Source organism: Ursus americanus, chromosome 3, assembly GCF_024610735.1.
Source record: "Ursus americanus isolate L20-20 chromosome 3, mUrsAme1.1.p, whole genome shotgun sequence".
NCBI lineage: Eukaryota > Metazoa > Chordata > Mammalia > Carnivora > Ursidae > Ursus > Ursus americanus.
Genome location: NC_142129.1, coordinates 61,908,970 through 62,917,482, shown reverse-complemented (window position 1 = coordinate 62,917,482; position 1,008,513 = coordinate 61,908,970). Strand labels below are relative to the sequence as shown.

The 1,008,513-nt window shown below is 34.8% G+C and overlaps 1 long non-coding RNA gene and 1 pseudogene across 18 annotated transcripts; one reads left to right on the top strand and one right to left on the bottom strand.

The window, feature by feature from the left end:
- Positions 1–289,915: 289,915 nt before the first annotated feature.
- On the bottom strand, positions 289,916–974,984 carry LOC123789238 (uncharacterized). 18 transcript variants are annotated; one of them, XR_015723984.1, is made up of 10 exons: positions 974,895–974,984; positions 895,146–895,252; positions 682,741–682,833; positions 636,665–636,801; positions 568,361–568,432; positions 417,560–417,701; positions 330,647–330,777; positions 308,389–308,496; positions 291,111–291,186; positions 289,916–290,054 (listed from the first exon to the last, which is right to left on the bottom strand). It is a non-coding gene; the product is annotated as an uncharacterized LOC123789238 (long non-coding RNA). The 18 variants fall into 18 exon arrangements; XR_015723985.1 differs by lacking the exons at positions 289,916–290,054; positions 291,111–291,186 and adding an exon at positions 310,586–312,048 and having other exon boundaries at positions 303,759–308,496; XR_015723986.1 differs by lacking the exons at positions 289,916–290,054; positions 291,111–291,186 and adding an exon at positions 303,759–306,262.
- On the top strand, positions 856,680–859,389 carry LOC148110405 (Y-box-binding protein 1 pseudogene; annotated as a pseudogene).
- Positions 974,985–1,008,513: the final 33,529 nt, after the last annotated feature.

Here is a 1,008,513-nt window from a genome sequence, read left to right as displayed (position 1 = left end):
TCACTAGTGCTAGTCTATAATCACTTTGCCGAGCTAAAAGTTTAGTGTGATATTATTAAATTAATTATCAGTTTGTAGAGAATTTACATGCATGCAATATTAAGTTTTCTGAATGATAGGCATGTCATTTGCCTCAATTTATATAGGCTTCTAAAGTTTTTTAAATGATACTTTATATTTTCTACATAGAAGTTCTATATACTTTTTTTTTAGACTTATTCATGGACAGTGATATTTCTAATGTGATTTTTAAATGAAAGTTTTATTTTTTTAATTACTATCTTCTTGTTTCTAGTATATAAGAATGCATTTATTTGTGCTCATTGAGCTTATATCCAACAACCCTACTGAAATTATACATTACTTTTAATACCTTATGTGTGGATATTTTTGGTATTTTCCCATAGATAAGGATAGTATTTGAAACTAATATACGTATTATTTTTCATCCCAGTCTTTTTTGTTTTTAACCTTTTACATTTTCCTTGCTTTACTACATATGCTAGGTCATATAATAGGTCATATAATACCAGTGTTTAATAGAAATGGTGATATCAGCCATCCTTGTCTCACTTCTGTTAAAATTAAAATAAGCCATCAATTGTTTTAATTACAGTTATTCATATTCAATTTTAAACCCTTGTTTCTTACATATAGTATTCTGTTTTTTGCTGAAATTCTCAATATTAACTTTTTTCTTCAAATATTTTTAAAAGTTAGCTAATGGCAATAGTTTGAGCTTCTGTGTATCCCTTTCAATGGTCTGTTGTATCTCTTTAATTTTGCCATGTTTTTCTCTTTCTTTGTTTGCCTAGTTATTTCTTAATTATGGTCTAGATGTTTTTTGGAAGTAATTTGATAATTAGGATGATATTACCGTTCTTGAGAATCAAGTTTTGTGTGTGATTCTGGAAGGGAATTAAGGCAGTAGCAGTCTGATATCACCTTAACCTAATTTGAGGGAATGAGATGATTTGAAGTTGAGCTGCAGTTGACTGTTTGCTTTCTGTTTACCCTGTTCTTACCATACAGTCTTTTAAGGCTCTGTTCCAAAGTGAGCATTTGAGCAGAACCACTTTCCCTTACTAAGCTTTGGATTCCAGTCTCAGTTATACTAGTCCCATAAGATGGTTGAAAGTGTTGTTCAAACCAATAGTCTTCAAAAGATCTGGCTGATTCCAAGACTGGAACTAACACAGAATGAGCCTGCAATATTTTTTTGTGCAGAAAAGTAAGAAAATGCTCAAAACATGATGGGGACATGTAAAATAAATAAAGACACCACAAAGAGGCTCCCACTGGCCAAATATTGGGCAAGCTGAGCACCAAAGTAATGAAATACAAAAATGAATTATAAACCATTGCAAATATAGGGATTCATGAATTTATATCAACAATAAATACATGTAAATAACCATTAGTGTATAAGGTTAACAGGCATAAAATTGGGCCGTTGCTTATAGTGGAATGCCATGTGGTACTAGCCAAATGCAGACAGGGTACTCAAGTTGGAAAATCAGTACTTTTCATGTATCAGATAAAGATTGGATTAGGCAAGGATCTTCTATAGATTTTAAGTTTAGGAGGAAAATTTGATAAGGAACAGGATATTTGTCTGGCCTTAAAAATGTCAGGTTGCTTATTAGTTGCAAGGGAATATAATCATTATACAGTCGAGGAATCATACAACACTTAGAGTGAGCAAAATTGGTGTTACCAGCGAAGGGCACATGAATGGGACATCATCATTTCCAGATGTGATACCCTGTGAAGGACACTAAGAAACTTATATTGTATTTTGACTGAGAATGTAATGAGGAAATATCAGGGGAAAAAATGAGGATAGTACTATTTTAAAAGGGAGAAGGGTTACTATACTATTCAGAGATGTTAATATCATAATAGATCAAGGACTGAAAATGTTCCATATGAAAGGATGCTATAGAGACTTGGCAAATAAATGAAATAGCTGATGTTAGATGAGATACCATATTGGAGAGGGCGATGTTATAAGTGATATTTGGTAAAGGGATAAAATTGATCAAAATGTTGTGTTGTTAAATGTACTGAAATTATTAACCATACTATGGTTATCTAGAAGAGTATCCATATTCTTAGATATGTTCAAGTATTTAGGGATAAAGAACCATAATATATTGACCTATATGCAAATGTTTCAAAAAAATAAAGATCAGCAGGTATGTAATACAAATAGTATAAATGATTAACAGTAACGGAATTGGTATAAAGTGTATAGGAGTATGCATTGAATATTTTTATTCTGAAGACTTTTATCTCAGTTTGAAATTATATCTATATAAAAATTTTTAAAAGATTAAAAAGTTCAACCTCTCAGATACCTTATCCATATCCACCATATCACTATAAACCCTATAAATATCTCTAGGGAATAAGCTGGAAGACTCCTTCACTTCTCTTACCTGAGCATCTGTCCACTGGATTTTGGCTAGCAATGTATACCCCTTTCCCTTCCTTTTTTTTTTTTTTTTTCCAGTTCTCAAATGCTTTCAGAGATTCAAGAGAGTTGGTCCAAATTAATCATTACTGGATTGGAAGTCAATTTCGTCCTTTATTTATATGAATTTTTAATGAAAAAAATTCAAGTACAAAGAAAAATTTTGTATACATAATAAATTCCTCTGTACCCACAACTCAGGCTTTCAACTCTTTACAATGTGACATATTTTCCTTCTTTCTTAATTACTTTAAAAAAATACCACAGATTATTTTTCTCGTATTTCCATTTTATCCTTCCTAGCTATAGCAACTATCCTTATTTTGGTGATTATCATTTTCGAGCATGCATACATGTTGAAAGTATAGAAACGTATCTATAAGCAAGAGACAGCATTGTTTGCATGATTTTAAATTTTATAAAAATGGTATAAAACTGTAACTTGATGAAATTCCTTTTTGTAATTCAAGTGTAATTGATATATAGAATATTATATTAGTTTCAGATGTATAACATGGTGATTCCACAATTATATACATTATGGAATGCTCACCATGATAAGCATAGTTACCATCTGTCACCATACAAAGTTATTGCAATATTGTTGACTATATTCTCTATGCTGTACTTTCCATCCCCATGAGTTATCTATTTTATAACTGGAGGTTTGTACCTCTTAAATCCCCATTACCTGTTTTTCCCATCCTGCCCCCCCTCCAGTCCCCTTTGTCAACCACCAATTTGGTCTCTGTGTTTGAGTCTATTTCTATTCGGTTTATTTATTCATTTTTTTTTTTCTTACATTCCACATATAAGTGAAATCATATGATATTTGTCTTTTTTGTCTGACTTGTATCACTTAGCGTAGTGCCTTCTAGGTCTATCTGTGTTGTCACCAGTGGCATAGTTTCATTCTTTTTTATGGCAGAGTAATATTCCATTGTAAGTATGTCACTTCTTCTATATCCAGTCGTCTGTCAGTGGACATTTAGGTTGCTTCCATATGTTGACTATTATGAAATTTCTTTTTTTACGAACATTATATATTAATTTTTAACATGCTGATGCCTCTACTTTACTTTTATTTATTATACAACTATGCCACAAATAATTTACCCATTTTCTTGTTTATGAGAATGTCAGATGCTTCCTTATTGTAGATGTGTTAAAATGAAGATGCTTCTATTGTGACTGTGCATATGGGCAAAGGTTTCTTTAGGAAGAGTATAAGATATTTACTGAGGAGTAGGATTCATGGGGTATAAGGAATATACACATTCATATTAATGAGGTCTTTCCAAATTGCTCTTTAAATTCCTTGCACTTTAAGAGTAATTCTTCCTTGTGCATGTATGAGATTTACTGTTGCTCTACAGCACGCCAAAACTTGGTACTATCGGACTTTTAACTTTCCCCATCTGATAGCTATTAAATGGTATCTCACGATTGTTTAATTTACATTTTCCTAATAACTAGGTAAGTTTAATGTGTACTTTGCATTTAAGTTCTGTGATTTGTTTTAACTTTGGCCATTGTTCTATTTGTTTTTCTTCTATTGATTAGTAAGAATCCTTAATATATTATGGATCTTACTCTGTAGTTATATACGTTATAACTATAGTCTTCTGATCTGTTGCATGTATTTTTGGCTTATAGCACTATTTTTAAATCAGAAACTTAAAATTTTACTAAAGCCAAATTGAAACTTTACTTGATAAGATGTGCCTTTTGTGTCTTGCTAAGAAACTTAGAGCATAAACTTTACTATGTGTTCCTCTCAATACTGTAATGTTTTGATTTTCATATTGAAACTTTTACTTTATTTAGGATGTTTTGTATGGTGTATGCTTTAATACTTTTTTCCTACATGGATGAACAATTGTATCCAAACCATATATTGCAGTCAAAATTTGCCCCAGTGATTTGTTATACTACAGTGTTTTGTTTTGAATTTCAGTTTCTCATAGATGGTTGCATTTCTGGACATTTTGCAATTTCCATTAGCATATTAATTGAATATAAATACCATATTAGCTTAATTAAAAACCTTCTGTAATATGTCTATCTCACTATCTTAAAGAAAATGGTCTATTTCTCACTTATGCTACATGTGTACAGTGCTCATTACAATCACCCACGGACCCAGGCTGATAAGCAGTCATCGCACAGTGTTACATTGTCATTGTATCTTTCAGGAATCAATTGTCTTTCAAAGAATTTTAAATACTTAACATTAAAACGATATTAATAGATATAAATGCATATTTTTTGCTATGAAACATTCCTCTGTGTCTTTCCTTTCTTCAGAGGCTTTTATCTCAAACCATTTTACTTCAGCCTAAAACTTTTATTAGTGTATCTTGCAGTGCACTCTGTTGGAGAAAAATAACCCTCAGTGTTTGGCTATCTGCAATTTTTTGTTTTATACTCATGAAATAAATTTTGAGAAATGGTAAAGTATAACCATCCACTGATTCTTCTTCCTCAAAATTGTCCTGGCTATTTGTGAGTTTTTCATATGACATACTTAGGTTCGACAAGTTGTTTGAAGAACTTCTTTCATGTTTAAATCTGGATGGAAATTTCATTGAAATTTTTATTAATTTAGTAAAAATTAACACTGTTATACATTGAGTCATCTAGAAGGCGGGCTAGAAATCTATTCTCCATTTAAAAGCTAATATTTTAAAATTCCCATTAAAATCATTCACTAAATACTACATTGTTATTAAAATACCACATTATTAAAAAAAAAACAATGGGATAAACTAAATCCTTTCTGTTAGAGTTAATTAGTAACAGTATTAATAATATATAAATAATTTAATGTTTTCAAAACTTGGATTTATATTTATGTATTCTTAAATGTCATCTTAGAGGGAATTGCTCTCAAGTTGTACCAGTGATCAGAATGGCCTTGAATTAAATGAAGTCTTCGGTCTTCTAAAGTGCTATATGTTATGAAATTTGATCTATGGCAATAATAATTATTCTAGAGATAGCATAAGGAAAAAAAAAAATCTCTTGACAGTTTGAGACAAGTAACCATTAAGTCATTAGTCTATGAAAACTCAAGTGCTGTAGAGTGGAACTATAAAAACTAGAAAATTTAGGCAGTTTTCTTACGTTGACTATCTGAAGGCAAGTGCGTGCATTCGTGTACTTACAGTTATACTGCTACTAAAGTTACAATAATAATTATATACAAATTTCTTAAATATGCAGTACTCAAGTTTGCATCTCACTTAACTTTTCTCCCATTGAATTTATTTTGAATCCTGTATTTACCCATCTGAATGGTTAAAAAGAAAATCATAGGCCCCAAATGGCATCACTTGGGCCAAATCCCCAAATTGTGGCTTAATACTAATGTAAATACAATTTCAGCCTCCCCCAGAAAAGTAGTCTTAACCCATCAGTCAAGAATTTTCTGATTAGCACCAATGAGTCAGCTCTGTGGAGCCCTCTCTGTCCCCACAGGAAGATGAGGTGATCTACATAAGACACCCTGCTCTTTCCCTCTAAGGGAAAGTAACCTTGCCTGAAACAATCCTTTTCTCTTGCTAATAATTTTCATGCCCTATCCTCCTTTCTATTAAAACCCTACACTTTGTACAAGTCTTTGGAGCTCCCCTCTACTTACTACATGAGATGCTGCAGGATTCATTTAATAAAGCCAATTAGATCTTCAAATGTAGTTAGTTGAATTTTGTTTAAGGGATATATTCTCTTGATGACTAATCTATAGGCTTCGATATTATTGCTGTACCCCAAACATTTGGGATGGAGATTTTTTTTTTCGCTCCCTACCTTTGATAAATATCTTACTTTCTACTTAACTTCTCTAATAACTAGATTTATTTTTTTGTAGTGGTATATTCACCGATTAAAGTTTTCTGTTTCCCTTCTGTCATTTCTTTCTCAGGTTGCTCTTGCTCAAGACATTGAATTTTACGTTGGCCTTAACAGCAGCTCATTTAAAAAATGGTGCATAATCTTTATACACACACACACACACACACACACACACACACACACACATACACACACATATGTTCTATTTCCTGAAGTCTTCACAGATCTGTTTAACATTACTATTTTAAATACACCAAATTCCCTTTTATATGTTTAGAACTCCTTTTATGTATTTGTATTGTCAGGGAGCAAGAATTCCTATCCCTTTCAAGGTCCTTCTGATGAGGTTGTGGGATATAGGTGAGGTTGGGTGGGGTAGAGTCTGGAGCCGAAGACCAAGAAAGAATTCTTGAGATGTCTTTGGTGCAAAAATGGTGGTTTATTAAAGCACGGGGACACAACCCGTGGGCAGAAAGAGCTGCTGCACCGGGGTTGTGAGGGGTGGCTGATTATATACTTTGGGGTTTGGGGAGCTAAGGAAAAAGGGAGGTTGAGAAAATACTTTCATATGTTAAAGAAGACTCACAGGATACCGGAGGCTTCGCCATTGTTAACCAAGTTCAGGTTGTTTATCCCTCTAGCACGGCATTAACATGAAGATAGTTGGGAACTTCCCGGAGGAACATTACACTCTGCCCACTTCAAGTACCTGTCTATGGGCTGCAGGTTACAAAGACATTCAATTGTATTATTATTGGGTCAGTTACTAACCTGGAAGCTAGGTTATGGATAGAGATGCTTTGTTCTTGTAGACTGCTAAAACATTTGTAACCTGAGATTGACTCAAGTCTTGCAGAATTGTGGTCTCTTATAGGTTAACTATTTCTTTTTTCTTTAGGGCAGCCAGGAGTGCCTGAGGAATGTCACATACATCCCTTGGCTGGGGGGGGAGGGGTCGGTTTCTGCTTTGTCCTCAGCTTGCCTTCTGTTCCCTCATCACTTCTAGCCAGACTAAGAATCAAATTGACCTGAGACTGATTAATAGGAGAAAATCAAATTTAATAGCATACATATGGGGAATCCACACAGACATGAAAATTCCAAAGACAGTCAAGCAAAATGGAGGTATATGTGTCATCCTGAGCTTAAAAAAAAAAAAAAAAAGCATTAAAAACTGTGGTTCTTGAGTGAAGGAAGTATACAAGGTGAGCCTCCCATTCCCTGCAGCTTCTTTGGGGGAGCAATTGCAGTCTATGGTGGAGAGAGATGGAGCACAAACAAAGCTTCATGATGATGAGGAGGCAGGGTTCAGAGTTGGAGGCCGCCGAAATGACTAGAATTTGTGGTACAGGAATTGAAGAAGATGGAGCTCTGTACAGAGGGTTCAACAGTTGATGTCAGCATACTTGCAGGTTCTTAACTGAGGGCTGGGCAACAGTCTGTGAGGTAAAATAAAGAGCAGGTGATTGAAGACTGAGCATTGAAAGGCAGTGGTTGTTTGTGTGACCAAGAGATCTTGGAGTTTTGGCCTAATCATAGTACATAGACTTTGCAACAACCTTAGACATTTAGCAGAGACCCCAGAAAGACCATGTCTTAGAGATAAGGCACAGTTCCTAAATCATATATAAGACTGAGATTTAAACCAACATAGCCTAACCCTATGAGAAAATAAAGTCAGACAGGATCAAGAAGAGTCTTTAATACTTTAGCTGCTCATAAGAACAAAAGTCAAGATTCATAAAATGAAGCCCAAATAATCCAGACCCAAAATAATATATCATTGTGAAGTCCAGCATACAATAAAAACTTTATAGTCAAGATTAGAAGCAAGATTATAAATTTTAAAGACTGGCAGTTAATAAAGACAGATGCCAAGATGTCCCAGATGTTGGAATTAATAAACAAGATCTTAAAATAGCTATACAAACATATTCATGGATTCAACATAAAGTTGGTAAGATGAATATGTAAATGGAAATCTTAGCAGAAAAGATAAAGTCTATTAAAAAAGATACAAATAGGAATCTTAGAATTAAAAAGTTAAATATTCAAAATAAAAAGATCATTGAGTATAGTTATGGCAGATTGGACATTACAGAAATAAAGTTACATTAAATTCAATAAAATTATTCAACCAAAAAAAAATGAAGATTGGAGAAAAATTTATCAGTTTCAGTGACGTGAGGGATAATGTTAAGTAATGTTAAGTAGTCTAATACACCTACTAGTGGAGTCATGAAAAGAAGAAAGAGAATGGGACAGAAAAACGTTGTTTGAATAAATAATGGGTAAATATTTCCCACATTTTTGTGAAAAAGATCAGTGTGTTAACCAAAATCCAAGTTCTGATGCCTGTTACTGGAAAAGTCCATATAGAAGAGATGAATTTTGATTGGAAAGGAACATGAGCTTTATTCAGGAAGCCAGCCACCTGGGGAGAATGTCACCTCTTTTCCAAAGGCCAACTCCAGGATTTCTGCCTAGCCCAGGGGGTTTTAAAGGCGTTTAGGGCAGTTAGTCACTAAAGGACGCACAGTGGTCCTAACATTTCTTGATTATGTGCAGACTCGATGGTGCCAACTACAGACATTATTTCAGTGCTCACAGGTTGTATGTACGAGAGGGTCTGGTTCCTTAGGGCCCTGGGGGTTGCATAAGAGGGTCTGGTTTCAGTTACATGACCTGCAGAAATGCTCTCTTCCTTCTAGGAAAGAATGCATGATATACAAAGATAGGTTAGTTGATTAATCACGTGAACTAAGGGTGCTTGCTAAAGCTTAAAGACTACAAGGTTGGCCAGAGGAGCCGAGGCAGCTTCACATGTACAGATTCAACTGGCAGTCTCTCAACGAGATAAGAAAAACAAAACAAAACAAAACACACACACACAACGCTGAAAAGCGAAAACAAAGCAAAACAAAACAAAACTTAAAAATAGCCAGAGAGAAATGATGCATTATCTACAGGGAAATACCTAACAATGTTGAGTGGCTAATACCTCATCAGAAACAATGGATTCAGGGAATGATTGAATAACATCTTTAAAATGAAAGAATGAAAAAGAAAACCTAGTCATCTAATTTTTATACCAAATTTTTAAGATTTCTTCAGAAATGAAGGTGAACTAAAAAAAAAAAAAATGAGATGAGAGCTGAGAGAATTTCTATCAGACCAGCAGTAAAAGAAATGTTACAGTTCTTTAGCATGAAGAAAATTAATACCAAGAAGAAAACTGAATTTATATAAATGAATGAAGAGCATTGGAAATGGTAAATATGTAGGTAAATATGAGAGGCTATATTGTATTTCCTGTCTTAATTTCTTTAATAAGGAACTGACAAAAAAAAATCCTTCTGTTGTTTATAACACTTAGAGAAATAAAATAATTGACAACAATAACAAACAATGAGAGGTTTAATGAAATTATGCTGTTATAAATTGCTTACCATTTACCTAAAATATTAGAATATAAATTATATATAGACTGTGACATTGTAAGAATCCATATTGTAATCTCTAAAACAAGTACTCAAAGAGCATAAAAAATTAAACTTAAAAAGGCAACAGAGAAATGAAATAGAATATGAAAAAAAATATTTGATTAACCTGAAGGAAAATAAAAACAGAACAGAAGGTATAAAAATAAATAAAAATAGATATGGAAGTCAAACAGCAAGATAATAAAAATTTCCAATTAAAAGGGAGAATTATCACATTGGTGGGGAGGGTCATGAATATGCTATCAATTAGAGACATACTTTGGATAGAAATACAGAGGCAGATTGAATGTAAAAGTTGGAAGAAGGTATTCTGATAGAAATATATAAATAAGAAATATAATAGAGCTATGAAAATTAAGGAATAGGTCTCAGGACAAGAAATATTATAAGAGATAGGGTGGAAAATTTCATAATGACAGAGTCAAGTCATGAGGAAGAAATAAAAATCATACATGTGCAGACAACTCATAGTGGAACAAAATACATGAAGGAAAAACTGGCAGAACTAAGGGAAGATTAGACAAAGCCAGTATTATAGTGGGAGATTTTCACACCCATCTCTCAGATGTAACTCTGGATGCAAGTTGGTACCCCATCATGTAATTAACACAGATCTGCTTCATCTTTACATTCTGCAGTTCAGACAACAACCTGTCAGCTATTTCTATTGAAACAGACGTTCCATTAGCCTTTAAAGCAGATGGCTCTCTTCCTATATCTACTCTTTCACTACTGCAAAGCCTCACTGAGGCTTTAGCTCTGGCCCAGTGAGCAGAATCATCTCTATTTGCTTGGCGCTCTGAGAATCAAATGCTGCTACATGGACTGAATATTGTGGAGATTTGAGATATCGAACATTTATATCCTTTTTCTCGAGTACTGAAAGAATACCCTAGGATGAGTTTGTGTGTGCATGTCTTGAAAGGATCTATAAAAGGCCACTGATACTATAGATTTTGGCAGGAAAAATTTTAACCTGGTCTCAAAGTTTTCCCCACTCAAACCCAATAGTGTTCAGAATTTTGTTTCATCAGCAGAGGTGAAAATTACAATCTCATAAGGAAAGTAAATCTTTGTATTAGGTAGAACACAGAAAATGTAAAAACAATTGGTAATACCTTCCCTGACAGATACAGAACCAGTCATGAAGACTGTGGAACACTGCTAAAGTATTTATTTGACATTTATTAAACAGAGTTTAATGGTAGTGACATTTTAATCTAATTCATCAATTTAATAGTATTCATGAAAATGCTCCATTTATTTAGACGCTCTATGTATCTTTCCTATTCTCACTAATCATTTTTGTTTATTTGCTATTGAAGTAGGTTGTCTTGAAAATAGAGTATTAGAATCAGACGAATATAGCTTCATAAGGCATTATCATTAAAAACCTATCTAGATTAAGAAGTAGTAATTATAATTTTACAAGATTATTTTTTCATTTGTCTCAATGACGGTAAATCATTAGACCTGAGAAACCATCCATATGGATCTATAGATAAATGCCAGAGGTCATCTTTGGAAACATAATCATATATTATTATGAGGCTCCAATTTATAATGGGTTTTCTTCAAAAAATCTTTAGTAGTAATCTTTTTTAATGAACATGATAAATCTGATAGTCGTCAAGGGAGTTTCAGCTTCAAATTTCTTTAACAAATCAATAGAACCCCCTAGGATAAAATAATAAGTAGACAAATGATGTTGTTCTGCCCCTTTAGGGTAAATATTTTGTACCTAAGATATTTCTAGAGCTGATCTTCTAAATTCAAATATCCAGATTTATAAGGAATCAATCAGTAAGGTTCTGGCACTTTGAAGATTTGAGCTTGTATGGATTTTGATTTCTGCTGTGTTTTTACTGGCAGGGGGTAGAGTGGTTGAAGTCCTTTGTTCCCTTTGCCTGCAAGGACTTCTAGAATAGCCATAAAGAGAGCAGATGACTGAAACACCTGGGTGGCTCAGTCGGTTAAGCACCTGCCTTTGGCTCAGGTCATAATCTTGGGGTCCTGGGATTGAACCTTGCCTCGAGCCCTGCGTCAGGCTCCCTGTTCGGCGGGGAGTCCTGCTTTTCCCTCTTCCTCTGCCCTTCCCCCCCCCCTTGGTGCTTTCTCTCTTGTTCTTTCTCTCTTTCTCAAATAAAAAAATAAATAAAATCTTGATCCTCATCATTCCTGATTTTCTGGTTTATTTTACAGAAGTACTTCTTATTTTCAGGTTCTTGGGAGGTTCTTGTTCATCGTTTCCTTATGTTTTCCACTCCAGACTTACTAATGTGTTTTCCTAATACCAGCTGCCTCAGAATCTCTGAGAAAGAACCCTTGAAATTAGCGTATTAATACATTCCTCTGGAGAAAGATTGTTAAACTTGAGAATTTCTGTTCTAAAGGAACTGCCTTTCCCTTAAAGTCTATTTTAACGTAATACTGTGTAATAGTGAGAAGTTCATTTTAAGAGCACATGAAAATATAATCTTGATGGACTTCACTTGAAATAAGGACTTATTTCTGGAAGTTTTTCTTTTCTCTAGTTTTGTCATCTAGTAACCAGACTGTTTATGGTGGTAGTTCTGTCATCAGGTATAGCAGGATCCCCTGGTGAGGTTAAATCTGTATGTAATTACTCCATGTGATACTAATAAGCAACCAGGATTGCGAATCACTTCCATAGGGGATCCCAAGTTTTCTTAGTTCATGACACCTGCAGTAACTTTTTCCTAGAACCCCTAATAAACAAAACAAAACAGAACAAAACACCTGAGTTCTGTCTGTTAGTTCCAGACATCTTAATACATTTTTATGTCTTAACAACTTCGCAATGGCTTTAAAAATTAATATACATAAATTGAAAGCAGAAAATATTGCTATTACTTTCTTAAATAACCAAAATTATTTACTGATGGAATGTATGCATCTGTGGGCAATGCACAACTCCTTAGAACTTGGACTCAGGTTGAAAACTTCCATCCACATGAATTTTCTCACTGTACTTGTCATTTAAGAAAGGTACTGGTAAAATCTGAACTTTGAAAAGAGATGGTGCCATTACAAGGTTATCGTATGATCATGAGCTGGTAGTTTCTATTTCTCTTGAAAACTTTAGGTATCTCAGAGAGCCCCTGTGGCACCCTTGCACACAATTTGGGAACCACAGACTTAATAGAACAAATTTTATATGAATGGGCAAAAGAATGAAAAAAAAATCTCAAAGCAAAGGGATAAAGAGCAAAAAGAACTTGATAGCTAGCTTTGCTCATTAAATTTGGATTTTCTCAATTTTTCAATGTTAATGATGAAAGTGATGATAATAAAAATAACTGACATTTGATATGAACTATGTACTAATCACTACATTTTAGACATTATCCCAATTAATTTTTAGTAACAAATCTAAGCTTTTAGGTATAGAAAGTGGAGGCTTAGAGCTTTAGCTACTTTCCCAGATAGTAAATGGCACAGCTGGGTAAAGAAGGTATTTTGGTTGAATATAGAATCTATAAATTCTTCCCAATAGGAATCTACCTTAATCATGAAGAATAGAATTGATAGAGTCCATGGTCTCAGTGCAAGCAGGCAGATCAAAAGGTAGAGCAGTGAGAAAATAAAGAATTCCTGGTATAGATACAGGTGTTGTAGAACTGTGTGAGAACAATTGTAAAATCCCAGTAGTTTGGAGGCATGGAACCCAGGTGTGTGTCTGTGCTTGTGTGTACACACGTGTGTGTGTGTGTGTGTGTGTGTGTGTGTATGCAAATACACACGTATGTTTATAATTCTCAGATATTATTTGGCCAGGGTTATGTTCAGTTGCAAGTGAGAATTATAAGAGGGGGAAAATCAATGTAAAATTAAATATTAGAGAGGAAAGGATAGATAAAATCGATAAAAGGGAAGAGAAGGGAGAGGACAGAATAATGACAGCAGTTCCTGCAATCTTGTACCTTCCTGAACCTATCTATCAGCATTGCCTTTTACTTGCAATTTAAAACTTTTTAAAGTTTGTGTTTTTAAGATGTAAATCTGTATTTCTCTTAAGATAGCCTCAGTGGTCAAGCATACTGTTAAATTTAAACACAAAGACTTTGGACTAAGGACTTTTTTCTTTAAAATATTCCTTTCTTCTTGGGGGCTATATTTAATTCATCCATGTTAGGTCGGGTTCCAGAGGTGACTGGGACAAAAAAGGGCAAAGCTCTTGAGTTACCTATGTACTGCTGAAAGATTGTAATGACAAGTGCTAATTTGTATTTATGAAGAAATGCCAAAAAATTAAAAAGGCGCTTAATGTCAGAAATATCAGTATACTTTAATTCAATAATCCTTCTCCAGAGCCTTTGTTTTAAAACTTTTCTGTCACCAGGCTAAAAGTAATAAGAAGAAATTATATGTTGTTAGTTCTCCCCTTCATTTCTTCCTTATCTCTTCTCCCCTCCCCCTTCCTCAACTAGACCTCATATTAGTCATTAGGCTTTTGAGACCTACATTGTTAGGCTGCACCTGTAAAGGAAACTGACCCATTTCTAAGAAGCATGAGATTTATCTTGGGACACTTCTCTGTATTCACTATGATGCTTCATCCTGTTCTTATGCTTGACTGGGTAGTCTTTTGCACATCTAAACCTTTGATTTGATGACCGTAATCCCTGGCACATGAGAATCATTTAATACGTATGTTTTGGATGAATTAATAAAATCCATCCCATGTAGATTTAAACTGTTGTCTAAATAGTTTCCTTAATGTATCTTAATTTACAACTCTCTAACTGAGCCTCTTTGGGTTGGATTTGCTCTACTCAGAGAGAATTATCCAATGGCTATTGAAAGACTAAGTTCATCTAACCTTTAATATATCAGTGTCCATGATCTTCATGCTTCTATTAACTACCTCCAGTGACAAGCACCAAACTACTTAGTCCACTCTGAACTCCTTGCAATTGACTACTTTCTCTGCTTAGTTTTCTTAGTCTAGGAGCCTTTGCTCACTTCTGTTCTTCTTCCCCTCTTAGCTTCGTGTGAACACCTGTTGAATCCCTCTGCCTTCTGGAAGGTCAGTGCAGACATACTCTTGGTGTGGTGGAAAAATAATTGTTCTTCTACCCTTCTAGGTTCTTGACTGAGACCTCCTTGTAATAAAAGATTAACAGGAAAAAAAAAAAAAGTTTAATGACATGTGTACCTCCTGTATACATGGGAGAGACCCAAGAAAATTGCATAACTCCCTGAAATGGCCCCAAAATTACTTTATATAATATTCTCAGCTAACAACAAAAAAAGATGTTGGGTGGGGAGTTGTGGGGGAAGCCAGTTATGGAAGATTACCAGGCAAGGCACAGTAAGCAAGGGAGTTTGCTATGTACATTTAAATCCTTGCCTTCTCCTTTGAGGAGAGTTTCTAGAGTTTTAGTCATCCTCCTCTTCCTGGTACAGAAAGGGAGACACCCTTATAAATGGAGATTTTTCTTATAAATAATATAAATGTCTCTTATAAAAGGGTAACATTTATTTGGTTTTCAGAGCTTCTCTTGTGCCTGCTGGCTTTTTAAAAAATAACCAGTTCAGAATAATCCTTATGCCAAAGAGGCCATATTTTGGGGTAGGCATATTTTGCTCTCTGTTATTCTCTCTCTTAGCCTCCACTGATTTATGTGGTTTTAATCATGTCCTCCTTTTTCTATCAGGAGGCTTTTGCTTTGATATTTCACATGACATTTGGTTTGACTTTTGCTATAGATGTATTTTTGCATGAGAGTTAAAATGTTTGTTGAATAAGTGAGTGAATGTTCTATTGCTCACTCTTAAGCAGAATATAATTCATCATGTAATGCTCAACTGTTTTGCTTAATAGTGTGTAGATAAATACCTACGTTAAGTTGTTACTCTTAGAGGTAACTCTCTGTGGTCTAACTGGAGAAAAATTATGGGAGCGTGTCTGACACAGTGCTAGATTCTACTTTTCTCTCAAGGACCAATGAAAGATAAGGTTTTTTGAAGGGTAATGTTATCCACTGCTTTTTTGTTTTGTTCTTGTTATCCTCTGTTTTTTGTTTTCATCTATATATATATGAAGATATATATTTTTTATATATAAATATAAATATATTTTCATATAAAAATAGAATATATATATATGAAAAGCAAAACAAAAAATCAGTGGAGATATATATATATATATTTTCAATGTAGATGAACTCTCGAATTCCTTTTTTTCTCTTTCCTAGTCTCCTTTTCTTCTTCAACCTAATCCCTGTTCCTAGAAACATGTACATTGTTCAAATGCTGTTTCTTATGTCAGAAGATGTTTGTGAAATCAGCAAGCTAACTGGGCTTCTTGAATATACAGTCTTTTTTTTTTTTTTAATGTAGTTCTAGAGATAACAGTTCATAAATAAGAGAAAGTTGGAAGAGGAAGTTCAATATATTGCTCTCTGAGGCCCACATGGTAAAATGTGTTTTAATGTAGATTGAAGTCAATTGTATCACTTGACTTGTCTTTCCACAAATTCCTTTTGTGTATGATAATGCCACTCTTTGGTAGTGGAGGCATAGAGGGGACCTGAATAGGTAATGATGGTAATTTGCCTCATGCAGGAACAGGGCAAAAGTGCCCTTCTTTATTTACCACATTAGAGGAGGAAAGTGATGTCGAGTTTTCTTTAGAAATGCATGGTAAAAAAGGAAAATTGATCTTTGTCTATGTTTGTCCTCTTTTGTTGATGTGGCAACAATATTGAATGGTTTCTGGCAACTACTAATCGATTGCTATCTTCCTCCTGACAATCCTTTCTGTCATTATTTGATACTCTTTTATCTTTTCTCAGTATATGCTATATTAGTACTATTCACTCAAACATTTATTGACTGCTTACTTGTAGGCCACACTGCACTAGGTGTTACGGGGAGTAAATATACATACAGAAGGAAAAAATATAGTTTCTATTTTAAAGAAATTCATCTTCCAACACTTATGTTGTTGTATATCCAACAACATGACTGTTCAAAGCCCTTTATTAAGTTCCTATGAGGAATGAAATTAATTTACATATTGTCATCTAAATAGAAATACACATAACATCTCTATTTAAAAGTCTACTATAAACTTATCTTCCATAATTTCCCTACTTTTTGACAATTTTTTCCTGATTTCTTTAAAATATAACATTGAAATTCAACATTCTTTAAAATACTGTAATGTTGTTACCACATCAATTCCATTATCATTAATCCATCTTAAAATAATGTGTTGCATTACAATAAATCTCTTATTCTCTATTGGAAAATATCATCAGCTTTACTAAGCATGGCATTTATAATTGTGATAGAGATAAAGTAATTATATATTTTCACTCCTCATACTTCCAGAACCTAAGGTTTTGAGGTTTTCCTGTTCTCCTCTGGTACTTAAGGAGCAGTTAGGGAATCTGATTGAACCTCTGACAAAATCCATCTAACAAAGAACTGAACCAGGAGGAAAAGGGCAGGGCAAAAAGCTCGGGTTGGTCAGATTTTGAGAATTTACTAAATAAGAATATTACAAATAGAGAAAGGAGGTAGTTGAAATCAGCTCTTGTACAGACTTTGAGGAGATATATGCGTTAAGAGGAATTTTGGGCTATGTGTGGAATGTATGCAGGATATTGACCCTGTTCCTTCTCTTTCCACCCCTACCACAGCACTTCTTCAAAGGCATCAACAAATAAATACATATTTATTTTTGATACATTTCAGATGAAAATTTGCACGATTATAACGTAGAACAAAGTATTAGGGTTATTTGGATGTCAAAGAAAAAAAACGGGAAAGCATTTCCTCATATAATTTAAGTAAATGTCTGTAGCTTTTGTTACTTGTAATGAAGAGATGTTCTTTTTAACTTCTTTAAAAATTTTAAAGAAAACTTCTGTCAACTCTCATGAAAATACTTTTATTTTAGATGACTATCAAAGATTCCTATATCTTACCTCTAAAGATTCCAATGGAGTAGTTGGCACAAGACATAAGCTGCTATTTTCTTAAAGCTCCTCCAGGTGATTTTAATGAGCACCTGGTAACTGGAACCACTGCTGAATACTCTGCTAGCATTCAAGTCAGGGAGAATTGCCCACAGAGGTGATGAGGTGACATGGAGTGGCTGCACTGGATTGAAATGACAGTGGAAGAAGTTTGCCCATTTTTAGTAATCGTACACTCTAACAAATATTGAAACTAATATTTGAGTGAATTTTCATTTATGCTTTAATTCATTACACTGTACACATGCTTTTTAAGAATTTTAGGGCACCTGGGTAGCACAGTTGGTTAAGCATCCAACTCTCAGTTTCTGTTCAGGTCGTGATCTCAGAGTCATGAGATCAAGCTCCATGCAGAGTTCAGCACTCAGCGTGGAATCTGCTTGAGATTTTCTCTTCCTCCCCTTCTGCCCCTCCCACTTGTGGTCTCTTTCTCTCTGTCTAAAATAAATAAATAAATCTTAAAAAAAGAAGAAAATTTAAATAGTTTCTATCTTTATTAACATTTTAAAAATCCCTTTTTTCCTCCTCCAGAATTATATGGCTATTAACCTATGTCCTTCTCGGGTGTTTCCCATATAGAATCAGTCTGTAGCTGTGTGTGAGAGTTAGGAGACGGAGACAGGGTGAAGGAATTATCATTACATTTGATATTAGCAATATGCTATCTTTATAAAATGAACTTATATGCTTTCCAAATATATGTTTGCTAGAATGTTTTAAAGAACATAAATTTTATTTGTTTTGTTTTTTTCTTCCTGGAAGTTACTTTTTTTTGAGATTTTTTATATTTATTTGAGAGAGAGAGAGAACATGGAGCTAGGGGGAGGAGCAGAAGGAAAAGCAGACTTCCCGCTGAGCAGAAAGCCTGATATGGGACTCAGTTCCGGGACTCCGGGATCATGACCTGAGCCCAAGACAGACACTTAACGGACTGAGCCACCCAGGCACCCCTCTTCTTGAAAGTTTGAAAGAATTCTCTAGTAAGTCAACTGGATGGGCCTTGTGCTATAATCATTTTTTCAAATTTTGATTCTCATGATATTCAAATATTCTTTTTCATTAATCATTTTTAATGAACTATATCTTACAATTACCCATTTCACATGTATCTTCAAATTCCTGATGTTTATAATATTTCTATTACATCTTTATTTCTAATATACATTCCTTTGCATTTTTAATGTTATGCAGTCTTATGTTTATTTTCTTCTAACTTATGAATTTTTAAGTAGGACAGTGACCTTTTCATGTTCATGTGATGTGATTATTATAGTCCTTGTCAAATTTGATTTAAATCAAATTATCCTCCGATTCTCTTTGCCTGCTATTGTAATTTCATTGCCTTTTGTTTTCTCTGTTTGATACCTTGAGATGTAATTTCTATTCAGTTGATAGTTTTATTGGCCAACCAGAGCACCATCTTAAAATTTTGATATTTCTTCAATAATCTGAAAATATCACAGTTTTATAGCATGTCTTCAGCCTCTATCAGTGTTACTTAGACTCAACTAGCTCATGTGGACTTGGTCGCCTTAGGTATAAAAGTTCCAAGTGAGACCATATGAGAGTATGTTAGAAAATATGAGTGTTGAGGGGAGCTTGGTTGGGTCCGTCAGTTAGGTGACTGATTCTTGATTTCAGCTTGGGTCATGATCTAGGGATGGTGAAATCAAGCCCTCCATCAGGCTCTACACTTAGCAGGGAGTCTGCTTAAGGATTCTCTCTACCTCTGCCCCTCCTGCTCACACTCTCAAAAGAAAGAAAGAAAGAAAGAAAGAAAGAAAGAAAGAAAGAAAGAAAGAAAGAAAGAAAGAAAGAGAGAGAGAGAGAGAGAAAGGAAGGAAGAAAGAAAGAAAAGAAAGAAAGAAAAGAAAAAGAAATTTTGTGTGTATATGTGTCTGTGTATAAAACATAAGAGAATTTTTAAATGTCACTAGCTGTGTCTGTCTGCCTTTTTAAGATTGATCCATCAGTTAAGTGTGCCATCATTCCTTTATCCAGAAGAGCCATTATAATATATATTTGATAACATTTTCTGTTACTTCCTATTTAATTAAAGTCTTTTGAATTGAAATTTACTTATAAAATATAAATATAATTTCCTGGATAACTTCTACAACTCTTTTTTGCTCTCATTGTTTCTGTCTCTCCCTCTCCCTCTCTCTTTACCTTTTTGGTATTTAAGCTTCCTTCCAGAATTCTCACGAGAAGAAGAGATTCTTTTGAATTAATCACTGAAGCTCCATAGTGTACATAGAATGTATGAAAGGAGGAGCAAGTGTGAAGACAAGGTCTACAGAATCCCTTTTTGACATCATTAAATGGTCAACTGTATTGATATTTTCTAGAACGTTGGAAATTGGTTCCATTTAAGCTGCACATAAAGTTAGAGTTGTCGAGTGTTCATATAGTGTTCAGTATTACTATCAGAGATTTTAGCAGTAATTTACCAAGTCACAGTTTTCATCAGTATAGCAAAGGCATTAGATATTGTGAGGGCCCAGCCATGAATGTGGCTCGTTCTTTGTCAGATTCATCTGAGAGCCAAAATATGATTCTGCAGTCACATTGCTAGTTTTCAAAAAAGAAAAAAAAAAATGCATATAGATATACACTTCGATTGGCAATGATAGACTATATTTCCAAGTTACCAAAGTTATTTACAGTTGACACACTGACATAGTGTGTCTGACATAAATGCAGATTAAATAGAAGCGTTAACAGCGTTCAATTTCACAAAGCCACTTTTTCTTGATCCTTAGCCAGTTAGTAGTCATATAAAACTGACTTTGTTCAAAAATAACAGATTTGAATAGGGCTAAGATGATGAGGGTTAAACTTGGATAATTGCACAACTGCATTAAGTGCATTAAGACCATCAGGTCTGAATGCTTGCCATTATTTGGGGGGATTCTGAATTGTCTTTTGATTCATCACTTTTCAAATGCAAAATGATTGTAGGATTCCAAACTTTTGACCTCTACAAAATGTCAAAAGAGAGGAAAATGCTTTCTATAATGCTAATGGGTGGTTTCTCTACAAATTACATAGTGATTTGTTTCTTACCATAGTTCCAACCACTTTCCAACTAGATTTTCTTAAAAATAAAGCAAAAACAAACACCTCTTTTTTCAGTTGGATTATTTTGATAGCTGTGGGTGGATAAGATTTATTTTACCTAAGGGAACCCTTTATCATGGTTTACCTGGCAAAGGTCTGGTTTATGCCAGTTTCCTTGCATGATTATTAATAATGCCCCTTTCACACTCAAAAGCATACCAGTTTGGATGATAGATTATATGATTACTCTATTACCAATTCTCTCAGTCAAGGTTCTCCAGAGAAACAGAGCCAGTGGGCTATATAAATAGATAGGCATAGAAATTGAGATTTATTTCAAAGAAATGGCTCAAGCTATTATGGGCACTGGCAAGTTTGAAATCTATAGATAAATAGTCTGGAAACTCTGGGATAGAAGCTGAAGCTGCACTCTTAAGGAAGAATTTCTTCTTTCTCAGGGAAACCTCAGCTTTGCTCTACACTGATTAGATGAGGCCCACCAGCATTATCAAGGACAATTTCCTTTACTTGAAGTCAACAAACTGTAGATCTTAACCACATCTACAAAGTACCTTCACAGTGTTAAGTAACAAAATTCAACCATGTAATTTGAAGATTTAATTGGATTTATTAAATGATTCATGAATCACGCTGAAGCTCATCTGCAAGTAGAAAGACTCTTAGAATTCTGAGTTCTACAAAATGGAAGGTTTTTATAGATGGCAGATGGGTGCAAGAAAGTTACTAGCAAAAGAAAGGGATTGTTCCACAGGAGGCTGTTTGCTAGGGGAAAATGCAAGGGGTTTTGTTATACAGATTATCTCACCTTTCTTTTGGGGATAGAGAGGACCCATATGACACTCTTTGGCATTGATGGAAAGAAACATTTCCTGACTGACCAGTTAAAGGCACATTTGTAATGGAAGGTTGAAACTGCAAGTAGATTGGGTATTAAGCCCTGGCTTGGGAACTCAGTCTTAGTGACACCATTTGGGCATGTGGTTTTGTTTTGTTTTGTTTTGTTGTTTTTAACAACAGGAACACCTATAATAATGTTTGATTGAATATGTGGGTACTATTGCCTTGCCAAATTGACACATAAAGTTAACCATCACACAAACCATCAATCTGGCCTAGGAAAATTTGTTTCTGTTTGCTAACAGTCAACTATCGGAGAGATAAATTAGGAAGATAATGTCATTTACAATAACATCATAAGAATAAAATACATAGGAATAAATTTACCAAGGGGTGAAAGATCTGTACACTGTTGCTCATGTGGAACAGTGGTGCACAAATTAAATTGGTTATGGAAGAAGAAAACCTTGGTTCTTTTGTGCCATGTATTCCTTACATTATCGTTGGAAAACTTGTATCATCTTTTAGAGTAACTCACACCTCCCTTAGGGAAACACCTTGGCCCTCTCTACTTGTAGTCTTTATAAGTTAACTCTTGATGAGGTGGCCTGACACTAGAGAAGGTTGGCAGATTTTTGATGCAGTGCACTGATGATAAACAGTCTCCCCACTAGTGCAAATCTTTCAATAGGCTGTACATAGCCTGTTTTGTTGTTTGTCTGTTGTTGTTTTTATTAGCGTTATAATCCAAACTGGGATGCCTGCCAGAAAAACTGTTCACAAAATGTGTCCGACTTCGATGCTGGTGGACTAGCTGTTTTCCTTGGTCTATCTGTACTCATGTATCATAATTCCATTTGAGATGTGAATTGAAAGAAGACATAGGTGTGAAACTACTTAAGAAGTCAGATGTAAAGTCAGTGTAAATTCCTTATCTCCTGGCTTCCTTGCACTCTGGGGTCACATGAAAGAATGCTTGAGATGGCAAACATCAAGTCTTACTCATGCTTGCCCATTTCCAAAGACAGGAAATATAGTTGTTGAAAGAAGTCAACACTCTCCAGAAAAAATGGTGCTACTCCTCTGGATAAGGTCAATGTTGAACTGCTGTCTCATGTGTATACTGTTCTCTTAAAAAATGGTATACATGGAAGAAGTCTGGCAGTTTCTGAAACCAACATGTTAAGAGAGCAGTGATGAGACCACATAAAAAAGAGAAGGCTACGGAGCCATAGATTTTTGGTTCTTCTCATCCTGGTTACCAAAAGTTCTAGTGAAGAAGCTTTCAAAGATGACTTTATCCCAGCCACCATCTGATTAAAACTGAATGTTAACCACCCCCACCCCCCGCCAAAAAAACCAACCAGTTGCCTTGGCTGAGCCAGGTAACCTCAGATTTGTGAGCAAAAACATGATGTTATCATTTTTAGCCACTGTTTTGGGATGATTTGGTATATAGCAATAGATAAGCAGAACCATAAGACAAATAAAAACTGACAAAGACTAAACTAAGGTACTGACCCTTCAGATGAATCCAAGGGGACACATTCAAGTTATTAAGAAGGAAGATCCATCCATGGACAAGAAATGATCCTGCTGTCTTAGAGTCAACTAGTCTCATTCAAATGTTTTATGGATGGCAACTTACTTAAAAATTCAAATTACATAACTAACTTCCTCGTTTGAGTTCTAAGCTTATTAAGAAACTTAGCAAATAATTTCAAGTAACTGAACTTATTATTATATTTCTCCTTGGAGGTTAACACATTGAAATTCTGGTTTTATATATCAGTTTAAATATGATAATGTAATAAAACACTGCATAAAAAAATCGGGCCTATCTATGTGGTCAACGCCAGATGTTTTGAAGTTCTAATACTTTATTGGGGAAAAATATAAAGAGTATTTTGCTGTTTTTATGATAATTATTATTAAATGGGAACCACAATTAGGAATGGAGGATTTTTTTTTTTCAGTAACCACAGTGGCAAACCCTGGAGTCAGAAACCTAGCACACATCAAATCCTAACGGCAAGGAACAGAGTTGTAAAGTAATAGCAAGAAAATGGTGGAGTTGGCTATTCACAGGGTAGGGTTAAAGACAACCAAAATAGGTGCAAAGGGAATGAAAGAATTAACATTAAGAGAGCTACTTGTAATCTAAACTAATTATAAGTTTTGGGGAGTGTGACAGACTTTTTTTTTTTTTCTTTGATAAAGGATTGGAAACTATGGGAATGTGTGCCTGGCCTCTCCCTGTCTTTCACTTACCTTTACATCCCAAGGCTTCATGCCCTATTTTCACAATTTATTAACCTCCAGAAACTGGCTGATTAAATCAAATTGTGTTAGTTTACCAAAAAGAGTGATCAGTTAAACATATTTTTTGTTTCTGTCCTCTTTGAAAACATTTTAGTTGGTTCATGAAGACAACACGTAAAGCATCTTTTGACCATTACATAGGAACCAATATCTACGTATTTAAACAGTAGAATTTGAACAGGATCTAATAAGTTAACACTAATAAATCAGCTTTCTTATCCACCTATTTCCTTTCTCTTCTAAAGTGGCCCTTTCTTTCCCATGGTTCAACCAAAAAGTGTCTAAAGGAAATCTTATGACTTAGTTCAAAGCCTACTCTTATTGTGAGTGTGAAATAAAATTTGAGATTATCAGATTTAGACAATCCACAGTCACCATTAACATTATGAGATTTGCCCACTTCCAAATCCAGTACTTTTCCTTGAGTTGTCATTACTTTTTCTGTGCCCAACCATCCTGGCTTTGGATAGCCTTCTGTTTTATTGACACAGCAATGAAAAATTGAGTCATTCTTCCCCTGAGGGATGTTTTTCAAATATAAATAAATAAATTCCAGATAACACACTGCTTTTCCTGACAGACATTATATGTGTTTGAATTGTATGGAAAGCATAGAAATAGACATTACTACCTTAGTCAGACAATGCATTTTATTTCTATAATGAGGTACCCTGTGTTTTCTGTACTTGTGCTATAGTTCTTGCTGGGTGATGTCTAATTTATATTTATTTTCAGTTGTCTCTGACATAGTGACTCTTATAAATCTTAATTTCTTTGGTCATTTTTTGCTCATAAAAAAATTAGAAGGGGGAAATTAAGGGTTTTCTCTGTCAGAATATAAACTCAATAACTGATTCACATACACATCCAAGAATCTCAACAAGTGTTCCAGATATCTCAGAATCCCAGACAAGATGAAGTGTATAAGTACTTGATCAGAAGAGCAAATGCTGTGTTGCACTTTGAATTTACAAGAGAAAGCAAAATGGGTTGTCACTTCTTTGAAACACAGTATTTTGAAATTCCTTGAAAATCTTTCTACAGTATAATCTAAAACAGTGTCATATCTAACATTTTTTTCTTTGGAGTTCAGTTTGCCTTAAAATTACAATTGTTTTTTTTTTTTTTTTTTGATGAAAGAACCTATTTGACAACCTAGGTTAAAAAAAGAAAGAAAGAAAGAAAGAAAGAAAGAAAGAAAGAAAGAAAGAAAGGGAAAGAAAGGAAGGAAGGAAGGAAGGAAGGAAGGAAGGAAGGAAGGAAGGAAGGAAGGAAGAAAGAAAGACTAGAAAACAGAAATGAGGGTGACAAAGAGAAGCAGGAAAAACAAAGTGACTAATGTAGAATTTAGGATTTGAAGAATTAGCTCAAGACCCTCAAGTGCTAATTAAGCCAGATAATATTTATAATTCAAACCACAGTTGCAAGCTTAAGTCTTCATACTCTCCACTTGCGTCAGCAAGCATTCCCAGCAAGATAAAAGGAATAGGCTAAGAGTGTAACTTAACAAGTGTAAGATATGTTTGGATGTGTTTCCTGCTGAAAAGATTCTTCTCTGGGAAATAGAGTTACAGAATTTAAGAAGACATAGAAAGGCTAAGAAAGGAAACAAAAGGTGTTGGTCAATATAATCTACATTCCACACAAATACCTTCTAATTAGGTATTGGGGTATCACCTCTTTAATTCTCAATTCTGGGATTCTGTTTCTCACTTGAACAACTTCTTTACCATCACATTTAATTTCCTAACTCACCCTACATTGTTTCTTTGTTTTTTGCTGTTAAATTATTTAGCTCATTTATCCCTAGATTATTCTTCCTAAAGTCTGCTTTAGCCCTGTGTGGTCTTCTGTTGCAAAAGCTGCAATGGCTCTACATTGCCTATAAAATAAAGTCTCCTCAGCCAGCCATCTTCCTTCATTTGAACCCCTACTTCACAGGCTTAACCTACAACATAAGCTCTACTTTCTATTTCAGTAGTCTGCAAAACATCACCTGGGAACTTTTAAGGAATGGAAATTCTGAGAACTCATTTCAGAGCTACTGAGTCAGAAGCTCTGGTGATGGGGCCTCACAATCAGTGTTTAATAAGTCATTCAGGTGATGATGATATGGACTGCAGTACACTAAAGTATGAGAACCACTGCTGTTCTCACTCCCGAATGTGTGTCATGTGCTCCAACTAAAGTAATTTCTTCATCCTCGTTAATCTGTCATTTCCATGTTATCACCAGTTGTAACATTTCCTAAATTTTATTGATTTTTCATATCTCCATAACACCTGCATCATAATTTTCCTTTTTTAAAGATCTGTGCATATTTCGTGCAAATTTATATTAAATTTATTTAAAACTGAGACTACATCAGTAGTAATATTAAAATCAGTAGTTGTGACTATTAATAAAAGTTGATTGTAAAAATAAATAGGATAGCCAGGACTTATGGTTGTGGGGGTAAGGCTGAGAAAAGGAAGTTAAAGGAGTTATCAAAGGGTAAAATGGACACTTGTTTTGAAAGAACCATTCTGTTTCTTTCTTTCTTTTTTTTTTTTTTAAAGATTTTATTTATTTATTTGACAGAGATAGAGACAGCCAGCGAGAGAGGGAACACAGGCAGGGGGAGTGGGAGAGGAAGAAGCAGGCTCATAGCGGAGGAGCCCGATGTGGGGCTCGATCCCGTAACGCCGGGATCACGCCCTGAGCCGAAGGCAGACGCTTAACCGCTGTGCCACCCAGGCACCCCAGAACCCTTCTGTTTCTTGACAGTGGTGGTAGATACATAAATCTACACCTGTGATAACATTGCATAAAACTAAATACATATGTACACATAAGTACAAGTAAAACTGGGGAAAATATCTCAGTAGGGTAGGTGGATTGAATCAATGTCAGAGTCCTGGTTATGAGATTGTATTATAATTTTTCAAGATGTTACCATTGGGGGAAACTAAGTAAAGGAAACACAGAATTTCTGTATTGTTGACATTAAAATAACAGGCTATTTCAGAAACAATACTTCTTTATCAATAACACCAATGTTATGTGAAAACACAAGGGTCAGATAATAATCGAACTTTCAATCTGCAGACATTGAAAAAGCTCAGATGAGAAAGGATCTCTGGGTAGCCAAAAGCAGATTATGTAGATGATTCCCACACATGCATATATATGCACATAACTCATCAGTATTTTTGTGGCGAGCAGAGAAAAATGATCAAATCTGATTAAGGGTGGAAGGTATACTTGATAATGAACATGAGTTTGCTAATTATCTTTCTCCTCCCTTGAGTACGGAGAACAGACACCAAGTGAGCCAATATCTTGTGTCATATGGCTATAGGCTAATAGAAAGGAAAGAAAATAAAGTTGTGTGTATTGTATTTTCTTCACTCTAAATAGCAGGAAGACATTCCTTTGACTATTTAAAATCTGATGGGAAAACAATCATTGATGTCTGGCCTCTGGAAGGTCTGTGGAGTGTGGAGGGTGAGACAACTATGCAAAGCAAAGAATCTCTGCGTGTTTCCTGCACTTGGCTGCCTGTGGGAACTCTCTGGTGTGAACCCCCACAAATGCTGCCAGGGAAGAAAGCACCATAGATTTTTCTAATTAAAAGAGCCCCTTGTTTTAGGAAGCATATCAATGAAGCCCTTGGTTTAAATTCTGTTTGAACAGCTACCTTGTAATTTGGAATGCTCATCAGGAACTATGTGTCATTAAGCAGCACAATGTGACTTTGTAAAGGATCCATTTTAGAAATTACATTCCATTCTCTACTTGTCTTTTCCGGGAGAAGAACCCAATACTTTACTCCTTGGATTCTGCTCTTGTGTTTATTATTAGGTGAGAGTATCAATTTCCTTTCTTGTTTTATGTTTTTAAGGAGACTTAGAAATATATTTTAAAAATTCCTAGATCTATTAATTAAAATTTTAATTTTGTACTTCAAGCTAACATTTGCTAATTGTTGGAGAGAGAACTGGTTTAACTAGAATCAGGAACTTAGAGAGATGCTGTTTAATTCCTTATAATTTTTAGTCTAAGTAAAGTATGATAAATGTGATATACTTACATGGTTAGCTTTGACACACACCCTCATATACACATAATCGGGTCCATATCTATGCACGTTTTCTCATCCTCAAAATCAGAGATTTCGTTTGTCTGTGTTTCTCTTTCTTTAGCTAGCAAATAATAATATCTTCCCATGAGGTCCTTTCCTAAGTGAACCCACAAAATTGACAGAACCACAGTTTCAGCCACAGTCATTTCCTACTCTTTTATTGACCTAGACAACCAACTCTATTTCTAATTATTTATCTCCATCCCTACTCCAATATAGTCATGTGCTGAAAATTAGAATTTAGAATGTATCTTCAGTATTGAGTATATATTGTATTTTAACACTTTGCTGAGACAATAAGAATTAAATTATATGGATATGGAAAAGTATAGTTTTTGCCCCCAAAATAGGCTTCAATCTTAGAAGCAGGTCAAACTACCCTATTATAGCAATAGATGGTAGTAGGGAGATGAAGCGGTGAGACACTCACGCCTCCTCTTTCCCTTGGCTATATTTTCAATACAGCACCTTAATATCACATAGGAACTAGCTCCTCTTTTGCTCAACTTATTAAATTCTTTATACCCACAAATACAAAAAATGTTTAAATACTCCAGAAATACTAGGTTTATAAACATTGATTCTAATTCTGTAGGAAAAAAAAAAATTTCACCTAAAACCTGAATCCCAAGAAATTATTTAAAGGCTTCCTATTAATTAAGTATATTTAAAAATTATATATATTTTTCTGATTCTATTTCAAATAGCTATAAGTAATTTCTTCATTCAGAAGAAAACTTCTTTGAAAATACCCAAATTTATCTTTGGCGTTTCCAGAACAATAAAGTAATATATCATCTGCAGATAAAATAGGCAGAGCCGGGGGGAAGAGTATGTCACTTGTTATATACTTTGAATATTTTGATAAAGTTAATAACTAATTACTATCCCCTGACCTATATATGAAAAGCCTTAAACATAAACGAATTGAGTAGAAATGAGTATGTATCTTGATTACCTCAGCAACACATGCTATAAGAATATAATTAGGATTTTATTTTATATTTTACTCTAGTTATTTCCCATTCTTTCTCATCCTTACGTTTTCAGGTTAAATGAACTTATTATATATTTATATTATATATTATGTATTTATATATATTTATAGTTTCTATACTAACAATTCTTATAGAGGCATTATGGGCTTATCTCTGTTTGGGGCAGGGGGATAAGGAGATGCTCCAATGTATATATGACTTGCTTGAATAATAATATAGTCAGTATAATTACTACATTTAAAAATAAACATCAGGAAATGAGCCTTAAAAGTGGTAAAAGTGGTAAAACTGAAATAAAATTTAAAATATTATAAATGAACAAATAATCCAGTTAAGAAATGGGCAGAAAACATGAACAGACATTTTTCCAAAGAAGACATCCAGATGGCTAACAGATGCATGAAAAGATCTCATCATTCATCATCAGGGAAATGCAAATCAAAACTACAATGAGAAACCACCTCACACCATCAGAATGGCAAAATTAACAACACAGGAAACAACAGATGTTGGTATGGATGCAGAGAAAGGGGAACCCTCTTACACTGTTGGTGGGAATGCAAACTGGTACAGCCACTCTGGTAAACAGTATGCAGATTCCTCAAAAAGTTAAAAATAGAACTACCCTATGACCCAGCAATTGCACTACTGGATATTTACCCAAAGGATATAAAAATACTGATTCCTAGGGACACATGCACCCCAATGTTTATTGCAGCATTATCTGCAATAGCCAAATTATGGAAAGATCCCAAATATCCATTGGTGGATGAATAGATAGGGAAGGTGTTGTATATATGCAAATCAAAAAGAATGAACTTTTGCTATTTGCAATGATGTGGATGGACCTAGAGTGTATTATGCTAAGCAGAATAAGTCAGAGAAAGACAAATACCATATGATTTCACTCATATGTGGAATTTAAGAAGCAAAACAGATGAACATAGAAGAAAAAAAGGAGGGAGGCAAACCATAAGACACTCTTAACTATAGAGACCAAACGGAGGGTTGCTGGAGGGGAGATGGGCAGGGGAGGAGCTAAATGGGTGATGGGCATTAAGGAGGGCATGTGTTGTGATGAGCACTGGGTGTTATATGTAGGTGATGAATCACTAATTTCTACTCCTGAAACCAATATTACACTATATGTTAACTGACTAGAATTTAAATAAAAATTTAAAAATATGTACATTATAAATGACATGGTCTAAAGGAGTCGGTGTGGGGAGCAAGAATTCCTGTCCCCTCAAAGGTCCTTCTGGCTGGGCTAAGAATCAAATTGACATGAGACAGATTAACAGGAGAAAATCAAATCTAATAATGTATGTACAGGGAATCCACACAGACATGGAAATTCCAAAGACAGTTAGGCAAAGTGAGGTATATATGTCATTCTGAGCTAAGGAGACGAGGGTAGGGGTCTGGGACTTCAGAGGAAAGGAATGTACTTCAGAGGGTGATAAGAAGAACTGTTATTTAGTAGTTAGATGCTTGCCCTGTCATCCAGATGGGTCACTCAGATAAAATTTATCTCTGCTAATAACCCTTATTTTGGGAAAGAACCCCCAATTTATATTCTCCTATATAGTTAACAGAGGGTCAAAAGTTTCTCTTGAGCCCGCAGGGTCTCCATTGCCTTCAAATCAAAAAAACCTGCATGCCAAAGTGCCATATTTTGGTGGTGGGGGGGACTGTCCCAAACTCCTTTATCGGTCAAAAGCAAATCTGTAACACTGATATATATATATGACAGTTGTATGTATTCATATGTATCACACCAAAGGTATATATTATATAAACAATATATGTAATATATACTAAAATATATAATGTACTTGAGCAAAATGATGATAAATGAGAAGAAAGAATGTAAGATCCAGGTTAATAATGGGTCTGATCCAGAAAATCACTGAAAAGAAATCCTAGGATAATGGCTAGGCAGTACTATTCAGTGGTAACCAACTGAGATGGAAAAGGGAAAAAGAAAGTTCTAATATGAAGTTTTCTAAGACAACAATTCAAGATACTATTTTGTATGACTTAAGAGTTAGGAAAGAGTGGAATACAATTAGGCATATATATCAAGCAAGAAAAGAAAGGATACTAGAAGTTACCCCCACCACTTCCTCACTGCCCCTTACTCCAATAAAAGAAAGCCATGATCCAAACATGAAGCAAATGATTCAAATTGAAATGGTAAGACAAGCAAGAAGTGGGCATTTACTCCTCCTTCAGTCTCAGGGACGCTTGAGATAAAATACCCATTACTTTAAACAGGGGGAGTAGTGCCCTCAGTGGAGTGCCAAGTCTCAGAACAGGTCGTCAAAATGAACATTCAAAAAAATGAGTGAGAACGTTTTTGCTGACAAGAGGTGATCAGTTCACAAATGCACACCAGAAGCATGGGAGTGCAAGAGGTGTTAAGACTGTAAGATTACAGTGTGAAAATTAGGTAGAGGAAGGGTGATTTGGGAGACTTTAGCTTCTTGTGTTGCATGAGGCAAGGAGGTAAGGCATGATGGGGTGAATCCTAGTCATTTCTCAGGCTGGTTGTGGTGCTGATGCTGTGAATGTTGAGCGGAAATGATGGAGTAGACTTGCTAGAGTAGGTGCAGTTCATAGTCTTCCCATATGGTCTTCCTGATAATGATGTTGGTATTAAGGTTTCTCCTGCTCTCCTTCCATTTTTTTTCCTGTCATTCTCCTCCCCTTCCTCTACTCTCTCCTCCTCCCCTTCATTTCCATCCTCCTCCTCCCTCTCTTTTCCTCCCCCTCCTCCCCTTTCTTCTCCTCCTCCTTTTTCTTCATCTTCCTCCTCCTCTCCTTTCTTATTCTTACATCTGTAGTGTGATTTAAGTGGGAGACTTTGGGGCACAACTTCCTAGGCCGGGTTTTTATGCCAGCGGAAAACCTTCTGTCTCAGGCAAGTTGTTTCAGTGAATATTTTTGCTACAAACTAGAATTCTTCTCACCAGCTGCCAGAAAGTTTTCTGGTCCTACAAAACTCTTGATGGCCCTGCTTTACTATTGTTTGACTGGCATATGTACCCTGGCTCTGAATGTTTTTTGTTTCTACGTATTCATTCTCACACTTGACACGTTTCTTTTGTTTTCAGTTTGACATTAGCTTTGTAGTAGGCAGAATAATTGCTCACTGAAGAGATTCACATCCTAATCCCCAGAACCTGTGACTGTGTTACTTTACATGGTATACTGGGTTGAATAGTATTCCGCAAATTTCATGTGCACCTGGAACCTTAGAATCTGAGGAAGAGGGTCTTTGCAGATGTAGTTAACTAACATGAGGTCCTACTAGATCTGTGAGTGCCTTAATCCAATGTCTGGTGTCCTTTTAAAAGAGAAAACAGAGACACAGATGCATATAGACAAAGATAGTCATGTGAACATCGATATTAGAGTGAGTGAGAAGACTGTAAACCCAGGCACACCAAGGATTGCTGGTGACCACCAGGTTGTAGGCAAGAGGCATAGAACAGATGTGCTTTTACAGGTACTCCCTTTCTCCAGAAAAAACAGACTCTGCCAGTACCTTGATTTTAGACTTCTGTCCTCCAGAACTGTGGGAGAATAAATGCTTTTGTTTTTTGCCACCTACTTTGTGGTAATTTGTCATGACAGCCCTCAGTAAATAATAAACGTCATTTAAAGAGACTTTGCAGATGTGATTGATTTAGGGATCTTGAAATGGTGAGATTATCCTAGATATTTGGGTGGGCCAATGTAATCATAAGAGTCTTTATCAGGGAAAAGGAAAGCAAGAGAGTCAAAGAAGATGTGATGATGGGAGCAGAGGTCTGAGCAATATGGCCACGAGGCTGGGAATGCAGGCAGCCTCTCAAAACTGGAAAAGGCAAGAAGCAAATTTTTCTCAGGAGTTTCTAGAAGGAATGCAGCTCAGCAGATACCATGATTTTGGCCTAGTAAGACACATTTTGGACTTTGTAAAATAATACATTTGTATTGGTTTGAGCCACTAAGTTTGTGGTAATTTGTAATTTGTTACAGCAACAAAAGGGAATGAAAACAGACTTCTAGATTCTGCTTTCTTGGCTCCATCCCCTCTATCACCACCTGAGACCCATTTAACTACTATTATGCAGGAATTACTAAGTTAAACAATTAGCAATTTGTGCATGTTACGTGCATATGACATGATAATTGCAACTCTGAACTTTACACACAGGGTGGCAGAGATGCTAGAAACATATGTTTTCTCCCAGGGTAATATCAGACAGAGGATCAGATGTGAAAATCAGATGGAGCGATCTTTCTTTCCCTGTCCCTTTGTAAAACTAATTCTTTTTTAAAATAAATATGACTCCATTTTATTTTTTTTATTTTTTATTTTATTATTTTTTAAATTATTGAAGTATAGCTGACATATAGTGTTATATTAGTTTTAGGTGTACAGTGACTATGTAGTGATTCAACAATTCTATATATCACTCAGTGCTCACCACAGTAAGTGTGGTCACCATATCATGGTATTACAATATTATTGACTATATTCCCTATGTTGTACTTTTCATCTCCTTGACTTATTTATTTTATAACTGGAATTTGTACCTCTTAATCTCCTTCACCTATTTTGCCCATCCCTGACCTTCCTCCCCACTGGGCAACCACCAGTTTGTTCTCAGTATTTAAGAATTTGTTTGTGGGGCACCTGGGGAGCTCATTCAGTTGTCTGCCTTCAGCTCAGGTCATGATCTCGGGGTTCTGGGATCGAGCCCTGGGTCAGGCTCCCTACTGAGCGAGTCATCTACTTCTCCCTCTCCCTCTGCCCTTCCCACCCAGCTCATGCTCCCCCCGTCCCTCAACAAAATAAATAATATCTTTAAAAAAGAAACCAAACAAAAAATCGTTCATTCATTTGTTCATTCATTTTGTTTTTTTACATATATATGTGAAATTGTATAGTATTAGTGTTTCTGTGTGTAACTTATTTTACTTAGCATAATACCCTTTAGGTCGCTCCATGTTGTCACAAATGGCAAGCACTCATTCTCTCTTATGACTGAGTAATATTTTGTTGAGTCTGCGTATTCCATTTTCTTTAGCCATTCATCAATCAATGGATACTTAAGCTGCTTCCATATCTTGGCTGTTGTAAATAATGCTGCAATAAACATAGGGGCGCATTTATCTTTTTGAAGTACCAATCCTTTCTTAACCCTTCATCTAAACACAAATTAATTAATTAATTAGAATATCTGCTATATATAAGGTGTGCTGGGTATTATTGGGAAAACAAAGACAATTAAATATGGAAGAACAAGGAGTCCTAGTATACTATGGGAAGAGGTGGTAGTTTGCAGAGAGGTGAAACTGCAAGTATAAAGTGGTGCGATGTGTATGTAGAGAAAGTCACATGAGTGCTGAGAAGCACAGGGAAAGTCCATTTGACCTAAATACAGTGGTGAATGTTTAAGAGTTCTTACAGGAATATCTGGCGCTTGTTCTGAAATGATAGACATTAGCTAAGAATAAAGTTAAGGAAGTAGCGATACATCAAGAGTATTGTTAGAAAAAAGCATGGCACAGTAGGCAAACTATAAGCAGTTTAGTGTAACTGAAGGTTTGGAACCCCAAGGTACAAGGTAAAAAGAACTTGGACACATAGGAAATAGGACATGAAGGCTTTTTCATGTCATGTTATGAGTTTCTGAAGAAAATGAGAAATTGATTGATTTAAAACAGAAAAACAAAATTAGATTTATGTTTCAGGAATATAATTCAGTTGCATTCTAACCTATATCGCTTGGGTCAGTCCAGTTCTGGCTATCTCAGCACCTTCTTCTCGTGGTATTTTATTACCCCAGTCTCTAGCTTATGTGGTTCATTATTAAGCTTCTGGATTGCATCAGGCTCATGACTGCTTTAAGGTTAATCCCATATTGTTTCCCCTTCTTATGACATTCTCACCTCACCTCACCCCTAACACTTTTACCTGAGTGAGTCCTACTCATCACCCATATTAAGTGATCCAAAATCTGAGATTGTCCAGGTTCATGTGTTCATTCAACTGAAGTAATGGTGTGGGTCAGACACCATGCAGAACTTTGGGATACGGTCCAGTAGTAATAGGTAAGGGCATTAAATGAGTAAACACAAATCATTGTGTATCAGCTATTCAGGGTAAGTAGTCTGAATAAAAAGAACAGGATGTTAGGTATGACCACTCTGAGGAAGCGATAATGTGAACTGATCCCGAAAGCATGAAAGGAAGCTGCCGCCCCCATGAAGGCTCCATGAAAGCAGGTCCAGATGGTTTCTTTCTTAACTCTGTCAGAGCAAAAACTGCACCTGAGAAAATTAAGCCGGCAAGGAATAGTTCCCAGGACCTTGAGAAAGACATTCCTAGGTGGTAAAACTCAAAAGATGCTTTTCAAAAGATTTCCATCTGTAAAGGTCAGAATTTTCTAAAATAAATGCTCTGAGGAAAGGGAGGTCAGGGGCCTGGGTCCATAGGCCCCCCGGATTCTGTCAGGCCTCAGTGAATGCGAAGTCAGGGGCCCAGAGGCAGGGTGAAGCCCGTCTAAGTTTGGTCAAGCTGAAGGAAACATTAAGGCCACCTTGGTCAACTCTTGTTACGTACTTAATGTGGTAGAGCCGTGGATCTGTGTGCACACAGGTATCCCCTATGAGGCTAAAAGCTCCTTGAGGGCAGAGAGTATGTATAACTTATTCATCATTGTGGACCCGGTACCCACCAAAATACTGGGCACTCTGTATACATTTAGTTTACATTTATCATGTTGAATGAAGAAATAAAAGTATAAGCTGGGAAGCAAGACAGGATTAGAAAAGGCTGATTAAAAACAATCTTGCATTATTCTTATGGAAAGAAATACAGTGATAGTGGAGTGAACATGTATGTAGTAAAGATGATCCATTTAAGAGATATTTGGGTACAGGACCTAGTGTTTGATTTCAAACTTGTGGTGAGAAAGTTGCAGTCAAGGAGAAGCTGGCTCTGACATACTTGTCTGAGGAACTGGCTGATTGGCAGTGGTAAAAAGACTGGGGGAAAAGTGGAAGAGAAAAGCTGGTTGGCCCTGCTACAGAGATGCAAACTAGTTTAATTCAAGTAAGCAAACTTCAGAGTAGGAACCACCCAGGTTTGTAGTTCTCAGGAAATGGAAGAGTTGTCTGGTTTTATCTCATTACCCTGCCCTTTTGTTTGCCTGTACTTCATGAAATTGCTAGTAGTTTACTTTTAAAATATTTGAGTCATTTTACAACGAAGTGTAAAGTTGTAGAGTTTTTTTTTAATCTTTTAATGAATTCTAAAAGGTTCCTTTTTTTTTTGTTCATAGGTGAGCTCACCCTATTTGCATTTATTTAAAATAAACTTACTATATTTTGCACTAATATATTTCTCTTATTTTAAGTTTTCATTTTTTAAAATACTCTTGCTATTTTTTGTTTCATTTTTCTATATGACATGTGGCATTCTTATGCTTTTCTTTTTCTTTCCTTAAATGTCTCACTAGTTCAAAAAATAGTATAATTCGGGGCGCCTGGGTGGCTCAGTCGTTAAACGTCTGCCTTCGGCTCAGGGCATGATCCCAGCGTTATGGGATCGAGCCCCACATCAGGCTCCTCCACTAGGAGCCTGCTTCTTCCTCTCCTACTACCCCTGCTTGTGTTCCCTCTCTCTCTGGCTGTCTGTCTCTCTGTCAAATAAATAAATAAAAATCTTAAAAAAAAATAGTATAATTCTACTTTTACTTATTGTGCTGTACACAATTTTAAATAAAATGCCTACATCTCTGTTTCTTAACATCAAATGTGAGGAAGAAGCAATATGACATGTTAAGGGTTCAAACTCTGTCTTTGTTTTGGGGTTCAAATCCCATCTATTTACTTCTTGGCTACTGAACTTAAGGTAGATCATTAACTCTGTGACTTAGTTCTCTCCTTTGCAAAATCAGATACTAATAGTACTAAATACTTCTTAAGTATTTATTTTAAGCATGCAAAACTGTACCTGAATTTTGTGTGTGGATATACCACCATTATAGCACAAGATGATTTTTACCTTCTTTCTCAAACAATTTATCTTTTGTATATATCATCTAGGAGATAATATTTTCACTGTATTCTTTGTTAACTGAAAACTCACTAATCACTGCATACTAAAAATATTATGTTTACTTTCACAATAATACTGAAAGATAGGTATCATTGTCCTCAATTTATAAATAGGAAAACTGAGACACACTGGTTAAGTTGGTTGCAGACAATTGCACAACTAATAAACAAAGGACTGCATATTAAAATCCAGATCTACCCAGCACCACTTTTGATCTTTCCTTACTTTCACCTTTATATTTACCTAGAAAATGACTGATAACTAGTAGATCTTATAAGGCTTGGATCATGTCTGCATGAACATATTGTGAACCCGTTGAAGGTAGATTACTTTACAAACTCTTCTCCAAGTATGCACTCCCTAGCCCAGTACAGTGCTAATCCTATAGGAGATGATAATTAAATCCTCAACAAATAAAGTTTCAAAATATTTATTTATGACCACTATTAATTTTAAAGGTTAATGGTGTTTTTACTCCCTGAAAAGAAGGTCCTTATGCATATCTTCTAATGCTATGCAGACTTTTTAATTTGCTACATATTTTGAACTTGAAACTCAATATTTTTCTCAAATGGTTTCTAAAAAGGTCAAATTTGGCATCTGGTACAAGGTTATTTTGGAGGTAATTAAGTGAGGTTATGAACTGTGCATACAGGGTAATCATTTTGCCAAAATATCAGTGTTCCCTAGAACTTCATTCCAGACTTTGCAAATATTCTTTTATTTCTGACTATTCAATTTTTTTCTAGCTTAGACCTATCTAATGTTTCCAAGGGCAAAACAGTGTGACTACATATAAGTAATATGCAGATTAATGACTTCTCTTTCCTACTACTGAAATCTCTTTGTGAAATGGGATTCAAGGATTATTTTCATTTATAAAGTAAACTAAACCCAGGTTATTTGCAACAACAACCATGACAATAACACAAATCTCATTGAACGTAATATGAAATCTTAAAATCTCATTTTATTAATTGAAAACCAAAATCACTTGAAGAAGAGATTTAAGGATTAATTTTTAAATCAGTTTTTAATCTGCTTTTTCATTTTTCATTATTGTACAATGAAAATTTATAATAAATAACACAGTTCTTAACCTTTAATAATTTTTCTTACTTCAATATACTTAATCCTAAGAAATCAAAGGTACTATATACCAGAGAAACAGACTGGAGCACAGAAATTCACTGCCAACCAGTTTTTAAACTGTACATGATACAACAAAACTTTTAAAACATATCAAGTTCAGGACAATGTTATTTACACAAGTAATTGTGCAATGATGCATTATAGTAGACACTGCACTAGATATGGAATGAGAAGATTTTAGTTTGAAACTACACTTAGGGTAGGCGGTTTGTGCATGTGTAAGATGTATGACTCAAACTACTAGATGATATTGACACTTCATAATCTCTAATTCCTATTATATTACATAGAATATAAATACTTTTATTCCAAAGTTCCTAATTTATCCCTCTCTGGCTAGTACTGCTAGTATTTAACTATGTAGTAAGTGGATAGTAATCAATTAATGTAAAGTAATCCGCTGTCATGAACTTGAGATGTCTAAATTACCTTAGAACCTGGTAACTTGAAGATACCACATTGGTAAAACCAACTACTTGCAGTTCTAAACTCAGTGTCCATGTTACCAAAATGGTAGCATAAAAAAAGATAAACCTGTTTCCCAAAGCTTTTCAACCATCTCCTGTTAAGATTATCTGTCAATCCATGAGAACCAGACCACAGACAAAAACCAAATGAAGGTTTTACTTTCACAATCAAGGCTATTGTTTCAAATGGCCTCATGGTGCCATCATTAACTTGAGAAGAAAATGAGTAGAGCACAGAGCTCAGAAAGTAAAGGGATATAGTGTTCAAATTTGAAAATAGTGTTCAAATTTAAAAATATTTCTGAAATATTTGATGTTAGTATTTGCATGAGGGTCTGTGTATGTGGGTGGAGGCAGGGAAGAGAAAGAGCTTATTTCCAAAGAGTTTTTGAAGAAATCCAAGTTTGGCCTTAAAAAGCTAATTTTATACGTAAAGCTGCACCTTGGCCTAAAATTTGTTCTCTATGATTTGGTCTAAGAGAAATATGTAGGTCCACGAAACATTAACTCTTAAGAGCCAACTTCTGCTATATGCACTGCAGATAAGTGATATGGAAAAAACTTCCAGAAGTAAAACCAAGGGTTACAGATGAAAATGGATAAGGCAGTTCTATTACTCCCAAAGGGCTGAACCGGGGACTGTCAGATTAACTCACCAATTACCTCATTTCATTTTCAGAAAAGGGCCTTCCCAGTCACCATGCAATAGGATTTCATCATTATTGTCCATTAGTCATTCCTGTGTTAGCCATTTTTCCTTTTTTTGAATGTGATTTTTTTTTAATAAGAGCACAGACTCTTTTTACATATATATATATATTTTACTTATTTATTTGTGTGTGTGTGAGAGAGCTCGAGAGCTCAATGTGTTCTGTTTGGCGTAAAAGTACACATTTGAATATTTAGATAATCTAAGGATAGACTATAGCAGAGACAACTAATCATGCCCCAATATTTTCTCCTATTCTTGTTCATAATTCAAGAGAACCCTTGATTTTTAGCTAGACACATGGTTGTCAAGAATAAAGATGACTTTTCCAGTATTCTCTGCATAGGAGTCTACATCTACAGATGACCTCAGAGACAAGGGTTTACATACCAGCTCTGAACTGGTAAGATAATTTTCAGTCTTGTTTAACTTGATCTCTGTTTTGATCTGTACTTGCTTTTTGTTTGTTTGAGGTTTTTTTTGAAGATTTTATTTTATTTATATGAGAAAGAGTGAGTGAGAGAGAGAGAGAGCATGAGCAGGGGGAAAGGGCAGAGGGAGAGGGAGAAGCAGACTCCCCACTGAGCAGGGAGCCCCATGTGGGACTCGATCCTCAGACTGTGGGATCATGACCTAAGCTGAAGGCAGACACTTAACCAACTGAGCCACCCAGGTGCTCTATACTAGTTGATCTATATCCAATCAAATGCTCTAGGTAAAGGGAGAGTGAGTTGAGTGAAAGAAATGTTGTATGAAATGTTGTATGAAGAGAAAATGGCAATTGTGAAATCTTAGAAGTTAAAAAAATATATTAAGTGTATATATATTTATATATTATAGTGCATTTGAGAACTTTGGAGTGTCATAACTGTATCAAGAAAATGAAAACAGATCTAGTATGTTTGAATTAGAGAATACAAGGTGTTTTGGCGGGTGGGGGCAAAGTGAGTCATAATTGCTTTAGGTGAGAACTAGTTGGGTATTAGATCTTATTCTTAGAGCCAAGAAAACAGATGCTTAATTACAGAAGTAGATACAGTCCCTGGGAACCTCAGCAAGTTTGTCTTTTGCTTTCTTCTCTGAAACACCTTTCCAAGTATTTCCATGGTTACCTAAGATGTTTGCTGTTATAGTTTCTACTCCTTTAACACAAATGTCACTTCGTTATTGGGAAGAGTGAATCCACACACTTAGCTTTCTGAGGTCTTTGCTTGCGTTATCTTCTTTATCTTTCTAGATTCCTAGATTCACTCTTGACTTTTCAATTTCCTAGTCTCAATGAACTTAGCATTCATGCACATGGCTCACATATACTCAGCTTGAAAAATTAATTAATTAATTAATTTAATTTTTTTTCTTTCTGATGAGCACAGAGGTAGGTTTCTGATAACTATGCCAATACTTGAAACATTATATTGTGTATTCTTGTCTAGGTTTCTGCTTCTGTAAGATCCTAAAGGCAGAGAAAGAATTTAATTCTTCGCTGATTCAACTGCCTAGAAAAATGCCAAGGATACAGTCATAGCAATCATGTATTTTGGTTTTGTAGGCCAATTTATATTCCCAAAATGATCTCATTATTCCCATAAAACTTCAGACTATTGCAGAAATGCAAACATTTGCTCATCCAGTAATACATCTCCCAAATTGACTCTGATATATGTATTGACTCATAATATTAATTTTCAGAAAACATACCTCAGTTTTGGTTGAGTAAATATAATTGCCATGCACATAGTATGCACAACAGAGACATTTCTAAGTGATACTGAATGAATGGAAAATCGGCTGTCAAAGTACTTCCTTGACTCTGATTTCCCTTAAGTTATCCTTCTCTAAGCTTTAATTAATATACAGTTCTTGAAATTGTACTTTATACATTGTTGCTTCAACTGCCCCACTGTTTGTTTATTCTTTGAGTTGTTGTAATTCTGTGTCTACCCTTACTATTCTACTGAAACCATTCTCCTGTAGGTCAAACACTATCATCAAACACTATCATCATTAAATACATTTAAATATTTATCGTATTGTGGAAATTTTTTCTTTTGATTTTTGTGATGTTGCATCTTCAGAGATCTTTCCCATTTTTCTGACATATTCTTTTCCTCTTCTTTTACTAATATTCCTTTTCCTCCCTGTACCTCTATTCCAACTGTTCAACACTGAAGGTGTTATTTTCAAACACTATCATCATTAAATACATTTAAATATTTATCGTATTGTGGAAATTTTTTCTTTTGATTTTTGTGATGTCAAACACTATCATCATTAAATACATTTAAATATTTATCGTATTGTGGAAATTTTTTCTTTTGATTTTTGTGATGTTGCATCTTCAGAGATCTTTCCCATTTTTCTGACATATTCTTTTCCTCTTCTTTTATAATATTCCTTTTCCTCCCTGTACCTCTATTCCAACTGTTCAACACTGAAGGTGTTATTTTCTTTTTACTTATATCTCTACTTTAGTTTGTGTCTCTCAAGGAATTTGTCCATTCCATCTAAGTTGTCAAATTTATTGGCAAAAAGGTGTGCATGATATTTTTTATTATCTTTTTACTATATGGAGGATTATATAATGATGTTTTCTCTCATTTCTGATGTTGATAATATTTATTTTCTATCTTTTTAAAATTTTTTACTGGCTAAAAGTCTGGTTAGAAGTTCCCTCAACTAATGAGAACGTGTGGGCGGTTAAATACCACTGCTTCCCCATTCTCAGTGAGATAATACTCATGTTCTAAATAGTCACTCAGCTTCCTTCACAAAATGGAGCCCCATTGCTCAGTCCTCCTAGTGCACATTTTATTGGCCTTTCAGTCTTCTCTGTTTTACTTTTTCTACTACCTCACTGGTGCTTGTTTCATGCTTGGCTTCTAAGGTACTCAAAATAAGAGAAAGTTCAAAACCAATATCAATTCAGGTATTAAGTATTACTTAGTAAAAATGAAAAAAAAAATCATCCTCCAAAAATACCCAAAACCATGTTACTTATACAATCCTTACCATATTATGTACAGAAAGATCTAAGGATGACAGAGTCATTTTCCCTAAGAATGATCCCTTTGTACTATTTAAAAAAAACAATTATTAGGCCATAATAATAGTCTTACAGATTTGGATTCTGTTAAGCATTAAAGTGTGAGAGCTAGCGATCTTACTTAAAAAAATACTTCATAACTCTAGTGAGATTATCTCTGGGTCATATATTTCCTTTTCTTTTCATCTTTTAAGATATATTTATTTTAGAGAGAGAGAGCTGGAAGTAGAGGCAGAGGGAGAGAGAGAGAATCTCCAGCAGACTTGTGCTGAGCAAGGAGGTAGATGCAGGGCTTGATCCCACGATGCTGAGATCATGAGCTATACCGAGATCATGACCTGAGCCAAAGTCAAGAGCTGGACACACAACCAACTGAGCTACTGAGGTGCCCCATCTAGGTCATATATTTTCTTCTCTTTCTTTCTTTCTTTCTTTCTTTCTTTCTTTCTTTCTTTCTTTCTTTTTTTTTTTTAGATTTTGTTCATTTATTTGACAGAGAGAGATAGACAGTGAGAGAAGGAACAGAAGCAGGGAGAGTGGGAGAGGAAGAAGCAAGCTCCCAGCAGGGCAGAGAGCCCGATGTGGGGCTCGATCCCAGGACCCTGGGATCACGCCCTGAGCCAAAGGCAGATGCTTAATGACTGAGCCACCCAGGCACCCCTAGGTCATATATTTTCTATGGAAGTTTGATATATGGAATTTAATTAGTATGTAATTTATACTGTTTTAAACCTTGGTTCTTTCATTTTACTTTTGAGGACACTATGTTCTTTCATTTTACTTTTGAGGACACCAGAGAACTTTTGTAACTTCTACATACTTAGTTGTAACCCATCCATAAATATCATAGAACATTGGAAATAACAACTGGGAATGGGATTCATAAATTCTTATTTACAAGTCAAATTATTCCTATATTATCATACAGCATTTCTCTTATAGCGATCGAGATAGTTCAATATTTTATATCACCCAGAGAACAGATCTATGTGTAGTTTACTCTGAGACTGGGAGAATTTACACATAAGTTATATGTATACAGCATGGTGGTAGAAGTTAGGAATATGTATGTAAGTTCGAAAGAATAACCCCATGGGGTTATTGGTTAGTAGACATGGTGAATTGATTCATCTAAGTATCTGCTTCTTCAGCTTTATTTTTTTTCTTCTGCTCAAGGAAATGTCAGAAATTTCAGAATTTAAAGCACATTATGATTAAATGGATGAGATTAGGGAAGGGTGAATCAAATTATTGGGCAGCAAGGTGAGAAACGTTCATTTGTATAAAACAATTCCAAATATCAAGACAGTTGTTGAAGAAACTAGGTTGTGGAGGTTGTGGCTCTTTGGGGAAACAGACATAAAACTTATTTTAAAAATAACCAATTAGATATCTTCATTTTTATTTTTACCATAGTGTGTAATGCTAACTCCCTAAGGATATTGGTCTCTACCAACTTCTGATTTTTTATTAAGATATTGGGGGTGGAGACTTCAATAAATTGTAAATTTACAGGTGACTATAGCTTACCTAAAAATAATTAAATTAATATTTATTTAAATGTTTGCTTGTAAGTTGTGGAAATTTATATTTTGCTTCATTCTATATTTATTTAATTTTCTTTTTGGAGGGACAATGTTGGCTTTAAACTTAGCTCCAAAATAATTTGATAACTTATAAGAATTATTTATGTGTTTTGCAGTGATATGTTCTCAGTCTCCAATGATAAATCTCAAGAAGAAAAAAAAAGTACACAGTTATACAACAGAGTAAGCTGTTCCCATTTACTGTAGCCTGCTTTATTTACAGCAGAAACTCAACTTTTCTTCCCTCAGAATACATTCAAAACCAAACAAAGCAGCTTAAAAGAACAAATTCATCTCCATAAACTGTGGTTTATAAGCAGGTCACAATCATCTATTCAGATGTTGTATTCTTTAAATAAGCGAGGAGGGTAAGAATATAACCATATGAATTCGCTACTGTTGCAGATTACAATTCCTGACCAAATGCATGAAGCAAGGGATAAACAGCTGATTTCTGCTACTTACAGAACATTTAATGGGATCATTCAATTCTGAATTTCTAAGGAAGAATGTATCCAATTGGCATTTGCTTATGTTTTGGAGACATTTCAAAGTGTGTAAGATTTTAAATATTCAAAATAAGCATGGGTTTTAAGTATACATATACACACATGTATATACATATATAAATAATACACATTTTTTTAGCCCTTCCACTAAAACCAAATTGAAACATTGACAATCAAATAGTAATGAACACACCAAATTCCTGAGTTATCATCTCTAAATGCAATTCTCCATTAAAATGTTTCAGGGCTCCTTGGAGGAAAAGTACCATATTGCAATGCAATAGTAGTAAAATAAATTCTGAGATGAAAAATGTGCAGAATGAATCTGGGACATTTAGTTGTCACCAGAAAGAAAGAAAGCTATCAAAGACTAATAGCACTGTGCCAAAAGAACACAAAGCCAATGTGAACAAGAGACTCTCATGGACCAATGATGGGATAATTTGATCATCAAAAAGAATAATGAATACAATTGATTTTCAAACCATTTATATATAAAATCAACATGTTTGATTATTCTAAATATTAAAAAATGGAAAAGCAGAAAACTTCTATTTGATTACCATTGTTAAGGAACTAGATCTCCAAGTCTTCTCTCTGGAAATCATCAATTAAAAGGAAAATTTAATTGGGGTGCCTGGGTGACTTGGTCAGTCAAGCAACTAACTCTTGATTTCGGCTGAGGTCATAATCTCAGGGTATGAGATACAGCTCTGCATGGGGCTCTGCCCTGTGCATGGAGCCTCCTTAAGATTCCCTCTCTCCCTCTCCCTCTGCACCCACCCCCACCCCCACCTAAATAAAAGGGGGGGAAATTTAATCTTTTATTTTTCTACTTCTCTATGAACTCCATTTCAGTGTAGCCAAATAGTGCCAGTGGACAGGAATAGGTATGTAATTTGAGGAATTGAATCAAAAATGAAAATTTAGGATTCCTTGTTCAAAAAGTAAGATTTCAAGCTGGCAACTTCAGAGAATTAAACCAAGCATGGGATCCTTCAGAACACGGGGTTCTGTGTGACTTTAGGCTGTATATCCATAAAGCCAGCTCTGCTAGTTGATTAAAAAATAAATAAATAAAAGATCAAAGTAGAAGAGAAAAAATTCTTCTAATCAGTAGAAAAATGACAGAATTAGATCAGTTGCCATTAACAATAAAATAATAGATTCAGACACTAGTAATAAGTTCAATATGCACACAAAAAAAGATGAAAAGTTTATGGGGAAGCCTAACAGAGAGAGCAGACTGTCATGAACTGTTGTAGCTGATTAACATTAGTATCTCCAAAGTAGGACACCCAAGCATCTTGTGCCTCCTGATATAATACAATACCAGGGACAGAGCATGAATATGAGCAGCTGACCTGATAATATCTTCAAGGAGTGAAAGGACTAGTAAAAGAGAGCACTGGATTTTTGGCATGTTAGTATGCCAGCTCTGTATTTTATCTTCCAAGAGAATGAGAACATTGTGATTTAGGGATTCACTATAACAAAATTAGAACTCAACATTGAAGTTGACCTTAATAAATATTTGTTCTCCCAGCTATTAATATATTTATCAAAAATTTATTGAACATCTACTATATACTCCCTGTGGTGGACTCTGTATCTGCAAAGATGAAAAGAAAAGAAATGGATGGGGAGAACCATTTTGGCAATAAAGTGTAAAGTTCTTCACAAAGAATTAAAAAAAGTAGACTATAATTATCAGTACTGTATTATATACCAGAAATTTAAGAGGGTAGGTCTTAAGTGTTTTCACAACACACACATACACACACACACACACACACACGCACACACACACACAAAGAAAAAGAAAAGACACATTAACTATGTGAGGTGATGGCGATGTTAATGAGGTGGTTGATCTGTTAATTAGCTTGATTGTGTCGATTATTTCACAATTTACATATATATATCAAAATATCATGTTATACACCTTAAATACATAAAATTTCATATACAATTATACTTCAGTAAAGCTGGGGGAAAAGCAATGCGTTTTATAATAAAAACCTCCCAATGTTTTCACCTCTTTTTTTTTAATGTTTTTTTATTATATTATGTTAGTCACCATACAGTACATCCCTGGTTTTTGATGTAAAGTTCGATGATTCATTAGTTGTGTATAACACCCAGTGTACCATGCAATACGTGCCCTCCCCACCACCCATCACCAGCCTATCCCATTCCCCCACCCCCCTCCCCTCTGAAGCCCTCAGTTTGTTTCTCATAGTCCATAGTCTCTCATGCTTCATTCCCCCTTCTGATTAGCCCCCTTTTCTTTATCCCTTTCTTCTCCTACCGATCTTCCTAGTTCTTTTCACCTCTTTTTAAGAATTTATAAGCCCAAGGGGTGAAGAATGGGTAGATTTTCCACAGTTGATTAATTTAAAGGGAAGGGTTATTTCCATGCCTCCTTCTCTCATGCCCAATCTAATCCTTCATCCTTCATGGTAGCCTTTCAGGGGTATGAGTAAGATTAAATGCTTTCCAATTGCTGATGACACCCACTGAAAATACATCATGTAAACCTGTTTCTGTTCTGTTTTCCTTTCCCACTTCCTTTTTTTTTTTTTTTCTTTCTTAGTCATTCCTTCTCACTTTAATTTCTGGTAACTTAATTGCCTTGGTGGTATTTGTTACTAAAAAAGCCATTTATTTTAAAAGTGAAGAATTACTGGGGCAGTGTAAGGTAGTAGTTTAGCCCTCAGAGTCTGGAGTATGACTGCTGCTTTTCAGTCTGTAATGTTAGAAAAGTCACTGAACCTCTCTATGCTTCAGTCTTCGGATATTGTCAATATTATCTAATCTATAAATTGTCCTGAGAAATAAGTAAAATGATGTTTATAAAAATCCTTGAATAGGGGCGCCTGGGTGGCACAGGGGTTAAGCGTCTGCCTTCGGCTCAGGGCGTGATCCCAGCGTTATGGGATCGAGCCCCACATCAGGCTCCTCCGCTATTAGCCTGCTTCTTCCTCTCCCACTCCCCCTGCTTGTGTTCCCTCTTTCACTGGCTGTCTCTATCTCTGTCAAATAAATAAATAAAATCTTTAAAAAAAAAAAAAAGGAGAAACAACCCTTTAAAAAAATCCTTGCATAGTTTTTGGCATATAATATGCATTTAATAAGTGCTAGCTGTTGCTGTTATTGTTATTAAGTGAGGAAAATTAGATTCAGAATATAAGGAATACTTAGGAAGCTTGAGCTGTTATCACTGTTGCTTTAAAAAGTCCTGAGGTAGGAAGGAAAAAAAAGTCACGTACATTCTAACTGCGTGTCTCAGATGCTTGAAAAGGTACAATACTATTTTGGTGATTTACAACATTCCTTTCACTAAATGATGTCCGGTACTAACATGATTCCATGTCTAGCCCTGCATATGAGGATAATATATACTGACATCCCCGACCTGTAAAGAGTGCTTCCTGTCCCCTGTCCGCAGACTTTTCTTCTTGTGGCAGGATCCTGAGTAGAGGCTGTATGTCAAATATTTGACACAATTGGTACCCTGAAATTTACCCTTTATGCCTTTTCTGCATTATCCTTTGTCTTATTATTTGTTAAGTATACAGCTTGAATGTTTTGAAAGAAAGCACAGTATTATCTAGATATTTTATAAATATATATGAGATGAATGCAAAATCGGAACGTGTTGGTGGTGGTTGAGAGGGCACATCTCCTATATCCAAACAGCGTTGTTAACTGGCCTGGAACTATCTATAAACCTTACACACACACACAAAACACGTGCAACATGTGTGTTTTAAGTAGGGCATTGTATTTTGGATTACAATCTACATGTAATTTCCAAAGCATAACTCCAATTGAATTCTCCTAAGAACATTTAGTAAATAGTATTTCTCATGTTCAAAATGGCAAATATTTGACATGGATAATACATACACATAATTTTTTAGCCTCAGAAGCCGTTTGGATTGGTTTTACATAGGCTCCTCTGGCATCTTCCGTTTGCTTTATTATCATTTTTTTACTTTTTTGGTTCTTAAAAAGGTGTTAAAGGCCTAGGAGTCAGCAAAACAAATCCATCCATTTGTCTCTAGTGCACATCAGCACATCAGTATAGTTCCTTGATGTTTGAATGAAGACATTCTATTAGATACAGAAATTTGAAGGACAAATTCTTCCTGCTTTCTTTCATTGGGATCATCAAGAAGTGCAGAGTACAAATGTACCTGTAATATTTTTGAACTCAGAAAAAAAATTATCAGAAGACTCTAGTTAGTAATAAAGTAGTATCTTGCTCATTAACTTCTATATATTTATGATTGAGCTTTTCTTTCCCCTAGAAATCTCTGAATCAAGTGGCTCTTCCCTAAGTGTTTAGATCAAACTTAGGTTCCTTTTCACGGGTCAAAGAAAATTGGAGATTGAAATATCACTATTATTTTTTTAAGACTACAAATTATTTTTCTTCACACTTTATCTTTTTGTGTAAATGGTATCATTATTCCAAAATTGTTGTACATAAGACATATCATTCAGCTACAGGAGAAAAATCTCAATTTGAAAAGACTAGTTCTCTCTACAACTGGCACGAATTTATTTGAGGTGGTTCAGTTTTCTCAGTTTTACCAATGCTTAAATATTTCTGGAAGTTTTTCTAAAGCATTTTTCACAAATGGTTAATTAAGGCACACGGTGAAGCCCAAGATGATATCGTTCATGTTAGCATATGCTTTATCTGTGTCTGTGAAAATAGTTTTTCAAGGGATCTATTTAAACTATAGCTAGGCCAAATCCATGTACGAACTGAATTCCAAACTGTATGTGTAAGTCAGATGTAAGGAATTTGATAACTTTCCACAGAAATAATGGTATATAACATTATTAAGTCCCCAGGTCACCTTTAGTAAGGACATGAGTGAGATATGAGTCAGTTAAAAGAGCAAGGGAGAGACTTTTATTTCTAGCAGTGTGGTCAATTAGATAGTCTGGAAAAATCCTTCTGCTATAAAATACAAGATGCCAGAGAAACCAGGAATCATTCTTATAAACATTCAGCTGAATCCAAAAGAATGTAAGGGGTATTCCCAGGAGCACACTCTGTCCCCCTGCAGAGAAAAGAATAAAAACCCAAATAGTATGGGTTGCCTGGGTGGCTCAGTGGGTTAAGTGACCAATTCTTGATACCGGTTCAGGTCATGATCTCAGGGTTGTGAGATCATTTGGGTTCTGTGCTGGTTGTGGAGGCTGCTTAAGATTCTCCCTCTCCCCCTCCCTGTACCCCTCCCACCTCCTACCCCCCCAAAAAACCCCAATGGTAAGCAAACTCAAAATACAAAACTGTCTTAGGACACTTAATGACATTTAAGAGCTCATATTAATAAGATGTGACTACCTTGCCTAGATGACAGAGGCAGCAGACCTTTGCTGAACAGGACCCTGAAAACTCCTGAATGGGCAGTTATGAGTGTCAAAGCTGAGAAGCCAGCCTGGACAAGATGGCAGGAAGACTTGGAGGTAGAAAAGCAATTCAGTGGAGAGAGGTAGTCCTGTCAACAAATGGTGCTGGAACATTTGGTCATCATATGCAAAAAAAGTGAATATTGATCTATGTCTTATATACAAAAATTAACTCAAAATTAGACATAAATTTAAAAACCTAAAACTAGTAAATTTCTAGAATAAAACATAGGAAAAAAATCTTTGTGACCTTGAATTAAAGATTTTGTAGGTACAACACCAAAAGCACCATTCGCAGAGTAAAAAGTAGATAAATTTTACTTCCTCAAATTTAAAATTATTTTACTATACAATAAATTTATTTTACACATAAAGACCTTTCTAAACCCAATGATCTGAATGATGCTATTACCATATAGTATAAAAAGTTTTTAAATTTTAGTGCTTATCATTTTTAGCATCTTTTGAAGGACTGATGATTATGTATATACAGTAATGACCAAAATCTTTCATAGTTCTTGAAGGAGTCAAAAATTTATAGACCCTATTTAGTTAGTTAGTTAGTTTGGGGGAGTTTTTAAATTTTTTAATTTAATTTTTCCTCAACTTTCTTGAGGTATGTAAGATTGACAGATAAAAATGTATATATTTAAGGTGTACAACTTGATGATATATGCATACATTGTGAAATGATTACAACTAAACTTATCAACATATCTGTCACTACACATAGTTATTGTGTGTATGTGTGTGTGTGTAGTTAGAACACTTAAGATTTACTCTCACCGAATTCTAGGTGTATATTACATTATTATTAATGAGAATTGCCATGCTGTATATTAGATCTCCAGAATTTATTCATCCTCTAACTGAAAGTTTATATCCTTTGACCAACATCTCCCTGTTTCCAAGACCCTCCAGCCCCTGCTAACTACCATTCTACTCTTTGTTTCTATGAGTTGACTATTTTTAGATTCCACAAATAAGTGAGATCATTCCATTTTTATCTTTCTTTGTCTGGCTTATTTCACATAGCATAATGTCTTCCAGATTGATACATGCTGTTACAAATGACAGAATTTCCTTCTTTTTTAAGGCTGAGTAAAAGTCCATTGTATAAGTATATATACAACATTTTTAATCCATTTGTCTTTTGAAGGACATTTATGTTGTTTTAATATCTTGACTATTGCATATCATGCTACAGTGAACATAGGAGTGCAGGTATCTAACTCTTCAAGATATTGACTTCATTTCCTTTGATATATATACGGAAGTGGGATTGTAGAATCATATGGTAGTACTATTTTTAAGTTTTTTGAGGAGCCTCCTATGTTTTCCATGATGACTGTACCAATTTGCATTCCAACCAACAGTGAAAAAAGGTTCTCTTTTTTCCCACATCCTCACCAGCATTCGTTATCTCTTGTCTTTTTGATAATAGACATCCTAGCAGGTGTGAGATGATATCTCATTGTGGTTTTAATTTTCATTTCCCTGATGATTAGTGACATTGAGCACCTTTTCATATACCCATTGGCCACTTTTGCGTCTTCTTTGGAATAAGTCTATTCAGGTCCTTTGGCTGTATTTAAACTGAGTTTTTGTTTTGTTTTGTTTTGATTTAGCTACTGAGTTATATGAGTTTCTTCTGTATTTTGGATATTAATCCCATCTTGTATATATGATTTGCAAATATTTTCTCCCATTCTGTAGATTTCTTTTCATTTTGTTGATTGTCTCCTCTGTTGTGCAGTTTGATGTAGTCCCACTTATTTTTTGTTTGTTTTGTTTTGTGAAGGTTTTTTGTTTGGTTAGGTTTTTTTGTTTGTTTGTTTTTGTTTTTGTTTTTTCACTTTTTGTTGTTGCTGTTGTTGCTTTTGTTGCCTGTGCTTTTGGTTTTGTATCCAAAAAAGTCATTGCCAAGACTGATGTCGAGAACATTTTCCCTTACATTTTCTTTTTGACCTTTTTAGGTTTCAAGTTTTGTGGTTAAGTCAAATCCATTTTCACTTGATTTTTGTGTTTGGTATAAAACAAGAGTCCAATGTTATTCTTTTGTATGTGAATATCCAGCTTTTCTAACACCATTTGTTGAAGAGACTATCCTTTTGTCATTGCGTATTCTTGGCACCTCTGTTGAAAATTAGTTGACCATATATGTGTGGATTTATTTTTAGGCTCTTTCTGTTTTATTGGTCTGTGTGTATGTTTTTATGCCAATACCATAATGTTCTAGTTACTATAGCTTTGTAATAGTTTTGTTGAACTTGTGCAAATAAATATATTGCCGTAAAAATAAGAATACTAACTGGGATATTCTGGAGGGATAAGATAGAGACAAAAATAATACCTTCATCTTTGTTCACAAAGGTATACTTTATCAAATTGCTGATAGCTTAAGCGAAAAGAGAAAACACATTTTTTCATTAAATCTGGAAAAAATAAAACAGTAAAGAACCAACAGTGTCTCAAACAAAAGTCATAGAAATTATATTCCTCTCTATCCGTTATTTACTCCCAAAAGATCTTGATCTTCTGTTAGTTTTATGAATCTAGTTTTACCCTTAGAGTCCTGTACACCCGGTTCAGTAGTATGACCTGAAAGTTATCAGAAACCTGTACATGTTAAAGTCCTTTCCATGAATCTTGTTGACGATGAAACACTTGCAGGAATACTTTTGCAGAAGCATCAGCATAAAGTAATAACTGTCTGTTAATGTCAAGCATTGCAAATTTTACTTTTTTGTGTGTGATGGATAATCTTGCTTTTTCTTTGGTTAATATTCTCAAGCTTTTTTCTGGGGCACAGTTAAGTTACTTTGAGACAGTTTGATCTTAATACTTGGAATAGACCAAGGAATTGAAATAAAGAGGGTAGAAGATAGTTTATCCAGATGGCACAAGCCTTAAAAGAGAAATCTATCTGCAAACAAAGGTAGAAGAATAATTGTATAGATGGTACTTGAGTATTACTGAGAAATTGGTTCCATCTCTCAAACCTGAGTGCATAGATCCTGGGGGATTGGAGTAGAATTTATTGGGAAATCATGTAATATAAGCATTGGGGGTGGCCAAATTTTATTCAAAGCAGGGAGTAGAGGAAAAATTTGAGGAGGAGATTGACATTTTTGAAAGGTTCAACTATGAATATAATGTGAATCAGTCAGATATACTAACATAAGAAATATGAAAAACTAGAACTAAAAGGAAATAGAAAAATCAAATTACATTCTCTTTAGCTGATTTTTCTTTTTCCAATATTTTAGAAATATTAAAATAAAAATTTGCCTACCTTTATATTCCTATTCTAGCAATATTATTATATAGTTTCATGTATTTTATAAAATCATCTTTTAATATTTTTAGAACTTAAACATGCTTGTTACGTATTTTTTAATTTTCTTTTTACCATACGTTATACTAGCAATGATATACATGTCATATAAATATACTAATATTTAATTATTCTTTTTGTAAACAAAATCAAGTATTATACATAATATGTATACTTTTGAATTCTTGGATATTCCCAATAATTTTGGCGTAAAGTACTTTAGCCAAGAAGGAAAATCTTAAACCCAAAATGTTAGATTTGGTGTAATACATTTGTATCAGCCAAACCCAAGGAAATGCATATATTTTAAATTTGGGGAGTAGAGGTAAAGAAACAACAAAAGAATGTGGGAAAAAAAAAGGATCCATTTGAACTATTTAAAAGATAAAAGGACTATTAAGAATAATTCTGTTTTAAGAGACCAGATTAACAATTACATTTGTCAAAATTGCTATTAACACAGATCTTTTTAACTTTATTTCTCAATAAAGAATTTCCCAAGAGAATGTGCTACAGGGCCCCCAGTAGCAACTTTGCCCAGAAGTGTTCTAATTAACTGTACCAGAGGGTCTGCTGTGCTGTCTAGTTAATGCTTTCTATCTGGTTCTTTGCTGGCCATCATGTATCATTGTTCAGCGAGTGACAGCAGTCAGGTTATTAAAGGTGTAGATATTAAATTAACAACAGTAGTAAACATTGTAGCTGTACTTCACATCTCAGCAGAACCAATGAAGTGGATGACACTGAATCCATGCTGATATGCTGCAATGACAGATGGGCATCATTTAACACAATACATCAGTGGGCAACCCACGTACCACAGCTGTCCTCCACTAAATGAATTAGATCAGGGTAATTAATCTAAGGCAGAAAGTATTACTAAAGTGGATCCTAAGCAGAATTAGAGAAGAATGAAATCTCCTGCTTAAAAATGGAAAAGGATTTATGCACTAACAGTTTTAGTGCTGACAAGAAGGTTTCCAGAAGTTATTTTACTTCTTAAAAAAAAAATTATAAAATTCTTCATTTTTGTTTAGAAGCAAACTCACCATTTGGGGCTAAAATGGGCTATGCCCATTCCTTTATTCCTGTACTTGAAATAGAAATTCAACATGGTATATATGTATATGTTCTTTAAAACAAATCTTATTATCTTTTATCGCATATGTTTGCTTCAGGTATAAGAATGTGAGGACCAGTTGTTACACTGGTAATGATTCTTATGTTAAATTTTCATTTTATTTTAAAAAATATTTATTTATTTTTGAGAGAGAGAGAGCGGTGCACATGCTTGGGGGATTGGGAGGGGAAAAGGAGAGGGAGAGAGAGACATAAGCAGATTCCACGCTGAGTGTGGAGCCCTTCAGAGCTCGATCTCACAACCCTGAGATCACCACCTGAGCTGAAATCAAGAATTGGTCTCTTAACTGACTGGGTCATCCAGATGCTCCAAATTTTCATTAGGAAGATTTTATAGAGAGAGATGGATGGATAGATAGATAACTTTTCTTTTTCTTTCTGATTTCAATTTTCTGCCAAACCAAAGATTATTTAGGTTTATAAAGGTAGTCTTGCGTGAAACAAGGTATACGTTCTTAACAGTTTGGAGGAATTTCTTAAATATCTTATTTTAAGAATCTACTTAAGGTATATTAAAATATATTTAATACTTCAGTATTATTAACACTTCTACTCATTTACAATAATTTACATTTAAGACACAAATACTTACAATTTAATATAAAAAGTTTCTTTTTAAAATGGCTAAAGTCTTTTTATGATCTTAAAGTGTCAATTTGTGATGTGTATCTTTTAAAAAGAAAATGTTCTGATGTTATCTTTAAAAACTGCTAATAGATCAAATCCATGATTTTGACAAAAGTCAGAAACTATATTTAAAATCATCATATAAGCCAATACATTCTCTTTCATGTTTAGCATTAAATCAATGTGTGTCTAATTGTACTTATCTTTTTTTAAACTGAAAGATCCAGTGCTGAGAAATTATTTTCTAATTCATGAATATCTTACGGAGTTAATTTCGAATGTTTCTCTGATATCTTCCTATAAAACATATTTACAATTGTGTCCATTGATCAAGCAGCATGTCCTCTGCTCAGTTGTGACAGTTCTCCTCCAGTTTTTGCTTTCTTTCTATTCTCCTTTCCGGTGGTTCCTTTCTTCTACCTCTCATGTGAAGATGGAAGAACCTGCTGCTAATTACTGCAGTTAAAATTTTTAACACAGCAGGAGATACCCAAACACCAATCCTTCTTTTTTAAAGAATTTGCTAGCTTCTTGTTAAGTTAGCAACTCTTAGTTGGAGGTCTGCAACAATCACGTCAAAGTATTGTGTGTTTATTGTAGAAACATGGCAAGCTGCAGCTGGAAGAAGCTACCACATGCGCAGTATCTGATTTTTAAACTTCATTATCTTGATCATCCATGATTGGAGTAAATTGTGGACTAACTGCTGATCACAGTCAAGTATTAAAATTGAAAATATGTTTGAAGGGCAGAAAAATATAAACACACCTCAATATGCAAGAATATTTAGTCTCTCTCCCTAAATTCTCAGAAATTTTAAAGTGCACTTGTACATTGATTTACATAATTATCATAATGAATCTCATCTATATTTTTACTGAAAATAAAAATGATTAAATACAAAAGGAAAGAGACTATAATATTTAATTTAATTCCATTGAATGAGAACTGTGTTAAGTTTAACCTGCAGCGCCATCTCTATCTTGACCAAAAGAACAATTTGTGTTATTTTAGAATATTAATAAGGATAAATTTAGTGGGTTTGACTTTTTTTTCTGATGTGGACAGCTGTCTACAATATTGTGAGCTGAATGGCCATTGAGCAGGAACAATTCAAAACCAATTTTCGTTGTTGCCTACCTGGAGATATTTTGCATTATGTTCAGAAGCTCTTTGTCCATAACATCCTCTTGTATCTCCATATAGTTTAAACTCTATATTCTGATATATGAGCAATAATAAAATACTGCTATAAACTAATTTTATTGCTATAACCTGTGATATGACAATTTAGAGTGACAGCAATAGCATACTGTCCTTTGCATGCAAAGCTGACATTACTGAGTCACCAATATTATGATGTGTATTTTCAGTCATATTCATATCCTGACTTTTCTATTTTGAGCTTTTATACTTTTTTATCTTGAGGATATTATTTTAACTATCTGAACTTGAGTTTTCTTATCTCTAAAATGGGAAGAATGACCTTGCATTGTTTTGAGGCCCAGATGAGAGAAAGAAGTATTTTCATATTTAATACTTTAGCTGTTTATAGCACAGCAGTCTCACAAATGTTTTGCACTGCTTAATGTACAAGGACTGGTACAACATTATTTATGAAATTGTCTTGGCATGGAAAAATACATGCATGATTTATAAGAAAAGAATTTCTTTTTTTTTTTTTTTAAGATTTTATTTGTTTATTTGACAGAGATAGAGACAGCCAGCGAGAGAGGGAACACAAACAGGGGGAGTGGGAGAGGAAGAAGCAGGCTCATAGCGGAGGAGCCTGATGTGGGGGGATCACGCCGGGATCACGCCCTGAGCCGAAGGCAGACGCTTAACCGCTGTGCCACCCAGGCACCCCTATAAGAAAAGAATTTCTTATACAAAGCTGTTTTACTTGGTGTTCAACACTGTAGCCTTCTTAAAAGATGCTCTCACCCACTGAACCTACCAAACCTCCACCTACACAAAACAAAACCAAAACCAAATCTACTTGGAAGTGATTATTACCTATGACGGTACCATTTCAAGAACCAGTGGATATGGATTTCAGATTCCAATAATGCAGACAAACTCTTTCTTTATGGATAATAGCCATTGAAAAGGTGCTTAAGCATAAAGGTTGATGAATGGAAGCACATTATGATATGATTTTCTATAGAATAGAGTTAATGTTTCGACTTCAAGTTACTGAAGTATAAAAAAGCCAAAGCAAGGGTAAAGTTAGCAAGTAGGAAAAGCTTCTGAATTTCTCTGTCCCTGCATCATCAATGATTCATTTCCCCATTCCACAGACCCATACTCCAGACAAACAAACAAACAAACAAACAAACAAACAAAAGAAAACAGCACTAGGGAACCTTAACCACTACATAATGTGGAAGGAGGCACCCTCTGGGGCAGTTGCTATTGCCTGGATTAGAGGACTAGATATCTAGGATGGTGTCATCATTAACTGAGATAAAGAATGCAAAAAAAAAAAAAAAAAAAAACCTGATTTGGAAGGATACAGAGAAGGAGTCTACTTTTAATAATGTAAATAAAATACAGAACATTTAGATAGAATTATTAGATATTTGTGAATGAAGTTATAGGATATTAACATACCAGTGGAAGCTTTTATGTGTTAGGAATAGAATAAATCACTCAAAGAACCTGCAGAACATAGAACAATAAGGACCAGATACAGTATTAGATTAATAAAGGTAAAAATAATTCTGCGTGTGTGTGTGTGTGTGTGTGTGTGTGTGTGCACAATTAAGATTGGAGTCACGAAGAAGAGGGATAAGTGGTCTCCTGTGGAAGTAGGTAGAACAGTAGCATTGATAAAGATCAAATAACATATAAGTTAGAGAAGAAAATGTCAGAGTTTCTGAGAGAATTAAAAGACAATTGAGCTAAGATTCTGAGGCATTGTTACTGAGATTAGAGGCTAAAAAAGGGAAAGACTGAGATGAGGAGGTTAAACAATTGCCCTGGGCACACACCAAACACTCCTAGGGGAAAGGAGAGAGTGAGCTGAAGTACAGCATAAAATGAACTTAATTTATTGATGGAGGTAAGACAATGACCTACATATTGTCCAATCATTTTGGTTTTTTTTTATTTTTTTGTCCAATCATTTTAACGGGGAAATGGAAACTATAGAAAAAAAAAAAGAGTTATCTATCAAAACTAAGATACGTGCCACTCCTTTGATAATGTTACTCACTTTAGTCCTGAGTTAAAAGATCTAATTACTTAATTTGTTGGTTTATGATTTGCCTGAAAGATTTTTTAAGGTAAATTTCTTTTCTGATTATGCAGTTCATTATTGTCTAAATCTTCCAAAATATCTTTAAGCACTATAATCATCTTTAATAACTATGAAAGTAATAACATCCTTGTAATTTTGATAAAAGTTAAAAAGATAACAAGTCATTTTTTTTAGCATAATGTATATGAAGATTAAAAGCACAGTACTTGGGCTTTGCTACATATGCAGTCATTTTTGCTTATATGCTCATTTGGTCTTGCTGAGAAAAGGGAATAAGATTATGAAAGGCAGATGTTTGGCAAAGGCAGATATAGTGACTGGTGCCCAGCATCTCCTCCTTCTGCACACATCACATCTCTGTGATCTACTTCTTCTGAATCAGCAACAATTCTCAGGTGATTATTGGAGAAAAAAAAAGAGTGAGCTATTGGTATTGAAATCAGTGGCCTGTGGGTCTCACTCTGGCCCTTAGTATATTCTTTATCTTTCTGTATGATGAATTAGATTCATAAGGCCTTATCTTTCCTTTATCCAAATCTTTATAACCATCTTTATTTATTTATGTTTCACAGTCAAATGTTATTCCCTGATATTGTGCACAGTGTTCCTAGTAAGAAGCAAGGACTTAGGAATGCTTGTTGAGTTGAAGTCAAATCCCGAATACATATCCTGAAAAAAGTACTCACAGTATGTCTAGGTCTCTAGAAATGATTTTGTCACTTGAAGAATAAAAGTATAATTTTGGGATACACTACTTGAATAGTGTGTTTTACAGTCATTTATTTATCTGCTCATTAGCGCTTCAGCTAAGAGGTAGGTCAGTGATAAGTTAAAACAATTTTCTCTTTTCCAACTTTCTCTTTTTAAGAATTTGTGAAAAAGACAAAAGAAAAATCATGTGAGGCTCATGACTAAGATGAGGTGGACTCTCATGTTTCTCTAGATGTCTTTTAAATCCTCGTTAGAACTATTCTCTAATATCAGTTAACAATGGAAAGTCCTATAGATTACAAAGTAAAACATAATCTTATATGGATGAACATGCATGCATGCACACATACATGTGTATATATACATGTGCATGCTTATTCATATATGCATATTATGTGTTCGTGTCTATGTATTTATCATAGGATCCAGAAAAATATTTGTAGTAGATATTTTCTCAATTAAGGAAGATGGTTGATTCAGTGATTCAACTTGCTCTATTTTTCAGAATGGGATTCTTAAGCAAACATATGTAGTACATCAAGGGAAGTGCTACAGTGGATGTTTTATCTCAGAACATTTCCTGGCTTTGCTAGCCTTGCCAGTCCAGAATTAGGTAGGCTTAGAAGGTATGATCATAACAACAAAACTTATGGAGATTTGCAATTTTGCACTTGTTAATAGATTTCATCCAAGCTAGTTTTTAACATCTGGGACATTTCAATCACCATCGCTCACTGATTCCAGTGAGTGTGCTTTAAATTCTAGTTAAACTCGTGGATATTAATTAGTGTATGTCTGTTATGTAGTATTGTGTAGTATGCATGCTTAGATACCAAAACGGCCTGTATTTACATTTCAGCTTCACTATTTGCCAGCTCTGCAACCTTAAAATGTAGTTTTATCACATTTGGCTCTAAATGTCCTCATCGTCAAAAAAGTTTGATTTATGTCATTACTTTCATAAGGAATAAATATGATTACATATGTAATGTCACTTGCATAAGGCCTAGCACATAGTGGGTGCTCTATAAATGTTAGTTCTTTTCTGCTTTTGTTCTTTACCTAAGTGGCAATAAAGGTGAAAATAATCTTAAATCCTTAAAGACACAGTTCCAAATAGAAATTGAGCTTTGAATGTAATTGGTGATAATAATGTGATCTTTAGTTATCAGAAATGTGGTACATGTAAGTTTTAAATAAATTTACGGGCAATTCCAATTTCATATATACCTTTGTGAAATATATATATGTGATCTATATGTATGTGTATATGTATGTGTATATGTAAGAATTTTAACTATTATGTGAAAGGTTGCTCCCATTAAGCCATCCTGCTGACTTCTGACCTATCTTATTTTGATTAGTTTGATTAGACCCCCTCAGAATAGATATGAACTGATTGCTTTATGTTTGGCTGAATGACTTAGGTAAAGCTCATTAAATCTTTTTCAGTAGAAGGGAATTATGTCTTCATCCAGACATAGTGGCAGAGAATTCATCTTCTATTTCTGTTGCTGTTTTATCTAGAAAAAAATAAAAACAAAAGCAAACACAAAAGAAGGGTTTTATATCTGTTGTATGACATATTCTTTTTTATATTTATTTTAATGGAAAATTTAGTTCTGATAGCTTTATTATTGAGTGCTTGTTAATGAGGATTAAACAAGAATATATTAGATACTTTCTTCATGCTTGGTAATCTGCTAGGTCCTTGACTTTCTCTTTCAGTGTATAATTATTTTCTTTCTAATTCCCATATTGTTAACAAATTTTACTACCTTAACATAATTTAGGTTGAACACTACAGAATATATTCTATGCACAAAGATTTTTATTATCTGAAAGAGAACATTGATAGGAAATTAGTGCAGCTGGTGAATCACACACACACAAAGATCTATCATGTAAGTATTTGATTCTTTTCTTCTAAGGTAACCTAAAGGCGCTATATTTTTACAGAGATTAACTTGTTTGAGAACAGAAGCTATTAATCTCTCCCATAACAGGCTGCTGAATCATTCTCATTCATTCTGTCAATGTCATTTTACAACTGAATTTCGGACATTTTTTGCAAGAATAAGATATATAAGTATTTGAAAATGCTAATATTCTCAGCTGAGTATTCCTAATTATGTCTTCAGTTTATATTTCCTTTAGGCTTTTATGTTGCAATAATCCCCTCTTCAGTTTCTTTCTCTTCCATTATACCATACTTGGCTGGTGCTAGGACGGTGGAATTCTTTGGCTGATAAGTCTTTACTTACCCTGAATAATTGGATGCTTCAATAGAATATGTTAAAGAAATTAGTTGTCAAGGGGCACCTGGGTGGCTCAGTTGCTTAAGTGTCTGCCTTCAGGTCAGATCATGATCCCAGAGTCCTGGGATTTAGCCCGGCATTTGGCTCCCTGCTCAGCAGGGAGTCTGCTTCTCCCTCTCCCTCTCCCTCCAACCCTCCCCCCAATCATATTCTCGCTCTCTCTCTCAATTAATAAATAAATAAATAAAAACTTTTAAAAAAGAAATTAGTGATCAAAAGGGTGGACAAAACAATATCTCTTTAATCACTGTGTTAAACTAAGAACAGTTACTTGGACAGATAAAACTTTTCTCTAAAACCCCAATTCAAATCTTACTTTTAAATGAGAAACTAATATCGGTTATTTTACTAACCCATGGCTAAAATAGATACTTCCTTCCAAATATGTTTCATAATGGCTCCCCAAATTATTCTTCTTTTTATCCTATTGGCTGCACGGAAAACACTATATTGCAAGATTTTTTTTTTTTATGAACAAAGTCATCTGTCCATTTATGGTGTTAAATTAACAATAATTCCAAAAGTTGAGGAGTAATTAATCACAATGAAATAAAATCTATTCACTTTACATGGGCTTTTACTCAATTGTAAGTTTCTGTGATGCCTTTCCTTTTTTTTATAAGGCATTTTATTTTAGAATAGCTTTAGATTTATAGAAAAGTTGTGAATATGGAGGATTCTAATATACTTCTCATCCAGCTTCATTTATATTAATATTTTATATAAGTATGATATATTTATCACAAATAATGAACGAATTTGATCCACTATTATAAACTGAAGTCCATACTTTATTCATATGTCTTTAATTTTTACCTAACATCCTTTTTATGTGCCCAGATCCCATTCAGGATACCACATCACATTTAGTCATTACATCTCCTTAGGCTGCCCTAGGCCATGATGGTTTCTTAGACTTCCTTTGTTTTGATAACCTTGACAGTTTTGAGAACTGATCAGGTATTTTGTAGAACATGCTTCAACTCGGATTTTTCTAATGCTTTTCTCATGAATAAACAGGGATTATTGCTTTTTGAGAGACAACTCATAGAGTCAAAGTGCCATTCTCATCATATCATATCAAGGGTATATCATCTCAACATTATTTGTCTCTATTGATGTTTATCACCTGACTGAGATAGGTTTTGTCAGGTTTCTCCACTTGTAAAATGATTCTTTCTCCCCTTTCATACTGTACTCTTCGGAAAGAAAGAGCTATGTCCAGTAAACACTTAAGAGGTGGGGAGTTACATTCCACCTCTCACAGAGTGGAATATCTACATGAATTATTTGGAATTTTTTTTTTTTCTGTATGAGGATGTGTCTAGTTTTCCCCAATTTGTTTATTTTAATCACTCGCTTTTATCAATGTCCACTCACAGATATTTATTTTATAGTTTGTGTTATAAACTGATACTTATTTATCTTTTGTTCCAAATTATTCCAGCTTTAACTATTGCAAACTCATTTAGTTGACTCCCTTGTCCCTTTGTCATGCCCTTATCTTTGTGTTTATCTTGAGCAGCTCTTTACTTTCTGATACTACATGATACTCTAGACTCATTTATTTCCTGCCCCAGTCCTAGAATCAGCTGTTTCTTCAAGCAGATCTGGTTTCTACTATTAGAGATTAGTGTTGTAAATCAAGATCTAGGCATTAGATATTTCATTGCGAGTCAAGTGTCATTGTTTTCAGGCCCTCTAAACTGACAGAGAAAGGAAATATATCTGTGTATTCTAACTAGTGTGTATATGGATGTCTACAAATATTTATATTATAGATAGATGATAGATAGAATTGCATTATATTATATATTTATTTTAAGCTAAACATGAATTCATACCATCTCCAAATATAGTCCATCACCAATTAGATCATTCTTTCTCTCTTTACCTATTTGTAACTTTACCAACAATGAAAAACCATGAAAAACCTTTACATTTCCACCATTCATCATCCATTCACTCCTTGATCTAATCTAGTATACAAGTATTTTTTTTTTAGAATTGTTAACCATAACTCTTTTGGAAATTACTTAATTATTTATGGATCAAGTTTCTGCAAGGAAAATATGTCTGTTCATTGTTATATTTTCAGTATGTAATCTATTGCCTGAAACATTGAGAAGAGTTAATATATATTTGTGAATAAATAAAGATAAGATATTATTTTGACTTATAACAGAATCATAGCTGCAGAAATGTGAAATTGGGAAATTTAGAACTATTATGGAGTAAATCAGAAGGTTTTAGCTATATTGGATTTAGGAGTAATAAAATAAATAACATAAAGACAATTTTTAAGAGAAATTTTTTGACATTAGAAGGATGATGTCCTTGAGAAATTCCCTTATGATTTTATAGAACAATTTATAGTTAATACCATCTATAGCCATGCAATTACTTTTTATAACTGATAAACATGGCATTATAATATTTTAGTTTAAATTTATATAGTTAGCAAGGGAGCTAGAAATTTTGCCTGCTCTACTAGTAATATTTTTCTCTACCACAATTTATTTCATTTGATATATGAAGTGGGCAGATAAAGTACAGTATTATCATTATATGGATGAAAATATCAGGAGGCAGTGAGATGAGCTTACTTCTGTAGTTGAATGGCATTGCAAATTCGTAACTCGGAAAAAATGCAAATAAAATTTGAAAAAGAAATATAGTGATTTCACCAGACATCTACTGGGTAAACTTAATAGTCCTATGTCTCTATTTTATCACTTTTACTAAGTAAAAGATGTAATATAGTGGATTTTAGAATAAATACTTTGTTGTTACTAATTTTTTGTCCCATTAATTTTCTTATGTTTATATACTTACCATATTTTGTTTCTATGTAATTATGACTCCACTGAACTTAAAAGGAAAAGTAAAAATAGAATAAATAAAAGATGCTTCAGGACACCTGGGTGGCTCAGTCGGTTAAGCCTCTGCCTTTGGCTCAGGTCATTATCCCAGAGTCCTGGGATCCAGTCCTGCATTGGGCTCCTTGCTCGGCGGGGAGCCTGCTTCTCCCTCTGTCTGCCACTCCCCCTGCTTGTGCTCTCTCTCTCTCTGACAAGTAAATAAATAAAATCTAAAATAATAATGATAATAATTAAAGATGCTTCATCAGTTTCAATGGATGTCATCCATAAATGTGTTTGCATTAGTGGAAACATCTATATTGATCAGGCATGACTACTGGAAATGTTTTGATAAGAAAACTTACTTAGTTACATATCTTGAGATTTTTCTCCCCAGATATTTGCAAATGGAAATGTGGGCATTATCTATGTAAAGAGCACTATTATTCTCATCATTTTTAAATAACACTAAATTACCTTTGAACATTGATTTCTTCAAATAGATTACTTTTTTGTTGAAGGATCTAGAAATAACAGATGTATACTTTAGTGGGTATATGCATACTGAAGTATATGCCTAAAACCATTTGTCTACAAATAATTGAATTGGTCCTTTAAAACCATAGTATCTCAACACCAACTAAATGTTTACTTAGTGCTTACTATATATAACAATATATATAACTATATATAGTCTTACTACATCGTCTTAAGTATATAGTCTTACAGACTTAGTGCTTACTATATAAACTATATATAGTCTTACTATATAAAGATCTTTTCCTAAAAGAGGAAAGGGAGAAACTAAGGAAACATTTACCAAGTACTGTATCAGTAAAGTGAGTAGTTGATGCTTATTATATTCTTCTTTTTCCTAATTCTTACAAACTATTATTTTAATAGTCACTGTGCATTGGACTCAAAGGAACAAAAGGTTTGAAATTAGACCCTGATTCCAAATCAACCTCCACCATTTGCTAGCTCTTTGATCCTGAACAAGCTATTGCGTATCTCTGAGCTTATTTCCTCATTCATTCATTAAACAAACAAACAAACAAACAAACAAACAAACACCCTGTATGGGGCTTATGGGGTTTTTAGAAATTTTAAGGAACTTATACAATATAGCTAAAAGGATTTTTTTGACACATTGTCCCATCAATGTATCAAGGCTTATTGCAATATTCTTTGAAAACTTTGTATTTTCATTTATCTTTTTATCATACATGTTCTAAAACAGAATAATTACCACATATGAACCTACCCTAACCTAAGAATGAAAAAAAATCATTCATCTGTGTGCTTCTCTTTCAAACCATGTTATGTCTGTGACTCTTATATTTTATCCTGAGATGTGGCAATCATAATCTTGAAATTTGTTTTTCATTCCCTTACTTTTCCTTATTGCTCTCTCCGCAGTTCTTAGATCCTTTTTTTTTTTTTAAGATTTTATTTATTTATTTGTCACAGAGAGGGAGCATGAGCAGGGGGGAGGGGCAGAAGAAGAGGGAGAAGCAGGCTCCTCGGCAGAGCAGGGACCCCAACAGGACACGGGCTCGATCCCAGGGTCCTAGGATCATGACCTGAGCCAAAAGCAGACACTTAAATGACTGAGCCATCCAGGTGTCCCTCTTTTGTTCCTTTTTTATTAAGTATTTTTTAAAAATCAGTTTGGGAAACTTTTACTCATCTATTTGTGAACACAGTGAGTGATAGTTTTCTTGCCTACACCTAGTTTACATGTGTCCATAAAAGGCATCTTTATTTCTGCAGTGTTTTTGATTTCTAACATGTCCTTGCAATTCTTTCCTTCTTTTTGTCTGCCTTTTCTTCTTTTTTTTAACCTCACTTTTTCCCCATATCCCAGCCTCTAATAACCACCATTCTACTCTCTATTACTAGGAGTTCACCTTGATTCTTATAATTTCTGTCTTTCTACTTAAGTTATCCATTTGTTCTCATATGTTGTCTGCTTTCTTTCATTATGGCCCTTAACATATTAATTATAGTTGTTTTATACCTGTATGATAATTCCAACATCTCTGTCTTATTTAAGTTTGGTTATGATGCTTGATTTTTCTCTCCAAACTGGTTTTTGTTTTGTTTTACTTTTTCATATACCTCGTAATTTTTTGTCAAAAACCAGACTTGCATTGCATAGTGGGAAGTCAGGTACATCGGCCTCTACTGTGAGCATTTCTGTTACTCTGGCTAGTAGTTGTGCTTTTAAAAACGTTTGCTGTTACTATAGGTGCCAGAAGGCTCATATTTTTCTAATATCCTTGGTTTTGTCTCCTGTGACTTTGGCCTTCCCTAAGTGTTCCTCCTTAGAGGAACGTTTTACATGCCTTTTGCAACTCTAAGTTGTATTAATTATTATTATACTGGCCTTCTGGTGGTGTGATAAGGAAATAAGGTATATACGGTGGTGGTGGTGGTGGTGGTGGTGGTGGTGGTGGTGGTGGTGGTGGTGGCGGTGGTGGTGGCAGGGACACATTCTACAATCTCCCAATTAAATCTCAGTGTTCTAGTGCACATGTGTCTGGCCTGTGACCTTCATAAGTATATATTCTTATATAGTTCTCCAACTTTGGTGAAACAGGAGGACTATGGGAGGCTGGAGAGAGAGTAATGACCTTATCTATTCCTCTGCGACAAGGCTTTGATAAGGTTTTTCTGCTGAAGTATGTCTTTGTTAAAAAGAACACTTTGGGCATATTTCAAAGTGATTCCTTTCTCTCTTCTGCCAGAGACACTATGGAATCTTTCTGGAGATTGCAGAGATAAAATCTGCTTTTGAGGGGTGCCTGGGTGGCTCAGTCGTTAAGCGTCTGCCTTCGGCTTAGGGCATGATCCCGGCGTTCTGGGATCCAGCCCCACATCAGCCTCCTCTGCTGGAAGCCTGCTTCTTCCTCTCCCACTCCCCCTGCTGTGTTCCCTCTCTCGCTAGCTGTCTCTCTCTCTGCCAAATAAATAAATACAATCTTAAAAAAAAAATCTGCTTTTGGAAGCTTCAAGTCATGTGTAAGATGATTCAGCTAAAAAATTTATCTTTTTTCTGAAAATCAAAGGAAATATTGAAACATTGAAACTTGGGTTAATTCTCTGAAATTCAAAAGCTGTATACAGAAATTTTGCAATGCTAATAATTAAAGTGGATTAAAAGGGAAATGTACTAATGAACTAATATTATCTATTGGGGAACCAGCTTATGTAAGGTAAGTCTGCATTCATCACTATTTTTCTGTATTCTTCTATTCTTTTTTCTTCCTTGAAGATCATGCTTTTATCAAACCTAGAACATCACATTTCCTTTCAAATAAGACCTTCTTATAAACTTCTTTTATATTGAAGGTGAAAACAAGGCTTACAATATCTGTCATCTTAATTTGGTTGGATTTGGGGGATGTTATGTAAACTATAAACTTGGTGCCAGGATATCAATAAATCTCAAACCAATTTGAGAACACTTTCAAAAGAAATGAATAAGCATACTGACTCCCAGTTTTCTAGGAACCCACAGAGATGGTACCCCAGCAGAAAAGCAATTGTTCAAAATAAAGCAGTACTTATGGGGAAATGTATAGCTTTAATTGCTTTTATTAGAAAAGCAATAACCCAAGCTTCTGCCTGAGGGAGAGAATATTATGAATGACTCTATGTCAACAAATTAGATAAGTGAAACGTACAGTCCATAAAGATACAAATTGACCCAAGATGAAATAGAAATCTGGGTATACCAACAACAGTTAAAGCCATTGAGTAGTTATTAAAATCTTCCCATAAAGGAAAGCCCAAGCTTAAATAACACTGTTAAGCATTTAAAAGCAGTGATAAAGGGAAAAAATTATAATAATATCACAACATTAAAAAAATCTATTTAGTACAGACACACATACATTTCCACACACCAATATATAGCCTCAATTTCTTTGAAATATAAACTAAAGAAAAAAACATTTTGCTTACCAAATTAGAAAATTTCATAAATCATATATAATGAGACTTCTGTGTTGTAAAGTAAAATGTAGACCCTACTCACTGCAAAATTGATAGATCCCTAGTAAAACAATACTTATTGCATTTCTGATTCTCAGAAAATAAGAAAAATATCTGAAATGTCTTTTTATATCCTCCAAGCCAGAAAAATGGGAATAAAATGTAATGTACATCTCCAGTTACATGAAAAAGGTTAACATTGGCATAAGTGACAAAAGAAAATAACTAAGAAAAAGAAAAAAGTAAACTTACAAAACTCTCATAAGTTTCCATTTATTTAAAAAATTTAAATATATACTTCTGAATAACTCATGGGTCAAAGAAATTGTAATGGAAATAAACAATTTATTGGACTTGAATAAAATCCAAATATTGTACATAAAACTTATGAAAATGCAATTAAAGCAAATATTTATAGTTGAATGGTTATATTATAAAATAATATTTGATGTTAATTTATGAGCTGTGTCCCAGTTATGATGTTATTAAAAAATAAAACAGAGAACAAAGCCAAAGATAGATATAAAGGAGTAATGGAGATACAAACAGAACTTAGTAAAAAAGGAAACAAAATAATATAGAGAAACACACAAAAGACACAAATCTTTGTTTAGTTGAAGAAGAAAATAAGAAGGCATGAATACATTAGGAATTTGAAAGAAACTATAAATCCAAGTTCAGTTTACACTAAATATAATGTGAGAATTTTATGTGAATAAACTAAAAACATTACACAAAACAGATAAAACATGAGACTAGGTTTCAAGCTTTCTGTTTGACTCCTGAATGTATATTTTTCATCACAACATTCCAATTGGGCCCTGTCATTTGGTGTATTTTCTCTCAGACCTTATCTCTATATCCATCCATCACCTGGGAAATAGTACACAATAATAGTACACAAAAATCTCAACCGTCTGTGTTCAATGTAGAGAGGCATGTACATGCCTATAATTATATATAATGTAGACCTGGATAAGTGCCATGTGAATTACACCTTAGTATTTCAGAGAAGAGAACATGTACCTTTGAGTTTAGGATGGGGATGGGATGAAGTGAGAATTAGAAAAGAGTGAATTAAAAAGTTAGCATTTGGCTTTGGAAAAAAAAAAATCTATGAAAAAGCCCAACCAAATTGATAGAATGAGCAAGAGCAAGAAGATAGGAAATCTCATGTTGAAGTGAATTTTTTAGCATTTGACTCTTTTGTTAGACTGGTTATGTGGATGTAGATTTGGTAATACTGAAAGAAAACAGAATATTCTCAGAGTCTTGGATAATGCAGTCACAACCATATAGAAAACATTTATTGTTTCTAATACCTTATTAGGTATTAGGAGACAATTCTTCATGAATCTCACCTTTCTAAGCATCTTGGCATTATCAACCCATCTGCTCCAGAATTATCTTTTCAAGAATTGTTTAATGAGGCATCCTTGGAAAGATAGAGATAGATACCCTGGATCAAATTTATTTACGTTCAGTGATAGTAAACGGAAGATATTCAGGCTAATAAAGATGAATATGTCTCTTTGCCTTTTCTGAAGATATTTGATTGCATTCTAAGAGAATAAAGATAATTCTCTCTCAAGGGGAGGAAAGACAGGTTTGCCAGCACCTCTTATATGATGTCAGACCTTCCTAATCTCAGGGTTCCTTTTTCATGCACACCCACAGCAGATACAGATGATACCTGAGCCTTATCACATCACTCTATGGCTCTATGGAAATTAGGGATCAGAGAAATGACACCAATGGTTACTCTTGCTTTCAGTAATAAAACTGTCTGAATCCATTTGTACTCATTGTCTCCTTGCCAGCTGAATCTGTGGAAGTGTGACAAGCCAACCTAGCACTTGCCACCATGCTGCTGCATAGGAATGACTTGCCTGGTTGACATTAGTTTGATTTTTCCAAACTCTGGAATAGTTGGGAAATAACTTAATTGATATGGAGCTGCGAAAGAAATACAGATATGCACTTAACATATATAATTTGCCAACATTGTTTATGCCATCTTTATTAACAATTAATGTTCGGTTCCATTTTAGTTCTTCCTAAAAATTAGGTGTGTCAGCATTTATCAGCTCTCAGCTCCTATCTTATTAAAGGTACAGGTACCTTGATATCATTAAAATCACATGAGAGAGTCATGGTACACATGAAGCTTATGACATCATTCTATGGCTTAACTTTATTTACCTACAGGGCATCAGCTTTAAAATTACAAAGCAAAATTTTACAAAGATATGGAAGAATCAGTGGATCATTTGGCTCTGGGATCATGACCCGATCCAAAGACAGATGTTTAACGAGCTGAGCTACCCAGGCACTCCTGGATTTAAATTTTTAAGATAAGAATTTTTCTCAAAAATGTATCCAAAATTAATAATCTATACATTACCATACACCTTAGAAAAAAGTTTAAAAGTCTATAAGATGTGTATATGGTAAATATAGTCCTCTTGTTTGATTAAATGATTATAGGTCCACATATTTTTGTAAAATTCAAAAACTTTTCCTTCAGGTCTGATTTCTTAAAGGTTTTCAAAATTTTCGCTCTGCTTGTTGGGTATAGGGCAGGGAGAAGAAGTAAATCTTTAGAAGAGTACACCTGCAAAAGTGTTGTAAATCAAAATATTTTTTCTTCGATAAAATTATAATTTCAACATTATATAATCACTATACCTAAAAAGGGAAAAATGGCAGTCTAGCTAATAAACAAGACAAAGCACCATCCTAATATCTGCTTGTGTGAAATCTGGGATTGTGGATGGTCTAATTTAACAGAAGTATTCATTTTAAATGACAATTATAAATTTTCAGTGGAGCTTACTACTAATCAGAATCATAAAACCAAATCCCTCTCCCTGGCCAAACATACACATTAGCACAGAGGGACACATCTTTAGACTACTACTACTGCAGTATTTTCCTCAATAGACACTAATGGTGAAAAACAAAATATATGAATGTATCCTGAGCAGATGTTATGGGTTTAATATTGTGGTGGAGTAGTAACCTAATGTAGTGGACATTTAAAATAAAAGTTTCCTGCTTTTAAAGTAGTTATTAGATAGTTGATCCAATCCCTATGAATCAATAGTTTATAATGCAATAAAGAATGGAGATGGAAAGTCTTGGATATAGGCCCAGTTTTGTTATTCTCAATTTTTGTTGTCATGATTGAGTCACTATCTTATGATTTATTATTGATTGAATTGTACAGACTCTTTCATATGGTAGTTTAAAAACTCATTCATGTGTTTATTCCTTCAACAAATTTGTTTAATGGCTAGTCAATAGGAGACTGTTCTGGCTGCTGAGATTAGAGCAGTATAGAAAATGGCAAAGTCTCTGCTTTCTTAGAACACTCATTATAGTAGGTTGAAACAGAAAATATGGAGATGAACAAATACTTATATGTCAGATGATGACAAATGCTCTGAAGAAAAATAGCTAAGTAAATGGATGGGATAGTAAAGCCAATGTTAACAGGCTCAAACTCACTGTTTTTTTTCTGTGTCTTGAATATACAACTGCCAACTGTTATAAATTCAATGTTATTGATGGTGAAACACTATCACATATTCATTCATCAATGCATTCTGTGGATATTTAGTAAAAACCTAGTGTGTGTAAGGTATTATAGCAGTCATTATTTTTACCTGAGTGATATCAATTACTCTATATTGAATAAATTTTGAAATAATGATTCTCTGACTTACAACAAGATATGTGGATTATATATATAGTTCTGTATTTTAATGAATCATGTATTTAGTTAGTCATGTCACTATGTCATAAGTAGAAAAAAATTGCCTGTGAAATGTATTAAGTATGATGCATAGCAGATAATAAATCTCTTTCATATGTCTGTGCATACTTAAATAGAAGTTTTCTTTTTATGAGTTGGTATATAGTATCAGTGAGAAATTCTAAATGATGATCATAATACATTTGCATCCAGGAAAATCTTTATATGCTTTTGAATTGACTGTGTGTAACTTTGCCTTTATATCAGTACCACATGCTATTCATCACCAACCAGTACATAACTTCATCAAGAGTAAGATCAAAAGTTAAGTTATACTTCCTTGATACTTCCTATACTTCCTTTGGTAGGAGCACATTTTCCTTCACAAATGTAGATTTGGCCTGTATCCAAGACTTTCAAGATACATATTTAGAATGCCCCAAATTGGTCTCTCTTAATGTCACATGGCCTCCAAAGTCACATTCTCTTGTTATTAAAGATTATAAGTTTTAAGTGTAGATAATATTAGCATTTATTTACATGGACTTTTGCTCTTCAGACCATGTGATAAGTGAATGTGTAATATAGATGTACAATTGTTTTTGTGCTTCACCCAAAACTCCCTGTCAACAAGCCCTTCCTTTGGCATTGCTAGAGAAGCTAGTATACTAGAGCTTTCCAAGAGTTTATTATCCTGGATAGGAAATAATTTGACAATCTGGTATGGGGACAAATCTAGAACTCTGCTTGCACTCAATAAGTGCTCAAAAAATTTGTTGAATCAGTGGAGAACTGTGTGCTAATTACATTTGATGACATGACTCAGAAGCTTTAGCCATTATTTGTAATATTGTTTCTATAGATAAATTAGTTTCTTACTACTGACTTATCAATTTTGAGTCCAATATGATGACATACTAAAGTCAACCTTTCAGTAAGTGATAGATAAAATTATGTCACAACATGAAAATCCCACATAAATTGCAGACATATCAACATTAATGAGAAGGAGAAAAAGGAAGCTACCATCAATGGGTATTTGTACCTGTGGCTTGGCTTACCTGACTGGAGCATTCAGTAGTTGCAGAATGCAAATAGCTGTCTCATGTATTTTACACATCATGGACATATTTGGGGTTGGGGTCTAGATTCATGAACACAAAATGAAATTCAGAGGTCTTAGAGATCTGTCTCCTGCCTACGTGCATCTTATTTTCTACTTATATTTCTATAGTACCAAATTTGTATATTTACCTGATCAAGCCTTACCATATCATGATCCTGTGTTATACTCTTCAGACTCTATGATAAGCATGGTCAGACATGTTTTTCTCCTCAGGCCTAGAGCTTATTGGTCTTCTTATATGATTGACATATATAAAACTACAATTTTTTAAAAAGTCAAATTTATATGGCTCAATATAATATTAGAAACATAATTAGTCAAATTATTATAAGATGTACACATTTTGTATAATTTATACATTTTTATAGATTATGTGTATATATGCTAACATTACTATCATCATCACCTCCAGAGCCTTATGCAGTCTCTGCAGCATACTAAGTACTCATTAAATGTTTGTAGTCAAATTAAAAGTGGTGAGATAAGTCTGAATGCTGAAGCACTTATGACTTTTTCCTAAATTTGGAAACTAAAAGGAGTTTTGAACTTCAATTCTGGAGTAATTGGTGATACTAGTATTAAATATCTCCTTGTATTTTTCCAGGTAGGACAGCAAAGCATGAAATGAAGCATCAATAGTTGCTTTTCTAGATCTACAAGCATTGTAATTTGTTGCCTGTTGAAGGATTGTTATGAGCAGCTATAACTCTCATCCAAAAATGCCAGTCTAGAATCTGGATTTAAAAAATTGTTCATTTGTATCATGGAGTCCCTATATCCACTTATATTTTGGCTAGTTGGGGCTTTATATCTGGGGCCGATGTCCTGGGCAGTGCAGGTAATGTTTTTTGATTGTGGTAGATACTGGTTGATAGAAAAGTCTAGAAAACACAAAGTAAAATACATTATATAACAATTTACAGAAAAAATATTCTCTAGTGACCTTTCCCTCCTCTCTGTCCACCTTCTACTAGATAGGTCATAACTGGGTGGCTGTTTTATTTTCTTTTTCTTTTTTTTTAAAGATTTTATTTATTTATTTAACAGAGATAAAGACAGCCAGCGAGAGAGGGAACACAAGCAGGGGGAGTGGGAGAGGAAGAGGCAGGCTCCTAGCGGAGAAGCCTGATGTGGGGCTCGATCCCATAACACCAGGATCACGCCCTGAGCCGAAGGCAGACGCTTAATGACTGAGCCACCCAGGCTCCCCTTTATTTTATTTTTCATGATAAGTATTTGTCGACATCATATATGCCCAACGGAAAATCACATTCCTTTCAGATTAAGACAAAAGTATTGGAAAAATCTACAAAATCTTAAAATTCCTAAGAGAAATTTTAGCTTACGAACATACAAATTCTTTTGATTATAAATGGGCATTTGCAGAAAAAGCTTCTGGTATTTCTTTCTCAATATGGCTTATCCTTATCTTTTGAGAGAAAAATATAGTAAATACCTCTTGGTCTGTGCAATCAATGGTCATTGACAAACCTGGCATTAAAAGCATTAGGCAGTATGAAAGAAGAAAACAAAATAATAATAATAAAAAAAGAATTTGTGTTTGCATCACCAGATGCTTTTATTATAAGAAAAGGCAGTGTTGTTGATAAAGAATCTACCAAAAAAATAATCAGCTGCTTTTCACTTTACATGAGCTATAATTTTTAAAAAAATAACTCAAATTACTAGGTACTTAATTTCTCATTCATTCATTTTTTTAAAACATTTTTATTAGGGTCTTTTTCCACCTATGGTGAATTAACAGAGATGAGATATACCCTTTTACTTGTCACTATAAAAAACTGAAAACAATGTATGAAAAAATAGCTTTCAATATACTTAACATTATGCATCTCTTCTAATTTGACACTTACATTCCACATTTGAAACACCCAAATCAGAAGGGTCGCTACAATAATACATTTGGAAGACACAAATAATTTCTGAATGGTAACTAGCAGTTGGTAGCAGCCTACATTAAGATTTAGCACTAAGGAACAGGAGTTAAACAATTCCAAAGAGCTGAAAATAAGAATTAGTTTTTACCATTAGCCAGCTTCAGAATCATCACTGTTTTTTGCCAGCTCATCCTTAGTAGAGCTTTTTTTTTTTCTTTTTAAAGATTTTATTTATTTATTTATTTATTTATTTATTTATTTATTTATTTATGTATTTATTTGAGAGAGATACAGAGAGAGCATGAGGGGGGTGGGGCTCAGGGTCAGGGGGAAGGGGCAGAGGGAGATGGACTAGAAGACTCCCTGCTGAGCGCAGACCCAGCCCTGGGGTTCAATTCCAGGACCCTGAGACCATGACCTGAGCCAAGTCAGGTGCTTAACCAACTAAGCCACCCAAGTGTGTAAGATCTTTTGTTAACACAAGTATTGGGATTTCTCATGAGAGTTTCTGTTGGTGACTCTGAGTTCAACAGCCTTTCACTACAAAAGTGCTACTCTGAGGGAATGAAAGGTATAAGTAAGTAAATAAATAAATAAATAGTGATTTAGACTTTAGAGAGGAAAGCTGTTTTATTTTATTTTTTAAAGATTTTATCTATTTATTTGACAGAGAGAGAGGATAAGAGAGCAAGCACAAGTCGGGGGAGTGGCAGAAGGAAAAGTAGACTCCCTGCTGAGCAGGGAGCTGATGTGGGGCTGGATCCCAGGACACCCAGATCATGACCTAAGCTGAAGGCAGACCCTTAACTGACTGAGCCACCCAGGCGCCCAGGGAAGCTATTTTAAAACACATGAGGTCATAATTGGTTAATTGATGCTGGTCACTTAATTCAAGCAGCTATGAATTCAGAGTTTTTTAAACATCCTTCTCAGAGAAACTCATCTTGCATTCACAAGGGACAGTGACTGTGAACTAAAAGAAAGCTACAGTGTTCTTTCTCCTCTGGCGTAGTCTTAGCATTTAGGAAAGCTGCTTAAAGAATCACGAATCAAAGGAAAGATGACTTGGGAGCTTATTTGGTAGAGAGGAATGGTTTAGTAGAAGCTTAGAATGGAATACAGTGGCCTTGTGTTAAGCCCTATAGCAGAGGCATCACTAATTATTTATATCCTGCTGTTAAGCGTAAAACAGGCTTGACTGCCCTTACAACAGCTGCAATCTCACCACGTGTGCAGCACCATGAACTTTATGTGTGAGCTCTCCTGAAGAGCTTTCAGGGGCACGGGGCAACATAAGCAGGTAGAATCATTGTCAGAAGAGCCTTCTGAAGAGTCCTGGTGCATCGGCAGCAATTAATGCAGGTGGTATTTTAGACAAGGGAGCTAATGAGCTTTAATATGCATGCAGGTGAGGGAGTGCTGAATCAGTAGAGCCATTAATGAACCTATGACAGCCTAATTAGCTACAATTTAAAATCTATGGAATCTAATCAGAGGAGCTGAACACTGCTGCAAATCTGTGTATGAATGAGTCTTTCTAAATACTCCAATCTGTTGCTTAGTCACTGATTGATAGTAATTGCTTTTTTTCCTCTATTGTGTATAGGAAAATGCCCAATTTTGCTCTGATAGGGGAGGACACAACATTGAAGTTAAATGCCTAAGATGTTTAGCTGCTTAAGTTTAATCAGTGGATGTTTAAAAAAAAATCAAAGTAAAATTAATTTTCAGCTCTGAATATAGATGATTAAAAATATACCATCAACTTCTTATATATTGGGTTGGTGAAGATTTCATAGTTGTTAATCAACAGCAAATAGTATATCTGAAAAGCAAGCAAAGACAGTACACCATGCAAATGTGTAAAATGCATTTATTAATCCATAATTTGTTTTAAAAGAACTTATTTATGTTAGTGATCAGAGATAACAGGACAAAATAGTTTTATTGAATGCTTGAGATGAGAAATAGTTTTCTGAGGTTAACACAATCTATTAAAATTTTAAAGTGGCTGAACTAAGTGTTCTTTCAGAAATTGAGAATAATTTTATGAAGGTGTGAGGTGATACTATTTTGTAGTGTCCATTTGGTAATAACTGACGTATAAAAGGTACAAGCAGTTTTTCTACTTTGACATTTCACCTTTATATAGCACAATTCATCTGAGAACCTTAAAGAACTTTGTAGGCTCTGATTTATTGAGTCTTGTAACACCACTGGAAGACAGGTCACTGCGGCTGTCCTCCTTTACAGTCAGCTCAACTGAGCTCCATTTGCTGAAGGTCACAAGTAAGTCAATGGAAGAACTATAAAAAAGAGACCCAAGAAAGCCCAGAGTGCTACTCCCTTACTTTTTCCAATTGATAAATGGTGAACCTCACAATTCTGACATTTAGATAAAAATCTATGTATCTAATTTTTGAATATCAACTTAGAAAAGAAACCTTGAAATGTAGACTTTTAATTGTGAGTTATTTTTAAATGTCAATATTTGGTACATCTATATGATATTATCAGTTAACAACTAAATGAAGAGAATTGCCACATTCCTCACTGGTGTCAGTAGAAGTGATCTCCAAGTGTTGTTTCTGTTAGATTAACCACCAGGTACTAAGGCTGAAACCTAAAGAAGATAAAAATGGAAAGTAGTTAGGGACATCTAGAGTAAAAGAAAGAAAAAAGAGAGAAGAAGGGGAAGGGAGGGAGAGAGAGAGAACACACACCACACACACATAAACACATCCACCAAAGAACTTTAGATGAGACAGCTTACTAAATAGATGCTGTGGACACAGAAAAGATGTATATAATGCATTAAATTTGATTTTAGTGGAATCTCTATATAAAAAAAGAGAAGCAGAGAAATATGAAAGGGCACCAACAACTCAAATGACATGTTAAAACAGTTTTGGGTTATGTAGTACCACTTCTGCAAATCCTTATTGCTAGTTTAAAAAATGTACTGCAAGGGCAATTTCATGAAATCTGGTGTTTCAGTGAAATTCACTTGATTTCTGGTCCAGTAGTTTTTTTTTTCCAGTTTGACAATATTATGACAATATCACATTTTCTCTTGTGTCAAACATTATGCATTGAATTAGTGAACAAAATAATCTCTAAAGTAAATATTTTTTAAACCCCTGCTGATGTGACAGTGTTTACAAAAGTGCCCATTTTCCTTGAAACAGCCAAAAAACAGTGCTGTCAAAACTTAAGAATGGTAACAAATAAAACTTTATTTTACCAGACATGATACATCTTATTCCTAAATACACCAAATTTAATCATTGTTTTCCTTAATTTAATTAGCAAGTGATCATGGCACCTGGGTGGCTCAGTTGCTTAAGCATAAGACTGTTGGTTTCAGCTCAGGTCATGGTCTCAGGGTCCTGAGATCAGCCTTGACTGGGGGCTTTGTGCTCAGCGGGGAGTCTGCTTGAGATGTTCTTTCTCCTCCCTCTGCCCCTCCCCTTCTTGCATGCTCTCTCTCTCTAAAATAAATAAATAAATCTTTAAAAAATAGTCTTTACATCCTATTTTATTTTCATATGCTGTGATGCAGTATCGGTTAATTAGAAAATGGTCTATTATGTTTTGGGATTGATTGTTCTTTTTATTACTTTTATGCATATAATGTGAAAGTCATTTTTCTTCACTAGCTCTTTTAATAACTTATTTAATGAAGTATTATCTGTATTATTAATTATTAATTAATTAATATTATTAATTTCTTTTTTTTTCCTAAAATTGTACTGAGTGCTAGGAATGGTAAGTCTTAAATAAAAAAGATGCCATTTTTGCTTCGAGGAGATTATACTATTTGTTGACAATAAGAGAGTACTTGAATCAGATTTTTTTTTTATATTTATAATTTTGTAAATGTCACCTTTGAATCACTGGCATACTCTTAAATTTTCAGGCCTAAATAATATTTGAGGTTGTAACGATTTTACATTCAGGAATGAATTAGTATAGTACTTTGATGTAGATCATTCTATGTATTAAAAATGTTTCATTCAGTAGTCCACTTATCCTGGACTTTATTTAATTTTAGAAACCATTATGATTTAAATAAGAGTAGTGAGTAGGATTAGTATATTCATAAATCAATTAGTTATAGTAAGTTTTTTTGTTTTTTGTGGTTTTTTTTTTTTGTTGTTTTTTTTTTGGAAATAGATTTACCCACTTGATCTGCTAGGTTCAGATATGTCTGAAAGTAGAAATTTGATTATATTAGAATATTCAAAACCTCTCATGTTTTATTGAAAACAAAAATTTTATTCTCATTCTGAATATTTGAGGTATCAATATGAGTTACTATGTTTTATCAATATAAGCCATTTAAAAATTTTTGAAAGTGGATACTATGTCTAGTGTAGCTCCATTCATTCCACTAATCAATGAATAAAAAAATTTAATATATGAGTTTATACAATCCATATGTTTTATTTTCTTATTATACTCCAGATACTATACTACATAATGAGTGTATCAGGGTCAACAAAACAAATATGATGAATCTTCTCAAAGAAGTATAAATGTTTAACTATTCATAATTTGTATTTAGGTGTCAGACATGGCCCTCTCAGAAAAAAATAAATAATTGAATTTATCTTATAAAGGGTTTGCCAGAAGGAACATTCTATGCAAAGGGAATTACATATGTGAATAATGTGAAGGTGGAGAATTCTATACAGGACTAAGAAACTAAAAGAACTAGCATGGGGCGCCTGGGTGGCTCAGTTGTTAAGCGTCTGCCTTCGGCTCAGGGCGTGATCCCAGAGTTCTGGGATCGAGCCCCGCATCAGGCTCCTCTACTGGGAGCCTGCTTCTTCCTCACCCACTCCCCCTGCTTGTGTTCCCTCTCTTGCTGGCTGTCTCTCGGTCAAATAAATAAATAAATCTTTTAAAAAAATGGCAAAACAGAAGAGAGGAATATAATATATGATTGATGAGTGTGACAGATGATGTATCATGCAGCAACTTCTTGGCCAACTTGAGGCCAATTTCTGCTAAGTGGGAAGAATCATTTGGAATGAATTTAAAGATGGGATTTATATAATTTTGTTTATATTAAAATTTTTGTTTGGGGAAAAAAAAGCAGACTAAAGTTAGTAGAAGGAAGAAAATGATAAAGATTAGAGCAGAAATACATGAAATAGACACCAAAAACACAATAGAAGACCTCAGTGAAACTAAGAGCTGGTTCTTTGAGAAGATAAACCAAATAGACCTTTAGCTAGATTTATCAAGAAAAAAGAGAGCTCAGATAAAAAAAAAAAAAAAAAAAAAACCAGGAAGAGCAAACATTAACAACTGGTACCACACAAATACAAAGGATCATAACAGACTACTCTGAACAATTATATGCCAACAAATTGCACAACCTAGACGAAATGAATAAATTCCTAGAAGCATACAGCCTATACCAAGACTACATTATGAAGACATACAAAATCAAAATAGACCAGTAATTAGTAAAAAGATTGAATTAGTAATTGAAAACCTCCCTACAGAAAAAAGTCCAGGAGTGGATAATGTCACTGGGGAATTCTACCAAACAATTAAAGAAGAATTATTATCAGTCCTCCTCAAACTCTTTCAAAAAATAGAAGAGGAGGGAACACTTCCAAACTCATTTAATAAGGCCAACATTACATTGACACCAAAGCCAAGAAAGAACGTTTCAAGAAAAGAAAATTGCAGGCTGGTATCCCTGATGAATATAGCTGCAAAAATGGTCAATGAAATATTAGCAAACCAAATTCAGTAGCACATTAAAAAGATTATACACCATGATCTAATGGAATTTATTCCAGGGATGCAAGGACAATTCATCACGCACAAATCAATCTGTGTGATATACCACATAAACAAAATAAAGGATAAAAATTATATATTTCAATAGATCCAGAGAAAGCACTTGACAAAATTCAACATAACTTCATGATAAAAAGTTCTCAAAAACTGGGTATAGAGGAAATATACCTCAACATAATAAAGGTCATATATTACAAGGCTACAATTAATATCATATGCAATGTTAAAATGCTGAAAGGTTTTCTTCTAAGATCAGGAACAAGACAAGAAGGATACTATTGCCACTTTTATTCAACATAGTACTGGAAGTCCTAGCCAGAGCAATTAGTAAAGAAAATGAAATAAAAATCATCTTAATCAGAAAGGAAGATGTAAAATGTCTCTCTATGTAGGTGACATGATAAAATAGAGAGAAAAACCTTAAAGATTCCAACAAAAAACTGTTAGAACTTGCAAGTGAATTCAGTAACATTGCAGGATACACAAAATCAATATACAAAATCAGTGTGTTTCTGTGTGCACTAGCAGCAAACTATCAGAAAGAGAAATTAAGAAAACAACCCAGTTATAATTGCATCAACAGGAATAAAATACCTAGGAAGAAATTTAATCAAGGAGATAATAGACATGTACACTGAAAACTATAAGACATCGATGAAAGAAATTAAAGAATACACAAATAAATGGAAAGATACTCCTTATCATGGATTGGAAAATTAATATTGTTAAAAGACCCATATTATCCAAAGTGATCTGGAGATTCAATGTAATGCCTATCAAAATTCCAATGGCATTTTTCACAGAAATAGAAGAAACAATCCTAAAATTGGTATGCCCTTGAAAGGCCACAGCCATCTTGAGAAAGAAGAACAAAGCTAGAGGTTTTACAATTCCTGGTTTCAAACTGTATTTTAAAGCTGTAATAATCAAAACAGTATGGTAGTGGCATAAAAGCAGGCACATAGATCGATGGAAGAGAATAGAAAGCCCCGAAATAAACTTGGGCATATATGGTCAATTAACTTATGAAAAAATAACTGAGAATATACAATGGGGAAAGGATAGTCTCTTCAGTAAATTGTTCTGGGAAAACATGACAGCCACATGCAAAACAATGAAACTGGACCCATATATCACACCATACAAAAAAAAAAAATCAACTCAAAATGGATTAAAGACTTGAACATAAGGCCTGAAATCATAAAACTCCTAGAAGAAAACATAAGCTCTTTGACACCAGTCTTGGCAATGATTTTTTGGATTTGACACCAGAAACAATGATAACAAAAATAAACAAGCGGGACTACATCAAACTAAAAAGCTTTTGCACTGCCAGGGAAATCATTGATAAAATGAAAAGGTAAGATATGAGAAAGAAAGAAGAAAGAAAGAAAGAAAGAAAGAAAGAAAGAAAGAAAGAAAGAAAGAAAGAAAGAAAGAAAGAAAGAAAGAAAGAAAGAGAGAGAGAAAGAAAGAGAAAGAAAGAAAGAAAGAAAGAAAGAAAGAAAGAAAGAGAAAGAAAGAAAGAAAGAAAGAAAGAAAGAAAGAAAGAAAGGGAAGGAAGGAAGAAAGAAAAGAAAGAAAGAGAAAGAAAGAAAGGAAAGAAAGAAAGAAAGAAAGAAAGAAAGAAAGAAAGAAAGAAAGAAAGAAAGAAATAGGAGGAAAGAAAGAAAGAAAGAAAGAAAGAAAGAAAGAAAGAAAGAAAGAAAGAAAGAGGAAGAAAGATGAAAGAAAGAAAGAAAGAAAAAGAAAGAAAGAAAGAAAGAAAGAGAGAGAGAGAGAAAGAAACAACCCTAAAACAACAATGCAGGATATTTTTAAAGCCTTAATTTTATAAAAGCCTTAAATCAAAGCATCTTTCCATACATAACTTAAAAAAAAAAGTCTTCTCATGGTGTCTACCTTTAGCTATTTCTATCTATAAAGTGGAGTTATTTGACCCAAATTCAAAGCTAAACTCAGGAGATGAGACAACTTCACTAAGGTCAAATGGACATTCACTGACTGTGTCAGAGGATCTAACTCTTGGCCCAAGTCCTTCTGTCACTACATGTTGCCTTTATCTTCTCTAGTTTCTTAAGAGAAGATAGTGATCAAAATGAGACAAGGACACAAATGTTCTCACAAACAAGGGTACCTTGGTTCATTGGTAGAGGTCTATAGGTTTTGTTTTGGTTTTGTTTTGTTTTGTTTTTAGTTGGCACACAACATTTTAATCTGACAATATCAGAATTGGCTTGTAAATCAGACTTATAAAAAGAAATTACTAAATTGAAATATGTCATTTTACCAGGATTACTGAGGTCAGAAGCCATTGGATATCACTAAAAATTTTATTAAAAGTGTCTAACTTTTCAAAGACTCAGTGCCTTCATCTAACAAAAAAACCCCCAAACCAGCGAGACTGCCGCTGCATGGACTTTCATTCCTTTTTTTAATTTTTGCTTCGCTTGGATGTGAAGATATCCTGTGTGACTGAGCCATCTCATATTGAAGAGTCAGCACTGCTGTTGCCGTTGAAAGAGCTATATTGAGAACTTTATTATGCTCATCTGAAAAGCAAAATCAGTGATTATGAACAACTTACAGGACAGCTGAAAGTAGTTAAATCATTTACTTATAATACGCCCAAGATCTTAAAATGCTACAATATATAAAATACATTCAGTCACTGCAGCACTTTTACACTCAGATGAACCCTCTTGAATCTATGGGAGCTTTTCATTTAATCCATTTCTCCTTATTCTATTGTAAGACAAAAGGATTCACAAGTAGACAGTTTCCTACTTTTTGCTTTGAATTAGAGGTTTAAATTTATATACTGTTTTCAGTCCGGAAAAAACAAGCACATTTTAACAAGAGATCCTCTTATGAGATACTGTTTATTTTGAATCTTAAAAGCCCAACTTTACTCTGTAGATCTTGGGCAATGTGTTCAAGTCCCGGATGGGTCACTTAAAAGTTGTATGACTAAGAAATTTACTTACCCTGAACTGACTCAGTTTTCACGTCTGAAGAAAGGGGCATAATAGTCAAATATAACTTTTACCTACTTACCATTATTATACTGCAGGTCAAAGGTGAGATCAGAGAAGAAGCAATTTGTATAATGGTTAAAGTCTCCAGAACCAAAGACTTTAATTTGAATACTGGATTTGCCACCGATTGTTGTGTATTTGGGGGCAAGATTTTCTAATTTCCTTTAAGCCACAATTTCTTTTACTATATAAAGGAATAAACATTTACCTCACAAAGCTATACAGATATTTATGATAGCATAGATTTAAAGCTACAAGCCTGCCTAGATTTCTGTGTTCCATGTTTCTCTCACCTACTTTAACCCTTGCAAATCAACCTAGTAAATGAGCACTGTGATTTAATTATTGCCTTGACCTTCACTGCATACTTCAAGAGATGTCTGTCACCAATCACCCCAAGACTTTTGTCTTGAACTCATACCCAGTCTCCATTTAATAGATCCAAAGAGTTATTCCCTGTGTCATATTTCTGTTTATGAGAGATACCACCAGAATCTCTAGCCTCTGAGATCAATTATCTTCATCATCTTTAAGACCCATGGGGCTCTGAACATCTACTAATTAGATCCAATTTTCAGGTCCTTTATGTCCTTGTCAACATTTCCAATGTGCTGTCTCAAATGCACCATCTGTCATTAAGGCTGTGATGTGATGATAGTGGTCCTCCTTTTCCATAATGTGATTTCAAATTATTTCTTGTTCTTCCTCCTCCAGAAACCCCTCTCCCCCAAATTCTTCTTCCTCCTTCTCCAGAAACCCCTACTCCCATAATCTTCACAGCACCGAATTGATTGCATTTTCATTAACTATTACCCCACTGATACCACTTATCCCCCTATACTTCCAAGATCTCTCACAATGAACACTTCCTTGCAGTCAGCCTCAATCCCTTTGCCCTGCTTTCCCAGTCTTACGGTCCCTGGATTCATCTACTTGATGTCCACACCTATGCAGCTACAGATAGACAAAAACTTACAAGAGTGGTGACTGGTCTAATTTTAAAATAATTGCCATCATCTCAAATAGGCATCCAAAATACCCATTAAATTTCTTTGTGTTTGGACTTTCACCCCCAAAACAATCATTTCAGACCTTCTAGGTCATTAAATCTCTATCCACCTCGCTCACACACTCCACTCACACATGCAAATACACTTGAGCACACACACACTTTCAGCCAATGAATTGGTTATCATTTTTCCCCCAAAACAAAGGCATTACTACATAAACTCCCTCACCTTTCCATTTTCAAATCTATCAAACATTCAATATCCTATTCACATTCTTTCCCTTCCTTTCAATTGTGTTGGATAAAATATTCCTATTCCTGTAAAAACCATTCACCTTTTCAAGGTCTTTTTTCATTTTTATGTTTAACCTTCAATAGCATTATAGATGGACAGCCTCAATTTTATCCCCGGATCTGGCTAATGCTTTGTGAGTAGCTCACCTTGAATTGGGTGGCTTTGCCCCTGATAAGTCCTGTCACAGCCTAATGCATCTATGCACACCTAATAGAAGTCTCTTCTTGGCTGTCCAGTAGGCAGGGGTGGCTTCATCTAGGTACACAGTCATGCAGAGCATTGTGCTTAGGAAAATCCCATACTTGACTTAATGCTCTGCTGTCACCATTTTGAAATTCTTATAATGTATGAACAAGAATTCCACAGTTTCATTTTACACTGGACTCTATAAGAGCCAATCCTACTAATAAATACTACAAATTTAATGTGGCCCAAATGGAAGATTTTATTTTCATTTGCCAAACCAATTTCTGCTTTATTTATCTTATTTCTATAACTGCCAACAATATCAATTTGGCTGCTCAAGTGAAAAATCTAGAAGTCACATTGGATGCTTTCCTCTTCTCAGCATCCAGTGTGTCAAAAAGTTCTGTCTGTTCTGCATTCACATTTTATACTATTGTTCTATATGTTATATCCAATTTCTCCATCACTACAACCAATAGAGAGAAATGGGTGTATTGTATATTGTAATAGCCTTTTAACCTGCCTGCCTTTTTCACTCTTATATTCCTATACTCCACTCACCACAAAGCAGCCAGAAACATTCATATGAAGTGTAAATCAGACAGTATCGCTCTCCTGCTTAAAATTCTGCTGTGTTTTCCCATTGTATTTTAAATAAAATTACTTTTCATTAACCTGCATGATTTGTCATTACCTCCCTTTCTGCCCCTGTTAACTTCTATTCTTATCTTCTTTCACAGTGCACCAGCGACAAAGGCCATCTCTCTATTTTGGAAATATAGCAAACTTGTTTTTGGCTTTAGAGTAGCTTTATTTGCTGGTTTGTTGGTGTGAAATGGTCTGCCTATGATATATGTGTGTCTATGTCTATCTTGCCCTTCATATCTCACATCAAATGATACTCACTTAAAGAAATCTTTGCTGACAACACAGCCTAAATTAGTATCTGTTCCATCACTCACTCAGTATCTCAGGATATGTTTGTTCCTTTTAAAAATATTATTTACTACATTCCAATTTATCTTGCTCATGTATGCACTTATTTATGTTATTCTCTCTAAGAGAATGTAAGCTACATGAGAGCAGAGACTATCTAAATATCTGGAATGAAATATTTGTTAAATAAATTGGAATTATGGTGCTTAGAACATGCATATCATATATTAAATGTTCGATAAATGTCATGTGCCATATTTTATTAAGTGTAGAAGAGTTTCTTAACTCAAAAATATTATAAAAATATTACAGTTGACTTCTTATGTGTAAAATCATAACAGTGCTAAGGGTTCTAAAGTGTTTCTTAATAAGTGTTTCTTAATCTTTAGATTAAGCCCCTATACTAATTTTTACAAAGGAACACATTTTGCTGTTTTTCAATATAAGACCTCATTTGTTTAATAAGGTAAACAAATTTTTAAAATATTAAAATAACATCCAAAACTTTAACATGAAGAAGCACTTTTCGAATGATAGAGTAAGGACTTCCAAAAATCTGCTACTCCATATGAACAAGATCACTGGCAAAATATGTCAAAATCAACTTTTTTAGAATTCTAGGAATTAACCCAAGGCTACAAATGTCCAAAAAGTGCTTATTCAAGGAACATAGTTCAATCTTGAACAGTGAGCTTTGTAAAGGTGTTTTAACTTGCCCTGTTCCCATAACCCCCTTTCCAAAAACATGTGTCCTTGAATTCTGGCAGCTACATAATAGTAGTTGTGGAAAACAGTAACCTAACAGCCAGTGGAGAGTGCAAAATGTGATTAGAACTTCTCCAAAAATGTAAAACCCAGAAATCTTTTAATATTTGACCTCCTTGGAGCTTTATTTGACATGATTTGGAGCTGTTTGTGAGAACAGATGATCCATAAGATGATTGTCAAAAAAACAAACAAAAAAAAAGTGAATATCATTTATGTGTGCAGCTGCCTAAGGCAGCAATACCAAGTTAGGACAAATGAGAGATTGACCACAGAACTTAAAAGGAAAATAGGTGTAATGAGATGTACATAAGAGACACTTTGAAAAAGGTATGGCATATTTCTGGGAATGTAGAGGCTACTGCCATATGTGGGGATATGCATATGGCCAGGAAAGGCCTGAGGAGGCCTAAAGAGTCAGCAATGGCTGATGTAGAGGCACTACAAAAGCAGAAATTGCTAAGCAGAATTACAAACTGCTGGTACACTGAAGTCCTGTGCAAAAGCTAAGACACTTACTTGTTCAAGAAATTTAAGAAAATTTGTGACAAATCACTAACAGACCACTAAGCTAACCAAGCCAAGATTTCAGTTACCATGTTTCAGAAAGAATATAGGCTTTATAGAATTAGATCAGAAGAGTCCTTAAACAAACTGTAAAAATGATAAACCTAAGAGGTGAGATCTGATTTCTAGAGTTGCCACATTATATCATTTAAAATGTTCAGTTTATGACCAAAAAAAAAAAAAAAGAGAGAGAGAGAGAGACACCCAAAGAAACAGGAAATTTGGTGTAATTCCTACACAGGAGAAAAAAGCAGTTGAAAGTCTTGCCCCTGAGGAAGTCCAGTCATTCAACTGACTTAAACAAAGACTTTAAAACAATTGTTGTAAATATATTCAAAGAACTAAAGGAGATCATCTTTAAGTAATTAGAGGAAAGTATGAGAATGATATCTCAAAAAATAATGAATATGAACAAAAAGATTGAAATGATAAAGAGGAATTCTGGATTTGAAAATCACAGTATATAAAAATAATCACTCTAGGAGCTGAACAACAGATTTAAACTGACAGAGAATCAGCAAATTTAGATAAGTCCATTGATATTATACAATCTGAAAAACAGAAAAAAAAAAGAATAAATAAACAGGAACAGAGCTACAGACTTATAGGACACTATTAAGCATTCAGGCAAATTATCTCTTACACAATGAGATTACCAGATGGAGAGGATAGAAACAAAGGGGCAGAAAGACTATATAAAGAAATAATGTCTGAAAACTTCCCAAATTTTATGAAAAATATTAATCTACACATACAAGAAGTTCAGTGAATTCCAAGCAGGATAAACTCAAAGTGGTTCACATCCAGATACATCAAAAGTCAAAAGTCAAAGACAAAGGCAAATGTACAAGTGGCAAGAGATTATCTGCTTTCAAGGGAACTTTAATAAGATTAACAGCTAACCTTTTATTAAAAACCATGGGACCCAGAAGGCAGTGGGATGACATTTAAAGTGCTGAATCCACCCTCTGCCCAACGCCCCCCCCCCCATGAACTTTTTGCTACACTGTCCTCATCTCCTCTTAACACCTCCTGTTCTCCTGCCTGCTGGTGCTGTGCTGCTGCCCCTGCCTCCTTGGCCTGTTCCCTATTCCAAACTTCCTGACACTGTGCCGCTTCATGGTCTGTTGCAGCAGTAGCCCTGCTCCTCCCACCCCCATCTTGTCTTCTGGCTACCCAATTGTGTACCCAGATGTGGGCATGGACTAGCAGCCCAAAACAAAACAAAACATAACATATCAAAAAAACAAAACAAAACAAAAAACAAAAACTTGCTGAAACAAAAATTGTCAACAAAGATGCCTATAACTAGGAAAACTCTTTCAAAAAAGAAGAAATACATCTCTAGATAAACAAAAAGTCAGAAAAATTATATCTAGCAGACCTTCCCCATGAGACTACTAAAGGATGTTCTTCAGTCTGAAATGAGAATGCTAGACAATAACTTGAATAAAAAAACAAAGAGACTGGAAAAGATAATTATGTAGGTAAATATAAAGACAGTACAGATCTGATTTTGGTTGTAGATCTTTTCTTTTACAATCTAATTTAAACAGAATTACATAAAATAATAATAATAATAATAATAATAATAATAATAATAATAATACACTAATGGGCTTATAGTATATAATGACATAATTTGTATGACCATTATAGCACAAAGAACATGGGAAGGAATGGAGTTATATTGGAAGGAAAGTTTCTATATACTATTGAAAATAATTTGATATTAATCAGAAATAATGTTTCAAGTTAAGGGGTTAATTGAAATCTTTAGGAGAAACACTAAGAAACAATAAGGAAATTAAATGTCACACTAGGACAAAATCTATTTAATAAAAATAAAGGCAGTAATGAAACAAATGAGGAAGAAAAGGTACCTAAGCTATAAAGAACTAGAAAAATGGCAGATGTAAATTCAAATTTATCGCTCATTACATTAAATGTAAATGATCTAAACACTCCAGTCAAAAGGCAGAAGTTGGCAAAATGAATGAAAACCAATGGTCTAACTGTATAGTATCTAAAATGGACATATGTTAGATTCAAAGATACAAATAGTTTGAAAGATGCAAAAAATACATATACCATGCAAATAGTAACCTAAAGAGAGAAGGAATTGTAGTACTAATATCAGATGAAATACACTTTAAGGCAAAAATTATTATTAGAGGCAAAGAAATAATTTAGAGGGATAAAAGAGTCAGTCCATCAGAAAGGCATACAAGAAAAAGGAAAAAAAAAAAAAACAAATGAAATAAACCCATGCAGGCTGGAAAGGAAGAAGCAAAACTATTTCTGTTCACAGGTGGCATGATATTATACATAGAAAATCCTAAGGAATGCACCAACAAACTCTGATAACTAATAAGTGAGTTTAAGTTTGCAGAGTGCAAGCTCTGTATACAAAAATCACATGTACCTCTATTCATTAGCAATTGCAGCGTGAAAAAGAATTAAGAAAATTCCATGCAATAGCAAGAGAAAGAATAAAATCTTTAGGAATAAACTTAAACAAAAGAACTTTAAGATCTGTACACTGAAACTGCAAAATATTGTTGAATGGAGTTAAAGAAGACAAATACATGGAAAAATATCTCATGTTCATAATATTTTTCCAAATTGATATACTAATTCTGTCTAGTCCCTATCAAAATACTAGTTGCCTTTTTGTTTTCAAATTTGATAAGCTGATTTTAATTAAAATGGAAATTCAAGGAGACCAAAATAGTCAAAAGAATATTGAAAAATAACAAACTTGGAGCAGTGACATATGCCAACTTCAAAATTTACTAAAGCTATAGTAATCAAGGCAATGTGATGCTGAAATAAAGGCAAAATTTAGGCTAATGGAATAGAATTGAGAGACCACAAATTAACACTCATAATTATGGTAAATTGATTTTCAACAAAGGTGCCAAGACCTTTCTTTCAATAAGGAAAAAATAGTATTTTTAACAAATGATGTCAGGAAAATTGGATATCTATGACAAAGAATGAAGGTTGGGACCTCATTTCACAGCACATACAAAAGTCGTTTAAAAATGAATCATAGAACAGGTCACCTGAGTGGCTTAGTCAGTTAAGCATCTGACACTTGATTTTGGCTCATGGGCTCAGATCATGATCTCAGGGTTGTGAGATTGAGCCCTGCATCTCCCTCTGCACTGTGCATGAAGCCTGCTTGAGATTCTTTCTCTCCCTTTCCCTCTGCCCCTCTCCTGCTCTCTCTCTCTCCCTCTTTCTCTCCCTCTCTCTCTTTCTCTCTAAAAAAATAAAAAAATAAAATAAAATGGATCGTATATCTAAATGTAAGAGTTATAACTATAAAATTCTTAGAAGAAAACATAGGAATAAATCTTTGTTGCATTTGGTTTGACAATGGTATTTTAGAGATGACATTAAATATACAACCAACCAAAGGATTAAACAATAGATAAGCTGGAGTTTATTAAAATGGGAAACTTTTAGGGGCACCAGGGTGGTTCAGTTGTTTAAGCATCCAACTCTTGATTTCAGCTCAGGTCATGATCTCAGGGTGGTGAGACTGAACCTGGAGTTGGGCTCCATGGTAGGCACAGAGTCTGCCTGGGATTCTCTCCCCTCTCTCTCTTCCCCTCCCCCCTCAAAAAAAAAAAAGAAAAACTTTTTTTTATGATTTTATTTATTAATTAGAGACAGAGTGAGCACAAGCAGGGGGAGCAGCAGGCGGAGAGAGAGAGGGAGAGGGAGAGGGAAAAGCAGCCTCCCTAATGAGCAAGGAGCCTGATGCAGGGACTCAATCCCAGGGCCCTGGGATCGTGAACCAAGTGGATCACAGCCACTTAACCAACTGAGCCACCCAGGCTCCCAAAAAAGAAAAACTTTTACACTTCAAAGAATGCCTTTACGAAAATGAGAAGTCAGTCCACAAAATGTGAGAAAATATTTGCACATCATATATATGATACAGGATTTACACTCAGAATATATGAATAACATTAATAACTCCAATTTTAAAAGTCAAATAACCCAATTAAAACATGAGCAAAGGATTTGAATATTTTCCTAAAGATGGGATAAAAATGACCAATAAGCACACAAAAATTTGCTCAATATCATTATTCATTGGAGAAATGCAAATCAAAACTAAAATAATTTAAACTGTGAGTTCATACCCTCTATGTTAGCTCACATAAAAAAGAATATTCAGTATTGTCAAGAATGTAGAATAATTCAAATCCTCATACATTGGTGTTGGGATTGTTGAATAGTGTAGCCACTTGAAACTCTGCAATTCTCAATAAATTAAACATAGAGTTACCATATAACCTAGCAATTCTACTCCTAGCTATATACCCAAAAGATTTAAAAACAAAAGTTTGAAAAAAACTTGCACATGCATTTTCATAGCAGCACTATTCACAATTGCCAAAAGGTGGAAACAACACAAATATCCATTAGCTGATGCACAAATAAACAAAATGTCTATGTTCATACAATGGAAACATGATGTTAAGCGAGGGAAAGTAGTCATACATCATATGATTTCATTTATATGAAATGTGTAGAATAGGGAAGTTCAGAGAGACAAAGTGGATTTGTAGCTTCCAGGACCTGGAGGAGATGGAATGATTCATAATGGGTTTGGGATCATAATGAGTTTGGGATTTCTTTTTGGAATGATGATGTTAAATAGTTGTGATAGTTGCACAACTATGGGAATGTACTAAAAACCATTGACCTGGCGCTCTAGTTCATTGCTCTTGAAACTGGATCACAACTTCTGAAAGTTTGGTGAACCAAATTTTGAATCACTTCTGAGTATATAATTATCTAAGGAAGATCATGCAAAATAATTATATCTGCTTTCATTTACAAAATATGCTCTAAAAATTTAGTTAACTCATTCTTGATCATTTAGATACCATGTATTTAAAATCTGAATCAAAAGAAATCATTTTACTATCTAATGTATTTAAATATTGCTAGGTTCAGTATGAGTTACTGAATAATGGATTTTAGGCAGCGATGCGCTGGAGCCAGACCATATAGGCTTGCAAGAACCATTGCATTTTTAGTTAGTAAAATATATTGTAGTGTTTGAATAGCTTTTAGATTTAAACCTCCTAACCTTGAGCAGATCTCCAAATTTGCCTTTCAGCCAAGAAAGTCTTCTAAAATAGGGCAGGACTGCAAGGGCATTATCAACTGCAAATTCAATCTTGATGTAGTTCAGCTATTCTATTCTTCACTCGTCATCTCGCCATGGGAAATGATTGCCAAAGTTGATTCCTGGCACTTTTCTTACTCCTTGAAAACTCCCAAACCATTCTTGATTAAAATATATGACAGTGTTCCATTTATTCTTTCAGATTTTAGTGAAAAAAAATTACTAGTAGCAGTCAGTACATAAGAAATACAGGTATTAAAAAGAGACATTAAATGTTTTGAATGATTTTGTTTGCCCCAATTTTACAATTGTTGCTATAATAACCCCAAATATAAAGTATGCATCTGTTGTGAAAAGATAGAATGATTTAAATAATCTGTCACTTATCTGCCAAATTCTCATAGCAATTCAATTTTACCTCTTCTAGTTATCACAAAATACCTTATATAAAAAGCTATCTTGCTATTTAAAATCTTTTTAAAAAATTTGCTTGATAATATATATTCCACATTACTGCCGTCACTGTCTTCTTTTCACTTTACATGGTATTATCATTTGATAATCTTTTAAAATTGGAATAATAATTATGGTAGCATTTATGTCAAACCATGTATTATCTATCAGCAAAAAGGGAAGATGATGCAGGATATGAAGTATTATCTACCAAGAGCATGGGACCTGGTATTGGAATGCTCTGCTGTCCATAACCTACTGTCTGTGTAGACCTACTTTTCCTCATTTTTGGAAAGGGGAAAGATAAGATGATACATCTGAAAGTGTTTGGAATAGTCAGATGTGCTATCAAATGTGATGCACGTACTAAACAATAAAGCACTTTGCAACTGCCAGTTGTTACCACCACTATTTATATTGTTGCAGAAAAGAAAATAAAGCAGAAAAAGCAAAAATATCCTGGATCTTTATAATGACCTGTCAACATAATTACTATCCTCAGTGACCCATTCTTCCCCAAATTTTGATCTTTGTTGCTAAAGGACTCTATGTCTTGATTCCAACCTACACTTTACAATAAATGGGCAAGATTTTAGTCATTTCTATTTATGTCATTGCTTTTGAAATAATATATGCACCAAGTGGTTTTTACGAGGAATAATTTTCATTAATGTTACCAGACTGTTTTTCTATGTAAAATATCTTTCCATTTTCATAATCTATATTCTTTGCAATTTAGAAGAACAAACATCTTATCTAAAACTTTTTAACATTTATTTTTGGTTGAACTAGAGGTATTTGTTTAATTTTATATATAGAATATCACTGACCAAGTCACATAGTATCTTGATAGGAAATAAACAATTCTGAAAACTGGGTGCACACATAAGGTACATTCATCACCTCCCCTTTTTTTTCCCCATCAACTTTACTTTCTCACAGGCAGACAAAAAAGAAAATATTTCTACCAATCTGGATTTATATTATACTTGTTATTTTCTCTGTTTCCATACAGAAAATAAGAAAAATCTTTTATAGGAATTTTTTAAAGTATTCAACTTCTTTATATTCAGTTGAAATATATATTCGGTCTTTATAATCAGCTCGACATAATGGCCAGGAGGCACAATTCAAATTTTACTTAACATACCTACTTTTCTCTGCATATGTTATTCTCAGTCTGGTTAATGCTTCAAGACAGTATTTAATTTTTGATATTTTATCGAGTGGTCTTTTACATTTTCTTTTCCACTTTTCTGCCTTATGTGAGAGTATATTAAAAAGTTAGAACCTATTATCTGTCTAAAACACATTTATATTGTCAAGCTTTGAAATTATGCATTCTCAACATACATGAGAATCCACTGGTGCATATGTAACATAAACTACTCTAAATTGATGTGAAAATCAGACTCTAACAAAAGGTCATGAGGCTGATCACTTTTTTTAAAGACACATACTACAAGGTTCATCTGTGTTAAATCCTTTAGGCAAGGACTTTGTTGCTGTTTTTGAATGACACTTGCCCAGTCAGAAATGAAATCAGTACCAGCAAGATCAGAATAAAGCAACAGGAGATCATTGACCTAGAACTTGGCTCATATTCCAAAAGCTGCAAGGCCTGGGGTTGTTCATGAGAAGGAGTTGGTCACCATGTGGTGCTATTGTAGCACAGCAGGCATGCAAAATGAACAATAACATTATGCTTGCAGAAAGCATTGGTAGAAATATGAAATCTTTTTTTTTAACATATCCGTAATAGCAAAGGAAATAAAACAAGCCAATGGAAATGTCAATAATAAACCAAGTTACTCTTCCAATGTTAATGTTCCTAAATTCCTTATGATTTAGCTCAACATCTCTTAAAAATTCAAATAAATTTTAAAAAACCCCAAATTTTGTACATGCTCTCTCCATCTTCCTTTCTTTTCCTTTACACACACACAGGTACATAGATATGCACACATGCAGACACACCTACACAGTCAATTAGTTGCTAAGATTTTGCCAGACAGACCCAGTACAGTCCCAAGAGCTCTAAAGATGAATACAGCTATTTCAATGGAAATGAGAGTACATAAGTAGTAAATTGGGGATGCAAGTAAAATAAATTAAGAATTACTCTAATACAAGATTGAACACAATGTCCTTTTGTAGTCAGGTAGAGTTGTTCTTGACAATTTAGATACTGCTTTTTGAGAACCTGTAATCTACTTGCTGCCCCAAATGAATTTATAGTCTAATCTAGTATTAATCAAACAATTTTTACATTACTAAAAGAGGACTTGAGTTGTTGGACTAAAATTGTTTAGTAGCAAATGGCAATTTGTTGACTATAATTTTAATCCCTTGTCAAATTATCACAAATAGCCAATTTTAAAGGCTTTCAAAGTTTTCTTGTAGTTTCCTGAAGCCAATATTTTGTACATACGATAACAGAAATGATACATTGCTGAATTTTTGCCATTTTTTTGGTAAAGAAAACAAATACTTTTGTGTCCTTGGCCTCTCTTTTGTGACTTGAGGGGAAAATGTCTAGGAATAATACGAAAAAATCAGATACATAAAATATTGTATGTTCAGGCTCATTTGAACATCCTGACCATATTTCCTTCTTTCAGTACACCCAGTTTCCTTTGATAATAATTCTTGCTTACTTGTGCAAAACAGGAAATCATTTTGTATAGCACCAGTTTACATATTTCATAAAGGCAGGTGCGTATCATTAGAGTATAGCATCTGATTGCACTCAGGATAAAGCCACCACACAATTGTAGTACAAAGCTAGGGTATAGAGAAAATTTCCCCATTTTATTACCTAAAATGAACATATGAAAAGGAGTCAGGTAACCCTTCACAGTCATTTCTGTGTCTCAGAGTCCATGATGAAGGACACAGAGTATCTATGAGAACTTCTAAATTAAATTGTTTTAAAGGAAAAAGATATTCAGGAAATAGCTGCAAGGTGAAAAATAATGCCCCTGTGATGGAGTACATGACTTTTATTATTTTATTTTATTCGGAGATTGAAGATGGTTTCCCTTCAAATGAAACCAAGTCATCCAGACTGAATTAATGACAAAAAACAAAATAAGGCATGGATGTGAAATGTAAGAGTAGACTTAGCAGCTCTGTCAAAATGGCCTTTCTCTTGTTTCTATAATTGATTTAATAGTTTCCAGAGGAAAAAAAGAGAAAAGAAAATAAAAGGTTTTCCTCATCACTTCCGGACTCTGAAATATGACTATCTCTTTCAGTAACATGGCTTTGGCACCATATGTATGCACATATCCAGGTGTTTTGAGCTGAGTTAGAAATGCTGACAGAAATAGAATATAAAAATGTAATATACCCTACATTACATTATATAGGATTATCATTTATTTGAACTTTGTAAAAACCTCCAGAAGGAAGGGAACCCATTTTCCATGTATAAATAAAACTTAGTAAAGTAGATCTTTCCCCACCATATGATAAATTGACTCAACATTTTTTTTTAAGCCAGATATTGGAAAAACAGATGAGTGAGTCAATGACCAATCAAAAATGAGGCTGACAGTCCATAGCAGTGATGCAACACTTCCCTAAACTGATAGGAAAACATATCAAATCTTCCTAAGGTTTTCCATGTGTCTGTGTGTGCATTTCAACAATGGGAATACCTCAACCACTGAAAGGAAGACACTAAAAAGTATTGAATATAAAGAAATCTGAATAATTTCTCAAGGATTCCTAGAGTCATCATATGTAGGATGTTCACTGTGTACATGTAGGTCACTCTGGACTTTTTCAGTAAACAACTTGTACACCTACAGCGGTGCTGAATCATTGAAGATGGGAGAACAAATGAGAGGCAAAAAGCTAAGTGCTGTTTTCTTTTCCCGATTTAATGCTTACAGTATTTGACATACATTGTATTTCCAGAAATCTTTCTAACAGTTGACTCTATGCAAAATCCGGGCTGATATGCTGTAATGATTCCCAGTGTTAAAGGATCCATGGGCTTTGAGAAAGATTTTTTTTCCCCCAAACTCTTGTTCCCCATTTATAAACTCACTGATTTTGGACATATTACTTAAACTGTGTGTCTTATCATCTTAAATGAGCCAATAAAACTTAACTGCCTTACAAGGATTCTCAGAGAATCACTTCAGATGTTATGCAGATTACTTAAGAAACCAAAGTTTTCGATGTGTTAATTCCAGTGAAATCCCACATTGAAATCCTTAAATTCTGGATTGATGGACAATATTAAATAAAGCTAAAGTTTGCTTATTATGCTTATCTTTCACTGAGACAGGAATCTATGGAAAATATTCCTGACCCAAGGTTAGAATTCATCCATACATGCAATCCTGTTGTATTTAATCAGACTTTTTAAAAAGTTTTCAGCCAATTATGCAAACAACTTGTAACACAAACTGATAAAGGCTTAGATATTTCCAATTCAATGTAATTCATCTCTGCTTAAACCATCAGATAGTTGCTAGTTATTTTACTGATTCAAATTATTCTCTGTACTTTATAGATAATGTGAATAGATAAAAACTCATACTAACTTTCGTACCTTTTATATTAAAACATGTGACTAGTGTTTTTAATGAGAATTTCAAAACTCAAATGCACTTTTCAAACTATCATGGAGATAAGAAAGACCCTCAAAATTGCATTTATGATTTCGAGTGTATGATTTATTGCTATTTTACATATATTTTGTGTTTACATATATATTTGTAATATTTACAAAACCACTTAACATAAAGCCATTGCTTCCCTAAAACCAGGAGAGTATAAACTGTTTTGAAAGCTGACAGCTTGTGATGATAATTGTGCAAGCTCCAGTTGTAGAAGGTTTATAGTAAAATAAACAAAAGGCTATTGGTGTCTGTTTATGCTGGATTTTATGTTTCTATCTGGAACACTAAACTCTCACTTGAAGATACACAAAATGAAACAACAGTTCCAAAAAAGGCCCATAGCAAGACTTTTAAGATGTTATATAATTTTGGAGGAATAGAATTTTCTCACCAGTATATCTATGCTGTTGCAAAATAAAGGTACATTGTAAATTTTTAAATGTAACACTGTCAGATGCTTTATTTGAGTGGAAAGAAGATGCATGTTGCATAATATTAGGCAACCTTTGCCATAATATGGAAGTGACACGGAAGATATATATGCCTATGTATATATATATGTTTGTTTTTTTTTTTTTTTTTGTTTGTTTGTTTGTTTTTGCATTTGCCTCAATTCTTTATCTCCTCTTTGATAGGGGAATTTGGAGAATGTAGAAATTGTTTTCTCTTCTTCTGATGGTTTCTTTTAGTACTTTAAACAACACTCTTAAATCTATTTCATGATTTGTTAGCTTTGGAAAAGCTGTTGTAACTACTGACTGTTGCCAAAATGATGGGGAAGTTAGTACTCTTAACATGCCTTTATGTGTAACCTGTCTACCTTCACAGCCAGGCAGGGCACAGTATATAAAATAACCTCAGCAACAGACACAGTAGCCCTGTTCTCCATGTCCAGAATTTTTTTTTCTGGGCCTTTTTATTTTTATTGCAGTCAATCATGTTTATATTAATATTTTACATATCATAGGCTTTATGTCATTTTTAACGACTGAGCCACCCAGGCTCCCCATTATGTCATTTTTTAAAATTACATTGTTTTGTCCCCAGAACTACTACAGCTATTTAGCCCCACTACTATATCTTTGTGGATTCAGTGCTCGATGGCATTTCTTTTATAGTATAACTTCTGTATTCCTGAGCTTCTTATTTTGATAAATGTCATAGTTGGTTGGATTCCAGCCACAAATAGCAGAATTTGCTTCTGTTCTCACTATTGGTTGTTAAATTGTTGTCTGTGGACATTGTATAACATTTAAAAAATATATGTATACATGAAAGACAGTTTAGCTGGATATCATGTTTTGGGGGGGCTAAATATCCTCCCATAAGTCATTTTAATCACCTTCTAATATTGAATGCAGTTGGCATATTTTGCTATTTAAATTCCATTTCTTGTTCTTTTTAATGTATTTATTTATTCTTTAATAGTGTAGCTGTATTATTAAGTTCCTTTCATAGCTCTGAGATATATCTCTCATTCACTTATATTTTTACCGTACTTCTTTTTTTATTTTCTTTACTCACTTTTTCTTTCATAGATTTATTTTATTTTATTTTGTTTTATTTTATTTTATTTTATAATGGTATATATTTCTTGAAAAAAGTGTGCTTATTTTTCTTGTGGAAGAGATTTCCAGAGTACAGCGTTCATCTACTTTTTTTATTTTATTGTTTTCTTTAGGGGAGAGAGGATCCTATAAATATAGGTTATATTGAAAAATGTGGCTATAGTTCTTAAAGCTATATTTTATGAACTTTATACTTGCAGCTGATGTCTTCTTTTTCTTTATAAGCATCTTAAGACCCTTTCACTTTTTAGAAGAAGAGCACCAATAGACAAATTGACTTTAGAATTTAAGGCTAGTTGACAGACTGGATTTATGGAGTGAAAATGAGAAAAGCTGAAGGTAACTCTATGTTTATGGAGTCACCTCTGGAAGAAGGCCAACTTTGGTTTTTTGAAGACCATATCATTTCCTCACTCATTTTGTCTGTCTCACAGGGGTGGTGAATATTCATGGAGAGAATGACTCTTGTGGTTAGTGTCATGACTGGGGCAGAATGATAAGAGCAGAAATGGAATCCAAGTCTAAACTAGACCCTTGTTAAGTGTGGTTCCCAGGGAGTGAAGATAAATAGTCAGTCTGAGAAAGGTTTTTACGCTAGAAAGCTGGTGTTTTTACACTTATCTAATTGAAAAATGAAACAAAGGGAACGTCAACATCGTATGTAATGTTTTATTTTTATTCTATTTATTTTACAAAATAATATATACTTTGTAATATTCTAAAACTTGTTTCTCATTATCTGTCATGTCACTTTCTCTTTGGGGGAAATGCTTATGGATTATACTCATTACCTTTAATATCTTCAGTAGCATGTGATAGCATGTATATAGCATAAATCATTCAACTATTGCCCTATTGATTTATGTTTAGGTATTTATAATTTTTTTGCATTCCAAGCACTATTTAAGTTGTCTTTTTATTTATACTTTTATGCTTAATATACCAACAACTTGACTATCCTATGTATGGACAATATTTTTCCTAGTGTTTGATTTTTTGCCTAAGTGAATTTTGCCATACAAAATTTTTATTTTAGGTGGTGAATTTTTTCAGCATTCTCTTTTATGGCATCTGAGTTTCCATACTTGCTTTAGGCAATGGCTGATGCTTGTGAAATTCCAAAAATATTTTCCTATATTTTATATTTTTTTCCTTATTTTATCATATATCTGTTATTATATGTATCTATTCTTAAATCTCTATTGGATATCTAATAAATATCTTAAAGATATATATTATTAATGTTTATATACATATGTATACAATTTCTTCCATCTGCAACTTATTTTTATGGCATTTTACATGATATTATATGTTTTCTTCTTCATTTATATTTAATTATGCCAGCACCATTTAAAACAAGCCATCCTTTGGTTTAAATTGCATATCTACCATATTCATATTAACATATTAATTCCTCATGTTAACTTTGATGAATTTCTCTACTCTATTTTATTCTACTGAGTAGTTTTTATACCAGTGTGTCAATGCCATAAAGTTTGATCACTGTAACACTGTGATGAGTTGTAATATTTGGTAGGGCAGTCCTTTTTAATCGTTTTCCTATTTTTAAGAGCAGCATAATATTCTATTATGTATTTTATAATAGCCCTATTTGATGGACATTTAGGTTGTTTCCCATTTTTCTTTCTTATTGTGAATTCCTCCATTGCTCCTTTTAAATTCCTGATATTTTAAATTTTCCTCTGGTCTTATTTCCTCAGTGTTAGAGATTTATCAGGCCTCTCTTACTGAACAGGTCTACTGGAAACAGAATCTTGTAGTTTTCTTTCTGCTCAGAATGTGTTTATCTAACCTTCATTTCTGATGGATATTTTCACTAGTTATAAAATTCTAGGTTGACAGTTATTTTCTTTCAGCACTTGAAAAATGTGCAATATTCTTCTAACCTCCATAATTCCTGACAAGAAATCCACTATCGTTCCATTTTTCATCCTTCTGTAGCTAGCCCAATGCTTCTCTGAATGCTTTACTTTTTTTCTTTACCTTTAGTTTTCAGAAATATGATGAGGTGTCTTGGCATGTATTTTTCTTGACTTATCCTGTTTGGGACTTGCTGAGCTTCCTGAATCAGTGGGTTTATGTTTTTTATCAATTAGAAGTTTCCAGCCATTATTTCTCAAAAAATTTTTTGGCTCCATATTCTTTCTCTTCTCCTATAACAATTCCCATGACATATATATGTTATATCTATATTATTGTCCCACATGTTCCTGGAGCTCAGTTCAGTTTCTCTCAATTTATTTTCTCTTTGTTGTCCAACTTAGATAATTCTATTACTTTGTTTTTGAGTTAATTGGTTGTTTCCTCTGTTATCTGAATTTTGCTATTGAGTCTATCAAATGTAACTTTTATTGTGGTTGTTTTATGTTTAGTTCTTAAAATGTCCACTTGTTTCTTCTTTATATATGTCTGTGTATGTGTGCGTGTTCCTATACATATATTAAACACACACACACGCACACACATACTATCAGTTAGATTCATGAATAGACCTCTTAGGTATATGGCTGGGGGTTCGTACACAGATTTAATAGATTTCGTTCTCCAGCTTCTTATTTCCTATTATCCCCCCCTCAAACCTATGGTTGGGAAGGGAAGTGCTTTTGTGTGCATTTATATTCCTAATGCAAACAAAAAGTCATCAACATGGCTCCATCCCCAATTTCTGTTCCACCCAGGTGGGGAGGCAGAGCAGCACCACCTCTTCTTGAGTTAGAAAAGGCAGTGATGGTTTAATATTTTATTAAAACTAGACCTGAGGAAAATCTTTCAAAAAGATAGGATTTATTAAATGTGAGTGTTAAGATATATTCATCAACAAATATTTATTAAGCATCTACCATTGGGTAGGAAATGTTGTAGGCATTGGGAATATTGTATTAGGCAAAACAGAAAAGTACCAGTCTCAGTGAATCATACACACTAATTGAGGAGTCAAAAAATAAACACACCAATGTCTCACATTTAATTGGTGCTAAGTATATATATTTTTAAAAAAGACAGACTCAAGAAGATTAGGAGTTCCAGGTTGGGGGAGTGTTCATTTTTATAGGGTGGCCAGTGAATACCTCCTTAATGTTAATATTTTAGTAGAAGATTAAAGGAAGTAGGAGAATAAGCAGAGAAAGAGAAAGCATGTTCTAGAAAGTGGTAGAACAAATACAAAAGTCTAGAAATGGAAGAAAACTTGATATATCTAAGGACTCTAGGAAACCAAAGTGACTGAAATGTAGTGAGCAAGGGAACATAGAAGATCATAGAAGGTGAAGTCAGAGAGGTAGGAGGGAACAGTTTATCTGGGGATGGGTAGCTCATATTGTCTTTGGGTTTTTCACTGGGTAAGTGGGAAAATACTGTGTTGTTTTAAGCAAAAGAGTTATACTACCTAGCTTAAGTTGTAAAGGAAACATTATTTTTGTGCTGATGGGATACTCTGTAGAGTATAAAAGTATCTTGAGTTTTACGTAGGGGTTGGAGGTAGAAGTGGTGGGAAATGATCACATTTTGGATATACTTTTGATATAGAACCAATAAAATATGTTAACGGAATGGGAAATAAAAATAGAAGTTAAGGATAACAAGTTAATCTGCATAAACAAGAGGAAGAATGGAGTTGGTATTTACTGAGACAGAGTAGACCATAGGAGCTGATTTGTTGACAGAGGTCAGGGGATGATTTTAGAAGTAGTTAACTGGATATACAAGAATTGAATTAAGGGGAAAAGGTAAAGCTGAAAATTTAGGGTTATCAGTATAATAAGGCTATTTAAAGCCATGAGATTGGATGCATTTACTTTAGGAAGTATTAGGTTAAGAAAATGCCAACTCTCAGTATTGATTTTCAGAGCACCCAAATGTTCAGAACTTGGAAAAATAGAGAACAACCGGTAAAGGAATCTTAGAAGAGGTAGCCTATAAAACAGGGAAAGAATCCAGGAAAGGTAAGGTGGTGTCCTATAAGTCAAGTTGAATAAGGTATTTTAGGAAGGAGGAAGTGATCAACCATATCAAATGTGCTATAGGCCAAGTCAGAAGAGGTCTAATTGTTGAACATTTTACCTGGCAGAATAGAAGGCACTGTTTACCTTGACCATTATCTATTTCAGTGGTAGAGATGAAAACCTATAGAGTAGAATCAAGAAAAGCAAGAATGTATTTTGCTTGGGCCAAGATGATGGTAGGGATAGAGTATTTGGATATCCCCAATCCTTCTGAAAGGAACTGGAAGAGCAGAACCTAACAATCAAATATAATTTCAAGGAAGACACCTTCAAAAAGTAGGGGCACCAGGTAGAGGACCACTGAAATACTTCATGTTACTAGGTTTTTGTGGTTGGAATCTGAATAGTAGCAAGGGAGGTAATGAATAATGTTTTGATCCTTTATATGTTTTTAAGGAGAACCAACTAACAGAATTTTCTGAAGGATTGGATGTAGGGTTTAAGAGAAAGAGAGAAGCCTAAGATGATCCTGAGTTTTTTGAACAAAGCATCTGGAATGATGCAGTTGCCTTAATTGAAGTGACAGTGCTTTTTTTTTTCCTTTTTTTTTTTTTTAATTTTCAATTTTTTTCCCAAAAGCAAGTCAAGTCATGGTGCAGCTGCTTAAAATTTTCAATAGTTTTCTCAATTCATTCAGAGTAAACTCTGAAGTTCTCATTACAGTATAATCATAATATTATACTAACTAACCTCTTCAGTTATACTAAAATTCTTACCTGGAAATTAATTCTATGTAACCATGTGATATTATTTTTAATTATCATAGATTAACTTCCTCTATTTCCGTGTCTTTTTCTACATAAAAGAATTGTAAATTGCCAAAAATTAATGCTACCTTTCCCAAGACTTATCAATAGTCCATGTATGTACATAAAAGATGTCTACATAAATCTTTTTTAGCAAATAAAGGAAATAATATAACTAACTCTTGCTTCTATATATCTGGCATCATATAATATGGAAATAGTTTTTAAGTTCTATGAGTTCTAGAAAGGTGGTGATGTCTCTCTAGACATCTAATTATAGCTAAGAGACCAGATAGATTCTCAGTATACTGGCCAATACATCATTTTTTTCTGACTACAAAATTAGTTTCATGTTTTAGATTTTACTTGACGTACAAAGTAGATGATAAACTAAAATGATGATGGAATAATAACAACAGCAGCAATAATAATGCACTTCCAGGGTTATGAGTCACTTGCTTATAGCATGAACAGCAGCACTATAGAAGGTCTCAATGCAAAATGGGATGAACTGAAAGAGATTTCAGAAATATTTTCATAAGGAATCTAAACCATTTGCACTTTATGGGACAAAAGCTAATAGGAGATTGCTGATATAGAAAAAAGCAAATTCTTGATTCACCATTCATTCAAAATCACTTACAGATTTATATTTTCATGAAAGATTTGGAAACAAAGGGAAGATAGGACAGTTTCAGCTGGAATAACAAAGGCTCAAAAATCTTACATAGAATTGTCCGATGTTTTAAGCGTAAAGTCTTGAGGAATTCAGCTAAGAGTTGTAAAAAGCAGGTGTTTGTTCTAAAACTAGACTACCAGAACAATGAAAATTTCTAAGATAAAAATTAATGAAAGGAAAACATATAAATGTGTCACAAAAAGATAATTATTATCTCAGATTTAAGCCAGATGCACTCCTGTGAATTGCATATTAATATTCACAGGTAGAAGGTTCTGTTTAGACAGAAAGTTTCCATTTGATGGGTTACATATGCAGTAGGTAGAGAAGCTGGTTTGTGAATGATGATAATTGGACCATAACAGATTCAAGAGTTTTAGATATGGAGGTTTATTTGGATGTTGTTAATTCAATCTGGCTGTAGAACTTGCTTTCTATTTTCAACCACTAATGACCAATCACAGTTTTGTGGCTTTTGCAAATTATATTTCTGTAGAAGTCATTTTCCCTAGTAAAGTTCTTGCTTTTTAAATGTTACGACATGAATAACATATATGTATGTTTTTTATGGCCTTGTAGTATCATCTGGTTAAAGGATAATATGTTATCCAAATTTTATGATGAAAGGTAAATAAACTATTAATTATTTAGAATTAGATAAATTCTTTAGGAAACTAAATTCCATTCAATTAAATAGCTCTTTAAATTTCTTAATATCTGGCCTGAGAAAATGTTGAATAACAGTAGCTCTAGATCAAGGTAACTGATCAGTGATCCTAGGCAAATTAACCCATCAAAAATGAACAAGCTCCCAAATACTGACCAACCAGATGAACATGACTCAATCAACATCAAAATCAATGAGGTGAAAACAGTCTGCCTTCAGTGAAAATCAATGGTGGTGAAAATGGACTTCCTTGAACTTGACTTTTACAGATTTGGAGCCTGCCTTGAATAACAGAAATGTATTTCAGTCATAACAGACTCCTGCTTCTTTCTAGTCCCTATAATCTGCTAGAATATAGCAATAATTCTATGTTGTAGCACCTGGAATCTTTCACTTTAAAACTGAACTAAAGCTAGTAATTTCAAATATAAGGAAGAAGAATCACCTATCAGCTTTGGAGAATAATATTATCTAAACAGGCACATCTTTGGAGAGTCCTTAAATAAATAGTTTACTTATCATTTAAACTACCCAGTCACTTACACCCTTTTATGTAGCTCTGGGAAAATGCAGCAAAATATGTTTTTGCAAGGTAGTTCAAAAAAAGGTTGTTAGATGACAAATCCATGTGGTACTGTTCTCTACCTTATCTTTGTGCCAAAACAAAATAACTTTGTCTGGTTTAACTTGTAACAGTACTGATTTTTAATACTTATTTTTATTTTATTTTATTTTTTAAGTTTTATTTAAATTCCAGCTAGTTAGCATACAGTGTAATATTATCAGATATACAATAAAATGACGCAACACTTCCATACATAATCCGGTGCCATCACTGTAAGTGCCCTCCTTAATCCCCATCACCTATTTAACCCAACCCCCAACCTGCCTCCCCTCTGGTAACCATCACTTTGTTCTCTATAGTTAAGAGTCGGTTTCTTGGCTTGCCTCTCTCTCTTTTTTTCCCCTTTGCTTTCCTGATTTTAAATCTGGACCCTTGAAGAAGGATGGAAAGGGGGTAGAGGCTCTGTATCCAGTATTCAGTTCTCAGCCTGATCTGTCAGCAACTCCTGTACCACTCACTCAACTTTATCCTTGTCTCCCCTAAAGTTGAATAGCACAGTTTCTAAATTCCTAGTCCAAACACCATGTCATTTACATACCATGAGAACTATACTTCTTTGCAAAGGTACATACTTCCATATAAGATTTCTAGTTGTCCCTAATATGCAGTCTTGAATAATATTAGGGTCAAAATATAGTACCCCCAAATAATGTACCTCTTTTCTGAAGTTCTTTGAAAATGTGGCTTATAATTTATATTTCCCTAAAGTAGGGGTCAGAAATCTTTTTTCAGTATGGGAATAGTAAATATTTTAGGCTTTGCTCTATATGACCTCTGGGGAACTACTCAATTTTGCCATAGAGGCTTGAAGATAGCCACAGACAATACATAAAAGAATGAGCATTGCTATGTCCTAATAAAATTTTAAATTTTATGTATTTTTTATGTATCACAGATTGTTATTCATATTTAACTTTTTCAACTATGTGAAACTGTATAATTAATTAGTTGTGGGCTATACAAAAATAGGTGGCAGGCCAGATTTGGCCAGTAAGCCATAGTTTACCAAGTCCAGCTATACAGTAAACATATGAGATATTTCTTTATATTGATAGGCATACACATCCTTAAGTCCTTGTTATAAATGAGTGAAAAATCCTAACCCCTTAATTTTTAATGCTGCAATCAAATTCCCCTAGTAAAAAGTTTAGAACTTTATATGACATATTATTATTCCATAATTAGCTACCATTGCTGGTTTACATTTTCTTCAGTGGAAACACTGATTATGTTTTACCATATATTAATCACAATACATATTGAGTATCTAGGATAAGCAAAATAAATAGTTATTATCTTCAAAGATTTCCTATAATAAACTTTGATATTTCACAATAGATTTATTTCAGATAGATTTTCTGATCCACTCATTGTAATGTAACATTAATTAAACACACTGTAAGCCAGCACAAATCCATTGTCATAAAGGTTATCAATCTCTTTTTTGGTGTGTGGCTTTGTGGTCCATTGAATTTTAAACAAACCCTTCTTCTAATTAAATATATACCTATCAATGACTAGTGTATCTTTATGTTCATTTATCACAAATATCACAAATTTTACAAACCTCATTTTTTTTAACTAGTAAATCATAATTATTATCTCTTGTGCTTAATTTAAAATACTATTTTTTGGGGAAACAGTACCCTAAAACAAAAGCCTCAGTTGCAATCTATCCTTTTCACATATAGTTAGTGATTCATTCATTCAACAAATATTTTCTTGGTTCCTACATAGCTAGGCACTAGTCGAAGAACTTAATACAGATTAATGAAAATGGCTCTTTGCTCTTGGATTGGTTACCACTTTCACTCTAGCAGCTAAGGAGAGGTGAATGAATACTCACAGGTACAATTCCAAGGGAAATTTATGAGAGGACACTTCTGTGTATAGTGGTATGATAGGGAAAGAGTCCACTGTGATGATTTTTGCTTGTGATGACTTACAAGCATTTTTGGAGCTTTCCTAGAGGGAGCGGGTTTTCACCTGGGAAATGAAGAGTTCCTATGTTGATAAGAAATGTTAGGGCCCAGGATAAATATTTCTTAAGAACAATAAATCACAGGGGTGCCTGGGTGGCTCAGTCATAACCTTAAGCATCTGACTCTTGATTTATGCTCAGGTCATGATCTCAGGGTCATGAGATGGAGCTTGGCCTCTGGCTACATGCTGGGCATGGAGCCTGCTTAAGATTCTTTCTCTCTCCTGTCCCTCTGCACCTCCCCCATCTCTCTCTCTTTCTCTCTCTCTCTCTCTCTCTGAAAAAAAAGTAGAAGAACAATAAATCATTAACTAGACTAGAATTAGAGGTTAATGGTTACGTGTAGCTGGAGGGCTGCAAAGGTAAGATGGAACCAAATTCTTGCTTTTAGCTGAATGTAAAAGGAAAGTGAACTCACATTGGTGTAAATCGCTACAAGGATTTATTTCCTTAAAAACCTGGGAAAATTTTTCAGATAACCTATGGTCCAATCAGTCCTATTTCTTGTGATTTTCTGAATCTGCTTTCCTTAATGTGTTATTAAATCACTGTGCTCCTGGGACAATATTTAAAGGGCTTTTCAAGTGATTTTCTCTGAAGAGAAAGAAACATTATTTTCTGTAATTCCCCAGTAAAATTCCCCTGTTTCACCACCTCAAACCGGACTAGATAACTATCTCTGGGAATCCCCGCAGCGTGGGACCCTGTACAGTGATTGACTTAGGCTTGGGCTTTCTGAGCCAACCACTGGCAAGGACACCATTGGAGGTGTCCTGCATCCTCCTAAGAAAAGGGACTGTGTCGTAGGTAACTGGGTGCTTATCTGTCGCCAAGTTGGAGTACATCCAGTGATGAATAAATGGGTCTTGAGGGGTCAGCAGATGGTAGCCATACTAAAGTGTCTGGATTTTGTCTTGTGAAGAACAACTGAGTGATGTCAAAGGATATCAAGCAGAGAAGGGATTGAGTGTACATAATTGGGTTTGTTTTTTTTTTTTTTTTGGTTTTGTTTTGTTTGTGTGTGTGTGTGTGTGTGTGTGTATTTTATCTTACCTCCTTTCTTCATTGGCAGTAAGAAAATATATTTTGTATAATCTGATTTCAGTTTTTTCTCTTTTTTAAACAGTTCACCAATTTAAAGTGTACAATTCAATTATTTTTAGTATATTTACAGATACATCCAGTAATTACTGTAGTCAATTTTAGAATATTTTCATCAGCTCAAAAGGACACCCCTTACACTTTAGCTGTCTTGATTTCCTAATTCTTGACATCTCATATGAATAGGATTATATATATATAGTATGTGATCTTTTGTGATTGGCTTCTTTCACCTAGCATAATATTTTCAAGATTCATCTAAATTATAGCATGTATCAGTACTTCATTTCTTTTTTTTTTTTTTTAAGATTTTATTTATTTATTTGAAGGAGAGAGTGCATGCTTGAGGAGGGGTAGGGGCAGAGGGAGAGAGAAAAGCAGACTCCCCACTGAGCAGGGAGCCGGCTGAGGCTTGATCCCCGGGCCCTGGGATCATGACCTGCGCCGAAAGTAGACGCTTAACTGACTGAGCCATCCAGGTGCCCCTTCATTTCTTTTTTTGACTTAGTATTTCATTGTATGGATATACCTCATTTTGTGTGTATATTTGATCTTTGGTGGGCATTTGAGTTGTTTGTACTTTTGGGCAATTGTGAGTAGTGCTGCTATAAACATTCATGCACAAGTTTTATTAAAATTGCCCACCTGTTTTTGGTTCTCTTAGGTATATACCTGGGAGTGCAATTGCTAGAACATAGTACTTCTATGTTTACTTTTTTTTTTTTTTTTAAAGTAGCCTCCACACTGGTGGAACCCAATGCAGGGCTTGAACTCATGACCCCAAGATCAAGACCAGAGCTGAGATCAAAAGTCAGATGTTTAACCAACTGAGCCACTTGGGTGCCCCTATGTTTACTAATTTGAGGAACTGCCCAACTGTTTTCCAAAGTGATTGTATCATTTTACATTCCTACAGGCAGTTTGTGTGAGAGTTCTGAATTCTCCACGTCTTCTCTCAAATTTGTTATCATCTGACTGTTTGATTCTAGCCATCCTGCTGGGTATGAAGTGGTATCTCACTGTGGTTTTGATTTTCATTTTCCTGAAAGCTAATGAAGTTGAGCATCTTTTCATGTACTTGTTGTATATCTTCCTTGGAGAAGTGTTTATTCAGATATTTTGTTCATTTTAAAATTGGATTATGTGTCCTTTTAATATTGAGTTCTAAGAACTCTTCCTGTAGTCCAGATATAAGTCCTTGATAATCAGAAAATACAATTTATAATATTTTCCCCCATCTTCTCACTTTCTTGATGGTCTATTCTTAAAGCACAAATGTTTTTAATTTTAATGAAGCCTAAATTATCTATGTTTTTTTCTTTTGTTGCTCATGCTTTTTAAGTCATATTACATGTTCGTACTTCATAAAGATAAAGTCCGTGTCCATTTATACCATGTTCTATCTTTTATCCATTATACTTGTTATTGAACTTTAGCCAATACTGAATTATTAAACTCAGTGTATATAACAGGAATACAGAACGTTTTTGAAAAAAGAAACTTATGCATCTGTGAATAGACACTACTTTACAACTATATTAGTGAGCTTACCCTACAAAAAAATGAAAAATAAGTTAAGCAGGTGTTAGTATTCTAATAGGGAATATTATAGGCAAAAGAATTATTAGTATCTGATTAAGATACCCATCTGCAAATATTACATACACAGATGCCACACCTAGTTTAAGGCAATTAAATATATAATAAGTGTTAATTCACAACCTGTTCACCCTGTCACTCTTGCTTACATAACTTGCCTTTATATTTTAAAATTTCCCTATGAGAAAAGTAATAGAGAACAGGCAGAAATCTGGGCAAGAAAATATCGTAATATTGAAATTGAGTTTTTTGTTTTTTATCTGAATTCAAAGAATTTAATATTGTTACACTTTTGGTGGGTAAATTATTAGATACCATCACTGAGGAAAAGATCATAGTAGCTTGCATGTAGTGGAGATTTAACAAATATTTGTCTTAGAATGATTTTTCAAAATAGCTATGTGGATGGTTCCCGGGGATCTAGGTAGATGAAGTTGACAACCTGACTGACTATAGCAATTCTTCCGTATCATGGACTAATGGTTGTAGACATGAGGCAGTCTGTTGAGATAACTATTAATCCAAGCAAGGCTAATAATTTAAAAGCTGTATAAATTTTAAATTTTCAATCAATATAAATCAAAGCCAGTTAAATCATCAACACAATGCCAAAAGTTGTTTAATATTTATACAACTAGCACAACATTTATTCAAAATTCTAGAATGATACAATGTTAGAATACAATGAAGTTTGCTATGATCACCCTGCAGATACAACATAGACTTCCAGAATAAATATTGCTCTGATGTCAAGGTTGCTGACACCATACATACAAGATAGCATAAAAACATTTATTATTTATATAATTGACATCTCTAGGGAATCAGGGCAGTCCTCAATCAGATCCAAAATGGCTTGAGAAAGCAGGGAAAGTGGCACCAATGCAGAAAGCATCCAGGCTTTCTTGTCAGTTTGCCCCGATGTAGGGCAGAAGATGAAGAGGGAAGAGCGTGGCTTAAAAGTTGTTAGCTGTCAAACGTCAAAAGATAGAATCAACCTTATTATGGAGTTCCAGTTAAAGAGGAGCGTGCAGAAGTTAGGAATGTGCAGGTATGGAATCTAGCTTCCTTATTTCTGTTCCCTGCTCTGCCACGGCTAGATGTTGGACCTTAGGAGAGTTACATCATATTTTTTATCTCAGGATCTTCATCTGTATAATTTTTTTTTTTTTTAGAGAGAGAATGAGAGAGAGAGAGAGAGAGCAGGAGGGGGGAGGGTCAGAGGGAGAAGCATCTGTATAATTTTTATAATGAAGTATCTACCTACTAGATTTTTATGAGGAGTAAATGAGTTAATACTTGTAATTTGCTTGGAAAAATGCCTGAGTCATAGTAAATGTGTAACAAATATTACTTTTTTCTGAAGCCCAGAGGGTTACATTACTTGTCCAGAGAATACAGTGGCAGAGCGAGGCTGAAAACCCTATGTACAGAATTCCAGTCCTTGCTATTTTCACTATGTGAACACCAGCTTCCATTGCCCATTATCAGTCTCAAACTCACTCTCATCACAGTAAAAATATCTCATGTATCTGTGAATATAAATATTTGTACGTGGGCTACCTCATTCGCTTCTGTGGTTTTAATTAACACTTGCTGAAGAAATCCAGATTTGTATCTCTACCTCAGATCTCTCTGCTAAACTCCTAAATGGTATATAAAATTGCTTACTGTAATCATCACCATGATATTGTTTACTCCACAGGCTTCAATCTTAACAGATCCCAAACTGAATATTTTATCTTTACCCCCAGCCATTGCCTCTAAATCTGTATTTCTAACTTATCATCCAAGTCAGAAATCTGGGAATTCTCCTAGGGAGCTCTCACTTTCTGTCAATAGTTGTATTTTATGTTTAGATTATTTCCTCACAAACTTTGGCTTCATTTTTAAAATTATATTCGAACTCAGCTCTCAAACCCCAGTCTGCCTTCTTTTTAAAAGCCTGATCAAAATGATAATAGCTATCATTTATTAAGATTAATTATGTAGCCTTGTTAAGGTAAGTTTTTAAAAATACTTTACCTTATGTAAGCCTCCTAATAACTCCATGAGGTGGGTATTACAAATATCTGCATATGAAATAAAACGGACCCAACATGACTGTTCTGTCATGTGACCAAAGTGACAGAGAAGGCAGATTTTAGAACTTGGATTTGAAACCAGCTCCAACTAATTTTTAAACCAGTCCATATATAATTCTGCCTCTCCTCAGATGTTCTCCCACTTCTCTTCAAAATTTCATATTTCCTATGGAAACAAATAGAAACATCTTCATACAATTTATATTTAAGGTGTAAAGTTGTGGCCTTTGTCTGAACTTTAGGGTAATTTTAGGCTTCAGTTATGCTGATCTCTTTCCTATCTCCATTTCTTGGTCTTTGTTTTCTCTATTTCCAATCTGCTGGCTGCCTGCAGGACCAGCTACATAATTTGTGCAGCTCAGTTAAAATATGAAAATGCAGAGTCCCTTGTTCAAACAACAAGAAGAAAGTGCTGTTAATGGTACTAAAATATAAAGCTTTTTTCTTTCTTCCGTGGTCTTTCTCTAGACTAGTGTTTTATTATGTTATCATTTATTTAGCTTCATATATATAGCAAATGATATATAATAATATTATTTGTAAATAATAATATATGAATGTTATATGTAAGTAATATGTATAATATCCAAATTATATAAATTTGTGGAGATAAATATGGAGATAAAGGTGGGTGTTTCTTTCTATAAACCTGGAGATGAGTGATTTTAAAACAGCTTACTCATTCTGCCTAAAATCCTGCTCTACCTTGAATGACACTTATTTCCCACGTATAGTTTTACATTTACAGCCTAAGTATAAATATATAATCTTTTAACAGATTGGATATATTTTTCATCTAAAGTATTTCTTTTAGCAGGAAATCCTGTTTCAAAGTAAAAGAAAAATATCACCATATTGTGGGAACACATTTTAAAATACTGTGTCATACAAATATTTTCAAAACACACCAGGCTGTTAATTTAAAATTAGACCTGGCCTGAAAAACTGTAAGAAAACACAGCTCTCATCATTCAGCTCGGTGCAAGTCTGGCCATGAGATGGGTTGTAGTTAGGCCAACTACCTTGCCACCCCAGCCAAACCCTCACCACCTTCCACCTTTGACATGGGACAGGTCCCTCTGCTCAAATGAAACTCATGTCTAGGTTCTTCTAAAACAAGTTAAAACTCATCAAAAATGAGGTGAACACTCCTTTAACTGGGTTGATCAGTAATTGAAATAATTTTCTCAAGAACTTGCTACCAAGTTACTACAGGAATAGACAGCAAATAGTTATTTGTTGACTTTCCTCTGACTTGGATAATAACTAGCTGTGACCTGGACAAAGTTGGAGATTGATTTACTTCTTTATAAGACAGGGAAATAAATACTTAAGACGGAGGGGGAAGAAAGATAAAAATATATATAGTCCCGGGGTGCCTGGGTGGCTCAGTCGGTTCAGTGTCCAAGTAGTGGTTTTGACTCAGGTCATGATCTTAGGGTCATGAGATCGAGCCCCCTGGCAGACTTCCCATTCAACAGGGAGTCGGCTTGAGATTCCTTCCCCCCTTCCTCTGGTCCTTCCCTTGCTTGAGCGTGCACTTGCTTGTGCTCTCTCTCTCTCAAATCAATCAGTAAATAAAATCTTTAAAAAAATATACATTCCTGGGGCGACTGGGTGGTGCAGTCGTTAAGCATCTGCCTTCGGCTCGGCGTGATTCTGGCGTTCTGGGATCGAGCCCCACATCAGGATCCTCCACTAGGAGCCTGCTTCTTCCTCTCCCACTCCCCCTGCCTGTGTTCCCTCTCTCACTGGCTGTCTCTGTCAAATAAATAAATAAAATCTTAAAAAAAAATACATTCCTATTAACATATCGATATATAGAAGTGTTATTGGTGTTTTTCTACTAATAAAATAAAGCAGGGCCATTCAAGTAGCTGAAAAGAATGAGAACAGATTTGGGTCTGGCAAGTTTAGATAGACTCCAAGCGAGTGAAACAAGTGACATAAGCAGAGCTGTAAGTCACGGATCTTGACACTCCTGGTATCTTTCCAGTGTTCCTTTGATGATACACTGGTGGAAGACCCTTCCTATGGCAGCATCTTCCCTTAGGTATTCAGATACCAGCAGTGACTTTACCACATTGTCAGGTGTCCTCACCAGTGTAACCTAACATTGCTGAATGGCTGCACATGCAGAACTGCAGTGAAATCTTGTTAAATCAATCCATTCAGATTTGGCAAGAGAAGCAATTCCCATTGTATCTTAATACGAGCTGAGAGTTCCATCAAGCTGCATTTATTTATTTATTTTTATAAAGATTTTATTTATTTATTTGACAAAGAGACAGCCAGCGAGAGAGGGAACACAAGCAGGGAGAGTAGGAGAGGAAGAAGCAGGCTCCCAGAGGAGGAGCCTGATGCGGGGCTCGATCCCAGAACGCCAGGATCACAACCTGAGCTGAAGATAGATACTTAACGACTGAGCCACCCAGGCGCCCCTATTAAGCTGCATTTAAGCATTATAGTATTTTTATGTTGTCCTGTAACTAATTAACACTTAAGATGAAAGACTATGACTCATTTAAAATTTTTGAATAAAATTTGACTATTCCTCAAGGTATGATCAAATTCTGTTCAATGTAGTTTTAGTGTTAAATTTATTCTTTCTAATTTATTATAGTATGAATATAGGAAATTATCAAAGACAATGTTGCATTAAGATAGATGTTTTCTTGTATCTTTCTGCATTAAAAAGTATGTATATGGTGTATACAAGAACAATTAGTGATATTCTGAACATTAAACTTGTCCAACTTAGTTGAAACATAATACTAAATATTAAGACTGTCCAAGTAAATTGAAACATAATGTTAACATATGTGGAAAAAAATAACTTGGTACAATAATGATACATATTATTAGAATGAAATGCCAAATCCTTCTGTGATTACTATTCAAAGCCTTTGGAAAATTATAGATCTCAAAGGTATTTTTAGTGCATTTCAGTAGAAATATATCTTCACACCCACACATCATTTTTCTTATATCTAAATGTTTCTTAAAATTATATGGTGCAAAAAAATTATAATGGTAAAATCTCAGGTTCATGTTTTAATAGAAGTAAAACCACAATATAAACCATATTTGAGAAAAAATGTTAATTTTGTATAAAATGCTGAAAATTTGAGTCAGTGCTCAAGAAAGTTTGTGGATTTAAAATATTTATATATGTGTCATGCATGTATTCAAATCAGATTTAAACTCATTTGAAAATTAATATTCACCAAACTACCATAAGGGTTTTTTTCCAACAAAACAGATTAATAGCCTTGATTAGAATAATTATCTGATAAAGTAGTATAGAATGATTTTAATATACTGTATAAAAATTTGCATCTCAAAGAATATAATATGGTATTGCAGAATTTTGCATGATATTTATCTTTTATTATGGGCTTTTCAACTGGTGAACAAGGGGAAGCTTCTTTAAAAAAAAAAAAAGATTTCTTAAGATAACATACATGGAAACTACTTTTTGTCCATAACACATTTAAGCCACCTGCTTTGCACCATGGTTTTCTTCTTTTAGGAATGAAACCATTTGCTTTAAATTATTCTGAGGGCAAATGCTCTTTTCATGAAAACCAGCTGTGCTGAGTAAATGCAAATATGTGTCATATCACAATTTACTGAAGGGACAGAGCCAACAGCAAAACCTTTTGCTGTACTAATTAATTGTGAATCAAAGCTTCATCAGAGACTATTGTCTGTTACTATGTGAAAATCTTCTAGGTACAAGGAATAGTTTAACAACGTGTCAATTATATGAATCTAGAGATATGTGAGAGTTAATAGAGTACCAATAAACTACAACCAACTTAAAAAATGGTCATTTTTAATAACTGAAAATACTTCAAATCAAGAGCTTGCATAAGGGTGAATTATAAATTAGTTGTACATCAGTCCTTTTGGCCTGAGTGCTGACATCATTAGGACTACATATCCATATAAATGGTTGGTAAACACACTTCCTTGTATTCAGCAAGTCATTTCAGCAAAAAATTGGGTTCCAGGAAATTTATTATAAGCAGATTTTACAAATGAATAAGACATTTCTTTCAATGGCCAGTTCACATTCTTTGAGAACATACAATATCAAGGTTGCCACATTGCAAATGGTTATCATTTCTGTAATCATAACATACACTCTTATGTGACTGGAGTCCTCTGAGGCTGTGCAGTACACACTTTGTGTAGCCGTATCTGGTGGCTTTTTGCAACAGGAACAAATAACTGCTTAGGGAGGGCACCCAGAGAATGCGGGAGTAGGAAATAGAGGATCTACCTTTTTCTGGGAAAAGTCAGAGAAAGCTTTACAAAGGAGGTTATCTTTTTGCTATTCTTGAACTTAAGAGTTTTTTCTAGAGTAAGATGGGAAAGGCATTTGAGGCAGAAAGTACATTACATGCAAAGACAACGGAGCTGGATGTATTATATGCTTAAGGCATGGTCTAGTAGAGAAGAGTAGGGATAGATATTGGGCTAAGATAGGCAGGGGTTAATTTTGAGGGACTTTTGTAGAATATAACTGGAGAATGAGGTCATCATTTTTGCAGCCTAGACAAAAAAATCAGTCTGGCCGCCGTGGTAAAATGGAATGAAGACACTAGATACAGTGAAATAAATCCGAAGGTTTGTCATAGTTGAAGCAAGAAATGATAAGGGCAGGAACCTTGTCTGTCTTTTTCATCATTATATTCCCAGTAACAAGAATAGTACTTGGGACATAAAGTTGAACTAACGAGCAGACAGAAAGAAAGATCCAAGACGTATTTAGCAAATAAAGCTGATAGGACTTGAAATTCCGAAGGATTGGAGCAGAACATTTCATACCACATTTTATATCAAGCAATATTAAGTGTAACTGAGATGTTACCCAGAGTCCAATCAATCATGTTTTTTGGTCAAATTACAGTGGCCTGAACACCCAAACTGTTCACTGCTCAGACATGTTCATTTTACACAAAAACATTTACAACGTATGTCTGAAGTAACCATAAAGGGCACTCTAATAGTATGCTCTGCCGTGCTTGAGCGAGCTTGTTCTGCCTCACACGCTCTGTTTGCGGGCATTTCTTCCAAACTATGTTCAACTACTTCACGTTGGTGATTTCAAATCACCCATGGTGAGAGTGTTTACACCCTAAGAATTGGCAAATGTTACAAACCAGTTATATAAAGTCAGTTATAAAAGTATTAATCAGCACACCACTGACAACGTGAAATCTGTGCTTCTCTTTTCCTGTCCCTCCTGTGCTTTTTTCTCCCCCAGCTATTTTCACAAACTGAATCACCTCAGCACTCACTCATCCAAAGTCTGCCTATTGTTCCCAAGCTATCTCCTTAGAGTTCTCGCAACGGCACTGAAATCTTGGTCAAGAAGATCCATCTTTCCTTGATTCTTACTCCTCACATTCCCAAGTTCTGCTTGTTTCAGGATCTTCTAAAATATTTTATGTTAAGAATTTCATGAGTCTTTATCCCCCAAACCACAAAGACTTACACCATATCCTGGTCGCCTAGATGTGGGCAGGCACCACTGAAGTCCCTGTTGTCCTTTTTTCTCAGACTCTAACCCAACATTAACACTGGGCATCACCACCACCTTCCACAAGAACAACAACAACGCATATCCCACAAACACACACACAAAATCTAAGCATAGTTTCTGAATACAGCTGATAGAGTAGGAGAGCAGTAGCGCCACTTCATGCAGCTAAATGCTTTGTTATGTTGTTACTGTGAGACTGTGGGAAGAACGAGAAGCACGATTAGATTAAAGAGAGCCACAATGTGGACTCATACATACCTAGTATTTAATATGGCATCATATACTGCATAGCTTAAAAACAATCCCTTCAACACTATTAATGCACAGTTAAGCTTTTTTTCTGTGCCTAGTAATGTAAACCCTACTTTTCTCAGGTGACTGAAATACAAAGTAAAATTAAAAACAGCAATAACACAAACTTTGCAAAATTAAGCCTTGGTTTAGGATAGGTGGTATGCTTGGAGGAAGAGCAAAAACTTGGAATGAGAGTATGTCAGATTTATTTCTGAGTGCCTTTCAGTGTCTTAAGACCTCCTCTTTGCTTAACTTTGAAAAGGTGAGAAGACTTTCCCCTACTTTTCTTACACAGATTGTGTGACGTTAATGCATAAATGCTTGTTAGAAAATTCCATGAACTTTAACTACTAACATATGTTATTATGGAATTATTCATTGTTAAAGTTAAGTCAAGGAAAACACATATTATTGTAGGGACTGAAATGTATATAGCTATAGCACATCACCTTAGACTTCCTAATATAGTTGACTTTTTGTTTTTCCAATTATACCATCCCCTAATACCCTCATTTTCCATCAAATGAAAAAAAAGTACCTTTCTGATAAAAATGAATATCATGTCAGCATGTACATGATATCCAAGATTTACTAATTATCTGGTTGATTTGATAATGCAGAGAGCCGTCGAAAGACCCCGATGTGTGTAAAATTTATATTAATTGCTTTAGTAATACAAATGGCTAGAAATGCAAAATTCCTAAAACACATAGACATTTTAAAATGTGTAAAATTATAACACAGATTTGTAATGAACCCCAGAGTCGAATAACTCTAATTTATTAGTTTTGTGATCTTGGAGAAGTTCTCAAATACGGAGCAGATTTCTGTTCTTAAAGTACAGATAGTATTATCCTCCTCAAGTATTTCTTGGATAAATGAAAGGAAATTAAAAAAAAATTATCATGGTGTTTCACACCTATCAGTTGCTGCTTATATTTAACAAACTTTTGCCACAGACTCATCTACAACAGCAAATCTATGTGCACATTTTGCAAATGCTCATAATTTATGTTCTGTTAGAACAGGTATCCAATGTGAATTTCTGAATTACCAAATAAGGATCATTAGCAACTTAATGTTTTTTTGCTTGTTTTTTTTTTTTTTTACTATTGTAGCTCAACAGAAGAAATATTATCATTTTATGAATGTGTGAGACACTGAATGAATATAAAGTTTAATTTGGGCATATTCGTAAAAACTTTATTACTTTTTTGTTGGTTGAATAATCTTATTCTAATTAGATTTATGCTGTTACTATCTGAACATCAGTATTGAATGTTTGCACATTTTACTTGGGAAATAAAACTATATCTGGGAAAGAGACATAAAAATATCTTCAGATCATGCCCCAAATATTTGTATTTATATACAGTTTTTACTAATGTGTCTTTTTTCTGAGATAAAATCCAATTCCTGAATTGAGATTTTTTCAAACTAAAATATATGAAGATTTGTACTACTTGATAATTAATATAAGTAGTATATTTCATTGTTGGAATCTATACTTTTTTCTAAGAACCATACACTATTTATTAAATTTTGGAATGATATAGTTTAACAGAGCAATACATGTAGCTTTCTTTTGTATAATGGTTGGTAGCAGACCCAGATTATGAAAATCAAAGGTTAAAGTCAGAAACTAGGGGCGCCTGGGTGGCACAGCGGTTAAAGCGTCTGCCTTCAGCTCAGGGCGTGATCCCGGTGTTGTGGGATCGAGCCCCACATCAGGCTCTTCTGCTATGAGCCTCCTTCTTTCTCTCCCACTCCCCCTGCTTGTGTTCCCTCTCTCGCTGGCTGTCTCTATCTCTGTCAAATAAATAAATAAAATCTTAAAAAAAAAAAAGTCAGAAACTAATATGTTAGTTTGTAATTGTATTGTTGGATTATGTGAATTGTGTAATTCACTCAGTGTATTAATATTTTGTAGACTCATCTCTATTGCTTTTAAAATGACTGATGGCTACAAAGTTTATCTTACCCAAAATTTAAAACACAAAAAATTAAAAGAAAAAATAGAAAGCACTTTTAATTTTGCCACAAAGAGACAAAATATTTATATTTGATGCATTACTTTCTAATGCTTTTTCCATTGCATTTTTAAAAGATAGCTAAGATAATATAGTGTACTCATATTTTAAAATAAACTTTTGTTGTATTATCTTTTATATAAACTATGATTTATTATTAGAAAATGAAATCATCCATGTTACTATCACCTATGTCAAGAAAAAGACTATCTCCAGTACTAGAAATTACTCGTCTATTCCCACCTAGTCACTGGTTTCTCCTTCTCAGCAAAGTTAATCACTGTCCCAACATCTAAAACTATACATTAGTTCTGGCGGTTTTGAGCTTTATAAAAATGAAACCATATATTATATTTCCTTGTCTCTGCTTTTTTTGATAAACATTATTTTTAAGAGCTTCATCCAATTTGATATGAGGGACAGTTCACTAATTTTCACTGCACTCTTGAATATACCTCAATCTATTTTTATACATTCTTGTTTTGATGAACAATTGGGATGTTTTACAACTTTTGACCATTAACAATAATACTGAATGAATATTTTGCAGTATCTTTTGAGACATATGAATATTTCTGTAAGTACAGTTCTAGAGTGGAATGTTTGGGTGACAGAAAATGCATTAATTCACTTCAGTAGATAACTGGAAGTTTTAGGATGTCTGAATGAACTTACGTTCCCACCAGCCACAGTATATGAAAATCCTAGTCAATCCAAATCTTTGTCAATCTTCTTTATTTTAGACATTTCATTCTAGTAACATCTGATTGTATTTTTTATGATTATTTCTCTAATGACCAATGAGAATGAGCATCTGTGTGTGTGTGTGTGTGTGTGTGTGTGTGTGTGTGTGTACATATTTTGACCAATTGTTTAACCTATTTTTGAATGGTCTATTCAAGTCCCTTGCTCATTTTCTATTGGCCATTTCTGTTTTGGTTATCTATCTATATCTATATATCTATATATATCTATATCTATATATCTATCTATCATCTATCTATCTATCTATCTATCTATATATTTTATTCCAAATTTTTATTTAAATTCCAGTTAGCATACAGTGTAATATTAGTTTCAGGTGTAGAATTTGGTGATTCATCACTTACACACAACACCCAGTGCTCATCACAACAAGTACCCTCCTTAATACCCATCATCAATATATATTTTTGTTATATATTATTTTTATGTATTAAAACTATCTTTTCTGACTCATTTCAGAATTTCCTGTACTTAGCATAGTCCAATTTATCAACTGCTTCCCTTATGGTTAGTGCTTTTTGGAGTCAGCTATCTCATAGTTATGGAGCTAGTTCCTCCATAGTCAAGGAGATATTTCCTATTCCAGAACTTTTATTATTCAACTTTTCACTTTTTGACCAACAATTCCCCTGGAACAGTTATTCAAAATAGTGTAAAGAAGAGATCAGGTTTTACTTCTTCTCTGTGTATCCAATCAATTAATCCAAGACCAATTAGAGAAGAAACTATTCTTTTACAAGTGCCTTAAGTACCCATCATCAATGTCTCTCTCTCTCTTTCTCTCTCTCTCTCTCTCTCATCTATCAGTCATCTATCTACTTAACTATCTAATATCTGTCTGTCTGCCTGTCTATCAGTTTTGGGACCCTCTATTCCATTCCACTGCGCTCTCTTTATCTGTCTTTTTTTCCCCTACACTATTTGTACTAGTGTCACACTGACATAATTACTACTGAATTTACTCTTTTTCTTTCCTGTGATATAAAATTTTATATATACATTCCTTCTTTAAGGTTGCACACTTTTATTTTTCCATGTTAATTTTTAATTTTTTTAAATTTCCATGAAAAAACTTGCTGGTATGTAATTGAATCTGTAAATTGATATAGGAAAAAAATGATATATTTATAATACTGAGTCTTCACAGACACCAAGAGAGCATATCACGTCTTTATTAAGGTCTTTTTTAATTTTTTTAAAGCAAATTCTACAACAATCTGTGTAAAGGTCTTACACTTTTCATTAGATTTATTCCTAGCTTTTTTTTTAATGATTCAAATTTTTATTTAAATTCTAGTTAGTTAACATATAGTGTAATATTAGTTTCAGGAGTAGAATTTAGTGATTCATCACTTACATATAGCATCCAGTGCTCATCACAAGTGCTCTCTTTTATACTCAACACACATCTAGCCCATCCCTCATACCCCCACCACCTCCCCTCCAGTAACATTCAGTTTGTTTTCTAAAGTTAAGAGTATCTTTTATGGTTTGCCTCTCTCTCTCTTATTCCTGGCTTTTTAAATGGTTATTATACTTATTATTATTCTGTTTTAAAACCTATTTTTAGAAAATCATTTACTAATGATCTGTGCCTAATAAATAAAGATTTTTATATATTGATCTAATATGTAGCAAACTTTCTATAGTCAACTATTAATTATAATAGTTTGCCCATAGACCTTTTGAATTTTCTACATAGACTCTCAAGTTATTTGTTTATTATGGCAGTTATATCCTTTCATTTCCTATCAGTGAACAGTGTACTCTGACTATCAGATTGCACTGTGGATATTCTCCTGTAAAATACAATATGTAAAGGATGGTAGCAGACATTCTTTTTTATTTTTATTACCTAGGGAAAAGCTTTCAGATTTTACCTTCAAATATGAACTTTGCTTAAGTTTTTTTTTTAACATGCTTTATCAGGATAAGAAGTTCCTTGTATCTCCAATTTGGTCATGTTTTTTATGATATATTGTAGTTTGTCAAATGCTTTTCTAAATCTATTTAGATAGTTAAATGTTTTCTTTTTTATTGTGTTAATGTGACTGATTTATAAATTTACACCAACCACATCTTCCTAAAAAAGCAAAATTGTCAAAACTGACATAAGGAGTTTTAAAAATAATGATAGCATTCAGATAGTAATAGTCAGAGTTAAGTATTAGTACTTAGTTATCCCAACAGTATTAAATATTTGTAGTATGAATGAAATTAACAAATATCTGTATAGTCCAAAGCATGAATTACAAGTATCTGACAAAACGTAGTTCAGAATGAAAAATATATTGTAAGGATGACTCTCCTCTTCACTTTGCTGCATCAGAGGTAATCCTAATAGGCTATAACACTCCAGGTTTGGGAATTGAGAGATGTTAAATAAATTTGAGATAATTAAATGTAAGTATCTGTAGAAATGAATGATTAATTAGATGCTAAGGATACATGGAAATGAGAAATATGGGATATTTCCTGGGCTTCTACTTTCAACAGCTCTGAGGAAAGTAAAAACATAGTTGGGTAGGAGGCAAAAAGGAAAGAAAGATAATGAGTTCAATTTGGACATTTGAAATTAAGGGGATCTGAGATATTAAAGAAGTTATCTTTTGGTATCAAACATACAGATACTTTTTCATTGTTCTATATTTCCCACTACTCAGAAATCTGCAATGAGCATATATTAATTTTTCAACCAGAAAAAAATTTAAATCAGCATCAATTGATTGTGCAATTTCTATGGAATTGTAACTCATTTCTTATCACTAAAATAATAATTTTGTCAGGATAATTATTGACATAGACAAGTAAATAACACATAAAAATAATTCTAAGTAAGGGAGAAAATTCTGCCTCCATTACTTACTAGCCACATTGTCTTGGAAAACTCCACAAACTTCTCCAAGCATTCTCATCTTTAATATCAGAGAGAATAATGATTATACTACCTATTTCTGAGAGTGATTGTGAAGGCCAGATCTGATGCACCCATAATGATAAGTAACTGTTATTGCCTAATTAGTAGTTAATCAGAACAATTACAGAGAAAATATATAAAATAAAAAGTAAGTTTCTATTTTCCTAAGAAGTACTAAAAGTTGTAAGGATAATTGCTTAAATGTCCTTTGAATCCTGTCATTTCCTTGTCTTAGTTGCATCAAAGCAGCTGATACTCTGTTTTTTTCTCTTTTCTCTAACTATTTTCTTTCCAAATCCATCTAATCTTAACAGTAATTAAACGGTGGGAATGCTCAGTTTCCATTGTATAAAAAAAAAAGTATATCCCAACTGTGAGCTTTTATATATACTCTCAGGGTGTCCCATGAGGTATTTTTTAGCTCCAGGGTTTAAAACACTAGGGGCGGGAGTTCAGTTAGCGTTATGTACTATCCTTCTAATTGTCACATTGAAATAAAATATTTATGTTTCCTGAGCTACAGAGGCATATACTCTTATAAAATATGTCCAAGGAATGTGTGTTCTATTTAAGTAAATATTATAAATAATGGAAAATTATTTTATTTCAAACGTGCATTAATAATTTTCATAGAATTAGAATACTAATTAGAATACTAAATTAGAATACTAAAACATTTAGCCCCATAACTACACTGAATACATTGTAATTTCCTTACCTCCTCAGAGGATACCTGTACACCTTGGGGTTATCAAAATAATTATTTTGCTGTAATTGAAAGAAAATGCTAAGGTTTGAACTTTTTATAGAATATCATATAACCTAGTTTTACCCTATTTTGTGATTTGGGGAATATATTTTCATCTTAATTTTGGAATCCTAAAAAAAGTAAACAGTAGTACTGAGTTTGGGGAAAAGCGTGATGTAGTGTTTGAGATGTTAGGCTTTGGAGTTATAGTGTCTGGGCTTCAGTTCTCACTTCTCTGTGTACCCAACTTTATGGCAAAGATACTTAATGTTTTGCCTCAATATTTTTATTTTAAAACATTAACTAGTCCAAGATATGTGCTTAGCACATTTCATGGCATGGAACTGAAGTTAATGTTTATTGAACAGATAAATATGGTATATCCTAACTTCTGGGTCTCCGCTTAATCTTATCTAAAGTGGAAGAAAATATTATAATAAGAAAACAGTTTTTCTTAGGTATTTTTAGATATAAATGAAAATGATTTTATTAAATTTTCAAAATTTATAAATTTTATAAGAATGGCACTATATACTAAAACATTTTATATGCATTTTACTCTTTAAAAGATTCTTAACATAAAGTGGGTTTAGACTGAAGTAGTTATGTGCATGTTATTTAAGATTACAATAGTGAGAGGATGTTGGGAGTCAAATTAGCTATAAAGTTGAAAAAGATCTTCAACACCTATAGTAATATTGAAATTCAGAAGTGGAAAAATCAAAGCTCTGTTCATGCGTCCCATAGAACCATAACACATATTAATAGAACCCATGTCAATACTAATATTTAAGTTTACATTACATTTATTGACTGAACCTAATGCCAATGTCATAGTGTTGTTATTTTGAGTTGTAAATGTTTCAGAAGTGGTTCAGGCCTGGAAATAATTGTAAGAAGATAATACTGCATGAAGGTAAAAATTTATACCGCATTGTGAAATCTCAGCTACAATAAACCAGTTAAGACCCATTATTTAAGATCATTCCTTATACAAGGAAATGTGAAAAAGAGCAACAACTTAATACATTATCATATATAGGGGAAGGTATAAATTAGAAAATAATGAAGTTCAACACTGCCCATTTTCCTGTTGTTATTTTGTGACATTTAATTTTCACAGCAGTTTTGGGTTTTATTCTACAGCATAAGGTGACATTAGAAATTACGAAGTATGATGTGAATTAAACTTGTGTATTCTTGATACTAAATGTTGTTTCATATGCTTTTGTAGTAGAATTAAAGAATCAAAAATTCTGTGGAGCCACTAATAGTAGTATTTCTCCTTACATATATGCACATATATTTATTTTTTATTCTTAGTTACTAGATTATTTGGCCAATGAAAGCTAAAAATAGTTCCAGTTACCATTTATCTGATGCCTTCTATGTGCCAAGTGCTTTACGTACACTTTTCTTCACACATCATCACAAGTAGGTGTTATTAGACATAGCTACAGATGAAGAAACAGGCTAAGTGATAGTCAGCATTTGACCAGGTCACATAGCTTCTAAATGCCAGTGTCTGTGTTATTTCCGGGTAGCATATTCTTTCTCTAAGTAGATACATCAATTTGAGATGGTGTCATGAAATTTATGACACATTCAAATTAGGTAATTTAAAGACAGTTTAATGAAAGGGTTATTTACAAATATATGGATGGGGTGAGGAAAATGATAAGGACTGGGGGCATACTCTCAGGCTCATAACACAAGAGAAAGCTGTGTGGTAAGAGCCATCAGGCAGGAGTTGTGGCCATTAAAAGATGAATGTTATAAACCTATGGTCACCTGCTGGGGAGGCAGCTGAGAAAACAAATACCCCGAATTCCCTCTTATACTGGCCTCAGTACCTCCTTCTGGTGCCTCATATTTGCCAAACTGGAGTACAAGGCAGCCCTTGGAAAGTGTATCTAAAGGGACAAATGACAGCTATTCAGTATAGAGAGACAAATGACAGGCATTTCAGTTTGTAGGCTATATATAATTCCCATAGAATGAGAATTTTTAGTGAGAAGGGACTCTATTCTTATATCATAAGCAAATTATCAATCGTGCCTATTTTGTTTCCTCAGATTATGAATAAAAGGGCTAATCACATCAGAATGTCATATAAAGTACTGGGTTAACCAGTTAATAAATACAAATTACAGTGGATTAATATGACTGGAAAGAAGAAAGGCCACAGACAGCAACAGATTTCAAATCACACTCAGGAAATCAAGAAATGTGCCTTCTGCTTCTCTCCACTAGCTGCCTTCTCTATTCATTTCTCACTTCATTCAAAAACTGTAAATCCCAGAATACATTATTATGTTGGGATGAAGTAGTAAAGTTACAGGACCTTGCATTCTGAATATGTTTTTATTTCAGAAAAGTTTATAAAATTGGTTAGATAGGAAATGCGCCAGTATGTGCATTCTTTCACATACTATGTTGCATAGCGAAGGCCCTCACATTTAATCTGACTTTTGAGAGTTATTAAAGAATGTAACATCTTAGAGAGTGATCTTATCACACTCTTGTAGCTGCAAACAATATGACTATGTATGTATGAGAAGCTAACAGATTGTAAATATATACTGAGGAATTACCCAAAGGCTCTAGCGGCACCAGTGTTTGCTGGGAAAAGGCGAATGCAAAATATATCTTTTCGTTGTTGTTGTTTAAAACCGAGGAAATCTTACTGTCTTTTGAAAAGATTCTGTAAAAAACAGAATACATGACTTTTTGTGGTGTCTTGGATACTAAGAAAAACGGGTTTGAAATATTTTTGTCATGAAAGGGTAAAAACTTAGAAAAATATAATTATCTTAAAAGTGCAAATGGCTGTACCTTCTATAACCTGGCAAAAAACACCCCAGGAGGACATGCATAATAAATGGATGACTGAAATCAAAAGGAGAAAATTAAAGTAGTAGTAAAATTTAATAGAAAGATTCAGACGTACATTAGAGGCAGTAAAAAGAAGGCATATCATGGGATGAGGAAGATAAACATAGGTTTCCATGTAATAGATGAAAAAAGAAAGAAAATTTTAAAATTGAAAAAAGAAACATAACACTAAGCCAGGAAAGAGAAATTCATGTTAAAAATTATAGGTGTGCCTATGAAAGATATCAGATAATATGAAAAAAAAAAACAAACTTCAAGATGTTTTGAAGAAAATATTATTAAATTTAAGAAAAGGGCTTAAGATAATAGCCCTAGGCAGAATAATAGCTTCAGTGAATAAAAATTATTTAAATAGATGCAGATTTAGTTAGAACCTTTAAAGTGTATGCTGAAAATACAATGTGTAAATATCCAGAAAGAAAATATTTATGTTATCTAAAAAATAAATATGGTCATCCAGTTCTCCGATATTGTAATGAAAAGTAAGAAGACGGAGTCTGTTTCTAAGGGACACAGATTTTGACTACAGAACTCTAAACTCAGATAAGTTTTCACAAATAAAGATACCATAATGAACAATGGTATTTGTAAAAAATCAAGAAAACTAATACCATATTTGTAAAATATATTTGTATATCATAAGAAATAATAATACAGAAACAGAACTTAAACGTCATACTATTTTTTAAGTTTTTATTTAAATTTCAGTTAGTTAACATACAGTGTGATATTGGTTTTGGGTGTACATATAGTGATTCAACACTTCTGTACAACACCTGGTGCTCATTACAAGTGCACACCTATTTCACCCATCCCCCCCACCTCCCTTTTGGTAACCATCAGTTTGTTATCTATAGTTAAGAGTCTGTTTCTTGGTTTGCCTCTCCCTCTCTCTTTTTCTTTTCCTTTTGTTCATTTGTTTTGTTTCTTAATTTATGTTTAAATTGATGATACTTGTAAAAATGAAGATTAAAACTAAATTATAAGGGAATATGATACAGCCATTAAAAATGTTGATGCACAGTGGATTGACACAAAATATCATGGAGGACAAATGATGCCCTCAGAAATGTATGCTTTATATGATCCCATCATCTTCATTATTTTAACTAAAGCAATGACAAAACTATTGGTGTCGAAGGGGGATTGAAAGAGTGGGTGAGTGTGTGTTTTTAAAATACACGGACTAATAAAAAAATAGCCAAACAAAAATAGGAATCAAGATTGACAATAAATAATGGGGGAAAAGTGTTTATTGAGGTAAATGAGGCAATTTTTAATTGATGAAAATTAAAATCTATAACAAAGTAGAAACAGTGATCGATGTCCATTTATCTATATTATAACCTCAAAATATGAATTGAAATTTTATAAGGATAAATTCATAAAAATGTGCTTTTTCGATACTTAGATACACTGCTATGAGCTTAATCTATGAGTTTATATAGAAATTCATAATTAGTGAATAAATAATTTCAAAGTAGATGGGCATAATATATCTGACAAGTAAATCCAGCAGAGGAGAAGTGTGGCTGGTCCCCACAGCCTCGATTCCCCTCCTGCATAGGAGACTGCTCAGTCGTAATTATTTTCCTTAATTAAATAATTTTAATTCTAGGTATATATACAAAAGCAATCACTAAAAATGTAGAAAATTTACTCAGCATTGTCTCTTCTAGCATTATTCACGTGGCAGAAATTGGAAGCAGTAAAAAAGTTTAACATTAATGAAATGAATTATGGTGTACACATACAATATGATAATATTCATTAAAATTATTACATAGAAACAAAAATGTTTAATGGCCTGATACCATTAAAAATAATATAAAGTGGAAAATTAGGATGTAACAGCATAATCTCAGTTACATAAAGACAAATTTACAGTTATTTTAGAAAATCCAGAACTGGAAAGACATTATACTGGCATGTTAATAATGATACTCTCTAGATGTTGTGATTTTAACTTCGTACTTTCTTAAGATATTTCCTAATTTTCTATAACATATGGATCTTTCTTTTTTAATGAAAAGGAAAATTTAATGCAATGAGTTAATCTTTTTTATTTGAAAAAAAGAAGTCTATATACCCATATACATTTTTTATAGTTATTTTGCTCCTTTTGAACATAACATATTCCTGAAAATCACTCATATAGAAAATATCAAATATCTACTTTACTGGGGAGGAGTCATATATTATTATATATACATATATATTTATTTGTTATTATTCACATATTATATATATAGATATATAATATATATAGTTATTATTCCCAAATCTCATTCTTAGTTTGATACCTTTTCTCCATCATGTTTTAAATGAAATTCTTAGGATGTGTTTGACCAATCACTTCTGTTTGTTTTAAGAGCAATTAATACTTAGGCATGTTTTTTGTTTGTTTATTTTTGAGATTAGGATCAGTTCTTTTGTGGTCTTCAATCCTCATAGTAACTATTAGTTTCACAGTTATGATTCAATGAAATTTTATGAATAAATGATTTAGTAAATTTAATATGTTGATGTATCAGCATTATCCATTATTTAGTAACTGTTATAAATATTAAACAAAGCAAAACCTTAGATATAATTGTTAAATGGAATAGGATTATGTGTGTGGTGGTGGCACAAAGTGTATAAATGTACCTTTTTGTTGTCTGTTTCCCTGAGTGGGTCTGAATCAGAAAATAAATTGATTAGCTATTACTTTCAATTTCTAAACATAAAATGCCACACATATTTATAAACTTTAGTGAAGGATTTCAGATTGTGTGACTGTTCTCCTAAATTACCTTTACAATTTCTTCCTGTTTCCTCTATAACTAACAATATGTGTTGCAGTATGGCGTGTTTTACAATTGGCAATTCTATTTGAATCTTACTTTTCCTAACTAAAGCTATACCAAAAAAATCATATAAAATATTACATAATATTCAAGACACTTTGATTGTATAGCCTCTTCAGATTCCATATGCATACACAGTTTCTATTACCGCTAATGACAGCTTTGCATGTGTTTTGAGGAGAACTGGCATCCAGTAATTTTCTGAAAATACACATATTGGTAAGTTCTTTTCCTTTCTTTTTTGGTCCTTTGTTGGTTGTTGAGCAAACAAATTCCTGGGGAATTACAATCTGCAGCTTTCCAAAGGGATTCTCTCAGTGCTTTCAAAATCTAATTATATGACACACGATAGGCCTAAAATCACCTCCTCTGGTAATGTAACCCGTTAAAAAACAGTTGGTTTAGTAGCTTTTTTTTTTTTTTTTTTTTACTGTGTAATGATGAGCAATAGTGTCTCATTATCTGTTTCAAATTTGGGATCTCATTAAAGACATCGGCAGCTCTCTTACTGAACACTTCTTAAGAATTACTTTTAATATCTCTCTCTTTTTTCTTTTTTAACCAATACTGTGAAAATTTTTATAAGGAAAGAAAAGGAAGTTTTTGAGTGTGGCAGCCAGTGAAATAAAAACAAAACTTATATGAAAATTTTTATCCAGTTCTCAGCATTGACTGCTCATCAGAGTCATGTGATAAGCTTAAATAAAATATTATTCATGTACCGGATCAATTAAATCCATGTCTGATTCAGTTTTGCTTGGGCAAAAATCTCAGTTTATGAGCTCTCAGTGATCTAGCTCCCAAAATTTGAGTGAGAACTCTCAGAGGGGATAAAATCATGAAAATTCCCTAAGTGATAGTTTAATAACCTTGTATATGCCTGTTGCATTCTTGCAATTCATGGATTACGCATGGGACTGAAAACAAGTTACCAATTCTTGTTTTTCTGCATTAACTAGGATTAGAGCTAGTAGCCATATATATAGCTAACAAAAGAAAAACACATTTTATCCCTGTTGAAACACAGGTGGATTCCATCAGGCCAGAGACTAGAATCGAATTGGGTCGAACTGAATTGAATCAAATGGAATAGACTAGCGAAGAGGCTTCTTCCTTCTCTTCCACTATAAAATCTAGAATAGAAAAATCTGAAAAACTGTTTATTAAAAAACCTTGTGTTTCTCCTTCTTTCTAAGTCTTTAATTGCTGTTTTATTTTTTTTCTAAAGGAGCTTGGCAATTTGCAGTTTACCCTTTTCATTCACATGGCAAGAATTTCATCATCATCAATTTCATTTCATTTACTTATTTATTTCCTTTTTTTTTTTTTTTTAAGTAAGCTCTATGCTCAATGTGGGGCTTGAACTCACCACTGTGAGATTAACAGTCGCATGATCTACTGACAGAGCCAGTCAGGTGCCCCCTTCAATTTCATTTTAAAGCTGAAATTGCATATATTAGAATCAGTTAAAATTTCATTATGATTGGCAAAATGTTTCCTTTCTCTTCCTACTATATTTTCAGTTGACATGTCAAGCATAAAACTCAAATTTTCCTGCTTTTAAGAACACATAAGGATTAGAAATGTTAGTGTTGATGGAAGTTGTCAGTCTGTGCTCATAAAGTGCTTTACTGACCTTTAATTTTGATAAGAATAAAGTTTGTTGTCATGATCATGAAGATTAAGAGGTTTGTGCTGTTGGAAATGGAAGTTTTATATTGATCTATAACATTTGGCTTTCTCACACTGTTAAATTTAACACTTTTTTTTATTTAGAACTTGCTCAATCTGTATTCCTATAATCAAAGATGATTGATCCTTTTTTCTAAGACTTACAATCTGTATCAAAATTGACTGGACTTAAATGCCTTAATTTAAGATTAAGGCTTAATTTCTTGGTAAAAATATTAAGCCGAATATTAAAAGATTTCAAGAGCCCAACAATAAAGCCAAGAGCATCTTAAAATGATTACTGTTATTAGTAATTCATCCTGGCAAAGTTGAGGACTTTGAGGAGGTGTGCACATTAAACAGCCCCACGTGGAGGAACCATCATCCATGGTCTTGGGAAGTTTGCTTTCTCTTTATAATCTTTTCCACCCTGGCCATGACCCATACTACAATGCCAAATAGTGTTCCCTCTCCAACCCACTCTCATTTGATACCTCGACTGAGAACGTTTGCTTCATTCTCTCCTTTCTAGGAATTAGGATGATTCCTAATTCCACTTCTTCTGTGTGACCTCTGCTTCCAACCCCACATCAACATCCATTTCTGAGCTTAGCATTAATCTTGGTTGGTTAACATTTCTCTTTCATTTGAAAGCTAAGGAAAGCTTCTATTCTTCAATTTTCATTAATTTACACAAACATTAGAAAACTGTATATAGGGGTGCCTGGGTGGCTCAGTCGGTTAAGGGTCCAACTTTTGGTTTCAACTCAGGTCATGCTTTCATGGGTCATGGGATCGAGCCCCACATGGAGCCCCATGTGAGAGTCCGCACTCAGCGGGGAATCTGCTTGAAGATTCTCTCCCTCTGCCCCATGCCCACCTCAAATGAATAAATAAATCTTAAAAAAATTGTACTATAATATTGTGCATCAGCAACTAACATTTATATCTATACTGTTATGGTTAGGATGAAACCTGCATAGCATTTTCAACTCTCTTGTACTATATTTAATACTAGTACTTATCGCATGGCTTAAGTATACTTAGTGTAGAGCTAAATACCATTAGTAGATTAAAATAGCCCCCATTTTTCCTCCAGAAGCCCCAAAACAAAGACACTATATATGATACATGTATATGAAATCATCTTTAGTTTTACCTATCAAGATCTGGGGTAAAAGTAAGTGAACAAGCAAATCAGACATACAGAAGTATTACAGACTTATCCTATGAGTTGATATTTGGAAATTACTTTAACAAATATCTGAAACACAGTAACAACAATAAAGACAAGCAAATTATTTTCTGGAATAAATAAAAGTGAAGAAACAGTTAAGAATGAAAACAGATACCTCAGCACTGTAGGAAAAGGGGAGCTAAGGGATAGTTCATGATGCAGTGCTTCAAGTCTATTTGTGGACTTCCAGAAAATAAATGAGAATGCATACAAAACCCTTACTGCTCCCTTGTAAACACTACTGTTTTGAATGAAGGTATTATTGTTATATAAACTTATGTAACTCCTTGGAATTTATTTTCATAACTGCTACTAATACTATTTACACTGATAATTACCCATACTTTATAAAGAGAGTGCTATCATCATATGTTTTCACCTTTTAATTTGATTGTGGTAATCATATAAAATTAGGGAATAAATCTACTAATGATAACAGGTGTGCTTGTTAGCATGCTTCATAGGTATTTTGATTAGTTTATATCCAAAGTATGCAAACATTTTTGATTACCTGTATACAGTACAACATTATAGCAAAACTCCAAGATGAAGTCATAAAGAATTTCTGAATTGCAATCTGCAAAATATCCTTCAGGTTAAAGCAATACCTTTAAAAAGGGGGGGGGGGGATAAGATCTGCACTGTCATATAGAGTTTATATTAGAAGACTGATTACCTATTTACAGAACCTGTCAATGAGCTCAGTCAGCTGCCATAGAGGAAAGTCGGGAATTCTAGTTTTATCTGGTTTCATAATAGAAGTATTCACAATGCTCCATATGTTTAACTTCAAATTGAATGGTGAATTCAGTAGTATTTTCACTCACAGAATTATGTAATACCATTAATCCTTGTTGACAGTCAAAATTCTACAATGATCAGCTTTTCGCTGTTATATGAATAAATACTACAGGATTTTAAATACTCTATTCTTGAACTTATTTCTATTTTACTTAAATAATATACTTCAGATGTTAATGTTTCTAAGCAATTTTCACTCTTTAGAAATATTTGTTTTTATGGCTTATGTGGTTATGAAATAGTCTCTAGGGAGAAGTGACAGGCTCACTGTTATTATAAAGCTCTGCATTTATTGCCATATTAAGCAATAATAGCTTTGCTTATTCTAAAACATCAATCCATTTAACTCAGAAGCAAATTTATTGTGAAAAGTTACTTTTTATTTTCTCTTCTCTCTCAAAAGTAACATGTTAGTTCAGAGAAGGATATAAGAATATACCACAAATGCTAAAATTTGCTATGCTAAAATTTGCTATACTAAACTTGACCACTTGATCATAAAAGAGGAATTTCTAATCCTGCAAATAACTACCCTTGACAGAACTTTTACTTTGCATTTAGGGAATGCATGAAGCTTTAAATCTTTATGGAAACCATGTGAGATTGATTGTTATGAGACCAAATTTTAGATTTCATTTAATGATTTGAAAATTGAGGTACAGGGGCACCTGGGTGGCTCAGTGGGTTAAGTGTCTGCCTTCCACTCAGGTCATGATCCCAGGGTCCTGGGATTGAGCCCCATGTTATGCTCCCTGCTCAATGGGGAGCCTGCTTCTCCTTCTCCTTCTGACCCTCTTCCCCTGTGCATGTTCTCGCTTGCTGTGCGCTCTCTCAAATGAAATGAATGAATGAATGAATGAATGAATGAATACATCTTTAAAGAAAAAAAAAGAAAATTGAGGTACAAGGAGATTGCCCACTGAAAAAACATTAATGTAGAGAAAAATAGTGTTTTGAATCCTGGTTATCTCATTACTCACTTTAGGACACACAAAACTTCTCTCCCATGTGAACTTTCATATAACCTTTTTATGTGTGAAAGAGGTATAAATCCACTTATCTCATATATGCAAGGATTAGTACATATGCAAGGCTAAAATGTCTGGGATGATCAGTGAGCCGAAGTCATCATTAGTATTATTATCTTTCCCAGTAGAATTTCCATGGTAATTGAGTTATGAGGCCCCAAGAATGTCATAGCTCTCATGGTGAAATTTGGGGATTTAGTCAGCTAGTGTAAAGGGATGTGTTCACTGTTAGTCCTGCTGTCTTCCCAAAATCATGCCACATAGGAAGTCATTTCTCCTCCTTTTTGTAAGCATATCAAAGTTGCTCCTAAATCATAAGTGTTAGTCCTTTGCCAAACAGCCATGGTGTCATGCATCCATAAATAAGGTTTAACTGAAAATGTATGTTCTTATCACTGAAATATTTTGTCCCCTGATAAGATCATTTATCAAAAAATGGATATGTGTTTCCCAGTATCAACACAAATTTGAATCATGCTAATGTAATCCTGCTAAGAAATCTTCTCTCAAAAGAGACTATTTTAAAATAATCAAGCAAATAAAATTTGCCTGCATCTGCTGGTCATATGTAGCAAAGCCCTCAACTATTTGAAAAACCAACTGGGATTTGGGCTTTACAGCTGGGAGACCTTTCTACTTCTTGCTCTTACTTAGCATTTCACCCTTTTCCCTTTCAGCTTCCCCAGGCTCACCATACCCTATAACCCAGGATAGTTCCCCAGAAATCCTAGGTCCTGCTGTCCATGTCACCTACCTGCTGACTGGTTTGTGAAAGATCCTGTAGTAGAAACAATCTCCAGACCCATTCCAATCTCTCATCCTCAGAGAAGCTCAATCAGGCTTTAATAAGGGAACGCTCCTCAAAGGTTAGGTGTTTTCCTGGTAACATTATATGACAGTTTTGTGTCTAGGAGTCATAATCATTGCTCCAAATTAGGTTTTTTTCTTTTCTTGAAAGGTTTATTTTTTTTTTCTTGAAAGGTGTAAATGAATAATAAAAGATAAGGGAGGTCTATTTTAGGAAAGATCTCCACATATATGACCTTGTGTAATTTTGTTGGTTTTTTAGGGAGATGAGTAGTAGGAAATAAAATTTCAAAACCGCTTGTGTAATGGAGTTTTGAATAGGGAAATATATAGCCCTTTCCAAGATTGCACACTTAACAGAAGTTGTTGTCTGGAGATTACCTCATATGATTCTATCCCTTCTTCCCTTTGTTCATAGCTCTTTCCCATACCTACTGACCCTCTTGTAATTCCCATGCCAAGTAGAATCCATAATCCCAGAAAATGGAATTTATCACTAATGGCTTCTCACTAGGGTGGGATGGAGTTCTCAATTACTCTGCTAGAGCAATTGGTTGAAGAAACATGAGAACGGTTCTCTTATCTTGGACAGGAGTGCTGAAAAGTTTTGTCAGAATCACTGCTTGTGGAGCCTCAGTTTTGCAATCTTTTAGTGCAGTGCTACATTTCTTTCATTGGTTCATTCATTCTTTTATTCATTCATTCTTCCTATAAAAATTATAGTGTATACAATGATGTCTTAGGGATATGTGTCATCAAAGAGTTTATATTCTAGTGAGCGGATGACAGTGTGACATGAATGGCACATATATACAATATGCCATAGTAATGCTAGCGATAATGTACTATGTTCAGTTTAGGAAATTTATAATAGAAACATGTGGGTTGGCTCTTAAAATTAAATTCTATCGATAGCATTTTCTATAAGAAAAGATGGGTCCAATTTTAAACAACAAACTAGAAGGTTAACTTAAAAAAATAGTTTGTATATTGGAAATTGCAAGTCCTGGTTTCTGCCGGACGATTATTCTTTTCAGTTGCATTAAGTAAATTAAATTAAGAACTTATGCAAATATATTTTCATTATAGTATTTAATGTTTTAATTATTCAAACTTTTGTCCCTCTATTAGTTCATAAAAACACTACATAGGTATGCTGAGACAGAAAAAAAAATGAGAACAATGAGAGTATTATGGTCTGATATTTATCCACATGAGAGAAAGAAGTAAAACAAATGAAGTAAGATTTTCAATTTCACTTTTAACTTATATAGCAGGAGTAACTTTTTAAAAAAATTTAAAGAAATGCAAATCCTGGTTGTTGAAAGTCACTTAAAAATGAAGATGGAATTTGAAGATGTCAAATTTGTTACTTACACTGTTTCCTTTTCATGTTAACATCTGTCTCTATTATGACACCTACACATGGTTTTCAAAGCCATTTTCACTATACCAATCACTATATATATTCATTAACATATATAGTGTAGTTTAAAAATTCACTAAATTTTCATAAATATTAAAACATCATGCAAATAAGGGTGTTTGGTTCATCTGAAATTATTATTTCCATTTTAAGAGGAAAGTCATATTGGGTATACATAAATGCATATACTGCATACGTGTGTTTACATGAATGCATATTAATGTATGAATACACACACATCCCATTATAGTTTTCAATACTTTTATTACTTGTCTGTCATTGGACCTTACTGACATTTCAGCATATGTGAAAAAATAATAATTTGAACACTAAAAGTGAAGTGTAGTAAAGTGAGGTGAAAAACTAGAAAACTAGTTCCCCAGAGTAGCAGTTATACAAATCAGGCTATTTTTACTATTCCTCCAAAGAAACTTGTTTAAGTAAGATATTGAATAAGTTATTTGAGACACTGTAAACAGCTTATCTACTCTTCCAATATGCAATTTTTGTTGTGGTTATGGATCTGAAATGGTTAATGTCAGTTTGAACAACTTCTGCAATGTATCTTTTATAAAAACACAAACACTTTCTTTAGCTTACTCAGTTATGACAGCATTTTCTAAAAGTACTGTAAACATTTTGGGAGAAAAGTACAGATGATTCTTGGATACAAATTGGCATTAGGTTCATTTTTGTTGTCATGCATCTCATCTTTATAAGAAAATATATAATGTATATATAATGATTATTGATAATATATAGAATTATTAATATATGAATTATATATGATATATAATTTATAACACAGAATTATATTATAAGATTTATAATGCTATATGGAAATTATGATTATATATTAAATAAGTATTAATATATTCTATATACTATATAGTATATAATACTAATAATATATATTATATACTCAATATTTTTATGAGTATTATATATTATATACTCATAATGTTTAAATATTAATACATAGTGTTTACTTATATGTAAACATATATAATTATATAATAACTTTAATGTTAGGAGTTATAATGTAATATTATATATAACGATATATTTTATGATATATCCCACAATTTAACATAATACAAAAGAAATATGCATTTTATTATGAAAACAGCCATATTTATTTTGATAGGTGTAGTTCCATACATATTTTTAATGATAAATATTGGGATCAGATTAATGAAAAAAAATTCAGATGCTTGCCATTTAGTCTGCTGACAAAGTCATTTCAGTCCCTCTTTGGCTCAACAGTCTTCCCAGAAGGATTTTGCCATTACTTCCATTTACACGGGCATGCTTTTCAAGTTGGGCACTGGATGCTTGCATGTTAATATATTCACAGGCTGAAGTTATTATGTGAAAACTACACTTAACTGAATCATGGGAAGACACTCTTCAGTGTTTTATATTAATAAATTAAAGTTGCATGTAAATGAATAACCTAATGTAACACTGGATCTCATTAATCTTGTTAAGGCCAGCTGGCCCACTAAACTACCAGAGTCCTTAGCACATGTGCAGTATGATATTTTGTGGTCTTAAAACAATAACTGTCTTCTTTACCCACACATTTTACCTTAGAAGATTCCTTTTATTGGGGTGCCTGGGTGGCTTAGTCGGTTAAGCGTCTGACTCTTGATTTTGGCTCAGGTCATAATCTCAGGGTCGTGGGATTAGGCCCCATGTTGGACTCTGCACTCAGCTCTGAGTCTGCTTGTCTCTCTCCCTGTGCACCTCACACCACCCACTTCTCTCTCTCTCAAATAAGTAAATAAATAAAATCCTTTCAAAATGTATTCCTTTTATGGTTCCTGGTTACAAAACTAATTTCATCCACTTATATCACTTCTTAACCTTCTAGTTTCATGCTGTTCCTAAATTTGGTCAAGTCATTAACATCTTCTGCCAAGTTATAGAGGGTGTGTGTGTGTGTTTGTGTGTGTGTGTATTAGGAAGAGACCAGGGATGCAGCACTTAGTAGTTGAAAATGACACATTAATTAATTTAATAATAATTTAATACTTATTAAATATTAAATAATTAATAAGAAGACATGATAGCATTTTGAGTGACTCTGATGTGCCAAATCCTATACTAAGTTCTTAAGATGTATTTGTAAATTCTTACAAGGACCCCTCTGATTAATGTTATTGAAAGCTTCTTTTTATAAATGAGGAAACTGAGGCATAGGAAGGTGAGTTACTTTGGCTAAGATCATATATTTAGGTGATGGTACAGTGAGAATTCAACTCTCAGTAGCTGGGTTCCAAAGTTGGTACTTGATTTATGCTACATTGACATGACCATTTCTAATACTTCTAATTACACCATTTTTTTTTTCTCAGATAGGGAGAGTCCATGTGCGCATGATTTGGGAGGGAAAAGAGGGAGAAGGAGAGAGGGAATCTTAAGCAGGCTTCATGCCCAGCACAGAGCCCCATGTGAGGCTCAACCTCATGACCCTGAGATCATGACCCAGCCAAAATCAAGAGTCTGGCACTTAACTGCATGAGCCACCCAAATGCCCCTACACCATTCTTTATAGCACATTTCTACTTCTCCTCTGAAAGAATACTATGAGAAATTTGTCAGAGCATATGCTGAAATATAGAAAAATATATGTAATGGCCAAATATGTCTTTTAGACAGCAGCTGGCATATGGTATAAATTTAGAATGTGAAAAAAATAGTGAATGGATGAATAAATGAATGAGTGAATCCAAAGCATGGTGATTCAGTACATAACTCTGAAATCAGAGTATTTGGTTTAGAGGTTAACCTGACATGTTTTATTTTTCAAGTACTTATTATGGCTGCTTTTCCTTCTGTCCTATTCTAAAACTATGCTTTTATTATCCTGGCTATAAAATACTCACTGACCTTGATCTCTATCATTTAAATCTGTAGTTCCCTCGATGTTTTCCTTAAAACTGGAGCATTTATCTATTCCCAGGTTTCCAGCAACTATCCCATTCCCTATAATTCTTTAAATATCATGAAGAACACTTTAATAATCTTAACTTGAGTTTTCTCAGTACTCTGGGAAATAACTCATTTTGGCCAGAGACAAACTTATTTAGAGCAGTTACCTGGCCTCTTACTATCTCCTCACTTATCACAGACTTCAATTCCCTCTTTCGAAGGTTAGATCTGCACTTTCAGCCTGATGCTCATTCCCCTTGACAGAAAAGACAGAGGCAAAATAGGAGTTCAGTAATTCTCCTTTCTATTATCTGCTAACCTTACAGCATGAGCTCTGAATAGCAGACTTGAACTTTCCATTATCTTTTTCTTTTTTGTTTGTGTTCCAGATATCACTTTTAAAAAGTCTTTTATCATGTCACAAATTCATTCACCAATGTGTAGTAAATATTAGGCACTGAATGTTACAGGGCAGGGAGTCCTCATGCCTAACTGTGGTGTCACAGAGCATTATCTGCAGTAAATACAGCACAAGTTGAAAAGTTCAATTAAAAAGGCTTGAATGAAATTTGGAGCCATATATAGGAAGCAATCACTGACTCTGCTAGGGAAATTAGAAAGGTTTTAAAGGGAAGGTGACTTTTGAATCAGATTCAGAGTTTTTCCATGTTTTCCTTTCCTTATATATGCTTTGACCTTTGAGACATTATTCTCTTTTTGCTTCGATTTTTATATTCACAGTTGGCTATGATGTGTAATCATAATCTCTCTTTGTACAATGTTTCTTTTGACCTCATTAGGACTTATTCTCCATATATTTCAAGGACTCGGGTCTATTTCTCTTCCTTTTCAGTTTAGATGCATGATTCACCAGACCTATAATTCACTGTTAACAATACTGTCAGTGTTCTTGTCCTTTTGTCAATTTGCTAAAACCTACTAGCAAAACCTGCACTCTGGAGGAATGTAAAACTTGCACCTCCTAAAATTCACCATTGGACAGATTGGTGACAATAAATTCATGCACAGCAACTGTATTAATTTGTTAAGGCTGCCTTACAAAGCACCACAAACTGGGTGGCTTAAATAATAGAAGTTCATTGTCTCACAGTCTTAGAATCTAGAAATCCTAAATCAGGTGTTGCCACGATTAGTTCCTTCACAGAGCTGTGGAGTAAAGATCAGTTCCAGGCCTTTCTGCTTGACTTGTAGTTGGCCATCTTTTCCTGGTGTCTCTTCACACCATATTCCATAGATAGATAGATAGATAGATAGATAGATAGATAGATAGATAGATGATAGATCTGTCTCTTTGTCCAGAGTTTTCTTTTTACAAGGTCAGCAGTCATAAGAGGCTAGAGCCCACCCTCATGATTTTATTTTACGTGGTTTCCTTTGTGAAGACCCAATCTCCAAATAAGGTCACATTCTGAGGAATTGAGGGTGACTACCATATACCTTTTTTTGGGGGGGGGGAGCACACAATTCAATACATAACACTAACTTTAATATTTTCCCTATTGACTATGTTTATCTGTATTTAGATTGTCTCCCCCCATCAAATGTATTTCAAATATTTTTATGCTTCCCTAAATGCAAGGCCCAAAGTCATTTTAGCAGATTATCTTTACTCATGCTTCAAAAAAAAAAAAAAATACCAAAAAAAAAAAAAAATCAAGAAAAAGAAATGAGAAGAAAAGGAACAAATGGGCACACCTATGTATATCTATCATCAACCTCTTTCTCCTATATTTTTATAATAAAAATAAAGAATGTGTTTCTTCACTCTACAAATAACCTGTTCATCTAAACCCTAAATGGTATTTCTTTCTACTTTTTAAAAACTCAGTGCTATTGATGAAGTTCCCTCTTTTTTATTTTCAACTTCTTCTTTCTACTGGCCTTTCCCTATTAGCAGGTTAAACATGCTCTGATATCTCTCTCATTAAAAGAAACAACTGATTAGTTAACTAGTTGTCTTTGGTCACTTATAAAATTTCATTATCTCTCATTTGTTACCCAGACAATTCCAATCTGGATTGCATACTCTCCACTGTTCACAACTTCCTAAAATTTTTAGTAACTATTGTGTAACCAAAATCATGCTCTCAATTTATTTACTCTTTGAACGTTATATGACGTAGTTTACCACCCTGTCCTTATAACACTGTCACTTGTTTTCTTTCTTATCAGACAAGGCTATGGTTTTCTTCCAAATTTATGTTCACTTCTATTTCTAAATTCTTTTTCCTAACCAACCATAAATGTTGGATTTTTTTTTTTTCAGTGTTCCTTCTTTGGTCTTTTGGCTTCTTACTTTAGACCCTTTTCTCTTTCAAGACTTTCTTCCTGCAACACCTCTCCCCCTCTTCTCCGTCATCATACCACTCCTAATTCTTACTCATCTTTCATATTTTAGTTCAAATATAATTTCCACAGGGTTACCTTGCCTAATATCACATTATAATTTCTGAGGATGTTCTAAAAATATTGTTAAACCTTGACATCCTCTTCTTATTGGGCCATTTTTTCCCTTTGTAAGTTTGAATTAAATATTGTCTTGACTATCAATGATAAGTAGCTTTGGGAAAGTATCTTAATTCACCAATGCCCAAGATTCCCTTCTCTGATTTTCACAAGCTCCAGGATGACATAGTTACATTCTGAATTGTTTTCATTTCCACCTAATCAAGATATTTTTTCTTGTAATTAATAATTACTCAACAAAGTATCTTGGTTTAATGCATTCTATGCCTTCTGAGAAGTTAAATGACCTATTGCTAAATATCTTAGATTCACTTTTAAAATGTTTCTAATCTTTCATCAATTAGAAGACAACCTCTATAAAATTCACTTTATAGTGATTTTAAAAACACTTCGTTAACTTTCAATGTAGTGGCATCAGGAAACACTGAAACATGTATTAGAATGCCCCACACTTTATAATTTTTAAAAAGTCAGATAAAGGAAGTGCAGATAAGTTAATATGTTATGAAGCTGACAAAGGAGTACAGAAGCAAGCAAGTGAAAGATTTAAAACAGCTTTGGTTTGGAACTACAGTCCCTAGGTGGTCTAATTCGAGCAGAACATTGCCACAAGGCACAGGACCCCAGCGTTGTTAGAAACCACTCAAGTCATCTGCCATTTTGTCAGATGGAGGAGCTTCCCCACCTCGTAGATGAAGCTCATCACTGCCTTGACAACGTTGGGTTCCACATCATTAGTTTCCATTTGATTCTATAGCAACAAAATAAGAGAAAATTAATTATAGTAGATGCTGGAAACCAAATAGTGGAATTAAAATCCCAGCATTCTCATTTAATGGCCAAGAAACAAATTACACTATTACAGCAGAACAGCTTTTTTAACCTCCTGTGCTGGTTTCTGCATTTTGCTCAAAAGTGGAGCTTATACTCTTGAAATAAACAACTTTATTAAAAATGAATTTTGGAACATTGCCGTGGAGAGTTCAGTCAGTGATTCTTTCCAATATGTGAACTCTTATGAAGAAACCACAACTACAATTCTCAGAAAAACTACTTACCTCCCCCTGTTTGCTTAGTAAACAGAGCAACCTTTTTCCTTCAAAATCATCTCTTAGATGAAGTCAAGCTGGTGGGACAGACTGGCAAACACTGGCACCATCAAATGATTATACATTTCATTCCAATTCCACTCTGAGGCTGATTAAAACAAGGAAGTGTAAACAGATCCAATTTTAAATGGAGCTGATCCAAATTGCTGGCTCAGACTAAGGTCAAAATCAGAAAGGGCTTAAAAGGGAAAGACTGTAGGTACATCTCGTGGCCAAAGAAGTTCTTCCAGCAGACAAGAGTCCTCCTTCTTTCACCATAACTATGAAATTGCAAAAGGACAAAGCTTTCAAGAAAGTACTTTATATAAATGACTTCTTGTTTTTATTCCCTACACTTCATTCTCTAATAACACTCTACATTGAGAAATTGCATTATAAGCTTTAGTAGCCATGTGAACACAAGGGTACGCTAAATGGCAAATAATGTACTCAAGAATGCTTTCAAGCCTGCCACGTTCCTTTGAAGTTTTATGTTAAATAGAAAATGTAACACTTCCCAAATGACTGAAATCAGCAATATTTTTGTTATTATCTATTGTGTGTGTATAAATACACATAAATATATATGAGGAATATAGACAGGCAGATAGGAAGATGTGGCTTTTAGATGCTATAAAATTACTATATGGTAGCCTGGAAAACATATATTTAATTTCTACATACTCTCTTTTATTTTGTCATTTCCTGTCATCTTTATACTTCTACTTTTCTTTCTCTTTTTTTTTTTTTTCATGTTTCTGCTATACCACCTACCTTCCAGGTGTTTATCTATATAGTTTCATTATTTTGGGAGTTAACTAATCTACTGCTCTGTGACTTCGTGAAGCGTTATTTTTGTTGAAGATCAATTGTCAAGTATTTCCTTTTCTTACCTTCAGCCACATAATAAAATATATATTTACTTTCTTCATTTGGTATTGTGCAGACAAGGAAAAATCACCACTAATACTTCATGCATTATTCTATTAATTACTTAGTTTCTTCATGAATGATGCTAAGACAGACATTTTTACTGAGACACACATGATCTGACTTCACTCACAGAAATAGGTTTCAAAGATAAGCATTTTAAAGGTAGTTACAAATGTGATAACATTGGAATGATTATAGTCTGGAACAAAAGGTTCAAAAAATATGTGAATTAGAGATATCATGGTAGGTTACCAACAAGAAAAAAAAAAAGTAGAGAACATACGGTTTAAGGGAAATGGGTTTGGCCGTGTATGAAAATAGGGATCAAATTAAAAAAAAAAAAAGAAAATAGGGATCAAATGTTCAAACTATTATGTAACAGTTATTGTATTCATAATGTCATAATTATTAAACAATTTAATCATCACAGTTATCCTGCAAAGTAGGTTTAACTATTTCCATCTTGAAGTCAGAGAAATTGAGTAACCTGTCAAATGTCAGTTGTTAGTCATTCTTATATTACTGTATCATCACTAGACAGCGATATTGTTGGCTAATTATTTTATAGGAGAACTCTCTCAATGTTTTCCTTTTTGGAATCTTTTTGGACTCATTTCCTCCCCAAGATATAAGCAAATGTTGGTGAGCTATGGCTAAAAAAAATTTACATTGTAGAGATTCACATTCACATTTGGTCCAAGGCCCTTGATGTTTTTTACTGATCCTCCAGTTCTAAGCAAGAAAGTGATTTAGGCAGAAAAATAGACTGGAGTACTTGGAAAGGCTTAAATATCAAATATACTTCTTAGAACACTGTGGCTTATGACTAGATACATGATTATTTAGTGAAACCATAAAACTTATAATATGATGTTTAAATGCATTTTCTCTTTCCAGTTTTCTGATATTTAAGAATTGCCATATGCTGACTTTATTTTAGAATATCAGTTTTTGTGGAGTCTTCATTAATCTAAGCCTCCTTAGTTGTATACTTACATACTCCTCATACTGACTCTCCAATTATTGTTGTCATAGGTCCTTTTGACGAGAATTTTCTTTCTTTTTTTTTTTTTTTAAGATTTTATTTGTTAGAGAGACAGGGGGAGAGAGAGAGCACAAACAGGGAGAGTGGCAGGCAGAGGGAGAAGCAGACTCCCCGCTTAGCAAGGAGACCGATGTGGGACTTTATCCCAGGACCCTGGGATAATGACCTGAGCCAAAGGCAGACATTTAACTGACTGAGCCACCGAGGCATCCTAATACAAGAATTTTCTAATGAAACATTCTGTTTGGACACAATGTAACTAATTTTGAGCATGGGATATTGTGGTTAGTCTTTGAAGGATACACACACACCACCACCACCATCACCAAGGTAAGAGCAAAATGACATGCTGTATAACCACAAAATTCTTACTTTTATGAAGGCTTTAGACAAGGCAAGGGACTATCCTGAAATAAACACTAACATCCTCATATACCTTTCTATTTTGATTAAAAATACCTTCAGTAAATGCTTAACTTTCCTATATTAACTATATACACTTAACATATTCAAATGAAAGTTTTATATTAAATTCCCTGAGCAAGTTATTTTAGTGCAAGGTACTGACAAATTTTTATATGTGACCTATGGGTTCAACCCATTATTTTCTAGCCATGTTTTGTATCTTGCAACACTTTTACTTGGATGCAATTAATTGAATGTTGTCATTCCTCCTACCCACTGTAAGTTTCAGTGCGGAATGGTAAATGACACTAAAATTGCTAAGTGTTTAAAAAAGTTCCCTGGTAGTTAATAATGCTCCCAGGAAGATGGACTGGTATTTAGGAGGATGGAATTGCTTCATGGCAGAAGGTAAAAAAATGAAGAGCTGACTGTAGTGGTGTGTTTCAGTAGAGTTTGTAATTATACTTTTGCTCTCAAAGATGATTGAGAGAGATTAGGAGCAAAGGAGTGGCATGTTAAATACATAAAGGAACTCTTTACCAAGAACAAGTGAAGAGAGAAGCTTGAACATAGAAAAAGTGTCGGTGTCTCTTTGCTTCATGCTTCACCTTACTCCTTAAGAGATAATGGGAGATCCAGCAACAGAACTTTCCAGGCTGAAAATGGGACCATAGAATCAGGGCTGGAGCCTCAGAAGAATGAGAAGCAGCTTAAGTTTTTGACCCTAGAAGTCAGTAGAAGGAATAGTGGCAGCTGCACTTCAGATAAAACAATGATCTCTTGTAGATAGAATATTACCTCTCCGTAGTCAAAGGCCAGGAAGACTAATAGGACCATTTTTCTTACCACTGGGGCTAAATAATCTTTCAGTGTAGTTTGGTAAGAAATCCTTGGTCACATGGAAATGGAGATCACAGCTACAACTCACGGTTAGGACTGTCTACATAATTTGTGAGATTCGATGCAAAATGAAAATGCAGCCTCTTGCTCAAAAAGCAGGGAAAAAGTGCTATTAAAAATACTAAAATAAAATGGTTTTTTTGTGAGCTTCCTTTCTACTTGTTACAGTGTTTTTATTTGATAACTAATATTCTAAGTAAAGAAAACATTATTTTAAATTATTAAGATAAATTTTATTGTTCATCTTTGTATTATGCCATGCTAGTTTTAAATGCAAATATAAGAGCATTTAACTTGCGTGTGTAATCACTGAAATTACACAATTTGTATTCCATAGCTCAAATATGCATAAGTATTTTGTCTTAATTGAACAGTGGAGACACTCTGCAAAGCTAACTTAACCGTTTTCATTTCACTTCTTGAAATGCACACATTTTACAAAACTCTGTACCTTTAGCTTACTGAGAAAAGAAATGGACCTAAGGGTTCCTCTATTTTTCTCTTTCCCCCTTTATCATTTTGAGCTTAAGTGGTTAGATAATATGGGTAAGTAAAGTAAGTAAGAAAGGATAGAGTTTCTTGGACATTCGTGTTGCTTAGAGTGCTGTTGCCCTGTCTGCCTTCAAAGCAAGTTCTGGTTCTAATGGAAGGCATGTCCTGTCAGGTTTCAGTCCTGCAGCTTATGCATTCATAGACATGACACACACTGTATTTGCTTTAAGTCTCACTGAACTTGCATGCATTGTGCTCCACTGGAATTCTGTGCTTATGGAACATCATAAATGCTGCTTGTGAATGGGTCAGCAATGAGTGGTGGGAGGAACACTTACAGTGCATATCTCCCCTGCTCCTGCTCCACTGTCCCATTGGACTTCACTTGCAAAATTCAAGTTCAATGATAAAACAATTAAGAATTTTGAGATGGTAACAGCAAAGCATTAAAACAGACATGGGGCCTTTTTGACCATAGAGCACTGTGCAATTGCAGAGGCTGCAGGTCCATGGCTCTGCTTGTGGCTGTTTCTTCCATTCACCTTAGTGTGATCTGGTATGAACATCCATCTTTAACTTCGTAAGAAAATGCCAAAATATTCTCCAGACTACCTGTACTATTTTTCATTCTTCCTGGCATTGTGCAGGCATTCTGCTTACTCTGGAACGTTGCTTACACACGTATTGTATTGTAAGGGTTGTTTTGTGTTTTTTTTTCACTTGATAATAGATGTGTAATAGTAGTTAATTGTGGTTTTAATTTGCATTTCCTGAAGACTACTGATATTCTTTTCATTGTGCTTATTTTTCATGTGTCTATCCTCTTTTGTAAAGTGTCTTTTGTCATCTATCATCTATCTATATCATTTGTACCCTTACTATTGATGTTGAGAGTTCTTTATATAAAATCTCACAATAGCCAACCCCACAAACATTTGAACAAGCCAAAAGGCTAAAGATATACCTTTTTATTCTTTAAATAAATTGTATCTAAAATTGTCAACTCGGTTTTTGTCTGCTTAAATCAATGGATTCTGAACCTTATTAAATTCTTGAAGGCATTGCTATGTGGACATTTGAAATATTGTAACAAATAAGAAATTCCTGTTCCCCACAAAGCTCTTAATCCATGAAGGGAGCTGAAATACTGTCCTTCTTTAGTTATACAAAGTATTGACTTAGGGAAAACTTTTTAGCTTATCAATTAAATTTTTGAATTTAAGTAATTGAGGGTATATGTTTTGATCCACAAATTGTGGCTGCAGTTAATATTGTACATTCTTCTGTCTAGAAGATGTAAATATATGATATGTGTTTATTACACATAAAATAATTTTTCCATGTTAAAAATTTTTCAAAAATATAAGTCTAATGGTAACATAATATTCTCTTGGTGTTTATATATTATATTTATGTAAATAGTCCTATTAAATGGACACTTAGATCATTTCCAGTTTTATTTTGTTTGCTATTATAAATAATAATATAATGAACATGTAAATAAATTTACTGCATATCTCTTAATTTGTTCTCCATATAGACTCTCAGAAGTGGAATTATCTTGACAAACAGGCAGTTGATCTAAATAATCTATCACTATGGTATAAAATAGACTATTTCAACAATTTTGTCCTATGTATCATAAGTCCTTTATTCTTTCAGATATCAAGAGTAATTAATCTTTATGATGAAACTGGGGCTAATGGTGAAACAATATATTTCCAATTCATTACCACCTGCCAGAAACAGATACTTTGAGCTTCTTTACAAATAGTACATTCACGTGTGTATTACTTATTCTTTAAATTAGTTAAATCAGTACCTATCAATATCTACTTTAGAGGCAGTATGGAGACTAGTTAATAGGATCTGGAGACAACCTGAAATAGTTTGAATCTCTGCTTTTTCAAATAAAAAGGCAACACAATAAGGTATCATTCTAATGCTAGAGGACAAATACCATTTCTAGTACTTTTTTCTTTTGAGTTTCTGAGATTGCAATTAGGTATTGTTTTGGGGTCATCTTAGATAATCCAATAAATGTACAAATGACACTCTACAACACAATCTGCATAGATTTGTTTCTTGATATAAGCTCATAGCTTTGCATCCTCTTCCTTCCCTAGATTCCTCTTCCCCCACCCAAGCTGTGATTCTTGAATATCAGGACCTGCAATTGATGTTTGTGCTTGTGTTAATGTCTGTGTTGAGTGATGTTTGTGTCTGATCAGAGCCCAAAATTGTTCTTATTCTTTCCTCTTATTGATGGTTTCCTTGCACTTACATTATACCAGATAAATGGTATCCATGTATGGTAATTACTTAGACCCAGAAATGCTCCACTTACTAGTAACTAAATCTGAAAGCTGAGATCAGTGTTCAGAGTTTCACTATGCTGCTTGACTAAAATATTTGAGCCTTTAGTGTCTCAAAAACTGGTTGTAAATCTTGCCAAGAGTGGATTACACTATTTCAGTTCTTAACTGTATTAGTTCTTTTTGGAACATAGAAGTGCAAAGGCAAGCACAATTTTTTAATTAAAAAGTCTACTGGACATTTTCAAACCTTCAAAAAGTTTCATGTCAGCTTCTGTTCTATAAATGTACAAGTCTATTTTTTTTCCCTGTTGGTGGCAGCTGTTCCTTCACCTGTAATTCAGCACATAATTTCAGAAGCACCTAGGAAAAATCATGGTATGTTTAAGCAGGTGCCTATATGAGTATATTCTCGGATGGATATTATGGAGATGGTTTTTTATTTTTATTAATTTTAATTTTTTTGGTTTGTCATAAGTTTATCCTATACGCCATTATGGATAAACATATAACTGGCATAGGCATATGAATACCACCACCGCTCTTTTCCATACTACATCTTAAACATAAGCAGTAGTATGCCACTACATCTAATAGGGGAAAGGGAATAAAAATGAATGTAGTCAGTGTGTTATCATATAAGAAAATTCCTTTTTATCCAATAGCAGGCTCCAATTTTCAACTTAAGTCTTGGTTTTAGATTGATTTTTCATCTTGTTTGAAAACAGAGCGTCGCTAAAACTATGTTCAGCATTCTCACTAGTGTGGTTGACTTGTGAAAATCTCTTCACTATTTTTTTAATGATAAATATTTTTTTGTCACATAGTGAACATCAGTATATCACCAAATAAGCAGAAAAAAATGGAACATTGACAAAACCCCAAAGGTCTTTCATGAAACAACGTGATTATTGTACACGTCCACCTTCCCCAAAATATAGTCACTATCTTGATTTAGGATAATCAATTTCTTGCTCTCCACTATTAGATTTACCATATAAACATAAATCCTTAAATATTACAAGTTAATTTTGTCTTTTTGAAATAATTTTATATAACAAAATTATACAGCATGTGCTCTTTTATGTACGTTTTGTTCACTCATCATTACATCTGTAAGAATTATCTGTGTTGTTGTCTGTAGATGCATTTCTTCCATTTTCATCAATCTTTGGTATTTTATTAATTGAATAGACTACAATTTAGTTATCCATTCTCCTCTTTTCCACTATTCTTGAAGCCACAGTTTACTGTATTTGGGTGTGTACTAGAGAGCTAACAGATAATAGCATTCAAAATAATGTCACTTCTCTAAGTCTGGCCATAGTTAGCATGCTTACCTGCCCTGTCTCTTTATTTTCAGAAATATATTATTCCCCTATGCCAGACTAGCATTAGTCTCCCGATGCATTGGTTTATTAGGAATAGCCTATGGAATTTGATTTTAAACACCACATTTTCAGATGGTTTGAAGCAGTAAAATTCAGGTAGGATCAAGAAACCTACCAATTTTAGAAACATACAAGGTGATTCCTACATTAATAGATATTAAAGTTTGGGAGACAACACATGATAAAAGAACTTTTAATTTAGAATTTCTTACAGTGGTTAAATATAAACCAATGAAGCAACTGATTCTCAAAGCAGTAGATTACTCTTGTCCTTTTATTCCTATTAATGTCTGATAGTTTTACCCCATTTTAGAATAATCACCACCCTATCACCCCTCCACCCCTCCTCTCAACAGTATCCAATAGTGTCTAGGACATATCTCCTTTATATGGCATATTAAGTCACTTGATATTAGACTTCTGCCTCTCTAACAGAAACCCATCTTTCCCCAACAGCATCACTTCTCTTTCATTTATCTCAAGTAAAGACTATTTTTTTCAAATGCTTTCTCTGATTCATGAGTTTAGAAGATTAAAAAAGGGTCAGCATTTTTGTCTGTCTCTTTCCACTGCTAATCTCAGGCCATTGATCATCTACTGTCATTCATAATCCTAAATATTTTAATCATGTCTTTGGAAGAGTTGTTGTATGTCATTGATTGGAAAGCATGTTAAGGTCAGTTAATATACCCATTGCTGTTAGGACACACCTTCTACGGATTTTCTAATAACAACCCTGTAATTGTACTTTATCAAATATGCACTTACACAAACATGTTAAGTTCTGTGGCTGGTTACTTATCACTGTGGTCAGTTGATTATAGAAAGACCAGATTTGTCTGGCATGGTTTACTTTTCACAAAGCCAAGCTGCTTTTCTACTCAGTACTTTGTGTTGGTAACAATAAAAGTATAAATTGATTGTTTAGGATGTGTTCTAATTACTTTGGAGGTATCAAAATTAAGACTACTGGTTTTTAAATACTGTTAAGAAGAAGACAATAAGCCCAGAATGGAGTCACTTATCCTAAGTCCTATGTCCCCAAACTGAGACTTCATTTAATTACAGTTTTGGCTCTCCCAGAAATGTAGACTTGAACCATTCAATCAGGAATTGCCTGATGAAGCCCTAGTTAAGTAATCTGCCTGATAGATCTCTGCCCAACACCCAAAGGAAAATAATCTTGTAATAACCTGATTTTTTGCCTAGTCTAACTTTCTTGTTCCCTCTCCCTTCTGTCTATGAAAGTCTTTCATTTTGTATGGCTCCTCAGAGCCCCTTTCTATCCACTAGATGGGATGCTGCCCAATTGGAATCAATTTTTGCTCAAAGTTTTATAATTTTAAATACGTGTCAGTTTATCTTTTAATATTACCCAAGTCAGCTTTTTCTCCCCTTTAAAAATATGAGCAGAAATAATGTCTTTCTCTGCTTTTTCAAGTACTTTTCCCCCTATAGTCTCTCTGTATTTCAAATAGAGCTGATAGTTCAATACAGTTATCTAGGCATTTAACAAATCCTTAGGATGAAGGCTATTTGCTCATTTATCTAAATGAACTTGTTTTCTTTAGCCAAGAATCCCTTCCCTCCTCTTCTTCATTTGGATTCTGCCTCTCCTATTATTGGCAATGTTCTCTTTGGACACATGATCACAATTGAATTTATTTATATATACACTTATTTATACAGGCGTTAGTCTAAAATATTAAATTACTTTTGGTGGAGTGAGACAGAAAGGAAGGAACTGGAGGGGGAGAAGTAGGTCTTAAGAGGAGCAGTAATAGGGGAGAGAGAAGTAAGGAAGGTAACACCTGGACTCACTCTGTAGTTAATAAACTATTTTCTCAGTAATCCTGAGTGACCTATAGAGGAGAGAATTATTGTTTTCATAATGTACAGCTGGCATTAACTATTCTAAATCAATGTGAGCTCTTCTAGGATGAACTTTATATGCACTGAGATACATGAGATTAAGGGGGAACAGCGAGTGGCTAAATCTGCTCTATGCCTGGCACTTCACTGTCAGGCATGTAGTCCTCACAGCAACAGTAATTGTAGCATTATTATTCCCATCTCATGGAAAGAAAACTAAGGTCCAGAAATCCTTGGGTTTGAAACTAGATGTGTGCAGTCTCCTTGGATTCATTTCACCAAACTGTCTCACTTACTACCTAACTTTGTCCTTACTTTTGTGTATATTTACTCATTGAAGTACAATCTATATATAAAGAACACAAATCTAATGTGTTCGGTTTGAGAAATTGTGACCTTTTACACATCTGAGTAACCACCATCCTAGAAAAAACTACGTACCATTTCTACAATGGAAAGTCCCTGGGGCTCTTTTCCAGTCAATGCCCCACCTTCAGGAAACAACCACATTTGCATTTCCGTTGTCATGGTGTAGTTTTGTCTGTTCTTGTGTATATATAAAGAAACAGTATGTGTTTCTTTTCTGTCTTGCTCTTTTTGCTCAACTTGATGTTCATGAACTTCATTAATATTTTGTGTATTATTCCTAGTTTCTATCTTTCACTGATGAACTGTAACTCATTGTATGATGAATATGACATTCTCCTATTGATGGGCATTTGTTTTGTTTCCAACTTGTAGGTAAATACAAAGGATGTGGAATTGCTGGGCCACATTGTAGGTCTATGTTTAGCGTTATACTAAGCTATCAAACAGCTTTCCAAAATGATTGTACCATCTTGCATTTCTACTCACAAATGATAACAAGTCCAGTTGTTCCACATCTTCACCAAAACTTGATAGTGTCAGTTTGTCCCATTATTTTGTTAATTCTGGTGAATGAAATGTTCTCTCAATCTCATTTTAATTTTGAGGACTAAAGATGCTGATAAAATTGTTGTGTGATCATTTGCCTTTTCCCCCACTTTGTTTTGAAGTGTCTGTACAAATGTCATGCCATTATTAAATGTTTATATTGTCTTTTATTATTGATTTGTAGGAGTTACTTAAATGTTCTGAATGTGAATCCTTTGTCAGAAATATGTCTAGAGATAATTTTATGCTATATAATATATTATATATACCAGATATGTAATTAGATGTATTATATATCAGATATATAATTTTCTAAATGGTATCTTTGATGAACAGAAATGTTTAATTTTGATAGAATACAAATTATTGTTAGGTTTTAATTTTATTGTTAGTGATTTTTATCTTTTGTTAAGAAACACTTGACTAGGGGCGCCTGGGTGGCTCAGTCGTTGGGCATCTGCCTTCAGCTCAGGGCGTGATCCCGGCGTTATGGGATCGAGCCCCACATCAGGCTCCTCTGCTGGGAGTCTGCTTCTTCCTCTCCCGCTCCCTCTGCTTGTGTTCCCTCTCTCGCTGGCTGTCTCTATCTCTGTCAAATAAATAAATAAAATCTTAAAAAAAAAAAAAAAAAGAAACACTTGAATACCCTACAATCATGAAATTCTTTTCTATGTTTATATTCACGTTTTTATAAATTTAGCTTTTACATTTTAGTACTCTGATTTATGATGAGCTAATTATGTTAAGAGTCTCTTTGTTCCATTTGGATATTCTGTTTTTAAACACTTTTTTTTTTAAAGATTTTTTATATCTTTATTTGACAGAAAGAGACAGCCAGCAAGAGAGGGAACACAAGCAGGGGGAGTGGGAGAGGAAGAAGCAGGCTCCCAGTGGAGGAGCCTGATGTGGGGCTCGATTCCAGAACGCCAGGATCACACCCTGAGCCAAAGGCAGACGCTTAATGACTGAGCCACCCAGGCGCCCCTGTTTTTAAACACTTTTTATTAAAAAGTCTTTACTCATAAAGTTGTCTTGGTACATAGATCAAACATATTAATTCATACATGGGCTGGTCTATTGTGGGATGATATTTAATTGGGTTGATGCTTGTCCATCCTTATGACAGTGTTAATCTCTTTTTATCACTATAACGATATACTAAGTTTTGAAATTAGGTAAATCCTACCTTGGCATTTTTCAAGAGTGTTTTGACTATTCTAGATATTACGCATCTCCATATAAATTTTAATCAGCTTGAAGTTGGTCATTTTTCAGACACACAAACAAAAGCCTGATGGTGTTTTGTTTGGATTTTATCTAATCAGAAATAAAATCTTAAAGATTTTGAGTACATGCATGTACTCAGTATATCTTTCTATTTACATCTTTTTAAAAACATTTATTTATTATTTTATTCAGATATCACTGACATATCACATGTTAATTTCAGTTATACAACATAATTGTTTGATATTCATGCACATTGCAAAGTGATCACCATAGTAAGACTAGTTGACATATGTCACTATATATAGTTACAAATTTTTTCTTGTGATAAGAACTTTTAATATCTATTCTCTTAGCATCTTACAAAATACATTTTCAATATATTTTTAATGTACTATTAGTCTTTAATACAGTAACTGCAACAAAATATTCTATAAATATAATTTTCCTGCTTTTTCAAATATACTCATGATATGTTTTTTAACAGTTATGATAATAGAATATGTATGTATGTGTGTACATAGTGATATATATGTATATATATATTCCAACATCCTAGAAGTTGAGTTTGTCAGTGTAAAAACTAAAATTGAAGCAAAGTTTTCTGGTAATAATTTTATCATAATTTCATAATTCTAATATTTATTTCTAAGATTTATTAAATATAGGGGTGCCTGGGTGGCTCAGTCAGTTAAGTGTCTGCCTTTGACTCAGGTCATGATCCCAGAGTCCTGGGATCCAGTCCTGCATTGGGCTCTCCGCTCAGCAGGGGGTCTGCTTCTCCCTCTGCCCCTCTCCCTACTCATGCTTGTGCTCGCTCTCTCTCTCACTCTCTGAAATAAATAATATCTTTTAATTTTTTTTTAAAAAGGATTTATTAAATATATAATTTAGGGGCACCTGCATGACTCAGTCAATTAAGTGTCTGCCTCTTGCTTTTAGGTCAGGTTGAGATCTCAGGGTCATGAGATTTGGCCCCCCATTGGACTCTGCACTCAGTAGGGAGTCTGCTTGAGATTCTCCCACTCCCTCTTCTTCTGCACCTCCCTTCACTCTTTCTCTCAAATAAATAAATAAAATCTTTAAAATAAATAAATAGGGGGCGCCTGGGTGGCACAGTCCTTAAGCATCTGCCTTCGGCTCAGGGCGTGATCCCAGCATTCTGGGATCAAGCCCCACATCAGGCTCCTCCGCTAGGAGCCTGCTTCTTCCTCTCCCACTCCCCCTGCTTGTGTTCCCTCTCTCGCTGGCTGTCTCTGTCAAACAAATAAATAAAATCTTTAAAAAAAAAATAGATAGATAAATAAATAAATAATATGTATATAATATAATAGTCTATATATTTATAGTGAGGAAGTTAGAAAAGGGAATCATGATAGGCTATAAAGTACATAAGAGATTTTAGACATTTTATAAAAGCATACCATAAATATTTTCTGTAACTTTTATGCCAAATAACCTTTATATATGTAGAGCATGCCCATTGGTTTTAATAGAATCATGCTCGCATTTTAAAAAATAAAATAAAAATCTGCTGCATTCATTTTTATAACCTATTTTTGCTTCAAGATATAAAATAGTAATCATTCAAAAGCAATAAAAGGCTTTCAAATTAAAGTAATATTAAATGATGTGCAGTGTTTATTTCACCTTCTATCAGATGTGAATAATTATTTTTTAGCCTTAAATATGGGCACAGGAAGAGTTCTTTAAATAAATTAAATCCAAACTAGCACTTGGATCATCACCCTCAAAGCTTTTGAAACTCTAATAATTAGTTGTCTGCTGCTGCCTAATTTCATAATTCCAAAGGCAATGGCACTGATAACAGTTTCACAATTTTCACAACTTAAATTAATTAATTACTGCAATGTGATTGACAGAATGAAGAAAGACTATTGTCTATACTGGTTTTTGTTGCCAGGCAAAAAGCCAGAGATCCTGGGCCTAAACAGAAGGAGAGGAAGTAAAAACAAATGAGGTAAAATGATTTTAATTAGGTTGTGGACGTATTCTGCTTCTGATAAATTCTGTCCAAAAAAACAAAACAAAACAAAACCACCAAAAAACAAAACAAAATAAAACCCACAAAAAATAAACTTTAACTGGAGAAGGTTCAAGCAGAGTGGGGAACCCATAGTGATTCTCAGGGATTTCAGGAAACTATTTAGGATGTCATATCTCTCTCTGTCCCTTATAAGTTCATGTCTATGTTGATATAATATTTATGAATGTGATATAATATTTAGACCTTTTGGTAAAGCATGCTTCTTGAAGCAGATTTGGGAAGTAAGAGGTGGTAGAAGTGAGAAAGTCAGGGAGAAAAAAATTCCCATTTAAAACTTTATTTTTTGAGTAGTAGTGAGATATTTTATTTAAATTAATCATGAAAAATAGAGTAGATTATTATTGTTGAAATTTTTGAAAGGCTATATGTTTAGTGTAGTCTTGGTGCCTTGTGGGTAAGATGCTCCGTAAGGGACTTTAGTGATTCTCAGAATATCTCATTCCTGTGCAACAAAGTAAATCTTAACTAAGGAAACGCACATTCTCTTTCTGATTTTGCCTCCAGCTCACATGAATCCCTGGGTCCGGAAGGACACAGCCTTTCCTCCCTGCATGTGTACGAAGAGAGAGAACAAGCTTTCTGGTGTTTCTTCTTAGAAGAGGACCAATGTTATCATGAGGGCCCCACCTTCATGACCTCATCTATACCTGCTTATCTCCCTAAGGTCCCATTTCCAAATACCATCATCACATTATAGTTTAGGGCTTCCACTTATGAATTTTGAGGAACACAATTCAGCACATAACGTGATGGCTCTATTTCATGAGCGTGCATTTACTTCAGGATTGAATCATCAGTAGTATATATTGAAAATGTTAGATTTCCTGAAATTACTTAGAGATGTCCCTGCATAGCCAATAAATAATACTATAATGCAGCAGTGCAAAGAGAACACCCTTTTTCAGTTCTAGCAAAAGTCAACATAGGAAAGCTGTTCTGTGAGTAACTCCTATGAGTTCTCACCACAAAAAGGTTTTTTTTTTTTCTTCTTTTTCTTTCTATGTATTGTATCTATGACAAAGATGGATGTTAGCTGAACCTGTTGTGGTACTCTTTTTACAATATATCTAAATCAAATCATTATGCAGTACCTCTAAACTTACACAGCGATGTATGCCAGTTATTTCTCAATAAAACTGGAAAAGAATGGGAAAAAACTCAAATTAATATTTTAGTATTTTAGTGGATATTCTGTCTCTGCTTTAGTGGGTATACACGAGTTTACACCATTCTTAAATGGCTTCTTGATAGCATCCACAAAATTTCTCTGGTTCTTAATATCTACTAATTTAGACATACCTAAATTAGGGTTTTCATGTCAGCATATTTCATCACAGTAAGTTAGCAGAGTTATCCTGAGCCTCTCCAGATACTTCTATCAGAGAGTTTAAAAAATAAATAAATAAAGATGGAGCAGAGGAAGAAGTTGAACTACATAGCAGGTACAACAGTGACCTCAGCCAATTCCTTGAGGAGCTTTGTATCTGGAATGTTCTTTCAGAGTTTTCACAAATTGAGTAAGGGATCCCACTCTAGGCTAGGACCATTGGGCTCCCATACTGTATGCAGGGTTCCCTTAGGCAGGAAATGTAATTTCAAGCAAACCATGCCTTTTCAGTGGAGGCGGGTTCCTGAAGAGTGATTCAGCTGTGAGTTTTCAGCAACCAATGTTTGCAGTAGTTGGAAAATGAATAACTATGCTTGGTGGGCATGGTCTGTTGAACCTCAGATTCGCTTTCAGAGTACCAGCTAAATTCCCCTGGAATGCTGCATTACTGAACACTTTTTTAAAAGTTCCAGCAAGACCAGCTTTTCCTTGGACAGAAAGTGATTTTTCCTTGGATTGGAACCTATTTTAATAGAAAGAAATGATTTTAAACTGACTTCTCTTGCTAAAAAGACAAAATTTTACTATGAAAAAGAGCTCTGTATTTCGAACGAGAAATACAGTTCTATCACTTGTTTTTTGACAAGGGTTTTGATCTACGTCTGTAATGATTATTATTTGCTAATACTAAAGAAGTGTAAGGAAATACATTGTAAAAAATCCAGGCCTAATAAAATAAATAAGATTAAAAAATATAAGATAGTTGAATAAGAAGTCAGTCAATAAGCAAGCAAATGAAATGCAAATACAAATTTCTCCAATACAACAAAAATAATCCTAAACACAAATGGATGGAAAAAGATCTATTAACAATAGCAGCAAAAGACAATCCAATATCTAGGGAAAGCTAACAAGAAATGTGCAAAACCTATATGAGGCTAAGTATAAAACTTTATCAAAGGACATAGAAGAAAACCTAAATATATGTGGAGAGGCATATATATATAATCTTGGATGTAGTGTATTATAAAGATGCCAGTACTTTGTAAAACTATATAAATAAACTGAAGTTTCTGTCTCTTTTATTGCATTGCAAGAAAATATTCAGACTTTAATCAAATAAGAAGGTTAATTTGGGATCATCTTATAGAAAATGCAGGCATGTGTGCATGTGTGCATGAAGGGAGTTAAAGGTTTCCTTCTGAAGTGAATTGTTTTGGTAAATGAATAGAGAAAATAAATACATAGTGATTTCAGATATGAACCCTGAAGAAAACATTGTCAAGTCAGAAAATTATGAATTTTAGATCTGATCTCTAATTAGACTGTTTCTTACATTAGCAATTCCATGTGGTCAACTCCAGCATGAGTACTTGCTAGGAATTATGCATTTTTATAATCCAGGTTAATAACTTTTGGAGCAATGCCAGTACTGACCAACAGTTAGTTTATACATTCTCTACAACCTAATGATAACCTTATCAGGAATTTCAGAATAATCAACAGGATGGTTTGCTGAATAACATTGTCTCTTTTTAGGTTGCCATGCAATGAGCTAACTGGGATTGTGACTTTCTCTTCTTCCCAATAGAAAGGGCTTCCCATAGTCCCTTTTTCTGGATCAGCCCTTGCATCTTATTTGTATACAATTCTCCCATTTTTTTGACATGCAATTTCGGACAATTTGTAGCCCAAGTGCACCAGGCTACTTTTATGGGAATTATAGAATGAGAGAAGAAGAAGGGAGTAGGGTCCTATTCCTGCAACACAGACCCACAACACATGTAGCTGCATCCAAGAGCAGGCGCCCCTTTACAGGATGGCAGATTCATGTCTTGTTCTTACGGCCATCTGCTTGCTAACTTTTTCCCAATAATGCTTCACTTTTCTATGATATCACTTCTAGAATGGCAAAACCCTGAGTCCTTACAGAGTCTATTGTTCTGAGCAGTAAAAAGAGTTTGATTCCTTCCTGAGAGTCATGACAGATCTTATTTCTAGAACATGAAAAAGTCCACTCTTTGGAAGTAGGAAAACAAATAAAAGGGTAATTAATTTCTCTTCTCTCTTCTAGATATGGACAGGCCAATTAATTCATGCTCTACTGTGGGAAGATAAGTTGGATTGCTTTCTGAATGACCCATGTGGTTTTTTCCTGACTTCTAGCACCAGTCATTTTTCCCCTGTCCCTGCTGGTGGGAGGACCTATAAGATCTCAGCATTCTCCTAATGTCTCCAGATGCTATCCCTACTGTTGCCCAGCTACATGTGTGTTCATGGCGCCCCTAAGCAGGTAACATCGCAAGAGAGGCCAGTGAAAGTAGAGAGCAGAGGGCAGGGTTCTTTGCTGGAGCACAGAATAACAGTGTTTCCAGCTGCATGAAGCTTCAGGTACCTCTCCTGAAGCATAAGAGGCTTCATGCTCTTTCTTGCTGACCTTCTGCTTGAAAGTTTCACCTAATAAGTTGATTTTATCTTATACACACATCATTGTTGTGTCTTCCTTCATGACTACATAGGATTTTATTATTCTAAACTTTATTTTTAAGAATATATTAGTTTACCATTGCAGTGTAAAAAATTACAACAATGGCTTAAAACAGGACAGATTTACATGTTATGGCACTTTTTTCTCACGTCAGAAATTTGGGCATAGCTTAGTTATAGTTTAGCTGGGTCTGCTCAGGGTCTCATAAGCCTGAAATTAAAATGCTGAACTGTATTATTATCTGGAGGTTTGTGTTAGGAAGAATCAGTTTCCAAAACCATTCAGGTTGTTGGCAGAATTCATCGTGGCTGATTCCTTGCTGAATGTCAGCTGGGTTCCACTCAGTTTTTGGAGGATGACATAATTCCTTACCACCAGGACCTTTTACAATGTGGTAGATTATTTCTTCAAAGCCAGTAATGGAGTGTCTTTCAATCCAGTCTGTTGAGTTGGAGTCTTATACCCCATGATGTAATCATGGAAATGATAGCCCATGACCTTTGCCATATTATTTGGGATAAAAGCAAGTCACAGCTTTCTCCCTCACTTAAATGGAGGGTGTTATACAAAGTCATAAGTCATCAGGGATCAATTTACGATGTGTCTGTCACAGAGATTAAGTATGAACAAATAGCAATACATTTTTGAAAACAAGAAAAACAATGAGGGGTATGTTGTCCTATTTTACATCAAAATATGCCATAGGATTTTTCTTTCCAGATGGCAAAGGCTGCTTTTATTTTTTTCCCAGTTTTTTGTTTATTTGTTTCATGCTTTTATTTAAATTCTAGTTACTTCATATATAGGGTAATATTGGTTTCAAGAGTAGAATTTAGTGATTCATCACTTATAACACCCAGTGCTCATCCCATCTAGTGCCCTTCTTAATACCCATCACCTATTTAGCCCATCCCCTGCCCACCTCCCTCTATCAACCTTCACTTTGTTCTCTGTGGTTAAGAGTCTCTTACGGTTTGCTTCCATTCCTTTTTTTTTCCCTTCCCCTATGTTCATCTGTTTATTTTCTTAAATTCCACATATGAGTGAAGTCATGTGGTATTTGTCTTTCTCTGACTGACTTAGGATAATACACTCCAACCATGTCGCATTTTTCACAGAGCTAGAATAGCTGATCCTAAAATTTGTACAGAACCACAAAAGACCCATAATAGCCAAAGTAATCTTTAAAAAGGAAAACAAAGCTGGAGGCATCACAATTCTGGACTTCAAGCTATATTGCAAAGCTATAGTCATCAAGACAGTATGGTACTGGTACAAAAATAAACCTATAGATCAATGAAACAGAACAGAAAACCCAAAAATAGACCCACAACTATATGGTCAACTAATCTTCAACAAAGCAGAAAAGAATATCCAATGGAAAAAAGTCTCTTCAACAGAAGCTGTTGGGAAAACTGGATGACAACATGCAGAAGAATGAAACTGGACCACATTCTTACACCATACACAAAAATAAATTCAAAATGGATGAAAGTCCTAAATGTGAGATAGGAAACCATCAAAATCCTAGAGGAGAGCACAGGCAGTAACCTCTTTGACATGGACTGTAACAGCTTCTTACTAGATAGGTCTCCTGAGGCAAGGGAAACAAAAGCAAAAATAAACTGTTAGGATTTCATCAAGATAAAAACCTTCTGCACAGTGAAAGAAACAATCAATAAAACTAAAAGACAACTTTTGGAATGGGAGAAGTTATTTGCAAATGACACGTCTGATAAGGGGTTAGTATCCAAAATCTATAAAGAAGTTATCAAAATCAACACCCCCAAAATAAATAATCCAGTTAAGAACTAGAATATATGAACAGAATTTTTTTCCCCCAAGAAGACATACAAATGGGTAACAGACACATGAAAACATGCTCAGCATCACTCATCATCAGGGAAATAGAAATCAAAATGACAGTGAGATACCACCTCACACCTGTCAGAATGGCTAAAATTAACAACACAGGAAACAACATATGTTGGCAAGGATGTGGAACCCTCTTACATTGTTGGTGGGAATGCAAATTGGTGCGGCCACTCTGGAAAACAGTATGGAAGTTCTTCAAAAAGTTAAAAATAAAACTACCCTAAGATCTAACAATTTCACTACTGGGTATTTACCTAAAGGATACAAAAATACTGATTTGAAGGGGCACATGCACTCTGATGTTTATAGCAACATTATCGACAATAGCTGAATTATGGAGAGAGCCCAAATGTCCATCGGTTGATGAATGGCTAGGGAAGATGTGGTATATATAATGGAATATTACCCAGCCATCAAAAATAATGTAATCTTGCCATTTCCCGTAGGATTTGATCGATTAACTTACTGTGGTCAAGCAGTAGAAGCAGGAAAAAAAGAGGAATGATGGAACAGAATTGACAGTCTAAGCAGATTTACATTCATCTTGATATATGGACTATTGAAAAAAATAACTATTCACTAATGATGTTGGGATAATAGGATACCACAATGGGGAAAGCAATAAGTTAAAGCTTATCTTTAGTAAGTAAAAAGACTTACTGTTTATAATAAAATTAATATGCTGATTCAAGTTAAAAGAGAGATTAATTTGAAAAGAAATATTTGGAATCAAATATGCACTAGCAGCTTATAAACTTATTACTTGTATGAATATTTCCATGTGGACCTGTGATTCATTTTTCCCTCTTGGTTTTTCAGTGTGAGAATCCACATCTACTCCCTTCAGAGGATTTTACACATAAGAATATATTTCATATTTCATTATGTTATTTTATAAAGAGTTTCTTGTTAATCTGGACATTTATTTTTAGACCACTTTATTTCTATCCTTCTTATATCATGTCTTAAGCCTAGTTACTTCTTTTCTATTTTATGACACTGGATTACATGAATTAAAGATTGTTTTTCTATAATGTTTTAAATGTTCATGATAGCTGTTTGAGTACAAAGCACTAGAAAAAAATGTTTTATGGAATACTTTTGATACATTGTAGAGTTGGCCCTAGAAGGGATTGGTCAATCAATTGATAATCTCCTGAACCTTTATTTTCTGCTCTTATTGCTAATTCCTTTTGAATGCAATTTATTCTCACATAATTATTAAACTATAATTAAACTATAATTTGCACTTATTAGTCCCACTACTCACTATATTACAGTCAATCTGAGCACCTACTGCCCTCTCTCATGTATGCATTCACACCAACTCTCTCACACACACGTCACTTGCACAGAAAATCACACACATGTAAGTATATTTACACACACATAATCAAAGACTCTCACTTTTTTTAATGTAGTTGAAAGGGAACAAAGATATGCAAAAACTCTGAGGTAAAGTATATTCTTTGTAACTAAAAGCCAAGCTGTAAATGACTGCTAGTAGCAGAAGAAATCAAGTTTTTTAAAAGGCACATAAGCAATGAGGTTACTACCTTTTACAAAATACATTGGCTTCATCTCTGAGAATCCAATTATCTGTTTGTCTTTTAAACTTCTCAAACTGAAAATAAAGAAAAACAAAGCCACCAAGGGTAAAACCTTGCTTATCATTCATGGACTATACAAATTAGACACAAAAGATCATTTAAAAAATATCAACGCTCTCAAAAGCATTCCATCAGAAAAAAATATTTAGAAATCAGCAGTGAATTAAATCAATGGTCCCGTCAAACTGATGAAGGAATTGTATGCTCTGTTTTCATGACAAACACATCATTAGTGTACATACATTTGAACTGATTATTTCATTCAGCACAAGGGACTTTAGGGTTAGAGTTATATAAAAACTCAAATCACACTTGATGTTTCCCAAATATCATGCTTTGTGTGGCCTAATCAAGATTTCATCAAATGTTTTATTAAGCTGTGTCACAGGAACCCAGCTGAAGCCAGATGATCCCTTATTATTAAGCAGAAGTAAATTGCATTCATTTTTGGTCTGAATCTCAATGAAATGGTTCCTAAAATACTTGGGAAATATACAGAGGTCACTTGTAATACCACCAAAATGCTATAGTGCATTCATGTAGCCGGAAAGCTAGAAGAAATGATGAAATGTAGAAATGGGAGTTTAGTGAAAGAAATCAGATATTATGCATATACAAATATCTGCATATCATGAGCATGAGAATTATCAGGGAAAGATGGATGAACTCTTACTTTTATTACAGTTTTATATTTATCCCATTTCTGGTGCAAGCACAAAAATCAAGGAAATAGCCAATTATTGTTAAAAAGCAAGTGAATGATTTTTTAAGGTAAATTCAATTATTGTTTATGTGAAACATCTTGAAAAATAAAAATACCTTCTTTTTTTTCTTGAGAGAGAGCGAGCATGTGCATAAGCAGGGGGGCAGGAGCAGAGGGAGAGGGACAGAGAATCTCAGGCAGGCTTCATGGCCAGCCCAGAGCCCAATGTGTGGGGCTCAATCTCATAACCCTGAGATCATGACCTGAGCCAAAATCAAGAGTCCAATGCTTGGGGCACCTGGGTGGCTCAGATGGTTAAGCGTCTCCCTTTGGCTCAGGTCATGATCCCAGGGTCCTGGGATGGAGCCCCACATCGGGCTCCCTGCTGAATGGGGAGCCTGCTTCTCCCTCTCCCTCTGCTCCTCCCCCTGCTTGTGCTCTCTCTCTCTCTGTCAAATAAATAAATAAAATCTTAAAAAAAAAAAAAAAGAGTCCAACACTTAACCGATAGAGCCACCCAGGTGCCCTTAAAAATGCCTTCTAATATCAAAATATATACTAATGATGTCAAAAAGATAATATTTTAACAAAATCATTCTAAGCTCTAGAGAACATTCAAAATTGAAGTTCTATGCAAATTCCTGTAATTCAGGATCATGTGTAGCCATATAACCCAGTCTGTCTCGGACAGTTGCATTTTATGCCTGGTGTTATGCTGTTATTATTAATTATGTTCCCGTTCACTCTCTAAGTGCTCTTATTTAGCTTATAATAAATTGTGTGGCCATTTTTTTCTCAATTCTAATTAATATAGATAAGCTACAGCAGTGTTCTTTCTACAGACCGTGAGAGCAATAGGTCCTCATTGTCTTGTTTCAAGATTATTATGCCTCCTCCCATCTCTCCCTCATAGCCCAGAGCCAACACAAATACCTTGATATTTCCAGAACATTATGCTAGTTCCTTATATGGATGGAATTACGCTAATTATACCTGATGAGCAAAAGTCCTATATACTTGTATAGAAAGCAGACATACCACTCGGTGATAAATAAGCACCCTGCCAAGGGTCTTGTACATTGGAGAAATTTCTGGAAGTTCAATAGTTCAGGCCATGTTGCAATATTGCCTCTGAAATGAAACACAAGTTTCTGTACTTTGTTTCTCTCATCATGAAACAAATTTGCTAGGTGGACTTCTTTGGATTTTGGAGACAACACTTGTCACATTTGGATGTGAATTGCTGATCAATTTACTGAGTAACATGAAAGTCTTTTTGAGAGGGTCTCAGAGGAAGAAAGGGCTCTCCCAAAGATCTTTATACTGTGATTTTTTTATACTGTGATATAAGCAACCCTGTCAGTTAACCATAGTGACACAGTATCCCAAATGTTGCTTACAGTGTCTGTAGCAGTCAGCATGCTTTATAACACCTCTGGCAAATCTTAATTAGAGAAACACTTGGAAACCTCTAGGGTTTTAGAGTAACATGGTGTCCTCTTCTGCTAACAATTACTCTTCAGTTGAGAAGCAGTTTCAAGCTTACTAATTGATAGAAAATAAAGGTCTGTGAAACACTAAGTATATGATCTGATCTCACTGCCATGAACAGGATGATATTTAAATGAAATCACCAAATAAACTCTGTCAGGAGAATTCTATCACTAAATGGGAATGGTATCTATAAAACTAGCCAAAAACAGATTTAGAAAACAAAAGTAAATCACATCTGGGTGGCTTAAGCTATTATTGTACACACTACTTTTGCTTTGCTACCTTTCTTTCAACTCATACCAATGAATTGTGATGAGGAAAAAAAAAAGCAAGCATCCTTTGTCTATGGTTCTTTATGATATTCTAACATGAATAGGGAAAAGCTGTGGCAGGACAGCTTCCATAAGGAGTGTCTCTAAAAGATGGTAATAAAAGAAATCTTGGTGGATAGAAATGTGAACAGCATATCTTACAGAGAATAGCTAATGAGTTGGATAAGAAGCTTGGAAAAACCAAGATTGAAAGATTATTGAGAAAGAGATCTGGGTAAGACAAATGGGAAGAATATAAGTGTATCCCAAACATGCTCAAAAATCGGATGGATTTAGACGACCCATTGTGTGAATGTTAGGCTTTTACCATTGCCACCCCAGTGCTCAATGATGGGCTCAAGTGATCCAAGTGCCATGACTGCAGGGACAGAGGTTATACATGAGCTCAAAAGTTTGGAATTCCTCTCTTCAAGACTTGTCTTTATATATCTATTGCTAAGTGCTTAACCTACTTTAGTAGAGGCCAACATTGAACCCTCACATGACACCATTCTCTAGGAAGATTAATCAAGCTGATGACAAATCAATACTCTGGATGCTTTCTACCATGGAGGGAGCAGTTGTGTTTTGTTTTTGTGTCTCTCATGGGAATAGAGACATAATACAAATATGGATTTGCCTTTCTTGTCTATAACACTATGTCAAAAATACCATCTGCAGACTTTTAGAATGCCTGAGATAACACTATGATATTCGGCAGAATATTACTTCTGACCAAGAAACTAATTTTACAGCAAAATAACCATGACAATAGACTCACTCCCATAGAATTGATTGGTCATATTGAATATTCCAGATGTCAGAATCAATAGGCTTTACAGAATCGTATACTGAAAGCTTTTGTGACTCCTGGGAGCTAACACTTTGTGAAGTTGAGGTACTGGTCTACAAAAGATAATATATACTTTGAACCAGTTACCAATATGTGGTATAATTTTCCCAAGAGCTAGATTTTATATCTAAGAACTAAAGGAATAGAAGTTGCAAATGTTCTCTCACTAATACATATAATAGCTAACTTAGAAAATGTCTTCTTCCCATTTCTCTGTCACTGGGTTCAATGGTCCTAGCTCCTGAGGGAGAAAGACTTCATTCAAGGAACAAAGCCATAATTTTACTAAATCAAAAGGTGAGATGTCCTACTGGCCTATTAGATTTTCCTATAACTGTGAACCAACAGGCATAGAAAAGGGTTTAATCTACTGTCTGTGGTGATGGATCCTGATTATTGAGGAAATTGGCTTGATGTAAAATAATGGAACAAGGGGAACTATGTCCAGGGTACATCTTAGTATTCACTAGTTCAATAATAAGCACCAATAGAAAAAATTTGTAATATGATAAACGCAGAATTGTTAAGGACTCACATCCTTAAAGAATGAAAGTTTGGGTCAGCTCATGAGATACAGAACTTCAATCAAATGAAATTTTGATAGAGGGTCAAGACATTAAATGGAGATGGAAAAAAAAATACCCTAGCTTAGCTACAAAGGTGTGAGTAGAGCTGCTGTGCATATTTTGTGTTATACAATTTTGTCTTCTTGCCATCTTGTATAAAGAATGCTAGAGTACAATTAGAATTTCAGTTGGGAATGTTACCGAATTGATATCACCCTTCCTGAAAGGTGGCTGACCTTCTCTGTGTGTGGCCTCTATGTCCTCTGTATTAGAATTTGAGAACTCTGAACAAAGGACAAGAATGCAGACTGAGAGGCAAAAAAAGCAAACTCTGCTGGGCACTCTTATTTTACTGGCAACCTCCATCATTTCTCCCAGTCTTCACTGCTTTGCTCTGAGTCTGTAGAGGCTAACGTCTTTATATTGTATCAGCCAGGTTCTCCTGATGGTTTGTGGCTGTATTTGGCTAAAGGGGAGGTATCAACAGGACAGTAAAAGTTGAGAGAAAAATAATGTTTTGAGGTATTTTTTTTTTCTGCTCCTGATATCCTGCATTAACCCCAGCTATGTGGGGTTAACCACTCACTCCTGATATTTGACCCTCTTCTATATGGTTCCAGTTCTACATTTTGCTAGCTTTATCCCCTCAACCTGCTTTTTAAGCTTTATGGGTTACAAGAGTTTTACCATGCCTCATTTATTTCCTTAACCTTGACCACACTTTTATAAACAGTCCCCTTTTAAAAGTTTCTTCATCTTAACTATTTTGAATGAATTCTGTTTTCTACCCTCACTGACTCTGATCCAGATGAATTCTCAATTTATTTTACACAGGGACCCATAACTATTTTCTTTTAATTCCCATCAAACTTAGCATAATGCTCAACCGTCTGCAAAACACTGCATTAATGTGAAATGAATGAATGAATGAATGAATGAATGAGTGAGTGAGTGAGCAAATTAATTTATTAGAGTTGTCTAATGTAACTGGGAGACCTCATCTTAATACCAGGAACATGCATATAGGGGTATGCAGCTCCAAAAGATTATTAATCCTCCTCATAAGAGTATTCGTCTGGACAAAAGGGAAAACCAGATTATTGGTACATTAGCAATCACAAATCCCTAAGCGACTTCTACTGATGATAGCCAAAGTAAAAGCCTGAATTATTGTGCACAATAATGGTCTGAGAAACATGAGACAGAAAATGATCAGGATATTTTAAATACCTTCTATAATATTACTATCTCTTTAAATATGTGAGGATTATGATATATGTATGAAGGTCATTTTACTGGTTAAAATTTAAATTGAATTGCCCAATATAACACTCCTGGCATGTTGTAGGACCAAGACTAACATGTAGGTCTTTCATCAATTATTCTGTGCCATTCCTTGAAAAAACATTTATACTATTTGACATATATAGTTACCCATTCATTTCATGCTACGTTGATTAGTTGTATCAAAACAATTGCTATACCTAAGGTTTATAGATAAGTGGAAAATGTATACAGATTTTTCATATATATATGATAGGAGTACAGAAGAGATAAATTGAATCTAAACTGTGAATGCATCAGACAGTAATGGTGAAAACACCAGTCAAGCCAGACCCATATCTCTGAATTATTGTCTATCCTACAGTTTTATTCTTTGGGACTCTGAAAGTCATGGTATATGCAATTGTTTAATTATGAGCATCTCAAGGTGAAGTAATATTACTCCCTTTTATAATAGTGTAGAATAAAGGTTGTAGACGTTTTATGATGAGATACTTTAGCAAATAGTCTGATAGCCATTCTGGTAAAGAATATGCTGTGCTTTCAACCAGAAGGAATCAGTTGAGTCCAGTACTTTTAAAATAGTGGGAAAACTTGGGGTTTCTGACTTATTTGATAATAAAATAAGCCATAATTAGTCATGTCTCATCACTGTCACTGGTCTATCAACTGGTTTTATTGAAATGTTATAGTTGTATAAGATAATTGCATAATGACATCATTATATGACATAGTTGCATCAGTGATTTTAAATTTTAATAATTATTCACAAACAAGATTAAAGAAACTTCAAGAATCAAAAAACTTCTGTAGTGTCTAAAGTGTAACAACATATTTCATTGTGATTAAGTTTCTTTTCAATTTTTTTTTATTCTTTCTGTTCTGATACCATTAAAGTCATAGGAATTGTTTGTCTCCTGCGATTGTCTGAGATACTGTCAAGCATAATGCTTTGCCTGTGATGTTTTCAATATTTAGCCCATTATATTCAGCTGGGTATATATATAATTCATTCTATTTTTATAGCAGTTATACATTCCTTCATGTAATGAGCTTCATCAAAAAATGGAATAAAACTGTAGTATCAGATTAATTACTAGCACCACCCCACTGGAATGGTCTCATGCAAAGGATTTGTGCCCCCCCCCCAAAAAAAAAAACCCAACATGAGGTAGATTGTGTGTTCTGAATTATATCTAGAGCTGCACTCTTTTGTTCATTAAAAAACATCTTTACAATCCCAGTGTTCTTCTTTTCCCTATATTTAAAATTTTGACTTAAAATGGAAAATATTAGATGTCATATAACAATCAAAGGCAGATACACTTCAGTTTTAATAGAAGCATTGCTCAGTATATTACTTTAACATCTCAGATGAAAATGAAGAGTTTCTATATTAATGGTTCATGTATATTTTCATGAATCAGTCAGTCAATAGGAGGAAAATGCTAACCAAATTGTTGTAACAAATTACAGAATTACTGAAAATTTTTTGTTATGGCAGTCATTTTTTAAACTGTTCTATAAACATCCATATATCTATTCTATTTGTTTTAAATAAAGCTTCACAACTCCATGGTTTTGTCCCTTCCTCAAAAGGATCTTTAAATTTCTAATGATTTCCAGAATTTGATAAATTAGGTCACTGATGACACTATCTACAGAAGAACAGCTTACTTTTTTGGTTCTTTTGAGGGTCACCTTCTTGTGTATCATGACCTTTCTTGTGAGTCATTCATGTATTCAACAGGATGTATCTAGTCATCAAAATGGTGGCCCATCATTGTTTAAGAGTAAGTGCAGTTTCTGTGACTACCTTGTATCTTCATCATGTAACACTGAGATAAATGTTCTTATTTCTTAGAGTAGTATTATTTACAAAGAATAAGTCACTATTTAGGCAGATTTTAGAATTTTGTCATATTTCTTATACTAAGTTTTTATTCATTAAAAATAAAACAGAAAAGGGGTGCCTGGGTGGCTCAGTTAAGCATCGAACTCTTGGTTTTGGCTGAGGTAATGATCTCAGGGTCGTGAGATCAAGCCCCACATCTGGCTTCATGCTGAGAACAGAGTCTGCTGGAGATACTACCTCCTCCTCTCCCTCTGCCCCTCCCCCCCACTCTCTCTCTCTAAAATAAATAAATCTTTTAAAAAGAGATACTACAGCAAATACTTGAAAATATATTTTAGGTGTGATTTGATTATCGGTTTCTTTCTCTCAAAAATGTGTGTTTCTGAGTAGAGTTTTCTGAATCCATTATATAAGTCTTATTAGATCAAATCCAAAATCTTTAGTCTACTGTTTTAGTCCCTTACTCCTTCTTATCTATTCAACATTATTTCTCACATTTTTCCAAGATAGGTCCATTTCTCCAATTAGGTGATTCTTCTCAAAAAAAAAAAAAATGTTTTCTAGTCTTAATGAATTTTATCCTTATTCTTTTCTCTTACTTAAAATGACTTGGAATCTTACCTCCAACATTGAAAATTTCACTAGTGAATCTTCCTTGTAGAATTACCTTTCCAATGAAGCTTCCTGCAGCGTAAGTCCTTAAAGTGTCACCAAAAAAAAAAAAAAAAGACTTATCAGATCACTGACTTACATCTGACTTCTGTCCAGGCATCGCAACTTTTTCATGCTGACTGAAGTAGCAGCTGCTTTTAGGACTTCCAAATGCATGTATTCAGATTCATAACACTGCAACTGATTGCCTGCCCCTCTGGAACAGGAAGAGGGCTGTGGTATTTATCCACCAACTAGTGTTGGGTGGAGCCCAGGTACATTAACACCCTGGCACTTCTCACCTTCCTCAGCTTGAGCATACTTCTCCAGTAAGGCAGAGCCTTCAGACAAAGAACTGCAGGTCCTTGGGATAGGACACCATCAAGTAGGTAGGCAAACTTGACATGAGGTGGCTCTTCAGATGGGCCTACTCTGAGGCATATTTTAGGTAGTCTTCCAAAGTCCCCAGAGGAATCGAGTCAAATTCCTCAAAAATGGCTTTTGGAATTAGATAAACCAGAGTTTCAGTTTTGGGTCTAATACTTGTGAGGTGAATTCTGATTGTCATTTATATTAATAGAAATACTTGTCATATTATAGGGATGTTGTTGGGATACAGTGCAGGTATAAACCTTGATTTTTATCTGATTCATGATTTGGCCACTAAGGCAACTACTGTATCTTCAGTCTGGTACCTAAGACTGTTCTTCCTCTCCTCCCTCTGATTTCTCTGGACAGGGAACTAGTGAGCTGAAACTTTACTTCTAGTGCTTTAAGCTGAAATGTGATTGTGGTCTTACAGGAGGAATATGTGCCACAAATTGGATCTCAAGCAATCACCTGTGGTAGGGCATGAGAGTCCAGCTCTCTTCTTAGCCGAACTGCTGCAAAAGTGACCTTCAGTAAGCTAGTCAGCCTTTTTATTCATTAGCTTCTCTCTGGTCAAAGTAAGGAGCTAAGAATATATGACTACCAATCGTGCATGACCACAATAAAGAGAAATGGAAAAATTAGAACCCTAAGAAATGGAGATTACTGCAGAAATATTCTGTGTATGTAGAAATTTTAATTGTCTTCAATGTTTTCTTTGTGATTGAACTTGAATGGGTGATGCTCAGGTATTTTGTCAGTTTTGGTTTGTTGCTTATTTTAGTCTCATGCAAGACTGTTTCACAAAATAGATTAGATTTGATGATATCTTTCCACTTAAAAGAAGCAGATAGTTACATGGCTGGTTTCACCTAATGGAGAGATTTATTGTCATGCTGAAGTGAAAATGTGATAAATGTATTTCCTAATTCAACCTTTTCTCAATCTGCATATTTCATATTTCAATCAAATCCAAAGACTACCAAGCAATGATTTTATGCACTTGAATTATATCAACAATGGTAGAAATATAAATATTAAGATCAAGCTATAAGTAAAACGACTTATTAATTCTGGGAACCAAGTACTTGACTTTTGCAGTATTACATTGAAATTTAAAAAATATATAAGAAACTGCCAGTTTTTTCAGAGATGAAATCTAATGTGTATCATCTCTAAACAAGAAAGGAAAATTAGCATAAATTTAGAAAGTAAGGAAGGAAATTACATAGGTTCAGATATCATTGAATTATTGTATTCTTTACCATTTTGTATTTTTCTTCCTTAACTTCACCTACTATTCACTGAATCAATGATTAGCATTGCCCAAAACCCAGGTTATTGATTCTTTCTGAAAAGTTTATTCTTCTGATGGGGGTCTGGAAAAAAGTAAGGTAATATCAATTGTAAAAAAGGAAGATTGAAGTTAGTACACCTGCTGTAGAAACAAGAGGAAGAGTATATGTACAAAATTATTAATTAAAATGTATTTAAAATGAGTAAATACTATAGTATACTGTTATATAAAGAGAAATGAAACTAGGAGACTAGGAAGTTGGGTAATTGCCTGGGTCCTGTTGATACCTAGTTTCCTGGTTTCACTTCCTTATCCTAAAAATAGGTTTGAAATTAAATTATCTGGAAGGTTCCTTTAAACACTAAGATTCTGTGATTCTTCTATATCGTTATTCATTTGCTGTGGCAAGTTCATGAATAGACTCATGTTAATTTAGCTGTGAGAAGAGACTATCAATCTGTCTAGATTAATGGAGAAGCTAGAATCAGTGAAAGAATTCTCCTTTTGTAGGCCTGTCAAGTCCTGACTATTTAAATCTTACATATAAGATTTTTCTCACAGGAAAAGTATATATTCACAAAGACATTATCTCCTGGGATTTTACTATTTACTGCTCACTGTTTCAAATTCTTTAAAAAAATTATAAAAAAGCCTTCATCCTGAGAAACTCATGACCAAAGGGGATCACTTTGAATCATATCTGACAATTTGTAGCTACAGTTCTGAGATCTGTTCCATCCAGTCAACTGCTTATTAACACTACCTCTAGTAGATCTACTTAAGTGTTTATTTTTAGGAAAGAAATCTAGACTATGCCATATGTAAAATTTATTGTTAATATAAATATTTGAAGAGTTTCAAATGATAACAAGTACTTTATTTTATTCAACTTGCTTGTTAATACATTAATAAATTTATCAAGTAATTGTGAAATTCTCAATTTCTATACTTCAACTCTGTAAACACTGAAATAAATGAAATTTTATTTGGTAACACCCTGAAAATTAAACTTTTAAGTCTCTTAACAATTAAGGTTCAAAAATAATCCATATAAGATTAACAAATGCTTAGCATTTTATAATGCTCCACATAAAATCAACAATTACGACATCTTGTGATTTTCATTTTCAAAAAAGCAATGAGACCAACTAAATTTTGTATGAGTATATTTAAAAATGACAACACTTTTTTCACAGATTATGAGAAAAAATAAGCCAAAAGATATTAGGTAAAGCACAGTGTACTTTTAAAAGTTGCCACAACACTGAGCATTACATTATATTTTCAAAACCTAAATTGTAAAAAGGACAAAGCAAAATAAAAATCAGCGAGTTGGAAAAAAGTATGTAACAAAGCATCCAGCATCAATTCTGTGTACCCCTCCACCTCTTATTTCATTAATTTCACTATAAACACTGAGGAGCCCTGAGATGTATAAACAATGAAAAATGCTGATTTGGTAGTCACTGATGAGTTTCAGCCACTTTATAAGCAAGTTCTTAGTTTATTATTTATTTATCCTTTGTACAGCTGGGCATTTAGGTTTACTAGCACACAAACATAACCAACCAAAATGACGACGACAACAATAAAACCCAAGAAACTAAGGTCTCCCTAATGTGGCTTTAAAAATTTGTGCAAACTAGTGTGTGTGTGTGTGTGTGTGTGTGTGTGTGTGTAAAGGTGTAGAAACCCACAAATTATACACTAAAAGATAAAATGATACAATTTTGCATATTATGTCAAGACTAACAAAACATAAATTAGTAAATAACTCTTAAAGGACAGGCCTACTAAGGATTTTACAACTTAAAGATGATTTTATTTAGATAACAGTTCCTTTTATATATAAGGGGTCCCTATACATATGTCTTACTCTAAACTTCAGCAATAAAAGATATTTTTTTCACAATATGTGTGATTGAAAGATTATATAGTCTGATAAGTTATTTACATGTTCCTTGATGAAAGCATACATTGATTACAAGGAAACAGACAATATAATGTCAAGCAAAGAAGGGGAAAAAAAAGAAAGAAGTGGGAAGACTTACCTTTCTTCTCAAATCTAGGCAGCACTGGAGAACAGAGCAAAAGGAAATGGATACCTTTCACTTAGGTTCATGGATTAAATGATGCTTCTTTAAACCGTAATTTGACATTTGTTTATAACTAAGAAAAACAACAAAGAAAAAAGCCCTAAAAGCATTCCTCAATTCTCAGTAGCCTTAAGGAGTCAACAAAAACAAATAAATGAAAAATAGAAAAGCTTTGGCAAGAGTTGGTATTACGGTTTTGACTATACACAAGCTCTGAATTATGTTAAATAATTTTCTTAACTAGCATCATGGCTTAGTTTATATTTACTATCAAATAAAGCAATTCCATCAGCATTGCTTAAATCTATTTATGCGCAGTGCATTTAGAAAACATCACTGTTTGCCGTACTATGACTCTCCAACTACAATTGTCAGACTGTTGCTACAATATTCATCTGACTAGCAGGGAAGACATTTATAATAAAAATAGTGGTAACTTACGGTTACTGAATGCTTAGTTGAATACACAGCACCATGAAATTTTCGTTCATTGTTGGAGAGGATGCATAATAACCAGAACACCTGGGGCTTTAGTTCAGTGCTGGTGGAAATATAAAATGGTACAAACCGGTCTGAAAAAACAGTTCAGCAGTTTCTTAAAAGGTTAAACATATACTTATTGCATGGCCTAGCAATTCAATTTTTGGTTTTTACCTAGAGAAAGGAAAACTTAAATCCATAGAATTACTTGAACATGAATTTTCATAGTAGTTTTATTTGTAATATCCCCACACTTGAAAAAACTCAAATAGCCATCAAGAGGTGAATAAACACGGGGGAACAGGGCTGAACAGTAAAGACTGGAGTCCTGCTATATATAAGCAACAAAATGGATGCATAAGCAACGTGTTGATTCTGAAAATCATCATGATGAGCAAAAGTTGCCAGGCACAAAAGAATATAGATTCTATGATTCCATTAATTTCAAATCCTAGATTAGGAAAACTAATCAATAGTGACAGAAAGCAGATCCATGGTTGTCTGGGGCCAGTAATCTTGGAAAGATTTACTACAAAGGGCAGTGGTGAACTCTTTGAGATTGATGACTGTGTTTTATATCTTCCTTTGGTCAGACTGCACAGGTGTATACATTTGCTGAAGCCCAGGGAAAACTCTCCACTCAAAATAAGTTTTTATTTTTTTGTAAAACATACCTCAATAAAGTTAGTATTTAAAATTGACTTATTTTAATGGGATTTCTTTTCTAAAAGAAGTATGACTATTTAATGCGTGTAATCATTTAAAACTAGTGGTTTTGAAATTTGTAGGTCACATTAAATACAGTCACATATTATTGTCTCCACACATGAAAAAATTGTAGAAGATATAACCATAAACAATATATTCCTCACCACTTTAATGTTCCAAGAATACTGACACATTTATAAAGTAAACATGAAGAATATCTTAAAATCTATGGCAGGATATTTTCTTTAGTTAGAATTAATATAGAAATTATTATTGAAAACAGGAGAAAATCCACAAAATTACATAAAATTGTGTCCTCAGAAAACTTACTTGGTCAGTTAACAATCTTTACTATCACCACTTAATTCTGTAATCATAAGGCCACACATGTTCTTCCACTTATGACATTTTGATACAGAAATGTCAAGAAAAAAAGTGCATATCAGGATCAGTACAAAACTTTTCTTGAGTGATGTATTCTTAAACCAGACTACCTGTATCCCAACATTAAAATCTCTACATTACATGAGTTCACATTTCAGAACTACTAACCATAGTCACATAAAAAGAATATTAACATTACTCAACTAGTATAGAAAAGAACAGCACATAAATACCGTTCAAAACCTCAGATAACTAGACTACCATATCTACCACATTTTGATATCCCTGAAATTAGGATGTGTTTTGTAACTGATGTCATCTTATAGTCACTAATAGTCTATGTGGCAGTAAGGATGAGGAAGCAAAAGAAGGTGAACATACAACATAGTAGAAGATGACTAAGTTAGTTAATTAATGAATATATAGATAGATATGTATATGATCACTTATATACATATATATTGAATATAATTTAAGATAGATTTTAAAGTGTAAAAGAAATATAAGGGAGAGGTCTAACAGACACATGAAAAGATGTTCAACATTACTGATCATCAGGAAAATACAAATCAAAACCACAATTTGATACCACCTCACACCAGTCAGAATCACTAAAATTAACAACAAGTCAGGAAATGACAGATGTTGGCAAGGATGTGGAGAAAGAGGAATCCTCTCACACTGTTGGTGGGGATGCAAACTGGTATAGCCACTCTGAAAAACAGTATGGAGGCTCCTCAAAAAGACAAAAATAGAACCAACTGATGGTCCAGTAATTGCACCACTACTAGGTATTTACCCAAAGAATACAAAAATACTGATTCAAAGGGATACATGCACCCTGATGTTTATAGCAGCATTATCTACAATAGCCAAATTATGGAAATGTGCATAGACTGATGAATGGATAAGGAAGATGTGAGATATATATCTATATCTATATAATGGAATATTATTCATCCCTAAAAAAGAATGAAATCTTGCCATTTACAGTGACATGGATGGAGCTGGAGAGTATTATACTAAATGAAATAAGTCAGAGAAAGATAAATACTATATGATTTCACTCATATGTGGAATTTAAGAATTAAAACAAATGAGTGAAGGGAAAAAATAGAGAGAGGCAAACCAAGAAACAGACTCGTAACTATAGAGAACAAATTGATGGTTATCAGAGGGGAGGTTGGTGGGGGACTGTGGGACTAGGTAATGGAAATTAAGGAGCGCACTTGTGATGAGCACCAGGTGTTTTATGAAAGTGTGGAATCACTATATTGTATACCTGAGACATACTATACTGTAGGTTAACTAACTGGAATTTAAATAAAAACTTAAATATAAGGGATAAATGCATAATGTTAAAAGTTCAATTTATTCAAGAAATTATAATGATTCTAAAATGGGTACATTGAAAATATCTCAAAATATATAAATCAAAATTATCATAATTACAAAAAGAAGCCGAGAAATCAACAACCACCATGGAAGGAGTTAGACAAAACTTCTTCTACAATTACCTTTTAAAGTAAAGAGAACATCAATAAAGATATAGGAGATGAGGAAGGGCCCTGTATCATAAATAAAGGGTCTATCTAACAAGAAGACCTTAACAATTGTAAATATTTATGTCCCTAACATGGGAGCAGCCAATCCTATAAACCAATTAATAACTAAATTAAAGAAACATATTGATAATAATACAATAATAGTAGGGAACTTTAACACTCCCTCACTGCAGCAGACAGATCATCTAAGCAGAAGATCAACAAGGAGACAAGGGCTTTGAAAGACACACTGGACCAGATGGACTTCACAGATATATTCAGAGCATTCCATCCTAAAGCAACAGAATACACATTCTTCTCGAGTACATACAGAACATTCTCCAGAATAGATCGCATATGGGATCATAAAATAGATCTCAACTGCTACCAAAAGATTGGGGTTATTCTTTGCATATTTTCCAACCACAGTTCTTTGAAACTGGAACTCAATAACAAGAGGAAATTTGGAAAGAATTCAAATACATGGGGGCTAAAGAGCATCCTACTAAAAGGATTTTAGAAGAATTAAAGAAGAATTAAAACAATTCATGGAAACAAATGAAAATGAAAATAAAACTGTTCAAAACCTTTGGGATGCAGCAAAGGTGGTCCTAAGAGGGAAGTATATAGCACTACAAGCCTTTCTCAAGAAACAAGAAGGGTCTCGAATATACAACCTAACCTTATACCTAAAGGAGCTGGAGAAAGAACAGCAAATAAATCCTAAATCCAGCAGGAGAAGAGATTTAATAAAGATTAGAGCAGAAATCAATAAGGTATAAACCAAAAGAACAGTAGAACAGATCAAGAAAACTAGGAGCTGGTTCTTGAAAGAATTAATAAGATTGATAACCCCCTGGCCAGACTTATCAAAAAGAAAAGAGAAAGAAGAGAGATCACAACCAACACCAAAGAAATATAAGAACATATTATGAGCAACTATATGCCAACAAATTAGGAAATCTGGACTAAATGGATGCATTCCTAGAGATGAATAAACTACCAAACTGAAACAGGAAAAAATAGAAAACCTGAACAGACACATACCCAGCAAGGAAATTGAAGCAGTAATCAAAAATCTCCCAACAAAAAAGAGCCCAGGGCCAGATAGCTTCCCAGGGGAATTCTATGAAACATTTAAGGAAGAATTAATACCTAATCTGAAGCTGATTAAAAAAATAGAAATGGAAGGAAAACTTCCAAACTCTTTCTATGAGGCCAGCAGTACCTTAATCCCAAAATTGGGAAAAGACCCCACCAAAAAGAAGAATTAAAGACCAATATCCCTGATGGACATGGATGCAAAAATTCTCACCAATTTACTAGCCAATAGGATACAACAGTACATTAAAATGATTATTCACCATGACCAAGTGGGATTTATTCCTGGGCTGCAAGGATGGTTCAACATCCACAAATCAATCAACGTGAGGCACTACATTAAGAAAAGAAAGGACAAGAACCATATGATCCTCTCAATAGATGTAGAAAAAGCATTTGACAAAGTACAGCATCCTTTCTTGATTAAAACTCTTCCCAGTGTAGGGATAGAGGGAACATACCTCAATGTCATAAAAGCCATATATGAAAAGCCCAGTGAGTATCATTCTCAATGGGGAAAAACTGAGAGCTTTTCATATGTGGTTTTCTAATAACACAAGAGAACAAGATAAAATACATTTCTAAATGTGTGATGTTACCAAATGTGTTATGTTAGATATTAAAAAATGCTACCTGCACAAATTCAATGTGATGCTACCAAATGTGTTATGTTAGATATTAAAAAAATACTACCCGCACAAATTCAAAGCATGTGAAAGAGACACAATGATAAACTGTTATTCTTATATCTCAGTAGTCTGCTTTCTCCATGGGTCAATTTAGACCTACCTAATAATTACTTTTCTATGATTTTTATTAGTCTAGAAATGTCTATAGAGTATTTTAATTAACCTCATGAGTTTTAATGAATATATTAAAATGTCTCTAACTTCATTATATTTTAATTAATAAAAGCACCCATGTACATCATCAGGTCATAGAACAGTATGACTAAAATTGCTTCTGGCTAGTGCCATCTCCAATAGGTAGTACTTAACTGACTTGCCTTGAGCATCCAAATATGGCATTTCAGCATGAAATCAATATCAAAAATTGAATTCTCTGAGAATTGCCTGAACTTTCTACATTATTCTTTTCTCATTTACACATGGAACAAACCAGAATGAAAATATGTATGTTTTCTTGTTATCATTGACCAAAGGTTCTTATTTCATATAATTCCCTTAATGTCATTCCTTGATGAAAGGACTTCTCTTCATTGCGTTCTCAACTTTACCCAAGTCATCTATAACCCACCCAGATATGTACACAATATTTTATGACTGTGAGATTGTAATGTGAAATGTAGTATGTAACAGAATATTCAACAACAAAAGTGATGTTGGGGGGAGATAATATATTTGCACAATGAAATGTAAATCATTATTTCCAAAGGAACTAAAGATTAAAAGAGAATAATGATTAGCAGTTATTTCCTTATAGAAATAAAACAAAAAGAGCACATATATTTGGCTAATATTGACACTCCTACTCCATTTATTATCTGCTCTAAGAAATGGTCACATACTCTAATTAACTGGAAGCCTTTGCTCTTTCCCATATTCTGGGAAGAAATATTCATCAGCTTAAAGACATGAACAGGATGGTTCTGAGTTATAAAGAAGTAAATGTTCTACTAACATATCAATGGCTTTCATTTTTTAAATGTGAATTATACCCAGAAGCAAATGCATCTATTACAGATGGGGGCCAAAATCAGTGTTCAGAGAAAGGTACTTACAGTTTATTTCAAAGATCATGAATTATAACAAAAATATAAATGAAAAGAAAAAGAACTTACGATAAAACCATTGTAGCATTACAGGGAATTGTAAGAACAGAGCAAGTTTTTCAAAAAGACCTTATATTTAATGCACGACAGTCATATATACTTTATAAAATACCTTTTTATTTCTTTTATAAAATTTACTCTACCTCTGGGTCAGAAGCTCTATTTTTCATCCCTGAAATAATTCTATTCCAGCTGAATGTACATTTAAAATTGAAGCTTTAAAACACAGTATATGTTAGCCTGTTACTACTGTTTTCTTTAGAGGAAAGGACTTGGTTTTTGTAAAGTTAAGGTAAAATCTTTGTTTTCTAATATTCTTAAATGACTTTTGAAAGGACTTGCACAATAGGTACAGAGAAATGGCAAATAAAATAAAATAATATGATTGTATTAAAATGATAAACCATGTCATTTTCCAGATAGTTTATAAATGGTAACATATTTCAAAAGGTTATTTATTATTTTCACCTACATTATTTAAATATTTTATTGAAGTTGGAGAGGAAGGTAATTATTTAATTAACAAAATATTTGTGTTTTATTTTACTCTTGATATAATTTGGTGCGTAGAAAACTCTAGAACTGAGATTTTAATGTGATTTTGTCAAAGAGTAACCTTCTTAGGTAGGGGCTACATGAAGAGTGTAGAATTTAGCTCATCAGCTTCCTGTTCCTTCCTCCAGCCCCACCCTAGGTCAGGTAGCAAATTCTACATTGCGTTTAGATGATCAGATCTTTCCTGTCAGAGCTTCATGATCTGATCCGTCACATCTCCTAATCACACATTTTCCCATTGCTTATGGGGCTTCCATCCTGCTATTAACAACAATGATACTACATTTTTTTATCATGATGACATTGAAAGATACTTTGAACAAGTCCCAAAAACCTCGATCCTAGAATCTTTGTAAAGGAGACTTCCTAGTACTGTGGAGTTTTGGCCTCAGACCTCCCTTGTAGAACCCATAACCCCGGGAAGCATGGTTAAACACATGCAAGTCACAAGAGATCTTTGTTGCTCTGGCCAGAGACCTAGCCTAATAATAATCAGAAATGCTTTCTTGATTTCTTATTCTTTTGTCCATAGTTCGGTCACTGATGACCTGAATCTGAGAATACAAGTGGTCAAAGCAGTCTACCTCAGGCCTATTACAGCATACCAGGAAGGAGATACTCCCAGACCAGGCTATCTACCTTAGGAGCACACAGCTATGTGGAAGGAAGTAATCCAAAGATGCAAACATCAACATGGATTCATGCCTAAATATTATTTTTTTAAAAATCGTTATAGAACTGGGATGCCTGGGTGGCTCCATCAGTTAAGCATCTGCCTTGGGTCAGGTCATGATCCCAGAGTCCTGTATCAAGGTCCTTGATCAGAAGGAGCCTCCTTCTCCCTTTGTCTGCAGCTCCCCGTGTTCCTGTGTGCTCTCTCTGATAGATGATAGATAGATAGATAGATAGATAGATAGATAGATAGATAGATAGATAGATAAACAAATCTTTTTCAAAAATAAATAAAAATCATTATAAAATAAAATAATTAAAATACTCTTGTCCTAGAGTTTTCATAGCATCTCTAAAACTGCATTCCAAGGATCACTCTCTGAGAGATTAAATTATAGGAAAAGCCTTGAGCATCCCCCAAATTTTCATGTCTAATTAAAAATCAAAATGGTCCCTCTTATGTTGATGCTCATGCCAATAATATTAATTTAAAAAATCCTAATGATATCATTTACATGATTTTGAGATATGCTAGGCACTTTACTAATCCTAAAAATACCATTATAGAAAGATGTATTTATTTATTTATTTATTTATTTATTTATTTATTTATTTATATAATATTTTTAATTTCTAGCCATTAGTTCAAGAAGATAGTTTGCCCAAGTTCCAGTCACAAATTAAGGTGGAGCCAGAATTTGAACCAATGTCTGTGTAACTATAAAATTTGTGCTTTTCCTACTGTGTTAAATGAAACAATAGGTGTTAGGATATAATTGTCTGCTCTTCCAAAGATATATGTGGTTCTAACCTCCACCTTTGGAGGGAATATGTATTTCTACAGCAGTGTACAGTTAAAATGAAAAGATATCAAGGCTCTTTTGAAACCAACAACATTTGTGGGGCCTACATATCTTCCCATGCTTATTAATCACCAATGTTATTAGTGAATCAAATATTCTGTCTATGTAGATTGCTCTCCTGCCTGAATACCTATATTTTTGGTGGTTAGCGAGCCTTGTATTAAATTTGAGCTTTCCCAAAATTCTTTCCAAATTGAATTATCAATTTAGGAAACTAATTGTGATGCAGACTGTGTGGTGTTTATACACTAAGTTTCTTTAAAGTTGTACTTTAATATTTTTTTCAACAAATATTGATTGAATACCTACTAATTATTAGTCATACAATTTCTAGTGATTATCATGGAATATGTTAGAAAGGTTTGCTGTCCTCATCATTAGTAGTCAACAGTTCTGAAAGGGTTTCATGTTGGATAGCCATAAGACTTATATATGACTTTTGATGACTGTACATTCAAGTTTAATTAACACAATCATTTGACTCAGCTAAATCTATGCTCCACAACAGAGACTTCTTCCAACCATGGCATTAACTTCTCTGAAGTTGCATTTTTTGCACCTTCTAAAATGAGAATATAGTGAGGGGTGATGTCAAAGGCTGTTCAAAAAGTTGAGGATGTTGGAATTTTCAAATAGCTCAGGAAAATAATACTGACCTTGTGCCGTGAATTCTCACAGGGAAAAACAAAACAAAACATTCCTTGGATTGAATGGTTTATTTCTACTTTTGGATATGTATTCATTTCAAACTCTGAATACAAATTTTTTTAAAATTATGTAATATACTGTCTTACCATTCAAGTGTGGTCTCCACTACAAAGCATTTCAAAGCATTTCACCATATTTAATTCACAGCATTTCAATCTATCTTACTAAATAAAATATTTGGACCAACATGTTATTAGCCAACCCAGAGTCTGCTTGGACTTTTCTGTATCTTTTTTTTTTTTAAGTTTTTATTTAAATTCCAGTTAGTTAACATACAGTATAGTATTAGTTTTAGGTGTATAATATAGTGATTCAGCACTTCCATACATCACCTGGTGCTCATCACAAGTGCCCTCCTTAATACCCACCAGCTATTTCACCCATCCTCCTACCCACCTTCTCTCCAGTAACCCTCACTTTGTTCTCTATAGTTTAGAGTCTGTGTCTTGGTTTGCCACTCTCTCTTTTTTTTTTTCCCCTTCGCTTATTTGTTTTGTTTCTTAAATTCCACATATGAGTGAAATCATATGGTTTTTGTCTTTCTCTGACTGACTTATTTTGCTTTAGCATAATACTCTTTAGCTCCATCCTTTTTTATTCTACTTGGAGGCTACATTTAAAATATATATATAAGCTTCCTGAAAAACTGTCTTAGTTCTCAGAAAGATCCTGGGATCAGGATAAATATACCTCCAAATGATAATATTTTTAGTACAGTCTAAGAAATATCTTTTTAAAAGAAAAAATTTGAAAACTGTATCAGATCTCTAAAATTTAAGAGCAAATCTGTTTTCCAGCCTTTATGTCAGTCATGCTAAGAATGTCCTTTGTTGAATTACAGATTGAAATAGAGAATTAGTGGGCATTCTATATGGCCAGTGTAAAGTCTGGGAAAGCTAAAATTGAAGAGTTAAGAAGTAAGAAAAACCTTTTCCTTGATAGATTCTTATCTCTTTGTACATTATTTTTGCCACCCTGCGATAAATGTTGCCTATCTCACACTTCGTGTTCATACCATATCCAATTTTACAGACGTTTTACTAAGCACACAGAAAAATATGGTTCTTTCTCTCAAAGATGGTATGGCCAGGTGGCCTGGAAAGCAGAGGCAAAGGAGGAAGCAATTATATAATCACTATGATAAAGGAAGACCCAGAGTCTTACTGGGACTCCGAATCCCCAAATGGGTATGTCAAGGAAGATGACAAGAGCTGAATCATGAATTATTTGACATTAGAAAGATGAAGAAGGAATGAAGCTAAGAATCATGGCTAGAGAAGGGTTCTATTTGCGAATGCATAGGAGTTTTGGCAACTGTGTGTAAATTATTATTTGAAACACAGATAATGAGCTAGCATAAGAATGAAGAGGATATTTTATGACTTGCTAAAAATGATTTTATTCCAAATATTATGCAGGAATAATTGATGAACTTTTATGCAGGAGGAGAATAAGCATTCACATGTTTCCAGACATGCCTGTATGAATTTCTGTTCTTCATATCCTCTCAGATCCAGTTATTAGCACATAATAAGTAAGGTGTTATGTGTCCCTTTATCCATCGCTATCTGTGTTATCTGAAGTGCCTTAAAGCTTACAAGGCTGATTTGCTAATGGTGTAGATAATTAGATCATGATAAATATTCAGAGATGTTTTAGAGCAGCTGGATGGCTCCACCACAAACGAGCTCACTGGAGGGTGAAGTAGGTCACCTGTTTTCTCACCCATGTGGGCAGTCCTACTTTTACATTTACATGAAAGATATAGGAGTGGTACTGAATAGAGCCCTAATGTCAATTCATAATATTGGATCATAAACATTAAGGCCCATTCAGTATTTTGATTACCATGGAGCCAAGTGAAAAGGAACAGGAGAAATAAAAAGCAGAGGTAATTGAGTTGAAAATGCTTACCTCTTGTACTCATTGCATTGGAAAGATTTCTAGATTAGACCAGAGGTGAATAATATAGCTTCTTATGATTATTAAATATACATAATTTAAACCAGAGGAAAGCTTTCCAAATAAGGTAGCATCAAGGTTGAAAAATGATTTCTTCCTATCCTTCTGAATTCTTTGCTGAGACCCCTATCATAAAAGATAGGTGTACAAGAGAAAAACAGCAGTTTGCCAACTTGTATTGTATACCTCATGTATATATGGGAGGTGCCCACAGGAAAATGACTAACTCCCTGATATGACTTGGAATTCAGGATTAAATACCATCTTAACTGGGTTGGGGAAGGGGAAATGTCAGCTTCTTAGGAGACAGTAAATGACTTTCAGGAAAGACTTATGGGCCCTTAGCAGAACAGATGAAGGGGTATGATAGTTTGTGGCAAAGTTTGTCTAAGTGGGTGTCAACTACTAGTTTCCTCTCCTGTGATGAGAGTCAATCTTCCCTGGTTGATGACATTTCTGAGGAAGGGATTATGGACAATTAAGTCCTTTAATAGGATTTGTCTTTAGGCAGATGAGGGGTGTTCAGAGAAAGCTTCTGCCTACATTTGCTGTTTTTTAAGTATTTACAGCTCAAAATAATATACCAAAGCAGCACATTTTGGGGTGGCATATCCTGATCTTTTCCAGTAGTATTTTGGGATAGCATATTCTGCTACCCTTCTATAGTTTACACTACTGGTCGCAAACCACGAAGGGACAAAGTGTTTTCAATATAGCGTCTATCTGTACTGTGGTTATGAAGAAGAATAATTTTACATCTGTTAAATTTTAAAGTATTTTTTGATGTTGAATAGAAAAAACAGGAGAAAATATAATAAAGTATACAGAAATTAAAATGTTTTATAGCTACTATCAAGTTTAAATATAACATGGAAATACATCTAAGCTACTGGAAGAAAATACGATTTTTTAATTTCAATTTGTATATAAAAAAGACCATTGGAAAACAGCCACACAAAACATTGAAAATGGAAATAGTGAATAGGTTCCCTACTAGCAGAATTATAAAAGAAAACATTCAACTCACAACAGCAGTCATTGACTCTTCAAAAACAATGACTTACTTGGACACCAGTGTGAGCTAACATGAAGGATTTTTTTTTTAAAGAGATGATACATACATAAATAACCTCTGATGGGAAGAAAACATGAATGTGAGTATGTGAGTGTGTGTGTGTGTGTGTATGTGTGCTCACAATTTGGCAATATGTAGAGTGATTTTGTTTAGGGAAGAATATATTCACTTGAAATATGTCTAGTGTAATGAGCTAAATTTTTAAATTTTTATTTAATTTTAATTACAATGTATAAACTGAAACAGTGTGTTATGGGCAGAATTGTGCCTCCCCCCAAGTCATATACTGAAATTCTAATCCCCAGAACCTCAGAATGTAACTTATAAGAAGATAAGATTTAGAGGTTTTTAAAGAGGAAATGAAGTTAAAATGAGATCATATGGATGGACCTAATCCAATATGACTGGTGTTCTTATAGAGTGGAGATTGGAACACAGACACACACAGAGGGAAGATCTTGTGAAAACATAGGAGAAGACAGCCATGTAAAAGCTAAGGAGAAACCTTGGACAAAAACCAACCCTGTTGACATCTTGATCTTGGGCATCTAGGCTCCAGATTTGTGAGAAAACAGATTTCTGTGGTGCTTAGTTCACCCAGTCTGATACTTTTTTATGGCAATTTAGCAGACTAATACACAGTGTAGAATGTATTTCTGTTAAATGCAACTTGATCATTTTATAGGACTGCATTTCACTTTAACAATTGAAATTTTAACATCCAAATTAGAATGTGCTTTATGTTTGAAATACACACTGGACTTCAAAGACTTCCTTAGCACAAAAGAATATAAAATATATATACTTGTTGTACTGATTATATGTAAAAATCACAATATTTCTATATGTTATATATTTTAGGTTATATATATCAAAATATATATATTTTAGGTTAAATATGTTATATTTAAGTTCACTTTTTTCTTTTTTAATGACTTTTTACCTTTTTAATGTGGCTACTGGAAAATTTAAAATCACTTTTATTGCTTATATTGTATTTCTATTCCAAAGCTGTGTTCTAGGTATTCCTTTTCACTATAATGTAAGGAAAAAGAAATATAAGCTAAAGAGTAAGGATGAGCTCAAATGACAAATTTTTAGGTTCACCACTAATTTGTTTTTTTTTAATGAAACAAGAACTTTTAATCTGTTCTCATGACAAATATTGTTCACATATTCTGAATTATTAATTAATTGGCTGACAACTTGCCATTTATTTATTTATTTACTTATTTATTTTTATTATGTTCAGTTAGCCACTGTATAGCACATCATTAGTTTTTGATGCAGTGTTCAGTGATTCATTAGTTATGTAAAACACCCAGTGCGCATCACAACACATGCCCTCCTTAATACCCATCACCCAGTTACCCCATCCCCCTACTCCTCTCCCCTCTGAAACCCTCAGTTTGTTTCCTGGGGTCCATAGTCTCTCATGGTTCGTCTCCCTCTCTGATTTCTCCCCCTTCAGATTTCCCTCCCTTCTGCTATGAGCCTCCGTGCTATTGCTTGTGTTCCACATATGAGTGAAATCATAAGTGTCTTTCTCTGTTTGACTTACTTCACTTAGCATAATCCCCTCCAGTTCCATTCATGTTGATGCAAATGGTGGGTATTCATCCTTTCTGAGGGCTAAATAATATTCCATTGTATATATGTACCACATCTTCTTTATCCATTCATCTGTTGAAGGGCATCTTGACTCCTTCTACAGTTTGGCTATTGTGGACATTGCTACTATGAACATTGGGGTGCATGTGCCCCTTCTTCTCACAACATCTGTATCTTTGGGGTAAATATCTAGTAGTGCAATTGCTGGGTTGTGGGGTAGCTCTCTATTTTTAACATCTTGAGGAACCTCCATACTGTTTTCCAGAGTGGCTGTACCAGCTAATTTGAAGTGTTTTTGTCATACATAGATGTCAGATAAATATCTCATTTTCTGTATAATTTTTCCCTGATCCCGACTAATGGCCACTACTTGTATTTTTCTAGCATCTTTTTCTGATGTACATGGTAAAGAGATTTGAATCATTTCTAATTTTTTAACCAAATAATTAAGTTTGAAATATTTTCTATTTTAAGCCTATTATTGGTTGCCAAATCCAAAATAATAAATTAATACATAAACAGAATTTTACATGTCTATTTGCCAAAAAGCAAATAGTAGTCTTATTTTAATTATTTAAAACATCAAATATCTCCATGAAATCATTCCCTTCTGATTGCATCCTTCAACAATGGACCAAAATAGAGTGAAACTAAAGTTTTCTACTAACATGAAGGATGGAAACAACTATGATTAAAGAAAAAAGTCCCTTGTTTTTAAACCAGGAAAAGTTAACCGTTTAAAAATAAAAGACCTAAGAACAAAGTTTAAAAGATAATATTTTAAAACAGCATATTGCTCGTTGTATGCCATTTTCAAGCTCTTAATAAAAAGCAAACATTTGAAATTCTCAAAATGTTTTATACATAGGTTATTTTTTAACAAAGGTAATGTCTTGTTAAAATAAGAGAAACTTTTAAGTATTAGTTCTTTCTGCAGGGAAATCTAGTAAAATATTATTAACATTAACTTTTATCCAGTCATGTTAGAGAATAGACCTAGGTAAAGTATCCAAAGCAATTATGCCTTGTAATCCCTATGACCTTCTACTCTATTAATTAAAAAGGTTGCCTTCACTCTTTTTGATAAACCTCACACATTGTCTATTTTGGGCCCATTGAACATTTTACATGGATAAATCAGGTGTAATGAGTTCCAGTTCACAGATGCAGCCTTAGGGTCTTTTGGCACATTTCCTGAAAAGATCACTAGACATTACCCAGGTAATGATGCAATAATTCATTAGTCGATCTTTCTTTTGGAAGCTCAGGAACTGTATCTATCTATCTAAATACTGAAAGTTTCCAAGTATTTACTTCATGCTTTAGAACATTTAATAATACAAAATATATTTGATGTCTAGTTGCATTACTATGAAATATATAAGGGGAGAAGCTGGCGTGGAAAGCCAATTTGTTAAACTCATTTGTCCAGAAATAAAAAGACCTATCTACCTATTGTTATAGACTCAGTGGTAGTAATGGGGCTCCAAGAACAAAATAATGACAAAAAACATAGGCTATTTGGCAAGTAATACATTTACAACTTTGAGACTTAAGGGGGAATATTTTCATTACAGGAGTCTTTGAGGTAGCAGTGTTTGTCATTACTAATCTAGCTGAACCATCTAGATCTGGCTGTGAATAGCATTGGATTCATATTCATATTCTATTTAACTTTTTACAAATGTGGTTTTTTTAAGAATGATAATTTTTAATCACAATATTTTCTATGAATGCAAATGCTTTAAAACACAGTTATCATCCTTCCTCTGTACTTTTATTGCCAAACAGGAATAGTAGTTTAGGAATAGGGGTGAATAAAGTTAATAAAATAAATAAACTATCACCAATAATATTTGTTGGTTGAGATGCAGAATTTGATGAAATTTATAGATTAAGGGTAATACTATCTCAGCTTTAAGGACACACATATATCAGAGAAAATTAACTTTATGCCCCAAATGAGAGACAAAGAAGGTGTGTGTGTGTGTGTATATATATATGTGTGTGTGTGTATATGTATATATATGTATATATCACATATATGTATGAAAATTCATCCAGAAGATATAACAATTGTAAATATATATGCACCAAATATCAGAGCACACACATTTATTATACAAATACTAAGAGATCTGAAAGAAGAACTAGACAACAATAATATATAATAGAGGACTTCACCCTACTTTCAACAATGGAGAGATCATCCAGACAGAAAATTAACAAAGAATCATTAAACTTGTACCATACTATAGACCAAATAGATCTAACAGACATATAGAATATTTCATCCAGCAGCAGTGGAATATACATTTTCTCAAACACGTATGAAATATTCTCTAAGAGAGGTTGTATCATAGGCCACAAAGCAAGTCTTAGTAAATTTAAGAAGATTGAAATTATACCAGGTGTGTTTTCCAACGACAGTGGTATGAAATTAAGAAAGGAAAAATAGCTCAATATCCCTGATTAATATAAATGCAATATTCTCAACAAATAATATTTATTTGATAAATAGCATCTCTAAATATTCTCAACAAAATATTAACAAACTGAATTCAACAACTTATTAAAGGGACCAGAGACATCATCGAACAGGATTTATCTCTGGGATACAAGGATAGTTCAATATATGCAAATCAACAAATGTGGTACATCACATTAATAGAATGAAAGATAAAAATCATAAGAAAAGAACAGATGCGGAAAAAGTTTTTGGCAAAATGTAACATCTATTCATGATAAAAACCCTTAACAAACTGGGTATAGAAGGAACATACCTCAACGTAATAAAGGCCATATATAAGTCCACAGCTAACATCATACTCAATAGTGATAGGTTAAAAATTTGTTGTCTAAGATCAGGAACAAGACAAGAGTACCCAACCTTCCCACTTCTATTCAACATAGTATTGGGAGTTCTGGCCAGATCAATCAGACTATATATATATAGTGCAATAATTCATTAGTCGATCTTTCTTTTGGAAGCTCAGGAACTGTATCTGTCTTAATACTGAAAGTTTCCGAGTATTTACCTCATATATATATATATAAGATAAAATAAAAATTAAACTCTCTCTCTCTATATATATATATGTGAGTGTGTGTGTGTGTGTGTGTGTGTGTGTGTGTGTGTATAATAAAATAAGACAAAACCAGAGAGGGAGGCAAACCATAAGAGACTCTTAACTATAGGAAACGAACTGAGAGTTGCTGGAGGGGAGGTGGATGGGGGGATCGTGTAATTGGGTGATGGGCATTAAGGAGGGCACGCAATGTAATGAGCACTGGATATTATATCCAACAGATGAATCACTAAATTCTACCCCTGAAACTAATAGTACACTATATGTTAACTAAATTGAATTTAAATTAAAAAAATTAAAAAGAAAAAAGAATGTCAACAAAATCCAAGATATAATTGTTGGCAAAGATGTGGAAAAAACAGAACCCCTGTGCACTGTTGGTGGGAATGTAAATTGGTATAGCAGCTATGAAATGCAGCATGCACATTCATCAAACAATTAAAAATTAAACTTCTGGTTTAATGTGCTATTAATTTTTTTATTAATAGGCGATGAAGAACTTTGTAAGCCCTACTGATTTGAGGTGATGATGATATATGTCACGATGATATATGTCAATTATGAATTGAGTCTTATCCTAAAAGAAACGAGGGAAATGTTAGCTCACTTTTGGTATTTATCCAATTGAAATAACAATGAGATCTCAAAGATATCTGTGCTCCTGTGTTTATTGTAGTATTATTCACCGTAGCCAAAATATGAAAACAACCTACGTGTCTGTCAACATAGGAATGAATAAGGATGTGGTATGTGGGTGTGTGTAATATTTTTATTATTTTATTATTGTAGTATTCAACCATGAGAAAGAAAAGAAAAAAAGAGGGAAATCTTGCCTTTTCAGACAATATTGATGTCATGTTCGAATAAGTCAAAGACAAATAACGTATGATGTCACGTATATATATATATGGAACCTAAAAAACCTGAACTTGTAGAAGCAGAGAGTAGAATGGTGGTTACCCTGGGCTAGGAGGTAGGGCAAATGGGGAGATGTTGATCAACGAGTACAAACTTCCAGTTAGAAGCTGAGTAAGTTCTGGGGACCTATTATACAACATTGGGAATATATAATAATGTTCTATATACTGTTGAAAGTTGCTAAGAGAGTAGATTTCAAATGTTTTCACCACAAAAAAAGGAATGGAATTATGTGATTTGATGGAGGTGTTAGCTAATGCTATGGTAGTAATCATATTGCAACATATGTGTACCAAATCTACACTTTGTACATCTTAAACTTACACGATGATGTATGTCAATTATGTCTCAATACATCTGAGGGGAGAACAAAAATAAAGAACAGAGTTTTGTGGCATTTGCTTCTTATTTTCATTTTTAACATGTTTTTTGTGAAAGACAAAGGCAAATTATATATCCTTTACTTTCCTTTTCACAATGGAAATATTCTCAAAGTTAGGAAAAACTCATTTTACTGGTAAATTGAATTATAATTTAAATGCATTAAAAGTGCTCACTAAAGGAAGCACACCGTAAATATAATGAAACTCACCATCTATTCTGAACATTTGAATTTCATATACTCGGGTTTCTCAAAGCAGAACACATCTGTATTTCTATTAATCATTCATTAAGTATAAAATGGTTCCCATCCTGGTGAAAACAGGAATACCTAGGGGGTAATTGTTTGAAGTTTCAGGCTTTCCTGACTTAACTTCTGTGCTTCTGGGTCCTCTAGGAAAAGAAGTCATAATTATTGAAATGGGGACACATTTTGTCAACTTACCATTCTTTAAGGAATTGATAAATTGTAATACTTAGGGCTTTTAGGTATTAAAAGAGAAAAGATATTAATGGATATTGTGTCAGAAGCGAGTAAAGATTTCTTTAATCTGATTCCTAAATATGGAAGGTGAAATGGAGGATCCTTCAAGGTCAGAAATATACTCATTGGTTAAAGTGTTGTGGGTTAATAGCCAGTAGTGGCCAGGGCAAATCGTCATTACAGTGAGACATGTGGTGGAGCGATATGAGAGCACTTTATCTAGGTGCAGTGGGGATAGGCGAAGGTTGGCAGGAATTATTTTCTTTGTGGGGCAAGTGCTTGGAAATTTTATGGGTGTCAGTTCTGAGCTGTAATTTCAAGAAGGCCTGTTTGTAACTGGAGAGAACAAAGAGAACATAGGAATTGTTTCCTATGCTGAGCCTTCCTCTCCTGTTTTTCTTTCTGTATTTCTATTATCATAGCATATGACACAAAGCATAGCAGTGGACACAGTCAATTCACACACTGCACAGTTCTCTATGTGGCAGTATTGATCATTAGGAACCTATTTCAACAATGCATTCTTTACTTTGCTCTGGCTCCCCTCTCCATCCTCCACCCCCCTCCATTTTACTCATTCCTCAAACTCTACCAGAGGTCATGGTTGATATATGAAGGGGTGCTGTCTGGAGGTGGCACCTGCTCTGTATAAAGCACCCTGGTTCAGTTCTAAGGCATGAGTTTGCCCCCAACCACGTATCACCAAATACTCCATGAGCTGCTCACATTTATATCTTCTTTAGAATTTTTTGAGCCTGGAGTTCCTCTGGAAAGTTCCAACACTTGAATCTCATGGGTTTCTGTCATCCACGTAGCTAAGAGGTGAAACCCTGGCTAGTCGGTCTTTCTCCTTCCGATACACAATTCCTTCTACGCTACAAGCAGAGAAGCTCCCTCAACATGCAGGTACTTTGCCATTTCCAGTCTTTCAGGACTGCACATTTCTTTGGCCTTTTTTTCACATTTCTTTAATCATTTCAGTGGGATTTGGGAAGAGTAGAATAAATATGTGAGCTCAAATCTCCCTCGTTGCTTTTAGGATAAGACCGAAATCATAAGGAGGGCTTACAAAGATCTTTGTCGCCTGACTCATCCCATTTACTCCTATGCCATGCTCTCACACTGCTGCCTTCAGTCCCTCAAACATGCCAGGCTTTTCAACTCTCTAGGTCTTTCAACCTGCAACTCTCCCTGCCAACAACCACATTAATCATGTTCATCACTGAATACCTAAAACCTAGGACAATGCCTAGTAAGAGTGAAAAACTCAATGAGTATCTGTTGAATGAATCATCTTTGCATAATATAATTTGAAAAACTTTGCATAGTAGATAAAAAACCCATCTCAGTATAGCTTCCTCAGTATAATATTCTACTAGCATCTATGTAGCCTACATTCTCAAGTGGTATTTACTCTTGTTAATCAAAATGTAATGTGAACTACAGTACAAAATATTTTATGGGTATGATTTTAAGTGAATGGAATGGATTTGGGAAACGGTCCATGAAAATCAGTTATATTACCGATTATCCCAGAAACAAGTTCATTTTGGGATCTCTTGATGGGATACTAATGACTTACCACAATTATGTATTGTACATTTTATACAATATATTCATCAATATGACAGTCCTATAGTATAGCTTTAAGGCATACATTCCTTCCAACATCTATTTATTTGGGCTTAATGATATACTAATTCACTCAATGGTGTAAGCTTCCCTTTCTCACCTCAACTAGGCTCTACATATTGACTGGTTGTTTTTCTGTATGCTTTGGTGTAGCTCCCAATCCAGTTGTCCTCCTCCGCAATCCTAGGAAGGAATGCGTTAGCTGTACACATGTTTTAATGATGATCAGCTCTAAAAGTTGGTGAGTTGAACTCTTGAGAATTTATGATATTAATCTTTGGATGGAAAATATCCAGTTATAACTGAGATGTATATTTCATACATGCATTATTTTTTCATTAGTTGCATTGGAGCAAGAGAAGAGGTTGTAAAAGTACAAGTGGTTTAGATTTTGAAGAGCTTTTTCCATATGTTGAGGAACATGCACTTTATCGTGTAATAAGTGAATATTTTTTAGGGACTGAGTCAAAACTTTTGTTATTTGTACAGCCTTCTTTTATAAAGGATAAACCTTACAGAAATATGGTCCAAAACTTTTTTATTAGCTATATAATTTAGCACACACACAGTGCTTGATTCAGTCCTATTTACACTTAAAGGTCTTTAACTCTATTAAATCATATAATCTTCACAATGACCCTTTGAGTTAGGTGTTATTTTTAATCTCCATTTCAATAACGAGAAAATAGAGACACAGATACTGGTTGGTGCCGTAGTTGGATCTAAACCCATGCATTCTGGATCCAGAGTCTATATTCTTTGTTACCATGCTATAATGCCTCAGTTGTTTTGTTGATAATGCTTTAAATACAGAAAGAATTTTTCAGTAAACCACCAGAGGCAACAATATATTATATTATTTGGATCTTGTATTTGATTCATTTGTGCACAGTCGTTAACTCTCAAATGACTACAAAATAATGTACATTTCTTTTACATAGGTGACCAGACTCCCAGTCCTGGCTCTTCACTACCTCTTTAATTTCACCTCTCAACTTGCTTCTGTTTGCATCTCTCCTCCAGTCAAATCTAACGTGGCATGTTATCCCTTTCCTTACCTTCAGCCTCTGCTATGGCCTGCCCCAAAGCATAGCTTTTTAAATTTTATTCATAAACACTTCTATAAAGTATTTATTGACCTTCAAGATTGAGTTGGTGCCTTTCTCTTTTGTGCTCCATGTATAGAGTATTATCGTCATGCCTATTACATTTTATTGAACTCATCTTTTTTCATGCATCTGTCTCTATCAATTTTACTGTGAACAAATGAGGGTTGGAACTCTGTCTTATTACATTTTGTATTTCTAGCACTGTTCCTAACAAATTGGTAGGCAATAGATTCTAGGCTAATGCATGAACAAATGAATAAATGTATGTGAGGTGTATATGTCTAGGGCACTATCACTGGGATATAATAGAATTCCCCAATGTGCAAATACAAAACATGGATTATTAATGGTACCTGTCCTAGTTTGGCTAAAAAGGGTTGACATCAGTGATGTTATTTATGCTAGCAGAGCTCAAGCAGTTCTATAGTTCTTTATTGTTAGAAAGTTTCTTTCAACAGGGGAGAATAACTGTAGAGACAATAATTGTTACTTGTTTGTAGCATCATGAGCTCACAGAACATGGACAGTCCCTTCCATTACTGCTTCGGTAATCACCCTTCCTCCCTACTGGAAACTGACACTACCAAGAGAAAGGCAGAAGCTGGTTTTATAACCTATGTTCATTCTCATTCTTTTATAATCCAAGGCAAGAGCAGAATAGTAAAGGAATGTTCCTTAGAATCCGGAAACTTACTTGTCTCTGCTAAAGGAGTGCATTAGTCTTGCTCCAGCTAAATTCAATTAGAACCCCTGTGTGAAGTTCTAACTATCATAGAATTTTCTTTCCACCAAATTGACTTCTGGTAGATTGTTTCTTCTAACAATGTGAAAATAAGTACATTGTATTTTACTCAGTAAACTTAGGTAGTTTTTAATAAAAACAATGGATATTCAACAGATTCTAATGTAAAATTTCTGAATAACAAATTTCTTATTTGGAAGTTTTATGAAATATTAGCCTAATGGATGTAATGTAAAATTTAGGGTTCTCATATTTCTTGATCAAAACAGAACATAAAACTGAGGACTTAGACTTCACAGTAATATAAAAATCCCAAAGCTGTTTTCATATAAATACAAGCATTTAAGTAAAGTGCATTGGAAAAATGCCAACTTAGTTAATTACATTCTGCCTTCCTAAATTCTGGTGATTGTTAAAAGTAAAGTACTTTAGAAAAGCTCATTTTTATTAAATAGTGATTCATGAGATTTTGAACTAAAATTAAATCAGCAATAATAACTTCCAACTGCCATAAATTCTATATCCATATCAAAATAATTGGTTATTACTTTCCTTTTGTTAATGAAATACCTGTTACTTTTCCATATGAAAATTTAGGAGTACATGTTCCATCTTGTCATGACAGAATATTAATGAATATGAGTAATGTAGTGACTATAATGACAGCTTCAATAACATCAGAATATTTTTTAAAAATCCCTTGCCCAATTAACAAAAGTTTGACTCTAACTCACTTATTTTGCCTCATCTTCAACTATTGTTTTTCTTTCAATTTATCATCAAACGTTTGAAAAAACAATTTATGATTACTCGTTCCCCTCCTTTTATTCTACAACTGACAACTATCTGGCCTCAGCTTCTGACAGTCGTCGGAAAAACTGACATTAACATCATCAGTTCCCACATGACTGCTAACTACAGTAGCCTCATATTGGATTTTATTTTGCTTAGTTTATATGTAATAATTCCTTTCTTTTTTATAATTATAGATGGTAATTTTAATTATATATGGTAATTCTTCCTTGCTTGTATGGCATTACTAGTTCCTGTCATTTTAGCCAGAACAGGAGAAGTCATGTTTCAGTGGCAAATGAACTCTGAAATTTCGATGGGTTAACACAATCAGATGTATTTTTGCTTGTGCCAATTTTAATGTGTGTTGTATGGAGAGTTTTCTCATCTTGGCTCTACACCATCTGGAACATTTGTTCTCCCAGGTGACAAGGGAGGAGAAGGAAGGAGGAGACATAGTGGCTCTTGACATCCTCATGTCACTATTGCTCAGAGTGTATTGGCCAGAATTATTCATATGGCCCAATGTAACAATAAGGAATTGTGTGGTGACGTATTTGGAGGCACCAACTGTCTCTGCCACATCCTGCATGCCAACCATTCCTTTTCCATCTCTTGATCCTTCCTTCACACCAGGAATACATTTCCAGTCATCTTCTTTAAGAGTGAAAGTACTGGAGTGACCCAATTTCTTTGTCAGTCTTCCCATCTTTCCCATCTTACTCTGTTGAATCCCAATTATTTATTCCTGACCTCTGCCATTTTTCTAAGGCTTTGACATATTCCCATGGTTTACCAGTGTTCAAATATGAAAATGCCACACACAACTCAACAAATTCAAAATGTTTAAGACTGAAATTATCTTCTCCCATCCCAGAGTTTCTCCTCCCTTTGTGCACTTCCAGTCCTCCAGGTAAACATTTGTGGTCATAGTAAACTCTCCTCTTTGTCTCCCACTCTGCACAACTCTGGCCAATTATAGCTTCTAAATTACATGTAAACTTGTTATTCCTACTCTCATTGTCATAGCTTAGGTCACCATTTCCCACCAAGGCTACTGAAAAAACCTTTTTAGCTGCTGTTCTTTTTCCTTGTCTTCCCACTCTCCTTGAGTTATTCTGATTCCTGTCTGTCATACTTATATTAATTTTCTTAAATGTTTTTAGGGTAAACAATGAGGTTTAAAGGTAGAAATGGCTTATACTTCAAAGGGCTTTTTGCCTGTGCTAAGGAAAGTGCATTTTATCCTGTCAGACTGAATATTTTTAAGAACATAAACATTAGCAAATTTTGTTTTTGATAGGATTACATTGACAGAAATAAAAAAAGCTATCTTAAGAGGAGAGAAAATCAGAGAAGAGAGAAAAGCTAGGAAACTATTTCAAAATACCACAAGCTATAGGGAGGCTGTTATTATTTTTCAATAAACATGTAGTTTAAAGTTCTGGTTTAATGACAGTGTTCCACAAGTTGAAGACCATCATTACAAGATAATTCTTCATTATCTGTATTCATATGGTAAAAAATATACATTTCAGAACATAATGACTTTTAAAATAAAAACTCAACAGCACTTAACCTATATAGCAGGAGGTAATACTATCCTTTCAACTTGGCATTATGGTGAAGTTTCTCTTGAAATAAGGATATTTACTAGAATTCTTCTTTATAAAAATGACCTTTCTCTTTCTTCCAACAAAACTACTCAAGTCAGCTGACCTTGGCCATTCTTGTAATATCCACTTTGCGAAGAAAACAGTAACTAATCATGAAGTCACAAAATAAATTATTAGAAGTTATTTCTACTTCCAATTTTAAGAGATTCAAAGCCTTACTCTTTTTTTTCCTCACTATGCATACTTTGATTATTTGTCCATTATCTTCTCTTTCTGAAATCAATTTTTTAAGTTTTAAAATCCTTGTCTTTTAATGAAATTGATATATAGATTTAGATTTAGACTTATTCAGTCATTGTTTTTATAGTAGGTAAATACAGGAATATACTAAATGGGGTCTAAATTCTTCTGGACATTGTAGGGTCTAAAAAACACTGTATTCTCCTCAAGAGAATGATAAAGATTGAAATATATCTTCATAACAAAACTTAAAAATTACTAAGGCTGATATAATCACAACTTTCATTGAAACATCTGTCAGTTTACAGGGTCTGAAATGAAAAACAACATTTATAGAGCTTATTTAATGGCAAATGTCAACACAGTTGAAAGAGCTATGTTAGGAGGTTGGTTAAAGATAAAATGTTAGAGATAATACCTGTTATAAGACATTTTCATATGTATATCCTATTTTCTGCCACCAAAGCCCATCCTAAGTGTGAGACTCTCCAGATAGGACTGGAGAATTTCTTAATATGCTGTTTTATATGTTTTATATTATATATATATGTATATGTTGCATACATACGTAAATGTTATATATGTGTGTGTTTTGTTTTGTTTTTTAGAACAACTTAATTTAGAAATAATATATAATAAGTTGTACTTATTTAAAATATGCAGTTTGATAATTTATAACTCTGGACATGTGTATACACACATGAAACCACTGTCACCATCAAGATAGTAATCATAAACATCCCTCCAGAAGTTTCCTTGTCCTCTTTTGCAGTCCCTAAATTCCACACCTCCCTGCTTCCCCCACCCATCCCCAGAAAGTCACTGATCTTCTTTCTGTCGCTAGGAATGTTTGAATTTTTGAGAATTTTAAGGATAAATGGAATTTAAAGTATGTACTCTTGTCTAGTTTCTTTCCCTCAGCAAATTATGAGACACATCTGTGTTGATGCAGGTATCAACAGATCTTTACATTTTATTGCTGACCAGCATTCTATTGTAAGGACACACCACAATTTCTTCATCCATTCATCTGTTAATGGACATTTACCTTGTTTCTAGGTTTGGCTAGTATAAATAAAGCTGCTACGACTCATTTGTGTTTGTAGAAGACTTCATGTGGACATTTGCTTTTATTTCTTTTGGGTTAAAAACCTAGGAGTAAATTGGCTGGATCATTTGGTTAGATGTATAACTTTTTAAGAAGCTGCCAAACCGGTGCAAAGTGGTTGCATCATTTTTCACTCCCACCAACAGCATAGAAGACTGCGGCTTTCTCCACATCCTTGCCAACTTGATATGGCCAGGTTTGTGTGTGTGTGTGTGTGTGTGTGTGTGTGTGTGTGTGTGTGTGTGTGTTTCAACATTTCAATAGGCTTCTAGTGTTTTCTCACTTTTGTTTTAATTCTATTTCCCTTGCAACTAATAATGTTGAGCATCTTTTTTATGTTTATTTGTCATCTATCTTCTTTGCTAAAATATTTCTTCAAATACTTTGCCATGTTATTATTGGACCATCGCTTTATTATTAGTTTTTAAGGTTTTTTTGTATATTCTGAAGACAAGTCCTTTGTGCTTTGCAAATATTATTTCCAGTTTTCTATTTATCTGTTCATTTTCTTAACCACTAATGTCTTTAGAAGAAGTTTTACAATTTGAAGATCAGTTTATCATTTTTGTTTCAATTACGGATCATTCTTTGGTGCTCTCTGTAAGAATTTCCCAATTAACCCAGAGTCGTAACTAGAAATGCTAAAAGTAGTATTATAGTTTTAGCATTTATATTTATGTCTATGATCAATTTAGGATCATTTCTGCATGTGGCTTAAGGTGTGGGTCAAATAATTTTTTAAAAAACTTATAAATATCCAATTATTCTAGTACCGTGTGTTGAGAAAGCCTTCTTTTTCCCACTGAAATGTCTCTGAACATTTGCAGAAATTTGCAAAATTAAATCATTTGAACACACATTCCTGGATCTACCTCTGGACTAATTTTTGTGTTCTTTTGATCTATTTATCCATCTTGACATTAATACCACACTCTCTGTAAACTGTGGCTTTAAAAATAAGTTTTAGGGCATCTGGGTGGCTCAGTTGGCTAAGCATCTGGCTCTTGATTTCAGCTCAGGTCATATGTCAGGGTTGTGAGATTGAGCCCCACACCAGGCTCTGCACTGGGCATGGACCCCGCTTGAGATTTTCTCTCTCCCTCTCCCCCTGCTCCTCCTCCCACCCCCTTCCTGCATACATGCACATACACTCTCTTTCTAAAAAAAAAAAAAAAAAAAAAAAAATTAAGTCTGAAAGTAAATAGTGTTATTCCTTCAATTTTATTTTTCTTCTAAGTTATTTTGGCTTTTCTAAGACCTTTGATTTTCTATATGAAATTTGAAGTCAGCTTTATACTTTGAACGGAAAGTACTCTAGGGATATTGATTTGTATTGCTCTGCATCTACAGATCAAATTGTGTGAGACTTGGAATTATAAATGTTGAATCTCCCTACCCAGGTACTTGATCTAGCTCCCGAATTATATAGGTTCTTAAAAGTTTATCAGAGCAGTTTTACTGTTTTTGACTGCATATAGGTTTTGAACATCTTTTGTCAGTTTATCCCTATGTATTTCAAACATATTATGTGATACTGTAAAAGACTGGTATTTTTATTTTAATTTATAATCATTTGTTGCTAGTACGTAGAATTCCAATTAATTTTTGTATGGTCCTGACAACCTGCTAAACTTATCTATTCATTTAAGTGGCTTAAAAAAAATTCTCCATAGGTTTTCTACACAGAAAGTGTTATATTTGAATAAAGACAATTTTACTTCTTTTCTAATCTTTCTTCTCTATTGTTTTTTCTGATTTGTATTTCATCGAGTTCCAAAATGATCTTTTTTTTTCTTTCTGCAACTTTGTGCAATTTACCTTTTACTTTTCATTTCTGAAGATGGAAACTGAGGTTATTATTTTGAGAACTTTCTTCTTTTCTAATGGAATACAATAATGTTATAAAGTTGCCCATATGCATTATGTAGTTAGCATCAAATATGATATGTTTTCATTTTTGTATAATTCAAAACTTTCTAATTTTAATTTTGGTTTCTTTGTTGACCTATAGTTTTTTGAAAATATGTTATGTAATTCCCAAATATTTGGGGATTTTCCAGACAATATTCAGTCATTGATTTCTAATTTAACTCATTTGCAATCAGAAAAAACAGACTCTTATAGATTTGAATTCCCATAAATTTATTACATTTAGTTTTATAGACCGGAATCTCATGTATTGTGTTAAATGTTTCATTGCACTTGCAGAGAATGTGTAGTGTGCTGATTATGGGGTAGAGTGATTTATAAAAGTCAAATGGGTCAAGTTGGTGGATAGTTTTGTTGAAGTCTTACATGCTTTTTTTTTTTTTTTTTTGATTGCTCAATCAACATTTTAGAGAAGGAGATTACAATTTTTTGAATCGTGAATTTGTCTATTTGTCCTTTCCATTCTCTCAATTTTTGATACATTTATTTTGAAACTAATATTACCTGCATTAATGGTAAAGATCATTATGTCATCTTGATGAATTAACTTTCTTAACATTAGTAAATAACCTTCTTTATTACTGCTAATATTCTTTGTTCCCAAATTTACTTTGATATTAATACAACCATTCCAACTTTCTCTTGGCTTTTGTTAAAATAATACATCTTTTCCTGATAGTAATATAATCATTACAATGTTCTTTTGGTTTGTGTTAACATATCTTTTTCCATTTTCTTACTTTTAATCATTTTTTACAATTTAAAGTGTGTTTATTATATGCAGCAGGTATTTGGGTCTTTTTTATCTGATCTGGCAATCTCTAACTTTTAATTATTGTGTTTAAAATATTTACATTTAATGGGAATATTGCTGGAGTTTGGTTTAAGTCTGTCATCTTGTTATTTGTTTCTTATTCATTTTATCTTTTCTTAGTTCCCCTTTTCCTCTTTTTCTGTCTTCTTTTGTATTGGTTACTTTTATGATTGTATTAATGAGTCTTTGTTGACTGAGTTAAAACTTGTTGTTTTGTTATTTTAGGGGCTACTTTAGGATGCATGTTATACATCTTTAAATCATCACACTCTTCCTTCAAGTCATAATAAATCACTTCACATTTAGTATAGGAATCTTAAATAGTATACTTAAATTTCTACTCTCCCAGATGTTATTCTATTGTTGTTAATATTTCAGTCACATATATTATAATCCATATTGCATTATTATTACTTTTTGTTTAAACAGTCAAATATTTTTAACATGATTTAAATAATGGATATTTATTAAATAATATATACCAATATAGTTACTATTTCCAGCATTCATATGCATTTGTGCTGGTCTGTATTTACATCCAATATCATTTTACTCCTATCAGAAGGGCTTTCTTAGCATTTCTTAGAGTGGTGTGTACCCGTTTCTGATTAAGTACTCCAGCTTTTATGCACCTGAAAAAAAATATGCTTATTCAGCCCTTGTATTTTAAAAATATTTTTGCTGAGTATAGAAGCCTAGATTGCCAGGCTCCCCCACTCCTAGTTCTAGTACTTTACAGATGTTGTGTCATTGTCTTTTAATTTTCAATTTTCATTGTTTATGATAGGAAATGTACTGTTATTTTTGTCTTTGTTTCATTATACATAACACCTCTTCTTTCCCTGGCTACTTCACCGATTTTTTCTTTGTGCCTTGCCTTGAGTTTGTGATTGCGTGGTACCTTTATGTGGTTTTCTTCACATTCCTGTACTTGTTGAGCTTCTTGGTTCTGTGGGTTTAGAGTTTTATAGTTTTCATCAAATTTGGTAAAAAATTCATTCATTATTTCTTGAAATATTTTCTCTTCTCTCTTTTATCCTCTAAAATTACATGCATATTAAGCAGTTTGAATTGATTCACCATCCAATGATGCTGTTTTCATATTTTATTCTTCTTCTTTGACTTTCTGTTTTATTTTGGATAGTTTTTGTTGCCATGCTTTCATATTAAATAATCTTTCTCCTCTTTGTCTAATCTTCTCTTAATCTCATCCAGTATATATTTTTCAGTTATTGTACATTCCATCTCTAAAAGTTTGATTTTTTAAAATATCTCCATATCTCTACTTTGCTATTTAAACATATACATAGATGGATGCAGACATTGTATATTTAACCTTACATTTGCTGGATATTTTGAATTCTTATAAATAATCTTGACCTTTTTTGGTTATAGCTAGGGTATTGTCTTTTTCTGAAAGTAGGAACATAACAGTGCTTAGTCTCTGGTTCTTTTTTCCCCTGTTACTGAGGCAATACTTTGAATACTTGGGAATATTCTTCCAAATACCAATACTCTTCTGAATACTCTCTTAATACCTAATGTCTGTTAATTATGAGGTTTTCCAGTGTGGTTGGTAGAGGTACCCACTAATCATAGCTCTTTATGAGACCTTGGCATTGCTGCCTGTAACCCATTTGGGTGGTTCTTTACCCAGCATTAGGTCATTTTTTCAGATATATGAACTGATTGGTACTCACCTAAATACTCAAACGGGTATTCATCTTCACATATCAGCAGTTTACAGTGCAACTAATTTCCTCTAATGTTCTGTTCTGTAAACTCTTTTTTTTTTTAAAGATTTTATTTATTCATTTGACAGAGAGAGAGATAGCCAGGGAGAGAGGGAACACAAGAAGGGGGAGTGGGAGAGGAAGAAGCAGGCTTCCAGCGGAGGAGCCTAATGTGGGGCTCGATCCCAGAATGCTGGGATCATGCCCTGAGCCAAAGGCAGACGCCTAACGACTGAGCCACCCAGGCGCCCCTGTTCTGTAAACTCTTAATCTCTCTGGACTTTCAATTCTATTTTTTCAACTCAGAGATTCCACCAGGCTTTGTCTATGCTCCCTTTCTCCACATTGCCCTGGATACTCTACTCTCTCTACAAGCTGGGACACATGCAGGATTCATATCATTTACTCCCCCATTCTCAGTGATCATTATTCTTCACTGCCTGGTATCCTGTATCTTGAAAACCATCATCTCATATATTTTTTCCATTTTTTGTTTGTTTATTTATTTGTTTTTGTTTCACATGGAAAGGTAAATCTAGTTTTCTGTTACCCCGTTTTGGACGGAAAAGGTAATCCTTTATAAGGGTTTTAGTAGCCATTAGATAATCGCAATATTAGGTAACAATTTTGTGCACTTTCCAAATGCTGTTTCAAACACTTAGCTAAAATGCATGTGCCCAGGATGAAAGACCTAACTGTGAGACAGGAATCCATCAAACTTCTAGAGGAGAACACAGGCAGCAATATCTGTGACCTTGGCCACAGCAATTGCTTTCTAGACATGTCTCCAAAGGCAAGGGAAACAAAGGCAAAAATGAACTATTGGGACTTCATCAAGATAAAAAGCTTTTGCACAGCAAAGGAAACAGTCAACAAAACCAAAAGACAACTGACAGTGAGAGAAGATATTTGCAAATGTCTTATCAGATAAAGGGCTAGTATCCAAAATCTATAAAGACCTATCAAACTCAACCCAAAGAACACATAAATCAATCAAGAAATGGGCAGAAGACATGAAGAGACACTTCTCCAAAGAAGACATCCAAATGGCCAGCAGGCACATGAAAATGTGCCCCACATCACTCGGCATCAGGGAAATGCAAATCAAAAACCACAATGAGATACCACCTCACACCAGTCAGAATAGCTAAATTAACAAGTCAGGAAATGACAGATGTTGGCGAGGATGCAGAGAAAAGGGAACCCTCTTACACTGTTGGTGCAAATGCAAGCTGGTGCTGCCACTCTGGAAAGCAGTTTGGAGGTTCCTCAAAAAGTTGAAAATAGAGCTACCCTGTGACCCAGCAATTGCACTAATAGGTATTGAGCCCAAAGATACAAATGTAGTGATCTGAAAGGGCACCTGCACGCTAATGTTTATAGCAGCCATGTCCACAGTAGCCAAACTATGGATTATTGACAGATGAATGGATAAAGAAGAGGTGGTATATATACACAATGGAATACTACTCTGCCATCAAAAAAATGAAATCTTGCCATTTGCAATGACATGGATGGAACTAGAGTGTATTATGTTAAGTGAAAGAAGTCAATCAGAGAAAGACAATTATCATATGATCTTACTCTTATGTGGAATTTAAGAAACAAAACAGAAGATCATAGGGGAAGGGAGAGGAAAATAAAACAAGATGAAATCAGAGAGGGAGATAAACCATAAGAGACTTTTAATCATAGGAGACAAAACTGAGGGTTGCTGGAGGGGAGGGAGGTGGAGGGATGGGGTTACTGGGTGATGGACATTAAGGAGGACACGTGATGTAATGAGCATTGAGTATTATGTAATACTGGTGAATCACTGAACTCTACCTCTGAAACTAATAATACACTATATGTAAATAATTGAATTTAAATTTTAAAAATGAATTAATTAATTAATTAAAAAATGAAAAATAAAAAAATAAAATGCATATGTCCAAGTCACTGGTAAAATCTTAATTTCAATGAAAATCCTGCATCTTTACTTCCTAATTTATTCTGCTCAATTAAAAAGAAACAAAAACAACCAAATAAAGAAATCCACTCTGATTAATGCATGTACTCAGGGCATTCTACACTAAGATAAATATGTTATGCTAAATACAATATATAGTTTACTATAAACAAACAGAAAAAACAGATTTTTTTTGTATTCATTTTTTTCTTAACTAGAACATAACCAGATTTTGTTTTATGTAAAATTCTCCGTAGCAGGCCTTTTTAGAATTAAGTCATAGGTATATTCTCTTTTCTCTTGATAATCACTGAAAAATCTAATTAGATGATTGGGGTATTTTGTTGGAACTTTCCCTCTTTACTTTGTATAGGTTTGATAGACCACAAGGAAAACAAAGCCAAACTGTTAATCTTTCTGGCAAACAGGGCTCTGAGAAAATTGTTGGAGTTAAAACCTTGGTTATACTCTACCTCAGTTAACTCTCTTAACAAGGGGAGTGACTTCCAAATTCCAACAGCTCACAGCTCTCTTATCTTCTTGCTCACTAACGCAGAAAGAAAGCTCTTCTTGGATAGTTACTTACCGACTCATTCCTGCATCTTAGGCAAACATCATCCAGAATTGTTGTTTCCCTTTCTTTCTCATAATGAACTTAAAGGGTATTAAAGTGCAGGTCCATATAATGGCAGTCTTAAAGTTATTGTGATAGCTCTAAAAGGGAAACATCAATTTTATTAAAAAAAAAAAAAACAGGTCAGAAGTCCTTTTAATTTAAAAAATAAGTGATAGTGAAGTTTTCCTATCCTTGAATCATTCTCATTTCTTTTACATTTTCTAATATTTTTTCTTCTTTCCTTTTTCTTTTGCATAGAACCTCTCTAAGATTTATCATTCTAAGCTATTTCATATCACATCTCTTGCAGGTTTTTTGAACCTTATTAACAGTATATCGTCACATATAATTGTTAGGTAAATTTCTGTTCCACCTAATCTGATTTTAAACATTTGCATATCATACTATGTTGGTAGAGTTGAGTCACAGGTTTGATGGTTAAAGCTGAGGTTGATCATACCTCTTGGTTTTCCAATGATAAGATAATCTTAGTTAATGTCTGTTGTCCCAATGTAAATTGCACTGCTTTCAACTCTCAAAAGTGTCTCGACTTGAATGATATATTATACGTCAATCTACTTTCATCTAGTAGTAGATGAATACTGAATCTAAATACTGAATCCAAGTAATGCAGAAACAATGAAGATTAGAACAAAGCAGGAAACCCAAAATTCAGCAACTATCAAAACTTGGAGAGGACACAGAAAAGCACAAAAAACCTAGATTTGTAGCCAAATAAGATCTTGTCTTTCCCAAAATCTAGTATCCTTCTTTTCATTGTCCTCATCATCATCCTTCCCCTAACTTTTTGGGGAATAATCTTCCTTTCCTTTTTCATATTTTAAAAATCAATTTTAAAAATGTTTGAATATATTCTAGTTCTAAGGAGGATAAAAGTATTCTTCTTAACACTTATTCACTCTGTAAATTAAAATTTATAACACCACAAATTGTCTCTCAATGATATTCCGATTTAATCTTTTAAATTATCTTAACACTTAGTCCAAGTAAAAGATTTATGCAGAAATCTATGATAGAAAATGTTTGAAAAAGGAAAAAAAAAAGCAAAGGTAATATTGATTGCTAACATGCTGGCTTAATGGTAATATAGGCTCTTTAGTTTACCTCATTGAACACATGTAATTCCAATGAAGTTAAATGGGATCTTAATTACATAGATTAGAAATTCCAGAATTCCTACTGGAGAGGCTTCTGAATATTAAATATATAATTAAATGTATGATATTAAACTGTAATACACTTATTTGGCATCTTATGAGTCATAAGCAAATAAAATATGGTAACAGATATAAAAACAAATTTGTTTTAGAAAGATAAGTTTTATTTCTGTTTACCTGGAGTTGTTTCTGGCAATCTTAAAGAAAATGTAGTTGCAAATTGTTCACAACAGTACCATTTTTGGGAGTTGAAAGAAATGAATGATTTAAAAACAAATCCCTTATATTTTATATTGGTTTGCACCTGTTTAAAAGTGATATTCCGCCTAATGCTTTGGAAAAACAAGTTAGTAGGAATGTAATTTAAATAAATGAATACAAAATGTAAGTGTTTAATTTAAAAAAAGACGAAATTGCAGCTTTTGGTTTTTCTTTTCTCTTCTCTTCGTGCCTATACCTGCAAAGACCCCTGTGGTTTAAATAACCAGTGTGTGTACACTAATAAAAATCCCATTAAATTAAATGGCCAGTAGGCATGTAGAATGTCCTGTTGCAATTTCAGAAGACAGTTACCAGACACCCTGCTATGAGCATTTTACTTTATCAGGGTTAAGAAAAACATTTATAAAATCTATTTATTTCTATTTTAAAAGTTTAAAGGATCCTGGAAATGGTGGTTTTATATTTTTTTTTTCTCTTCATAAAATGAAATGGTTGGGTGAATTCCACGTCAGGCACTATGTAGAATACCCTATAGCAAATGTATATAATCAACACAATCGGCCTGTAATTTTCATTCCTTCAACTATTATTTCTTTCTTTCCATTAGTGAGCAATAAAAGTGGCAATTCAGTGTATATTGTATTATAGGAAAGTGTTTACAGTACATACTGTACCTGTGTTCTGACAGAAATAATTTCAGAAATATAAAACTATTTTTTCTTGGAAATGTTCTCTGCGTTACTTTAACTCTCTTACTTTTTAAATATGCACAGTTCACATTTTGTAAAGGTAGCGCTTCCAATAATAGTCTAAACATGGGTAATGATTAATTAATAGAAGTAAGTTTAGAGCCCTGTACGGGGGAGGAGAATGGGAGTTGTACGGCATTGGAAAACCAACTGGAGAAAAGGAAGATAATGAGAAACAGGCAGAAATTGTCTAGTGGAAAAAGGGAAACCACAGAAAGAAAAACAAGTCACCCATAAAATGAGAGAATCAAATTCCCTTTCTGATTAGAACAAAAAAAAGAACAAGAAAAAAGTTTTTAAAAAAGTCAGAATTTTGCCGATTTCTTAACTGGATTCTTTGTTGTTTGGGTGTTGAGTTTGATAAGGTCTTTATAGATTTTGGATACTAACCCTTTATCAGATATGTATGTCATTTACAAATATCTTCTCCCATTCCAAATGTTGCCTTTTAGTTTTGTTGATTGTTTCCTTGCCTGTGTAGAAGCCTTTTATCTTGATGAAGTCCCAATAGTTCATTTTTGCTTTTGTTTCCTTTGCTTCGGGAGACATACCTAGCAAGAAATTGCTGTGGCCAAGGTCACAGAGCTTGCTACCTGTGTTCTCTTCTAGGATTTTGATGGTTTTCTGTCTCGCTTAGGTCTTTCATCCATTTTGAATTTATTTTTGAGTATGGTATAAGAAAGTGGTCCGGTTCCATTCTTCCGTATGTTGCTGTCCAGTTTTCCCAATACCATTTGTTGAAGAGACTGTCTTTGTTCCACTGGATATCCTTTCCTGCTTTGTTGAAGATTAGTTGACCATAGAGTTGTGGATCCATTTATGGGTTTTCTCTTCTGTCCCCTTTATCTATGTGTCTGTTCTTATGCCAGTACCATACTGTCTTGATCACTACAGCTTTATAATGTAACTTGAAGTCCAGAATTGTGATGCTTCCAGCTCTGCTTTTCTTTTAGGTTCGTCAAAAAGTTAAAAATAGAACTACCCTACAATCCAACAATTATACTACTAGGTATTTACCCAGAAGATACAAAAATACTGATCTGAAGGGATACCTGCACCCCAATGTTTATTGCAGCATTATCAACAATAGCCAAATTGTGGAAAGAGCCCAAGTGTCCATTGACTGATGAATGGATAAAGAAGTTGTGATATATCACACACACACACACACACACACACACACACACACACACACACGATGGACTATTACTCAGCCATAGAAAAGAGTAGAATCTTGGTATTTGCAACAACGTGGTTGGAGCTAGAGTGTATTATGCTAAGCACAGTAAGTCAGAGAAAGACAGACACCATATGATTTCATTCATATGTGGAATTTAAGAGATGAAACAGATGAACATAGTGAGGGAGAAAGAGAGGCAAACCATTAAACAGACGTAACTATAGAGAGCAAACAGAGTTGCTGGATGGGTGGTGGGTGGGGAGATGGTTTAAATGGGTGATGGGGATTAAGGAGGGCACATGTGATGAGCACTGGGTGTTACGTGTAAGTGATGAATCACTAAATTCTACCGCTGAAACCGATATTATACTATATGTTAACAAACTGGAATTTAAATAAAAACTTGAAACCAAAAAAAAAAAAAAGAAAAGAAAAGAAAAAAAGAAAGAAAAAAAATTTTTTAAAGTAAGAATTTTGCATCATTTAGGATGAACAGGCAGCAAATACGCTTTGGCCTCTATGTTCTCAGAAGACAAGAAGCAAAGTATTATGCAGATTAAGCAATCTGGAGAGTATAAGTCAGATGTTAGAATGGTAGTTCAGCTGCATTGAATAGACGAGGTAATCCTCCTGACTCTAAAACCCATGCAGGTTATATATTGGGGGCAGCACTAGATGGGAAATAGTTATTATTTAATAAAGGACAATATAGTCAGCTCAGACACCAGTCTTAGTCCAACTGAGAGGCTCTGGAGACTGGAGAGAAGCCATTGCCCTTAAAAGACTCAAATGCCAGCTTGAGGAATGGAAAATATTTTACACTTACAGGCAAAGATGATGGATTTACGGACTAAGATAATTCAATAGTTCTTAATATTCACATTAACTCTTCACAGGATAATTAATATGTGATATAATGTTTTAAAATCAAATTTCTTAAAGAAATACTATGTGCAAAGATAATTGATTTTATTTCTAGTATTTTCACCAATACTAGTAAAGAAGCAAGGTATTTCAACCAAGTAGGAATCAATGAAATATTATCTCAGGGAATTTATGTGGAAACTACGTAAATAAGGTTTTATAGGTAGACATAAAATAAGGCTTTATTGAGTGAGTCATCTGGGTTATGAACCAATTAGTGGTCAAGAAAACTGAAATATGGAAGACATGTCATTAGCGTTTGGATTTTGATTTTAAAGGTAGTTTTCAGTCCTAGTGAGGTAAAGATTTGAAGGGGCACTTAAAAATCCCAAACGCCGTCTAGATGTACTTCTTCCCCCAACCACCCTCACCCCGCCCAGGAAAGGGTATTTTATTGAAATATTTTTGGCATATGACATTATGTAAATTTTAGGCGTACAACATGTTGATTTGATACATTTATGTACTGTAATATGGCCTATAGCAATAATTAGTGCCTGTATCGTGTCGCATGATTGTCATTTCTTTTTAGTGGCTGGAATAATTAAGATCTAGTCTCTTTGCATGTTTGACGATTATAGTATAGTATTGTTGTCTATATTCACTACTGCACATTAGATCTTTAAGACTTATTTAGTACTAGCTGCAAATGTGTACCCTTAAACAACATCTATACTATCCACCTACCCCGATTCCCTGGTAAACAACATTTTACTCTCTTTTTTTTACCAGTTTGGCTTTTTTTAGATTCCACATACAAATGATATCATGCAGTGCTTTTCTTTCTCTGACTTATCTCACTTAGCAATTATGCCTTCAAGGTAACTCCATGTTGCAAATGGCAGGATGTTCTTCTTTCTCATGGCTGAATAATATCCCATATCTTCTTTATCCATTCATCCCCTGATGGGACTTAGGTTGTTCATAGGTTGGCTATTATGAATAATGCTGCAGTGAACATGGGGTGCAAATATCTGTTTGAGATACTGATTTCATTTCCTTTGGATGTATACCCAGAAGTAGGATAATAGGAAGGTAATTCTATTTTTAACTTCTTGAGTAACTCTTATACTGTTTTTCACAATGGCTGTAACAATTTCCATTCCCACCAGCAGTATACAAGGGTTCCCTTTCCACCACATCCTCATCACCACATGCTATCCTTTGTCTTTTTCCTAATAACCATTTCTAACAGGTGAGAGGCAATAGCAATTTTGAAATTATTAAAAATTTGTTGAGTTTCTAATATGTACCAACTCATATTAGGACTAGATGCCAGTTATAAAGTAAACAAAACAGACATGTTTTCTCAGAATATGAACAGTCTGAGGATATTGAGAGAATAAGTCCTTAAAATAAATAGTAGGTGATTGGCAGTACAGGGCACATTTTATTCTAAGTACAGCTGCAATGGGTTATGTAATTGGGAATGGATTTTTTTTTTTTCATTAAAAAGAAAAAAAGAAAATCTGAAATCCTATGTGTGCTAGTGAGAACACTGATCTACTAAGTCAAAGTCAGAAAACCCTAAAACCTACTTGTGGATTTTCAGGTATATTCCAGTTTCATAAGCTGTGTGCAAGACCCAAATCTAGTAAATATACTACCACTAATTTATGGTATGACTTTGGGCAATATGTGCCTCTGTTTCATTATTTTGAAAATGAGATTTAAAATTCCTGAAAATAACTTTGTAACTTGTTAGGAGAAAATTAAACTTCATTGTTGTGTGGATAAATCCAGTGGGGAATAAGCACACGAGGCATGCAGAAATTGACTAGTGAGTTTGCACTAGGATAGAGGGGATGACACTGTCAGGTACAAATGGATATCCCTATGCGATGGAGCCCTGCCTCTCCAGTCCTACCTAATGCTGGCTGAACAGCAGTCCATTGTTCTTTCAAAGATTGGATTTACCTTGGAAACCTCAACTACACCTCCTCTTTACTCTGCCAGAATTACAGTTTCCTCATTTGGTTCACCCCCACAAAATACCTTTTTGAATGTCTGACCCTTGCCTGCTTCTTTGCCATAGATTCCTGATTAACTTCGTCCTAAAGGCTCAGAAGTCAAGATGGAACCATTCCCCTGATACAGCACTTCATGTAGTCCTCATGTAGCTAGAAAAATATTACTACTAAATTATCACCATCTCTTCTTAGACTGTAAATGTGAAGAGGAAGAAACTGTATAAATGCATATGGCATGTGCAGTTAGTGAAATACACTGAATCAAATATCATGACCATACATCTCTTTAGATGAATGAGAACATGTTGTGTGAAAAGATGTCATTACTGTCATAATAGTAATAGTTACCCATATCCTATGGATTCATGAAATTCACAAGGCATACATATTTTTTATACTTTGAAGCCCTAACAGTTATGATACATTAGGGAACATGTCACACATCAACTTTGTTAAGAGAATCTAGAATTGTGGTGAGAGGGGTGGGTATGGATCCTATAGAACAGTGAGTCCAGAAATCTGAGGTGTTGTAATTAGTTTTCCTGTCCATGAGCTGACAGTGGGGACTTGCATGGGTCACTTAAATTCTTTGGGCTGCCATTTCCGTAATAGAAACACATGATGATGTTGAGTTTGATTATAACCAAAATCTCTGCATTTCTGCAGTTGTTACCATACCTGTGCTATTGTGTTAATCTTTTCTTGGCTTTCACGGATTTTGTGTATCAAAGCCAGATTGAGAGCTAGCAAGGGAAATTTCTGTTTGTACTGTGATTCAAAGCATGTCAGGAACTGCCAAGGAAGCTAATTTGCTCTCTAGAGACCTATTAATAAATCAAATGGATGCTTCTCACTGATGAGGCATATAAATTAATTAAGGATGATTGACCCTGTTTTAGGTAGATGGGATAGATGAGCTGTTTTAAGCTGAGACTCATGCCAGAAGATACAGAGCCAGTTTCATACTTGGACAATAGTGAAAGTCCCTCTACCAACCTTTTAATTTAACTTTTAGTAGAGTTAGGTTTTAATATTTAATTTTTAATACAGTAAATAATAAATGCTTATATAGAAGACTGATCAATAAGTATTTTGTTTTTTCATTTAATTATAGATATTTATATAATTCCTGAAATATATCTTGTAAAGAGCTGGTTTGGGGACTCAGTATTTTTAAATTAAGTTTGCAATTTTTGTTTATTAAAAATAGCTCATAAAAGACAGGTTAACTTGCTAACGTTTCTCCTACAGTCATGCGGTGCAGAATTGCATTGGTTATCTGTGTGCTGTAACTGAATGCACTGTTACCATCTGCTGGGTGCAGTCCAAATCACAGGTGTAAGATCTGTCCAGGGAAAAAAATAAAAGCCATTTGCACATCTTCTTTTAATGTTATGTATCCTTTAAGACCAGAAGAATATAGATATACACACGGCTTGGGGTTTTTGAGGTTATTCTAAAGTATCGCACCACAAGTATTTTAATTTATGTCCTAAAAATACTACAAATATTGCATTATACACCCTTGCTACTCATAGTATGATTTTGGATCTGCAGCATTATTTGGAAGCTTGTTAGAAACACAAATCTCAAGAGTATTGAATCCTAATCTGTATTTTAATAAGATCTTTAGGTAATTTGTATGCTCATCAAATCTGAAAAGAAGTGATAAACACCATAATTATATTTGCTTTTAAAATACATGTAATGTTTTAATTACTAAACTTCCAATCAAATAACACTCTAAGAAGATACCCCATCTTTAGCCTGTGAAATTTGAATTCTTCCCCTACTGCGTCAGTTCCTCAGTCCCTGTCACACACACAGTGAGATCCCATGAGGTGCAGTTGGAAAATCATAGCTAAAAGATGTGGTAGCGGGACTTTGGTAGGTCAGCTTAGGTTCTTCCTTTAACAGGGCTAAACTCATCTCCTTCCTCCTCCCCATCAAACTTGCTCACTCTATTCCAGACTCACGAACCTCCTTGCTTTAGAGTTCCTGCTTTAGAGCCTTTGTGCCTGTGTTCCTCTGCCCACATGTTCTTCCTTCAAGATACACATAGCAAACTCCCTCCCTCATTTCCAGCAGTTCTCTTCTGGAATATGATTTAATCATGGAGACATGCTGCATCCTGCATCTCAGTGCCCCACCTCACTCAGCTCAAAGTTCCTGTGGACCAAGAAGTGAAATTTGCTCATCTTTGATCTTTACCCATGCTTTCCATAGAGTGGATCTCAGTAACTGTCTGTCCCTGGCCGTAGTGAGAAGAATAATCACCATGATGATGAGAGTCAGCAACTGGAGATATGAGATGACAATTGAGGTAATCTGAGTTGTAGAGCCTGGAAAAGAGAATGATTTCAGATGGTGACTTGTAAATGGTGAAGCTCCTGCCAGTACATGATCTAGTGTGGAAAGATCATTCAGTCAATTCTGAGCTGAGGACCAGGAGCACATTAAATTCCTTTCATTATATGCCCCACCATATGATTATTTTTCATGAAAAAAAGTAAAGTTTTAGGGCTGGTAGCATAAAATCCATCTTTACAGATATGAAAGATCATCTTTCACAGAGTAGTACTTCCCCATAGCAGCTGAAAATAAAGACATGCTGGAAAAGAAAGGGATGCATATTTAGGTAATACTAGGAATTTTGTGGCCTGTATTATTTATGCCACAGCACATTAAAATATCTAGTTATGCCTCTGAGACTGATGCAGATATGTGCTTCATCTGTCAAGAATGTCTCAGCAAAAGCAAGCAAAGAAAGGACCATGAACCTGGAAGACAAATTCTACTCCTGATGAGAAATTTTAGAAAATAGAATAAGTATCAGTATATTAAAGTTACAAATAGGCATATCTCATTCATTGAAAAAGGAAAGTTTTAATAATTACAGCTCATCAACAGTTGAATAAACTTCCCTAGAGGAAACTAATTAAAAAAAAAAAAAAGGAAACCAATTGCTTAGAGTTGACTTTAAAACGCAACTAACTGGAATTAAAATAAAAACTTTAAAAAAAAGTTTGATATGTGTTTTTCAGCATGGCATCTAAGACACTTGTTAAATTTGAAAATTTAGAGTCTATGCTTACATTTAAGGGGCTCAGATAAATCTTGCTTAATTTTGTGCTTCTTGGTGAATTTTTAATAATTAAGATGATCAAAACCTGGACTTTGGATTAAGTGGAATTGTAATTGTACATGGGTATGTTTTATCACCCTACCTCATGCCCAAAAGTGTTCAATAATTTCTGTTGATTGAATAGTTTATAATCATGTAGAAATAATATAGTAAGACATATAATGAAATCATTTAATGTGCTCTTGATCCTGAGCTCAAATATAACTGAATGACCTGATTCAATTATAACCATGTATACATTTCCACGCTAGGTTACGTGCTTGCATGAGCTTCACCATTTGCAAGTCACTTCCAAGAATAGGCGCTGGGGCTTTGTATTTCACTTCTTCTTTTCTCAAGGATTCCAGTCTCTCTTAGGAGTCTGAAAGTGTCCTGAGCCATTGTAAAGAGTAGTGTCCCAAATGGACATTTTTCATAGACCTGCATATGTGGATGGGTGTTGTATTTCCTCTGTGATTTCTATTGGCATGATGCTATTCTAATCTTAAGGCTTATAGCAGGGTTTTACCAGAGAAGAAAACTTAATATGTTAATATAGTCTCTCATTACAGCTCACCTTTGCAGCTCTCTTGGACGGCAATTACCTTAGGTAAATGGTTCAGCTCATAGAAGTCTCCCTATAACTGATGATACTATTCCCCTGCCTTTCCTTGCCTGTCTTTCAAGGCCTTAAAACTTCCTTTATAGTAAATATCCACCCAGTCTTTCACTGTGTCTGGTCCACCAGAGAAAAAGATAGTAATTTCATGCCCCAAGTTCTTCCCTGCTTGATTCTTTTGTGTTTTTGTTTGTTCCTTTTCTTAACAAATAAGTTAAAGTCTACTGCTATCCAAATTATAATTCATGACTAGATTGCAAAAGTCTATTTTGGAAGTTAAGTTAAAAATAATGCAATTAAACTAAATTTTACTTTTTAAATGTTATATTCACATTAGAACAATCCCAATTCCACAAATTCTGTGGGCCACTTCTGAAAGAGAAAAAGGATCAAATATAAAGAATCATAACAAAGAAAATCTCAAGGACAAATGTCTTAATATAACTACAAATCTTAATATAACAGTATCAAAAGCATGAGCAATTCGTTTATATGATTGTATTCTTAGGATCTAGCAGAGTGCATGGCTTATAGTAGAGGCTGTATAATTATATATTGCAAAAATAAACTATTTAGATAAGTATGGCAGTTTAGCAGTGGTTAGAAGAAAGCATAGTATAAACCCAAAAAATTAAATATAAAAATATTAATACTCTTTTTAAAGAACATAAGCACCTCGGAAATGTTTACTCAAAAATTTTGAATGATGATGGATCATGAAAAAAATAAATCTAGCTGACACTGTATAAAAATTACAACTTAAAAAAATTAGTTGATAGAGAAATATTTCGAAGTATATTCAGAAATCATGGCACCATAGCCAGGAAAAAAAGAGGTGTCAAATATCTTTACTTCTTAATCATTTATTCTAACATAAGTAGAATAAAAATATGCAATATGGGAAAACAAAAGTATACCACTGATTTAGATTATAAATATATATTCAAATTTACATTATGTTAACTATGTTCCCATGGTGAGTCTGCATATAGTCTCAAATATTCTCCAGGTTTGGCCTACCAGTACTGGGCTAAAGTTATAGAGAAAGAGAGAGGGAAAAAGGGAGAGATCCTAGACTATGTACCATATATCACACAAACATTTGATTTTTCACTAGATGGTGAGGAGCTAAATGTATTACTTGTGTACTTGTTTATTGCTGAAAGCATTTTAGTATACTTGCTATTTGGAGTGTGGCTTGGCAAATGAAGCCACAAGTGTTATCAAAACCCATCAAAATATTAGAATAGTAAACATTTTTGATCAACCCAGAAAAAAAGACTAAATTTCTTTCTTTTTTTTCCTCTATAGAAAAGCTATTTTAAAAATTGTTGTAATATGCAAGGATAACAAAAAAGAATGCAAGCAAAAGTATAAGAAAACATGTTATAGGGGTATGCCAGAATATTAGTTAATAAAAATATTATTATAATTTTCTGTTTTGCTGGCATTTGTATTTTAAAATGTATAATTTAGGGTCAACTGGGCAGCACAGTTAGTTAAGCTCCTAACTCTTGGTTTCAGCTTAGGTCATGATCTCATGGTGATGGGATCAAGCCCCGCCTGGGGGGATTCTCTCTCCTTCTCCCTCTGCCTACCCTGCTTGCGTTCTCTCTCTCTCTCTTTCTCTCTAAAATGAATAAATAAATATTGAATAAAAATAACATAAGATAAAATGTATAATTTATGCTAATTTCTTTCCATGTCCTAATCAAATATTCAAGTTTATACCTCATTTTCTATTTATAATTTTGTATCATTTCCTTTAAGGAAAATTCTCCAAATTGTTTAAGTTTCAGGCTTCACAAAACGTGGATCCATTTCTCTATACTAAATGGATGCTGACAAGAATAGTCTTTTAAGGGATAAGTGATAAGCTCAGGAAAAAATACTTTCACAGAGGCTGTATACAATAAATACTACTATACAAATACAACTCATCTTTCTATCGGAGGCAAAAAGATATCTATCTATCTGTCTGTCTTTCTGTCTATCTATCTATCTATCTATCTCCTTAGAACAATTCAATCAATTTTTTTATCCTTCTTTGGTTCCTATTTTCCTACATATTCTTCCCTTCTAATTCAAGGGTCTAGTGGAACTCTTACTTTCACCACAACACAGCCATTGTAGAGGATGAATTCACCCTAATATGGACATATCACAGATCCGTTCTAGGGAAGTGGCAGAGAAAAGAAGCAGCAAGGACTATTTTATAACACAAATTTGTCTGGTCATATAATTTCTCTAAGAAAGAAACAGATAATGACTCTTAGCAGTTGTGCATGCCCATCTAGGTAAAAAAGTAAGTCAATTAAAGCTATTACCAGAGACAATGCCATCCACCTTTTCTTCAACCTCATTCCAGCTGGCACTTCGTCAGTCTCTCATTTCCACTGTATCAGCACCCGGTCTTGTTAAAGTGATACTGTCAGAAATTATTTTATTTATATTATTTTACTAAGCAGAAGGAATTCTACAAAGCCTCACAGGCAGTCATGTACTAATAAACTGCCTAGTCTTGATTGTTAGCATTTAACAATTTTCCATGGTGTGAATATTTTCCCCGTGGCCAATTTCAGGCTACCAATGATGTCACTAAAACAAAGTTGGAAGAGATGTGAGCTGCGGGTTCTCATAAGCCAATAGGAACTGGCTCCAACACAACATTATAGATAAACTTTGAATAAACCAGGTAGCTGGTGAGCTCTTTCACAATATCCTTTACATTACTTTGCTTTTTAAGATAATTACATACACACAGTCTGTAAGAGCATGTTTTACATAGATTTCTATCTTCATTGGCTACTAGTCAACAGTTTGTTCACACTTCTCTAGTGAGTTGAATAGAAAGCTTTACATTATCAATTAAAAATTAATAAGCATAGTTTCTTTTTTAAAAAAATTATTTAAGAGAGTGAGAGAGAGGCAGGGAGAGTGCACTTGGAGCGGGGAGGAGCAGAGGGAGAGAGAGAGTCTCAAGCCGACTCCCCACTGAGCGCATAGCCTGACATGGGGCTCGATCTCAGGACCCTGAGATCATGACCTGAGCCAAAATTGAGTCAGATGAATAAGCATAGTTTCTAATACACTAGATTATACACCCTGCCTGACACTCTGTTCTTTATATATATGGGTGAACAGGCATAGCCTTTCAATTGCTTTTTTGTTGAATACTATGTCCCTATATTTCCTTTTACTCCTTTTTTCTTATATGGAGCCAAATGATCTATGTTTGGTATAATAAGAATTGCAAATGTCCTTCAGAGGAAAAGTCATTTTTATTTAGTAAATAGAAAGCATGAATAATGAACAATACAGAAAATTGTAAAATAATTAGGAAGTGGTTCAGAGGTGCTCATTTACAACTGAGGAAATTAAAAATGCAAATGCATTATAATCATAAAGGTAGTTAACAGACAAATGAGTAAAAAAAAGAGCCTTCCTTCTAATTCATCATTGTTTAAACGACACCTGCAAGTTCTAACTGAAAAAGACAAGACAGAGAAATGCAGATGGTCACATTTTGTATTATATCCATCACATTTTTTATACTCTAATTAGAGGGGGGATTCATCCTCCGTAAGAAGATACTGCTTATTTGAATATTTGAATAAAAGCCAGTTGATATGGAATTCAAAATACTGGCTGTGTTTTTTGTCTCTGTGATAGGAGAGATGCAATATTTATTTTCTTTGACCCAAGGAAACTGCTGGCAGTCTGCCCCCAAAAATCTATATTTGGACTGTGAAAATTAAATGAATTTAAATTTTCTCTTTGTTCCAAGGCTGAGTTTATTGGTACTGAGTTATAGTATGATTTCACAAGATGTTAATCTACAAGCCAAGTGTTTGCAGTATTAGATTATTTTGTCTAAAATTGAACGTTACTTAAATAGATTTTTGTGAGATTTATTTTTTAATTGTTCTCTTAAACCCATGATTATTTCAGTATAATCATCCTGTGCATAAGATCTGGTTTAATTTTTATTTTCAATAAATACACAATATCCCGTTTATGGTTACTGGACTCATAAACATGCAGGAATATATATATGTGTGTGTGTGTGTGTGTATATATATATATATATATGTGTGTGTGTGTGTGTGTGTGTGTGTGTGTGTATATATAGTTGTTTGTTTTCATTTTTAAAGTTTGAATATGCAAAGAACAATATGAATATCATAACAGAGCGTTATAGGAAACGTCCATATGTAAAAGAGTAGCAGAAGATGTGCACATGTATTTAAAGAATATTAAGATTTGAAAGAGTGCATATCTATGCAATTAGAGATGAACAAGGACAATTATATTTGTTTAACCACAATAACCCAGCCATTTTTAAAACTTTTCCTTTTCCCCACTCCAGTCGCCTTTTAGAACCAAACAGAAGGTAGGGAAAAATTATTCAATGACTTCATATAGTCTGATAAATATAATTATACATATTTTTTTTTCTCCTCCTCTCTTCACATGTGTTCTTGATTTGATCTCTTCCATTTCTCCTTCCAGGCCACAGGAATTAGATATCTGATCAATTATGCTTAACACATCAAACACGGTGACTCCGTGCAGATTGCTTTCTACCAGAGGGCCTAGTTCAGTTCCTGACACACTTAATAAATTGCTACTCAATTGAATTTTAGTGCCACCCACATAAGAGCCAGTTTACTGGTATGCCTTTAGACTCCTGCGTGGTTATTTGGGATATCATAATAAAGTAGTCGAACTTCCACTCCCCTGAGCTAATTATATAGATGAAGGAATGATTGTGGCCAACTAATAAAAAGTATTTAATATCATTCTTATCATAGGCTCAAACGTGGTATTGTCATTACGTCTTCTTAAAATGATCATTACACTTCTTCGCCTAGCCTTAACAGGGCATCTATAATTAAGATGGATGTATATTAACTAAATAAAAAAAATAATTGGACAGGATCATTAGCAACAAAAACTATTCATTTGGAAGGTGTGTCTTCAGCTTGCTAGCTAACCAAGAGACAGATTGAAGACATTATATTATTTCAATAAGGATTTAATATCCTGAAATTCCTTGCTTGTCTGATAAAGTCTGCTCTAAGGTATGCACAGCGAAACCTATCAAACGTAAACTACTTTTTAATAAACTTGAAATATCACTCAGTGTGTATGGTGGCATGTAATAGGGATGTGGCTCAGATGCTAAGTGTGAGGTAACACCTTAAGAGCTGCATTTAGTTACGTGGGAAGGGCTCCTCAAGTTATCCCATTCATCCCTTCAGTGAGAACTGATGCTTTTTTTTGTTTGTTTTGTAATTGCAAGGTATCTTTCAATGATTTTTTTAGGGCAGTTAAGCCCTAAAAAGTGGAGCTCACCTCTCAAAGCTCTCTCCAGCTTCTCCCCACACTGAACCCCTGACTTTCCACTCTCCCTTGCAAGGGCAGCTATTTGCCTTCCTATACACTACATCAAAACTGCCTTGTCTCTCTGCAAGGATTCCTTCACTTCTTGAAATCCATTCAGTTTTCTTTTATCCATGTAGAATTTCAAATTAAATTGAAATATATATCTGTATATGTGTATTCCATATGCTATATTTCGTATAATATATTCACGAATAAAAGTTTATTAAAAACTGACAAGAAATGAGGCTTAAAACTTTAATATAAAAATAATCATGGACAAAATTGAAAAGGGAGGTAAAATATTAACTGTGATATAAAGCGATAGACCCGATCATATGGAACATTCCTACCAAACCTTCAAGTAATAAATGATTTATAAGTAGCTTAAATTGTACCAAACTCTAATAAGCGCTCTAATTTTAACATCTCCAACAAAGCATAGGCATACTTTTGTTTCTAGAAAGAAAAAAATATACTATCACCAGTATCACCACACCCACCAGAAAATTGTTGTATCAGGTAAAAAACAAGTAGCATCTGTACGATCTACTTTAGAACACAGTGATTATCATAACCATAGAGCTGGTGATCTTCAGAAGTGGAAGGAGTTTTATATGTGGTAACATGTTGCATCAATTTGAAATTAGGAAGAATATGCTTAACTAAACTATTAATCATTTCCTAGTTTTAATGAATGGGACATCAGATACCAGAATCAGTTTGTTCACTTCAGAAAACAGCTATAACCAAGATTAGTAAGCCTGTAAAATGAAACAAGGTAGAGGTCAAATTATATCTGATGTTTAATACATGTTATACTTCATCTTCCACAACACTGACCATTTAGCTTTAACTTGTCACCAAATTGCCTATAGAATACTTGTCAGATTCCTTTTCCTTGTGTATCTTCAGAGTCTTTCCCAGTGTCTCATTGCGTATTTCACATAAATACACCTGCCCGATACGCATCCATTTTTAGGAGTATTTTGTCTATCTTAGCTGTTTATTGGTGTTTATTGCCAGACATTCTAAAGTTCCAATAACTTCTTAAATTTAAACATTATACAGTTCTAGTCCTTTTTAATGTAATGAAAGCATTTTCGGCTTCTTTAAGGCCCTCTTATTTTCCCATCGCCTATGCAGTCAGTACAGAGTACAAGATTGATCAATCTGAAATGCCTGTTCTATTGAACTAATTCACTAATTGATCATTTCAAGTCCTCCTTACACTCTAGCTGTTATAAAATCAAAAACAAAAAGCAAAAAATAGAATTCTAAAGTGAAAAGAAATAAGCTTTTTAAGAGATTATGGAATTGTTATAAGCAACACAACCATAAATTAAAATTTAAAATTTATATGAAAAAATTCCTAGAAAAATATAACTTAAAAATTCAAGAAGAAATAGTAGAACCTGTATAGTCCTGTAAACTTTTTAAAAAGTTCTATCAGTCATTAAAATATATATATTTCCGCAAACACTCAAACCAACATGATTTCTTCAATGAATTCTCAATTTGAAGGAACAAATAATTCCAATTTATGTAAACAATTTCAGATAAGAGAAAAAATAAGAGCATGCTTTTCATCTTTCTTTGCCTCGATTTCAAACTCTGAAAAGAACATATAAAGTTATTCTCACACAGAACATGGAGAGCAACCCACTCCCCTTCACTAAAAAATAAGGCAAAATGAATCACTTAACATACCAAAAAGATTACAAAGATAATGCATCATGACCAATAAGACTGAATGATTACTAGAAAATCCATTTCTTCACAATCACAAAATAAAGGACAAAAACTACATGAGCGTCTAAATAGATGTAGGAAATATCTCTGATAATGTGCAACATGTATTCATGATTTAAACAAATGTAAACTCTTAGAAAAATAGTAAAAATTTGTTAAAACCAGATTAAAAGGGGGAAAATAGATAGTGATGGTTAATGGTGAAACACAAAACTTTTTCTTTGAGAGTGGAAATACAGAAGCAATGGCTATTCTCACCATTTCTATTCAGCATTAGTACCAAAAAAAATTCTAGCCAGCACAGTAAGGCAAGAAAACCAATATTAAAAAAAAAAAAAATTAGATTCAGAAAAGAGAAAACACAAGTATCACCGTTCAAGGAAAACATCATTATTTGCATAAAAATTAAGAGACTATACAAATGATTTAGAAGAATTTGTCTGTCAGAGGGACACCTGGGTGGCTCAGCCCTTAGAAGTCTGCCTTCAGCTCAGGTCATGATCCCAGCGTCTTGTGATCCAGCCCATCGGGCTTCCTGCTTGGTGGGAAAGCCTGCTTCTTCCTCTCACACTCCCCTTGTTGTGTTCCCTCTCTCACTGTCTCTTTCTGTCAAATAAATAAAATCTTAAAAAAAAAAAAAAGAATTTGTCTGTCAGAAACTAATATTTGACAGAACAGTGGACACTTTGTCACCCTGCAACAAATAATTACAACATGAAATTTTTTTAAAAAGTTACTATGGCTTTCTTGGACATTTGGTATTTGGTGAAGATGACATTGCAAATGAGCGGGGGAAAAGATGGAATTTTCCAAAAATGTTTCTGAAACAATTAGCTATTTGTTTGAAAATAAAAAAGAACATAAGAAGAAAGGAGCAAAGAAAGAGGGAAAAGGAAAGGGAAAAAAATGAAAACCATAAAACCCAATACAGTTGGTTCCGAATATCACACAAAAAACAAAAATCAATGTCAAGTGATTAAAAACCAAATTGTGAAAGGCAAATTCTAAAACTTTTTTTTTTTTGTAGCAGACAGGATCATTCTCCCAACCATTTTCTTCAGATCTTATCATGTTGGTGGATTTCTGCCAACTTCCAACTGCCTGTTGGAAGGTCCTTTTCCAAAAGTGCATGAGTCAGTACCTCTTGCGCACTTGTGACAGGCTGGATGTGCTGGAAAATTGACAGCCCCCAGGATCTGCCTGTACCCAATTATTCTCAGGAGTTGGAACATAAATACCCAGGCTTCCTCTCTCCTTGGGTAGAATAATTCAGGAGTGTGTGTTTTGAACCATACCCTGTGAAGATTAAGCTCTTGTCCCACCATGGAACCTGGCTTAATAGCATGCATATTATTGGCTGCTTTCTCTTTTCTGTATCACTTCTCCACTGTCCTGCTGATATACTCTGCATCTCCCAAATAAGCTGCTTGCACTCCAGTCCATGCTTTGTGATCTTTTGGGGGAATCTGAAGTAAGAAAGTTGGTGTTAAAAGAGTTCCTAGGAAATAGATACTCAGGATGAGATTCTGGAATTGGATAATTCCCCAGCAGGTGGCAACAAAGATCTGATTGCTGTAGCATCATTAGGACTAAGACTTTTACCACATGTGGTAAATTGGAAAGGGATACAAGTAGAAGGGCATGAACTGGCTTATGTAGTCTCTCTCGCCTTTTAGAGATATGATGGCAATGATAGTTACAAGGCTATGAAGTTGGATAGTTGTAACATGCCCTCCTTGTGCTCAGGAAAGAAAATGGCATACTTAAATCAGTTGATCTCCAATCAGAGCATGGTGTGAAACCCAGTGCTCCTCAATAACTGTGCCTAAAGGATCCTGGTCTTCTGCAACTGGATGTCAGGAGTTGACTGTGAGACAGCAAGTTTTCTGTGCCATGGTCAGGGCCCTGGCAGGGAGGGATGCTGACACCTAGATATAGACACCTGAGTAGGTACACTAGACAGTTATATCCAGAGTCCCCCGGACCCTTTGGATGTTCAATTTTGACTTTGTGTCTCTCTGACAGAAGGTAATAGCCTCCCTTACCTGAAAAACATTCACAGATTACCTCAGGCACATACCTGCCAAATGATACTTGAACTCCTTAAGATTTGCTTCCATCTAATCTCCTTATTGGCTTTTAAACAAATAATAGTTTCAATCTGGCCAACCTGGACAAGTACTGTACTTGTTTTAGAAAGAGAGGAATTAATTATCAAAAGATCTGTTGGCTCTGTTTAATATGTATCAGCACATTAGTAAACAAGCTTGGAACAGATTTGAGGCTGGTGGGGAGGGAGTTTGCAAAACATATGACATGGTGAAATTTTATTGATGTATATAAGAACACTCTCGGTTTCTTAACATTTAATATCCTTGTGAGATCACCTGCAGTCATCCTTAATATGATCCTGGGGTGTCTCGACGAAGCTGGAAAATACAATGGCCCATAGTAAAAGAGATGCTCTTGCTATTGAGAAGACTCAACAAGCTTAGAGATATGGAGGTACTTAAGTAGATTACATAAGACTAACTACTGACTACGTGCCGTGGGAAGACCCAAAGGATGTTCACTTCATTGTAGAGAATGTACTAGAGAAAGTACTGCCAGTATCATGGAGAATCTCCTTAGTGAATGTTCATTATAAGCCAAAATTGTTGTGAAAGGAAGCTGCTATTGAATCTGAGCCCCTTAGAGTTATTTGGGACACTGGAATTCTGAATACAAAAGACCTGGTGGCAGCATCGAGCTCCGAGGCAAAGTTGCCCTCATTACCACAGTAGACAGCAAAACTGGAATTGAAACTGAACACTATAGCTTGCAAGTATCTGTGGCAATGGCTAGTATACATAGCCATATCATGGGCAAGAGAAATGGGCAGTCAGTGAGGGTATTGCTTGAATTTTGTAATCAAAAGAATATCGGCGCCATGTGAGTTGAAGCCTAATGCCACCAACTTAAAATGGAAATTTTAATCCTTTCATCAGTTCCAGAACTGAGCTTAAGCATTCTTATCCATCGCAGAGGAAATTGGGAGTCCCTTGAAGCCAAATGACATAGTGAATGATCTCATTAAGTCACAGTATCTATATATAGGAGAAATTCCCTAATCGTTCTCCCCAAAGGTTGTATGATCATGTAGCAGAGTAACTGTACAGTAAGGAAGGTAAAAATTAAAATTTCTCAAGGGCTTTGGATAGACGGTCTGAGCAGACACCAGAGAATCTTAAGGGCTTTCCTGTCCTCTTAGAATGCAGGCATGTGGAAGTCGTGTGATAGAGAATTAGAGAGTCAGGTCTATTTCCCCATGGGTCCAGTGTGTTCACATGTTCCTTTACCTGGTCTTCTGAGTGAATAAGAACCTTCATATACATTTTCTGACCTTCAGATAGGAGCCATAATGGAAGAAAAGGCCAAGTGAAAGTTTTGAAACCCAAGTAACACACTACACCATGACCAAATAGTAGATTAGTAGCAACACTTTATCATGAGTGAAATGACAGAGTTAATGCTACCTTCAAACTTAGAAGATGCGGCAACAGTGGTCCTTAGCGTATCTACTTTTAATTCACCAGTCCAGTCCCAGCAAAACCAGATAGATTATAGAGGAAGACAGTGGGCGTTCATGAAGTTAACAAAATTTTAGCCCCAACTGTAGCTGCTGTGCCAGATTTTTCTCTTTACTTGAGTAAATCCAATACAGCCTCTACTTTGGTATGGGACTATTGATTTGGTTAATGTACTTTTTTTCAATCCCTATCAGGAAGGGAGATCAGAAGAAATTCTCATTTAATTAATGCAATCAACATTATACATTAATAATCTTACCTCATGGCTAAGTTAATTTTCTTAGTCTCTCTTGCAGTATAATCACAGGGAACTTGATTGTCTGGACATCCTCAAGAAGATCAAATATCATGTTACTTTTACCCTAGTAAGAGGGAATTCCACCTTTCTGCTTGTTCTAGTGAGACACATGGATGTCATATAGTGGAAGATAAACCCTATAAAGATTTAGTGGCTTCCCATAATGGGGAAATTTTAGAGGTTCAGTGGTCTAGGGTATTCTAGAATAAGCTCTCAAAGAAAAATAGCAAGCTAATTGCACCTTGCACCTCCTACTACCAAGAAGGAGACACAACACTTACTAGGTCTCTTGGATTTTAGAGACACTCTGTAATACACTTGCAGCTAATTTTTCTAGTGACCCAGAAGTTTTCCAGTTTTGAGGGAATCTCGGTGCAAGAGAGAGTTTGCCGCAGGTTCACATTGTTATGCAGTTAGCCCTACCCCTTGAGCCATATAACCCGGTGGATCTTATTTGCTAAAGATATCCATTCATTGTTGATAAAGATAATCTGTAATTCTGGCAAGACATAATGCCAAAATCACAGTGAGGATCCTTGGGGTCCTGGAACATGGCCATGCTGTCTTTTGAAGAAAACCATTCACAGCACAAAAAGAAGCTCCTGGCAATGCTACTGGGCACTGGGTAGAGACCGAGACTAACCATGGAGTATTAAGTGATTATAAGAGTGGAGGTGCTTATCAAATATTAGTTATTGTCAGATCTACCTAGTTATAAGGTTGGTTGAGAGTAGCAGTCCAGTTCACAATAGAATGACACACTTGAGATTGGGTCTGAGCAGGTCCAGTTTACCTGAACAGATGGCCCAGATCCTTATGTTACCTACCTTTATTTTATTTTGTTTTATTTTATTTTATTTTATTATTAGTTTTTAAGATTTTATTTACTTATTTGAGAGAGAGAGCGAGAGAGCATGAGGGAAGGGTGTGGGGGGAAAAGTACAAGCAGACACTCCACTGAGCAGGGACCCCTCCACGGAGCTCAGTCCCAGGACCCTGGGATCATGACCCCAGCCGAATGAAGGCAGATGCTTAACTGACTGAGCCACCCAGGCACCTTGTACCTATATATATTTTTTAAAGATTTTCTCTATTTTATCTTTAAAGGTTTATTTATTTGAGAGAGAGAGAGAGTGCATGCGGATGTGAGCAGGGGGAGGGGCAGAAGGAGAGGAAGAGAGAAAATCCCCAAGCAAACACCCGCTAAGCATGGAGCCAACACAGGGCTGATCCCAGGACCCTGAGCTGAAATCAAGAGTTGGGTGCTCAATCAACTGAGTCACCCAGGCACCCCAAGGTTTATTTATGTTAGAGAGAAAGAGAGAGAGAGTGCGCACAAGTGGGGGGAGGGGCAGAGGGAGAGAGAATCTCAAGCAGACGCCATGCTGAGCACAGAGCAGCCCGGGGCTTGATCACAGGAACCTGAGATCACAACCTGAGCCAAAATCAAGAGTCTGATGCTCAACTAACTGAGCTACCCAGGAGCCCCTCATGTTATCTACCTTTAATGCACTATTGCCTCTCACTCAGCTCATGCCCTATGGCCTGGTTGGAGAATCTCCACGGTCAGCTGATGGAGAAGGAACCATATTAGACATGGTTCCTGGATGGACAACTATATGTTGGTGTGAGGCAAAAATGGACTACAGATGTCTTGTCCCCCCAAGTCAAGGGTGATGATGAAAGACAGTGGTGAAGAGAAATTCTCAGTGTTCAAGCAGTACTCCTGGTTATTGACTTCCCTTGTAAGGGATTATGGCCTCAGGTGTGGGGGTGTACATTGAGTTCTGGGAAGCAGAATATGGCCTGGCTGCTTTTTCAGCCTAAAATCCACAAGATTGAAAGATTAAGTATAATGAGTTCTAAGGAGAAGGCATATAAATAGATCTATGGGAGTGAGCAAAACATGTGAGAATCTTTCTCAAAGTCTACTGGATATCCCCCATCATGACAGGTGAGACATTTATATTTGGTTTCTGATCCAGTAATTGTGAGTTAATTTCTCTCCTTGGCCACCTCAGTGCTTCCACAAGGAGTCCATGAACAGAGTAGTCATAGGAACAGTAATGGAGGTATGCCTGGGCCCTACAGCTTAACACTAAGTCTGATTCAACCATACCACCACTGATCTACCCATAAGAGAAGAACACTTAGATCTCAATATGATACCATAGTTGATAAAACAAACTATTATAGGGGAGTAGATAAATGACATAGGATCACTTCCATACTGAAGGAGTCAGCATTTTATTCTGTTTGTTTTATATATATCCTGTAGATAGGTTTGCACAGGGTTCTGCACAATGTCACCTCAAAACAAGGACTTGCTTTATGGGAAAATAAGTGAAACAAACAAAAATGCATGAATGTTTCTGTAGATCCAGTGTAATCATTGCACACACACACACACACACACACAGATTAAATAGCTCTGGTTTTATTGTAGATTTTGTGAAAGAACACCTGGAGGAATAATAATGCTCCAGGCAAACAAACAAAACAAAGTACGTAAGACCAAGTATCCAGAAGCTGTGGCTGAAGTCATAAATAAAATAAAGACCTGCATTGCCTCTTCAAGTAAACTTTGTCAGTGCTGTGCCTGGTATATTTGACACTTAGAACAGATCATATTTTAAAATCCCAATCTCTAAATGAAAAAAATTGTTTTCAGTAAAAATAACAGCATTATGCAAATTATAATATGGCCAGGAAAGAAATGTAGCCAGTGAAAGTTTGTCTTTTAATGAATTTTTGTGTATATATGCATGTATTCGTTCCTGTAAAAACATTAAAACATAATAATAACACAAAGTAAAGTAAGTATTTACCCTATGGAAAGGGAAAATATATGAACTAATACATTTTAATTACATTCATGTATTTTTAAAAACATCTACTAATTTATTAGTCATAATGATAAATAAGAACACTGTAGTTTTTGAGCCTCCTGTAAATTTGTCAATGATTTTATGAAAATGTATCTTCTTAGCATGCGGTGTTAAATAGATTATATATATATATACTCATTATATATATATATACTCATTATATATATTCATTATATATATATATATATATATATACACACACATACATATATATATGCCAACACATGTATACACATATATGTATATACAGATCTGTAAATTTATCTTCACTCATAGTTAATCCAGGACTTTGTTATGAATTTTATTCACAAATATTGTCTTTCACACAAGGAAACAGCTATGCAAATAGTTAAAAAAAAGTCTCAAAGATGAAAATGAGTTTGGCAGATCCAAATATTCAGATTAACAACAACAGAGCAACAACAAAAAGCCAGAAATTGCAATATTGTTTAAGTCTAACAGCTTTCAAATGTCTCTGCAGACAAAAAGTTGATAAAAATAAAAATTCCAAGTCGGCACATAGAATGCCAAAATTGTAAAAGCTCATGTTTGCAATCACTGCTATATCACTGAAATTTTGAATCTACTGTTTAAACTCAGTACCACAGGAGTAAGAGATAAAAAATTGTACCCAAAGAGAGCTTGAGTAATTTCTAAATGCTATGAGATTTTCTCAAAATGAATGCATGTAGCTGAGCCCGTGTGACAGGGATGACTGTATAATTGGGAGTACTCCATATTAAACTTCTATGTAAATTATAATGTTTATTAAAACATAAATAATGGGGCACTTGAGTGTTTCGGTTGGTTAAGCGTCAGGCTCTTGATTTCAGGTCAGGTCATGATATCAGGGTCTTGAGATCAAGCACCATGTTGGGCTCTGTGCTCAGAAGGGAGTCTGCTTCTTTCTCTCTCTCTTTTTCCCTCTTCCTCTGCCCCTCCCCCTGCTCACACACTCACTCTATATAAAATAAATAAACAAATCTTTTTTAAAAAGATAAATAATAAAAATATGCCAATCTAAAGCTTTCATATATATTATTAAAATCCAAAAATAATGACAGCAATTGTTCAGGATGTAGATTGAGTAAAAGGAAGTATTTTATCAACTACATTACTTAAAATTGCCAGTGTATGATGATGATAATGAAAAGCAGACGGGCTGTAATTAGCTTTAGTGTTTGACCTTCTTTATAGAAAGCCTATCCCTTGACCATGGCTACCAGTCCACACCTGATTTTATAAACCACTATTGGGGTAAGGTTCATAATAATGGGGAGGGATGGAGGGAATGGCGGACCTCCAAGAGTTCCTTCAAAGCATCCAATTAAAGAATTAATTATTTTTAAACACCTGCCAAACCCAAGGATGAAACTTCCAACTATGGGTAAGAGTTGTTAAGTAGGAACATTCTTGCTTCTTGTCCTCTCTTCCTCCTCTTACCCCCTTCAGTCCTGAATGTGCAGCTTAGTGAGAGGCAGAGAGGAGAGGGTAAATAAAAGTGAAAAATGGGTAAATAGAGATCAAGCCACAAGCACCCCTTCCACAGCAGAAGGCTGACCTGTAGTTCAGCACAGCTTAGGGAGTGCAGGGAGTAGTGTGTGGGGCAGTGGGATGGGAGGAGTTTAAAGTTGAATTGTGTCCTCTAAAATTCATAAATTGACATCCTAACCCTAGGACCTCACAATATGACTTCATAAGGAAATAGGAAACCTTTCCAGATGTAGTTAGTGAAGTTAAGAAGAGATCATACCGGAGTAAGGTGGGCCTCTCTCATTCAGTGTGACTGTTGCTCTTATAAAATGGAGGAATCTGGACATTGACACACAGAGGAAGAACACCATGTGGAGATGAAGGCAGAAATTGAGGTGATGCTTCTACAAGCCCCCAAAATGTCAAAATTGCCAACGAGAAGCTAGGGGAGACACATGAAAAAGAATCTTCCTCAGAACTCTCAGAAGGAACCAGCTCTGCGAACACCTTGGGCTGATGTCTAGCCTCCAGAACTGTGAGGAAACAGACCTCTGTTTAAGCAACCCAGCTCATGATACTTTGCTACAGCCACCCTCAGAACCTAATGCGGGCGGTTTTGTGTCGGATGAAGTTTTGACTATTAATATGGGAATAGACAACAACTTTCTGAAATGGTTTTGGTTATTAGACGTGATCTTGAGAATTATTACCAAATGGTGACAAAGAAAAGCAATAGGATTTGTTTTAAAGTTTATTTCAGAATATAGAGAATTAAACCTTAGGATGCTGGGAATGGCCGGCAATTCCTGAACCGGCGGATGAAAGATTACTGCAAACTTTGCCGTGAAAGAGAGAAGGGCAAGGGGGTCAACACTCAGAGGCAAAGACCCTTTGCTCTTCTTTGCTCTCGCTTTTATTGGTCCTTCAGGATGATCACAGATCCTTATCACTGTTTCTCAAGCACATGATGTTGACAAGGGGTTTTGCTGAAAACTGGGAGGACCTGTTTATGGGAAAGATACGATATGCTAATTTGGGCGTGTTCTATAAGGGGACAATGCCTACGTCTCTTAGATCACAGGGTGACTGTTTGGGCTAGGAAAGCTTCGGGAAGGCAACTCCCTGTGGCATTCCAATGGCAGACTGGTCATGTAGGCCTCAGCATTCCAAAGGCCTACGCCCTTCTCCAAAACTTCCCTGCCCTTAGTGGCCTCTGTGTTACATTTTCACAAGCCAGGTTTTATGTCTGATTTCATGCTCCACATTAACCCCAAATTAGGCATGGAATATAAAGAAATAATGAGAGTAAAATAGAAGTTTTAAAATTGTACTCCATAAGTCCTACTTTTTCAATAAACTCATTACGTGTAAATTTGAAATAAATAACACTACTACCACATTTGTGAAGATTTAATAACTTAATGCAGTTAAAGCTTTTAGGACCGAAACTGATACTTGGTTAGCACTCAGTATATGTCACTATCATTATCAGTAGTAGTTACAAGTACTAGCCAAAAAAATGTATGCTATTAAATTATAGTAAATTATAATAAATACATTCTAGTGAACACCAGTCAACGGTTTAAAAGAATGACAAATCCGTATGAACTAAGAAAGATTGAAGCCTAAGGTAAATTGATGAATAAAATTAGAAAATTATAGAGCATATGTGCAAATCAATTATGTATATACAGTACATACAAAGCATTTTTTTTTTTTTTTTTAGATTTTATTTATTTACGTGACAGAGAGACAGCCAGCGAGAGAGGGAACACAGCAGGGGGAGTGGGAGAGGAAGAAGCAGGCTCCTAGCGGAGGAGCCTGATGTGGGGCTCGATCCCATAATGCCGGGATCACGCCCTGAGCCGAAGGCAGACGCTTTAACGACTGCGCTACCCAGGCGCCCCCATACAAAGCATTTAAAGTACTATTTTTCCTTTGCATTAAACTATCAAAGAGGGGGCGCCTGGGTGGCACAGCGGTTAAGCGTCTGCCTTCGGCTCAGGGCGTGGTCCCGGCATTATGGGATCGAGCCCCACATCAGGCTCCTCCACTATGAGCCTGCTTCTTCCTCTCCCACTCCCCCTGCTTGTGTTCCCTCTCTCGCTGGCTGTCTCTATCTCTGTCAAATAAATAAATAAAATCTTTAAAAAAAAATAAAAATAAACTATCAAAGAGGAATGCCACATCATCTATAAAGTTTTATTTTTCATAAGAAGAATATATTCAGAAAACTTTGTGAGTTTAAAGTGATCACATAAATGTTAAAAATGTATCTCCCTCTGAAGAGGGAAGCTAGGAGAGGATGGGACCGCATATTGTTGCATTTCATTTGTCTTTCTGTAGTATTTGCTTGTTTTTTTAATAGCTATGAACATGTACCTGTTTGATACAATTCTTTTAAATATAAATTGAAACAAATTACTAAGGCAGATCTTAAAAAAAGATTGAAGTTAAATATGTAAAATGACACTTCATGAAAAATAAAGCAAAGTAAGAAGTCAGTCAGAATAAACAGTTTACTAATGGTAAAATAACTGAAAGTAAGCATTGTTTTAGTTTAAAATCAAAATTAAACCTTATTATAATTACTAAATTAGCACTTATTTTTTGTAGCTGGAAGGCTATTATAGTAAGTATTTAAAAATGAAAAACCAGTGATAGGGTAAGAGTCAGTGGAATTAATGTACTAATTTTCATATTTATATTGAGATGATAATAGATTATGTTAACATTTGAAACATAGTTTTTCATGATTGATATTTAATTTTAGAGGGATACTTTAGGATATACTATTCTTATTTAAAACCTTAAGCTTTAGCAATCTTTTATTTTGTCTCATATTTATTTCTTTGATTAAATTTAACTATAATTGCACTTAATTTTAATTATTAAAAAGAGAAAGATTAAGAATCCATTTTCTTAAATAAATTTTTCTCTACATTCATTTAACTTTCAATGTATATATATTCATATAGAGATATCTGGAACAATATCTACCAATTGCAAAAGATGGTTATTTCCCAATATACGATATTAGGTGATTTGTTCTTTTCATTTTCATATTTTTATAATATGTGAATCATTCTTTTTGGAACACATGTTTTTCTTTTTCTTTCTTTAAAATTTATTATGATATGTAAGTCACCATACAGTACATCATTAGTTTTTGATGTAGTGTTCCATGATTCATTGTTTGCATATAACACCCAGTGCTCCATGCAATAGTGCCCTCCTTAATACCCATCACCGATCTAGCCCAACCCCCCACCCCCTCCCCTCTATGTTTTTCTAAAAAAAAAAAAAAAAAAAAAAACTTTTAAAAAACATTATAAAACATTATCTTTTATAAATTTCTATCTACCAAAGATATTTAAAGATATTTTAGTTGACATGATAAAAAATATGATCTCATAGAAATAGTCAATACTTCCTTTAAAAAATACTATTGAATTATGTCCCTAAAATTGAAAACAAAAGTTTTTACTGGCCACTATTACTTAACATTGATGTGAAAGTTCTGGCAAATTTAATACTACATGTCAAAGAAATAAAAAGTATAGTTTTTAGAAACAGATAAGTGAGTTGTTTACAAACTATAATTTTATGCCTAGTAAAATCATCCAAATTAGCTTAAAAATGGTTGAATAAGAAAAGTAATTTAATAAAATGATAATACATACAAATGTAGGGCAATGTATCTTGGAATCACACAGATTTTTGGAAAGTCTCACTTGAATAAGGTCTGATTTTTCTGTCCAAGGCATTTGCAATTTAGGGAATGGCATAGAGTTCTTGGCCAAAGAGTAAAACTGAAAACTGACTGAATCTCTCACAGTTTTCAGGGTTCAGAATTTAGAGAACCAGAAGCTTCTCAGTCAATGCAAGCTACATACTGGGAGAAGGTATTTGCAATACCTATATTTCACAAATATCTCATATTCCATAATGAGTAAGGAGTCCCTAAAAACATAAGAAAAAACTTGGAATAGACAAAATATCCAACTTCTTAAAAAAAGATTTACTTATTTATTATTTGAAAGAGAGAAAGAGTGAGGTGAAGGGCAGAGGGGGAGAGAGAGAATCTCCAGCAGACTCCCCACTGAGCATGGAGCCTGACATGGGGCTCAATCTCATGACCCTGAGATCATGGCCTGAGCCAAAATCAAGAGTCGGACACTTAACTGACTGAGACACCCAGGCGCCCCAAAATATCCACCTTATAAAGATAGGTAAAAGACTTTATCAGACTATTCACAAAGAAGATATCCAAATGGCTATTGAATATATGAAAGGGTGCTCAACATGATTTATTATCAGGGAAAAGCAAATTGAAATGGTAATACCACCAGTGTACCACACCAATATGGCAGTCAGACAATAACTCACACAAGCTAGTTAGGAAGACAAGCAATTGGATGTCTCGTATACCGCTGGAGGGATTGTAAACTCTTGGGGCAGCACCTTAGAAAACTGTTTAACAATGTCTATTACAACTAAACATTTGCCTGCCTTATGAATTAGCTTCTCCACTTTGGGGCATTTAAAAACAGAAAGAAGGCTTCTGACTACCAAAAGCCTTGTAGAAACAATGTTTATGACAACTTTATACCTAATACCCTTAAACTAGAAACAATTCAAATGTCTTAACGATAGACTGATAAACTAGTGTATGCTAACACAAAGGAATATTACACAGCAATAAAAGATGAATAATAAACTATATGAGTTGCCTTAAATAATATGGGTGAATTTCAAAATCAAATGTCAAGCGAAAGAAGCCAGAAACAAATATTACATACTGATTTTTCCATTTATAAGTTCAAAATCAGAACCAACTGATACATGGTCTTAGAAGTTAGAAAGTTGTTATCCTTTGGTGGGTTATTAATTAAATCAGGTACACAGTTTTTCAGGAGCTTAAACTATATATATTTTGATCTGAGAGGTGCTCACGGGAGTGTATGCCTATAGGAAGTTATTGAACTATCTGCGTAAATTTGCTTACCTGATTGTATGCAAGTTAGACTTCAGTTTAAAAACAATCACATTCTTTGACCTTATGATCATCCTCTTAAGAAATTGGTCTTACAGGGGCGCCTGGGTGGCTCAGTCATTAAGCGTTTGCCTTCGGCTCAGGTCATGATCCCAGGTCATGATTCCAAGAGCCCAGCATCAGGCTCCCTGATCAGTGGGGAGTCTGCTTCTCCCTCTTTCTCTCCCCCTCCTCTCTAGCTCTCTCTCTCTCTCTCTCTCTGTCAAATAAATAAATAAAATCTTAAAAAAAAAAGAACAGAAAAGAAATCGTCTTACAGAAATAGCACAAACTCAAGATACTGATCATCTGAACTAGTAAAACCTTAAAATCCCTAAGTGCAACAATGTGTAAACTATTAAATAAATATGACATATACAAAACAAAATATTTTTCAGCCATTAAAATGTCTATAAATATAGCAAAATATAAATAAAGCTATCACTAGTTGGAAGTGGGAGGTAAGGTAGGGTTATATGAGATTGCGAAATTCTATCTCTGTGTCTGTATGTCTCTCTCTATATATATATGTATGTATTTTCCATACTTTTATAAACTTTATTATGATTTTAATAATTCAAAAATGTTGTAAAAGGAAAAAAAATAGCTAAGTTAACTTGAAGAGATTAAAATTATGTGACAGTCAAAAAGGAGTAAGACAGGGAAAAGAAAGAAGAGGACGTTCATGCAGTTGTGTGTATAGCCTTTTATACTGAACTGGATTCTCCCAGATAATTAGAGATTATTTTGGAAGTTTAGACCCACTTATGAGTTGCTTTCTGAACTTTGGTTTACATAAACAATATTCCATCAACTTTCAAGGAGTAAGTAGGAATTGGGTTTAAAGTTATTATGAGAGTCAAAAAGGAAGAGATATCCTTCTTTACATAAGTAGTTTAATTTATCATGAATAAAAAGGAGGCCACTGAAAGATGGTGGGTATATTTCTGAAGCACTTGATTTTGTTTAAAGTGTCCAACTTAACAGTCAAGGGAAAGCATTACCAATTGATTTATCCTTCTCCCTCCTTCCTTCCCTCCCTTCTCCTCTTCCTCCTCCTCCCTCATCTCTTCCATCTCAGAAAGAGAGAGAGCTGATACTAAAAAATACATATAATTTACATAAGCCTGGAAAGATACTACAAGATGGTAAGTGTAATTCAAGACTCAAGAGAGTAAAATGAACAATATTGCTCGTGTACATAATTTCTCCTTTTCCCTTAATGCTCTCTCTGATGACGGTACTCTATTACCTCCTATCTCCTTTCTTTTCTTTTTCCTAGACCCACCTCCACTTCTCTTTCTAGGCTACCACCTTACGAATATTCTTCATTCTCTTATTCTGCTTACACTACCCAGTCAGGTCTCGCAGAAGAGTTGTACTATAGGTGAGGTTATCCCTTTCTATATTCTTTACAAGGATACATAGAATGCCAAACTGATACTGTGTCACTGGCCGTTTCTACCCCAAATCTAATGGTTCACGAAGATATAGAAGGTGTTCTTTTAAGGAAAACCAGTAATTTAGTATATACATATGCAGCTTCAACACGATGACTATGTAAGTGTATTCCCTTTTAAAGAATTTTTGAGTCAGAAAGGCATGAAAGAATCAGAAGAACCCTAGGGCTATAAATATAATTTAGTAAATGGTTTAATGGGAAAGAAACTTCAATGAATTCCCCAAAGTGTCTACTAATTCCAAGTAATAGGTTATGCATAGAAAAACACAACTCAACTAATAAAAGAGATATATCTGGCATGTCAGAAAAGGAACATTTTCAGATCCCCATCTTTACTTATTTAACCACTACTTTAATTCAAAATGTCAATCAAACTCCCCCACTACCCTCTTCCTTTTTTTCTTGGATCATACGTGTACTTTGGTGTTGACACGATTACCAGGAATCAGAGTTTTAAAATTTGAATCAGGATTCCCATTATTTGCTTACTATGGATTATATGATGTGGCAAGGTTATGAAGTCAAGTCTGCATAGCAGTCTTCCTCATTAAGACTTCAACCCGGAGAAGTGAGAGTTTTGTTGCAAAGCAGCTGACAACTCCACCCAGAGCAGCATCGACTGCAGAAAACACCAACTGTGCAGGCTGCTGAATGAAGTGTAATGGTGGTAATGATGTGCTCAGCTCTTTGTAAGCTCATGAGGATTAGCATTTAATAAATGTAAAGTCCATCAGGTGATAAACCAAGGAACCTTTGCAAAGCTAGAGATTGCCTCTTTGATCTGCAAACAGAAAATCCAAATTGAGAATATGAGCAATCCAGATCCTTCTGGTAAATTGCTTCTCAGATAAAAGAGCTGTGAGTGGACTTGAGAGAAAATCAAGGGCCCACATGGCAAAGAAAGTGTTCTCTCCTTGAATATATGTGTACATTTCTGTGATGGAAAATTAGATACACACTAAAAAGAGAAGGAATTCATTCTTTTACCCTCAGAAATGTATTCAGAGCTGTCTTCAAGTCATGTAAACTATCTTACCATTATTATATTACATGATGCTGTCTATGTGACTAAAACAAGCCCCTATTTTGAGATTCACCTTTCTTCTTTGGTCATTGTCCCATCCTGTCTTGCCTCTTTTCCCTGCCTTCCTAAATCTGCTTTCTCTTCAATTGAAACCACCTTTTCTTGAATGTCTCTGTACTAACTTGCATCAGAAAGATATAAAAACATGATAAAAGCCTTAGTGCTAAAATTATTTAATAATCATACCTCAATGCACTCCCCAAAGTGTCTAAAAGTTCCAAACAATAGGTATGCATAAAAAGACTGCTAATTAAAACAAAAAATGTCAGCCTTTGGGAATCAAAGGTTTCTGCACTGTGTCTCTGGTTTATTATCTAACTGTGATGAATTCTGATTCAATACCTGGGCCTCACACATAATTCCTTGTGTTCACATCCCCACACTGGAAACCTTAAGCCTTAAACCTTCGTGACTGAGACTCTAATTCACACATACTAGGCTCATTCTAGGAACTGAGTTCCATGTCCTGGTCTACTTCATGAATCCCCTCTTTCCTTATCTCTAATTACCACTTGTTCATTGTTGCTTTATACTTCTTTTATGTATGTTTTGCTAAGCATTCACAATAATTACTTTATTCTTCTTTTACTTACGTTTTGCCTGCCTAATGTAATATTTTCCTCTAGGAACCTACTTAAGTCCTCTAGGTAGAGTTAGTTCTAGGTTCTAGCACGTCCTTCTCACTCAGCCTTGATTTCCAGCTTGCTCAAGATGTAATTGCTTTTAATTCCCGTGAGCACTTTTTTTTTCCTTCAGAGAAAATCACTATGATGAGTTTCTATGTTTTCTGAAATTATGTGAAAGAAATATGAAAGCGTAATTTTTATTCTTTCTAATTAATAAAGACCAATCTTGAAGAGATAACTAAAATCACTCACTGGTTTAGAGCATGTTTTCAACTGTCTACCTTCAATTTGTTGATTTCTCTCACACAACAGAATAAAAATCAGTTTTAATACATCACAAATGTACCCATTTGGTAAGTCTCTGTTCCTAAATCTGCAATATGTGATGCATTGGCAAACAGCTACTTATTTTAGGTTATAAAGGCTTCTGACATTTAGAACTTCATGGAAAAAAGATTACAGTAAAATAAAGCTTCCTGTGTTTTTCAATAGTTAATCACAGAGGAAGACATTCATCAGGGAACAATGTTCAAAATGTTCCAGGGGTCTAAGGGCTTCTATCTGAGGCTTCATCCTCTAGTTTCTCTATAGGAAAACAGGCTGGTAGACTCTCTCTCTCTCTTAAACAAACAATATGTGGTTGAAGTGGTGGAAAAAATAATCCCCAAATCTCAAAAATCTCCACACAGAAGTTCCTTCCTTCAGAATGACCTCAATTTGCTTGCATGTAATGCTTCTTTCTAATGATGAGAGTGATATTACCCTTATTGTGACTGATTAGCAATTAAATTATTTCACTCTTCACTGAATAAATACAGTGACTCCAAAGAACTTTAAGTAAATGTATTAGCGATGAATTATTAATTGGACCTCATAAATACTAACTTAATGATGTGTAATTGCTTAATTTAGAACATTGACCTAATTGATAACATGAAACTCTTTACATTTTAAAAAACTTCTACTAATTCCATTCAGTTACCTTTTACTTAATAAGAAAGGTGTCATGGAACTTATACCTAATTCGATTCCACAAATCAAATCTAGACCACATGTGATAAATGCCTTTTAAATCATGTAATGATGATTATAGTATTAATAGTATCATTTACCATAGCATCTTTTGGCAGATGCTATGGTAAATGAAGACCATATTGAATTTTCTGTTTTAATCCTCACAGAAAGTATATGAAGCTACTTTTGATATGTCCACTTTACAGATGCAAGAACGAGGTCTGGGGAAGTTCAGCTGTACAAAATCACTTGGCTAGCAGGTGGCTATATGAGTTTTTGAACCACTGTGTCTTACCATAATACTTCTTATTAAAAATGTTTCCTCTCTACTGCTTATATGATTTTATAGTTTCATTTAATTAAATGTATACTGCTGATTCACCTGAAGTTTATTTTTAAGGAGTGATAAAACATTAATCTTTGTTCTCAAATGGCAAGCAGACCATCTCATCACTATTGAAAAGCCCCTATTTTTTCCCACTGTTCTGAAATGTCAAGTTTATTTTCTCATATATTTCCTTTGTTTGCTTCTATCTACTTCTGGACTCTCTATTGTGGTCCATTTATTTTTCTGCTTATCTGCATTTATATCATGCTATATCGTTTACTAGAAATTCTGGAGATTAATACTATATTCAAATACGTAGTAAGACTAGTTCACTATTTTTTTTTTAAAGATTTTATTTTATTTATTCGACAGAGATAGAGACAGCCAGCGAGAGAGGGAACACAAGCAGGGGGAGGGGAGAGGAGGAAGCAGGCTTATAGCGGAAGAGCCTGATGTGGGGCTCGATCCCATAACACCGGGATCACGCCCTGAGCCCAAGGCAGACGCTCAACCGCTGTGCCACCCAGGCGCCCCTAGTTCACTCTTTTAAATCTTTTTATTTTAAAATCATCCTCAGTATCCTCTGCAAGTGATTGGATTGAATATCACTGAAGAAGAAATAACATACTTATTTTATTGAGGATTTTTCAGTTTGTGTGTGTGTGTGTGTGTGCGCGTGTGTGCGTGTACACAAATGTATTTCTTTACCATGTTTTAGGAGTGTATTTTTGAGTCCGGATGTATTTGGATAGAGTCATATGGCTTCTTCTGGAAATTCACTTGTGTGTAGAAGTGATATACAGTTTGAAACTCTTAACTCATAATGTAAGACTCTTTGGAACTCTTATTTTCTCTACCACAATCATTAGGAAGGTGTGAGATAGTGGTTGCTCCAGTGATCTGAATTGGAGTGAGGAGTTGTGTAGCAGACCACCAGATGAATGATGATGAACACATCATGTGAGACATACATCTTATTTAAGCTGCTGAGAATTTATCTGGATTTTTCTTTACAACAGAATTTTTGCAATTTTATTAATATTTGTTCTATTTAAAATTTTCTTTTTAAATCATGTTCAACGCTCATTAATTCTGGGTTCTCTTTTATCCTAATCCATTGAAGTCATGAGGCATTTATTTTGTCTGATAGAGATAATGAAACAGCAGCTCTCCTTTGATAATATCCACATTAATATTTTCATTTGTAATATTTATTTCAAATATGCTTTTATGTACAATCATGTCTTCTGTCATATTTATTTCTTCTTTTCTATTTTTCATTATATGTATTTATTCATCTAGATGAGTTTTTAAAGAATTTTTATTTTTTTTTACTAAGAATGGATTTTCTCATTTGTTTTATTTATCCATGTGGTGATGACCATATTATTTTTCTTTTCAGAAACATACAATGAATACAATAAATTTTATTAATGATTTCTTAATATTGAATCATTTGGGGGTTTTTAGTTATTCAAAGGGTATTATTCTTTTAATGAAAATCCATATGCTGCTTGTTGTTCTCTTAATTTTAATTTTTTTCATTAATATTTAGGATTATATTTGTAGTCTTTTCCTTATGTATATTTTGGTATCAGTGTTATACATCTTCTTAGGAACACTAAGTAGCAGATCCATAGGTTTATAAACTAGCTTCCATTTACAGCTTGAGATGAAAGGGGCAGAGTCATTACTAGAGAAAGATGATAACTCACTTTTCATTTTGTGTATTTATCACCAGAGTACCATGGGGGGGACAAAGAGAAAATGATACTTCAGCTGACAATAGTTATTCTTTCAACTTTGGCTCAGAACACTATAGAATATCAAAGAATTTCATCCTCTTACTCAATTTAATTATTAGATTTGGAGTGCACTGTGTAGCAAATGCACATTTTTGATAATCATTAAAATAACCAAATAGTGCTCTATTCTTTTCAACCCCAAAATTGCTGTTTGCTGTATATTGCCATAACATTTGCAAAAGGCCTTGTCACTTTCCAATTTCAAAGACAAAACAGAACTCTAATCAACAAAAGGTGAAGAGTCTAAGCCAGACAACAAAACAAAAGAATGAACAAGACATAGACCCCAGGAGGATTATTGGAAAAAATGTTTGTTTTCTTTTAAAAAAAAAGTCCTTTGATGAGAAGAAATATCGGATAGACATATTGGAGAAACAAAACAAAAAGCTGTTAAGTTTACGCATGTTAATGTTAATATTTAATTTTAGAAACAGCTTTTAATTATGCACTAAAAGGAGAATTTTAGGCTCGCATAGCTCTACATATTCAAAAACATGACTGCCTTGAAGTATAAGAAACTGACTTTTTTAAAGCTTTAATATCCTTTAACGGCAAACTTGTTATTGAGTGAGATTGCTAATGCTCACCCAGCGTCCTGCCCACAGACATAATTTTGCTGGGTGGTTTGCCTCTGAGGTGGATCGCCACAACTTTGTTACTACCAAAAGAAACAAACTTCTAGAGATGGCTCTATCTGAGAAAGCAGAAGGAGATTCAAATGGTGTCAAATAGAGTAGCACAGGGAAATATTTTAGAGTAGCACAGTCTTCCTTGAAAGATTATTGAAACTGGAGGACAGGTGATGGCCCTAGATATTTGTTGAATGTATTCACATAGACTGTCAATTACCTCATATCATTTGTAACAGATGTAAAATTATACTAATATTTTATTATCTATTAATTTTAAAGCGTCTGTTTATCCATATGGAAGTAAAGATGCAACCTATAAAACTTGCTACAGTTTTGTTTCTGTTTTTTAAACTGTAAGAAAAAAGTTGTTACTCATACGTAGTTTAAATGGTTAGAAAAATCCACATGCTAGCTCCACACCATATGGGAGGACAGTGAAACAGTTTATTAACAATCCCAAGGTATAGAAATTTGAACACAAACCTATAGATATAGTCTACCTCCAAAAAAAAAAAAAAAAAAAAAAAGGAATGTTTGCAATGGTTTTCAGGTCAGAAGATATTAATATCCAGGGGTCTCTACGATCAAAAAAATTTTAAAGTTATTTTTCTGATTATAAAATTAATATTTATTACAAAACATGCAAAGGCAAAAATATAAAACAAGGAAATCAAATGTTTCTAAAGAGAAATCTGTGCATGATATTAAGTTTACATCATTATTTTATGTGTGTGTTATATATGCTAATGGGCATTTACAGACATTTTATGAAGACTGTACATTGAAAATAGATATCCATCCCAAATAGCATTTTTATGGTTTCATAGAATTTCATCAATGAATACCATAATAGCCCCTTCTGTTGAGTATTTCAGTTACTCCTCGTTTTTCATTAACACTTTCTACCAGGTCTCATTGAAAATATTTGATTAATTCATTAGAACAAATTTCTAGAATTGAAATGATTTGTGATGTTCTGTATACTTAGCCAAATTTTACTACAGGAAATTTATACTTGTTTATAATGCTATTAGATATAAAAATAGGGTACATTTACATATATATTCACCATGTTTAAATATTATATTTTTAAGGGGTGCCTGGGTGACTCAGTCAGTTAAGTGTCCAAATCTTGGTTTCAGCTCAGGCCATGATCGCAGGGTCCTGGGATCAAGCCCTGCTTAGGCCTCCATGCTCAGCACAGAGTCTACCTGAGATTCTCTCCCTGCCCCCTCTCTTTATTCTCCCACCCCACTCATGCTCTCTCTCAAAGAAATAAATAAATTCTTTTTTAAAAATTACGTTTTTAATAATCATTTTATAAGGAGAAAAAGTCTCATTTTTGTCTTATTTTTTTATACTAGAGAGAATAGTATGTATTTTTAAGCTAAAAAATCATAACTAGGTATCATAGTTTTAAGTTATGATTTTTCTTAACTATTGGTTTTCCACAAGGTTTTTATTTTTTTAACAAAGTTTTTAAATAAGTCATGTTTTATTATAATCCAGAAACTTTACCCTTATTGTAATTCTTGCTGTCACTTTAATTCACCCTAGAACTATGCAAATCAAATCTGAAAATAACCGCTATTTTAAATTACCACAAAACATTCTCACAACTTTTTTAAGGTAGACATTCTATCCTATTACTTCCCATTCTGCAGTAAGAATATGTTACTTAAATTCCTAAAAACTACAGTCTTTCACTACCATTTAGATTCATATGTCAGGGAAAAAAAGGAGAAATAGACAGAAAATATTGATGTATTTCTATGAAATTTGGAAAAGTATAATTAATATACTGAGTAAATATTGCTCCTGGTTGAAATCTTGAGGACTTATACCAATTTGGGGTTTCTCAAATGTGTAAGATATTCTCTATTTTAGAAGAATCTTTGAGTATTTTTGTAACAATGGCAAATCTTTATAGTTAGACATTGATTTATTACATGCAGGCACTTTCTGATTAATCTACCACATCATTTTAATCATTCTCTTCATTAAAATTATTTCCCTATTATGATTTAAGTCTTTCACCAAAAGATAATGACAGGAAAGGGAATATGAGACTTCCTTCTAATATTCAGAGAGGAAGCTCAGACAAACTATCTGTGAGTGTCAAGAGGTTTAGGGTATGGATCCTTCTGCCTCTGAGGGGGCTTACTGAATATGAACAGAAATATCAGGCCAAAAAGATACTATAAAGATACAGGGTGTCAATGTCCAAGAGAAAACTGCTTACTTAATGCTTCAGCAAGGCTATCCTAATGAGTTAGGGAAGATAGATGGCAATCATTCTACATGAAAACCTGGAGATGGGGAAGTGCGAACACATAGTTGGTTCATCTACTGAAGCATTTTTACTGAGGCGCATCATGAAAACCCACTGATCACTCCTGTAGGACATACACATGCCCCATGGTTTGCTTCATTAGTTCTTTATGACTAGACCTTGACTACCAAGCTAAATAATATTCCCGGAAGGTAAAGTGCTCCTGTCTGTTTCTATACTTCGTAAAGAAGCTGGAAGGTTGGTCCTATTAGTGGCAGAAAAAAGTATAACTGATATCTATGCTCTCAATATCTTAAAAGCATCTTAATAATGTTTGTCATTCAAGAATAAATCTTAATTATACATAATGAGGAAAATCCATAGGGCAACTTTTTCAGACTTCGCTAAGGCTACACAAAGCACAAAAAGGCTTCGGGTTTTTAAGGAGGCTTGTTTCCAAAAACAGTTCACATCTACATGACATGAAAGGTGCTCGTGGAGACTGGGCAGACCCCAGACCCGGAACCTAAGTAACTACAATTTATATACACTTTTAGCTTGACTCACATGTCATTTCCTATGATGTGTGTGTGTGTTTGAAATAAACGTGCATTCCCTTTTTATTATGTATTGATTATAATGTATATTACAGCAGGCTTTTTAAATTACACTACATGTATTACTGAAGACTTGAGTATCTTAAATTTTTACTTTATATTTATTCTGTCAACATTGCAAATATATCAGTCTCCCACAATTACTGTGGATTGTATATTTTTCTCTGACTGTCTGAAATATGTATATATGAAATATATACATACATGTGTATATGATACGCAGTTTCATGACTATTACATTGTCTTAAAGAGTTTTATTTTATTTTATCAATATACTTTTATTCTTTTGTTTTGGTTATAGTTTATATTTTTGCTCAAATTCTACTTTTTTTAATTCAGCTATATTTCCATATATGTGTGTATTGATCTATCTCATCAACTTTTGCATATCATTTAAAACCAAAGTCATGACATGATAGTCTTCTGCTCAGAAACTTCTGATTTTTTCCCATTCCACTCAGAGTGAAATCCAAAGTTCTTACTTTAACAGTGATTGCATTCCCACAAACACACCTGTCTAGGTCCATAATTTTAATACTTTCCCTTAGATCTCTCACACCAGCCATACTGACCTCCTTACTACTTCTTATATAGACCAAACACACACCTACAGAGCTCTTGTATTTCCTCTCCCTCTTGCCTGGAATGTGTTTTTCTGTTAATAAACACATGACTTATCCCTTACTTCCTTTTGTCTACTATTCAAATGTCACATTATAAAAGAGGTCTTCTATGATAGGCAGAAGAATTGCCCCCAGAGATGTCCGTATTTTAATCTTCAGAAAATGTGAGTATGTTAAATTTTATGGCCAAAAAGAAGTGAGGTTGCTAGTCAGCTAACCTTAAAAGAGGGAGATTATCCTGGATTGTCAGCATGAACGCGGTGTAATCACAGGGTCCCTTAAAGTGGAAGAAAGGCAGAAGAGAAGTTCAGAGGGATGCAGTGTAAGAACCCACCCGTTGTTGCTGACTTTGAATGGAGGAAGAGAGCCACAGGCCAAAGAATGAGGGCAGCCTGCAGAAGCTGGAAAATTCAACAGAACAGATCACTCTCTAGAATCTCCAGAAAAGGCACGTGTGAGTGGCTGAGTCCGTTAAGTGGCTGCCTTCTGCTCAGATCATAATCCCAGAGTCCTAGATCGAGTTCTGTATCAGACCCCTTGCTCAGCAGGGAGCCTACTTCTCCCTCTGCCCGCTGTTCCCCCTGCTTGTGCACGCTCATTCTCTCGTGCTCTCTCTCTGACAAATAAATAAATAAAATCTTTTTAAAAAAATAGAATATCCAGAAAAGAACTGAGAACACCTTGATTTTTGCCCAGTGAGGACCCATGTCTGACTTCTACCTGCAGAACTATAGGATAATACATTAGTGCTACTTCAAGCCACCAAGTGTAGTAATTTGTTACAGCAGCCATAAAAAACTACTATTCTTTCCAAAACTAGCTTATGGAAAATGACACACCTGAACCAACTTTATTTTACGCTTCCTTACTCTGTGTTATCTCACTTCATAGCATTTATTACCCCTAATATATAATATAGTAGGATATAATATAATGTAATATATATACTCATGTATGTGTATATATATATAATTGTTAATACTAATATATTATTGCACTTTTCTCCAAGACTTTTTTTCCAGTTTTTATCTGGGACATTTGTACTCACTGTCTAACACCTAGACTGAAATTTTCTCCTCTGCAAACTAATAGAGTACCTGTGACTTTTCAAGATTTTTCTGTAAGAATATGTCATCAAATGTATCTGAATTTGACTATAAACTCTTTGTGGAGAAAGACTGCATTTAGTTCAGCTTATAATCACATTGACTAAAGACATTCCTTTAAAATATTTACCCTGTGTCAACTAACTGACAGGTATGGAGATAGATAGGTATACAAGGAAACAAATATATAAAAGTGATACATGCTATGAATAAATTAAAAGAAGATGAAAATAGAGAATGTCTGACAGTGGTGGTGATGGGTAGGGCAGGCAGGTCTGAGGCTGCATGGTCAGGAAAGTCTTCTCTCAGGAACAGCCCCTTGAACTGAGATCTGAATGACTCGAACTGGCTAGTTCTGAGGAGATCTGAAAGAAAAGCATCTGGAAAAGAGAAACAGGTGGTTCAAAGGCTTGGGAAGAAGCTTGGAATGTTGGAATAACATTAAAGGACAGTATGGAAGTATCCTAACAGATAATTTGGGGAGTGGTATAGAGTGGAGTTAAAGAGGGAGGCAGGGATCTCATTAGCAAGTGGAATATGGGTTTGGAATACATCATAAGTTAATTGTGGAGCCACCATGACCTGCTGAGTTTGAATTGAAATTAAAAATTTTTTAAATTAAAATATTACTGCTGCTATAAGGTATTTGAGTAGTTCCCGGACAGGAGTGGAAGCAGAGAGAGCAGTTAGGGAACGATGTAGTAGTCCAAGCTGGAGAGGAAGCTGGTAAAAGGGAATGATGAGAAGATATAGATCACTTGAGTATTTGTGAGAAGGGACTTAACCAAAAGGCTAATGAAGCCTGAGCGCCACTTACAAGCGCCTTCTGAGGCCATTAACTTATTCTATACCAGAAGTTTTATAATGTTTTCTTAATAAAAATTGATCCCAAATTGTATAAACCTTAGGCCCCACAAAATCTGGATTCTGATTGTGTCTGGAACATAGTAAACAGGAAAAAAAAAAAGCTACCTAAATATGTTAACATAAAATGTAAGCCTTAGGGACATTCTTATTATATGTAAATACACATAGACATATAAATACATAGGCATATATGTATGTATGTATGTATGTGTACTGATAGGTATGTTGGCTTTGGAATCAGTGTGTGTATAATCAGGGTGTGTGTGTAAGTGTGTGTGTATACTGGGAAACTGAACTGTTGCTTTCTATGATTCATAGGACTTCGTTTTTCATCAGATTTCTACATGTTTCAAAGTAGGATACTTATTACTTATATACACATAAAATATAATATGTAGAATAATATATAATATATATATAATATATATATAAATATATATAAAAAATCCTATAAATCATAGAAAGTAGCCTTTCAAAGATGCCCCAGACATTTGGCTTTCAAATCAGTAGAGCAAATTCCATTGCCTCTAGATTCTACACTGCAAAAAATCTTCACTTAAAAAAAAAAAAAAAAGCAAAACATAATTTTCTTAAGTATTTCTTATTCTACTCTTTTGCCAAAGATTTTTTGGAAAGATCCTGAAGCTGCCCAGAATTGAGTAACAATTTCAACCAAGGAGTAATTTTATATTTTATCCAAAGGCACTGACTACCACTTAGGAGAGCATTTCTATCTATAGCCAGATCCATCTGGATGATGATGTCCATTAGTTAAGAAGCAGATAATGCACATGTTTTCCAACATATAATCACCTAAACTCTAAATAGCCAATCATGCTATTTTAAGTGTCTTAATGTGCTTTTTTAGCATATGTGGAAATCTTTAAAAATATTTTTTAAAGGTTTTATTTATTTATTTTTAGATAGAGAGAGAGAGTACATGAGCGTGGGAAAGGCAGAGGGAAAGGGAGAGAGAGAATGTCCAGCAGACCCAATGCTAAACATGGAGTGCAAGGAGAGGCTAGATCTCACGACCCTGAGATCATGACCTGAGCCGAAACCGAGAGACGGACGCTCAACTGAGTCACCCAGGCACACTAGAAGTCCAGTTTTTAGATAACAGATTGAATGGGTCTTAGACATAAGTTCACTGTGCACCCTCTGTACTTTGTGGAGGAAGCTTATATAAGGAGAAAAGTAGAGTAAATGGTTGACAACCAAAGACTCATTGTGGTATGATTCTTTCTTTATTTTCTGTATTCTTTATTTTATTTTTTATGAAAAAATAGCACATACTTATATAAAATATCATAAAAATGACAGTTGTCTCATTCTGCTTTTCTAAGTCCTAGAGATAATCACTGAAAATATTTTGGTATGTATATTTCTAGATCACACATCCATGCAGGAACACTCACTTGTACACATATATACACACAGTGATACATGAACATATATATTTTACGAAGATTAAATAAGACAATAAAATTGGCTACAATTATTCCACTTGCAATACAGCATGAATATAATCCCATATTAGTACATAAAACCTTTTCTCTCTTTTTTCTGATAGGTATACGGTATTCCATACTACTACTAATATACATTTAAATTCTCTCTTTCCCCCTCTCTCTCCCTCTTTCTCTTTCTCTCCTGTTATTAATTTGTTACCATGAAAATCTTTGTGCATATACTTAAGAAATTTCTGGAATATTTCTTTATGTTAGATTCCTTAGAAGAATTGCTAGGACAAAAGCTATTCACATTTTATATTTTGATGATTATTGAATATGATACACTAATTCATTTATCCTCCAAAAATGCTTGACAATGTCCTTTCTTCCAGACTACTGCCAACATATTAAGACCACATTTCTTTTTTTTATAAAAATGTTTGTTTTCCCTGAAGTTACTAACTGCTTCTTTTATTAGTATTTGGGTTTTTTTCTCTATGTATTTCTATTTCAAAGTTTTTTTTTTTTATAATATAATCTCCCAAATATAAATCTCTCTGGCTGGCCAACAAATCAAAGTCTGTCAGTTCCTTTGATTATTTATTTGTGTTTTCTTTTTACCACACCTTTAGGAGCCCTGTTCTTTTGACCTCTTTAGAACTTTTAGATCTCTAGCTCCTAATCGTGGCTATCATTCTGGGACTCCCTGTCAGTATTGTCCTGGGAATTTGTTTCACCTCTTTCTGAAGTTTGAGCTCCTGTTTTAGGATCGTATGTAACTTCAGGATTACTATCTTATTTTAAGAGCAAGTATCTTACAGTAGATTTTTGAAAAGGCGTTTATGGAAAATCAGTTGTTTGCATTTGCATGCCTGAACTCTTTATTTTAACCTTACATTAGAGTCACCATTTGGTTGGATTTAGAATTCTAGACTGAATTTTTTTTTTTGATAAATAGTGTTTGATTTAGAATTCTTGACTGAAATATTTTTGTTGATAAGTAGTGTGTTTTCTTTGGAATCTACACTGAATTTTGAACTTTTATGGGAGTCTCACTCTTTCCTTTAAATAAACTTTTAAGATTGTCTCTTAATTTATGGTATTTTAGTTTCACAATAACGTAGTGGTATGGGTCTTTTCTTCACACATTATAGTAGAGAATTCATGGTTCTACAAACCCTTGTTTTTTCCCAAAAATTTTCTTATGTTACTTCTTTAATAATTCACTTCCCTCAAGTTTTTCTGTTTCTTTTTGTGAGCTCTACAAATCTGATGACACATTTGTCAGAATGTTTCTCTACTTTTATTCTCCTTTCTCTCCATTTCTTTTTCCTGTGGAATTTCCTCAAATTTAAACTGAAAACTATTCACTTTTAAGTTAGAATTTTATACCTTTGATTTCTAGACCTTCTAGACCATTTTCTTGACTTACATTGCTTTAATATTCTCTTTTTCTCCTCAATAGTATTTTATTTTGTTATATAATGCAACATCTTCTCTTATCTATCATATTATATATAGGACTTTTCCATTAGGTTTCTTTCGCTTTTGAGTTTTCTTTTTCCTCTGCTTTCCTTCATTACTTGTGTTTCTATCTAAAGGATTTTATCAAATATCTGATGATCCTTAGCTGTCTATTTATATTTAATAGCAGCACATTGAAAATGTTACTAGAAGTCTTGGTGTTTGTACCAAGCTAGTGTGTACAGATCTTGTTGACTGGTATTTTTGTTGCCCCCTTTATAGTCAGTTTCCCAGAAGATGGATCCAAATTCTTGTGCCTCATGAGATTAAGTTTAGCTCTCAACATGTTTGGACTCAGGGATACTCCCTTGTTTGAAGAAGGGTCTCTTCTCTCCCTTAGCTGTTTCTGATTTTACTGAGTACAAAGGCTCCAGGATAAAACTTCTTGAATAAAAGCCTCCTGCTTTGAAATTTAGGGAAGAGCAGAGACCTGGTTACTTGGGGCAGATGAAAAAGATCTTGAGGTCTAACTGCTCCATAGACATCCAACATGCCCTCAGTTTTAGCCCTACCACCATATACCTTTGCCTTCAAAAGGACCCCAGTGCTTCAAATTTCTGAGCCTGTATTGCAGAAACAAGACTGTTTTTAACTATTCTCCCAAGACCCCAACACAGCTCCCTTTCACACTCACACATATTCTGTGAAGCAGCAAAACTTCGGCTTTCACTTTCTGTGTTCCACAAAATCACTCTTGTCAACAGTTCCCACCTCTTCATCTTTGAGGTTCTATATGTGCTTTATTTCATTGTTGTCATCTTAGAATCTTGGGAGGGTTCAGAGAAAAACACAAGTGTGTGATCTTCAAGGTTTAAAATTAAGCCTGTAAGTTCGATTTTTAAAAATTCAGTAGTAATTTACATGTTTCTATTTATTCAGGATTCCTATCATATTCCTCAGTTGTGTTGTCTTTGTATTAGTCCTACACATTTTTGTTAAGTAGTATTCTGGATTTTAAAAAATATATTGGCAATTCAAAAGACAAATTTTTAAAACATAGTATCTCATTTGACAATTTCATTTCCACAAATATGTCCTTAGAGAATAATTTAAAACTCAAATTCAGAATTATGCAAAAAAATCATAAAAACAACACAATTTTGTTTTATAACAGTCTATACAATTTAAATATCAAAGAAGAATATTTACTAAAGTAGGTTACATGCGTCAGGGACATTAAAATGATTACAAAAGGCTTTCAATGTCTTGGACACATGTCTCAGAAATAGTTCAAATTGATAAATGTACATGGAAGATTAGAGGAATCATGATAAAATCTTGAGCATTATTGTCTTTAGGTATAAAAATAGTGGTTGTTTTCTTCATTTTGCCTGTTTATCTTTTTCCAAACTATCCACAGTATGAAAACAGTGTTTTTGGCTTTTTAATAATAAAAAAAAAATTCGTACCCTACATCTGACATAGTGAAGGAAATGAGAAGATTTTTTGTTTTGTTTTGTTTTTTAAAGATTTTATTTATTTAAGAGAGAGAGAGCGAGAGAGTGTGTGAGCACCAGTGGGAAGGAAAGGGAGAGGGAGAGGGAGAAGCAGACTCCCCACTGAGCAGGGAGCCTGATGTGGGGCTCGATAACAGGGTCCTGAGATCATGACCTGAGCTGAAGGCAGATGCTTAACCAACTAAGCCACCCAGGCGCCCCTTGAGAAGAGGTGTTTTTGTTTGTTTTTGTTTTTGTTTTCAGATTTTTAACACTTAAAGCATTAAAAATATATATTAACAAAGGAAAAGTTTCTAAAATGAGACATTTCTTATTTTCTGAAACTGATCTAAGGTCTTCATTATGAAAATTGAAGTGTGCATTAATATACAAAGTATATAGGGAATTTATAGTTTATATTTATGCTTATATTTCTTTATATATATAATTAAACAGAAGACAGTGATTTTATAAATGTAGAACTAAATTTCAAAACAGTCATATGTATTCTGCCAGATGAAGGTCCCTTATAGATACTAAAATTCAGGTTTCTCTCTGTTAAAGGACACTGGAATAGAAAAAGTCATCTCCAGAGAGGTTTCCAAAAGTGGGATCAAAGCTTCATAATACATATTGATAATGTTTGGTCCAACTGGTGGTTTGAAATGTAAAACTAAGAATTATAAAAATGTTTTTAACTCTTATCTATCATATTTTGGGTTGTAATTATAAATATAAGCTAATTTTTAGAATTAAAAAGAACTAATATATTAATTTGGGGGGATGATTTTTCTAACAAAATTAAATAATAGCACTATATTTAGAATTAGTCTGAAAATAAGGAGGATTATTTTTGCAATAATTTTCAGGTACTTCCTTCATCAAAATTCCGAAAAGCTCTTCATTTTTTGAAATGAATATCATTCTCATTTGAAAGATCTCTTTCCTTCTTATATTTTACATTTCTCTTCTTTAGTCATTAACCATGTTAACTCTGCTAGAATCTTCATATGTTGATTACTTTGCGTTGATTGTATTAGTTCTCCAAAATCACTTTATTAGATTTCATGAAATCTTGCAATCTTTGCATGGTTAACAAATTCCTTACCTTTTTTGCTTAGGATTTGCGTGAATAGGTTTTTACAATATCTGAAAACCATGAAGATATGGCATGACAGAGATAAAGCACAGTGCTTAGACTAAATGGAATATTTTAATAAATAATCAGTTCTTCAGTGAATACGTTCAGGTGATGATCACAGTGGCTGCCCTATTAACTATTAGCACTAGAATTAATGGCCTACTTACTTGCAAATTTATTTGTACCGATTCTGAATTGCTATAAACTTTGTTTTTGTTTAATGTTTATTGTAGTTCATTGGTCTCCAGAGTTAAAAATTAAGTCTTTATGGTGTGTCAGTTCTTGCTGGTGTCAGTGAATCTGACTAGAGTAAACCTCCAACCCACTCTTCCCTACCCTGGCTCTGACACCCCACCTCCCACTACAAACACATTCTCTCAGCTTTACAATTTCTTACAATGACATCTAAAATAGCAGCAGGTTTGCTCTACACAGAGACATGATGGGCTATCTTGTAAGTCGTATGGCTTTTAGGATGTAGATCTGATAGGGTTTGTGACTTCCCTTTGCTTAAAATTAGTAGAGAATATTATTTCAGTGAAAAGTTACATATTATACACTCACACATATACCCGCTTATACTCCAAAGGTAAATATTGACCTTTGTTTTATTAATTGCAAGGCATTTTAGAGCCTGCAGCATATCTCAAATCTACTTGACTTCAAATTTCTTTTTTAATAATGTCTTGATGGACATTTCTGTTCAAAAGATATTTACAAAACCTAGCTTGCATATTCTTTTTTCTCACTTATTTCTGAATCTCATTTCATTCTCAACATTTAGGAGCAACATGCAGCTCAGGCTCATAGAATTGAAGATTTTAGCCTTGTCACAAGATTCTATCTACCAAAACTTTACTTAAAGCCCAGTTCAGCTACACTGTCAACTCTTGGTTGACATTTTCATTTTCTTTTCTTTTTTTTCCATCAGAGGTAATGAGCCACATTCTCCTTTGGTTTTCCTAGAGACCAGTGGTTCTCTATAAGGAATGGGAGATGGGGGTTGCTTTTGCTCCCCAGGCGACATTTAATAATGTCTGGATACATTTTTAGTTGTCACAATTTGGGGGGAAATGTTGCTACTGTCATCTAGTGGGCCAAAGGCAGAGATATTGTTAAACATTCTACACTTTAAAGGACAGCTCTCAAAACTATTATTAGTAGATCCCGGGTTGAGACAAACTGCTAAAGATGTTTGTGCTTCCCAGAATCCTCTGAGGTGATATTGTGGTGAAACTCTGGAAATGCCCAGTTTAAATGAAAAGCAGAAGATATGTTAATATGGATTTTTTACCTTACAGGTAAAATAAACATTGACTAGGAAAAGGCAACTTGCTCAAACCCCCAAAGTGCAAGTCTAATTATAAACTCTTAAATGGTCTAAAATAAACACTAACCGAACTTGATAGGTAAATTAATGCCGTCGGCCAATCTCACGCAACGTTCATACTTTGACACTTTTCTTAACATTTTCCCTCCATTCTAATACTTAGATTGAAAGTGGATATCTAATTCTTATTCCACTCATTACTTAACAGGAACACCGAGGTCACTGCAAATAAAGCAGTATGAGTTAATGAGAACAGCTTTAGCCAAAGAGGAGGTATTTCTCCAAGTACATGAAGTGCTTCACATATATTAAGAAACCCCAGCTGAATCGATTTAATAATGTTGGGATTTGCACAATTATTACAGATCCTTCATTATTCACCCAGTCTGCACATACCACAGCACAAATGAACATCTCAGTCTGGTGGTATTAACATTGCCATTTTCTCACCCATTCCCAGACCATCTGCTCCATGCTGATCATTCACTGCTTTAACATTTAACAGTTACCCAACTGCAACTTAGCAGATTTGTGTACTTTTGAAAACAGCTGGTTTAATAACTGCTTCAGAGCTTTTGGATAAAGAAATTATTTTGTAGTGCTTTATAATAGTCTTTTTTTATCGGTGCCTCTGAGGAAAGTGTATTACACTTGCTCCATTTATGCATCTGCAATCGCTCGTAATATTTCTTGTCACATTTGGAAACATATTTTCAGTATTTATAGCACAATAATGTAGAAGTCTTTATTACCTTCCTTGTTTTTGCTGTTTGTTTTTTTTTTTTTTTAATGTCTCTGAGGACTGGAGTGAAACCTTTCGCATGGAATAATTTAGAGTGCACAAAGGTGTAAATTTGAGTTGTTTCAGAGTTTCCATCCACTTGCTGTGTCATGAATTTGTTTCTACTTCAGTGATGTTTCTCTTTTTCTTCTTTGTTAAGGAATATGCAAGAAACAAAATAACTACTTGTTTCAGTACTCCAGGACTCCACGTAGACATGTTTCCCCTAGGGAATTTGTTCGGTAACTTTGTGAATTGGCTGCTCTCTTAATTGCCTACGGGGTGCTTCTGCGTGCTGACACTCTTCTGATTTCTTGATCTGTGCCGAGGTTACATATGCTAGTTTAGCTTGTGAAATTTTATTGAGGTGTACATTTTTCATACTCTTTCATATGCCCATTGCAATAAAGTGCCAAAAATTAAGGACGCAAACAGAAGAATTGTACTGGATTTTCCTCATGTGTATAAGCTAAATCCTAAACTCTTCATCACGCCCCTGGGAAGGCCTTTGGTCCTGACCTCACTATGACATCAGTCTAATATTCCACCATTCCTTACTTTATACATTGTATACAGCAACACAGAGCCTTTTGCAGTTTCTGATACAATGTGCTAATTCGCTGTCTGTAGGTTTGCCACTGATTCCATTCACTGGTAGTGATAAGGGAGGAGAGCGCCTTTCTCTTTGATGTATCCTCCTGACTCTTGTAAACCTACTTCTGTGTCAAAAATAAGTAAATAAAAACAGTAATATTTGACAATTGACCTGCTAGATCTCATCAACTTTTTTAAAAAATCGTATGTCCTTTTGAGGCTTTATTTGGTCCCTTTTTCCTGGCCCAAGGGATTTTATACAAATGTGTCTTTTTAAAAAATATATAGCATTTTTGTCTTATTTACTTATTTATTTTACTGGCGTTTCCTAATTTACCTCCCACTGTATTCGATAGCTCAGAACTTTTGTTACATGATATTTTTCTCATCAGCTGGAAGCTAAATCAAAACCTGCCTTTTAGATACATTAAAATACCAGACTTATGCTTTCAATCAAAGTGAAATAAGGGCAACTGGATTTCACTTTTCATGTGAAACAAACACCCAGTAAACAGATGAAATGTAAAACGATAGTATTCAAGGCACCAGACATCAAAGAAAGAATAGGAATCCCTGAGAGACAGAAAATGAAGGACCAAGGTGGCTAAAATTTCTAAGACAAAGTAAGCAGATGGCCGGTAGAAGAGAGCTACGTGGAGAGAGAATCCCAGAGATCTGCAGAGTCCAAATGTAACATTCAGCATAGTAGTGATCAAAGCATGCATGGAAGAAAACTGTCTGAAGCTGTGGAAATAATCATCTGACAGGATAATAAGAAAGAGCTCTCGGCCACTTACATAGGAACTGGAATAATACTTGTTTCAACCAGCCAGACTAGAATATGTCAAAACCCAGAGAATTGGCTAGAGTACTGAAAAGGAACTGCTTCAGTAGTGACAAGTAATTAGACCTACATTAAATGATGCTCTGGTCTTGCCTAACAAATCAACTTACTTTTTTTTTTTAACAAATAAATTTAGTGCATCCCAGAACAAAAGGTAATATACACATAGGTAAAAGAAAGTATACTATAAACTATACTAAAATATATTATAAATATATAACTATATATATATATAATTTTATATATGTGTATATACATGAAATATGTAAGTATCCAGCTTCAACAAGGTTCAATTTATAATGCTTGGTATCCATTGAAGAGTAGCCCGAAGAAACAGGAAAATATAACATAATGAGGAGAAGAAACAATCAGTTGAAACCTACCTAGAACTGACACAGATGTTAGAATTAGCAGAAAAGGACATTAGATAGTTATTATAACTATATGCCCTATTGTCAAAGAGGTATCATGTAAAGACAGGGATGATTGAAAAAAACGATACAGATTGAGATTCCAGAATTGAAAACTAAAACACCTGAGCTGAAAAGCACATTGGGTGGGATTATTTGCAGATTAGATAGTACAAAAGAAAATGATAGTGAAATTGACAACCTAGTAATACAAACTCTCCAAAATGAAACATATAAAATATCAAAATAAAACAGCAGCAACAACAACAACAAAACTAAATGGGTAACCTAGTATGTGTCCAAACGGGAGCCTGAAAGAGTATCATTGCTTTTCTCAAAGGTTGTGTAAGTGTGAAAACTTCTCTGGTTCTCTTAGACAAAAATACTATCCTACAATTATAGGTTTATAATTAGAATATACTATAGATTTATAAAATCAGTTATTTTGACAATCAGGTTAAAACATCTCCCCCCAAAAAATGTATGTTAGTAAATAATTTGCTCGGAAAGTAGAAATTCATATTTCTTGAACATGATAGTGTTTTAAAAAATCAGTTGTTTTTGTTTATGTCCTTTGTTCATTTTTCTTTGTCATGTGTAGGCCACCTTTAAAACACGGTAATTGTTATGCACACAGAAACATTAGTATTCAGTATAGTTCAGTGGAATTCAATCAGTTAAATAGACAAAACCTTGAATTTATGTGCCTACGAGTGACGATTCATGGTGGTTTTTAAAGACTTCTTCTCTCACACAGCCATCAATCAAAGTGACAGCGTTCTTTAGATTAACTTTGGATTCCCCAGCACAAATTAATTAATCTGTCCACTACTTCCTATCTCAGTGTTTCAATCAGCCAACAAATAAAGCCAATCAAGATTTCAATTCTTTGCTGATTAGCCAATAAACTGTGACAGTGGACTTGTGGCAGGACTTCTGGGACTCTCATAGAAGATTATTTATAGATGTAGCAATGCTGTGATCAGTTTCTAAACCACAAATAAGAAGAACATTGTGTTTTCTTCCCAGTTACTTTCATCAAGGCAAAGAACCTTTTCAGGTAGAAATAAAACTGTTAAACAACCAGTTGCAAGGATACTCTCCTTGAGGTTATATTAATGACATTTTGGTGATACTGTTGCTTTACTAGCATCAAATTGTGTAAATGCCATGGAATTTTAGAATTTAAAGAATTGCTTTTGTTCAAATGAAAGGATGCATGCTAGAGCTGTCACTATTTCTCATTGTCAAGAATCCTTATGGACAAGAATCCTAAGTACTCTTTATACCAAAAGAGAATTACTTCCTGCCTTTCATATGTATATGAGGGAATACACTTTATAGTATGTCCTACAATTAATCTAGTACATGTTCTGTCTCCTGAAAATCATTCTGATCGTAGAATAAAATCAACTAGGGGAAAGTGTATAACCTAGAGTTAATCCAGCCTTTGCTGGTGTTAAAAAGAAACAAGTCCAGATTAGAGGCACTTTTGCTAAACTCCATCAAGGTTTAATACCTAACTAATTGCAGTTTCAGCCTCACCCAGGAGGGAATTTTAAGCCACTCAGTCTGCAGTTTCCTGATCAGCACTAGCTATGAAAAGATCCCCTTGCCTTCCCCTAGGGAAAGATAATCTTGCCTAAACTAATCAATTATTTTAACTTCTTTGCCCCACCCCTTCTAACTATGGAATCCTTCCATTTTGTATAGCTCTTGAGAGCTCCTTCCTACTTGTTCCATGGGATACTGCCCAATTCATGATTAGTTGAATAAAGTCAACTAGATTAAATTTACTGGGTTGAATTTTGTTTTTTAACAGCAGTAACAAGTTGTTTGAGCTTGAGGATCAGTAAATTTGTACAAAAGCTTTGGTTTTCTCTTGTGTGAAATTAAGGATGTAGACTAAAGAGCCCCCCAAAATAATTTGCTAGCTCAGCAAAACCACACAAGTATCTTTTTTTTCTTATAAAGACTAGATCGAGACAATTTTTCCTCTCTTTGTTTTTACCACTATTCATTTTTTGAAGTTTGTCCAAATATCAGTGACCTCATGAACTTGACACTGAGAAGTAAGCAAATGTAAGATGAGGTTGGCGACCTTTTGGTTCTCCATTAGACTTTGCATTCCATTTCTTCACCTCTTTCCAGAGGAGAGAGAGGGAAAGGAAATAAAAGAAATCAATCCTGTTCCTCAAAGTATATGGGTGCCATCTATTCCTCCTGACAGTCTATGACCTTTACCTTCTAATCTTCTAGCCATTCCACTTCATTTCTTAAAAAATTTTAGCTCCTGTGTAACAATCTCTATTTTAATGCCTATTCCTATCATCCTGAAAGGTGACTCATCAGTTCCCTGACTTCTTCATTCCTTAGTGTATTTATTTCTAGTGGAATTCTTGCCCACACCTTAGTCAGCCATTTCCAATTTTATACCAGAAAGTAAATCACTTCTGAAATCTCTATTTTGAATGTTTTACCCTTTACACCAACCATCTCCTATCTTTATATGACTTATTTCACTGCATATACAATGAAAATTCTTTGAACTTCACAAAAATATTCATTATACTCTATTGTTCATCATTTTAGTCACCTTGAAAATTTCCTTGCCTCTCTCACCTCTCATTTAGGTTGCAGAATCTAACCTGTGTTCAGAGTTTTTATGTATTTCACTTAACACTGCCTGAAAAAACACCTCTTCTCTACTCTTAAGCTTGCTTTCCCACTTTCTATGATGACTCTTCTCCATCATAATCTGTTGAGAAAAAGAAGCCAGAAATCTGGAACTCCATTATCTATCCACTAACAAATCCATGTTTTCACTTGCAAAACTACCCAACTTCTCTTTCTCCCATAGTAATGAAAGAAAAATTCCTGCTCCTACCAGATTCCATTCTCTTCATTTCAGTCCTGGGCCTAATTATCTCTCTTATCTTAATGGATTTTATATTTTTGATGATTTACCTTATTTTCTGCATCTTTATTAATTTCTTCACTACTGAATTAGCACCATTGATACCCACAGATTTTTTATTATCTCTTATCTCATAAAATAAAAATAAAGAAAGTCTCAAGTTGAAAATACTCTTCATTCAACTAATAAACCAGTTTAACTCCTATACAGTTTCTTCGTTCCCTTTCATACCATGCTATTTCCAATTTTCCTCAGTTCTCATATATTCCTCAGCATATGAGAATTCTAGACTCTTTTAAAAATTCTTACATACCACTCTTTTTTAAATCACTCTTAAATCATCAGATACTTCCATTTTGCCAGATCCCAATGACACTTTTCTGTTTCCATCCTACTCAGCATCTAAGTAGCTCTAAGGCTTTCATATCCAACTTTTAATTTGTAGCCGTCATGGAAATATGCCACTCAGATCTCTGTTGAAGAAAGAAATTGCCATTTGGCTGCAACGAATGAAATTAGCTGACGGTCTTCAGCTTCAGTGCTTCAGCTTTCAAGCTGAGACAACGTGTTCCCAGGCAACCCCAGACAATGACTCTGTGTGGCAAGAGTACCAGAGTCTAGCCATTGATACCAAATGCAGATCTCCTCAAATAGCCGATTCATTATTCTCTGTCATAGGACTAGTTTTCTCTCCTTTGCAACACAGAGAAGATGACATAATCATTTTATTTATGTCATCATATTATGATGACATAATTTTGTAAAATATAGCATTATATATATTTTTTTTAATTTTTTTTTTAAACCTGCTTCCCAACTAGACAACAGGTACTATAGAAAGTGGGGCTTTGTTATAAGGTCCCAAGGAATCCCCAATTCCTAACAGCATTCATAATATATTCCAAACAAATGTTTATTATATTGATAGATGAATGAAAAAGCTCATAAATGCTTCAGTGTTTTATACATTTCTCTTTCAAAAATTATTCTTTAATTTCTCCAAAATTCTAATATGTGCTGCAGATATGACAAAATCATCTAAACCGAGATGTAAATTACAATCATCCTGACAATACCGTCTTTGGTTTGTTTTGTATTCACCTGGTTCTATTTGAAGATATTTTATTTATCTTAAAAATCTACTTCTGTTTTATTTTATTTAATAAGCATGATAGAATTTAATGCAAGTATAAAAATCAGTCATGCAGTCAACTTAGTCTACTAACTTTGAATGGTTTGCTCTCATCAAATACATACACACAAGCTGTACGAACTCAGAAAACCTGATTTTGAAAATATGACAATTGAGAAAATGGTGGGGAGCAAGAAGAAACAGGTCTGTGTATATGTGTATGTCTGAGTAGCAGTACTTCCTCTAGTTGGTCCTGTTACCAATATTATGTCCTTATGTCACTCCTCCAGTTTTTGCTATGCTGACTAGCTGCACAGAAAAGAAAAATAAATAAATAAATAAATAAATAAATAAATAAATAAATAAACAAACAAACAAACAACCCTAGGTGTAAATAAAGAGAAATGACAGCATAGAGAGCCTAAATTTCTAATTTAGTATGATAAAAGAAAAATCAAATACTGTTTTAAAGATGTTGTTATCCTCAAAATGACAGCAAAAACTATTTAATGTTAAATCCGACTACCAGATACAATGGAAAAGCCTAATGGCAAATTGTAGACACTCCAGAAAATAAATCTATGGCATCAGTGATATGTAACTGAGAACGTATGCTTTTGTTTTAAAATGTAATTTCTAAGGATTTTTTATATTATGTTGTTGACTTCCCAAACAAAATTTAAACTTCGGATTATTTTTACTTTCACAATTACAGACTCAAAAGCATACAGCCCATTATTAAAATGTTCCCTTCGTTATAATAGTTTTTTTCTTTTTTTTTAGGTTTTTTTTTGTTTTATTTTATTTTTTTTTTAGTTTTTTCAATAATATGAGTTTAGATACATTGGAATTTTTTAGGCATTGAAAAGTAGATTGATGATGAAACATATAGTATCTAATATAACCTGAGTTAAAAAATTACGTGAAGTATATCACAATTTAAGTAAGCTTTCATATGATTTATTTAAGTTCAGTGTTTTAATCCTAATCTCTTAACTACCATGCCTGTTAATCAGCAATGATATTTACATAGCACAGATAAGGAGGAAAGGCATTCTATACAAAATAAGTTTTTTACATGGAAATCCATTTTTTTTTTTTGATGAACATTTTTTTGATCTTTTATCCAGCTTTATTTTTTGTTTTGTTTTGTAGGGCTTTTTTGTATGTATGTGTGGTTTTGTTTTTTGAGTCATTTTTTGTTTTTGTTTGTTTTTTGTCTATCATGTTAAAAACATAAAAGATTGGTTCTTCCCTTTTAAAAGCTCCTTAGAAAAATAAAATAAACAAAATAAAAGTTCCTTAGAAATATCTTAAAGGGAAACAAAGAGAGAATTCATACATGTATTTCCTGGAAATTTTAATTGAACTTCAGGAACTCTGAAAGCATAGGCTGTTGACAATTTTCCCATGAAACCATTTATGATACTCAAATCTGTTTGAAAATTACCTTGCACCAGTCATTCAACTTTGTGTGATCTTATGATTATAAATGAGTAAACCCCACAAGATTTGGTTCAGTTTGATTAAGCATCCCAGGAAGAGCAGCAGTTTAATGTGAAGAGTAATTAACTGGCAGATAAGGCTAATGGATGTCCTCAAACCCCTAAAGAGCTGTGGGTTTTTTTTCCGGGGGGGGGGGGGGGGAGAAGGCATTCTAGTCCGTCTAAAGTAACCAAAAGCCAACACATACACATCAATACATAGGATACCAAACTTATGATAGCCTATTGGAAAAATTATTGGCTCTGACATAAGTAATCCAAAGTTTAATTTTATCCCATTTTTTTTAAAAAAAAGATAGACCTAATTTACATGTGTTAAGTTCTTACGAAATAAACCTCAGTATCCACAAGCATGTATTAGACACTTGTAGTACTGGGTCAGGAGTTAGACCTAGCATAATCCAGAGTCCAAGTGAAAAGCACGTTAAAACAAGGAAGTAAAGATCTGAGACCTCAAGCTTACAAATTACAGCACAATGAAGTGTTTGCTTATAATTATCCAAACACATATTGACAAAAATAATACAGATCCCAAGTTCACCAGTTTTTTTGAAGGAACTTTATTGTCAGTGAAACTCCAGTCCTAACCCACAGAAGCTTGTCTTGGTGCCCTGCACCTGCTAAAGGTATAATCCACACTGCAGTTCTGATATGGCAGTGGAGGATAATGGGCAAAGAAATAGCGTTCGAGAGTGCAAAGCTAGGGCATAAGCAAGTAACTTACGTTTACTCTTGGTCAGGAAACAGGGACAACTAAATATTTCCTATCTACCCCTCATATAGAAGGGAGTTTTAATGAACTATTGTTCCTTGTCCATCAATGTGAAATGAGTGATTTTGAACCACAGGTGTTTTCATTCAGCTTTTAGATTATAAGACCATGAGAAGACACCTATGATCCCAATCTGGAAGGTTTCACAAGTCCAGAACAAGGTCTAGTAGTAACTTAAAAAGAGAATTTGGGGTTGTAAGAGGTTAAGTGTAGTCTGTTATAGAAAAGAGAATGTATATGAATTAGGTCAGGCAAAGGGCAAACTGTAGCTGACTTACGATTTTATACCCCAAATCAACTTTCTTCCATTTGCTTTGAAACAGAGCCCCAAGTTTTGCTTGGGCACGTATCCTAGCCTGTATTTCCCAACCTCCTTTGCAGCTTGGTGTGACCTTGAGACTAAGTTCTGGCCAAGGATTTGTAAGCAGAAATATTATGTGGAACTTCCAGGAAGGCTGATTAAAATTGCTTGCCCCGCTGTTTAAGGGCCCTTTTGCTCTTCTTCCTGTCTCCTTCCTTTTGCCTGAAAGAACGGAACATGACGGGTGTACTAGTTATATTAGTCTGTGGTGTGACCTTGTGTGGAAGTCAGCCTAGCAGAGAGAAGAGTCAAATGACTTCATGAAGGTTTTGTATTATCCCAGGACTGCCTGTATTTTGTTGCGGTTGTCATTGTTTCCCCCCCACCCTTTGGTGGTGGTGATGGTTTTGTTTTGTTTTTATTTTAATGTGAGAGAATAAATTCTAATATGTTAATCCAATTTGTTATTATTATTATATGCACCTGAACCTAATCTCAAATGATATAATGTCCATATATTTTTATAAATGCTTAGAATTCTTTTCTTGATGGGGTCTACAGCACAGGTAGAACTGGGAACATTACCAGAATGTTCACCTGATTTTTCAGAGGACCATTACCTACAGTAGGAAATGATTGCAAGCCTTGAGAACATTTCTTTAAAAAGATTGCACATAAGTATACACAAGAAAGAGCTATAATTTCTTCAACATTTCCTGAATATCTAAATTATACAGAAATTAAATGAACTATTTAGATATATACCTAATTCAGATTTAAGAAATTAATAACTATTATCAGGTACCCTTATTTTTATGCTATAATCTTGAAATTTTCTGATTTTAAAGTAAAGTCATTCTTGATTTTTTTAAAAAGTCAATCTCAAATATTTTATATATGCTATATCAAACTATTTGCCTTATTATTTTCTCAAGCTTATTGTTACAATGAACTTAAAATGTACATAACCAGTGTTCACTGTTTTTTTTAACTGCCTATTTCTTACTAAACTGCTATAAATCTTGATATACTGCAGTTAGGTGTGGTTTCCCAAGCTTTAGAGGAGAGTAGTGGAGATACAGAACACAAATGGTTGGGTAAGAAATTTGTAAGGGGTGCCTGGCTGGCTCATTCAGAAGAGCGTGCAACTCTTGATCTTGGGATCATGAGTTCGAGCCCCATAGTGAGTGTAGAGAGTACTAAAAAATTAATAAATAAAATTTAAAAAAAGAAAAAGAAAAAAATTTCCTTCTTTCTATCATAAAGACTATAAAGAATTCTGAAATATTGTACTGTGAGGTGAGAATAACATCTTTTTTGAATCTTAAGGAAATAACTCCAGAGTTTGATTAGAATCTCCACATCTTTGGTTCTGTAGTTCAGATGGTGATTATCGGGCATCTGGGTGGAAATTGTTGGTATATCTGCTGGTATGGCTACATTTTATTATTTTATTAGTAAAATACATCATTTATTCAAATTTTCAAAATTTTTGTTCATATATTTTATAGGAAACCTGTGAGGAATGACTTAAATCTTAAATTATGGTTTAGACTGTTAATAAGGACATCTTGGTTTAAAAGATCAAGCCCTATTTTAAAAAAAACAGTTTTGTTTTGTTTTTTTATTGAGTGCAGTTGACACACAGTGTTCCATTAGTTTCAGGTATACAAAGTAGTGATGCAATGGCTCTAGACATTATTCAAGCCCTATTGAAGTTGTCTAACACACAGTCAAATGTCTTCCTAAGAGCTAATCAGATATTCTCAGATATCAAATAAAAGCTGTTTAACTATAAATAGTGAAATTGATGGAGAACTTGTTTTTCAGAAACCTTCCCATTTAATTTTATACATAATTGAATATTTGAACACCAAAAAATAAAGTCTAGTTCTGGGTAAGAGATAGTGTTGGCAGCAAGCCAATGTTCCTGCTAAGAACAACTAAAAATCTATATCTATATCTATATCTATATCTATACAGTTACAAAAATTATAAATTCAAAGGCATCGGAAAGCTGACAATCTTAATGACTTTGTGCCAAGCAATTGTTTTAAGTAGGATAAAAAGGGAACTGATTATAAAAAGAAACATTGAGAAATTATACTACATCAAATTTAAGTTTTTCTGAAAATCTACAGAATAATAATAATAAACATATATAATAAAAGTTACATCCTGAGAATGTAAAATACTGTGAAAGCTCCATTACAAGAACAAAAACTTCATAAAAAAATGTATCAGTGATTTAAAAGATATGTCAGCAGACAATATATACAGATAGCAAACACATGAAAAGATACTCAACATTATTATTAGAGAAAGGTCAAAACCACCAATAAGATACTACTGCATATCTACCAGCATCTCTAAAATTAATCAGGTATGTAATGCAACATGTTGTTGAAGATTTGGAGCAACCAGAACTTTCATATGTTTCATGGGAACACACATGGCACAATCACTTTGGAAAATATTTTGGCAGATTTTCGTGGAATTAATATTGACCTAGTGATTCCACTCTTGATGTCACCCAAGAGCAATGAAAAAAACAAAATTGACCAAAGTAAAAGTAGAAAACATTAAACCAAGTATTAGTAAAGCAAATCCAGTGGTGTATAAAAGGACAAATCATCTCCAGATATTTCACAACAATTGTCAATGGTAAAACAATAGAACTTTGGAAGAAAACATAGGAGAACATCTTCATGGCTTTGGAGTGGAAAAATATTTTTAACACAATACAAAAGGACTAACTATAAGGAAAACTTTAAAAAATTGATTATTTTAAGGTATGACACCTTTAATAGTGAAAAGGGAGAACTGTGGCTGTGTGTTTTGCGGGGAGGGTATTCTCAATACTTAATCTTACTAAGGACTCTTATTCGTAATAACTCCTACAAATAGCCTATAAATCATAAGAAAGATAGACAACCTAACAATAATTTGGGAGAAGTAACAAACATTATACACAAAAATAAATGAATATACAAAAGATCAGTGAACATAAGAAAAGATTTTATTTTTATTAGTTGTCAGGGAAATACAAATGAAACCACAATGTAGGGATGCCTGGGTGGTCTCATTTGGTTAAGCAGCTGCCTTCGGCTTAGGTCGGGATCCCAGGGTCCTGGGATCAAGTCCTGAATCAGGCTCCTTGCTCAGTGGGGAGCCTGCTTCTCCCTCTGCCTGCTGCTCCCCCTTCTTGTACTTTCTCTCTCGCACGCTGACAAATAAACAAATAAAATATTAAAAAGAAAAGAAAAGAAACCACAGTGTAATCCCACTGATTATTTACTAGAATGGCTGAAATAAAAAAGCAGAAAAATTATCAAGTTGGCAGGGACATAGCAGTAGAACCCTCATATATTGTTGACAGCAGAGTTGGTAGGTATGTATGTAATATTTGCACACATGTGGAAGTCTATATCTGTATTTTATATATGCATACACAAGAGAAAAGCACATATCTATCAAACAAAAGAAATATATAAAAATGTTCATAATAACATTATTTGAAATAATCCAATCTGGAAACTATGTACATTCCCCCAAAACAGTAGAATGGATAAATTGCTGCATGTTCAAAAATGGGATAGGAGACTACAGCAATGAGAATGAACACATCACAACTATATGCTACAATCTGGGTAAATCTCATAAATGCAATGTTGGGTGAAAGGACCCAAACACAAAACAATGCATAATGTAAAGTTCAATATTCATAAAGTTTGCAGACAGACAATGCTATTCTGTGGTTTTAAAAGTGATGGTAGATATTTGGGGACTTACCTGGAGAGGAGCATGAGGGAGGTTTCTGAGATTCTCCTATGGTTCTCTTTTTGATCTGGGTATTAGGTGTGTTGTACTTTGTGAAAACTTATCAAGTTACGTACTTCTAGTATGTGCATTTTCCTATCTTCATACTATACTTCAATAATGTTTTAATGGAAAAACTACCGTAATTATTTGAAAAAATTAAATATGTAAAAATCTCTGAGGCCATAATAGAAGAGATAGAGAGAGAGAAAGCCACCTATAATCAAACAAAATTTTTTTTCACCGTATGGAAAGTAGCTATGATACCATGATTTTACAGAAAAGAAACCCCTGTCAGTTAAGAGAAGTGAAAGGTGATACTATATTTCACAGCAACCATACAGCTTTACTTGATGTGGGAAAGCTCTGCAATAAATGAGAAGGGAAAGAAACTTGATAAAACATCATCATTTTATGGCTACTGGATGAAAAGTTGATGGAAATACATTTTTCTCAGAATACGAAAATATCACACTACCCAGTATTTCTAGTTTTAAGGGAGAAAAAATGTACTTTGACAAGGGATAGATGAAGTGAACTTCACCCTCACTTGGTGGTTTACTTCAGCAGCCCTGGGAATTTGGGAACTATTCAATAGAATGTGTGTTAGATTATATTAATGAATAATTACTTTGATGTCATAATTGTTAATTTTCTTAGATGTAATGGGATATTACTTTTAAGTACTAAAAGGTGCTTATTTATTTAGAAAGCATAAAATATTTCATAGTGAAGCTTCATAATGTCAATAATTTACATAAGCATTTTAGCAAAAGTAGGAGATACAAATATGGAAAAAATGTGAACAATTATCTAATCAAGTTAATGTGGATGTACATTATATAATTTCTCCATATTCATGTGGGATACTCTAATATTTATGTAGAATATGTTTTTGAGAGATTTAAACAAATTTAACCATCATTATATTATAGTAAATTATAGATTTCTATACCCTTTTAATGTCTTGGAGCTTTAATAGAATTTGCCTTGTTTTTTTGTGGTGATATGTGCATACTAAGATTGTTTTCAACATTTCATTACTTATATTTTGCATGTACAACTCTGAGGTAATTTTGGTATTAGACGGCATTATTGATTATAATTCAGATACACTGTCTATAGTAAAAAAAAGCCTCATGACCATGAATAATGTGATTTTTTAAATTTGTGATTGTAGTTTTATCACATGTATGTATGCTTGATATTTCACAAAGCAATTGAACTTGTGGGAACTGACACTTTTTTCCAGTTAGGCTTCTTGTTTGCTTCCATAGCTGTGTGACAGGGCAATTCTATCATCAGTGAGTGACCTGAATAATTTATTGATCAAATCAATAAATCATGAGTTGGCATAGATAAATGTAAATGTTTCCCAATGGCAGATTACTTTAAGGGTTTTATTTTTGTTTTAATATATTGGTGGGGGAGTGAATTTGCCTATCACTCTTTTCACTTATTATTAACAAGACTGACAGGTAACACCTTAATCCATACTATCATTATGCCAAAATGAATTTTACAAGGTAACACTACATTTTATTTTATGCTGAACATTAAGAGAATGATTATGTGCTTTAATATTGCTGTTAATGATAGATTCTGATGAAACATTTCTTCTTCCTCTTTTGATCTCTGGTGATCCATTGTCTGTGACTTCTCAAGAGTCTCTAATGTCTTTAATTCAAGAAGTTTAACACCATGACTCTCTGGATGAATGAAGAAGGTAGTATGCTTCTGAGGTAGTCTGAAATAAAAGCTCAGAGAGAAAAGAAAGCTACTTATGGTTGTTTGCTAAGGTTGGAAATTTTCCCAGACTGTTGGTTTCTTATTCTAGCATTAAAATCTAGCTAAATTCATCGTCTTAGTCATAGCTTGGATTTATTTCTAAATTTGGTGTCTGGGAGAAATACTGTGCAAAATGTATTTTGTGTTTTGCATCATTTACTGCATATTTAGTGTGAGAAGATAAAGTATTTTCCTTGAGATATGTGTGTGTATGTTTGTGCTTTCATCTTCTATTACTCATTATCTTTCACTGTTTTAGAAGAAAACTAACTAAAAGAAAAAAAAATTGATCTGCTACATTAACTTACATTGATTCAGTGGTAGCTACAGCCAAGGCTTTTAAAGTGAATAGGTAATTATCCCATTGTGAGTCTTTCCAAAACAAATGCGTGCACACACAGACTAGGCTGATTGGCCCACAGTGCTGATGTTCTGGTTTTCAGAGATCTTAGAAATGCTGACTTCTCTGATTCTGTGCTCAATATAGAAGATTTGGGAGTGTTAAACACTTTTTTTTTTTTAGAAAAAATTATCAGTTGGTTTTCTATTCTGTATCATCCAATCCCTTTTGTACTAAGGGGGTTTTAGTAATATAAAGAAAAACTAGTGGCTGACTGCAGAGGCAAAGCACAGGGTAGGATAAGACTAGGTAGCATCTATTAAATACCTACCCTGTAAGCAGTGTGATAACATTGTTTAGGGACGTTATCAGTCGAACAACACTGTGAGGTGAAATATCCCTATGTAGTCAATGAGGTGATAGAGACCAAAGCACTTAAGAAACTTGACCTTATATTATACAGCCAAGACACTCAAGCCACACCATTTTGACTCCAACCCTGCTGTGTCCGTAAATAGCAACTATTAGCAAGTAGTTAAATAATTTAAACATTACAATCAAAAGGCCATATGTTAGCTTTTATTTCAGATCATCAATTTTTGAATTTTTTGGCAGTGAATTTATATCCCATGTAAACAAGAAGAAATACACACTGCTTGCCTAGAGGTAGACTGTACTGAAGTACAGTGGAACAGAAGTAAACAAGTAATTATAACGGGACTCCTGCCATAGTAGAAGTAATTTGAATGACTAGAAAGAGAAGGATGTAAATTAATGTGTCTAGAGAGTCAGGAAATTATGCAAAGAGTCAATGATCTCTAAATAAAATGCTAATGATAAAAAAGAATCTGCTAGTTAGAAGAGATACTTAAACGGGTTCCAGACACTTATAAACCAGAGCACAGAGCATGAAATCACTTGACACAGGCATTGAACAACTAGAAATTTGCTTTTGCTGTCCCCCAATCGACGGGGCCACATGATAAGAGATTTTATTGAAATGGCTGGCAGTGTTCTGATAATGGACTTATACCCAGTGTTAAGGAGACTGGACACCACCCTGTAGCTTATAAGAACTACTGAAAAATGTCAGCATTGTACTGATATATGAAGATTTTCATTTAAGAAATCTTACTTTAGCAATGATATAGATGAACGGAAGAGATATCACTAATGGCAGTGAGATCAATAGGGAGATTATAAAAGGTCAAGTCGTTTCTAATTTGCTTTACGTGTCAACTTCATTCCTTGGTTGCCTTCTCTATAGGTATTGAACAGTGTCAGCAAACAACCTTTATTTTCAGAACAATTCTCCTCCTTCTTGTTCCTGTGATCCTTTCCAAAGGAATTTCTAAAATCTATATTTTATTTAAAAAAAAAAAATTGGAGGGCACGTGGGTGGCTCAGTTGGGTAAGCATCTCCCTTTGGCTCAGGTCATGATCCCAGGGTCCTAGGATGGAGCCCTGTGTCTGGCTCCCTGCTCAGCGGGGAGCCTGCCTCTCCCTCTGCCCTTCCCCCTTCTTGTAGTCTCTCTATCTCTGTCAAAGAAATAAATAAATAAAATCTTTAAAAAACATAAAAAATAAAAATTTTGTTTGTGCCCTCTATTGTTTGCTTTCAACATGTAAATTCTTCCACTGTGTCAGGCAGAAGCTAGGTGATTGGGATGCGTCATTTACTCAGTACTCACCTTAGTATTGTGTGAGGTATTATGCAAGCATATCAAGTTGTTGTTTAGAATCATATAGTTAGTGAGTGGTATATCTTGGAGGATTACCTTGTTTTAATAATTCTGTTTTATGAGCAACTTGTCTTTTTCAAAATGCTAAAATTAGACTTAAAATCTTCATTCTTTTACTTATTCAGTGAACATATTTTTATTGAGTGCCTATTATGTACCAAGTAGCATGATAAGGTCTGGTATTTAGTGGTAAGAGATTCATAAAATGGTCACTCTGTGAAAGAACAATGATTATGCAACACCTACACTGATTCATGTGTGACATAAGCCAAATGCAAATTCTGTGATTGCTGTAGCAGTTGTCATCACAGATATAGATGTGTTCATAGAGGTGGGAGAATAAAGTGCAGTGGACATTTTCATTTTTAGGAGTGAGAGTGTGCATTATACCCGTAGAATGAAATTCCCTGGGTTATTTATGAAAAATATGTCAATTTGTAGTCATTGTAACTTTCCCCCAAGGCACTTTTAGCAATATGTGACACTCAGGAGCTGAGCGTGTTAGTAAAATTGGGGGCAGGGCTCAAATATACATTACTGAACTCTCTGAGAATAGTAAATTGCAGAGAGCCAGTTGCTGGTTTTGTTTCTGATTACATGCTTATGTCAGTTACAGACAATAGCATGTAAAAAGAAGAGGAGGCAAAAACTATAGGAAAGGCAACTATAGGAAAGGCACAAACCTACTAGAAATCTTACAAGACCATGGCTTTACATGGGAAGAGAAAATATCATAGAGGAGTTAACTTCAAGAGTCAGCAGTAATTAAGTACCATTTTGATCAAGGTGTTCTTAAATTAAAACCTCAATGATGGTACCACATCTAGGCTTAAATAGAATTATTTCCCGGGGAGGGGTGGTGGGTTGGGGGCGGGAGGAAGCCTGACTTAATACAAACTATCTTCAAATGGTGATTTCAACTAAAACTCTCCATTGGAGAAGCTATAAAATAGGCTAAAGATGTATGGGTGTATAAAAATTAGTTGGTATGAAATCTTGGAGAGTTTTTGGTTGAGGGTGTAAATGTGGCTACTCTTAGTTTCTGCTCTATATGAGTGATATAGGTGGATTGGGTATCAATGATTTTGAAATGAATCAGACGTATATTCAACTGCAAGAAATGTTTAGTGTATTTTCTAGCGTATTATTTAGTATAATACATTTTAATAACATTTAAAATATCTGGAATAGTGATTGCCATAATTAAGAGATAAGAGAGAATTTTATGCAAACTTTCAGTTTTTTAAATCTGACCTGATGAAACCAAAGCTATTTTCTCTTTCTTTCTTTCTTTCTCTTTTGCTTTCTTCTTTCTTTCTTTCTTTCTTTCTTTCTTTCTTTCTTTCTTTCTTTCTTTCTTTCTTCTTTCTTTTTCTTCTTCTTCTTCTTCTTCTTCTTCTTCTTCTTCTTCTTCTTCTTTTTCTTCTCTTTTAGAAAGTGAGCACACAAGGGGGAGGAGCAGAGGGGGAGGGAAGAGAGAGGGGGAAAAATCTTGAGCAGACTCTAGGCTGAGCACAGAGCTCCACGTGGGGCTCAATCTCACCATGACCCTGAGATCATGACCTGAGCTGAAACCAAGAGTCAGATGATTAACCCACTCAGGCACCCCAACCAAAACTATATTCTAAAGATCTTTTTTTTTTTATTTATTAAAAAGTACGCTTGGTGTTGGGTGTATATACAAACTTAATGAGCTGAACTATAAAAACTAGTATGCACATTCAAAATATAATTACCAATAAAAAAGTTATCCTGCAAATTTATGTACTTGAGCCCTTATAATATTTGTAGTCTATTCTGAAAACACATTATGACAGGGATTCACCTTACTCAGAACTAATTTTCTGGAATATTCTAAAAATTCAAATATTTACATGTAAATATTTTATTTGTTGTATAATCATCTTGCATATCTTTGCCATTTCTTAGCTAAGGATGATTTTTTTATATAGTAAATATTAGAACATGAAGAAACATATGATATAATTCAATCTATGCAAATATTTTTCATTTATTTGTTCTTTAAAGTGACTGGTTTCAATGTTTGATTTCCTTATCAGGAACACTTAAAAGTGAGTCAATGAGCTCCTCCTAATTCTAAAGAATAATATCTATTTTACAGTATTCCTATACCACCATGCTTCTGCATATCATATAAGAAGGGACTCCAACATAGAAATCACAGTGCAGGGATGCATGTGTGAATTCTAAAACTTACTAGGAGAGGAACTTGAGCTTTACTTTATTCACTTAAATACTCCTTGGAAACAATAGCACCTACCCTCCAAACTTAGAGTAAAACAGTATGTAAAATTTGTATATCATAGTTCTTTACGTAGATCTAAAAGGAGTTATGGTAAGGAGTGTTAGTTCCCAAATAGTTCATTTGTTCTCCACATTTACCAACATTTTGCAGTAAAAACGCTTAGCTCTAATCAGTTAGCTTTGGGTAGAAGTGGTATGTGTCATTCAGAGGCAGGAGTGTGAAAAGACAATATTTCACCATTTAGCTATCTATCTACCTTTCATAGCTCCTGATGAAATTTTGTTTTGAGTATGAGATGTGAGAGAAAAGGGATGGTTGCAAGGTACCACCTTGAGCAATTAGAAGAATGGATTTGCTAACAATTAAGATGAGAAAGGCTATGCATAGGACAGATTTAGAGGCAGTTTTGGAGATTTAGTTTGAGACGGCAATTAGATATCCAAGTAGAGATATCATGTATTGTCCATTGGATTTATCAGTATAGTTGTGCAGATAATTCTGGACTGGAGGTATAAACATGAGAGCTGGCATATGGTTGGTATCCAAATCAATGAGATTGCGATTACTAAGGAGTGGAATGTGGATATAGAAGATGAATAGGATGGAGTATTGGGTCTCTCCAACATTACAAGGTAGATAAAATAGGAAGAATTAGCAAGGACCCTGAGAAAAACAACCAGACAGTTAAAAGAAACCCAAGAAGTATGTGATGTACTAGAAGTCAAGCAAAGAAAGTAAATCAAGAGAAAGGAAGTTATCGACTATGTCAAATGATGTTGACTGATAGCTCAGTAAAAACTAAAGTAAGAAAATCAACCATTGAGTAAGGCAGATAAAGTTTCCGTTATCTATTGTGGTGCACTAACCATCTTAAAATTCAGTGCTTAAAACATAAATTTAGTAATTTTTTTGCTGGTTTTATGTGTTGAGTTGTCTGCTGTGTGATTCCCATTTGGAGTCTCTCAGGCATTTGCAATGAGGTATAAGTAAGCTTTAGTCATCTGAAAGCCCTACTGGTCTCAGCATCCCTGATGGATCAGTCACATGGCTAGCCGTTGATGCTTACTGTCAGCTAGATGGTCAGGGTGGGCTGTGTGAAGGCAGACAAGTGACCTCCCAAAGATGTTCATGTTCTAATCCCTATAACCTGTGAATAGGCTATGTTATATGGTAAAGGAAAATCAAGGTAGCAGATGAAATTACGGTTGCTAATCACTGACCTTAAGAAAGGGAAACTTTCCTGAATTATCCCACTGACACCAGTGTAATAACAAGGGTCCTTAAACGTAGAAGAGGAAGGCAGAAGACACACGCACACTTCATGGGAAGTGATTTGAAAAAGACAACTATCATTACTGGCTTTGAAAGTTGACAAATGGGATCACCAGTTAAGGAAGGCAAGTGACCTCTAGAAACTGGAAGAAACAAGAAAGTCGATTCTACCTTAAAGTCTCCAGAAAAAAAATGTAGCCCTGCCAACATTAGATTTTTGCTCAGTGAGGTACATTTTGAAATTCTGATCCAGAGATCTGAAAGACAACAATATTTGTTGTCATTTTAAGATACTAAGTTTGTGATAATTTGTTGCATAACAGGAAGCTAATACAGACGGTCACCTATTTGTCACCATCCCATTGGGCATAGGTGCCACTGACCATTGAGGCTGGTTCCAAGAGGCAGCACCCTGAGAAAAGGTGATCCAAGAGATCCAAGCAGAAGACACAAGGCTTATTTAAATATAGTCTCAGAAGTCTCAAAATGTCACTTCGGCGGAGTGCTGTTGATCAAATAATTCACTGAGGTGAGCCCAGGTTCATGGTGAGCTGAGGTAGACTACATCTGTTAATGCATGCCTGTATGGGAACGAAGGACCTGATGGCAGACGTTCTGAGGAGTATCTATCATGAAAAAGGCGAGCAATACTGGTATAGCCGCAGACTGAAAGCCTGATGGGAGTGATTTAAGGGAGAATTGGAGAAAATAAATGGGACATGAAAAGCTTAGTTAATTACTTTGAGAAAGCTTACGCAAAGAACAAAAAATAATTTGGCAACGGGAAGACAAATGGCAACAAAGAAAAAATGGACAAGAGAAAGAATATGTTTGTATGCTAATTATTAAGAAATCAATAATGATTTCTTTTAAAAAATGATAAAAAAATTTCTCAAATTTTATTTTTTTCATTTATATGTATATGCATGTCAAAATATTACAATATTATTATTGCCAGTATAAACCGTATAGAAAGAAGTGCTCAAATGTATTCTGAAGGAATCCAATCTTAGTTTTGGTTCCAAGGAAGCAGATTCTGAGGCAAAAGTTTCTGTGTTAATATTTATTGAGGTACATGCTGTGGACTGATTTGTGTCAGTCCAAATTTCATATGCTGAAGCCCTAATCCCCAGTGTGACTGTACTGGAGATGGGGTCTTTAAGGAGGTGATTAAGTTAAATGAGATCATAAGGGTGGAGCCCTGATCTGATGAACTGGTACCTTTATCAGAAGAGGAAGGGGCATCGCAACTCTTTCCACCACATGAGGACACAACATAACGCAGCGGTCTACAAGCCAGGGAGGGCGCTCTCACCAGAACTGGGCCATACTGGCCTTTGATCTCTGACTTCCAGCCTCCAGAAATGTTAGAAAATAAATTTGTTGTTTAAGTGACCCAGTTATGGTATTTTGCTCTGGCAGCCTGAGCTGATTAATATAGTATGCAAATTCAGGGAGGCAGGAGCAAAGAAAAGGGAAAATGAGTTAGGAAAGAGAGAAGATAGGATGGACGGTACATTTCTAAGCCGGCCACTGATTATTTTAAGCATAGCTGATTGCCTACTATATCTTTGAACATTAAATAAGTAAAAGATTTTACAAAGTCTCACAGGTACACAGTAAAATAGAAAATCCAGAATTTACCAGAATTCACTTAATCTGGAGAACTAAGACAAATGACTAAATACATTTTCTTTGTTATGTGTATAATGCCCCTAGTCTCTCTAATTCTTCAAATATGTGAAGAAGGACCTTAAGACTGAACTTCTTCCCATGCATCAACTCCCTAATGGAAATAGATTAATACATCTTTAATGTATTGCATTTTTCAGAATAACAAGAGGATTCGCAGTTACATTTACAAGCCACCTCACACCTCACTTTGGCCTCTGCATGTGTATTTCTGGTTTGATTTTAAGATACTCCTTGAATAATGGTCTTCCCATAAATTTGAGCAGGTAAACAAAGTTAACCAGTTCCTCAGCAATTACATAAGTAACTTATATGTACATATTTTTGTCTTTATTTAATCTCAAAATTTAATAAACATAAAGCATTCAACTCTTCTATTGAACACTCTGGCTGCTCGTGTAATATCATTACTTATAATGTTAAACATACTTGTAGCTGTCCTCTTTGCACCTCTAGGGGAAAAAAAATAAGAATGGATTATTCAAATGATTTAAATCCCTTTGAGACATGGGCCTTACGGCAATACTATAAATTTTGTTTTCCCTCCAAGGTTACTTGCAATGTTGGCCTTGATTTAAAACCCAGGATTCTGAGGGAAATGGCAATGATATTGAGCTCTGACAAATTGAATTGGTCTCAAGGTATTAGAGGATGACTAATAAATCTGCAACCTGATCCAGAAAATATTCTATACAAGCTACTTTTTCTTCTTGAAACACATGTGACACCTTTAAGTGTTAATACCACTAGCTGCTTGGTTTACTTTAATTGTGTGTTTGGGAGTGATTTCATTCTTGTTATGACCAACACGCACCTGTCTAGGACAATTGCTTTGGATCAAGATACAAAGGAGTACTATTTTGTTTTGTTTTCCACGCAGTGTAGCATTTTATTTTTAATGTCACCTTTTTCTAAGAATTGGCAAGGTAATGTTTACTACTGTATTTTGTGCAGTTTGTCATGCCATGAAAGGGAATACCATGTTTTCATGAGACTGTTCCAGGAATATGACTTACAATTGCCGTTTTACTGCTCTACATCAAAACACATAAACACTTTTACTGATATCAGAACGAACATGTCTAAAACATAATGTGAATTTTTAGACGTTTCATGAAGAGATTCAAAGAATTATACAGTTTGAATGTAACCCTCTTAATAACCCTATTTTCGACAAGGCTTTTTACTGGTCTGTTTTTAAACTATTATTATTTACCAGGATATTTGCATGAAATATTTTCTTCTTATACACATTCTAAAGCCATCTCAGAAACGTTATCATTTTTTTTTGTTATGTTCAGTTAGCCAGCATATAGTGCATCGTTAGTTTTTGATGTAGTGTTCAACGAATAATTAGTTGCGTATAACACCCAGGGCTCATCACCACACGTACCTGGTAGCTCACTGTGATTGTATAGTGGTTAGTACTCTGCGTTGTATAACGTCATCATTTTTATTAATTTATTGCCATGTTTGTAGATATGGGAGATACATGCGACTTAATGCATCAAATCTGAAAAAGGCTTCCTGATCCAACCCAAATGTCTTCACTCTCACAAAGGTTCCCCTATTGCTTCATCCCAAAGAATCTTTCCTTTACAGGCTCCAGCCTTTAACTGTACAATTGCAGTTTTATTACATATGTAGAGTCCTAATTCCATTTTGCACCATATTAATACTTATAAAAAGAGGAAGGAAGTTCCATACATCATATCTAGTATCCCTTTACTTTGTATCCTATCTGGGGAAGCTTTGTTTGGCCACACTAACTTCTACTTTTTGTTTACTTTCTCAAAACCATGTAGCGCTTGATATTAGTATCATACCTTACATGTCCCATATTATTAATATTGTACATTTATTTTCCAGGTGTGCATATTTTATTTATGTACTTCTTTTGAAAGTCAAATGAGGGTAGGTACTAAGACTTACATGTTGAATAGAAAGAACATGTGGCTCAATGACTATTGAGATAACTGTTAAAGGGATTATATTTGCTATTACATAAACTTTGAGTAAAAATTGTGTTGTGGTATGAATTATAAGTATGTTATTCCTTCAAAACATTTATCTTCTACTAAAATATTTAAAAATTAAGCTACTGAATTCATAAAATAAATTAGTCTCTCAAATGGTAAAAATCTATGTCATGAATAATGATGACAAAATATGAAAAAATAGCCCACAACTGAATCAAAGATTATAAAGAAAATGTTTTCAAACTTACAAGAAAAAATTGACAAAAAAATAGTTGAAATATCTAACATGAGGTGATTGGTTAAATTGGGTGTTTTATGTGTGCATGTGATGGGATACTCTGAAATTACAACAGACCGAGAACATGCGATGAAATTGGAGAATTTTGTTCAAGTCCCATTAAACTAGAAAAATAAATTGAAAAAAACAAAAGTAAGAAATAGAGTGATAACAATCCTCTTTTGCCTGAACCTGAGAAGTGTTCCAGGATAGAGAATTTCCAGTGCTAACCTCGGTTAAAGTCCGAGGCAAACTAGAATGGGTTCATCATCTTATAAGAGATCTGTTTTAAATCTAAGTGTTTGTGTATGTGATTTACTATATGCATAGGTATACACACACACACAGTATATTTATATAACCAAATATGTCCTTAAACATACATATGTTACATACACATACTGAAAAAGACAAAGAAACAATGGATGTCTAGAAAAAAGTATGTCAGAACAAATGTGACTTTTGAACAACATGGGGGTTAGGGGTGCTCATCACCATGTAGTTGAAAATTTGCATGTAATTTTGAATCCTCCAAAATTTAACTACAAATAACATACTGTTAATCAGCAGCTTTACTGATAACAAAAACAGTCAATTAACACATTTTGTGTGTTTGTGTTATATACTATATTCTTAAAATAAGCTAGAGAAAAGAAAATACTATTAAGAAAATCATAAGAGAAAATACATTTATAGTACCCTTATGGCATTTATAAAAAAAAAAAATATCCACATCTAAGTGGACCTGCACAGGTCAAGCATGTGTTGTTCAAGGATCAACTGTATGTGTGCATGTGTATACCTGTATATATATGTACACACATAGGTAAAATCTCCATTGAAAGGTGGATATATATGTCAGCTTTTCTGTGTAACAGGCAACCTCAAACTCTCAGAGGCTTATTGTAATAAGAAACATTTATTTCAGGCTCAAAAAGGGCCAGCTGGAACTTGGCGAGATCTGTCCTGGGTCAGATCCAGACTTCTGTGCAAGTCTGTTTATCGTATCTCTCATTCTGGAACCCTAGCTGAAGTAGCAGGGTTGGCCATGGCAGCCATCAGGAGTACGAGAGAGTAAGCTTCTGAAAAGTTTTGCTCTCAACTGGCATTTCTATCCACAGTCAACATGTTAAATCCATGGCCAAGCCCAAACTCCATGAGGCAGGTGTTATGCTCTGCCCTAAGGAGGAGCACAGTGAATATTGGCTGAGAAGTAATCCAATATGCCAATATGGGATTTTGAATAATGTTTATTTTTTTAATTATATTTTCGCCAGTTTTTTAAACTAAAGAGATATTAGTTTAATACCCAGAAAAAATATATAACTTAAAACAAAACAAACAAAACTGAAGTCCTATTAACAATATCTCACTTTTAAGCAAATGACAGCAAACAAAAGAGATGACTCTTTATGTTAAGTTTAAGGTGTGGGAAACCAACAATAAAAATTAAATGGTATTAGAAACACCATCTGAATTTGGGAAGAAGCTATAATACTTTGTGCAGAGATGGGCATATGTGTGTCCCAAGTATGTGGCTGTGTGTTAGTTTTAAGTTCCCTAGTTAAGGTAAAAGAGGACAGCCTGGGAAAATTTTCATTCACAGAAGAGAGGAAAAGTCATAGGAAAATGCTCTGTTCTCCAGGTACTTGACAGAGACTAGAAAGCAATCATTATTATTTTTTTTATTTGCGAATTCTCTGGTGAAAGTATTCAGACTAATTCTTATGATTTAAACCTCTTTAGTAGCAGCAAGTATCACTGGTTTAAAATTCATTTCTGCTTTCAAAAGATGAGTTATCCTCACCTTTCCCAAGCAACTCAGCCACTATGAAGAATATATTGGCGGGGGGGGGGGGGGAATCAGTCATTAAAAAAAATTCTTATAGCACCCAAAGTGCCACTTCTACCCACCCACTCATTTGTAATTGTTAGGCAAACAATAATAAAGAATTTGGCCCCTGACAGAGCATTTTAGCAATTAAACTTCTGATGTGTCAGGCTGCCAGCTGTGGAAATGGGCTTCTTGGCTTCTATTTTTTAGTTACTTATAACAATTTGTTTAATTACTGAACCATAAAAGAGACAAAACTAATTAAGAGATTGGGATGCTAGGGTAGTAGTGCAGGTGCACATTAGTCGTGGCCACCACCTGTGGCAAAGCTTTCCAGCTCACTTTAGCAAAAGCACTTGGGATTTGCGTAGAGCAACAGTGAGTCTGAATAGGCCGCCTGTATGCAAGCTAGAAACCCGGCTGCTTCCACCTCCCAAAGCCTCATCTGTCTTGTTGTGTGAGGTAATGCATGGAATACACAGTCAATTTGGGAAACCCCAAAGAAGTTGCCCCTTGGGAAGTTACCTTCCCAAGTATATGGAAAGGTGAGTGAAAAGGATGGATATAACATACAGTGGGTCTACTTTGCCATATTTTTACCTAAAAAACAAAAACATTTAAGTTTATGTTCTGGTGTATGCATATATTCATTCATCATAGTAAAGTACCAGGCTATGGGTCACATAATAATTCCATCCTGGAAATGCAATTCAAAAAAGAAACTTTTTAAAACAACAAAATCAAGATCTACATGCAACATTTCGCCATGTAAATTTACATGCGTTGGTTCACCTGATTCTAACTGAACCACTGTGAGGTAGGTAGGTCAAAGCAGGTATTTAGTATTTAACTTATTTCATCAATGAGGACACAAAAGCTGTTTTTAAAGGAGAAAAAAAATTAACATGTTGCAGTAAATAGGAAGTTTTCCTGGGTGGGACTTGATTACTTGTCTTTGGTTTGTGGTGTAATGGAAATACAACGGTTTAATGATAAGAGCCCAGGCTTTTTGAGTTTGAAGCTCAACTCAGTACTCACCAGGTCTGGCACATGCGTGAAATTACCTAACCTTTATGCTACTCAGATTCCTTGTAAGCCCTTCAAGGGTTTAAGATTATGAAATGAAACTAAAGGTCTAGCATACAGTGCAGTATCTGGCATCTAAGAGAATGGCTGGAATTGTTAATTTCCTTTATTTTCAGTAAGTTATTTCTTCATTCACTTCTTCATTTATCTGTATCATGACTAGTTCTTAGAAATACAGGATTTATATATTGATTAGGGCTATGTCAAACGTGAAAAGTGAATTTGTTTCTTTCATATTGCCAGACACCAGTTTCCCCTTAATACATCTTTTCCCTGTCCAAAGTCTACTGTATTGTCCTGACATACTAGTGAATATAATGTTGTAATGCAAAGCTGGTATGTGTGTGTGTATACATATATATTTATGTATATATATAAATATATATACACACATATATATTTAAACTATATAAAATTATATATATAACTTTTGTAACATATATACATAGATATATAATTTTATATAGTTTAAATAGTGGTAATCAATCATTTATACTTGTACTAACCACTCAGTTTCAAATAAAAGATCCTCAATGTTTCAAAGGCCCTTTTGAGTATCTGCATTTTTAGGTCTCTAGCTCCCGAGGTAACTGTTATCCTAAATAGTCACCGACCATTTTTTTGCTGTTTTTAAATAACTTTACCATGTCTGCCTTTATCTTTTAAGTATATCTTGTTATATTTTACCTGTTTAAAAAAGTTAAAAATAGGAGTATGCATACTCTTTTGTGATTTACATTTTCTCTTGATTTATTTTTGATATCCAAATATAGCAATGCATGTAGCAATACTTCATTATTTTCATTGTTATGTTTTATATCATATAAGCATACCCAAATATATGTTGATCATATATTAAGTATATAATCTCTTAAGATTGTTATTACCTCTCATGAAGGGGTTTAATGTTACTTAAGGATAAATTGTGATAGGTTAAAGATGTATACTAGAAACCCTAAAGCAACTACCAAAAAATTAGAGGGACAGCAAATAAAGCAACAAATGAAATAAAATAGTATCATTAAAAACTCAATAATAAAATTCAATAAAGCCTGGAAAAGAAAAAAAAAGTTTTCTTTTTTATCTGATAAAAAAATTAATAGAAAGATGATGAACTTTATATATAACCATATAAATAAATAAAGTACATATGGTCTAAAGAACTTAATTAAAAGGCAGAGATTGTCAAATTGTATAAAAAGCAAGAGTCACTGTATGCTGCCTATAAGAAATATACTTTAAATAAAAAGACAGAAAATGTTAAAACATAAAAAAAAATAGAAAAAGTTTTACCATGCTAACATAAACCTAATGAAAGCTGGAATGGCTGTGTTAACATCAGAAACTTTTAGAGCACAGAATATTTCCAAGGATAAAAAAGTCATTTCATGATACTATATTAGCCAAATTATTGAGAAGTCCTAACAATCATAAAAGATTATTCACAAAATAACAAATCCTCAAAATAAAAGAAATAAAAACTGATAAAATGGCAAAGATGAATAAACAAAAGCACAATTATAATTTAGCATCCCTCTCTTAATGACCAATAGAACAAGTGCAGAAAATCACCCACAATATAAGACATGTACAATATATCATCAGACAAACTGACCTCCTGAACATGTGTATATCACTCTACTTAATGATAGCAGAATATACATATTATTCCAGCACATGTGGAATATTTAAGAAATAAGCCATACATAATCTGAGTCATAAAAGGAGTCTCAAATAATTCAACAGGGCTCATATCATACAAAATATGATTTTTGAACACAGTGGAATTAAATTAGATAATGACAGAAAGACCTCTACAAAATATCCAAATATTTGGAAACTGAATAAACCACTTCAAGGAATGCCTGCATGGCTCAGTTGGTTAAGCATCGCCTTTGGCTCAGGTCATGATTCCAGGTTCCCCATCAGGCTCCCTGCTCAGCGGGGAGCCTGCTTCTCCCTCTGCTTGCCACTCCTCCCAGCAAGTGCTCTCTCTCTCCCTCTCTCTCTCTCTGACAAATAAATAAATAAGATGTTAAAATAAATAAATAAATAAATAAACAAATAAACAAACCACTTCTAAGTAACTACTAGGTAAAAGAAGAAATTAAATGGTAATTAAGATATCATTTGTTTTTAATGAAATTAAAAATACGACATGTAAATATATGTGCAATTCTGTGAAAGAAGTAATTAGAGATGAAATTAAAACAAAATGCTTATATTAAAAATGAAAAGTTTCAAATCACTGACTTCCATTTCCATCTTTAAAAACTGTAAATAGAAGGGCAAATTAAACACAAAGAAAGAAGAATGAAATAAACAAAAAATATCAGTATGGAAATCAACGAAATTAAAAAAAACAGAAAAACAGAGAAAATCAATAAATTCAAGAGTTAGTTTTATAATGGATCTATCTAATTGTTAAACTTTAGCAAGAGTGATAAGAAACAATAGTAGAAAAGACCCAAAATATCTGTAACAACTATGGGAAAGGTAACTGATTATAGGTTTTAAAGGTACAATAATATTATGATCTACTTTATGCAACAATCTGGCAATTTCAATGAAATGAAGAAATTGCTTGAAAGATAAAAACTGGCAGATTTTGCTCAAGAGGAATTAAAATATTAAATAATCAATATTTATTTTAAAAGTTGAATTTGTATTTTAAACCTTTCACAAAATACAAAAACAAGACACAAAACAAAGCAAAAAGGCAGTTCAAGGTCAAATGGTTTCATAGGTAAAGTCTTCCAAACGTTTAAAAAAATAATACCAAGGCATACAAAGGGAAAAACCAGTCCAGAATTCATTCTTTGAGGTCAGTAAAGTTCTGCTATCAAAGACATCTCAAGTAAAGAAATGTAAAGAACAACATCCCTCATGAATTTCAGGGCAAAAATTCTAAATAAAAGTTTACCAAATAGGGGCACTTAGGTGGCTCAGTGGGTTAAGTGTCTGCCTTTTGGCTCAGGTGATGATCCCATGGTCCTGGGATTGAGCCCCACATTGGGCTCCCTGCTCTGCAGGGAGCCTGCTTTTGCCTCTGCCCGCTGCTCCCCTTGCTTGTGCATGCTCTCTCTCTCTGACAAATAAATAAATAAAAGTCTTAAAAAAAAAAAAAAAAGCTTACCAAATTGAATTCTACAATATGTAAATATAGTAATACTTCATTTCTGTGTGGAGTTCATTTTAGGAATTCAAGATTCTCTTAACATTTGAAAATGAATTTGTGAAATTGACTATATAACAAACTAAAAGAAAAGCCATATGATCATCTCATTTGACATAGGAAGAATTCATGCAGCAGCATTCAGTATCCAGTTCTGATCTAAAAAAGAACAAAACAAAACACCTCTTAGCAAATAGGAGAGTTTGTTTTCTTTATTATGTATAACAATTTCTTACTATTTGATATCATGTGGGAACAGTAGATACTGAGATAATTTATATTTATGCCTGGAAATGAGCCTGCTTCTTCTTTTGTCAGAATGTTAGTTTGAAGCATTGAGACATCTGGTGAGGAGTTGAGCTGAGTTTGGGTTTTATTGTTACTTTTGTTACCTTCAGTGCACAAAAGTATTCAAATTGTTCAGATGACTCCTGTGCTTAAAGTGGGAGCTAAGCTACCAGAGGGTTTTTCCTCAATGTTTCTGCTCCAGCCTCAGCTTTCAGCCGTCCTAGCACAACTGCAACACGGAGGGGCTCTCCCTAGAAAGTAGGACCCTTGCTCCTTCCCCAGGAAGGACTTGTGCTGACTGCTTGCTAGACTGTTGGACAGGTGACAGAAGTTGTCTCTGGTCCAGGATCAGTCTTAGTGAGGCCCCATATGCCTGGGCTTCATACATGGGGCTTTCTCAGGATTCCTATGCCTCCTCCTCATGAAAGCACATCTCTACATACTAGCCGTAGTGCATCTTGTGTGGGAGAGATTTGTCTTTATGGTGCTGAGGACTCTGAAGCTATTGATATGGGAAGGACACCGAGGAAAACTCTTTGCTGACATTTCCGCAGAGAAAGTTTGTTTCCCTTCCCACAGGAAAATGGGTATCTATCTGTGCCCTGAGAGTGATAGAACTTGCCATTCTTCCCCACACATCTTATGGCTTTTATTTAGTGTAAGAGAAGGAGCCAAGCAGGAGAGATGGCGCTTCCTGGCTTTTGGATAGTGGTGGACTTCCTCTATGCCTGTGCCACCCGTGCAAGGCTTTCTCCTGTCTCCTAGACATTCGCAAGCTTTCTTATGAGAATTCAGTGGAGGTCCATGGAAAATAGCCTCCACAGGAGTGAAAATTCCTTTGGGTCTGAGGCACCCCAAATTTGTTATATGTTGAGCTAGCCCACATCTGTCCTTCAACAATGTGATAACATTCTAATTTCCTCTTACCTGCTGGAGCTACATATTCTTTCCATGTATTCCTTCTTCCACTTGGACTTCTCTGTTCTGGGATTTAACCTCTGCTCTTCGATGGAATAAAAAAAAATTATGAATTTGTAGTTTATACAGTTTATTCTCCTGTTGTTCGAGTGGAAGTGATGCTCTTTTCCAGCTTTATATAAACTAGGTGAAAGTGGAATCCCATCATTTTATTTGTTTCTTTAAATATATCAACAAATGTACTCTTAATTTAGTATATGTTAATTCTACGGGTCTCTTTCTACAGGTAGTTTCTTTTATTTTCCCCCAGATCATTTTTATTTATGGTAGTTTTATTTCTTAAGGCTCTATTTTTTTAATTGTAAGTTAATTTGAAACAGATTCTGTGGGACTATTTAAATGTGTTTTTGCATTTTAATTACATTTTTTCTAAGATAATTTGAATTGCTTCTAACAGGTATCTTTTAAATTAATAAAGTATTGATTAAAGGAATATTAATTAACTGTTTTTCTTATTGGCAAATCACAACCTAAAAATCAGCCAGGATTAATATCTAAACTGTGACTTGTGGGGCACCTGGGTAGCATAGTTGGTTGAGTGCCAGCCTCCTGATTTTGGCTCGGGTCATGATCTCAGGGTTGTTGGATTGAGCCCCGCATAGGGCTCTGCGCCGGGTCGGCTTGGGATTCTCTCTCTCCCTCTCCTTCTGCCCCAACCCATGCTCGCTTGCTTACTCTCTCTCTCTCTCTCAAAAAAAAAAACCCAAATAAATCTTTAAAAATTTTAAAAAATAAACTGCAACTTGGATTTTTTTCTTGACATGAAAAAAAAAAAAAAAACCACCCATCCAAACCTAAACCAAACTTTCATCTTGTGTTTTAGCTACACCTTCAAATGTCAAACTTGAGGATGTTGGGGAAAAGATCAGAGGAATGCTGTGATTAGTGAGTGAGTCCCCTCCTTAGGCAAGGTATAAAAATATTATATAAACGTAACTTATTCCATAATAAAAATGATTGACAGTTAAGCTAAATATCTAGACCTTAAGACAAGACATTTAAGAAACTCTCTGATGAAATTAGTGAATATAACCAAGGAAGAAAACATTAAATGGCATCATCAGGTTACCTTTGCGTGATTTACTTTAGTGTGGTGGTAGACATCTGCTGTAAGTTGCCTATTATTCCTTGGAGCTTTTTTTTTTTTTTTCTTTTCCCCCAAATTCTCAGTTTATAATTAATGAAGAACACTTTCTACTCCTTATTCAGTCATGCATTCATTGGCTACAATTGGGCTTGTCTACTTTTTAATGCATACATATATACAGATGCATTTTCGTTCTCAGCTGCTTTGATTCTTGCCATTTTATATAGATGCTAGACTATTCCAGTAATTATTTTAAACCGAAAAGAGAAAAAGAACCTGCTACTTCTTGTTAATGATGTTCTTAGTAAACTGAAAAATGAACTAGTAGTAGGAGTGTTTATATGGCTATTTCACACCTCTTTTACTGTAATGCTTGGTTTGTTCTTAGATGAATACTACCATTTGGAATCATTTCAAAACATAATTAAGAACTTTGATGATGGTTGATCTAGTGTTCTAAACTATTCCTGAATGTCTCGTTTCCTGAGTTAGAATACAGTAATGGAAGAATAGAGCACATGTATATTGAAAAACAGCAGTTGAAAATAAGCACAAAACAAAGAAAAATAACTAATCTTTAATTAATGAAAATAAGTTGAATTCACATACCAAAAATTGTGTATTAATACGACCCAGAAATATAATTACATTGACTAGCCTACAACCTTAATGTTATGAAATTTTTGAGTGAGCAGTGTGGTGGACAGATTCTGTATCTAGCGATATGGCAGGGAATTTAACGGCATGATTAGACAAACAAACTGATTAATGGGATCCAATGGAGGAGGTTTTATTTTTAAAAAATTTTCTCAGATTAAAAACAGTTCCAAAAGGCAGAAGCAAGAAAAGCAAGCTAAGGTTTTGGTATTTAGGGATAGTGTGGTGCCATCTGCTTAAAGTAATATACTCTACCTAATTCAGATATATTCCCTGTACATACCGTATTTTTAATATGACCAAAAGCATTAAACCACAAACACTAAACTAATGACAATGTTTGGGGCAGCATAGGTACTTTCTTTTACCTGGATGTAACCCGAAAATCATTTGTCAGACCACATTTCTTGATTTGGGGTTTGGGAAGTACAGTTATCATAACCATATAAATTACATGCATTTTCTCTGTTTAAATAAGACAATAAAAATCACTTAACACCAAAATAATTCTGAATATAGTTTGAGCATCATTTTAATTGTACTAAAAAGTCTTTTGAGGTCACAGCATCCTTCTGAGGAAAACAGCTATTATAATATAGATGCACAATAGGGCTGGCCAGTGGATAGAAAATTCTAATTGATAGAATAGCAAGTAAACAAGGTGAAACTTTTTTTAAGTGTTTTTAACCATTATCTGATACATTTAATGGTTGGAGGGTTAAACGGTGCACATCAAATCTAATTCATGTTTATTCAGGAAATAGAAAATTGTTTCTTCAGCACAAACCAGTACAATTCTCAGTTTTAGAATAAAGAAGAAGCAACTTATGGAAATTATTCCAGTGGATCCAGTGTATTTATGGAACTTAGTGGAGTGTGAACAAAAAGTAATTTTGTCTGCTCTCACATTTATTCTCTCTGAACACGTTCTGTGGGCTTGTTCTTTCCTACTCCTGGATAAAATCTTGGGTAGATCCCATAGCTTTCTTTATAACTTACAGGTATTAACAAGTGCTCTCACTTTTCAGGTATTAAAAAGTCCAGTCTCATCTAAGATCTACTTCTTCTTGTCATTCAAAATTTCTCTACGCTCTTCACCCCTCTTTACTCCCAACCCCACCATGTCTGCAGTCGGATTCCACCTCAGGCCTGAAGATTGCAGTGGGAGCTGGGAGGTGGAGATCAGTTTGCTCCCTTTTTCCAGCTACGCACATCCTTCACCTGTAGCCATTGCAGTTCCTTCAGGACTGAGTCTAAGGAGAAGGACAAGGGAGGGTTAACTTTGAAAGTCAAACCGTACATGGGTGAGGAGACCGTGAAGCAGTGTCAGTAACTTCCTCGACAGAATGTCCGGTTACTGGCTTTTTCACTCCCAAGGTGCTCCTCCCTCCTATGCTGCCCCCAACCCCTCTTCTTTCCTTCGTTTTTAGAAATCACCTATACTGTATCAGGATAGCCCATCTGCAGGTTCCTAGTTTCAGATGAAGCCTTGTCCAAGTATGGTTTATCACCACCCTGTCAGTTCCTTGCTAGTGGGGATCCACCTTCATTTAAAATCACTTTGTTCAGATGCACCACTATCCTTTAATACACTATTTTCCAAATTAGAAAGAGACACAAGTTATCCAAACGGACAGTGCTCTGCTGGGGTAACAGTTACAGGCTGGATTTCAACCCCAACTTGAACCTCTGTGGAGGTCACCAACTGTAGCACCAGAAACCATGGCCATGATTCTACCTTTCCAAGGTGTTTAGAATGATCTGTACTAATATGTACTGTAAGGCGTCAGCTTTATATCTACTGATTTTAGGATAGACTACTGGCTCCACAGTTTTATAGCGCATTCCTTAATGTATATACAAAGGGGTGTTGCTCATGTATTTTAGTATTTTAGCTAAATACTAAAATTACAAAAAGTGTTTTACTGCTCTTGGTATCTTGACATTTGAAAGGCATGATATATTATTTTCCAGCCAATCAAAGAGAAATTTATGGAATGCCAACTCTAAGCATCATCCAAAACTAGGCACTAGAGGAATATCGCGTTAGAAGTTTGACCAAGGTTACACAGCAGAGAGGGAAAGCTTCAAAATAGTTCACTGAAATATACATTGTGTGCTGAAATCACAAAAAGAAAAAAATATTTGTAATCTTTATCAGAAACCCTAAATTTAATATGCCTGCATGAGAAAATCATCTTTATAATCAAAGGCAAGGTGTATTTTCCTGTTCTCCTAATCATTTTATATCATTTTTAATGTGCAGAGTTCCAACTAAATGTGCATTAAGTAGCACACTTTAATTAAGTACTTCAATATGCATTCACAAAAGCATGTGCTTGAAGATGCTAGCACATATGAAAGCTCATTCAGTAGAAACTAACTTTATTTTTAGAATAAAGTACTAATTGAATTCTGTGATGTAGCCAGTAACATGATTATCAGAGTGTGTGGTATTTGCAAATAAAGTGCTTTATTATCTATAACATTGCGAGAGATCACCTCAAAGACTTAAATCTTCTTCCATCAAAGTGCTTTCTTTATAATGGCTAATGGAGAATAGATATGCTCTAAAGCTTTTGATATAAATATCTTGAATGACATTCTCCCTTCTAGCTTTCTCTTTGTACCTAGGTTGTAAGTTACTGCTGAATTACAGTTGATCAGACCATGCTTGAAGTCACGTTTGGTTTTTTTTATCAGGTGAGAATTGGGAGTGATTGGATAAAAGCCTCTACTAGTTCCTGTTTGCCATAGTTGAAGAAGTAAACCATAAATTGGATCAGATGAAAAAACTATTGTTTATGGAGGCAGGGAATGAGGAGGTAAATTTATGACATGCGCACATATGTTACATTCGATTGCAAAACATTTATATAGGTTCAATATTATCAGGCACTTGCTTTGTTGAACTATTTTTTTATTGTTGTTCTCTGAAGTAACAGAAACAAGAAACTCAAATTCAACTCAGATTATGTTAAACTAAACAGAAACTTCAAAGGATGTTATTCTCAATCTCTCTCAATCTCCATCACTGGATTTTCTCATTCTCTTTGCTGGCTTTATCTGTCCTCCCTATTGGGGTAAGAAGGACACTGAGGACTCTAAAGATTATCTGCTCCTTGGACTTATTGATCCAAGAGAAAACATGATTCTCTTTCACCCAATATCCAGATTAAACCAAGGTTCTTGGAAAGTTTCATGTCCACATCTTTAGCTAGAGAATCAGCATCCCCACAGACACATGGAATTAGATGGTGGTTCTTTTGCCTATGAATGGAGGTTTTCTTATCAGAAAAAACAGAAAATAGAGTTGAGCAAACACTAAAAGAAAACAATCAGCAATAGCAAAACAAAAACAAAAAACAAAGGTATACTCTACAAAATCATTTCCCTTCACATACTTCTGAAAGGGGTAAAAGAAAAAAAAATTACCTACACTCCCCAAAAAACATATAAGTCAAAGGGTAGAGAAATAAAGGGAAAAGACAACATGTGGTTGTACCTACAATTTTTCATAGACTTGTCATCCTACAAATGGTTTTGAAAATAAGCCCTTAAAGCCACAGAGTTAGAAAGAGATATATATGTCTGAGATTCTGAAGAGAGACAGAAATGACTAAAAGAGGTTGTAGTACCAATTTCACCACAAAAATTCTCGTAGAATATCAGGAGACTAATCCAAATGCAATGGTAAGGGGATTAAGTCTTCTATTCAAAATCACATATTTGTATTTGTTTTGAAATCTAATATCAAACAATATTGTGCAGTCTAGTTTTGTCTCCCTGAAAATGGTTGCTGTATGTACAATTGCATTTCTTTTAAGACAAACATTGAAAGATGACAATATTAGAAGTTTACCCATCAGTCAGATTATGTGAAATAATAGAAAATGCCAGAAAGTGTCATAGAGAACACTCATATTTACTAATTTTCACGTTCCATATATCAGAGCACATTTAGAAGTACTTACTTAGGATTGGAAATCCCAAACTCTGAACTTTTTTGACAAAAACAAGGCTTCTTACTTATTTCTCACATTTCATGATTTTTTTTGTGTGATGAAAGGGCAAAGTTGGAGAATTTCAAATAGAAATTAACCTAATTGCAAAATAGATATGAAACTTGCAAAGCTTGGAATAATTTTCCCTACAGGGAAACAACTTTCTAGCATCCACTCATAAATCAAGAACTGCAGTGTTAACTACATTAAATTCATTTTATAGTCTAGTTTTCAAGAAATTGTGTGCTTGGAATGTATTTGGTAATAATATATCTTCTAACCTGAAATGACATTTAAAGACAAAATTTTTAATATTAAATCTGAGACTACTTCCAACTTTTGCAGAGCTTCCTTAGTATAAAAACCCAATATATTTTGATTGAATTTGTTTTATAGTCAGCTTATCTTTCCTTCTTTTTATTAACAAATGTTGCCAATTTTCAAATATTCCATACTTATTATATCTAACAAAACCATAACACATGAGCTGTCACATCAAATCTTATTCTATGTATACAAAAATAGACTGTGAATTACTTTTTTCTGTGCTATATAGTTAAAAGATCAGTTAGTCTTGCTTTTCCATATCAGAATAATCTTTGAAATACAATTCCAATAAGCCATTGCTACCAACTTCTTCAGTCTTAAAATTCCTTTCTATAAGAATAACCAGTCTCTTCCCTCTTCCTTTTGATTAAATGCACAGCTATAACTCCTTTAACCAGTTTTACTTTTTGAAGATTAATATAGACTCATCCAGTTGACAAATGTAAATATTTATTTGGAATGCAAATTTAATAACGAAATAATCTCTCATAATCATTGCCATCAAGTTACTTTCATTGAATGATCTGTGGAGTGGACTAAAGTTGTTCTTGCCTTTCTTGTTTTCTTTGATGATGACGATGTTTCTTTTTTAAAATGTGCCTTTCATGTGCAGATTCTTGAATCTTACAACTGTATCTTCTTAATGTGAGGACCATTATATCTATTACAAGGTCTGAATTATAGAGGGAGTTCAATACTTGCTCAAGAGAACTTATTAACAATTTTGAGAAGTACTTCATTTAGGTAGCAACCATGTACATACCCTAGATTTGTATCACCAGACTTTTGTTTTATCTTACTTTAACAGATTGCATTTAGAAGCTAATTCCCATTATTATTTTTCATGTCTTAAGTGATTTCTTAAAGTGTAAATATATGAAAACTACACATTTCCAGAAATAGGAGTTTCCTTGTACTGGAATGCAGAAATTTGTTTTCTGGTGTTGTTGAAAATATTTAGATGTTTGTTTCTAACTTCTTAAGAGAAATTGCATCAAAAATCAACTGTAAATCAAATTTAATAACCCGTGTATCACCTCTTAATAAAGTATACTACCATGAAACACACAATGATTGAATAAATATATATTTAAAATTTAAAAATATTGGATAATAATCTCACAGAGCAGATAGTGGGGTTATGAGAAAATTCCCTGAGGAGCACGTGGGTGGCTCAGTTGGTTAAGCGTCAGACTCTTGATTTCAGCTCAGGTCATGATCTCAGGGTCTTGAGATTGAGCCCCATGTAGGACTCCATGCTGGGTGTGGGACCTGCTTAAGATTCTCTCTTTCCATCTCCCTTTCCACATCCCGCCCCAAAAAAGATTCCCTGAGATCCAGTAGTGAATGATCTTACTCACATGGTGGGGTAAGTGGGTAGGATAAGGACGCACATTACTATCTCTTAAGGAGACTGAGCAGCAATTCTACTGAGGTAGAATTAAATCAAGCTGCCAGAATAGTGCTTTGGTTGCTTCTCAGTCTTCTCAGGGTAGAAGGAGGAAGACCTATTATCATGACAGTAGTCAACAAGCCCTACATTCCCATTGAAAGGCAGTATGGCTGTGCCGACTGAGTCAAGTGCTGTTTAATAACCAAGTAAATGGTATCAGCAACAAAGACCTCTATAATATAGAAAATTGGGTGAATCAAAAACATTGGAAATTCATTTGCTTGAAGCCAGTAATGTGATGCTGGAATCCAAAGTAAATTTACAAAAGTAAATTTACAAAAGTAAATTTAAAGCCTTGCTTACTAGTACAACTGATCTCTCTTTTCACACATATGCTTGCCTTTGTTTTGTTTTTGGTTGTTTGTTTATTTTCAGATCCCACATTAAATATAAACTCTATAAAAAATAAAAACATAAAAATATTGGATAAATGTGTTAATCCTTGAAAAATAGGGAAGGATTCAGATTTATTCCTGTGCTGTAGCTCCTTTTTATATATTATCTCATAGATTACAGTACATAAAAATACAAGCTTCTGTTTTACAGTTTAGATGTACCTTACACTTACCTTGCTTCCACTTACTTGAAATCTGGATTTGAATTGTCATCTTTCCAATTGTAAAAAAAAAAAATATATATATATATATATATATATATTTTTTTTTTTTTTTTTTACCACATAATACTGTTTCCATTTCACTATCACCTGAACTGAGGTTGGGGTGAGGAGACTCAAAATTTATTGTGTTAAGATAATGTAAATGTTGATTTATTAGAAATGCAAAAGTAATAATAGGTAATAAAAGTTACAATAATTATTTTTGAACAAATTAGAAAATTGTTGCTAAGGGGATCATAACTCTTTCCCCTACTTTTTCCTTCACTTACATAGATGTTTTAAATGAGAATACTCACACAGAATTTGTAAGGCATTTGAAATGGAAAAAAAAAAGAAAGGCCGGCTAATATTTACTTCTTTTAAGCAAGTTGCTGAATTATTTTTTGTTACAGTTCCTATAAATAGTGTACCACACATATTTTCATGTGGAGAATGATTTTTTAGAACAAAAATTCCTCCTCTATAGAACAAAGTTATTTTTAGTTATAATCATACAATGAAATGAAACATAATGGGCAGAAAAGAAACACAATGAAACTTCTTATATTTTACCTTATAATCATGTCAATAAAAATAAAATAAATATTACTGTACAAAAAAGGAAAATGAATAGATTAATAATTTTAATAACATAATTCTATTTTTCCCCTCAAAAGGAAAATTATACTTAAATTTTGGTCTGCCTCATTATGAGTAGTAACATTCATCATATAACATTTCTGCCAAATTTTGTCAAGGACTTTGTCAAATTGGAAACCTTTTGCATATTGCTTTCAATAATCATTTTAACCAGATTTGTCAACTGTCTTAATTCATACTTAATTGGGAATATTTTTATAAACTTGAATTTCAAAAATTGTTTTTGTGATGCAACAGATATACAAATAGTTACAAAAGCCTGAAATATAAGGATAATTTTGAAAAATAATTTCTCAACAAATTCCAGGAAATTTAACGCAAACATTTCAAATGGTCTAGATAATGATGGATTTGAAGCAATTCAAGTTCTAGTTCCACACAACCACTAGGCTATCATTGTTTATTCCAAATCTAATGTCTAAATGTAAGAATATGGAGTATGACAGAGGCCTGAAAACAGAAAATCTGCCCCCCCAAAAGGATCAAGCATTTTTGAAACATTATCAACTTCCCCTGAGTGTGATAGTTGACATATCACTAGGATTTCTTCAAATTAACTTCCTCATAGGATGTCATGTTTCCTCAATATATGTAATAAAATATGCGAAAGCTTAAAATATGAAGCTTAAAAATATACTATTAAAATTCAACTATAACTCAGCAGCCATTTAGAGGCTATAAAAACAAAAGAATGTTTCAAGGAGGAATACTGTACCTCTGATTGTTTAGAATCATGTAAATAGTAAAAAGCAAATTGACATTTAGTTAGTTTTATTGTTTTTCAGATCTCAAGAGACCACTTCCCATAGCACAGTAATGTGTTTCAGACACATTACTGGATCTTAGGGAATTCATAGTGTGATGGAGTTTGATGTCACTCTAACACTCAAGAAGGAAGAAAAATTAGAATTCAGTAAGAACTTCAAGGAGTATGATTAAGGAAACTCAAACAAATGTTTTTAACTTTTGTATTAGAGACTAAGAATTTACAAAATATGTAAGAAAGGTTTAAATACATGAAAATACTTTTTGGTATAAAAATCAATTACACATAGTAGTACAACTTTTTTTTACCACTTCCTTTCACAATTTCAAGCCGATTTAGATGGCTAATGATAAAAATTGAATTCACTTTTAAAACTTAAGTTTACTCTGAATGACTGCCATTTCCCCCTCAATAGATGCCATTAGCTGCCATTATTTATCTAAAACTAAGATCCAAGACTACTCATGTAGTTGGAATTCCTTGACACAATGCAATCTGGACCATTTAAAGTTGGTTTTGAAAATGTAAGCAAAGTGAAACATCCTTTGAGTGCAAAGGTTGCTAAATTAATTCCAAATACTTTCTATAAGTCAGATAGATTAGAGGAACCTTGTCCCTGAGAAGCAGCTGATACAGACTTAGTTTATTTCATTCTGAGTCAGGGAACATGCCCTTTATAGGCACTATTATCAATGAATTTGAAATGACTCCAAAGTTCAAATATCAGTGAAGCATCACATCGTATGTTCAAATCAGATGACCGTTTGGCTAGGCAAATGCCATTTATATTTCAGAAGACATCCATGTTATAATCAAAAATGAATTAGCAGACATGGAAACTTCAAGCACCATTTGTCATCTGGAACTCATGTGCATTAATATGCCTCATATCTGTGACTCTGAGAAAAGCTAAGTCAACTCCAAAATTACCATAACATTCAAAACTAAATAGTAATGCATTTTAAAGTGAATGTATTGGAAATTGAATGCCAACTGAAAATAAATGATGATACCATTTAAAATTACATTACAAAAGGCTTTTTCCTTGTCCTTTACCCTATTGTCATCCTCAGTTAGCATAGCTGTCGCATTTCCACTACTCATATCCTATAACAAAAATGGTTTAGAATATAAAATGCAACAAAACACACACCTAATTCTACTTAAGTGAACACTTGATAAATAAACTTGGCATCTTAAGAAGGAAAAATTCAATGTTATTCTATTAGTTGACTTGAAACTTCTACACAGGACTCCTTTGGTAACCTATCTGGGTTTTATTTTTTATCATTATTACTTCCAATGTACATATGTATCATAAGAGATGTAGTACTGCATAATAGAAAGGACATAGACTCTAATCATAATTTCAAACTAAACTGAGATTCTGTTTGAGCTAACAGCACCGATCTGATTCTGAAAAAGATGTTAAGCCTCTCTCAATGTTTGTTTCATTATCCTAAGATATGGATAACCCTAATTAAGTTCATAATGTTATTATGAAGATTAAATTAGATATATAAAATCTAAGCATAGATTACATGGAAATGTGACAGCTATGCTAACTGAAGATGACAATAGGGTAAAGGACAAGGAAAAATCTAAGTATATTTGCACTTCAATAAAAAGAGGCAGAAGAAAACTAGCCCTTAATGTTTTAAAATGTTTAATATACCAAGAGGGAAAATACATTTTATGGTAAAAATGAAGTTATGAAGTATTTATTTTTTATCCTTTTTAATAAGCCTGAAAAAAATGAACACATAAAACTGAATTATGTTTTGTCTAAAAGAAATACAAATCAAACAAAAGACAGCTTTGATGTGTTTTGCCAATAGATTATTCTCTCTTTGTATATAGATGTGCGTATATGTACTATTACACAGAAAACAGTACAAGAATATATGATTCATTCTAATTATGCTAGGAGGAAAACTGTAAAAATAAAAACATAAAATCCTGAACATCAAATACCATTAGCTAAAACTAATTTACAGAATTCCACAATTTTTTATGAACTAAAGGATAATACTGAAACTTCCAAAGACAGTAACCCTTTTCCCATCTCAAAACATTTTATTATCGCTCTTTGGTCGTGGTGCGGTATTATAGTTACTTAATATGTATACATATAAAATTATATATGCTATTAATAGAATATACAATTATTTCTATTTAATACATATATTTACATCTATTATAATTAACACATTTAATGTATTTAATGCATACCTATGGAAATGCATATAATGTAGTTGCATTATGGGTTCCTTGAGGGCAATAATCATATCGTGCTTCATTTTATTTCCCCTCTAAAGTAAGCATACTTCCTGAAATAGTGCACATACTCAACCTCTGTTTATTGCATGGTGTGAAATTTTCCAAATTAATTAATTCTAGGCTATAAGAGATGAGTCTTAAATCGCTACCATTTAGAGAACACTTTCTCTGTGTCAGGCACTGTACTAGGTATTTTTACATATATGATTTTCCATTCTCAAGCAACCTGTCATCAGAGCATCAATATGCCCTGTTTATGTAACAATAGCTACAATTATATTTTTAAGATTGTGTTAGGATTTTATATATCTAATTTAATCCTCACAATGACATTATGAACTTAATTAGGGTTATCCATATTTTAGGATAATGAAACAAGCATTCAGAGAGGTTTAACATCTTTCTGAGGATCAGATCGGTGCTGTTAGCTCAAACAGAATCCCAGCTAAGCAAACAGAATCCCAGTTTAGTTTGAAATTATGATTATAGTCTGTGTTCCTTCTATTATACAGTGCTACATCTCTCATGATTATGTGGCTAGTACACAATGCAGAGTAAGGTGCCGTTTGTACCCAGAATGAGATTTACACTGATTTACATATATGCATGTGCATGTGCGTGTGTGGGCAGTGAATGAGATTAACCACTTCTTAAAGTAAAGTAAGAGATTATCAGTAAATGCATGACTGAGGAACTGGCGATACGCAAGTCCAGTCAAAATGTGTAGGTTGTAGTTTCAGTGTACAGGTACCTAAAATGGAAGACTTAAAAAAAAAAAAAAACTGTATAGTATACCACATTTCGAGAAAGGCAAAAACCAAACCAAAACACAAGTGATATGCCCAAAATATAAAAATTGAAAGTCTCAAGTTATAAAAATATGTATAAAGGAAAAGTAACCCTGACTGGTTATCTTAAATATCTGGTTATAGTGTAAGCCAGTTTCAAAAGTACAGTTTCAAAAGTCTAAACTCTGCCACTACTTGGTGAACTTGGCTGGTTATTGAACATGTAGGAGACTCGAATTCCTCATCTCTAAAATGCAGAGAATAATACACACCTTACATGGCTGTTCTGAAAATTAAATGTGATTGTTCAAAACACTAAAGCTTTATGTTGTTTTGAAAGAGAAGAATAATGGAAAGGAATTTCTCTTCAACTTCCCACTGGAAAGAAAAATATCAATCTGCAAAAAATGAAAGTTTTTGACTCTCAGAACTTTTGACATCATTACCGTGAAATCATTGCGTGACTGTATAAAAATAGCAAAATTTTCACCAAGATAGAAAAAAAATAATTTTCTCAAATTAGCAGTAGTGGAGTTTATTTATTTTTTTAATCTAAATGAGTTTCTCTGTTCTATGTGGGGGTATGATTATGGAGATGTTAGCGAGCATTTGGTGGTAGTCATTTTACAATATATAAGTGTATCAAATCAACAGGTTATGCATTTCAACTTATGCAATGTTATATGTTAATACTTCTCAATAAAGCTGGAAAAATGTTTTTAAAAAAATTACTAGAGTTTTAATGAGGTAGGTGCAAACTTTCCAGAATTTCTATTGATTACTATCAGTGTAGGTTGTTCAAAATATAGCATTTGTGAATATAATGGCATTATAAATTTGGAAAGGACTAATTTCAAAGGTTGTATTACATTGATAAAAATGAAAATTTAATGAATGGGTTTTCGTTAAGTTCACATTATCATTTGACAAAAATGTAGCTGATAATGTCACATATTTTCATGAATTCTAGCAACTTGAACAAAGTAATTTTTAAACAGTTGTATCTATTGCAAACATTGCAAACATTAATCATTCATTTATTAATTTAGTCAATATTTGTGACCTGTATATTATATTTTTATGTATACATGCACATATATACACACACAAATACTTATAGCTACTTATAACCATAATGCATTTCAAATCCCATAATAGCCTGTATTCATATCATACTTGTATAACCTCCAACTAGTTTTTTAAAGATTTTTAACTCAAACATTACTACAGACAATTTGATTTTTCAGTTTGTTACATGGATCCATATCTCAGATGATAAGGATGTTTGGAGTCTTTTAAAAGTTTTGAATAAAGGAACAGATACTGTCCAAGTATGATGTCATGTCGTTGCACTTGTATTTTAAGGAGTAAAATTATGTGTGTACGAACACAGCAAAAAAATTTGAGATGAGTTCATTTTTTTTCAATCAATGATGCCACTCACATATAGCAACAGTATTTGTTTCAGGTCGCTTTTTTTTTTTTTTTTACACAATTAGTGACGTTATTATTTATGATCAGACATTTTACACTTCAGAGTGCATGACATGTCTGAGAGTAATAGGGTTCCCGCTTTGAGGGGATTCTAATTCATCATCCCTTAATTGCCTGCTTGGAGCAAAGTCAAACCAATTCCCTTCTTGCCTGACCAAAGTAGCATTCCTTTTGGCCTTGAACACCTGACTCTCACTTCTCTTTATAACAAAACTCATGTCAGTTTGAAAGCACCGACCAAAAAAGATGGTGAGGGTATAAAATATGTTGAAAGGATTCATATTCGAGTCTTTGTTACTACCCTGTTTTCAGGCATATGAAATAAGACTTCATAGTATCCTCAGACATCTTAAAGTATTGCCTACAGTACTCAGATTAGAATTGATTTGGGCCTAGAATCACATTAACTAATGAAATGTAGAATTAGAACTTAGAAAAAGAATTTTAAAAAAAGATTTTATTTATTCATTTGACAGAGAGAGAGAGAGCACAAGGAGGGGGAGCAGCAGAGGGAGAGGGAGAAGCAGACTCCCCGCTGAGCAGGGAGCTCGATACAGGGCTCGATCCAAGGACCCTGGGATCATGACCTGACCCAAAGACAGGTGGTTGACTGAGCCATCCACAGGCACCCCTAAAAAGATTTTTTCTATGATGAAATTTCATAAGTTCCCACTCTGTCATCATTGTCGGTATTGATCCAATATCTTTAATTTTTATGCCTCAAAAGAAGATACAACTTTTTTATTTGTTTGCTTTTTGCTTATGGGGTGACTAAAAGGGTGTTTTGGTAGTTTTGAAACAGTTCAGTTTTTACCAAAAACCTTAAATTGAAGAGAGCTTGAGGAATAAAATATTTTTTTCTAGACAAGTATAAAAGAAGTTCAACTAATTGTTTCCACATCCATCTTCAGCAAAGTTGATGTTCTTGTAACATTTTCCTTCTGTTCTCTCTGCTCAGTTTCTTTCCCCTTCCTGACTATATTCCTGCTGAGGAAGCAAGGATCTTCATCAAATCTCCAAGGTTCACAGATGCCCCCAAACTTATAATATGTCAGTTAGGTCAGTATTTCTAAGGTTAGAAGGACCTCTCCCCTCAGTGCTCCAAATATGCTTTGGCAAAACATCTCTAGTTTTTAAATTCTATATCTCAAGACTCTTTTCTCCACTTTTTGCCTCATTGGAAGGCGTAAATTAAGCTTACTCTGATTATACTATTTTGGATACCACATCTGGATTATTACATTACACAAGGAATAAGCCATGCACAAAGATAATTCATTTATTAATGATTGATAAACTATTATATATTTCTAATGTTGTTTTATACAGGATGGCCACCTGATGTCCCTGAAATCATATGACACAGATAATCACTTGACATGTCTGTATAGACCTGCTTACTTACTCTGAGTTTCAGTCCCCAAGATTTGGCATATTGTTTCTCCAATATTAAATGGCAATATAACAACGAATGTGGACAAGTGAGCATTTAAAAAGCCAGGGAGCCTGTACCAAAATGCCAGATTGACTGCTCATGGGGTCTTGCTGCATTCACTGACCCTCTTCACTAGAACAAGGATGGTTCATTAAAACAGAGGTCAGCAAACCAAACAACAGCCTCTGGGCCAAAAATGAGTTGGGACCTATTTTTGTATAACCCATGAGAAGAATAATTTCTGTACTTAGAAAGGGGAATAAAAGAGAAAAAAAGATACATAGATTTTTGGTGGCTAGAAAGACTAAAATATTTACTTTCTGGCTTTTTTTTTTTTTTTCAGAAGAAGTTTGCCTACTTTTGTCTTAAAAAAAAAAAATGACAGTTTCCCAAACTGAATACAATGGAAGGAATACCATCATCATACCAGAACACATTAGCTCTTTAACGACACAGAAGACATTAAGCAGGAAAAATCTTCCTTCTTTTGTTACAAAAACCAACAAGAACTAACCTAATATTACAAACAAACAAACAAACATGCACAAAAACTACTGACAGAAGCATATTATCTTTTTTGATACTTAATTATAAAATACATTGATTAGAATGTCTTCCTGATACTCATGGATTAAAAAAACCACTGGGGCTGAACATTCTTTATGTTCACCAGAGCTTACTTCATGCCAAATGAATATGGATGAATCGTATGTTTATTACCCCTAAATAAATCAATGCATGTTTTAAATATGCTTGCAAAGTTTGCCTAATGATAAATCTTTTGCTAGTAGGAACAATTCTATTGATATACCGTGTGAATTTATATTTTAATATACAGATAGGTTATCCGTAGTAAGAGAATGTCAGGATAATTTTGGTAGTAGCCTTGTGAAACAGGTGCAAATTGCAAATTTCAGTTAATCAGTAAGATTGACAGTCATGTTTAAATAAAATAAACTTCAGAGATTAATTAGAATACTGCATTGATACAGTAGTCCAGTAGTTCCTAACTATTAAAAAAGTGGTATCCATTTAAATATAAAATAATGTTTCCAACTCATGACTAATAGAACATATATCATGTTGTTATTTTGGAGTTGTTCATGACCTACCGACTCTTGGAAGGGTGATGCAGAAAACACATCTGTAACAGATGGTTAGTGGTACTGGTCCACAGACAAGACCCAAGACCATTGGATCTCATTATTTGGGCCTTTTTAGCAGCATCCTCTGTCACATGCCTATTGGTATAAACCTCAATAATTGAGTGCCAGTGGTGTTCCAGGAAAGTCCGCATTGCTTCACATACCACAATCTTAGTTCATCATCAGAACAACTCTATAATCTAAGTATTCATGAAAGAGGTTATGTAGATCAGGAGTCGACATATCTTGTTTCTGTAAAAGTTCAGATTTTCTACTTGTGGACCATACTACCTTTATCACAACTACTCAGGTCAATTGCGTGTAAGCTAATGGTTATTGCTGAGTTACAATGAAACTTTATTTACAAAGACAAGCAGCAGGCTGGATTTGGCCTCAAGGCTGTACCATGCCAAATCCGGATATGGATCATAGAGCTGGGTCTGACTAATTCCAAACTTTATAACTGTAGATACAGAGAAACCATTTAAGTTGGATACTCTTATTTTCTTAGTTATCAAATGAAAGTAAATTACCTCTGTAAAATCCCCCACATACACATGTAATTTTTAATTCATGAAATTACATTCACTCCGTTTGTTCCTCACTTCAGCAGAATGCATTAGTACCATCCATTTGGGAATCTGAGAGAAAAGAAAAGATATAAAGATTCTGAGCATCAGTTGGAACAAAAGAATAATGAACTTTTAAAAAAAATGTCTTCCTTTATGGGAAAAGAGGTACCGTTATGTTCATTGTTGACAGAGAAAGGGAATTGGCCAAAGAGATTTGTAGAAATAAAAGATGGCTTAACAGGAAGTGCTGTGTGAAGGGAAAGTCAATCCAGTAATACTGTTGACAAAGGTTAACCACAAAAGAAACCTCACATCTGTGTTCAATATGAGGGCAATTAGAAGGGAAACCACAATACGTCTCTTACCCTAAGGATATGATCAGATTTAATTGACAAGATGTGCTTTAAATAGGAAACTTCTACTCATAAGAACTTTTTTGTAGTAACAGGTCTTATTACATGACTAATAGTCTCAGCAGGCAGCAAGGACCCCCATGCAAAACTTAGCCTACACTCTGAAGTGAATATTGAATGCTGCAAGTCATATGCTCTGTCTTTCTTGCCTTCCTCACAAACGGTAGCTCCTAAAGAAAGCAAGGATAAAATTAAAGACCTTGTCACTCTTTTCATCTTTTTTTTTTTTTTTGAAAGAGAGAAGACATATCTTAAAGACACACTGTGACTGGTCAACTTACTTATTTTGCTTTCCCCAGCAGATATTCACAACTCATATTAAAAATGCATTTGGGGCGCCTCGGTGGCTCAGTCAGTTAAGCGGCAGACTCTTAAGATTTTGGCTCAGTTGTGATCTCAGGCTCCTGGGATCAGGGAGCCCCACCTTGGGCTCCACACTCAGTGGGGAGTCTGTTTTATCCCTCTGCTCTAACCCCTGTCCACATGCTCTCTCTCTCTTTCTCTCTCTCTCTCTTTCTCTCTCTCTCTCTCTTTCTCTCAAATAAATAAAATCTTTTTTAAAAATGCATTTGATAATATAAAATTAGGTGGTAAATGATCTTAGTCTTTATTCTAATTCAATTCTTTATGTCAGTTTTATTTAGCATTGTTTTCTCTGAAACTACATCCCACTTATATTCGTATTTCTTTGTGTGTTTATGGGAAGCATTGTACCGAGGTGATTAAAAACTCTATTGATACCAAATCTATAATTTCCTAGTTGTGCAATCTTGAATAAACAATAATTCCTTTTACGAAAAATGGGAATAGTTGGGCTACTTGCTTTAGAGAGAGAATGGTGGCGACTACTGAATTAAATAGATAATTACTAAAGAAGTTCATATCGTGTCTCTATCACCTCATGCTTGGTGACAGCAATTGTTGTCTAACTGATTTTGATGTCACTCTTGCTTCTCATTCAGTCTACTATCTGAGCAGCAACAAAACTAATCTTTTACATGTAGATCAAAGTATGACATTCCTCTGCTCAACACAAAAGCTCAAGTGACTTGAGATCATATTTAAAATAAAATCCAAGAAATTTTATTCATGACCCTACTACTTCTCCAAATGTTTGCCACTGAACCCCTTGCTCATTCTGCTAAAGCCACAGTAGTTTTCTTGTTCTGCTTGAAGTACAACAAGCTTTTGTCCACGCTATGACATTTGTTCTTCCCTTACTCATTCATCTGATCATCTCTACTCCTTCCAAGTCTCTGCTCAAATGTCACTTATGGAGCCTAATATCCTGCCCAGAATAACTCAACTCCTGTGCATGTTTTGGTTACTCTCACTTCTCTTCAGGGTCCCCTCAATTATGTCCTGTTGGTCTTCCTTCCTACCACTTCCAGTCTCAATGAATTTCTTTGAATTATCTTTTCTTTTCAAGTTTTCACTTAAATTCCTGCAAGCTAACAACCAGTGTACTATGTTTCAGGTATAGAATTTAATGATTCTTCACTTACATACAACATCCAGTGCTCAACACAACAAGTGCCCTCCTTAATACTCATCATCCATCGAGCCCATCCCCCTGCTCACCTCACCTCCAGCAACCCTCAGTTTGTTCTTTATAGTTAAAAGTAATTTTTATGCTTAGGCTCCTTTTTTTTTCTCCCTATGTTCATCTATTTTGTTTCTTAAATTCCACATATGAGTGAAATTGCATGGTATTTGTCTTTCTCTGACTGAGTTACTTCACTTACCCGAATACATTTGAGCTCCATCCATGTCATTGCAAATCGCGAGATTTCATTCTTTTTTATGGCTAATATTCCATTGCATCTTCTTTATCCATTCATCAGTTGATAGACATTTAGGCTGTTTCCATAATTTAGCTATTGTTAATGATGCTATAAACATTGGGTGCATGTATCCCTTCAAATCAGTATTTTGTGTCCTTTGGGTAAATACCTGGTAGTGCAATTGCTGGGTCATAGAGTATCTATTTTTAGCTTTTTGAGGAATCTCCATACTGTTTTCCAGAATGGCTGCACCAATTTGTATTCCCACCAACAGTGTAAAAGCGTTCCTCTTTCCCACATCCTTGCCAACACCTGTTGTTTCCAGTGTTGTTAATTTTGGCCATTTTGACAAGTGTGAGGTGATATCTCATTGCAGTTTTGATTTGATTTCCCTGAGAATGAGTGATATTAAGAATCATTTCATGTGTCTGCTAGCCATCTGTATGTCTTCTTTGGAAAAAATGTTCATGTCTTCTGCACATTTTTTAACTGGATTATTTATTTTTTTGGGTGTTGAGTTTGACAAGTTCTTTACAGATTTTGGATACCCTTTATCAGATATGTCACCTGCAAATATCTTCTCCTGTTCTAAAGGTTGCCTTTTAGTTTTGTGGATTGTTTCCTCCCCTGTACAGAAGCTTTTTATCTTGATCAAGTTACAATAGTTTATTTTTGTTTTTGTTTCCCTTGCCTCAGGAGACATATCTAGTAAGAAGTTTCTACAGCCCATGTCAAAGAGGTTACTGCCTGTGTTCTCTTCTAGGATTTTGATGGTTTCCTGTCTCACATTTAGGTCTTGTATCCATTTTGAATTTATTTATGTGTATGGTGTAAGAAAGTGGTCGAGTTTCATTCTTCTCATGTTGTTGTCAGGTTTTCCCAACACCATTTATTGAAGAGACTGTTAGGTTTTTTTTCCCCCATTGGATCTTCTTTCCTGCTTTGTTGAAGATTAACTGACCATATAGTTGGGGGTTCATTTCTGGGTTTTCTGTTCTGTTCCATTGATTTATGTGTCTGTTTTTGTGCCAGTATAACATACTGTTTTGATCACTACAGCTTTGTCATGTAACTTGAAGTCTGGAATTGTGATGTCTCCAGCTTTGTTTTTCTTTTTCAAGATTGGTTTGGCTATTCGGGGTGTTTTGTGGTCTACACAAATTTTAGATTGTTTGTTTTAGCTCTGTGAAAAATACTGTTGGTATTTTGATAGGGATTGCATTAAATGTATTGATTGCTTTGGGTAGGATAGACATGTTTACAATATTTGTTCTTTCAATCCATGGGCATGGAATGTTTTTCCATTTCTATGTGTCATCTTCAATTTCTTTCATGAGTGTTTCATAGTTTTCAGAGTACAGATCTTTTACCTCACTGGTTAGGTTTATTCCCAAGTATCTTATGGTTTTTAGACCTAAAGATACCTGCAGATTGAAAGTGAGGGAATAAAGAAATATGTATCATGCAAATGGATATTAAAAGAAGGCTGGAGTAGCAATACTTGTATCAGACAAACTAGACTTTAAACCAAAGACCATTATTTATCCTCCCAGCTTGGGAGCACTTAAATATATAAAACAGTTAAAAACAAACACAAAGGAACTCATTGATAGTAATACAATAACAGTAGGTGATTTTAACGCCCCACTTACATAAATAGAAAGATCATCTAAGCAGAAAATCAACAAGCAAATAATGGCTTTTAATGACACACTGGACCAGATGAATACACTGAATACAGACATATTCAGAACATTTCATCCTAAAGCAGTAGAGTACACATTCTTTTCAAGTGCATATGGGACACTTTCCAGAGTAAGTCATGAATCAAGCCTCAACATACTAGGTCATGAATCAAGCCTCAGCAAGTACAAAAAGATTGAGATCATATAATGCATATTTTCTGACCATAATGCCACGAGGGCTTGAAGTCAACCACAAGAAAAAAATTTGGAAAGACCACAAATACATGGAAGTTAAAAAACATGCTACTAAAGAATGAATGGGTCAACCAGGAAATTCAAGAATAAGGAAAAAATATACATGGAAACAAATGAGAGTGAAAACATGATGGTCCAAAACCTTTTTGATGCAGCAAAACTGGTCATAAGAGGGAAATATATAGCATTACAGGCCTACCTCAAGAAGCAAGAAAAATCTCAAATAAACAACTTAACCTTATACCTAAAGGAGCTAGAAAAAGAACAATAAATGAAGCCTACAACCAGCAGAGGAAGGAAATAATAAAGATTAGACCAGAAATAAATGATACAGAAACAAAAAACAAAAAAATCAGTAGAACAGATCAATGAAACCAGGAGCTGGTTCTTTGAAAGAATTAATAAAATTGACAAATCCCTAGCCAGACTTATCAAAAAGAAAAGAGAAAGGACCCAAATAAATAAAATCCCAAGTGAGAGAAGAGAAATAACAGTCAATACCACAGAAATACAAACAATTATAAGAGAATATTATGAAAAATTATACACCTACAATTTGGACAATCTGGAAGAAATGGATACACTCCTTGAAACTTATAAACTACCAAAACTGAAACAGGAAGAAATAGAAAACATGAATAGACTGATAACCAGCAAAGAAATTGAATTACTAATCAAAAATTTCCCCAAAAACAAAAGTCCAGTACCAGATGGCCTCACAGGGGATTTCTACCAAACATTTAAAGAAGCGTTATCACCTCTTCTTCTCAAACTATTCCAAAAACTAGAAAAAAAAACTTCCAAACTCTTTCTATGAGGCCAGCATTACCTTGATTCCAAAACCACACAAAGACTCCACTAAAAAAAGAGAACTACAGGCCAATATCCCTGATGAACATGGATGCAAAAATTCTCAATAAGATACTAGTGGATTGAATCCAACAGTATATTAAAAGAATTATTCACCACAGTCAAGTGGGATTTATTCCCAGGCTACAAGGGTGGCTTAATGTTTGCAAATCAATCAATGTGATACGCCACATTAAAAAAAGAAAGGATAAGAACCATATGATCCTCTCAAAAGATACACAAAAAGCATTTGACAAAGTACAACATCCATTCATGATAAAAGTCCTCAACAAAGTAGGGATAGAGGGGACATACCTCAATAACATAAAGACCGTACATGAAAAACCCACAGGTAATATCATCCTCAATGGGGAAAATTGAGAACTTTTCCTCTATAGTCAGGAACACGACAGGGATGTCCACTCTCACCACTGTTAGTACTAGAAGTCCTAACCTCAGCGATCAGACAACGATCAGAAATAAAAAGCATTCAAAGCAGGGGCACCTGGGTGGCTCAGTCGATAAGCGTCTGCCTTCAGCTCAGGTCATGATCCCAGGGTCCTGGGATAAAGCCCTGCATCCGGCTCCCTGCTCAGCAGGAAACCTGCTTCTCCCTCCCCCTCTCCCTCTCCCCATGCTTGTGTTCCCTCTCTTGCTGTGTCTCTATCAAATAAAATCTTAAACAACAACAACAAAAAAAACACATTCAGATCAGCAAGGAAAAAGTTGAACTTTCACTATTTGTAGATGACATGTTACTCTATACAGAAAACACAGAAGACTCCACCAAAAAATTGCTAGAACTGATATATGAATTAGTAAAATCACAGGATACAAAATTAATATACAGAAATCAATTGCAGCGGAAAGAGAAATCAAGGAATCAATCCCATTTATAGTTGTACCAATTACCTTCATACTTGCTTCACTCAGAGGGTGACAAGAGGTCAATCTCAACCTAATTGTAGTAAGTGATGTGAGGTATGGAGCTAGATATGGATATGGAAATATAGATATTCAAGAAATATATTTTTTAAAGATTTTAATTATTTATTTATTTATTTATTTATTTGAGAGAGAGAGAGAGAGAGAGCAGAAGCAGGGGAGAGGGGCAGAGGGAGAGGGAGAAGCAGACTCCCCGCTGAGCAGGGAGCCTGACATGGGGCTTGATCCCAGGACCCTGGGATCATGACCTGAGCCAAAGGCAGATGGTTAACTGACTGAGCCACCCAAGCGCCCCTCAAGAAATATTTTTGAAAAGAATTATCTTGCTCATGAATTATATCAATGCCTTTGTCAAAGCAATTTGACTATGTATGTGTAGTTTGATTTTTTGGGCATTTACTCTGTTCCATGATGTATTTGCCTATCTTTTACCAGCACCATGCTGTCTTGTTTTCTGTTCTTTTATACCAGTAATTGGCCTTTTTTTTTTCTGTAAAAACCAGATAATAAATATTTTATCCTTTAGGGACCACACTACATATTCTTGTTTATTTTTACATCCCTTTGAAATGTAGAAACCATTTTAGCTTTTTGGCCCTCCAAAAAGAAGCCACAGTAGGAATTGGCCTACAGTCTTTTGATTTCCAGTTGTAGATATTCTATTATTATAATAATTAAATCAGGTAACATAAATTCTCTAATTTTGTTTTCTTTCAAAATTTGATACTTCAAGTTTGTATCTAAAATTTATCATATTATCAATATTTATTTTAAAAACAGGATTTTGATTGTAATTGCATTGAATTTACAGATTAATTAGAGAATAATTAATATCTTTATTGTTCTAAATTAATATACTTGAATGGCTATTCCAATTAATTTCATGACTGAAAATGATAAAATAATTGAATATTCAGCCTACTGAAACAACTCATTGAGATGAGATAATCTGCTCACTTGGTAATGCCACAGTCTTGTTTTAACATGTGTGTTTGGTTGGTTGGTTGTTTTGTGTGGTGGTAAATGCATTATTCCATAACCCTGTAAAATGAAGCTCTGGGCTTTTTCCACTTTTTATCACCAATTAGAAAGTGGCAAAGGGACTTAGATCATTTTTACCTAGAAATTGGAAGAAAGAATCGGGTAAGCTGTGGTTATGATCCATAGTTTTTCAGACTAGAAAACACCAACCTTCTGTAACAACAAATTCAGGAACTTGGCGGCTAATTGTGAACCACAAAAATGACTGGATGGCAGCATAGTCAAATGGTTCACTTTATTTGTGATAAAGTGAAAAAATATGAATGACTGTAAACTCAATCTGGACACTGAGATTTATATTAGTCTTGGAGACCACAGTTTAATATAGAGGCTCCTGAATGACAAGACCCCTATGTTCATGACATGAAGGCTGCTTAAAAAATTAAAAAAAAAAAAAATCACTCAAGAGTTTTCATGGATTCTGTGGCTGACCTTTCTGTAGGGGTCTTGTTATGCTTTCACACTTTCATTTTATGCTCCTTACATTCATGTTATCTTGTCTTTTCCCCAAGGTACAAATTCAGGTTAGTTTAGTATAATTCTGAACCATTAAAAAAGGAGTTCTTTTAAAATTTTTCCTCAGCTCATTAGTCTGCATTAAGCTTCCCAGTTCTGCATTTGTCATCTATTAGCCTTATTATTGACCACATTTTTCCTAATTATTTACTGATCCTCTTAATTTAGAATCACAAGGAATCATAGTTTAAGAACATTTTCTGATTCAGTTATTGCAAAGATTTGAAAATAACACAGTAGCTAATTGGAAGTTCTCTTCCACTTTGATGCCAAACCTTTCCACTGCTATATTTTTATCCTTTAGAAAATATCTAGGGGCGGGGCGCCTGGGTGGCACAGCGGTTAAGCGTCTGCCTTCGGCTCAGGGCGTGATCCCGGCGTTATGGGATCGAGCCCCACATCAGGCTCCTCCGCTATGAGCCTGCTTCTTCCTCTCCCACTCCCCCTACTTGTGTTCCCCCTCTCTCTGGCTGTCTCTATCTCTGTTGAATAAATAAATAAAATCTTTAAAAAAAAAATATCTAGGGGCGCCTGGGTGGCTCAGTTGGTTGAGCATCTGCCTTCAGCTCAGGTCATGATCCCAGGGTCCTTGGATTGAGCCCTGCATCGGGCATCTTGCTCAGCAGGGAGTCTGCTTCTCCCTCTCCCTCTGCCTGCCACTCCCCCTGCTTGTGCTCACTCGCTCTTTCTAATAAATAAATAAAATCTTAAAAAATATATCTAATAATTTTTTTCAGATAGCTATTACAAAGCCATCCATGACCTCAATTAGATTCTAAGCTTAATTCAATTATTAAAAGAGGGGGAAAGTCTCTCACTTCTACTTTAAAAGAATCTTAGCTGAATGGGAGCTCAAGTATCGCATATAGAATATAATTTGTGCACTAAATTTCTGGAAGCAAGTTTTGAAAAGTAATTTGTTTAGCTACCATAGTGGGATAGATTGCATCAGATAATGAGACACATAGCGTGATCACATTAGTTGTTTGTAATCAAATATGGTGTTGGAAAGTTTTTCACAGGAGCAGGAAGACTCAAATATTGGATGCAGCACTTGCTCTTAGAATCTTAGTAGAGATCTTCTAGGGTGTTTGGATGCTACTTCCTTTTGTCCCTGCTATTCACATTGCAGATACATGTCTAAGTGTTTATATGTATACAAAGCTTTCAGTTGCAGCTAACTGCTGCAGGTTGAGCTATTCCCCTTGCACGGTTTCAACAATTGTTTGTCAGTGTGTCCTTGTAGACTGTCATCCATTTTTCATCCATGAGCAATTTCTACAGTATGTTTCCTATCACCCCTCACCACTGTAAGAATTTTTTTCTTTTCCAAATGTTTATTTTCCTATCAAATTGTCTATATCATATATTGTACCCAAATATATTTCAATCTCATTCTTGAAGTTTGATTCAAAAAATTCTGATTTACAATTTCATATGACTTAGGAGACATTGGTCCAGAGGTCCTTTGTATATTGTATTTTCGTTTAGGCGGAAAAAATGTGACCTTTCATTTCTTAAGAATGGTTCCTAGTTGATATTACCATAGGAGAGAAACTGTGTATTTTGTGTATACCTTGTTAAATATTTGTGGTTGTTGACTATTAACTGCTCTGTAGACCACTGAGTGCCATATTGTTAAACACAATGACTCCTTCTAAACAACAAAAATTCAGGGGTGACTGGGTGGCTCAGTTGGTTAAGCATCTGACTCTTGATCTCAAGGTTGTAAGTTCCAGCCCTGCACTGGGCTTCGTGCTGGGTGTGGAGCCTACTTATATGATAAACAACAAAAATTAAACTGTGAGTAAACTTAAAGATCAAGTGGCGTTAGTCAATGATTCATGAATCAGGAAGCATCCCAACTAGCCAACAGAAAGGACCTCCACTGATCTGTAGAAAAGGAATGTTTTTTAAAGTCAGAAGAAGGGCACAAAACAAAGTTATTATCAAACAATGCCTTGTTTCAGGCAAGGTCACCTGCCTAAGGGGGACGTAAGAGCTCTATCAGGCAGATTACCTCACTAGTACTGGCCAGGTAAATCCAGGTTGAGTAGTTGAAGGTTATATTGTTGAGAGAGGTTGAAGCTGTGACTAGGTTAGGTATAAAGGCTTGTTTTATTGATGTGGGACTTAGCACAAGTGAGTCCTATTGTCTCTAACACTCATTAATAATCAATGTGTATCCTTATCATTTCATAGGCGAAGGCATTGAGGTCAAAGATGGGAAATGCTGGGGCACCTGGGTGGCTCAGTCATTAAGCATCTGCCTTCGGCTCAGGGCTCGATCCCAGGACCCAGTATTTTTTATAAAATACTGAGATATGTAAATACCACAAATATTCCATACTCTATTTTAAGTAATATTTTATGACAAAACTATCATACAAATTATCTCTATTAATAATCCTTTTGAATATTTTAATGAATATATGTATACAAAATCATAAGCCTTATTAATTTTATTCAATATGTATTATCAGAACATAAATCTACCCAATTAAAAATTAAAGGTTCATTGAAAGAGTCTTCCATTAGTCGTGATATTACAAAGTACAATTAAAGAATTCAAAAGTAAGTCTTTCATGCCAATTAATTTTTCATCTTTAGTTTCTTCTGTTCCCCTTGCTTACATAAGGATACATTTTAATATCTTCCTATTTTATATTAAATAAATACAATTCACTAAATGCTGAGTTTTGGAGCACTTCATTGATTAAATATTTTAAATAAATATTTCAAACATATTTTGAATTAAAGACACTACAATTTATATATTTCACTTACAAAAAAGTTTCATATCATTGTAAGACACTTTATTTCAAAATTTCTAAAATACTATAATCAGCAAAGAAACTGTATCACAAGGCTATTTTTAACCAACATCAGCTGTATCACAAAACTTTGTAATTCAGTTACTTTAAATATACATAAAAATACTGTAAATATTGCCAAATATAGCTTCTATTTCAGTAGGTACATTAGTGCAGCTTATTTGGACATAGAAATGAATGGTGCATGGGCCACAACCAATTCCCAGTATACTCCTGTTCCATAAGTTTCTTAATTTGGTTAGAACATTGTTTTGCCAAGCTTCTGTGCCCCTACAATACTAAATAATTTTATCTTATATTTGAACATTTTAACTGAATTTGCAATAACATTCATAATGACGTCTGATATTTCTCCTTTGACACAGTGAACTTTTAGCAACTTGACTTGAATTTCATAATGAAGTGGTCTCCATTTAGAAGATTGGTTTATTCATTTATCACATATATTTGATATTATTTTTATGTTAACACATTTTTTTAATATTTACAACATATGAATTATGTAAGAAACTTAAAATAATATTGTTTGGGTGCCTGGGTGTCTCAGTCAGTTAAGCTTCTGCCTTCAGCTCAGGTCATGATCTCAGGGTCCTGGGATCGAGCCCCACATCAGACTCCCTGCTCAGTGGGTAGCCCTCTTCTCCCTCTGCTCTGCCATTCCACCTGCCTGTGCTCTCTGTCTGTCAAATAAATAAAATCTTTAAAAAAATAAATAAAATAAAATAATATTATTCACTCTATCCCTCATTTACATCTCTGGTGCTATTATAGTTGTCATATTTTATTTCTATATAATATATGTAGCTATTTTAGATATACATACAAATATAGAACGTATATAAAATATAAATCTATATAGGATCTAGACATGCATACATATTTTATATAATGGAGATTTCTAAATATATACATATTTTGTACATTATTTTTTAAATCATTAGTCTTTTAAATAACTTTGATTAAAAATTATCTTTTGGGGCACCTGGGTGGCTCAGTCATTAAGCGTCTGCCTTCAGCTCAGGGCGTGATCCTCCATCTGGGATCAAGCCCCACGACGGGCTGCTCCGCTGGGAGCCTGCTTCTTCCTCTCCCACTCCCCCTGCTTGTGCTCCCTCTCTCGCTGGCTATCTCTTTCTCTCTGTCGAATGAATAAATAAAATCTTTAAAAAAAAATCTTTTAAAAAATTGTTTTTTATATTTATTCATATATTTACCTTTACTTAGGCTCTTCATTTCTTTATTTTTTATGGTCTTTTATGTGGGATCTTTTTTTTTGTCAGTCTGGTGCATCTAAAATTTTTCTCTTTAGCTCTGATTTTCAGCCACTGGTCTATCATATATCTGGTATTGTGTCTTTCCTCGGGTTTTCTGAGATTCCTAAATGTGTATGATTGATACATTTTATCAATTTTATAAAATTATTTACAATAATATCATCTCCATCTCCTTTCTGGCTTAGACCATTTCATATTTTCCCATAGGTCTCCAGTATTATATCTAGTTTTCTTTCTTCCTTTTTTTCTTCTGGGTTCAGGCTAGATACATTTTATTAATCTGTCTTAAGTTTTTCTTTGTTCTGTTCCATCCAGTTTGCTGTTATTTTCGTCAATTCATTATTTCAGATATTATATTATTCAATATTTAAATTTCCATTTACAGGGTGCCTGGCTGGGTCAGTCGGTAGGCCATGTGACTCTTGATCTTGGGATTGTGAGTTCAAGTCCCATGTTGGGTGTAGCGATCACTTAAAAATAAAAAATCTTAAAAAAATAAAATAAAATTTCCATTTGCTTCTTTTATTAGGATTTTAATTTCTCTACTGAAATTCTTCATCCTTCCCACTTTAAGTCCAAATTTTCCTTATTTTAAAGTTTTATTGCTCAATATTTATTATGGATTATTATTATGGATTCTATTTCTTTGTTTCTTTGGATGTTTCAAATATTTTTATTCTATCATGGAGAGTATGGAGGATACTGTAGTAGATAATATTTATTCTCATAGAAGAATTGCTCCTTCTTCTGTAGAGCCTCATGTGTGAATATCTTATTTTTACAACCGAATCCAGAATTGAGCTTTAGTTAATGTCAGCTCGACACTGACTTCATATAACTTAAAGGTAGTATCAATTACTTCCCTTCCAAAGGGTTTGGAATATAATCACCACTAGATTCCAGAGAAATCTCTCTGCTTTACAGCCCTGCCCTGTTTACCATCACATCTCCATGAAAAGCGAGTAGAGAACACAAGTAGGAAGGGAACACTTTTGTCTCTGCTCCTAGGCTTTTCCAGAATTCAGTCTGTCATTCTAGTCTACAGGTTCTGAAATTTGGAGGGTAACTAATACCAACATCACCAATATTGGCCCAAAGTGACATCATGTGCCTTCTGATATGATGTATTCTGAAGAATTGTGTAACTTGTTCCTAATCATGAGGAAATATCAGACAAAGCCAAATAGAGAGACATTATGCAAAACAAACAAACAAAAACTTGGTCTGTACTCTCAATAAAATATCAAGCTAAGAAACACAAAGAAGGCAGAAAAATTATTCTGGATTAGAGAAGAATACAAGGATATTACAACTAAAGGCAATGGGTGTCATGGACCTGGGATGAAAAGAGCTATAAAGAACATTGTTGCTTGATGTAAAGGACATTACAACTTGACAAAGTTTGAATATGGACTGTGGACTAGGTAATAGAATTTTATCAAAGCTAGTTTTTTTAAAAAATTTGATTATTTAAGAGAGTGTTCATATTATTCACAAATACTAAAACATGGAAGGTAAATGTCTACCAATAGCTCAGGAAAATATATGTGTTGATAGGTCAGTGGATCAATAGGATAAAAAGCAGATGGTAAAGCAAATGGGCAAAGTATAAACAAATAATCAGAGAAAGAAGGATATAGACTCTCTTTGTCCTATTCTTGCAACTTTTCTATAAATCTGGAACTACATCAAAATAAAAAAGTTACAAAAATAAACCTTTCTTTGGGATGCCTGGGTGGCTCAGTCAGTTAAGCATCCGACTCTTTGTTTTGCCTCAGGTCATGATCTCAGGGTCGTGGGACTGAGCCCCCCTCGTTGGGCTCTGTGCTCAGAGTGGAGTCTGCTTGAGATTCTCTCTCTCCTTCTCCCTCTGCTCTCTCTCTCAAATAAATAAATAAAATCTTGTTTAAAAAAAGAAACCTTTCTTTGACCGTTTCCTTACTCCTGTGATAGTTCCTGACAGGGTTAACTCTGTTTCCATCATGCCTCCCCAGGGGAAAAAAGAGATCATTGATCTTGTCTCTCCTAAGGTTTGCACTTGGAATTTAGTTCATTTAGACTGATTTCAGCTATAACTCTGAATGGTTTAAAATGTTTATTGGTTATTTTCTTCTGTTTGAGTAGAAGTGATGCTGTCTTGCAAGCTCCTTTGCCCTAATCTGAAATGGTTAGGTTTCTACACACAGTCTTCTTATAATAACTATTAACTATTAGAATAGATGCTAATGTTTTTTGAACAGATTTATGTCTTTGGGACTTTAATGTAAGAAATTTAGACATATGGCCACTCCAATTATTAAAAATGGTAATTTTCTCTATGGCTGGCTTTAAAAATGTGTTCTGCTTTATCATCATTAGAAAAATTTTTCCTACTGCTTCACAATGATCTTGAGAACCATGGTCCAGCATTTTATTCCTTACATGGTTATGCACTTTTATTCTATAGTTCCTAAACAACTAAGAAAGATTTGTGATTTTTATCAAAGAGTAAAGTTATAATCAAATTAGAAGTTCTAGATTTCTTTTATAAAAACTACTCCAATAACTCCGAAGCTATTCTGTGCTCTCATTATGATATTTGGTGTTATGTGCCATTATCTTAGCTTCCTAGATAACCAAGTTTCTTTGAATTTCCTGGAGCTGTAGCATTCCTATGAATTCCATACATATTTTAAAAGAAAAAAAAACTTTAATTTTTTCTTTTATAAAATTATTGTAGAATAAAATACACAAAATTCAAATAAACTTGCATTCAGTCATTGATTTATTGAGAAGTTACTATGTGCCAGGTACTGCTCAGCTGGGAAAACATATCAGTGAATGAAATACATCCTCTCCCTTTGGAGTTTACACTTACATTCTGCTATTCTACTAGGGTGGAAAAAAACAATAAAAAGTAAATAAGATAAATCAGTCATATGGTAAAATAGAATGTACTACAGGGAAAATGAGAAAGTAAAGCAGATTCTAGAGTGTCAGGAATATTGACATTATGTGGGTTTTTAAATAGGCTTCTCTGGGAAGGCCTGCCTGTAAAGGTGGCACGTGAAGAAGAATTGAATGTAAATATTTGCTGAGAAAAAAAGAAAAGTCAACTCTAAGACATAACGACTATTAAAATTTGCCTTTTTCTACAGATACTAATATGCTTATGTTTCTTGTAACTTGTGATTTGTTTGTTACTTAGCCACATGTTTTTTAAAAAATTGTTAAAACTTATTAAATGCTGTTCTGGAACAGTGATTATCCAAGAGTTGCAGGGTACCTCTAAATTCCATAGAAGTTACCTCACAGGAGATACTATTTACAGTAGGGAGAAACTAAGCAGCACCCTTAGCTGCCTAGAGAATTGAGCACCATATACATTTCATTTGGGAGAAAAAAAATGCAAGTACTAAAGAAGTTTGGGGAAAGAGTATGTTTCCTGTACTTTAAAGCTAGTCTATGATATAATTTTATAACTTTCTGAATTAGTCCCACAGGGTTCTGTTTTTAGATTTTTTTTCAATTTTCTTCATATATATATATATATACACACACACACACACATACCCTCAATACAATGATGGATAGTTGGAAGGCAGGCAGGCAGGGATAAGCCCCCCACGCCCCAAGAGGAAACTACCCTTAACAGGATTTTATACCACCCTAGAAGGAGCCCTCCTCCACCCTTTCCCATGTGATTGATAGGTGACAAAAACCTGATTGGGTGACAGGCACAGGGAGGGTTAATCAGATTAAAACAGCCCATAAAAACCCCTAGACTTAGAAACTCTGATGGCAACCTCTTGGGTCCCCTCCATCCTCAGGAGCTTTGTACTATCACTTTGCTATCTATTGCTCAGTAAACATTGCTTTGCTGCCCACCACTCTGTCTGGTCTACTTCTTCATTCTTTGAAGCGGTGTGACCAAGAACCACGAGCACCGACGGAGAAAATCCTTTAACAAACAGAAATCTCTGCAGCTCTATGTGTTCAACAATAAAATGGAATTATGTAATGTAAATACTACATATAATTGAAACATGTTTTGTTTGTCAAATTATCCTATAGCAAGACTACTTATATTTCTACAATCGTTAGTTAAATGTAGCCATTTTTCTGAATACTTCTTTATACAGTATTTTAATTGTGAGTCTAGTTGGAAAGGCATAGTATCATTGGTATTTTTTATCTTTTTATATTTCTTGACTATTTTTTCAAAGGATGTTGATAATCCCCATCATGTAATTAGATGCACAAAATAAATACTGATGAATGTTTGGAAAAGCATATTCCATTCCAATTCCAAAGATCTGTAAAAGATATTGTTGCATTTCAGTTAGTTGGTGGAATACTGGACTTCAAATTCTTATGGTGCTTTAGCTCCTCCTCTTTCTAGTCGGTCTTTGTAAGCTAATTAATGTTATCTGTCAAAGAGATAGGTGGGTATCCTAGGTTCTGAGGTGGATGCTGAGATTTGCCTTTGTGCATACACCAGTAGATCTCTATAAGATAAAGAGAAAGCTTTTCCTGTAAGTACTTCAATGCTTATGCATGTGCTGCGTAGGCAAGACTAAAAAGTAAGAGGGAAAATATGTGTAGCAAAAATAATATTTTGCACTTGGAAAATGCTTGTTTTGCCTTATTAACAAAGATAAATCTATGAAAAAAAAATCATTTGGCTGATTTAGTTGTTTGGGGAATTCATTTGTTCCCAGAGAAGTTATATTAGGATTCCATCCAGTTCCTCATAATGTATCCAGATGCAAGAAATTTAATTTATGTTTTAAATACAGTAAATGTTCTAGATTAAGGACTGAGTGTCTGCCAAATTTTAAGCTCAGCTGTTTTATTTTTTCGCTTAAGATATGAAAAAAAGTATTGAACTATATAAAACCAAATTATTTGCTTTTTAATTTTTTAATTTGCTGATTTGTATCAAACTTTGGAGAGACCTTGCCAGGCTGAGTGCCTATACACTAGTATAGAGCCTGAGGGATGTTTTAAAAAATCAATTTTTATGGGATTAAAACTTAACTAAACATACTGCCATTTGCATCTAACTTTGCTTTGTAAAATGTCTTGGAAAAGTGCTTGTTCTTCAATTTGCTGATAGTTTTGAATGTTATTAATAATAAGTTTAATATAGAAAAAAACAACATGTATAACAAATGTTTGAGAAAACTAAATGACATTATTTTCTATTCTGTTATAGTTATGCAAATGATTAGTTTTGCAAATACCGCAAATCCAATAATAAACTTTGTGTCATGGTTATTACCCACCATCACCTTTTCCTTGATCCTAATTGTTCTTTACTTGTCTTTCTCTCTCTCTCTTTTTTTAAGTTAGTTAACATACAGTTGTAATATTGGTTTCAGGTGTACAATATAGTGATTCAGGTTTCAAGGCCTTAGATTTCAGTGATAACTTGACTGCCATTTCCAAGGTAGACTGGGGCTAAGTTAGGCAAGAATGAAATTTTTTAATGTTGTGTGAGGAATTATGGAAACTTGGGATAAAAAGCAGATGTGTGTCTAATTTTAGGGGCACCTGGGTGGGTCAGTCGGTTGAACATCTGACTCTTGGTTTCAGCTCAGGTCATCATCTAGGGGTCCTGGGATTGATCCCTGGGTCAGACTCCGCACTCAGTGGGGAGTCTGCTTGAGATCCCCTTCCTCTCCCTCTGCCCCTCCCCTGCACTCTCTCTCTTTCTCAAATAAATAAATGGATCTTTAAAAAATATGTATGTGTTTAATTCTAAAGGTCTTTGGTTCTTTTCTAAGAATCAGCTTTTTTATTCATTAGGAAAAATAAAATCATACAAAAATTAATAGAGTGATAATAAATGTATATTTGAGGACTAATTAATACAAATAAGTTACTGATTAGATTGGATAAATAGTCAAGCTGTATGAGAGAAGAAAGATTGAGACTGCAAGGGTTTTGGCTTGCGTGTTATGAAGTAAAACTGTATGCTGTTAACTCATAAAACTGATATAGAAAATGAACTAGGCATTGATTTGTATATATGTATATAAGAAGAGAAAATTCAAGAAAGAAAATGGGTAACTGGACCAAATTCCAACGTGTGTGTGTGTGTGGAGGCTTCTCCACACCAATAAGAATTCAACTCAATTCTAATACTATCTACCCAGAGATAGCGTCAGACTCCACAGTAGAAGGCTCAGTCCCACAAGACTGCCTTCCATTTCAGATGCTAATCACAAGCGGAGGTTGTTACTTCTGTTTCTGAGCAACCTGCTACAAATTGGAAGTTCCAAAGACCTTTCCCAACTCAGGATACCAATCTCAAGTCCAAGTTGTTACCTGTACTTCTGACCAACTGGCCATAAATCAAAGGTTCCCACAACCTTCTCCTTGGATTAAGTTAATTTTCTAAAGTAGATCACAGAACTCAAGAAACCCATTTAATCACTGGATTACTAGTCTATTACAAAGGATACTAAGGGATGAAAATCAAAAGCCAGATGAAGAGATACATATGGTAAGGTCCCTAATGAATCAGCTTCTGTCCTTATGGAGCTTAGGGCCTGGCATGGTGACATGTGGAAGCATTTTGGCTCCCCAAGTTGGAAGATCTCCAAATCTCCTTTCATCATTTTTTGTGGAGGCTTCATTACATAGGCAAGATTGATTAAATTATTGGCCATTGATCATTGGTAATTGATTCAGCCTCTAGCTCCATTCTCTCCCTGCCCCCACCTCTCTACCTGTGAAATCAGAGGTTGGGACTGAAAGTTCCAACTCTCTATTCATGGCTAGTTCCCCTGGCAACCAGCTCCATCCCTAAGTGCTTTCTAGAAGTTACCTCATTAACATAAACCAGTTGTGGTGGTGAGGGGGTCTTGTTATTCATAACAAGATACTTGTCTCATTTTTATGGCTCTGAACATCTTCAGAGACCAAATAACAAAAGATGCTCCCATTGCTCTTCTGATTAGGAAATTCCAAGGGACGTAGGACCTGTTGGCCAGGAACTATGGAAGAAGACCAACTATATATGAGAAATATATTTTTGTCATCTGAATGACCAAATATTTATATTTCTCATAAATCACAATATTGCAGAGGTCAATTTAAAGCATGTTGAATTTAATATGTCACATGACATATGTGAGATTTAAAACATATGCAAAAGTGCTCAAAGGGCAGTTACATTTTCATAGCTATGGAGAGAGTTATTAGCTACCAGATAGGGGCAAGTTAAACTTGACAATGTGAAGTAATGCTAAAGCACAAAAGATAATAATGGGTGTTGATTTTTCCATGTTCTTGATTTTAATAACAGAGACTGACAATAATAAATAGATTGAAGTTTTTATTGGTAGTAACATAAAGATAACTTTGTATTTAGACTCAGTTGCATTCCAGATTTAAACTAATCTATTACTTCAGGTATCGGAACTGATACTTCCAGTCCTGTCTATGCATAAGAGAAAATCTTTGAGTTTAAGCATATCCTTTATGGTCATTTCCCGCCAGTAGATTGAGTACACATGCAGTTGTGTTTGGCTTCTTAGCTTATAATTATTATGTTATGTCTTCTTTTCCAGAAATTCATGTAAAAATATTCTGGCTAGGATGACTCAAGAGGGAAGTGCTGTTCTAGGGATGAAAAACCAACCATGGCTCTGTGTATAAGTTCTATATCCTTAAAAATCAAACTGCCACTCAAATTTTAGCTTCTTGAATATTCTACATTCCTCTATTTTTCAGAATTGCATATTCTGCCTAGTGGGAAAGGGGTGGAGAGCTTAGATGACTATCTTCTAGCTAAATAGTTACTCTCTTTAGTACGACTGGGTTTAGAGTTAGAGTGAGGGTGTATGTTAAGATGACAGCCGAACAAAACACTTGTGAATGCAATGAATCATGTACATCTCTTCTCTTTCTAAGTGTTTTAGATGTATAAAACCGAAAAATTCCCTCTCCATACTTGTTACTGGTTTTACGGTTTGCAAAGTTTATTAAGAAAAGTCCCCCAAAGATATAGGAAAGTAGGAGAAATAAGCATTATTATATTGAAATAACATGCATTAAATCTTCTGACATCAAATCTGTAAGTAAACTTAGTAGAGGAACAATTTAGAGTTTAGTTGTTATCAGTTAGCTATTACTACAAATTGAGGCAACGCAAACCATACTCAAACTCAGTAGCTTAAAACAACATTTAGTTTTGTTCTTACATTGGCAAAGTAGCTGTGATTCAGGTGATCTAGTCTGGGTGTGAATGTGTAGCTGTTTTCAGTTGTGGTGGCAGAGATGTCTCAGTCCCACCTCATACTCCTTCTCTCATTCTCTTACTGTCCCAGAAACCTATGTGCTTCCCATTGCAATGCTAGAGATGTAAGAGTGGGTATAAACACGTGAAGCCTTTTGCTTAGCTAGGCTTATAACCAGCATGCTGGTGCTTCTACCCACATGCCCTTGGTTAAAGAAGCCATATGCTTTTATGGGTTGAATTGCGTCTTCCCCAAAAACGTCAATGTCCTAACTCTCAGTACCTATAAATATGACTTTAATTAGAAATAGGTGTTTGCACATGATCAAGTTAAGCTGAAGTCATTAGGATGGGCCTTAATCCAATATAAAGCACTTAATTCTTACAATCAAGAAACACCTGAATCTGGGAGAGAGGCATGCAACTAATTCTCCCTCGCAGTTTCAGAAGGAACCAGCTCTCCCAACTCTTTGATTTCAGAATTCTGGAGTCTAGCCTAGTGAGACCATCATGTTTCTTTGGGATATACTAGGACAATTTCTTGTGTGTACATGCTCACATACAGATAAGTAATTGCTATTTTCCATCCATTCACTTGCATTCATAATTTTGTGTCCTGAGTGAGAAACCCTCACTGACATTCTTCACTCCTAAGAAAGGTCAGCATCATATAACCTAAAGTTTCTTATATGTTTTTATTCAACTTCATAGATGGCAACCTTTAAAATATGGTAAGTATTTCTCTAAGGAGTAGAAACCATTTTCTTCAGCTATACTTACCTTTCAAAGAGGTAAAAAAAAAAGGGGGTGAGGAGTTGATCACCCACAAAAACGAAAGCTTTTCCAATTCATTAAAAAAAATGGAACTAGCATTATTCACAAAGGTCCACAAATAGTTCTGAATATAGCTCTCTACATGAATAGCGTGTACCCTGGGCAAATGCAACCAATGAGTTCAATAAAGCAGAAAAATCTATTAAAAACCTGCTACAAACAACAGCTTGTTATGGATGTTACAGAAATTTCGTTAGAAAATTTCCTTCCAGTTGCTTTTTCCATTTAGTTACCCTGCCAATATTTATTGCATACTCATTGGCTACAAACTGCATAATATCTATGGAGTACCACCTTCTAAGTGTGGAAACTTAGAAAACGCACACTTCATATTCTGTGCATGTGGGAACTTAAACTCTGGAGTATACATAAAAAAATACTTATGACTACATAATTATTTGTCTTGTAAATATATGTCCCAGGTATAATAAAAATATTTAAACAAATCAGCAGTAAAGTTTTTTATCTTATACTAGAAACAACAGAGCTAATACCTAGAAGATATTACAACCACTTTCTTTATTCAGGAATAGGGAGATTTACCATGAAAATATAAATCTTAAATGTCAGGACCCCTCAGCTACATGAGCCCTTCCGAAGGCTCTAGGAAGGTCCCTGTCAATGCGGTTACATGATTATATATATTTAGAAAATTTCACAAGTGAAAAACAAAAGAAAAATGTTAGCCGAAATTACGTAAAATCATTCTCCCTTTACACTTTGAATTGTTTGCTCTCACCATTCCCCTCCTGAAACATTGCATTGGAGTGGTCAGGCACATCTTTGGAATATTGCTAAAGGGATGTTGAGTTGAGACATGTTCCTTTTGGATTGACTAGAACATTTTTCTGTATACACTTCCACAGACAGATAAGTTATTGCTATTTTCATGCCACTCACTTTCATTCCTAAGGTCGTATTCTGAATTTTGTATTGTCAAAGTTTTATTATAAACAGCTTAGAGTTTCCAACACTTTTTCCTAATTTGCTTTTAAAAAAAAATCTCTGATAGTTTCTCTGATAAACTATAGTTGCTAATCAACAAGGCAGAGAAGCCTGTTATTTCCTCTCCTCCTCTTACCTGAAGTTGACGAGAGAATCCTTTGAACCTCTGAAGAAAGTTTGTCTATTTTCCTGTCGCACTGCTTGAACAGTTATAGTAGCCAACCGAGAACTGAGAGGGTATGAAATTGTTTAAACTGTTTTCCTTCCAGGTTGACCATGCATATGATCATTGACATTAGCCTGTGTCATTATAAACACGACATTTATGTGTGGAAGGCAACTTTAATCCATACCTGAGGGCAACTCAGCATTGGAAAAAAATTTAGAATCCACAATGCAAACATGGTTATGGAAACATTTGAAATATTATTCTTGAAATGTGTACCAGAGTTTTGGGGAGTGATTTTGTTTTTGTTTTTAGTTAGTATACAGTTGTCAGAATTAATTTTCTTTAGCAAAACAAGTGGCATCCAGTAGCAATGTTTACCCAGAAACACTGCGTAGGTGCCACCAACTTTGCATCATCTGATGGCCAGGACCATCCGAATAGCACTTACATTCTGTTTGGGCCTGTATATCCCCACTTGGCTCAGTGCACTTCAGTTTGTGCAGAACTGTTACTTGACCCATGTTGGCTGATCCCGGCCTCAGATCGAGCACCAGTCTTGAGGTACACCTCCCTAAGTGTCTGTGGAAAGAGAGTGGGTAAATTAGAAAATTAGTTTATAAATGTGTGTATGTTGCTGATAAATGTTTGGATGTTTGGCAGTACCCCCCAGTAGGGAAGCTATTACAGGGAGATGCAAATCCTCCACTTACCTTTAGCTATCTGAGGCTGCTGAGATTTATTAGACAACAGAAATAAGGAAAATTTCCTTGGTTCAGCTTACACATGACCCACAAACCTGACAATTACTTGAAAGATAGTCAAGAAAGTGCGTATGAGAGAGACAGAGAGAGAAGAAGAAGGGAGACAGAGAAAGGGAGAGGAGAGGGAAGGGGGGGAGGAGAGAAAGACAGAGAAGTGAACTTTGTCTGAAATCTTACAAAGGAGGGGAGGTGAAGAAAGAAGTTATATTGTGGTCCTGCCTTCTCATTGCAATTCCCATTCCCAGCAACCCTGGTAATTCAAAGCAGTAATCTCTCTTTTACATTCTTTCTGTGTGCTCTCTGATGGTGGGGATGCTTTTATATTAATTTTGTGTCTCTAAGACATAACACAATTCTGAGCACATAATGAGTACTTGATAAATATCTGGTACATTAAAAAGTGAATGAATGAATCGTATTTCCCAGTTTTCAAAAAATTTTAATAACATATCTTATTTCTCCATTTATCTCTATTTTAGCAAGAAACAATAAGTGATAAGATCATTACATTTTTTAATATTTGTAGACAACCATGCTTAACCTCTGTGCCTCATTCTTTTTCATCTTTAAAACAGAACTAATATTAGTACTCAGCTCACAGGTGACTTATGCATGGATTCAGTGCATGTGAATTGCATTGGGCTGTGCTTGCCACATAGTAAACACTCAATAAATCTTTGCGATTACTATAATCCCATTTTGTCAATATGGGATATTGCTCAAATGTAATGGTAAAAGTACAGTGATTAAAGCTGTTATGTTGTTTTCAATCCTTTCATCTTTTTAAATGCACTGCCAAATTTTCTGGCATATAAACTGTGCCACAAACACAGAAAATATTTAAACTTAATTCAGAAGATCAGAATAACATAATATTATTAATTTAACAGTAAGACACTCAAATTTGTATTCTGTAAGCTGAAGATGTTCTTTATTCCCCAGTGTCTATGGAACATCTACAAAATTATATTTTGCAGGCCACAAAGAAATTCTCAACAAATTTTGCAAGTAGAAATAGCAGAGGTCACATTTTATGACCACCAAACTATAAAACTAGACATTAACATTTTAAAATTTAAAACTTGAAAAGTAGAGAACATTGCCTTAAATCCTGGGTTAAAACGGAAATAAAAGTGTGGTGTGATTATAGTCTATTTAGAAAATAATTACAGTACAAACACTATATTTTATTTGATGATGTTTAGCTGATACTGTAGCTGGCAGAAAATGTGATGTGTCTTAAATGTTCCCACGGTTTTGCAAGTAAAAGGAAAATAATGAACTGTATAGTTAACTCAAGAAATTAGAAATATAATGTCAAACAAAATAGGAAAAAAAAGTCGGAATTAAGACTCTGAATAGCAGAAACTAAGCATTTAGGAAACAAGAATGCCTAAGTACTTAACTGATGAAGACATTTAATATTTTCTTTGAAGAGAGTAATACCATCCATATATACCTAGCAGGTGTAATCAAGACAAAAAGAAATTGTAAAAAGGTAATATTGGAAATAAGGAAGGTTTTTAAAAGAAAAATAATTGAGAAAAAGATAAACATATTTGAAAGATTTTTTAAATACCAAATAAAAATCTTCAGGCTGAAATGTTAATACATTTAAAAAATCTAGGAAAAAAAAGGGATTTTGTGTGAAATATGAATAAACAAAATCAGCTTGTGAAGTAGAACACCTGAGGACTCAAATACAGATGACCTTGAAAATTCTATCAAAAAACAACTTCCAAACAGTGTCAGTTTTCTTTCAAAGGTTAAAGAGCCAACTAACTTCTATTATATTTTAAATGTTGGAAAGCATAGAAAATAGAATTCTTTTTCAGATTCATGTTTTAATCCGGCAATACTTAACAAAGTTAGCATAGAATAGTAGAAAGTGGGAAAAAAGTAGTAGAAAGTGAAAATCATAGCCAATCTCACTTGAAAATAAACATGCAAAATTTTAAAAAATTATATTGTTGGATATTCATAATTATAATGTTCTATTTCCCTCATAAAAATCTGATGAAATATAATTTTTCTTTTTAATTAGTGTGAGTGATGAGTGCACAAAGCTTCCTTTTTTAAATTCTAGATTCTTGTGTCTTATATCTTTTATAATATTTTGGAAAAAAATATCTGTTATGTTGAGAATAGATTCTGAAAGCAGAAAACTGGAGGATAACATGTTGGTCCAGGTGAAAGATGATAATGACTTGGACTCTGGCAGGAGTCACCAAGTAAAAAATGATTTGATTGAGAATATTTCTTAATGTTTTGGTTAACAGAATTTTCTGATAAGAAGAACTGATGAACGAAAAACATCTGTGTTTTTGGCTTGGTTAACACATTTGATGGGGGAATGTTGAGGAAGACTTTGATCTAGACTTTGATATAACTAAGAGTTAATATTTTGGATATTTCACTTTAAGGTATCTATTAGGTCTCCAAGAGAGTATTTCAAGTAGGCAATTGGATATACAAGTTAGAGGTCAAGTGAGTGGTCAGGTCTGGAAATACAAATTGGGAAATACAATGATATTTAAAGCAGGAGGCTCAATGATATCCCTTTAGGAGAGAATGGAGATGGAGAAAAGAAGAGACTTAAGGACTCTTTCCTGGGGCTCTTTAGAATTATAATGTCTGAAGGAGATCTGCAAAAAGGAGGAGAGTGACCATTTCATGAAGAAAAATGCTAGGAGAGAATGAGGCCTAAAAATTAAACTGAGAGACGCTTGCATGAAATAAAACAGATGATGCAAGTGCTGTAGGTAGTTGATTAATAAGAGACCTGTGGATTGAATTAAAGTGATAAAAAATAGGCAAAATGGATGAGAATTATTTTTAAGTTGGAACTTCTTACAGGAAAAGTATTTTCTAATGGGAACTCCGTAGTGGAGAAGAATATATGGATGCTGAAGATTAGGAGTGGCATATATATTGGAGCAAAAGCCCTGAATGAAGATGTGAATGGATCAAGTACACAAGTGGAAGAGCTGTCCATGGCATAGTCACCCATCATAGCAGATGGAAGGAAGATGTAGGTACAGATGCATAGTCACCCATCATAGGAGAAGGAAGGAAGATGTAGGTACAGATGCAGAGAGTTATTAGATTTGGACATGAAAGGATGATTGGGTTCTCATCCAGTTGCTTCTGTTCTCTTGGGTTGGGGAAATAGGAAGCAAGATTATCAACTGAAAGTGGGAAAGGAGAAGGTGGCATTGGAGTTTTATGAAGAGAACTGAGGTAGTGATCTCAGAAAGTGGGATAGTGAATTGGGCAGGGAAATTCACCTCTGGTCTTCTCTACTATCTAATAAACAGGATTGGAGAGAAGCGAAGGAAAGAATTCAAACAAGAGTTCGACAAGTGAGAGTGGAGGGGGTGGGCACAATAGAGGTGGCTGAGTGAGGTGGACTGGATGGGCAGAATGCAGGGGATTAAACATCTGAGTGGAGAGGGTGACTTGAAAGGCTTGGGGTTCTACTCAACACTGAAGAAAGAAATATGTACCTCATATGGGGATAAGTACTAACGGTCCCTTAGTGGAAGGAGACTATCAACTTGAATTATGAATTGCCTATTCTGAGTGAGCTCCTTGACAGAGAGTTCCACACGGAGGTGAACATGTGGGAGAGGAACAGTGGTTTTACCCAGTACACGTGGAACTTCAGGACTTCTCTTAAATCCTGCTGTGGGATTAGGGTTCTATATTTAAGCTGATGTAGATACAGCTCCTGACCTTTCAGTACTTACAGTCTAAATCATAGTTCAGATCACAATGTTTATTTGACTTAGAAATAAACATTTTAAAAATAGTAACTTTGACAGATATTTTGTATGCAGTAATCTGTGCCAGGCTAGAGGAGGGTGATTTTCACATCTGCTGGGGTGCTTCTTCCTTAGCTCTTCTATTTTTTCTTAATGATCCACTCCAAACAGGCATTCTGAGACTCATCATTCATTGAGGTAATTCACTTCTGTATGATTTTAAGTGGGTATTAGTTTAGGAAACATATACGTTCTTTTCTATTACCTAACAGTAGTCCTGTATCAAATTTCTCCAACTAGAAGTTTATACAAGTGGATTGTTCTGGCTCCTCGTGGAAATATGTCTAGAAATAGGACCACCTATTTCGCTATAATCACAATCACATAAGAAATGGACAGCAAAATTATCTCTGTTTATTTGTCACAGATGCAGTTTAGAAATGGACCACTCTATTTTTCACTGCTCCTTAATACTTCTGTAAAGATATAGAAATACAATATTTCGGTTTTGCTTTATATTTCTGTATGCATCTTGGCATTCAATGCTTAAGGTGGGGTAATGTCTCGTTATTAAGCAATGAAGTTATATTTCCCCTTTTAGCTAAAGTACTAGGAAACTCAAACTAATTCAAATGTCAACGTGCAATAATTTATCATGATCTACTCCTTTGTTTTTGTGTGTAACCATTTTTAACCAGAGTTGGCTCTTGCCCTTATTCTTTCGGCCTTATTTCAATAGGTCACTTGTACTGATCCTATTTATTATAAGCTTCCTGTGGTCCTTTTGGATGTAGTCAGGCAAAAAATGCTAGGCATTTATTTTTATTTTCACATTATTTAGAGTTTCTTACTATACTAGTTCTGCTCTGTCTCTTGCCTTATGTGGAAAACGGCAACTTTGGAAAGATTCCCTTACTTGCACACACTCAACTCTCCTAACTGAGCTCTTACCCATTCAAATCTAAATTCATCTCCCCTTTGTCAGGTCCTTGAACGCACTGAGTTTCCCTTACACCTCTTTTCAACATTCTTCCCACTTCCTCCTTCTCTGTTTAATTACCACTCTTTCTTTAGATGTCCCTTTAGAAATCAATTATTGACCTGTTGACCAGTTTCTTCCCTGTGCTCTTATTCTCCAACCAGATCTGATTAAGTGCTCCTTTCTATGCTCCCAAAGTCCTCCCCATCACAGTCTACAAGAAGCTGCATTTTAATTATTTGTTTATATACCAGTATTACTCATTATCCCAGCAGTTCCATGAGAAGAACTCTGTACGTTTTGCTTATAGCTACAGCCTGCAAAGTTATATATGCTCAATTAACATGTCTTGAATGCATGTATATATATTTCTTCTGGCTCAATATATTAGAGATATTTTATTTTAGATCTTGAAATATATACTTTTTATATTTTTATATGAATAGGAATCTCAATAATTGCATATTCCATCCGAAATAGCATGGATGGTTATGAAATCATTTTTGAACATTTTCTTTTTTCTTTATTATGGAGATATTTTCCTACCTTTCTGTTGTTTTTTAATTGCATGGATTTGAAGGCCAGCAATATATGGGAAATTTTATTGGTCAGATTACCATGCTGGATTTATTCAATTTTGTTTTATTTAACTGTGATATAAAGAGTTTCAATTAGCACACTGGCAGCAATAAAATCCTTTGTCAATACATTATAGCAATATTCTAAGCATGAATGCGCTTTAGTAGGGACACAAATCATTAGTAATGAAGTGGTCCTTTGGCAGATTAGAAAAATCTAACTAAGCAGAATGACCTAACATGCATTTTGCTTATCGTGGAGATTGAAGATGAGTTACACCACCAGGCAGGCTACAGATTATAGAAGTCAGTAGTTGCCCCAAACTTTTGTGAATATGAAAGTCTGATTTCTGTGTGGCATTATTCTTCTTTCCTAGCTTATGAATTAACACATCAACATTTTCACTTTTAAAAAGTGACAAATTGACAAAATAACAGAAAAATAAAATATGTACTTTTAGTTTGATCTCTTGTTTATTAAATAAATTGAGAAAACCAAAAACTCAGTTGATGAAGCAGTTTACCCAAGGTACTATTAAATAACACAAATGTACCCAGTGTACAAATGTTCTGACTTACAGTGATTTATGTCTACATAGAAGTCCCTGTCTGGATTATTGGCTCCAGAATGTATGTCTCAGACTACTAAGTGGAAGTTTACAAAATTATTCTCCTGCTTCTTGCTTGCTTCATCCCTTCCTGCAGAAATACCTGTACACGGACCGCTGTTCCTGATATATGTCAGCTGAGGCCATGTAAACATCAAAAACACACCATACTATGCTGCATTGAGACAGAACTGATCATTAAAGAGAATTTTCATAATATGAGCACTATTTTCTTGCAGAGAGACAAGAATTATTGCATGTTAATCTCATTGTAGAATATAAAATGCTTGTAATTAAATTTTTCTGAGTCAATAAAAACCTTGGGTTACATATTTCCAAGGAGACAGGGTTGTTCGTTTCACTATTACGTACACAGAGGGATTTAAAGAAATGGAGAGACACAAAGAAGTTACAGAGTAGTAGAGGTTCTGACATAGCAGCTACCATGACCAGAAAATTCATTCAGTATTATTTTACTTTAAAACATGATATTTAATATTATGCAGCCATCAAAAAAAAAAAAAAGAAATCTTGCTATTTCCAATGATGTAGATGGAACTAGAGGATATTGCGCTAAGTGAAAAATAAATCAATCAGAAAAAGACAATTATCATAGGATCTCACTGATACATGGAATTTGAGAAACAAGGCAGAAGATCATAGGGGAAGAGAGGAAAAAATGAAACAAGATGAAACCAGAGAGGGAGACAAACCATAAAAGACTCTTAATCTCAGGAAACAAAGTGAGGGTTGCTGGAGTGGGAGGGGGGGGTGGGAGGGATGGGGTGGCTGGGTGATGGACACTGGGGAGGATATGTGTTGTGGGGAGCGCTGTGTATTGTGTAAGACTGATGAATCACAGACCTGTACCCCTGTACTAATAATACATTATATGTTAATAAAAAAATTCAAAATAAAAAAATTTTTTAAATGATATTCAAGTACTTGAAAATAGTTTATTCTATGAAGTTGAGCATTGTGAAATGCTACAAGCTTATTTGAAAGTTAATTTGCTCAGCAATTCCTATAATTTAAAAATAAAGGTGAGCTTTAATAAAGCCCATATGAAAATCATTAAGAAATCTGGATTATTTTGAATTAATGAGATTTTACTGTAGTAAGAATTTAAAGTCCTTGTCTTCCATTGTTGTATTTACTTAGCTTAATTCTTTCTTAATTTTCCACTTACCTAAAGAAGCAGATTTGTGCTATAATTTTTCTACCCATGTAAACAGCAGATTTGTGCTACAGATTTCCTCTCTGAACTCCAGAGGGATGAAATATAAATGAGGACTCACTCATTTCTGATTTGGTTAATCTCATTAACAGTGAATTGTTTAAAGGAGGTAGGGACATAACCTGGGGGATATGAGGTTAATATGAGAATGGTTAGTTTGATTTTGCTATATCTGTATCCTAGTCCTCCAAAAGTCTTTTTTGAATTAATTAAACTTAATATAAATTAAGTTTATTTGAGATTTGAGAATGTCTAACTTAAGGCAATTATAGATATACTTCCTTGAATCATGCAAAAGACAATATAAAGTTGAGGTTAGAATACAATCTAAACAGTAACACCAAGAAGTTCTAAACATAGCTAATCAATCTGCCAAATGTGCAATTTCCACTAAATCATCACATCACCTTCACATTTTTGTGAATATGAAATGAGGATGCTGATGCTATTGGAATTATTAAAAATTAAATGAGGTAGGGGCACCTGGGTGGCACAGCGGTTAAGCGTCTGCCTTCAGCTCAGGGCGTGATCCTGGCGTTATGGGATCGAGCCCCACATCAGGCTCCTCCACTGTGAGCCTGCTTCTTCCTCTCCCACTCCCCCTGCTTGTGTTCCCTCTCTCGCTGGCTGTCTCTGTCTCTGTCAAATGAATAAATAAAATCTTTAAAAAAAAATTAAATGAGGTAATGCAGGTAAAACAGTTAATGCGGTGACTGGCACATAGCACTAAACAAACCTAGCTATTAACATAATTTTTAACTGTTGCTTAATATTTGAGGACACTGTCTGAGATAATATTGCCCTTTGAAAATGAATTAAAGTACAAAAATGTATCAAATAAAGCCTTAAGATATACTCTAGCTTTGAATGATGATAGATATTTTTAATCCACTCCCATCCCCCTGAGTCTCATTAAATACAACAAAATAAGAATACAATGAAAAGAATCAAACTCTGTATTCAAAGAAAGAAAAGAAATTATCAAAATCTAAACCACTGATCATGAAGAATATCTACCCAACAGGGAAACTGAGGTAAAACAAGAAGCTAACACAAAGCTCCACAAAACTAGGAAGGATATAGATGCAGCTAAAAGAAATGCTCAGCCTTGAACTGCTCTTACAATGAACTTTGATGACAGTGATAAGATGGAGAAGAATGGGCAGGACATTCCCTGACAGGGAAGTGCTCCTGTGCCTCCCCCCTGGATCCTGCCATACAGCAGATGTGGCGGAGCTATAAGGATGGGGGGGTGGGGGTGGGGGTGGGGGTTGGGGGGAGAGTGTAATCACCAGCAATACCTTTAGTTACTACCATAGAGTCTACAAAAGAAAGAGATGTGGGAGAATGGAACAGGGAGAACAAGGAGGGAGCACGGCATGGTGACACTGAGATTTAAAAAGTTGTACTGTCACTAAATGATGGCTTCTTGCTGAGGAAGTATATGAGACTAAAACTTAAGCAGGTTCTGGTGAGAACTGTCTTCTGGGTTGTAGACAGCTGGCTCCTCATTGTATCTTCACATGATAGAAAGAAGGTGAAAGAGCTCTCTGTGGTCCCTTTTATGGAAGCACTAACCCATTCGTGGGGCCTCCACCTTCACCACCTACTCACCTCCCAAAGCTCTCACCTTCTAATACCAGTAAGTCTGGGGTTAGGATTTCAGTCAAAATAAGAATTGGGGGTAAGAGGACATAAATCTTCAGTCGTTGAACAAAATAATCAGAAGGAAGGAAATAATAAAGATTAAAGAGGAAATCAGGGAGCAAGAAAACTCAACAACAGAAAAGGTCAGTGAAACTAAGAACTAGTTCTTTGAGAAGATGGATAAACTTAAAACTTCAGCCAGACTTGTCTGGGAAAAAAAAAAAAAAAGAAATCACAGTATGAGGAATGACAGAAGTGGCATCACTAGAGAGTCCACAAATATTAACAGTATAATAGGAAAATATTATTAACACTTTCAAGCAAATAACTTTGATATCTTAGATGAAATGCACAAATTTATTGAAAGACATAAACTACCAAAGCTCACTCAAGAAGAAACAGATAAGCCATGAAAGGAATTGAATTGGTAGTGAAAAACATTCTCACAAATAGAAAGCCTAGCTCAAATGGCTTCTTTACTGAATTCTATCCAATATTTAAGGAAGAGATAGTACAAATTCTGTCAAACATGGACAGAATATTGAAGAGGAAGAAATGCTTTCTAGATCAGTTTCTGAGGCAAACATTGCCCATATACAAAAAAAAGAAAAAAACAGACACTACAAAAATAGAATATTATCAAGCTGCTTCTGTCATGAAAATAGACATAAAACTTCTAAACAAAATTTAAGCAAATTAAGTATAATATATATATAAAGACTAATGCATCATAATCAAATAAAGCAAGGTTGTTTTGACATTTAAAAATCAATATAATAAATGATAAAATAAACAATTCACTATATTAACAAATTAAAAGGAAAAATTATATGATTATTTCAAAGACAAAAAGAATTTGACAAAATCCAACATTCATTTTTAATGAATAATCATAATAGAGTAAGAATCAGAAGGAATATGCTCAATTTGATACAGACCACATATGAAAAAAAGACAGGTAACATCTACTTAATGAGTGAAAAATGAACAGTTTCCCCTTAAGATCAGAACAAGTTAAAAGTATCACTCTCACCATGTCTATTTATCTTTCTGCTGTAGATTCTAGCTGGCTCAATAAAACAAGAAAAATGGAAGGGCATGCTTGGAAAGGAACATGGAAAGGAACAAAATGCCTTTATTCACAGACAATATGATCACCTATATAGAGAATACATGAAATTTTTAAAACTCTCCAACTTATGACAGGTTTAACAAGGTTGAACGATACAAGATAAATAGGCAAAGATGAATTGCATTTCTAGATATTAGCAATAAGTAACCACAATTTGAATTTAAAAATACTATTTATGATAACATCAAAAACTTGAAATATTTAGGAATGAAGCTGAAAAAAAACTATGTGCAAGATCCATACACTGGAAATTAAAAGGCATTACTGAGAGTGAAGAATGTCTAACCAACTGGAGAGACAGACTATGTTCATGTGTCAGAAGACTGAATACTGGTAAGATATTAATTTTCCCCAAATTTATCTGTAGATTCAATACATTCCATATCAAAAGCCCAGCAGGCTTGTTCTTATTGAAAATGACAAGCTGCTTCTAAAATTCATATGGAAATATAATGGACTTACAATATCCAAAATTACTTAAAAAAAAAGCCTCAGTTGTGCATATAACACTTCATGATTTTAAGAATAATTTTAAAAACATAGTTATCAAGACAATGTGACATAGGCATGAATTGATCAGTGAAGCAAACTAGTTTTCAGAAATAAGGGAAAACAGCCAAGATTTTTTATATACAACACCAATGACATGAGCCACAAAAGGAAAAAAAAAAAAAAGAATTATAAATTGATCTTCATCAAAATTAATTTGTTTACTCTAAAGATTAAACACTTAAAAGACTCAATTTAGGGGCGCCTGGGTGGCTCAGTCATTAAGCGTCTGCTTTTGGCTCAGGGCGTGATCCCAGAGTCCTGGGATTGAGCCCCACATCAGGCTCCTCCTCTGGGAGCCTGCTTCTTCCTCTCCCACTCCCCCTGCTTGTATTCCCTCTCTCGCTGGCTGTCTCTCTCTGTCAAATAAATAAATAAAAACTTAAAAAAAAGAAAAAAGACTCAATTAAGAGAATGAAAAGATGAGCCACATACTGAAATTAAATATTTGCTAATCCTATCTCTGGCATAGAATTTATGTGTATAATGTAAAGAGGTCTTTATAATATAAAGTGTTCTCTCAACTCAGTGATGAGAAAATGACCTAATATTTTTTACAAAAATTAGTAAGTTCTGAACAGACACTTCATCAAAAAAGATATATGGACAGCAAAGCAATAGATGATAAAAATCTTCAACATCATTAGTTATGAGGAAACAAGTTTATGCCCAGTGAGACACTCTACCAGCCTATTAGCATAGACACACTTAAAAAGACTTACTATACTAATTGTTGGTAAGGAAATGGAGCAATTGGGCCTCTCATCCCCTGCTGGTGGGAATGTAAAATGGAATAATCTTTTTGTAAACAGGTTGACCATTTCTGAAAATGTTCCGGGTTAAACCTCCCATATGACCAAACTGTTCCACTTCTAGATATTTGCCTAAGAGGAATGAAACTATATGTATACAAAGACATATATTCATAGCAGTTCTATTTGTAATGACCAACAACTAGAAAACTACCTAATTGCATTAAGAGGCAGATGAATTAAAAAATTTTTACTTTTATGCAATGAAATACTGCCTAACAATAAAAGGAAATAAAATATTGATATATGCAATACTGTGTGTGAATCTGAAAACAATTTAAGCTGAGTGAAAGGACACAAAAAGAATACATGGTATATGATTCTACTTCTATGAAACTATAAAATGCAACTTTACGTCTAGTGACAGAAGATCAGCAGTGGCCCAGGAACAGAGGAGAGGGAAGTTAGGATGGGAGTGGTTGTAATGAGGCATAAACCTTTGGGGATGATAAATATTTTCTTGATTATGGTGATGCTTTCCCAGATTATACATATGTAAAAATGTATTAAGTTTTATACTTTATATATGTGCAGTTTAATGTATATCAATTATATCCAGTGAAGCAATTTTTAAAAACTACTATTTATGTTAATGGTGGTTTCTCTTAATTCCATCTGAGTATTCATCTTAAGGTACTGGAACTCTATGTAAAATGCCAGAAAGAATAGAGGGAGAGAATTGAAAAATGCAAACTTAAGTTGTGGTGGTAATTAAATTTTAACTTGAGAACTGGAAAACAACAGACGGTAAATAGTCTACGCTCACATATGAAAATTGTTTATGAATACCATGGTGGAGATTTAGAAAAGCACTATGGCTCTCCTAAGAGTTTTGTGTTTCTGCCAAAGGCCCTTATGGCTGTAGAGGAGATTTGGGGAAAATAAATCTAGTGAGGGGAATAAATGAAATGGTGTCCCATTCTTCTCAGCTGCTTGATTCTTACCGTTCATTTTCATTGAATCACTGGAAACTGCTGCACAGTGAGCAGAGATGAATCACATTCATCTGATAAGAATCCAAAACAGAAAATGATAAAGGAATGAAAAGGATATACATTTAGAACTTACTTAACTTTTTTTTTCCCCCAGATGAAATTCTTTGTTAAAAAAAAAAAAAGAGAGAGAGAGCTGGTAGGGTATCCTCACCCCTATATTTTCAGGGCAGTCTCCATCACTCTGCAATTTGAGGCTAAGAGATCCTTTTGAACCAGGTAGTTTTTGTTTTTCATTTTTATTTGTGCTCATGGAAACTTGACATTAAAAAAAAAAAATCCCTAGCAATGGTGAACAAGGGCTTTTGTCAATCTTACATGATTTGTATTTGTAGATACAGTTGAGCTGATTGTTTGTGTTGTCTCAAAACATCCCAACACTGTATATAAAGTTTTGGAGAAAGAGATACGTGATGAAAGATTAAAAATCTGGAACTAGAGGGCTGGAGGGTATCTCAAGAAGTCTTCAACTATATGATCAATTGTCATCTGTCTTTTTTTTTTTTTAAGATTTATTTATTTATTTATTTATTTATTTATTTGTTTGTTTGTTTATTTGACAGAGATAGAGACAGCCAGTGAGAGAGGGAACACAAGCAGGGGGAGTGGAAGAGGAAGATCAGGCTCCCAGCAGAGGAGCCCGATGTGGGGCTCGATCGCATAACGCCGGGATCACGCCCTGAGCTGAAGGCAGGCGCTCAACCGCTGTGCCACCCAGGCACCCCCATCTGTCTTTACCAAAGATAGAAGAATAGAAAATAGGCCCAAGTGAAACCACACAGTGAAGAATATATAATACATACAAAGACAACTTCCTGGTTCTCAGGATTATTACTTTACAAAATGCATTCCTGAGGCAAGGATACTTGGAGTAGACTCTTCCTTGTCTGAGCTGTTTTTGGTGCAGTCTATTCTGAAGACTTGTGAAGGTGATTCCTCTTCCTTTGACTGTATGAAAGCCAGTCAAAATATGAAGGGGGGGAATCCATTTATATAATAGCTCATTATGTGACATTTTAATGCTTTTCTCAAAGGACAAGATTATATAGATGAGGTTAAGAATAAGAGTTCCAAGATATGTCTGTATTTCTTTTCATTGACCCACTCTAGAACGTAATGAGCCTTTTAAATTTGTACATTCAGAATTGTGTTTACCTCAAGAAAGTTCTCTTATGTCTTATCTTTGATTAGTTTGTATTTTATTCAGTTGTCCTTTCCTTAGTAATATAAATAGACTACATTTTTATTTTCTCTTTATTATTATTTTTTTAAAGATTTTATTTATTTATTTGACAGAGAGAGAGAGAACTCAAGCAGGGGGGCAGCAGAGGGAGAGGGAAAAGCGGGCTCCCCGCTAAGCTGTGAGACCAATACAGGACTCGATCCCAGGACCCTGGGATCATAACCTGAGTTAAGGCAGAATGCTTAACCGACTGAGACACCCAGTCATCCCTATTCTTTTTTTTTTAATGTTTCTTTTATCATTTTCATTTTTTATCACATTTTCCTTTGTATCCTGGAAGAAGTCTCTCTGCATTATTCCCATTATTCAGTTTTCATCATTTAGATCAACTGCTTCTAGGATGATTTTTAATTGCTATTGTGTTTTAAGACTTTTATTTTATTCTAAATTTTATAATTGTTGCTAATACTTTTTAAGTTAAAAAGTGATACATGCTTAGTGCAACAAATAAAACAATGCTATACAATTATTTATCATCTATCTATCTACTTACTATATTTCACCTTTAGATGTAAGCAATGCTAAAGCTCTTACTCATATAAACATAAACAAGACATATACAAAAATATGTAGGTCTTATTTATAAATAGGCTTTTTTTCCCTAATTGCAATAGGTGTAATTAACACACATATTCATTCAACAGCAGTACTATGCTCTTCTTTAAATTTTAATTTTCAAAAATCCAAATCCAAAAAGTTTATAAAAAATACCCTGAAGAGCCATACACCCTTCATATAGATGGCAAATTGTTAATATTATTATTTCATGACCCAGCTGAAGTAACTGGCAGGTATCATAACCCTTCATCCCTAAAACTTAGAACAAGGAGGAAAATTAGAGGAGCATATGGAAGAAATATATTATTATTTTTACCTTGTCAGAATTTACTGAGCCCAATACAATGATCAAATTCAACAAATTTAACATTAATAATATATTATTTAATATAATCCATATTCACATTTACAAATGTTCTCCTAGGTAACTAAAGGTTTTTCTTTTTCTCTTTCTCTTTCTGATCCAGGATCTAATCGAGGACCATAAACTGCATTTATTTTTTATGTCTCTTAAGTCTTCCTTTCTCTAAAAATGTTTCCTTGCTTTTCTTGACTTATTTTTAAGATAACAGGCCAAATGTTTTAGAAAATGTTCCTCAGTTTGTTTTTGTCTGATTATTTTATCAGGATCAGATTCAGGTCAAGCATTTTTGGCAGAAATGCCACAAAAGTGTCATTGTGTCTTTGGAGCATCAGATCACCCTCATTTTGTCCCATTATTGTTCATTAAAATGCTGATCACTTGATTAACGTGGTGTCTACCAGATGCCACAGCGTAAAGGCACTTTTTCCCTTTTTAATTAACATTTAACCTATGAGGAAATACTTTGAGACTGTCTAACTCTCCTTTTAACTGAGTAGTTTTAATATCCATTGTCTGAATCAATTAATTACTATGGTGATAGTTAATTTTAATTTTTTAAAAAGATTTATTTATTTATTTGAGGGGGGAGGGGCAGAGGGAGAGAAAGAGAGAAAATCTCAAGCAAACTCCCTGTTGAGCATGGGGCTCCATCTGGGACTGGATCTCATGACCCTGAGATCATGACCTGAGCCAAAACCAAGAGTCCGATGTTTAACCAGCTGAACCACCCAGGTGCTCTTAAAAAAAAAAAAAAGAAAGAAAGAAAAAGAAAAAAAAAAGATTTACCTATTTATTAGAAAGAAAGTTATATTTTAATATTTTATGTGTTTTCACCTTGCCATGAGCTTCTGAAGGAAAGCCTTCCCAAGACTGAAATCTTGGGTCTCTTACAAAACCTTTTTCACCTTCCTTTTGGATTTCTCCACCTCTCAGATGTGGTCTCAATATTTCTCCTGCTGCTTTCTCTCTAGGGGTGATGTTTATCTGCTTTCCCCTACTGTTCCGTAGTGGCTGCCTTCTTCTCTTCTCCACTCAGTTTCTGCTTGATATTTTGTTCTGGCATGGGATCCAGAGCTGGCTCTAGGGATTTGAGCTCTGCATTCCCTCCCTGCGTGTGAACTAAATCTTGCACTATTTTGTTTCCTAGTAATCTTAAAGGTCTGAGGCATGGATGGTTTTCTTTTCTTTTCTATCTAAAGAAGGATGTGTGGCCATAATTCCAATTTAGGTAACTGCCATTTTCCTACTAGAACTGGGAAATTTCTTTTGTTTACAATGTAAAATAACCAAGAATAATGTAAAGCATCTTAAATGAGATGTCCTAGCTGAAGGATGTGGAATACCTCTTGAGGGTGTGAATGAATCTGAAAGTACCTTCCTAGGGAAAACGGGGAGGGGGGGAGGAGTCATGCAGAGACAGACATAAATTAGGGACAAATACAGAAAATTTTAAAGAATTTGAAAGATAAAGTAACAGATAAAAACAGAAAAACAGAAAAGGAAGAAGCAGAAAGACAGTGATTAAGAGATGCACAAAAGATCAAAGTGAAATAAAAAGCAGCATATGGAAGATATATATTATTTTTATTTTACTTCCTGTTTAGATCAGAATTTACTGAATACCTGACAATTTTAACAACTTAATTTGGCAAAAAAAAAAAAAAAAAAAAAAAATCACCAAAAAAAAAGGGGGTTGTTTCTATAAGTCACAGACAATTTTTTTTTTTGGCCATCTTAACACTACAGATCTTAATTTGATAAATTGTACGAAGATCCAGAATTTAAAATTGTTGATGAAAGTAAGTATAAAAAGGAAAAAAAAATATTACACCAAGCAGTTTACATTAACACACTGCCAGAGATTTGGAATAGGCAGGAAAAAACCCAAATCCTTACTGTGGTTTCAAGGTGTTTCCCAATTGCTATATAAAACTAAAAATGCTGTTTATAGCCAATATATGGAGTTTTAGGGGCTTCTCAAGAGGGGCATTTAGGTTCTGCTGATCTTTACTCACCCTTACACTCTCACACTTAAGGAATTTTTCTGTATATATTAAACTTAATGTTTTATCCAATGCATAGAATCCAACTTGTTTAAATGGTTCAATGACATAAAAATATTAAGAGTGTGGGAGTGGATGCTTTTCTCTTAAAATCTTCTGCAATAAATGAACTGTGACAATGAAGTTTCCAAATTCTGTTAAGCATAAAATGTAAAGCTTGACTATTTTAACCTAGGCAATAAGTTTAGGCTTTTTTATTTTACAATGGTGAGATAATATCAAAATGGCCGGGTATAACAGTTCACTTAATTTGCCATGTGAAAAATACATTTAATATCTCTGATGAAAAGCAGCTCTATTAAACTGAATGGCCTTTTTCCTATTTTAAAATGTCTTAGGATCCTACATGAACTTCTAAAAATATCCCCATGCTACTGAATTGCTAGTGCATTAAGTGAACATTTCATTTACCATTCTACAGATAAATATACACATAAACCATGTTTTATTTAAGACACTTAGCTGGAGTGTGAAACATGGTTAAATGAGAAATATTTAATGACCCAATTTCAAAAGGTCAGCTTTCTATTTTAATTCCTCAGAATACATAAATTCTTGACATTGTCAGTATTTAATGAAAACTTTATTGAATACTGTGAATAAATTAATGAATGATCTTGTTACTACATCACATTAAAACATCAATTGTCTTTCAGGAAAACCCTGAAATTAAAGTCTATATTATGTTAAACAGTGCTATAGCTCTGGCCCTCAAAGAGATTTTAATCCCTGTTTGAATAATTTCTTCCCTGCTCTCTCTGTTTTTAGTCGCCCCTGAGTCCAAACGATTCTCCATGTTTCTGCAAGTTAAATAATAAAAGAGATCACTTTGGTCCTTTACAAATGACAGCTTTGTACTTGCTCTAGTCTTCCCTCCTTATCATGAGTTTTATTGAGATACCCAATCATAGAGCTGCCCCCTCTCTCTCACAGCACCCGAACTAGAGTGAACTTTTACTTCCATAACCCCTCAAAATTGCCTAACCAAAGCCCAACCTGATAATAGGCTTTTCCTATCACCTTTTATCGAGAGGACCAGGAGTCTCCGTGGTTCATCCCCCACCCCCATTGCAACATCACACCTAGCTTGTCAACTACAGGTGTAGACCTGGCATTCTTTGGCTGGAATGATTATCTTCTGCCTGAGTTCACACAGTCTTTTGAGCAATGATTCGCAAGATCCTTCATGAACTGGTGTCTTCCTATTAGACAAGCTCATTTGCTGCTTCTTCCCTCCATTGATAATTTACTTTCCCCACCAGCTTTTCTTTCTTTCTTTCTTTTTTTTTTTTTTTTAAATGCAGATTCTGATTCACCAGGTCTAGAACGCTGGGGTCCCCACCAGCTTTTCTGTTGCCCAAATGGCCATGCTCAATATTGGTGAAAAAGGAAAAAAAAATTAAGTAAAAAGAAATCCTTCAGTAAGGATTTTGGTAGAGAAAAGAGAGTTTAAAAAGATATATAGGAATCCAGATTCACCATGCTGTCTTGTTTGAAAAAGGAGGAGATTGGAACTGAATGCATCACGGCCTTGGTGTTATTTTTTCATAATGGAATCTGAGGAGAGTCAAGTCAGAGCATCTTAACAGTGTTTGTCTACCCCTCACATAAAGGTCTCATGAACTAAAGCTTTATATGGAAAATGATATTATCCCATCAGTTAGCCACAAAATATGAAGGCTGTACTCTAAACCAATAAAATCGGAAGCTCTGAGGGTGGATCCCAAGCATCATCATTATTTTTAAAGCTCCCAAGGCAATTTCAATGTATAGCCAAGATTCAGTACCGCTACTGTAAAGAGAAGCAAGAGAGTAATAAAGAGAATATTCAGTTTAGTGGTTGCTTGTAGTAGGGGGAGAGAGACAGAGATGCATCCAAACAAGGACAGTAAGAAGCATTTAAGTAACGTGGCAATGTTCCACTGCAAAGGTAGGCGATGATAGGTTAGGTTTTATTAATCTTACTATTTTAATTGTTATGATTGTGGTTTATATACATTCTATTTTTGATGGAGGTGGTGATTTAAAAAAATAATTGATCAAATTCAAAGAATAGAGATGTACCTTTTATTTTCAGTAATCTACTTGAGAGCAGTTGTCTCAGCCATCATTGATAACATACATATAATCGCTTAAATGCCACAAACCTAATATATGCCCTGGATATAAACAGCAAAGGTCTTAAAAAAAAAAAAAAAACACTCCTTGATATAAACACAAAATGAGTTTTCTTTTTAAGATAATTTGTTGGATAGAGATAAATAAATTCCCATAATGAATATAATGGTCGTAATAAAAAAAAAAAGCTTTATGCAATAAATAGCATTTTGTCTTTTCTTGAAATGAAAGGAAATTTAGCACTTTAGGAATTTAGAAATTTTACTGCTTCTGAGTGGCTCTGATTATACCAGGTAAAGGCTCATTCCTCAAGCTACCGGAGACCCCACTAAGGAAAAATTGGGATTTCATTCTTTACCCACAGGATACCAATATAAACACAAGGAACACGAATTCCCTGGCTCTTCTGCCGCCTGGCAAAGTGCTGTTAAAAATCTGCAGTTAAACCTTAGCTTCCCCGTCATGATTGAGCAGGGGAGGGGAAATAATTCAGTACTTCAAATAAAAAGTCAGGGAAATTTTTGAGGGATTTTCTGATTATGTCTAAACATTGTGAGTAATTGAGATAAATCTAGTGACATTGAAGTGATTATTCTTATTTTGACAGTGATGGCTGGGAAAGTTGCTCCTAACGTAGAAGTTACCCTTATTTATTTAAATTGCCATATTATTCCAATAAAATAAGGCATTTAAAAGATTACATATAATTACCACAAGGATGCTGTTGCTGATGTTGCGCTGTTCTGTTCTGTTTTTTAATGGGAAAATAATAATAAAGATAGAAAGGTAGTAACAAGGACATGAAGGAGAGCAGAATGCTATCATTGTCACTCCAAGGTTGAACTGATTGATCTGGCTTGATATGAGCATGAGAATTGGAGCTCAGTCAAAGTGGGTAAGATTCCAAGAGAGAGGAATTCTGTTCTACATTCAAGGGCTTGCAGCTGCCTCTGTCCCAGCAAAAAAACATATAGAGAACCTCTCAATAGCAAATAGAAATAAGAAAAGTCTGAGGTGAATATGTTTAATGTTGTCTGATCTTAGTCCAAGGAGGTATCACTAGGCAGTACAGGGTTCCTCACACTGCACTCCATCTGGTTTATGGCTATGTTTATAAATAAAGTTTTATTGGAACACAGCCATGACCGTTTGTTTATGTAATATCTATGCCAGCTTTCATGCTATAAGGATGGCCAGAATTAAGTGGTTGCAACAGAGAATTTTATCCCCTGTAAGCCTAAAATAATTACTATCTAACCATTTGTAGGAAACATTTACCAATTTCTAATGTAGTAGATGAGAGCAAAGATTTGATTTGAATTCTGGCAGCATTACTTGTAACTGTTTAATTTTGAACTAGTTACTTATCTCTCCTTGCCTTAGTTCCCTCTTCTTGAATACTCTAAGGCATGTAGTGTAGTGCCTGGTACATAGTAAACTCTGTAAGTACTTGATCTTACTATGATTTTTGAAATTTGGGTAACATGATATATAATAACTTGAGAAATTTACAGAGTTTATTTTAAAAATGCAAAATGCTAAGTGTCCCTTGTTAAAGAAATTTTATTAACCATCATTATTTTTATAGATTTTCTGGAAATGTCTGTTTTTGAAAAAAACAAAACAAAAAACAGCAGTTTTCCATTCTAATACAGACCACCTAACTTATGGGTTCAACGTATCTAATTTACCAGGAAGATGTTTTTTAGATCACATTTTATTAATCCTGTTCTTCTCTTCAGATACATTCTCATGGTTTTCAGCTAATGAGATTCTTCCTTAGCCCACAAAGGTCCAACTGAATCTTTCCTAGTATTTTCCCATGTCATAGTTTTACTTTATTTGTAAAAAAAGAAGAGTATTGATGTACCAAGGATTATGGTGTTTACTCCTTATGCTTTTTTTCTTTTTCACTTTGTCCCTCTATAGATAGAAAAGAAATATATTCTGTTATGAATTGTACTGTTTAGATAGGGCCACATTTATATGATGGACTGATTCAGCCGGTGGAAGTTAATGGCGCAGGACTGTCCACACACTCCTTTCCACTGGACCCATTCTCTATGGCCCTCCTTCCTGATAAAAGAACACTTGGCAATGACACAGTAAATGGCAAGATTTTAACACTGCCAAGGGACTGTGTGAGTGCTTAATGAGCCGTTTCGCTTTGTTAATGTCTTACTCTTTGCTCTGTGGTGTTAGGTCAGTGGGCAAATTGGAACTATAAAGTCCAAGGCTGCCACACACATCTCTGGTAACAGAGTGTGGGGTTTTGTCTCTGTGTCCTTATTTTGGAAAGTATTTCCCATATCAGTTTTCAGGCGACAATGCACTATCCTATCAGAATAGTGAACATTGTCTTATGTTAACGGTGTCGCTGACCCATTACTGGGATTTTGGCACTGAATTACTTTCATTTTGCAGCTTTACTTTGTACTCAAATTCCATTATTCCTCATATCCCTCAGCTCTGTTATGAATAGCTTGTGGTTTTCATATGTCAACTATCTAATAGTATTATCAAAAATGAGATCCATTGCTATCTTTTGGCCTACCCTAGTAATAATTTGACCAGAAAATAATAAAAAGGAAAGATCCCAGATTTTCAAACCTTATGAAGTTGTAACAAAAATAACGATCAAACCATATGATCCAATATCAGAATCTAATCATAGTGCTTGCAATTTTTCCATTGTCATCTCACATACACAAAAAGCATCAGTCTATAGTTCCTTCTTGTCTCTTAACTATTTCATTATCCTCATAAAGTATAATATATTTCATACTGAGGCAGTGTGGTATACTGATTAAGAACATGGACTTCAGAGTCAGACTTCCTGGTTTGAAATATTGTTTAGACTATTTAGTAGCAATATAACCTAAGACATACTCTTAGTTTCTATGAACAAAAGTTTTGTAAAATAAAGATGGCACTGGGGCGCCTGGGTGGCACAGCGGTTAAGCGTCTGCCTTCGGCTCAGGGCGTGATCCCGGCGTTATGGGATCGAGCCCCACATCAGGCTCCTCCGCTATGAGCCTGCTTCTTCCTCTCCCACTCCCCCTGCTTGTGTTCCCTCTCTCGCTGGCTGTCTCTATCTCTGTCGAATAAATAAATAAAAAAATCTTAAAAAAATAAATAAATAAAATAAAGATGGCACTAACATGTACTTCATAGAATGACATGACTATTAAATGAGATGAAGCATACATATTGCTTATTACAGCACCTTGAACACAAGAAGTAATACCATAATTATCATTTAGAATATAAAGGGAGAGTTTGAACTAAAGCAAATCAACATATTATCCCTCTTTCAACCTGCTTCTGTTTCTTCTATACATGGTCAGTCCACAGTAAATAAACGGATGTCTAGCTGGCTGGATGAATGCTTTGTTTGAGAGATCTTCTCATATTCTCCTTAAAAGTTAACTGCTTCACAAAATATTTCTTTAATATCTATCATTAATATCCGGCTACATCCTTCCCCAAATATTTAAAACATATTTGAGAGTAATTTCTCTAAAATTAAAAATAGATGAGGGACACCTGGGTGACTCAGTCAATTAAGGGTCCTACTTTTGATTTTGGCTCAGGTCATGATATCAGGGTCATAAGATCCAGCCCGGAGTTGAGATCCACACTGGGGGTGGAGTCTGCTTGGGATTCTCTCTCTCCCCCTTGCTCTGCCCCTCCCCTCTGCTCCCCCATGCACACACACACACACACACACTCTCTCTCTATCTCTAAATTAAAAAAAAAAAAAAAAGATTCTCAAGGGATGCCTGGGTGGCTCAGTCGTTAAGCATCTGCCTCCAGCATAGGTCGTGATCCCAGGGTTCTGGGATAGAGCCCCGCGTCACACTCCCCACCCAGCAGGAAGTCTGCTTCTCCCTCTACCTGCCACTCCTCCTGCTTGTGCTCTCTCTGACAAATAAATATATAAAATCTTTTAAAAATTAAAAAATTATAAATAAATAACTAAATAAATAAATAAATAAAAATTTTTTAAAAATTCTCTCCGTTCCTCCCCTCTGGACGCACACACTCTCTTAAAAAAAAATTAAAAATAAATGAAAAGTGGAGAAAAACATTTAATCTGACCATCCAATAACAGTTATCAGTGTAAATTCATTGAATCCTCATTTGAATTTTCAGTAAGTCCTGTCATTTTATACATAAATCCTACTTCTTTCTTGGTCTTCATTTGTTTTGTTGCAACTGTGAGTAGAAATCTTATGAGAATTTCAAGTATATAGGAAAGCTATTCATTCTTGCGTCTTTATTTGTTCTAGGAACATTATCCTTTTCTCGTTAAGAATCTTTTTTGTCGTAAACAAAATGTAGACATGTAAACATTAGCAGACATAATGATTTTTTTTTTACTTTATTTCTGATATATTTTTTCTTATTTCTGTTTTATATGTAATAGATACCGGTATGAAAATACAGGGAAATGTTAAATAAAAATGAAGATTGTATTTATCTACCTCACGTTTATAATTATGTCTGTTTCACATTTTAATACTATGCACACTTATTGGATTTAGAAGCCTTCTTTTGATTATGTAAAAGACAAAATCTTTTACTGTGTACTATCTTGGATTTTCATCAATAATGGTTGCTAAATATAATGAAATCATGTTCAAGTTTTCTAAATAATATGTAATTATAGGTTAAATTGCATTTTGATCAATAGTTACATAGGAAAGTATCTTAATAAATTAATAATTATTCGGTTTGGTTCTTGATATTTCAACTTGTACTGGATAATGATTACCAAATTTAATCTGTATATTTACTACTTCAATGAGATTTTCTTTTTGGGTTATTATATCATTATTTTTTATTAATGCTACTTTACCTGTTAAACCAAAGTCTGATTCAGTTGTTGAACTGTCCTGTAACAATTTTGGCTTTATAATTTTTCTTGTATTTCTACAATTGTGTTTTATGAAGTTTTTGGCCTAACATTAATTTTGTTACTTACTGAGTAAAAGTTTATGATTGTTACATGTACATTGTGGATCTTATACATTCTGAATATGAAATAACCCATGGGATTTTTTTTACCCTTTAATGCTTTTCATATAAAATAATTATTGACATTGGGATTTGTTTTGTTTTTTATTTGTTTGCTAGTATTTGCCTAGTAAATGTTTCCTACTATTTGTATTTAACATTAATTGTTAATTGGTAGGCAGCTCTTCTCACAGGCAGTGATTAAAGGATTCAAGCTTCTTCAATTTTTTTTGCCTTGCGGCCTTCACCACATGGCTGCCCAGTTTCCCGTGAACACTAATGTCTGGCTGGCGGAAGAGGAAAAAGTATAAAGCTTTGCCCTTGAAGAGGTTTTTATGCACCAGGCCTTACAAGGACAAGTGACATTTCTACTCTGTTCTGTTGGCCAGAACACAGATCTTGGTTAAACCAAACTACAAGCACAGCTGGGAAGTATGCGCTTAGGAAGGCAAAATCAGTTCGGTCAGTAGCTAACCATCTTCGCCAGTAACGTTTTTAAGTGTCTCTTTGAGGCACTCTGTTTAGAGGTTTTCTGTGTCTCTTCATCTTTACTCTTTCTTTCCCCTTTATCCAGGAGCGTACGATTTGATCATATTCATTTTTATTTCTGACATACTTAGCCTTACTTCTGTCAACTGGTTTTATACCTTTCTTTTCTAAGCTTTTCTGTCTTTATTGTTATCTTTTTGCTAATTTAAAAATACATTCCAGTTGTTCCCAAGTGCCTATTTTAAGTTTTAAACAAAACAAAACAAAAAAAAACTAAAACATTTTTAATGAATGAAAAAATATAGAAAACACAAATATAGTATTTAATACACCAGAAAATCTCCAAAGAACGTCAAAATCTTTTACTGTCACAATAATCCTCACAATAGCCTTATGATGTGGGTAATATTAAAAGTCCTATTTTAAGCATGAGGAAACTAAAAAAAAATACTAATTTCCCTATTTGAGCACAAATTTCTATGACCCTAAAATATAGTTTCAAAATGTATAAAACAAAATTGAAGGAATATAAAAGAGAGATCAATACACCATTATTGTGGGGGGTTGTAAAACCCTCTTAATAAGCAATAGAACAACACAACAACAAAATCAGTTAGTATATACGAATATGAGCAAAACCTTTAGCAGAGTTGACCTACTATAAGCACAACACTGTCCCCAACAAATGTGGAATGCCCACTTTTCTCAAGTTTGTGAGAATGATTTACAAAAAACAAGGATGTGCTGAGAGGTCTGCCAGGATGATGACAGAGGAGCCTTCTGAATTTCCCTCATCCCGCAGATTCAATGATTGTACAGCTACACACCGAGGAATTTCCTCTGAAAGAAATCCAGAAACCAGCTGAGAAATCCCTACATATCAGTAGAATGAGAAAATACCCACATCGAAATGGGTCAGAAAGACAGAGACACACTTGCCATAAAGCTTACCTCAGGCACAGTGCCTAAAAACGGGGAGGGAAATTTTAACTCCCAGCATCTCCCTGAGGAGCAAACATTTTGGACTGCACATCTTGTGTGCCAAATTTTAAGATTCCCACCTAAGAAATGGAGCTCTAAAACCCCTAGCTCTGAAAGCCAATGGGACTTGTGTCCATGAGACCCATAAGGCCAAGGCAAAGGAAGAAGTCACTTGCTCTGACTGTATCCCCCCAGGGCTCAGCACAGAGAAAGCAGGCAAAAAATGCCCATCTCCCAGGTTTTCTCTGGAATGGATTTAACGGCACCCGTTAAAAGGTGAGGCCTGAGGGTCCAGCTTCTAATTTAGCACACAGCTAAAGCCTGGTTGTAATCCTCCCCCAGAGACTAGGGTAGACATTACCCCTGCCTTCTCCCTCTTCCTCGCTACAACAATAAAACCAGCTTATCAATATCTCCCTAAAAGCAATTTGTACACACTTCTGGTGTTCCAACTTTTGCAGCTGATAGCCAACCCGTTTTGCATTCAAAATCACCTAGCTCTGATAGCCAACAGGGTTTGCATTCACAAGTTCCACAGAGATGTAACAAAGAAGCAGTTTTTCAATGGGCACAGGGGCACCTTCTCTCCCTGTGGCTATTCACCAGGGTTCAGGAGAGAGAGCAGGTGAAAATGCCCATCCCTGTTGATCACTAGAAGGGATTTAACTACAGTTTTCCTAGCTGGTGCCTGAGGGTTAGTCTTCTAATCCATCTTCATCTAGGTACTAACTGTCTGTAATCCTCCCCTTTGGGACACTGGTGGATCTTGGCACACCCTCCACTACTGGAAGCGACTGGAACAGAGAAGTCAGACTGGAAAATCACAAAGGTTTGAGAGACAACCAGAAGCTATATACGCTAACACAGAAGATCATTTTCATTTCATTTCCATAGCATAGACATTGATTGTTCAAAGAGAGGAAAAACTATACTGTTTGTTCATGAAGGAAAAGTTTCTCAAATTGGACTACATTCAAATCAACACATTTTGGTCAACAGAAATCAGAAAAATAAAACTGATAAGGCAGATATAAAAGTTCAGAGTAAATATTAGATAACATGTTAGAAGATGACATCTTTGTGAATAAAAGTCATAAATATCAAAAATAAATTTGATTTAAAAGGTGTCAGAAAATCAAGTAGATAACGTAACAGCAGGATCAAGACAACAAAGTCCTATGTAAGAGCAAGTTTCTACATATGGGCAAAGTATACAGTCAGGAGGAGCAAGTTGTATATAAAAGAAAACAAAGCAAACAAAAATCAACTTCCAATGAGTGAGGTTCTATCAACATCATGAAGCATCTTTCTAAAGGATTAACTCATCGAGATGTCACTTGGTGGATCATAAGTAGAGGAATAAGTTTTGGGGAGTAATTTGTGGAGGAGGGTGTGTGTGCGGTATGTGTGTACCACTGTGAGCACCTGTGTGTGTCTGTGTACGTGCAAAAGGAATGAAAAAGGTAAAAACTCAGTGTCTGGCGGATCAATCCCTGAACAACCTGGGCTCCTGTCTCAGGTATGACAGTGCATAATTTTTGAAGTTGGCTGAATACATAAAAAGTTCCTACTTCCATTCCTTCCTCCTTCCTACTGTTGGGGGGGGGGGAAGGACAGAGAGAAAGAAGAGAAAGAGAGAGAGAGAGAAAAAAGCCTCAATCATGGATCTGAGAACAGTCCTTCCGTAACATGAAGACACTGTGCGAGAACTTTTGAGGTACCTGAGTATTAACTTCATCTAATCTGAAAAATGGATGAAACATTAATATCATCTAATCCGAAAAGTAGATAAAAGACTTTTTACTTGTCTGTACTACAATTTTCAAAATCCTGAATTGTAACATGACCTCTCTCATTAGTGGTCAAGAAAGAAAAAAGAACCAGACAAAAACTCAAAACAAAAAAGTAATTTTCCATGGGTGCTTGAGAAAAAATAGGAATCCTGTGTTTCTTTAGAAGTTTAATACAGTGCATAATCAGAAATGAATAAAAGAGAAATTCACTGTACAAAAAAAGTTAAACTCTTTTTCTAAATGAACATTATATTAAAGAGCAGTTGTTACAGGAAGCACCGTGAGAAGCGTTGTATTAACTCTAGCTGAGTAACAATAAAAATGCGGTGTAGAGAACAACGTCTCTGCCCTGAGCCCAAATTCTGGCGTACACAGATTGTCTTAAGCCAAAGAGTTTTTCTCACAGAGCATCTGAAATATTCATAGGTCCCACACTAGAATAAATTTATTGCTACTATAAGATATATAAAAGGTTGATAAACTGCTTTCCTGACCTTGGAGAACTTTGTTGGCATATTAAGAGACTTTGATACATAGCAGAATGCAGGCATGCTTTGTGATTTGTTGGCTGCACGGTGCTGGGCCTGCACTATTAGGTGCTTGCAAAACCAAGGGGAGTCTAGAGAAGGCAGCCAGAGCATGCGAACGAGCCGCGCTCTTGCTGGCAAATGCAGCCTGTGAAAACTCAGGGGATTTGAATGTTAAACAACTCCATTTAAACCCCACACAAACCCAAACTTTATGACATATCTATTGTTCCCTGCAGTGTGCCTCTTTGCTTTTCTGCTGTGTCTTTGCTTTCCTGACTGGTAACATAGCGTTTGACCCTCAGTACCTTGTTTACCCAGTGTTTCCTCATTCAGCACATTGGGGCTCTAATGAGTGACAGGAACAGCCAGGAGAGGCTGTCGTAAAAAAGTAAAACCAAGCAGAGTTTTAATAACAAGAGTGCTGAGCCCTGTTAGCTCCACGAAAATGTCCTTGAAATAGAAAGACTTGAATGACCAACTGGGGGATGAAAAGTGGGAAATGCTGGAATGAAGGAAGCACTAGGTACATAAATTGTTAAAATTCATTTTTGGTTTATAAACCAGAAGACTCTTGTTAAAGCCCAAAGCATTATTACAAAATTTATAGGAAAAAGTTGTAAAATTGTATTGTTTGTTCTATATTTAACATAGAACTTTCATCTGTTTTATTCAAAGGGTGATTTTAAGGTTAAAAAGTATACTGGCAACAAAAATATAATGAGATTCACAAAAGCCGTAGACAATTTTAGTTTTTCTGACCCAGTCTATTGTATCATTTATCATTTACAGATTAGATCAGATTTTTCAATGCTTTCCTATTTAAACGTATCCTGTCTTAGTGACAGTGGAACATACTACCCAAAAATAATTTTTTCCTGTTTCCAGGAGAGGTAATTAGGGGCATTCAAAGTGATCTGTACTGAGGGAAAGGAACATGGCTTCCAAGTGGACTGATTACCATGAGACCACACCTAAAGATTTCTTAGCCCACAAGCAGCAGAATAACAGTGGATAAAATTCCCTCCTATGTTTTTTCACTTTAGCAAGGATTACCCTTCAACTGTGTACGTCGGCCAACAAATGCATTATATGTTTGCACTGTTTACCAAATAGCGAGCACTGCAGTGGTCTTGATTATCTGTGGATGCCCTGGAAGACACAGAGCTTTGAGCTTCTCTCCACTCCAGTGCCACTAGCAGGTGGAATCTTGGGGTAGACTAGGAGGAGAACATTGGGGACCTCCTCTTCTGATGTCTACAGCAAGCGTGTGGGCGTTTATGTTTGCCAGACCAGTAGTGAACTAGTTCATTATTTGGCTTAAAAAAGAAGTCATCTATAACCTTATGTAGACAAACTTGAGACATTCTTTCTGAACGTTTGGAGGTTGATAGATTTGCCTTTGTCTAGCAAGTCGAATGTTTTATAGACACCCTACTTCTATAAATTTTAAAGTTTAGAATGTTGGATGGTAGAATTTTTCAATATTGCTTTACATTATCTTAGAAATGACGTATGTAGTTGCTATTACATCAACCACAATAAATCCTCTTATTTCACATGTGAATGAAACCACAAAATTTTAAAAAGTTATTTGTTGTTAAACATATCAATGTGTAATGTCATTTAAAGTAATTACTTTGGAAAATTTGTTTGAATGTGGTCTTGTCTAGAAAGATTTGCATGTGAACTCATGTGTTCATGTTACACCAATTCCTTGCTTTTGATACAAAATGTGATCTCTACTTTATTACTTCTTTTATTCAGTAGGCTTAGTTCTAAAGATAATCAGACTTCTAGAAACCAGACGCCTGAATTTTTATTATATACTGAATATTTGCATTTGCTTTTTCACATCCACCTTTCACTCTCCACCCTACACTGTGGCCCAGGAGGCTGACCTGTATGGACTGATCAACCAGCTCCCCTGCCCTGCAGCTTTCAGTTATGCTGTGCCAATGGGAGGCACCAAAGAAAAAAAGCTTTGCTAAGTCCTTCTACTCAAGAGCAAAGCATGTTTTAGTAAGCTCTCTAGGCAACTGCAACTACACTTTCGTTAACCAAGACCTCTCTGTTAGCCTTGGGATTGCTAATTGCTCACTACTGTCGCTACCATTGACAAGGGATGGTATTCTGCAAGATTGCTTATCAGTGTCCCTAAACCCTTTTCAAAACATTGTAAGTAATCTCCTAATTACACTCTTCAGTCACCCACTGTGAATGTGCAATTGGTTTCCTACTGGGTCCCTGACCAATAGGGGTAACCTTTTTAAAATTGTTATTTATTTATTTGAGAGAGAGAGCACAAGCAAGGGGAGAAGCAGACCCTGCTGCGCAGGGAGCCTGACACGGATGCGGGTCTGGATCCCAGGATCCCAGGATGCCAGGATCTTGACCTGAGCTGAAGGCAGATGTTTAACCAACTGAGCCACCCAGGCGCCCCTAGGTGTAACGTTTTAGAGTTCACCAGAAAACATGTTTTTGTTTGATTTTTATGGTAAAGCCTTCATTTTTAGAATAATTTGGAAAGGAGTGGTTAAAAAAAGAGTTATGAAAAATTGACAGTGTTAATATCTTTAGAATCAATTTTTGCAAATCTAAAGTGGCTATTCAGAATAAAATGGCTCTCGTTTGTACATCAAAGATCTGGCTTTTTTTTTTTTTTTTTTTTATCAACCACAATCCTTGGTCAAATCTTGTATTGGCCTCAGAGTTTATCTGGTAGTATCTTGATAAAGTCACCTCTTGATTGCCCAGAGCATTAGATATTTCTTGGCATTCTTTATAAGTTAATTTAATTACAACTTGTAATTGTGACCACTTTATTTTGTCCTTCTGGAAACACTCTATTTTTCTACAACTAAGATGTAAAGTTATAGATTCTGTTCTTAACACACTTACAATTTTATTCCGTTAAATAAATGATATACGTACAGAAAATTTCATACACTAAGTAAATACACAGATATTGTGTTAAATGGTTGCTGTGGGCATTAAATGACGTGAGTGCTCATGGGAGGAAGACAGGAACATAGAGCGGTAGATTAATATAGTCAAGAAAGTTTATCTCCAAGGAGGGTATTTATCTGAATGAATTGAACCTTCTTCAGCAGGATCTGCATAGTTAAACAGTAAGTGTGATACATACTCTGTGATGAACTCAGTGATACTGTCAAGGTCAAGTTAGAAGATACGGAAACAGCAAAGCACCAGCTAGATCTGCTGGTGTATTTGTATTTGCGGACAATGAGAGAGAAGGTTGCAAGAGTAACTTAGAAGCCACTGAAATATTTTTAGTAGGGAAATTCTTTTTTGAAAGCTGTAATTAGAAAGATTAATCTAGGGGACTGAACAGTTGTACACCATGAACAGTTGGAATCATAACTGACCCAAAGCTGCTTTACACGTAAATTCTTCCATTAGTTGAAAGCTTACACTTTAAACAATGGGTTCTTCATTTTAAGTAGTTCGTATTCACTATAAAAAATTTAAAAACTTGCACACTAACACAAAAGAGTAAAGAAAATATAAATTCGCCCATAGTTTTAGCACTCATTTTGATATGTACATCTTTCTGGTTTGGGGTTTGTTTGTTTGTTTTTTAGATTTTATTTGTTTATTTGAGAGAATGAAGGAGATAGAGAGCAGAAGCAGGGAGGAGAGGGAGAAGCAGACTCCCTGCTGAGCAGGGAGCCCAATGTAGGGCTTGATCCGAGGACCCTGAGATCATGACCTGAGCCGAAGGCAGATGCTTAATCGACTGGCTTATTTAATCAATGCTTATATACAGAGAGATCTCAAACTAAATGGCTAAAGGTTCCAGGGATAAAACCTTAAAGAGTGTCTAAGGTCAATCATGGAAAGTCGTAGAGTGAAAGCACTATTTAAAGGGAAAAACTGCTACTAATACCTACAGGGCAGATGGGATAATAAAGATCAAGTGTTCATAGATCTTCCCAATTTTAAGAGAAACAATGAATTCAGTTTTCATGTCTATATATGTGGGCAACAAATACCGCCGTTTAAAAAATATGTGGACAAAACACCTTTAAGGTCCCAGACCAAAAACAACCTATAAACAAAAGAGTCCCTGGTTTGTTTGCTATATTTAGCTTAGGAATAGAGTATGACCAATAAAAAAATTTTAAGACCCCAAGCTCTGGAGTTAAATCCATGAAGTTCAAGTCCACGCTCTGTTATTTATTGTGTGCATTTGAACATGTTCTATCACCTCTGTAATCCTCAGTTCCTTCACCTGTAATTCAAGGGTAAAGTCTTTGCCTCACAGAATCATAAGGGTTAAGAAAGATCACGAATGTGGAGTTAACACACCACAAGGAGTATACTAAGTGGTTAGTCAATATCAGAAGCATTTTAAATAAGTGGTACCGTAGATGATTAATGTTTTCAATTCTACTTTTTTTGTTTTGTAAGAAGTTTTCTGAGCACCTGTTCACTAATGACTACTTAACATTTCATCATATATGGACAAATATTTATATTTAGCCAGTCCCTTATTGATAGACTTCTAGAAATGTTTCCACTTAATGTTTATAAATTTTAACATGATTAATAATGCATATATATAAAACATGGCTTCCTTTCTTCCTAAGAGTAAATGCCTAGAAGTGGAATTGTTTGTTCAGTAACATATTTTTAAGGTTGCTGATGTTTTGCCAATTAATCCTTTTGATTTATATTTTATTTTTCCATCAACTATTTATGGGTGCTTATTTCTGTACTTATATTGGATGCTTCTTAATGTACTTTGCAGTATTTTCTTATGTTACTTGACCCTGTGAACACTAGAGTATAAGTAAGTTCCTTCATTTGATTGTTAAGGAATTTGGAACACAGATTAATTTTCTCAAGTTCACACAGTCAGTTAATAAGAGAAGTAGGACAAGAATGTGGGTCTGGACAAGTTCTTTGATTTGCAAATATTTTATATGTTTCCTTGTTGCTTAGAAAGAATGATTACTTTTGAAATTATTAGATAGTTAATAGCTATTTAATAATGTCTCAATTAAACTGCATATTAATGCCATTTTTATTTGCTAAAGACACACACTATCATTTTGACATGCCACTAAAGTTTGTAAAAAAATAGTTTGAGAAAGTGACAGGAACCAAGATTAAGGAGACCATTCCAAGGGGCGCCTGGGTGGCACAGAGGTTAAGCGTCTGCCTTCGGCTCAGGGCGTGATCCTGGCGTTATGGGATCGAGCCCCACATCAGGCTCCTCTGCTATGAGCCTGCTTCTTCCTCTCCCACTCCCCCTGCTTGTGTTCCCTCTCTCGCTGGCTGTCTCTATCTCTGTCAAATAAATAAATAAATAAATCTTTAAAAAAAAAAAAAAAAAAAAGGAGACCATTCCAAATTGTCTGTATTACACTTAGCTTTAAAAATAAATGTGATTCCAGTTTTAAAATTTGTTACTTAATTAACTATTATTAAGTGTAAATAACATTCATTCATTCATTTATTTAATAAGTGTTTATTGAGACCCAACCAGGAGCAAAGTGCTATGGAAATACATAGAGATTGAGTCACATACCCTGCTCTCCAAGAATTTACCTTATGTGATATTTCTGTATTACTCTAATATAAGTCAACACACAGATAGACACTATATTTTCTATTAATATATTTTTATTAAAACAATAGATCTAATATCAATATATAGTGCATTTTAAAAACTTTTTTTTTTTTTAAGATTTTATTTATTTATTTGACAGAAAGAGACAGTCAGTGAGAGAGGGAACACAAGCAGGGGGAGTGGGAGAGGAAGAAGCAGGCTCCCAGCGGACCAGGGAGCCCGATGCAGGGCTCCATCCCAGGACCCTGGGATCACGCCCTGAGCTGAAGGCAGATGCTTAATGACTGAGCCACCCAGGCGCCCCTAAAAATTCTTCATATAAATGGGAACCACATTAAAATAAATGTCTGGGTGGCTCAATCGGTTAAGCATCTGACTCCTGGTTTCGCCTCAGGTCATGATCTCAGGGTGGGTGGAGCCCCACCTCAGGCTCCACGTTCAATGGGGAGTCTGCTCGAGATTCTCTCTGTCTCCATCTCCCTCTGACCCTCCCCCACTCAAACATGCACATATTCTCTCTCTCTAAAATAAGTAAATAAATCTTTGAAGAAATAAATAAATAAAATAAATGGGACTTTTCTGAAATGAGAGGCCAGAAATTGCAGAAACACAGGAATCATTGAGAGTGCTAAACTTTATAATGTAATCATCATCCTAGTTAGGAAATAAGACCTTGCCTGGAAACTTTGGCTACCTGTTTCCTAGACAACAGAGTAGGCTATGTGCATAGACATGCAAAAGCACTGAGGTGGCTCTTTGCAACTCCAGGTTGTCCTTTTCCCTTGGCATTCAGTAGTAGCTAAGGACACATCGTTCTCCCAATGATGACTACACTAATCCATACTTTTAGTCTCAGAATTTCCAAGACCAGCCCTCTGGTGTCCTGCTCACGTTTGTTTGTTCCTTGGTTTGCTTTGTTGTTACCCCTTCACTCTTTATTGAAAGCAGAGGAAGAAAGACCAGAAGCAAGTTATGCCTCATAATTCTCATCCCAGGTAGAGAAGCATTTGTGAAATGTTTGCAAGCAGTTCTTCTTCTTTTTTTTTTTTTTTTTTTTTAAGATTTTATCTATTTATTTGACAGAGACAGCCAGCGAGAGAGGGAACACAAGCAGGGGGAGTGGGAGAGGAAGAAGCAGGCTCCTAGCAGAGGAGCCTGATGTGGGGCTCGATCCCACAACGCCGGGATCACGTCCTGAGCCAAAGGCAGACGCTTAGCGACTGCGCCACCCAGGGGCCCCTGCAAGCAGTTCTTGAAGCGATTACTTTTTAACAAGTAAGGAAATAGTAATATGAGATGGACTAGAATTGATTTAAATGACTCATTTAAATCACTACAATCATCATCAAGTGAAATAACATAAATAGATCAACTACTATTCCTAAAGTCCTGGGAGAACTTCAGTGGAGATTGTGACAAGTAAGTTGCTTCTTTAATGGAAGTATATAGTTCCTTCTTACTTCATATTCATGGTAAGATCCATTCAAGTGTCTTTCAGTTTCCTGTCCTCTTTTGAATTCTATTTAAATACAGGAATTCCTTGTGTTATAAGCCCACTTTATGTGGATTTAAGTTTGAAGGCAACTCACTTGCCCCTTGGTTACAAGTTAAGTTTGTCTCAAGTGTTTTACTTTTGTTTGTACCCGTGAAGACTGATTCCATGGTCACTCTTCTGAAGTGATTTTTTTCTTAAGGAGAGCGTCTGGGTTCTATGTCATCAGGACAGGCAGCCAGTGTTGCAGGAGCAGAAATGCTCTGGCCCTGTTGCAGGGTTACAGTTCATAGACTGGGTCTCTGTGGAAGATATATGAGTGCTCCTGCCATTGTTCAGTGTTCACTCCGGGAGTTGAACAGAAGAAATCAATGAGGCGCAACTGTGTAAAATAGGGGTCAAATATGTCCAGCTGTGGCTCCACATATATCAGAGAGCACTGTTTGATTTTCCTCTAGACAGTATTCATTATCAAAATGGGCTTCAGAAGCTTTTTATTAAAAACAAATTGATGTTAATTAATTCAGATTGCAGTGGCCATTAGTCAGCTATCTCATTTCTGGAAACTGGATCAAATCAAGATTGTTCCTTGCAATCTCTGATGGTTTACTATCTCTAAATCCAATTATAAATTGAGATTCAAATATTTTAAGTCAGAGTAAGCTTTTCTACTCTGGCCTTCTCTTGATTATCAGCTGTCTTGTTCTTTTATTTCTTAACCTTCTTTGGAGGATCTGTATTCTCTTATTTCACTGTTTATGTATCTATCATATTATACAATTTGTATTTTCCAGTTGATCATGTATTTCTGGAGTCAAAGAAATTGTATTTATTTTCATTTAAATACGAGGGATTTTGAAATCTAAATGCATTTTTAAAAGGTATAGTTCTTGAGTTTTTTGGTTTTTGCTTTTTTTTCATTTTACAAGAAAGATACCCCCTGAAATTCTAACAAGTTATTTTCTTGATGTTTTAACTATCCACATTCTATAATTCTTTTTTCCAGTATGTTATTCTTTTTTTCCTGCCTTATCTCTTTCTAACAAACATGCACACGCATGAACAAAAAGAAAGAAAAACTAGCTTTCAAAGAACCTTTATTTTTTCCCTTTTTGCTATAATTAGTCTGAATAACAACTAGTTTGATTGCCCTTTTTCTCATTGTCTTGACCATTTGTCTCTGGGATGGACAAACAAATTAGGTACAGGCAAATATGAAATATGCTTACTTTTTTTTTCTCACCTTTCTTTAGACAGATGAAGCGTGAGAAGCCAGAAGGGAGAGGTAGAATCTCTAGAAATAGTACATTAGACAGAAAGAAAAGGTGTATATGAAGTGTGCGTGGCAGGGAGGGGTATGGGGGTTCAGAGAAGGATTTTTGAATTGTATGTAACAGAAAAGGGGATTATGGAAGGATGAAAGCATGGGGATGGCATTAGCTAAAGGAAGAAATTGGAGATGATACAGAATTTATTGATAACACTGCTCTTTGACCCCAGTAAGCAGAACCTCTGTTCTTCAGGTGGCCCTTACTCTTTGGAATGCCTTATTCAAAATTTTCTACCTCCTCTTCCACTGTCTCTGAAAAACTCTGCTGGAGGCATCCCAATGAATCCAGATTGGTGGAGTACTCCAAGCCTAGACTGGGACCTGCGACGGCCTTAGTCTCTACTTTTATCTTATGGAGTATCTCTGACCATCTATATCCAAAAAACTGGAGTCATCAAAATAGCCTGAGGAGCTCTAGGATTTGCAACTATGGGATCATTCCAGGGTTCTCTGGCCAGGTCACCACATCCTGATTCCAGGAAGGCAGCTTGGTATGTGAATTCTTCCCTTTGGCTAGTTATGTATTCCTCTAATGGGATCACTTGAGATTAGGCTGTGACATTGGTACTGACATGCTGATTTGGGGTGTCTATCACTCTCATCAAAGAAAGATTTCAGGACTCTGAACTGCCACCATAGAACTTTGGTCATATGGGTCCGTGCATTGGATTTGCCCATGTGCTCCAAGAATAATGCCACCTTGGGCCTATAGTATCCAAGGGTGGGAGAAGTGGTCATAGGCACCCTTTACCTGTGCCCTCCCTACCCCCAGCCAACACTGGCACTTGTCCCTCATCAGACTTTGTACCATGTTTTGGTCAGTCTTCTAGGGGTTGTCACTTCTATTTCTTTCCAATGACTTTCCAGAACATTGTTCCTTAATGCCTATGGAGCCTTTTGATCAATATCCTCTCTTGCCTCCAGTTTATATGGTGACTTTGTGCTCTCCTGAGTCATTCTTAAACTGTGCCAGATAAGGGAAGGGCATTCCTTGTGTGGATAGGACCACTCTCCTCACTCTATCCACAGACTCCTTTCCTATACTCTCTGCTGGTGGCAGCATATAAAAAATGATCACATTTTCAGAATGACATGATCACATCCTCAAGATTTTATAGTTGGAAGACATGTTATTCTACTCGTATGCAATAAAATTCCGCTGAATTTAACTTGATCAGATAATGACTGTATCACTCACAATTTCCTGCACACTCTGTGTGAGACCTGCATTTTTGGTCATCTTCAAAACAGCACAGTAACATTCCCTGAGAGAGTCATTGGAAACCAGTTCCATGGGCAGCATGATGGATGGTGCAGCGTTATGAGTAATGATGTAACCAGCACTAAATAAATGGTATTAGGGAACTGTGGTAGCAAGAAGATCTATATTGTTTCAATACAAACAGGTTCTGAAGAGTATGTCATGGTGAGTAATAACAGTGTTGCTACCTTTCCTCATGGTGGGAGATATGAAATTAGCTAGCTATGACACATTTAAAAGAAAGCGATGGCTCCTGGATCTGTGCACAGAGAGCCTGCACCTGGACCCTCCAAAGAATTTCATGTGCACTGATGGAACAGTAAGCAGATACCTAGTGTCTCTCCCTGACCCATTATTCTAAATCTTCACTGGTAAATCACAGCCTCACATAGGCCCGTGAATTTTTTAATACATTTTTAATCAAAATGTTTGTACGTATATAAAAATGCAAGACATATTTTCCTCAGGATTCCAGATACTCTAGGGGCAGCCCCACTTCACCAGTTTCTCTCAGATGATCCGTTCAGATACCAGAGGTGTGCACAATACACTAGTACTTTGAAAATGGCAAGAGTACTTGAAAGGTATACTATTGATGAAAATCATTGTTTTCGCAAAATGAGAGAGTCCTCTTTTCCTGATTTTGGAGAAGGATGTAGAAGAGAGACAAGAGATCACCAGAGAAGAGGAAAATCATGGCAGCACACTTGTTTGTCTATTTCTCTCCTATTTTAAGCATTCATTCAAATATGGTTATGAAACTGACCATAATTCTTGGGTTTGAATATATTTGCTTCTTATAGACTGAATTCCCATGTTTAAATTGATGGGATTTAATGTATTCATTCAAACTACAGATATTATTGAAGGACCATGTAAAGTACCAGGCATAGAAGAAAAAAAAAAAAAAAAGAACTTTGAGCTTATGCTCTACTTTGAGCTGCTCATGGAAGAGAAAGCCATGTAAACAAATAATTACACAATGTGGTTTGAGAACAAACAGAAAAGAGAAACTAATCTGTATGGAGAAACAGGAGCAAGCTTCATATGAGGTCTTTTTGAACAGTCTTACAGGATTACTAGGTGTTTCCAGGGACGTAAGCAGTACAAGTCTCACACAGGCTGATGGATATGTATGCAAATATTAACATTGACTCTAACTTTCTGTTTCCCTTACTCTGCCACTTAGATTCCTGAGATAGGAAATATTTGTCAGTAACATTTAATTAACCTCCGTAGTTTAACATCTCTAAAGGAGTGTAAATTGGGTATTTTGAGGGATATTTTTCAAATTTCCTGACTGTTGCACAGGGTACTATGCACAATGTATATAGCAGCTAGCCGTCTATATTTTGAGAAGTTATTTCTGAGCCCTAATTGCACATTCTACAGGAGTCACATTTCCTTTGTAAAGTTGATGTGAATTACCGGAAGTTTACCTTTTAGGGTCCCTGACCTCGGCTTCTGCTTCCGTGTGTATCACTTATGTTCTATACCCAGGAGGTTGTGCAACTTTCCCAGTGCTTTAAGAGACCTCACCCTCCTACCTGTTCTTGTGGAATTACCAAGAAAGAAAAGGAAAGGAAAGAAATCTCTATTGTGAAATCAGCATAATGGTTTTCTTATTTCCTCACTCAAGGCAGAGATGATTTGGATTCTCTGAACTGGGAAAGTTGTTGTTGTTTTGTTTTTATGTTTAAATAGGCTACGTATTATTGGAGTATGTGTAAGTGTGTGTGTGTGTGTGTGTGTGTGTGCGTGTGTATGTAGTGTGTTTTCTCAATAAGACTCCCACAGTGAGATCTCAAATCCATGTGCACGAACATTTAAGTGACTTCTTTAATAATACAGAAAAAATAATTCCCGAATTAGAATATTTTTAGCACATTGTTCCACTATGTACACTATAAATGTAGAACAGGCACGAGTGCTGTCTCTCCACAGGGAGAATTTATGACATGGTACTATTATAAACCCAAAGATTTTATAGTGTTTCATTTTTATGGTCTGCTCTGCCTAAAATGACCTAAGGTATAATTTTCCTCCCACTGATAGATGCCATCTACAAAGTGCCACTGCTATTGAAAGGTTGGGCTAAACCAGTAAGGAAATAATTCTCACCTTTATGTCTTTTGCTTCTAAGCCCAGGTGGTAATGAAAGGGTGGTACATCAGTAAAAGGTTATTCATTAAGTGCCCTTAAGCGTGTTTGTAAGTACAGGGAACTAGAAAGACTCTAAGAACAGTTCTGACTGCAACTTTTGGTCATTTGAAGCAATTATCAGAGGTGATCTCTGAAAATGCTCCCAGAACGAGTGAATTGTCTAAGGGGGGGGGAGTGAATTTCTAAGTAGCTTTTATAGCCTGTGTGGTCTCTGAACCCATTAAACACATTATCATGCATGAGGCCAAGTGCCTGCTTATCTCCCCCAAATACCTTGCATTTATACTGGCTCTCAATGTCCTGCTCAAGGTAAAACAGGTTTCTTACTAAATGTCTTTGGTGATACGTATTAAGGGATCCCGAGGGAGAAGTCTGATGCATTTTGAAAAATTGACTTACATCTGCTTGAACAAAATAAACCACTGGTGATAGAGTCAGTATATTCCAATTCAGTCAGTGTATTTGAGTTTCAATTCAATCACTATGATAATAGATCAAGATTCATAAATCTTTAGTTAGACCAGACAGTCGTTATCAGATGACTCAGCACTACAGATCTGTACTTAACCACATGCAAATGTGATATTAATTGGAAGTTAGTCAATCCCACTATTAGAAAAGAGAAAACGGGCGCCGGGAAGGCTCAGTTGATTAAGCGTCTGCCTTCCACTCAGGTCATGGTTTTGGGGTCCTGGAATCGAGCCCCGAGTCCCAGTCCAGCTCCCTGCTCAGAATTTAAGAGACCCGCCTCTTAAGGAGACGGGCAGAACATAAAGCCTCCCTAGATAAAGTACAGGCTGACTGCTACCTGATCCAAGCGGAATAAAGTTTTCATTTTTATTTTGATTGTTTTCTAACATATGAGTAGGCATTAACCCAAAATTGAATTCCATACCATAAGACAAAGAATAAGCATTTTAATTTACTCATTGTGTGAACAGGAGGGTGAAGTTTAAAAAGACCTGTTCTCCCAAGTACCCAGTTGTGTGTGCTTTGCCTTTCTGCATCATTTTAACCAAGTGAAAGTTTAACCAGATTATTCAGCTCAAATTAAGAGAAGCTATTCTGCCAGGCAGTCCTCTCTACCAGTATATTGATTGATTTAATAAAAATTCACAAGTTGTCCTCAATAATTTACTAATCCTCACTCCTCATAGGTCCTGCTTGCTTCTGAGTCCCCTCTTCAATTGGATTACCCCAAAAAAGAAGCTGGAAATGAGGAGACTTCTTAACTCTGATAAATCCATATTCTTCTGATAAGCACAGGAGAAAGCATCAACATTATTCTGCTCTCATCCATTGGCAGTTCTCAGCTATTCTAGAACAGAAGCAACAGTAAATGTCTTTAGGTAGTAGTATACCACAATGATTAAATTTTCAGACTTTGAAAGAGGCAAAAATAGCCTTCTAGTACACATTCACCCGTTTGGATTTATATAAAAAGAGAAAACTATGTATCTCACAAGATAATACAAATTTTAACTGAGATACAAGTGTCTGATGTGTAGCGGGCACTCAGCCAATGTTAATATTTCCAATTGTATTACCTTAACATAGAAAAATATGTGAAAATTCCTATTAGCTTCTGGATTTTTATACGGGAGAGAGAGCGATATATTTGTTGATTTGTGTCAAGCTGCTACTTTTCTTCTCAGTATCCCTTTCTGTCTTGGTAAGAAGAAACCTGATTTTTTGTTTAAGATTTTATTTATTTATTTGAGAGGGAGAAAGAGAGCACACATGCATAAGAGCAGGGGGAGGGAGAAGCAGACTCCCTGCTGAGAAGGGAGCCTGACAAGGGGCTCCATCCCAGGACCCCAGGATCATGACCTGAGCTGAAAGCAGATGCGTAACCCACTGAGCCACCCAGGTGTCCCAAAACCTGATTTTTAACTATGTGTATTTTAAAGTTTCCAGCCTTTCGCATTGTTAGGGATGGCCAGTAAATTGTATGTGGGAGTGTCATGTGACACCATCAGCAATTATTCTTAGAGGAAGAGAATAATTCTTCTTCATTCTCTGTCTCCATCCTCTTGCTTGAAGCTTTGCCATAATGGTTGGTGCTCTAGCCACTATTTTGGATCATGAGGATGAGTTGTTGTAGATCAGTAAACCACAGGAGTCTATGACAATTTTGTGGAGATGCCCTACAAACCCTGGATTGTTTAATTATAAACTCATTTTATATAATGGAAAAATAAAATTTGTCTTGCCTGTTATTAAGTAAAGAAAGGAACATCTGTGTTTTCTAAGTTATTCGTATTTTGTTCTTTTTGTTATTCATTATATGCAAACTTAATCCTAAATATCACCCTATACCTTCTCAAATTACCCTCTCCTGAGAGTGACTGGTATATACCAGAACCTGGTAGACCCTCGGTAATCATTTTTAGAGAGAAAAAAATTTGTAGGGATGACTGGGTGGCTCAGTCAGTTAAGCACCTGCCTTCGACTCAGGCCATGATCCCAGAGTCCTGGGATCAAGTGCCGCCTCAGGCTCTTTGCTCGGTGGGGAGCCTGCTTCTCCCTCTGCCTGCTGCTCCCCCTGCTTGTGCTCTGTCTCTCTCTCTCTGACAAATAAATACATAAAATCTTAAAAAAAAAAAAAAAAAGAAAGAAAGAAAGAAAGAAAGAAAAGAAAAAAATCTGTAATTGTTAGTGAGTTTTGATAATTTTTAAACATTAAAATAATTAAATATATTATAAGTTTAAAGGGAAGTTTTAATGAATGTAACATTTCTGCTCTTTTGAAATAATAATACATGTTAAGTATAGATTTAAAGACAAAGCAGGGAAAAAAAAAAACACAGAAAAGGAAAAAGAAGAATCAACCATAAGCCCATCATCTTTTGATATATTTATTGATCTTCTCTGTTTGCTCATCTTTAGAGCAGATGTGTGTCTGACCAGGATTAGAAGTTGAGTCATCTTTTATCAGAGATCACAAAGGTACTTGTTCAATTTTTTTCAAGCCCAGATAAAGGGACAAGAAAACATGTTAAATTTACATTAGTTTTGTCAAATTAGATACTCAGAAGTATTTAGAGAATAGAAAAGGACAATAAACAGAAGCAATCTTTTGGAAAGTTTTACTTATATTTCTAAAAATTAATTCTCCTTGCTTGCTATGGCAGCCTGAAGTTAGGTAGGATAGTTACCTCTTTTCAGCCGACTTTTTAAAGAGCTAATTTGCCAAGGCTGTTACTGTATGCTTAAGATGCTTTCCATAACAACTGGAAGTCAAAAGTCAACCATGGAAGCCAGGCAACAATTGAGTAGATCAAAATTTTCATTGCCACGCATTTGCCCTGAATTGAGCCTTTACCTCAATTCCAGGTGTTATCCTTTTCCCTCCCACTTTTTACCAGAAAAGCTTTCATTTCACACATAGAAAATCACAAGCTCATATTCTATTTGGTAGAAATTTTCCAAAATTTCTGATACATAGTTTAAAATTTTTCCAAGTTATCAGCGGGTGATAAAGATCTTTTCCTATAATTACACCATTTGATATCAGCCACATATACTTCTGAAACATTGTAGAAAAGGTCTTCCCTCACTCTTCATCTTGTCAATTCTTACTCATACATCAAGTCTGGTTCAAATGCAAAATCCTCAGGAAAGCCTTTCCCAACCTCACAAATTGAGTTATTTTCCTCCATGACACATTTCCATTGTATCTCATAGTTTTCTTTGGTATAACATCATAAATTTAATAAAATTATTGTTTATTAATTCATTTAATGTGTATCTTTCCAATAGAATATATTTTGCATGAGGGCAAATAGTAAATACATTTAAAAATGAACTTAGGCTATCTTCAAAGACTAGAATTTTATGGTTTTGTTTTAAAAACATATTTCCATGAAGTATTTGGGAATAGAAGAGGTGGGTAGGAAGAATAAACTTTGTCATGTGTAAATTAGTTGGCTGTGTATGTGACATATTTTATATTTTGTAATTATTCATCCTCAACAATGAAATGAATATTTTTTGGTCACATTTCTCACCAGAAATACATCATGTTAATAGAAAACAGAGCGCATAGTGCAGGTGAGTTTTTGATAGGGGGAGGACTGGTCCTGGGAGATCAGCAAGACTGAATGATGTGTGCCAGTCTCAGGTTGCCAATAATGGGTGTTGTAGCCAGACCCGCCCTTGTAGTTCTTACTATGATTGCAGGACACCCTCACCAATAACGATCAGGAAACTTTTAAAAAGTTTATTATTTACAGTTCCCAGAAATTACATGGCATACTTGGCTACCCAGTGAGGTCTCAGGTACAGAAAGAGAGAGGTGGGCCTGGGGTTCTGTTTTTATTGGGGTCCAGAGTAGGAGCCTAGGGTTTCATGGGTTCACTCTTTTTTAGTAAATTTAAAATGTGAGAGCAGGAATTTAAGGCAGGAAGAGAGGGAAAAAAAAGTGTCTCAAATGGTCAGTTTTCACAATCTACTAAGATCTATAAAGCAAAGGAGCCTGGTGGGGAGTAGGGGAGGGAGCACCCATGCACATGCCCAGTGTGGAGCCTGGCTCTTTATCTAGGCCTGTGACTGGTGACCTGTTTATTGGGGATAGCCCTCTCTGAAGTGGATGGCTCAGCAATCAAAGCTTAAGTCAGGCACTTGCATTACAAAAAGAAAAGCCAACTGTCAGGGCTTACACTGTAAGTGGACTTCTGTAAGATGCATTAGGTAATTAAAGGGCAATATCAGTGTTTGGACACATGAATCTTTCCAGATGGTTAAATAGTAATTCTTAATTGCCAATATGCTTAATTCAAACGTATACTAAACACTTTATATGTTTTATCACATTTAAACATTGCATCAGCTCTCTGAAAATTGTGGTCCTATTCATATATTGCAGATTTGGAAAAATAGCAGAGACATTAGCAACTTGCCCAAGTCAGACAACTCCTGAGAGTTGGTGCGAGGATTTGAATTAGGGCCTAAATGGAAGATATTTTCCACTCCATCCAAATCATAGCAATAATACATATAAGTACTTCTATTCATACTAAATATGTATTGCACAATCTTGACACTAGATCAAGATTGGAGAAATCATATTCTCCAGTGATTAAAAGCAGAAGCTCTGGAGCCAAATTATTCATGTTCAAATGCCAGCCGCAACCCTCTATCTCTGCAAATTTATATAACTTAATCTCTTGGTCCCTCAGGTGATTCATCTGTTAAAAAAAATTCATCTGTTAAAAGTAGATAATAGAAAATACCTAATTCATAGGGTTTCTTAGGATTTGTTCCTTTTTGAGATAAAGCTAACTGACCATCCTTGCAGTGTAAATTCCTGATTAAGGAGTTGAATTCACCTAGCGTAGGACAAAGTAAGATGTACAGTTGTCTCTCTGAAATACATTAGAGTAAATTAAAGACACCATAATGTTGCCAGATGTTTCTAACCTACTGAAGTTCCTTGTCATATCAACGTTTGTCACCACTAATCAACATGGCTGAAGTTTTGTATGTCTTCAAGATTAAATTGCCCATGACCTTCATGATATGGGTTCTTTTACCTCCTTGCAACTCAGACTGCAGTGTGCCCAAATATATAGAATAATTAGTATAGGACACCTGGTGGTTCAGTTGGTTAAGCATCTGCCTTTGGGTTGGGTCCTGATCCCGGGGTTCTAGGACTGAGTCCCGCATCAGGCTCTGCTCAGTGGGGAGTCTGCCTCTCCCCCCTGCTCATGCTCTCTCTCTCTCTCTCAAATAAATAAACAAAATATTTTTTAAAAAAAGAATAATTAGTATAAAAACTGTAAACTAGTATGACAGTAAAAACTGACTAAAATGTTGTCTAATATCAAATTTAATGAATTTTAATTGCTTTAATTTTTATTATACAGAAATAAAAAATCGTCATCTACAACTCATTTGCTTCAGAAGATATATCATTTTTAATGGTTGCATCAAAATATTGGAATAATATTAGTTGAGAGATGATTTGGTTCTCTTTTTTACACAGTCTCAAAGCCTTAAGAATTCTGGCACAGAATTTCAGTTCTTATGGTAACTTTATTTTAGCAACACAAAAACCACACATAAAATATGTATGGGTTCAGTTGCTCAGTGCTGTACTAGCTTCAACCAGTTCTTGGCCAAATATACTTTCTACTGTCTCTAGAAGAACAAATACAGCCTTTTATATGCCACAGTCACTCTTTGTAAACATCCTTCCCATGTTATCTTATTGTGTAAGAGTAGCCAAAACATGGCAGATAATGTATTATATAAAATATAAGCAATACATAATATATATTAAACATATGAGTTTTTCTCCTGTTAATGACAGCCTCATTAACTGAACCAACAGAATCAAATTCTTATACTTATGTTTTGCTTAATTGCTCATCTATCTCTTATACTTTGTCATAAGTCTTGCCAATTATTCTGTGAGGTATCAGTGGTATTTATTCTTTTCTTTGCAATGTTGCCACTATCAAACTTGCCCAAACCCATATCAACTCATGCTTGGCTATCTGCATTAAACCAGCTAGCTGAGTTCCCAGAATCCAGGTTGAATTGCTTTATTTCCCTCTCCTCCCCCACCCATCCCAATGATTTTTGCACATCACTGACAAATAAAACTAATGGTCTTTCCCAATATTGAAGTTGTTTCTAATTTTCAAATCCTTTGCCAAGTTTACTTAATTTTTAAAAATTTTCAAGTGCTTTACTCTTTAAACATCTTTCAACTATTTTAGAACTCATGTAATCAATTCTTCTAGATGCAAGAAGGTAACAACACCAGTCAAGATGGCATCAGAGAGTAGATATCTCTCTGTCCTGCTCTCCCAGTCCCTCACCCACATGTGACTCTGCGGAGTGAATTCTGAGTTCTTAGAATTCTTTTCATGAAGGTATCTGTATCCCAGATGGGCAAACGCTCTCATCAGTTCCCCTGCAATACAGGCCATGTCTCTCCGGGCCATCTTCAGGCTCTGCTATGGAAACAGTTGGCTTGGGTTCCTCCTGGCCATCTCCACGGGATGAGCAAAATGAAAGTAACATTTACAGAATTTAACATGTGGGAAATGAACTGACAATACTGATTGACCTCTAGCATTCTGGTTACCTGGGTAACACTTTGAAGTGTTATTAGTTATTTGTTCCAATCTTGCTGCTTATTTTCTGCCACAAAAAAACATAATCTCAGGGTGAAAGTGTTCCATGCTGCATGTCAACTTTCAGTACATCAGTGTGCTGTTGTGGTTTTGAAAGGCAATTTCTTAAAGTTCATTTGAGACCAAGTGTTGGTAGTAAGTAGTGGTTAGAATTTATGAAAAGTAGTATTTATGCCTCAAGTGTTTCTAGACAAAATCAAGAGGTTTATTTAGATTATTTTTATATTTCCAGAGTTGAATTTTCTACCATTTTCAAAACTTACTTATTCAATTTGACAGTTCAGATTTCAGGATTTAATCGGCAATGTAGTGGGCAGACTCTAAGGAACCCTATGTAATCCCACCTCTTAGTGTTCAAGTGTTTGATATCTCTTCTCCTTGAGTGTGGGCAGGACTATGACTTGCTTCCAGCTAAAAGAATACGGTAAAGGCAATTGTATGTGTTGCTTCATTCTTAAAAGGGTGGCTCTAGAGGGCTGCCTGGGTGGCTCAGTTGGTTAAGTGTCCAACTCTTGATTTCAGCGCAGGCCATGATCCTGGGATTGAGCCCTGAGAGTCAGGCTGTGCTCAGCAGGGAATCTGCCTGTCTCCCTCTCCCTCTGCCCCTCCCCCTGCTCACTCTCTGTCTCTTTCTCTCTCAAATAAATAAGTAAATCTTAAAAAAAAAAAAAAAAAAAAAAAGAGTTGCTCTAGGTGCAGCCATGTTGGGAAATCCTACAAAGCTAAGAACTGCAGAGGATTCTAACAACTATAAGCAGTCACTAGGAGACTTCTAGGAGCTAAGTCAGCTCCCATCAGAAGGCCAGAGGCTGGAGTTTTAACTTCCACCAGGGGAAATGGATTCTGTCAACAACCTGAGTGAGCTTGGAAGTGGGTTCTTCCCCAGACGAGCCTCCAGTTGAGAATCCAGTCTAGCTGATATCTTCATTGCAGCCTCATGGAGAAACCAACTAAGCTGTGCCCAAGACTGTTGACCCATGGACTCTGAGGTGATAAATAGGTGTTCTTTTGAGCTGCTAAATTAGTGGTAAATATTTACACAGTAATAGAAGACAAAGAGATAACAATTTTTAAAATAGAGAAAATAAGAAAGAGAGACAAAAAGACATCTTGATTATTTTCACATCTTTTACATGCTAGTATTTGGCATCTACCAACCTTTGAGCTGCTCAAGTCATCCTTTTCCTTACCCCGAACATCTAAGCCACAAGAAAGAATTTTTCAGCTCCACTGCAATGTATATTCCCATATCCATCCCTTTCTTGTCTCAATTCCTCCTGCCATACTTTTAGCCTAAGCAATCAGCATTTCCCACCTGGACTATTAACTGGTCTTTTAACTGGTCTCCCTTCTTGTACTCTTGCCCCTGTGGAAGCTATTTTCCATAAGTGAGTCAGAATGATGTGTTTTAAAAAGGAAGTCAGATCGTGTCACTTCCCAACGTAAATCTTAAAAAGGCTTCCTCCCATTGTATTTCTAACAAAATCTTAAAACCAGTATTGTCCACATATCTTGAACATGGCCTTAAATTGTTACTGCATCTCATATCACTCCCCACTCATTCATTAAGCTCCAGCTACTGGCTATCTTTCTGTTCCTCCAAAAAATCAAGTTTGTTGCTGCCTTAGAGCTTTTGCACGTGTTTGTCAATCTCTCTAGACTGTTCTGGTGACTGGCAGTTTCTTCTCATCCTAGTCTCAGTTCTAAATATCTCTTTCTCAGTCTGGCCTTCCCTTACTGTACAATCTAAGTACCACGGCAATACCTTTAACAGTACCTTATTTTATTCTTTTGGCACATATTACACTCTGAAATTTTCTTAATTTTTATTTTCTTTCAAGGTAAGTTTACTGTCGGCCTCTCCCACCAGAATATAAACTCTGTAAGCAGGGATTTTCTCACTCTTACTGATCATTGATTATTTACCACCCACTATATTACTGGACATAATAGCTACTTAAAAAGTAGCTGTATAAAAATATAAAAAAAAAGTAAGTATAAAAATATCATTATTTTTATTAACTTTTTTTATGCATAATCTTCAAGATACATCAATGAAACAGATATAAATAAATTAGCTGAGCTTAAAGTTGCATAGGATCCCAAAGCTCCACCAACCCAAAAGTAAGTTTGGCAATTATTGGTTTAGACAATGTTTAAAATACATCTATTTTAGACTAGGTTCCCTAGAAAGTGGTTTCTAAGGCAAGGATTTAAAAAACTGATACTTCATTTAAGAAATGCAAGCCCAGAGCAGCCAGAATGAGGATTAAAGGAAATGAGAGAGGAAAAAATGTAAAGTGATCCAAAATGATGCATCGCTATGTTTGCCACTGGTTCATGAATAACCATGAAAAACTCAGGGGATTCCTCATCGTGTGTATCCATGCAACATGTAGGAATTTCTATCAACAGGCTCGGAGGAGAAATCCTGACTTAGGGCAGTCCTGGAAAAGAAAAGAAGAAAGAACTTATCACTCTGATTTCCCAACTTTTTCCTCTTTCTTGTGGTCAAAATTCCTCTCATGGGTTTTTCATTCCTTTATCATTCTGAATGGCAGAAGATCCTTTCTGCCTCTTAGCAATGACAGATACCTTGCCTTGTGGTTTGGCATTTTATGCCAGTCTGGGAGTGACAGCGGAAGCCATAAGCCCTGCACCTGCAGCTTGTCAGTCTAGCTAAGTGCCAGTAGCCAAGGAGGAGGATCTGACACTCCGGGGTTGATTCTTCTCAACGCATGGTCATGAATTGATTGCCTGAGCAGAGAGAGTTTTGCGATTCAACTTGTTATGAGTACATCTTTGCTCATTACCTCTTTTTCAATTTCAAATCATTCTCTCCTCCTATACTACCATTCTTGGTTAATCATGCCATTGTAATCACACCATTGTCTTCTCAAAAATCTGATGGAAAATGGATCTCATCCCTTCATCCAGTGTGTTACTAATTCCTGGTAATGATGTCATTTAAATATCTCTCAAATTCTTCTCTGCCAATATCCTCAATTACTTCCATAGTTGGCTCAGCTTCTCATACTTTGATTAAGGCAATGATTTAAGTGTTGTGACTTGAAGTGCATCCCCAAAATGATATGTGGAAGTCCTAACTCCCAGTACCAGCGAATGTGACCTTATTTGGAAATAGGGTATTTACAGATGTAATTCATTGAAGACCAGATCATATTGGATTAAGGTGCTCTTAACCCAATAGACTGGTGTCCTCATAAGAAGAGAAGGTATACGCAGCTGCATAGGGATAATGTCATACAAAGATAGAAGTAGAGATTGGAATAATACAACTGCTAGCCAAGGAATGAATGCACAGGATTGATGGCCAGCTCCTCTAGACCTTTCAGAAAGAGCGTAGCTCTGCTGACACCTTGATTCCAGACTTCTAGCTTCCAGAACTGTTAAGAGAATAAATTTCTGTTGTTTTAAGGCACCAAGTTTGTGATACTTTGTTATCATAGCCCTGGGAAACTAATGCACTGACTAAGCTCTAGACCTTCAGTCTTACAGATCTCGTGGTCATTTACCACTCTCCAAATGGCTACTATGTCTCATCGGCTTTTCTGTGATCTGGCTCCTTGCCTACTTCTGAAATCTAACATCCTGCAATGACACTATACATTTTGTAGGTGAACCATGTGAAATGGAGAAGAGCTTTGACTGAAATTGTTTGTATTCACCAGACAAAATAGTCAAAGGAAGCAAACACAGTCACTAGCCTTGTTTCTTTCTTTCTTTTTTGTTTTCCTGGTTAGACATTTTTAAAAGAGCTGAAATCAAATGACCACTAGCCACAATCATGAAAATCAGAACAGACTCTACTACATGAATAATCATGTAAAATGAAAAAAACACAAGACAATGCAGAAGACCAGAGCATACGACTGTAATCAAATATAATTTATTTTAAAAATCTGACATGTTAATAATATGTGTAATTGCTATTTTGCATATTGTAATCAGCAATAAATGGCAAACACTGTTTTTAAATGAATTATAATTAGTAACCAGGAAGTTACAAAATTTATATATGTACATGATGATATTGTGTGATTCCATCAGTAATTTTGACTCCCCTTCCGGGGCATCAATTAGCCACCATCCTTTGAATAATTTACTAAGTGCAAACTCAGATCACTAGAGAAATTTAAGGATACTTCCTGCTCTAAGCAGGCTTCAAAAGCACTTGATAGAACCATGGCAGACAAAGACCATGACTATTGGGCTCAGTAAGATCTCATCGCAAAGTGTTTGGAGTTGGGATAGTGGTGGACTGGTGTCCTAGCCAAAGATCGTGCATAACAGAGAGTGTGGTAAATATGACTATAAATTAATGCTGGATTGCCAGAATATGGGGTTCTTGGTATAAAGATACTGAAATAATGTTCAAACAGGGAGGTGAGAAAGAAAAATAGCCAGGTAAGAAGACCTGGGCTCAAAAATGAAAAGGTGTTCATCTTAGGCACAGGAATCTTTATCTTAGAAACAGTTTCTAGCATCCAGTCTGCATGTCAAAACACGTAAGAGCATTTAACATGATTAATACAAAATTCTATTTTAATGTGATAGTAAACTAGGGAAAAAGCATGACTACATTGGGAAAATTAGTGGATTTCTTAACTAAAGAATTACAAGGAATTTATCTTTATTTTTAGTTTATTATTCTCAGGAGTGATACTACCAAACTCTTATCCAAATGTCCATAGTCTCTGTCTGCATACACTTTTTAAAATGTTTTATTAAAATGTCAAACGTACAGCTTTTAAAAAGGCTTTTACAAAGTATAAATCATGTGCCCCCATCTTCCCTGCTCTAAGTCCCACTAGAAGCAGTCCCTTTCAATAATTTCTATTGTTAGGAGATTCTAATGGCGTGTCCCTGTATCTCCAATATACTTTTAAAAACTAGTTTTTCTAATTGTAAAAATATTGCACATTTATAGAATCTTTAAGAAACACAGGAATTTTAAATGAAGGATTAAAATCAGTCTTTATCACACAAAGATAATTATCATAAACATATATAAACATAGTGGTTTGTTATTTTTTTCATTTGAACTGTATATGTGTGAACGTATATTTTATGCCCAAGTACTATATATACAGTTTATGATGTTCATGTTTTAAGATTATTTTGATAGTTGCATAATATTCAACCAAATGAAGACATTAAATGAATTTAATTGTCCATAGTTTCTCTCCTCCACATATATTATGTGGTCATGCATTCCTTTTATTTGGTTATCCGTTCCGAGTATCCTAAAATTATTGTTATCTTTCCTGCCAATCATTCAATTTTCCGTGATGCCAAATCTATTCTTTTCTGTCTCTATCGTAACTTGTAAAACTTTGATTGTATTTTATTTACTTTATAGCTTCATATTAGTTTGCTCAATCCTTTCTTCTTCTAGAAATAATTTCTTTGAGCATCATTTTTTTTATCCTTTAATTCCAGAGTCTTATTTTATTATGTATCTGGTTTATTTTCTAGAAGATAATTCTTCTTAAAGCCTATTAGAGACATCAAGTAATTTTATAAATTTTACAATGCTTCTCGTAATAAATACTTTTCAATCAGAACTCTTCCCTTTGGGGGCGCCTGGGTGGCACAGCGGTTGAGCGTCTGCCTTCGGCTCAGGGCGTGATCCCGGCGTTATGGGATCGAGCCCCACGTCAGGCTCCTCCGCTGTGAGCCTGCTTCTTCCTCTCCCACTCCCCCCTGCTTGTGTTCCCTCTCTCGCTGGCTGTCTCTATCTCTGTCAAATAAATAAATAAAATCTTTAAAAAAAAAAAAAGAACTCTTCCCTTTGCTATTGCTCTTTTCTAAACATATTTCCACAGACGGGTGCTACTGATCTTATTTTTTACCTTTGCTGAAGGTGAAATGAAGACATTTATCCAAACTCCATGTTGCCTTTGGACAATCTCATTCCTTTCCCACTTGTCAACATTCCCTCCCTCTTGGATGGCTGTCAAATGACCTTATCACATCATAGTTCACAAATTGGTTACTTCTCAACCCTTTGTTCAGGGTCTCTGGGGATTGATCTAGCATGATTCTGCTGGACTAAAGTGAGATTATTTCCTCCTCCCGTTACTTGGTTTTATGACACTCTGAGATAATTGAATGCTCAAAACATATGTCCCTATTATGTAGTACCTCTAAAGCTTTTTTTGTCTTTGCTGCCCACAAAAATGTTTCTCACATAGGGCTTAGTGCTCACAGTGTAAAAATTTCCACTGACAATACAACGCCACTTCATAGTTATTGTAATTTCCTAGAAAGTACAAATAAGCATTACTCAAACCATTATATGATACAGTATGTCCACAAGAGTTATTCAGATTTATTGAATTAATTACCATAAGTAATTATTTTTTGTTATTTGAGTATTGTCATTTTTGTTGAATCTTTTTTGAGCAGCCACTATGTATAGCGTGCTGTCCTGTACAAGTTGGACTCAGTTTTAAAGTCAAAATCAGTCATGTAATAATATTTATTAGATCACATATTTATTTTATGTGTTAGGCCTGTGGCTGAATGTGTTTTGGAACCACAGTTCAATTGTTCTGCTTCCTCACTGACCTAAAGGAAATCTAGAGGTATGCTTTTCATTAGCTGAGCTGCTGTTTGCCTGTCCACTGAGGAAGGATGTGGCATTTATGTAAAGTGACAGAGCTACATGATATTACCATTATACTGCCCAGTGAGCTGTGGCGCTAGCCATTGCCCACCAGACAACTAATTACTATATGCATGTGGGGAGGTGCAGAACACTCACTCCAGAGATTGCTTGGAAAGAAAAATAAATTATAGCACATTGTTTATATTGAAAATCATTTGATGTAGTTAGAAAACAAATTTAACTGCATTTCAGAGTCACTGGACTTTGAATAAAATATAAGACTGACCCATTATGCTGTGTATTTATTTTAAGTTGTTTAACTAAACAGCTTTTAGTTGTTTAGATGACAAAAAAAATAATAGATTACAAAAAGAGTATCTTTTTTCCTCTTAAGTATAACCAAATGTCAACAAACTTATGATATTAGGAATTATTTTTATCTGTAACAGAACTCGTTCTCTTATTAGTGTTCTTAATTCCCTTAAATGATCCAAATACTTCTTAAAATAGTTTGAAATTCTCGGTAAATCTCTTTTATTGCCTCAAACTTCTTTATCTATTATTAATCGAAATAAAGTCATGAAAATGTTATGAGGTGATGGTGTTTAAATTCATCAAGTCTAAAATTAATTAAATGTTCTAAATAATATCCAAATTGTTTCACATTGGTAAAACACTGTTCTCTATAGAATTTGTCCTTTGAAAAAGAAAAAAAAAAAAGAATTTGTTCTTAGATATTCCACTATGATTATACTGAACATCAGCAGAAATTTAGCCAGTGCTTTTTATTATTGCCATTGGTTGGTGATATCAAATTCAGAAATTTCAAAAGTAGATCACAAATTCCCCAAATATCTAGTAACTTCTGTTTCCCTCAAGTGGTCATTGACCTATATCCAATTTCTCTGAGCTCTTTTGGAAACAGAGATGTTACTCTTGGTATCAATAACCTCAGTACAATTGATTAATACCATAAATGTTCCCATTTTTTAAAACACTAGCAGCATTTGTGAACTCAACAAGACTCTACCAGGCCCCTATTATGTGCCACACTATGTGCTGGATAGAAAATAACTTCATGTCCATGTTACTTTTGATCATCAAGTTTTAAATTTTCCAATATCAAAAGGTAAGAGATGTGCTTTTTAGAAAATACAGTTTTGAATATGAATTAATGTGAGGCTTGATCTCCTTTTGCTTCGTTTATATATGACTCCTATTAATAAGATGGTGTTGGAAAACAGTACAAGGTACATGTTAGGGGTTTTTGTTGGTAAACAACAGACATTATCTCTGGCAAAACTAAAAAAGAGGTCATTAACAGGAAGGGCACAGAATAGGGTGCTCACAGGCTTGAGGAGAAGCCTAAAGAGCTGGGTTTAGAAAACAGAAAATCAACACTATCATCTCGGTAACAGGAACTGAGTGAGAATGTGGAATGACCCAGTGAGAAGGAACTAATTTCATCTATTTCTTCCATCTTTGCAATACCCAGTTCAAGATCCAAAGTTCTAGGTGACAGAATCCCATTGGCTAAACTTAGGTTGCTTAGTCTTGGTTACTGAGCTATTGAATGGAAAGATGTAGCACAAGGAAACCTTAGATATCTTGTAAGATGGCAGAGTTAACAATCCCATTTTAATAGCACACAGTGGAGGAGGGTTAACTCATCAGAAGGAAACTGGGATGCTGTTTAGTAAGTGGAAGAATGGGAGCTGAACTGCTAAAAGTAATTAAAAACATTTATTATGGTTCCTAAACTTTTCTGTTGTAACCACCTCCATATAAAACCCACACCAACCACATATGCATATGGCATACCCAGATCTCTAAAGAATTGCTTAACTATCTCTTGAGAGAAGTGAACCTCTGATTTAGAAAGCTCCTGAGTATACAAGTGTAATGCCTATATATGTGACATTCAGGTAACAAATAAGTAGAGGTGCTAATGTCAGTCAAACATTAACTTCACAGCAGCTGCCAATAAAATTGACTATTGACATCCTAAAACATTAAAATTGCTCACATTTTGATATGGTAATGTTAATATATCAAAGTAGCCAATACGTAATTGTTTGTGATGTAGAATTGTGAAAGTACCAGTACCTGCCTTTTTAAGAAGACTTTGTATGCAGGGAGCAAGATCAGGCCACCAAATAAAAGAACAGTTTCTTTGGCTTCTTCAGTGTGCAAGCTACTTGACAGAGATCCTTTGACAAAGTACATCTATTATTGTGCATGTAAATGATGACCAGCTGATGCAGAAGGAAGGTTGGGAAGAAATTGGGTTAAAGAGGGAAACGAAGTTGAGACTCTAGGAACAAACACTAGTTTTTTCTTTGATTGTCTTATTAAAGAGATTCTGGGAACTTTAAGAAGCTCATCAAAGAATAAACTAATGTTTAGGAAAGCAGAACTAAAGGGGGTAATAAAATGTTCTGAAGACATGTATATAAATCATACCAGAAGTACTCTTTGTCTCTGAATTCGGTAAGTCTTAGCCTCAGCCCTGGAGATGAGCTCTCTTGGATGGCAAAGCATCTAATGAATGATAAAGTAGGCGCTTCAATAGGACTAAGTGCCTTTGTCCAAAGCTCCAGTAATCACTGAAGGACAGGTCAGAAAATTATTGCATGTTTGCATATTTACTTATATCAGTTTGGTTTTTTCAAATCCTTACAGAGATTTAAACTTACTGGTTTTTTTTTTAAAGATTTATTTATTTCAGAGAGCAGGCGCACTAGAGTGAGCATGAGTTGGGGGAGAGGCAGAGAGAGAGGGAGAGAGAGAATCCCAAGCAGACTCCCTGCTGAGCGCAGGGCAGACTCGGGCCAGATCTCACAACCCTGAGATCACTACCTGGGCTGAAACCAGGAGTCTGATGCTTAACCAACTGGGTCACCCAGGCATCCCTAAACTTACTGTTTTAAAGTAGGAAAGACAGATGCACTAACTTTTGAAAATAAATTGGTGATGACATGCTACAAAGGAACACAAGTTTTAGAAAATAGTTGCTAATATTATTTTCATGGTTCTGTGTTTCCTCAAATCATCTAATGATGATTGATTATGAGACACTGAGCATAATGCAGAATCTAACATGATTAAAGGTTCTTATTTATGAAAGAGATGGCATGTCACTGGCATTTTTACACAAGCTTTAATGAAGAGTCATAAATAGTTTTCTTCAAATAAAACACCTATGATTATTTCAAGTAAATAATCTCTCATAGACCAGCAAAAGCAGAAATTACTATTCTGGAAAGGCTCTGTTTGAATTCTAAAGATAATATCTATAAGTGGCTATAGTTTTGACCAGATTTTACAATGAAAAATGCTGGGATAGAATCTCTCTCACTAGAGAGAGAAAAGTAATCAGGAAAACCAGTTTCAAAAAGGCTTCGACATTTTTGACATTCAAGTACATTTTCTTTCTGTAAACACTTCTTTCCTCATGCGGTGACTATGTGATTTGGAGGTCCTAGGTGGTTCAGTGGTAGGTAGGACAGGACTTGTTAAAATCTAAAAAGGATGGCTCCTTTGCATTTCTTTTTAGAGAAAAAGAAAAAAAGAAGACAATGATTAATAAAAGTTGAAAACTGGGAAAGGAGAATTTAGATATTTGAAGTGCTTAGCTCGGTTTGTTAGAGTACCTTCAGAGACTGACTTTTTTTTTTTTCACTATTTCACCAATAAAATAAAGTGATGTCAGTGAATAATAATGATACCTTAGTGAAAGCCTACTGATACTGTTTTTCTTGGATTTCCTAGGAAGTACGAAATAATTAGGAAATAATGAATCCATGCTCAAAGGGTATCAGCATCCTTCTGTTACAAAATTAGGATACAAGAGGCTTTAATTTCCAACCCAGAGACACTTAGGAACCCCAAAGTAATGGATGCTTAGGATACTGGACAAAATGTTATTCAAACAGCAGATTCTCAAATTCCTTGTATAATAATGCATTGCAAATACAGGATAAATTCATCAGAAATACACAGACCAAAGAAATCTGTAAAAAATAAGTTTCTGTTAGTTAGGTATACCAAGTCGAAAGGGTCTTGACAATTTTTCCTTAAAACTCGAGTTTTAATTGCCTTAGCCCCAGGGCAGCCATAAACTTGAGAAGTGACAATTTATATGGATTTTATGAGCCTGTTTACTCTGTTATTCATTAAAAAAGTTACTTTAGCAACTGCTGTGCTTCATGTTACTTATGCTACCTATGAATTAACTAGCATATTCTTAAGGAAGCAAAAAGAACTTGTATTAAGAAAACAGTATATTAGCAATGTATTTTTGAAATCAATATCATTGCACAATTAAGAGTTAATTTAGATAAAGACTTTCTACTAAAGGACATTTGTAAGAAGGCTGTGGTCCATGGGCAGCTCATCTGCTCGAATTTGATTTGCTCCCCCAGTCAACATTTATAGAACATTCAACACCTAATGGAATATGTACTGGATTACAAAAGAGTCAAAGCAGCTCTTCCCACCTGAGATGCTCCCATTCTACAGGAAGATTTCAAATCATTCTCCAGCTGAGAATGATAGTGACTTTTTTTAAATTCCTGGAAATCTACAACTTCCTATTGAATAATTAAAGTTACAAATCAAAGTTATATCCTACGTTAAAGATGAAATTGAATTTCAATCACAAATACAGAATAAAAATTTCTCTAAATAATAACCACGTGCAATATATATATATATATATATATATATATATATAGATGATTTACCATGTCACAAGCTGGTGATAATTTTTTTAACCGCCAACTCCTTTGATTCTAGTAACATTTGTTGGGTATTGCAAAACCTACAAAAGATTTTTTTTGGCTTTTCACATGAAAAAGTCTGAGTAAATACACAATGCAGCAGAGAATAATGTAACATGGTTCTTGCCTGAGGGAAAAAACTAGGTTTAGACACTGGATCTGCTGCCTCTAGCTAGTTGAACTAGGGGGCAGGGTGGGGGGGCACTTCATTTACTTAAGAGTTTCTTCATGTTTATAGTGATAATGATAATAAGTGAATCTTTGTCTTACACTCTTGTGGTCGTTGTAAGGATTAAATAAAGGTAGCATATGTAATAAAATGAAGTAACAATTAAAATTTTATTATTATTCATACTTAAAAGTTCACCAGAATGTAAGCACCTGCAGAACAGGGACGGTAGCCCAATGCTACAGAAAGTAGCAATATCTAGTCTCCGTAGCAACAACTACTCTCCAGACACCAACACCACCAGTATTACTTGGCCCGAACTCTAGACCCTTTGGAGCAGAATCTCTGTGTGAGACCCAGGCACCCGTGCTTTAACAAGGTTGCCATGTAATTTTATGCATGCTAAATTTTGAAAAGCACTGCTCCAGTCTGCTCTCAGGAATATTTCCAGTGTCCAGAATTAACAGTAGGCAATAAATGATAGCTCAAATAATATTTGTTTAACCATTCTAATATTTTTTTTCTTTACTTTAAGCCATCTTTTGTAACTGCTTCCCAAATGCTTTTGGGAAGCACCTTCTGATGAAAGCTGGCAATTTTCTTTGTCTTTTTGTAGAAAAAAATAAGGAACCAAAATTATATTTGCAGATATCTTACATTGTTGGAAATTCCCTTTGGGACGACAATAATTGTGGTGTCCACATCCGAGGGCAGTTGTGAAGATATTGGGAAATGCATGTAAAACATTTAGCAAAATTCCTGCTATTATATGCACACAAAAATAACATCTCATAATGTTCTGTTGGTCTTTTTTTCCTAACTGAGCTAAAAAAATAATTTTTTAAAAAATATTTTTTATTTATTTGACAGAGAGAGACACAGCGAGAGAGGGAACACAAGCAGAGGGAGAGGGAGAAGCAGGCTTCCCACTGAGCAGGGATCCCGACGTGGGGCTCAATCCCAGGACCCTGGGATCCTGACCTAAGCCGAAGGCAGATGCTTAATGACTGAGCCACCCAGGCGCCCCTAAAAAAATAAATTTTATTAGAAACATGAATATATAGAAACTTAACAAAAGGAATTCATTTTGCGGGAGTGAAACAGAATATTGCTTTTCTTTACTATTCTTTTATTTGTCTCGATTCTCCCTTTCAAGTTAACATACAGTATTGTGATTTCAAAAACCTCCTTACTATATTAAATGATAGGACAGTTTGAGCTGTGTTTAACTCTTTTCTTATACTATAGGAGATGGTTAAAAATAAGGAATAATAAGCAAACTACTACTGCAGATCTCAACTCAGAGGTTTTGCGTGCAATGTGCATAGAAATGGTATCTCTGGACAGGAAAGTCTTGTGGGAGTTTAAATGCAGTAATAATCATGAAAACGAAGAGTAAGTTACCCATTCTATAAACATTGATTCTCTCAACTAATTATGTCTCTAATGAAATACATGTTCATTAGCAAAGCATTAGGACTTGGAATGTCTGTTTTCTTTTGGTCATCGGTAAGGTGTAGATGCAATACATTTGATGACTTCCCGCTGGAAGAAGAAATAGGATAATGTGCAGTTATAAAAATGGTGAGAAGCTTCTTGTAGCTTAAAAAGGTTTTCCCCTGGGAAATATACTTTTAAAAGCTTCAAAGAATGTTAAAGATTTTCAAATAAGCTATAAATGGACATCTGCAGCCTATGCTGTACTTCAATAAGACGAGAACGGTTGTCATGTCAAATCTCTACAGGCTGTCTTTGCTCGTGTTTTCCTGGTTGAGAAATTCCACTCAAGCAGAATGAAACCTAACCTTTAATATTACATTCTGTAGAACAGGCCCCAGTGACACGTAAGAGGATCTTATCACTGGATCTCAATGGATTTGGTTTAAAACAGCTTCTTTTCTGCAAGACAGATATCAGATGGGAGTTCTCTTCAAGAGAAAGAACCCATTTCCTCTTCAAAGTACAATCTGAAAAATGAAAAGTTGTTCAAAATAATCACAAAAAAGCAGACAAGGATATTAGCATCACAAAATGCTTCATGCAAGGCCCAAAAACCTGTATTGATCTGTGAACAAAACATATATTTGAAAGATGTCCTACTCTATTTCAGGTTGTAACTACCAAGCTATAAAACTCACATGCCACCAAAAGTGAATAAATATAGTGTAAATGCAATGCAAGAACACATATATATGTAAAATTCAACGAGTTGAATAATTAAAATTAAGTATCATAATATAAAATAAAACTAAGGCTGACCTCAAACACAATAAAGTATATTTAAATTGGTAGCTAGTTTGATTAATTTACTAATATGATTTATATTCACTTATTAGTCATTTGATTTCTACTTTATTTCCCCTGGAAATCAAGGTGGAAGTTGTTAAGTTCTGAGGGAAAATATAATTTCATCTTTGATCAGAAGAAAACAGATGTGGACTTGATTTTGAATCTAAGCTTTAGAACTTTAACAAAATATTTTTGGCTCTGTACATCAGTAATGTCTCACCAAAAAATGTAAATTTGAGTACCAATTAATTTGGCTATTATTAACATTAATTAAACATATTATCTTTTTTAAAATGTGGATTTTTGTATCCGGAGATATCATGTGATGACAATTAAAGTAGATCTTTGGGTATAAGAGATCTCTTTTGAGGAGTACCATAGCTCCATAGAGAAATAAAATGGAGATATAATTAAACTGTTATTTTGATGCCCGTAGACTTGAAAAACAAGGAAATTAAATTCTCGAACTTTGATTCTTGAATGCATTGGCAATATTGATTGCAAGAATAGGATATTTTAAAACTTTTAAGAAGTTTAACAAATACTTACATAGCAGTTAGTACGTACACAGGTACACAGAACTTCAAGCGCTTTGAAAATATTAGCTCATTTAATCCGGAAAATAACTATGAAATAGATGTCACTGTAATAGCGATTCTTGGTGAAGGAAGCAGAGGCACTGAGCGGCCACGTAACCTGCCCTAAAGTCACAAAGTCATGGCGCTGGTGTGAATCCAGCCAAGTGCGGCCAGAAAGTGTGCCTTTAACCATCACGTTAGCTGCTGCTTCAGTGTGGCCTTCAGCAGCAATTTGTTTGTTAAAATTAAATTTTCTTAAAGAATACACTTTAATTGAATGGATTTAAATATAGGAATTTTCAGAAATATTTGTTCGGTTGATACTTGTTTTTTTTTTTTTTAAACCAAAGCAGCAAATCATCCATTCTAAACTCAGGGGTGAAATGAACGTGTTGGTAACAATTCAAAATCAAGTTTATAGAAAGAGGAAGTAGAAGTTTGATCAATATAAAAACAGAGGCATACGTTCCACATATAGAATATAGGCCCCAGTTCTCATGGGTTCCAATTTGAGGTTTCTGACTGAAATATCAATTTTGAAGTAAAATCTATGTGGAGTTTGAACTAGACTGTAATATAAAACCTTAGGGAACATGGATATACTTTTAAAATGTTCTTTTTAAAGACTGGTAACTGACCGTAATGCATACTTGTAGAGGCCCAAATCGTTGTTTGTGTGAGGCAAAATAATGAGGCTTCTCATGCTGACAAGGAAACCTGAGAAAAGTTTTAATTAAACACCACTATTTTGGGACGGGGGCATTTTGTATTTCTTATTTAATTTTGCTGAATCCTCTAAAAAGAAAGGAAGAGCTGAGTTCCTACATCAGGGAGAATGTAGAAAAGGTTTGTTCAACTCAGTTGTTGACTGGGCAGAGCAAAGGGTGAAGGGGTGAGCTGAGGACTGTGATGAGATGCCCGCATGGCCTGGCCACCGTGCAGCTCTGGGTGACCGCTGCAGGGTGTTAGTGGGATCCCAGAATTGACAGAGCTTCCAAATTTCAAGAGAAGTCGAAAATCCAACTTGTTTCAAAAATAGTGCAAATTTTAAATGGTAGTTATAGACCAGGTTGTGACTTCATGTAAAATAAGAACTTTAAAAATCCTTTGTTGGATATTTGCTGTGTACATAGAATTAAGGGCAGGGAGAGGAAGAAAAACATCACCGATGAGAGAATAAAAGGATAACAAAGAAGAGTAGTGTCTTGAGGGCAAGGAAAAGAAGTATTTCTAAGCAGGACCAGGTTGCTGTGCAAATGCAGTAAAGAGATCTTGTAGATCCCTCTGAGAAATGTCAAATCACTGGATTTGAAAGTTAGAAAGTTCCCAGTAACCATGAATATTCAGTAGAGAAACTAAAACAGCAGCCAGATTGTGAAACTAAAATTCTTAAACCTACAGTCTATAAACAACCTGAAATTATATGTAAAGTAGATATTTTATTGAGTGATAAATAAAGAATGAAATAATACTCCTAAGAGCAAGGTTGGTGCTTGCTTGAGGAGAAATTTCCTGTGCTTATAAGTAACTTGGAAGGAGCCACAGAGAGAAAGGGACTGGCAATAAAAGAGAGGATCAATTTATGGAGAAATAGCCTCGGAAGACACAGAGAGGTGAGATCTTGATCACAGAAAGCCGGTTAGCTTTGGAAAAGCACCAGAAGAACGGATAAGCTTGAGACATGATATTCTCTTCTGCTCTATTGCTAACTCCCGTGGGCAGGGTCCATGTCTATCTTATTTGCTCCACACCATATTCTTAAGTAGGAGGCACAGAGATAGCTCCAGGTAAATGTTGATGGGAATGATTACTTGGATTTGTTTAAGGTCACTTACAAGTTTGCAACCAGTGCACGGGTAAGACTATAACGGCGTGGATGCTTCTTTCCAATGCCTCCATTACACAATACATACAATCAGTCTGTTCCCAAAGTTTGGTCATCAATTTGCCTTTTTAGTATAAGAAACTTTCCAGGTCTTAATAGCTCCAAACTATAAGATCAGTACTTTTGTTTTTGTTTTTGTTTTTTTTAACACTGTAGGCTGTAGGAAGGGGAAAGAGTAGGCGTACACAGGTAGCGGGATGCGTCAGCAGCAATAAACAACTCTTATCATGTAAGGAAGTGTTCATTGAACCAAGGTTATATATTTTTAAGTTTTTCTTGTGTGTTATTGGGTTTATTCTACACTTGGAACTAAAGCACTTTTGGAAGAATGAGTATATTAAAGGGTTTTGAAGGTTCAGCTGCGATTAGAAGTCATCTCTGTTTAGAAGTGCCAATCAGGATGGCGTTATTTTCTCTGCCAATGCTAAGAAGCCTGACATTAGGCTTAGGATTTATCAAAGCAGACGAGATAATTTAAAATACTGGTGAGAATACAGTTGTAGTAGTTGGGCAACTATCGGGAAGAAAGTAAAATTCAGAGCAGGCTGATGGATTTGAAAAATGAGAAGTAGTCAAAGAGCTGCATGTTGAGAAAAAGAGAAGAACAAGCTCAGTAGGTAACATTGACAGAACAGATATTCCCACCAGACACTAAACTCAGGAAGGAACATTGCTAATATATCATATCCAGATAGTGTACTTTTAAAGACTGTAAGTGCATTGAATTTTCATTGCATTCCATCAATAGTCTAATCAGATAGTTATTATTCTCATCTTACGGTGGGGGTAATGGGGGATTAGAGAATTTAAATAACTTGTAATATAGGACATGATAAGAAAAGTGTCCGAGCATGGATTAAACACTAAACACTAAATCTTTGCATTTAGATTTTTAACTCTTAATCACTTTAATACACTCATCTGAATTAAAATGCTTTTGTTTGATAGGAGGTGGCCATATAGAGGATTGCTAAAGTGGAGTATAGGAGTGGTCTTTGTAGATGAATGAACCAAGGTTACAATAACCACCTTGAACATGAGTGGTGGCCAGAATGATGGCAAATATGACAGAGGAGAGTAGTGAGTTATACATCAAGATCCAGAGAATATGAGCAGGGTTGATACAGAAATTTATAAAGACAGATAAAAGAGAATAGAATAATTGGAAAGCAAAACCTTCACAGAAGAAAGCTGGTTTTAAAATAATGGTTTCAATAGTTCAATAGTAAATCAGACTCAACGTTATCTCACGCTACTTAACATGTTTGTATTATGAAAACTTCCCATTGATTTAGTTATCTATTGCTGTATAACTACCACAAACCTGTCAGCTTAACAAAAGCACACATTTATTAACTCACAATTTTAGTGAGTCATTTATCTGGGCTTAGTTTTGCTGGGTTTTATGTTTTAGGGTCCCCCACAAGGCTGCAATCAAGGTGTTGGCCAGGGCTCAGAGCTCATCAGAAATGTCAACTGAAGAAAGATCCATTTCGAAGGTCACATGGCTGTTGGCAGGATTCAGTTACTCGCTGGTTGTCACACTAAGGACTTCATGTCTTTGCTGGCTGTCAGCTGGAAGCTGCTCTTAGTTCTCTGCCACGTGTGCCTCTCCATAGAGCTCCCAACATGGCAGCTGACTTCATAAAAGCCAGCAAGATAAAGAATTTGCTAGCAAGATGGAAGTCAGAATCTCACATGATCCATTTATGGAAATAATATCCCATCACCGTTGCTATATGCCATCTGTTAGAAGCAGGCCACCAGTCCAGCCAACACTCAAGGAGAGTGGAGTATACAGGGGTATGAATACCAGATGTAGGGTTTGTTGAGGACCACCTACCACATCTTTCTAATAATCCTCTATTTTGAATGACCTATTTTCTGCTCACAGTGGGATGAAAGAGGACATGAGAAAGACTTTATAGGCAAATAAGCCCTATCTGCAAAAGGAAGGTCACAAAATATGATTTCATGATTCCCAGTTAATGATTGTTGTCTCCCCTCTATGCCCACACATTTGTAGAAACGAAGGCTATTCTCTCAGGGAAATCTTATTTCTTGCTAACTCAACTCTTGGTTTGCCTTGTAATTTATTTTCTACTTTATTATTGATAAACTGTTTCATTCTCCCCTATACTATGAGAAATTTTAATCCCTGATCAAAAACCTACTAGTTCCTTGGGAAATCACTTTTGATTCATAGTTCACATTGCTGATTTCATCGATAATTATAACAACTCCAGCTATAAGGACAATTCTCAAAAAGAAATTATCTAGCAAGTGTTCATTATGTCAAAATGCCTTAGATAAGGAACATATTTCGTGTTGTATTGGAATAGCCACCAAACAGCAAGAAATATGAGTCCCAGTAGGTATAAGGCTTAATATGCTACAGGTTTTTTTTAAAAAGTACAGGTTTTAATATCTGACAGCATTTAAGGCCTCATGAAGTTACCAGTAATTTTACTAGAAGAGAATTTTCTGTGAAGATAATGAAGCTTAAGTCCCAAGAACCTTCACTTGGACAGGCCTCTTGTAGGGCTAGTGTAGTCTACTCCAGAGACATGGGGTGTGCAGGGAGCAAAAACCGCAGCTCTGTGATGAGGATACGGAATGCTGCCCTACCCAAGGTGTCACCTTCTGCCCCCTGATGACGATCTTGAGGCTGCCATGCAGTACCTCCATATCCACCTGTCCCTAACAATTATCTGTCTTTGGGAGTCATCAAGGGACGCAGTTGGGATCAAGCACCTTTGATCCAAGGAAAGAGTCAGGAGCAAGAGAGACCACTGCACTAAACTTCCCTGTAAAGTGGCCTGGAAGGATCAACCCAGCAGAGGCAGAAACGGGGTTGTGGTGGGGAATGGGGCAGTAGGGAATGGCCAAGATAAACGCTCCTCTGTAAGAACCACTGGAAACCACATCCACAAAATCCAACGTGTGGAGGTCTCTGAGCTTTCCTTGGGGCAGGAATCATTGCCTACGTAAGGAACCGCAGAGTAAGTTACAGGTGTGGCATCTCCAATAGCAAGTTGTGAAGCTGCAAGAAACTTTTCTAAGCTATCAGTAAGTTTTTTTTTTTTTCAATAAACCACACTTGCCTGAGTTAACTTTCTATTATCTCTACAGAAAAGATTTAAAAATTGATGCATATGAAGAGACAAAGGGCATGCAGCCAAGAAGTGCAGATGTGTTAGACAGCTTATTAATATTAATAATAATATGTAATTTTTTGAATGTTGCAATGTTTGTGATATCGCCAGTTTATATTTTAATTTGTTGGGATTTATTATCTCAAACAAAATAATGTTTACATTCATATCTTGTTCTCTATTTGTAGATGTGTCATGTTTTTCCTCAAAGAGCCTCCTAACAGTATAAGCTTCTGCCCACACAAAACCTGGATCTACCCCGAAAACAGGGAAGGCTTTCGTCACTGTGTTTGCGTGTCTCGGTGTGTGCTGCTTATATATACATGTGTGCGGAAACTGAGCCATTCATTCCTGGTAAAAAAAATCATTTTAAGGTTATGCTTCTTTCTCTCCTCTAATAGAATTATCCTTCTGCCCATAGTTTCTGAATGAATATGCCCCCTTGAGGAATCTCCTTCTTATTGGAGTAGATCTTAGATGCCTAGATTAGATTTTTTTTTAATTCACAAAGATTTTCAAGATAATACCAAGTCAGAAGGTTCATTTTTAAAACTTGTAAATGAGAAAGGAAAAATTGGCTTGTCATCCAAGTTCAGGAAAAAATGAAGAGGTTTTCTTTTTTTCTTAGTAGGGATTTAGAGAAAGTCTCCATAATCCCACTGGCACGGATTGCAAATGTAATCACCAATAAGAAAAAGGTTAAAGACTCTGAAATGGTAGGCTATGCTGCTTTGGCAAACAAAGGTCTCATTTTTCATAGAGAAGAATGTGGCTTCTGGGTTTCTATAAAATGGTGGTAAGCAGAGAAGCGTTCTTAAACCTGGGTCAGACTAGCATCAGCACTGGTATAGCCAATAAAATACAAACTATGATGGACATTGCCTTCAGAGACGAGAAAAGACTAAAATCTTCCTTCACATCCCTACTTCCTATCTTGCCTTGCTTGATTCTGGCAGCACTTCCAGCCAGGCTCACAGAGGTTTAATTGATGTCTAGGGTGTGGATAGAACATAAGGTCTCTGTTAGTAAAATATGCTGTTTATATATGCTCTTCATAATTCATTAGGCACTTCTGGGAATGGAAGCCGTTACGTTAGTCACAAAAGAGGACTCATGCAATCAAATAAGTTTGTTTTCACTATGTTTTTTTCTCCTTCCAAGATTGGGGGCCCAAATTTCTAGAATGCCTGAAACATAACTACGTAAGAGGCCAAGAGGTGAATGTAAGATTAGATGAAGAAAATGGGCAAAATAAAATAAATACTACCATTACTACTATAAATTCTGATTTCACTCTGATTTGGAAATGGTGGGTGGTACTTCAAAAGCAAAATCCAATTTCTCCAGTCTGGAGAATTACATGCATTGAGCGTTAGGTATAATGAGTCTTAGAGTCAATGCTGCACTTCTGTGTTCTTAATAATCTACTTATAAGGCCCACTTGAGTTTCTTGAGAGCATGATAGAGATTTCAAATTTTCACTCTTACTGAAAATCCCAGAAGAGTGTTGGGCGTATCTTCCTCAGATTTAACATTTTAGTTTCACTGTTCACTTTCATTTAGATTACTTCCTTCCTCACTTTCTTTCTTACTTACATAAGAGCCATAATGTGAAAAGCTTTGGAAAATAAAAATTCAGACGGCAAACAGTAAAAGGTCAGTTTATTATGCATCTTACCTGACATCCTAAAGGTTCAAAAGACTATTAACCACCTCTCAGGGATGATGACACTCGACTAAGAGACAGCGGCTCGCTGAGCTGAACAACACACTGGGGACGTGCATTCAGGGAGCTGCAATCCAGGGACGGGCAAGTCACTTACTTGCTTGATGACTGCTCCCCCATCTGTAAAATGAGGTCGATATTGCTGCAAACTGAGAGGTAAATCTATTACATGTGATTGTGATTGTGATTGTAAAGCTCCTTGGAAACAGAAAGGTAATATGTAAATGCTGGAAGGCACAGGTGGCACTGTAATGAGTGCATGTCATTTCTGAGTAGGAAGGGAAGGTATTTTAACCAGACAGGTGACGGAACGGATTGAGCTCGCTGCAGTAGGGTCTCAGCCATTAAACTGAACTTGAAAGACAAGAAAAGCAGAGGAGTGAAGAGCACAGCTTGAGGAGGAGGAAAGGAGCGAGGGGTTGGGGGAGATACTCAGTGATTACAAAACATGTTGAATACACTAATGAGTCAAAGTGCTTTACCCCTTTTCTACTTTCTTATGGTACTTTTTTTTTATTGCCCATAATAGAAAGCCATAAATTTCCTCACCTCCAAAATACTGTCTTCTAGAAAGACTTCTATTATTAATTCACCCCTCTGGGATCACTCCACTTAAAAAATTGCCTAAATGATACTGATTCCGACTTTAGTGATATGTTGCTTGACATTACGCTTAAGGTAAAACGTGCATATTATATTTTGCATAAGAAGCAAAGCAAAATAAGAACATGGGTGTGTGTTTGCTTGCGTTTGCTTAGTTTGTTTATTAAAAAAGGATAAACTAGAAACTAATTAAATGCTGATTTACAAGGGATTAGTGTGAACTAGATGAAGGGCATAGGGATATAAACAAGGCTTTTCTGCATATATCTTTTAATATAATTTGGTCTTTTGAACCATATCATTAATTAATAAATTAAAAAAATGAAAATACGTTCAATACAAACAAACAAACGAATTGCTCATCAAACTGAAAAAGTAATCCTCCAATGATAAGAACTGATTCAAGGAACTTTTGAATTCAGTCTCCTTACTCTATACCCTTAATTGTCATAAACACATACATCATACATACACACAGGGAAATCTTAATCTTATCTATTGTAAGATAAGATTAACCTATTGTAGCTCCTTGCTCTGCTTAGTAGTGAAATGGGTATGAATTTTTTTGTGTGTGTTGATGGGTATATATAAATGTATTGATGCTGGAGAGTACCCAAGTTTTCAGTTTGAGAGAAGAGAGATACAGATATGGAACGAAGACGATGAGAAAGAACCCAGTGTTATTTATTTTGAATTGGAAGTACTGATGTGGAATCATTTCATATTCGCTGTCCAATGAAAGGGATCAGAAGCAATGACACCTCAGTAATACTGAGCATACCGAGCGTGCAATTCTTTTTTTCCTTAGTGGCGATCTCCAGTGGAAGAAACCAGGGCATCTTAACCAATGGCTGGTTCAAATTCTGAGACCTGGAAAGTTCGGGGTAAACCTGCTACATCTTGTTTCAGAAAACAAGGAAGTTCTCAAACGATAATGGAGCTATGTCATAATGATACCAAAACTATTTTAAAGGACTTACATTGGCCAAATGTGGTATAGTGCGTGCATAAAAATGTATAACGATGCTCATGGTTTCAAACACATTGAATTTTACATGTGTAAGTATGTGTATGACAAAATTTTAGGAGAATGACAGGTTCTAAGGATAATTATGTACAAGGCTTCCAGTCTTGTGTCCTCTCAGAATTATTTAAAATATGACCTGGGATGGTACCTAAACGGAAAGAATTTTTAATGGTGAACTATCTAAAATTATGTTTCTTTGTCCTTATCTTTACCTATATATGTGACTATAGATTTGGTCTCACTTTTTCATTGTTTTTAAATATATTTTCCCAAAGTCTACAGTTTTTTAGAACCAAACTTGCCTTTCTACCTTTCTAATAAAGTTGATTTTTTACAAATATGTGCTATACCATAACTCGTATCCTTACATTCTTCTACTGTTTGGAAGTGAGAAAAACTTTGTCTCAGAGCACTCAGGGCTCTGTTTTAGACACTAGATGGGTAAGAATCAATCTGGGTTGAAAAATCAGCAGTAGCAATAGCTTAAAACCACGTCAGTGCTCTAAGGATGTATTTTTGCAAGTGTTCCACAATAACTACCCATGGAAAGAAGGGACAGTTATCTGGCTTAAGCAGGCAGCTGTGAGTAACAAGGGTGTTTGACCCATGGTTTATACTGTTTATAACACAAAACACATAGACATGAGGTCATAGCATATAATACTCATATAGTTAGTTTTATCATGTGCAGACAATAATTTGTAGTGATTGTCAAGTTAAAATGGCATTCATCCAGTAAATGGCCTTGTTGGAGCATTACGTGAGGCAAAAAGCCTATTTTTTTTAAATTTAAGCTTGACAATCTTAAATGAAGTATTAATGGATGAATTCTTTTACTCATTTTGACCATGTTAACATAAGTATGGCAAAACGTTTGAAATGCTTAATCTAGCTCTTCACATATAGTCAATATTTAATATATGGTGACTTGTGTAAATGGATATACTATATATACTTATTTGTGTACTATTGTGCTATTATTTAATGTCTGTCTCTCCTATAATTTTCATTGGGGTCGATTTCTTCCCCTGATTTTATCCTAAACACTTTGCATGGCACCTAGAGCACCACAAAGAATCAATAAAGTATTTGTTGGTTGATCAACTCCAAAACACTCAGAATTTATATTTATTAATGCCTATTCTTACAGAAATTCTGTATTCAAACAAATATTAAAGCAGTTCCTGATCTTACGTGGTCGTAATTTTGACCACATTACCCATATTATTAGAAATAATAACTACGGCAACTCCCGCTTATTAAGCATTGCCTTTGTACCAGGCACTGTGCTGAGTGGTTTAGTTACATTATCTCATTCAATATTAAACATAGATATATAATGCAGATAATAATATTTCCACTTTGCAAGGGAGAAAACTGAGGTTTTAAGAGGTCAGGTGAGTGGAAGAGTCCTGCCCTTGTCATGATTTCTGAACCTCAAACTAAGTATATCTCTTACATCTCTATTATCAGAATATCTGTGAGGCAATATCACAATTATATTTTTTTTTAAAAAGCAAATTATAGTTCCCAAACAGATGAATTTGCTGATAGTGTTAAAAAGCTGCTTACAGCACACCACTGCATTATGAAAATAGAGCTTTACTGTGTGTGAACAGCTCCGAAAGGGGTGTGGAGATACTATTTGAAAGGACAAACATCTTCAGAAATAGGGCTGCTTTGTTTGACAAGTTGCTTTCAACAGTTAAATAACAAAAGAATAGGTAACAGATAAATGCCACCTAGGCAAAAAGCTTTAGAAATACTGTAATCACTGATTTATGGAGAATTTGTGCTACAGCCTTGGAATATGCGGTCACTGAATTATGCGTCAAAATGGATGTGGAAAACTAATTATGTCTAGATGAAATGGAACAGCAAAATGGATACCTGGAAAATTTTCAGGATTAAGCAAAATTGAGCATGACAACAGAGAAACAGACACAAAGATTCAGATATTACTTTGGAGTTTTAAATGTCATTTCTGCTCACTTCAGTGGAGGCGATACATCAGCAAATCAAACATGTCAACATAGGACTCTTCACAACTTGACAGTGGAGTTGAGTATTAGTGTATAGTATCTGCATCTGCTTTCCAGATATTCTCTATAGCTGATGTTTTCTGTCAGTGACAGAAATACTTTAAAGTGCACAGATCACCATATACTCCAATTAAGAAAAGAAATAGATTATTTTTTTGCATTGCAATCATTCCAAGACATTAAAATTTCGTTCTAATTCTGTTGTTAAATACTGCATATGTTCTTTATAAAACATTTTTCAGATGATCTGTTTCATTAACAAAATTTGTTTTGGATATTGAATTGCAACAAAAATTGCAAAAATGACTGGTAGACCAGTGTATAAGGTCTATAAAATATTTTATTTTATTTGAAGCTTTTATTTGTTATATTTATCAGTCTTCATTGTAACTGTATGTATATTACCCTCATAAAATAATCTTTGCAGAGGATTTGCATAAATAACCCATGTCTATAGAGTTGCTTTTCCTCAGAAAGTAGATAGGAAAAAAAAATTATATGGCAAAGAAGAATTCACTACCATAGTAAGCTAATTTTGTGCAATCTATGTCTATACTATATGTAAATGATTTCAGATATCATGAGAAAATTGTCAAGATGTAATGTGGGATAGTATTTATTATAAACACTTTCTTGAAACACTTTTAGATACTTGTTCTATGACTTTGGTTGGTGTAACTAATACTTTTTTGAAAAAGTTTGAGTAGAATGATATAATAATATCACCTTATCATGAATCTGGTACTAATAATAATTGACAAGATTTGACCTCAAAAGAAATTCATATATTGTACTTCCTTCAGGTATTGGAGGTCTAACATACATACTAACTAAACTATGAGAAATGTATAAAATATTATGCATGGTTGCTAAATTCAAAGTAATTAACCTGTAAGTCAGATGCAAACACATTGATAAAATAACCACAAGGGTCTATGTATGTAGTGTTCACAGTGTGTAAAAGAGAGAATGATACAACTGAACCAGTCAGGAAACACTATATAAAGAAGAATGAATTAGGTAAGAATTTAGAGACAGGTATGATGAGGGAGCATTCCAGGCAGTTGAAATTATATGTGAGCGATAAGGGGGTGGGACATTGCAAAATGTATTCAGAGGACATGATGTTAAACAATCTGAATTAATGGAGTCCAGTTGGGCATAACTGGAAAGGCAGGGCTTTACATTCTATATCCTAAGATCCATATACCAGCCTTTTCCACAGTGGAACATTAGGCCTTGGAGTTATAGTAGGTACTTTGGAATGAAGTCTCCTTCAACCAAATCAAGTGGGATAAGTGCATATTGTCCTTTTAAAGGTTTCAAGAATTCATGGAGGAAAAATGCCCAGTATTCTAGTCATTTGACCATTGAACCCCACTTTTTTTTTCTTTTTCTGTTCTCATCCAGTGCCTGCACAAATAGAGCTATAGGCAGTGAAAAGCCATAAGCCATTGGTTTCAGAGCAGTCAAGTGACTTGATAAAATCGATGAATTCAGAGGAATCATTTAATGAGTGTGCTATGTGGAGAGAATGGTAGAAAAGCTAGAGATGGAGAGCAGAGTCAGAGAGACCAGAGGGAAAATTAGCAAGCTTATCAATGCATTAGACCTAGTGTGATAGCAGGGAGAATAGATAGGAACATTAAGAGCACAGAATAAAACGTCTCTGATAGTAAATTAAACAAGGAAGTACAAGCACAAGGCAAAGTTAAGATAATTCAGTGAACTAAAACGTCAAAAATCAGCTCTCACATATTGATGCATGCTGAAAAGCCTCCAGAACACGACTTCCACAGCTTCCCTGGAACTCCAGTGTTTTAACAGCTCTGCCAGAGAATTGTCTCTGAGTGTTAATCTTAATCACTCCAGCTATATTTCATTCCTTTTGTAGTATTTCAGATTGTTTCAAGTAGATTTGAGCCCTTCAGAATTTCTTGTTAATCCAATTTCTCCTAACTTGTAAAACACGAGATAATTTAGTCCTTATTTTAAATGACTGAAACACAGACCTTAATTAATATCAGGGGAGCAGCTTGCCTATATTTTGTACATATGGTTTTCAAGTCTTTCCATACTTAACTAAATTAGGAGTAAAAAGAACATATTGAGACTCGGATGTATTAGATTGCCTTTAAAATACTTCCAACATCTTTGAAAACCTTTTCCTTGATGTCAGTAAGCTACTAGAACCCAGAGATGTGGGACCATTTTTCCTATTGATACCAAAATGTAGTATAAAGGAAGTGGATGGAAGAGTCCTTTGACAACCTGATTTAAATCTTGCCTGTACTACTTATTAGCCATGTGGCTTTAGGCAAGTAATTTCAACTGAGATGCCCTCAACAGATGACTGGATTAAGAAGTTGTGGTCCATATATACAATGGAATATTACTCAGCTATCAGAAAAAACGAGTTCTCAACATTTGCTGCAACATGGATGGCGCTGGAGGAGATAATGCTAAGTGAAATAAGTCAAGCAGAGAAAGACAATTATCATATGATTTCTCTCATCTATGGAACATAAGAACTAGGATGATCGGTAGGGGAAGAAAGGGATAAAGAAAGGGGGGGTAATCAGAAGGGGGGATGAAGCATGAGAGACTATGGACTATGAGAAACAAACTGAGGGCTTCAGAGGGGAGGGGGGTGGGGGAATGGGATAGACCGGTGATGGGTAGTAAGGAGGGCACGTATTGCATGGTGCACTGGGTGTTATACGCAACTAATGAATCATCGAACTTTACATCAGAAACCAGGGATGTACTGTATGGTGACTAACATATATAATAAAAAAATCATTAAAAAAAATCAAGCATCTGCACCTTCCTTTCCTCCCCTTCCTTCCTTCCTTCCTTCCTTCCTTCCTTCCTTCCTTCCTCCTTTCCTTTCCTTTCCTTTCCTTTCCTTTCCTTTCCTTTCCTTTCCTTTCCTTTCCTTTCCATTTTCCCCCTAAATAACTATGTTGTAGAGGTAATTATGTTCACCTCAATGACTATGAAATGTGTTTATTTATGCATGTGAAGTGGCTAGCATGGTGTCAGGAGTATAGTCTGTCACCAGTACAAGTGAATCCTCTCATTTCTCAAACTTTGAGCCATGTGTTAACTGAATTTTTAAACAGCCTCTCAAGTCTTTGCCATTAATTCTTACTTAAATCATTTTTCTGCTTTTCATCTTTGTCCGTTTTATGATAGTGATTCTTTCTCTGTAGCACCTTTTTTTTTTTCATGCACACGAAGACCAGGGTTTTATAGATTTATCATTCTCCTTCTCTTTATCACCGCCATCATTGCCAAGGTAAAGAAGCATGGTTGTTTCCAAAAGAGCTGATTCAGTTTATACAAGAACTTAGGCCGAGACTTTTGTTGGAAAGGTTAGTTGAGCTGGAATGTGTGTTTTGAGATGTAAATTTAGTTTCATAGTCTTATAGACAAGATAAACCTGTTCAGTTTGTAACAGATGTTTTCCTGAGAACATCAGTCTAAGTGTTCAGCTACAGTATGAGGTAACAATAGCTCTTCACAGCCAGCCTCCTTACTAGAACTTATAGCCCCCATACAAAAATTTTTTTTCTTTTAACACAAAAGAGAGTGGACACAGCTGAAATCCCTGCTATATCCCATAGGCTGCCATTATATTTCATATCACTTTTTATGGCCTTATGGCCTCCTAGTCCACTGGCATAGCAGCTGCCAACTACTCTCAATGTACCTGACGATCCAGCACTACCGGACACTCAAAGTGGCCTGCGACAGAGACCCACCAGTGGCTTTTGCCTGTGTTTCTCTCATGCAAAGAGCATAGATGATAAACCCAACATTGATTCATTAGAAAAATTCCCCATCTCTCACCTTTCCTACTTCAGCAGGGCACTGGCTTTTGTCCCTTTTCACTTCCTACTCATACCGTATAAGGGATGCCTTTCCAAAAAGTGAACCTTTTAGCCCTGACCTGCCACATCCCAGAGTCTACCACAACTTGCAGGAGGTTTGGGCTATGTTGATTCATTTGCTCATTCAACAAAAGTTACTGAGCACTTACTCTACAATGGCCCCGGAACAAATGTGGTTATATACAGCAGACTGAGAAAGAAGCAAGGGGACCCTGCTTCCACAGGGCTCTTGTTGTTTCTTGAGGCAATAAATAAGTAGAAACTAGAATTGAGGCTTCATGAGAGTAGACACTTTGTTTTGTTGTCTTATTTTATCCCAAGACCCTGAGCAGAGGCAAGCATTAATGAAGCCTCAATGGATATTTGTAGTATAAAATAAAGTTATGATATAATGTGGGAGTAGCAAATGTAATGGAGTAAAATAAAGCAGTTTCAAAATGCCCTTTATTATACCATGATATGCATTTCAAAAAGTAATACTGTTCTTCTGGTTGTATAGTTAGCAAAAATAAAAGTTAGTAATACTTTATAAATATCTAAATTTGGGGAAGATGGGAATTTTCCTGGTCTATAAAATCAGCATCATAAAATTACTGTCACTGACAGTCCAGTGATGAACTACTACTACTACTACACACACACACACACACACACACACACACACACTCGTTTGTGACCTCATTGGGGATCAAATGGACTCTGTAATTTACATTTGAATTCTAAGCACTTGATGCTTGAATATAATACATGCTCATTCAATATTTATTTACTGAACAAAAAAATTCTAGGCTACCATTCACAGTAAATATAAAGAAGGAACATGGAATAAAGTAACATGTATGGGGTCTAAAAAATTTTTGGAATCCCATCGAAGTGCTGACCAGACCAGTTGGGACAGAAAATAAAGAATAAAAGAAATCAAGATGATGGATCTTTGTGGGTAACAAATAATGGATAAGGGAGAAGAAACAGGAATCTTCCGTTTAGTTAATCCCTATCCACTCCACCCATTCCCAGACCGGTAACAAGAAAACTGTAAAGATTTGTGAAAACCCGTTTATACCTTATACAAACGTTACTACACGGGAATGACGAGTTAAGCAGCTACATAGGCTAGAGCCTTCTATAGGTTCAAATTGCAACACAGAAAATCATACAATTGATCCAGCTTTGATTTGATCACACTTAATAATTATGAGCTTATGTTGTATTTGCTTTTGCCTCTGCATACCGTCAGTCTTCCTCTTAATATCCTAGGTTATTATGGTCTCACACTGTCCAAATCATTGTTTCCATGATTAGGTCCCTAATGTTGAATGTGAAGAGATGTGGGGTTGTGAGTGAATGTACCCTGCTGAAATTTTATACTTCTGAGAAAGAGAGATACAGGAATTGGGATATCAACTCCTTGTCTGCCTCTCAAGACAGTAAATTTTTAAAATTACTGTCTTTGAGGCTACTCCTATCTAGCAGTCAGCTATACTGTTCATCAAACACTTTAACACAATAAAGTTGAAAAATAGGATAAAGAACCTGAAGACAGAAATAAAGCTGAACAGGCACATCAGCACTAGTGTGTGCAAAATTAAGACAGGGAAAAAAATCACCCTAACTTAAAAGCATCCCAAATGGTTCAGAATGCAACTGAGATAATGATATGCTATTTCATATAAATATCTAATGGCTCCAATACGAGTAGCTTAACTATAATGAACGGTCTTATTAAAATATAAAAATCACTGAGGGAGCATGTAGGAGCAATCCAATCTCGGCAGCACACTTTATGGGCAGTTCTTGGTTTGAAGATCAGTGAAGATGCCAGTGCTTCTTAATTTATGTTAAGCCTGATAATTTGCGGTTCTCTGCAACTTTTTCTCCTAACAAAGCAGAACTCACATATTGAAATGAAATCAAAGTAGTACAATGTTATTTTAAGGTGTTTGTACTGAAATTTAATTAAAACATAAAATCTCATAAAACACTAAAGACTAGTTATAAATAAAGCTCCTAGGCACACATAAATTAGATTTAAATAGCAAATAGGAGTTGAGACTTTAACTTTGGCTCGAAGCAGTGTTTGTTTGTTTAAAGGTAATTGGAGAAAAACATGATATTTACACTTTCCATAATTCATACAGATATCACTGAGCAAACCTTACAATAATAATAAAAATAAAAACTAGAGTGCTCTGGCCAGCATTGACAGATTTAGCAAAGAAAAATATGGGGTGCACAGGAAAGTCTGAATTTCAGATAGGCAATGTTTTTTTTTGTTCTTTTTTCTTTTCTTTTCTTTTCTTTTTTTTTTTTTTTTTTGGTCTGGCCCATACAATTTTGGGGAATATTTTACTAAAAATTACTTACCGTTTAGCTGAATTTCAAATTTAACTGGTCATTCTATATTTTATCTGGCAAACCTAAGATCACCCAATGCTGATGAAGATATATCATTTGTATGGTTGTTTTAATGATTATTTTTTAAAGGCCTGTTTAAAATAGAAAGGCCTGTTTATATATTATTTTATCATTAATTTAAATTCTTGTATCCTTAATCATGTCAAAATAATGATTTCAAATAGATGATAATTGATAGAGACAACGTGTTACAGCTCAGCAGCATTTATATTTTATTTCTTCTTCCAGGAAACACCAATGGACCTCACTGTGCAAGCTGCTTGAAGTGAGGTAAAGTCACACGACTGAGATCTAGACAAGCGATTGTGGGCAAAAGTGATATTCACCATTTCCAGTCTTCTCTTTCTTTTCACTTGTCTGCCAATTGGAGGCAAAGCCTTTAGTGGAAAATGCTGAGCCTCTGATGATACCAGAGCCACAGTATGAAAGAGGCCTGGGTGCCTGATATAACACATGGAGCAGAAGACTGACCCCTTGTTCCCTCTTACCACCAATGCCCAATAGATGGTGAGTGACAGAAAAACAAGTTTCTGAGATTCCAAGGTTGTTTCAGCAATTAGTGTAACTTGACCTATCTGATACAGATATTTGTACTTTGCAGGGATTGCTTTTGCAATTGAAACTTGTAATATGCAATAGTCAGCTTGGCAGGCCGGATGTGGATGGTGGGAGAACAATACAGCAGAGCCGCACAACAGTATCAGTCAGTGTCAAACATCGGATAAAACAGTAAGTGGAAAGCCACACGTCTACTGGGCTTCACCCGTAGGAAAAGAGGTCAGTAAAAAGAATGTTATTGGTATCTGTTGGATATGGTTATTAACTATGCTGGGCGATGTACTACCCAAAAAAGATAAGTTTAGGAAAGAATAGGCCAATTGGCAGTATTAAATAAAAGCAAATAGAAAAAAAAAATCTAGAAATTTGGCTCTTTTAAAATGTTGGAAAGTCTGCTTGTCTAAACCGCAAACGGTACAAAAAAGGGAGGGGGTGGATTTAAAAAGTCTTTCAGTTACAAAAACCAAGTAAGATTTCCTAAACAAAGTAACTCAATTCTGGGATGGGTTTAGATCAAGGGTGTGAGTATCACATCTATTGCTTTCAGATAGTTACCAGGTTATCACTCTTAAAGTTTAAAAAGGGGAACTTGGAAGTGAGAAAGTAAATAAATATGTCTAAGATAGGATTTTGAATACAGTTACTTTTGAGTCACATGGGGACTACATAGATGAGGAGCCTGCTAGTACTTTATGGAATCTTCTTTCCTTCAATTGCTAAATCTGTAGCACATACTGGAACTCCAAGCTTGTTTCTCTAAGAAACAGGCTGCAAAAGTTATGTAGGATCAGTGTCTGCACTGAAGACATGGACAAAGAGAGTTAAAGACACAAAGAAGAAACTTCAAGGGCCAGGTCAAGAACCAAAGAGAATAATGGACAATATGCTCTATTGCCTGAAGATCTCAGACTTCGCTGCATTAACTAGTTGTTACTTTGTATTGACTCCCTTGGAGAGGGGTTTTGGGTATTTCATGGATAGGAGTCAATGGAATAAAAGGATATTTGGTGACTAGAAGGACAGAAATCCACATCTTTCCTCTTCTTTTAAACAACTAATTTCCCAGTGCCTTTGCAGTAAAGTGAGGTCATGGGACTGAGTTCTCACCAACAGAAATCAGGAAGAGGAATCTATTATACGTCTGTGAATGGCAGCATGTAACACACACGGTCTATCTGTCCCTTTATCTCACAGCTGGAAGCAGAGGAGCCAAGGGAGGACAGCAAGTCACTGATAGATGGAAAAGCCATGGGGATGGAAAGAATTGGGTGTGAATGACAGCACAGAGCCACACAGCACTCCTCTCCCCTGCCACCTCCCATCTTCTAGGTCCCCCTAGATAAAGGCATATTTTGGTAAGCCAGTGAGATTTTAGGATTAGCAATTGACTTGTACTGATGAACACAGTAATGCAGCAAACACAATCCTACAATACTGTATGGTGATGTTCATATAAAGTTTAAAAATCAATTTCGATACATTTGAGATATAAATCTTAGGTCTGGTGATTTAAGACACCCCAGCCAAAATGGTCTCTCATTTCTCAGAGCAAGCACAGAAACATTAAGCTTTACCCTTGATTTTGGACTGTATCTGTCATTAAATCTTTCCTTATATTCCAATCATTTTTTAATAATAATTTTTTATTATGTTATGTTAGTCACCATACAGTATACCCTTAGTTTTTGATGTAATGTTCCATGATTCATTATTTGCGCATAACACCCAGTGCTCCATGCAATGCGTGCCCTCCTTAATACCCATCACCAGCCTATCCCATTCCCCCACACTCCTCCCCTCTGAAGCCCTCAGTTTGTTTCTCAGAGTCCGCAGTCTCTCATAGTTCATTCCCCCTTCTGTTTACCCCCCCTTTCTTCTTCCCTTTCTTCTCCTACCGATCTTCCTACTTCTTACGTTCCATAAATTAGTGAAACCATATGGTAATTGTCTTTCTCTGCTTGACTTATTTTGCTTAGCATAATCTCCTCCAGTCCCGTCCATGTTGCTGCAAATGTTATGTAATTGTTCTTTCTGATGGCTGAATAATATTCCATTGTATATATGGACCACATCTTCTTCTTTTTTTTTTTTTTAATTTATTTATTCAACAGAGATAGAGACAGCCAGTGAGAGAGGGAACACAAGCAGGGGAAGTGGGAGAGGAAGAAGCAGGCTCATAGCGGAGGAGCCTGATGTGGGGCTCGATCCCAGAACGCCGGGATCACGCCCTGAGCCGAAGGCAGACGCTTAACCGCTGTGCCACCCAGGCGCCCCTTGGACCACATCTTCTTAATCCAGTCATCTGTTGAAGGGCATCTCGGCTCCTTCCACAATTTAGCTATTGTGGACAATGCTGTTACGAACATTTGGGTGCATATGGCCCTTCTCTTCACTACGTCTGTATCTTTGGGGTAAATACCCAGTAGTGCAATTGCTGGATCATAGGGTAGCTCAATTTTTAACTTTTTAAGGGACCTCCACACTGTTTTCCAAAGTGGCTGTACCAACTTGCATTCTCACCAACAGTGTAAGAGGGATCCCTTTTCTCCACATCCTCTCCAACATTTGTTGTTTCCTGCTTGTCCATTTTGCCATTCTAACTGGTGTAAGGTGGTATCTCAAGGTGGTTTTGATTTGAATTTCCCTGATGGCTAATGATTTTGAACATTTTTATTCACTTCTCTGGGTAACACTTTTGAAATGCAAGGTTCTTGAAAACTAGGTCATTGTATACTCTTCTCTCTTGAAACTTGATAAATCAATCTGGCTGATTATTTTAAAACTCTTTTCAAAGTTTTATGACTTGTCAAACCTTGTATCATGTTTATGATAGTCTTAAAGAGAAGTTTATGTAACAAGACAAAATCACAACAGAATGGGCCAGTTGAACATGCTACTGCTGACTGGATTTATACATGAAAGGAAAGGGAGTAGAAGACACTCTGCATGGAATATGGCATAGCCAACATGCATCAGCCTGTAGGTGCTCTTTGTAAACCTAAAAACATGACAAAGTAAATGGATTACTCAAGAACTCAAAGTCAGAGAACTTTCATCTCATTTATTTCATCAAAACTCTTAGGTTCCTCATTTGTTAGTCACTCAGTTTATAATTTCATACCACAAAAAATGTGGATGTCACTACATTGATTTTATCGATGTGTAAAAGTTTGGTGTTTTTCCTGATGCCAGGCTAAATGCCTCTTAGCTCAGTGGTCCCTACACTTTATTCCACATTTAATCCACTTGAGAACCTTTAAAAAATATCAAGACCTCCAGATATTCTGATTTAATTGGTATTGAATGCAAACAGGGCTTTGGGAATTTTTAAAGATCTTCAGGAGATTCTAATACTCGACAGAGTTAATCATCAGCAGAGAAATCACTGTTTTAACTATATTTCTGGTTTCTACATTCACCAGATTTAACTTGGAGGAAATAATTTTATGAATTCTTTTGTTAATGTCTTCCATAAAGATGCTTGAGGCAGGTTTTATAACTCCAGTCTACCTTAGACATTTTAGGTAAGGTAAAATTTCTGAGTTATGCTGATAATTACAGTCAATTTGAAGAACAGCTAAAAACTCCTTTAGTTACAAAATACAATGAGAAAAGATGAGGTGTGATCAGTAAATGTTAAATAATTTCAATCTGGTGTTGGTCATCTCCTATGTATTTTTATGTGGACAGGCTTTTCCTTTAAAAGGGACCATCTAAAGCATTGATTATGCTTTTCTTTGTGATGAAGGACAGTAATTAATCATAGCAGAATCAATAAACATGGCTGTAACTAAAAGTAGCTAAAATGCAAGTTTGAAATTTTTATTGAAGAAAAGTTCCTTACAATAAAACTTGCATATTATGATGATCAAGATAATTCTGTTCCCTTAAGAGCAATAATGTATAATAAATGGCTTTCTTATTGATTTTCAATTTTCAAAATATTGGAAAATTTTTCTCATATAAATATGACCATCCTACCTCCACAATAATTTTAACAAATAAATTTGGCAACAGAATTAAACTTAAGCATGGTTATAAATATGCTAAGTATCAGTTTGTTCTGGCAAGTTCTTAATTTTTGGATGAAAGTTCTTTTTTTTTTTTTTTTAAGATTTTATTTATTTATTCGACAGAGACAGAGACAGCCAGTGAGAGAGGGAACACAAGCAGGGGGAGTGGGAGAGGAAGAAGCAGGCTCCTAGTGGAGGAGCCTGATGTGGGGCTCGATCCCATAACGCCGGGATCACGCCCTGAGCCGAAGGCAGACGCTTAACCGCTGTGCCACCCAGGAGCCCCTGGATGAAAGTTCTAATGAAATGTTGCTAACATTTTTGTTCTTTTGCTGTAGCTTTCTCCTTTTTCAACAACTTTGTACTTATTTCTCCATCTGACCTTCCCTCACAAGAGGCAGTTACAGTAAATCAATCATATTTTCTTGCTGTGCTTGAGTGAAGATCATGTTTTTTCATTTCAGAAATAATTTCCTGATGCTTTATTTAAGTAGCACATTTTATGTCAATGGGAAAAGCAGTGTGAAAGAAGGAGAACAGGTCTGAGTTAAGAGAAAACAAAAATGATCTGGCTTGTGACTTTCATATATATTATCTTTGTGACTCGTTAATGTGGGAAAGGTTCACAGTGCTTTCTCTATGTTTATGTTTATTTTATTTATTTATTTATGCTTATTTTAAATATTTTCTTCATGACAATATCCAAAAATATTAAAGACTTTAAATCAATTAGAGACTTCTTCTTATACATATTGTAATATGATAGCCAAGGTTACTCATATCCTCATCACAAAGACTATAGCAAGAGAACTATTGAATTGAGAAATTGCAGAAGCACTGAATATATTAGAACTCAAAAACTAAACTTAATACTTCACAATATTCCTGCACAAATTTTCAACAGAAATTTTTCTCATTTTAAAATTAGATTATTTTCTGTGCTTTACCTCTATTGATAGAAAAACAATTATGGAAGTTAAGATCTGTTCACTATTTTATATTATTTTATTTCAGAAAATGCTAATATTATTTTTGTTTTTAACTTGCACTAATCTTGGGGAAAAAGATGGAAAATAGAAAGGAAAAACCTTCTCTAGCGGGGTTCACATATTTTAATTTTGGCCAAATGATTAATTTTGAAATAGCAATTTATTAGGTTAATGATTTTCTTTTCCAAACAATGCCACACACCGACATGATTGTTAAAAGGTTAGAGTTTATGGTTACAACTTGTAAATTAGCTGGAAGATTGCTGATTCACACTCAAGTAAGAAATTTGCAGTCTCTTATTGTTAGAAAGAAACTCAATTATTTTAAGTTAGAGAAATTATAAATATTCAAAGTTCACCAAGATGCCCTCAATGTTCCCTCAGCTGACTGAACTTTAGACAGGTTTCTTCCAGACTCTAGGTCCCTGATCTCCCTTTTCTCAGATCATTTACTTTAGAATACTTGCAATTAAAACTTGTTTCTCTGCTTCTTTGAGGTGTAAACCCTCTCCCTGCCTCTTGCCATTTTTCCAACTTAGGAATGTCTTTCCCAAAGACCTGGGCTCTATCCCTCTGAAATGTAATCATCAAAAAAGATAAGGCCCCCTACCTCCCCCTAGAATTCTCCAGTACTTTTCCACAAGCTCACCCTAGTGCTTAAAATTCCCACCTTTGTTTCAAGAGAGTTGACTTTAATCTCCCTCTTCTATTTCAAGAAACTTGAATAAATTCTTGCTTAACTTTTTTTTACTCAATTCAGTTTTCTTGGACAGAGTCAATGCTGTTACTCTGACAGTCTTATAGGGTGTGTATGTTACTTCTGTTTTATGCTTCCTAAATAATCTTATTGATTTCTTTTTAAATTATAAATTCTTAGAGGACTTTACCCACATAACACGAAAGTTGTGTGGCTCTGAGGATTGACTGACAGAAAATACAGATAGGAAAAATGTAAATGAAAGCATGGGCTTTATGATTAAGCAAACAGTATATTAATATAAATGACTCAAAATAACAAATAAAAGTTTTCATTTAGATATTGAAAATGAAATTTAAAAATATGTAAATGTGCATAAGTTTTACTTAGGAAAAGTATCCTTAGTATCTGAATATTTCAAAAAGAGTTCAAGAACAAGGAATTAAATTATTCAGACACGTGTCATTTCTGCACTCTACTTTTCATTAAATATAACCACAGTACCTTTCCACAAGATGATTTTTAATCCTTTTAGACTGGTGATGGGAAATGTAGTGCACTAATTTATGTAAAATGCTCCAGTTGCTGAGATAACTGACTCCTTTTAACATTTTGTCATTAATTATAATAGATTTTTAATTACCATTGGAAGGTTTTGTAATTAGTAACATCTAGCTTATACAATCAGTGACTCTAAGCTCTCTAATTGACATAACACCTAAAAATTATTCAAAGCATGTTGTATTGTTGCTCCATGTCAAGAAATGGGATCTGAATTACATTTGTTTTGGAGAGGATGGACTTGTGAAATCCATCAAGGATGTGCTGTGGCTCAGTGCTTTTTGGCACACCTCCAATTGTCCTTGAAGAGGCTAGAAAAGGAAATTCACAATGAAGAGTTTGAAAAAAATGGATTTATAGATACAATAGACCCGTTATTACTTAGGATGGACCAAATATCTTTTTTTATCAAGCTGTCTTCATAGAGAGTTACAAAGCATCAAATTATACAATGTACTTTTCAAAGGTACAAATAGCAAACTTGAATTTAAATTTTAAGAGCAATTTGTTAACAAGATTGATTTTTTCCCCCAATTCTTGTAGCTTTCAAAACAATGGTACATCAGGTTCTAAGAAACGGGAATCAGTGAAAATCTAGAAAAATTTTGGTGAACGCAGTTGCCATTTGCAATGATATCCCATCTGCATTTAAGCATAGTACCATTTGACAGTTAGGTTTGAACTCAAAGATAAACAATGTATTTTAAGTACATTAAAAGAATGGGGCTACTTTAATATGCTTAGTTCTTCAGGTAATCATTTCTCACAATATGTCACACTGAATTCATTTAATGAAATGAGCTTATACATTAGGCAGCATTTACATTTTACTTTTTACATTTTGAAAGGCAATTTCTAGGACAATGTTTAAATATCACTAATGGGTGTTTTTAACAGAATGTGATACTCTACAAAATGGTATGTTTTTATAAGTATCTCTGCAATAAAATTTTACCAAAAGTGTAGCAATATCTCAGAATATGTTTTCAATTGTATGCAGTTGATTTGGTACTTACAACATTGTTTTTTTCAAAGTACATAAAATTTGATCAAGTAGACGCTGCCTTTAAATGGAAAGATAAATGACATTGTTCCAAAATTTTCTTATCAACAAAGTAACTTTTTAGAATACTTGCAAAATTTATTTTTATGTTGATTTTTATGTATGGTTTCATAAACAATAAGCTGCAAATCCCCAATGTTTGGAAATATTTTCTTTAATAAGTATCCTAATTTATTTTTTAAATATCCTTTTATAATTTTTTTGTATCATCTTACTACCTCCTTCCCAGCCCTTGCTATGGGTTGCTTAATAAGAACATGGTTTTTAAATATTCAAAATTGAATATCACGTTCCATGAAAATTTCAGTGCAGTATAAGTATTGTTGAATATAATTGAAACATAATCATTGAGATATTCCCATATCAAGTGTGTTATGTGCTCTTTCTATGGTAGTATCTAAAGACTACACAGATGCTGTGGGAAAACCAGTGTATTTATGGGTTGTGTAAAAACAGCAATTATTCAGTAAAAGCTTCTATATGATCATTTCATTGAGAAACAGAATATCATAGGATGTTTCTCTGGTAGACTGCATTTTTCTTAAAGCTAAAATACTTTTAACAACTCTCCTCATTATACTTGTAGGATAATTAAAAGTATAAGTAGTATTATTCGTAAGTATATACTGCTTTTTGTGGATATAAACAAAGACAGCATACAATTATTTCCTAAAAGTTTATAAATGGTTTACTAGCTGATACTCTGAACTTTGTCCGTGGGGATTCCTCTTTATTGAGACAGCAGCATCAGAGTTCAGAAAACCTAAGTGTGTTTCAAATATAGAAGAAAGACTCAGTGATTTATTTTAGTTCAAAACATATTAAATTGAAATTACTTAAGAATTTGTTCTTGAGGGCACCTGAGTGGCTCAGTCAGATAAGAATCTGACTCTTGGTTTCAGCTCCGGTTGTGATCTCAGGGTTGTAAGACTGAGCCCTGCATAGGGCTCTGCACTCAGCACACAGTCAGCTTGGTTTTCTCGCTCCTTCTCCCTCTGCCCCTCCCCCGCTCTCTCTCAAATAAATAAATAAATCTTTTTAAAAAATTTGTTCTTTGGGGCGCCTGGGTGACTCACTTGTTAAGCATCTGCCTTCGGCTCAGGGCGTGATCCCGGCATTATGGGATCGAGTCCCCGCATCAGGCTCCTCCGCTGGGAGTCTCCTTCTTCCTGTCCCACTCCCCCTGCTTGTGTTCCTTCTCTCACTGGCTGTCTCTCTCTGTCAAATAAATAAATAAAATATTAAAAAATTTTTTTTTGTTCTTTATATCTAATATTTGATAACAAAATCTAAATTCTTACTTCTTCCCAAGACTATGCAGAAAGTGGCTTTATATTAGTAAGACATCTTTAAAATGTCTGAGAAATGGAAACCATATAGATGTCATTTATCTAGGAAAATTTAGCCCCACAGTGGTTTACTCATTTATGTATTTATTTATTTCTATAAACATATAGACCTAAATATAGACCTATGAAGAAACTAAGTTCATTACCCAAATTAGTGAATATGCTCTTATTAATCCAGGGAATTTTTTTTAAATCATGAAATTATTTAACACTAAACATTTAAAATCTCATTAAAACCCCCACATTGAGACATTCCTACAGAAGAACGTTCTCTTTTGTACCCGCCTCCTTAATTTGAATCAAGGTCACACAGCAGAAAGTGGCAGAGTCCAAATTCAAACCCCTGCTGTGTTATCTTGCTCTCAGCTTGACTTGCCCCATTAGTGTTAGCACTACATGCTAGACAACATTTCTTGAAAGACTCAGGAGTGAAAGTGCCCATATCTTAGAGGACTCTATCTGCCTAAGCATAGGTTTCCAGCAGGGACCCATCTCCCTGGTTCCAGTCCCTCCTTGATTTCTCTGCCTCAATAAAGACTAGAATTCTTCATCAATCTTTTCAAACTTTATTTTCATTTTGTGAAATTTTGTAAAGACATAAAAGATCAAAAACTAATTATCACCTGTGTAGCCACCTCATAAATAAAACATTGTAAATATTGCTTTATTTACTTCAAGTATTATTTTATAAAAACAAATACACAATTATGAAACAAATTGAAGTACGCTTTGTACCTGAATTCCAGTTTTATTATTTACTGCCTACCATATACAGCACATCATATATACAGTTCTCCTTCCTTAGTTACCTTCATTTCAACAACCTCCCTTCTTTTTCTTCCCTTTTACATGCTTAAGGGCTCATGCATATTTTTAATTTTGGGGATGGGGTAGGAGTTGGGGAGGGGGGGTGCTTTGGAATAAGCTTACTTTGATATTATATGGCAATTTTGTATAGGATAAAGGCAGCACTTCACGTTCGTGGGGATAAAGATGGGTTTTTAATAAAAGAGAATAAAACATTGGATGGAAATACTGGAAAAGAAAAGTTGGATTCATACCTCAAATAAAGATCAAGAAAAATACCAAATGACTCCAAGTTTCACATGTAAAAAGGATATGTGAGCATTCTTAGAATGAAATATGAACAAATTCCTCCAGCTCCTTAGTGTGAGGAAGTCTTGCTTATCATTCAAAATCTAGACACTATCAACCAGAAGTTATTCTCGCTACTCTACAGATGACGTCTAGAAATCAGAAAATTGAACTATATTCTTTTTTTTTTTTTTTAAGATTTTATTTATTTGACAGAGATAGAGACAGCCAGCGAGAGAGGGAACACAAGCAGGGGGAGTGGGAGAGGAAGAAGCAGGCTCATAGCGGAGGAGCCTGATGTGGGGCTCGATCCCAGAACGCCGGGATCACGCCCTGAGCCGAAGGCAGACGCTTAACCGCTGTGCCACCCAGGCGCCCCAGAAAATTGAGCTATATTCTAATAGAAAATTGGCAATATATAAGTAGAAAAGAAATCCACATGTCCTCTAAAATTTTTAAATGACTTTCAGACTCATACATGAGGATAATACAAAATAAAACCCACTGAAATATCAGTTCACATATGTATGATTTTAAAAATTCAGTTTATCAACATTGACTTCTGTTGGGCCATTACAATAGTTGCTGGTTTTGCTTTGTTTTTGTTTTTGTTTTGTTTTGTTTTTGAGAGAGAGAGAGAGAAAGAGAGAGAGCATGAACAGGGGGAGGGGCAGAGATAGAGGGAGAGAGAGAATCCTCAAGCTGAGTCTTGGCTGAGTGCAGAGCCCAATGTAGGCCTCAGTCTCACAGCCCTGAGATGATGACCTGAGCCGAAATCAAGAGTTGGTTGCTTAACCCATTGAGCCACCCAGGTGCCCCACTTGTTTTGTTTTTAATAAACTTCATCTAGCTAAAGTTCTTTCCATTCCTAATTTCCAAAGAGTTTATATAAAAGCTCCGAGTGAAAACTTGAAAAAATATTTTTCTGTACCTATTGAGAGGATCATACTTTTTTCATGTGTTAATGTAGGCAATTGTGTTTTAATGGATTTTCCCTTAAATTCCTCTGACACTTGCTAAATAGGTGTCATATATTTTTTATGTCTAATTAATTTTGACTTGTGCTATTTTCTTTTCTTGCACTGTCTGATTTTAGGATCAAGGGTATACAGGGCTTTTAAAATGAGTTTGGGTAGCCTTCCTTATCTCTGTATCTTTGTAAAGAATAATTATTGTCTTTTCCTTGCACATACTTTGAAATGTACCTGTAAAAAACATATGAACCACATTTTTAAAAAAAATTTTAAAGGGAAATAACTTTGTTTACCAAATTAAAAAAAATTTTTTTTTTAAGAATTTATTTATTTATTTGAGAGAGACAGAGACGAGAGAGCACAAAGGCCGAGGAGAGAGGCAGAGGAAGAGGAAGAAGCAGACTCCCCACTGAGCAGGGAGTCCAACGTGGGCCTCGATCCCAGGACCCTGAGATCTCAACGGGAGCCAAAAGTAAACCCTGAACCGACTGAGCCACCCAGCTGCCCCTACTAAATCAAAATTTTAATGACTATTAGTTATAACTGCTTATTTTCTACTTCTCCTGCCGATGCATTTTCTACTTTTCTCTCTTCTTATCTTTTTGCTTGATATATTTCCAGCCATACCCCCTCCCACAGCTCCAGTTCTCACTGGATTCTGGCCAAACAGTTCCTTTCCTCTGCAGCTGGAGGCGTTAACAGGTTCCCACTGTGGCTACTTGCTGTGCACTTTTCCAGTGAGTTTGGAAGTCTTACCTCTGCCCCGTCTCTGTGCAGAGACTCTTCAGCAAATTACCTTCCCTTAAACCTTTGCATATGTTACGTTTCTGTAGAATCCTGACTAATGGAGGTCATTTAGAATGTTCTATTCCTTTCCTTGAGTCAATTTTAATAATTTCTGATTTTATGCAGCATGATGTGATTTCTTCATCTAAAGGTTTCAAATGGCATGAAGTACAGTTGTTGGAATTATTACTGTATAATTCTTATTGTTTACATCTCTAGGTATTTTGTTTCCAAAAATCTTAATTCTGCATTTCTTGTTTTCTTTTTTCTTTAAGCCTCTACCTCTGAGTTTCTAGTGAAATAACATAGTTGTGAAGAGAGTTATCGCTGGAGCGAGGATGTCTGAATTGTAGCTTCATAATATATTGGATGAGTGACTCTTTATGCCTTAATCTCTTCCTTTTATATATATATATAAAATAGAGATATGACTAGCACCAGTCTCACAGGGTTTATTCTGTTTATTTTGTCTGTTTGTTTGTTTAAGGAATAACTGAGTTAATTAGGCTGGCAGAGAGCACATGTTTTATAATCTTAACTGTTACCATTATTATTTGCAAAAGTACATCGTTTGATAAATGCAAATTGCTGTTAGTGTTGGGCTGAGGGCAAAAAGTCCTTTTACATTTTGTAAGTTAGGAAATGTATTTTGCCCTCATCCTTGACTAAAGTTTGGTTGAGTATAAAATTCCAAGTTTTCAGATAATTCCTTCAGTATCTTGACACTATCCCTACTTAGTTTTCTGGTATTAGCTGTTACTGATAAATCTGCTGACATCCCAATAACTGTTTCTTATAGTTCACTGTCATTTAGTCTGAGAGCTTTTAAGATGTTTCTTCTTAATCAAAATATTTATTAGTTACTCTGGGTTTATATTCATTTTTACTTATGACTTTTGGAAATTCATGTTTATTTTCAATCTGAGGATAACAAAAGGCTCAGAATCACTTGCTCAAATATTGCTTCTCCACCAATCTTTCCATTCTGGTTTATGGGTATTTGAAACTCTGATTTAACTAGCTATTATTTGTATAGTAGTATTGTGAAAAAGAACTTTTTGTGATGATGGAAATGTTCTATATATGTATTGTTCAGTATGGGCACATGTGTCCAGTGACTACTACGCTGGATAGTATAGCTGTGGAGTACTAGTTTTTCTATTATTTATTTTCATTTATCTTTGTCTGCATGTGCATGTGCTGAATTCTGAATAAATTCATAAGTACACTCTAGATGAATTCTTAAGTATATTTTTCCAAGTCATTAATTCTTTCTTTGTATCCATTACAGAGTTAATCCTGACAATTTCATGGTTTTGGCTGTTAATTTCCCCCCAAGACTTCTAATTAATGTTCCTATACATCTTGCTCTTCTTGTTTCATTTAGGCTTATCTTTATCTTATTGTGCTTTACTAAATGAAAATTTTGAGAAAAAAATGAGTTTGCCCTTTATTGTTCTCATTGAGGAATTTGAACGTATACAGGCTTTGAAGTCTATTAGATATTTCTATAAAACTGTCTTTTCCCCTGGAGTTTATTCATTTTCTAATTGTTCATTTTATTGACTTTATAAACAACTTGTGAGTGCATATGTTTTTTAATGTTTCTAAAAATTTCAGTAAAAAGACATGTTTTGAGGGTTGGTTTTCCTTTTCACTTTTGCTTTACTCTTATCCCCACCTGTCTGACATTTTTCTAGTTCCCTCTGTCTCCTCCCTGGACTCTTTAATCAAAAAATACATTTTAAGGTTTAATTTTAGGGTACTTGTGCCAAGATTAAATCAGTGATATCTCAGATCCAGGTACTACAGACCCGGATTGCTTGGTATAGTTTCAGATTAAATAGTATAATCTGTGTCTTCCTGCTTTTCTGGGTCAGTCCACCTTGGTGGTGGTAGTTGAAAAATAGTATTTGTTTGTTTGTTTATTTCTTTGTTTATTTATTCCTTTCACAAATAAAGAAATCCACCTGAGTTTCCGATTTCAAGCAGGGAGTCAGGGACCTATTGTAAAAGTCTTTTAAAATCTTTTTTTACATTGGAAGAAACAAAACACCAGTTTCTGTTGCCTTTTTCTGACCAAGAACTGGGTAATCCCATGGTTCAATCCCATTCACAATTTTGTAGTTTCATTTTATTTCTGTTTTCTTCTGAGCCTAATTTTTTTCTTTCTGGTTTCTACTTATGTTTATGTACTGGTTTATCTATCATTGAATCTGAAGGGATGTATCAAATGTATTCTTATGGAGTCACCCTAACGGAAATCTAAAATGCATGTTTATAAAATAAGCCCTCTTATCTGTTGTCTATTATTAGAGGACACACTGCAAATCACTGGTTTTAAATCACATTATATCTCATTATATCAAGGATGCCACTTTGAAAGTTAGAAAGTGGTTTCCTCATTATTGTAAACACAGCAAAAAGGTAATTTAGTTTGCTCTAGAGTTTTAAAAAATATTTTTGAAAGGTTGCTTTTGGCCTGAATTTACTGTTTTCCTTGTCATTGTAATGACTAGTGTAAGAGACAATCTGGCACTAAAATATGCGAATCATAGGTGAGTGTGCGACTTACATTAAACCCTTACAGAAATGAAATATGTATTTACCAAGACTTTAATTGAGCAAATAAGAACATTTTTAAATTAGTAATTCTTCCAGGAGACTTCTAGGTGGTATAGGGGATGTTGTGTTAATATTTGGCTAAATTTATGTGAAAACTTGATTTATATAGTTTAACATGTTTTCAATACCTTGGGACTTTCTATTTATAACGATCTTCTTTAAATGATCAATATGTTCTGCTTTAAGAAATAACACGTTAAATGTGCATGTGCATACCTGAAAAGCCTTATGATTGTTAAAATCAATGCACGTATAAGAATTGCTTAGCCAGTGGATTTAATGTAAAAGGTGATGAATACTCTAAGTCTGAAAATTCCGTTTAAGGCACATGAGGGAAGCTGTAAAAAATTGGCTTCCAGGTGGAAGAACTGCAATTTAAATGTTTACCAGCCTCAGCTTTCAAACCTTTGAAATTTAAAAGACAGTTGCTATATTTAATACATTTCTATTTTCCTCAGTGGGAAAGTACATTTCCTAGGAACAATCCCAAGATTTCCTGCAAAATTCTTTTTTGTGACTACCACAAACTATATATATATATATATATGCAAGAGACCAACTTTTATATAAAAAGAGCTGCTCCTTGTACAGAGAAAAATTGAAAAGTATATAGGACCTACTGTGCTATACTAAATTATTTTCTTATCATAGAATTTTGCCCTACTGTTCCTTAATAAAGAAGATAGGCATTAGTAATTATCAAACACCAATGATAGGTCAGGAATTGTCCTAGGTGTTTTATACACATTCTTTCATTTAACCTTTAGAAGAGCATTCAAATATCCATTTTTATCTCTATATTTGGATAAAGAGAGGGAGGCATAGCCAAACTTGAATCTGAATCTCTTAGGGTCTAAAATGAACTTTTACCATAGCAATGATTATATGTATATGGCTATTGACATACATAGTTAATTAGCCAACTTTGTGTCAGAATCTATTTCTCATATTTAATAATAATTAAAGAGGATAAAATTGTTTCATACTTTTATTTTAGAAAGAAATTTTACATCAAAAATTGCAGTGAGGTGTGGAGTGAGGGTTCCCACAAGAAATGATGAAGTCAATCACAAAAAGAGAGAGGTTAGATTGTTGTTATTTTTTTAAAGATTTTATTTATTTATTTGAGAGAGAGAGAGTGTGCACATGAGCAGGGGGGATGGGCTGAGGGAGAGGGAGAAGCAGACTCTCCACTGACCAGGGATCCCAACGCAGGACTCAATTCCATGGACCTGAGCCAAAGGCAGATGCTTAACTGACGGAGCCACACAAGCACCCAAGAGGTTAGATTGTTTTATTAGTACAAAAACACACTCTGAAGTGAAATTTTTCAGCCCTGGAAGAGGGAAGATACTATGAAAGACATTTCATAAAATGTAAAAAACTCCAGAAAAGAACAGAGCTACAAGAGAAAGATGTTCTGCTGGAGGATTTTTCTGGTGGGATTGGATGGAAATGCATTCATTAGAATTTATTTTGTTCTATTGATTGACTGGAAGTGAAGATTCCTTATTGTGAGCACAGGTCAATTGTAGTCGCTGTTTTTCCCTTCCTGTAGGCTACTGACAAATATTTTCTCTATGTTTGTTGCAGGGTGAAGTGTAAGAGTGGGTCCAAAACTGATTATGTTTAGCTAAGGCTCAGATAAGAAGAGAAGCTTGTTCAAGTTCACACCATCAGTAAGTGCCGGCCCTTGGAGTCTGTGTTCTTGTTACCCTCTTCTTTGGCCTCTCTCTCCTACTTTTGGTCCTTCCTTCAACCCTTCCTGCCCATCCTTCTCTCCTTTATCAACTTTCTATTTTTTAATATCTTTGAGGGTAAGGAGAACAATAAACGTTTTGGAGGCTTCGTTACTTTTCCAAACTGTTCTTTGACTCCTCTGATAATTTCTCCCACAAATACATTTTCTCCCTTTGAAAGTTCTTTTTAGTGACCTGACGTCAACTCCGTTTCTCTAATTCGCTCTGTGTCCTACTTTTTAAATGTTTTATAAAGTTGAAGGACTGAAGATGACTATCAACTTAGTATAATAAAGGAGGGCATTTTTAAAAATAAATTAAGCAGTTTAACTGCATCTAGTATCATAAACTTTAGAACTAAAAGAAATTGCCTGCAATTATTACTTTAGAAGAAGAAAAAACAGAAGACAGAGTGACATAGATAAAATGCATGACTAATATTAGCCTAATTTATTTGGTCAAAAGTGAAAATAAATTTTATTAAGAAATTAATCAAATTTTACTCTATTAAACAAAACTATAATCTAATGAAGGTACAGTAACTGATATTTTCACATTTTTTGGTGAACTTTAAGTTCAAATGACTGGAGGTACTGAAACCTTGATTAAGACATCAAAAATTACTTTGATGAGACAAATTAAACTTTTCCTTGGTGCTATCTAGTTAATTTGGGGTATTAATTTAGACATAAGTCAATTAGTATAGTATAGTTAAATGTAAGAAATAAGCAAATGTACTAAGCATTTATCTTCCTTTTTCAGCTTGTTTTGTCCAAGAAGAGATTTAATAGAGAGAATGTGGTTCAATGAATTATGAATGCTGTTGGAAAACATTACAGCTATGCACGTAAGGGTGTTTGAAAATAAACAAAGGTTACTAGTTAGAAAGAGTAAAATATATTACATTGGAAATTTTAAACAAAAAGGAAGCCATTATTTCCTTTTTATCTGAGACATTTTGTAAAATAATGCAGAGAAGGAAGTATGTAAGCTAGTAATGATGTATGGTTTAATTAAAATATTTTATTGATAATTTAATACAGACAATTCTAGCAGGCGACTGGTTATGAATGTGTTTCCTTTAAAACAACTCTCTAGTCCACAAAATATATGAAGTTCATTTTTGGCAAAATATAAAGAGCGTATACTTCATATCCTTATCTGTGAACCACTCTTGTTTCTATCTATTTACTACCACTATTTCCAGAATTTATAGTTACACATTTATCACCACCTGCACAGGGTAACTGCTGCTTTTGTAAAGACCTATATACCGTGGCAAGTATAACCGAACAAGCTTCCATTGTTGCTGTTAGTTGCTGTCTCTCGTGTTTAAGACCCCGGCTATTTATCTCAGTGTTCACACACAGAAATTGAAATGTATAAAAGTGGACATTATTAAATAGAGACCACACAGGATACCTGTTCTCCTTCAGTGAAGACCTCTCCAGGATGCCAGTTCAGCTGCAGTTATCTCAAGTCGTACAGTGGTGAAGCCAGAATTACTATATAAGGGAAGAAGGGTTTGGGAGCTGTGTTCTGATGGGGGTAGAAAAGGGTGAGTCTCATCCCCAGAGATCTAGTTAGAAAACAAATTCTGATTTGCTTGTCTGCAGTGGAGTCTGGGATTCTCCTTTCTAGAAAGCTCCAAAGGGCTCAAAATGCTCAAGGAACAAACACGGAGTAGCATGGTCAAGTAAACTAGTTGGAAACTGCATATGAAGCACGTGGTGTTTCCTTAGGTTGCTGGTTTATGTGGTGTGGCTGTGAGAGAGTGGGAATCTCAAGTGTTAATGTGGAATCTAACTTACATTCTCCTGAACCCTCAGTCTCTACAGCTACCTCATATTCTTGCAACTGAATTCATGAAATCGCAACTCAAACTCAACTGTGACTGAATCAGAACGTATTATGGACTAAATTATCCCTCCAAAATGCATATGTTGAAACTAATCTCCATTGTGATAATATTTGGAGGTGGGGACTTTGGGAATTAATTAGGTCCTGAGAGTGGAAACTTCAAGAACGAGATTAGTGCCCTTTCAAGAGACCCCGAGCATTCCCTCACCTCTTATGCCGTGAAACAGCACAGCAAGAGGAAAGCCATCTATGAACTAGGAATGAAGCATCACCAGATATTGAATCTTTTGGCACCTTGATTTGGTACTTCCCAGCCTTCATCACTGTGAAAAATAAATAAACCCAGTCTATAGTTTTTAGTTGTAGCGACCCAAACAGACTAAGACAAAAATATCTAAAGAAATAAACTGCGATGGAGTTTGCATCCCTGCTCAAGCTTTGAGTAATCAACAAATTCCTCAAAAATGACAAAACTGTTCAATTTTATTAGTTTCTTAAAGAAACAATAGGATTTCAATGTAATCAATATAAATACCACATTTCTTGTTTTCCTAATTCCTTAGATTGTAACTAACAACAAAGGAAAGTCTGGGGATGCCTGGGTGGCTCAGTTGGTTAAGCGTCTGCCTTTGACTCAGGTCCTGATCCCAGGGTCCTGGGATGGAGTCCTGCATCAGGCTCCTTGTTCAGTGGGGAGCCTGTTTCTCTCTCTCCCTCTGCTGCTCCCCTTGCTTGTGCTCTCTCTCTCTCAAATAAATAAATAAAATCTTAAAAAAAAAAGTCTGACTTTGCTACAATGGTACTTATATTAGCAGGTGAAACTTACATTATACAATCATAAAACTAATTCATAGAAACAAATATAATCTTAACACTAATAGCACTACCCAAAAGAAAAGTGTTTAATGGTAAACAGATTTTGAGGTCTGTATTTCAAAATGTTTGGCATGACTTTTGCCTTTTTAACTCTTTCCTGTTATAGACTTACTAATACATCAGTACAAAACATAATAATTATTTAAGTGTTTCTCAAGCTAAGGTGCACGTAGACATCAATTGGGGAGATATTTAAAAAAATCATCCCACCCACTGACAAATGAAATCGGAATTTATTTGGGCAAAATCCAATCATCAGGGTTGTTTGAAGTGGCCCACGTGATTCTCCCACTCATTATGATTAAGAACCTATAGGGCATGTAGCTCCCGCTATCTGCTTTACGCAGAAGATAAAGTAATGGCTAAGGAAACAATACATCGGTGCTTACAGTTATCAAAGCAAAAATTGCACCTGACAAAGTTAACCAGGCCAAGATGGCTTGATTCTAAGATATTTAAAGAATGCAGGCTGAATTCATCACCGCTGAAACAAAGGGCAGGACAGTTTTTAAAAGTTGAGGTGGGAGGATTGTAGGCCATCTCCATTTGCTAATTGGTCTCACCCAAAGGAAAAGCAAACTTTCTCTTATCTTCATGGCAGGAGATGTTTTTTACATCTTGGAATAAGGCATCCATGGAAGTTAAACTTCTACTTTCCCACAGAGACTGGGAGACTGGGAGAGTAAACTCTTTTGGTATTGACATTTCAAAGATTCAAAGATGTGGCCCCTAGGACCTTGAGAAAGACACTCCCAGGTTGCAAAACTGTCCAGAGATTCAAAGGGGTAAAGAAAGAATGTGTATGTTTCTAAAGCACATGCTCTAAGGAAAGGAGGTCGGGAACCAGAGTCAGGAAGAACCCTGTCTAAAGTTTAATCAGGCTGAGGGGAATATTGAAGTCATCTTGGACACAGGTAATGCCAATGTGCTCTCCTAGAACCAGGTTCTCAAACTTGGCTGCACATGGTATTCACCTGGGAGTTTTACAAAAATACAGATGCCTGTGCCTAACTCCACAGCTAACTGATTTAAATATTGACATAGGCATTGGTATCTTCTCAATAGTTACAAAATACACCAAACTTGAAAACTACTATCTTGCAAAGAGCTGAATTTCCCTGAGAGGATAGGAAGATGTGAAATAAATTCATCTCAGAAATAAATAACTGCAGCATATTATTGCTTAATTGTATACCAAATATAAAAATAGTAAGTGGAAGAAAGAAAGAGAGAGAGGGAGGGAGAAAAGGAAAGGGAGGGAGAGAGAGAGAGAGAGAGAGAAGTATTTTTACTTTATCTGAAGAACAAAAGGAAAGAAAAGAGAAAAAGAAAGATTGATTCTGCCACATCAAGGACTAGAGGCTACTGTCACAATTAATGAATCATCTATACAAATATTAAATGAACATTTTGATAAGCCAACTGAGAAAAAAAATTAAATAAATTAAAGCTCTCTCTGTACTATTTTTCTCTAATTTGTACCTGGTCCATGCTTGGGTGCTTTTGTCTTATTCCTAATCTCATAGACTCTCTTCTTAAATCTCCCACTTTCCCTCGTTCAGACTGTAATTGTCCTCTATTTACCCTATATTCCTATATTTTGGTGGCAGATGTATTAACTACCCCAGCCGGGAAGCTTATTTGTGATAACGTGCCAATGGAATCAGGACAGTGCCTTTTCTGTAGGTAATATTTATGCAAGTTTGGTTTTCCTGATAGCAGTCCCCCAGGCTTTTCAGCCCAAAGAAGGGATGATTTCACTGGTGGCACTATCAGTCCAGGCAAAAAAGGCTAACAGTATCATGTTAGGTTGACAAGTGACATGAATCGTGTGTGTGTGTGTGTGTGTGTGTGTGTGTAGACATTTATTCTATTAGTTCCATTGTTGCACTTTTACGAGCTGCAGTATTAGTCCCTAACTTTTTTAGGTCACATTCCCCTTTGAGAAACTGACGAATGCTAGGGAATATCTTCAAAAGAATGGGAAAATACCTATTATCTACAAAACTTTGCGAATAATTTGACCATAGTCACATATTCACTGAAACCCATTCATATACTTTAGCATTATGGGACTCCATTAATAACCCTTTATAAAATGAAAGGGAATTCTGCATCAAGGTCCCACTTAATGGCATGTTTTAAACGAAGAAGATGCTCCAAAATGAATGATCCAAACAGTAACTTTAAAATAAATAATTATCAAAATAACTTTTATTTTATTTTACTTCATCATTTACTCTCATACAAGTATAGATTAAATTCTTAGTGTACTAATGTATCTTTTTTTAAAGTTGTGAAATTTAAGAAATGGAATAATCTCAAACACTCGTTAACATTTTCAAGCATTGGCGAGGCTTAGAAGTAATTGTAAATAAAATGAAGAAAAGAATATCTTTGCTAATATTTTATGCATTTGTTTTTGTACCCCTCAATTCATTTGGTATTCTCCTTCCATAAGAGGATATTATTTTTTTCCCAGTTTTTCTCCTCCTTTTGATATTTAGCCTTAGCAACTCTGTTTGAGAGGTTAGAAATGTCGGCAACCACGTCGCACTGACGTCGTGGCTCATGAAGAAGCAGGTGCAGCGTAGAGTGTCATGACAGCCTGGAATGGAATTCCAGCCACGGGAAGGTAAAGTTCCCAGCCGCGCTAGCACAGATTGAAATAACTCACTCCTGACTGCTGCCGCAGAAAGTGTCAGTCTATATCTCAGACTGTAGCTATCAACCACTTTGTACTGATGCCTCCAGCAGACACACAGAGATTCCAAAGTAACACGGGGAGGCTAATGCATTTCCCTAAAGGAACGCAGAGCATTTAAACAGTTTCAGAGTCTCCACTTCTTCTACTAAAAATTATTGTCTCAAGGACAAGAACATTTCTATTTTTTATATTGGATGGTCTGTACCTCTTACAAGGTACCGATTTACTATTTCTTGTTTCTATTAAAACTAGACATGTATTTCTAAATTTTCTCCATTTTAACATGGAGGAAGTAAGGAAACAACATGAACAAACAAGGAATGCCTGTCAAATTTCATGATGAAAGTTTTAACAGTTAAAATTTTGTATGGGGTTTTTGTTTCTGAGCTTCAGTTAAATTGCAGTGTAACTTTTACCGAATACTTTTAAGTAAGCAAGAGTTAGCTTTTTCTAAAAATAAAAATTTTGATTCTTTCTAATTGGCTTCTAAGAAAAATTGAGGCATTAAACAGTGGCTCTTATTAGAGTCAGCTCTTCCTGGCCCTTGTGAGCTAGCTATGCACACGTCTTCCCATCCTCCGATCAGTGGCGGCACTTTGATAGTTTGAAGGAGGCCATGGTGGGAGTACTTAAGGCACAGAAATTGTAAAGGCTCCAAATTCCCCTTGCCCTCCGAAGCCATGTGTTAATCATTTGCCAGCATACTCTAGATTATCATACTACAGCATAGAATAATACATATATTATATTATATGTAGAATCATACTCCACATAGTATACTGCAGATAGCATACTATAAATGTGTGTATAGCTATACAACATGTATTAGGTTCTTTAGATGTCAATAAACTCAAGTGATTAGAGGTGGAGGGTTAATATGGATTTCTCTTCTACAACTTTGTAGTCAGATGATATGTTACAATAAAAATGAGTCTTAGACCATACTCCGGCAATCATGTACACATTAATAAGGAAAAAATAGTAATATAAGCAAATTTTCTAGGATCAGTAGATCCCAGTCTGTATCTGCAGACACTCTGGCAAGAACCTTCTGTGAAAGATGTGCTCCCAGGGGAACACATCAAGATGGCAAACCTATTGAAACTTTTTTTTTAATTTATTTTTTTAATTTTAAATTCAATTAGCTAAAATATAGTACATCATTAATTTTTGATGTAGTGTTCAGTGATTCATTAGTTGCATATAACACCCAGGGCTCATCACATCATGTGCCCTCTTTAATGCCCATCACCCAGTTACCCCATCTCCCCACCCATCTCCCTTTTGTAACCCTCAGTTTGTTTCCTGGAGTCCAGAGTCTCTCATGGTTCGTCTCCCTCTCTGATTTCTCCCCATTCAGTTTTCCTTCTCTTCCCCTATGATCCTTTGCACTATTTCTTATATTTCACATATGAGTGAAACCATATGATAATTGTCTTTCTACTTTTTTCACTTAGCATAATACCCTCTCGTTCCATCCATGTCCATGTAAATGGTGGGTATTCATCCTTTCTGATGGCTGAGTAATATTCCATAGTATATATGAACCACATCTTCTTTATCCATTTGTCTGTTGAAGGACATCTCAGTTCCTTCCATAGTTTGGCTGCCATGGACATTGCTGCTATGAACATGGGGTACATGTGCCCCTTCTTTTCACTGTATCTGTACCTTCGGGGTAAATAGACAGTAGTGCAATTGCTGGGGCACAGGGTAGCTCTATTTTTAACTTCTTGAGGAACCTCCATACTGTTTTCCAGAGTGGCTGTACCAGCTTACATTCCCACCAGCAGTGTAAGAGGGTTCCCCTTTCTCCATATCCTTGCCAACATCTGTTGTTCCCTGTCTTGTTAATTTTAGCCATTCTAACTGTTCAAACTTCTAAGGTGAGTTTACAGAGTCCTTTTTGATACAGTGGTGAAAACAAACAATTGAAAATTATTCTCTTAGAGTCCTGCTCTAAAAACATATTAATTCCTTTCTAGCCAATTACATATGTTAAATACTATTCATTTCACCAAAGGAAAAAATATTCTAAGTCCGCTTGTGCTCATTAACATTTCTGTGATGTAGATTTTAATAACGATATTTGAAGTACTCATGTAGCTTCCTTTGGAACAGAGGTTCCTGATTACGTTGCCACAAATACTCACTATAGATTCCAATCAGCACATATACACACGTACATAATAAAATGGCATTCATTACCAAATGGTCAATGTGGTATGATGCAAAAAAAAAAAAATCTAGATTAAAAAGAAGTTACTAATTCTGCATATGAGGGGATTGATTATTCTCCATGGTGTTTCTGCAGGCCATATCAGCTTTTGCTCCGGAATATCCTGTCAAGGATGTTTGCACTATAAACAGCCTTGGATGATAAAGATAATGTATCCCCCCTGGGCAGAGGGCAGATTTGTTTCCTAACAAGGATAGTCAAAACAATGTCCCCTTTAGGGGTAAAGGGTGGGCAGGTTTGCCAACAGTTACAAAGATTAGGGATTTCCTAAACTCAAGATTCTTTAGCTGTGATACAAAGGTGCTACATGTGAAATATCTGGCTGGACCTGATTCCTCATCACTCCCCACAGGACTTGAAAGGCAGGAAAACTGATGAGAACATGAAGATCATGTTTGCTTTGTGATAAAGTCCTCTGTCTCTGTCCCTGAGTCTTGTGTCTTCCGCTAGCACCAATAAAACTATTTTAAGCAAGTGTATTAACTTGCAAGTAGTATGAAATCTCAGATCATTAACAGGTTTTGATACCGTAGACAGATAAGTATAGAACTTATGATTTTATTGGAAGCCATGAAAGCCAATCACAAATTGAAGATGTCACATTTATAAACTAGTTATAAATTCATCTGTCTATAATTTAAATTTATAGACCTTATATAAAAATCCTAATTAATCATTTCTCTCACTTTTATACATTGGGAAAAATGGAAATTTTAGAAAATTTTAATGCTTATATATTTATATGCTAATATAACAAAGGCTCAGCTTTGTTATTCGATTTTGCACTGGCAAGCTTAAAGCCATTATAAAAATGCAGCCAGATATTTTGTTTGACACGAAAATATACATTTGAAAAATTCAGATATTTAAGGTAACATTTGTCTTACTGGATAAATTTCATAATTTTTTCATGAATAATTAGAACTGACCAAGATGGCCTTAACATTTCCATCAGTTTGACTAAACTTTACAGAAGTTTCTGACTATGAGTCCCAATTTCTCTTTTCTTAAAGCATTTACTTTATAAAACTTGCAATTGTAAATTATTTCTTTGCCCCTTTGAGATGTAAATCTTCTCCCAGACTCCCAGTTTTACAATGCCCCTCTGTCTTTCTCCAGAATCTGGGAGCCATCCCTTTGAAATGTAACCATCAAAGAAGATAGGGCCAGTACCTGAAAAGATGTTCAGCATCACTAATCAGGGAAATGCAAATCAAAACCACAGTGAGGTATCATCTCACACCTATTAGAATGGCTATTATCAAAAAGACAGGGATAACATTTGTTGGCAAAAGATGTGGAGAAAGGGGAACCCTTGTGCACTATCGGCGGGGATATAGATTGGTGCATCCACTATGGAAAATAGTATGAAGATTCCTCAAAAAATTAAAAATAGAAGTACCATACGTTCCAGCAATTCCACTTCTGGGTATTTATCCAAAGAAAACACAAACACTAACTCAAAAAGTATATAAATCTCGATGTTCATTATTTACAATATCCAAGACATAGAAACAACCTTAAGTGTCCATTGACAGATGAATGGAATAAGAAAATGCAACATACACACATAGACACAGAAGAATATTATTCAGTCATAAAAAAGAATGAAACCTTGCCATTTCCAATGACACAGATAGACCTTGAGGGCATTAAGCAAGTGAAATAAGTCAAAGAATGCTATATCACTTATACAAGGAATCTAAACAAATAAACAAAAACCCCACAAAAGCAAGCTCATCGATACAGAGAACAGATTGGCGATTGCTGGAGGTGGAGTGTAGGGAGTGGGAAAAATGCATAAAGGTAGTCAAAAGAAACTAACTTCCAGTTATAAAGTAAGTCTCGGGGATATAATGTACAGCATGGCAACTATAGTTAGTAATACTGTATGTGTATTTGACAGTTGCTAAGAGTAGATCTTAAAAGTTCTTATCACAAGAAAATTGTAACTATGTATGATGATGGGTGTTAAACGCACTGTGGTGATCATTTTGCAGTGGATACAAATATGGAATTATTATGTTGTACACTCAAGACTAATATATCAATTATACCTAAAGGAAATTCAGTAGGAAAAAAAAAAGATAAAAAGCCCTTAATTCCCAATCTCTGTGGAAAGACAGGATGGCCTAATCACATTGACCAGCCTTGCTCACAAAAGTCATCCAGTACTTTTCCACTAGTTCACCCAGCGCTTAAAAACTCTCCCACCTTTTGTTTCAAGAGAGTTGAATTCAGTCTCTCTCTCCTATTATGATAGTCTGAAATAATCACCTTTGTTTGTTTAATTTGTGCAGGATAATTTTTCTTTATCAGAACCCAATAAAAATTAATATATCTTATAATCATGAGAAATGTATATACATACACACATGTATATAATTATTAGGGGTCACCTTAAAAAAAGACATCGAAATATTTTTTTAAATGACAGAAAACTATTAACAGGAATAAATAAGTGAATTTTCAGGTCCATAATCTGGTTTTTAGTCTTTAAAATTGTAATATGAGTTAGTTTTTTGACAAGATCACCATAAAAAGAAAAAAACAATATAAAAGACAAATTACATATGGAGAAAAAAACAGGTTTAATTTGTTTAAACGAGCAAAGGAGGATTTTGATTAAGTTTTTCATGCAGTTCCATTAATAAAACCAAGGAAATCATAGGGAGAGAAGTTAAAGTCTGATTAAAAGATAGAGAACAAAGAAAAGGCATAATTAGGCAATTCTCAGGACACAAAGAATTTGCCAGTGGGGTGCCCAAGGGATCCGCACTACATAGTGCAATTCAATATAGCTCTAAAACGTCTGTAACTAGGAGGGAAATTTATGCTTTGGTTAGTTGGGGCTTTGTGTGATTTCTGGAAAGACTTAAAAAACCTAAATAATTGGTTTTGGGGCAGCAAATGAAATTCAGCCCAAGAGTAAAGTATGTCATATTAAAACGATCAGCTTAAGCTATTTATAGTGACTTGTAAGTTCTAAATTAGTTGTAACCTCTCAGAAAATTGACCCCAGTCATCTCAAGAATTCTCAATCAAGACATCTCAAAGTGAAATAGAGCTCATTTATATTAACAGTCCAAGCACAAGTGAGTTCATCTTTCACCATGACAGCCATGGTCGAATAACGAGGGACAGACTCAGTCAGACAGATTAATCCTAAGGCTGTTGGCAGTCTCCATTCTACTGCTAACCTATGTTCTAAATTTGGGAAGCCACTCTGACACTCTTAAAACTCTGAGAATTAAACCCAACTGCCAAAACATTTCCTAATTAAGAAAATAATAATAGAACTAGTGATTGGGCAATTAAGATCCCCAAGACAATTTTTTAATATTAATTAAAACTGAGTACTTTAGTCTTAATAGACACAAAATACTAAGCCTCTGATCTTGCCTCTTGTCTTATCATTTGATTATTTGTTGATCAGAACAAATTAATTTGCATTACAATGTGAATGGAATGATATAAAAGATTTGAAAAAAATTTAAATTCCAAAGAAGGATGAATGGGATGGTTCTGGTAAAAATGCAAAGTCACATTGTTATTTTGGGGTAAGAAAAGTGCTAAAATGTTAAACCTATTTGCGAGAAGACCAGCAAGCTTCCATATTCTAGGTTTCCATATTGAACAGAACAAATGTTACTTTAACTTTGAATTAAAATTTTCTTATTGGGGGCGCCTGGGTGGCACAGCGGTTAAGCGTCTGCCTTCGGCTCAGGGTGTGATCCCAGCGTTACGGGATCGAGCCCCACATCAGGCTCCTCTGCTATGAGCCTGCTTCTTCCTCTCCCACTCCCCATGCTTGTGTTCCCTCTCTCGCTGGCTGTCTCTATCTCTGTCAAATAAATAAATAAAATCTTTAAAAAAAATTTTCTTATTGGAGAAAGTTATATGAATTCTGTCCTAAGACATTAATTCTTGGTCAACAAGGAAAAATTACTTTTATATGAGAACTGGAGTGTTGCCTTTTAAATATCGGGTATGTTCATGAGAAAATTGTTTTCATGTTCTTACTAGGAGTCTTAAAAAAAGGAAATACTCCCAGGCCACACCAATAGCAAAATAACCCTAGTATTACAGTCTTGTGAGCCCTCTCCCTGCAACTGATGAAGGACAGTTGAAAGGCAGGTAGGCAGGGACAAGGGGCCGCTGCCCTAAGAGGAAACCATCCTTAAAAGGACTTTACATCACTCTGGAAGGAGCCCTCTACTCTTTCCCATGTGATAGATAGGTGACAAAAACCTGATTGGATGACAGGTACAGGGAGGGTTAATCAGATTAAAACAGCCAGCCCCATAAAAATCCCTAGGTTTAGAAATCCCCGTGGCAACCCTCTAGGGCCCCTCCCCCCTCCGGGGCTTTGTATCACTTTACCCGCTTCGCTATCGCGCAATAAACCTTGCTTTGAGGCCCACCACTCTGTCTGGTCTACTTCTTCATTCTTGGAGGGGTGTGACCAAAATCCTGGGGCACCAAAGTCGGAGGAAATCCTCTAAAGCTCTGTTTCCTAAAATTTTCACCAACCTGATGTTTATTTTCCTTGAAAAGTTTGGGCAATTTTGTTAGTGTAACGCATAAATTGTGTAAACAAAAGCATCATGACTGGGATAATTAGGCCAGTCATTGGAACAAAAATATTTTCTTCTGGAATAGTTACTAAATAGAGGTTTATTTTAATTTGCTTGAAATATTTAGGCAATTCGCTACCTACAGTTTACTTTGTTAGTATAAATTACATATGGTATAAATGAGAACTACATCAAGCTAATTAATTTCATTGGAACATAGTTTTCAAAGGTTAGAAAGAAATGAAAAATATCTCTTACAATGAATTCATCTAACATGTCCTTTGCTTCCAACTCCACAACATGGCCTTTAGCTGACATTTCCAGAAGAAGTATTCCAAATCAGTTAATTTTAGTTAGCTAAGTTTCCTCTTTCAAACGGCTAAATATTTTGACAGAAATATGTCCATCGCTACCATTGACTAAAGTTAGAGAAAACCTGAAGGCAGTGAGCAAAATGGGTTGAGGATAAACAAAACCAGAACTTGGATTCAGGGAAAGGAGTAGGGAGAAGGTGAGGCAAAATTGAGAGAAATTTTCCATGTTCCCCTGCTTTCTCTACTAGCATATATTTGATATAATTTAATCTGTGCACAAATATTGAGCACCAACCCTATGAAAAGCCGTAAGAACTGAACTGTAATACAGTCATAATTCAGTAGTTTTGCAGTTACATAAAATACTAAATAACCTCATATTATCCTTTAATTATTTTTTTTCAGTTTTGCAGTCTGTTTTTATGGGTTTTCTTTCACCTCCCTCATCAGCAAATTATCAGCAGTCAGTTCTCTCTGCTGACAGTGTTTCTGCCTGTGGCACTCCTATCACCTTCTCATGCTCTGTTTTAAATGTATTCTGAGTTGAGACATTAGATAAGTTATAGTGACATTGGCTGTACATTTCCTTGCAATCTACGAACCTTTCACCCATATTCTATGTTCCATCATTTTACTGTGAATACATTGAGTTAGATTACTGTTGGCTTGCTGGTTACTGAATTCTTAGAAGTCACTTAGAATCATGTCTAAAATAATATTAACTAGAGAATGGAAGATGCTCTCCTTTGAGTTATCTGCATGGATTTTAGTGCATGAGCTTTGTGTCATCTTTGAGCTGATCTATGTCATTTTTGTGCTATTTTTAAAAAACGAATTTTCAGCCATCTTTGGTAGTTGAGGTTATTTCACTATTAATAATATTAAGGATTTGAAGGATCAACACAGTAAAAGGACTTTGAAGATGTGAGTTCTATTTAAATGATTATAAAGTTATTAGGTAAATGGAAGAAGATTAAAAACCAGCAGAACTTACTTTGAAATGTTCTATTTTACAATATCAGAAACTTTGCATTCCCAAAGAACTGCACTTGGAAATGGCATTTTCTGGAAGCAAAGATTTAGAGGGGGATATGGTTTTCAGTCCCCTAGGAAAACAACTATACTCCGGAGTAGCTTTCGAGAAGACAGAGGAGAGTGAGTCATTAGTGTGAGCACCGCCAGCAAGGAAGCAGGTACCAAGTGTGGCATTGCCCTCACGCCATCTCAGTTTTTTTTTTTTTTTTAAAGATTTTTTTATTTATTCGACAGAGATAGAGACAGCCAGCGAGAGAGGGAACACAAGCAGGGGGAGTGGGAGAGGAAGAAGCAGGCTCACAGCGGAGGAGCCTGATGTGGGGCTCGATCCCAGAACGCCGGGATCACGCCCTGAGCCGAAGGCAGACGCTTAACCGCTGTGCCACCCAGGCGCCCCTCATCTCAGGGTTTTATTTGCTTGGAATATTGAAGGAAATGTGTGCTTTTTCTCTGTCCACTTCATCTCTACTGTCATTGTGAAGCTTTCAGATCTCAGTTTGTCAGCTGAAACAACTTGGCTCAAATGAAGCTAGTCAAAATCAGTGTGATACTTAATTATCCCATTTTTCTAAAAGATCCTTTTTTTTTTTTTTTGGTTATTTTTTTCTCTTTTTTTCTCTTCTCTCTAAAACTGTTTTCTGAAATGGGCTGTCCGTCAGCACTCCCATACTCAGGACTAGATTCCTATTTCAACTCTGAATATACTCTCCAGTCTCAAGAAACTTTGTCAGTCCAACATTACTAAGCCTAATTCTCACAGGCCCTATACAGTACATAAAACTTCATACATCATGTAATTACATGAACTGCATTACCTGTAAATTCAACATATATTAAAAAAAAAAAAAGAACTTAACATTTCCCTCCCCAGAAGTGCTTCCTCCCAAATCTCTTTATAAGAAAGATCTGGGATTAGAGTCAGCAACATGTTTAGATTGAAGATCCAGGAATTTATCTTACACTTGCCTGACAAGTATGTATTGTTACTGCGTCCTTGTATTGTATGTACGTGGGGAGTGGAGGCAGGGGCATGGGCTTCAAGGACCACTGAAGCCATGGTTCTATTTTGTTTTAGGAGGGGTGAAGCGGGGATGCAGGATTAAGCACACTTATCTTAAACCTGTCCTTGGCCTTCTGTTGGCTCTAACCTTGCTGGAACCACAACTCCTCACTCTTGTTAATGGCGCGATTGATTTTACATCTCTAAGGCTAGAGTCGAAACATTTTTAATTCCTTCTTTATTCCTTTTATCTAAACAGTCACTTTTTCAGTCTTGCATAATCCTGTCACTTGACCCTGAGATCCTAGTAGCCTCTAAGCTGGCACCTAATGCTAAGTTCTTTGGCTCAAATTCCTCTGCATATGACCATCAGCAGTCCTTACTGTGTTATCATCCTTAGGGGAAAAAAAGAAAGAGAGTGAGAGGACCCAGGGAGACAGAGATTCTTTATTTCCAAGTTGATCTTAATTTCTCATGTCTTCTTATTGAAATGTAAAGAGTATGAGCTTCAGTATTAAATAGAATTGGACTTAACTTCTGATTTTAATAAGTAGGTAGGTGAACTTGAAAATACCGCACTTGTAGCATTTGAAAATGAAATTAAAATTACATCTTTTCAAAGAGGATTTCTCAAATCGCCCCAGACAGAATTAGTCTCTTAGTTCATCTAAGAATATTTGTATTTATTATAATATTTATCACATCAGTGTCTTAATACAGAAATTTTTTGTAGCTTTGTTTTTTCCAATAGTTTATAAATAATTTATTTAGGCAAGGGTTTGTCTCATTAATTTAATTTAAATTTAAATTTTAAGATTTTATTTATTTAATTTTAGAGAGAAAGCTAGAATGTGAGTGGAGACAGAGGGCAGAAGGAGAGGGAGAGAATCTCAAGCAGACTCTGTGCAGAGTGCAGATCCCGACACGGGGCTTAATCCCAGGACCCTGAAATCATGACCTGAGCTGAAACCAAGAGTCGGACACTTAACCAGCTGAGCCACCCAGGCACCTCTGTCTTGTTAATTTTATTTGCTACCCGTCCTCTATAGAAGGCATGTAAGACAATCATCAAATCACAGATGCATTGCTCTTTCTGGATTGTCAGCATCAGGCATTACAAAGAAATCCAAAGCAGGACTTGATAGGGATTATACATTCATTTCATCGATAACTTGCTCTCTACTACTGTACAAACCATTTAACTTTTTTCCACCGTATTCTTTAATCCATGAAGTAAAAAAATAATGCCATTACTTTCTAATTTTTCCTTGGAGATACTGTGTGTGTATATGTGGTGATGGGGGAGGGTGTCATTTTGGAAACATTTAGAGGAAAAATACCAAATGGATTTAAGTTAATGTTTTCTCAAAATATTGCCATCATTGGCAATTTGTTTACTAAACATTTTACCTCATTATACTTTTAAAATGCTGTGGGTTATATCCACTTTGATTATTTCTTTCCAAGGGAAGTTTCAAAAATGATTTAAGGTGCTCTCTTATGTTCTATAACAAATAATCATTTTAGAGTGTTTTACAGTTACCAAGTAAATAATATATAATAAAGAGTTTGTACTCCTTAATTAAAACATTGAGGAGGATTTTTAGAAGTTAATTTGTATGTGATAGTTTCAAAAGTAATAAAAAATAGAAAGCTCAACTTTTTTTTTTTTTTTTTTTTTGACAGAGGGATAGAGAGCACAAGTACACAGGCAGGCAGAGGGAGAGGGAGAAGCAGACTCCCCAGTGAGCAGGGAGTCTGCGGGGCTGGATCCCAGGACCCCAGGATCATGACCTGAGCTGAAGGCAGATGCTTAACTGACTGAGCCACCCAGGTGCCCCTCAACATTCTTTAAAGTCTACACATCAAATGGATTTGAACTTTTCTGTAGACTTCTCCATTTGTTGTTCCTTTATCTTGGATGTCAGGATCTTGTATTTCTGGGTGATCCTGTTAAATGTGAAATCACACCCAGAGCTCTCTCTTTAAAGCATTTTTAAAGACTAAGATTAGTTTGAACTTTAAATAATGTTTAGAAATAGAGAAGGAAAAATAAGTTTCTTGAACCTGCTCTTTGGAATATTCTGTTTTGAATTACATTTTTCTTCTTCCAAAGTAAAAAGGCATTAGTGTAATAGCAATAATACATGACCAAAAACAAGAAACAACAACAAAAAAAAAACACTAATTCAATTTGTTTGCATCATCTTCTACTTCAATCCATACAACTCTTTAATTAAACATGCATACAAATTATATTCACATAAAATTCCTTGCACCATGTTTATTTAAAAATGAACAATCTCCCCTGTTATTTTATGTATCTCAAAAGACTTTGTTTTTTATCATCAATCACCGAGATTCTTAGTTGTAGAGAATTTCAATCAGTATTTATTGAACAACTATTATTTGAGCAGTTGCTTCACTATCCATATCAAAGGTATTCATTACAGATATTTTAAATAATATAATAAAATGAGACTAAAGAAAGTGGATTATTGTTTCTACTGAAAATATCATACATTACATAATAGCACTTTAATTTTTAAAATTACATTAGTAGTAATGATATCATCTGCTTTCAAAAAATATAAATAATATTATTATCAACATTGATAATAATATTTCTATTTTCTCCTTTCATCTTCAAAACAACCCTATGAGTTAGGATTTCATGGATGAAAATCTCAAGCCACAGAGAATTTAAGCCACCTGCCCAAATCAAAGCACGTTTTAGTGCATCCCTTTTTATCATCTTGTTTACTTGCCACAGTCAGAACCTTAAATCAAACTGGCTTAGGGAGACAAATTGGAGTTGATTGGTTTATCTGTAGAAGAACGTGGATGTGTATGGTTTCTTTTTGTGGCTTGAAATTAGGTCTCTCACCTTAATGGCATACCATGTTTGTCACTTGTGCGATGCTGTGGCACGGGATGCCTGTGGCAGTTGGCTCAGCACTGGTGAGCATCTGCAAATGTTTGTGTGGTAAGGGGCATCAGGGGCCATGTTCAGCAAGTGGGGGATATGAGCCAATGGAGAACGCTTTAACTCTTCTTCATTTGGAGACACTTGAGGTCCAATCTGATCACTCCTCAGAAGGTCCTGGAGGCACAGGGCACCAGCTGAGCAACTTGATAATTCACCTTCACTTAGCTTTCCATCTTTCCCTATTCACCGTCCTTAGTTCCTCAGCTCTTAAGGGTTACTTCCCCAAATCGGTCATCTGTATATGAACCCATATCTCAGCCTCTGCTTTCAAGTGGAATCAAGATTAAAACACTCATATAGGATATAATGAGAAAATAAAACCATGAAAGTTTGGAAGCATTTTTACTAAAATTCTGTATTCGCAAAGTAAATGCTACTTTCAGTTCAGACACAATCGAAATAAATTAGGCAAATACATTCCTTTAGTAAAAGGCCATATAGTTAAATAAATACATTATTTAAATAAGATATAATACTGAGCATGTTATGGGTTGGTAATAACTACTTTGAAAATTTGGGAAATAAGTAATATTCTTGACTTGATTTAAAAAAATACATTTATGTTGGTATATATGTGTACTTCACTTATTTCAAAATATAATTTCAGAGACTAGTGATATTTTAAAGAGGCAAATATTTTTAATTCAAACTGAGAAACACCCAGTTAAAAAAAAAAAAGGAGTGAGAAGCAAAGCATGAATAGATTGTTCATGAAAGAAGAGACACTAATTATTAATCAGCATATGAAATCTGTATAATTTTAAAGAAATAATTGCAAATTAAAGAAATAAGAGAAAATTATCATCTATAAACCTAACAAAAACTTAGAACCATACTATATAATACTCAGTGTTGGTTAGGATGTAATAAAATTGTCCTCTCTTACTGTAAATGGGACAATACACTTTGACTCAGTTATCATACTTCTAAATTATATTTCAATAAAACAAGGAAAAACTCAAGACAAAAAATTACTTTGCTTTGTAAAAACATTGTCCCCAACAATACATATAATAGCAGAAAAGGGGGAAAAACTAAACATTCACGTATGGTGACTTACTAGTTTTCTCTCTCTACTGTACAAATTATCAAAACATAATGGTTTAACACAACACAAATGTATAATCTTACAGTTTTGTAAACTAGTCCACACTCTTAGTAGTTGACCAACCCATGATCCTGGAATTCCATCCAATCAGGTGAGCATCCCACCCCTTACAGTGAAGTAGGGAGGGAGCTACTTGAAAAAAAGATAAGGACTCTCCTTAATATATGTTTCTGGTATAAACCTAGGACTACAGACCAATATCTCTCATTAACATAAAAACAAAATTCCTCTACAAAGTGTTAGCAAATTAAATCCAACAATATATAAAAATAATTATACATCACTACAAAGTGAGATTTATCCCAGGTATGCCAGGCTAGATTAACATTAAAAAATCAGCTACTATAATCCATTACATCAACAGACTATAAAAGAAAAATCACAGGATTACATCAATAGATGAAAAAAAAAGCATTTTGCAAAATCTAACACCTGTGAATGATAAGAACTCTCAATAAACTTCTAATAGAGGGGAACTTCCGCAACTTGATAAAGAATATCTACATAAAATCTACACCTAGAATCAAATTTAATAGTAAAAATGCAAAGCTTTCCCACTGAGATCAGAAACAAGGCAAGAATATCCTCTCCTACCTACTCCTACCTACCTCTCCTACCTATTCCTTTTCAGCATCATCCTGGAAGTTCTAGCTAATGCAGAAGACTAGGAAAGGAAATAAAATGTATACACATGGGGCAGAAAGAAATAAAACTGTCTGTGTACAAAATCCTAAAGAACTGATTTGAAAAAATCTCCTGGCACTTACAAAATAATTATTGCAAGGTTGCACAATACAAGGTTAATATATGAAAGAAAATCACTTTCATACCAGCCATGAACAAGTGAAATATGAAATTAAACACAATGCTACTTACATTAGCACCCAAGAAAATTAAATTCTTAGACATAAATAAACCAAAATATGTACAAGACCTATATTAGAAATACTATACAACTCTCTTGAATAAATTCAAAGAACTGAAAAAAATGGAGAGATATTCCATGTTAATGGATAGGGAACCATCCTATTGTCAAAATGTCAGTTCTTCCCAACTTAATCTATAGAATCTGCAATAGAAATCAAAATGCCAAGTTATTTTGTGGATATGGATAAACTGATTCTAAGGTTTATATGGAGGGGCAAAAGATTCAGAATGGCCCGCACAATATGGAAGAAGAACAAGTTGGAGGACCGATACTACCTGACTTCAAGGCTTCCTATAAAACTACAATAATCAAGACATTGTGATATTTGTGCAAGAACAGACAAGTAGATTAATGGAATAGAATAGAGGGCCCAAAAAGAGACCTCAATGAATACAGTCAACTGATCTTTGACAAAGGAACAAAGTGATACAATGAAACAAAGATAAAGTCCTCAACAAATGCTGTTGGATCAACTGAACATCAACCTATAAAAAAAAAAGAAAAAAAAAAAAGGATCCAGACATAGTTTTACACGTTTCACAAAAATTAACTCAAAATGGATGGATCATAAACCTATATGTAAAACACAGAACTATCAAACTCCCAGAAGATATCACAGGAAATCTAGATGACCTTGGGTATGACAATGACTTTTTGGACATGATACCATGAAAGAGATAATGGATAACATGGACTTCATGAAAATTTTTAAAATTCTCTATACAAGGAACAATGTCAAGAGAATAAGAAGGTAAGTCACAGACTAGGAGAGAATATTTTCAAAAGGACACATCTAAGAAAGACTGTCACCCATAATATATAAAGAACACTTAAAATTCAACAATAAGAAAACAAACAATCCAATTAAAAAATGGGCCAGGGTGCCTGACTGGTTCAGTCGGTTAAGCCTCCAATTCTTGATTTTGGCTCAGGTCATGATCTCAGGGTTGTGAGATAGAGCCCCACGTTAGGCTCTATGCTGGGCATGGAGTCAGCTTGGGATTCTCTCTCCCTCTCTTTCTGCCCACCCACATCCCCACCCCAGAAAAAAAAAAAAAAAAAAAAGAGCCAAACGTATTAACAGGAACCTTACCAAAGAAGATATAGAGAAGGTAAATAAGCATATAAAATGATGCCCCACATCATATGTCATCAGGGAATTACAAATTAAAGCAACAGTGAGATACACACTACACACCTATTAGAATAGCCAAAATCCAAAACAGTGAAGCACCGAATGCTGATGAAAATATGAAGCAACAAGAACTCTCCCACATTTCTGGTTGGAATTCAAAATGGTACAGCCACTTTGGAAGAGAGTTTGGCAGTCTCTTACAAAGCTATACAAACTGACCATATGACCTAATAATTGCACTCCTTGGTATTTACCCAAAGTAATTGAAAACATGTTTAAAAAAATAAAAAAAACCCTACACACACATCTATACCAGCATTATTTGTAATTGCCAAAACCTGGAAGCAACCAAGATACCCTTCAGTCAGTGAATGCATACATAAACTGTGGTACATCCAGACAATGGAATATTATTCAGCACTAAGAGAAATGAACTATCAAGCTATGAAAAGACATGGAGGAATATTAAAATGTCTATTAGTAAGTGAAAGAAGTGAATCTGAAAAGGCTACGCTGATCAATCTGTGTGATTTTGACTATAGCAAAAACATGGAGACACTAAAAAGATCAGTGATTGGCAGGGGTCAGGGTGAGGGGAGGGCTGACATAAGTGGAACACTGAGGATTTTGAGAGCAGCAAAGACGCTTTGTATGATATTATCATGGTAGATACATGTCATTATAAAACTGTCCAAACCCACAGAATGTGTCATACTGAGAGTGAACCCTGACATGAGCTTGGACATTGGGTGATTATGATGTGCAGGTTCACTGATTGGAAGAAATGTACAACTTTTATGGGCGATGCAAATAACAGGGAGGTTATGCATGTGTGGGAGCAAGGTACTTAATGGGAAATCTCTGTACCTTCTCAGTTTTGCTGTGAATCTAAAACTTCTCTAAAAAAATAAAGGTTTAAAAACTACTAAAACTAAAAACATAACTTGATTCACTCCAACTGATTCTTAAAGGAAACTTTTGAGACAATTGGGGAAATTCATTATGGACTGAACATTAGGAAATACTAATAAAATGTTTTAATATTATTGTAAGGGCTAATGACATTTTTAAATGTCTGTTTATTATATAAAAGTATGCTGAAATTTGTGGGATCATATATATGATATCTTGCTTTAAATTACTTAAGCAAGAGAAATATATATATATATATATATATATATATATATATATATATATAGCAGCCAACTAGTAATTGTTCTGAGCAAAAGGCATGGATAAGAAATCTCTCAACTGTGTATATTTGAAAAGTATAATAAAACTAAAAATAAAGTACTCAGAGAGAAGAATTAGCCTTAATAGGACTGGAGGAGGTTTATCTATCCAGGATACGAAAGTACACTTACTCCCAACTTCAGACTCCTTACCATCCTTGTGGCACTACCAGAGGATATGTTATCTTTCCTAATCCTTCAGTTTAGTAAAATTATGACGCTTCAAAGAACTCAATACTGGCAGATATAAGGTACCATTCCCTTTGGCTTAAAAAAAAAAAAAGATGCATTTTAGACTGTCACAACTTCTAGAGGAGGGTGAATTTGGTATCATTTAGTAAGAAAAGAAATATCTCACCAAAAATGCTAATAGCACTCCCTTTATTTTTAAAAAGATTTTGTTTATTTATTTGACAGACAGAGAGAGAGCAAAAGCAGGTGGAGCAGCAGAGGGAGAGGGAGAAGCAGGCTCTCTGCTGACCAGGGAGCTGGACTTGGGGCTCGATCCCAGGACCCTGGAATCACGACCTGAGCAGAAGGCAGACACTTAACTGACTGAACCACCCAGGTATCCTTAATAGCACTACCTTTAAAAGACACTGTCTATAATAAAATATTCTGTAAGATGAAATGATTTTCAAGACATCCTGAATAGAATTCTTAGGTACCTGAAATTCCTGAACTCAGACCTGAATAAGCATCTCCAATAACACCATTCTGAAAAACTGCTGTTTTCACAAATCCAGATATTCAGTTTTTCAGAAATCCTTCAAAAATTTCTACCATCATAGAGTCACCAGGGGTAAAACCCCACACCCAACATAGAATCAGGCAGATGGACATAAACTTCCACCTTATATTTCTGTCTCCGAACTACTAGCCCACACTGCCATCCTATGGTTTAATTTGTTCCTTTATCACTTGATTTTCTGAAAATAAAATTTTGACTTTAGAATAGTTTTAGATTTACAGATAGTACAGAATTCAGTTTCTACATTCAGTTTCCATTTATTAATATCTTATATTAGTGTGATATTTTTGTCCCAAGTAATGAGAGAATAGTGATATTACTTATGACATGTAGTCCATACTTAGTTCATATTTTCTAGTTTTCACCTAATGTCATTTGTTGGTGTTGTTCCACAGTCCTACCAAGGATACTAGACTCTTGGGATGGAGCCCGCATAGGGCTCTGCACTCAGTGAGGAGTCTGCTGAAGGATTCTCTCCCTCTGCCCCACCCTCCCACTTGCACTTTCTCTCTCTCTCTCTAAAATAAATACATAAATCTTTAAAAAAAGAAAAGAAAGAAACCAAGATCTGGGCCCTAGGTGTATTTATTGCTACTGAGAGTCCTACCTTCTATGTCTTCTTAGTTGACAGAGCAAGGAATTACATTCATGTATACTGAGCTGTATATATACACAAATCTATAAATATTTCTACATGTAACCATCTATATATCTATAGTAAGTTACATATGAGTTCATATTGTAACTGCCCACACTAATCCACTACCACACGGATCATTCTTTGCTTCCTCCTTTTGCTTATCTGTAACATCCTACTCTAACACTAAGAAACCTGGCTCTCATCTGCAACTTATTTACTTACTTGTTCAATCCAGTATATACAAATGATATTTTAGGAATCATCAATAATTACACTTTAGGAAAACAACTTTATCAACTAGAGTACAGTGCTTGTGTATGGTTTATCTTGCCTTTAGTCTTACAAACTATACTCATTTCCAAAGGCAGCACCATTTTCTCTACTCCCCCTTCACTGGGGACATTTTATTCATTCATTTTTAATGCAGTCAGGCTCTTTTATAACACTGATAATCCTAATTTTGGATTCTCCAACCTCCTAAATAATTTTGTATACATTTGCATACATTAAATTTACATTGGGGGTTATAAGATTCTAGACAAAGTGTCATATATTGACCATTGTAATACAAATAGTTTTATCACCCTAAAAAATCCCCGGTGTTTTTTGCTTATAAAACTTTCCCACACACTCCCCCCCCTAAAATCCTGGCAATCACTGATCTGTTTATCATCTCTGTAGTTTTACTTTTTTCCAGAATGTTGTATCACTGGAATCATACAGTATACAGCCTTTTCAGGCTGTTTATATTTCTTCACTTAACAATATGCATGAAAAAATACGGAAATTTTTTCATGCCTTGACAGCTCATTTCTTTTTATTTCTGAATAACATTTTATTGTGTTAATATGCTATAGTTTATTTATGCGTTCATCTATTGAAAGACCTATTGGTTGATAACAAATTTTGGCAGTTATGAGTAAAGATTCTACAAATATTTGCATGTAGATTTTGTGTGCTTATAAGTTTTTAAGACAGTTAAGTAAACATCTGGGAGCATGACTATTGAATCATGTAGGTAGACTATGTTTAGATTTGCAAGACATTTCCAAATTATCTTCCAAAGTGGCTGTACCATCAGCATGAGAATTCCTGTTGCTCTATATTCCTATCAGTAATTGGTATTGTGAGTTTCTTTGGATTTTAGTCATCCTAATAAGTGGGTCATAGTATTTTGTTTCAACTTGCATCTCTTAATGACACATGATTTTAAGCATCTTTCATTTGCTTATTTTCTGTCTGTCTGTATATCTTTTTTGCTATTTAGATCTTTTGCTCACTTTTTATGGGTTGTTTTCTTATTGTTGAGTTTTAAAGGATTTCTGTATATTTTGAATATAAGTCTTTTATCAGATAAGCCCTTTGCAATTATCTCTGAGTCTTAGGGCTAATTTTGATTCTTTTAACAGTGTATACTGCAGAAGTTGTACATTTTTAAAAAGTCCAACTTACCAATTTTTTCTGTTATTGCTAGGAGAACGCTTTTGCCATTATATGTAAAAACTCATCACCGAAACTAAGATTGTATAGATTTCTCCTGTTATCTTCTAGAAGTTTTATAGTTTTACATTTTGCAATTACATCTATAATGCATTTTGAGTTATTTTTTTGTGAAAGGAGTAAAGTATGTAAGTATGTGTTTAGCTTTTTTTCTCTCTTTTTTTTTTGTTTATTTTTTGGTATTGTATCTAATTATTCTAGCACAATTTGTTGAAAATACTGTACTTTCTTCATTGAATGCCTTTGTGCTTTTGTCAAAAATCAACAGACTATGTATGTTTCAGTTTACAAGGTCTCATTTCTGTTCTATCGATCTTTAGGTCTATTTATTTTCTAATACCACATTGTCTTGATTACTGTAGCTTTATACTATGTCTTGAAATAGAGTAGTGTGAGTCTTCCAATTTTGTTTTTATCAGTATTGTATTGGTTATTCTAGGTCATTCACACTTCCATATAAACTTTAGAATCAGTTTGTTAATATCTACAAAATAGCTTGCTGGAGTTTTGATTGGGAATGCTTTGAATATACAGATCAAGTTGGGACAAACTGACATCAATATTGAGTCTTCAAATCAATGAACCATGGTTTATTTCTACATTTGTTTAGATCTTCTCTGGTTTCTTTTATCAGTGTTTTGTAGTTTTCTGCAGATAGATAAATAGATACTAGATAGGTAGATTTTGTACACATGTTGTTAGACTTATACCTAAATATTTTTGGTGTGATTATATATATATATATATATATTTAATTTCTTTTTTTTTTAAGATTTTATTTATTTATTCGACAGAGATAGAGACAGCCAGCGAGAGAGGGAACACAAGCAGGGGGAGTGGGAGAGGAAGAAGCAGGCTCATAGCGGAGGAGCCTGATGTGGGGCTCGATCCCATAGCGCCGGGATCACACCCTGAGCCGAAGGCAGACGCTTAACCGTTGTGCCACCCAGGCGCCCCTATATATATTTAATTTCAAATTCCAGTTGCTCATTGCTGATATATAGGAACACAATTGGCTTTCGTATATTAACCTTGTAACCTGGACTTTGCTAAAATTTCTTACTAGTTCCATAGTACCAGAGTTTCCTTTTAGATCACTTGGAATATTCTACCTAGACAAACATGTCATTTGTGAATAAAGAGGTTTATTAAATATTATTGTTATTATTATTTTCAGTCCATATTTCAACTTCCAATACAATATGGACAATAATTTGTGAGAAAACATATCCTTACATGATTCCTAATCTTAGAGGGAAAGTGTCCAATCTCTCTCTAGTAAATATTAAGTTAGGTGTAGGATATTTATAGATGTTTTATAAAATTGAGGAAATCACTCTATATTTTTAATTTGTGAGACTTTTTATGGTGGATACATTTTAAATTTTGTCATCTGTTTTTCTACATGAATTGATATAATTATATATTTTCCTTAGCCTATTTATTTGGTAGATTAACTGACAGGTTTTTTATTGTTGAATAATCCTTGCACCCCTGAAATAAAAATCTCACTTAGTCATTGTACATAATTATTTTTATATATTATTGGATTTTATTTGCTAATATTTTCTTGAATGTTTTTGCATCTATGTTCATCAGAGTTTTCGGTCTATAGATTTCCTTTCTTGTAATGTTTTGGTTTTGCTATTAGGGTGATGCTAGCCTCATAGAATGACTTAGGAAGTATTCCTTCTGCTTAAATTTTCTAAAAGAGACTGTAGAGAACTGGTATAATTTTTTTTTCTCCCCAACTATATTGAGATATAATTGACATATGACATTGTGGAACTTTAAGGTGTACAATGTGATTATCTGATGTGTATCATGTGAATCATTGAAATGATTACCAAAATAAGGTTGTTGACACCTCCATCACCTCAATAATTACAATGTTTTTGGTATTAAAAACATTTAAGGCCTAGTTTCTTAGCGACTTTCAAGTATATAATATGGTATGGTTATCTGAGTCAGCATGCTGTAGATTAAATCTCCAAAATTTATTCATCTTATAATTAGAAGTTTGTACCTTTTAACCAATATATCTCTATTTCCTCAACCCAATAGTATCTGGCAACCACCATTCCTCTCTGTTCCTATGACTGCTGTTTTTTAATTTATTTTTTTAAAAGTTTTATTTATTTGAGAGAGAGAGAGAGAGCACGATGGGAAAGGGGAGGGGGAGAGGAAAAGGGAGAAGCAGACTTCCCCCAAAGTAAGAAGTCCAATAGGGAGCTCAATCCCAGGACCCTGAGATCATGACCTGAGCTGAAGGCAGGCGTTTAACCGACTGAGCAACTCAGGCGCCCCTCTATGAGTGCAGCTTTTTTAGATTGCACATACAAATGAGACCATATAATATTTGCCTTTCCCTGTCTGATCTATTTCACTTGGCGTAATTCATCCAATTCATCCATGTTGTAAATGCAGGATTTGCTTTTTTTACGGCTGAATATTTCATTCTATGTATACACCATATTTTCTTTATCCTTTATCTATCAATGGAGACTTAGATCATTTCAATGTCTTGGCCACTGTGAATATGATGTCATGAACATGGGGGTGCAGGTATCTCTTTGAGATAGTGACTTCAGCTCCTTCAGATATATATCTAGAAGTGGAAATGCTGTATCATATAGTTCTACTTTTAATTTTTTGAGGAAACTCCATAATGTTTTCCACAGTGACTGTACCAGTTTACATTTCTATCAATAGTACACAAGGGTTCCACTTCCTCAAAATCTTGCCAGTGCTGATTATCTCTTGTCCTTTTGATAATAGCCATTCTAACAGAGGTGAAGTAATACCTTATGTGGTTATACCTGAGCTTCCCTGGTGTTTAAAGATGTTGAGAATCTTTTCATGTACCTATTGGTCATTTGTATATCTTTTTTTGGAGGAAAAAAATGTCTATTCAGGTCCTCTGCCCATTTTTATTTAGATTATTTGGGTTTTTTGTTATTGAATTGTATGAGTGCAAGGATGATTCAACATATTCAAATCAATAAAGATATGACACATTAATAAAATGAAAGATACAAATCATATGATCATTTCAATAAATGCAGAAAAGGCATTTGACAAAATTCTACAACCTTCCCTGATAAAAGAATAAAAAACCCTCAACAGTTGGGTGTAGAAGGAACAATAAAAGGCCATATATGACAAGCCCACAGCTAATATCATAAGCAACAGTGGAAGGTTGAAGGTTTCTGTTCTAAAGAGTCACAATCTCTTGTTCAGATTCTGGACTTGAACCAATTTTCAGTTCAAAAACCATGGACTGAACAGGTGACCAGATCCCTAGGAGGACGGGCCCCACAGCATTGTAACAGGCATGTATTATAACAACTCCCAGCTTTCCCCAAAGGGACCTAGAACCATTTACTCAGGTGACTGACACTGAGGAAAGGGAACTACTTGGAGAACAATTGGACAGAAGGTCTGAATTGACAATGATATATGCTTAGCCAAAAGATTATCATGCTCCCCCTGTTCTTCCATAGATAGAATGCAGGCTTATAGATGCCAGGTAATAAATGGAATACTGTGTAAAACAGTGGATCTACGAGGTCTGTGGATCCATGCGATGGTCCTTCCCCTGGTGCCTGAATCTGTAATTTGGATCGACAACCTGGCAATTGGTACAAACTCGGGGTGTGTGGTAAGAGCTATCATAGTGTGGAAGATCAAGTAGAAGCCTCTGCAATCATGTTCCTCACTCCCCAGGCCCGCCCTGGAAAACATAGTAAATCAAGAACAAGACATCCCAGGAAAAATGACAGAGATTAGTGCCACCTTTAGAAATCTTAAGAATGCACGTATGGAAGCTCCATTGTGGCACCTTTTGATTGGCCAGTCTGGTCCCTGTAAAAACCAGATGGAACCTGGAGAATGAGTGTAAACTACAGCAAGCTTAACCAAGTAGCAGCTCTGACTTTAGCTGCTCTGCCAGACGTCGTGTCCTTGTTAGAGCAGTTTAATAAGGTCTCTGATACATGGTATGCTGCCATTGATTTGGCAGGAGTTCCTTTCTATTCTGATCAGAAAAGAGGATCAGAAACAGTTTACACTCATGTGGAAATGACAATATTTGTTTACAGTTTTACCCATGACTCTGTTAGCTTGCCCTCATAATCTAAAGATATCTGGACCATCTGGACATCACACTGATCCATTATATTGATGACATCATGCTCTTTGGAAGTATGAGAAAAATTGGCTAGTTCATCAGTGATCTTAATAAGATATATGTGCTCTGGAGGATTAGAGATATTCTCTAAAAAGATTTAAGAATTTGATACTTTATTGAATTTAAGGGACAATTATTGAATTAAGATCAGGGGTGTAATGGGATATCTGTCCCTCCATAAAACACAAACTGTTGCATTTGGCATTCTCTGCCACAAAGAAGGAAGTTCAGGGCTTTGTAGGTCTTTCTGGTTTCTGGAGGCAATACATTCCCCACCTGTAATATAGCTCTGGCCCAAGCACTATGTGACATGCCAGACTGCCAGCATCATGCCCACTAGAAAGCATTTTCCATGCAATAAGCACTGAACACTAAAAAATTTGCACCATGGGCATGAATATAATGAATGCCTAGCTATCTATTGTTACTGTTGAATGCCCAACTTGCCAGCAATGGAAACCAGTGCCAAGCCAGTAAAATGGTAATATTCCTGAGGAGACAAAAACCACACACTGAGAAACAAGTCAAATACATTGGTCTCTTTTCTGATTTATAAGGGCAATTGTTTTTTTCTTACAGGCATAGATACCTATTCTGGGGATGAATTTGCATATCTTGCTTTTGAAACTCAGTCAACATGACTCTTCAGCCCTCAGAGAATGGCCTGGTTCACAGGTGTAGAATTCTACAAAATATAGCATTTAAGAAGGGGAATCACTTCACAGTGAAGGAGTTGTGGGAATGAGACCAGAACCATAGGACCTCCTGGTCATATCAAGCACTGTACTATCTGGAAGCTGCAGAACACTACAAGAGTCTGCTGAAAGTACAGCAAAAGCCCCGTTGGAGGCAGGCAAGTCACTGCAAGGTTTGGAAGCCATACTTCAGGATGTTGTGTGTGCATTAAATCAGAGACCTCCGTGTCCCCAGTAAGAAGAATACATGGTGCTGGGGATAAAAGGGTGGAAGTAGGAGGGGCTCAATTCACCATCGTTCCCAATTATCCACTGAGGTACTTGGTACTTTCCATCCTTGCAAATCTGGGCTCTGCAGAGTTAGAAGTCTTAGTTCCCAAGGAGGGTATGCTTTTGTCAGGACCCAGCAAGGGCCCCATTGAACTTCAAATGAGAAAAGGGTTTAGTATCTTGACAGGATTAATGACCCTGGTTAGTAGAATGAGGTGAGGAAGGTTTTATATAGATCCATAATAACAGAATGGAATAAATCTGGAATTCAAGAAATCAATTTGAGTATCTTTGTGAATTTCTTTGACCAGCAGTCACTTTGAATGGACATGTGAAGCAGTCTGGTCTGAGAAATTATGAGTACTATGTGTCCAGATCCCTGAGGAATGATTACCACACATTCTGACCCTTGGGGAATGAAGATCTGGGTTACACCACCAGGTAAACCTCCATTACCTGCCAAAGTGATAGCAAAGGTTAACAGGAATGTAGATTAGGCAGGGGAGGAGAGGGAGGTATAATAACAATTGCAGCCATGAAACCAACTGCAGTGATGGGGGCTGTAGTTCATTCCACCTATGTCCTTCTTTAAGATGACCCTCCAAAAGAAGGGTTCATGAAAACCATGAAGGAGTTGTTTCCCAAAAACATATAAAGCAGTGGGTCTATATGTAGCAAGGGATGGATCCTGATGACCATGGAGATCACTGCTCAGATCTTATTCAAGAGAACCCACTACAAGGAGCATAGTTTTATGACAGTCCAGCTGCCTCTTTTGGCTGCTTCTAATGAGGCTACACTGCTCTCGGGCTTCCTCTAGCCTATGACTAAGCATGGTAGAGGGTATTAGAGCTGGCTAATTCTTACCCAACATGGAACTCCTCCAATGGGTAATCTTTGCTTGGATGTTCCTGACCAACATGGCTAACTTTCTCAGTATAGTATTGTTGGTCCAACACTTTACATACCCAATTCTTCTTTTTTTTCTTTCACGAGTGCCCTAACTGTATCATGTTATGAAGGCAGTCTCTGCCCTCTTGATCTGTCCCAATTTCCTGCAGAGGTGTTTTCCCCAATATATCTTATCTCTTATATATCTATTGTTTTCTTGGTGTCTGCTTCCTTCAGGGCCTCAATTGACACAATTACAAATTAATCTTCTTACAAAATGCATAAAAACACACAAGGTAAAAGAACAAAGTGGAGGCTTTTAAGAGCTCAAGTACAGACAAAAATAAAATAAAATAAAATAAAATAAAATAAAATAAAATAAAATAAAATAAAATAAAATAAAACTACCTTGAAGACTGCATATTGCTCGTATTGCCTTCCCAGAAAAGTGGTTGGGCATTCTTAGGGAATATAAGGACAAGGGTTAGATCAGGCAAAACTGCTATCGAATCCTTTCTGACTCTTCCACTTACAAACTATGTAATTTGGGGCTTAGTTACTTGGCATTTTAGAGCCTGAGCTTCCTCAATTTAAAACTAAAAATCATAACAGTTATCAGAGTAATGTTTGCTGGAAACACCAGCAGTGCCATAATAGTGATTTAAGGCAAGCAACAATGTTAAAAAAGATATTAAATCTTTTTAAAAAAATATTTCTTTGATAAGACTGTGAGGAATATAATATGACAAAACTACAAAGTTTAGATTACAATCCCTGAATAGGGTTAAAAATGAAAAATATAGTTAAAAATTAAAGGTGCCAGATTAAAAGCTGGCAGATATATGGCCACAATTCATTTGACACTCTTTCCATCAAGAAAGGTAAGATTTATTTTCTTTTCCCGTGAATCTGGGCTGGCCTGTAACTGCTTTGGTCAATGGTGCATGGTGGAAGTGACACTACACTGGAACTGAGCATAAGTTTATATCTTGGTCTTATATCTTGGTCTACCGGAGGCCACCATGGAAGAAACCTGAGTACCCTAAGACCATTATTTGTGAGGAGTTATCTGGAGGGAAAGAAAAGTTAAGAAGCACTGAGGTGCCAGATATGTAAGTGAAAAGTTCATTTTGAAAGTGTATCCTCTAATCCTAACTGCCCCAGCTGACACCACATGGATCAGAGTCTAACCACCCAACTGAGCCCTTCCCATTTCTTTTTTTTTTTTTAAAGTTTTTATTTATTTGTTCGACAGAGATAGAGACAGCCAGCGAGAGAGGGAACACAAGCAGGGGGAGTGGGAGAGGAAGAAGCAGGCTCATAGCAGAGGAGCCTGATGTGGGGCTCGATCCCAGAATGCCGGGATCACGCCCTGAGCCGAAGGCAGACGCTTAACCGCTTTGCCACCCAGGCGCCCTGAGCCCTTCCCATTTCTTGAACAACAAAATCAAGAGAAAAATAGAATGATTTTTTTTAAACCATTAAAGTTTGGGGTAGTTAATTATGTAGCAAGAGACAACTGAAATAGTTGATATTTTTCTAATCAAAACTAAAAAAAAAATTAAGGGAGATTAAAGAGTTATGGAATAAATTTTAAACACTAATATTATTGAAGGGTGATTCCTTAGACTTTATTTTTGACATCAAGGGTAATAGTATAAGTTTTTACTATATCTGTTACCAAATAAGCCAGACTGAAATGAGTTTAAACCCCAGCTTTGCTACTTGCTGGCTAATAGTACATGAAATAAATCTCCAATACACAGATTTCTTATTACTAAAATGAATATATTAATAACCTCTAAGGTTATCGTGAAGGTTTAAGGGTAAGATGTGTACACTTTGATGCATTTTCTGGCATATAGCTTATTAGATCGTCTCCATTAGCAACTATAGCTTACTATTTACCTCGTCTATTTTGGAGGTTTCTCTGTGAGCTCAGAATCACAATTCCTACTTCATACTGTACCCAGTCTGTTTTCCGAGTCATTCCATATGTTTCCTGAGATATTAAATTGATAGCTAATATTTTCCATAGATAGTATGTATCAGATAGATCCTTGTCCAAGTCCAAGGGAAAGAAAAAATAGTTTCTGATGATTGCCCTTAGAAGTCAACATTGGAGACCTGGTAGATAGTGCTGATTTATAAAACTGAAGAAAAGAATGGCTTCCTTTTGAAAAGATGTGTTGTTTTCTTTGAAACCAGTTTTCAGTAGTTATACCAGTGACTTGTATCAAGAAAAAATGCACTGCTTTTCAGATTTTGGCACCATTCAAAAATATGATTCTATCAAATGTTTTTCAAGAAATCTCTCATGACTGCCTCTATCAGATACAGTCCAGCAGGACATAAATGTGTGTTTGGAGTGGTAATTGGAGACAGTTTGATGGATGGATCACTTGTAGGGTTTGAGATGGGGTCAAGGGACTCACCAAGATGGGTACAGCACCCAGAGACTAGCGGCTAGAAACTACTACCTCGCCAAAAGCTAAAGGGGCAAGGAGATTGAGAGAAGTGTTTCCACCTTCCAACTGCTCCCAGGAATTTCTCTGGCCAAACCTAAATTGAGACAGAGAGCTGGAGGGGTAAGATGATGCAAGATAGTGTGTATCATCAACCTCCTGAGACACAGAGCAAAGCAGAAAAGAACAAATAATGTACTTCAGGACCCAAGCAGGGAATAACCAGTGAATTGCCTGAGTGTTGAATTCAATATCATGTGTTTGGTTGGCTGCTCTGAATGACACAGAGCTTGGCCTGATGTTGAATAGCTGTCAGACATGTTTGCCCTATTTATATTCTATTGCTTTTTTTCAAGTCATCATTCACGAAAGACAGGGTGAAAGAAAGTCAAAATATGTAGATCTGAGAGACAACAATTCAAATAAAAGTTCACCAGTAATCAGAAAAAATGCAAATTAAACTTATAATGAGATATTGTGTGCACGGATCAGATCAGAAAAATTATCAAATTTTATATTACTATGGATTGGTGTGGACATGATCCCCAGGAACTCTCCTAACACTGTCCATGGGAGTGTAAATTTTTTTACATTTAAGAAATTAAGAGAAATTTCATCCATCACACCACCCCCCTCCAGTGCAATGGCAGTCAACAGAATTGGATTGGCCTGTCTAAATCTCAGGAATCCTTAGCTCTTATGCCAGGCTGCAGCAGGCCCTGCTTTATCCGGGAACTGTGGTCTGTGAGCTCTGAACTTAGCTTCCAAGAGAGACAAGTCCTCGCCTCTACAGCTGGTTCCACAAGTCGTAGACCTCCTGGCACAAAAACAAATGCCACTCTGACCTGCACTCTTCTCTGAAGCTTCAGAAAAATTTATATGCTCCAACAATCCCTCAGGCCCTGCCAAGAAGGTTACCTGAGCAATTGTAATTTCCGAGAAGAGATTTAGAAAGAAAGAATTATCAACGTGCTCCTGCCATTTATCCAGAACATACTTTGCTGTGAAAAAAGACTTACTTTAGGGTGGAGGAATTTTAAGTAATTTATTGTTATTCTTATCTTCATCTTTGCACTTTTCTGTACATGTAAATGTTTTAAATTTTTAAAAATTTTTAATTTACTTATTTGAGAGAGAGAGAGAGCCAGAGAGCATGCATGTGCAAGATAGAGGGAGGGAGAGAGCATGTGCTGGCACAAGCAGGGGGCAGGGGCAGTGGGAGAAGGAGACTCCCTGCTGAGCAGAGAGCCCTACACTAGAACTTGAACAACAGGACCCTGGGATCATGACCTGAGGTGAAGGCAGGTGCTTAACCGACTGAGCCACCCAGGTGCCCCTGTACATATAAATATTTTAGAATGAGTAGATATCATTTTCAGGTGTACAAACCAAATAAAACTAACAAAAACAAACACAGTGCTTATTCCTAATATAACTTAAAGTTTCACAAATAAACCAAAATTCTTTCTTGGAGATGCAAGATCACTGACAAGAAAAAGGTAACAAAACAAAACAAAACAAAACCTAGTTTGTAAATTGTCCTCATTTCCAGAGATATAGATAACGTGTAAACAATTATTATTCTCATGTTATAGAAAAATATACGGAAATCTGAGTTGGGAGGTAAATGATCCTACTCATGAGAACTGAAATGTCAACATCTCAACTTTTAATTTTATATTACAATTAAAAAAAACAGTAAGGCTCATTTGTACAAATTAACCCATAGAAGAAAAATTCCCACCGAGAAAAGTTCTCTCAAATGAAACCTTAACTCTTCAAGGCCTTAGTATATGTATTTTATTGTTTCTATTACTGATCTTTATCTTTAATATAATCAAATGACATTTTTACTCAATGAATGATCTTATTGATTATGTTATAAACCTATGACATGGACACTGCTTATGAAAAAAATATAAATAGGCTTCTTTTCAAGAATGAAGCATATAAAGCTTAGAATATGAATGAGTGGTCAAAGAGAAAATGATTTTAGTCCATTAGATTGGTTTAAAGTATAGTCTGAGATAAATGATTCTTTACGTACCTACCTAAAAATGATAATTTTCACAGTATATATATTCCTCACATTAGTTTTTTTTAAAACTATCATGACATAGTGGTTTTCATCAACTCTATATGACTTTCAAGGAAATGAACACTGTATGTTCAATAGGACAGTGGGACTCAAATGTGGATGAGAACAAGATTTATCTGAAGTACTTACTAAAAATGGGGATTCTTGCACTTCATGCCCAGAAAATCTGATTCAGGGCAGAGTCGCAAATCTATATTTCATAGAACGAGTGAATGTCAGGTCATCATAATAGAAGAGGCCTATGAAGGTACCTTATATAGAAAGTATTAGTGCAATATTTTCTTTTTCTATTTTCTTACAAATTCACACAAGTTCCAAAAACATATAGATAGCATGTATATGTATACATGTTTGTTAATAGAGACGCAGTTCCTATTTCCTTTATCATTTTTCCATGAAAGTCATTTAATTCTCTATATCATATTATGAAATTAAAGTTAAAACAATACTGCATGCACAGTGGAACAGTCATAACCTTCTAATTCTGCCCTATGTTTCTATTTATACTGAGTTGAAGAGAAGGCAAACTGTCTTTCCATTTTGTAGTTTCAAGCATCCTAGAGAAGGCTTTGCACTAGATTGCTCATGAGGTGGTTTAAGGGAGAACACAGGGAGTTTAATATTGAAATTCATCACACGTACATCATGGGGCTCAATAGATACTACTACATGATAGAATGAATGAGTCGTTATTAGCTGCCTCTGTTCTCAATCTTGACAAGGTCATACTTTTCCACTCTATCTATGGCATAAATCATTGTTTCCCAACAAGCTTTTTAAAATATACAGATAAGTAGTTTTCACCCCACTTCTCTAATTCCATATGTCAGGGATAAAACCCAAGGATACATTATTTCAAAAAACCACCCAAGTGGTTCTAATTTGAATATAGGGAGCTATTGGTCTATAATCCTTGTTCTCAACAGTTCATATTTTATTTACAAATTACTAAGTGAATCATCAATAAATCATACTGTAAAGATCTAGGCAAGAGATACAGAAATTTAGGAATTATTAGCATGGAAATAAGGGCTGATAATCTTCTAGGTGATAATCCAATTAAAGTTATAGAGAATTTCCTTGAAATTGTTCATAATATTTGGCATGCACAGTTACCAACAGTGTTTATAATCTAATCTAGGGACCTGAAGGTTCACTTCAAGCATATTTGTGTACATGGTAAAGGCCATGGATTCTAGGTTAACAACACCAAGGGATAGCAGAACACCTAAAACCATGCCCTTCTGACAATCCTTTTAAATCTTAATTTTCACACTCAGATTTTTGATGATGCTTAGATAAAAAGTATGAGATTGTAAATTTTGCAAGAAACATGAGAAAAAACATTCTGTACTTCCAAAATCAAGAATACACCCACATATTTTACAAAATATCTGTGAAGAGAATATTATTTAAAAAAGCAAGACACCTAATTAAGACTCATGTATAGATACTTAGCAATACTACGTCTGTTTATGTGTCCCCTGAGGGGCACCTTCTGGCAGATCTTATAGTTCTGGGTCCAGTCTAACTCATGCAGCAGATCTTGCTTTTCAAAATAGGTATTACTAATTGCCAAACTATTGATACAGACATCTCTAAAGTATATACTCATAGCTAAGCAAATTTTATTACATTTAAAGGGGATGAAAACATATTTGTTGTAAATCTAGTGTGGCTTTAAAACACAAGTGAATTAAAATAGGCATAACATGTAGCAATGGCCTTTGCAAATTCTAAAGATAGTAACTGAAATTGCTCTAGTTTTACGAAATGTGGTCAACAAGAGATTGCAAGTGTTACCTGCAGGTATGCATATTCATTGTAAAAGCATGAAATTTTAGTAACCATTAGGAAGATTCTTTGTCCCCTTGGAAGTAATTCTGAATCCCACCTGTAGTATTTACCTCTTGTTTAGAAGCACAGCTGAGAGGGAATCTAATTTTACTAAAATCTCAATTAATTTTTAACTTCTCTACATGCGTTTATTGACAAACAACCATATAATATATAGGAGGAAATTCAATGCAATCTAATAAGCATTTATTAGGATTAGAAAGTGCCAGTTTATTTAATGTTCCTGAGAAGGAGGAGGAAGGCTTGTTTTCTTCAATAAATAATTTCTATTTTTTTCAGATATGCCTGAATAAAAGCAATCTACCACATTTTTTTGGCCATTGCTAGATATTATGTATATGCATTATGAAAGCTCATTAAGAGGATGCTAAACATGAAACTGAATGGTAAACAACTGTTGTGTAAATGCTTTGGATTTTCAGTCTAAACAAATGAAAGTTATTTTATAATAATTTGGAAATTAGGCTCTTTGGTACCATATCATTGCTACCAATTACAAGGTACATTGTCATTTAATGAATATGCATTATTCTGAGTATTAATTTCCTATTATTATAAAATGGCAGGCCAGCACAATGGTGAGCCTTGTCCTCTTATAAAATTCCATGATGCAACAGAAATCTGGTCTCTAAAGCAATGGAATTATTAAAGGAATAAAAGAATTTCAATAATTTTTAAAAAAATTATAAGTATATATATACATATATATATAGCAAATTTACTCAAAGCATTGTGAAAACTCTTCACATTTATGCTTATTTATACTTATTTCTAAATAACACAACCAAAAATAAAACTAACTTTGGAGATATGTAAGAACATGCATATCAACTCAAAATGGAATAAAAACTTAAATATAAGACCTGAAACTGTAAACATGGGTCTTTGAAACACTGGAATGAATTTTGGGGTATAACACCAAAACATGGGCAAAAAAAGTAAAAATAAGTGGATTGTATTGAACTAAAAACTTCTACACAGTAAAGGAAACAACATAAAAAGACAACCTATGAAATGAAAGAAAATATTTTGTGAACTATATATCTGATAAGGAGTTAATATCTAAAATATGTAACTCAATACCAAAACACCAAATAACCCAATAAAAAATGAGAGAAGGAGCTGAACAAACATTTCTCCATAGAAGACATACAAATGGCCAGTAGGTTCATGAGGAGATGCTCCACATCACTAATCATCAGGGAAATGCAAATAAAAAAAAAAAAAGAAGATATCGCCTCATACCTGTTAGAGTGGCTATTATTTTAAAAAAACAAAAGATAAGAAGTGCTGGAGAAAATGTGGAGAAAAGGAAATCTGTACATTATTGATGGGAATAAAATTGGTGCAATCATCATAACAAGCAACTACCATATGGCCCAGCAATCCCAGTTCTGAGTATTTAGCGAAAAGAATTGAAATTGGAATCTTAGAGAGATACCCGCGCTCCCATGTTCGTTGCAGGATTACTCACAATAGTCAAGATACGGAAGCATCCTAAATATCTACTGATGGATGAACGGATAAATACAATGTAGTATGTACATATAATAAAATATTATTCAGCCTTTTAAACGAAGATACTACTGCCATTTGAAAAAAAACATAGACGGACCTGAAGTAAGTTAGACAGAGAAAGACAAATACTCTATGATTTCATTTCTATGCTAGTCTACGTAGTAAACCCATAGAAGCAGAGAGTAGAATGTTGGTTGTGAGAGACTGGTGGGGAAGGGGGAAACGAGGAGATGATAGTCAAAGAGTACCAAGTTTCAGTTATGTAAGCTAAATAAGTCCTGGAGATCTACTACACCACATAGTGCTTATAGCTAACAATATTGTACTGCATACTTAACATTTTTGGTTTTTTGCTAAGAGTATAGATCTTGTATTAACTGTTCTCGTCACACAAACGGATACAATAATTATAATAAAGAGGCAGGAGGAAACTTTGAGAAGTAATGGATATGTCTATGGCCTTGAAGATGGTGATGGTTTCACAGGTGTATATTTATTCCCAAACTCATGGAGTTGTATACATTAAATATGTAGAGATTTTTATATGTCAATTATACTTCAATGAAATCATTTTTTAAAAGCTAAAAGTTTGAAAAAGAAGAAAATTTAACATTGTTTACAAGTATAATTTTATAATTGCATACAATACAGCTCTATTGTATAACCATAAAAAACTCTTCAAATTAAAGGTAAATGGATACATATTAAATATATGCAAGCTAAATACAGATACTAATAAAATATAATTGAAAAAATACCAATTATCACAAATAGAAAAAAATATAAAAATACTAAAATAATGGGTAAATATAAAGAAAATTAAAATTTACACTGGCTATATGAAGAAAAATGACAATTTCAGTATTGGTGTATGGGGTTAAATAATACTCCTCCAAAATTCATGTCTACCTAGAAGCCCAGACTGTGACCTTATTTGGAACATAGAGTCTTTGAAGATGTTAATTAGTTAAGATGAGGTTATAGTGAATAGGGCAGACCCTAAATTCAATACCTGGTGTCCCTATAAAAAAGTTATATGAGGATGCACGGAGGAAAAGAAGTCCCGATGATGGCAGAAATACAGATTGAAATGACGCAGCTACAAGATGAGGAATGCCAAGGTCAGCTTGAATCCAACAGAAATTTGAAAGTAGCAAGGAAAAATTCTTTTCTAGAGAGTTTAGAGGGCACATAGACTTACAGACACCTAGATTTTGGACTTCTAGCAACCAGAAGTGTGAGAGAATTAAATTTCTGAAGCCACTCCATTGGTGATTATTTATTATGGCAGCCCTATGAAATGAATGCACTTGAAAAAATACAAAAATACTTTTAAATATCCAACAGATCATCTTTCTTGAAATAGATATTGATATGCCGGTGTTACATGAATAAGTATATCTCTTAGGTCATATAAATCTTGATTACGAAATGTTTGGGAAAACATCTAAGTCTAGAACTTAAAAACAATTGCTATCAATGTATTCTTTTCATATTATGTCATTTATACCAGGCTTTGAAAACACCGCCTTAGCCACGGGTGTAGAACAAGTGCTTACTGGTTGCCAGAGGTTAGTTGTTAAGTTGCCCCCTCTTCTTACAGTCTCAAAATCTAATCACAAAACATTTTCACTGATAGAATTATTTTAACTCTGAGAGCTTTAAGAAAAAAAAAAGTAATAATTGCTCCTAGGGGAGCAATTGCTACTTGAAGACTTTCGTAAGTATTCTTTTATTAACTTTATCAGTGTAATGTTGCCAACCCATTATCAAAAATGGAAACTTGACTCATATACGTTGACTGTCAAGGCCAACAGTAAAGCTACTGAGCTGGGAGGGGAGCCCATGCTAAGTTCTTAGTTGTGCTTATATTCACAACTTCAAAGTATAAGCGTTGTGTCTTTTCAGTAGAATTCTAGCCTTTCTACTGCTTTTTAATAAAAGACATATGTACAATAGTGGTTAAATGCAAATCAATCGGGCAAAAAAAATTTTGCTTGTTTAAATACATTCCAAACAATAACTGACTTGCTTATTTAAATACATTCCAAACAATAACTGACTTCCAACATTAGAATTTATCCATGCGTAGAACTCTTCCCTCTGCTCTGGACATAGACAGAATTAAACACAGCTGGTTTTGATGACACCAGTGTTGTGACTGAGCTTTGCTCCTGACCCAGATTATTGTTGAAAGAAATAAAATGAGTCAACAATTATTTGTATGGTGTGTCATGCTAAATAATTTGGTCCTTTTTAAAAAAGTTTGTTCTTTCTTCTGCTCTCATTCCTTTTACCACCATTGTTGTTGTCCTTGTTATCATCATCATCTTCACCATCCTCAATCTGCATCTCTTACTTCGTTTGATAGAACTAGGCAATAAGGCTACAACAGTGAATACTGATCTTACTTTTGCGAGGGAAAAACAAAATGGACAGTTTCAATAAGTGTGATATGTGATAGAGATTACATGGCATTGCAGTGTGCTCAAAAGCAGTTTACATGTATTTGGAGGTTCATCATTTAGTCAGGATAATTCCTATTTATACTTAGCACAGGTTAGTTACTCTGCTTTGAAGTCATATTAGAACTATGACTATGAGGGAGAGCATGATACTTTGCAGAACCAAAGGAAGTTCAATATAAATGCATCAAAGAAAAGAATGGAATTCAGTGTAGCTTAAGGATGGAGTTCAAGCCTGGAAGTTGTGATAACTGAGGCAGGGGATGCATTATTAATGGTGCTAGATCATGTCCTGTTTTGTAAACTCTATAATTACATGTAGATTTATTTTCCAAAGCTAGGTTGAGCTTTTAAGCTTCTGAGATTCTCTATGGTCTCTTTTACCTCCAGGCTGTGCGTTTGGCAGTTCCTTAGGCTATGACGAATCTACTGTCATTCTGCCTGCAGAACTCTAACCCATCTTTTAGGTCTCAGCTTGCATATAGAATCCGAAGATGATCCACACGAACAGGACTCTGCATAATTTCCACTCCTTCAGTGTGGGTAAGAACTATGAATAGGACAGAATACCACTCAATGATTAGGTTACTAATCAATTGACTTTGTGTTAATCCAAGGGGATACTATCCTGGGTGGATTTAACTTATCCAGATGAGACCTTCAAAAAAGATGAAGTGTCAGAGAATTTCCTCTGCTTGGCCCGGAAGAAAGCGGTCATATGAACTCCTTTGCAAGTAGCCACAGGGGATCTCAGTCTTACAACCGCAAGGAACTAAATTCTATAAGAAATCTGAATAAGCTTGGAAAACAAAAAAACAAAATAAAAACAACAACAACAAACCCTGAGCTCTAAATGATCCTACAGAGCTGGCCAACATCTTGACTTCAGTCTTATAAGATCCTGAGCAGAGAAGCCAATTAACCTGTGCCTAAATGCCTGCCCCATATAAATTGAGACAATAAATATATGTTGCTTTAAGCTACTAAAATTGTGGTAATTCTTATGAAGCAATAGGAAATGAATATACTTCTCAAACCCTTACAATATGGGTTTCCCCTTATAACTATTATGGCACTCAATTCTTTCTGTTTTGTTCACACCTGCACCAAGTACTGTACCTGGCACACAATATGCACTCAAAAAATATTTATTAACCAAATGAGACATGGGGAGCCATTGAAAAATTTTAAGCATTGGAATGAAATGGCAAATACCCTGAACATTAACTATAATTACAAGCAATTTTGTATATCACTTGTTTCCAATGTATTTGTTAACTCCATCTTTCAACATTAGTAGATTGTCTAAACAGCACCACATCTTTAGACATTTGTCTGACATTTGTGTGTCTCTCTAGGTGCTATTTCTCTGATGATACATTGTTTTCTCTCTGTCCTACTCTCACTTGCCTATTTTCCCCATTTTCTTGTGTTTACTTGAAAAATACTTCTAAATCCTGCCCACCCTTCACTGACTCAACATATCATATGACCAGAAAAACCTTAATTTTTAGATCTGTTTTCCATCAAAGTCACCTTTAGTATGCAGAAGAGAGAAATGTTCGCTTAGAGTTGCCAAAGTCAGAAATTATTTCACTGATACCTAGCTCTGGATTTTGGCAGAGTGAAATATCACCTGCTTGTTGCTTTTAGGTTTAGAACTGTCCACCCAATAACCAGAAACATCAATCTTGGAAGCTATTCAGCAACTAGTGGCAAAAAAAAAAAAAAAAAAAAAAAAGGAAAAAAATAAATATTTTCAGTTTGAATTCAGGTATCCTCAGATTAGATTCGGAGAAAACACTCTGATTCTGATACACTCTTATGTGACTTTTATAGACTAAACACATATTTCTGTTGCTTTCATGTGAATGTTTTGTTTTTGTGTTTCTGTTGCTTTTAACATAAGCAGTATACATTTAAACTTTGCACATTTGTATATTACCATGGAAAAATGTCAAAAGTTGGTTCTCCCCCCAAAAGTGTCCTTTTAAACTTTCTTGCCCCCAAAATGTTTTTTGTACAGTGGAAAATATAATTTACACAATTTTGCCACACCTTATGTCACTTTACTCTCTTCTTCCCTATTTCTCATTTCCCTTCTTTTGTGATGTCCCAAATATGGCTGCAAAAATCATTACATAGCAAGTAACCCCTTAGGTGAGGCTATTACTGGCCTATAATTTTCTAAGAAGTGGTGGGTCATGAGGCCCTTTTAAGCAAGCTGCTTGAAAATGCACACAAACGAGCATATGTTATTAGTGAATAGAGTCCTCAGAGAGCCATTGTGATGGCTAAACTTATATTATGGCTCATTCTCTGCAATTTAATTCCAAAGTAGTTATTGGAACTAGGAATCTAAAAATGAGAAATCTTTCCTCTTTCAAATAGCCCTCTCTCTCTCTCTCTCTCTCTTTCTCTCCCTCTTTGAGTCTTTCATAGATACAGATGCAAACACAGAAGCTACAAGATGTTAGGAATAAACATGGAGCTTGTGAATCTATGGGCACTGGGATTTCAGGTGTTTGTCCTCTCCAAGAAGGGGGAAGTATGGGTCAGAAGAAATTGAGACAATGTGCTCACTCTGGGGAAAGAGTGCCTGCCATTGTAAGGGTTACACTTGACAGGACACAGGATGAATATACAAATGACCAGAGTTGAGAATGGTGCACAATGTAATTGTCACATTAAAGGAACACAATTAATTCAACAAGAAAGCATAACAAGACATATTTTTATATGTCCCGTCATGATAAATTCTTCAAGGAGCTCTGTTCATAATAATATAATCTCTCTCACAGAAAATAATTTATTTAGCAAAAATTTGCATTAATCTTAGTATAAATACTTGCAGAATGCTTACATATGTAAATATAAAAACAATACAGAAGATAATTGATATATCACAATGATTAGTAACATGAAATATCGCAAATATCTCTACTCAAACTTCTTAAAAATTTTTCTATTTAAAATATTGGATAGCTAAAATTTAAAATGATTGTAGGAATAAATAAAACCTGTAAATACAGATAAGATTAATTAAAGGAATGATTTCAGACATTCAGAAAGAAAGAGCTAATTTCTCCAGGATTGAAAACATTTTCTAGGTCACAGCAATTATAGTCGAAGTTAATAGGAACAATTTTGATTTGCACTAAAGATCAGCTAGCTAATTTATAAGCACAGCAGAACTCTACATCTGCATTTTGTATCAGTCACAGGAAGGCAGGATCAGAATGCGCTAGGTAGATGCCGGAGAGGCCTTCACGTGCTACCTGACCAATGGGCACACAATGGAAAAGGTGGGTGTCATGTTCTTTGTGTAATTTAGACAGCCACTAATTGTCATGCAGTTGAAACTTGGCAATGCTTTACTTTGAAAATAAGTTTAATCCTTGAGTTTCTGATAAGGAATAAGCAAATGGCTAGAGTTTCTGAAGTCCATTTTGTCCAGAGAATGGTGGCTTAAGTCCAATGACTACATATTCATTTTCTTTTGTACCTCTCTCAGTTGAAACAAAGCTGAAATAACTTTGAAGTTAATGGGCTTAAATAAACTCAATAGGTGATTCAGAGCAAACAATGTAAAAAAAAATTCCTGGTATTCAACAGCACAGTATAGAGAAAAAAAAATACTAATTTTTAAGAAATTTTACTTCTCTCAGAATCTAACTTAACCTGAGGCCCATGTAGATGATATTTTCAATTTCAATTTCTTGAAAAAGAAGCTAACATGGAAGGAAAATATATTGTTGTTGATTTTTTCAGAATATTTTGAGACTCAGAAAATACAATTTTCTCCTTCCTAATCTATAGCTCTAATTCAAGGAAAGCTGTCTTTAAAAAACTGGAAGAAAATCATGAGTATTTATGAAACTTAGGACATGAAGGAAAACCTCATTAAAAGCTTATTATGGGCTAACAATATGTCTATGCATTGATAAAACAAGGTAGATAGAGCAAAGTACAACCCTCAGAAAAACTTCAGTGTGGTGTAACAAATGACATATACACTGATTTTTTAACATGATGTGGTGGCATAATAAAGCTATGCATGGAGTGCTGATTAAGTGTAAGGTACTATTTGTCTTAAACGATGTGCACAAATAAATGAAGAGTAAAAAGTCAGGCTGTGGGAACTCAATTGTGGGAGATATTCCAAACAAAGCAAAAATAATGCCACAGAAGTGAGAAACACCATGCTATGTATAAAAAACTATAAGTTATTCAGTTTGTTCAGAATATGAAATAGAAACTGGGCATACAAATTGGAAGTTGTGGCCAGATAAGTAGATAAGGGTCAGATTATGAAAGACTTTGTAAACCATGATAATGAGTTTGCTAATTTTCCTGTGGCAAAGAGTTCACTAGCGATATTTTTACATTTATACACACACACACACACACACATATATATCCTATTTATAGGATCACATTAATGACAGATATGAGGGAATCAAGAGTCATAGCTGTTAAGAGGCAACTGCCATTGTCAATGCAAAGATTGCAAATATCTAAATCAAATGATAGAAGAGAGAAGATAAGGTCAACATCTATTTAAGAAATAAAATGAATCACCAATCAAAATGTTAGCAAGGGACACCCATGATGACCATCAAGAGACAACCAAAAATAATAGAAATCTAACGACTGACATAAGAGATCTAATAATAAAACTAGACAATTGAAAAACAAGTGGTTTACAGGATATTGTGAAAAAACAATCAAATGTACACTCCAAGAGTCCTTGCAATTATATAAATGTGTGCTTAAGTGAAAGAAGAACAATATTTTATTTTTTTTAAATATTTTATTTATTTGTTTGAGAGAGATTGAGAACCCGAGTTGGGGGAGGAGCAGAGGGGGAGGGACAAGCAGACTCTGTGCTGAGCATGGGCTCAATGTGGGCTCTGTCTTACAACCCTAAGATCATGACCTGAGCCAAAACCAAGAGTCTGACGCTCAACTGACTGAGCTACCCAGGCACCCTGAAGAGCAATATTTTAAAATTGAAATTTAGACATAGGGTAGAAAGCAAAACAAAACCAAACCTCTTGGATATCAGATAGCTAATAAATGTAAGTTTGTCCTATCTACCTCCATGAATACTACACAGTCTTCTATTAAAGATAATTAACACAATGAAAGCCTAGGAAAATAATATTCATTTTTATTCTCTTGATGACTAATATTAATGTACTAATAGTTTGGCTATATTCATTGCTATAGATGTTAAGGATGGCCAAAATGAACAGATAGGACAAGCAGACAACAGGATAGTCAAGCATAATCAAGTCTGAAAAAATGTGCTTGGCTTCATTCTAAGTTGTAGTCCTAGGAAAAATTTAATATCCATTCATTACTCAGTGTGATAAAGTCTATCTATAAAGCCCCACAGCTAACATTTTGCTTAATGATGAAAGACTGAATGCTTTCCTCTGAGATTGGGAAGAAAACAAGGATGTCCAGTCTCACTATTTCTATTCAGGATCTTGTTGGAGGCCAGGGCAATAAGGCATGAAAAAGATACAAAAGGCATACAGATTGGAGAAAAAGAAATAAAACTGTAGACAACACAATTCTTTAAATAGAAAATCTCAAAGAATCTACAAAAGAGTTATTAAAATTGATAAATGAATTTAACAAATTTTCAGGATATAAGGTCTCTCGCTATATATATTAACATGTTTATATGATAAAAAATAGTTGACATTTTTACGAAAAATGCTATTTACACAGCAATAAAATAATTAAATACTTAGGCTTTTTTTTTTTTCAGAATATGTGTAAGATCTACAGGCTAACACTACAAAACACTGATGATAGTAAAACAAAGAAAACTTTAATAACCAGATCTATAAATATACATTGTTCTTGGGTTAGAAGATATAATATTATTAAAATACTAATTCTTCCCAAAATAAATTTAATACAATAATGAGAATCTCAGCAGAATTTTTTATAAAAATCTACAACCTTTGTTTAAAATTTACATGGAAAAGTGGTGCCTGGGTGGCTCAGTCAGTTGGGCATCTGCCTGAATTCAGCTCAGGTCATGATCCCAGGGTCCTGGGATAGAGCCCATGTTGGGCTCCTTGCTCAGTGGGGAGTCTGCTTCTCCCTCTGCCTCTGATGCTCTCCCTGCTTGTGCTCTCTCTCTGTCTAATAAATAAATAAAATAAAAATAAAATAAAACAAAATTTACATGGAAAGGCCAAGAAACTAGAATAACCAAAACAGTTTTGAAAAAAGAAAAAAAAAGCGCAGAAGACATATACTACTTGCTTTCAAGATACTGTAAAGCTGTAGTTATCATGATAAGGTGTTCTCAGTGAAAAGATAGATAAATGAAGCGCAGTATTAGAATAAAAGGAACAGAAAAAATAAATGGAACAGAAACCAACCCACACATATCTGGTCAGTTGATGTTCAATCAAGATGTGAAGGAAATTCAAGAGAAAATAGATAATCTTTTCGACAAATGGTACTGGAATAAGTGAATACACATATACAAAAAATGAACTTCAACCCATACTTTATACCACCTATACAGAAACAAACTAACAGTGGATTACAGATTTAAAAGTAAAACACAACGTATCTAGAAGAAAAACATAAGAGAATATCTTTGTGACCTTAAATTCAACCAAGATTTCTTTTTTTTTTTTTTAAAGATTTTATTTATTTATTTGACAGAGGTAGAGACAGCCAGTGAGAGAGGGAACACAAGCAGGGGGAGTGGGAGAGGAAGAAGCAGGCTCCCACCGGAGGAGCCTGATATGGGGCTCGATCCCAGAACGCCGGGATCACGCCCTGAGCCGAAGGCAGATGCTTAACCGCTGTGCCACCCAGGCGCCCCTCAACCAAGATTTCTTAAGTATGCCAGAAGCATGACTTGTTAAAGGAAAAAAAAAAAAAAAAGATAAATTGGACTTCATGAAAATTAAGAACAAGAACATTTTAAAAGACACTGTCAAAAAGTGAAAAGAAAGGATGCAGGAGGAAAATATTTGCAGAATATTTACCTGATAAAAAAACTCACATTCAAAATATAAAAATCACTCATAAATTTCAAAAAAGAGGATAACCAAAAAACTGGCAAAAAAATGTAACAGATACTTCACAAAAGATACATGGATGACAGATAAGCATATAGGAAGATGTTTCACATCATTACTTATTAGGAAAATGGAAAAAAAATCTAAAATGAAATTCCGCTACACATAATTAAAGATTTAGAAAAGAAATAAAAGGAAAAGCTTGACAATATCAAGTTCTAGGGAAGATGTGGAACAACTGTAAGTCTCACATATTGCTATTAGAAATGCAAAATAATGCAGCAAAAGATTAGCACACAGTTACCATAGGTCCCAGTAATCACAATCCTACTCATTTGAAATGAAATTAAAATGAAAGCTATGTTCCCACAAACCCATATGTAAATTCTGAATACAGCTTTATTCATAATTCTCCAAGCCAGGAAATAACAAGTATGGTCCTCAACTGGGATATATATATTTATATACACAAACTCTGGTACATCCATACAATAAAATACTACTTATCAATAAAAATGAAATAACCTATTCATACATTCATCAACATGGATATATTTCAAATGCACTATACTATATTAAAAATGGTTCAAAAATGCAGTATTCCATTTATATGACATTTTTTCAAAGAAAAAAACTATAAGGCTAAAGACAAAACAAAAACAGACCAGTGGTTGCCAGGAGTGAGACAGAAGGAGGTGTGCACTGAAAAGGGACACGGGGATATTTGTTAATGCAGGAATTATTACATAACTTGATTGCAGTGGTGGTTACACAACTTTAAACATTTGCCATAGCTCACAGGACTACACACTGAACAAGTTATACTTTTCTGTAATGAAATTATGTTTTTTATGAAATTATGTCTTAATAAAAGAATAGGAGAAACTGAAATTTCAGGGTGAAAAAAATCCATGATAATACAAAGGAAACCAATAAAATACTCATCAATAAAACTGTTAGAATTGAGCTCAAATCCAGTTTAAAGAAATTAAAACAGAATCTTTATTCAAGAGTAATTTGGTGAAAGAGAAAGCTCAGAGCTGAGACCTGTCAGTGTGGGTTTGGAGGGGAACATGGCGGATATATAAGGCCCGTTAGCAGGTGCACATAGAGATGTAACCCAGGCTGTACACCATTGCCAGGCAATATATGTGAGGCTATTCCAGCTCCAGGAAGGGGTCTCTGTTTCCTAATTTGCTATTCCAGAAGGGGCAATTTTTTTTCTGGTTCACCACTTGGGAGAGGGAAGATAGCAATCAGGAGTTTGTAGATCCCTTTGTGACTTCAACCAGAGTAACTTTAGAAAGGCTAAAGATGAAATCTTTCATTGACCCCTGTGGAACTGTAATTGCAGCCATGACCCAGGGCTCTGATATGTCTTAACTGCAGGTAACTCTAAAGCAGTTACTTCAATCCAGAATAATGTGAGCTAGCTACATTTGGAATACTTGGTACCTTTGTATGTTATTTCACTCACCTTTCAAATTGTCATTAGTAATTCACTATAAAATATAAAACGGCAATTAATTTAAACTTATGTTGGTAGCATCAATATGGTCAATTTAATTAGTACCTATGTGGTAACCATGTTAGCATATGGCTGTCATAAAAATATATTAAATGATCTTCACGCAGTATTAACATTAGAAGAAACCTTATTCTAAGCCACTTACTTTGTAATTGAGACAATGTGAGTCCAAGTAGGCTCAGAGAGGTAAAATGACTTTTCTAAGACCAAACAGCCAATAAGCGAACAAATTAGGACTAAAACAAAGTCTTCTACATGTTAAAAGTGGATTTTTTCCACTATTTATATTAAAATAACTCCATTTTCTTCCTTTTTTTAAACATTCACTTTTTGTCAGTAAGACAATATATGAGATTATGCCAATTTATTAGTAATTAATAAGGAAAAATACCAACAATCCACCATGATGACCATTAATATTCTGGAATATTCCTTTCTCTGTATGTATAATTCTGTATGACAATATGTAGACTTTTGTATTCTGCTTACTTAACATGAACTCATAACATGTCAGAAGTGAGTTTTTTCCCATGCAGTTCTGCCTACGTGGTAATTGTTACTTCAAACGGCTGTATAGAATTTCTTCAAATGGATATGTTACAGTTTAATGAGCTCTTTTCCCATTGTTGGAAATTTAGGATATTTAGTGCTTCAGTTGAAAACTGTCACCACGTTATCTTCAAAATCCAATGCCACCTGATGGACTGCAGTGCTTCCTTTCGTAAAGCAAAACTGGCCAGCTAGAAAAGCCTGAGCATAGAAGTCATGGCAGATAATTTAAGGTCTAAGTAATAAACAGACTAAATCACACAAAACAATTCATAGTCATTGAAGGACGGTTCAAGAAAGTTTCTGACTCAAGAAAGACATTCTGATTTTTATGCTCATTAATAACTGATGTCTAGATCATTAATTCTACATTTGTTCTTTGTGCATTCTACATAACTAATTGGAATTCAAATTTTAGCAACAAACATCCTCTTCGCATTATGATTTCCTTCTCATGCCAGTATACCTCCCCCCACAACCATTAACCCAATAACATTTTCTCATAGATATCCATACACTTTTGGGGCTGAAAAAGGAAATCATGGGTTCCCTATTACCTAGGAGCCCAATAATGGTTAGACCTATTTGAAGTGACATATCTAGTTAGGGCAGTGCCAGTTCTCCTGGTTCTATTTCTCAAGTTCTTTTCTCTACACTAAGCAAAGAACTCTTAGAATTCAGCAGTAGGAAAGCAAACTACCCAGTTATAAAACGGACAAAGACCTGAAAAAAGATGCCTTAAACAAGATACACAGACGGTAAACAGACATATGAAAAGATGCTCCACATCACATGTCATCAGGGAATTACACATGAAACAATGATGAGATGCCACTACACGTCTAATAGAATAGCCCAAATCCAAACTCTGGCAACATCAAATGCCGGCGAGGATGTACAATAATTGAGAGCAATAGGAACTCTCATTCACTGCTGGTGGGAATATAAAATGGGACATCCACCTTGGATAACAGTGCAAGTGTTTCTTACAAAACTAAACAGACACTTGTCACACAATCATGCTTCTTGGCATTTACCCAGTTTAACTGAAAACTCATGTCTACACAGAAAGCGCACACAGAACTTACAGAATCTTTATTAATAATTGTCCAAATTTGGAGGCAACCAAAACGTCCTTCAGTAAGTGAATGGATAAATAAACCATAGTTTCTTGATTTATTTCATTGTCCAGACAATGAAATATCATTCTGTACTGAAAAATATTGAGCTCTCAAACCATGAAAAAATATGGGGGAAACTTAAATGTATATTACTAATCAAAATAAAGCAATTTAAAAGGGCTACACATTGTATGATTCCAATTATATGACATTTGGAAAAGACAGAACTATGGGTATATTAAAAAGATCTATGATTTCCAGGGGCTAGGCCAAAGAGAGGGATAAATAGACTGAGCACAGAGGATTTTTAGGAAACTTACACTATTCTGTACAATTCTACAACGGCAGATACATACCATTATATATTTGTCTATTTATATACATAGAATATACAACACTAAGAGTGAACCCTAATGTAAACTATGTGCGTTGGATGATAATGATGGGTCAGTATAAGCTCCCTGATTGTAAAAAAAAATGTGCCCTGTGGTGTGGGAGGTGGATAGTGAGGGAGGTTGTGCACCATGGGAACAGGGGATAGGTGGGAATTCAATTTTGCTGAACCTAAAATTGCCCTGAAAATAAAGTTTATTCATTTAGAAAAATAAGATTAGAAAGTAGTTTTTATAGGATCATCCCCACAGAAAAGCTGTTTCCCCCTAAAGTTCGTAGCAAAATATTGCCACTGTAGCCATGCGACCAGGAACCACAATACATGGGCATGCACAACGACTTGCTACAGAATCACAGCCAAGAATTTTTGTTCTTTCAGAAATACTGAAGAGGTAACCGTGTAATTGTTCAATAGCAAGTGCCAAGGCTTGCACACTCAATTCCTGATTGGCTCTTTTCCTAGAGCTTAGCTATCAGTGTTTGCTTTCACATAAAGTAGTACCTAAAAATAGCACACTCATTTTTACTTCTCATCCTGCAGTCTTCTCTGCCCCCTCAAATATTAGCTCTTGCCAGGCTTTTCAGAACTTTCTGTGACTCTCAGAAGAGGCTCTTAATTCTTGGCTAATCTTGCCTGGATGTCTCACAGGTGCTATAGCCTCATTTATCTTCTTTCTCTCCGGAGTTGTACAACCAAGAACTGTCACGCCCACCAATAAATCTAGCCATAATTGTGTTAAGAGCTGGAACTCAGCTTCAACTTCCCACAAAGTCCATTTTATTTTCACTGTCTCTTGGGGGTCAGATGGAGAAGAATGTAGTCAGGGATTCACCAAACCAGAAGCATGTCAATTTTCTCTCCAAGGCCATAAAATGTGAAATGCAGTTTCTAAAGCCCTTATGACTATGATTAGAAATTAGAGATTAATAAGGATTGACATTGAAATGTTGCAAAGAATCTGTAATTATACCTGAATAAAGGAACAGGAGAGAAAAAAGGGGTCTGATTCATATGATGCCAGTCAGATTTTTAAAAAAATTACACAGAAATATTTCCCATTTCATTTTCCAAAGGTATTAAAAAAAAAAAAAAGAGTGCTCTGCTGGAAAGAAATCAAATGACAGTACATACGCAGGTTTCCAATCTACCATTTGCATTGTGACACCTACACATACTCTGCTCTGATCACGTTTCTATATTTTTGATTGGAATGAGCTGTTATTAAATTTGAAAAGGCTGAACTGCATGGATAATAGCTATTAATTATCACAATTTATTAAATGAATAAAGGCAGCTGGGGCCTCAGTTTGTCCCTGATACTGCACATATGAAGCCGTAGATGAGTGTACACATAGAAAGGTTATTTCCAGTTGTTTTATAGTGCTTTATTTATATCTCGAACTTTTCTTATAGTGATATTGTGATTATTTAATCAGAACTTGTTCATGTTCAGGAATCTTCTGAATGCCACACGTACAAAGACATATACAAAGCTCAGCTAATCTTCCACTGACACTGTTGCCTGTTGAAAACCCTATTTAGGAGGACTTCTATGCTCAGTATGAAAGTAAAGTTGGACAGAGAAACAAAAAACTATACAAATGCCTCATGTTTTGACCTTTTAAAAGAGCAGTAATGAGTAAATGCTTGAGGCATCAAATGATGAAAGATGGTGGCTGAAACATTTCAGGGACAAATTTGGAGTGTTCTACTCTCTTATATTAGCCCTGGGAGCTTTGTCTTGATGGCAATGCTCTGCAGTAACTTCACAGCATCTTTGTTACTGCTATTTCCCTTGAGCTACTAGTCCTGCCTATAAGTAGAAATTGGCATTCTGACTCTGCTTTTTAGATTTTATTTATTTATTTGAGAGAGGATGATCATGCGTGGAGAGGGGCAATGGGGGAGGGAGAGAAAAGGAGAGAATCCCATGCTGATTCCGTACTTGCAGAGTTGGTCACAGGGTTCGATCTGACAACCCCGAGATCACTAGCTGAGTGAAACCAAGAGTCAGATGCTTAACCGACTGAGCCACCCAGGCGCCCTCTAACTTTTACTGTAAACCCTCTCATTACATTACAATGAGAGGACAATGGTTCTGGGTACATAACTTTACATCTTTGCAGACAGGTTGATCTGAATTGTCTGACTTAAAATTGGAGTGGGTGGGGCACCAGGGTGGTTCACCAGGGTGGCTCAGTTGGCTAAACAGCTACCTTTGACTCTAGTCATGATCCCAGGGCCCTGGGATTGAGTCTGCGTGGGGCTCCCTGCTCAGAAGCAGAGAAGTCTGGGGGCTCCTGGGTGGCTCAGCCGTTAACCATCTGCCTTCGGCTCAGGTCATGATCCCAGGGTCCTGGGATCAAGCCCCACATTGGGCTCCCTACTCAGCAGGAAGCCTGCTTCTCCCTCTCACACTCCCCTTGCTTATGTTCCTTTTCTTGCTCTCTCTGTCAAATAAATAGATAAAATCTTTAAAAAAAAAAAAAAGAAGCAGAGAGGTCTGCTTCTCTCTCTCCCTCACCCCTCCCCCACTCATGCTCGCATGCTCTCTCTCTCACACACTCTCTCTCACTCTCTCTCTCTCAAATAAATAAATAAAATCTTTTAAAAAAGAATAAAGTTGGAGTGGGTTTTTCTGAGAATTTTCCGACCATCATTTGTGTAGATATTGCCTGAAATTAAGTAACTCTCACCTCTGGCTTTGATGATGTCACCATTAATTTACCTACCGATTCTCAATTCACTTCATGGGAACTCCTTTCCTCACCTTTCTCTCAAACTTTGTTGTTACCAAACATCCTATCTCAGAAAGTTCCCCTTTTCCTACCACCTTTCTTTTCATTGTTTCTTTCTTTCTTTCCTCTTTATACTAAATATGTAATAGAAAATTCAGGAAAATAGAGGTAGTTCATAAAAATTGCTGAATTCAGCTATAGGCATTTTCATCTGAGTATCTGTTGTTGTTGTTTTTCTTTGTTAGAGAGAGACAGAGGGAGAGAGAGAGTGTTTGAGAGTGGGGACAGAGGCGGTGGCAGAGGGAGAAAGAGAATCCCAAGCAGGCCCCATGCCCAGCACAGAGCCCAACATGGGGTTCCATTTCAGGACCCTGAGATCATGACCCTGAGCTCATGACCTGAGGCAAAATCAAGAGTTGAACGCTTAATCAACTGAGCCACCCAGGTGCCCTGTGTATTTGATGGCTTTTTAAGAAGAAAAACCTAAAATTCAGTGGGAGATGATAGTCTCATCTTTTAGGCTGTGCTGCTATGACCAACAGTAAAGTATTAAGTTTTGCTGGTGATGAAAGTTTAACTTGGTTACAGTTATTGTAGCTATCAAACAAGAGAAATAGGCATGGTGTAATCAGAGGCTCCAAACATCAGCAACTTTTATCAAATATGGCTGATATGGTGATGGGATCATTAGCACCTGACATTAAGTCAAGCAAAAAAAAAAAAATGCTATTTCAAATGCAAAATATGAGGTAAGATTTAGTTATCCCTCAACTTGAGGCTCACAGCTAAGGAGAGAAACCAGAAAGGGGAAGCTAAGGGAGATAGATGGGCATAAGAAAGGGGAGAGGAATTGTGGAAGATTCTATAAAGAACTAGAAATTGCATCAGTACAAAGTCAGTGCTGAATTTTTCATTTCTCATCACTTTGAGATGGCCTGTCAGTTGGCAAATCCACACAAAAGGATTTGAAAGGTTTGTATCACTGTTACACCTGACATGTAGTAAATGGTGAACAAACGCTTGAAATTACTACTATCATTCCTATTGTACTAAAAATAAAACTTCTTTAAACAAAAGCAAACCTTTGTCAGTATCATTACAAAAACTGTCATTCTACTTTTCAAGAGCAGAAATGGATTACAGTGCTCACTGACTCTTGGAAGAAGTCAGCAGCTGTCACCTGTCAGTCTGGGGCTCAAGGATGGGGAGATTTTTGAGCATCATGCCACATAGTTCCTGACATCGGAGGCAGAACTCAGAGGCAGATGGTGGGTGAGCCACAATCCCAACTTCCAGATCACTGTTCCACACAAGGACAATCTGACAATAGGAACATCTCACCGTGCAGCGGGTGAGAGTATTCTATTTGCACTGATATTAAATTTATCACTTCTGTGCTAAAAGTTTCCATTTTAAGTTTATAAATTATGTATAAACTTCAAACATATGCAAATATGCTTTAAGGTATTCGTAATGAAGGAAGGTAACAAATCTACAATGAGGTACCATTTTTATTAAACTGGTTGAGGGAGATCAAAAAGGTTCACAATATACTACGTGGTTGAGGTTACAGGGAATTCTTATATATTGTAGGTTTATAAATCGATGTAACATTAAAACATTAAATAAATAAACACTGCTACACTGGCCCTATAACTTCACTACTAAGAATGTGACCCATTGGCACATTCATATATGAAAGTAGCTATGTACGTACAAGTCAAATCATTACAGTTGGGTTTTTTTATTTTTGTTTGGTAATAGCAAAAGCTTAGAAGAGGCAAAAATGTTTTTTTTAATAGGAAACAGTGTATGAAACGTTTACATAAAGAAATACTGCACACAAAGAAATGTCACCTTAAATTACTGCTTTAGAAAAGTCTCCAAATAATATTTTAAGTGAATAAAGCAGGTTGTTGAAGAGTATGTAAAGCATGTTACTAATTTGATGAAGTAAGGAAAATCAGACACTGACGGAGAGATGATTGCACATATATGTATGTGTGTTTAAATATGCATATATATTTTGCGCATATACACACAACACACACACACATACACACAAAGAAGACATAAGAAATTGCTAATAGTAGTTGCCTTTTGGTGTAGGGGATTACATGGTTAGGAAACAGGGGAAGGAGAAATACTTAATTTTATCCTTTTTTGGATTTTGTACAAGGTATTAGGGCTACATATTAAAAATAATTTTTAAGGGGCGCCTGGGTGGCTCAATCAGTTAAGCAACTGCCTTCAGCTCAGGTCATGATCCTAGGGTCCTGGGATCGAGCCCTGCATGGGGCTCCTGCTCACGGGGGAGTCTGCGTCTCCCTCTTTCTCTGCTGCTCCCCCTGCTTGTGCTCTCTCACTCTCTCTTTGATAAATAAATAAAATCTTTAAAAAAATAAAAATAATTTTTAAAATAAAGATAAAATAAACAAATCATTTATTAACTACTTTGGGTATAGAGGCCAGAACTAGGGATTATAGAAAACAATTTCATATACTATGCTTCCTGCCTTCCTCTTTGCTTTAACTATTAGTATGGCCAAGATAACAGAAAGTGGGGACTTCTGTCAAGCATTTCACATGTATTAGAATCTCTTGGGCTCTTCAGTGTAAAAAATTACTTTCAATTCAATTTAGGGCTTTAAAATGCTAGACTTAACAATGAATGCCATACTTCCTTAAACATTTCCGGCAAGCACTACACTAAAATCTGGGGTGAATGCTGGATAATCAGTGCTTCTAAGGATCCTATGCCCTATTTCTCATTTTTCTGAAGGAAGTTGCCAGCAGCTCGCAAACAGAGTATTTGCTGTTTCATTTAATACTGTGCCGGTGTTTGTTTTCGTGTTATATATGTGTATACATACTTTCAAATGACATTGCAGAATTTGGCAACAAAATGGTTTACTTGTGTATAAAAGCAACATTAAGGTCTTTTTGCTGCTACACATACTGGTTTTTAAAAACAGAACAAAATAAGCATTAAGCAACTCTTCCTCAACATAGAAGCAGCAAAAGAATTTAAACAAACATGATAAAGAAAAATAAGATGGCAATATTAAAGGGGAAATTAGTCATGATACTTGTTGAAGACATTAAAGCAAACTTTATTCAAGGGGAGTCATGAGGTAGATGTAGGGACCACTGCGATGGGGCAGAGAGATTGGACTCACTTCTGAATACAGCATGGGCAAGTGGGAATTTATCATCAAGGAGCAGGGAGGGGTTCAACGGATGGAAAATTACTAAGAGGGAACATCAAGGGCAAGGAGAGATTCTGATTACACTGACCAAACAGGATTGTTGCTGAATACAGGCCGGGGTGATCAGACATCATGGGGAGGATGGAGGAGGAGGATAATCAGATATGGAAGATGGAGTTGGGGGTTTCTTACTAAAATGGCTTAGCAGGGTTCTTTCTACTGGATTTTACCAGAGAAGTTTCAGGAACCTAAAGCAAAGAATCTTTGTCAAAACTTCTTTTTTGCAAGGTAGTAAAATTCTATGGTCTTTTTGATATTAAGGAATTAATTCCTACATATAAACAACTCTCTAAAAGCAGATAAATAACTAAAGATACCGGACTTTCTAGAACTTTTTTTTTCTTTTTAAGAGCAAAATAAGGAATGGTGTCTTCCATTTATTTATTAAATATAATTCAAGGAATTTATGTAACTTTTCAAGGTCTTTTAAAATGTATTATATTTTTATGTCTTAGTGTTTTATGAGTCCCCAAATAAGTGTTAGCTATAATTGAGAATGTACTTCTAAGTACAATACGTTGAGCTTAATTTCCGTTTGACCAGCATCTCTTGCAATACTACCCATTGCTTCCTTCTTTGAATCACAGAGCTGTTTAACTAAATGTAATTGGAAGAATGAAACTTCAACCTACTTTGCTTCCCTAAGACAAGAGACAAGGTAAAAGAATGATGCCTTACCTAAAAGCTTAATGAAGTTTTTGAATTTTTTTGCAAGTTTTAAATTAATCATTTAAAAATTTATTACATTTTTAAAAACATGTTTCTTCTGTTTGGTTGTTTTTAAAGCTAGATCAAGGAGCAGGCATGAAGGTATGTATGGGCCAGCAGTTTCCAGTAGGGTATTGTTTTCCGGAATTAATTTTCCTCAGTAGTTGCACATCTGCTTAGGGGCGTGTGTGTGTGTGTGTGTGTGTGTGTGTGTGTGTGTGAGAGAGAGAGAGAGAGAGAGAGAGAGAGAGAGAGAGAGATAAAGGAGTTCTGGTCTGAACACCAAGCATTTTTTAAAGTGAATGAGTCCTACATAACAAAGGTGCTGCCTTGTGAAAAGAAGTGGATTTTGAACCAAAATGAACTTCTGTGGGTAAGAGTGGAAGGTTTCTCACAGTGAAGGTCTGAAGAAGGTGCACCTATAAGCAGGGCAGTGAGTGAAAGGGTGGGATAAACTTTACAGAACCATTTGTGAATAAGCTATAAAAAGCAATATTAGCAGCCAATTCTGAATATATTTTATGAATATGGTGGTTTTCTTTACTTTACCTCAACTATTCAGTATATCCAGGATACAACCATGGCAATAAAAGTAGACCTCAGGTCACAAAAAAACTTCAAGCTTTAATATAATATGTAGATTTGGCATTTCATTATTATTTTGAAGTAAAGCAGAATTACAAGAGGCCAAAGGCCAGTGCAAGAGATAGAGAGAGGATAAGTACTGCATAAAGTGAATAAATATAAATTGATATAATTTAACCACTCTTTGTGACTAAACTACCTAGGTATTTGTGGCAAAATAATATTTACTTTCTTACTTGTCAGGCAGTTCACATCCTGTGTTCTTCGACCACCTGATTTTGGGACTCTTTCTAGCAGTCTACACCTATCATACATTATTGCTAAATGGACGCAAAAATTTCCCACCAAATCCTTCTAAATTACCGTAGATCAAGTTACCACAAGGACATTTAAGAAGGACCAAATCTGAGGGTTGGACTTATCACTAGACACAAAGATGTAATTATTTTGACTACTTTGCTAATTGTAAGTATTCACACAAAAGCAAGTAAAAAATTAAGGAAACCATTTAGACGCATTCCACACCAAAGTGACACTTTCATTCTAAATCTCTCATTCCTTTTTTGTTGTAAAAACTTTTGGTTTGATTTAATTTGATTCATCAAGATAATTAAATTATTAGGCATGCTTTCTGGGGTCTTAAGGGGAGACAAAACAATTGGAAGCGCCCTGACACCTTCCACACTGAAAATGCAATGGTTGCTAGATAATTCGTATACAATCCATGAAAATAACATGACAACACTGATATACGATAATACAGAAAATTCACCAAAGAGTAACCTCAGGTTTTGGTTGCATATATTAATTTTTAGACTTTGCAAATGTTTACCTTTTTAAATTTGGCAAACCAAAAAATTATAACATACAGTTATCTTCAACATCTCAGGGAATCAGTCATTTTTTAACACTAATTTGTACCTGACACAGATAGTAAGGATGTCAATTTTATGCTGAAGACTTTGTTTTTCTGACTCCCTATGGATCAATACTGAGACTGTTCCTAATTTTACTTATGTACTATACATGGATTGTATCTTTCTTCTAGTCAAATACAACTTTTACTGACATTTCTGGGAATAAAAGAGTTAAAAACATTTCCTAATAGAACTACAGTGCTTGTGACTGCAAAGCCAAGGGCCCTGAGTAAAGTGGATAAGGGCAAGGGGAGCTATTTTGAAGGTAAATAGAGAGAAAATATTTTTTTTTTTTTTTGAGAACAGTCCTTTAATGGTCGTTTGGGGAAAGACTTTTCTTACTAAACAATTTTACTAAAGATGTGGGGTTATCTGCAAACATCAGATTTATACTTCTTCATGGTGTTCTTAGGGAGAAAATTTCTGGCAAGAGTCTGCATAGAACATGCCAATGACCCTTAAACATAGTGGCCAGACATCCAGAATGGTCAGGAGTATTCTTAGTCAATACAGACCCCACAGCCTATGGGCCATTTGCATCAGGGAGCAGCCTGAAAACACCAAGTGGGGCCACAAAGCAGAAGGTTCCCAAAAGTCTCATGTTGTGGGCAAGTAACATTCTGAAAATATTTAGAGGATTGTTAAAAAGTACATATTTTCTTTTGCCACCCAAGAGAATTAAAAAAGTAAATAATAAAATCTTAGAATCAGTTGGTGAAATATTGGGTAATAAAGAGAGCTTTGGGGATGGTTGCAGCATTTTCTTCCGGTTCTGCTAGCTCCCTCATCCTTCTTTCTTTGGTGTCCCCCAAATCCTTTCTTTTGGGAATTCCGTCCACACTCAGTGGCACTTGCAGAGCTGTAGTCATGTCCCCATAGCTCACCAATCACAGAGCACGGTACATGAAGCACGTAAGGCCACCTTGAACTCTACTCCCAAACTTTTCAAATTATAGGTAGACTCTTTCCCTACATCCTAGATGACAAATTCAAAGGGTTTGGAGTTTGGACCTGAACTTGTCAATGGCTGTTTCCTGCTACATGTGAGAAGGATAAGTATAAAGAATTAGAGATTAGTAAAAGCTAGAGGTAGACTAGTGATGGCAATGAAATACTCTTTGAGGCCCCGATACCCTGATCTCTTTCATTCTATGAAGATTCCTCTCAACTAAACAAGCCAATAAAAACCCTTTTAGCTCAAGGCAGATTGAAGAGAACTTGTGTAATTTTCAACCGAAAGAATTCTGATTCATAGAAAGAACAGTGTGTCAGAAAAAAAGAAAAATTTTCCATAAAAAAGGAAGTTATCAAATTTACAAATATTTTATTATATATGAGAAAATCAGTTGGCCATAAAAGAATGTAGAGAAGCAAAACAAACAATGCTGTCATAAACTGAGTCACTTATTAAATTTAAAATAACCCAATAATGCAACTGCACATAATTGTTGTCTTGCAAATTATTTAAGTAGCACACATTCACAATCACATTATACTATAGAAGAGCCATTGCTATATGAAAATTGAGGTAGAATATGGCTATATTTGCTTCAATGATTGAGATGTGGGTGATTCGTATGTGAAACACAATTTATAAAATTTTTAGAGATTAAATTTTGAAAAATTTTAGAATTTAATATTGTTGATGCAAATATGTCCCATTTTATAATAGATTATCTAACCAAACCATATCAAACTAACTTAATAATAAGGAAGGCAACTAACAGCAGGATATGACAAGTAGAAAGAACAAAGCAAATATGATCCACAACATGTAAAATCCAAATTTCTGAAGCGCCATTCCTGAAATTGAGACTAACAATACTCAGTAGAAATGTTGCAACATTGCCAAGAATTGCAGATTGTAGAGCAGCCTGACTTTTTAGTAGGATATATAGAGTCCTCAACAAAACCTTCCAACTTGCTTCTTTTAGTTCACAGATAATTTATTATGACTTTTAATTGCTTACTAGATAACTATAAGATAACTATAAGATTTTTAATAGCTTATGTGGTAAATGTAGGCTCTTATTTAAAAATAAGAGCCTACAAAACCATTTAGTTATACAAACAAAAAAAGCATATATTATAATCAATTTCAATTCATTTGGTTAACATCAATTCTGATGGAGCTAAAAAAATAATTTTAAAATATTATATTAAAAGATTCTCTTAGAGGGTAGAAGAATCAACTTAGCTCAGAACCGAACTTTTCCAACAAGGGCTTAATGTTCCTATCCTTTGGACAACACGAGCTATTCTTTGTTCTAAGAACTGACTCATCTAACCTTTTGCCAATCTGGGATGAGTTTCTCAGAATCACAATGAAGCAGACCTGACATAAAGTCTCCAGAAATATTTTCACTTGTGAAACCCTGCCTGGACAGTTTCAGTTAGAAGCTTTGAGGCTAATCGTTTTTCTAGTCTATGTCATTCTTGGTCCCCATCCAAAATATGAACCCACAGAACCTAAACCTACTTCATCTCCTACTCCCTTCCCTTAATGAAAACATCACTAAGGTTCCTACTAAAGCACTTTCCCCACCCTCCTTCTCTCATTTTAAGTTTAGTTATATATCTGATTTGTAACAAAGTCACCCTATTCTCTCCCTCTTTCCTCTCATGCTCTCATCTGCAAACTCTGCTTATGTAAATCTAATTTACTCTTGGATAATCAGATTCTGTATCAACTCTTGCAGAACTCCTTCTTTGATTCTCATTCCTTCATTGGCTAGGTTACTCTTTTAATAACTGTCTTAACAGTCCATGTCTACCATTTTTATACTTAGTAAAACTGTGTTGTAATTGCTTCTTAGGTTGCACTGTAGACTATAAGCTCAGTGAGGTTAATAACTATAATACCATATTCATCACAAAACTATTTTTAAAATAGTTTGAATAGAGTTGCTTCATAAATATTTGTTAATGGATAAATGGTGGAAGGAAGGGAATAAGAGAGGGAGGAAAGAAGGTGAAATTGAGCAAAAATAAAACAATGGACACAGAGGCAGAAGAAAGAAAATGCAATGTAGTTATGGCATTTGATAGTAACAAGCCTCAGTACTAGCTTCATAACTGAAAAAAAATATCGAGAAAACGTGCAACTCTTTGCAATCGACCATTGAGAACTTATAAGGGATGTTGATCAGAAGAGGAAAAAATGATAAGGAAAGAAACTCAAGCCATGATTAGAAAGGCACCAGTCTGAGGAAGGTGTCATATGTGCATTCTAATTAATTATGTTTCAAAAGCAAATTTGACTGAAAATAGATTGAAATGTATTCTTCTCACAGTATTGTTGTAGTAGTTACATATATAAAGTCCTGAGTCAAAGAACATGTTTAGCTAAAGAACACATTTTGAATTTATAAACCAGAAACATCTGAAACAGAAATATCTAAAATCTCCTTGTAAAACTCCCTGAGTGGTACTAAAACTTGTATTGCAATGCAATTGCTCCCACTTACATGGGTATTTGAAAAAATAACTCCAGTTGGGGAATGATCTTCACCTTGAATATGCTATGCAAGAATTGTTCATTTATTCCAGGGACTGTTTCTGTGATATAATGAGTTATTTAATCAATGTAACATTTTTTTTCAAAACTTTATGTTAATATATATTAAGTTTTTTATTTTCCTTGTTCCAATTCTATTAACTATATTTTTTTATGATGTGAATTAAAAATACCACCTTAGGGTCCATGTATCCCAATGTTCATAGCAGCATTATCAACAATAGCGAGACTGTGGAAAGAGCCCAAATGTCCATTGACAGATGAATGGATAAAGAAGATATGGTATATGTATACAATGGAATATTACTCAGCCATCAAAAAGAATAAAATCTTGCCATTTGCAACCATGTGGATGGAGCTAGAGTGTATTATGCTAAGCGAAATAAGTCAGTCAGAGAAAGACAAATACCATATTATTTCACTTATATGTGGAATTTAGGAAACCAAACAGATGAACATATGGGAAGGGCAAAAAAAAAAAAAAAAAGAGAGAGAGAGAGAGAGAGGGAAGCAAACCACAAGAGGCTCTCAACAATAGAGCACAAACTGACGGTTGATGAAGGGAATTGGGTGGGGATGATCTAAATGCATGATGGGCCTTAAGGAGGTCACTTGTTATGATGAGAACTGGATATTATATGTAAGTGACAAATCACTAAATTCTACTCCTAAAGCCAATATTACACTATATGTTCACTAACTAGAATTTAAATAAAAAATTTGGAAGAAAATAAAAATAAAAATACCACTTTTAAAACTGACTTATTTATGCATTTTTATACTATCTATTTTCCAAAAGGCAACCTGCTATTTCTAGGGCATTATGGCAAACCTTTCACTGGAAAAACTCTAGTTTTAAAATACTAGAGTAGCTGAAACCATTGCTATATTTGGCTAGTGTTAAAAAATTTACCGCTGTCACTCAACCATTTACACTACTTACTATGGACTACTCAGGTTAATAATTTAATAGTTTATGGTTAATAAAATACAGTTACTTTAAAGAGGCAAATTAGTGCCAGAACAAGGTAATTTATCTTTCAGATATTAGACATGAGAAGATAGTTGTAAAATAAGGCACAATGAAAAGGTATTCACCTTATAAATACCTTCTTTTTTCAATATATTGTCTTTTCCTAGGACAGTACAAACTACCTTTTTGAGCAACTGGTATGAGTCTTGTTTCAACAGCACAACATACAAATTCCTAGAAGAACAAATATATCAATGTTTAAATACATATTTCAAGTATTTAATTCATACTGTTGGGGAGCAAAATTTTTTTCTGTATAAGGTTCTTCTAGCTAGACCAAGAATTACATTTACAGAAGACAGTTTAACAGGATGAAATCAAATTTAATTCCATACATAGGGGCAATCCACAGAGACATGAAATTCCAAGACAGACAGGCAAAATGAGGTATATATGTCATCCTGAGCTAAGAAGACTGGACTAGGAATTTAAAGGGGAGTTAGGCTATCAGCAGGAAGATGAGAGATGTTTGGAAAACAAAGGTTTCCCTTTCATGCAGTTAAGTTTCTTAGGGAAAAAGGAATCTCAGTTAATAGTTCTCTTCCCAAGTATGTGCTCTCCTTTCCAATGTGAATCTAAGCATTTGAGAGGACACTGAAGAACTTTCTCTAAAATTGCTGGGTTTTGACGACTTTTAACTCAGAATAATCAAGTGTCTCATCTTGGGGCAGCCTCCCTTGGCCCCTACAATGTGAATTTTATTTTCTCTTAATATAGTTGTTTTCTTAAAGTGTTGTTTTGTTCACAAATGAGAGGCTGTAGATGTAGCTAAATTTTCCCCAAATAAGAACATTTAACCAAACGTATGTTAAAACTATTTTAAACATTTCTGACACACCCACTTGCCATTTTTTAGGTTATTCTCTTTTTTAAAGATTTTATTTTTCTTTATTTGAAAGAGAGAGACAGAGAACATGAGCAAGAGGAGGGGCAGAGGGAAAAGCAGACTTCCCACTGAGCAGGGAAACTGACCTGGGGCTGGATCCCAGGACCCTGAGATCATGACCTGAGCAGAAGACAGTTGCTTAACTGACTGAGCCACCCAGGCGCCCCTTTTAGGTTATTCTCTTATGTTCAAATGGAGTCATATCTCTTCATTAGTAATTTCACTGTGTTTTGATAGGTTTTTCTTTTCCCCTCTAGGCCTTATTTTCTTTTACTTTAATTTAGTGATGAAATGTGATTCATGTGTTACTTATTATTGTCCCAGTGATATTCATAGGACGTTAGGAATCTAAGCTCCTACTAGTTATTATCTGTGATAATCACATGTTATCATCATTTAATATACAGGAATACATAATTCTCATGATAGCCATATTGTAATCTGTAATGACAATGGAATGCTTATGTCTGATAGGAAGAAAAGAATAAAGTATCAGGGGTAGAATTTGCTGAAGCAGCAAGGATCATAAATCGAGGAGTACTCGCTTGTTAGTGGCATGGCCTATTAGGTGTCCTGACTGATCCAAACTTTTCATCTGAGTATAAACAACCAGTCATTTGGTTAAACTATATCTGTTTAAAAGTATCAGTGAGCTAGAAAGCAAATAACACTTAAGGGTCCAAAATGAAGAAAAAGCAGAAAACTAGAAATAAAATAGAGCATTAAAACTGTTATTGTCCTTGAGATGAAATTGGACTTTGGATTCAGGGCCTCACAAGGCATAAAGAATCGGAGAAAAAGTCCAGGGCTTGCACAAGTTAAAAAATCTGCAGGAGACACTCTCTATGAAGTCAACCTCTCCCTGCACAAACTGGAATTCCAATGTAGTGCACACATGATATATGGGGAAACTATAGATAAATCCAATCTATTAAACCACTGCAAGGGAAATTGTCTGGCATATACTTTGGTGCCGAGTACGAGAGCTAAATGGGATTCAACATCAAGATTTCTAACCACATGGTGGTTCAGCAAATTTGCTAGGAAAACTCATCTAGGTGGTAAACAATCTAACAAAAACAAAATAAGATAAAACAAACTAAAAAAAAAAAAATCAAAACAAGAATTTAAAGTGATCAAGGGGATCCACTTCCAACATGGTCAAGTAAGCTTCCCCCAAACACATCTCCCCTGCAGATAAAAACTATTAACTAGAAAAAAAAAATTTGCAAAAACAAAAAATGAATTGAGGGCACTATAGAGCAAAACATAAGGCAAGTTAATTCTGGAGGGGAGTTAATATTCAGCAAAAGAGAATGACATGGGTGAGTTATTCATTTTTATCACCATTAGCCTTTAAGCTTTCTAAAGATGATACTGCAGAGAAGCTAAAATTGTGACTGAAAGCCCGCAGTCTTTCCAGCTTAAAGAACTAGAGGACAGAGTTCAGGGCAAGCAGAGCCAATGCAAAGTGAGGAAAGAATAGCCCCAAATGATTAACACTGATCGAATCTTTAGGTGACCGCTGAATCATGTGTAGACTCAAGCTGAGCCATGTGAGATAGACTCAAGCTAAGAAAAAATAATTTACCTGAGATTTGAGTTGTGGACTAAGAAATGGAGTTTGCAATTTGAGTCTGTCCAAATTAATTGTCTGCTACAAAAAGATTTCATCATTCTTTAAAAGAATATGAAATAATCCAAAATCTCCACCATGTAACATTTACAATGCCCAGAATTAAATTCAAAATGACACAACATATGAAGAACCTCTTTACAAGAAAAAAAAATAATAATAATGGAGACCAACCACAAAATAACTTGGATTTGGGACTTGGTATACAAAGATCTTATAGAAGTTGTTATGGTAGGCTTGGTGACATAGGGGAAATGCTTATATAAATGAAAATCTGGGAAATTGTAGAAAATAGATATTGCAAAAACTTGGTGGACTGACATTCATTTTGTTGGTGAATAGAGAACCTAAATTAAAAAAAAAAAAAAAAAATCCAGGTCTCAGTAGCAGGAATACACCTAGCACCCAGATCTTGGTTTCAGTACCATTTTCCAATAAAAGGAACCAGAGCTCCTTGGAGAAATGGCTGATTCTAGGATTTGGAGAATCTTATAGTGTCTGAAAGCAAGGGTTAAAAAAACAAAAACAAAAACACCCACCCTTCAGTAATGTGGTATGTCAAGGGACACAGAAACCAACTGAAAGAGCTTCCAATGACTAAAGCAAGATCAATTTGAGCAACAAAATAAATAAAGTAGTATCAGATTGCAACTCAAATCATGAAATAAATATCTATGAGTTCATATGGATAAAAATACATGACTGGACAAATATATAAATGGGAACGAAGAGACAAACTTCCCATGCAGGAGAATTTCAAATAATTTTTTTAGATCTTCATCTTCAAAGAAGTAGAGCCCCTTAGTGTGGGCTGCATATAGTGTTTTCCTTCCAAAGAATGTAGTATGTGCATAGGTGAGGCGTTTACGAGGTACAAACTTCCAGTTATAAAATAAATAAATCATGAAAATGAAAAATACAACATGGAAATATAGTCAATAATAATATAGTCAATAATAACATTGTATAGTGATAGGTGATGACTATACTTATTGTGGTGAGGGTTGAATAATAATGTATACAATTGTCAAATCACTATGGTGCATACCTGAAATTAATATAACACTGTGTGACAACTATCCTTACAATGCAGAAGACACTGTGTATTTCAATAAGAAAGATGAACAACATACTAAAAACTGAGATCATAAAATTATGTTCATTTTCACTGTATAGAAAAAGAAGAAATTAGATCTTCTCAGATCAGACCAAGTTGAAAAAAAAAAGAGAGACCCAGGGACAATATTTTAAAGTACTAAAATAGGCTCAATTCATTTAAGTTGTAATTTTTCTCATTTCCTCTCTTGAGATCATCAAATGTAAATGTTTTCATAATACCTTTTGTATTTCCTCTCCTTTTTACCATTACTGCCAACACATCATCTCATGAAGTTGATGTCAGTAACAATAATAATGATTAAACACTTAACCACAAACATGAAACAATGCTATGCACTTCACATGCAATGTCACTGTTACTCGTCAAGGTATCTTTCTAAATAGATTTGGTTTTATACCCATTTTACAGGTATTCAAACACCTAAATAATACTTATGTGTTAAGCATAGTTTTAAATACTTTTTAAAATTTTATTTTGTTTAGAGAGAGACAGGGAGAGTGTGAGCAGAGGGAAGGGAAAAGGGAGAGGGAGAGAACCTCAAGCAAACTCTGGGCTGAGCACAGAGCCTGAAGTGGCTTGATTTCAGGACCCTGAGATCATGACCTGAGCAGAAACCAAGAGTAGGATGCTTAACTGACTGGGCCACCTAAACCAACCTGTGCCCCTAAACACTTTTAATAGATTAACTCATTAAACCTCACAACAATCCTATGATATATGTAGGGGTTTTTTTGCTTTGTTTTGTTTTTTGTTGGTTGGTTTTGCCATTTGACAAGCAAGGAAACAGTTACAATGATGCAAAATAACTGAACTAAGGTCATACAGTGGGTAAGTTCTAAGCTAGGTTAGAAGTATTTTATTTTTTTTACTTTTGTTTTATAAAAAGTTATGTGTTCAAATTTGCTGACCTTTTCTGTGATGGTGAAAGACTATCAATAGAATGTGCCCTGGCAGATATTTAAAGAAAAACAAAACAAAACAGTTAATCTGTCCTTTCCAGAAAACAAAACAAAACAAAACAAAAACATTTATTGATGGGAGAAAGAACAACCACTTTGGTAGAATAAACTTCTGCTACGGAAATAACATTTTAAAAATATTGGAAGTATTTTCATTGATGTGTGATTCTATTGGGAAAAGAAGTCTGATTTTTGAAAACAATTATGTCTGCAAAGATAAACTTGAAAAACAAATTGTCTAACTTCCAGTCTTCCAAATGAAATAGTGGGATTTTGGAATCATCTGTTTTCTAAAAGCTAATTTTCAAAAAAGGTCAAGTCATGATTCTCATACACATATAAAAATGAATCTGTTTTTAAGCTTTTAACACATCAGTGAGGAAACTGGTGAGATGTTGCAACCAATTCAAAGGAGAATCCAAGAAGGAAATACGTTTATAGATTAAGAACACAGAAAGGAATGTGCAAAAGGAGGGAATGCTGATTTTTCCATGGCAGCAACAGAGATAGGAGGCTTGGCACCACGCAAGTCAAAATTCATGCAGCATGTCTACAGACATACATTGTTTTTGTATTGCTACCAATTATCTATAACTTAAGGAATTTCAAAATAGCTCCCATCAATCAGAATCAAATAACTTGGAAGTGTTTGCTATGGACAATGCATATTTTCCAATGAAGGACAAAATCTCCCCTACACACACACTTTTGTAAGAACAAGATGTTGTTTGAACTGTTAAAATAACGTATAATACATTGTTTATTTCATGTATAAAACACACACAAAAAAAACCCCAAGACTCAAAACACTTCAGCTAAACTGATCCTATCACTGACTTAAAAATTCAGTAGTTGGAGGGAAGCCTGGGTGGCTCATTTGGTTAAGTGTCTGCCTTCAGCCCAGGTTATGATCCCAGGGTCCTGGGATGGAGTCCTGCAATGGGGGGGGAGGGGTGGTCCCTGCTCAGTGGGGAGTCTGCTTCTCCCCTTTCTTCTGCCCCTCTGCCTGCTTGGGCTCTCTCTCTCTCTCTCTTGTTCATTCTCTTTCTTTCAAATGAATAAATAAAATCTTAAAAAAAAAATTCAGTAGTGGGGCACTTGGGCGGCTCAGTCTATTAAATGTCTGACTCTTGGTTTTGGCTCAGGTCATGATCTCAGGGCTGTGAGATCAATCTCCACATGAGGATCGTGTTTAGTACAGAGTCTACTTAAGATTCTCTGTCCTCTTCCTCTGCCCCGCTCCCTGCTTGCACACACTCTCTCTCTCAAATAAATAAATGAATAAATAAATAAATAAATAAAATTAAAAAAAAATTGGTGGTGCTCCCTGCTTTCTGCCACTTTCCTGCTTCTGTCATGGCTCCTCATCTCTCTGTTGTGAAGTCAACACAAGCTTTCCCTCTGTGAAATCTTCCATGACTGCTCTAAGGTCTCTGAGGATTACTCGTCTCTCTGTAACCAGGAGCCCTTCTTGTCATTCAGCAATGAAACAAATATATGTTATGTTGTATCATCTATGCATCAACCAATTGTTCCTCCTTGCATTCAAATCATTGTTTGTGAGAAACCCATGTGTGCATTAGTACCCCTTTGAAACATTGGGTTTAGTCATAGTTCTTTGATCAAAGGAAAGGTCTTAAATGTTGGTGATGATAATGCATTTGATGTCTAGATTTTTTTTTTAATTAAGGAAACATGTGGCACTGTTATTAGGCCTGATGAAATTAGCTTCAGGAAGTCCTAAAAAATGACCTCTCTTAAACTCACGTTTTATTTAGAAATGTCAGGTAATATTTTTCAGACAGGAACTAATGTTCCATATTATCTTGTTAGTGTTCACCATTAATCATAGTCTGCTTCCGTGATAGATTAAAAACTCAGTTATTAGCTGTCTGAAAGTGGATTAGTCAAACAAACTGACTTGAATCAATGTTAAATAATGTTTAACAAAAATAACAATGATAGCTAACAATTTACACATGAATATTATTACTCATAGCAAGGCTAAGATATGGGAGAATCTATAAGAAAACACACAATATGAATGAAACAAAAAGTATCTACAAAAATAGTTGGACTGTATAAAGTAGGTCATAATTATTCACTCTCCTTTATACCTTGATAAGTCATCTTTTTATCACTTCTGTATATATTTATATCTACTTCTGTACATACAACTGAGGCCAGGGATTTAAAATAAGATCACTTGCCCCCCTGGACAGTACTAACAAAACATTTTTCATTCTCCATTTCTACTAATTCTACTTTAATTATATCTATCTATGGTTTTTTTTGCATTTTTCTACATTGCTAGATAGAGTACATATTTTTAAAAAAATATTTTATTTATTTTTCAGAGAAAGAGAACACAAGCAGGGAGAGTGGCAGGCAGAGGTTGAAGCAGGCTCCCTATTGAGCAAGGAGCCTGACAGGAACTCGATTCCAGGACCCTGGGATCATGACCTGAACCAAAGGCAGATGCTTAACCAACTGAGCCACCCAGGTGTCCTAAATAGAGTACATATTATTCCTATTGTAATCAGATATGATTCTCCATTTTTTGAGAGTTTATAAGAGCAAGACTACCGCTTCCTGTTTTACTCATTAATGGATTCATAGTTCCAAAAACAAAATTTCTGAACCCCTTACTTGACTCAGTCACAACTCAATCTTTTTAAAGTGAAGAAACATTTGCACCCAAAGACAGGATCTCATTTTTTAAATTGTGGCAGAATGCAGAAAGGATCTCAGAATTCTCGTGATTTTCAATTGTCACCTGTGAACATAAAGATTATTTCCTTCTGCACTGGGTATTCTTCTAGCCAATACCTCCAGGGTATAACAGAGGAAGAAGTAGCAGAGATCTTACTAGAAAACTAAAACATAATTGGAGAAAATCTAACCTATAGTTGTTTGGGATATGAGGGGTAGAGAAGAATTCAAAATAACTAAGTGAAGCTTTATAAATCACTTAATTTTCAATTTTAATTTCAGGATCGTAATAACCTTATTCCTAGCCTGATCCAGAGAGTTGAGAAATTGGGCTTCATAATGAGGTTTGGTTACTTTTTTGTGGATTGGACCCTGTCTTTCATTAGCTTGTTGAAGATAAATGAGTTAAGGTTTAGTTTGTTTAAGATGAAATTAATGTCCTTCTCTATAATTGCAAGGGACGGTGAAGTAGAGTTAAAAATTTATATTCCTTAAAAATACGCCAAGTCCCACAGTTTTTTAAATGAAAGAATGAATTTGGCAAGACAGAAACATATGTAACTTCGTGATATGAAAGTGTTAAGGACATTTTTAAAAATGCCTAATTGCATCACAGTAGCTTAGGCTCTGAAATTATCTGGCTCATTAAAAAATTAAGTCTTTTTAATGGAAGCCCAAGACCAACCAAATAGTCTTTTTTTGTGTATCTTTATTCATTCATCTGGCATAAAATTAAGAACAAAAGAAACTTCTTTGATTAATGACCTCTGCTAATCATTTCAGTAGAACATATGAAGACATTTTTTAAATTTTATTTCACTAACAAATTAAGTTTGTGTTAATCATAAGTGTCACTCACATGCAAATTATGCATAAATATTCAGGGTGATCTATATTTTATCAGTAGTAACAGAAAGCTTGCCAGTCAGTGTGGCTTTAAACAAGCAATTAGTGCATAAGTTATTAAACATTTTAAACAAATGGGCTGCATCAAACCCAAATTAGGAGAGTTCAAAGAAATTTCACAGCATCATGATTGCACAGGTTTCTGAACTGCTGAGAATTTCTGCATCCATAAAAGATAAAATATGTTAGTTTTACATATGTTATAATCCTTTTTTTTCAACCCTGGTCTCTTCGTAATCATTTTTGAAGACTATTATCATTACTGAAGACTTTGCTGTCATCCCTTTTCTGATGTTTGTGACTTCTGGGAATTCAGGTAAATAAGGAAAGTCCAAGGGGGTTCAACTTCTGAACCAGAAGGTATAAAGCAGGATTCTTCAGACCTTCCAATTAAACCAAGGTTATTTCTCTCAGCTGAACCTGTAGGACTCAAGGGAGGCTGGAGTTTGTTGAATGGTAGTATTGTATCAAAATCTCACAATCTGAGGTCTTATTTATAGTTTCCTTTAAAAAAGAAAAAAAAAAGCTCGATTCAAGACATCGGCTTCTTGTAATTCCTTGGGAACTCTTACTTTTAAGAGTTGCTCATCTACTAAGAAAGGACCACCAAGGACTTGGGCTGAGAAATAGCTAATTGAGTCAGTTCCTCTAATAGCTGTGGTAATCATATAATTTATTGCTCCAAAATGGGACAGTTTTGAAAAATCACTGACAAAATGCAAGAACTCACTGCAGTGTGTGTATTAGTTGGCAATAGAATGAAATCAAGACAATGTGGACCAAAAGCAAACAAATAATTCAGAATAAACAACAAGAATGATGAGAAGGCAAGGATCTAGGAGTAGGACCAAGAAGCTGCACTTGTCATTATTGGCATATTGCTTTAATAATATTCTGGTGAAGAAGAACAAACAAAAAACAAAGCAAGTTGCAGCCATGGTTACATAATGTATGAAATTTGCTCCATTATATTAGTAATCACTCTCATTTATGATATATATTCTTCTAGTTCATAGTTTTCTCACTTCGTCGTCAAAACCACCCTGTGGGGTGGGTATTAACATCCCTATTTCAGAGCCTACAGGGTTTAAGTAACTTCCCCAGAATCATATGCAGATACCTGTCCTCCTCAAAGCCTATGTGGTTATTCTCTGTATTTGTTTTTAATCCTATTGTTGTCCTTGTCAAATCCCAAGTGAAAAATCTCTAGATACTGATAAAGAGAGGCACCAAAACAAAGTGGATGCAACCTTGTCATCACTTGTCCAGTAACCAAAAACCAAAAAAGGCCAAGCAAATGTTCTCTCTCTCTCTCTGTATATGTATGTGTGTGCATATATATATTAGCCCGAATTAATCCGTTTTGTGATTTTTTTCTTGGACAAATTATAAAAAATGTTATCTAAGTGTTCTTTCTCTTTCTTTCATGGCTATAAGAGACATCAACTATTTTTCTCTTCAATACTTTTTCAAAATTTTTCAATATTGTTTCCTTTTTCAAAGATTCCTTTATTCATTTGACATTTTCTGACATATTGGGTATTTCTTTCCTACCTTCCTTCCTATGTGGGTTACTTTCTTCTTGTCAGTTTCCACTATATATCCTCCTACCAAAGAATCATTTAAAGTTGCTCTCATTTTTTTAAATTTTAATAGGTAGTAATAATTCACTTACCTATCACAGGATTATTGTAAAAATAATATTAAATAAATACAATAAAACCTAAGCTAGATGCCTAATATATAATAGATATTTAATAGTTAATAATTTTTCAAACCTTAATTCAGAACTGCAAGAGCTATGTGGAAAATGCAAAGGACTTCCCACACAGCCACATTTTCCTAGAGAATCTGACTTGTCTAAAGCCCTAAAAGAGGAGACCTCAATATTAAATCTGCCTCCATTCCCAGCCAGGGCTAACCAGCTATGGACACCTGACTGAAATTGAAATAATTATATTACCAGTTCAAAATTTGAAGCAAGGCCTGAAAATACATCAGTTAACTATGAAGTGTTGAACTGAAAGATCGTTGAGTCTTGGGGACTAAGCTTACAGCTTTAGGTTGGCCATCACGAAGTATCGACAACGGGATGAGAGAGGAGAAGACTGAATATGAAAACAAATGAAAGCAGTGGAGACCATAAAGGAGAAAAGATGTTGGAAGGAAGGAAAAGAGAGAAAGAGAGAGAGAGAGATCCAGTTGCTATAAAGTCTAGCTATATTTGCTTCATTTGGATTCCTTAAGACTCTGCTATATTTACATAATAACCTCTTTCCCCTTTTTACTGAGTTTCTCTCAGTGGGTTTCAGCTCTTTACAACCAAATTATCCTTGACTAGGACAGGTTAGGGCCTTAAAATTAAATAAAACTACTAAGACTAACAATAAGTTTCCAGCTGCTACTCTTATTCTCTCCTAAGAATCAAGCAGTTTCTTTACCTCTGATAGATAAATGGTTTGTGAAGATGCCCAAGCCGTGATATATAGGATAAGAAACAGAGTTACATAGTTAGCATCAAATAGAATCATTTCAACTTGGAAAAGGAAAAAAAAAAAAAACAAAAAAAACCCTCAAACAAACTAGTAAAGGAAAAATTAATCCTAAGCCTCTGTATATGTACTTCAATTGTCTGAGTGGTCTTTAATTACAAAGGAGGATACTGATGATCAAATTTCTATCTCATAAGAGATAAATTTCCAGAGGGCAGAGGTGGTCTGATTACCCAGACACGCATCCAGTGTGCGGACCTCTTATATGTTTAAGCTGTAACTTCGAAAACCAAAATTTGTGTTGTTTTGGTTTTAGGTGAGTGACAGTAGAACACAACATGATCACTAATGGGTACAGTGTGGATTGAGATGAAGAGAAAGATACTAGGTGTAGAACCATATTGATTTATGGCATGTCTAATAATAGCTGAAAGCTTATGTGAGAAAATGCCCAGATATCAGTTTATTTCCAACTGCGGCCACTATGTTTTGAATTACCACAATAGATTCACTGATATTTTGTACCCCAAGGCTATTTTGTAACTCTATTATACTATTTTTTTTTTTACTAGCACACCTGATGAAACCATTTCTCCTCTCAAAGACCTCGTTTCGACTATCTTAGAAACTTACACACTTCTGTTGAATTCTGCAGGTGCTATTATTTTAAAAAATTACATTTCATGAGCAAGATTATTTTAGGTGCCATCCAAACTAAAGCATGGTATAAATCAGACGAAATGTAGACAGTTCAGAGCAAAATGATTAAATTTTCTGAATCTAGTAACCTATGACTACCGCTTCTTTATGACCCTTTTACAGAGAACTTTCAACATTGGACAGGAAACAATAGCCCTTGATGTGACCTGACCCTACTCCCAGTCATGGGTAATAGATGGCTAGCCAAGGATGGTTTCCTGATCTAAGCTGCATCCATCATATTTTCCCTCCTGGGAATTAAAATTTAGAATGTAGACTCCAGTTTACCAGTATTGAGCTGGAAGTTAGCAGAGAAGGATGCACATAAGAAAGAAAATAAAATTTTGAACCATTTCTTGGGGGACAAAAAGGAGGTAACAAACCCTGAAATGCTAGAAAACAGAAGACAGTTGCATTTATTTTGATGTTTCCAATTTCTGGTTCTAGTCTCTTTTCAGGCCATGTGGTACTTTCAGAATTTAAGTTTCTAAAATTTTGTGAAATTTCTAGTGTATTTTCTTATTTAAAACTAGCACAGATGAGATTATTTTCTCTATCAAAATCGTTCTCAGTTAGGGAACCCAAGACTTGTGTGGTCTGATGCTTTTGTTTTTTCAATTATGTAGATTAATATCCTCGGCACAATCTAAACTGTAGTAGGAATTAAAAACATATTAATTAAATATATTTGTTTTTCCAATATCTGTGTTTTAAGGTTTTATTTAAAGCTATTAAAAAAAAAGTAAAGTAAAAAATGCACATTATCCACCAAGTTACAATTACTTTTCCCTTTGTCCATAGTTTTTTGTACCACCATTCAGCACCGATATCAACCATTGCATTGACCTTTACATTCCTCTGAGGCAAAGCAGAGTGCCTTGTGCAGTCTCTCTCAAAGAGAAGATTCTATGTGGATATTTGTTTAATTCAAAGATGAAAGAAGAAAAACAAAGGGAACAAATTTATTTAGAATAATAATACCACGAAAAATAACTCTCATGAAGTATATAAAAAACCTGTGCCAACTTTTAGTGCAGTGGTGACATCATTCTCAACCCAAGTCTACAGAAAATATAAGACTAACAACAAACTTACCAATCAGAAAAGAGAATTAATTTGGTTAATTCTCAAAATAGATAGGAGCTAATTTTGTCTCTCCAAGAAATATAGTGTCTGTTATCACCTAAAGTGTTTACATTAGAGATTTAATGTACCTTTGGAATGAAGTACAAAAAAGAGAAAGAATAGAATTAATTACCTGTCAGCAAAAATGGCACATGCTTTGAGACCAATACTATCCCACTAGCTTTATATACTATGTGTAACCTAATTTTTCTTAATAAATATAAACGCTATCACATACAACACTTTGGAGGGGCTACCTAGCACACTGGCTCTTGAACAAAAATCATAACTCTAAAAAAATGTTCTCTCTCTTCTGATATTTTCTTGTAAGACTATTATTCCTAGGGGCACCTGGGTAACTCTGCCGGTTAAGCATCTGCCTTCGGCTCAGGTCTTGATCCCAGGGTCCTGGGATCAAGCTTGGAATCGAATCTGGCTCCCTGATCAGCAGGGAGACTGCTTCTCCCTCTCCCTCTGCCTGCCACTCTCCCTGCTTGTGCTCACGTGTGGTCTCCCGCTCTGTCAAATAAATAAATAAAATATTTTTTAAAATTATTATTCCTAAATAATTTTAAACATAGCATGTTTTGTTAATATTGTATCCCCCCCCAAAAAAACCCTTGGTAACATGTAATTTGTTCTTAGTATTTTTTTCAGTTTAATATATCATTTGGAAAATGGAATTCTAAGGTCAATTGAGAATTCACTGCTCTCATATGTACCCATAACTATGTTGTGACCAATAAAAGTTAACTACCACATCACTTCTCTCTCTCTCATGCATGCATACACACATACACGTTCTCATAAAATTAAGAAAACTGCAGTAAGAATAGCATCAATGAAGTGTCTGGCTCCATGCTGAGTACTGGTTGTATTGGTTGTAGTGGAAGTAAGTTTTGAGAAAGATGCATTTAAGTCTAATATTAGAAGTTCACATTGTCTACTCATGGTCACTACACTCACTACACAAGGGAAAATTTGGCTTAAAAGTTTTTTCAAGATCAACAGGGTATCTAATACATGCTAGTGTTTCATCAAGTGAAAAAAATATTTTTGGATAACTGTATAAGTGATTTAGGGGATAAGTGAATGACATTGAGTAATGAATGACTATATATATGAAGAGATAAATTAGCTCTACTACTCACTTGATGCTAAAGTGTGCATTTATCAAGAGTACTGGTAGAGTACATATAGCTCATAATTAGTGGTGCACATAAATGGTCATTAAAAGAAGATTTCAGTGAGAGCAAATTTAGTCAAATTTAGTCTGAACCAAATAAGTGAAACACTATATAAAAGAAGATTTGTATAAGAGGGCAAATATTTTAATGGGAAAATCTAAATTAGAGTATTTTAAAGAAGAATTTAGACTTCACAAAACGAACTCTGTGGAAGAGTTTATCTAGGTTGCTATTAAGCAAACGTGGTTTACTGAATTTGTTTTCCCATATGAAATATGTAGCATTTTCATATTCTGAAACATTTAAGAATATTGGCAGGCTTATTTCAAGTTATTAAATGTCAGAAAAGTGTCCATGACCGACATGAGAAAACAGGCTCTTCATGCTTTTCAACGCTCAAAACATATTCAAATGTAAAAATCCAATAATTTAATTGCAATAACAAACTCAGTGATGTGTGTTTATCTTGCTTTTACACACAGGGATTTACTAGAAATCACCTTATGGAAAAGTAGTTCTATGTGCTAAAGCCCAAATTCAATGGAGCACTACACATAAAAGTTATTAAAATCAAATGGTTCTTTTAAACTTTAAATTTAAATCCGGAGAGCTAGATAATCCAAAAGGAAATTAAAGGAAATGTCCTTCTGGGAAATAGTCAAACTGCAGTTGGGAAAAAAATGTTAAGTGATAGGACACCTCCTCCAAACAGAGGGAAATCCCAATTTCAGTAAAAGGAATTATATTTATTCGTGTGCATTGGAACTGCACAAATAAATTTATTTTTAAAAATTAACTTAAAAGGCTTATATAATGTACTTAACTGAAAGGAGAAATAATTTTACTTATGTTCTGTATTTGTACCTTACTAATATCAACTTTCAGCAGGAAACAATTCTCAATACTAACAGTTTCTTACAGTGATAAATAGGAATATTATAAAATGCCTCTATCACACTGAACAAGTCCTCAAGAGGTTTGTAGTCTCTAATTTATAGTTTCCATAATTTATTTTCTACAAGCTTATCTTTTTAGCAATTAACAATGAATAGATCACAAAATGTAACTTAACATGTTACTCTTTCATATATTAAAATAGCATTTTTGCATATTTACCTATCTGTTCATCTATCTATGTATGTATACTTATGCACATTTATGGAGCATTCAACATTTGAAGCAGGCTTGGAATATTTTAAAAATATTTTTTGATATGATAATATAATAATATCAATAATATCAATGATAACCAATAATAAAAATATGATAATATGCTAAGCCACTAAGGAAACCACCACCAATTCTTAAAAAAAGCCATTCCCAAACCACAAGTATTAATATTATATATTAAGTAAACAAACAAAATCACAAGTGTTGAATGTTAAATTTTCATGTACCTACAGTGTAGAAGAGAAACTCATACACTCTAAAAATACATCAAAATCCTTGAATATGAACTAAATTCAGAGCATCAAAAGTTACAAAATTTATCTAAATGATTAAGACCTTGGTTTTTATTCAACATAATAAATAGATTATTGCGTATTAAATTTTGAAAAAAAGTTTAATTTATATATATGATATATAAATAGTATGTAGTTTATAAGCAAAATATTTATCTTAAAAACTAAGTATACAATTGCATAAATTAGAAATAATTATATACAATTATATATTTTACATACCTACCTAATGTATTACATATGAATTATATATAACATGGTCATTTATACATTGACTATGAATAAAATATTAAAATTAGAAACACATGCAGCAGAGTAACTCATGATAATTAGGTTTCATAAATGGAAGCATGAACTAATTCTTTTGAAAAAATTCAACAATATATTCAAAGCTTCACAAATATAATTAATTAGAAAGAAAATACATTTTAAAATTTTGAACTAAAATTTAGAATAAAGTATGCCTGGATAATTTTAGAAAGTACTATATAAAACTTTGCCAGGATAAACTTCAAAATCAGTTAAATGGTCATTTTTCTGAATAAGTTATAAATTGCCTAAATTACCTAAGTAAAATGAACATTCCAAATATATGTATAAATTCTTCAAAAATTTATCAGAAAATTATCTTCTCTTGCCCTGAAAGATGACAATTCATGAAGTTTTAAGAAACAATTTTTCTCAAGCAGACAAATAATTCTCATGCTAATATGCTTGTTTGTACATAAAAACATTAAAAACTGTTAAATTCATGTTATGATGTTTATTTAACTTTTTAAAACACTTGAGCAAACAAGAGTGGCAAAGAAAATTTGAAAAGCAAGGCTTTTGTTCAGGAGGAAACAGAGGACAAACACTACCAGGTATTTAAACATATGTATGAGGAAGAATCATGAAAATATGACACCAGTGAAAGTGTCTACAGTATTACATACCTACAATAGCAGAAACAAGTGAATGAACAAACAAAAAGCAGAACCAGACATACAAATACAGAGCACAAACTGATGGTTGCCAGTAGCAGGGGAGGGTGTTTGAACAAAATGGGTGAGGGGCAAAGGGAGATACATAGGCCTCCAATTATGGAATCAGTAAGTCACAGGAATAAGGAATATAGTCAACAGTATTGTAATAACCATGTAACAGAACAGACAGTAGCTGGTGGTAAGTCAAATCACTAACTTGTATGCCTAAAACTAAAGTAACATTGTGCGTCAACTATATTCAAATTTTTAAAACCAATTAATTAATGGATTAAATTTTAAAGAGAAACACATGCTAAAGGAGACCTCATTCATTTTAATAACTTAGAAAAGGATATATGACCTTACAAATTGTTGCGGGAGCAAGTAACTCTTTGCCTTAGGTCTCATGAAAGAAGTATCATCTGAGATCCCCACTTTATACCAAAATAAACTCTAGAGAGGTGAAAATGTAAGATTTTTTAAAAACCTGTAAAACTTCCAAATAAAATATAATTGAATATTTTGTCATATCATGGGATAGGTGAGAACTTTCTATATGTCAGATCGATGGAAGAAATCATGGAGGAAACGATCTATTGTTTTGAAAATAGTTCTTTTAAATCTCCTTGCATCAAAGATACCCACTTAAAAAAGAAACAAACAGAATCACAAGACAAACTAAAAAAAAAAAAAGAAAAAGAAAAATATTTACAAAATTGTTGTCAAGAAATAAAAATCCTTAAAAAATGTATAGCTCATATGAGTTAATAAGGATAACAATAAGAGTCCAAATATAAGCTGAATGGGGCTTCATATTTAACTTTTTAAAAGTCAGATAAATATATAAAAATATAAATAAACTATGTGATACATGTAAATATAAGAACATATAAAAAGTCTAATCTCATTAATAACTTAAAAATTTTAAATCTAATCAACAAAGAAAATCCATTTTTATCTAATAAGTGATTGAAGTCTGTTGAAATGCACCAACAAGCACTGATTGAGCATAACTCTTCTTGGCAATAATATGGCTCTACTGTTGCCATGAACTGAACATGTCTTCCCAGAATTCCTATGCTGAAACCCAATCCTCAATGTGATTGCATTTGGAGTCTCTCCTAAAGAAATTAACAAACTATGGTATATTAGCCTGACAAGTATATTATCATTGATAGAGTCAAGATACAAAACGTCTATCGCCACAAGGATTCCTTAATATTGCCCTTTTATAGCCATACTACTCCACTCCCATCTTGGCCCCCTTCTTAACCCCTGCAACCACTAATCTGTTCTCCATTTCTCTCATATACTACATATATGTATTTTGTTTAATTTCAAAAATATTATATAAACGGTCATACAGTATATATTCTTTTGAGATTGTTTTTTGGGTTTTTTTGGGGGGGGGTTGTTGTTTTGTATTTTCTGTTCCCCATAATTCTCTGGAGATTCATCCAGGTCACACCAGTCTTTTGCTATAGTCCCACAGGTCCCTGAGGCTCTGTTCATATTTTTTTAAGTCTATTTTTTGTCTGTTGTTCATATTGGGTAATTTCTATTGTTCTACAGCTTCCAGTTCACTCATTCTTTCATCTTCTTCTTCATTCCACTATTGAGCCTGTACACTGAGTTTTTAATTTTGGTTATTGTTCTAAAATTTTTATTTGCTTATTATGTTTTTATTATTATGTTTCTATTTTATTATTTTTTATTATTGTTTATTATGTTTTCATTTATTCCTAATGCTCATTGACACATTTTTTTTATAATGGCTGCTTTAAAATCATTGTTAAATAATGCTAACATTTCTTGTCATCCCAGTGTTGACATGTATTGATTGTCCTTTTCCATTCACTTTGAGATCTTTCTGGTTCTTTGTATACCAGATGATTTTCTACTGAAACTTAGACTTTTTAAAAGCATTATGTTATCAAACTAGGGCCTTATCAAACCTATTTTAGTTGCCTTCCTCTGACACCTGTCTGTTGGAAGGGGGAAGGGTACTCTGCCCTGTTAGTGTTAGGTGGGGGTAGAAGCCCAGGTTCTCCACTCAGATTCCATCCACACCCAAGGCAGAGGCTCCTTATTACTGCTGGACAGAAGTAGACTTCTGACTCTCCACTAACCTCCTTTTATACATCCATGGCTGGAGGAGTTGGAGTGCTTCATTACTACTGCCCAAGTGGCCTCTACTGACATCATAGAGGAGTGGCCTCACTACATCTGGGAAGCAGTGATAGTCCTGACTCTCCACTAGTCTTCTTTGATACCACCCTAGTGAGTAGGAGAGAGGTGCCTTGTTACTTTTGGGTGAGATGGAACTCTAGGCAACCTATATGGTCTCCACTGGCACCACAGGCTCGTGATCACCCAAAGGGAAGGAAATTCCTGGCTCCCTTTCACCCAGCAACATTATATATGAGTAGGTATCAGAAGGAGGGAGATGTACAAAAATGTTTATTGTAATTGTCAGGTTTTTAAAATATTTAAAAAATGAAAAATTAATGATTCATATCTTGAGGAAAGGTTTATTCCCACTATAGAATATAAAATACTAGTTAAGATGAATGAACTAGGTTGATACAGGACAACATGGAGATATTGCAAAATTACAACACTGAGTGAAAATAACCAATTGAAAAAAATGCATATACTATAATATTTATGTACTCTAAAATACGCAAAATACTACATGATCTTGTGTGTGTGTGAAATAACACAAGATATGCATAAGAATGATATACACCAAACTCATGATATTCACTGTATCTGGGAAAGGAGTGAAGGTCAAAATATGAGGGAGGAATAGGGGCTTAGCAGAAGCTTAACTTTTTTTTCCCTAAAAAAATAAAGAAATCTGAGGAAAACATCAACATGTGAATTTTAGTCATAAGTTTCTTTGTCACATGCAAAAGCAATATCAAGCTATTTTTTTAAAGAAATGTCCATTATAGCAGAATCCTGGATGCAATCATGCAATATCTTTCTATGGCCAGCCACCTCCATGAGATATCTGCCTCTTTTTGGACTCAGCATGCTTTTCCAAATGTGTAACCAAATACTGATCTATTTGGAATGTAGCAAGATTTTCCCAAATACCATTTTGTTAAAAATGTCTTATTGTGTTTTAAAAATACAAATAAAAATTTTTCCTCTATAATGACTGACAAACATTATAGTGAAAGAAAGGTATATTATATGAAATTTTGCTATTAAAAACCAAGAGATATTCTAACATTAGCTAGAAAGACTTTCCCTGTGGTTTGCCTGCAGTCCCCTATCGTTGGACACTTAGATTGTTCCTATTATTTCATTATTGTCAATAATATTTCTATGCATATATTTGAGGGTAGCTTTTCCTGTATTTTGGATTATTTGTTTAGTATTCCTCATAGAGGAATTATTGTGCCTGTGTGTAAAAAGCATTCTTAGCCTTTAAAAAAAAGTGTCTAAATTTCTTCCCTGAAGCTTGTATAATGAGACATCCTGTGGAGCCTGGCAGGAAAAACTGCCAATTTCAAAGTCATAAGTATTTTCTACCATCTAAAAAGAAGATTGGAATTTACCTTTTCAAGCTAACAGCTTCTTTATATGGGAAGAATCACTTTATCAGGTCATTTAATCAAGCAGATGTAAAGTAAATACCCTCTATTGTCCTTGGAAAAGACTTGAGTGGTTTGAAAGTAAACAAAATGGAGAATTTGTAAATGAATACGTTAAAAGTTCTGCTTAGTAACGAAAATAGGTGAATATTTATAATTAAGACTCCTTAGATTATATAAAACAAATATTCAGTATTATTGTTGTTGCTCTGGATTTGAGCTATCTAGGCCTGATCATTTTTGCTTATCCTAAAGGATGAGATGTGTGCTGAAAGGAGATGGTCAGACCATCACAGGCAGGCTGGATCAAGCTGACTTTCTCCCCTAACAAGGAAGAAGTAACGGCTACAGGGCAAGGGATCATGATTATGGGTGTTCATGTTAGGTGATTTAACACCCATACTCTTGGATGTAGTCTCTGGCTATTGAAATCGTCCCCAGTGGGTCAAGTAAGATGCCTCTTTTTGAGTAGAAAGCAACATTTATCCTGAAAAGAATGGATAAAATTTTCTGCCCACTGGTTTTGGACAGGAATTAGATGGGAACTGGATTGGGCAGGGTGGGAGTGGGGTATGTTGGAGGAAAAATAAAAGAAAATTCTTCTTTCTTTAATATCCAAGGGTCAAGTTTTCCCCCTGAAATCCAAGGCACTCAGGTGCTTTAGAACAGTGATTAATGAGCCCAAATGTGCATCAGAATCATCAGAGAGGAAAAATCTGCAAAACCCATAAGACATTTCTTTTCACATCAGAGTAAGGCTTTGGCGTAAGGTTATGATTATATCATTTTATATTAATATTAAAAGTGTGTAAGGGTGCTTATTTCATTTGCCACATTGCTCCTTTTTATTTAAAAACAAAACAAAATAATTTTAGAGTGCAGACGTCAATTAGTATGAAAAATACGGTACAATATTTCTCACAAATAGAAAATCAATAGAGTGAATAATAATAATTAAATATTAAGAGATTTATGAACTTTGGCTCTCGAGATATATAAAACTCATATTTAATCCACAGGTCGAGAGAACTTATTTTTAAATTATACTATTTTAAGGACTATGCTTCACATAGGAATTATATGGCTCTATGTTAATAATGATTGTAGATGTGTCTCTTGAGTCACATTATTCTAGTATTGCTATTTTAGAATATGCAAAATGATTATTAATATTGATGATGAAAAGCACCTCTGTATTATACAGTCTTACATATTATCACTGAGAGATGTAGAAAATTAATATTCAATAAATTCCAAAATATCACGTCAATGCATTTCTTGACGAAGAAAGAATAATATTCCCTCAAAAACGTGATATATTTCCCGGAATGTCTGATTTTAGGAACAAATGGTTAGAATGGAAGTCTTGTAACAAGGTATTTAATGATGGATTAAAATTTAGCCAAAAGAGTGAATGTTTTTTTAAATGAAGCCCTCTCCAAAGTAAGCACTCTGTGCAGCTACTAGAAGTCTTCCTGGATTCTATTCTACACAGCGCCATCTTTGGGGTAATATATCATCTCAGCACCTTTTTCTGATGATGTATTACTCAAATGCATCATCAGCCAGATCGGTGTTTCTAATGATTTATAAGTCCACTAAATCATTAGAGTGAGGCATAGCAATGATATAGTATTCAAAGATGGTTCCAGATGGACAAGAAAGATTCTGGAGCAAATTTTAGAGATCTGCAATACAAAATCAGACAAAACAGGAAAAGTACAAATATGCTGAATATCAGTCCCCCTATTTTTAAGGAAGCCTATTTTTAGTTGTTTAGTCAGTAGTAATAACTGACTAATGTGTTCTTTGGTTCCACCATTATTTTGTTTGAGTCAGTAAATATAGGATAATTCTTTAAGGGCTAATGATTTGAAATGATTAACAAAAAATTTGAATGATTATGTTATTTAAAATCTATAATTAAAAACAAGAGAGATAGAACCTACAATTTCTCATACTTCTAACCTTAGAGAATGTACATTATAAGCAGTCTTAGATTTTAGAAATTATATAGTTTTTGTGCAGCATTGCTTATACATTTGAGGAAAAACCAATTTGATGTGTGTATGTTTTTTTTTAGATTTTATTTATTTATTTGACAGAGATAGAGACAGCCAGCGAGAGAGGGAACACAGCAGGGGGAGTGGGAGAGGAAGAAGCAGGCTCCCAGCGGAGGAGCCTGATGTGGCGCTTGATCCCAGAACGCCAGGATCACGCCCTGAGCCGAAGGCAGACGCTTAACGACTGAGCCATCCAGGCGCCCCACTGAGCCACCGAGGCGCCCCTGATGTGTTTTTAAGATAGTTAACTTTTGAAAATACAATTTTTCTATTTTGAAGAAATGTATACAATATATGCCAATAATAAAATCCAAAGAATATGAAAATACACAGATTATAAGTAACACTTCCCTTTCAACCCTCAATCTCATTTACATGCTTAAGTAATCATAGTAAACAGTTTTGTGTGTGTCTTTATGGGTTGATGCATATTGTATATATTTTTATATACACATAGCAGTATGTGTATGTATATGTATATGACATGTTTTAAACATGAACTATTATTTTGTAGGAGGAGATGATACAGCTCTAATACGTAAGATACCATGGATTAACTTTATGAAACCAAATGCACCACATAATTTTATAAAATGTTGTAACGGTAGAAAAATAGTTCATATGAAATGTATCACACCTTAGATCCTAGAGAAATTAGGTTGAAATAAGCTTCTTTTCCTTCATTCTTCCTGTTTTTCTTTCCCTCTTTTACCAAAAATCTCAGGGCCTCATCTATGAATAATATGTTTAAGAGAGCTAGGAAATTTCTCCTACCTAACTTACAAAAATGTTTAGGTTAGTAGTTCACACAGAAGGAGCATGATACCAGACAGACGATGAAATCTATACAAATATGTGAGCACTACTAGAAATCCAATAAAGTCAAAATAAGTCATTCATTTTCATTTTCTCTTAGTTTAATTGCTTTCAAGGTGAACTGAATGTTTAAAGCAAAATTAGTACTGACATATTATGTGGCTGTAGCTGATATAAAAGCAAAATATATGAAAAAAGTAGAATAATGGGTAGGAGGAAGAAATGTGGAGTATAGTGTCACACGCTTCTTTCACCACAATTGAAATGGAAATCATTATTGATTTAACTGGTTAATTAAAAATAGATATCGTAAACCCTGGGGCATAACCCCTCAAAAGTGGAAACCAACCACATGTCTTTCAGTAAGTGAGTGAATAAACTGTGGTGTGTGTGATAAACTGTGTGTGTGCTGGAGTACTATCAGCAATAAGAAGGAACAAACTATTGATTCACAAAATCACATGAGTGATTTTTAATTGCTCTTATTAACTGAAAGAAGTTAGGCCTGAAAAGTTACATATTGATGATTTAATTTACATTATATCCTGAAAAATACAAAATTATGGGGAAGAAAAACAAATGCATGGCTTCCACGGGTAAGAGGTAGGATGTAGGATTAAGTACAAATGAACAGGATAAGGAAATACTGAGGCTATGTAACCCTTATATATTGTATCTGTGTCGGAAGATACTTGACCCTATACATTTATCAATACCCATTTATGTATACCGTAAGTAGTGAATTTTACTGAATGTGAAATTAATAAAATGTCAACCAAGATGGGAGGTGGAAACTAAAATAAATAATATGTAAATTATAGTAAGTAAATCTAAATAAGAATATGTAAATAAATAATTTAACAACTGAAGGAGGTGGAGAAGAAAATAATGTAATTTGCTTTGGAAAATAGTATTTTGACTGGAGGATAAAAGGCTAAGTACAAAGTACACTATACATAAATGATGTACTCTAGTTAGTGAAAGAGTTTCATACAGAGGTATGGGTTAGAAATTCTGACACTAATTTATGTGCATAGTAGAGTTGAACATATAAGTCAATATACTATAGACAGTGATAGATAGGTTTCTCATTGTTGGAGAAAGAATTTACAAATAAGGAAAGGAGAAAGGCATGATTGAACCCTGGTTTGTTAGATCAGAACTGAAAAAATCAGTAGGAACTCGTTGTTATTGCTATAACCAATAACCGCAAATTTAGTGGCTTAAAACAACACAGATTTAGGGGCGCCTGGGTAGCGCAGTCGTTAAAGCGTCTGCCTTCGGCTCAGGGCGTGATCCTGGCGATCCAGGATCGAGTCCCACATCAGGCTCTTCCGCTGTGAGCCTGCTTCTTCCTCTCCCACTCCCCCTGCTGTGTTCCCTCTCTCGCTGGCTGTCTCTCTGTCACATAAATAAATAAAATCTTTAAAAAAAAAAAAACACAGATTTATTATTTTGTAGTTCTGGAGGTTATAAGTACAAAAGGGGGAGCACTGGACTAAAATCAAAGTGTTGGGAGTATTGCATTCTCCTCTGGAAGCTCTAGAGGAAAATCCATTTCCCTGCCTTTTCTAGATTTCTACAGGCTGTCTACATTCCTAGGTTTGTGGCCTCCTTCCCAAAGTCAGCAGCACAGCATCTTTAAATTTCTCTGATTCTGATCTTTCCTGCCCCCTTCTTTCACTTCTAAGAATCTTTATGATTACATTGGGACCACCCAGATCATCTCTCCATCTCAAGATCCCTAACTTAATCACACCTGCAAATTCCCTTTTGCCATGTAAGGTAACAAATTCAGAGGCTCTGGGTATTAAGACATGGGCATTTTTAGGGGGACAATATTGTACCCACCACATATAGGGAGGTCAGAAATAAATCTAATGTATGTGTCTATGCATGTGTAATATGCATATATACATTTCCAAGCTCTGACTGCTTAATGGTCCTTGAAACAATGATAGCCCAATAGCAATGAACACACCTTCAGCCCAGATCTTGATTCCTAAATACCATTCTTCATCAAAAGGAATTAGGACTCTGAAAATACAAGATAAGCCTAGAGCATTTTATGATGTCAGACAATAAAAAAGGGATCCAAAAAAATGGGGACTTGGTGAAAGGGTATCGAAACCAGTATGAAAGAATGTCCAATGGTCAATCGAAGCTGGAATAATTTGAGCAGCAAAATAAAAAATGACAGTATTAGATTACAACCCATAGGACATACTACATACTTATGTGTCTATACTGAATAGAATTGCCAGATAAAATACAGGACACACAATCAAATTTGAATTTAAGATAAACAATGAATATTTTGTATATAAGTATGTTTCAAATATACATGGAACATATACAAGAACATTTTCATCGTTTAGCTGAAATTAAAATTTAACTGGATATTCTGTATTTTTCTTTGTAAAATCTGGTGACCACAATACTGATAGATAGATGATAGATGATAGACAGATTCGTAGGTAGATAGATAGAGTGAGTGAGCTTTCTTTTTTACCTGAGAATTCTAACTAATGTATGCAGAAAGAATGAGAAGAGTAGAAAATGGCTATTAGATGAAAAGAGTAGAAAATTGCTATTGGAACAACAGGCAAGATCAACTAATGGCTGAAAAATTAGTAGGTGGAAAGTCTGTGGAGAAATAAGATAGTTACATAGTCTCAATAGTTACATAGTCTCAAAATATCTCCCTCAAGGTATTTATTTATTAGAAATGAAAGAATAGTAACTTTAGGTGAGATTTCTTCCCCCTGCCTTTAAAATATATCCAATTCCTAACCTAAGGTACCTGTGAATACGACCTCATTTCAAAATAGGGTTTCATAGGTTTAATTAAGTATCTTTAAGATGAGAACCTCCTTGGATTCAGGATGGACCCCAAATTCAATTACTGGTATCCTTAAAATGAGCGGAAGATAAAGCCATAGACACAGAAGAGGACCATATGAAGACCAACATGGTGACAGGACTGATTCAGCTACAAGCCAAGGAACATCAAGGATGGATGGCTATCACCAGATTCTCCCTCAGAGCCTCCAGAGGGAATGAATACTTGATTTTGGATTTCTGGCCTCCAGAACTGTGAGACACTCACTTTCTATTGTTTCAAGCCCCCAAGTTTATGGTAAATTAATATAGCAGCCCTAGAAACCTAATATACCAAATGATCAAGATTAATACTACCAGTAATGCGGCATATGGATATCACGGACTCCTTGTTATGACAGAATGAAAAGCAAGCATCACTTCTGTGGTATTCTTGCCATAATACATAACCTAATATATAACCCCAGTCTAATAATTAGAAAATAAAAGATAAACTTTGAAGGGCATTTTACATATTATCTCATCTAAAATATTAGAAATTGTTAAGGCTATAAAAGACAAGGAAAGACTGTTATATGGCCCAAGATAAGGAGACATGACTGGAGGCAATATGGGATCCTGGTGCGCAGTCTGGAACAGAAAGGGACATCAAAACTGGAGTGGGAATGGAAAAACTCATGAAATCTGAAAAAAAAAAAGGTTATAAATTAGTTTATACTATTACAACAGTGTGAATTTCTTCATTTTGAAAATACATTATGATACATAAGATGCCAACCTTAGGGGAAGCTGGATAAGAGGTATAAGAGAAGTCTCTCCACTATTTTTGTAACTCTCCTATAAGTGTAAAGTTATTTCAAAATAAAAAAAAGTATTAAATAAAAACCTCATTGATAAGCCCAACTGAGCAGTTTTCTTTGGGTATTATTGGCAGAAGAGAAACAGGCTAGTGTTTGCTTTTAACTGGGATACAGAGTAGGGGAGTCAGGTTGTTATGGACTGAATTGTGCCTCCCTCCCCAAATTCATATGTCGAAGCCCTAAACTGAGGACCTCAGTATGTGGCAGTATTTGGAGATAGGACCTTTAAAGAGGTAACTAAATGAACATGAGGTCATTAGGGTGTGCCCTACTCCAAAGTGACTGGCATCCTAGGAAGAAGAGATTAGGACACAGGAGAGATAACCAAGGATGAATGTGCACCCAAAAAAGCCTGCAGGAGGACACAGAGAGAAAGTGGCCGTCTGCAAGCCAAGGAGAGACGCCTCAGGAGAAACCAAACCTGCCAACACCTTGATCACAACCTCCGGAACTGTGAGACAATAAATTTCTGTCGTTTAGCCGCCAGTCTGTGGTTTCGTTATGGCAGCCTTTGTGAACTAGCCCACAGGGAAGATGAACGGTTGCCGACGGAGGTTGTGGTGGCAACTCTGCAGGCTTTGGATAAGTGAGTATCTCCAAATTTCCAGTTCCTTTTCTCGATATGAGTATTAATACTTATCTTTCAAGCTGTTATGATTATTCAGAACCATACAGCTAAAAACATTGGTTTTCTTTGTGAGGAGAGAAGCAAATTCTTTGCTGAGTGTGAAAGAAGAGTTGTAGTTGAGGGCTTACAGGGAGGTGAACGTTTAGAAGAATCGTCATGGGAAAGGAGAGATCCAAGTATAGCAAAGAAATAAGGATAATCCCAGTGAACTGTGTGACTAAATAACATCCCTGAGTAGTTAATTTGCTTGCATCGAAACCTAATTATAAATGCCCTTTCTGCCATTTGTAATTCAAGTTTCTTTTGTCCTTTTATAAAATCGAAATCAAATATGCAATATAGTATTTATGATAGGATGGTTTCCAAAAGTTAGACAATAAAAGCCTTCAAATATTTGACACTGAGTTATCTAATTAGTGTCAGTAAGACTTAAAATATACACATTTCACATGAGATGATATCCGTTAAGAGATAATTTTCAGGAGAAGGCTAAATTATAACTCTCATGTATATAAAAGAACACACATTAAGATTGTATTTAACTCACAAGGGAACCAGGCAGATGTTATCACTGGTTTAAAAAGGAATCCAAAAAACAGAAACATTTATAGATCAGGAATATTGAAGTAAATATGCAAATGGAGGGAAAACTAGTTTTTCCACAAGGTGTAAGGAAGACAACGGAACCTCAGCCAGACGGGATAAAATTTACATGTCTATCAGTTACTTACATACAAAGAGGATTAAAATCTCGCAAAGACATTGAAAGACTAGAATCAGATAACCTGAATCTGTTCTCCAGACACTGCATACACATTTTGTTTTTGAGACACAAGCTTTTTGTCTACATATATAACTAGACAGCCTAATAAGCTTATCTTTCTATGAAATGTTAGTATTTTGGGGCCAGGATATTTAGTGTATTCATAGGCCGAAAATGCTGACAATAGTTCCAATGTTGCATATTCCTATGACTTCCAGAGAAGCCTCACAGGTGGGTGCTAACTTCGTCAGAGTCAAGGTTATTTTCTTTCCTGTAAAATGCATAACACTTTGGGTATTGGTGGTGCGACTTCTATAAAGCCCTGTTGTTAATTTCATTAACATCTGTAAAATAGGCTTACACTGAAACATCTAAGTATAAAACTGTATATCAAAACATTAATTGTTCAACCACAAAATCAACATGTATTCTTGCTCTTTGAGTGACCTTCTCAAGTGAGCAAAGAAGAAGACTTGGAGAATAGACCCTAATGGTAAGGTTAAAATAATTACATTTTTTTGAGGGGAAGGGTGCAAAAAAGAGTAGACCTAAGGTAGGTCTCTGAAAGATGGCAAAAGGAGCATTGTAATAAATTATTTTCCATAGCTATTAAGAGCAGAAAAAAATCAGTTAATTTTCCTTATAAGAAGGTGCACATTAGAATACGTAGATGTGCCAATGCTAATTTTTAAAATGCTTACCGAAGGGAGTTATTGATACCTTTTCCGCCTTAGCATCTAAAAGAGAAATGGTTCTCATTTACCTGAAATGGCCTAAAAGTAAATAGAAAATGGGCTAGAAAATGAGAATCACTTGGGAAATTATATAAATATTGCAAAGACCCATCTCAGCCTACTCAGACACAAAAGATCACTGGTAAAGAGTAGGAGTCTAAATTTCTGCAACATTTCTCAGGTGGTTTTATTGTACCTCTACTTGTGAAATCTATTTTACAAGGTATCTTCAACCTTTTTTTTCTGATTTATCATCCTATTAAACTCTTGTATCATATGATTTAAATAATTCTGTGCAATATAGTTTCCTGTTAACAGTAAAGTGGAAAAGGCACAACTATGTCAGTAATTCCCGGATTTTCAAGTTTCAGAAACCTATTACAACCCAAAATCCAATATTTCTGTCTCTGGGATGAAGGATAAGGGTGTCTTTAGCCAGGTTTCCTCTCCCATTTTGGCTATGGATTACAAAAAAAAAAAAAGAAAAAAAAATCGATCCTCAGTCCCCTGAGTTCCCAGCAATTGCTTTGGGATATTTGCAATCTGGCTCTGTCTTGCTATATTCTATTTCTACAATGTTCTTACTTTATTCATTAGTTTTAGCAGGTCACAATAATTTGTTTTGCTATTCATAGTCCCAAAGTATTCATTCACCTACTTTGCTGATAACGAAGTGGTTTGTTTCTGTGTTACCAATAGCTATCTGCCTCCTGTATTTGAAATGTTAGTCAATATTCCTCCTTAAGTACTTTTTTCTTTGCTCTTAAAGTGATTTTCTTTTTAAAATGTATCTTAAAAAGACACATATCCACTGTTATAGTTGCCAGTTGATGAAGTCACTGTGATAGGTAAGTATCTTCTATCTCGGTTTTACTTGAATAGTATCTTTTTTTTTTTTTTCTAAAATCTGCAGTCAATGAGAAGTAATTCAACATTTCATTTAAGTTTTTGTCATTTTATATCAGCTGAAGTTATAGAATCACAGTTCAACATTTAAAAATAAAGATTAGATAATCTGAAAATACTTTTCGAAATTTACCATGCAAACTGAAATACTTTGTTATGTTTTGCATTTTCTAAATGTGCCCGTACTCCTGGGTTGTGACAGCATACTTGCAATGAGCTGTTAGTAGGTAGTTACGTAGCTGATGTGAGATTTCTAGTTTATCTAAAGAGAGGTAATCTGGATTGCTCCAGAATAAAGACCAGAGTGTGTGGGAATGTCTTCAGGAGCCCAGACCTAGTACGCAAGTGCTTGGCATGTTAAGTACTACCTGGAGGTCAGGATGGGGAATGTCTAAAGGTTAGTCTAGCAAGATATTCTAAGGCAGCGTTGTTAACCATTTTGAGTACCACGAATGAGGTTTTTTAAAAAATATTTCTTGTTATGGAAATTTTCAAGCATATACAAAAGTGGAGATTAGTGAAATGAGCACTCGTACTGATCATCCAGCTTCATCAATTACCACCACATAAATTTTACTTCATCTCTCCCCTTCTTTCCACCCTTGTCTCTGGAATATTTTAAAGTAAATTCATTATTCATGCTTCAGAATGCATACCTGATGGAAAAGAACTTAAACAAAATCTTTACACTTCATGTGTATGTCTAATAAACTTAATGATAATTCCTTAATATATCATCTAATACTCAGCCACATTGCCTCTAAAACCTCCATATGGTACATTTGTTGACATGTGTCTTTAGTCTATTTTCATACACAACAGTTTTTCTCTGTCTCTTGCTTTTCTAAAATGCTATTTATCTCTTCAGGTAATGTGGTCGTTTGTTTTGTAGAATTCTGACTTTGGATCTGGTTGATGCAGCTCTGACGTGTCACTTAACACACTCCTCTTTTGCCACGTAGCCTGTAAACTAATTAGAGCTGGAGGTTTGAGTAAATTCAGCTTCAGTTGTTTTGGCAAGAAGATTTTGTGTGTTATTTTTGTGGAGTAGTTTTTCTGGAGGCAATGAAGAGCCACCAAGTCCTTTTAAACATACGCTTTTTAGGCTCTGACATGATCACATTTTGCTTTAGAAAGCAGAGACTGGGCAACGTGAAAGACAGAATCAAGTTAGAAGAAACTAGGGGCAACCATGATGAGATATCACTTCACACCTGTCAGAACGGCTAAAGTTAACAACTCAGGAGACAGCAGATGTTGGCAAGGATGTGGAGAAAGGGGAACCCTCTTGCACTGTTGGTGGGAATGCAAATGTTGCAGCAACTCTGAAAAACAGTATGGAGCCCCTCGAAATGTTAAAAATAGAACTACCCTATAATCCAGCAATTGCACTACTAGGTATTTACCAAAAGGATATAAAAATACAGATTCGAAGGGGTACATGGACCCCAATGTTTATAGCAGTATTAACAACAGACAAATTATGAAAAGAATCCGAATGTCCACCAACTGATGAATGAATAGAGAAGATATGGTACATATATACAATGGAATATTACTCAGCCATCAAACAGAATGAAATCATGCCATTTTCAATGACGTGGATGAAGCTAGAGTGTATTATGCTAAGCAAAAAAGAAATACCATATGATTTCACTCATATGTGGAATTTAAGAAACGAAATAGATGAACAAAGGGGAAGGGGAAAAAAAAGAGAGAGGGAAGTAAACCATAGGAGACTCTTAACTATAGAGAACAAACTGAGGGTAGATGGAGGGAGTGGGTGGGGGATGGGCTAAACGGGTGATGAGTATTAAGGAGGACACCTGTGTGATGAGCACTGAGTGTTATATGTAAGTGATGAATCACTAAATTCTACTCCTGAAACCAATATTACCCTATATGCTAACTCACCAGAATTTAAATAAAAACTTGAAATTAACAGAAAAAAAAAGGAAATGTCATGAAGGTGGTGTCAGTGGGAGCAGTAGAAGGAGATAGCTCTTAAGAGATATTTTTGTGGTGGACTCAGCAGAGCTTGAGAACTGGTTCAGTTGGGGAGGTGAAAGTGAAGATGATGATGGTGTCTTAGATAGTGTTTTTGAATTTGGATAGCTGGATGCTGATACTGCTGACACCAAAAGTATAGGGCACATGCATGTTTTAGAAAAAAAGTTTGAGTTTGGAAATAATGAGTTAGAGGAGTTTCTAGAATATATAATGGTAGCCTCTATCCAGCAGTAAGAAATATGGACCTGGTCTGAGGACAGAGGTGAGACCAAAGATAGCTGTGTGGGACTTGAATCCCTGTGCAGTGAGTGAGTAATAAGTGGGGGACAGAGAAATGTAAGGTAGGAAAATAGACTACTATTTTTTTAATTTATTAATTTTTTTAAATTTTAATTCCAGTATAGTTAACATACAGTGTTATATTAGTTTCTGATGTACAATATAGTGATTCAACAATTCAATACAATACTTAGTTCTCATCATGACAAGTGTACTCTTTAATCCCCATTCACCTATTTCGCCCAACCTTCTGACACCCCTCCCCTCCGGTAACCATTAGTTTATTTTACTTGAATAGTTATTTAATTTTAAAATATAATGAGTGGATTGCTGACCTGAGAAAGTGAATGTTTTAATTGTAGATTTCTCCTTTTTATATGTATTCAGGAAAACAAAATTATTAGAGGAAACTAATTTTTTTTTTGACTTAGTGAATTTGGAAGGTGTTTTCTGCCTCATTGTTTGTCAGTCTCCCTTAAAAGATGGAAAATAAAATAGGGCCAGAAGGACAGCCAAATTAAAGGGAATGAGTAGTTCTGGCAATAATAATAGATAAGCGTTTTGTGAAAATAGGTTATAGCCTTATTATTAATATTAAAGCTGCAATTCAAAATAAATAGGCACAATTTACAATAATCATTTACCACAATTACATATACATAATTTTTTTTTTTACTGTCTCCAATAATCTCAGACTGGAGTATATTGGAGTTAACATTAAAATGAGAACAAACTTCAATTTGGGCCACTGCAATTGTGAATGATCTAGACTTAAATGAGATTCAACAGAATGGTTGTTACTCCTTCCAGAGCAGTGGCTTCACCTTGAATCCTCCCTGGAAATGCAAGAATTCTTTGGAAAAAAATGAAATCTTAGCAAAGTGAGATAGAACTATTGTACTCAGAATGGCTTTCCTGGCTTTAAATTTGGTACCCTTTAGAACTTGGAAGCAAAAGGATCCCAGAGAGGCAAAGGGCAGATTTGAGTGTGAATATGGATTCTGAAAGTAGGCCAGGCAATTTATCTAACTAAACCTCAGATTCTTCATATATAAACTAGTATTATTAATACCTACCTCAAAGGATACTAGAGGAAAGACATGAGCTAATTCATATAAAGTGCTTAGCTCAGGGCTTGGATTACAACAAGCAAATCCTTTCATGGTAGCTACCATTAATATTTATTAGTATTCTCCTCCCTTTACTCCGCTAGAAATTTTCTTGAGTAAACAAGCAAACAAACAAAACCTAACTATCCATAGTTTAATGAAGCTAATCTGTGGTATTACTGCTTCAGCACGTGTTTTATTTGGCTAAGTGGCTCTTGAGGGGCCTTATCCCAATACTAGTCCCTCATGCAAGTGCATGTCCCTGATGACAGCCTGCAGACTCACAAGCATGACATGGGAACGTAAGTTCCTAATATGACTCCCCAACCGCCCTTGCGATGAACAATTTCCCCCATCTCCTACGGTCTTCCTCTTGTTCATCCTTTAGATAAGACCCTTGAGAAATTACCAAAACCCTGCTCTTCGAGGTTTGAATTAACCATTCTGGACTTAGCCCTAGAGCCCCAAACACTCTACCTACTGACCCTAATAAAGGCATGTACTCCAGGACCTGTCACTGTCTCTGCCTCACTCTGACTTGACCTACCCGTGTGACCCCTCAAGACATGCTTGCCATGTACTTTACTTCCATCAGTATGAGTAATAAACCTCTATCTCAACTTTTCCTGTGGTCTTTTATCCAACTGTGATGGATCACTATCTGGCACCTGGGACTTAACAAATGTTAATTTAACAAGATTATAACATTTTCATACAAACGAACAAAACAAAAGAAAAAATACTTTCCTGGATGAATCCTCTGAGAAGCCCTACCACTGGGATTGTATTTTCCTTGCACCCACCTTGCATTTCAGAAAAGCATAGATGATTCACATATAAGTATGAATTTTATATTTAAAAATTGGTATCTGTGCAAAAATATAAGTAGATTTTAATTGAAAAAGATTTTAAATGTATGGGGAAAAGTGTCTGGACAATGGCTAGAAAGAATTACATACATATGCAAAACAAAAATATCCTTAGTAGAGAGTGAATGTACAGATAATTAAATCTTATTTTGGTTTTTCTTTTTGTTAAATTTCTTGATGTATTTTTTTTATGCTGGTTTATCAAATTACAACACACTAAGTGGCAGGAAAAATATTTATTATTTTACAATCCTGAAGACCAAAAATTTGGATATGCATGGGGTTGCTGGACAAAAATCAAGGTATTGGCAGGGCTATATGCCTTTTGAAGGTTCTAGGGGAGATTCCCTCTACTGATCTTGGGTTGTTGGCAGAATTTAGTTCCTCACTGAGATTACCGTTTTCTTGCTGTCTGTAAACTGAAGGCTGTCCCCACCTTCTAGAGGCTGCTCACATTCCTTGGTTTGTGGATCCCTTCTTCCGTCTTCAAAGCCAGCAAAGTGAGAAAGAGAATCAAGCCCTTTTCAACTTGCATTCTCTCTCACCCACTCTTCTGCCTTCCTCTTCCACTTTTGAGAATTCATGTGATTACACTGGGCCCATGTGGTTAATCCAGGATCAGGGTAATCTGCCTATTTTAAGGTCAGTTGTAAGCAATCTTACTTGTGTTCACAAATTCCAATTCCTTTATCATTTAGCTTAATATATTCACAGATTCTGGAGTATAGGGAGGTGGACATCTTTAGGAATCATTATACTGCCCACCATGACAAACTTTTAGAGAAAGAGAACCCAAATTTGGCTTGTCCAATATTGCTCCCAGTTTTAGTCATTCGTCTCTCTTCCTTATTTCTTCTACCAAAATCTCAACCCATAAATCACTTTTAATTTGTCACACATTACTGACCACTAAATTCATTTTGGCAATGAATCTTGTAAATAATATTTTCTTTTAGTATCCCTTGGACTCATCCCTTACTTTTAATCTTACAGTCACTGCCTTAATACAAACTCATTTTTTTAACATTCTTACTACAAATTTCTACACAACAGCCATGCACTCACTCTAAAATGCTAGTGCCATAGCATCATTTTCCTGGTGAAAACTTTTCATCAATTTATCATTTCCGTAGGGGAATGTCATGATTTCATACCTCCTAAACCATCCACTTTTCCTTCCATTCAACACTTGGCTCTGTCCTATTCAACAAACAAGAGTTGATTCATCTGCCATTTCTTTGAGTAGGAGTCTCATTTCTCCACTCTGGTTGAGGTGTTTCTCCCTATCTTTTCATACTTATCTCTCTCACCACATTTATCACACAGTTACCATTATCATTTTTCTTGTCTTTTTCTCCCAATAGATTGTAAAATCCTGGCACAAAAGGATTATGCCTTTTATCTTGAGCCCTCGAGTTCGGTTACCATCATGGCACCCAGTATGTACTCATTAAATATGTGCTAAATGAATGAATAATAGTGAAGAAAATAATCTCTGCCCTGTCTGGTCCCCAAATTTCTTAAGGTTCCAAAGAGGCAAGGCATGAAGAAGTTATTGTAAAATGCATACTACATGCGTTCATAGTTGTATAGTTTTTTTAAGTTACAAAATAAAATATTTATAGTAAATGTTATATATTAGCAATCAACTTTATTGCCTTCTTTTTTGGCAAATCTGTACTTCATTAAAAATTCATTATTTTAGAAGCTATTTTTAGAAACTTTATACTGGCCAATCTATATACACTATATAACGGTATTAAATTTCAAAAAAGGCAGGGAGGTCTACCATGGTTAACCTACTTTCACATCTATCCAGAATCACAAGTCTCCTCCAATACAGAAGCATAGACCATGTAGTAAGAATCCTGACATGCTGACAACTCATCCCTATTAATTTAATAGTTGAATGAACAACAGTTTAGAAATCAATGGATACTTCCTCCCCTGTATTTTAAACAACTGCTCCTCTGTAAGTGTTGGACATGGGGTTAAAATGGAATCTGTGCAGCAATACAAATAGTATAAGGGACCTGTCTTTATTTAAGCCTTGGTCACAGCTGAGCAGGAAGTTTAGTTGCTTATAATCTGACAGTATCTGAGTACTCAGTAGGCAGCAGAAAATTAACTATTTGAGCTTATGCCTGAATTTCATGAGTGTTTCAATAGGGTCCTTTTCAGATTAGAGGAAAGGTGTTCTGGAGGACAACCTATCCAAATGTAATGTACTTGTTTATAAAATAAATACTCCAAAAAATAGCTTTCCAAAACACTAATAACTATTAGAAAAAAACAATGAAAATAAATTCTCATCCTCATTATCAATCAAGATACACATTTCCTAAAAATAAACTTGAAAAATGACAATACTTAAAAAAAAAAATCACCTAACAATATCTGTATACGTGGAAAGAAATAACATGTTGATAGATGAGGATTTCCAATTTTTTGGATTCCAATTATCCCTAAATTCATTTATAATATTCATCAAAATATCAAAGTAATTTATTAACATTACAAAATAATGTTAAATTTCATTTGTAAAGATAAATAGGCAATGATAGAAAATAAAATATTTTAAAATAATAACAATGAGAATGTATCTGTATTATAAGATATTAAACTAGAATTAAATTCTCCAAAGGTTAAGATAATGATGGTATTAGAAAAGTAGTTACAATTAATGGAATTGTATATAAAATTCTGAAACTGATATAATCATGAAAAAATTTATTATGTCATTAAGATAAAATTTCAAAGCATTGGGGAGGAAAGAATGATTCAATAAGTGGTGCTAGAAAATTGAGGGAGGGAGGTTACGTTTAGATCTTTATCTTGTGGTTTGTAAAGAAAGACTAGATGGAATAATGAGTTAAGAAAGAATGGAAGGGGGGAGGAAGGAAAGGTAATAAGTATCTAAAAGCAAATTCACATGAGTATGAATACAATATGAAGTGAAGGAAAGACAGAGTCTTTAGAAAATGAGAAAAATTGAATTTCTATTTCTATCAACAGTCAGCCACTATGATAGCTAGACCCTATCATGTAATTTCAGGAAGTCCATTCTTCTACAATTGTTATCAACTATATGACTTTTTCACAAACACACAAGTTGCTTACTTAGTTCTAAGTGCTTAGTAGAGGTAAATCTGGGGCTAACAATATAAGAAATGAGCCTGAAATGTCTTGCCATACTACAAGCAAGAAAGCTCTCAAAGACTACCAACATCAAGGATTGTGTCCAAAGAATGATGGAGCCAATTTGAAGTGATTCGTGATGGCCAAAGATGAGACTGGTTGAGTATAACTACCAATAAGAATTATAGTGATAATAAATTATATAGTTCAATCCATAATGTCATTATAATACTAAATAAAATAATATAAAAGTACTCATGGGTTTTTGTTTTGTTTTGTTTTTAGTTTGTTTTGTTCTTTGCTGTTGTTGTTTTGGTCACTAATAGAGAATGTCAGGTAAACAACCACAATAAAGATATTTTACAAGTAAAAGATACTTGTAAATGTATTTTGAAAATGGCTATATGTAATAATTAGAATTCACTCCATTTTTTCTATACAAATTCTGTCTCAGGGTAATCAAATAGCTGGCCAGAAGTTTCCCTGTACAGAAATATCGTAACGAATATATAAAGAAGAAATGATTGAATTAGAATATCACCATTTTGCATGCATACTAAAGTAATGAATCCTAACAACTATTACCATTGGCTATTAACATTCCCAAAAGATGTGCTTTCTGATGAAAGTACTTAACACCACGTATGAAGTATTCTTCTCCAATATTTGTGAAACTGTTCATGACAGAGAGCATGAAAACTGTCACATGAGGACGCAGTGAACAAAATCTTGATTATGTGAAACTGTAGAACAAATGACCTGGTTTCTCCCCGCTCCCAAAAAAATAAACAAATAAATAAATTGCAAGGAAAAATAAAGAGGTAGAGAGAAACTTTCAGGCTAAAAGAGTCTTAACTGTAATGTATGGAGCTTCTTTAGATCCTAAATTGAATAAACAATATAAATCTAGTGAGACAATCACGGTGTTTTGAATACTGACTGAATATGGGATTACGGGGATTCATTTGTTGGATGATGGGTATATAGAGGTTTATTATTCTATTTTCCCATTTTTATATGTTTGAAGTTTTCTATAATAAAAGTTAAAGAAAATGTTGTCTTAGAATAATGATTATTATTCCTTTGTGTTAAAACAAAGGCAAAGATAAAAGAAGCTCTATGATCATTCAAATTCCATATTAATTGTTTTAATCATTAATTTTGAAACAAATAATAAAAAGACTAATTCTCTAACAGAACTAATATCTACTAAAAAACAGTACTAGTGAATCTGTAAATAAGCACAACTCCCCAATGGGTTGGCAGACACAAAAATGGAAACATATAACTAATGCAAATATTTGAAAATTATTATGAAAGTGTCCATGAATAAAACATCTCTAGAAAATTTTCTTCTCTACAAATAGCCATTTCAAAGGGCCATCTGCGACATAAGATGATTAAATCCAATAAAGAAACAATGCATATTTTACAAGTATCTTTAGTATGACAAGAAAGGTGAAGTTGTTAACAGTAGACCAGGGCTTAAAAACAGTGCTAAATTGTGAATATGGTGTCTGAACTTGTTGACATGTTACATCTAAAACTGATTTTATACTATCTCTTAATTAGTATGTTTACTTATAAAACATTAAAAATATCCTTCTCATTCCTCTAGATCACTGGTTATCGACCACGGGAGATTTTGTGTCCCTTCTCCCTGGAGATATTTGGCAATGTCTGGAGACATTTTTGGTTCTCATAAATGAAAATGTGGCTATTGGCATCAAGTCGGCAGAGGCCAGGGATACTATTTAACATCCTCTATAACAAAAATTATCCAACTGAAATGTTAATGGCAACCTGGTTTAGAAACCATGCTTTAGGCATACTAATATTTTTCTGGGCAAATCATGACTTTTTAAAGTTATAAATAAATGGAAAGTTTACTTTTTATACATTTATCTACTCATTCATTTACTTTTTCCTACCCTTAGAAATGTATTTTCTTTTCTTTTTGATTTAAGAATATAAAAAACAAGTTTATCCATGTTAGCTTTGTTTTTTAAATGTATTTTTCATTAGATTACAGTTACAGTGAACTGATGTATATCAGACTTAAGGTCACGATTGTATTAAATTTGCTCTGATATTTGAAGAGGCAAACAAAAATCGTTTGAAGACAAAAGATACACTAACTGATAGAGATAATAGCACTTCTTTATATCATAACATTGATTCACTGTGGACACATATGAAAGGTACAGTGTGTTAAGTACAATATAGTAGGAGAAAAATACACTGGTTACAAAGACATTATCTTAAAGATACTACTATGTAACTAACTCCAATATCAGGACTTTCGAAATAAGATGAAATGATATTTGAGATGTGTATTATTAAATAGATTATATAAGCCTAAAATAGGACAAGTTTTAAAAAAAGATATTTCTATTTAAGGTCAAATAGATGTCCTAGCCCTAAGTTCACATCAGAGGTAGAATGTAATTTTTTTAAACATTAAACATTTAAACATCAAAAACTATTTTAAACATTAAAAATTTTATTTTTGTTGTTTTTATATCAAAAAGACTGTTCTCTATTGAAATTATACCCTTAAACCAAGAGAAGAAATGCCCTTTGTTATGTTTTATTAACTTTATGCTATGTATTTTCTTCTGAACCACAGTATATGCCCCAAGTCTAAAATTTTATTATTACAAACTTAATGTTTTTATTGTTAGATGCTGTTAAATAAAATATGCTGAGTCAAATCTGGAACTAGAATTCCAATATTTAACTTTTAAGAATATTTATAGCAGATTATTTGAATATGACTGTTAAAGCAGTAATGGAAACACCTTTATGTTTTAATGTGATGGATATATTTTGAAAACAGATGTTTATCAAATAATGTTCTTAAACAAAATGAAAGACTAGAAGACTTATTTTTTGAGTATCATTTTTCTAGAGTTCTCAGATTGGTGTTTTTGCTACCAACAAGGAATATAATTAATTTTACTTTAAATTTTAATTTGGTCACAGAAATTAACTTTGAGGTTGGGTTGTTAATTTTTAATCCCTGACCCAGATTTTAGTAAATCATTTACTGTGTGTTTGTGGAGGCAATCTAATCAGGTGATATAGATTCTATCATTACATCTAAACAAAAATTATTTTTATCACATGATATATTTATATAAAAGAGAAAAGGAGAATAAGAGAAGTCAAGGATTTTAAAGACAGCCTAACTAAATCAGGATGTAGCTACAAATCCCCAAATGCAGATAAGTGACTAATTAGGTAGTTAAAATTAACAAATATTTCTTTTTGTGAGATTAATTGTAAGGGGTGAGTGACCACTGGAGATGATCTAAGCTATTCTAATTTTCAATATCTCTGAATCTAGTTAAAACCAATGGAAAATATTCAAAGCATTCATAAATTATTTTACACTTTCAGATTTTTATGTTTCTGAAGGTGTTCCTCAAAGTGTTAACTGTTTTACTCAGAGTCTGGAATTGTCATGTACCAGCTAAAACAAGACATGAATGCAGCTTCTGATGAGGAAATAATAATTTAATGATTATTAATAACAATACTCATATGGAACTAAAAACTAAGATATGAATCCAACATGGACATAGAGTTCAACTCATTTATTAATGCATCCAATAATTGTTGTTTTTGTTGCCAGGCTGAAGTACATTATCACTTAGAGATTCACACAGGAGCTAGTGACAGAACCAGAAATAACAGCGAGTTAAGAAGATGGAAACGTAAATGTCTCTTAAGTAAAAGGAGTTCTGAGGAAGGCACTCCAGACTATCTGACAACTCCACTGAGTCCTCAGAACCCAGGATCAATTTTTTTCTATTTAATTCTCCTTAGTACTTATTCTCTATCTTCAAGTTAGCCTCGTGCTCTAAAATGTCTGGACTCCCAAGCAACACACCTAGACTCAAGCAAAGAAGCAGGAGGATGAAAAGGAACAGTCTGAAAGAGCTTATGTTTAAGTGCGTATCCCAGTCTGGGAGAGCATTCTTGGAAGTTCCACTCTGCACCTTCTGCTTATATCCATCTCATTGGTCACTGTATCTATGAAGTAGCTTATACAGTCTTTGCATGAGATATCTTACTATTTTGTTTTATTTTGGTTTTGGTTTTTAGTGGAGGAAGAAGAAGGTAAAGCCTATGGACTAGGAAACTAGCTATACATTTCTTCACTCTGAAAAGCACATCATTATTAGATATGCCTACTAAACATCCAAAGCTCAAAGACTCAAATACTCATTACGCTGTTTCAAAAATTTTAATTTTGGCCATTTTATTTAATACAAAATTTTCATACCTTTGTGCTCAAGTACTTTGAGAAAGCCATTAACATGATACTCAACACTGGGAAGTGTACTTTGTTTTTGTTTTTACTCTTTTTACCATTAAGAAGGTGCACAGCATAGTAGGTTGTATTAAAGCACATTTTTACATTTTTTCCTTGATTTTTTTAAGTTGTAAGGGTCATGGAAATTTCTTTTTTTTTTTTTAAGATTTTATTTATTTATTTGACAGACAGAGACCGAGAGGGATAGCAGCAGAGGGAGAGGGAGAAGCAGACTCCCCGCTGAGCAGGAGCCTGAGGTGGGACCTATCCCAGGCCCCTGGAAGCATGACCAGAACCGAAGGCAGACACTGAACCAACCGAGACACCCAGGGGCCCCGGGTCATGGAAATTTCTTTGGCCAATTACATGTAGCCTGTGCAATAAATCTATTAGACTTAGGCTACATATTCCTACTAATAAATGTGTCTGCAATTAAATTTGGCTATGCATCAGACAAATTTCTCTATAGAAGTGGCTCTTGGGAAAGTAATCCTCCTATTGCCTCCTTCCCTTATGCGGAAGTCCGAGGGACTAGTTAAGTAGAAGGGGATTATGTGAAGAGTTAGCCACTTGCATCAGTCCCTACTCATGACAGAGACTCAGTTCTCTTGTGGAGCCCAATCTAGTTCTACATCCCAGTCTCATAGAACAACTCTTTCTCTTCAGGGTCCTTTTCATGCACAATTTTTACAACTGAAATGGTGGCTTGCTTTTCCTCAGCTTATTTACTCTTTATAGTTGTTAATAAAATAGAGACTTAATTACTTTTGATTCAGGTACTATCTTCTTAGGGATTAAATCTAATGTCAGGAATCAAAACATCTTGTGACAAGGTTTCGATGTAGCACAAGGTGAGTCTCATAAACTGTATTCTTCACAGGAGAATGCGCAGATGGAGACTGGAGTACAAGATGTTTATCAAATAATGCCTGTAAAGTGAAGGCTTTGGAATTGAGAAGAACTTGGACAGTGAAGGAGAAATAACACAGCCTTGAGGAAATTAGTGAGGAGCTCTAGAGCAGGAATTGCTCATCAGGCCAAAAGAGCTGTACCTTTGTATCTCTGTTTCACTTAGTCACTGGATTCAGGATTCCCAGGAAAGATTTGACCTCAGGAAAACAGTTCTCTGCAGCTCAGGCAGACCCCAAAAGAGTAAGAAATGAAAGCTGACTTCTGAACACACAATCCACAGCTGGAAGAAAATCCGTTTGAAAGGGGATCAGGACAGTGAATCTATATGTCTATCAAAATCCATTCTGAAACAGATCCTCCAGGATTCTGGACAGCTTCTTTTCCTAAGGATAAACTTAAAAAGGAAGCTAGAGGGACAAACTGTAACAACTGTCCCTGTAGTTGGTATCAGGCTGTTGATACCATCTCTCTCTTCAACTATCCATTCTATATTCCCTTCACTCTCAACTACCACCTTGGCTGGGCTCAACGGCTTATCCCAGTGGTGCAATAGAGCCTCATCCATGAGGAGCCCGAACCCCTGGTTTTGCCCTACTTGAGCAGGCTTAACTTTACCTGTACATTCACAGTCACAACAGAGCAAGAGAGTACAAAGACGCATCAAACTGGCTCAACTGGGATTCTCACGTGTTCCTCTCTTCCTCTTATATAACAACATCTCTACCTCAGTCCAGTCATCTGGACTGAGATGCATCATGATATTTTAGCTTTTACAATAGAAAGGTAATGATCATTTTGACCCAGATCCATTAAGGAGGGGTTACTCTATGATCCTTAAGAGTGGAATTTGATTTAAAGAGGGAAGAAAGAAGGATGAGGGAGAATGGGAGAGAGGAAGAAATTCTTCTTTACAGATGCAAACTCAGGGTGGAGGTACAGAATGAGATAATGCTCAAGAAGATGGCAGATCAGACTATTTAAGATATTAAATGCTTATATTCCAGAGGCAAAGCATAGGTACTGATATAAAGGGTTTACATAAAATAGGAAGGTGACACTGGGAAGAAACATGCTATTAGATTGGGAGGACTTATGTTAAGTTTCATTCAACCTGAATCTTACAGAAATATTCATGCACAGATTATTTTTTCAGATAGAAGTTTTCATGTATCTTAACTTCAGTTCCCAGGTTGCAGTCCTTATAGCACAGGCCTAGCCACGATGCTGACCAATACCTGTTTCTTGAATTGGATAGGAATGAACAGGAGACATTCTTGAGTTGAGTTCCCTCACACAAATTGTATTTACTTAGAATTGTCCTATAGTAAAGATAATATTCCATTTCCAGATTCTAGCAAGTGGATATTCTTGAGCAGAGATTGCCCGAGCAGAACAAGCTAAACCAGAGCCTGAATGGCAGTTCACGCTGCTGGAGAACCCCATTTCTCTTCTGATAACATTGGGTTGAGTCTCTATAAGAAGTACATTCCAACTTGGTAGCTTATTCAAGCAGAATCCAGGTGGGTGAAAATTCCTGCTCTAGGAAACCTGGACAATATTCTGTATTTCCTAGAAGTTACTTTGGGCTCATTCTTTCCAGTACGCACTATGTGAAAAGTAATTCATCTTGCCTTGAACTGTTGCTGTACCCATACACCCGAGCATAATCCACCTCTGCCTCTTTCTCCTAAATACCTGTCCCCATGTTTGTCTTTAGCTACAATCCTCTGAATCTTTGCCTTGGCCAGGGCAGTCAGCCTAATCATTTCTCCTTGGATTAGACACTACTGAGCCATGTCCACTCAAGAGACCGCTGGTAATTCTCAGCTTGCTTCTCTCAGCATCATTGAGCAAAGCTGTTCTTACAGGCTGGGCAAACTTAACCACCTTAAGCATGAAGCTTTGGGTGGTAGGATAATCACATTCCTTCTTCTTTTGAGCTTATCACCTGATCTTTGGCAGCCCTCACTTTCATTCCAACTTCAGATTTAAAACCTTAAGTTTTACTGTACCATTAACTGCTGTGTATATCCTCCTACGGTGACTCTATCCCTGTTCTTAAACCTCAAATTATATATTAAACTATTTTAAGGGAAACTTTTGCAAGGTAAGTACAAAGTAAGTAAAGTTGCATAATGATAAATACTGAGAAGTAAATCTAATAATTTTTAACTTATATATATAAAGACAAATCTCTAAAGGTTAGCCTTTTATTTTCCCTGTCACAATAGCCCTCAAATTAATCTGAATTGTTCCTGGAAAAGTAATTTAAAGAGCTGTCTCATGGTATAGACCATACTGACTTCCTTCATGTGAGTGTTAACACAGAGTGGAGGATTTTCATCAAGAGACAAACTGGGTAATCATTATCATTTGTTGATGGAAAGAATATTGGTCTCTAAACTAGGAGACCTGAATTCTAGTTCTGTCTGACTCTCACTAAGTGTAACACACCAGTTAACATTTCTGTTAAATTACTTAATATTTCTGTTAAGTTTGTGCATAATATATTAAAATAGTTGCTGTATAGCTTATTTTCATAAACTATAAAAAAATTACTAAGTGGTTCAAATAGACTTGCAGGCTAATCTTAAGTAGTGTGGAAGTGTCTAAGTGGGTGAAGAAAGGGAAGGATGTATTGATACAAACAAAGCAAACACGCTTTGGTGTGTTCTGGAATTTTTCAGGTGATTGATGGGTGGGTGCTGGGATGTCCCTATAGATTAATTCCAGAATGGGGTGTCTGTCTATACTTATTGATAGGCACATTTGACTCTTCTAAAGGGACAATAGTAGCTGCTGTAGGTCCTGTTTGGAAACCCCACGTACAATTCCCAGTTTTTTGTGTCAGTGTGGAAGACACTTGGCTCTTGGATATATATCTCCTTTTTATGATTGCTGTACTAACCCATGTCTTTTGGGAAAGGGTGAAAAGAGATTTGAATAAAAATGTTTGGAAATTCTTATTTATTAAATAAAGGGATTTAACAAAATTACTTCAAAAGTCCTTTCTGAATCTAAAATTATAGCTTCTATTCAATGGAACATTCTTATAACAGACCATTAATACTTTATGATAATTTTCATTGGGCAATGATTCCTGCTAAGTAACTATTTGCATACCAGCAGGGGGATGAGGATTCTGTGAAATCAGAACGAATTTTTTCCCACAATGCAAAAGCAATTGCTTTTATAATTAGATGGGTTTTATGTTATTGCAAGTAAAAGCATTAAGAACTCTAATTTTGAACTGTACTACATTCTTGTTGTATGGTAAATAAATTAAATATAAAGCTTCTAAAAGTTTGTCCTCAGATTTCTTCCTACTTCTTGAATCTATTCTACGTTCACTTGGTAAGACTGATAAATATACCTGGTTGGAGAAAGAGTAAACACAGGAGAATATTCACATATGATAGCTACTCAAGGCAAATCCAAAATGCTAAGATAGATTTGAGCAATATATCACCATTAATTAAAAAATGGAAAAAAATTCTTTATACCTCTCTTCTATATAAATCTGATAAAAAAATGTTCAGCGTCAAAACTGTTCATTAGTACCTGTGTTCTTGATGATAATTTAAATTGATTAAGTATTGTGTGAAGAAAGTATACCATCCTTTAATCTACTTGGGATATAAAACACCTTTTAAATGATCATCTAAAACTATCATCTTTGGATATTGAGTTTTTCAAGCAGTAGTAGTTCTGATATAAGTCTAGAAATTAGATTCTTTTTACCATTTCATAACAACTTTTCATCGTGATATTTTATGCTTAGCACTGTGCTAGCTGTTATGAGAGCATGAGATCTTACTAGAGATTATACTTTCAGGCCCCTTTATACAGTTTAAAAGGAGATCACAGTATCCTTATATTATATATTTTAATATTGTGTTCTGATAAACTATACTTTTCAGGCTCTATATTTTTATATTTTATTTCCTATTCACATCTGATGATATCAACAAGGCAAAAAAAGACAACACGTCCTTATGTTTTTATAGATTTCCTGAGTATGCACTATTGACTATGCAATATTGCAAAATAAAGATCTAGCTGATTTTTTCCCTTTGCTAATGTATTTTGTACCTATTCAATAGGAAAAGTTTTATTTAAAACTAGAGTCAAGGGCTTTAGTGAACTGCATCCATTTTAACCTGCTGAGTTTATCACATCTTGGAAGATGACATTTTATAATTGCTGATGAAACCAGGCATGATGTGTTATACTGATAGTGCATAAAGCTTATGATCACTAAAAAGAAATCGTTTACTGAAAATGCATGTAAGGAAACCTTTCTTAAAATTAATATTGCTTTTCTTCAATTGAAACCAGCCATCCATGTTTATAACTATGTTAGCAAGGAAAACCCAAGGACTGATAAACTATAAGGTATTTTTCACCTTAGCCCTACATGCTCAACACTGATAAATGACTTTATTAAAACACACACATTACACACACACTCACATACATACTGAATCTTTTATGCTATTACACTTTTGATGTTTTTATTTATATATTTTTTATTAAATCCAAAACATGAATCTCTCAAAAGTCCTCTAATATAAAGAATATTTTTCAAATCTCCCCTCAAAAAATAGTTTAGAGAGAAATTAACATTAGACAAAAATGAAACTGTAGTATAATGTGGTTATTGATATAAGATTTCATAAGTCTTAAGGATTTAGAAATAATTTTTAGTTGTTATTACACAGAATGCTTCTGTCAAACAAGTCAATACTATCATCTTTTGCTAAGGAAAACACTGCTAAAAGAGCTATTAAGGTCCTCTTACTGAATGTTCTGAAAGTTTAATGTGGTAAAAACCTCACTTTGTACAAAGAAATTGATTCTTTTAAAAATAAGAATATAACAGTGAACTGTGTATGTAGGTTCACTCTTAATTTTTCCTGTAAAGTCTGTAATGTCATAGTTTCTTAAGATTAGCAGTACAAAATGTTTAGCTTGGCTCTCCCGAGTACATAGGGAAAGACATCTTAGGAAACAGCTATCAAAAGCTGTCAACAGCTCTTACACTTAGCAACTACTCTGTTAATTTTCGACAACCACACTTTGTTATCAGGAATTTAGACTGAAAGAGTAGGAGATGAATTTGTGTGCTTAAAATTTTTTCATATTTTTCAAAATGTATTAATTTGCATTTATTTATATTTAAAACACTCAACAACAGGTTGGTTAAAGAAGTAACTATTGCATGGAGTTGCATTTTGGTATATATGCATGAGTTTCAATAAAAAATTCAATTGGCTAAAAGAAATAATATAATAATTTTAAAAATCCTTTGGCTAATTTAAATCTTCTAATTTCTGCTATGTAAAAAACTACCATACTAGGTACTGGGGTAAGTAGAATGGAAAAGAGAGAAGAAATGTCAGAAAGAAGAAAGAAAGAAAGAAAGAAAGAAAGAAAGAAAGAAAGAAAGAAAGAAAGAAAGAAAGAAAGAAAGAAAGAAAGAAAAAAATGTATTTCCTTACCATAGGCTTTAAAGCACATATTTATTTGAGTAAATGTTAGCGTACTTGAGTATTTAATAAGACATTCATGTGAAACAAATAAAAAGAGACAATTTCAGAGTAATGTTCTAATAAATAGAACTTAATGTTTAAACTAAATTTAAACTAAATTTCTTCTAGGTACTGAGGCATTACTGACAGAGGGATAAACTGAGCCAAATTGCTTAATAATGAAGTGCTTCCTAGATGAGCCAAGTTCTATTTCTTCTGAACTTAATATGAATGAGAAACAAATCCTAAAGTTCTATACTTTGTGAGATTTACTGCCACACTTTTGCCACCTGTTGGAGGAGAAACCATTCCAAATTAATGTGCCAGTATATACTTAGTTCGGTTCAGTATTAGTCTGGTTCAATATACCTGCCCCTTTAAATCACTAAAGGATTTTGCTTCTGCTCAAGGTCCTATCCAATCCATGTTGTTCCCTTCATCTAGCGTCTTTGGATTGCTTTTCCTTTCCTGTCATTTTCAAACACTAATACCGTAGCATATCTTTTTTTTTTTTTTTTTAAGATTTTATTTAGTTACTTGAGAGAGAGCAAGAGCAAGAGAAAGCACACAGAAGAGGGAGAAGCAAACTCTTCACTGAGCAGGGAGCCGGATTTGGAGCTCCATCCCAGATCCCAAGACTCTGAGACCATGACCTGAGGCGAAGGCAGCCGCTTAACCAACAGAGCCACCCAGGCGTCCGTACCTTATCATATCTTAATCAATCCTAGATTTGATCTCTTTCTTTTTCCCAAGTCTTATTTGTTCTGCAATTATTGGATGCTAGTCTGCAAATTAAATCATTGTTCTATTTTTTTCACAATCCTACATTTGGACATATTTTCATGCTACAATTAACCATATTTCCCAGGTGATTTTACTTAAGCAAAGGGATGAGAGGAATTATGCAAGCATCTGGGATTCTGCCACACCTGACAAATTTTATTAATGATTAAGATTCTCATCTCACTTTATTAAAAAGTAATCACTTATCTACAGCTACACAGCAATCACTGTGTATACATCTTTATTCTTTCCATTTAAAGGAAAAAATATTTTAACTGAGAATAACGTCTGCTTTTAAGACCCAAGAAAAGAGAGATAATTGATGGAAAGTTATCATTTTAGAAATCCTCTTTTTGAGTGAAATCAAGTTTTTTAAAAACCTTTTTCTTCTATGAATTAGAACTTTCTTTTTTTGTAAGCACCTATCAATTTGAAGACTGAGAACTTTCCATAAGCTTGGAAGGAATCAGTAAAAACAATTCAGAAAATAAGATGACAGAAGATAGGAGAATATTGATTTGCTCCTTTTCTCCTTGCTAACTAACCTAGCATTAATATTTATTTATTAATGGAAAATATAGACTAACTGTGCACACTCCTACCATCAACCTTCACCCACCTGAGCCCACTACCATGCTTTATTTTAGTCTCTTAATTTGTCTTAAGCAATACAAACATTTATTTTCCCACATTGCAAGAAGCCCAAAGGAACCTAAAGGAAGACACATGAGGAAAGAAGAATGGGTGTTGGACAAACACACCCCTTTGTCACCTGAGCTAAGTAGTTTTGGTTACAATCTCATTGCCAGACTTGTTGGGGAAAGGCAAAAATGGATGGATTGAGAGGTGATGAAGATGATCTTGGGGGGGGGCTGGTAAATGGAATGTAATTTTTCAAGGATGTGTTTATGATAGTGCTGGAATCTTCCTCAGGAAAAAAAAAATTGTTTGCAGCTTAAACAGTCTTTCAGTCAAAGATTATCCCCTATAGGAGAATGGCATGCATGCACAGGGAAGGAGGAAATCTAAAACTATCTGAGAGAGCAGCTATCACACCATTGCCTGCCAGGAGATAAATGGAATCTCAATACTTGATTAGCCCTGAAACTTGCATCCTACTTTGTCAAGCCTTTTCATTAGTCGGAGCTTGAAAGCAGCCTACTTTCCTTAGTTTGACATCATTAATCTGGCCCTGACCATCTCCTCTATTATTCACTTTTTTATTGTGGTAAAATATATGTAACATATATTTTGCCACTTTAATCATCTTCAAGTAGTAAGTGTAAATTCAGTGGCATGAAGTACATTCACATTATTGTGCAACTATCACCACCATCCATCTCCATAACTATTTTCCACCTGCGTAACTAAAACTCAGTACACATTAAATAATAATTCCCAACTCCCTCTCCCTCTAGCCCGTGGCAACCACTATTCTACTTTCTATGTCGATGAATTGGACTACCCTAGGTACCTCAGAAAAGTGATTTCATATAGTATTTGTCCTTTTGTGACTGGCTTATTTCACTTAGCATGATGTTCTCAGGGTTCATCCATGGTGTAGCATGTGTAAGACTGTCCTTCCTCTTTAAGGCTGAGTAATATTCTGTTGTATGTATCATATTTGTTCATCCACTCACCTGTAAACGAACTCTTGGGTGGTTTCTATATTTTGGCTATTGCAAATAATGCTTATATAAATCTGAGTGTACAAATATCCTTTCAAGTCCTTGCTTTCAATTTCTCTGGTTATATATTCCGAAGTAGTAATCCATTTTTAATGTTTTAAGGAACTGCCATACTGTGATCCATAGTGGTTACACCATTTTACGATTCCCCCCAGGAGTGCACAAAGGTTCCAATTTCTCCACAGCCTCGCTAGTGCTTGTCACTTTCTATTTTTGGTGGTGGTGGTGGTGGTGGTGGTGGTGAATTATTTTTATGTTTGTTTGATAGTAGTCATCCTCATGGCCCTGAACCTGTATGTCATACTTTTGATTTGTGTTTCCCTAATGATTAGTCATGTTGAGCAACTCTTCAAATACCACCTGTCACTTTTAAATCATTTTTCTTCATTTTGTTCTACGAATGTTTTAACATAATTTTATCTCTGTTCTATTTACGATAAAAATATACCTTATTTGCCTGGAATAAGATCAAGTTTCAGGTCAAATCTATCTTTGTAAAATCTTCATGATTACTGTCATCATTTAAATATGTCTTTTTCTGGACCTCTACTGTCCTTTTTAAATAACTATTATTATAACTTATACAGATGGATATTGTTATAATTTAAATATATATGGGATTTTTTTTCTACTCGACAGAACTTTTTTCTTATTCATCTTGTTTTTCCCACATTTCTAAATTCTGAATTGACTCATTAAAAAAGAAGAAACTTTATTTAGAATATTTATTTAATCTTTTGTATATTAAAGGTAGTTTTATGTGTGGTTATATCATAAAATACAAATTGTATTATTTAATTGGTGTATCTAAGAATCAAGGTAGAATATCTAGGTTCACAGACATTCTGGACCTAGATTGCTTGATGAAAAAAAATTATATCTTTTATGAGAATATAAGATACATACAGACATACTTTAGAGAAATTGTGGGTTTGGCTCCAGACCAGGCAATCAAGCAAATATCATAAGAAAGCTAATCAAATGATTTTTTAAAATTTTCCAGTGTATATAAAAGTAATGCTTATACTATATCATAATCTATTAATTGTAATAGCATTATGCCTAAATAAACAATGTACATACCTTAATTTAAAAATGTTTTATTGCTAAAAAATTCTAACCAACATCTGAGGTTTCAATGAGTCATAATCACTGATTGCAGGTCACTAGAACAATAATATAATAATAATAGTAACGATAATGATGATGTTGATGATGATGAACAAGTGTGAATATTGTGAGAATTACCAAAATGTGACAGAAAGACACAAAGAAAGCAAATGGTATTGGAAAACTGACACCAACAGACTTGCTCCATATGGGGTTATCATAAACCTTCAATCTGTAAAAAATACAATAAAGTGAAGCACAAGAAATGAGGTATGTCTGTACCCTTTTTGAATAGTTGCCTGGATGTGTAATTGAATAGAAATTTGGTTACTGTTTTATTCTCCTGATATTGGTAGTATTTATACCCTTGTAGCTGAAGTAGATATCCAAAAGTAGAAAGCTTTTCTAAGCTTCATTTGCCCTGACTTTCCAGTAAACATAAATTTAATTAACTGTATTATTTTCTTTTGTCAGACTCAAGTAGTACACACAGAAGATTTGATTGTAAAGAACAACTTGTCATTGATATGTTTCTGTGACAACAGGCACTATAAAATATTGGACACATTTACACTGAACCCGGAACCCAAAGGAAGAGTTGCAATATCACACCTTTGTGATAGCTCTACTGCACAATTGTGTGCACTCCTCTTGGTAACTTAACCAACTGGCAAGTACTCTCAACAGCAGCTTCAAGAAAGGACAGGGTATTGCTAAAAACAAACAGCATTTTCTTACATTGGGACCAAGAACATCTTGCAACTATTGAAGGTATGTAGAGAAAAAAATTGAACTACTGCTTAGAAATCTAAGGCCTTGTTCCAAACCTAATGTCTTGTTCTCTGTAAAGTATTTAAGAACAGAGTCAAAATCAAGAAATAAAATTAGATTTCCCTCATTCCCTCTCTGGAACTAAAGACAAATTCTGAGTTAAATAAACCATTTCCATTTGGTATTATATTAACAAAGACTTCATGATTAACTTATTGTGATACTGAATAATTGTAATTGGAAAAGAATTGACAAGGAATCTGCTCTTCTCCAACTTGATTTGGTTAGTAAATAACAACACACTATGTATAAGAGATCCGTTTCCAAGAACTGATCCTAAGATGTCATATACAATCAGACCTTGAAATAGCAAAGATCACTTAGCTTAAGGGCAGCAATGTATTTTGTGGCAGACACATCAAATATATAGACTCTTTAAGTGGAAATGTCTTTAGTTTTAGTTTTATCTGAGACCCAAAGATGGTAAGCATCACCTTCTCCCATATTCCAGAATGGTATGCCAGACCCCCTAAGGTGGACCTGCAAAGGAGTTGATTGAAACCTAATGCTGCAATCCATAGATTACAACCCAATTTCCACCCCTCAATGAGATTAAAGAGACCAAGGAAAGAGTAAATGATGTAATTCTTTCGGAAAACCATGACAACTATTTTGAATTTATTTAAAAGACATGGGTCTGGCTAAAGCAACGCATGCCAGCAGATTAGAGAGGGTGTAAGGCCACACATGAGGAAGAAACAGTGTATAATTGTTTTATGGTCTTCCAAAGAAAGCCATCTGCAAGACAAAGGCTGTGCAGGTCTACTCACTCACTACTGGTTTGCCAGAGGCTATTGGAATCTGATCTGCCAAGAAGAGGATGGTGCCGGGGGAAACTATAAAGTCCCCAATTCCCCAAGAAAGAAAGAAAGAAAAAAAGAAAGAAAGAAAGAAAGAAAGAAAGAAAGAAAGAAAGAAAGACCTTAGTCATATGCCCAACAAGAAAGTGCCAGATCTAATTTACAGTCAGAAGGTTAAATGAGAATTTCCTGACCAATTGCCTCTTATTCCTCCCCCCTCCCCACGTGTGATGCTGGATATGTCAGAAGTACGATAAGCAAGCTAGGAAGAAGGGTGTGAGTAGATTTGAAGAGATGGAATGACCTGATCACTTTTCCCTTTTCCATTGCAATCTTGTTACGTGAAGCTGGCTCAAACTGGGAAGGGGATTAAAATTAAAATAAAAGTTAGAATACTGATAATTACACTGAACTAGACATTATTATTGAACAGACTGGTACCTTTTTAAAATGACTAGAGAACTTTTTATTATCTGAGAATGATGAGTAAATTATGCTCTGTACTAAGATTATATCCAGAGCCAGAGAAAGAATTATCCACACAGAGTGGGTCCTATTGGACAATGAATATCTGGGCACGTGGGTATGCTCATTGCTGCTGGAATAACATTGCTTCTATTGAGTAACAAAATAAATTTGAGTTAATACTGATATTTCCAATTCCATGTTCCAATTCATGCTAATATTTCCATGTTCCAAAATTAGGGATAGGACTTTTTCATGTCTCCTTGATTTTATAATTGTGTCTTTTTTAAACTGAAAGAAGATAGTAACATTAAAATATCTATTTGATTTTTCCTAGAATTTATGTAAATAAAAATCCCAGAATTACTACAAATAATAAGAGTCCTGAAGACGCAGTTATTTTCTTTCCTCTTTTTTCTTTTTTTAAGTAATCTCTACATCCAACGTAGGGCTTAAACTCACAGCCCTGAGATCAAGAGTTGCACGTTCTACTGACTGAGCCAGCCAGGTGTCCCAAAATTGCAGTTACTTTCAAGTTTAGAATATATCTAACTAAGATCGTGCAAAATACTGTATCCAAAAATCCTTTGAAATAATTCTCTATGCCTATTTTATATACAAGTAGATATGTGTTTTCATTCCTTCATAATTTTGAGGTTTTTCCTCCTCTCCATTTTAATTTAATTTTATGTGGTATTATTTTTAATATATAGAAATGTACATTTCAAAAGTCAAAATTATATAAACAGGTATAATAGTCTCTCTACCCCATTTTAGTTGTTATTTTGGATTATTGACTTTCTATTCCAAGGTATTAGATGCATTTGTTTAATTATATTTTAAAAATTGTACTGTGTTCAAACATCTTCTGCTTCATTGTTTTCTTCTGTGTGTGTTTGCTGAAAACTTTTGATTTTCATTTGCTTTATAAAATAGTCACACTTTCCTTCCTTATATTTGTTTTAAAGGATGTTCCAATGTTGCCTTGAGCATAGTTGCTGTCCAGGTGTTGGATAACGAATTGATTCTTTTTTCCCCTGTATAAATGACTTTTTCCCCCCTTAACTTAATATCTGGTATTATCCTGGCTCAATAATCCCAGAAAAGACTCCCAATGGAGTCTTTCAGAAGTGAGGTCCACTTTAATATCATGAAAGTTTCCTTGAATTATAATTGTAAATTTTAGTTAAGATTCATCACTGAATTTTTTTTAACCAATTATAACTAAAATTTTGGGTCTTCTATGCCTGTTGTCTCTATCACTTTTTCTCAGATTCTCTCTACATTGTTCTTTACTTTTATTCTTGGTTCTTTTAATTTCTATTTGATATTTGAATTCAGGGGTAAGACTAAAAGCAAAATAGGGATATGATTAGAAGACTAGAATAAACATTGTATGCATGGCCTTAAATACATATATTGGTAAAAATTAAATTATTAAAATAATGAATTGACAATGACCTTAAAAAGGTACAAAAATAACAAGTAGAAAGAAGGAAAGAATGAAAGTAAAAACAGAAAATAATAACAAAAAGGAGAAATACAGATCTAATACTAAGTAATCTGATTCTTAAAAACAATAACAAAAAAGCCACAGGTAAATTTCATTTGAGAAATAGAAAGCACAAATATACATAATAAGAAATGAAAAATGTAATAACTGTTAAAATAAAAAATCTTGTAAGAAATTACATTGTGCAAATCTATGAAAATAAAGTTGAAAATCCAGATGAATTGGATACTTTTTTTGAAATACATGAAAATCCCATTGGAGATCAAATATCTAAAATAACAATGTCCAAAAAAGAAATAGAGAAAGTTTTTAAGGACTCCTCCTCTCCACAAAATAACCAATCTCTGGTAGTTTCTGGGAATTCTTCCAAATATCTAAAAATTTATATAGTGTTGCGGCTACTTAATTATTTCTGTGAAATGCAATACAAGAAAAATTTATGGAGCAACTATAAATTGATACCCAACAATGGTGGTACAAAAGAAAGAAAAACACTACTTATGAATATTGATGTAAAATATCGAATAAATTATTTGCAAGTCAAATAAATGTATATTATAAAGATAACACCAAGTGAGGTTTACTTCAGAATGCAAGGTAGGAATTTAAAAATTTTACATGAGGAAATTGATTAATATTATTCACCATATTAGCATATTTAAGGGAAAAATTATAACATCACCTCTTTAGATTCCAGAAAATTCTCCACAAATATTACTAAAACACTTAACAAAATGGGAATCAACGTGTACATTCTTAATCTCAATATATAATATATATATATTATACACACACACACACACACAGGCACATTTACAAAGCACACACATACGTACAGACAAAAAGCTAGTATCTTACCTACTGCGAAAATACTATATTCCCTATTTAAATCTGATATTACTATTATGATTTTTTTTAAGTAACGTCACTATTATCAAAAGAAATTAAAGAGAAAGCAATTGGATTGGGGGAATAAAAAGATTAGAAAGGAAAAGTTTATGTTGTAGTTGTTGGTTTTTATGTTGAAGTTCTTGGGTTTTTTGGATATGCAATCTTATCAAATGCAAATAGATGTACTTAGAACCAGTCCCTATCCAGGAGCCATCCAGGAGTCCACCCAGAGTCAACTCACTTGAACAAAAGAATTGAGGAGCTCTATGCTGGAAACTGGGATCAAAGACTAAATACTAGAATAAAAGATTCTCCTAGCCTCCTATTTACAAGGATTTCAGGAGCCCTGTGTCGGGAACCAGGGGCAGAGACCAATATATATTTCTTATTATTTCACAAGAAGTTTCTTGCCATCTCTTTTCTCAGGGAGAGGTTGAAGACAATCACCAGGTTGCATCCCACCTCCTTTCTTACTGCTTGAAGAGCTCCAATCTTCGGTAAACATTTAAATTATAGTCTGGCAGTCTTTCTCACCATATGAACTATATATTTTCTCAGTGTCAGTGAATTTTGGAACTAAATATTGAAATTATTATATAAATATAGAACTTCATTTAAACCCAGTAAAACTAAGCAAAATAACACTTAAAAAAAGAGATTTTATTTATTTACTTTAGAGAGAGACAGAGAGTGCATGCAAGTGGGGGGATAAGGGAGAGGGAGAGAATCTCAAGCAGACTCTGAGGGAGCTCAGAGCCTTCTGGGGGGGCTCAATCCCAGGACCCCGAGGTCATGACCTGAGCTGAAACCAAGAGTCGAAAAATTTTTAAAGAGTTTTATTTCTATAAGGAAAAATGTTTTCATGTAATATTTTTATTATTAAAATTATGATATATTGTTTTTATATTTAGTTGAAAATTTTTAATATGTTTTGGTTTATTGCATTATTTTAATGTTTACTTCCATGGAGGACAATTGAGAACCCTTTTTTTCATTAATGACAAATGTACTAGGTGTTCTTAAAAAAATGTGAATCAATTTAAAGATGAGAATTAAGTAAATTATAGTACAGATGTTGAGATTTCACAAGAATTATAAAGAAATATTCAAATGACCGAAGTGTCAAAAATATTAGGATATTTGAATATATATTCTTAGCTAGACCACATTTTCAATAGATACATAATGAAGTCATTCTCTTCATCCCCAGTCTGTTCTTGTTGCCGTATTTCTTAACTTGGTTATTGACATTATTATTACATTATTATTATTATTATTATTATTATTATATTTATTCTAACAGTGATTCTCCTCTGTCCCTTTCCATTTTATCCCCCATTCATTGTGCTAATAAGTCATAATTTGATCTCTTTCTATATCTATAATATTATATTTGATCTCTGTATTTACAGTATTATATCTATCATGTCACTGGAACATGGACATGTTTTACATATTAATTTCCATTTCTATATCCTCAGTTCACCCTCATTAGTTTATTTAAAGTAATTAATAAAACCCTTCCATCTCATTGCTTTGTAACTCATGCTGAGCCTCTAAGCCACCCTCACTCCCAGAATTGTCACTCTAAAACATAACTCTGATCACATAACTTTCTAGATTATTTTTTTCAAGATTTTATTTATTTTATTTGACAGAGAGAGAGCATAAGCAAAGGGAGCGACAGGCAGAGGGAGAAGGAGAAGCAGGCTCCCTGCTGAGCAAGGAGCCAGATGAGGGACCCGATCCCGGACCCCATCCCAGGACCCTGGAATCATGACCTGAGTCAAAGGCAGACACTTAACTGACTGAGCCACCCAGGTGCCCCCATAACTCTCTAGATTTAAAAGTTTTCATCAATTTTTCATTGTCTATAAAGCAGAACTCGAACTCTTAATATGGTAAATGATATCTTTTATATTCCAGTCCCAAACTAAATGTCCAACATCATCACTCTCTCACACAAATCCTAGTTTGGCATTTAGGCACACCAGGCCTTTATAATAATTTATCTTTGAAAAAATTGTGACTTCTGACAGAATTGACTTTCTCCTGTACTTTACCTGTTAAATTCCTGTATCCCCTTTAAGAGGTAACTCATTTATCATCCCTTCTCTATAACCTTCCCAAATTCTTGAAAGTACATTTCATTATTCATTCCTCTATAATACCAGTTAGTTCTTTGCCCTATTATAGAATATCCTGCATTGTATTGTGTGATTCACGTATATTTTCTTTCTTATTATTATAGACCATGTCTTATTCATGAGAGGCAATATAATACATAGTTTTCAGATTTGATGTTCTGTGGTCAAGCAGACCTGGGTTAAAGTCCAAGGATAAGTGGATTTCTGGTAAATGTCAGATGAATGAATGGATAAATAAATTAAATGAGCTGAGAACCATCCCATGCATCAATGTACTCTTTAGCCCAAGAACTTCCTCTCCTTTCATAGGACTATTGCATTCCTTCAAGATCTTATTCCCTTTAATTTTTTAAAGAAACTAATCTCATTTGGTGTATAGAGAAGAAAAATAAGTTTAGAAAGATGCCATGCAAATTCCCATTTTGCACTCGTTGGTAAAATACTACTTCCTAAATGAGTGGGTTGAGCTTGACAAAATATGGTCCCTTCCACTCACTTCCCACGGTCTCTGACCTCAAGGGGCACGACCCTGCCATGTGGTAAGCTTATGTTTAGCCATGCCTTATAAAGATTTTATGACATCATTAAAATTATAATTGTGCATCATCTAATTATGTCATTAACACATACAAATTATGTGATTAAAGTTATTTACATTAACATGCAATTAGATCAAATTATGCTAATAGGCAAATACAGGATAATTAACTAAAATTAATTTTAAAAGCAGAGAAATTAACTCAGATAAACTACATTCAAATATCATTACATATTTAGAAATAAGCAAGTAAATATTCCTGTTTTATCTGTACTAGTTCAGGCTCTGATCAACACATCTGCCTGCTTCCTTCTTTCCTCTCCAATCCAAATTCCATATATAACATAGTTACTGGTCCAAAATACAGATCCAGCATGTGACTTCTCTGCTTAAAAATCTTTAATGGCAGCTTTTCCTTGTTAGAAACAATCCACATTTTTACTCCTCAAAAGTAGGATTGTCCTTAGTTTTCAGTGAGTTTTCAGAGTCTTCCTAGTAAATTATCAAAGGTTGGGATGATTTGTTAAACCCCTGAACTCGTAGTTGGTGTCAGAAGGGAGTGTGGTCTTACGTGGACTCTTCCCTCTGTCTTTGTAGTTAGGCCTTAACTCTTTTATTTGGACTCAAAAGTCTTAGGCAGACTTGGTGGTCTGGAAGATTGTGACTTTACCCTCAAATTTGGCTAGCTCCTGGTAGTAGCTGTTCAATATTTGCAACTGTTTCAATTAATTCATTTTGTTCTTCCTTATGTCTTTTATTTCTTTGCTGCTACTTTCCATTTTAACTTACTGAAAGTTTGTGATTGCTTATTTGACATTTTTGTAATTACTGCTTTAAAAACATTGTCAGGGAACACCTGGGTGGCTCAGTTGGTTAAGTGCCTGCCTTCCACTCAGGTCATAATCCCAGGGTCCTGGGATCAAGTTCTGTATTGGGCTCCTTGCTCAGTGGGGAGCCTGCTTCTCATTCTGCCTGCCGCTCCCCCTGCTTGTGCTGTCTGTCTCTTTCTCTCTCTCTGACGAATAAATAAATAAAATGTTAAAAAATTTTAAAAAATGAAAATAAAAACATTATCAGATAATTCTAACATTTATGTCATTTCATTTTGGGGAATTGTTGGTTTTCTTTTTATTTTTTTTTAAAGATTTTGTTTATTTATTTGAGAGAGAGAGAGCATGAGTGGGAGGAGGGGCAGAGGGAGAGGGAGAAGCAGACTCCTCACTGAGCAGGGAGCCTGATGCAGGGGCTTGATCCCAGGACCCTGAGATCATGACCTGAGCCAAAGGCAGACACAAACTGACTGAGCCACCCAGGCACCCCTTGATTTTCTTTTTCATTGAAAGTTGAGATTCTCATGACTTTACTCATTCCAAGTAAGTTTAGATTGCATCTTGGCCATTCTAAACATTAAGTTTTAAGCCTCTGGGTCTTGTATAAGTCCTATGGATAATGTTGATAATTTCTTGTTTTGATGGGTCAGGTTGTTTTGACAGAAAATCAAGCTGCAAGTTCTTACCCACCTTCTCTATGCTATGGTTCCAACGTCAGTTCAGTTTCGTAGATTTTGCAACACTCTTCAGATTCATTCCATGTATGCACCACTTGGTGGTTCAATCTGACATCTGCATAAAGTCTGTGCATTGACTCAGTCTTGAAGTCTTTAGTGTATAAATTAGGTCCACGTTCCAGAATGTATATATTGAAGTTTATTAACAACTTTATGGGTCATTTTCCTGAGCTTCTCACTTTCTGCAATCATTCTCATAATTTCTGGTTCTCTGAAATTCCTTTTTTTTCCCCCCTGAAATTCCTCTGGCTAGTAACTATTCACTTCCACAATTGTGTCATGGCCAGGACCAAGTGGCAGGAGAACAGAGACTAAGAAACAAACAAAATGCGATGAGACTCTGCCATGCCTATAGCTTCATCACACAAAGAAGTTCCACACCCTCAGGGCTGGGGACCTGCGGGCTCACAGCGATGCTACTCTTACTGCTGTCAAAGCTGCCACCATAAAACTGCTTTGGGGTTGGGGTGAAGACAGTAGAGGAAAAAGAATGAAAGAAAAACAAAACACAGGATTTTCCTCTACTCTCTCTGTGCTTAGACATCCCCTTTACCACTACTTAAGCCAGAACTTTTAAAGGGTTTCTCTTGAGGCTTTCCCTATCTTTACAGTGGTTTGCATTCCCAGGTACCTGAGTATGTTCAGTTCAGTCCAGGGGGCACTGGAAGAAAAACAATGATAAACTCAACACTGGCTCAGTGGCACATTGGATTCTGGTGTCCTTCCTCAGTTCAACTGTTTCTGATTATTTTTCTGAATAGCAATCAATACATTAATCAATCAATAAATTAGTAGAATTTTAAATGGCATCTAAATAGAGAGACTATAGTGATTGAGAAATCCTAATGGAATGATAAGTAACTGTATGTAATAAATTATTTCTAGGACAATTTAATGGAAAATAATCTTCCAAAACTGATTAAAGAATAAGTATAAAACACGCAAGTATCTATAACTTCTTAATCAATAGTTTTTAAAAATCCCCCCTAAAAAGCATAAGAACTTGAAGATTCGTAGATAAGTATTATAAAAACTTCAGCAAATGATCCAGAATATAGGCAGAATCTGCAAACTCCTGAACTTTATCAGGCTTTTCTTACTTTAATACTAAAATAGGATATATAAGAATACAAAATAAAAAATGTAGCCCAAATTCATATACGTCAAAGTTGTGGAAATCCCAAGGGAATATTAGCAAATCAAATCTAAGATGTATACATAAAGATACTACAGCCAAGTAAGGTTTAATCCTTGAGCTGCAAAGATTATTCAGACTTAGAAAATTTAATAATATAATTCATGCTTTTAATAGATTAAAGGAGAAAACTTCTTAAATTCTTTTAAAGGAGGCAGAAAAGTACCATTCACTAATAATGAAATCTCTTAGGAAAAATAAGAATAGAAAGAAACTTCTTTAGCTTGATAATTGACATCTACTCAAAACCTAGAGTAAACACCATATTTTAGTTTTATACTCTTGAAACATTTCCTTTAAAGTCAAAAAGAAATATATATTAGCCATATTGTGCTACATACATCTCATTAATTTATTATGAGCTTACATAATGAAATACTACATATACATAATTTTTAAAAATCTACTTTAATATAAGAGGCTTTCTAGTGCTGTATGGTGACAGATGGTAACTATACTTGTGGTTAAGCACAGCGTAATGTATAGAGTTGTAATTATATATATTTTCTAGTATACATGATTACGATTTCTATCCTGTTTTCAGGTTTCAGACAAAGCCCCTGGTTTCTACACAGAAATTTCTCTTTTCTTGATCTAAGAAATACCTTTTTATAACACTGTCCATGCAGTTTTTATAATACTGCATGGGGCTCTATGTTATTTAATGAGGCATTTCTCTTCATCAATCTGAGAAATTCTGAAATGTTTTCATGCTGTGCACAAAGATGAGAATTTATAGAATATGCTTGACTATAAAATTTCCCTATTTTCATCTCTGTATAAATAGATTTGAGAAGTTGATGATATACTTAGTGTGTAGCTCACATCTTGCTCACAAGAATTTAGACGGGCTATTGAGAAAAGTATTCATATACTATTAATTAAGTTTGAAAAATTATGACACAGATTTCCTTTCTCCTCACCACCACCCCGAAAAAGAGAACAAATAAACAAATCCACTGTTATGAGTTTGGAGCTTGAACTCTACAGATTTTAGTGGATAATTTCAAATATTTTCCTAATAGATTTTATCTACATAATGGAAAACATGTTAGCAGGAAAATATGGGGCAGTATAGCTGCATATCCTATTGTCTCAGACCAAGAGAAAGAAAAAAGAAAAAACACCCAGGTCTGACAGATACACACAATACAACTAAATCAGCTGCATAGAGATGACCAGCATACTAAGCTGGATTCCCTTTAATGTGGTTCATCCATCCACAAATGGAAACAGTGTTAAAGTAGGAACTAATATTACCTTTGTTTCACTTCCTTTTTACTTGCTGATGAAACTTTAGTTCCCCATATCTTTAGTGTAGCTATCTAGTTCCTCCTAGCCATGTAATAGACCGGAGAGAGCACAATCGAAGACAAAGCACTAGCATTTCAAATGTTGGTTCTTGTATATATGATTCAAATGATTTCATGAAGCATCTCTGTTAAGAGGTAGGTAGGGGTGTTTGGGGGGCTGGCATCTATAGATCACTGAACATTTCGTTATTTTCCTATAGCGGGAGAAGTCAAACAAAGACTTTTTGTGCATAACTCTATTTCTTATGAAACTATCAAAACAAAGGCAAGCTATATTTTGGATCTACAAAAATAGCAAACACACAGCAAATATAACACTGTTAACTAACTGGAATTAAAATAAAAACTTAATAGCAAACAGACAGGAGATTTTTAAAGAGCATTCATTTTGTTAAATCTCTGTACTGTATCTTAAGCTAAAGCAATGAGGTTACAAACCTTAATATTCGGTTAAGCCAAAAATGCTAGTTGTGGTCAAATGATTCACTCATCATCATTAGAGTACATATGCAGGGAATTTGGTCATTGTGTTCCCAGCTGGCAGCTTTTACTAACATCTGGGTTATTAACATCAGAATCAGCAATCTAGAGAATTGTTCCTTCTAACACATCCAGCTAATCCTGGACCCAAATTAGTCTCTTCCAAACCCACCTGCAGTAAAATCTAGCAGTCAAGCAGATTACCCTTGCATAGAATTGTTTGAGTTAAATATAAGTGTATATTAGGATTAAATATTCCAAAAGAACCCAGGCCTGACTTTCTGGCTGTAGACAGCATTCTGTATCATGTTCTTGGAAAGTGAAAATCAAGACGCCAACATTCATTTATCAGTGAGAAATTTCAGTAAAGATTCAGAGATTCTGACTGCTACTTAACCAAAGCTATTTGAAAGAAGGGATGTTTTCCTCATATTTGAGACAAATAATCACAACTTGAGAAGTATCTAATCGTAAATATTTGGACTGTTTTGGAAGTGTTTGCTTATATGGAATATACTCATAGCAGGTTTAAATGGCAGTTCCGCTACTGTTTGAGCTTCTTAGTCCTGAAAATGGTTACTGCCTTGCTCTTAATCGGGTTTAAGGAAAGTTTTACAGTGTAGTGAAAGGAACCTAAAGCCTCTTCTGATTATATACAAGTTATTTTACAGTATTTGTAAACCATTAAGATAGTTTAATGCAAGAACATTTAACCAGTATGGGTTTTGTTTCCAAAGCCTTATAACATGGCTTACATTATTGCTATTTTCTCTGTGCATCCCCTACATAGAAACTTGTGTGCTTTCTCACTAAATACTGATTTTGATTTAAACACACATTTGACCAAACCCAAATATGTTACTCTGATGAATAAGTGAAGTTCCTTAAATTATTAAAAAAATTTTAAAGAAATATTACATTTCTAAAAGGCTATTTGGTAATACTTAACAGTGTTTAAACTACATACCATTTTATTGGTAATCCTTTTTAAAGAAATTTATCTTATGAAAATAATAAACAATTGCTCTTAACTTTTTTCTACAAGGTTGCTCATTGCAGCAGGAGAAATTGAAAACCACCTAAATGTTACACAAAATAAAATTAGTTAAATAATTGCAGTACATTGTTATCATGGGATTCTAGTCATTCATAGAAAATCACCTCAAGTAGATATTTGTTTATATAAAATATGATCAAGAAAAATTATTAAGCAAGAATGTAAAGTATTGAACACTAAACAGCGTAGTTGTGTGTGTTGTCATGATTGTGTTATCTGAAATATATACACATATTTTTTTCACTGACAAGAAGGATAGTCACCATCATGTTGGCAATAATTGTCCTTGAGTGCTGGAATCATGGATGTTCAATTCAATCTTTCAGCTTAATTTAACTTTTAGAATTTTCTCTAATAGAATTAATTGTCAGTACCAAAAAATAAATCATTTCATTTTTCTTAAAACTACTCCATTCTAATAGTCTTTAGTGTTTTTTTCCCCAGGCAGAATTAAATGCTCTTTTTAAAAAAATGCTCTTTCTTCCATTTTCCTAAATTACTTATCATATCACTATATATATATACATTTCCTTGACTAATTCCACCACCAGATTTTGAGCCTCTGAAGAGTCAGGGCTATAATAAAATCATCTCTCTGCATCCCCTGGTATTAGCAAAGTGCTTGACTCATAATGACACTAATGACAGTTTTTAGAATGAATACATGAACAAATCATCAAGCAAAGTTTGACTAAATGTATACAAAGAGAACTGAAATTGACCTGATTAAGTCTAACTATCAGAAACTACTTCAAGTTAAGCTAAATGCCACAGGTATCTAATGCATTTCTACCTTGTAAATTAAAATAGCTCATCCAGAACCATACACACTGTGAGCCCTCAATTAATATTGATTGAGATAATTCTATAAGAGGCATGAGGTAGGCCAGGAAATACGACAGAGAATCTTAATTCAGATCATGTTTCTAAATGACAACTAAAGCTTTACGTGAATCTGTTAGGTGGCAATTCTATTTAGAGAGAAGTGGGGTTAGGCTTTTCAGTTATGTATTTTTTACATACCAGCCTAAATTAAGAAAATCTTCAGGACATTATAATTTGAAATATATTTACATTTTGTTCTAGCTTCATCACACAAAACCATAGAACACTTGTACACATGTAAAATAATAATAATGATGGTAATAATAAGAGTAACAATAATAAATATGCTACATTAGATCTCCTGGTTGTAGTGATCTACACATATTGAAAGTTGAAGACAGAATGAAACATTTCTTTTTCCTTTGTTTATAAAGCCTAGTCCTGGCAAATATAATAATTATAGAAATATCTCTCCATCAGTTTGTTTGACTAGGACTATGCTAACTAATTTGCATACCCTTGTGATCATCTTAACAACTATTTGAGTGTTAATTATAATTCTGCCCATTTTATAGATAAGGAAACTGTGATACAAGAAGTATAATTCCGCCAGTATCATGCCAACTGGTATTTTATAGACCCAAGCCTGCCTGATGTTCGAATCTTTGCTTTTAAGTATAATACCAAAGTGAGAAAAATTATCATGACTGACTAGAAAAGAAATCTTCACTTGATGGAAAATATTCAATCTCACGTGTTACATGCTACCTAGCATTTTTTTACATATTTAAGAAATTAATTCTAAAATAATGTGTCAAAACGAATTACATCTAGACTTCTAGAAAATAATAATGATAAATTAAATGATATCTGAAAGGTGCTTTTGATTCTTTGTGAAAAAGCAATATATTAAATGTGAAAGATATTGTATTAAAAATACTTATTTCAAGGAGGGAATCATAGGTAAATGTTTGACTACTTTTTTCTGGATATCAAAGGTAATGCATACCCTAATTAAAATAAGAAATATATATTTACTTTAGAATTTTTAAAAATCCCCATACTATCAGACTCAGAGAATTTTGGTTCACTACATGTAGTCTCTGAAAGAGAAAGACAATAACTATCACTAGATATTTATAAAATGAGATAAAATGCATGTTGGGAAAGGATCCTAAGATCCTACAAAGCCAACATCAAAGGCACTATTACCATTTTACTGAAAAAGCAAAACAGTCTGCAACCAGGAAACTCTCACATCTTAAAAGAAAGATAAAAACAAAAACAACAACAAAAAACCTCAGGAACCAGAAATGGAACTGTATTCTTCAGGCTCTAATAATAGAACCTTAATGTTGTTCATACTCAGCATCAAAGAATAAACGTTTGAACAATCCCAACTGCTCTCTTCATGAAGTTGTAGGAAATAAAACAGCAGTCCTTGTCTAAAATCTTGAAAAGAGCCATAATTTGTTAGTAATACTTTTAAATACTCCTGTATATCATGATTTCTAGGTGAATCTCAAAGAGTTGATAATTATCTCACTTGTTTGATTGAGTACTAGTCCCCAGTCAGATGGAAAAAGGAATTACGATAGACAGTGGAGTCTCTTAGAATTTACTTTCAGAACAGCTGTAAACCAAGTCAAATTTGATTTCATGTACTGCAATCTACAACAGCACCTGTAATCTGGTGAACATTTCCGGAAACCTGAAAACAGCTCCTTTTTGCAAATGGAAAGATTTCAGATATTTTAAGGAAATTGTTTGTACCCTAAGGTATTTTTACATTTAAATTTTACATTCAAATACCCTAAGGTCTTATTAAAGTATTAAGTATGAGAAATGAGCTAAAGATCCCTAAATTAAATGAAATGTGAATTAAATATGGTATATCCATATACTGAAAAATTATGCAGCCTATAAAAATCTGCCTAAAATAATTTAATGATATGGGAAAATGCTTGTACAATTAATTCCAAATAAAATATTACATGATTTCTTAGGCTTTCCCAACTTCATTGTCAATGCTAGCAGTTAGCCTTACCACCAGGAGCAGTTATCTTCACCAGTTATCTATAAACAACTTAATATATTCCTTAGGAGTTATATCTCCTGGAGGATAACAGAGGTACAGAGATGTGAATTTCAGACATTCAGTCATTTAATTTACAAAATTCCTAAATCTTTCATACAATCTTTCATTCAAATGGGCACAGTTTAAATTCATGTTTCAGCTAAATTACAATTTTTCACCAGTCATGCCACTCAAGTTTGCTAAAAAACGCATGAAAGTGAAAATTTATATTTATGGATGCCTTAACTAACATGAAAACTATCCTTCAAAACCTCCTCCAAGTCTACAGGAAAATTTATTTTCTTCAATTTTTTTTTCTGTTTGCACAATTTCTGGTGAGAAAGAAATATGTATTAGTATAAATCAACACCATCCTGGAGGAGGCCAATTAATAGCAGATAAATTTGGCATATCAAAAGTCTTGCTCTCAGCTTCCTTAGCAAGACTGACAGCTGATTTGTTAGCATTTTGGAGTGGACGCTGCCTCACGTTCACAAAGTTCCTAAGAAACTAGCGTTTAAATCTGGTGTCAGTAAGTTTATTACAAAGGTGCCAAATGGATAGAACCTTTGCATTAGTCTGACTAGCGGATTCTTGGCCTCTGAAGACAAGTAGGAATCCTATCTATTAAGAAGTGGCTTGGAGCTTGAAACAAACATCAAAACAAAAAAGAGTAGTTCTCTGATTCATATGTATATGAATCAAAGAGCCTGGGGCCTCCAGCTCACCCAGAGGTCTGCAGCTTACAGGAAGTTTCCAAGAGTTCAAGGCCTTGAGGAAACATCTTCCAGTACTATTGCTTAGAAAGAGTGACATAACAAAATGGCTTTTCTGGCTTCATTCTCCTCTCCTTATTTTTCCTAACTAATCAATCATCTCTTAACAAACATTCACACACACATTTTTTGAAATTTTTCTTTAGATATGTTAATATCATCAGTCCACTGTATATATTTCTATTTACAGACATTAAGAGTTGTGCTTTGTTTTGTTTTGTTTTAACTCAATTCTCAGAAGACAAATTCTTGTTCTGCTTATAAGTTATTCTACTATTCTGTGTTTTGTGAATTTTTATCAGGGAGAATATATTACACTTACTGTCAGAAAAAAGATCTTTTAGAAAAAAAAAATATTTGCAAAGAATATCTGACCTAAATAAAAAGTTACAATAACATTCAGTTTCTGAAGTTGATTAAGCTATTTTCTGTACGTTCCCACCAATTCAACATTTGGGTTTATTCTGTTGGTGTGTGAAATGTTATGCTTCCTGTGATACAGCCCAAAATCTGAATTTCATTTTTGTCTCTATGTTCTGCTTTTTCACTCATTCTCATTGGTAAGATTATATATTCTTCCAGTCTCCACATTTTTATTAATTATTTCAAATTAATCTACCATAGGACTCAAATATGCTTACTATTTCTAGTTCTTCTTTTAGACCTGAATTGCATGTCAATACAATAGGATTTTTAGCTGAGGACTGAACCACCATTAGGCACTGCTGTAATTGTTTTATGTTCAAAACAACTTAACTGTAGAAGCCATTTGAGCCCCATTCATCCTGAAGCCTGATTCTCAATTCTGGCGTGCAATGGTGCCCCTTTTGCCTACTGCCAGGGTCTGTTGTCAGCTAGTATTTTAGATAGAGATTACAGCTCAATAAAGGGAGAGCTGTGTAACAATTATATTACAATTGGACCACAGAGATATATAATTATGCTTTTCAACTGAGAATCTCAAAGTAACCTGCTCACTGTGGTTAATGGAGCCTCAGAGTTCCCCAGGAAGACCTGAACTCGGACTGTGTGCCTTGGAAAGCTATCAATGGTCAGAATCTCGATTCACTTTATCTCTTTCACCTATGTCTAACATTATATCAAGTGTTGATAAGTCAGCCCTGCAGGAGTGTTTAAGAAAATAAATCAGGAAACCCATTCGGTGTGCAGTTAGTGAGATCTGAACATAAGTACTTGGGAGTAACTACAAAATTATTAAGAGGGGCGCCTGGATGGCTCAGTCGTTAAGCGTCTGCATTTGGCTCAGGGCGTGATCCCAGGACTGGGATCACATAGGGCTCCACATAGGGCTCCTCTTCTGGGAGCCTGCTTCTTCCTTTCCCACTCCCCCTGACTGTGTTCCCTCTCTCACTGGCTGTCTCTCTCTCTCTGTCAAATAAATAAATAAAATCTTAAAAAAAAAAAAAAAAAAAGAACTGTTAAAAGACTATGTTAGACCGAATGTGATACTTCTCCCTTCAGCAAGAAACTATCTTTCTACTGGGTCCACTGCCACTTTGAGAAGATGAGTTATGATATCAACTACCAACAAAAGGCCATTTGATTTTTCCTCTCTAACTCAATTATTAAATGATCCGTTACAAGATTGCCTTTTATTCTCTTGCAGCAGGTGTTTCAGACTCAGATAATGAGCCTTATGGTGCAGGCATTGCATCTTTAATTCCAGTGAAAAGCTGGACTTCCACCCAGTTGGGCAGAAGGGTAACTATGGCATTGACTAGTGACTCAGATGGAAGGAGGGACATTGGTGAGTCATCCATGATTTAATGCGGAGCTTCTTATAACCAGTAGACTATTTTAGCAATTTCAAGAATGTAGTCCATAGCAGTGTTCTCCTGCTGCTGTTGAAACAGCAATTCAAGTAATAAAAGAAAGATTTTGACTATTTGTGTACAACACCAACATATCTGAGTGGAGCAGGAACTATTCAGCCATTCTTGACTTTTGGTCTTCTATGGAAAAAGCATCCAGACTATAAAATGTGTTGCATTCTTCATCTGAGTACTGAGGCATTGTAGGGCAATTCTTTTCTAAACAAGAGGACATTTGTAATCTTATTGGGCTGGAATGTTGAAATTTTATAAGAAAAATTTCCTCAAAATATATAAATATTAGATTTTTAAAATTAAAAAAGTAAAGTGATTCTGGTGATTTAAAAATTCCTACAATGTAATGGCAGAAAACTCATCAGGGCTATCTCAATATATCCTTTGGATAATATAAGATACTAGTATGAAGAAGAAGAAAAAGGAGAAGGAGGTGAAAGAGAGGAAGAAGGAAAAGTAGGAGAAGGAGGAAGAGGAAGAAGAGGGGAAGAAGGAGGAGGGAGGGAGGAAGAGGAGGAGGAGGAGGAGTAAGAGGAAAAGGAGGAGGACAGGGAGGAAAGGAGAAAGAATCGAAGAAAATTTCCTTAAGTGACAGAATACAAAATAACCAAATAGGCTCTGAGACAAACTTGGAAAGAAAATTTATCCATAAAGAGTTTATAGCCAAAATGATGACATCTAAGGGGGGAAACAAGAAGGCAAGACATAGGATGGAAGAGTAAGGGTGAAGAACTATATTTTTCATATTTCTTCAGAGAAAATTATCACTTGCCTTCATCCTTAAATCCCCCAAATATTTTCAGGGCTTTTTTATGGAGTTCTGACTTGTCTTTTTTTCCCCCCAGAGCAGAAAACACAAGCTTAACAAGGAAACTAACAAATAACTCCTCTGTTCCAAGAAATTTGGAAATTCTAAAAGACAGATTTACATCTCTAGAAAAAAGTAGATTGACATATATGAAATTATGAAGAAAATGTAACACTTATAAAGCTTCTGGAGTGTAAAACATCAGAAGTTTAAAAACGTAGACAGTAGACCACTCTAATAACAGAAACTTGACTGAATTTAAATGGGGGATATCTCTATGGTGAAAATTCTGAAGTAAATTTCTAGTTTCTCTTATTACAAACATTTTTTTTCTGCCTTAGAAAAATCTAAGAATCAAACTGTATAAATATATACTTCTGAATTTCTAATTTTGCTCTATTTATTGCCTTATTGTCCTCCATAATACTTCAAATAAAATTATCTTAGTTGTAATCATAACACATTGTATTTTGCCGGCATTTTAGTATGGATGCACTATGACTGATAGTACTGATGTTGTTTTAAATAATTGTTTTGTCATCAGAAAATTAAATATTTATTGAGGGCTAGATTTCAGATAAAAACCAATATTACTCAAGATATACTTATTTTAATATAGATGGTATGGTCAGTTTACTTCTTTCTATTTAATAAATGCATATTTTAAACTTGGATCCCTCCAGAAAAATTCAAAAATATCTTTATGATGGAAATTTCAAATAATCTTTATCTTGCACCTAGGCCACAAGAATAATGGTTACACGGTAACAAATTTTAGGCAAAATATTAGAGACATTGAAATAGTTCTATTACATTAATAAAAGTAATTTTTACCAGCTAATATTTTGATACATCTGCCACTATATGCCTAGGAAATAAAATATTAAATAGCATACCATATTATAGGACATTAAAAAATTAGCAAAAATTCTATGATATCCACAACTTCTGTTTTATCCTAAATATTTGTTTGAAAGAAAAAAAATATTTTTCTTCTTTGTTCTCCAAGCTTGCCATATCGATTTATAATGTTTTCTAAATGAATGAATTATTCCAAACTATTTTATGCATTTTTCTTAATTGTAGAGCTATTTCAAAACCACTGAACAATTGCTTTTTGGCTTCGGTGTATCTGAATATATTGATGGGAATAACTTTAATTAATCATCCTTTTAAACAGAACACTCACTAGTCAAATACTACTCATATAAAGATGTTTAACCACACTAGTCAAATTCTCTCTATCCTGTTCTTGATTAATCCTAAATAGCTACAAGGGGGAGGGGGGGGAATTAATATTTACTAAGCATAAGATCTCTGGTAGGCGTTAATCCACACAATTGACCTGAAACATGAATGTTACTATCCTTACTTTATTGGTGAGAAAACAGCTCAAAGAGTTGTATCCCTGGATTAAGGTTAGACTTTAAGTTTGGACAGTTAGAAAGTTGCTTTGAGAATTTGACTTTAAAACCCATGCTCCTTCCCTTTAAATATCCTGCATCTAACATTTTTCTAATCTAGAAGACTTGAATTTATTAACACACATTGTATAATCTTGTAGCACACTATATTTTTTAAATTCTAATAAAATAATGATGAGGAAGGGGAAGAAGAGGATGGTAACAGCTAGTTTTCTGTAAGTTCTTACTCAACTGTGGGACCCAGAATGTCTGGGTCTATTTTTGATGGTGCTACTCAGTAGGCAGGGGACCATGGGAAAATTTGTAATTTTTTTCTGTACTTCAATTTCTTCATCTGTAACATGGGGGTAATATAATCACGCATCTCTCAAATTTTTGTGAGACATAAATGAGTTTATGTGAAAAACAAGTTGGCCTTCACAGTAATGCCAATCATAAGAGCAAACTCTCAATAAAAGTTAGTCATTGCCACCAGTTTTTGTGTTAAATGTATAACACATATGATCCGAGCACACATTCAGGCCCAGGCCTGTCTTTTGGAAAGATATACCAGTGTGGCCTTCTCCGGGTTGCACGAATAGCCCAGTGATATCTAAAGGACCCTACACTTTCCTCCTCTCTTCTGAATATCATTAAAACCCATTTTGAAATTTTGATCTTGAAAGATACCCCAAGAGGCTTCTCAAAGATGCCTCCAGTACAATTCCTTTGCACGTCAGGTTAACTTGGGCTGCTTCCTCCAAGTGTGTTGCCCTGGTACCCACACCCATCAAGGACATTCTCTTAAAACTTCCTCTGCCTCATCTCTTCATCCCCTCTTTACTCCCAATTACTCCCATTCACCAAGCACTAGTGTAGTGGTGACGGTGGGAGAGAAAAAATGTGGGTGGATGTCAGAGGTGTATGGGAAGTGAAACACATTGCACTCGATGAGGGTCGCAGCCAGTCCAGCTGTATGGAATAGAATTGCCACCTCCTTTTGCCTCCTTTCATGTATCCGTGTAAATATAACTTTTAGAGAGCTCTTTTCTGGGCACAGGACTGGTCATATGCCCTCTAAAAATAGTCCTATCACACTAATTCTCCCTTGTAGCATTTTCCAAACTAGTAAGTTTGGAAATTAGTATTACTACAGTAACACTAGTAAGACCACTGTATGTCTTTCCAGTGGATTTGAGATTTCATAAGGAAGGCAGATGAATCCTGCCTTGTGGGCCGCCAATACCTAGCATGGAGCCTGGCATACGCTAGGTACGAAACAAAAGTTGGTTGAATGAAAAGTAACTGATCCTTAGAATATTTCCTCCACTCTCAAATTAATTTAATAAATGTTAACTTGTGGTTTTCTGGAATTATTATGAAGTATTACCATTCTTTCTTCAAAAATGTTCTTCCTGTCTGTGTTCTTTGCCAGTTCTCCACATTCTTTTATTGCTTGCTTTGTTTGTTCTTTTTTATTCTTTCTTGGAGATTGTGTATCATTACCAAATTTACATCAAAACTGGTTGGGTTTTTTAAAATTTTATTTATTTTAGAGAGAGAGAGAGAGTGTGAGAGAGAGAGAGAGAGAGCACAAGCAGGGCAGGGGGGAGGGCAAGGGCAGAGGCAGAGGGAGAAGGAGAAGCAGACTCCCCATTGAGCAGGGAGCCCCATGCAGGGCTCCTGGGACCCTGGGATCATGACCTGAGCCAAAGGCAGACACTTAACCAAATGAGCCACCTCAGTGCCCCTAAAACTGACTGTTTTGAACATCAGTTACGTAGGACTTCAATCCTCTAGTATGGTACAGCCACCACAGAAGTGACCATTCGGTAAGGGCAGCCCAGCCTGCCATGGGGCGACCTGACAGCATCAAGATAGCAACGTGTCCCTTTCAATTCTAGCCTTCTCTGGTGAGAAGTAGACATGGGACTCTGAGGAAACCTGTTTGCTAAAATGCCGCATGGTCAATGGGAGCTACTGGTTTCTGCGATAAAGTGTTAAATGCATTTTCCTTTCTCTCCCAGGGTTATGGTCCAGAGACATGTTTCACAAAGCTTCTCAGAAGGTTCCACAGTAGGGAGAAGCCAGTTGCCTACAGTGATGGCCAGCTCTGTAGTTCATTGATTTGCCCCCCTTCTTTCCCTGCTTTGCTCCACCAGTAATAAGATCACATATATGTCTTTTCCTCAGGTTCTGGCTCTCTAGGGAACCCAAGCTACAGTGGTGGCCTTGTCAGTAAAATCTTCTATAATGGCACGTTGAAGACAATCAGAATTCCAATGGTCCATACAAATTCCTTAACAATAATAGCATTCCTGTTTTTATAAGTTCCATTAATAAAGCCTTGCTATTCTTTAAATTTTCTCTTTCATTGCAATGAAATCCATAATCTTATTTTGTCATGTATAAGATTCATCTGCCTTAGAAAAATCAGTTACACTGGCTTTTGACAGTTCACTTATGAAGTATAAAACTATAATGTAGATTTGATTTTTTTTTTGTTGTCTTTAGATGCAATCAATACAAGCATATTAAGAAAAGATCAGTCTGAATATAAGTTGAAATGGATGAGGACTGTACACTGGTCTGGTTTTCACATTCTAAATTATTTTTCTTTCAAGGTCTTATTAATAAATGTAGAGAACAAGGGATTTAGAGAAGGAAAGAGGAAGAAAGAACAATAGTTATAAGGTAGTGTTGAGATCAAGAATAGGCATGAATTGTTAAAATGGCTTACTCATATAAATCATGTACAACAGTGCTCATGTAACATATATGTACAATTTACAGCACGATAAAAAGCAACACTCAGCTTAAGAAATAGAACAAACACCACAAATTCTTGAGGTTTTTGTGCAGACATTACATTCAAGCAGGAAGACAAATATCAAGGAATCTCCTGGTAGCCTATCAAGAGTAAACATGTGACTTCAAGGGGAAGCAATTCTGCTCCACAACTTTTCTTCTGTTTGGAGGGAGAGGAAGTGGGACACATAACAGTGGCTAACATGTCAACTTTAAATAGTTTGGGGTTTCTTATGAGTTTTAAAAGAGATTATGTTTGCAAAAGTGACCAAGTTAACATTTTTCCCCTTTCCCTATTTCCTTGAACACATAAATAAGCTAAAAATGCAAATGCTATTTTAAAACAGTCCCAAATTAAAAGAGATCGTGAAAGGTCCTTTTTGACTATATCTCTTTGAAATAGTAGCAAATTTGGTGGCATTCTTATTATCCCAGATACAAAAATCAAGCATTTTCAGAATCTTAGAAAATGTAAAGCATTTGATTATCCTCTCCCATTGTTAAAAATTGTCTCTGAAATTGAAGTAAAAAGGGAAGTCCAAAAATAATACACAATTTAAAATTGCACAATTACAATTGTGTATTGATAATTCAGAAAATCTACCTCTATCTTAAAAAGTAAACCATCAAAAGAGAAATTCCGTCTTGATTTTATGAATGTATCTGGTATCTAAAGGAAAAAAGAAAACCAGTGAAATTTTATTTGCGATCTCATTTGTTGTAATACGGCTTTTGTATCTCTAGATTTTGATTCAGTTGCAACTCGTGCCACTTCACGGGCAATTTGCCGGGATAATGTCTGCCGCCACTTCCTCTCACATTAGCTGAGGGGGTGACTTGGATTCGGACACTCAGAACTTATCTCTCAGTAGGGTGCAAGTTCCTTATGTCACTCTCCCCGCCTCCCTGCTACCACGTTACTTGTGGTTAGTTTCATGCTGAGCACATTTTCTTTCACGTTAATACTCAGTTATTTTTCAAGTGGCTTTGCAGAACAGATGTTCTTATGTGAGTTCCCATCGTTCTTCTTCCGCCTGACATATTTTTCACAAAAGACTCTCTTACTATTCCTTGTTTAGTCCAGAAAAGGGGCGGGAGTGGGGTGGGGTGGGGTGGGGTTGGGGGGAGACTCATTCTAAGTGTCATAAAAAAAAATTGTTTCTTAGATATCTTCCTATATAATTTTTCTCCTCCTATTCCTCCTATATATACCTTTGTTAAAAAGAAATTTGCTTCCTAGTTTTTTTTAATCTATTCCTATCCATATTTTCTCTTGAAAATTAGTACACTTTCATTTTAATATTTTATGCCTAGAGAGATTTTATATAACTTATCAACACACACACACACACACACACACACACACACACACACACACACACACACACAGAGCTTTTATTCTGATTTGCATCCAGACTCAAGCCAATGGTCATGTGTTAAACTTAAAGAAAGTTAAATTAGAAAGTTAAGAACCAACCTCCTTCAGTTGGTCCTCATTTGAAAGTTAAAATGTCATACGCCCCTACCCTTACTTTCTATTACTTATCAGAGATGATTTGTGTTCTGTCTATAAGTTTAATCAATTAAAAATGCTCTTAAATTTTTCTGTTTCTGAAATTCATTCACTGGGGGAGTAACACTACAACCTTTGAAAAAAAATAAAAAGTGTTTCTTTTCTTCAAGGGTAAAAATGAAGCTTTTGGATCCAAAGATCCAGAAACAAATGGATTCCTTCTCTCCCTGTTGCTACTCTCCTCTGCAAAATTGTGCAGTGAAAGATGAAATATATACACATTGGCTCTCCAGAATATTATAGTTGGAGTTGGTCTTGATTTTTCAGGACTAAAAACATTTAAAGCCAAGCTCTTAAAAAAAAAAAAATGCTGAGGATCCATTTATTTCAAACACTTGGTCATTAGTTCACCCTATAGGTACAAATCCTTATTTTGCTAGAATTCTTTGAATCTGACTTGTTCCATAGGCCCATGAGATAAACTCTCAACAAAGAATTTTAAAGCTGCAACCTGGGTGGGGGAGAAGCTTGATCGTTAAATCAAAGACCACTAATTGATCAATATGGTCCAATACGCATCAATTTTTCTCCCTCTTTCTCTACTAGCTCAGAGGATTGGTAAAAGGAGAATAAAAGGCTTCTGAATGGTTTCACATTTGTAGATTGTAAAGTTAATTATTTCTTCTCCAAAACTTTTCAAGAGAAAAAGAAGCGGAAATCTGTCCTAACTGTATTATAATTCAAAATCCCTCTTACAAAGGTATTTAAACATTGTTCATTAATAATAGTAATCTGAAATCCTAGAGTTTCCTGTCACTTAAAAAATGCCAATTTATAAAAAAAGAAATTCCCAGTCTCCTATAGTCCACCATTAAAGCCAAAGTCATTTCACATCTAAAACATGCCATCAGCCACCTCTTCCTGAGAAGGAGGACGGCAAGCTGTTAATGCATAGCTGTCACTCACACACATGGCTGTTAGGCAATCCAGGAGAAGAAGGGAGCCATTAGTCTGTAATTCTTAAAATTTACATCCCCTATAATTTTCAGTGAAGGCTTTGCTTTCTTGGCATCTAAAATAGACTGAACCACAACTACCACCACCAGTTCATGGCATTTTCTTAGAGGGAAGGCAGACAGCCCAGGAAGCTATTTCAAGAGTAAAAAAAAAAAAAAGGAAGAAGAAAAGAAAAGAAAGGGAGAGAGAAGCGATTTTGTTTTCCATCTCAACTTTCCTGTAAGGTCAAATAACAGAAATTTGTTTATCCCATCTGCCTTCCTTAATGATCACGAGCAGTGACAGATCCCAGAGAGAATGAACAACACTTTCTGCTTTCTGGAGCTCAGTGTTATTCTCTGTCAGGAAAAATTTACAAGTTGGCCTTCGTGTTTGTAAAGTTCAGTTCCCAGAATAGTGGGTTATAAATGGTCATTACCATAAAATACCCCACATTTAGATGCTGTTCTAAGAAAAAGACCTGGTATTTTGGGATTGATTTTTTTTTTTCCTATCTTATTTCTGGAAATATACAAATGTGATGTGGTTGCTCCCTACTCTATTCCTTATTTCAAGGAGTTCACGACCATGAGTGTTATTTTACTTTAAGAAACGGAAGAAAACAAAGCATCAGTTGAATTATCATACAGCAGTTATGAGACCAAACAGTTCTTCAGGAACTAATCTCCCCTCACCGGGTTGCTTAAAACATAGCACAAAGGGCCTGGAGAAATTAACTGCGAGTCAGGTAACCTAGGTCCTAAATTCTAATTTTGACCAGGATACCTATGACCTATGATAGGTTGCAGAGATTCCCTGTGCCTAAATATCTTCATTTCTTAAATAGGGGTGCTAAACCCAATAATCTCTAAGTAGAAATGTTAATAAGCTTTGGCACATCAGAAACCAGCAAGAAAGACACTAGAGATAGCAGCACTTCAGTTTTCACTTTGGACTTCTTCAAAGTCCTCTGTTCGATCCTGAATAATTCAGAAACACTGGACAAGCTACTTAGGTTCACAAAGCCTTGGAGTCCTCATCCTTCAAACAAAGAGGATAACCTTATCCTCTTGTCCATGTTGGCATTGGAATCCATGCAGAAGGGTACAGCTGGAGGCCAAGCACCTATGAGTGCTGGCTCTTATTATATCAGAAAGCCAACAACCGTTCTAAAACCATTTGTTTTGTGTTCTTTACTCTAGCAATTGTTTTCTAGGAGAAAAGATCTTCCCTTTTTCTGGCGTAATAGCTTACAGTATGACTGGTACTTACATGACAAATGCACAGAAAACTCAGAAATATTCATCATTGATGAAACAAGAGCCACATACATTAATCATAATAATAAAAGGAAATGAGAAGTGTGGTCAGTTCTCTGAGGCAACATATATTCCTTAAAATGTGCTATGCAAAACTGTGAATTAAGAAAACCACAGCACTTACGGGAAAGCGAGGCAAGGAGGACAACACTCAAAAAACTTCATCAGTGACTCCATCAGGAGACAAGTAGTGATCTAATAAAAACCCTACCACAGTTAAGTGATTAAGAAATACATTAGTACTGCAATAAATATGACACTTTACCTTGAAAATGACGTAAGGTTACAGTTGGAAGGGCGGTAGCCTGTTGGTGTGGCGTCACAGAAGGGAGGTGCTCTGAAATCAGAAGGAGAGTTGTAACATTAGATATGGATGGGTGTGGCTCATAGCGTGGGATGAACTGAGGGAGCCAGGGGTGGCTGAGGTGTGTATGTGTGTACGTTTTGTGTATTCCTACCGGACTCTCTTCAGCTGAGTACGCCTTTCTGCTTTCACTTAGTGTTTCTTATAGACAAAATCAGGCATAAACGAGCACAAAATTTGCATTATGTTCAAACTGTTCTCTAATATATCAATCACTTTCAAACAAATCTGCATTTTCAAAACAAGTGTTATAGCAGAAATAACTATATATAGATTCCAGGCAGTATCTATCCTCAAATTTCTTCCTTATACAGATTATGCGTATACTCGTGTATGCTTGTGGGTATATACCATTGAAGATGAGAAAAGGAGTAGAATGAATTCTGATTTTCTTTTGTATATCCATAGTAAAATTATTTGTGACTGGGTATTTTTGCATAGTTTTGCATTTTTCCACTACACAAAAAAACAATATATATTTTTTGAAAATTCAGAACCAGTAAAAAATAGGTCTTATAAGCACTCTTCTGCTTTGAACCTTTTTTCAGTTCCATAGTGTCTCAATTTCCAGCTTCAGTGAAAACAAGAGAGAAAGTGGTGAGAAAGGAGAGATACAGAAGAGAAGAGAATAGGGTAATGGAAATTCAGTTTAAAATGCAGACAAATCTGCCGTTTCTGCTTGATAGCCTGTAACATTTCCATGTAGTGCACTTTGCATGGCAGAATAGCTACTAGTAATAGAATTCTCTCACAGTGGAGGTTAATTACTTTTCAGCTACAGCAAAATAAATTTCCTGTCAAGCTCATGGACAGGAATATGCCAGTGTCCCCGTTTTTACCTGCAGTTTTAATTCAGCGTTAATATCTGACACTGCTTGCATTTGTGGGCTGTTCCTTGGAACAGTGGGAGCCCCAAAGGAATACTGAGGGATTGTCAATTACGTAGTGTCAAAACGTGTGTTTAAAAAAAGTGGTTTGCTTCTCCCAGAGTTCACCATAAAGAAGATTAACTGAGCTGCCTCTCACTTCAGAGAACAGAGTTGACCCTCTTGGTGATGTAAAAAAGTGCAACTTAACACAAGACAAAGAACAAGGGAAGTTCATTGTCCCCAGTCCACAGTGGAGTAAACCCTGGCTTTCAGTAACATCTCAACCTGAAGCAGGGAGGATTTCGGAGTCATTCATTTCAGTCTCTTCTCCATTTTAATAAGGCCAGCCCACCGCACAATGTGCTGAACGTTACAGGGTAATGTATCAACGGCTTCCTTGAATTATCCTGCTTGGGCACTGATTTTTTTTTCCCCAAATGTAATCTCCTGTCTATGACTATACTCATGTTCTATCATTGGGACAGACACTGTCACAGTCACTTAATTAATTAACACCAACTTTAGCAATCCTGAAGGACAGATGGAATAGAGAAATGAGCGTAAATTACCTCCCACTGCATAGTCAGCTGCACAGGGGAGTGGGGGCACAGAATAAAGAAGCAGCGTGTGACTTCATCAAAAAGAACAGACCTCATAGCTACAGTATTTGTGATTATCAATTAGAAAAGAATTGATATGGGAAGATATTCTCACATGCACTTCTTTCTCTTCATTTTCAAAATCCCCACCCTGCATTCTCTTCCGCTCAAAACCTTTAATTCCATATATAGTTCACCCACAAAACTCTTCCTGATTCAGCTAATCCTATGTGATCTTACTGTCCTTTGAAATGCTATTGAATTCTGTTTTATTCTTGCCTGTGACACTTATTATACTGTCTCATATAATAACTTCCCTGCAATTTTTTAACCACTCTCTTTTCCAATTAGATTGCAAGTACCTTATGATTTAATCTTTTATTTTGCTTTTAATTTACTGCATCCCCTAGCAGGATTCCTTGCATCTAATGAATCCTCAATAGGTATTTGTTGAATTTACTTTTCTTGAAGTTTAATCCTCTTCTGAAACAGAGGAAATTGGAGGAGGCGATCCCTAGTGCATTGAAAACTCTTAACGTTTTTATCTTTGACACTTTGCAGTGAATCCATTTGCAATTCAAAATTCCTGTAGAAAATGATATTTAAGTGTGGATTTCTAGTGCAAAATTATTATAAGATGATAAGTCAAAAATTCCCTTATGTTTTGTTGGAAGTTGAGAAATCAATAACCAATACTTATCTTTTCTTTTCCTGAGGTTGAACCAAACAGCAAGTAAGATACCTGAGACAGCAAACTGATTTTGCTAAGCCCCAATGTGATAGGAGAAGGTGACTGAGGTGCCACCCGTACCTCAAGTTCTCTAATACTCCACCCCTAGACAACTCCATGTATTCTTTACAAGGATGAAAGTCACCAGCATGTGAATTATGTTAATGGAAGAGTAGACTAGCTGCTGTAGGCAAGTGATTCCTTAGGCTGAGCCAGGAACATTCAAGTTCTCTAAACTCACCGACCAGAACAGTTTCTCCCCTCTGCTGAGGCACAGAAAAGAGATTGGAGAGGGGAAAAAGGAAGCTTTGGAAAGAAGTTGTAGCACAGTCCAAAGACTTTTCTTTAATAAGAAGTCAGGGAAAATGTAAGAGAAGGAGTGAGGAGGTGGCGTTAGCTTTCCTGCCTAACATGGAATCCTGTTCATTCCTATTAACTGTCTGATGGTGGTAGTCAATATATCTGCCATTAATGTCATCTATAAACAGGAAACAAACCAGTTCTTAGAGAACAATAATTAATAATAAGTGGGAAATATGTGAAAGTGGGGGAGAGCCCTACAGACAGGTGGGAAAGGACAAGACTCTATAATGGCAAGGACTGAACAATGCCTATTTGAAGAGATAAAAGGTTCCAGCAAGCCGTGGAAAAAATGGAACACACTCCCAAATGTTTTCTTAGCTTGGGAATTTTGTGAAAATTGTCCAATCATTTACTTAACAGTCCAGAGAAATTGCTCATTTGAAGCAGGGAAAAGAAGGAATAAACAATTTTTGAATAAGTTTCAAGAACCCTTGGGGTACAATGGTTTATTATAAAATAAATCAGGGTCATAAACTTTTTTGCAAAGTGCCAGACGGTAATTGTTTCAGGCTTTGTGAGTCATATGGCTTCTTCCCAAACACTAACTTTGCTGTTAGTAGTATTGTGAAGGGATCCATGGACATGTGTAAATGAGGGAGCATGACTGTGTTCCAATAAAACTTTATTTATGGACACTGATATTTGAACTTCCTATACAGTTGACCCTTGAACAACATGGAAGTTAGGTGTGCCAACCCTTCACAAAGCTGAAAATCCACATGTAATTTTTGATTCCTCAGAACTGAACTACTGATAGCTTACTGTTGACTGGAACTCTTACCAGTAAAATGAATAGGCCATTAACACACATTTTGTAGTATTATGTACTGTATTCTTACAATACAGTGAAATGAAAATGTTATTAAGAAAATCACAAGGAAGAGAAAATACATTTATAGTACTGTACTGTGTATATATATATATATATATATATATATATATATATATATATATATAAATCTCTCTATAAGTGGACCTGGATAGTTTAAACTTTCCACATTTTTCAAAGGCCAACTTTACTTTTTATGTGTCCCAAAATATTATTTTTATTTTTATTTTTTAAACATTCTCCATTCCCAGATCATACATGGGTTCGATTTGGGTCTGTAGACCATAGTTTGCAGAATTCCTTAAAAAAACATTATAGTTCACTGAGATTCTAGCTCATTCTTATTAGCTCCCTGCCCTGACTAAACCTAGAGAAAAGTACTGATAGTTAGCATTTGTCTACTCTATAATCCTCTATAGTTTAATTTCTAAGCTTAAGTTCCTCCTCAACCACCATCAGAGAAGATTTGCAAAAGCTAATATCTGTAAGGTTTTTAAAAAATCTACAAAAGGAAAGAAGATGTTGATTATGCATTGTGATTATTGGCAAACCAACATTTCATTGTACCTTCAGACAGACCTTAATGCTAATGGATTTACAACAGAAGCAGAAAAGGTCAGAGGAAGAAGCCTGCTCAATTGCAGGACTTTAAGGATCAGTCTAATTTAGGGGCACAGGACAGGGACTTAGAAGCTCTACCGGGGTACCCAATTACACAGGAAAATGTTAAGCAAAGGCAAATTGGTGACATTTACCTCCCTGCTTATTTCGTGAAAGGGCAAAAAAGTACACTTTTACTAGACAGCTTCACCATTTTCTGTGGGAAATAGAACTGGAAGTTTCTGTGGGTGGAGCACTAGCTCAAGCTAAATTTATCCGACAGCTCCCCATAGTTACCACCTGAACGGTATTGGCAGGACAGGCACCCACAGTTCATTCAACAGAAGTGCAACGTCCACGTTTCTGGCTCTCTTTCCAAGTGGCCAAGCTGCATCAATGTGCCCTAATTCTTGATTCTTTTCACTCCTTTTCCCTGTTACCCAGTTTTTGTTCTTTGAATTATTTTCGCTATCTGGTAAACATAGAACATTTAAAAAAAATAGTTTATTTATTTGACAGAGAGAGCACGCCCACACACAAGGCAGGGGGAGATGCAGGCAGAGGCAGAAGCAGACTCCCTGCTGAGCAAGGAGCCCGATGTGGGACTTGATTCCCTGGGATCATGACTTAAGCCAAAGGTAGCTGCTTAACCGACTGAGCCGCCCAGGTGTCCCAACATAGAACGTTTTTAAATAAGGAGTCAGCTTTTAGCTTCCTCTCTTCCTTCCACTATCCTTCCCTTGGAAGAAAAGCTGCTGTTTGGTTGTGGTTTTTTTTGTTTGTTTGTTTTTTTGTTTTTTTCCTGTAACTTATTGCAGTTGTCATTTATGAATATAGCATGGACAGCTTTCTAGCTCAAAATTTATTTTTTCTTCATTTTTTTCCCCTCTGCATAGATTTTCATGGCATGGATAAAGGGTTACGTATATAGTATGCCTCTAGTGGGTAAACTGTGAAAAGATTTCCATTTTTTCTTTCTCTTTACCTTTAAAAAATTGATGCGTGTGTGTGTGTGTGTGTGTGTGTGTGTGTGTGTGTGTGTACTGCATGATGAGAAATTTGGGCTACATAGTCTATACATTTTTTTTCAGTTCTAAATTTTTTGATTCCCCAAAAGATTGTTGTTGCATTTTGCCAGGTGCTGTACCAAGGTAGAGAGAGGCCTCGTACTATTAAGTCAGTTAGAAAAATGTAGATAAGGAAAGAAAAAGGAAGAACATGCCTGTGAAACATGATATCAATTATAATAATACAATAATTATCTGTAAAATGTTTTATAATAAATATTTTTTAATGTTCTGGTTATTAGAAAATCTAAATAATTACTGAAAAGCAATAAAAAAACCAGGTAAATAGGGTGGCAACATACATTTCATGTTATTCAAACACATTTATGGCTTTTTTAAAGGACAATCACTATTTTTAAAATTTATAAGAAACTCAGTTTATCCCTAATTCTTTCTGCTCACAAGTTTATGGCAAGAGATAGAGAAGGAAAAGTAGCAAAAAGTCAACACATTTAAATAACCTCTAAACTCAATTCCTCTCCAATACATGCAGGCTACAGTGTAGAGTGTATACACGAGCCTCTAAACACCCAGATTCTACCTCTGGGCAGAAGACCCCCTAGGATAAAAAGCAAAGCAGTTGTTGCCGGAGAAGAATGTTGTGGTTTATGCATTGTTACTCTGCTCATAATTTATCCAGAGTCTGTAATTTACAGAGGGTCTGTTGTTCACCTCATTCATCACAGAGAGACACTAAGGAGAGGAAAGCTGTACACACAAAAATTAAAAATCTATTTGTTGCCCTTGGCATGCTTTCATTTCTTGTTCAACTCAGTTTGTTGTGTTTAACTCTTATTGGTTTATTCTTGGCTCCACAAAAGAAAAATGAGCTTCCTTTGTTGATCTCCTACAGAAGCTGCCTCCCAGGGAGTCTCCAGGTTTCCGTTGTCATTTTGCGTCCTTACTAATGATACTGAAAAGCAGGATTGTTGCAGGCTAAAAAAAAAAAATTACAATTCTTCCACCATATTTCCTATTTTGCATTTGTACTTGAAGCAATTACTGCTGTTATAAAAATTATTTGAAATAAATATAGCAACCAAATTTTTTCCTTCCTCTTTCTAATAATTTGCTACAGTGAAGTAGTATGATGTAGTTTAAAAGCTTCCAACTCCTCTTATCTGAGTGAACTTAAGCAAGTTACATAGACTTCACAGGCCTCAGTTTCCTTAATTATAAAAGGGGATAATAATATCACCCTTACTTTCCAGGGGCATCAAGAGGATGAAGGGAGTTGTTACTTACAAGCAGTCTTAAGAGTGATGGCAATGATTACAAACCTTCTGGGGATATTTGGTGATTCCATCTATTATGGACTGAATGTGTCCCGCCCCCCCCAAATTCATATGTTGAAGTTCTAACCCCCAGGCGGCTGTATTTGGATAGAGGGTCTAAAGAAGTATTAAGTTAAAAGAGATTCTAAGGGTGGGGCTCTGAATTTACAGGATTAGTGACCTTAAAAAAGAGACAACAGAGAGCTTGCATTCCCTCTCCTTGCACAACTAAGAAAAGGCCATGAGGGCACAAGGTGTGAAGGCAGCCATCTGCAACCCAAAGGGAGAGCTCTCGTGAGACATCAATCCTGCTGACACCTTGATCTTGGACTTCGAGTCTCCAGAACCAGAAGAAAATACATTTCTGTGGTTTAGGTCACCCAGTCTATGGTATTTTGAACGGTAGTCTGAACAAACTAATACACTATCAACTCTCTACCATGACTTATAAAATTAGCTGAAATATTTAGGTTTACTCATTGAGATTTTTATTTCAGGTTTTGATCATCTCTTTTTTTCAGGTTCTTTGTAGATAGAAAGGCTTATTCTAAAATTTATATGGAAAGGCACAGGCTCTAGAATAGCTAAAACAATCTCGTAGAAGGAGAATAAAGTGAGAAGACTCAGTCTGCTCCTTTTTGAGGTTTACTTATAGATACAGTCAGCAAGATAGTGTGGTACTGGTGGAAATGTAGATACGTAGATCAATGGAATAGAACAGAGAACCCAGAAATAAATGCACATAAATGTGCCCAACTGATTTTTGACAAAATTACCAAAGAAAATCAGTGGAGGAAATATAAACGTTTTCAATAAATGGTGCTGGAGTAATTGGACATCCATAGCCATAAAAGTAAACTTCAAGCTAAACCTCATGCCTTATTTAGAAAAATGAATAAATAACTTAAAAGTCACAAGGACTTTGAATGTAAAACTATAAAACTTTTAGAAAAAATTGAGAAAATCTTCATTATCTGGGGCAAGGCAAAGAATGTTTAGACTTGACACTAAAAGAATAATCCATAAATTGATACATTAGACCTCATCAAAATCAAAAACTTTGTGCTCTGTGAATTGAAATAGAAACATTTCCCCTTTTCAATGGATGAAAAGACAAGCTACAGATTGGGAGAAAACATTTGTAAACCATACACTTGAGAAAGGACTTGTATCTAGACCTGATACCTACAACTCCAAAATTCAATAATCATAAAATAAGCAATCTAATTAGAAAATAGGGAAAAAGAAATAAATAGAAATTTCACAGAAGAATATATACAGGTGGCAAGTAAGCACAGGAAAAGATATTTGACATCATTAACTATTAAGGAAATGAAAATTTAAACTTCAATGAGCTATCAATGCCCACCTATCAGAATGGCTAAAATAAGAAAAAAACAACAACACCAAATGCTGGAGAAAATGCAGAGAAATTGGATCATTCATATGTTGATAATAAGAATGTAAAATGGCACAACTACTCTAGAAAACAGTTTGGCAAATTCTTATAAAACTAAATGTGCCATTACCATAAGACCCAGTAATCGCACTCTTGGACATCTATCTAAGACAAATGAAAACGTATATTCACACAACAACCTGTACATGAATGTTCATAGAAGCTTTATTTGTAATAATCTAAAACTGCAAACAACCCATATGTCCTTCAATGGGTAAACTGTTAAGCAAACCAGTTTGTCCCTATCGTGGAATACTTCTCAGTGATAAAAAGGAAATAGCCATTGGTAACTTGCAATAACTTGGATGAATCTTCAGTAAATCATGAAGAGTGAGAAAAACCAACCCCAAAAGGTTACACTCTGTATGATTTCATTTATGTAACATTTCTGAAATTACAATATTATACAGATGAAGAATAGATTAATGGTGGCCAGGGGTTAAAGATGAGGGGTGGAAGCAGAGAGATGTGGTTTTAAAGGAGCTGCACAAGGGATCCTTGTGATGATGGGCAGTTATTTGTCTTGACTGTGGTTGTGATTACACAAAAAAGTGCATGTAAACCAGTGAATGTGAATAAAATCAAAGGATTATGTCAACGTCAGTATTCTATGTTACATATAGTTATGCAAGATTTTACCATTGGGGAGAACTGGGTAAAGGGCATACAGGATCCCTTCCTCATTTCTTAACTGCATGTGAATCTACAATTATCTCGAACAAAAATTTAATTCCAAAAGTAAGTGGGATCAAAATAAAAAATAACATAAGAGGGATGGTATAAGCTGATTCCCTAACTTTGTAATTTTACCACCACCAGGTGATCTAGGCATGTGAGTACCCAGCTGCAGGATTCTGTGCAGTGTGGTGTCTAGAATGTAAATCGTTCAGAATTTGGTTGTTCTCCTAATTCGCTCTCCTAGTAACGTTCGAGCTTTCTGGTCCTTGAAATCTCCACTTTGTAATTGGACTTGATAGAATAATTAAGACTACAGGAATTGCCATGCAGAGCATTAGTCTCAAGTCGTCCAGTTAAAGAAAAGTTGAACTTTTGACATGGATATAAAACAGGCCCAGAAGGCTGCTGTTCAGCATAGTTTGATTCTTGGATTCAATTTCGGAACACTTTGAAGTCATTTTATGCCACTTGACTCGAATCATTCATCTCAGTGAAAATTTGTTAGTTAAATGTCATCTCCTTGGTGTTAGTCTATGGACTTCACAGAGGGAACCAAGGCTGCCTAACAATGTTTAAAAAGACACTTCCAGCTCCAGCAGCATGCCCAAGCAACAGAGGAAGCCTTCTACTCTAGAAGATCTACTCTAGAAGCCGTAGCAGAGCTCTGCTATCAGTAAATATACCAAAAATAAATAACACATTTAGCACACAAAATGAATTGAAGCATGATTCCTGCTGAGAAGAAAATCTTCCTGGTTTTTAAAATATTTTAACACTCTTTCTCTCCCATTTCGACTAATACGGCAATTCAGAAGTAGCTATCGTTGTAATTTGTAAAAAAAACATAATGGGGGTAGGTTGCTTTGAGCAGCTCTCGGCCTGCGCTGCAGGCTAGGCCGTCCACTTCGAAGATGTTATCTTCTTTTCTCTGGTTCCAGAGACAGCCTCTGTGATAAGCGTGTCAGCAGAATCAAGCTGAACAACATCCAGGCAGTATTAATTACAGGTGAGTCTCAAGAAATGAAATGTTTGTTTTCAGACTTGAGTTAGTTTCAGTTATCAAACAAAGACACCGACAGATCATAGTCACAGATTAGTTGTGTTGAAGAGAACGCTGGTAGTATTTTTAAAGAATCACTAATTCACATGCTCTTTTAGGGGCCAAAAACTCAAAACCTCTTTCCTTTAAACAATATAGCAAGTGATTTATATTTAGTCCTGTCCTGAGATCATGTTAATTGCCAAGATGACATTAATTTCAGTCAAAATAATTGCTAGCCATCAATATAACCTATGATGCAACAAGATATTTTTATCGCACTATCACTCAGCAGCAGGACAATTAACGTGTGTCATTATTTTGATTTATTGCCTCCAAGTTTAATTTTTTACAATAAATACATGTTGTTTCCATAAGCAAATTCTGAGGAATTAGTAAATCAGTGGATGAAGTAGGCAGCTGAAAGAAAATACAGGTACATGACAGCCGATTTCGGGGGGAATGGAAACAAGAAAGAGCAAATTAACTTTTACATTTCTGGGACAATAATGAAGCCAAAGTTTAAAAAATTAAGTGCAGCTTAGGTAGTATCTTTCAAAACTAATAGCAGCTCTTTTGTCATTCTCTGCATGCTCAGATTCCTTCCATATAATATACAATTATTAACAAGAACCCTATCTTCTAATCTTGGCTGCCTTAAAAACATTAGCAGGGGCCATTTATCATCATATTTCTTATTAAGCTTGGAAGAAACACCACACAGCAGCATATCTTGGAAGCTGGAACTGTGAAGAAAATCCCTCTCCGTTCTTTTCTCAACGATTTTGGCTAATGTTAAAAATAATTGCTATTACAAGATTTGCCTGTACTTTTATCGCCAATTTTCACAGATCCAGGGATTGAAAATTCCATTTCTATCCTCTAGAATTATTTGTAGTTGCCCTTTTTCTCCCCTTTATTTGAATGTCTTAGAATTACTCAGTGTAGTGTTTTGAGTTTCCCTTTTCAGCTGTCCTGACAAAATCAGTACACTAATGATGCATGTAACAGCCATTGGGCACTGCAAGAGTATGTGTAGAAGACAAAATAAAAACATCCAAAACTCTAACTCTGATTTGGTTGGGTTGACAACACAGTCAAAAATATATGTTCCTTCAGTTATTATTAATTCCTCTTTATTGTTTTTGTTCCACTTATTAAGAATTTCTTAGAAATATTCGTCATTTTCATATTTCGCCCTTAAGGGATACTTCTCAGGAAATAATTGATCATTGGTCTCATTCATAAAGAGTTTGTGGTGGTTTTCAGTTCTAAACATTTGGTGGAACTGAAATCAAACACTTTGCTTTCAGCAATCTAAATCTTTCCAGGGCTGCTTTATGTTATAAGAGCATAAATAGGGGCACCTGGGTGGCTGAGTTGGTTAAGCACCTGCCTTCAGCTCAGGTCATGGTCTCGGGGTCCTGGGATTGAGCCCCGCATCATCATGGGGCTCCCTGCTCAGTGGGGAGTCAGCTTCTCCCTCTCCCTCTGCCCCTCCCCCCAACACCCCGCTCATTTTCTCTCTTTCTCTAATAAATAAAATCTTTTAAAAAAAAACTATTTGAAAGCATAAATAATATAAATATGGATGTTTCTTGTTTCTTTTCCCATTTTCCAGTATCCAGGTTAGCATAATATAAACCACCGATGAGCACTGAACTTCTATTGCTTAGTAATATATATTGGAGATAGTTCTTTAATCAAACAAAGAAGGTATCTCCACTCATTTACAGCCACATATGTACACATCATAATTTAACCAGTCCTCAGCGACAAACATTATGGTTACTCATTTTGTTTGTTAGTTTTTTTGCTATTCTGTACCACCTTTTATTGAGAAACCTGTGCTTTCTTTCATTGCATTCATCTGCAACTGGAGGATAAATTTCTGGATACAAAGACTATATTATGATGAAATTAAGCAATATTATAAAGTTGTCACCTAGGACAAGGATTCTCAACAGCAATACTGTTGACCATTTGGGCCAGATAATTCTTTGTGGTGGAAGACTGTTCTGCCATCTTAAGATGCTGTGTAGTATCCCTGGCCTCCATCCACTGGGATGCCCATAGCACCTGCCCCCACAGACCCCTGCTCCATTTATGATCACCACAAATGTCACCAGTTACTGCCAAATGTTTCCTGGGAGGGCAAAATCACCCCAGTTCACAACTATGTTCTAGGTGATTGTATCACTTACCCGCATCACCAGCTGGGTGAGACTCTTTTCTGTACTGATAGTGTATGATACCAAACTGCAGAATTTTTGACAGTTTGATGGGGTAGAAAATGGAATCTTGGTATCATTTCAATTTGAATTTTTCTTATTATGAGAGGATGAGCATCTTGTCATTTTTTATTTTTTTGGTCTTTTCTCTGAATTGCCTGTTTATATTTTTTAAGCTTTATATTTGACAGTCTATTTTCACTTTATATTTGTTTATCTTTTCTTATACATTTCTAGAAAACTTTTATATATTAGAGAGATTACTTCTTTCCAATATGAGTTGAGATTTTTTAACATTGTCATTTGTTTTCTGATTTTTGTTATGGTGCTTTGAGATGCAGATATTTTAAATTTTTTTATGTAGTTGAATTTCCAGTCTTTACTTTATGATTTCTGAATTTTGAGTCATAATTAGAAAAGCTCCCAATGATGTTATTTTCAAGGAATTCACCTATATTTTTGTTTAGTACACTTACGGCTTTATTATTTATATGTCTTTTATCATACTTGAAATTTATCAAGTGTACCAATATTCAGTGTACCAATCTTATTTCTGCAGATTTCTTTTGGTAATGCTTAAATTACTACATTTTCTTATAGATTCTCTTCTTTTAACTAGCTAAAATGCATGATTAATCAAAAGACTATTGATTGAGAGGCCACTGGTAGGTATAATCTAAACTACCTTGTGGTTCTTATAGAATTTTTTTATATTCTATAGTCTATGAAAAGGCTCTATTTAGTAGAATCAATATTCTAATTTTAAACACAAAGTTTTACAACATTTTCCCTTTTAGTAGTAAAATTATATTTTTCCACAGTCATGTGGTTCTTATTTTATGTTTTGCAATAGATCAACATTCAAAAACCTCAAATGGAGATTTCTTTTAAGAAAAGTTCACTACTATCCTATTTGAAACATATGAGAACTCACTTTGGGAGCTTATTGGCTTTTAATATAAGAAGTATAAAACGTATCCTGTGAGGTTGTGCCTGTGCCTTTAAAAGAAATTCATTTATAATAAGAATCAGTGCATATAGACGAAAACTTCCTCCTGAGCCAGGTTTATTTTTAGGTAAAACCACAGAATCTAATCAGGTTTCCTGTTATAATGTAAAGTGGAAATATAAAGATGCCTGATTATTTTGTGTTAGGACCAACCGTTTCATTCTATCATCTGTCTTTTTCTATCACCTCCAGTGTGATATCCTGGAATGGGGCTCCTGACACATAATAGAAAGCTTCAGAGGAAACATTAATATGTTCCTCAGTTTAAGTAGTCCATGTTATCACAGAAGCAAATGAAAAGTCTCCCGACCTTTTCATTTACTCCTACGACAACATGCTCTGAGAGAAAAGATTTTTGCCAGCTGTTTTAGTTTTAAATTACAGTGCCATGATTGGTTTCATTTCTAGGTCACCCATAGCAACCATTATATGCAAGCACAAGATGAGCAATGGATGCATACAAAATTCTCAAGAATTTAAGTTCCAATGTTCTAATTTATTATTAGAAGGTTTTGTTAATTTGGATCTAGTGGGATAGGGGAAATTTATATCATTTGTTCACTAATTTCTCCTTTTAAGGGGGTGCTTTTAAAAATCCTTGTCTTTCAAAACTATGAATTCTTTATGCATAACCCTCCCAACAGCGGAGAAAATATTCAAATAGTTTGGAAGTGTGTTCCACTGGCCTCCTAACAGGCTTCCCAGTGAAAGCAAGATTTTTGAAAGAAAGTATAATAAAAGATAAAGATTTTATACCTACTGCTATTTCTGCTTTTTAGAAACTCATGCTAAAAGTGACAAGTTTTAATTCATGCTGGTATTGCTTTTTTTTTCTCACCTTTTATTGCTTACTTGTTATTTGCTTTATTATTATCTTGCCCCACCTAATTTGTTCCTTCCCAGTTCTTCTTAGGAGCCTAGAAGCCCCGATGAATACAGAATGGTGGCTTCCGACATCTCGGCACTCCCCAAACGTGTCTGCACCTCTGGCTTCGTACTGGTACTTAATAGTGTCTTGGAGGAAGGACTTCACTTCTATGAGTAAATTTCTCACCTCTATGGTTTCTTATTTTCCTACTATTCAGTGATACTATGCAATACATTTTGATAATGATTAAAGCAAAGGGTTGGCAAATTTATTTACAAAATGCCAGACAGCAAATATAACCGCCTTTTTGAACCATATGGTCTCTTTAGAACTACTTAATCCTATTGTTGTAATATGAAAGCAGCCATAGACAATACATAAGCACTTCAAGTATGGCTGGGTTCTAATAAATCTCTGCACACTGAAACTTTAATTTCATATAATTTGTAAAAGTTGTGGAATATTATTCTTCTTTTGATTTTTTCAATTAATATTAAAATAACGTAAATACAATTCTTAGCTTGAAGGCATATCAAAGAACATGAGGAAGGTCAGATTTTTAGCCCACGGGCCATAGTTTACCAACCCCTGCTCTAAGCAGTGATTTTCAAATTTGAGTGTGCATTAGAGTTACCTGGAAAACTAGCTATAACAGATTGCTAGGCCCTGCTTCCAAAATTTCTGATTCGGTAGTTCTGGCTGGGGCCCAAGATTTTCTATTTCTAAGAAGTTCTCATGGAATGTTAATCCGAGATGGTCTTGGAACCATGCTTTTAGAATCACAGATCTGTATCAGGGGTTGGCAAACTTTTTCAATAAAGGGCCAGATAATATTTTCAGCTTTGTAAACTACAAAGTATCTGCAGCAACTACCAAACTCTGCCATCGTAGCACAAAAGCATTAATAGACAATACATAAATAAATGGAAGTACTGTGTTATAATACAGTTTAAGTTACTAAAACAGACAGGGGGCTGGATTGGATTTTTGGAAGTGGTTTGCTTACTCATGATCTAGAAGACTTGCTTTTTTTCACAAGGAAGATAAGGAACATATTCATATTATTTTGATGAATAAAGTTTAAGTCTTTAAATAGCTTTCTGAGCATATTGTGATAAAAATAACTTCAAAAATTATGGTTTTATAGTTTATCAAGTTCAATTAGCTATATCTGTGTCAGACTTCACTGTTGATATTGAGAAACAGTCAGCAGTAGGAAAAAAGTCTGAGTTGATGAAATGCACATGCATGCAAAAAAAATAATAATAACACTTCTTTTGTCCTTCCTTTATTGCTCTGCCAGCTGCTAAGAAGTATTTGATTGTTTTCACTAATGGACATTTTCAGATATTTATGAAGTTAGCCTGAGAGCTGGTATTGCAAAACAACACCCTCTAAATTATAATTTTCCCTCAAATTTTTTGACTCTATTTGTTTCATATATTCTGAGACATTACCTTGTCTTTATCTTCCAAACATTTTACTGATTTGCATCAAATGTATTTCTTTAGATGCATCATTTTCTCAGATACCTCAGCAAATCCCAGAGGACATTTGTCTGTGTCCCTGCGTATGAGTGTGTGTGTGTGTGTGTGTGTGTGTGTGTGTGTGTGTGAGTGTCTGCATGAGCACGTGCGTGCATGTGTAAAATTCTTCTCTTTCCTAAACTCTTTCATTTTTCTCTGGGTCAGTTTTCCTGAGTGATAGGGTAGGCTAATTTTTTGCCATACATTTTTCAAATATCTGGTGATTTTGATTTTCTATTCATAGTTTAAAATGGGAGGATAGGAATATTGATAGAGAATTCCAGTTTGCGGGTACATGGCTTTGCTTTAGGATGAGTAGGTGGGTTACAAGATTGCTGGGAGTCCTCTTACTAGCAGAATTAGAGGCCTTTACTCTGAGAGTAAACTACCAACTACCCCAGTTCTTCCAAGTACCCTACACCCCCCAGTTCTCTAGAAAAAAATCCTCTAGTACTTCGCTTGATGTAAATGTCTGATTGTGTTACCATTCATAGAATTTCAATTAACACCCTGCGTTTTAGACTCTCTCCTCTGCCCCATCATACTAGCTGTCTTTGAGTCTGAATACCTTAAAACTGATATATAACATATTACTTCTATACATATACAACATCCTCAGATTTGGTTTGCAGGGAACTCAGTGACAATGGCAATAATACATTCTGGGGGATAAAAAAAAGTCCTAAAACTGCAAAGCATTGACTAAAGTATGTTTGTATCAAAGAAACAATCCTTTAAAATGAGTTTATCAATAAACACTGCCATCTCTGGTAGATGGAATTTACAACTGAGTGACTAAGTTAGCAAGTTCTGTATTGCTAATGCTTTTGGCAGACGCAAATTGTTTGACTTCTAGAATTTCGGGTTACATTTACCAATCCAGCTAGGCCATTGGGTTTTACTCTTCCTTCTCTTCTTACACGGGAGCCCCATTAGTCTCTCAAGACCTCATAAACCATGCTTATTATTTTCTCAACACATCCCAGGGACAGCAGACCACTTTTCAGGAAGAGAAACTTTACCTAACTGCATTATTTCAAACAGTTCTTGAATTTCCTTAAACTCTATTGGTTAAGTTTTCCAACCAAACTCCACGTGGATTACAAGTGCTGCAAAATGCTTTCAGTTTGATAGGGTGTGACAGCACATGTCAAAGTCAATTGCCTCAAATCTAATTTATTACTTTATTGAAAGTTGGACATGTTGAAGTTCAGCTTAATTGCGATTGCTCATTACAAGCTATCTTCCCTGAATGGAAATATAACGTGAATGGCACTTTAAGTATAGAAGGAAAAAGTTTCAGCAGTAATGTAAAAATAGCATCTGATGAACAGATAAGAATCCTGTGTAAAGCACACTATTACCAGCAACCACAATGGCTCCTACTGTAGCAGTCCTGGAGCACAAGCTTCCGCAAAGCCAGCCAAAGCCATCATAAGCGCTTTTATAGCAAGGCTGTTCCTGCTTTATAGTAGTCATTGTGTCAGCACTGGAATTATAAATTCTCTTTTGTGTAAGTTTACAGCAAAGCTGTAAATCCCCCCCAAAATAATTTTTTTTAAAAAGCCTCACTTGTATTTAAAATAAAATAACTTACAAATATTTTTAAAATGATGATCAGAGCTGTCCATATATCAGACAACAAGCACGTCAATTAGCATGTTCAGTCATAACATAGCAAACAAAGATGGCCAACAAAAGCAAAACTGAGTAATTCAGAAATATATAGTACTCAAAGGCAACATGAAAATGGAAAATTATTAGAAAACATAAAATATTTTGCTTTTCAAATCGTAAACAATGGATTAGAGACCTCTATATTTTCCCCATTACATGGCGTTGGTAATAATGCTGGGGTGGAGTGAGGAGGTAGGGAACAGTGTTTTCATCATCACCAGTGCTATTATAATGAAATTCTATTATGAGTAATATATTTTAGTTTAATTCTCTACTAATTTCCTTACAAGTTAAACAAGTAAAAGCAATACTGAAAATGTTAAAAACAGTTTAACCTAAAGAACAGAATTCATAAGTGTATATGGTATCTTTTATATGAAGTCATGATGAAATAATGCCAAAAAAAAAAAAAAAAAAAAACAAACCAAAAACCTTAACACATCTTGGAGATTTACACTCTATTTTGTACAGTGATAAAATTGATCAAACCCTAACACCTCATATTACATCTAACATAGTTTCCTTCCCTTGTACAACATTGTTTTTATTCCTCTCATTATAGTATCAGTTGAGAATGATGCTTGCTTCAGTTCCAGAATCAACAGCTATTGTTAGATTATATCACAATATTGCAATTATTTAACTATGAAGTCCTTTTTATAGTAACTTTTCTGTAACATTACATACAAAGACTTATCTGTAGTTTGCTTGACAAGGTATCTGAAAGATAAATGGTTGCTCAAAATGCTTAAAGAAAGTAAAAAGAAGTTTATGCAAAAGAGCCATTCAAGGTCTCTGAAGTTGGTGAATTTCAAATAACACAGCCTATTGAATCATTATAATGATGGATCAGCTTTACTATCTTCAAGTAACACACAGATCTTATTTAGAATAGTGATCTTGCTATATTATAATTGAAAGAATGGTAGAACACTAGTCATGTTAGTTTCAATAAAGAAATAGATACACATTTTGACATGAAGAAATATATGGGATATAGCAATGTTATTATATAACACTTTAAGTGGATATTTTGACTGAATATTATGCTAGACTGTATCATACTCCATGCATTCAGTTAAATCCTATTCCTATGGCTGCTATAACTTTGTTCTAGGTTTTCCTTGAGAAAGTGTCTATTTAGCCATCAACCAGTTTAACATTGCTTTCTCCATCTATATCAAGGTGTCATTACTGATAATTATTTTCTATATGTGGAAATGTGTCTAAGACTGTGAATTTTGATGCCATGTGCACATAAACATCTCTTTTTAATTCACAGTCATTATTTAAAGAAACTAGGGCAGAAATGGACAGCTGAATTTTATATCTTGACTTTTGTTTTTCAGAATTATTAAAGATAATGTATGAGCAGTAAATTTGCAACTTCTTGAAATGTCTAAGGAAGAGAACTCTCTTGGATAGTTTGTACAGCTATTTCTGCTTTGGTGGAAATATACAGACTTAGACATTGTGCCTTAGAATTTTTCTTTCTAATAATTCTGACTTCTTTATACCAGGTTGGCCTGCTACTACTATCATTTTCTGGGAAACACATATTGTTTATAATTCTGCTACAATTATTTTAAATCATGCACATTTCTCTTTATTGCTCTTATTTCTTTGTTTAAAACTGTCTGTCACCTGTGTTGGAAGTTTGCAATTATGGTGGCTAGAACTCCAACAATATTGCTGAAGTCTGCTGTATTAATATTGAATATTGGATTATTCTCTTAGAAGTATAGCATAGATTCATACGTTATTTGCTTTCACTGTAAATTCGGACATTTGGTATGCTCCTTCTTTTCTTCCCTTTCAGGCATATAGCTGACCTTTGACAACTGTTACAATAAGAAAGTCATTTGTCTCGTAATTATCATAGGCTTTAGGCATCCAATAAGCCAAAGAAAGTTTGAAGTCATAGGCTATAGTGTGGTTAAAATATTCTTTCCTTGAAAAAAAGAAAAGAAAAGAAAAACAAGCTGCAGGGGTAGTGCAGATTAATGAACTACTTGATTAATCTAGTTATTTCTTCTTAGAAACAGAGGGATATCTTTCTCTGAGAAAGGAAATTTTTATCCATCTCATGTTTAAGTAACATCAACCAGACTAAGAACAAATTGACTGAAACATATTAAATTTAACCCCAAAACACAGCATCTTGTCCTCTTATATCATTGTCACTCAAGACACAAATTAAGGCTATCAAGAAGATATAGGCCACTTGCAACTTTGAGGCTTATGAAGGCAATTGATGACTGCTTATGGGTCTATTCTGATGAACAAAGGATTTGGATTTAAGCAGAATTATCTTACTTTTTGGGCTCTGTGCATTTGTAGCCTTGAGAGTCACAGTTTCCACATAATCCTATTCATGACATAGGATCACAGAAACATAAAATCTTGGAAAGGAAGTTAAGGATTTAAGATTCCATCTTTTAAAATAATTTCACATATATAAAGATAGACTTCCAAATGCAGTTTGAATGAGTTGAACAATAGTGGTTTCACTACCTCAGACGTTGTCTTCCAACAAGGAAACCAAAGAAGAAGAGTGTATATGCAAAGTTATGCCTAAGCACCTCTGGGGTGTTCCCTCAGGTTGGCTAGGTGATTGGTTAAGATATTTGTGGAGCTTTGAGGTGGTAGATAGGCAGATATGGGTAATGAGAAATCAGGCCTGTCGATCTGATTTGATTCTTACTCCTGGGCTAGTGAAAGCTGAGCACATTCAGGTCACCACAGACAGCCATCTGCATTGGACTTGCTGTTCTGCTGGTCACCCCGTGCCAATTTTCTCTGTTTTCCCAGTGCCATTGTGCCCCAACTGTATATCCAGACTCACTGCTTATCAAGGAAAACATATCTAAGATCAGGCTACAGTGTTTTACACAAAGTCAGTATTATATTGGGTATTTTAATTGGTTGATATAAGAAAGCATTATACAATTAAGAAACAAACCAATAGACACAAACCCTAAAACTTGATGTGAGTATCTCTGGGACAATAAGCCATTGTCCTCCACAAATCTGTGGCATATTCTCCAACAGTTGCAAGTTGTCAAAGCTAAATGTATACTTTCCTTCTCTTTCTTTCTCTTGTTATCTGAGTAATCACCATAAAGAGACAATATGTTTAACAAAAGTATCTTCCATACCTTGTCCTATCTTCTCCATCTCAATGGTATTGTTTGTGCTGAAAAATTCATTTACCAACTTGAGCTTCTTCCCAATTTTTTTTTCTGTTACAATAGGAGACAGTTTAGCATCACTGTTAAATATACAGGTTCTGAACTCAGACTGTGCAAAGTGCAAATTCACATTGACTGGTTGGGTAGTCTTTGTCAAGTTACTTAATTTCTCTAAGATTTATCTACTCACTAATGAAAGTGTATTAATTATAATTCCTCCTATAATTGTATTAAAATAAATCATAACTATACATGTATATATATAAATTTTTGAAACTGACAAAAGCATCAAATAAGTTACTTATTATTATTGTTGCTGTTATTTTTTTCCCCAAGATTAAGCTCAAATACCTTTTACCTAGTTAAGAGTTCGATTATCTCTGGGGAAAAAAAATCAATCTTCACTTCTCCTCTTGTCTTGTGATGTCATCCTGCAATCAAATCTCTAGTAGAGTAATTACCATAGTGCATCACCATTATTTACTTCTCTGACTGTCTCCCTGGAGAAAAAGTCCTTGAGGGAGAAGTCTGTAACATTAATCACTTACCCTCAGAAACCAGCATCAACCCTCATGCAAAGAACACACTTGGTGTTAATGGCCACAAAGCATAGCTACCAAAATGCTACTGTCATCTTCTATGACAATTAATTTTTCTACATAACCAAAATAATTCAGTAAGCACTTGCTTAGTTTCAGGTTAAACAATAAAGAGCAAAAACCTCATTAGTCCTTCTGATACATAATTCCATGTGTTTCTTTTATATCCACACTTGTTACTTTAAAGGGAAACTTAGTCAATAAAAAGAAAATCACATTAGATATACAGAGGTCTTCCAATTAAAAAAACAAACAAATACAGAATTTTTTTTTCTAACATACAAGCTATGCCATATTTATTTTAAGGTACAGTTAAGTTTTAAAATCTGGTAATGAATTCTGAGACTGATCTTCAAGTCCGAAGGCAACATAACAACCATCAGGATATGCTATTGATGTTGACAACATCAAAAATGATGAAATTATAAGTAACAGTCTCTCTGAAGATCAATTTACACAACTTGGGGATTGTCCAAATAAAAACCATACATGAAAGTTAACCAATCATTTGCTTACCCCAAAGGTTCACAAATTGATAAATGTTATTAAGGTAATTGGATGAGCAACTACTTTAAATTTATATCGTTAAATGATAAAAAATGGAATATAAGGTTCTCTGGGAAATAGATTTCTGAAACAGATGACACTCAAAAGATTAAAAAATTCTGAACCTATCTAGATTTTAAAGTGATTTCATAGTCAAATTAGTATTAAGGCTTAACTTTAGGAGTAAAATCCAGAAAAGCATATAGAAAATCTCCATAACATATTATGATAAAAGACAGTTACTGTCTATCTCTTGCAACTCAACGGAACTGAAAAGGTAAGAATATATATAAATAAAAGATCTAAATCTAGTCTACTCAAAAATTTTTAAGGATTTCTACTAATCATTACTTCAAATCTCCTCTTTTATAATAAACTCTATAATTTTTTTTTTAATGTACTACCTAGGGGAGGCTTTACATTAAAAGGGTTTAGTAATGGAATTACAAGTAAAATTGAAACATCAGTCATAACTGACATGAACATTTGAAAAAAAGAATGCATTACATCACTAATTTAGCTGATGATCAGATCAAGTAAGAGAAGCAGGAAGGTACTGGCACTCTGTATATAGTTAGAGTGACAGATGTCCCATGTCGAACATTTATATATTAGAATGAAATACAAATGGTGTCTTTACTAAAGCACCCACAGGTTAATAAGTCTGAACTTCAGACTACTTGGTGCCTCAATAGATTTTCAAAATGCTAAGGTCATTTAGAAACTATGTTATTTATTTTTATATAGATACTTTCATATCTCAGTAAAAATCAATAAAGATTTATGATTTTGGAATTACAGATTAGATAATTCAGACTAACCCTCCTTCTGAAGAAAACTGGAGGGAAAAATTCTGCTTGAAGGCACAGGAGAGCTAAGAAATAAATAATTACCAAGCCAAGATCCAGGAGAAGACAGAAATTCAGACATAAGAATTCAGTATTTAGAAATTCTCAACTTTAGGGTGTTTGCTAATTCTAAGAGATTCTGGGTACATCGATTGGCAGCTTCCTCATGCTAAAGGGGCAAAGGTGGGAGAACACAGCCACCTAAGCTTGGGAGAGTGTGGCAAATATCTTGAATTTGCTTGGGACCTAACTGAGCTATACCCTTGGGGAAAAGGCTAAGCGAGAAGTAATCTGGCTCTCAGAAGGACTATGGCCCAACTCTAAATTATCTAAATGCCTGAAATTGGGTTAAGATATTCTCAGACTGTTAGTGCTCTAGGCACATGAGAGAAGCAAATGTAAAACCTTTGAGTATGAAGATGACATCCTAGGCCACAAATCATTTCAACTTTTAAGAATATAATGCACATCACAAAATTATAAATAAGCAATGACACAGAGACAAAGTTATGTGGATGACAGTAACAACAAACAAAAGAAAAAGATCCACAGGTTCTCCATATATGAGTGATTAGACATAGGTTAATAAGATAAAAAATAGCTAAGTTAACATTTTTAGGATTTTAAAATATGTCTTTGAAATTTGTGCAGAAACATTGAGTGTTTAGAAAAGAATTAAACAGAGAATCTAGAATTAAGAATAACAATAACTAAAATTAAGAACTCAGCAGGTAGTCTGACCCACAGTCTGAAAGAAGAAAATATTCAGACTGAAATAGAGAGAGAAAAAAACAGGGAAAATAAAGAAAAAGAAGTAAATAATATAAGAGATAAGGTGAAAATATAAAATGCACATTCTAGATTCCCCAAAGGAGAGGAGAGAGAGGAAGGGACAGACTCAATATTGAAGAGATGGTGACTGAGAACTTTCCAAAAGCAGTGACTGACATCAGCCACAAATTCAGGAAGTCCTGAAAACACGAAGGTTTAAACAGAAAAGAAAAATGTATTTCAAATCACATTATAGTAATACCTCTGAAAACTGAAGAACTAAGGCCAGCTATCTTACAGGCAGCCACAGAATCAAAGATTGATGCCTTCAAAGGGAAAACAATAACACTGAGAGCTGATCAATCAATTCAATAAAAACTAGAAGATAACGAAATGATATCTTTAAATGCTGAAGGAAAATAACTGTTAAATTAGAATTCTATGTCCAGTACAAATATTTATTAACAATAAAGGTGAAATAAATTCATTTTCAGACAAGCAAAACTGAGATAATACATCTTCAGAAAGTCTGCAGTAAAGGAAAATCTAAAGGGAATTCTACAAGAAAAGAAAAGTTTACACAAAAAGCATCTTGCAAAATGAGATAAGGAACAAGAAAAGGGAAAATATAATATCATTTATTGGCATTTGCATGTATTAACAAACCCCACTGTAGCATAAATTGAAGAAAGTTAAGACAAGTTAAGATTCATGTGATGTGTTCTAGCTTAACCACACAAAATATTTTTATAAGTAAAAAAATGAGTGAACAAAAGAACCTATGACAAGGGTGAAATAGAAAGACTTCAGTAAAATAAATTTCAATTCAATTATATTTGTAGTTACATTAATGATAAATGGCTAAAACTCTTATTAAAAGCAAAGTTTGCTATACTTGATTTAAAAGATCACGATTCTAATTTTTTGTAACATAAAGATAAAGGCTTACAATATATGAAGCAAAAGATTATAGAACAAAAATCAGAAATAAATCTATAACACTATCAAAAAGTTTTAATAGATTTCTCTCTTTAGCTCTTTAACATAAAACAAGAAACAACGGAATCAGTAATAATTAATCAGTTAACTTAAAAAACATGTTAGGAAACTTGACTTAATTGTGTCTTTATAATGTGTGTAAATAAGTGTGTATGTATGTATTTCACTGTTACAGCATTGCAAACAAAAACTGCAAAAATTTTTTTTTAATTTGCTAACACACATCAGGAATTTCAGAATCGAATTGATATTGTGTTCTCTGACTGCAGTGCAATTAAGCTAGAACCAATACTAAAATGTTAATGAGGAAAAAATAAAATATTGGAAAATTCATATATATGCATCAGTCAACAGATAAAAAAAATGTAGTGAAAATCCTGTCATTCATCACATGAATGAACCTGGAGGACATTATGCTAAATGAAGTAACCAGTCTATGAGACATCCCTAATTTAACAATGCCCAGCTGAACTTCTCATCTCTTCTCTATTCCATACCTAAACCTGCACTACTCACCCCCTTCCTTATCTCAGTTTTTGTAAGTCCATCTTTCCAGTCACTTTAAAAAAACCTTTGAGACATTCTCAGTGCCTTTCCTTCTTTCATACACTGTCTCTAGTCTATCAGAAAATCCTATTGTTCCTATCTTTAAATACACAATGTGACCACTTTTGCTACACCCAATGCTACTTTTCTGGTAGAAGCACTATTACCCTTCACCTAGATTACACTAGCCCCCTAAGTAGTCTTCCTGTTTTCACTTTTGTGCCTCTAAAATCCACTCTCAGCAGAACACTGAGAATGACCTTTTAAAACAATAATTCAGATCAAATTATTCCTTTCCACAAAGTCAAGCTAGTTTCCCATTTCATTCCAAGTTAGAGTCAAACTCCTGACAATGGTCTGTACGGTCTGACTTAATTTCTCTTCCAACCTCTTCTTCTCATTGTTGTTACCATCAACTTCTATTGCTTTCCTAACCTCATCTCCTACCACCCTACCCTCCTCTCACTCTACTCCCACTCACAACCACACTGGACTTCCATTTTTCCTTAAACAGCAGGCCTTTCCAATAACTCTTTCCCTTGCTTGGAATCTTCTTCAGTTAAATATATGCTCATCTTACTTCTTTACAAATTTCAAGCATTTGTTAAAATTTTATTTTTCAATGAGGGCTACCTGACCGTTCCATTTAGAATCATAACTAGGCACTGATGCCTCCTTCTCTATGCTTTGATCCCCATACTCTGCTCCATTACACCTTTTTCTGCAGTACATATCACAATTCTGTCAACTTTTTTACTTTTTAACACTTAGGCTTTCCAAGCACCTATAACTTGGCTTCCAACATATTCTGTGAACAATAAATATTTGTTGAATGAATTAAAATAGGAAAAGTAAAAATAGCTTAATATCAGTTTCAGAAAACAAAATCAGAATAATATTTGTCCAACATTAGGACATAAAGACTTTCTTAAAAAAGACAAAAGGCATAAAAGCCGCAAAAAAAAACAACAAACCAGATATTACTAACAAAAAATTATTTAGAAAAAATATGTAAACAAAGTTAAAATATCTATTCTAGATATTAAATATGTATATTATAGGCATGTTGATAAGAAAAACAAACAATCCAAGAGAAAACAGGTGAAAAGTATAAACAAGAATTTATGATTAAGAAATTGCAAAAAGCAATAAAATGTTTGAAAATTTTTTCAAATTTAAATTGAAGCAATAATGAGACTCTATTTCTCCCAAGACATTGACAAGATATTAAATGATGATTGCTTCCAATAATAGTAAGAATGCACAGCCAGAACATTGCTAGTGGGGATGTGATAGATTTAGCCATTCTATAAAGTAATTTGAAAATACCTACCAAAAATTAAAATACAAACATCAATTGATAAAGTAATTCTACTTTCGGAAACCTATTATCTAGAAATAAATATATGAGTACATACAGACACAAATAAAAACGTGTATCTCTATCTATTGAAACATTGCTTATAGTGACAAAACTAAAAATAACGTAAATACCCACACAGAAAAGAATAGACTGAAAATTTGTGATACACATTCTTACAAAGGAAAATTGTACAGCTGTTAAGGATGAATTGGCCTAAAAAGATGGATTGGTGTCTATTGAGCTAGAGGGAGGTTTGCAATGTGCTTTGCTGTACGATGAGGAAAGAAAGTTGCAGAGTAATGTGTATATATACATATATATGTGGTATATTTCATATATATATGGTATAACTTAGGTAAAATTTTAAAAAGAACAATAAGTGTGAAATATACTGAAATGGTTAACATAAGCATAGAAAGAGAATTAAAAAAATAACATTATTTTTATCTACCTAGAGTTTTTTTCCACCTGTTACAATATGTATAAAATCTGCTTTTTAAAATTAAAAGCAAATGTAATATAGAATAGCACACATTTTGATATAACACAAAACCAGATCCAAATCGAATCTTCATTGCTAAATATCTATGTGACCCTGAGTAAGGAAATTTAACCATTCACCAACCTCATCGGCCAAATAGGTGTTAATTTGTTATTTTTTATAAGACTTTATTTATTTCTTTTAGAGAGAGAGCTAGGTGAGAAACAGAGTGGGAGGGAGAGGGAGGAGGAAAAAAATCTCCAGCAGACTCCATGCTCAGAGCTTGGAGCTCAATGCTGGCTGATCCCACCACCCTGAGAACATGACTTGAGCAGAAACCAGGAGTCAGATGTTCAACCTACTGAGCCACCCAGGTGCCCCCAAATAGGTGTTAATTTAAAGAAATTATACAAATGACTTATCAGATATATATGGGCACAATACCATTTGATGAATAATGGGTATCAGTCTCATGATATTGATTCTTAAATTACACACATAATAAAATGAAAGTACTATAACTGAGTAGTGAGATAATAAAAGCAGGGTGAGGAGAAGGAGGGGAGTCGATAAAAGAAGGAAGAGAAGAGCTAACAGTTACTATGAACTTGCCATAAGCCAGGCAACAAGGCAAAGACTTGCATGCACTAAATCTTTACAATATGTGACTGCACATATGAAGTTTGAACAACTAATAATGAGTCAGGTACTATTTTATTTCCAGTTTTACAAAGTAGGAAACAACTATGAGTTGTAATTTGCCTCATTATACTAAAAAGCAAAATAAGAATTTCCAAAAAATTAGGGACCATGGTGGAGGCACCTGGGTGGCTCAGTTGGTTAAATGCCAAACTCCTGATTTCCCCTCAGATTATGAATTCAGGGTCCTGGGATGGAGCCCTGGGTCAGGATCTGTGTTCCGCATGTAACTGCCTTGTCCCTTTCCCTCTGCTCCTCCCCCTGTTCTCTCTCTCTCTCAAATAAATGCATAAATAAAATCTTTTTTAAAAATTAATGTCCATTGTATCTCAAAGATTATGTATCAACCAAAGGCTAAGACATAACCAATAATCTTTATTCTTTCAATCCTTTGAAGAAACAGTTTATTCGCAAGAGATAGCTTAAATGATAATTAAATGTTTTATACTTATTCTAGAGGATACCCATTGCTAATCCAGCTATAATTACCATGACCAACTAAATTAATAGAGGTTTTAACAAATAAAACTTTTTAAAGTAAATGAACAGATACCTGAAATAGCAAAATACATTATTTCAATCTAATCATTTCTAAAGGAAATTCCTTGGGATTCAAAGGAAAAGAATTATTGAAAATAAAATGTCTACTTTTTCAGCAGAAAATGCTAAAACCTTTTTTGATAGAAAGGAAAATAATATGAATGCATTAATGTTTTTGCAGTTTTACTTCTTTTTGTTAATAGAGGTTAAAAGTGCCAAGAGATATTTAATAGTAACACCATTTGCAACAGCATGGGACTTTGCACTTCACCAGCTTCCACCTAGCAAAAATTGTACTGCAAGTACATATTTGCGAGCTTGTTATTTTAGTTAATTATATGCTCATTTAGAAACCATGATAGAACTGGCAGCTATTATGACTACAAATAAATGTTTATTTTTGTAGTTCTTATTTTATAACATAATAACTAAACAAGAGCTAAGGAAATTTAACCATTAGCCTTTGTGAGTCAGCTAATGCTGAGTATCTTTTAATAGCACTCCTTGTTTGACAGATTTACTAAACATGTGGTTCAAGTAGTTGAAAAATCCACTACAAGAGCCAGATACTTAGATTTTTTTTAATAAAAGTAATTTTGTAGGATTTTGCATTTACATATAACAATGCAAGAAGCCTTATTCCCTTAAAAATAAAATTGCCTTATAGAAATAAAAATGGTTTAGAAAAACAATTTTTAGAACTATAGATATTTTGAAAGAATGCGAAAGATATTTCCCCCTATTCATAGCTTAAAAAGAACTACTAAGTGAATATTCATTACAAAATAAATTATGAGATAACAATAAGAAAAGAGTATATATAGTAAAAGCTCAAAATTATATTTCTTAAATGTCCACCATACTTCCTGCGTATAGTATGTAACCATTTTTTTTTCATTCCAAGCTCATATTCCTTTTCTCAAATTACTATTATTCAATGAAAGAGAAAGGGAACATAGAATGATCTTTAACAAACAAACCACAGTATTATTTGTAACAGAGCTTAGCAAAGTCATTTGTTTTTCTGGTAGCACTATAAAAAGAGAATTGTTTAATTCTGTCTTTCTTCAAGGACACACTTATCAAAAAGAAGGCCCTGAGTGAACTCTTATTCCAAATAACATAAGGATAGTACGCATTCAGAAATTACTCTGGCTGGGAATGTAAGCTGTAAACATTTGCCATTTTCGGAACTATATTGAGACATTTTAAAGGAAGTTCTTCAGGCTTGAGTGAACTATAGGATAGAAATTTGGATCTACACAAAAATAAAGATCACTGGAAATAGCTAATATATTATTTTAATAATCTGTTTTCTCTCATCTTAATTTCATTAAAGGACAATTGAGTACTTAAGCAATAATAACAGCAACAAAAATAATGCATTATGGAGTTTATGATATGCAGAGGCAAATATGTAACAAATATAGCATAAGGGATGAAAAGTAATAAATAGGATTATACTGGTACAAGATTATTACGTTATATATTGATTTGACTTTATTTACAGGTAGAGAGCGATGTTACAGATACATATTGTAATGCCTAAAGAAAACACTAAAATAAAAATGAATTAATTAACAGACGTAACTCAAAAGCTATTATAAGAGATTAAAAAATACCAAATATATTCAATTAATCCAAAAGTCAGGAAAGAAGAAAAATGGAATAAAGAGCAAGTAAAGAACAAGTAGCAAGATAGTAGACAAAGACATATAAATAATTACATCAAAAATACTGTAATTGAAAGACAGAAATTTTTAATAGATTTAAAAACTAGAAGTCAAATAGTGTTTACAAGAGACACATTTTAAAATAGGAATATTTCAGGAAAAGGATATTACTAAGGATACTTCATAATGAGAAATGAGTCAATCTAATAGAAAGCTATAACAATCCTAAATGTATATGCAACTAAAAACAGAACTTCAAGATACATTAAGCAAAACTGACAATTCTATGTGGGAAAAAAAATGCCACGATGACTGAAAATTTCAGTGGCTTTCCTCTTAAACTGATGGAATGATAGACAAAAACAATCTATCAAGTAAAGTTATATTTTATTTAAATAAAATCAGTGATCTTCACTTAATGAATATGTAAATAAGACGATAGCCACACACTACAAAATAAAAATTATTTCATGTATAGTGAAACCAAGTCTCAATAAAGTTCAAAGATTTTATATTATACAGAGTATGTGTTATGACCACAATAAATACAACTAAATTAGAAATGAATTTAAGAATTTGTGACAAAATCCCCAAGTATTTGGATATTATCCAACATTTCACTATACAAGCCTTAGGTCAACAACCTCACAAAAGAAATTAGATATTAGTTCAAAGTGAATGAAAGTAAAAGCAAAATAATAAAAATGTGTGGGATGAATCTAAAACAATGTTTAGAGACAAATCATAAACTTTAAATGCTTATTTTATAAAAAATAAAGTTTAAACCAATGAGCTATGTTTCCACCTTAAGAAATTACAGAAGACCAAATCAACGGGAAAGTATATAGGAAGAAGGAAATAATAACAATAAGAGTGAAAATAAATGAAATAGAAAGATACAAATGTTAGAGAAAAATCTGCAAAACTAAATGTTAATTCTTTTCTAATGAATCAGCATAGTTGCTCAATTGCTGACTGGACTGAACAGGAAAAACATTGCCAAAAACAGATTAAAAATGAAAAATATCACTACAGTTTCCACACACATAAGTTATTTTTTGTCAAATTCAACAACTTAGATGAAATGGACTTATTTATAGATATAAGAAAATAAACCAAAACTGACACAAGAAAAAAAAAGAAAAGAAAAATCCCATATTCAAAAAATTGAATTCATAATTAAATATCTTCTTACAGCAAAAACTTTAAGAACAGATGGTGTGTCTGGTAAATTCCCTAAAATATTTCATTTTTTTTTAAGATTTTATTTATTTATTTGTCAGGGAGAGAGAAAGAGCGCACAAGCAGGAGGAGAGACAGGCAGAGCAAGCAGAGGGGGAAGAAGGAGCTGGACATAGGGCTCGATCCCAGGACCCTGGGATTATGACCTGATCCGAAAGCAGATGCTTCACCAGCTGAGCCTCCCAGGCATCCCTCTCTCAAAAACTTCAAAAAGAAATAATACCAATATTAGACAAAATCTTTCAGAAAGTAGAAGAGGAAGAAACACTTCTCAACTCATTTTATGAAGGCAAACAAATCTTGAATCTAAAATCAGACAAGACCATTGCAACAACAGACAATTCTACATCAATAATAGTCATTTATAAGAATGCAAAATCTTTAACAAAGTATTAGCAAAGCAAATCCAGAAATGCAAAATTGAACATTGAAGCATCAATGTAACTTAAATTAACAAAACAAAAAAATGATACAATCATTTCAATGTGTGCAGATTTTTAAATGAAAATGTTAATAAAATTTGTGTACATGTTTATAAAATTCAGCAGTCATTCAAAATAAAATTTTAAAAACTCCCAGACAACTAGAAAGAAAAATATCTTTATGACCATTGGTAGGTAAAAAATTTCCTAGGGCATGGAAAGATATACAATTACAAAATTCAAAATCAATCAATTATAGTTCATTAAAATAAAAAAGACTTATGCAAACTAGAAATACTACTAATAGAATCAATACCTAAACCACAACTTGGGAGAGTATAGTTGCAATACGTGTATCCGACATAGAAATTGCATCCAGAGTAAAAAAAGAACATTAATAAATCAATAAAAAGATAAACTTCCATTAAAAATTGGGCAAAAAACCTAGAAAAAACAATTTGCAGAAGATTTTTAAAAGGTCAATAAACACCTGAGAATTCATTAAGGATTATCAGTTGCAAATGCAAACTCAGACAACAATGAAAATGCCACTGCAATTCCACTAGGATGACTGAAATTTTAAAATAATAATATCAAACATAGGCAGGTATGGGAAACAACTGGAGAAGGAGTTCAGTCCTGTGAGAGTGTAAAATGATACAACTATGTTGAAAAGCTTTTTTTGGCAGTTTCTTATGAATTGAAGCCTATGACATGCAGAAATTTTTCTCTTAGATATTTGCCTGAGAGAAATAAAGACATGTTTTTCATCATCATTCTGTTTCTCCTTTTGATCTTCCCCCTTTTGCTTGTGTTTCTAACAAATTTTACGCTATATTTTATCTACTGAAGAACTCATCTCTTCAGTCAAAAACATTATGTATACTTTTGTAATATCACTTGCAAAAGCAACAACAAGAAATGGAAACTAGTACTCGGTTTTAGGGAACTGGTTAAATAAATTATGGTGTACATAAATGAGGAGACATTATGTCAAACAATGTTTTAAAAACATGTTTGAGATAGGATAATATGGCTTAACTTCTCGGCATTATTTGCTACAGCTGCAGTCTCATTTTGAAAACCATTTCAGTTGGCCACCATAGTGTTGAGGTTCTTCCCCATTACAATGTGCCCTTTCTGTATTCTTTGTTGGATTCTTTCCCGTCAAATGTTGAAGAGCTTCAGGACTCAGTCTTCATAGCTCTACATTTCTCTATCAAAACTCACTCTTTAGTCAGTTTAGTCATGTTTTTCATGACTTTAACTATATCTATACATGGATGACCACCCAAATTATCTCCAGCCTGAACATGTCCCCTACACTCCAAATGTTTACCATCCTAACAATAAATTCTTTACTTAGGTGCTTATTAGATATCTCACACTTTTCATGCCCAAGGCAAAGTTCAGTTTATCTCCTCCTTAGCATTCTGCATCTCAGTAAACAACTCCACCATCCTTCCATTCATTTGGGTTCATAATTTTCATCTTTCTTTGTTGCTTTTTTTTTTAAGATTTTATTTATTTGAGAGAGAGAGAGCGCAACAGATAGAGCACGAGCATGGGGGAGAGGGAGAAGCAGGCTCCCCACTGAGGAGGGAGTTGGACGAAGGGCTTGATCCCAGGATGCTGGGATTAAGCAGATGCTTAACCAAAGGAGCCACCCAGGTGACCGCCTTTCTTGCTTTTTTCCTTACATTCATTCCATTAAATTCTCTTGGCTCTATCTTTAAAATGCATCTCCCATGTAACCATTTCTCTCCACTTCAGCTGCTACCATCCTGATTCAAGCCTTTTATTCTCCCTCTTACACTCCTTAGTAGCCTCCTAACTGATGTCTCTGCTTCTCCTCCTTGCCCCTACATTCTACTTCACATACAGCAGACAGAGTGAATTTATTTAACATTATTTAACATAATATTATGTCACTTCCTTGACCTAATATGCTGCAATGAAAGAAATCCAAAGATGTTTACAGGCCCTTCTTAATAGATTACAATTAATCTGGCCTTAACATTTATTTCTACAGTTGTATATTTTCTTAATTTTCTACAATAATCATATAATCATTTATTGCTTCTGAAAAAAGAAAAAAATATCTATAAAGCAGTTTGGCAAGTCAAGATGGTAAAAGCAGTTAACAGGTATAAAAAGAAAAGAACATTTAGAGGAGATAAAAGAAATGAGAAACAGTTCCATTGCAATACATGAATATTTTATTTTCTTTCTAGAAGAGTGAAATTAATAAGAATGTACAGAAAGAAACTGTCAGGTGAATACCTATTATCTTTTATTGTACATGACTATAATTGCTGTTACCTGGTTTATTTCATAATATCCAAGTGCTTATGAAATTTTTGTGTTTGTATTCATAATATTAAAAAGATAGAAGACATACCTGGGAATATCATTATTAGGACTAACCACACTGAAAACTGACATTAAAAATAAAAGCTAAATTACCATGGCATTAAACTAATCATGTATAAGTAAAAAATAATGTAGATACTTAGTTTATTTTCCAGTTATTTTAAGTAAATAGAAATTAAGGATACAATTTCGAGGTGATATGGCTTGTATGACCTCATAAATTTACCATAGACTCATAGAATATTAGAGATTTAAAGAAACTGAGAGCCCATCTGGGACAATTCCTTCCATGTCACATAAGAAAACTGAGACTCAGAGAGCAGAAGCCACTTTTCTAAATTTGCACAGCCAGGTATTAACAAAACAAATGCTTGAAGTTAGTATCCTACACATTAATCTGTTGTTTATCCCTGAATAATCCATGATGCTCTATTCCCTTATATGGTCACCACTACCCATACTTTGGCCACATTGTTCTTACATAAGCATTCTGAACCAGCATCCTAACCCCATGTCCGCAGTTGTGACACAAGAAGATGAACAGCCATCGGTGCAGTGGTGAGGATATGGCACCAATCACCACCATCTTTATGCTTAATTCCCATTCCATTCCCAGACTAGTAGTTGCCAAAAACAGTGCATTGTTTCAAAGTTATGAGGGGGATGTAAAAGCGAGGGGGAATGGGATAAGTAAAAGACAAGTCATCCACTTATTTTCCAGTCAGAGCTGCCATATTATTGGACACTCTCAAATTAGGAAGTGACATTAAAGACCATTTAGTGTAATTTCATGAGATGCCTGTGCATATCTACAGCATGCTTGCCTAGTGCTCTTCTAGGTGACGACTGAACACATTTTTGTGAAAATAAAACAATTATCTCTTAAGACACCTCATTATATCTTTGAATAGTTCTGTTACAAATCTAATTGACTTTAAATGTGTGTTCAAATATGATCATAATTAATTAATTTATTTATTCTCCTAACAGATATTTGTAAAGAGGGGTGTATATGTGTGATCAGAATTGAACAACCCCTTCAGTTGAAATTTGATTAGAACAGAGCCCCAAATGATTATCACCTTCATAATAACAATAATGATGATTTTTTATGTCTAGGAATTAGGACAATTCACTTGGTTCAAACTTTGTAAAAGTTTTAAGCACACTACTTCATTTTACTATACAAAAAACTTATGAGGTAACATTATTAATCCCAGTTTCTGAGATTTAGAAAGGTTAAATAACTTGCCTAAACACGGCTAGTAAAAGTAGTGCAATTTGATTCCACAGTCTTTGCACTTCAGCCACTTCCCAATATTAATACAATAACCTATTAATGTAAACTGAGATTAAATTTGCTTTTTTGTTAGGCACTTCATACACACTTATATTGAGCTTACTACTGTTTATAAAATAAAAACAACAATAAAAACAAGAGAAAATAAAAATAATGTCTGTAAAACAGAAGAGTCTCACAAAAATGCCACCTCGACGTTTTTGACTATTTCTGCTTAAAAAAAATAGGCTAATTTAAGATATATGTAATTCTCTACTCCTGTAGAATTTCTATGTCTGTTGTTGCTGTATTTCTGTTGTTACAGAGATATTCTCAGCACCACAAGTTGAGATCGTCATAATGAAAACTTCTCAAATAAAAATACTGACAAATGGACTTGAGCTAAATTTTTGTTCTTGCCTAAAACATCAAAATATTTCTTCATTCAAACAATGATAACATATGATTTGCTTATTTCTTTTGTAAAAGAAAGATTGACCCTTCCCCAAATCATAATTTAATGTTTCCTCAATCTTCAGCCATCACCTCATTTTTTCTCCTGAAATCAGAGCAAAATGCCAGCTACAAAAGTTTATACCCTACTTAGTTTTGAGTTTTGAATTCCATGCAGTATAATTAGTTTCTTGTATAAGTTTTGTAATCTTGTTAAGACAATTCATTTGGTACCTTCACCATTTGAAGTTGCTAGATTTTAGAGCACGCACATTTTCTTTGGGAATAATGACAATTCCCAAATGTTTCCATTGTCTTAAAAATAAGAAAAAGCTTCTTCTAAACATTTTTCAAAGATCTGATATTTGAAAGTTAATGGATCTAAATGTAATTGCATGCTATCTTTATAATTCCAACAAAGATATGCAAAATAAAATCTACTTTCAAGTATTTCAATGTTTAATGGGTACATGTCACAAACATAGTAGAAGAAAGAAATGACATTTCATATAAATAAAACTAAAATTTGAGATAATTTTGTGTATGTGATTTTTATTCAGCCTAAATCTTTTCTTTTCTTTTCTTTTTTTTAAAAGATTTTATTTATTTATGTGACAGAGAGACAGCCAGCGAGAGAGGGAACACAGCAGGGGAGTGGGAGAGGAAGAAGCAGGCTCCCAGCGGAAGAGCCGGGTGTGGGACTCCGTCCCTGGAACGCCAGGATCACGCCCTGAGCCAAAGGCAGACGCTTAACGACTGCACTACCCAGGCGCCCTAAATCTTTTCTTAACAAAGATGTTATGATGCCTTAATACTGAAGGTAGGAAAATCTACGTCATCTATGTTTCATGTAGACACCATACGGTGCCTCCCTTCTAGTCAGATGTCTTAGTTTAACATTACCCTGCTATAGAACTTAGCTCTACATCACAAATTAATCAAATATAAGTTACTCTAATGTCCATGTTTCCATTCTAGAGCAAATAGAATCCTCACAGATTTTTAGATTCTAATTTTTAAAAAATGTGTTTTTTATGAACTCACCTATGCTGGAAACTTTAGTCTATCTGGAACAAAAAATTGCTCTTGCATCAGTCAATTCCACTTAAAAGAATAGGAATGTAGTAATACATTTAAAACATCTAAAGTTGCTTGAAATTTTTAATTATACTTTTTGCCCAGTGTGGTATTATACCTAGATGTCTCCAGACATAAGACCTCAACAAAAAGATAAATCGTTTTAACTTCTTAAGTATACAAAATAAGAATTTGAATTTTTCCCCTAGAATTGTAAAAACAAACAAACAAACAAACCCACTCTGATACACGTTTTCCACTGTTTTCTGTAGCCTCCAGATAGTAACCATTCATTCCTTCTCTACCCCACATTTTATCTACTCCATTTGATTATTGTGCTCTAAAGTTTTTATCTCATCTGTTGTGATTAAAGCCATTATTATTTTCCACATTGAATAAAAACAAGCTTATTTGAATATAGCAGCAATTTATTTATTTTCCCCCTAAGGATATGTGATATTTACCTATTTAACTTATGTAACAACAAAACTTAGTAGGAAAAGCAGAGAAGGGACAGAAATTTACAAAGCTAAAATAGAATCTCTTTGACAAAGGACAGAATAATTGAAGAAGGGTTTCTAATGCTTCCTGAAAGAGATTTGTTTTTGTTTTTGTAACACTGTTTACCTTTCCCAACCTGATTAAATCCAAGAGACTCTAATATATACGCTAACCTTTAATTTACTCTTCCTGAAAGCCTTTCACTCCATTCACACATACACCCTTCCCATTGTTTCCACAGTAACAATACATTACATACTCTAGTAGGTTACTGGATTTTCTTCTGAGTGAGATATAAATGCAAAGAATTTTGCAAATACTTCATTGGATATGTTAGAAAATGGATATGAAGATTCACATCTTCATATTTCTCGAATTTTCTTTTAATTTTGGAAAAGAATAGTGTTGAATTCTAAGTTAGAATTTATTAAAAGTCTATATAATTTTTTGCTCTGACAGTGTTTTTCAGACATTCAAATACCTTTAATGACATTGAATAATTATCATTTCACCCAAATCTTCCAGTGCAGAAGTAACCCTCATTAGGTTTACCTGAAGCATTTTCAATTGCTATGACGGCTAACATTGTAAAGAAGTGGGAGGAGTGAAGAAAGTCAAACCACAAATAAAAATAATTCTTTCTTCCCCCTTTTTTTTTTTTTTTGGTTTTATTACGGAGATCTGATTTTATGCTATTGATACGTACCGATCATCATTTGAAAATAATTAACCACAAGCTTTAATGGTGTTAATAAGCCTCCTCACATCTTCCGTAGGACTAACAGAAGCAGCAATAAGTGAAGCCTAATATTGTCTTTCCCAGTGGTTCTCAAACTTGAGCAATCATTTGAGTCATCTGGAAGATTTGCTGAAACAAAGATCTGGGCTCCACCCCTAGATCTTCTGAGTTGGGGCCCAAGAATTTTCTTTCTTACAGTTACTTCTTCCATTTGGGGATCACACTTTGAGAATCACTGACCTACTTTGTTAATCATAGTCGTCACAAATCAGTAATTAATTAAGCAGAAGGAACAGAATATATAAATATTTGTATCTATAGATAACATATCCACACAATTAAAAATTTCACTTTGGATCTTGATGCCTAGTGAGTCACAAACGTGAGAAAGAAAGAGACAAAAAACAATAGAAGTTAAGATAATTAAAAAAAAAAAAAAGCCTCTCAGAAATTTTGAGAAAAGGAAATCACCTGTAATGAAAGTGCTGCTTTACTATAAAAATAAGTCATTAGAAATTTACTACAAAACCAGATTCAGTCATTTCTATAATGAACACTTGTTATGTTGGCCAACATGGCACTTCCCTTTGTCAGAGCCAATTACACACCAAGTGATTGTTCTGACTGAATAATTTTTCAGTAAGCAACTACTCGTTGTTGCCCAGTAAGGTCTGAAGTTGAAATTGAGTAAAGATTTTATTTATTTACTACTGAGTTGGATGAATAAAGGTAGGAGAGCTTGAAGATAATTTTCAGATAAACAAATTTAAAGAATTAGGAATTAGAATATAGAAGTAATAAAGTCAATTCTCAAGGAAGTTATTCCAAAACACAGAATATTGCCTATGGAAAACATACAATTGTGTGGTGTAAAACCAATGTTTATTCTTTTTCTTTTTTTAAAGATTTTATTTATTCACTTGAGAGAGAGAGAAAGAGAGAGAGAGAGAGCACGAGCAGGGGGGAGAGGCAGAGGAAGAAGCAGATTCCCCGCTGATTGGGGAGCCCGACGTGGGGCTCAATCCCACAAACCAGAGATCAAGACCTGAGCTGAAGGCAGATGCTTAACCGTCTGAGCCACTCAGATGCCCCACCAACGTTTATTCTTAACAATTGTTTCTAGAAAGCCTGGAGAAAGCATAGCAAGTCCTTCTGAGTACCATTTTCAGCTAGAAAATGCTATAAAAGGATAATCTCAAATAAACTAATGAAAGTTTCATCACTCTTATTAACACTTATTCTCCATATTAATAAAAAAGTATACACTTGTCTATAAAAGTGTCACTTGCTAATTAAAACCATTTATAAAATACCCTAAAGAAAAATAAATAAGGCAGTTCTACTAGCTTCCTTGCTAATTGCTAGTGCACCCAGATACTCTGAAACTTGTAGGTTTTGCACCAACATTTCTGTGTCAGGAGCTTTCTTACCAGAGATTTACGCCTGGTTGTTTCTCATCCATCTCTTCAGAAAGACCATTCCTAAAGTAGCAGAACCCTGTTACTCTCATCCTATCCTACCCAGCTTGATTTATTCTTAACGTTTATTCTATTTCAATGAATCTGTAACATATCATGTATAAGAAGTACCATTAGTTCGTCACATTGTGTCTTTAGAATACCTACATAAATTCTCTAACACCCCTCCCTTCAAAAGGTGAGCCCTATTCCCGTCCTCTGCAATGAGAGCCAGACTACATTACTGTTAACAAATAGAAAGTTCAGAAGTGGAAATGAGTTTAAGTCTCCTGAGTGGCGAGCTGTGAGAGAGGTCGGCAACCATGGATACTCATGAAGAATAAGTTGTACTTACTTTATAAGTGGCCCCTGTAAGTGGCCCCTGTAAGAAGCCAACTGAGGAAGTGAGGCTTCCTTCTAACAATCAGTACTAACTGCCCAGCCCTGTGAGTCACCTTAAAACCAAAGTGGCTCCAACCAAGCTTTCAGGTGACAGCAGTCTCAGCTGACATTTTGATTGTGACCTTGTGAGATAAGACAAGCTAAAGCTGCCCAGCAAAAAAACCTCCATAATTCCTGATCTATAGAGACTATGAGGTTAATATGTTTATCGTTATTTTAAAGTATGAAATTTGATAGTATGTTGTTAAAATAAATAGCTAATACAATTACTATTGAAAAAGTACTATCTATTTTACTAACAAAATCCTCTCTTAATGCCTACAATTGTGATTCTATATTTAACAAAAGAGATCTTTAAAACTAATTTAGACCTTTATCTTAATCGTGTATCACTCTTTTGCATATTCATAGAAGGAAAATGCAAGTGAAAGAAATGGGTGATGATATACCTAAAACTTCATTTTAGTATCCAATTTCTCTAGCTATATTTTCAACTTAGCATTATCAACATCTGTGTTTTTCAACATAATACAATATATAGTGACATGAGGAGTGTTGATGAGGGTGTCCTACGCTATTGTCTGTAAGATTTTCTTCTCAGCAGTTGACCCTCAATATGTAAGTTTTGTTGGTAGTGTTTTCTCAATCTCACCACGTTGTCAGACAATAAAAAATATATTGATTTCATTTCCTGGTCAATAGTTATTATAAGATACATCTGCATTTAGACATTAAATATTTTAAAAAGTGTCTTCAAATTAATGAAATAAAGTATATATGAATATGCTTATTACTTAATTGCAATCATCCCTGCTAGAATGTAAAAAGCGAAGACTTTGTCTTATGCACTATTATATCCCCAGCCTATTACAGTGCTTGGGACATAACCAGTGCTGAATAAATATTTATCCAATGACTGAATGAATACGCACATGTATACATAAAGCTAGTGAATAATACGTACTAAATATGAACATTCTCTGGGTTGTTTATCTACATGAACTTCAAAAAGTTTTAAGTAAGTATTATAAGAAATCATGTTTCCAAGTTGAAAAAGTTTAGGATTAAAAATTATCAACAGTACCTCAGGGTAGCTTAAGATAACTATTTTATTTGATACCTTATTTACTATTTAACATTCTTATTGCTACCAGTTTCATAGGAAACAGATGCTTTAGCTCATGAAACCTTCAATAGAAGTTCTTTTCAAGCAACCCTAAAACTCTCTATTTGAATTTACCTTAATCTCTATAATGGCATTATATAAATTTACATAAAATAAGTGCTTCAACAGGGTATTACTCCATTTTAAATTTTTCCAAGTTTTAGGTGGAGGATATAGAGGAAGCTTCCACTTTAACGTACACTCCATTTTTAAAACAAACAAACAAACAAACAAACAAAAAAGTATACTCTATTTTCCTTTCATATAGTACCAACTTATGTGTGACTATTTTCACCTCTGTATAAGCCAGATCTTTTCCATGTCTACATTCTGAACACCCTTTCAAGAAATATTAACTCTCCTTTGTGGCACATACTTTCCAGGAACTGTGCCCATTTTGCAGAAAAATTGTGTTTTCATCACCTCATGGATGACTATGTAGTCAGGATACAAAGGCCAGTTCCCAGAAAAAGATGCCTACCAGAGGGCTTCCCTGGATACAGTGACCACAATCAATAATAGTTTTCCAGTTCCATAAAGCTCAAGATAAATATGACTAAAATGAAAAGGCTTCCCTGGAAAAGACAAGTAAAAGGTATATTGGTTGAGTGGAATGTTAATATATTAATGAAATTGATGACATTAGTGATTTATTTCGTTGACAGAATTTAGAATGAGATTCATTTGTCATTATCCCATAGTCATTCATCAGCAGTACATTGCCCCAAGCATTTAGCCTCCTGTTAGCAGTTTAAGTTTTCTTTGGAGTAATTATACTGGAGAAAGAATACGCTATGTTTGTGGTCCACTTGATTATAAATAAAATAAAAACAAAATTAATATTTTATGGAAAACAATCTTTTATGTTCTTCAAGTGATAATTCTATTACTTTGTTTTACATATTTTATATTGCTCTATCTTCTATCCTACCAAAATTACCTACTTTGAAAAGACAATTAATTTTAATTCTACAGTAATACTCTTCTCTTCAAAAGGAAGCACGATAATAAAGCCCCTGGTAAAAAATGGATGAATTTTAGATAATGTCCACTTGATTTGTAAGACACTGAAAATATAATTAGATAACATCAATAAATCTCCAGCATGCGCACACACACACACACACACACACACCCACCTCCGAGATATCATGCAAGAACAACCACAGTTTTGCCTGGAAACTGCTCTGCCTCTCCAAAGTCAAAGCCCCTAAAGGACCCAGTTTGGAGTTGGAAAGGTTCAGTGAGACTGTCTCACAGCAGAGACAGATTAGAATGTAAAAATCGAAGGAAAATAGCCTCTGGACAACTAGCCAGAATTTATGGTATTTAGATCAAGTCCTGAAAACATGGCACCTGAAGATTGTACTTTGTAGGTTAAATTTAATACTCTTATTTTCTTATTGTCTAATTTGTTCAAGCTAGGAATAAACATGACTGTTTCTTCTTTACCACTCAAGGAAATTTTCCTAAGGAGATTCCTGGGTTGTCTCTCAATGACTTACCTTGTCTAAATCCCTTTTCTAGCTGTTAGTAACTAACAAATAATACATACAGGATGGATAATTTATCGTAGTAGACATTTTTAAGTGAGTTCTTTCCTAAACTTAGACATAACAGGATATTAAACTGTGTTGAAAAAAATACAATTGAATTATTTAAAGAATGGAGAGACACTAAAATATGGATATGTATAATATACTATAGTATCCCAAAACAAAGAGTTAAAGTGGGGGAGGGGAATGGCTATATAGGGTTAGGGATGGATAGAAAATCCAGAAGATGTCAGAAAACCTTCACAGAAGAGATGAATTTTGATTTTTTAAGTGAGTAGGAGTGCATCAGACAGTAAAGGTTGGGTTGAGGATATCCTAGGCATATGGCATAAAGGTTTTGAGATAACATGTGGAACAGTGAGAAGTTCAATGGAAAGACAATATAGGATGCATAATGGAGGGTACATGGATACATGGGAGTGTAATATAGAGTACCTAGATAGAGGGTACGTTAGTGGACTGGTAAGGAATAGAGGGTGCATGATGGACGAGATCACGTGGATGGACGGGAAGAGAATGTAGGGTTCATGGAGGCAGACCTGTGGATAAAATTGTGGTAAAAACATGAAAACCATGTGGACGCTACTATGGAGTTTTTATTTTATCCTTCAGGGAATGGAAGAGCCACCAGTCTTATACTAGGAAAGAAACAATGAAATGTGCAAATTATGGAAAGCTTATCCTAACGGCTCTATGAAGAATGGCTAGGAAATCAGCAGTGGTTAGGCCATCAAAATAGTCCGAGCAAAACTTTTAGACTTCTCACAGGTTTCAAGACTCCAAGACATAAATCCCTAATTACAGAATTTTAGGCATTAGGACTTGGAAAAGCATTATGTGACTAAGTTTTTACCAGGTCATTTTAGGTCACAGCTTATAAACTTATTACTGGACAGTATATTAACAGAAAGAGACAATGGCAAGGTTAAAACACACCTACTAACCAAAAACATGTTAGCTTCTCACCTCATGAGCTTGACACCAGAATTATGAACATATATTTCAACGAAGCCAACATATTTTTAAAATATGAATTTTTTTAATGATGCTAGATTTAAGGCATTATGTTAGATGCTAAGACATTAAGTTAGATGCAGGGGCAGGGGTGGAAATGGAATAAGGATCATGAAATAAAAATGGAGGGAAAAAAAGGGTTGTTGGCAGACATTATAGCCTATGCATTTCCATTGTTATTTCCTCAGTAGTGTCATGGCTTTTCCTACCATTTTAAAACATACCAGTATAGTTTGGAGGGGAAATGATTTTAAAATCCATGCACCAATAATCTTAGTGACAAAAGCCTTCCATGAGATGAAAATGAAAGGAACCAGGAAACATTTCTGTGCTGATCTACTTGACCTGAATGCTTTATGTCTTACTGACTGATTAAATCAGTTCCTGGTGCTCCTGGAGTTTAAAATAATGGCTGAGAAAATGAGAATGAGTCTTAAATTTACTGATAATTTTGGCAAGTGTTGAAATCTGGTCCATGTGCAGCTTAGCCCATTATGCTTCAGTGGTTTTTAATGTACAATGTACTTTTAAGATTTTTTTGCCCCAGATAGAAATTGTCTGCTTTACCTTTAGCGAAATTGTATCCTCAGTGAAAGATCAGATTAAATGGAGTAAGTGCAATGCTTATAAATTTGGATTAAGAGAAGCTGAAAGGATGCTTAAAATGTATCTTTAAACCTAAGTGCAAAATTTCCATACATACCTTGAAATATGCATTGGGGTATTAAATGTGCTCAGTAAGCTAAGCAATGTGTTAGATAATTAATAAACATTTAACAGCATTGATTTTTACACCCTGCTTTATTGAACTTCTTATCAGTATTGAGCAGATGGGTCATAACTATGAAAAATTATATTTTAAACATGATTACTATATGTGGATTATAGTTGAAAAATATTGTTCAGTGAAGCATTTACAAATGTAATTTAATGCACAGAGCAAGACCCAAAGTTAAAGTATTTTTCCTGCATTAAATATAAGAGTACTTAAGTGATGTATAAAGAACATTACAGAATTGTTTAAAAATAATTTGCAATGAAAAAATAATCCCCTATATGAAAGTATAAAGTAGTATGTACAATGTCAACAAGGAGTAAACAATTCAATTGATTTTTGTTTTACTTAGTGTATAATAAATCCATTCTCATTACTCTCTATAATCATCTTTAATATTTATTAACAATTATGTTTGAAATTTTGGCTACTGTAAAAATTTGTATAACTAAGGTAAAAATCTTTTTGAAGGATAGTCACTGTTTAATAAGTCTTAAACTGTAGTGGAAACACGCATGCATGCATGCGTGCACAGCAAACGTTAATTGAGCCCTGTCACAGGACTGAGAAACTGTGAAAAAAAATCTAAAAACTTTGTATTTTTTCCAAATTATTTGTTAATAATATTTACATATTTCACCATTGGTTTATTATGACACAAATATTTTTAATAAAGAAATAAAGTTCAGGTAATTATTTTTTTTAGAAAGTATACTAGGACGGAAACAAGTTGTAATTGTATCTATCACAATTTTCAAGAGAAGTAGGCAGCCTTTAGGATGATTCCAAATTATCTGTACCTCCTGGTATTGAAAGCTTTGTGTTGTCTCTGCCCCCAGTGTACCAGAGTTGGTCAATGTGACCAATAGCATGTGGTAGAAGTGACAGTATGTCACTTTTGAGATTTGATTATAATAAGACTGTGGCTTCCATCTTAGAGTCTTTCTCTCTCTCTCTCTCTCTCTCTGATCATTCTCTCTCAGAGACTCCAGACTGCATATCAAGAAATTCCAGAAAAGACCACTGGAGCAAGGAATTGAAGTCCTTGGCTAACACTCAGCAAAAAACTGAGGCCTGTCAATAACCATGAGAAAGAATTTGGAAGTGGGTCAAGTCTGCAGATAAAATGGTAACCACATCTTTGAGACTTTGAATCAAAACCACTTCGCTAAGCCTCTCCCAGATTTCTGATTCACAGAAACCATGAGATAATAAGTATTTATTATTTTAGGTTGCTGACTTTTGTGATTGTTAGCAATTGATAAATACACCAAATGACATACTTAGTGAGTAGTACCTAACAGACATAATGCTTGATAGGGTATACATAAAAGAATGGGATTGCATTTGAGTGCTTATTGATTTGCAATCTAGTTTAAAAAATTAAGATACATACAAATAATATGAGCTAATATAGAAATGTGTACCAGAATAATGATACTAAGGAAAAAACATTGAAACACAGGCAATAGAATCATATTGTTGAGGGCCTACACAAAGTGTTCTAGAAAAGCTGCAAATATCAGGATGCCTGGGTGGCTCAGTCAGTTAAGCACCTGTCTTTGGCTCAGGTCACAATCCCAGGCTCCTGGGATCGAGTCCTGCATTAGGTTCCTTGCTCGGTGGGGAGCCTGCTTCTCCCTCTGCCTGCCTCTCTCTCTCACTCTCCCTCTATCTGACAAATAAATAAAACTATTTAAAAAAAAAGCTGCAAGTATATTGCTGTGTGAATGATGACATGATTTGGACAGGTTAAGGCACTCCAGGTTGAATACAAACTTTGTACAAAGACATAAAAGTGAGAAAGGACAGAAAGTGTATAGGAAATTACAAAGAATGTAATTGGGCTAAATATTTAGTATTTACATGTATATGTATATAATTATATTACATGTGTAATGAAGTAGAGAAATAACACTTATCTTTGAGATAGAGAATAAGTTAATATTCCAGATCTAGAAAAAATTATTTATTTTAAGGCCTCAGAATATTTTTAAGCTTTGATTTATGCTTCTGTAAAGTAAAAATCATTTTACCACAAATCTACTTTTTCTGATTTCTAAGATAATGCGCTTTATACCAAAACAAAGCTACCTTCTTGGTCTGACTTCAGACTTAACAATGGATTAGCAACAGAACAAATTTTTCTTCACTCGCATAGCATCCAACTCTGATCCAAATCTATTGTTCATTGTGAGTTGATTCATTGTAACAAAAGATTTTGATGTGTTAACTTAATGGAGGAAGGAACTGTAATATTGCCAGTTGAACGAAACATTTCTGAGTAAAAAGGGGATGGTCAAGGACCCAAGAAAGTATGCTTTTTGCAGGATTACACAATTATAAAATAAACTTTATTCATATCTTCAGTCCTGTTTTTACACTGTAGTCATTGTGATACATACATGACTTTGCAAAAACTTGTATATTTTAAGTGGGATGATCTTGCAATGCTAGATCTCTGATCAATTAACAAAAATTAATTGAATATATGCAAAAAAAAAAAACCCTGCATCTGAGAAACTAAGATAAAACTGATATAATCTATATCTCAGTGAGTTTATATTTTCGCTCAGTCATGGATATTAAGTCATGTCTAGCATTCCAACTCTGATAAATTGGTAGTAACCACCTGGATATCTGTGTTGAAGAGGAGCTTAAGGCTATATTACGTTTAGAGGGAAATGGTGCCAAGATCATTTTCGAATTCCTGCCACAAGAATGAGAGAAAAGAGGTAGCACTTGAGCACTCTATTATGTCTGCACCTGTAGAAGAAGTTAAACACATAGAAAAGAAAACCATAGGTGATAATGCTAGCCCAAACAGTGATACACTTAATAACTGCTATTGAAATTTTTTTAAAGATTAGATTTGATAACTGGGGAAGGCTAAGGAAGAAAGCTCAAATTTAGCCGTAGAGAATAAGTTGTAGAGTGTTAGATGAATCTTTAAAAATGAGAAGCCCTACCTTTCCAATATAAAATATAATGCTACATCATTCAACATTTATTCTCATTCAACTTGGTTTTACCATATTATTTTCTTGAACTGTCAGGATTCTATGATGATCATAGATCATCTTATCTGTAAGTGCTGTATGTGACCAGCTGTTTTGATCTCAGTAATAACACATTCAGTACTATCTAAATATGAGACAAACTAAGCATATCAGTTAGAAATGCATTCTTCCTCAAGTAAAGGATAACTGAATAGCAGTAAGTTCGACAAAGTTGGTTACCTTTTTTTCCACAAATGAAGAAATTTGGGGACAATTTCTGACATTCCTCTGGCTGCTCAGTGATGACACCATAGCCCTCTTTATTTCTACCTCCCTGATCCACCGAAAGCATGTTAGCATCTCACCTCACAGGTATTGACTTATTAATGCAAGGATTTCTATAGCTCAGAACACCAAGTCCAAGGTCAGAGAATAGTGGAAGGGGAAGGGAAGATCTAGACATTTCTGACTCCTTTCGATATCAGGTTATACCCTAGGTGTCGTTGTCCACAGGTTCTTTGTAATTATAAGGGAGCCATCACCCAACACTTAAGTCTAGGCACACAGCTTCTTCAAACAAAGTCAGCACATAGTTAGTAAAAAATAAAATAAAAAAAAAGGGCAAAATGGGTAATATATAAGCATTTAACAACACTTATTTCACTGATGTTACATAAAATGGTTGACGTAAGCCTCCAGGATTTATTTTCAAGAAACATTAAATTGATGTTACACATAATCATTGTAAAGAGAATTATTTTTCATTCAACAATCATTTATGGTTTACCTATGATGCGACAGGCACTTTCTCAAGTTTTCAAGATACAGAAATTCTGAGGCTTATTTTAGATGCAGTTTTTCAAAAACCAAATATATTAGACTTGACATTTTATAAAATCTTTGCAAATAAAAGCACCTCACATCTATAATAATAATAATAATAAATGTCAATACATAAAAACAATTGTATCTTCATACTCTAAAAAAAAAAAAAAGAAATAGCATTTACAATAGGATCAAAAACACCAAATACCTAGGAATAAACCTAACAAAAGATGCCCAAGATCTCTGTAACGAAAATAACAAAACATTATGAGAGCAATTAAACAAGACAGAGAGTAGCTCTATGCTCCCAAATAGGAAAATTCAGAAATTAAGAGATTTCACTTGTATTAAATTTGACATATAAGTTTAATCCAATTCCAATGAAAGCCCAAATCATTCTCTCTGGATATTTATCCACTAGTATTAAAATTTATATTAAAATGCAAAGTATCTAGAATAGTCATGACAATGATGAATAAAAAAGTTCAAAACTTACCCTATTTGATCTTAAGACTTATTATAAACATAGAAAAAATAACAAAGCATGGGACTGGCACAAAAATATATAAATAGACAAAAAGGAGCAGAATAGGAAGGTCAGAAATAGACACACCAATGGTTGTTGTAATATTTGGGTACACTACGATTGAACAAAAGAAGCAGACACAAAGAATATACATTGTATGATTCCATTTACATAAAGTTCAAAATCAGGCAAAACTAATCTATAGGTTAGGAATTAACATAGTAGTTATTTTTGGAAGTGGTGAGGATAGTAACGGGGAGAAGACAGAAGAGGACTTTGGAGGTTCTTGAATTGACCTGTTTCCTTGATTTGGGTGCTTGGGTGTTCACCTTGTGGAAATTTTATACACTTATAATTTGGGCATTTTATTTATGTTTATTATTCTTCGATAAAAGAATACATAAAAATCAAAAGTTATTGTACCAGCTATAGCCAATACAATATTATTTTAAATTTAGAATAAAATAACTTAGAATATAATTTTTAAAATAGAACTGGTTCAATTTACAAAGGAATAAAAAAAACTATGGAAAACATAAAATAAATTTAACATATGATGTGCAAAATCATTATAGATTATCAAATACTATAACAAAGAAGATTTGAATTAATGAAAAGACATGGTATCATTAATGTTGACTAAACCTCAAGTTAATATACAAATTCAATGGAACAAAATTTCAATATCATTTATTACGTCATTTCCTGAATTGACTCCTACAAACAATAGATTTCAAAAGAGCCAAACTAAATCTGAAAAATATAATAAGAGGGTATTTGGCCTAACATGTTTTAATTAACCATAAAGGTCTTAAATTAGCTCAAAGACAGACAAACAGATGAAAGGAACAGCAGAGTGCATATAAACATACAAATATGGAAACTGTATAAGAAACAAGCAAAAAAAAAGTAAACTACTTAATATCTGCTGTGGTAATAAATAACTTTAGATATAGTGATGAGATCCTATCTCAAAAAGTTTTCAAAAACTAATTACAGATCTGTTCTAATAAAATCTCCAATTAAACTTTATAACTATCAGAAGAAAATATAAAATAATATATGACCTCTATGAAGGGGAAGTATTTCTTAGACAAGTCTCTCAAAGCAGAAGTCAATAAAAGTAATAGATTTAAACATATCAAAATCTAAATATTATACTTAATAAAAAAATCATAAAGATAAAAGCCTGGAAGAAATTAAGTGACTGAAAAAAAATTAGTAAACAAAATATAAAGAATGTCTATAAATATATAATAAATAATAATAGAGAAATCGAAAAGGGCCTATCAACATCCAAATTGGCAAAGAAGAAGTCAAACTTTCACTCTTCACAGATGACATGATGCTCTATGTAGAAAACCCAAAAGACTCCGCCCAAAAATTGCTAGAAATGATACAGAAATTCAGCAAAGTTGCAGGATATAAAACCAATGCACAGAAGTCAGTTGCATTTCTATACACTAACAAGGAGACAGAAGAAAGAGAAATCAAGGAATCAATCCTATTTACATCTGCACCAAAAACATTAGATACCTAGGAATAAGCCTGATCAAAGAGGTAAAGGATCTGTATTCTGAAAACTATAGAACACTTATGAAAGATATTAAGGAAGACACAAAGAAGTAGAAAAACATGCTCATGGATTGGAAGAACAAATATTCTTTAAATATCTATACTACCCAGAGCAATCTACACATTCAATTCAATCCCTACCAAGATACCATCAACATTTTTCACAAAGCTGGAACAAACAATCCTAAAATTGGTATGGAACCAGAAAAAAACCCTGAATAGCCAAAGGAATGTTGAAAAAGAAAACCAGAGCTGGTGACATCACAATTCTGGACTTCAAGCTCTATTACAAAGCTGTAATCATCAAGACAGAATGGTACTGGCACAAAAACAGACCCATAGATCAATGGAACGGAATAGAGAACCAGAAATGGACCCTCAACTCTATGGTCAACTAATCTTCAACAAAGCAGGAAAGAATATCCAGTGGAAAAGACAGTCTCTTCAACAAATGGTGTTGGAAAAATTGGACAGCCACATTCAGAAGAATGGAACTGGACCACTTTCTTACACCATACACAAAAATCAACTCAAAATGAATGAAAGACCTAAATGGGAGACAGGAATCTATTGAAATCCTAGGGAAGAACACAGGCAGCAACCTCTTTGACCTAGGCCACAGCAACTTCTTGCTAAACACGTCTTCAAAGGCAAGAGAAACAAAACCAAAAATGAACTATTGGGACTTCATCAAGGTAAAAAGCTTTGTTCAACAAAGGAAACAGTCAACAAATCTAAAAGGCAACCAACAGAATGGGAGAAGATATTTGCAAATGTCTTATCAGATAAAGGGCCAGTATCCAAAATCTCTAAAGAACTCCTCAAACTCAACACCCAAAAAAAACAAATAATCCAGTCAAGAAATGAGCAGAAGACAAGAACAGACACTTCTCCAAAGAAGACATACAAATGGCCAACAGACATATGAAAAAATGTTCAACATCACTTGGTATCAGGGAAATACAAATCAAAACCACAATGAGGGGGTGCGTGGGTGGCTCAGTCAGTTAAAGCTTCTGCCTTAGGCTCAGGTCATGACCCCAGCATCCTGGAATTGAGCCCTGCCTCAGGCTCTCTGCTCAGGGGGAGTCTGCTTCTCCCTCTCCCCCTGTTCATGCTCTTTCTCTCTCTCACTTGCTCACTCTCTCTCAAATAAATAAATAAATAAATTCTTTAAAACACACACACGCACACACACACACACACAATGAGATACCACCTCACACCTGTCAGAATGGCTAAAATTAACAACTCAGGAAAAAAAAGATGTTGGTGAGAATGTGGAGAAAGGGGAACCCTCTTACATTGTTGGTGGGAATGCAAAGTGGTGCGGCCACTCTGAAAAACAATATGGAGATTCCTCAAAAATTAAAAATAGAGCTACCCTATGATCCAGTAATTGCACTACTAGGCATTTACCCGAAGTATACAAACATAGTGATTCTATGGGGCACATGTACTCCAATGACATCAATGTCCACAATAGCCAAACTATAGAAAGAGCCCAGATGTCCAACAACAGATGAATGGATAAAGAAGATGTATATACGTGTGTGTGTGTGTGTGTGTGTGTGTGTGTGTGTGTGTATAATGGAATATGACTCAGCCATCAAAATGAATGAAATCTTGCCATTTACAACAACATGGATGGAACTAGAGAGTATTATGCTAAGTGAAATAAGTCAGTCAGAGAAAGACAAATATCATATGATTTCACTCATATGTGGGAGGAGTTAAGATGGTGGAGGAGTAGGGGTCCCCTTTTTCAGCTGGTCCCCTGAGTCGAGCTGGATAGGTACCAGACCATCCTGAACACCCACAGAATCAGCCTGAGACACAGGAAGATGCATCTGGATCTCTACAAATGAACATCTCCAGCACTGAGTATTGAGGTACGAAGCGGGGAGCCATGAATCCGCTCACAGATATTGGAAAATAAACAGAAGGGGGAGGGAGCCTCTGCCTTCAGGCGCTGGGAAGCGGTAGCCACCTGCACGGGGGAGCGGGTGGACTCGTAGACCGGCACCCGCGAGACAGCAGACTGAGACCGTGAGCCCGGGAATGCGCACGACCAGTCTGAAAAACGGAGCTCCAGAGTGTGCACGAACCACACTGAAACAGGGAGTTCTGGAGCATGCGGGGGCGGCTGGCAGCTGGCGGTGTTAGAAACACAAAGGACAGAGACTTGCCGGCCCTGGAAGTGAGGGCTGGGACGCCGGGTGTGGGGCGCACCTCCCGGGACGCTGTAGGGTTTAGCAGCACCAACAGAAACAGAGTTAAAGTGGCCAGAAGAGCTGAGTGGAGAGCGGACTGCGATCCCTCTGTCCTGAGACAGAGGCTGGGATTTGGCCACTGCTGCTCTGACTCTCAGAAGAGGCACAGCAAACTGCCAGGGAAAGCTGCCAGAGAACAAAAGCCTGGAAATACCAGCTCACAGTGTGCCCATCCCCATCCCCCCTCACAGGGGACAGAGAGACTCTACCCAAACAGGGTTGCCTGAGTATCGGCGCGGCAGGCCCCTCCCCCAGAAGGCAGGCTGAAAAATCAAGAAGCCCACATCCCTAAGGTCCCTATAAAACAAGTGCACACTGCATGGGTCCTGGTCAATAATTTGGGCTCTGGACAACCCTGCAACCTCTCCTCATCAGAATGACAAGAAGGAGAAATCCCCCCCAGCAAAGAAAAGACAATGAGTCTGTGGCCTCTGCCACAGAACTAATGGATATGGATATAACCAAATTATCAGAAATGGAGTTCAGAGTAACAATGGTCAAGATGATGTGTAGACTTGAAAAAAATATTAACAAAAATATTAACGAGGATATAGAATCTCTAAGGGTGGAAATGAGAGCGAATCTGGCAGAAATTAAAAATACTATGAATCAAATGCAGTCAAAACTAGATGCTCTAATGGCCAGGGTAAATGAGGCAGAAGAATAAATCAGCGAATTGGAAGATGGGTTGGTAGAAGAGAAAGCTAAAACAGAAACTTGGCTCAAAAAAATCCAATCTCAAGAATGTAGGTTACGGGAGATTACTGACTCAATGAAACAATCCAATGTCAGAATCATCAGCATCCCCGAGGGGGTGGAGAAAAACAGAGGTCTAGAAGAGATATCTGAAGAAATTGTAGCTGAGAACTTCCCTAATCTATCAAAGGAAACAAGCATTCATGTCCAGGAGGCAGAGAGGACCCCTCCCAAGCTCAACCACGACAAACCTACGCCACGTCAGGTCATAGCGCAACTCGCAAATATTAGATCCAAAGATACAGTATTGAAAGCAGCCAGGGCAAAGAAATTTCTCACATACCAAGGCAAAGGTATCAGAATTACGTCGGACCCGTCTATACAGACCTAGAATGAGAGAAAGGGTTGGCGGGGCATTTTTAAAGCTCTTTCAGAGAAAAACATGCAGCCAAGGATCCTTTATCCAGTAAGGCTGTCATTCAGAATTGATGGAGAGAAAAGGCCTTCCAGAATCGCCAGTCACTGACCAATTTCATAACCACGAAACCAGCCCTACAGGAGATATTAAGGGGGGGGTTCTATAAAAGTAAAAAGGCCCCAAGAGTGATACAGAACAGAAAGTCACAATCTATAGAAACAAAGACTTTACAGGCAACATGGCATCATTAAAATCATATCTCTCAATAATCACTCTCGATGTAAATGGCCTAAATGCTCCCATAATGTCACTCATATGTGGAATTTAAGAAACAAATGAACATAGGACAAGGGAAGGAAAAATAAAATAAGATGAAAACAGAGAGGGAGACAAACCATAAGAGACTCTTAACTATAGGAAACAAACTAAGGGCTGCTGGAGAAGAGGTAGGTGGGGGAATGGGGTAACTGGGTGATGGGCATTAAGGAAAGCACTTGATGTAATGAGCACGGGTTTGATATGCAACTGATGAATGAAAACTATACCTCTGAAACTAATAATACATTATATGTTAATTAAATTTGATTTAAATACAAAATTTAAAAAAATTAAGACAGTCTACAGAACAGGAAATATACTTCTATTTTGAGAAGATCATTTTGGCTGTGTGCATAACATACTACAGACAAAACAGGCAGAAATGGAAAACAAATAGAAGTCTACAGCAATAATCCAGGCAAGAGATATTAGCAGCATGGATTAGGACAGTAGTGATGGAAATTCTGATACATAATCAGATTCTGTGTGTATTTTGCTGATTGTGCTCATAGGATTTTCGGATGAATTACATACAGAGTGTGAAAAATGGAAGTATCAACGATAAGTGCAAGGTTGCTAGCCTCAGGAACTGGAAATTCAGGTTGTTATTTCCTGAGGTGTGAAGACTGTATGAGAAGAGGTTTTGTGAAGAAACACCAGGAATTCAATATTGAATCTGTTAAATTTGAGATGCCTATGAAATATCCAAGCGGAAATGTCTACTAGACAGCTAATGTATGCACCTGAATTTTGGGAGAGACTTTAGGATCAACGAATATATAAATTTGCAAGTCTTCAGGGTATAGGTGATTAAAGCCAAGAGAAGAGCTAAAATCACTGAAAGTGAGTAGAGAGAGAGGAGAATGCCAAGGATTGAATCCTGAAACACTCTAAATTTAAAAAGATGAAGAGAAGACAAGCAAAAGAGGCCAGGAGTGAAGTAGAGTGAAAGGAAGAGAAGTAAATAAAGCATTCTAAGAGGAAGAGTGGGATTGAATATATGTCAAAGGCTGCCATTGGTTCAAGGAAGGCAAGAACTGAAAATTTGCTATTTAGAAGTAGCAAATAGGTCTTTAAAAAAAGAACGAAGATCTGATGGAGTGGTGAAGATTTAAGATAGAACAAGAGAAAAAAAAACACAATTCTAGAAAATTCTTTTCAGGAATTTTGTTGGAAATGCAGTTGTATCAGGAGAAAGAATTAGGATTAAAATGGTTTGTTGGATGGTTGTGTGTGGTTTTTCTTTTAAGTTGTAGTAATAACAGTGTGGGTATATGCTGAGGGTTGTTTTCACAGCAGAAGAACAGTTTATGGAGATGGTGATGGTAGGACAAATTGGGACACAAAGAAAATATTTGTGAACTCAAATTGAATAAATGATGATATCTTTAAATTAAAAACTTTCCTAAACCAATAAGGAAAAGATGAATATCTCAGTGGAAAAATGAGAAAAGGAAACAAAGAGCCAATTCATAAATGTAAAAATGTAAATATTTACTAAAGTTTTTTGTATTTTGTACTAGAAATTAAAATTAACGTTTTATTTTAGAGATTAAAATAATAACTATAATACATAAGCATCTCTTATCTATCAAATTGAGAGGGAATAAAATTAGAATAACACCATTTGTTATGCTCATTTGTCAGTATTGTCTACAGTGAAAATACACAATCCCACTTCTATGAATTTACTCTAAGAGAAATCTCAAAAAATTTTGAAAGATTTATTTTCAGGATGCTAAAAGAGCTATTATCAGAAATACTGAAAAACTGAGACAACCCAAATATCCATCAGTAAAGACTTGATCACATAAATTATGATATAACTTTACTCTGGAGTAAAAATCAGTCATTAAAAATTATTATATTGATACCATGTAGATAAAGAAATTATCAATAATATAATAAGTAGTTGACAATAGAGTTTTATCTCATGTTTCTAAAATTGAATAAGTATGCAGAGAAAAAAGTTAAAAAGATACCCCCAAATGCAACTTTTTATTTCTGAATTACACAATTACAGGTTTTTTTCATCATACACATATTCTACATCTATAGATCCTTAGTTTTCGGATAAAGAATAAAATATTTTAATGTTAAAATTATGTAAGAAATGAAAAAAATAACAGCTTTCCATTAAAAAATTCTCTTAAAAGCAAAATACACTATCAGAGGCTCAACTTTCAAGTTCATAATGATGGAACTCATCGAAAAGAACTAGTCCTTTGGAATTTACTTCAATTCTTTCCCTGATAAGAACATATCAACCACCTCCATCTCAGGGAATAACACCATTACTTTTCTTCAGAAGCCAGTCTATCTCATGAAAAAATCCAATCTCTCTTCATTACTCGCACCTGAACAAGATGTCTATTTAGTCAATTTTCCAGACCAAGAAAAACAAGAGTTCCATAGTTCATTCTAAATCTCAAAAACCCCAAACAATTATATCAAATAGATGAAGTCCAAAATTGAGATTTTTTAAGGAGCAGTAAGAGCCATTTTGCCTCGAAGGTGCTTTTGCTTTTAGAACTAAATGATGCAAACTTCCATAAAACTCTTTGTCACTAGAGATTTGTGAGAGTCAGTCAGTGTCCCTTGGGGCTGATGATTGCTCAATGTTTTCAGTATCACAGTGCCAGACTTGACTGTTACACTTTTTCTTATTATTATCTTCTATGACTAAACTGAAGCTTTGAAAATTGAGCCATTCAGTTTTCATTGCCTTAGGATGAGTAACAGTTAATGATTACAGAAAGGCAAACTATAGTAGCCATCTCTGCAACGAAGTGCTAAAAAAGCCCGAGATGACAAGTGACCATTGATCTTCATTGGGATGCTGCATTCTTGCCTCATACAATAAATATATTCGCCCTCCTTTTTGATCTTTACACGGAAGTCTTTTTAATTATTCCAAGAGTTTAAAAGTGCCATGATTGTCTCTTAAGGACATTTCACAGATCACTTTAAGGCAAAAACAGCTATGTTGTTTAATGCTTAAAATGTCTTTGAGTGGTACTATCTTCATAAAGTTTGAATTCCAGTTCCGATTTTTAATTGCTTAAAGGACACATTATTTCATGAATATCAATCTCTCCCATTTTATCAAGTAGAATAACAAAATATGTATTTGTTGTAATTGTTATATTTAAAAAATTAAAATAACAAACAACTCTGCTTTTCTTTACACTTTTTTTTAAAAAGTCACCCATTTTTTAAACAAAATTGCAAAAAGAAAAGGGAAATACAACCATTATTTACAGGTACCTCAAAAACATTAACCATTTTGTGTTTTAAAGGGATTATGAGCACATTATACATATGTTGAACACAAGAACCATGACATAATCTTGACTCTGATTCCTGTTGCCTAAGCGTCTAAATATCCATGCTTATTTTCTCAAACCTGGTCTCTAAAACTTTTCTCAGTTCTGTGAGAATTTTCCACAAGTCTTTTTCCAAGTAATTCTTTCTTTTTAACTAAACATAAACAGAGTTCTTTTTTGTTGCTTACAATCCAAAATCTTACTGATATAAGTTAACGGAAAACCTTAGTAAAACTGGCATATAGCAAATAATTCAGCAATGGTAGTTATTTTGTTATATTTAGCACTATTTGGGGGGATTTTTCATAAAGGATTTGTAAATGCTGGAGTCATGTACATGTATTCTTCACATATTCCTCAGGAAGAGCATCTCTACGTGCAAATCACATTGCTAAGCACCTAGAAAAAAACATGTCTGTCTTGTTTAGCATTTTATCCCAGGTCATTAGTAATGTGCTTTGTACATAGGAATACTCTAAGAATATTTGTGTATAGATGAATTAATAAATGCCTGGCTGAATTAATGAATAAATCAATGAATGGGTAAGGATGCTCTTACTTTTCATGTACTCTGCTCTAGTCTTCCTGAGGATTATATGCAGAACATTGTACTAAATGCAAACAAAAAGTGAATGAGGTAGATGTTATTTGAGCTCCATTTTCAGTTAAGAAAATTGAGGTACAGAGAGATTAAGAAAATGTCTCTAAATCACACAGTTAATAAATGACAGAGTTTTCATCAGAACCCAGGCAACCTTATTCTAATACCTTCTCTGGCAACATACTGTATGTACTTCTCATTGGAGTTACTTGGTTGGAGAAAGGAACACAAAGAAGGAAAAGCGAAAAAGGGAGGAAGGAATGTAGGGAAGAAGAAATCATTGCATTGCTACAGAAGCACCTTTACAAACCCTATTACTGTAACCCATGTAAAAAGAAAAAATCTTACTTGCCCCCCCCACACAAAATGTAATGTTGAAATAATTATACATTAAAGCAAAAATTCTTCAAACCAGCATTGTTTTGCCATGGTAATAAACTATATCAAATCAGTGCTCATCTATAACTAAAAAAACCTTCCACTTTTACCACGGTTATGTTTTGCTGTATTTTAAGCCACATGCAATGCCATAGTATCTCCCATAAAACTTATGATTTAATAGGAAAATAGTGTCTGCTAATGCTTCAGTCACTCTCAAAGACCAGAAACATTATTTGCAATGCTTAAAAATATTATTCATGGGGGTGTCTGGATACCCCAGTTGGTTAAGCATCTGCCTTCAACTCAGGTCATGATCCTGGCATCCTGGGATCAAGCCCCATATTGACTGCATTGGGCTCTCTGCTGAGAAGGGAGCCTACTTCTCCCACTCCTCCCTGATTGTGTGCTCACATGCTCTCTCTCTTTCTCTCTCTCTCTCTCTCAACATATCTGTCTCTCTCTCTCAAATATTTAAAATCTTTTTAAAAATATTATTTATGAAAATACAATTTCAAAATCTCATCTTTTCAAGGTAGGATCTATAGTAATCCTAGCAAGCAAAAAGTTGTAAGACAAAAGTGATTGATGATAAAGTCCATGAGGCCTGCTGGTAAACACTGAAACTATGATCACCATGAAATGTTTCAGTAACAGAGCATGAGTAGTCCGACAAGACTATCTTTTGGTTGTGAGCTAAAGAGGGCCAAGCACAGTTGGAATTGCTGGAAAAATTGCTGTAAGGCTCCATTTACTCATGCAGAACTAATGATGCATGAGAAAAAAATGAGTCCCAAGTTTAAGTAATTTTGGGTAATGGAGCAAAACATATTCCCCCATTGAAGATCCACATGGCACATTAGCATATTGAAGATTCTGATAAGTCATATAGTGAAGGCATCAATTCAATTCTGTTTATTCCAATGACTTTAAATTTTTACTTAACCACAAACCACACAATTTTTATATAAACATTTAAACTTTCAATACATTAATGTTCCTTGGAACATACAATAAAAAAAATGCTTTAAGAATGACTAATGTACACTGATAATCTGTGTTATAGGATACTAAGAAAAAGATGGTAAAAGTAGCAGTTAGGTATTTCAACTTCTTCAAATTTCCCCATGAAACTTACAAAATAAAATAAGCAAAATTAAACAAAAAAATACAAGTTTACCAAGAAAACAAAAAGGTATCCCCATGAACTACAATAGGTAAGTAGATGTGTTCTAACTATTGATAGTTTTGGCATGAGTGGTGTCAGCATAAAAATAGATAAAATGGGGGGCGCCTGGGTGGCACAGCGGTTGAGCGTCTGCCTTCAGCTCAGGGCGTGATCCTGGCATTGTGGGATCGAGCCCCACATCAGGCTCCTCTGCTATGAGCCTTCTTCTTCCTCTCCCACTCCCCCTGCTTGTGTTCCCTCTCTCGCTGGCTGTCTCTCTCTCTGTTAAATGAATAAAATCTTTAAAAAAAAAAAAGATAAAATGGAAACATGTCTCAGAAGTGTTAGGCCATATTTTGATCACTTCACACACACAAAAAAAGAGGGATTTCTAGAAAAACAAAGCTAAAAGCGTAATGCTGATCCACCCCTACTCCTGAAACTAGAAAATAATTAAGGAAAGCACACTAGGAAGCAATGTCCAAGAAACTAATAATAATAATAATAATAATAATAATAATAATAATGTATATTTCAAAACAGACCAAAAGAAATTGAGAAAATGGAAAAGCCTATGAAAGAATCACAGAAATCACCATAAGAAAATGGAAGCAAATATGCAAAATATTTGAAAAGAGGTTATGAAACTGAGGAAAATAATATTTTAAAATGAAAGAAAGAGTTATTTCAGAAATGAAGTGTGAACAAAATTAAGTAAACAAGCAAATAAATTAAATGGGGAATTCCTTAGGAAAAGTAAATGGGAAGGATGAAATTTTTCTAAATTTAAAAGCAATAAAGAATGAGATAAAAAGAAAACTTCAGAGAAAGTGTAGAGAACATAGGCAAAGAAGATAAAATATACATATAATAGGAGTTTCTTAAGAAGCATAAGTTAATGGAACCAAATAAGTATAAAAACTATGGTTAAAGAAAACTTTATTAGAGAAAAAAGGAACATTAACCTATATATGAAAGAACAAACTGTGTACCTGAAAAAAAATCAAATCTAGATGACCAAAGCTGAGAAATATTAGTAAAATTATGGAACATTAATGTAAAAAAAAAAGAAAAGAAAAGAAAGAAAAAAGAAAAAACTATCAGCCAAAACAGCAAGCCAGGGTAATGAAAGAATAAACAGATTATTATTAGAAGTTTTTTGTTTTTTGTTTTGTTTTGTTTTAACAGCAACCCTTTATTCCAAAGACACTGGAATAACACCTTTAAGTTACTGAAGGAAAGAAAGAGTAACCAAAGGTATTTACATCCAGTTAAGGAGACCTTTAAAACTGAAGTCATACTGCTCTCAATATGGAAGAACCCAGGAATGTTTTGTTAATCTATTTCTGAGGATTCTACTAGAGTATGAGCTGCATATATGAAGCTTCCCAAGGCTAGAGAGACACTGACTTATGGACTTGTGATGATTAATTATATAAATATAATTTACTACAGAACTAACATAAGTGATGAATAAAAGTAACAATATAATGGCTCTATGTTCTGATTACATAATTTGAAAAATGGGACAAAAAGATGACAGTATACAAAACTAGGATAAATTCACTGATTTAACTGTAATTACAAGTATATTCTGTAAAATGAGATGAGGAAATAGTAGAGGGGAAGACATGGTTACTATCTAATTTCAATATTGTTCATAGAAGTGAACTTTTTTTTGCTAAGAAAAAGTGTGGGACTCAGGCTACTATAAAACATTAGAACAATACTAAATAATATGAAAATAAGATGAACGTTATTTTTTTAATGTGCATATAAGCTGAACAGATGAAATCAAGTGGATGTCATAGGAATAGAAGCTAGATTTATCAGAACATATTTTGATTTTAAAGTTTGACTTTGGTAACATGAATTTTACATAATTTAAAATTCAAGAGCCAAAAATTGTAAATGAAATAAAGCAACTAAACTAATCATGTATCTATCCAGTTGGTGACAGAACAACACAAAAACTATTTACTCCAAATCACTTTAATATACTGTAATTTGATTATACAACTCAAATGAAATGGAAACCGATAGACAAAAAAAATAATCTTAATTTGTAAACTACCTTCAGTATTGATAATATTGTTACTACCTTTTTATTTTGTTTTATTCTGAGTCTTTTTTGTGAGTATACAGAATAAAGCAAATGAATATTTAAGCTGATGTTCTTTACAACTGGGATTTGAGCCTGGAAGGAAGAAGAGATCCGAGATATGTGACATTGGGATAAAACTCTATATTATTGAATTTCATTTTGAAATGTCAATATGAACTCATAATATATCTTTTGAAACTATATACACACTTGACATCTCTCTTCTCAGGGAAGGTCTAAAAACAATGTACCAATGTAGTTCTGACTTTTTTTGGCAAGAGAAAACAAAGAAAGCATTAGAATTATTATGGTCATAACAAAAGTATTCAAGATCAGGAGCCAAACAAAACAGCTCCTCCTATAGGTTGTGTTAAACTGAAACAAATTAAGTATGCTTAATTCCATGAGTTCATAATGATGCTAAAAAGAAAAAGAAAAAAACAAAACAAAACAAAATAAAACATCCTTATAAAGAATCTGGATGGTGCTGGGGAATCAACTTATTATTTTGGAAATTAGTAAGTATATTTTATCTTTCCTGTGTGAACTGTTCGTCAGGCTTACCAATGAGTAAATAATGAAAAGATATGTATAGAGGAATTCAGTCAATAAATGAGTAAGAATGAAAGAATATCACCATTACGGAACCCTTAATGTATTATTGGATCTTTAATGTCATGAAAAAAGATATAGATAATACATACCTCCTCAAGACATAGTCTCACCAAAAACTTTCCTTTTCCTAAATTTTATCACCCCTTAGATCTAATTGCCAATTTACATGAAATGCATGGAACAAAGAAAAATGTGTAAGAATAACATGTGGCTGAAAATTGTGAAACTTCAAGGTGTAGGAAGCCATACAGAAAAAATATCCCAGTGTATTTTACAACAGCAATAAACAAAGGATGTAGGAAGAAAAGTTGATGGAGGTGTAATTATAGATTGAAAGGGTCTTAGAAAATAAACAACCTAAAAAAAATAAATAAAAAAGAAAATATAGCAAACTAATCATGTCTTAATTTTTAAAAAAATTCTGATTCATATAATCAAATTTTTAAAAAGAGGGAAATGGAAAGGGAGGCAGATTGTAATACAATTAAATATATTTGAACATTGAGTAGACATTCCATATTTAAAAGTTATAACTATTATTTAGATGGAATAATGATAACATTATCATGTTAAAAATTCCTATCTTAAACATAAATACAGGTGATGAAGTTTTCCTTAAAATATTTTGAGGAATGTAGTTATATATAAAACAAGTAGTTATGAGTAGAGGGTTATAGATGAAACAAAATTGGTTGGTTAAGGGTAGACCATTTATAAAATTAAATTACATGGAGAGTTGTTATATTATTAATGCTACTTCTGTATGTGTTTGAATTTTTTCATGATAAAATATTTAAAAGAAAAATACATATTTACATATATATATGCATAGTTTTTAATGTTTAAACTACGTATAGTTTTTAAACATGACATATACTTAAAAGAAAATTATATATATGTCTGTATATATATAATGTTTTAAATAAAAGTATATACATGATTTTCTTTGAAATAATTTACTAGGGACATTTATGAAATTTAGTTTTATATGACTTATTTCTAATTTGGTTCTTTCTCTTTCAGATTATATATATAATCTGTAAATATATCTGGATGGCAGTCCATAGGAAAGATCTCTTGTGTGTATATGAATAAATCACCTTTTTAGAGCAAACTTTCAAAGTCAAACATGAAACTAGGAATTAGAATTACTGAGAGAATGAGGAACTAGGAACTTTTTTTTTAGAGTCACTAATTATAGGTGAACTTCCATGTCTTCCTGGACTGAAATGTGTAACCTTATCTACATACCTAGGTTTATAATTTCTGTAACAAAAGCAGCATTGGTAAAAAGTTAATAGTGCACACATGAATATATATTATTTGAAAAAAAACACATGAAGTATGATTTTTTTAAATAAAGCAATTTTAAAGGAAGTGAATTTTAAAGTAGCTCATATGTGTCTCTACTTGTATCCTATGAGCATTCTATGAATCAACACACTGACTATGTAGCATTTCAAACAGTTCTAGGAGTGATGAGCTGGACAGAAAAATGCCTGGACTCTGGAGTCAGATAAATCAGTTAAATGTTGTCTCTGCCACATACCAGCTGTGCAAACTTAGAAACGTTATTTAATTTCTCTGAATCTCAATTTCCTCTTCATATAAAGCAAAAAATAAATAATACTATATATATTATATATAACACCTGGCACATAGTAAATACTCACTAAGTAGTTAGCAGGAGCCATTATATTGGAATTAATATATTTCTGAAATAACTCTTTGGTTGCCTGTGGAAGGATCGTAAAATGAATTTTTTCACTATTAAAAAAATAATTTCTATTTACAGTCATTTGAGTGCATGTTATCTCAAAACCATTTATAGAGAGAATGAATTAATTCACTTAATATATGAATAAAAATGGGCTTACACGTTCATTTTTCACCTCTGGAAACTTCCATTCAAATCCTTGCTTTGGTCTTGAGTGAAAATGAATTTAATAGTCTGCCTCATCAATAGCCCCATTATCACAAAGCTGCCATGCAAGTCAGTATAATTTAGTACAATTGCCATTCTGTCAGTCTCTGCTCAAATTTAAGCCAGGATCAAAACTAGCAAATTGTCTTATAATTCTTCCCAGCACATTGACAGAACTGTATCCATAAGTCTTGCTGCCCATATTATTTTATTTTTTTAATGTATTTTTAAAGATTTTTGTTTATTTATTTGTCAGAGAGAGAGAGCGCACACAAGCAGGGGGAGCTGTAGGCAGAGGAAGAAGCAGGCAGAGGGAGAAAGAGGCTCCCAGCTGAGCAAGAAGCCCCATGTGGGACTTGATCCCAGGAGCCTGGGATCATGACCTGAGCCTAAAGCAGACGCCTAACTGACTGAGCCACCCAGACATGTCATGCCCATATTTTAGTTCTAAGTAATGTCATAAAGATATTTTATTTATGACTTACATGTTCCAGAGCTATGGTTTTCAAGTTTGTCTAAACATCATGATCAACTTCAACCTTCTAAGAAATATTTATGCCCAGACTCAAACCCATCAATTCTGAGTGTTGGTCTTAGATGGGAGTCAGGAATGGGTATTAAAAAATAAATAAGTAAATGCCCAGGGGATTTTCTATGGTATGAAAGCTTAGTCCCTTGCTACTCAAAGTTGGTCCAGGGACCAGAAGCTTTGGCATTATCTGGGCATTTGCTAGAAATGCAGAAACACAGGGCCTGCACTGGTCCTGAACAGAATCTGCATTTGACAAGATATGTTCATTATGTTTGCAAAGTACTATCCAAGTTTACCCTAGAATTTGCTGACTTTTCACTTAAGCTACAATTTAGAGCTCTACACAACATTCACTAAACTTTTGAGTTACATTAGCAGAAAAAGTAAAAAAAGAAAAAAGTGAAGTAGAGATAGTATTCACACAGTTATAAATTATCGTAAGCCTGAAAAAAAGAATATTTGGGTGCTTTGAGGTAAGGAAACTCATGGCAATTTTAAGCATCATCATCATCATAAATGTGTATTCCAACTTTCCACTGGAGTACAAGAAATGGCATTTGGATTTTATCTTAGATTTATAATTGAATATTTATATTAAAAGCAAGTAAAATTTCAGAATTTTTTTACAGATTGAATCAAGTAGCTTATATTCAGTTCCTAAAAGAATATATATCTATATATATCCATAAATACATATAGTATTCATTTGATATTCATTAGAGGCTGTATAGAAATTAACATAAGTCTATACACTTTTGAATCACTGATTATCTTCTTTGAGAATAACCAACATAGGTTTTTGAAAATCCTGAGTAGATTTATACAATATCAGAATTTTGTTGAAAGTTTTTTCTTTCATTCTTTTCATTCAGCAGAGTAATCTTTTAAAACATAAATCTGATCACAAAAGTCCCATTTATAAAGTTCTCCAAAGGCATTCTTCCCCATTGAAAATAAAACAAACCAAAAACCCAGCTTCTTAATCTGGCCTAGAAAGTCCAGACTACCTCTCCTATAGTAGTTCTCCCTGCCACCCACCCACAGACTGGTCCACCTACTTTCCTAGGTCACACAAAGCTCGCTTTCTACATGGAGTCCATAGACCAATTTCTTCACTCTGCTGCCGGGCTCAGCCCTCTGGCTTTTACATGCTAGGCTCCTACTTAGTATTAAATTTTAATATTAAGAGACTCTTTTAATACACAGACTTTAATACATAAGAGACTATTAACCATAGAAAACAAACTGAGGGCTGCTGGAGGGGAGGGGGATGGGAGAAGGATAACTGGGTGATGGAATTAAGGAGGGCACATGATGTAATGAGCACTGGGTATTATATAAGACTGATGAATCACTGAACTCTACCTCTGAGACTAATAATACATTATGTTAATTAATTGAATTTTAAATTAAAAAAAGTAAAATAAAATAAGATAAATAAAAGGGAGTGACATGATCTGACAGTCAGATCGGCTGCTTTGTGGAAAAATGCCTTCAGGAGAACAAAAGTGGAAGCAGGAAGACTATTGGAATAATCCAGACTAGATCTGAAGATTGCTTACATTCTCATGGGGCTATCCAATATGGAAGCCACGAGCCACATATGGGCTGTGAGTACTTGAAATGTTGGCTAGTCTGAACTGACATGCGCTCTAAGTGTAAAATACATGCTGAAGTTCAAAGACATAACCACAAAAAATAAAATATCTCATTGATGATTTAAAAAAAAAATTTATCACACGTTGAAATGATAATACTTTGGCCATGTTGGATTACATAAAATATATTATTAAAATTACAATCAATCAATCAATCAATTTCAGAGATGCCTACTCTAAACACCCAGCCCAAAATAGCTACTTAGCCACTTCGTATAGAGCACCCACTACAAGACTTTCAATCTATTTTCTTAATTTATTTTTGTTGTCCAAAGGATATAAGACTCATGAAAGAAGGGATACTGAATATTTATCAATGTGATAAGAAATATTTTTAAATGGTATTATAAGATTATAAGTCCCATGGAGAAGTGCAGAGGTCAAACAGAGTTGGGTGAGTGCGTTAAATTTTAATATTCAATATTAAAATATCCCATTTATTAAGCATCTACTATACCAGGCTCCACAGTGGGATGTTATATATGCTATCTCTAGTCCTCACCACAGCACTCAAACATAGACAGACTTATCACCATTTTACAAAAGATGAATATACAACTCACAAAGATTTTAAAATTTATCCATGTTCCCTTGAGTAGTAATATTGGAACCACGATTTAAATGGAGAATAATCTATACCCACAATATCTAACCCTATAATTCCTCCCATTAGAAAAGTCGATGGTCCATATTAAGGAATCTAACAGTTTGGGGATACTTTCTAAGAATCAGGCACTTTTAAATATAATATTGCCTATACCTTGATTCCATTAAGATCAGTTCTCTGCTCTAGATCAGAGGACAATACGAGATGCACTAACATGTGTATGAAGCCTAAGATATAAAAAATGATTTACTCATGTAGATTAAAGCATAGATATGATACATAAGTCAGGAATTAATACTTTTCACCATTAATTTCCTCCATGCAAATTCTTCAAATCCGTTTTAAGTGCCCAAATCTTTCTCTGTCTTTCTCATTTTAGTACACCTGTAGATTTATGGAAAAACTGTGAAGATGGTATAGAGAATTCATACATACCTCACACCCAGTTTCCACGGTTAACATCTTATATTAGTGTGGTGCATTTGTTACAATTAACAAACCAATATCAATACATTGTTATTAACTCAAGTCAATATGTCATTCTGTTTCAGGATCCTATCCATGATATTACATTATATTTGTCATCATGTCTCCTTAGGCTCCTTTTGCTATGTTTCTCAGACTTCCCTTGCCTTTCATGACCTAGATAGCTTTAAGGAGTAGGCATACTAAACAGATATTATAGAGAATATCCCTAAATTTGGATTGTCTGGTATTTTTCTCATGATTACACTTGGGTTATGTGTCTTTAAGAGGAAGACCACAGAAGGAAAGTGCCATTTTCACTACATTTTATCAAGAGAATATAATTGTCACTATTTTACTGTAGATATCACTATTGATGTTAACCTTCATCACCTGACTGAGATAATGTTTGTCAGAATTCTCCACTGGAAAGTTAATCTTGTCTAGTCCTTTCCATACTGTATTCTTTGGAAGAAAGTCACTATGTGTAGCCTATGTTCCCCACTTACGGGGTAGGGAATTATATCTTCCCCCACTTTGAGGTAGGAGTATCTACATAAATAAACTATTTGGAATTCTTCTGATAGGGAGATATATTTATTCTCCCTTATATATTTGTATACGTAATCATTTATGCAAATATGGAAACATTTTATTTTATACTTCGAGTTAAAATCCAATATAACTTTATTTATATTTTTGTTAAAATTGCTCCAACTTCAGCCATTGGGAGCTCATTCAGGTAGCTCCTGAGACCCTTTGCATATTTCCATAATTGTGTGTTGTTATTGTGTGGTTATTGCTACTGTTTTTGAGCTCTTCTTTACTTTCTGGCACTACAGGATGCCCCAGGCTCATATGTAACTCTACTTGCCACAGTCTTAGATTCAGCTATTTCTCTAAGAATCCTGGTTCTTTTATTGAAGAACAGTACCAGAAACCAAGAATTTGGCTCTAGCTGTGCTTATTGGTACTATAGTGCTTTTAGGCCCTTTCAGCTAAAGAAAGAAAATATATGGGCTTATACTTACCCATGTGTATAAACCTATTTACAAATATTTCCAACCGTAACCATCTGTATCTGTATTAAACTAAACTTGAGTTTATGCCTATGTTTCTAGCTCTAATCCATGACCAGGTGGATCATTCTAGCCTCCTACTCTTGATTATCTGTAACTTCTCATGCCTATAGTGAAAAACCCGGCTCACAACTTTCATTGACTCAGTTGTTCAATTCTAGTATTCATGTTCAGGAGCATCAGAATTACTAACCTATACCCCCATGGGAAATGACTTCATCAGCTAGTGTACCTTGCTTATCTAAGTTTCTTTTGCCTTTAGTCTTATATACTCCAGTCTTTTTCAAAGTTACTTAGTGCAGTACTTCCCCAAACACACACTCCTAAATGATAATGTTTTGTACATTTGCAATATAGTTAGATTGCTTTGTCACGTTCTGCACTCCATTCTGGTAACCCCCAATCTCCCAAATCTGCATACATTAAAGTTCACTTTCTTCACTGTAAAGTTCTATGGGTTTTGAAGACACACAGTATTGTTATAGAACATGAGATATTATAATGAATAGGTTCACCACTTCCTACTTAGGAAATAATGAATCAAAACAAAACAAAAATTTTGAATAATTCAAGAAGCAATATTGCATACCTGGAGAGATTGCAGAAATCATGCTGCCATCAAGATTTGAAGGATGTGAGGTGATTCTTGGCTGGTTCCAACAGATCCAATGGTGCCCGAAGTGTCACTGGCAAATACAGATGCTGTTTGGAGGCTTTAGCAGGCTCCTACAGGGGAATCACATTGCAGACTCAGGATTTTGAAGCAAGGCCCTCCCATCTTCTGTGGATAACTGTAAATGGCTTTTGGCTTGTTCTTAGACCGTAGTTGAGACTGAACGCTTAACCATAGGCCATCAAGTTACCATGTGACCTGAACCGCCCCTCATGAACTGGTGGTATCTGATCCACTAAGCTATAAATTTGGGCAGGCACAGCAGCAATTCATGGAAGTTATATATATGAGAGCAGGCTTGCACAGGCCCTGAAGGCACAAATAAGTTACATGATGAAATGGTCCGAATGTCTGTGGTCCCCACTTCTGCTACATTACCTTCTAATGACATAGCCTACACATACGGCCTCATGGGGAGTTCCTGACAATCAGCTGATAGAAGAAAAGAAAACTTGGGTTTGGTTTACTGGTTTTAGGCAAATAGGTACCACCTGGAAGTGAACAACCCCAGCACTCCAATCCTTCTCTGGGACATCCCTAAAAAACAGTGGTGAAGGGAAATCCTCCCAGTGGGCAGAAACTTGAGCAGTGCACCTGGTTGTTCATTTAATCCTTTTACTATTTAACAGACATTACTGAGAACCTGAAATCCATGAAAAAATGTTTCTAAAAAGAGAAAGATTAATCATTCTTCAAAAAGTCCTTAAATTTTACTTACTCAGTTATTAGATACGAGAATATTTTATACTACATTATTAGGTTGAGTTTTTGGAAAAGAAAATCAAACTCAAAAGGTCAAAATGTAATTGTTTTCAAAACTGCTCAAGCAGAGATTTGCCATGAACATAGTAAAGGTAATAACAGTGTAGAATGTATTTTTGTATCTTTTTTCCAGATAGCCTGTTACATAATCCTTAGGGGGCAAGTAATTTTTCCTAACCATAGTAATCACAATAGAGTTTAAAGTGACTAAAGCCAAGACCATGTCAAAGAAATGGGAAGGTAAAGAAGAGAGGAGGCAGAAGAGGAAGAATGTAGTGAAAGAAGAGAAAATAGGTGTGGATTCCAACGTTACAGGCATGAAATGAGAATGAAGTATACCAAATTTAAGACTGTTACATGGAATCTGCATTCTAGCTTTTTCTTTCTTTCTTTCTTTCTTTCTTTCTTTCTTTCTTTCTTTCTTTCTTTCTTTCTTTCTCTCTTTCTCTCTTTCTCTCTTTCTTTCTAAGTGTGAAGAGTGGTAGATGCTCTTGATGTATTGTGATGGAAAGTAGAGATACTCCATTGTTAACTATCCCTTTTAACATTCTAAACACATTCCACATTTGACAACAGTGTGATGAGGGAATTCACTGGTCTATACCTACTTTTGCATTTTGCAAAATGTTTGGCATAATGTTTTTTCTTTTCTTTTTTTAAGATTTTATTTAGTTATTTGGGAGAGAGTGAGAGAAAGAGAGAGAGAGAGAGAGAGCAGTTTTAATCAACCATAATGCAAAAGCTTGCACAGGGAGGAAACCAATTGCGTCCTTGCCATAGGCCCCAATAAAGTAACATCCTTTTCAGTATTGGAAAGTCAGCCTGGTGTAGAATACAATATAATAACAACTGTATATTATTCTACAGTTTTTAAAGATTTTCCACATAAAACATCTCATTTACTATGTATAGTAAGTCTTTAAGGAGAAATCATTAATATATTAAATAATTTGCCCAATTCGCAATTTATATGCAATAGGGCCTTATCAGTGTCCTGAAAGAAAATTTTTTTACTATTGTATCATCAAGAAATCCTAGATAAAAAGTACACCTGAAAATTAGAGACCCACTAGGCCCTTCCTGCCCTTTTGTGTGACATAAAAGGTCATTGACCTAATCAGACTAGCAGTCTCTCAGCAAGAATTGACTGTTTTCCATATTTTCTGATATTTATACACCTCCTTCCTAGTCAAGGATAGATACATTCTTAAAAATATTGCACTCTAACAAAGGAGAGAGGTCATCTATACTATAAATGAATACTATAAAACAGGATACCATGGATATGCATAGGAGTCTTATTTTTTTCCAGAAAAAGTACCTTGTTAAATTTCAGGACACCCAAATGTTCTTTTGATAAAATTATATTTATATTGAGTCCTAGAAAGAAACCATAGCCATATGAAAACCAGATATGTTTTTTTTTGTTTGTTTGTTTGTTTGTTTTGTTTTGTTTTTGATGACTAGGAGAGTTTTGAGGGTGGGTGAATTAAAAACTCAAACTGCATACAAAGATTACCATAAGGTCTGTAAAGATATGGACTCTGCTTCATTTACAGAGGTAGTTGTTACGTAGGAAAGTAACTTGACTCAGTGGTGGCTTCCCAGTGTAACTACCACACGATTCACTATGGAACATTATTGTCACGGAATGGAAAGGCTCACAGACTGAATGAAAGCACTCAGATCACAGGCTATTAAATCAATTTAAGAGGCAATAGTAAAGCTTGAGTAAGTTAACACACTTAGGATAAGGTACAAGTGGAAGAAAAACCACACTATCTGAATCCTGGCTACTCAATATTCATTATACCCCAGCTCTGGACCATATGAACCATTCCCACTAATGGCATAATATTTTAATTACATGTATTATATGCTACCTGTGTAACATGCATTTATATTAATTACAAACATTATATATAACTATATGTTTTTAATTAGAAGAACCAGGGCTGTAGTTGAATGAAAAAATTCATAGACGGGGTGGCTCAGTTGTTAAGCGTCTGCCTTCGGCTCAGGGAGTGATCCCAAGATCCTGGGATCCAGCCCCGCATCCGGCTTTTACTATATATATATATATAGTATATATATATATATATATATATATATATATATATATATATATATATATGAGATTTAAGTTTATCTACTTTCCTCCACCCCATTTTTAACATACCATATCATGTATTTATAACCTAACAAATTTGATGAGTTTCATCCATCCCATTTTCTTTCTAAAGCAGAATTGAACATTGAGAAATGATAAAGAAATTCACATTGCAATAGCCTCAGACTTATCACTTTGGATAACCCCAATAATGCATTTCTTTATGCAATAATTCTCCATTTTTAATTTCCAAAGGTTCCCACCACAATGGTGAGGTATTAGCCTATCCCGAAAAAGAAAGATTTTCTCATATCCTATATAGTGATTGTGGTATCATTTGGAGAATATATACTATAAAACATGATACTATAAAACAAAACACAGTATTGCACAAAATTTCACAGTTTAGTGATCAATTTGCTTTCCAAGAAAACCTTATATTCACACTGGTATCTGAGTACATGCATAACAGAGATGCTGTATTTTACGTTACTGACTTATCCATTAATCATCTTAAAGCATAAGGCAGGAAGGCATTTCTGGTAGAATTTTATATTTCTTCCATTTTGAGAGAATTTATGCAATTAGATACTAAGAAAAATAGTACATCTAATGAAAGAGAAAAGTAAACTACAATCACGGTAACATACAGTTCATATAATTTCTGGAAGAGTATATGCATTCTATAATATTCCTACATTCACCATAAAAGATCCAGGGGTTACATCAGTGAGATATTTGAAAAAAAAAAAAGACTGATGTCAATTTTAATGATTAGCAGTTACTCCTCAGATTTTATTAGGTATTAAGATATGGTTAGGATATATCAGCAGTGTGCCGAAGCATTTAATAAATGGACTTCTCTAACTTTCCTTTTTATTAGTAAATCATTAGACAGTAGGATCAGTTGGTACATATTAATGCACTTGCAATGCTGGATGGGTGAATGCTATGTGTGTGTGTGTGTGTGTGTATCTAAACATGTAGGTAAATGTTTATATTTAGTAAAGAACATTCTTTCTTAATGCTTCATATATAGTATTTTCCTGTATAGCACAAGTCTTCCATTTCCTGTTCACTCTCACTAGCAAGCCAACAACCTTTAAAATCTGTGTTGTCATCAGCCATGAGCACTGTCAGCTGCACCATCTTGTCTACATTAGAAGTTCTTGAAGCCTAAAAATACACACCGCCAGAGCACTCGTCCAAAGCTTTATTTGGAATATGCAAAATTAGTTTGGAGGAAAGAGGAAAAATTATATTTGTTCCATCTAAGCTAGAGCCACATATGTATTTTATGGCTTAACTTTTATTCAGGGATTTTGATTTGTGTGTATCTCTCAAGGGGACCATATACCAATTCATTTTTATTTTCTTTATTTTTTTATAGGATACATATAAAATGGGATTTCTCCTGTGCACGTCCCCAGGATCACCATGTCAGACAGCATTCATCACCCTTAATTTTCATCATTTAATTCCTTATCCTCAATTTCAAAGAAATTTTTGTCCTTTCCAGATTATTATGATCTAAAAAATTACTGCCAATAGAACTATGTTTAAATATTTACTGATATGCAGTCTAGTCTCTTAGAAGCCATCCTTTTATAACCAAATTTTATTCTCCAATCTCAGTAGTATTTAGCATCCTTTCTTGGCTATTTTTCTCCTGCAACCCAAACGCTCCTTATCCCATTCACTAAATACAGAGGGCAGATTCATCTTAACAGGAGGCTTTCAACCATAAACTTTAATAGCACTTTAAAGAGCCTCAAAATGAAATTTCTTCTTTAATTAAGAAGATGCTACTTTGTACATCATAATTGAAATACATCAAATAGTTCCTTGTTAAAGCTTGAGATATATTATAAAGCCATTCTATAGCGTGGCTGCAGGGCTTTTTCTAATTGGAAGAATGACAGATCAAATTCCGGAGAAAGTTATATTATTTGGAATGCTAGAGATGGAGCAGTTTATTTAAATTACATACTCAAAACAATTAGGAAAACATGTCAAACCATGTTATTTTGTTTTGTTTTGTTAAAATGTAACACAAACTAAAATCAAACATCAACAATGCATCATTTGCCTTTATGAGTATGTGTAGATGGGTACATGTCCATAGAGAGAGAAATTTAATTTTTCAAATGTAATATCATAAGTTTATGTACCTTCAAACTCGGCAATCTGGAAATGCTCTTGGAAGAAAGAATAAACTTTTAGAAATAAGATTCATATCTTATCCTTGCAATTTGACATGAGGGACTTATTTTAAATAAGTTTAGAAAATACTGTTTTTATTAGAGTTCCAAATTATCAATTGTTTCATTTTTATAGATTTTCAATTATGAGCTGCCTTAATTTATCGATTAAAAAGTCTTTTCTAAAACCAAAATATGTCTTTCTACTTGTATTTAGTACAAGTTGTTTGTGCCTATTCCACACTGTCCAGAGCCAATCTAACATAATTCTGTATTCAATCCTCTCTACCACACTCTCAAGCTACTATTTTCAATCTTCTTTTCAAATGTTTCACTTAAAACATGTCACTAACACCAGACACCTTTAGAGTGCCACCTCACAGAGATCTTACCTCACTTCTACCACTTAACATTGTAGATAATCTCCCAAATCCTCCCACATCCTTGAGTCCTTCCCCTTCTTCAAAGACCACTCCCTCCATGGGTCTTTCCCAGAATCTGAGTCTATTAATGACCCCTTCTCTTCTGTCTTCAAATGTCGTTTCTGTTTATTACTGTCTTCTGTGTGTTCAACTGCTCTCTCTCAACTGCATCTACCTAATGGCATTTTAAACATGTCCAATCTTTTGTCCATTTAAAAAAAGGGGGGGGGGAGATGAAGAGTTTCCTTCTATCCAGTGTTCCCATCTTACCCAATTATTATCATATTCATTTTTCTCCTTCTCTGTAACCATATTTGTAAAAAGTGTTGCCTTTTTAGACAGCTATTCACTTTCTTTGTTTGCTTGCCTATCACTCACTCTCCAACTCACTCCAGTTTGGCCACTGCTACAACCACGTCAAGCCTAGTCAACACATGCCAATTCTTGATTTATGTACTTGCCCTCTCAGTGATATTTATCACTGTTCATTTAATCACTCATCAGTACTTATTAATTTCTAGAGGGTATACTATGTGCCAGACATTAACCTAGGTATAGGAGGTACTACAGTGAACAAAGGTTACAAACACCATAACTCATTGAGGGGTAGGGAGGAGACAGACAATGAAAAAAAAGCCTAAATAAGTAGCATATCAGATGGAAATAAATAAAGCAGAGAAATAAAGAGTTGCCCTGGGTGAGTTTGGGTGAGAAATTAAAATTTAAATAGTGATAAGGAAAGTTTTCAATGAAAATGCGATGAAGTTCGTGATGGAGTAAGCATGTAGGTAAATGAGAGAAGAGCTTTCCATGAGGGAGAGCAGGAATTTTAATGCCTAAATAACGTCAAGGAGTATTGAACTTTCTACGCTTTTGTGCTAACACACATTTCTGATTCTTCTAACTCTTGCCATTTCCCTTTTTTGCTTATAGGCTTCTTCTCTTCTACCTAGCCTTTAAACGTTAGAATGCCTTTAAAATTATGCTTGGCATTCTTCTCTTTTTAAATTATTTCTTCTGAAACTATGGTGTCAATGATCACCAACATGAATATCTAGCTAAAACCTAACCTTTGAGTTTATGACTTGCATATCAAACCCAACTTGACATTATGCTTTGAATGTCCAAGGTATCTTATACTCACAATTTCCAAAAATGTACCAGTGATTTTATGCAAGAAAATACGATCTTCCTTCTACTGTTCTCTAGCTTCGTGAATGACACTATCTTTCTTTAAGTTTCTTCCACCAAAAACTTGGCAGTTATCATCAATAACTCATTCCTTTATCTTACCACAGTCCATCAATCATCAGGTTCTTTCAATTTAACATACTTAACATGTCTCTATTCTATTTAATTCTCTCCATCTACATTTTCTCCTTTCAGTCCAAGGAACCATCCTCTTTCTCCTTAGATACTGACACATTCTTCAAACAGTGCCTACCTTTGAAAAGATCACATTGCAGACAGGTTAATCATATATTTCACCCTACTGCTTAAAACTTTCACTAGCTCCCCATGCTTTTATGACAAAACCCAAGATGCTTAATATGGGATACAAAGCATCATAGTTTGATCCCAGTAACCACCTCATTAACCACCATTTCCTTTTCCTTGTTCTGAGTTCCTGGCAAACTGACCTTCTTTTAGTTCCTCAAATATGATGTGCTCCTATTCTAGGGCTTTTGTACCTATTCTGCTGTTTCTTATATTGGAACTTTATCCTCAACCCCTTTACTGACTTAATCCATTTTTTCTAAGTTTTTATTTAAATTTCAGTTAGTGTACATACAGCGTAATATTAGTTTCGGGTATAGAATTTAGTGATTCATCATTTAACATACAACACCAGGTGCTCATCACAAGTGCACTCCTCAATACCGATTGCCTATTTAACCCACTCCTGTCCACATCCCCACCAGTAAGTATCACCAACTTATCCATTTTTATCCTTCACACTCCATTCCAAAGCTGAATTTTCTACATTAGCCAATACCATCAGAATACCTGGAATTCCATATTAGATACTTCTGCAGACCATGTACTTTTCTTTTACAAATGTCATCACAGATGTTATTTTTTATGTTGTGTGCTACTGTTTGATGGGTGTCTATCTTCTCAACTCAACTGTGAATTCACTAAGGACAGAGACTATTTTAATTTTGTTTTATTGCCATGCCCCTAAAACTTAAACATTACCTAGTACTGAGGACACATTCATATATTTGTAGGATAAATAGATGGATGAAAGAGTAAATGCATGTGAAATGTCACTTGCTTTTGCCTCAAGACTGTTTTTGGCAGTGGTTGATTGTATTTTTTGTTTTACCATTTATGAAACATGCTCCTTTAGGATAGTTACATAACCTCACAAAATCTTAGTTTGGTCTTCTGTAATTTGAGAATGATTATAGTATCTACCTCATAGGTTAAAATGAAAATGAGCCCATTCTTATCAAGGACATAGAGTAGTACCTTGCACATGGTAAATGCTCAATAAATAATAGTTTTTTTTTTTAATGTTCTCTAAATTGCTTAAAGCCAAAACTCTAACTCCAAAATTCCACTTTTTCCTCACTTAACTCAGTAGTTAATTTTTTATAAAAAGGATAATTCCCTGGAGGTTGGGGCAACGTTTGAACTGCAATCATTATATTGAGCTGTCATAGGTGTAAGTTTTCATTATAAAGTTTTAATTACTTCTTATACATGTGGGGTGATGAGGTCTCTCCACTTCCTACAGTTTATCCTTCCCAGAATTTTTTTTTTTTCTGTAGAGGAAGAAATCAATTAATTAATGACTCTCCAGCAATGCAATCAGCTTTTAGCAGAACCTTGACTAAGAAACACTCGTCTGAAATAAATGAGAAAGAGAAAGAGAGGAAATATGGTGCCAATAAAGATAATATTGTCCTCTTCACCAAAGATCTCCCTAAATATCAAAGGAGATAAAACAAAATGAAAACTCTTATCATCTGCAGAACTAGAACACACATATAGTTCTAAACAATGATAAAAAGGAAAGAGCTGCTAAATTAAGTAAGAGTAATGTTGCATGCAGACAGCTGTTGAGAAAGAAACTGGTAGAACAGTGTTCTCTAAATAGAGGTGTCATACTCAGGGGCAAAAGCCAGATACTTATTTTGAATGATAACAAGAAAGTACATGGGATATTGGCAGGACTTCTTCTCGATCAAGTTTGTCCCCAAAAGTAAGCAAAACTAAAGATACAAAGATTCACAAGAAGCTACATACTTCTGTATGGCCTCCAGGAAGCAGTCACATAGGAAAGAAGAGAGAAAGACAAATATTCTGCACTAAAATTAACACTACAGCTGACAATTTCTGTTGGTTGAGGGAAGTAAAAGTTTAGACAGAGAAATGTATCTTATAAAGAACCTTAACATAAACCAGGAAGTATTGGTGCTAGCATGGAAACCATCTGTGTCCACAACTTCAGAGTAGCCTCCTTCAAAGAGCTTGTCCAGTAAGAACTCACCCCATTTCACAGTAAGTGTTAAGAAAACAAGAATTAGTATGAACTTTATATAAAAGTACTGTAAAGAAAAAATGGGGAAGGGGAGAAAAAATAGGCAAAAAAAATAGGCAAAAAAAAAAATAGTGGCAGATAAAAAACATTCTCTAGCAAATATGCCATGGATCAGATAAAAATTGTGATCAAAACTAATTCAGAAGATCATAGACCTAAGTGTCTCTGGGGGCATAGAGAAGCATATCTTCTTCCAAGTTCTCTGGATAGTCAGAACTGCCCCCAAACCATCGCTGAGCAGGGCTGGAGTTGAGTCACAGGCCACTACAGAGTCCACAGATGAGACAGAGGTCTGTGGGCCTGTTACCTGAGGCACAGACGAGTATAATTCTTCCTAGATCCCAGTGTAGATGGTGCTAGAGGCAGAACAAAGGCTAAATAGATTAAGTTGAGTCCATAAGGAGATAGAACTGCGCAGGTCGTGGTGGGACCACAGTCAGTGAGCCTGTCACCCGTGCAGAGACCTCTCAAAAAAAAAAAAAAAAAAAAAAGCCCTCTTTAGTATTGGGATTCATTGGGGTTTTACAAGCTCCTGTCTGGATCCCAAAGCTCCTGCAAAGGCACTTTTGTCTGTGGATGGCTGCCAAATTTTTGTTGCTGTGGGGGAATACAAGCAGGAGACCTTCAATTATGCCATCTTGTGGCATCACACTTCATTAAAATAAAAACTTTTGCTATGCGAAGATACCATTAAGAGAATAAAAAGGCCACAGTCTGACAGAAAATATTTGCTATCTAAAACATAATATTTGATATCCAGAATATATAAAGTCTTCTTAAAACTTAACAAGAAAATAACCCAATTTAAAAAATGGGCAAAAAATCTGAATAGATAACTCACCAAAGAAGATATATAGATGCAAAGAAGCCTATGAAATGATGTTCAACATCATATATCATCAGGGAATTATGAGTTAAAACAACAAGAAACCACTCCACACTTACTAGGATGATTAAATTCCAAAACACTAGCAACACTAAATGTGGGAAAAGATGTATGTCAGTAGGCACTCTTTTTCATTGGTCATGCAAATGCACAATGGTACAGCCATTTTGGAAGATAGTTTAGTAGTTTCTTACAAAGCTAAACATAGTCTTAACACACAATTCAACAAGTGCACACCCAGTTATTCACCCAAATTAACTGAAAACTAAGACCTGCATACAGAGGGGCCTGGGTAGTTCAGTCGGTTAAGCATCTGACTCTTGATTTGGGGTGCCTGGGTGGCTCAGTCAGTTGAGGATCTGCCTTTGGCTCAGGTCAAAGGGACCATGGGATCCCAGGACCTGGGATCATGAACCCTGCTTTGGCCTTCCAGCTCAGCGGGGAGTCTGCTTCTCCCTCTCTCTCTGCTCTTCACCCTGCTTGTGCTCTCTCTCTCAAATAAATAAATAAATAAATAATCTTAAAAAAAAAATAAAACCTGTACACACATTGTCATAGCTACATTATTAATAATGGCCCCCAATTGGAAGCAACCAAGATATCCTTCAATAGGTAAACGGATAAACTAACTTTGATACATCCATACAATGGGATATTGTTCTGGGGAAAAAAAAGAAAACAAAGAAAGAACTGAGCTACCAAACCACAAAAAGATATGGAAGGACTTTAAATGCATAGTGGTATGTGAAAGAAGCCAGTGAGAAAAGGCTACATGGTACATGATTTAATGCTATATGACACTCTGGAAAATGTAAAATTATAGAGAGTAAAACACTCAGTGTTCATCTGGACACTGGAAGAAGGAGGAAAGGAGAGATGAATGGTGGTGCACAGGAATTTTTAAATGCGGTGAAACTATGTCCTATGATCGCGAATTGGTGTACACGGGACATCTTTAGTTTTTCAAAGCTGATACACCTGTACAGTGCAAACAGTGAGCCCTAATGTAAACTATAGACTTTAATTGATAATAATTAATATTTTTCATCAGTTTCAACAATGTACCACACTAATGTAAGATGTTAATAATAGGGGAAACAATGTGTCAGGAGACATAGTGTACATGAGAACTTTCTGTACTTTCTACCCAATTTTTCTGAAAACATAAAACTTCTCTTAAAAAAAGTATATTTTGAAAAGGGTAACACATTATGACAAACTGGAATTTATCCCAAATTTAAAGTAGGGCCTTATTAAAAACAAACAAATAAACAACAAAAACAATGTAACTCACCATATTAAAATAAAAAAAATACATAAAAGAAAAACCACATGATCATATCAGTAGAAACAGAAAAAGTCATTTCACAAAATTCAACATCCGTTACTCAATTAAAAAAAAAAAAAAGGCTAGCAAACTAGGAACACTTCCTCAATCCGGTTAAGGGCATATATGGAAAAAAAGGGCTAATATTATTTTGTATAATTTGTATAAGACTGAATAATTTCCTATTAAACTCAAAACTAACACAACAGTGTCTGCTCTTATTACTTCTATTCAACATTGCAGGACAGGCTCTAGACAGGTCAATAAGGCAAGAAAGAGAAAGAAAGGTATTCAAATTGAAAAGGAAGATGTCAACTCTCTTTATTCCCAGATGATATGATTGTATGTAGAAAATCAGATGGATTCTACAAAATAACTAGTGAAACTAATATGTGAGTTTAAAAAGTACCAGGACCCAAAATCAATGTAAAGCACAAATTGTATTTTTACAGACTTGTAAGAAAAACTGAAAATTAAAATAAAAGAATTATAATATTGAAATGTATGAAAATTTAGTAACTAATTTGGCAAAAGATGTGTGAGATCTTTACACTGAAAACTACAAAACAGTTCAAAGAAAAATTAAAGAAGACCCAAATAAGTGAAGAATTTGCCATATTCATGAGTCAGAATATTTAATGTTGATTAAAGTGTCAGTTCTTCTCTAATGATCTATAGAGTCAATGGAATCTCAATAAAAATCTTAGGAGCCTATTTTATTGAAATTGACATGTTGGATCTATAACTCATATGGAATACAAATAACCTAGAACACACTTTGAAAAAAGAAGAACAGAGTTGGAGGACTAATTATTTCAAGACTTTTTACAAAGCCAAAGGAATCAAAACAGTACAGCATTAATATAAAGATAGACAATTAGACCATAAAGATTCCAGAAATAGCATAAAGATTCCAGAAATAAATCCTCATATCAGTGAACTTATTTTCAACAAAAATGCCAAGGCACGCCAGTGGAGAAAAGAAAATCTTTTTAACAAATGGCACTGGAAAAAGAAATGAATACATTATTTTAAAAAAAGAAATTTGATTCATACCTTACAAGAGAAGAGTTGAGACTTTTTCACACAGAAAAAATGAACTATCAGATCATAAAGATTAAGTAAAAATAGATGTTAGAGTTATGTATAAAACCTAAAACTAAAATTTCTAGAAGAAAACGCAGTAGCAAAACTTTGTCAATTTCTAGAAAGACTGCATTTAGAAAAAAATATAAAAAATATGATATGTCATAGAAAAAATGGTAAGTTAGACTTCAGTACAACTAGACAAATGACCATACCAAGTCTTGGTAAGAATGCAGAGTATTGGGAGCTCCCATACTCTGCTTTTGGGAATAGTAATTTGTGTAATCCCTTTGGAAAGCAATTTGACAGCTTCGTAAGAAATTGCGCATAGACCTACCATATAATCCAGTCATTCAAATCCCGGGTATTTACACAAGAGAAACAAAATGTATGTCTATACAAATAGTTTAATGCAAATGATCATAAACTTTATTTGTAAGAACCACAAACTGGAAACAATGTAAACACTTATTAATAAATGAATGGATAAACACACTGTGGTATAACCATATAATGAATATTTAAATGTTTGTTTAAAGAATGAAGTATTGATATTTGCTATAATATGGATAAGTATTGAAGTAACAATGCTGAGTCAAAGAACATAGATAAAAATAGATACATTTTGTGATTTGATGTATATGAAATCCTATAAATTGCATACTAATCTATAGTAACAAAATGCAGAGGGGTGATCGCCTAGGGTAAGGGTGAGATTTTGAGAGTTGTGAAGGGAGGGGATAATAAAGGAACAAAAGAAAAGTTCTTGCAGTGATACATAATTTCATTATCTTAATTGTGATAATGGGTTCACAGATATATGCATACGTCAAAATCAAATTGTACACTTAAACTAAGTGTAGTTAATTGACAATTGTACCTTAATAAAGCTTCTTTTAGGGGCGCCTGGGTGGCACAGCGGTTAAGCGTCTGCCTTCGGCTCAGGGCATGATCCCGGCGTTATGGGATCGAGCCCCACATCAGGCTCTTCCGCTGTGAGCCTGCTTCTTCCTCTCCCACTCCCCCTGCTTGTGTTCCCTCTCTCGCTGGCTGTCTCTATCTCTGTCGTATAAATAAATAAAATCTTTAAAAAAAAAAATAAATAAAGCTTCTTTTAAATGATAGATAATTTACATGACAATCAGGATTTAACTAGATATCTCTTCTCCCAGAGCAAGAGGTAAAACTGACAATAAATAGATAATATGAGGTCCTTCCTTTGGTCTAAAACCAGTTAGCACAAGTGTTGAGTGTTGAAGCCTATTTAAAAACAAGTTTTTAAAAGGTAGTTAATCGTTTTCTATTAATTGCCCTTTAGAAAGTTAAGGAAAATTCTCTTCAACTCTTCTCTTGCTAATAACACGTTTAGGTAAAGAATATATATTGAATGTTAGCAAATATCCTTTCAGCATCTTTTAGGATTATCAACTATAATATATTTATTCAGCAAATCACACTAGTGATTTCCTAATGTTAAAAAGGTATGATTTTTTAAAGAAAGATAGGGACACACAGACAAGAAAGAAAGAATACATTGTTTAATATGGACACCTTAGAGGAGCAAAACTGGGTGAATCTAAGCAAGATAGATTTACTTTCCTCTGTGTTCTCTCTGAATGTTTTGAATGTGCATAGATAACCAATACAAACCAAATAATTTATAGGGAAAACTGACACAAAAAGCATGACTCAATTTGGAGTATTCAAAAGGCTAAGGAAAATTTCACTAAACTAGTCTATTCTTCATACTCTTTACCAACAAAATGAAGATTAATAATTTTATCTACTTTACAGGTAGGTATAGTATTAAATGAATTAATGCATACAAAATATTCGGAGCAGTGCCTGGTAGATAGTAATCATCACTAATTCTGCATAGTTAGTACCCACTTCTTAGGTTTTAAAAACATAGCATTTTAGATCCAGTGTTTCTCTGTTTCTCTTGCTCTCTCTCTTTCTCTCTCTCCCCGCAACACATACACACATGCACAAACACACACACCACAAACCCCAGCAATAGAGATTTGACCATTACCATTCCACACAGGAAAAATGGATTATCAGAAATAAAATTTCCCCAAGGTTAATGTGTTAACAAGGAACTGAGTTAAGATTTAAATTAGACCTACAGACTCCAAAGCTCTTCTTTTTCAGCAACAGTTTTGAAAAATATTGTTTTTAGATTTTTATAGGAGAAAAAAAACTAAAGATGATTATAGATATCCCAAAAGCATTATGTATAAAAAGTCACTATTTATGCATATACAAGTAATTTTAAAGCTTAACCAAAAATCATGACATATTTCCATCATAATTAAATAAAAAAGAATCGTATCTGAGTATTTGTAAATTAGTGAAAATGGAAACTCCACACATAAAACTTTATGTGGTGGTGGAGCTAAGGAAAAGGAGACAAAGAGAGAGACAGAGACAGAGAGAATTAAAAAAAAGCAATGAGCTAAAAATGTTAGCAGCTGAAGAAACTAGCAGTCAAAACAAGCAAATAAACAACATGCAAAGCCAGATGATGAAATAAAAAAGGTAAACCACATTTAAATCTGTTAATATTAGAAAATAGTCTTGGAGGTACAGGCTTCCAGTTATGGAATGAATAAGTCACAGGAATGAAAGGTGCAGCATAGAAATAAAATCAATGGTATTGTAATAGTCTTGCGTGGTGACAGATGGTAGCTACGCTTGCGGTGAGCACAGAATAATGTATAGAACTGTTGAATCACTATGTTGTACACCTGAAACTAATGTAACAATGTGTGTCAACTATACTTAAATAAAATAAGTATAGAATTGTTGAATCACTATGTTGTACACCTGAAACTAATGTAGCATTGTGTGTCAACTATACTTTAATAAAATAAAATAATTATTTTTTTTACTTTTAGCAAAAATAAATCTTAAAATATATTTAAGGTTAATAAGATATAATGGATAAATGATTACAAAATCCAATAAAAAAGCTTAAAATAAGAAAATTAAAATGGATTTTTAAAAATAGAGATTTTTCTAATTATAAAAGAATGTAACCCATTCTACTAATAACTATTATAATGTTAATAAATCAAACATAATAAAAATTGTTTATCACAGAAAGCATAAAATAAGTAACCCACTAGATAGTGCCAAATCAATTTTTCCTGAAGGAATTTCATTGATAAAAGATGTCTTATAGTTTTAAGTGTTGAGCTCCAACTCGGTTTCAGCTCAAATGGTGATCTCTTGATGGTGAGATCAAGCCCCACGTTGGGCTCCACACTCAGTGTGTAGTCTGCTTGGGATTTTCTCTCCCTCTCCATCTGCCCCTCCCACTTGTGCTCTCTTTCTGTCTCTAAAATTTCTTAAAATTGCCATTGTGCTCCAAAAAGTGATACTATTTTATTTATGTTTTTAAGTTATTTTCAGTCATTTTAAAGAAACATTTTTGCTGATTGGACATAGATCATATCCTACTACATAAAAAGACTATTTTATAATCTGTGGAACATAGAATAAGCCTTTAGAATCACTATTCTTATGACTGTGTGACTGTACAGTCTAATGGTTGCTTGCCTCCTTTGACAGAAAACCCTATCTCACTATCCTCTCTCAGTCAGCAACAATTAAAAGAAGATAGGAAGACTGGAGGGAGTAATTGGTGAATATGCAATGTAGCTATTGCCCTCTATAACAACTGGAAAGCTACTTAACTCAAATTTGTCATAGTGCTAATAAACCATGGTGTATTCATTATTCTTCACAACAACAAAATTCCCTTGTAATCAGGTTAGAGTTGAGAGAATGTGGATGAGTTCTAAATGTGAGGCTTTTTTAATGTGGTGGACTTGGCAAGGCTTACTATGCATTCCATCACTAGATGTTGTCATGCATGTAAAAAAAATTTTTTTTGTCTAATTTATCAGTTCACTTTTCTAATTAATTCGCATTTAGAGCATCTGACTGATCACAGGAGACAAATTTCTAATTTATTTAGCCTGCTCATAGAGATAAGTATTTTGAAGAAGGAAGGAAGGAAGGAAGGAAAGAAGGAAAGAGAAGGAAAGAAAGAAAGAAAGAAAGAAAGAAAGAAAGAAAGAAAGAAAGAAAGAAAGAAAGAAATGAAAGAAAGAGAGACAGAGGGAGGGATGGAGGGAGGGAGGGAGGAAGGAAGGAAGGAAAAGGAAGGAAAGAAAGAAAGAAAGAGAAGAGAAAGAGAGACAAAGAGAGAAAGAAAAAGGAAGGAAGGAAGGAAGGAAGGAAGGAAGGAAGGAAGGAAGGAAGGAAAAAAGAAAAAGAAAAAGGAAAAGGGAAAGGGAAGGGAAGGAAGGAGTGAAGGAAGGAGGGAAGGAGGGAGGGAAGAAAACTTCAGGAATCAAAATGAATCCAGTTCCATCATTTTACCACTACATGAAATTGCCTCTTCAAGATCATTAATGACCTCAATGTTGCTAAATTCAGTGTAAGTTCACCAGCCACAATCTTATTTAACTTTTCAGTAGTGTTTTATCCACATCTTCTTTTTTGAACATTCTTTCTTCTTCGTTTCAATGGACATGATCTTGCCATGGTTTCCTTTTATCTTACTACATGTTTCTTCCCCAGATATTTTGGAGCTCCCTTTTTTCTTCCCCCCTCTCCATTCCTTAAATATTATTTTCTTAATGATTCTGCCATCAGCCATCTTCCATTAAACTCTGGTAAACAGTCTTATCCTCTCCCATGGACTCTTAACTACATATACACAAATGATTCTAAAATCTATATTTACATGTAAAGGCATGCACATCGACCAACCAGAAGAGAAGCCCAACCAATCAGACAGGACACTCACAGATAAGGCTGAACTATTGAATACTGACAAGCAGTTCTGTCTGAAAGCCAAAACTTTCTTCTGAGCTCCAGTCTCACAATCCAATTCTGTACATTGCAAAAACAGAACCTTCAAAATAACTATCACTTACGTATTGTGTTGTAAAAAGCCACGCCAAGATTTAGTGGCTTAAAACAAACATTTAAGAATTTAAGGGCAATTATATAGATCTGGACCAGGCTGAGCTTATCACAGGTGGACTTCCTCATGTGTCAGTGACTAGCTGTTCAGTCATCTGGGATCTGGCTGGTCTGGGATGGTCTCAGATGAAATAAATCAAGTTGACTCTACTTGTCTCTCACATTCCTCCAGCAGGCTAGAGCAGATATATTGTGAAGATGGAGTGGGAATCCAAGCAAGGAGGTAGAACTGTACAGACATTTGAAGGCTTTGTTTTAGTCAGGTTGGCCACTATTCCAAAGCAAGTCACACCAAACCCAAAGGCAATATGGGAGAGCCCTCTAAAGGCCATTAATTGGAAAAGCAAAGGGAATCCATTAACCCAACTCCTCACAACAAAATCACTTGTTGTCTGCTGCCTACCTCCAAAATGGACCGTCTCTGTTTTTCTCCAGCTGGCTTACTGTCACCTAGTCATGCCATTCTTTACTTTTCTATATGTCCCACCTGCTTACATTAAACAAATCACAAAATTCTGTTGATTCTACCTGATAAATATCTACTGGATTTGTCAAGTTTCTTCCATCTATACTGTCACTATTATGAGATCTCTACCATCTTTTACCTCAGTTACTAAAACAGTCTAGTAAGTGTCCAATTTATCCTCAGATTTGATTCCTGATATCCAGCATCCACACAGAACTTTCTGAAATATAAATATGATCAGGAGATGTAAGTGCTTTAAATAAGCAGTTTCTCATTGCCTTTAGCATAAACTTCAACTTCTTAAATTGACTTATAAGATCTCTCATGATCTGGTGCTTACATTCCTAGCTTTGTTTCTAGAGATTCATCTTTTCAAGTTCTAAGATCCAGCTATAATGAATTACGTTCAGTTGCCTGGATATATCACACACTTAGTTGCACATATTACTCTTTTTTGCTAGAACACATTCTTACATGACTGATGAGGAAAAGAGAACATTAGTTTTTTTGCATACATAGCCAAGAAGTTAACCTAGGATTTGAAATTTCCTAAATGTAAACAAAAAGTAAAATAATTTTATATATAGATATTTAATGGTGCTCCATTAATTGACACATAACAATTTAACTAAAAATTAGTTACATAAAACAATTACAATTTATTGTGCTAACAAATTCCTGGGTTTAGGTATTTGGTCAGAGTACCATAGAGATAGCTTTTTTCAGCTCTGGTACCTCAGAAGATTCAAATGCATGGGGGTTAAGTGAATGCAACCTAGAATCACCTACAGGCTTCTTCATTCATGTAGGCTGGGACTTGAGCTTGGACGTCATAAAGGCTGGATTCACCTATAACTGTTGATTAGAGTACATCTTTATGGATTCTCAACATGGTTTAGATTTCATGGACCATGGCAGCTAAAGAGTTTCCAGAAAGCAATTATTCCCCCCCAAAACAAACAGAGGATGCATGGCCTTTTCTGACCAAATCTCAGAAGTCACAAACTGTCACTTCTACTATATTACATTGTTCTAAGAAGTCGCAAGCCCACACAGATTCACAGGGAGGGCCATATACTCCAAGTCTCACTGGGAGTGAATAAAAAAATTTGTTATAATTTTTAAAAACTGTAACAGTTAGTTTATTAGAATCCAGAAAATAAGAACTGCATTTCTTGCCATACACAACTAAAGAGAGAGAAAAAACAAGAAGAAAATAAAATTTACGAAGTCCATTCAAATTTTATTTACTGAGTACTTTGATAGGCCAGGAATTTTGTATGCCCATCACTGCTACTCTGTCAAAGCCTTAGCTTTGTATCATCATTTCTCTCAGGAAGCCATCCATAAACAGCACCCCCAAAATCTAGCTAAATTTCTTGCCTCTGTGTTCCCATTAGCATCCTGTTCTAAACCCTAGGTTCTGTAGTATCCAAGTCTATCCTCTCCACAATTCAATTCCCTTAGCTAGTAGAGATGAGGATCACTCTATCTGTAGAAGAACCAGGATTAAAACTTAGACCTTGTTGTTATTGCCATCTTAATTTATTGCTTTCTATAGCTAAAGATCAATAAACATGTTGAGTTTTGACTTTAAAGTATTTTAAATCACTTATTACAAATAATTGTTTAGCAAATAAGTATACCAAATGTAATATGTATATTTTTTTCTTTTGTTTAATTGTGTTGTCTTGACCCAGTTTAAGGCCCTGGCTCGAGACCAGTCAGTTCCCCTTCTTGAAATGGAATATTATTCATTTTTTTTAAAAAGGAGGGAAATTTTGCCGTTTGCAACAACCTGGATGAACTTGTGGGAGGGACATTATACTAAGTGAAATAAACCAGATACAGAAAAACAAATACAGTATGATTTCGCTTATTTGTGAAATCTTAAAAAAAAAAAAAATCAATTCACAGAATCAGAGAATAGAATGGTATTTGCCAGATTTCTGGAGGTTGGGAAAATGGGGGAGATACTGGTCAAAGAGTACAAACTTTAAGTTATACAATGAATAAGGGCAGGGAGTCTAATGTATAGTATAGTGATTATAGTTAATAATATTGTACTGTACACTAGAAATTTGTTAGGAGAGTAGTGCTTAAGTGTCCTCACCATATGCACAAAAAAGATAACTAAAAAATATATATTTCTTTTTCCTTATGAGCCCAAGAACAAATATACAAATATAGTCAGAAATATCTCTTTGTTCCAAAAAAACTACATTTATTGGGTGCCATTTATGTGCCAGTTATCATCAGAGGTACTGAAGAGCAAGATGTGAAGGAAGCATGGCCATGCCACCCACAGCTTACAGACAGCCTGAAATTCTTAATCAAATATAGTTGTCCCAAATCTTGGTCCCCTTATAAATATTCTCCTCATCCACAAGCAAAGAAAATACCATGAGGACCATAAAAATGTTTCTACCACTGGGATGCCTAAGGAAAGCTGTTAGGAAGAAAAAGTTGAGAATACAATGTCCAAAACACTATATTCATGATGGAGAAGGACACTCACAATTCCATTTTCTAATCTCCAGTGGATTAAGCTGTACTTATTTTTCCAACTTGAAAATATTTTTTCTTACTTGTACATTACAAAGCATCTTATTTAAATCTGTTCTTTTTTCCTAAGGCATCAAAATACTAAATCTCGAGAGGTGATTCAAAAAAGGCCAAAAACCATTGTTTTAGCAAATGATCAGGACGCCTTTGTTCCTTTCAAGCATAAATGTTAAAATATAATTTGTATTTTAAAATGATTTTTGCTCCACCATTACAAGTGTTATCAATTTTTCTATGAATACCATTTGATTTACTCAATCTAGTATGAATTTACAATATTCCATGTGGTATTCAGTTGCCAAGTCATCCATTATGTCATAGCACATTACATCCAATGATTATGACAACAACAACAACAAAAGTTAGCAAAGAAACATACATAGAAATATAGAACTCTGAGAAAAATGGATTTAAATCTGTTTTGGGGGAAGTCATACAGAAAGGAGGGAAAAAAGCATGCTGCTTTCACCATTGATTTTAAGCAGCTGCTGCCTGACTGATTACAGCATAGCCATTTCTTGAGCTGCTGATGAAAATTTCCATATGCAAATTGGGTGGTTGCGAATTCTTTCATTACTTTTACTGTTATTTTGTAACCTCAAGCTCACGTTTTCTGATTGTCTGCACTATGAATTTAGCCAAATGATTAAGTTTCATAGGAGGTAAAGTTCAGAAACAAATAGGTCAAGGATTTACTGAGTAACTTAATGAAAAGCAAGGCGAGCTCCAGAGCACCCCTCCTTAAATTGGGCTCAAGAGTACTTCAAAGAAACAGAAAGAAGGGAGGAAGGTCTGTACCCACAAGCCAGTTGGGTCTCATTTAAAATAACTATGCCTAGTAATATCTTGAAAATGTACCAAATTGTGATGCTAATAAACCCCTAATTTGGTTTTATATTTTCCTCAGAAATGCAAAAATGCTTTACTGGAAAGACAGAGCCCTTTAAACTTTATGAAAGAATGAAAGCCAACTCAATAGGACTTAAGGAAAACTGACCCCTTCTCTACTCTACTTCCTTTTCAACCATTATTTCTTGCATTCACTCATTCTTTCAAACATTATTTATTTTGGGGAGAACTTGAAGCGTGGTAAGCACTCATAATTAGTTATTAAACTAATATATTAGTGAGAGGTAAATGCTTCAATGATACACCTCTAGGGGGTCATTTTTTTAAGCTTCATTGAAGCCATAAAATATCTTTAATAAAATTATTCTGTTAAATCTAATATATGAAAATCCAAATTTTAATAAGAATGAACTGACGACTATTTGCCTTAGAAAAGAATTATTAATTACACAAAGTGATTCACTATAGAAATCATTTAAATGGTGGACTGCTATTCTATGCTAAAATAATAAGAATCTATAAAAATTGAAAAAAAAAATCTTTCTTTGTGGTTGAGTTCCTCTAGCCTTTCTCTCAGAAGACTTATTTTGTTAGATTAATACTTAAGTGGGGTGGGCAACGAATTTTACGCCCTCGTGCCAGCCTATTTGAATAACTGTTTTGAAAAGGGTTCATCTTCTGAGGCCTTTGCTTTGTGGCATGAGGTATGTATGATTGGAAAGCAGAGCTGTATTACTTCAAATCTGAGTCTGCCCTCAAAGTGGACACAGGTGAGAACAGACTACTCCCAAGGGGACTCAATGTAAAATGCAAACATGAAGCATAATTTATACTCTGATCAATTTAGGAAGTATTATTAAACACCTACTGATGGCAGACAGAAGAAGGTGTGGTATCTAATGGGCATCTCAATCGGATGAGGGCCCCCAAATGTGGAACGACGATTAGGTGGAAGCCAATGGCATAGGAGGTGAAAGAAATCACCTGAGGCTGAACAAAGGAGATAGAAGTTTATTGAATACACTGCATGGGAGCCGCAGGTAGGACAGCAGAGGAGAGGCTGTCTGCAGAGGCAGTGGGTGGGAGCTGTTCTTAAAGTGGGAGGATGAGGAGGTATGGTGAAGTATGGAATCTTCCCTTTTTCAGTAACTGTGCTTAGTTGTAAGTAGCCCATTGCTTAGTTAGGACCTGTGGATATTTTGAGGTGGGTTGCCTGATTGGCCTGTCTGCATTCAGTCAGGGGGTTGCTGTGGGCCCTTCCTACATTTCATCACTCAAGCCCATTTACCTAAAAGTGGCCTCTACAAAAGGTTCTAAAAATACACAGGTGAATAAGAATAGAGTTCCTGCCTTTGTCGGAGTGATAGACATAAACATAATCATAAACTGACCTAGTTTTGACAATACACAAATATATCACACAAAGTTCTGAAAAAGCTGCCTTGTTAGAAGCAACTCAATTTTCAAAGGAGATCAGGAAAACATCATAGAAGAGGTAATGTTGGAAGCAGTTAGTTAGGTTCTAGCAGAATGTCTGGAGGTCAACAAGGAGGAAATCATGGCCAGCTATGAGGAGAGTCAGAGCCCTGTCCTGGCAATGCTCAAAACAAAGCCACAAGAAGCTGGATCAAACCAGACAGGCCCAAAATGGCTAACAAAGTAGACCAGAAGCCCCTGACCGAATAGGGAAGAAAGGTGCAAAACTCAGCTTCCAAAAAAATCCTACCACAAGTAATGAATATTCCACCTCCTTGTTAAAACAACTGTCAATAAAAGATGGAGACCCAAACGCATGGGCACACGCAGCTTTCCCTTGTATGTGAGTGTGCTCTCATGCTCTCATGCTCTCTCTCTCACTCTCTCACCTACCCTCACTACTTGAGAGTGTACTTTTGCTTTAATAAACTTTCCTGCTGTGTCACTCATCTGCTTGCTGTGTCTGTCCTTGAATTCTTTCTCTTGAGGAAACCAGGAGCCTTCAGCGACATCTTTTGGATGGGCTGTGTTGAGGCCTCAGGGCTGGGGGTCTCCCCAGCTCACCCAGCAATAGTAACATTAAGTTCAGCCTTAGTAAGAGAAGTGTAGAGCAGACATATTTAAGGAACAGAGAAATGGACAAGATACATGTAGAAAGATTTCAAGAAGTGAGAAAGACATACACTGAAGAATGAGGGCATGGGGGACTCCATACAGTTAGAGAATGACAAGTAGTTATGCAAGCTTGAAGGACAGGATATAAGCATCCAAATGGGAGAAGATGAGATCAAGTCAAACAGGAATAGAGCAAGGAAGGTTTTATGCAATGTGCTAGGAAATACGAATTTCAGTTCTTCATGAACAAGAACAATAATTGAATAACATGAGTTCTGTGTCATGGGCTAAATCCATGACCACATGCAAGGAAGAGAATCTTGACAAATGACAGTAAATAAATGGAGAAGAAAGGAGTGTCTGATTCTTCCCACATTTACAGCTCAATGGTTTCTATTTAAATTAAGCTTCTTTATTGGAATTAGAAGAGTTGCAGTTATTCATCAAACATAATCCACTTAATATCATAGCCACATATTCAGAACTTAACATATATATGTTATCAGGGAGCAATAATGCCTGTCCCCTTCAAGGTCCTTCCAGCTGGACTGAGAATCAAATTGACATGAGACAGATTAACAGAAGAAAATCAGATTCAATAGCATACATGTGGGGAATCCACACAGACATGGCAATTCCAAAGATCTAGTCAGGCAAAATGAGGTATATATGTTATCCTGAACTAAGGAGAAGAGGGTAGGGGTCTGGGACTTCAGAAGAAAGGAGTTCAATTTACAGGAAGATGAAAAATAATAAATGTTTGACAAATAAATGTTTTCTGGGCCATTCAGAAACAATGAGACAAACAGCAGACCTTGATCAGGGTGGCCTTGCTAGGTTCCTCCCTGTAGATATCACTATAGAGTTACAGTGATAGCTCTCTTCCTGGAGCAGGTCCTCTATCTAAATTCTTTTAGACAGTTGTGGGGGAGGTAGAGATGTTTTCCTGAGCCCGCTGGATTTTGATTGCTTTTAACTTCAAAATAATCTTCACACCAATGTGGCCCATCTTGGGATGAACTGCCTTTGGCCCTCCAGAGTACCTACATACACATTCACAGCACGATGGTTGCATTAGTAAAGGAACAGAGTATGGCAGTTCAGAGTACGAGCTACCGTGTTCTGCTGAACAGAAAGTGACTCTGAGGTACCTGCAAGCAACTTATTCATTACTTCTCTTTTGGAAAATCATTAAGTTTGCTTATTTTTATCTTTAAGGATCTAGTTTAGAATGTTTATTTTTAGATTTTTTTCTCTTACTATCATCTTAATGATCAGGCACAGTTAAAAAATTATTCTGACACTTGTTAAAACAGTAAAAATAGCTTTATCAAGACTATGGCAATAGAAGTTTTGCATTAGGAGACAGATCAGGCTCAACTCCAAATACAACAAAGACAAGTGGGAATTTATAGCCACGGAGCAGACTGAGGGGGGTCAGTCAATGGAAAATTACTAAGAAGAGATGTGAAGGGTAGGGATATCCATGCTAACAGGACCTATCAGGATTCTTGCTAAAGACAGACCAAAAATTTACATATCAAAAGCAGGGGATAAGGAATTTGACCAGATATCACGGATGATCAGATATCAATGGTACAGGAATTTTCTCTAAACTGGCTAAAATTCTGGCTAAAACTAGGCTATGTAGACCTGGGGAAGACAGGATGGACATTGAAGGCTGAGGTCAAGGCTCAGTCAAGAGGATGCAGAGGAGCCTGACTACAGTTTGGTCAAGGACAGAGTCTTTGTCAGCACACTATGAAAAGAAAAGAAAAACGAAACGAAACGAAACGAAAAGAAAAGAAAAGAAAAGAAAAGAAAAGAAAAGAAAAGAAAAAAGGAAAGGAAAGGAAAGGAAAGGGAAGAAAAAAGAAAAAGGGATTGGGGTGAGCTTTGCTTGCCTGTCTACAGAGCTGGGTAAGACACTCCAGAAAAAAATGGGATGGAATTCATAAATTCATGTGGCCACTAGGGATTTAAAAGCTTCTATACATAACACAGCTTTGCTCTCCTATGTGTACTACTCATAATCAAGCAAAGAAGGCATAGGACACTTCAAACTTTAGGCTAAAACTATGTAAACATTTTTTTCCCCTTTTCTTCTACACAGAGTTTTTTTTTCCCCCTCTGCCTTTTGGGATTTCTAAATGCCATTTTACAGTTTATATGAAACAATACTTCATACAAAAAAGATAGAAACAATCATTTTGAAGTGCCTATTTAGTTTCTTTGCACGTTTGGTGATCCAATCATGTTCAACTGATTCCCTGCAGGGAATACACTTTCTTGTCTGGAGCCTGTAAACCACTTTTAAGGAAAAGAAATATTAAATAATTTCTAAAAGTAGAAATTTATCAGGCTATATTCTCTGCTTATAACACAAATTTAAACAAAACCCACAAAATAAGCACAGAGCAGTGAAAAAGTCCATATGCATGTTGGTAGATATGATTTGTGTATTCCTCCATTCTCTGCAAAAAGTTTATTTTTTTTTTCCTTAAGTTTATCTGGACATCTTTTTCCAGATTAGCTCTTAAATGTCTTTAAGCCAATCCCAGAGAGCTGTACTGAACAAATAATTAACAGAAAGCACAATCAGAGGCATAGGGACTTTTGAGCCACTCTTAATATAAAAACAGTCTATTAAGTAAATATTAAGTTGCAAAAAACCACTTTTACAAGTAATGAAGGATTATTTTAATATACTGGAACAAATATCTTAAATGATCAACAAATATCGAACACAATCAAAATGTTTTATATTCTGCATGTTAGAATTGAGAGGAAAAAGAATAATAAACTAGGCATCCAATGTAATAATTTAAGTAATTATAATAATCTAAAGAAAGGAAGTATATAATAAGGAATAATAATGATAATAATAATAATAAGGAAGTATATAATAAACATAAAAGCACACAGGCTTTTGTCAAACTTCCCTGTGATGCCTTCATATTGCATCAAAGAGAAGATTTTGCCCTCATGGCATTATTTATCAAAGTAATCCAATTCTCGACAAAATCCTAACAAAATGATTATAGCGTTCATTGAAAAGACCAAATCCCTATTTTTTGAAATATATTTTCTTTCCTTAGTTCTTACGATGTAATATTCTCCTCACTTTTTCCCCTTTATCTAGAGGATTCTTATCAGTCTCCTTTCTCAGATTATCTTCTTCAGTTTTAAATATTGGAATTCCTCAAGTACATGTACTGAGCCCTTTTAAGACTCAATATTCAGTTCATAGAAAATATCCTCTAAGTCATGCTTCAATATCTTTCTAAAATCCTATGGATTATTATTGCATTCTTCAGGGAGACCTCTTGCATGTTCCCCACTATATTCCACTGTCTGCTCAACATCTCCACAAAGATATTATATAGTTCTCACCAACCAACAGGGCCAAAATTTACCTTATCTCTTTTCCAACAGGTGTTTGAATATGGTTCCTTATCTCTACAGAGCTTACCAATAATTCCATGCAGTTTCACAGAAGATTCCATGTCACTCTATCTCCCTCTCATTCAACCTTTTTGGAAAATTTATCATCAAAGCATTTGGTTTTACCTTCTGAATATATTTTGATTTTATCCAATCCCTTTAATTTCCTCAAGCAATTAGACCAAGTCACTATTGTCTTTCACCTGGACTCTGCCATTGCCTTTTGATTGACCTGTCTCCATCAGTTTTTCCCTCTTTCAGGTAATTCCTCATGCCATAACCCAGAGTGAGACCAGTCTCCTTTAATACTGTCACAGTACTTGTAGGAGAAATGGCAAATTCTTAACTTGATCTGCATGGTTCTCTGTGGTCCACCGCCAGCCACCTTCTACAATTTTATCTCAAACTCTATGACTGAGCTTTCTGTTGTAGCCACTCAGGCCTGTAGTCTGTGCTTTAAACAACCCAAATCCTTTTCTACTGCATGGACATCTCCTCAGTTGAGTTTCTTCATGTGGTATCACCTAGAAGTTCCTACAGTTTGACGTTCTGCATTTTAGTCTATGATCCATTTTGAGTTAATTTTTGTAAAGCGCTAATTTTACCAAAAGAATAGAAAAAATACCTTCCCAAAAGATATTAGCAAAAACATAAACTGAGCATTGATAAAGAGGAAATAGACCTATCAAACGTATTGGAAGATATTCAATCTAATAAATAAAACAAACATACATACGTAAGAGCATATAATAGTTTTAACCTATGATTATTATTAATGTCAGAAAGATCAGAAAGCAGACATATGGTGAAAGGGGCACTCTAATACTACTATTATTTGGAAAGTCATTTTTTAGTTAAAATTCTTAAAGCACATGCTCTCTTTCATTCAGCAATTCTAATTCTGGAAATCCTTCCTGAATGATCTTATATACTGAAATAGGTATATGCCTGTATTTTTTTTTCAAAATGGCATTTAAAATAATAAATTTTGAAATTATTTAGATACTCAGTAATGGGGATGTGACTTATTAAGTCATCACGTATTCTAATAAAGAAGAAACTCATATTCATATAATAGCCATATTTTAAAATACATAAAAATTTAGCCTTTATATTTAAGAAATAGTTTGAAGAAATTCCTACATTTAATCTAAATGCAGAAGCAGAATGGAAAAGTGTTTTAATCATATGATTTTAGCCATCCTCACTAAAATCACACCACCACCCATATGATCTATCTTTATTCCATGTATTCTTTAAGCACCCCAAATTGTTAGTGTTTGCATTGGATTAGAAATTCGATGTCGTTTTATTTTTATTTATACAAATTCCAAAGAGAATGAGAGGCATTCCCTCTCCTTCTCAAAGAAAACAATATATTCTGAGCCATCATGTACTTGAATGTAGTGTGTGGCAAGTATTTCTTAGATTCCATCCAAGTGGTCTTTTAGTTACTAAAAATATAAGAGGGCATTACTTTAGTTGGTATCAGTTAGAAAGTGGTCCCACATGAGAAAATAATATTAATTTCAATTTAGTAATGAAAGATCTAGGGACATGTATCATTATTTATAGATAATAATATTAATGGCTGAAATATGTTGAAGCTGTTCTGCTAAATTCTTTACATACATTTTTCATTGAATCTGCCCACAACCATAAGAGATAGATATTATTATAATTCCCTCCTTATCAATGAGAATACTAAGCCATAGAGAGATAAAGTAACTTATACAAGGTCACAAAACTGTTTACTGAAATAAATACCTATGATACATTGAAGTTATTCAGCTTTCAGAACTCCTACTTCTATAAACTTTCTAATTTATATTTCTCCATAAATGATGTACTAACAGTTATCCACATCCCCTTTAAACAGATGAATATTCTCAGATTTCTTCCTGCTTTGAGTGCCAAAACTCTGACTGCCAACAGATTTCCTGACTCTTGGTCCTGTACTTTATTCACTATGCTCAGACGAGCTATATAAACTCTCTTGCAGACTAAGAAGAATCCTGTTATGTTGCACAGCTGGTACTCAAAAATGTCACTGTTGATTAGATATTTTTAGTCATTTAATTTTGCTCCATAAGCTAGATTTCAGTTCTCCTTCATGACTGACACATATTGTTCCTGTCTTTTTCTTCTGTCCACATTTTTCTTTAGGGCATTCATTGTAAGAAACATGACATGTTATTTTTAATAATACATAACCTGCAGAAGGAAAGAAATGAGAATAAAGGTAGAGCCCTATCCATGAAAAATACTGTTTTAGTTAACTTATCCTAAATTAATTTTGTAAAATATTTTTGCTACAGGTTTAAGACAAAACAAAATCCTAAATCTGAAGGCTAAGTAGCAATATAGAATAAAAGTATTATAACTTAGTAGATCCATATAGGAAAATGTGAAGAAATCCGAAAATCTTACAAGGGAATATTCTATTTTTTCAACAGATTATCTGGGTACTTACTATATGTCAAAATCATAGCTGAGAATTTCACTTGTGGGAATATATGATGCTTTGGGTAAAAAGAGGGCACAATTTGGATTTTCTTTCAGAAAACAGAAATATGTAACATTTTTCTTCATAAATTAGAACTTGTTTTATCCTCAAAGTATAGTTTTATATATGTGTATGTAACATTTTGGATATTCTTATTTTTTTAAAAAAAGATTTTACTTATTTATTTGAGAGAGAGCACGAACGAGAGAAAATATGAACAGGGGGAGGGAGAGGGAGAAACAGACGCCCCCTGCTGAGCAGGGAGCCCCTATGTGGGGCTCAATCCCAGGACCCTGAGATCATGATCTGAGCTGAAGACAGACGCTTAACCAACTGAGTCACCCAAGTGCCCCAATACTTTGGATTTTCAAACCAATTTTATTAAAAAGAAATGAATGTGTAATTTCAATTTCATAATCCTAAATTCAGTATGCATCACACTATAAAATAAGATACTTTTATGTAGATCTGACTAAAGAAGTTGAAGTAAACTAAATAAAATTTTTAGTATCTTGATTTGAATCTCACTTTTTTATACAGCATATGTTTCAAATTAATTGTTTGGTAGAAAATAATTAACAATAACCTGTGAATTTTCATGAGATACTTATAACCACCAGAATTACTACCCTTGGCTAATCATTTTCATATATAACCTTAAGTTGTTTTTAAGATTATAAAAAATATAAATAAGTAAAAAAAAATAAACCTTGAATATGAAAACCATATCTTGATACAAGAATAAAATGACCTTATATACTATCCTATATGTATGTGTGTTTATTTCCTTTTTTTTAAGAATTTATTTTTAGTAATTTCTACACCCAATGTGGGGCTTGAACCCACAATCTTGAGATCAAGGGTGGCATGTTCTAGCGACTGAGCCAGCCAGGCACCTCAATTTCTATAAGTAACATATATATATACATAAATATCTATTTTATAATACATGGCAGACACTAATCTAAGGGTTTATATTTATTGCCTATTTAGCTTTCACAATATCACAAAAACCCCATGAGTTAAAAAAATATTAATTCGTACATTTTACAAATATGTATATAGAATTATTGATTTTTAAAAGGGAGGATGAGAGGTCATTTAAACTGTGGTCCACAGAGCCAGACAGCTTGACTTCAAATGCTGATTCTCATCATTACTAGCTGTGTGACTTTGGGCAAATTACTTAATTCCTTTAACCCTCACTTTCTTCATATATAAAATGGAAATGATAATAGTACCTACCTTACAGGCATAATATGAGGGTTAAATAGTTCAATTAATTAAAAATGCTTAAAAGATGACATGCAACATAGTAAGGGTTCCATAAATATCAGTAAATGTTATGCTATCTCTGTGGTTAAGCAATATTACCTTTTTCTATGTGAATATATATAAAACTATCACATTTTTTTCACAAGATATGCAGAGTTCTGTTTTTATTTTGCCAAACTCCTTTTGTTGTTGTTGTTGTGTTGTTTTAAGGTTTTGGTAACTGAAATCTCAACTTAGAAAGGCCAGGGAACCTATAGATTAGGGTCACCCATCACCTTTCCTTAGTTCAAATCACAAATTACTTGAAACACTTCAACATATTATACTGATATACTGGGCAGGTAAAAATGGACAAAAATGTTTACTATACTTTATGAAATAAAAGGAAACTTTGTTGTATCTTTCTAATTTTCAAAATGTGGTTTGTAATTCTTGATTTTCATCTGATACTTCTATCTTCATGATAATCATGAGCAAAAAGTAAATGACAGTGCTCGTTTTAGCGGCTAAACCTACAGTATGGAGCAGGGGATGGTGTGGGGCTATATGTGCTAACTTTTCTCAGTCAAGTGTTTGAATTTTGCTTTCATTTATATCTAGTATGTATCTTTTCACAGAAAGCATTGGCTCTTCTAACTCCTACCCCTACCAAAATTCACTGACATCAAATTAAGTCTGTGCAAAGCCTATCGCTGTAAATCACACTGAAACCAAGTTAGATCCTGTGGTCATTTCTCTTTAACACAAGTAATTATAGACTTCCATTGTCCTCTGACTAGTGTGGGACCCGGGGCAGTTCAGTGTGAAAATGAGCCTCATTAATCCCATTTTTGCAGTTCGGTCCAAAAACTGTGAGGTGGCAACATTTTTCCCCCCACTGTTAACTAAAGCAAATGCTACAGAGACTCTGATCTATTTCACCATTTAAGAGATCCACTATTGCCAAAATAAATGAATTAGAGACACATTCATCAATTGTATTCAGCACCACCACCTAATCCTGCTACAGACCACAGTCAAATGGATTCGTAGTCCCTCTGGGTGGGTAGCAGAACAATCTTCAAAAATTAGGAGTGTTGCTTCTTAGTCCTTATTTTAGTCTTATTCCACACTACACTGAACATTAAGTGCTTAAGAATAAGGTCCTCTGAACTACTCTTGCCAGAGAAATGTTTAATGATATTACACAGGAAGTGTTAAATTTGATTCATTTTGTCTCACTGCATTTTATATATCAGTATTGACCAGTAGAAATATATGAGCCACATATGTAATTTTACATCTCTTAAAGGACACATTAAAAAAAAGTAAAAGGAAAGAGGTGAAATTAATTTTAATAATTATTTTTATTTAACCTTGTATCTAAAATATTAACATTCCAAAATGTAATCAGTAAAAAAATGTTAAGGAGATATTTTACATCCTTTTTTTAATACTATGTCTTTGAAATGTGATGCTTATTTTTCACTTATCACACTTCTCAATTCAGACCACATTCCAAATATTAAAAAGGCACACGTGGCCAGTGGTTGCCATGCTAGACAGTACATATTTCTATGTCTATATCTTTATCTGTATCTATCTGTATCTATATCTCTAAATCTATTTATCTCAACTTGAATCCTCTCTGGAATAGGATAAAACAACTGTTTACAGTAAAAAGAAAAAATAGCTAACATTTTTTTGGGCACGTAATAGTTTGCTAGATACTTCAATATACATATTTGTATTTGACTTGCAAATGAGCACCATTGTTTTTCTGCCATATCATAGCAATTCCTAAGGTAGAATGAGTGATATATGTGTAAGAGAAAATTAAAGTTTTCTTAGAGCTAAAACTGACAGTAGTTATTTCTACAACTGAAGATGAGTTACATAATACAAAATTTATAGAATTGGAAGGTAAATAAATCTTTATACCAGCCTCACCCCTTAGAAAGACTTATGAGGGAGACATAAAAATGAAATCCAAGTAGATGTTAAGCCCTGTTCAGGAGAGCATAGAAAGGAGTTCTGGATCATGCCCAGAGACCCGGCTAAGTCAGGAGACTGGAGTTGAAGAGGACTGCCCTGGTGTACATCAGAATGCATGGTAGTTTGCTTGCCTACAGGTGAGTGTGAGAAAACTCTCATTGCTCAGCAGGAGGGGTAGGGGCTATGGACATGGCCAGAGGGCACAGCTGACTTTGGCAAAAACATTTGAAGGGATTCTCAGAACCAGACCTCTTAGCTTTCCGTTCCTTGTTTTGTTAATAAAAATAACTTCTCTATTTTCACATCCTCACCTCATATTAGAATGTCTCTCTTTACTACTTGACACGTGTCTTTCTACCTTTATCCTCATGCATTTTTCTGGTCATGTTTTTGAAGTTTTCTTTTTCTTTTTTCTTTTCTTTTTTTGTCAAAGAGAACTGTGGTGTTAATAGGCTTCATCAACATGCCCAGCAAATGATTGCATTGTTAAAATATTAAAATTATAATCTATTGTATGAATTGCTATAAGTTTTATTTGAAGTTTTTTTAAGGATCTAACGTCAGAGCAATTCTTTATCTAGACACAAATAAAATACTTTCCTTAAAAAAGCAGTAAGAGTATTAGTGCTATCACTTTGTAACTTTTTACTAAGGATGAGGCTGGGTATTAGCAATTGGGAAAGCAGCTCAACTCTGGAGTTATTGTCTCATAAAAGTCTCAGTGATGCCTCTTAATTCATTCCTTCCCCTTATTTATTTTTAATTCTGGGAAGGAGGGAGAGAAGGGGAGAGAGAGAGAGAGGGAGAGAGAGAGGAAGGAAGGAAGGAAGGAAGGAAGGAAGGAAGGAAGGAAGGGAAGGAGGGAGGGAAAGAAAAAGAGAAAAAGAGAAAAGAAGAAAGAAAGAAAGAAAGAAAGAAAGAAAGAAAGAAAGAAAGAAAGAAAGAAAGGAAGGAAGGAAGGAAGGAAGGAAGGAAGGAAGGAAGGAAGGAAGGAAGGAAGAAACAGAGGGAGGGAGGGAGGAAAGAAAGAAGGAAAGAAATGGAAAAACCTGCTATTTGCTATTTCTCCAGGCTGGGTTCCCTGATTCCTCTTTCCCTGTGATGACCTAGTAACCATAAGACAGGTCTTTAAATGCAGGTAAGGGTGACAAAGCTATAAAGAAACAGGTAGATTTCAGAGTGATCTTGCTGGTCTTAGAGCACATTTAAGTTGATTGGAATCTGAGACGTCTTGCCAGTACATTATTTTGGAAGGTATTGTGGCATGCAGGATTCTCTTTGGTTATTGATCCACCTCTTGAGAAAGCATGCTAATTATAGCAAAAACACAGCTGTTGGTAAAGAAACACAAACTGGCTCTGTGGGATTAGGAGATAATTTAGGTTAAAACTTAAAGTGGAAGTTTGCACTTTCCGGGAACAACACACGGCAATCTCTTGGGGGGAAGTAAAAGAATATTATTAAATCATCCAATGAAGGGAGAGTCTCACTAGGTATTGGGTAGCGTGAAGCTTAATTACTAATAAGTTTCTCTTTAGAGTGAACAGGCACGGCATTCTCTGTCAGGCTGCAAACCCCAGCCTTTATGTGTATGTGTATGTATGTGTGTGTATACATGTGTAATTTGTGTGTGTGTGTGTGTGTGTGTGTGTGTGCACGTGCGTGTTCAGTGTAGGCAGAAGTGGGAGCATGGCATTACTAACTTCTGAAGTTGTCATATATAGATCCACTTCTTATTCTGAACCTTCACCAAATCAATGGTTCTAAGCCCTGGGCCTCTGAATTCTGCTGGACAAACTGTTCTCTAAATTTTCAAGTAGTTTCCTTAGTGGCTGCCATTACCTCTCCACCTAGATCATCTTCAAGCCATACCTAACACTTGCCATCTCCCAGAAAGTTGCAGATGTCTTCTCTTCTTTTGTCATTGTCCTCTCTTCCTCGGCCATGGGTTTGTTTACTTTTTTATGATATCTTTTATTTTGATTTTAGTTTTAACTGAAGGGGGACACAGAGCAAATGCATGTGTCTGGTCTCCCATCATGAACCCGATGACACATGAGTCATGTAACTTTACCTTTTCTTTACAAGTCAGTGATTAATTAATAATTCGTACACTGTTGTGTTAGCTGAAAATGTGGGAAGGGGTAAGAAGTAATCTCATAGGAGAATCATCTATTCATTCAGCAAATACTGAGCATCTTGCAGAAACCTGGCTGAGAAAGAGCAGCCAGAGTAGAAAGAGAACCAGAAGAAAGCCATATCAGATTTGCCAAGGAAAGGGAGATTTTCCGGGGCTGATAATGGTCAAAGCCAGTCATTGTCGTGAAGTACATAAATTAGAGTAGGACCTTAAAATGACTCTGTCCTAGTGTTTTGATCTCATCAGGCTGTGTGGGTCCATGCTTGTCCACATTTACATCCTCTGCCTCTCTCTGTCAACTTGAATTCAAGCTTTCTCAGTATGTTGCCACAGCTCTAGTTCTGGTTTAAAACATTAAAAAAAAAAAAAAAGGCATACTAAACGTAATCAAATTGCAAATATTTCCCTACAACTGTGTATCCAAACACTTCAAATCTTCCATATTCCACTTTTCCAGTTTCACCTCCTTTAAAGCGCTGGAACTATAAAATATGTCTCTGACTCTTCAGTTTGATGAGTCGACAGCAAAATGCAGTTTAAACACTGATTTCACTGTCCTATAGCACATAAACATATGAATGAGAGCTAGTCCCTTTTAAATGAGATTTTATGCTGATACAGTGAAAATATCTGTGATCCTTTAATCATTTTTATACTATTTTTGGGGGCAGTTGCATGCCTTTTGTTGATCTCTGAACCTCATTCCTTTCCAGGTGCAAAATAATGAACTAAAAAGAAGCTACACTAATGCTATTTAAGCTTCCACTGAACTGGACATAATAGAATATAATTTTCTTCCAAGTCTCAATTATAACCCCCCAGAATATCCCCAATAATCAGCTCAAGCTAAGATAAGGAAATGCTAAGAACATTTATCTCATAAATTTGAGCTTCAAAGGGTTATCCTGAACCCTTTCACTGTCACCGAAGTATCTAAGCAAAGGTCAGGCTCTCATTAAAGCTTATCTGAAGCCAGAGTTATATGTTATGGTTTATTGCCTCAAGTACCAATTAATACAGAATTAAAGAAATGAAAAACCAGTGATTCATACCTTTGCAGGCAAACCTTCATACTTCAGCATAAAGCTAAAATATTGTCATTTTAGTCATGTAGTATATTATTAGGCACTTAACTCTGTAGGTTTTATCAAAAGATATATAACATTCATTTTTAACAAAATGCAGAGGAGATTTGGAGAACATTTACTCAAAAGCTAATAAAGTAAAATCTTAGAGGTATTTTCTAACCAGCGACTTAAACGTGGACATCAATTATTAATGAGGTTGAAATGCTTAATAATAAGGGACTGGAAGGAGCCTATAAAAAATTGCTGAAATATCACCATGATATCAAGGGTGATTGTCTTCTTAGGAGGCATACAGAAAACAATAAAAAGCATAATTGCACACTGTAGCATGAACAAACTTTGCCTGCAAGGCTGTTGTTGATGGTGGGGCAACGTGAAAGAATGGATGGTTAGAGACCAGGGCAGATTGTACAGAGGCGTCCTTTCATTACTAGGATTTTATGCAACCTGGAAGCATTCTCACCCTTCCTGCAGAAAAATGTTAACCCAGCTTATAAAAATCTCCAAATACTCGCAGGCACATTTTACATGTATATCAGCTTCATGATCGGCATATGCTCCATACTACCAGGCGCCCTGCGCCAGAACCCGCCAGCAGGCTAAACTCCTTATACCTTTGCTCCTGGAGCTCCCTATATTCTGCCTCCTACCTGCACAATTGTCTGTCACATTAGCAACCTGCAGATAATGGAAGCTGTCCCTCCAAATATTTAACATCACTGCAGCCACTGAGTCTGCAGATAAACTCAGGAGTAAAATAAAAAGAAAAGTCCCTGTAAGCAGCAAGCAAACAAGGGTTTAGGAAGAAAATTATTCTTGATAAATTGAGCCTCCTTGGGATATGCATAGATAAAGATGGGTTTTTACATTATTACTGTCATTTAAGAGACAGCTGAAGTCAGTCGTAAGCCTCTTAGGACTTTTTGTGACTGAGACACCAGTGCCCATTTTTGGAAATCCAGCTTTGTAAAGACCTTCCATTGGCACTAGCTTACTAACTAGTATACTTTGTCTGCTTTAATAAGGGATACATAGTTAACAGTTGATGTCTTCTGTCTATTGCCTTATACAAAAGAAACATTTTGCCACAATAATTTGCTCTGTGTGACTGCACTGCTCAGCTGCTTCTCACTCTAAGCCTTCCCTTTCCATCATCCTTGTCCCAGCACAAGGAACACACCCAGGACTAAAGTGACATAAATAAGGTTACCCAAAATGTATCTAATACCTTTTCGTAGGGATTAACAAACGGATTTCCTTGGTGTTCAGAGCACATATTTTGTCTGAACACATAGGGGCACAACCTGTTATAGATTGCATGTATTCTATAAAGGTCAAATATTTTACATGTACTATGTATACATTATCAATCTACCTCTAAATTATCTGAAAATATTAAGTCTCTCTACTTTGAAATAGAAGTTGATTTGTGCCAACTGACTTCTTGAAATTACAGATAAGAGAAACGGCACTGTAACTTAAACAGAAAAGCATGGTGTAGATGTAAATAATGTAAAGAACACACTTTTATCCAAAAGTCTGCGATTCAAGTTCCGCCTTCTACACTTATCAGTTTTAGGTTCAATAATCTTACTTTCTTTTTTTCCCCTCATCTGTGGAGTAGGAATAATAGTGCCGGCCAACATAACAAATATTGTTAGAATTAAGTGGAGGCTTTTAAAAAGCTAAAGAATGATGATGATGATGATGATAATGCTGAATTGTTCTATCGAGTCATTGTCTGGACAGATTATTGTCGAAGAATGTTTTGTTGCTATTGTTGTTATCATTGTTCCAGTTCTCCACCCCCTGCTTAATTTCCATGACAGAAACAAGTTTTTTTTTTTTTTTTTTTTTCGGGATAAAGACTAATAAATTTTACTGGATTAATCTAAAAACTGAAAATACTGCCACCGATGCCTCCTTCCACACTGGGGCTATGCTAACTTCCAGGATTCTATCCTCATATCCTCTCCATTTCCAATTTGAAAATTCTTGCTTTTTAACCACAATTTTCTATACTTCATCCTCGTTCTCACTTTCACTACCAAAAAACTTACTATTGGGCATTTAAAAAAATCTCCCAATCTTTGGGTTTCTAAATAGCCATGCATGGTACCATTGTTCAGATTCACTTGCACTGGAATCTATTGAAAACACTACCTCACTCCCTTGACCTGCCACTACCCTCTCAGCTCCTCTCTCTTCCTACACCAATCAATTTCCCATTTTGCCCTATTCCTGTTACCAAGCACTGCTGGAGAAATTGCTCCAAGGTGCTGACTGACTCTGTTACAAATCTAGGTTTTCTAGACTCATTTGTTTCTTTAGTTTGACAGTGATCTTTTGGCTCCTTTCTATCAGCCACCACACCACTCTGTGTGGAGGTTATTCCAAACTTTTACCATTCTCTTACGCTCTCTTCCATCAACACCAATCCACTTGCCTTGAGCAAATGAGCTAGCTTTTTATTACATCGCGAGCATGGAGGAAACAAATAGAAACATTCTCCAATGTCCTTCCTTCTGCCCTCAGTTAAGGGTCTCAGATTCTTTTCTCCTGCCTTAGAAGCAAAGAAACCACCCTCTTTCTGATACAGCCTTTCAGCCATGCTCATTAGGACAATTCTTTCCTCACTCGCTAGCGTCTTGGTCTGTCAAATTTTCCTGTTCATGTGTCTTTCTTTTCATTGGCTCTCTCATCTCAACCAAAAAATATGTTCAAATAAATTTTAGCTCAATCTCACCTCCCATCAACCTACTGACTCCTCACTATTTTTTTTCTTCATTAGCATCCTGAAAGAGAATGTGTTGACTGTGTTGTAACTGGAAATTTTGGGGTGCCTGTATAGATTGTTTCCGTTTTAATGTTGCTCTATTACCTACCCTAGTCTCTTACTTCTCTTAGGGCTTAGTCATCCTTTTCCATAGTTTCAATTACCATCTATATCTATATCTATCTATATCTGTCTATATCTATGTATACACACACACATACACTATAGTTTTAATTTCTTGATAGTATTAATATCAATTACAACTTTCTACCTGGTATCTTTATCAGGATTTCTGCAAGCATTTCAAAATCAGAATGTTACAGAGTAAAATTTTGGATGCTCCTCCTTGACACCACCTCTTCAATACCATTTTGTTTGTCAGTGTTCTAAATTAGGCTTCCTTCTTTTTCATCTGAACCTTCAAATTTCTGAACTCCTAAAGATACTTCAAGATCCAACTCTAATGTCACTCCTTCGTTAATCAATTCACTCATCCATTATTATACCCATTTACTCAACTCATACTGAACTCCTAAGGTGGAACATGAGCTATTACTAAACACTGGAAACACAGTACTGAATCAAATAGATACATTTCCTTGGCCTTATGGAATTTTGTTGAAGTCTACCTTGACCTTCCTATTATGGGTAAATCCCTCTCTCTTTAGGGTTTTCATAAAGTGTGGTGCAGTCCAATATTATAAGCAATCATAACATTTAAAAAAATTTACAAGGTTATTTTTATACCTTCCACAGATCAGCTGAATTTCTTGAGGACAAGAACTGGTTTTGGATAGGTGTGTCTGAATAGATGTATGATACTGTTGCTTTTATTTTTACCCCAGTGCATGAATCTTACAGTTATTTCTTTAATGTTCATTGTTGTTGAGCAAAGTCAATGTGGAATCCAGGAGGCCAACATATAACTATGGACCTGAATGTTAAGAGTACTTGCTCTGAAGAATTGTGTTTGCATAAATTGGTTCCCTTGAAAAGAATTATCTTTTTCAGAATTTGATAAACCTATTTTATCATTTTGCTTAATATATAATGGCTGATAAAGAAGAAAATAAGAATTGAATAAGTTTCTTCAACTTGAGGTTACTAAATTATAAGTTTTTGGTCAAAATATTGTGGATGTCAAAGTATACATTGTTCGATTAACCCAGCTTCTTGAAAATTTCTTAACATTTTTACTTTCTTTTGGGCACAATTTGAGAAATAAATGGAAGTACATTTGGTTTAACTCAAGAGTACAATTAAAAGAATTAGCTTTGCGCTGTGGAGACACAACGACAACCAAGAAATTGCCTCAGAACTTAATATCAAAGAGAAAGTTCTTTTTGGGGGCATATGGAACACTATGATTTGGAATGAAGAGGCAGAGACAAAGACAATGAGAAGTCTTATCAGTGATAAATATTGGAAAATAATGTCTATAAAATATGCCCAATTTAATGAAAGATGCTGAGCCCATCTATAACTTAAATTTCCCATCTTTGATATGATAGAGGCAGTTCACCCAATTACCAGCAGCATTTTAATATATTACTCAGTGATGGTTAATAAAATATTAACTAAATATTTTAATGATTTTAATCATTCTTCTCTGCTTTCTACTTTTTTCTGTGGGAAGTAAATAAAAGTGAGACTGCTTTGCAACAGCTTTATAGACACTTCCTTCAAATTGCTGATACCCAAATCATAATATATTTCAAATCAAAATACAGTGAAATTTTAGATTATTAAAATATTAAATGTTTGCATTACATCTGCCACCTCTCATTTTAATAAATATTCATGTGTTATGATCAAATGATTGTATGAAACAGAGAACAGACACAGATGTAACTACACATAACCTGTGTATATGACCATAATGGTATATATTTAATAGTCTGTATAGGAGAAAAATGGAAAACTGAATGATTTTAAAATAGGATGATTAACCTCATTTAAAAATCTTGTATTAGATGTGTGCTCTTTACCTTATAATATTTAATCCCCCACATCACAGCAAGACAGAACTTGAATAGTACTAAGTGTGTAACCCTGGGACGGAAGCTACTTGTAGCTTAAATGGACTGTAATTATGACTAGTGGATCTGTCTCACTTTCTTTGTTGAACCCTAAGTTAGAACTGTTTTATTTATTTTTTTTCTGTGCACATGAAGAAGGAAGAAGAGAAAGATAAAAGAGTATGAAGAAGGAAAGAGAGGGAGGAAGAGAAGGCCAAGTGTTTCCTTCATGTAGTGGCCCTCCAAGAATTTATAGCATCTGAGTCTTTATTTCTCTAATCTTCTTTACTTTCTCTTCACATTCTAAGTGTCCTCATACTCTCTTAAAGTTATTCCAACAGTCCATATTCCTCTTAAAATATGGTCGTATAACTAAACAAAAGATTTGAGGAATGAAGCTATCTCTTTAAACCTTTAAATCTTCTTTATTGTGTCTTCCCTTTTTTTAATGTTGGGATTCCTCAAGTTACTACTTTTAGTCTCTTCTCTTCTCATAATACTTTCTCTTCCTGGGAAATTACACCCATTTACATTTGTGCTGATAAGTCCAAAATTTACAACAATTGCGTTGATATCTCTCTTCTGCTGAACACTTTGATTTCAGGTCATCTGACACTTCAAACACTGAAAGTAAACTGAACACCTCATATGTATTTCCAAATATTTTCTCTTCCTTTGCTCTGGTTTCTCACGATGAAAATGTAATCAACGTTTTAAGCTCTTCGTACTTTGGATCATCAAGTGCAATGGGTATAATAGTTTCCATCTGCTGCCATTGGGCTTTCTTATCTATTGAAAAGGAAAATTGACCAGAGCAGGCCCAGGCCAGGAGGCCCCAGAAGATGGACAGTTACAAACAATAAGCTAGAGATAACCAGAAGCCCTACTGGGAGCAAGAGATAACCAGCCATTTCTGCTTCTGTAAACAGGCTTCCCGCCACAGGCTCCCTGCACTACTGTTCCCACCTAAAGCAGCCCCCACTCCCCCAGTTTAAACTCACCTACCAGCAGTCAGCATAGTCCTAGGAAACTGACTGCCTGAAGTCCCCTACAAAAGCCCTATAACTCCGCTGCCCGGGGCCCAGAATTTGGAGCACGAGCTCATCTGGGTCCAACGGCATAAAATAAATCCGAGTTCTCCTACTTCTCCAAGTGTCACTTGGTCTCTCGCCAGTCTGATTCTTATTTTTCCACATTTGTCTGCAGTCTATGTTGTACCATCCTAACTGGTTTCCGTGCCTCCACCACAAATTTCATGCTGCTTCAGTCAATATTCTAAAACTGTTTTAATAACATTACAGCCTTCTTCAAAGTAGATTTTCCAATTTACAGTAAGTTTAACCTAACTTTAATTTCTTTCCATAACATTCCAGCAAACCACGGTTCCAACTTTGTCTTACATTACACAATAAGAACATGGCTAATAACAGTAATAATAATAGCAGCTGCCATGTATTGAATAATGAGGCACAACATGAGTATATTTCATATATAGCATCTCAGTTCAATCTCCATGTTAAACCTGTCATATCAGTTTTACAGTAGATATGTTTTACAGTTGGAGCTTGAAGAAGCTGACAAATGCTCCCATGGTTGAGTGGAAGTGACAGGATATGAACCTGAAAGGTTCTTCTGAAATCTATAACCACTTTCTTTTCCTTATGTTATGTTGACTCTCAGAATGCATTTTAACCACTAGGTATACTACACTCTAATTCAGATTTCACTGTTATTCAGTAAACAACTCATGCTCAGTGTTTTACAGCTATCCTGTTATCCTCTCCATGCATTCTATAATTCAGTTTTTCCAGAGAATAGTGTAAGCTTTAATAACTCAGTCCCTATGCTCATGATTTCTCTCCCTTAATGGAAATTCTGACCACCTTTTCAGGCTCAACTCAAATGCCAATTCCTCATAAAGCCATCTAAAATTAAACTAGCTGAAATTAATGGCCTTTTCCATGGTTATCCATTGCACAGTATTTGTATTCTTATCACTGAACTAAATATGTTTTATTTTTCAATATAACACTTGTTCCAAGCCTAGCAGAGAACCCATCTTCTTTATCTTTCCAGCCTCTGGTAGCTATTCTTTGATATAGTATATGCTCAACAAATGCATATAGAACAAATGTTTAAAAGTTGAATTTAGAATCAGATAAACTCCAGAAAAAGCATGTTTGAGATAGAAACATTAGGTGTCTTTTTATTATTTAATGCAGAGTGCAGATTTATGACCCCAGATAAAATACTTTAGCAATCCGAGATTTCTTTTAAGAACAACCATAATCATATTCTGTGGTCCAAGAGCTTGTCATCTCTATTTACTAATTCGTTTCCTTGGGGTCAGAGGAGAGCAGTCTGAAGCCTTTGTGTCTTTCTTCTTCCTTTTCCTTTCCCAAGCCTTGATAATTCTAAAGTAACCAAGTAGAAAATAGCTGACCACAAAGGTGAATTTCACTAATTCAGTTACTGGGAAACATGTTGCCAATGCCTTGTAGCTCACCTTTCTTTAGAATCCATATATTTAAATAGTCACAAGAGATGAGCAAAACTTTTAAAATATTGGCTACTCAGACCAATTTGGCTTCACTATGCATAATATAGACATATTTCAAAACCAATTCCAACAACTTTGGGGAAAAAATAAGCATGATAGCTTAAAATGTCAAAATTTGTCGATAAATCAAACCTTATACCATGTTTTTCTTAAACGTCTTCTTTTGCTTCCAAGAGTAAGGATGCAACAAAGTATACATTTCTACAGTCTTCCTAAATGTCAAATGTTTGGAAATTGAAAGCTATACCATAGCAATAAATGAAAGGCTCCTCTCTACCTAAATGACACAATTATGCTGACAAATATTATCATATAAGGAAGCATTCTTTTTTTTCCACGAAGTTCGACTAATTGTTGTTCATTATTTTATTATCCTCTAAAATAGCCTAAATTTTTTTTCTTTCAATGGGAAGTAAGAGGGCAATTTTAAAATATAATAATGGAGTTCCTGCCATTTCTTTTCCCCCACAGGAAGAAAATCATGCCAAATCCTGCTCTCCTGAAAATACTGCCGTGAAGGGCTGGCAAGTCACAGCGCTCTCAGAAACAGAAATGCAGCTGCAAGTATTATGCTTGACCAAACCCTTCTCTTTGTTGCTCTTTCCTACTTTCAGTTTCCTTCTTCTGAATAGGGCTGGTAAATTAGCCTGGGGAGACCATGTGCTGGATTTGGGGCATGTGCCTTCAGGGCTTGGAGCCATAGCCTTCAGGAGTCATGCTGAGTGGGCCATTAAACAAATGACAAAGAAAGAAGAAAACAGTCCTCCTTAGCATAAATATCCAATGATTGATGATAGCTTCTTTATTTATTCCTGCCCAGAGTGTTTGCGCAGTCGACTCAAAGAGTCAAATGCTGGCTTTAATACAAATCCCCAGGAAAACATTTCATATTTCACACAATAGAGTCAATTCTCTGAAATATATGTTCTTCTCCCTTATGCATAAAGCAATAGCATCCTGCCCCATCTCCCAGCATTGACCTTTGCTTATTTTGATGCTTGTGTTGATTTTAGCTATTAAACCACAAACCCCCTCCTTTATTTTCTAAATAATTTAATAGATTGAATAAGTGACATGATTAAGCAATACAACTAATTCAGAATTCAGCGACAGAATTTTAGAGTTTTTTCCCTTTTTGATACAAAGCTTGGAGATGGCGGCTCAACATGCATGGGACATCTTACTTCCTCCAAATAACAAGGGCCTCTCTGGCAAGCAGTAGTCTATGTGGCCTAGAGGTCTTCCCACCCCACCGCCCCAGTGTAGTATCAGCAGAATTGTGCTCCTTCCCCTTCTTCTGTAATTCCCAGCACATTCGGTGGATTACATACTGTTTATGCATCATGCAGCCTCCCTGAGCCCTGTTTCTTTACAGTACTTACTCCTGCTGCTAAAAGGAAAATAGGCTCTGACAATCCTCTTTGGCTGCCAAAGCTGCTGCCTCTGAATGAACACATCCTGCTTCCAGGAGTCAAGCTGATCCCTGTGATCCCTGAATCCAACAGGAGTTCAAAAGAATTCTGTGCGCCTCAAAGGGCAAAAATTGCTATTCGTTTAGGATTTGCGGACGAACCAGAGCTTCCTCCCTAAGAGCTGATGCTATCCTGCCTCCTGATTCTGCCGCCGCTGCTGAAGCAGCTCAAACCGCAGATGAACCGGAAGGCCCCAATCTGCCTGCGACTCTGGATCTCCTCCTGCATGACACAGTTCAGCTCAGACACAATAATGAGACCATTGAATTTCCCTCTGCAGCTGGGAGCTGGCTGTAAATGCTAAAGTTAAGTTGCTGAAATGACTGTGTCAGGGGACTTGCAAATGAATATACTGTCATTCCAATGTAACCCAATTTACCCTGTGTTCATAGTGAATAGTTTTAGACACTTAGTTTAAAGCCCTACTATGATGTTTGGCAAAAACATCTTTAGAATACACACTCCCAGAGGAAAATTGACAACTAAGATGACAGCTTAGAAAGGGATAAAAGAATCACAACGCTCTAGCACATTTTATGACACTTTTCATAAAAGGATTTAAAGATGTTACAAAGTAAATGATTTCACAATATCCATAAGAGATAGGTAGTAAATATTCTTCAAGTTAAGAAATAATAATGAAATAATTACTGCAATATGTTATTATTCTTTAATTCTCTTATCAGACACAAACGAAGACGATGTCCCATCCTGAGCAAATGATAAATGAAAATTAGTCCTTATAAAATTTATAAATCTGAACAAACAGGCACCATTGCAGGACCTTTCCAAAGACAATGCAGCATATTTGCTGCATTCCTCTTAGAAATACCTTAAATAGATGTGAAGCTCCCTTTAAAATTATTTAACATATATTCTGATGCATTAGAAATTATCAGGAATATCTATCTTGAGTTTAGCATTCATAAAATGGCTTTTATAAAAATTTTATAAAATTTGTCTAGAAATAGTCCCTCAGCGGACTTACACATTTTAATTATAGTAAAAGTACATTTGTATTAAAAGGTTTATGGAGAAATGATGCAAGTATTGGTAATTGTGTTTTCTTCCAGGCTGTATATGAGATCTAGGCTGTCCAATAGTATAAATATGTAGTTACCTTTTTAAAATGGGATTATCAACTAGGATTTTGTGACATAGGTAAAAAATTTTAAAGTAGGGATTGATTTTTTCCCCCTAAAAAATGTGAGGTCTTGGAGACTAGTAAATGTTTGTATTGGGAGGGGCAGCGTAAAAAAAGGTTAATCATTTGTTTCAATTCTTACAGCCTCCGTTTCTTCCCCTCAATCCCAGTATAGTTTGAGCAGGGCTTGGTGGAATACAGTCCATCCCTCCTCCATTCTGTGTCAAATGAAGCAGCTTGCAGGCTGGGGCTAGAATATCTGAAAGCTTGTTCACTCACGTTTATGGTGATTGATGCTGACTGTTCCCTAAGACTTTTCATGGGTTTTGGCTACTTCCTCATGGTATGGTGGCCAGATTCCAAGGATGAGTCCTGAGAATATGAGAACAAAGTAGAAGACATGTCATCTTTTATGATCTAACTCTGAAAGTTATGCAGCGTCAATTCTAGCCATTTTATATGTCAAGGCAGTTACAAAGGCTCAAGTTCAAAGTGATGGTAGACTCTGTCTCCTAATGGAGAATTTCAAACTTCTAGAACAGTATGTGGTAACAAAAAAACTTGTAGCCTTTTTTTTAGAAAATGCTAATATTCAATATTATACAAGAGTATCTTTAGTGGAATGATAAAAACCAAACAAAAATACTAAATATTTATATTGGTCTTTTTAATTTAATAATGAATGTCCTCTTGCATTCTTTTTTTTTTTTTTTTTTTTTTTTTTTAAAGATTTTTATTTATTCGACAGAGATAGAGACAGCCAGCGAGAGAGGGAACACAAGCAGGGGGAGTGGGAGAGGAAGAAGCAGGCTCACAGCAGAAGAGCCCGATGTGGGGCTCGATCCCAGATCGCCGGGATCACGCCCTGAGCCGAAGGCAGATGCTCAACCACTGTGCCACCCAGGCGCCCCTCCTCTTGCATTCTTGCATGCTATTCTCTGATTCCTGTCAGTGGTAACAAACAAACAAAAAAGCTCTGGACAGTCTATAGGCCAGGCTGCTTTCTAGCACTTGGAATATTTTATACGATTTCTAGATTACTCAAAGTCTTTGTTTCTCCTTTGTCTCTTTACCTTATTATTGCATTGCACTAAAGATTAGGTAAAGGATGAGATAAAAATCATAACATGTTAAAATGTATTTGATTACTTGAGACATTTCTGACTCTGGTTATAAACAGTACGTCAGCATTGGGTTCATAAGAAAAACTTTGAAGGAGTGCCTGGGTGGCTCAGTCCTTTAAGCAGTTACCTTTGACTCAGGTCAGGAGCTCAGGGTCCTAAGATGGAGACCCTCTTCGGGCTCCCTGCTTAGCTGAAGTCTGCTTCTCCCTCTCCCTCTGCCTCTCTCCCTTCCACCCCCCTGCTTTGTGCACACATGTGCGCTTTCTCTCTCTCTCTCTTTTTTTTTAAAGATTTTATTTATTTATTTATTTGACAGAGATAGAGAAAGCCAGCGAGAGAGGGAACACAAGCAGGGGGAGTGGGAGAGGAAGAAGCAGGCTCCTAGCGGAGGAGCCTGATGTGGGGCTCAATCCCACAACACCGGGATCACGCCCTGAGCCGAAGGCAGACGCTTAACCGCTGTGCCGCCCTGAGCCGAAGGCAGACGCTTAACCGCTGTGCCACCCAGGTGCCCCACGCTTTCTCTCTCTCTTAAACAAACAAACAAACAAACAAATAAGTAAAAATCTTAAAAAAAAAAGAAAAACTTTGAATAACAGATTTTTAATTCCTGGACAGAGCTGGTGATGGTGGTAGTGGACAGAGAGTAAGAAGGAATGTTGATAAATTCTATTTTTTTAATTAAGAAATTTGACTTTTTTTTTCCTTTGAAAGAGAGCTAATTACAAATTCAGAATTCATTTAATGAATATCAAGTAAGTATAGCTGGCATTTTTTGATATCAGATGAATCTGCAATGATCTGTGCCCTCAGATGGTTTCTCACACAGATAAACCTCAACAGTATAAGATGTCACAGGCATTTTCATTGGGACAATCATTTAAACATCTATTTAAATGACTTCAATCTTTTTCTAGGCCAAAGACTGTTTAGCATCACAATAAACTATTGTTTGCAGCATAAAGAACACTGCTGTTAGAAAACAAGTTAAAGAGAAATATAAAAAGGGTAAGATTTCTGCAGATTTGTCTCAGGGTCATCTTAATCGGATGATAAATTGTGTTTTGTAGTCAAAGTTATCCTATCACACATCAAATTGTAACATTTCATAAATAAAGAGGTATAAACAAAGTTATGAGGATTATATCCAATTTGGGTTTTTTTCTCTTTATAAAATTCAAGACTGCACAACGTGTTATCTGAGGAGTGCTTACAAAGAATGAAAGCTTTCTCATTTCTCGCTTAGAAATAAAACAAAAAAAATACAAGAAATATAAAAATCATTTTAGATCAAAAAGTTAGAATTCTAAAAATAAGATCTTGATATCAGAATATATTTTATCTTGTGCAAGGAGTGTAATTTCAGACTATATTTAATCCCCAAATAAAACTTGAGGTAAAATGTAATTTTTAGTATCTATGTTTACAAATCAGATTTTTTCTTATGATTATTACATATACAAAGCAATTTGTATTAGTTGCCAAACAGGAGAAAAGTTAAAATTATCTTTATATATCTTTATATATGTTCATTATGAAAAAGAGTGGAATGCAATAATATCTTTATATATGTTTATATATATGCCAGTAGACATTTGGAGGTGTCTGTTGTTTTATTTTGTTTTGGTTGGCACAACACTTGGAAAGCAGTATTGGCATTTTGTTGGGGCACAGTTTACTTATGTCCACAGACGTTAGTTACCTTCTAACAAGAAGGAAAGTCATTCAGAATGAAGCAATTTCCAGATGCCATCTGACTTTCTAAGTGCCCACCAGAAAACAGACATACACAGCAGAGAAATGTCTGTTTATACTTAGCCAATCCCAAGACCTCGCTAACAGGTTGTCACATAAGTACAAAGGAGCTTTGCATAGTTTTATTTACATTATGCCATATATATATATATATATATATATATGTATATGAATATATATATACATATATATGTGTATATATATAGTGTGTGTGTGTATATATATATATATATATATATATATATATATATATACACACACACAAAATTGATTGGATAGTTTGTTTTGTTTGAAACTTTACCAGGAATTCTTTACCATGTCAACCATGTCAGAAAACCATGTTGTTGAGTGTGATGCTCTTTTCGCCATTAGAGTCATCAAAGCTATGCTCTTGGATCAATCTAAAATTGCAGCTTTCACATTCATAGTAAATCTCTTTAGAGGTATACATCTGACTACTTTATTACGCCCTTTAATGTACTCATATCCAACCATTTATTTATACCCCTTTAATTTTCTTCATTAGTATTAAAGGTGGTGTATATTTTCTTAATTGTGTGTATGGGTAGATTACATTATCTTTAAATTTCACTTCACTTTTAGAAAACAGATATTATAGAACATTTGAGATAGGAGAAGGCATTGGACGTAATTGAAGTTCAAAACCATTGCTCTTAATATACCACTCCAGACCTATGTAAGAATAGACTCTGGGCCTCACAATAGCCCAACATTTGCAGCAGACTTCAATATTAAGGATTTGGTAAAGCCAGACCTTTTATGCAAGGTATTCAAACTCAATGCCTAGAGGGCCAGGTACTCAATAGAAATGAATCAAGTTGGTCAGCTACAAGATAGCAAGTGGATAGGAGGGGATAATGGTAAATTTAATAAAGAAGGCAAAAAATTTTTGTAAGGACGGCAAGAACTACTTGGTCTTAGACAACATTGCTTTGAAGTAATGAGAATCCAGTATTGCCATCAGTTACTTTTTAAATAATGCAGAACATCCAGATAAACAGGGAACATTTATTAAATATTGATATAATATGCATTACAAACAAACAACCACGAACGTGTTAATAACTGTTCATAGGAATGCCAGTTTGCAACCTCTGTTGTAAGTGTTTAGTGGAAAGAAATAACATTTGGATACGAAACCCTGAACCTTGGAATTTGCCCTCTAAATTTCTTTTTGGTCAACCATATTTTTTACTCAGAGGTAAAGCAAAATGTTCATTGCTCAGCTATGAAAAGATAAGAATAATGTTACAGTATCTGTTACATTATAATGCTTTACAGATTATTTGAACTACACCATTGAAAAACCATGGCAAAACAAGGAGTTTTATAGGTTTTAATGTACTGTGATCTTAGAACTCTTTTCAATTCGTGTCCGTGAACTTAACTTACCACCAGAGCTTTTGAGAATCAATTGACTTGCATATAGTCTGTATAAAATGAACTATCCCAAACAGTTATTGTCTTATCATTCAAAAAGTTACTTTATACGATTTCCTTTTTATAATTTGAATATGTGCACTTTATATATTTGAAATATTATTAAAATAAAAATGAACTTATAACAGTGTACAGGAGCCTTAATGTAAGATAAGAGGATATATATTTTCAACTCCTTTGTTCATTTTTTCCACTTTCCTTCTAGAAATTGTTTCTGTCAATTTTAATTTTCATTGAGTTGAGTGGAAAAGGGATGTAAGGAGACAGTTACCTCCAACTGCAAATAGCAATAGAAGATTAGTAATGTTTTCAGCAGTTCCAAGTTTCATTGAACCTGTCTTGAATGGTATGAGGCCAAATAAAATACGAATTTCTGGAAAAGCAGTAAGAAACATCATAGTGTTCTAAGTTTAGGAATTGAAAACTAACTCAGAAAAGATCCCAAAATTGCAGTATAAAGGAGGGACAAAGGAATTGCCAAAAATAAGAAGAACTTAAGACTCTACCTAGCACAAAGATATGAGGCAAGAGTAGCTTTTATAAAAACAGAAACATTAACACGATATAAGTCAAATATCACAAGCTCATTTTAATGGTGATCTTTGTAATGACACACATGAGCAAGGCCACTGCAACTATTTCACCAATGCTCCTACATCTTTAGCAGTTTTGAGCAAATCATTAATAACTTCAAAGCTTCTGTTTTTAATTTAGAGATCATTTTCATTATGTAACTAAAAGGAGAGTAAAACAGAACAATGAACTTACCAAAGAGCCAAAGGGTCTTAAACATGTAATTTCTTAAGACAAATGTAGAAATGATGTGGAATAAGGTAAGCAGAACCTCTTTGAATAAAGAAATAAGTTTATCTACCCAAATCCAATGGAACATATACATTTTAAAGAAAAGTCAAAAGAAGTCTGTCAACTTCTCTTAACTTCCTCAGACCTTAGCACACCTTGAGTTCAAATCTGTTAGAGAAACTCTGTGACAACTGCAGACATATTCTCTCTAGAGGAATTGGCAGAACACTATAGAAAATACCATAGCCCATTCACAGCAGAATGGAGGGTTTGTTGTGGTCAAATGGAATAGCCAGTTTGAGGAAAACTTAGCGAAGTGTTTATATGACAATACCTTTACCTCAATGCTAGGAATGCCTCCTGGCAGGGTTGAGTGTATAATGATAACCAAAGAAGTATTTTGTCTCAGAAATAAATGAACCAACCACAGTTTAGTTGATTCTAGACTTTTAGTGTCCTCAAATATGAAAATGTCAAAACATAGTATCTCCCTTCTATAAAAATGTCAGACTAGATAAAATACTTCAGGGTACACTGGTGGGAAAACTAGTAAATATGGCATTTCTGCCATACAAATGAAAATGAGCCCTTGATGCTGTCTACAACAAATATCTCCTATAGAAATACACAAAATGGTGTTGGCAGAGGAAAGCCGTAGCAATAGAAAATATGATCTGCATTAATATATTAACAGGTGGGGTAGCTCTTTTTAGATAAAATCATTATTGACATCAACAGAATGTGACTACTTTGATCACTGACTATATGGTGGGTACTCTAATAGAATCGCAAATAAATCCCAAACGTTAAAAAAAAAAAAAAGAAAAGAATGACAAAAATAAGTTTGTTGAGCAGAAATAGTTTTTGCAAGAGGACTAAGTATATGATAAGAAGCAGCATCTTCAGTTATACTGAAAGCCATCCTTGCTGATGTTGTTTTTAGAATGTGTATATATGTATGAATGCAAATATACATATATACACTCACTGTAGTAATATATGGAAAATAAAGCAAATTACATTTATAATTTACTTAATAAAGTTGCCACTGTTCTAAATTCAAACTGGACATAAATTGATAGCAAAAATATACTTTAAAAATGTATTCTTGTTTATACTTTGAAAAGTGCATGAAAGTGATAAAAATGATACTTCCCAACAATATTGATATAAAACTAAAATTAATTTAACTAGGCTTTTATTTAAAAGGCTTTATTTCATAAATCCTGGTACGCTCGAGATATTTAAAAGGCTGCATTGCACTCTTATTCAAACCAACAGATTATGTCTAAAACAATACCAACAGAGCTACACATAATGTATGCTTTTTCAAAACATCCTTCCCCTACTTTGATAACTAATGTAATATTCATATAAGAAAGGTTATATCTATTTCCTAAAAATAAATGCTTTTTTTTTGTTGTACATAAAACTTCTAGAAGATTTAGACCTCAATGGAAACTAAACTTCAAATATTAATAGGAAAAAGCATAAAGCCAAATGTTTTCTTAGTTGCAAACCAAATTAAAATATTTTCATTTGGATTTACCATAAATTACACAAGATCTGTAAAACAAAAGTAGCTGAGGAAGCTTTTTTTTTTTTTTTTTTTAACTGCAGACATCTGGGAAAACATTTGAGATACTCAATAAACCCAAAATATGGCCAAGTTCATCCATCCCTAAAAGTAATTAAGAGATAGCTTTAATCCCTTTATTTGAATTAATATCCTCTTGAGCTTGAGTTATATTTCCCTTTTCCCCCCAAAAAAATTATAAAGGTCCTCATGACTGCAAATGAAACATATATAATTGTATTTTTCTTCCTTATTTACCTCTCATCATTAGCAGGGACAATTTTGGATTCCAGTTCTGAGGGCACCCAGTTGTAGGTCTAGCAAGCCTTGTACTACTGTCAGTCTGCTCAGTCTAGCAGAACACTGATTTTTGAACAGGAGTCTTGAAGAAAATAATCCAATATTCTATTAGATAATGAATACTGGCAGTCAAATGGGTAGAAAGGAGTCCTTCACTCCATTTTAATGTATACTTATGAAAAAAACAGCTTTTTTCCCCCCTGTTAGAATGTTTGCATGTGGATATATTTGAGGAGTGAATCATCAGGAGAATCTTCTATTTACTGGGGAAAAGGAAGAGAAGTACAAAAGAGAAATCAAAGGGGCTAAATGGCGTAAAAGAAGAAAAGGTTAAGTGCATTGGAATTTTGTTGCTGTTTTTAATTTAAAAATTCTCTCACTTGACTCAGTAACCATCTGTCCTCAATAGTTCAGCTAACCTATGTTTGAAGCTTGTCACAACTCCATGAACACTCTGACTCCTCAAATCAGACAAGTTAGTTCAAAAGAACATGTTCTCCTAACATATCCCTAGATGTGCTTTAAAAAAAAAAAAAAGAATCTTAAAAGAATAATGTTCACCTATTCCCAGATTCTTCACATTATTTCAACTCAGACCCAGGAAATGCAGAAGGAAAGTAATCAGGTGAAAATGTATCAAAGAAAAAAGTAGTTTAGATTTAGAAAAGGAATGGATTGACTTTTTTTTTTTTTTTAAGATTTTATTTATTTATTTGACAGAGATAGAGACAGCCAGCGAGAGAGGGAACACAAGCAGGGGGAGTGGGAGAGGAAGAAGCAGGCTCATAGCAGAAGAGCCTGATGTGGGGCTCGATCCCATAACGCCGGGATCACGCCCTGAGTCGAAGGCAGACGCTTAACTGCTGTGCCACCCAGGCGCCCCTGGATTGACTTTTTAAATCCAAAATATGTAGGCTACTTATGTTGTTAAAAAAACAAAATTCAGCTGTAAATTTTAAAGATCTTATTAACTTTATTCAATGGTTCATGAATCAGGCAGCCTCTAATACAGCAGACAGAAAGAAGCTGCAAGAAGTACAAAATTAGAGTTTTACAGGTAGAAGGGAGCAGAAACATAGAAGTTATACCAAGCAAAAAAGCAGGTTGGTTACTGCAAGTTTCCTTTCCTTTAGAAGATGAGAGGCATCTATCAGGCAGATTATCTCATTAGAATGGATCAGGTGATTTTTTTTTCCCCCAAAGGTTTATTTATTTATTTGAGAGAGAGAGAGAGAGAGCACTCGCAAGTGGGGTGTGGGGCAGAAGGAGAGGGAGAGACAGAATCCCAAGCAGACTCCTCACTGAGCACAGAACCTGACATGGGCTTGATCTCAGAACCCTGAGATCAGGACCTGAGTGAAAACCAAGAGTCAGAGGCTTAACCGACTGAGCCACCCAGGCGTCCCTGATCAGGTGATTCTTGATTGACTGTTTTAAGATTCTTTTGGGGGGAAATTTCTGGGAAACCAAAACTGTAATTAAGTCAAGTCTCAGTTTGATTACATGGGTCTTAGCATAACCAACTCCGTTTTGGCCTGTTGTCTTGTTTTTAACAATGTAAATGTTGTTGGCAAGCAAGAATGATATGACACGCAAGGAATGAGCTCAGGCTATGTTATATAAGAAATCTATAAAGTCTAGTTTAAAAAGCTGAGGTATTTAGTGACAAAACAAATAACCTACGTATGCAACACTTCCCTGGAACCAGAATCTTCTCTCTCTCTCTTTCCTTTTTTAGCTCTTGAAAAACTCAGAGAGTGGGGAAAGATGTGTAAGAGGTCACTCTCTTGCTGCTTATTTGTCAGATGTCTAGACAACCACTCTTATTAGCAATCCTTCCATTTTTGCTGGAAAACTGTGAAAAATGCAAGCTTAACCACCACACAGCCCTCTAATATCTGCTGTGTTTACTGATAGGGATAAGTCCAACAACTAATGAGATATTTCAATTATGTTTATAGATTGGTTTACCTTTACATTATGTTTGAAACGAGTATCTGCAGTCAGTCATCTCCAGATACATTGTTCATCACCTAGTGTTTCTAGCAATAAGTTTAATTAATAGGTGCAAATGTTTTTTTAAGTTTTATTTATTTATTTGAGAGAGAGCATGCATGCGAGAGAGAGAAAGAGAGAGAGAGAGCATAAGAAGGGGCTGGGGAGGAAAGGCAGAGGAAGAGGGAGAGGGAGTAGCAGAGAGTCCCGGCTGAGCATAGAGCCTGACACAGGGCTTGATCACAAGAGCCCGAGATCATGACCTGAGCCAAAGTCAAGTGCTTAACAGACTGAGCCACCCAGGCACTCCTGCAAGTGTTGTTAATATCTAACCTTTTAAAGTTATTTTAAATGACTGAGGAATAAAACATAATGTAAGAAAAAGCATCACTTCATTTCTTTAGACTTTGGCTTCCTATTTTGTAAAATTATAGTATTGGATTACAAACCCTAAAGTCACTCATGGATTTACTAGGTTATGCATATAGGCGAATCCTCTCGTCCAATACAATTATTTAACACTTTCCAAAGCCCTACACAGAGATGGCCAATGTCTACGTAGTGGTTAGAGTACAGGTTCAAGAGTTAACTCAATTAGGTTCAAAAGACAAGGTTCCAATCTTATATTGGCTATGGACTTTGGAGAAATTATTTAATCATTTCAAGTTTCAGTTCCTCATTTACAAAATCCGGAAAATGATGGTACCTACCACCAGGACTGGTATTCAGGTGGTACCCACCTTTTCAGCCCTGAGTTAATGGTCATATCATTTCCGGGTAGTTAGTACCTATACTACACCTGCTGCTAAGTTTTCTGAATATCAATTCTCAGAATAATCTTGGTATTTCTTGATAAGTATTAGTTCTTCATAACCTACAGTAGCAGTAGCAGTATGGACATACTGATTTCTTCACTATTTTATATGTCAGAGGCAGTCAGTAAAGTATTATTTCTGTGCTTTCTTTAGCACCTTTAATTCTGAATACAATTCTACTATCCTTTACATTGGACAAGTATTAAAGTATTGCAAATAACAATTTTAGAAATTGACCTAACATATTATTTGAAAGAAATTCAAGACTTCTTTTTTTGGATCATCGCTGAAGGAGTGGAGTTTATTATAGGAATCCTTATTCAGGATTTGGCTTAAAATACTATTCATTGTTTCTTAACTCTGATAAAACTGGTGAAGTATAGACACATTTTCCCTTTCCAAAGGAAAATTAGAGGACACTAAAGAAAGGTGTTAAAAACCATTAGCACATGAGTGAGGGCTCTTTACATACGCATAATAAATTAAATTAAAACTGACTTAATATTTTGTCTCACACTAAGGCTTAAAAACTTGTTGAATTATAAGAAACTCAGAACCTATTACCAAGAGAAAGATAAAGAGTAAAATAATTATTTATCTGTAGAAATCCTTGGAATATAGTCTCAGATCATATTGAGAATTTCCTTTTCAACACCAGGGTGTGACCAGGCAGACACAGGATATCCATAACAAAGAACTGTGACAGTGCAGATTTTGACTGGCATCCCAAACTGGAGAAGTGACATCATTAAACAAAAATAGTAGGAACTCAGGTTATACAGACTTTAACCCATGATTACAGATATGCATCAATGGGTAGATACCACTTCAGATCTCCCTTTGCAATTTAATATGTTCTTCCTATTCCAACTATCTTAGAATTTGCTATGGGGCTGCTTCCAAATGCTGCTCTCCAACAGGTGCAGGTTCTTAGCACAGAGCGAACTCATTTGCACCTGCTTAGGGTTCTGCAGGGAGTACAGTAACTGTGTCAGTAGTGCTTTTGCTTATCCAATTTACATTTCAAAGTGGCTAAATTGTTTTGAAAATGTATCCCAGTGTGGAGTCTTTTGCAATCTTGGCTTGATGTTTAAAATGCCTGGTATCTATAGGAAAAAAAAAAAAAAACCCTACATGTTCTTGACATTCCATGAAGCACAAAGAAAAAATAAAATTGCTCCCCCAAGGGGCAAATTTACAAGTGCTTCCTTCTGCAGATACATATGACTTGTATCACCATTAATATTTAGAATAAAATGGAGTTAAATGTTAGATGTTGAAGGGTTTTTATATGACATCGATGTCACTGTATCCTCATTTCATAAATGAAAACACCGCATTTCAGAGAGCTTATGACATTAGTGAAATAATATAGTTTGGAGTTGGATATGTTAGGGTTGATCCCTGACTCTGTCACTTAAGCTGTGGGAGTGCTAAGCCTCAGTTTCATGGTCTGCTAAAGATTAAATAAACTACCTTAAATGATCAGTTACGAATAAACTAAGTAAGGAAACCCAGCAGAAAGGAGCTGCATGACAGTGGTGGCAGCCCATCAAGAAGACATGTGAGGATGGTTTATAGGCTGCACTGGAAGAGGTGAGGGTACACAACATGAAATATTTTAATACCTGTTACCAGTCTGCCAGCCTAACCTTTTGCAGACCACACAAATGGTGCTGGATGTTTTTGTTTGACTCTCCAGTTTATTGCTCTCCCTTCTCCACCTGTGTCCTAAAGCCTGGCTGTCCAGCGTGGACTCCATCAACATATTCCCGTGTCTTCTAGTAGCCTGTTGGATCCCCTTATCATCTCAAGGCAAGGCTAGCAGCAGAGAGGCTCTACCATCTGCTGTAGTCCTCCCTTACCCACCCCTTTGTAAATAGTCTCTTTGAGTAAATAAACCTTCCTTGTATTACCCAATTTCAAGAGTCTGTGTAATTCTGGCTGTGCTGCTGACTGATACAGTACCTGATGACAGAGCCCCGCTACAGCTCCCTGGAGGTATGAAATAGCGCAAATGACATGATTCCAAATTGCCCCTCTGTTTTTTATTCAGACAAATTGCTATGGGATACAGTTATTCTGGTTATACTTTTGAACCCAGTTCTTGGGACAGCTTTGTGACTTGGACTAGCTATAGGGCCACAGGGACATTCATATTAGATTTCTGGGGTTCAGGGGCAGCCAGGGCCAGTTTTGAGCAAGCCTGAGAGTTCTTGAAAACAATTATTTGTAAGTATGAATGAAATAGATGGAGTATTTATTTAGTGCTAATATGATATTCTTAAGAGTTTCTATTAAAAGCCCTAATTTCCGTTATTATGATCTATTGTATTAGAGAATATACATCATCTTGGGTTCAATAAAGCACAAGTCAGTTTCTAATTATATCCATAAAGACAAGGTCAAAATATGTGGATTGGATTGAATAGCTGATTCAATATCTATGTCCCCAAAATGTCAATCAATAGATTGATCTTAATACGGAAAAAGTCTCTAGAAATATTTCCAGTTCTCCACGCTGTTCAGAGACATAAAAAATGATATGGAATTTATGATATATAAAGTTTTAGAAGATAATATTGTGAGGGATAGTTGGTATATGTGAATTAAGACTAAGTTTACCTACAATGTGAAAAGGGCTAAAATTCAGAAGATATAATTTAGTAAAAATAAAGGCAAACTCCTTGATTTCAGGTTCAGAAAAAAAATAAAGTTTTACAAATATAACATCACTTTAGACTTAGTTTAGCATCAGTTTATGTGAAACATATTATAGTACCCTTAGTTGGCCACAAGTTCAAAATGATGATTTGACTAAGAAATACAATGTCTGCCCTGCTCAGATCTTCACTGGAACTCACATGTTCATTTCTCAGTGGCATATTTTTAGAGGAAGCTTTGAAGACCAGAGAACATCAAGATGGTAAAGGAAATACAGTAAGAATGGTTGATAGTGCTTTGTATTATTTAAACAAAGTCAAACTATAAAATCTGTTAACAAAATTTTGATTTGAAGACTTGCCAGTGGAAGACAAAGGAAAGCTATTCTATGTTGCACCGATGAACCAATGAACCAAGTGCAATGGGCAGAAGTATAAAGAGTCTGATTTCAGCTTAGTGTACTAAACACAATTGGACAACATGTAAGTTCAACATGCAGAACAGTGACCGCATGATCTTGTAGCACAGAAGAAGGAATCCATGATCTGGAAGAGGATAGATTTAAGTATCAGAAGTCCTGAGCCTCTTGTGGGCTAGACTTATTAAAGAAGAATACCAAGTCTGTGCTCAGTTATAAACTACAGGCTCGTGTTCCAGGGTGAGACTTGAGATATGTATCTATATACATACTATTTTTTTTCACACCAGGCTAGCTTATTACGAAAATAATATATAATTAAGATAAACAGAACCCTATTTACTCATAATTTTTGTGGGAAAATTGTTATAAAACAATTTCCTAAAATGTTTCTGAAAACAGAATTTGTCTTTCATTCAACAGAATCACACAATGAGTTTGACCCTTAAGTCCCTCTGCTCCTAACACATGCAGGCTTTAAAGCCCCTTCACTTTTACCTGTTTCCAATTATGCTAGCATTTTCTCTTAGATCCTATGATTGGTAGGTTCCAGGCTAGTAAAAGACCTCTGTCTACCTATCCACTTATTCAAACAACAGACAGCTGAGGCAAACAGAAAATTCAGATTAATATTATACTAAGGATATAATTTAGAACAATATTTAAATTCTTCCTTGGACCAAATCACCTATATAATTTTACCAATCTTCTTCTTTGCAGAGACAAGCAAGGCTACTGAATTAATTGGAAATAAATATCTGGAAACACAATATACTTTGTCTGACCTAAACATCTGTTTTTAAAAATAATAGTATTTTTAATCCAACCCTGCCCAAGCTAGATTCTAACTTAGGAAAATATTATTAAATAATTAACTAAAATTGTAAAAGAAAATATGGAGCAGATATTATCATAGTACATTAGGATTCATTTCAAGTTCATTTTGATAGGATATAGAGCTGGTTTATAACCTTATTAGGGTGTAAACTCTTTGAAAATCTCATAATATCTGTATTTTTTTAAAAAAATGTACATACTCAGATACAGAAAACAGTGAGCAAACAATGCTCATTGTCCAACTGCTCACACTATTTTCTCCTTGGAGTTAGAAAACTAAATCTAATCCAATTTACTTAAGTACAGAAAAACACTGAATTAAATATTTTAAACCACTGGAGAAATATATTTCATCAGAAACTTGTGCAAGACTTAAATCTACTACATTAGTATAATAAAAGGCAGTGATATTTTCCAAAATAATTCTGCACATGCCATACAGTTTTATTCTTTTACATATGTAAGAGAAAGAGCAATGTTCTTTTTAGGAAAGGAATAAGTAAGGCTATACATAGATATGCATACTTTCCTAGCATCCTTCTTACAACATAGCTCATGCAGGCAGGGAGATTAAGGACTTAAGAATGAGTCTTAAACAAAGTACTTTTTTCCCTCAGAAATAATCATGAGTGTTGCAGAATGTTGAGAATTATGCTTTGACTCTGTCTGGTCTTTTCCCTTCACCCTCCCAGGGACAATTCCACCTTTGCCCCTCTGAGGGAAATAAAAATTGGGGAAGGAGGAAACTATTAGTTTAACTATAGAGCCAATGATACTATCTGGTGGCTAACCCCTTGACCATCAAACAGAGTAAGGCAGAATGCAAAGAGATTAATAAAGATGGGAACGATGACCTCATTGATCTTCAATCCCCTCTCTCTGCTGAATTGTAAACTTCTGTCTCAGACAGTTTTAATTTCTCAAGGTCTAAGGCCGAACTTATGGTTAATGGCTACATCAGTTGAGCTCAGCCCTAAATATAATGAAATTGGTGATAAGTTATATTGCTATAATATGTTTAGTCTTTCTTATGGAGACCTTCATCTTTGTATGTTCTCAGTAGAAACCATATTTTGGATGTTTTTTTGGTAGAAGCAATGTCTTTATGCTGACACATCCAGACTATTACCCAGAATCCATGGGGACCAATAACACCCATTCACAGGATGACTGACTCAGAAAATGAGTCAACTCATTAGCAGAACTCAGATAACTGAAATTTGAACCTCGTAAGGGTAGCTTCTAGGTACCGTCTTCTAAGCAACTGAGCTAATGAGTCACAAAGTTTATACATTTATATGTGGTCTTTCCAAACCCAGGTAATAAGCATTCAAGTTCATCCTACGACATTTTATAACCAAGGACCCATTTTGGTGGTAGCAAGAATCTCTGTAAGCACTTGCAAATTGAGCAGCTAAAATATTGGCACCTTTTATATAATAATTGGGAATTCATAAAGAGCAAAGCACAGATATTGAGAAAGTTTTGGTGAACAGAGACAAGCAAGCAATGTGCTACATTAATTTTTAAGACTCTGCATATTACTTTTTTCAAACAATTGCATCTCTCATGCTTGCCTTAGTTTTGAACACATTTTGATAAATCATATTTATTTAATATTTGATCATGCAAAATTAAACACATTTAGCTTTTCCTTGTAATAGAATAATGCCACTTCAGATTTCTTTTTGCCTTAAGATAGTTTCAAAAGAATCACGAGGCCTAGATTCCTGAACACCTATTTAAAAACTACAAACATGAGAGGAATCTCCTTAATGTTGCTGAATCAAGTTACTTTCTCAATTTGAAACTCTATTGATCCATTCTGAGATGCTCTGTTACAACTTCAATGATCTGAGCAGAAATAATAGTCACCAAATCACACTCTTGGTCACACAGAACCCACTTAAAAACTGAAAAATGGGGTTTATCTTGGGTGACTTAAGACAGTTGGCCGTCTTTAAAATAAATAAAATAAAATAAAAAATAAAATACAATAAAATAAAATAAAATAAAATAGAAAGAGAGAAAACAAAAGTATAAGCATACATGTTAATATTTATTTTCTTGTAATTTGAAAAAATTATATAAATTCTTTATGGTTGATCATTACTTGTCTAGTTCTTTGCCTTTCATTTTCCTATTGTCAACTTCCAGACTTACAAAACTGCTTGTTGTTTTCTAAAAATGCTATACTATTTTGTTCCTGGATGCCTTTGCATATGCTTTTATTTCTAAATGCAACAATTTTTCCCCAGAATTCTTCTGTATAAATCACCCTTCAGGACCATAACCAAGGATTTCTCATGGAAATATTTTGTGACTCCCTAAAGTTATAAATGTCTTCAGATTGCTTTGTGTATAACTCTATCAGTATTTATTGCACTGTGCTGAGATCATGGATTTTATTATTTTTATCTTCTAGTTAGATGTGAGCTCCTCTAGCAAAAAGTCTTTGCTTGGTTCATCTAAGATTCACTATCATAGATCTGGAATAGAGGTTGTAGAACTGAGTAAATGAGTGAATGAACAAATGAAGAAATAAGAGTCAGAAACTTCAGTGACTCTATACACATCACCATAAGATTTAGCCAAACTCCAAAAAATACATACAAGGTAAACTAAATAGGAAATCTCTAAGCAAGAAGTCTAGTCAATCAATTAAATTAGTTATTAATTATTGCCATTACATTACAGACCAGTCATCTCAGTTCTTCTAATGGCCCAAACAGTTTCATCACTGATTGAGTTCACTATGTATTCCAGCACCTACTTGAGTCAAAACTGGCCAGGAAACTTGAAGTTTTTGTTTGTTTGTTTGTTTGTTTTTTGATAAACTTGGAGTTTCCTCTTGAAAGCTGAAATTACCACTGAATAAGTCACAGATCAAATGATTAAAAATATCATTAGAAAGTTGGCACAGCAGTTACCTCATCTCAGCAGTAAGATGTGGTATAAAGATGAAGGTTTTGGAGTCAGGCAGATATGGCTTCAGTTCCTGAAAACTTCACCTTCTAAATGTGGGAACTTGCATAAGACACCTTTTTTAGTCTTCTGTTTATTCATTTATTTTTATTTTTAAAAAGTTGAATACTAACATGCACCTCATGAGTGAGGGTGGAGGGTGGGCATGAGGCTGACGAGATAACATGAAAAATGCCTAGTTCCATGTCTGACCCATAGCAATTAATAAACAGTAGTTTAATCTTTCTACCTCCGTTTTTTCTTTACCAGCACTCCTCCTCTGCTTGCCTTGAAAAACCTACTGAATCCTGGCACAGTTTGGTGGAGAATCACAGATGCCACCCAAACTTCCTTTATTTTTGGAATATAGCAGAAGTTGAACTGGTATAAGTGTACTGAGCTTAATAATTATAGTTGATCCTTCAACAACATAGGGTTTAAGGCAACAATCCCCACCCCCATGCGTCAAAAATCCATCTATATAAGTTTTCACTCCCCCAAAACTTAACTACTAATAGCATACTGTCCACTGGAGGCCTTACCAATAAACAATTGATTAACACATGTTTTATAAGTCATATGCATGTCATACTGTATTCTTACAATAAAGTAAGCTAAAGAAAAGGATAAGTTATTAAGAAAATCATAAGGAAGAGAAAAAAAGATTTACAGGATTGGACTGTACTTATCAACCAAAATCAATGTATAAGTGGACCCATATAGTTCAAATCCATATTGCTAAAAAGTAAACTGTATTTTCTTTCCTCCATCTCTCCCTCTCCTTCTTCCTTTTTTCTTTCTCTCTTCCTCCTCTTCTTCCTCCTCCTCTTCCTGCTCATCCCCCTTTTTACAATGAATCTGAGCAAATCTAAGAAATACAAAGACATCTTAAAATTAAAAGTTCATCTTTATGAAAATGTTAGAGTATCTGCCCTCATTCCCTCTAAAGTAGTCAATCATCTCTAATCCTTATTTCTATATACTTTATAAAATATTTTCCAGATTCATAGTAAAGTGCTTAAAGCTCATCACAAGCTGATTAAAATATTCTGTGTTCTCTTCCCATCAAAAACATACTTAATGTACTTAAGTATACTTTACAAGTCTGCTGTTTGTTATTCACCTTAGTTAAAAAAATTGCATTAGCTATTTTGTCTAATTTTGTGTAAACAAAACAACCAACTGATTGATGAATCTTTCACTTTTCAGCTCATTGTTTGAACATTAGGTAGGTAGATACAAATTAAATTATGCCACTGAAGCAGGCATGATAGGGAGGCATTTTCTAGTACTGGCAGGGATTATAGCTGCTGAGATAGACTTTTAAGGTATCAGACAACTATTTGGAGAAGAATGGTTAATAAACACTAATTAAGTCAGCTACAAAAAAAACGAAAACAAAAACAAAAAAAACCCAACCCTTGGGGGAAGATCAATATTATTAAGTGTTTAAACTGGCTTTTCACATTTACTGAATCTATGTGCAATTGGGCAAGCTGCAATTCCTCCTTTGCTTTCCTACTCTCTCCTCCCCTTTCATGTAAACTGAAAGCTGGCTTGCAGTTTACATTTCTAATCATCTCTTATTCTCTAAAGGAACTTGTTCAAATTATCACATATATATTGCGCATTTCATAATCTTGTCCAACTCCAAGTTACTGAATGTGGTCAATATGTAAAGCTGATAAATCTGCTAAGATTAAGAATGAATATTTGGGCACCTGGGTGGCTCAGTCGGTTAAGCTGTTGCCTTCGGCTCAGGTCATGATCTCAGGGTCCTGGGATCAAGCTCCACATTAAGCTCCCTGCTCAGAGGGTAGTCTGCTTCTCCCTCTGTCCTTACCCCTGCTCATTCTCTCTCTCTCAAATAAATAAAGATATAGATAAATAAATAAATAAGATGCCCTCAATTATTGGTTACTTAGGTGCCCTCTGGTATAATAATAATAATAATAATAATAATAATAATAATAATCAATAATAATTAGTATGACTGGGACATACTATGTAGCAGGTACTAAGTTCTTTACTTTTCATCCTTGTGGCCATTATTTGAGTTGGCATGATTATGATCCCCATTTGACAATAGGGATCCCCATTTTACAATGAGTCATTCAAAGCTCGGGTAAGTTAGGTAATTACCGAAAATTGCATTACTACTAGATGATAAAGTTGGGATCTGAACTCAGACAACATGGTTCTACAGTCCATGCTCTGTCTAAGACAATTTTCCATTTTGTTCAAGGGCCAAATTCTGATTTCACTGAGGCTGCGTTCAGGACTGGAGACCTGGTGGAGAGGCTATCAATAGCACCTTAGTCAATCACTGGCGGTAGGTAATGGAATTAGTTGCATAGGCAAAATTCAGCAAATATCTATTTTATCAGAACAAAAGCTAGAAACACAGGACAAAAGAAAAAAGGCAAAGTGATTATAAAGGACACCCTTGAAGGCTAGGATCTCAGAAATCTCTGCAAGAATATCTACCATTTTCTAAGATACTAATATTCTAGTTTTATTCTTCTCTCACCAGGCCTCCTGTAGCACTATCTGCAAAGGCCCTCATACTTTTCAGCAACACACTTGTACTACAAATAAGACTTTATTTATTTATTTATTTTTAATGCTTGATATGTGCCTGGCAAGGAAAAGGGCTTTAGGCACATTATTTCATGTATTCTTTGTCACCTTGTAAAAGAGTTATTATTTACTTACGTTAAAGTCAGATACACTGAAACTTAGGAGGTTACAATTTTGAAAGTACAAAATTAAGGAAGGGAATGATAAAAAACAAAAATTTCAACAAGAAGTTATTTTATAATCATCAGACTGATACAAGTAGAAATATGTATAATTTCAACTGTTAGTGTAGGTAAGAAGCACATGATACCAGTCCTTTCACAAACTGCTGGTGAGAGTATAGACTGGGGCATTTATCCTAGAAATCATTCTGGAAGGTAATTAAATTACCCATTAACTTACCAATTCTCATTTCAGATATATATCCCAAGATATATAACATAAAATTCTACAAAGATGTTCCCTACATCATCATGATAGTAGGGAGTTACAGGTGTCCATAACAAAAGTGCCAAAAAGATAAACTGTAGTAGAAGACCAACAGGGTCTGTCATGCAACAGAAGTAAATGTGTGTGTTCATATGTGTCAGCATGGATATATCTTAAAACATTATATAGAATGGGATAAAATATTTAGAAATCATATATCTGATAAGGAACTTATATCCAGAATATACAAGAAAACTTACAAATCAATAATAGTAAGACAAATAAACTAGTTAAAAATGAGCTAAGGATATGAATAGATATTTCTCCAAAGAAGATATACAAATGTCAATGAGTACAAGAAGAGATGCTCAACATCATTATTCATTAAGGAAATGTAAATCAAAATCATAATGAAATACCACTACATATCCACTAGAATGTATATAATAAAAAAGACCAAAAAAACAAGTGTTGGTGAAGATGTAAAGAAATTGAAACTCTCATACATTTTTGGTGGGATTGTAAAATGATGCAGCAATTTTGGAAAACATTGGCATTTCCTTTAAATGTGAAACATTGAGTTGTCACGTGATCCAGAAATTCTACACCTACATATATGCCCAAGATAATTGAAAACATCTATCTATACAAAATCCAAATATTTACAGCAGCATTACTTACAACAGCAAAAAGTAGAAACAACCCAAAATCCATGAACTGATGAATAGGAAAACAAAATGTGATATACCCATACAATGAAATATTACTCATCTTTCAAAAAATGAGGTACTTACGACATGGGTAAACCTTGAAAACATTATGCCATGTGAAGGAGGCCAGTCAAAAAGACCACATATTGTGTGATCCTATTCATATGAAATGTTCAGATTAGGAAAATCTACAGACACAGAAAGTAGATTAATGGTTTTGTAGGACTGGAGAAATGAGTGGGGAGACTGGGGAGTGACAGTAAATGAGTATGAGGTTTCTTTTAAGGACAGAAAATGTTCTAAAATTGATCCTGGGGATAGGTGCACAACCCTATGCATATATTAAAAACCATTGGCTTGTACACTTTAGATGAGTGAATTGTATGGAATGTGAATTGTAAGTAAACATTTCTTTAATATGATTTTAAAATGAAATAAAACATAGTACTGAATAATGTAAGCAAAATGGCAGAGTGAGCAGCTCCAAGCTCCTATCACCTGACAAAACATCCAAAAGTAAGCAGAAATTGTTAGAACTAACTTTGTCAGAACACTGGAAAAGGTTTACAGCCACCAACTGAATGCTGAGTCAAGAAAAAGGCACGTTAAAATGGTTAAAAAGTTTTGTGGAATTTTTAAAAGATTTTATTTGTTTATATGAGATAGAGCATGAGCAAAGGGAGGGGTATGGGGAGAGTGAGAGGAACAAGCAGACTCCCCACTGAGCATGGAGCCTGATGCAACGCTTGATCCCAGGTCCCTGAGATCATGACCTGAGCTGAAGTCAGATACTTAACCAATTGAGCCACCCAGGCACCCCTTGTGGAATTTTTATTTGCCCTTGTCCTATCCCCTCCCTGATAACAGTATTCCCAGAGTGGATGCTTGGTCCCTAGTTCTGAACGCAGAAGTGATCTTATCTGCAAATAATTGCATGGATCTGTTCTAATCTGTCTGGGGCTCCCTGAAGGACTTAAGGCACTGTCTCTGTTTTGCCTAATTTGGAACTCACCCTGGCCAGAAAAGCAGGAGACGGTTGGGGCAAAGGATTTGGATTTACTCATAAAACAGACTACCTAGGGCCTAGAAGAAATAAAGAAACAAACACATACAAAGAAACAAGAGCGTATGGCCCATCCACATTTGACAGAAACTGTGCCTGCAGAAGTCCAGACATTAGAATGTCAAAATAAAGCATTAAAACAACTGTCTTAAATATATTAACCTCCTAACATCTTCTTAATGAAATAAATATGGTTTTTCCTTCCGAACACCCAAAAGCTGACCAATGTGATCACTGAATTACAAATGGCTTAATTCAACAGTCTGCACATATTATGCTGCATAGTCATCCTCAGTATTTGCACTATTTACTAGTCCCACATTGAAATACTCTTTTTTTGGTTTCCATGATACCCAATGGCCTTAGCATTCTCAAAAACATTTCTTGGCTTTTCTTTCCAACTCTTAAATATTGAGAACTTAAGGGATGCTTTTCTATATCTTTCTTTTCTTTCACTCAATCAGTGATTCTCAAATATTTTGGGGTTTAGGGTGAAAGTCATGTAGATCTTACAGATCTCCATCTTCTTCATCAATAACCATGTCAAAAGACACCTGGTTTCACCATTGGTAAGAGTGACGACACATAAGACCGACAAGAGATTTACTTCAACAAAGCTATTTGTAGTCAGAGAAATAATGAGTAATGAATAGTGGTTTTGAAATCTAGGCTCAACAGGCACAGAAGATGTCTTCATTCACTACCAGGTAACAATTTGTGGATATATGGAAGAACCCATGGAAACTAACAGTAATATTTGCAGAAGGAGACTTCTACTTGTAAATCAGATTTGGATTCTTTTTACAATAGTTGGTTAAGGCTAGGATATGCTGATGGAACACAGAATTGAGTAAGTATAACATCTAATAAAAAGAAAAGTATTTCCTGCAGTTGGTGTTAAGTAAAGAGAAATAAATGTCAGAGTGAACCTCAGATGCTCACCACTATAATAATTCTCAACAAAGGAATTGGTTCGTTTTTATTCTATTATTTTAAAATTTAATTCCATTTAGTTAACTTACAGTGTTATAGTTTCAAGTGTACAATATAGTGATTCAACAACTCCATAAATCACTCAGTGCTCATCATGTCAAGTACACTCCTAAATCCCCATCACCTATTTCACCCATCTCCCCACCCCCCTTCCCTCTGCTAACCATCAGTTTGTTCTTTATAAATAAGACTCAATTTATTGGTTTTTCTCTCTCTTGTTTTTTTCCCTTTGCTCATTTGTTTTGTTTCCTGAATTCTGCATATGAGTGAAATCATCTGGTATTTGTCTTTCTCTGACTGACTTATTTCACTTACCATTATACTCTCTAGCTCCATCCATGTCATTGCAAATGGCAAGATTTCCTTATTTTTGTGGATGAGTAATATTCCATATATATATTCCATATGTATATATTCTATAGATAGATAGATGATAGATAGATAGATAGATAGATAGATCCCTTAGAATTAGTGTTTTTATATTCTTCTAGTAGTGTAATTATTAGATGATAGGGTAGTTCTATTTTTAACTTTTTGAGGAACCTCCTTACTATTTCTCACAGTGGCTGCACCGGTTTGCATTCCCACGAACAGTGCACAGGTGTTGCTTTTTCTCCACATCTTCACCACCACTGTTTTTTGTTTCTTTGTTTGGTTTGTTTTTTAGAGGTGGGGGATGGACAGACAGAAGAGAGAGAATCTTAGGCAGGCTTCACACTGAGAGTGGAGCCCAGTGCAGGACTCCACATGAGGCTCAATCTCACAACCTTGAGATTATGACCCGAGCCAAGATCAAGAGTCAGATGCTTAACTGACTGAACCACCCAGGTGCCCCTTACACCTGTTGTTTTTAGTGTTGCTAATTTCAGTCATTCTGACATGTGTGAGGTGATATGTCATTGTAGTTTTGATTTGCATTTCCCTGATGGTAAGTGATGACAAACATCTTTTCATGTCTCTATTCACCATCTGTATGTCTTCTTTGGAGAAATATCTGTTCATGTCTTCTGCCCCTTTTTTTAAATGGATTATTTGTTTTGTGAGTATTGAATTTTATAAGTTCTTTATATATTTTGGATGCTAACACTTTATCGAATATGTCATTTGCAAGTTATCTCCTCCTATTCTGTAGGTTGCCTTTTAGTTTTGTTGACTGTTTGCTTTGCTGTGTAGAAGCTTTCTATTTTGATGTAGTTCTAATAGTTTATTTTTGCTTTTGTTTCTTTTGCCTTAGGAGACATCTCTAGAAAAAAGTTGCTATGGCTGATGTCAGAGAAATTACTGCCTGTGTGCTCCTGTAGGATTTTTATGGTTTCGGTTCTCACATTTAGGCCTTTAATCCATTTTGAATTTATTTTTGTGTGTGGTGTAATAAAGTGACCCAGTTTCTTTCTTTTGCATGTTGCTATCCAGTTTTCCCAACACAATGTGTTAAAGAGACTGTGCTTTTTCCATTAGATATTCTTACCTGTCTTGTCAAAGTTTAATTGACCACATAGAATTAGTTCTGTTTTTAAAGGAGATAATGTGTATTTACCTTTTCTCAGCTCTATCCTTTAAAGAATTACTCACTTTACCTGTTGAAGCCTCTCCTACCACTCTCAGGGCACAAACTCAGGTTGCAGAGTCTTCTCACATGAATTTCAATTAATTTTTTAAGGTAGATATTTTCCTTTAATTTTTTGATTTAGAAAATTTTCCTCTAACTAAAGGAACAAATATATTAATAAAGCATCTTTTTCAGGTGAAATCTTCATAGATTTAATATTTATGCATTAAGAAGAAAATCAATTTAATTTTAAAATAAATAGAGTTTCTTGAAAAAATAATCATATTGACCTGTAGTTGAAGAGTTTATTAGGAAAAGATTAATCTTTCCATGTCTATCATCATATTAAATACCCACTCAAATCAATTAACTGCATCCATGATAGTTTAAAAACTCCATAGGTAGGTACCAAGGCTCTCCAAAAAAGTTACCCCAACCTTTACTTCCAGGATTGTCCCTTAGAAGATTTACTGAATGAACAAACAAAAAGAACCTTGCTTTTCAACCAGGCAAATACGTTCATTACCATCTAAACATATCTTCTCATTTCCAACCCTGTAATTTTATTTATTGTACTGTATATCACTATTGAAAGGCCCATCTTACTCTTTACCTATTTAAATGCTACTTACACTCAAAACCTTGACTAAGTATATTCCCTTTAAAAGGTTTTGACTGAGCATTCAGCCCATTGTGATCTATTTCTTCCTAGACTCCCTTGCATAAAATAGGATTATGTTTTAAATAAGGTAATATATAGAATGTGCTATGTTAAAGCATGCATGTTTTGCAACTGTTTATATTTGGAGGCTATAACTATTGCAATTATTGCCATTTTGTCTATTCCCATAACAGTATATACTGGTCTTTACTGTTATTTAACCTCTCAGGTTCTTCAATGTCCCCCCCAACTAGGTTATTATCTAGGGGCCATAGCTCTACTTCTTCACATTGAATACAGCTACCAACACACAACGTTCAATGAATAATTTAAGAAGTAAAAACTGAAAAAAAGGAAAAGAAGAAAGGAGAGAAAGAAGGAAGGAAAAGCAGAAGCAAAAAATTATAAATCGTGGAAAAAGTAAAGTGGCCCTCATTGATCACTAACCTCCAAGTCACTTTACAAACACATTTTCAAAACAGCCTGAAGATTTCAGTTGGTGAATTAGTGTTTGTAAAATTGCTTAAATGTTATACAATACTATACAGATATAGGCATTAAAAACTAATCTAAATCTGATACCAGAATAGTTTCTGCTCTCAATACTGTTGAATTGAATTGTCTTTTGAATTTGTCCCACAACACTTTGCCCCTTAGTAAATTTAGTGAAAATTGTGCAATACTTGTGGGATTTAGAATGGTTCAGAGTGAATTCTAATGACATTCTGTGAAGAGTCAGTCATCCTATTACTAGGAGATACTTGTCTTTCTTGCCAGAGAGACAACTTAAAAGTCCTTAACTACAGACAAGAGATTTGCTATAGAGCCAGGATGTTAAAAACTCACTTCAAATCTTTTTACCTCTTTCAATATACATTTGAGAAAGCAAACTTTGACTGCTAAAGGGGTTGTTTGATTTTTAGGTCACTTAAAGGTCTCCATTACAGGTTCCACAATAGGTATTTTACAATAAACATGTATTCACACGGAATATAAGATCCTTTATGTAAATATGCTTTTAAAAACCCAGTACAGGGGCGCCTGGGTGCCTCAGTCAATTAAATGTCTGACTTCGGCTCAGGTCAGGATCCCAGGGTCCTGGGACTGAGCCCCACATTGGGCTCTCCACTCAGTGGGGAGTCATCTTCTCCCTCTCCCTCTGCCCCTCCCCCACTATGTGCATGCAGTCTCTTTCAAATAAATAAAATCTTAAAAATCTAGTATAAATTTCTAAATATTTGAGCAAGTTTAGTATAAAAATAAACAAATCACAGAGTTGCTATTACATCCTTAGAATTGTTTCAAATAATGTATGGGACATGAAGAAGACAATGAAAAAAATAATTTAATTGCCAGAGAGATTCATTTAGTTAAAAGGGGACACTTTTAAATAAAAGAAAGTTTGTCTGCATGTTTTCAAAATGTTAACATAATTTTACATCCATATGTAAAATTTTAAATTCTTTTCTATTACCTTTTGAGTGTCCTTAAAATGCTGTCCAGTTGAAGTTCCTCTTGTTTGCATTTCCTAGCTGATAGTTTTTCTATTTGAAATGTTTTAAATTTATTTTTAGAGGGCATTTAAATTTAAATACTGTAGCAAAGGTACTAGTTTGGAAGTACTTTTTGCAATAATAATTCTAAAAGATAGTAGCTTAAAAATACATAGTCAACAGAATAGTTTCAGCAGTGTGTCAGATAAGATATTCTGAAAAGTCTTCTTGCCAGAAAACAAGTAAACACTCATGAAATGAAATTGTAAGTGCCTCCCCGTGTTCAAACTTCCCTTCTTTAAAAAGACACAGTCATGTTGGATTAGGGCCCACCCTAATGACTTAATCTCAATTTGGTCATCTGAAATAAGCCTATTTCCAACTAAGGTCATACTCATAGGTACTGGAGGTTAGAACATCAGTGTATCTTTGCAGAGGAGAGAGGATACAATTCAACCCACACCATGACATAAAAATATTAAATTAATATAATTTTATGGAACAATCTGCCAGAGACTAATTAGAATATCTCACAGATATACAGGTATGTATTAAAACCCCATTAAGATAATTATACATAGTTTAGATTTATTAATGTGATAACAGACTATATGCTTCAAGATAGAATTCTGAATGGAAAAACACGAATTAAAATGGAAAAAAAAATGAATCACATTTTCACTTAGCAAAGCCGTGTATATAATTTCCTTCTTATCCTTTTTACTTTGTCATTAAAGTCACATAGATTCACAAGAGATGTCACACTAATTGAGATATCTCTGAACTTGGTGTAGAAAAAGGTCACACTTAATCAAAGCAGATCAGATCATTCAACAAGTCTTCGTCTTGGCCATAATGTAGCATCATAGGCTTCATACTGAATTTATATTGTGTATTCATCTGTTAAAAGTTAATTAAACTCTGTTTATTTAAAGGTAACGCAATTTACAAACACAACATGTCGTAAGCTTGAAAGAGGAAAACCTTCCATACATATCCACATATATGCTCAAAATCTGAAACAATAAACAGTTTTTGTAGTCTTTAGATAGATGTCTAATATTCAAATTTCAAAAACATGCTATCTTTATTATGATTAAATAGCATGGCAAATTAAAATAAAAAATATAAAATTAAAATTGGCTAATACACTGTAATAAATCTGTTAACATCTTTATGTAAAAGGACAAATCGACTGGCATAGAATTTCCTCAAATATTTCAGTCTAGATAAAATTAGTGGAAATAGGAGGTACAAAACAAGTAGGCTCTAACTCTATTAACTCCATGAAAATCTGACCCCCTATTTAAAGTTCCAGAAATTCTTTGGGGATGTCTCCCATGCTCTTTTGAGTAGGATTATGTAAGCAATTACCTGATCATTTCCCTCCGGTATTGTTTTCTGTTTGATGTTGGGTAACAACTTTATTTATTATTTATTTATTATAAAGAAACTGATATTTTAAGAAGCCAAGCAGAAAATGGTGAGATAAGAGAAAGATTTGCCACAGCAGGAAGTTGCTATGAACCCTGTGCTGAATGCACAAAGAAGGGACGTAGCGTTAGCAGAGCCCACTGGCCCTGATCCCCCAGCTAGAACGACTATGGATGTCTGGAGTTAGTGCAATGGAGATGACGCACCTGTTGCCAGAGATACAATGTAGGTTTCCCCTTCATTATTTTCAATATTCTGCCTCCTATTGACTGAAAAGCCAATAGACATGAAGTCAGAGTATATCAACTAAGGTCAAGCCAGGAAAGAAGAAATATTTCAGATTTGTTTAAACAGATTCTGGTACAGAGAATTGATTACATCACTGATAGAACTAAAAGCCATCATTCAGGTGGTAAAAAAAAAAAAAAAAAAAAATCAGGAAGTCTCTACCATTGCTAGACTGGAGAACCTTGGGAAGGAATCCATGCTACCAGATCCCAGGGTCTACTGGAAGGAGGTAGACCTGCAGGGAGCACTGCTCACTGCTAAGTGGGACAAGGGAGACGTTCAGTCTGTTGGTAACTTGGGGAGGGGAGAAGGCTTTGCTTTCTCTCCATTTCCTCTAGAACAGATGCTGATATTATGTAGATTCTGGGCTTCTTGTGGTTTGCTCCTATCTGCTGATATTTGTAGATTCATGAGAATAACCTGTGACCCACTTTTGTTGTATAGCTTATCCATGGATCTCTGGTTTTGATCTTAAGAGCTCTGTTTTTATGAGGAGATTCATAGAAATTTAACAGCTATAAAAACAAAACAACTATTCTATTGCCTTCCTCTTTCCAGAATCCTTTCTTGTATGTTTTCATTCCCTTTTTTTATGTCTCAAATCACTTTAAATGTATTTATTTATAGTCTCTAAATCAGGTTCTCTGTGTGACATATCCCTATTCCTGTTATCTAATTCTTATATTGGTAGCATCTGCTGACTCCTCTTTATTGTGGAATTTTCCTTGTGATTTTAGTCATTTTTGTCTGTGTGCTCACATATTAATGTCTGCACACTGCAAAACTATTGGTAACCCCTGAAGACTAGTCTCGCTAGAGCAGGTTACTGTTTGCTCAAGATTTTCAGAACTTTGGAACAACTTTTCATGATTATCTTTTGACTTGTGGTCCCTAGACCATATAGCTACACAAAGTCAACCTCCTCCACCCCCATCATGTTGAAAGACCAACTTTTTCATAAATTCTCAGAAAATTATTTTTTTAACTTATGCTGGGTCAAATGACAAAAACATTTCCTTGTTAATTACCTGTGTTTATTGACTTATAAACTCAGGTTTATGTGGAGATACCACTAACTCACTCCTTCCTCACTCAAGATCTTGGCCTTATTTTCTTTCCTTCCAATGTTACTAAATCCTAACCATTGCTTTAGGGCCTTCCTTTGATTTTTTTTTGTAATGATTTTTTGTGACCTATAAGAGTTTTCTTTATAGCCTTTTGAGTTCAGCTTTATCTTTCTAAGGCTGTTTGCTGCATTTTTTTTTTTTTTAGTATTTCTTAAACAACAGAATTTTCAGTTTGACAGGAACAATAGTCTTCAATCTATGTCACTTACCCAAGTGGAGATAAAAAAAAAGACTTTCCAAAAACAAGGTTATCATTCCAGATCCTTATTCTTCACCACTCTGCTAAAACCTATTGACCTGATAGAACCTTTACTGTTCTCAGTTCCTACCACCCTTTTTGAAATGATCTTTCTCCTATTTTAACATGTAAAGGTCTAAGTCCCACTGAACCTCTATCTTATAAGGTTCATTTCCACGGATACAGAAACCCCTGGCCTGCCAAATAAAGGGCTAATTTGGGTCTTTGGTGAGAAAATCAATGACTCTAAAGATAGGGTAACAAATAATTCAGCAATTTCAATGCTTTCCAATTTTTGCTTAGTTCAACAAAATTAGAATGGAACCAAATTGAGTTTTATTAGTTCATGAAAAATAATGTTTGATGGCAAGTCACAATGTGACTTTTGGCCTGAAATCCACACAATGTTCAAAGAATGAAATAACATTGCTATGAAAATTCCCTTTCTTTTTCTACACTAATTTTTGTGACTGTGACTTCTCAATGATTCCATTTACTAATACCCACCCACACAAAAAAATAAACCAAAAAAAGAAAAAGGATTACTGCTAAAACTAGTTTCATTCTAAAATGTCCATCAAAATATCTATGAACTAATGTTGAAAACTACTCTTAATCATACCAATAAGAAATGCATTTTATCATAAAATTTTACTTCTTAGGATTATTTTCAAAATTGGTAATATGTACTTTTTGATAAATTGTATATTAGTAATAATTGAAATGACAATTTAATCCAGAAAAAAATATTAATAATTTGAGTATTATAGTTCCCAGAAATTTAAAATAAAGTATACATTTGTTTTGTAATTAAATTAAAAAAAAATAAATTTATATATACTAACTTGTTGCAGTAGAATATACTAGTTACAAAGTACTTCAAAACATAAAATATGTTAGGGGAACTTTATATGGAGAAGTGAAAAAAATATATGAGTTTTAAGTGAAAAAGTAACCAATTAAAATTCTAATTATGAAAAAAGAATACTAATGCCTTGATATACTTTTTTAAGGGATTGTGGTGGATATTAAATTAACACAATATTTAGAATTCATTGTATACATTTTTAAAGTGATAAAATTTCATTTAGCAATACCTATGCTCAAAACAGGCTTTAAATCACATTCTTTGCAGAAATTTAAATTTCAGCAAAGTATGCTAAAGTTTAAATAACAGCAACATGCAAAGGTGTTCACAGCTGCCCAAAATTATTTTGTGGAAGAATGAGCGAAATGTTAGATCAGTAATCTAATTTGCCTCACTGATGGTTATAGAAATTCTCTTATTTAAATTGAATGCATCTTTACAAAGATAAAATATTTCTCAAAATTGCACATCATATAAGTGATTCAGCTGGATAGCATGATATATCCTGTTTTCCTTTTCATAAATATCCTATGTGAGACCTAATTATAAAACTATAAAATTCTCCCCCTCCTTCCATACCTTGCCACCATATTCCTAAAGGTTTATTTATAGAAGTTCCTTTTACCTAGGGCCTTATGTCTGGATGTCAAGAAAAAATTACAAGGTCTACCAAAAAGCTCAGTTTGAAGAGGTAGAGCAACCACTGGAAACAGACATGGCAAGATGTTGGAACTATCAGACTGGGAATTTAATGAACTATGACTAATATGCTAAGGGCTGCAAGAACAGGTGGGCAATGTCAGCAGAGAGATGGAAATCCCAAGAAAGCACCAAAAAGAAATGTTAAAGATAAAAAAATATTTTAACATAAATGAAGAATGCCTTTTATGGGCTTATTAGTAGACTGGACATGGCTGAGGAAAGAATCACTGAGATAAAAGACATAACGAGACAATCCTTAAGAATAGAAAAGCAAAGAGAACAAAGACTGAAGATAACACAACAGAATATCCAAGGACTGGGACTGTGGAGCAATTACAAAAGAGAAGGCATATGTGTAATGGGATACCAGAAATAGAAGGAAGAAACAGAAAAAAATATTTGAAACAATAATATCTGAGAATTTCCCCCAAATTAATCAGAAACCAAGTCACAGATCCAAGCAATTCAGAGAACACCAAGCAGGATAAAATCTAAACAAACAAAAACCAAAAAACTACACCTAGGCATACAATTTCAAACTACTGAAAATCAAAGATGAAAAAATCCTGAAAGAAGCTGGGGGGAGGGGGTAGAAACCATACCTATAGAGGAACAAAGATAAGAATTACATCTGATTTCACCTCAGAAACCATACAAAGAAGAAGAGAGTAAAGTGACTATTTAAAGTGTTAAAGGGAAAAAACAAAAACAAAAACGAAACCAAAAAAACCACACAAAACCCCCCACCGACCTAGAGTTCTTTACCCTGGGAAATTATCCTTCAAAAAAAAAGAAGAAATAAAGACTTTCTCAGATGCCCCCTCCCCCCAAAAAAGAGGTGTGTGACTCTAGAAACAGATGTTAGGATTGATGGTGGGGAAATAGTGACAAGTGCATAGAATGTCACAGGCTATTTAAAGTTTCCTGAATGATACCCTGAGTCCAACTTATACAAAGTTGTAAAAAAACTTAACAAGCAGAAAATCATTCATTACTTGAATGCAATACGTGGCCGTGCTTTTGATAATTCAGATAACATGAGATGAAAACTGGGGAAGTAAGTATAATGAGAAAAATGAAGACATTGACATGCACACTCTTATGGCATACCTAGTGTTTAATGGTGATGAAATTTTCTGGAAAATGGAAAGAGATCCAAAATTTTCTTGAAATAGTCCATTCTTTGCATAATACCTTTAAATACATTTGTAAAGTATTTATAAAGTAAGTGAAGGTACAACTTTGGGAAGCAGTCTTCCATGGTCCTTGCTCCCACATATCCTATAAGAGTTCAGAATAAAGGGCATGAGCACTCTTTCCCCAGTGTTACTTTTCAGAATTGTTTAATCAGTTTAATTACTTTTTTTCTTAAGAGTGAGATAATGTACCACAAAAACGCATTAAGTAATCATGAACTATGCCTATGTTATCCTATGGAAAAGAAGAGGCTTGCTTAGTGCTTGCTAGATAAACAGCAGATTTCCTAAATTCAAGAATTCTCTCCTCTGGTTTGCCCACTGCATGAGCAGGCTCTACGTGGCCGTCCATGTAAGATTTGGCTCATGATGTTACTCGGCCTACTAGTATTACTACGAGTAATAAATTGTCTTTGGTCTATGACCCAGGGGAAGTGTCTTCTCTCAGCATCCATGGAACAACATCAACTCATAACTTGTTAATCCATACAGTTATTTTGGAGGGCACTCTCCTCCTTCTAGTTTTCCTCCATATTGTCAAACTTATTTAAGTAGTATTAAGTTCCAACAGAAAAATGCAGCAGGAGTCTGTTAAATATATGTTGGATTCTATCACATCATTTGTCATTATTGTGAGTCAGAAATTGTTGGAGATTATTGAAACACTGGAAGTTGGGTCAAAGATTACCCAGATAAGCAACTGACAACTGGATTGATTTTAATATTTGACTTACTTTTAATTTAAAATCTATTCATGGATGATTGGGGTTAGAGAAATCCTTCCAAAGAGAGTTAAAGTAAATTCATATATTATTTTTCTTTATCTTCAGAAGCAGATGCAGTTAGTCATTGTATACCACTTAGGACAAACATTCAATACTTTAAAATAATTTAGAATGGATGAGAGAATTTTTTTTTTCAAAGATAATCTCCAAAGAGTTCATGGCCAAAAATATCTTAAGAAGAGAAAAAGTTCAGAAAAAAAAAAATTGACAGATAGTCAAGCCTATTTCCCCTACCTTATCAAAGGAAGCAAATAAAATAAATATTTATTACCAAGAAACATATGCTATTTTACTGATTTATCATAATTACAACACAATGAAAAACATTTTAAAATGTTCAATCAAAAGTGAAAAGGATAACATTTAGAGGTTTGGATGAAGTGAAAGAACAGGTATGGAAGGAATATTCTCTATCACAAGTTTCATAGAAGAGCACCTTATGGTTAAGGGCGGGAAAAGAGTAAATTTCAGAATTTCCATGGGAATTAAAGAAATCAAGGCACTAATAGGCTGGACTTTGGACAGGTCATTACATGGACACATTTGTCATCTTGCACTATTGTGAGATTGCAGACCAGGTTCCAAAGCCTTAGTAAATGAAAAAACAAACAAACAAACCCTGATAAGAATGGGAGGTAGATGAGGATGGCAGGGCATAAATCAACCATACGACATAAATCTCAAATGAGCAGAGATCTTTACTCAGGGTCAAAGGGAAATGGTCTAGAAAGTCATATCTTCAGGGAAATCCAAATTTTGTTCAAAATCATGAGATTGCAACTAGGGTTTTATCAGTGGGATAGAGTTATGTGGGTGTTTGTGGGCCATGAAATAAGAGGTCCAGAAAGCACAATGGGAGGAAAGAACCATAGCCAAAGTCAGATTCGAAAATCCAGAGACATAGAAAGATGGAAATTAATGAGCAGATTTTAACCTGACAGACCTATATTTTAAATCATAAGGTAAGACAGGATGGGATTAGCTGGCTTAAGATCAACGGAATTGGAGAGAGTGTTCTCTCAGGTCTCTTTTAGGATTACATTTTATATTTTCTTTTGAAAGTGTAGATTTCTTTTATTAATAAGAACATTTGAGGCTAACTACATTTTCTTCATTCACACTGAATTTTAAAAAGTACATTGATTATAACTGAAAAAATGAAGTTGTTTTTAAACATTTTTTTAAAAGTAGGAATATGGACAGGCTGAGAAAGATACTTTTTTTCTTCATCCTATTTTAATGCTTCTCATTTCTCAAAGAGAACCCTCAGGCAGTCTTGTATCTTTTATAAAGACATTAAAAAAAAAACACAAAACTCAGTTCCTATAAGACATTTGCACATTTTAGAAGAGTCTTTTCTGAATTTCATTAGTATCATCAATGAAAAGGATGGCAGAAAAGATACAGTGATTAATGCATATTAAATGCATCATATTTTACTTCACTTTATACTTAAAGACAGGAAAATTAAGCTAAACATTTCTACCTTTATTTCTCTTGCTTCTTGTATGATATGATAAGTGAAACTTATGGTTCTAATGTTTTGGTTAAAATTGACTTTTTCATGCTAATAAGCTCATAGGAAATAACACTGATGAAATCTAAAATATAATTCTAATTCTTCAACTTTATCACTTACTTTATTTTACATGATTCTTACCTTTATACTTAATAGGTTGAACAAAAAATAATTCATATTTTTTGGTTTGGTTTGTTTTGTTTTGGTTTTGTTTTGGGTTTTTTTGCCTATGTTTTTTAATGCTTCTTTAAAAAAAATTGTGACTGCTCGGAAATGATTCCCTCCCTCATTGTGCTTACCTGTCTTCATTTATCTACCTTTATACCTGCAGCCAGAACAATGACAACCCTAAGCAAACCAGAGCTGGAGTAACCAAATGTGGGCCATTATGTACCAATCAGGGCCGACTATTTTCACAGAGGTTGTGGGCACTTTCTTTTCAAAGGAATCATTCTTTCAACCTCTAAATTAAAGCAAAAGCTCAAAATAGAAAGTGAACAAATGATTTTCATGCTTTCTCTCCTATAATAATATCCATAGATCATCAGCCCATATCTAAACTAAACATTTGAGAATTTACCAATTACTCTGCTTCACTGAAAACTTCTTGCTCTTCTAGAGGCAACACATTGTTGCTCGGTTCATTCCTTCTTTCTCTCGACCTTCTTTTCCTCCTTTTTACTTTCTTTTATATATTTTTCTTTTTCTTTAAAGCAGTGGTGCATTTGTGTTCCCCAAAGCACCATTTAGGAGGGTAGAGCCTGTCATAGGTATGATGGTGAGGATAAAAGATCAAGGGTTTAGGCCTTCCACCCTAATCATAGAAGGCTACCCTCTGTATAGCTCATATATTATAAAAAATATTTAAAAAATGACTGTGTTGAAGCACCATTTAGGAAGAGGGTAGAGCCTGTCATAGGTGTGATGGTGAGGATAAAAGATCAAGGGTTTGGGCCTTCCACCCTAATCATAGAAGGCTACATTCTGTATAGCTCATGTATTATAAAAAATATTTTTGTGTTGAAGCATGGTCTTTACATTATTTAAGTTAAACTTGATTCTTATTATATTATTAACAAAAATTAATTTCATAGGAGAAAACAGGCTTTAAAGAAATTAATCAATTTAGGGCATTTTGTTGGACTGAGTGAGGAAAATGTGCAGTACAAAAGTTGCTAGAGTAGAAAGTCCCAGTATACCGTCAAAAATATTGATCAACAGTTATCATATAGCAGCTCTGAGAGGCTTCAGTGAACAGGCTAAAATGATCTTGACATTCTTTGCAAACAACATGAGGATTTTCACTTAAACACTGAAATTTAATTTAATCAAAAAGACTGAGTGTCTATTGTACACTATTTTCTATGTCAGAAATGCTATATCTCAATGATAAATAAGATGTAATCCCTATTTTCAAGAATCTTTTCTGAGTTGTAAGTTATGAGGTTGGTGATCTACTCATTTTATTTTCTCCAGTAGGTATTCCAATGGAGACAATCTGCAGAGTGACTTTTGAAATGTTAGAGAGAAAAAATACAAGAGAAACTCTACTTTTGACTATGATGGATTAACTTGCTGAGAGAATTTTGTAAAACTTGATAATATGCAAAATGAGTTGCTTTGAAGTCATGGGAGAGCTACTAAAACATCAAAATTTGACATACCAAGATCTCTTAGAATTAGAAATGCATCCAAGTTAACCTAGCAGTTTGGTAACAGTTTTTGCCTTGTGGCATTTGAAGATTCATAAGGGGAAGATAGGTTGAGCACCTGAATGGAAATTTATAGGTAAGTAGAAGAAAAGATAAACCAAGCATACAGCCCTCTCAATTCAGGAGAGATAAAAACTAGAGCTTAGGGCTCACCAAACCGAGACTCTCTAAGAAACTATAGGACTTAGTGTAAATAGATAAGGCTTTAAAAGTTTTGAAACTCAGCTTGAATCTGCTCCCTTTCTGATTAAATGAAGAAGATATGTGTTTTTTTCTATCCGTCAGAAATAAATGTTAATCTCTCAATGAAGAACACATTGTCCAGAGATAACTATTTTTCCTAAGTTGTAACTATATTCAATCAAAAATTACTAGACATATGAGTAGACAGGATCAAAAGAAAAACATGTTAAAAACAGATCTATACTTCCTCCAAATACTGGAGATATAAGAAATCAGTTTAAAAATAATTGCTATTGATAAGTTGAATAAAAGAGATGAGGAAATTGAAAAATATATCAGAAAACCGAAATTTAGAAAAATAGAATCAAATGGAAAATATATAGCAACTAAAATTAAGAACAGAATAGATAGATTTAACATACAATTAGACAAAGCAAAAGAGAAAATTAACATATAGATAAGAACAGTAGAAAATATGATGGCGAAAGCAAAAACGAATAAAAAGAATTGAAGAAAAAAAGTAGGATAATACAGATAAGACAGTAAGTTATACACACACACACACACATATACACACATACATATATATTTACAGTTCTAAAAAAAAGGAGATTAGGGGGCAGTGGCAGAAATAATTTTTAAAAAGGTAATAGCTAAGAATTTTCTAAATTAGACAGCTAGCCATAGTTGGAGGAACCATTAACAACCCAAAGCAACTTCAAAACAGCTATGTCAGGTATACAATAACAAAATTGTTGAAAATTAAAAACAAAGAGAAAGTCTTAAATGCTGTCAGACAATAAAGACACACTCCCTTCAAAGAAGCAAAAACAGGATCTAACCCGATTTTTCAACGGAAATGATGGAAGCTAAAAGACAACAGACTGGTATCTTCAGATTGCTGAAAGATAAAAACGGCCAACTGGGAATTTCATTCCTATTGAAGAAATTCTTTAAAGAGTAAGGTGAAAAGAAACATTTAAAATAACAAAAACAGAAATCTTCACCAGCAGACATTCACTAATGAGACAATACTAAGGAGAGTTCTTAAAATGATTATTGGTAGGCATAACGATGTATAAAAGTATAAATGCATAAATAAATAAAAATAGAGGAAAGGATAAATATGTGGGCAATCTAGGTAATAGTTTATCGTACAAAACAATAATGATATATTATGAGGGATACAATACATGTTTAAATAAAATAAATAACAATAATAACACAAAGGATTGGAGGGAGTAAATAAAATTAAAGTAGTCTAAGGTACTAGTATTGTCAAAGAGATATCTGTTTATTTGTAATTTACTGTAATCACTAAGAATGTGTTTTGAAATCTCTCATGTAACAACCTAAAGACTAATCAAGTGAGGAATAATAATAGAAACCTGACAATTCCAGCATCCCTGCCAGGTCAGATTCTAACACTTGCTATTTCTTTAAATTTTATTTTTTTGCCTTTTGGTATACTTGCAATTTTTTCATCATATTCAGACATGATGTAATGAGCAAAAGTAACTGTTGTAAATATCCCTATAAATGTGGTATGTGGTAATATGGTGTCAGGGGAGGGGAACTGTTCTATAATCCTAAAATAAGATCTGTCTTTTAGTGAGCCTATGCCTCTGGACTGTTACAAATGTTCTCAGGTTTTTCTCCCCCCTTAGGTGGACAGAAAAGCTAGAGTGGGCTCTCCTTTGGTATTTCCAATCTCTTACTGAAGGATAGAGCTGACTGGAGTTGGAGATTTCCCTTTCTCTAGGTCAGTTAGGTTCCTATCATTCCCCAGGAGATTATGGTTTTGTGAACTTCTTTCTTCTGAGGTCCTGTTAAAAAGAATAGAATGCCCTGGCATATTCTGAAATGGTTTCTTTCTTTCTCTCCCTGCTGGAAGTGTGAGAGGATTTTTCTCTGATATTTACTGTGAAAATTCAGTTGAGCTCCTCAAGGTAAATCTCATAAAATGGCAGGGGCTCCTCTATGTCTGGGTCCCTATGTGTTTTGTAACTCTTCGAGTTGTCCACACTAAGTCCCTAGCAATTCACAAATTACATTTCAGCTTTTCTTACCAATTACCAGTTCCCCCTGCAGTTTCTGCTCCTGAGTCTCTCTTCCAGTTAGCTGTGACTCCCCGGATATGCCTCACTGTCATTCTGATCTTGGGGGCAGTGGTTTGCCTGTGCCCTCCCTTTTCTTATGGATCCAGGAAGAATTGTTGATTTTCCAGTCTATTAAACTTTTTACTTGTGGAGATGAAGTGGTGACTTCTGAGCTCCTCATATGAGGAACTGGAAACGGGAAGTCCTGTTGAAACCTTAATTTTTCTTAAGGGACACATGAATACATGGATTAGAGTATTATATTTTTTTTATATTTTGTATGACTTAAATATTCCATTTAAAATATTAAAAAAGAAGAATGTCTGCAATAAAAATAAGGACTTGAGAATTATAGAAGAAGTTAAAATATTATGTTGTTTTAAGGTTATTTTATCAAAAATTGTATAAGTGGAAAGGAAATAAATCTCAAGGGACATGTAGGCTCTACAGTTTCTGAAAACATTCTAAGAGGCATGTTAAAAAGTCCTGTAAGTAAATGTATTGAGTGGTTACAATTTTTATTTCTAGAATTTATTTCAAATTATCGGATGGTACTATATATGAGAACATTTATAACTTAGGTTAACAACCGCACAACTGTTCTGCTCTAAGAAACTTTGAATTGTTTTATTTGCAGCATCACTGTTGCATCTCTTTATAATGTACTTGCGTTAGTATTAAAAACCTGCAGTGTTCAATTTGTCTCCCCTAGGAGGCCATGACTCTGTTGACTACATGATAGTGGCATATCCAATATACGTCTTGAGCTGTAGTCTACTGCCCCTTCAACAGACTTGCAGAATGTGACTACAATTTTAATCACTTTAAGAGCTACTGGAAAAATAAAATTAATTTTAATAATAATTAATTTTCTCATTAGAAAAGACCTGCATGTTAATTATAAAATAATTGAAAAATAAATTAAAAATAGAAAAAAAGGAAAAAGTACTCAAATTGCTTCTACTTAGAACTAGGCAGTGCTAACATTTTAGTGTCACCCCCTTTTTTCAGTACATAAGCTTCTATATAATTGTAATTTTTTGGTCTTCAAAAATATATTTATCAACTTAATTATTTTAATAATTATAAAAGTGGCATATATATTGTAGAACATCAGCAAAATATAAAAGGTTGTGAAGAACAAAATGCAAATCTCCTTTGAGCAGATACCGCTGGCTGCCACACCAACATCCATTCTCCCCTTCTTTATTTTGGTTCTGCGCAAGTAGTGTGGCTCTTTCCCTCAAATACCTGCCTTCGATATTCTTAATTGGAGAGGATGTGGAAACTACATCCATGCATCCATATACCACCCATCCCCCTATCCACCCATTCTTATTTGTTGCCAAAATGTTGAGGTGATTTCTACTAATTTTGATGACAGTTAAATGGAACTAAACATATAATTGGTTGGCTAAGAAAGATTTCTTCCTTGAAAATAGAGTAAGCCTGCCAGTATCAGAATGTTTACAAGGTATTTCATTTCTCCAATATCACTGAATCCACAAACATAAAAAAATGACACAAACCAGAAAAAAAAATATGTAGGTACATGTTTATTGTGCTGAAGCTAGACTTTGAAACATATAGAAAGAGAAGGCTGTTGGAGGAGAACTCCATTTTCAGGAAGAAAAATTCATATTCTCTGATCCTTCCACTAGCCAGATGCAATTTTAAACAAGAAGCTCTTGTTTTTAAATATCTTTCCAATTTCCCTTTGTTATATAAGGAATAAAGCCAGATGGAAGACAGTGCAGGCATTTTCTGATTGCTTTTTGGTTTTCCATTAAGCTTCTTAGCACAGATTAGATATATAAAATGATATGGAGTGAATTTTTTCTTGTTGCCCCAGAATTCTCAGTGCAACTCATAACTAAAAACAACAACACTTTGCAAACTACCGATTACTGCTAACAGTTGAGACCAGGAACACTTATCATAGTTTATTAAGAGTTAAAGTAACCCCCTCACTCCCACCACAACTTTCTTGACTTCATAAGAGAGGATGCTGAGAGGGAGAGTCCAGGTTTACAGAGAGACCCATGCAAGGTTTCCCTAAACAACATATTGGTAAACTCATTACCTTGCTAATGAGAGAGAGGGAGAGGAGAGTGCTTCTTTTTATCTCAAGACAACAGAGTATAGAGGGAAGAAAATGACCTGCAGAGCAAAGACCTTAGGAGTGCCTGAAGTTTAAGGGGGATAAACTTTCCACTCCTTACCTGGATGTCTTCTTAAGCATCCAAACTCTATAACTGTCTGAGCCAGGGAGAGAACTGAGGAGAGGTAGTGGAGAGAGAGAAAGGATGGTGGGGGAGCTACACATGCCCTGTAATGTCGTATGGAAAGGAATGCATGTTTCCCTTCAAAAGTCAAGTAGACATCACAAAAGCATGGACTGTCTTGCTGGTATTCCCTCAGTAAGACTGTATGTGCCAAGGGCAGGAGATGAGTAGACTATTGGAAGGAGTTGAGCCAGAACAGACCTTCTACAACAGAGAAGTGTTTAGTGGAGAGATTCCACAGGATCTCTAATGGAGTGTTTTTCTAAGAATCATCTTTTGGACACCTTCCAGAAAGAGAGCATCTGTATTTCATCAGAGTAAGTCATTAAGTCCAAGAAATAGGAGGGAACAGTGAGACTGTGGCCAATCCTCCTTCTCCTTCCCAGTTCATCTACATTGGAGAACCCAGGCCTCAGTGGAAAGAGGGAAGGACCCAGGCCTTTGCTACAGAGAGAGAAATAGATGATTTTGAAACCAAGTTTATAATTTAAATTATAAAGTTCACTACATTTTAATGACCAAAGTTTCTGGACTACTTTTAAAATCTGCCTGAGATTCCATTACAGGACAGGAAAGGAAAACATACCAAAGCTCTGGTGAAAGTGATGATTGTAGAAAAAAATAACTATTTCAGGTTTATATTTCACTGATTTGAGACTCCTTAAAAAGCTGTTACTGATATGAAATAGGGACAAGACCAAGGAAAATGTCTCTTAGTATTTTTTTTTCTTTTCCTAGAGCAAAGGATTAAAATAATGTACTACTTTTTGCTTTAGCTTAACTAGTCTGAGTACAGGGTACTTTTAACAACTTCCAATTAAAGCTGCTTGACAGTTATTTGAAAAGTTGGCAAAGAGGAAAGAAACCAAGTGAAGGTGAAAACAAACAAACAAACAACCAATCCAGCCAACATGCTTTCCCATCCTTTGCACAGCTACCTTTTCTACAAACTCTCATTTCATTAGCAATTTCGTGTTTAGCATGTTGGTTACAGTAGCTAAGTGTTAACTGGCTATTTGGCATGTTATGCCAAGATGAACCTGATTAATTAAAAGAGGAAGCACTATCCTTTGAGCAACATGACTAGGGCACTGATGTTGATGCCTCAGGTTGAGTGTATAATGAGACTTGTAGCTTCAGGCAAAGGGATGCTGAATGCTTTCAGTCTCTGGCATAGCACCGAATTAAGTATTAGCTGTGTAGTGGACCCCTGCTTATCAGCAACCTTGCTATTACTCTCCCGACCCTGATGTGCATAAGCAATATTTTCATCCTCTTCCCAAGAGATTTATCTGGCTGTTGAAGTAGAAAATGAATATTTTACAGTTCACTTGTCTGATCAATTACCTACAAGCTGCTGCAGTATTTTATAGCCAGTGGGAGAGCTGTGTAGGTGATGATAGAGAAATCTGGAGGGAATCTCTTAGCCAACTACACAAAAGGGAGTAAAACCGTGAATGAGCCATCAGTAACAGTTCTTTGTTCATACCGGTCTAGCCAGAAATTACAGTGTAACCAATTAATGTATTTAAATGATAATCAGCAGAATGTGAATTCTAGAGGTGAGGAAACTTGACTGCTTGATTAGAGGATAATGAAGTGCAGAATGGTTCAACGCCAAGCCTTCTCAAGGCAACAACTCCCTTAGTCCTGCCATTTTTGTCTTCAGTAATTGGATGAAAATCTTTTTTCAGTGACACTTTGGAAATTAAAAAAAAAAAAAAGTAAGTAAAATGTGCATACCTGAAAAAATGTTATGTTCCCAATCTTACGAGAAAGTATATTATCATTGTCAACTTTAGAGGAAACTTGAAAATTTTTAAATATGTATCTTGAATCATTTTTATAATTTAATATTATTTTGCATGATATTTATCGAACAGTTTAAAAAGACATTTTCAAAAGAATGATTATCCAAAAAATGACTTCTTTCAGCCCCCCCAAAAATATTTTAAAGACTCTCAGGTGCATTAAAGTTAGTTTAATCCTTAATGTTCAGGTTTTTTTTTAATATTTAAAAATCATTTTACTGGAATGATATTTATTTTTTAACATAAATTTGTCTCAAGCTTTATAAACATATAGCTGAAATATGATGCAAAATATGAAATGACAAAATGTTGGGGATCTACCATCGTTTAACAAACTCCACTCTTCTCTTCAAAATATAAAACTGGCCTTGACTGACAGACTGAAAATTATGTACTGCCCAGTAACTTCCAAAAAAAAAAAAAAAAATCTGAGATTTCATTTTATTTAAAAGATATTAATTTGAGTAGATTTAATTTAGTTACAGAGATAATAAAAGACATTTTCGGGGACTAAATGAAAAGATCTTAAAGAAACAAGTATTTTCTTAAATATACATTAGTTTGAAAATGATTTATTTATATTTAAAAAAATTATACTTTAAAATCTTCATAATGAAATTTTTCCTTGCCCACCAAACAAAATATTTCATTAGGCAATAACTTTAATTTGAAAAATTTAAAAAAAAGGTTTATATCCAAAAGATTACACATGGAGATATGATATTAATACATAACATATTCAAGAACTGGAATTTTTTTCCCTCATCCTACCAGTTTCCTTTTTGTTTTGTTTTGCTTTTTTCTCTCTCATAACTATTGAATAACAAAACAAATTTATACAAAGGAATAGATATTTTAACCTTTTTTTGATATATAAAAGTAATCTTAGACTAAGCATTTAAAATTTAAAATGAATTTTAAAATGTTCTATAATTGTAATTGCAATATAATTTTCTTGCATTATGTAGGGCTCAGAATATTTTTCATTAGGAAATGAAAATTCCCTTACAAAGAACTTTCAAGTAGTAAGATTAACCTATACCACAGATTGTGGTGTGTTTAAAAATAATACAAATTGATAAAAGATATGTGAAAAATAAATGTCAACAAATCTAAAGCCTTTGATATAGTGAAGCTAATTCAAAAGTATTTGAGCAACTACAAAAATTATGGAGATTTTTTATTTCACTGTATAATATCAAAATGATTCTATCAGTTAGCTGATGTCTTTTGGTTTTATTTCTAATCTACCTTTTCACTTAGTGCTTTTGGCAAAAAACAAAAAGAGGGTCCATCAATCTTTACTATGCTGATTTTGTAACTAGGTCATTTTACCTCATTAGTTTTTGCTGCCTTTTGAGTTATTTTTTCTGCATATGTTAAGTCCCTCCATTTCCTCTTTACTTATTTATTTTTGTTTTTTTCTCTTCTCAATAACAGAATGATGATGAGTGTATTATAGAATACCTTATTGCTTCTCCTATAGGAGTATATGATGACAACATGAAGCCCTCAAACTTGGACTTTAAGGCTGTTCTGGCACTTAGTTAACAATAAAATACATTGTGAAATTAATATCTGGTAGGTTGTTTATGTTACTCAGATTTCAAGGCATATGTTATTAGATATATGTGCTTTCTTAAATTAAAATACATCTCTCTCATTAAATGATATTTGAGAGGCAAATTCATGGTTATTAATCCAAGGATTAAAGAGTCAATGCATGAAAAACACTCAGAAAATTGGCACATAGTAAGCATTCATAAAGATTAGCAGTTAAACAGAAGGTTGAACACAGTTTCAACTTCAAAAGGATGCTTTATGGTATACAATGTTTATTTGAAATATCCCCTAATTAATGTACTTTGAGAAGATCGACTCTTTGTGATTGGCCACTACAGAGCACCCGGAGCCCATTTGCACCTGTTTATTCTGCTGTCAAAATGGCTTTTGCTTCTGGCTCTTCCTCCCATTGATGGCCTCTTTGCATGAGGTCCACTGACAGCCCAAAGCAGAGTCACCCTAGAAGTTCGCTTGTTAGATACAGAGACATTTAAAACCTAGTCCAACATAATAAAGCAGAACCTTTGAAGATACGATTTAGTAATTTGTACTTTAAAATAAGAACCCAGCTGATTTTTTTTAGATGACTCTGACCACAGAGTCTTTTTCTATCTTGTTTACTTTTTCTTTGTCACCCCCAAATCACCTTCCTGCTATCAATTTTCCATCAAAACTTAGTGAAATATTGAGGCAATTATTACTGTCAATCAAAAAAAATTTACTTTTATGTGTATTACTTTAATAGTGAAATAAGTTTCTATTTCCCTATACAGGAATTTTAGACATAGGCAAAAAAATGAGTATCTAAAGCATCTCATTATAGCCAATTTTCTGATTTGTTAAACAAGTCCAACCACAGGATCCAATGGCCCAGCTGATATAATGATCCTAAACAACACCTACTTTTTCACCTTCATGGAGTTGAGCTGGTTCTCTAAAAGGGAATAGTGGGAGTCTAGGCTGTGTCTAAGTAACAGGACACAACATCAGAATTGAAAGATCAGGTTCACAATTTTAGCTCTGCTTCTAACACAGGATAGTTCTGAATAAAGCTTTTGCATACATCCCCTGAAATCTAAAATAAGAAAATCTCTAGTGCATAGAAAGAATGTTTCTGTAGATTTCATGAAAGATTTACTGAAAGTAATGATTTCTAGCACATTCACATCACAAATGCTTCTGTATTACAGCTTTATTTTTACCCTGGTGAACTAGTATAATTCTTTAAGAAATTCGTAACATTTTCCTTTTTGCTCTGGTTGCTAGGATGCATGGAATGATATGTTGTTTTCTATTAACAATCTTATTTCTAAACTTCTTTTTTGGGCAAAATTATTTATCTGACTTTTCCCTTCTTATTTTTCCCCTCTAATTGAAAAGTACAATGCTTTTAAGATACTACCTTTTTGTAATTAGAGAATATAGGAATAACAATAAATGGTTAGATAATCAAAGGAAACATATTATCCTTTTTCTTCTTCAAAATGGTGGTGAAAAAGCTAATGAATTATCTTTAAAATAACTTAAGGAAGCGCTATATCAATCTAAAATTATTTAGATATGAGAAAGATAATACAAATTTTCCAGTAGTTTTTGCATATTGCCAATGAAAATTCACCCACACAAAAAGGAGACGTAATGCCCTATTACAAATTAAAACAACATTAAGAAATCATAATCACATTTTTACTATATTTATGACTGTGGTTTCCCATATAATTTAACTCTTTAGAACAATTTTTAGAAATTAGCACCAGCAAAACAACTGATGATAGAACTACCGTGTATGGAAAAATTTGAAATGAGGAAAGCATTTTTTAAAAGAATCTGGTCTCTCTATTTTTTAATTAATTAATTTATTTTTTTATTTTCAAAGCTTTTTTATTTATTTGACAGAGAGAGACACAGCGAGAGAGGGAACACAAGCAGGGGGAGTGGGAGAAGGAGAAGCAGGCTTCCCACTGAGCAGGGAGCCTGATGCAGGGCTTGATACCAGGACCCTGGGATCATGACCTGAGCCCAAGGCAGACGCTTAACGACTGAGCCACCCAGGCGCCCCTGGTCTCTCTTTAGCCAAGAAAGCAAAAAAACGTTTATTTCATTTTTCTGTTAGTTGTTGTTAATAAGAAAAAAAAAATAAATAAAGGAAGGCAAAGCAAAGAAAGCCTTAAGGGAAGAAAAGAGCTTTCACTAGGATGTTATGATTATTGTTTCCACATATTTTCATTGGAAGTCAGATCCCACTTTCAGTGCTCTGATGAACTTGGGTACAAAGAAAGCCTGAAAAGTTAGGTGGGATTTTAAGATTATGGCTTTATTGTTCAAAAAAAATTTTTTTAAGTTTGAGTTATTATTTTTAGAGAGAGCAAGAAGGAGAGAGAGCGGGGGTGAGGGGCAGAAGGAAAGGAAGAGATAGAAACCCCAGCCGACTTCATGCTGAGTGCTGAAACCCAGACTTGGCCCCTTAACTGACTGCACCACATGGGAGCCCCAAGGATTTTTTTTTCTTATTTTACAGTAGAGCCCATTGTGTTATGAGGCAAACAGCATTCCTATGAAACAAAGTGTCACTAGGTCTCTACTTCACCTTTGTAGTTATGGCAGCTCATCTGAGTTTTGGGAAAGCACAGAGAAATTTCTACAAATGAAATATACCCAGAGAGAGAGAGAGAGAGAGAGAGAGAGAGAGAGAAGATATGATGTATACATAAACACCTGCATAGAGAAGATACAAGATACATCCACAAATACCTATAGACACACTGCTAAACATTTGGAATGGGAGTGCTCTTTTCTTTATAAGGCAGGACCAGTGCTGTATCATTTCTCCAGATGTATGTATTTTGCATAGAAAGAAAATTTTGTTCATTGCATTGTTCATTACTGGAATCACTAATTTTTTTCCTGTAATTTGGAAAGTGAGGAACAAGGGTATGGTTGAATGACTTTGAAAGGTCTCCCCTAGCCCCACAGATCTGTGACTAGTTCAAATATAATTTGTTTTTATTTATTCCTAGAAAATATGCAAGATAAAGCTAAGTATGGATGACGTCCTTTATTAGGAAAAAATGTTATTGCTTTTTTTTGTTATTGCCTTTTTTTATAAACGCAAGTTCTGCACAAAACAATGCTGATATTTTTTTAAAAAGATTTATTTATTTATTCTAGAGAGAGAGAAAGAGTGCATTTGTGTATGAGTAGGGGGGGATAGAGGGAGAGAATCTCAAGCAGACCCCACTGAGGGCAGAGCCTGGAGCTTGACATGGGGCTTGATCTCACAACCCATGAGATCATGACCTGAGCTGAAAACACGAGCTGGAGGCTCAACCAACTGAGCCACTCGGGCACCATAAGAAATGCCGACGTTTAAATTTCTAAGGTGAAAATCTTATTTTATCCTAACAAATACTAAATAAATAAAGAGACAGTTTTTACTGATAGACAAATTCTTCCAGAAAATAATTTGCTAAAATTTCAGGACCTTAGCAGTTGAATTCTGGCAGCTAAAACTTAGACAAATAAAAATTGTAATCTATCTCATTGTAATTGTCCTGAACAATGAAAAACCACCTCTTGATATTTTATTGTTTGTGTGTGGCTGTCAGGCAGACATCAAATCCATTCTAATGAAATTCAAGCATAAAAATATGTGAGAATAGTCATTTTATAAACATTTGTATTTCATCTTAATTTTTGAATTAAACATTTTATTTTGAGATTATTGTAGATTCATATTGCAGTTGTAAGAAATAATAATACAGAGTATTGTACTAATACATTGTAGTCTTTACCTAGTTTTCCCCCAGGGTAACAGCTTACAAAACTATAATACAATATCATGTCAAGGATGTTGACATTAATAGAATCAGTACAGAACATTTCCATCAAAACAAAGATCCCTCGTGGTGCTTTCTTTTTTCTTTTGCAAGTTTTTATTTAAATTCCAGTGAGTTAACATCCAGTGTAATATTACTTTCAAGTGTAGAATTTAGTGATTCATCACTCATCATGGTGCTCTGTTAAAGACATACCCATTTCCTTTTATCCCACACCTTTTCTTTAATTATAGGCAAGACCTAATTGTTCTCTATTTCTAAAATTTTGTCATTCAAGAAAATTGCATAAATAGCTTCATATCAGTATGTATCATTTTGAAGATTGGCTTTTTTCATACAGCTTAATTTCCTGAAGATGTATCCAGGTTGTTGCTTATGTTAATAATTTGCTCCTTTTTACCGATGGTAAGTATTCCATAATATGAATGTACCACAGTTTGTTTAACCATGAATCCACTGAAAGACATCTGTGTTGTGTCTAGATTTTGGTTATTATGAATAAAAATGGTATAAACATGTATATACAGGTTGTATGAGCATAACAGGTTGTTGTGTTAAATATTTCCTCTATATATATTTATCACATCAGTGTTATAATTTTTGCTTCCACCATGAAACATAATTTAGAAAACCTAAGAGAATGAAAGTCTATTATATTTATCCGTATTTTTTTCTTGCAGTATTCTTTCTTCCTTCATGATGTTTCAAGATAACTTTGTTTATTCTTTCATTTATGCTTACAGAATGTAAGCCATTCTTTTAGAGTAATTCTTCTGATGAAAAGTTCTTTTAGTTTTCCTTCATCTGATAATGTCTTGAATTCTCCTTCATTCTGGAGGGATGTTTTTCTGGATATAGGATCTTGGTTGACAATTCTTCCCTTTTAGCTCCCGAAAAAGATAATACTTCCTTCTAGCGTCCATTGCTTCTGATGAGAAATCTGCTGTCATTGGCAGTTTTCCCCCCCGTAGGTAAGGATTATTTGGCTCTTCTTCATTGCCTCTATTTCTTGGCTTAGACTTTCAATTTCTTTATTGAGACTTTTTTTTTTCACTTTTTTCAAGCATATTCATAATTGCTTATTGAAATATTTTTAGGATAGATGCTTTAAAATCATTGTTAGCTGATTCTAATATCACTGTTATTTTAGTGTTGGCATTTATTGATTGTCCTTTTTCATTCAGTTTGAGATTTTCCTGGTTCCTGATATGATGAGTAATTTTTTTAAAGATTTTATTTATTTATTTATTTATTTATTTATTTATTTATTTATTTGAGAAAGAGAGTGCGTATGCGAGCAGGGGGACAAACAGAGGGGGGCAGAGAGGGAGGGGGAAAGAATCTCAAGCAGACTCCCTGTTGGGCACGGAGCCTGACACTTGGGGCTTGATCTCAGAACCATGAGTTTATGACTTGAGCTGAAATCAAGAGTGGAATGCATAACAGACTGAGTGACACAGGTGCCCCTGCTGCTTGATTATTTAAAAGTAGTCTTCCCTAGGCTTCTGCAACTCTGTCACACCCTTCTTCAAGAGAAGTCACAGTTATATACAATATTCCAAGTCAGGCTTACTGTGTTTTTTACTGCTTTCTGATCTGGTTCCGATGGTTTTGCTTGTGCTGCTAAGCATTTTCTATGATGTCCTTGGCTCTGACTCTACGTTGAGCCTGTTGGAATTTGTTGGATGTCTGAAAAATGTGGAGTTAATAAATGTTTTCCTTTCACTCAGTCCATACCATTTATTTTCTATTTGTTTACAAAATTGATCAGATTGTATAGGCCAGTAGTTCATGTATCATTTTGTTTTTTTATTATATTCAGACCATTCAGACCATTTATTATATTCAGACCATTTTTATTATATTCAGACCATTGTGTAATAAGTTTCAAACTTTTGATTGAGCTTCAAATACTCTACAAATATATGATTGCACTTTTCTCAAGAGGAAAGGAGAAAGAAAAGAGAGGGGCTGGAGAGGGACAGAGAGAGAGGGAGAGAGAGAATCTTAAGCAGGCTCCATGCTTCACATGGAGCCCGACACTGGGCTTGATCCCACAACCCTGAGATCATGACCTGAGCTGAAATCAAGAGTCAGACAGACTGAGCCACCCAGGCGCCCCATCATTTTCATGTTAAAAACATATTTAAATATTTGAAAATATTATGAGTAAACTACACACACAAATGTAGGCTTTAGCATCTGTTAACACATTGACTATGGTTAACTTTTGTTGGCAGTGTAACCCATTTTTGTATAATCCAGATAAAATTTGTTGCCATCCCTGAGCATACATTTATTTTTTCTGTGTACCATCAAGTAAGAAGTTTGTAGCTTTGCACATATCATTCCTTTTACTTGGGTCTGCATGATTCCTTTCTGCAAGCCAGTGTTCTTTTAAGACAGACAGGAAATGGACTTAATTAAATGCCAGGCAAACTCCATGCATACTCTGGAGAATTACATAGTAACAAGTGAATATATAATTTACTATGTCTTAATAATGCTGCATTAGGTATTATAAATGGTTTGGGAGTTTATTATACTTTTAGGATATATAAATTTTATGTTTTTGATAAACATTCTGCCTAAATTTATGTTTACAAATGTTGTTTTTAAGTGTGGTGCACAATCATTCTTAAAAGTAGATTCTATCATCCCTTAAAAGCAAGAAATTTGAAAATAAGATTTTATAGTGATCAATGACTCTGACATGATTAAGCAGACTTGAGATCAAAGGACAATTTTTACTATACTCTCAATGAGTGTTACTTCTACCAATACCAACCACATCAACAATAGTAATGAACTAAAGGGGTAGCCTCAAAAATTTTATGTGAATTCACTCAAAGACAATAAAGTTGTCTTTTGTGTTTACATAAATACAGGTGAATACTGTCTAAGTTCTAAAGAATTTTATGTTGTCCATTTTTACACATTAGCGTTGTGGTTCCTGCAAAGTTACATACAATTTTGAACCATAAAAGAAAGATTGCAAAGTGTGCGTCTGGGTGGCTCAGTTGGTTAAAACTCTGACTCTCGATTTTGCTCAGGTCATGATCTCAAGGTCATGAGATTGAGCCCCACACTGGGCTCTGCACTGGGCATGGAGCCTCCTTAAGATTCTGTCTCTCCCTCTGCCTCTGCCCCTGTCCCTGCTCATATGCTGGCTTGCACTCTCTCTCTCAAAAAAGAATGTAAACAATTAGAGCTTCTGCTTCCTTCATGCTTATTAACAGCTTAACATCACTAAAAAAAAGGTTTAAGTAACAGATAAGGTGAGTTAAACTCATAACATTTGAAAGAGAGGCAGATACAATTAGGAAAAAAGGTATTTAAATCCTGGATAACTAACATTGCAACAAATATGTGCTAGGTATTGGCTGGGAGGGAAACAGAGTTAGTACCACTGTCAGATAACCCAAAGCAGAAAGGATTCCAAGAATGATCATCCAACAAGACTGATGCATTTTTCCAAAGTCTGAAATTATATGGATCTTTGTTAAGCCAGATAACATTTGGAATATTTCCTTTTCCTTTCTGTTTCTATTTCAAATTTTTTTCTCTTTTCCCATTATCACCCCAGTGCTAACTATGGAAATGGAAGATGATAGAAAAATATAAAAACGCTATTAGGTCCACATTGGTTTTTATCTTATAACCATTCTTCCCTGCCATTCCCAGCTCCAACTATATTGGCCTTCTCGCTATTCCTTTTTTTTTTTTTTCTTAAAGGTTTTATTTATTTTTTCGACAGAGATAGAGACAGCCAGTGAGAGAGGGAACACAAGCAGGGGGAGTGGGAGAGGAAGAAGCAGGCTCATAGCAGAGGAGCCTGACGTGGGGCTCGATCCCATAACGCCGGGATCACGCCCTGAGCCGAAGGCAGACGCTTAACCGCTGTGCCACCCAGGCGCCCCTCGCTATTCCTAAAATTACCCAAGTCCAGCCTACACCAAGGCCACTACACTTAACTAATTTTTTCTCCCCAAATTCTTTATTTCATTCATGCATTCTGCTCAGGTACTATTTTTTTCAAAGAGCTCATCTCCATGTACCCACTTATATTGCTTTATCTTCATAGAATTTCACATTATCAGAGAACATAATTAATATTTATTTGTTAAATTGCTTATTTTCTGGGTTATTTTCCGCAAGAATGTTAGATCCATGAGGGCAGAGACATTGTCATTTTGCTTACTGCTAAACTGCTAGAGAAGTGTGATTGGCATTTAGTAGGTATGTAAGTGTTTATTTTTTTTAGAAGATTTTATTTATTCATTTATTTATTTATAAGAAAGAGAACAAGAGAGCACAAGCAGGGGGAGCAGCAGAGGGAGAGGGAGAAGCAGACTCCCTTTTGGGCAGGGAGCCCATGGTGGGGCTCAATCTCAGGACCCTGGGATCATGCCCTGAGCCAAAGGCAGGCGCTTAACCAACTACGTCACCCAGGCACTCAGGTTTGTAGGTACTTATTAACTAAATGAATACATATTTTAGAAATCATAGCCTTATAAAACTTGGGAGATTTGAGTTTTGTGGGTTGTTTTTTTCTTAAGACGCAGATAGAAAAGAAGGTGTTCTGTTCCTAGAGTTTAAGAAAAAAAAAGTGACCCCAGGCAGGAAGGAAAAATGAAGAAATGATGGGAGCAGGGAGTTAGTGGAGAGAGGAGACCTGAGCCCTAAGACCCATGGTGAGTGCCAGCGAGGCAGGAGGACTCCTGACAAGGGAATGACTTTTGAGAACTGTGTCTTGGTGGCAAGAGTATATAGCTTCCCATGTGCAGATTCCTCTGCCCTAGCCTTACAGGCCTGGAGGGAGCAGAAGTACTCACAGGATCCGAAAAGGGAAGTGGACTATTGCAGCTCCTAACCCTCATGGAGCTCAAAGATCAAGTACAAGGAAGGGCGGATCTAAACGTCCTGAGAAACTTCAGACAAGTCCAAGGTTAAAAAGAAGCACTCGATTAACTGGTTAAGCTACTTCCACTGTAGTAAATGGGGGCTTGGAGTAGAAATTGTTAAATCAAATATTTATATTCTTGTGCACTTGAATTTATGGGCTGAGATTCATAACTGCCATATTCACAGTTCTATTGAATGCAAATATAGGTATTTCTGATTTCCATTTTCTTGCTTTAAACTGTACATGCGGGTGCAGGTGAGGAGGATGTATTACTTTAAACACTCGACACTTAGACAACAGGGGGACTTTTTGTCTACTGTTTGGATCTGTTTTTATCACTCCATAAAGGATGCTGGCAAAGACGCGGTGACATCTGTACTGACAGTGTGAAGCACTGGGGTCAACAGCTGCCGGGATGGCCAGTAGGAAGCTATTGCCTACATGTGTTCAAGTCACCACTACATGTTGCAAAGAAATGATAGAAGCCAGCATCTTTCAAAAACAGTTTTGGGAAATGTCACAGAATTGTCAAATGTATTAACAATCTTATTAAACAGCAGACTTTTCCAGAAATATTTCCAACAGTCAAGGTAGGGGTTTAAATATGTCCTAGGATACAAAAATCATTATTTTTGCTGATGAAAACAACCCATGTGCTTAATAGCTCCAACACACCACCTCTCCCAAACCCACTTGTGCAATACGTCTGGAATAGGTTAGATATTTTTATTTTTTCATAAGCTCTTTTTGGCAGTGGGGGATTGGAATGTTAAAATACATTGTTACAGCAAAAATGTTAGTGAATGGATTCTGGATTCAGCTCGACAAACAGAATAAATGTTGTGTGCCTTGATTTCTGAGAACATCTGAGACAAATGCCACTGACCTAACTGAGATTTAATTTTAAAAACCACTCAATTTATAATATTTTAAGATATATTTAAAATTTTTTTTCACCAAAAAAAGTTATAACCTAGCTGAGGAGACTATTCTTCTACTCATTCTAAATGTTTCACCTATCAGAAGATGTAAGAAGTTATTAGAGGTTGCTATTGATTGAGCTGTGGGGGAAAAAAAAATAAAGCTGCTATCCAGGATTCTGCTACATTTTAAATGAAAAGCATCCTGTGAATAGAATGTTAGCTGTTATTGCTGCAGCTGTCTATCTAGATATACTTGGATTTTTCTTTGTTCAATTAGTCAAAACAAAATTGCAAGATAAAATGGATGTTAAGACTCATTTGCGCTTGATTTTTTAAAATACAACATTTAATTCAAATTTTTGGTTACTTCCCAAGATATTTTGTGGTTTCCCAAATATCTACATTTTTGATGGCTTCATTTTACCTAAATGCTATAAAACCATAGTGTATACTATTAGTATGTCACTCTTATTTTCTTTATTTTCTAGAAATTTCTGTGAGATTTTAATGAAATATGTCTACTGCTGAAGTAGTTGGAAGACCACTGTATATTTTCCATTTTGTCAGCTCACTTTTAGAATTTTATTCTTTATATATTGTGATTGGCTTTGAGCACTAGTGGTGAGAAAAATGAGGATATGGACACTGTCATTTCTGGAACTTACAGTCTCGCAAGGAGAGACTATACCATACATATTAGTGTGAAATTACAACTGTCTTAAGTGCCATAAAGGAAAGGTACATGTCACATGAGAGTCTGTGACGGAGATTTTTAAAACACGTCAGAAAGTCAAGGAAGGCTTGCTGTAGGAAGCTTTGCCCCATTGGGGTTCTAAGGGAGTGACTTAGACTGGGGCAGGGAAAACCTTGTAGGTGAAGAGCATGTGCAGAAGGAATGTGTGTCTGCAAAGCCGTGACCAATGTGGCTGGATGGGAGGCAAAATCTGAGATGAGAAGCAGCCAGGGTTCAAGTGAGAGAGCTCATTCTTCATCCCAAGACCAATGGGAAGCCACTGAAATCGTTTCAGTAGGAAGTGATCTGATCATATGTGAACTTCAAAGAAGTCACTCTGGTTTTATGAAGAGAATAAAGAAGAGGGCAAGGAGAAAGAATGATGGAAGACAAAAGTAATAGGCTATTGGAGTATTCCAAATGAGAGAAAATAGTAGCTCAGGCCATGAAGTTTTGAGAGAAGATAGTAGACAGACTTGAGAATTTTTTCAAGTGGCAAACTGCTAACAAACTGCTTTTAAGTATATGAAGAATCCTTTGGTTTTGTTTGTTGTTTGGGTTTTTAATTTGATTAACAGCATGGATGGTGATTCTAGGCCTCTGTTTCTTCCGGTGTAAAATGCAGGGCTTGATCGCTAATGTATGCAGGTCTAACACTACATGGTGAGCTTAACCAATTTGCGAAGGACTCAATAAAATCAGCTTACCAATAATGTCCTATCAAATCACCTTTCCTTTGTCTCCTTTAAGTGATGCATCATGGCCGATCTGAATTATATGAAAGGAACTAAAATAAAATATGAATTCTAGTTAATAATGTAAAGGTTAAATTTAAATGAATTTCTACTGAGTTTATTCATTTTCAGAAAAATGAAATAATTTTTAGCTCTCATTTTTAAAGTTTCTCTGAGCTGTTTCCTGTACCATTTTCAGCTATTTAATGCACTGCCTTCTTTGAGAAGTATGGAATCACTCAGTTCCAAAAACCCACCTGAGGCAAAAACAACCTCTAGAAAGCTCCTACGCTTATTCATTTTGCTCCAGCAACCCTTTGAAGAGCTTAAAACTCTTAATCAATATTTGCTTGAGGTTTTGAGATGATGGCATTTGCATAGTTACAGTATAGACTTTATACTGTATGCTTTACCTGTTGAATTACCTATACTCACTCATGTTTGCCTTTATGGTAATTATCATGTTGACCATGGAAAATGAGAAAGTAAGCCTTGGTGATAGGCATGTTATCAGCTTCCCTACTGGAGATTGCAGACACAGCATGAAAATAAAGCTGGACATAGTTATAATCTCTTTAATACCTTCTAAAAATGTACTTTCATTCTAATTTCTAAATTCATATCTCTCCTTGGATGATTTTTAGAAATACAAAAACATCCCTAAAAATGAACATTTGTGGCATATATTTTAATGTTGTTTTTCATTCTTTCGATTTAGCTGTCCATACATTTAAGATTAACTTAATTACTTCTGAAAATATTTATTTATGGTCTCATTTTATAAATCTTTAGTTGTGTTCCATGTTAAACTGTACACTCCTGTTAAGTAATATAAATTCAGATTAATATTCTGACCAATTCTTTCTTGCGTGGAAAGGACCTGGCATTTACCAATCAGTAAGCTGCTATTCAACATGAATTTAACATAGAAGGTTTTCTCTTTGTGATGAATTTTCTATTTTCCTAGTTAAGAGGAGGCAATAGTCTGCCCTTAAATAAATGTGGTCTATATAACTTGTTACACATCTTTTTCCAAGTTCTTTCTAAAGAAGCAGGACTGTATAGGCAGGAAACACTAGGCAAAGAGTCAATGAACATCTTTTTACTGCAAGTTGTATAAGCTCCCCAAGTTTAAGTGTCCTCATAAATAAAATGATTATAATATCTTTCCTGCTTACTTTATGGAATGATTTTGAGAATCAAGTGAGATAATAATATAAAACCACCAAAAACTGTAAATTGCCACACTAGTGAAATACATCACTGTTTTTTTTAATGGGCAAGCCTTTTATTATATAAATGATGCATGCTTATTAGTTTTATTATTGCATGATTATGAAAATATTGCATTAGCTTCTTATGGTTGCTGTAACGAACTACCGCAGACTTGGCAGCTTAAAACAGCACAGATTGATTCTCTAATAGTTCCAGAGGCTGAAGCTAGCTTCACTGGGCTGGTTCCTTCTGAAGGCTCTAGGAGAAGTTCCCTTCCCTTGCCTTTTCCGCTTTTGGAGGACATCTGTGCTGTAGTTGGTGATGCCTTCCTTGCATCACTCCAACCTCTTATTCTGTCATCGAGTTCCCTCTCTTCTTCTCTAGTCAAATCTTCATCTGTTTCCTGCTTCTAGGGACCCTTCTGATTATGTTTAGGGTCCACCATGATAATCCAGAATAATTTCCTCATCTCAAGAGCCTTAATTTAATCACATCTGAGAAGTCCCTTTTGCCTCTAACGTAACATTCACAGGTTTCCGGGGAATGTGGATGTATTTGGGGCCATTATTCAGCCTACTCCAATTATTAAAAGAGTATCATGGTAGCCAAGTACCTGCAAGGATAGGGAATCAGATGAATGCAGCTAGTTACTGTTCATGGGAGCATTTGCCTGCACTACATTGCCCTAGGGTGGGAAGAGGCTTCCTACCCAAAGACTGAAAAATCCCTGGAACATATGTATTCAATATAAAAATTCATTGGCCTATTCATCAGTAGACATTAAAATTATCACTACTGCAATGTGGGCAGTCCTAAAATGTTTTCGCATGTAAATGGCCCTTAGATTAGAAAGGCCAAGCCAAGAGTGGCTGAGGCCCAACAGGGTGGCTATGGCCAAATGACTGGAAGCATCAGGTGAACCAGGCTCTGCACTCCCAGCCTCACTTTATAGCTGCAAGAGTGTTGTCTGCTTTAAGTATTGGACTTCCAAATATGCTTTTGGTTTAATAAAGGGCAGTGGAAATAAAATAATAGTAACAATAATAATAGTAATTTTTTGAAAATGTCTATTCCAAAAACAATATGATTCTATTCAGCAGTATCTTGACAAGCTATAAAAGTGAGGAACTTCTTTTGATATATAAACAGTAATAGTTACAGGATTCCCTTAAAGAGACTACTACACTGACCCATATATAATCATTCCAATACTTCTTTTCTTTAAAAGCACTATCTAGGCAGAGAGATTTGGGATTTTGTTTTGGGTTTTTTTGTTTTTGTTTTTTTCTTTAAGGTTTATTTATCTCAGAGAGAGAGAGAGCACATGGACAAGAGGGGGAAGGGCAGAGGGAGAGGGAGCAAGAATCTCAAGCAAACTCTGCACAAAGCACAGAAACTCACATGAGACTTGATCCCACCACCCTGAGATCTTGACGAGCTGAAATCAATAGATGGTCACTTAACTGACTGAGCTACCCAGGTACTCCCCTTTCCTTTTTTTTTAAACTTCGCTGTCCTTTAGTAAGTAATCATTTATGATAATGTGTCTTGTTAGAATTCAAGAGTAAAAAGAAGTGTCGAACAAATTACAGTTCTTTGCAATGGCTTAATTCCTAAATGAATTCTTACATGTTTAGTCCTATCCTAGCAAAGCAATATTAATTTTAATCTAAGTGGCTTAAAAGTAAATTAGCATCCTTTCTCATCCCACCCACCATTCACTCAAATTCTTAACCACAGTCCAAATTCCATTGAATTATAGGTAAAACAATAATCACATGGCAGTTTTTCAACTTGTATACAAATTATGTTGTTTTTAGATTTTAACTCAGAAGTCCATGAAATCCTAACACATGAATTAAAAATAGCTAGGTCAAGTAAATAGAATGTGAATGCTAGCCTTTTATTTTCATCTACATTGGCTATGTAAATGTGTGATTATTCACTAGAAAAAAAATCAACAGTTGCTCTTGAATAAGAAATCTAACCTTCACAATTTGTGTTTTGGAAAAAATACAAACTCCAGACTATGCCTGACTAAGAGGTCAAAAGCCAAGAAATAATTAAATATAATATAGAATATCCACCCTTTAACCTTTCTGGTTTTTTGTCTGTTCTCTACAAATGAATCCCATTTCTGACTTCCACCTGCTCATTGCTACTGAGCCTTCTTAACATGATTTCAACCTGAGCCTTCTCCCCTCCTCAGCTTCTACATTTTCCTGCGGTTATTGATGGCATCATAATTCCCCCAGGCTTCAAAGCAGACTATGAGTCACTTCTAACTTTTACCTGTTCTTCATGCCAAGGTGCTGGTAGACATCAAACACCCCTTTTTCTTTCAAATATACTTGGATTTTTATTTTATTTTCAATGTGATGCCCTCACCATAGTCAGAAGCCTTACCACTACTCACTTTGGCTTTTTCAATGCTCAGTTAATATAAGTGCTCAGGCTTAACTCACATTTCCAGCCAATTACCATGCAAATTCTCTTTCAATATTGACTTTATCATTTTACTTTTAAAAATGCTCGATGGTTGTTCCTCAACTCCTTCACAATGTTTCTGAACCTCATTTTACTGATACAGTGTTAGTCCCATAGCTCAGGCCTCCTCGGCCACAGGAGATTTTAATTTTACTGCCCTAAATCCTGACCTCCATTTATGTTGCTTTATTTTGTTGTGATGGCATTTCCTATTAAAATTTCACAGAAATTCAGATTATTCTATATAGTTTTCCTTAACGTTTGAAGTCTTTTACACAGCATAAAACACCACTCTGGCTGTCCAGACTGAAGCAGTACTTGAGTATTGCTTGCTTAGAGTAATCTACATGACAGGTGGCTGATTCTTCGCCACTAGCCAGGTTTTGCAAAGAAATCAGATAAGTTAGTAGATGACGTCGTTGTGCTAATTTTGCTGATGATAATCATCCAATTTCAGAATGAGATTTTTGCCTGAGCTTTGGAACTATATATATATTTCTTCATTTTCATTACTAAAAATAAATGTAGTTAACAGATTTAGGCAAACACTTGTTTTCATAGCATTTGTAAGTCATCATTTGACAAAATCAAGTCCACTTTATACTTTTAACATTTTTATAAGTTAAATAAATTTATAAAACATATTTGACTACGAAAAACATGTAAAATTTTACTTATTTCAAGAAAATGCTTAAACACTAGAGTGGACGCATCAACTTGCTTCAGAATTTCAGACTATCAATAAAAGATTATAAATGTAAGATTATTGGAGTCTAGGGAATGAGTTTTAAGTTGTGAGATGTTTAGCTGTAAAGACCATAGGTTTTAATATTTCAAATGTTCCTCCAATAATTTCCGAAAGGAATCAGGTTGACTTCTTCTTGAGGACACCTTATACAAATATAGGCACTACAGTTATGAAATGAGCATTTTATCCCCTCTATAACCAATGCCCTATCATTAAAGTCAGTAAAACTGAGATTGTTTTGAAGAATGCAAGTAGTTATGCTTGGAATTTACAAAATTGCTTTCAAACTGCACTCCTTCTTTCTCTAAATTAACTCCTCTGATGGATTTTTTTTTCTGGCAGTCTTTTTCTGCTTCCTCAAGCTATAATTAGTCATTGAAAATTGTCTTAGTGCATGCCTGGAAGACATTATAAACTCCAGTCATAGTTCTTCCTCCTTGTTAAGAAAAGTCTCTTTCTGAATGATATAATCTCAGTAACCTAATGACCAGAAAGCGATTTTGGAACATCATGACCACTATTCCTCTTTACAAGGCTGTAGCAGTAACACAGGTACAAAATTATTCGTGCTCTGTCCTTTTAAAGATACCAGTGAAGCAGAAGCAGAGCTAGTAAATCCAGAACAAAAACTTGCCTAATTGTGTACATTTTGGTGACCAGAAAAAATAACCCTATTTTAATAAATATTTTGTGTTTGCATCCAGTTATAAAACTAATAAACTATAAAGGTTGATAAAATTGAAACCAGTCATTCGAAATGTATTTGCAGTTACACTGACACTCATTTCCAGTTTCAGGCTAAAGCAACATTTAAATGCTAGATATTTTATATCTGTAATTTTGAGAGGAAATGCTGAATCAGTTTAAAACAGCTTCAAAGATGCAGATATTCATGTGGGAATTAATTGGCATGAACAAGAAGAAAATTGTTGAAATGATTTACATTTACCTGTTTATAAAATCTCCTGGGTTTCACACTAAACATTATCCAGTGCTTAGCTGTAACTTTGAACATTTTTTCCATTAATCACAACTAAAACACAGAGGTTCTGACAATAACAAATATGGAATGTATCCCACTTTCTCTGTGTGGGTGTGATGAGGAAAGCAATATAAAGTAAAGCCAATAAGTGACAACATAAAGAGAACAAATCAGTATGCCCAGAAGTAGGACAACTTTCTTCAGCAATCCAAACTCTTCTTCTGTGTCCTAATTTGGGAAACAGTTTTACTAGAGCTGTGTGCTTCCGTTTTTGCTCTCAAACATAATACCCTTTAGTCTGTAATTGCAGAGTATTCTGCAATTGCTAATTCTTGTTGAGCCTCCCCCCAGACCACACCTAGCGGGAACTGATTAACATGTAATCTATAATATATATCCTCCACTAGAAGTCAAACTTTCCATTTGATTTTGTGTCTTCACCCTGATGTGTATCATCAGAGTACTTTGCAATAAATTATTACTAAACAAAGTCATAATAAACAAAAATTCTAGTCTTCCCAAATAATCTTTCTAAAATTTTCAAACTGATCTTAATTCTTCTCTTTTAGCAAACCATCAATGCATAATGCATACTATTTTAAGTTTTAAAGAAAATGAACTAAACAGAATAACAGGATATGTGTTCCTATTGATGCATAGCTAATAGAACAAGAAGAGGAGACCTTTAATAAAAATGACACAGAACAGGTAGGAGATAAATCACACATAAATGGCAACTAAAAAGAATAAATAATAAAGCAAATACATTATGCCTTATGAATTTAAAAATGAATGCAAGAATAAAAATGTAATTAGAGCTTTAGAAGATGAGCTGCAAGCAGTATTTCAGTTTAGAGTAGAAACAAATTTTAACTCAAGAATTAAAAAAAAGAGAGAGAGAGAGAATTGGGAAGCAGATCCAGGAGATAAAATATTTGATTAAAGTAGTCACCAGAAAGAGAAAAATTAACTTGTGGAGGAAAACAATCACTGAAGAAATAATCAATTGAAAAAAATGTTTTCATTTAGATTGAAAAGAATCACTGAGGACCAGACAGGATTCAGTCCTTCAGTAGTGCAATCTTTCAATAGATATTTTTCAGCAAATACTATATGCCAGACACTGTCGCAGTCGGAAGGATATAGGAGGGAGTATACATTGTCAGTAGGGGAAGACCGACAAAAAATATATTAATAATTAATATATTATAGAAAGACAGTGCACAGCAAGGATTTAGAGAGTGCTGGAAAGATGCTATTTTTCTTCTATAACTTTTCTTTTCCACTTGATCTGACTTATATATAGAGTGAGGTATAAAAGCCTCCTTTAAGCAGAACAACAAAAAAAATTACAAATAAAAGAAAACCTGAATTCTATACTGAAAAGGCCTACTATATTTCTGGAAAAATTGATTTGCAATGATCATTACATGTCCTGGTAGTTCCTGTTTGTTCCTATCTATGCAAACTTTATCTTCTGTAGTTTCTCTATTATAGAGGTGGTTGTTATGCTTCATAGGATAGATGATGATAGATAGATGATAGATAGATGATAGATAGATAGATAGATAGATAGATAGATAGATAGATAGATAGATGGATAGATAGATAGACAGACAATAGAGAGACATAGCTGCTATATACACATAATTGATATATCTTTATTGTCAGTTATGGCTTGTAGCACTTAAAAAATCCTCATTTTTAGTTAATCATTTTTGGATTGAATTTTACTTTGGCTGACTCCAAGATCAAAATCTGTGATTTTTTGTTACTTTTACGTGTTTGGTACAATTTGTATGACTTTATTTTTAGAATTTCTGAATCATTTGTTTTAGGGGTGTCTCTTGTATGTAGCATTATCATTGTGTTTTGCTTTTTGAGCCAATTTGAAAATTATTTTATTTTATGAGGTGAACTATGCCCACTCACATTTATTGATATGGCTGATGGTTGGCCTATTATATTATTTTATGTTAAATTACTATGGGTACTATATGATATCTGCTTTCTGTAGTTGAATGATTTTGCTTTCTAATAGTTAAAATTTCTTTTGAAATTTGGAAGGTTTGCATTTTTGTCCTAGTGGTCACCTTCCTACTTATATCTTTGTAAAAATGTCCTTAATTCTCTGTCATCTTTTCTACTTGTTTTGTCAGTGTTTAATGCTATCTTTGACTTCCACCTATTTATTGCTCTTTCCATACCCTTTCTTCTCTCTCATTTCATTTGCATTATATCTACTTTGTCAGAATATAAAATGTGCATACTTTATTCTTTCCTATAGTATTGATGTGCTATTTTTCTCTCTTCTGCTCAGCTTTGTGTGAGCTGCAAGCACTAGATCTGCAAGTGCTTGTCACCAATATTCCTTTTGCTGCTCATGTCATAATTTGATGAAGTTCATTTTCTAGTAGATTGCCGAGTAAGGGTTCATGGTTAAAGAATTTTCTGAGTTTTTAACTGACTAAAATGATTTCCTATAGCCTTGGTATTTGAAGGACAGCTAGCAAGTGAGAGCCTTTTGTTTCACAATTTCTTTCCTTGAGATTTCCTTGCTTTGCCAGAATTATGCCAATTTAATTCTCTTACCCTTATATGTTATTTGATCTCATTTGTCTGAAAACTTTGAGGATTTTCTAAATCTCTAAGCTCCATAGTTTAATAGGGTATGTCTCAGATTTGATCATTTCAGTTCTTCCACTTCTAAAAATGTGTTCTGCATGTATATTCATATGGTGAACAGAACTTTTTATACAGAGCTATTCTTGTAAGCAATGCTTGTGTTAGCAAAAGATTGGAAACAACATAAATGTCAACCAATACTTGACTGATTAAATAAATTATTATACATCCATAGAGTGGAATAATCTATACCTATTTTAAAAAACGACAGTCTTTTATGTTCTGAGGCAAAACTGTATCCACAATTTATCCTATTCACCTTATTCCAATCTGACTTCTGTTCCCATAGCTCCACTGAAACTGCTCTTGTCAAAGTTACCAAAGGTTTTCATGTTGCCAAAATCAATGGATTCTTTTCTGTCTTTATCTTACCCTACCTATAAATGATTTATCTCTCAATTAGCCACTGCTGCTTTCTTGAACACTTTTCTTCTTGAGATTTTGTGATACATGCTGGCATTTCTTTTCTCTATGCCTAATCTTTTCTCTTCCTTCTCCTTTATGGGTTTCTCCTCCACTCAACTTGTAAATGTTGGCATACCTCAGGACTCAGTCCTGGTTCCCCTAATCGTCCCTATAACCACCCCTCTCCAGAGATCACAACCATCAAACAGAATTGAAATCACATTTAGACACATCGCTTTCAAGTCCAGAACTCTTCCTTAACATTCCATTGCACTTATAAAATCCAAATGCCTTACAAAACCGATAGTATGTAAATGCTTTGGACCCTGCCTGTCTCTTCATCCTCATCTCCTCTATTCCTTCCCGACCCCACCAACCACAATGATCCAGCAACACTGCTTTGTGACATTTCCCGAGACACATCATACTCTTTCTAATATTAGGAATTTATACCTGTTATTATCTATTCCTGGAATGCTCTTTCCATGGTCTCCCAGTGGCAGTTTTTATACTTCAGAACTAAGCTTAAATGTCACCACATGAGAAAGACTTCCCTAACACACACTAAAGTATTACTTTAGCCTCCAGTGTGGGATAGGTGTACATTACAGGGAGGACAAAATAGATGAGCCATTGGGATATAGAAGAAAACACTACACTGTTGATTTGTATTTATTTTTACTACATCTTTTCAATTATCTGCAGTGTGTATATTTTATATAATTTATAATATAAAATAGTTGTATACATTCACATATGTACATGCAAATATATATACATTTAAACAAATATGCTTCTACAAGGAGCGTACAAAATTTTTAGTTACTATGCGTACTTGGTAATGTATGTTTGAAAACCACTACCCCTGGGGCAGTTGGCTGGCTCTATCAGAAGAGCCTGTGACTCTTGATCTTGGGGTTGTGAGTCCAAGCTCCAGAATGGGTATAGAGATTACTTAAACAAATAAAACTTAAAAAAATTCTAACCCCCCCAAACACTACTCTTGAATTATTCTGTTTATATCCTTTGTGACTTGATTATGAGCTCTAATTATTTTGAGTGTTTTTATATATGTTGTTTCCCAACTAGAAAACTCCATAACAGCAGAAATCATATTTGTCATATTCACTATTGTATCCTCAATACCTAGTATTACTTGAGTGATTGAATGAATGAATGGAATGTATATATATTCATAAATATATATATATATAATATATAATTTATTTAGTTGGTATAGTATAGCATATATAACATCAACTACAATGCAATATTATGCAATCGTATATGTAATATAATTTTTACATTAGCAACAAAGGCTTTAAAATTATTATGAATTTAAACACAAAATTTACAATGCCCATAAGTTGGAAAAAACTAAATTTTTATTTAAAGACCTAACAGAAACCCTGTGTCGATGGAGAGAGATACTGTTTTCCTAGCTAATACAACTTAAAAATTACAAAGTGTCTTTCTTTTATGAGTATCTGAATTTGGGGCAATTACTATCAGAATCCTAATTTTTTTCTCCAAACCGGACAAAATGATTCTCAATTTTATTGGAAAAATTAGTATTAAAAAACTGCTAAGAAAGTTTTAGAAAAAATAGTAGTCTATATGATATTGGGATAAACAAGTGGATAAGAGTTCAATTCAGATTCACACATCACTCATTAAAAGTTCCAATGTATCTACTCAGTTAGATTAGTCCCAAATGGAAAGGAATTAGTTAACAGCACCAATGGAATGGAAATTGACTACTGCATATACTATTGCATGCTAAATATTAACGCATTTCTCCATCATTGTGGCTCAAAAATGATAACGTGTTTGATCTTCAAAGGGTCTTCACATGTATCAAGAAAGTAAATATTAATATTATTTCTAAAATTGTTTGTATGACTGAATTCCAACTGATAAAAGATTTAGGGAATAGAAAGATAGTATCAAAATTTCTGGACAGGAGCAGGTACATATTCCAACAGCATATTTATAGTTATATTTTCATATTTGAGAATGGAAGTAAACTATTGCTTTTAGAAAACAAACCACAGAAAGTAAAACCTAACAAAATCTTCTTTGCTGGTGCAAATATATTGAAGATGGTTCCTTTCTTATCAATGAAATAATAAGGGAGCTTACACTCTAACCCAGGATCAGGGAGAAATATGAGGATACACGTAAATATAGATATATGGAGATAGATAGATAGATAGATAGATAATATATAGATATCAAAAGATACATATATATTTAAAGGAGACTTGTGATAAATAATTCACTCATAATGAGAAAGGAAGTTTTGAGTTTTTTATACATCTTACTTATCTTTTCAAATGTTAGGTTGTGATTAATATATCAAAGTAAACTGCACTGAAGATTTCAAGGCAGAGATACAGGAGAGGTGTTATACACATAGTCCACAGAGAGACTATATTTTTAAAAATCTCTGTTAGATGTCTCTCTTCTCCAAAGTCTCTCCTGGCCATTCCGCTATCATGGGGCACGTGTGTGTATCCCAAATATATGTATATATTTATCTATATGTATATATTTAAACTCATATTTCACCCAGACCCTGAACTACAGTGCAGGTTCTCCTGTGTATCATCCAGCCTTAATGATTGTCTCAAGCACTCTTGCTGAATTCTGCTCCCCCTATTCGATTAACTTCCAATTTTATGCAGAGTAATTGACTCCACTTTAACCTCTAACCTCAAACTTGTACATCCAAATCATCAAAGTGATCAGATTAAACAAGCCTTCAGATTGCTAGGACACATTCTCCTGAGACTATGAAGTGGCTGATATAAAATACGCACTTCTTCTTTCTTCTCTCTTTCTCCTTACAGCCCATTTCCTGAGCATGTACTTATACAGTCACACAGGCCTCTGCACCAAAGTGTCCCATACTTGGTTTAATGCTCTGCTGTTATCTTCTTGAAATTCTCAGTAACTCTTGAAAAAGGGGTTCTGCATTTTTATTTTGCACTGGGTTCTGTAAACTGTGTAGCCCATTTTCCTCTCCCTGTTGTCTCTGTCTCTGTCTCTCTCTCTCTCACACACACTCACACACACTTTCAAGGAGGATTTGACAGACTCAGTACTCATAAGGATAAGCCTGTAAAACTTAAACAATAGTGTTACACCAAGAGGAGTACACACATTATACAGAATGATCTTTTATGGAGAAATACTGAATTCATATTCATATTTTAACCATGTTTCAGAGCCCAGTAAAGCTTGGTATTTGGAAGATGAGGTTTTTAAAAAGAACAATAGAACCAGAAATCTTTAACAAGACCAGAAGTCTTAATGAAATTTTATACCTATAAGAAAGCCAAAGTGTATCAATCCTTAAGATTTTGAGGGAAATTCCAGTAGGAATTAATTAATAAATGTTCAGAGAGTCTGAGTTCCTTTACTAAATGACAGATTAGTATTGATTTTATGTCTGGAATCCAGAAATGATTTCTTCTTCCTCCATCACTTGCAGTTCCATATCATCATATCTCATGTGAACTAACTCCATGTGGAATTGAAAGTAACGCTGTGAAGTATGTAAACTTTTGAAAATCTGAGTCATCTTTTTTTGTGCTTGATTTCTAGCTAGTCTTTCATTTTCATGTTGTTGCCAAGTGCTTTTCCATCTAATTGCATAGGGACTGATTTGTTTAAAACCTCTGTTTAGAGTTGGGCTTTTTTCTCTTCACCGTGGACACCATTCTGGCATTGTTTTCTTGCTTTCATTGTTTCCTAAAGCTCATTTCATCATTTAATTTTCATCCCTTCACCCCTCCCAGATGTGAGTGATATTACCCTTTGGCCTTAAATATATGCTTCTAACAGCTGTTTTGAAACATTCATTGCAAGAGACAGAAATAGAGCCCAAACATTTATGTTACTAATCTAAGCACACTTTTCCTTTAGGGTTTTTGATGATAAAAACTATAGGACATGGATCATGAAAAGAAAGTAGGTCTCTGGAATTTATGGTGGCCTCAGTGAGATAAGGAGATAATTATTGGAGTTCAGGGCTATGGAAATGGTGAGAATTTGAGGGACCAAACTTTCCAGAGTGAGAGAACTTCAGAGGACTGGTCATGGCATTCTGTAAAAATCTCCCTTGAGGAATTACCTGAGTGATAAAATTTGAAGAGCAAAATCATAAGAAAATAAGCAGAAAGCAGCTGCTGAGATTTTAAAAATAGAAGCAGATATTTTGGCAATCTTGTCGTGCAGGGTAGGTGAAAACTGGAGTTTAGGACCACTACAAAAAAGGGCCTTATAAAAGCCTCAGGCTTTCAGTTGAGACTCATGAAGGGGCAACGGCCATGGAATAGAAGCAAAGCAGAAGCAGATTGTCCTCAACCGAAACAACGCCACCTGCACATACTTTCCTGGTCCGCAAGAAGGAAGGTAACAGCATTCAGAGTCTCAACACTTTTTTATTTACAACCTCTGGCATTCAGTCAAAAATTACCAGATATGCTAGAAAACAGGACCAAATGACTGAGAAACCAAAGAATAAAAAAGTAAAAGTAGACCCACAGAAGTTTTAGATATTTGAGTTATCAGGAGTAGACTTTAAAACAACTATTTATAATATGCTCCAAAAATAAATGCAAAGATGGAATTTTTTCACCACAGAATTGGAATTGAATTTTAAAATTAAATAGAAATCAGGGACCTTACAAAAAACTGAAATTTAGATATAGAGGAATTTAACAGGAGATTTATCACAGTAGGAGAAAGAAAATATATATATATATTTTAGAATATATATTAAAGAAAAAATATATATATAGATATATATATCTATATATATATATCTACAGCATTGTCTATACACATACAGAGTACATAGTTGAAGCAAGGAAGTAAAAGATGTGTGTAATAAGAGATATGTGGAACCTAGATAAATAAGCCTTAAATATTTAACTAGAACCCATGGAGGAGAAGAGACAGAGAAGGAAATAGAAGTATGAGAAGAAATACTGGCTGAGAATTTCCCCAAACTGATGAAAAACAGCAAGTCATTTGAAATATTCAGAATACTCTATGAATCACAGCCTGGCTGAATACAAGATTATACCTAAGTACATCATGTAAAACTGCCAAAAACTAAGACAAAAGGAAAACTTTAAAACCTGTAAATAAAAAAGAAAAATTAGTTTAAAAGGGGTAGTTATAAGACTAAAAGCTGACTTTTAAAACAAAACAATGGGAGAGAGAGAGACCATTTACATGCTGAATGAAACAACTGAATCGGTATTTAGGGAAAAAAATATTCTTAAAAAATGAAGGCTAAATACAGACACAAAGACACTTTTGGAAAAACAAAAACTCAGAGAAGTTAAAGCTATAGTTCTTGTCCCGAATGAAATATCAAAGATAATTCCTCAGACAAGAAGAAAATAATCCCTGATTGAAGTATAATAATACAGCAGGAAGAAAAAACACTGGAAAGGGGAAAAGTTAGACTATATCAAAAACAAATATTAAATGCTAAAACAATAATAATAATACAAATTCTGTTCAAAATATATAGATAATCAATATTTGCAGAATTAATGGTGTGAAAGTTGGGAAGGAAATTTTTTAAAGTACTTTAATGAGAAAATGTAAAAGTAATAAAGATATATTTTAATCAGTAAAAGATACCTATTGTAATATATAGGGTAAGCATTTAAAGAACTAAAAAAATAAGAAATAGTCCATTCTTTAAAAAACTAAATAATGACATGGAACAAAGAGCAGATGGGATACAGAATATAAATGGTAAGATTATATAAACCCAAATATGTAAGTAATTAAGTGTTATATATATTAAATACTCTAATTCATAGACAAAGAAAGGTTGTTACACTGGATAAATAAAAATACAACTATTTCTATTTAGAAAGATGTAACACATATGAATGTAAATATATTATATATGTTCATATATGAGTAGATACAGGAAGGATAAAAATACAAGGACATTAAAAGATATCCTAGGGGCTCCTGAGTGGCTCAGTTGGTTAAGCCTTCCATTCTTGATTTCAGTTCAGGTGAGATCAAGACCCACATGGGGCTCTGCACTCAACACAGAGTCTGCTTGAGAATCTCTCTCTCCCTCTCCCTCTGCCCCTTCACCTGCTCACTCACACGCTCTCTCTCTCTCTCTCAAAACAAATAAAATCTTAAAATAAAATAAAATAAATCCTAAAACAGTTATAATCAGACAGGGTGGAAAAAAAATTACAAAAGAAAAAAAGGGAAGTTTGTAATAATAATCAATTAATAGCATTACATTTGTATGTAATATCCTCAAACATATCTCCAAAATACAAAACAAAATTAAAATTTCTGAAATAAAAGCAAAATTCACACATCCAAATAAATAACAGAAGACTTTAATATATTTTCTCAGTAACTTACATCAACAGGAAAAGAAAAAAAAAAAAAGCAGAATAAGCACACAATAAAACTAGACCTAGCATAAAGTATACCCAAAAACTGCAGGTAACTGTTATTTTTGAGCCATTATTTTCAAGTAACAGTTACCAGAATGGATCATATATTAGGTCATAAAGTAGTGCTCAATAAAGTTAAAAGGATGAAAAATATATAAAGGAAATTCTTTGATCACAGTGGAATTAATCAAGAAACTGATATTAAAAGTAACTCTAAGAAACTGAATGTTTGGCAGTCAACACATTACATTTCAAATAACCAATGGAACAAAAGAGAAATCACAATGGCAATTAGAAATATTTTGAACTGAATAATTCTGAATTTCTGACATATAAAACTGGGGAGATGCACTCAAATCTATATACTCAGAGAACAAAGCTGTGCCCTAAATGCATATATTGGGGAAAAAAAAGCCCACTGAAAATTCATGAACTTAACTTCAATCTCAAGAAAAAACAAAAAGAAGAGCAAATTAAGCCTGAAAAAAAATTAAAAAGAGGAAAATAATGAAACAGAAAAATAAAGAAATTTTAAAAAGCCAAAAGAACAATAATATTGATAAATCCCTTCCAAGACACGGAGACAGAAAGTCAAAGACCCAGAGACAGAAAATAAACATGAAGGAGGAAGTGGAGGAGGAGGAGAAAAATTAGTTTTTTAAGGAAGTTTCTTCACAGATATGGGCTGGACAGTATCCAGTTGAATACTCGAGTAGGATTCTCTTCATTTCTCCAGAGTTATTTCTGTATGCAGCTCTCCTCTATCTGGTAATATTTCCTGAAAATTCTGCCTGCTTTAGTCTCCACAAACTCTCAGCCCATATCATCAATTCTAGGAACCCTTGTCTGGGAACTCTTACAAAGGGCTATCAAAGGGTCTCACTTCATTTGTTCCCTATTCCTCCAAATCACTTTCTTTCATTGCCTAATGCCCTGTATTATGTTGTTCTTCTTATAATTTCCCCATTATTGTTTGTTTGGGGAGCATAGGGTAAATCCAGTCTCTGTAATTCCATTTGACTATAAGCAAAAGTACTAAAAAATATTCAAAAGCAATTGTATTTTAAAGGAAAAACACCAAAATACATTAACTTCTAGCTAATAGAATCAAAACCATGTCTAACATTTAGTGAAAAAAAATATCTTTCAAGTTGAGAGGGGAAAAAAATCAATCTACTACTATCCTCTTGAGAAATTATGTTTTCTTGTCAAGGCAGCTGTGGAAACCATCTGTGCATATACCCAAGATTTTCAGCTATGTAATATCTTAGTTACGTAAATATACAGTTATGTAACACCTGTTAATCTCCTGATCTTTTTGAAGGCAGATCTGTGTTATTACTGACTGAGCCTAGAAGGTACTCTCGTGTAATGAGCTACTTCCTAGACATTAGCAATGAAATGCCTTCCTGATGGACATACAGGTGACAATGTCCTTTGTAGATATGTCAAAATCTGTAAAAGAAATTCCAAATATATTTGCTTGGAATGCATTCTGTTTGCTGACCTGATACAGGGTAGAGTTATGAGAGTATGTTTTCCTTTTGATATGGTAATAGTGATTCCAGCGTTCAAGTCTGGATTCTTGAGACTTAAAAAATGGGATCACTACTTTGCCTTTCATGAGAAGGAATATTCAAAATGAAATTGTAATCCTACTCTGTGATAAAACATCAATTTATCCAGCTGTCTTGCTCTAAACAGTGGTGTTGGCAATGCAGACCAGTTTTACCAGAGTTGAAATAACTAAGGAAAGAAAATAAAAAGGAACTAGATTCTTAAGTAAAGTATCAAAAACAAGAGGCAAGAGATACCACCTTGATATTCACAGAAAACAAATCTCAATTGGTACTCTAAATTCTTTTGGTTTTATTGTAAAAAAAAATCAATTTAAATTTTATTATTCCACATATCCTTCCTTACATAGAACATATTTTGCCAAATAATATTTATTCATTCTTTAATGACTGTGTTAGATTAGCATCTTCAAAAGCAGATCTTGAGACTAAGACTTGAGTATGAGTAGTTCAAGAGATGATTCTAAGAATCACTGGTGGGATGATGGCAAAGTGAGATGGAAAAAGGAAGAGAGTCAATATAGGGTGTGCAAATGAGCCAGTATCTACTGTAAGCAACTGGGGTTTACTTCTGCTGGAGACTTAAAAATTGATAATAAGATTAAAGTTCCAAGAGTAGTTAAAAGTACTGAAGGATTATATTTGCAACAACATGGATGGACCAAGTGGGCATTATGCTAAGTGAAATAAGTCAGACAGAGAAAAACAAATACCATATGATTTTACTTATACACGAATCTAAAAAACAAAACAAATGATGAAACAAATAAAAAGTAGAACAGACCCATAAATACGGAGCTGGATGACAGAGGGAAAGAGGATGGGGGAGAATGGGCAAAATAGGTGAAGAAACAGGTATTCCAGTTATGGAATGAATAAGTCATGAGTATAAAAGGCACAGCATAGGGAATATAATCCATGGTATTGTGTGGTGACAGATGGCAGCTACACTTGAGGTGAGCATAGCACAACATAGACTTGTGGAATCACTAAATCATTGCTGTACACCTGAAACTAATGTAACACTGGGTGTCAACTATACTTCAATTTAAAAACAAATATACTGAGCAGAATAATTTGTTTGTAAGATTTTATTTATTTATTTTAACAGAGATAGAGACAGCCAGCGAGAGAGGGAACACAAGCAGGGAGAGTGGGAGAGGAAGAAGCAGACTCATAGCAGAGGAGCCTGATGTGGGGCTTGATCCCAAACGCCGGGGTCACGCCCTGAGCCAAAGGCAGACGCTTAACGACTGTGCCACCCAGGCGCCCCTGAGCAGAATAATTTTAACATCTGGTACAAAGATTGAGAACGTTTTTATTACTCAGTTTCTTTATTCTTTAACAATTAATAATTATCCAATAAATCAACTGACTTAGAAACTTCAGGAAGGTTAATTCTCTAGTGAACACAAACCATAGTTTGAAAGTTTCTGTATTTTTAGGAATGTATATATTGGTGAAAGGGGGTTGTACGAACGCATCTCTTATTATTTTGTGTTCAGATAATTCGTCTTGTCTTAGGAAAAGAAAGTGGCAAAAACAGTTATTTCAGGATTCTGATAACTTCGACTTTGGTTTTAAGAGCACTTTGACTTTATTACACGTGATGTCCTAAACTTTTATCAAAAAACTGCTTTCATTTGCAATAAAATTGTGAACAAACATTGCCCCCTTACGTAATGTTCCACGTGGAAAGATTTTAGCATATGGCCAGATATAAAACTTATCCCTTTAGTAATTAATATATTTAGTTCTTTCTATCATCTTGCTTTATTTTGAGTCCTGACTTCCAGAATGCTCAGAGGTAAATTTGATTCTTCAGTTATAGCAACAATGTTAATCCTAGTGGCTGCATATTTATTTCCTCCTCCTTCTTTCTACTTCAGTTTTTTTTAAAGAAAACTAAGTGCTCTGTGTACTTTAACACAGTGATTTACCACTGTTTAAATAGAGCATTTGTGACCTATGCTAGAAGAAAATGTTTCTAGGCCAAATACTCTTCTGTGTGATAGGAAAAAAAGACATCTCCTACAAGTGAGCTCTTCTCAGTCTACTGAGAGTAGTGAGATAATGAATCTTTGGTGATTTTCCATTCAGCCTAGGACTAACCGTTAAAGGTGGAAATGGTAACCACAAAGGAGCAGGAGCCAACGAGGATGAACATACTTTACAGACTTTAGTCTTCATGTGCCTTACGGAAGATCTACCCCATGACTTGGCAATCTGCATTCTTTCTCCCAAGGAATATGTGATTGAAGGAAAACAATAATTAGCAATCCCTTTTCACAGCAATTTCAGGGTTTTGTTGTTGTTGTTGTTCATTCTGCTGGTTACCTTGTTGGTGAAATGAGCTGTGTACTTTCTTCCCAAGCCATTATGGCAAGATTACTCAGGGCCAGGGCACAGACCCAAGAGAAGCCTACCAAACCCCTCGCTGAGCAACGACTGAAGTCAAGATGCAAGGCCAGGATTCGTGATTTCCAACAGAGGCACAGAAATCAGGATATAAAAGAATGAAAACACTACATACCTTAAATTGGTCAGAACACTGGCTGCTTGGGGAGGTGGCCCCAGGCAATAAGAGAAACAGGAAGCCCTCCATTACTGCTCTCCTAGTGCCCTTAATTACAGTTAACCTCATGTAAGAGTTGTTTACTCGTTAAGTCTGACTCTCTGACTGGACTGTGAGCCCCTACTAGGCAGGTGCCACATCTTACTTAGCTGAATAACACCCATTATGCATTTTGTCTTAAATATAGTAACATGGTCCCTTGAGTATTTAACTCAATTGTGCTGAAGCAAAGGTCAGGAAAATAAGCCTTCACAGACGTAAGAGAAATATTGCCAGTCAAATCACAGCTGTGTACACGGCTTCAATAAAACATGCTTACTTCTTCTAAAAGAAAGGATAATAAAAGACTGCTATGCTGTTACTGTAATTATTTCGCCAGGAAATTGATAACCCAAAAGAGCCTGTTTGTGGATATGCTGAGGAATTCTACATATCAAATTAAGTCGTTTTTCAATGAGATCATTACTGCAGACAAATATACGACTGTTTCAATTCCTTTGACATGTCAACTTAAACAACAACAAAAAAGTACACTGGAAGAACTTAAGCTAAATATTCACCTTTACTTTCCACCCACATGGGTAAGAATCACAAACACTCTGTCTGCACCATCTCCATGCACAGATACCTATGATTTCTCTTAAAGAGTAGAGCTTTCCTGCATCAGCTCAAAGTAAAAACACTGTAGAGACATCTACCACTAAAGAACTCTATCAGGTGTTTCCAAATGTTTTGGAGAGCTAAATATGATATAGTAGGGAATTCAAAGAATTCAGAATGAATAGTATGAGGCTAAAATACAATCAGTCACAAATTATTGGTAATTTCATCATATTTCCTTGTTGAATAAAAAGCTGAGTCTTTATCTGAATGGTTATATGACATGATAGACATTACATTCCTAGTACCTGTTCCTCCATTGTAGAACAAATAAGATAAACTGTAATGACATTTTTTAATGTCTTAAAACCTGATATTCTAAGCTCTACAGTTATCCCTCTGACATTAAGAATTAATTTTTATGATTATATAATTATGACACAAATTGTGCATAATTTATTTATAAATATTAATATATTTATTTACAGATATTTATTAAGATTTATTGTATAAGCCTCATATAATTATATAACATATGATTATAAAATAACAATATAATTATAGTGTATGCTTGTTTTGAAGATGTTGAAAGAGTTTGGCTCAAAAAAACCAAAAACAACAACAACAACAAAAACAAAACTAACATGCTGGAGTGCCTTGGTTGCTCAGTCAGTTAAGGGTCTGCCTCCAACCCAGGTCATGATCCCAGGGTCCTGGGATCTCTGCTGAAAAGGGCATCTGCTTCTCCCTCTGTACTGCAACCCCCCCCCCCAACCCCCTGGGTAATGCTCTCTCTCTAATAAATAAATAAATAGTCTTTAGAGGGAAAAAAAAAAAATAACTAACGTGCTTAGAGGACATACATGCTTTTTTTTTTTCTTGAGGTACAACTTGTAACTTTATAGTAGTTTCAAGGTTACAACATAATTTGATATTGTATATACTGCAAAATGATCACCATGATGAAGTCTAGTTACCATTGTCACCATATGTAGTTAACAAATTTTTTTTCTTGTAATGAGAACTTCCAAGATTTACTCTTAGCAACTTTCAAATGTGCAATGCAGTATTACTAACTATAATGACGTACATTATACAAACTTTAAAGTAGGGAAAAGGACCTAAAATTATTTTTGAAATGTGCAGAAGTATATGTTCACCTGATAATTAGATTTTCCAATCTCATAGTCAATATTATGATGTTTAAGATTCAATCTATTGACAAAAAGATATTTAAAGCTGAAATAAATTAAAGAATGCTATTTCAAATAGTAAAGTAAATACAAGGTCAGGCTAAACCCTCCACAGTGCTCTAAATCCCATCTTCCTCTCTAACCGCAAGGAATTGCTTTGTGAGTCATTCCTTTTCCCTGTCTTCAATCTCCTTTTTCCCACGGAATCATTTCCCCACTGCCTATCATTGTGACCAAGCTTTTATCTTAAGACCCATCCATTAAACCTGAGAAATAAAAAAAGAAATTAGACTTGCACCTGCACTCCTAGCGTTTACCTAGGAGGTAAATAAAAGTTAGCCAAATAATCACACAAATTAATATATAATTAAAATCTACTTAATTGCCAAATTCATGGAATTATTTTGTGTGGTTCTGCTTTATCAGTAGCATTTGGGATAGTTTTCCACCTTCTTTTTAAAATCTCCTCTTTTGTCAATTTCTGTGATAGTCCTTCATGTATCCTTAGTCTATTTCTCTACTGTCTTTGTAGTTGTGTTCATTGGCCTTTGTTTGTATCTTCAATGCAAGTGATTTTCCTATGGCTATCTGTTTTCATCCCCTATCTTGTATCACTTTCCAGTCCTTGTTAGCTTCACAGTTGCTTCTTTTATAGCTACATATATCTTTCCAAATGATAAACCCATGGTAACATTTCATAGTATATCCTAAGTGACATGAATCACTTGCTTTATTGATTGCTTTTCCCATGCATTGCCCTTTCTCCACCCACTTGTCCATTCTCAGTCCTTGGTAGTGCCGTTAATGTCTCACAGTTCTCCCCCATCTTTCTGATGATTACTATTCAATTTCTCTTTCTCCATCTTTGTTGTTCCTTCTCCATTGATTCTCTTAAGTTCCCAGGATTCTGTTTTCAGTATTTCTTTAATCTCACTTTATTTGCTCTTTCTAGATAATTGCTCTTTCCTATAGCTTTAGCTATAAGCTTATGAATTCCGAATCTTTATAGACAAACCAGGCAATCATTAAAACTACAGGGAAATATTTCCACTTGTGAATAGATACTATAACACATCTCAAACTTAATCCTACCAGAATAGAACTCATCATGCTATGGCTTCATGGGGATGCTATTTTATAGTTTAAATACTTTACTGTGTTGGGATCACTGGTTTGCGGACTCTCCCAATATAGACCATGAACTCTTTAAAGGCAAGGACTTTGTGTCTCTATATTCTTTAAAGTCTAACGTATCATCTGCCTTTTAGTAAGTGCTCAAAAATACCAATGATGTAATGAATAATGTAAATCCATTGAAGGCACAGCTTTATTTCTGACACATGAAGCCATATTATACGGGAGATATATTTGAGGCATGAAGTAGAAAAATTAAATAGATCTATAGAGATAAAAATTATAGAGTTTCCTTTATGATCCTCCCATTATTGTCAAGTTGACCCAAACTGATTAAAGTATTCTAAAATTATTGGTTTCTGGTGTGTAACAAGTATTCCATTCTCTTAGCTTTTAAGAGAATAGACAAAGTCCTTAACAAAGCATTACTCTCCTTTCTAATTACATTTTGTGTTTTCTCAATAAAGACAAAATCAGGGGTATTTTTTTTTTTTTTCCATTGGCCTTCTGGATGTGAGAAATGGGCATCCAGCTCTCCCTTTACACTACAACATCCCAAGAATTTCTGAATTCAGATAGGGTGACACAGAAAAATTTAAGTTCTATTTGAGTTTAGATTTAAAAAAAAAAAAGCATTAACATCTTTTCTTGAAATAAATAAATAAAAATAATTGTAGAGTCTGAGAAAATATGTAGAATAAAGCAAGTGAGATCAAACTGTGAATCTCTAAGCCTCTGTAACAACCGATTAGATTGCCTTTGATCTCTCTCTCTCTTTTCCTCTCAGCAGTTCAATATAGAGATTATCAATATGGATTGCCTTTAATTTTACAAAAATACCTCAAAATGTTCTGAAAAATACAGAGCTTTATTCTTTCATAAACAATGAAGAAAATAACTGCTCTAAAAATACTTAGCAAGAACTCATTAAGCAGCTCAGCATTCAGGCATGGAAAGTGTTCACACCTTCTTAATGAAAAAGGGAATAAAACTGGTGGGAGAGAATATAAAACTTAAAACAAGGAGAAGAGAAGAAGTTATTTTAAAAAGAGAAATGTATAAAATAATATCTGAGAATTATTTTTAAAAATAAAGCAGTTAACTTATTTTACATATGCCAAAGGATTATTTTCATTCTTTTCTTTCCTTTTTTGCTAACAGGACATAATTTTATTACACCCTAGCAACATCAATGCTACTTTCAGTTGACATAAAATCCATACCCATTGGAACTTTGTGAGCAACAGACACAAGTTTCTGTGGACAGTATCTTAAAATATGTGTAGGAAATGATGACTCTCACACAAAGGAGTTGCTAGATTCTTTCAACAGGCATCGATCTCACAGGCAGTTTTCAATGTGGTATTTTAGGTGATTGAAATATTTATGTGTCCTGTTACAAATCACTTCTCAACTGGGAATATAACACTTTCTGATAAACTATTGTTCTATTTTTTCCAGTCTATGTTATCTTCAAAGAACTGTTGTTGAAATAGATATTTTTTTCAGTATCAATCAAATCAGGATAAAGAGAAGCAAAATTAGCTTAGGATAAAATGCCTTAAAGACATATATTTTCTCAAGCTGTGCAAAATCCTAAGACGCAATAGACAGAAAGGCAATACACTGCACTTATATACTGCTTTTTACCAAAGGCTTTCAGAGCATTTTAAAACACAATCATTAAGCCATATCTATAGAGGCAGAAACAAATACACACAAAAATTGTAAAGCAGTCAGGAGGTTGGAAATATCAGCAAATACTAAACAAAATGAAACAAAACAAAAACCAAAAACCAAAAAACATCATCAGCCCTTAAGACAATCAAAATCTCCTCAACTTCATCAGAACCTTCACTCTAGACCTCTATACAAAATTTTCAAAGCTCTTCTTCCATCCCACATGTTCTTACATTTTGATTGCCTCAGGAAGCTCACCGTATAATTAAGGAGTGACAATTGCCTAAGCATATCAACAATGATGGGAAGAAGAAAAAGAAGTAAGTATTGAAGTATGAATATGGCAAGCTTTAATAATGTAGAGCCGAAGAGCAAGCAGATGGCTAGAGTTGTGGACATCTGTTGAGAACTGGATACTTATTAGAAGGCAGTGAATTATGGAATGGCTTAAAGCTTCAACCTGCAAGATATTCTAGCAGACATGCTTAGAATGACTTAGAATGGTTGCAGGTTAAACAATAATATCATCGTCACCATCATAATTAGAGCACTTTATACTCTTTAAGACATTTCATATACAATGTCTCCCTTCTTCCTTTCAACATCTCAATTTTGCTTGACAAAAAATTGAAACAGAGTTTACTGTCCCACTCAAGCACATATTAAGGTGTCAATGATAGGATTAGCTCAAATATCCTCTTCCTTAGACTTGTATTTTTAAAACTTCCAGAGCAGAGTCAAATTAGCTTAGAATCAAAATCAATTTGAAGGCAACTAAAGAAATTATTTTGGAAGTATACATAAGCTGTTTAGTAGATGTTTGCTAAACTTACAGTTAAAAAAATTGTAGTGTTTTTTGTATGTCTGTAATGAAATACTCTAAACCAATATGCAAAGAATCCCAATGGATCATTAATACAATTTGGTTAATGAATTTCAGATTCCTCCAATAGGACAATAGGATTTTAATGCGCACGGTGTTACCACTCTTATTATTTTATACAAGAAATATATAAGAAGATCTGTTTTAAACAGAACACGTTTTGTCCTTCAAAATTCTGCTCATGTTTCACATCTCCTACCATATATGAAAAAATGGATGACAGACATAAATGCAATAACTAAAACTATAAATCTTCTTGAAGAAAACAAGAAAATGCTCTTGTGATTTTTTTGTTTAGGCAAAACTTTCATTGAAAAGGACATAAAAAACACTAATAATAAAAAATAATAATTGGACCTCATCAAAATTAAAATTTCTGCTCTTCAAAAGATGCTATTAAGAAGTGAAAAGAAAAAACCCTGATTGGAAGAAAATACCCACAAATCTTATATATGACAATGACTAGGACTGGGAATATATAACAAACTCAAAATTCAACAAACAAAACAATCCAATAAAAAATGGGCAAAAAACTTGAATAGACACATTACCAAAAAAGACAAATGAATTGTAATTAAGTACATTAAAAGATACTAATAATTTTAGTTATTATAACTAAGTGAGACACCACTGCATGCCCCTCAGAATAGAGAGAAAAAATAAAATCCTTGACAATGCCAGGTACTGACAAGGAGTTGAAACAACTAGAACTCATACATTTCTGGTGGGAAGGCAACATAGTGCAGTCTCTCTGGAAAATAGTTTGGCACTTCTCATGAATTTAAATACACATTTATTGTATGACCCAGTATTCTCACAAGAAAAGTGAAAACATATCCACCTAAAAAACAAGAAAGCAAACAAACAAACAAAAAAAACTGTATGTGAATCCCTTCGGCAGCTTTATTCATAACCACCAAAAACTGGAAACAACCAAAATTTCCATCAACTACTGAATGGATAAACATATCTTTGTACATTCATCCAATGAAATATTACTCAGCAATGACAGATACAACACAAGCATTATGCTAAGTGAAACAATCCAGTCCCAAATATCTACAAACTGTATGAGTCTATTTAAATGACATTCTGCAAAACACAAACTAAAGGACAGAAATCACATCACTAATTGTGCACTGATAAAGCGAGGGGAGGAGATTGACTCCAAAGGGATACAAGGTAACAGGATAATGGACAGCGTACATTTCTTGTTTGTGGTGGTGGTTACATGACTGTATATGTTTGTCAAAACTCAGAACTGTTCATTTTAAAAAGATAGATTATAACTTTATTGGTCTGATTTTAAGAGTAGGCAAATGGGATTTCATGATTAGGTTGCTAAATGTTCCCATGTCTGAAGATGTCTTCCAATAAATGATGACCCTGGTATTTATACCCTTATGTATCCCCTCCCATATTGAATCTGGGCTGTCTCTTAACAAAGAAAATGAGGCTATGCCAGACCAAATAAGCTTCTAGGACTGCATTCTCAGCTGTTATCATGTGAAACAAAGAACTACCCAGTCAATCCACAGAGTCATGAGAAATAATAATTGACATTGTTCAAAGCTCAGCTTCCCATTGAAATTTCCCAAACTAGTCATCTCTTCCATTTGGAACAGTATATCACTAGTGCTTGAATAAATGTATAGGTTATGCCAATGACAGCTAACATTTATTGAGTGCCAGGTACTGCTCCAACTCGTTATATGTATTCACTCACTTAATTCTCACAATAGCTATTTGAGGTAGGGTTCATAGTCAGCCTTCCAAACCAGTGTGACATAGAGCCAATATACCATGGTGTTTGAGGCATGGTCTTAGAACCACACTATCTGAATCTAAATCACATCTTTGCCACTTACTAGCTCTATGGTATTGAGCAAGTCATTTAACTTCTATGTCTCAGGTTTACCATCTCTAAAATTGGGATAATTGAAGAATTGCCTCCTAGACTTGTTGTAAGGGTTAACTGATTTAATATATAAATATTACATAAGGAAAGCACTCCAAACATGCTAATTATCATTGCTATGGAACTTTTCCTATATTCAGTATGGTGTAGTAAAAAAATCACAGGGTTTGGAGTAAGAAGAGATGAGTTTGAATTCTCATTTCAGTACTTCTCACCTGTTACAGTTTATGCAAGTCACCAAAATTGTGCAGTTCTCAATGTTAGCACTGATAAAATGGGACTAAAAAAATACTAATACTATTTTTGGGGTTCAAATGTGATAATTTTGTGAAAGAGCTGTATGAATTTTAGAGCCCTATAAACAATTAACGGACATTTCTATTTCATGGGTTTTTTTTCCCAACATTTACATATCATATCTCACTATTAAATGCAGATTCCTTCCATATCAGGAACTATAACATCTATGTTTTTCGTAGAGCACTGGGTTCTGCACACTGTCATCCAACTGTCATTAGACTCTTTTGCTTTCTAACTCTCAGGGTTTATGAATAGGACCTGACCCTTTAGGCACTGCCACTCTGAATAGGGCTATTACAGAAAGCAAGGTAAATTGGTAGAAGTAAATGTCCTCATTGGTAAAATGGGATGAAAATGCCTTCCCTGATAGCTGAAATGAGCATTACTGAAAATCTATATTCATGCCTGATACAATGCTTGGTATATGATAGATACTCAATCAACATTAGTGCCTATCCTACCTCAGCTAAAATTTGAAATAATCTTTTCATCTCACAAAAGCAAATAAAATATAGTTTGTATCAGTTGCTAACACTCCTCTAAAAATAATTTCCTTTACTACTAAAATTTATGCCCTTGTTTACCATGTTGTAACTTTACTCTCAAATATTATACTCACTGTCAGCATAATCCTTTGGGAGTTTTTTCTTGGCAGATGCATGGAAATAATGTTTGCCTTCTGTTTTGTGGCCTCCCTTCCTATCTCATTGTTACAGTGAAAGGCTAAGAAGGCCATTTCCATGCCAGGGATTTGCTGCACCCAAGGATCAGGGAGGCCACTGTACAGGACAAGTGACAGTTCTGATGGTGAGCCATGGAACCATATTGTCATGGAAATAGTTTACCCAGGGGTGTTTTATTGGATGACCATCATGAAAGCAAATGCTGATAAATTGAAAGATGTGTCCATGCTGGGAACAGTCCAGAAAATTGTGCACAGCAGCATTATAGTTTCTGTAAAATTCAGTTTCCCAGTTAATAATTTTCATGATCCTACATTTTACCTAGTAAGCATGTCAGCAGGCTACCCCTCTCCTATGTAATTCTACTGACTTTTCTCCATATTGCATTATCTTGTCGTCAGGGATCTTGCAAATACCAACATGAAAAGCTTTGCTATTTTAATAACATACAATGCATTTTGAATACAATAAGCCTGTGAAAATCACACTTTAGTCTGTAGTTTCATTGAAGCTTACAGTACATAATGCTACAGTAATTCTCCAAGGTACTTTTCAAAGACTGCCAAGAATAAATGCATTTTATCTATTGTTAACCATTCTACAGGCAGCAAGATCCTGGAGTGTGATATTGCCTTTTCATTGTTGCTCAAACCAACAGTATCCCACATGCATATGATAAAACATCAGGAAAACAATAAGGAGTCTTTCAACAAATTATACCAAACATAAATGCTACTGAGCCAGCTTTATGCATGAGGTAATTTTGGTATTTTAACATAATAGAACCAAATGAGGAATCCTGACTAGATGAATAGCAAATAATGTTTATTTGAGGAACAATGGTAAATTTTCTGGATTGCAAAGAGAACATGGAATTCCCATTGTAGTTATCATCTCAGTGTCATTTACTCACTGGTAATTCTATGGATCCTAGCAAAAGTATGTATATGTAGTCTTGCCTTAAGTAAGCAGAAAGACTGTTGAGAGGAGGGAATAAAGGCATACTATTTATATTAAGTTAATTAATTAAAATTCCTATTGATGTGTTTAAATTTAAACAATTATAATCAAGGAATTATCATGCCACTTTGTAAAGTCATTTACTGTACCTTATTACAATTTTGGCAATGCCTATACCTAAAATCTTTAAACTATTTATCTGATTCCAAAGGTAGCATCCAGTTTGCTAATTGTACAGATATTTCTTGGAAGCAAAATCAACATCTGGAAGTGTCTACCTTAGCAACAATGTAGCCAGTTGTTGCTATGTACATTGAGTACTCTGAAAAGTGACGAATAATTCTGGGTCTCTGGGAAATCATGTTAATGTGGAGAAAGATTACGGTTAATCCATATGGTTTTATTGCCACTCCTACAGCTAGCACAAAGCTCATCAACACATGTCATATGAGATCTGTTGAACAATTCTGGCCAAATTCACGGATAAGCCACATTTACAGATTGAATGGGCGTGAAAATCTGAAGTACAGTCAGACGGTGACATACATTATTTAGTCATTTGAAATATTCCTTGTTCAAAGTCAAAAGTGGTCTAATGAAGCCAAAGAATAGGGTGCCATCTGGCTCTATAGTTGGAGGATCTTCTGGAAAGAAACTGAGAATTGAAATAAAGTGAGGCACATAGAAAAAATATGGTCCAGAAGAATGAAACTTAAATGATGCATGTGATTGAATGATTATAAATAAAATATATTTAGTCATGCTTCTATTTAAATCTCTTGGCCCTTGAAGTAGAATCCTATTTAAATAACCAATTAGGTAATTTGAATTCACACTACATTAAACTTATGATGTACTGTATGCTGGCTAACTGAACATAATAAATAAATAAATAAATAAATAAATAAATAAATAAATAAATAAATAAATAAAATTGATATACCATAAGTCAAAAAAAGCCTCACACTAACTTCTGATATAATAATAATAGAATAAATAATATGAATGTGATATTAATATATATATTTTATATATGTATTTCATATATACATATATATTTGTACTATCTAGTGAAATAATAAGACCAAGAAAAATAATGCTAAGAAATTTAGATCAAACTGAAAAACCATACGGATAAGCAAATATGTTCTCTTCTTTTTCCCAATAAAGTTATTTCTATAGTTCCCTATTAATAAATCTCAAGGTATTGCCAAATGTTTTGTACAGTGTAATTTTGTTTCAAAGAATATTGTACCACAAATTGGAACATGGTACTTTTTTAATTGGGCATAGTTGCCATGACAACAGACTTTGTGGTCACAGTTTGAACCATACTAATACAAACTTCTCATCACTTTTTAATGTTATTTTGAGGAAGTTATAATCAACAGGAAGTGAAATATAACTAAATATACTACCTGAATTAGAGTTGCACTATCACACAAATAGCAGTATTTTCTGTTGCAAAACAGTGCAGGTGTTAATATAAAATATATTTTTGCCTGTAAAAATATCTACCCTATTTTGCCCTAATAAAACACAGCCACTTTGTACACTTCTTTTGAATTTTACCCTGAAGCGTGCAGATAGATCATCTAACTTACAGAAGAAATGTTAAAGAAGTATAGGGAAATCACAAAACATAATTGCTAATCTTCACTTCTTTTAAAAGAATCTTTTGGTTAATGCTAATTGAAAGGAATTCTCAAAGGGTACGAAATTTCATCGAATATTGCAAGAGGTAACCATTTATATTCATTCTGAATATAGTTGGGATTTCTAGTGAGTGGTGGTGTCATTTTGTAAAAGCTTACTTTAGATGGCTGTTTATTGCATTGTCAATTAAATTTCTGCCCTTAAATCCCTAAATCTCATTACCTCATTTATAGAAAGAAATAAAATCCAAACAAACAATTAGAGTTGGAAAGCAGATCAGGAGATTATTGCTGCATCAGAGGAATATATTCCCCCAAACAACGATCATTCATACTTCTGAGATTGCTCGAGTACATATTCAAGATTGGCCTGCTCAATTTTAATGACACATTTGGGAAAATTTAGTTTTTATGATAGCTTTCTTCTTTTTCTTGGGGAAAAAAGTTAGACAGGTAGATATAAATATAGGTGTGTGTGTGTGTGTGTGTGTGTGTGTTCCTATACAGAAAAAAAGGAGAAAGAGCATGTACATAATAAGAGCCCCACTGGACCTTTTTAAGCAGAAATAGATACTGAAATACTTTAGACTCTTAGGATATGATATATAATATCAAAACATTCACTGGTAATTGGGAGATCTATCCCCCATGGTATATTAAAAAGTACTAGTATGTACTTACTAAACAAGAAAATGATGAGAAATTATTATCTAGGGATAAACTAAGTACATTATAAGTATTATGAGCAGGAAGAAGAAAAAAGTATTACAGAGAGAAGACTAGAAAAAACCTAAACATGGTTTGAAAATCTTGACTCTTCAAATAAGATAAATGAAGAGAGTTTGTACCTTTGAATTCCAAAAGCTGCCTCAGGGAAAGTAAATTCTCATTAGACAAAGCAGTTACTAACCCAAAGTGTTAAGACTAGACATACAAAGAAGAAAGACAGAACTCTAGCAAAGTTGTTTCTGGAGATATTTACGTGACATTACATGGTCTATGGAAAACTTCATATTTTCACTTCCAGTAAAAAACTGTTAATTACTTCATGATTGGCATTTGGAAATTTGGCCTCAAAAGAGAAATTTCCCAAAATTAGTTTCACAATTTAGAAACTCCATTATCTCAACTATTGGCCAGAGGCTAACACCACATTGACTCATTGATTCATTTATTTGCTATTTAATAAATACATTTGGGACATGTGCTACACATTCTGTTCTAACCACTGGGATTAAAAAATATATATATATCTTCATGTTTGATGCACTCCTTGCCTTCAAAGATTTCAAAGTTTGGGGGAAATAGGTAAACCCATAAAATTCATTAGTGAAGTTCTATAACAATTACTCTTTGGAACAAATGCAAAGGTAAGGAAGACAACATACTTAAGAGTCAGGGAAAGGTTATTGTGATGTAAAGACTCTTAGGCTAAGATCTAAATAATGAGGAAGAAAGAAAGACAATATATCAATGGGAAAGAAGTGTTGTAAATGTAGTAAGAGAGGTTACTCATGAATTGTATTTTCTCTACCATTGAGAAGAGATGATAGCATTTTGAGAGGTCACATAACCAGAATTGACTTTGAAGTTCAAGGTCACAGAGCTTTTTGAAGTGTTAGGTGACAAATTTTTCTGACTTACCTACCTGATACATAAAAATGAAATTCAGTGCTACATATTATACTAAATAACCTCATAAGCTCATTGGGTATGTCTTTTCATAGCCATCTCTAATCTTTTTCTTTCAGTGATTTACCACAATTCTATCCTTTTCAGAGGCATTTAAAGGAATACAAATTTGCAACCTCAATCTTAACTTTGTAATAGAGTATGTGTAGTAATAAATCTCAAAATTTCAGGTTTACTACATTTCCCTGGGAGAAAATTAGGCTTACCAGTTAAAATAAGTGATTATTTCTACTGAACATTTTATAGAAGTATAAGATACATGCATAAAAGTACAAATATCATAAAAATACAGATTAATGCATTTTAATTAACATGCCCATGTAATTGCTACACAGATCAGGAAATAGAATATTCCCAGCATCAAGGAAGCCCTTCATAATTCCTTCCAGCCAGTATTCACCTCCTCCTCTCCAAAGTAACCAAATAAGTTGTGATGAGTTCCAGTTGCTCCACATTCTCACCAACACTTGATATTGTCAATCTTTTTAATTCTAGTAATCTGATAAGAATGTAACGGTATCTTATATTCATTTGTGTTTCTATTCTTCTTATCTATTAAGTTGTTTATCTTTTTGTGTTGATTTATTTTTATTCCAGGGTTAGTAAGTTTCTATGTGAGGTACATATTAACATACTAGGGCTTAAATTTACCATCTCACAATCTGCTCTGTATTTGTCTTATCGACTCTATATTTCTGTTTCTTTCCTTTCCTTCCTTCCTTCCTTTTTGGTGGGTGGGGCAAGGGGGGTTAGATAGATCATGCATTTTCTTTCCCTAGTCCTTGTGCCCTGCTCTCTTACACTCTTTTATATTCTTCACTACTATTCCTCTACATAATTCATTCTGGATGTTTTCTAATAACCCTAAATTCCAAATATTAACTCTCTCTTCAATCTTCTAGCTATTGAGTATTGAATTTCAACCACATTTTCATTTCTACAGTGTATGACCTTGGGTAAGTAAAGGTAGCTTATAGAATACACACAAAATTCGGTATATGATGAAGTGGATATGGAAAAAGAACCTTAGAGTCTATTTGGTTTCAGTTCACTGTTACCTTCAGATTATAAAAAACTAGATTTCCTCCACCTTGTATTCAGATGGTTATGAAGACTACTAATTTTATTATATAGCTAAAAAATGCAAACACTTTTTATAGTGGACATTATAAATGTCTATCCAACATTCAAACATTCATTCCTCATAATTTGGTTAGAGCCTAGATTTTGTTTAAGAATGCACTTTTCCCTCTTGTGACAACAACTCTAGAAAGCTGACTGCATCCCCAACTACTGGGTGATGTGTCAGAACAGTCCAAAATGATCAACCCATAAACCATGTTATTACTGATTCACTCAGGAATTCAGGATTAAGCCAACAAGTGCATGAGAGTTTCCTAATAATTGTTATTGAAACAAAATAATGAACATGAGCTAAATTACTCAGAAGGAAGGGAACAATTTTCTCTTGTCTTTAGACATGAAGAAGGAAGCACATAACCCCACCTACTATCATACTTAGGAACTTGAAAGAGGAAAGTACGACAAGGCCAAGACAAAGAGAATGATAAACACATAAGACTAGCAGGAAAAAAAAAATCAAATTATACTGTTCCAGTTCAGAAGCCTGTCCATCTCTGAACTTTTAATTAGAAAAAATAATATATTTCCTAATTGTTTGAGCTGCTTTGATATCAAGTTCTTAGTTACTGGAAGTGGATAATATCTTAAGAAATACTCCATTTTAGCAAGTACCAGAGTATATCTACATACCGACATTATGTGCATTAAGCTCTCTCTACAAATCCATTATAAGTATTAGTTATATTAATTAATTATATAGGTATTATATATTATAATATAAGTAAATACATATATTTTCTGAAAGTGTTTATAAAATATTATCATAAAGTTTTCACAGAAACATGTCTTATTCAAGAAGCATTTAATTCTCAAATCTGTCATGGCATTTATGGAATAATTTATCAAAAAAGTGATTTCTACTCCCTAACACTTGTTAAACTCAATTTTAGCTTTCAGAATAAAAAGTTAACTTTGAAAACAATCAATGTACATTCCATTGATCCAGGTAACAGCTTAGAATGTCTGCTTTATGTGGTTTCCTACCTAGGAGAGATAAATGAGATACAGCTTTGCTCTCAAAGACCTCAAAGTCTAGTAAGGGATACAAATATGTAAACATGCAATATTAAAACTGCATTACAAGCATATTACAAATCTTGTAAGTGCTGACATACAAAGAAATTTGTAAATTCTTTTTTGTTCTTCAGGAAATTTTTCACAAAGGATGAGATTCTTCATTTGTTTCTCAAAGTGTCATTTTTACTAGGTGTATGTGGTGGTGGTTAGACAAAATAAACATCTACTAAAGCACAGAATTTTCAAACAAAAATGTAGAGTTAGAAGCCTAAATAGAAGAGATATTTTGGTGGTAGGACTGAAAGGGCTTAGTGACACAATGAATTTATGACCTATTTCTTGCATCTACTAAAACACAAAAACTATGACATCCATTTCCCCAATCTCAACCACAGACCCGAGTGTTTTTCCTAAAATGTCAGTTAGTACTTAACATCCCAAATTCTTGCTACTCCAAAATGCTAATAAGATTGGTAGGAAGAATGAGGTAAAAGATTTTACAATATTTTACTTTTTTGATTTTAACAACTCATAATTTCTCTTTGAAGCTAAATCTATCCTTTTATGTGGGACAAGTTCAAGAAACTTGTTATTTTATTTTATCAGTATCTAATTGCAAAATTAGGATTAGAAAAAGAAAGATTAAAGAAGAACTCTTAACTCCAGAATCTGCTTTGGTTGCCCTGCATTTATTCAATCTTGTCCCTTCACCTTTGTGCATCCAAGCATTGCCTCTGCAAGAGATATATGGTAATATGACTTGCCTCATACTGTAATGCATTCATTCCCTTTAAAATTTTTATTAATTTCTTCACCCTGGCATTCTTGCCCCACCTTCCTTAAAGATCTCCCTATAAATTTTCCTTACTCCTTGAATAAAATTGGTGCTCTGATGAGATGATTATTTCCTATGCTGCAGATTCACAAGCCCTGTAATTGTAGTTATAGGTAATTGTATATCTGTATATTATATTACTATCAATTTATACTCATTTAAATGTGTTTAAAGAAATATGCTTAGAAGTTCAATCCCAACTGTGGAAGAATGTGTCCTGAATGCCTGGTTTCAACTTAAAAAGTGTTACATATTTTAACAAAGTAAAATCAATGTCATCAAAAGTAAACAAGGATGGTACAAATATTTGAACAAACATAACCTTTCTTGTTGGCAAGACTTTCCCTTCAGGAAAAAAGTTAAGTTTATAGAATGTTAAAAAAGCAGATAAGGGGGAGAAGGCAAAAGCAACTTGGAAGGTTTTCAATAAGACTTTGAGATGCTATTACATAAATTGAAATGTTATTACATTTCACCATATGATAGAAGTGCCTTGAATCACCTAAAAGAATCTTATCTTGAGAAAAGAAAATGAGGGGGAGGAATAAAGTAATAAAGTTTTCTTTTTTGTTGTTGTTGTTGTTGTTGTTTTTATTTTGGATAGAGAGATTAGTCTGGTTACAGGGGGAAAACTTTTAGGAAGATATTGTTCATCATATTTGTAAAATATTTTGTTTGAGAGAAATGTCTAAGTGCACAGGTGATGCACATTACTCTTACTTGGCATCAGTACAAGGCAATGGCCTGGAACAAGCCCAAGGTTGCCTTGAAACTGACCTTCCACCTGCATACCCAGCTTATGATTCCATGCTCCCACATTTGACAAACTCTGCTCCACATTTTCCAAGGTCTGAGGGGACATTCAAAGGCCTCAGCATTTCATGACAAAGACAGAAATTCTATAGTAAGAATAGAAAATTACAAAACATATGAATAAGATAAATTTGTATTCCCAAACCTAGTATTAAAAAGCTCTAAATTCCTAACTAAATAGAGATGCTAGATCTGTTTCCTTCTACTCGTAAGGCAATTCGATGTAATTAAAAGTGTAGCTTCATTGTTAGGCTTTGTAAAGTGACTAAAAAGGCAAAAGGTAAAGAATTTATATTAAAATTTTATAAGCTTGACTATGAATATCATGAGGCAGGAAGTTGTATCTCTCGCTCACTGAGGTATCCCAAGAGAGCCTGGCACAAATTGAGTGCACCAAAAATATTTGTTGAATGAAAGGAACATTAATGTTTTCTTTAAGTAGGCAAAATTCTATTTAAATAGTTCTGCTCAATTCAAAGCAAGTATTTCTAAATGAGTGGATTTTAATATTTTATCATAATTGTTATTTTTTTGTTTTAATGCACCTAAAAATAATAAGCTTAGGTGTTGTGCTGTGTCCATGCCTTATTTCAGCTCCACTGCAACTCTGTTAAGCAGGTACTTTAACTGTTAGACCAGGCAGACATAAAGAGCAGAGAGAAAAGTTAATGCGCCCACCGTGAGACAACTAGAAATTTACAAAGTCATGATTTGAACCCGTCTCTCTGACTTCTAAATTCAGAGCCTCGATGCCTGTGCTAGATTGATAGGAATACCAGATAAAATATTGACTAGAAACCAACCTGGACATACAGACTTTCATTTTAAAAAGGACAAAATCACAGTGTGTGGTTGTCTAGTACTGCATTTATCAGAGATTAAATTAAGACACTTGGCTGAGTTTCTCTTCATTGTATTTTTTACTTCCTTTTCTACAGTAGAGTAATAGAATCATTAGGTGAAGTTTTCTCATCAACTGTTTGGAAATATTTAAACAATATGTAGGGACAGATAAGATAGGACACTGGCACAATTTAAAGAACTCCAATTTATCTGGTAGTAGGGAAAGGAGATTGTACGTATGTGTATTAGTTTTTCTCACATAAAAAACTTTGATGATAATCTGTGAGGCAAGGAATACAGGAAATATTTTATAATTCAGGGTGAGAAAGGATTTACTTTTCTGGATTTCGCCTCTGGCCAAAGTCTTTCTTATAGTTGCAATGACTTCATTAGTCTGTGTGGAAGATGTACAGTTTTCTCTCTTTGGATTCAGAAGCTCTGCTTGTCAGCTTTTCTTCACTAGCTCACAAACGATAATGCTTGAAAAGAAAGGTATAAGAAGTATTTGTTTTCTGGCATTTCTGAAATGAGTACCTTGGATAATGCCTTTTTTCCCATACTCAGAATAAACCAAAATACAGAAAGAAGCTGCCCTGAGAGTTAGCAGCCTTTCAAAAGGCCTTTTTAGGATTGAATAACCTGCGGTTGATGAAATGGAAGTGTACTTTCAATGCTACCATTTCTTTCTAAAAAGGATTCTGTTAAGTGTCAACAAAAATGAGGCTGAATAACTTCATTTGAAATTATAACCACTGCTCCTTCATTAAAAAAGAAACTCACTGCCCAAAGGGGAGTGAGAAAATTTAGCTATTACAGGAAAGAAAATGTAACCATTGTTACCCAAAACTTGTTTAGTCCAGTTAAAGGAGTAATTCAAAGAAAAAGTGTTCTTGTAGCATGTAAAGTTTGGTTCCTTTGACAGGGCTGTGGATTGCCGGCCATCACTGCCGGAGAAGAAGCCTAGTGATGTGCTGGCTGTCTCTGTGAAGGTCTGAGGGTCTGAGTCAGTCGAGGAAGAATCACTTTTCTACGTGCACAAGTGGCAGCACCTATCATGTCATTTCTTTCTCAAGCTCGCGGGCATTCTCTCTCCGGGGGTGTCCAGTCCTCCTCCCACCCAGGTTTCACACAAGAGTTCAGCATTTCCCAGGAAAAACCATGGAAGTCTAGGGCTCGAGTAAGGTGCCAACAGTAGGAACCTTGCCACCTAAAGGGGTTTTTTATTCTTCAGTGAGGAATAGTCTTCAGTGAAGTGAGTACCTGCTTTTGATCTTCCCAATGAGCTGAAGAGCAAAAATGGCCCACATATCATTCATGCAAGGTTGAGCTCATTTCATTGTGGTATCTTTTCCTGGAAATTGTGAATAGACACAATGCCAACCCAATTACCAACATTTTGGCTATTTCTTACTTTACATCTAAAGCTACAAATTGCATCCCAGGCGGCTCATACATGTTCCACTTCAAGGAAGGGAAACACAAATGTATTTGAGGATCTGAAATTTACTCTACATAAATGAAACAGATGGATATAAGAATTAGGGAATGGGAAGCTCTTGTCACTTGGATGGTGCATGTTCCACGAACAGACTGTCCAATACAACTTTTACGAAACAGAGAAATATGCATGCTCTGCAACAATTTGCAAACCCTGCTTTATCTCTAAGTTTCAGCTGTAAATACCCCATCTGATCAATAGTTCTTTGTTGTTTGTTTACGTAAGTAGGCTCCATGTCCAGTGTGGAGCCCAGTGTGGGTCTTGAACTAACAACCGTGAGATCAAGACCTGAGCTGAGATCAAGAGTTGGATGCTTAACCAACTGAGCTACCCAGGTGCCCCAACCAATATTTCTTTTCTTTTCTTTTTTTTTAAAGATTTTATTTATTTATTCGACAGAGATAGAGACAGCCAGCGAGAGAGGGAACACAAGCAGGGGAAGTGGGAGAGGAAGAAGCAGGCTCATAGCGGAGAAGCCTGATATGGGGCTCCATTCCATAATGCCGAGATCACTCCCTGAGCCGAAGGCAGACGCTTAACCGCTGTGCCACCCAGGCGCCCCCCCAACCAATATTTCTTAATTCAAATTACTTAGATAACAAAACTAATTGGTCAATACTGCATTATTGACAAGGACGCCCTTGGGGCATGTGCCTATTCTTGCCTAGGCAGTTAGCAGAGAAGGATTATAGTCACATGCTATTTAAAATATCAACTTAATCACTGTACATTCATTGCCTAAGGGATATTCCTTCCAACGGGGCTATGGGAGAACCAAACATTCTAACAGCTGACCTCTCCAGAGCAATGGTGTTTCCTATGGATTTAGAAACAGAAACATCTAAAACTGCAAGAGACCTTAAGAATGATGTAGATCAGCATGTCCTAAATAGATAATCTATAAAACATTGTAGTATCACATTTAATTTTCACATAATTATTATAAAGTAAGAATCATAATAATCCCCATTCTGGAGAGCAGAAGAATATAGTTTGGAAAAGCTAAGAAACTCACTAAGATTACTGATCTAGTAAATACAGAGCCAGGATTCCATCCAGACCAGTTTGAAATTATGGCACAAAGTCAAAAGAAGACCAGCACAAATGGGGCTATGCATCTCATGGACTGAAAATACTGCTTGAATAATATTTAAATTTCCCAAGTGTCATCTCTCAGTAGTCATGGATGGAACCTGTCGGACTTTCTGGAGCCTCAGCCACAGAGCTTGAAAAATAAAAAGAAAAGAAATTCAACTGATTAAATAAGAATTTAAAAAATCGGTATTTGTTAAAACCTGTTGACAGAATTCGAGGCCTCCTGGAAATAGCCGCATTGTTAGAGGGTCTGGATTATCTTTAGATATCTTTAGAGCTCAAGGGAGATTCAACACAGTCTTCAATTCCAATCCTCACCAACTTTATATTTTCTTTGTTCAACTCTGGTTCAAGATTTTTTAAAAATTCTAAACACATTACTAAAATAATCCTTTCTAAAATCAAGGGATAAAAGCTTATATACAAAACCTGGTTATTTTCTTATCTGTCTAGATTATTTCCATGAATATTTATCACTAGCTTTAGAGCAATCCGATTCCTCCTTCATAGCAGTTGTGCATACCAAATTTTGTTTTCACCAAAGAATAAAATCTATCGCATCTCTATCCCTAATCAAAATTGCTCATTTCTAATATTATGAGTAGAGATATTCCCTTTGAAATAAGACCTTAATTGACAGGAAATGCAATTTTTTTTTCTTAATGACAACAATACACATACTGAATACATACTTTTGCTTTCACTTATACAGGTTAGTTGATTCAGTTCTAACAGTACAAATTTTATGTACAAATTTTATACATTTTATACTGGCTTAATCTCATCAGCCAAAGTTCATTCTTATTTTTATTCTCTCCCCCACTCTCTCTGTTTAAATATGATCTAAAACCCCTAGAGCAGCACATTGCACTGGGAGATACAAAAACTCCTGGTAGCAAAAATATAAGAATTTGATGTGATAACAAAGTGCTTTAGGGAAGCATGTGGTATTAAAATCCAATCCAGCCTCATTGTTTATTTATGAGAATGGGACCGTGATTTTGCAAAAAGTTCTCAAAGGATATGCAGAGCATTATTTTTTTTTCTACAATAATCATTTAGTGGGTACAATTAAATAAAATATTTTAAAATATTGTAATCAAGTTTTTGTCTGAAAATTTTTCTTAAATCTAGATGGGGCTGTATATGAATGATCTACTCTTATATAACGAATTACCACAAACTTAAAAGATTAAAGCAATACACATTTGTTATCTCCAAGTTTCTCTGGGCCAGGAGTGCAGGAATAAGTTAGTGGATCCGCTGCTTAGGGTCTCAAGGGGCTGCAATAAAGGTGCCTGCTGGACTCTGTTCTTAGCTGGAAGTTCTGACTAGAGAAATATCAGCTTCCGAGATCACTTAGGTGCTTGGCAGAAGGTATTGTCTCGTGGGCTAAGAGCCTAAGCTTCTTGTTAGCTGTAACCTACAAGTTGCCCTCTATTCTTTGCCATGTGGTCTTGCACACATGGCTGTTTACTTCTTCTAGGAAAGTAAGAGTTTGTTGAGTGAGTCAGCTAGCAAAAATTATTGTCCTAGAATTTTTAATATAATTTTAACCCAATGATTTCTCTAAACTTTTAATTTTCTTTGGGATAACAACAGCAGCAATATAGAAACAAGGTTTCAAAACACATTAACAAACTATAGATCTTCCTAGCATTCTAACATTTAGAAATTTAGGAAGCCTCTTTTTTAGTCATTAATTTACTGGGTTAAAAACCACAGGTTATATTCATAATCTGGATGCCAAAAATAAGTACTTCAGAATGTTAAAGGGATCACTGTTAACATATAAAGAAACGTTTCAAAGAATAAGGTAAGGAAAAAGAAGTTTAAGAATTTCACCAGGCGATATCCTTTTGAAAAGAAAAGCCAGCACCAGGGAGAATCAAAGATTGTTCTACATCAAAAGAGGCCAAACAAGGTGTCTTCTTTTTTATTAAGCCATGTGATAATATGTAACATGAGGTTCATAATTTTGTCAACCACTGACCTTTTTTCTTCTAACACCAAGCTTACAAATGCTTTAAAGAATACTTTTACCCTTAAAGGTGAATCCAATTGATTATTACTATTTCAAAGGAACTGCTTCAAGCAATCCTTTAGGTTCACAACATTAAAGAAGTCAAAGATGTTTGACTACTTTCCTGATTTGAGTATCATTTTCACTATATAATTTTATCTATCCTTTAGAATTTTTTTCTTATTTTGTGATAACTAAGTAGGAAAAAAAAAAGATAGATTTTCCCCCTCCCAAAATTAGAATTTCTTATCTTCTCATCAGACTCATCTACTCATGTCAAGGGTCATTCCTTAAAATCTTTCTCATTTCCTTTCTAGTCCCCAGAATGTCTACTTACAGACTAAAGATAAAAAACCTAACCCTCCTTGAAATAATATATTTTTAAAACTAAGCTCTCTCTGATTTGAGTATGTAAACAGAGCTTGTGTATTGGAAACATCACACAGACTTGTGCTGTATTGGAAAAAGGAGTAATATTACACATTCCAAAACATCCAATATAGATTAGTTGACTTGGAAGTGGGCACAGCTCAGGAGAGTTAGAGAGGTCAAGGTGCGGAAGGGACAGGAAGAGAGAATTGAGGATGAGATAAGCCAACTCAGCTTTTATCCCAATTCTTAGGTTGTAGTGAAATCTTCATTTACTAAACCACTCAGTTTTGTCCAGGACAGCAAAGCAAGAGAAACCTCTGGGACTATCAGTACAGCTATTTAGGAATGATTGGGATAGTCTTCTCATGATTATAACCAAAGTAGGAATTATCATTGTTCTCTTTTAATTTAGATTCAGTTGAGCAGATTTATTAATCACTGTGGGAATTATTTTAGCTACTGTTTAGTTTTCTCTATATCTAACATGTACCTGTACATATTATTTTACTATATACAACCTATCCAAACCTATTCATAGTTAAGCATCTATGTAGCAGTAATTGATATCTTGACCATTTGGTTAAGTTACTGCTTTAGCTACTAGAACAACGAAAGTATCTGGGTTATGAACTTCACTGGTTAACTTATTTGGGACAGCTGTTCTAAAACTTTTTGGTTTCAAAATCTATTATTATGAAAAACAACAAATGTGGGTCATCACTTTAGATATTTACCAAATTAGAAATTAAGGGAGAATTTTGATTGATTGATTGATTTAAAACAACAATAATAAACTTTATGTAGTAACATAAATAACATATTTGGGACATTTAGGGAGAAGAATGTTATTGTTTTACATTTTTGCGAATATCTTTAATACCTGGCTTATAGAAGTTACCTGGATTCTCTTATCTCTTTCTGTACTTAAACAAGTGTAATATCATATATCAAATAGCCCCTAAAACTCCACTGTATATTCATGAAAGAATGATAGTATAGAAGGAAAATGACATCTGAGTGTTATTAATAACCTCAAAGACCTCTTAAAAGGCTCATAGGGCCCACCAGGGATTTCTCTTCCATACTTTGAAAACTTCTGTTCTAGGATGATAAAGACAAAACACAACTTTTATTCAGGGGTGGAATAGGTATGACATTACATAAGCACCTCAACAAAAGTAGTAGACATGCCCTAACTCTGTCCCCACAACACATACACACAAAGCCACAGATTAAGCATCAACCTCACTCTTTATATCATTTATTATTAATATATTATTATATATTAATGAATATAAAAGTATGGAAAGAAAAAAAATAGTTTCCAACAAAGTCTTATGAAAGAAACAAAAACATTTTTGTAAGATTTTTGAAAGAGATAGCTCTCTATCTTTAAATTTAATAAATTCCTTTACAATCAAAAATAAATATCTTATTGCACTAGGAAATAGGTATTTGATTTTTCATGTGAGAAAGTAGAAGATACATAAATTGTAGAAACATTAAAAAGTTATATTATGAATGATTTGCAAGTAGCTCTTTGTGTTACCATTAAGTTTATCTCATAATAATTTAGTGGGAGGTCCATTTTGATGTGACAAAACCATTTTACTTAAATTTCATACTAATTAAGTTTTTTTCTAATTTAAGAACTAATTTAGGGGAATAGGACCATTGACTTTAGTCAAAGTCATCCCATTTTCATTTGTCAGAGCACCCTTCGGCTAGAGCAACAAAAGTTAACAAAGGTTGCCTATATTTAAGAAAGAAACAGACAAGAAACACAAAAGATTTCTGGCTTTTCTTAACATAAAGAAGTAGTTAGTTTATCATTTTTTGTTGTTGGTCATACATGAAAGATGCTATCCTTAACAGATTGGTGTATAAACGCTCTCTAATTGAGTTTCACTTTACTTCAAGAAATATAGAGTTCAATGACAGAAAAAGATATGACAAGCACACAAATTGAAAAAGAAAGAGTTAAAATATTTACTAAATTAGTCTTAATATTCCAGAACATCAAAGGCTAAAATTATGATTATGAGCCCATGAGTATCAACTCTCAAAAAACTATTTTTTGCACAAATATTGATTAATCTCAATTTATAGAGAGGTCCCCATCTCTTATTCTCCTGAAGGTATCTTTACAAAGTTTTATTATAATATTATGTAATTGAAATTGTTTACTTATGTGTCTGGAAGTTCTAACAGAGCAAGGGCTATTTTTATTCATCTTTATAATACTACAATCTAGAAGAATGATTGGTGTGAAATTGATTATCAATAACTATTTTATAAATAAATGAATAAGTACATTCACATTTTGCTGAAGAGGAAGTACTTTCCCTAAACTCATCCACCTAGCAGGTAATGAAAATAAAATTTTCAACCCCTGTGACCGAATCCTTTGCTGTTTTATCTCTATCAGCCTCAACCAACAATCAGATACTTACTCTTGAAAAAGTCACTCTCCCTTTTTGGCTATTTATTTTTCATATATAAAAATAAGTGATAGATGGACAACAGACACATGAGAAGATGTTCATCATTAATCATTAGGTTAATGCAAATAAAAACCACAATGAGATAACACCTCACACCAGTCGGAATGGCTAGCATCAAAAGGACAATAACAAATGTTGGCAAGGATGTGAACAAGAGGGAACCCTTGTGCACTGTTGGGAATGTAAATTAGTGCAGCCACTGGAAAACAGTATGAGGCTTCCTCAAAATATTAAAACTAGAAATACCATAGAATCCAGTAATTCCACTTCTGAGTATTTATCTGAAGAAAATGAAAACTCTAATTTGACAAGATATATGCACCCATATGTTTATTGCGACATTTTACAATGGTTTAGAGTGTCCACTGATTGATGAATCAATAAAGAAGATGTGGTATGTATACGCAATGAAATATTACAGCCATAAAAAAAGAATGAAGTCTTGCCATTTGCAACAGTACAGATGGACCTAGAGGATATTATCCTAATTGAAATAAGTCAGAGAGAGAAAGACAAATACCATATGATTTCACTTATATGTGGAATTCAAAAAACAAAATAGAAACAGATTCATAAATGTAGAAAACAAACTGGTGTTTGTCAAAGGGGAGGAGGATGGGAGAATAGGAGGTAAAATAGGTGAAGGAGATTAAAAGGTATAAATTTCCAGTTATAAAATAAGTCACAGGGATGAAAAGTACAGCATAGGAAATATAGTCAATAATATTGTAATAATGTTGTATGGTGACTACACTTATCATGGTGAGAATTTCATAATGTATACAATTGTCAAATCACTAGGTTGTACACCTGAAACTAATATAATATTATATGTCAACTACACTTCAATTAAAAAAAATAGGAACCATTAAAAATAACACAGTAAGTAGTAAACCACCTGGTTTGTAAGTTCTCTTCTAGTTCTAACATTTTGATTTTAATATTTATTCTGTTCTCATCTGGATGTATAGTGCTGTGTTTGTTACAACAGGTCACGGAACGTGGTGGTTTTTGCCATGTAGGATTTTCATCAAATTGATAACATATACCATTATGGAAACAACAACAACAACAAAAATGATAAAAATACAAAATAATCTGACTACAAATGGGTAGTTATATAAGAGATAATTAGTATCAAAATGTCCCATTTTATTCAATGGCTTCATTACTTCACTTGCTGGTGATTAACTTTCAGGTAATATAAAAACTACGATCCTTAAAATTTTAGGTTAACCAACAATGTCATTTAGTGACATTATATTTCTCTCCTTTCCTGTCACAGGCTGCTTTGGGTTGTCTTCTATATATCCTGAAGCTATTTACCAAGACAATTATCTTCTCTAAACATTTCCTCTGCTTGTGGAACATTGAAATATTTCCACAATTTCAAAAAATCAATTCAATAAGGATTTTCTTACCAATTAAAATGTGCACCATTCAATATGAAAAAGGATAGGTATTCATAAAATAAAGTGGGGAAATCACTAATAACAGAGGCAGTCATGTGGTCTGGCATTCATTCCTTTTAAAAGCAATGCTTTGGGTTTCACGTAAGAGAGGAGATCAGTCCTGCTTGGACAAAATGCATGAAATTCCAAAACCCATGGAATTTCCATTACTTCAGAGACTTTTTCTTAGAAATCTTATTGATATATTTTAGGAAAGTATCTTGAAAAAGCAGTATAGAGGAGTGGTTAAGAACTTGGGTTATGGAACAGGCTGAGCGGAAGTCTCAGTTCTGCCATTACTAGCCTGCCTTTTAGTTACTTACTTGATTTTTTCCCCCACTTTAGCTTCTCTGTATTTAAAATGGGGTTTAATAATAGTACCTACCTCACAGTCCTGTTGTAAAAATCAGTGTTAATAAGAGTAAAGGGTTTATAAAATTATAGGCATATAGCTGGCACACTCTGAGTGCTTGATTCATAAATAAATCTGATTATAATGGCTTTCTATGGATAATGTGGGTATACCACAAAAAATTTCAACCTATAACAGAAACTGAAGAGATTATGTAAAATAAAGAGTATTATGGCCAAGTAGCTAAGCCAATGGGGGATGATGAAAGCTACACAGGCAAAAACAATGAGGCAAAAAAAGGAAGATGGGGGAAATGAACCATTTTTGAACCCTATATATAGTTAATATCCAAAACATGTAAGCAAACCATCTGACTTTCTATAATATGTAAGAGCAGCAATGGATGTTTGCAACTTGTTTTAAAGTATAAAATGTTAAACTGCTCTAAGAAGATCTAAAGGATTCTTTTTGAAAAGGAAAGAAATGAGCTGTTCTATGTTCCAAATGAAATATCAAATAAAATGTTGAAAAGACTTCCTATCAAACAAATGCTTTGTGCTACATTTTATAACTGGGCAAGAAAATAAAGAAGCATCTTCGTGTTTGAACACCCTTAGGTTTGTACTGAGATACGATAATTTTATAATAAAGTACAAAATGGCAAGTTCAGACAGTTTGCCACCTACTATAATTACTTTTAGAAGAACACAGTAAATGAACATTTTGATAAACACAATTCCATGCAAAAGACCACAAACAGACAAAGAAAACAGAGGGGGTGATACTGAATGAGGAAGAATGATCATGGGTTCTATAAGCAAGTTGGGTAGAAAATGGATCAAAGACGGTGAAAATAAATCCTGGGAATTCTGAGAAAGAGAAAGGTTTCAGATTCTGGAAGAAAAAGAAAAGGAAGAAGGGTTAAAATGACATTAAGATATCAAAACTTACCATATATAGCAGGGAGAACTTGGGATAAGGGAGGGAGATAGATAGATAGATAGATAGATAGATAGATAGATAGATAGATATCTCTATCTATCTATCTAGATATATATCATAGAGATGAGATAAGTATATGTAATTAGAAAGACATAATAAATGACAAGAAGATATGCCCGGGATATAAGTTCACACTAATTTTTAGGCAAAGATTTCAATTTTGTTAAAAGATAACAGTATATTAGCAAAGATTAAAAATAGGATCTTAAACCTGAAAGAAATTTAAGTACTGTCCAACACAATCTCATCATTTTAGAGATTAGGCAAATAAAACTCAAAAAAATATGATGACTTGTTTAAAGTTACAGAACTGGTTAGTAGCAGAATCAGAGCTTGGATTCAATTATTTGATTCATTGGGTCAGCGCTCTGTACAGTAAACCTACCCATCCTATTATAGCAGAGTGTTGATTTTTTTCCTCACCCAATCATGCTAAATAATGTTATTCTCAATAATCTGAAGAAATTAACAGATTCAAAACCACTGTGGATGTGTATCAAACAAAAAAATTCTCTTTAATACATAGTATGAAAAATACGTATAAGAAAACTTCTTATAAGAAAAATATAAATATTGTATTTTTTAGTTTTCATATGAAATGAAAAGTCATAAAACTTGATAAATGAAATTCATAGAAACTAAGAAAAGTAAATATGTTGCAGCTGAAAATAATTGCAACCCCCTCCATTTATTGTGCATGCATTCACAAGCATTTATTGAGCAATACTACATGCCAGCCACTGTGCAGGGACCCAAGAGTACAGTAATCAATACCGACCTTTTCCTTACCACGGACGTGATGGTGAACGACTAACAATGCACTCTCTGGAGAAAAGTCCTGTTCTGTAGCACTTGCCAATTTCCATTGTATACAAACTCCACCATGTCTCCACATCACAGAACATATGTAGTGTTTCCAGAGTAACTATCGGACTTTACAAACCAGTATGATCTGACTCTACTATATCACTGGACCTTCTGCGAGTACCTTCTGTTGGGAGAGGCAGATAACTAACAAGAAAGCTAGAAATTGTAGAGGATATTACATATTGTAGTGTAAGTGCTATGAAGAGACAAGGTGATAGCTCACTGGGAGAGGATTGCTTCAGGTGGAGGGGACATTGGCTTTCTGAGGTGGCGACATAGGAATGAAGGGATGAAGATGAACTGGGGGAACAGCGTTCCATGCAGAAGGGAAGAAATACAGGGGAAGGCAATCAGGAAAATTACATTCCTGGAAGGAACCAAACTTTCTGTCAGTTAGTTACTAATACTTGTGGAGTCCAGTAGATGGTGCAAAACATTTATTTACTTTTCTTTCTTGTTCACCATTTAATTCAAAGTACACTGAAGGTTTCTCCCCTCCCCTCTCCCCCCACCCCGTCACTGTCCTTTTTCTACTCTTCTGTCCTCCTTCTGGGTTTCCAAAGAACTAGAACCATGTTCTTAAAATTCCAAGTGCCTTTGAGACTCCTTTCAGTGAGGCAGGACCCAACAATGTGTTACAGGAGGAGACTCTAAGTTTTTCAGACTAATCAGAATGAAATATCCACAAGTCAAACCATCCTTTGTAACAATGACAACTTCAAATCACAATGACCATGGATTAACCACGCATACAATTTATGTTTTACCCTTTCTTACTTATGTTTTACTCTTTGAAAGATCTCTTTCAAAGATCCTTTTCCCTCCACGCAGTCAATGGATAAGGAAGGCAAAAGAGAGTAATAAGCAATAAAATTCTTTCCTGCCAGATACATCTTTTAATTATTTCAAAATTTCTACTTATGTAAATGAATAAGAACTTTATACTCTGTAGGTTGTCTTCAGTTTCCTGTACCTGGTTTGACATCAGGAGAAACTGAGAACATATTGGTAAAAAAGCAATATATTTTATAGTACTGCATGTTTCAAAATCCTTTAAGGATGCCTTGTTTAATATTTTCATTAAATATTGCACCACCTGGGTGGTGCAGTCCGTTGAGCATCAGAATCTTGGTTTAGGCTCAGGTCATGATCTCAGAGTCCTGGGATCAAGCCCCAGGTCCAGGTCCACACTCAGCCTGGAACCTGCTTGAGATTCTCTCTCCATGCCCTCTTCCCCCTCCCACTCATGCTCTCTCTCTCTAAAATAAATAATTTTTTTAAAAAATATTTTCATTAGAAATGCACACAATAGTAATACAACCTCATGTCCTCACTCTCCTAACTGTTTCATCTGCACCCAAAGCTTTAACATATAGGCCTTTGAACTTGGAAAATGTCTTAAAAATTCTAACTTAGTGAAATGCCAGGAACACCAGAATCCTTTGCTGCTAATAGAAATACTACAGCACAGATCTAATTGCTGTAAGTCTATGAGAATTTCTACAGCAAATAAAGCCAAGGTAGTAGTGAAACTATATCAAGGAAAATTGGAAACATGGAATATTTTTGTTACACATTTCTGTGCTTTTTAAAAAAAGGATCCTGACCAAATGATCCGAATTTTTATTGAAATTATTCCTATGGATTTGCCAGAGATATCCTGTTCAAGACCCATTCATTTCCACATCTGAATGAATAAAAGTAATTATTTCATCAATTTGGTACTGAAAAAGATGTTATAAGCAGGACTTTGGTTTTTAAGAATAAGATTCTTAACGTTACACTTTGAGGGAGGAAAAAAAATACTTCCGCTTAGTGTGCATTGAAAATTAGGGAAAAGTGCCCCCATGCTTCTAGAAAGAGACTGTCAGTCATTAAAGCAGACCTGGCAGATCAAGTTTTAATCCTGTTTAATCAATCAATGTCAGTTCTATAACCCAGAACTGGTATTTAACCCATGTAATCAATCAAGGACACCTAGCTTTAGTGAACATGCCTCTGTAAGCCCACAATCAGTATTGGCCTCATGCATTGAAGGTCGGGCAATAGGTGGCGGATTCACTCCAATGAACACTGTTAAGGCTGTGTTAACCCACTCTCTCTGCTGTAAACAATACAACTTTAAAAGAATGGTTTCTAAAAAGCCCATGTAAAAGGAGTTATTTTGTTCAGAGACTACATCTGACCAACATAGTTCTTTATTACTTAAGGAAGTAATAAATTCAGCTGTTTTTCAGATATGTGGTTGTCTCATCTTTCTACAGGGTTGGCCGAAAGTCATTTTTTGTTATACTATCGAAATTCAAATATATTAGCATTTTATGAGTCTATAATAGAGAGACACAATCCAAAACTATTAGGACCTTATGCATTTCAAAAACTCTTCAAATTTGGAGAGATAATATGGTACATATACCATATATTCTAATACCTCAGTGAGGTCTGGGTTAGTACTTGGTAATCAAATACGTTTCTACAGCAAAACAATGGTACAAAAAAAGACTATCTCTAGCCTCTCTTCAGTTCAGGTATTCAGATAGGATTTTGCTGCCACAGAAGTTCACGTCAGTTCAAGTTCTGCTACCATATAAGTAAGAAGAAAGCTTTTGGTTTTAATCGCTCTCATGGAATTTTTTGACTTTGAAATCAAAGATGAAGTACTTTGGAGTTATATATAATTATTAACATAGGGATAGAGGAATTATGAAAATACTTCTCTGCATGTTCTCATATTTATTAAAAGACAGCATAAGTAAAACTATGATTTAAAATATATTTAATAAACTTTGGGATTTTGTTATTTGGACTTGCTTCTGGGTCTCTTCTGTGGCAAGTCTCAGGACATAGTACAATTTTACAAAAATGACATGTGTGTCATTTTGTGGTTCAAACACTAGCAGGAACGTGAAGTTATATCTGGCAACCTGAGACTTGCAGGAGACTCTCGCATTTTTTTAAAGCAACTTTATTGAGATGTAATTTACATGCTGTAAAATGTACCCATTTAAAATGTGCATTTTAATGACTGTTAGTATGTGGCCATCACCATAATCCAGTTTTAGACCATTTTCATCACCTCAGTAAGATCTCTTGTGCTTGCTTACCATTCATTTCCATCCTACCCCAAGCCCCAGGCAGCCATTAATCTGCCTCCTGTCTCTAGAGATGTTTATTTTAGACATTTAATATAAATGGAATCATAAAATAAAATAAATAAAATAAAGGAAAATATATTTAATAAGTGTTAAAAAAAAATCCATGAGAATGATAAAAATGCTCCAAGAGAACCATGGATGTAGAACAGTCAGGGATGGCTTCCCAGGGATGCTGAGTTGAGTCCACAGGAATAAGTAGAAATTAAACAACTGAATACAAAAGGGAAGAATATCCTAGGCAAAGTAAAGAGAATATGCTAAGACAGAGGGTACAGATAATTTGACTGCCTTAGGCATTTCATATAATTCTACTAAGTTGATGAATAAAGGAGCGGCATGAAAGAGGTTAGAGAAATAAACAAAGACCAGCACAGAAATAAACAAAGACCAGCATATTTAGAAAAATAAGATATGAACTATGAAAATATGGTAAAAAAAATACCAATGTTGTATTATTGGATTGTAACCCAAAGTACAAAATAAATATCCATGAATCCATACTGATATAAATAAATATTTCGATTTTTTTAAATAAGGGAGAATAAACAATGCACTGTGCACAAGAATTCCAAATAATTTACGTGATACTGCCCCCTGAAGGAAGTAGAGCATTAACCCACACCCCTTAAGTGTGAGTTGTACACAGTGATTTTTTTTTCAAGAATACAGTATAGGGAGAGGAAGGAAAATAATAACTTCACAGTGGAGAAACCTAACAAACACTACCTCAGTGAGGTGATCAAGGTTAACACCAACACTGATGTCATTTTGATAGTAGGGACCCTTGACATGATATGATGAAAAGAATAGTTCTGTGGACGTCCTCCCCAAACCTATAACCTTGGGCTAATTTTGAAGAAAACATCAGCAAATCCCAACTGAGGTGCGTTCTACAAAATTTCTGGCCAGTACTTCTCAAAACTCTCAAAGTCATCAAAATAAGGAACAGCTGAGAAACTGTTAGAGCCAAGAGGAGCCTACGGAGGCACAATGATCAAACATAATGTAGTATCCTGAGTGGGATCCTTGAGAAAAAATTAGGTAAAAAAGTTTTAAAAATCTGAATAAAATATAGACTTTTGTTAATAACGTTGTATCAATATTGATTCATTAGTTGTGACAAATGTGCCATTCAAATATAAGATGTTACCAATGGGGGAAATGGGTGTGGATTATATGGGAACTCTTTGCATTATCTTTGCAACTTTTCTTTGCCTATATCATGGTATTTTCTCAGTCCCTTTCATGTAAAAAATATCTACCTCAAATCAGATTGCCCAAGATTTGGAAATATTCTGACTTCCCCTTTGGAGATGCTACTATGTTTATGTCAATATAGGATCCTCCCTTTCTGCAGTAAGCAATATATTTGTCTTTGCTTGGTCACTGAGTTATATGGTGATTTCTTCAGTAAGTCTGTAATAAATATTATGGAAAACTCACGTAAGTAATAATTTTGACCTATAACTCTTTTGGTGTAGGAGGATCTAATATATTTTGGTAAATGGGATTATATATCCCTACCAGATACTCTTCCCCATTCTGATTAGTAATGGAGGTATCATCAGAGATTTCAATCACAGAAACCAGTCATGGTTCTTTCGTGAACTTTAATATAAAACCTCACTCTTTATTTCTCCCAGGACACTATACCCCTGAAATTATGCAAATAATAAGAAAAAAAAAACTCCAAGGGTTGTACGGATTATATTTCTACTATGAAAGACAATCATGACAGTTAAATTATAGTGGCCATTAACTACTCTATTATTTTGTTCTTAAAAAATGATATAGTATATTTGTGAGGGAATACACAAATACAAAAGAGCAAGGAAACAGAAGGCAAAAAGAAGACACTTTCAATTACTATTCATCTAGTAGTGAAAATGGGGAAATCATAACTAATTATTAAATCAAATCATGTTAAATCAGCACTAGATATTAGTAACTGCTTCGTAATTTGATAGCCTAGCAAAGCAGCCATTACCTAATGATGACAGCTATTTACCCAGATGGAAAGTCACAGGAAATTGGAGTGACTGCCACACCACGCAGCATTAATCAGAATAGCCATCAGGAATGGCCCCTCCAGTGCACCAAATCAGTCATGATTAATAGAGGTGGTTCAAGTTCAAAGAGTTGAGAAGTTAGACAGCATGCCTCTTGGTTCCAGAACCAGGACTCTTCTGTTCACCAATCTGTTTGCCTCAGTTTTGTGAGCTGGTTAGAACATGGCTCAAAGAATACAAAGCTCTATATGGGCTAGGTGACTTATTCTAACTTAGCCACCTTAAGTCATAGTAGAAAAATTTTAAATGGCTATTTTTTTGTCTAAAGATTTTATTTATTTATTTGACAGAGAGAGACAGCCAGCGAGAGAGGGAACACAAGCAGGGGGAGTGGGAGAGGAAGAAGCAGGCTCCCAGCAGAGGAGCCTGACGTGGGGCTCGATCCCAGGACTCCGGGATCACACCCTGAGCCGAAGGCAGACGCTTAACGACTGAGCCACCCAGGCATCCTGTAAATGGCTATTTTTTTAATTCAGCTAACTCAAAATGCCTGTTTCAAAATATAAAACACACCACCCCTTGCTCTCACCTCACCCTTTAGCCGAGCCCTGACACTCAACTCATTTCTGAATCACAAGCCTTTTCTGATTCTCACTCCATCCTCAAACATGATATCAACAATGAATGTAATGCATTTCTTTTTTTTAAGATTTATTTACTTAATTGAGAGAAAGAGAGAGCAAGCAAGCAGGGGGAGGGGCTGCGGGAGAGAGAGAGAAGCAGACTCCTAGCTGAGCATGGAGTCCAACACGGGGCTCTATCTCAGAAACCTGAGATCATGACCTGTGCCAAAACCAAGAGTCAGACACTTAACCAACTGAGCCACGTAGGCATTCCTATAATATATTTCTTAACTCATCTTTCCATTTCTTGAATCTCAGAGACTGAGAAATAAACTGTTACACATACTAAAATATTGTAGGAATAAAAATGCTAAAGTCTAAAAATTTATTTTCAAGTTCATGTGAAAATGTTCCTGAATGCAAATATTCAGGCCATCAAAATGGTTAAGTAAAGTGACTCATCAAGAAGTGATGTGCCCATTACTATGGTGAACCATTGCTTATAAAGGATCAAGTGAAATATAGAATAATGTAATACAAAACATAGAATACTGCTTCTATTCTTGGTGCTTCCAAATGATTTTATTTTATGAAAGATGACACTTTTTTTTTTTTTTAATTAGAAAGGACTTGAGCAGGTCTCTAAATGGGTTGCTATGACTACAGAAGTGATCCAGTGGTCTGTTGCCTAGTCAGATATTGTAAATTAGTATCCACAATAATTTATCCAGAAGACTGGGAATACTCACTAAGAGAAATGGAAAAAGGTGTAAAACAGGACAGTTAGAAATGGTTCATTGATTCTTTTCAATGAGAGGAAATCTCAGCACATAGAGGAACTTCTGAAGATATAGGTAAGAGGAAACAACACACTCCAAGACAAAAATTTTTAGAAGAGTTTGTTCCAAGTAACAAATATTCCATAGCTACTGATGGTCTAGATATAAGTAAGGAAGCAAAGAACCAAAAGAACTTTAAGCATATTAATTCACAAACAGAAATCAAGAAAGATTTAAGCATTGTTTTATTGTACTTTTTTTCTCCAGAAAACTGTGAATTTTTACAAATATAATTTATACTGGATATAGAAAGCCTGGAACATTAATATATGAAAAAACATGTATATAAAAATCTCCCAGGGGCATCTCGGTGGCTCGGTCGGTTAAGTGTCCCACTCTTGATTTCTGCTCAGGTCATGATCTCAGGATTGTGAGATTGAGCCCCAAGTTGGGCTCTGTGCTCAGCATAGAGTCTGTTGGAAATTCTCTCTCTCTCCCCTTCTGTCCTTCCCCTGCTCATTCTCTCTCTCTCTCAAATAAATGAATAAATCTTAAAAAATATCCCATAATCTAATTACTAGAAATAAATGTTTTTGGTACACACTTTAGTATCATGTACTACACATAATTACTATTTATTTAAAAATCAAAAATAATACTTTCATTTCAGGTATAGAGGGTGTTAGATATTGGGAGACTCTCTCACTGTAGAACAACTGAATAATAAATAGAACAAAACAAAACTTGTGAACTGATTATAGTGAGTAATCATGATTTTTCCAGCTTTATCGAGATATATTTGGCAATTTAAAATCATACCAATTTAAGGTATACAACTGATGACTTAATATACATATACAATGAGAAATATTTACCACAATGAAGGTACTTAACATTAGCATATCCATCACTGCACAGTTACATTTTATTTTATTTTATTTTATTTTTGATTTAATTTAATTTTATTTTTGGTGAGGGTACTTAAGATTTACTACCCTCTTAGCAAATCTCAACTGCATAATACAATATTGTTAACTACGGTTATGCTGTGGTACATTAGATCTCCAGATCTTATTCATCTTGCATAATGGAAACTTTTCCCTTTTTTTGTTTTTTAGAGAGAGGGGCAGAGAGACAGAATCTTAAGCAGGCTCCATGCCCAGTGTGGAGCCCAATGCAGGGCTTGATCTCACAATCCTGAGATCATGACCTGAGCCAAAATCAAGAGTCAGACATTTAACTGACTGAGCCACCCCATTGCCCCTAACTGAAATTTTAAACCCTTGGACCAACATCTTCCCACTTCCACCTACCCTCAGCCCTTGGCAACCACCATTCTACCTATGCTTCTATGAGTTTGACTGTTTTTAGAGTCTACGTATAAGTGCAACCATGTAGTATTTGTCTTAATGCTTCTGGCTTATTCCACCTAGAATAATGTCTTCCAGTTTCATCCATGTTATCACAAATGGCAGAATTTTCCTTCATTTTTTAGACTGAATAATATTCCATTGTGTGTATAAATGTATATATACATATTTTTTTCCTTTTATCTATTCATCCATCAAAGGACATGGCTTGCTTATATATTTTGACTATTGTGAATAATGCTACAATTAACATGGGAGTGCAGATACCTCTTAGAGATACTGATTTCATTTCCTTGAATACATAGCCAGAAGTGGGATTGCTGGATCATAATGTAGTTCTATTTTTAATTTTTTAGGGACCTCCATACTGTGTTCCATAATGGCTGTACCAATTTACATTTCCCTGATAATTGGTGCAGATGAATACTTTCCATCTAGCTGATGGCCATTTATATATCTTCTTTTGACAAGCGTTTATTCAGACCCTTTGCTCATTTTTTTTTTAATTGGGTTATTTGGTTGTTTTCAATTGAGTTGTATGAGTTCCTTATTTTTGGACACTAATCCCTTATCACAGATATGGTTTGCAAATTTTTTCCCTTTTTATTTTTATCATTGCCTTTTCACTGTGTCGATTGTTTGCTATGCAGAAGCTTTTTGTTGGACGCAATCCCATTTATCTATTGTTGCTTTTACTGCCTGTGCTTTTGGTGTCATATCCAAAAAAATCATTACCCAGACCAATGTCCAGAAGCTTTTCTCCTACATTTCCTTCTGGTAGCTCCATGGTTTCAGGTCTTATTTTTAATTTCTTAATCCATTTTGAGTTCATTTGTGTATATGGTACAAGATAAGGGTCCAATTTGAATTGTGTTTCTATACACAAACAATAAACTATCCAAGGAGGAAATTAAGAAAACAATTTCATTCACAATAGCAAAAAAAGAACAAAATACTTAGGAATACACTTAATCAAAGAGGTGAGATACTTGTACACTAAAAATTATAAAATATTAATGAAGAAAATTAAAGAAGACACAAATAAATGGGAAGACATTCCATGTTCATGATGGAAAAAAAAACACAATACTGTTAAAATGTCCACACTACACAAAGTGATCTACAGATTCAGTGCAAATCCTCTCAATAGAAATAGAAAAAAAAAAATCTTAAAATTCACATGGAACCACAAAAGACCTTGAAAAGCCAAAGCAACTTCGAGTAAAGAACAAAACTGAAGGCATCACACTTTCTGATTTCAAGATATATTATGAAGCTACAGTAATCAAAACCTTATGGTACCAGCTTTAAAACAGACATACAGACCATTAGAACAAAACAGAGAGCCCAGAAATCAACCCACATACCGACTGTCAACTGATCTTTGACAAGTATGCCAACAATCCACAATGGGTTAATACAGCCTCTTTGATAAAGGGCCTTGGGAAAACTGAGTAGTCATGGTTTTGAGCAAAAAGGAGCATACAGAGCTAAATTCCTGTGGCTAAATTCCTAAAACTGGCACTATGCTAAGGATATAGAACCTTAAGCTAGCATCAAAGTGTTGTTGTTGCTTTAACTCTAACTCTTAATTTAAGTCAGGATGTTCAATGATGGGTGAAAGTGTCCCAGGTCAGAGATAAATCCTGGATATCCGCAGAGGTGGACAAAAATCACCTCTGCAAGAAGAATCCTCTAACTTAAGCCCATATGGTTTGTACAGATGAAGATCAAGTATTAATCCCACAACCACAGGTAATCTAACACATTAGGAGGCAAGTGAGCATGACAATAAGAACAATATTTAGAAATTTAGAGCCCAAATATAGCTGTTTGACACTGAATATAAATTATTGTCTGTGCTGTTTAAATTAAATTAATTAAATTAAATGCAAAATTTAGTTCCCCAGTCATACTAGCTGTATTTCAAGTGCTTAATAGCCATATGTAGCTAGTGGCTATCATATAGGGCAGCACAGATATAAAGCATTTTTATTATGATAGAAAATTCAATTGAACAGTGCTGGTTTAGAATGTTTATACCTATATAAGAATCAAAAAGATGAGCGAACAATAACAGATTGTCAGAAATTATTAGATTTTGGTCCACTGATTATTAAGTATACATTTTAATGCGATTTGACAAATATACGTTATGTTACTAACATAAAAATCAATATATAAAACATTTCTCTCTCTCCTACAAGTGCCCTTGTGCCCATTTAAAGTTTATCTCTTAACCCACAACCCGTGGCCTGCCTTCTGTTACAATAATTTTGTGTTATTTTTTCCTATTAGAAATTCACTTAATGGAACCACATAGTAAAGAGTCCTTTGTGTCTGACTGTTTTCATCTGCCATAATGCATTTGAGATGCTTCTCTGTTGCTTCATGTATCAGTACTTCATTCTGTTCTATTGCTGAATTGTACTCCATTGTAGGAAAGTACCATAATTTGTTTATCCATTCACTAATTGATGGAAGCTTGAGTTGTTTCCAGTTCAGGGCAATTACTAAGAAATCTGCAATGAACATTCACATATATATCTTTGTGTGATACGTATCATTTCTCTTGTGTAAATACATAGAACTAAAATAGATGAAAAGCTAAGTATATGCATAACTTGGTAAGAAACTGCCAAACTACTTTCCAAAGGGCTGCACCATTTTGCACTCCCATAAAAACCAGCAATATATGACATTTTGAGTTTCCTCATGCCATTGATAACACTTGGTATTGTCAGCCTTCTTCATTTTAGCCATTCTAGTGGCTGCGTGGTGGCAACTTGCTATGGTATTAATCTGCATTTCTCTAATAAATAACGATATTGAGCCTCTTTTCCTGTGCTTATTTGCCACTCACATATCTTCTTTGGAGATGTTTTTGTTCAAAATTGTTGCCAGTTTTAAAAAGAAAAAAAAATTAGCTCTTCATTTTCATCTTACTCTGTTGTGGAAGTTACTTATATGGTCTAGATGCAAGTCCTTTATCAGATTTAGGTTCTGAAAGTATTTTCTCCCAATCTATGGCTTGTCTTTTTTGTTTCTTAACTGTAGCTTTCATAAAATGGAGATTTTAATTACACTTAATTTCAATTTATCAACTTTTTTCTTCTGTGATTCATGTTTTTACTGTCTTCTCTAAGAAACCTTCAATTAGTCAAAAGTAGTAAAAATATTTTTCCTATATTTTCTTCAAGAAGTTCTATAGTTTCAGCTCCTCTATTCATGTACATATTTTGAATTAATTTTTCTATATGCTATGAAATGAAGATAAAGGATAATTTTCCCATAGACATTAATTGTTGCAGCAATATCAGAAACATTTCCTTCCCCATTCAATTATCATAGCAATTTTTTCAAAAATCAATTAACCATGTATTTGTGAGCTGATTTCTGAATCACCTTGTCTTATGTGCTGAACTACTTACTCTGCTAACATGCTGTTTTGCTTACTGTGGCTATTTAGCAACTATTAAAATACGGTGGTCTAAGTCCTTCAACTTATTTGCAAAAATTTTTAGTTTTTCTAAGTTCTTCACATTGTCAAAGAATTTTAGAATCAACTTGTAAATTTTACATCAACAAAAATAAGTCTGCTAGGATTTTTAAAGAAGTCCTGTTGGATTTATAGACCAATTTGGGGAGAAGTGGCAACTTAATAAAATTAAGTCTTCATTCAATGAACATGGCTTATCAATATATTTATTAGGTATTTTTACATTTATTTCAGCAATAATTTATAGGTTTCAGTGCACAGCTTTTGTTAAGTGTACCCCTAATTACAATCTCAGTTACCCTGGAGCTGTGCAAAGCAAGAATATGCATCCTATTTGCATGAATTTCAGTAAAGACGACACCATACAAATGACCATCCGTATTTCGTATGCTTTATGTTATTGTAAAAGGTATTATTTTATGTTAATTTCCAACTTCTTGTTGCCTTCTATAAAAAGTCACTTGATTTCTTATACCGACCTTATGCCCTCCAGCCGTAGCAAATTGATTCACTAGTTCAGTTACTTTTTTTGTATATTTCTTTGAGTTATCTGCATACATGATATATTTTCTGTGAATAAAAATAGTTTTACTTGTTTATATTCAACTTTATGCCTTTTGTTTCTTTTTCTTCCCTTATTCCACTAGCTTGAACATCCAGTAGAATTTTGAATATAGATGATGAAAAGAGATATCCTTGCCTAATTTCCAATATTAGGGGGAAAACATTTCCATTTTTATTATTAAGAGTAATGTTAGCTATAAATTTTTCATATTGTCTTTTTGTCAGATTGAGAAAATTCTCTCCAATTTTTAATTTGCTAAGGTTATACTGAGATCTAAATATCTTATTGTTTTCATGTGTTTCTATATTTTGTTTCCTTTCCTGGTCTTCTTTTGGATTATTTGAATATTTTTTATAATTCCATTTCCATTTTATCCACTTTTAGCTACACATTTTCTCTTACTTCACTTATTTTTGGAAAAGACTAAAAATTAGGAAAAAAGTCCTCTATGTTATTCACATACCATTCCTAGCATTTCTCATTCACTCTTGCTTTTTCTCTTGCTCTATCTCCCTCTCCTTTTCTAGCTCACTCTAATCTGTCACTCGCATTCCAACTTTCAAATTCTAAGCCCCTCAGCCTCCCAGGATTTTGATCTTTGTTCTTTCAATTCATCTGTGATTTGCGTTGTCTCCTCTCCTCGCACTGTAATCAGGAAACCATCTCTAGTTCATGTCATTTGTTTCTATTTTCTCAGAGATCACAGTCCTGTCCTTCCTCCTACCGTCCATTGTCTGAAAACCATTATTTCACTTATTCTTCCAGTTATTTGTCTACTTATTTACAGCAAATGCCATGGCAATTAATCCTTCAGAGGCAGAAGCTGATATTCATTTATTGCTTTTAGACCTGACTTCTACTTTGATATTAACATGAACATTGCTCTCACTTTGTCTTAGATAGTTTTCTGCTACACAGTCCAGAATTGCCCTTTTCATTGTGATCCATTCTGAAGTTGTCATTTGACAGATGTATAGAGACAATTTTCATTTGTTAAAATGACAAACACATTTTATTTTAGCAGTTTGGTTTTATTTGTTTTGTTTGCTTGTTTTTTCAAATCTTTTTCCTATTTGCTCTGTTTCTTTACTCTTGATATTTGTGTGTGTGCATAATTCTCGTATTTGTGAAGTGTTGTTGCTATTGTTCTGTTATGACTAGCTATTGTTCTGTTATGACTAGCTTCACAATTTCTACATGGTGCATTTAGTCTCAATGTATAGAATATTAATTTTGTATTGTGAGCAACATTAAAATTAATTTATTTCCCCTCCCTTTCTTCCCCTACACTCTCTTCTTCACTGTTGTATATTAGTCAGTAAGATTTTCTTTCTGATTTAGTACCTTCATAATGATAAAGATGCTTATATTTGATCTGTTAGATTAAATAATATACTTTGAATTCCAGCTATTAGAAATGAGGCAATCTAAGAAACCACTTAAACCCACTTAATAAGGAGGTCATTAGACTGAGGTGGCTCTAATTGAGGCAGACTATTTAAACAAACAAAATCCAAGCTTATAAACGCCTCAAAATTATGATAGCAAAACCTAAAGTCAATGGATCACAAACAGCCAACTGAGCTCTAAGATATAGTCAATCAAATAATTTTCTGTCTTTAATTCCACATTTTCTCTATATATAGTCTTTCCCCTAGCTTCTGTCAGCAAAGCACTCCTCATGAGTTCTGGTTTGGCACTGCCCCATTCTAATCCATTTTTGCTCAAATAAACTCAAAAATTTCAATATGCCTCAGCTTATCTTTTAATACCTCACTCCCTACCAAATATGGTTAGACACGCCATCTCTACTTGGCCATGACATACAACATTTACATTCTATTTTATTCTCCTAATCCACCCATTATAGATGTAATTCTACAGTTAAATATTTTCAATTCTTGTTGCCAGCCCTTTAGTCGTGGTATCTGCAGTCATCTCTTAGCCATGTAGTTTGTCCTCTAGCAATTTCTCAAGGAAGGCTCATGTAAAAACATTTTTTCCTAAGTCCTGCATATTCAATATAGCATGACTATGACCTTTATAGCTGACGAGCAATTTCACATGTTTATACTCTTCAGAACATACTTTTTTCTTTCTCTGTATATGTTTCTTCATTGTCTGCTGATGTTGAATGCTGGTGAAAAGAAATGTGAAGCCAATCTGACATTTTGTCCTTACAAGAGATTTGGTATTTCTCCTTAGAAGCTCAAAGTTTTCTCTTACCGTGGTGTCCATAATTTTATTAGCCTGTGTCATGCTGCTAACCTGGGTCAATTTTTCCTGGCATATACCCTTTCTCAATGTGTAAATTTAGCTCTTGTATTTCAGGGAAGTCTTTTCTTGAACAATGTATTTACTGTTTGTTCTATTTCATTATTTTGCAGTTCTTCTTTGAGGTATTCTCCAGGATACATTTGGTTTCTTCAGGGACAAAACTGATCAATTAAATGGAGGTATGGTGGGGATAACCCCTAACACATCCTTTAAATCTTTGAACATGGCACTAGTTTCCATGCCTACCCCCAATGTAATTTTATTTTGACTTAATACCTTAGACAGATGTTGCTTAATTCCAGAGGCTTTTACTTGGCCTTTCACACTGTGATGGCTCTTACCACACAAGCCTGACACCCAGTGTGGGGTCTGCACCAACTACCAATGTATGTCTTTCCCAATAATATATTCAGGTACCAGGGAAATGATCAGAGAATAAATCTACAATAGCCCCGCTGTGAATAGGCTCATGGCCAGGACCCTATCCATTACCTAGCCCCCATATGCTCCCATTTTAACAAGGAGACCATGACAAGTATTTGGATCTCGGAGTATGAATGTCAACATGAACAAGAGTCCTTAAAACTTTCCCCTTTCCCAAGTGTATAGTTACTCAAGTGAATAACTGTAGGTTCCTTTGTGGAAGAACATGAAGATTTATGACCACGTATGTGTGGTATTGCATACATCTTTCCCTGGGAATATAGCCATTTCTTCAATTTATAGATTATAGGTCAGAAATCGGTTGAAGTCTGGGAACTGGGGAGGGATTATGGCTTTTTACTGGGACAGCTACCCTTAACCTCTTGATCATCCATCCTTTAATTCTTCTGATAGTTCAAGTTGATTGGTACTCTTTCTGATTACCCGTCTATTATGCCTCCAGTGACACCATTCTCTGTGGGTGAGGCCCTCTTGGCTGTCATTTGGACCTTGCCCCCCATTATATTCATTATAGCTATCGCACTTTGGATAGTTAAGATCCACCTATCATCCCACGAGTTCTGTATCTGGATCATATTGTCCTCATTGTTAGCAGTGAGACTAACGGACTCTCCTACAATAAAACCCGAGCAATAGAGGAAAACAATTATTGAACTTCTTAATGATTCTGATGCCTTTCTTACCAGTGCTAGCCTTACGACTTTGGTAAATGGTGTATTCCTTTCACATTCCCATAGAACACAGTAACTGATGGGTCTTCCAACATTCTATAGCATTTCCACTTCTGCATGCATACTTTTGAGTTTTTTGTCCCTTCCTCCATTGTCTGACATAGAAATTTTAGCATTTTAACCTCACTTAAGATAGCCACAGCTTGTCTGCCCATATCTCTTGTGATCTTTGGCAGAACGTGAAATCCGGCATTTCAAAAGAGTGCCCCAAATCAATAAACTTCCCCTTATTCGATTTGTGTCCTGACCCCTTTGATAAAGCATCTTCATGATCCAGTCTGCGTGCATCCCCCAATTCCTGAAGCTAGGACTTGTATTCCTTTGTGGTAGAGTTACTTTCCTTTCTTATTGTTCTTTATACTTGGCTCTGATTCAGTTATGCTATAAATTAGTCCTAGGTATAGTAATAGAAGTAGGAATATATCCCCAAAATGGCTCAGATGTCTTGTTGAGGAGGGAAATCTTCATGAATTTTTGAATAAAGTTGCTGCACTGCTGAGAATTCTCTCAACAACTTGTGTTCACCACTGTATGGCTTATGCCCTATTTATGCTACTCTTGACTACCTTTACAGATAAAGAATTTTGTCTGTTTTATTTTTCATTCTTCCTTTTGCTCTCGATATTTTCCATGGAAAGAAATAAAAGATTCTGGTTTATGCAAACATATTCAACTCAAAGTTCAACATACTTTTAATATAATAACTTGGTTTCAGGCAATTCAGTAGAATTTGGAAAACATGCATTTTTACGAATATTTGCATATGCCCATGGATTGCCTATGATTATTGATATTAGGACCTTTTTTTTTAAGATTTGGAAATTATAGCTGAATCACCTGGAATTCATAATAAAGCAGCAGGAATCCCAGCAGTATCTAGAGAATATTTGCGAATTTAAAAGAAGATAAATATTTTATTTTACAATCTTTTTGGAAGATAATCCCTCATTATCTTTTAAAATTAGAAGTACACAAAGCCTTTGATCTAATAATCCCCCTTTTGGGAATCTACCATACACAAAATATATATTGGCACAGGGTATTTACTAAAGGATTTTTATGATGGCAAAAATCTGGAATCAACTATAATGTCCATTATATATATATATATATATATATATATATATATATATATATATATATATATATCATGCAGCTTTTAATAGGATATAGTTTTAATATCCCTAAATTGGAAGGATGATGATTATAAGTCATTAAATGAAAAAAGCAAATTATAGAGTAGCATGCAGTATAATTCCATTTTTGTAAATATATGTACAAATAATTGGTTAATGACATGGAGAATAGAATAAAAAGAAGCACACTAGGTTACGTTATAAAATGATATTGGGGCATAAGTGGATAAAATAAATGGATAAAATTACTCATTTCTTCTTTATACATTTTTTAATTAGTTTACTTGCTGCAACAAACATGCATTATTTATCCAACTAAAAAACAATAAAGAAAATCTGAAAGATTAAAAAAAAAGAAGGATTCTCAGAACATTCAAGGAATATTTAAGTACCAAGTTCTGGGAGTTTAACTAATGATATTAGAGGAAAAAACAGTAAGTCGACTTTGAATCTCAACCTACTTTTTCCACATTTTCTATTTTTCTGTTATTGTCTGTATCTATTAACAGCTATCAATTAACTTCTTCAGCAATCTCTCATGATTATTTGGAATGGCACAAAACCAAAGGATGAGACTGGTACACTTGATGTTATGACTAGGTTAGTATATTTAAGTTATTTGTTTCTTGTTCATATAAGACATTTAAGCAAGGAACATGTTAATTCAGTCATTGTTTGGTTGTGAATGAAGTTTTCCTCTCCTTTATGATCCTTGAAGGACATTCCAATTCTAATATCCTCTTTTTGATATGGCATCAATGTATACAATTTACACAACCAATTCTCTCCCCACCCCTCAAGTTTTATGTGCTGTAAACAGAGGACAGCAACAACAAAAATTCTCTCTTCTTATGGAGTGCATGTTCTAGTGGAGAAATAAACACATAAATATAGAGTATAAATGTCAAGAAAAGATGAGTGCAGTGACAGAAAATAGACCAAAGTAAGAGGATAGAGAATAAACCAGGTTTGTTCTTTGACAGGGTTGTCAGGAAAGATCTCCCTCCAAGGAATTCGCATTTGAGAAAAGCCCTAAAGGAAAAAATATAGTAATTCATAGGACTATCTGTGGGAATAAGTTTTGGAGAAAAGTTAGCATCAAGTGAAAAGGCCCTCACAGGAATGGATGAACCACTATAATCATATGGAAACCTTAATCTTCATAGGCCTGGAGAGATCGCAGGAATTAGCAGGTCAAAAGTACCACAGTCAAACTGACCAAAATGGTGGCCAGAGCAGGACATGAGGCAAGGTTAGGGTTGGTCAAGATATTGACACAAAACAGCTTCTCTCAAGTTTAGCCCTGGCTCAGAAGTCAATCAAGGTTTGGGTTTTAATTCAACCAGCACCACCACTCTAGGAAATATATTTAAAGTTTCCTACCTGTAAAACAGAAATGATAATACCAGTATTCTGACTGCTTCATAGACATATTTAAAGAGTTAGAACAAAGCATTTAGAAGTCAATGGAGTGCACCCAACATTGGTGCATCTAAATATACAAAGCAAATGATAATAGAACTATTAAGAAGAAATAAACAGCAATATAATAATAGTTGGAAACTTTAATATCCCACTCTCAACAATGGATATATGATCCACAAAGAATCAATAAGGAAACAGTGTATATGAAATACCATTATAAACCAAATGGACCTAATGGACATATACAGAACATTCCATTCAACAGCAATTGAATACACATTCTTCTCAAGCACAGAGCATTTCCTAGGATAGGTAATATGTCAGGCCATAAAACAAATCTCAACAAATTTGAGAAGATATAAATTATATTAAGTATTTTTGCCAACTACAGTAGTATAAAACTAGAAATCAACAACAGGTGGAAAGCTGAGAGATTCACAAATATGTGGAAGTTAAATATACTCCTGAACAATAATGAGTCAAAGAAGAAATCAAAAGGGAAATCAGAAAGTATCTTGAGACAAATGAAATGAAAACACAACATACCAAATATTGTGAGATGTAGCAAAAGCAGTTCTAAGAGGGAAACTTATAGCAATGCATGGTTTCATTAACAACAACAACAAAACCTATACACTAAAAATTATATGACGTTGATGAAAGAAATTGAAGACACAAATAAACTATCCCTACCAGACACAAATTCCTTTATACTTTCCCAGTTTCTGTGACTGCAAATATTTTCTCTCCATCTCAGAGGAATAAATTCTGACTTAGGCACTGCCTTTAAAAAAACGGAGGTAGTTCTTCAATTTACAAAAATTTCCATAACGTACATGTCAGTGCCACCCATCTTTCTCTTGGAAAATTGTCCTCTTCCTTTTATACATCTAAATGATACTGATGGAGACTGCCAATTACAGTATTTTACTCTTCTAATGAGATGGGGGTATGACCCCTGATGGTGCAAATCATAATACCTCTGTGGTATTTTTCCAAACTGGAAGAAGGGGAAAGGGTTCTTATATTTCCATTTCCAAGTCTGTGATTCCATGAGCTCTTTAACTTCCCTGGTCATGATTTTAGCCAAATGGAAATAGCTAATTTGAGACCCTGAAGTTGACGTCCATACAGAAGCAGGAGACGACAGGAGAAAGAGAATAAAATTTTGATGAAATTGAGTCACTGTTTTTATCTTTATCCCAACTTCTCTCATTTTGTTAGTTTGGTTACAAACAAAAGTTCATAGACTTTTAAATGTGAGTTACCACAAATGTAACTTGCTTCTAAGTAACAGAATATGGCAAACACGTTTTAATATCACTACTATGATTAAATTATAAACAAAGTTCAAAGGATTTTGCAGATGCAGTTAAGGTTCTTGATCAATTTATTTTAAGTTAATCAAAGAGGAGATTATCCTGAATGGGCTTAACCTAATCAGAGGAGCCCTTTGAAGAGGGTCTAGAGGAGAGAAGAAAGAGAAAGAAAGAAAAGAAAAGAAAAGAAAAGAAAAGAAAAGAAAAGAAAAGAAAAGGAAAGAAAGAAAGAAAGAAAGAAAGAAAGAAAGAAAGAAAGAAAGAAAGAAAGAAAGAAAAAGAGAAAGAAGAGAACGAGGGAGGGAAGGAGGAAGGGAGGAACTCTTTCCTGCAAGCCTTGAAGAAGCAAGCTACCATGAGTCCTACAGTTACAAGGAACTGAACTCTGCCAACAACCACATGGACTTGGAAGAGAATCCTGAGCTCCAGTAAGGAATTCGGTTTGGCTGACATCTTAAGTGCAGCCTTGTGAACTCTGAGCGGAGAAGCCAGGTAAACTGTGCCTGCATTCCTGACCCATGGAAACAGCAACATAAGAAATATTTGTTTTTTTAAGCTGCTAATTGTAGTAATTTCTTACTCAGCAATAATAGAAAACCGATACAATATGTTTTTATATGTTGAGTATGAAAGTGACTATTAAGTAAGGGTATTTCTCAAAAGAAAGTTAGTGGTCGTGTTTCAAAAGAAGTTACAGAAACTGGAGATTCTAAGCTAGGAAGTTGCCACTTTTCCCTCTCTACCTCCTGTGGACAAGGAAGCAATCATAATTACAAAGAACAATGACTAACAGGAGGCAATATAAATCTACTAAGTAATGCTGAGAGCCATTAGCATCATCAGTGGTGTTTTTACTTCATCAAGATTTCTTGAAGAATTGAATGTGGCCTCCAGAACGTAAATCCCTGATTTTTAAAAATGAAAGACAAAGCAGAGTTCTTAGCCTTGAGACTACATTATTCATGTTACAATAATAAAAGTTTCTACCTCTAATGCATTGCTATCCATATGTAAACTGTTGATTCATATAACTAATGCCAGCTACATTGTGGGAACAATGACTCAATAAGCAGAAGAGACTCCTGAGAAACTTAAAGTTGATAATTCCTCAGCAGAAACTCAAGAAGTCAGACACTTAACCAACTGAACCACACAGGCGCTCCACTAAGAGAGTTTTTAAAGATCTTCTTCCCACTCTCAATTTCAAACTTGTTGTCAGTTTTAGCGAATCAATTGCTAATTCATTTGGCTTGTGAATGTAGACACTTGCAATTTAGGTAGGCTGTTTATTTATTTATTTATTTATTTATTTATTTACTTTTAAAAGTTTTTATTATGTTATGTTAGCCACCATACAGTACATCATTAGGTTTTGACGTAGTGTTCCATGATTCATTGTTTGTGTGTAACACCCAGTGCTCCATGCAATACGTGCCCTCCTTAATACCCACACCAGCCTATCCCAATCCCCCACCCCTTTCCCCTCTGAAACTCTGTTTCCCAGAGTCCATAGTCTCTCTTGGTTCATTCCTCCTTCTGTTCCCCCCCTCCTGCCCTTCATTCTTCTAGGTAGGCTGTTTAGACTGAAGGCATTACCTATAGGTAGATGACTTTTAATCTGTACGGTCAGTTCCAACCTACCTTCAAGACCTAGCACAACAATACCTAACAGTTTTCTGGGCATTGTCTCCTTGATGTCTCCATTAGCTTCATAACATTAGCCGTCTGACTGAGGCCTCTCATCTCTCTCTGATGTACTTTCTTCAGAATGTTTCCTATTGGATTACAATTCAAGCTTGAAAACTCAGAAATGTTTTCTCCCTCATATCAATAGTCTATAATGTCATTATTTATAACCTCCCTCATATTCATCTCTTTCTCAATTTCCACCGTCACTTTTTCAATGTAAACCTTTATTAATGGATCACTTTTAATAGCTTTCAAGTAGGTATCTTAGCTCCAGGCATTCATTCATGGATAATCATCTTGTACCTCACTGCTAGCTTAATTTCCCAAGCAACATTTTGATCATAACACACATTCTTTAGGGCTTAAAACTTTATACTATTTTCTGAATGTCATTTCAAAACCAGAAAGTGTCCTTACCATTCACAATCCATCCTGAAACTCTGATTTAGTTTTCTACCACTTTCTTACTCATATGCTAAGTTTCATGCAAATTAAACTATCCTATAAACTTTCACTATCCTATAAACATACTTTGTATATAACAAATTCCCCAGGATCTCTTTTTGGTGTGTTTAGTAATGAACTGACAGGAACTGATGTTTTCTCCTCTTCTAGCATGAGGGAAGACACCCAAACATCAACTTGCCATCATGTAGTCACTTCCTCCCACAAGGAGAAGGGAATGCAATATCCCACAGTCTCCCATGTCTCGAGTTTGCACAGGTGGCTTTCCCAGTACTCACAAAAATTGGTGGCATCTAATCTGACTCTGATGGCTGAGTTCTAAATATTTATTTTCCTACTCACAAGGTTATTCTTATGCTTGTACTAAAATAAAGTCAAACAATAGAGGGGATAGAAACCCTTTCCTGAAGCACTAATGTTTGACTAGGGGGCTACATGTATCCCCCAGGACATCTTTTCCCACCAATAACTAGTTTCTTGGCATGTATATGTTATAACAAACTTTGCCTGCACCCACCTCTCCACACACACACCTACTTTGCTTCTATAGTGTCCTTAAGCCTGGAACGTCTGGGTGGCTCAGTCAGTTAAGTGTGGCTCAGTCAGTTAAGCCTTTGATTCTTGGTTTCAGCTCAGGTCATGATTTCAGAGTCCTGAGATCGAGCCCCAAGTTGGGCTTAATGCTCAGCACGGAGTCTGCTTGAGATTCTCTCTCTTCCTCTTCTTCTACCTCCCCCTATACCTCTCTCCTCACTCACACAAGTCTCTCTCTCTCTAAGTAAATAAATAAATAAAATCTTACAGTGTCCTCAAGCCTGTATGTGGCTCTTCTAATACCTTAGCAAAGTTCTGCCTTATCTTACTCTATTGTCAAAAGTTACTAACTCTGTGTTTTATTCCCCTTGTTTACTAATCATTTAAAAAGTTTCTCTTTTTGAATTCCAATGCATTAAGCACTTACACCACACTGCCTATTATTATTATTATTACTATTATTATCATTATTATGATGGTAGTATTGTTTCTTATCAGATTCAAAAACACTAGTAAGAATTTCCTGTCTTCCCTAAATTTGTACCTATCACACCATCTTCTATCACAGGAGCTTAAGTAGAGTTTATTCTCAATATTACAAATGATAACTAAGGAAAATTATAGAAATAATTTATTTCCCGACATGTATTGGTACAAAATGTCTGGGCTAGCATTGGTTGTTCCACAAAAAATTGACTGATGACTTTTCATAACCTGACTTAATCCAGATGCTTCAGTTCTGTCTGGGTTGGTCAAGAAGATAAAACTATAATTTAATATAAATGCTGCTTTATGCTTGTGAGAACAAAGGCCCATTTTATCGAATGCTCAATTCATTGTAATATTCTTATTATTCTTAAACCCTTAGGGTATTTAGAATTAAATTTTATAACTCAGAAGTCTAAATATAAAGGAAATATTGACCGAGGTTCAAAAATATGATAAAGCAAATACAGCCACATTTTTTTTATGATCTGTTTGTTTACATTAAATACATGAACAGGCCTCCAAAGTCTTTGATTATGTTAATAGAATATGATGAATTTTATCCCATCTGGTTCTACGCATACAGGAATTAACACAAAATCCAAGAGCTGACTGATTTTACAGAGAGAAGAGCATAAAAGGCAGTTTCTTATGATCTTTCAGGAGGAAATGCACTTGAAATACTGTGAGAATGTCAGTCTTGTGATATTTTCTCATTATAAAAGGTCACCGCTCTACTCATTTATCACTATTTTATGGAGAAAGCAGAGTGGATTGTGTCTAGGTGGGAGCAAAGTTACTGAGAAGAGTTTAAAAAATTACCTGGTGTTAAGAGGGACAGAGAAATTACTTGGTATATTGCAAAGCAGAGGGTGGAAGTATATTTCTAGTGCTAAAAATCAGAAATACTGCAAGGTGTGAGAGAAGAAAGAGAAATCTACACTAAAGAGACTATTCTCTTATTAATATTCCTTTTACCATAAAGAGGAACTATTCATGAATTGCTGTTGTTTTTAAGTGTATCCTCAATGAATTCAGATTTCAGTTCTCCATTAGGAATCTCACATGGAGAATAACCACATGTCATAATGGACACTGCTATAGAAATAACATACGTAGAAGAATTTCAACCTTTCAGATAAAGTAAAATCAATGGTTTTCATGGTTTTTTGGTTTTTACAGTACATAAATGTTAACATATCTAATGTTGTTGCATCATGTGGAGGTCCACAGTATATAGAATCAGTGCATAATTCTATGGCATGCCTTCTATGTAGTAGGTGCCTCTCTGAAACCTCTATAGCATATCTCACTTCATCCTTTAATCCGCTTAAATCCATGTGGAAAATACTGACATGAGCTCCATTTAGTAGACAAGAAAGCTGAGGTAGTTGGTCATGAGTGCATAATTAATAAGTGATGAAACTGGAATGCAAAGCTAGGCAATGAGTGCTATCAAACTATGCTCTGTTTTCTTACTTAAATGTGTTCTTTAAATAAATAACAATCACTAGAAAAGTAACTTCAGGCAGGACTTAAATTGGAATTCAATTTTACCAAAAACTGAATTCCCTTTAAAACGTTATGTTATTGTCAATCTTATAAAAATTCACTTGGAAAAAGTATAATCTGAATTTTTTGGAAAGGGTAGGTTGATCTTTCCTTCATTTAGACAAAGTCCCTAAATTTAAATAAGTGTTTTAGAAGAATACACTTTTACTAATAAAGGCTGGGTTCTATTATGAAACGAAAAGAAAAAAAAATAAAGAGTCTTGACAATGTTCACAGTGAGTGCACCTGGCAAGAGAGTCACACATTTAACTTCTGAGTTTTCTAAGGTAATACAATTCATGAACAGGACTTTTATTGGATAACAAAAGTAGACATAATGAACAGACAACATGAATTTTCCTTCTTTCATAGCTAGGAAATAAAATAGAGAAACTTTACAATAAAATATTATTTTTCTATATATTTATATTCATATAATTCTACTATTGTTATGATTTGAAATTTTTACCATAGTGTATGTGTATTCTACATATTAATGATTCACATTATTAAGGAGTTTATGGAGCAAAAATAAGCTTTTAGTCCTTAAATTTTCTTATTTAAGTATAGATTTTTTTTTCCACTAACATACCTCTCTCTTTTCACTAGCCAGCTTTGATTGGTTTACTTAAATTTCTTTTAATTCTGAGTAACCAGTAAATCAGTAAATTTAGTATATGATACCTTGTCTGAGAAGTAAAATTTGATAATTTCTAAGATATTCCACAACCAAATATATTTTTCCCAAATTTTGTCATCTTAATGTTTTTGCTTCAAGTATGGTCTTATAGACCAACAGACCCATAAAACAACTGAATTCTGATCAAAATAGAAAAGAAACAATTATCTGAAAACACTAGAGAGTGACTAAAAACAGGAAGATTATGGAGGGGATTTTTAACTAAAAAGAAGGAATAGCACCGGGTGAAACTTTCTAAAGAAATTATTTTTAAGAATTTCAGCCCGAATGTTATTCTGTCAGCCCCATGTGAAACAGCTAGGATTTTTATTAGAAAACCTATAGTCTCCTGTTTCAAAGAACCAGAGGAGACAAATCTTATGAATGGAGAGAATCGTGAAGGTGTAGTCTCAATTCTACACATAAACTCTGCCCAAATGATAGCTCCCTAAACCACACATGCATAAGGCAGGCCCCATGCAGCACAGACAAAGCTCAAAAACAACTGAGATTTAAGGTTCTGCCCAGTGCAAGAAATACAAGACTTCTAATTTTAGTCTAGACAAGTTAAATTATAGCTTTGAAAAAAGGAAAGAAAGGAGAAAAATAAATCAAAATTCTCCAAGGAATATAGAAGAATCTAGATCCTCTACAATAAGCCACTCAACATGTACACGACACAATTTAAAGCAGACTAGTGCATGAAAAATACAGAAAAATGTGATCTTTCCTCAGGAGAAATATAGTCAACAGAAACAAACCTCAAGACAATCCAGATGTTGGAATTAGCAAATAAGGACTTTAAAGCAGTCATAATAACTATGGTCAAGGAAATAAAGAAAAAGGAAAAGGAAAATATGCTTGAAATGAATAAATAAATATGAAATCTCACTAGAGAAATAGAAGCTATAAAAAAATAAACTAAGTGGAAGTCTGGATGGAAAAAAATTCCCTGTGTAAAATCTGACCAGATCTGGAAAGAGAAAGGCTTAACAGAAAAATGAAAAGGACAGAGTGTCAGAAAACTTGAAGATAAATGTATACAATTTATCTAATATGGAGAAACAGTGAGAAAAAATGGAAAAAAATAAATACCATGTAGTGCCCACATCTCGTTTTTTAAATACTACACTCCAATAAATGGGTCCAGATCTTCTTGGAGAAATGGCTGATTCTAGGGCTGAAGCAAGAAAGACAGAAGATGGGTTGAAGCATCTTAAAATACCAAAAAGTAAGAAAGTGGTCAAAAAAACCAAACAGATGGGGGCACATCAAAGTGGCATATGAACTAAACTGAAAATAATCCCAATAGTCTATGCTGCAACAGTTTGAGGTACAAAGTAATGTAGTATTGGATTATAACCCAAAGTGTGTACTAAATACAAATAAATCCATACTTATATACATAAATGATTGAATAAATAAATGGGAAAGAAGAGAAAAATGTTTCTTATAGGAGAATTCCAAGTAATATATATAGCTACTCCCTATGCAAAAGACAAAGTTTAATCTCCAACCCCTGAGGGGGAGCTAGACTTACAGATTCACTTCCAAAGGTAAGGGAAAAATTGGAGCTTTCCTGTGTCGAGACCTGAGAAACATTCCCTTGTCCAATTGATGAAGTTAACATCACTAGGAATATCATGTGAATACCATATACCTTGTGATATGATCTGATGAGAAGGGCACTTCACCTCTATAGTATTCTTTTCAGATCCATAACCCCAGTTTAATCCTGAGAAAAACACCAGGCAAACCTAAATTGGCATATATTCTACAAAATATTTTACCAGTATAAAACTCTCAAAGTCAGGACACACAGAGAAATTTTCACAGACCAAATAAGACTAAGAAGATTTGACAACTAAATGCAATGCGATATCCTGCACTGAATTCTGGAACGGAAAAGGACATTTAAAAAATGAAATACAAATAAAGTCTGCAATTTATTTAACAGTAATGTATGAAAATTGATGTCTTAATTTTAACAAATGCACAATGACATTTGTTAAAATGTAAGATATTTGTTAAATGTAAGATATTTGCAATGAAGTATAAACAAGATGAGGGGTATACAGGAAATCTTAGCGCGGTCTTAAAAACTTTACTGAAAGTCTAAAATTATTCCAAAATACAAAGTTTATTTTAAAAAATAAACAGACTCAAGAACCTCAGGCAATATGACAAGGTATAACATTACCTTTAGAACTGTAAAAGAACAGAAGAGATAGGGCATAAAAATACTTGAGGAAATAATGATTGAAAATTTTCCAAATTTGTTGAAGAACATAAATTTAAAGATTCATGAAGTTCAGAAAACTCTAAGAATAAATCCATAAAATATCATACTTAGGGACATCATACTCATCAATGAAAATCAAAGAACTGAAAATTTTCAAAAGCATTCACAATCATCTAGTACATATTGAAAGCCCCAGTCATAATATCAGCTGAGTTCTCATTAGAAATACTATTCAACCATCAGAAAGGATGAATACCCACCATTTGCATCGACATGGATGGAACTAGACATCCATCGACATGGACGGAACTAGAAGGGATTATGTTAAGTGAAGTAAGTCAAGCAGAAGAAGACAATTATCATAGTTTCACTCATATGTGGAACATAAGCAATAGCATGAAGGACCATAGGGGAAGGGAGGGAAATCTGAAGGCGGAGAAAACAGAGAGGGAGAGGAACCATGAGAGACTATGGACCCTGGGAAACAAACTGAGGGTTTCAGAGGGGAAGGCGGTAGAGGGAGGGGAGTAACAGGGGGATAGGTATTAAGGAGGGCACGTGTTGTGATGAGCACTGGGTGTTATAAGTAACTAATGAATCACTGAACACTACATCAAAAACTAATAATGTACTACACAGTGGCTAACTGAACATAATTTAAAAGAAAGAAAGAAAGAAAGAAAGAAAGAAAGAAAGAAAGAAAGAAAGAAAGAAAGAAGGAAAGAAAGAAAGAAAGAAAACACTGTTGACCAGAAGACACTAACCAGATCTTTAAATTGCTAGAAAAAAAAATTAAATTGTCAACCTAGAATTCTATATTAACCAAAAATATTCTTTAAAAATGAGGAGAAAACAAACACATTTTCAGAAAAAGACAACTAGGAGAAAGGGAAATAAAGATAAATTGCCAGATGCTAATTTGTATCTATAGAAAGGAATGAAGAACAGTAAAAAATTACATGAATAAGTAAAAGATATTATATTTTTCTCTTAATTTCTTTAAAATATATATGTAGTTCAAAGCAAACATTCTAACATGGTGTACAGTTTTATCATATGCAGATACATACGATGATAGAAAAAAGGGTAAAAATTACATGAATAAGTACAAGATATTATATTTTTCTCTTAATTTCTTTAAAATATATAGGTAGTTCAAAGCAAACATTCTAACATGGTGTACAGTTTTATCATATGCAGATACATACAATGGTAGAAAAAAGGGATAGGGATGAAGGTAGATGAACATATGTAATTGCAAACCTTCTACATTTTAGGTGAATTGATAAAATAACTCTCAATAGACTGTGAAAAGTAAGGACCATATATTATCTTCTCTAGAGTAAACAAACAAACCAATATAATAAAACAAGTAGATATATCTAAATAGCCACAAAGTAAAATGGATTTCTAAAACATATTTGATTAATCCAAAAGAAAGCAGAAAAGTAAGAGATAGAAAACATTGCAGGGGCAAATAGAAAATAAATAACAAAAGGGTAGATATAAGTTCCAATTGTATCAGTAATTATAGTGAATGTTAGTGAAACATACCAATTAAAAGGCAAAGATTCTCATTCTCTCTCCCTCTCTCCTCTCTGCCTGTCCCTCCTTCCCTGTCTTCTTGCCTCCCACCTCCCCAATCCCTACTGACAGAGAAGTCTGAGCTGTTGCCTCCACTGTATTTTTTACTTTGACTTCTCAAAGAGCACTCACTCCCTAATCCTCAATAGACTCCTCTCCTTGCCACTTTATTGGAATTTATATTTTAAAACATAGCAGCTTCCTTCCATTCAGTTGTAAATTCTCAGGCTCAATTTCATTTAACTGTAACATGTATCACTATTGATCATACTCTTCTTGATTCATTCTTATGTTCTCTCTTCTCTAAATGTCCATGATGATTGATTCTTCTACTCCTTAGCTCTCTTTTTCTATTTCTTCCAGCTCATTCTAACTGCTAAATATAGGTGTTTCCCGAGATTTTTTTTGTTTTTGTTTTTGTTTTTGTTTTTTTCTCCCTTGGCTGCCCTTCTTCATTTTCCTCTTCATTTTCCTCTCACTTGGCCATCACTTCCTCTGCCCAGACTCAATTATCTCTTCAATTTAGTGACTAAAATTGAAATCTCTAGACTGGTTCTTCATTCAGTATATTTTATGTCCAATATGCTACATATTTACTTGACATCTGAAGCCTATATAATTCATGTTAGTCAGAAACATGAATTTTTTTTTTTTTTTGTCTACCAGATTAATATTCCCAACACCCCTTTAGTGTGTTTCTCCTTCACTTGAAAATCTGTGATGGTCAAGACACAGGCAAAGCCCAATATGTTTAGTGTCACCATCTAAGACATCTTTAAGAGATATGGCAGGTTGGCTAACTCAATGCTTCTCCAACAATTTTCAGTGTGATTTCCTGTCAGACTTTAGAAAAGAAAGATCACATGCCTCAAACTGTTTTGCAGCTGAGGTCTCTCTGCATTTAACTTAGCTTTGAGAAACACACAGTTTTTCAGGACTTAGAGAAAGTAGGAAGAGCAAATGGTAGGCATATGGCTCTTTGGTAAATGTGGAGATAGCTACATGTTGCAATTACCTAAGAATCTCTTCTGTCTGGTCAATTCCTATTTGGGAATGCTGCGCTCAAGTGGCAGCTCCTCTTCTTTTGAACTAGTCTCTTAGTCAATTATGCCAAAAGAAGGGAGGTTGCTTCCTGTGGTGGCCACTGTGGCAGTTATTCCTTTTTCTAAGACTATTTTGCAATATGATTCTCAACTATGAAGTAATTTTGACAGCTCAGCCCAGAACCCCTTCCCCAGACTTTGCATTGATGTGGTAAGATATGTAATCATCTGTTTAATTCCCTTCTGGCTAGCTAGAGTGGATTATGCCATCTACAACTGAATTCTGGCTAATAGACCTTACAAAATTTATACCTAACCTACCCTCTGGATCATATACCTGCTACAAGCCCATATATTAACACATACTCCAGGAAAATTTAGCAACTTGTTATTTCTCTTTTCAACCATTCCATTCCTACTACTGTATCTTTGTTCAAACTATTCCTTCTATATGTCATGGGCTAACTTTCCTCCTCCCTTCAATTTCCATATATTCCAAAGCTCCCCATGCTTCAAAACTTAATTGTTACCTCTTCTATAAAGCTTTACTAATATCCCCAGCCAGAATAGTACCCTCCTTTCTATTTTCCATAGCAGTTACCTTTATATTATTTAACCCTCCCTTTTAGGAATTTGTCCTATCTGTACTTAACTATAAATGTGTCAAAGGGAGTAAAATCGAATTCCTGTTTGTATTATTATTGTTGTTGTTGTTGTTGTTGTTGTTATTTTAACACCCAGCAAACTACACCACTGGTTTTACCAAGAAATATTCCAAATGGCCCCTGTCAATCCAAACCTTTCCCTCCAGGTTAAAGTCCCAATGATAGATAACTTTGTCATTCCTTCTTCATTTAATAGCAGTTGAAAGAGTCATTGTAGCAGTTAAACCGTCTAATGAATAATTATCTTGGATTATTTTGGATAACAGCCTTTCAATTCTGCATAAACTACAAAGTTGTCCTAATAAAAAAAAAAATCAGTATCATAGAAATTGGAGGTCAAAGATACTTCAGCTCACCATCCATTTTTAGCTCTTTCTGGTTATTGGATGCCACATCCTTTGATAATCATGCAGCAAATGTCACAATGGGAGTTTAATTGGAACATTGACAATGTGCAGAAATCTGAATTCATTTTTGCTGAGGGATATGTTTTTTCTGGTATAATAAATATCTTTTTGCTTAAGCAATATATTTTCTTGTTTAAGTGACAGATGGTTGGGCTTGTTACTTTTGCTTCCAGAGAAAAAGTGAACCCACTGAATGTTCTATAGGGTCAAACGCTAAGACTTAGACCCAATTTTGTATCTATTGCATGACTGGAAATACAGTAAATTTTGTTAAATTAGATCTCAGTAAATATTTGAAGTTTGAATACATGAGTAAATTTTTTTAAATGAGGATTTTCCAAGGATGAAACAGGCCAGTGAAGGAGATTTTAGGAAGCAAATGTACCATGCAAAGCAGGGCATTAAAGGGACTATTTAATCTACTGGACATTGAGTTGACCCTTTATCAGGATCACTCATTGCAAAAAAGCACATTTTGATGATTTTTATTCTGGACTAGTTTTGATATATGGAAATAAAAGAGATCAAATAAGAGAATCAAAGGACACGAAGTCTGTGAGAGCACATTGAACATTACTGAACACAATACAAATGTAAAGGAGTCTATGATGGAAATAAAAGTGAGCTAGAAATGCCAGAAAGCAGTTCCCAATTGGTTTCATTGTGTCACTAGCCAATATGAGTCAGCATTAAGTACGATTATGTGACAAGTCTTACCTTCTTTGGGAGTCTAGATTTGGTCCAATAATTTGATGAAGTTTTTTTCATACACATTGATAGAAAGCTTTCTCCATTTATTTGTACTTTTGAGAAACTCTCCTGTATCTAAGTAAACTTTTTGTTCACTTGAAAATTTCTGTTTTGAAAAAAGTTGGTACAGATAGCAAGAGGACTGACACTTTCTTTCCACAAAAAGAGTAGTGATACCTGGGGCAGTATATGTTATGCAAAGTATTCACTTTACCAGCCAAAATGAGAATCCTCATTTTAATATAGTTTCCAGACCATGGATTGAACTGTAATCACCTGCAGGGGGAAATTTAAAGATCAAAAATGTCCATTTGCTTCCTTAACCAAAATCTAGTATTTTCTCTGCTGGAAACTGACTTTGATTTCTCCAAAAAAAAGTTTTGTTACAGTGTATTGCTTAGATCTGCCAAGGGAAAATAGATATTATAAAATGTTAAGACCATGCAACTTACCTAAACAGTAGTTTTTAGGTGAACTTAAAATTCTTATGAAGTAATGAATAATTGTAAGTCATATTTTTTTGGAATTCTTATTAAAATGTCTTACTGGAAAATATGATTTCAAGTGATTTTATTATATATATATAATATGTGAGGCTGAGAAATTCTGGGTTGTTAGCTTTGGTGTGCATCAATAGCATTTTACACTTACTTGTTTTTAGGAGTGAACCTGTGAACCCAAAATATTCAGAGTCTCTACAAAGATCACCTAATATGTAGCTCAATAGATAAAATATTCACATTTGAGCATATGTTATTACTGAATGTATAATCTGGGTTGCTCTAAGCCATTTGACAGAAAAGTAATTTCTTCTAATTCTGATTCTTTTTAAAAAATATTTATGTATTTATTTGAGAGAGAGACAGAGATAGCAACAGAGATAGCTAGAGGGAGAGCACAAGCAGGGAAGAGAGGGTGGGGAAGAAGAGGGAGAAGTAGGCTCCCCGCTGAGCTAGGTGACTGATGCCAGACTGGAACCCAGGACACTGGGATCATGACCTGAGCAGAAGGCAGATGCTTAAATGACTGAGCTACCCAGGTGCTCCCTAATTCTGATTCTTATTACCCTATTGAATAAACTCCATCTCTAACCAAAACTGAGATTGAGGTAATAGGATGATGGAAATTGAATAAATCCTTCTTGAAAAACATTACTCTTCTTGATTATAGATGTCTTGCTTCTCCACTCATCTTGGTCTCCTTGGTCTTTGCTGGGTTAATCTTTTTCTTTTTATAAATCCTTTAGTTAGCTTTCTAACCTAATATTAAAAAGTCTAGATGTAAGATACTAGGAGCAATATAGTATTAATATTTATATGTTTCATTTATAGCTTTTTCATGCTAAGTCTTTGCAAAATCTTTTGGTTCTAAAATAATTTTTGTATTATTAACAAAAAATAATCACATTATTAAAGTTTGATTTTAGATCTTTAAGTCATTTAACTAATAAGAAAAAAGTCTTTGGTATATAACTGTACACACTATGTAGAATGTCAATTAATTACATAGCCATTTATAGGTAGTATAGTCAGTAAATTATTAGAAAGCATAATATAAGGATGAATTAAGCTTATAATAAAATAATTACATTATAGTTGAAATTGTATTTTACTAAGGGATAGATAACAGTCTGAGGGGAGAAACTTAATACCAAAAAATAATAATAAAATCACACAAATAGTGAAAAAAAAAGCCAGATTGATTTTACAATTACTGATGTCTACAAGATACAATAAAAAGTAGAAGATTCTTTACAGGGATGCATAATATTTTTTTCCATATCTGACTGTCAAGAAGGATTCTGTAGGTGCTAAAGTGATATTATGAGACACCAAAATATTCACCATAATCTGATCACCAAAAGATTTATAAATACAGGCTTGAAATGGCTTCAAATAGTTGGCATTATAAGACTACCTAAAGTGAGGAACTCAGGTGAAGTTTATAGAGAAAATAATGAAAAAAGAGTTTTTGAATTTTATATACATTTGTCCATCTAAGGATGTGCATTTGAGAACATCTGGTGTGGAATAGTGTGGAGTTTTCCTGCTGACACAGACAGTGTGATAGTAAATGAAAACAGTTGTGCATCCAACTTCCCTCTCCTGTTTTAATTGCCAGTCTACATCTCTGCTTGGAGAAAATGCACCAGGAAAAGGGTGAGGCCTGGGTCCACACCCACCCAGGCATCATGCAGTGTAGAAGGTCCTCTTTGCCCTTACCATTGCCAGGAGGGGGTCTATACTCTGGGGTAAAAACAGAGTCACCAGCAACCCAACCTAAATTTTACATACCAAAATCTGGCAGATATCTTAAAAGCCATCCCTTTCTAACTATGAGTAAAAAAGTTTGAAAGTGAACAAATTAGAAAATTATCTCTAGTGTCAGGAATACCAAAAAGCTTTATCCCCCCCTAGTAACGAACATTTTAAAGCTCAAGCCCAATTGGTAATAGTGTGGAATGACGGAAGTATTTTAAACGCGTTATCTGCCACTCAAAAGTCATTATCTTCCAGGGGCGCCTGAGTGGCTCAGTGAGTTAAGTGTCTGACTCTTGGTTTTGGCTCAGGTCATGATCTCATGGGTCGTGAGATGGAGCCCCACGTTGAGGCTCCACGCTCAGCAGGGAGTCTGTTTGAAATTTTCTCCCTCTGCCCCTTGCCTCGCGCGCTCTCTCTCTCTCTCTCTCAAATAAATAAATAATTTTTTTTTTAAAGCCACTATCTTACAGAAAGAAAGAACAAGGGTACGGCAAGGCATAGAGCTATGATAAACGGCAGTGTATTTGATAAATTAACTACAAGCAGATCATCCTTGTGTGTTACCTTTACCAGCATTAGTAACCTCTAATATACTATGGAAAATGATTGGAGAAGGAAAAGAATGGAATCAGGAAAAAAACTCTATTAGGAGTCAAGACCAAAGAAGTGGTAGAGGAAATGTAGAACAGAAATGTGATGAGGTAGGATTCAAGCACTATTTTGGAAGTAGAATGATGTAAACTGGTGGTCGTTGGATGTGATGAGTAAGACTAAGGGATATTAGAAAGAAGATTCCAAAAGTTGCTAGTTTGGTGAGCATGGTCAATAGTGATGTTATCAACTAATATAGGAAAAATACAAGAATGAACCAGTTTTGGGGTTGGAAGGAAGATAAAAAAAATCAATTTTAGAAAATTAATTTGGAGGACCTAATTGTCAAGAGTGAAGATGTTATAAATCATTGATATTAGGATAAAGACATTGGAAGGATTGAAATCACTAAGTAGAGGTTATTGGAAGAAATGAGAGGAAGGAAAATACCAAGAAATATTAATGGGTGTGATGTTAGCAGAGGAAAACAGTTCAGGAAGAAAGGATGTTCAACAGCACCACATGATACTAAGAAATGATATGAGATGACATTTGAGAGGCAATTAGATTTTCCAGTGTGACAGTTATTGGCAGTTAGTTTTCAAAAAAAAAAAAAAGAAAGAAAAAGAAAAGAAAAGAAACATGTTCAATTGGTTGTGGGGACTGTTAGCTATTGTAAATCAAGAAGCAAATTGGTGGTTAAAGACTTGAGACAGATTTTGTAAACTGTTTCTTCAAAGACGCTAGAAGAAGATGAGAAGGAAAAAAGTGAAGCCTTTGGGGTGGACAAGACCAAATGAAGTAGGAGTCTGTTTGTCTTTGTTTATTTCCTTCTGCTTTTCCTGCTTAAGTATAGTTTGAGGTTTTATAAAAAATAAGAAAGTAGCAAAGAGGAAATTACAAATTTAGCAAAGAAAGGGGATCATAATGTTGGGAGAGGAAAAAAAAAAAAGGTCTGATTTTAGAAAAAAATAATATTGTTTTGTTTTCTGGAAAGGGAACGGATAGGAAAGGCTTGGTGAATATAGAGATAAGTTTTAAAATGGCATCTCAGCTTTGGTAACCCCCCAAAAAGGCCCTAAGGAAGAATTTAGCTGCAGAAAACATAAGTGAAGCATGGGAAGATAAAGCCAGTATGGGAAAAGAGACAATAAAGGATGTGTTTCTGATCATGCTACAGGCTTCAACCCTCCGAGCGGACTAAGAAATCATATAAATCACACTCAGAATTGCTTCACCACAGGTGGAATATGGGGCAGTTAGCCATCAAATTCTGTCTTGCACTGGCTGAGAGTTGACATCAGAATTAAGTAACTCCCTCCCCCATCCAGTTTCTGGCTGTCTACACCTGGGCTGAGGAAGCTCCCCTGGTTCCTGAGAAAGCCTCCAGGTGGAGCGTGCCTGGAATGAAAGCTGTCACTTCCTTTCAGAACGGTCTTCTGCAGCAACAGGTGAGCTGAGAGTTGGATGGAGCAGATTTGGTGCAGGACATCAGGCTTCTATTGCAGACAGAAAGGGAGATGCCTTTCTTTCTGACAACTCAAGTGCATTACTACATGTAACTTAGATTCCAGTAGAATGATAGTGCCCTTCACCAAACATGCCCCACATGCTGTAAGTCCCCAAGAATCTCTCCCCTTCTACTCTGCCAAAGAATCCTCTACCACTGCTCATTCATTCAAGGGGATCAAGAAGGGTGTCCTCCCCCTGTCTCCCACTGTCCATGTCACACACACTTCCTAAGGCCTTTTATTTCTTCCCTCCCAGTGGAGAGATCTTACTAACATAAGTAAAACAATAACAAAGACTATGCCCATAACAGCACACTTGAGTTATGCTTTGAAAGGTGGTCAATAATAGGCAAGAGAAATTTTTATTGACCTTTTAGGATGTTTCATCCTGGAGAACAGGAAAGATTTAAGGCCTCCTTAGGATAAAGGCCGGGCACAAGTATGTGTTGCCCCTGGCTTCCATTATAGTAGAGGGTACTGGAGAGAGAAGAGACCAGGAGGTCTGAGAAAAAAAGAGGAAGAGATCCTGGAGCGTGCAGGAGTCTTCTGGATGCTTATCGGAGATGGACTCTATATGACTACTGGGCACTTGGCATGGGAGGGAAGGTTCCATTTTGCAGCTCACTGGATACTGTGTGCACAAATTACTGACTAAGAGATCATCCCTCCTCACTTTCTTAGACATTATGGGCACAAGAATGGGTTAAAATTAGTTGCCAGTATTAATTTTATAGAGCGCATGTCCTATGTGCCAGGAGCTACATTGTATTCTGGGACACCCCATCCTCATGTCATTTATAGTAAAAAACATTTAAGGGACACCCCACCTGTGATTCCTTTTCCTGCTTGTCATAGTTCACATCAGTCTTGTTTGCCTCTTAAACATCTTTTACACCTTGCCTTATAACTACTCCTGAGCGCGCCTGGCCTCACCTAACAGATTAAGAGCCCCCTGAGGGCAGAGACTGCTTCTTCTCACACATAACTACTCACTGATGGCCTAAAGGCAGCAGAGATGATTGAATGTGGATCTCATTTGAAGTGTGCAGTAGAAGTCTAATTCTACAGTGTGTCTGACCAATCTGCTCAGCCACATCCAGAACTGTGAGAGAAGGTGCTTTGCGCAAAGGAGTTAACCCTCTTCTTCGTATCTTCAAAGCAACATATTTAATGATCAAAGCCTTATCTGTTCCAATTCCTCTAGGAACAACACTGAAGGTTGAGCTTTAAAAATGAAGGGGGAAAGTTAATCTTTGCGCAGTTGCCTCTAAGTTTGTGGGAATGAATATTCAAAAGGACATTCTTAGCAGAGCATTTCTAACTTTCTGAGGTTGTGTGGTTCCACAAACAGTTATAATATTAGGGAGTAACTTAGGGACTAAAACTGAGTAGAATGATGAAGAACACAAGGCTTTGGTCTCAGAACACTGTTATGTATTAAGTGTATGAATTTGAACAAGTTAAACTATCCGGGCCTCAGTTTCATCTTTAAAATGGAGACTGCAATACCTCTTTCAAAGATCTCTGAGGATGGAGATAATTCATATAGAATACTTCATATACTTTAACAACTGTTGTCATAAATAATCCCTACAATTTTTCTTGATTGGAGATATGACAAATATTTGCCAAATGTCCCTGCTTAAACTTATGACCAATTAGATAATGGAACTTCTCTGAGAAACTAACCTTTTAGAGGAGTTGCCAAACTAAATAATAATAGACATAGTAAAGAAACATACATGATAATGGAGAAAAGGAGAAAACATGATTAAAATATTGTTTCACCTGAGGAATGAAAAGGTCAATATGTTCATCAGAAAATGCCAAATTTTAATTAAGATCAATAGAAAAGGCTTAAAAATAAAAACTTTCAACTTTCAAAATTTCTTTGAGGAAGAAAAAGAGTTAACCAAAATGGTACTGCCTCTATGAAAGAAATTAATCCATGGAGAATTCCTATAAAATAGTAAACATATAATTTCTTCCAAGCCCCTCCTGAAAGAAACCAGAAAAAGTGGCATACTAATTTCTCCTCCCTCTGACTCACCATAAAATCAATCAAACCATATATCTTACTAGATGCGTGGGTTTCCAGAGCAAAAGCAGAAAAAAATCAATTCCAATGTTAGTGTGTGGGAAGTATCAATGCATACCTTAGGGAAGTTACCTAATTGGTACCTGTTCGTCCAGACATGCATGTCTCTACTCAAAAATTACAAAATGAATATGCCAGGATGCTACAAAACGGAAACACACACACATGCTTTTAAGCTTTCATAGTACTTCGCAACCCTCTGATGATACTCATTACAGAATACATTATATTTCAATCAAGCATGCAGTTTTTCATCTCCCTTTTAGACTACACACTACTTGAAAATAAAGACCGTACTTAGCTCATATTTTCACTGTTGTATTTCCTGTTATGCCAACATCAGTACCCAGTACCTTGTACAGCTCAAGAAAATGTTTAAAAAATCAATTTTGTGCCAGACACTAAGCTTGGAGTTTCTTATAGAATATCTCATTAAGTACGTTATTGAATTCAATGTTTTGAAGTGATAGGAGTATCTTTGGCTTCTCACAAAAGTTAAGACAATGCCCTTTCTGCTTTACCCATGCCAAAGCGAAACTTCTTCATAGGCTACAAGTTATTGCAGAGCACTAGTTTTAATATACGGCTGGTAGAGGCCTAACTCCATGTTCTCTCAAGTAAAGTCTGAGCTACAGATCAACTCGTGAGTGAAAGTATTCCTCCTAATTAAAGAAGCTTCTTTCCTAGGTTACAAAGCAGAACATTTAGCATAAAGGAAATGTCTACGAAATCAATCCATTAAAATAATGAGTCTATAAGTGTCATCATGTATCAGCTACCAAATATTGTTTTCCTTTCTAACTCACATGTTATGCGAGATTATGAAAAAGTAACTGGTGTAATCCTTTGAAATAATAAGGAAATACAATTGAAATTAGAGCCTTCTAAATGTGCAAAAGTGTAATATAATCCACAAATAAAATGCAGACTCCTCTCTGTTCTTCCTCTTCCAAAGATAATAACAATTAATAAAAAAAAAAATAATCCCTTTGAATAAGCCTCACTGAGGTACCTGGCTCATATATTTGCAAATGTATGAGAAACAGTTTTTAAAGGAGTCAGAAAATCTCTTTTGTAATGTTACCCATGGTCTCAAAAGGTGAAAAAGTGGTTTCACTTCTATTGGCAGTTGACTCACATGTGATAAACTGAGACTGGAAGGACAAAATTGACACTGGGAAAGGAAAAGTTAAACGCAGGATTCTGAGTTCTGTTCAAATTGGAGAACACCAATGGGGAGACTAAAGCTCTCTCTTTACTGAAGCAGCAGTTTGAAGTACTCTTGTGTGGTATAATAGAATAATTGACCCAATTAGGGCCCTATTCATCAGAAATTAGATTTCTGCAGGTGCCAAGCACAAAGGCTTTTAAGGGCCTTCTCAGCTTCTCACTAGCAACATTGGGAAATTGCAGGCACAACAAAACTGTAAAATCTGCAATTTAATATCTTTCCTCAAGGTATCTGCTGAACCTCACTTTAATTTTAAAGACGGATGAAAAGGACACAGCTTAGGGTCTGTTCCCTTGCCAAGACAGCCCTTTCCCTGTAAGCCTATGGCAAGTCATCCTTTAACCCAGCTTTAAAGAAACACATTCAAAAGCAACAACTGCAGCCTGTGATTGAATATTCACCTTTCACAGAGCATCTCATTCCCAAGTCTGTCCAATTCAGGTCATCTTTTTGGAGGCTAATATTGTATTCACCATTTAAGGGTGTAGGACCCAGAATGGCCTCAACTAGTTCCTTTCGATTTTATTCCTTCAGATGCAATTCATATTACATAGTTAAAGATTTTTTTTTTTTAATTGGGCCTGAGATTCTCAAAAGAAGCACTGATGGTACTTTATGTTTTCCTGTGAGTATCAGATGGGAAAGAGAGAAGGAAAAAACCCTCTCTGAAGATCAAGGGATTGTTGAATGAATTTCAACCCTTTAGTTTTTTTGAATAAAATGTTCCTTTCACTGACATGCTATGAAGAAATTCACTCCCCTGACCTCCCTATCTTTTCCACCTCAAATATGAACACAAAATTGTCTATTTTTTATTCTTCCCAATTTTCTTCCTAGCAGTATTATCTGAATCATAGTTAGATGTGTGTGTTTACTTACACTGATTTCTGTATCTCCCATTAAAATGCATGTTCTAAGGGAATAAAGATATTCTCTTGCTTATTTACTGCTGTATCCCCCATTTCTAGTGCCTAAAAAAATACAAAGCACAGGGTGCAGTCTCAATACATGTTTCTTGAATGAATGAAAAAAAGAAATGTAAAATCAGCACGTTGAAGGTGCACTGATACTAAAGGAACCAACACCCCTGGCCTGCTTCATGGGTTTAAAAGAAATATTTCAGATCCCGTGACTAAACAACATAGGGTTGAGTTTAGTATCAAGCCAGATTGTGGCTTCTCCCTATTTCTCAAGTCACTTCCTCAGCACTGGGTCCATTTCCAGGATAAACATGGTCACAATATGGCAGAAGCAGCTTCAGTCTGCTCTGCTTCACACTAACCCAGAAGGTGAAATACCTTTTAATCTTATGGTAAAAACAAAAACAAAGTCCAGGAAATTTTATCCTGTTGACTCTGTTTAGCCTAACTTGTGTTATAAGCCTTCCGTAAACCGATCTCCATGACCAGGAGGCTAGACTGTGTTGTTGGCTTGGTGTTGGTTGCATGCTTCACCCCCACTGCTAGGGTAGAGACAGCTTCACCCAACGGACATGAACTAGTAGTGGAGAAGTCAAGGTCAATTTCCCTGAAACAAAATCTGAGTGCTAATGCTACAAAGAAGTGACCCCAGAAGGAAAATTTAAAAATGCCAAATATTACATCTGAACTCAAAATCAGTGGGCATCTTTTAGTTACCTTAAACTCTCTGAAGTACATGCAAAAATGTATCATTTCTCCCATTCTGAAATGGTCTCTTTTTCTGGCTTTCACCTGACTCTTACAACTACTTCATATTTCTGATGGTTGATATTTGGTTTACATATTCAGCTATCTTTATGCCACTTTCACTTTAAATGCTGACATGCTCCAAGATTTGTTCTTCTCATCCTTCTGTCTTTACTCTTTACACTCACTCACAGTGATTTAATCTACACACAGAGCACCAACTAGATGGAAGTGCTGATGACTTCTAACTCTTCATCTCCATATCCGACCCTTTTCTAATGCTACAGGTGCTATAGATCTAAATGTCTACTAGATCTCACCACAACTGAAAGGAAGTATATCCCAAAATAAATATCATATCCTCCCCTTTCCTCCAGCTATACTCTGATTGTAATCAGTATAATTTCTTCCTCTATGTTGGGTACACCTGAATGGACACAGCAAAGCCAAAAACCTATCTCAACTTCAAACTCTCCATCTGACATATAGACACCAAAACTTGCCAGTTGCACTTCTTAAATACCTCTACAATAAATCTATCATTTCTTCTCCATCCATGCCATTATTACTACTGCTTTAGATCAAATCATTTTTTTTTTCTTTTTTGCTTACTTAGACAGTGGGGAGAATCTAATAACTGGTCTCCTTCAGTCTTCCTTTTTCCCTCCCAACCATCTTCCATGTTTTTATTCAGAATATTGTTTTAAAATTACAAATTTTATCACGTTTTCAATAATTCCCATTGCCTATGCAATACAGTATAAAATTTTTGGTAGAGCATAAAGAACTGTTTGTTCCATGGCCTTCCCTGTTTTTTAGCCTCACTTCTTGCTTCTCCCTGTAGGCACTCTGCTACATTCACATATACCTCTGCTCTTTGGCATTCATTTAACTCTAATAGTAATGCCCTTCCCTCTTCCGGCTCCTCACCCACTAGGCAAGTCCTACTTATCCTCAGGACTCAGCTTAAGTGCCAGCAGACTTCTCTTGGGACAGACTTTGACAGCTGGGGAGAAGAGAGTAGTCCATGGGCTCTGGTTCGATATCATCTTCTGCAAACTTTTCAAAAGCCATTTATCTACTATTGCAAGTGTTTGTGCATTTTCTCTCACACACTAACATGAGACCTCTCTAAAAGCAAGTGCTATATCTTACTCATTTTTGTGTCCTATAGTCTGTGAGAGGGCATAGTACAGAGCGTAGACATGGCTACAGAATGAATAATAGAATGACGTCTTCTTACCACATGTCAGTTTCCTTTTCATGATCACCAAAATAATCTCCCTGAATTCAATGAAGGCTCCAGACCTTCTTTTAAAGGACTCCTCTAGTTAGGTCAGGCCCACCTAGTATAATAGTCTCTCTTTTGATTTACTAAAAATCCACTGATTATGAACCTTAATTATATCTGCAAAAATCCCTTCACATTTGCTATGTAATATAACACAATCATGAGAGCAGAACCTCACTATATTCACAGATTCCAAGAACACTCAAGGGGAGTGGATTATACAAGGGCATGGGTTATTAGGGTCATTTTAGAATTCTGTCTACCACAGTTGGGCACTTCTAGACTGATGCTTTTCAGTTTTCAACTCGCCTCACTGGGTTGATATCAGAAATTTCACAACCAAGCTGAAATTGGAGGGAGCAAGACAAATGAACTCAAGAACCTAGGGTTTTACCAGGCTTATTACTGACAAATTATTTATTACGTTAATTATTTTTTTTAATTTTTATTTATTTATTTGAGAGAGACAGGGAGAGAGCACAAGCAGGGAGGAGGGGCAGAGAGAGAGGGAGAAGCAGACTCCCCGCTGAGCAGGGAGCCCTATATGGAACTCAGTCCCAGGACCCTGAGATTATGACCTGAGCTGAAGGCAGATACTTAACTGACTGAACCCAGGCACCCCTGTTAATTATTATTTAAATACTTGTGTTAATTACTTTTTAAGTCCATGTATGCATGGTTAGGTAAATTATACATGTGCAAGGAGATTTCATTTTTTAAATAAGTAGCATATTTTTTTCCATTTTCAACATGCTTATATCTTTGTACCCATATTCATAGTTACAATGCGAACCTTGTGAGGACAATAGGAGTATCATATTCACTTTTATATTCCAAGTACCTAGATCTCAATATTAAATTAAGACCCACCAAGTAAACAGCTGTTTCCAATACTGCTTAGTTGAGGTCCTTTGCCTTGTTTGACCTTTGGATCATCTATCCCTTAAAAGATAGAAAAATGAGAAGGGCATCTGATGTATGCTGAAGATACTGCCCAGATGTCTACGTATTTGATGCCTAGTCCCTCTGGCAAGAATGTTCTAGTTCTTTGGGCAACAAAAAGGAAAATATATGTAGGCTTCAGTTCTGACAAACTCAAAAATGTCTTAGAAGCCACTGTTTCTTCAAAACCAGTTGAAGTCAGTGATATCACAGAGTTATTCCTGAGGATTTTTGCTTCTTCAGCAAAATCAGGCAGACAAAGGCCTATGAAATAACACTGGCCTTCCACCATGGAGAAAGCTGGACTGAGTCCTGTGTGTGCTGGGGCTTTGCGTCCCTTTGGACAGTAGAGGCAGCCTAACTTTCAAACTTCCCACAGAACATTCCCTGCTGGTGCAGGTACCATGTCAAAGGGAACGGAAAAGTGAAAGCAGAGAACTGACATGACACTTAAGACACTATCAGTGCCCCAAGTCTCCATAAGCAGTGGCTTCAATAATGAACTCGTTCAGTCTTCAGTGACACATGAAGGAAAAACAGGGACACACAAAAGGAAACTCACAGATATCCTCAGATTCCTGTACAGTAGAAAGGCAGCTGGTGATTGATTAGGGTCACATTTTTGTCATTTGAAGCCAGCTTCATATTAGAGAAACATTTTTTGCAGTTCAAGGACTAAAGCATGTGGAGTGCTTCAGAGAGTCAAAGAAGCCCTAGAAGCGACAGGGGAGAAGTCTCGCCAGTACATGCATGCAACATCAATGTTATTTGGGTAAAAATTCCCTACCCTCTAAGGGCAGGGAAGATCCCCAAGTCCAAATTCATGGCCCGGGGCACTGATAAGTCCCCTCACCCTGTGTGTGTCTTACTTGTGCTTCTTTTTATTTGATCTGGAATCTGTGTAGCCTACTTCATGTTGCCCCTCTCACTTGCTGGATCAGGAGTAAAGCTCTGCCCCTCTCACTTGCCTCCATGAGAAACACCTTCCAATTACATCAAACATATCATGAGTGTTATGGATGTACTATAATTTGTGAAGTCATGAAGCAACAGCTCATAAGATTTTCTGGATTTGATTTGCATCCTTCTTTGCTCTTGCAGTTAATATCCATACATTTGACTTCTCCATATCTGTGTTTATCACATAGGTCTCTCCTTGTCCCATAAAGATCCCTGGGAAATATCATCCAGTCCCTACTTCCCTATAGGGTCCTTCCAAAAATCATATGCCTTACTCAGTTCTCCTGCACTTTTGGAAAATAAATATTTTCCATCTATATTTATGTCTATGAGTCTTTTCTCCCTCCAGAGAAAGTGAAAAGCTTTCATCCTCTTCAAAAAGGGCCCATGATCCAAAATGAGTAAGAACCATTGCTTAGAGTTTATTGCCATAGGCGAAATGTTTAGAAGCCACATTTCATTGTCAAGAAAGATGAGTAATATAACACACAACAGCCCCTGGAAAAAACAGAGTGTTCTCTCTGCACTCTATAAGCAGTAAGCTCTGACTACAGGTTCTCTCCAAAGCAAGGTGACTCTGAACTTTATATCGCTAATCACCATCTTACTGATCTGCCACTTCCTTGCCTTTTCCCATTGCTCCTTGACCCTGTCCAGCATGCCCTCTGGACTCTCCAAACATTATTATTAGTAGTCTTTCTGTTTCAAATCCATGCTCTATCATTTACTAGTTCCATGAATTGGGGCAATTTCAGTTATCTGTAAATTAGGATAACAATAGTATTCACTCACAAGGTATTGTGGAGGTTAAATAAGTAAATGTAAGTGGGGAACTTAGAACACAGCCAGTCTTCACAGTTACCATTATTACATGTCATTCAACGTCATCAACCAGTTCTACCTGAAGGATCTACCATAAAGATACCACTTCTCATGCAGCCCCCTTTAGGAAAGTCCCTCAACTCCCACAGCCAAAAGTCTGGGCAAAGAAACTAGCAGAATGCCAACTCATTAGCACATTTCTACATTCATGTAAATGGCCAATCCAAATGACAATATGGAAAATGATTGAGATTTATTCTTTACTATTTTAAAGAGAAAGATGAAGTTTAATAGGTTGATCTTACAGGAATGAAGGTTTAACTGACATGGAAAGTACGTTATATTATTAAGAACTGCCCAGGAATGAAATGTTATTTGAGGAGTTTTCAGGAACCCTGTCCTGGACACATTGATATGAGTTTGTGTGTCCCCTTTTCCTGATATTATAAGGATTCTTGCCAGACAAGGGACCTTGGACTTAATTTCAAAAATCCTTTTCTGATCTAAAATCCTGTGTATCCTGAGACTCCATGGAATTCGTTCATATTTCAAGGAAAACACATGAAAAACATCAGCAGTTTTATATGCATAACACAGTTTTCATTAATTGGGGTAGGAAGAGCACAGCAGTTTTTGTTAGCCTACCTATCCTCTATGCTTGGCTCATAACTCACCTGTGTGAAGAGGTCCCCTTAATCTCTAACAGTGAAGGGGAAATAAGAGGTTGCATCCATGGCTTTAAAACACTTTTAAACTGTAATGTTCTTTCTGCTAATGAAAGCCAATGGATGACTTCAATATGTAACAAATAAATTTCCAGCTGGAATGATTTCAGTAGGAAAGATAGCAGCCTAACCAATTCCTTGCCTTGGTTCCCCAAAACCCCATGTTTCCAGGGTCAGCCCTTGACGTGGCTTCATGGACCTTCAAAGGTTGTTCTGAGCCAACTGTCAAAGCCAACCAACCTGCGTGAAATGGCTTCTAGACTCTTTTCACCTTTACCTGTGAAAGATATATATGAAATATATTTTTGAAATTAATCATGTTTTATCCCTGTTCAAAATTTTTCTTGTTTGATATTAACAGTCATTTCAGATCAAAGGATTTTAGCATTGAAATTGCATTGTTTTGTGCCTTATTTTTAGATTATTCAGGAAGGCATGATAAAATAAACTGTTCTCTTGGTCTTTTGCTTCCCTCTTTACATTTTAATGGAGTGGATATAAGATATTGTTTGTTGTAGTTTTGAAATGTAGCTACTTTTCATATATAGTGAACATTTCATACATAATTGACAGAATGTCACATGCAAGTAATAGTATATATATAGAGAGAGACCACATCTAAAAAGAATTTAATAGGTGAAATTTGGGTGATTTCAACCTCATTTAAAGACATCACCAGTTTCCAAGCAGTAATATAAGGTGAATATGAAAATAATACTGTGAAAAAGGAAAAGCATATTTTGACTATAATGAACTTCTAGCATTTAAAGAGACTCCAATACAGTATCAAATATCTCAAAATACAATTGAGTTGGGAGGAGTTACGTTCATGAACAAGGGTGAAATCTCCAGATGAAGTATTCAAGGAGATCTATCAGAAGAAAAGATTTTCCAATTTTTTTTTCTTAGCTGGAAATAAAATTCCAAAACTTAACTTATAACCCAGTAAAAGAAAAGTTAAACTAAAAGAGTCACTAGTATAAGTAGAAATAATAAGATGCAGATGAAAACAAGCAATAACACGAAATAATACGATACTGATGAAAACAAATAATTACACGACGCTTATCATGTTCCATGTAAAATTGATATTTCTTAAATGTTATCATAATGTACTTAACACTAGTTGAGACTTTATTAAAATACTCAATTATGTTTAGGGTGAACAAATCAAGTTATCTATGGGACTATAAAGAAAGCCCTGAAGAAAGTTAGAAATATCTGCTACTAACAAACCAGAATGTATCTTAAGATAGCATCTACAGGATGTTCCCTCATTTGACTAGATGACCATTATGGCATTAACATCTGTAATGCCATAGCATTAAATTCTTTAAAGATAGATCCTATGAGGAAAGCAGTATCAATAGAAAAGAGTAAACATGGGCTCTCACAGTTATCAAAATCTTTCCTAAAAAATAACCTCAGGCAAGAAGAAAGTAACTCCCCTTCTGTTCCTGTATCCTCCATTCCCTTCATTAACCAATGTTTTGCAAGAGGGGCTTGCACTCTCTCTGCATTTCCTTAACTATTATGAATGCCTTAGCCTTCTGTAATCTGGAGTTTTCCTTCATCATTCAACTTAAAAGTCTTCACTTCAAGTTACAAATGGCCCTCCAGTGGCAAATTCAACAGGCACTTTTAAATCATAACTTGATTTTGAGCCAGAATTTGAACACAATTTGATTACATGTGATTTTTTATGATTCTACTTTCTTTTGGTTCAATTTTTAACCTTCGGTATTATTTTCACCATTTTGACTGATTTCCCGTTTGCTATTTGCCTCTTAAGGGTAGTGTGCCTGCCCCCAAATTCCATACAAGGCCCTTATCTTCTCTCTCTGTGTCTATTCTTACCAGGCAAACTCTTCTGGTCTTATGCTTTTCAGCTGTCATCCATATCACAAATACCTCAGACAGCCTTGTGTCCAGCCTTGGTTGTCCATCTGCCTTCCCATCCCACTTTTCCAACTACCTAAATGATATTTCTCCGCTTGGATATTCCAAAGGCAGCCAAAATTCAGAATGTCTAATATGTAACTCACATTTCAAAATCCTCCTAGTTATTTTTATCCAAGCTTTCACTGGATGCCTCAATTAGGAACTTTAAATCTTCCTCAAGTCTTCCAGCTACTTTGTCCTTTATTTCCCACACTCAATGGATTACTGCACACTCCTGATCTTCCCAAATTAATGTTTCTACAATTATTCCCTCTGTCCATCTCTGTCTGCCTTATTTTCTTCAGTTGTTCTTGCTCCAAGTCTTACTTTCTTTAATTCATTCTCCCACTGTTAGCTAGAATGATCTTTTAAAAATATAAATAAAGTATTTTTGATCTTTTAACTGAAAATACTCATGATCTCCCTATGATATGCAGGATATAATTCAACATCTTAACCATGGCATACCAGTGCACTCCAAATTCTTACTACAGTCCCTTCCCCATCTTACCTATGTATAGCACACACAACTTATTTTGCTTCTTCAGGTATTTCCCATTCTCCTTTGCATTTTCAATGTCTCTTTAACAGCTCTTCTCATCAGCATAGATACATGCCTATCATAATGCTTTAAATTAAATGCCTATCATAATGCTCCATCTCTGTGCCCCTCTCTGGCTATTAGTTTTTCTTTATTTTCTCTTCTATTTAACTCTGCCACCAGCTATATTAAACAATGTTCTTCTAATGAAGAAAATCGTTGGCATTATTTAGTCCTTACCTTGTATGGATATTCAGCAGGATCTGATATTGCTGGACTTCTCTTTAAACAACTCCATCCCAAAAAGAACCCTTATACATTATTGGTAGAAATGTAAACAGGTCCAAGCAGCATGAAAAACAATATGAAAGTACCTAAAAAAATTAAAAATAGATCTACTATGCAATCCAACAATTCCATTGTTGGGTATATGCCCAAAAGTACTAAAAATGGGATTTTGATGAGATACATGCACTCTCATATTTATTGCAGCATTATTCACAATAGCCAAAATACAGAATCAACCCAAATGCCCATCAGTGGATGAATAGATGAAAAAGACGTGGTACATATACACAATGGAATATTAATCAGCCACGAGAAAGGAAGATATTTTCCCATTCGTGTCAATATGGATGCCCTTGAACACATTATGCTAATAGTGATGTCAGACAGAGAAAGGCAAGTGCTGCATGATATCACTTATATGTGGAATCTAAAAATGTTAAACCTATACAAAACAGAATAGAATGGTGGTTACCAGGGGGTGGGGTGAGGAGTGGGAAAGTGATGGGGCTTAAGGGCAAAAATTTATAAGGAGTAGTCAATAATCTATAGAGATCTAATATACATTATCATAAGTATAGATAATAATATATACTATTAAAAAAAACCCTCCAGCTCCTTAACTTTCATTCTAAAACTCTCATTGCTCTTTTATTTTGGGAGGAGGAGGTCCTCCTTTCTGCATCCGCCTTTTAAGTGATCAAATTACTCAGGATCCTTAACAAGCACACTTCTCGTCTACTTCTGAATCTACATACCAGTTCTGGATGAATTCATCTATACCTATTGCTTTGTCAATCACCTTTTTGGCTCTGATTGTCAAATTGAGATCTGTAGTTTAGTTTTTTTTCTTTCTAAGTTACTAACTTAAATCCCTATAAATTACTTGCTGGACATCTCTACCTGATAAATACTCTACCCCACAAATACCTCAAATTCAGTATGTCCACAAATTGATTCATTGACCCAAATTAACTCAAATCTAGGTAAGGCAGTGCCAAGGCCATCTACCATCAGGCAAAACTGAAACCTGGAAACTATCCTAAATTACTCCCACTCTCTCTCCACCACCATCACCACAGAAAATACACTACCAAGGTCTGTCAATGTTGTCTCCTAAATATTATCACATTTACCATCTGCACCATCTCCTCTGTCTTTATCCAAATATCATAATTCTCTTACCTAGATCAATGTATAGTCTAATTCTAAATTCTAAACTTCATTTCTAAATACTAAATTCTCAGCCACAGTTCTCATGAACTACATAAGATAGAACATGAGAACAGAGTGTAAATGAACAACAATTAAGTTTGTAAAATAAAGGGTGCATCCACTTACTTGTGTATATCATGATTTTAGAGCTGAAAAGAAATTTAGATATGACCCAACGTTCTCAAACAAATGGAGATGGGGAAAGAACTAAAAGATTGTTCTGGCAAGAAAAAACAATAGATAAAGATTAAAGTATATTCTTTGCTTTCTGCTTACAAATTCTTTTTTTTTTTTTTTGGTATAGACAAAGGAAATAACACAGAAAGTTATATTGAAAATACTATTACCCAGGTAGCCCATATTGCAAATAGAGGGGGGAAAGCGGCATGATGAAGCATCATTAATCTTAGGCCTCTAACGAAAATTCACTCTTGTGGATTGGGCTTGTTTCAAGAGGAGTTGAGCTGAGAACCTTTGTTAATGTTTTGTGTACTGGAAGATTTGTGCTATGGACTGAATGTTTGTGTCCTCCCCAAATTCATATTTTGAAACTCTAATCTCCACTATGATGACATTTGGATGTGAGGGCTTTGGGAATAATGATGTCATATGGGTGGAGCCCTTATGCTGAGATTGGCACCTTATAAAAAGATAAAGAAACACCAGAACTAACTCTAACACTGCCCCCCGCCGACCCTCCCATGTGAGGAAACAGCAAGAAGGCCAAATGCAAGCCTCTCAATAGAAACTGAATTGGCCAGCACTTTGATCTTGGCCAGTCTCCAGAACTGTAAGAAATAAATTTCTCTTGTTAAGGTGTCTAGTCTGTGGTATTTTGTTATAGCAGCCTGAACTGACTGAGACAACCACTTTATCCAACTTTGGAAGCCAAGAGCTGATAACATGTTAGGAAGGCAATCCAGTTTTTGTTAATATCTTGTTTGTTTTGTCGCTAGAGGAAAATCCTGGCGAACAAAACAAACATTTGGCATTGGGCCATATTTGCAATTCTTTTGTGGCTATCTAAATTCAATATGCAATTTATTTACTTTTCAGGTCCAAAAAAATCTTACATGAATTTTTTATTTCTCTATACTGAGCCAATACACAAAATATTTTTGTTCATTTTTTTAAATAAAGCAATCTGCTAATTTTCGTGTCCCTTTATGGAAAGGCAATGACTAATTATACTAGTTAGAATTAATTTCAGGTGAAGTAAGAGATGACATAACTGAGAGTAGACAAAGAAAATAAGAAATCTGTAAGTAAGCATTGATTCAGCAACTCAGTGACACCAAAGCCCGTATTTCTGAATATCTCTGGTTGAAAAATGACTGCTAGAGCTCATCTTTGGGTCTAAATCTAGGCAGGAAGAAGGAAGAAAGGTGTCTGCTCTATCTGTCCCCTTTTACCAGGAAAGGGAAAAATTTCCCAGAAACATCCGAAGAGACTTTTTTTATATGCCAGAACTGTATCACTTCACCATTCACAGTGTGAAGACTATAAGAGCAAGTATATAGCTTTTCCAGCCCTTATAGTAGAGGGAAGAAAAAAAGAAGGGGATTGAAAACATTTGGGGTTAATCTACTAACACTATCTGCTACTCCAATTATCTACCAATTTTTCCAGATTTTTTTAACAAAGAAGCTAAACAGATTTATAAAATGCAATTATCAGAACCATAATATTTAAAAATGTCCCTTCATGGGGAGAGGTTCTTTCTAACTTTAAATGTTTTTCCCAGTATTAGCCCAAAACATGGAGCGCTGTCTTCTTAATAAATCAAGAAACAGCAAAGCAAGCAGATTCATAAGTCTTTGTAGACACCTTAGACCTATGAATTTTTTAAAAGGTTACTATATTTGTACATCAACCCAGGTTTCCTGTATGTATTTCAGAGGAATTAATTCATCTTTGGAATCCGGTGCTGGTTTCCTGAAATAAAGCCAACAAGACACCTGGAACACCATCTCAGGAACGGTGAGGTATAGTGGTTAATATAGCAGCTGGGTCAAGTAGAAGTAAGTTCAATTTTTAGTTCTACACCATGCTACCTGTGTAACCATAGCCAAGTTATTTAGCCCATCCACACCTCTGTTTCCTCATCTGCAAGATGAGAATTTTAACATCTACCTGGTATGACAGGAATAGAAAATGCATGCAAATTTAGCCCTGAGATAAGTGGTCAGGGTTGTTGAGTAGACTACTAGTTGTCTATCCAATAGCCATTTTCCCCATATATGTAGTTAGGTATATGGTCAAAGACTCTTGCATATAAGGGTAACCAAGTGACTAGATTCTGATCAGTGATATATAAGCATTGAGGTTTCTAAGAAAGCATCTTTAAAAAATGGTGCTAAATAACTGGCACATTTTGCCTCTTGCCTTTTCTATTTTCCTGACTGATCCTGATGTCCTAGCCACCATCTCCTGACCAGGAGAGGAATAATGCCAAAAGACAGTCTAAAGTTTCTTGAAATTGCTTTTTTAAAAATAATTTTAGTGTGTTGCTCTACTTTGGAGTACAATAGAAAATTATGGACTCATTTTTGGGGTTGAGTCTAGTGTCACATAGATTGTCAGCAAAGAATAAATTCAAATATGGAGGAGCATGGCAAATCTTTAAAAGGAGCTCACTATATAAATTATCCAAAGAAGAAACAACAACAAAAACAAAACACCTCACTGTCCACTTAAATGATATACCAAAAAAGAAGGGAGGGTCTCATCAATTTGTTTTGTTCTAATGAGAATTTGTCTTATGGTATGTGATAAGTCAGGAAAGGCATGAAGACTATATTACCTCCTCATACCTGCTATAATTATTTTTTTTTGCTGAAAATTACATGACTCATGTTCTTGGGGCATAATACCATCTACAAAATGGACAATGCTAGAGGAAGTCAGCTTTGCTCAAAGCGCTCCAGACAACATATTAATAATTTGCCATCCTTACAAAAATGGAAAGTAAATCTTGGGCCAAAATCCACTAATAATAAGCAAATTTAATCCCAAAAAGTTTGCTTGAAAAAAACTATAAATGGAATACTTTGGCTGTAAGTGAAAAAGTCCTTTCAAAAATCCCCTTGTGAGTGACATTTTAAATAATATTTAGGATTTTACCAATACACTTCTCCACCTAAACTTCTGTCATTTCACTTGCTTCAGTTCTATGATTTAATCTATTTCCTATGTTTATGGCAACCTACTTAAAAAGACAGTTAGCTTTTCTTTAAAGAAAAAGAAAAACAAAACAAAACAAAACAAAACAAACAAACAAACATAAAACATAATAGCTTAATGCTCATTCTACACCAAGCTTAATAACAGAATAAATCAAATACTGGCTGCCTGATTTCTTTCAGTGAAAACCTTCAGATTTGTGTCCATTGATCCCTCTTCAATCGCTACATTTCCTACTTGGGAATTATCATTAATGTGGTAATCGCTGAAGCCAGAAGAATGGGTAAAATCCCTGAGGAAAGAAGATAAACAATCAGAAGAGACTGATGTATGTTTTAAGCAATAGCTATAGAATAGTAGGAGGATGGCTGTGGGAGAGAAAAAAAAAAGAGAGAGAGAGACAGATTGTTGATATCAAAAAAAGAGAAAAGTGAGATAGGTCAGAGCACTAGGATTCTGAAATGCTGCAGAAGTCAAGGGAAGACAGAAGAGACCTTCTGTTTGAAATGCATCTGAGGCACTGAAGATAACAGAATTGCAAAAAATGTCATTGAATCTGGCAACAATCTGGATATTCTTTTTTTTTTTTAAGATTTTATTTATTTATTTGACAGAGATAGACAGCCAGCGAGAGAGGGAACACAAGCAGGAGGAGTGGGAGAGGAAGAAGCAGGCTCATAGCAGAGGAGCCTGATGTGGGGCTCGATCCCATAACACCAGGATCACGCCCTGAGCCGAAGGCAGATGCTTAACCGCTGTGCCACCCAGGCGCCCCAACAATCTGGATATTCTTGACCTCAGAAAAACAAATCTCAATGGATAGTTAAAATAGTATGAGTGTAGGTAGGCGATATATCAGTAAAGGTATCAGTAAGAGAGGGAAAAATAAGATCCAAGTTAAGGGGATGGTTCAAGATGGTAGGATAGGAAGAGCCTGAACTCACCTCTACAACAGATACATCAAATCTATAGCTACATATAGGACAATTCTCTCAAAAAGACCTGAAAACAAGCTGAACGGTTCCTCTAAACAAAGGATAGAAGGACCACATTGAGACTGGTGGGAGAGGCAGAGACATAGTCTTGTCAAAAACCCCAACCCCCATGCAACAACCCACAGGTGGGAGGAATGTCAGAAATACAGAGTGTATTCCTAAGGGATGAGGGATTTGAGCTTCACATCAGGCACCCCAACCCTTGGTACCTGCATCAGAGAAGAGCCCCCAAAATGTCTGGCTTTGAAAACCAATAATGCTTATGCCCAAGAGACCCAAAGGGCTGTAGAAAACTCAGACTTCTCTGTTAAAGGGCTCACACATAGACTCAGTTGCCCCAAGACTCAAAGCAAAAGCAGAAAATTGAAAACACCTAGACCATACATGAAAGAGACTCATTGGCTAATGTTAAAGCATCTGCCAGACGGGAGAAGGTCTGTTAGAACTCTCTCCAAGGATATACGTTTTGGGAGGCACCATTTTTGTACTTTCCTTCTACGTTGCTAATCAGCCCTGGCAGGAGCTATTTTGGCACTATCCCTTTCCCCTCCCAGTAGAGCTTGCCCTGCCCCTACACTCTCCTATGGCCTCACCCTTCCAAACCCAGCAACCAAGAATACACTACTTAGCAAGGTTATCATTCAGAATGGAAGGGGAGATAAAGTTTTCTAGACAAGCAAAAACTAAAGGAGTTCACCATCACTAAACTGTTCTTACAAGAAGGGACTACTTTAAGCTAAAAAGAAAGGGCAAGAAAACATATGAAAGTAAAAATCTCACTGGTACAGAAGACAAATATATAGTAAAGGTAGAGGACTAATCATTTATAAAGCTAACATCAAGGTAAAAGTAGTAAAAATAACTATAACTACAATAATTAGATAAAGGACACACAGAATTAAAAGATGTAAAATGTGACATCAAAAACATAAAATGGGGGCACCTGGGTGACTCAGTCAGTTGACCATCCAGCTCTTAGTTTCAGCTCAGGTCATGATCTTGGGGTCCTGAGATGGAGCCCCACATTGGGCACTACACTCAGCATGGAGTCTGCTTGACATTCTCTCTCTCTCCCTCTTCCTCTGCCCCTCCCCTCATTCCCACTGTCTGTCTCTCTCCCTAAAATAAATAAATAAATAAATCTTAAAAAAAAAACATAAAATATGGGAGGGGGAGTAAAAATATAGATTTTTACATGAGAGACTATGGACTATGAGAAACAAACTGAGGACTTCAGAGGGGAGGGGGGTGGGGGAATGGGATAGACCGGTGATGGGTAGTAAGGAGGGCACGTATTGCATGGTGCACTGGGTGTTATACGCAACTAATGAATCATCGAGCTTTACATCGGAAACCGGGGATGTACTGTATGGTGACTAACATAATATAATAAAAAATCATTAAAAAAAATACATATATAGACTTTTAGAATGCATTGCAACTGAACTTGCTATAAAAGTAAAATAGACTGGTATATATACATAGGCTGATACATGTAAGCCTCATGGTAATCAGAAACCAAATGCCTATAGTAGACACACAGAAGATAATGGAATCTAAGTACAACTCTAAAGAAAGACCTAACCACAAGAGAGCTAAAGAAGAAGAAAGGAACAGAGAGAAAATAGACATAAAACAATTAACAAAATGGCAATAAGTTCATACATATCTATAATTTCTTTAAATGTGAATCTTCATTTAAATGTAAATTAACTTTTACATTCTCTGATCAAAAGACAAATTGTGGCTGAATGGATTAAAAACAAGAACCATCTCTATGCTCCTATAAGAGATCTACCTCAGATCTAAATACACACACATACTAAAAGTGAAAGGATGGAAAAAGGTGTTTCATGCAAATGGAAACCAAAAGAAAGATGAAGTATCTACACCTGTACCTAACAAGACAGACTTTAAATGGACTGTAATAGAAAATAAAGATGGCCATTACACAATGATAAAAAGGCCAACCCAACAAAGAGATAACATTTATACATATGTATACACCCAACATAGAAGCACCTGAATATGTAAAGCAAATATTAACAGATCTAAAGGAAGAAACTGACAGCAATACGATAATAGTAGGGGACTTTAATATCCCACTTAGCCAATGGATAGATCATCCAGGCAGAAAATCTATAAGGAAACACTGGTTTTAAATGACATATTAAACTAGACGGACTTAGTAGATATATTAAGAGGTACAAACTTTCAGTCATAAAATAAATAAGTTACAAGGATGTAATGTACACTGTGCTGACTATAGTCAATAGCATTCTATTGCATATTATGTAATTTTACATGGTGATGGGAGAAACTAGATTGATTGTGGTGATTGCTTTGTGGTGTACACAAATATCAAATCATTATGTTATACATCTGAAACTAACATAGTGTTATATGCCAATTATATGTCAAAAAAAAAAAAAAAGCTAAAATAACCAAGAGGGTCAAGAAAAAAGGATGATGTTGTTGTTACAATATGGCACTGTCTTCTCTCTGTTCTTCAACACTTTTGTCTTGCTTCACTTTTCAGGTATCTCTTCTTGTTATTGCTATATGCCTGCCTCTGAGAATATCCTCTCTGTAGACACCTTCTAAAGTTTTAATAAAGACATGCAGGAGATGGTGTATCATATATTCAAGCTGGATAGAATTGTTTAGAAACATTAAGTAACTTCTAATTGATGGACAAATGACCTGGCCCAATAATAAATTACATATTGAGCTTATTTTTGACATTTAAAAATAATTCTCTCCTTATTACTTGGCTGTGTTCTTTATCTTCAAGGTTATCAGATAAGCAATATTTGAATGACTGAATCATTCTTCTACATAAGACTTCTGTTTTTCCTTGAAAGATCCATGATACAGATTCTTGAGATACAGCCCTGAGTAAAAGCTGAAAAGTAAAAGTGAGGATTTCTCCTAGAAGTTTATCATCATGGAGCACTGAGAAGCTCTGAAATAATTCCTTAGGATTTTTCTCTTTTTATCCATTGACAAGAAACAGAATATTTTGAGAACTTTCCCATTAGAAATTTGAGAGTAGCTAATTTCTTACTACCTAATGAAATCTATAGGTGCAATGGCATGTGCCATTTAAAATAAATCCCATATTTATACATACTGTGTATAAAATACCTTCTTTTTTTTAAGATTGTATTTATTTATTTATTTATTTATTTATTTATTTATTTATTTGAGAGAGAGAGTGAGAGAGAGAGTATGCACAAACTGGGGGAGAGGCACAGGGAGAGGGAGAAGCAGTCTCCCCACTGAGCAGGGAGCCCGATGTGGGGCTCAATCATAAGACCCCAGGATCATGACCTGAGCTGAAGGCAGACACTTAACTGACTGAGCCCCCCAGGCACCCTTATAAAAAATCTTCTATTTCAAATGATAAATATGGTTTAAAAACTGGCTCAAGATTCAAGTTAAGTATTAGTTTATAGAATCTGGATACTCATTGCTCTAATATATTTATATGTATTTTTATTTTTTTGTAAATATTAAATATTTAATATGTAAATATTAAGAAACATTACTGCACAAGCAGTGGGCCAAATAAGAAATCAGGCAGCAAATCAAAATACATCTCAAAACAAGAGAAAAAGAAAACACAATATTCTAAAACCAATGGTACATAGCAAAAGCAGATGTTAGAGTGAAATTTATGCTATAAATGCTTGTATTGAGAAAAAAAATTCTAATAAACAATTTAACATTACACCACAAGGAACTAGAAAAGGAAGAAACTTAGCTGAAATTTAGTAGAGGAAGGAAATAACAAAGAAAAATCAGAAATAAATCAGAGACCAGAATAAACAAAAACATAACATTCAAAGGAATAAGCAGTTTAAAAGAGAGAGAGAGAGAGAGAAGACTCAAAATCCAAAGTGAGAAATTGAAAAGAATACAAGAGATAAACACAAAAATGCATAGTGTGATAACAGATTACTATAAACAATTATATACTAACAAATCAGATAACTTGGAAAAAAATATAATTCCTTAAACCACACAAGATACCATGATTGGATCATGAATCTTGAATCCAAGAAATAGGAAATCTTCTTAGACCAATAACAAGAATGAAAATTGAATTAGAAATCAAAAATCTCCCAGCACAGAAAAGCCCCCAAAAACAGTTTCATTGGTGAATTCCACCAAACATTTAATAAAAATAAGTAATGGCAATCTTTATCAAATATTACAAATAATGGAGAATAGAGGGAACACATTCAAAACCACTCCATGAGGCCAGCACTACCCCAGTACCAAAGCAGGATAGAAACATTACAAGAACAAAGAAGTCTATGTGAAAGGAGCCAAGATGTCCTTCAACAGAAGAATGGATAAAGAAGATATGGTTCATAAATGCAATGGAATATTACTCAGCCATCAGAAAGGATGAATATCTATCATTTACAATGACATGGATATAACTGGAGAGTATTATGCTAAGTACAATAAGTCAATCAGAGAAAGACAATTATCATATGGTTTCACTCATATGTGGAATATAAGGAATAGTGCAGGAGATCAGAGGGACAGGGAGGGAAAACTGAATGGGAAGAAATCAGAGAGCGAGACAAACCATGAGAGAATCTTGACTTCAGGAAACAAACTGAGGGTTTCATAAAGGGAGGTGAATCGGGGGATAGGGTAACTGGGTGATAGGCATTAAGGAGGGCACATGATGGGATGAGCACTGGGTGTTACATGCAACTAATGAATCATTGAACATTACATCAAAAACTAATATGTATTATATGTAAGCTAATTGAATTTAAATTAAAATAAAATAAAAATTAGGCTTCACAGCAAAAAAAAAAAGAAAGAAAGAAAGAAAGAAGAAAGAAAGAAAGAAAGAAAGAAAGAAAGAAAGAAAGAAAAAAAGAAAAAAAAAAGTCTAGTTTGTCCAATTAAGTAGTGCTACTCTGACTATCTTTTGACATCCATTTGCATGATAAATGTTTCTTCATCCCCTCACTTTCAATCTGCAGGTATCTTTAGGTCTAAATGAGTCTCCTGTAGGCAGCATATAGATGGGTCTTGCTTTCATATCCATTCTGACACCCTATGTCTTTTGATTGGAGCATTTAGTCCATTTATATTCAAAGTAATTATTGATAGATATGTATTTATTGCCATTTTATTATTTGTTTTTTACTGTTTCTGGAGATTTTCTGTGATCTTTTCTTGTCTTTGTCACTTTTGATCTCTCTTTCACATTCAGAGTCCCCTTTAATATTTCTTGCAGGGCTGGTTTAGTGATCATGAACTCCTTTAGTTTTTGTTTGCGTGGGAAACTCTTTATCTCTCCTTCTATTCTGAAGGACAGCCTTGCAGGATAGATTATTCTTGGCTGCAGGTTTTTCCCATTCAACATTTTGATTATATCACGCCACTCTTTTCTGGCTTGCCATGTTTTAATTGAAAACTTTCCAGGTAGCCTTATCAGTTTTCCCTTGTAAGTTAAGGACTTTTTTTGTCTTTCTGCTTTTAAGATTTTTTTTCCTTTATCACTATATTTTGCAAATTTAATTACAGTATGTCTTGGTGTTGGCTTGCTTTTGTTGATTTTGATGGGAGTTCTCTGTGCCTCCTGGATCTGTTTCCTTCCCCAGATTAGGGAAAGGTTCTGCTATTATTTCTTGAAATAAATTTTCTGCCCCCTTTTCTCCCTCTTCTTCTTCTGGGACTCCTATAATACAAATGCTATAACATTTGATGGAGTCACTGAATTCCCTAAGTCTATTCTTACGTTGTACGGTTCTTCTTTCTTTTGTTCAGCTTCATTATTTTCCATTATTTTGTCTTCTAGATCACTAATTCACTCCTCTGGTTTTTCCAGCCTGCTGTTCATTGCATTTAGCCCATCCCCACTCCTGTTTATTGCATTCTTCATCTCTGATTGATTCTTTTTTAACCCTTTTATCTCTTTTGTAAGGGTCTCACTGATGTCCTCTATTCTTTTCTCAAGTCCAGTGAGTATCCTTTCAATCATTGCTTTAAATTCTCCATCAGGCATATTACTTGTATCTGTTTCACATAGGTTTCTAGCAGTGGCCTTATCTTGTTTTTTCATTTGGGATAAATTCCTCCATCTTGGCAATTTATCTAAGTCTCTGCTTTCTTCTGTGTGTTAGAAAAGCCAATTATAAAATGTACATTCTAAATACTAAAAAGGCTAGCAGTTTTCTTATAAGACATACTACTGTTTCACCAATCATATCTTTTAAAGTTGTTGTTGAATTGACATATACTCTATCAGTAAGCTTTAATTGTATATCTATTTGGAATATACATCCAAAGCCTTTTATAGCACCATAAGAGAACAATACTTTTTTATGTGAATTTGGTAGCATCTGTTGCATCATCTGCTATTTAAAAATTAAATAAACACTGATTCATTCCTTATTCCAACAAAAAAGAACACATCTATGACTTTGGCTTTGCAAAGACACAAATCTATTTCTTATTAATTGCTTTAAACCCATTCTGAGTTCAACAGATAGAGTGGAACAAGAAAAGAATGCCATTTCCAATATGCTTATAAACATTTTCTAAGGATTAAAAAATAACTATCTATAATAATGACAGCTAAAAGGTATTTCCCTGTTTGTGTTAGTACAATGCATTGTCTTTAGTTATGGACACCACTTAAATGTCTATTTTTTTGTTTAGATAAGTCTTACAGGGTTTGAAGTTTAATCTGAAGCCAATTCTTCTTTTTTATTTTATTTATTTATTTATTTTTTATTTGACAGAGAGAGAGACAGCCAGCGAGAGAGGGAATACAAGCAAGGGGAGTGGGAGAGGAAGAAGCAGTCTCCCAGCGGAGGAGCCTGAAGTGGGGCTCGATTCCAGAATGCCGGGATCATGCCCTGAGCTGAAGGCAGACGCTTAATGACTGAGCCACCCAGGCGCCCCTCTAAGCCAATTCTTCTGCAAATTTGAATGAACATTTCACAAACTCAGCTCCTCTTTTGCTTTCTCTGTGATCTGTTTGTTTCAGGTTGTACTAAAATAAAGTTTCTGTCCTGTGGCATTCAAAGATTTATAAGAAGAAAAGAACACTAAGAGAAAAACTTAAAATATTTTGATTTTCATTCACTTCTTTTTTGGTGTTACATAAAAATGTAAAGAATATTAGGTTAGAACCATACCACAAGGTGTACATAAGCCATTCTTAAGACTACAATTTACTGGTCAGATAAAAATTAGAGTTGTCAAAAAGTCATCATCTATATCTAGTCACTATTAAGGAAAGGGGCAGCATAATTATTTTCCTGGAATCCCAGATATAGATAAACAAGTCAGTTACAAGCAAATTGAGACATAGAACAGGCATATGGTCATCTGAGTTACAATTTAAGAGAATGTAAGGTAAGTTTTGGGCTTCATGACAGAAACATGTAAATGAGAATCTAAGATAATAAGAACATAGAGATGGGAGTAGTGCTGGGGAAAGAGACAAGGAGACATATAACTTACATTCAGAGAATACAATTCCCAAAGTAGAATATGCAGGGGAATACATGGTGGTGGTTCTTTGGGAAATAAAGTATCCTCAAATAAACATTTTATTAAGAAAACATAGTACACTCAAATAAAACACAGTATTTGAAAAAGTGAAAAGAAATCCCTAGAAGTAGTGAATTATAGGATTTTGAGTTTTTCATATAATATTCTGTATTAAAATGAAAGAACCAGAGGCACCTAGGTGGCTCAGTTGGTTAAGTGTCCGACTCTTGCCTTCAGCTCATGTCATGACCTCAGGGTCCTGGGATAGAGCCCACAGTGGGGCTCTGTGCTCAGCAGGGAGTCTGCTTGAGGATTCTCTTCCTCTGCCCCCCCCCACTCTCTCTCTCAAATAAACAGATAAATCTTTTAAATAAATGAAATGAAATGAAATGAAATGAAATGAAATGAAATGAAATGAAATGAAATGAAATAAGAGAACCAGACTCTCTAGTTAGTTGATGCTATTCCAAGAGTGGAGCAGAGGCTAAATGAATATCTGCTGGGCCATAGACGATCTCCTGCAGAGCAATGAGCATTAGAATGTGTGTGGTGGGCACCAAACTGACTTCAATCTATGCAATTACAAATGTATTTGGCAAGCCTGCAATTGGACAAAGTATGAAACCAAGGGTTATACCACATTTTATTATGTATCGGTCAAGAGTTCATGTGTGAGAAGGAAAAATGAGAAAGCTAAATACAAAGCTTATGAAATAAGATTAAAGATCAAAGGGAATTGGACCTCTTTAGTGAACATTTAGAAAAATAACATCTCTAAATATAAGTTGCAAAAACATAAATATTTAGAAAATTGTAATCACAAGAATTGACAAGAAGACATGGTTATTTGGGGTTTTTTGTTTGTTTGCTTTGTTTTTAAGATTTTATTTATTTATTTGAGAGAGAGAAAGAGCAAGCACAGAGGGAGAGTGAGAAGGAGAAGCAGATTCCAGCTAAGCAGAGAGCCAGATGTGGGTGTGAAGCCGAGGACCCTAGGATCATGACTGAGCTGAAGGCAGATGCTTAACTGACTGAGCCACCCAGGCGCCCTAAAGATATGGCTATTTAAAATAGATATCCAAAGAGGAGAACAGATAAAATTTAAAAAACAAAAACAAACAGATAAAAACCACTAGTATAAACGTAAAGACAATGAAAAAAATAAGGCTACAAATGACTAAAGAAAATTAAAATTTGAAAAATAATAATAAATTAGCATCCTCAACTACTGTCAATAGAAACAGAGCGGACTTCCAGGAAATCAGCTTAGTAAAACAGAAAAAAAAAATTAGAAATTCTCACACAATTCAGGAAAAAATCAAAGACATTAAAAAGATGCAAGAGGAGAGCAAAGATATGGGAATAAACAACAAAGCTCCAAAATAAGGAATACACTTTTTAAAAAGTGAACTACAAGCACGAGTAAAAGCCAATATATATATATTTTTCTGATTAAAGGTAGAATATGGATTCCAAATAGCAGACTAGCTTGTTTCAGAACACCTATATCACAAAGAACAACCAGAAAGATTATATATTTATATAAGGACAACTAGAAAGAATATATATTTATATTTGAATATATTTAAACCTGCTTGAAAGAATGGGGGAGTTAAGAAAGAGAAGGCTTGTATGGCAATGCTTTAGAGAAAACAGCAGCTCAGAGAAATGTCTCCGAAGATTTAGATTAAGCTGATTGGTTGAGTTGCATAAGCTTTGCTACCTAGAACTGGCAATAAAGTCCATTTCTGGAGAAAGGGTCATTAGGTATGATTGTTCAGGTTATAGTGGTTATTAAAATACCTTGAGCAGAATGACCACAAGTTAAATCATAAAAAATTTCGGTTGATTGATTACTATGTGAATCCTGGGAGAAGCAGGGGTTCTTCCTAATAATAAAAGGATATTGAAGAAAAACAACATATAAACATTGAAGCTTTACCTTAATCAAATAAATAGTAATCAATAAAAATATAGGATAATAGAACTCATACATATTAAAAGAAAGATAAATGAATTAATATATTTTTCAAAATATTGCAAGGAATGTCAAGAAATGAAATACTACCATACGAGTATAATTGTCACATTCTTCACAAATAAAAGGTTACATTTGCATCCAGCAGTTGAAAGACTATATTTACTTTTTATTTTATTGGCTTTATTTTATTTAAGTGCCAAAAACAAATGAGCTCAGTGAGTTTTGTAAACGTAAAAAGGTAATCATATTGATCAATATTCACAAAAACATTTCCTCTCAAGGTCAGAGGATAACCTCAGAATATGTAAAGTAACCAACAGCCAGCAGTTGCTATTTCCAGAATTGACTTGTATTTTACCACAACTCTGGCATTGTTTCATTTTCTAATGGTGACATTGCAATTTTAGCTACCATAATTGCATAGCAATGACAGATGCTCATATAGGCCTATTCTTCTTCAAATGACTTATTAAAGCTTTGAAATCTGTATACAGATGCACACTGTACAAGTACTGTCACTATCCTGCTTTCAAAAATTCATGAAAAAATGACATGTTAATTTATGTTGTAAAAGAATGAAGAAAACATTTCAAATAGCACTGAGAGAGGCAATAATCTATTAAAATCAAGTAGAAGAAAAAATTTAAAAGGTGCCATCAACTAAGCTATTTATTTATTCAAAGACAGTGTCTAAATGAGCCAGAACTGACACCAGAGGCATTCAGCTACATATTTTAATGTCATATCAAATTTACTGGCATTCTAAGTGTATAAACAATATATTTGCATCGTATTAGTGACAAATGTCATGCTAATACCATAGCAAAATGACTACAAGGGGATTTCATAACTTATTTACAGAATGTGTTCCTAGGTACAAGAACTCATTTAGAATTGTCAAACAACCAGAGAATTACAGGAATTTTCAACCTTCGGTTAGGGAAGTCTTATTTCATAGCACATATGTCATTTATATTATTTACTGTAATGAATTCTTAATGTCCTTCTTGTGTTTTGTAGAGTCAACCATTTTTATTAGATTCTCTTCAGCATTTCTAGATAAGAGCTGCTGGCTTTTGAGCCTATTTTTCTGAATACCATGTATCAATGTTCCAAAACTGTCCCTAAATGGTTAATGGTTTCTTCTTTCTAAAGTACCCTTTTAAAAACAAAAGGCAGGTCACCAGAAATACTTTGGTTCTTCCTCTTCTGTACACCCAGGGCAGTTATCTTTCCTACTTGAAGGATAAATCTGTTCTTTTCTCTTCTGACCTTGCCAAATTTCCCTTTATCTACCGGAGCCACTGAAACCTAGAAATCATCAGGCAGCCATGCACCATAAACTTACATGGTCTTGTTCCATGAGAAATTGTTTTGTAATAAATGTCTCCTATACCAAACTGTTCCCCAACTCTTTAAAAGTTACATGTCCTCTGGACCAATACAAGCACACACAGGATGAGTGTATTTTAAAATATTTTATGTGATATTAAAAACCATTAAGCTGTTTCCAAAATAGGTTCAAAAGAATTTTTTGCCTTTATAGATGATTAAGGCAATCATTTGGTCAGTTGACTTCACTGACAGCTATAGCAGTGTAGTTTTATCTAATAGAACAAATCCACAGAGAAATATCTTTATCAAACTCATATTAAGTGCCTCTTCTATGTAAAAAATAATTTTGGAAATATGAGGCTGCGGGATCACCATGCACTTCTCTTGGAAATCTACCTCAGGGGTGCCTGGGTGGCCCAATAGGTTAAGTGTCTGCCTCCAACTCAGGTCACGATCTCAGGGTCCTAGGATCGAGCCCTGAGTCAAGCTCCCTCCTCAGCAGAGAGCCTGCTTCTTCCTCTCCCTCTGCTCCTCCTGCCACTGGGTTCTACCTCTCTCTCTCTCTCTCAAATAAATAAATAAATAAAATCTTTTTAAAAATGTACTTCAAAGTTAAGCTAGAGTTTAAGAAAATTCTTTACCCCCATATTTTAAAAAGTAGTTATTAATGGTACATGTAAAAAAAAATAGTGTTTTCTCTCTCTTTTTCTTATAAGGCATTTGCATTTCTCTTTTTAAAATATTTTATTTATTTATTTGTTTGTTTGTTTGTTTATTTATTTAACAGAAAGAGAGAGAGCACAAGCAGGTGGAGTGGCAGGCAGAGAGAGAGAGGGAGAAGCAGGTTCCCCACCCAGCAGAGAGCTGGACGTGGGGCTAGCTCCCAGGACCCTGGCTGGGTTCATGACCTGAGCCGAAAGCAGCCTCTTAATCCAACGGAGCCACCCCTGCACTACAGGCATGTGCATCTCTGACAACTCTGTATTTCAACTGTGAACTTGTTCACTGACTTCATCTTCATCACTGGCTGCCACTGAAACTTGAGTACAGATGAGCTTTTCACAGTAAACCTGAGTTTTAGATATCATAGCTCCTAGAAACCAAGCTTTTCCACTTAAAAACATTGCCACGTTCAACAAGAGCAGGATGAGAGCAAGTTACAGTATCTGACCCCTTTGTCCCTTTTGATCAAGGCTAACGTACTGTTAATTTTAAATGAAAGATCATATTGCCTTCCCTGCCCCTGGGCCTTGTTTGGGGCCATCTCGTCCCCCAAAACTGTAAATAGTGGGAGGACTGGCTGAGGGGTCATCACATCCTTCACTTCCAGGAGACCTCCAGCTTTGTTATTAGAGCTCGGAAACCCCTTAGAAAGAGCTAGTCTTGTTAAGTTGAAGAAAAAGTCCTCCTACATTTTTCCCCCTTAGGACAAAGGCTTTTCTATTTTACTTTTGCATTATAAAAAAGGGCACACAAAATCTGTTCCAGGTGCTTTTCTACCTCAGCTTATGTGCAGTACAGCTAACAACTTTCTGTGAGAGGGAAAAACAAGAAATGTAATCCCTTTTAGAGTACCTTTGATCACTGGTAGCTTTGCCCAATATAGAAGTGATTTGCACAAACACTTCTCTAAGACCCTTGAGATTCAGAACTTAGAGAAACTTTGGTTAATGAAATCACCGCCAGTGAAAAAAATTCAAAGATAACAGAACTGAGTTATACTGTTCTCAAGCTAATGCCAAATTCAAAAGTTATCTTTCGCAACACGAAAAGAATTCAAACTCCTCTACAAGCATACAGGTTCTCAATATTTCTTTTTTCTTAGAGACACAAAAGGGGATTACATCACATTATAGAGGATGACTTCCTACAGATCCTCTTTAAACATCTCTTTTCCCAAATTCCCATCGCTGCTTCATCTCTCTTTTTTAACCCTTTTAACCCTTTCTCCCTGACCCAATAGGTACACGAACTACCTCCCTTCTCCTACACTCCTGGGAGATACTGCAAGTAAAGGCTTTTCTCCACATTCCATTTCCTGAATTCTATCAGGGCAAGAGGATTGCAGAAAATTTATGATTTGGTATTTTTCTGCTCTCACCATCAATAAAGATAAAAGAGACAGCTAATAAAAACTAACGTAATTTTCCTATAGTCTCTGTGATAGTATACCTCCTGAAACTCTATACATGAAAACTACTGGCATTTAAGGAAAAATAGTGCTTTCACTTTTGACTTTTAAAAATGCACTATGGGCATATCATACAAAGATACATGGCCCTGAGTAACCAGTAACTAAGCCTAGTAAATTTTACCCAAACATCTCATGCAGTTGGTCTTGTTAAATAACTTTCTTTCTGAGTACATAATATACTTAGGGAAAATCATATGAAAAAAAAAATGCCCTGAGAGATTGCACACAAATTCTTTAAAAACTGTAAAATGATGTTTCCTACTTTCCTGAGTCTTAGAAAAATAGTGTTAAAATTTACCTCACCAAAGAGAGATTCCAACGAAATCTTTTTTTATTGTTCTTATTTTTAAATGAGGTTAGATGGGAGAAATTCAGATCATTTTATATGGAAAAGAAAATCTCGACTTTAAAACAAAAAGGAAAAAAGAAACTTTCTCCAAATCAAATTCGACACTAGAAAAAGCTATTTTTCTTTTGTTCTCTCTTCTATAAACCTGCGGTCTTCTATTACAGAGTTGGCAAACTACATCCTACAAGTTAAATCCAGCCACTATCTATTTTTATAAAGTTTTATTGGCACACAGCAATACCACCATTTACATAACATCAATAGTTGCTTCATAGTTTATTACCTGCAACAGCGACCATGTGGTCTGCAAAGCATAAAGTATTTACTATCCGGCCTTTTATAGGAATAGTTTATCAAACTCTGCTCTATCATACCTCACTAATATAAATATTAGATTTTAAATCTATTTATCATAAGAATTGATTTCTTTTCACTTTTTCTTGTGGATAAATTTAATTTTCTTTACCTATGTAAGGACAGTATGGTACAAAATCCCTCAAAGCTTAATCAATGACTCTCACATATATTAAAATGTCAGTTGAAACTAAGTGCCAACACTCTACTCATTTAAGACAGTTCTCTTTTATACAGTGCTGTGAATTAGCAACGTTGAAGAGAGGAGTTTGAGTATCTAACTAGAATCTCCTATAATTCAATGAGAACCATGTGTGGATTTTTAAAATTTTTAAAATTAAAAAAATTAATTGTCTTAAACTTAACCGTACCAAGAATATTCTTCACATCGCAATTAGCTACTGTCTTTTGGTTAATACTGTTCGCATATATCTTCCAAGCATTACGGTTGGGAACATGGTTTTCTCTAAATAGTCAATTGAAACTGGATACTTCTCTTTTTCAGTATAAAATTCTCCACAAAGTTTTGTACTGTAGCTAATGCTACAGCATTATCTTAGCTAGGGATGCCATGACAAATACCACAGACTGGGTGGCTTAAAGAACAGACATTTATTTTTTCACAGATCTGGAGGATAGAAGTCCAAGATCCAGGTGTTGGCAGTGTCGGTCCTCCCGATAGCCATGAGAGAAGGCTTACATTCCAGGCCTCTCTACTTGGCTATCTTCTTCCTACTTTATATCATCTTCCCTCTGTGTTTGTGTCCAAATTCCTACTTCTTATAAGGATACCATTCATATTGGATACCATAATGACATCATTTTAACTTAATTACCTCTTTAAAAACCCTCTTTTTCAAATACAATTACATTCTGAGGTATTAGGGGTTAGGACTTCAACATATGATTTTTTGTAGGGACATAATTCAGTCTATAATGAGCTTAAGTGCTAAATATTTTGGATATAATGAGTTTCATATAAAATGTGCACCCACTGGGGTGCTGGGGTGGCTCAGTTGGTTAAGCGTGGGACTCTTTATTTCAGCTCAGGTCATGATCTCAGGGTTGTAAGATTGAGCCCTGCATCAGGCTCCGCATGGAGCCTGCTTAAGATTCTAAGATTCTCTCTCTCTCCTTCTCCCTCTGCCCAGCCCCCCACCCCCACTGGTGGTGTGTGCTCTCTCTCTCTTAAAAAAAAAAAAAAAAGTGCACCCGCCAATCCTTACTTTGTAAGACCAATAATACTACCCTTGAATTGTAGATCTGAATAAATGCTACAAAACTTATCTTGCTATTACCTCAGTGTCATAATTTGCATAATTCTCTGATTATCTCTCTTTTTAGAATTGTTCATTTTGACACATTCTATTATGTAGAACTCTCAAATAATCTTTGCTTTGTGAAAGGGTATAGCCATTATAGAAAGAAATACTTTACCCAATTAGCTAAGCTTCTTAGAGAAACATTGTCTATGGACTTAAAAAAAAAAAAAAGAAATGAAATTAATCTAGTTTTATTGGAGTGTTTTAGAGTAATTATTTTCCAAGATTAACATACTATATAAAATTTGTATAAAGATTATATAAATTAGGGATGTTAGCTATGTGTTTGATAAATCTGTGTGAATTTTCTATTATACTCTCTGATACTGAACTAGATTAAATCAGAGGTCTTTATTTCATGAGAAAGATCCAAAATTGTTTTTCTTTTTTTGTTTGTTTTTGTTATGTACTTGATTAATTGCTATTTAAGAAAAATAGCAGTTCAAAACATGTGAAGATATAACCTGAAAATGTCGACATTTAAATACCTTTTTGAGAGTTTTGTTGTGTCAACAGACCTAGTTACAAGTAATACCACTTTGAATTTCAGGTTTTGTTATTGGTTTAGCTGCATTTTGTTGTTAATCATTCTCTCCGTGTGTCAGCTTCCTTGGGGCTTTAAGGAGGAGACTTTCACAATTTACTCTGGGTAATGAAGATTTCTTGGGAGGATACACTGAATGCGTATAGGAAGTCATCTATCAGTCACGCTAGCTTCTAGCTCTTTCAACATGAGGCTATGCGCTGACTTCATAGAGAACTGGAAAAGGAACTCTCCGGGTGAACCAACAACTTGAGCTCAACGGCCTGTTTTCTTGCCTTCACTGGCAAATAACTAGTTTTGGACCAGTAGCGTACTCTCTGGCATGGAGGCATAGAGCACTCCCTAATAGCAGATTTGATGCCAATCCATGCTGAGGTCCTAGATAATCCACAAACTCAGCCCATTGGCATTTCTGCCCAGGTTTGCCTCAGTGTCCTCTTTCAAGCAACTATGGTTAAAGTTGCAGCATGCTTTTCTCCAGCTGCCAGATTTACAGTAGTTTGAGAAGGAAAGAAAGTGTTAGGGCAAGTTCCCTGAAAAGTTGCAGTGTATATGCTATATCTTGCGACTTTGTAAAGTCTTCCAGCTTCCTAAATATGCTCAGAAAAAGGAGATATCCAGAAATGCAGTAGTGCAATAAAATGCACTGCTTTACACACTAAGGACAGGTGACATATTTCAGAAGTAAAAGAGGCCCTCGATATGATTTTCTAGTAAGACTGCTAACACTTCTTGGTACAATCAGGTAATACATACTTATATTTAGGATACTAGAGGAAAAAAGAATTATTCTGATAAAAACAAAAAGGTAGACTCTTCAATATCTTGTTTTTAATAGATTTAGAGAATTAAAACAGAAAATGAATACCAAAAAAAAAAAAATGCTGAGTTGTTAGCCTCCCTATAAAAGAGATAAATAAATAAATAAATAAATAAATAAATAAATAAAATGAAATTTGGAAAAAAAATTAATCAACATTTGGTATGTTTTATCTTTGGCATTTGCCTAGCATCGTTAGGGCAAAAGACTATAAAAAACAATGAGTGAGGAGTAGCCAAACTCTCATAATTATAATAAGCCCTAGAAAGCAAAAGTGCTCTACTGTCTGTTTGATATTTATCCTTAATTATTTTATCTGCTCTGGAACTTTTGTCCTCATTCTTAAAGATCACTGCTGTACTTTCAAGGTAGTTATCTATGTCCTTTAGTATAAATTCCTAAATGCATTTATAGTCATAGGTCAATGCACATTCCACCAATTTTAGTATTTAGACAAAGGGAAATAATCATTAACCTCTCTAAAACTGCTAATTTGACTAGACTGACTTGGTAGTAATCAGCTCTAACCATTCAATTCAGTTAAATTAGATGATGACCCATTCCTCAATGTGAATATTATACCAGGTCCCATCCTTGACCTTTTTTCTTTTCATTTTAAATACTCTCCACCATGTGACCCATGGCCACCTTCATTATCTATATACTGATGATTCATAGATTAGCAACTTCAGCTTGGATGTTTCTCCTATGTCTAGTTTCATACTAAACAACTTCACATGGATGTCTGACAGATACCTCAAACTCAACTGGGCCAAAAACAAAATTCATATTCTTTGGGGAGCTGTCAACTATATTGAGGTACAATTTGTATACAATAAAGCATATCAATTTTATGTGTACAATTAAACAAGCTTTGAAAAATGTATCCAATGAAGATAAAGAACACTCCTATCACACCAAAATGCTGCCTCCTGCCCTTGCAGTTAATACCCTTTTTCTATCTCCTACCCCCTGGCAGCTATGGATCTGCTTATTATCACTAAAGTTTCGCCTTTTGTAAAATTTCATATACATGATATTATATAGTGTGTAGTCTTTTTTGGTATGGCTCCTTATAGTTAACAGAATGTTCCTGATATTCGGTCATGCCGCATGTATCCATAATCCAATCCATTATATTGCAAAATGGAATTCCATTGCATGGATATACCATAATTTGTTTGTCCATTCATCAATTGATGGGCATTTGGGTTTCTTTCCAAATTCTGAGTAGCAATTATGAATATATTCTCTAGGAACACTCACATGCAACTCTTCATTTATCTTGGGTAAAGATCTGGTATAGGAATTATTGAGTTATGTGGTAAGTGTATATTTAACTTCATAAGAAATCATCCATTTGTTTTCCAAAGTGTCTGCAGCATTTTGCATTCCCAACAGCAATTCATGAGAGTTCTAGTAGCTGCACATCCTTGTTGACACTGGGTATGGTCAGATTTTTTTCATTTTAGCTATTCCGTGGGTGTTGTTTGGTATCATATTGTAAGGTGAATTTGCATTTCCATAATGACAAATGCATTTACTTGCCAGCCATATATCTTCCATAGTAAGGAGTCTGTTCAAATATTTTACCCAGTTTTTATGTGTTGTTTATCTTCTCATTATTGAGTTGTAAGTGTTCTTTGAATGTTCTGGATATAAGTTTTGCAAATATTTTCACCCATTCTGTGATCTGACATTTCATTTTCTTGGTGTCTTTTATTTTTTATTTTTTTTTTTAAAGATTTTATTTATTTATTCGACAGAGATAGAGACAGCCAGAGAGAGAGGAAACACAAGCAGGGGGAGTGGGAGAGGAAGAAGCAGGCTCCCAGCGGAGGAGCCTGATGTGGGGCTCGATCCCATAACGCTGGGATCACGCCCTGAGCCGAAGGCAGACGCTTAACCGCTGTGCCACCCAGGCGCCCCTCTTGGTGTCTTTTAAAGAAGAAAACATTTTAATTTGATGAAATCTAATTTATGAGTTTTACATAGATTTTGTTTTTATGTGAGTGTTCTATTAAAGAAATGTTGGCCTAACTTAGGGTCACAAAGATTTTCTCCTGTATTTGCATCTAGAAGATTTTTAGGTTTTTTGCTCTCATTTTATTTTATTTTTTTTTAAAGATTTTATTTATTTATTTGACAGAGATAGAGACAGCCAGCGAGAGAGGGAACACAAGCAGGGGGAGCAGGAGAGGAAGAAGCAGGCTCATAGCGGAGGAGCCTGATGTGGGGCTCGATCCCATAATGACGGGATCACGCCCTGAGCCGAAGGCAGACACCCAACCGCTGTGCCACCCAGGCGCCCCTTTTGCTCTCATTTTAGATTAATGATTCAAATCAATTTTTACACATGGTATGATGTGTGTGTGTGTGTGTGTGTGTGTGTGTGTTTGGATATCCAATTACACCAGTACCATTGGTTGAAAAGATTATTCCATTTTTAATGGTGTTAGAATTATTATCAAAAATCAACTGGTCATTCACTTATGGGTTTATTTCTGAGTGCTATACTTCATTGTTTATATATCTCTCTTGACACCAAAAGCAAGCTGTCTTGACTACTGTAGCTTTGTAAGTCTTGAAATTAGATGGAATAATTCCTCCAATTTTGTTTTTCTTTTGTAAAATGTTGTTGGCTATTTCAGGACTTTGCATTTCCATATAGATTTTAGAATCAGCTTTTCAAATTCTATTAAAAACAAAAAGCTTTCTGGAATTTGGGTGGGGGTTTTTTGAATCATAGATAAATTTAAGGAGAATCTACATCTTAACAATATTAAGTCTTCTGATTCATGAACATGTGATATTTCTCAAATTATTAAGGTTTTGTTTAGTGTCATGCTGCAATGTTTTTAGTTCACTATGTAGGAACTCTTGGTAAACTATACTCTAAATATTTTATATAATTTTTTACTATAGAAATGGTATTTTTAAAATTTTGGTTTCCAATTGTTCATTGGTAACTGTATAGGCATACAGTTGATTTTTGTATATTAATATAGAATCCTACAACCTTGTTAAACTTTCCTTTAGCTCTAGAAGATTTTTTGTATATTTGTTAGCTTTTTCTACATAGACAATCTTGACATCTGGGAATACAGTTTAGTCTTCCTTACTAATCTGGATATAATTTATTTCTTTTTCTTGCCTCAGTGCATATAAGAAATATAATACAATTTTATATATAAGTGGTAGAGTTAATATTTTTGCCTTATTCCAGATACTAAGGAGAAAGCATTCAGACCTTTATTTTGTATCAGTGATGTAGGTTCTAAGTTTTTCATTGATACTGTATATCAGATGGAGGAAGTTCCTCTCTATTCCTAGGTACAACATAATGGGCATTCAGTCTGGACAAATGAAAACTTAGCAGATACTGAGGTTTAATTCTTATTATCCTATCTGTGTAATAGTTATCTCAGAGAGAAAGCAGAGGGAAACAATTATAGACACTATCCACGTCACAGTGGTCGTCCACGCAATTACCAGAAGAATTACCAGAATAGTGAGAGTGGAGAAAAGAAGGAGGGATCAGAGAGTACTCCCAAAATCTAGGCCCCACAGTGCAGACCCTACCACAGGCAGTGGTTTCCACCTCACTACATAAGGAGACCCTCCCGGTGTCCACCCCTTGGATTCTGACTCTCCTATGCAGAGAGAAGTGATGGAAGGTTCAGACAACCAAGGTGCAGGAGAACAGGTAGACCAGTAAGACAGAATGAATCTATATCTATATCTATATCTATATCTATATCTATATCTATATCTATATCTATATCATCTCTGAGTTATAGGCCAAGATTCCATAAGGGGCCTTCTTGCTAAAGATAGCTTAGATAGAATGGCAATGAAGAAGATAAGGAAAATCAAGGAGATGAGACCCAAGGTTAGCAGCCACCTCAGCATCGGTACTACCACAACAATTACCAACACAGACACCCAGAAAACTCTAAACCACAAGATGGCAAAGAGACAAAAGCAGCTGAGAATTCATTGGCTCCAAGGCTAAGCAGGGGCTGCTGAGTAAATGCGGGCTTATCATCTCTACCATCATCTGGTTAGTCATTCAACATGAAGCAATGAAGATGAAATTCCATCAATAAGAAATGAACAAAAGATTGGAGCTGAAGACCTTAAGTGCTTCCTTTTTGCCCATTGAAAAGGTAAATAGAACTATCTGCATTATCTATGGAACATGGGGTTTTTATTATTTTTACCTAAAGTTGTCTCTTTTTGATAATGACAAAACTGTTTTGTTTTTTGTTTTTTTTTTTTAAAGCCTGTTTTTTCTTAATACATCTCTAAAAGGTTTTTTAAGTTTTTTCATATCTGGTCAAGTTGAGATTTTCAAGAACCTCATTTTTACTTTGTAATAAAAGTTTACAACTTGATGTAAAAAAGAAGTCAACAAATGGCAAGCATCTGTTAATAAAGGGTTAATTTTTTTAAAAAGTAATATAAAGTAAAATAAAGAGAATATCTCAAAAAACTTCCTAGTTTAGAAACAAGTTATGCATAAGATAATATGAATCAAATTTTTATTAGACTTTTCACCAGTTACTGAATGAAAGGACAAAATGGAGCAATATCTCCAAAGCTATGAAGTAAAGTGATTTTGAAAACATATTTTAACAGAAACTATGAATAAGTAGATAGAAAATACAGTTAGTTTCAGGCAGGAAGAGACTCAGCGAAGTTATTTCCCTCATATTTTTTTTTAAGAAGAAAAAAAAATACTTGATGATCTGTTTCAGCAAAAATAAAAGAGCAAATAAAGAACACAATTGCATTAAAAACAGTCATACTGAACCAGGATTTCAATTAAAGTACATTCCAAAAAGACAGCTGAGCAAAAGTCTACAAAGCAGTTAATCTTAATGATGAAGAGTCAGTCAGTAGGACATCTATAAGAACAAAATGGATTCCACTCAATAAGTAGTGATGGTAATGAGGTAAAGGGTGATCTCTCATATATATTTTAAAAGTAAGCTAGAAACTCTAGGAATAACAAAAATGCATAGGTCACTTATGCAACCTCTTAAAATATAGCTTAATTGTGAGTCTGATAGGATGTAAGAAATGAGAATCTATTTGACTGTACAGATTGAGGCAGTATCTGTTGAGTGGCAGAGATTTCCTGGCATAGGATTGATGACATTTCCTCCTGTAAAGATTCAGTTATACCGATTGGTTCTATAGTGAATAATATTTCCACACACTTAATACTGGTTATTATTTTTAAGTCTTTCAAATAAACTGATAAACAATGTATAAAAGAAAATTATAATTACACAAAAGGCTATAGATGTTATCAAGTCTGACACTATAAAAGCAATAATATACCTGGTCACAGTTGGGGCATACATGTGGGGGGAAAAGTGTTTGAGAATCAGCTCATATAGACAATTATCAAGAGATACCTGGAGTTGTTAGAAATAAATGGTTTAAATCTGTAATGATACTCAGTAAAAGAGCTAAAACTAATGTGCATTACACATTTTAAGTGGGATGAAGGTAGACGGAAGTGGTATAAGCAAACTAAGTTCTTTCATAATCAGGGCTCAATATTACCTAAATTTGATAATTTTAAAATGGAGCTATAGGCATATTATGTACAGTGGTGGTAGCTACCAGGTGGACTAAAACCTGAAATGATTTGTTAATTTTTCAAGTGATTTTGTCTGAGGTTGTGAATCTGAAATCCCTCAGGGAGTCAATGGATATTTAAATGAAAGAAGCCACCACTGAAGAGAAACTGTGACAAATGGGCTATCGCTGCCATCTTAACTCCAAGCACTTGTTGTCAACCAGGAAGAAAGCCCTGTGTTTTCAGACATTCTAATTGTGCAAGAGAATTTGCATATAAAGATTTTTGCATGATATACCAATTATGAAGAAGCAGAGAGAGAAATTAAGAAAACAATTCCATTTATAATTGTACCAAAAATAATAAGACAGTTATGAATAAACCTAATCAAAGAGATGAAAGACCTGTACTCTGAAAACTATAAAACACTTATAAAAAAAAACTGAAGATGACACAAAGAAATGGAAAGACATTCCATGCTAATGGATTGGAAGAATAAATGTTGTTAAAATATCTATACTACCCAAAGCAATCTATACATTTAATGCAATCCCTATCAAAATATTAATAGCATTTTTCACAGAACTAGAACAAACAATTCTAAAATTTGTATAGAACCACAGAAGACCCTGAATAGCAAAAGCAGCCTTGAAGAATAAAAACAAAGCTGGAGGCATTACAGTTCCAGAATTCAAGTTATATCACAAAGCTGTAGTAAAACAGTTTGGTACTGGCACCAAAATAGACACATAGATCAATGGAACAGAATAGAAAACCCAGAAATGGACCCACAAGTATATGGTTGATTAATCTTAGACAAAGCAGGAAAGACTCTCCAATGGGAAAAAGACAGTCTCTTCAACAAATGGTGTTAGAAAAACTGCACAGCAATGTGAAAAACAATGATGAAACTGGACCACTTTCTTACACTGTACAGAAAAATAAATTCAAATTGGTTAAAGACCTAAATATGAGACACGAAACCATCAAAATCCTACAGGACAACACAGGCAATAATTTCTCTGACATCAGCCATACCAACTTTTTTCTAGCTATGTCTCCTAAGGCGAGGGAAATAAAAGCAAAAATAAACTATTGGGACTTCATCAAGATAAACAGCTTCTGCACAGTGAAGGAAACAATCAACAAAACTAAAGGATAACCTACTGAATGGAAAAGACATTTGCAAATAACATATCCGATAAAATGTTAGTATCCAAAATATATAAAGAATTTATACAACTCAACATACAAAAAACAAATAATCTAATTAAAAATGGGCAGAAGACATGAACAGACATTTCTCCAAAAAGACATATAGATGGCCAACAGACACATGAAAAGATGTTCATCATCATTGATCATCAGGGAAATGCAAATAAAAACTACAATGAGGTAGTAAGGTCACTTCACACCCGTCAGAATGGCTAAAATCAACAACGCAAGAACTCACAGGTGTTGCTAAGAATATAGAAAAAAAGGAACTCACGTGCCCTCTTGGTGGGCTTGCAAATCATGCAGCCACGGTGGAGACCAGTATGGAGGTTCCTCAGAAAGTTAAAAATAGAACTACTGTATAATCCAACAATCACACTACTTGGTATTTATCCAAAGAATACAAAACCACTAAATCAAACTGATACATGCACCCCTCTGTTTATTACGGCATTATTTACAGTAGTCTGACAGACAAATGGTAAAGAAGCTGTGAGATTTTATATATATATATATATATATATATATATATATATATATATATATATATATAATGGAATATTACTCAGCCATAAAAGGAATGAAATCTTGCCATTTGCATGACATGGATAGAGCTGGAGATTATCATGGTAGGTGGAATAAGTCAGTCAGAGAAAGACAAATACCATATAATCTCACTCATATGTGGAATTTAAGAAACAAAACAAATGAGCAAGAGGAAAAAGCATGAAAGAGGAACCAAGAAACAGACTCTTAGCTATAAGGAACAAACTGATAGTTACCAGAGGGGAGAGGGGTAAAGGGATAGGTGAAGTAAGTGATGGGGATTAAGAAGTGCACTTGTCATGGTGAGCACCAGATGATTAAAATAAAAATTTTAAAAATAAAGATTTTTGTATGATCCTCAAAGTTTGTGTATTGGGGCTAATTTTAAGAAATACTTCAAGAATCAACATTGTATGTGCCAAATAAAATGTGACTCTAGGTCACATCTTGCTTATGGACCACTGGTTTTCCTTTCTGGTAACATAAATGGTCTTGTAATATAACAAAGGCCTGAACGTCTAAATGTATGTTGTGGTTCCCATTTACTCAGGATTTGGAACATGTTGCAGTTAAAAATAAGGTGATTTCAAGTAGCTAGACTGGAAAAGATACTTACTATATGCTAATCAGGCAAGTAATTACTCTTTAAATGTTTATCTGCACCTCAATTTTCTGATTTTAAGATTGATAATAGTCCCTGCTTTGGTTATCTCTTGGAATTTTTGTAAAGCTCACATAAAAGAATATATACACAAATTTATTTTAAATTACCCAGAGCCATACAAACGTAAGACTGTATCCTTGATATAACTGCTTCCTCCTACCCCCTAAAAAGAACCTAAGTTCCTAGGAGGAGCCCAGGTACTAAATAAGGGGAAGACTTTGAGTATTTAATAAATTCCACGATCCTATCATCACTATCAAATGCACCTACATTCAGAGACTCTCTTTTTTTATATTAACTCTTTACATGATTGTACATAAGTAACCAAGAAAAGAAAGCTGTGTTTTAAATTATTAGACTCAATCTTGATTTCGAGAAGCAAGGTGGAAATGGTGATTTAGAATGGGATTGCTAAAAAAGTAGATCTTAAAAGTCCTCATCACACACACAAACACACACACACACACACACACACACACACACTATCACTATGTATGGAGAAGGATGTTAATTAGACTTTTTGTGGTGATCATTTCACAATATATATAAATATTGAATCATTGTGTTGTACACCTGAAACTAATGTAACATTACATGTCAAGTATTCCTCAATTAAAAAAAAAAAACAATAATAATAAGGTGACATTTCCAGTAAGAAGTTTAGAATACAAATTTAACTCCATTCCTCTCAAAATTACACTTGGAGTTGGAGCAAGGTGATTTTTTTCCTTGAGAATAGACTCAAATTCCATGAAGCAGCCCAGATCCTAGGATAAAGTATGGATAATATGCATGGCTCAAAATCTCTCTTCTCTCCCAATGAAGAACAAAAGGAAATAAACTGGAGTAGTGAGGAGTGATATGAGATTATAAAATCTGTAGACACAGAAAGAACAAGGTGTGAAGGAAAGCATGGAGAAAAGACAGAGTAGATTTCAAAGCCTGCTCTGTTAGAACCATCTTTAAGAAAGAACTTAATTTCCCAAATCACCTTTCCTTACTTCAGTGGAAATTCATTCACTCTTTACTCCACCCTGGAATTGATCATTTGCTTAGCAACATGTGGAGAGAGGCTATCTTGGTCTTGAACAGCCCTAAATGTCTATAAGAGAGAAAAAATATTAGCCATGACTTTCTTGTTAAGCTGCCAAGAGCACACCAAGGCTTTTAAAAATGTCATTGCCCAGCTTTCTACTTACCCCCCGAGACTCTTTAGTACAGTGAGGAAGGAATACACTGTACCACATTCATCATACCTGACGCTATTCAACCACAGTGAGGTCAAAAACACCTGAAAAGAAATGGTGGGTCCCAACTGAGCATTATAGCAACTTTAACATCACGGAGAAGCCAAAGGAATCACAGAAAGTTAAAGCAACATCCATTTTGTGCCTCCAGTGGATCTAATTAACTTCAGTAGTTTTGATAAATAGTTTTTTAATATTTTGATCTGGATAATATTTGCATATGGACCTGGCATCATATAAAACAAAATTTAATTAAAATATCTTTATTAGGTACAATCTATAAGCTTCAAATCAAACAAAATATAAATCATTGCTGCTACATACTTACATGCCTCTGGGTACGTGTGATAACATGAGTTGAAATGAAAGGTATTAGTTACAGGAACATTGAAATAATAAATTTATTAACAAAAAGAAAAGTGATATATGAATGCGTCATATTACAAATAGAAAGAGTAAATAAATATTTTACTATACACTGAGCACATCAGACCCATTATTAAGCTGTATTTAACCACATCCTCTTATGTTGTTATTTTCCAGGCACAGCAATTCTTTGAAATCCTATTTGATGTGCTGGCCTATAACATTTGACCACACTTACAGCACAAGTGTAAAATCAATTTTCTGTTCTCCCATTTATCTCTGTACTGATGTTAGTTGGCTCTCTAATGGAATGACTCTTCTGGAGAGGTAGTTATTTTACTTCAGAGTGGCATTTCAGAAGCCTTAAATGGGCTGAAGAGATGGCATGTGACCTTTAGGAATATTTTAGTTCTACATTTCTTTGAAAAAGAACTGTTTAACCCTGTGTATGTTATTACACTGCTGATGCTTCTTTTATTCCTCCTCGTATTCACTATACTGTTAAGAAAGTTTGGTTTTCTTTATGTGAGAACAAGGTTGGGAATTTTAGTACCTGTTAAATTTGATACTTAAATCTTCCCTGAAAGGAATCATCTCACAATTAAACTATGTGTGTAATGATCCAATTTCCTGATTACAGTTTCTTTAAGCGCAATATCATGTTCTTAACCTTGCTTATGATAACCTTTTAAACTGATGTATGGGCAAATACCAAATAATCTGCATGAAAAGGAAATAATTTTTAAAATGCCTTATTGCGGCCAATCTACATCTTTTGAGGACATGTTCATTAATCATCTCACTTTAAAAAACAGGATTTTTAGTTTTCACTATGCTGAAATATTTTTAATGTTTTTTCACCTCTTACATCACTCACATTTTCTTCCTTAAGTAAATTGCTATTTGATTTTATTTTCAACTGAATATTATTTATAAAATCTTATTGTGTAGTGTCTTACTATAATTTACTTAATTTTAGAAATCTTGAGATAGTAAACACTAATTTTAGCATTCTTTTTCAGTTGATTTTCTTCTAGAGTTATACTTTATCTCTTTCTTAAAAAAAATCACTGTGCAAATTTTTAAAAAATTCTCTTCTAACAGATGTAATCTCTGAACATTTTTATCTTTAGTACACATAAATGCTCTTCCTAAATCCTCCTCTATTATCCCAAAAGGTGGCTTCACAGAAAACAAACTTCTTCATATGGGAGCACAGAGTCTTAGTATTAAACTCGAGAGTTAGACAACATATATATTTAGTATGTTCAATATGATTATAATTTACTTCCTTTTTCAAAATGTAGATCATTCGTAAAGACAAAGGGCATGGGGAAGGTTTTTGACAATAGGAAAATAAATATATCTGTGAGATCTTCCTTTTGTGCTCTTCCAGGAAGATTTCATTTTGTTCTTCTGTTTTAAAGTCACATAAAGTGGATACATTGGTATCTATCAAGCATATATCCAGTACTTTAAATACCCTTGTGTATATTCTTTATATATATGTGGCCATAGACCTACTTTCCTTTTTTTCTTTTAAAGATTCTTTTTATTTGTCGGAGAGAGAGAGCACAAGCAGGGGGAGCAGCAGGCAGAGGGAGAAGCAGACTCCCCACTGAGCAAGAAGCCTGATGCGGGGCTCCACCCCAGGACCCTGGGATCATGACCTGAGCCGAAGGCAGATACTTAACTGACTGAGCCACCCAGGAGTCCCTAGAACTACTTTCCTAATCAAGAGAAAGAGGTAAATCCTGTCCATGGGGTGTTAAAAAAGACGAAGTATATCGTGATTTGGACCTTCCATTCCCAAAGTACCTCACCTCCCAGTTGAGACATTTCATATAGGTAATAGTTTACCAAAAAACCTCAAGAGGAAAAGAAATGACCCAGGCAGAGAAATCTATTCTAGATGATGAGATGAAGGAAAACGGTTTACTTGGCCATAGGCAGATAAACTTGTAGTCCAATGTCTTAAACTTCTTTCCCTCTATCTACTTCTGACCAGACAAAACCTCTATCTTAAAACTTGGAGAATTCTGCTTTGCTTTTAGTAAGAGAGGCAATTAACTCTTTACAAGTAGTATGCAGGATCAATCCACCAGGCCAAGCCACTAGTGGGAGATCATCCCAATGGTGGCAGGAATATTCAAGGGTGGTAAGCCCTAGGAAACCAGATTTGGGACTTTGGGCTTATAATTAATACATGCAATAAAATATTTTATTGCAGCACGTTAACATTAAGACTATGGGAGAAAAAGAAGTGGCAATGCCTTACTGAGATAACCTATTTTGGTTTGTTCTTTAGTTTTATTTTTTTATGTGCATTGTAAGACTTATTTTAGTTTTTCCAGCAGATGGAGGTTTTACTTTGCTTCTCTCCCCACCTTGGTATTGGCTTCTGAAGTAAAGCAGATTTCCTCGTTCCCATCCGCCATATGGGTGACCTGGGGTAATCTTTCATATGGTGCTTAAACAAGAGATTACTTACACTACAGCTTTTACTTAAAAAGAACTCTATCAATATCTTGAATTCTCTCCATCCCCTCCCCATCTAGATCGTGCTCAGTTTATCTGAGTTTGTACTAAATTCTGAAGTTGATACTCGCTTAATGCTCTGAATGGCGAAACATGGACCTCCCCTCAAGTATCTAAGCTCTCATTTCTCTAAGGTTATTTACAAATCAGTGCTACATAAAACAGACTGGAAAGAACTTGAGCAATTTCATTTATGAAACAGTACTTTGAGTTATCCAGGCTTTTCTCCATTGTTGGAAATTCTGGGTGTTAGAATTTTATAGTGTTTCTAAATTTTTATGTATAATCATCAAGCAGATTAGTAATCTTATTCATATTATATATGAATATATTGAATACTATATATATTATAAGAAGAGAAGTACTTTGAGAAATCATTAAAATAATTATGCTGACTTTACTAAAAGGTATCAGCATATTCATACATGAGGAAACATATAGTAATGTTAAAATAGGATTATTAAATATAAAATTTTTTAAGCATTTTATAGCCAAGAAGCAAATATTTACAATATACTGTTTTGTTTTGTTTTTTAGAGTGGGGGGAGGGACAGAGGGAAAGAGAGAGAAAGATTCTCAAGCAGACTCCACACCCAGAGAGGAGCCCACCATACGGCTCCATCTCATGACCCTGAGATCCTGATTTGAGCCGAAATCAAGAGTTGGATACTTAACCAACTGAGCCACCCAGGTGCTCCTACAATATACTGTTATTGCTGGTGTTAGAATATTATTAGGATTTAAAACAGATTCTTAAAATAGCATATTTTACTTTAATATTTCTTTTTTTTAAAAGATTTTATTTATTTATTTGACAGAGATAGAGACAGCCAGCGAGAGAGGGAACACAAGCAGGGGGAGTGGGAGAGGAAGAAGCAGGCTCATAGCGGAGGAGCCTGATGTGGGGCTCCATCCCATAACGCCGGGATCACGCCCTGAGCCGAAGGCAGATGCTTAACCGCTGTGCCACCCAGGCTCCCCTACTTTAATATTTCTAATTAGTGCCAGTGTTTATAAAGTTTTCCATTATTGTAACTGGGGTCCATATAATTGAGAAGGGTATAATACATGATGGGTTCCATTGTTCTGATGGTCTCATTAGAAATGAGGGCAGGGACATTGACCATTGCATTGAAAGCTTAATTCCCAGCTCCCAGAAGAGTACCTCACATATAGCAAATGTTCAATACACAGTTATTAAATAGATGAGCGTGCAATCTGTCATGACCAAATCACACTATCCTGTCTTATTAATAATAATGACAAAAAATATTAAACAAATTAGGTTGTGTCTGACTCAACCTGGTAGAAAAATCTTGGCCTTCTATAAATACCCTATATATTTTCTTTATGCAAGTTTTATTATGAAAGACTTGAAACAGAATAAAGAACTGTTTTCAATTATAGAAAGTACATGTGCAGAAAAAATAAATGTTGTAAGGATGAACACCTTCTTATCAGAATTTATTTATTTATTTTTTACTTTCTACTCAAAGCATTCCTCAAATACATGCAAATATTTGCTGCTAACAATTTATGTCACACACTTTCTTTTTGGTGCAATGCATTTAAATATAAAAGCATCATAGTTATTGTCTGATTTTTCTTTGTTTTTTACAGTATCCTAAAATATGGGAAAATATCATTTGGCCAAAGTTGTATTTCCAATCTCATTTTTGTTCTTTACATAACATAGCCATCATGAAGCAAATAAGCCCTGTACAGAAAATTGAAAAATGCTTATCAGTTTAACCAAAGCACAGGACTTGATTTACAAAGTCAGAGACACATTTCTTTTTATTATAAAACAGAGGAAGTCAAGTCTGTACATTATGGGGAAGTTGAGTTCCTGCTTATGTAGTTGCTAGAAATCTAAGGAGCCCAGTGACAATTCTCCCAGATACACTCAGCTTTAGATCATTACACGAAACTTGTTTATTGTACCAGCATAACCTCCCCACTTCTTGTTTCCTTTTTTCTTACTTTTAACAAAAAGCATTCAAATGAATCAGAAATGTACTTATTAGATGACACATCTGAACTTCTTACAAATCAAAGCAATAGTTCCAAATTTGAATATTTACATTTTGATACAATAATATGAAATTTCAAGCCAAGCCAGATTTTAAGACCCTGAACTGTACATTTTTATAAGAAGAACATTATTTAGGTGCCTAACAGTAATCTTACAAAATGTGCTGTGCTGTTTTCAATTTATTGAACCTAAAGACCTTTTGTTGTTCTAAATATTCTCTATGTCAATGCAGTTATAAACCTCACAAAATACATTTTACTAAAGTCTTCTAGAACGTGGAAAGATTCCAGTATTTGGAATGTCTCCATATGGTACACGTACACACACACACACACACACACACACACACACACACACACACATTATTTAAGGACAAGTCAGACTGAAAGAGCAAAATCAGCTCCATGAAATTTCCCTACATCCCTTAATTCCCAAGGTGGAAAGCAGTTTTTGTAAGTCTGGGATTCCAAAAATGTGGATAAGTCTGGGAGACAAGATAGATAGGGAAAAATGATTGTTTTGTACTTATTCTCTGGAGTACAAATCAAGAATTCAGAAGCAACTGGACACATAGTGATATTTCAATGGTGTATTCAGAACGAAATACGTTTTGTGAGTCTTTGAATTTTGCTGAGTAGTTAATGAGGCTCTCCAAAGGGATTTCTTGTACAAGGTTAAAAACATAAACTAACCCTTTAGGACTCCCTTACTATAGCACTTTACATTCATAATTTTCAGGAAATAAAGTTTTTCACAATATGGTCTTTTGATACATCAATGGGTGGATAGATTTTTTTTTTCTTAAAAAACCTACTATAACCATACTTCTACTTTTTAGCTTCTGCACCTGGATTCTAATTTGTTGGTCTTTCTATGCATGTATTCCTAAAATATGGATATAATTGAATTTTCTAGCTAATGAAGACTAGAGTTTTTTAACTTTGGCATTATTGCCATTTGGGGAAGGATAATTCTTTTTGTGGGAACTATGCTGTGCATTCTACACTGTTTAGCAGCATAACTGCCCTCTACCCCTTAGATGCCAAGAGTACACCCCTTCCAATTATGACAACCAAAAATGTCTCTAGACATTACCTAAAATGTCTGCTGAATCATGGATTGAAGCCGGTATCAGAAGACTGCTCTTGAGGCACCCGGGTAGCTCAGTCAGTTAAGTGTCCACCTTCAACTCAGGTCCTGATTTCAGGGTCCTGGGATCTAGCCGGGCTGGATGTTGGGCTCCCTGCTCAATGGGGAGTCTGCTTCTCCCTCTCTATCTGCCCCTACCCCCTGCCAATGCTGTCTCTCTCTCAAATAAATAAATAAAATCCAAAAGAAAAAAAAATGACCCTTCTCAGCAGTTATTGGATGCATGAGGTTGGCTGGAGTTGGAGGCGTGTGATGCTAGTAGATGAGTAATTAGTTCTAATACACCTGCAAACGACTCTGATGTGTTTTATAACTTTTCTCTTAAATGTATCAATGTACTTGTTTTTATTGTTTTAATGTGTCCTTGTAATGAAAGATACATTAGAACAAATCAACTAATCAATGAATAATATATGGTCATACATTTACAAAGGCACAACAAAGTACACAAAAGACACTCTCTTTAATAAAGGAGGACATATGGGCAGAACTATAAAACATGGTATTGTCAGTAAATCTGATACTGAATTTTATAAACTTCTGTAGTTGTGGTATGCCCTATTTCTAAATAACAACTAAAATCCAGTCCTATGTTATAGCCAAATGGAATCTTTAAGAAATCGGTACAGTCATTTCTTTAAAATATCCCCAGGGATAAAGAGTTAGAAGAGTTAATGTACTCAATGCGTCATTACTTCCCAACCTCCTTCAACAAAAAGGAAATTAGTTATTGGTGTACTACAGATATTTCAACACAGTATAAAAAATAAATGCACATTATACATATAAGTCTAAATGTAATTGAATAAAGTAATTTTGTTTCTAAAGCAACAGAGTTGTCTGTCAGTCAGTTTAAATACGTTGTATTTTACACAGCCCTAGTAAAGAATAAAGGATAAGAGTTATAACTTGTATAATTTTAAGTGCTCTCCAGTGAGAACCTCTGGGAACTGCTGCCACCTGTTGGTCATAGATTACAGAACATAAGATCACGTCTCCAGCTGCTAGAGATTCTGTATACGTATTAGGCATTCTACTTCGGCCATTTGCACTTATCAATATTTATGAATATAATTTTTTATCAATTGCAGTCAAATCACACTTTATTAACATAGTTAGGATGTATATTATGGTACAGTTGTCCTATGATTTAACTTATAAAAAGTTGCTCCAAAAATGACTAGGATTTTAAAAGGGTGAAACTTTGCTTGTGATTAGCTAGTATTGAAAAGCAGGTAGGTAAAAAGTGGTATAGTAGGTCACAGAATATTTCTGTAACAGTCCCTTGATAGTCAATAATGGTTTTTACAAAGCCGATCTTATTAACCTGTAGAAAGATGATAATAACTGTTCCAGTGTAGGAAATTGTTGTCTAACAACTTAGCTGTGGAAACAGATACAATGATGTAAACAAATTAGAAATACCAAAACTAATTTTATTTCTAAACATGAGTGGCTTGTTTTATTGCCACAAGAAAAGACCCTTCATATGTAAATAATAGGATAAACATTGTAGCAGGGTACTACAAAACTGACAAGATGCCAGAATAGGACCATTTATAAGAAGAGCACAGAGAAAGACACTAAATGTCAAACATCCCTTTGGATCTGTTTCTATCTCTGGACTAAAATAAACATGATACATTTGTTGAAATTTAAGAAATCTCACCGGCAAAACAATCAACCACCATAACAATGCTGCCTTTAAAGTTATACAATTATTTATCCAATAAGTATTTTAAAGCAAATACTATATGTCCCACGTAGGTGCTTTGTTAGGTACCAGAACCTTTCTAAAGGCATCAAATATGAAAAGAGCTCTTCGTTTGCTGAAAAATATGCTTCTCTAAATACTATTCCATTCTAATTACACAGAGTTTTGATGAAACCACTCTGCTTTTACTCATAAAATCAGTAGCAATTGGAAGGATTCTGAAATCACTGAACCCTGTGAGTTGCCTCACTGTGGCTGAGGGCTGCAGAAAGAAGTGGAAAAGAGTGTCTAAGATTAACATTGTCCAGACAGCCAGAGTCGCAAATGGTGTGAAAAAATCATGACAGACCCAGCTCTTAACAAGGACTTAAACACTTACAAGCTGAGCAACCTTTTTCAAGTCTCTTAACTTTCAAGGACTGTTTTCTCTTCATTCAGTATCAAGAGGGATACTAGACTCAATGATATTTAAGTTCCTTTTTAACCATAATATTCCACTATTCCATGTAAGTCTCAATAGTAACTTCATGTTTAGAAATTATCATGATCATTAATCTTGTCATTTTCTTAAAAAATCTAAATCTTCCTTTTAATCTCATCGTCAGGCATTAGTCTCTGACAGGCTAGCGATTCTCATTATTTGCATGGCTCTGTCATGATGGAAGGCATCATCTCCAAGTTATTTGTACTGACGTATTTTTTCCTTCCAAATAGTATTCCAATATGTAGCACTGCATACTGGGGAAATAAAGATGAATAAAAGATGGCCCTTGCTTTCAAGTAGGTAACAATCTAGTACAGAGGTAAAACACAGAAACAGATAATAATATTGGGCAATAAGAGAAGTATTCACAAGAAGTAAACATAAGACCCACCTAGCCCAATGTTATGGTGAGTGAGGATGGAGTCACAGAAGGCTTCCTAAAGGAAGGCACCATCCAATATGAGTTTTAAAGGACGTATTAAAAGATGACTTGAGTGTACACAGAAATAAAAGATATTGAAAAATCTATCATATCATCAGAAGCAATGAAAAGAATAAACACAAATAAAAACACGGTTAAGAAGAGGAAAGGGAGATTTTTTTAAGATATCACAGAGGGGTGCCTGGCTGGCTCAGTCAGTAGAGCATGAGACTCTTGATCTCAGGGTTATAAGTTCAAGCCCCACGGTGGGTGTAGAGATTACTTAAAAATAAAATCATTAAATAAATAAAATATTGTAAATAAGTAAATAAAATATCGCACAAAACAAAATACATGATAACAATGTGCTTTGGAATGAAACAAACATGATCGGAAAAATGACAGATACTGAAGATATCAACTGTATAAATGGTATTTCTTTATAACAAACCACGATAAATAGAAGAAAAACAAATAGCAGAATTATGTGTTCCTGAAAAAAAGTTTTAATTTTTTTTAACTTAAAAAAAAGTTTTAAATTTTCCTATAAAACCACCCGGGAAAATGTTGATATACAACATTAAGACATACACTGTTAAAATTAGTGGATTTCAAGAACATTCCCTGTAAAGGGAGTGATTATAAGATACCATATCTCACATACTTTTTCTAACAAACAAACATTATGTTTGATGGCATGTACTATATTTGGGGTTCCTGTTCTGACCTAAAGGTCTTGAGTGGGTACCAGAGAAAGAAAAACATTTCCAGTTGATCCAGGCTGGGAAGCGAAGGTAAGGCACTTAACCCTCACAGCTCAGCCAATCCAATGGGGATCTCAGGGTCAGTGGCAGATCAGGATGCATTATGTTGCCCCTAACAAGCCCTACAGGGGAATCACAATGGAGTTTCTGGGTTCCTTGAGTGCACTCAGCATCCCTGACCCTGCCACTCTGCTGCTCCTCCTTCAGCCAGCCCCTGTGGATTCATAGAGAGTCTACTGTGAAGAGCTAAGTGAACATAAAAGAACTTGAAGTAAGCTTACAAGTGATTCCACCTAATATGCTGGCAGGAACTTAAAGCTGAACTGTTGGGGCCATCACAGACCTCCTCAGAAATGGCGCTAAGTGAAAAATAATCTTCCTAGAGGGTAGAATGTCAAGCAGTATATCTTACAATCTATTTTATCTATAAAAAGATAAAACCAAAAGTCAGGATTTACAAGGTTTCAGGGGCTAATTATTGAACCAGTTGGTCAAGGACATTAAAGGAAGAATATTAGAACACCACTGTTAAAGATTTTGGGGAAAGGAGGTATGGATAGTGTCTTAGTTCAGTCTGCTGTAACATAGTGGCATAGACTGGGGCTTTCAACAACACAGTTTTAGAAGCTAGAAATCTAAGATCAAGGTGCCGGCAGATTCAGTTATTGGTGATGGCCCGCTTCCTGTCTTGCAGACAACCAGTATTACACTGTGGGTTCATACAATCTCTTCTTTGTGCATGTGTAGAAAGAGAGAGATTCTCTGTCTTCATCTGCTTATGGGGACACTCATCCCATCATTAGGGTCCTACCTTCGTGACTTAATTTCAACCTAATCCCCTCCCAAAGGCTCTATCTCCAAATACCATCATGTGGGAGTTAGCAACATACGAATTTAGGGGATGCTCAAACATTCAGCTCATAACAAATAGACCTCTCACACTCAATGCAGCCTCTTACTAAGGAACTCAACTTCAATGCAAAGGAAATAAGGCAACAGGTTGAAGCCACAGGATTACTAATTACTGGTCTTACTACATAAGCCACCACCCTGTAGAAATCAGCTTTATATATGATGAAATGACCCACTGAGGACCTGAAAGATAATACCTTTTAAGGATGGACTTCCATCCTGCACAATGGAATATATTCTTTCGACCAGCAACCAGAATACAGTAATATTTTTCCATAAGTTGGATTCATGGATTTAGAAGAAAAAGGAACAACAAACAGTACATATATACTAGATATACCTAATGACCCTCATTAAACATTGTTCCTATATGTTTGGCATAATTTTTCCAGTTGCTGGGATGAGGAAATCTCTCCTCTCTCCCCAGTATCTCAAACTACCTACCTTTCAGCCCACCCCTAGCCCCTCATTGCTAAACCTGGGCACCATTGCTTATGCACTTACAGTCATTTTCATGGATAATAATGCTGTTGGAGCAGCTGATCTGAAGGGGTTCCAGTACCATGTAAACACTATGCTCCAAACTATCCATTACCAGAACCTTAGAAAAACATTGCTTTTCTCTTATCTAAATGATCAGTTTTATTCCCCATAATGCTCTATGCTGTAATCAGAGCTAAGACTTACTCCAAGAGATTCTAGAACTTCACCTCTGCTACCAGCTACAGTGTTGAGAGGAAAAAAGAATAATGGAACTCATGGAACACGGCTTGCACAGCATGGCTTCTAAGATGGACTTACTCTTAGCCTTATGACCTCAGACAAGTTACTTGACTCTTTGATCCTCAGTTCTGCCTCCATTCCCTAGATATTTCTCTGAATTGTGTGGTCATCTTACATGAAAAACTAAGGTCAAAGAGAGTAATCAATTTGTCTATGAAAAAGTGATGGATCGCAGCCCAGGTCTTTAAATAATCCTGTCTGTCCATCGATGACCAAATAGCACAGTATGTGAGGCTAATTTTAGAAAATAATGCCTGGGGCACCTGGTGGCTCAGTCGGTTAAGCATTTGACTCTTGATTTCAGCTCAGGCCATGATCTCAGGGTCCTGGGATCCAGCCCCGTGTCAAGCTCTGTGTTCAGCAGGGATTCTGCTGGAGATTCTCTCTCTCCCTCTCCGTCTGCCCCTCTCCTAATGCACATGTGCTCGCTCTCTCTCTCTCTCAAATAAATAAATAAATGTTTAAAAAAAAAAAGAAAGAAAGAAAGGAAACCTCAAGAGGTTAAAGTCTCAAATGTAGATCTTCATGGAGAAGGTTGTATAGGCTACAGTTTTAGGCACTGGAACTATAGCAGAGACCAAAAAAAACCCCCAAAAACCAAAAAAAAACCCAAGTTCAAGAATGTCTAGGTCCTTCATAAGCTTACATTCTAACCAACAAAGTAAGAAAATGACAAACCAGTCATTTACCTCGCCATGAAGAAAATAAACAGAGAAATGCGATTTGACGTGAGTCTCACTTAGCTAAGGTAGTTAGAAATGGAGACATTGAGACAATGAAAGTCAAAGCCTGAAATGTTGAAGGACGGGCTTTCAAAAAGGTGAGGTAGGAGCCTCCCAAGCAGAGTAAACAGCAAATGCAGACTCTCCGTTGGGAAGAAGCTTAGAATGCAGTCAGAGTGGCTGTGGCACAGTGGAGAAGAAGAGATCATAGAATGGGGAAGGCCAGGTCCTGCAGAGTCAGCAAGGAAGGATGAAGAGGGGTCAGAGAGGGTGAACTATACTCTAACTGCAGTGGAGCCATTGGAGTATTTGAACCAGGAAATGGGTATGATCTGATTTAAGCTTATAAAAATCACTGTGGCTGGTAACAGAGAATGAGAGGAAAGAGGAGGATCAGGGAGACTAGTTAGAATACAGAACTAATGGTGGCTAAGAATGAAGTGCTTCACATGGAGATGGTGAGGAGCAATCAGATCCAAAATACTGGAGGTAGAGCCAATAGTGATTTCTGATGAAGTAGAACATGGAGGGATTTAGGAAATGGATAATGCTCATGTGGAGTATCCACATAGAAAAATAGTTCTAATATTTTTATCAACTTATCATGATTGAGACTACATCTATGTTAAAGTAGTATTATATAAGGAGAAATATTTAACCACCACGAGTGATCTTTAAGATATAATTAACTCCAAGTCCTCAGAATGTTATTCTAATCACTTAACACCACTGGCATGAGTGCCGGTTAAAGTCTTTCCCTTGCCTTTTGAAATACACAATGTTTTATTTTATAGCCTCTGTAATAAAATCTATTATAATACACCACTGATGAAATTATTTATTTCTATGGAAATGTTTGTAAAATTACCCAGTAAAAGCAGCAATCACCTTTCATGCTGATGTTTGTTCCTTCTCTTTTAGAGTTATATTTTATTTTTTTATTTATTGATTTGTTTGCTTATTCACTCATTTATTAAACAAACGTTTAATGAGCACTCCAATGTGGCAGGGAAGGTATGCATACTTAAGGATAAAATGGAACAAGATGGGGACACAGGGATAAAAGATATCATCCCTACGTCAAGAAGCTCATAAGCTAGGGCAGGAAAGCTTCGTGGGTGCGCGTGCACACACATGCACACTAAATAGTAATTATGAAGTCCTAATGGCTTTTAGCTTTTCCAACAACTTTCAAAAGTTGCTTGTCAAAAGAACTTCTAGTACTAGTACATCAAAAAAATGGAGAAATATAAACTTTTAGGCTTTTGAATCCTGAAATGTTTAGAAATCCATTTTAAACTGCTATTGTATATCACAGAGAGCACTTCAATATATATGTATATCTTAATGGTTTTAAAATAAATTATTTAATTAATTTGGTCCTACTAGAAATACTTTTGTGATTGCCTTATAGGGTCAAAATCATTCCTCGCATGCTAAGCCAACTAGAGCGGGGAAACATTCCTAACTAAACACAAATCTAAAATGCTTTGAGATGAAAAATACATTCCTTGAGCACTTAAAAATACAAATGTCAAAAATGATTAGATTTTGCTGATTTTATAATCTTTGAAAAAGAAGTTCCTTTAATTTTAATGGAAAGAATCTGACAAACAGTATTAATGAAGCAAAAGACACCTTTGTCTTTGGTCGACTTTAAATTTGCATACTGCCTGCTATACTGTGCAGGTCCTTGAACACAGAGTCCAGCAGAGAAGAAGGAGGCTTCAAAGTTCCTAACTCAAACTTTTTTTAAAAAAATTAAATATGAGAGGAAAAGGAAATGGAAATTCAAGCAATTTCATGCCCCCAGAGTGAAAAAATGGATGCAATAAGGGAGTTTTAAAGAAAGAGATTTATATACACATCCACTGATTATTATACAGCTTCCTTCTAGTATTTCAGCATTAAAATTTGAGTTTAAAGTGAGTCAGGAGGGTAAAAGTATTTATGAGGATAAATGCTTCACCCAGGAGGTAATTTAGATAAAGTACATATTTGTACTTACAGGCCCAATCACTCCAAAAAGCAGCATCATTTCCTAATACAAGGACACTAGTAGATGTTAGATATATTTTGGAAGGAATTTCTCCCAGGACCTTGATAGCACAAGTGCAGACAAAATAAATAAATCTGTCAGTGTGAACAAATTACCCACAAAACCTGTTTTCAGGGTTGGCTTTTGTCCTCTCAACTCAGGCCCTTTGATATCATGGGATCTTTACCATCGACAGTGAGAAGAGGCCGGGCTCAACAGAGCAGGTCCTGACTGAGTGCACGGTCACAGCCAGGCATCCTCACACGAATGTTTTACCCGGGGTCTGCAGCCCAGGTCTCTCGCCCTTCCTCCCCATGACAGCCTGCTCCTCAAATCCTCCCTGATGGCACTATGTGTTGATAGAGTCTTGACAAAAAGCCTGTCTAAAATATCATAGAGCTGTTGAAAGCTCAATTAATTTCACTTAAAATAGAAACAATATCTGGATTTCATTCAAATCCCGTTTGATGTGTGTGTCAGCATGGAATCTGTCAAAAAGCCGGTGGAACTCTTTCAGTAGTATTTCACTAGATCCTACCCATATAAAGAGGCTCAACTGAAAGTTGGCACTTGGATGATGAAAAGACCTGCCCCTTTCTTAACCCCTAAGCCTTAACACTTATTTTCCCCTAATTTTCTCCATGTTCTATTTCTTACTTCTCACGGCTCTCCACATATTTTAATGACATCAAAATATATCACATAGCACAGGAAATTGGAGTTTCCTTTTTGCTGTGCATATTAGTGGATACTGGAAATGAGCAAGAGATTTGTCATTTTGGTGGTAATGAATTCTCATAGTCTCCAATATTATGTCACTATTTCAGTAAGTTTACCTTTCCCTTTGACTCCAGATGGGTTAAAGCAGTTATAACTCAAACACTACACATCTGCAGGGTAAAGAGATCTGGTATTTCTCAGAGACAGCTTATGGAGGTAAAGAAGAAAGTTTTCCACTTCCCTTTAACCTCTTTTGCCGCTCTTTTATTCTTTCTAACACTTCCTCTCTAACATCTGAAATGTGATCTCTGAACCACAGAATATGAAGAAAAGAGCACAGAACATTTTTGATGAGACCAGATCTTTTTGCTAGACAATCCCGAGAAAAGAACAGAAAAAACACAATTAATAAAACCACTTGTACATGAAAGAATTATGACCCATCATGCAGGTCATTAAACAGGGAAAATTCCCCCTTGCCACGTCTTCAGGTTGGTTTGGGCAAACTCCTACATCAACACAGAGGGATGGGCTACAGAATCTCTATCAATTCTTCCCAGCTCCATGATTCTCTTTCTGAGAGAGATAAAAATGCAAACACCGAGATAGCAGTGTGTATTTAGGGAGAATAAAATTGCCTAATTTTTTAAAGGTGTCCATCGCTGTATGTTTTTGAGTTAAAGTTATTGAAAATGTTACACAGAAATAATTTTTCTCATTACATGTTAACTCCAAATTAGACATGCCATTAAGACAAATGATGCTAAATGCACTCCAAACAATGAAAATACTTATTTAATCATTTTAATCTCAGTGCACAGAATTTTGTGCATTAGGTGACTCTGTATTTTTTTTTCATACTAGGGAATAAAGAGCCAGGTTCTACCCAATTCCAAATTAACTCTCCAATTTTAAGTTGGGACCTTAATTGGCCCAAGACTCTTTCTGAACATTAAGATAACATTTCAAATAATTTAAAGAATGAATTCAAATGAGAAGAGACCAAGATATATGACTTATAAGGCCCTTTATAAAGTTTACCTTATTTTATTAAAGAACTGTTTGTTTGGTATGTACTCTGTGCAAGGTAATGTGCTGGCAGTAATGATGCAAAATTTAAAAATTTACACATTGCTAGAAAATGAATTTTGGAGGGTACTTAACACGTACAGAGCACCTTTGAGGAGCAGGCACTTTACCTATATCATCTCATTTAATAAACACAGAAATTCTATGAGCTGGTTTTATAGGACATGGACGAAAGACACATCTGAGAGATCCCATCTCATATGAGTCTGCACATGTAGTAGGCGGCAGAGTTCAGATTTGATTCTGGGTCTGTATGACCCAAAGCCACAGAAAGCTCTCTTATATAATTCTGCTAAATGGTTTGCGGTGATGATCCAATGGCTGAAATTACCAGAAGATTCCTTGATTATTTTGCTCCCTTATCATACTTAAGTTCACAGGAATGAATAAAGTCAAGTATACTTAGAATCATGAAAACAGGAAGAAATTTCATATATCCAGTAAGATTAAGTGCAGCTGAAAACAGAAAAATCTCATAATAATAGTAGCTTAAACAAGGTAGAAATGTGTTTCTTTCAAGTAAAGAGAATCTGCAAGAAAACAGCATAGCATTGGTGTGGATGCTGCATAAAGTGTTCAGCGGCATGGGCTCCTTCCATTTTCACCAATGTACTATCCTCAGGTATCGTTTTCTTTGAGATTCAGTATTGCTGCCAGAGTTCCAGCCACCACATCTGCATTCCAGGCAGCAGGATGAAAGAAGAAAGAATGAAGAAAGGCTCAGTCTCTCTATTTAAGGACTTCCTTGAATTTACTCATAAACCTGTTCACTGACTAAAATTAAAACCTTTGTTTACAACTCGTTAAAAATACTCAGGAAGAAAAGGAAAATGGATATGAAGAGGGAATTAAAAATGCCACATTTGAGAAAGTCTATATCAAAGGTAACCATCTCATCCCATCTGGAGTTTAGCTTTATTATTATTATTATTATTATTATTATTATTATTATTATTATTATTTTCAACCACTGAGTTTCATCAGGGGAAGGCAAGCAGAAAGACTACAATGGACTCTCACCTTCTCCTTTCTTGGTGGCCTGCGTCTCCCTCAGGTTGCCATGTGAGGATGTGCAGGAATGGGCTGACATTCAGCCCATACACTGGTTGCTAAGAAAGGGACCCCTCAGGATTATGTCCACTTATAGCATACTTCTTTTTCAAACACTCACTGGGGCCTTGACTGAGCCAGACATAGCCTTGGCCTTGGAAGTTATTTGTCATCATCAAGGTGACACTGGCCTTTCTGCTCCCAAGTCAGATCTGGCTTAATAGATTTACAGGAATTTTTGAATTATTTCCAAGTTGCACTCTTATTGGTAAAATCATATATAAAAATTTGTCAGCACTGTAGATACATACAGTGGCTTTTTTTTTAAAGATTTTATTTATTTATTCGACAGAGATAGAGACAGCCAGCGAGAGAGGGAACACAAGCAGGGAGAGTGGGAGAGGAAGAAGCAGGCTCATAGCGGAAGAGCCTGATGTGGGGCTCGATCCCATAACGCCGGGATCACGCCCTGAGCCGAAGGCAGACGCTTAACCGCTGTGCCACCCAGGCGCCCCTACAGTGGCTTTTTAAAATAAGTTCTATCCATGTTCTAATAAACTAATCTATTATGTATAATGTAAAACATAGAATATAATGTCATAATATCAATGCAATCATAATGTAATATGAAACACAAATTAAAAAAACAAACAGTATGTGATAGTTCTAATCTCTTTTTCCTGGATACCAAGGGAACTTCCTGTTCAATCCTTGGGAGAGGCACCCCCATTTTGAGAACTACTGTTCTAGAATTCGAATCTTGGTTCTAAAAATGTCTCCTTAACTCTACACCCACCCACCTCTAAAATCTTCTTCCTCTACGGTGGCATTCCTCTCAGCTGAATCATCTCCATTGAATGCGCCCAGGCAGCTGCAGCTCTCCACAGAAGCCCTCGAGCAGCATTTCCAAAGGAAGAGCTGTTTCTTCAAACATGACAACATATTTTAAACCTACAAAAAGAGTTTTTAAATGCACACTGATTTCCTCACACTGACCTAAATCCCTCCCGGTGGAGTTTAAGGTTTCTATATCCTTATCTGTCAATAGTGGGAGTGGAGAACATCTGCTACTGTTCTATGTGTGTAATTTCTTCAAATAACATGCCTATTGCTATTATATGAAATGGTCATTTGTCTAATTTTAAGGCATTTATTAATTAGCTATTGGAGTCCTAGTGCATTTTTCTGATCAGAATGATAGTCACTGGGTTGCAAATCTACCAAGGATATATAACCACCTAATGAGTGTTCTTGGACTGTTTTAGCAATTCGAGACGAAGTCTGTGAATTCAGCCCAAGCATCCAGCCAACTTTGCAAAGCTGCAATTGAGGCAGGCACATAGGTTCATTCAACTCCACTCCAGTCATAAAGATACAGGCACACGAGAGATCCCAGGGGACTAGAGGAAGTTTAACAATGCGAGCTGTCATTCGACTATCCCAACATTACTTAGCTCATCCTTGTAATTCTCTGGAGCCTGCATTCACCAAGAGTCTACGGACAGTGAAAATGATCCCCTGCAGGATTAGCAGGCTCAGTCCTCCTTGCCTCTGAATCAATCCAGAGCAAGACCGCTGTCTTTTCGTACCTCAATCCCTTTAGAGTGTGCCCTCGATAGCATCAGTGAAGCCCTCTGTCATTAAGTTTGGCACAGTTAGGAGCATGTATAATCTTAAAAGTGCTTAGGTAAATCCGTATGTTATGTAGGCGACATTCGGAAAGATTGAACTTCCAAAAGTACAATTCACCACAGTTTTCTTTGAAGAATAGACCAAGAATCCTGCCAAATAAATGATGCATTATTTTTCTATCTATGGTTAAAAAAAAAATATGAACCTGACTGATGTTAGCATCCTACAGCCTCAAAATGCAAGTGTGATATCTGTTTTTAGAGATTCATTGAAATACAGTGGAGGTTGGAGGGAACTCTTTTTTTTTTTTTTTTAAAGATTTTATTTATTTATTTGAGAGAGATAGAGACAGCCAGCGAGAGAGGGAACACAAGCAGGGGGAGTGGGAGAGGAAGAAGCAGGCTCATAGCAGAGGAGCCTGATGTGGGGCTCGATCCCAGAACACCAGGATCACGCCCTGAGCCGAAGGCAGACGCCCAACCGCTGTGCCACCCAGGTGCCCCTGGAGGGAACTCTTGAGAGAAGTAGATTGAGGTGAAAGCAATGTCCCAGAGAAAGCCATGATTCCCCAAGACCAAGGGGTAATATTTTGATTGGTCCTTCAAATGGTGGGGAGCACTACCTTGTTCTCTTGACATGCTCCTGGAAATTTATAGCATGCAAAGAAGAAAGCATGCTAAACCCAGAAAGCCAGACAACAGGTCCTCAGTAAGTAAGTTGGACCAAGGCCCTCATGCCCATGCTTGACTTAGAACCAGTAAAGCCAGACCACTGGGCTTGGGCGATGAGCACCCAGAAGAGATGGATGTGGGAGTAAAACAGAGGGTCCATCTCAAATATATTCAAAGAAGGGATGTTCTTGGGCAGATATCATTTGATTTTTTAAAAATTCGAGTAATTCATATATCCACAAGATAGGGTAAAAAATTATATTACACCAATAATAAAATAATATCTCATATTAGTATGAATTTATTTATTTATAGTCTGCCCTCATTTGAAATTTCATGGAAAGGAAATGAACACTACCTTGGTAAGAACTGTCTCTTTTTCTAACCCTCAAGTTATGTTAATAGAGTATATGTGAACGCAACCATGGTAATTACTATTTTTGTTAATCAAAGCTAAGGCTGGCATCTCATATATAGTCTGTTGGTTTTCCCTAAGCTAAAATTATTAATATATATATCTGTCATATACTGTTACGGTATTACTTTTCTGATGTTGTTTGGATAGAAGTATTCACCAGAAGTAATTTAATAATTAGACATTTACTTTATCTTTATTGTTTTTAATTATTTAATATTTTAATTTTTAAATATTAAATTCATGTTAAAAAGCATGGAGAATAAGTTGAGAAACATCCATGTACTCACTATGGAGTTGAAACCCTCTAATTCCCAAACCTTATCAGGGTGATCGAAATCCTGATTTTGGTTTTAGAGTCCCATAAATGATTTTAAAAGCTGTACCACATGATTATGTATTTAAAAACAACAGAAATAATTTTTTACATGTTTTAAAAATTTATATAAATGTTATAATTCACACATGCACATGCATATACATGCACACACACCTTCTGAAACTTGCTTTTTTCCTCTCAAATTTATATTTTTGCAATTTAGTCATGTTAATAATAGTAGCTCTAGTCCATTCCCCTGTTGCATACTATTCCATCAGATAAATATACATTATTTGTCCATTCTCCAACTGATAGAAATTGATGTTGATTCCAAATTCTCATTGAAGACATACTGAAAATAAGACAAATTCTCTTAAAATAGCAGGTCTCTGAAGCAATTCTTGTATGTGTCTCTTTGTCCCTATGTGTCATAATTTCTCTCAAATATATCTAGCAATAAAATTGCTGGTCCTGAAAGTATAAACATATTAGACATTGTGAAACTGCCCTCCAAAGAAGATGTACTAATTTACCACCAATCACCAGCATAGCACGACACTTCCCATTTTCCACATTCTTAACATATGACATTGTCAGAATTTTATGCATTTGTCATTTCAGTAAGAATGCTGGGGTGCTTCACCGGGGCTTGTATTAGTTCTCTGCCATAACAAATTATCACAAACGTAGTGGCTTAATGACAACACAAGTATATTATTTTCTTGTTTTGAAAAACAGAAGATCAAAATGAGTCTCAAGGGATCAGCAGGGCTGCATTCCTTTGAGGGGTTCTCCAGGTGAACTCGTTTCCCTGCTTTTTCTAGCTTCTACAGGCTGCCTCGTTCCTTGCCTTGTGGTCCCTTCCTCCATCTTCAGAGGAGCCTGCCAGAACCAGCAGCAGATTGCTCTGTTCTGATTCTTCCACTTGCTCTCTTCCACTTACAAGGATCCTTACGATTACCTAAGGCCCACTCCAGCGGTCCAGGATAATCCCCCCATCTCAAGGGCAGTTGATGAGCAAACTTAATTGCTCCTTTGCATTGGAAATGAACATAATTGTAGTTTCTGGGGACATCTTTGGGGGCCATTTTTTTGCCCGAGGGCTTAATTTTGTATTATCTTGGTTACCATTGAAATTGAATACTTTTCCATGATTTTTGACTATCTGAGTTTCATCTCTGTGAATTCCCAATATTTTGCATTGAGTTCTTTCTTTTTTTTATAAGACCTGCCAAACCTCTTTGTATTTTCAGGTTTCCAATCATTTGTAAATTTTATGTATCAAATACCATCTCCAAGCCTCTGATTTGTCATTTTCCCTTCTTTTGATGTCTGTAATTCAGAAGAGCTGTTGTTCTTAATGTTGTTGTTGCTTTAATGCAGTCAAATGTATCACCTTCTGGTTTGTAGTTTTGGTGGCTCAAGAAATTTTTCCCTCCCTTGAAGTTATCTTTTCTATAGATTGTTTCTTAATTGTTTTAAGCTGTTATATTGGATGCAAATACTTTTGCATATTAATTTGATTTATATCCCTTATTAGTTTTAATAGTTTGTACGTAAATTTTATTGAATTTTCAAGGTAAGTGATTATATTATCTTCAAGTAGGTGAGTTTTTGTTTCTTCCTTTCCAATTCTTATACATTCTATTTATTTTGCTTTTCTCACTGCTAACTTTAAAAACAATCTTGAATAAAAGTAATAATAGCAGGCACTTAAAATTGCTTGAGTTTGAAAAAATTATTTCTAAAATCTTATCATTATTTCTTCCTCTAAGTTTTTGGTAGAGATCTCTTACAAAGTTAAGTAAATTTCATCTGGATATATTTTGATAAGAGTTTCATCAATAAAAGTTGTTAAATTTTATTCAATAATTTATTGATTGATTTTTTCTGCTATAAAACAGTTTTAAAGGCAAGTGTAGATTTTTTAATAATATCAACATAATTATATTTTAGCTCACATTGATTACATTTTTCATGAATTGCATCATTATGTAAAATATGATTTTATTTTTTTAAATTTTTTTATTTGAGTATAGTTGACATACAGCATTACATTAGTTTCAGGTGTACAATATAGTGATTCATATTTTATACTGTGCTCACCACAAGTGCAGCTACCATCTGTCACCATATAACACTATTACAATATCATTGGCTATATTTCTTATGCTGTGCCTTTTATTTCTGTGACTTATTCATTCCATAACTGGAAGCCTGTATCTCCTTCTCCCCTTCACCCATTTTGCCCGCTCCTTCATGTCCCTTCCCTCTGGCAACCAACAGTTTGTTCTCTATATTTATAGGTCTGATTCTGCTTTTTGTTTAGTCATTTGTTTTGTTTTTTAGATTCCAGGACGAGTGAAATCATGTGGTATTTGTCTTTCTCAGTTTGACTTATTTCACTTGGCATAATACCCTCTAGGTATTATCCATGTTGTCACAAATAGCAGGATCTCATCCTTTTAATAGCTGCATAACAGTCCATTGTGTGTGTGTACGTATGTATGTGTGTGTGTGTATATCCTTTATATATATCCTATATATATATAAATCCTTTTGTCTATCACTGGACACTAAGGTTGGTTTCATATCTTGGCTATTTTTATAATGCTGCATTAAATATAGAAGTACATATATCTCTTCAAATTAATGTTTTTGTTTTCTTTGGTTAAATACCCAGTAGTGGAATTATTGAATCATATGGTGTTTCTATTTTTAATTGTTTTGAGGAAGCTCCATACTGTTTCCCACAGCCGCTGCACCAATTTGCACTCCTACTGACAGTGCATGAGGGTTCCTTTTTCTCCACATCCTCACCAACGCTTGTTATTTTTTGTCTTTTTTATTTTAACTATTCTGAGAGGTGTGAAGTGTTATCTCATTTTGGTTTTGATTTACATTTCCCTGATGATTAGTGATGTCGACCATCTGTATGTTTCTTTGGAAACATGTCTATTCAGGTCTTCTCACCATTTTTTATTCTTTGGTGTTGAGTTGCATAAGTCCTTTATATATTTTGGATATTAACCCTTTATCAGATATATCATTTACATATACCTTTTCCTATTCAGTAGGTTACCTTTTTTGTTCTGTTGATAGTTTCTTTCACTGTGCAGAACGTTTTGATTTTGATGTAGTCCCAATAGTTTATTTTTGCTTTTGTTTCCCTTGCCTCGGGGGACCTATCTGGAAAAATGTTGTTACAGCCAATGTCAAAGGAGTTACTGTCTGTGTTCTCTTCTAGAATTTTTATGGTTTCAGGTCTCATATTTAGGTCTTTAATCCATATTGAGTTTATTTTTGTATATGGTGAAAGAGAATGGTCCAGTTTCATTCTTTTGCATGTAGCTATCCAGTTTTCCCAGCACCATTTTTTGAAGAGACTGTCTTTTCCCTATTGTGTATTCTTACCTACTTTGTCATAGATTACTTGAACATATACGTGTGATTTTACTTCTGGGCTCTTTATTCTATTCTATTGATCTATATTGTCAATTTTTTTTTATCCCAGTACCATACTGTCTCGATTACTAAGCCATGTATATCTTGAAATCTGGAATTGTGATACCTCCAGCTTTGTTGTACTTTCTCAAGATTGTTTTGGCTATTCAGGATTTCTCATGGTTCCATGCAAATTTTGGTATTATTTGTTCGAGTTTTATGAAAAATGCTCTTGGTATTTAAATAGAGATTACATTGAATTTATAGATTGCTTTGGGGAGTATGGACATTTTAACAATATAAATTCTTCCAATTCATAAGCATGGACTATCTTTCCAATTGTTTGTGCTATCTTTAATTTCTTTCATAAGTGTTTTATAGTTTTCAGGTCTTTCAACTCCTGATTAAGTTTATTCCTACGTATTTTATTCTTTTTGGTGAAATTATAATGGAACTGTTTTCTTAATTTCTCTTTCTGCTACTTTATCAGGGTGTAGAAACACTACTGATTCCTCGGTATTAATTTTGTATCCTGCAAACTTTACTGAATTCATTTATTACTTCTAATAATTTTTTGGTGGAGTCTTAAAAGTTTTATTAGTGTCATGTCATCTACAGATAGTGACAGTTTAACTTCTTCCTTACCAATATGGATGTCTCCTATTCCTTTTTCTTGTCTAATCATTATGGCTAGGATGTCTAGTACGATGTTGAATAAAAGTGGTGAGTGAGAATGGACTTCCTTGTCTTGTTTGTGCATGTAAAGGAAAAGCTTTCAGGTTTTCACAATTGAGTATGATGTTAGCTATGGGTTTTTCTTACATGGCCTTTATTATGTTGAGGTATGCTAACTCTAACCCCATTTTGTTGAGAGTTTTTATCAAGAACGGATATTGGGGGTGCATCCGTGGCTCAGTCAGTTAAGTGTCTGACTCTTGATTTCAGTTCAGGTCATGATTCCAGGGTTGTGAGACTGAGGGCCATGTTGGGCTTCATCTCAGTGCAGTGTCTGCTTAAGATTCTCTCCCTCTGTCCCTCCCACCACTCATTCTCTCTTAATTAATTAATCAATTAAATAAAATCTTTAAAAAAGAAGAATGGATATTGCATTTTGTCAAATGGTTTTTCTGCTTTTATTGAGATTGACGTGGGAAACAAAGGCAGAAGAAAAATTACATTTCCTTACTACCTACCAAGGACCATTGACAAATCCTTGAAACAGGCAGAGTGACATTCCTCTAAGGACTCAACTGCCTCAATGTTAATACTTTGCTAAGGTCAAAAGGCAATCCTAGCCTGACACCCGCACCCCCCCCCAACAAATTTCCTGTAAGTCTACTTTAACATATAAAAATTCCTTTGGAAACTTCCTTTATCTCTAACCCCCCCTCCCCAAGATACGTGTTGGCAATCATCCCCCAAGCATATGGCTCACCAATATACATCTGAAGGGTCTCATGACTAAGGTTTTATGAGACGGTAATAAATGACCTTTTCCCAACAATAGCTAGCCCCCTCAAGGTCCTGGAAACCTTGCTTCCAAAATTCCTTAGGGACTTACACTATGTCTAACCCCCTCCTAACTTGAGGGTATATAATGGGCCTCTCCTCATGACCCCGGTGCAGCTCTTTCTGCCCACAGGTCCTGTCCCTGTGCTTTAATAAACCACCATTTTGTACCAAAGGCGTCTCAAGAATTCTTTCTTGTTCATCGGCTCTGGACTCCACCCCACCTCACCTCACTGATGTCCCACAGCCTTATAGAGATGATTGTATGACTTTTATCCTTCATTTTATTAATGTAGGGCATGATTTTGACTGATGTGAATACTGAAGCATCCTTTCATCCCTGCAATAAACCACTTGATCATGGTGAATGATCCTTTTTAATGTATTGTTGAATGAATTTTACTAATATTTTGTTGAGGATTTTTGCACCTATGTTCATCAGGGATGTTGGCCAACAGTTTTCTTTGTGTGGTGTTTGGCTTTGTTTGGTATCAGCGTAATGCTGACCTCATAGAATGCATTTGGAAGCTATCTTTCTTCTATTTTTTTTTTTGGTATAGCTTGAGAAGAATAGGTTTTCTTTAAATGTTGGGTTAGAATTCACTTGCGAATGCATCTGGTCATGGTCTCTCTCTCTCTCTCTCTCTCTCTCGGTAGTTTTTTGATTACCAACTTCACTTTCTTTTCTAGCAATTAGTCTGTTCAGATTTTCTATTTCTTCCTGATTTAGTTTTGGAGATTATATGTTTCTAGGAATTTATCCAATTTTTCTAGGTTGTCCAGTTTTTGGTAGTATTCTCTTATAATCCTTTGAATTTCTGTGATGTCAGCTACAGCTCCTCTTTTTTTTTCTGATTTTACCTGTTTGGGTCCTTTCTCTTTTTTTCTTGATGAGTCCAGCTAAGGGTTCATTAATTTTGTTTATCTTTTCAAAGAACAAGCTCTTGGTTTCATTAATATTCTCTATTGTTTTTTAGTCTCTATATCATTTGTTTCTGCTTTGATCTTTATTATTTTCTTCTACTCACACCCAGCTTTGCTTGCTCTTTTTCTAGTTCCTTTAGGTGTAAGGTTAGATTGTTTATTGATCTTTTTCTTAGTTCTTTAGATAGATAGATAGATAGATAGATAGATAGATAGATAGATAGATAGATGGATATCTGCCTTAGAACTGCTTTTGCTATGTCCTAAAGATTTGGGGCCACTGTGTTTTTATTTTTGTTGTCCCCAAATATTTTTTTTTATTTTTTTCTTTGATTTCCTCATTGACTCATTGGTTGTTCAGTATCATGTTGTTTAGCCTCTGGGTGTTTGTGGTTTCTTTCAGTTTTTGTTTTTGTTTTGTTTTGTTTTTGTAATTTATTTCTACTTCCATACCATTGTGGTCACAAAATATGCATGGCATGATTTCAATCTTAAATTTATTGAGACTTGTTTTGTGACATATCATGTGATCTATTCTGGAGAATATTTCATATACACATGAAAAAGAATGTGTGTTCTGGCTTTTTTGGATAGAATGTTCTGTATATAACATTGATTACACCTTCAAATGCCAAACAGTAAAAATTCATACACAGATATAGTTACTGAATAAAATCTTTCTGAAATATAGTCTATATTTCTCTGCTTTTTAAAATAATACATACTAAATGGTATGACAGTGTCTCTTAATTATTCAGGATAATCAAATAATACTTAATCAGTATGCTAGACAATGCCAATATTTTAAAATTGTCTTTCTTCCTTTTTTTCCCTCAGGTTTGAATCCCATGTCATCAGTCTACAACTTACTCTGCCTCCTAAAGTCCTCTACCAACCCCCAAGTCACTCTTTCTCAGTCCTGGAAGATTTTAGTCCCTGGCTTACTATCAATCTTTGCAATACAATTGTTGTCATAATTCTTTTTCTAAAAGAATTTTTATGTGTTTATTTTTTGGGGGGGAGGGGCAGACAGAGGGAGAAGCAGGCTCCCCACTATGCAAGGAGCCCAAAGCTGGACTCAATCCCAGGACCCTGGGATCATGACCTGAGCCAAAGGCAGACCTCAATGGCTGAGTCACCATGCATCCCTGCTGTCATAATTCTCGAAGATACCAGCAATCACATATGTGGTGCTCTTCATACCTAGCACTCTTAGTTCCTTGAGGTCCTTCTTCATACATAATAAAAATCTCATTACCTCATCTTAGTAAAGTCCTTGATCTTGTCATCACCAAAATCTAGAGCATCATGTTCTCTCAATTTTAAGCACTGCACTCTCCAATAATAATCTACTATTATTCCAACTCTCTCCTTCTTGTACTCTAACTCCCATGGTTTTTTTGACCTCAAAATAATATACCATAGGAAAGTGATGTGATTGATGGAAAGACACCAATAGGCACAATGTTTTGATATACAGTTTCATTAATGACAAGGAACAAAGGAGATCTACCAAGAAGCTAATGAAGCTTCATCTTTGAGACACTGTGCTTGCACAGGGTCCCTCCATGACCCTAGGAGGTATTGACAGTGCATTCACATGGTCATGTTTTTATATAAAATACAAAAGCAAGCTTTTTTTAAATACAAGTGGTTCAGATCACTGTTACTTTCCTTTCCAACAAGACTCACCCCCAAAATTTTGGGGGCCTGGGCAAGAATACAAATGGAGGTCCCAACCTGCAGCCCAACCCTATCTTTCTACTCTAGGTTTGTTCCCACAAGGTAAGGGTCTTCAGCACATATGTCACCCCAACCCACACATTTGAGCTTTATCTATTCTATCCCCATCTCCACTCCTGCAAACATTGCTCCATCCCAAAGCCTAGATCTTTGTACAGCTGGAATGCAGAAAAAGAGGATGCACCTGGGAAAGGTTTCCAGTCATGCCTTTAGAAGTAGGCTTGAAGCTATGCAGGTAAGGAATTCCAGAGTTCTAGGTATCTGGATCATGCCGATGGAAATGCAGGAGATAAAAGTCAAGCACAGTTTGCAGGATGACACATTCATGGCCTACCAGACTCTTTGTCCTGGGGGGAGGGGTGTGTATTGGGAAGGGCCAAAGAGATACCTTCTAACATACAGGTTCAGAGCAGAGGCCACAGTTGCTCAGGTCTAAGAACAGCATAGTGTACGATGTATACGTGAAAGAATCATGATAGCAGTTTTCCCAAATTTTGACAAAATACTAAAAAATGTTATGACATCACCAATAACAAGTCATAAATCCAAAATAAACTTTTTAAAACTATCAATAATAAAAAAAGTCAATCAACCATGTTACAGGAAAGATTAAGTTAACTTTCTCTTCTCTCTAGAAAAACTACTATAAAAATCATTGCTACATAAAGAGAGGATCAGAGACCAAAGATGCAGGGGGAAAGTAGTATAAAGATATTATTTTTCTGAGATTTGTGATGTTTGTAGTATTTATCAGCTTTTAAAATTTGTAACTTATTATAACACCTCCATCTAATTAGATATGTTTATATCCACAAGTTTGCATTCTTTGTGTTAAAAAGAGTTCCAATATTATGTAATCTTCTGCCCCCATAAAACCTGAATCCACATTGGCAAAGAATAAGGAAATATATCAGTTTGAAGGTCAATATTCAAAGCAGGAGATAGTACAACATGTTCTCGGAGTAGTAGGACATGCTTCCTAAGACGTCTAAGTTCCTCTGGAGGAAGCGTTGCTATTTCAGATACCACCTGCCCAGAGACAGGATTCCACCAGACACGAAAAGCTCATCTTGACTGCCTTCATGGGGACAAGACTACGTGTCCTGTCCTTCCCACAGACTTCACCTAACTGTTCTGGAGACATTGGCAATGGGCCTGTCTGCCCACCAGATCTTAATAGCTGATGCAAATCAACATACACAAACACACATGCCTTTATTTTTAGTGCAAAACTTGGTAAATCAGAGCTTAGTTTTTAGGAGTAACTCTCAGCAGGCCCAAGCTTTAGGTCAGTCTGAGAACCAACCTGTGTTCTCCCTCTAAATACTCCATAAATATTTTCATGATACCCTTCACAAAACAAAACTTATAAAAACATCAAATATCTTTAAGATGCTTCACATATTTTCTGATCCTATTTTTTTTTTTTATTTCACTTTCAACACAGAAATATAATGAACAAGAATGAGATTTGGCCTGGGTCTAGTAATTAGGTTAAATCAGAAAGCAGATATTTTCTTAAAGTCAACTGCTACCTACAAACCATATAGGCGATTACAGTGCTGTGGCAACGCCCACCTTTATTGTATGTTATTGTGGCCAGGTTTTTAGAATTAGTGTCTAACAAACACTGATGCATCTTACTTGTCTATTTCACAGGCAAGGGTGAGTTCCTGTGTCACATATTTGGACCATCAGAAGAGGTAAACAGAGAGAGATAAGGAGAATGGGAGCTTTTTTCTTTTTTTACTGTTTACATACTCACTGCACCTTAAGTAGTAAGCAGCACTCAAATAGATAGGTCAAAATAGATCGGAAATCTTCACCACCCTCTCAAGCTTTTTTTCATACCAAATCAGACAAAGCTTGTGGCCATTATTAAATGTGTGTGGGGCTGCCAGCTAGAAGCCAGAGAGGTATTCCGCCCTACTTTTCTCAGTGTCTGCTACTGGAGCTATCACTGTAACTGACAAGAGCCCTGTACTCTCTTGCCAGGAGGCAAAACTAGTCCGGGGAGCAGCACTCAGAGTGATTGCACATTCTTTCCTTGGAGCTATGACAAGAGCTGATCTGTGCTGCCAAGTCCACTTATGCAGACCATCACTGCCCCCTCGTTTCTCAGAGTATGCTAGAATCCCTGACTTCTTAAGAGAGTGCCGAAATAAATCTGCTGTATTAAATAAGGATGAGCATGGATTTACACATTTTATTCTAAGAGCTTAGTCAAGTCAGATCTTAGATTGTGTCTAGTAAATAATTATTTATAAAGTGAATAAACTCTTCCCCTGGAAAAAATACAGGGCAGTGCTGCCAAGCTAATCAACTTAAAATGATTATGTAAATTGAATAACTTTCATTTTTCTTTTAGGCTAGCCTTTCAAGTCACTATAAAAAGACATCAGCCTACTTTCTTGCCTCCTTTCCCCCCTTTTTACAGAGCTTATACCCTTGCAGTTAAATTAGCATATTTTCTTACTTAGCTTATTAATCTAAGGCATTCAAAAGATTCAAGTGAGGAAAAATGGCTGTGCATTGGAGGCTACCTTACCTTTAATGTTCAATTATCACCTGCTAATAATGGCACACACAAAAGCTGCAGAATAAGGCATTAATGATTTTATGGGCTTCTCACGTAACAAAAAAGAAATACTATATAAACTTGGAGTGTTGCTTAGAAACTTATTTTAAAACATTCCTAATATAAATGAATAAATAAGAAATCCAATGGAAATTACCATAGATATCTTTTTCTTTAATGTTATAAATATTTTTCCAGTTTTTTGTAAGTGTTATTATATTGCATAATCAGCCATTATTCTTCAATATTAAACAGTAAAAATCACTTCACCCAATATATCTTTTCACATAGTGATTCACTGTTCAGTCATTAAAAGATTCTCCTGCATGTGTGTAAAGACGTCTAGTCTTTAATTAATTTGATATGTTTGGCCCAATGTAACAAGGCACAGCATATAATAACACGATTCTGTATAATTTTGGAGCTTAATACATCCTCAGACATCATTCCTTTTTTTGCAAATGAGTTAAGTGAGGCTGAAAGAAGTCCCAGTGACTTACCCAAGGTCAAACGTTCCATTACCACAGGTCAGCGCTAGAACAGAGTCCCTCAACTTTCACTCCAGTGTTGCTCTGTTACAATGTAGCATGCACAGTACAATAGGGACCTTGGAAAAGAAAGATTGATTTCAAAATATAAAAATGTCTAGGCTCTAAAAATTGCTAAAGTTGTGCTGTTTAGCTAGTTAGCATTAGATTAAAATGCAATCCAAATAACCAAGCAAAATTATATTAGTAATTCTGATGACTTCTTAGCATTTGCATTGTTTATTACAAGATAACATTAAAAGAAACTAATTATATTTTAAAAATTGGCAGAACATAAATGATTCATTTATTCATGGAAGTGTTTAATGCAAAGTGTTTAGTTTGTCTTTTACCTTAAAAAAAAATGCTGACCAGTAAAGTGTTTACAGCTTCTTATCTAGATTAAAGTGTTTAAGTTTGGATAGACTTGAGGGACCTATGTGTTGATATGAGAAATTAAAGCAATAATAAAAGAAAGGTTCTTAAAAGTGTTGTTAAATTGTTGTTTAAAAAAATGTAGAGAAAACCTATTACAAATGGCTTTAATAAAAATGAAATAAATAGACCATGTTTGACTCATCATCAATTAAAATGATTACGAATTTAGTTATTGAATTTTACTATTGATTTTTCTCTCATAATGGAGCTAAGTGGGATAAATACAGCATAATATGTAAAAAAAATTGTTAATATAATATGGTGTGTGAGAATATTGAACTTCTCTTTTAAAACTGCAATCTGCAATAAATTCTAAGTTAAAATACTCTGTGCATGAAGGTGATGCTGATTTCTTAATTTGCTTATATGAAATTTAGCCCAGGAGGATAATGGAAGAAATTCAAGTACTCAATAAAGTTTGTGATCTCATTTGAATAATTCATCCTTACATCTAGCTGCAGTGTCTGGCAACTTTCCACACTCACGTCCCCATGTTACTCATTATGAAAAATTATTTACCTCAAAAATGCATACCGTTAGTCTGCAGAAAAAGTTTACATTTATAAAAGAAATTTTTACTACCATAGAGTTGGTGCTTTTTTTAAAGAAAAAGCAAGAGTTCTCAATATAAAACAATTTAAGGTTACTCAAAGTCATTTTATTTTTTTCAAAGTCATTTTAAAGTCAATAAAAACATTAAAACATTACCACATCTATTAAGCAATCCTAAAAATACCAATCTTTTTCAATAACCAATAACTTTGGTACATCAAAAAATGCTCAACTTTCATAAGGAATAAAGATTTCAATTTGAAAAACACTGACTCAAAACTGAACTCCTGCTTTTCTACACTGTTCCTTCCGATCTTCCCTGTCTCCAGTATCCTCTAATTCCCTAAATGTAACCACAGTATGTCCAGGTTTTCACAACTAGGAATCATCTGAACTCCCTCTACCTTCCCACAATCCACCAGCACATGTTATCAGTTATCCAAAATAGACGTTAAACCTTAATCTGTGTCCCCATAATTTTAAAAATGGCTTCAAAATACTGTTCCTGCTTTTGTTCTTGAGCCTCTGAAGTCTGCAGTCGCAAGAGTGAATCTTTGAAATGTTCTTTGAATCCTGCATGCATATAACTAAAACCCCTCGAAGGTTTTCTACTACATTTGGAGGAAAAAATTACAAAAAAATTGCATGGCCCTGCCTTATCTGTAACTATAGAACCCTGCAGTCTTATTGATGCCTTCGTTACTCTTGTGAAGCCCATTATGCCATTTCTTCTACCAAGAGTGCTCTTCCTTCTTTTCTCTGCAATGCAAATTCCTTTACTGGTCGTATCTCAGTTGCAATTTCTCCTCCTCAGAAAGACCTTCCCTCTCACCTCTATCTAAAGTAGGTTCACTGAATCCAACCCATTTGATGCATGCTGTCCTCATATGCTCCACCTCAGTATCAGTTGTTTAGCTAGTTAGCATTAGAGCACCCTGTCACAGTCTATAATTCTTTGATTTGAGTGTTCACTGCTTATGGATCAGCCTCTCTCCCACCTTGACTGTAACCTCCTTGAATGAAAGGGACCATTCCTTCATAAGTTTGCCAAAGTATTTCCAATGTTTAGCAAAGGTACTCAGTAAATATTAATTAATGACTAATTGGTAAAGATGTGGGTAAAATGTCAAAACTCTCACATATTTAAAACTTTTAATGCTTATAAAAATAAAAACAAAGAGATCTTAAGCTTCCAACTTAAAGAAAGATAGAATTTCTATGGGTTAAATAATCTTAAGACTGAGCAGAACACAGCCTAAGTACTTCTCTTCCCATGTACTGTTGACTGACTATTCAGGCTATTTTCATTGGAATCTTCCACAGGCATTGGAAGTTAACAAGGAATTCAAGTGAAGTCTTTTTTGAGGTACTACGTATCTTTGTCATTTACCTACAGAAAAAAATTTCTTTATGGAGGTGTGTCTTCCGGAGAATAGCAATTTCAAGATCAAATGCTATCCAGTCACAATTGGCAGGTTATTCATAAATTGTGATAGATTTTTGCTGATAATGATGAGCCCCCTGTAACTTGCAACATTGGTGATACAGCTGGTAAGACTCAACTATCTCGGGCTCTGGACTGGAGGCTTTCCTCACTATGGAGCTAATTAAGCCACACAGGGGCTCTAACCCCTGAACTTGCCCTCATTAGCACCATGCTGTAACCAACAAAGCCAACTAGCCAGACAGACTGAAGGCCAAAACACTCCTATTGACATGCCATCTCTCATTTTCAATCAGAGAGGAATCAGCTTTTGATATTTACCTAAAAGCCTGGTGATAAATTCCACAACTTAATCAAACAGATACTTCAAATGGGATGCCAAAGTACCAGTTCAAACACCTTTAGGCTTTGCAGATAAGGTCTGTTTCACTGTTCTCTGGATTATACCATTTTCCCAAATAAACGGTGCTTCAGTTGGAAAACTCATGATTAAAGCACAGAGGGCTTCATTCAGCATGTAAAGAATATAAGATAAGAGTAAAGACAGAAAAACGCCCCCCCCCCAATCTATTAGACCTATAAAAATTAAATAAATGCTATGGTTAATGTCACCGATTCCTTACAGTGCTATTTTTCTCTGAAATATGTTCCTAAAAATTGAACAATCACACGTGTATGTATATATGTATGTATGTTGTGTGTATACATATAAAACAGCAATTATAGAATATTATTAATATATATTTTCCCCATACTCTGAATGAAACAAGTGAAAGAGTATCATATTGATCACTTTCAGTAAAAGGGGATTCTACTCTGAGTTTTGGACGCTCTGAAACCTGTGTTGTTGACTTCACTTGCAGCCTTTCTGTTACTTATTTTGTGCTCAAGTGCACATTTTTACCCTTGATGATTGGCAAAAAGAGTATAACTGATAGTGCTGAACCTTTCACAAAGAAAATAGTAGAAGAATTATTACACTAATGTTAAGTTTTGTAGCAGATTAAGGAAATAGTACAAGTAAAAGGTAGATCACAGAGAAATTAGGAAATGGTTGAGGTGCTTTGACATTTTGAAGGGCATAATGAAAATAATTGCAGTCTGGGGTGGAATAATGACCTGACCAAGAGTCATTTAAATGATATCTGGATGAAATTTCAGGCAAAATCATATTATGACTTTAGAGGATTTGAAGTGAACCACAGAGCCACCAACATATATACTAGAAACTACCTCTTCTTAGGGACTATGCTGTATTATTCATGTATAGCCCTCCTATTTCTTAAAATGCATTTGTTATGCTAAGTAAGATATGTCTACACAGTTAGTGTTAGAGCAACAGAAAAGCCTTGAACTATGCTGGTATGAATTGAGATCGTCTGAAAAGCTTCATCAAAGAATCAAGAGAATAACTAGGTGTTGCCTTAGAAGAAAGACTTTGTGGTCTCAAAAGCTGATTTTTTTTTTTTTTAAGATTTTGGCTTGACTTTCAACATTAGACATGACAGAGTAACTGATATCATGGCCCTTCCATCATAAATGAATATAAAATTGGACAAAATACATGAAGCAACTCTTTGTAGTCTTTGTACAACAGATAATACAGGACGATGATCTCTAATTACATAATGTTTACAAGAAATATACTTAAATATGAAAACACAGATAGGTAAAAATAAAAGAATGAACATAGATATGCAAATACTTGTGGCTGGAGTGGCTATGTTACTATCAGAAAGGTAGACTTCAAGCTAAAGAATAAGGAATATCATCAGAGATAAAGAGAGACATTTCATAGCAATAAAAGGTCATTTCATTATGAAAACATAAATATGTATGCAACAAATAACAGAGTTTCAAAATACATAAAACAGAAACCATTCCATCTTAAGGGAGTAAAAATTCACAAATATTTTAGAAAATTTTAACACTTCGCTTTCCATAATTGTCTCAATAATAATTGATTAAAAGGTGGAAAGAAAATCAGTAAGAATATATAAAATTTGAACACTATCAGCCAATATAAACAAATCGATAGGTATAGAGCATTATCCTCAAGAACTGCAATGCATATGGAATTATTTTTAAATGCATAGGGAATTTTGCCAAGACAAACATTTTTTCAAATGTACAGGAAATGTTTGTCAAAACAAACTATATGTCAAACCATAAAAAAAGTCTCAATAAAATTCAAGGAATTGAAATCATAAAAAATATATTCTCTAGTAAAGAGTAAATTATAAATAATTAACAAAGTGGTATTTGGGAAATCTCTAAATGTTTTTAAATTTAACAATAGACTTTTAAGTTATCCATGAGTCAAAGAAGTGCTCACAAGCAGAATTAGAAAGTAGTTTAAACTAAATAATTATAATAATACCACAACATACCCAAATTTGTGGTACTTGCAAAGTAAAGTAATGCTTACATGGAAATGTATAGTTTCCAATATTTATTATTAGCAAAGAAGAAAGGCTTAAAATCAGTGGTCATTAAAAACATCCATCTTAACAAGTATAAAAATAGAACAAATTAAACCAAAAGTTAGTACAATGAAAGAAACAATAAAGATATGATTGGAGATCAATAAAATAAAAAACATAGAATCAGTACAGAAAATCAATGAAATCTAAAGTTGGTTTCTTGATAGCATCAATAATTGATAAACACTTAAATAGACTGGTCAGAAAAAAATTTAATAGAGAACACATAGACTACTCATGTCAGGAATAGAAGAAGGAACCCAATTGCAGATCGCATGGTCATTAAAGGAATAATAAGATAATATTATAAACAACCTTATGGCAATAAATTTGTTGATTTAAATGAAATGCACAAATTCTTGAAAGACACAACTTACCCAAACCTATGCAAAACAAACAGAAAATTGCATAGCCCTATGTAAGCCATATGATTTAAAATAAAACAAAAAACTTCCCACAAAGAAAATCCAGGTCCAGATGTGAGTTCTACCAAAAATTTAAAGTAAATATACTACCAATATTACACAAAGTGTTTCACAAAATAAAGGAGGACACTTCCAAAATAATTTTATGAGACAAACTAACCCTCATATCTAAATTGGGAAAAGTTATAAGAAAATAAATATCCCTCATAAACATATCCAAAACTCCTTAGCAAATTATTAGCAAACTGAATCCAGCAATATATCAAAAAAATCACGAGGGAATGGGTTGTATCCCAAAATGCAAGACTAGTTTAACATTTGAAAATTAATCTAATCTAATGCTCCACATCAATGAAAGAGAAAAATTGTATGGTCATCCCAATAGATGAACAAAAGGATTTTAACATAACATCTCCCATTTATCACAGTTTCAACAAATAATTAATAGAAGAACACTTCCTTAAACTGATCAAGTATATCTATATTAAAAAAAAAAAAACTACAAACGGCATTGTATTTATTGATGAGAAACTGAACATCCCCCACCTAAAATTGCAAACAAATCAAGAATATTCACTCTAACCATTTCTATTCAACATTATACTGGAAGCAAAGCCAGTGTAATAAGTCAAGAAATCAAATAAAATTATCCAGAGTCAAAAGGAAAATGTAAAACTGTCTTTATTCAGAGATGATATGATCATGTACATAGAATTCTAAGAAACCTTAAAAATAAAAAACCTGCTAGAACTAATAAGTAAATTTAACAAAGTTATATAATAAAAGGTCAATAAACAATAAATTGTGTTTCTATATATTATTATAAAAATATAAAATGAAGCTTAAAAGCCAATAGAATCAGAAACATAAAATAGGGATAAAAATAATAAAAATGTATAAAACTACTATCCTGGCAATAATATAAAACATCACTGAGAGAAATTAAAAAAGACCTTAATTAAATGAAGAGATATACCATATTAATGAAACAAAAGACTCAATATTATCAATAATTTTTAATATTATTATTAATTATCCCCAAACTGATGTGTAGACTTGATGCTGTCCAAAGTCCCAGAAGACTTGTTCATAAATATTGACAAGTTGAATTTAAATTTTATATGGCAATAAATAAGATGCACAATAGCAAGAATACTCTTGATAAAAAAACAAAGTTAGAAGATGCACAATACCTGACTTAAAGGCTTACAATAAGCTACAGAAATCAAGACAGTATAATATTGACATAAGGATCGATGAAGAGCTCAGTAGAACAGAAATAAGCACATGCTTATATGGTCTTTTCAATAAATACACCAAAAGTAACTTAATGGGAAAAGGAAAATCTTTTCAACAAATAGGACTACATTCACTGGAGAAAAAAATAAATATAGGCTTGTATCTTACACTCTACATAAAAATTAGTTCAATATGAACTATAGACCTACATATAAAATCGAGAACAATAAATCTCCTAAAAAAATCACTTAGATGAATATCTTCCTGACATACAGATATGAAAGAATTTTTTTTTAGATAGAACCAACAAAGTGATAGTAATAAAGGAAAACACTGATGCACTAGACATCACAAAATTTAAGAGCTCCTCTTCAAAAGATACCTGAATTGGTAAGCCACAGGCTGGGAGGAAACTTTTGTGATCTATACATCCGACAAAGGATTTGTATCTAAAATATATCTTTTTAAATTGTACCTCAATAATAAAAAAAAGAATTTAAAATGAGTAAAAGACATGAGCAGATACTTCACAAAAGAATACGTACAAATAACCAATGAACATTAAAATCTGTTCAACATCATCAGATATCAAGGAATATAAACTAAAACTCTAATAAGGTACCCCTACACACCACCAGAATGGGTAAAATTGGAGAACTACACCAATATCATACTTAAGCAAAAATGTGGAACTTCTATGCATTGTTGATAGAGGGGTAAAATGATACAACCACTTTGGAAAATGATTTGGAAATTTCCTATAAAGTTAAATGCATTCCTACCTTATGATCCAGGAAATCATTTATGGGTATTTCCTAAGATAAATGAAAATATATGCCCACAAAACCACTTGTACGAGGGTGTTCAGAGTAGGGTTATTTGTAATAGGAAAAAGATGGAAGCAATCAATATCCATCAACAAAGAGTGATATATTCATGTAATGGAACACTACTTGGCAATAAAAAGAAATAAACTACTGATACAAAAAACAATATGAATACATCCCAAAAACATTATGCTTTTAACTTAAAATCCATTGGAAGCTTGCAGCCACCTATGAGATAAAGTAAAAACTGCTTTGTATTAAAGGCCAGTGCCTCCATAATCAAGTTCCAGCTTTATCCATCTCCACTACTCTAAGCACTCTTGTGGTTTCAGCAACAGCAGACATATTGCAGGAGTCTGCAAATTCTTCTGTAAATTTTAGACATTACAGGCCATGTGATCTCTGTTACAAACATTCAACTCTCCTGCTGAAGCGCACAAGCTTCTCTAAGCAACAGATAAACAAATGAGTGTGTCTGTGTTTTCAATAAAACTTTATTTACAAAAACATGTGACTGGCTGGATTTGGCCTGCAACCTATAGCTTACGACTCCTGCTATAGTATTTACTGTTCCCTTCATATAACACCAAGTTGCTTCATACCCAAAATAGTACCTACTAAGTGATTCCATGTTAGAACAGACAAAACTAATCCATAGTTAATTGATACTGGATCAGGTTGCTTCTGGGGGTTGCCTGAGAAAGAGCACAAAGGAACCTTCTTGGATGATAGAAACTTTACGTTTGATAGGCATATGGTACATGGGTGTTTACATTTTTCAAAACTCAGATTATGCCTCCATAAAAAAAAATCAACAGCAAAACTAAAACTCGACCATAAATAAAATCAATGCTAATACTAATGTCTACAGTTTACCATTAGTGTTTTAAGTATTATGTAATTACAATCTGTTATAAGGATTTTACTTAAATGCCCTTAAAAAGAACTCAAAACTTTTCTTCAGGTTTATATAATAATGAAAATATTGTACAGTAATAAAACCTTATTTTCATCAGATTTCAATATTAAAAATATTAGATCAGGAAATACAATTTTATTTCTATTATGTAAGCCAAGCAGATTTTCATGACACTAAATCAATATACAGAATTTCCAGGGAGCTGCAACTTTTCACTACTAGACATAGAGGAAAGAAGTGGAAAAGCTGAATGAAACTAAAGAGAGTAAGACTGCTATCAGATTTAAATATGTACTTTAAATGTGTTACTGTTTCATATATATATATATATATATATATATATATATATATATCACATATATTTCCAAATACACATATGTGTATACATGGAAATATAACATGCTCCTTAATGGCATGGGTTTTGAAGCCTGAGTTTAATTGTGGCTCTACGATGGACAAGCTGTGAGACTGTGGATAAGTCACAATGTTTCAATTTCTGAGTTCCTCTTATACAAAATGTAGGTAATAATAATATATAACAAATAGAGTTTTGTGAAGAATGTATGGGACAATACAAAGAAAGATTTTTAGAGCAATACTTTAGACATACTGTGGGCTCAAAAAAAAAACTAGCTATTATTGGTCTTATTTTATTAGATATGACCATATATGAAGATAAGGATATTGGTATGGAAGTAAGTATGAATATGGATAGAAAAAAATACTAAACATTTTAATAGTGGCTTTCCCTCAGTGGTCGGATTATGTGTAATTTTTAAATACTCTTATGCTTTCTACATTTCCTCAAGAAAGATTTTTATAATCAAAAAAATTAAATCTTGAAAAAAATGGTTGTCCCCCAAAATCCCAGGCAAACATTCCAATGCCCTCCAAGGTAGTCCAGCTGTCCTTGAGATAGCAGACATCATCCTAAGTCAATTCTGTGCTATAACTGTGAAAATATCTCCTCAATAATTAAAGCATTAGCCAGTTGGCCTTTTCCATAAAATCATAACAGAAATGGCTGATCACCACATTATGTAGGAAATTCTGTATCCCATGGCTGGAGATTAATAGAATGGCATATTCCATTGACATTGTCATACTAAAGCAACAGTGTTCTCTCCATGCAGCCACAGAAGTGGGTACGCTGTTCTGAGCCAATCTAAGGTGATTACCACGGAAACAGCACTCATTTTACTAACAGCAAGGCATATTATCCTTCACGCATGGTGTAGCATCCAAGTTTAATAAGATTCTGAAAGTGAAACTGAGGACATTTGGGAAAAGGACCCTAAATTCTGTGAAAGTATTTTGTCACCTCTTATTTGTTTATCACTTGTACATCAAATAGCCATCTCAATTATGCTAATGAATCAATTTAATAGAAGGGCAAGTAGATACACCATAACAGAAAGAAGGCAACGTTGATAGTATAGACTTGAAAGTTTGATTAAAGTAGTAAAAAAATCATCTCTCTTATACTATAGTCATTCCATGGAGGATTGTTTGGGGGGGGGTTAAAAACAGAGGAAAATTTTATATTAGGATGACAAAGATAAATCAGAAAGCAGCTTTTTAAATTATAATTTTTGGTGAGGCTAAGTGAGTATCAAAGTTCAGGATTGTCTTTGGTGTTAAGGACTTTTCCAGGGCCTGGGATAGCCACGCCACTCTCTAACCCAGCCCACCTTGCTGCCAGAATGCTCTTTCAAAAAAACTAATCCTTAAAGCATAAAACCCATCAGAAATTCCACCATCATCCACAGGATAAAGGGAAAACTGTTTTTACTTATTAGCAGGCAAGAACCTCCATCATCAGGCTCTAGCTCTATTTATTTCCATTCCAATCAGCCCTCCTAGGGCTTCAGCAATACGGTGGTACTTGGTGATCCCTTACATAACACCCTGATTTTCCATACAGCAATGCCTCAGCACAGGTTGCTTTGCCTGCATAAAATGTCCCTTTCTCCTTTGTTCACCTGAGTTATTCCTACTCATCCTTTACAACTAAGTTTTTAAACTTTCCAAATTCCAGAGGTATTGTCTCATCCTGTGTGCCACCAGACATTGCACATGGGTAACACATTAACACAGGGATTATTGACATAAGTGTTTGTCTCCTAGAAAACTATGTGTTTCAGGAAAACAGAGCAGAAATTGTGTCTTAATTACATTTGTATCTCTCTGCAAGGTAAATAGTACGTGCTTTATAAAAAATTTATTAAATATTGACTTGAATAAGTAAACTAGAAAAAATAATCAATACTATTTTTTAAATCATCACAAGATTAAGTTCAGAGGAAAACTCTGGATTTATAAAGGGAGGCACAAAGCCAAATTACTTAGTGGCCATGAGCCCTATTTTTCTAATGTTTCATCAAATTTATCTCTGTACACTAAAAATTTCTTGTCTATAATCCTTCAAATTATTTAGGTATGACTTTGAGCAGAATTGGTTCTTTGACCTAATTGATAACCAATAGCTTACGAGAATCATAGTAACAACCAAAGTGGAAGCCTGAGGTCAAACAGGAGTGTTTCTCACTTGAATGAACTGAGGCTATTGACTGCTAGGAGCACTCTACTTACAAACAGGCAGGTTTCACGCCCATCTCACAACTACTCAAGGACAGACACACTATACCAAGATTTTCTGGAAGTAATTTAAACTCCAGGAAACATTAGTTTTCCAGTTATTATTCTGTTTGACTGAAATGGAATAGTCTTTCCAAATTTTTTAAATTATAATGGGAAGTTTCAAATCTGACATATTTTCTTCTGCGAATAGTTTAACTGATGTATCTCAATTAGTTCCCCCCAATCCTTCTCCCTACTCTTGTCTCAGTCAGAAGAGCCCCGAGCCTCGTTAAGTTTTCCAGCTCTCTCCAATGAATATCAAGTCCTTAGAATAGCATTTACTAACGTATGCTACATGCAACCCCAATTCCATAGTAAGTTAATATTTATTATATGAAAAGAGGATTCCGTGATCAAATAAGCATAGCATACAGTAAAGTGTTCATGATCTTTCACCAGGACTCCTCAGGGACTTCAATACATTAAAGTGCATCAAAAATCTCATACCTTACTATATGTTTATATATTATACAGGAATTACTGCATATATGACCATGACACATTTTTCCCAGGCATCTCTCAAAGTACTAGTGGTCTATGAAATACACTTTGAGAAACTCTACTCTCTCCCCCAAAAGAAGGATGCAAGGACTGTGAAATATTTCAAGAGTATCATAGCAGTCTGCTCTCAGTATGACAAGACAGACAAAGGAATGACCACAGTAGGCACTGGACCATCTCACCAAAGTAATATGTGTCTATGCATAAATGTGAATAGTTGGAAATTCAGTCATTTTTCTTAATCACATTTAAATTGTTTTTCCAAACGAAAAAAGAATAGACACAATTACAGATAAAGAATATATCTACAAGGGGGCACCTGGGTGGCTCAGTTCATGATCCTGGAGTCCCAGGATCGAGTCCCTCATCGGGTTCCCTGCTAAGAGGGAAGTCTGCTTCTCCCTCTGACCCTCTTCCCTCTCCTGCTCTCTCTCACTCTCTCTCTCTCAAATAAATAAATAAAATCTTTTTAAAAAAAGAATATATCTGTAAGAGTTAAAACAGTAATAGAATATTAAGATGAACACTTTTGGAGTCAGAGTTAGGGAGGTGAAACATGCACTGTGTCATCTAAAATTCTGTCTTAGAATTTCTTCTTCAAGTCTGTAATTTACATACAAAAATATTATGGTAGGTTTTTTTTTGAATTAGAATATCACAGGTGCATCCATGAGTTTTTCCTTTGGAATGCTAAACAAATCATATCATACAAATGATGTATGTGCAGGCTCTCACCTGTGTATGAGCACAGATATGGAAATGAGATTTGCAAGGGAAGCAAACAATGGGGACCAACAATGAAGATTAAGGAAGGCAAAGCATAGAGTGGCACAGACTAAGACAGACTTGAGATCTAAAATGAGGTGCTGAGAGCTCAAAACATGGGCAGGCAATAGTTAATACTCAAAATTCAAGGGAAATAGTTGGCCCAAGTCTGCTGATGGATAGAAAATATTCATCCAGTCAATAGAGGCTCACGGCAAGACCTCACTCTGACATAAGAGAAACCGGTTAAAATTAAAAGTCTTCACATCCTAGGAATGCTGGAGATTATTGTGATCTAAATTTAAAAAAAAATTCATAGAAATAGTCCTGAATTTAATTATATGTTCTGCTACTTCCTGGAGACCTTCGGATAAGTTCTTTGTGGGAAACTCACAAGACAATTAAATGAAATAATGCATATAAATTAACTAAAGTCATCCCTTTCACTCAAAAAATGTTTAGTAAATATCAGCTATTACTATTATTGACAAGTTTCCAGAGTAGTAATTTGAGATTGGGATGAAGCAGAGAGCTACTTACATTAAATACCAAAGAGGATACGAACGAGAAACTTGCATTGTTAAGAATCTCTTTATCAGAATGGGGACCAAGAGAAAAAACTATAACTTTAAGTTTTAGAGGATAGAAAAGATCTGGATATCTGATATGCAATTATCTCCATCAATATGCACTATATAAAGGAAAGCAAAATGTCTGCCCCTCTCGTACTTTTCAAATTAGAGCCATTGAGTCACCTATGAAGCATATACTAACCCTAAAAATCAGTCTTTGAATTGTTCATTCTTTGGTTAAAGTTATCTTTTTGACTGGCATGCCCCATAAAATCTTTGTAAGAAATGCAAAGAGGTTGCTAAGTGAAAAATATTTCAAGAGCTCTGAAAATATAAGCTTGACAGAGCCCCAGCCTTGAAGCCCTCAGTTTACAAGAAAATTTATTGTACACACATGTTGTAGCATTATAATGCAGTATGTGGCATTAAATCAAAAAAGAGACAAACACCTACAGTTCTATACCAGAGTGGAAAAAAAAAAAAAGAAAAAAAGAAAAAAAAAAACCAACTAACAAAACCTGTCACTCAGAGAAGGAAAAAAAAAATTAAGTACCATGAAAAGAAATGAATATAAAAAGCACCATGGGAATGTTATAAACTATTATTTTCTGGGTTCTGACTTTGAGCTAGTAAGAGACCATCAGCTTCTTCAAATGGCTTCAACAGATGGAAAATAAAAATTACCAATGAATACACTGGAACCTTGTTTTACAGCTCTATACATTTGAGACACATTACAAAGCAAAGAGTAAAACTGAATATCTTAGATAAATACAGATTGTAACAGTTATAGGGTGACAAGTATATAGTTGGCCAGAGGGGGAAGACATTATAATTTTTGTGTTTTGCACTACGGCAGTTTGTGTAACCAGGAAGTCATCATTTCCAGAAGAAATCACTACAGGTGTGGTAGTCAGCCATACAACACACTCTGCTTTGCACACAGTGACTCACCTGGCTTTCCCCAGCAATGAGTATAAGGTTCTTCCTAAGTCTTAGAAAAATGTTAAAGGATCATTATCAGGAAAGCAGTTGAAAACTCATAGAATATATTTAGGTAAAATTTAATAATTTTTCAAGAAGGGATATCTTCATTATTACTGATTCTTTGTGGTCCAGAAATTTAACAGCACTCAAGCCTTTGTCTTGGCCCTGAAACTCTAATTCTCACAGTGACACCATTATAACCTCAAACTACTCATTACAGCCTCAGGTATGAAAGACATTATAAGAACAAATAAAGACTGTTCTCAGTAACATGGACTCAGTCAGAATCCCAATTTAGTGCCCAGAAACACTGAGAAAAACAAGAACAGCAGAAAATGCTCAACATTCAAAACACCAAATCCCCATAACATGGTTTGGTGCACAATCTCTTAAATTAGAAATATATACGGTAGCTAAACCATATATTTCATTGTTATATAATCAATAGCAACAGCACAAGAATGGTATTGGTGAGACTAATCAAGGGTACACAAGATGCTTTTAAGGCGCTGAGTCAGAATACATTGTTTCAAGTGTTCTTCAAAGAATTTTTCCAAGATGCAAATTTTTTTTTTAAAAATCTAAATGATAAATAACAAGTAAAGTTGCATCATCATCATCATCATAAGTTTGGGGCTTTTTCCGAGTTCCAAGTGAAGTGACTACCTTTCTTCTCATGTTTCCTTAATAATGCAGCTGCTATATTATTTTGCTGCACACATCCTTGCATGAGCTATTTTGTTGGTGTATGCATAGGCTTTGAAGAAAAGACTCAGCTACTGGTGTTAATCCAACAATAGCACAGCCCTATTCACAACCCCAGCAAACACATAATGAACACAACTAAGTCCAAATTGTGCCAACTGCATTGTTTGTTACACTGACCCTGCAGGACAATGTATTGTATTTCAAAGCAACTATTAGTAACATATGCAAACAAAACATGTGATGGCTTAAATTTTTTTTAGACTGTACAGCTGGTTCTGTTGTTTGCTTACCATTTATTAACCCTTCCTCTTTCTTACCAAAATCTGGAATTTTTTTTTTTTTTTTTTTTAGGTACTCACATCTCCCACAAACACCCCAAATGACTTATGGCACAGCATTTCTAACTGCCAGTATTGGTTTCTGAAATGTTCGCCCAGACCTTATGACATCCAGTAGGACATATTGCAAAAATCGAGAAATAAATATTTGTCCACATCTTCTATTCATCTGGATAATGTCCAAACTTAAGCAGCAAATGAGTTTTTTTTTTTTTAAGATTTTATTTATTTATGTGACAGAGAGACAGCCAGCCAGAGAGGGAACACAGCAGGGGGAGTGGGAGAGGAAGAAGCAGGCTCCCAGCGGAGGAGCCAGATGTGGGACTCGATCCCGGAACACCAGGATCACGCCCTGGGCCGAAGGCAGACGCTTAACGACTGCGCTACCCAGGCGCCACCAGCTTTTTTTTTTTTTAATCAAATCCTTAGAGCAATTTGTTCTGATGTCCATCCAGACACTCGAGGAGTCAAGGCAAGTTTCTGTTATGGACCTTGTCATAAAACAATGTATTTTCATGGTTCAGCTTACACTTTCTTAGCCTCACCTAAAACTAATCTTCCCAAGCTCTTGGAATATTGATGATGTTTATATTGCTGACTATGAGCCCAGACACAACACTCCCCCAGGATTACCACCTACTGGATTGGGCTGCTGTTGTGACATTGTTGTTTGATGAAGTTCATTCAGTGATAATAAAGTCATAAGATGATTTTGTTAATTTTATTGTCTTAAACATCCAAGTACAAATTATCCTGAAAAGTAGTCAGCTTTTAAGATTATATCACATGACACTAACGAGGTGTCCAGTGTTCAAATATTTTTGGAAGAACTATAGAGAAATTCAGGGTCAATTAGAAGTTACAGAAAAAGAAACTCTTTTATTATATACCATATACAAAGCAATAGCAACAAAAAACAACATTATCCACACAAATACTCAAGATACCACATTTAGTGAATAACCAGAAACCATGCCATTTGGGTACTAACTAGGAGAGAAACATGTTTCAACATGTTGACAATAGTAGAATTTTGACATGAAAATATTTGTTTTACTTGGGTATTTAAAATTATATTGCCATCAATTAAACAATTTTTTTGAGTCAAGTTTCATTATGTGGCCATATTTCCATGGTTGACAATACCAACTTGGACACCTTTCCTAACATGATGGTTATTTTGTTTTCTGTCACATTCACTGGAATATAAGCTTGCATAAAACTATGAGTTGTTGTTTTTTATGGACCCCAGTGCAGACAACTATGCCTAGTGGATGGTAGGTACCCAAGGGGTATCTACTGAATGAATGAGTGAGTGAATGAACCTAGAACACAGGACATCTCTTCTGCAAAGGAACACCGAAATTACATGCTTCCAAGCATCCACCAGACATTGTGTTCCGAGCAAAGATAAATAAGCAAATGACCATAGCACACCACTGGCTCCGTAACTTGGCAAAGATTTTTACATTTTCACACCTTAAACCACAAGAAGCATCTTGATGCATTGTGACATTAGCATTAATATTAAAAGTTAATCCAACCCAAGAAATTGGTAATCATTAGTCCTCTTCAATTTTTGGTTAAGAATTTCTAGATGTTCCAAGGGACGAATTCATGGATTGCTGAACATGACATCATAGTCACCAAGTCACTTCATTCATGACACAGGGCAGGGATGTGGGGAGGGGAATAAAACTAAATTATGTCAAGTGCATCACTTAACAATACAAGGCAGAGTACCTGGGACCTAGTAATATCACTAATAGGATAAAAGTACAGAGCCGGTGAAACGGTGACTGAATTAGTGAAGAATTTTAAAAAGTAAAACTGAGGTCTTCGTGTTTGGGCACCAGAACTTACATCCAACTGATGGTGAGGGAAAAAAAAAATCAGAGAATAAAAATCATATCTTGTTATAAACATAATACTAAAAATAAGTCCATTTTTAAACAGGTCAATACAAAGTATGCCAAGAGAAAAGCAAGATGGAAATGCATAATAAAAGCAATCCGGGTTTTACTCGACTTCAAGTATGCAGTTCACATAGCACATTGTGTTATTTGCACTAACAAGATAAACCTATTCTCATCAGTAAAATTAACAATCAGGTCATTTTTGTTCTCTGACAGTAGTAGCTGTGATTAAGGTATAAAAAATGGAATGAGGGTTGCCTGGGTGGCTCAGTCGTTAAGTGTCTGCCTTTGGCTCAGGGCGTGATCCCGGAGTTCTGGGATCGAGCCCCACGTCAGGCTCTTCTGCTGGGAACCTGCTTCTTCCTCTCCCACTCCCCCTGCTTGTGTTCCCTCTCTCGCTGGCTGTCTCTCTCTCTCTCTCAAGTAACTAAATAAAATCTTTAAAAAAAAATGGAATGAGATGGACATGTCCACAGCTTCTACACTATAGACTTGAGGGAGCTTACTGCTTACCCTTTGCATTAAGATCGGCTATGAGACCTAGACAGCTGCTGTTAGCAGTCATGTTTACAGCATTTTTCATGTGGCTCCCTCACACCCTTCTCAGTGGCCGGTTCATAAGGACATATGGCATGGCACCACGCACACTGCCTTCCTGAAGTCACCTTTTCTCTCAGCAAGGTGCTTCACAGGGGTCTCTTAAATTATCCAGCCAGTGCTATCCCAGAAAACCATTGTTATAGCACTGCATTGAAACAAAACAAAACTGCATTCAGCAACTCTATCCCTTACAACAGAGCTCAACTCTTTGATGTGTGTCATTTCATTTTCATCTCTGTGACTCTGCGAGATAGAGATTACTAGCCCTATTTTATGAATCAGGAAGCGGAGGTGTCCTGACTTGCTGAAGGTTAGAGAGCTGGTCCACCAGCTTGGCTGTATTGATCCCATATTTTTAAGGCCAGAGCTCTTTACGTGTTCTACAGCTGCCCTCCTAATGAACTTCTCAGAGGTGTTCGGTTCTCACAATACACTTTCACACTCTGTATCCCTGGAGTGATTGTTCAGTGAAGATTCTGAAATAAGTTTTCCCAAGAGTCAAAAACAAATTAAAGGCCTAATTCACAAATGACAACATGCACTGCATGAAAAATAAAATAGCCAGGCCACAAATGTGAAAGACCATTTCTTTCGAAAGACTGCAGTCTGCACGTACAGATAAATGATTAGTCTTCCCTGATTTGTATGCAGCTGGTAGCTTGTCAGAACCCTACAGGTTATGACCATGACACTGGGATACTTTTGATTTTCTTCTTAATTGAAAATCACATGGTAACGATGGCCAAGTTCTGTGCAGCGCAATCTCATCATCTCGCAGGGGCAATCAATGACTTCAAAGCTGTCTAGCACTAATAGAAGTGCACTCAAATAGCTTTCAGGAGAACACAATCACTGTCTTCTCTTTTCTAATTTTTCAGCACAGAAGTTTGGAGCAATGGGGGGAAAATGTGTTATTAGAAGAAAAGATGTGAGTCTTTACCTTGGTTTTATTACTTTCTAACTGGGTTACCTTGGGCAAGTCGCTTAACCTCTCTGGGCCTCAATTATCTCCTACGTAAGACCTAAAGATAATAATACTTGCCCTGCCGACCTCACAGGGCAGTTCAGAGAATCGACTGACATGAGGGGAAATTCAACATGTTATGTAAATGTAAAGGGCAGGCAAGGAAACTTAGAGACTTTCAATCAGGAACCTGACTTTTATTTTCCTATCTTTTTTTTTATAGTCTACTTAACATTCTACAATGTAGGAGAATGAGAATTTTTACAACTATCTTAAAAATCCATGAAATATTCCAGCAAGATTTTTATTTTTCTCAAAAAAAGTGTGGTGAGTTTTATTTTGGATTCTTTTGTTTTTGATTTCAGAAGTTATGCACATCCCTGAAGAAAATTTTGTAATAACTGATATATAAAACACTGGAGAAAATTATCAATGGCAAATTTCACAGAGAACATTTTAATTTATTCATTTCCACTCTAATTCCCTGCACATATATTTATATGTAAATGTACTGTTAATATAAAATTGGACTCATTGTTTAAAATTTTGTTTTTGCACTTATTAAGAGCTTTACATAGGTTATTAGTCTGGAAACATGAGATTTTTTTAAATGAAAACCCAATATTCCATTGAATTAAAATATTTAATTTTTGAACACAGGTTTTTTTCAAGCTTATGGCATTAACAATAATTATGTGATAATTATCTTTATATGTAAATTGTTACCTTTTTTGAGTATTGTTTTATGATTGGTGCTTAAAAATGGGATTTCCAGGTTAAAATTTTTGAATATTTTTTAGGCTTTTGTTACAGATTGAAAAACTCCTGTCATTAAAACTGTGTTAATTTATACTACCATAAGCTGTGCAGGAAGCTCCCTATCTTATGTCATCCCCACCAAAAGTGAACATCCTATCACATACTCACAGAGACATACACACACATACATATCACAACACAAAACAATACATGGCATCTGTAGAGATGATAAATACATATCAATTTGTAGTCAAATCTCAGATTGGTAATAAACACTTTTATGTGGCTAGCAGACCTATTCCAGCAATCTGTATGATAATACTTAAGGGACTGAACATATACATCTCTTTGTTAGTGATTATTTACTTAGGATAGATTCCTTAAAAGTGAATTTATTGGGGCAAAACTTTATGAGCAAGTTAAAAAAAAACTTTATATACATTGTCAAATTGCTTTCCACTATTATGCTAGTTTAGTTTCCCACAAATGATATTTTTCATTTATTCATTCAATAAACACATACCAATTACTTACTCTGTGTTGGACATCACTCTAGGCCCTAGGGATACAACAACAAACAATCAGAAATTGTAGCTGTCATGGAGCTCATGCTCTGGTTGACAGGAGAGAGAGAATAAACATGATCAATAAGTAAAATCTATAGATGGACATACAGCTATGAAGAAGAAGCAAAGAAGTGGGGAGAAGAATAATGAGAATGGGACTTACAATTCTAGATCAAGTGGTCAGTGAAAGCCTCAAAGATAAAGTGGCAAAGAGAAAATATCACTGTGCTACTGGTAGGTTAAGTCAGATGAGAGTCGAGAATGGGTTATAGACTTAGCAAAGCAAAATTAAGCAAATTGATGTTGTTAAGATTAATTTCAATGGGCTGATAGCAGTCAGATCATGGACTTAAGGAATAAGGGTCAGGGAGGTAACTAAACCTGCAATTACTGAAGTACTTAAGCTAATGGGGGAAAAGAAATCCAGATCAGGAGATGAAAAAGTGGTCTAAGACAAAAGCCCTACCTCAAAATAAACTTTATTTATTTGGGGAAATGTCCTCTGTACATCAGATACCCAATGTAATATTGTCAGCATGGTACTTTATTTAAAATACTTAAATATGGTATATAAATTACACTGAGGAGGGAGAGAAGGGTAAATATGATATATAAATTACATTGGGGAGGGAGAAGAGGGTTACTTATCTTTAGAAGAATCCTTACTCAGAATAGCACTCAAAGGTCACTATATAAGTGTTTCAAATTCACCAAAATCTACCCTCAGAATATCCATTACTTAACATAAGCTAAACGAGTAATAATTTTCATTGATAAAATGAATGTGTCGAAGATATATAATTAGCCAGAAAGATTTTGCAACACCCCCTTGCATCAATAAATACATACAAAACCCAGTTATCCCACCAGCCTATTTGAAACAGCACCTTAGATTAGGAGCTCCATTAGGCCTGTGCATCCTTGCTTTATGGAATACTCTAAATCCAGACTAGAAATCTGACTGAGCTTGCCTTTAGAGTACTGTTAAGAGTCACCTAAGACTGAAACTCTCATGAAATGTGCTTGGCTTTCAGGTAAGCAGAGGAGGGCCTCCCATGTCTTCTCCCTAAAGCTTCTACTTCAACCCCATGCCTGAATAGCTGAGGACACTCGTGAGCAGGCAAAAGTGAAGTCAGAGTATGTCCTGAATCTTCCTGAACTAACTTCTTTTAAAATGTACAGCAGTTGCACTATCTTCCAAGAGGTTCACATGTGACCTTATGGTGAGTAGGATAAGCTGGTGCCACAGAAGCCTCCATGGTCTTTCAGAAGAATCTGAACCAAGCCTTACCGTGCCTGTATAAGCTCTTCTGTGCAAATTCCTCAGGAGTCACTTCCTGGATGTCTGAGGTTGTGAAATCTTCAAGAAGATAGTGACCACCTGACCAGCTTCCACAGCTTCCTCAGGTGATGAGCCTGTGAGAGGCTCATTGTCAAGGACGGCAAGGGGCCCCCAATTTGGGTTTTAGTGGGATTGCTTTAGCCCTCTGACCTAGAGGCTTCTCCTTGAGGTTCTGCCAGCCATGGGGAAGCTTCTTGGCCATACTCCAAGCTTCTTCCACCCATGAACCAAGTGGAAAGTAAAACTTCTCTATTTCTCCAAGCAGCTTAAGCTCAATGTTTTCCTTTAATTTATTTTACTTTATCTTCTATTTACTTATTTCTGAAAGAACAGCGGTATATTCAGATGTTGACTTTTTTCCCATAAACATTTTCCTAGTGTCCTTAACTACAAACCTGATTGCTATTAGAATATTCTAGGATAGTTCATCTGCAGAATCCCTGGACAAATTTCCAGTATCTTTAATAGTGGTTTACCTCCTGCTCCTAATACATGATTATCTGACTCTACAGAGATGAATTTATTCCTTAAATATTTGAACTATTCTGAAAGTAATTAGGAATAGAGACATTGGAATCAGGCAGCAGTGGGTTCTACCAATTCTGCCATTTTCAGGCTGTGTAATCATGAGCATATGATTTAATCATTGAAGCTCATTCCCAGCATTTGTAAGATAGATATAATAATGCCTTTCTGGCATTCTTATGAGAATTAAATAGAACAGTATATGTGAATTGTTTAGCAGAGTGCCTGGCACCTAATAAGTCCTGAATAAATGGTACCTAGTATTGCTACTAAAGTAGCAATATTTTCTTGCCAACATTAGTATATAAAAACTACAATTCACAAAATGCATCCTTGAATCTTCCAGTTTCCACTCCTTCTTACAATTGATTTTTCATACATGGTTGGATTATGTCATCTCTTACCGATGGTAAGCTCTATGTGAGTTTTGTTAATAAAAATTCCTTCTAGCATATGGTAATTTTTTTTACATTTAATCCCAATAACCTATATTATTTTCATTTTGTATATCTTTCTATATTCTGGTTGGTTCTGTTTTGTCATTATTGTTTGTTTTTGTCTTTTTTCTTTGTTTTGCATTGCTTTTTCTTTTCTACTCACTCTCGAATAAGTGCCTGACAACTTTGTTGTTGACTCAGAAGTCCACTGAGAGTATTTTAATGTCTTCTTATAAGAAAAGTGATCAAAAATGATACCAAATATATTAGAAAGCTGATGTACAAGTGCTTTATCAAAATATGCTCTCCAAATATCAAGCTTTTAAAAAAAGAATTAACAAGCAATTCATACAGACTCAATTTACTATGAAATATCTTAATTAATTCCCCTTTTACAAGAATCTGAAACAACACTTAAAGGTCAATTTGATAACATGCTTCAAGCATCACTTCTGCCCCACTGGATTGCACCATTTTCACTCATACATCTTAGACTGTTCATTCACATAGTATCTCAAGAGAAAGCATTGACACAATTAGAATGAGACACAAAAATAAGTACCTGAAAAGTACGGAAGGAAGACGAAGCCTAAAAATGTTTCAATCATATGTTGCTCCTGAAAGCCTGTGAGACTTCTCAGGAAAAAGCTCTTCAAATAAATAGCTAACAACTACCACATCCTCCCTAAGAAACTGAACAGAGCCCATACAAAACAGTTCAATACACATCACTAAGCAAGCTACCCATGAACACACTCAGCAGTGGAATAAAACTCAGTCAATAAATCTCAAAGCTCTGCAAATCACTTTATTTCATGATTCCTTCAACATGCATATACTAAAAATCAATTACTTGCAAGGTCTTTCAGAAACACAAAAAGTAAGAGACATGGGCCAGGCTGCCAATGAGCTTACCTGCTACCAGAGAAGATATCAAAATACTCCTAGAAAAAGGACACAGACTTAAAATATTGAATATGCTGCCAAATAAACATCTGACGGAGACAAGGAGTTCAATGAAAGACTATAGAAGAGATACTCCCATTGGTTGAGAGACGAGGAAAATTTTCATAGAAAATTTAAGGACTATAGTAAAGGTAAGCAAACTCCAAAACTGTAATGCAAAAGGTGATGGGTATTTGACAAACAAGGTCTGTTCAAAGAGACAGAAGCAAATATACAGTGAGTTCATGCATCCAGTTACAGTGAAAATTTCACGTAAAAGAATTACTCAGAGGAAAGGTTTAACTACTTTGTGGGGGGCTTAAGTAAAAAAAAACAAAAAAAAAAACAAAAACAAAACAAAACAAAAAGAACTAGACTGTCTTAGATATCTATACTTGCTACTTTCAATTAAAATAACTAGCGTTCAGATCTTAGGAAAAATCCTTCTACACACACACACACACACACATTCCAGAATGCAATAACAGAATATGAAGTGGAAGAGACAGTCTCTTTTTCTATATTCTTCAGATTTCTGAATCTTACTTACTTACAATGAAACTTTCCCTTGACAGTCCAACTCATAGTCATGTCCTCCTTCCTCCCGAATCTTACCATTTGCTATCTCTATCCCCCATTTGGCAATTCTGTTTGACCTTATTTTGCCCTTTATCTTTTTATGAATATTATCTTCTTAGCCAAAATTTAATATAGCTTGAGAGCAGAGCAGGTACCATGTCTCATATTTTTTATGCCTTATACTTATTTTCATTTATTAATCTAATATTTCTGGTATTAGTGCCTCTGGGTCATGAGAAAGGTCATTTTATATACTCTGTAAAAAAAGGGGGGGGAATTAAAAAAAAAACAAAAACAAAAAAAACCACATCCTCACTATCTACTAAATAATGTGAATAGAAGAATCAAAATATATGGGTCTGCTTCCATCCCAACCATATAAAGGCTTTTAAAATAAGCATTCTTTAAATGTTATCTCCCACCTTCTTTAGACTAAAAGATACAGACACATTTTAGTGCTAGTATTTAAATTTAATAGACCAGAGCTTTATAATTACTTTGGAGTGGGCCTGGGGAATAATTATACCACCATTTGGTGAATTTTCTTCTCAGATGACATCACCCTGAGTATTCAACCTCAGGGGGCTTTTAATATAGGGTAGTCATCTCAAGTTGCTATGACAGTTAGCTGTAGAAATTTTATTAAAACACTTAGACTCCAATATAAATTGTTCAGAATATCAGAAAATTCTGGACTTGGCACTGACTAAAGAACTATAAAACAATTTCATGTGAATATCAGTTATAAAAACATGACATATTTATTTTATTACTATTGGAGGTTAGGGTACACATTAAATAAATTTATTTTCCCTTGATCCAGGTAAGACCTATTGCACCAAAACACAGGAATCAGGTAGAGACAAATATATCTTAATTAAAAAAAAAATTCTTAAGCACACAATTGAAAGGAATAGTACAATGAACCTCCATACCCCATTATCCAGCTTCAATATTCATCAATTCTTGGCCCTTATGCTTGATCTATATAGTTGCATCCATTTTCCCAACTCCTCATTGGATTATTTTGAAGCAAATCTCATACTGAGGATCTATTCATCCATAAATAGTGAAGTATATATCAATACAATATAAGGAATATTTTTAACATAACCATAATATCATTACCATACCTAAAGAAAAAAATAATAATTTCTTAATATCTGATGTCCCACATGTATGGTTAAATACATTCCATTTGGTCTTTATCCTTCCAATTGACCTTGATGGCTTTGGGAATAAATGCTATGGTTCTTCATGCTTTCAATACATTTTTAAGTGGATTTTTAAGCACTTTGTATCACACAAGAAATTTACATAGGAATATTGAGGGACAATTAATCAGAAGAGAGGGCCACCTATCACGCATCAGGAATTAAAGATGACTTAGATATGCAAAAGCAACCAGGGGGCATTGTTTATAATCAAAGCAGCACCAGAATTTAAAGTGACAAATACCATTGGCAGCCGTAAAGCACTTACAACACTGATTCAATCTACAAATATTTTATTCAACAAAATGATTGCAAAATCAATGATTGCAAAATGATTGCAGTTTTCTTTACATATAAATATTATGGTTTCTTAAATTAAGGCTTTATCCAATGAGTACATAGAAATATTTTCCCACAGAAACGTGACTAGCTCTCTCACTCACTTCCTTGGGATATTATCTTTTCTTTTTTTTTAAGATTTTATTTATTTATTTGACAGAGAGAGAGAGACGGGCAGCGAGAGAGGGAACACAAGCAGGGGGAGTGGGAGAGGAACATTGTAGGCAGAGGAGGAGCCTGATGTGGGGCTGGATCCCAGAATGCCGGGATCGTGCCCTGAGCCGAAGGTAGACGCTTAACGACTGAGCCACCCAGGCACCTCCCTTGGGATATTATCTTAAGTCACCTCTCAGCTGAGCTTTCTCTGACAACTCCGTAAAAAACTGCAATCCCACTATCATTTTTTTCACTATTTTTCAACAATTATTTATTTACTTATTTACTGTCTTTGCTCCCTACCCCACCCCAACTAGAGTATCCCATCGTTGAAAGCAGAAACTTTATTTTGTTTTGTCGTGGATATACTCCCAATACCTGGTGTATAGTACAGAATTAAGGAATATTATTTGTTTGTGTGAATGAATGAAATATATTTATTTGAATGAGATGCTATGGACAAATTAATTTCATACTGCTCTTTACAACTACCTGAGATTTATATCTGTTCCAGAGAAATAATATAATACAGAGAAAGATACTGAAGAAAGTTTGCAAATAAAGATTCCAGAAGCTTGGCTATTCATCCTGGCTTAGCCATATGCTACCTATGCAACTTGGGTAAATTTTTAATCTTTTAGGTATTGAGTTTTTCATTTTTAAGTGTAACCGCTCATTCCTCCAGAAGACCAGCAGTAAAACTTACTGATAAACCAAAGCTAACTTTATTATATTTAGTTGCAGTAAGAGATACCATGATGAAATCTTGGTAGTGTCCCAGATGCGAGAAGTCAGAGAAAAGAGAACATTTATGGGGTTTTAAGACGTGGGCTGTGTGGTTTCAGAGCAAGTCTTTCAAGGATTGAGATGGGGCAAATTTTATGATATACTACTTTTGGATTGCTTGGCCCATTTACATGAAGATCTTGAAAGAATTCTTGAGCACACTGATAGCCTTAATAAAAAAAAAATGTGTCAGTGGTTCAGTTTTACATCCTTAAACTAAGTATATTCTGGAATAAGCAACTAAGTTATGTTTCACTTGTTGTCAATACTGGGAAAATAAAGTATGCTTGTATCCAGTATTTTTTGACACAAGGGTAAGAGTTTGTATTGGTTTCAATCCTCAAATATGAGAGCAATACTCCCTGCCCAGCTTACAGAGTGATAAGAATCAAATCAGATAATGTGTTCCAAAGGTTATAGAAAGGCATACTGCTATTATTATAAAGCTCAATACAGTAAGTATTTATTGAATTCTTATCATGCACAAGAAATAGTATTAGTCCCTGAAAATGATATTGAGACAAATAAGACTTTATCTTTAGAGAGTCTACAGTTTGGTCAGATGGTAAAAACCAATAATACAAATAACTGAACAAAAGTGAGAATAAGGTATGTGTTATAAGAAAATACAAAAAATGTGCTACAGGAGTTTAAACAGGAGATGTGTGTTGATAGGATTCAAGAACAGATTTGTGGGAGAGGGAACATTTGAGATGAGCTTTGAAGAAAAGACAGGATTTTGCCAGTTGCATATGGAAGCAGTTGAGACAAGTTCATGCTAGACAGAAGGACATCTTGCACATGACACACTAAGGAACTGTTTGCACTAAAAAGCATTCTTTTTAGTCCAATACGTTTGGGAAAACTAGTCAAACTAAACAAGTTTCTCTCCTGCAGGCCATTGCAGGCTTTCATTTGTGGATATGTGTTGTCTTCCAAGGAGCGCACAGTATATGACCTCCCAGAACTTATGTAAAAGAACAACCCCCTCCTCCTATTTTAGAATATTTCATTGGGTTTGTTGCTACCAAACACGTTGTAGTTAACAGGGGAATGGAGAGAGGTAGTAAAGTCGGGGTATAGCATCTGGAGGGGAAAGGTCAGGGAACAACAAATAATTCTGCTCTCCTAGAGCTAAAAAAAATTCTTGAGTTCCAAAGTTTAAAAAGTCTTGAGGATCACAGAAGAGAATATATACTTAATATAGTAGCAAAGGGGAAACTATCAACAGAGTAGGCAGATATTATGAGTGAACAATGTGTGCATGGATCAGTTCATCAGCATTATGTCAGATATACTAGGATAGGAAGAAAATGGGAATTGGGAGGGCAGACTTCATTGTTCCACAGTACCGTAAATAAAAACTACGGACAGACATATCTTGTGGAGTGGCAATAAAAACAGAAATGAGAGTCAAGAAACAATAAGGTAAAATCTACAGAATATGGCATATGATAGGCTAGAAGAGGTGGAATAGAAGTCAAAGTTGATACTCACCTTGGTTCCTGGTAGAATTCTGGTACCAGTAGTGGGAAATCAGGAATATATTTGGAAGTGAATGGTTAGATAAGTGGATTAAAACAGTTTTCTGAATTGGTGAATTTCTTATTCTCCTTCTTTTAAAAAGAATGCTTTTTGTTAATATTTCAATATGTATCTCTATAAGGACAATACTCCCAAGAAATTGTATTTTTCCAGATTATAAAAGTTTCATGAATTCTTTCTATGAGAAATCTAATGCTATTAAAACATATTTTATAAGTTAATAAAATATTCATTATATTTTCCATTATGCAGAACATATATTATGGTTATACCTTCTATACCTTATATGTATTAGAAAGTACTTTCAAATGCATCAAAGGAAATAGTTGTCATAATTTATCCAAACAAATTATCTTTGAAAGGAAAGTTTCAAATTAACAGAAACATACCTACTCAGATAATTAGTACTGTATAAATAAGTAAGCATTACACTGATTATGAAAGAGAACAAGACGGTAAGTTGAGAAAAAAGTAGCTTCTCAAGGGGGTGCTAAAGTCAGTACTGTAAAGGAAGTTTTAAACTCTGCCGAAATTGCTTAGACATTCTCCCCCAAATTGTCTTGCCTTAAAAATCATATGTTAATTCAGCCTAAAATGTCTCCATTTCATTTACATAACACAAGCCTTGTCACAGTGTGAAGTTACCTAAAATAGTTATTATGTCTTTGGGCGAAAATAGGCAGACAGCATTGGTGAGAAAAGTGTGTGAGTGCTTAGATCCCCTACCGAGACAGAGATTATATGTCTGGCTTCCTAAGTACCAGAAGCAAGATTGGATTAAAACCATGCCAGTGAAAACTCCCAGATGCATCTGGGTGGTATCCAAGATTCTTGCTCCCCAAATGTACCTGATTCCCAGGAGAAAGGAAGGAAGGAGATGGGGAAGTATGATTGTATTTTTCTTTATTCATTATTGAAAAGGCAAGCTTATCTGAGAAGATGGCACGAGGAAATGAAATACTCTTTCCATAGTTATGATTTGGACAGTTTTCTGTGACCTTGGGAAAGGTTTTCTGTCTCAAAATAACAATCTATATCTATAAAAATCTCATTCACTCAGCTTTGGAGATTTGTTTAATTAGTAAAGTGCTTTGAGACACTAAATAAAAGGTCCTAGAAAAGTATGATGTGTTTTCCTTTTTAAGTCCATTTTGAAACCTCAGTGAAACTGTGTTAGAAGATTCTCTACATCCTGCAACCACAACAAAGATGAGCTACCTATACATCAAGGGAAAAGGGGAATATCCAGAAAGGATTTAAACGTACATGCCTGTAGGGATGCCTGGGTGGCTCGGTCGGTTAACTGTCTGACTCTTGATTTAGGCTCAGTCATGATCTCAGGGTCATCAGATCAAGCCCCACATCAGGCTCTTGCTAGCGTGGAGCCTGCTTGAGATTCTCTCTGTTCCTCTCCCTCTGCCCCTCTCCCCCACTCACAAACTTTCTCTCTTACACGCACTCTCTCTCAAAAAACAAACAAACAAACAAACAAACAAATGCTTTTAAAAAGTACATGGGGGAAAAAAGTACTTGGGAATACAGAATTAAAAGGTGGGGGCAAGAAGGGGATAAAGAGAAAGTGGCTATGCTCATAATGACCTGTTCCTGAAAGGAATAGGTAAAACACAGAGAGTTTGTAGGGCAGTAAAATTATTCTCTATGATACTGTAATGACTGATGAAAGACATTATGCATTTGTCCAAACCCATAGAACTTCATAGCATCTTGATGTATGCAAATATTTTTAAAACAATCGTTTAGGAGATCAGAATATCTCAGGAAGGAATTCAGACTGTAAAAAGAAAACCTAACTGTATTAAAACTGTATTAAACAACCTCATTGAAGAGGATGGGGGGAAAGGTGCTGATCTAAGTAACTTGGGAAAGGAGTGGAATCTGTAAGACTAAAGGCAAAAGTAACTACACAAGCACTGTAGTCAGTTGATAATGTTCTTTCCACTGGGATTATGGGTTAACAATTCTGATATTAGTATACATGTGCACTGGAATAGAACAATTAAGTAAGGTTTCTCACTGTTGGAATGTGGTTTACAGTTAAGTATAAGAGGCTAGAATGGCCATGGGTTATAGATTAGAGTTGAAGACATCAGTATGAACTCAGATTTGGCTTACTATAGATACACATTGTTACATACAGAAATATTTATAGAAATATATATATATGTATGTATATATATGGATTAATATAAACATATATTTTTTACTTGGTCATTTGAGAGGGACTGAAAGAAACAACACCCCAATAGCAAAGAGCACACCTAAAATCCAGACCTTGGTCTCTAATACTATTCTCCAATAAAGGAACCAGGATTCTTGGAGAAATGGTTGATTCTATAATTGAAGCAGGAGACATACAAGATGAGCCTTGTGCATCTTATAGTGCCAGGCTCAAACACACATACACACACACATACTCTCTCACGCACACACATGATACAGAATGTCAAAGGAGTATAACGGCCAACTGAAAAAGTTCCAAATGGCCAAATCTGGAACAATTTGATCAACCAAAGAAATTAGTTACTATTATGTTATAATTCAAAGTAAAAAATAAGTATCTATGAGTCAATACTGACATATACAAATACACACATACATATACACATACATATAAGATAAATACTATTACAGAATTCAAAATAATCAAGCAGCTCTTCATAGTCATCTTTATTTTTTTTTCTTGTAACACAGAGAAGAATTTAAATAAACATTTGTTAAACTTTAGATCCAGAAGTGCCAGAGATAGAGGCCTGAATATCACATATGAAAACAGTCCTCTTTAATCATATTGCATATGTAACTCAATTATTCACTTACTTTATCATATCCTGGGATAAAATTTAAATATACTAACAGGTAATTTTTTTATTCCCAAATAAAACTTGCCTTTGAAGCCAAGGCATTTCAAGCTTATTGTCTCAGAAAAGGACCCACATAGCCAAAACCAGAAAGCAAGGTGCCAATTTGTTGGCTTTTGAGTTTCTAAGTAGACTTCTGAAATTCATGAAAGAAACAATAATGTAGAAAGGCAAATATTTTTAATCTTAAAAGCTATACTTTTGGAGAAAGAGTAAGGATTGCATTCTAAAACTTACTTGAGATGTCAAATGCAAATTTCCAAAGAAAAATAAAGGTATAAATTCAGTACATACATAGAAGATTGGAAAAGGACAATTGCATTAATGTAGTTTCATCACTTGTAGTAAATGCATGACTCTGGCAGGGGATATTAATAATAGGGGAGGTTATGCATGTGTGAGGACACATGAGAAATCTCTGTACATTCCCCTCAATTTTGCTATGAAACTTAAACTGCTCTAAAAAAAAAAAAGATTCTAAATTTAAAAAAAAAAGAAAAGAAAGAAAGAAAGAAAGAAAGAAAGAAAGAAAGAAAGAAAGAGAAAGAAAGAAAAGAAAAAGACTGGATGAAAATTCATGTTTAGCCCACTTCCAGAATTTGATCAGTGGAGGAAGATCTGAAAGAAGAGAAATGAACTGCTGGAAAGATGGCCCTGTCCACTAGGCACTAATATCAATTGTTGGGGGGAAGGAGTCATGGGAACAAATGGTGGTTGAACACAACAGAACCCACAGGGGACTTTTCTATCCAGATCCCTGGGTGATAAAAGGGTATTTTAGACAAAAAAAAAAAAAAAAAATTGAAGTAGATCCTTAAGTCTTCTGCAACTCACGGACAATTGGAGGCGCATTCAGAAGTTTCCCCTAATATCAAGAGATGTTATAAGAGAGAAGGAACTTCTCCAGGTATAAATGTACTCATCTGTCAATACTGACAACTGGGAAGGTGGTGATATTGGTCAGCCTGAGAAAAGTCACATAGTCCAAATGGAATCTTTTTTGATAATAAAAGCGATATGGTTCACAGGGATAATAAGCAGACCAAAAATGTTTTCCAGAATTATATTGTGAATTTTATGAACAGGACCTAAGTCTTAAAATTCTTAGTATAATGTTATACACTAGACAGACAGTGATCAATCAATACTCAGGGAATAGGAGTGCTGGGGTGGGTCAATCAGTGAAGAGTCCGACTCTTGATATCAGCTTATGTCATGATCTCAGGGTTTGGTACTGAGCCCCGCATAGGACTCTGTCCTCAGTTCCGAGTCTGCTTGTCCCTCTCCCTCTGCCCCTCCCTGCTCAAATAAATAAATAAATAAAATCTTTTAAAAAAATAATCAGGAAATGATCACAACCTACATAATATATGTTTTTAATCAATAAAGAGTGTAATTTCTGTTATTGCTTAGAATTTATATAAAAGTACATTTGTGGGACACCTGGATGGCTCAATCGATTAAGCATCAGACTTTTGATTTTGGCTCAGGTCAGGATCTCAAGTTTGTGAGATTGAGCCCCATATCAGGCTCCCATGCTGGATGTGGAGCCTGCTTAATATTCTCTCTCTTTCTCTCCCTCTGCCCCCCTCCCTCTTTGTCGCCCTCTCTAAAAACAAAACAGAAACAAAAACAAAATTAGTATCATGGAAAAAGTGGTCCCCTCTTACCTCTCTGACAGAAAATACAACTCGCACCTTTACTCTGTACCCCAGCTATTTCTTGAATGCATCCAGCATGGTCTTATTTTAGGGAATACGTTCTTGCTAATTCCCCAACCTGGAATACTCTTACTCCATATCGGCAATACTCTTTTCCTTGAATGAAATCTCTGATCCAATGTCACTTTATCAGAAAGGCTTTACCAAGTTTATCTAAAAAGTAAACACACACACACACACACACACACACACACACACACACACACACTTCCAGTCTCATTCTCATTATTCTGCTTTATCTTCACCTATAGCTCTAATTACTACTTTATAAAATATATACTTATTCATTCATTATTTGTCTCCTGCCATCACAATGTAAGCTCTAAAAGATGAAATTTTGTCCGAAAAGCTCACACCTATATTTCTAATTCTTATAACAGTGCCTGGCATATAAGCATTCAATAACTATTTGGCAAATGAAGGAATACAATTTTCAAGGGACAGCCAAGACTTTTCTATATTAGAACTTAATTGTATAAATCATTTCTTGAAATAAGTCTCATACCAGCTGGAGCTTCCTAATATTTTTCACTATACAGTTTCTTATTGTTAATGCTTTTATTTTAATAGAATGTGACTTGCTGTAGAACAATCTTTTATATTAATTTTTCAACACACCTGAAAATGACCATTTGCTTGTATCTGGGCTAATTTCATTATTTTTTGCACATAGCTTTCTCATCAAATCCAGGTTGTGTGATAATCATTGCATTAAAGAAAAAATGTATCTTTCAAATTCAGGCTGCAAATAAAATAGGTACAAAACTAACTTTGTTAGAACTAAAAGGGGGAAAGTTAACAATTATAAGCCCCATTGGTTCTTAACCAATTGGTATCTTTATCTGGAAATCTTAGCCTCCATCTTCAGAATCCCTTACCTTAGGCTATCAAGGAAGCCTATTTCTCGTGCATTTGTTTTTAATAGCTATGTGTCCATCAGAGCACACAATCTCAGGTCCTGTCTAGGCTACACATTCTTGTAATTAATTCTCTTGATTATCTTTGGTGGCATACCATCTGCACACCTGGAAACAGTCTCTTCTCAGGCTCTGCTGTCCTTCATTAAACTCCATTTAAATGGGAGACTTACAGGCAGGGGAATTGCCCAACTCATTTAGCATGCCTCTGATTGACTTTTTTCAGATCTTCTCTGAAAGACTGGCCAATATATTACCCTTGAGAAGCCAAAGTCTCTCAAACAAATGGTCTCAAGCAACGTGCTATCAGTTTTCAAGCCCTGTCATATAAGTAACAGAGGGTAGTACACATAGCTTCCTTCACACAAGTGGATATAAAGAGATGAAGCTGTTCTATGTGAGGGAAAGTTTAATAATGCTGCACCATAAAATTATCATTTCTGGAAAAAAAAATGGGAGATACTTTTTAATTTGTGCCAGATACATCAAGGCCCTCCCCTAAATACCAGCTAGATGCTGTGGTGGGGTAGAGAGGAAATATTTTTTTAATACAATACTGGGCATGTAGAAGATAATGGAAACCTTCACTTCTTTCCTACAGCTACTTTCAGCAGTAAGAATGAGCAAACAAACAAACAAAATAAATTGAGCTGTAAATTCTGATCTGGAGTGATGAATAGTAAGCAAAAGAGGATTCTCTGAAGCAATACCCATGCCACACCTGTTATTTGGAGACTGACTATGACTCAGGAGCCGGAGTGGTTGTAAACCAAAGACTTCTGTTTTAAATTCTGAACTCTTAAAGGAAGCTAAAGTATTCAAACTTTAGTAGTACCTTTAGATTCTGAAAGAGAAGTAAATGCAAATTCTTGAGACGAAATTCCGTATTTAGATCTTCAAGACTTTTGCAGAATAAGATCAAACACAAATGAGATCATAATCAAATGATTTATCAAATATTCAAGTTAACAAACCAGAATGAGAGGCAATTTGTAGAAATAACAAGCTTTAAATTTAGAAAACCCAAGGTTCTCAAATATTGCACTTATCTGGATGACTATGATATAGGAAAGGTTTAAAGAAATAAAAGGTTGAATCATGAAAATGAGCAAGCAATGGGGAATTTTAAAATGCCCAGGTTAGAAAGGGCAAAATAAAACGTTTAGAAGAAAAAAATCTAATTTTTGAATTAAAAAAATGTAATGAAGAGTAAAATACAAAATAGGCATAGGCATAGCTGATAAGAGAATTAATAAACTTGCATTGTTTAGGAAATGTGATTGAGATACTGATTAACTTCAGACTTTCTTTACTATCTTATGCATGGTAAAATTTCAAAATGTCAATCATTAAAACAGTGGACATAGAAAGTATAATTTTTAAACACATAAGATCAATATTTTATGATTCACTTTTAAAAAATATATCTAGCTTATAAGATATTCACTGCTTATAAGAAGCAATTACATCATAAGGAAATAAAATGGTTGAAAGTAAAATAAAACGGGAAAAATTTATATATAAAGCCATAGAAAATTTAAACAAGATTCTTAATTTGCATGAATGTACTAAAATGGTCTCAAAACATTTAAGCAAAAATTAATAAAACTCAGCTGTCAAATGTGTCCTTTTCTCAATCATTGGTAGGTTAAACAGATCAAAAAATAGCATATCTATAGACTATTTGAAAGATTAATTAAGTATGATTTAATGAACATTTTTTTCCTCTTTTCACCCAGCAATTTTAGGATGTACATACCTGTCAGGCACAAACACATTTACAAAAACTGACCATGTAATTCACCAAAAGAAATGAATAGTGGTTTCAAAACCTGCCTACAGATGTTTCAACACACCTGCCATTGAAATGTGAGTTCTATGTCACGTGTCCTAGATCTGGGAGTGGTTTTAACTGCTTGGGCCAATGGACTACAACAGAAATGACACTATGTGACTTTGAAGGCTAAATTATAAAATGACGTGCCAATTCTTCCTTATTTGCTCTTGGAGCCCTGAGCATGAAGATAAGAAGTCCAATTACTCTCAGGACACCAATCTGGGAAAGTCAGAGTTAGTCCTCTTGTCAACCATCCCAGCTAAGCATCATCCTTCAGTCATACTTGCCAAAGCACCAGATATGTAAATAAAGCCATCTTTGACCCTCCAGACCAGCCCATTCAGTGATGTCACATGGAGCAAAAGAATCACTCAGATAAGCTCTACCTAAAATTCTGAACTACTGAATTCAATAGGTAAGTGAAACAGTAAGTCCTAGCAAATTTTGAAGAATATGAATTATATAAACCACATTTTCTGATCTCAGTGGAATAGAGTTTAAAGTCAGTAACAGAAAGATAAATTGAACAATTCTCTTATGTTTAGGACATTAAAACTAAATAACATATAGAGAAAAGAAAAAAATTAAGATAAAAAATTTAACAATGCTTACTATTGTTCATTGATTACAATTCTACATATGAAATATGTGGTATAAACCAAAAGTAATAATTTAAGTAAAATGTATAGTCTTGAGTATTTATATTAGAAAAGAAGAACATATGAAAACATTGAAAAAATTAGCTAAACATGCAATTTAAGAATTAACAAAGAAACCTAAGAATAAAACCAAAGGCATCTATACTTGGCTGAAAACAAATATTTAGTTACTCAGACTTAATCACATTACCTATATAAGTCTCCTTCCACAATTCAGGGTTATCATCTTCAACTAATCTTTTTATTATCTTCATAAAGTCCTGAATGAAAGATTTGTTTTTGGCCCGGTTTCACCAAATTAACCATCGAGCTAAGGTTCAGTACAGGTTAGGAGTTCCCCTGTAGAATTACTATAAATGTACAGCATACTGTTGTCTGCATAATGTTTACGTAAGTGACATTATTCTTTTATGTTTTATCACTTCCTTATCATTTTTCTTCTCATTGCAGTTATCTTTTGATGCTTGAGGTCTTTCCAAGAATCTGTAAGGTTTTTTTTTAAGCTACAATGGTATTCTACATGATACCAAAACTTACTTCGTAAATTCTTACTGATTCATACATAAAGTAAAAATTTAAAGGATAATATTATTCTCTTAATATTTTTACACATTATCTTTAAGAAATATGAGTAAAATCAATAAATACAATTTACTCTTGAACAACACAAGGGTTAGAGTGCTGACCCCACACAGTCAAAAATCTAAGTAGAACTTTTGACTCCCCCAAAACTTAACTACTAATAGCTTACTGTTGACCACAAGCCATACTGATAACATAAACAGTCAATTAATACATATTTTGTATGTTATATGTATTATATACTGTATTCTTACAATAAAGTAAGCTAGAGAAAAGAAAATGTTACTACGAAAATCATAAGGAAGAGAAAACACATTTACATGGCTGTGCCATATTTATCGAAAAAAATTTGTAAGTAGACCTATGCAGTTCAAACGCATGTTGTTCAAGGGCCACATATACTACAATCCAATATGCTTTGCCATATGCTGCATTAATCCACAGTATTTTCTGAAGTAAAGATTCATTTTTAGCACACAAATATACCTTCTGTCTGTGCTGAAGTGTTTTAGCTCAAGCAAACAACTCAGTACATCTCGTCCCTTTGGCATTGTCTATAAACAATACTGCACCATCTTAAGTTCTTTGTTCTTCCCAGATCCAAACTTTATTTCCTTTGATTACATAATAAACTAGAGATAAGATCTCCATCTGATAGCAATCCTGCTTTAATAAACACTAATTGATGATGAGAAAATGAATCAGTAATACAGCACAATAATTGTCAAGAACTTCCTTTGGTTGATTTTATATTGGGAAATAATTTTCATTATCATCTTTATTTATATCTTAAAAGATGAACACATACTGATAATTTTAAGACTAAACTTCTCATCTCATTGACAAGTCAGGAATGAAAATCAGAAATATGTTCAGCGATTAGTTCCCTCTTGTCCCACAAGATTCCTATTTTCCCCATCAGTTGGGATAATCTCTGATTGCCCCCTGGGTCAACACTCATTTCTTGCTCCTTAACCAATTCATAATAATAATATTGAAGACTATTAACCACTTACTACATGACAGGTATTGGTCTAAGAGTTTTACATATATTTGCTCTTTTACTCCTCACGATGTCACGAAGAAGTAGGTGCTATTCTCATTTCTAATTTTGAAATGGAGAAACTAAGACACTGAAAGATTAAGTGACTTGTACAATGCTACAGTTAATAAGCGAGGGAGCCTGGATTAACATGAAAAGGCCAATCCTTTATGTACCTATTATATCAGGATAAAAAGAGAAAGAATAAAGTTCCAGAGTTGTGTGACAACGGCATTATAAGCGGTGGTGCAAACCTGGAAAGAGACTGGTTAGGAACGCTTGCATTCTTTTCCTCCCTCTCTCTTCTCGTGATTTTATCCCCACTCTTTTGCTCCCTTATTTGGTTCTAATGCTGATAGAGCAACCAATGCCTCGTCCTGAAATGGACTCTGTAACATTCCGACAATCTGGACAACAAATACATTCATGATCAGATCATACAACCAAAGGGCCCCTTGTCATTTTTCATAAGAATGAGTGTTTCTGCTTATCATTCAGTCATCAGACTTGCCATGCTGAGCTAGGACCAAGGAGAAAGAGAAAAAACAAAACAAAACAATAAAAGGCATGGTTCTTACCAGCAAAAGGCACAAAACAATTGGTTACCCAAAGCATTTTGGCAGTGAGAGGATGACTAGAAATGTTTCAAAGTAATGCATAAATGGGTATAAGTGAGCACATTGTTAAAAGAGCAAAACCACACAAAAGAAATATAAGATTAATTTCTTATAATGAAATGGCATCAAAAAAGGAAGGTTTCCTGGAAAATGGAGTTCAGAAGCAGGTTTTAAAGATATGGCAGGGGAGGCGGAGGGATGGTTACTAGTAACAGGCTGCTCCTCTCCTGACGATTGTCATGGCTGGATTATCTCAAATGTGCGATGCACAATGGGCTCGCTGAAAAGTGTAATGCTTCAGAATCCTGTCATTAGATACCCTTTCCCTTATGCCCTGTTGCCTGAGCACTTCATCCATTACACATGTTCCATGGGATTGAAAACAGAGCTCTGCTTTCTGGAATGACAATTGTTATAAACCTGCACCATCCTCAAAACATTTAAAATCTGGAGGATTCCTTCAGAGCAGAGCAGAGAAATACAAGTGCCATTTATCTTCTGCCCTTGCTCTCCAAACTCTCTTGAAGAAAATTATTTCATTGTGTACTTTCTCAGGGAGAAACTAAAATTCTAAGATGTAAGGGCCTTAAGGGTTAGTAGCGGGAACCTAGAGCCGGCAAGAAGAAAATTAAAGTACGAGAAAGGGGGAAGAATTTATAATGAAAAGAGTCAGAAAAGAGGGCTTACATAAAAAGTTCAAGGCAGAATCCTACATGCCAAACATTCTAAACTTTAAGAATTTTAGAAACTTTATTTCCTTCAGAGATTCTTTATATTTAAAGGTGTCATAGAAAGCACAGATCCTTTTCAGCCTCCCCACTTCCGCTTGTCTTTCCGCCGGACCTTTTGCAAAGTGAAAAGCTGACGGTCAGAATAAGTGGATTCAGCAGCTGCCGCACTATGCTTTGATTTGGGGGAAAGGGAGGGCTTGATACCTGGCCTTTGGCCTTGCAGATTGGGTTATATGCAGCAGCTCTGACCTTCCACTTTGCAGCGGTGGGAAGCCATGTTTTGTGTTGTTCCTTTTCTTGGTTGATTTTTGTCTAGTTGCTCTGACATCTCAAGAGGTGGCTCCTGGGAAGATCAGTAACTAACTAGTAGATAAATCTCTACTAAAATATGAACAAATAAATGGTCCCGACTTTTCAAAAATATAGAATACAGATCCATTCTTTCTCTCTTTCTCCACTGTCCTCTCTCTCCCATTCTCTCTCCTCTTCTAAATAACCTGTGGTATTCCAAGAAATCCTTGTTACACCAAAAGATTCACCCAGTCAAAAATTGTCGATGGAATTAAGTCACCATTCTTATATCCCTCACACACTCCTGCCACATCTGCTCTCTCTCTCTCTTTTTTTTTAAAGATTTTATTTATTTATTTGACAGAGAGAGAGAGACAGCCAGCGAGAGAGGGAACACAAGCAGGGGGAGTGGGAGAGAAAGAAGCAGGCTCATAGCGGAGGAGCCTGATGTGGGGCTCGATCCCATAATGCTGGGATCACGACCTGAGCCGAAGGTAGACACCTAACCGCTGTGCCACCCAGGTGCCCCAACACATCTGCTCTCTTGATCACTAAGCTAAGAGGACATAGGCAGTTATGCAGAGAAAACACTTTAGCATATTCCCACAAACACCAATTGCTATCACATATATTATATTTAATTCTGTAGGACACACAAAGACATCATTACTCATTTAGGAAATGTTGTTTCATGTTTCTTGCCTAAGAGTAGATGTGCTATATTTCTATAATTTAGCAGAGAAACATATATGAGGGTTCCTTTAAGGTTCTGTAGGACCTGACATTTTGAAATAGAGGGATATGACTCAGAGTAGTGTCTATCTCTTCCTCAAGGATATACCTCAGATCCCAAATAGTTTGAATATCACTAAATCATCATTCGATGAGGGAATAAATGATAGCATTAGAAGACAAAGTGACAATTCTGGATAATGAGTACTATTTAAGTTGACAGTCAAAGAAATTAATTGAAATAGCCATCATCACATCAAAGGAATCAGTGACAATGGCTTTTGCTTGGCATGATCTGACATTATATTCATTGCAAAATTATGAGGACTTCGTGATATATATATATATTCATAGTCCATGGTGGCATCAGAAGTTACCTTAGAGTTTATCTACTGCCATCTTTGTTATAGATTTACAATGCAAAAGACTACCCATGCATTTGTCTCTCCCATTTTACCTCAGTTATAGAAATACTCAGTTTTTTACTGAATTATTTTCTCCTCCAAGATATTATAAAGAGAATTTTAAATGAAGTTTAAATTTTCTAGAAATTAATTTTGCAGAGAGGGGAAGAAAATCTAACACTTCCAAAATTTTGCAATGCTTTTTTTTTTTTTAATCAAAGGTGGTGATATTGGCACCATTTGTTGTCCCAACATGTTCCTCACAAAGATAGCCAATTCTGTTTACTCTTTCAGTTGTCCAACTTTAAAGTGGAAGAGAAACTAGCATTTATTAAGTAGCTTACTACAACATATACTAGGTATCCTACCAACATTCTCATTTTATCTTTCCAGTAATTCAATGATGTAGGTAGCTCATCCAATTCCCAGATGACAAAACTGTAGCACAAAGAGGCCAGAGTCATAAATTAAGAAGTAGTAGTGCTAGAATTTAGTATCAGGTGTGCCTAACTTCAAAATCCATACTTTTCTTCTCTTTGTGTATAAAAAATTCTGGAAGAAAATATTTACCCCAACAAAGACTATAAATCATTCTAATCAAATATAAGTTGGAAATGGTAAAAGAACTCCTTCTCAAACAAAAGAAACTATCTATAAAGAGATAATGGAAATTGATGATTATGAAGTGAACTTCTGATTGAGAGAATTATGCAAATTGCATATTTGCATTAAGCCTTCTAGAAAACATTCAGCAAATATTTATTGAATGATTATTTGGAGGAACTAGAAATAGTATGCTTAGTCTTTCTTTGGTAAGTGATCACGATTTAACAAGAAAAATACTGGCTAAAGATAATATGGTAAATTATATTATTGTAAGTTATTCACTTTCTCTCTCACTGTAAAGGGATTATACACCTCTGCTTCATTGAATTGCGATTGGTTATATGACATGCTTTGGCCATTGGGACGTGAGTATATATGACATATACCATATTCAAACAAAACATTTAAATGTAAATTCATGGTTTGACATGGTCTGATTAATGAAGTGATTGAAAATAATATATCTATAATAGCAGTACTCATTATTTTTCCTGCTCATGATCAACGAATGTAAAAAACATACCCACCAAGAATAGTAGCTCAGGAATACCAAAGTTCACATGTTGATGAGGAGGCATACTCCTCTTGTGAGGTATACCAGATTCCAATGAATAACTTGCATATTGTAAAAAGCATCTTCTTATTCTCAAGAGATATACGCCCAAAGGAGAATATGGGGAATTATATTTCTCTCTGCCAAATATTCAGATTGTTATTCCTGTAGTAACCCTCTCTGGGAAACGTGTACACATCCTCATAGTGTAGAATTCAGAAATCCCCAGGTGACTTGTTTGAGCCCATGAAATGTGAACAAAGTTACATGTGACATTTGCACACATGAACTTTAACAGCCAGTTTGTGGTTTCCCTGTCTGTTTTACCTATACCACGAAACTTGAAATTCTCAGAATAGACACTGCTTTGTAATCTCAGGTTCTAGAGCAAAGAAAATGTGGAGCAAAGGCACAGATGACTCATGATAGACATGTATTTCTTGCATGAGTAAGAAATTTGTGACTTTAAGCCCTGAGAATTGGGGTCATTTGTCATTGTGGCATAGCCAAGTTTATTCTAACATAAGGAACATTTCATTCTTTCTTAATAATCACTAATTTAGTGGGACTTCATAGCATCCAAGCACTGTTCTCTCTATATTGTTTCTCTTAATTGACTTTTTGAAAGGTACTAAGCAAAAAATAATTCAAGATTGGGGCATTGGGGCACCAGGGTGGCTCAGTCAGTTAAGCAACCAACTCCTGGCTTTAGCTTAAGTCATGATCTCAGGATCCTGAGATCAAGCCCCATGTTGGTCTCTGAGCTCAGTAGGAAGTCTGTTTGAGATTCTCTCCCTCTTCCTCTGTCTTTCTGTCTCTCTCTCTCAAAAAAAAAAAAATCTTAAAAAAGGGTATTTCAAGATTATATCCTGAAAAGTACCTCTGGTGCATATACATCAAATAATTATTTTATTGTTGATTTTAATTTTAACAATTAGTTAATGTGGCGTTAGAATTTATATCCTCTAAGGACAATTAAGGAGACTAACAAAAATGCCTAAAAAGAAGAGATAAGCCAAGGAAATGCCCATATCTATCATTTTCTTAAAAAGTAATTATAGGCAGTCCCTGATCAAAGCAGTGGGTGATAGAAAATAGATAGATAGATAGATAGATAGATAGATAGATAGATAGATAGATAATAGATAGATATGGATATCCAGAATTCTGTTCCTAAATCAAGACCTGTCTAATTTTAACTTGGAGAGAGATTTCAGTAGCTATAGCTGAATGTAATTTACAATGAACAATTTTTTTGTTTTGTTTTGTTTTCAATAAAACACCAATAGCTTCAAGTAAAAAAAAAGCTTCCCATTAAAAATCCAATATAAAATTATTCCAAAACATACCTCTAGACTGCTATATGTGAGAGTATTATTTATAGACCAGTTAAAATAAAACGCCTACCACTGATGATGACTTTGGTTATAAAGTAATTTATCCAGAAGCCTTCTCTCTTCCAAGATGAGATAGCAGAGTCACTTCTTTATTAAGGCTACTCCTAAAATATAATGCTAAAATCATGCCATCTTTATTATGAGAGAGTATCTGGCTAACTCTTCAACCCTGAAGATGGAAATGCTTCCAGATCATCTGAACATGAAATCAAATTATTGAGGAAATGTTAAAGAGGCAGGAAGGGGAACTAAAATGCACTTCTTTTCAATCACTTTGGAAATTATTTTCTGAAGCACAGAGACCATTCTCACAAACATTCTCTTGGCTTAGATGCAAGGTCTATATTAATAGTTAAATATAACAAATTTCTAACCACGCAGTCAGAAGCCAAAGAAAGGCCATTAAACTGCAATATCATATTATTATCATATTATTCCTGTATTACTCTCAGCATTTCATACAAAAGAGTACAGGTTTTATTAGGCATCTCTAGTGGAAGTGATAGGCCTCCCTGAATTCAATAGCTCCCCACACTGAATACTGAGCTAAATATAAGCTTAAAATTTGTTAAGAATATCAGTAGCCCATGTTTTAGGTTGAATAACTTTTGTATCAATGTATTTATAATTTAGAAAATAATGGGTTGTTCCAGGCCCAGTGAGGCAGTATCATACCCATAGAACTAGTAAAGGTAAACAAGTTAACAAAATTGGAACTCAGCATTTCATAGTCACCTTTAAATACTCATGTGCAAGAAGTCTTTCCCGGGTGGCATTTAGCTATTGATGACTGCACTTCACCATCATGCTGCTTATTTCTAAATATATTAATTTCAGCTTGACATTTGCTTTATGAACATTTGATTCTCAGAGTTAAGAAAACAGCTTAACTAGGAGAATAGATATGCAAAATTAAAGGTTATTTATATAATCACTAACACAGTGATGTTTAAGACTCTTGGAACTGCTGTGAAATTTTAGGGTTATGATATCATGCCATACACTTTGAAAAATTAATTCAAATTAATTTGGAAATGAGCACTTTCATATCCACTGAAAATTTCATTAACAATAGAAATATGGCATTATAATCAAAGAAATGGTAAAACACTAGAAAGATATCTACAGAGGTTAAAATTGGGTCCTTTTTTAAAATATCTTCATTAAAGTTCTAAAAGTAATAATGAACAGATTATTCAAATGTACAAATATTAAGAAAGAATAATAATAGTCATTAGAAAATAATTGTAGTTACTTAAAAATTAAATATAAAAAGTAGATTAATTTTAAATGACAAAGACCCTGGAAATAGATATATATATTAGAAAAAGAGAGAAGATAACGGATCTGGAAAGCAAGAATGTAAATAAATAAATCTATACTATTATGTAAAAATCTCAATATTATCTGGAAAGACGCTCTGCTACAACAGGAAAGTTAAGACTTTCTACATCGAACAAGATCTCAGCTATCTGCCCCATTGGACATTGCCCTGCATTAGGCAATGAAGATTATTCAACAATTTTTACATAAATGGAGGATAACAAAAGGCAGCTATAAGCCACGCTTTAATGCCAAGGTATCAAAACTAGTACACATAATTTTTGAAGTCTGGTGGAAAGAGAACCAATCATTCAATACTCTAGGGCAGACAAATTATCCATGAGTCTCCTACTCCATATATTACAATCAATCAGTAATTAATCCCCTCCAATTCAAATCATCCACTTTGTGCTGATTCTCAGGGCTTCTAATGCAAGCAGGACTATAAACTGTCTCTTCCTCATCTCTCAGCTGCCATATGTAGCTACACCAGAACTGAAGCCACTATAATCTAACATATTCCCTCAAAATGGTACATAGTCTATCAGCTTTCCTTATTATCCAGAGTCACTGTGTGCCAGGGCAGAGATGGAAGGAATTGTTGGAGAAGCTGCTCTGAATACACCGACTGAGAAGCACTAGGGCCTTGACTACCAGAGTTCTAAAACTTTCTTGGCAGAATATTCTAATGTGTTAACCAGTAGTTAATCACAGTGTTCAATTTACCAAGACTCTATCATGGAGTAAAAATCCACATACCCAATGTAGCCATAAAGTGTTTCTTGGAGGGCCCAGAAGAAATGTCATTAGAGGAGCATTTTTTATTTTAATTACGGAATGAAGGTAAGTTTCAATGTGTATAAATGAATGATCTTTTCTCTGAGGCTAAACGAAGCAATTAAGAAATGACAATCCCATCAAATGGACCAATGGCTTTCTGATCTTTAAATTCAGGACACAGAGAAGGAAGAGTAACTAATTTCAACTGAAAAGACACCATCCGAAAGATGATCAGATTATGTTCCAACTATTAATAGGCAAGAGTCAAAGGTGATAAGGCAAAAAAACACAACTGCAGTTCTGCCTGCATAAACTCTTTTCCAGCTTTTCCAGATAACAGAGAGAGTGTAAAAAGGTTAATGCTAATGACATTCACCATTGAAAAATGAGCTTAGATGCTTCCTCTGCTACAAACTCTTCCCTTTGGGATAATCGTAATAGATAGTTGTTCCCTGTGGTTAAACAATTGGGGAATTACTAAAACAATTTGCAGTAAACAGACATTTATAATGTAGAAACACATGAAAGGAAATAAGCTGACATTTCAAAGGCATTCTACAGGAGGAATCTTGCAGATATCACAATGAAAGGTATTGTTTTGGCACAACAAACTAGAACTGCAAAAATGATCCAATCTAAGATACATGTTTTCCTTCTTTAAAAATCTTCCATGGGGGCACCTGGGTGACTCAGTAGGTTAAGTGGCCAACTCGTGATTTCTGCTCAGATCATGAGCTCAGGGTCCTGGGGTCAAGTCCCAAGATGGGAGTGGAGAATCTGCTTGAGAATTCTCTCTCTCCCTCTGCCCTTCCCACCAATTCATGCACATGTGTGGGCTTTCTTTCTTTCAAAATAGACAAATAAATCTTTAAAAAATAAATAAATATTTATTTTAAAAATCCTCCATGGATAATGTTTGTTTCATGGGTTTTATCAGTATATTTTGAAATTAAAATTTTAATATCTAGTATTCCCAATGTGCTAAGGCCAAATCAGTCATCAATTAGTTATGCTTCAGTAAATACCAGGAAAAGTAAGGTTGTAAAAAGTAGCCATATTTCAAAGATTTACAAGAAAGTCAAGATGGTTCTACTATTAGTCAGAATTTTATAATGACTTTTCTTTCTAGGGCTCCATATAACTTCTATAATTTGTTTCTGCATACATATTTTCATTAATTGTATGTCTCTTCTACCAGATTACAATCATTTCTGAGTAACAGATTTTGTCTTTGTATCCTCACTATCTATCCCAGTACTTGACATATTGTAGATGTTAAAAACATGTTTTCTGAATAAACAAACTGGAGGAATCCTGTTCTCTGGAACACGTCCCATCTTCTCAAGGACTTCCACTTCTACATTAACCCTCTTCTCTTTACTTTTTCAATTTCTTCCTCCCTATTGTGTCTCTAACTTTTCTGAATCCTTCCTTGACCCTACATACCACTCCAACTATTACCCCATGCTTCTCCTCTTTGTTACATCAAGACATCTCCAAAAGAACTTATTTCTATTTCCTGTTATCACTTTGCCCCCTCCCATTTATTCTTCCATTCACTCCAAACTGACTTCCTGCCATTGCAAAGACAGTCTTGATGAGGTCTCTAATGGCTTCTATGTTGCAAATCCAAGGATGCTTCCCTCTCTGTTTCTACTCAAAACGCTCAAATGAATTTTATATAGCTAATCGTTCACTCCTTGACTCATTTATTTTTCACTATTCATCCTCGGCCCTCTTTTCTTCTCTACTTTCTCTCAATCATCTCATTCATTTCCAACTCTTAAAATATTACCCACATTATTCACTTTCAAATGTGTATCATCACATACTGATGATGACCCTGAGCTTTTTCTGAGCTCCTGACTCATATAGCCAATGGCCTCCATGACATCTCTACTCGGATGATTTAACATATTCAAAGGGATCTCATGACTCCCTCAACTGGGTTCCCCAACTAGTCCTTTACATCTTAATAATTAATACCACTATCAACCCAATTGCTCAAACCAAAAACTACAGGACTAAACTCCGTTCCTCCTTTTCCCTAATATACCCCCAAAAAATCCATAAACAAATTGTCAGTTGTACCTCCAAATAAGCCAAAATCTAGACACTTCACCTTATTTTTGTTGCCATCACCCTAGTCCAAATCATCACCATTATGGAATTATTTTTCTATAATGGCCTCCTTAGTGCAGTAGTAGCCCTACTTTTACTGTTGTTTCCTCCACACTCAATTTAGTCTCCATTCAGCAGCTAGTATGATCTTTTTAAAAGGATATCAGATCACATTGTTTCCCTGCTTAAAACTGCCAAAACTGGGGCACCTGGGTAGCGCAGTCGTTAGGCGTTTGCCTTCGGCTCAGGGTGTGATCCCGGCGTTCCCGGATCGAGTCCCACATCGGGCTCCTCCGCTGGGAGCCTGCTTCTTCCTCTCCCACTCCCCCTGCTTGTGTTCCCTCTCTCGTTGGCTGTCTATCTCTGTCAAATAAATAAATAAATAATCTTTGAGAAAAAAAAAAACCGCCAAAGCTTCCCCAAAGCAGTTTGAAAAAAATTCAAACTCTTTACCAAGATTTATAAGGTTCAATCATAATCTGGCCCTTGCCTCCTCTCCAATTTCATCTTCTCTTCAACCATTCATGCTTCCTTTCTTTATATGAAAACACTGAGCTCTTTCCAAGCAAAGAGCTTACATACTTGTTCCTCTTGCATGAAATTGTTTTTCCCTTAGCTCATTGCATGGCTAACTCCATATCACCCTTCAAAATTCATTTCAAAGAGTACCTCCTCAGAGAGGCTTTCCATGAGTACCCTACTTAAAGTGGTCCTCCCCAATTCCTAAGCCCAGTTATTTACTTTCATACCATTCTGTTTATTCCCTTCAAGACATTTATCACAATCTGAAATCATTTTATTTGTTTACTGCCTATTTGCTCTAAGATATAAACTGAAAGGGTTTTATTCAATTGCTGTATTTCCAAAGCCCAGAATAGTAACTGGCATATAAGTATCTGCACAATGAGTTAAAGAATAAATGAATGGACATATGAGAAGTGCAGTAATTTAAGAGGCATGTACTCTTTAAAAAATCTCATTACTACCTAAAATCCTATTATATAATAGATTCTTTTCATTGGTAGAAATCAGCCATAAAATCATAAAGCATATGAATTAGTTCATCCAAATCCTTTTAATGGGAGTTTTCTAGACTGCAGAGGAGTAGGCTATATATAATTCTAGGTCCCCTGCCCTATCTCTGTACCTTTAAGCCAGATCCAATTTTTCCAATAGACAAAGCATGTTAAGCTGCAGAAGCACAAAGACTTCACTCTATAGCTAACTCAACTCTTTCTCACAGTAGTTAGCTCTGACCCTCTTTCCATCCACCCAAACCCCAAAACACCTCTCTCTTTTCAGAATAAATAATCTGTGGGTTTACATTAGACTATCCCAAGATATGCTTGAATTACTCTTATTCCATTAGCTCTTTTCCTTCCATACTAACTTGGGTAGGATGTGTCAAGTTATGATGATTTATAACTCCAACTTGAGTAGAATGCACCATGATAAGGATAACCCAATTTTTTTTTTCTCTCTTTCCCAAGGGGGATGGTTGACAGATTTAGCAAGTAACAATACAAGATTCTTAGTTAAATTTGAATTTCAGATAAACAATTTTTTAATAAATAGATCCCAAATTTGCATGGAATACATTTGCAATATCTGGAAAATATTTATGAAAAAAATGTTCATTGCTTATTTGATATTCAAATTTAAGTAAGTGTTCTGTATTTTATCTGGCAGCCCTACCTAGGGAGAAGAGGCATTTTCTCAGTCTTGGGTCCAAATGAGGAAAGAGGCTCGCCTGGTTCTGAGTTTTTAGTAGTGAAAGATGAACAATGAAGTGAGATCATTCTAAAATTGAGCAAGTATTAACTGAGTGTATATTTTGCACTCAGCATTCTTGGAGTTACCAGATATTCACTGGTAAACAAAATAGACACAGGCCAATCCAAGTTTATCAACAACCACAGGAAAAAGACAAAAAAAATTATTTTTTAATTGTTGTGAGGTAACCTCTAGGCCTAATGTGGGGTTGAACTCACAACCCTGATATCAAGAAGAGTACGCACTACTGACTGAGACAGCCAGGTGCTCCAAAAGACAAAAAAATTTAAATAAACAAGTAAGGTCAGCTACTAGCCTGCTTTCTAAAATTTTTCTTCCAGTTCTCTCTCTCTCTTTCTCTGTCACACACACACCATATTCTAAAAACAAATAGTTTGGTTATTTATAAATTTGACATAGTTCTCTTTACTCTGCTTATAACCAAGGAATAATCTCCTTTAGGAACACAAACCAATCTTATTACTATCTTACCAGAAATAGTACAGAAAAAATAAATGGTACTGATGGTATCATATGCTATGCAGAACTTTTTTTTTTTTTTTTTTTGGAATTTTGATTTGAGTTTCAGATTTTAATTCAGAGTAAAAACCCACCACTTTCAACTAAATAGGAATGAATTTATTATGAATGAACTGTCTTAAGATAAAATGATCCTTTGTGATTCTTATTATCTAGATTTACCTTGTTATTTGTGCTATTAATATCCTCTGTAGTTATCTTTCTATTACTTTGAATCAAAAAGTCTTGACTCTAAGTATGAATTGGTTGGTGGAAGTATAAAGTTAACTACTTATACATGCCATGGCTTGGAAAAGTCAAGAAAATATGTTCTAAGGCCCTTTTTTGACCTGATATGCTGAAAGTTAAAGAAGTTTGTCTTGGAGAAACGTTTAAGGGTTTTTTGTTTTCTTTTGTTTTTTGTTTTTGAAGATATTATTGAAGCAGAGCAAAAATATTCCAAAGGTAAAATGTTGAGGAATTCTTTCTGGGATTGTCCTCTCTGATGCATAAGACCTGAATGAGGAATGATTTGTCTAAAACTGTTCCTTACCTCTGATTTACAGAAGCAAACACCAGAGTATGAAAATCCTTCTTATAGGAGCAAGGGCTGACATAATGAAGACCAGTGTGGTTGGCTGGGCTCCCACTGAAGCCTGTACCTACTCTTCAGTGTACTCAATAAACTTTCTCTCAACCCCTCCTTCCTGTTTCCCCATTCTCACAGACTCATAGGCTCTTAAAGGTCAGGCCTTGATGGTCAAGCTCAGTAGAACTCCTTTTAACCTCATTGACTCTTTCTGCATCAGGATTCTAAAGCTTATAGTATCCTGTCCCCTAGTACTGAGCAGAGAGAAAGAAATGGCAACACTGTTTCCTATTCCAATCACTGAGTCCATATTTATGTACTTCAGTTTCAAAAGTCTGGATATCACAGAGTCTTAATCCAATCAACCCCATGTAGGCTACGTTAAAAATCCCACTGCAAACTGCAAATTTTAATCAGTGCTCAGACTAAGCCTGGGGCCATTCCAAGATACTGGTGTAAAGTTTAAATTATAAATTGTTATTAAAATGGAGTTTCACTACTTTTCTGCATGTTCAATATTTGAAATTAGGCCAACTCAGTCCTACCTTACAGACAACTTACTACCAAAAAATGTAAATAGCATTAATTGTATTCATTTGCTCAACAAATAAGTTCAGTGGTTTAAAAAAATTCCCTATTTTTATTAATCTGCAATAAACAAGACTGTTATGCATTAAAAGATGTGTTCAGAGACTACTATATTTCGGGCACCCAGAGGCACTTAAGGGCACAACTACCAAAAAAAGGTGCAACTGTTAACTATCTAATGGTTAACCTATCAGTTATATGTATATGATGTTTTCAAAGTATTTGATATCCCTGGAAAATATTATAAATTATTTAAAGCACTAGAAGATTTTCAAACACTAACATTTAGGGAAATATTTATTCTTTTATCTCTAGATGAGTAGGTGAGATATGTGGAGTATTCAAGTTGTTTATAATCTGATGAGAGACAAAAACATTAAAAATTACAAATACAGTAAACCCAGGCAGGAGTGTGAAGCACCATGAATTATTGAGTATAGAACTAGTCAAGTTTCTATTAGGCATAGCTGTGATATGAATGATTATTCCCTCCAAATATTCATACGTTAAATCCTAATGCCCAGTGTAATACTATTTAGAGGTGGGGTCTTTGGGGTGTGATTAGATCTTGAACGATGAAGCCCTCAAAAACGGGATTAGTGCTCTTATAAAGGGGGCTTCAGAAAAATCTCTAGGCCCCTTTGCTGTAGGAGAATAAAACAAGTCTGAGACCCCAAAGAGGGCCCTCACCCAAACATGCTGACTCTCTGATTTCAGACTTCCAGTCTTTAGATCTGTGAGAAATAAACTCCTGTTGCTTGTAAGCCATCCAGTTTATAAGATTTTTGTTACAGCAGCCTGAATGGACTAAGGCATCTAGTCAAAATTTCACATAGACGATAATTATATCCTCCACTATGTTGCACTGCTATCCATTGCACTACACAGAATTTTGCACAAAAATTTAAATAAAGAGATGATTATCTATAGTTTACTCTTAATAATTCACAAGTAAACTAGATGATAAAGTTCCTGTCCTCTATAGCTTCCATTCTAGTGCATCCATATATTGTCCTTATTAGCATCCATCGGAGGCTATATATTTATTTTAATAAATATTGGAATATAATCCACCCAAACAGTGCAATATCTTCTTTTCAGGCAGTGGCTCCCACATCATCAGAGCTTAGTACACATTTCTTGAATAAATAATCTCATTTAAGTATCAAACAGCCTTGCTAGATAATTGTATTATCAAATACATCAAGAGGAGAAAACCTAGTTCTAAAATGAAGCCTTAAAGAGGTTAGAAGACTTGCCCAAGGTTACACACCTACTATAGAAGCTAGCTTGCAGTTTTGTGCAAAGGATAAAAGAAAATAATGAGAGTGAAGGTGCTTTGTAAACTCAACAGCTAACGTGTTGATCTAAAAAGCACTCACAGGAAATGACAGCAGCAGATCTCAGTGTTCATAGCTACCATTCATTTTTCAAACAAACCCTGAAGGATATTACCTTGAATTTCTACCATGCTGAATTATTCTGCTACGTTTAGCATTAGATATTGTTTAAATGAATTATCTTTCAAATAATAACGAATATTTAAGTGTTCACAAATCTTAAGTTTTGACAGAATGGCTGAACTCCTGCAGTAAATAAATTATTTCTATAAAACTTCCTAAACTCATATGGAAACTTGAAGGTTCATTGTACATTTAATTAATAATGCCGCTGACCAAAACCAAGAGGCATTAACATTCCCATCAGCTTCACTAAACTTTAGACACGCTTCCTCCTGACTCTAGACCCCTGATCTCCCCTTTTCTTACACCATTTCCCGTAGAAAACTTGTCATTGTAAATTATTCTCTACCTCCTTGAGAGTAAATCTTTTTAAAAGCCTCCTGACAGCTTTACAATCCAGTAATGTCTTTCTCAAGGACCTGGGAACCATCTCTTTGAAATGTAATCATCAAAGGAGATACCACCCCTATTTGCCAGTTTCTGCGAATGGGTAGAAATCTAACTTTAGAGGGCACCTTACTCCATGTTACAAAACTACCTCTTGTCATAAAGATGGGCGAAGTTAATTTTTCCTTTGGATAAAACTAATTAGAGAACACAGCCTATTACTTACCCCGAATGTCCTCCAATATTTTTCCACTAGCTCATCCCAGCCCTTAAAACACTACCGCTGTGTGTCAGCAAAATTCAACTCAAACTTAGTCGTGGCATCTCTCCCCACTACTACAATAGCTTTGAATAAAGTCTTTCTTGCCCTTTAATTTTGTTTGGTGTAATTTTGCTTTGATACTATATTTTTAGAAAAGATTTTCATAGGGTAGAGGGATGTCACATGTGTAAACAAAACACAAAACTGAGAGCACCTCACTTACCATAAAAATATCAGCTCTGGGCAAAATATAAATTTGTTAAGTCAAGTTTATAAACTATTATTTGAGATAAATGTTTCTGAATAAAATTTTCCCCCATGCAAAGGGGTCATTTTCACAGAGAAGAAATAGACCTTGAAGCTACCTATATAAAAGACATTAATCTCCTGTTATTTGTAGAAATTCAAGTAACTTAAAATTTTTTTAAAACCAGCGTTTGAGGGGCACCTGGGTGGTTCAGCAGTTAAGTATCCAACTCTTGATTTCGGCTCAGGTCCCGATCCCAGGGTCATGAGATCAAACTCTGCTTTGGGCTCTGCACTCAGTGTGGAGTCGGCTTGAGAATCCCTCTTCCTCTCCCTCTGCCCCCCCCCCGCCCCCCACACGTGCGCATCCCTCTAAAATAAATAAATAAATCTTTAAAAAATAGCATTTTGAAGGGCGCCTGGGTGGCTCAGTTTTTAAGGGTCTGCCTTTGGCTCAGGTCAAGATCCCAGGGTCTGGATCGAGTCCCATGTGGGGCTCCTTGTTTGGGGGAAGACTGCTTTGCCCTCTGCTTCTGCTCCTCCTTCCCCCTCATGCTCTCTCACTCGCTCATTTTCTCTCTCAAATAAGTAAATAAATATTTAAAAAATAAAAGGTAAAAATAGCATTTGAGTGGCACCTGGGTGACTCGGTCAGTTAAGCATCCGACTTGATTTCAGCTCAGGTCATGATCTCAGGGTCATGAGAGTAAGTAAGCATGAGAGTAAGTAAGCATCAGCCTCCATGCTGGGCCTGAAGCCTGCTTCAGATTCTCTCTCTACTTCCGCCCCACCATCCCTTTCTCTCTCTCTTCCAAAAAAATAAAATAAATAAAATAAAGTTTGGAAGCATAACCAAATATTTATAATTAACCAATTTTAGAAAAGCAACCTATACCAGGAAGTTCAGCAGCCAAGTGTGATCAATGGCAGGCCTTCATTGTACAACCAATACAATGCCACATCCTTTCCATTTTCCACTCCAGCAATTAAAAGAACAATAGAAAGAAATCAAGTTACTCATTACAGGAAAATGTACATGAGAAAAAAAAATCAAGAAGATTGAATACAATAGGCAACAGAGCATTCAGAAGATAAAGTAAGAAGGAGGAAAATCAATCTGAATGTCTAAAACCTAGATTCAAATTAATATCACCAAGCTTGAAAAATATTTCTTTAAATTCATACAATTTGAATTTAAAGGTGAACTCAAACATAAGTTAAAGGTATTCATAGCAAATTTGCCCTGTTCACATTGCTCAGAATAGCAAGAACCAAATTTAAATGATAGCTCATCAATATGAGGCTTCTAAAGAAGACAGACCAGCAAATTAAAATAGGATCTGATTTCTCATAAACTGGGAAGATAGCACAAGATTAAGTGAGATATCCACGTCCTTGGGAAAAAAATGATGAACTGGGAGTGTGGGTATGGAGACATAGGAAATATAAAACATTTTTAAAGCTCTTCCATACTGAATTAAGAGAAATAATCTTTCCTAAGAAATATAATGTTAAAATTTGCCCCAAACTGACCAATAGTTTTAAATGATGAAAGAGCTGAGGTTCACTAAGGATTTGAAAACTCAGATATACCAGGAAATAACTTGACAAAGAAAATAATTGTCACAGGAATCAATTTCATGGAAACATAATTTGGCCTTAAAAAATTCGCAAGGAAGAGTTAATAAATCAAAATTATATCTATTTAAATGGTACTATTATTTCAATTACTTTTACAATAGAAGTTTTGCCTATCAAGAAATAGAAATAAGAACCATGAAATAAGAAACATATTCAATCTATTAACTTTTTATATGATTTATACAGCACAGAACAGCTCAGATAAATGTAAATGAAATTCAGTTATACAGTTAATTCAGTTTAATGTTTATTCATCAAATTAATTACATGAAACCAAAAGTAGCAATATTATAAAATAATTTTTAAATCACAGAACTACTCAACAGGTGTTAGATGGAATCTTGAATCTCTCAATATAAATCCCATTTACCATGTCAAATTATTATAAAGAATTTACAACCCAGAAAGTGCAAAATGTATTTCTAATGAATTCTAGATATCAAGAGAGTGCTCTCAAAGACTTACTAATTCAACAAATAAACACAAACAAAATAACATTACAAGCATTGTCATTAAGGTATTCATCATATATTCTCCACCACAACATGATTTATTTATTTATTTATTTTTTTGCCTGATAAATTTATTTATTTTTTTTATAATGATTTTTTATTATATTATGTTAGTCACCATACAGTACATCCCCGGTTTTCGATGTAAGGCTCGATGATTCATTAGTTGCGTATAACACCCAGTGCACCATGCAATATGTGCCCTCCTTACTACCCATCACCGGCCTATCCCATTCCCCCACCCCCCTCCCCTCTGTAGCCCTCAGTTTGTTTCTCATAGTCTATAGTCTCATGTTTCATTCCCCCTTCTGATTACCCCCCCTTTCTTTATCCCTTTCTTCCCCTACTGATCATTCTAGTTCTTATGTTCCATAGATGAGAGAAATCATATGATAGTTGTCTTTCTCTGCTTGACTTATTTCACTTAGCATTATCTCCTCCAGTGCCGTCCATGTTGTAGCAAATGTTGAGAACTCGTTCTTTCTGATTGCTGAGTAATATTCCATTGTATATATGAACCACAACTTCTTAATCCAGTCATCTGTTGAAGGGCATCTCGGCTCCTTCCACGATTTAGCTATTGTGGACATTGCTGCTACAAACATTGGTGTGCATATGGCCCTTCTCTTCACTACGTCTATATCTTTGGGGTAAACACCCAGTAGTGCAATGGCTGGATCATAGGGTAGCTCAATTTTTAACTTTTTAAGGGACCTCCACACTGTTTTCCAGAGTGGCTGTACCAACTTGCATTCCCACCAACAATGTAGGAGGGATCCCCTTTCTCCACATCCTCTCCAACAATTGTTGTTTCTTGCCTTGTCTATTTTTGCCATTCTAACTGGCGTAAGGTGGTATCTCAGTGTGGTTTTGATTTGAATTTCCTTGATGGCTAATGATTTTGAACATTTTTTCATGTGTCTGTTAGCCATTTGTATGTCTTCATTGGAAAAGTGTCTGTTCATATCTTCTGCCCATTTTTTTTATTTGTTTATTTGTTTCTCGTGTATTGAGTTTGAGAAGTTCTTTGTAGATCTTGGATACCAGTCCTTTATCTGTAGTGTCATTTGCAAATATCTTCTCCCATTCCGTGGGCCAAACCAGGCAAAGACCCCCTCAAAAAGGAGAATTACAGACCGATTTCCCTAATGAATATGGACGCCAAAATCCAAATTCCTCAACAAGATACTTGCTAATAGAATCCAACAGTTCATTAAAAGGATTATCCACCACGATCAAGTGGGATTCATACCTGGGATGCAAGCGTGGTTCAATATTCGCAAATCAATCAGCGTGATACATCATATCAACAAGAAAAGACTCAGGAACCATATGATCCTCTCAATCGATGCCGAAAAAGCATTTGACAAAATACAGCATCCTTTCCTGATTAAAACCCTTCAGAGTGTAGGAATAGAAGGTACATTTCTCAATCTCATAAAAGCCATCTATGAAAAGCCTACTGCAAATATTATTCTCAATGGGGAAAAGCTGGAAGCCTTTCCCTTAAGATCAGGAACACAACAAGGATGCCCACTCTCGCCACTATTATTCAACATAGTACTAGAAGTCCTTGCAACAGCAATCAGACAACAAAAAGGGATCAAAGGTATTCAAATCGGCAAAGAAGAAGTCAAAATGTCTCTCTTCGCAGATGACATGATACTCTATATGGAAAACCCAAAAGAAGCCACTCCCAAACTATTAGAAGTTATAGAGCAATTCAGTAACGTGGCGGGATACAAAATCAATGCTCAGAAATCAGTTGCATTTCTGTACACGAATAACGAGAACGAAGAAAGAGAAATTAGGGAATCCATCCCATTTACAATAGCACCAAAAACCATACGTTACCTTGGAATTAACTTAACCAGAGACGTAAAGGACCTTTATTCTAGAAACTATAAATCACTCTTGAAAGACATTGAGGAAGACATAAAAAGATGGAAAGATATTCCATGCTCATGGATCGGAAGAATTAACATAGTTAAAATGTCCATGCTACCCAGAGCAATCTACACTTTCAATGCTATCCCGATCAAAATACCGAGGACATTTTTCAAAGAACTGGAACAAATAGTCCTTAAATTTGTATGGAACCAGAAAAGACCCCGAATCTCCAAGGAACTGTTGAAAAGGAAAAACAAAGCTGGGGGCATCACAATGCCGGATTTCGAGCTGTACTACAAAGTTGTGATCACAAAGACAGCATGGTACTGGCACAAAAACAGACACATAGACCAATGGAACAGAATAGAGAGCCCAGAAATGGACCCTCAGCTCTTTGGGCAACTAATATTTGATAAAGCAGGAAAAAACATCTGGTGGGAAAAAGACAGTCTCTTCAATAAATGGTGCTGGGAAAATTGGACAGCTACATGCAAAAGAATGAAACTTGACCACTATCTCACACCATACACAAAAATAAACTCCAAATGGATGAAAGACCTCGATGTGAAACAGGAATCCATCAAAATTCTAGAGGAGAACATAGGCAGCAATCTCTACGACATCGGCCAAAGCAACCTTTTTCATGATACATCCCCAAAGGCAAGAGAAACAAAAGATAAAATGAATTTATGGGACTTCATCAAGATTAAAAGTTTCTGCGCAGCCAAGGAAACAGTCACAACATGATTTAAATTCAATGTGAGCTCTGTACCAAAAATAAAAAGCAAATTCTTCATTTGCTTTTTTCTTGCCTAGAGTAATATATATCATTAGTCTCAATATTTAGTATCTTATCATGTTTTCTCTTTTCCTATCAGAATTTAGTGCACCATCAGAAATTGCCACACTGATATTTATAGCTCTACACGCTGGACAGGTATCTTTTCTACTAAAGAGTCATTTAAAAACTCACAATGAAACATGAAGACTCTATAATACAGATTATAATTCCTGACCATAGAAAACCAAAGGAAATTACACATTTTTTTTCCCAGAATAAAGTCCATTCCTTGAGGAAGCAGAAAACAGATTCCATGATTTTTAAGTTGTGTTTACATTGTCATCTAGCTCTGGGTAAAATCAAACACTGTGAATCAGTTGAAGTCCACAAGTCATACGAAATTATCAGTACTTTTATTCCTTTGCTTAAAATTTCAGACTATTTGTGACTTTTATGAAGTGCTGACCTACACAATACCACACTTCATATCAATTTATAATTTTCTTTTATGTTTATGTGCATTTGTTGATTGTGAGATGGGGGAAAAACTGCATTTTGCTGTCTTAAAGTTTAAATTTCTCCAACTTAGAACCTATGTGTTTATTCAGAACATAAATATATATGAATAATATTTGAGTGCAAGAAAGTATAGGTATATACTATATATTTACATTTTATTTTATTTAAAATATATACATTATTTCCGAACTTCGTATTGAGAATAACACTGCTTTAGATGAGAGCCCAGAGGTTATTTTGCCTAACGTATACCATGCTTTCAGAAAATCTTGAAATGTCCTCTGTATTCTTTCTTAAAACCTTCCATAGAAAGAAATTTCACTCCACTGAAATAAATTCCAGTTTCTTACTGAACAATTCTAATTATTAGAAAGCTCTTCTTTATATTCAACCACCAAAATATATGGCTCTATCCAACATTCACCGCTCTTTTTCATGAGGCAATTCTTTAACTATTTGAAGACATTTATGATGTTCCCTTCTTCATTCTATCTTCCTCTTCCCATAACTGGGCAAATTTGGTTTTTAAAAACTAATGTATAATTTCATACTTATCTTTAAAGAAGTGTATTTCAAACTATAAACTTAGTGGCCACCCTAACTAGCTTTTTAATGGAGGCAGACCTAAGTGAGAGAGGTCACTTGAGGGCACACTACAGGGAGGAAGACAGAGGCATCAAATTAGTCTAAAAGAGAAATTTATACACTTGGTCAACTTGCCTTAAATAAATGTTGAGTGTTTTTTGTTTTGTTTTTTTCTTATATCAGTTCCCAAAGCCACTCCCCTAATACTGGTGAGTGTAAAGAAAGACACCATTACAGAAAACTTGTCAATATCATTATCAATTTGAGCATCCCCAGGTTACAGATATCAAAAATTCACTCTCAAATATTTCTAATAATGGCCAGTTTTTGAAAATCAAGCACCAATCCCCATTCTCTAATTACAGTATTCTTATTTTCCTTGGGGAAGTGACTATTTTTTTTTTTTTCCCTATGTGCTTTGAAAGGAGCTGACTCTCAGGGAGGGCATTTGCGTCAGAAAAGGACAATCAGAGCATTTCATTTTTCCTGGGCACAGTGATAGGTTTAGCATTGGACATATGAATCAAGTAGAGACAGAATCCAGAGATATTTACTGAGATTGTAGATAAAGCTGTATACTTTTCTTCCCTTGACTTTAAACAGTCAAGATATAAAACTAGGGCTAGCTGTCAAGTCATCCTGCCAATCATGAAGTCTACAAGAGAAGCCAGGAAGAAAGGAGAGCCAAGAGGTGGTGTGGTAGGCTGAGTAATGTCCCTCCCCCAAAGATGTACCTCTCCCAGTCCCTGGAAACTGTGAATACATTACCTTACATATAGGAAGGGAATGTGAATAAGTTAAGGATCTTTCTTATCAAGGAAGACCTAAATGTGCTCATAAGGATCCTTATAAAAGAGAGGCAGGAGATCACTGGGGACAAGGTGGTAATGTGATGATGAAAGCAGAGATCGGAGTGATGCAGCCAAGAACCAAGCAATGCTGACAGCTTCTTCGAAGCTGTAAGAGGCAAAAAACAGATTTTTTTTTTTTTTTCCTGGAGCTTCCGGAAAGCTCTGTCAATACGTTTATTTTAGCGCATTAAGACTCATTTTGGACTCCTGACCTCCTTCTGTAAGAGAATAAGTTTGTGTTGCTTTAAGCCACTAAATTTGTGGTAATTTGTTATAGTAGCAATGGGAAACTAGTGCAGGTAGAATGCTGGTGATTTCCTTAATCCAAAGTGGGTAAAACAAATGCTACCCTTAGAAATTTTTAGTTAAAGCAATTTGGGTTGGATTTTTCTTTCACTTTTAACCAAAATTATTCTCATATAGGAACCAAATCAGGTTTCAGCTGACATTAGTTAAAATTATCTATTTTTGCCTATCAGATTTCCACATGATCTTCACATTCAATAATGTCTTCCCTTTATTCCCTTCCTTAAAGTGCTTTTGACTAATTTTACCATCTGAATATGATGCTTTTAAACAGATTAAGATATTTTGAATGCCTAATTTTTTCCAATCTATTAGCTAACTTTATTAGTATAGTGCCATTGCTTTCTTTTTTAAAATACAGCAGATATCTCCTCCAATAATTAATTTAACCTATATATTAATTGGCATAGTTTGCATATAGTTATATTATACTTGTAAATGAACTTGAATTTGCAATTTATTTAAATCACATTCTTTACCTTTCTCTAAGTCTAACAGAAGCGAAACAGTAAATTTTTAAAATTGACTGTATTTTTTATCTACTTCTATAGAAGTGTCAATTAAAAAAAAAGAAACAAGATTAGTTTGTCTTAAATTCTTCTTCCTATGTCCATATCAATTTCATTCACCACTACCTTTTATTCTGTTTTGTTTTGTTTTGCTTTTATTATATGACTTACATTTCACTTTTTTTTTTTAAGATTTATTTATTTATTTGACAGAGATAGAGACAGCCAGTGATAGAGGGAACATAAGCGGGGGAGTGGGAGAGGAAGAAGCAGGCTCATAGCGGAGGAGCCTGATGTGGGGCTTGATCCCATAACGCCGGGATCACATCCTGGCCGAAGGCAGACGCTTAACCGCTGTGCCACCCAGGCACCCCAACATTTCACTCTTAACACATCTCAGAGCACCTTACATACAAGTTCTCACAAGCCTACAGCCTTCTCTTTCCTTTTAATTTTATTGAGATATAATTCACATTTCATAAAATTCAGCCCCTTAAAATGTATAATTTAAAGGTTTTTAGTACATTCATAGAGTTGGGTAACCATTATACCACAACCTATTTTTGGAGCATTTTCATTACCCCCAAAAGAAATTCTGTACCTACCAGTCACTCCCCAGTCAACACCCATAGCAATTATTAATCTACTTTTTCTATGAATTTGCCTATCCTGGACTTTTCATATTATGGAATCATACAATATACATTTTTGTGACTGCCTTCTTTCACTTAACATAATATTTTTAAGATTTATCCATTTTACTGCATGTATCAGTATTTCCCTTCTTTTTACAGTGAGATAACATTCCATAGTACAGATATAGATCAACCACATTTTTAAACTGTCTACAGAACCAAATAAAATAAACATTAACCCAAACATGTAAATTTTCCAAAATCAATGTCTTTATTCTTGTGGAAAATCTGAAAAATGTGCACCAAATTCAATATTCTCTTTCCCTACTTTATCGTTTTTAACAATAGTAATTAATTCTGCAAGTGTTTCCAAGTTCCTTGAGATGGAATTCACCTAGATCTAGTTTTTCAAATTCTTTTAATCCATATAGATGTTCTCTCATGAACTGGGCTCACCCTACTCTTTTGCAATCTCTGTATTATCTTGCAGAGTTTGAGGATTATTCTCAATAGAAAAATGGGAAGTGGGGGGGAGAAACCAGACAGAAGCCACGTATTTCTACTTACTCTGGTGTCATTAGGATGACATTCACTAGAAATGGCTGTATGCCTTCCTTATCTATCTTCTTCCTTCAAGGAAGGGAAACTGCCTTTGCTGGGAAAGACCTTTTTGGGTAGGTGAGTCTCTGCAGGGAAGAAATGACTGTGTGCTGATTCTAAACATTCCACAGTGGGGTCCAAACCAATTTGCTAGAGTTCTGGAGAGAGTTTGCTCCACAGAAAGAAAGGGAGAGAAATGAGAAGGTAAGACAAGGAGAAGAAAGCCAGAAGGATAATCGGAAATTATGTGGGCCTAATAAAGATTCTCCTCTGATCTCACAAATATTTAGTAAGTTTTATAAATTCAAGAAGTGTTCAATATGCATGATTTTTCTGGAAAATGGTGAAGCATCAGATTTTCACATGCACATTAACATGCGGCGACACAGTTATAGAAAGTAAAGATCTAAGAACAAAGGGCTGTTAAAAAAACAAGACCCTTGGAAGTTCAGAAAAATCTCCAAGATGTTTAAAGTTGTGCATTGGCCTTCAAAATAATTCTCCCTAGATGTCAAGAATCAAAGAAGCCCAAGCTGATGTGGAGGACAATGGTTTAGATGGAGGCAGCTTCTCAAAAGGGTGTCAGTTTACTGCTTGATTGATTTTTGCAAGTTGTAGTTCATTCTTAGATTCTAGCACAATTTTTTACTAATTCTTTAATTGTATTCTTTTTTCTATCTTTTAGTGAGGTTTAGAGTTTTCTTTCCTTCTGAGATGGATGACAAATGTACTTGTTAAAGTCCCTATTCTTTTTGAGCTTAATATCTTATAAAAATTCTTATGTCAGTAACTGTATGTTTGTAGGGCTTCCAGAACAAAATACCACAGACTAGTGACTTAAACAACAGAAATTTATGTTCTCACTGTTTCAGGGGCTAAAAACCCAAGATGAAGGTGTCAGCAGGGTTAGTCTCTTCTGTGGCCTCTTTCCTTGGCTTACAGATGACTACCCTCTTACTATGTCCCCACAAGGTCATCCCTGTGTCTGTGTCATGATTTCTTCTTATAAAGACATCAGTCATATTGGTCAGAGCCCAAACTAATGACCCCATTGTAAATTAATTACCTCTTTAAAGGCTGCATCTCCAAATACAGTCACATTTTGAGGTACTACAAATTAAAGCTTCAAGATATGAATTTGGGGGGATACAATTCAGCCCATAACAGTAACATAATCATATTTTCTCTGTATTATGTAATCTAATTTGTCAAAATTTTCTGTATCCTATATCTACATGTCTATGTCCTATATAATGTTTTGTATTCCTTTATCATCACACATGGAAATGATTATTTTCCATCAAATTACATATATCTATAAATATACACACCTACCACACAGGTCAGGAATACCAACACAGGCAGGTCTGTGTCCTGATCACTCTAGGGTAGAATCTTTATCCTCCATGTACTGGATTGTATCTGTGTGTGTGTGTGTGTGTGTGTGTGTGTGTGTGTGTGTCTTCACATGTGTATAAATCTTGTCTACTCACAGTATCTTAATTAGGGTTAGGAAAGATTGATTCTTACTATCACCACAGAAGTTACATAATTTCATGAAATGAATCACACATGGAATTATCTATTGGATAGTTGTCTATTGACCAATGTAAACATCTATTTTATTTTGGTTATATGAGTCAGAAATCTCAGACTGCTAAGTGATAGATAAAGATGAAGAAGGAGGAGGCAGAAAACAGTGTACAAACTTTAGCCAAGAGAACACAGGGAACCCAGTGACAGACATAAAAATACAATGTAAGTCTTTCAACACTCTATGACATGTTTTTCTATGAGATTGTGATACTTTAGATATGGGTTATAGAAATGCCACTATTTCTTTAACTGCTATTGCTCCCTCCCCTACAGGATTTCCACCACATTACTGAGATTTTATAAAAATTATCAGAAAGGCCCAAAGTACTTTGAGCTCTTCAGAAGAGAGGCATAAAATAAAACAAAGTAATTGTCAGTACTATAATTATTATGCATTAAACATGTCAGATTGCTTCAGAAAGGTTACTCATGGGACCAAAAAACTAGTATTGTAGTAAGCAATATATTAAATCAATTAATATTTAAAAGGGTATATAAGAATCATTGCCCCTCAGGAATTTACCTTTCATTAATCAAATTACTAAATATAAGTACTGAAGCAGTACTCTATGCATATCAACAAACTCAGAGTTCCCAGATAACAAAGAAAGACTAAATTTGCCTTCAGGCTCATGTAGATTTGTCTTCACATACAATACTTCACAACCAGAATATAAAGTATTTACAGCTCTAGGTTTCCCACCTGACTTTTTTTTTTTATTTTTATTTTTAAAGATTTTATTTATTTATTTGACAGAGAGAGAAAGCCAGTGAGAGAGGGAACACAAGCAGGGGGAGTGGGAGAGGAAGAGGCAGGCTCCCAGCGGAGGAACCTGATGTGGGGCTTGATCCCAGAACGCCGGGATCACGCCCTGAGCTGAAGGCAGACGCGCTTAATGACTGAGCCACCCAGGCTCCCCTCCCACCTGACTTCTTAAGTAATCTTTTAAGGCATCATCTGAATAATTGTTAGGAATGATGTGATACTGCATGAAATCAAAGCTGTGGCTTTGGTAAGTATAAAACTTTTTATTAAGTGTCTTTATGGTCTCAGAAGTCTTAAATTAAGGTCCAAGCCAGGAATCTAACCTTTAGCAAACCAAAAATGAGAATTTCAAATGTTTTTGGATATACTGTCAGTGCTGCCCATACTCATCAGAGACAAATTCTGTAAAAGGATTTATATATTAATTTCAATGAGGCATTTTGATGCCTTAAAGAACTGGGATGAATCAGGATTTAAAAATGTTTGCCTGCCCAATGCATCCAAAAGGCCAGCCAATTCAAAAGTAGCTGTAAATTCAAATATCTGAATTATTGTGCATCTGTACATAGCTAGACTATTGTGTGCCAATAAAAATGTCAATTTGTTATAGAGACTTCTGAATTATTACTCATTTCTTATGAAATGTGTGTATTTCTGTTTACTTTCATGTGCATGTATATCTCACTTTTAACACACTAGAAATAAACAAAAACAGAGAATTCATTGCCAGTGGTCGTGCCTTACAAGAAATATTAAAGGAAGTTCTTCAGAGACACCTGGTTGGCTTAGCTGGTAGAGTATGTGACTCTTGATCTCAGGGTTGTGAGTTTGAACCCTATGTTGGATGTTGAGATTAGATTAAATAAATAAATAAATAAATAAATAAATAAATAAATAAATAAAATAATTGGGGAAAAAACAGAAATAAAGGAAGTTTTTCAGGATTAAAGCAAGTGAAGTCTGATGGAATTTGAATCCATAAGAACAAAAAGCACCAGTAAATGTAACTATGTGATTATTAAAAAATATATATTTTTCCTTCCTTTCCATAACTTATTTAAGAAGCTATTGAATAAAATAATATCTATAGGACACAATATCAGGCTTATAACATATTAATATATGTATAATATATCTGCCACTAACAGTTCAAAGGGTATGTTTTTGTAACATTAATCAGTATAATATGTACAGAAATAATACCACAAAAAGGGGGAAACGGAATAGAGTTATATAGGATTATGTTTCTCTAGATTACTGGAATTAAGCTCATATATGCCTGAAAATGATTCTGATAAGTTTAGATGTATATGGTAAGCCCTAGAACAATAATTTAAAAATGAACAAACAAAAACAGTGAAAAACTCAAAGAAATCAAAATGCTGTATTAGAGAGTATTTACTTAATGCAAAAGAAAACGGTAAAGGAAAAAGAGTGGCAAAAAACATAAGACATATAAAAAAATAAAAAGTGATCTGGTGGATCTAAACACAACTATTATAATAATAACATTAAATGTAAACGGATTAAACAACCCAATCAAAAGTCAATGATTATCAGACTGCACTGAAAAAAAAAATCCATATGTTGAAATTCTAATACCCAATGCGATGGTATTAGAAGGTGGGTCTTTGAGAGGTGCCTAAAGTCATGAAGATGGTATCTTTAGGAACAGTGGAAGTGTTCTTATAAAAGACACCTTACAGGGATCCCTAGCCCCTTCTATCATGTTAGGACAAAACAAGAAGTCTCTGGCTATGGAACAGGAAGAGGGCCATCACCCAGCCTTGCTGGCACTGTGATCTCAGACTTCTAGCCTTCAGGATTGTAAGAAATACATTTCTGTTGTTTGTCGGCTACCCAGTCTGTGGTATACTGTTATAGCAGCCTAAGTGGACTATGACAGTATCACACCTGCAGAAAACAACATATGTATAGCTATATCACTCTGATGTAAGAATATATCAAGCTAATGATGCTTTTGAGAAATCAACATAATGGATGACATCTGAAATTTTGGTCTTACCTGAGGAAATAGCTAATAAGTAAATTGGAAGATTTTATTTATTTGGATAAATGGTCTTACCACAGATACTGTTTTAAATAACCTTTTTGGCTTTTATTCTGCCACAGGTGGTATACAAATGTCACAAGACACAAAAGCAGAGAAGTAAGATTATTATACAGTAGAGTTGCTTTGTAATGTTCATATTAAGACCAAGATTACCATCTGTCCTTTAGGAAAACTGTGTACCTACAAGAAGATGTTTGCTTTGCCCAAGACATGTCTTACCCATAATATTAAATAATAGTGGCCACTGCCATGATATTACAGGGCTTTTGTATTATAGAATAAAATATGAAATCAAGTGCTAATGAACAGGCATAGGTGATATGTAACAGACATAGCTAATAGGCAAGATTTTCACTTGTCAGGAAAGACACCATTTTTTAAAATTATTGGATTTCTATATTCATTTTAGAGGTTCAAAGTGTTTTTGTATGTGGCTTTTCTTTTGATCCTCACAATATTCTAAAATCCAGGATAAAGCAAGGGAAAATATTCCTTTACCAATAATATTTTCATTTTTATGGTAAAACATGGCTTAAAGTCATTCTGTGTCATGCATTTTATGAAGAAAAATAATGGTTTTTTTTTTCCCGATATTCAAGAGGGTCATCAGATCATATGCTTAACATTTAGCTAGTATAGATTTATGCCTGACCTAGGCTATTATAAATGTATGAACTTTTTTTAAAAAAAGCAATTTCTATTTGCAGTTAATCAAATGAGTTATTTCTTTAAGATAGTATCCTAGCAACTTCAGACAGAAGCAGAAGTCCCTGCTGATGTTAGAAAGAGATTTGTTTATCACATACCCAGATCTAACTTCTGAATGTGCTTCAAAGTGTTGCTTTGATCAAACAACTATCAAAACTTTTCTATTATAGAACTAACAAGGTTGTAAGAATCTTCATTTCATAATTTCTCAAATTGAGATGCCCATAGAGAGGGAACAGTGTTTCTCTCATTTATAATAAACACCGTTATTAAAATAAAGAATATTTTAATGAGGCTGCATCTCTAACATAAACCCAATAAGTTATCAATAATGAAATATTTAACTAAATCTTTTCAAATATTATTGGGATGACAACTAAGTAATTAGGAGTTTTCAACCAATTTTAAAATAAACCTCACCTGGCACATATGTCAACTAAATTTCTCAATGACAAATGAAAAGGGTTTGAGTTCCTAATGACACCTTCTAGTCCATGTTCTTTGCTTCTAATCTCTACTCTGATTTAAATCCAGAACTTACAAATACATATATATATATATATATATATATATATATATATATATATATATATATATATATATATAAAATCCCAGCTAAGAAGCATTGAGTTCAGTCACTCAGGATATTCCATGACTTCACATCTCTGTTAAACTTCTCTCAGGTAATATGGTATAATAAGAGGAACTATAAGTTGAAGATGGGCCTTGGCTCTACAACTTTTAATGCAGAAATGCAACAGCCCTAACCATTGGTCAGATTAGGCCAGAGGGAGGGACAGGGGATCCAATAATCAAACCCAAATTTGAGGATATTGATACCTGAGGAAATATCTAACTTAGATCATAAACTAAATAAATGAATGGAGACTACCCCATGCAGGACTTCAAATCTGGCCTAAATGAAAATATATTAACAAGATGTACAAAGAAAAATCTCAGTTTCTTCAAGTCTTATCATTTCCAATGCTGTAGTATTTTATATCATAAAATAAAGATATGTATTTCACATTTTGAATCTTGTAATTCATAATTAATTCCTAACAGCCAAGGAAAATACAAGTCTATAATGTTTAAAGTTTCACTCCCATAAATTCCAATCTCTAAATTTGGTAGATAGAAGGACAATTCTTAAAACTATTAAATATTGCTTCTTGGTTATCTTCCCCTATTACTCCCTATGAATCAATCACTATTAAAGAAAGTAGGTTAGAACAGGAGCAATGCTGGACATCATGGATGCTGGGAATAATAATGTTAAGAAGCAAGATGTGGCCATTCAATTAAATCAGAAAGGAAAAGGAATCATCTACCTTTAACTGATAACAAAAACAATGGCAATAGTAACATCTAACCTCTAATAAGTGCTAGACACTGTGCTAAATTATTTATATACAGTAGCTCATCTAATTTTTACAACAAAACTACGAGGTAAAAATTATTATCTCCAGTTGGTAGATTAAGACAATAATGCTTAAAGAGGTTATGCAACTTTCTCAGAGTTACCCAAAAAGTGGCAAAATGGAATTCAATTAAGGTCTCTATCCTCTCAAGTCTGTGGGTTTATGCATGATGCTATAAGGTTTTCTATCAACCATCAACCCAACATCTGTCAAATATCTCTAAATAATGTAGGATGCACGGTTCTAGGAGCCAGAAAATCCTATAAGATTATATTAGAAACAGAGGCAATAACTTACTTCCCATGAGCCATTTCTTTATATCAGTAATTCCAGTTTTGGCATTTATCAGGTAGGATTAGCTTGATCTGCATAAAACAAAATACCTTGCCCCAAAATAACAATGGTTTAAGCAAAACAGATGTTTATTTCTCCTGAAAGTAGAAAAAGTTCAAATGTACAGAGTCCAGAGCTGATGTAATTTTACAAGCATTTGGGATCCAAGCTTAGTCTGTCTTTATACACCTTGATCTTTAGAACTGGTTTCCATTGACAGTATTGCCTCATGGTACAAGATGGTTGCTTAAGTGTTAGCCATCTAATTTTAGGCAGGAAGAATGAAGAGGATGGAAGGGGAAAGAGGCACTCCTCCAAAATGAGTCCACATGCTTTAAACAAAACAAAACAGCTCTTCTAGAAAGACCAATACCATATTTTGCACTCACATCACCTTGGCCACCCATAACTCACTTCAAGAAAGATTGAAAATGTCTTTCAACTGGGAAGGCTTCTATTGGTAAAGTACAAAGGGGTAATAAGTATTATATCAGTAACTAGCAATTTCTATCAAGTGTGAGACACTGTCACTGGTAAGGCTATGTAATACCTTCTTTTAAAACTGTCTCAAAGACAAAACCATTAAATAAAACATGGCATCTTGTAGAAGCAACACTTTTTGACTCCTTCAGAAACATGTAAAGAGACAAATCTCATAATCAGAATTCTATTGCTGCTTTAATAAACATTCTTCTAATTACTTGTAATTCTAAGTTTATTAATTCAATATGAAATACAAATGTAATACAAGGACAAATAAGAAAAATCCTAAGCTACCAGATAACACATTTGTCTAATTTATTCTACTTCATTTGGCTCTGTTCCCTGGAAAGATTTCATGTATTTATGACAAAATCTGGTCTGATGACTATGCCCATAATAACATTACCAATCTCCTGCTCTGTGTTTTCTTTGTTTTTCTTCATTAATGTATGATACCTCAGATATAATATCCTCTCCTCCATATCCATTAGTCTAAATAGATCAGAATATATCCTCTGGAAGTATACTTAATATAGCTCATAATCAAATCTTCTTATTTCTCCGCCATTTCATTGAAAAGAAATCACACAGTCCTTACCTTTGCTTCCTCCTCCAAAACCTTACCATGTTCTCTTCATTTCTTTCACATAACCACCCATGTATTTATCTCCCCTCATTTAGACTATTATGATTAATTGTCATGTATAAAAACATGTTAAAATGAACATTCAATGTGGCTTCATGGTATAGAATGAAAGCTTATAGGTAGAAATGACAGAGAGGCAGATGTAGTTAATGTCTTTACTAACCTTAAGAGTAACCTCATAGTACAGGGTGCGTGGGTGGCTCAGTCAGTTAAGCGGCTGCTTTCGGCTCAGTTCATGATCCCAGAGTACTGGGATCAAGCCCCACGTTGGGCTCCCTGATCAGTGGGGAGCCTGCTTCTCCCTCTTCCCCTCTCCCTGCTTGTTCTCTCTCTCTCTCTGTCAAATAAATAAATAAAATCTAAAAACAAAAAACAAAAAAAGTATCCTCATAGTGAATAAGATCATCTCTAGGTGAAGACAATAAACCCCATACACAGTTAAGCAAAGGCTAGATGCTAACCAGTAGGGATAGTAAAAAGTGAACTGTTATGTTTAGTGGAAGGTCAGCTGATTCCCTAACATTCTCTCCCACTAAAATATTTTGTCTAAATTTAAAATAAACTGAGTTGCACCACAACCCTCTAAATGATAGCTAATGAAACCTCATATTTTATTGGATATTAGCCTAGCTGATGAAATTACACTTGGTCCTCTGTAGGAGTGCCTGTGTCAAATATTTAATACTAATTAGACAGTAAATTTCAGATCTAGCATTGACATAGGGAGGAAAAGCAAAGGATTATTAAATAGAGGTGATGATTGCACTGATTTTTATTGCTTTTAGGAGAACTTAAAACTTAATCAGCTATTTAAGTGACTCATTATTTACATTGATGACAAAGGATTAAATATTGAGAGAAAATGCCAAGCATTCTAAAGGAAGCTAAGTAAAAATCTACCTATCCATTATCAGCATTAACTATGTTAAATCTAGTTAAGTAATACTAGAAAACAAGACAAAGGTCTATGAAAATATATTAAATGACTTCATTGCTCAAAACTATTGAGCAAATTAATACAATACAATTTTAAATTGTTCCAAGATAAAACATTTCTATTTTTACATAAAAATAACTTCTCTTTCTAATATACCTAGTGATTTTATCTTTTTTAAAGATTTTATTTATTTATTTGTCAGAGAGAGAGAGCACAAGCAAGGGGAGTGGCAGGCAGAGGCAGAGGGACAAGCAGGTTCCCTAATGAGCAAGAAGCCCCATGTGGGGCTCCATCCCAGGACCCTGGGATCATGATCTAAGCTGAAGGCAGACGCTTAACCAACTGAGCCACCCAGGCATCCAATCTAGTGACTTTAAAACAAAAAAAAAAGAATAACAATATCATCAAGTAGATTTTGGTCATCCTGAGACTGGGCTCTCAAATTTCAGTAATTTTACTTCTATAGAACCATGCATATAAAGAAAGAATGTTAAAAACCCATTTCAAGTTAATACTCCACAAAACAAAGGAGAATTTGAATGCTGAAAAGACTCAGGTGTCACAGTGTGCGCTGCATCATACATTTCACTTTTGATCTCCATGTCAACATTATATCACTTTAATAAAAAATGAGGCATTTTATCATAAAAATAACCTGTATTTTCATGGGCAAGATAAAGGAGCTGAGGCTAAAGAAAATGCAGTTATAGCCTATACCTCCTGAAAACACCGTTAGAAAAGAAAACAACTAGCAAAAAAATTTGCTGAATTTAATTTATGAAGAGAGTTAAGGGAATATGAAGCTTGGGTGCTTGCTCAATTTTATCTTCAAATTGGAAAATAGCAATATTAACATAGTTATTAAGAGAAAAATTGCTTGCTCGTATTATTGCAAAGCACTCTAACAATAAATTGATATGATGTTTAATATTAAAATCATCTGTACTTTGAGTTTTTTGGTGATATTTTATACTAATTGATTTCTAAAATGGTTTTATCTTTACTGCATCAGTTTGCTGTAGAAATCTCTGAACAAATGCCTTGAAAGAAGTGTGTTGCAATTCTAGGCACAATAAACCAAACTAGTAAAAACTCATACTCTAGACTTATAGAAGACAGCATCGAACTGTAGAAAGAATAAGGGGTCAATCTTGGTGCAACCTGTTTGTATGTAAATTTACCAATGTTATTAATCTCTCAAAACTTCAATAAACTGGACAAAAAATTAAGAAAATGATGTTATGTCTAGTTATATATTCTCCACCTCCTATATCCAACAAAGTGCATGGAATATAGCAGATACTCAATAATTGACAGTCATCTGACCCTCTTCCCTTTTGTCACTTTCCTACAATAGGAATTCAGTCCTCAACAAATAAGAAGCAACATGTGATCATTCTTGCCACAAGAAAATAAAACATTGAGAAGAACACAGTCAAGGTGATATGAGAAAAACTATGTCATAATTCCTCTTTCCTAAGACACCATTAAAATAATAGTAAATTTGTTTTTTTAATCATTTAAATGCATAACATATTTTTGATAGAGATGAAAATACTGAGTAATGAAGAAGCGTGAAGGAAGCCATGGTCTAAGATCCAGGAAAGGATAATGTAGGGGAAACAGCTATAGAATCTTAGAGAATCTTTTTTTTTTTTTTAATATTTTATTTATTTATTTCATTTATTTACTTACTTACTTACTTATTTATTTGAGAGAGGAAGAACACAGAGGGAGAGGGAGAAGCAGATTCCCCACTGAGTGTGGAACCCACTGCAAGGGGCTCGATCCCAGGAACGTGAGAGAATGACCTGAGCTGAAGTCAGACACTTAACTGACGGAGCCACCCAGGTGCCCCAAATCTTGGAGAATCTTTAGGAAATGCTGCAATAAAAAGTCAGATGTACAGCTCGAGAAAGAGTGTTAACTGAAGTTTTATATACTAGACCATTTATCACCCTCAAATTCCCCTTCCTTCTTTATCAAAGAGGGGGGGATGGGAATGTTATTTATAAAGGAAATCAATTAGCCACTGAAGGAGAATGAAGGCAGGTAGTGTGAATATTAGCACTCCAGTGTAATTCTCATATATACTGACACTTAGGCCAACCCCATCAACATGACAATCTTCCTTCCCACTCACCTTAAAGGTAAATTTGTTACTTTACAAACTCAGAAAGCCAACATAAAATTCCCAGACTGCTTCTTTACTGGCTCACATTTAAATATAATTGGGCAGCCAAGGGTCACCATTTACAAAGGGAAAAATTGATCCCAAGCAAAGTAGCAATCCAGAGAACAAAAGGAGGATGAATTTGTTTACTCAGAAATGCAAAAAGAGAACATATTCATAAAACAAGTATCAGTAACTATTGAAAAAAGAACAATTAGATAATGAGAGTCTTTGGATAGTGCCATAGACTGAATGCTAGTGTCCCTCCAAAATTCATATATTAAATATAATCCCTGATGTGATGTTATTAGGAGGTGGGGCCTTTGGAAGATGAGTAGTTCATAAGGGGAGAGTCCCATAAATGTGATTAGTGCCCTTATAAAGAAGAGTCTAGAGAGTTCTCTGTTCCTTCCTTCATGTGAGGACAGAGAAAGAAGATGACCACCTATGAAGCAGGAGCAAGCTCTCACCAGACACTGAATCTGCTGGATCCTTGATCTTGGACTTCCCAGACTTAGAACTGTGTGAAATAAAATTCTATTGTCTATAAGTCACATGGTATCTGATATTTTTTATAGCAGCCCAAATGGACTAGGACAGATAAGAAAATATTAAAATATGAATACTGAGAGGTGGAGCTGGAAGTATTCAGGGAGGGGCACACAATTGGACCAGCTGATGAGACCAACACTTTTCTGCATCAGTCTCTACTTATCAGGGGGAGATGGAGCCCCTGTCTTTCATTAGACTAATCTCTCATAATTTCAAAGAGAAACAGGATTTTCCTAAGATACATTAGCTCAAGTCCGAAACTAGAGATTATGAACCAACTCTCAACCTCTTCAACTTTTCATCCATAAAACTGGAAACAGCCAGCACACCTCCATAAAACCCTATGCTCATTAACACCTTAATTAACATAGGCCACTCTGTGAACAATGGGACCAAGAAGACAACAGAAGCCTTGGTAAGAGAAGTGAATCCTAATGTGCAGTGGATGAAGGGATGGAAGAGGGGCTGCTGCAGTTGTACACACTTTATAGATGTGTACCGACAGCAGCTTACCATCTTCTTCAGCACTGTAAACCTAACACTCAGTAGGTAAAAGCTGTCCAGTTGCACCTGGAGTGCTAGAGGAACATACGGATTCCAGGATTTGTCTGTAAAGAAATTCAGTTCTACAAAAAAGCTTATACCAATAGAAGCTCACAAACGAAAGACACTTGGTCAAGAAAACAGTCAAAAAACAAAAAAAAGAAGTACAGACAATAGACAACTCTGTATTTGGACAAATAGGAGGTGAGACTTCATTTATCTCATCCACAAAAAACATTTAAATATTTTACATAAATAATAGTATCATTAACAGAGTAGCAATATCTGTAGTAACTGAGAGGATCTGCCTCCTTCCACTCCCCAAAAATAAAAGCCACTTATTCTGGTTTTATTTATTTGCTATCTTAAAGTGGAATGATCTTACATCTTCCAGTAAAGATCTTCTTTGTTCTTTATCACATAAGTGATTGTCTACAGGATAAGACACTGCAGTCTCCTTTGCTGAAATAGTGTTAGCAGGATGGGTAAAGATTTGTATTCCCTTACCCCTTCTCCTCTCCCCTGTACTGTGTAATGTCTATGTTTACATGAATATGACCCTTATTTATTTTGCTGCCTTATAAAGCATATTACCATAAAAAAATGTTTCTCCTTGAAATAAAACATTTCGGTGGAAAGCCAGAATATAAAGTCAAAAACATCTCCTAAAATATAAATCAAAGAATCAAACCATATCCCCTTCAATTAATAGAATTCCAGAAAAAAGAAAATTGAGTAGAGAAACTTATCAATGAAAAAAAATGCAAGGAAATGTTTATAGGTGAAAGGAGACTGGAGACATCATACTGAAAGGGTGACAAGAGGGTGAAGCAAATGCATTTTAATCACTCTTCTCCAACACATTTAGAAATTTCAAAGTGCCATGGATAGAAAAAAAGATTCTGAAAGATGCTAGAGAAGAGGCAAAAATAATACATGTTATCTACCAAACAACAGGAATAAAACAGTTCTCATTTTTAAATATGAGTGGAAAAATCCTGAATGTATATAATGTAAAATGAATATATTATTGCCTATCACAACTGTGGGTTTTTCTTATTAGTTTCAGAGTTAGAATGTAGTGATTCATCAGTTGCATATAACACCCAGTGCTCATTCATCAAGTGCCCTCCTTAGTGCCCATCACCCAATTATCCCTTCCCCCCACCAACTTCCCCTTAAGCAACCCTCAGTTTGTTTCCTACAGTTCAGTGTCTCTTATGATTTGCCTCCCTCTCAATTTTCATCTTATTTTATTTTTCCTTCCCTTCCCCTACATTCATCTGTTTTGATTCTTAAATTCCACATATGAGTGAAACCATATGTTATTAGTCTTTCTCTGACTTATTTCACTTAACGTAATACCCTCTAGTTCCATCCACATCATTGCAAATGGCAAAATTCCATTCTTCTTGATGGCTGAGTAATATCCCATTGTATATATATACCACATCTTCTTTATCCATTCATCCATCGATGGACATATTGGACTTTTTCCATATTTTGGCTATGTGGACATTGCTGCTATAAACATTGGGTGCACGTGCCCCTTCAAATTGCTATGTTTGTATTCTTTGAATAAATATCTAGTAGTGCAATTACTGGGTCACAACTGTGTTTTAATTGTTTCTTTCTGCTATTCTGTGGAAAAAGGCAATTTTTTCTTAAAAACAAACCTAAAAAAGAGAAAAATGTAAGAAATATATCAAAGTGCATATTTATATAGATATACACATGTATATATGTATGTTTTCTAAATTTCTTAATTTTAATTCATTAATCAATGTGTACTCCTTATGACTAATGAAGACAATAAATATTTTTATCTTAATTCACTAATTGACCTCATGCTGACTCTGTGTTTAGGAAGATTGGTTAGGAAATTTACGATGACTCTTGAGGTGCTTTGATTTGCTTCAAATCAAAGTGCAGCAAAAGCACACTAGAAACACCTGAGAAGTGCTGGTTTTTCAAGAGATCAACATTTTCTTCTCATTCCAGTAACACAGAAGTAGTAAAGAAGCAACAATTTTAATTAAGTTTTGGAAGAATCACTCTGTTTTAGCTCTAATGTAGAAAACAGGTGTTACTTCTGTGTTTAAGAAAAAGCTGAACAAAATGAAAAGAATGACTTTTCTTGGACCTATCAGAGAACCAAGTTTACTAGGCGAACTGCCACCCCAAATCTGAATTCAGAGTCACAGCTGAGATCCTACCTGGAGCTGAAGACACAGATACCATAAACTGAGATAAAGAATGCCTTTAATGGGCCCATTCCTAGCTTGGACACAACTGAGGAAAGAATCTGTGAGCTCTATCAGTAGGAACTTCCAAAGGTGAAATACAAAGATAAGAAAGAACACACACACACACACACACACACACACACACACACACACACACACACAGAACATCCAAGAAATATGGGACCATTCTAAAAGATGTAATGTACCTAATCAAAAAAAAAAAAAAACACTCTGGCTATAATACTAAGAAAAGACTGTAAGTGGACAAGGGTAAAAGCCAGGAAACCACTTAGGAGTCAATTTCAGGGATCTAGGAAGGAGACTGTGGTGATGTAGGCTGGGGTGGAAACAGTAGAGTGGGATAAGTGATCAGATTCTGGATATATTTTGTAATTCTCCTAGCCTTTCCTTCTAAAAATAATAAATAGTTTATTTTTGTGTCATGAGTTACAGTTCACATACATTGCTGGATTTGAGCTTTATAAAATCCCTAAAAAATATAAACAGTATCTTATAGGGGACAAAACTGAGGTTGAAGATGCCATATCGGTTCTTCGAATGCCATCACTGGTTGACTTTTGGCTACACATGCTTCACGGCTAATTTTGACCTTTTGGGTAGCTACCAAAGAAAGTATTACTATCTGGAACAGAATACAATACATATATAATCATACCAGAGTCTTAACAGGCAAAGAATACACAAGTGTTAACACAGAAGCATTCTAAAACTTCATTTGATCTGACAAACCAATTGTGTCTAGTTGGAAGCATGACTGACACAGGTTTCCAAATAGTAAACTGAATCATTCTGATTCTTTTGCTCCATTAATGATCACAGTACATTCATTCAGGAGAATGTTACATAGAGAAAGACCATGTAGTAGTTTGGTTTCTTTCTACATAAACACAGCCTATGGCAGAATTATTACCTATAAATTCGTTAACATGAAAACTTTAAATGTGCTCATCATGTTGGATGGTAGCTCTGTTGCACCTATTATTAATAGTGGAATAATACATATTGTTGTCATATTAGTGTAATGCAAGGCAATATGCAGTTGTTTCTTATTATAACAATATCCCCTCCCCTTTTCATAACTCTTCTCATCCATGGCTCCTAGATAGTTTTACAAAGATTAATTAAGACTTACATCACCTCTGTGAGACTGGGAACTGCCACAGTCATCATCCTGATGTGAGGCTAGAGATTAAGCCATGCTATTAAGAGCAGCTCTAGGATTAAAGCTCAAAAGAACATTTCAGGGGTGCCTGGGTGGCTCAGTCGTTAAGGGTCTGCCTTCGGCTCAGGGCGTGATCCCAGAGTCCTGGGATCGAGCCCCACATCAGGCTCCTCCACTGGGAGCCTGCCTCTTCCTCTCCCACTCCCCCTGCTTGTGTTCCCTCTCTCACTGGCTGTCTCTCTCTCTGTCAAATGAATAAATAAAATCTTTAAAAAAAAAAAAGCTCATAACAACATTTCAAACCAGAACTTCTAAACAATGTAAGATATACCTGTTCCAGCATCCTTTATTTGTAACCTGGTCCCAAACTTAAATATTTTGTAGCAGATATTCATATCTTCGTGGAAATTATGCATACCAATTGCAAAAGCTTTCAAATTAAAGTGTATCTATTTTGCATATGTTCATCTTAACATTTCCAAAGACTGAAATTCAATAATGCACCTTCATTGGTATCAGGAGTTATATAATCTTTCACAGCTATTTAGAGAAGGCAATCAGGTTTCCAGAATGCCATTCCCAGCCCCCAAGATTGCATAACAATTTAGTTACGGGATCTGGAATCGAACTTCTGATTCTCTAACTTTTCGTCCGACTTGCTCTAGTGAGCCATGCTGCATTGCACTAAAACAGAGCATGCTAAGAATTTGGATTTACTTTATAAGGTCAACTTTGCTGGAAGATTACTGCTCTTTTCCTCTCCATTTAAAAAAAAATAAGTGAAAAATAAAAAGCTATGTTCTGAAAAGTCATCTTATATTGTGTTCTTCACACTCTAAAGTGAAACTAAGAAAGTTTTCAATGTTGTTATTGGATCACATTGGAAAAGCTACCTGTTTTCTCACAAATTATCTTCTCTTTATTTAAGCATCCTGTTGAAACACCTAAAAACACTCTCATTTTCTTTCTCAATTTTTTATTACTTACAAAGTATCAATATTTAATATAAGTTCATTTTAATTGCCTGTAAACATTAGCATAATCATTCAGTTTTATTATGTACAGTCCTACACTGTCAGTCACACTTATACACACACACACACACGCACACGTGTGTGCATGTGTGTGTGTGTGTGTGTGTGTGTATATATATATATATATATATATATATATATATATATATATATATATATATATATATATATAGTTGTTTAACCTCAGGGTTTTTTCCTAGCCTGTCTAAGTCCCCAGAGCAGTTCTGCACAGGCAGAATGAAGTATCAGTTGAAGGTGGACACCAAATTTTTACTACACATTCTCTATGCAGACAAGGGTGAAATGGATTGTCTCTTTTAGACACTAAGATGTATAAAACTCACACTTCAAATACAATGTGGAGCAAATGCTAACCTATACAAACATTTTCAGTATTCAACTACTGCTAACAATTGGGGCTACTAAACGTGCCACCAAACACAGCATGATCTTTATATGAAGGAAACTTTAGTACTGTCTGGCTCATAATACTGGTATTATGTTTATTTTGTTTAGCAAAAGTACCCTACTTGAGAGAAATACAATTCAATTAAATGTAGATTGTGAGTTTCTATATTATACCACCCCAGGTACTAATTTTTCAGGAACATGTGAGATAAGAGAGAGAGACAGAAAACTTCATTTAATACTTTGAAATGTTTTTGAAATATAATAATAATAAAAAAAGAAATGTAAAGGAAGATCTTTCAATAGATTTTTTTTAAGAGCTATTGAATAGCCCCTGGCTCACTGGGAAAAAAAGAAAATATATTCACTGTTTTTGCAATATGCATTCATTTAAACATAAATGCTATAATTATAGGATATAAATATGCCCTTTTAAAAAAGATTGCATTGTTTATACATGGTTTGTACTGTTTAATATTTTGTGTCATTGAACTTCAACTTCTCTTAGAAAAGAAAATACAATTTAAAGATAGAGTAGAAAAAAGAAGTGTTATCTATTTTATAATAAGTTTATTTCATTATTTCATTAAAATTTGGCAAAATGTTATTTAAATTTGTTAAAAGTCATAAAGACAGAGAGCTTGATATGTTATTTAAATAAATTATTTGTTGCTTTTATTTATTTGAGGAGAACTTGATTCACCTGAAAAAATAATACGTTAAGAATATACTAAGTTCTGATTAATAATTCTGGCACATTTAAAAATACAAAATCACTATTACAACATTAATGAAATCTTTACTACTGCAGAGGCAGAATATTCTGTTTGGGTAAAAGTTCCTGAATTAGATCTTGACTGAGGTCCCGTTTTAACACTGTGAAGCAAGGCAGATATTATTTTGCATCTAAAAATTTAGAACAAGTTTAAATAGTTGTCTCCTTGATGACAGAAGAATATTCAGCATTCTTCTTGCTGCTCTAAATGCTTTTAGCAGCACTGATTTCCAAACCATCTGCCTGCAAGATCTATCCCAAGGTAATTAAGCAAACTGATCCAAATTGGAAATGGAATTATTTAATATTGTCTATTTGAATTTTGAAGAATGTCCACCCTAGACAACTAGAGTACTTTGGTTTTGACATACTAAGCTGATACAGAATTATTCATTCCTGCAATAATTAAGGGGGCATTTGCTTCTCCTGGCCAATTCATTCACTCATTTCAATATTATAAACAGATTAGTCTCCCTATTTCTCACCTTGATGGAGTGTTGATCCATCTCATCTGCTATATCATCAAGGTAGCAGGACTAAAGGAAGATGGTTTAAGACACAATTATACAGCATCTGGGAGTTATATCTGGTGAATCAGAAATCAACTCTAACCACTTATTAACAAAATGTTTAACCGACAAGGAGCCTCTGCCAATCTATGTTGGACTCACACAACTAGCTCCATAGCTGATTTCTGCCAAAGTCCAACGAGACAAAAGAACACAACATTTTTTTTCTAAACATTTCCAATTTTGTACCTCGGCATTCCCATCCATAGAAGTCTAACTTATGTATTGACCAAGATAATGTAATAATATATTAGGCAATTAATAAAAGATTTCCACTTGTTTTATTCTTTCATCTCTCCCTCTTTCCCTCCTGTAAGACAGAAATAGTAATTATCATGCTTTCTCCCTCCTCGAGGAAACTTTGAGAGCTTAATTCACTTTGAGAACATCGGTCACCTATTATTTGTAAGATTTATTCATCTGACACATGATGTTTGTTTTTGTTTACTTCATATAATAGTAGATGATATCATGACGTGACAATTGAGGATATTTCCCTATTTCATAAAGCATCAGAAATCCCAGTCCCAAAGCTGTTGATTAAACTCTGAGGAGACTAACATAATTTATAACATCTCCATGAAACAATCCTCTATAGTCTCACCCTTTATGTAACACAGTTTTCACTGAAATAAGTTGGATTTTCAAGGCATGTCCCCTACCAGCTGGCTAGGAAAACTTAGTCACTGTCTGAAATACCGATAGCTATCAACAGTTGATTTGGGCACATAACACAGCCATTTTGATAAGGACAACTAAAATACCGTGAATGCCATGCTTCCATGTCTGAATGCTTTCTCTCTTTTTAAAAGCTGTATAAAATTAATCTCAAAATGTAAAACCCAATGATCTACCCATATAAACTAACACTGAAAAGTTTGGGGAAATAACCAGTGAAGCCAAGCCTGCAGTAAAAAGAATGTCTATTGACCATTCCTTTCTAACATATAGCTGTGAACTATCTCTATTTAAATAAATAATGGTTCCTGATCAGAAATTGGACCTGTCATTTCTTACTTGTACATCTATTCAGAGTCTCTAACTACCAATGTCAGCTCTTGCAGTTTTATAATCTAAGCCCTCAGAAGGGATCTTCTTTTAGGAAAAATTTGGTAACATTTATTCTTATGGTGAACTCTTTCCTATCTTTCACTCAATTTGTGATAAAGTTGCTTAACCTCAGTACTATTAACATTTGGGGCTAGATAATTTCTTATTTATTTTATTTTATTTTACTTTACTTTTGTTTGTTTATTGTCCTATGTATTATAAGGTATTTAGCAGCATCCCTGGCCTCTACCCACCAGACACCAGTAGCGACCCCTCCTAGTTGTGACAACCAAAAACTCTCCAGATATTTCCAAATCTCAGGAGATGGGCAGCAACCAGGTCCCCAGGTTGAGGACCACTGTAATAAAGCCTTTAAGTGATTTTTCATTACAGCCCTATCACTCCCCCCACCTTCCTGAGGTTAGACTAAGACAGAAGAAAAAAAAATTCCTTTAATCTGCAATTTTTTTCTACTGAGGTTAGGGAAACCAGTTTCCCTCTCTATCCAGTCCCATACTCACTGTCTTCTTTCAGAATTATAATAATAAATATATTTCTAAATTAGAATACATTTTTCAGAAAGGAGTATATATAAAGTGCTTACATGTGTGGGTACATTTCAGCCAAGTAGGTCTCCTTCTTTAATTGTATCCCAGGAAAATAAACACAGAGATGTATATGCAACCAGTGTAGATTTTGATAGGAATAAGTTGGAAACAATTCAATTCTCCAGTAAGAAGGAAAGAGGGATAAACTATTCTCCAGACATACCGGGAAGTGTTAGGCAACAATTTTTTAAATGTTAAAGAGTAATATTTATGGCAAATTTCAAGTAATATTTAATTTACTTATTTAAGTAAATTAAGGAAATTTAAGGAAAATAATCAGAATCATTTATGGAAAAAAATTCCCACAGGGCAGCATATACATTACAGTACTGTTTGATAAACTATGAATATACATAGGGGAAAAAGTGCAAGTGCAGACACCAAATTATTATCAACAATGTCTTGGGGTACAGATATTAAGTGATTTTTCTTATTTTCCTTTGAGATTTTCTATGTTTCATACATTAAATGTGTTACTTTTGTAAGAAGGAAAGAGAGTTGCTTAAAAAGATTATCCATTTTCAGCTAGTAAGCTAACAATTAAAAATTATTGGTGGTTATGATTGCTGATTTCTTCAAACTCTCAGAATTGTACACATTTTAAAATTGGTGAATTTTACTGTGTCTACTATTTAGATCCAATATGAATCCTGTGTGCACCATACCAATTCAAATCAATTTGGTTTCTTTTTCTACTAATAAGAAATTAGTTTAGAAACAGTATATATTCTTGAATAAATAGAAAAAAACATTTTATATAGACAAAAATAACAGATACTCAGCTCATAGTTCTTAAGGAATGTGAAAAGGAATAACTATAGACCTGAAATTGTTCCATTTAGTAATTAAATGGAGTGCTATTTTCAATGAACATTTCTTGTAGTAAAATTGTATTTGTGAAGTGCTGTCCTCAAAACTGCCACTTAATTATATCTGAAATCTAATCAGGTCACTTATTTAAGGAAAGAGATTGTAGGACTCCATTAAACACTAAGCCAAGAAACAATTGAGTTCTGGAGTTTATTTATTCTTCTATCTGTGTAGGAAGTTATCTAGAAATATTACTTCAATTAGAGTTCTTTGTATTAGTTTTCTCCTCCCTTCAATGTTAAAATAAATATTTTTATATCTAAATAATTTAAAGAACTTTTCCCCTAAGGCCGAATAACTGCTATTTTTCTATGGGTTATTTTTCCTAAGTTAAAAATTTTGTTAGGTCCATTATAAGTAAAATATCAATAAGGAGATAAGAGCTAGCATAAAGCCATCATGTTCCACAGACTGCACAGATTAGATGCAAATTGACCCAGGGGAGGAAAAAAATGGGTCTCCCAATCTTCACATGTTATCTCTCCTCTACCACACTTCCAAAAAAAACCTTCCCAGGAACCTCAAATAATTGATAAGTTAGGCAAGAGTTGTCTTTAAGTCAATGAAAACCCTCCGTTCATAATTGTTTTATTTTCTCATCCTCACGTAATTAGACCATGTAAAAAGAGCACTTCAAGCTTGCTTAAAACTGTACCCTTCAAATCTTGTCCCATCAGTTCTGTGGCAGTTCAATCAATATTAGATAGCATCAAAAATCTATTTCCTGTCCCTGACAAGAGAAGGAGGTCCATAAGATTATCTGTTCTGAATGGCAAATGCAAACTCCATACTATCTCAAAATGCCAACTATGCTGTTTTTACCTACGCACATTATTGGAGCCATGGTCAAAGCCAGGTTCTTTTAATTACATAAAACTTTAATTTTTAATTATGCTTGAAAGATAGTGTAAGGTAAGCCACCAAATCACCTCAAAGTCACTGAAATGCTGAGACTGTTTTCTGTCAGGTGTTTCATTCATATTAACTGGTTGAAGCTCAGTCCTTTAAAATTAATTTCCTTCAAATGACTATCAAAAATGAAACTGAGGGTGCCAGTGAAATTTTCAGAATGATGTATGTGCAAAATTATCGGACACAGTTTACCAGGAACAAGGAACACAAATCTCAATAGCTTCTATTTCCTTTCAAAAAAAAAATTAAAATATAGAAACACTTTTGCTATCTTTAACTGAAATACCCAAAGCAGTGAATACCTAAAGCTCACATGCTAAATCAAGATATCTGTTGGCAATCTCCTTTTCACTTTTATAACATCTATATTAAGAGAAAATTTAAAAAAGGATCATCGTGGAAAGTTTTGGGAAGAAAAGCAGGAGGGAATGACAATAGCTAGCTAACACTTGACACTTACCATGTGTTAGGCACTGTAGTAAGTCTGTACTTACTTAAAACAATCCTTCCTGATAGGCACTGTTATTACCACCATTTTTAAAATGTAGAAACTGATGTAGAAAATAGCCTTGTGGGATTCAAACTTATTTTGCGACAAGTTTTAATGAACAATATTATACATTTCAATGTATATCATTCCTTATTCATAATCCATGTATACCATGCCTAGCAGTATTGTATTAGTTTAAGCCATGCAGTTTTTTTAAAGATAAGAGTGGGAATTTTTTCTTTCAAAGAACTATCTCTAAGGCTGAACCATCTCTATTATTTGTGTTCCTATTTTTTAATTTGTTAATTTCTGATTTTATCTTCATCATTTCTCTTTTCTTGCTTTTCTTCAGTTTGTTTGGGGTGACAGTCCTAATTATCTGATAATAATGGTATAACCCTCTTATTTTATTTACTTGATAAATCTTATCCTTTAACTTTTAAACAGTCCCTGTCCTTTGTTTAGGAATGGTCAAAGCATTGTAAATGCTGGTTGAGGGTTTTATCTAATTAACCAAATTTGATAATTTCTTAAACTTTTATTACGGAATTTCAGTCCATTTGCATTTATTATCAAAGACCTTAAGCTTGGCATTATATCCTTATCTTGTTTTCTAGTTTCCTTCTTAGTTTACTGAAACATTGTCTCTGTTTTCTACATTTTTTAAAATGTAAATTTCTTTTCCTTCAGCTATTTAAAATCGTGTGTATTTGAATTACAGCAGTGACTAACTTCCATTTTTAAAGACCTTACTTGACGGTATTTCTCTAATTACCAATATAAATAGTATAAGCACATCTATACATTTGCACCTGTGTTATAGAAGAAAAGTAGCTTTCTTTTATTTCCAATTACTTTCTGATTTTATTGTATAACTGAACATTTTACAGAATATTATTTGTTTCAACTTATCTTCTTTTAATAGTTAAAATAGAAAATTATAATCATTGTAATTGTAGATGTTAAAAGTAAACATTGATTAATAGAAATCAGCAAGTCTAACCAAAATTACATTTTCGAGGAATGACTGGCATCACTGGGGAAGATATAAAGAGTGGCCATTATGGGGTGAAGGGATTTCACATGAATAGTTGTAATGAGCTGAATGGTGTCCCCCAAAAGATATGAATATGTCCTAATCCCTGAAACCTGTGACTATTCCCTGATTTGTGATGAAATTAAGGATTTTGTGGTGAGGAGACTGACCATTCTGGATTATCTGGGTGGGCCCCAAATGCCATCACAAGTGTCCTTATAAGAAAATGACAGGAGATTAGAGGGTCACACAGAGGAGAAGACAATATAAACAGAGGCAGAGACTGGAGTGGGGCCACCACAAGCCAAGGAATACCTGCAGCTCTTCTAAAGGCTCCAGAGGGAGGGGGGCCTGACTGACACCTTGATTCCAGACTTCTAGACTCAACCATGAGAGAATTTATTTCTGTTGTTTTAAACGACCCAGTGTGTGGTAATTTGTTAGGGCAGCCCAGAGAAATCAATTCAATAATGCATTCTTCCCTTTGACAATTCTAATGGGACTAGGTAAGAATTTGATGTATTTTTAATTATATTTTAGTTCTCAAACTGCATTTCTTTCAACACTGTTTAAGGACGGGGCCATGCAAAGTGCCTGAGCAGGATAAAGAATGACAGCTAACATTAACTAAGTGTTTCCCTCCTGCAGGTACTTGTCTAGATACTTTACACACATTAAGTCTTTTCCTCATAAAAGAAGACTGTGAGGTTTCCAGAGTTTAAGCAATTTATACAAGATCACAAAACAAGTGGCAGTGGTGGAGCTGGGATTACAACCAAGGTTTTCGGGATTTGTGCCCCAAAATCCTAGCGGCTAAAAGGCACTACGTTACTTTTCATTTCAATTGTGCCTCTCCCTTTCTTATTCAAATGTTCTCTTCCTTTTGTCAAAGAAGTTGCAATGATGTCTTAGGCTGTATGAAAATTATCTCAAGTCATACGCTGACATTGTTTCAACACAGCTTTTGGGAAACAGTAATATTTCTGCTACCTGGGATCTCTACTGTTGATACTAGAAGTGCCAGTTAAAGCCTGTTGTGTCCAGAAGCTTGCTGTTCACGAAATCTGAGAACCTTCCCCCTCTCCTCTAGACCGCTAAGCTCTGACATAGTTACTCTAATCTTTTTCTGACCTTCTATCAAAAGCCATGTTTATCCCTTCCATAATCTTTACATAACCATTTTTTTTAGGATGACTATTGTCTAAACAACAACAACAAAAAAATGTTGAAACTCTTAGAGTATCTCGTTGATCATTATACAAGGACAAAATGTTCAAATCAGACTGTCCTGAGCAAACTGACAAGCATGGTCACTCTAGTTATTTATTTAGTGCATTAAATATTTCCATTCTGTCTTCCCTTACAGAGCATAAGTCCTAGAGAGCAAAACACTGATTTATTTCTGCTCTTCATTTTAGCCCCATTGCCTAGTACAGTGTCTGACACTCAGTGAATACCCAATAAATACTTCATGAATGTGTAAATCACCTTGATATACAGGGAGTTATTTTATATGGTGGTGAGAGGCATGGCTCATATTCTTTTTTTTTTTTTTTTAAGATTTTATTTATTTGTTTGCCAGGGAGGGAGAGAGAGAGAGAAAGAGAGAGAGCGAGCACAAGCAGGGGGAGTGGCAGGCAGAGCAGGCAGGGTACAGCTCATATTCTTATAGTACACAGTAAAATGCTTTAAGATTCCTAAGTAACTATGTTGAAAAATATTGGAATTATGACATGATTTAAATTGTTGAAAATACCCTAAGCCAAGTCAAAAGGAACACATCCAAATCAGATTAGCTGCAATTCACAGGGGGCCATTTTAGCATAACAAGGCAGGTATTTCTTTGCTTGGGCACAGCACAGCCATAAGCAGTTGTTATGGCAAGTCAGACTTTCCCCTCATCCAATTTGATCTTGTTCCTAGAGCCACAGGCTGAGTCACCTCTAATATGTAGTTCAATTTATACAGCACTATACACTGAGAACCCTGTACCCTTAAATTCTGTAAAACATTAAAACACATTTTCACTTTTAGAAAAAAATATGTTATTGAAATATTTAGAAGGCTGTGGACATTATCGCTAATCCATGATCTTGCTAAAAGAGCTAAGGCTATTGCATGGTTTCTAGTAAATTGGTACATAATTTTAAGACTCTTGTCTGTAAAAGCCAGTATTTCCATAGACCTCTTACTGTGCTACTTTGTCATCTTCACAAAGACTTATTCTGGTGTTTTTTGTTCATTTGTTTGTTTTTAATATAAACTGATGATATTTAAGATTTATTTTAGAAAAAAATGACTAATGGACCTTACTACTTACTAAACTATGACTCATAAGCAGAAATAGGTTGAATTTGTTTGTTAACTAACTTGCAAATGCTACCCTTCTTTAAATCCACTCGAAAGCATAATGGACACCACACAAATAGATATTAAGATTGTCCAGACTGTAGGCTTATAATTAGGCCATTAATAAGAACTAAGCGCTACTGCACACTTTTCCTGAGAAGATACGATAAGAGTGGTAACAGAAAATCTGGCATCCTTACAGTCCCATTATCAGGTCTGGAAAAATCTTGGCTGAATTGAAGCAGAAAAACAATTTACCACATCACCAGTTGAAACAGGATGTTCCAGCTCATCCAAAGTCTACTTACTGTACATTCGACTCTCTCCTCCAAGAGGCTTAGAAATCATTCATGGTCAAATAACTAGTTATTGAAAGATAGACAAGCACAATGTAGGCAAGGTAGATGCTTGTACTGATTTAGCTCCAGCCTAACATGGCTGGGCTGCTCAACCTCTAAGGGAGTAAAAAGATAGGGGATAAGCTATACGGACCATAATTTAGTTTATATTTTAGAAAACAGAGGGCCCAAAGCAAGAAAAATCCTAATTAAATAACGGTTGCTCTCTCTATATTATTGCACTCTTTCAAGAGCTCTTCGACAATTTCGAAAGGAAAATATCTTCTCTCCTAAAATTCAGTATGTTAAAGTCTCTGTAGCTCACACCCCTTGGATATTGTTCATAAGAAATATCTGTCCATGATTTTGTGAATTTCAAAACATTTTACATCTGTGTTGGATAATGTACTTAATCCAACATTAATGTACTTAAATGTTGCAACAAAAGGAAGTAGAATCAAAACACTTGGTCTTTACTTGAAAGGCCTTCTGAAGAGGTTGATCAATGGAAAGATATTCAAATATGGAAATCAATCCAGCTGTCAGGAAAGTTTCACCCTTGTCCTTTAGAAAAGGTTAATAAGAATTTATTATTAATGGGCCTGAACTTATGGTTTCAGAAGAAATGTAATAGTAGTGAGCCAGGTACATCATTTCAAAAGTAAAATAATGGCATGAGGTAATTTCTAGGGCAGTAAATGACTATTACCTCATCCTAGTACAACACAAAACTGGGAAACACTTTCCTCACTAGATGTAAGACAGTTAAACCATAGTTTCTAAAAGATAACCCTGAAGTTCTCAACCCCTTTGCATTACCAGTGGGCATCTAGACTCCTGGAGAACAATAGACCAGCATTTAAGACTCTCGCGTGGCGTGGCCATTTTGATGTGCTATGTCATACGATGGGTAAAATTTTATAGTCTGTCTGGTCTTATTCGACAACTCAGCTTATTTTTGTTCACAAACTATATATATATATATACACACACACATATGAACATATATATTAAATATTCTTTATTAACACTAATACGGATTTCTAGAATAAAGAATATATTCTGCTGATATCTAATTTATTACTTCTTTCCTGGTCCACATCATGTACCTTTAAAATACATTATCCTCATGTCATCGTCTATTATGTAAGATTCTGCACTACTTAAGTTATATACCTGTTGTATTGCTATTCATCACTTTCTTTGAAAGTAATCAATATGATGGGTGATATAAGTGATTTTAGATGAATAAATATGAATTTCATCTAAATGCTGATAAATATGAATTTCATCTCTCCTCTCTTCCCCTGACTACGCTTTTGTAGACTTATTCATCACCATTGAAAGAGAAGGCTATAACATTACAGGAGGGAAATAAAAAGTCTCTATAAGTTACAAATTAAATGATGCGCTCCTACAAATTTTTAAGCATCCTTTACTTAGAGAATTAGCATCTACTAAATATTGTTATATCCTTCTCCACTGAACTTCTTTATTACTAAGGGGAAGTCATATTTAGAAAATAGCTTTTCTAAATTAAAAAATAAAACTTTCTCCCTAGGATAGCATGGGTGATGAAGCTATCTTAACTTGCTTCTTCAGAAAGTCAGTAAAAGATGAAAGAATAGATAAGAAAACTGACTTTCAGTAGCAGTACAGATCTTTTGTATTTGAAACACGTAGCAGCTCTAATGACAGATAAGAAGATTTTAAAATGTTATTTTTTCATTGTGTATAAAATTACAGGATCAGGTTTTCATTTTTGACTAGTCAGAAAGTCAAGGGAGTATAAATCAGTCAAATTTCCACACCCACATCAAATCCATTGTAGGGGGTTCCTGAAGTGTTGACTTCCCAATGTCTGTGAAGTAACAATGTAACTACCTGCAGCCATCTGTCAATAAGACTTTCAAAGTCACAAATGCTTTGCTATAAAAGGCCCTCTCCATGCTCTACTGCTGCCCTAGCCAGCACTATATTGCCTAAAAAACCTATCCTAAGAAAAAGAATGTAATTAGAATGATTGCCCAACTTCTTCAAAAGGACTATCAGGGGCATCTCTGCAGCTCAGCTCAGGTCATGATCTCATGGGTCGTGGGATCAAGCCCCCACATCAGGCTCCATGCTCAGTGGGAAGTCTGCTTGAAGATTCTCTGCCTCTGTCCATCTCCCCACTCTCCCCTCTAAAATAAACAAATAAATCTTTTTAAAAATATAAATAAGGACTATCAAAGCTTGCATCCCATCAAGCCTTACTTCCTTCTTTGTTTCAATCAGGACATGACCAGAAGTCCAAGCCTACCGGCTCATCCTTCATTCACAAACAGATCTATATGCTCTCCTAACTGACCCATTTTCTGCCCTTCCCTATCTTTCAAACTCTACCACTGGGCTGTATTGTATTCTCAACTTCTTCCCTAAATTTCCCTTTGCCTTCTTAAACCTGAAACGTGCCTACCCATGAAAAGTGTACTTGTCTTGGAGCAAATAGACTTCAGGACATTTTTCTCCCACATTTCCATACTATAACACTCAGAAGTGTCCTCCTTAGTCCTCCTCTTCTTCCTGATAATTGGCATGTTATTCTTCCTTAAAAGCTCTAGCATCCTTGAAAAGCATGTCATCAATTCCCTCACTACTAGTCTTCCCTGTTGCATTCCTACACTGACCTCTGGGCACTGACTCGCACTTTTGGAAAATCTTGGCATCTGGATTACATTCTTACTCCACCTTATCATTGTTGATATAAGATTACCCAGCCGAGAGGCTCCTTGGTGGCTCAGTGGGTTAAGTATATGCTTTCAGCTCAGGTCATGATCCCAGGGTCCTAGGATTGAGCCCTGCGTCAGGCTCCCTGCTCAGTGGGGAGTCTGCTTCTTCCTCTCCCACTCCCCCTGCTTGTGTTCACTCTCTAGCTGTCTCTCCCTCTGTCAAATAAATAAATAAATAAATTTTTTTAAAAAAAAGATTACCTCCACAAGTCTAATTACACATTGATACCTACCATCATTTGACAGTCTTCACTTGTATTAGTTTTCCATTGCTGCTATAGCAATATACCACAAATTTGATGACTTAAAATAACACCCACTTATTGTCTCAATTTCTATAGTCAGAAATCTGGGCATGGTGTGGCTCAGCCAGTTCTCTGCCTAGAGTGGCACAAGGCCCAAAGCAAGGTGGTGGCAGGGCTGCCTTCCTTTCTGAGAGCTCTGGGTCTGATTCCACTTCCAAGCTCTTTCAGGTTGCTAGTAGAATCCCATTCCATGCAGTTCTAAGGCTGAGGACCCCATCTTCTTGCTGGCTGTTAGCAGGAGTTATTTGCAGCTTCTGGAGTCCACCCACATTCCTTGACTTAGGTAGTCTCCCTATTTGAAAGCCAAACAGGCTGAGTCCTTCTCATTCTTCAAATCCTTCAACTTTCCCTCTGCTTCATCTCTCTTCTCCTTTTAGCCAGAGAAGGTTCTCCACTTTTAAGGGCTTATGTGAAAAGATTGGGGCCACTCAAATAATCCAGGAAGATCTCTCCATCTCAAGGTCCGTAATCATAACCACATCTGCAAAGTCCCTTTTGCCACATAACATATCATTTCCACAGATTCTGGGGATTAAGGTGTGGATGTCTTTGAGAGGCCATACTATGCCTTCTACACCACTTTTAACTGCCCATAATCCCCCTCATCTCCTCTCCTTTCCCTTTTTACACAGTTCAGATTTTATGAGACATCACTATAGCCCCATCCTTTGTACAATTCCTCCACCACTTTATCCCTTTCCTTCTATTTGCCTAGAAAAATGCAAATTCTGTGTAAACCCAACTTTACTTCAATTCCACACCTCTATACAACAAGTTGACCATGATTGGGGAAGAAAACCCCAGAATTAAAAGTATATATCTCATTTTAGTCCAATCCTGCCAGCCGCCCTCAATGTATTAGTCATAAATTTAGCTTTCCATTTTTCAAAAGAACTCTTTCACATGTTTTCCACTCTCCTTAAACTTTTAATACTCTCATTACCAATTTCTTTGCAACAGAGAATCATGTTTCTAATTTCATTGGAAAAAGAGAGAGAGAGAGAGAGAGAGAGAAGGAACTAATCCTATATTCCCACTGCCACATTTAATCTACATCCCATGTATTTTGCTTCCATTACAATTGAAAAATTTTCTATTCTCCTTCCTTTCTCTTATGTAAGGCTACTAGATCACTGGATCAAATACTCAGTTACATTTTCAAGGCGATAGCTTACGCAATTATCAATCCTTTTCCTACATCACAAATTCTTTTGTATTGTACCAGTTAGAATACAAGCATGGTGTATTATTTTCCATCTTTATACTTTCCCTTAATCAAGCCATATTTTTGCTCCCATTTATAGAAAAATTTATTAGAAGAGTTTTCAGTATCTGATACCTTTTCTTCTTCACTTTTTAACTCACTGTGGTCAGGTTGTTGTCTCTTTTCTTTCATTAAGACCACTCGTTTCTTTATCACCAGTGAACTCTATCTTGTTAAACCCGATGGTTAGCTCTCTGTTCTCACCATACTCACCCTCTTGGCAGCAGCTGACACTATGATCATTTTTTCCTTCCTGAAACACTTTCTTCATTTGGCTTCCAGGACATCACTTTTCATAGTTTTCCTTTTATACACACTTACCAGTCCTCTTTAGACCCATGGTGTGGATCTTTCTTCTTTTCTCGCCTCTAAGTATTGGAGTGGCCCACATCCCAGCAGTCCTGGGTCCTCTTTTCTACTGTCTATAAACTAATTTTCTCATTAATCTCATTAGAACTCATTATTTTAAATAACACATATATGTGATAACTGACAGATCTCCAGCCCCATATTTTCCTTAAATATCCAATTACCTCTTCTCCTATCTACATAACTGACATTTCAAATTTAACAAAACAAAACAAAACCCTTGACTTTATCCCTTTTGAGAGAGTCAACTAGCAGTTCCCAAATACCCATTATTTATTTTTCCTTAGCAAAAGATTCCCAATTTTCAAAAGGACATAGGCTACCCAGAATCAAGACTATATTTCTCAGGCTTTCTTGCAGTTAAATATGGTCAATTTACTAAGGTCAGGCCGATGGGATATAAGTAGAAAGATCACATAAAACTTCTGCAAAGTGCCACATGCAACTTCTGGAAATTATCCTTACAGGGAAGGTGACCACCTTCCTGTCCCTGGCAATGTTAACCCTCAAAAGACAGCACATTTCTCCCAAGATAGGAAATTTACTGCTAGATCATACTGCCACATGGAGAGGGAGTTATGTTTGAACATGGCCTCTAGACTTGAATAGTCAAGTTTTCTGGACATGGTAAGAGAGGAGTTGACTGTTTTTTCATTCAATAATATCCCTTGCCTCCCCTCAACCAGCAGTTACTGGTTAATTAATTGCTGAGTCCTTCTCATTCTTCAAATCCTTCAACTTTCCCTCTGCTTCATCTCTCTTCTCCTTTTAGCCAGAGAAGGTTCTCCACTTTTAAGGGCTTATGTGAAAAGATTGGGGCCACTCAAATAATCCAGGAAGATCTCTCCATCTCAAGGTCCAAATATAAAGTACATTCTATTTACTGGATCAAATATAAAGTACATTCTATTTAAAACATTCTAAAATTAGGATTTTAAATGCGAGTATAATCATAATCCTACTTTCAATTCCATGTCCCCCCACTCTATCTGCTGTCATTCAATCACTTGTAAACATCTCAGAGTGTTCACTGTGTGCAAAACACTAGTTTGAGTACAGCAGTGACTTAATTCAGTGAGTGTCCTGGAATAGTTAAGCAAAGAATGAAACCCATCAAACTTGGGAGTTAGAAGGGCATACAGGTGCCCTATCCATCTGCGGGCTTAATCCTGAGGTAAGAAGCTAAACAATTCCCAGATGCTCAAAGAAAATGTCAAACACTTTGCTCTCACTTGTACCTATAAATTGAACATTCTACTGTAACTGTTCCACATCTCTGGGGCATAGCTGTACCCTGGATACCTTTCTTTATGGACCATGCAAAGGACATAACTGATCATGTTAGGTTTTTTTGTTTTGGGGTTTTTTTGTTTGTTTGTTTTTAGTAGATCTTTGGCAATAGTATGGAATTCTGCATGTGCATTTCTATGTGCTAATTTTATTTTTCCCTTATTATTTTGCTATACCTTTTTATATTGCTTATTCCCTCGATTTCTTATTACCACCGAAAATTCTTTGTGGAGTAGAGTGAAATGATTATGCAAATAATATAAAGTTCTTATGTCTGGAATGGGTTAACATGGCTGCAAAGCACTCAGCGGGAAGTATGGGGTTTGGATTCAGGACTGACTATTTTTAGGTGACTACTTGGCCATTCTTTACTATACAAGTAAGACTCTAATTTCAGGGATGCTCCCCTTTGCTTAAATTTAATTGATTATGCATTGTCATTATTTTATATATTAATCTCTGCTTTTTAAATGTGTTTTAAGATGGCTGACTGACTGCATCATTGAGACAGAGATCCACTATCTGGAATAAGCACCTCATAAACCAATCATTTCTAGACTTTTCAGGCCATCAACAGTCATTTTCTCATATAGAAAAGCAAACAATTCCTACCAAAGCCTTTCATAAGTAAAGGTTGAAATTATTCAGAACAGATGAGATTCAACTGGAACAAGACTGGCATAAACAGAAATGTGGAAAAGTAATGTGGGAAATCAGCCAGGAGGATGTGAAGTGACACTGCCTTGTTATCTGGTGCATAAATAATAGAAATTATTAAAAAGATAAATGCAATAAATGTTAGCATTCTATTTCCCTTACATGCAGAGTTATTGATGAGAGTGGACATTCCAAATCTTCAAGGGTATCTTTTAAACATTATTTTAATGAAAAGAAACATGAGCAAATGAAAGGGCTACCCATGTCTCCCTTCCCTTCAAACCTAATGTTATCAAGGAGAAAAGAAAAAAATAGAACTGTCATCCATCATTCTTTTCCTTTCATCTCTGTATCATATTATCTAGTCACAATTTCCGCACATTTCAAAGATTATGTATTAGTATTCTTAAACTTCCAAATATTAGAAAGTCAAGCATGAGGTCTATATTTTGTACATGCCATGTTAACTGATGTGAGAGAGCAGTAGAGTCATGACCTCATTCAAATGGTAATTTCTTACACGATACAGACACTTTTCAGGACAGCTCAAAATACAATAACTCAACATAATTATGCAATGAAAATTCAACTTCAGGTACATCAGTATTTCAAAAACAGAAAGCAGGATCTCCGAGTGAATTTAATGCTTTAGGAAAGTTCAAAGAAAGATTAACTCTCTAAGTGAAAATTGTCGAAAACAGCAATTTATGTGGTAGTTTTGTAATATGTCAACTTATCTAAGCTGAACTACATTTCCCAAAATTCCCTGCCCTGTATGTTTCCCAATTGGTTGGGCCACAGAAATTCTCCTGAGAGATTTGGATGGCCCAAGTAAAGAGTGGTCATTTTGTAGTTCATCACCATTATAGCTGACTGGCTGACTCATTTCGTTGAGGTGTGGCAGTAAGTAAGCCTGCAAGTTCTCCACCATCCTCTAGATCCTCTTTTAGCTTCTCCAACTCCTGAGTCAGATGTGTGTATTTGAGCTCCTTATCAAAGCTTCTGTGGGACCTCCATACCACCAAAGTCAGAGACAAGGAGAACTGACATGTTTCAATCCATCCTCATGAACTCTATAGTTTTATACCTATCTTTCCTCACAACTGTCTTTCTTGTGAACTTCAGGATCACATAGGAAGTCAAGGACCTTAAAAAATTTTGTTTAACCAGCTCTAAATATTATGTTGGGTCAAATTGCTATAACAAACACAATTTGCCAATCTCTAGAACAATGATTTAAATAAATTAAATAAATCCTTGTTATTTTAAGTCATTGAGTTATGGTGGTTTATTATGGAACAAAATATAATTGATACAGTCTCCATGCCATTACTTATCATCCTCCATGCCTTAAACATTGGCAACTTTATTCAGAACTCTAGCTTTCTCTACTATGAGTGAATTTTCTTGTGCACTTTCTACTTTATCTCAGATAATTGGTATCTTCTATACCCTATGTTTCCTCCCCTCACACATACAGTTTTATAGGAGTGCTGGCTGCTACTTCTTGCCCTTTTTGCCTGAGGGCATGGAGATGGGGTAGCATGGGAATGGGAGGACATTCAGCATTTGCTGGGTGTCTGGACTTGTTTCATTCTTCTGAGATGCCATAACTGCTTCTTATCTGACTCCCATGAGCTTCAGCTCATCCTCCTAACACTAAGACCTTTTGGTCCTGCTAATGAACACTGATTTTTCAGAGGTGGATAAGGATGTCTACTTATTTTTTTTTTTTAACTTTAAAATGTTTTTCCCTGCCTTTTCACCAGGTTAGCTATTTGCCTTAAAAGGCCATTTCTCTCCAAATTGGGTCATTAGTAAAATTTTTCAGAGTTTCATTATATGAGCTTCTTTCTGTCATATAGAAAACAGGTGTTGGTGTGAGGGGCTGGACTATATCTCACCACAATTTTCTTTCTCCTTCCTCAGCTGCCCTTTTTTTTTTTTTTTTTTAGTTTTTGGCCTGATATTATACCTCTTCTCCCTAATTTCTGGCTACTTGTAATTTATTATATTTTTCACCAACCAATTTTTATTTATTTTTAAATATTAAGATGAGAGAGATTTTACTTTATTTTAGTCATAAATTTGTTATATATGTATAATGTTACACAAGGTTATACACAGTAACATCACATTCACCTGTTATTTTTCAGAGAAGTCAAACCCAGAAGTAAAAAACTCTTCATAAGTCTGAAAAGGTGAATCTGTCACTTCGGTTATGTAGTTACTCCTGCCCTAAAGATTGTTACCACTTACAAGATTCTTGAAAAGGCTGTGCTTCCTAACTAGGTGAGAACACTTAAAACAAGTGTTCACTGTTGGAGAGGTCTAAAATTCACACAAAATTAGGATGAACTGTTCTAGGAAGCCAGCTTGAGGCACATGGGATTCTTAAACCTGCCCAGTTCTTTTTCTTTGTTCTCCTAGCCAGAACCCTTCATGATGAATAACATGTTTTCTGAGGCCTAATGCTTCCTGTGCTTCCTTTGTCCTCCTGCTTAAAAAGCCTTTATGTTGGAGAATCCCTCACATCCTGCCCTTTTTTTTTTTTTTTAATTCTCAAAGCAGGGTTTCTAGTGACACTCACTTTTAGCTGAAGGGATTTTGTATTTGCAGCTTATTTTGTGGAAGAATATAGTAAATTGGTGACCTCCTTTCCCCTGTCTGCTATGTAGAGTTTATTTAATTTAGCCTCTTGTTATAAAACTGGTGTGAACTAGAAGAGGGCAGAGGAGGGTTAAAGAGTCCAGCTGAGCACCCACAAGTTAGAATCTCCAAATGCTTCTGGAACTTTTGCAAATCAAGAGGAGAAAGATTTCAAGTGGAACCCTGAAGAGAAACATCAAAAGCTCCCTCTTTTCTATCTCTCCTTCAACAATTTTTTTTTTCTTTTCACTATTATCTTTTAAAAGTTTCTGTGGTGGAGGGATAAAATTGGGAAGAATTTTTGGAAAATATTATAATGTAGACATGAAATAATATATAAATTCCTTGTGAAGTTTTTCTTTTCAAGTCAGACTCAAGTTGTCACATTGTTCTTGTGCTACTTCAGTGGGACGGTGTATGAATTACACTTAGGATCTTAGGGAAGCTTTCATAAAAGAGAGGATAGGGTAACATTAAGATTCACAGGCATATATCTGCCTCCATGCACTATTTCTGAAAGTTCAGTGTCACTGTTTTCTGTAACAATAATTAATATCTTAAATAAAGGAACAAATATATTCCTGTTACAATCATTGAAAAGAGATAGGAAAATATGAAAGTATCATGAACAAAAGAATTTTCTAATTACTCTTCTTCCTTGTTCAATATACTACTTTGTTACAAAGGTAGTTGTAGGAGATTTCAGTTGGTTTTGTATACTTAGCCTCCATCCCTTCTGATTTTGCTAACAGGACCCATTCTTACCAACTTACATGTTGACTACTGTTTTCAGGATACTTTTCCCTCTCCTGTTTAAGGGTTGGTGGGTACAAAATTCAAGCTTAGACAGTCAGATTCTTCACCACTCCAAACTCGGAATTTAAGTCTTAAGTATAATGAGATAAAAACTGAAATCCAGATGGCTCTTTTTCATCCCAAAGGTGAACTTATGAAGGATGATGTTTCACATGGGGAGTTTTAAAACCTACTGATGTCTGAATTTACCCAAGAGACCGTGAATTAATTGGTCTGGAGTGTAGCTTGAGCATCAGGACTTTTAAAAATTCCTTAGGTTATTATGAAGTTCAATGAGAACTAAGAACCGCTGCTCTAAGTCATGAGAAACCCAGTTAGTTTCTGCAAACTGATCTGTGAAATGCCCTGATTCATACCTTTTCAAAAGCTGATTATTCCACTTTTTAAAAATACTGCAAACTACCTTATATTATCCTAATAACTATTGCCTACATTAGCCAAGTCAGTTTCTGTTACTTGCAACCAAGGAACCCTAATCGTAATTGTGCTGAAGACTGAGCATATGATGTTAATTATCTTAAAAAAAATATCTTGGGGACCTGGGTGGCTCAGTAGGTTAGGCGTCTGACGCTTGCAGCTCAGGTCATGATCTCAGGGTCCTGGGGTAGAGCCCCATGTCAGGCTCCACACTCAGCAGGGAGTCTGCTTGAGAATTCTCTTTTTCTCTCTCCCTCTGCCCTCTCCCCACTTGTGCTCTCTCTTACTCTAAAATAAATAAATAAATCTTTAATTTTTTTTTTAAATTAAAAAGTATCTTCCTAATAATTCTTCTTTCCCTCTAAAATGAAACTCCTCTACCATCTACTGGACCACCATAAATGGTCACATGCAGTACTGACCATCAAGGGCCCTTGGCCAAGGAGGGAATAGGGACAGGGACTATAATTTAGACTACAATCTTCTTGCCAAACCATGTATCTTGGCAAGGGACTCATCTGCCCGTGGCAAAAGGCACTTTTTTTTTTTTTTTTAATTTATACAAAGGCATCATCAGGTTTTCAAGCCACAAGCCCATGGAACTAATCTGCCAAAAGGGGGTGTCTTTTTCTAATTTTCACAAAAAAGACATACTGGTGGTGGCCCTGACTATTCACATTCTAGCATGATCAATCTTTTTTTTTTCTTTTAAACTTCAATACTTAAGATTATTTTATTCATTTAAAGACCCTAACTCTCTCACTTTCAAGATCTGCCTCATGACCACTTTTCTTTAAATGAATTCAAATAGGTAATAGGAAAATAATTTTTATATTGTTCCCATATTTATTTCAAGATGTGGTAATTATTCATCTCTATGTATTTATACCAATGTCTAGAGAGGATTTTGATTTACCCAAGGAAGAAACATGTCTCACCTAATTATAGTGTCAGAAGTTGTAGAAACAGAAAGGAAATAGGTTAAGAATCATAACGAGTAAGGGACAGGTGGGGCTAGGTAGAGAGAGATAAGTAGGGGGCTACTGGATCAGGCTCACAAAAATCCCAAAAATGTGGAGCTGTAAGGAAACCAGAGATAAGAGAACAAATCAAACCATCCTGTCCTAGGCATCAGAGGTGGGATCTTGTTATAACAGCTACTTGTGACCAACAAAGAATTACCAGACCCTAAAAAGGAAATAAGCCATTGAGGATGTTATCACTAATCCTTACTCAGTGGTGTTATCAACAGAGATGTTAAAAAGATTTAAGTTCCCTGGTTAGCTTTCTATAAAAGACCAAACTTAAAAGCCCTCAGTAGCAACCCTGTCAGGACCTCTCTCACCCCTGAAAGCTTTTTCTGTATCTTCACTTAATAAAACTCCATCACTTTACTCACTCTCCATTGTCCTCAAGATTCATTCTTTGACTCCGTGAGACAAGAACCTTCTCTACAGCTTCAATAACATCTACCTACTGACTTAAAGCAGTGTTGGTGTGTTGGGTGTTTCTTTTTCTCTACTCTAGGTGAAAAGATTGATAAAGAAAAATGAGGTATTGGGGCACCTGGGTGGCACAGCAGTTAAGCGTCTGCCTTCGGCTCAGGGAGTGATCTCGGCTTTATGGGATTGAGCCCCACATCAGGCTCCTCCCCTATGAGTCTGCTTCTTCCTCTCCCACTCCCCCTGCTTGTGTTCCCTCTCTCGCTGGCTGTCTCTATCTCTGTTGAATAAATAAATAAAATCTTTAAAAAAAAAAAGAAAAGAAAAATGAGGTATTGATTTACTTATCTAAAAAAAATTAAAACGTTTTCACTTAAATTCAGATAGTTATTAAAAGAAATAATGTTTATGAAAAATAAAAAGTTTTGGGGTGCCTGGGTGGCTCAGTCAGGTAAGCATCTGACTCTTGCTTGATTTCGGCTCATGTTGTGATCTCAGGATCATGAGATCAAGCCCGGCTGAGCATGGAGCCTGCTTGAGATTCTCTCTCTCCCTCTTCCACTGTCCCTCCCCATCCACTCACATACTCTTTCAAAAAAAAAAAAAAAAGTTTGCTTTCAAGTGATTTGACATGATTGGACAGTTTCAATGTGTTTAGTCAATTGGTAGATGTGAGTTTGAATATATTCTAATTATGACTTTCTCATACCAAATTCATAAGCTATCTCATAATGAAAATTAACAGAAGATTCTCAACCATAGTATGTATGACACATGCAGCCATGATCTGAGAGGGCAACTTCAAGTATTTCAAAGATTCATGATTATCAGCTTCTAGTTGCTTAAATTTATATCTTTGGTACACAGGATTTTTTTATTCAGCATTTCAATGTGGGGGCAATTTTCCTTTTACAGTTTAACATGGTCAACTAAAGCTTCCCTTTAGCTTGTTTTATTTGATTTTAGTTTATATTTTATTAATCTCCTGGTATAAAACTTTAACAGATTAAATTGGTGTTATAAAATGATTGTAGATTACCAAACCAAAAAAAAAAAATTTTTTTTTCCTCACACAAAAGCACCCAATGGTGTTTGTTATTTGAGCAAATCAGCATGAAATGAAAAGTGTAATCCTTTCACACTTAATGTTAATTAAGTCTTGCACAGCTTTCATAGATATCTGAGAGAAGGAAACACATCAACCAAAAGAGTAGTGTTTACATAAAATGTATGGGAGACAAAAGGTGAAAATGACTGACTTAATGGATTTAAGCCTTAGATTAGCCCTGTGGTTTTATGGAACCCCATCGGTGAGACTTTAACATATAATGTAGAATTAAACGAATTGTGATTATTAATAAACTGACTTTCAAAAGGCATTGTTTAAATTGCTACCACAGAGTCTTTGTCTCTGAAGCTATAGGACAGTTAGCCCTGATTCAAGTTCATGAATTCCACTGAGCTCTCAATAGAATGGCGCTTAATTCATATCAGAGGCCAATTGGAGAGGTTTTTTAGGTCTAATAGGATGCTATTTATGATCAGTGAGAAGAAAATTAGAAATATTCCACAAAATAATCAATCCTTCACTCATGGTCTAAGATGATCTGTTTTCACAAAACACGCATTAACCATCTTTTATGATACTTGGTGAACAATACCCCTTTTGGATTTCAATAAATCTATAATCCGTATTGTTAAATTTCCTATTACTAATATGGTTTAATGGAGCTACCAACCTAAATTACATAAACTATGCCAGCTTTTCAGGGAGGTGATATTTACATTCATGTTAGTTTGTTAATATTTGAACTTCTGTGTTTTGAATGAAACCATGTATGAGGATTGATTGGAGAACCTCTCATTTTGGTCAATTGCCTTATTAATCCCCCATAAATGCATCACTTGGATAATCTGAAGGAAAATTCAATTAGCTTACCTGTTTTTATCACTTGGCCTTATTGACCATATCATCTTTGAAACTGCCTTTTTCCTTGAGTTCTGTCTTAAATACGGTATCCCCGTGGCTCAGTTTTTGGTATATATATTTACCAACGCTTCAACTCTCCCCTCAAAGCATTTAATTTCAAAACTATGAATAAACTCATTCCCAATCAAATGAATAGTACCATTGGGATAAATTACTGTATTAGTTATAGATTACTATAAAACCATTTACCCTAAAACTTTGCAACTTAGAACAATAGGCATGTATTATTTCACAGTTTCTGTGTGTCAGGAATCTGTATTTGGCATATCTGGGTACCTCTGGCTCAAGATCTCTCATGAGGCTTTTTCAAACTAAACTATGTCATCTAAAGTTCTTATCTCACCTGAAAAGCTCAGTTGGAGAAGAAGGGTAATGCACTTCCAAGCTCACTCGTGTAGTTGTTGGCATGTCAGTCCTTTGCCACACATGTTCTCCATGGCAGGCAGCCTTCCCAGGGCAAACAATCTGAGAGCAAAGAGAGCACCAAGACAGAAGCTGAAAGTTGTTTTGTTTCACTTTGTTTTATAACCTAATCTCATAAGTGACATCCTACTTCTCTTGCTATATTGGATTCATTAGGAAAAATTCACTAAACCTAGCCTGCACTCAAGGGGAGATTACTCATGGGTGTGACACACTGGAGGTGAGGATTATTAGGTGCCATCTAGAAGCTGCCTACTACAACTACTATTGTCAAATACAAAATTTTTAAGTCTGAAACTGTGAGAATCTCATGCAACATAGATGACCCTCCTAGTTTCTCTGTAGTAACACACTTCTCCTCATCATGCCAAGTCAAAGTTTCATGTATCTTTTACCCCTACTAAAACCCTGATAAAACTCGTTGAGACTCAATTTTCCATTACATTGCACTTAGCTGTGCCTTTCTCATTTCATAGCCACCATCTTAATTCAGATCCCCAATGTCTTTTTCTTGGTCCATTTAGTTATCTTCACAGCTGGCTTTACCCCTTAAGTCCATATTTCATACTAATGCCAGAATAACTTCCCTACCACACAATTTTATCAGGAACTCTCAGTCTAAACCTTTTAGCTGTTCACCAACTGCCTGCAGGACAGAGTCCAAGCAACTCAACTGGACCTCAACCTGATTTTTACTTATCTCTCCCGATTTTTCAGTGCTGCATTCCAGCCAAATTAGCCCATTCACTGTATCCCATAATATGCTTTGCATGTTTTAGCTTTACATCTATGTTCTTTAATTTGGATGACTTTTCAACAATTCCTCATCCTAGCATACTTCAAAATTCATTCAAATCCAACACCCTCTTCATTCACCCATTATTCACTTATTATTCATTCATTTTAAAAGTAAAAATACTGGTTGCTAGATACCATGCACTTTATGCATAAGTGATAAATAGATGTTGATTGTTCTAAGTTACCCAGCTCCAGGTTGTCCGTTTTACAAAATTTTTGAGGCAGTGGTTAACTAACTGATCCCAGATTCAAATGGAGGTGTCTAGTATGCAGTTACTAAAAAATCCAAAACTTAGGAGAGAGATTTAGACTATAAGCATTCTCGTATCACTTCACCTGAAAGTGTTTTCCTTTCCCAGAATTTCTATGCACTATGTGCCTACACAACTAATGTGACAATTATCACATTCAGTCTCATATTGTGAATCTTCTTAAATTCATAGAGTCTCTGTCCCATCTAGAACATAAAAATTTAATTATGTTTTTTTGTGCTTTGCATATGTAGGCACTGAAGAAAAATTTATTAGATTGATGGTTGAATAATACAAAAGAAGTAAATTATTGTAGTCTAAATTACATCATTAATTAGCCTGTGGATCTCTTTCCATTCTGTGTTTATTTTTAATGTATTTCCCATTTATCATATCTAAGTGATTCTACCAATAAATACTTGAGCATCAATTTTTCCTAGAATGGGTTGTCTGGTTTAGTTGCCCTATTAGAAATAATTAAATATCTGAATGACTTTATTCTTACAACATAAATGTTTATTATAAAACATCATTTAGAACTTCTTCTAGGAAATAGGAATTTAACTTCCTCAACCATTAATACCAATCAAAGGATATCATCAAAGCCTTATATATTTGCAGAAAAAGAAACAATTTCAAAAGATCAGAGCTTATTTGTTTGAAAGATTATGACAGACACTATGGCAGCCTAATCAATCACCTTCTTCTCCTATTCCTTCCATTCTTCCTTTCCAGCAGAACTTGGCATTTGTTCAATCGTGTTGTAGAAGACTACAGACTCAGAATTTAGAAACAAGATTATGCCATTTATAAGAAATACATTGCAGAAAGGAAGGGGGAAAGAGTTTACCAGCCATGGGCTGAGAACCCCCACACTTCAGTTTAAAAGGCATCAGAATTGAAGCTTGTCTTTTACATTGGCATATTTCCAAAACCCCTTTCCAGACTTCCCTCGGGGTCACTAGGGAAGGAGGATCCTTGTGATATTCAGGGAAGATGAAACCTCAGATGTTCAGCAAGCTGGAGGAAAAGAAACCTTTAAGATCTAAATAACCAAACTTCAAAAGAGCTGTTTAAAAAGATACAAATAAGATATAATTGAAAGTCATAGTAATTCACTAAAGCACCCAGGAATTATCAATGAGTTACATGTATTCAAAAGAGTAAACATGGATCTACAAAGAGATCATAGTGTTCATCCCAGAAATCAAAAATTAAGAACTTTGTTAAGTAAGATCTTTATCTTTTAGTATACAAGGCAGGAAGTTCTGTTTATGATGGATGCTTTGATTTTGTTAACATGAGCTATGAAAACAGGAGCTTAGGAGAGGCCCCTTTGATAAAATGATGTCTGAATGAATCACTGTGGACACATGACACTTGCCAGCAATTGGTTTAGGAATAAACATGTAAATAAGTCCTAGGTGTTAAATATTAATTTCTTGGTGAAAGGCAATTTGAAGGTAATTTTTGTGGTCAGAAAAAAATTATTCATACATTTACTTTGATTTAAATTTTTAAAAAATATTTATTTGTTTATTTGAAAGAGAGAGCGGGACTGGCTGGAGAGGGAGAGAGAAAGAGAGAGTCTTAAGCAGACTACTCTCTGAGCACAGAGCCTCACGCAGGGCTCAATCCCACAACCTTGAGATCAGGGCCTGAGCTGAAACCAAGAGTCAGACACCTAATTGACTGTGCCACCCAGGCATCCCAGATTTTAAAAATTTAAAATTCATTTTATTAAAGTTACATATTTAAAAAGCCAGTCCCCAAGGTTTCAGCTTATAGGTTTATTATAATTCTATTAATAATCTAGCAAGTCAATAATTTGTTTTAAAGGCCATTTGATTAACGCTTGACACCATTTACAAACTTAAACAACTTCAAACATTTTAATCTATATTTATAAATTAAATGTATTCAAATATTAAAGGATTTAAATTATTTTACTTGATACAAACTTTTTGAGTTCAAAATTAACTCTTTATATTTAATAAACATTATTAGTATGATGAATCTTATGTTGTCAAAAATGTTTCAACAGTGTATGAAAACTTAATAAGATTTTAATGTAAAACACAGATCAAAATCAATAACTTTATTTTATATTTTAAATGGGAATAACCAAGCTGACTTCTAAGTCTACTGGAGCCAATTTCTTAAAAATTACAGTTATATTAAACATGAGTTATATAACTCCACGGTTTGATTATCTTAAACTTTTTGACGCTGAATTCTCAATCTCCCCAGCACTGAAAGGTGCTTCACTATTTAGGTAATAGTTATGTCATAACAGGCAATTTTGAGTAATAACTTCACCATCAGTTGTGATTGCTTAACAACTGTATATTTCAGCTCATCACTGTGTTTTTTGTTTTGGGGGGTTTTTTTATATGTGCTGATAAAGTATCTTTTATAAGCTAAAAAGTTCTCTTCATGGACTAGAACAAGGATTTTATACCTAAAAAGGCAGGTGTTCTTAGTACCTCAGAGGCAGCAGAATATGTGTCCCTTTTACACACATTAATGATATGATTATATTTTGCCTTTTTAGGTCTTCAAATATAAACATGTTCTGGCTGTCTAATCCTGAAGATAATTAAACTTGAGACAATCTGATCTTCTCTTCATAAGTTCCCTAACTTTTAGGACCATACCGCTTTTATGATATAAAATGATTTTTAATAGAACCTTGGAGATTTCTCATGGTATTGCCTGATTATTCAAGGCAGTTCCAAGATCATTTGACTTACACTGACCAATGGCCCCTGAATGGAAGCCTGCCGTGGGCTTCTGCAAAAATAAAAGAGATATACAAGAAGAAAGCCATTCTTCTTTAACTGGGTGTTCTCCTGCCTGCATGGGGTACTTAGAGCCCTTTTGTGACTTTGAGGAGGCAAGCCTCTAAAACCTAGCAAACGTGTCAAGCTTGATGGAGGCAAATCTGGGGCCATCTATCCCTAAACTTTTTACTTAGAAAGATAACACATGTCTTCTGGCTTAGCCACTTTCAGTTCGACTTTCTGTCTCTTGCAGCCATATTCACCCTAACTAATAAAATAATCCATTAAGACATCCACATGATCGGGGTGCCTGGCTGGCTCAGTAGGAAGAGCATGTGACTCTTGAGTTCATGCCCTATGTTGGGCATAGAGCTTACTTAAAAATACATAAATAAATAAAAATAAATAAGTAAAAAAGATGTCCACATAATCAAGTTATGTAGTGACAGGAATCCATACTGGCAAATCCTATACTATATCAAAAAATGCCAACATATACCTAGCAGTGTATCCAATACAAAGGGTTTATGCAAAATAGATTCCATGCAAAAAAGTATCTCTAGGCATTTATTATCTAATGGTTATGCACAAATAATGAAAACAATATAAACAAACAGAAGCTAAATAGCTTATATTAACAGTGTGTCACCTAATACATAAGCAAATGGTCACTTGGGTTATTGTCTTTTCCAGCTATCCCTGAAAATATAACAAACCACCCCAAAACTTAGTGGCCTAAAACATCAGCACCATTTATATAATTTATGAAGCTGGAATCTCATCAGCTTGGCTCTAATCCACTCAGCATCAGCTGGGACCACTTGATGGCAGGAGGTTGTAATCATCCAAAGTCTCAAAGTTCAGGGAGAACACAGACATCTGGGGCTGGCACAGCTGGGGCTCCTCAGGTGTCTCTCTCCATCTCCACAAGCTCTCTTCATAGGAACTCTCTAGTATGGTAGCTTCGGAGTAGTTGGACATGTTACAAGCTGCATGTCCCAAGAGGAAGAGACGCAGGCAGAAGTTGTACCACTTTTAGGACCTAGCCTTGGAAATCGTGTAGCTTCGCTTCCAGCTCATTCTATTTGTCATAGTAGTCACACAGGCCTGCCTGAGTTCAAGGAGAAGGAAACAGACTCTACCTCTTGATAGAAGAGTGACAAGAGTATGTGGGACTGGAAATATTAATGCACCCATTTTTGATACAATCTACCACACTGTAACAGCTTGGGTATTTCTCAGTTAAATCAAAAGTGATTTCTTGAAAGAGACAGGTTGCTAGTCAAATCTTCAAGAATGTGAGGAACCTGGACTGTTACACTAAGTCTGCTTTTTACAAATAACATATTTTAAAGCAGTCATTTCTGAAGTATGCAGCTGATATCAAGAAGCAAAGAAACAGTTCTACTTAGAAGTTCTCAATGCCTTCACTATCCTAATTTATAAATACCCCAAATCTAGCCTTGTCCCCATTATCTACATGTGCAAATTAATCTTAAAAGTAAACATCATGAAACTTTTCATGACACAGAATTTGACTAAATAAACACAAATATCTTCAACCTTTTAAACCTTTCTTCGGGCTTAGATGAAAATGAGCTATGAAATAAACTCCAGTGGATTCTAACATACAGGAAAAATTAGCCTTAAAATTCTTGCTTTGAACTGAAAGGCAAGTTCTTTTCGTCAGGGACTTCTGTTGTTTGTGTTCAGTATTCCATTCCAGTCCCCTCCCTGCCTAAAGTACTGCTTTGTAAATAATAAAATAAATGCACGAATAGGTAAAGGTAGTATGTATAGGATGCTTTAGTTAATATAGCACTTTCATATATTTTACATCACAAAAACTTGTGACATAAATATTATTATTGGTCCCACTTAATAAAATAGAAAAATCAATAAGGTAAGTGAATTTCTGAAAGTCACAGAAGTGAAATTAAAAAATAAGACTTAGAACTCAAATATGACCCTTATGGAAAAACCCATACCCTTTCTACTGATTTTTAATATAGTTTAGATATTTTCATGACCTTCACTAGAATATTATTTCTGGAATGGATTTGTGCTTTGCTTGGTCCTCACAAAATGCCCCAAAGTAATCATCCCACATAAAACCATCCGCCTCCAATGTTGCAGCCCCACTGTTATGAGTATTGTTAAATTTTCAAATTCCTACGCAAATAATCTCTTAGGTATTCATCTCCCATTTTATTCATTTGTTAACAGTTCTAATATAGCCTTAGTGAATGTTTTCGACACTAATACCTAGAGTGTAACCCAAACTTCTTTTCAACCAAATACAGCTACGGTGATCAGATTATGCAGACTTCACAATGTTAAGGTTAGGGGGAAGAAAATTGTAAAAGAAAGGGTCAATAATCTGTTGTAGCATGTTAACTTATCAAAGCAATGATAAATATTTAACACATGGAAATATTTAATAACAGAAACCAATTTTGTTACAAGGACGAGCATATTCATATGTAATACATGGCCATAATTAGAGCGCATTTGCATATTTACCTTGGGGAACTTTTCTCAGGGAATTTAATTTGCATTTTGACCCAGAACTCTCTGAAGAGAGGCATATAAAGAAAAATAGAATTTTTCCAAATCTATGTATATAAGACTTCTGACTCTCTGAACCTTACTTTGCCCATATATTAGGGAATGTTGAAAGAATTAAATGAGATAATGTGTTCTTAACAACAGAGAGACAGTCGTCACCAGGAGGAAATGACTATATCCTCCTCATCATTCTTGAAGAACAATGGAATGCCTGCTCCAGACCCAGGGCTCAGAGAAAACCACTTTATTGCTGGGAGTTCAGAGGAGGAAGGACAAGGAGGGGTAGGAGAACATAACACACCAGCAAAGTGAACACTGAAACAAAGCTTCCAGGTATTTTCTATTTGGAAAATGTGGAGACCGGAATTTACCTTTAGAATAACATGCTCTCACTCCCTGGGAAAAACTCAGTTATACAAATATAAAGTTATACAAATATACAAATATAAAGCAAACCTGGTGGGTAATATTGGATCTAGGGTTCCATACAGCAGCCTATACACACTGTTACTAGAAGGCTTGGCACGACTCTTGCTCTGTGCTGCTGGCTTTAGGAGTAACCGTTCAGAACCAAGACATACAGCCCCCAGGGAAGGCCCGAACCCAGATACTTAGCTGAACTCTCCCTGTGTTCCAGGGATCAGAGAAGGAAGTCTTCACCCTGTGAGGATAAGAGCAGGAAAGGCCTGCAGCATTGGACTGTGTACCAACACAGACACTTGAGGCCGAGGAACAGCTCGGGACACCAGGAACAAGAACAAGGCATCGTCTACGTGCAAGGACAGGGAAGAGGGATGGTAAGTGATGAAGTCACAAACAAAGCAAGATCCCAGTTTCTGGAAACTGGCACAAACAAAAGTTGCGGGTGACTCTGAGCCAGGATACTGCCCTAGATTCTTCACTTTCCGGTCTCTAAACAGTCCTGTTTCCCAAGCCTGAAGGGAAGTGGTCTTAGCCAGAGGGTACTGGGAGAATATAAAGGTTAATGCCAGGGGAATCACTCTAATTATCCTAAATTGTCCCACGGATGAAAGACCAAGAAGCCTAGATCAAAGCTGCTGCTTGCATCCGTTCCTGCCAGTGGAAAACAACCACTAGAAGCTGAATCTCATCTCAGTCATGAGAGCCACTGCTGGCAAGAGTGTTTTGCAACCAGGGTCACCAATGAAGAAACAGCTGGGACGGGGATTAGCTGCTGAGGGTGACCTGAAAAGAATCCTCAGCATGGGGCATTGCACAGAGCAGCCAGTCCTTCCATGCTGAGCAACACTTGCCAGTTCAGGGACCTCTGGCTCACTCTGTTTGCCCTAGGATTACCTGTGCAAGGGAAGAAAGAACAGTTATTCCTCTATCTAAGGGGAGTGTGGAAATTATTCTTTTTCATTTTCTTTCTTATTACAGAAAAAGAACAAGGGTTCATGTCAATGTGAAAGTACTGAACGTCGCCAGAGCTGATGCATCTCCAGCCAGGAGGAAAAGGGACAGGGAAAGGAAGTTACATCCATGACATTCTAGAAAGAGTAAGTTAAGATTGAGTAGGCTTCAGTATGTACAGTATATCAAATCATGTTGTACACCTTCAAGATATGCAATTTGTATTCTTAAAAAGTAAATAGGAGAAAAAGAATGAGTAGGCTTTGGAAAGCCTTTTGTTTAAAGCATTATTATTTTTCTGAGGCTCTAGACTAAGGTTAGTTGTATCTAATTCTGGAGAACATAAAAGTTAATTCTCAACCTTTTCCAAAGGTGTTGGTAATCTTCTTGTTTTTATTGTTTTGTTGTTGTTAGAAGCCAATTAATCCCGTGCTCTTTTTATGAATAATTGACTTTTCATGGTTTTTTTTAGAATATAGGTCTTTGTTTTCTGGTTTAGGTTAGTCTCAGTTTTATTAAAATTAACACACCTTAAATAAACTACCTAAGATTTTGGTAAGTTTTAAATTTGTTCTTAGTCTTCACAGACTGTCATTTTAGGGGAATTTTCAGTGAACAGAGAGAGGTCTGTCATAGCTAACAAACAAGAAAATCTGACACCAACACTCAAGTCCATCCAAAATGACCAAACATTTCTTAAAGAAAGAAATAGAAATAAAAAAGTTACTTTAAAATGTATTTTTACATTAAGAATGAAAATCAGGATTTACCTCACATGAAAGCTTGCAGCATAATTCTAAAAAATTAGTTTGATCTATATTTTCAAATATAAAAAACGTAATAACAGCTCTTTGAAGCAAACATTATAGAGAGACTTTTAAAATAAGATGAGAGCAATTTGATCAAAATACTTTCTTTTTCTGCTCAGTTCAAAGCCTGATTCAAGTCAAGAGGTCATATGGTGCTCTAGATATATCCTTGGGTTTTCTTTTGACTCATTATTCCTCCACACATTCCTACCTTCAGGAGTTTATAAAATTTCAGGTGGAGGCAATAGAGAGCTACCTCTCCTTGAATGGGAAAGATTATTATTCCTCAAGTATTTGCTGGTAATTACTGATTTAAGGTATTTTGCTTAAATCTTGCTGTAGATCAACCTGGGTAGTCATTCCACTATGCTAATAGACTCATTAACATTAAGACGGTCTATGCATAGCTGTTGTATTTAAAAGCCTCCTTTCATTACCTTTTGATGTTGTTTGAGAAGAGAATACATAAAGTAAGATTTGGTGTGGTTCTCTGTATAGTACAGTTATACATAGGTTGTAAAATGTCTATGATAGCCCCCAGTAACAATTACAGCCATAAAATAACTTAGGTGCTTAGCCACACACTAAATATTTGAAGTGGTAAGAGTAAGTACAGCAAACTGCATCAAATATATTTTTACAGTGTTACATCACAGATTTTTTAAAATTCCTATCTTATATTCCAGATTTTAAACAACGAATGTGTATTATTTTATGATCAACAAAGCACACACTCATTTAAAACATATAAATATGCTATATTCTCAATGGAATAAATGCTATCGCCACTTAAGTTTTACACTTAAATCTAAAAGAAGTCAATCCCCTTCCAAAGGAAGGAGGAGAGAGAAAATTCTGCCAATGATATTATTTCTTGTTGCTTCACCATATGGCAATGTAACTATATTCTACCCAGTCCCATAGATCCCGGTTCACTTTGCCATGATGGCAGATACCTGCACAGCTGCTGTAGGGCCCCGTACCTGGACTCCAAAGGGCCTACTCAGTCATAGTCACAGCTGTAATCATCTTTCCCTGACGGGCTTCTAGCCTCAGCCCTGACTGTGCTAGAACGAGTTCTCACCCATAACTTAGTTTGTGTGTGACCTCTGGGTTACTGACTTCAACTCACCACCTTTTCTGCCCCTGGGATACTGCACTTCACCTTGCCAGGTCTTCCTAAAATCAGAAGTTGCAATAAGGATCCCGGGCTCCTAATTAAAACTAAACCATACCCCAGTGGTCAGAATTCTCTAGGTTTCTCAGGGAGTTAGTTTTAATTAAGTCAACAAGAACTGAATAATGTATTAATCTCAGGACCATGGCTGTCTCCTGACTCAACATCTGAATAACTATAATGTGTCATTCAAGCACTCCTACTTCAATAACAACGTCTAAGCCAGGTAACTTGAAGTCTACCCTCTGGACTGGCATTTTTGGTCCCCCAAAGTGAGCAGCCTATTCTATTAGCCTCAGCTCAAGAGGTAATCCTATTACATTTACTTTCCAAACACTTAGCACGTTAGTCCCTTGGACTAGAACCAGGACCAAAGCTCCTATGTCCTAAATAAGTCTAACATTTCCCATTAGGAAACATTTTGTCTGATTCTCTCTCCCAGTTCTAATAAGTCATCAAACGAGAAAGCACCACTCCACTCCATACACCCAGAAAGGACACAAATGTAGTCCCCTTTCCTGGGAAAATGTCAAGGCTCTGGCCACCATCAGTTGGAAGGTATTTTGAAAGTAAGAGGAACAATCAATCTGTAGATCCAAGTGATGACTTCTACAAATTGTTGATTATCTTTTTTTTTTTTAAGATTTATTTATTTGAGAGAGACAGAGAGAGTGCATGGGGGGTGGAGAGGAAGAGGGAGATAAGGAGACTCCCCACTGAGAGGGGAGTCTACAGAGGGCTTCATCCCAGGACCCTGAGACCATGACCTGAGCTGAAATCAAGAGTTGGATGCTTTACCATCTGAGCCACCCAGGCGCCCTGTTGATTGTGTTTTAAATGTGCAATTGAGTTGAAAAAGGGAATATTCTGTTTCATGTAAAGGCAATCTCAGCATGGCAATTTTCCCATGAGAAAAAGTAATCAAGGAAGGAAAATATCTTCAGTACTGTATTAGATGACTTCTGCATTCAAATAACATCTTCCTTGTGGCACCGTTAAATTCTTCCCATACACAAAAGAGTTTGGGGTATTCTGTTTCTAGTGAGTGTTTACTTGGGAGAGACAAACATTTCTTAATGAGAATCAAAGGGAACAAGTGTTATAAGAGTAATAAAGGAAGAGTAAGGAAAAGACCTAGAGGGCCCCAAAGGGAACACCTAGAAAAGAGGATGAAATACTATGCCCTGGGTTGCAGTGAGAAGACAGAGGAAGATTGGAGGGAAAAAGTCACTAGAAAAAGCAGGAAGTGTTTTTCTCTGCTTTTCTCAAGAAGGGAAGAAGTTGCAAGAAGAAAGAAATGCAATTCTGATATGATTCACCTGCTAAAAATAAAAACTCATTGGAGAAAAATCAACTGCTATGTGAATGAGTAAGGACTCAGCCAGAAGCCAACATTAGAGCAGCATCCTACTGAGACTAGAATAACAGCTAACATTTATTGAACATTTGCTAAGTGCCAGGCACAGTTCTAAACATTTTATATGTATTAACTCATTTAATCCTCATAATAACTTTATGAGGAACTGAAGCCAAAGAAAATCTGGGACCAGAGTGTGGGATGGAGGATAGAAAACCTCTCCTGGCTCTTGGAGGATTATGACTGATCTGGTGTCAGACTCAGTGGGGCACTCCATGAGCCTGGACATTGTGGAATTCTTGAGCAGCTTCCGCGGGCTGCAAATCCAGTGTTTTATTTTCAAAACAAAGACAAAACAAAACCTCCTTAATG